General features: G+C 43.2%; 7 protein-coding genes, 3 long non-coding RNA genes, 2 other non-coding genes and 1 pseudogene across 39 annotated transcripts; 5 read left to right on the top strand and 8 right to left on the bottom strand.

Annotated features, from left to right (window-relative positions):
- The first annotated feature begins 62,202 nt into the window (after positions 1-62,202).
- On the top strand, positions 62,203-117,501 carry TCERG1 (transcription elongation regulator 1). 20 transcript variants are annotated; one of them, XR_014788380.1, is made up of 23 exons: positions 62,203-62,342; positions 65,628-65,853; positions 67,741-67,893; positions 68,136-68,391; positions 71,620-71,862; positions 76,373-76,435; positions 77,799-77,999; positions 84,186-84,334; positions 88,388-88,476; positions 89,828-89,988; positions 94,988-95,054; positions 95,656-95,791; positions 100,886-100,975; positions 102,142-102,260; positions 104,394-104,544; positions 104,816-104,884; positions 110,324-110,488; positions 112,394-112,576; positions 113,555-113,734; positions 114,443-114,526; positions 114,693-114,793; positions 115,983-116,147; positions 116,341-117,501. XR_014788380.1 is itself a non-coding variant. In XM_084838733.1 (23 exons), the coding sequence occupies exons 1-22, from the start codon at positions 62,233-62,235 to the stop codon at positions 116,124-116,126; spliced, it is 3,072 nt and encodes a 1,023-aa protein (XP_084694859.1). In that variant the 5' UTR covers positions 62,203-62,232; the 3' UTR covers positions 116,127-116,147; positions 116,341-117,501. The 20 variants fall into 20 exon arrangements, 19 of the variants coding, with proteins under 19 accessions (XP_084694859.1, XP_084694863.1, XP_084694862.1 ...); XM_084838733.1 differs by having other exon boundaries at positions 116,051-116,147; XM_084838737.1 differs by lacking the exon at positions 115,983-116,147 and adding an exon at positions 65,034-65,125 and having other exon boundaries at positions 84,186-84,301.
- Positions 117,502-123,141: 5,640 nt separating this feature from the next.
- On the bottom strand, positions 123,142-124,392 carry GPR151 (G protein-coupled receptor 151). The gene has a single exon (XM_084829804.1). It carries the CDS (start codon positions 124,390-124,392, stop codon positions 123,142-123,144), a length of 1,251 nt encoding a protein of 416 aa, XP_084685930.1.
- Positions 124,393-180,294: 55,902 nt separating this feature from the next.
- On the bottom strand, positions 180,295-570,537 carry PPP2R2B (protein phosphatase 2 regulatory subunit Bbeta). 5 transcript variants are annotated; one of them, XM_084838723.1, is made up of 10 exons: positions 570,321-570,537; positions 548,351-548,428; positions 292,850-292,947; positions 289,901-290,066; positions 268,082-268,194; positions 213,847-214,024; positions 198,305-198,469; positions 186,509-186,678; positions 184,389-184,480; positions 180,311-182,709 (listed from the first exon to the last, which is right to left on the bottom strand). In XM_084838723.1, the coding sequence occupies exons 2-10, from the start codon at positions 548,412-548,414 to the stop codon at positions 182,430-182,432; spliced, it is 1,326 nt and encodes a 441-aa protein (XP_084694849.1). In that variant the 5' UTR covers positions 548,415-548,428; positions 570,321-570,537; the 3' UTR covers positions 180,311-182,429. The 5 variants fall into 5 exon arrangements, with proteins under 5 accessions (XP_084694848.1, XP_084694849.1, XP_084694850.1 ...); XM_084838724.1 differs by lacking the exon at positions 570,321-570,537 and adding an exon at positions 539,326-539,421 and having other exon boundaries at positions 548,351-548,405; XM_084838722.1 differs by lacking the exons at positions 548,351-548,428; positions 570,321-570,537 and adding an exon at positions 428,734-429,693 and having other exon boundaries at positions 180,295-182,709.
- On the top strand, positions 306,686-310,019 carry LOC146354386 (putative ATP-dependent RNA helicase DDX4; annotated as a pseudogene).
- On the bottom strand, positions 413,716-413,822 carry LOC146354385 (U6 spliceosomal RNA). The gene has a single exon (XR_014788730.1). It is a non-coding gene; the product is annotated as a U6 spliceosomal RNA (small nuclear RNA).
- LOC146354382 (uncharacterized) lies at positions 570,291-755,427 on the top strand. Its single transcript, XM_084838718.1, has 44 exons — positions 570,291-570,470; positions 574,702-574,865; positions 576,885-576,997; positions 580,813-580,931; positions 586,726-586,869; positions 588,867-589,030; positions 597,105-597,220; positions 598,067-598,182; positions 603,694-603,903; positions 607,095-607,238; positions 615,331-615,494; positions 618,841-618,953; positions 624,763-624,875; positions 625,414-625,623; positions 626,690-626,833; positions 633,571-633,731; positions 648,229-648,341; positions 659,959-660,080; positions 666,530-666,745; positions 668,255-668,398; positions 672,202-672,365; positions 674,074-674,186; positions 678,397-678,512; positions 688,613-688,831; positions 689,740-689,892; positions 690,460-690,620; positions 699,388-699,497; positions 700,454-700,575; positions 702,613-702,825; positions 703,973-704,116; positions 712,259-712,425; positions 712,599-712,714; positions 715,507-715,631; positions 717,127-717,357; positions 718,823-718,963; positions 720,592-720,758; positions 729,824-729,900; positions 731,462-731,574; positions 735,975-736,184; positions 742,877-743,020; positions 743,716-743,873; positions 748,585-748,691; positions 750,097-750,206; positions 754,820-755,427. The coding sequence occupies exons 1-44, from the start codon at positions 570,404-570,406 to the stop codon at positions 754,975-754,977; spliced, it is 6,396 nt and encodes a 2,131-aa protein (XP_084694844.1). The 5' UTR covers positions 570,291-570,403; the 3' UTR covers positions 754,978-755,427.
- LOC146354383 (U2 spliceosomal RNA) lies at positions 628,250-628,444 on the bottom strand. Its single transcript, XR_014788682.1, has one exon. It is a non-coding gene; the product is annotated as a U2 spliceosomal RNA (small nuclear RNA).
- LOC146354381 (uncharacterized) lies at positions 678,460-765,487 on the bottom strand. 3 transcript variants are annotated; one of them, XR_014788376.1, is made up of 8 exons: positions 765,211-765,487; positions 762,920-762,997; positions 744,426-744,567; positions 714,812-714,904; positions 693,159-693,226; positions 687,957-688,217; positions 680,371-680,585; positions 678,460-679,063 (listed from the first exon to the last, which is right to left on the bottom strand). It is a non-coding gene; the product is annotated as an uncharacterized LOC146354381 (long non-coding RNA). The 3 variants fall into 3 exon arrangements; XR_014788377.1 differs by lacking the exons at positions 687,957-688,217; positions 693,159-693,226; positions 714,812-714,904; XR_014788375.1 differs by lacking the exons at positions 687,957-688,217; positions 693,159-693,226; positions 714,812-714,904 and having other exon boundaries at positions 680,371-680,580.
- Positions 765,488-765,861: 374 nt separating this feature from the next.
- STK32A (serine/threonine kinase 32A) lies at positions 765,862-874,185 on the top strand. Its single transcript, XM_084838725.1, has 13 exons — positions 765,862-766,099; positions 777,025-777,190; positions 798,346-798,401; positions 799,884-800,035; positions 810,408-810,581; positions 843,484-843,521; positions 851,191-851,280; positions 855,713-855,810; positions 860,780-860,896; positions 866,004-866,129; positions 866,520-866,648; positions 869,057-869,121; positions 870,076-874,185. Exons 2-13 carry the CDS (start codon positions 777,139-777,141, stop codon positions 870,167-870,169), a joined length of 1,191 nt encoding a protein of 396 aa, XP_084694851.1. The 5' UTR covers positions 765,862-766,099; positions 777,025-777,138; the 3' UTR covers positions 870,170-874,185.
- DPYSL3 (dihydropyrimidinase like 3) lies at positions 860,412-966,902 on the bottom strand. Of its 2 annotated transcripts, XR_014788373.1 has the most exons (15): positions 928,273-928,451; positions 913,159-913,247; positions 902,841-903,025; positions 900,902-901,066; positions 899,520-899,581; positions 897,840-897,920; positions 896,669-896,737; positions 890,014-890,134; positions 888,865-889,021; positions 885,632-885,773; positions 884,206-884,376; positions 883,209-883,388; positions 882,450-882,612; positions 880,734-881,839; positions 860,412-861,887 (listed from the first exon to the last, which is right to left on the bottom strand). XR_014788373.1 is itself a non-coding variant. In XM_084838719.1 (14 exons), exons 1-14 carry the CDS (start codon positions 966,825-966,827, stop codon positions 881,751-881,753), a joined length of 2,028 nt encoding a protein of 675 aa, XP_084694845.1. In that variant the 5' UTR covers positions 966,828-966,902; the 3' UTR covers positions 881,067-881,750. The 2 variants fall into 2 exon arrangements, 1 of the variants encoding a protein (XP_084694845.1); XM_084838719.1 differs by lacking the exons at positions 860,412-861,887; positions 928,273-928,451 and adding an exon at positions 966,474-966,902 and having other exon boundaries at positions 881,067-881,839.
- Positions 965,967-991,081, top strand: LOC146354378 (uncharacterized). 2 transcript variants are annotated; one of them, XR_014788378.1, is made up of 4 exons: positions 965,967-966,236; positions 967,480-967,634; positions 979,644-979,719; positions 990,197-991,081. It is a non-coding gene; the product is annotated as an uncharacterized LOC146354378 (long non-coding RNA). The 2 variants fall into 2 exon arrangements; XR_014788379.1 differs by lacking the exon at positions 965,967-966,236 and adding an exon at positions 966,983-967,162.
- LOC146354377 (uncharacterized) lies at positions 990,610-992,197 on the bottom strand. Its single transcript, XR_014788374.1, has 3 exons — positions 992,064-992,197; positions 991,613-991,698; positions 990,610-990,929 (listed from the first exon to the last, which is right to left on the bottom strand). It is a non-coding gene; the product is annotated as an uncharacterized LOC146354377 (long non-coding RNA).
- A 29,241-nt stretch (positions 992,198-1,021,438) lies between these two features.
- On the bottom strand, positions 1,021,439-1,082,495 carry JAKMIP2 (janus kinase and microtubule interacting protein 2). Its single transcript, XM_084838717.1, has 21 exons — positions 1,082,226-1,082,495; positions 1,065,117-1,065,614; positions 1,058,691-1,058,900; positions 1,057,005-1,057,103; positions 1,055,301-1,055,447; positions 1,052,390-1,052,530; positions 1,049,161-1,049,217; positions 1,047,243-1,047,362; positions 1,046,195-1,046,323; positions 1,041,148-1,041,231; positions 1,040,464-1,040,526; positions 1,039,246-1,039,344; positions 1,037,226-1,037,324; positions 1,034,771-1,034,824; positions 1,033,576-1,033,641; positions 1,031,986-1,032,054; positions 1,031,743-1,031,820; positions 1,030,702-1,030,905; positions 1,030,003-1,030,068; positions 1,027,799-1,027,870; positions 1,021,439-1,022,889 (listed from the first exon to the last, which is right to left on the bottom strand). The coding sequence occupies exons 1-20, from the start codon at positions 1,082,352-1,082,354 to the stop codon at positions 1,027,820-1,027,822; spliced, it is 2,463 nt and encodes an 820-aa protein (XP_084694843.1). The 5' UTR covers positions 1,082,355-1,082,495; the 3' UTR covers positions 1,021,439-1,022,889; positions 1,027,799-1,027,819.
- Between the last annotated feature and the right edge of the window lie 70,938 nt (positions 1,082,496-1,153,433).

Genomic DNA, 1,153,433 nt, shown 5'->3' with positions numbered 1-1,153,433 from the left:
GAGGCAGCAGCAAATGTAGGCCCTGGTGGTCTGCACAGCTTGTTTCTCCTCTGTTACACTGAGAGGGGCTGGCAGCCAGCAGCCAGGGACCAGCACAAGTTGAAAAGCCGCACAACAGAACTTTCCTCCTGTCTTTTCTTTGTATTTCTTTGTTCGGATACATAATGAGGTTCAGAAAGAGAGAAAAGACAGAAATGGAATAGGCAGGGTCTTGTTAAGCAGCAGCCACAAGCCTACGAACAGTCGAACGGTGCAGACAGGTAGGGAGTCCTTCAAGAGGAAACACATGGGGAAACGGCCTTCTTGGCATGCACGGATGATTTCCAGGTGCTGCATCGAGTGAGTTATGGGGAGGGAGGGCCTCCTATTTCACCTTGTTTATTCAGTGGCTGTGCTGAATGACTAGCACTGATAGTCCCACTGTGGCTCCCTAGATGCAGATTTGGGGAGTGGGAAGGAAAAAGCTAGCATGCTCATCTCAGGTCAGCAGTGGCCTGTAGAATCATATACACCGATCCTCTGTAAGTGCTCCACTGAGAAATGCCCTTTTGTGGGAACTCAAGCCTGCAGTGGGTCCTGAACCTGAGAAATGTCATAGAGTCCTTTCACCTTTGTGCTACCAGCACTAACCAAAGAAGGGATTCCTGGGCCATCTAGTCAGACCTTCACAAAAGTCTCTTGAACATTGATAGATCGTATAATTGCAGGGCCAGATTTCTCCCTTCTCCCCATAAAAGCTTCTGTGTCACTCAGGCTCTTTGATCTGGCCAACAGGGATGTTTTGCTGTGGCTGTAGGGTTGCCATATGTCCATTTTTATCCAGACACTATGGTGTTCAGGACAACTTCTTTGATCTGAATGGGTCAGAATCCAGGAATGGCTTGGGAAAGGAGCAGATTGGTTCTGGATGATTCTGAAGTTGGTTCACAGTTCCCAGTTCCTTATTTGCACAAAAGTTTGACACAGTGCTCATTCAGTAAACTGAATAAGGACTTAAAATTTATATGCCAATAAATTTAGGCCTACCCCCATATAATATATCTCCATGACTGAAGGACTGTTTCCTTCACAATAAATAATAATTCCTTTCAATCAAAACTATAATTCTTGTGCAATGCATATTAATGTGCAATGACTCCAGATGACCATTACAAATGAGGAACTGGAGGTATGAACCCCACAGTAAGCTGTACTGCACCCCAAGTGATACACCCACATGTCCAGGACAGTGCATGTCCTCTGTGCAATGGTACTGAATCACATCCAGTCCAACACTTCCTTTGGGGGCAGGGCACTCTCAAGTTGACACACTCACATCTATAATAGCCAAAATGGGTAGAAAAGAATAAGGAAATGGGTCTGTGCACCCCACAATATGTTTTGGTTCAACCCAGGTCATACATGCCCACATCCATGAGAGTGTCCTCCATGAAATGGCATTGAATTGTGTCAGGCCCAATACTTCCTTTTGGTGCAAGGCACTGTTAAGTGTGCACAACTATGTTGATTATACCTAAACTAGCAAACGGACCCAACTTTCCATGGGTGGGAATAGCCTTTCATTGATACACTGAAGCCTTCAAGCAAACTTAACAGCTGTCAGAGTTGGACACATTGTTCCCATCCCATCTGAGTGAAGCCATGCCCACTGACACCCATAGGCACAGCCCCTACCATAGTGCACCCCTATAGCCCCCTGGGGGAGGGGTCTGTCCCTGAAGGGGGCTGCGCCACAGCAGGGGGTCAGGCGTATAACTGTGGGCCGATCTACATTGCACCCACCATCACAATGAATTTGGTGTCCTGTCGGGTTAAATGCTCTCGCATTAAAACGTGATTATCCACACTCACCCATTTTCCCCGTTGCGGTGCTTCATCGAATTCACGAGCTCGGTTCACACTCGAGTGCTGTGCTGTTTTCCTGCTCTTAAAGACAGAGGCTCTCATTGGATGATCAGAAACTCTTCCTGTTTCTGCTGATTCCACATCCACCACACTCACAGCTCTCGACAGCCCCATGTCATCTTCCAGCTACTGATCACATAGCTTCCTCAGCACTCAGTGTTTCCTCAGCAACAAGCAAAGGGCTGGATGTGCGCACACTTGTCTGATCTTGGAAGCTAAGCAGGGTCGGCCCCGGTCAGGAGTTGGATGGGCGACCGCCTGGGAATCAGACTTCCTGCACTGAGCAGGGGGTTGTTCTATCCCTTCACATTAGACTAAGTTTTACCCCCTCCTATCCCCCGCTTCAGATTTTTTTTTTTAAATTAAGGTGTTATCTTCGAAGAATCATGGCTTCTCCATGATTTTTTTTTTTCTAATTCAGGCATGATCTTTGAAGTTTCGAAAATTTGAAGATTTGAAGCTTCAAATCTTTGAATTTTCAAATCTTTGAAGATCATGCCTGAATTAGGAAAAAAATTAGGAAAAAAACCCCTTCCATGCCTGGGTTCCAGAGCCAGGCAATTTGGCCTAGCTGGCTCTCTGAAGAGCTGCGCCAGCTGCTTCCTCTGGCCACATGGCTGAGCAGTAAACTAAGGGGAAAGAAGGCTGAGGGGGCATGATGTGTTAAAGGAAAGGGGTAGGGGCACAATGCAGGAAGGAGAGGACAATGCGGGAAGTGGGTAGGAGAGGTGTGAAGTGGTAAAGGGAAGGCGTGGGGATATGACACAGCAGCAGGAAGAAGCTGGCGGGTCGCAACACGGAAGGGGGCAGGGGCGAGAGCACACGTGGTGGCGCACATGCTCTCTCACCTCAGGCTGCCCTGGGACATGTGGGTGTTTCATTTGGGGTGGTCCAAAGCTTATTATGCGTTTCATACCCCCAATAATGGCAATTGCATTAGTTGTAATATTTGTAATTGTTGTCTGTGGTCATCATGTATTAATATGCATTGCACAAAAATGGTGGTATTGATTGGAGATAAGCATTATTTATCCTGAAAGGGACAATCTCCCAGTCATGGAGATATGTGATATGGGGTGATCCTAAGATTACTTTGGGGTGCCATGGCATATCAGTCTCATGTCCTTATTCAGTTTACTGATTAAACTCTGTTTTGAACTTTCATCCAAAGAAGGAACTGGGAATGAGGAATCACCTTCAGAATCATTGGTTCAGGCAGTGTTTTTCCTTCTCTAGCAAATCCTCCTATGATGTCATTTGACTTATCCCTAGGGGACTTGTGCTTGTGCAGCTCAACCTACACTTGGGAGCCTGCAGTAGAAGTTAAAGGAGAGAGAGGGCTGGTTCACATGATCAAACAGCCCATCATGGCTTATTTAAGGTTTGCAGATAGGGAACATGGGATTACATTGGGAAGAAAAACCAGTCATCAGACATATTGTAGTTGCAATGGCCTTCCAGAAACTCTCAGTCTAAGGGCCAAACTAGCCATGACATCATTCACATAATGATCAATGGGATATTGATTTATTAAAGGTATTTGCTTTATAGACTGACCTCACAAAACAGTTTACATGAAATTATTAAAACAATAAAATCAATAAAAATTATGCAATAAAAACAAAACAAAAAAGAAAGCTGTTTGTCTTGGAGAAGTAGATTCTGTTTCTTCTCCTCTCAGGGCAAGATGGGAGTCTGCATGCCAGTGGTGCCCATAAACCCCTACATATAATCATCATCACTCCTGCTGACTTTCAAAGAGCGCTTGACCCATCCATGGCCATTCTCTTCCAAGTAAAATTCTTTGATGTCTTGATTGTAGAATGAGGGGAATCATAGAATCCTAGATTTGGAAGGGGCCATTGAGACTTCCTCTAACGTAACCCCATTATTTCGTGTCTTGGATGACAAAAGGACAGGTTTCGGTCCTCTTCTGTAGGACAACCCTTTAGGTACTTGGAAAGTGCTATCATATCCCCCTCAGACAGTCTTCTCTTCTCAAGGCTATTATCCATTTCTTCCATCTTTCCTTGTAGGATTTAGTTTCTACTCCCCTGATCATTTTTCTTGCCCTTCTCTGAGGTCATTCCAATTTATCTGAATCCTTCTTCAAGTCTGGTGTCCACACCTGGACACCGAATCCAAGGTGAGTTCTGACTAGCACAGAGTAGAGTGGAACTATCCCTTTGTGTGATTTTGAAAATATACTTCCATTGACACAACCTAAAATTGCCTTTGCCCTTGTTGGAGAGCATTTGATACTCCTAGATAGTCAAAGCTTCTCCCCTGCCTGCTCTTGAACATCAGGACAGTTTCAGATTGCTTCTCACTGAAACAGCTGCCTTCCTGGGCCCAATACTACCCTCCAGTCCTAGAAGAGATGGCTCAGACTGCCTGGGCATCCCAGTAGTTGCTCTCCTGTGGTGTTTTCTAGAAGAGTACCCCCTTCTCCCCTGTGCCCCATTGATCTGCCACATAAGGACACCATCTCTGTGGCTGGCTCAGCCTGCAGTGGAGCAGAGAGAGGTCTTATCTCCCACACACCCACTGGGCACAACACACACAGGAGTAGTGAAAAAGGCTATGCCACATCAAACTGGAAACTGGGTGGTTAGCTCCATCCCTGCTGGAAGTCTGACCTCATCCCCAGAAGTCCCACTTTCAGGGTCCTGCCCTGGAAGGAGGGATCACCAGATGGGGGTCATGTGACTCCTCTATGAACTTATCATGCCCCATGGGTTAATAGCATGAGGGTGTAGACCCCTGCTGTACATGTGGGGGACTGGAAGTGACCACGCAGGAATCATTTCCAACCCCATGCCCAGAAGTCCTGCCCTGAAAGGAGGGATTTTCTGATGAGGTCATGTGACCTGTTTACAAATTCATCATGCCACCTCTTCCTATTCAGCCACAATAGCATGAGGTGCTCATAGAAGGGTCACATGGTTCCATCAGGGGAACCCTCCATCCAGGGCAAGACTTCCAGACCTGGGACTTCTAGGGATGGGGCTGGAAACAATCCGGTTTCTGCTACCTTGCCTCTCAGACCGTGCCATCTGATTGATGCTCTGTTCTACTGACCCTTCAACTCTTTCATGACTCTGCTTCTGGACTTTGTAACATATGTGATAACCTGACTGTGTTTTGTCCTCTGACTATGTCGACTACTCTTGCCTTAGCCTGAACCCCTGTATCTACGTGCTTCCAGTCCCCCACATGCATGGCAGGGGCGAAACCAAAGAATTCATAGAGGAGTCACATGACCCCCATCAGGTGATACCTCCATCTGAGGCAGGACTTCCAGAAGTGAGACTTCCGGGGCTGGGGTGGGGCTTCTGGCAGTTGCGAAGCTACACCACCTGTCACATTTGAATAAGGGGTGGGGCTTAGAGGTAGCATTTTTCAGTACTCACTTGACCTCAGCGCTCCATCTCCCAAGGCTCACCAAATTAAAGTACAAGCATCTTTCTTTGTGCCACATGAGGATAGAGTTGAGGGATGAGGATAGAGATGCTCCCATGAACTAGATGAAAGGAGGGGCATTTGCTTTGATGCTTCCCCTGATGTTTTAGGAATTGGGTTTCCTGCCTCAGTGTGAGGCCCAAAGGAAGAGGTTTGCACACCGTGTTCACTTTTGTTCTGGGTCACTCTGAGCAAGGCAGTATCCACATCGGACAAAGCTGGAGGCAAGGCCAGAGGCAAGGCTGGAGGCAAGGCTTCAGGCAAGGCAGGACCTTGGAGAGCACCGTGCATGAAGTGCTGACTGGAAGGTTCTTTCATAAGGAGTTCTTGTTCCAGCAAAGGACTGCAATCAACTGAGGCCTGAAGAAGCCTGGCAGAGCCTGGTGTTTCAGTGGTTACACCCAAGCTGGTTACTGACTGTACTTCTTTAAGGGCTCATCTCAGTTTCTGTAGTGTTATCTCCTGGTGGCTGAGGAACAGGGGAAACTGCAGGGATAGAAGGATGCTGAGGACTTCCCCTGAAGTGGGATTACCTGTGAATTGTCTGAAACTGAATTCTCCTCAGGATACTGTGGAGCCTCAAAAGTAGGGCATATGTCACCATCCCCCTCCCCAAGCATGCCCCTCCTCAGCTTACTTGGTCCAGGCTTTGCTGGGTATCATTTGTGAGATTTCTGGATGAATTGAAGTGCCTGGGCACAGTTGGTAGGCTCCCACGAATGCTCTTCTGGGCATCTTTACAATCAACTTGATATTGGATTTGCCCCCTCGTTACTGAGCTCTCCAGATTGTCCTGCACCTCAAACTCCTCTTCTACATCTGTGTGTGTGTGTGTGTGTGTGTGTGAGAGAGAGAGAGAGAGAGAGAGAGAGAGGGAGAGAGAGGGAGAGAGAGGGAGAGAGAGATTGATACTGGTGGAACTCAGTCATCTGTGAAGGGAACTAATTAAACACTGGATGAATTTTCATGGAGCTGGGAAGAAGGACATGGAAAGCCACAGGATTCATGATCCAGGTTATAGGGAAAAGTCCCAGGAATCGATACTCCAGCTTTCAACAGGGACACACAGTTTTGAGGTACTTGGTAGAGAGCTGAACTTAATTTCCTATTTAGGAGGTTGCCTTTGTCATCACTTCTTATCAGCCTGGGCCTTATACAACTTTTTTTGCTTGTCCCAATACTTCTCTACGGTCCCTCTGTACAGCACACAACTCTTATAGGAATTAGTCAGCTGCTGGTACAGCACTATGTGGGCAGCAAGGATTACGGAAGTACCAGAGATGGAAACCATAATTTGGAAAGAATGAGCTGTATTGTATAGATGCATGAACATTGTTGTTGGGCAAACTCAGTCAGGGGTAATAGTGAGGCCCAGCTATCTTGTTGATAAGTTGTATAACAAAGCAGATACTGTTCCAGAGTTTGATTCTGAGCAGAGGAGAAATATACTCCTACATGCAGTGTCCAGCAGCCATAGGATTGCTCTCTCCATCTTTCATCCAGTTACTTCTGAATACACTTTCAAGGCAAGTGTAATAAATTTGGCAGTTCTGAAAGTGTTCTGTCTTGGTCACGTAGCAAATACAGTAATTTCTCATGGTTGGTTTTCTTTGTTTACCTTGCCAATAGTGGCTGTATATTCAGGTCTTTAAATATAGTAGAAAATGGGCAAGGTCCTCCACCACTACTTTGTTGTACAGGCAGATTCTATGATTCCTTGGGATATTCTGAGAGGCCCAGTATAATCTGCCAACAGGAAGACATTTAGCTGGGCTTGTGTGAAAACAACTCTTTGCTCCCTCTTCACTAGATGTTCAAAATAAAGTGGCACCTGAACAGGAATACACATAATACTCGCACAAAAAGGATTTGATTCACAAAGAAAAACGTCTGTGCAATTACTTCAAAATGAGATATCTTTCAGGCATTGCAACAAGGCTCCTTTAGCCTTCTATTATATGATTCTATGATTCTATGATTCTCATAATAGCCCAAGCTTAGTAAATAAGGAACAGAGAAGCCCAACTTTCAAGCCATCTCACAGAGCTTCTGTGATGAGGTCAGTTTTCAAAACAAGTAAGCACATGGATGGGGAGGTTCTGGGTCTTGTCCTGGTTGATATAAAATGGCTCCAATAGCCACATCAGATGTATCTGCCTCTACAATAAACCATTTTCTGGGTCAGGGTAAATGAGTACTGGAGCTGAGGCAGTCAAAGGCAGCTTGAGACTGAGGGGTCCACTTGAAGACTACCTTGGTTCACAACAGGTCTGTCAATGGCGCAACTATGTTGGAAAAGTGGGGGATAAAGCGACGGAAGTAGTTTGCAAAGAATAATGTGCCCCCAAAATACAACTTTGGTCTTGTCAAATGCACGTTTTCCCAGTTTTGCATATAATTGATTTTCCTGAGGCTGCTGCAGAATGATTCATACATGCTGCACATGAAGATCTGGAGTATCAGAAGAAATCAAGATATCATCTAGGTATATAATCATAAAATGATTCAGGAATTCCCAGAAAATGTCATTCATTAGATGTTGAAATTAGGGCTGTGCACCGCCTCGTTACGAAGCATGAATAACAAGGCGAAGTGGGCTTATTCTGAGCTAAATCCTCATGATACGAGGTGGGTCAGAGCAGTACCAAGGTGCCCTGGGGCGAAGTGCCCCCCCCACAAAGCACCTCCTCTGCTTCGTATATTCGGAGCTCTACATACTTAATGCCTAAGCAGTCCAGACAGGCAGTCTCCAAAATGTATCAACTTCTCAACGCTCACTTGGAGGGGCATGAGGAGGAGGAGGAGGAGAGAGGGGGAAGCTGAGCAGATGCAGGAAGGCAGGGGGAGGCAGGAAGGTGAGCACAGGAGGAGGAGGGAGTGTGCTTTGGCAAATAGGAACTCTCCGCCAGAACCAATGCCAGCAGTCTTCAATCAGAGAGAGGTGGAGGAAGGCCGTGTATATACTTCAGTGAAAGCCTGTGTTCACTTATTGCGGTAGCTGTATCTTTAGGAGAGGGCTGGTGTGGGTAGATGATCATGTGTGCGTGTGCACATGCGCACATATGTGCGCATGCATTCCTAGGAGTTGCTCCTTCAGCTCATTTGATTTTGATCGCCATTAGGCTTTCCTCAAAATTTAAATTAAAAGGAAACAGCTTGGATATACTGGGAGCGTTTCCTCATTCCTTGATACTCCATCCCCTTTGGGACAGTGTCTTTTGCAGCACCTCTTCCAGCTGCCCTCTCCTATTTCCTTCTACCTCCGACTCGTTTGTTATTTGTATTTGATTAGAGTCATCTTTCCTTTCCATAATTTTTCAAACTAACATAGCTTTTTCTCGGTGGTTGCTGCTATGCTCTCCCCTCCCCCACCATTCCAGTGTTTATCTCAATTTTGGACTCAAAGGCTGTGTTTGTTGTTTAACTTCGACTGTCACTTCTGCTTCCTCCATTCTATTTCCTTGTCATTTTTCTCCATCAGCACTGTCTCTTTTAGATTTTTAAAAACTCAGTCTTGTTTCAATTTTTAAAAGCAAACATTGACTTCTGGCTGGGCTTGTTCCTCCTCCCCCGCTTTTTAAGTCATATTCATAGAATCATAGAATAACAGAATAGTAAGGTTGGAAGGGGCCTACAAGGCCATCGAGTCTTGCACAGCCAGAAGCAGTTTGTCAGGCAGTCCAAGAAATCCAAGCAGAGGAGAAACAATGGCAAAGTCAGGATCAGTCCGAAATCATACACGAAATCCAGTTCAAGTCAGGAGTTCAGGATTCACAAAGCATGCACAGAGAGCAGATAAGAGACATTGTTGCCAACAGCTGCTGGGCCTGCCTGCCTTTTATGCAGGCCCTAGCCCCACACACCCCACTGCCAGCTGCAACTCATTAGGGAGCTTTCCAGTGAAGCTGGCTATATAAGGATGGCCTCACAAAGCCAGATTTCTGGACTGAAGCCTGATGCCTCTCCTACGGAGCTGGGACTGCTCTCCGCATCATCTTTCATGAGGGCTGGGTGGATGCTCCACTTCTGGCTCAGAATCCAAACCATCTGGGGAAGGAGGAGGCAGAGGAGGGATGCCCCCACAGGACATTCCAGAAGGGCCTGCCTCCTCTTCAGCTGCACATCTGACACTCTCCAGAGATGCTGCCGTTGGATCATTCTTGGGGGAAGAAGAGTCCTTGAGCTCAGGTAAACCATGTTCCTCCTCTGAGGAGGACTTCTTGAAGGGGTTGGGGGTGATGACAGGCATCCACACTGGTCTGGGTGCTTTACTCAGGAGACAAAGGTTGCACTTGTACATCAATATGGCTCCAGATGGGCTCCTCAAGAACTCAGGAGCCAGTTCTATCCCAATCCAGTGGCTGAGGGACAGGAAACCCAAAGTGTACGAGTTCTCATGGCGCCCATCTTCTTAGAAACCTGTGGCTCACGAGGACACCAAGAGTGCTGCGGAATGCCCCAGCCCTTTTGTTCCAAGCCGTGTTCTTCTGCTGGCTAGTAGCCAAAGGAGAACAGGAAGCAGGGGACCCAGGGAGTGGAAGAAAAAAGGGAACTGTCTTCACCTTGCTTAAGCCCTGTGGTTCTCTTCATCACTTCCAGGGGTCACCTAGAGAGGAGCGTGGGTTCTTCACACCTCCCTGGAAAGCAAACACACACACGGTAAGTGGATTATGTTGAAAGTTCCACATGCTAACATCCACAAGTTTCTGTCTTTGAATGTTCCCCACCTTTGTTGAATCTGAGACTCAGGCACACCAAAAGAGCTCGAAAGCCAAGAAGGGATTCGATCCCACATCCCAGCAATGTATGCTTAACCCTAATATCTTTTCTGAAGACATTGCCTGTGATTTGGGGCAGGGGTGTGTGTGTGTAGATGTATGTGTGTGATCTCTGTTCAGTTTTTGCCAGTGGTGTAGTGGTAAATTCTGAATTGCAGGAATTCATCATGACAGGCCCATAGGTGTGCTCCACAGAAAGAGTCTAAAAATGCAATGAGCTTTTTACATAGCATAATACCCTTTTTTGGTTTTAATGGATCTGCTCTAAATATGGTTTTGTAGTCTACCTTTAATTCATAAGACCAAAATACATTTAGTAGAAAAGGAAGGAAGAATCCACTAGAAAAGAAACAAAAACATATATCTTTTTATATTGCCATTCGCAATAACCATAATAACCCCTGGAGTTATATGTAGCATAAACTACATAAAGTAGTGATAATTTTACACTCAAAACACATACTAATTAAATGTCCATCATTAAAACATTAAAATTCTTTAAAGGGAATTATTAATGACTTCCAAGCTTTCCAGTTCTTAAAACTGAAATCAGTGGCCTTCTACCAGATAGATCAGCTCCAGCCCAGCTAACGTCAATTGTGACATGTTCACCCGAAACCAATGGGGTGGTTTAGTTGGGATTTATTTAAATCCTATTGCTTTCATTGGGATGTAGCCATGAGTAACTGTAGCTGAATCAGTGCCAGACTGCTTTTGTGTGGAAATGAAGAATGAAGTTGCTTAATTCTCATCGTACGAGTAGTTACAACCATAGAATCGGAGTCAGAAGGGGGCATTTAGGTCATCAAGTCCAACTCCCTGCTCAGTGCAGGAATCCAGTTTCAAGCATCCCTGACAGATGGATGTCCAGTCTCTGCTTGAATACCTCCTGTGACAGAGAGCCCACCACCTCCCTAGGCAGTTGGCTCCAGACTGCTCTGGCCATTAGGATGTTTTTCCTGATGTGCAACTGAAATCTGCCTTTCTGTAACTTAAGCCCATTATTTAGTGTCCTACAGTCTTGACTGATAGAGAACAGGTTGTGTCCCTTTTCTGTGTGACAACCTGTTAGTTACTTGAGAAGTGCTGTCATATCCTCCCTCAGTCTTCTCAAAGCCAAACATACCCAGTTCAATCTTTCCTCGTAGGACTGAGTTTCTAGTCCCTGAACATCTTTGTAGCCCTTTTCTGAACTCATTCTAATTTCAGAGTGGCCCATGCCATTTTGCTCCTTTCTGCAACAGACAAGATGGTGTCCCATTCCAAGAGTAGAAGCTAGCGGGACTGGCAGTTGAATCTTACTTCAACACTGCTGATGGGACAGTGTTTTCTGTTGCACCTGAAAGGAGAAGGGAAACTTAGATGGTACAGGGTACGCATGACAGCACACACTGCTCTGTACTCCAACATCTTGCTGTTGCTGTTCATCCCCCAGCACGTGCCGCCTGAGGCAACCACCTAAATGTGGTGTAGTGATTGCAGTGTTGGACTGGGAGTCTGGAGATCCAGGTTCTAGTCCCCACTCAGCCATGAAGCTCGCTGGGAGACTTTGGGCCAGTCACTGACTCTCAGCCCAACCAACTCACAGGGTTGTTGTGAGGATAAAATGGAGAGGAGGAAGACCATATAAACTACCTTGGGTTCTTTGAAAGAGAAAAAAGGCAGGATATAAATGTAATAATAAATACGATAATAATAAACATGTGCTGTTTGGGTGTATGTGATACATTTGAGGCTGGGGGTTTTTCAAATTGTTAATTTTGCCCCATTAGTGTGCATGGTGCTTCACAGTGGACAAGAGGACAGGTCCTTGCCCCAATGCTATTGCAATCTAAAACTGTAATACCCTGTTGCGGAATGCCCTTTCCAAAGAGGCTTGCTAGCACCTACGTTGTGGTTTTTCTGTGTCAGGTGAAGACCTTTTAATTTTCCCAGGCTTTTTAGCCCTTCAGTTAAAAAAGCAAATAAACATACAAAAAAGTGTTTGTGTGTTTTTAGATCTTTACACTGCTGCAGGCATTCATCTTGCTTCCTACTTTAGTTTTATTTTGTTTCAAACTTATGGTGTTTATATTATGTTATTGTATTTTATGGTTTTACGTTTATTTTGTGAGCCACCCAGAGAGCTTCGGCTAATGGTTGGTATAGAAATGTAATAAATAAATGGCATTTATCACAGGGGAATCTACAGAGGAAGGTTAGGCAGTGGGAAACAGGGAAGGAATATGCAGTTATTTTAGTTGCAGGTACTTAGAGCTTTTCTACACAAGGCCTTTATTGCGTGCTTATGATTCCATACCCATGGTTGTTTCTAGGTTCTTTAGATGATGTTGTGACCTTCCATTTTCACTTCTGTTTTTTCAGAGAACTTTCTCGGGGGGGAGGGGTATAATGGGGAAAATGGGGTTTTATTTCTGAATGGGCTGCTTCTACTGGTATATTTATGCTATTCCACTATAACACAGCTCCATCTAAAGGTTATGTAGCAGAAAAGCAAGAAAGGAAACATTCTTTGTGTAGAGCTCAAATCTGAATTCTGCGATGAAACTGAAAGCAGATACAGAGATTAACAGCCTCGCGTAGAAAAGATCTTAGTCTTTCCTACGGGTAGAGTTTCAGTAGGGCACAAGAACATCTGTCTATCAAAGGCAGGTTTCCCTTTAACACCATGTAGTGGAATGGCTGGGTGTCAACAATACAAAAGACTGCAGAGAGTCAGGCCAGTGATGTGTACTTTCAATGAACAGGCCTTGCCTGCTCTGCCCCCCCCCCCCCGAATCATTATTTTCTGTTGATGCTCTTGGCTAAGCCAGTACTATGATATCACACACATAAACCCAGCAGAAGTCAGAGTAGTAAAAGTGGATCAGACACAGGATGAGAATTTATGCTGCATTGAGCTCTCAGAGCCCTGACAGAGCTGTCGATTGTGAGTCTACTCAGAGTTGAGTTCACTCGCAGGCTGACCATATGTACCGTTTTAAATGGGACAGTACCGTTTTCTTCCCCTTCATGGATCACTGCCTTGTTGTGGCGAAGGGGCTTGCGTAACTCAGTGAAGCCATAAGCTATGTCGTGCAGGGCCACCCAAGACGGACAGGTCATGGTGGAGAGGTCTGACAAAATGTGGTCCACTGGAGAAGGAAATGGCAACCCACTCCAGTATTCTTGCCAAGAAAACCCCATGGAATGTATCACAAGGCTAAAAGATATGACGCCAGAAGATGAGCCCCTCAGGTCAGAAGGTGTCCAATATACTACTGGGGAAGAGCAGAGGGAATTTCCAAGTAGCGCCAAAAAGAGTGAAGCGGCTGGGCCAAAGCCAAAAGGACACTCAGGTGTGGATGTGTCTGGTAGTGAAAAGAAAGTCCAATGTTGTAAAGAACAATATTGTTTAGGAACCTGGAATGTCAGGTCAATGAATCAAGGTAAGCTGGAGGTGGTCAAACATGAGATGGCAAGATTGAACATCAACATCTTGGGAATCGGCGAACTAAAATGGACAAGCATGGGCAAATTTAATTCAGGTGACCATTATATCTACTACTGTGGGCAAGAATTCCTTAGAAGAAATGGAGTAGCACTCATAGTCAACAAAAGGGTGGGAAAAGCAGTACTGGGGTACAATCTCAAAAATGATAGAATGATCTCAGTACGAATCCAAGGCAAACCATTCAACATCACACTAATTCAAGTCTATGCCCCAACCACTGAGGCCGAAGAAGCTGAGGTTGATCGGTTCTATGAAGACCTACAACACCTTCTAGAACTAACACCCAAAAAAGATGTCCTTTTCATCATAGGGGATTGGAATGCTAAAGTAGGAAGTCAAGAAATCACCGGGATAACAGGCAAGCATGGCCTTGGTGTACAAAATGAAGCAGGACAAAGGCTAATAGAGTTTTGCCAAGAGAACACGCTGATCATAGCAAACACTCTTCCAACACCACAAGAGGCGACTCTACACATGGACATCACCAGATGGTCAATATCGAAATCAAATTGATTATGTCCTTTGCAGCCAAAGATGGAGAAGCTCTTTTACAGTCAGTAAAAACAAGACCTGGTGCTGACTGTGGCTCAGATCATGAGCTTCTTGTTGCAAAATTTCGGCTTAAATTGAAGAACGTAGGGAAAACCACTAAGCCATTCAGGTATGACCTAAATCGTATCCCTTATGAATATACAGTGGAGGTGAAGAATAGATTTAAGGGATTAGACCTGATAGACAGGGATTAGACCTGATAGACCTGAGGAACTATGGATGGAGGTCCGTAACCTTGTTCAGGAGGCAGCAACTCAATCCATCCCAAAGAAAAAGAAATGCAAGAAAGCCAAGTGGCTGTCTGATGAGGCTTTACAAGTAGTTGAAAAGAAGGGAAGCAAAAAGCAAGTGAGAAAGGGGAAGATATACCCAACTGAATGCAGATTTCCAGAGAATAGCAAAGAGAGACAAGAAGGCCTTCTTAAATGAACAATGCAAAGAAATCGAAGAAAACAACAGAATGGGGAAGACTAGAGATCTCTTCAAGAAAATTGGAGATCTCAAGGGAACGTTTTGTGCAAAGACGGGCATGATAAATGACAAAACAGGCAGGGACTAAACAGAAGCAGATGAGATTAAGAAGAGGTGGCAAGAATACACAGAAGAACTATACAGGAAAGATCTTAATGTCCCCGATAGCCATGATAGTGCGGTCACTGAAACTGAGCCGGACATCCTAGAGAGCGAAGTCAAGTGGGCCTTAGGAAGCATTACTAACAACAAAGCTAGTGGAGATGACAGTATTCCAGCTGAGCTATTTAAGATCCTAAAAGATGATGCTGTTAAAGTGCTGCACTCAATATGCCAACAAATTTGGAACACTCAACAGTGGCCACAAGACTGGAAAAGGTCAGTTTACATTCCAATTCCAAAGAAGGGCAACGCCAAAGAGTGTTCAAACTACCGTACAATTGCGCTCATTTCTCATGCCAGCAAGGTGATGCTCAAAATCCTACAAGCTAGGCTTCAGCAGCATGTGAACCGAGAGCTACCAGAAGTACAAGCTGAGTTTCGAAGAGGCAGAGGAACTAGAGATCAAATCGCCAGCATTCGCTGGATCATGGAGAAAGCAAGAGAATTCCAGAAAAACATCTATTTCTGCTTCATTGACTACGCTAAAGCCTTTGATTGTGTGGATCACAACAAACTGTGGCAAATTCTTAAAGAGATGGGAGTACCAGACCACCTTACCTGTCTCCTGAGAAACCTGTACGAAGGTCAAGAAGCAACAGTCAGAACCAGACATGGAACAACCGATTGGTTCAAAATTGGGAAAGGAGTATGACAAGGCTGTATATTGTCGCCCTGCTTATTTAACTTATATGCAGAGCACATCATGAGAAACGCCAGGTTGGATGAATCACAGGTCGGAATTAAGATTGCTGGGAGAATTATCAACAACCCCAAATATGCAGGCGATACCACCCTAATGGCAGAAAGCAAAGAGGATCTAAAGAGCTTCTTGTTGAGGGTGAAAGTGGAGAGTGCAAAAGCTGGTTTGAAACTCAGCATTAAAAAAACTAAGATCATGGCATCTGGCCCCATCACTTCCTGGCATATCGAAGGGGAAGAAATGGAAGCAGTGACAGATTTTACTTTCTTGGGCTCCAAGATCACCGCAGATGGTGACTGCAGCCATGAAATTAAAAGACGCTTGCTCCTTGGGAGGAAAGCTATGGCACACCTAGACAGCATAGTAAGAAGCAGAGACATCACCTTGCCGACAAAGGTCCGTCTAATCAAAGCTATGGTTTTCCCAGTAGTAACGTATGGCTGTGAGAGCTGGACTATAAGGGAGGCTGAGGGCCGAAGAATCGATGCTTTTGAACTGTGGTGCTGGAGAAGACTCTTACGAGTCCCCTGGACTGCAAGGAGGTCCAATCAGTCCATCCTAAAGGAAATCAACCCTGAGTGCTCATTGGAAGGACAGATACTGAAGCTGAAGCTCAAATATTTTGGCCTCCTAATATGAAGAGAAAACTCCCTGGAAAAGACCCTGATGCAGGGAAAGACTGAAGGCCAAAGGAGAAGGGGACGGCAGAGGATGAGATGGCTAGATAGCATCACTGATGCAATGAATATCAACTTGAGCACACTCCGGGAGAGAGCGGAGGACAGGAAGGCCTGGCATGCTATGGTCCATGGGGTCACGAAGAGTCGGACACGACTTAACGACTGAACAACAACAACTGTTTTCTTCATATTTCCTGACCGCCCCGTCGTTTTAATATAAATGTCAATTTTGTCCCGTTTTTAATTTTTTGTAAAAAACTGAACGCGTTTATCATAAGGCTCTATGCTAATCAATGCGTGCAGTAAAACGACTAGTGTGACGAAAGAGGAAGTTCCGTTTCCTTTGTCCAGGCAGGGCCAGGCTTCTTGAGCTAGCGATGATCAGACGCCGCCCCCTCGCTTGTCTGCAGTAGCAGGGAATTCAAGAGGCGGTCGCTAAGCCCCATTCAGTGTGTAGGACCAGGAGGGTGAGTCTTACTGTTATTTCTACCATCGTTCCACCCATAGAGATTCTTTCTCTAATAAAACTTTTGTTATCATCTTACTTTTTCATGAATACGGAATATTACATAACCCTGTCCCGTTTTTGTCTCAAGGAAATATGGTCAGCCTAGTTCACTGGGTCTTACTTCCAGGTAAGTGTGTTGAGGACTGTAGCCTGAGATTCCTTTTTAGAGGACAGCAGTGACTAAGGGCACAATCCTATGCATGTTTAGACAGAGAAAAGGCCTACAACTCGCAGCATTCCCCAGCCAGCCTGGCTGGGGAATGCTAGGAGTTGTAGGCCTTTTCTCTGTCTAAACATGCATAGGATTGCACCCTTAATTTAGCAAGTCCTGTTTAGCCATTGCTGATGTCAGAGAAACCCAGAAGTCAACGTTGCAAACATGAACCAAAATGGACCTTCTTGATTATTAAGATAGCCCTTAATAATTCAGATTTTCTCTGCTCAGAGTGCTTCCCCTCCCCCACCACACATCTTCTGGACCAGGGTGGGTGGCTGAGACAGACAGGGCCTTTTCAGTTGTGGCACCTCAATGGTCTCCAGCAAAGGAGATCATTACCTTGTCATGGTGCTGGAGCTTGAGCACCTTAAAGACGCCATGAGCTAAACCATGAAGGGACACCGACCCAAGACGGGAAGGTCATGGCAGAGAGACTAAATACGATCCCTGGGGAAGTTGAACTAGTTGAACTTATCCTCTGTTCCTCCCCAGTAGCATTTTGACCATCTTCCGACCTGGGAGTCCCATCTTCCGATGGTATACCGACTTATCTCTGGTTGTACTGATCCATTTAGTTTTCTTGGCAAGAATACTGGGGTGGGTTGCCGTTTCCTTCTCCAGGGATCAAAACGGCAACCCACCCCAGTATTCTTGCCATGAAAACTAAATGGATCAGTACAACCAGAGAGATGTCGGTATACCATCGGAAGATGGGACTCCCAGGTCGGAAGATGGTCAAAATGCTACTGGGGAGGAACAGAGGATAAGTTCAATTAGCCCCAGATGTGATGATGCAGCTAGCTCAAAGCTGAAAGGATGGCTAGCAGCCAATGCTGCTGGTGGTGAACGATGAATCTGATGTTCTAAAGATCAACACACCATAGGAACCTGGAATGTAAGATCTATGAGCCAGGGCAAATTGGATGTGGTTACTGGGGAGATGTCAAGATTAAATATAGACATTTTGGGTGTCAGTGAACTGAAATGGACTGGAATGGGCCACTTCACATCAGATGACCACCAGATCTACTACTGTGGACAAGAGGACCACAGAAGAAATGGAGTAGCCTTCATAATTAATAATAAAGTGGCTAAAGCAGTGCTTGGATACAATCCAAAAAAATGACAGAATGATCTAAATTCGAATTCAGGGTAAGACATTTAAGATCACAGATATCCAAATATAAGCCCCAACCACAGATGCTGAAGAAGCAGAAGTAGATCAGTTCTATGAGGATCTGCAGCACCTACTGGATAGTACGCCAAAAAAAGATGTTATTTTCATTACAGGAGACTGGAATGCTAAGGTGGGTAGTCAAACGACACCTGGAATTACAGGCAAGCATGGTCTGGGAGAACAAAATGAAGCGGGACATAGGCTGATAGAATTTTGCCAAGACAACTCACTGTGCATAACAAACACTCTCTTCCAACAACCTAAGAGACGACTTTATACATGGACTTCACCAGACGGTCGACACCGAAATCAGATTGACTACATCCTTTGTAGCCAAAGGTGGCGCACATCTATGCCGTCGGTGAAAACAAGACCTGGAGCTGACTGTAGTTCAGATCACGAACTTCTTATTGCACAATTTAGAATCAGACTAAAGAGAATAGGGAAGACCCACAGATCAGTTAGATATGAGCTCACTAATATTCCTCATGAATATGCAGTGGAGGTGAAGAATAGATTTAAGGGACTAGGTTTAGTAGATAGGGTCCCGGAAGAACTATGGACAGAAGTTCGCAACATTGTTCAGGAGGCGGCAACAAAAAATGTCCCAAAGAAAAAGAAAACCAAGAAGGCAAGATGGCTGTCTGCTGAGACACTGGAAGCAGCCCAAGAAAGACGGAAAGCAAAAGGCAACAGTGATAGGGGGAGATATGCCCAATTAAATGCAAAATTCCAGAGGTTAGCCAGAATTATTTTTAAACAAGCAATGCATGGAAGTGGAAGAAGATAATAGAATAGGAAGGACAACAGACCTCTTCCAGAAAATTAGAAATATCGGAGGTAAATTCCAGGCAAAAATGGGTATGATCAAAAACAAAGATGGCAAGGACCTAACAGAAGCAGAAGAGATCAAGAAAAGGTGGCAAGAATAAACGGAAGATCTGTATAGGAAGGATAATAATATTGGGGATAGATTTGATGGTGTGGTCAGTGAGCTAGAGCCAGACATCCTGAAGAGTGATGTTGAATGGGCCTTAAGAAGCATTGCTAATAACAAGGCAGCAGGAGATGACAGTATCCCAGGTGAACTGTTTAAAATCTTGCAAGATGATGCTGTTAAAGTGATGCATGCCATATGCCAGCACATTTGGAAAACACAAGAATGGGCACCAGATTGGAAAAAATCAACTTATATCCCCATACCAAAAAAGGGAAGCACCAAAGAATGTTCAAACTATCAAACAGTGGCACTTATTTCACAGGCCAGTAAGGTAATGCTCAAGAACTTGCAAGATAGACTCCAGCCATTCATGGAAGGAGAATTGCCAGATGTACAAGCTGGGTTTTGAAAAGGCAGAGGAACTAGAGTCCAAATTGCCAATATCCGCTGGATAATGGAGAAAGCCAGGGAGTTTCAGAAAAACATCTATTTCTGTTTTATTGACTATTCTAAAGCCTTTGACTGTGTGGATCATAACAAACTGAGGCAAGTTCTTGGTGGTATGGGGATACCAAGTCATCTTGTCTGCCTCCTGAGGAATCTGCGTAACGACCAAGTAGCAACAGTAAGAACCGACCACGGAACAACGGACTGGTTTAAGATTGGGAAAGGAGTACGGCAGGGTTGTATACTCTCACCCTACCTATTCAACCTGTACGCAGAACACATCATGTGACGTGCTGGGCTTGATGAAGCCAAGGCTGGAGTTAAAAGAGCTGGAAGAAACATTAACAATCCCCCATATGCAGATGATACCACTTTCATGGCTGAAAGTGAGAAGAAGCTGAGGAACCTCATGACGAAGGTGAAAGAAGAAAGTGCAAAAGCTGGGTTGCAGTTAAATCTCAAAAAAACCAAGATGATGGCAACCAGCTTGATTGATAACTGGCAAATAGAGGGAGAAAACGTGGAGGCAGTGACAGACTTTGTCTTTCTAGGTGCAAAGATTACTGCAGACGCTGACTGCAGCCTGGAAATCAGAAGACGTTTACTTCTTGGGAGGAGAGCAATGACCAATCTTGATAAAATAGTTAAGAGCAGAGACATCACACTGACACAAAGGTCCGCATAGTGAAAGCAATGGTCTTCCCCTTAGTAACCTATGGCTGCGAGAGCTGGACCATAAGGAAGGCTGAGTGAAGGAAGATAGATGCTTTTGAACTGTGGTGCTGGAGGAAAATTCTGAGAGTGCCTTGGACTGCAAGAAGATCAAACCAGTCCATACTCCAGGAAATAAAGCCAGACTGCTCACCTGAGGGAATGATATGAAAGGCAAAACTGAAGTACTTTGGCCACATCATGAGAAGACAGGATACCCTGGAGAAGATGCTGATGCTAGGGAAAGTGGAAGGCAAAAGGAAGAGGGGCCAACCAAGGGCAAGGTGGATGGATGATATTCTGGAGGTGACAGACTCGAGCTTGGGGGAGCTAGGGGTGGCGACGGCCGACAGGAAGCTCTGGCGTGGGCTGGTCCATGAAGTCACGAAGAGTCGGAAGCGACTGACCGAATAAACAACAAAAAACCTAAATGGTGCAAATCCCCCTCTCCATGCCCATACCGTTGGCACCTTTCCCAAAGGCTTGGAGATACCAGTTGATAATGCTGTTACTTATACACAGGCTTCTAATGGTGTCAAGGACCTTTTAAACCTCATGTCGGCAACCCAAGCCCCTTGAAGTCCTTCTGTGCAGCTCAGATGGGGGCCCATGCTGCCCCTGCCACCAAATGTTGCTGCCCCCTCTGCTGAACTCTCCTGAAAATCATGCTCCCACAACCTGCCAGCCAGAGGACGTCCTTTTCTTGGATGGGAGGGTGTGTGGGTTGCTCACCATGGCCTGCCTTTCCCAGGACAGTCATGATCCTCAGAGCAGCCCTCAGAACAGGCGTGCATGATGTATGGGGGGGGGCAGCACACATGAAGGGGAGGGTTAACGGTGTGTGCCAGTCCTTCCTATAGGTGTGCATGTGTCGATTGGTGGAAGGCTCCGTGTGTGTTAAGCTTTAGGAGAGGCGGGGGAACGCTGGCCCTGGTCACACGGCCAGTGTCAAGGGCTCCTTGGAGGCCTCTCTCAGTCTGTTCCAGTAGCCAAGTCCAGACACAGACAAAGGGATTCCTTTCAAAGCTTTATTCTTCTTTTACAACTTAACAACTATACCAATTGCAACTAGATCTGAGCAGCACAGTACCTATGCCCTAAGTTGGAACAGTTGGTCCCCGTTTGAAAGGGAATTACTGGCAGACCCCTGAACTTAAGGACTAGGGAGAGTCCCTCCCCTTTTCCCTTGGATCCTCTGGGCGCAGCCGTTGTTTGCGCGCCAACCGGGCACTACGCCTCCTTTCCGCACCCTCCATCTGGCACCGCTCTCTGCGTCTGTGTCGCACATCCACCAAGTCTGCTATCTGTGCCTGGTCACTCCCTGGACTGCTAACTAAACTAGGAATGCAGGTGGGAGGAATCTCCGTCAGCTGTTGGTCCTGGGAAAGAGGAGCGTGCTCCTCTCCCAGGAGCGACTGCTCTTCCTCAGAATCAGAACTACTCTGGGATTCTATAGGCTCAGTGTCCACCCTGACATCCAGCCCAGGCCCTGCCTCCCACTAGGTCCTTCTGCACCTGCCATCATGTGGGCCCTGAGCCATCACCCATTGCTGCATGCCATCCTCAGGGGCAAAAAGGCTGCTCAGTCCCTTTTTAAACACTTATTTTATCAAGTCTAGCTGTTACTGTTGTTGCTGCTGCTTTTATTGCTGTTGCTTTCGTTCAAATTATTTTATTTTATTAGCACAGATTTTAATTATATTGTCAGCCACCTCAGAAACTGAAGTTGGGAAGCAGGATGTAAATACGACAAATAAAGCCTTCCTTGTGCAGGAATAAACACCACATAACCCACCGCACATACCTCAGTCCTGGGTGATTTGTTTGCCCTCGTATGCTCCTTTGTTCTGCTCTGTTGCTCCATGACTCCAACATCCCAGCAGAGAGATGCACACCCTGCCGCCCTCCCCCTGCTGCTTGCATGAGACCTGTGAGACCCTGAAACTGCCCTCTGCCATATCTGGCACCCAGTGATCATGTCCCCCCACCCCCAAGCCATGGGCTGAGCTAGTATTGTGACATCACACACAAGCTCAGATGCCAGCTGTGAAGGCTGACCTTCCCCTCAGCTATTGGCTGAGCTTTACTGATGTCATCACCTCTGAGCCCCTGAGACTGCCCTCCTCTGAGGCTGGCAGTTTAGCCACAAGGCCACTTATACACAGCCAAAAAAGAGGAAATGCAGCACCAAAATAAAGGATTGCAGTTTGCATAAGATTTGCAGGTGCTAATTTATATGTATAGATGCAAATTTAGATAATTATACTTTGAATGGAAATAGAATGCATCTCACCTCAGTGGGGAAGACGGTGGCCAGACGACTTGTGTGCCTGCTCAGTCTGCTTTAGATGGGCAACTTCAAGGCCCCTGCTGCTCTCCCTGCTGAAGGTTTTCTATCTTTCAACCAGACTTGGACTGGACAGCTCTTCAGACGGAGGACACCTTCAAATAGAGGACTGTCCTCTGACAGCTCTTCAAATAGTGGTCTATCCTCTATTTAAAAAGGACACGTGGTCATCCACTGAGGGATGTCACAGAAGGCCAGAAATTAAACCTGCCGATCGGCTCAACATTAGCATGTGGCCTCCTTGGCCAGCTGCTGACACATGCATGGCTTGGAGCCACCATTTAAAATTTCCCACAATGCCCTGGAAAGATGCTTCATGAGGCACATTGTGGGAAATTCAAAATGTTCACTCCAAGCTACCTGGGGCTGATTAGGAAGAGGGCCACTGGAGGAGAGCTTTGCCAAGCCCCCCTTAATTTGGGGACCAGTTCTGGCTGCAAAAGTTGACTCAAGGGAGACCCTTCTCTGAGCTTTAGTTATGTTGCCAGAGCCCCAAAGTCAGGGACTTCACTTCCCTGTCCTATTTTGTCCTGAAGATGTAGTTTTATACCTGCACACTCCACAATAAAAGAAATAAGGAGAAGAATTGCAGAATCTTAGACTTTGAGTCAGAGAAAGCATTTGATTTTCTTTGGGTGGGACAACACAGGGTTGCTGCTGAAAATGGCAGCCCCAGGTTGAGTTTGTCCACCTCTATAAACATGTGGGGCTGGGTCCAGATTTAAGCATAAGCAAATGCACTGGAGGAACCCTCCTTCCCGCACCCTCCTTCCCATGGCAGGGCCCTCCAGCCCTCTGAAAATGCTACACCAGGAGTCAGGAGACCCTGCTGAATGGGGTGAGCTGTGGGGTGTGCGAGGGAGGGAACCCCCAGAAATTAGACAAAGGGACCTTCCCAAGCAGAGCCCTTCCTCTCGCAGAATGTCCCTTCCTCTTGCGGAAGGCAGATCCTTGGATCCAACCCCATGGCCTCTTTTTCAAGAGGCAAAAAGATGGGTATGCTCCTTGAGCAATTGCTACGTGGGAGTTTAGTGCACGCACTTCTTTGCTTTTTGGAAATCCCTGATTGAGGGAAAACCACCACAGGTTCTTGGATGATACTTACCAACTCGGCTACTGAGGCTGCCATGGCAACAGACAGGACAACAAGGACAGATGAAAATGATGCAATCTGGTTGGTTGCTCACCTGGAGTTTTTCACATCAAAATTCTAGTGCTACGCACATCATGCCTCACTTCTGTGGTGCAACCACACTTGGAATACTGTGTACAGTTCTGGTTGCTGCATCTCAAGAAGGATGTTTTGTACAGCTGGGAAACATGGAGAACAGGGTAACCAAAATGATCAGGGGCTGGAGCAACTCCCTTAGGGGAAAGGTGACAACAGCCGGGGCCTTTTTAGTTTAAAAAACATGTCAAGGGCAGCAGACATGATAACCATTTTAAAAAATTATGCATGGTGTGGAAACAGTGGGAAAAACAAAGTCCCCTCTCCCTTTAATAATGCTCCCTAATATTAGTCAATCCAGAATCTGACCTCTAGAGTTCGCAGTGGACAGGCACCCCCCCCCCCTCTTACCTGGCACGTCTGCCAGAGTTCACAGGGCAGTTCTTCAACTGTTTAAAAGGTGTGATAGGCTAATACTGGCCGCCACTAGCCTGTTGCGAGAAAATTACGGCCATAAATTGCGCAGTTTTGTGGCATTTGCAACCATGAAGCACTACCTTCTACATAAATTGCAGCATAAAAGGCCTTAATTTACATAGAAGGAAGCTGCAAATGCCATAAAACTATGCAATTTAAGGCAGTAATTTTCCCCTGGTAGGCTAATGGCAGCCAGTTTTGGGGGACTGGATGTTCACCCATTCCTAGTGTCATCCATCTTTTTGTCTGAGGCAGCAAAATGTTTTGGGACAGCCCTGGCCACATTGACACTCCTGATTTTCCATCCTCCACATCCTTTCCCTCTGCCTGGGTGGTGGTAGAAGGAATCTGAATGATGGCTACAGCTTTTGTCTAGGAAAGCCTGGAACCAAAGATTGCAATGATACGTTGCTGGTTGCCACAGCCACACCTCTCTTGACAGATGGCTCTGACATCTGAGGGTTTGCAGGGTGGGAAGAAACCACAGAGAGGAATGGCTGGAGGGGGGGGGTCTTTGTTGTTGTCCTGCATCTTGGATCATCATCTTCCTCTCTGCAATGATTGAGTTGGATCCAGGTAGGGATGTCAGAGAATTTTGCCACGGATCTCGGGGAGGCTGAATGCCAGCACATTCGGCCCCCCGAAATCGGTGGCGAAACAGTCTGCCCCCCCCCAGGATGGGACTTACCTTGGGCTAATCTCCCTGGTGGCGGTGGCTCCAGCGGCGGTGCGGCGGCAGCCAGTCTTCTGACCGGCTGCCACCGCCGCCATTTCCAAGTTTTTTTTAACACGGCTAGATCTTTAAAAAATACCATGATAGGCTATGTAAATGTTTATGTAGCCTATCACAGCTGAGTTAAAAACACACACACACACATGTACGCAAATGGCGGCGCCCATGGGCGCCGCCATTTGCGTTCCTTATTTTGGCACGTCTAGTCTACGTAAACATTTACGGAGACTACGGCGAAAATAAGGGAAACCCAAATAGCGTAGCGTCCATGGGTGCTACGTAAATGTTTACGTAGACTAGATGTGCCAAAATAAGGAATGCAAATGGCGGCGCCATTTGCGCACGCACGGTTGTTGTTGTTTTTTAACTCAGCCGTGATAGGCTACGTAAACATTTACATAGCCTATCACGGCTGACTGCAGGGATGCAAACAGCGGCAGCTACAGCCGCCGCCATTTGCAGACCTGGCCGGTCAGGATTCACGGTGGGAGGGACGGGGCGCCTCCCCCCCCGGCCAGAATTTCGGGGGGAGGGACGGAGCACCTCCCCCCCTCTGCGAATCAAGTTTCGTAAAAGGTAAGTGACTTTCGTATATCCCTAGATCCAGGATCTTTCTTCTGAGAAAGGAAGGGCTCAGCTCATAGAACATCTCACTGCCCAATTTCTGGAGATCCCTCTCCTCCCACAGCACAACTCATGCCATTCATCAGGGTCTCCTGACTCTCTGTATAGCATTGGGGGGGGGGGGCTGGAGAGGCTGCTGTGGAAAGGATGGGGGGAGTCCACTTCCACCAGCACAGTTAATCCAGTTTAAATCTTCATCCAACCCTTAGTGTGCAAGGAGAGATTTTTTAAAATTTATGTCCCTGTTGCACAGGTATAACAGAATCATCATTGCAGAATCATTCAGTGAAAAAATGTGGGCAACAAAATATTTTACAGATGTTTATTTATTTATTTTATTTATTAAATTTATTAATCGCCCATCTGACTGGTCACCCAGCCACTCTGGGCGATGTACAACCCCCATAAAACAATTTAAAACAATAAAATTTTACCAAAAATTTTTTTTAAAAAAATACCCTAACCCACCCCAAATGCCTGCCTGAACAACCACGTTTTTAATGCACGATGGAAGCTCATTAAAGAGGGGGCATGATGGAGTTCCCTAGGGAGGGAGTTCCACAGAGTGGGGGCCACCACAGAGAAGGCCCTCTCCCTCGTCCCCACCAGTCTAGCTGTCCTGGCTGATGGGACAGAGAGAAGGCCATCTGAGGCTGATCTTGTTAAGCGGCCTGTCTGGTGTTGCTGGAGGCGCTCCTTAAGATAGGCTGGGCCGGAACCATGTTATTTTAAAATCCCCTGTATGCCTGAGTAATTGGCTAGGTACATTTCTCCAACACTAACTCTCTGGAAGAAGATGAAGACAAAGACGAGCCTGACTGAACTGTCAGGAGTGAAGAAAGAGCAGAGCCTTCTGCTCCCTAGGTTAAATAAAATGTCTCTTTATAAAGTGCTTAATATTAACCCAAGAGACAAAAAATGTCTTCTTTCTCTGGGAAACAGGGCACATTTTATAGCCTCTTAGAAAAGATTTCAATTTTACCCATACCACCAGAATGCCTCACAGAACATGCATTTCTAAAAGTGAAAAGCTATATTGAATTTTTTAAGACACATGGATCCAAAGCAGGCAGAAGAAGCCTGAGGTATGCTGCTGTGGAAAGAGAAATTAAAAGCCCCATCTCCTCCAAGTTACTATTGCAGTGCTGTGAGAATTATTCCTTTAAAAGGTAGAATTATTCCATTCTATTTTATTGCTGTGAAAGCTGACACTTTTGAAATCAGTAGAATTAAACCAGAATCAGGCCTGGTACACCCACCAGCTCTAATGTCTTTCCTCCCCCTTTGCTTCTTGTGCCCTATACTTAGATTGACATATAAACTGACTGCCGCTTGCTATTTTGAAGAATCTCTTCCCAAGATGCACCTCAGCTGAAATGCCCCCAAGGAACAAAGCAAAGACGAATCGCTTGGCTGAGGGGCATCTAGCGAACAATGATTATTATTTATTTGTATTACAGCCAAACTTAGAGCAAGCACAGCAGCACCAGAATACTTGGCAGCCTTGGGTACAAGGGATTTCAGCAGAGGAGCTAATATATTCTCTTTAGTGCTACCTCTTTAGGGTGGGGAGCTGGGTTTGAAGGGAGTCATAGGGAGTCCTGTTGAAGACACTGATTAATCACCACTCTGAAGGGCAATGTATTCCCCTTTCTTGTCTATTTAGGCTTTTAAATGTACCTGGGTGCCAGCTAGGAGGAAAGCAGGAGGGATCTGGGAAGCCTCTTTCAATTTCCATGGTTTTTCAACCCCATTGAGGAAGGAGTCTGTTCCAACTTTCTCACACCAGTGCTATGCAGGGAAGAACTTTTGCAACTTGTCTTCATTCTATGGCCCAGGATGAGAACTAAACTAGCAAATGAAAGAGGGACAACAGAAAGGTGCCCATCACAATACCAGTGGCACCATGGAAGACCAAAGCCTTGTAAATACACCCCAAGGAATTACAAAGATATCAAATGGTCCTCATTTGGGGGGAACATCTTATTTTAAGCTCTGCACTTCTAAAGCGTCACTTGTAGTGTAGGAGGGAGGATGGGAAATCCCTTATCTCCAATCACTGATTGTCTGATTGGACATAAGGGCAGGCACTGGATGGGGACCTTCCGCAAGCCATATCCAGCCTGCGGGCCAGAGGTTCCCCATCCCTGTTTTAAAGGGTTGTGGTCTGTTTTTGGTTCTGTTGTGGGGAGGAGCCACCACTCAGCAGTGGAGCACATGTTTTGCATGGAGAAGGTCCTATGTTCAGTTCCTGGAATCTCCAGTTGAAAGGAACAGGCCACAGGTAATGGGAGTCATAGGGTGTCCTACTAAAGACAAGGAATGCCTGAGATGCAGGACAGCCACTGCCAGTCAGAGTAAACAATAATGATCTGATTCAAGATAAGGCAGCTTCATATATTCATACCTTTCTGCTGCAGGCATGCCAAGGATATTCTAGAACCTAGTACCCTGATGATCCAAGCAGCCATCCATGCTGCAGGACAGCTGAATTCTCACAAGGAGCAGCAAAGTCTGATCTTATCTAAGGCCATGGACAGAAGCCTGGAGGATAATTGGCTGCTAACAACCCAGGAGGAACTCAGGACTATTTGAGAGTAAAGACAAAAGAACAATTGTCTGCAGCAAAGGAAGCTCCTGGCATAAACTACAATGTGTGTAACTATGTCCTGACAGCATTTGTTTTGTTTTGTTTTGCAAGAGAAGCAGCTTTTCAAGGAGCAACTTCAAGGAGAAAAGTGGAGATAGAAGGGATATGTTACCCTTTTCCACCTCCCATTTTCCCCCTCCGAATCTTTTCTGAACTTTTTTCCACTCCACATCTCCAAATCCAAATTTTTCCACTTCAAGCTGCTCTCCTCGCCCCAAATGTGTTGCCAGATGCATGCTTGCCAATTGACTGTGCAACTGACTGAGGTCCAGGAGTGAGTTTGTTGAAGAGAAGCTCATGCGGGAGAACACTGTATCGGTACACTGGATCAAAGAGTCAGAGACTTTCACCTGGAAACTCGAAGTGTTACAGCAGGTATACTAAGTGTCGGATGTTAATTCATCCTCATTGCCAAGATCTAGCAGTGGGTATTCCTTCATCCTCCTCCGAGTACTCTGCTTCCAGGACTGTGCTCTGTCCTTGTCCTGACACAATGGTATTTTGAGTCATTGTCATGCAGTGGCTTCTAGTCCTTGGTCAGCCATGAAGCTCACTGGGTAGCCTGGCTAAGTCACCATCTCTCAACCTACCCAACCTTGCAGGGTTGTTCTGAAGATTAAATGGGATAAACCCATATATTCCACCTTGTGCTCCACAGAGAAAGGGTAGGGTAAAAGTATGATAAACACTTATTGTAGAACATTCTACCCTCACAGGGCATGATTAATATTGCCCTTCATTTCAAAACTCTTATACTATATAAAATAAGCACCATAGCTCTGGTGTCCCTTAACCTTGCCTAATGAGACGTGCATATGTTTATTAAACACACCAGTGCTCTTTTACCTATAAAATAGAAGTGGAGTCAACTTTATATAGGGGGGAAAGTGCCCCATCTCCCACCTTCGCCATGCTGCCCTGCGTTAAGCCATTTCCCCTCCAGTCCAGTTCACTTCTGGTATCAGAATCAGACCGCGATTATGGGCAGTATCCAATGCTGTCACAGCGCTAGTGCTAATGACATTGTGAGTTGGTCTATGCTAGCACAATGTCATTAGCACTTGCTAGGTAAGGGGGGAAAACAGCGATTTGCTACCCAGTTTCGTCAGTGTGGTTTGCAACTGAATTTTGGCAGCAAATGGCCACTTTTTTTCCTTTGCCTAGCAAACACTAATGATGTTACGCTAGCGTTGATTTATGCTGGTGCAATGGTGGGTAATTTGTCATCCTCTAGTTGTTTTGGCCTACAACTCCCATCAGCCCTAGCCAGCATAGCCAATGGTGAGGGATCATGGGAGCTGAAGGCCTAAAAATCTGGAGGACCACGAGTTGCCCACCCTAGCACTAGTGCAATGTCATTAGCCCTAGCACAGTGACAGCACAGGATACTGCCCAGTGTCTTAAAGCAGCCCAGCATGGTGAGGAAATTTCAGTGGGTGAGTCATAAAGGTGTGGACAGGTCCTGGGGGCAAGATGCAGTGAGGTCTCCCTCTCGCGCCTGGGGGCTTTGCAAAGCAACGCAAGGAACTCTGGTCGCAGAAGTGTGGCAGGCAGCAAGTGCCACCCACATCAGTGAGGAGAAGCAATCCTGACATGGCAGCTCTGACAGGCGCTAATTAAAGTGATCTGGGTTCTACGTGGTGTGATCCTTCGCTCAGAGGAAGGATATGAAGCCAGCAAAGGAGCAGCACTGCAGAGGAAATGGGAGAGCAAAAGCACCTAGACACATCAATAATTCATATAATGCCAGCAGCAACGAAGGGAAAGAGGGACCAGAACTAGGAGAACGGAATATCATAAAGCTTTTTAATGGTCTTTTTCTATTAATGTCAGTTCAGTTGCCATCTTTTAAGGGGAGGGGAGAAGTTTCCAAAACTCGTGAGGAATTCAGTGGCAAATGCTAAACTGTGTCTCCCCCCGACACACACGCCCTGCAGCTGCAATTCATGGTCCCAGAAGTGAACTATGATTGGTGTGACTGGAGGGGTTGATGCTATATAAAGGCCTCTCTGAATTTAAGGAGGGACTTTAAACGAAGACCTGGCAATTGGCACATTCATCAGAGGACAAGAGCACAATAACCGCTGGTGCTGCAGCGGAGAACAGTGGTGGCGATGAAGCGCATATTCTCGGAAGTCTTTGGTTGGTTGGTTTTTGTTTCCGTTCTCTCCCGCCTTTCCACTGGCAGGCTCAGAGTAGCTAACCAAATTGCTAAACAGATACAAAATGATGCAAATAAAAATAAGAATCGTACTGTCAGTGCCAGCCCCAGGTTTCTGAGGGCCCTTGGGCAAGACGCCCTCAATGGGCAGCCTCCCTCAGCGAATCTACGTTCTCACTGCCACTGTCACCAGCTGCTATTGCTCCTTATTCTCTTTCCCATCATTGCTATTCCTTGCTTGTTTGACAGGCAGAGAGTCAAGGAGCAAGCAGTCAGTGGCATTTCCTGCTCATCCTTCTCACCATCACCATTTTCTGGGCCAGAGTGAGGGGCAGGTGAACAAACAGGTTGCAAGGGTGACGAGGAGAAGCAGCTCCAAGGGGCTCTTGTCAGTGGGCCCTTGGCAGGTGCCTGACCATGCCTACCCTATTAAAGCCAGCCTTGCTTATTATGATGAGTTCGACAGAAAAACGCCGTGTCTGACTACTGCTGGCAGATGTTGCCCAGTGATGGCAGCAGGGAAGACAAATGGAGGGCTGCCCTTGTTGGCCCCTCCTTCACTGTCCTTTATTCAAATCAGCCACAAATTTACCAAGAGGCTTACACAAGCCACTGTTGCCTCAAACCCACGTGTAATGTTTGAATAATAAAAATGGCCTGGGTTAAGGATTGCAAAGTTCGTCCATGTGGCATGCTTTGAACACATGAAATGTGTGATATAAATGCTAAGCATGGTTCCTGAGCTTTTCTACACAAGACTGTTAACCATCTGTATCTACTTTTGGTTTCATCGCAGAATTGAGATCCCAGCACTATACAAACAGCATTTCCTTTCCCACTTTTCTGCTACATAACCTCTAGGTGGCACCGTGGTATAGCGGAATAGTGCAGTTACACAAGCGGGAAAAGTGTTTTCTTTCACTTTCACAAATAATGCTGCATTTTCCCTGCTCTAAAAAAACTCGCCCAAAGTGCTGTTTAAAAACAGAAGCAAAACTGGATAGTCACGACATTGTCTAAAGAACTCATAAACAACTGTGAGTAGGGAATGAGGAATACACAATAAACTCCTCGTGTAGAAACTCTCACTCATAATAATATTATGTTATCCCGTTGGAGAAATCTTCTGGTAGCGCTAGTTACATATAGTGATGGTCAAACTCTCCTCAGTTCAGTTCAGAATCAGCTAGGGTTAAAATCTGACTTTTGGATTTTGGGGGATATGGGGGTGAAAAAGGCCCCCTGAATCCTGGGGGCAATTGTGGGAGGATAAAATTCGCTAAAGTTTCAGGGGAGAAACTCATGATTTATTTATTTATTTATATTTAAAATATATATTTCTAGGCTGAAGCAGCAGCAGTGCTTTAAAATGATTTGTGTGTTTTTCCCCTTTCGCTGTTGCTGCAACTAAGCAGCCAAGCTTCTGCTCAGTGGCCACCATTTCCCCCTCCCCCACCATTTCCCCCTCCCCCACCATTTCCCCCTCCCCCACCATTTCCCCCTCCCCCACCATTTCCCCCTCCCCCACCATTTCCCCCTCCCCCACCATTTCCCCCTCCCCCACCATTTCCCCCTCCCCCACCATTTCCCCCTCCCCCACCACACACATGCACCAAACACTCCTTGGAATGTCACTACTCCATGACATATGGTCATTCCAAGGGGACTTCTTGGGTGGGTGGGATGGCAACTCTCATTTCTTTTTATGCATTTGTTACATTTATATCCCACCTTTTCCTCCAAAGACCTCAAGGTATCACACATGATCTCCTCTCCATGCTGTCCTCACAACAACCCTGTGAGGTAGGTTAGGCTGAGAGCCAGTAACTGGCCCAAAGTCGCACAGTGAGTTTCATGGCTGAGTGGGGACTTGAACCTGTCTCTTTCCAGTCCCAGGACAACTCTCTAACCACTACATCACACTAGTCATGACAGAGCACCATTCCAAATGGCATCAAGTGGGGGTGGGGAGAAAGAGTGGTGACTATTGAAAGGCAGCTGCCACATAAGAGTTCCACTGCTGCAGCAAAAAAGAGGTTTAAATTAAAGGGGAGGGGATGCTAAAAAGCACTGCAAAATAAATCCCCCCCACTAAAATATTTGCAGACTTTTACACACCTCATGAAAAAATCAACAAAATGGCATCTGTATTCACCATCTGCATTTTCAGTTCAGCCCTAGTATCAGTTCAGTAATTCTGAGCTTTCTCAGCAAGCGTTCAAAAACCTGCTCCATTATCTGAGCATTTTCTCAAGTTCATCGAGTGGCCATGTGTCCTTTTTTACAGAAGACTGTCCTCGGTTTGAAGGGCTGCCAGAGGACTATCCTCTATTTAGAAGGTGTCCACTATTGGAAGGGCTGCCCTGTCCATGTCCAGTTTAAAGATAAAGAATCAGAAGGAAGAGCTGGGCCTTAATGTGGTTCGTCAACAATTGGCACCTGGACTGCAAACTGAGCAAGGCACACAGGTCACCTGGTCACAGTGTTCCACACTATGGGGAGATGTACTGTATGTACTTTTATTGAAATTATAATAATGATTTCTAAATTTGCATCTGTGTGTGTGTGTGTATTAGCATATGCAATTTTTTTGCACATCAGTGTCCTCTTTTGTCCTCTTTTTTGGCAATTCATATGTGGCCATCCTATTAAACTGCTCCAAGGGCATCTGTCAGTTGAGTGCCATATAAATTTAATAAACAAACATGCAGGCACAAAGTAGATCCTGAAAGCAGCCTAGCCTTCCTCTGCCATATATATAAATACATACATACACACACGCGTGCATACAGAGAGAGAGAGAGAGAGAGAAAGATGCTGTGGTCTGATTATAGTTCTTTCACATGAAACTACAGGGATGCAACATGGGACTGGTCCCAGATGGGTTTCATGCCATGCACATTATGTAAATCTGCAGCAAAATAGTGGTCAAGTCGTGAGAAGGTGTGACTGATCCCAGGCATCCAGACTGATAGTTCATACCATTGCTCCTTTAAAAAATTAACAATTTAACCATGAAACCCTTCAAAGATTTATAAAACAGATTCAGCATGGGAAAGTGAACCAAGAGTTGCACTGCTCAGTACCAGAGACAGCAATGGGCATTATCCAACATCCAACCACATTCTACGCAGCACTTGAAATCTCAGTAAACACGCTAGCTGAGAGAGAGAGAGAGAGAGAGAGAGAACAGATTTTCTCAGAAACAAATTTCTGCCACTTGAATGCTGGGGAAATGCAGTTTATCTTCAAGAGAAGCATTATCTTGATGAAAATGACTGAATCTCTTATGACAGCTGAATATAAATAAAACATATCCTGGAAAGGCCTTAGAGGCAAGCAGGTAAGCTGTCCAACTCTGCTGTGCTTGCTTTGTATAGGATGCCAAGGTAGCTGATGGGCAGCTTTCAGGCCAAAGGCTGCCAATTGCATAACCTACTTAATAATGTACATGATTTTATTTATTTTTTATGCTGCTAATATACATGAACATTCAGAGAGGTTTATCATTGCATGCATGTAGCTAGAACCATTTCTACATAAGAAGAAAAATAGTTCATAATCTAAACACACAGGAATGGATCAATCTTAAATATACAAGCTAGAACCACTCTTTGTTTTCTTTTATTTTCCTATTCACAGCAAGTGTCTGCTGAGCATTCTGTCATGAATTCCACTGGGAGCATCCATTAAGCACATCATCCACATTGCTAAAAGACTGGCACAAAGGGTGTTTTGATTTGCTAAATGAGAAATAAGCATCAAGAGATAGTGCCAATGAAGGGGGAAATGATATTGTACCCAAATATTCCCCACCGCCGCCGCCGCTTTTTTCCTGGTAAAAAATTAGCATTAATAATTCACACATTGTATTCGCAAATTCTTGTGGTCACATACTTTGGGTGGGGAGAAATAGCAGATAATCTCTTAATCTCATTCATTATACCAAATCAGAATAATCTCAAAAACCCATTTGGCCAACTGTATACAGCTATCATCTATCTCTGTCTGTCTGTCTGTCTGTCTGTCTGTCTATCTAATGTTTTGATTTGCCTTACACCTACCCATTATTTTACCTCAGCCAACTCCAGCATTGGATGCTGATCACAGCATTCTCAGCATCCAACCAAAATGTATCTTGAAATGTTGTTTTATTCTGGAAGTTGCAAATCAGGGATCATGTAGTCAGAGGACCAGATGCCTGCTCTACCCTTCCCAAACTAGTTTCTTGACAAACACCCCCTCTCCCGTGTTCATCTGCCAGCTGAAGTTTGCCACAGTCCGAAACAGGACCTGTGGGTCTCCCATGGCAGATGCTGCCACTGCTGTAGTCTTGAGGCCCTCCAGACAGCCCAGGGCAAAAATTTTAATTCAACATCAAACTTCAACCTGAAATCTGGGGGAAAATGACAAGATGTCAGTGTCTCTGAACCTATTTAACTGTGCTTGAAACTTCACTGATCTGGATCACAGAACTTCAGATAATGGGTTATAATCAGAAGCTACTCAGAGGCGCTGTGAGCTTTGTGCATTGGTGCCCTTTACCTTGAAGGTCAATACGACAGGGAGGTTCTTTTAAAAAAAAACTATTTCTTTGCACAGGAAGCCAAAGCAAATAGCTTTGGTAAAGAAAAGAGTGAGAGCAAGGCACTTGGTCCTAAAATGTCTTCATGAAGCCAGGAGGGAGATCATAGCTGTTTGATACTACCGATGCTTCTCATCCATTGAATATTTTTACAGAGTGCTTTATAATCTTTTCATTGCATTCCAGTCTCACAACAACTCTATCAGCCTGGTAAACTGGTATTGTTTGCATTTCACAGATGGGGAAATCACACACACACACACACACACACACACACACACACTGAGAGAGAGAGAGCAATTTGTCCAATACTCAACAACCAACCCCAGTCCTTTAGAACCAAAGCTGTCATTCAGAAGTAAATCCTTGAAGGACCTGGGCCCTGGGGTAAGGGCAATACTTCAAACATCAACTGTCTTAGTACAGGGGTGAGCAACATGTGGCCCTCCAGATGTTTTGTCCCTCACTATTGGCTATGCTAGCTAGGGCTGATGGGAGTTGTAGGGCAAAACATCTGGAAGGCCACAAGTTGCCCACCCCTGTCTTAGTAGCATACAATATAATCACTTTACACATATTTAACAACTGGGAAATATCTGGAGATCAAGTGTTAGCCATGAAAGCTTTAAGAAGATCTCTCTCTCTCTCTCTCTCCCTCCCTCCCTCCCTCTCTCACACACACAAAGGGGAGGGCCCGAAATAAGGTATGTGTATGAAGGAATAAAAGAAGAGGTTTGGGGATAGACAGCGACAAAGCTGAGAGTTAGCTGAAGGTCAGAAGTATCTTGGAGTGCATATTTCTGGAGACTTGTTGTGAGGTGATGGGTCTTCTGTCTGTCAGGAGTGTTGTGCAGATGCTGCTTGCCTCCCACACTTATGCTCTACTTTGTAAATAAACTAAACTTTACAAAAAAATTCTACATCACCAGTACTCTCTCCTCCACAGGTAGCACTGCCCCTGGAAATTCACACCGCTTGGCAAAGTAGGGAGCATGTGACAAAGCTCCCTACTTGTGTCACCGATTTGGACTTTGTCACTAACATCCACTGTGAACAGCAACTTTCCCCAACCTAGTGCCCTCCAGATGTGTTAGACTACAAATCCCATCATTCCTACCCAATGTGGACATTAGCTTGTTGGCTGGGGCTGATGGGAGTTGAAGTTCAGGACATCTGGAGGTAACCATGTTGGGGAAGACTAGTAAAGAGCAAGCCACCACATATGTGTTGTTAATGATTCACACCAATACATCTTGTTATGTCTTCATAGATGAATGTTGAGGGCAAACACACATTTGGGGGGAAAATGGAGCAAAGAAGCAGTGGGCAGGATGTTAAACAACATCTCCCCCTGCTGTGTCCCAGTCCCACCCCAAAGCTGCTTTCCTTTTTATTAAAACAAAATGGTAGTGGGGCTCTATTACATGCATTTGCACATAACATGTAGTTAGGCCCTAATTCTATCCTGAAGTGAAATAAGGCACGTATTCATAGAATCATAGAATAGTAGGGTTAGAAGGGGCCTACAAGGCCATCGAATCCAACCCCCTGTTCAATGCAAGAATCCAAGTCAGAGCATTCAGACTTTGACCATGCAATATCTAAGGGCCCAATTACATGTGACTTTAAATGCATTGCTTGGGGTGACATCAAGGATTTTTGTAAAAAAAAGAAAAGAAAAGAAACATAACAACAAGCACAGGGGGGCGGCAATCTGAATTGGGGCCACAGCAAATGGGGAGAGGACGTTCAACCCCTCCCTCCCCTGCCGTGTTCCTGAAAATGGGACGGCATCATGAAGCAAATAGAGATAGTAAAAACAAAACAAGACCTGCCATTGGCACCAGTTGGGGCATTTTTCCCCAGGAACATAGCAGGAGAGGGGAGGGGAGGGTTAACCTCCCTTTCCATGCACTGTAATCATGACCTACATTGAGGTCCCTGCACTTGGCTTTCTTTTTTTTCTTTTCTTTTTAAAGAAGCCTAGCATTGCTCTTTTAAAAAAATGCATGTAAACTAATATGTACTGAAGCCCTAAGCTACCCTAAGTGAGCGGTGGAAAGAAGGTTGATTGGGATCTACTGGTAGATCTCTGGATGATCTGCAGTGGATGAGCAAGGGGTCCTCACTCCCAGTGTTTGAACACAAACAAGAAGCCTCCTGCCCCTTTTCTCAAAAATCAGGCTGCTGAAATCACGACAGGTTGAGGTAAATACAGGGGTACATGTGTGCAAAAGGAACTATGTGCAAGCTCCAGTTCGGGTGCGAAAAACAAATTCCTGGGCCGAGCATGTGCTTAGAGGCACCGAGTTCCTCAATTCCATGTCCCCTTTCCTGAGCCACCATTTTGCACCTGGCTCTGGCTGGTGGACCACAAGGCTATGATTGTAAACTAGACTAGCCATGTCTCCTCTTATACAGAGGATAGCCCCCTATTTGAAGGGCAGCCAGAGCACCATACTCCATTTGAATTTGCCCTCTATTTGAAAGGCTGCCCCTTTGGATTCCTGTTTAAAGATGAAAGGCAGAATTCAATGGGGTGCTTGCACCCCCACCAATTCTCTTATGCCCTGCCCAGTTATGATTTAGCCCTCCTGGGGCAACCCAAAACAAGTGGAAACACTCATTTCTGGAAGGAGGCCAGTCGGCAGAGCACTAACTCTCCCCTGCATAAGCAGCGGATCCTGTTTGTGTAACGGAATTGGCGGGACTGGGACCCACCGTTTGTGGGAGGGAATTGGCAGGGTGGAAAAGAATTGCGGGGGGAGGTGTAAGTGTCCTGTTGATTCTGCCAACTGAACCAGAGGAACCATTCCGCATCAACAGCACCTGAACAGGCAGGCACACAGGTCACCCACGTCACAGTCTTCTGCACTATGATGAAATATACTGTATTTCTATTGAAATTAAAATAATTGTTTCTAAATTTGAATCTATACATATACAGTCAGGGCCAGAAATATTGGAACAAGGATAACTGTCTTGGCAGTTGGCCTCTGTACACCACCACATTGAAGTTGAAAGGAAACACACCCAGATGGGAGAGAAGTCAAGACTTTCAGCTGTAATTCAAGGGGTTTGACAAAAGTGGGGCACTAACCATTCAGGAAGGACAGACAGTGGCATACACACGCCCCCATCGTTGGTGGCTCATAAGTAATGGAACGAATGGCTGACAAGCAGCTGCATGGCCAAGTGTGGCCTGTTTCCTGGGTACCCCATGACCAATCAAGCAGAGAAAAGGCCTGGAGGTGGTTCTGAGTGTTACATTTGCATTTGGTAGCTGTTCACTGGAACCCGCAACATGAGGTCCAAAGAGGTGTCCATGCGAGTGAAGGAGGCCATCATTAGGCTGAGGAAACAAAATAAACCCATCAGTGAAATAGCAAAATCATTGGGAGTGGCCAACACAACAGTTTGGAACATCCTGAAAAAGAAGGAATTAACTGGCAAGCTCAGCAACAGCAAAAGGCCGGGAAGACCACGGAAGACAACTAAAGTGGATGACCGCAGAATTCTGCTCATGGTGAAGAGGAACCCTTTCACAACATCTAGCCAGGCCAAGAATGCTCTTGAGGAGGTAGGCATGTCATTGTCAACATCTACAGTCAAGAGATGGCTTTATGAATGTAAATACAGAAGCTTCACAACAAGATGCAAACCACTGGTAATGCTCAAGAACTGAAAGGCCAGATTAGCCTTTGCCAGCAAACACCTCAAAAAGCCTGCCCAGTTCTGGAATAAGATTCTTTGGACTGATGAAACCAAGATTAACTTGTACCAGAATTATGGGAAGAGAAAAGTATGGAGAAGGAAAGGAACAGCTCATGATACAAAGCATACCACATCATCTGTCAAACATGGTGGGGGCAGTGTTATGGCATGGGCATGTATGGCTGCCAATGGAACTGGGTCAATGGTGTTTATTGATGACTGCCGGTAAAAGCAGCAGGATGAATTCTGAAGTGTATAGGGCTATACTTTCTGCTCAGATTCAGCTGAATGCTGCCAAACTGATAGGGCGCCGCTTCATATTGCAGATGGATAATGATGCAAAACATACAGCAAAAGCTACCCAAGAGTTTCTCAAGGCAAAGAAGTGGGATGTTCTTCAATGACCAAGTCAGTCACCTGATTTCAACAGAATAGAGCATGCTTTTCACTTACTGAAGACAAGACCGAAGGCAGAAAGGCCCACAAACAAGCAGCAGCTGAAGGCAGCTGCAGTGAAGGCCTGGCAAAGCATCTCGAGGGAGGAAACTCAGCATTTGGTCATGTCCATGGGTTCCAGACTTCAGGCAGTCATTGACTGCAAAGGATTTTCATCCAAGTATTAAAGGCGATCCTTAAGTTTGAAATGATGTTGGCTTGTTCCATTACTTATGAACCACCAACGATGGGGAGGTGTGAATACCACTGGTTGTCCTTCCTGAATGGTTAGTGCCCCACTTTTGTCACACCCCTTGAATTACAGCTGGAAGTCCTGACTTCGCTCCCATCTGGGTGTGTTTCCTTTCAACTTCAATGTGGTGGTGTACAGAGGCCAACTGCCAAAACAGTTACCCTTGTTCCAATATTTCTGGCCCTGACTGTAAATTAGCATATGCAGATTGTATGCAAATTGGTGTCCTCTTTTGTCCTCATTTTTGGTGATTCATAAGTGGCCACCCTATTAAACTGCTCCGAGGGCATCTGCCCATTGGTTGGCATATACATTTAATAAACAAACAAGCAGGCACAAAGTAGATCCTGATGTCTGCCTGCCCTTGCCCTAAGTGACACTTGTGAAAACAGACAAATACTGGCAGATCAGCCCAACAATTTTCGACCTGTGCTGTTCCTTCCTGGGATCTGCTTGCAAGAAAATTAGCTATGGAGAAACATTGAATGGGAAACAACAGGGTTAGAATGGGCAAGGACTCTTGTACTAGGACAAGGATATTCCTGGGGTGGGGTGCAGGGGGAGGCCTTGCAGGTGCCTCACACTATAATTAATACATTATTAAGGTAATTCTGAAAGTGTGAGATAAAGGAATCAAAGACTGTTTTGGACTGAGCAATCATGCCCCAAAATTGTTTTAATCTCCTGCCATGGGAAGTGTTGAGCTGGAGCAGACAGCTCTGACTGAAGGCAATTAATTGAAGGCAGGTAACCTGTGTAGACTTTTCTCATCTCTTTTTTCCTTTGCAATTCAGGAGACAAATACTTCTCTCCTTTCAGATGCAAGGGCAGAACCAATCAACATTATCTCCCGGTTTCCTTCCTGCTGATCCTTGGAGGCTACTTCTGAACCTCATCCTCTCTGGAGACTTATCCAACACCAGCAGCACTATGTCACCCGCTGTAGATGTGGCAACTGATAAAGAATGGGCTTCTGGGACCTGAGGGGCTTCTTTGAACAGGAGAGGAGCAGAGTGGATTGTTCGATCCGCACAGACGGCTGACAATCACTCTCTGAACTGTCAACACTCTTGTAGTGCCAGTGGTTTTAAGCAAAATACATGAATAAAATGAAAGGGAACAAACCATAATATCAAAGTAAAAGTAACACAGAGCTGTTTTATCACAGTCTCGTCAAAAGCTCCCTCAGTAATTCAAGGAAGACAGCTCTTTGTAGGTGAGAGACAGTAGCACACGAGTAAGAAAACTGGATGAGAGCATCAGCGTGGTGAGGAAGAGCCTCAAGTGTGTGTAGCATATGAGCCATGGAGAACAATCAATGGAATTGGGCTCGGACTATAATTCCCATCATCCCCAGTCGGCATGAACCAGTTGGGGATGGTAGGGGTTGTAGTTCAACCCATCTGGAGAGCACCATGGTGGGGAAGGCTGCTCTAGAGGCAGATCCACACCCCCTGCCCACAACTTGTGCCAATGGACCCCGACCTCCAGTTGTCCACTGCAAAGCGACATTAGAAGGAAGTAATGGCCGGGGAGAAAGTGGCAGGAGGAAGGCTGCTTAACCTTTTATTCTGGCCACATTTTTCCTCCTGCAATGGCCCCACATGTGCTTCTCCCCCAGGCCAGGGTGTCAGACCCACGTTTGCTCTTCTCCCCAAACTCTAGTCTTTGAGGAAATATTCAGCGTTCTGTGAAAATGTTAAATACTACTGTCTATTTCTTTGTCACAGCCTGCGCAAGTTGCTCTAATGACTGAAGTCTGAGCATTCTTGCTACCTTGGCCATGATCACTCACAGTAGTTACCATCTGAATATGCATAATGCAGTTGTCAACAACAGTCCCAAGGAGCTCATCTTTGTGTGTGGAATTCCTCATAAAATCCTGTCAGTTCTTTGGAATAACATGGTCTGGTAGTACCTGCTTCCCAGTTCTACCTCTTTGCTCCTTGCACATCACTTAATGCTCAGGATGACCTATCTACTCAGTTGTTGAGGAGACATTTCCAGGACGTCTTTGCTGATCTACAGTGGTGTGGCAGTGCATTTTGAAGTTCAAGCACCCATCATGACAGTCCCCGTAACCATGCCCCCAGGGAGCATCCAAAAATCCAGGCATGCATACATACATACATACATATATATGGCTCCTGATGGAGATGGAAAAAGCCATTTTCATCTTCACCATGAGCTGGTATTTTGTAAAGCTAATAGGTTTTAATTGCCCATTCCAGATCAAGCCACCCAAAAATACTTTGCATTACAATAGGGATAGCTCACAAAATCTATTTTGGTGCTGGGAAGATTGCAGCTAAGTTCAGAGGGACTAGGGGAAACTGAGGGGAGGTGGCAGATGACACTGTCAACCCTGCTAATCAAAAAGCCCCAGTGTTTCGACCCTGTGAGCCCTGGGTCCATCATGTACTATGGCATTGCGGTAACCTGAGAGGTTATGCAGATGTCACCTCTGAAAAGGTACCAGCTCAGCTGTAACTAGTACTAATGCAGGCTTGTTATAGCCTCCGTGTATGTGTGTGTGGGGGGGGGATTTTGGAAAACAAGTGGCCAGGGAGAGGGAGGTTTAAGCATTCCTACCCATGTGTGGTGGTCCCAATCCAGATCAGGGTCCTGCATACTTACTTTAGAGTGAGAGAGAGAGCGTCAGCAATAGGGCTGTGTACCGCTTTGGCCCAAAGCCCGAGTTCTGAGTCAAAGCAGGATATTTTGGGCTGCTTCGGACCTCCTCCAAGGTGAAGCAGAGGGGCCCAAAGTGAAGCAGATCACTCCAAAGCTCTTCGGTGCACTTCAAACCGATCCGGAAGCCCAGCCACCACTCCGCCACCACTGCCACCAGCCAGCCCCAGCTCCTTACCTGAGCGGTCAGGACATTCACTGGCAGCTGTCTTGTTGTTCCAGGGCATAGGGGGAGCCGTTTTTAAAATGGTGCCTCCCTGTATTTCTGGAACTACAAGGAGTTGCCATTTTAAAAATGGCTCCCCCCTCCAGAACAACAAGACGGCTGCCAGCGCACATCCAGAGGGCCTAGGAGCTGGCAACGGCAGCAGCTCCCCCGACAGCCCCAGCAGCAGAGGTTCCCCTAGCAGTGCCGCTGGCGGCTTCCCTGGAAGCAGCTCCCCCAGTGGCAGCAGCCCTCCCCCCCCCACATGGAACAAGGTAAAGAGCTGGGAAACGCGTGGAGGGGGGAGTGAGAGTCAGATGTCCGAATCCCAGCTTCATGGGCTGAAGGAAGTGAGGACCCCCCGAAATCAGCCCGAGCCGAATCAGGCCCTCCTCGGAAGCCCCGAAGTGGCCTCCGAGTTGGACTGGGAGGTCGATGCACAGCCCTAGTCAGCAGCACACTATATAATTCACACAAAATGCAGAGGTAGCCACGTTGGCCTTAAGCAAAATTCTAAATTCCGTATTAGTGTAATACGTTTATTAGGCCAACCAAAAGATCACAAAAACATGCAAGCTTTCAAGATCTCCAAATCTCTTCATCAGTCAAGATGCTACAAAAAGCAGTTTGAGGGGTGGAGAAGGGAGAGAGAGAGAAAAAATAAAAACTGACTTGATGTTGGAATCATGGTGTCTGCGTGATCAGGATCTTGAGATGGAATGAAGGAGGGTCTGCAGACATACAGGTAAGGCTCTAGCATGTGATGTGATGGTTTCAGGTATCACCCGGAGCTGCCCCCAGGGCTGCTGTGAAGAAAAAAAGGCATCTATGTTTGATCCTTGATTTTTTATTTTTTTGGTGATCTTTTGGTTGGCTTAATAAAGATTTTACACTAATATGGTTTATGCATTTAATCAATCGGGTAATTTGACCTGTATCACCATTGCTGGACTGCATAACAGGAAAGGGCTGATTCTTGTGTTTGATGAGTTGCTCAGTATCCATTAAAATTCACACTCACCATAAAACAGTCAAACGTCTGTCTTCAGGAAATTCAGGGAAGTGTTTTTATTGCTATTCTTCTTGCCTGCCATTCTGAACAGACCCAAAGTAATTCTCTTCTATCGTTCGGCTTTTGTTAACAGATCTTCAAGAAAGGAGTCGCACAGATTTTTTTAAAATCAGTTCTGTCTACAGAAACTGCCACCTTGACAACTTCTTTGTCTGTAATGACTCTGCTGTCAACACCTGCAATAAGCTTGCTTGTTGGAATAAGGATGCACTAGTGCCATTGAAGGAACCTTGGACACTGTGTTGCTTGGGATTTGGTCAATGTTATGAATATGATGCCACTATTACAATTCCTTTACATAACTTTGCTGGATAAACAGGTTTTTACCTGTTCAAACTGAAGATTAGCTCAGAGGAGGTAAGGGGCAGCATCCTATGCTGCTGCTGTGCCTCTGCTAGTTCTGTAGCACCAGTGGGACCCCCCACTAGTGCAACAGGAACTAGCCATTCCTCAAACAACTCCAGAAACCAGTGGAAAACACTTGCTTCCAGACTGAGGCAGAACCAAAGAACTCCCTTCTGTGAGCTCTGCTGACCTGCCCTGTTCCAGAAATGAGTGTTTCCACATGTTTTCAGGGTTGTTTCAGGAACCATTGATTCTTGCTGCACTGGGGGTCAATTTTCTTAGCATGGGGGCAGTGTAGGGTACTGCCCAAGATTTCCAAGACACTTTCATGTTGACAGACCAAGATTATGTAATATCTCAACCATTTTCTTTTTTTCTCACTTTTCCGTATATTAGAAATCTTAGGTCTACTGGCAAAGGGTTTTCTCAGTCAGACTGGTGTCTCACTGAACTTCCAGTTTGCTTATAATTGTATGAAAAACAAGCCACTGTGATGTTGAGATAGCTAGTTGAGTGATATTGCTATCATTTCAGAGGCATGATCCATAAAGAATCATATTCACAACACTAAGAGGTCCTCAGGGTAAAATTTTACTTTGACAACCATTCTCAAATTGCCCATTAAAAGTGCTGGTATGCTCAGCCATTTCCTGTCTAATAAGGTTTGCAATTCAAATAAGAGCTAGTATATCTTCATAATAACCTCCTTTGCAAGTTTGTTCTACCATATCACCAGCGTTTTTGTCATAGATCAAAAGGTACTCTATTTCGAAAAGATTATACACATGATGGGGGTGGGAGATGTAAACTGTGTTGTTAGAGGGAACTGAAATGCAAAAAGTACATACAGTGATAATTACCTTAAGACTTGCCATTCACAAATGCTGTTGGGTAGAACCCAGGCCTAATTGTAATAGTGAACTGATTAACATATAAAGTGTAATTTGTTTTAAAAAAAAAACAAACCTTTGTCCTTATTCAAGCCACAGGAAACAGAGTTGAACTTCTTGATGAATTCTGCTTCAACAATTTTCATGTTGGTATCTGTCTTCGAAATTCTTTTGTTCAAGAATGGTCACCTTAAGGTCACTGACAGAGCATCCTGGAAGGTTTAAATGTTCCCCCATTGTTTTTTGAATATTGTTATTCTGATGTCAGGTTTGTATCCATTTATTTGCATAGAGTCTGGCCTATACAGAATGCAGTAAAGATTGCTGGCAAGATGATGGCATACATCACGTTGGAAAGTGAGCAGGGGTATGAACCCCTGATAAGAGCATTTTTAAGTATGTGCAGTGTGTTTTTCCTCCCCACTGAGTATACACAGCCAGCTACCATGGATTTTCAGCTCAGAGGCTGCAAGCTACACATAAGCCCCCAATTTAGATTGCTAATAGTGAAATATTAGAAACCTTTCATTTGTCCACAAATCCCAGCTTGATGGGCAAAGCAGTAAATAGGAGGTTTGGACATACACAGCCTTTAATTACACAGGAAATTAGGAGATACAGTTGAAATCTTGCCAGCACAAGTTCCAACTGCACCATTCTAAACCAGTTCCCAGGCGTTTTCACAACGGAGAAGAGCAGTCTCCCCAAACCTAATGCCCTCCAGGAGCATCAAACTATAAAAGGGGACATGGCAAAGAAATGATTATCATTAATTCTTGATTTCAGTCGCTTATAGTAAAAATAAAGTGTGGATCAGAAGCCACACACCTCCAACTCAACAAAATTTGATACATCCAGCACTGCCATTCTCTTCACCCTGCGTGCTCTATTAAAATCTGACTAACAGCTTGGACCTATACAGAGTTAGGTACTCTTAAGCCTATTGATAGCTATAGGCTTAGGTGTGTCTACCTCGGCATAGGGTTCAGCTGTTTGGCTACAATCTTAAGCACACTTCCTAGGGCAGGGATCCCCAACACTGTGCCCACGGCACATCCAATAGCACACGTGAAGGGCTTTTTAATGAGGTGGCCGCAGGCACCCCCAACACCCCCATATATATATATATATATACACACACACACACACACACACACATATATACACACACACACACACACACACACACACGGATTTGTATATATCCATAGTGATCAATACATATGAAATGCATACAGCTTTCTAACAATTATACATGGGCTTCAACAAAAGCTGACCAAATATCCATATAAGTATCCATTTGAAAGTGGCGTCTATATGCCAACTGTTCAAATACTGAAAGCGCTGTAAGGTCCTCAATCCATAGTAATACAGGAGGTGAGTGTTTATCCTTCCAGACTTGTAATATCAGTCTTTTAGCTGCCAGAAGGGTGTGGAGAATCTGTTTATGCTGACCATTTGTTAATTTCCATGGAACAGAATAATAATTTTTAAAAGTGCGTGTACATCGGTGAATATTAAAGACTGTTCCAGTACAAAATTTTTCTGCGTAACCTCCTCCCCCAAAGAAACAACTACTGGACATTGCCAAAACATATGTTTAAAAGATGCATTAGCTGCATTGCATCACCAGCAATTAGACAAATTAGAGAATCTCTTATTAAAGAGATGTTGTGGCATCCGATAGACACGAAACAAAAACTTTTGTTGAATAAGACGCACCCTACGATCCATACACGCGACAGGTAGATCCAAAGTGGCAATCCACTGATTAGGCATTTGGTGGTGGTGCCCACAACAGTTTCTCAAATTCCCAAATGTGCCCATGGGTCCAAAAAGGATGGGGACCCCTGTACGAAGGAGTAAGTCTAATTGGACCCAGTGAGATACACTTCCAAGTAAACATGCTGGGGTCATTGGCAGAAGGCTGCAGTCCTGTGCATGCTTGCTTTGAAAGTAAGTGCCGCTGGACTCATGCATAGGGTCAGGCTATATATATACAGAAAAAGCAAAAATATTTGTATTGCTACATGATCAGTGGTCAGACGAAAGGCCATGCTAATACATGGTTTGCTTAACTGTTCTGAATGATGGGGCTGACAAGCTGACACAAGGCTGAAAGGGGAAATCTGCCAAGTTCAACACTATATGCCTGAGGCTTATCCTGCCTCTGGCTCTCACAGAAGGCTTCATGCAATGCACCGATTCCCCAAACACCTTGCTTCAATCACAAAATGTAATCCAGTGACCTCGTGGTAGCCAGAAAGCCAAATGGGCCCTTCCTGTCCTCAGGCCATCCTGATGGCTAGGTTTAGATGGGTGATGAATTTGATGCTTGCCTAGTTTTCCCACAACGCCTTGCAAAGAGAAGAAAATCCTCTTCCTATTGAACAGTGGCATTTGGTAAGGAGGCGGTAAATCACATATAATGGCACGGCTCTGCTTGCTGAACACATAGCTAAGATTTGGACTGGGTTTATCAGTGAAAAGATCTCAAGGTTATGTGTGCATTCCGTTCAAATGCATGTGCACACATTTGAGTTCTAGAGTTCTCAAAGAACTCAAATGTGAAATTGTTGATCTTCTAACCAAAATATGCAACATGTCCCTAATATCAGCCTCTATACCAGCGGATTGGAAGATGTTCAATGTAAAACCAATTTTCAAGAAGGGATCCAGGGGGGATCCAGGAAATTATAGGCCGGTTAGCTTAACATCTGTTCCAGGTAAATTGGTTGAAGGCATTATTAATGATAAAATTAGTAAGCGTATAGAAGGACAAGCCCTGCTGAAAAAGAATCAACACAGCTTCTGTGAAGGTAAGTCATGTCTCACTAACCTTTTGGAGTTCTTTGAGAGTGTCAATAAACATGTAGACAGGGATGATCTGGTAGACATTGTTTACTTGGACTTAGGGATGTACGAAGGTCACTTACCTTTTAGCGAAATAGATTCGCGGTGGGGGGGAGGCGCTCTGTCCCTCCCCCCAAAATTCTGGCCGGGGGGGAGGTGCTCCGTCCCTCCCCCCCGAAATTCTGGCCATCCGGCTCCGCTCCACAGGGATTCTGCAGAGCCGCCGGCCGGCTCCACCAGCGGCCAGACATCCGGCTGCTGGCTAGCAGGGACAGAAATGGCGGCGGCCGTAGCCGCCGCCGTTTGCGTCCCTGCAGTCAGCCGTGATAGGCTACGTAAATGTTTACGTAGCCTATCATGGCTGATTTAAAAGAAAAAAAAAACATGTGTATGCAAATGGCGGCGCCCATGGGTCTACGTACATTTACGTAGACTAAGACGGCAAAAATAAGGGGAACGCAAATAGCGTAGCGTCTACACTATTTGCGTTCCCCTTATTTTCGCCGTCTTAGTCTACATAAATGTTTACGTAGACTAAGACAGTGAAAATAAGGAATGCAAATGGCGGCACCCATGGGCGCCGCCATTTGCGTATGCGCGTTTGTTTTTTTTTCTTTTAAATCAGCTGTGATAGGCTACGAAAACATTTACGTAGCCTATCACGGTGTTTTTTAAAAATGTAGCCATGATAGGCTACGTAAATCTTTACGTAGCCTATCACGTTTTTTTGTTTTGTTTTTTGTTTTACTGGAAATGGCAGCGGCGGCGGCAGCCGGTCAGAAGACCGGCCACCGCCGCCGCTGAACCGCCGCCGAACCGCCGCCGCCAGGAAGATCCGCCCAAGGTAAGTCCTGTCCCAGGGGGGGCAGACCGTTCCTCCACCGATTTCGGGGGGCCAAATGCGCTGGCATTCGGCCTCCCCGAGATTCGTGGCGAAATTCTCTGACATCCCTACTTGGACTTCCAAAAGGCTTTTGACAGAGTCCCTCACCAAAGACTCCTGAGCAAACTTAGCAGTCAGGGAATAAGGGGACAGGTCCTCTTATGGATCAGTAACTGGTTAAAGAACAGAAAGCAAGAGAGTGGGAATAAATGGTAAATTCTCCCAATGGAGGGAAGTAAATAGTGGGGTCCCACAGGGATCTGTATTAGGACCAATGCTTTTCAACCTGTTCATAAATGATTTGAAATTAGGAGCAAGCAGTGAGTTTGCCAATGACACCAAATTATTTAGGGTAGTTAAAAAAAAAGGCTCCTAAAGGATCCCTCCAAACTGGGAGAACGGGCATCTAAATGGCAAATGCAGTTCAATGTAAGCAAGTGTAAAGTGATGCACACTGGGGCAAAAAATCCCAACTTCAAGTATAACATGATGGGATCTGAGCTAGCAGTGACACCTGATTTCAGCTGTCTAGCCACACAACCTCAGAGCGTTGGGGGGGCGGAGGCTGGATGTCACGTAAGAAGTGTCGTACCGGTACTTCCACACTCCCCACCCCTCCTTGCCCCTGGGAACACCCCCTTTTGCCCCACTCCATGCTGCTCGTATGAGTGCAGAGCCTGGGGATGTTCCACCTTTGAGTCAGAGGGGGCTGGGAGGTGGTTCTCTGGGAACCAACCAATCCTATAGCTATGTAGCTGCTCTCTAGCAGCCATAGGATTGCACTCTAAAATGATCGAGAATCTGGAGCATTTCCCCTATGACAGAAGGTTACAACAGCTGGGAGTGTTTAGCTTGGAAAAAAGGAGGGTGAGGGCAGACATAATAGAGGTGTACAAAATTATGCATGGTGTGGAGAATGTGGAAAGGGAGACATTTTTCTCCCTCTCTCAAAATACTTGAACCCAGGGTCATCCCACGAAGCTGATTGGTGGGAGATTCAGGACAGATAAAAGGAAGATCTTCACACAGTGCATAGTTAAACTGTGAAATTTGCTACCACAGGATGTAGTGATGGCCACCAGTTTGGATGGCTTTAAAAAGGGTTAGACAAATTCTTGGAGGCAAAGGCTATCAATTGATACTAGTCTCGGGCTGAATCTACACATAGCAGTTATACCGTTATCATACCGTTATCATAACTGTTGACACCAATGGGCACCAACAGTTATAATGGTATAACTGCTATGCGTAGATTCAGCCTCAATGGCTATGTGCTGTCTCCGGTACCAGAGGCAGTGAGCCTATGTACACCAGTTGCTGGGGAACATGGGTGGGAGGGTGCTGTTGCGCTCACATCCTGCTTGTGGGTTCCTGGTCGACAGCTGGTTGGCCACTGTGTGAACAAAATGCTGGACTAGATGGACCCTTGGTCTGATACAGCATGGCTCTTCTTATGTTCTTATGAATGTGACAATAATGCTGATGGCCCCTGTGGGAACTACAGGGGCAGCAGATAGTTCCAAAGATCTAAAGCAGTTATGTGAATAAAATGAAATGCCATTGATGCAATTAGCAATTTTGTGTCTCACTTTAAAAAAAAAGTAAATAGGCACAGGAGGCCCAATCCAGCTCAAGGCCCTGGAGGGACAGCGTTTGTTTGCTTATTTAAAGCATTTCTTGACCCACTCTTCACCTGAAAAGGCTCCAAGAGTGGCTTACATTAAATCAATAAAACAGGACAGTCCCTACCCACAGGCTTACAATCTAAAAGACAGGGCAGAAAGGGGATTGGGATAGGATTGGCTCCCATTTCTGCCAATCTGAAGCAACAAGCACAGCCCTAAAGTCTACATGAAAAAGTAGAGTCTATACCCAATTAAAGAAGTCTAGCAGTGCAGTCCTACACATGTTCTGAGTTTCTTTTTATTCCATTGCTGTTTTTAATCATGTTAACTGTACACCATCTTGGGCATCCCCTTCTACACAAATGAGATGAAAAACGTAAGTATTTTCAAAAACTAAATAATAAAAAATGTTTACTTGGAAGTAAAACCCACAGCATTCAATGGGGCTCGCTCCCAGGTAAGTCAACTCGCAGGAGGATTCCTCTAGCAAAAGGGTAAGGCTCAGATGTTTACTAAGGCAATACAGCACCAGGAGAACTGGGGCATCTTTGCTGGTCCCAGGCACTCCATCCTCCCCATCTGGATTTGGGCCTGAAAAACCAAGGAGAAGCATGGGTGCATGTGCAGCAGAATATGCCTTATAGCGCGTAGAGTTGTCACGAATTCATTGTATTTTGTAGATGCGACTAGTTCAGTGTGTGTGTTGTGAGATAACTATGAGTAACGGATTGTATTCTTGGAAATGAAGCAAGGCTGCCATGTGTGGGTCAGTCAAGTAGAGACAGCAGTAAGCTGCTTAGCTTACCAGGGAAGCCCTTACCTAGGTGTTGCTGGTGTAGATGGCAGACCTGGCTGCATTGAAAACAATGGGGATGCTGGTACAACCAGCACTGAAACTAAGGATGAGGTCACTGATATCATAGAGGTTATAAAAGACCAGGGTTAGATTTGCTTAGCAGAGAGATCTTGGGAGAATGGCTGGTACGACCAGCCATACATACTTAGGCTGGCTTCACTCACCATGTCTTCCATTTAGGTAATTATGAAACTTTGATATTGGCTGTTAGATTGAGAGGAACCTAGGCTTTACTATGTAACAGTATGCTTGCTACTATTTTCATTATACTTTTAATTGTCATATCTTGTGTGTATTTAGGGATGTTTGTAACATGCCTCCCCTTAGCTGTTGTTGTTCAGTCGTTAAGTCGTGTCCGACTCTTCGTGACCCCATGGACCATAGCACGCCAGGCCTTCCTGTCCTCCGCTCTCTCCCGGAGTATGCTCAAGTCCATATTCATTGCATCGGTGATGCTATCTAGCCATCTCATCCTCTGCCGTCCCCTTCTCCTTTTGCCTTCAATCTTTCCCAGCATCAAGGTCTTTTCCAGGGAGTTTTCTCTTCGCATTAAGTGGCCAAAATATTTGAGCTTCAGCTTCAGTATCTGTCCTTCCAATGAGCAGTCAGGGTTGATTTCCTTTAGGATTGACTGATTTGACCTCCTTGCAGTCCAGGGGACTTGTAAGAGTCTTCTCCAACACCACAGTTCGAAAGCATCAATTCTTCAACACTCAGCCTTCCTTATAGTCCAGCTCTCACAGCCATATGTTACTACTGGGAAAACCATAGCTTTGATTATACGAACCTTTGTCGGCAAGGTGATGTCTCTACTTCTTACTATGCTGTCTAGTGTAGTCAATGAAGCAGAAATAGATGGTTTTCTGGAATTCTCTTGCTTTCTCTATGATCCAGCAAATGTTGGTGATTTGATCTCTAGTTCCTCTGCCTCTTCGAAACCCAGCTTGTACTTCCGGTAGTTCTTGGTTCACATACTGCTGAAGCCTAGCTTGTAGGATTTTGAGCATCACCTTGCTGGCATGTGAAATGAGCGCAATTGTACGGTAGTTTGAACACTCTTTGCCATTGCCCTTCTTTGGAATTGGAATGTAAACTGACCTTTTCCAGTCTTGTGGCCACTGTTGAGTGTTCCAAATTTGTTGGCATATTGAGTGCAGCACTTTAACAGCATCATCTTTTAGGATTTTAAATAGCTCAGCTGGAATACTGTCATCTCCACTAGCTTTGTTGTTACTAATGCTTCCTAAGGCCCACTTGACTTCACTCTCTAGGATGTCCGGCTCAAGTTCAGTGACCGCACTATCATGGCTATCGGGGACATTCAGATCTTTCCTGTATAGTTCTTCTGTGTATTCTTGCCACCTCTTCTTAATCTCATCTGCTTCTGTGAGGTCCCTGCCTTCTTTGCCCTTTATCATGCCCGTCTTTGCACAAAAAGTTCCCTTGAGATCTCTGATTTTCTTGAAAAGATCTCTAGTCTTCCCCATGCTATTGTTTTCCTCGATTTCTTTGCATTGTTCATTTAAGAAGGCCTTCTTGTCTCTCCTTGCTATTCTCTAGAAATCTGCATTCAGTTGGGTATATCTTCCCCTTTCTCCCTTGCTTCTCGCTTCCCTTCTTTCCTCAGCTACTTGTAAAGCCTCATCAGACAGCCACTTTGCTTACTTGCATTTCTTTTTCTTTGGGATGGATTGAGTTGCTGCCTCCTGAACAATGTTACGGACCTCCGTCCATAGTTCCTCAGGCACTCTGTCTATCAGGTCTAATCCATGAAATCTATTCCTCACCTCCACTGTATATTTATAAGGGATATGGATTTAGGTCATACCTGAATGGTTTAGTGGTTTTCTCTACGTTCTTCAATTTAAGCCGAAATTTTGCAATAAGAAGCTCATGATCTGAGCCACAGTCAGCTCCAGGTCTTATTTTTACTGACTGTATAGAGCTTCTCCATCTTTGGCTGCAAAGGACATAATCTATCTGATTTCGATATGGACCATCTGGTGATGTCCATGTGTAGAGTCGCCTCTTGTGCTGTTGGAAAAGAGTGTTTGCTATGATCAGCGTGTTTTCTTGGCTAAACTCTATTAGCCTTTGTCCTGCTTCATTTTGTACACCAAGGCCATGCTTGCCTGTTATCCCGGTGATTTCTTGACTTCCTACTTTAGCATTCCAATCCCCTATGATGAAAAGGACATCTTTTTTGGGTGTTAATTCTGGAAGGTGTTGTAGGTCTTCGTAGAACTGATCAACCTCAGCTTCTTCGGCCTCAGTGGTCGGGGCATAGACTTGAATTACTGTGATGTTGAATGGTTTGCTTTGGATTCGTACTGAAATCATTCTATCATTTTTGAGATTGTACGCCAGTACTGCTTTTCCCACCCTTTTATTGACTATGAGTGCTACTCCATTTCTTCTAAGGGATTCTTGCCCACAGTAGTAGATATAATGGTCACCTGAATTAAATTCGCCCATGCCTGTCCATTTTAGTTCGCTGATTCCCAAGATGTCGATGTTCAATCTTGCCATCTCATGTTTGACCACCTCCAGCTTACCTTGATTCATTGATCTGACATTCCAGGTTCCTAAACAATATTGTTCTTTACAACATTGGACTTTCTTTTCACTACCAGACACATCCACAGCTGAGTGTCCTTTCGGCTTTGGCCCAGCCGCTTCACTCTTTCTGGCGCTACTTGGAAATTTCCTCTGCTCTTCCCCAGTAGTATATTGGACACCTTCCAACCTGAGGGGCTCATCTTCCGGCGTCATCTCTTTTAGCCTTGTGATACGTTCCATGGGGTTTTCTTGGCAAGAATACTGGAGTGGGTTGCCATTTCCTTCTCTAGTGGACCATATTTTGTCAGAACTCTCCGCCATGACCTGTCCGTCTTGGGTGGCCCTGAACAGCATAGCTTATGGCTTCACTGAGTTACGCAAGCCCCTTTGCCACAACAAGGTAGTGATCCATGAAGGGGCTCACCTTAGCTACAGCTTGTTATTCTCTTAGACTGCTTCAGTAATAATATATATTCTTTAATATCAACTTTGTGTTGTCCAGCTTGAGAGAAATTTCAGGGACCATTACCCGTAATTTAATTCTTGAAGCCCAAGGCACTCAATAAAGAGTTGTAAATCTATTGCTGAGTGGGATCTGTCTTTAAAGCCATTGTGTTCTCCCTTGATCTGGTGAGTCTTAGACACACCCATTCAAGTTTGGGAAACAAGCTAGTTGGATGGAGCGAGAAGAAATTGCTCATCTCACATGTAGAGTAAGTTGTGTGCAAGCACAATTTGCGACATTGCACAACATCATTACCAATCATGGGGCTCGCCTGTTAAGGCATCATCCTAAGCTTCCAGTGTCCTGGCTTTGTGGCACTTCAGCCAACATGAGATAGCCTTAACTCTGGTCTTAAACTGGCAGGTTTTTAATCATCGAATATAGCTGCATGCCCTGTTGTCTGAGATGTATGTTACATGCCAGGGACTTATATACCACTCCTGGTGAGCCTTGATTGGCCACAGAATTAGCTGGAATCATGGCTATGGAAGCAGAGCAGGGGATGATAGGGGATTTCCATTTACTTCAATGGGAGTGTTTTTATCATATAATACCACCCTTTTCACTAGTGTAATGGTGTTATGGAGGCAGGACCCAAGTGTAAGGGAGCACAGGTTTTCAACTAAGCCCTCCCCTATCACATCTCTGACACTATTTTTGACCTTTGCATTTGTGGAGCTATGCCAGCATGGCAGTCACACCACTGCACCGGCATTACTGTGGTGCTTTGTTAGTATTGTCCCCAACACTGCCATATATCTCTTCAGGATCCACAAGCACAAGGGGACTTAGCTGGTATCCTATCCTCATCCAGATGCCTTAAATTAAGGATAGGATTGCATTATAAAGCAGGGGTGGGGGACCTCTTTCTGCCTGAGAATCAGAGAAGCTCCTGGGGGAGCATTCCATGGTGGATGGGGCCAAAGGTAAATGGGTGGAGTCAAAATACAAAAAACACCAAAACAAATCAGCCCATTGTAGCTTAAAGCTCTTGCTGCCCATCACTAAGCCTTAGGAGAGGCATTTTACTCATTTGGAATGGGGGGAAAAGCTGGGCACAAAAGCTGGGAAGCTACGAAACTATCAGTGGTCAAGGGAAAGATGGTGTTGCCTTCTGGGGAGCCCTGGAGGGCCAGATTTGGACTCTAGGCCTGAGGTTCTCCTCCCCTGCTCTAAAGAAATAATGTTCACACAGCAGGTTGCTTTGTGTTACACCACCCCTGGTTGGAGAGGTACAATCTTTTTTGCAACCCCTACTCCTGCATTAGAAGCAAACAAGATATGACTAACCACAGTCTGGAAAAGAGCAAGGTGTACGCAGTGTCTCTGTTCTTCTGAACCCACTGAACATTTTTGGCACATCTTGACCTACTTCCACTAGAAACACCAGCTGGCAAAGGCACTTTCTTATCCTTCTTCTAAAAAGCCAAACCACACCAATCTATGGAGCTGTAGCAACAAATCACCAGTTCCTCTTGATGTTTTGACATGATCACCACAGAATGCTTGGGAATATGCTTGGTTTCTGTACTAACTCTTTGTAGATTCCCATCTGTGACTCCATGAATATTTGATGCCAGTGGCCAGTCTACATACCCACATTACTGATAACTTTTGCCCAGGAGCTAGAGCACAATTATCAGCCATCAGAGTAAGTTAAAAAGAGCTCATTCATTAGTAACATCAAAGGAGCAGATGTGTGTGTGTGTGTGCGCGCGCGCGTACACACATATAATTTTCATTAGTTTTAAAGGTGGACAGTTAAACAAGGCTCTTCGGCTAACCTATTCATTTTTTAAAAAAATATAGTTTAGCAGAGGGTCTCCATTCAATAAATATAACGATCCTTTTTTTTTCTTCTCTTGCTCCCCTTGTTTAGCTTCTTTGACTTCCCTGAATGTTCCTTATCAGCTCCTATCATCGAAGATCTGTGCAGGTATAAGATCTAGCTGCTGGAAACACTGCCTGCCTGGAGGCTGTTCAGAGTCAGACATACAATACATTTGAATAAAACAAAGGAAATCACCATTTAGAAAAGAACATACACTTGTTTTCAAAATAGGGCCTCATCTTGCAATGAATAACATTATATACTCTGCTGAATTATACTGACTTTTTATGGCTGTGATTTTAGTCACTGTGAGCAACCTTGAATGATTTAGAAAGGTGGCTAAGGGTGCAATCCTATGCATGCTTAGACAGAAAGGTGCCCTACAATTCCCAGCATGCTCCAACCAGCATGGCAGGATAGAGGGACGCTGGGAGTTGTAGGACTTTTTTTCTGTCTAAACATGCATAGGATTGCATCCTAATGTATACCTATATAACTATAAAAAGCCAGTTCCCAACATTCTGCCATACTTTAACATGACCCAAGAAACAGAACCCAGCATGGAGCCATGCAAACTAAATGGTGGGCTAGAAAGACAAGAGTTGTGGTTCTAAATGGCTATCACTGAATCTTAAGGGACAGAGTAAATGAACAGTACTCTGGAATGAACATTCTTGTTGTGGGGGGTGAGCACACTTGCCTACTACTTCACACAAGGTAGAGATCAGGGATAAGGAGGAGATTTTGTCCCCATCCCAGTAGCATCTCCAAATGTACATCATTTATTTCTTGCATAGAAGTAGATGCCTGCCATTCATTTGTATGGGGAAAAGTAAAGTGTTGTTCTTGGGGACAACTGTGCAATGTGGTTAAAAACCTGCCAGCCAGCCATGATACTGGATAGGTCAGCTACTATTGCTCATCAAGTGGGGATACACTGCACCCACCCTCAGCAATATATCAGCCCACCATACATATATACCCAACTCTCTTAATAACAGGTATTTAAATAAATAAATTACCTAACAATAATCCATTCCATTGTTGCTGTTACTGAACACAGTCCTTTTTTCCCCCAATGAATCTGTAGTCTTATGATAGCACTGGACACAGTAACAAGGAAGATGCTAGAAGAATAACAGTCCAATCCTTTACATGTCTATAAATCGGTCCCATTGTGTTTATTGGGGTTTACTTCCAAATAAATATGTAACTACAGAATTGCAGTCTCATATCTATACAGTAAAATGCATGGGTCTCAGCACATAACAAGGAGAAGGCACCTAGAATATGGAGATCTTAGGGGCTTCCAAAATGAAAAAGGCTGCTAACGCATTAATGACACACACACAGAGAACAAACATGGTTCATTGTTTGTTACTTGGGTACTTGCCTAGAGACAAGTGCTACTCTTTCCAAACAGATGAGTAGCAGATTACAAGGCCGAACTAAATCTGAGGTCATTGAACCAGTCTAGATGTATAGGAAAGCTATCCAAAGGAAAGACCTAACACTGAAAAGACATGAATATCAGGAACAAGTGAGATTTCATTCATTCATTCATGCAGTTCAGCCTTTAAAGCATTATACTTAACAAATCATAAAGAGAGAGAGAAAGACAGAAGCACCAGGCACAGGAATCTCTAGAAGATCTTCACTATTATATTGATGAAAAATTATGTCTGCATATACTAAACCTGATGAAGGGGATCTCCTGGTGGCTAAAAGGAAGACTGAAAATCAGTTACAAACGCAAATTATGTAGGGAGACTTTGGTGACTGGAGTTTTAATCCTTATTAACATCAGCTCTGGAATACAATCCCATTTCAATAAGCACATAACATAAGAAGAGCCATGCTGGATCACACCAAGGGTCCAACTAGTCCAAGATTCTGTTAACATGGTAGCCAACCAGCAGCCTGTGGGAACCCCACAAGAAGGACGTGAGTGCAATAGCACCCTTCCCACCACTTTCTCCACCCTGCAGCAACTGGTATTCAGAGGCATACTGCCTCTGATACTGGAGGTAATATATAGCCATCATGACTAATAGCCACTGAATTTGTCTAATCCCCTTTTAAAGGCATCACTATATCTTGTGGTAGTGAATTCCATAGCTTAACTATACACTAGGTGTAGAAGTACTTCCTTTTGTCTTTGCTGAATCTCCCACCAATCAGCTTCAATCAACAGGACTACTCAAGAGTTGAACCATTTATGAGAACTTGCATGAAAAAGTTTTTCTTAAGCTGCAGGCAAGATAAAGATGGCAGTTATACCTACAGCACTCTAGTCAGAGACCTTTTCTTTGTCCACAACCATTGCTCCATGCACCCTATAGAGTTATACAATGGCTGCTTTTGCCCAATCATAACAGGAACTCTGGAGTTAAGTGCAGCTTATACGTATCCAAAATACATTATCTGGATATTCATGGGCAGTTTCTTTTCCTCTTCCCTCAGCCCCATTCCCACTTGTAATAGAAAGCTATAGTATTATTCCTTCTTGTACTAGAGTCCCATCTGCTCTTAAGGAACAAAAAATCCACTTTTGGTAACAGCCCACAGTCCTGATTCTAAATGTGTCCACGTTTCAGGATCTTCAGTTTTCAGCAAGGTTTTCTCAGCTTCATGCAAAGCAACTCACAGCTACATAGTTTTTAAGGTGTAACACAAAGGAATATTTGATCTAATAAATGCAACTATTAAGACCAAATGGATATACTGACTCGCCACAGCCAAGTGTTTGTGTTGAGGAACATATTCTGGAAACTACGGAATTTGCTACCACAGGATGTAGTGATGGCCATCAATTTGGATGGCTTTAAAAGAGAGTTAGACAAATCTATGGAGGAAAAGGCTAGCAACGGCTACTAGTCCTGATGGCTATATGCGATCTCCAGTATCAGAGACAGTGAGGCTATGTACACTACTTGCTAGGGAACATGGGCAGGAGGGTGTTCTTGCGCTCATGTCCTGTTTGTGGGTTTCCCACAGGCAGCTTGTTGGCCACAATGTGAACAGAATGCTGGACTAGATGGACCCTTGGTCTGATACAGCAGGGCTCTTCTTATGTTCTTAAAATTCCTTATTTTGCTCAAATTTGGTCTCCAATCCATACTGGTACGTTATGCCATGTTCATAAAAACCAACATTGGCAAGTAACAACAACACAGAAAGGCTCCTCATCACTGGCTCATTTCCCCGAGTTCTACTCCTTCCTTAGGGGGATGCAATGGAAGAATTCAACTAGTTATGGTTCTTAATTCATTGACAGAACTTATTTTCATATTTGTACATAAAAGCGGAATGCCTAAAATTAACTTTAAAAATCCTATAAGGGCAGTGTAGCATCTCTCTGGAGAATTTCGCAGGTGTCCACAGATAATTGGATTCTATACATTTTTTCTAAAAATTTGTGATGTGCTTCAGCATTGTATCACATCATTCCCCAAGGATTTGCATAAGCCAACCAACTATAAAGACTGTCAGTGGACTTTCAGAGACATAACGTGGTGTACATTTCAGCACTCTGGTAAACTGAGGACTGCCAGAACTTTTATACTATGGACATCTATTTATGTTTTGTATGTAAGCTGTGTGCATGATGTATGGGTTTACTGCACTGGTGAGGAACATATGGCCCTTCAGATGTTGTTGGGCTCCCAGCTCCCATGAGCCCCAGCTAGGATGACCAATGGTAAAGGATGAGAGTTCATTCTACAAGATCTGTAGGGCCACAGGGTCCACATCCCTGTTTTACTAGGGATGCTAGCTATTCCTGGAGTCACTTTATCTTTCTTTGGGGATACCTTTTTTTGTATGGTCAACCACATTGTGATACCACACTTGCCTAAATATATATTCAACACTAAGAATTATTATTAAAGCAGAAATATTAAATACTCCAGTGTTTTTAAAAAAATGATGTATACCAATTCGTAAAAGATTGATGATGTTCAAGATGTCAGCCAAGTTCAGCAGTCTCAAGCAACTGCACTATTATGCCGCCTCAGCCCACCCCATTCCTCATGCCCCACCCCCAAACCTGTCTTAAATATAATGGATGAGATGCAGTACTACAAAATGCCCCCTTCATGGGTCACTGCCTTGTTGTGGCGAAGGGCTTGCGTAACTCAGTGAAGCCATAAGCTATGCCATGCAGGGCCACCCAAGACGGACAGGTCATGGCAGAGAGTTCTGACAAAATGTGGTCCACTGGAGAAGGAAATGGCAACCCACTCCAGTATTCTTGCCAAGAAAACCCCATGGAATCTGCTCATTGGAAGGACAGATACTGAAGCTCAAATATTTTGGCCACCTAATGCGAAGAGAAAACTCACTAGAAAAGACCATGATGCTGGGAAAGATTGAAGGCAAAAGGAGAAGGGGACGGCAGAGGATGAGATGGCTAGATAGCATCACCAATGCAATGAATATGAACTTGAGCACACTCCGGGAGAGAGCAGAGAACAGGAAGGCCTGGCATGCTATGGTCCATGGGGTCACGAAGAGTCGGGCATGACTTAACAACTACAAAATGCCACAAGATGGCCTGTTCTTTTTGTGAGACTCACCTGCTTTGCACATTAGAAGGGCTGCACATAATGTTAGCAATGAAAATGGGGGGGGGGGATCCAAAATCCATGGTGGGCAATACTTGTTGCTGTTGTTCTTCAGTCGTTAAGTCGTGTCCGACTCTTCGTGACCCCATGGACCATACCATGCCATAGCATTCCTGTCCTCCGCTCTCTCCCGGAGTGTGGTCAAGTTCATATTCATTGCATCGGTGACGCTACCTAGCCATCTCATCCTCTGTCCCCTTCTCCTTTTGCCTTCAATCTTTCCTAGCATCAGGGTCTTTTCCAGGGAGTTTTCGCATTAGGTGGCCAAAATATTTGAGCTTCAGCTTCAGTATCTGTCCTTTCAATGAGCACTCAGAGTTGATTTCCTTTAGGATGGACTGATTTGACCTCCTTGCAGTCCAGGGGACTCGTAAGAGTCTTCTCCAGCACCACAGTTCGAAAGCATCAATTCTTCGGCGCTCAGCCTTCCTTATAGTCCAGCTCTCACAGCCATACATTACTACTGGGAAAACCATAGACGGACCTTTGTCGGCAAGGTGATGTCTCTGCTTCTTACTATGCTGTCTAGGTTTGCCATAGCTTTCCTCCCAAGGAGCAAGCGTCTTTTAATGTCATGGCTACAGTCCCCGTCTGCGATGATCTTGGAGCCCAAGAAATAAAATCTGTCACTGCTTCCAAGCCAAAATGTCACAAAATAGTGAGCTAGCTTTCCAGTTCTCCAGAACTCAAGCAGCATAATCTAGTGGTTGGAGGGGCATGTAACCCACCAAAGGAAAATCACGTCTTCAGGTGCTCCAGGTTCAATGGGGCTTAATCGTAGTTAGGTGTGTTGAGAACCGTAGCCTTAGAACAGCCTTCCCCAACCTGGGACCCTCCAGATGTGCTGGCACCACAACGCCCATCACCCCCGACGACTGGCCATGCTTGTAGTATTCGCAAGTTCATAAAATGAACCACAGAGACCGAGTTAGAAGAAACAAATTTTACTTAGCACGTGCAGCTACCCAACTGTACACAAAACTGAAAACAGCCGGATGCTCCGCGGCTCGGCTTCCCTTCCCTGCCGGCCTCACTCAGAACTGACCCCCCCACACAGCCACTTCTAAATCGCTTCAGCTCCTCCTCACATTACAGCGCTGGCCGGGGTTAAGGGGAAGTGTCTTCCAAAACCTCTGGAGGGCCCCGCACCGGCTGCCCACAGACAATCGCGGCCGTGGCTGAAACCACGCCGGCTGGGAGCTGCCCGACTTCTTTCTGTCCAGGATTAAGAATCTAGAGCGACGAACGCCCTGCTGATTTGGCCGCGCTCACCTACGCGGGGCGGGATCAGGAAGCTCGGCCCCGCTCTTCGCCCGCCTGACGCGACTAGCGCAAAGGGCGCCCCAGTGGCGGCCGCCGCCGCCGCCGGCCTCCGTCCGAGACCCTCCCGGGGCTGCGCGCGGGCCGGGGCAGCCCGGCCTCCCAGCCGCGCCGGAAAGGGCCGCGCGCGCACACGGAACGTCCGGGCTCAGGAGCCTCGCTTGTCCTCCCCCGGGCGTCGGTCACAGCGGCCCCAGAAGCCAGCAGCTGCGCGCCCCCTTCAGAACCGGCAAGTAGCGCCGCTCAATTAAAAATGGCTTCTCCAGCACGAACTCGGAAACCTTGCATCCAAACAAAGCGACCTCCTTCTTCTTCTTTTCAACCTCTGTGGGCAAAGCTACCTTTCTCCGTTCACGCAAGGGTCAGTTCCGGGTCACGGGTCACGCGACGTGCACCAACCCGGGCCTGAAGAGGGCGCACTCGACGGCGCCTCTCGATGGCCTTTCGGCAAAACCAGCCTGTCATCGCTCGCTTTCCGCCCCTCATTCAAAATCGGCGGCGGCAACGGCCAATCGACGCTAGACGGAGCCGCTTTCGCTCTGTGATTGACGCGCCCAGCAGCCACTGGCGAGGAGCTAGGCCTGGCGAGGGTGGGCGTGTCGGGCGGCAGAGGCGGCTGGTGATGGCGGAAAGAGGCGGCGGCGGCGCTGGAGGTGGCGGCGCTGGTGGCGGCGGCGCTGGCGGCGGCGAAGGGGACGCTGGGGCGGCGGAGCGGTACAACAGTGAGATCAGGTGAGGCGAAGCCCTCCTCGCAAACGGCCGCCCAGCGCGCGGGGAGGGGCCAGCGAGAGCCGGCAGCACGAGGCCTTTGTGAGCGCGCGCGCGTTCTCCCGCTCCGCCTCGGTGGCTCCTCCCCGCCCCCTCGCTCGCCCGCTCGCCCCCTCCCGCTCGAGGCGGAAGCGGCCGTTCAGTCTCCTCCCTCCGCTCTCCCGCAGCCTCGTTCCTGCCCTGGTGAGATCCCCCGTTAGCTGCCCCGGCCGTTTCACCCGCCTCGCCTCGCCTCTCCTCTCCTCGCGTGGCGAAGCTGTGCCGCCGGGCGTCGTTCCCGTTTTATTCTCAGGCGCCCCCTCCCGCGTCGCCTGTGGAGGAGGAGGAGGAGTGCCGCGGAGCGACCCGAGCGCGCTTTCTCCCTCCGCGGGCGGGATTCCCGTTTTGTCCGCGGTGGGCTTCTCACGCTCTCGACTTTTGCCAATGGGATCGTGGCTCCCGTACGCGCTGACGTACTAGGAAGGCTGCCCTGGGCCGGCGGTGGGGCGGGGGCTCTTACGCGACTTAGCCGCGCCGTTCCGGCGCCGAGTTGCCTCGCCTGGAGCGGTGGCTTATGGGGACGAGGCATAGTTCGGTGGTAAGGCCATGCGGTGGGACTCGGGCTCGGTCGTCCAGCTAAAAACACGATCGGGAGGGGGAGAATCCTCCTTGAGACCTCGGAGCAGGTGTCCGTCACAGCAGACCAGCTGTGTTAACTGCGGCACCCGTCATCCTTAGCCAGCATGCTTGCTGGGAATGGGGGGGTTGTAGTCCAACATAGCTGGAAGGCAGCAGGTTTGGGAAAGCGTAGGGTGCCTTTTTAAACAAAAATTGCAGGTATGCTTGTATATAAAGCAGAGCCTCTTGAATCTCAAAGGATAAAAGGTTGACCCATCTTGCTACCATTGTTTCCCTTTCTGTCCACCACAAGAGAAGCACATCTAAAATTTTATCCACAGAACACTTCTTGTTCTGTATGAGGAGGCACTTCCGAGTAGCAAACAGTGAAACTGGCATGTGTGGTATTTGTATGTGCTTGTGTTTTGCTTGGTGTAACTTGTGACGTTCATATGCTAGAAAGCTGTGTCAAATTGCAGCTTCTCAGCATGTGAGTGCAGAGCAAAATACGTGTGTGTGTGATTGTCATATATTCTAGTCTATATGCAAGCTTCATGCTTTTCTGTACATGGAAATATGATATATGAAGTTTCCCTGAGAAGAATGACAGAACTTTACCAAAATAACCTTCTATGTGTTTATACTATTTGGAGTGGTGTTTAATGTTGGATTATAACAAAGCCCAGTGGAAAGCAAGCCCTTGTACTTCTTACTTTGCACTCCAGAAGCCCTCAATTTAAGGAGCTGCCAACTTCTCCTCTCTCTTGTTCCAGGAGTTGGGCAGAGGAAGTGCTCAATGAACAGTGGAGGTGGTGGTGGGGAGGAAGGCCCGTACCACACCTGAACATTGTGTACTATTTGGCAGGCTACAAACCCTACTCCTTTCTGAGCCTGGAGAGGAGACTTTTCCATATGCCTAGTATGAACTGAAGAACCTATATGCCTAGGAAATAAAAGCTCTACATTCTCTTGGATCTCTGTCCATTTGTTTTTCCCAGATGGGCTTGGACAACCAGTTTGTCCCAGAGCACATTTGCTTGTCAGAATCTGGTGGGATAAAATGGAAGTAGTAATCAAATGAGCATTGAATTCCACACCCAGTACCTCTTGAACAAGCTGCAAAAATCTAATTTGTCCTGTTAGTGTTGGCTCAGGAGTTAAATCGCTTGCTTACACTTTCAAATAACTATTTCTGTTTAATTCTCCACTTAGTAAATACAAGTGTACATGTTGGAAAAGGCCAAACAAAGTTTTCATGATTTATACTTATAAATATACACTTTTTAAAGGATAAACGTAAATGTTAATGTGTGAAAATATGGTGAGAATGCTTTCCACATTGAATCCACAAATAGCACTCCGTAGGGATCTGGTTGTGGATCTGTTTTGGAAAGTTTGTGATTCCTGTGTACCATCTGCATGTGTAGGCGCTAATAGAATTACAAAAGGTAAACACATGAGTACAAAATGTCACATTAAAATCAGTCCTGAGTCCACTTATTGGTTCTCATCATAATTTTGTGGCCTGCAATACTAATGCTCTCAGTTCTGTAGACAGTATTTTCCAGAACTGGCAGAAGAACTTTGGTAGTGAAAGTGTGTCTTGGAGCCCCTGTTAATAAGATATTTTGTACATTAACGTTGATAACTACAGAATACATGTATATCATTCAGTTATGCACATGTATGCATTGTGGCTTTTTCCTTTTAAAATACCTGTTGAGTATTTTGGAAATGGGCCCAAGCTTGCTGATATTTTGAAGACATAACCTGAAATATTTATATGTATGCACCCTTCATAACTGATGCAATATGCATATATTATGTTCTCTGATATCTTTATCAAGAATACCGTACTCTGGTGTGGCCCCAGTGGAGCTGGCAGCGGCCACTTAAGGTATAACATCACAAGTTTACAATTTATATATAGCAGTAGAATTCTTAAACACCTTGATGCTATGCAACTCCCTAAATTAGAAGGTGTTTGAATAATGAGTATTGAATTATATGTCTGTTGTCGTTCGCCACCTTATAACCTTTGTTTTTTTCAATTTTGAGTCATCATGCCAACATTGGTATTGCACTGGCACTAAATGGTGGGCAAAATTGTTTTCCTGAGAGCATCAGAAGAGCGTTTGTTGGTTACAAAGGTGAACGTTTTTTCCTATATATACATTTACTAAGCTACCTCTATAGAGGGCTGGGTGGCACAGTGGGTTTAGTATACTCAAATTCTGCTTTAGGTTAAAAGTGAAAAGAATGTAGATGGTCTCATTCAAGGGTGTCGTGGGCACCTATTCACATTATGAAACTGTTGGGTGCCTTAGTATTAATTATCAGAAACAAGTGATTTAGAAGCCTTGGATGTATATAGGAGAGGTATGGGTATTGTACCTTGTGCCTGAGGTTTTTATAGTTAGGCCTGTGGGAGGGAATCTTGCAGAGTGCGTTTCCATTCTAAGTAGCCCCAGTCTAGATATTAATTTCTAATACTTTTAAATTGTGAGGCCAAAGCCTCCCCAAAAGTTTGGCGCCCCAGTATTGTTCGTGAGAACTTCTATCGGAAAGTTTTGACTCACTTATTGCACCAGTGCCCTTTTGTTGATCAATAAGTTTGAATACAAAACTGTTTCTCTTTGGTCTTGCTCACAGAATGGCTCAACAGCAAGCACTGAGATTTCGTGGTCCAGCTCCTCCACCAAACACTGTCATGAGAGGCCCACCACCTCTTATGCGTCCCCCTCCACCTTTTGGTATGATGCGAGGTCCACCACCACCACCCCGGCCTCCTTTTGGACGTCCTCCATTTGATCCAAATATGCCTCCAATGCCACCTCCAGGAGGAATTCCTCCACCTATGGGACCTCCACATCTACAGGTAAAAATGTGCATGGGATACATTTTGCGGGCAGTCCTAATTTTATTTAAAGGAAGGTGGATTCCTTTTCCCAGGGTAAAATATGTGGTCATCCATTTTCCAGTAGCGATGAAGATCTCATCTGTCCAAAGGACTGCAGTAGAATCAGTTAATACTAGGTGTTTGCTTTTTTCTTACTGACTACTCTTAATATTTTCCCTCAAACTATCCTAATTCTTGCTCTTTTTTTCATTCAACCTCCCAACTTTCAGCCTGCCTGCCTGCATAGAACTTCTGTCTGTTCCCTTTGTTTCTGGCAACAGCACATAGCCTTTTGTCCCTAGGCCTTTGTGAGTATTTTCCTCAGCCTTTCTTCCTATTTCACTACTCATTTACTGAACTCTATTTCCTCCTTTCTTTCAGATCCCTAGTTTCTCTGTCACTGTTTCTAAAAGCTCTCTTCTTTTCAGCTGACTATTCTGTTTTGCTTTGAGCCTCCCTGCCAGCCCAGCACCTCTGTCTCTTTGTTACCCCTTTCCTAACAATAGTCTCTCTTGTCTGAAGTAGGCCCTATGTGAAGTTTTCCCCAGGCCCCTTTTTATTGTCACCCACTTTTCTTTGCTTTCTGCCCCCTTTGGGCTTCTTTTCCTTCAACCTCTTTGCTCTTTTCATCTGTGATTCCCCCAGGCTCCTGTTTTACTGCCATTTGCATTCTTCACTTTTCTTCTGCCACCTTGCCTTTTAGGGCTTCTTATTTTTAAATTTGATTTAATTGGGTTCTCTTCCTCACAGCTTCTAGTTGTCCCTAGGCCAGAGATGGGCAATTGGCATCACTTATATAAACTGCCAGTCCAGCCATGTTGCGTTTCCTGGCAGGCAACTCCACTGCTATTGACCTCTCAAGTTTTTGTGTCTTAATGAAATTTTCTTTTCCATCACTGATGTAGGGTCTCTGAGAAATAATTTTCTAGACAACTGATCTTTCACCTCCCTCACAAAACCTTCATTGTTTGTCACATCATATTGTTAGCTGTTTCCTGAACATTTAGAATGTTTATGAACATTCCATGGCATCAGCGAGCTCAACCAATGATGAGGGAGTGACTCATTTCTAAAATATTTTCCTCTTTTTTTCTTGTGTAAGCTGATATCGTACATACAATAATTATATTAAGTTGAAATAATTATTTGCTGGCAAATGTTAAGTGCTACACAAAATATTACATGGTTATAGATTGCTTTTCCCAGACAGGCTTGCCTGACACCTAGTTTGTGTTCTTTTCATATATATTTTTCTACTGTCTTGTCCTGGGTTTGATGTGTGGTTTTGTAGATTTTATTTCTGTAGATTTTGTCAGTTGTATTGATGTTTTAAATCTTGTTTGATTTTTTATTTTGGGTTTTTATAGATGTTTAAGTTTTGTAAACTTGCCGATGATTTGGTTGATGGGAAATGTAAAAATGTCATAAATAAACGTCGGTGGTGTGAATTTACATCTCTTTAAAGCTCGAAACAGTGATATTAAAACATTAGCAAGCAATTTATTGATAGGTGTATGGAATTTTCTGCAGTGGTCAATACTCGCTTCCACTTTCATATATGACAACCCTGTAAATGTGTGAGAAGATGAATGTGAGGTATTGCATCAAAATCTTCTGTGAGCAGTCTTGTTTTGGGACTGTTCTAAATCTAATAGGAAGCTGAACCAAGCTGGTCTTAAACAGCTTGGGATTCAAGTTGGATGAACTATGAGTAAAAGAACGGTGCTTGTTCTTTTTGCATTGAGCACCTTGTTATTTTTACATTCAATACAACTGTTTAAGTTTCAGTAGAGTTTATGTTATTGCTCCTTAGTTATGGATTGGAACATACCTTGTAATATTTTTTTCTATTACATATGTTTTTAGAGACCACCTTTCATGCCTCCTCCCATGGGTAACATGCCACCACCCCCTGGTATGATGTTTCCTCCAGGAATGCCACCAGTTTCTGCCCCTGGAACACCAACAATGCCACCTACTGAAGAGATATGGGTAGAAAACAAAACTCCAGACGGAAAGGTCAGAATTATCTCTAGTAACAATAGCAGCAATTGTTGTCATGGCCGCTTAAGATACATATTGCATTATAAAATGTGATAACCTTATTGGTTAAGGTGGCTGGGTAATACAATGTTTTCTTCAGAATACTAAAATTTCCAGTAAATATACTGATTTGGAGAGTTTTTAGCTGTGAATTTCAAGGATGAATCAGAAGAACTAGGTTACGTACAGTAACTTAAAATTGTCTATTTTTTCTCTAGGTTTATTACTATAATGCACGAACACGTGAGTCAGCCTGGACCAAACCTGATGGAGTGAAAGTTATTCAGCAGTCTGAACTGACACCAATTCTGGCTGCCCAGGCCCAGGCTCAAGCCCAGGCCCAAGCTGTAGGCGCCTCCACACCTACTACTAGCAGTCCTGCATCAGCAGTATCTCCGTCGACATCGTCAAGTACTCAGTCCTCTACAACTTCTACTACTACCACAGCAACCTCTGTTTCACAAACCGTTTCCAGTGAGTAAATTATGAGGGATATGGGAAGGGAGGGGGTTAGGTGTTGACTGATTGAGAAATAAATTGTATCTTTGAAAAAATGCTACCCTCCTTCTTAAGGCCAAATGACATGTATATTGATGCTCCTCCTTTGTTTCTCTTCATATAGTCTCTTCCACGTACACGATCATTTGGAAACGGGTTGGTTCACATTTATAAACTGCCTCCCTCTTAAGCAGTAATTGTTTTAACATCATTGTTACTTCTTAGGGCTACTTCAGACATGCAGTGACGCTCATGGAAGTGCCTCACCAGTCTTGCTACTAATTTGTGCTCATATGGAGGCATCATTTGTGAGAATAAATGCCTCCACATGGATGATGCATGTTGTAAACACACTGATTCTTGTGGTGGCCAGCTATGTGGAGGAACCAGTCTATAGAAGTGGTGCCCTCATGTGAGCTTTATGGCAACTCCACTCACTCCAGAGGCACTCATGTTAGGACAAAAACATATTTCAACCAAAATATTCTACTGTTTTAGTAGAAAAAACACTTTTTTTCCTTCCCCCCCCCCCCAAGGAGGGGCTTCCTTTGGGATTTTTTACGTTCTCATTTATCCTTTTCTGACACAGATGCTAATTCCGAAATTGGGCAATGGGATCCACGTATGTCTATGGTAAATGCTTAACTTAGGACCTTTGAGGAAATTCTCCCTCAAAATCCAGGTGCTAGGGCAAATTCCCTTCTTGGTTATGGTAGTTAATGTTATCAACAGGAAGATGAATGGTTCCCTGGTCTTTTGCAGTTCAATCAATAACCCCGTCTTGTAGTCTTCCCACTTTTAATCTGAATTGCTGATGGCATGTACACATTGCCTCAATAGAGGGGAAGGAAATAATTGTTTGCCTTCATGTGAAACTTCTTCAGAAGGTGCAAAGATGGCCTTCCCTTCCCTGTGCATTTGTTATTAAGGGAATACTTAGAGGCGGTCTTGACAATTGTATAAAATGATGCCCACATCTACATAATTTCTTGTCTGTGAAGAAGATTTCTCATGTGGGAGTAATCCAAATGGGTAATAACAAAATACTATGGATAATGTTACATTGTTACCAGGCCCTATACAGTCATAGCTGAGAAACTATTATACCAAAAGCTCTGTTTGCTGGCTTACAAAATAAACTGAAAAACAAAAACTCCAAAATTCACTTCTCTTCCCTACATTTAGCACCTATTGCTCTTAAAATGCATTTCTTTCCTCTTTCTCTTCCCTATACTCTTCCTCCTGAGTTTGATGACTCTGCAGTACTCCAAACTCATGACAATTCAAGGAAGCAGAATTTGAGCTTGCAGAAAAAATATATATATATAGCCTATATCTAGAGTATGCTCACCGTGTTCGGCTTATATCACGGCAATTTGATTATTCCCAGCAGCATAAAGATGGATGAATGGCACTAGTTCATAAGGTGCTTAACACATTAAGGCTTCCAGACCTCTTGCTGATTACTCCTAGTATACAATAAAAAGACTGAATTGTGTTGTAGATTCCTTAAATGAAAAGTGTGGTTGTGTAAATACATCTAAAGTGTAAGTTGTCTTTTTCTGGCCCAGATAACCATTTTTCTAAACAAAAGAAAAATGTTAGTGAAAACATCAGGATTCGGTTCATATAAGCTATGGGAGTTATAACTCTCTTGCTGTACTGTCCATTCCTTGTTGGTGTTAATACCAGTGAGAGATCTTAGGGCCATATCCAAAGCTGGCAATCAGACAGCACTCATTAGGTAGTGCTATCACAGGGGTCGGCAACTTGTGGCCCCCCTGATGTTTTGGCCTAAAACTCCCCAATCCCTTACTATTAGCTATGCTAGCTAGGGCTGATCGGAGGTGTAAGCCAAAACTTCTGGAGGGCCACAAGTTGCCAACCCCTGCACTAGCGGGAATGACCACTAGTACAATGAGAACCTAGTGCTTCCTAGAACAGCCCCGGAAACTAGCCAAAACTAGCATTTCTCAAATGGGAAAGTTCAGCAGAGCTCCCTTGTGTGAACCCTGCTGACTTGTTCTGTTCTGGAAATAGTAGTTTTGGCTTGTTTCCAGCCGCTCTAGGAAGTATTAGGTTACCATGAGCTAGGGGTTGTTCTCACTAGTTGCAAGGGAAGCTTTGGATGCTGCCCTAGAAAATATCAGGGCCTTATGCAACAACAGTAGTTTATATTCGTACCTTGTGTAAAATTAAATATGAAAACAGTGCCATCAGTGTTCTATTGTGAAGTCTTTTTTTTTAAGGGCAAAAAGCTCCCATGACCTACTGTGGAATTAAACACTTACTAAAGGGGGGGGGGGTGTGTTTTTTTACAAATATGCTTTCTTTGACTAAGTGACGCCACATCCAAGTTCTAATAGTTTGTCCTAATATTACACAGTGTAATAAGCAATGTTAGTTTATTAAATACAGTCTCCAATCATGCTGCAGAATTTAATACTACATTCTGGTGCCACTTGGAGGTGCTATAGGATTCTAGAATACTTACAATCGCTGGATTCAAGGGGGAAAGATTGAATATATTTACATTATGCTGTGGCCATGCATATGCTGAACTGCTCTAATGATGTTTTAAAGTTATGTTTCGTATTACACATGATATGTACACTCGTAAGTCAAGGGACAGGGTAGTTTCCTTGTTCTTTATTTTGGCTTGGCATAATGTAAGTTCCTAATAATCCATTCTTCAACTGACTATATTTGCTGTTTGGTGAATCAACAGAAAACTCCTGCCACAGCTCTGGAGGTTTGTTAGGTGCATTGTATGGAAAATGTGGAGGTGAAATAAAATGCTATAACTGTCCTTTGAAGAAAGCTGAAAAATCTCAATATCAGCTCTTTTCAGAAATTTACTGTACATGTGATCTTGAGGTGAGTGTGTGCATGTGTGTATGGCGTAAATGTTCAGAGATGCAGAGATTATTTCATGATTTGTTGCTCGCGGCAGAAAGTCTTTTGAAGGGGGCTCCACCTTGAGGATCCAAGCTCTAATTTTGTAAAACACTTTTTAAGATGGATGTTTTTACTGAAATGAAATAATATGAAGACTCTTAAGTGGCTTCTCTGAAAACTGTATATATGTTCATAAATCACTTACGGGAGTATAACCAACTTTGCATTGATATGGTGGTGAGTCCTTTTAAGTATACAACTCATATTGTATGATACAGGGTTTCAGATGTTTGTTTTCTTTATCAGCACCTACAACACAAGACCAGACCCCCAGCTCAGCCGTTTCAGTTGCCACACCTTCAGTCAGTGTTTCAACCTCTGCTCCTTCTGCTACGCCTGTGCAGACTGTACCCCAGCCCGTCCCACAGACATTGCCTCCTGCAGTTCCTCATGCAGTACCTCAGCCAACTGCAGCAATTCCTGCTTTTCCACCAGTAATGGTACCTCCGTTTCGTGTTCCCCTTCCTGGCATGCCTATTCCACTACCAGGTAAATTGGGAAACTGTAACTGTCTTATCAGCCACATGTCCATGTTGTCAATTTGTTTGCACTCATGTGTCCACTGTGTATGGAATTTGCCTGAACCCTCTTCATTCAAAATATTCAACAGATTTGGAGTTATTAGACAGGCTTTTTAAAGTAAAAAAAAAAATATCCAGTATTAATTTTTATTGGAAAGAAGCCACATTCAGTTACGTAAAACACTATTTTTGGCATGAGCAGAATACATCTTGTGCTTTAAAAAACACAATGTCTCGGTCTTACAATTAATAGTTGGAAGAAATTCACCTAGTGTCCGGTACTTAAGTTTACAGTCCTGTAGACGCTTATCTAGAAGTAAGTTCCATTAAACTCAGTGGGACTAAATTCTGGAGAGACATGCATGGATTTGTGCCATAAAAATATGGTGTTAGGCCTTACTGACTTTAAAAAGTAGGTGTTATCTTGGGTAGAAGTAGGCTACTTTGAAGATAAGGAGAAGTGAACAGCTTCTATGGTGAACTATCGAGTCAGCTAATTACCTATGCTCTTCAAAGCATTAGCTGTAGCGCTGTAGGTTAAAATGCAGCTATTAACACCTTCAAGTTTAGATCATGGATGTATATATGTACTTGATAGGGATTAAACTGATGGAGCGCAGAAGACCTTAAATTTCAGTAGTTACGTTGCAAAGTGGTAATTGTCAGGTGAAATGAGAACACTTGCTAAGGGGTGGTATAAAAATCTATTAAATAAATAAGGTCAAGGGTAGGCCTCAGATTTAAGTACCTGTCTCTGCAGATGGAACTATGGATAACATTTTTGCAATGTTCTTCTTCCTCCTGGCAGTACCATGCACCCACCTGTTGAAAAGTGTGAGACAGAGTGTGATTTGGACAGGGAGAGTATTCAGTATTTCACCCAGAGAAAAGTGCTTGCTTGTCATGCAAGGGCTCTTTGGATCTCAGCCACATAGTTTCAATGTAAAGATTATTATACAGAGATTTGAGGATGCAGAATACATATACTTATTTTTAAAAGTCGCTATTAGAGTGTTAAAATTTCAAGTGGCATATATGCAAACCATGTGGAACAGTGTAATCTTTAAAATGAACTTGAAGTGGTCCATGCACCAGTTTAAATTCCTGAGATATCCAGGTTTTATTCTGTAAATGGAGTAAAGTTTCAGACAGATATATTTGAAGAGATAATCTTGATGCTATGGCCACATTTGGGTTATCAAATCCTTAAGTTGCATCCAGTCATGAAATCACTCTTTTCAGCATGAGCAGAATATAACTTCTGCTTTTAAAAAACACAATTTATTGGTCCTTCAGACTATGCATGAACATCATGCATCCACCTGCAGCACCTTTGCTGTTACTTCATTCTTCCCTTTGCACAAGCAGAGAAACAAGCCAGGAGCTGCAGTTAACCAATTATGTGCGAACTGAGAACTGTGGTTAATGGCTTCCTAACAAGCCAGGATTCAAGCAAAATTTAAACTGTGGCTTCAGATCCTGGCTTCTTCAGAAGCCATTAACTGTAGTTTCCTGGTACAGGTGTAACAGGAAGCTATGGCTGACTAGCTCGTTCTCTCACTTGTACGAAGGACAAGTAAAGGGGCTACATGCAGGTGCACGAAGCCCATGCATAGCCTGCTGTATTAAGCCAGGATTTGATCATCCAAACTTGGCCTGTGTGGGAAGCATATTTGAACATTTTATTAGAAAATGAATAACCTTGGCTTTTGCCAAATGTCATTGCGTAAGGCCTATTCATAATTTCAAGGATATTAATCACAAATTTGATCATTTGGGGCTAGTATTACCAGGGTTCTTAATCACCTCAGCTGGCTGGAAAAAGTTGACTTCTTAAAGAAGATATAGCCAATGCCAGTGTCATGCTTGGGCATTTATGTAGAGAGATGTTTTTCCACCTCACAAAGCACTTCTAGTTTGGCTATCGATATACCGGCCAAGCTGCTTGTCTTCGTAGTGGAACCTCAGGGACCTTAAAATATACTAGATGAAATTCCAGTAGTTATTCTGAAAAGTATCAACATGAGTGATTGCTAAAACATACACACTATCTCGCACTGGAACAAAGGAAGGAGGTTCTTATTAAGCCCTGCACTGAAGTGTGGATGATGGGGCAGAGCCTTAAAACATGCATCTCCTCCTCCTGATCCATTGATTAATGCAATCTCATTGGGCAACATAGGCAAGCTGTGCCATCATAGTGTAGTTTTTCCTGTTGCTGCCATGGTGTATTCCTATCTGAGTGCTGCCTCTGAACCTTGTTTTCCTGATAGAAAAAAGTCTTATCTAGTTAAGTAAATAGGAACGTACTGAGGAAACAAGAAGAGGCTGCAAAATTTAGTAAAACATTATAGGTACTGAAAATACATTCCATCTTGCACTATTATGGTAAGTGAAGAAGTACCAGTTCAGATTATCTCGTTCCCCCCTCCCCCACCCGCATTTGGAGCTTCTGTTATTTGGAAGCAAACAAAATTTTTGTAGCTAGAAACTTTACTATTTTTATAAATAATTATAGCTTAGAGAATGCATCACTGATGCAATGAATATGAACTTGAGCACACTCCGGGAGAGAGCGGAGGACAGGAATGCTATGGCATGCTATGGTCCATGGGGTCACGAAGAGTCGGACACGACTTAACGACTGAACAACAGAAGAGAATGCATGATGAAGCTTCATCTTCACTCTGCTGCATAGTTGCAGCCATGCAGATTTCCAATTCCCTTACAGTTAAACAAGGCCAGTCTAACCCAGTACATACTGTGTAGGCAAAGGGCTTTATATAATAATACTTGTAGGTGTTGAACAGTAGTTCCATTTCTCTTAGTTCATATATGAAAAGCTAGCTGTACATTTAACATGACAAGTTTGGCAGTGGAAATTACAACTCTCCTCAGAAGTCTTTATAAACTAAAATCTTAACCACGGTCAGTGATCTTCTACATGTGTGTGTTTAAAATAACCTCCAGTACAATCCTATGCATGTTTACGTAGAAGTAAGTTCCACTGTATTCAGTGGGGCTTACTCCCTAGTAAGTGTGTTTAGGATTGCAGCCCTATCCTTAATTTCAGGCATGTTCAAAACATGGTTAACAAGATTAACCTTTGCATTCATTACACGTTTGTAGCATAAATTCACTCTAGCAAATACTCTGCTTGACTCAGCTGTTTGCATTTTGTTCCATGCATGAATAAAGCTTGGGAATCTTACTAGAAAAGACACTTCCTGGAAGACTGATACAATACAAAAACCCTTGAATGATATTTTAATGTTTTTGTATTGGACACTCTTGGAGAATCATTTTGTTTTTTGTGTGTGTTTTGAACTTGAATTAGTTTCATTTTGTGTATCCCAAATTATGGGAGTGAAAATATTCCAAAAGGGATTCAGGAAGTGTTTACTTTTTTGCATTTCAAGTGTTAGAAGGTACTGTAACAGCTTGGTACCACTCATGCAATTGCCTCCTTTAAATGATCTCTTTGTCTGAAATCTCACTCCACTTCCTGTTCTCTCCCCCACCCCCATTTGCTGGATTCCTCATCCTGTGTGACACTGTCAGTATCATTTTTTAATTAGAAAGCAATTCTTGACTCTGTTCTTCTCAGTGAATACACTTAATGGGAACCCTGTAAAAGTCATCCTAGCCACAAGGGAGATGCTTGCAGAAAATCAGCTCCTATGTGGCTTGGGTAATGGTTAAATGACTAATTTGCAATCCATGTGGGTGCTGGAATGGAGATAGGAGTGGGAGAGGTGAGAGAAGATATAAGGGAGAGCAAATATAAGCTGCTAATGAGCCATCAACTCAGCTTCTTTCTTTTCTTTTTTGTCCCCCTTTCCTTGTCCCCCTTTGCTTCAGTTCACTTCCTTACCTTCAGCCTTGTCTTCCCCCCTCCGGACTGATACTCCTGTGCCTCTTAGTATGATTTTGTCTTTTCAACACCACCATTCTTTTATTTTCCCAAATAAATACATTTTTAAAGCTGCTATCCTGTGAGTACTTGGAATTCATTCCTATTGAACATAGTGGGGATTCCTTCCAAGTAAACATGCATAGGGATGCATGAGTTGTTTTGCCTAAATGCTGAATAAAGTTCTGTAAATAGACAGCAAAATAAGTATGACCTTTTTCTTAGTGTTATCTTTTAAGAGGGTGGAAAAGGCTGCCCACACTGCATTTAAATCCTTGGGTCATCCCCCCACCCCACTTTTTTCCCTTAAAAAGGACTGATGCATTGGCCTTTGAATCCTCTTGTTCAGTATAAACAGATTATTGCAGGATGTGTAATTGATCTGGCATAACTTTAATAAAATGTTAGTGCAAAATTGAGTGTAGACCTTCCTGCTTGCTTCTTATTGCCATTGGAAAAAAATGGCATGCTAAATTTGTAACAGGAAACTGATACTGCTCAGATTCCCAGTGGTAGCTGACGTATAGTGGCAGCTTTCCAACATGCTTGCTTATCCATTTTACAGGTGTAGCAATGATGCAAATAGTCAGCTGCCCGTATGTAAAGACAGTCGCTACCACCAAGACCGGTAATTTTTTAAAACAATCTTAGTCTGTTTTGTCTGTAAGTTGGCATGGTAGTGAATGTTGTTGTTTTACCTTTTATTTGCTTTTTTCCAAATAACTGGATCTCTATCTTTGTTTTCAAAGTACACTTAAAATACAGATTTCACATGTAGCCAGCAAGAAATTTTCCCAATTAACTGACATTATTAGTTTAATTAGCACAAAACCTCTGCAAATTTAAATTACTCTATTCATGTGAATCTCTTCCATGTCCATGTTTTGTTTTTGTTTTTCTGTGTGGGATACAGTATTAGTTTTTCTCTCCTGCCATCTGTACAGTGATCAGACTTCGTTTGCATGTTAGTGTGCTTGTGTATGTGTATATGTGTATGTAATTTTTAAATCAACATTTTAAAGGTCGTTCTAGATACATGTAGCAGTTGGTAGTCTGCATTTCTACTCAGTTGAAAAGCTAAGTAGCACTAAACCTGTTAACATCAAAAACCTTATATAAAGACACTTAAAAGCAAAAAAAATCTACAATCCAATTGAGAAAAACTTAAAATTAAATCAATATATTCCTTGCACTTCATCATAACTAAGCAGAGGGAATCATTCTGTCCTTAATTTAACTTGACATCTTTTTATCCTTGTAAAGCCATGCCACATAAAGTTCAGGTCAAAAAATAAAATGTATTTTATCATTTAGAACTAAAATATTTCTCTGAAAGTCACTACAAAGCTTTCAAATACATTAACCCAAGGCTGGAAGCCCCACCAGGCTGCATGGGCACCTAAACATCTGATCCCGAGTCCAAAAAACGGCTGCTGCCATCAGTGGTAGATGGAGTTCAGTGAGTGCACAGGGCTCTTTTCCCTTCCTTAGCATTGGGGAAACCCTGCTTGCATGTGTGGGTCTGCCTTGCTAGAGAAAAAAGACAGATGATTCCCTGATAACTCTGTAGCTACACTGGAGAAGCTGGTTTTTCTTTTTTTACTTTACTACTCCTCACCAGTGTTTTCACTTTCAAGAGAAGTAAATCACTTCCCATCTTTATTTAAGGCTCATCTTTATATATAGTGTATTGAATTGGAAATAACCTATTTCTCAACACTGATAAAATGGTGCAACTTCACACAATACATAACATACTGACTACATTTTGTGCTGTAAACAGCTGACCAAGGGGCACTAGCGATTAGGTAATGTCCAAGAATTATAGGTCAGTTACATGGGAAAACAGTTTAGATGGAATATATCTACTTCCAACATTAATAGCTTCATTTTTTTTTATAAGCTGTTGTATTTGCTAATTTCAGTTTGGTGCTTCTGATTCACAAAATGATACTTTATCAGTACTTGTTTTTTTATTGCTCCTTATGTAGGTGTCTTGCCAGGAATGGCCCCTCCTATTGTACCTATGATCCATCCTCAGGTTGCTATTGCCGCTTCACCTGCTACATTGGCTGGAGCAACAGCAGTCTCTGAATGGACAGAGTACAAAACAGCCGATGGGAAGACTTACTACTATAACAATAGGACACTGGAATCAACATGGGAGAAGCCTCAAGAACTGAAGGAAAAAGGTAAAGTATTCAGTTTTGGAGTGGTGTTATCCGTTGTGATTACGAACGTTGTTGACATTCATTCTGTTCCTTCCTAGAGATGTAAAAGTTCCAGAAATTGTGAGATGCAGGGGACACATTTTTCCCCAAGTTTTTTTAAATGGAACTTTTTGGAAAAATTGAAACATAAGCAATACATTTTGTACCTCTTTTTACAGATCTAAGGGTGCAATCCTATGCATGTTTAGACAGAAAAAAATCCTACAACTCCCAGCATTCCCCAGCCAGCTTAAAGAACCTTTAAGCAATCTCAGTGTATTATTTGAAGAGTGGCATTTTATTCATTTTTGTGCATTTCTGTTAATGAACATCTTATTTTTTGTGCATTTTTTGTTCATGAAAGGTGGACTCTAGCGGTAGTGTCAGTCCCATGCCTACACCATAGGAACTAGGCTACTGAGTTTCTTTGAGGTAGAGAGAGTTTATTCTAGTGGCAGCAGTTAAAAGGTTTTATAGCTGAGGCAGCATTCCTAGTAGTGAGGTCTAGTTGAGAATTTATTAATAACTGTGGCAGTGAGTTTTATAGACCCAGGCCTCACAGGTGGTGGTTGTTCTGTAAGACACATAGGTGGGATAACCCACATGCTGTTCCATTGCATCTGGTGACAACGGTAGGATAACCTACAGTGTGTTTTTTTTTCACATGTAGGTTTTAGATTAGAACTGCATTAATTGTCTGCTACAGTATCTAACCAGAACAAGCCCAGAAACACAGAACTCTGTAGAACAAAACCCATACTCTCAAGAATGCACATTTTCTTCCGTATGGTATGGTGACTACTCACATGTTGGGAAACTGAGCGTAACTTGGAGCATCCCTAAATGTCTGTCAGTAAAAGATAAATTATATCAATAATTTTAAGAAAGAATGGAAGAAATAATTATGCTGGGAATCTTAGAGCATTAAAAAAAAAATCTCCATTGCTTCCTTATTTCCAGGCATTTTACCTCTCTAGTCTTCCTATAAAAGTGTTCTTATTACATAGTTTTTAGACATCATTTTGCAGGGAATAAAGGCTGGGTAACAATGTATGAGTACCTTGTCTTAAATTCTAAAAGAAAATATTTCATAATCCAAAGCTGTTCAGTTTTTCGGGGGAAAACAAATATGATGGTTAGGGGGAAAAGGGGAAAAACAGGTTTTTTTCCGGGTGGTGGTGATGGTTCCGCGCCATCATAGCTCCATTCCTTACCATATGTAGTAAGAAAGTGATTGTAGAAATACGTTTCCATGTAACCAGTAACTACTAATGACTACCTTAGTGCTTGACCATGTAAGCATTATAAGGAAGTTGCATTCTTCATATTCACTGAAGTTCTGAAAAGGGAGAAAGTAGTGAAATAGATTTCTTTCTTTAAATATAATAGAAGAAGATGTTGTTCAGTCGTGTCCGACTCTTCGTGACCCCATGGACCATAGCACGCCAGGCCTTCCTGTCCTGCGCTCTCTCCCGGAGCGTGCTCAAGTTCATATTCATTGCATCTGTGATGCTATCTAGCCATCTCATCCTCTGCCGTCCCCTTCTCCTTTTGCCTTCAGTCTTTCCCAGCATCAGGGTCTTTTCCAGGGAGTTTTCTCTTCGCATTAGCTGGCCAAAATATTTGAGCTTCAGCTTCATTATCTGTCCTTCCAATGAGCACTCAGGGTTGATTTCCTTTAGGATGGACTGATTTGACCTCCTTACAGTCCAGGGGACTCGTATGAGTCTTCTCCAGCACCACAGTTCGAAAGCATCAATTCTTCGGCGCTCAGCCTTCCTTATAGTCCAGCTCTCACAGCCATACATTACTACTGGGAAAACCATAGCTTTGATTAGACGGACCTTTGTCGGCAAGGTGATGTCTCTGCTTCTTACTATGCTGTCTAGGTTGGCCATAGCTTTCCTCCCAAGGAGCAAGCGTCTTTTAATTTCATGGCTACAGTCACCGTCTGCGGTGATCTTGGAGCCCAAGAAAGTAAAATCTGTCACTGCTTCCATTTCTTCCCCTTCTATATGCCAGGAAGTGATGGGGCCAGATGCCATGATCTTCGTTTTTTTAATGTTGAGTTTCAAACCAGCTTTTGCACTCTCCTCTTTCACCCTCAACAAGAGGCTCTTGAGATCCTCTTCGCTTTCTGCCATTAGGGTGGTATCATCTGCATATCGGAGGTTGTTGATAATTCTCCCAGCAATCTTAATTCCGACCTCTGATTCATCCAACCCGGCATTTCTCATGATGTACTCTGCATATAAGTTAAATAAGCAGGGTGACAATATGCAGCCTTGTCGTACTCCTTTCCCAATTTTGAACCAATCGGTTGTTCCATGTCTGGTTCTGACTGTTGCTTCTTGACCTTCGTACAGGTTTCTCAGGAGACAGGTAAGGTGGTCTGGTACTCCCATCACTTTCAGAATTTGCCACAGTTTGTTGTGATCCACACAATCAAAGGCTTTAGCGTAGTCAATGAAGCAGAAATAGACGTTTTTCTGGAATTCTCTTGCTTTCTCCATGATGCAGCGAATGTTGGCGATTTGATCTCTAGTTCCTCTGCCTCTTCGAAACCCAGCTTGTACTTCCGGTAGTTCTCGGTTCGCATACTGCTGAAGCCTAGCTTGTAGGATTTTGAGCATCACCTTGCTGGCATGTGAAATGAGCGCAATTGTGCGGTAGTTTGAACACTCTTTGGCGTTGCCCTTCTTTGGAATTGGAATGTAAACTGACCTTTTCCAGTCTTGTGGCCACTGTTGAGTGTTCCAGATTTGTTGGCATATTGAATGCAGCACTTTAACAGCATCATCTTTTAGGATTTTAAATAGCTCGGCTGGAATACTGTCATCTCCGCTAGCTTTGTTTTTACTAATGCTTCCTAAGGCCCACTTGACTTCACTCTCTAGGATGTCCGGCTCAAGTTCAGTGACCGCACTATCTTGGCTATCAGGGCTATCAGGGACATTCAGATCTTTCCTGTATAGTTCTTCTGTGTATTCTTGCCACCTCTTCTTAATCTCATCTGCTTCTGTTAGGTCCCTGCCTTCTTTGTCCTTTATCATGCCCGTCTTTGCACAAAACGTTCCCTTGAGATCTCCAATTTTCTTGAAGACATCTCTAGTCTTTCCCATTCTATTGTTTTCCTCAATTTCTTTGCATTGTTCATTTAAGAAGGCCTTCTTGTCTCTCCTTGCTATTCTCTGGCACTCTGCATTCAGTTGGGTATATCTTCCCCTTTCTCCCTTGCTTTTCGCTTCCTTTCTTTCGTGAGCTACTTGTAAAGCCTCATCAGACAGCCACTTTGCTTTCTTGCATTTCTTTTTCTTTGGGATGGATTGAGTTGCTGCCTCCTGAACAATGTTACGGACCTCCGTCCATAGTTCCTCAGGCACTCTGTCTATCAGGTCTAATCCCTGAAATCTATTCCTCACCTCCACTGTATATTCATCAGGGATATGATTTAGGTCATACCTGAACGGTTTAGTGGTTTTCCCGACGTTCTTCAATTTCAGCCGAAATTTTGCAAGAAGCAGCTCATGATCTGAGCCACAGTCAGCTCCAGGTCTTGTTTTGACTGACTGTATGGAGCTTCTCCATCTTTGGCTGCAAAGGACATAATCAATCTGATTTCTATATTGACCATCTGGTGACGTCCATGTGTAGAGTCGCCTCTTGTGCTGTTGGAAAAGAGTGTTTGCTATGATCAGCGTGTTCTCTTGGCAAAACTCTATTAGCTTTTGTCCTGCTTCATTTTGTACACCCAGGCCATGCCTGCCTGTTATCCCGGTGATTTCTTGACTTCCTACTTTAGCATTCCAATCCCCTATGATGAAGAGGACATCTTTTTTTGGTGTTAGTTCTAGAAGGTGTTGTAGGTCTTCATAGAACCGATCAACCTCAGCTTCTTCGGCCTCAGTGGTTGGGGCATAGACTTGAATTACTGTGATGTTGAATGGTTTGCCATAGAAGAAGATACATTAAATTAAATTAGACTTCCTCTGATAACTAAGTCTCTTATACTCTTTTTTCTTGTCCTGTCTTATGCCTCTTAGAGACTTGTTAATCATTTTGTTGACTTGGAATCCGGCTCCCTCTTGTTTGTTTTTGAAGTGTTGTTTATGTTCCAGAGTTTCCTCCTATCCAGCAATTTTCTGTCTTCTCTGACTTTGTCATTGTTTGTCTCTCATTTTTGTCCTTTATTTTCATGGTTTCAGCTACTATCGTTGCGGTATCGATCATAGATCTATTTTTCCTCACTGATATTTCAACATCTGTCCAATCCCATATTTCTACCTGACCAAATATTTTTTCCTGGATGCTGTCACAGCATCTCAAACTGAAAATCGTAGATCCAAATTTTCCCACCCAACCATTCCTTCTCAGATGTATCTCTATTACTGTACTTCTTTCTGAGGCAAGCAACTATGGTAATTTCTGACCTACATAAGAACATAAGAAGAGCCATGGTGGATCAGATCAAAGGTCCATCTAGTCCAGCATTCCGTTCCCACAGTGGCCAGCCATCTGTCAACCAGGAACCCACAAGCAGGACTTGAGTGCAACTGCACCCTCCCGCCCACGTTCCCAGCAATGGTGTATATAGGCATAGTGCCTCTAATACTGGAGGTAGCACATAGCCATCAGGAGTCATAGCCATTGATAGCCTTCTCCTCCAGGAATTTGTCTAACCCCCTTTTAAAGCCATCCAAATTTGTGGCCATCACATTGTCTTATGGTAGCGAATGCCGTAGTTTAACTATGACAAAGGACTTTGACTTTTGACAAAGTCCTTCCTTTTATTTGTCCTGACTCTCCCACCAATCAGTTTCATGGATGACCCCGGGTTCTAGTATTATGAGAGAGGGGAAAATGTCTCCCTATCCACATTCTCTACACCATGCATAATTTTGTACACCTCTATCATGTTTCCCCTTACCCTCCTTTTCTCCAAGCTAAACAATCCCAGCTGTTGTAACCTTCCCTCATAGGGGAGTTGCTCCAGCCCCTTGATCATTTTAGTTGCCCTTTTCTGCACTTTTTCCAGCTGTATCTCTTTTTAGGTGTGGTGAACAGAACTGTATATAGTATCCTAAGTGTGGTCGCACCATAGATTTGTATAAAGGCAGTATGATATTGGCAGTTTTATTCTCAATTCCCTTCCTAATTTTGCTCCAGATTTTTCTTCTTCCCCGCAGCTCCTTTTCACAACACAATCATTGTTGCCTTAATCAGCCTTTTTTTTTTCCTTTCTGGTGTGGAAAGGAGGAATGAGAGTGAAACTGGAAAATGGTGAAATGCTGCAGAAGTAGAGATGCCAAGGGAAGTAAAAGGGGAATTTGGGTTACATCGTGCTGGTAGAACTCTGCGTAGTGGGACCTTTCTTCTTGCTCCCCCATGCAACCCTTTGTGCTAACTGAAAATCGGCTCTAGGGGGGTTTCACAACCTTCTGGGGCAGATTTTGAGGGCACACGGAGGGCTGCGGTGGGGTATCACCCCCTCCCAGTTCCATTGACGGAACTGCTTCTGTCATTGGGATGACAGCATTGAAAATAAACTTTTGAAATGTTCCTCTGCCTTCTCTCATCCAGTCAGTCAATTTCCAAAGCAAACCTTCCTATTTTTAAAAACGTTTACCTGCAGTTGGAATGAAGTTTGTTGATTGGCAGGTATTTGGAAGGAATATTTTCTCAGGGTGAGGGGTGGAGGCCAGGGCTGCAAAGGTGGAGCATAGTACTTGGAGAGGGAAGCAAAAAAGACTGGGTAGAGGAAGCATCCCCCAAAGAGAGGGAGAGAAACACAAAACTGAGCAGAACCGGAGAGCAACTGAAAATGGTGCGGCTAGCTGCCCCCACCCCAGCCCACAATTTGGTTCTGCAGTATTTCCAGAAAGGAAAGGTAGGGGGGAAGGAAACTTGCTGATGCCATTCATAACTGGACAATAGGCTCTTTCCCAAAAATCTATTCCAGTTTTTTCTGGCCGCGAAAGTTAGCTGCTATACTACAACCTCCCTCCCTGGGTATACTTACTCACCAAGATCAAAGTCTCTCTCATCCCTGGTTTGTTAGTGAGTGGCTTTGTTGAAGACCAATTATGAAAATTACGCTGATGAGAAAACAGGTATAGTAATTTTGAATTTACAGAAAGTGGAAAGTAAATAAATGATATTTCTTCCTAGAAAAAGTAGAAGAGAAGATGAAAGAAAGCATTAAAGAACCTCCTGAGGAACCATTGCCTATGGAGACAGAAGAGGAGGAACCCAAAGTTGAACCTATCAAGGAACTTATAAAGGAGGTAAAAGACCTAACGCAGCTAACACATCTACAGGTTAATTTATTTATTTATTCATTTATTTATTATACTTCTATATCACTTGATATTTTTTTAAAAGACCTAAGTGGTTCACATTAAAGTGTGTGTGTGTGTGTGTGTGTGTGTGATACAATAGATAAATAATTTAAAACTTTACAACAAATATGACAATAAAACAGGGCAGTGAGATCCATTACAGGTCAGGGAAAGCCTGTGTGAAAAAGTACATTTTTGAGAGGCATTTGAACCCTACCAGTTTCTGCCTCCTGAACCATATGCAGGAGTGTTCCAAATGGTGGATGCCACTGTTGAGAAGGCCCACTTACATGCTGTTACCTGGTGATGTTCCATTGGTTGTTTAACCACCAGTAAGTCCTCCTTAGAAGATCTCGGGTCAGCTTGGTGAATGTAGGAGAAAGCTGTCTAGCTATCCTAGTCCTGACTCATTTAGAACTTTTTATGTTAACAACAGAACCTTGAACATGACTCAGTAGCTAATAGGCAGCCATTGCAATTTTTTTTAACACATGTAATACGTGTATAGCTAGGCATGCCACTGAGCGCGCTAGCCACTGCATTCTGCACTAGCTGCAGCTTCCGAACCAGGCACAAGGTGAGCCCCACATAGAGCACATTATCATAGTCTAGTTGTGAGGTTACCTGTGCATGGATCACAGTGGGTAGGCTATTCCTATCCAGCAATGGGTGTAGTTGGCACACTAGTTAAAGGTGGTAATGGGCCATTGAGGTCACCTGGGCCTCCAGTGATAAAGATGGGTCCAGGAGCTCCCCCAGACTACATACCTGTTCCTTCAGAGGGAGTGCAACCCTGTCCAGAACAGGAACCCCATCCAGAACATGAAAACAACCCAATTCCTGGACCTGGGAACTGCCCACTCATAGGGGTTATCAGGATTCAGTTTATTAGCCCTCATCCAGCCAATAATTGCATCTAGGCATCAGTTCATAAAATGCAGCGTCTCCTGATTCAGATGTCACAGAGAAATAGAGCTGGATGTCATCAGCATACTGATAACACCTTGCCCCAGATCTAATGACCACTCCCAGTGGCATTATATAGATGTTGAACAGCACTGGGGACAAAATAGTGGGAGGGGTTGTAGCTCAGTGGTAGAGCACCTCCTTTGCATACAGAAAGTCCCAGATACAAGCCCCAGTTCCTTCAGGTAGGGCTAGGAAAAATTCCTGTCTGAAACCCTGGTGCATTGCTACCAGTTAGTGTTGACAGTATTGGGCTAGAGTGACCAGTGGTCTGGTTCAGTATAAGGCAGCTTCCTATGTTCCTAGTGTCCTGTGGCACCTCACAGTTTAGCTGTCAGGGAGCTGAGGTACAGTCACCTGCTGTTGTTCTCTGGAACCGAGCCAAGCCGTTGTAGAACAGTGCCCCTAACTCATGGAGACGGTCCAGGAGGATACAAGAGTCAATGGTATCAAAAGCTGCTGGGAAATCAAGAAGTAACAGGTCATGCTCCCCCTGTCTCTCTACAGAAGAAGGTCATCCATCAGGGCAACCAGGACCGGGTCTGTCTTAAAACTGGGCCTGAACCCAGACTGGGTAATCAGTTTCATCCAAGAGCAGCTGCATCTCAGACAGCTCATCACTGCTGTCTCGAGCACCTTATCCCAAAAGGGGGTATTTGTGACCATACAATACTTAGTATAACTCTCTGGATCCAGGGAGGGCTTTTTCAGGAGTGGTTGTACCACCACCTCTTCCAAGGCAGCACGGACCACACCATCAGGCAACGATGCATTCCATACTCCCTTAATCCACCCTGCCAGTCCCTCGCAGCGAGCTTGAAGAAGCGATGATGGGCCAGGGTCAAGAGAGCATGTGGTGGGTCACACAGATGCAGGCGTCTTGTCCACATCCTGAGGCGTCAAAACAAATCGATCCCACAAAACAGGACAAGACGATGTACTGGACACCTCAACAGGCACTGTATCTGTAGTAGCATTCAAGTCAGCATGAATTTTGTCCTCAAAGTGTTTGACAGACTTGTCACAATGAGCCTCTAGAGGGCTCCAGTACTGTATTCGCTAAGATAGATTAAAGCAACCCCCAGACAACTCAAAAGGGCTCAGCTTGGATGGCTACTCAAGGATGCAGTGGAGGTGGCAAAATAAGCCTTTGCTGCCTTCACTGTTACAACGTAGGTGTGATTATGCTTTTTCACATGTCTGGTCACCTTCATGGCAAGACTTGAGCTCCAGCCATCTTCAGGCCTGTTTCGGTACACCAGGGACCCATCTGAACTTCCCAGTACCTGTGAAGTACCAAAGAGGGCACTCAGGAGCAAGTATGTCAGTGGCCCATCACGCCTCCCCACAGCATGACAAAGATTTAAACAGAATCGCCATCTCTAGCTACTGGAAAATCCCCTGAGCATTCAGAAATCCATCAGATTCCATAAGCGTCTGGGGGCAAACCATTTTAATGGGTCCCCCACTTCTGCTGGGAGTGACTGGCCAAATGAGATCCAACTCCACCAGGAATTTAGCATTAGTTTACTCTATTGGCATGTAAAAACAAAGCTGGGGACAAAGAATATAATAGAGAGAAAGTTAAACTTAATCCAGTCATCTTCAAATAAAAGAACTTATTTGCTCTTCACTTTGTATAATGTCTGAAACATATTGACAGCTTTCTGATTGAATAATGTGTTCTTATATTTTAGGAACTGATTAGAAGAATATTAAGTTATTTTTAAAAATACAACAGAAAGCCAGTATTGTGAATAGTAGCAGGATTTTTGAGTTACAGGGAGTGTGGGGGGAGCTGTTTTTTTTTTTTAAAGCACAGGTGCAATGTCTTAAATATTGAAAACTTGTCAATTACATTTAAACAATTTAAAGAAGTGGTATTGTACAGTTTCTGCAAGTGACAAAGAACATAGAAAGCAAAAAGATACATCAAACTTTGACAGGTTTTATATTGCTGAGGTTTTAACACAGGTATTATTTTTCTAAATTTTTACGTAGTGTTTCTTAAACCCCAATATGAACAGACTTTTTTTGACAGAAAATTGACAGAAAATTTGACAGAAAATTGTCTTATACATTCACTATACTTAGGTGTCTCCTAGAGTATACTGTCTTCCAAAATATCTGTCTTTAGCTTTCTATATGGAGAGAATCCTTCCCATTTATTTTGTTCTGAATACTGCCTCTTTATCCTTTGTGTTGTTAGCTTCAACACAGATACAAAAGGTTGTATCCAGAGGTGTCATTCCACTAACGCAAAGCTTCTACAGCTTGCGGAAATCCAGTTTTCATCCTCACACAAATGTCAAATCTAATACTTCAATTTCATTTGCATAAGCACTTTCAGAACTCATTACACTGAGTGTAATGCGCTGGCTACTAGTTGTTTTCCAAGCCAAATTCATGGTATTGGTTTTGACCTTTAAAACCCTATACGGTTCCGGCCCAGCCTATCTCAAGGAGTGCCTCCAGCAACACCAGACAGGCCGCCCAACAAGATCAGCCTCGGATGGCCTTCTCTCTGTCCCATCAGCCAGGACAGCTAGGCTGGTGAGGATGAGGGAGAGGGCCTTCTCTGTGGTGGCCCCCACTCTGTGGAACTCTCTCCCTGGGGGACTCCACCATGCCCCCCTCTTTAATGAGCTTCCGCCACGCACTGAAAACTTGGTTATTCAGGCAGGCATTTGGGGTGCGTTAAGGTATTTTTAAATAATGTTTAATGTGTAATTTTACTGTTTTAAATTGTACTGTTGTACATTGCCCAGAGTGGCCGTGTGACCGGCCAGATGGGCGATTAAGAAATTTAATAAACAAATAAGAAATAAATATAATAATTACGACTTCATTACTTTTTCTAAACCACCTTGGTTGGTCCTGGAAAGGTGGTATAGGAAGACATAAATAAATAACACTAGGTACTGCTAATGCTAATTGTTCTACTAGTGCTTGTGCAACCACTAGTGAAACAATGCTACAAAGCTTTTTCCTCTAGGTTTACATTGGATACGACCAAGTAGCTGATCTTAGACTCTAATTGATTTCTACAACCTTCGGTCTCACCAGGAGCCAAAAGAAGAAGAAATGACTGAAGAAGAAAAGGCAGCTCAAAAAGCAAAACCTGTGGCTACTACCCCTATTCCTGGTACTCCATGGTACGTAGCCATTTTTCTCAAATTGAAAGATTAATGTGTTATAAATAATTTTTAAGATTACCCCTACTGATATGTAGTGATGGGCAATCTTACCCTGGGTGAATTGGTTATTTCCTCAGATAATAAAGAACTCACCCATGTAAGCTTGGACAAGAGTTCTCCCTTAATACGAATTCTCGTTCCATGCAAGCGAGCTTTTGCAGATGCACAGTATATAAGTGCATCTTGGGAGCTGTAGTCTGAAAACACATGGTGGATCCTGACATCATGCATCACCATGTTATGTCCCCCTTCCTGACTGGTTGTTTTGCCTGCCCTCTCACAGAAAAACTCCACCCACCAGCAGCAGTAAGTAAAATACACATTTACTTACTGAACAAAATAAGAGTACTTACAAACAACAATGACCCAAATCCGATCCAGTGAAAGTAAGAGAGAGAATGTGCTGACATAATTGGTTGTGGGGTAAAGTGACATCACAGTTTACCATAAGCAAAAAATACAACTAGCTCAGCACATGTACGGAAATAGCATTGTTTAGATACAGACCACATGCTCCGAAGCTCACGATCAGTTCTGAACTTATTAGCAAATTCATGAAACACTGGTTGAGGCTCAATTCTTCGGAGCAGATTGTGGGGCATAGAGGACTTCATGGAGAGGGGGAATCAACAAAGATCACTTCCTCCACAGTTCCTCCAGCGGAAAAGCTCCACTGAATCAAAAGTCTTCCATGGATAGAAGGAGCCCTTCCATCAGCATGATGAGGGCTCTGCACCCAAGCCACAAAACATAGAGGACACAGTCCAATATAGAGTCAGGCACAGTTTGGCGCTATGGATTTCGACTATAATCCCATGCACATTTTTCTGGAAGTAGGCCCACTGATTATAGTGGGTTGGATCCAGGATCTGCCTTCAATGAACAGAAGGGCTCCACTCAAGGAAGATGCCTCCCATCTGATTTTTGGAGAACCCCTCACCACAGTGCCCCCATTCAGCAGGATTTCCTGACTCTCTAATACGTTTTCTGACCCTGTAGCATTTTCAGTGGGCTGGCAGGGCTGCTGTGGAGAGGAGGGTGAGGAAGTCCATTTCTGTCAGCCCAGTTGCACCCACCTAAATCTGGATCCAACCTAAAGTTGCTTATTTCTGAGAAAACATGCTTAGGTTTGCGATGTTTGGAGCTTAAGTATGCATAACAGGGGACTCCCCCCCAAAAAAAATGTTTTATGAAGAGAAAGGCCTGTGGATTGCAGAAATTGTGCAAAATTATATGTTAATGACTTATAGGAATTAAACAAATTGATTGAATACAGATAAACAATCTAGGATTTGTTGCTTTTCTCTAGGTGTGTGGTGTGGACTGGTGATGAACGTGTGTTTTTTTACAACCCTACCACTCGGCTGTCTATGTGGGACCGACCAGATGACTTAATAGGAAGAGCAGATGTGGACAAAATTATTCAGGAGCCTCCTCACAAAAAGGGAATGGATGAAGGGAAAAAACAAAGTAAGAGTCAAATCAGTGTTGCCCTTATTTAGTCAGTATTGTGTATCTTTGAATGTATCACAGATTACATATTTTGTCTGCATTTTTAAGCAGAGAAAATGTTTCACACACCTCCAGCTTTGTCCAACCAGGTATCTCTAATATAAGCCAAGGCAGCATTCTCACCCAGGATCAAGTTCTGGCTGGCTGTTTTTCCATTAACTGACCTGGCATTCAGCAGCAGTACCTTCAACCCAAGGGGCTGCCACCAGTGCATCTCAGGTCCAGTTGGCCAGAAGGGGAACAGCCAGCACACGGTTAGAGTCCTGTCCCCTGTAATAGCCAGCCCACCCCCACCACCGTATCCCTCCCACAGCAAAACCTACACAATAATGGGTCCAAGCACGTAAAAAGATACCAAACAATTATATTTAAAGGGAAACCTCCAGAACAAGTTTATCCACGAGATAACATTCAGTGGCTGGACTGTAATACCCTTGTCCTCAGGGCCTTCCAAAATGGCTCCCCAAGGAGAAAAACACCATTGGTGTTGTCTCTTTAGGGGTGTTCCACTTCCTTAGGGCAGGCTTGAAAAAAATACCCAACCCCCAAAATACCCAGTAAAAGAACCCAGTTTGCAAGTCCGCAGAATCCATGCAACCCAGCAGAGAAAGCTGGTCCACTGCAGAATCTGTGGGTCAGATTCGTAGAAATCCAAACTCATTTGATTCCGTTGCAGATTTCGCCAACAATCCCTACTTGGCTGAATGTGTCTGTCTGTTCTGGGGGCAGGTCTTCCCATTCTCTTTTTCCTAGTCATTCTAACTGCCTCCTCTCTATGGCCACGTGCTCTTCCTGGCTGCTCTAAGCCTGCCACAGCAGTTGTATGGCTCCTGGAGGAGCAAGATGTTACAGCCACCTTCAGAGACGATATCTCAATTGCTGCCAGCTTCCTCGTTGCTCTCTGCCCAGCCTAGGCAGGCCTGAAAGAAATACCCAACTGCCAAAGTAAATTTTCTCTACTTGTTTTCCAGTGATACAAATAATAGGGCTATCTTGTACTGAACCCTTGCCTATTCATTCTACACCCACCAGTATCTAGAACATGCAGCTGTGAGCCAAGGAGTCCCTGATTCTTTGCAGCCATGAGCTCATTCAAGGGCTCTAAGACAAGTCACTATCTTTCTACCTCTGCTTTCCTTTGTATTAGGAAGATAATAAGACTGGCCTAGCTGTTAGCATGGTGGTAAGGATTACTGAAATGTCTTGGAACATTGGAACAAACACTTGGAACATTGATGTGCATTTTTAAGGTTGACTGTGTCTGTGACTCCCATTGGCACCACTGGGTAAAATCCAACATTAGTCCTACTTAGAGTAGATCCATTGAAATGAGTATGATTTTGTTACTCATGACTAACTTAAGTCCCATTCATTTCATTGGGTCTACTCTAAGTAGGACTTAAGTTGGATTTCACTCACTGTCTCCAGCTCGACCTTTACAAGACCATGAGTCATAGGAGTATAACAAAAGGGAGACAAAGACAATTCTAGGATCCATTCTCTACCCCTAACCGACACAACCTTGCTATAGCCTTACAAAGGCTAGGATACTGTTGTAGGATACTCATTGCCTAAAGTATAGCCAAGGGGTCAGGAGTACCAAGGCAAAGCTTTTTGCTTCAGGTGGTTAAAGGGTCTTGCAAGGGTGCCCCTCATCTGCAGGTGCTTAACATTGTTCCCTCAGCAGCCTGCCAGTGGTTGACTAGGGTACTTTAGCTCAGTGCTGGAGGCTTACTCTGTGTGTGTGTGTGTGTGTGTGTGTGTGAGAGAGAGAGAGAGAGCGCAAGACTCTGTTCAGGAGATGCCTGGCCCTCATTTTTATCATGCCTGATAGAGTACAGGAAAAACAAGATGGGTTTTCCAGTGTACAAGGATGTGGAATCTATCCATATCCTTACACAAATCTATCCATATCTTTACACAATTGATTCCAAAATCAATTTATAGTGATGGCTTTACAACAGGAGTGTGGGATTTTTTTCTCTCCTAATGAAATACATTTCCTCCACCATTCACCTTTCCATCAGGAAAGGTGAAGGAGAGAAACATCAGAAGCTGCCAGGAGAAGCAACCAAGGTGGGAGAAGGAGACACGGTAGACAGAGGAGAGGCTGTGTGCTGGATTGAAAAGTCTGTGGGCAGCCCAGAGACCAGCGGTTCCCCACCTCTGCTTTAGAAATAAGTTAGGCAAATTCATGGACAGTAGGTCAGTCCATGGCCATGTTCAGAGGCAGTTGTTGGAGCGTAAGCAATGGGTGAAGGTTATTGCTTTCATGGCTCTGCTTGGGTTTCCTGAAAGCATCTGTCTGTCCATCTACTTGGAATAGGATGCTGGACTAAATATCTCTTGGTCTGAAACAGCAGGGTTCTTGCATCTTGTAGGCTGCCCAGGGAATATCTGTTGATGGATGTCCATATAAATATGGTAAATATATCTAACATGTTTACCAGGTGTCAGGGTGGAAACTGAGCCGATAGAACCCCAGAGCAGTTCTGATTCTGAGGAGGATCAGCAATCCGTGGGAGAGGAACCAGCTCATCCCTCACAGGCACAGCAGCTGGCAGAGATTCCTCCTGCCGGCATTCCTGAGATAGATAGTGATCCTAGCAGTGAGAAAGTGTGGGAACGGGGCTTGCTAGACACTCAACGCAGACGCAGAGAGCGACGAGTGATGGGCGCGGAAAGGAGGCATAGAGCCCGTTTGGCGCGCAAGCAATGGCCGCCTCCCGTGGACCCAAGGGAAAGAGGGAGGATCTCTCCCTAGCCCATAAGTTCAGGGTCTTCAAGTGATTCTCCTTCAAACGGGGATCAACTGCCTACTCGCAGCATAAGCTACTCTGCTGTTCCTTGCTTAGTCGCTGGTGATTAGCATCTGAAAGTCATTAAGTTGTAAAAGGATTAAAGCTTTGAAAAGAATCCTTTCGTCTGTGTCTTGAGTTGGCTATTGGAGTCTACTGAAAAAGGCCTCTAGGGCACTCCTGACACCAGGAGCCACATCTCTGGCTGCTTTGTCACTAGCCTTCGAACAATCGTTGTCTAGCTGAAAGAGTAGCAACAGGAGTCATTGTGCGCTATCATCCTTTACAAGTTTTTTTAGTGCAGTGTTGCATATGTCTGGTGCCCATTTAGCATCCTCTGTTACATCAGCAGGATCACATGTTCATCTAGAGATAATAAGTTGGTCAGAGAATCTGTTGAACTGATTTTGTCTTTGATACTGGCAAGGCCTATTGGCTGGTTTGAAGGATTTAGGTACATCACCTCAAGTATTCCAGGTTCCGTTTTGCACCTTAGCTTCTTTTTTAGAGGGCATATGCAAATGACTTCTGAATTGTTTAGCTCTGACTCATTCATTCCCATTGCCTTTAATGGTTTTGATCAGCCTTCTCCAACCTGGTGGCCTCCAGATGTATGGGACTACAACTCCCATAATCCCCTCCCAACATATAGATCAGGTGGGGGCAGGCTACAGCTGCTATGTGCAGTGCAAAGGAAATCCCCATCCACTTTCTTGCTATTAGCAGCACTCAGAGAGCAGTCCCTCTCCCGTGTGTGTATGTGCACGTGCATGGGTGTGGCCCCCAACCCACCGCCTAGCACTACGTATGGCCCTCAAGGCTGAAGAGATCACCGCTGATAGAAATAGAAGCACTGCTTGATCTTAGTGTTGACTCCTGCTGGGAGCAAACTGTTAAAGACCTCTCAATTCAAATGTACCGCCTGAAGCATATTTACCTTTCCCTTTTTGATTCAAGGTCTTTCCTGTTTCGCTTGAGCTTCAAAACTCTGAAGTGTCTACTCTGAAACACTCATATTCACTTTAATCAGTTATCAACGATATATATGATCAGGCTTCACACTCTACATTTTCCCTATGTTACTACAGAATAATTGTGTTTGCTTTGTATGAGATTGCTTTCATCAGTAGAAAGGGTGCCTGACCTGACCCAGAACTTCCTAAGCCTGGCACTCTGGATTGCCACTCTCTGTACTGCCCATCTTGGGGTGGGTTGTCTCACAGCTTCACTGATGATCTTTAGGGCCATCATGGTGGACCTTTGGGTTCAGATAATGCTTCTTTTCTAGAAAAAGAGATGCCAGGAGTCATGGCTGTGCAGAAACATCACTCTGATCTAGAAGCCCTTACCTTGAATGCATGCGTGATTTCTATGATTACTCAGTGGTGATAAAAAAAATACATACACTTCATCTGTTCCTGCTTCATATGTTACAGTGCTAAACCCTCACATATTTATTTTATTTATTAAATTTATTAATCGCCCATCTGGCCGGTCACCCAGCCACTCTGGGCGATGTACAACAATAAAAACAGTTTATACAATAAAATTCAACATTAAAAACATCACATTTCTAAAATTACCCTAGCCCACCCCAAATGCCTGCCTGAACAACCATGTTTTTAATGCATGGCGGAAGCTCATTAAAGGGGGGGCATGGCGGAGTTCCCTAGGGAGGGAGTTCCACAGAGTGGGGCCACATAGAAAACAGATGCTTAGGTTGAGCCTTGGTTTCAGGGAATCTGTGCCCACTAAGCATTCTCATTAGAGCAGGCTCTAACTGAATCTTAGCATCCCACAAAATTGACTGAGGTATCATTCCAGAACCTCATTGTTCAGCCTATGGCTCAGTTTTCAGATGCAACAGCCAACCATGGTCTGATGTTACAACTGACGTGAGCCTCTGTCTCAGAGGTTGACAGGTATTAGATTCTGACAGCTTGTTCTAGAATTGAAGAATTTTTAATCTAAATATTAGTGACATATGTTATTGATTACACATTATATTATGCTTTCTTGAGACACTAATGTGTCTCCATAGAGAACTTTTCTGTCTGGTTTGCATTTTTTAGAACTTTATGTGGGTAACAAGCTGGCATAAGTGGTAAAGTTTGTCTGGACTGAACCTTCACGGATGCTAATAGAAATCTTTCTTACAGTAAAAGAAGAGCATGAAATGTTAGAAGAAACCAATGATGACGAGCCTATTAAAGCAAAGAAACGAAAGTAAGTTGGGTATGAAAGGCGTCTGCATAATAAACTCACTGCTGAACCTTTAAGGGCACAATCCTATGGGGATAGGCGGCCACCTCTGTACTTGGAGGCGACTGCCTATCCAATGCAGGGCAGGAGAAAAATGGAGGGGATCATTCCCTCTGCGCTTCTCCTGCCCTACATTTGCAACTAGACAGCCAATTTCGGCTGTCCAGCTGCAGGAAGGCGGAGTGGGACAGAGGCTGCCGGACGATACATAGGGTGTGTCGTACCAGCATTTCTGCCTTCCCCGCCCCGGCATGCCCCATTTTGGCCACTCCACTCTCCTCTTCAGAGTGCGGGGCTGTTCCATGCTGCCTGCAAGGCAGCACGGAAGGGGAGGGAAGGTCTGTTCTCCAGGAACCAACCTCGGAGCACAGGCTTCGAGGTCGGTACCTGGAAAACCAGATGTCCTGTAGCCATCCAGCCACTGACTGGCAGCCATAGGTTTGCTCCCTTAGTTAAGCTTAAGTAGTTCTTAAATCTGAACCAGGCCTTAGGCCTTGGTGAGTGTAGAAAATCAGAGATTTAACATTGCTTCATTATGCAATCTCGGGTACCTTTATTTCTGTAGGAAAGAAGATAACAAAGACATTGATTCAGAGAAGGAAGCAGCCATGGAAGCTGAAATCAAAGCTGCTCGAGAGAGAGCCATTGTCCCTCTGGAGGCTCGCATGAAACAGTTCAAGGACATGCTGCTAGAGAGAGGGGTCAGAAGCTATTTCTGTATTACGTTCACTAGTACATTGCAAGCTTTTTCTTTGCTCATCACTGTTAATTCAGATTCACACATACATTCCTGAATTTGATTAGAAAAAGAAATAGGACTGGGGGCAGTGGAGGAAGCTCAAGTTTTGTGATATGAGTACACTGAAATGTTAGCCTGACTAATGGAAAATTTAATTGATAATTTTTATATCCATATATCTTCTCTCTCCAGCTGACAACTAATACCTGCACAAGATTGTTAGGATTTGAGGGTATTGGTTATCTGTATACTAATAATATAGATCAAACCTATATGGATACTGATGTTAAGGTACTTCCAGGCTCTGATATATTTATTATTATTTGGTAGATGCGCAGAATAACTGCCTAAAGATCAAAGTGATGCACACACTCAATAAATACCCAACTTAAAATATCCCCCTCTCCATCTCTTAAAGTTTCACACTTACCGGTTTGCACATAACCACAGCAAACTGAGGGTCAGTTAACCCTAATTAACTATTTGCTACCATTATGTGCAGATGGGGTCATTGTTTGATCGCTGGACACATCCATGAGGGTAGGGAAATGTTACTTCCTACCTGCCTGATTGGAGGTTGCTCTGTAACATGCAGAACTGTACACTATGGGTTAATCATAGGCTAAACAACCCATAGTTAATCTACAGTTAGTTGTTAAGTTAACTGTAGGTTGTTTAACCCATGATTAACCTGTAGTGTCTGGGTTCGCATGTCATAGAGCAACCTCCGATTGGAGGTTGCATGTTCAAAATGATGGTAGGTTCAAAATGATGGCATGTTTGTTTATTTGGTCAGTTGCTTCCGACTCTTCGTGACTTCATGGACCAGCCCACGCAAGAGCTTCCTGTCAGCCATCGCCACCCCCAGCTCCCCCAAGGTTGAGTCCGTCACCTCCAGAATATCATCCATCCATCTTGCCCTTGGTCGGCCCCTCTTCCTTTTGCCTTCCACTTTCCCTAGCATCAGCATCTTCTCCAAGGTATCCTGTCTTCTCATTATGTGGCCAAAGTACTTCAGTTTTGCCTTTCATATCATTCCCTCAAGTAAGCAGTCTGGCTTTATTTCCTGGAGTATGGACTGGTTTGATCTTCTTGCAGTCCAAGGCACTCAGAATTTTCCCCCAGCACCACAGTTCAAAAGCATCTATCTTCCTTCACTCAGCCTTCCTTATGGTCCAGCTCTCGCAGCCATAGGTTACTACGAGGAAGACCATTGCTTTCACTATGCGGACCTTTGTTGTCAGTGTGATGTCTCTGCTCTTCACTATTTTATCAAGATTTGACATTGCTGCCCTCCCAAGAAGTAAACGTCTTCTGATTTCCTGGCTGCAGTCAGCATCTGCAGTAATCTTTGCGCCTAGAAAGACAGTCTGTCACTGCCTCCATGTTTTCTCTCTCTATTTGCCAGTTATCAATCAAGCTGGTTGTCATAATCTTGGGTTTTTTGAGGTTTAACTGCAACCCAGCTTTTGCACTTTCTTCTTTCACCTTCGTCATGAGGTTCCTCAGCTCCTCCTCGCTTTCAGCCATCAAAGTGGTATCATCTGCAAATCTGAGATTGTTAATGTTTCTTCCAGTGCTTTTAACTCCAGCCTTGGCTTCATCAAGCCCAGCACGTCGCATGATGTGTTCTGCATACAGGTTGAATAGGTAGGGTGAGAGTATACAACCCTGCCGTACTCCTTTCCCAATCTTAAACCAGTCCGTTGTTCCGTGGTCGGTTCTTACCGTTGCTACTTGGTTGTTATGCAGATTCCTCAGGAGGCAGACAAGATGACTTGGTATCCCCATATCACCAAGAACTTGCCACAATTTGTTATGATCCACACAGTCAAAGGCTTTAGAATAGTCAATAAAACAGAAATAGATGTTTTTCTGAAACTCCCTGGCTTTCTCCATTATCCAGCGGATATTGGCAATTTAGTCTCTAGTTCCTCTGCCTTTTCTAAACCCAGCTTGTACATCTAGCAGTTCTCGTTCCATGAATGGCTGGATTCCACCTTGCAAGATCTTGAGCATTACCTTACTGGCCTGTGAAATAAGTGCCACTGTTCGATAGTTTGAACATTCTTTGGTGCTTCCCTTTTTTGGTATGGGGATATAAGTTGATTTTTTCCAATCTGGTGGCCATTCTTGTGTTTTCCAAATTTGCTGGCATATGGCATGCATCACCTTAACAGCATCATCTTGCAAGATTTTAAACAGTTCAGATGGGATACTGTCGTCTCCTGCTGCCTTGTTATTAGCAATGCTTCTGAAGGCCCATTCAACCTCACTCTTCAGGCTCTAGCTCACTGACCACACCATCAAATCTATCCCCGATATTATTATCCTTCCTATACAGATCTTCCATATATTCTTGCTACCTTTTCTTGATCTCTTCTGCTTCTGTTAGGTCCTTGCTATCTTTCTTTTTGATCATACCCATTTTTGCCTGGAATTTACCTCCGATGTTTCTAATTTTCTGGAAGAGGTCTGTTGTCCTTCCTATTCTATTATCTTCTTCCACTTCCGCGCATTGCTTGTTTAAAAATAATTCCTGATCTCTTCTGGCTAACCTCTGGAATTTTGCATTTAATTGGGCATATCTCCCCCTGTCACTGTTGCCTTTTGCTTTCTGTCTTTCTTGGGCTACTTCCAGTGTCTCAGCAGACAGCCATCTTGCCTTCTTGGTTTTCTTTTTCTTTGGGATGTTTTTTGTTGCCGCCTCCTGAACACTGTTGCGAACTTCTGTCCATAGTTCTTCCGGGACCCTATCTACTAAACATAGTCGTTTAAATCTATTCTTCACCTCCACTGCATATTCATGAGGAATATTCGTGAGCTCATATCTAACTGATCTGTGGGTCTTCCCTATTCTCTTTAGTTTGATTCTAAATTGTGCAATAAGAAGTTCGTGATCTGAACTACAGTCAGCTCCAGGTCTTGTTTTTACCAACTGCATAGATGTGCACCACCTTTGGCTACAAAGGATGTAGTCAATCTGATTTCGGTGTCGACCGTCTGGTGAAGTCCATGTATAAAGTCGTCTCTTAGGTTGTTGGAAGAGAGTGTTTGTTATGCACAGTGAGTTGTCTTGGCAAAATTCTGTCAGCCTATGTCCCGCTTCATTTTGTTCTCCCAGACCATGCTTGCCTGTAATTCCAGGTGTCGTTTGACTACCCACCTTAGCATTCCAGTCTCCTGTAATGAAAATAACATCTCTTTTTGGCATATAATCCAGTAGGTGCTGCAGATGCTCATAGAACTGATCTACTTCTGCTTCTTCAGCATCTGTGGTTGGGGCGTATATTTGGATCACTGTGATGTTAAATGTCTTACCCTGAATTCGAATTGAGATCATTCTATCATTTTTTGGATTATATCCAAGCATGGCTTTGGCCACTTTGTTATGAATTATGAAGGCTACTCCATTTCTTCTGTGGTCCTCTTGTCCACAGTAGTAGATCTGGTGGTCATCTGATGTGAAGTGGCCCATTCCAGTCCATTTCAGTTCACTGACACCCAAAATGTCTATATTTAATCTTGACATCTCCCCAATAACCACATCCAATTTGCCCTGGCTCATAGATCTTACATTCCAGGTTCCTGTGGTGTGTTGATCTTTAGAACATCAGATTCATCGTTCACCACCAGCACCATCGTCCGCTAGCCATCCTTTTGGCTTGGAGGTAGCTGCGTCATCACATCTGGGGCTAATTGAACTTATCCTCTGTTCCTCCCCGGTAGCATTTTGACCATCTTCCAACCTGGGAATCCCATCTTCCTATGGTATACCGACATATCTCTGCTTGCACCGCCGCAAATTGTGGGTTAATTAATCCATGATTTGTTGCAGTTACATGCAAACGGGGCCATTGTGTGATCACTGTGCACAACTATGAAGGTGGGGATATGTTATCTCCTTCAATTGGAGGAGGGTGGATTGTATCTTGACCTGTTTGACAGCCCACAGCCTTCAGTTTTAACCCCCAATTCCAAGCCTTATAATTCCCACTGTCTTCACATTTGAAGACCTCTCTTGCTCCTTATGTGTATTTTTAGGAGGAGGTAGATCCCGCTGGACTTCTTTGGCGCATGTTCCCTTCATTTCACATAAAGTGCAAGGGTTGTCATTGCCAGGAATGGTTCAGGACAGTGGAGTTTTTGGGCTGCCATCTTCTCCTGCCTGAAATCCTGTCGTGTGATGTGGGAGGCAAGGCATGGTGATGAACTGTGTGCAAGTTTACAATTGATTTCAAAAGTCCCTTGATGGCGCGAGGAATGGTAGATTTTTGCTTTCCACTGAACAACCAGTGTGGTTCGCTCTACTTGGCACCATCCAGTGGTCCAGACATTGGGCTGCTTTTTGCTCCACCCAGTAGGAGGGAAGACCTTTTTTAATTGAAAATGACCAGTCTGAGAGGCAGAGCTAAACAAAAATGGGAGAAATGATCCTGTTCCTATGGGGTGAAGCAGAGAGTGCCCAAATGTTTGAACCAGTGCCTGGCAAACAAGTAGAAGGACAATTTGTAGATAAGGAAATTGGTCTATTTCCCAGTGCGATTTCCATGAAATGTCAGAGGTCTGTCTCGTTAAGCATTCAGCCTCTTTTTTCTTTTAAGTGCCCCAAAGTGCAAAACCTTCCAGTTTTATTGGCCAGAGGGGGGAATATTGGATCATTTAGAAAAAGAGCTATGAAGGCATAGGAAATCAGAATAGAGAACTTCAAGGCTTTCTTTTGATGTAGCAGTTTTTAAATGTCACACAGTAGTGGTTATTTTAATGAGTAATTAGGTGCGTGTTAGTTCTGTGTAATTATGTAGACGTTTTCAGAGCCAATTAGTGTGGAAATTTGCCATGCTGACCTCCTGCAGCTCATCATCTATTAGTGATGAAACCGCTGTAAGGTTTTCAGTTATGGCTCCTTTCTAACAGATGTCCTGTAGGTTTCAAGCAGAACTGCACAACTTGCATGTCCTTGCATGAATTTAATTGCCAGGAAAATCAGCAGTTTCCCCCTTCACCTTTCTTTCTTTCTTTCTTTCTTTCTTTCTTTCTTTCTTTCTTTCTTTAGGTTTCTGCTTTTTCTACTTGGGAGAAGGAGCTACACAAGATAGTTTTTGATCCCCGGTACCTGCTTCTTAACCCTAAAGAAAGGAAACAGGTAAAAGGAACTGCTGCAAGTATAAATTCTTCTTTTATTAGAAAATAAAACCAGTCAATTGAAGCTGAATTTTGAAGTGTCTTTGGAAGTATTCGAGAGTTTTTGCACTGACATTTTTCAGAAACCACCAATATTGAACAAAGGTGATCATTTGCTTGTCTTCCATGTTGAGTCATGTGCTTATAGCCCCATGTTAGATGAAGCTTCATCTTAGCCAAACCACTGATAATCAGATGTTCTGGATATCTTCCCTTAAATAAATCAGGATTATTTTATTACATTACCATTGCCATAAATTGTGTGTCTCTCAGGTTCATAAACTTCTTAATTAAAGTCATTACAGTCAATATCCAGTGTGAAAAAAAGAGCTGGTCCTTTGTTTGCTGGTACTTGTATGGGATCACCTTCTCCTGACAAGAATTATTCTTTTTGTCTTTGATAGAGATGCAGCAGTACTTTTTTTTTCTTCATGAGCTGTCTTGAACTGCAGAGACTCCCTTTTTTCATGCCACATTATTCATAGAATCATAGAATAGTAGGGTTGGAAGGGGCCTACAAGGCCATTGAGTCCAACCCCCTGCTCAATGCAAAGATAGACTTGCTTCCAGCTTGAGTGCTAACACAAAACTCTATGAAAGAATATACTATTAGGTGGGATCCAGTTTTAGGCATATGCAACAGGGCTGGTGGAAGTTACCATCTTTCCCATGGTAGCTCATCCATTCCTCTGAGAATGCTATAGAGGGTTGGGGGACCTTCCTGAATGCAGGGACTGGGTGGAGTTGGATCATTCTCCTAATCCTTATATTGGCTTAGTTACTCAGCCGAAGTACATGTAATTGAAGCAATCATTTATTTTTTCCCCCGCTTTCCCATGTCTCAATTTCCCCCTTCCTCTGTTGTTTCCCCTTTGTTTATTTAGATTGTAATTCCCTTTGGGTAGGGACCTCCCATACCTGTTCTTTGTAAACTACCAGGTTCATCAATGGTGGTCTGTACGTAATAGATAATAATATTCAAGTAATACCCTCCCTTCTTCTGTTCATTGGTATCTTGTCTACATTACTGCAAGAAGGTGCATCCTAGCCTTTGCTTTACTCTTCTGGGTTCTCTCTACTTAATGAATGATAATGCTCCACAAGGTATACTCTTTGGTATTTCTATAGGTATTTGATCAATATGTGAAAACCAGGGCAGAAGAAGAGCGTAAAGAAAAGAAAAATAAAATAATGCAGGCCAAGGAAGATTTCAAGAAAATGATGGAAGAAGCAAAGATTAATCCCAGGTAAGAATATTTCCTCCTGTTTATGTTTAAACTTCTTTTCTCCCCACTACTTTTATGTGTTCCTTGGTTCTTTTCAAAGCCTTTGTTTTGTTTGAAGTTGTCAGCACTCTTCCCTGCAACTTTATTGTCATTTTAACCCAAATTCTAATACTAGCTATTTCAGGATATGAAGCAATCACAAACATTTCACATTGTGGGGAGTATGGATTTATTTGCCCTGAACAGTCACAGGCCATGTTCCCCAGTCTGTAGCTTTCCACTTTTGACTAGCTGTTGAAAACACTAACATACCAAGTATCCAATATAACTTGCACCTTTTCAGCATTATGAGAATGTAAAGCACATCACTGTTAATCACAGTGTGTATAGTGCATCTTTTAAAAAAGATCTTTGCCTCACTTCAGCAACAGTATATTCAAGTGGGCCACAGCTATAAGAGGCAGGGATCCATAAGCTAGTCCAATGTCAACTGTGGGAAAGCCCCATATGGATTCTATGCTTAGCTCCTGGGTTGCAACCTTTTATTGTTAATGGCCAAGTGGGTTTTCACAGTTAATGGCCTTGTAAGAAAGATACCATTAATCTGTGTTTTGACAATATGTATTTATTCCCTTTTTAAAGACTTTCTTGATCATTTTTGCCTAAAGCAGGTAGGATTTATTTTGCATTAACTGTTAATATGCTTTGGTTCAATCCTGTCATTTCTGTGAAATGCAATGAAATATACAGGAAGGGCAAACTTATTTTCAGATGTTATAGTACTTTGCTTGAAATACTTTGATGTCTACAACAAGCTATCCAACTAGAGCTGCAATCTTAAACACACTTAATAGGGAGTAAGCCCTACTGAACATGGTAGGCTTTACTTAAGGATAAACATACATAGGATTATACTGTGGGTTGTGCTGTAGTTTCCTTATTCAGTAGAGGTACATTAATATTTGGAACGAATGTAGTACTGAACTTGAAAATAATTGCTTTGTTAGTATAGATTTAGCCTCAACTATTTCTAGTTGTTTTTTGCATCCCAAAGAACATAGAGGACTATGCCCTTCCGTAAACAGAAAGGCTCTTTCCCTTCATGGAAGGAACTGAGATCCAGCAGAGGCTCCCACTGGAGGAAGAGGGTATCCGCAGTATCACCTTCCCTCTTCCCCCAACAGGAGCGCCTCGTGGGCAGAGTTCCACTGATGGGTAGTCTGGATCCTGTCCATTATTTCTATCTTTTATACATTTTGTTTGCCTTCCTTACTCATTGTTGGGTAAAATCAATCTCCAAAAGGCTTGCATGTCTTGTTAACTTCATCTTCTAACTTCACTTTTTTTTTGTCTAAGGTAATGGCCCCCTTTTGGATGTTTGCACTCCTTGGAAATCATCTCTGTGCTTTGTATGCTCAAGAATGTGTGTCCAGCTATGCTTTTGCAGCTCACTTTCTTTAGTATAGGTTTACATTCACTTTCAAACAATTGAATAAGCTACCAAATTCTTCTCTTGTTTTAATTTACCCTACAGCAACAGTAGGCGGGATTTCCCAAGTCTAATTATTTCCATGCTGTGATGAAAACATTCGTAGGATTATAATGTCTCACGTAATCTTGGGGCCAGATTAGCATCAGATCTTGGAAAAAGCACAGTAGTGTTTTTTTGTTTTTGAGGTAAGTGGCAGTACTATATCTACTGCACATCTGAGATTTGGAATCTGGCCCTAGAGGTGAGAGTATTGTAAGAAGATAAATATTGCAGGAAGAAAGAGTGGAAAGCCCTACAGACACTAATCTCATAGTATTAAAAGAAACTGGATGTTTATATTATGTTAGTTTCACTCCTGGTAGAACTGGTTGGCAAATGAGTAAGTTTTAACTTTTCATTGCATAACCATGTATTATCAGGGCAGGGTGGTAATGGAACTCATTTTAGAAGGGATATGCTACCTTAAAAATACAGTGCAAGGCAACGACTTGTACAAAAAAATTAGGAACTTTGCTTCTTGGACCTGCTTCTGTGGTGAGGATACTGGTGTGTTGGTGTTTGGTGCCTGTATTTCAACAGACCCAAAACACAGTTTTGCTTTGCAATGCATTTTCCAGCCAAGAAAGCGCTGCCAAATCAGTACACTTGCCGTTTTGTTACAGAACTACTTTTAGTGAATTTGCAGCCAAGCATGCTAAAGACTCACGTTTCAAAGCAATTGAAAAAATGAAAGACCGAGAGGCCTTGTTTAATGAGTTTATCACAGCAGCACGAAAGAAGGAAAAAGAAGATTCGAAGACCAGAGGAGAGAAGGTAATTCTTTTATATCAAGAGTGTGAAAGTAGTATGAATGAGAGGGGTGGGAGAGGGCCCATGCAATTCTTCCTATTTCCCATACCACCCTCAAAAGTACTTTTCCCTGTCTTCGTTTTTTTCGCATTTGAAGGATTTCCTGATACCTTGTTTGTTTGGGGTGTGTTTGATCTCTCAAATTTTTCTCTAATCTCAGATTGACTATACTGTTCTAGAAAATGTACTATACTATTCTTTTCCCTAAATTAATATCTAAGTTTTAAAATCCTAGAGTTTGAAAAAAGAAGTGTCTGGCTGGAAAACTCCAAACAGACCTTTACATGCCCATTCTGTCACTGATGTGAGTAAGATTTGAAAACTCTTTGTGGACAAATTTCAAATAGTTGCTTTACCTCTAAATGCTAACACTTCACTGGTTTTTTTTAATCTCCCAGTAAATGTATTTTAGTATGACTACTTATCAGAATTAAAGGTCGCCTATTAAAGATTAATGAACTTCAAATGTCATTTGTCTGCACTGTCACTACAAGAGACAAAGTGCACATCACTGGGGAAGGCAGATGCTACAAAGTGTCTTCAACAGTGTTAGCATCAAAATATTCAGCAGCTTTCTTCAGCATCCTTGTATGCCATGTGAAAGCAGGGGAACACAAACCTCTGAAATCTAATCACTTCTAGTATTTCTGTTTCTTCATATACCCTCTAAGCTAAGCGAATACACATTCCTTTCAATAAGGAATTATAGTAGGTAGAGGCATGTAATATTTCATGCAAAAGCCCTCTGTCATATCAGAATGAGAGGCATTCACAGTTGAAATGCAAACCCGCTATAGGTACTTACAGAAGTAAAAAAAAAACAAAGAAACACCTCAGGTACTTTTCTTACAAAAGTACTTAATATCTATTATCTCACTGAAATGCTTCCGTACAACAACGCTATAAAGTAGGTCAGTGCTGTTATCCCCATTTTGCAACAAATAGGGAACTGAAGATAAGAGGAAGTGCTTACATAAGGCCCCTTGGTGATATCATGGCAGAAGCGGGATTCAAACTGGGAAATTCCTGATGCACTACTCAGGCTTTTAGGCTGCTGTACCCGCTTATCTGATGGTATCACCCACTGAGTTCAGTGGGGCTTATTTCTGAGTATATATGTATAAGATTGCACTGTTAGACTCTATGCTACAAAATGATTAGCTTTCTAGAGGTGAATATATGTAATCTCAAACTTCAACCTAAGCTGCTATTTGTTTTAATCAGTAGCGATGGTTTAAACATTATTGTTGCATCTCAGCCGTAATCAAAGTGAATAATTCATAAGTAAATTCTTTAATATTGCATGAGCTACATCAGACAAGATTTTGTGTTAAATATTGTGTTTATCTTTGCATTTGAAACTAATTATTCCTTTTCTCCCAAAGCCTCTTGTAACCATTTTATGTATTCTGTTTTGTAACAAGTGGATAGATTTTACAGTTTTGTGCTGTGCGGCCTGTCAATCAGTTCAGTCTGACAGCTGTCAATCACTGACACGCAAAGTATTATGGGATTCCCTAGTGAGGAAAGAATTGGTATCTCTGTGTGGTGACTTTAGCCTCCCGCAGTTCCGGTACTTTACATTTTTTTCAGTTTTTTTCTTTGTGAAGTGATGAGAGTTGTGCCAAGAATGTGTAAACTGCAAAAAAAGGAGGAAAATACTCCTAAATACACAGAAAATACTTTCAGCCTTATTTGCTTTTGTTGTGTTTCCATAAAAGAGCTAAAGGTTAACACGTGCCTAAAGTGTTGTGAAGCTTTCTCAGCCAAGTTTTTCAGAAAAGAGGTTTAATGCAAGAATTACATGATCTTCTCATGAGCCTTTAAAGTAAGGGTTTGAAATATCACACTTTGATTAATTGTTTATTGGCATTCTCCAACTTATTTGGAGAATGCCAATAAAGGAATTCGCTACCACAAGGCATAGTGATGGCCACCAACCTGGATGGATTTAAAAGGGGGTTAGCCAGGGGATTATGGAGGAGAAGGGTATCAAGGGCTACTAGTCCTGGTGGCTATATGCCACCTCCAGTATCAGAGGCAGTATGCCTGTGTTCACCAGTTGCTGGGGAACATGGGCAGGAGGGTGCTGTTGTACTCATGCCCTACTTGTGGGTTTTCTACAGGCAGCTGGTTGGCCACTGTGTGAACAGAATGCTGGACTAGATGGATCTTTAGTCTGATTCAGCAGGGCTCTTCTTATGTTCTTATTTAGTGAGATTAAAGAGATTAAAATAGTCAAGGTTCTTTAGGACTAGAGATGTGACCAAATGTTATGCTGAAGCAAGAGATGTAAGGTGTTCCAGTTAAAGTTCTTTTTGTTTAGCTGCACCTTTTGGGGAACAGAAGGAGTCTTTCAGGAATGCATATACAGCCCTGATCATTGCCTGTAGAAAAGTCTGGCGAAGTTGAATATTGCCAGGCCATTACCTTGACTGAACAAGGTCAACAGCCCTTCACCTCCCCCCACCTCAGAGGGTTTTAAAAAAAAAGATACAGTCAAGAGATACCTACTTTCTCCTTCCGCAGTGTTGTTGCGCTTATAGATTAGTATCTATGCTCTTGGCTTTAAAAGTCTATGCTTTTCATTTTCTACTTTGCTTTTCCTTAGAAGATGAACAGTAAAATGTGGCACTCTTACAACCTGTATGAAACCGGTAATCTCGCATGCTCCCTAAACTTTAGAATTATATCAAAATTAGTTAGCAGAATTGATTTGCTTCCTTTATTAGAGAAGACGGTAGTAGAGTTGCCTTTAGCTGAAATATTGGGTGTTCTCTTTTGGCACAAAAAATAGTACCAGGTGATGGGATCATACTGGCTTTCAAATTAGAATGAGAGCTGCTGGTTTCTGTAGAGACCAGGATGCATGCTGTATGGACATCAGATGGGATTGTTGTTAGAGCTACTTTTTGGCTGTAATGTTCTGAGTTCCTCTAAATTAACTCCAGCTACATTTTTCCTTGAAAATTGACAAATAAGCTTGCCAATTTTATCCTGGGCAGTATAAAAAGAAAACTGAAAAGAAGCATTAATCCATTTGGTGTGCCTGTTCAAATACCCTTACTTTAAAGATTTATACAGAAACACCTAGGGTTTTCCTTTCTTGAGTATAACCTTCTTACATCTGGCTGAGAAAGCTTTATATTTTGCATGTTATGTTGAAGTTCGCCTTTGAAATAACATATATTGTGTTGGATCCAGAGACAGATGAGCAGAGCTCTTCTTGTGCAATGGGTCTCCCTTCCCACTATAGCCCCCTGTGGCCCACAAAAGCTGCTCCTGGGAGTCAAGGGACCCTCTGGAATTGCACGTGATGGGGCCTGGGGGCTGCAGCAGGATGGGGAAATTGGGAGAACTCAGTGGGGCTGCCTTGTGCAAATGGACGTGCAAGACATCTCTGGGTGCAAGTCAGGATTTTTTATAATTAGTTAAGAGGTTACTGTGCATCTTCTTAAACACTTCTGTGGTAGAACATACCACTAAAATTGATGGAGAGTTGAGAAAATTGCAGTACACAACAGTGACAGGGTATTTCCTAATATTATTTGCCTTTTTACTTCAAAACTTTCATTGATATTCTGTGTCTAAATACTGTGCCAAGAACCAAATGCAACATTGGGGGAAATCTACAGGCTCTTAGCACTATTCTTTACTTTGTTCATATGTAGTAATTACTGTTAATACTTGAAGTGAGCTTAGAACCTAAGTTTTAATTGGCTGCAGTATTAAGCATACTTAAGTCAATGGTATTTGGGTTCCTATAAAGCATTAAGGTTTGGGGGGTTTAGTGGTACCCTCTGCATGTATGATGTGGGCTTATGGGGAGGATGTTAAAATGTATGTTTTGCTCAGGCTCACAACTGAATAATATCTGTTTTACAGCTAAAGTAACTGTTCTCCCCATCTGGCCTCAAAACTTGGGAATGTTCTGAAAGCAATAGACATAGCCCCATGGGCAGGTCTTGGCCATTCAGCAGGATAAAATGGCTGGACTCAGTGAAAGGCAGAGGTCCCGTGGGTGCAGAGGCTTTATTATGTGTGAGCACACTTTCACATGATCTGTTTGTGTGAAGCACCTGCCTGTGCAATTGCAGCAGTTGTGCTCTCACAATCACAACCCTTTAAAAAGAGTGGTTTGGCACTCGTGTAGTTGAAATTGGCACAACCACATGAGAAATTGATTCACACAAACCAATTATAATGTGACACTGTGCCTATGTCAGTGTGTTACAAGCATCCAACCATGCAGCGGCTGTGTGTGTGAATTGGCCAAAGCTCTGCAGTTCCACCTCTGTCATATATAAAATTGAGAAAATTCTATAAATTCCAAGGGAAGCCAGCAAAGAAAGTAGCAAGAAGAACCATAATGTTCTTGTTGCTTTTGTTCATACAGAGAGGGAATTGTTTTCTGAAACATTCCAGTGTAGACTGAATACTGTTGGGTTGATTCCAGTCTTAATCCTAGACCCATTGAAATGACTGGGACTCAGGTTAGACTAACATTGGCTGCAGCCTACTGTTTCTCTACTGGTTTGTAGTTATATACTGAGTAAAAAGAGGCATTGTCATAATTCATATTCTACTTCTGTGTTTTCTTAAAAAGAGTTATGGCAAACACACATCAAAGCAAATACGTAAGCAATTTGCCAAATGTCAATATAGTTGCAGTATTATGTTTTACACTTTTAGCTTTAACTTCAGTAAGATAACCATATTCAAACAACTTTTCTCATTATTCTTTATGAAATTTAACTGCGATCTTCATACTGATTTTTATACTCCGTATCCACCACTAGCTGCTACCCATGCTGTTTTGAGAACATTAACGTGCCCGTTTTAACGTACGCATGTAAATTTCTGTATTTTATTCCATAATTCAGAAGCTCAATGAATTGGTACTTGAAAGTGCAATGAAAAATTAAGGGTGTAGCCCACTAAACATTGCTCCTGTGAAACAACAAGCTTCAGCGAATTATACAATGGCTGAAATACAAAAATGCAGTTTATGCATGTGTGACGGAGCTGTAGACTACTTATCAAAGCAAACCCTCAGTAAAGTGATGGCGAACTGAATAGTCAAGTGGTTATACACACACACACACACACACACACACTTCGTTACCCCCTACTTCCTTAAAGAGGAAGGATTGCACAATCATGCACATATATGCCCCATATCACACGCTACACACTGATGGCCCCCACCACACATACAGAGGGCCCATTTCAGTAAATGGGTGGACTGGCCCCAAGTTTACAGTCTGGGTTTCCTCTCAGTTTTTACAAGAGCAACACCATCTGTGTGTGACGTGTGCCACTTCTTAAATGGAGTAGCAGGTTGGTGTTGCTGGAGTACAAACTTCCCAAGAAAACCACAAGTATTGATGTAATTCTCTTGCACTTGTGTAAACATCCTCTTTATATTGTGGCCTAAGACTGTAATGACTGTACAGTATCCTTTAAGGAACTATTCAGCCTCCATTTTGAAGGCTTCTGTATTACTGTGTTCAAATACATTTACTAAAGTTTATCCAAAATGACAGTGGATTAGACACACCCAGATGTAAGGTTTAGTCTCCTTATGAAAAATCGATTTTAGAATATATTAAATTAAAATAGTTTTTGTCATCACGGTAAGTCTGCTTCTGCTTTTTTTAAAGGTAACATTGCAAGCATTCAGAAAAAAAAGTACCTCTTAATTTCCCACTTTTTCTTCCTTTTGTCTTCTGTTAAAAAACAGATCAAAATGGACTTCTTTGAACTGTTATCTAATCACCACTTGGACAGTCAGTCTCGCTGGAGCAAAGTGAAGGACAAAGTAGAGACTGACCCTCGCTACAAAGCTGTGGATAGCTCTTCACAAAGAGAGGATCTTTTTAAACAGTACATTGAAAAAATAGCCAAAGTATGTTCACTACTGACAAAACTGCTTCCAATTCCTTAGTGTTTCACTGTTGAAGCAATAGACGTAGACTTTGACTACCACTAGCATAAATATTTAATATGTAATGCTGTTTTTAAAAAATCCATTTACTGGTGATAAGCATTGCCTATATTCTCAGACTGGTACCCTTGTTATTAGAGTAATAGTTTTAAGAAATGGAAAAGCTTTGGATTCCGGAAGTGTAAAAAAAATATAATACACCAGAACAGCATTTTCCAACTTGGTGACCTCCAGATCTGTGGGACTAAAACTGGGCATTGTAGTTGGACTACAACTGGGAGTTGTAGTTCAACACATCTGGGGGATACCAGATTGGAGGAGGCTGCGCTAGAAGTAGTCTGTATGCATGAATTGGGGAATATATCTGCCCAAATGTCATGTAGTGGTCACAGGATATATGTGTAGACTAGACTACATTATATTAAAACCTCAGTAACAACCTGGAATTCATTTGTAGCGTTGAACATTCTCTCCTAATAGATTTCTCTCCACTTCTGTGTATTTGCTTTTCCACACAAAAAACCCATCTTTTTACAACCTCTGTTAAACCTTCCTTTGTCCCTTTCTGCCAGAACTGTGAGCTACCAATTGAAGAATATCTTCAGAGCAGTCATTCACAACCCAGGAACTATTATGGCAGTAGTAGCGGCGTTATTTATTCATTTGTTTATTCAACATGTATTCTCCCTTTCAGCTTGGCAAAACCACACGGAGTCTTACAACTGGAACAAAATGCAATAAAAGCAATTCTAATGCAATGTTAAAAACACTTAAACTAAAACACATTCATCAAGGATTAATTACAACAGTCCAGCAGCTAAAAACCGTCATCTTTAAAATACCATAGTAAACTCTATGCACCTAAACATCAGCAGTGAACATAAAGAACCAGCACCTTTAATTGTGTCTGGAAGACCTGCTTGATTAGTTAGTATCTCTAGGATGAGCTTATATATCCTGGAAATAGTACACTCTTTCAGTTTATTTTTTGTTCATTATGAAGCTTGGCTTGTATATGGCTCCTTCAGAGATTTTATTTTGATTTATACATGTGATTGAAATCCTAGGACTGTATAAAACGGGACTATGACCAAGACTGCTAATCCTATGAGCTGTACATAAGCCATGAGGCTCTCATTTGCTTCTCTCTTATTTTCAATTCAAGGACAATTCCTAGTCGTTCTCATCCTCCTCTAGCCTGAGCTACAATTTCTGGCCTTACCTGTGTGTGCAGTGGTAGCCAATTTCTAGTCACTTATTCAACTACCTTGGAGAATGCATATAGTTCCCAAGCTGTGGACTAGCATGCAAAGGTAGTTTAGGTATGCCAAAGGACTTCGGTGTGCCTTGTGCAGTATTTAATTTGTCTCCTTCAAACTGTAGTCTCCCACACTATCTTACAAACTGCTTTTGAAAGTTTCAGAGATGACTTGCCATCTGACATGGAGGGCTGCTCTTCAAGAAATGTAAATCTAAAGTCCCCTTGGGCACGTGCAATTAGTCATGCAATTCTTTGAATCCCAGCTATCGTTTGTTCTCCACTCATAATATAAAGCCCAGCTTGTTGCAGTTTTACAGGTAGCCTGTCTTTCAGCTCTTTCAGTCTGCAGAAGAACATATTTCATTTGTGTGGCCATTGAGATCTGTGATGACTATGTACGGGGCAAACAATTAAAAAAATAAATTGAAACCTTACACTCATAACAGCAGTAATATTTACCAAAATTGTCCCACTAGGTGGATCATATTTTAAGCATGTTAACATTAGTTTGCTTCATCAATCTTATTTCTTGAGTTCACTTTGTGTTAATACTTGCAGCTGGTAGGTTAATCATAATAGAATATGTACTTTGGCTTCCATTTCAGAATGTGGACTCTGAAAAAGAAAAGGAACTGGAAAGACAGGCTCGAATTGAGGCAAGCTTGCGTGAACGGGAGCGAGAAGTTCAGAAAGCTCGTTCTGAGCAGACAAAGGAGATTGACAGAGAACGAGAACAGCACAAACGAGAAGAGGCAATCCAGAATTTCAAAGCTCTCCTATCTGATATGGTGAGGCTCCTCTGTGTTAGAGTTAACAAGGGCAAGCATGCACTTTTGTAAGAGAAGATACAAAGCTGTTTCTATTTGATTTTAATATGTGAAGTACTGGAGAGACTGATGTAAGCATGGATTTCTGCACTAAATCCTACAATTTGAAAAAACAGCTAATTACAAATGAGCTGTCCTGGAGGGCAGAGGGAAGACCATGACCGATGTAATTAGTAATTTTATAGCCACCTTCCGCAACCTGGTGCCCTCCTGACACGTGGGACTACAACTTCAGTTCTCTCCATGGCCATGTTGGCTGGGAATGAGTTGTAGTCCAGTACATCTAGAGGGCACCAGGTCAGGGAAGGCTGTTCTATAGCAACTCCTAGGGCAGGGTGGATAACTTGTTTCCCTCCAGATGTGTTGGAATACAACTTGCATCAGCCCTTGCCAATATAGCCAGTAGTGAGGGATGATGGGAGTTGTAGGCCAAAACATCTGGAGGGCTACAAGTTGCCCACCCCTGGGGCACATTTCTGCACAAAATGAAACCAAGAATGAAGAGTGATTCTATTTTCCACTGAGTAGCAAAATAAATTTCATATCTCTGTTGAGATCTGTTTGCATCCAAAACTGAATTCTAGGTTCTATTTGAAAGATGCAACCAATTCATGTTTACATAAAATTGATCTCTCTGTAATTCTGGTTGTGTTAGTTTTTCCTGAATTCTGAAAAAAATGTATTAAATGGTAACAAAAAATGGACTGGAGAGTGGAATAGAAGAGTGAGGAAAGGGAGTGTTGCAAAGCACAAACACCCTGGCACCCTCGAGAGTGTAGGCAATTTCTATATGCCCTCTTTTGTATCTGTGCTTTCATCAGACACTTTATATATCTTCAGACGTGTTTTCAATCATGAAAATGAAACACAGCTTTTAAAGTGTCAGTTTTAAAATAAAACAAAAGCAGCTGCTTAGTGATCAAGTTTTTCCTCTATTAGGTGCGATCTTCAGATGTGTCTTGGTCTGATACTAGAAGGACACTTCGAAAAGATCATCGGTGGGAATCCGGCTCCCTTCTGGAACGAGAAGAGAAGGAAAAATTATTTAATGAACACATAGAGGCCCTTACGAAGAAGAAGAAAGAGCATTTTCGGCAGCTTCTGGATGAAACTTCATCAGTAAGGAGATGCTCTGGATTTCCCCCAGGGCTTTAACGTCGTAGTTCCTTTAGCTGTTTCTCACTTTATATGTATATATTCTTACTAAAATTATTCTTGACATGCAGTTGGTATCTTCTGCTGTCATTCCATTCTCTGTTTTCTGCCTAGAAAAGTCTTGGGGGAAATGCCAGTAAATCTGTGATCAGGGTCACTAGGTTGTGCTCCTGCTTCTAGAGCTGAGCTGTTGCGGGTGGGGGAAATGGGGGTATGTGAACATACCTATGTTCCCCTTGCGGGAGGATCTCAGAAGGACATGAAAATGTTAACTTTTCTATTCAAAATGTGGAATAGATTTGATCCCATATGCATAAAAGTGAACAGCATATTGATAGGTGCTGGCATGTACTGATACACAGTCTACCAAGTTAAGTACCTCACATTTTTCTTTAAACGCTATTTATAAATTACCTCCATTTCTGAACTTTTAAAAAGACTTGCACAATAAAATAACATTGAGCTGACAAGTGAAACAAAATGTAACAACTGTTGCCCTGATCCTGTGTGTGCACGCGTGCGCGTCTAATCAGGGGTCATCATAGATTTGATCAGATCAGGATTCATCCCTTGAGCTTGGTCCATTAGAGATTGCAAATTTTTTGGCTACCACTGCATGTTTGCATTTCATTTATCAGCCTGTAATTGTTCTGTTCCTTTCTGTTTTAAAAGATTACCTTAACATCAACATGGAAAGAAGTAAAGAAAATAATTAAAGAAGATCCCAGGTGCATTAAATTCTCTTCCAGTGACAGGGTAAGAAGCCTTGTAGTGTTTTAGGCCTCCATGTATAGTTAAAACTAGGTGTTATCCCCCCCCCCCCGATATTTCATTCAATAACAACATATAACATCTAACATAAATTAGGAAGTCAGTATCGTAATGATAAGATTTTCAAATTTGCTTCTATCTTTTCGTGCAGAAAAAGCAAAGAGAGTTTGAAGAGTACATCAGAGACAAATATATTACAGCCAAAGCAGATTTCAGAACGCTTTTGAAAGAGACCAAATTTATAACATACAGGTATGTATTTAAATACACCACAGACACGGGTTTTTGAAATGCCATTTTCTGCTCCTTTTTTATCTTTATGTCCAATATCTGATTAGCTTTCTTACTTAATTTAGCAGATTTTCTTAAATCGGGGAAAAAATTGGACTGCCATCAATTAGAGTTGAAAGTGCCAAATTTGGAATATTTTTGTTGAATAGTATTTAAGATGGATATTTCTGGAAATCCTGGATAAATTTTAGATTTCAACTCCATGATGATGGGTGAATTAATTTTTTAATTAGCGATGAAAATTTTGGGATCTATATCTGTGTAATATGTAGCCTATTCTCAGAAATGTTAAAAGGAAGAATTGGTACTGAAATTTTACTTTTAGCTATGAACAGATTAGGTTGGGTCCAAAGGTGTCCTGCTCAATGAAAGATTGTTTCTAAGTTAGTGCAAGAGGTTTGCATGAGAAACCAGCCAGATGGGCAATTAAGAAATTTAATAATAAATAAAATAAAAATAAAACTGACCGCAGATCCAGAAGGGTCCCTTCATTTGCACAAGTTCTTACAGCCTGTGTTTTTCTTACTCACTGTTTCTCGTACCGCAACACAAAGCCTGTAACGTTGTAATGCCGCACTGTGAGAGGTCTTCCTCTAGCTCTTAAGCACGAATTCATGGAACAGCACTATTTCCCCCTCTGCTCATGGTTCTTTGGATCCAAGCTTTTGATTGTTTTGTTTAACAACAATCGGAAAAATCTGTACAATGCTATCCAGTTACAAAAAAGGTTAATTTGATCCTAGTAGGTTGCAGGTGGTGTTTTTCTGAAGTATTTATTGACTGCATTCATATTCCACCTTTCTGCCAGGGCATTCAATGTAGCTTGAAATTTAAAATATGTAACACTGAAACCTTTACAAAATGATAAAAGACAAGATTTATCTCAGGCTAGCAGTGGTCTCTTCAGGAGCTGGTGAGAAGAGTTCCATGGCCTGTGCTCATCCTCTTCTACCTGATTGTTGTTGTATTGAGGTCTGATTATTGTTGCTGTTGAAATAGAGTGCTGTCTCAAATGAATGTAATAATCAGATTAATGCCTCAGTTGGGCTGGATGACCACTGGGATATTGGAGTCCATTTTCTACAAGTGTTCTTCAACTACAGTGTTTAATTTGAAATGTGCTCATTTTTCTTATTTTACATTTTTGTAGTTTAACTTAGTGCTGATTTTAAAAGGTACTGGCAGCCCTTGAGACTGAAGTCTTCTGTTTACCTGCAGAACAGATACAGCACAGGCAGTGGCAGTGCAAGATTTTTTACACTCACACATCCCTGCCATTTTGCCTCACCCCTGACCTGAAGGGGCAACCTTATAGGTGAGAGGATAGCCCAGTCTCTGTGTCCTTTTGAGCATTTGGCCTACCTGATTGCAATGTCAAGAGAAATTTATTTTGGTGGGTGGAATTGATATTGGGACACCTGTCCACTAGTATCTTCACCAAGATTCCAGTTCATTTTTATAATGCCCAGTCGCCTGATGGTAATGGTAACCCTTACATTTAATTGCAGATCCAAAAAGTTGATCCAAGAATCTGACCAGCACCTGAAGGATATAGAAAAGATATTACAGAATGACAAACGTTATCTGGTACTTGACTGTGTACCGGAGGAGAGACGCAAACTCATCGTGTCCTATGTAGATGACTTAGATCGCAGAGGTCCCCCGCCACCTCCCACAGCTTCAGAGCCTACAAGACGAACAACAAAATAATTATGAAGTACTCTTGAACAAGAATATCTGTTTAAGTCAAGAAGATTGCATGAGCCATCTGTCAGGTTTAATCATATACATTACCGTGAACCTATTGCAAAACCATCCAAGGAGCAGAGAGAAAAGCAGCATTTGTGAACATAAAGCAGTCTCTGAACAGACAGAACATTTGCATTATTGATGCTTTTTCTCTTTGCCGCATGACTGACAAATATTCTAACCATGCAGCTATTTCCAGTGATTTTTAGATCCTAGAACAATGCGATATCTGTGTACGAGATGTGGATGTTGGTAGCATTTGGAGGTGTTCTTCTCAGCAGTGTTACATGTGAAAGCCTTGGGATGATTGATATTTGTGGTTTGAAGTTAAGAACTACAAAAATACCACAGGTGTCCTAATGGGAGAGCCAAGGTCAGGCACTCTGATGATTAAACTGTTGACTGCTGAAGACCGCAGTAAGATTATGCCCCTTCATGAACCTGAAAATATAGGGCCTAATTCTCTGCTCATGCATGGCCGCTCCTGTATAAATCAGGACTAACTCTATTCATGTCAGATCCGGCATGAGAGGAGAATGAACCTTGCAGTGACCAAACTGAATAAACACTATTTGATCTTGTTCACAGGCCTTCTTTGATTCTACCCCTCTCCCCCTCCTCCCCAATAGGCACAATCAAGTTGCTTTGCCCAGTAGTCTGGTAATGTTTTGCTTTAAATTGGAAATGCACAGAAAAAAAGTTTCTTCCCCAGGATAGCACGGTTGTACAAATACACTTTTATTTACCATAAAGTGATCTCTACCAACCTCTGAATTAGAATATGGACTTCCCATCTGGGTATTTCTTGTAAACTATATTCCTGTTTTGAATGTTAAACTTGTGTTTCTAAAGTTTAATTTTGAAATGTTGGGATTGTTCAGTTTACGTATTTGAACGACAATAAACCAACCCTTTTTATATATGGATTGTACATGCTTAGTAATGGCTTATTGCACTCTATTTTTTGTAAGCCCCATTGAGCTCAATAGGACTTACTCCCAAGTTAGTGTGTATAGGATGCTACCTAAAATACCAGAGCATATATGTGGGTCAAGCATCATACAAGATTAATTGCAAGATAAGTTCATAATTCCAATCTTTAAAAGAAGATTCAATCATTTTCTGCCCTCGAGATCATACACTGAAGGATGTTGCTTACCTTAGTGCTGCTAGTAATATATCTGTTAAAGCTCCTTTCTGTTTAATTGTTTCCAAATTTTAAAACGTTATGTGGAAGGTTAATGTTTTGTCTTTTTTGTTTTCTTTTTGTGTGTGTTTGCAATACATCCCTATTGATTCTGCTGGATCTCTAACTAACATTTTATACCATTGACTATTTTATGCTTCCGGACTGTCTGGCCAGAATTGGGCCTTGGGGGCAATATTTCAACGTTTCTGGTCCTTCCTGGAGGATGGGTTTCAGACGTTGGTGCTGAGGGAGTACTGCTCAATGCCTTGGCTTTTGACCTATGATGTTCCTCATGGTTACAACTTGTGCCCCATACTGTTTAACATGTACATGAAAATAGGGCAAAATTATCCAGAGATGTAGAATTCGATATCATCCATATGCTGATGATATTCTGTGCTTTCCATCTCATCCACGTAAGAGGTTCTGAACCTGTTTCTGATATCGGTAATAAACTAAATGTCAGCTAGTACATTGAAAGTTCATTCCTGACACTATAAAAAATCAATTGGATCACTAATCCTGTGATACGGGTTCAGCCTGTTTTGAATGGGGTGCACTCTCCTTAAAAATCAAACTTGCAGTTTGGGGTGCTCCTGAACAAGCTTTCTTCCTGGGTGCCCAGAATCCAGCTACAACCAGGAGTGTGTTTGCCCAGCTTAGGCTGGTGTGCCAACTGGGCCCATTGTCACATATGCCTTTGTCACACCTAGTTTAGATTAATGTAATGTGCACTATGTGGGGCTGCCTTTGCAAAGCACTCGGAGACAAGCTGATTCAAAACCAGCTAAAGTTCTGCCTATAGTTCATTTTTTGAAGAATGTGACCCTTTTGTATCAACTTCACTGGCTGATAGTCCATTTCTGGACTCAATTCAACATGCTAGTTATCACCGTAAAGTCCTAAACAACTTGTGACTAGTTTACCTGAAGGACGATCTCCTATATTGTACGCCTGTCCACTCAGGTCATCTGGAATTATCAGGATTAGTTCAGCTGTGCATATTTTGCTTCCATCGGAGGAGTGGTTGGCACATGTGAAAGGGCCTTCTTTGCTTTGCAAATCCCTGTCCTGGGAGATCCATCTGGCCCCCTCCCTGGTTGTGTTCTGATGCCAGCTGAAGACTTTATTTCCTGCAGGCCTTTGGCTTGACCAGTATTGCATTGATTATGCCTGGTTCTCGTTATTGTTGGTTTTTACTTGCTGCTGTTTTGTTTTCTCAGTTTGTCTTTAATTGTGCCTGTTTTAAAATTTTGTTGCAGTTAGCCACCCTGGGCATTTTACAGGAAATGGAAAGGCAGGATATACATTTATCAAATGTCCTGAAGGCCCATTGGCTTGAACTGAAAGGAAAGCAAGAGATGAACTTGTTTCTAAATTCTAAGGCTATGGATGCTAGGTAACCCACAACATTTGGTCAGAGGCCTCCACTGAAGTAATTCACTTTCAAATTTAAGAATACTAGTCTATCCATCCCCATCTTCTAGATGGTTCTCATATTTAGAAGATAGATCTCTTAAAGGATAGTATAAAATACTACTAACATTCCTATATTTTTAAGAGTTTCAAATTGCAAAGAAAACTACATCTTTAATTTCTAAGTATTACAGAGCACTTTAGCCACAATACGTTATTTTAAAAAAAGCATAACAAGCACATGTTTATATCCCATTGATCAAAGTAAATGAGTTCTGCAGTTTGTTTCTCTTTAGAATCTCAGTACCATTTCTGATACTCAAGTTTGCATGGGACAATTCCTGGTCTTCTTACTATAGGTTGTGTATATATAGTAACAAACATTTTTTTCCACAAATGGCTATAGGTTGTGTTTATATAGTAACTATATAACTATATCGTTAACAGCTATGTAGTTGTTAAAACTATATAGTTTTAACTATACAACTATATAGTATACTATATAGTTATATAGTTTATATAGTAACTATACAACTATAGGTTGTGTATATATAGTAACAAACATTTTTTTCCACAAATGGCTTATCTATACAACTTGCTCATAGTTCATCTCTATGAGCCATATTTATCAAAGAGCCCAACTCAAAGGATGACTTCTAGTATATTTCCTATGTATAACTCCAGGAGCCATCCTATACATATTTAAATATTACATTTCATAGAATCATAGAATAGTAGGGTTGGAAGGGGCCTATAAAACCATCGCGCTCACCCCCCTGCTCATTGCAGGAATTTGCAGTGGTAATGCTTCTAGTACAGCATTTTAATTTGGGGTGTTACTCAGACAGTGCTTATTAAAGTTCACAATTTAAATCTTATCCCTGGTATCTCCTGACTTCATAGAATTGCCTCTAGAAAAGGGTGGGGGATAAAGTAGTATAGGAATTGCTATAGTGGTGTTCTCAGATACAACATTTGCCCAAATAATACATTTCAAAGTGTAGGAGGAACAACTTGATTACTAGTGCTTAAACATCTTAAAAGAGAAAGTGTTGCACAAACAAGAGCCAATGCAGGTAAATTCAGACTAGCAGCACAGGCATAAGCTTGTTAGTGAAACAATGTTCTATACAAAACCAAGTGAACATGCATGCACTTATTGACACCTGAGCCTCCGTGGAGCATATTTAAACTGACACGGCTGACCACATTTGTAATCCAAGTAATTGCTAGGGGTGGCAGTATTTTATGGACATACATGAAGCGGCATGTGATGGCAAAAGATCCTGAGATGCAGCTCAGCTCTTCAATGTCAAAAAAGGTGTTGGAGTGCAACTCTTGCTATATACAGCTGTTACTCCCCAGTGTCATCTTTCATTTTGTTAGCAATCTTGGATCACACTTCCTTGTATTGCCCACGGTAGCTGCTTGACATAAGAAGAGCCATGCTGGACCAGACTAAAAGCATATCTAGTGTAGTGTTCAGTTCCATAGTGGGCAAGCAGCTGCTTGTGGAAAGTACACAAGCAGGACATGATTGCAGTCGCAACCTCCCACTCGTGCACCCCGGCAACTGGCACTGAGAGGCACACTGTCTGTGACCCTGGGGGTAATGTATACCTATCGTGACTAATAGGCATCGATATCCTTATTCGCCATGCATGATCCCCTTTTAAAGCTGTCCAAGTTGGTTGGCACTTTGTGTTAACACATTCTGTCATTTAACTGTGTGCTGTGTGAAGAAGTACTTCCTTTTGCCTGTCCTGAATCTCCCACCATTTAGCCTCATTGGATGACCCTTTACCTGCTAAGAGCTATGCTGAACCAGCCCAACCCATATATAATCCAGTATTCATTTCCCATAGTCGCCGACCGACTGCCTGTGTTGTGTTATCAGGGAGAACAGCATCTCCTGATCCACTTTCTCCACACCGTATGTAATGTTATATACCTCTGTCATCTCCCCACTCCCCTCAATTCCTCACCTTTTCTCCTAGTTAAAAATCCCCAATGCCAAAGCTTTCTTATGGGGGTATTGCATCACCCCCCTGGTCATTTTGGTTGCCCTGTTCTGCACCTTTCCCAATTCTATAGTAATCCTTTTTGAGGTGTGGTGACCAAAACTGTACGATATTCCCAGTGTGGTTGCACCGTAGAGTTGTATGAGAGTATTACAATATTAGCAGTTTTATTTTTGATTCCTTTTGGAATTTGCCTTTTTCACACTGGGTTGACATTTTCATCGAGCTATCTACCATAACCCCAAGATCCCTTTCCTGATCAGTCTCCACCAGATCAGACCTATCAGTGTATATGTCAAGTTAGATTTATTTATTTTTTGACAAAATGTTTTTCTTTGGCAAGCCATGTTAGCAAGTGGAGCATAATACATTGAGAATATTACCAGGAATATTTGTGCTACTGTTTGTTCTGGAGGGGTTGTTCAAGTTAAATTCAATATATATAAAGCAAATAGTTGCCTACATGATCCACACGGTAACCTTTAAATTTAGGCCCCTGAACTTCTTGCTGTATGCACACTAGGAACCTGAAACACTCAGAAAGTGTATATAAATAAATAGTACGAAAAAGTGTTGTCCCTTTTAAAACACGGGTTGCTGGAGTCAGTTTTGCCTTTCATATAAATACGTGGTTCAGCAGTTGTGAACTGTACTGCTATGTGTTGAATAATGCATGTAGTCCCAATAATGAAACAAGACTAATTCTATGCTGCATATATACTAGTTGATATTTCTAGCACTGAAAAAGGAAACATTATAGCATTTCTAGCACCTGACGATAGACATTGTATTATTCAGTCAGCAACTCACTTGCTTTTTAAAAACATAGAACAAGAATGAAACTACAAATTGTGTAATTGAGATACATAGCTATAATGTAATGATGTAGGTTTTGGGGGGGCGGGGGGACACCTTTGGTTGCATAATGTGAAATTATGCAACTGAAGTGATACCACCCAATAACAAAATAACTTGATTTTTGCTCTTGTTCAAACTTTGTCTTACTGCTAGCTGCAAATATTATGTAATTGCCTAATGCCGGATTCTGTAGTTGCCTAATAATCCTAATGCACGATAGGAAGTTTTTTTCACATCTGTCTTGGAACATGATATCTACAGTATAAAGCCCGCTTCTGTCACTCATGTACAGCAGTAGGGCAGGTAGCATGGTGAGAAGGCTGATCAGTTAGCAGAAAAACATGATCCACTTTTTCTTTGAGCGTATTTAATACATATTTGGGGTAGTAATAGCAAGAAAACCTGTAATGCATACTCTTTCATTAGTAAAAACCAAATTACACCTTTTGCTCTGCAAATTTTGCTCTCCTATTTGCTCTCCTATTTTGAATTGTAGAAAGCCTGTGCAAAGCCCTAACTTTTTACCCAAAGCATGCGCACACAACCTCTTATATGTGTATTACAAAGACGCACAAAAGCTCTCCTGCTTTATAGTCGGATCATGCAGTTTCAGCTCACTTATTGAAGCAAAGCTACTTTGCAAATTTAACCAATTAAAAGCTTTTTTCACCTTCTGAAATTTTAACTTAACTCATCCCCTGAAAGTGCAGATCATGAATTTTAAGTACGATGATTCATAAAATCTTAGAGTAGAGTGATTGGAATGATTGCTGCGTTTGTACATAACATGAATTTTAAATAAGTTTTAAATAAGTCCCAAGCACTACTGAACCATATGCAAAGGTATAACTAAAGGCAATTTAACAATGCTTTACATGCCTCACATACCAGTTGAACATTAGCTCAAGTAAGCAACAAAATTATATTGGATTGAATCCAGATGTAGGCATACTTAGACTTATTAAAATCAATGGAATTTAAATTAAGCATGACTAACTTAAGTCCCATTTATTTAATTCACTCTAAGTATAACTATGTCTGCATCCAACCCTATGATATTTTGTTTGCTTGCCTTTTCAGCTTTCTAATTTCAGGGTCTTTTTATCACAACCTACTGTCTCTTGTTCTTCATGTTCCCAAGGAATAGGGTCATTGTCTTGAGCATCAGGAACTGCTTCCCGGTCATGCCAGAATTGCTCAACATCTGGCAAAACAGGCATTTCCTTCTTTAATTCCATGCTTTCTGAGGTATGGGGGATAGGGGGAGTCTCTTTCTCTTGATTAGGAGTCACTGCCTCTGGTGAAGGAGTGGTATCTGGGACTCCCTCCAGGTTATCGGCTGCTGTTTCCTCCTGTTCTTCTGGAGTAGGCAGGGGCTTTTTCAGAGTAAGCCTTTTCCACAAGCCTTTAAAACCCTCTCGGAACTCTTCGGACATAAGTACAAATATAAGAGGATTGGCTGAAGAGATGGCAAACATCAAGACTTGGGTAGTGGCTGTGAACCCTTGCGGAGGAGCAGGCCCGTCCTTCTTCAGGTGCCAGAGCCACAGCCAAGCTATCCAGTCAGGAAGCCACATCACAGCAGAGGTGACTGTAACGCTCAGAAGCATCATAGTCAGGCACCTGGATCGGATCTGATTCCTCAGGTTTTGAGTCTTGGTCCCCCTCCGCTGGCATTTGCCATAAGCTCTCCAGAAATAAAAGAAAGCAAAGGTGAGGGGTATGCAAAATACCAGCAGGGGATAGAGCTTGACGAAGGCTGACATAAACTCGTGAGCATGGGCTGGAATAATCACAATGCACAGAGCAGAGCCGACCTCTGGGTCCCAGAGGCTGCTGAAGAACCACAAGGGCAACGGAATTCCCAAGGCCACCAGCCAAATAGCCAACAGCACCGCACAGATGGTCTGCCATTTAATGTTCACCTGTTTAGCCGGGTTATTTGCATACATGAAGCACGTCTTGGCTACCACTGCAATGGTCAAGCTCTTGGCTGTCATGCAAGCATGTCGGAACCAGTCAGAGGTTTTGCAAAGAAACCAGCCCAGGTACCAGGCTCCCTTGGAGTAAGCAGCTGCTCTGAAGGGCACAACAAAGAGGACGAGGAGCAGATCTGCCAGGCTGAGGTTGAGGATCAAGGAGTGGATCATGGAAGGTTTCCCTTTCTTTGAGTTGTACAGTAGGATCCCAATTACACACACATTCCCTGCAAAGCCAGCCAGGCAGATCACCCCCAAGAAAGCTGGGATCACCACCTTCCACTCCTTGGAATCTTGGGGTTCATAGCCTCCTGCATAATGGAATGGTTGAGCCAAAGAGCTGTTCATGATGCTGAAAGAAGATTGTCCTCCAGTAAGCATCTGCTCTGGTTGATACACGCCAGTGAGACTCAAGTCGAGTCTTTCTCCGTTTTGTCTCCTTTAACCCCTCTGTGGCTGAAGCAAATCTGTCATTCCGCATGGAATACGGAACCTCTGCAAGAAGCCTCGATACAGCACATGTGGATCTAGCCAGACCTTCTCATTGCTATATAACTGCTACCCCTTTGATTGACAGTCCCCCAGCGTGAGCACATAGCCTGCTGCTTATTAGCAAGTCTAATAACCAGTGTAGCAGCCCCATGGAGTAATTAAAATGATTCTTCCATAAAGGATGTAAAACTCAAAAAAATACTCCCCCCCCCCCCCGGCAACTCTTTTTCAAAAATAATTTGCAAGTCGGCTCTAGACATTTATTAGAAGAAACAGTGGGACTGAATGGTTCTCTAATTTTGGTGCTAATTCAGACATAGGTCACAGCCTAAAGCAACCCTAGAAATGGCAAAACTGTGCTCCAGATGCTACAGATGCAAACCTCATTTGGCTTTGCAGAAAATTGCCTCTGTGGGAGATTTATTGATAGGGGCGTTGTTGCACAAACTCTCCTGTGAAGGCATTCGATCAAGATTTGACTCAGGTATAGTTAGCTCTATCTTTCTTTGGGGATTTAAAAAAAAATTATCTTTCGTTGTTGCATATTAGAATTTTCAACCCCGTGAGGGGAAAGGTGACTAACAACTGTTTGGATCATTTCACAGGATACGGAGTTTCCCTTTTGCTTTACGTGGGATGTATGTAGGTACTGCCACAGGTTGGCTGGTTTATAAGGAAGTCTTATTTGTGACTAGACTTCTCTGGTATTTTAAGCCTGACATCACTATAAGAATGAAGCATTGTTAGAACAAATGCGATCACATTTTAGCATTTTATATTACTTTCTGGAAGTGGAGGCTGATGGCTCCGATTTCAGTGGGGCGGTGGATCCACTCTGGGTTTCAGTCAGGACCAATCAGAACTCTAAAGGAGCTATCTAAGGTGTTGACCCCAATCCCCAAAATAAGTTCACCACCTTGGATAGCTCCTTTAGAGTTCTGACTGAAACCCAGAGTGAATTTACAGCCCCACTGAAATTGGAGCCACCAGGCTCCACTGCCTTTCTGGGTGTTTTGAACCATTTGGCAAATATCTCAGGGAATGTTACAGTAATGTTGTAAGGTTGGCTAGTAGTAAGATCATACACATATTACATAAAAAGGAAGAGGCTCTGAGGCTGATTTGCCTAAGGTGAGGTTTGAAATGACCCGTAGCCACTGTGCTACGTAAGAACATAAGAAGAGCTGTGCTAGATCACACCAAGGGTCCATCTAGTCCAGAACTCTGTTCACACAGTGGCCAACCAGCTGTCAACAGGAAACCCACAAGCAGGACATGAGTGCAACAGCACCCTCCCACCCATGTTCCCCAGCAACTGGCGTACATAAACATACTGCCTCCAATACTGGAGGTAGCATATAGCCATCAGAACAAGTAGCCATTGATAGCCGCCTTCTCCAGGAATTTGTCTAACCCCCTTTTAAAGCCATCCAAATTGGTGGCCATCACTGCATGTTGTGATAGTGAATTCCATAGTTTATGCATTGTGTGAAGAAGTACATCAGCTCCATGGCTGCAACCAAGATACACAGAAGGAACTAGGTATTGGATCTGTGGTCCCAAGAGCCTCTTGGAAACATTCATTGCCCCAGCCGTGTTCCTTCTTAGCTGATTTGTATAACAAAGCATTCGCTCATAACTCTTTGCTAGACAGAGCTAAAATGGGAAGGGTAATGGGTATGAATACCCAAAGATGCCCCCTTTTCCACACTCATTTACCTATGCCCTATCAAGAAACATTTCCAAAGCCACCTGCTACAAGAGCCTTTCTTTTTCATGGTATAGCCGGGTTTGAGGTTTGGGCTGGGTGATAAAGCTGCAGCTAGGTGCAGTGTTGTAGTGGGGCCAGGGCTCACAGGGTCATATGCTGGGACTTGATTAGCAGGGATGGTTTCATTATCTGCCACCCCCTTCAGGCTTCCCTGTTGCCTCTGAGCTGAGCTGCAATCTTCACAGGAGCTGGGGGAGAAATGGATTTTTACAGCAGCTAATTGTTTTGAGCTATCCCTTCATTGGATCCCAGTCTATTTCTGCACACAATTTGAAGTGCTTGTTGAGTACGCAGACATAGAGCCCTGTTGTGTAACGCCAAATATTTGGGGGTAGCTTTGTCCTGAATGGGCAGTTAAGTCCCATCAGTTTTACAAAAGACTGGTGGAGATGAAAACTGCTAGGACTTGTTTGTCCTGCTCTGAAAGGTGGCCTAGAAATATTTTTAATGAAATAAATAAATAAATAAATAAATAAATAAATAAATAAATAAATGATATTGTCACAACTGCCTGCATTTGGGACCTTTCCTTGGGGGTGTGGGTCGGGGGATTGTCATGATAAGTGTCTGCACTTCAAAATTTACCACTCCACCAATGGCTAGATGTATGCTGCCAACAAATTAGTACGCTGAGAGAGAACTCTTGAGCACTTCACCTATGAGGTTTAATAGGGGTTGGTATTTAATGCTGGTTACTGTTAACAAATTTGAAGTATGGGATTTGCTATTGTTGAAAACCAAAACCCTAAATGCCTATCCCACATGAAGGATTGATTGATTTTTAAATACTTTTATATCACCTTTCAAGGTGAAGCCTCCTCAAGGCAGTTTACAAGATAATTATATTCCATATATTGTTTTAAATGCTAACTAAAACAGCAGCATTTTTAAAACCCTTAAAATAACAGAAGACCTTATCCAGTGCAACAGGACCCCTGCAGTTCCCTGCACATACCTCAAATTATTCCAGAAGGTCTTCCAGATTTGGAGCTCCATGGGGGGCCGCAAGGGGCAGGAGAAATCCATTCCACCAGCAGTTTTTGTTCTGCTGGCAGAGAGCCAGCATTTGATATATCCCTGTGAGAGTAAAAACTCTATTTATAAAGTAAAGATCAGCTTCCGTTCACTGAAAGGCAAGTCTTTAAGGCCCATTTAAAAACAATAACGAGGGAGCTGGGTGGTCCTCAGGTGGTGCAGAATTTCATAAGGGTGGGACCACCACAGAAAAGGCCTTGTCCCTTGTGCCCACCAACCTGATTGGTCAGGGGTGGACAACTTCAGGCAATCCAGGGGGCAGTGTTCACCCCCAGCACACCCACCCCTCAGCCCGTGAGCTGCACTCCTGCTGAATCTGATGAAAAATGGGTGGTTTGTGGCTGAAATTTGGTGGCAAACCACTACGGAGCTGTAGAAAGGCCAAAGTTACCTAGAAAACATCGATCTTAACAGCGAGAACATCAGCAAGGGCCTCTGTGGTCAATCGCAGGCCTGGGCAAGTCCATGCCAGTGATGTTGCTACGATATTTGCCCTAGTTAATATGCCTGACCAGTTCAATCCTGCTAAGAACTAACGTTGAGTGTCATGTAGAAAAACAAGTGGGTAGAGAATGAGGCTTTGATCACGCCTGCAAAATGGACGCATCTGCGTCATTATTTTAACAAGGCTGTCAGTGTTGCATTCCTTGCTCCTCTTGCCTCAACTGAAGGGACAGCAGAAGGAAGGAAAGAAGGATTTTTTCCATTCCTGATCCGAGGAATAAAGTGATTGTCTATTTATTATTCATTCTCTGCTCCCCAGCTGGTATTACAAATGAGCCACTTTTTAAAGTGACAAGGGACATTATTCTCATTGCAGCATGTTTAGTGTGTATATAATTCATTTATGCTTAGAAAGCCTAGGCAGCACTACCTGCTGCTCATTTTTGTGCGCAATATTTTGCCTCAAACTGAAGGTGCAGATGGTGGGAACATTCAAGAGTTTGGGAGAACATGGCTCCTATTCTCAAGTGTCCACCTGGTTAGCTGTACTGATGATTCAGCAATTTCATTTGTCTACAGGCAGTTTTCTTCAAGAACCGTGCCAATGTGCTTATTTCTGCTTCTCTCTCCCCACCCCGCAAAAAGATGGCTGGTGAGAGATTTCTTTTACAGTCAACATGAATTTCAACCCGATGCAGCAATATTTGAATAGTGGAGACGGAATCTTTAACTCTGGTAATGTAGACGTTTTACGCACACACATACAGTGCAATAAAATATTCTGTAGTAATGTGTCTCTGACTCAGATATATTTAATAACACATTATTTTTTTAAAATGAACTCTAAATATAGGCCATTAAAGAACATAAGCAAGTCTGATTACTCTGACAGCAATCATATTACCTTTGTCATGAATGTAGGGGTGACCTTTTACAAATAATGTTGTGATAGAAATTTGCTCATGAAATTAAGCCATTGCATTGTTTTGCCATAGCATTTGGAAATTTTTGGTGGCATGAATGGAAGTAGTGTGTGTGAGACAGCAAATGTATGCATGAAAGAAATGGACATGAATCCATGCTATTGTGAGGAAACATGGTAAGATAGAGAAAGACAGTGTAGTGGAGTAGGGATGTACGAAAGTCACTTACCTGTTCACGGCTTATGTTGAGGGGGGGGAGGCGTTCCATCCCTCCCCCCGGAATCCTCGCCAGGGGGGGAGGCGCTCCGTTCCTCTCCCCCGGAATCCTCCGCAGCTGGCTGTGCTCCGCGGCAGCTCCGCGGAGCAGTCGGCCAGGCCCAGCCAGGCCAGAGCCGTCCGCAGCCGGATTTCAGGCCGCGGAGGGCTCTGGGTAAAAAAAAAAAAAACGCTTACGCAAATGGTGGCGGCTATGGCCGCTGCCATTTGCGTTCCTTATTTTTGCCCTCTTAATCTACGTAAATATTTAGGTAGACTATGGCGGCAAAAATCAAGGGGAACACAAATAGCGTAGTGGGCGCGTTCCCCTTGATTTTCGCCGTCATAGTCTACCTAAATATTTACGTAGATTAAGAGGGCAAAAATAAGGAACGCACGCCGCCATTTGCATACGCGGGTTGTTGTTGTTTTTAACCCACCCAGCCATGATAGGCTATGTAAAGATTTACGTAGCCTATCAGGCCGTGGGGTTTTTTTTAACCTAGTCATAATAGGCTATGTAAATCTTTACGTAGCCTATCACGTCTTTCTTTTTCTTTTCTTTTTTTATAAGAGTGGAAATGGCAGCAGCAGCAGCCGGTCAGAAGACCAGCCGCCGCCGCCAAAGCCGCCGCTGCCGTCGCCCGGAAGATCTGCCCCAGGTGAGTCTCGTCCCGAGGGGGATCTGCGGGGGGGCGGCAGGCCATTCCGCCACGGAGTTCGGGGGGCCGAATGCACTGGCATTCAGCCTCACCGTGATCCGTGGCGGAATTCTCTGCCATCCCTATAGTGGAGTGATTTGAGTGTTGGACTGGGACTTAGGAGACCCAGTTTCTAGCCCCCACTCAGCCATGGAAGCTCACTGGGTGACTCTCAGCCTAACCTACTTCACAGGATTGCTGTGAGGATAAAATGGAGAGGAGAGGAGCAGGATCATGTACACCACTATGGGCTCCTTGAAGGAAAGGTGGAATATAAATGCAGCTAATAAACTAATAAATGAATGGGCATAACTGAATCTGCTGCCCCCTTCTACACTTATCTCTGGGCCAAATCTATCCATGATGTACTGTTGCCCATTATTGGTTTCTGTAACAGAATACCCTTCTAGACTCAGCTATGCTAGCAATATGCTGTTCTAATTGCAGTAACTATGCAAGATCCAGAGAATGTTTGCCAAATTAGCATATCTATTGGGGCCAGGCAGGTAGAGGTAGGTGTGCGTGTGTGTTCCCGTCTGTCCAGACATCTTCCAGCTAGCCCTTTCCTTGTGTGAAATGACACTCCCCCCAACCCAGTAAGTTGCTGCTGTTGTGAGGCAGGAGCATCTTCTTTTCCCCTAGCACTTCAAAACAAATGTGACAGCTGTATGAATGGAAGTCATGCAAACATGGTGTGCCTCTTGCAGCATTCCCAGCCGGGTGCCCTCTAGATGTTTTGGACTTCAACTCCCATCAGACCCAGTCAGCATGGCCAATGGTCTAGAATGCTGGGAACTGTAGTCCAAAACATCTAGAGGGCACCAGGTTGGAGAACTTAGAGGTTGCTCTAAGGCCGCCATTATCTGACTGGAACAGAGCGAGAGAGAGAGACTGTGCCCTAACTTGATAGCCTAATTCAGGGCTGGCTCCAGGGTTTGGGGAGCCCTCAGCAGGGCACCATTTGGGGATTGCCTCCTCATGGGGAGCCTCCATGATTTTTGTGCCAGAAATTGAATGTGCCATGCATTGCATTTCAGGAAAATAAAGAATGGCTGCAAATGAGCATGAGTTTGGGCAATGGCTGTAGCCAGCACTGGTGTCACCACTGGCCCAACATTTGCTCTACCATGCTGCATGCTGGCCTTGGGCCTGACCACGCCCACTGGGGCCTTCCCCTGCCTCCTGCTGTGCCTTCCACAGGCTAAACATAAAATACGATCACGTGAGGATTCCTGTCTATTCCAGAAGCTTCCATTTGTCAAGGTTAATTGTTGCAGATAATCCCAAAGGAAGTGAAGGGCCATCTGAGCAAAAGAAGTATAGGGACAGACACTGCCTGTGAATATAAAACAGTCTTGCTTCATGGAATGGGTGCTTTTCTTGTCTGACATAACTGACAAAAATGCCAATGGTGCAACTTATATTAGCCAAAATAGTGTCTGTTCGTCATATACATGCAGTATGCAAGCCATTGGGTTGAAAGCTGGATTTCTTACCTGGGTTCCAATCTCTGCTCATCCTTCTGAGAAGTTGGTGGCTGTTGCCATAGCACTGGCACCAATCCAGCTGCAGTCACACACAACATGAAGCGTGTCCCTTCACCATGTAAAACTGGTGCCTGTGGGCACCTGTAACAATGCAACAGCCCCTGCAGGTATCTTAACCTACTGTGGGCTGTCGTGTCATATGAACCAGCCCACCGTGTCTGATGCTTTAATGTGTTTATTTGTTCTTTTAATATGTAGTTATATATTTTTAATAAAATGTTAGTTGACCTGGAAATAGAAATACTGAAGGGTGTGGTCTGTGCGTGTGCGTGGACAGAGTGAGAGAGAGATGAATATAATGTAAATAAATAAACTATTGGAAGATGGGGCCCATGTTTTGCCCCATACTCTACGGCGTTCTTCCATAACCTGGTGCTCTCCGGATATTTTCAACTTCCAACTCCCATCAGCCCAAGCCAGCGTGGTTAAAAATCAGGAATGCTGGGACTTGTGATCCAAAACTTCTGAGGGGGACCAAGTTGAGGAAGGCTGCTCTACAGTGTGTCCAATAATGGCAGGTAATCCAGCAAATGATCTTGACCCCCTAACTCAGACACTCTTAAGTACTGTCATGCCATGGGATCTTATCATTTATTGATGCTGTAGTATTTATCCTCCTTGCGTGAGAAGTGCCCACAGCATTCAGGCTTAGGATAAGATATAGGAGATCCAATGCAGCATGAAAGATGACCACACAGCAGTATGCAGTTTTGTGGCAATAGCATCACAGAGGTGACAAATTAACACAACCAAATGAGCAAAGTGGGAAGAATGTGTATTGAGTTGGATTGGTGCGGTGAGTGGAATGCACTGAACTCATTTTTCCTCCTTCCTCTTTTTATTGGGATTTTATTTATTTGTTTGTTTGTTTGTTTATTTATTTATTAATCGCCCATCTGACCAGTCACCCAGCCACTCTGGGCGATGTACAACAATAAAAACAGTTCATACAATAAAATTCAACATTAAAAACATCACATTTCTAAAATTACCCTAGCCCACCCCAAATGCCTGCCTGAACGTTTTTAATGCGTGGCAGAAGCTCATTAAAGAGGGGGCATGGCAGAGTTCCCTAGGGAGGGAGTTCCACAGAATGGGGGCCACCACAGAGAAGGCCCTCTCCCTCGTCCTCACCAGCCTAGCTGTCCTGGATGATGGGACAGAGAGAAGGCCATCTAAGGCTGATCTTGTTGAGCGGCCTATCTGGTGTTGCTGGAGGTGCTCCTTGAGATAGGCTGGGCTGGAACCGTATAGGGTTTTAAAGGTGAAAACCAACACCTTGAATTTGGCCTGGAAAACAACTGGTAGCCAGTGCAGCTCCTTCAGCACTGGATTGCTTGGGTAAGTGCCTGGCTCAGTTCACATTTATCATGCCAGTATCCTTGGCTGCCCTTCTGGCAGCTTTGCAATAGCGTTGAACATGTGGCCCAGCTTGTGAGCTGGGCGTGTGGTTTTGCCATCATCACATGACCATGCCAGCTCATGCTGAGCAATCCATTGCTCTCCTCAACTGATAGCCTTACTTGGCTCAGGTGAACAGGCACGCTACAGCAAAGCTTGAGAATCTATGTTCGAGGAAAAGCAAAAACAAAGAGTCTTGTGGCATCTTAAAGACAATCCGTTTTTTAAAATTATTTGTCTCTGTTGTTTTTGCTGCTACCCCCTCTGGGTAGCAGCAAAAACAACAGAATCTGTTCTAGGAGAAAATGGCCTGGTTTTATATGCAAAAGAAATCCACTAGATGGCACAACTTCTTCATAGATTTGTGACAAAGACAGGAATGAACTCAGGCGGCACACTTGAAAGCAAACTCAAGGGTGGGCATTCTGGGCACCAGGGCATGTTACTAGCCAAGGGAATGTTAAATGTACTTGCACTTTTATTCTCTTTGTAAAAGTGCCCTTTACAAATTTAAGTAAATTATTTTTTTCACTTGATACTTTTCAAGTGTCCAGGGGAAATCTTCTGATATCTAATCAAAGCCATTGCGTTGGATCCAGATTTACAGTGGATCAACTGTGGTGGTGGAAGTGGACTCCCCCCCCCCCAGTCCCCGCAACTCTCCTTCCCACAGCAGCCTCTCCAGCCCCCTGAAAATGCTACACAGAGAGTCAGGAGGCCCTGCTGGACAGGGTGAGCTGTGTGAGGGGATCCCCAAAAATCAAGTGGAGGGACATTCTGCAAGGAGAGCCCTTCCTCTTAAGGAAGGCAGATCCTGTGTATCCCACCCTTAGAATATGTAGATCCATTGACATCAGTGGGATTTAATTAGTCATGACTAACTTGTCCCACTGATTTCAGTGAGCCTATTTTAAGTTTGACTAAGTCTGGATCCAACCTAGTGATTCAAAATTTTACTCTCACGGGCTCAGTAACATCAAACAATTTAAACCTGGAGCACCTCATTTCATAATTTGATATAATTGTGGTGTACACATAGAGTCTCTGACATTTGGTAAGGAATGATACAGAGCGCCTACTGAAATGAGTGACAATTTTGCCCTGACTCCCTCAGTGGCATTAAACTAGGGGCTTGGCACTGATTTCACACTTTGTATACTAATTATAATCAAATACCATTTTTTAGGCATCAGGTGCCAAAATCACTGTTCAAAGTTCAATATGAAAAGATGACATGGAATGATTTAGAGCAGCATTCCCCAGCCTTGTGCCCTCCGCATGTTTTGGACTACAACTCCCAGCATGCCTGAACATTGTCCATGCTTCCGGAGGCTGATGGGAGTTGAAATCCAAAACATCTGGAGGCCACCAGGGTGGGGAAGGCTGAATTAGAAGGCCAAATCCTGGGATTCGGCTCTGTGGAGTGTATGGTAGCTTTGGATCATTTTTCAGCCCTAGCTTAAATTAGCATCTGACTCATAGATTGTGTTTGTTTCCTTGGGAAGTTATTAATGGTGGTTTCCAGGATAAATTAATTGGTGTCTGCCATGGGTAGCAAAGATTTCCAGTGTACATTTATAATCATAGTGCTTCCCTGCCAAGATCCCATTCTGGGTTCTTAACACCATGTGTTAATTACTTTCCTGTACATGGGACAGCATAATCCATATTGTGACTACACCAATCAAGTCTCCTCCAGTCATGTGGTCTAGCCATGCATTTGGAGATAACTAGGTTGGTATTTTGCATCCTTTTGTGGCAGCTAAACCAGTTAAATTCAGCCTATTCAAAATAACACAAAGCTCTCTGATCAAAAATATCCTTCTTCAGCAATTGTGATATGTTTAGCTTCTACAAAGGCGGTGAAGATGGAAAGCTAGCAAAGAGCGGTATCTGTAATCCAATTGCTGCACTTAAAAAGAAACCATCAAGTACTTTGTCTCAGGTTTGACCTACCATGATGATTCTCATTAATCCTGTCTGATGGTGAGGAGCGGGGAGAAGGAGAGAGAAAGAAAGTTAGCTGGGCTGTACAAACAAGAGACTCCTCCTTTTTGTGGCTTTAAAATGCATTACACATATGCAGTCACCGGCAATAATGGGGCAATGAGGGGGAATTCTTCCCAGTTCAAACAAGATAGCAAGGGACCTGAGTTAAACAGCCACAGGAGTAGGGCTTGAGTCTGGCCATATAAATGAGGACCTTCTGTGCTCCCTTGCTAAACCATTGCTTGGCCAGCCTTTGGGAGGATTTGAGATTTGTTTTCAATCCTTCCCTCTGTGGGCTCAGTATGGAACACGGAGGTGCATGAATACAATGGGATCAGGTCATGATGTAAGGCAGGGGTGGGGAGTTTCTTTCAGTGCGAGGGAAGCTCTTAGGAGCCACATTCCAGTGGTGGGCGGGGCTGAAGTCAGAAGGGACAAGACCAAATCAAAAGGGGTGGGGACCCAAACCCCAAAATACCAGCAGATGCTGGCTTAAAGCACTTACTGCCAGCAACGAAACCTTAGGAGAAGCACTTCAACCTTTTAGAATGGGGAAAAACACACCATCTGGGAAAGCACCAAATGACTGTCTGTCAGGGGAAAGCGGGTAGGGCTATTTTGGAAATACCAAACTGGGATCCCAGGTGGGCCTGGGTTTCAGCACCCCTGAGTTAGAGTGTTGGACTAAGACTGAGGTAGCCCAAATCCAAGTCTCCACTCAGGTATGAAGCTCACTAGCTGAGCATAGGCCAGTCTCTCTCTCTCTCTCTCTCTCTCTCTCTCTCAGCCTAGCCCACTTCACAGGGCTGTTGTAAGGATAAAGTGGCCAGTGGGAGAGATGAAACATGTATCCCACCCTAAGCTCCTGGGAGGGAGGGCAGGATAAAACAATAATAAATATGTGAAGCCAATTCGCTCTCAAGCCACTTAAAAATCTCTCTTTAAAAATCTGTTTCTGTCCATAGTGAGGCACAGTCCAGCCACTGAATCCCACTGAAATCATCTAGAACTGCAATCCTACAAACCTTATTTGGGAGGTAGTCCCATTGAACTCAGTGGAACTTGCTGCTGTGTAAACATGACCGGAAGGTCAGCAGAACAGCAGTTCGAGACCCGAGTGCTGCGTGACCGAGTGAGCTCCCGTCTTCAGTCCCAGCTTCTGCCAACCTAGCAGCTCAAAAGCAAGAAATTGCAAGTAGATAAATGGGTATCGCTTCGGCGGGAAAGGTAACAGCGTTCCGTGCACCTCGGTGTTCAGTCATGCCGGCCACATGACCACAGAAGCGTCTTCGGACAGCGCTGGCTCTTCGGCTTAGAAACGGGGATGAGCACCGCACCCTAGAGTCGGACACGACTGGCTGGGGACACCTTTACCTTTTTAAACATGTATAAGACTCTGTTTGCACATAATGGTGGAAAATCCTGGGTTAATTAACCCACCATTTGCCACAGTGCATGCCAGGCGTCTTCCACAGCCTTTTAAAATAAGCCAGTCTAGGGTTGCTACCTGATGTCCAAACCTGGACACTATAGTTTAATCAGGGGTTAATCAACTCACAGTTAACCTAACTACTACTTGTAGTATTCACCTATAAACCCGTGATCAGCCAATCAGGGGCTGAATATTCGAAAAGGCTGCAGAATGCATCCAGCATATGCTGCAGCAAATTGTGGGTTAGTTAACCCACGATTTGCTGCCATTATGTGCAAACGGCATCTGTGATTGGACTGTTAAGCATCTAACTGTGGATTGTTGTTCCACTGATTTCAGTGGAACTGGTTTCACTGCACCCTACGTGCACACGAACCCAAAAACCAATCTTAATTTTGTGTACATGGTATAAATCCAAGGTACGTTTTGAGATTTTTTTCCTTACAATGTTTGCAAGATATCACTTCCATGAAAAATATCAATCATAACCTAGTTGATTCACATAATCACAACCTTCTCAGGGCTTCTGATAATTTATCTTCATCATTAGGTCAATTTCTGTTGTCCTGCACTCTCTCTTTCTCTCTCTTTTTACTACCAGCACTTACTGATAAACTTCTAATTAGTAACTTTCCACTGTGCTTATGCTAAAAGAATCACAATCTCTGTCAGCTCCTGCCTTTCTCCTGGGATGACCCAGGATTACTAGTTAACCAGACTATTGCCAACTTTAAATGCACTAGTTGAAGGGCAAATCAATTAGTTCATTAAGAAACCCATAGAAATCTATTGCTGTTCAGGGACTTAGGAAGCTGCAATCAACTCAGGCAGTGACGTACTGCTAGCAAATAGATCAGTGCCTTTCAATTTCCCCTGCCCTGGGGTGAAATCCACTGACAATGTCAGGAGCCAGCATTGCATAAATTACTGTGCCAAACATCAATGTTCTAATTCAAAAATCAAAGTATGCTGCCTATTCACTGGTCAAATTATGACCAAACACCCACCGCCCTTTTCAAAATTGAGAGCTGCCCCTGAAAGTGAAAAGAAGCCTTCCAGTCTTCACCTTTATTGCAGGTGCGTCAAGCCTCTTTCAGCCCAGGGGTTGAATTCCATTTCAGAGAAGCCCTCAGGGGCCCCATTCCTATGGTGGGCAGGGCCAGAGGCAAAATGAGGGAGGGGAAAGGGGAGGGGCCAAAAATACAAGCATATTTTAGCTTGAAGTTCGTACTGCCAGTAAGCAAGCCTTAGGAGAGGCATTTCAAACTCTTAGAGTGGAAAAAAATTGTGCAAAAGCAAGGAAATCACTACATGGGAAGTGGGGGGTCATCTTGGGGCCAGGTAGGCTGAATTTGGCCTGGGGTCTAAGGTTCAACACCCGCGCTTCACTGTATCAGAATTTGTCAAACTTCCGTTCATCCCAAGATGCCCTAGCAGTGAGCCAAAGATCCCTGGCTAGGGGCTGATGGGAACTGTAGTTCAAAACACCTTCTGGGCACATTGTTGAGGAAGGCTCTCCTATGCCTTTATCAATAGCCTGACACACAGAAATTAAGTGGACTAAGCTTTACCTGGTGTGGAGATAAGTGATGGGCAACATTTCAGCTGCTAGAAGCACAACAGCAGGATATGTACAAAGAAAAAAAACAAAGAGGGAGGGAGCATTTCCATCTTCTCATCCCAAGGAGGTTGTGGAACTCTTGAATACACTTTTGGATGGATGACAAGCTGGGCGTGCTTTGTGCAGGTTGCACTCATCCTGAAGGATCAAATACACAGTTTGGGAGTTCAGCTGGACTCAGCGCTAACTGGGAAAGCTTAGGGGATGACAGTGGCCTGGCCAGGAGAGTTTTTTACCAGCTGAGGCTGAACTGCAACCCTGTCTGGAGGTGTTTTCCTTGTGTCAGTTTTCCATGCTCTAGCCACTGGAGTTCAGTGACATCCAGGCTGGATTACTGTAATGCACGCTATGGGGGGCTGCCTTTAAGGGCGGTTTGGAAACGCCAACTGGTACAAAAGGTGGCCATTCAGGTATGGGTAGATTCTAGGCTGTCAGATCATGTGACGCCTATATTGTAACAGCTGCACTGGTTGCCAGGGCCTTTCTCCGCCCAGTTTAAAGTGCTAGTATTGGCCTTTGAAGTCTTCAGTGGTTTGGGTCCAGGTTACTTGAAGAACCATTTCTACCCATACCAACCTACCCCCATTCTAAGATCAACATTAGAGGCTCTGTTTGTGTGTGTGCCTGTTAAAGCAATTAGGCTGTCAGGCTCAAGGGGGTAGAGCCTTCTCAGTAGTGCCCCCCCTGCCCCACATACTTTTGGAACTCTGTTCCAATTGATATCCGCCAGCCCCATCACTACAGTGCCTTCAAGTGGGCCCCCAAAATTTAGTATTTACCTTGGCCTATAACTGAGTCAAGATTTTGTCAGGTACTGTTGTGTGTATGGTGTTATCTAGTTTTCACTGTTAATCCTGATTTTGTTATTGTTATCTTTGTTTTATTGTGCTTTGTGGTTTTTAATTTGGCATGCAGCCTTGGGAAGGTTCTCCCTAAACAGTGGCTTATAAAGCTTTTAAATAAATAACCAACCAACCAACCAACCAACCAACCAACTCACTGTTTTATATATGGCTTAGTATGTGTAGTAGAGACCTTAACTAAAATGTGAAAGAGCAAATCTCCCAGCACCACGAGTGCTGGGGATACAGAAAGGGAAACAAAAACACCAAAGCCCAAAGCTCTTGGCAAAATGCCCACTCCCTCTGAAGCTCAAAGGGAGCCCTGGAGTGCCTGTAAACACATTGTTTTCGCTTGGCTTTGCACCTCCTTGCAGGAGTTCATGCATTTTTTATCCCTGCCTTTAAAAATATGGTTAGCATGTTCATTAAATGAATAAGATTATTATTAATTTTAATTTATCTTGTTTATTGAGACCAGCTGTTCATTAACATTTATTTATCTGCTTATTTTGCAGCTAAACCAATTATGTAAAATATGCCGTGTTCCATGCCCAGAGAGACATTGCCATTTTGGACTGCGCAGTCCATCAGCAGAAATAAAATATTTCTGTGGGGTTTTTCATGGTATGACTCAGGTCATGGGGAGAGTTTCGGTTGCAATGCTGCCGCCTACCACTCTGCGCCACACGAAGCTCTAAAATTGCAGTACCTATTTCTAAATTTGCATCTATACATATAGGTTAGCATATGTACATTTTATGCAGATAAGTGTCATCTTTTGTCCTCTTTTTTGGCAATTCACAAGTGGCTGCCCTACCTCCATGTGTTGGTTGAACAGTGGGAGGAGAGTGCATGAAAAGGATTAATATGTGACTGTTCACCTGGCTGCATTTGGCTCAGTAGATCTGACGCTGTGCAAGCCTGCCGCAGAGGTAGGTTTGCAGCTTTTAGGATGAAAATACAACCGTTACTTCTTGCTTAATCATGCCATGGGTGAAACAAAGACACTCATAGGCCCAAAGTACCTACTTGATTCTGAAGACTGGCACCTGGTGCTTCACAAGGCACATGTAAGCTTCAGAAAGACCAGTACCTAATGACTTTCACATTAAGAAAGGGATCTTGTGTTTTGACACCAGAATGTCCCTCCATCTGTTTATCAAGCGGCCATGGAACCCTGACAATAGCTTTCTTTGGTTTTGCCTCAGCTCTCGACTCAGATAGAAATGTAACCCTTCAATTAGGCTCCACGGTCTGATCCCGTCTCCTTAGTTGCTTTCAGGTACTGATCAACACATTGAGGCAAACACACACACAAAGAGCCCCAGACCACGTTTCGTTGTTTGCTTACTGTGCAAGATGTGTTGCTGGGATCCCTGCGTGAGGCTACATGAGGTAAGAAACTGAGGCAAAGCTCAACAGAGTGAGTCTCATAATTAGTGTTGTTGAGTGTGGCTCCATTCCCACACCACTGGAAACAGGGAAGTAGGTGAACCCACCTAAAGCGGGGGTGGGAAACCTGTGGCTGTCCAATGTTTTGGCTTGCAGCTCTCATTCTCCCTCACCATTGGCTAAGCTGGCTAGAGCTGATGGGAGCTGTAGGCCAAAACACCTGGAGGACCAAAGTTGCCCACCCCTGCACTCCCTCCCTATGGCACAAGAGACCCTAGAAATAAGGAGGAATGAGCAATGAGGTGGTCACTTTTGAAGGGCAGGCGCTCATCATGACAGTCCCCTAGCTGCGCCCCCAAGGAGGGTCCAAAAATTCAGGCAGCTGCGTTGATCCATATCAACAACCCAGTTCTAGCAGTTTTCATCTCCACTAGGAGCAGGTCTTCCGTAAAGCTAATGGGTCTTAGTTGTGCACGTTCAAGACCAAGCCACCACAAAATACTTTCCATTACAGCAGGGAATAATATATATTGTTGCTGAGGAAATTGTTGCTGCAGTACACCACTGCCCCTCTTCCTCCAGTGGGAGCGTCCCATGAGTGGAGTTCTGCTCATACTGACTCTGGATCCAACCCAGTCATAGCAATGCTCTGCCTGCAGAGAGCATAGTGAGTACATGGTGTGTTTCCCATCCAAAGCTCCCTGGGAAACAGGTCCAGATCCTCTGCTTCTCCATTAAGCCAAAGAGAAAATCCTTTGCTTGTACGGAGCTCCATGTGCAAGTCAGAACACTTGGCTCTGGGTGTGGGGTTTATTTAATTAAAAAAATCTATCAAATATAGACAGACTGTGCATCATGTATCTTTGCCTGGTCCTAATACATAACTGAATTTAGTGTACTTCATGAACACCAGTCTGCACAATGGCAATGTGAGTACCGTAGCAGTTCATCCTTGCCACTTGCTCAAACTGGGGAACATAACCATGTGTCCAGGAGGATCTTTGCCATATCATTTCATGCAGTGTTTCTCTGGAACACCCTTCCAGTATTCAAAATGGGTGTTGCGTTATCTAAATTCCCCCTAAAGGGAAATAACCCTGCCAGCTCATTCCTTGAAAATCATGGATACTATTTACTATTTCAGCTGTCAGAAATTGGGCGAATAGATTGAGATTTAAATGAAAGTCATTTTAGGGGAGGAAAAGTCAATTTTGAAAGTAAACACCTTTCAAGAGGATCAAGTAGAAGGATTTGCCAGGGGTCACAAATTCTGAGCTCCATCCCCTCACTGAGGTTGGCAGGTTAATTTCCAGGAGGAATTTACATACAATAGCTTATAAAATCAGCTCTCTATTTCTTCAGACAAGGAACTCTGATGTGCAGTTAGATCCAAGACAGCTTAAGTTTGTATACCTATGTCCATGCAGACATAGAAGGTTTCCAGGTAAACAGCTCCTAGCACTACCAATCAAAAGACCTGGGGCAGGATCCAATGGTGCCCTACTGCTGGTGGCCACAATGTAGCACTTCCGGGGTCAAGCCCGCAAATAACCGGAAACTCTTTTCTGGAAGGGGTGTCCCTTCCTGGAACAAGCATTTCTGGTCGTTTTGGGTCTTGCCCCAGGAAGCAGTACATTGTGGCCACCAGCCGCCTGCACAAGGGCACTATTGGCTCCTGCCCACGGGGTACTTCCAGACAAGGCTTTTAATGTGCAATCACCCTGCCTTGTTCATGGAATTTTACTGTGTGTGTGTGTGTGTGTGTCTGTCTGTCTGTCTGTCTCCGTCCAGACAATGAACTCCTCCACTTGCAACCCTCCCATGTCTTTCTACTCCTTTTTCTGACTTTTTTCTTAAAGGAAAAAGAAATCTGTTAAGGAAGAAAAGATGGAGTAGCTGCACAATGTCTTTTGCCTGTTAGTGCTAGGATCCCTCTGTCGAGAAGCATCCCCGTGCAGCTATTTCATTTTTTCCTCCTTAAATGATTCTTTTTGTGGAAAGAAAAAATGGAAGAAGTCGTGGGAAACATGGGAGCATTAGAAGTGGAAGATGGCATCATCGGGACCCCCTGTAAAGTTCCATGAAAGAAGCAGGGTGATAGAACAATAAAAACCCCATCTGGAAACACCCATTGTCCAAAAGATGTAAATGAGAGCTACATCTGGATCCTAAACACATTGGCCATGATGCTGATTGGTACCATAAACACTCCCATTGTTCCCTATAGGGCAGGGGATGCATGCATATACATTGGGGGTAGTGTCATTGCATGGTTGTGTCATTTTAGGGGTGACCATTGTATGAAAATAAACCTCCATGCATTTATAAACCAGGATGCCCTGCAAACATGCCAGTTGTAAAAAGAATTACAGCCATGGATCCTGTATGATTTTGATGGGATTCTCTCTATTTAAGCAACATAGCATTTGTTCTACTCTGTCATCTGAAATAACTGATAGCCACTGTGGATTAATGGATAGAGGCCTTGGAACAGAGAGACCCAAGTTTAAATGCCTGCTCACCTATGAAACTCACTGGGGATTGGTCCAAGGGATTGGACCATGAACCAATCAATACCAAACCTACCTCAGATGGTTGTTGCAAGGATAACAAGGGAAAGCCAATGTTTTCCTGAGTTCCTTGGAGGAAGAGTAGTATAGGAAAGAAAGATTTATCTATTGCCAGCCAACTTGGAAAGTATAAAGAGTTTTATGGTAACCCTCCACCTTTTATTTTGGATAACCCTAAATTCTGTCCTATTTCGATTACACATGGCCACCTTAATAGCTTCACATCACATGCCCTTTAAATGGGTTCCATCCGTGTCTTTCCCTGAAGCAATAAAATATTGCATGAGTTTAGAAATACATCGATTGAGCCCTGGCTATCTGGCAGAACACAGCCCCAGCTGGATCACTTTCTCCCCATTCCCTCCCATGCACACGAGTGAAATTAAAGTCAGCTCTGGCATTCAACCTGTCCTTACAATTGAACATCTGGAAGCATGGGTGGGACATGCCTGAAAGCACCTTTGGCTCTGGAATTTGCTCCCTGTCCTCTTTGATTTGTTGCCATCAGAACAGAATGAGCGATCTATCTGCCCATGCAGGCTTTTACCCCAGGGAGGAGGCTATAGGCTAGGCACATAATTTACTCTGAGAGATGGGAGCCTCTAACTGTACATGCTAGCCAGTGAGTTATGTGTGTTAGCCTTCAAATGCCCCTAGGGAGTTACGTGACAGGGGCATATTTCACTTACAAAATAAATATATCATATTATTTTAAATTAAAATACTCTCTCTCTGCCTCTCAGCCATTATAGCATCGGGACGGTCATGGTGCTTTGCATGCCCGTTTCCTCCCCCATTAGCTGCTGACTGGTCTCCTCCTAAGAACAGTCTGTGCATGTCGTATGTTAACTGTTTGCATGCCCCATGTGTCCTGGGTTCTTGATTGCTGTGAATAACTGGAGACAGAAGTGGGCTATTGGCTGCTGCAAGTGGACAATCTGTAAAGATGGAGAAGGTTTTGACCAGGGGCGGGGGGGGGGGGAGGCTTAATCATTGCTGAGCAGTGCCAATGCTACCCTTAGAATAGGCCTGTCCTGAAAACATTCAATGTCATAGATTGGAACTAAACTTCATGATGCAATCACCAGGGGTTGAGTCCTCAACTACGCCAGACTGAAAGTACTGGAGAAAAGGTCTGAGTTGCAAATATGCATCTAAATACCCAATTGGATTATATAAGACAAAAGGACTGAACTCACCTAAGCTTCCCATGTTCCTAGTGCAATGCTCTAATGTGTGCCCCACCAGAAACTTAGGAAGAGCCCCAATTTTAAAAAGTGATATATAGATAGACAGATTAGATATAGATACGGATAGATATAGATATATAGATTGCCCAGGATTTTGTGTCTTTCGCTATTTTGTGAACTCATCCACCTGCATGCCACGATTCTCTTGATCTGCCATGTGGACTACAAGGCAATCAAAATGGGATCAGCACTGCTATGATGTGGTCTGCATGGATCAGATAGGGTTGCCATGCAGACATTTGTTGTTGTTGTTCAGTCGTTCAGTCGTGTCCGACTCTTCGTGACCCCAGGGACCATAGCACGCCAGGCTTTCCTGTCCTGCGCTCTCTCCCGGAGCGTGCTCAAGTTCATATTCATTGCATCCGTTATGCTATCTCATCCTCTGCCGTCCCCTTCTCCTTTTGCCTTCAGTCTTTCCCAGCATCAGGGTCTTTTCCAGAGAGTTTTCTCATTAAATTCCTCAATGGAGTGGAAAGATGAGGCTGCCACCTCTTTTCCTGTTCATTCTTCTACCAGTGCTGTTATTCCCCCCACCCATGCCACCTGTTCTATCCTGCTCATTAGAGTGAGTGAGGAAGGGTTAGGATGACAAGACTAGGAAAGGAGGGAGAAGCTGTGTCCACCTCATCTTTCACTGCAGCAGGGATTTAAAAGTTGCACTGAGGATCTCCTGCAATCCTAGGCAGTGCCAACTTCAGGTTTTTGAGGGCCCTTGGGCAAGACACCATCAGTGGCCCCCTCCCTCAATGAGGCTACTTCTCACTGCCACTGTCACCAGCTGCTATTGCCTGTCATCCTCTCTCTCATTATTGCTGCTGCTGGTTTCCTTGACAGACAGACAGTGAGCAAGCAGGCCATGGCATCTGCTCCTCCGCCTCCTCACTGCCACCGTTATCTGGGCCACAGCAAGGGGTAGGTGAACAACCAGGTTGCAGAGGTGATGAGGAGCAACTCCAGGGGGCTCTTGCCAGTGGGCCCCTGGTGGGGTGTGGGTCCTTGGCAGGTGCCCAACCATGCCTACCCTTGACGCAAGCCCTGATCCTAAGATCAGGTGCCTTGAATTAGAGTGTATTTGGTCCCATCTCTATTTCCCCCGCCCCATGCTCCAGTAATTGCTGTGGTCTGCCATTTAATTTGTCGAGTCATTTGTACATCAGAATGGAATCAAGATGGGTCCAAAAGAAATGAGAATATCCCCCAGCACTAAAAAAAAGAGTATATTATATTTGATTTTCTGATTGAATGAATGGCATACCTTGGCCTTCACCAATAACTGCTGCTGATGTTCTGTCTTGCTGTTCTGATGGTGTTGATCAAGGTGCTCCCTTCTTGTTTTCTACCTGTCTTGTTTCCCATGCACTTAGCTAGGCAGTTGACTTAGCAGGAAGACATCCTGTTCCCAGCAGGGGATGATCTTCCAAGGAAAGAGGTCCCATAACGAATACGATCTCCAGCATCCTACAGGCTTATGGTCTTCTGTTCTATTTTGTTTCTTTGAAAAGGTGCCCTTTGAATATAGAGCTTAGCAAGACAAAAGGTAATGTACTGGGCTGGAGTTTCTATAGATTCATGATAACTGAACCCAGGTCTTGAAGATGAAGAGCAAAAGCTTGTTAATAACCAGAGGATAACAAAGACCTCCAGATGTTCCAGAAGATGGCATCTGGATGAACAAAGCATCCCAAGAAGCATCTTTAGGCCACAATAGTGAATGAATGACACCAGTGACAAGGGTCACTCAGTTAATTTTCAGTTCATAAATACTGCCCTGATATCATGCTTAGAAACAAATGCTAATTGAGTTTCATATTATTTCCCAATGAGTAAAACACGGAGGGAAGAAATCTCATCAACAGCATTTCATGCACAGATAGTTTGGGCTAATATTTAGCTTCAGTGCTACTTTGGATGCCCAACAGATGCATAGATGTATTAGTCTTAATTAAAGAGTTCTAAATAGTGCATTAACCTCAGGGTGACGTTAGATACAGATTTTGCATTAGTGGCTGGAACCATTCAATTTCAAGACTCTTTGGCAGCACTAAACACACCCTGAACATTGTCCTGTTCAGTAGTTAGTTGCTCACATGATTACCATTGTGTGAAGGGGAGGATGGGGCCGTGTTTCCTGGTTCCACTTCCACTATTGCATCCCCACCAGCCTAGACCCACTGCGGTCCATGCACTGAAGAAGGTTCTGGACTTCCCACGCGACTTAGAGCTCTGATGGTGCAAGGTTCTAAAGCATGTGGTGCATCCAATGCGTCTGCTTCAGAATTTCCCAATCAACATGTGGGCAGCGGGGAGTACAGCCAATAAGTGCATGCAATGGTGGGGTGGGGCCAGTAAGCACATCCTCATCATGTGTGAGCTGCTAACACCCAAATAAGGCTCTGGTTCCACTCCAATGGGTAGGATCCAGCTGTGTCCCAGTGCTAGCACTAGTGATGTCATGCTAGTGTAAACCAAGGCTTGCACAACATAGCTAGTGCTTGCTAGGGCAATGGGGGAAAGCAGCGATCTGATGCCAAAATTTGGTGGCAAATCACTTTTATATAAGTATATGGGTTGAGCAAAGGTGGAGGCACAGAACCTCTAGCCTTCCCCAATCGGGTGCCCTCCAGAGATGTTGGACTAAAGCCCCCAGCATCCCCAGGCAGCATGGTCAATGGATTGCTGGCTGGGGGGATGGGAGTTGTAGTCCAACACATCTGGAGGGCACACAGGTTTGGGAAGGCTACAGCCAAAGTCCACTGCTCTCACGTCAGCTCTCCAGGGAGAAGTAATACCCCAAACTGCTGTTAGCATACACAGAGCCCTAACCGAGCTCTCTGTGTCCTCTTTAGTCTCTGGATCTCTTTAGATCCAGGACTTGCCTTCCATGGACAGAAGGGCCCCAGTCAGAGAAGGTGCCTCCACCTGATTTTTGGGAACCCCCCTCTCCCTAGATCTCACTCCATTAAGCAAAGTCACCCTAACTTCTGTGTAGCAGAGGGGGCACTGCTGTGGTGGGGGATGGTGCGCAGCCCAGTTGCACATGCCTACATCTGGATCCAACTCTGTTGTCATGGAAACATGGCCCAGGTCTCAAACTGCAGTCTGTCCCCTTTGTTTCCTTCACTCCAAGCAATTTGGATGGCTTTAAAAGGGGACTGGACAAATTCATGGAGGACAAGGCTATCAATGGCTACTAGTCCAGTATCAGAGGCAGCATGCCTATGTACACTAGTTGCTTGGAACATGGGCAACAGGGTGCTGTTGCACTCATGTCCTGCTTGTGGGTTTCCCATCGGCAGCTGGTTGGCCACTGTGTGAACAGAATGCTGGACTAGATGGACCCTTGGTCTGATCCTTCTTAGGCCCTTATGTTCATGCTCATAGAAACCTCAGTTAAATCAACCTCAGCTGATTTAATTTGTCAGCTTTTCTCTGCTGTTTTTATCTCTGTGTTTTATGGAATTATAAAACCATACAGACCCCACTCAGCCATACAGCTCACTGGGTGACTTTGGGTCAGCCACTGACTCTCAGTCTAACCTACTTAACAGGGTTGTTGTGAGAATAAAGTGGAGAGGAGGATCATGTATGCTGCCTTGGGTTCCTTGCAGGAAGAAAAAATGCAGGATACAAATGTAATAATAAATAAATAAAAATAATAATAATAAGACAAACCTCTACTTGATGGCACCCTCTCTTTGAAGGATGGTCCCATCCAAGTCTGGTTTAAAGATCAAGAACCACTTGAAAGGAGAGAAGGAGGCTTGAAGCTGCCCATTAGCAGTTAGCATCTGGACAGTAGACTGCGCAGACACCCACGTCACCCAGTCTTAGAATCATAGAATCATAGAATGGTAGGGTTAGAAGGGGCCTACAAGGCCATCGAGTCGAACCCCCTGCTCAGTGCAGGAATCCAAGAGCATCCCTGACAGATGGCTGTCCAGCCTCGTCTTGAATGCCTCCAGTGTGGGAGAGCCCACCACCTCCCTAGGTCATTGGTTCCATTGTCGTATTGCTCTAACAGGCAGGACATTTTTACTGATGTTCAGCCGGAATGCGGCTTCCTGTAACTTGAGCCCATTATTCCATGTCCTGCACTCTGGGATGATCGAGAAGAGATGCTGGCCTTCCTCTCTGTGACAACCTTTCAAGTACTTGAAGAGCGCTATCATATCTCCCCTCAGTCTTCTCTTCTCAAGGCTAAACATGCCCAGTTCTTTCAGTCTCTCTTCATAGGACTTTGTTTCCAGTCCCCTGTTCATCTTTGTTGCCCTCCTCTGAACTCTCTCCAGTTTGTCTGCATCCTTCTTAAAGTGCGGTGCCCAGAACTGGACACAGTACTCCAGATGAGGCCTAACCAGTACTGAGTAGAGGGGGACTAGTAGTTCCTGGGATTTGGAAGCTATGCTTCTATTAATGCAGCCCAAAATAGCATTTGCCTTTTTTGCAGCCACATCACACTGTTGGCTCATATTCAGCTTGTGATCAACAACAATTCCAAGATCCTTCTCACTTGTAGTGTTGTTGAGCCAAGTATCCCCCATCTTGTCACTGTGCATTTGGTTTCTTTTTCCTAGGCGCAGAACTTGGCATTTATCCCTATTAAATGTCATTCTGTTGTTTTCTGCCCAGCGCTCCAGTCTATCAAGACCACTTTAAATTTTGTTTCTGTCTTCCAAAGTATTAGCTATCCTGCCCAATTTTGTGTCATCTGCAAATCTGATAAGCATTCCCTGAACCTCCTCCTCCAAGTCATTAATAAAAATGTTGAAGAGCACTGGGCCCAGGACTGAGCCCTGTGGTACCCTGCTTGTTACCTTTCCCTAGTTTGAGAAGGTCCCATTGATAAGCACTCTTTGAATTTGATTCTATAGCCAACTGTGGATCCACCTGATCGTTGTTTCATCTAGCCCACTCTTCCCTACTCTGATGAGATGTATTGCATTTCTATTTAAATTACAAGTTAAAAAAATTGCATCAATACATATAAGGATATGTAAATTTTAGGCACATTGGTGTCTTCTTTTGTCCTCTTTGTAGGCAATGCCTATGAGGCCATTTGTACAATGCACCATACAAAAATGAGTGCTGGGGAGAGAGAAAACAGTGTCTGCCCATCTAACAGACATGGTAATGGAAGAAAAGGGATGGGAAAGGAATAGGAAAACAAGCAAATTCAGATACTAAGGCAATGGGGCTTACTTTTGAGTTGACATGTATGGGCAGGATTGCACTGTAATTCTTTATAATTTGAAATTAGATCTGTATTGTCCAAAAGTCAAACGCTCTGTCCATTTCAGCATATATGCTTCCTTCAAAGAGAGTAATGGAGTATGAATTCTTCAGCTTGGAAAGAAAACCTACCAGTGGATAAGACAGAGGCATGTAAGATTATGAATGGCTTGTAAACAAGTTATTGCAAAACTCCCCACCCTACCCCCTATAATAATAGAAAATATGGTACCTCTGGTGAAATGAGTGCAGCCTTAAATGAAATACAACTTGCTTTCAGACAGTGCAATAATCTTCAGAACTCTGTGCTCTCTGATGTTTATAATAGGCAACTATTGGTCTCTCTAAAAAAAAACATAGACAAATTCATGTGCCATAGTAATATCAATGGCTCTTAAATAAGATGGTCCAGGTGTATCATTGTGTGCGCTACTCTGATAGCACAGTGGGCAGGAAAAGCTGTCACAGTCCTATTGGCTTAGATGCTCTGATGTCACTGAGGGGCAAGTAGAGTAGGAATAGGCAGCTGAATGCTAAAGAAAGGCTAGGAACTGGAACCCTAAGGCTAATGAGCAACTTCTGTTATTAAACTATATTTCCTTTTATGCTGTCAGCTTTTGAACTATACCTTCTTGGTTCAAGTCTGCAGTTAGAGCCTTATAGTGGAACATTAGCGACCACAGATAGATGGATGATACTTGCTTGTGACATGGGATAACTAGCACCAGGAACGATACCATCTCTTTGCTTCCCAGAGTCTAATTTTCGGTAAGTGGAGTTTAAAGCAAAAAATATCATACCTGATTTGTACTCCAGTGTGATCCAACAATTAGATGGTGGGATTTACAAGACTTGGGTTCAAATCCCTTCACAGCCAGGAGCTCTCTGGGTAGTCTTAGTAGGTCATCTCTCTTTTTCTGTTTCCCCTTTGAAACATTTGAATAATAGCTTTCTTATTAGTTATGAGAGCAGCATTGCAAAGCATCATTAAAATACTACAGAAACGATTAGCTGTAAAAATACAGTGGGTGGCAGTATTGTAATGGACCTGCCCTTGACATCCTGCGATGAATGATGCACACTTCCCAGTCCCATCACTGCAGCAACTTTCACTATTAATCTCTTAATTATTCCTCTATAACAAGACGCTGATATCTTCTTCTCCTTCTGGTTATCAATCTGCCCCAGGTCCATCTGGGAGTCTCGTTTTCGGCAAGTTTCAGCTGATGGAGTCGCATGAGTGATTTTTAATTAAATACAAGTTATTTGTTTCTCCAAATGTAGGGCCCTAATTAAAAAAACAAATAGCATAAAACTTCATCTTTACAAGCATCAGGGCAGCGAGCAGCAGTGAAATGCTGACATTCAGAGAACAAATTAGAAACATTTATCAGCTCCAGAAGCTGCTCGCATATGCAGATCATGCTCTAGCAGGCAAGCAAGAAGGTGGAGGAAGCAGGTGGATGGCCAGCTTGTGCTAGAGAAGTAATTTGCAAGCTCCTGCTTTGACCTAACATGCCAGCAACCACTGTAGGGAACATTCTCAGAGGATACACACACATAGACACGTGGACTTGGAAAAGGACTTCTGCCACCAGGACCCACGATCAGGGTAGAGGAAGACTGGGCTGGTTCCACCAGTCTCATGCAAGGGGAGACTAGGCCTGCCCTACTCGCTATATTTGAAAACTCACTATCCTGACCTGGATCTCTACCACCATGGAAAGGACTTGCGTGCCATACAGCAGGGGCAAGCAACCTGGTGCCTTCCAGTTGTTTTGGACTACAGCTCCCATCAACCCCAGCCAACATGGCCCATGGTGAGGGATTATGGGAGTTGTCATTCAGAATATCAGGGGTTAGATCCAGAATTGTCGTTCCTCCCATGGAGGGATATTACTGGTGGAACAGGCCTTCTGTGTTCTCTCCTCCCCACTGCAGTTCCCATGCACCTTCCAGTTCTGCTCCAGGAGGCCCCCCCCCCCAACCCTCCAGAGCAGATTTGGAGGATGTACTGGGGGGGCTGCAGTGGGGAGGAGAGGATGCAGAAGTCCAGTTGCAGCAGTGGTATCCTTCCACTGGTGGAACAACTATTCTGGATCCAAGCCCTGGAGGGAAATGGGTTGCCTACTCCTGTCTTAGCTTATAACTTCAACATTTTGTGGAGGTATTCCTGTGTGAAATAGTATCCCTGGGTAAAGCATGATATCGCTTTTTGCCATGGATATAAAACTACTGCTGATGGCACCATGGCCTGGACATTCCTACATCCATGTCCCCAGGATTACATTAGCAGGCTGGATGGGCTGCATTTATAGCCCACTTTTCTTCAGAGGAGCTCAGAGCTGCTTCTACATGATTTCCCATTCAGATTCCTCAACAGGCCAGTCCTGCATAGCTCCAGCAGTAGAAGTGCATCATGCGCCTTTGGGCCATTGCACCCCTTGATGCCACTATGACACTACAGCTCTTGGGGAGTTTACAGTGACCCACCCCCTGCTTCCATTTTGCATATGTCTGTAGGAAAGCAGCCAGAAAAGGGCTCATGAAGATACACGTTGTCCTAATGTACATCTCTTGCGAAGTTCTTGGAACCTTCTTCACAGCTCACTAATCTTATACTTCCATTTAGCTGTTCAGAAATGGAAAAAAGATGCAAGTCTATGGCCAGTTTTTTGTTGCCTCCATACACACGTGTTCAAAACACACATAGATCTGGTGTTTATATGGCTTTTAAGAATATGCCTCTAGCTTACATTGGGGGAACATCTGAATGATTAGCATGCAGAACGATCTGTGGTTGTGCACTTGGATATGCAAAGGATCACATGAATAAAGAGGAAATCTATATATATAATTGGCTGTTAAGGGTGCAATCCTATGCACACTTATCTGGGAGCTAATCCCATTGAACCTCAAATAAACATGCATAGCTTTAGACTGAAACAATGATTAAAATTCTTTTCTTTTCTTTTTTAAGAATATAGCATTGACTCAATATAGCATTAGCCAGAGCCAAAGACATAATATCTAAATCGTAGCCATCCACCTTTTGTTCTTAACCATTTTAAATATGCCCAGCAAAATGGCCCTGAAAGATATGATTGTCCCCACAAATAAATTAAGAAGTGATGTGGTGACATGTGAATGCCATCCATCTGGACTGAGTGTCGGCAAAACTCCTGAAAGAATGAACATGCCCAGGAAAACAACAAAGGAAGAGCGCAGGAAAACTATCTATCTGAAATGTGGTGCTGCCACTTTCCTTCCATCAATATGATTAAGTTATGGCTACTGCTTTTGCTAACGGACACCACCTCACTCCTCTGTCTCTTGTTCTGCATAGCAAGCAGAAACTCATAGCCAGAAGTGCAAAGTCTGAAAGCAGGAACATATCACCCAGTGCCATGGAGGGAAGGGAATGACCAGTTGGATGGTATAGGGAGGAGAAAGAAAGAGAGAGAGAGAGAGAGAGAGGCCCTTCCCAATTGCCACTGTGGATGGGAGACTACTGGTTTTGTGGCTACCTCTCTTCTCAGCATGATTCAGTAAAGTGCGTGTGTGTGTGTGTGGGGGGGGTGTCTACACACACACACACACACACATATATATGGGAGATAGGTTGTGGGAGCTAATTAGGAATCCCATGTTTAGGGGCAGTATACTTCTGAATAACAGGTGCTGTGGATAACCAGATATATTTATCTTATCTGCTTGTGAACATCTGGCTGGCTGTTATCAGAAATGGAATGCTGGATTAGGAGACTCTTTGGAAATTATATGGTCATATATTTAGGGTTATGAGTGGTAGAAAGATATCCTTCCCTGCTATCCCCTCTGCCATTCTGCATAGCAACTCCATGGGTAGCCATCAGTGGAAATGTAAGGGGACTGAACAATTGCTCCTATAATTATTTCTCATTCTCTACAAAAAGACCAGAGAAACAATAACTCTAAGGTCTTTTCTGACTAAGGGAGTGGAGGGAGGGATAGCCATCTCAGCTGTGATGCTACCTGTGTAAACCAAATGCTTGATTCAACCTCAGTCACTGGAGAAGCATTCATAGGAGCTGACTCAGGCGGGAGTCGGATGCACTGAATGTACTTCCTGCTGATGACACAACTGCTTTGAAGATATGCCCACACTAATTGTCTTCAACAGAGAGAATAATATGACCTGCTTGTCTCAGCTAGCTCAGAAGAGGAGTGCTATGATGATGATGATGTGATCATTTGACTGGGCAGGCAAATTTACAAAGGAGAACAGGCGTTTTGCTGCAAATGTGTTGAGGTCCTAGATGTTTGACATGTCATGCAGCTTTGTTGGGTCGTGTGTTTGGCCAGTGCTTCCAGATGGATGTCTTCTAGTGTTGCCAGTGAAAAGCCATTCTGTTGCTATTCCATCTTTCCCTCCTTAATAGATGTTTTGTCCTGAGGAGAAAAATAGAAGAATTTGTGGGAAAATGTGTGAGGGTTACAAGTGGGAGAGGATGCACTTTAGACCCATCATAAAAGTCCATGAATGAGAGAGGGCGGTTGCACAATAAAAACCTCGTCTGTAAGCAGCCTTGGTTTTCTTTCTCCATTCCTTCGATATCACACCAAAATGTTTTAACCCATTTCCATCTATCTGTTTATTCTGTTCCACCACTGAAAACTATATCCATGCTGAGAACCACTACTCCACTAATGGATAATGAATCAGACTTGGACCCAGGAGAGCTGAATTCATTGTGTCAGTTACCCATCTGTACAATAAGAAACACTGTGACCTTCCTAACACATTATTAAATATGGATCTTCACAGAACACACTCATGGTACAGAGGTTGCCTTGGTTGCCCTGATGGATGACCAATGCCAGGAGAAAGATAGGAAGAGTTTGACGGTGCTAATTCTCTTGGACATCTTAGTGGCTTTTGACACCATCAACCTAGGTATCCTTCTGGAGAGGCTCATTGGGTTGGCAGCTGGAGGCATGGTGATACAGATTCTGCTCCTGCTGATTCTAGAAGGTGGTGCTGAGGGACTACCTGCTGCTCAGCCCGATGACATTTAAGCGATGGGATCTCATGGGGTTTTCTCTTGTCCCCTGATGGCAGTTCCCAGATCCAACCCAATTACTATAATTTAAGTAAAAATAAAATATATCTCACCATTGTGACCAGGTGACCTGTGTGCCTGCCTGCTCAACCTGCTACCCAGGTGCTGAGTCTTGACAGGGAGCTGCAAGGCCCTTGTTCTCTGTTCTTATGGTTCTTTATCTTGAAACCAAACTTGGACTGGACAGCCCTTCAAATAGCGGACAGCTTCAAATACAAGATGGTCGTGTGACAGTCCTTCAAATAGAAGACAGTCCTCTGTAAAATAGGGCACATAGCCACCCTAGCTAAGACTATAAACAAATACAAAACATAATTTAGAAATACATTGTGTAATGCTCTATAAATTGTGATGTAAATTGATGGAATAACAACGTCAACAACAACATTTGGAAAGGTTACAAAATGACTTGTATTGGTTCTCACCAGTGATGTCACAGGTGCTATCCAATAGGAGCTGATGACACTTCCATATACACATTCTACACAGTATTTGCAATCATAGGATTGAATGCAGCATTGGATACTGCAAGCAGAGAATACCACTGGCAGGACAAGACTTCCACACTCTCTCCTCCTTCCTGCACAGCCCCATGCGCCCTCCAAATCTGCTCTGGAGGATGCCCAGGAAAAAATGTTTCACTAGTCAGAAGACAAATCTCATTTTTTCCAGGAACAAAATATTGTGGTTTAAGTGCTGGTGAAAAAAGTGATATTAAAGGTGCTATCTTGAGGGAACAACAAACGAGTAACAACTACACTTTATTATATGGGAAAAAATGATTGTACAGATAGCCTCTAAGAGTGAATCAATTGCTTAATCCACACTCTCAGATGCGAATCACTTCAGAAAATATTATTAAAATGAAAAGGAGACTAAGGATGCCTGCCAGTGAAACCAAACTGTCCCTTTCCAAGCTGAGTAATGGCAACAAACGGCCGTCAATCTGCCATTTTTTTCCCTGGTAGGGCAGGAAGAAGAGCCTAATGGGAGGAGAGAAGCACATACATCATAGGGTAGAGCAGGGCAAGCTGACGTGGGATTCCCTGGGGAGTCTTAACAAGATGCTACATAGCCTAAAATCCCCTGGAAATTTGACTGATAATATTGCATGATGATAAGGCCCTTCTGTCAGCCCAAGGCTGTCCCTCTACTCCCATCTCAGGCTGTAGAAGTGTCTCCTATTCCCCAATCCATCTCCTCAGTCTTTTCTGTGGGCAGCAATTGGGCCTTAAACCTGGCGGAAGGGGGCGGAGAGGAGAAGCTGGTTTTAAAATTGATAGCGCAGCAGCTTGGATGATAGAGAGCTTAATACTTGTTATATGTTATGTCACTTATGCCTGGCGCAGCAATCTTACTCCAGTGACAAATTGCATTAAGGGAGGGATGAGAAAGCGAAAGCCAGCAAATTAAAAACAAACCAGCAGTGCTTACTGCATTCCTGTCACTGATGGGTGATGGACCACCTCAGCTTTAGGCTAGGGTGTCAAGTGCAACAGAGGCAGCCAGCTTTCACATTAGATTAGTCGTGGAGACACAGGCTGCATCCATGCAAAAGAAATGGCATTGCCAGAAGCAAATGGAGAAACTGAGAGGTGGTCTCCAGGAGGAATAAGTCTGAACTGATTATATCTAGCCAAGTCCATATTAGTTCTCCCATCATGGGTGGCTTGAGCAGCATAGCTGAGATCCTTTCTTCCAGTCATCCTCAACCTGGAGCCCTCCAGATGTTTTGGACTTCAGTTACCATCAGCCCCAGCCATCATAGCCAATAGTCAGGAAGGCTGGGAGTTGTAGTCCAAAGAGCACCAGGTTGGGGAAGCCTGCTTAGTTCTCAGCATTTTCTTCCAGCCAGCTTAGGAGCCCTCCTGGGGGGGTGGGGCATCAAACTCCCCCCCCCCGTGTTTCCGACCCTATGTGATTACCCCCAGAAGCACCTATATTTCTGGACCACAGATTGTTTTTACAGATAACTGGTGCTCAAATTACAGGGAGGAACAAAGGGAACCCAGGCCCCATACATTTTACAATGGCTACATTGAAATAGGTTGTCATGTTCTTCCCTCAGCTTCAAGGAAATACTGGCCAAACTCAAGAGTTCATGAATATACGCCATGCATTTCTCAAAATTAAAGGTGCATCCATCGTAATTCTCATCAAGGAGCACAAATCATTTTAGACAGCCAGTCAGTAGTAGCCTAAGAATGGGAATGAATTACAGGCAACTTCAAAGGAGCCCCACCTGCCCTCTGTGACATCCCCTCATTAAAAGCTTATTTGCTTTGATTCACGCACCCTCATGTAAAGCTAAAAAAAAAAAAAAAAAGCAGGAGCGTCATCAGCATTTCATGGTAGAACCCTTGATAAACCTTGGATCTTTAAAGTGGCGTAACCAGCCCAGTTTTATCCAAAATAATGCCACCAGTCAGGCGCATATTTGTCTATTAATCCAATATCATCATCATTGTAAATTTGGTCCCGTTTAACCTCAGAACCTGCACCAAATGGGTCCAAAGTACCCTAGTGGGTAACCAGGCTAATCTCAATGGGTAAACTTCACCACAGAACATCACTACAGATGAGATTGTAACTTGAAACCATATTTATGGCTTTATTGCAGAAAAGTCAGGGGAAAATACAAAACAAAGAAAATTGCATGGTGCTTATATGAGCGTTAGAAACTGTCTCTCCAATTACAGGGAAAGAGAATGCAACACAAACAAAAGATAAATCAAAAGAATTGCAATTGCCAAAGCTGGTACTATGAACTTGGCCAATAAGATAAGGGCTTGAGCTTCTAACATTGTTATGACTCCTCTTTCCAACTTACTCCTGTTTACTACTTGCAGTTCAAAGCCAAACAAAAACAATTCAACCTATGTGTTAACCCTCCCGTGGCCTCCTCCTGCTTCTTACTTGAATACAAAACTTATGCTGAAGCATTACTAAGTTCCTCTAGGCATAGGAAGAATAGAGGAAGGAGTTGAAGTGCACAGAAAACTCAAGACTTGGGAATAATTCCAGTTGTCACCTCTGAAGATGGGATTCCAAATCCGCTCCTCAGATATAACCTCCAAGTCCCAAGCTTAGAAAACACTCCAAGTCCCAAACCCAGAAATAACTCTAAGTGCCATACTCAGAAATCATTCCAAGTCCCAACGTCTAAGAGTCTAAAGAGGTCCATAGTTACTTAAATCCGTGGGTCTGGTGGCACAGCAGAAAGAGGGAAGTGGAGTAGCAGCAGGAACAAAAAGCACCATCCCGGAGCTCCCATTCCCTGGGCTTTTATACCCCTGCTCTGGTCAAAGGTGGGGCCTAAGGAGCAATGAGACAATCAGCCTCCAATAGAAAATGGGGTGCACGTGGTTAGAGCATTTGCTCACCAATTAGAAACAAGGTGTCCCATCTATCTCCCATAATTTCATGTGTCTGGGGAACATGTCTGGCACCATTACAAAGGGGCTACTTTGAAATGTCCAACATATGACCCAAAGTCTACCATCTGGGCATGCTATCTTGATTGACGCATTTCTCTTTGGTATATCTTCTTTGAACCCCCAGTCATCTTTGCCCATTTTTGGTCATATCCGCCCCAACGCCTCCTCCTAGTTGTCGCTCGTGTTCAGGGCTACACTTCCCCGCCCAACTAGCATCGAGTAGGGACATTCTCTTATCAGCAGGTGTACGCCACGAGAAGTCAAAACAGTGCTTTTCCTCCTCTCAGTAGGCATCTGAGCATGCTCAGTTCTGCTCAGTTAGACACTCTGCCAGCACGTCATGGCCTTGAGCAAGCTCTGCGAAGCCGCTTGTACAGACAGCGGCATTTCCCCCCCCGCCCCTTCTTCAAAGACAGTCCTGAACAATCTCAGTTAGAGTCTCAGTTAGTGAAATAACATAATTTAGTATAGAATCGAACTTCCCGGTCTTCTCGCCCAGGGGTCAAGAGTCTGCAATATAAAGCTGGTTACGAGTCTGGGGTCTTCTAGGGCCTCTTCTTGTAGGCCTCTCCCAGATTAAATCAGCCATCTTTACTCTTTGTTAATCCTTTTCAGTACCAGATTAACAATCATCATCATCATTTGAACATTACAAACTCGATGTCATGTGTGGAGATCCCTAGTATGAGTCCTGATCCCTGCATGTCCTTTTCCCACCATGCAGAAAGGAACAGCAGAGATCAAGGCCCTCGCACTGTGTTTCTGTCTTCAGAAAGGCAGCATAAGGCCTCCAAAACTCATCGTTACTTCTCCCACCAGACAGAAAGGAAGAGCAGGGACTGGGGCCCTTATGCTCCATTTCTGTTTTAGAAAGGTAGTGTGAAGCCCTGGTCCTTCCACTTCCCCCACCTGTGCATTACATGCCCCCAAATTACCTGAGGGTCAAACTACACATTATTTTAAAGATGTATGTATGTATGTATGTATGTATTTAATTTATTTACAATATTTATATACCACTCCACATCAAAGATCTCAGAGCCATGAACAGCAAAATTAAAACAATTAAAACATTTTAAAAGAAAAGATTCTGAACATAATAAGCCGCGGCTGCTCACTCAGGGAAAGCTCCTCGAAATAATAACGTCTTCAGGAAGCACTGAAAGCAACACAACGTTGGCACCAGCCTGACCTCCAAAGATAGGGAATTCCACAGGAAGCCTACACTGAAGGCTCTTCTCCTGGTAGACTCCAGCTGGGCCATGGGTCCATGTGGAACCACCAGGAACATGCCCTCTGAGGACCTCAGTGACCGGGCAAGTTGGTAAAGAAGGAGGTGCTCTCTCAGGTCCCAAGTTGTTTAGGGCTTTGTACACTAGTACCAATACCTTAAACCTGGCCCGGTAGCGAATAGGCAGCCTGTGCAGTTCCCTCAGCAAAGGAGTTACACGCTGAAAAGGGGCAGCTCCCGACAACAGCCGAGCTGCTGTATTCTGCACTAGCTCCAGCTTCCGGACCAGACTCAAGGGCAGCCCCACATAGAGCACATTGCGGTAATCCAGTCTTGAGGTTACCAGCGCCTGTACCACTGTGGCCAAGCTATCCCTGACCAGGACAGGCCGTAGCTGGCGAACCAGCCAAAGCTGGTAAAAGGCGCTCCGAGCCGCAGTGGTCACTTGAGCCTCCAGAGACAATGATGGATCTAGGAGTACCCCCAAACGACGGACCTGATTTTTCAGAGGGAGTGCAACCCCATCCAGAACAGGCAATGCACCTATCTCCCGGACTTGGGAACCACTCACCCACAGGGCTCCTGTCTTGCCAGGATTCCGTTTCAGTTTATTGGCCCTCATCCAGCCCATTACTGAGTTCAGGCACTGGTCCAGGACTTGCACAGCCTCTCCTGATTCAGATGTCACAGGGAGCTGGAGGTGTCTGCCATCAGCATACTGATGGCATTTCGCTCCAAAACCCCTAATGACCACTCCCAGCGGCTTCATATAGATATTAAACAACACTGGGGACAAGATGGTGCCCTGTGGCACTCCACAGCTCAATTGCCAAGGGGCCGAGGAATAGTCACCCAGTGTTACTTTATGAAATCAGCCTCGTAGCTAGGACCAGAACCACTGTAACACACTGTCTCTGATATCCATCCCGCGAGTCAATCCAGGAGGATACCATGGTTGATGGTATCAAAAGCCAATGAGAGATCAAGCTAGTAGCTACATCTTGTTTCTTTTTTACTCAAAAGTAAGTTAAAGTTAAAATGTGGATTGGGACTGGGGCCCTGTGCCTACAATTTATCTTCCAAATGGATCATTTGGGAACAATGTAAATTTGCAGGCAGTTTGTGTGTGTGCGTGTGCATGCCAGATTGGGGCCATAGCAGGATCAAAGGGTTAAAGTTCCTTCCCCTCCCATGCTAGGTTCCCAGTCCATGTAGTAGCATGCAGTTTGACCCTGAGAGGACACATTCTATAACTAAAGCAATAGGCATTGCACATAGAATCCACTAGACTCTCTCTGCAACATAGAATCCCTCTGAAAACAATGGAGTACTGGCAGTAATCTAGCTTCAGAATGAAACGGAGCATGCGTTAACAGATAACTTTGCCAGCAGTTGCTGCCATAGGTTTTAATGGGGTGAGAGAACCTCAATAACTGTTGAACTGCGCTCAGAGCTTTGCCAAACCAATGGAAGATTTCCTTCCCTCAGGAGCCCGAATAAAAGACCTCTCATATGTAATCACAAGGAAGAGAAGGGCCAGGCTGGGACTCCAGGAGCACCTTGGCATATCTGAGCTATATTTCGAGATTTTAAATGATACGTTATTTCAGTGTTACACATACCTGCTTTCATGGCCTGCCGTACCGCTAGGCAGGATAGGGCAGTCACTGCAGGCGGTGGATGCTGGGGGCAGGAGCGGTGGTGAAGTGTGAGAGGACAGAGCTGGGCGTATCATGCAGCCTGACTGCTGCCTTCCAGTGCGGTGGGGGATGCTGTCCTCTCACCTGTGTTCAAGGACGATTCGGTGGGCTTCTGCGCATGGAATGGGGAGGGGTGGCAGCACCATGTTCTTTGCCTCAAACAGCAAATTATCTTGGGCCAGCCCTGGCTGCTTCTTATACCTGAACTAGGGTGGCCATGTGTCCTACTTTACAGGGGACAGTCCTTTATTTAAAGGTGTGCTTTATTTGAAGGGCTTCTAGTCCAAGTCTGGTTTAATGATCAAGAACCATTTGAAGGGCAAGCAGGGGCCTTGACGTTGCCCACCAACAGTTGGCACAGGGATGGGCAACACTCAGCCAATGGGCTTATTGGGGCAGTTCCAAGATATTTTGCTGTCTGAGGCAAAGAACAAGATGGCATCCCTCCAATTCCACATAGAAAAGCCAACAGGGCAGCAGCTCAGTCAATCTTCAACATGGAAAATGGAACAGGGTCCTCCTTTGCGCTTGAAAATAGCAGGCCACCTTAGGAGGCGCAGGGCTGGCCGTGTGGCACCCAGTTATCTCCTCCCACACCTTGCTGCTGCCTTTCAGCATCTGCTGCCTGAGGCCATCACCTCACTCTGCCTAACAGTTGGGCTGGCCCTAGGGTGCATGCATCCCCCTGGCATTTTGTGTGGCCTCCACTCCCCCACCACCACGCACACACTGCTGCCATTGAATTTGCCATGGCGGTGGCAGCAAAAAAAGCAGCAATGTCACTTATAAACAAGGCGAGTGGGGAATTTTCAAGCAAAAGCACCACATTTTTGCCACTGCTGCCGATGTGCTGCTGAATTTTGGTGGCAAATTCAGTAGTGGCAGGAGGCAAGGGTGTGGCCCAGAAGGGCAATATGCCCCCCAATCCCTGGAAGTTGCCCAACCCTGAGTTAGCATCTGGACAGCAGTCTAAGTAGGCACACAGGTCACCTGGCCACAGTCTTCCGCACTATGGTAAGATGTATTCTTATTTAAGTCACAGTAAGGATTTCTACATTTGCATCTATACATATAACAGCACACACATATAAATCAACATAGGCAAAAGTTATGCATATCTATGTCCTCTTTTGTCCTCTGTTTTGGTGATGCATTTCCTCTTATCTGGCAATGCCTATGTGGCCGCCCTACACACCTCTCTGGTAGCAAAACTAACGGGTCCGCCACTGAGAAGGCCGTATGCTTGCATTCCACACCAGTTTTCCCCCTGCTATGAGACTGGCAGTGATACCAATGTGATGCAGCCAGAATATACACAGCATCAGCGCCTCAGAATATAGGCACAGGGCCATTATGTTCAGCAATGCTACTTTCCAAGAGAATAATTTTCTCATCCATTTGTAATAGATTTTATACATCCTCAATGTGCTCTCAAAAATCAGAACTCCCACCCAGCGTCAATGCGATTCTCTATATCCAAGGATACTTGAATTAACACAGGTCCATTTGAAGTGAATCTGATGCCACTTGATACAGGTGAAGTTAATTGTACAGCTTACACATGGACCTCATGAAAGAAACGAGCATCCGGTAATGCACAGGAACATTTCTGGAATGTCAGTTCACAAACCACCTCTCCTACAAAACAAAGGGGAAGGTTTTTTTCATTGCTACTACAGCTGTTTTAAAATCCTGTTTGAGAATGTAAAGAGGGCAATCGAAAGATGCAATAAACCAAGTGACTTTTCTTTGCCTCATTCTAGAGACCCTTTGGCAGAGAGGGACAGTTCAAATGTTTGCTTCAGCCCACCATGACTTATTTAAGCCACAGTGGGTCATGGTGTGTGCCAGTGGCCATTTTGAATATTCAAGTAGTGCCAGGCAGTCTCTCTAGCTTATTGTGTCATCCAAACCTAGCAAGCATGAGTTGTTGACATGGTTAACAAATTGCCCGCAACCCTAATACAGCCCATGGGGTGTGTGTGGTTTATTAACCACACCAACAACCCACCCTCACCAGGTCCACATGACATGATAAGGCACGGCGACCACCCACCATGGCTCGAATATTCAGAATGGCTGCCAGCATGCAACACAACCCTCCATGGCTTATTTAAGCCAAGGTGGGCTGGGATGATTGTGTGAACCAGGTCAGTATCCCCAAGAGGTTTCTCCTAAACCTCCCTAAGTCTCAGCCTATAATCTGCTGCATTGAAGCCGCAGTGCATGGGGTCTGGTGTAAGGATCTCAGCATTTGGTGCAAGAGGACTATTTGCTCCCTTCTCTGGCGCTGGGAACCAACCCTGCTCCTTGTTCTGGCAAAGCAACAGCCATTGTCATGGTTGTGCAAGCACTTCCTCCAATTATATGTGAGATTAAAGGGAGACATGATAGCTGTCCTCAGATATCGGAAGGGCTATCATGCAGAAGATGGACCAGACTTGGTTCTCTGTTGCTCCAGAGGGCAGGACTAGAATCCATGGGTGCAAATTGCAGGGAAGTGGATTTCAGCTGAACGTTAGGAGAAGCTTCTGTACAGTCAGAGTTGCTGAACAGTGTAACAGTCTGGCTCAGGAGGGTCTCTTTTGTTGGAGGTATTTGAGCAGAGGCTGTACAGCTGTCTCTCAGGAATGCTATAGTTGTATCCTACGCTGTAGCTCCTTCATTGCACAGGGGTTGACTAGATGACCTTCAAGATCCCTTCCAGCTCTATGATTCTATGGTTCTAAGTCTGCCATGGCTCAGCTGTACTGTAGAAGGGTTTGAGAAGTGGGGGATGGGGGACGGCAGGCACATGAGAGGGAGGCAGAATCCAAAGAACCATCAGAATCATCTTCTGTGCTCAAAGTGGGGTAGATGCCACCCCACTTCTTTTCAGGTGGACATAACTGAATCTGACCTAACCAGCCCACTTCCTTTTTCTCTTCTCCCACATTGAAATCTTCTCATTTCCTTTTTTCTCCCACTTCAGGCACCAGTTGTCCTAGACCCTCACTCAGGGGTCCCCAATATGGTGCCGACATGCACCTGCAAAGCTTCAAAAAAATCCATTTTTAAAATATACGTACATGGATTTGTATATATCCATAGCATTGAATACACATGAAATCCCTATATATGAAAATGCAACTTTCTAGCACTTATACATAGCCTTGCTATTTCTCTCCACCCAACCCCTTTCCTTGCAATTTCTCTCCCTCCCCAATCCCTAGCATTGCTCTTTCTTGCCCACTCACCCCTTTTATTGTGCTGTTTTTCTCGACTCCTGGCCTCTAGCCTCACTCTTTTGCTTCCCCACCTCTTTATCTCACTGTTTATCCTCTCCTCCTAGCTTCTAGCCTCACTCTTTCTCATCGCTCTACCCCTTTGCCATGCTATTTCTCCCTTCCTCCCAGCCTTTAGCTGTGATATTTGCCCTCACCCTTTAGCTCACTTTTGACTAGCCAGGCCCCCATGGCAGCCATTATGTGACTGGCCACATCCTCCATGGGAGCCATTTTGTAGTGGTGCCCACAGCAGCTTCTCAAATTCCCTAATGTGCCCATGGGGTACACGGGTCCAAAAAGGTTGAGGACCCGTGCAAAGTCGGTGTCACTTTTCTCATGCCTTGCTGGAAAAAGCCCTGCCGTGAGCATGTGCAAGAGGCTTTCTGCTAGCAAAAGGGCACCCCTGGATCATCCAACCCATTGTTAAGAGAAGTCCTTGCACCCCATTCCAAACCCCTCTCTGCTGGCACACTGGCTTGTAGAATCACACTGGTTCCATGTGAGCAGTGCCATCACCAGGGGCAGGGTGATGCAGGTGACAGAGTGCTTTGTTTGGGAGCTGAAGACCCGAGTGTCATATTCACAGATGGCCGTGGGCAAATCACTCTCTCTCTCAGAACCCATTCAAAATAAGAAAGATCAGAATTGTGAAGCTTTTTTTTTTTTAACTTGGGGAAAATGCTATAGAGATCATGCAGCCCACGGATGGAATCAGGAGGCACGCAGCTCCTGCCAAAAGAATAAACAAGCGCTCGTACTTGGTTCTTCTTCAGATTCACCTGTCTGAAATCCCGATTGTGCCCTCACTATGAAGAATCATCATTAGCCAGGTGAAATATTCACTGGATTGGCAACTGAGCACGGAAGAATAGAGAACTTTGCCATAGAGATGGAAGCAAAGCACGAAATAAATATTTGGACAGAAGCTATTAATCAGAATAGCCACGACTTAATTGCAGAATTCAAACATTTCTGATTATTATAAATGAATCCAAATCAGGAAAGGTCCTACAAACAGATATTCCCCAGGTGCACAGCAGTTAGAATCCCAGGTGGGTTACCTGCAGGATGGGGTAGCAGCTTAGGAAATAAATGTTGCCTCATTTGCTGTTTGTATTGTGTGTTACAGGTGGCTGATCTGCTTTCTCTCCTAATGGATGGAAGGGCTGATTCTGTGGTTAGCTTTCTCCCACCACAGCCAGCCACCTGTTGGGAGCATTTCACTGTTACCCACTGTGTAGTGGGACATTTTGCAGTGACAGCCCACCTAGCCACTTCCCCAAGGAGAGTCCAAGAATGCAGGTAGCTGTGTTGATCCATATCAACAAACCAGTTCTAGCAGTTCTCATCTCCACCAGAAGCAGGTCTTCCATAAAGCTAACGGGTCACAGAATCATAGAATAGTAGGGTTGGAAGGGGCCTATAAGACCATCGAGTCCAACTCCCTGCTCAACAGGAATCTAAGTCACAGCATCCCTGACAGATGGCTGTCCAGCCTCGTCTTGAAGGCCTCCAGCGTGGGAGAGCCCATCACCTCCCTAGGGAACTGGTTCCATTGTCGTATTGCTCTAACAGTCAGGAACTTTTTCCTGATGTTCAGCCGGAATGCGGCTTCCTGTAACTTGAGCCCATCATTCTGTGTCCTGCACTCTGGGATGATCGAGAAGAGATCCTGGCCTTCCTCTCTGTGACAGCCTTTCCAGTACTTGAAGAGCGCTATCCTATCATAGTCTTCTCTTCTCAAGGCTAAACTTGCCCAGTTCTTCGAGTCTCTCCTCACAGGGCTTTGTTTCCAGTCCCTGATCATCTTTATTGCCCTCCTCTGAACCCTCCCCAGTTTGTCTGCATCCTTCTTATAGTGTGGTGCCCAGAACTGCACACAGTACACAAGATGAGGCCTAACCAGTGCTGAGTAGACTGGAACTAGTACTTCACGTGACTTGGAAGCTATATGTCTAGTAATGCAGCCCAAAATAGCATTTGCCTTTTTTTTTGCAGCCACATCACATTGCTGGCTCATATTCAGCTTGTGATCAACAACAATTCCAAGATCCTTCTCGCTTGTAGTGTTGTTGAGCCACATATTCCCCATGTTGTAACTGTGCATTTGGTTTCTTTTTCCTAGGTACAGAACTTGGCATTTATCCCTATTAAATGTCATTCTGTTGTTTTCTGCCCAGCACCCCAGCCTATCAAGATCACTTTGAATTTTGTTTCTGTCTTCCAGGGTATTAGCTATCCTGCCCAATTTTGTGTCATCTGCAAATCTGATAAGCATTCCCTGCACCTCCTCCAAGTCATTAATAAAAATGTTGAAGAGCACTGGGCCCAGGACTGAGCTCTGCGGTATCCCACTCATTACCTCTCCCCAGTTTGTGAAGGTCCCATTGATAAGCACTCTTTGAGTCCGATTCTGTAGCCAACTGTGGATCCACCGGATCGTTGTTTCATCTAACCCACTTTGAGCTAGTTTGCTCATCAGGATATCATGGGGCACTTTGTTGAAAGTGGGCTGAAGTCAAGGTATATTATGGGCTGAAGTCAAGGCATATTATGTCCACAGCATTCCCACAGTCCACAAGGGAGGTTACTTGATCAAAAAATGAGATCAGATTCATCTGGCAGGATTTGTTCTTGACAAATCCATGTTGGCTTTGAGTAATCACTGCATTGTTTTCCAGGTGTTTGCAGATGGATTGCTTTATAATCTGCTCCAGATTTTTTCCAGGGATTGATGTCAGACTGACTGGTCTGTAGTTCCCGGGTTCCTCTGTTTTGCCCTCTTTGAAGACAGGGACAACATTAGCCCTCCTCCAGTCATCTAGCACTTCACCCATCCTCCATGATTTCTCAAAGAGAATAGACAGTCGCCCTGAGAGTTCTTCTGCCAGTTCCTTTATTACTCTAGGGTGCAGCTCATCTGGCCCTGGAGATTTGAACTCATTCAAAGTAATTAGGTGTTCCTTGACCATACGCCTATCAGTCTCAAGCTGCAATCCTGCCCCTTCAGCCTGTACTTCGCCTTTGCCAGGGTGGTCATAGACCCTCTTTCAGGAGAAGACTGAGCCGAAGTAGGAATTGAGCACTCCTGCCTTTTCCTTAACATGTTATCATTTTGCCATACTTATTTAATAGCTGAACCACCATTTCTTTCCTCTGTCTTTTACTATGCACTTAGCTGAAGAAAGCTTTTTTGTTGCTTTTTAGCATCCCTCACTGACCTCAGCTCATTCTCAGCTTTAGCCTTTCTGATGTCATCCCTGCAATTCTGTGCTACCTGCCTGTACTCTTCCTTTGTAGCTTGGCCTTCCTTCCATTTCCTATGTGTGTCCTTTTTTTGTTTTCAGGTCATCTCTAAGCTTTTTGTGAAGCCACATTGACTTCTTCTGTTGTCTTCCATCTTTTTTTCTCATTGGAATTGTTTGTAATTGTGCCTTGAGAATTTCCTTTTTTTAAAACCCGTACCCTTCTTGAACTTCTTTTCTCATTAGAGTCGCTTGCCATGAGGCCATACTTATCTGAGTTTATTAAAATCAGCTTTCTTAAAATCCAGGGTATGCGTTTGGTTACACTCGCCCTTTGCTTCCTTTAGAACCATGAACTCAAATATAACATGGTTAGGGGTGCACGAAAGTCACTTACCTGGTCTCGCAGCTTGCTTCGCGGTGGGGGGGAGGCGCTTCGCTGCTCCCCCCGAAGTTCAGGCCGAGGGGGGAGGCTTCCCTCCTCGCCCGGCCGAAATTCAGGCCGGGGGGGAGGCTTCCTGCCTCGCCCGGCCGCGAAATAAAAAGTTAAAAAAAAAAACGCCCCCGTGATAGGCTACGTGACCATTTACGTAGCCTATCACGGCTAGATCTGCAAAGTCAGCCGTGATAGGCTACGTTAATCGTCACGTAGCCTATCACGGGTGACTTAAAAAAAAAAAAAAAGCGTGTACGCAAATGGCAGCCCCCATAGGGAGCCGCCATTCGCGTTCCTTATTTGGTCCCTGTAGTCTACGTAAAGATTTACGTAGACTACGGCGAAAATAAGGGCAACGCTATTGAATGCCTCCAGTATGGAGGCATTCAACGCCTCGTATTGAATGCCTCCAGTATGGGAGAGCCCACCACCTCCCTAGGTCATTGGTTCCATTGTTGTGTTGCTCTAACAGTCAGGACATTTTTCCTGATGTTCAGCTGGAATCTGGCTTCCTGTCACTTGAGCCCATTATTCCATGTCCTACACTCTGGGATGATCAAGAAGAGATCCTGGCCTTCCTCTCTGTGACAACCTTTCAAGTACTTGAAGAGCGCTATCATATCTCCCCTCAGCCTTCCCTTCTCAAGGCTAAACATGCCCAGTTCTTTCAGTCTCCCTTCATAGGGCTTTTTTTCCAGTCCCCTGATCATCTTTGTTGCCCTCCTCTGAACCCTCTCCAGCTTGTCTGCATCCTTCTTAAAGTGCAGTGCCCAGAACTGCACACAGTACTCAAGATGAGGCCTAACCAGTGCTGAGTAGAGGGGAACTAGTACTTCCCTGGATTTGGAACTTATGCTTCTATTAATGCAGCCCAAAATAGCATTGGCCTTTTTTGCAGCCACATCACATTGTGGGCTCATATTCCGCTTGTGATCGACAACAATTCCAAGATCCTTCTCACTTGTAGTGTTGTTGAGCCACATATTCCCCATCTTGTCATTGTGCATTTGGTTTCTTTTTCCTAGGTGCAGAACTTGGCATTTATCCCTATTAAATGTCATTCTGTTGTTTTCTGCCCAGCGCTCCAGTCTATCAAGACCACTTTAAATTTTGTTTCTGTCTTCCAAAGTAATAGCTATCCCACTCAATTTTGTGTCATCTGCAAATTTGATCAGCATTCCCTGCACCTCCTCCTCCAAGTAATTAATACAAATGTTGTATTACAAATGTTCAACATACAAATGTTGAAGAGCACTGGGCCCAGGACTGAGCCCTGCGGTACCCCACTCATTACCTCTCCCCAGTTTGAGAAGGTCCCATTGAGAAGCACTCTTTGAGTCCGATTCTGTCGCCAACTGTGGATCCACCAGATCGTTGTTTCATCTAGCCCACTTTGAGCTAGTTTGCTCATCAGGATATCATGGGGCACGTTGTTGAAAGCTTTGCTGAAGTCGAGGTATATTATGTCTACAGCATTCCCACAGTCCACAAGGGAGGTAACTTGATGAAAAAATGAGATCAGATTAGTCTGGCAGGATTTGTTCTTGACGAATCCATGTTGGCTTCGAGTAATCACTGCATTGTTTTCCAGGTGTATACAGACGGATTGCTTTATGATCTGCTCCAGAATTTTCCCAGGGATTGATGTCAGACTGACTGGTCTGTAGTTCCCAGGTTCCTCCTTTTTACCCTTTTTGAAGATAGGGACAACATTAGCCCTCCTCCAGTCATCTGGCACTTCACCCGTCCTCCATGATTGCTCAAAGAGAATAGACAGTGGTTCTGAGAGTTCTTCTGCCAGTTAGAGTTCTTCTGCCAGCCTCTCAATGGAGCTACCAAGCTCATCCTCCTGTATTTCTGTGCAGAGATATGTATTTTTAACATATAGTGCAACCCCACCTCCCTTTCTGTTCCTCCTGTTCTTTTTGAACAAATTATATACTTCAGTTGCTGTATTCCAGTCATGCGAGTCATCCCACCAAGTTTCAGTTAGACCTATCAAGTAATAATTTTCCTCCTGTATTAAGAGTTCAAGTTCATCCTGTTTGTTTCCCATACATGGGCATTAGTGTATAGCCATCGAAGACCATGTGCTTTATAGTCTGGCTTTCTTCCTACATGTTTCTGAAGACTATTATTGGGCACTAGTAGAGCTGTTCTCTCCGTTGTGGTGCATGAGCCCTCATCTATTGTTACCCCCAACTTTACGTCTCCCTCCCCAGTAGGATTCAGTTTAAAGCCCTCCTGATGAAGCTCTTCATGCTGTGGCCAAACACATTCTTTCCAGCCTTTGTGAGGTGCAACCCAGTCCTTGCAAACAGCCCATCTTCCAGGAAGTATAGCCCGTGGTCCCAGAATCCAAATCTCACATGCTGGCACCACCTTTGCAGCCAGTCATTCACCCAGAGTATTTTTCTTTCTCTTTCTATGCCTCTTCTAACTACTAGAGGGATGGATGAGAAAACAATATGGGCCCCACTGGCCCCAAAGTTCTTCAGTTTCCTTCCCAAAGTTTCAAAGTCTGACATGATTTCTTCGTAGCTCCGCTTGTCAGTATCATTTGTTCCCACATGGATGAGAAGAAAGGCATACCTGTCAGTGGGCTTTATGAGTGCAGGCAACCCTTCAGTCACATCTGTATGCTGTCTCCCATTCTCCCGGGAGACAGCATACCTGGTGAGTCCATGGTCTTTGCGACGTACTTGGGTTTTGATCCCATGCAGCAATGAGTCTCCCACTACTACTACTCTTCTCTTCTTCTTGTTGTAGGCCTTGATTTCATTGCCTCTACTTGATTGACCTTCAGCCTCTTGCTTGCTCTCATGCAGATTCCTCTGTAATTCTTCCTCTGCAGTGTGTCCTCCAGTCTCATCCTCAAGTACCTGGAAATGGTTCCATAGTTCCACTGCTTCCACTGGTGCAGAGTGTCGTCTAGTTCTTCTGCTCCTAACTGTCACCGTTTTCCAAGGAGTATCCTCTACTTCATTTTTCCTCACCTCTGCATTTTCCTCTTCTGCCTCAGCTTGCTGTTGCTCTTCTAGCTTCTGTTCTTCACTTTGCTGCTGTAGTTCCACCGTTCTGTCCAAGAACTCTTCGTGTTCTCTTATTCCCTAGAGGGTCAACACTTGCCACTCCAGTCCTCTTACTTTATCTTCCAACAGCGTGATCAACTTGCACTTGTTGCAAGTATAGGCCATGGGCTTAATTGCCCACTCCAGGCCAAGCCACCCCAATATTCTTTGCATTACAATGGGTAACAATTTATTGCTGCTTGGAAAATTCATTCCCTCCCTCCCAGCTACTGGAGGACTGCAGCTACGCTGAGAAGGAACAGTGACATCTGAGGGGTGGTGGTAGAATTAATGATTATTTTTTATTAATTTATTAATTAATTATTACCCAGGTGCTACGTCCTGTGAGCCCTTGCTCCACTACATTACCGTCACTGTGGCTGTCACTAGTGCAGGATTGTTCAACGTCAGGCCTGGGGGCCAAATCCAGCCCGCCTGGGCTCCCAAGATGGCCTTCCAGAGTTTGCTAGATGTCCCCAAACCTTCCCCTGGCCCCAGCCCCTTTCCCCCAACCTCTGGTCATTTGGTGGCTTCTCAGCTTTGGGACAGTTTCTATCCCCCCTTCTAAAAGGTTAAAATAACTAAGTAACTAAGGCTTAGTTACTGGCAGTGAGAACTTCAAGCTAAATCTTTCTAGGGTTTTTTGCCTGCCCCTTTTGCCTTTGGCCCGGCCCACCACTGGAATGTGCCCCTAAGAGCGGGAGGCTGTGGCAGCAGCAGGGGGCAGTGGGGGCCCATTGGCAGCACTACGTTGAGGCTCTTCTGGAATCTGGTGCTGGCTCTGGCTGTGTGTGGAGATCTCCGAAAATCTGGCAGAGGGGCCTTCTGAAAGCAGAGCCCTTCCTCTCACAGAAGGTCCTTTCCTTTCGTGGGAAGCAGATCCTGGTTCTAACCCTGAACCGCTCAGAGGCTAGATGACAATGATGATGATGACTCTGCTTTTTTTTTTTTTAAGGAATAAATAATAATAATCACAATAATCATGATTAATTGGCTAATAAGTGACAGAAAACAATCTCTTCCCCCAAGGTCTCCTTGCTACCTCACAGACCTATCCCACATATTAGCTGATGAGTTTAACTGCTGTTCAGATAGTTTACATCAATGCAGTTTTTACACCTCACCCCTTTTATGTGATATTTCTCAATCATTACCTGCCTCTGTCTCAGGGGATCCGATATCAGATGAGCCGAAAAACAGGCCAGCTCTGGGTTTTAGCACATTACCTTGTATGTAAACAGCTCCCTTCCAATACTCCAACTTGTGGCCATGCATTCAGCTTCCATCATTCTTTTGCAAAAATAGCAAATGGGCATCCATGTCACAGCACCATTTGCCTTTGCTTTTCCTCAAATTCCCAATACACAAAATTTTGGGAATCACCTCATGCCCCTGGGGGTTTCCTAATAAAGGACATTACAATAGCAGAATCCTGTAGCACATCAACTTGATGAAGGTATTATTATTATTATGCTCTACATATTATGCCCTCTAAGCTTTCCCCTCCATGATGCTAAGTACATTGTGACAAAATGGAAAATTTCTTACATAAAATTTATTGTTGTTGTTGTTGTTATTATTTTAATACATTAATGAATTGTCCCTCCACATAAAAGGGTCTCAAGGAGTTACACACATTAAATAAAACTGCAAAGACCGTAAAATCATGAAAGCAAAACACATTCAATATAATAAAATTAGCAAACAAAAAATTGAGAGAGAGCACTCTCACATGATCACTGGATGTTTCAGCTTGGCCTTGTTTCCCTAAGTTTGTTATCCCCCCCCACACACACACAAACACACACACACTAACATGTCTAATATTTTAAAGCTGTATTTTAGATATATGACTAAATTTAAGTTGTGAGACTCTGGCCAGCTAAGGGCACAATCCTACCAGGATTCCCGTCAGCCTCTGAACTTGGAGGCTGGCGGGAAGGAATCCAATGCAGAGCAGGAGCAGTGCAGAGGTGATCTTCACTCTGTATTTCAGCTAGATGGACATTTTTGCCCGTCTAGTTGAGGCACTGGGAAGGGGAGGGACAGAGGCTGGGGAAGGCTGGGCCTGGGGATAGCTCGTATCCCCACTTCCCCAGTCCCCGCCCCACTCACAGAACCTCCCCCTTTCCCTCCTCTTCATTTGCAAGCTCCTAGAGGCAGCTGGCAGTTCCCTCTGCACTGGCTGTGAGGGAGGGGAGCTCGGACTCCTGGGTCCGAGGTTGGAGTGCTGTCTCTGGCCTCGGATCCAGGAATCCAAAGTATCCTATAGCCCCCCAGCCACCGTCTAGGGTCCATAGGATTGCTCTCTTAGCCATATTGTAACATATACATTTACTGATTAGATGTGTAAGATGCTCTGATCAACTTCCGGAATATGGAAAGATAGTAAAAGAAAAAGAAAATAAAAAAGGAGTACACACACTATGCTGTTAAAGTTTTTTTTCTAGTATGTTTGCATGAGATATATACCTCTGGGAAGTTCTCCAGCAAAAGACCCATTGAAATTTTATTTATTATTTATTTATTTAAAACATGTGTATCCCGCCCTATATCATTAAGATCTCAGGGTGACGTACAGATAAAATAAATTTAGACAGTATAAAACAATAAATAATTTAAATAGCTAATACCAAGATTTTAAATTTAAAACCTAAAACAATAAAACAGTTTAAACAGTGCAAACTCAGGGAATCCAATTAGCCGTCAAAGGCTTTGGTAAAAAGCCATGTTTTAACTTGGTGCCAAAATGAAATCAGTGTCTGCGCCAATCAGGCCTCCAATGGAAAGGCATTCTACAACTGGGGTGCCTCAACACAAAAAGCCCTCTTCCACGTTCCACCATAGTGTATATTTCACACTGGTGGGATGAACAGGAGGGCTCCTCCAACAGATCTCAATCCTCGGGCAGGCATATATAGGGGGAGGCGCACCTTGAAATACCAAAATGAATGGAGCCACCACTCTGTCCATCTGTGCAGCTCCATGGGGCTTGCACAGGTGGATTGGGCCCACAAACAAGACAAATTGCTATGTTCTCCTCAAGATATTTAAGGTATACTTAAGAGTGGGAGGTCGTGGCAGTTATTAGGTATTATTATTAGGTAAACTCTATCCTTGTGAAGATATGTTGGCCAACGAGGCCAGCCATCAGGAACTACATATTATTAATTAGACACTGCCAGATCCCAAGTCCCCTCATTCCCCAGACATGCCACTGGGGATGGGCGTTAGTTCAGTAGCACCCCTGGGAATGGTGCTATATCATGATCATGAATGGTGCTACAACAATCAAAAGAAAAGAAAGAGGTGGGGAAGGAAAAGGCTGCCCCTCCCCTCATTCCACCCTGGCCAGTGTGAGTTCAGCTGGGGTTCAGATTCTTCTGACATGGATTCTCTCTCCCCCACCCAATAGGATTGCCTTGTTAGTCTTATTTTTAAGGGTTGTAATGACCCTGAGAAATGCGATGTGTTCTGTGTGGCCCCAGTTAAGCACCCTTTTGTTAAAATTGCATTCAAACAGGCACTCGAAAGGATCCACAGTGAAGCCCATGTTGGCCCTGGAATTTCTGAGCTCATTATGTTCGACAATCAGCCGTACATGTTCACTTCCTCCTTTAAACACTGCCATCTGCGTGGGGGCAGCGGTTGGGTACTTAATTGTGATCCTGCACCAGCTGGCTATAATCTTTGATTATCCCCCACCCCATAGCAGGGGTTGCCAGCCCCTTTGGACCCATGGGCCCATTTGGAATTTGAGAAGCTGCTGTGGGCACCACCCAAAAATGGCTTCCATGGAGGATGTGGCTAGTCACATAATAGCTGCTGTGGGGGCCTAGCTAGTCAAAAGTGAACTAAAGAGAGGATGGGGGAGAGAAATAGTGAGGCTAGAGGCTGGGAGGGAGGAGGAAACAGCAAGGCAAAAGGGTAGAGGGGAGGGAAAGAGCGAGGCTAGAGGCTGGGAGGGGGGAGAAACAGCAAGGTAAAAAGGTGGGGAAGAGAAATAGTGAAGCTAGAGGCTGGGAGGTAGGGAAAAACAGCAAGGCAAAGGGGTAGAGAAAGAGCAAGGCTAGAAGCTAGGAGGAGGAGAAACAGTGAGCTACAGAGGTGTGGGGGGAATAGAAATAGCAAAGCTAGAAAGGGAGGGAAAGAAGACTGTCCTAACATTTTCCAAAGTTAAAAAATATATATTTTAAAACTTTTTTGAAGGGGGGCAGGGAGTGGAGAGCTTTGTGGACACCCTTGGAGGTGACAGCAGGCACCATGGGACTTGTGGGTGCTGCGTTGGGGACCCCTGCTCTACAGGAAGGCACAAGCATGCAGATGGAGATTAAAAGCCAGTCCCACTGCTCTGTGAAGCATGAGACAGGCATTTTACACAGCATGAGATTTCCATTTGAACATACCTTTTCTCCTGTGGTAATTTGTCTGCTTCTGCAGCCCCTGCAGTACCCTTTTGATCCTCCTGTTTGTTGGATGGCTGTGGTAGGCATGGAGGCCTCTGCAATCCTGGTTAATACTCAGAAGCTCCCAATACAAGGAGTGCTTTGAATCCTGGCTGTTCTTGTATTCATTCCTTGAACTTGTTTCCATGACTGTTATTAACCCTGATAAGTCAAGTCAAGTTTTCTGTGTTCTTTCATGCAGAAGATGTAAACCAGGAGTATTGAACCTCTTGCAACTTGACAGCCAATTACATTTTGGAGAAGCTTTCAGTGACTGCATTCCAGTGGTAGGTGGGGCCAAAAATACCCCAAACACCAACCTATCTTAGCTTGGACCTCTTACTGCCATTTGGAAAGCCTTTGGAGAGGCACCTCAACCTTTTGGGATGGGGAAAAAGCTGCACCAAAGCCAGGAATCCACCAAATAATTGGATTAAAGGGGGTGGAGCCAGGGAAGGGGCATGGTCATCTCAGGAATCCCAGAGGGCCAGATTGGGACCCCATCAGGGTCAGATTTTGCCCTTGGTCCTGAGATTTTACACCCCGATGTAAACCATACTTTGAGTTGAGATACACACACAGTCATAGGAGATCATCATTATTATGGCTGCTTACAGAAAATAAATGCAATGCTACATTAAAGGAACACCCACACCCTCTCCAGCATCTCTTCCCCGGCCTCTCACAAGGGAAACTCCAACTCTAAGCCATCCAGCCCTCCCTTTTTAGGTTGCATCTTATCCATCGGAGAAGCCTATTCAGTCTGTATCCCAAGCTCACTCACTTCTGGCTTTTTACTCAATGGGATCATCTCCCTCCAAATCCATCAATATCAACAGCCAAGATTGCGCTCCTATTAATTCACCCTGCTGAACATTCCCTCTCAGATGCTGACACTTGAGCTTAGCATACTCTCAGTAAAAACATTCCAAATAAAATCTAGAAGCTTTTAAAAAGGCTGTCTAAAACTGTAACTTAGTGGTAGGACACATGCTTTGCATGCTGAAAGACCCAGATTCAATTCTTGCTATCTCCAGTTAAAATGATCTCAGGTAGCAACGGGTGATGGGAAATAACTTTGAGACCCTGGACAGCAGCTGCTGCTGCTGCAGGCAATATTGCCCTAGATGGACAAGTATTCTGACCTGGGATGTCAACCTACAATGTTCGTAAACTATAGACTTGAATGTCCACTAAAATGCCTTTGTTCTAAGGCGTCACCTTTGCACAAACATCTTGCGGACTCAGTGGTGTAGTTAAGCAGTTTTAAGATTTGGATTAGGGTGGTGGAGGGCTCTTTAGATACTGGGCCTGTTCGCATGCAACGGCAGCAAATCTTGGGTTAATTAACCTATGATTTGCTGTGGCACTTGCTGGGTGTGTTCTGCTGCCATTTTGCACACAAAATCTCCAATTAGGCCAATCAGAGGTTGCTACGTGGTGTCTGAACCCAGACACTAAAGGTTAACTGTTGAGTTGTTTAACCTATGAGTCACCTATAGTGTCCAACTTTGGATGTCATGTAGCAATCTAATTCTTATCAGCCCAATCGGAGGTTGCATATACAAAATAGTGGTGGCATGCACCTGGCACACACCACAACAAATCATGGGTTACTTAACCCATGATTTAGCACTGTTATGTGCAAACTAGGTCAATGTGTATTAATGGAAAGGGTCTTATGGGGAGCCCACTCTTAGATGGTAATGTTTCAGAAAGTTTTCAATATCATGATCAGCTACAAAGTACACTGCAAATTATGACAAGCAGGCAATGTCAATAATCGTAAAGTAAGATTTTGAATGCAACTGTTTATATATATCTGAACTTGAAGTTTTAATCCCATCTAAAAAGATTAGCCTGAACTAATACAAATGCATACGATTTCACCGGTATTTGTGGTCATGGCTTGTATTGTAGAATTGATTTGCTTTTATTTCATGTGCAGTATCTGTGCTGATTTTCTTTTATGACTGGTTATAGCTTCTGTGAAATACAACTTTTGTTCACAGGGCAGACACTACGATCAAAATAATGAACCCAAGCTGGGAGAAGGTTTCATTTATTAGAGTACATTTTCCCTGATACATTGAAATCAAAGTTCCATCTTTTAGAAGATGAGTACAAACACCATAAAAGAAATCCCACATTTCACCTTTCTCATCAACCGAACGTGCTGTATGGCACCCCAACTAGAACTGCCAATCTTGGCTGTGTTAGGCAAGCATTGGACTCCTGGTGTGGGATTATGAGGGGGCTGAGGCGTCCCCGGATAAACTCAAATGGAAGATTTTGGCAACTCATCTTTTCAGGGAGGTTTAGACTGCGGGTTAAAAATAATAGCCCTTGTCACTTCACATAGCCTTGTTATTGGAGATATTTAGCGATGAGGCTGGGCTACAGGGGTAGTATCTAGGATGTGATAATGTTGCTTCCTGCATCAGTGAGCACCATATTGATTGTGAGCTGTCATGGCTTGGGCACACTTTATGGTACTCCAGTAGGTTGCCTTCAACAATGAGTCATGCCATGTCCCTCCTGCACTGCATTATCTAAGACAGCCATAAGAGTGATAGCCATCCTTCCTTAATACACCTCTTGAAGATCTCTGTAGCTCTTCTGAAATAAGGGAAGCATTCAAGAAATTAGAACAACAGACTTCTCAAACATGGCCTGTCCAGGGCCGATACCTAATGCTCTTATCAAATCTTTGTTGGATTCTTGTGTGGCCCTGACTGACTTGGGGAACCATCCACTCCCATGGCAGTAAGTCAGAATCTCTGGTGTCAGGGCAATAAAGCTCCTACTTTTCAAAAGTGAAGACGCAGGCACAACAAAATGAGAGATGGTGTTGCTCCTGAACCTCTCTAGCCAACTCACCAACTTCTTTAAGCAGGTATTCTCTAAGCAAACCATGACGCCAGAAAGCTGTGGTAGGATATGGCCCAGCCACCCTATTCAAAACCTGGAAAATCCTCAGATTGATCTCCACCACAGATTGTTGAATACCTTCCAATTGCTCAAAAAAGACATTAGTCACAGCTGTGTGGTCTAATACAATGTATCAACTGGCCAAACTTGGTGGACAGGATCTTATGTTATTTGAAATTGCACAGTAGTTCTTATAGGGATTTTGGTAGACAAGGCTAGCCTATTACCGAAAGGTCAGATTGGCAGGTTCCTGCCAAAAGACCATGATTATCGCTTTAAGAACTACAGACATGGTCTCTGGGGTATGCACTGCCTTCTTAGATACTTGGGCTACAGCAGATCCATTGATTGCCCTTTTAGCTATTCCTCCAGGCTTCTCTTCTGCTAGTCTGTCATCCAAGCCATGCTCTGGACTTTCTATAAGTGCACAATGCTCTTTCCACCCCTGAGTAATTTCCTTCCTGCTTCTCTTTCCCTTGGAATTTTATTCATTAGTTGAAAATCTTCAAGGGCTCCCTCTGACCAGTTCTGCTGCTGCCAGTAAAGCTGGATAGCCCCATTTGTTATTAAATGGGGCTATCCAGCTTTAGCAGGCTGTGGGATGATGCAGTGGCAACAGAGATGGCCAGAAACAACACTAAACACTGGAGGTGAGTGCTAGCCCTGAGGAAACAGTGTCTGACACTTGTGATCTTGCAGCTAGAAATGCCCACCTAGTGGGTAAGCTACCCCTGATGAAACATACTCTAGTTTGACATTAACAAGAATCTTTTCAGTAAATGTAAAGCTCTGTTTGCTGGAACATGGAAACGTGTTGGATCGTATGCACCGAGCCCGAGCATCATCATGGGATAACAACGAGAAAGGAGCATGAACAGAGCTTCACACTGCTTAGTGTTGTGGTGCCCACACTCACATAGGGGTCATTCCTCCCAGCCCGTGAGTGCATATGCCTTGATTCTTCATAGTCCCTGAGTGCTTTTGTGTGTTCTCTGGTGACCCTTGAAAAGGGTGATGGGAGACCATCTAGAGCTGGAAGCGCACGATGGAACTGTGTAGCAGCATGTGCCACCAAGGACATACATGCATGATGGGAACCACAGAACTGTCCTCTTAACTCTTTCCATGCAGTGGACCTCCTAATTCTTATTAAATATTTTGGCAGCAGCACATCAGATTGACAAGCTATTTTTTAAATTCTTGAGTTTCAAAAACGGTTTATGATACAGCAAAAGGAACTCATGTTTAAGGGCAGGGGAAACATCTGAAACACCACTGCACACATCCAAAACCTTTGCTAGATCATAATCATAAACATTTCTATCAGTCTCTAGCCTCTTAGTACAGAGGCAATACGCCCCTGAGAGCTAGTGTTGTTTGGTGGCTGGAGTGCTGGACTGCGACTCACGAAATCCAGGTTCCAGTCCCTGCTCAGCCATGAAGCTCACTGGGTGACTTTGGGCCAGTCTCTGACTCTTGGCCTAACCTACCTCACAGGGTTGTTGTGAGGATAAAATGGAGAGGAGGACCATGTAAGCCATCTCAGGTTCTTTGCAAGAGGAAAAAGGCTGGGGTATAAATATAATACTACAATAAAAATACCAATTGCTGGTGACAAATGGGAAGGCTATTATTTTCAATGATTGGTTTATGAACTTCCACAAGAGTACCTGCTTAGCTGCTGAATGCTGGACTGGATTAACCTTTGATATCCAGAAAGAAAATCTTCCCCGCCCCCCACTTAAAGTGTGTCACCTCTCTGTTCCTAAGAACAAATGTGAGAATAAAGTAGGAAGTTCTTAATCTAGACAATGTACTTGGTCTGAATGAGCCCTTTGAGTGTGCCAGCACGGGATCTGAATGCTGATGGTGTAGGGTCTGTTACCTCAGCATTTGGAAATTAGCAACCCCACATCAGAACATCTTGGAGACAATTTTACTTCTGATTCCAGAGTGTAGGCTGTTAAAAAAATAATAAAAGAAAAATGACTCATTTACTCCTGCCATGTTTTATCATTTGATTTTTTTTTAAAAAAAGAGGTTGCTCCTGAAATCCATTACTTGTAATAAATTTATAAGCCAGCATACTTTTTTTCCTGTAATCATTCCTTTAAATGAGGCAAAACATCTAATTTGCCCCTGTCCTGAGCAGTCTTGTGAAGAACAGACAGGATGTTAAGGAAGTCTGACAGTTAAAAGCTTGGATCCAAATATTTGAACTTCCTCTTGTTCCCAGCACTACTAAATCAATGTCCCCGCCCCAGGATCTGTGCAGCCTTGTGGCATTTTGATGTGTTTTGAGATAACTGCAGTCACAGTCTCACAAGGTGTAAGAGTTGGTAGGGCCAGCACAGGAAAGGGCTGGGCTTTCAATCGTCCTTTACTGGAGAGTGTATTTGGAAATTCTTGCATGCTTCATGGCAACCATCACCAAGGTTGGAACTATTGCTCCGCTTTTCACAATCAGAGAAAATGCACAGCACACTGATCTTCAAATATCCACCTTGTCAGAGAAAGTACTGAGTTTATTTCTTGTAGGATCTGTTCTCCAATTGTATTTTTATTTTAATTTCCCCCCAAACTGATCAAATAAAGGAGGGACCTGGATTATCCTTGTAGTAAGACAGGACAGTTTACCATGCAAAGATGATGAGCTACTGTAGTTAATCTTCATACCGCAGAACCATGGACAACCTCTCTTAAAAAGCAGCCAGGCGATTATAGCATAACATGTTGGTTTGGTGGTTATTTTTGTTTGAGTTGTTTTAAATGCCATAAATTAGCAATTTAAAAGTTCATTCCCCCCCCCCCAAAAGGAGAGGGAGGGAATGTCTATTGGAATTAATAAATAAATAAATAAACAATACTTTAAAAAATGCACTACTAAAAAAGAAAAAGAAAAGTAACCCCACAAATACATATTTATAACATGCAAGAGATTAAAAGAGAACAATTTTGAGTTCTCTCATCCAAAGCAAAAATAACATTAAAAAATAAAGTTACAGGAATTGCAGAAGAAAGCTCAGATTCGTTTTGGTTTGCAAGTATCACATTTTGGAAGCATTATTTCTAAGGTATTTTGTATACCAGCAAAAGGCACCACAGGATCAACACAGCGAAATCCATGAGAGGCCGTCTGTGGGGTGCGATGAAGGAAGGTAACAGCCTTGGATAGCAAACATGGTTCTCCATGACTGATGAGTCTACATGTTCCTCTGCAACCCTGTTCTTTCTGCCTTGTCTTTGTTTTTCCTGTCTGAGGGCCTTTCCAGACAACAAAAAGGGGCTTTCATTCCTTTAGTGCTAAAGCAGCACTACCCTGGATCCAGCACTAGCAGCGCAGTATCCTGCCCACATGCAATGGAGGGTAGTCTTGTTACAGGAGAGACAGCTGTTTGCCAGATTTTTTTCTTAATTTGTTTTGTTTTTAAAAAGAAGGTTGTATCTATGCTCCAGGACTGGAGCAGAAGAATTAACAGAATGGAACTAAATTTAAAGGGTGGGGGGAAGAGAGGGAGAGTCACAAAACCTTTGCTGTCTGTGTGGAATGCATGGACAGTCTGGCCCTGCTGGTGTTTGCCAGTTCTTTAAAGAAAAGTCGAGGGTGCTGACTTGAGTGGTATAAATGGGGAGGATTCAGCCTCTCAAACACTATGATCCAACCAAACATAAGCACTTTTGCAGTCCACTGATTTCAAAGGAAGAGTTAAACATGTGCTTAAATCTGTCTCACTGACATCCATGGTGCTTAAAAGTCTTTTGCTTTGGCTGGATCATATCCGCAGAAAAATAGTGTGGCCATGGTGGAGGAGTGTGTCACTGGTCACCACTGACGTCACAGACACTAGCCAATAGGTGTCTGTGATACTTGTGCAACTACAGTACACATGGCATTTCAAAATACAATGAATCCTCTAGCTGGAGGGAAGTGGGAATTGCATTCTCCCAGGCAAGAACAGCTAACTGGGGCAAAAATAAGTGTCACAACAACTGAGTTTCAGCAAAATATTCACTGTGTGATAAATATGCACAATAAATGGTCATCTGGAAAGGCCCTGAGTTGACAAAAGGAATATGCCAGTTAAAAAGGGAAAAGGTCAATTACAAGAAATGAACTGGCAAAGGATATTGAATTCCTGTTTGGGGATAGGTGTAAAACAAAAGGATAATCTCCAAAAATCAAAAATAGGAGAGCTTAATGCAATACATCCTTGTTTTATGGCCTTGATGGATTTTTTGTAAATATATTACTATAATCTTAACTTTATTATAAATTGGCAGGTGTGTCTAGAACAGTATTTTAAAAGAAACTAAATATACTAGCGAATACTGGGTAAAATGAAAGCATAACTAATTCAAGCTTGCTGTTGAATTAATGGTGTAACTTGATAGCTCTCAATACTTAGAAGTCAAATGTTCCTAATAGGGCTTCACCAACCCAATTTCTTAAGATTTGGGGAAAAGCAATAGACCCTGGAATCTGAGTGCTTACCTCTACATAATTAATGTCTGTAGAGGAATAATGAAACAAACGAAGAGGAGGAGGAGAAAACAGAAGAAACACTTAAAAACTTGTGTTTGCTAGTATTCAGTACATAAGATTCCTAAGGAATATCCTTTTTCCCTCCTAGTTAACCTTGTCCTGAAATATATACAGGTTATTTGTTGCTGCCACTGCTATGATATTTTCTGAAGGATGCCAAGCTGTATGCAGGATCTTTTTGCTAAAGTCCAGACTGTCCACACTAATTTCATCTTTTCTCCGTTTGCCCCCCACACAAACTTTGCGGGGCTTCAGGATGGCACGTGGTTTGCTGTTTTCCCTTGAGGCCTCCAGGGTCACATCACGTTTGGTGTTGCGATCAAACATTCTAAAGAAATTGTTGTAGGAGCCAGTCATGATGACACTGAGAAGCAAGAAAAGAGAATGGGTGAAAATCATACCATATGTCATGCCGTACAAAATTTAAAGCCTTTTCTGTTTTCCCAGCATCTTATTCTTTCCCCTCCCAATGATCTGCTGCCACACCCAATTTCATGATGGTACCAGCCCTCCAGCCTTTTCCGACCACAACATGGGTACAAGGCACCTTGGCTGCATAGGGTATGGACTACTGGGGGTATGGATGGAGTTTGCTGCCTTCCAATTTTTTTGACTGAGGTGGGGCTTCAATTCCCCTTAATGACTAGGATGGGTCCAGGCAGCACATCTGCACAGCTAAGAAAAGTCTAATCTCTTGGGTTCCTGCAGCTTGAATCTCCACTGAACAGCCTTCAGGAAATGGGAAAGGAAGCAGCTGGTACTGTGCTGTACCTTCTGGCCACTGACTGAGGAAGCTGCAGGGACCTGGCAGGGAGGAGCTGGCTTACAGTAGTGCAAGAGGCTTGCAGGGAGGCAGATGTAGTAATTTGCTCCATATCTTCTTGCTAGCCTCTTGTGTTTTCACTCCAACTGACATAAGCATGAGTTATAAAACAACAACAACATTAACATAGCACTAACCACCTGAAAGGAGGAAGATGGTTCATGGACACAGGCTAATTCCAGCAAACTCAGTTGGTGACCTGCTATCTACTGCCACAAATAGATATCTGGACCAGGGTGGCCACTGCTTAGAAACAAGGGGGGATCTGAATGCACAACACCTGTTGTGAGATTAGGACATCTTTTCATGAATGGAGAATCCAGAGCAATGCCCCTGTCCTCACAACCCTAAGCCACAGTTGCAAGCCAAGCCCCGTGGCTGATAATGCAAAAGTGAATTGCAATAGCAAGCTAATTTCGTGTTTGATTTTACATTATAGATGATGAGACAGATTTGATTATCTAACCTAACTCATTAAATCATGACTCTCAAACTTTAATGTTCTAATCAGCAATATTTTAGACAAAAGGAGTAACGTGTTGACAAAAAAAGGTGCCAACTTAATTAGCAATATTTGTCAAAGTACAGCTAGAAAAGCATCATATGGGTCACGTCGGTTCCAGTTGTACATCACAGATATTTTAAGAATGGCCAAATAAATACTGGCTTTGCATGCTTAAGTATTTTTAAAATTCTAACTGATGGAAGTCAACGTAAAATCCTTTTGAGGGGGCAAAACTGCCCAACAATGAATAAGCACAATAGAAGCATGTTTAGATGGAGTAGTTATGAGACACATTTCAGCCAGCAACTCACACCAGGACTGTGTTACTCCCCAAGCTGACTGCTTCTACATCAAATGAACTAGCATCATCATATGGGTGGCAAAGCTCCAGTAGAACCTAGCCAGCCACCCAAGCACAAACACCTTGCGCAAGGAAGCATCTCCTCTTCAAAGTGCTTCCTGCTGCATTTCCTGTGTGGTGATCTGGGTCACTAGAACTACTATCTGAAAGTGCCATGAGATTTATGATAAGTGTTTGTTTCTGATTAACAGATTTTATGTTTCATTTGGCTTCATGTTTAAATCCAACTAACTCCACACTGCATTCCATGAAGCAAAAGAAATAAAAGGTAAGAGAGTGTAAACCAAGGGGAAGTTTAGGGCATCACCAAATACAAAGCAAATATTTCATATAACCATTGTTGATACTCCTCACCTGTCAGACCCATTCCACACACATTCAAATTTATCAAAAATGCAATCATTCTCATAGAGGGAACACAGCTTGCTGCGGAGATAATCATGAACCTAAGGAAAGAAACACAGACACAAAGAGGGAAAAGGAAAACAGCATTCAGTGGAAATTATATGCTAAAGCTTGATGTCCAACACTCAAGAACCAAAATGACATTGTAACCAGGGGCAGTATCCAACAGTGTAATTCCACAAACTCAAATAGTTCTAGTGGAGCTCTGCTGAATTTTTCTGTGCAATTTTCCACAAGCAGCTGCCCATTTTGCCTGCACAACCAGTAGCACAAGTGGAACGTGCAACTGAGTGCAAGCAGTTGTGCAATTGGTTGCACAACCAGGATGTGTAACGGGTTGCACAACGGGTTGCACAAGAGTTATGCACAACTGGTTGCACAATGGGTTGCACAAGCAAAATGCAAAATGCTTGCGTAAACGTAACTTTAGTTGGATCCTTCACTTACGCATAGTTCAGAACCTAGTTTCCACTAGCACAACGTCATTTGTGCTAACAGAATGACATAGTTGGATACTGCCTTAGTTCTCTGCATGATAGCATCTTATAGATCTAGATTCTTGTTGTATAATGGCTAGATTAAGCAATTCATTAAAAAAGGTAAAGGTGTCCCCAACCAGTCATGTCCGACTCTAGGGTGTGGTGCTCATCTCCATTTCTAAGCCGAAGAGCCAGCGCTGTCCGAAGACGCTTCCGTGGTCATGTGGCCGGCATGACTGAACACCGAGGTGCACGGAATGCTGTTACCTTTCCCGCCGAGGCGGTACCTATTTATCTACTTGCAATTTCTTGCTTTCGAACTGCTAGGTTGGCAGAAGCTGGGACTGAAGACGGGAGCTCACTCCGTCACGCAGCACTCGGGTCTCGAACTGCTGACCTGCCGACCTTCCAGTCTGTAGTTCAGCATCTTAACCACTAAGCCACCGCGGCCTCAAGGTCAATTGTAATGAATTGCCCCAAGCAATTCATTACTCACCCACAAACATGAATCAAAGGAATTATGCTTGTGACTAAAATGCTTGGGAAGAACTGAGCAGCCCCATGGGGGGAAAGCTGCCCCATTACCTAAGTGGAGAAAAACAGTGGGAAAGGGCAACCTCAAAAACAATCTGCCAATGGGGAAAAGGAGGAGGACTGAAATCAGTCAAAGATCCTATTTAGGTAATGAAAGATTCACTGAAGGAAGAAGCTACCCAATAACCTATTCTCACACCACTCTCTGCCCTGGAAGCTTTGATTGTCACCACGAAGCACCTGGGGGGTTGAGGAAGCCAGTAAGACACACACCCCTCACCCAAGAAGGAGACATGCCCCTTCTTCCTCGTAGAAAGCTTGAAAAGAGAATTTTCACCAGGTACAGAATGTTACATCACCACCACCTTGGGATTTCACAAGCCATAACAAATGCTCAGTCCATGGCATCTCTGGGGGTCAGAATCATTTCAGTCATTGGAAGACTCCATAGCTCAATGGTAGAGCAGATGCGCTGTATGCAGGCAGCCCTAGGCCCAATCCCAGGAATCTCCAGTGAAAGAATGCCAGGCAGCGAGGCTGGGAAAGATCTTTGCTTGAGCCCTTGGAGAGGGGCTGCCAGCCAAATAGACAATACTGGGCTAGATGGACCACTGGTCTAACTGCATGAGGAGATTTTATCTATGATTTGACCCTCAAAGAAATGTTTCTTCAGAGAACCCTAACCCCCAAAGGCCCAGCAACACTATTAGGCAGAGAATATAAGTGTATTCAGATTCTAATATCTTCTTAGTTGTTCTATAACCTTAGGATGAGTAAAGTGTTTGACAAACAGCCTTAAATTATACCACTTCCCATGAGATCAGATGTGACAGATTTTTGCTCATTGAAAACGCTGGCAAAAATCCTCATGATTTCCCTCATAGAAAGAGGGTTCCTGAACAATGTGCATGCTAGTTCAGAGACCTCACATTAGTAGTAGTGAACAGATATGGAGTTACGAAGCATTTTACAATGTTTCGAAGTGCTTTACATACATTATGTTTAGTCCCCATCCCATCCATTCGCAGCAACCCAATAACCCTGAGAGTTAAGTACCTGGTATGTCTCAATAGGCCTGTTCTCCATGTTCAAGTCCCACACCTTGACAGTGAGATAGTCCCTGGTCATGATGTATCTCCCACTGTGACTGAACTTAACATCAGAAATTGAAGAGATGATCTCAGAAAAAAATGACCTGTTACTTGGGTCTTCGGGCTCTTCAAAAACTACATAACACACAAAAAATAAACAACATAAAACAAAACATGGTCAAGAAAGAAGCCAGTAGGGCTTGGGTCTGTGTGGTGAATATGAAAATGTTCATGTTTCCACATGTGGAAATATTTAATGGCAAATTGTTCAAGTTTAACATAGCGTTCAGATATAATATAGGAGCTGTCATTTTACAGAAAGAAAGAGACCATAAACCCTGTGGCCATAAAAATAATGCAAATAAGACTGTAATTCTATACACAGTAACCTGGGAGTAAGTCTCACTGAACTTATTGGGACTTACTTCTGAGTATAGAATCATATAGAATTATTCTTTCAGAATGTATGTAGTTCTGGGAATTTTATTGATCTGTATATTTTCAAATGCTCAACACAATGGAGAAAGGGAAAGATAAACTCTATTTTTAAAAATGTAGCAGGTGAGTAAATTCTAACAATTCTAGATGCCTCAATGGAATGACAATAATAAAAAAAAACCTGTTTTGTTTTTATTTTAACAAAAACTGCTCCATTTTGGGGGATTTACCCTAAACGTTCTGAGTTTAAAAAACGCTGTGGGTGGGTATTCCTCCCTTTTTAAAACACAGTCCAGCTTCTTTCCAAACTGTCCCTCCTAATGACAAAGGGGGGGGGAGAGGGGGGACCAGTGGTGACACTGAAGTCTTAACCAGGGATTGTTTTGCAGCCCCTGAAGTATAATTGCCAGGGAGATGGCTCATGCTTTGTCTGCCTGTTTGTTCACCTGACAGTTTCGAACGCCATCAAACTAGCTTTATTTGCATTTTAATATTTCTGTGCAAGGCACCTCACAGACCTCTTCGGTGTCATTAAAGAAGCAACAGCCCTGAACTACAAACTACTAATTTCTTACATTAAAATGCAGTAGTACAAGACGAGCTCTCACTTGGGCTCGGACTGTATGCCTGGAAGCTATCCGAGGCAAAGAACAGTCCTGAGATTCAAAGCAGGGTGCAGCATGAATGCAACTCACTTTACGCCACTTTCTGACTGGTCAAGTGCAAGCTTCTAAGGGACCAAATATGGCTCCTCGGGGTCAGAGGCCACAGCCATTCGCCACGATGCAAGGCTTGAAGAGCACCAAATCTTCCTGGCTTCCTCTGTAATTGCAGAGGCTCTCTCCAGCCTTCTGGCTGTCTGTGTTACTTGGTCAGGGTGATCCCAGGCTTGGTAGGATGTTCTGCCTGACCCCTGTGGCCAGGAAGCCCAGACTTCCTTGCCTTACCTTTCTGAGCTTCTTCCCAAGATTTCCATTTACCTTGCTTCTGTCATCTAACTGCCTGCCCATATGCCGGCCTCTGCTTTCACATGAGTAAGCACAGATGTGTCATGTCCTCACGATATTGCTATGGGTTTGGGGTTAGTCTGAATGATCTCTCAAGGATCCCCCCCACCACAACCCTGTGAGTCTGTGGTTGTGAAAAGACACTACTATGGTGAGTCAGAGGTTTAACCTGGAGGATTCCCTACTGTTATGGAGATTAAGGGCTTCTTCAAACTGAGCTTTTATCCTGCTACTGAGACTGGTTACAGAAGTTTGTGGGTCCTTTAGATGATGTTATTAGCCTCCAGGGCATCTCCTGCACTAAATGACCTTTATTCCAGTTTTTAAAAGGTCGGAGATAATGAGCTATCAAATTACAGTGCTTGAGTTCTGCTCAAGTTCCCTCCATGAAAAGAGGAAAACCCGTATTAAGAGGAGCTAGACCACAGCGCAAAACATATCAAAGACTCAGATAAGGGGGAAAAGAAGCAGGGAAAGGAAGTGTGTGTAAAGAGAGTCTGTTGTGATCCTGCATTTAAAACGGAAGCAGAACGCTCCATTTTAAATATGGGATTTTAGGCTGGTGGAGAGATGCTCTCAGTGGTGTCTGTCCTCAGAGATGGCCATAGGTAGACTGTTCTGGGAGGGGGCTTACCTTCCTCTCCTCCTTCCCTAAGGAATGTCTTAATTCAGAGGTCTGTGAGAACAACAGAAGTAAGCTGTGTGTGTAGCAGTCTGCCTGTGCTGGAACTGGATCTGAAAAGGAGGCAGAGGGCTGACTTTGCTCTTGGCAGGAAATCCTGAGGCACCATGGGTTCCCGTAGACAGCTGATGGGGAGCAGGAATCTGTTGCAGTGTCAGCGTTGTGGACCTTCACCTTATGCTCAGCCTGTATCTCTGTGCAAATAGACCTTGCATCACAGAACCACCAGAAGTCTCCAGCGATCTCTTTCGAAGGAAACTGAACCCTCAGTAAACGCTGGAACCACTGAAACTTCTCACCACTCGGAAGTGAGGTGCACGCATGTAATAGAATATATATTTGAATGGGAACACTTATCTTTGAAGAATTCACTATTCCCTCCCTCAGATACCAAGCCATCAATTAGTGGGACTGGAGGCACTTGTGTCAACCCTGACACCAGTTTCAGATATTGAAAGCTTTATGGGCCAATCAATATATGGTGTTAGCCAAAGGAAGTCAATACAGAAGCTTCAGAGAGCCACAATAAAATAGTTTAGTTTGGTATAAATAAATCACAACCGGAATGGCCCTAGATTAATGCAACACTGCAGTTAAGGCCCTATTTGTCAGTAAAATCTCAAGGATCCATCTAATGGGCAAGTTTTAGTGACCTCTCCAGGCCTTTATTTGACTGTTATGCAAATGTAATAATCCTCAGAAATTACTGGATCACAGCAAAGTTTTGGAAAAACATTGTCCATTACTAGCATTGGTGTGTGACTGCTGTTCAAGTAGCATTTTCCCCATCTTTATGTCCATACATGAATTCTTAAATGTCCATTGGATATTGCCTCCAACACGCCATAAAAGAGAGAAGGCTAGAAATAAATATATATTAGGATGGATCTAACACACTTCTGTGGCTGGGATAGGAAATGTGAAGTGTGGATAAAACAAGATGAAGCATAAGGAAATTTGCCAGTGACATCAGCATTTCTTCTAAGCTGCATACACAGTGTAAAATTATACGAAACAGTTGCAATCCCCTAGGAAGGGTAAGGACACATCTGACACTTAAAATCCTGGTACCAAGAAAATTAAAAAGAAAAAGTGAAACTGGAAATCAAACCTCCATCTTGAAAAAACGGCAAAAATACCAGTGACGCATGTTTTTATTTCCCAGCGCAAACATTTGGTTAGCTTTATTCACCTCTAACGGTAGAGTCTAACTGAATTCTGAACTATGAACTCCTGAATTTTGTAATATTGTATGTGCAGAAGGAGAAAAAAATATAAAATGCTAGGATAAATTATCTCTCTACAAATCTGAAATGGCACTGCTCACAGCAGTCTCCAGCTTGAGGTCCTTTGCTGCCAGCAGGAAATCTGATGACTTATGGGGTTTTCGAAAATAAAATAAAAACATCAACAACGGGGGGGGGGGGAGCAAGATCTGAGCTGCCTTGTGCAAAGCATCTAACTTCCTTGAGAGCTTGTCGCTGCTGTAATAATTATGGGCTCTGGCACACCAGGAGGAAGGATCCAGGAGGAATTTTTTAGCAGCTTAATATTTTCTTTGAGTTGTTACGTGTATGCCAGAGTCAAGCTTAACAGTGCCCTAGAGTGACAGCAGATATGCAGGGCTGACAACGACTGCTGATGGGGAGGGAAAGCAAACATTTGCAACGACCACCAAAATGTCTAACCTTGGAGCATGTGAAAAACTTGGGTGTCCCTACATGGGATGTGGGACATCTCTTGGTCATTTTTATTTGTACTTTTAACTGGGGGGTCTGAATTTGATAGGGACAGTGTCATGGGCTCCTTGGAGGCCTCTCTCAGTCTAATCCAGTAGCCAAGTCCAGACACAGACAAAGGGATTCCTTTCAAAGCTTTATTCTTCTTTTACAACTTAACAACTCTACCGTTTGCAACTAGATCTGAGCAGCACAGTACCTATGCCCTAAGTTGGAACAGTTGGTCCCCGTTTGAAAGGGAATTACTGGCAGATTCCTGAACTTAAGGACTAGGGAGAGTCCCTCCCCTTTTCCCTTGGATCCTCTGGGCGCAGCCGTTGTTTGCGCGCCAACCAGGCACTACGCCTCCTTTCTGTGCCCTCCATTTGGCGCCACTCTCTGTGTCGGCGTCGCGCGTCCACCAAGTCTGCTATCCGCGCTCAGTCACTGCCTGGACTGCTATCTAAGCTAGGAATGCTGGTAGGAGGAATCTCCGTCAGCTGTTGGCCCTGGGAAAGAGGAGCACGCTCCTCTCCCAGGAGCGACTGCTCTTCCTCAGAATCAGAACTACTCTGGGATTCTATGGGCTCAGTGTCCACCCTGACAGACAGAAGCACTGGGGGGTAGGGGGACGTTAATCCTCCCCTCACTCTATTTTCCGGATCTAAAACCCCCACAAACTATTAGCCACACAGCAAAAAAAGAAAAAGAAAAAAGATACAAGCACCCACCCATCTTTCAGTCATGCTTGCTTGAATTTTATATATGTGATTCTGTGTGCATATATGCACGTAGTGCAAGTTAGATCATTCTTAAAAATCAGGTACTCCGGTAAATGGCAGTGCTATGACAGAGATTCAAGTAACTGACAAACGAACATGTACAAGGCCCACTTGCCAGCATGTCATTTTTCACCAGGATATGTACAGACAGCAGGATTTAGAAAAGGGCTTGGATGGAGACTTCCTTGAATTGGGCCTGCATCCAAACTCTACTCCAAACCCCCTCTTGACAATATGTTTAGTCAAGGCCACTTTGAAACAATGCCTGCTTTGTGCTTTATTCATCAAAAGGATGACATAAAAGACCTTCCTTCCCACATTTCCCATCTTCATTATCTGCAATTACTACCGATGCAAAGTGAAAATTGGAAATACAGAAATCTGTGAACTGTCTTGTTATCAAAGACCAGATGGTGCTCCTTCACTCAAAAAACTCTTAAGACTGGAGGCTTGATGGTACCATGACAACTGGCACACAGGAAGCTTTAGGTTTCACCATCACCTATGCATGGCTGAATGTGGGGATCTTTTCCAATTGAGAAGGGTCTCTCTGGGCAGAGGAGGCTGCCATTTTGTACAGGCAGCAGTCCCCAACTGAGACAACAAGGGACTGCTTTGGTCCCAATAAAAAGAGCTATTAAGTAATAACAGTAAGGGTAATCACTGGAATATTTTTTGCAGAATAACTCACCGTTGAGGGTTATTTAGTAAGCTTACATATGCCTACACTGATTCCAAAACCATTTTTGGGGAGATTGGAGTAACATGGAAGCCTTTATCAAGTAAAGATACCTCTATCTTTTTTGTTTTGTTTTGTTACTTCTGTACGTACTAATATGGCAACAAGAAGTTACTCTCTTCTACGTTTTTCTTGCCTCATGTCTGCATTAAGGAAAACTACACAATGAAAATGGGACCTTGCGCCTCTAAAATGAGGAATGGTCTAGCATGAGACACACCAATGCAAGCAGCATTTGTGACTTGCCATACCAGCCCACAGTTCAGGCTGACCTGGTTTCCTATGAGCATGCAAGTGATGCAACCAGTATGAGAGTAATGCACAACTGCCTGTAGCAGAGAAAGTAATAGTCAGTTGCACGCTGATGCTAAAATAAAACTGACCTGCAGATTTACATCTGTGCAGACAAATCTCTAGAAAGGGATTTTTCAATCAACTAGAGAAGGCAAATAGTAAGACAGAAACTTTGTTGCCAAGAAGACAGAATGAAAGTACAATCTTGGCATAGGGTTGTACCCAAGGGTGTCATTCTGCTGTTAGAAGCAGCCCTGTGAGTGGAATGGGGTGGGGGCGGTGGTGGGGGCTGTGGCGATCCACTCCCACAGGCCCTGTGCACCCTCAATATCTGCTTCAAAGGGCTAGGAAACCCTCCAGAGCAGATTTTCAGGACTGCTCTTTCCGCATCAACAAGAACAAATTTCACAGAAATTCCCAGTTTTCTTTCTCTGTTGGTGTGGAACATTTTATGTTGGGTGATCAACAGTAGAATCATCCTGGATGGGTCCAGAACATCCTATTAGTCCAGAACATTCTGCAGCACTTTTCCACCAAATGTTGCATCTGCAGACGCATTAGTTTTATAATGGCAAGTGAACAAGTGGATATTAGAGGAACAGATCTGTTAGCGCATGTGGAATTTGTCCCAGGGTGTCTTCAGAGCACCCGGGTGGGTGGGGAGGATGACTGAGCCTGCTGGTATGACTGCTGCATGTTCAGTTCTGTTTGTGACTTTGTAGCTGAGTGGTGCAGTACCCCACAATGTAACCATTGTACTTGGTGGATAATCTTGGGGTCCCTTTCTAGCTTGATGGGGTAGATGGCTTCCCATTAATCCCTGTGACTTCCTGAAGATCTAGGGTCAATGAGTCAGAGAAATTTGAGATTGGGGGAGTTGAAAGCTTGCTGGGAACTGGTGATTACTTGAAACACATTGCTCACTACTGCTAAGCAGGATCTCTTTTGAGAAGGAGTGGGGGTCACTTCTCCAATTCTAGTCTGAAGAACATTCTAGTCTTGCCTACAGCCGTAGGATAAGCTTCATCCCAAAGTATGCAGCTCTCCCCTACTAACACAGAACTATTTGTTTCAGAGCCTATCAAGGCTGTCCCACAGAAGGCTATATGATCCTATAATACACAATCCAATTGCTTTTAGTAGGTATATATACTCTGTTCCTATTTATTTTTAATTGGACTATTCTCCTTTTGTTGTGTTTATGACCTCACCATAAAGGCACAAAGCCTTGTCCTTCAAAATCTTCTCAGAAAGTATATGAAAGGTCTGGGAATCTCAGACAAATATGGTAGATCTCTTTCCCCTAAATGACATTTCATCTGAGAGAGCGTCTTTTTCTTTACCAACCTGCCTGGTCACTGTGGTCATCAGAGTGCATGTTCCTGGTGGTTCCACATGGACTCACAGCCTGGCTGGAGCCCAAAAGGAAAAGAGCCTTCAGTGTGGTGGCCCCCTCCTGTGGAACTCTCTGCCTCTGGAGGTTAGGCAGGCACCAACGTTGTGTTGCTTTTGGCACCTCCTGAAGACATTGTTATTTTGAGAGGCTTTCCTTGAGTGACCAGCTGAGGCTTATTAAGTTCAGAATCTGTTCCTTTTAAAATGTTTTAATTGTTTTAATATGGTGTTTTATTCTTTTATCTTTGTTGTTCACCACTCCGAAATCTTTTGATGTGGAGTGGTATATAAATATTGTAAATAAATACACAATATAAATAAATCTATTGAAAGACACAGCTGGCACACTCCCCATATTATATGGAAGCTGACTATTTCCCCCATAATGGGACAAAAGCTGGCAATTTTCCTGCAGTGCAAAGGAGACAGCAAGTCTTCATGTTAGATGGACAGTAAGCAGCAGTCTCCCCCCACCCCATGACATTGCATTGCTCCGAATAGAATGAGATAGGCTCAGCGGTTTGCTATACGAAGCTGCATCCAAGTTTACAAATCAGAGGAATGGTGTGTTAGAATCGTCTGCTAACAGTAACGTTGCCTAGCAGCAGACCAAGCAAAGAGAAAGAGAAACCAGGCTGTCATCCTGATTCCTAGAGTTGGTAGTTATGTGAATGGAGACACAAATCACTTACATGATTGCAGAAACATTCTGCTGCTTCTCTGGATAAGTTTACACTTACGGTAGCCCTCTAGTACACCCTTCTCCAAACTGGTGCCCTCCAGACATATTGAAATGCAATTCCCATCTTCATGGGAGTCATAGTCAAACATATCTGGAGGGTTTGAGGTTGAGGGAGGCTGCTCTAGAGAGTCTGGGGAGCTGCTGTCAGGCTCACAACAAGACAGCACTCGCAAGGAACTGCCTCCACCTGAACACTGAAAAAAGGCTGCTAAGATCACACAAGTCATCACTAAGTATCACTTCAGTGCTTAGCTGCACTGAATAACACTCAACTAGTTGCTCATAGCTGGTATGATAAGGTGAACACTGGAACCCATTCAAAGCTCAATGGAAGAGTTTAGTCACAGCAAAAATGCAGATATAGGTTTGGTAGGCAATGAAATCCTGGCCTTCCAAGTCACTAGAGAAGAGCTCAAGATAGAATCAGGACTACAGAGGGGGGCAGGAGGGGAGAAGCTGGAACATTTCCAGGAATCTTATTTCTCTAATACAGCCTTTTCCAACCTGGTGCCCTCCAAACATTTTGGACTTCAACCCCCATCAGCCCCAGGCAGTTTGGCCAATGGTCAGGAATGCTGGGAGTTGTAGTCCAAAATATCTGGAGGGCATCAGGTTGGGGAAGGCTGCTTCCACAAACCTATCCCGAGTTGTGACCTTGATAGTACTTGAATATCATAGGAAACTCGGCTCTACTTTTCATGCCACTTCTCCCTGTACAGCGGCCACTTCCTAAGAACGAAACAGTTCTGCAAAGAGTGATTTCTCTCTAGGAGGTAGTACCAGAACAATATGGGACAAAGAAAGCTGAGCAATGGAGTTGCTTCCAAGTCCACAAGCAGAGGATTTATTTTGCTAACTATGTTATGCTACTGAGCATAACATGAACTCTGCTATGGTGTGGAGAGGTTCAGTTAACATTGCCATATAGTGCATCACACCCATATCCCATACCCAGTGTATTACACCCATGTGTATTACACACATAAATGGGATGAACTACAATATCATCTACATTTTGATTGAACATTAACTGTTATTAAATATTTCCATTGGAGAAATAAAACTTTAAAGGCCAGAGTTGCTTTTTGTTTAAACCCTGATGAACTGCCTCGATTCTGACATGTACATCTGCTGAACTGCAATTGACTGAGGGCCAATGCTTCTGAAGGATAGAGAAAAATCAATATCAGACGTCAAGGGAGAGGTCAAATTGAACTTGTTTTCACAATTGCCTTGTATGCACTCTAAAGGACATTGCAGCAGCAGAACAAAGGAACAAAACAAGACAAGGTCTACGGTACTGGAAAGTGAAGGAAATGAATCTGGCTTGCTTCTTAATATGTATATTATGAATCTGAGCTGGACTCTAGCATGGTACAATAATCAGACACTGGAAAGAAGAAATAAAAAAAAATAGTGGCAATCCAATGAACTCTAGTGATAGATATCAGGATATAATCATATACTTGGAACAGTCAAATAATTGGCTTCTATGACATTTCCCACCAAGTGGAAGAGATAAGACTGAAGGGGTCATTTTTGTAACCCAGTTATTAGGGGTTAGTGATTGATTCAATGGTAAAAAGCCAGAGCAAGCTACTGCAGCATCATGGATGGTGGAAAATTATATTTTCTAGGAGGAAATGACCTTTGGCATTTAAAGCCTCTGAAGATAAACAATTTCATATCTCACCTGCACTTTTACATGCAAATAAAATAAATTAGAATATGATTTAAAAACACACACACACATTAGTATTTAGGAGAATGCTCCAATCTGAACTGGCTATCACAAAGCCATTGTGAAATTTATCATGTTTACAGAATGGGATCATTAAACATCAGTAAAAGTCAGTGTGGTCCCACTTCAGGAAACAGAAATAAAATCATGTGGTGAAGGTGACCAGTCATAGAAAAAGAGAAGAAATCTGCATTTGTATAGAAGTGCTGGGCTCATTTCAGGTGCAACAGCAAACCATTATTTATCATGACAAGAAGAAGTGGTGGAGGGTCTTGAGCTCTCTCCTCCACTTCCTTTGTGCAGGATGGTTTGCAGGCAAACTATGATTTGTGCAAACCATAGATTGCCACATTCAGATCAAATGGCAAATGATGGTTTGCCACAAAATAGAAGCAAAAGCTTCTAAACTTCTCTTCTTGAGCACAATGGAGAGAAGGGAAGATGCAAGCCCAAGGCTTGCCACTTCTTATTCTCATACTACACTCATCAGCTAAGGCCCTCACCTCCAGGTGTCTCCTCTGAGGGAGCCTTGGAAGGTGGCAACAAGGGAGAGGGCCTTCTCGGTGGTGTCCCCCAATTATGGAATGATCTCCCCAAAGAGGCCTGCCTGGCACCAACATTGTTACCTTTTTGGTGCTCGGTTAAGACCTTCCTCTATTCTTGGGCATTTGGCAGCATATGATAAGGTTTTAATCAGCTCCTGGATTTTCTGATAATTGGTTGCTTAATTGCTTAGATATATATGTAAACATTTTTTATACCATGTATTTTTGTGTTCTTCATGTTTTTCAACTTTGTAAACCACCTGGACAGCTTCAGCTATTGGATGGTATAGAAGTGTAATAAATGATTTGAAATGAAATGAAATAACAACAAGCCTTCATGTCTGAATCAACCCCTTGGTCATAACCAGAATTGAATAAGTAATAGTGGACAAGTAGCCGAGAGCTTACAAAATAGAAAGAAGAAGGAACAGTTTGGTCCTTCTTTACAGAAAACAATCATTCTGATTAGATTGGATTGGGCTGGTTTGTTGCGACTGAATTCCCCCATGGATTCTTGGGTCAGGTTTAAGAACAATGTATTAATCCTGAGTCAAATTAAACTAGACTCAGAACTCGGAGGCTTACAAGCATCCAGTGCAGCGTGTGAGGAACAGTGCAGGAGATCGCTGTCTCCGCTGCTCCTCCCGCTCTGCATTTTAGCTAGACAGGCTTTTTTGCCCATCTAGCTGGGGTGTGTTGAAGGGGGAGGGAAGGAGGTTAGAGAGGCCTTGGGACAGCTGTATCCCAAGTTGGTCACTTTTCCAACCTCAGAGTGGCCGCCGGTGCAGTTCTCTCCATGCCAGCTGTGAGCGGGAGGGGGCGGGGAGCGCGGATTCTCAGCTCCCAGGCTGGAGCGATGTCTCCAACCTCAGATCCAGGAATCGACAGTATCCTATGGCCCCCCAGATGCTGCCTGGGGGCCATAGGATTGCTCTCCCCATTACTCAACTCCTAAAGTAATTCTTTTCATATGGGTTTAATCTGGATTAAATCATCCATGTCATTTAAAATAGTTAAAAAGATTGAAGTATAATACAACATCTGTATCAGGATTTCTCAATGTGAAAACATTAAGCACTTATCTGAAATCACTTTACTCTCTCAGAGACATCAAGGCAGTGACCCAGTTTCCACTATGAAATTATGTGTCGTTTATCAACCATGGGTTGTTTGGGAGAGCACTGGAGTGAGTGTGCTGGGTCCCAATTGCATGCTCACTTCACTGTTGTTGTCCATGATGTCCAAACTCACAACTCTGGGTTGTTGAAGGAGAAACAACCTAGAGTTATAATCCATTATTTGTTCTTGGGTTATAACTCTGGGTTGTTTCTCCCCCCAACAACCCAGAATTCTGGGTTCAGATGTCACAGAGAACCACCCAGGGACAAAGCATCCCTGGGTTGCTTAGTGCACTGGAAGCAGTGCACTGGCCCCACAAAGGCTCACAGGCTGCTGCTGTTGAAGATATAGGCAGGCCACAGGAAGTAGACAGTGGGAGGATGTATTCTATTAACTTCCGGCTGGCATACCTTCTACCAGGGAAAAACTAGATAACTGATCACAAAGGAGATTTTTCTTTCTTCCTTTTGTATGGGAGGAGAGATCCTATCATGCAAACCAATACAAAATACATTTTCCCCATTCCTCTTTTCATGTGGCAGGACCAGGAAATACTTACATTTGGAGTGCCTGTCACACAGGGCGGACGCTCGCATGTCACACAGTCTTATCGTCCCTTTGCTGCTGCTGTAGACAAAGGTGTTACAGTGGTGCGGATGGAACTCTGCAGCTGTAATCACTTCTGTCAGCTCCTCCATGTTTGCTGGTTTTATATCTACAATATCTGGCAGAAATGAATCAAGGCAAAACAAGCAGCACCGAGGAGGGCTTCTCAACATTAAGATCCAGGGTGGGGTAGGGGATAAAGAGTATTAAATTTAGATCGGAGAGAACTGGGTTGAAATTCCTGCTTATTCATGAAACTCACCAGATAACCTTGGACCATTTACTATCTCTCAGACTAACCAACCTCACAGGGGTATTATGAGAATAAGGTGGAATAAGTGACCAATGCAGAAGTAGCGTGTTTCATCTATCCTTGAAGCCAAGCTGCGTAGAGGGTTTCGAACCTGGCCGAAATTCCCTATTGTCCCTTTTCAAATAGCTGCAACTTCCCATTAGAAAAGAGCATCCCTCAACACTTTATATGGGAATGTTTTTGTATAAGAGTCATTGCTTGCATATTATTGATGGGTAGACTGAAAAAAATCAGGTGTGATAGGCATAACCCCTTTCAGCAATGAAGATTCAAACTGGAAATCCTCAACTGCACTTCTCAGCAACCCCTTATTTTCATGGCCCTCTTTCCTTTTCCTGTCCCAGGAAAAGCACTTCCCACACTGCCGCATTCTACAGAAACTGTTCCACAGCCATTCTGCAGAACCCTGATGCAAATCCCAGGCCTCACACATATATTTAGTTAACACAGTTCGGTTAGCATTTGTTCTCCTTCTTTTGTTCACAATCAGGTTGGTAAAAGGATTGTAAAAAGGAAACAGATTTCCCACCCTTTCAGTATGTGCACATGAGTGGGATAGGGATTCTAACCTGTACCATCAAAACACAGTGCATGTGGCAGTATTCTTCAGAAATCTGGGCACCCCTTAATCTCTCTTTCTAGACCCACTGGTTTTTCTAGCTTCATCCTTTTCAGCTGGAAGGTATGTTATTTCAGCTCTCGGCATTCTCCTGCCTCATCATCCAGTGGTGCTAGCGAGAATGCTGGTTCACAAGCCCTTTGCTTTATTGGCCACCAACCACGTGCTAGGCATTGACTCAAAATCACTCCTAACTCATTAGTCAACTAGGTTGCCCCCTGGCTGATGGTAGGTGCACAACAGATTTTCTAATTCAGAAAACAAAATCAATCCGTAACACCAGGGGAAATTGTCTGAAGAAAATAAACAAGGTGGTCAGATGTAATGAAAGGGAGAGGAAAGCCACATAAATACCAGTCATTTTCCCTCATTAAAATTAGGCGCTATTAGCTCCTGTTTCTTCTCCCTTGTCTCTTGCACTTCCTGTGACTTATATCTGGCTAGGCATGGCCTACTCTCCATTTTCTGCTACCATCTCCTAGCATATGTAGGGTGAAAATATCCATATATCCTCAGTGGAATGAGATTCTGGTGATTTTAAAGCTCCACTGTAAGGAAACTGAGGTGCCCATCACACCAAAGCCTTAACGTTTACCAAAAACTATGATTTGACTAAGATATGGCAACTATTATGTAGCATTCATGACCTAAATCATTCAACAAAGTAATACTTGGTGCGCTGCTGTCTATCATTAAGAGTTCCCTTCCTTCTTTTCCTCTTAGCAAACATCTTGGTTTGGCATATGTTAACCACATTGTTCCTTCAAGTGTTTAGCCCCACAGAACTAGGAATTCACTTGATTAGATTGTGAAGTCTAGTTGGTTCACCGAAAGTTATTTTTCACATGTCCAGTGTTTCACATTGATTTATACCATACCCACTGAAGACTTTTAGGATGAAAATCTTTTCATAGAATCACAGAATAGTAGGGTTGGAATGGGCCTATAAGACCATCGAGTCCAACCCCTTTTCATAACAAAAGGCCAGGTTCAATGCCATTTTTTGTGGTATCTCGTACACTTAATCCACAGTAGGGCAATACCTTTATTAGGACCAAACAGAATAGAAAGCAAGCTTTTGAGTTCTCCAGAACTCTTCATCAGGCTAGACATTAAGTAAAATGACTGGGGGGTGGGCAGGAGGGAGAGAGAAAGGTGGCATGATGTTATAGCCATAACAGCCCTATGTGGACATTGAAAAAAAAGTAAACTATGTAGGGAATGCACCCACAGCCCCGCCCCCAACCTCCCCACACATGTTGTTCCCTGACAACCCCACACTTAACCTCCCCACACTGAGTAGGAAAGTCAGAAGTGGGATTCTAAGTGCACTTGGCTATGTTATCAGGATGTCTGATCGCAGGGGGGATTCTAATGTGCTTAGAATCCCCCTTCAGACTTAGAATCTCCCCTGCAGACTTTATCCCTTCTGCATGTTCTTTGAACGCCTGAATAGTGTTTCTGTCTGCAGAATGAAATGGTTCTCGGAGGGCTTCCACAAGTGCTTCCAGACAGAGGGCTCCTATTGCTATCAATCAAAACTGTGCAGCTATCCCACCTTTTCTTCTTTAATGAATTTTCTGTGATAAGAAAAAAGACACAGGTGGTGGGAAAACATGGGAGGGTTCTGAGTAGAAGATGCTGTCATCATCTCGCTCCCCCATAACATTGTGTGAAGGAAGCAGGGCATTGGCAGGATAAAAGCCGCATCTGAAAGTAACCCAGGTTTATTTTGTGACTTTAACATCATACCAGCATTTCTCCCACCCCCACCCCCTATTCTGTTTCGCTTAACATCCAGCCTGGTTAAGAGTTTTGGAGAACTTGAAATCTTGCTCACTATGTTGACATTTTGGCTGATCCTTATAAAGGTATTGTTCTACCATGGATTTTGGATTTTTTCTATTGACCAACAAGGCAATTTATGCTTTTTCATACATATGCTTAGTAGTGCTCACATAATAGTGCTCATTAGCTAGATAATAGTAAAATATGTAAGGCACATCAAGTGTACCAGCTGAAAAGATAATAACTGATCACTGTGTGTTGTGTCCCCTTATGGTCTTGATTCACCAAATCGAATATGAATCTATAAATATCAGAACGTGATGGAGTGGAGCAGAAATGACCCATGTAAAAAACAAACAAACCACCTTTCTGATGAATACTTTATGCTTGACAAACATTTTGGCTGAAAGGAAACTTTAAATGTTTTATTTTGTGCTCCATTCAGGACTAAAAAGAGTTTTAAACCTGGCAGAAGACTAAAAATAAGTTTTTCCTTGAGAGGGCAAGAAACAGATCCTTCTTTTTGCCCATAGCATCCATGATCTCCCCCTCCTGTCCTAAAGAACATCTTTGCTGGTGAAGAAGGTTTTATAAGCCTAAAAGATGCTTAATTCTAATAGCCAATGCTATGCCTATGCCTGGCAATGCTTCCAGGAGCATTGTACAAAGCCAACAGAGAATGTTCTGACTACACAGCAACAGAAAGAAGTGGGGAAGTCAATCATTTGTGAAGGGAGACATACTAACAAGCCCTTAGGGCATTTCATACCAGCAAATGTTTGCACAATTTGTGCCAGGAAATACCTGGACTGGCTTATGCAGCCCTCACCTCATCACATGACCCTGCCCAGGTTTCTTTGTTAGAGCTCCACAAAACAGGTCACAATCACCCCACAATGTTGTTCCCCGCTAAGTTTGGGCAGCTAATGTTTTGCTTCTTACACTCTTCCATTATCCAGACATTTGTCTTTTGCTCATGTCTACTCATTCTCCATAGAAACATGGTGAACTGCTTGTTACTTACAGTGGAATCCTATGCATATTTACTCAGAAGTAACTCCCACTGTGTTCAATGGGGCTTACTCCCTAGTAAGTGCACCTCAGATAGTAGCTTTCATTTCCTTTTCAGTAGGGGAGAAGGATATTTTGTGACCTCGCACCATCATAGTTATTTATTTATTTATTTATTTATTGCATTTATACCCCGCCTTTCTCCCTCTCGCAAGGAACTCAAGGCGGCTTACATTATCCTCCTCCTCACCGTTGTATCCTCACAACAACAACCCTGTGAGGTAGGTTGGGCTGAGAGTCTGTGACTGGCCCAAAGTCACCCAGTGAGCTTCCATGGCCAAGTGGGGACTATTTGGCTGCCTGTGAGGAAACCTAAAATTATTTTTTAATCAGTCTGTAGACTTTGGAGGGTGAAGTGCACATGAACAGCAAAAATGTAAAAAGCAGGGGAATGAAAGACAGTGAGGGCTAATAAGGGCTAAATCACCACACCATAGTATACTGCAGCAGAGGTGAGGGCCTCATCAACATTTTATTTGCAGGAGAGCTACAACTGTCTCTGTACAAGAAAGATTTGCAGCACAGTTTGGATTGTAGCTGGGAATACATTCTGAGTATTTTGAGATTTCAAGATAAAAACCACCACAGACAAAAACAGAGAAGTATATCCAGGATATAATGCGATGTTTCCAAGCAAAATAAGTACACTAGAACAGGACATTGGCTACGGCTTTTTTAAAGAAAGTCTCACAGGGATGTTAAGTGTCCCCCACTAATTAATTCTTAGCCTATGCTTCTTTATTGAATTTAGTACAAGGAAAGCCAGCAGTAAAAGTAATAGTACACTAAAAGGAAATTTCATCTCTCCCAACATTATCTGCTGACTTTCAGAACTGCTTGCTTTGGTCCAATATGTAAGAGTCATGATTTTGTTTTGGTTGTTTCCCTTCGGAGAAAATGAAAGTTAAAAAAATAGTCGAAGCATCACACAAGGAGGAATTTCCCGTGTTAATAATTGTTGTTGGAATTGGTGGTTTTGTTTTCAAATTTTGACTCAACACAATCACAGCTGGAAATAATTCTAAGATTCAGGCTATCTTAGATATTTGGGTATTTTTAGTTGCCTTTACCATTCAGAGCAAAAGCCCCAATTAGTGCAGATGATCTTTTGATGTTTGGCTCCCTCAGTCATGCTTTGAGATGGTGGCCAGTGGTGTCGAGCAGTTTTAGATTTCACACTACAAAAAGCCCAGCATGGGGCAATTCTATTGGCTTTATGAGGCCTTGCTTTGGAGAAAGAGGGGAGGAGAGAAAAGCACAGAGGCTTTCTTTGCCCCATATGGAAAACAAATTAAGTCCCTGCTGTTAACAGGAGGAATGGGAGGGTGGGAACATCCCAGTCCCGTAGGGATTACTGAGAAAATGTGGTTGTGTGAAGTACTTTCCTTAGTGTTATATGATGGGGAAATTGGATAGTTGGATATACCTCCCTCCTCATCCTCTCACAAATGAAAACTCTGTTTGAGAGAGATAAGGGATTCAATTCACCGAGCATGTCCCCTGCATGAGATCTACTGGAATGAACAAGTGGGTTTAATAAATGGGCCTGGATGGTTCCCAAAGAACCTGAAAGTTCTTAAAGAATACAAATGTGAAATTGCTGATCTTCTAACAAAAATTTGCCCTAAAATTGGCCTCTGTACCTGAGGGCTGGAAAGCAGCCAATGTAATGCCAATTTTTAAAAGGGATCCAGGAAACTACAAGCTTGTGGTAAATGTGTTTAATTTTTGTTTTTATACTTTTTATATTTTGTAAACTGCTTTGAGAGACTCTTTTTTTGGAGGGGAAAAGAGGGTTATACCATTCATTAACAACAACAACAACAACAACAACAACAGACTGTATCCAATGCTACTGGGACCTACTGCTAGCAAAATGGGAAGCTAGCAGTTGATGATACAATTTTAAACTCAGAAGGGAGTTCCGCTGACCTGGCCCATTCAGGAAACTAGCATTTCCACACATTTCAGGGGTTGTTTTAGGAAGCATTAGTTCTTGTTGCACTAGTGGTTAGTCTCATGGGTGCAACAGAAGGAGTGGATACTGCCTAATAATAAACAAACAAACGAACAAACAAACTTTTTCTAGCTCTTTGAGAATCTCAACAAGCATGTGGATTCGGGTAACTCAGAGGACATTCTATACTTGGATCTTTAAAAAGCTTTTGACAAAGTCCCTTGCCAAAGCTCCTGAGAAAAGTTAGCAGTCATGGAATAATCAGATGGGGCTTCTTATGGATTGGTAACTGTTCAGAAGAGGAAGCAGAAAGTAGAAATAATTGGAAAGTTCTCACATGAAAGGAGTTAAGAAGTGGGATCCTCCAAGGATCTGTATTGGAACAAGTGCTTTTTAACTCCATAAATGATCTAGAATCAGGGGTGAGCAGTAAAGTGGTTAAGTTTTCTGAAGACACCAAATTATTCAGGGTGGTTAAAAACAAAAAGTGGTTGTGAAGAGTTCTAAAAGGATCTTTCCAAAATAGGTGAATGGATAACAAAATGACAAAAATGATTGTAATTATGTGTAAAGTCATGCATAATGAATGGGTCAAACTTCGTATGTACGCTGATGAAGTCTGAGTTGTCACTGAGGGATCTTGGGGTCATGGTGGATACCTCAATGAAAAGCTGTGTGTGCAGTAGCTGTGAAAAAGGCAATTTCATATTAGGGATAATTAGGAAAAGGATTGAAAATAAACTTCCAATATACATAATGCCTTTGTACAAAGCTATGCTGTGAACACGCTTGGAGCTCTGTATACAGTTCTGGTTACAGCATCTCAACAAGAATATTGTAGAGCTGGCGCAGAAAAAGGCAACCAAAATTGTCAGTGGGCTGGAACAACTCCTTTACAAGGAAAGTTTACCATTTTGGGGGCATTTAAATTTGGAAAAGTGAGTAAGGAGCACATGACAGAAGTTTATTTATTACATTTCTATAGCACCCGATAGCTGCAGTTTATAAAAATATGCATGGGGTGGAGAAAGTGGATAGAGAGAAGTCTCTCTCTCCCATATAATACTAGAACCCAGGGTCATTCAGTGAAGCTGATTGGACTTTCTTCTTCAAACAGCACATAGTGAAACTATGGCATTTGCTACCCCAAGATGTGGTGATGCCAACTAACTTAGACTGCTTTAAAAGAGGATTAGACAAATTCATGGAAGACTAGGCTATCAATGGCTACCAGTCATGATGGCTCAGGGGAATAATAGTGGGAGAGGGCTATTTCCCTCATATCCTGTTGTGCACTTCTAGTAGGCATTTGGTTGGCCACTATGGGAAACAGGATGTTGGGCTAGATAGGCTCTTTATCTGACTGAGCACGGCTCTTATGTTTTGTGTTTTTACCCCAGATTATATCAGTCAGGCCCCTGTAAAAAGGCATGTGCCCATACCATATTATAACCTACCATAAATAGGGAGGGGCCATAGCTCAACGTGGGAGAGCACATGCTTTGCATTCAGAAGGTCCCAAGTTCATTCCCCAGCTTCTTCAGGTAGGGCAAGGAAAGATTCATGCCTGAAACCCTGGAGAGCCACTGCCAGTCAGTGTCGACAATATCGGGCTGGATGGGCCAATGGTCTGACTCAGTATAAGGCAGCTTCCTATGTTCCTATCCCAACTGGTCTTAGACATGCATAAAGCTAATCTGTCCATTAAGCCCCCTATGAAAGCCAATGTAGCACTGTGGTTGACAGTCCAATTTACTCGGAAGTAAGTTCCATTGACTTCAAAGGGTCTATTGAGTTCAATGGGACTTAATCCCACTGAACATTCAGACCATGTTCCAGGGCATGGTCTGAAGGCACAGGAGGCAGCCACCTTGCTGAAGCTAAGCAGGTCTGGGTCTGGTCAGTACTTGGAGGGGAGACCACCTGGGAACCAAATGTAGCCACCTTGAGTTCCATAATGGAAGAAAGGTGGGATATAAAAGTAATAAATGTAATGTGATCCCAAGGGAGTGTGCATAGGACTGCAGCCTAAGAGACAGAGTTGTGGATGAACTGGATGTCCTGAGCCAAGCCATTGTGCCTCAGTCCCTCCCACTCAAATACGTAATATGGAGTAAATGACAGGTAAAGCATTCTGAGCGTGAAAAAAATCTCAAGAAATACGAAGTATTAGTAGGAACTGGCAGTGTTGTCATCAGTTCAAATCTTATTTAATTATGGAGTCATTAGGTAACCACAAGCAATTCACTCTCTTTCAGCCTCCCAGGTGCGACTGGAATAATCACACTGACCTATATTACAGTGTTGTTGTTTGAGGAGTACTGAGATTATGGATGAGAACTGCTTTGAATTTCCAGAAACACTAACTATTAAGTGGAAGCCACTTAAAACACCCTCTCCATGGGCTGCTCCACACAGTAACTGTAATATGCAGGGGTTTGCCATGTGTCTTCACATACAGTGCCTCCACATCACTGCTAGATGTCTTGGTGGGGTGGAAACACTTCATGCTGTGTTGGTCATGGCCACGTTTCAAGTTGCTTCTGTCATAGGGAAGGAGATGTGTAAACCAGTGAACAGTGTGGGCAGTCACTTAATAGCTTTCTTACAGATGACCGGTCTTGCTAATATACTTCAGAACCCGCCTTTAATACCTCTGTCAGCTGGACTGTGATTAAAATCACAAGCCAAGAAACTAAGAAAATATGGACTCTTTTCCCAGCCTGCCAAAAAATCACTTTAGTTGTATCATTTCCATTACTACTGGTATGTTTAAATATAGAGTTATTTATTCTACAAATCACTTTCATCAAATACTTGTTTTGGTCTGTTTTGCTCACAACAAATCACAAAGGCTAATATTCCTAATACGCAGGAATAAAATCAATGCCCAGAAAGATGAAGGTAAGTTTGCGTATCACATACAAAGTCACTGGCAGAGCTAAGAATGAAATGAAGTACTTTGTTCTGTGATAGAATTCTGCCTACACAGACACTTTGATTCATTTCTCAAGCTATGTAATCTAGAGCAGCCTCCAAGACTTCAGTGAGACTACTCTGGAGGAAGTTACTTTAGTGGACAATAGATCTAACTTCTTTAGAGAGTTTAAAATATACTTGATTTATTAGTAATCTTACACCAAAAGAAATGCTTCAGAAATGTCAGATGGCATTATTATTACGGGCCAGCACAAAGCTTTGTCAATCTGCATTGGTTTACTAAGAACATTTGCAACAAACCATATCAAGGAGGTTTTGTGACATGCATCAAATCTGAATTAGGATGAACCTCCCCTGAAACATAATTCTCACCTACAATTTAAGTAGATTAGGGCCTGGATTTCTAAGGGACAAAAGGCAGGTTCATTAACCCAATGTGTGTTTCTGCCCCTAGGATATTTCGACCTCATTAAACAGAATTGCACTCAACCAAAGAACAAGCTGCCCACACACATGATGCAGTCTTGAGATTGAAATCTTAAACTCACTGTCTTCAATGAGACTAACTGGACATAAGTGGTTTGGCAATTGCAGATCTGTTACCACCATTTCCAAGCATGCACATACACATGCACACACTTAGGGGAAGGGTTGTAGCTCAGTGACAGAGAACATGTTCTACATGCAAAAGACCCCAAGATCAATCCCTAGCATATCCAGGTAAGGCTGGAAAAGACCCCAGTGAGAAAACCTGGCGAGCTGCTGCCAATCAGTGTAGAGTCTGCCACTTGCCCATTCATCACCCCTCACTACCTCACTTACTTCTGCTGCTGCTGCTGCTTCCTAATGCTACACTTACCTCAGGAACAAGGAAGCAGCAGCAGCAGTGAGGGTGAGTGGAGAGGTGGAATGGGGGTCCTGAGGAGTGCACCCAGGGGTCCGGGGTATGTGTGTCATGGCACCCGTTGGTGCTGGGTTGCTGACCCCCGATGTAGCCAGTTCTGAACTAGATAAGCCACTGGTCTGTCTCAGTATAATGCAGCTTCCAAAGTCTGTCCCACCCACACCTGCCCCCCAATTTTAATAATGCATATATTTATTATTGATTGATTGATTCTTTGGCAACATTTAAATTGCTGTGGCACAAACAGAGGTATGTGCTACAGCAGCTGAAGCAACATACTGTCTCAGGTTCACACTACATGTGGTGGCAAGCCTGTTTGTTTAAACCCAGGTGGGCCTCAAGAGCAAAAGAAGCACATGAGTGAGGGGAGTGGAGCTATTTTGGTAAATAGTATATTCAGACCAGAGCAAAGTCTAGAGCAGAGCAATGATCTGCACCCTTGATCTGATGCTGGGGCTCTTTCACTGGATCCTAAGCATGCAAAAAGAATTGTGTAAGAATTGCAGGTTTGTTGTAATAAACACACACAAGCAGGCTTGTACAACTTGCAACCCATCGATGGCTTGATAAACCTCCTCCTTTTGCTGCTTGCATAAACATCCCAAACATCTAGAGAGTAGCAGTTGGGTTCCCTAAGGTGCAACTGGCTGCACTCCTGTAGTCCCATTCATGTTTGGAGATGCATGCATGCATGCATGCATATGTGCATGCATGCGCACACACACACACTGTTCAACATTACTCACTTACTATGGCAAAGCCTAGTGGAATGCCCCTGCAAATAGGCTGTCGTATGAAGCTGTTCTCAACTGGTCATAAGCGGGGGGGGGGGTTGTCACGTACCCTCCCCAGTATAAACTACTTTATACTTTATTCTAGAGTCTAGAATATATGCCTTTCCTCTCTCTAAATATGAAAATTGGCTAAAAGAGGTGTTTTCAAATTCACGTGGTCTAGGGGAGGCTATATTCCCACGCCACAGAAGTATATGGACCACAATCCTAATAGGAAGAAACCCTGAGGTATGTGCATAAGGCCTTCACTTTTTATAGTAACTGGACCTTTTAAGATAACTGTGCCTTCACACTTTGCACTGTATAAATGCCAATATTGTTGTTATTAAAAGTGCTTAGCTTTGGCTAGATCACACACAATATCCATTACGTATTTCCCCTCTTCTAAACAGAAGCGAGTGGCAATTTTGCAACTGTCCTCCAGTGGACAGAATTCAACCAGGCATCTATAAACTCAAACCACTGCAACCAGGAAGCTGCATCAGCGATGGGATAGGATTTGTCACATGCTGACATGTTCCATCTATAACTCACTGATAGACCAGACAGCCTCCTTCATTTAGAATATACCAGGTTGATAAAAGATGGGTTGTTACGGTCCTTAGCAAGAATAAAATGCTGCAGCACCACCACAAGATTTTGCTAAACCACAAGACCCACATTTTTCCAATCGCTTAGAATGGATATAGAGGGCTAAAACAGGTTTTGAAGATCACAGCAATTGTGACCCCCGCCCCCTTCAAAAGATAAATAATTGTCAAGGACAAAGTAATGCTATGCAATGAATAACAAAACTCAAGCAATAAATGAGGTTTTAGATTAAAAACAGTCCTTTGGGTCTGTCCTTTGGGTCAGTAACGTATGTATCTCCCTTACGATGTCTCATCATCTCTTTCTAGTGCTGTGGAGAATCCTTATCTTTTGTCTGAAGTGGCCAAGTGAAGCCTGAGGTGATGCGGTTGCCACAACATACTTTGTTCAAAAATCAGACCCGGAGAGAAAAGGAAGTGTGTGAGACTAAACTAGAGGCTTAAGAAATGCAAAGGTGCAGCATGTTGCTACCCAGATAAACTAACACCCTTCCCAAACTTATGTTGAGGCAAGCACGTGACAGAAGGCTTCAATTGGGCACTTGCAAACAAGTCTGCAGACCTCTGACTTGACATGGCAAAGTCACACGACCGCTTCACAGGATACCAACTACCCACATTTCAAGATGCATTCATGCAAATTAAGACCTCACTTCTTAGGTATAAGATGGGTGTCTTTTAGTTCTTCATTTTCCACTCTCCCCTGACAGCATTTCTCAATGACTGCAATTATTGTTCCTTTGATCTCTCTTCACCACAACTATTGCCTTGGTCCTCCCCAGCTTGACTGTACCCCATTTTCTGAGGCGATGATATTCCAACCAGGAAAATCCCCAGCCTATAGGCTGGAAGAGAAAAGGGAAGAATACCTGTACTCATTCATGACTAAGGAAGCACGTATGACCCCACCCAGCACTGAGAGATTCATTGCTGTTGTTTCTTAATCTTCAGTGACCCATAAAGGAAACCTACATTGATCTGTTTACTTGAGAGCAACACTGTCTAAACGCAGTTTGAGGTATTCCAGTCATGCTTTGGGCACATTTGATATAAGTGAATTATTCCCATTGGTCCTATTATTATTCCTGTTGTGGCTTTATAAAGGTGACTGGCATAGTTTCATTTGCATGCCTGTTTCTGGCAGCCTGTCATACATCTGTAGCATGCAATGAAAGCTAGCTATTAATATTTCTTCTCCACAGGCTCCCCAAAGGCACCTGTCTCCTAAATTACACCTTGCAATTACCCTACTCTCCACTGATGCTGATCCTGTAAGCAAAATCCAACAACTTGCCAACAGAGCTGGAAAGCAGCACCTTGTGATAATGACCAGCTGAGCTTTGCTGCATTCAGATTCCTGACTATAGGAAGTGGGAGCCTGGCTGTGGTCAGTAGAAAGGCCATGCAAGTGCAAAGAAATTAGTATTTTAAAAGCAGGATCACTTAAAATAAACACAACTACAGAAAACAGAAAGGCCTCTAGCAATCACACTCTCCATATTACTAGTTCCAGTTTTACAGCAGTTGTAAGTACAGGAGGAAGCCTGCAGCCAAGGTTGTTGGCAAATAAACACCTGTAGAATATCCTTCTTTCCCAGGAAGTTGACCACCAGAGAATGTCCTCCCCAACTGCACATCTCTCTCTCTCCTGCACAGTCTTATTCCTCAGTCCCCCTCTTCCCCTTCCTCCTACCCCAAGATCCTAACCCCCAACCCTACTCTTTCCCTCTCCCCCTCTATACCCATCCTCCATCTCTCTCTCCCTTTTCCCCAAAGCATGTGCTGTTAAAGCTGTCTCTTCATTCTTCCTCCATTTTATCTTCTCCCTGATGCATGTGTTGTTGCCACAAGTGCAATACAATAAAAGATGCAGGTTTGCCTGATTTCTGTGGAATGTCCTTCAGCTAAATGTGTATGGGACTGCAGCCCAACACCCAGATTGTTAAACCATTAAAGGTAAAGGTAAAGGTGTCCCCAACCAGTCGTGTCTGACTCTAGGGTGCGGTGCTCATCCCCGTTTCTAAGCCGAAGAGCCAGCGCTGTCCGAAGACGCTTCCGTGGTCATGTGGCCGGCATGACTGAACACCGAGGTGCACGGAGCGCTGTTACCTTTCCTGCCGAAGCGGTACCTATTTATCTACTTACAATTTCTTGCTTTCGAACTGCTAGGTTACCTGGACCCAAATTTAAATTACAGATTATCTGATAATAAAAATACTATCAATATGTTTGGCATAGAGCATTTTATCTGAAGTGCTCAAAGCCGCCAAGGTATCCTCTTCTACAATGAGTGAAATCTGAAGTTACCTAGGCCCCATTCATAGAAGCATGGGAGCTGCTTTCTTGTAGCATCTTCCCACACTGCTCTGGCATTTATTTGAATAAGCGGTGTTGCCTGATTATCAATTGGGAAACTTTGTACCAGAACCTCAGAATTTTCATAACTCACAACTAGGGGTATATAAGAAATTTGTTTCAGTTTGTTTTTGAACAGGATTTACCCAGTTTGTACCTCCTAGATTGAACATGGACTTGGATGAGATCTGTGGTTGAAGCATTTCTGAGCTTGCAATGTGGGCCAACCCCCACCCCCCATTTGACAGCATGCGCAGTTTTGAAAAATGCACACAAATATGCTTTAAACAATGGGAGAAGAATGAGCATTGAGCAGGGGATTGGTCTCGATGGTCTTAAGGGCCCCTTCCAACTCTACTATTCTATGATTCTATTCTATGATTCTATGCATACATTTCAAAGATTCACACAACTGATGCACACATTTGGAAAAATATGCAGGAAAATACACAGAGATTTTCACACAAAAACAAAAAACAAAGCTCACAATCTGATATGAACTCGTCAGAACGAGCTTCAAGATGGAATTTGGAGCATTTTGGCACGCTCAGGTTTTGCTGATTTGCACATCCCTGCTCACAACATCACTCTGTGTGATGCAGGGAGCGTAAAATTCCAACCTTTGTGTGCTCTGGCACCCCCTTCTCTTTCTCTCACAGCATCACAAACCATTTCACCTCCAGAAAGTGCTTTGGAGGAACACGGCTGCCACACTTCCCAACTATTTCTTACCTGAGGTAGCAGTGATCACGCACGTATCTCTTCTCTCTCACATCTAGGGGCACAGAATTCCCCATCTTTACTCTCTTGCAAAAACAACACACTTTTCCACTCCACATCTTCAGTGCTACTGCCAGAGGGAAACAGTCTAGAATTTAGCCAGGCAAAAGTAAGAGGGAAGGAGGCCCTTTCCCCCATGCTGTGTTGCTAAGGATCCTACTGCAAGGGGAGGGGACACTGAATGACAACTGTTCCAACTATCCAGCCTATTTCCCCACTTACCCTTTTGCTTGACACCAGCCATGCTAAGAACTGTTACTATTAGCTTTTCCAAAAACAGCTGGTACCAAAATCAGGGCTCCACTGAACGAGTCTGAATTCTTATATAGCTGCATACAGGAGTACAAAAGGGATTACACTCAGTTTCTCATCTTTGACTGCACTGGCATACAAGAACTAGGTGACCAGGACCAATCAACAATGAGATGAGGGCAATGATAAGGAGGGAAGGAACCACACAACTGGTCCTGGTCACCTGGTTCCTGTATCCCAGTGTTGTCAAACATGAAAATATGAGTGTGAGTCCTTTTTACGCTTATATGCTACTACATAAGATGGGAAAGAACCACTGTCTACATGGTTTCTGGATGGGAAAGAACCACTGTCCGCATGATTTCTGTATTCAAATATGTACTAGAGCAGTATGGGAAAGAGTCATGGTGATGTAGCTCCTATGTCAGTAACAGTAAATGTGAATGGGGCCCTATTCTTTGTCTTCCATAACAGTATATCAGTTTGGACCAATGTGTGGGAGAGCTTGTACCATAGATTGCCTGTGGATGACCAAACTGTACTTTCACAGAACTCAAATCAGCCCTGAAATGGCTGGTTCATAGCCAATTCAAAGACTGTGGGTATTCTTTAACCATTTGTGCAAACTTGTCAAGTCACTCATTGCATGGTGAACATTTGCCCATCGGCATGATGAATATTTTACTCATCTTGCAAAAATACTGGTGACTCCCTCAAGACAGGTTATGCAGAGAATCTCCTAAAAGTGCTCCACCTTTCTTCCTGGATTTCTTCGTGCAACCTTCTTATGGAACAAATGCATTTGGTTCCTGAGAAGAAAAGCAGTCTATTCTGTGTTAAACCATACTCAGTGAAGAATCATAACAAGAAAAAAGACAATAAGCGAATTAATGGACCCACATGGAACTTCGAACCTCAAACTTTGCCACACTTTTGAATAAACATTTGTCTACATGTTAAATGTGGGAGTGGGACAGGGACAAGTACAAATGTAGAACAGAAAAAACCAACAACCAACACAACAAACCATTTAAGAGATTCGAACTTGAGGTTCAAGCAAGCTGCTTCTTCTCAAAACAGGACTCTTCTGATTGGATGATAGCTCCAGCCACATTCATGATGCAAAGGATACTAAAACTTTGATTGGTTATTTCAAAGTTCCATAAGTTTATCCTCAAGTCATCTGCTGACATGTAGGTTTCATAGTCACTGTTCACAGATATGGAGTTGATGTGATATGTGTGTGCATTTGCGAATACTCTCCTTGGAGTTGCCTCCACCATTAAATCCATGGGCCTTAGCACAGGTACCTGGCAAAGACAAGAAACAAAAGGAGTTAATCAAAGAGAAATATATATATTCTGTTATCAAAGGAAGTATCACACAGTGTACTGCTGTGCAACCATTTGTCTCTACTTTACAAGTATGGCTCTCAGATTCCTATCCTATTTGAGACACCTCAAAACTTGAATTGTTTCACAGACATGACAGGTAACAAAGTGTGTGTGTGTGTGTGTGTGTGTGTGTGGGCATGCACCCCCATCTTTAGTTCCCATATTTTTTTTCAGTTCAGTCGAGATCTGTTCTATACATTATGTGCAAACACATAGATTTGTTTACTCATGTTCTAAATTCTGCAGAAGAACAGGCCACTGTGGGAGAAGGAGTAAATTTGAATATAGAAACAGTAGTTGGACAAAGGGTTAAGCACCCCTCCCCTGCTGCTTTTCTTCTCAAAACCTCTCCCTTCCAAAGCTGTTCTTCAATAAACAAGTAACAGCATCAAATCTCTATTGTAAGAGTCTGCGCATAATGTGTGCTTAGCCCTTTGTCTTCAGTGAAGGAATGTATTAAGAGAGGGGGACATAAAGCATAAAGTAATATAGTAGTGGAGGACATATGGCATGACCAGAAGGATTGTATACCATGGAGATAAAATATAAGCTGAACAGCGGGAAAACTGGAACGTTACTTTTAGCATTGTAGTTATAACCTATATATAAAGGAGCATGCCTTAAATGTATTTATTTTATTTAAAATATTTTTATCCTGCCATTTCTTAAAAGTTCAGTGCAACTAACAAATGCAAATTCATTCAACAGAACATTTAAATCATATGAAAAAATACGGAACGAAATGCAATATTCCCACCCTTTATTTTTTCAGTGTTTACAGCGCAGAAGTATAGCCTTAAGGTTACTAAGGAAATCTGGACCTCTTCGGGAAAAAACCACCTTTGAAAATTTGATGATACATAATTAGGAAAACCTATTAAGTAAGCTTTATAAAGTTCTATTAGATTTAGTTCTTACAATTAATAACTATCACAAAGGCTGGGAAAGAGAATTAACTTGTCTGATTCCAGTAGGTACCTGAACCTTGATATGAAATAATATATCACAGCAGACTATTAGCACAAACCTGAAAGATTTTTTTTCAAATTTATGTTCCGCTGGTATTTAATGCTTGCAAGGCTTAACCGCATTTATCATAAGGGCGATAACAGGTGCTGGAGATGTAAAATGCCTAACGCAGATATGGCTCATGTTTTTTGGTTTTGCCCAATCATTAAGGGCTATTGGTTAAAGATAATAGTTGAAATTGAGATTATATCAGGATATAGCCTACCTTTGGATCCAATAATTATTCTTTTTGGTTATGTCAAGGACGTTGTTCTATCTGATGACATAGAGATGATAGTGCATTTATTAACAGCACCCAGTCGAAGAAAACAACGGAATGGGAAAGACTAGAGATCTCTTCAAGAAAATCAGAGATCTCAAGGGAACGTTTTGTGCAAAGACGGGCATGATAAAGGACAAAGAAGGCAGGGACCTAACAGAATCAGAAGAGATTAAGAAGAGGTGGAAAGAATACACAGAAGAACTATACAGGAAAGATCTGAATGTCCCTGATAGCCATGATAGTGCAGTCACTGAACTTGAGCTGGACATCTAGAGAATGAAGTCAAGTGGGCCTTAGGAAGCATTACTAACAACAAAGCTAGCAGAGATGACAGTATTCCAGCTGAGCTATTTAAAATCCTAAAAGACAATGCTGTTAAAGTGCTGCACTCAATATGTCAACAAATTTGGAACACTCAACAGTGGCCACAAGACTGGAAAAGGTCAGTTTACATTCCAATTCCAAAGAAGGGCAACGCCAAAGAGTGCTCAAACTACCGTACAATTGCGCTCATGAAATGCCAGCAAGGTGATGCTCAAAATCCTACAAGCTAGGCTTCAGCAGTATGTGAACCGAGAACTACCGGAAGTACAAGCTGGGTTTCGAAGAGGCAGAGGAACTAGAGATCAAATCGCCAACATTCGCTGCATCATGGAGAAAGCAAGAGAATTCCAGAAAAACGTCTATTTCTGCTTCATTGACTACGCTAAAGCCTTTGATTGTGCGGATCACAACAAACTGTGGCAAATTCTGAAAGAGATGGGGGTACCAGACCACTTTACCTGTCTCCTGAGAAACCTGTACGAGGGTTAAGAAGCAACAGTAAGAACCAGACATGGAACAACCGATTGGTTCAAAATTGGGAAAGGAGTACGACAAGGCTGCATATTGTCACCCTGCTTATTTAACTTATATGCAGAGTACATCATGAGAAACGCCGGGTTGCATGAATCACAGGTTAGAATTAAGATTGCCGGGAGAATTATCAACAACCTCAGATACGCAGATGATACCACCCTAATGGCAGAAAGTGAAGAGGATCTAAAGAGCCTCTTGTTGAGGGTGAAAGAGAGTGCAAAAGCTGGTTTGAAACTCGACATTAAAAAACGAAGATCATGGCATCTGGCCCCATCACTTCCTGGCACATGGAAGGGGAAGAAATGGAAGCAGTGACAGATTGTATTTTCTTGGGCTCCAAGATCACTGCAGACGGTGACTGTAGCCATGAAATTAAAAGACGCTTGCTCCTGGGGAGGAAAGCTATGGCCAACCTAGACAGCATAGTAAGAAGCAGAGACATCACCTTGCCAACAAAGGTCCGTCTAATCAAAGCTATGGTTTTCCCAGTAGTAACGTATGGCTGTGAGAGCTGGACTATAAGGAAGGCTGAACGCCAAAGAATTGATGCTTTTGAACTGTGGTGCTGGAGAAGACTCTTACGAGTCCCCCGGACTGCAAGGAGGTCAAATCAGTCAATCCTAAAGGAAATCAACCCTGAGTGCTCACTGGAAGGACAGATACTGAAGCTGAAGCTCAAATATTTTGGCCACCTAATGCGAAGAGAAAACTCTCTGGAAAAGACTCTGATGCTGGGAAAGACTGAGGGCAAAAGGAGAAGGGGACGGCAGAGGATGAGATGGCTAGATAGCATCACTGATGCAATGAATATGGACTTGAGCACGCTCCGGGAGAGAGTGCAGGACAGGAAGGCCTGGCGTGCTATGGTCCATGGGGTCACGAAGAGTCGGACACGACTGAACGACTGAACAACAACAACAAAAACAACAAAGAATGCTGATCTCGGCAAACTGGAAAAAACTGAAAGCCCCTACAGCTGATGACTGGATTATCAAAGAATGGGAAATAATATATATGGTTAAGTTAACTAATATAGTAAGGGTTAGAGAGGGAAGACAGCAAAATAATAGATTTATAGAAAAGTGGTCATTATTTGTAATGTATTGGTGTAACAAGAATCAAGAGAATGTACAGCCTTTTGTGTTATTGGGAACTTTGTGATATTTGCTGGTTCTATTGATTAATTTGATTATATTCTATATTATTTGAACTGTTGATAATAATAATTAAAAATTGCAAAATAAAAACCAAACAAAAAACCCCAAATGCAAATTCAATAAAAACATTATAGATAAAAAATACCCCCCCCAAAAAACAAAAGCAGTTGCCATTGTAAATCAGTGCAATTACTTTAACTCATTTTATTGGTTTTATTGATGTGTTCTACCTGCCCTGTTTCTGAGTTTTTACTTTGGATTTTATTGCTGTTTTACTGTATTTTATTATTTTATTGTATTTATATTAGATTGTAGTTAGCCATCTTGCGCAACATTTGGTGGAAAGGCAGATTACAAATTTAACAAACATCATACTGAGTCAGAAAGAAATAAATATTGTATTTAGACAATTGGTCTACCCAGCCCAGTATTGGTCTATTCAGCCCAGCTCTGCAGCTCTCTCCAAGTTGTTGGGAAGAATCCTTCTTTCTGAGGTCCTTTTAACTGGAGAAGCCAGGTTTGAGCACAGCATTAAAAATCAGATCCTGTGCTCAAGTCTACCTTGGCATCTCCAAGTTAATCCACCTTGGCTTCCCTATGTTAAATCAGAGGTGGGCTATCCAAAGTGCTACATTTGTACAGGCCTCATTCTGTGCAGGGATCTGCTTATGTGTGGATAATTAATGGCGATTTTCAAATTGCTTCTAAACACAAGAAAGCATTACTGCAAAACAGAAAAACCCTGGAAGAGGCTGAGAAAGCTCAGACCTTAGCCCAAGCAATCAAAGTAATCATGGTTCAGATATTCCTTCATCATCTGTTATTACTTATTTTTGAGGGATCTATACTAAAGCTAGCATAGAGTCCATCCCTTGTCAGTAACCTTCACTTCTTTCATCTCATGACATTGGGATGGTCAAAAAGAGGGAGAGGATGCAAAATTTGGACCGGAGGGTGGCAGAATTCAGGGGGAGGGAGGCGCAACACACTACTAAGAATTCAGGGGAAAGGGAATTCAGAATTTGTGAGGGGAGGGGGCACAGCACAATACTAAGACACATACCATAACATTTTCCCTTTATGTTTCTTAAGTATAGTCCAATAAGGTACCAGTCAATGAACAGGTATGGTCAGTGCCAGCAGACAAGAATAGCAGTGTAAATAATACCTTCAGCTATATAGCACCATAAGGCAACTTAATATAACGGAAAGGTGTCAGCCAATGGTGGCCAATGCCAGTGAAGTTTTTCCTCCAGCAGCTTCATTACTGTGCATTATTGTCTGTATGCTGCCTGGGGAGATTTCCCATGGCTGTGGAGGTGGAGACAGTAGTATGACAGCCAGGATCAAGTGACACTAGAACATAGGAACTGCCAGCTCAGAGTCTGAGATTAATGTGATGAGCCTGCTTTCTAATTCAGCCTGACATATTCAATGATGCATCGTTTGCTGTTGAAGGACTTGGCGCAGCCATCTGGGGACATGGCCTAGCATTTTGCCCACAGACTGCAGGGAGCAAGCCGTCACTCAGACTGTCAGAAACATGATAGTTTTCAAATGGTAAAGGGTTCTATAGTCCTACCAGATTTCCCTAGAAACAAGCAAACAAAATTAAAGCTTTTGGCGTAAGATTTCACTCAGCTTTGTAAAGCTATTTAGGAGAGGAACATATTAACTAGTTTCTCACCTGGTCTGGCCAAATGCTCACTCAAAAGCAGTCTCTGCCACATTTAGCGAGAGGCAAGCTTTCAATGAGTAAGGTGGGCAAATTAACTTAAGAGGAGTATATACAGTGGCAAAGGAGCTAGTCTGCATCTACATTTTATACTGGAGCTAGGTATAGGCATCTTGGTTTGCTAAAAGCATGGACTGTGTTCAGATTTTACAAAGAAGGACAAATTACAAACGTTCTGACAGGTGTAGGGGTGGAGAACATCTTGGATGATGTTGCCTAGGCAGTATTGGACAGGAAAAAAATGTGTAGCAAGCACCAAGCCAACAAGGCCAACATGCAAAACCTTCATCCACATATCTGGTACATGGAAGATTTCATTTCAGTGGGAATGGCTGATTGGTACAGTGTTCCAACTACGGTTGCTCTGGAGGTTCCCTCCATTCTAGTATCACATCAAGAAATGGAGCCCAGGGTGGGGAATGGATGTAGACAGGCAGATACCTCAGCTCTCAGTGGCCCCTGTACATTAGCTTCTGTCTCGGACACAACTGACAGGAAGCAAAACTTTCTCCTGATCTAAGATACTCGGGTCACCAGGGGCAGGAGACAGGCTTTTAGCCCAAATGGTGTCCCAAAATGCACCTCTTTACCTCTTCATTCACCCCTATGGAGAAAAGTAACGTGCTGTGATTAAGGTCAGTGTGTGTGTGTGTCGGGGTGTGTGTGTGACATCTCCTCCTCAGCACTGTGGAGCTCTAGCCCACAGAAGTTCCACATCTGGCCCACAGAGCCTCCTGGGGTTCCTCCATGGGGTGGGACGTGACCTCTAAGCTCTGCCTCCTGGAAGGAACTCCAAATTATCTAGGATCTTAGACCAGAAATAACAGCGGGGCTGCGGGCAACAGGGGGCTCAGCTGACACTGGGAGGAGCATTCATTCTTCCCAGCACCAGGTAAGTAGCTTCGCACACTGCATGATGCCAGTGACTTGTGGTTACTTCTTCCAGTGCCAGCCAAGTCCTTTTCTCTGTGCTGAGATAGGTGTATCTCCCAGCATGGAGAAAGGCAAAATGGGGGGCGGGGGAGAGGATAATGTCATGTCTGTTGCCATGCCCATGGACGTCATTCAGCATATAGAGGCTCTGGTAGAGGGCAATCCAGTCTCCCACCCAGAAAGTGGTCTGTATTAATATATGAAATTAACTTGTATGTATTTTTTGTTAATTTGGGTTGCATAAATAATAATATCCATTTTTTAAAAAACCTTCAGAAGTTGCTTTTAGTTTCTGCTACCAGTAATTAGTGCCAGTGGTCTGAAGTTAGCTAAGGGTGATTTCCCACGATACTTGGGGGAGTGGCTTTTGGATTTTAGCTTTTGCTCAGCAGTTCAGTATGCCACATCCAGATCCCTGAACCTCTATCGAAGCAAGAGACTGAGGGCCAAAATAGGTATGATGGAAGTAGCTGTGTTTGTTTATTCCTATCTGCCTGTTCTCATATTAAAGCTGGTGGCAATGTGTCTAATTTTTACAACAAAATGTGTACACAGGTGAGTGAAGCTGAACCATGTCCCACTTTATCATACTGTACTCCATTGCTTCAGGCACTTTTCTCTCTAGCACAGTCATATACAGTATCAGAGCCAGGCTGAAAAGTGCCTGCAGTGGTAGCGTTTGAGTAGGTAAGGAGGGAGGGGAAGAGTTCAGCTCCCCTCACCCACATGCCCCTGTTGTTATAAAAAGTAAAACCCTATCCTCCACTTATAATATGAAAGGGGTAAAAATGTGAAGAACAAACATGTCTGCCCCTGTCGTATCTCCTTTGGCTCTGAAAGCCATTTTACAGATTTCCAGTATGGAGAGGGACACTCGTGTTGGGAAAAATATATAAAATGTAATGTGTGCAGTGGTGGCCAGTGACTCCAGTTCCAGAGGGGCTGTAATTCCATTCAGGGTTTTATTTGCCAGTTGCCACCAGCCAACTCTAATGGTGCTATCCAAGGTGCTGAGCACTATGCCCCAAATGGGTTTAGCACCTTAGATTGCACCTTTCAGCACCCTGGATAGCACTGTTAAGAGTTTGGGCTGGTGATAACTAAAACCCTGGATGGAATCACAGCCCTTCTGGAACTGGAGTCACCAGTCACCACTGGCCACATGAATAGCAGCAATGGTGTCTTTTAAAAATCTGCACCACAAAAACAGAACAGACTAGTTTTCTTCCTTGTGCAATCAGATTCTTCAGTCCCCATTCTCCTGTTATGTTTTACTCCTCTCCTCTTCTCAATCACAGCGTGGGAAATAAGCCACAGTGGCTTATTTCCCCTGCCATGTGTGCCGGTCACGTGCTGGCTGGATTTCCCTAATTACCCTCACTGGTGTGGCTCGCTGTCATCCGAACCCAGGCAGCATGGCTTGTTGGGGAGACAGCGACCCTCAAATAATCCAGCAACAGCCCATGGGTTTTTGCCCTCTGAAACAACCCATGGCGTCTGGGTTCGGATGACAAAGCAAGCTATGCCAGGAAGCGCAATTGAGGAAATCTGGCTAGCACATGCAGTGGGATTAACAAGCTACCATCATGGCTTATTAACCATGCCGTGATCATACAAACTTGATCACTGTGGGTAAGAAGATGAAATGGCTGTCAGAGCTGTAGTATTTTACATCTATCCAATGACATTCACAAGTAAAATTGTTGTTTATTGAATATCAATTAATACTTACTTAGCATACAGCTTTAATCATTAGGTTTCTACTTAAAGTCACCCATCTCTTAGTACTATTATCATGACAATCTTAACCAATACAGACAGCTCCTTAAATACTTTCCTCGTTCAATTACAAGAGTAACCTGGGGGCCATATCTGGTATTCTATATGCTCATTATTAAAGGGTAATTTAGTGTAGCAAACCAAATCATGAACCTATGTAGTCTGTCAAATAAAATAAACCAACTAACAAATTATATTATGTTGTGTTTTCAGGAGGGGTCAAAAATGGCAATAATTTTTAATGTTTAGATAAATATGTCTTCATTTTTTTAAAAAATGTGACCCCCAAAATTATACCAATAAATGAATTCTTCCATGCAGGTGATAACCACATGCCACCAATATGCATGCAGCTTTCAGTGCCTTTCTTCTGTCTAGCGAAGGTGTCCCCTTTCCAAAGTTAATGAAGAGCTAATCCTCCTTTGAGCTGAAGAAATGGTGGATGTGGTTCAAAAAGCAAAGGAGCTAGCCCTCCTCTTTGCTCCTATGTTTCTTCAGTCATTCCCAAATTGAAAGGGAAAAAGCTATGTGTGTGGGGGAGACGCAATCTGATTAGGGTAATTGCTGCTGTTTTACGACTTCTGTTCTGAGTTTTAAATCATGTTCCTTTTAGGGGGCTATGTACATTTCCCAGTTGGAATAAAAACTTTGTCAGACATACTTTGTCTGACACTGTTCATGAGACTTCTCTTGGAGCTACCTAGTTTTATGTATGTCACTTTCAATTTACATCTACATGTATTTTTGGATGCAAGAATAACATGTGAAAGTGCATACATTTTTTAACAATGCAGCACTTGGTGCAGTCATCGATCTGCTTGACACCAGATGTCATTGATCAAGCTCCTATTGAGCTTTATTTTGACCCCATTAACATTAGTGGAGCAAGCCATGTGCAGCCATGAACTCACTACTTAGTATGCCTACATGGACAGAAAATAGCTTTGGGTATTCAACATAGGTGATACCCCCTCCGGCCACACTCAGCTCAATCTTTTTATTGTAGCACAAGTAGGGATGCATGAATCAGCAAAAGTCAAGTTCTCTAAATTCCATCTCAACGCTCGTTCTGCCTCAAATCCATATCTGATTGATAGTTTTGTTTGTTTTCATGTGAAAATCCGTATTTTTCCAAATGTATGCCTCAATTGTGTGCATCTTTGAAATGTAAATTCTTCTCCCATTGATTAAAGTGTATTTGTGCACATTTTTCAGAAGTGTTCATTTTTCCATGTGCATTTTTCCAATGTATGCATGCTGTCAGATGTATATTTTTTGGTCCGTGAATCATGCAAGCTCAGAAATGTACGGGCTTTGACTGCAGATTGCATCAGAGTCCGTGTTCGATCCGGAAGATGCAAACAGGGTAAATCTTGAACAAATACAAATTGAAACAAATTTCTCATACATCCCAAAGCACAAGTAAAAAGTCACCTGTCTGGACAGTACATCTGTTTTCTGGGGTGAGGGAGATGCTTTGAGATAGTGAGTAGCAACTTCTGATGGAGCTCTAGGTACTACATCCCCATTTTCTCTGTCTTTCCCTCTCCCTTTTTCTTTCCAGAAGGCACAGCTTAGGCTACCAACAAGTAGGAATAACTAGGCAGTGCTGCCTGAGGATTAATATTTTGCAGACAGAGTATTCCTCAAAGACTATTATCATGGTAGGCTTACAGTTTCATGCTTGCTGTGCTTCTGCTCTACTGGGCCATCCCTATTAAGTGAGAGGAGACACCTTCCTGCACAATGATAAACTTGCAATCTAATTACCAATCCCTGTTTTCCCCAGGCATTCTCCTTCCTTCTAAACTCACACATTCAATCTAGTGCTATTTCTTCTTCTGTCATTTGTTGCTTGCAGTTTTAAAATTATTATGTCATTACAGAATACAGCAAACCATTGATGATCTTGTTTAGGCTGTTACCAATTTGTTTGGTGGGTGTGATTCACCCAACCGGGAGGGAAATGATTGGGCAGAGAGGACCCCCATTGTCAAGGTTCCCAATGCAAAGATTACTGACAGCTACCTGAGAAGAAGGCGCTATAGACTATAAATATGAATGGACCTGCACATGACAGTTTGGGAGTAGAAATGCTTACAAAATTCTCCCAATCCAAATTTCTCTCCAGATTTTAGGATTCTGAATTACCTGGTCTTGTGGATTTGGATCACTGCCTCATGAATCCAACATTCTTTCATTTTAATTTCCAAATTTTGTAGAGACCTCTGCACATATGCAGTTTGACACAATGCTCTCATCTTTTCTCCCCTCTACCTTACCAATATGTATAAGCACTTGTGCAAACAGATAAAACACCACACAAAAAAGTCCTACCTCATTAAAGAATTGAATGGCATGGGACCTGGACATCTTCTCTTGTATGTTCCCTTCCAAGCACTCCAAGTAACATCAGAGATTCTGGTTTGGATCCTCCTGCTGACAATGGTGTGGTACAGGCAGGACTTTTTCGGTTATGGCAGCAATGCTTTAGAATGCCTTCCCTAGGAAAGCCCACTAGGCCCCATCTTTGTATATATTTCACCATGTGGTAAAAGTGTGAGCTTTTTCGTGATTTTTTTGTGGAGGTGTGAAGCTGATTGGGAAATTTACTGTAGCTGTGATGGGTGTTTTCCTTTATTGTATTATTCTGATTGCTGGTTTTGGTGTTTTAATTTTTATGTTATCTGCCTAAAGTGGGACATAATTTTAAAACAAGAACAACAACAAATGAATAAATAGAATCTTGATGTATTCAGGGGTTTGTATGCTCACCTGCTCATCTGACCATACATGTTGTTGTTTTATCAGTTATCTCTTGTGCACATCAGTAAGACAGAGGGAAATACAGAACAGAACATTTCCAAACAGAAGGAAAGGAAAGCTGCAGCAAAATGCACTGAGCCAGTTCTGGAATTAACTTTAGACATTATCCATGTTACATTGGAAGGAAGGCAGAGCATAATGCTGAACCAAGGAAACCCACTGAACAATGGGGGAACAGAACTAAGGAAACCTGCTCAACCCTATTTGAGAGTCAAGAAAGGGTCAAACTACCTATCATGTTAATTGCATAGCATGTAGCCAAGGCTTATCTTTTTTAAGTGTGTGCAGCCTTGAGTTTAATTGGGACCGCCATGCATTGAGAGAGGAGGATTAAACTCCCCACCACCACCATTTTCTTCCCAAAATTACACACACATACACTCACGCAGGGAGTGCGTAAATTAAATTTTTTAATTTTTAAAAAATTAAAAGGCTCCATTGGTGTCGATTGAACCTTTTTTCTTTTTTTAACCCCTGCGTGGGGGGGATTTGGGGAAGCCAACAGTGGAGGAAGGGAAGGTTTAAACCTCCCCTCCTGGTACGTGGTGGTCCCAATCTGAAGTGGAGTTGTGAGGACTTACTGTAGAGAAAAAAAGAGATATGCCTCAGCTATACACTATGCAATTAATGCAACATGTAGTTTGACCCAAAGTTGAAATCAATAGAGCCAGTGCTGTATTTGATGAATTGGCCATTGAAGAGATCATCAGGAATTTTAAGTCAGCATGGCCATGTTGAACTAAGTTTTACAATTCTCCTGAAGCACTCACATGTTTAACACTTTATGTATGTATGTATGTTTGTATGTATGTATGTATTTATTACATTTATATCCCACCTTTGTTCCTCCTTAAGGAACCCAAGGCAACGTACATAATCCTCCTTCCTCATTTTATCCTCACAACAACCCTGTGAGGTGGGTTGGGCTGAGAGTCTGTGACTGGCCCAAAGTCACCCAGTGAGCTTCCATGGCTGAGTGGGGACTAGAACCCGGATCTCCCAGCTCCCAGTCCAACACTCTAGCCACTACACCACACCACACTGGCTCTTGAGCATGAATATAGCATGCCCGTAACTCACTTTCTACTATACCAAAATGCTTGGGGTGTCTTTTGCTCAGTTTCCTTCCCCTGTTTCATCATCTTTCCACAAGTAGGAAGTTAATTCATTTCTATCAACAACAACCTACCATTATTAGTAAGGATTCAATTACATCATTGGCTGATTAAAAAAAAATAGTATTTGTTCTTCCATTTATAGACCTTTCCATTCATAGATCACAGAAAGGGAAAGGTGAGGTTAAAAGCAGAATAGAGTTTTTGTGTGCAGATAGAGAGGCATATGTATTGTGTTTATCTGGGAACAGCCACCTGAGCTTAGTTGATAGACTGAGTCTTCCAATATGCCCTTTTCTGACTGCAGCCACAGTTGCGAAGCACACAATAAAGGTGGTGAAGCCAAGCAGAAGAGGGAGCGTTGTTTGCTTTAATGAATGTGCTTAGCGGTTCTTGACAGACCTACCAGCAGGAGTCCTGTTGAGCTTTTCAATTACCATTTCACTACAGAGCGTGCTCCTAGCACACTGAACTGCTCTGGCATCAGAGCACAGGCAGATATTCAGAGCACACCTACAGCTAATAAAATTAAAATTAAATCTGAAGAAGAAAGCAGCATTTCCCTGTTTTGCCACAAACCGGCCTCCTGCAATACACAGCCCAATAGGATGGGCTGGGATGTGACTGAAAGGAGAAGTAGGAAGACTTGCATAGCCCTTGCTTCCTCTCCATCCATTTGCACATTCAGTCCACACTGGGTTATTCTAGAGTATGGGTGGGATGGGCTTTTTGTGTTACTTTTCAGTGAAAATATTCCAATATTGCTGAGGGGGAAAAAAGAATCTCACAATCATTTCAAACCTCAACTGTTGTACTTTGGAAACAGTTAATGACTATAAAGTACACATATCTGGCATCATTTCCTAAGTGGTGTCTCCCAGGACCTAGTAAAAGATATTAGTGGTTTTAAAAATTATTATTGCATTTATATTCCACCTTTCTTCCTCTTGCAAAGAACCCAAGGTGGCTTACATGATCCTCCTCCTCTCTATATTATCCCCACAACAACCCTATGAGATAGGTTAGGCTGAGAGTCAGTGACTGGCCCAAAGTCTGTGACTGGCCCATATTGGAAACAATGACCACAGTGCTATCAGATTTAATATATATTTAAGTGGAAAATTGCCCAGGAAGTCCAACACAGTCACATTTGGCTTCAAAAGAGGAAACTTCTCTAAAATGAGGGAACTGGTGAAAAGGAAGTTGAAAGGGGACATCACAAAGGTTAAAGCCTTTCAAAAAGCTTGGAAATTACCAAACACCACAATAATAGAAGCTCAGCTAGAATATATACCACAGGTTAGGAAAGGTAGTACCAAGTCCAAGAAGTCACCAGCATGGTTAACAAGCAGTGGAAGCTATTAGAGAGAAAAAGGCTTCTTTCAGAAAATGGAAATCTTGTCCGAATGAGAACAACAGAGAGCACAAACTTGCACAAAGGAGATGTAAGCAGACACTAAAAGATGCAAAAAAGTATTTTGAGGAGCATATCACTAACAATATCAAGGCCAACAATAATTTTTAAAATATATCAGAAGCAGGAAACCAGAGAGGTAGGAAGTTGGATCGTTGGATGACAACAGAGTTAAAGGAGTACTGAAGGAGGATAAGGAGATTGCGAAGAAGCTGAATGAATTCTTTCCATCTGTCTTCACTGCAAAAGATGTAGGATAGATACCTGTACCTGAACTGATGTTTTCAGGAAGGGAGTCTGAGGAACTGAGGTAAATAGTGGTGACAAAAGATGAAGTTCTCAACCTTACTGACAAACTGAAAGTTACTAAATCACCCAGCCCAGAAGTCCTAGAGTTTTTAATTGCAGATCTTCTAACAAAAATATGTAACATGTCTCTAAGATCAGACTCTGTACCAGAGGACTGGGAATGGCCAATGTAACGCCAGTTTTTCAAAAGTGATCCAGGGGGATCTGGGAAATTACAGGCCAGTTAGCTTAACATATGTTCCAAGTAAATTTGTTGAAAGCATTATTAAAGATAAAATTAGTAGGCACATAGAAGGGCAAGCCCTGCTGAAAAAGAATCGACGTGGCTTCTGCAAAGGTAAGTCTTGTCTCACTAACCTTTTAGAGTTCTTTAAAATACTGCAAGCAATTACAGCTCAGGCACTGTAGTTTTCCCATCTTTGACCCCCTGCAGTGTTTCAGAGCCTCTCAAACATTAACTCAAGTCCTCACATTTCTTGAAGAGAAGCTTTCATTAAAAAAGAATCTCTCCAAAATGGGAGAATGGACATCCAAATGGCAAACGTGACTGAATGTATACAAGTGTAAAGTGATGCACACTGGGGCAAGAACTCCCAACTTCATGTCCATGCTGATGGGATCTGAGTTAGCAGTGACTGTCCATGAAAGAGAAAGTCAGGTTGCTTTCCTGTAACTGTAGTTCTTCGAGTGGTCATCTGTGCATTCACACATATGGGCTCTGCGCCTGCGTGGAGACTTGTTTGGGAAACTTCCAAGCTGCAGAGTTTTTGGTGGGAACCACTCCCCCACCGCCTGTGGCATATATAGCGTGGGTTCCCGCCTTCCCCTCAGTTCCTTGAGATGGCAAGAGTCCTGGACCGAGGAGAAGAACACTTCGGTTCCAACAGACTGTTGACACTGAAGTGGGGACGGTGAGAGGGTTGTGTGAATGCACAGATGACCATTCGAAGAACTACAGTTACAGGTAAGCAACCTGACTTTCTTCTTCGTGGCCTCTGTGCATCACACATATGGGCAAGTAACAAGCTAACTTACCGGAGGTGGGTCGGTGTCTCAATGTAGTACTGATGAAGGCACAGCCCTGCCAAAGGTGCAGTCCGCTTGAGCTCGAATGTCCAATCTGTAGTGCTTTATGAAAGTAGAAGGCTTAGACCAGGTAGCCACCTTACGTAAGTCTACAAGAGGGACACCTCTTGCAAAAGCCGTGGAAGTCGACACTCCCCTCATCAGATGAGCCTGAATTCGGGCTGGTAAGTCCTTCCCAGAGACGTACGCCAGTCGGATGGTGTGTACTATCCAGGAGGCCAGTCTCTGGAGAGCCCTTGTTGTGTCCTCCGTAGCAGAGGAAGAGCTGTTGCGAGTTGTGGAAAGGCTCTGTCGGAGACCTATAAAAAGCCAGGGCTCTCTGGACATCTAGAGTGTGCAGCCGCCTTTCCAAATTGGAAGTTGGAGATGGAAAGAAGGCAGGGAGGATGATTGGCTGATTCACATGGAAGTCCGTGACTACCTTTGGAAGGAATGCTAAGTCCGGCCGAAGGACCACCTTTTCCTTGTGAAAAATGGTATAAGGTGAGTCTATTCATAATGCGGAGAGTTCACTTGCTCTCCTCGATATCATAATGGCTACCAAGAAGGCGACCTTCCAAGAGAGCAGCCTCAAGTCCACAGTAACAAGCGGTTCAAATGGCACTGCTGTGAGGCTGTTGAGCACCAGGGTCAGGTCCCATTGAAGAATGAAGGCTCACGGGGGGAGCCAAGTTTCTGAGTCCCCGTAAGAATTGTTTGCATAAAGGGTGGCTGAAGATGGGGCACCCGTCGATGTTGCCCCGCATAGCAGAAATCGCTGAAGCATACACACTGATGGAGGAGTACTTCAGGCCTTTGCTGTAGAGGTGCTGGAGGAAGGACAAAATATTGATCAGATGTCACTTATCAGGTTTACAGTTGGTGTCGGTTGCAAACTGAACAAAGGAAGCCCATTTGGCTGAGTATGACCAGCATGTGGATGGTTTTCTCGCTGCATTGAGTATGGTCTGCACTGTTGGCGGGATCAGCAGAGAGTGGTGTGTGAAGGTTGGATCCTCCATGCCGTGAGGTTCAGGGTGTGGAGATCGGGATGGAGGATCTGACCTCGGTCCCAAGAAATCATGTTGTCTATCAGCGGGAGCAGCAAGCAATGTCCATGTGCTAGGTTCTGTAGCGTCATGAACTATGGCTGCCTGGGCCACCAGGGGGCTATCAGAATGCAGTTTGTGGCTTCCTGCCTGATTTTTGGAGATCACCCTCGTGAGTAGTGGGAAGGGGGGGGAGATAGAATAGGTGGTCTGTCCATTCTAGGAAAAAGGCATCGCCCAGTGACCCGTGGCCAACTCCGGCTCTGGAGCAGAACTGTTCGCAGGCTGTGTTTGCTGGAGTCGCAAAGAGATCGATCTCTGGTTGGCCCCACTGGGTGAAAATTAGTTGCAGAACTGTCTTGGCCAACTGCCATTTGTGGGAGCACCGAAGGAGGAGGCTGAGAGAGTCTGCCAACAGGTTGTCTTGTCCTGCAATATGGAGAGCGGTCAAGCAGATGTCCTTGGCAACGACCCAGTTGTAAAGGGGTAGAGTGTGAGAGATAAGATGGGAGGAGGGCATTCTGCCCTGTTTGTTTAGGTACCAGAGAATTGTGGTGTTGTCTGTGAGGATCTGGATGTGTCAATACCAGAGGTATGGTTCGAAGGCGCGGAGAGCTTTCCAAACTGCCATCAACTCCAAGAAATTTATGCGGTACAGTCTTTCTTTGGAGGACCAGAGACCCTGAGCTCACAGGGGGCCGCAATGTGCTCCCCAACCTAGGAGGGAGGTGTCCGTGGTCAGAACCCTGGATGGAGGAGCAGGAAGGAAAGACATCCCCTGGGTCAAGTGCCTGGAGTCCATCCACCACTTCAGGCTGAGAGCAACCTCCTCCAGTACCAGGAGTGTGACAAAAAGAGGGTTGTGAGTCAGATCGAAGGTCCGGATGAACCAGTTTTGTAGTGGCCTCATCCGTAGTCAGGACCACTCTACAACCAATACTGTCGCTGCCATGTGGCCAAGTAGGCATTGGATGTCACGTGCTGTGTCCCGGCGAGCGGTGAATATCGAAGTGGCTTGAGTGACGAGATTTGTGATATGGTTCGTCGGAAGGTACGCCCAGCCCATTCTGGAATTGAGGATGGCCCCTGTGAATTGAACCGTTCGTGTGGGGGGCAAATGAGACTTTTCCTTGTTGATCCGTAGTCCCAGTGCCCGAAGAATGTTTAAGACATCCCTTATAGCACGCAATAAGGCTTCTGGATAAGAGTCCACTAACAGCCAATCGTCGAGATACGGGTAGATCTCCACTCCCTTGAGGAAAGTAAGTGCAGACCACAGCCATGCACTTGGTGAACACCCGCGGATCTGTTGAAAGACCAAACGGTAGAACGTTGAACTGGAAACATTCTTCTCTGATCGCAAAGCAGAGGAATTTTCTGTGTGAGTGTTCTATGGCTACATGGAAGAATGCATCCTCGAGGTCGATCATGGAGAACCAAGAGCCCTTCGGAAGGAGTGGGAGAATTGTGGCTAGGGCTGTCACCCTGAACCCCTCGGGGCTGATAAACTTGTTCAGGTCTCGAAGGTCTAAAATGGGCCAGAGGCCTCCATCCTGTTTTGGTACCATGAAGTACCTGGAGAAGAACCCCTCCATACTGGGGTTTGGAAGAACGTGCTGGATGGTGCCCTTTCATAGGAGAGATTCGGTTTCTTTGTGAAGGACCTCCGAAGGTGGAGTGGTCCGGACTGGGCCCAGAGGCGGGAGAGTGTTGAATTCTATTTTGTATCCATGATGGACAATAGTGAGCACCCAGTTGTCGGATGTCACTCTTGTCCAGGCCGAATAAAATTTGTTCAGACGGTCTCCAAAGGGAGGTTTGCAAAGGTTGGTATGGAGGGGAGATGAGTTGAAGTTTAGAGATGAGTTTAGAGAATCCCTCACCCTTCACCTTTTGTTGGAACCTGGGGAGGGAGTACTTTTTTCTTTGTTGGTGTTGTTGAGAGTATGTGGGTGTCCAGTCCCCAGATTGCTAAGGTAGGTAGGTCTGGTGTCGGTACCAGTGGCATTGATGGTACGAAGCGTATTACTGTTGTTGTTGCTGGGATTGGCCAATGCCCATCTTACAAGTGGTCGTTCTGGCTTTCTGTACAGAGTTAATCTGCTCGTCTGTTTTTGCACTGAATAAACCCTCACCATCGAAGGGTAGATTTTCTATCCGTGACCGAGCTTCAGAGGTTAGGCCCGCAGAGCAGAGCCAGGCATGTTGCCTCAGGGCAACAGAGCCCATCATGCCCTTGGCATTGCAGTCCGCCTGATGACGGGCGGTATTGATCTGCTGACAAGATAGTTTGGATGCCTCTGCATGAAACATCCTGGCTAAGTCACGTTGATCCTCAGGGAGGTACGCAATACAAGAATCCATTTTCTCCCAGAGGAAGAGTTGATACCTGGCCATCATCGCCTGGTAGTTGGAGATTCTAAGTTCCAATGCCGCTGAACAGTAAAGGCGATGTCCGACGAGAGTGAGTTTACGGCTCTCCTTATCCACAGGCTAGGCATATGTTTTCTGCGAGCGACCTTAAGCAGACTCCACTATTATGGAGTTCAGTTTAGGATGTGAGAAGAGGAAAGACGTGTCCGTCTCCTGAACCCTGTACATCGATTCCAGCCTCTTGGATGTTGGTGTAAAGGATGAAGGCACTTTCCACGTCTGCTGGCCTCCACTCAGCAGGGCTGGAAGAAAGGGGATGGCCACAGGGGTGTACAGATCCGTTGAGACGGCATCAAATACCAGATCGTGGAGTTGTTGTACCTCGATGCCCAATGATTGAGCCATTCTAAGCACCTGCTCAGAGAAATGGCCCATGTCTTCGGAAGGTGAGGCTCTATCCCATGTCCCAATGACATCATCTGGTGATGAGGTCGATGGGGGAACAGAGGAATAGGAGGAGGAGTCTGATTGGTAGTCCTCCCCGGATTCCTGCGAGTGGACAGGAATGTAGTGCCACATCAGGTGCATGAGGTGGAATTGGAGGTGGCGGGGCTTGATGGTCCCAACTGGGTTGTTGTAGTGCTAAGGATGTAGAGTGCCTCAGTACTGGAGGAGGAGGGCAGAAGACATCCTGAGTGTCGAAACCAGAGCATTGTCCGGGCTGAAAGGGAGCATGTGATGGAGAAGTAGCTCCTAAGTAACAGGATTGATCAAGGAAGAGGTCACGGTTCCTCCGGAGCCTCCAGTCTGTATCCAAGTGCTGTCGGTGGGAAGGAGATGACGAGGCTGAGAAACGGTCCCAATCTTGGGATGGAGAGCATGAGCAATCACAGTCGTATTGCACCAGCCAACGATGCTGATGGTATCGATCCAGAGATCGGTACTGAGGAGGCTGTCAAGGTGAAAACGTAGGTCGATACCAAGGTGACTGGATGTCATAGTGATGCACTGTTGGAGACCTGGATCTCCGTTCCAGGGCTATTAGAGCTAGACAGGGTGATGGGCTTGGGGGGGTCCCTCAACTCACCCTCCGAGACCATGGAGGTCAGGTCCAGAGTAACAGTGTGCATGGGGGGGCGCAACACATATCGGAGAATCAAGTAGAGGAGGAGGAGGTGGTGGTAGGTCCCACTCCTTTTCCTGTTGTTTGGAGGATTTCTTTTTCCTTTTCTTCTCCAGCGTGTCCACCACCAGTTTAAGGCATTTCGCCCGTTTTGAGATCTTTTTTGCTGCTGATATGGCCAGGCTCCTTCCCGGAGTGGGTGGATCTACCTGAACCAGCTCAGTGATTAGTGGGGGCCACGACGGGCTGATCCCTGGGAGTTTGGGCCTTAGGCATGTCAACCACCTGAAGGGCCCATTGCCACAGGATCGCTTTTGGTTGATCAGCTCTATTCTTGCGAGCCTACTTCAATAGCAATTGGCCGTGGTGCTTATTTAAGCAAATAAGACACAAAGAGTGGCCGTCCGAAGAGGGCACCGTACTGCCACAATCCGTGCACCTTCTTAAACAGAGGCTTCAGGGCCTTACGCCAAAGGAGAAAAAATGTGTCACCGCTGAGGGAGACAATGCTCTCCAACACTGTTGACAATTGGCACTCTCTCTCTCTCGTTATAAGATAAAGAAGAAGAAGAAGGTAAAGGAAGAAAAAGGGTTTTAGAGAAGATAGAAATGCAGCATGACAGAATGTCGAAAAGTTCCCCATGAAGTAATGCTAAGGCGGTCGAAAAGGAACTGAGGGGAAGGCGGGAACCCACGCTATATACATGCCACAGGTGGTGGAGGAGGGGTTCCCGCCAAAAAACTCTGCAGCCTGGAAGTTTTCTGAACGAGTCTCCATGCAGGCACAGAGCCCATATGTGTGATGCACAGAGACCACGAAGAAGAACTTGGGGCTGTGGTAGACAATTTGATGAAAATGCTGATCCAGTGTGAAAAAGGCAAATTCCATGTTAGGTATAATTACAAAAGGAACTGAAAATAAAACTGCCAAGATCATACTGCCCATAAAGAAATCTATGATCGACCACACTTGGAATGTTGTGTACAATTCTGGTCAACACACCTCAAAAAGGATATTGTAGAGTTGGAAAAAGTGCAGAAAAGGACAACTAAAATGATCAAGGGGCTGCAGCATCTCCCCTATGAGGAAAGGTTACGACATCTGAGACTGTTTAGCTCAGAAAGAAGGGGAGTAAGGGGACACATGATAGAGGTATGCAAAGGTATACATGGTGTGGAGAATGTGGATAGGGAGACATTTTTCTCCCTCTCTCATAGTACTAGAACCTGAGGTCATCCTATGAAGCTGACTGGTGGGAGATTCAGGATGGATAAAAGGAAGGACTTCTTACACACAGCACGTAGTTAAACTATGGAATTTACTTCCACAAGAGGCAGTGATGGCCACCAATTTGGATGCCTTTAAAAGGGGATTCCTGGAGGAGAAGGCTATTGAAGGCTGCTAGTCCTGATGGCTATATGCAACCTCCAGTATCAGAGGCAGTATGCCTGTGTACACCAGTTGCTGGGGAACTGGGCGCTGTTGCACTTATGTCCTGCTTGCGGGTCTCCTGTGGGCATCTGGTTGGCCACTGTGTGAACAGAATTCTGGACTAGATGGACCCAGGTTTGATCCAACATGGTTCTTCTTATGTTCATTTATCAAGGGCATGAATATCAGCCACAGTTTTTGCCTGCAAAATATATGTAAGTGGCTTTATCCTGCACATATTTTGCAGTTGAAAGCTGTACTGGTTACATACGGGCACACTTCCTAAGCGATGTAAAGCATGTGTGCGCCATATCTGGGAATTGGCAAATGATCTCTGTTCTATATTTTCATATCACCACACAAATATTGTTAGTGTGTGTGTGTGTGTGTGTGTTGCCCACTGCATTAAGACAAACACACTTTTTTATAGCAAACTTAAAGCAGGTATGCAGCCAATACCTGGTAGATTTTTGAGCTGTTTCTTAGGTCTTAATATCTATATCCTTTGTTAAAAGGTCAATTAATGGCTTTTCTAGGAACAAATATAACTACAGATGGTGCAGTATTGGTCCTTAACACCTAAACCCATATAACCCAGGTAACCTGCCAAGACTTTAGGATCAGCTTTAGCAGTCCTTCTCTGGGAGCCCCTGCCAAAGGAAGTGAGGTAAGTGGCTACTAGGAAGAGGGCCTTTTCTGCTGTGGCACCCCTATTGTTGAATGAGCTTCCCAGAGAGGATCGCCTGGCACCTACATTGTGCTTGTTTCGGAGCCAGGAGAACCCCTTTTTATTCTCCAAGGAATTTTAGTTTTTCAGTTAGTTTTTATCTGGTATTATATTTTAAATTTTTGTACTATGGCTAACTCCTGTTGGTTATGTTTATTTTTATATTGTAGTTTTAAACTTTTATATTGTATTTTATCATCTGTATTTTATTGTCTGGTATTTTATGGTTTTAATTGTTGTGAACTGCCTAGACAGCTTCAGTTATTGGGCTGTATAAAAATGCAATCAATCAATCTGTACATACAGAAGAGTATCACAAGACACCACAAGCAGAGAGATTTTAAGCAGTAATTGTATACAGAGACACACAGATATAAACATACATATTCTAGCCCTACTTGAAGATGCATAATACAGTGCTTGCTAATGAGTGGCATGCAGATTACTAAACCATCCTAGGCTATCATTTAGACTAGATTAATTAATCCAAAATATGGTGCTACAATCATGTTTAGACACCATAGTCACTTTGTACATGGCCTGAGGTAATTGTATTTATTTATTTATTTATTTATTTTTATTTCATTTCTATACCGCCCAATAGCCGAAGCTCTCTGGGCGGTTCACAAAAATTAAAACCAAACAACACACAATAAAACAATTTAAAATATACAGAACATTAAAACCACAATATAACAATACAACCACAATAAAACCTAGCAGCAGTGCAGGAGTTTAACATACAGATTTAAAACAGCAAAGCTAAAAATTTAGAAAGCTAAAATGCTAAAATGCCTGGGAAAATAAAAAAGGTCTTCACCTGGCGCGGAAAAGAATACAATGTAGGCGCCAGGCGAACCTCACTAGGGAGCTCATTCCAGAGCCGGGGTGCCACAGCAGAAAAAGCCCTCCTCCTAGTAGCCACCCGCCTCACTTCCTTTGGCAGGGGCTCACGGAGAAGGGCCGCTGACGATGATCTTAAGCTCCGGGCAGGCACATATGGGAGGAGGCGATCCTTCAGGTAACCTGGCTCCAAGCTGTTAAGGGCTTTGAATGTTAACACCAGCACTTTGAATCGGGCCCGGAAATGGACTGGCAGCCAGTGCAGCTGGAAAAGTACTGGCGTAATATGAGCTCGCAGGCCAGTCCCTGTTAACAATCTTGCTGCCCTATTTTGGACCAGCTGAAGTTTCCAGACCGTTTTCAAAGGCAGCCCCACATATAACGCATTGCAGTAATCCAGACGAGAAGTTATCAGAGCATGGATAACTGTAGCTAGGCTATCTCTGTCCAGATAAGGGCGTAGTTGGTATACTAGCCTAAGCTGATAAAAAGTGCTCCGTGCCAATGAGTTCACCTGTGCCTCAAGTGACAGTTCTGGATCCAAGAGCACCCCCAAACTATGAACCTGATCCTTTAGGGGGAGTGCAACCCCCTCCAGAACAGGTTGAATATCACCTAGCCGGGCAGACCAACCACCCACTAACAGTACCTCCGTCTTGTCTGGAGTGAGTTTCAGTTTATTGGCCCTCATCCAGTCCATTACCATGCCCAGGCCCTGATTCAGAACAGCCACTGCCTCACCTGGTTTTGATGAGAAAGAGAGGTAGAGCTGGGTGTCATCTGCATATTGATGGCACCTCAGCCCACACCTCCGGATAACCTCCCCCAGCGGTTTCATGTAGATGTTAAACAGCATGGGGGATAAAATAGAGCCCTGTGGAACCCCATGGCACAATTGCCATGGCACAGAGCAATAATCCCCCAGCACCACCTTCTGGAATCGGCCATCCAAGTAGGAGCGGAACCACTGTAGTGCAGTGCCTCCAACTCCTAACCCAGACAATCTATCCAGAAGGATACCATGGTCGATGGTATCGAAAGCCGCTGAGAGGTCCAGGAGAATCAACAGGGTCGCACTCCCCCTGTCCCTCTCCCGGCAGAGGTCATCCCACAGGGCGACCAAGGCAGTTTCCGTTCCAAAACCAGGCCTGAAGCCCGACTGAAATGGATCTAGATAATCCGTTTCATTCAACAGTGCCTGGAGCTGTCCTACAACCACCCGCTCAAGCACCTTGCCCAGGAAGGGGATGTTGGCCACTGGCCTATAATTGTTAACATCCTCTGGGTCCAGGTTAGGCTTTTTCAGGAGTGGTCTAATTACCGCCTCTTTTAAAGCGGCAGGCACCACTCCCTCTCTCAAGGAGGAATTTACAACCTCCTGGACCCAGCTGGACAACCCCTCCTTGTTTGATTTAATAAGTCATGAAGGGCAAGGGTCAAGCACACAAGTGGTTGATCGGACTTGGCCAAGCACCTTGATCGCATCCTCAGGCCTCAGTAACTGAAACTCATCCAATAAAACTGGACCAGACGGTGCTCTGAACGCCTCTACCAATGGAACTGCATTAATGGTGGTGTCCAATTCATGACGAATCTGAGCAACTTTATCCTCAAAGTGCTGTGCAAACTTGTCACAGTGCGCTACTGAGGGTTCCACCGTCTCTCTCCCTGGCCCAGAATGTAACAAGCCGTGAACCACTCGGAAAAGCTCCGCTGGATGACAGTGAGAAGATGCAATGCTGGTGGAAAAGAACTGTCTCTTTGCCACCCTCACCGCCACAGAGTAGGCTTCATAGTGGGCTCTTACCTGTGTTTGGTCAGACTCAGCACGAGTTTTCCTCCACCTGCGTTCTAGCCGTCTCCCCTCTTGCTTCATTGCCCTCAGCTCAGGTGTATACCAAGGAGCTGGCCGGGCTCTGCTCAGAGGGAGAGGGCGCTTGGGCGCCATCGTGTCAACCGCCCGAGTCATCTCTACATTCCACAGAGCGACCTGGGCTTCGACAGGAGCACCAGCCATACCAGCAGGAAAATCCCCCAGAGCCCTCTGGAATCCATCAGAATCCATTAATCTCCGGGGGCGGACCATTTTAATAGGTCCCCCACCCTTGCAGAGGGGAAAGGCCGCCAGGAGTCTAAACCTCAGCAGGAAGTGATCTGACCATGACAAAGGGACAGATGTTAATTCCTCCACTTTCAGATCACCATCCTCCTGCCCAGTCGAGAAAACCAGATCAAGCGTGTGTCCTTTTATATGCGTTGGGCCGATGACATGTTGGGACAACCCCATGGTTGTCATGGCAGCCATGAAGTCCTGAGGCACCCCGGATACAGCGGCCTCAGCATGGAAGTTGAGATCCCCCAGGACCATCATCCTAGGGGTCCTCAACACCAAGTCCGAGACCACCTCCGTCAACTCAGGCAGGGAGTCTGATGGGCAGCGGGGTGGGCGGTACACCAACAGAATCCCTAATCTGTCCCGGGTACCCAACACAAGGTACAAACACTCAAGATCTGCACTCGAATGAGCAGGAAGCCTGGAGAGGGAGATTGAATTCCTATAGACCACGGCAACCCCCCCTCCCCGACCCTCAAGTCAGTGTTGGTGCTGCACTGAGTACCCAGGAGGGCACAGCTGGGAGAGAGTGACCCCTCCCAGTTCCCCCACCCAGGTCTCAGTAATACATGCCAGGTCAGCCCCCTCATCCACAGTCAAATCATGGATGAGGGAGATTTTAATTTTGGGCTGACCTGGCAATTATTGGTTGATAAGATCTTCAAGAGCAGATTCCAATAATGAGTGCATGTGCGTTGCAGAGGGGAACGTGGCAGGGTCTTCCTCACAACTGTGCCACCTCAAAATGCATGTGTGTGGGGCTGCTCAATTAAAAATGTCCTTAATGACATTAGAAAGAAGGCAAATGCGAAAGTGATCCCCCACACGCATTCTGAGACAAAACAGTCATGTAGAGCCCTGTGCCATAATATGTCCCCAGAAGCTGGAGTGTGCCCAACCCCACCTGCTGCAAGCCACTCTGCTGATCCACATTCCTCTTCAAGGCATGCAGAATTTATGCTCCTCCATATTAAAGAGAATATGGCATTCGGAATACCTTTTCTATAGACCCAAACACTGCAAGCAATTACAGCTCAGGCATTGTAGTTCTCGTCTTTGACCCCCTGCAGTGTTTCAGAGCCTCTCAAACATCAACTGAAGTCCTTACATTTCTTGAAGAGAAGCTTTCACTAAAAACTAAATTTTTTTCAAAAGGGTCCTTTCTCTTTGGTTTGATGTTCGTAGCCCCTTGCATTTCCTTTCTCTTTTGACATCTCTGAAGCCTTCCCACACAGATGTTCAGTATAGGCTAATCTCTGAGCCCTGCAGTTAAGACTATCTAGCAAATACATGGCTAAAGAAAGTGTGATAGAATGGTGCACTGCTACCAGCCATGAAAATGTAAAGAGTTATCATTTGTTTCGATTAGTTTTAAATGAAAGGAAAGTTGAAATAATCACTGCAATGAAGTGCTTTACCTTAAGTATAAAAGATGGCCAAAAAGTACCTTAGAGATTAATAGGATCTTCTTTTGGGGGTGGGAGGTGGCATATCATTTTGTATGCAGCAGTCTACTTTATGCAATGGAATTAGAAAGAGTAATGGCTATGTGTGTAGGGAGAAGGGGTGGAGTAACCAAATGCTAGGCTTTTGCAAGGCTCACATTCCTGGTGGTCCAGGTCTGGAACTGGGAGAAAGAAGCTGACTGTCAGTCCAGTTGGGTCAGAAACACATGTGCGGTTCACAACCGGAAGGGGTCAGGTTCTAGAGCAGAAAATAGGGATTGGGAGTCAAGGGCAGACCAGAAATTTGGTCAAGAAGACCCAAGGCAGAAATCAGGGAACAGAAGCAGGGCACCAGGGGAAAGATGATGAGACTGAACAGCAAGCTCTAAACCTAGGGTTTTGTAGGGCATGGTGAACAGGGCCTGCTCCTTGGTGTCAGCTGGCTGAGTATTCAGGTAGGCTAATACAACAGAGAGGAGTTCCTCTGCAATTTCTGGAGGATGCCAGAACAGGAAAGGGGTGAATGAGGATGCATAGTGCATGTGGCACCTGGAAAGTGTTCATTGGCTCATGTATGGTGCACTGCATTGTAGACCAAGCCTACCCAAGTTTTCCTCCTCCATCTAGCGGCACTGGCACCTCTAATAAGCACACAGCCCCATTCCCATATTTGCCACTCAATGACAGTGACAAAGCAGTACACTCTTTCCTGCCACTCCCCCCACCCACCGAAACTACAACTGAATTAGAGCCAGTTCAGGCAAGTAAATTAAGAACCTGGATGGAATGGATCTGTGCAGCCACCACACAGCCAGCTTCCAACTGAACCTCCATTGCCTGCCGCCCTGCTTTATCTACTTTTGATGAGCTGTTAAATGCATACTGAGCTGCAGACGGGGCAGCTACTCAAAGACTTCACCACATGCTGATTTGGTCATGCACACTGGTCTTAAAGGAAATGTGGTGCACCTGCATCCAGGTGGAATCCACCCATTTAAGCACCCCCAAGTCATTACCCCAGCTCCTACACATTGCCTGCTCCAACAATACCCACAGACTGCAGACCTGCCATCTTGGCAAGCCCTGGCTGGCCCTGCTGCTTCTTCAGCCCATGGCATCCTACTCCCTGTCTTAGAAGGCTTTAAAGCTGCCTGGGAGTGGATTGCGCCTCAAAGTTACTTTCAGTGTCACTAGTGATGCTGTCACTGTGAGCAGGGGCTGAGGCAGCTCTGTGCTTCTAGCAGCCCCTGTTCCTGGGAAAATCTCTTGTAGTGTGGCAGAGCTTATCTGCATCCATGCACAGAACATTCCTTCTTTTCCCTGGACATCTACCTTACCAGACCTCTAGTCACTATGCCCCAGTCCCTGCCGATAAAGTAAATGCCACAATAAATTTGTTTGTTTTCAAGGTGCTGAACAGAATCATAGAGCTGGAAGGTACCTTGAAGATCATCTAGTCTAACCTCAATGCAGGATGCAGCACCCCTAACAGATGGCCTTCTAGCCATCATAATATCTCCAGAAAAGAGGCAGTCTCTGGATACATTGGGTATATCTTTATTGAATCATTTACTACTCATGTCCCAAATGGGAGCAAATGCAGAGCAGGCACAGTCTGCACATTGTCAAAAATGATGCCAATGCAGGATTCTCCCACACCACGTTGTTCCAGCTTCAGTAAGCAATGCTTCTCACACTCCCAGTAAAAGTGACTGAAGATAAAAGTGAAAGCAAGTAAAACAAAGATACAAAGATGTTGGTGTGGGATCTCCCTCAGCTTTGAAGTGCAACTTCACTGAATTGAAAGATGTTCTTTTAACACAAAATTTTAGTTGTACCCAGCTGGTGCAAGGGCATTCTCTCCAGTGCTTTAAAATTATCTGGAATGAGTGTCTGTTGTTTTTGTTAAAACAGACTAACATGGCTTCTCTTAGGAACATAGGAAGTTTTGTTGTTGTTGTTCAGTCGTTCAGTCGTGTCCTTATACCGAATCCAACCATTGGTCCATCTAGCCCACTGGCAGTGGCTCTCTAGGATTTCAGGCAGGATTGTTTCCTAACCCTACGTGGAGATGCCGGCAATCAAACCTGGGACCTTCTGCATGCAAAGTATGTGCTCTAACCACTGAGCTACAGCCCCTTTCTTCCAGAATTTGTCTTTATACCAGGGCAACTCTAGAGTGCTAGAGAAATGGAACAGGTAGATACTGACTAAGCCTAAGGAAAACTCAATCTTTTTTCCAGCCCAGAGCACTTAGGATACACTGACCGTGATCCTGAAGGTCTTTTAAAGCATGAACCAGGCAATAACGTAATCTCTTAAAACAGTGCGTGCTTTCAGATGGATAGCTCCTAGCGTCACCAAAGAACACTGTTGAGCTATTCCATCTTTCCCTCCTTATGGAAGAAGTGGTGGGAAAACACTGGAAGGCTATAAATGGAGGACTTCCGCTCCCCCACCCCCACCCCATTCTATGAATGAGGCAGGCCAATAGCACAATAAAAGCCTCATCTGGAAGTACCCAATGACTCTTGTGAATCGGAAGGCAAAACACTTAAACACAATTTTAAAATATGTATTTAAAAAGACAGAGGGAAGAAACCAATCTCAGCATGAAAATAAAGAAAATAGCCTCTTTCAGCAATGCAGACAGGTGGCAGACCGAGCAAGAGCTGAAATCTCCAGCACATGTGGACTGAGAAAATGGAAGGGCTGAATGATCTCATCTAAACCTCCGAAAGCCTCATTCAGGCATATCCCACATTCCTCTTATTGATTTAGGATAGTTATGGACAATGTTTACTGTATCTTTTCTCACGTTCTAAAATTTCACTGGTATGTAGCAATTGGAGCCACTTTTCCTCCCCCACACCCTGGACAGCTATAGATTTATGGACTGCTTAGCAATTCAGCCCCTAAAAGGCATGATTCTTTCAAGTGATCTCACTGATATATTTCTCCTATCCAAAAAGAGCCAGCACATGGAAACTCATCTGCCAGATTGATAGTTTCCTCTCGTTTTACTAATCAGGGAGAATTATGCAGAAGCCCAATTGTGTTATCAAATGCAAAGTCATAGCAATCTAATTCCACTTGATAATCCTGTTGGGCGCATTGTTTTTACAGTATGCCTAGACACAGATACCGACAGTGTAATTGCTGTGGAAAATCAGATGAATAGGAGAAAAATTCCAGGAGGTCAGTTCTGGTCATCGAAGCTCCAAGCGGAGTTTACAAATATTAAATGGATGAATAATGAGCTCGTAGTGGAGAAAAGATCCAGCTCATGACCAGGGCAAGAGCAAATAAAAAAATGCAAGGAGGCTTTTTCTACCGTCTTTTTCTGAAATACAAATTTCACAGTCCTACCTCTTATTCATACTGGTACAACACGCTTCTTTACTTTGCAAAAGGAGTGAGTGAAGCTGGAAAGGAAATATCAGCATGTAAACCCATGCATCTGAAAAGGGTCAATCTCAGTGCCTCTGTTGCAAAACTATAGGCATTTGGTTCCCCCACCCCATAACCTCCACTAACATTAATTTCTAGCTGTTGTAATTGTAATAAAAAGCTTGAAAACACAACCGCAGCGCATATAAAATGATCACAAACTATATAGCAAAATAAATCCATGTGTGTGCACATACACAAAGACATGCTTATATCATTTCATTTGAGAGGTGACAAGCAGTGTGATATTTGGTAAAACAAGTAAGCAAAACAGAAGAGGAAAGGGTTTAAAAGCCCCTCTTTCCTGTACCTCTCCTCTCCTATATTTTATAAAAGAAGAAAATGTGTGTGTATGTGGGGGGTACACCTAAGTGGCTGCTCAACATTTCCTAGCTGGGTTTCCCCCCAACTAACAAACCAGATCTGGAATACGAGTATTCCCCTTCTTGCAATTATCACTTACCAATGTCGTTTCAATTCCATATATATATGTATGTATGTAAAGGTAAAGGTGTCCCCAACCAGTCGTGTCCGACTCTAGGGTGTGGTGCTCATCTCCATTTCTAAGCCCAAGAGCCAGCGCTGTCCGAAGACGCTTCCGTGGTCATATGGCCGGCATGACTGAACACCGAGGTGCACGGAACGCTGTTACCTTTCCTGCCGAAGCAGTACCTATTTATCTACTTGCAATTTCTTGCTTTCGAACTGCTAGGTTGGCAGAAGCTGGGACTGAAGACGGGAGCTCACTCTGTCACGCAGCACTTGGGTCTCAAACTGCTGTCCTGCTGACCTTCCGGTCTGCAGTTAGCATCTTAACTACTAAGCCACCGTGGCCCATTTTTATATACATACATACATACATACACACAGACACACACACACACACACATATTTGTAATAGGGCTAGGAGGGAGTTTGGCATTGAGTCTGATGTTACACTAACATGCTAACTTCAATTCATTAATTTCTTCAAAACTTTGTCCCTGTGGTACTGGGGTTGCTGTCAAAATCCCAGACTCAATTATAGCATAAATAGTGGTTAATAATGGGCCAAACTTATTAAATAAATGCTTAATCAGTTTGATTTCTACAAAAAGCTTCTCCACCATTTATGACATGACCTATGCCATAGATCATAACGGAAACTGGTATTTATTAACAAAAGACAGAATATCTCCCAGCTTCTTGAATTTGCACCCCATAACTTAGCGTTACCTATACTGTAAAATTAAAATCAACACCTACAGAGCTTTTAAAAAATGTTTAATTCACAAGAATGCTCTTCCTCAAGATCATTTAGTAAGGCTTTGAGATCTATAGATCACTTGTCCTATGAAGCCAGGTATTAAGGGTTTCATGATAAGTTTCTAAAACTTTTCCAGACTGGTTTGTTTAACCTCCACTGGGAAACTCTTTTCAAGAGCATTTTTATTTAAGTAACCTTTTTGCATTCTTGTTAAAACAGTAACAACAAATCCCAAACCCTTATTGTAATTTTTCTCTGACTGACAAGCTATGCCAATATATTTACAAATTCAGTATACATCTACCCAGTAAGAAGCCTTATTTAAAATGCAATGCTCAGAAGAATCCAAGAGTGATCAGGCCTTAAAGATGAAGGCTATGTAGTTGCTGAAGCCCCCCACATTAGCTCTCCCTGTTGTTGTCACCCCCTTCCCCAATTGTCAGGGTACGTTATGGGAAAGAGAAAGACCAGCAGAGAGGGAAGAGTGCAAGCTGTCCTGGGCTTAGTCTTTCAAGTTCTCTCAGAAAGCTCTGAGCTTTTCCCAAGAATTATCCAACAAAGGCGAGGTGGGGTGGAATAAGCTAATTATGAGGCAAGCCAAGAAAGGGGTGGGGTAAAATTTGCCTATCACTAAGTGCCACACAGGATGCTTCTGAGCACAGTTGACAACTGAAAAAACACCTCTCAAAAATGCCTCAAAAATGAAAGACAAGACTGAAGAAAGGTATGACTGCTCAAGATTGATTCATTCTTTTTCTAAATCTGGAGTGGAAAATATTAATTTAACATTTACAGTACCATGGAGGATTTCAATCCTCGAACTTATTTATTTATTACATTTCTATGCTGGCCATTAGCTGAAGCACTCTGGGTGGTTCACAAAACCTATTAAAAACCATAAAATACAATAACATAGTAAAACAAAATATAAAAATTGTAAGTTTAATACACAATAAAACCAAAGTAAGAACCAAGGTAAACGCCAGTAGCAGTGTAAGGATCTAAAAACATACTAACTCGATTTTTAAAAGTGGAGGGCTAAAAAGCCTGAGAAACTAAAAAGGTCTTTACCTGGTGCCGAAAAGACCAGAATGTAGGTGTCAGGTGAGTCTCTCTGTAGTAACAGAACCATAAAGTTGGAGAGGCCTTGTAGGCCATCTAGTCCAAAGCCTGCTTGATGCAGGAAATCCAGAGCTAGAGTAACTGCAATAGATCTCTGCCAAACCACTTGAAGATCTCCAGCAATCCCTGTTCAAAGATCTCCCCTAAATAGGTAATTGGCCCTAATATTCAACCGAAATCTACCCCTCTGTAATGTAAGCCCATTAGATCTGGCCACCCTTTAGGTGTTTGAAGAGTGTGTTCATGCTGTATTCAGACTTTCTTCATAGGAATCCATAGCAATTTTTGTTGTCCCCAATAAAAATATTGCCAAACAGTGAATTTTCGATTTCACAGGACTTGTTTTCCATAGTGCTAACCATCTTCATTGCCCTCTTCTCAACCCATTCCAGTTTGTCCACAGTGTTCTTAAAGTGTGGCACCCAGAACACGAAATATGAGGTCTGACTAGTGCAGAATTAAGTGGAACTATTACTGTTGAAGGGTATTGCCAGGCCCAGGATAAAACCATGTGCACCCCACTTGAAACCTCCCTCTAGTTTGATCATGAACCATTAATGAGCACTGTTCAAGTATGGTTTTCCAACCAGCTGTGAAACCACCTGATGGATATTATAATCCAGTCCACATTTAACCAGCTTGATAACTCAAAATATTACAGGAACTTTGTGAAATGCTTTCCTGAAACAAGATAAATTATATCCCCAGCACTCCCACAATCCACTACATCCGTAACCTGATTTTAAAAAAGAGAGAGAGATAAGGTTAGCCTGGCAGGATTTAGTCTTGACAAATCCACAGTGGGCTATACCAACCATTGCGTTGCTATCAAGACCCTAAAAACTGACTGATTTATAATCTGTTCTAGTATCTTCCCTCATATCAAAGTCAGGCTGGCAGGCCTAAAGTTTCCCAGATCTTCGTATTTTCCCTTTTGGAAGACTACGAGAACATTTCCTTGTCTCCAGTGCTGTGGCACCATACCCGTTCCCCAGGATATCTCAAAAATGATAGACAGAGGTTCTGAGAGTATATCAGCAAGTTCCTTTAGTACCCAAAGGGTGCTTCCAGACAAGCAGCTCCTAATACTACCAATCAAAAGGCATTGTGCAATTCAGGGGTGTCGCTAGGTTCTTAAAAGATCTGGGGCACAGGCCCATAACACAAATTTGCGCGCATATATATATATCTGAGTCTAAGCACATGTCTAATGTGTGTGTGCATGCGGTGTGCTTGTGTGTGTGTATAGATTACATACATACATACATAAGAAGTGTGCACTGACCCCCCACCCCACTTCAACTCAGATCCCGATTCAGTGTTTTGGAAAACATCCCGCTTCTGCTCGGGCCAATTTGTAGTTGGACCACTTCAGCTCGGCATCAAACCTGAGTCAAGGTTTGGAAAAATGAGTCTTTATGCTTCCTGTTGACTACCGTGGGAAATTAGAAAAAAAAAATAACTTTTTTCTCTTGGCCAGAACTGGATGATAATTTCAGGCATAGTAGCCCCCTAGAAGGAAATTACACCTGCCCAATGTCAGAAAAAAAAAAATAGGTTCCGGGTTTTTATTTTGATTTTCTTTTAAAGGGAACTGCCAATAATATTTTTATTACTTGGAAGAAGTAGATAAAAATTTCAGGATTCATTGCCCCATCAGAGGAGATCATGTCTGCCAAATTTCAGAATAATAGCCACAAGGGTATTATTGACATTTTGAGGTCTCCAAAAGAGGACACACTTCTCTCCCTATGTTCCTTGTGGACCATTGTTCTGAAAATTACAGACAGCCTACAGTTGTCCCTAAGTAAGAAACCAGCAAAGTTTCAGAAGGATAGGTGCAGCAGTTCATGTGGAAGGGGAGCTCTCCAATTTGGGGGAGGGAGTGATTTGCCTTCCCTTCCATTCACCCCTTCCCCAACAGTTTTTGGGTAAATTTGTATGAAAATGCACAGGTCTTTAGAGCTGTCCCCCAGGTAAGAAACCTGCAAAGTTTCTGAAGGATATACATGCATGCAAATTTAGAATTAATAGAATTTCTTTACATTTCACCAATGTTAGCAGCAGGGGAACATGGGTGGGAAGGTGCTATTTCACTCATGTCCTGTTTGTGGGTTTCCCGTGGGCATCTGGTTGGTCACTGTGTGAACAGAATGCTGGACTAGATGAACCTTGGTCTGATACAGCCCCTTTTTTCTTATATTCTTAAATATAGAGTGCCCCTGAGCGTGTGCAGAATGTTTTTCTTTCACCACTGAGCACTTACATTCTCCCCTACCAATTCTATTCCCCTCCATGCAACCATCCCTCCTCATCCTACCATCCTCCAGCAACTCTTCATAAAAACAGATGTCTTGTTTTGTGCAACTCTTCTCTACCTCCTCCTTGTTATGCACAAGCTCTCACTGTATCTTCCTCCCCATAACTTCATGTATGCCAAGACTTCACCAGGATTCAGCCAGTGAGACTGTTTTCAAAACTAGGGCTAAGTTATGGAGAAACTCTGAGCATGTACTAAGTGCCTTTCCCTCACCACTGAAGCTAGAGTTCATGCAAAAAACCCCAAACCCACAAATGACAAAACATGGATAGGACTGAGCTGAAAGTGTAGTCAATTCATTAGACAGAATTGGGTAGGCACTGCATTAAGCCTGCAGTACCATGCTCACAACTCAGGATTTATTTCTGAGTAAACATGCAGAACATCAAGGTGCAAACCTCCCTGCAAAAGTAACCTGTGCTGGAATCCTATGCACACTTTCCTGAGGGTAAGCCTCATTCAACATAATGGGACTTCTCAGTAGGCATACATAGGATTGTATAAATGAGCAATATTTATCTCCCCTCCACTTAAAAAACAACCAGAAACTCCTATTTTTACTAAAGCTTTCTGTTCATAGGAACATAGGAAGCTGCCTTACGCTGAGTCAGACCCTGGGTCCATCTAGCCCAGTAGTGTTGACACTGACTGGCAGCAGCGGCTCTCCAGGGTTTCAGGCAGGATTCTTTCATAGCCCTCCCTGGAGATGCTGGGATTGAACCTGCGACCTTCTGCATGCCAAGCCTGTGCTCTACCACTGAGCTGCAGCCCTTCCTGTTGCTAGATAATGGCAACTGACAAACAAAACAGCCCCGGATTTGCTTCTCTGTGACCACGTGAACCCACTCTTCTCAAAGGCTTGAGTGAGGAGAAGGAGAAAAACCAACCCTCTTGTCTGTTTGTATAAAGTCAAATACAGTTCAGAACTTCTCTTGCCCACCAAGGGGAATTCTCTTTAAGAATTCCCCAAGACATGCTCTGGGTGGAATAAAGAAGAGAAAGAAGGAAGGAAGGAAGGAAGGGAGGGAGGGGAGGGGAGGGGAGGGGAGAAGAATGGTGATTGGAAATGTGCATAGGAGTGGAGGGTAGAAAGAATTCCCTAAGCCAAGTGGCTCCTTTCAGAGAGGTAATACTTCAGAGGAATTCAGACACTGTGGAGGGTTTGCATGTACTTAAATGAACTTTTATGAGGTGAGGTGGCCGAGGGCTTTTTCTAGCTTCTTTAAAACTGTAGAACCTATTTAAAAGCCCCAGCAGTTTCTCGATCATGACGCCACACAGTCCTAACCCCCCCCCCTTGGGATTATTTGAGTCCTACAGCTATTTAGGAGAAATTAAAATGGAGGGGGAGAAAGAAGTTTGTGGAGGCTGATGGGCTCCTTTGCTGTACTGAAGCTACTAAGCTTCTGCAGAAGCCAAAGGTTCCAGTTTGGGGCAGTAAAATCAGATGCAGTGTGAAATGCCAGTATTTCACATGGAGCTCTTTCTTCCCTTCCTTCTCCCTCTTCAAAATTCCATTGTAGGCAAGCTTCCAACAGTGGGCATGTAAGAGCAGAAAAGTAGAGGAAGAGAGGTTTTTTGCACCTCAAACCCCCCCCCCCCACACACACACACCATAGATTAGGGATAATGACCTCCTAATGGTCACATTAAACACCTTCTGATTAGGATCTCTAATCCCCTGGGTGGCTTGACAGTTTTTACTTTTTGTTTTAGCCTTTGAGAAAAGGAAACTTTATGCATGGCTAGCACAAAAGCCACTGGACCTAACTGTCTGAAATTTGGTAGGTTCAGTCAGCACCATAGGGCCTGCCAGGTTACCAAATTCCATGCATGTACGTGGAAGCACAAAACAATATAGCTCTTTGCTTTGACACATTTCCTTGAAAATAACAAATTTTACCTGTGACTAGCACAAAACCCACTGGACCTAACTGCCTGAAATGTGGCATATGCAATCAGCTGCATGGGGGGTTACCAAGCCTCCAAATTTCATGTATTTATCATACAAACCCCAAAAGTTATGGCCATTTTTGTTTTCCAATGCAAGTCAATGGGAAAATGTAAAAAAAAAAAAAAAAAGCAATTAGGACAGCTCAAACGATCCAGGGCACAGTTCAAAAAAGATCCAGGGTCTGTGCCTCCCTAACAACACCCCTGCTAAAATTATTCCATCTCTCCCACCTTAACAGGGTTTTTTGTGGTAAGAAAAAAGATGCAAGAAGAAATGAGAAAACAAGGGAGGGTTACAAATGGGATGACAAGGACATCTGGAGCCTTCATAACATTCCAAATTGAGGTAGGGAGATTGTACAATAAAAGCCTTGTCTGGAAGAGCCTTAGCATACAGCAAATCTGGTCCTGAAGCCTTGGATTAAGGTACCTAGATATTTCCTGACCAAGAGAATCAACTTCAATATTAAATGAACTTTGCTACTGTCTGCATGTGAGAAACAAAGAGCAAAGCAAGGGATATTTATCAACCTCCCAAACTTGCACCCTCAGTGGGTTTTCTGGTTGCCACCAACACCAAATGGGCCTTTCCTACTTTTCTGTTAACTTCCTAGGCATAACGTCCTCCGCAATTTTTCATATTAAACCAACTTAACAGTAGCATACATACTGTATAGTGTTACTGTAAAACACAGCATACTGTGTTTAAGGGTAGGCTGAAACAGAGAGTCTGGCCAATTGTTATCTAGGTGACAGAAAATAAATACACATAGGACTGATAGCTTTGCTGGCTTCCAAAATGAATTTTGGAGATACGTCAAGCGGACCAGAATCATCACATCACATAGAATAGATATTTGCATGAGTCTGACATAGCCCAGAAAAGCCGAAGTATGTATATCTGCAGGGGCTGAATTTCTAGATGAAATCAGTTGAGCATACAAATGGTGCCCACTGAACACTTTTAGAACCATTTTAAGTGCTTGCTGCAAATGGAGGAAACCTTTTTTTTCTTTTTAATTACTTTTGCTGCAATGGTTTGATGATGATCTGATTGTTCAAAATTGATTAGTTCTGCCACATGGGTTTTATGGCACTTCATTTTTTTTTAAGGCCAAATGTTTCAAATTACCCTATCTGTCATTAAAATGATAATGTTACTGCGAATATATGTGTGTGTGTGGGGGGGGAGAGATATAAATTTCTGTGCTGCTGAATAAATGCTCAGCTGACAAAAAAGACAAAGCCATATTTTGTGCAGCATAATCGTTTTTGGTCATAGCATTCTTTGTATGAGTGTGAATAAAACCTCTGTGTGGGGTGGCGGTAGTGCATGAGTTCCCAAAATCTGCAACAAAAACAGTGGATGATCTAAGCTGTGTGTGTGTGTGTGTGTGTGTAACACTTCTATGAAGCAGTCTTACTCATTCTAGGGGGAATGCATGCATGAGCAAGAAAGGATATACAGGCAAGAGAAAGAGACTGTAGAGCAGAGACTCCCGGTTTGAGAGGATACAGTGTCAGTTTCCAATCAGACATTCTCACTACAACAGGCAGTAAGATGCTCCCAAGAAAGGGAGGCTACTGCATATGTGTTATATACCTGACTCATACTGGCCAAATTGCTAAAGGCTGGCCCAGCCAGCTCCCTGGTTTTAACAGGCCAAATTTGTTAGTCCTAGTTGGAAGATGTGTACATTCCATTTCCTATGTATGAATTCTGTCACACACAAGAAGCAAAATGTAGTTTCTGCCTGTCTACTTGCAATCATGGTTTCCCTTGCTTATGTCCATCTGGTGTTGCTAGAGAGACTGAAGTGGTTTTGCCATGACTGGTTCTTCATAAACCTTTTAATTATTAGCCCTCAGAAGACTTGTCAAATATTAACTGATCCACATTATCAGGATAGTGGGATATCCTATCCAACTGTGAAGGTTCTTCTGTCAAAGGTGGGACGCAACCCCCCTAGAAATTCATCTCTCTCTCTCTCTCTCTCGTTAGTCTCTTCTTGATGCCCAGATGAAGTTATCCAGAACCCAGGTAATATGCAGCAGACAGTGACCTGGTTCGCACTATCGCAGCGTGATTAATAAGCCTACAACAGCCCATGGGTTCTGGGTGGCTTGTTACCCATGGCAACAAGCCACCCTGGCCAGGTTCACATGACACAACAAGCCATGCTGCTGAAGGTAATTATGTTAATCCCCCCAGTACGAACTGCAGGGGAAATAAGTCACTGTGTCTTATTTCCCAGGCCACAATCATGCAAACTGATCTCTTATTTTGAAAGCTTGTGAAATGACTTGATTAGCAGGACAAGAAATCAAGCTATGAATGATTTTTAAAGATTTGCTTCCCATCAAGCTGTGCAAAAGCATAATATTTTAAAGATTTAATAAGACATTGTTATGAAATGTGCTAGTTTAAACCTTTACTTAAGCAACCTGAAAGAGACAGGCTGTTTTCTGTGCTCTTTTCCCCTCAATCTTGACCAGTTCCCAAAGACAAATTTATTCCTATCTAATTGTGTGAAAGATATATCTTTGGCAGAAAAAAAGATACTGGCTAGTATCAGACTTTCCTAAGAGCTCCACTCACAGATGCTGCGTGTAGATCAGCTTTCCCCAACCTGGTGCCTTCCAGATATGTTGGACTGCAACTTCCCTAATTCCCAGCCAGCATGGCATTGGCCATGCCTGCTGGGAATGATGGGAGTTGCAGTCAAACACATCTGGAGGGCACCAGCTTGGGGAAGGCTGATGCAGATTATCCTTTCTGAAGAGCAATACAAGTGACCGCTACCTTTCACTCTACCAGGTCTCATAGATCAAGCTTTGCTGCCTTGTTAAGTGTACAATTGTTAAAGGGGGAAGATGTGGAATCACAATATGGGTTAACTGCAGCTGCTTCTCTAAGACTGCAACCTGATACACAATTCCCTGGGAGTAACCCTCACTGAATTCAGTGGGGCTTATTTCTGAGTAGGATTGTATAGGATCGCAGTGCACATGACATTCAAAAAAGCAAGTAGTGCATTTGGCTAAACTAGGGTGGTAAGTAGCTTTGGGTCTCATCAGTTTCAATCTGGAGCGAGAGAGGGAAAGAAAGTTCTTAAATGGCAGGACACTGCTGAGAAGGAGACTTGAGCCTCTCTTTACGGGTATGAAAATATGTCACTGAGAATTCATACATACGGGTATGAAAATATGTCACTGAGAATTCATCCTTCTGTGTGCTTTTCAAAAAGTTAAAATCTTTTAAAACTCCTCTGGCCATGGGGGAAGACTGATACTGCATCACAGGCTCACCCCAGAGATTTTCCTACTACGGTTAATATTTCTTACTTGCCTTTCTCTAACACGCAGACTGGGTTACAGAAACTATAAAACAAAGCCACTACTAATACAATAATAACAGTAAAACTAGCATGAAATACTATATGATTTTAAAAATTGTACCTTCCTACGGAGGAAAGTATTTACCATCTTTCAGAGGTTAATCAAGGATTATGCCAAGGGAAGAAGTTTCACAGCCTGGCTCCTTCCACTCGCATTCTAAATTGGCCTGGAAATTATGTCCCTGGAAATGATATTACATCATTACATACTGTTGTTTCCAGGGTCAGTGTACTGAAAAATGATGGCTGCCCCCACATCCAAAAGTCAAATGACTCCCCCAGCAACTCACTCTCTCTCTCTCTCTCTCTCTCTCTCTCACACACACACACTCACACACACACTCACACACATTCATACACACTGCAAAATCCCACAGACACACATTTGTTGGAAACAAAGATTTGATGAAGGTGGGCCAGGGCAGAACTTTGCAAAGCTCTAGCCCAGGTTCCATCCCCAACAACTCCTGGTAGGGCTGAGAAAAGCTCCTGCCTGAAACCCTGGAGAGCCACTGTCAGTTTGTGTAGAGTAGACAATACTGAGCTAGATGCACCAATGATCTGACTCAGTATACGGCAACTCCCTCCGTCGCTACAATGAAAGAAACAAGAAAAGTGGGTACTACAGGCAGTAATGGCTCTACAATACCACCTCCACTGCTCTGTTGCGTATACACTGTCTGAGAAAACCTGAGCTCCTCTGGAAGTACAAACTGGATGCTGAGCTGGTTTGAAAAGTCAGTTTTTGGACTGTGAAGAGGAATTCTTCACTGCCTGTCCTATCCTAAGGCAACTGGTGACAAACGCAGGGGAATGAAGGTTACACTCTTACTTACATTTCCTTACTTGGGAGTAAGCTCCACTGAACACCCTGAAACTTATTGCTCAGTAAACATGCGTAGGTTCGCAGTGTACAAGTGAGAATTTTCTTCACTAAAGAGGAAAGCAGGGGGTCAGAGTTTGGAAATCAACCCTCCTATTGGCAAGGGAATAACCATCTCTTGTACTTAGGCAGAGCAGGCAATGTTTCTGTTCTGTTGCAAAGAAAATCTATTACTTGCTCACTCATCTGGTCTGTCTCTCCAGATTATGTGGTGTTGTATTTTCACTGCATTACTATAACCTACTTTTCATTTCTTCCTTGTGTCCCAGAGGATTCTACTGGCAGCAAAATGGTTTTCTGTGATATTTTAGGGCAAGGCGAGCAAATGCAATGACAAGGAGAATAAAAGCACCAGCTCCCTTCACGTGCCCTCTTTTGTACAGCTGCACTGGCATGGTGATTTGCTAGGGAGACACTATTTGGCACAAGGAAAAGTGAAGAAGATGAATTTACTCTCCTTTCTCCTGGAGCCATCAACCCAAATGCAAACTGATACATCAAAGCTTGGTGAATCATAGTTACTGCAATAACTGCAGAGACAGAAGAAATGTGAGGCCTTTCTAGTGGGCTAAGGAAAGAAAAAACCTCATTGATGTAAATGGAGGTTTCCGCCGTATTTTAGCCCCTGAAGTGGGAGGAGAGATTTGCGGGGTTGCTGGGTGGGAAGGTTTACATCTCCCCTGCCGATGTACACTGGTCCTGATACAGACAGCATGCTTACTCAGAGGTAAAGAAAAAGCTGAGGATTAGCTGTGTATTTAAAGTAGTATGTAGTTTAGCCCATAAGTGAGGAAGGAAGACAAGGAAGGGTACAGCCACACCTTCCTCTCCGATGTCTGAAAGTTCTATAGAACAGCCCGTATTTGACTTCTTATTGCTCTCTTTTGTAACCCAGTCCCAATGAAGACCAATATAAGAAGGATACATAATATAGGGCAAATGCAATGCGTTCCAACCATATCTCCATAGGCAACCCCTACTAAAAAGCATTAAATGCATGGATTAAACTGGGGCAAGAAATGGGTTTCATGTTGTTGTTGTTTTGAAACTTCTTTGTGTCCTTCTGAAACTGAAACTGAACTGAGCAAAGCCATTACAATCACCATGAGAATGCAACTAGGTACAATTCTGAAAAGTTGTCACCCAGCTCTCACCTATTATTCCATCTTCTGTACTCCTATTAAGCTACCCATGAGAAGGCACAGTCTTTAGGTAGCAAAAATTCTCCTAGAGACTAATTTTGGTAGTGATCTGGTTACAGTAACAAAAATCTTCTCTGCAACAAATTACAAAAGCGCTTTTTGGCTGGCCAATCAGCTTATAAATCCAGGGTTCTACTGTTGCAGTCAGAACCCAGAACAGGTGTTGACAAGGCAGGGACAAGGAGTTGCGCCTGGAAATGTTCTATGCAAGGCCAGTGCCAGCCCCAGCAGGACCCACTGCTGATATTTGTCCACCCCTGCCCCCCACCCCTGCCCCCAAGTCAAAAGCAATTCTAGTCTGACACTCTGAGCATGCTGGGCACCTGAGTATACCTGACATATTAATTTTCCACAATACCTGTGATACAGCATCACTCTGGGACGTTAAAATCCATTGAGACTCAATCAGGTGGTGCTTCTCATAGCGTTGCTCACAGTGCCACTGCCTGTCACTGCCAAGTAATCCATCAGCATCAGAAGATACCCTACAGATGTCATTTTGCATTGGGCTCCCTCAAACCTGGAGCCAGTCCTGATTCTGTGGGAGCCCCTTCATGCCTGGCCTGTATAAGCACATAACTCCCCTCAGGGCTGGCCTTTCCCTACATGCAGGGAACCTTTTGCCCTCAACACATCACATTTTAAGTTGGACTTATGAATCGATTTAGCATACGTTTGAGTGTCCTACTATCCCACTCTTGGCAAGCTGTACAAACACTGGGCTTCAAGGACTCAAGGTGATGGGGGTGCTAAATGTGTGTTGAGCCATTCAAAAGATTAATGCCCACATGGCTCTCCACTGTAAAAAGCCATTGAGTTTGTTTGGATGTCACAATAAAGCATGGTTTATCATGAGGGGAACTTGGTTTTGTGCATTTTCCACTCTCCTCCTCACAGCCATGCCAGAAGAGGAGAGGTTAATTAAAAAAAAAATAACCTCAAATTGCTGTCTCATCCAAATCCAACAAATGGTGGTTTGCTTGAAACAAACTTCAAGGAATGGGCTACGATGCTGGCCTGTTTCAACAAACCATAGTTAAGATTAACCAGTTTATAGTGTACATGGCACGCTAATCTGTGGGTAACTGAAAATGGAAGCAGATGCTTCCAGTCCCCTACTCCAGCCTTCCCCAACCTACTACCCTCCAGATGATTTGGACTTTACATTCATCTGGTCCAGCCAGCAAGACTAACGGTCAGGAATGCTAGGAGTCCGAAACATCTAGAGGGGAACTGTAGTCCAAAACATCTGGGCGCACCAGGTTGGGGAAGGTTGCCCTACTCACAGCCATACTGGAGCAGAGGGGAGAGGGAGGGCTCACCATGATAAACCATGATGTCCAAGCTGGCCACTTCCACAGTAGCACTCTCTGGGCCTTTCTAAAAATAAAAAATCCCAGATTTATTCCAGCTTTAAAGGGGGGGAGTATGTATGCACAGCAGCACAGGAGGGTGGGAAAACCTAGCCATGAAGTAATTTTTTCAAAACAAAACAACAACCCCTCCTCCCCCTCACACACAAACAGAAGTATTGCATTTCCCCAGTACAAACTATAGCACATCCAGTGCTGGTAATATCCCCACAATAAGAGGTTCAGCCTTGAGGAAAACATGTGCAACTAACATTTACTGTACAAAAACTGCCTTGATGAAAAGAGAGTTTGCTGTATTTTTAGGGTCATTTTTAGAGACATGACTGACTCAAGAATTAGAAGGATTCTATGTGGCACTGTCCCTTTGTTTGCTATTGTGATAGCTTAGCTGTTGCTCGTCAGCTATTCACATCCAACTCTGGCTGTTAGTAAATGTCACAGAAACAAACAGCTCAGAAAACAAACCAATGGACATTCATCTCTGTCTTTCTACAGGACAGCAAACTCTGTTCCTCCTTGTTTCAATAATGGACAAAGCCCCAGTTTAAAAGGGAAACTGAAGGCTTTTTAATAAGGTTACCCACTACCAGTCAACCTCAGAAATGTCTCTCTGTTTTTCCTTTCCTTTGTGCGCGTGTGTGTCACATTGCACAGAAAATTGAGATGATGATTTATATGTTGCAGGCCTTTTTGACACGCATGTTGCATCTTGGGCTTCTGTGAGGCTTATGAACTAATCGGAAGCTTACCTCTCCCTTTGTGTAATGGGCAGCTGTCATCTTCCAAGGCCCTCCAAAGAATTCAATAAGTGACAGACACCAACGTTCACCTCAGAACCCTGGGTGTCTTGATGTTTCACATGCTCAGACAAGGCCAAGAACCTATAGGAGCTGCACAGTGACATGAGACTGATAGGTACACTTGTTCAGCTGATTGGATGACATTTGTTTCATCAAATTAAAAGGCTGCCTGCAACTTTACTGTGTGCCCCACTAGGCTGGGTTGTAGGCACTGAGGAGCAGAAGGGAGAATGCTGTCTGAAGAAAGTTTAATGAGCATCATTATTATCAGAAGGAATGGAAATTTCTGGCACCTCATTGCCCTAGACCATTTTTCCCCAACCTGATGCCCTCCAGATGTTCTGCACTACAACTCTTGGCATAACTGACTCATTGGCCATTGGGGCTGATGGGAGATGTGGTCCCAAACATCTGGAGGGCATCACATTGAGGAAGGCTGCCCTAGACAATCGAAATATTGTTCTGTTCTCCTCAGGACCAGAACCTAACAATGTGTACCATTTTTCTAGCCCTGATGATCAAAATCTCCTTGAACAGCAATTAGACAGACCATGTCCTAACAGATCACCTTTGATTCTTGATGTGATCTCCAGGTCTGTTTCCCCACACCCTACCCCATTAATATCTCATGCACATCTGTAGTTATATCTCATGTGTTTTGCTTTTGTTATGATCAGGATTTTCATTAAAAGATCTGTGATTCAGAAAACATTTTTCCACTGATGCTCCAGTGAGAATATAATGGCACTACCATAACTAATATCCGGTCTCTCTGCTTTTAGCCAGTATTATATATTTCATTAAAAAAAGGATCATCCTTGCTGATAGCAATGCCCACAAAGAGACACTGCTTAGGATATTCAGCAGAAGCTATCACTTTCTGAAATACTGTAATAAGAATGGCATTACAGTTAAGGCTCACATTGATATACCTTGGGGAAAACCCTTGGTCAGCACTGAGAAACTGTCTTGCTGGAGCTCTACCTGACTGGAGGCTCTGGCCCAGTGATAACTGACCTTATTAACAAGCCTGCCACATGTCAAGCCCAGAGTATGGGAAAGGGGACATAGTTCAGTGGCAGAGCACCTGCTTTTCATTCCGAAGGTCCCAGGTACAATTCCTCCCTGGCATATTCAGTTAAAAAGGATCTCAGATAAAAGGGTGGAGAAACACCTCCACCAGAGATCTTGGTGAGTTGATGCCAGTCCAAGCAGGTGGTGCTGGGCTAAACGTAACTATTTCCACATGCCTTCTTTAATCAATGGAGGTATTTCAACTCACTGTCTCTTCCTCCATTGTCTTCCCTGACCTCCATCCCTCCTGTTCCTTAGGTGTCTGTTTATTTAGATTATAAGCCTGCAGGAAGGGTTCTGTTTTTATTCTATATAATTCTATTTTTATTTATTGTATAGGCCCTTGTTTTTCAAGGTGCTTAAGAAATTATCATCCTCATCAGTATTCTATTGACATTAGGAGATGGAGGAGATGGACTAATATTCTGAATCAGTATAAGGCAGTTTCATATGTATTAGATAGTCCTACTCCAGGATGCACTAGTACATGACATATGCACCCCATTCAAATTCCTTGGTGTGGTTTTTCCTCTGCTGTACTGAACTGGAGAACAGCCGGAAGCACAGTACTGAAGAGGCAAGGAGGGATTTAGGCCTGACTTCTATGCCATAGCCAGAACCACAGGTTCTCATACGCCTGGAAGTTGAGACACAAACCACCACTATCTGTGACACTTGTGGCATCCATGCCACAAATTGCCTAACTATCCTCTAGCTATAGTTGTTGGCTCTGGATGTGGGCATATTAGGGATGGGGTACAGTTGACATCGGGAGGTGCGGCAGAGGGAGGAAATGTAAGATTGCCTATGAACCATGTTTACATCTTTCTTTTTTGCCATTTTTCTAAGATTTGTCATTTGATGTCCAATTATCTCAGCCCCAGAAGCAATATCTAAGTGCGTTCAATTTTCTGCGTCAACTGCACATATATACAGAAGGGTATTAGCTGCCTAGTGCAGGATCAGAGTGTGTGAACTTCAAAACAATTAGCCCTTTATAGGATAGAGGCATTTTCTATACATACACAAATATATTCACTCAACTGTCACTTTTAGAAGACGCAACTTGCAAACAAAATAAAACACTGAAAAAACATAGGAAATAAGGCCTGCTTCGTTTTCATTATTTTCAAAATCAGATCTGCTGCTACTAGGCCTGGAAGTTGTTTTGTCCCATATATTCCTCCTCCTGCCTTTTTGTTCATCAATGGAAACAGAAAGTATCTTGCTGTGCAGAGCACCCCAGGGGGACATTTGCAAACCTTTTCTTCTAACTGAAAGGGTAGTTAAAAGTGAGGGGAAAATACTTCTATCAGTGCTTCAGTGGAACCTTGATTTGCAGAGTGCAAGGATCAAAGTCAAAACATTTCTTCTTTAAAGAGATTTAAATCCCAGATGTTACTTGTGCTAATTATTTCTTGCAAACATCCCCTAGTATTGCACATGATGAGACTTTACAGAGACTCCCACCTATGCTAAATCGAGTTCTGACATAATCCAATAGCAAATATTTTAGAGCTGCTTCTATAGAGGCAAAATGCAAATAGCCATGGTGGTTCATATCTTTATAGCACACACCAACCCATCTTTTCTGTGAAATCTTTGGTATAAAGCCCAATTCCTATGCCCTACTGTAAGTTAACTCCTCTGTAGCAACAACATATTACTCCTGTTTACCTTTAGCTCCATGTTGCCACTCTTCTGTTATTTCCTCTGTGTTCCCCCCCCCTTCCCCCTTATGAGGAGATAAGAGTGAAGGACAGGACCTCTTCCATTTGGTGTCTAGATGCTGTCAAGGAAAGATATCTGCCTGTCCCTATTACCTGCCTTCCAGAGGGCAGATAAGACTTAAGTTTTTTCAGTGGGCATTCCTGGTTGCTTCCTTTTAAAGTGGGGCTTGATTGCTGCTGTTCTGAAATTGATTTTTAAATGCTGTTTTAGATTTTTAAAATTTTAACATGGACATTTTGGATGGAACAGCTTTTAATTTTTATATGGTTTATATTATTATTGTTATTGCCATCTTGTATATTTTTACAGAAAGGTGGAATATAAATGCCTGAAACATACAAATAAAACAGGGGTGGGCAACGACCAGGAGCTGGGGGGCCGCACTGCTCTGCCTGGACCTCAGCTAACACTGCAGCCCTGCCCTGACACTGAATTTCTGCAACAGCGGGGCAAATGGGAGTCGCAAAAAAGGCCAAGGCCATATGAGGCCTGCAGGCTGCATGTTCTCCACTACCCCTGAAATAAAATGTATTATATCAATGTATTAATAATTAATTAATTAAATGTATTGTGGTTTGGATCCCGCCCCACAACACATACACACAAATGACGTTTTACTACATGGAAATATTATCTGTATGGGGAAAATTTATACACACACACACACACGCACGCACACGCAACCTAAGAATATAAGCAGAGTCATGCTGAATCAGATCAAATGTCCATCTAGCTCAGCATCCTGTTTCTAACAGTGGGCAACTTGATGACTTTGGGAAGCTTACAAACTCTGAGATATATTGGCTCTAAACATGGATGATCCATTTAGCTAATGGCTAGTAGCCATTGGTTGATAGGCCTATCATCCATGAATTTGTCTAATACTTAAAAAAAAGAAATATTCACCAAGATTAATGGTCATCACCATATCTTGTGGAAGAGAATTCCATAAGTTAATTATGCACTGAGTGGATTACTTTCTTTTGTCCGTCCTGAACCTGCTACCAATCAATTTCACAAGATAAACCAAAGCTGAAGGTTATAAAGAGGGTAATATATTTTTCTCTATCCACTTTCCCCACACCATTCATAATGGTGTAAACCTGTATCATGTACCTCACACACCTTTATACATGTTTCCCTGGGCTTGTCTACTTGGAGGTAAGTCTCCCTGAGTCCAATGGGACTTTCTCCCAGGTAACAGAGCAATCCTAACCTCCAGATCCGCTAGCTAGCAAGGGTTAGGATGGGGTGGACAATCTGCCCTGCTGGTGGGGGATGTGCCATAAATTAATATACAAGCATTATGCTATTGACTGCTTTATTTTGAATCGCTTTCCTTAAAAGAAATTAACACAGAATTTGCCTTTTTTACTGCTGCTGCATATAGAGCTGACATCATCAGTGAGTTATTTCAATATTTACCACAAGTATATGGTCATGAAACTGCTGTACTCATTGGTTTCCCAATCTGTGTACAGCAAAATAAACACTTGTTATTTCCCATTTGGTAACACACACCTTTTTGCTACACTAAATTATCTCCATATAGGAGGGAAAGACCTTGTCATGTTCAAAGCATCGCTAAGCGATTAAACTGAAATTAAGTTATAGCTAAATAAATGGATGTTGCTTTTGATAACAAAAAGCCACTAAAAATACTCAAAGTATGTGGAAACCTTTATTTACATTTAAGTCTTTGGGGAAAAGAGAGCTTTGCAACTAAATGGCTATCCTTGGGAAGAACAGGTAAGAGACTGTTGTAGTGAAGTGAGAGGTTTGTTTAAAAAAGCTCCCATGCTGTTCTTGATCTCTGTGGAAAATGAGTTCTCTGAAATGTTAGCACCTCCATAAGAAAAAGCAACAGCAGTGAAGTAGCTCAATAGACTTAAGTATCTATTTCTTTCTGTAAGCCACAGAACAGGAAAGCACAGTTTGCTTAACGAGACTGATCTTTTACTTGTACAGATTGATGACATTACTTGTGCCATATCATAAGAACTGTCAGATTTAGAATTTAGAAAGCACATTGCTTCTTGAAAGTGCTTTAATGGAGGGGTTTATGCATTCCCTTAAGGTTTCCTGCTACAAATATGAGGGAATTATAGCAACTTGCTATATGTCATATGTTAGGAGGGGAAATATGGACAGTAAACGTCAGTCTGATCATGTTGAAATTGTGCTATGTGCAAATGTATAAAATGCATTACTAAAGCTTTAAATTTCCAGAGAGGCGGTTATGTGAGTCTGCTGCAGAAAAACAACACTTAAAGACTAACACATTTATTATGGCATAAACTTTCATAAACTGCAGTCCACTTCATGAGATGTATAAAGTGTTCTCCTTAGTTAGCAGGTATCAACAAGTTCAATTCTGTCACCCATGGCTTGAATCGTGATAATGATTTCTTATACTACTTAGCAATGCTAGGATGTTTTTCTTATCATCAATTACTCCTTTTGTGAATGGTTACTGTGGTTATTTTGCACACATTTATACTTTAATGTAATTGTAACAGACTATATTTTTACATTTAATTTTCAATTTACCTTTCCCCCGCTCAACGCTCATATGTACTTGCCACCTGAGGTCAACACTTCATGCACCTGACTCTTTGTTTTTAAAACTTTAAAATGCCCCTCCAACAATAAAAATGCATATATCTATCTTCTCAAAACAGAACTTGGCATTAAACTATAGAAACATAAGAATAGCCTTTCTGAACCAGAGTAACAGTTCGTTCAATCTGTTGTTGAGAACAAGTGCTTCCACTTCCTCTGGCATCGATAGAATTTGCTCGCTCAGGTATTAAGGAGAATCCAGACAATGCTACATGCCAGCGCTTACCCTGTTGTCCTCCTGTCTTTTTACACTGCCTGCTTTGTGGCCATTTTTGGACTTTCAACACAATTGCAGCATCAGCCTTTCACATATAGACTGGCAGGAGGAGGTGTCAATGAGGAAGTTGGCAGCAAGATTGGTAAAGCCCTGCCTTTCTGTATTGCTTACCCCAGAACTTCCTGGTTGCGGTGCCAGGAGAAAAATACTGGCTTAAAAAATAAAAAGGAAGAGGAAAACTAAGATGAGAAGTTCAAGAACTCTGGCAGCATGAGTGCACAGCACAGCTACATCCCTTGATGGGCCAGGTGGGCCTTAGGTTGAAGGGAAGCCACTTAATTCCCTTCAGCCTAGAATCTAATGAGGGGAGGGAAATTGGCAGTATGCCTGTGTTGGCCCTAATTCCTTCCCTGCCCCATGCCGGGATCCTTTGAGCTGTTAGGGCAGGGATGTGGCCCTCCAGGTGTGTTGGCCTGCAACTCCCATCAGCCCTAGTCAGCACAGCCAGTGGTAAGGGATCATGGGAGTTATAGCCCAAAACACATGGAGGGCCACAAGTTGCCCACTCATGTGTTAGGGGGCCTGCCCACCATTTCCTTTTCCCCACCTGAAAATATTCTCATTCTCTCTCTCTCTCTCTCTCTCTCTCACACACACACACACACACACACACACACAGACACGAACACTGTAGCAGCAGAGTGCTCAGGTTTAGGGCTGAAACCCTCCAATATAGCCCAGGAAGGGCTTTTTGTTTAAAAAACAAAAACAAAAAACGGTCCCACATCTATTTCACAATAAACCACAACATGCAGTTGAGAATATCCACTCATATCAACTATAATTCCACCATAACTATACATACCAGGTATATATAAGATTGTGCCAAGCACAACAGGATCCATGGAGGCTCCAAAGTAATCTATGGAGGTGCATTCTTTTTACTCCATCCTTGCCCATTTCTGGACTGTGCTTTGTGACATGCCATTCCTTTCCATGTATCATTGCTCATGGTTCCCAGTGCAACATTAATGATACCTTGGATGTCATAAAGCTGTACTGGTCCAGCAGTCAGTGTGCTCCTTCTTTACTGGTGTAACAGCCAAAAAGATTGAGCCGTGAGAACTTTTCCCAATATATCACATTCGTTATTCAGGGAAAGTTCACCTTGGTCAGTGAGAGAGATCTTTTTGACAGTGATAAATCACTGAACTCATAGGCATGAAAAATCCCTGTACTCTATCGCTCAGTTTCTCTTCCAACTCTTTGACCTTCACAGGTCCCCAGACCTCCAGATAATGTAATGGCTGCTTTAAAAAGTGTTAAGAAAAGGTAAAGGTCATATAAGAAGAACCTAAAAGTATACCATGGTATGGTTGGGGGGGTAGGGGACCAAGAATTCCACTGACTGAAGTGTGTGTGTGTGTGTGTGTGTGTGTGTGTTTTGCCAATTCACTGAACAAGGTCACATCAAAATCCGCTTTTGTTACAGATTTCAAAGCTCAGTCCACAAGTATTAAATGCAAGAAGCTAATGATGACTCTAGTCTTGGGAAAAGGTGAAAGGCTTCATACCCTCATATTCTTCACCTTAGGAAGAACTTTGCTAACTTTAAACTTCACATGCTACAACCTAAAAACTATTAGTAGAAATGAAATGGTTAAATATCATTGATCAGGATAGCTGTAGGAGTGATACAGACATGATGAATATACCAATCTCAAGGTGGTAGCAGAGTGCAGTTTGGGGCTTCATGGGCAGCTGCCACATAGGAAGTTCTCAAACTGCTCTTGTACATGTACAGATTCTGGCCCACTTCGCACCTCAAGACAACCCGTGGATTGTTTAACCCATGGGCTTCTGGGGCTGCACAGGAGCAAGCATGTGTGCCGCCTGCTAACTGCTTCTGCTTTAGCTCACCATTTGTTGCCGAATTACAACCACCACCCACAGTTCCAGGTTCACACATCACACCAAACAACCCAGGAACAGACTGTTTTCTAAACCGAATGCAAAGACGAAGCGCCAAGTGGGCAGGAGGCTGTGCGCTCACTTGCTCCCACATGGCCCTGTTATGTGCAGACTGGGTCCCTGCAGATACAGTATTCATTCATAAGCTTGCTGTAGCCACAGTGAATCTTACCAGAGAAGACTTTTTGTGTTCTCCCTCGTTGGCCCATGAACCCAGAATAAAAAGCAGACAAAAAGGAGGAGGAGGAGGAGAAGGAGATTAGATTAGGTTGGCTTAGAGCAACCTAAGGACTATTTGAAAACACAACATGAAAATACAATCGTACAATGACAACCATCAGTAGTCATAGAATCATAGAATCATAGAATAGTAGGGTTGGAAGGGGCCTACAAGACCATCGAGTCCAACCCCCTGCTCAACGCAGGAATCCAAGGTAAGAATAGTTAAGGTAAAAATTATTATTATATTATTATGTATTTGTTTGTTTAAAACCAATATAGCGGGTACATCTAACTGATGTACTTGATGGCTTCAAGGCCTTCATTGGATTGCGGATTATGTCCCCTAAGACCCACCTCTTCCGCTCCACTACCCTTAATGGCATCCAAAGTTTGCTACCAAGGCAGTCGCCTCTCCTTGCCTCATGGTAGAGCAGCCTCTAGATGTATATACCACATCCTAAAAGACCGGGATCTAGGTTTCTAACTTACAAATATGTGAAACAGTGAAGGCTATCAAAATGCCGGTCTGCCCAACACCATCGCCACAGTATAATGCAATTCTTTCTCTTATTTTGACATTTAACACCCTCCCCCATGCTCAGTACATAGGCTGTCTGTCACAACAACTTACAAACTTTTAAAAATTCATTTAAAATGAACATTAAAAACAATTAACAGAATGGAGTGCAGTCAACCCGCTGCCTGCTGTGTACAAGTAAAAGGGTGTATGATTTCCTTCACATCCAATCAGGTCTCTTGCAGCAAGCCTGCACATGTTTACTCAGAAGTAAATCCCACGCTATTCAATGGGAGTTACTCCCATCTCAGTGTGCCTTAAAGTTTAAGGCACACAATTAAGTGAAGTTGTCTAGGAAGACCTCACTTCTGGGCACTGCAGGATTGGGTCAGTACAACAGTACCACTCAGGCTCAAACAGGCACCTCTGCAAAATGGAGAATCTGCACTTGGATCTAGACAAAACAAAGACGCTTTGGTACCTCTGTGCTGTGACCTTGCCTTTTACACACTATATCCATTTTCTCTAATGCATTAAGACACAGAGGAAGGCAGCCTTTGAGTAATATCCTTTTGACAGAGCTTTTAAGAGACACAAAACAAGATAATAGCAATAGTTGGCCCAGCTTTGCCTGTGTATACCAACATACCGTCTAGACATACAGGATCTTTGATAAATTATTTTAATGGGCTCTCTGAATGGCAGCAAACACAGATGTAGTAAAACAAAAACATTTTCTCAGCCTTGAACAATGTGCCTACTAGCAAGAAGGAACAATGCAATATGGAAACTATTTGTTTCCTAGTGAGAATTAATTAGCTGTCTGAGATTATTAAATGTCCTTGCTGGCCTGGTAGGCAATGAAACCAGAAGCTATAAAGTTGAGCCAGAGTCATCATAGCACCACATATAAAACTGTTCAAAATTAATATTGTACAATCATATTAATAAATGCTAGACAAATGGATAATACTAGACCAATCATTTTGTACAATATGACGTAATTGGACTAGGAAACACATCTCACAATAGTCTGAAAAAATGTAACTGCATTCTTTAAATGCCATGGTACACTTTCTAGTTCAAAGGTTTTTCTTCCAGTGGCAGTTAGACAATGTACAAAGGTTCTTTTGTGCGGAATATGTGCTTTGTGAACACTGAGACCCAAACCACCACTGATTAAGCTTCAAATCCTAATCAAACAAGTGCCCAGACCACAGCACACATGCTTCTCCACCATTCTTTAAACAGAAAAATAAAGCAGAGAAAAACAAAGCAACAGCTCCACTGACTGACTGACATGGAAAGGAAGTCATACAATACACAACAGTGTTATTCAGTTAACTCTAATGCACTTTGAATAAAGCAACAAAGATGACCGTGTGCTATCTTAATTACCCTGAATAAAGTGTGAATTGCTGCTAAAGCATTCTGAAGGGGCTCTTACCACTACATCGCCACATTATGCCAGAAGCTGGCAACCCAAACCAGCCACCCAACTGTCTTGAGTGGTTCTAGTGCCATAGCAACCAGATACCCCATCCCATTAGTTCTGCCATACTTTCTGTCTTGCTGAGCCAGGAACTACTGTTCCTTATGCATAACCTTTCCTCTGCTATGCATAGCCAAGCCTTTCTACAGCCAGAGTTGGAAGATGTTATTTTTTTTAATATATTACCACATTGCACACTTTGCTACATATACAGAATATCAATGTTGGAAAATATGAGTGTGTGAACTGCAGTGCAAGTGCTTTTCATACCATCAGTGCTCCAATCAGGGAGCCATTTCATGGAGATACTCTCCATGTAAGGAAACCGTTATGCATGAAACTACCTTTACTCAACCAATCAGGAACGATGGACAGTGATGTTCCACTTACTTCCAATTAGTTGGCCACCACGTCCAAATAGAAATAACCTCTGGTGGCTAGAACATGAGACTGAAGCTATCTGAGAATCCAAAACAGGCATGCTTGTTGCTATAAGCTTCACTGTGATTGCTAAATCTACCACAATCCAAAGAATTCACAGATGTTTTTGGAGGACTGCCTTAAGTAATAGCTATGTTCCTCATTATGGTGTCATCATACACTATTTTATGACTATGACATAGGCAATTAATAATTTGTTCATGCTACATCTACACAGTATGTAAAGAAACAGAGTTCTTCAGAGAGGAGTGCTGTTTTTTTCTGAAGAGCTAAAGTGTGATACATGCTGCTAGAATGTGTTAAATTCTACCTTTTTTGCAGAAAAAAAACAGGAAAGTCTTATGTGCCCTACCCGTAGTGTGGTAATTGTGGAGGGGTCTCGGAGCCGTCCATCTTCATCTTTGAGATTGTAGCCCTCTGGTCTTTTGTCTCGTTCACTGACTTTCCATAGTTTCACAGTTTTATCTGGAAGAGAACAGAGATACCAAATTGAAAAAATGTCTACAAGAAATTGAATATTATTGAATAATTATAAATTTATTATTAAATACGTTTTACTTACACAGCTCATATGTACACAGCTTTTTGTTATCATGTTACTTTATCATTGTTATTTTATAGATGGGAAATTGTGGCTGAAGGATAGTGACTTGTCCAGGGCCATCAAGAGAATCCATGGCTAAGGAAAAATAAAATCTCATACAAGGTATATATCCAGACCTCTGCCTACTGAACTACATTATCAGACTTAGCTTCCATAGAGTTGAAGGCCGGGGCCTCTGTGGGGAGGCAGAAGCAGCTTGTCTCCTTGCTTAGACCAATGATAAACCACACTTTTATGGGTCAAGGAATATCACTTGCACATTCTCCCCTCCAGTTGAGGAGGACAGCTAGCCTGGGGAAGGCAGACTTCCTTCCATATCCAGAGGATGAGGAGCTTCTCCCCTTAGCAGGGCTCCCAGTCTTTCTATGAGCCCAACCCCAAACAAACAAAAAACCAAAAGAACAGCATGCACACATGCATGTGTGCGTGCGTGCGCGCGCGTGCGCGCACACACACACACGGGTTTTAAGAGGGATTCCTCAGCTGAGCTATGCCTGGCTGAGCTTTACCTCAGCTCTCCAGCAGAGGTGAAGGAGGTTTCCTTTAGGACTCCTCCGCACTCCCATCCCTAGGCAACCCCAGTGGACAGCCCACGTATGTGTTTGAGTTGCTGGTGCACAATACGACATAAAGAACAGAAAAAGAAAAGGCCTCAGCCACCTTCCCTCCAGCCACTACTTTCACTCACACCAAGGCAAGCAACCACCTCCAACATTGCTTTGGAGTCCCCAAGAGGTAAGGGGGGAGCTCAGACAATTATCTTTTGAGAGGTGACATTTGACCACAGGTTTGTCAAGGCTCAACTTCTCCCTCATTCCTCACTGTCTCAGGAGAAGCTTCATCCCCATAAGGATAGATAGCTTTCTTCCTTCAGAGACTACAGATGTCACTCTCCACCACCCCATCCCTCTAAAAACAGACACAAGCATTCCTCTCCTTGCCACAGGTATAGGCGATGTAGCAAATCCAGAGACTACTGCTACTTGTGTGCAGCCATTCTAAGTCCAAATCCTGCTGCAGCAAACATACACTATCCCCCCAGGACTCTGTCAAGGGGGTGCAAGCCCTATGCTCCCCATGGAGAACAGAGGTATCCCATAAAAGGCTTAACCTTCCCATCCAAATCTTCCTTCCCTCTTTCCTACCTTCCCTCTAGTCCTTCACATAGCTCTAGAGGCTTCAGATCTCCCTCCCTGATTAGATCTGATGCTTCCCTGGGAAGAAGAAGAAATAAAGGAGACATATGTGAAGAGGAGAATGTGAGGGACAAACCTGCACAGGGCAGACATTTCCCCCAGGAGTGTTTTCCCAAGTTGATGGCCATTGCTGTGGAGATCCTCCATGTTGAGCCAACAGAAGAACCTCCACAGCCACCAGCCTCTCAGTTTAAACCAACAGGGACTGCTTTGGTCATCCCTGCCTCTCTTCCTTCAGCTCCACCTGTCCCATTTCCAGCCAGTTTTTATGATATTCACCACAATGAATGGCAAAGGCCCTCTAAATCAAAGCTCCATGACAGGTTTTGTGGTAAGTTCTGTTTCCTACCACTCTAAATGCAGATGCTCTGGTGACTGCTTTAACATTAAAAGCACTTATTTCCCTCAGAATCAGACAAACTTCCCATAGACGAGCATGACAGAAAGGCTGAGGCAGCTCTGCATAGGGTGTTTGATGCTTCTGTGATCAACAGCATTCTTGTCATCCTCAGTGGTTTGCCAGAGCATCCTGTACTAAGAAAAAATGAAGCAAGCAAGCTCCCAGAGAGCGAGCGACCAGAGTGAGCGGGCAGGGGGAGCAAACAGGAGTTGGCCAGGGGAGTTCAGCAGGGGAGGTCAAGGAGGAGGCCCCTAACATTTTTTTTTCTTTTTTAACTAACTTTTTTCCCATTTGTCTTATAACACACACTTCCACACTAGTGGGACTCTGCTTTTAACCTCTACTGAGCAGAGGAGCAAGCACAGGCTAGTCTAGAAAAATCACAAAGCTAGACACAAAAAGGGAAAAGTGGCTATGGAAGGACAAGACTGTCCAGTGGTGGTGACCTGCAAGGTTTGTGCAATGTTTGTTTTCTTGCCTGAGAACAACATGGCCTACACCTGCAACAAGTGCAAGTTGATCACGCTGCTGGAAGAAAAGGTAAGTGGACCAGAGCGGCGACTGTCGACCCTCCAGGGAATAAGAGAACACGAAGAGTTCTTGGACAGAATCGGGGAACTACAGCAGCAAAGGGAAGACCAGAAGCTTGAAGAGCAACAGCAAGATGAGGCAGAAGTGGGAAATGCTGAGGTGAAGAAAAATGGAGTAGAGGATACTCCTTGGAAAAGGGTGACAGTTAGGAGAAGAAGAACTAGACGCCACTCTGCACCAGTGGAAGCAGTGGAGCTGTGGAACCGATTCCAGGTATTTGCGGATGAGACTGGAGGACAGCCTGCAGAGGAAGAATCACAGGAGAACCTACATGAGAGTGAGCAAGAGGCTGAAGGTCAGTCAAACAGAGGCGATGAAACCCAGGCCTACAACAAGAACAAGAGAAGAGGGGTAGTAGTGGGAGACTCCTTGCTGCGTGGGATCGAGACCCAAGTATGTTGCAAAGACCCGTGGACTCGCCAGGTATGTTGTCTCCCAGGAGGACAGATTAGGGACGCGACTGAAAGGTTGCCTGCACTCATAAGCCCACTGACAGGTATGCCTTTCTTCTCATCCATGTGGGAACAAATGATATTGCGAAGTGGAGCTACGAAGAAATCATGTCAGACTTTGAAGCTTTGGGAAGGAAACTCAAAAACTTTGGGGCCCAGATAGTTTTCTCATCCATCCTTCCAGTAGTGAGAAGAGGGATAGAAAGGGAACGAAAAATACTCCGGGTGAATGACTGGCTACAAAGGCGGTGCCGACAAGAGAGACTTGGATTCTGGGACCACGGGCTATACTTCCTGGAAGATGGGCTGTTGGCAAGGGATGTGTTGCATCTCACAAAGGATGGGAAGAATGTGTTTGGCCAGAGCATGAAGAATTTCATCAGGAGGGCTTTAAACTGAATCCTACGGGGAAGGGAGATGTAAAGTTGGGGGTAACAATGGACGAAGGCTCATGCACTGCAACGGAGAGAACAGCTCTAATAGCACCCAATAATAGTCTTCAGACACATGTAGGAAGAAAGCAAGACTATGAAGCACTATACTTCACTATATTCGATGACTATACACTAATGCCCAGAGTATGGGAAACAAACAGAACGAACTTGAACTCTTAATACAAGAGGGAAATTATGACCTGATAGGTATAACTGAGACTTGGTGGGATGACTCTCATGACTGGAATACAGCAATTAAAGGATATAACTTGTTCAAAAAGAACAGGAGGAACAGAAAGGGAGGTGGGGTTGCACTATATGTTAAAAATACATATCTCTGCACAGAAATACAGGAGGAGGAGCTTGGTAGCCCCATCGAGAGCATCTGGATCAAAATAAATGGAGCAAACAATAAAAGGAGCCTGGTGGTCAGAGTCTACTACCAGCCACAGAATCAAGAAGACAAGGATTAAACTTTTGAAAAGCAAATAGCCAATGTTTTAAGGAAGCATGATGTAGTAGTAATGGGGGACTTCAATTTCCCCGATATTTGTTGGGAGACATATTCTGCAAAACATGGCCCCTCCAGGAAATTCCTGACTTGTGTGGAGGATAAGTTCCTCCCACAGAAAGTAGAGGAAGAAACTAGAGGATCAGCTATCCTTGATTTGATCCTAACCAACAGAGACGGCTGAGTGGATAAAGTAGCAGTTACAGGAACTCTGGGGGAAAGCGACCATGTTGTACTTCAGTTCTTGGTTCTAAGGGAAGCAAAAGCCGAGTGTAGTCAAACGCATACCCTGGATTTTAGGAAAGCTGATTTTAATAAACTCAGAACAATGATCAGTAAGGTCCCATGGCAAGCGACGCTAATGAGAAAAGGAGTCCAAGATGGGTGGGAGCTTTTTAAAAAGGAAATTCTCAAGGCACAATTACAAACCATTCCAACAAGAAGAAAAGGTGGAAGACAACAGAAGAAGCCAATGTGGCTTCACAAAAAGCTTAGAGATGACCTGAAAACAAAAAAGGACACATATAGGAAGTGGAAAGAAGGCCAAGTAACAAAGGAAGAATACAGGCAGGCAGCACAGAATTGCAGGGATGGCGTCAGGAAGGCTAAAGCTGAGAATGAGCTGAGGTTAGCAAGGGATGCTAAAAACAACAAAAAGGCTTTCTTCAGCTACGTGCATACTAAAAGGCAGAGGAAAGAAACGGTTGTTCAGCTATTAAATAAGGATGGCAAAATGATAACAGATGACAAAGAAAAGGCAGAGGTGCTCAATTCCTACTTTGGCTCAGTCTTCTCCCAAAAGAGGGTCTACGACCCCCCCGGTAAAGGCACTTAGAAGAAATGGAGTAGCACTCATAGTCAACAAAAGGGTGGGAAAAGCAGTACTGGGGTACAATCTGAAAAATGATAGAATGATCTCAGTACGAATCCAAGGCAAACCATTCAACATCACAGTAACTCAAGTCTATGCCCCAACCACTGAGGCCGAAGAAGCTGAGGTTGATCGGTTCTATGAAGACCTACAACACCTTCTAGAACTAACACCAAAAAAAGATGTCCTCTTCATCATAGGGGATTGGAATGCTAAAGTAGGAAGTCAAGAAATCACCGGGATAACAGGCAGGCATGGCCTTGGTGTACAAAATGAAGCAGGACAAAAGCTAATAGAGTTTTGCCAAGAGAACATGCTGATCATAGCAAACACTCTTTTCCAACAGCACAAGAGGCGACTCTACACATGGATGTCACCAGATGGTCAATATCGAAATCAGATTGATTATGTCCTTTGCAGCCAAAGATGGAGAAGCTCCATACAGTCAGTAAAAACAAGACCTGGAGCTGACTGTGGCTCAGATCATGAGCTGCTTCTTGCAAAATTTCGGCTTAAATTGAAGAACGTCGGGAAAACCACTAAACCGTTCAGGTATGACCTCAGTCATATCCCTTCTGAATATACAGTGGAGGTGAGGAATAGATTTCAGGGATTAGACCTGATAGACAGAGTGCCTGAGGAACTATGGACGGAGGTCCGTAACATTGTTCAGGAGGCAGCAACGAAATCCGTCCCAAAGAAAAAGAAATGCAAGAAAGCCAAGTGGTTGTCTGATGAGGCTTTACAAGTAGCTCACAAAAGAAGGGAAGCGAAAAGCAAGGGAGAAAGGGGAAGATATACCCAACTGAATGCAGAGTTCCAGAGAATAGCAAGGAGAGACAAGAAGGCCTTCTTAAATGAACAATGCAAAGAAATCGAGGAAAACAACAGAATGGGGAAGACTAGAGATCTCTTCAAGAAAATCAGAGATCTCAAGGGAACGTTTTGTGCAAAGACAGGCATGATAAAGGACAAAGAAGGCAGGGACCTAACAGAAGCAGATGAGATTAAGAAGAGGTGGCAAGAATACACAGAAGAACTATACAGGAAAGATCTGAATGTCCCTGATAGCCATGATAGTGCGGTCACTGAACTTGAGCCGGACATCCTAAAGAGTGAAGTCAAGTGGGCCTTAGGAAGCATTAGTAACAACAAAGCTAGCGGAGATGACAGTATTCCAGCCGAGCTATTTAAAATCCTAAAAGATGATGCTGTTAAAGTGCTGCATTCAATATGCCAACAAGTCTGGAACACTCAACAGTGGCCACAAGACTGGAAAAGGTCAGTTTACATTCCAATTCCAAAGAAGGGCAACGCCAAAGAGTGTTCAAACTACCGCACAATTGCGCTCATTTCACATGCCAGCAAGGTGATGCTCAAAATCCTACAAGCTAGGCTTCAGCAGTATGCGAACCGAGAACTACCGGAAGTACAAGCTGGGTTTAGAAGAGGCAGAGGAACTAGAGATCAAATCGCCAACATTCGCTGCATCATGGAGAAAGCAAGAGAATTCCAGAAAAACGTCTATTTCTGCTTCATTGACTACGCTAAAGCCTTTGATTGTGTGGATCACAACAAACTGTGGCAAATTCTGAAAGTGATGGGAATACCAGACCACCTTACCCGTCTCCTGAGAAACCTGTACGAGGGTCAAGAAGCAACAGTAAGAACCAGACATGGAACAACCGATTGGTTCAAAATAGGGAAAGGAGTACGACAAGGCTGCATATTGTCACCCTGCTTATTTAACTTATATGCAGAGTACATCATGAGAAATGCCGGGTTGGATGAATCAGAGGTCGGAATTAAGATTGCCGGGAGAATTATCAACAACCTCCGATATGCAGACGATACCACCCTAATGGCAGAAAGCGAAGAGGATCTCAAGAGCCTCTTGTTGAGGGTGAAAGAGGAGAGTGCAAAAGCTGGTTTGAAACTCAACATTAAAAAAACGAAGATCATGGCATCTGGCCCTATCACTTCCTGGCATATAGAAGGGGAAGAAATGGAAGCAGTGACAGATTTTACTTTCTTGGGCTCCAAGATCACCGCAGACGGTGACTGTAGCCATGAAATTAAAAGACGCTTGCTCCTTGGGAGGAAAGCTATGGCCAACCTAGACGGCATAGTAAGAAGCAGAGACATCACCTTGCCCACAAAGGTCCGTCTAATCAAAGCTATGGTTTTCCCAGTAGTAATGTATGGCTGTGAGAGCTGGACTATAAGGAAGGCTGAGCGCCGAAGAATTGATGCTTTCGAACTGTGGTGCTGGAGAAGACTCTTACGAGTCCCCTGGACTGCAAGGAGGTCAAATCAGTCCATCCTAAAGGAAATCAACCCTGAGTGCTCATTGGAAGGACAGATAATGAAGCTGAAGCTCCAATATTTTGGCCACCTAATGCGAAGAGAAAACTCCCTGGAAAAGACCCTGATGCTGGGAAAGACTGAAGGCAAAAGGAGAAGGGGACGGCAGAGGATGAGATGGCTAGATAGCATCACGGATGCAATGAATATGAACTTGAGCACGCTCCGGGAGACAGCGCAGGACAGGAAGGCCTGGCGTGCTATGGTCCATGGGGTCATGAAGAGTCGGACACGACTGAACGACTGAACAACAACAACAACAACAGGCTGAAGGGGCAGGATTGCAGCTTGAGATCGATAGGCATATGGTCAAGGAACACCTAATTACTTTGAATGAGTTCAAATATCCAGGGCCAGATGAACTGCATCCTAGAATAATAAAGGAACTGGCAGAAGAACTCTCAGAACCGCTGTCTATTCTCTTTGAGCAATCATGGAGGACGGGTGAAGTGCCAGATGACTGGAGGAGGGCTAATGTTGTCCCTATCTTCAAAAAAGGGTAAAAAGGAGGAACCTGGGAACTACAGACCAGTCAGTCTGACATCAATCCCTGGGAAAATTCTGCAGCAGATGATAAAGCAATCCATCTGTAAGCACCTGGAAAACAATGCAGTGATTACTCGAAGCCAACATGGATTTGTCAAGAACAAGTCCTGCCAGACTAATCTGATCTCATTTTTTGATCAAGTAACCATCTCTTGTGGACCGTGGGAATGCTGTAGATGTAATATACCTCGACTTCAGCAAAGCTTTCGACAAAGTGCCCCATGATATCCTGATGAGCAAACTAGCTCAAAGTGGGCTAGATGAAACAACGATCCTGTGGATCCACAGTTGGCTACAGAATCGGACTCAAAGAGTGCTTATCAGTGGGACCTTCTCAAACTGGGGAGAGGTAACAAGTGGGGTACCGCAGGGCTCAGTCCTGGGCCCAGTGCTCTTCAACATTTTTATTAATGACTTGGAGGAGGAGGTGCAGGGAATGCTGATCAAATTTGCAGATGACACAAAATTGGGTGGGATAGCTAATACTTTGGAAGACAGAAACAACATTCAAAGTGATCTTGATAGACTGGAGCACTGGGCAGGTAACAACAGAATGACATTTAATAGGGATAAATGCCAAGTTCTGCACCTAGGAAAAAGAAACCAAATGCACAGTGACAAGATGGGGGATACGTGGCTCAACAACACTGCAAGTGAGAAGGATCTTGGAATTGTTGTCGATCACAAGCTGAATATGAGCTAACAATGTGATGTGGCTGAAAAAAAGGCAAATGCTATTTTGGGCTGCATTAATAGAAGCATAGGTTCCAAATCCCGGGAAGTACTAGTTCCCCTCTATTCAGCACTGGTTAGGCCTCATCTGGAGTACTGTGTCCAGTTCTGGGCACCACACTTTAAGAAGGATGCAGACGAACTGGGGAGGGTTCAGAGGAGGGCAACAAAGATGATCCGGGGACTGGAAACCAAGCCCTTTGAGGAGAGACTGAAAGAACTGGGCATGTTTAGCCTTGAGAAGAGAAGACTGAGGGGAGATATAATAGCGCTCTTCAAGTACTTGAAAGGTTGCCACAGATAGGAAGGCCAGGATCTCTTCTTGATCATCCCAGAGTGCAGGACACGGAATAATGGGCTCAAGTGACAGGAAGCCAGATTCCAGCTGAACATCAGGAAAAACATCCTGACTGTTAGAGCAATACAACAATGGAAACAATTACCCAGGGAGGTGGTGGGCTCTCCCACACCGGAGGCGTTCAAGACGAGGCTGGACAGCCATCTGTCAGGGATGCTCTGACTTGGATTCCTGCATTGAGCAGGGGGTTGGACTCGATGGCCTTGTAGGCCCCTCCCAACCCTACTATTCTATGATTCTATGATTCTAAGCTCTCCAAAGCAATTCTTTATGTATGTATTATTCACAGGGACAAAGTAATCCTTCACCCTGAGTCTGGTTTCAAACAAAGATAAATTCAGCTTTTCACAAGAGCTGATCCTACCTTCATTTTGCCCCTATTCTATTTCTTCCCCAGAGAGAAAACAGCACATACCTGATGTATGTAGGGCACACAAGTTCTACAGTGATGGAATTAAATAGATTCAGCAGCTCATATCTGTTTCATATAAAAAAATATCAGCCCTGGGTAGGAAAGTCTCCACAGCGTTTTTGGCTAGATGGCTGCAGGAATGCATAGTTCAGGCCTACATGTCCGGCAACCTTCCTGTTCCTGAGGGGGCATCCTTGTCCATGCAGTTAGGGGTAAGGCTGCAACAGAGGCTTTTGGGGAAAGGCCTCCACTAGAGGAAAAGTGCTGACAGGACATATGGTCATCTGTGCTTCAGCAAGTACTATAAAATAGATTTCTTTGCCTCATCAAAGGCAATCTTTGAATGAGGAGATCTCCAATGGGAGCTGCAGGCATAGGACGAGCCAGTATTTGGGGAAGTTGCTGGCTTTGAATTCCTACCCAGGGCTGTATGGCTGTCCTCCTCCTCTTTAGGGGAAGAACTGAAATTCTGCTTTTACCTGTGAATTTTTGTTCTTCTCAAGGGAAGGAGGACAGTAGGTCTGCCTTACATTGTTTTGGATCCTCCTTCACCTGTTTATTGCCTGCATTTTATGGCTGGTGAATTCAGGAGGGTGGTATGTGTTAAGATGAGTTCCTTTTGACTCTCCTCCACTCTCACTACTTATCCTTGTTCTTTATCTAACCCCCTCTGTGCTAACCTGTAAGTGGGTTATACTGTTATGTCATTGACATATTTGTCATCTCAAAACATTACTAGCTGACGTTCGAGGAACAGCCACAACTTGTCCTAGGCCTTGCTCATCCTTTCTGTTATTTTTGCTATTTGAGGACCTTTGACGTCAGACGTTACATCTATGGACTAAGAGGAGACGACCCTCCTCCTCTGGATATGAAATTCGAAGTCTGCTCTTTCCCAGCCCTAAGCTAGCCATCTCCCTTCCCTTGCAAACAGAAATTCACAGGTTAGAACAGAATTTCCATTTCTGGCTCTGGCCTGTTGGCATGAAGAGGCTTCCTTGGCTAGTGCAGCTGGTCTCCCTCAGCCAGAGCTGAGTGGTGGCACACAGACGGAATCCCTGTCTGACATCCCTCAGGACATTGGTTCAAGCCCTGGGCAGAATTCCTGATACACACTGATTCCCATCTGAACACTGAAGTGATCTTTCTGTCAAATGATAAGTGGTATTAATGACGGCTTAAGTGAAAGGTTTCTGAACCTGTGTGTGATAAGTAATTAGGATATTCTAAACTTCTCAAAGATGTGGAAAGGCTTAAAATGAGAACCTTCTACTTAATGAAAAAAATAACCAATTGTGGGCATTTTTCTCACCTTTGTCCCTTACCTATCTTTCCCCCCCACTGTTAAAATAATTCATACAAGGTATGAATTATTTCATTTACTGTTAAAATAATTCATACAAGGTAGAAGTTTTCTTCCTGAGTATTTAAACATAACTAGCTATCCAAGAAACTTTGCTGACTTTTGAGACTGATTAGCCCAAATGGAAGTTTTTAAGTATTTACACTTTGATACAACAATGGTGATCTGAACTCACTGCACATGCAGTTCTCTAGGTAGGGGGTCTTAGTGGCGTGAAGCATTTGATCTTATTTCAACGTAGGAATAAAAATGCTCTTGCGTACTTCTTGTTAAAAGGGACAGTTACAAGAAACTCATCTCAGGTCTCCTACAGACCTAGATGCCAGTTATTCTTGCCAGTTGGCAAAAGGAAGAACCTTCATGTTTGCTCAGTCTACTTATCATGTCTCTGAATATTTCAAACAGATTTTGAAACCACAAAGCTAAATTCCACTGTCTGTGTGCAAAAGGCTGCTTATTGTAAGCTAAAGCTGAACAACCCGCACATTGCATATGTCAAGCTAAATTAATTCTGCTTTGGTCCAGGATGAGGGAACAGCTTAGACAAGAAAACTAGCATGCAATATCCCATAAAAGCAATTTAAGAGTTACATGAGAGCTAACTGCTTTAGCTGAGCTTTGATTGCAACAGATTACATTGCAAGTGGAAAGGGTGACAAAGTACAACCCAGAAAGGAGCCCAATCATGTCTGTAATTTACTCAAAAGTCAGTTTCAACTGCCTCCTCCCAGTGAAAGGAATAAAACCTGACATTTTATCATTGACCGTGAATCCGTGCTAAATTCCACAATTGCCAGCTTGCCTGGCAGGTGGATATTTCCATTGGCTTCATCATTTGCTGTCATCCCATTTATCGTGTGCCATGAAGTCCTTTAGGGAAAAAACCTCAGGAACATGTGGCTTTTATTCTGAATAATGGTGTTTTCTTTTCCCCCTCCTGGAGGGTGTTCTATCAGCAGTTTGTCATTGCTCCCACCAGCCTTTAAAGACAATCTTATTCATCTTCATTCTATCCGCACCCACCCCCACTCCCATTTCTGGAAACTCTAGTTGACTCCCGTTAGTTTTGTTATATCAAGTCATTTTGATTTAAGGGGCCTTCCACATATTTTGCTATTTTGGAAATAATGTAAGAATATTTGGAGGCAAATGGTAGTGGGGCGGCCGGAAATCTGAATCATTTTGAGGTCTTTCTAGCATATGAAAACACTTTCCGGACTAGAAAGATAATACCCCTGTTAATCAAAAAACTATTTCAAAACTCAATTAACAGAACATTAGGCTACATAATTAATCTTCATTGTGTTTCAGTGAGTCTTCCCCTCAAATGAGTTTAATAACTCTCAGAATTTTATTACAATGATCAATAGGGTAAATTCTGTAACACAAAGTAAGTTGACTATGAAAGATAATTAGACCCTCCTTTTTCCCCTGTAGTAATTAAGTCACATCCATCTTATGGCGTCATTCATCCTAGTAACATCACTGGATCCTCATGATATTTATCTGAACATAACAGGAAGCATAAGCTTAACACAAGTGAAAACTTAAACAAATTAGGAATACTTCTGCCTGTTCCATTATATCAGAGGAGTGTAATTCTTTCATAGTCTCCCTAGTACCGTCATGATGAGGCTAAAATTTCAGGCTCCCTGGTATTTATTTTATTTTATTTATTTACAATATTTATATACCGCTCCTCATCAGAAGATTTCGGAGCGGTGAACAACATGATAAAGAATAAAACAATGGTTAAAAGAGTTAAAACATTTTTTTAAAAAAGACAAATCCCAACGAAGTGGAGTTCAACAACCATGGCTGGTCATACAAGGCAGGCCTCTTGAAAGAACAATGTCTTCAGGAGGCGCCGGAAGGAACACAATATTAGCGCCTGCCTGACCTCCAAAGGCAGGGAATTCCACAGGAAGGGGGCCACCACACTGAAGGCTCTTCTCCTGGTGGACTCCAACCGGGCCATAGGTCCATGTGGAACCACCAGGAACATGCCCTCTGATGACCTCAGTGACTGGGCAGGTTGGTAAAGAAGCAGGGGCTCTCTCAGGTATCCTGGTCCCAAGTTGTTTAGGGCTTTGTACACTAGTACTAATACCTTAAACCTGGCCCAGTAGCGAATAGGTAGCCAGTGCAGTTCCCTCAGCAAAGGAGTTACACGCTGAAAAGGGGAAGCTCCCGACAATAGCCGAGCTGCTGCATTCTGCACTAGCTCCAGCTTCCGGACCAGCCTTAAGGGCAGCCCCACATAGAGCACATTGCAGTAATCCAGTCTTGAGGTTACTAACGCCTGTACCACCGTGGTCAAGCTATCCCTGTCCAGGAGAGGCCATAGCTGGCGAACCAGCCAAAGCTGGTAAAAGGCACTCCGAGCCGCCGCAACCACTTGGGCCTCCAGCAACAATGATGGATCTAGGAGTACCCCCAGACTACAGACCTGATCTTTCAGAGGGAGTGCAACCCCATCCAGAACAGGCAATGAGCCTATCTCCCGGACCCGGGAATCACTCACCCACAGGGCTTCCGTCTTGCCAGGATTCAGCTTCAGTTTATTGGCCCTCATCCAGCCCATTACTGAGTCTAGGCAGTGATTCAGGACTTGCACAGCCTCTCCTGATTCAGATGTCACAGGGAGATAGAGCTGTGTGTCATCAGCATACTGATGGCATTTAGCTCCAAATCCCCTAATAACCGCTCCCAGTGGCTTCACATAGATGTTAAACAACATTGGGGACAGGATGGTACCCTGCGGCACCCCACAGCTCAATTGCCAAGGGGCTGAGGAATAGTCACCCAATGTTACTCTCTGAAATCGGCCCCGTAGGTAGGACTGGAACCACCATAGCACAGTGCCTCCAATACCCATCCCACGGAGTCGACCCAGGAGGATATCATGGTCAATGGTATCAAAAGCTGATGAGAGATCGAGCAGAATTAACAGGGTTGCACTCCCCCTGTCCCTTTCTCGATGAAGGTCATCCATCAGGGCGACCAAGGCTGATTCAGTCCCGTAACCAGAGCGAAACAAAGACCGAAATGGGTCTAGATAATCAGTATCCTCCAAGAGTGCCTGCAATTGGTTCACCACAACCCTCTCAAGTACCTTCCCTAGAAAAGGGGTATTTGCGACTCGGCGGTAGGTGTCTAATACCATTGGGTCCATGGTGGGCTTCTTCAGGAGTGGCCACACTACTGCCTCTTTAAGGACAGCAGGGACCACCCCTTCCCGTAGGGAAGCATTTATCACTCCCTGGACCCACCCAGTCATACCCCTTCGGCTAGCTTTTATTAGCCAGGAGGGACAGGGATCAAGAGGGCATGTGGTCGGTCGCATTACTGCAAGCATCTTGTCCACATCATCAGACTGTAACAACTGGAACTGATCCCACAAAATCGGGCAGATGGTGGCATCAGACACCTTGACTGGTACTGCACCAACAACAGCATCAAGATTGCTGCTGAGACAAGCGATTTTGTCCTCAAAGTACGATGTAAAAAGGTCACAGTGGGTCCTGGACGGGGCCAGGGCCCTATTTACTGGGGAGGATGTTAACAACTGCCGGACCACCTGGAAAAGCTCCCCTGGATGGCTACTTGAGGACGCAATGGAGGCAGCAAAATAAACCTTCTTTGCTGCCCGCACTGCCACGCAATAGGCACGATTATGCATTCTAGAGCATGCTTAGTCGTCTTCACTTCAAGTCTTGCGCCATTGGCGCTCCAGCCGACGTCCAGCCTGTTTCATTGACCGCAGCTCCCCAGTATACCAGGGAGCAGAACGGGCTCCACAGTGCGGACAGGGCACTCAGATGTGATCATGTTGATGGCCCTTCACATCTTACTGTTCCACAGTGAGGCTAGGGCCTTGGCTGGATCACCAGCCCTCTCCACTGGAAAATCCCCAAGAGCATTCAGAAATCCATTGGATTCCATCAGTCTCCTAGGGCGGAATAGGTCCCCCACCCACTCGGGAGGAGAGTAATGCCGTAAGTTCAAATCTCACCAGGAAATGGTCTGACCATGACAATAGGGTTACTTGGAGCCTCCCAATCTTCAGACTACCCATCTCACAAGTTGGAGCAAAAACCAAATCTAGGGTGTGCCCTGCTTCATGTGTTGGGCCGATGACATACTGTGACAGCCCCATGGTTGTCATGGAGGCCATGAAGTCCTGAGATGGAACTCCGGAGACAGCCTCAGCATGGAAGTTGAAGTCACCCAAACCACCGTCCTGGGTTCCTCCAACACCACACTTGCGACTGCCTCCACCAGCTCAGTCAGGGAGGATGCTGGGCAGCAGGGTGGGCAGTACACCAGCAGCATCCCCAATCTGTCTCTATGACCCAACACCAGGTGCAACTCCTCAAGGCCCACTCCAAGGTGGAGTGGTCTCCTGGTGATAGAGATGGAAGTTCTATGAACCACGGCAACTCCCCCACCCCAGCCCTCCAACCTATGTTGGTGCTGCACTGAGTACCCAGGTGGGCAGAGCTGAGTCAGGTTGACTCCACCCAGCTCACCCAGCCAAGTCTCAGTGATACACGCCATGTGGGCCCTCTCATCCACGATTAAATTGTGAATGAGTGTGGTCTTATTGCAGACTGATCTGGCATTAAATAGCAGCACCGCGAGACAGGAGGGCACAGTGGAAGAGCTACCAGCTACATGAGAGCTAGAGGAGGGGGGTAGAAGGGGAACAGTGTATAAACACCTGTGGCCCATTCTACTTTGATGTCCCAACCCCCTCCTCCTGCCGTATCTCCTTCTGCCCCAAGTCACTGGAATAGTGGTGCCTCCTCCATGGGTCCCCACATTAGAGTCTCCTAGGCACATCCTTACCGCCGTAAAATACCCACACACTCTCCACAGCTACCCACCATTCAAATATACAATCAATCATTCAACTCATACACTCCATTCATCCAACGATCACACCCAACCAAACTAATACAGTCACAGTTTGGAACTGTGGTTGTAACCAGCCACTGGTCACAGTTAGGACATCAGGATATCTAGGCACACTTACTTAAATAGCCTCAGCTTGGCCCTGATGTTGTATAGAAGGTTCTTTGGGAAATTGAGATAGAGTGTCCACATTCACACAGATTTACTTAAATTTTACAAATAAGGACTAAAACAAAGACATAAACTAAATGCATTTATTAAAGAAAGATAAAGTTTAACAGACATGCAAATCTTCAGCCAAGCAAAGCTAAGACATACTCACAGAGCCTGCAGCTGTATGCCCACCACTCACTCCTGTACTTTACTAGCAAGGGGTAAAGGGACTCTCTCCTTCTCCAAGCATGACTGGGGAGTCACTGAGGCCTAAGTGATAGGCTCAGAGTAACATCTCAGGTTCAGGGTGAAAGAAGAAAGACTCAGATCTCTTCTGTGTACTGACTTAAATACCCTCTCAAATTGGGAACCTCCTTCCTAATACATATTGTAAAATCTTTACATCTATTGGTTCATGTAATCTTTTAGGTCATCCTATTCCCAGGAAATCTATCCTTCTCCCAAAGTTCCTTCTTATCCTTGATGTTTATTGTTTACTCCTTTCTGAGCTCTAGTTCTCTTTTTATGTGGTCAACAACTCCTTTGTCTTCTCTTTATTTCCTTACAGGGGAATCCCGAACCACAACATGTTCTTTTCTATGACCTCTTACCCATTATCTAGTTCCCTTATAAGGATACAGATCGTTGGAAGGTTATCCAGACATCTCCTATCCATTTCTATATGGCATCTAGCAAGCTTCTAATACAGTAGATTTTGCTCCTCTACTTGCCTCATTACACATTAAATCATTACCCCCAACACAAGCACCATCTCTTACCCCTTAAATTCCCCTGTGCCCAAAAGCTTCCCTTCCCCATACTCCACAATATCTCTCTATTAAATGAAAAAAAAAAAAAAACCAAGGGGCAAAAATTCTTACAGTAGAGGCAGGGAAAAGCTTACTGATGGTAAAGCAGAGAGCTAGAGGAGGATGAGGGGTGAATACTGTTTTGCTGCAAACACCTGACGCTGCTGGTAAAAAGCTATTTCAAAGTTGGTGTAGACCCACAGACTCAGTCTTCCAAACAAACCTACGTTTTATCTAAACAAAGGCTCTCTTCACACCTGAGTTTTTTAGCAGGATGGTTCTTCTTTAATCACTGGTTTTCATGGGAGCTTTAGATGATGCCTCTGCTCTCCTGCTGCTATCTCACAACTTTCCTTCCCTCTTCCCATGTTATCTGAGAATGGGGAAAACCCAGCATTTTTTGTGCTTTCAAATGAAATCATCATTTCCCCCCTGTGTATTTCCTCTTTAGCACTTAGTCCCGCTTTGTGTGGGCGTGTGCTAGGGGGTGTTATTGGGCGGTGTTGTCAGGATTCCTTTAGCCCCCACTTTATTTCAATGCTGAAGAGAAACACAGACGAGAGGCTTCCGTCTACAGCTTTTAATCCATTACTTCACAGGGTCATACAGATGCAAATTCTCAGTGACTCTCAGTCTACAAAGGAATGCCTTCAGGGGAATTCAAAAGGAAGTTAAGAGAGTTGTCCACCATTTGAAGAGCAAGGCAGTCTCACTAGCCTAATTTAAGTGGGGGAGGAACCTCTCTCTCATGAGACTTCTGAGTGCAGCTTCTCATGCAAGGCCAATCGGGTAGACCATTTTCTCTCTTCGCTCTGTGCCTGCACCTGGCATCTATTAAATCAGACTCTCCAAACCCCTCCCTCCTGCTGTTTGCTGTCTCTCACAGGGGTGTGTGAAGAGGAACCCTCATCCTCAGCCAGCTGGGCGTTTGTAACCTGAGAAGCCGGCCCAGTCCTGTCTGGACTGGCCTGGGAAAATACCTCCCCCATGTCTGGCAGTTCTCCTTCAGAATCTGAACTGCTATCCCACTTCCTGTGTTCAGAAACAACCCTGACAGGTGTTGAATAACATTGTCATGACAACAAATTGGTGGGAAGGTCACTGACAGCTTCAGGTGACCATTTCTGCCTCTCTCCCATTCCACTACGGGCTCTGAGATCCCCTTGAACACAGCAATGCTTACTTCTGAGTAAACCTATTGGCTGTAAGTCTTTTCTTTCCTGGGAGTAAATGCCATTGAAATCTGTGTTGCTTGCTTCTGAGTAGGCATGCACAGGAGTGCACTGTAAGTCTACTTAGAGTAGCAGTCTTAAGATCTCCCATTCCCTTCAATGCATTTACTTTGAACCTCCCCCTCCCGTTGACTTCACTGACTGCTTCTTCTCCCTTTTGCTCACCAGACTGATGGACTTTTTTCCTCCCAGAGTGGATGGGAGGGTCTCCCTTCTCAGCCATGCAGGAGAAAGGCTTGACAGTTAGGGTATTCTAATGGTATTAGAATTGGTATTAAAAGTGCCTTTTCTCCTCCCCTGAATAAATTCATCATGCAGAGCTTGGAATTGTCATTTTTTAATAGTTTCCTTTTGTGGTGTGGGGTTGTTTTAGATAAGGCAGTAATGCTGAGGTGGTCTTCCATAGTACTCCCTCCCACCTAGCCGGCCACTATCTCTTCTCCTAGCCCACCTTGCAGGGTCGTTGGGAAGCCAGAATAAGGGGGAAGAGCAACAACAGCGCGGGGGGGGGGAGCAAGCTGGGTCTAATGAAGAAGGTTCCCCCCTTGAACTGGTCACCTGGGCGGGGGGGCTGCTAGGCATGGCTTGGTGCATTGACTGTATACAAGTCTGTTTGTGGATTTCTTACTTCTGTAGTTGGGAACCAGGAAATTGGTATACCCTTCAAACTCAGTAGTGCAAGCAATTTGCAAGCAATACTGCATTTAATTCCATCACACACTGACATGTTTAGCAGAGGACCAGCAACCTTGGGGAAGCCACCAAGAAGACTCTCTCTCCCTTGGAGGAAAGAGGGGACCAGCTCCCATAGCCCCCTATCCAGATCACTAGAAGGGCTTCCACATTCCCTCCTGCTGTGGAGGAGTGGAGGGATGGGGCAGAGCCATCAATCATGTTACAGGAACCAATGATCAGAGGAGGGGAGGGGGTATGGAGCCAGCAGCCCCCTTTTATCCTGATTGTTCCATGCAGCTCAGCCCAACCATGAAAAGATATAATGTGGAGGGATTATATGAGAGATGCCTGTATAGAGGGCCAGCGTAAATCCCGGAAAGGATCAGGAATCAAAAGGACCAGTTTGCAGTGGGATAAAATGCCAGGTGTGAAAAGAGCCAAAGCCTTTTCACTGAGCTCTCTCAGGCTGTGGCCTCTCTCTCCCTCAGGCCAGAAGCAGTGGGGGTCGCCTTCAACTACTTCCTGGTTCCTCTCAGGAAGCACAACCCACTCCAGTACATTCGTATTTTTTTACTCCAAGGGAAGGGGAGAGGTGATTATAGAATTTTCTACTTTGGATGCCAAAATAACTTGACCAGCCGTGGGTACTATGTATTGTGACTTGGTGGGGTGGGGCACCATTTACTGCTCTGCCTCAGGCAACAAAATTTCTTGGGCCAGCCCTAAAAAAGTGAATGATAGAAAGGTTCTGTTGCTAAATTTCCTCATGTGTAGGATTTAACTGATTAGCATTCTTATGGTCAGGAAGGGATTTTCTTCCAGATCATTGACAGGCCTCCCTGTAATTTCCCTTGCATCCTATAAAAACAGCCATGCCCTCCTGAGTCTGTTTTATTAAACTTGAAGAAACCTTTGCTGTTGATCTAGTATATTTTTTATATGATCCCATCTTTAAGTGTGCTGTATAAGGTGTAAGGTGCAATTCCTTGCAATGTTGTGATCCTTAATAATCAGAAGGACCTGCTTACAAGCCACAGTACCAAGAATACATTAATGGAATGCTACTAAATGCCATACCCAGCCTTCTATTTCTCATAAGTAATTTAAATTAAAACAATTAAAATTGTTTTGACTATTTATTTATTTTTTGGCTTTTGTAATGACAAAAACATCCAGATTTTTTCTTTGCACTATGTTAGCCCTAGACTGTATCCATCATAAGTGCTGCAGTATAATCCCCATGTAATGAATAGCAATGGCAGGGCTGGCCCTACCATTAGGCAAAGTGAGGCAGTTGCCTCTGGTGGCAGATGCAGGGAGGTGCCAGCGAGGTTTTGGAGGAGAGACCTATGTGCTATGCGGCCAGCCCTGCACCCCCTAAGCTAGCCTGGTGTCTTCAGGTGTGGCGGAGGATAGTGTCCCATTGTCAGTGTCAAAGAAAGATCCAACCGCCAGCCCAGTCAGCTTTTGTTCATGGAATGGGAGGGGAGTGCCATCTTGTTCTTCACCTCAGGCAGCAAAATGTCTTGAGCCTGACCTGAGGAATGGATAGCTTTGCTGCAGGAAGGCAGTATTTCAGTTGCTTTAAAAAATATGGGAGATGTGTGCTCTCCTATATCTGGAGGGAGGGACAGAACATCTGCCAAATTAAAGAAAAATAAAGGGACTGGAATGAAAGAGTGTTGTCATCTTTGCCTAAAGATACTCAGTTTCAATCCCTTTGCTTCCCCCTCTTTGCAGCTTTGATGGATTTCCTCCATATACAAGTTGCCTTGGAAGCTTTTAAAAAACTTCCATAGCTTCTTTGGAGACTTCTTTAAACAATGATTTTTTCCTCTCATCTCAGGATTATGTATTCACCTGAGGTTACAGAGTAAATATTTTTTTCTGAAATGATACTACAGACCCATTTTTCAGTACTTACAAAGTATGAATAAGCATTACATAGAATTACTGCAAAATTGGATCCTGCTTTTAATGGTCAAATATGCTATGAAATTCTCCAGCACACTAATAATGACTGACAATAACATCTGTTTCCAAGTTTATGCCTGAATATAAAATAGAAGCAGATTTGAAAGAGCACAAGATTGGGACCAAGGGGCATAATATAATAAGGTGCCTTCATCTGATTTGATTTCTTTCAGAAAGTCTGGATCATTTACAGAAAGCATGATAGTGACAACTGTCCCATGGCCAATTGCAGTTATTCATTTATCTCAGTTTGTGTCTATCTCCTCAGAGACATACGTTCCTCAGAGCACTGCAGGGTCCATCACTGACTGAATGGGGCTGTCATCGGTGCGGAGGGAGACCTACATGTGTACATCTGTATTCACATAGGCCCCCTTCACACTGGTACCAAACACGCAGCAGCAGGGGTGTGTGGCCAGCACATGAGTCAGCGTCCAGGGAGTGGGGCTAGCCCATGTATTCTCACTACCCACTTTACACATTTGGGACCTGTGAGAATAAAGCCCTAGTCAGTCCAGATATATGTTAGAGACAGCAGTAAGGGGACAAAGTAGAAAGGTGAGTACTAGGGAAAAGAGGTAGCTTTTGAGCAATGTGAAAGGGAGGGACCGTAGCTCAGTGGTACAGCCCCTGCTTTGCATGCAGAAGGTCCCAGGTTCAATCCCTGGCATTTCCTGGTAGGGTTAGGAAATAATCCTTCCCCAAACCCTGGACAGCTACTACCAGTCAGTGTCAACAATATTGGGCTAGATGGATCAATGGTCTCAATATTACAGATTTAGTCATTTTTTAAAAAAATCCCAAAGCAGTTCACAATATAAAATACAGTAAAACCAATAATTAAAACACTAAACTGGAAAAACAATAAAATCCCATTAAAACAATCAGGGGTATAAGAGAGCTTTCTATGAAAACTGATAGGAAGGTTCAAGCAAGAGGGTATTTGAGTAGCAAGAGCACACTGTGGTTGGGAAAATGTCAAAAGTACCTTGAGCCTCCATCTCTAAAGTATTTGTACCTAGCTACATGTTACAAGAGACACAGGGCTGACAGAGAAAATGGCACACACATACACACACCCAATTCATCCTCTTAAACTCTGTAACATGTACCCACTGGCCTAATGTCATCTAGTTGTGCCTTTCCTCACCCCACAAGTAACAGCCAGTGATATGAAGAAGGGATGTGGATGAGATGTAGTGTGCAGATGCATGACACATTTTAGAACACCTTACGGAAGGGGGAAAATGTGACATGAGACTGCCGTTATCCATGGCAGACCCTTGTGTCTTGCAATGTGTGGTTCTATGCAGAAGCACTAGTGTAGTCAGCATTTCCTAGTGAGATCTGATTATCAATGGCCTGCTGACTTCTGTTACTAAAAAAAAAACCTTATTTCAGCCACTGCTGCTGTCTTGTGTTCTTACAAAGCTTCAGTTTCTCTATTGTACAACAGATAAAGCAATACTTACCTGTCCTTGTTGAGGGATTACAAGTGTGAATTACTGCAAGCCAGAAAAGAATTGTAGGATATTTGGCTGGAAAGCAAAGAATTATCTGTCATTATCACAACATACCATTGGTGGAGAGAAGGAAGTAGGCTGCATTTTGCTGTGGGAGCCATCGTATTTTATTGATCTTCTCCTCTATCTCTAAGCTCTTCAGGTAATCGAACTCAGGTTCATGGCTCTGGAATGTGCTGTAAACATTATATTCTCCCCTGCGATGGGGCTGATTTTTGCTCTGCGGGAGTGGGAAAGAACAATAGAGGGATTCTTAAAAGAGCCGGAGCTAGCAAGTTTTCAGTTGATTCTTTTGTTCTCTGAGGATTGGTAAAAGACAGGAAAATGTCTGATTATGGTGACACATTACAGTTTAGATATCAAAGCAGAAACAAGAGATCTTTCTGCACAATGCATTCTCCTCATGTGTCAGTTTCTCTGCACACTAGCGATAGGAAGCAGGAAGAGCACCTTTGTTTTGTTTTGTTTTGTTTCAAGAATGAATGAAGGCCTCCCTATCGTTTATCTCCAAGACAAATGGGCAAGACGCGATAATGACTCAAATCAAGGGACAAATCCTGCTTGGCTTCCATACAGAATCAGCTTCATGCAGACAAATCTAAGGTGAACAGGTTTTGCCTACAAATGTATAGCAGAATTTTTATTATTATTGTTTTTGTTGTTGCTGTTGTTGTTACTACTACTACTAGTAGTAGTACCATCATGCCTAAATTGAAAGTGCAAAATGGCACAGAGATGTCCTTATCCTGAAAGGGGCTGATGAACACTATTGCAAACCACTTCTGAATGGAAGAATAGAGGGCCAATTCACACATGTGAGCCAGCTGTTTATTTCTTCCATGTATGGAATTCCATAGAGACTCCTCAATGTCAACTGAGTACACTGTTTCCTAGCTGCTGCAAGCACAAAAATGGCCACTGATCGCTGTAAGCGGTGTTGGGCACAGCCTGGTTCACACAGAGATTTCGTGTGATCCCCCAGACACAGGAGGGATCGTGTGGATAAAACAGCAGCCAGCTTCTCTGTGTGGACCAGGCCATAATGCACATGTTTTCAACACACACACACACACACACACGTATGAATGGGAGGGTCATTTGCTTTGTACTATGGGATCTTCGGACTCAAGCCATTGTAAATCCTTGCTTTCTTGATTTAACAATGCCTTTTCATAATCCAAGATCTCCCCAGGCTGGGAAAGATTAGAATAAGATTTACTTGGAGCCATATCCTGCGAACTGCCCCACTGAGTCCAGTTTTAAGGTATATTTTTTTCACATTTTCTCTACTTTTTGTATTTGGATAAAAATTCTTCTCTGAAGAGCCATTGATCTACCTGTTGACATCTCTCTTATCCATTGGGCTTTCTACTTGTGAAGGCAAATATTTACAAAAAGCTTTTGCTGTTTTCTTTGATAGATTATTCATTTTATGTTAAACAAATAAAATGTAATAATTAACCTCTGATATATCCTATGATGTAATTCTAAATAAAAAGCTCAGTCTCCCTCATGTACTAGTTTGAACACTTGGTAAGCTACTAAACAGGGGCACAATCCAGGCACATTAAGCACTTTCAAGTCCTACTGATTACAACAGGCAATATTTAAGCACATGCTTAGCGATTATGTATAAATCAATGAGTCTTAAAAGTACAAAATTCTGACTGGATCATGCCCATAGTACTATAGCCTTTGAATGGAAACGTAGATATATATTGGGAAGCCCAGAGAGTTCGAGATCATCTAGCCTTCTGATTCAGTAACTGTATCCATTTATAATATATTTTATGATATAACATTAGTCCTGGAATAACCAATTCTCATTTGGCTTACCAGTAACTCCTGGGGTGTTAGGGTAAGGATTCTTCAAAAGAACCCCTAGAGCATCACACATATAACTACTATTAGTTTTGTAATATATCACCTAGAATTCACATAATTGTTGAAGTCTTTTCAGGAACATTTAGTTGATCATAACAACTGTTAAACCAAGCAGCAACCATTATGATCTATGGCCATCTTTTCCATAACCAACAGTGATTTATATACAGCCTACAACCATTATGTCCAGTGAATGTTACCACTACTATGGGTCACACACAGGCTGGGCATGTAGATTGTACTTTCAGGCTCATGTGACATCTTCCTTGTAGAAAGAACATTCAGTGAGAACAGAGTACATGACTACCCCAACTGGCTCTGCTCACCATCCATCCATGTGTTGTTTGCAGTGGATAGATTGTAGGGTGGGGAATGCACAAACATGCCCCGCCTCATATTAAAGATGTACACATAGTGGGGGAAGATGCACGAGCATACTAGCTACAAGCCCAAGCTGCATATGAGGTTATGTGTAATCCAGCAAATATGACATAATTTCTTTCACTCCCACACACAGCTATGCCAAAAAATGAGGAAAACGTATCTGTTCGATGGGCAATTATACAAACAAAATAACTATTGGCAATGCTGTGCTCCCACTGTGGGATTTCATTATATATAAAAGCTTTGGATCCTTTTTTCTGTTTTCTGTTTTTTTATACACTGACAAAAATCAATAGCATTGCCACTGCTGTTTAAGGCCTTGCATCAGCATATAATGAAACAGTGCATACCTATGCAAAGTAAAGCCAGTTGTGTATGTTGGGGGTGGGAAGTCCTGCTAATGATTAAACAAACCAGACTTTAAAAGCATTACTTCGCTGGGCAAATAAGGCAGTTGGGTCTCTCTGAATTTATGATGTTTCAGCATTATTCAGTTTACATCAGATTCTCAGTCTGCAATGACTGTTAAAGGAAGCAAAAGGATGCAGAAAAACGGCATTTGCAGGGTGTTTTTTTGAGACAGAAACTGGCCTATTGATGTTAATGGCCTTTTTTGCAATTTTTAGTTTGCTAGAAGAGAAGCAGGGTGAAGACTGACACACAAAGATTAGGAAGCAGCAGGAAGCTTCTTTTAAAAGGATAAAAATGGGCATTTTTGCATTCACCAGCACTTACCTCCTGCTCACGCTGAAATATTACAACGCGACCCCCCTTGTCCCCTGTCGCTAGTAATTCTCCTGTGTGGTTGAATTCTACTGTAGAGATAATGTCAGCTGAAAAGAAAAAGACAAAGGCAATTTAAGTTAACTGCAGCCTGGCTTTGCACAGGCATCTAAAGGCCTCATTGCCTATATGGTTACAGGAACAACTACTGTCAAGGCTTTGCCTCCCCAGTGGAATTTCTGTGGAGCACTTAGATCTTGTATTGTACTTGAATATCATTAAGGGAATTCATAGACATCATCATTAGCAAAGAATTGTCAAGATTTAATACTCCATATGAACACCTTCAATAGGCGAACATTATGTTCCCTCTGTTGTCACCGGTTTGGAGTGTTAATGTTGGCTGGGGGGCTGGTGTGAGGAAAAAGTGTAAGCTTTTACAGAAGGGGTATGAAATATATGGCCCTCAGATGTTGCTCAACTGCAACCCCTATCAGCCCTAGCCAGCATAGCCAATGGTGAGGGATGATAGGAGCTGCAGTCCAATAATATCTGGAGGGCTACACGTTCCTGCTTTACAGACAGCACTTCACTAGAGCCAGCCAGTGGTGCAATATCCTGTCCCATTGGAAGGAGTAGCCTTGCTACAAGGGAGGGAATATAAGTTTGCTGCAACTGGATTGTCTGTTCTTCATTTTAAAAAAATCTAAGGACGTATGCTTTCTGGTGCTGGGAAGGAGGAAAGTATAGTCATGAAATAATGTTATCTTTTTAAAAGAGAGAGAGAGAAGGTGTAGGTGTGGGTGGGTATTGTAGAAAATGAAGGAGAAGCCTTGCGGATGTTCAGCACTTTGTCATGTTCTAAGGGCTACATGAGTACTCCTCCAATCCCAGAGACAGAATTACAGAACATATTTCAAATGTTGATAAAATGGTGTAAGGAAAGATCAAGGAAGTCTCACAGCCACTAACCAACATGGCACCTGAGATTTGTGCAACTACGTTTCACACTGCAATCACACAACCAACATGCTGGTTGGAGGCCAACCCTTAATTTTCCAGTGTTTCGAAATACTACTGTTTGGCAGAATGCAATGCTTTTGCAACAGAAGTACTTTCTAGGGGAAAGACGTCTGAAATCCTCATAACAACTCAGTAAAAACAACTCTAGCACATTTCTTGTACTAAAAAAATGGTATAGAAACACTTTATGCCTCCCCCAACAAATATCTATTCTACCTCAGACTTAACCGTGAAGCAAGATGGAATACTGTGCTAGTTATCCCTGCCTTTCATTTAGATTCTCAGGAATCAGCAACTAGTAAATACAGCCTAAGACAATATTAATTAACGCTCTCTGCTGTCACTGTATTCCATCACCTGGCTTCACTCCAATAGCTTGTCTCAAAAATCATGCTGTCCAATATAATGGACATGCTGAAAACCACAGAAGGTGTATATGGACATGCAATTTTTAATTAAAATGTATTATTAATGGGAACAGTATAGACAGGTCAACATTATCTTTTTCACCATTCTAATAGTGAACAAAGGTCTGCATAGTGAAAGCAATGGTCTTCCCCGTAGTAACCTATGGCTGCGAGAGCTGGACCATAAGGAAGCCTGAGCGAAGGAAGATAGATGCTTTTGAACTGTGGTGCTGGAGGGAAATTCTGAGAGTGCCTTGGACTGCAAGAAGATCAAACCAGTCCATACTCCAGGAAATAAAGCCGGACTGCTCACTTGAGGGAATGATATGAAAGGCAAAACTGAAGTACTTTGGCCACATAATGAGAAGACAGGACACCCTGGAGAAGATGCTGATGCTAGGGAAAGTGGAAGGCAAAAGGAAGAGGGGCCGACCAAGGGCAAGATGGATGGATGATATTCTGGAGGGGACGGACTCGACCTTGGGGGAGCTGGGGGTGGCGACGGCCGACAGGAAGCTCTGGCGTGGGCTGGTCCATGAAGTCACGAAGAGTCGGAAGCGACTGACCAAATAAACAACAAACAAATAGTGAACAAAGAACCTTTTTGGTCATTCTGCAGGGACATCTGGGTTGATCTCCCATTTCCAGTGGAAAGGGCATCTGGTGTCAGCAGAGAGAGTGGAGCATGACTTTTGTTCCTTTTGGTCTTGCTAGCTTCAGCTTCTTGTTTCAAATAAGGTAAGCACTTGTAGGGCCAAAAGGAGAGCAAGAAAGTTGCACTCCATGTTCTCCCTTTGGCCTCAGCCTGGAAGGGTAGCAATGAAAAGGTGGTGGTGAGCAGAGGCTCCTATGCTCTAGCACCAGCCCTTGAAAAAAGGGAGGTTGAGGAGATGCCAATGGTGGGAACAGAGCACACTGAAGTGGTAAAATGACAAACTGTGTGGTTATGGAGCCCAACACAGGAAGGTCAGCCCAACAAAAATCTCCCACCTGAAGCTCCCCCCAAATTTGGAGCCAGTCATGAAGCCCATACGAGATTTTTAGCATACCTGCCATATAGGTATGCAGCACAATACAAAACATGTTTAAGTCCACTGAGTTCAATGCAATTTACTTCCTAGTGCAGGGTCTTCACTATTTTTCACTTTCGGTGGAAAAAAATGTGAGAGCCATGTTAACACTACTAAAATTAACACAGAATAATCAAATTAAAAAGTACTTTATCTGGATGTGCGAAAGCGTGCCTCTTAACTTTGCACCCACCTTCTCTCTCCCCCAACCCCCATGCAAGCCGATCAGTCACAAGTGAGCCACTGGGGCTGCAATCCTATGCACACTTACTAGGGAGTAAGACCAATTGAACTGACTGGCATTAATTTCTGAGTAGACATGCATAGGATTGTGCTTCCCATTTTAAGGAAAAGGGAGGGAGGGGAGGCTAGGAAGATACTAAGTTTGGGTCATTCGCACCACACAGGGTGGGACAGACATGCACATGTGCGTGCACACACACACACACACACTAGCAATAATGACAACAACAACAGATTGTAGGTGCGCCATATTGGCAACTGTTTTAAAGTAAAATCCTCCCCATACCAACGTTTTAATTTAGCATCTCTCTCTCTTTCCCCCGCACACCCCACCATCTTTTCTCTCTACTGCTCCAGGATCAACCTCCTGATTCTGGCTACTTGAACCCTGACCAGCTTCATTTATTTTTTTTTAAATTTGTTTTAACAAATAAATCTCTTTACAATCTTTCAGCATGCGTGCGCACACACACACAGAGACCACATGATTCTGAGATAAGGTGGATGATGGGAAAGGATGCTATCCTTTCAAAAACATAAACGGGGGGAATAATAATGCCTTGATTTCTGATTTGACTATAATTTCTATGAACAGAAACTGAATTAAAGTCAAATTAAACTATGGGCTGGTTCACACAATCACCAGTATAACAAGCCATGGTGGCTTGTTAACTGCGCTCTGCATGCCAGTCTTAATTGCTTAATTACCCTTGCTGGTGCAGCCTACTGTGTCCTCAGAACCCAGCAAGGGTGGGTTGCTGCTGTGATTAACAAATCATCCCAGAACCCTAAAACAGCCCATGGATTCTGAGTGGTTTGTTTACCATGGCAGCAACCCACCCTCACTAGGTTTGTCTGTTTACCATGGCAGCAACGACACGGTAAGCCACGCCGGTGAGGGTAATTAAGCAAAGTGGGCTGTGACTGGCACACACAGCGTGGTTAACAAGCCACTGTGGCTTGTTAACCATGCTGGTGATTGTGTGAACCTGGTCACTGTTCTGGTGTTCTGGTCACTAACTGGTGTGCTGCAGGTGAGAGCCCGTGCTCTCCTGCAGCATGCTGGGCTCTGGACATGAAGGGGGAAACAGTGGTGACTCAGCTCCTGGGAACTGAAAAAGGAGAGGGTCACACCTCTGCACCTCGGCTTTCTCTTTCACGGCAGCCAGCAGCAGAGGAGGCAGCTCAGTAGCTGGCCAGAGGCACAGGAAGAGTTGGATGAAACAAAGGGGCTGCTAGCAAAGGATTAGCACCGCAAAATCGCATGCAAGCACTGTAGCTGCTGGGACAGGAAGCTTGCGGCAGACAGGCTGGCCACAGCTTCTGTCAAATCGAGCAGGGGGAGGGAGAGAGAGACAGGTTGCACATGGAGTGTTTGCAAGTCACCAATGGCCCACAGGCCTTGCAGCGAGGACCAGGGACCTAATGCTTAGGACTGCTGCTCAGATCCTACACATTCCACAGTGTCTTCACTTTTTCTTGTAAGCCACGGGAATACGTTTTAGAGGCATTTGAAGTTCTAAGACTGACACTCAATTTTATCCATATCCCAAATCTATTCTCTTACTGCAGCATTTGGAAACGTATTATTTTAAAATATTTAATAACTATACAGCAAAAATATAATGGAAAATACAAATATGTTTACTAAGATAGACAGATCCTTGTGCAGAGAATGGTTAACTTACAAATGCTGCGCTTTAAATAGGCGGAATAAAAAGGGGTTTGTATTGCATCAAGGTGAGCAGGTAAACCGCTGACGAGTGGCTTTATCAGGGCTATTCTTAGAAACAAATGTCAGAGGTTAATTCCATTGCAATTACTCCCTCTCTGTCTTCAGCAGTCGCATCTGAATGCAGTTCGCAGTGAATGCAAAGCACAACTAGGAACAAAAAAATTGGCTTCCAACGCAGCAGTATTGCAGGCTAAGGGTTTCTTTTCTCAAAGGAAAGCTTTTACATATTTTTAGCTTTTTATGTCCATTTCCACTGTGTGATAGACTAGGTTTTATGGTATTATACTTTGTTTTCAGTCCCTGATTAACATAAACTTCCTCAGTTTCTTCACAAGCTTTCTGTATTGTTGTTAAAAAGAACATAGAAATGCACACAATGGCTTTGTATATGCACACCTAATAGAAAAATATGAGTAGATGCTGAATGATTGCCCTGTAATCGAGTACATTTCCCGATTCTGAACCTTTGGGGAGGCTAGGAAGGAAACAGAAGCCCTCTCCCACACACATTTCGGACTACGGGCTAGTTCAGATGCAACGCTAACCTGTGATTTACATCAGGGATGGGGAAGGTGTGGGTCCTCCAGATGTTGTTGGACTGCAACTCCCATCATCCCTGACCACAGACCATGCTAGCTAGAACTGATGGGAGTTGCAGTCCAACAACATATGGTCGATGACATGTTCTCCTCCACTGGTTTACATGAAAAAGTCAGCACAAGCCTTGGCCCAAGTGCTATGCCTTCACCGCTTTTCCTCTGGTGTGGTGTGGCCACAAGGAGATAGGAAGCAAGTGCTTCTGATTTTAAACTAACCACAGCTTCCCATATATCCAAACTCAAGGAACCATGCTTAGTTTTAAGTTTAAACCAGCTGTAGGCAACATGACGCCCATGTGCACCAACGTGCCCACAAGCACCTTTCTTGGCACCCACGAAGGTACCCTACTCCTCCCACTTTTTTTTAATTAATAGTTTTTCTTACCGGCAGCTGGAATTGCATCAAGGAAAGTGAGAGAGAAAAAGAGATAGCAGGGAATGAGTTGGCTGGCAGGGTGAGGCGGGGAAGAAGAGAGAAAAAGTTTATCTTCCATGAAATACATTTCCATTGGTGGTGAAAACTGTGGGTTCAAAGGAATTATTTAACGTGTAGGGTCCCAGACCCCACCTTTGCCTTGTACTCAGTCTTTTGTACATGTTCCTGGTCCTTTGCAACTAGCCGCATCTCCCATGGCACCCATTTCTTGCGGTGCCCAGGACAATTTATCAAATTGCCAAATGTGCTGAGGAGGTGGTACACTACCCCTGCAAGGCTTCACCTAATACATCCAAATTATAGTCAATATTGCTGGACAGTATGTGGTCAGATTGGTTCATGTTTTCATCTTTATTCGGAATGTTCAACAGTGCAGGAGTTTGGAACATGGTTACTGATTACTGTCAGGAATTCCTTCACATTAGACCACTAGTAACTCCTAAATCTATTCTTCTTCATCTTTTTGAACCTAATGATCCTGGATTCCTACATAAAAACCTTCTTAAGCAATTGTACGCAGCTACAAAGTCATGTATAGCATGTAACTGGAAGTCTCCAAAGTAACCAACTAAAGAGCAGTGGATTAATAAAATTTGGGAGACTATGACTATGTATAAACTTACTCAGGAAGTGCAGCAAGCAAAGAATCCTAACTTTAAGATAAATGGTTTCCATTTATTTCCTGTGCTGAAGCCCTTCAAACTGTTGATCAAATTCTAACCAAGTATAGTTGCCTATATTTTTTTCTGACTAATACGCACACATACACACAAAATAACACACTCCTATACACTCGTTTTATATGCTGTATAAATTGTATTTTTATTCTTTCATTAGATATTGAGCTCCAACTTAGGCCATTTTACTGTAGACGTTCCATAAGCATATAAGTTATAGACTAAGAATTTCAATTAATGAATGCCTTTGTTTCTTTAGTGATGTTGATTTATATGTACTATGTTTGTTCTTCTTTTTGTCACCTTTATTTTGTTAACTATATTTTGAAATAAAATTTCATGATCCCTCCTCTCAAATGTGCCCATAGGCCCAAAAAGTTTGCCTACCCCTGGTTTAAATCATGGTTAGTGAATAAGCCAGAAGCACCTATTATCTATAGTCAGCTTACTAGTTCTACATATTGACTACAAACAAATAATTTTGTATCTTGCATACTAGAGTTTTAGTACCTGGCCATAATGAGTTAGCTGTTATTATACATGGATAGTTTTTAAAATCACACACAGCCATATCTGCCAATGGAGAGGGAGTTAAAATAAGCATATGACTTGGTACCACTTCATCTGGCCACATGAATTCGATTTGAGTTGTAATTTCTCACTTTGGTGATCATGTTTCAATCTGTTGGGTTTTTTCTTCAACATATTACTTTTTCCCCAGCTGGTTCATTGCGCTGCCTTGCCACCAGATAGCTATTTTCATAACACCAGTAAAAACGTTTACAGTGCCAATTCCAATCTACATAGGACTAAATCCTGGCATCCTGTCCCTGCAGCAAGTCACATAAGCAAAAGATAGGTTTATTCACATATAATGAGAAACAATTCAAAGGGACAAAGCCTTTTGCTAAAAAGAAATTGTTTGTAATGTGTTGCTTAAATGGCAACATAATCAAAAGCATATTCTTAAAACACACTGCTTTTTTGCACTTTAACTGTGAATGTAATGTGAACATGCACTCTAAATCATCCCCTTCCAAAGCCGCTTGTTCTAATAAATATAAAAGACACAGCTATCAGGATACTGTTGAAGAGTGCAACTAGATGTTATGAGAGACACAGCGCTCCTACCCTTAACAACGTCTAGTGCAGCCTTCCTCAACCTAGTGCCCTCCAGATGTGGAGGCTACAATGTCCAGTATCCCCTAACAACATGGCCATTGGCCATACTAGCTGGGAATGACCGCACTCGCAGCCCAACACATCTCGGGGGGAACAGGTTGGGGGAGTCTGGTCTATTGTAACACACTGTGCAATGTGCCATCCCTGCCTCATTTATTAGCTGACAAAGGCAATGGTGAACAACACAATAAATTTATTTTTCTCCAGCTCTTAATGGTGCTGTGTGTTATTTAAAAAGTGTAAACATTGTTTTGAAAGTTTTAAATTGCAAGTTGGCTTGGGGGATGCTTTTTGAGCTGAAAGGCAACGCAGAAACAATTTTATGAATAAATACTTTTTTTAAAAAAATTCACTCATTGAAATGAGACATTAGAAGGAAGAGACACGGGGCAGTGGAACAACTGTGTACTTCATAATAGGAACGGGCATAATAGGAATGGGCAAGCAAATGACTTTTGCAATTGGTAAGATTCTCCTAACACTACCCTGAAGCTTGCCTTGCCTCATTTCCTAGGTTTGATTGCTCTCCTTTTTTTGGTTTTGTTTGAGTGGGGAAAATGCACATTTTTAAAAATAAAGCACACATAAACGCGTATTTTCCCACCATAAAGTAAAGCGTGAAAATGCACATTTTGGCAAAAATTCTTCTTTTAAAGTGCAGGGGTTTTTTTAATGTGAACGCAAGTTCAGGAATTTGCAAATATTTTCAGAAAACGTGCTCTCCTGCTCACATTCAGCATTGCAAATGGGACATGTTTGCAAGATTTGGAACATAAATTAAATTATCATATATCCCTACCTAATAATATCTAGTTCTACCCTCAGAAATCTGGAGAAGCACAGAACTGATACACATCTCCTCCACTAGGTGGGACACGTGGGCTCCCCACGTGGGTACGTCGTACATGTTACTGTAGCAAGTTACACTTGGTTAATGATAGCCATGTTAATCTCTAGTGTGACTTCCATTTATGTCTGTTCTTTTGTGTTTTTAAGAACACGTTTCAACATATTCACTGTTTTTATGATCCACTCTGCATGGATCCATACACACTCTATGCAAGAAGCCCACTCCACACTTACTTCCTCCCTCCCAATGTTTGCTGGGCCATGAACATCCAGATGGCATCAGGCAGATGAATAATGAGCTCCATGCTGCCTCTATTAATATTTGCACAATTTTCTCCATATTGCCTTGTCTCTTCAGCACTAAGCATATTTACTAAGACATGAATGCTTTCTGAAGTTTGTCTTAACTAATTTACAGCATTTGCTTGCCGTGAATAGATTTAGGAAGACAATTTCATTGTAGACAGGGCAGTGTCAACAGCTGAGACGCCCATGAGGGTTGCAGTAGAATTTATACACACCTCTCTGAACCAACAAATATATAAATGCATAGAAAGAGGACCTGTTGGACTGAAAAGTTTTTTAGTGAAACATTTTAGTTTTAGAAACATTGAAGGCCTCTGTTTCATCAGGGTCATGCAAAGCAAAATCTGCTAAGTTTTAACCATCTGCCACCATATCTGGTAAGAGAGATTAACTGAAAGGCCACATTCCAGTACAGATTGCACTAACTTCATTGGAATCAACTATACTGTTGTTTATAAAATATAGATGTGGCCCATACTGTCCTTTTTCAGTAGCATTTGTGAATACATAGTCATTATAATCAAATTAGTATCTTTTGCCCAGCCAGATAAAAGATAATTGAAATATTTGCAGAGCATTACCCCCATGATACAAATGGGAAACCAAGGCCAACTATGTAAAATGGATCACCAACTTTCACAGGAACAAAGAAACACGTATTAGAGGACTCATATTTCATGTCAAGTCAATTATCAACAAAACTAGTGCTTTTCTGGATAAGATCCTTATATAACCATACTTGTGACCCACAAAACCTGTTTAAATGAAACTCACTCTCATTTCAAACATTCAGCAAAAGCATGTGGAAACTTCTGGGGCTGCCAAATATAAACGTTTTCCTTCACTGAATGGAGAACTTACAGAAGTTTTGCCAACAACTGCCATAAATATAACAAGTAGATGCTACAGAGAAAGCTCAAAGTATTTATTATAAAATTTTACCAGGACTGTAATGTGTAAACAGACCCTCCAACATGGATATGCCTTAGAGTTTATCTAGACATGCAAGCCTTCAAAGTAGTTTCTTTCTAAATGGTTTAGCAGTGTTGGAGAATGATGTAGCTGGAACAATGGAGCTAAGGACACCTGTAGTTGCTTGGGGCTGCAGGTACCAAGATAGCTTTTAAAATAAAAGAAATACCAGAGGAGGCTGGGGTGTGGCTGAGAATTCCCAGTACAGGATGTGGTGGTAGTGGGGCAGTCAGCTCTCCTTGCACAAAATACAAAGAAGAAGAGAGGGAAACCCCATCTTGGTCTACCCCAATTCCTCTTTGTCCACATCTTTCCTGGTACACTGGGAAATAGTGGGTGGGAGAGACCAAGCAACGGATCTTTTTCTAGTCTTTGGGAGATGTACGTGGTAGTGCACAACCCCCAGAGGGACAGAGGTGGTCTTTCTGCAGTTTACACTTTCCTCCTTTGGTAACTTTGGGAAATATTCTCTTTTCTTCTAAGTCAGCCTTTCCCAAGCTGGCACCTCCCAGATCTGTTGGACTACAACTCCCAGCATTCTCCAGCCATCATGGCTGGCTGCAGCATGTAGAGAGTTGTGGTGCAACACATCTGGAGGTCACCAAATTGGAGATGGTCACTGTAAGTGAGATCTGCAAATCATTAAAATGTATACGAGCCACTGCCAAGGCATTGCTGTTTTTCAGGTTAACTTTGCAGTCCGACAGTGAAGCAAAATAGGTATACAGAAAAATTTAAGAATAAAAATATAGCAACATTACAAATTTAAATATTAAAAAACAACGAATTAGCAGTCCAAGGATTTTTATGCCTATATAGTAAAGGCAGGTTGCTTACCTGTAACTGTAGTTCTTCAAGTGATCATCTGTGCATTCACACATAAGGATTCCATGCCTACTCTGAGCCTCATTCTGGAATCTTCTAAAGATGAGGAATGTTTTTGGTGGGGACCGTTCCCCCACCGTCCATTGTGCATGTCCACTGGGTTCCCACCTGTTCCCTCAGTTCCTTGAGAACGCGTAGGATGGTCTCAGACCTGAGAAAAATAACACCTCGGTACCAACATCGAATTTGACATTGACACCGAAGTGGGGATGGTGGGTGGGTTGTGTGAATGCATAGATGACCACTCAAGAGCTACAGTTACTGATAAGCAACCTGCCTTTCTTCTTTGTGGTCTCTGTGGATCACACATATGGGCGATTAATAACCCCCCTTCTGGAGGAAGACAGGTGTCTCATGATAAGATTGATGACATTACAGCTTGCCCAAAAGCAAAGTCTGAAAGTACTTTGACATCCAACTTGTGGTGCTTTACGAACATCGACTCTGAGGCGACATGGGCAACCTTTCTTAGAGCCCCCATAGGAAACAAAAAGCAGTTGTGTTTTGCAGAAGGGGGCTGTTCTTTGGTGGAAAAGTTGGCAATGAAATTGGTTGACATGGAAATCTGAGACCTCAGTAAAAAAAACGTCTGGCCTCAGATCAACCTTATCCTTGTTGAAATTCAAATAGGAATGATCCACCCTCAAGGCTCAAATTTCACTAACACATCTAGAGGAAGTGACAGTAACTAAAAAGGCCACCTTCCAAGACAACAGTTAGAGGTCCACTATAGCCATAAGCAGAAAAGGGTCTTGAGAGCAGAGCATGTAAAACAACAGAGAGGCTCCATTGAGGCACTAATGATCTCACCAGGGCTGCAAGTTCTTTAAACCACACAAAAACTGTCAGGTAGTGGGGTGTGTAATGGTTGAAAACCCTTGTATTTGCTCTCTATAAGACAAAAATGCTGCTAAATAAACCCTTACGATGAAAGCTTCAATCCTTTTTGGAACAAGTGGTGAAGAAACAAAAGAACATTTTCAATTGATCCCCAAAATGGATCAAAACCATCAAGTTCTGCAAACTTTGTAAAAGAAACCCGTGGCAGGTTTTCTAGCTGCGTCTAAGATAGTTTGAACCTCCAAAGGGAATTGAACAGGGCTGCTCACTGTCAGATTCTCCAGGCCATGACTTTCAGTGTGTCAAGATTGGGGTGTCAGATCCTGCCCTAATCCTGAGAGATGAGATCTGGAATCTGTGGGACATGGAGAAATTCTGCTGGACAGGCAAAGTAGGATCATGAACCAAGGTTGCCTTGGCCACCAAGGGGCGATCAGGATGCAATCTGTCCTGTATTCTGTTCGTTTCTGGAGGGTCCTCAAGAGGAGTGGGAATGGAGGAAAGAGATAAAACAGTTCTCCTTGCCACCAGAGTTGAAGCAAAGCATCACCCAATGATGATCGGCCAATTCCCGCTCTCATGCAGAACCTCTTGCAAATTGCATTTGATGGGGATGCAAACAGATCTGTTGTTGGGTGACCCCATCTCTGAAATAGGCAATGGAGAATGGTCAGAGACATGCGTCACTCATGGGAGGACTGATACGACAGGCTCAGGGCATCCGCTAAACATTGTCCTCTCCTGCAATGTGAACGGCGCCCCCCAAAATGGTCTGTTGAATTACCAAATCGAACATATTCATTGTTATATCCATGAGCTTGGACGAGTGTGTGCCCCCTTGCTTCCTGTTGTCCAAAACACAGCTGTATTGTCAGTGAGGATCTGTACATGTCTTCCTTGCAGGTAAGTTTCAAAAGCATGCATCACTTTCCAGACCGCAAGGAATTCCAGGAATTTGATGTGATGCTGTGTCTCCACTGCAGACCAGGTTCCTTGGATTTGCAGCGGGCCATAGTGCATTCCCCATCCTGATAGGGAAGTGTCTGTTGTTAATATCTCCATGGGAGGAGGATGAACAAAGGGAGCTCCTCGATGCGGGTTGTCTGGCTGCATCCACCACAAGAGAGAACTGGCTATCCTGTCTAGAATCTCCAGTTGGCAGCGTCAAGCATCGGTGGTGGAGTCGAAGGTCCGGAGTAGCCAATTCTGTAATGGTCACATCTGTAGTGTTGCCCACTGTACAACTGTGACCATAACTGCCATATGACCCAGGAGTGTTTGGATCATGTAAGCAGTGACCTGTTTCCGAGAATAAAGGGTAGTTGCTAAGGTGAGTAATTTCCTCTGTCACTGTCGGGGTAGATACGTGCATGCAACTGTAGAATCCAGCAGCACCTCTATAAATTGGATTTTTTGAGTTGGCCATAAGGTTGACTTCACTTTGTTCACGTACAGGCCCAACATTCCCAAAAGGTTCAGAACATCTCGATGGCACGATGCAGGGAGTCTTTGGAATCCAAGATAACTGCCAGTCATGTAGGTAAGGATAGACCGCGATAACCCGAAGTCGAAGGTATGCACACACAACCACCATGCACTTTGTAAAGACTCTTGAAGCAGGTAGTAATCCAAAGGGTAGAACCCGAAATTGGAACATGTTGGTACTGATGATGAATCTTAGATGTTTCTGATGAGCATTTGTGATTACTATATGAAAATATGCATCCTTCAGATCTATGGCTGCAAACGAAACACCCTTCCGGAGGAGGGGGAGGATCAGTGCCAACATGGTCATTCTGAACTTTCTGGGAGTAATGAATTTGTTCAGATTTCTTAAGTCTAGGATCAGCTGCAGTCCTCCCTTCCGTTTTTGTACCATAAAATACCGGGAGAAGAAACCATTCTTTGTTTGGTATGGTAGAATTCTCTGAATTGCACCCTTCTGGAGTAGTCATCTCCAAAAGCAAGCCTTCTGATGGGGGCATCACCCAAACAGTACCCAATGGAGGGAGGGTATGGGACTCCATTTTGTAACCCCGACTTGATTATATTTAACACCCAATTGTCTGTTGTTATTGCATTCCAGGTGGAGAAGAACCAAACAAGAATAGAACCAAAGGAAGGCTGACTGGGAAGACTGCAGACGATGAATCTCAGAAAGTCAAAACCACCACTTAGATGAAAGGTTGTTCTTTCCACATCCCTGACAGTACTTAAGAGGAGGACGTTTGTTCCCTGTGTGGCTGTGTCAGCTGGTACTGCGAATCGTGATCAAATGATGGCTTGGTGGGATACAGCTGTTGGGGACGGAACCACCTACAATGTTTGTAAGATTGTTGCTGTTGCTGAGGCCCAAGACTCATCTTTCTAGCAGCTGTTTTCACCTTCTGGATGGAGTGGTTGCTCCGAGGTATCTGGTATGGTCATAATAGTGTTCTCAATCCTGAAAATGATGCCATTGCTCAAAAGTATAGAGTTTTTGAGGAGGCAAATGGAGCGTTTATCCCAATCCCGGTGTAGAGATCAAGACCTCTCTCTGTAAGGGTGCCCATACCGACAATCTGTGTCCAGTGATCTGAAAGATTCAGGGGAATGGAATCAACGTCTTGGTCCCAGATCTACGAATGGAGAAGGAAGCTGTCGATCCCAAGAAGGCAAAAGTAATTGATCCTGATGTCGTGAGGTATCGCCTAATAGAAGAGGGGGAACCTGAGCATCTCGACGTGGAGAGCTTCCTCGATCCAGAGCAAGTGTTGGTGGGGAAGACACTTCCGCAATTTCCCCTTCTGAGGCTGTAGAGTTTGGCTCCAGTACAGGAAGAATTTGAACCAGATTATTAACAGTGGTGTTGGAACCTTTGATGTTGAAAGTTTATCGGCACTCTTCTTTTTCTTATGTTTCTTTAAACTATCTGACCCAGATTTCAGATTTTCAGCTTTTTAAGAAAGCTTCTTTTTTTTGCTAATGATACCCTTATAGAGCACCCTGGATTAGGCACTCTGTTCAGTCCACAACAGGGCCCGAAGACTACAGAGAGGAGGGTTTTGGCAAAGACATTGTGACCACCATCTTCCTCTTTACACTAGAATCGGTCGGTTTCTTAGAAGCCACTGCCAATAGGGCTCTCCTCCAAAGCCCCGCTTTCAATCTATCTGATCAATTTCTCCTCGCCTGCTTAGTGAAAGACGGGCAGAGCAAACAGGCCTTGGGTAAATACACTTATCCCTAACAAAAAAGACAGAGAGACTGGGGATCAGCTGGAGACAACTTGCTTCCACATTTCATGCATTCGCGAAATGGAGCCTTTGAGGCCATACACTGCAAAAACCGCGGCCGCAGCTCGCCACGAATGATGAAGACGAAAAACGACGAAAAACCAAGTTTTTTTGTTTTTTTTTTAACAATGAACTGAAAAAACAAAACAAGCAAAAGGACAAGTCCTCAGCACTACTGTGAAGCACCACAATGTTCTCTATTACAGACAAAGATCCCGTAGAGGCAACCAGGTAGGTGGTCAAAAGAGAACTGAGAGAGCGAGTGGGAACCCGCTGGACATGTGCAGTGGATGGTGGGGGAAGGTTTCCCACCAAAAACATTCCTCAGCTTTCGAAGATTCCTGAACAAGGTTCAACGGAGGTCCGGAGCCCATATGTGTGATGCACAGAGACCATGAAGAAGAAGAATACTGGTTCTCCAAAACGGCTATACTAAAATATAATATAATATCCAAAACCCAAATCCATTTCAACCAGACTGGTCTTCATCAGTGGAAATATATATACCATAATTATAGTCCTTACTGGCTGCAACTCCTACAGAAACCTGGTCTTCGCTCCAGTGGGCTATGCTTACAAGCATACGCTCATTGCGGACTCCCCTACACTATTGCCCTAATCCCTCCCCCTTCCCACCTCAACTACTTCTGCAGCCCCGGTGGGGCCTGCAATTGGTGGAAAGGCACAGTGGCACATGACCAGAGCCCAGCAGGCTGGAAGGCTGGATCGGACCAGTATAGAGTGCGTGAAACTGCAGCCCACTGTCATGGGTGATGAGGATTGGGACACAGAGATCACCAATCATAACAGAGGAGGAGGTGCCGGTGGTGCCTTGCCCATCTCCAAGCCCATCTTCCAGAAGCTGGGCATCTTATCTGCAAGAACCAGTGAAATGTCATGCAATTTCGGTCAGAATGTAAAGCTACCAGGAAGCTTTTCCTCTGAAAACAGAGTTTCTTGGGGCTGGAGATCTGAAGGTGTGGTGAAAAACCAAATACAGAAGACTAACCAACAGGTAGATATGGAAGTGGAAGGACTTCTGGAAACAGAGGTAATAGGTTTGAAGGAAGAAAGTGTTCAGGTTTTGAAAGAGAAGTTGCTGATAATGAACACAGTCAGTCAAGCAGAGGGTTTCAGAGAAGAGGAGGTTTTCAAGGAATGAGGTATGGTGGTGGTGCTCATAGGGGTGGAAGAGGATCAGTCAGAGGTAGAAGAGGAGAATTTGGGGCATTTACAAATTATGAAAATGAGACACAAGAAGGGAGACAGAACTCTGGCAGCTTTGGTTTTAAAAGAGGAGGGTTTGCTGCTCCAGCAGGTGACTTTGAAAACAGAGGAAGAGGATCTGGAGGCAGAGGGGGCTACAAAGGAAGAAATAATTGGAGGTTCTGGGAAAAGTATGTGGAAATTGGATGGTGACACCAAAAGGGGTGACTATACAGGTCCAAAGGTAACATATGTACCACTACCACTATCAGACAGTGAAGATGTCACATTTGCACCAAACTGGCATGAACTTTGACAAATATGATAACATTCCTGTTGAAGCGTCAGGATTTGATCCTCCATCAGCAGTAATGACCTCTGAAGAAGCTGATTTATGTCAAACATTAATGAAGAACAAAGTTAAAGCTGCATATTTTAAACTTACTCCAGTGCAGAAATATGGCATTCTTATTGTGCTGGCAGGGCATGATTTAATGGCATGTACCCAAACAGGATCGGGAAAAGCAGCAGCTTTTTTTCCAATTTTGGTTCATATGATGCAAAATGGGAGTTACTGCCAGATCAATTCGAAGAGCAACAACAGCTAGAATTTATAATTGTCATAGGGATGTCAGAGAATTTCGCCACGAATCTTGGGGAAGCCGAATGCCAGCGCATTTGGCCCCCCGAAATCGGTGGTGGAACGGTCTGCCCCCCCGCCCCCCCCCCCGGGACGGGACTTACCTTGGGTGGATCTTCCTGGCGGCAGCGGCAGCGGCGGCTCGGTGGCAGCCGGTCTTCCGACCGGCAGCCGCCGCCGCCATTTCCAGTTAAAAAAAAAAAAACACGTGATAGGCTACATAAAGATTTACGTAGCCTATCACGGCTAGATTTTTAAAAAACACCGTGATAGGCTATGTAAATGTTTACGTAGCCTATCATGGCTGATTTAAAAGAAAAAAACACACGCGTATGCAAATGGTGGCGCCCATGGGCGCCGCCATTTGCGTTCCTTATTTTGACACGTCTTAATCTACGTAAACATTTACATAGACTAAGACGGCGAAAAGAAGGAAAATAATAGCGTAGACTATTTGCGTTCCCCTTATTTTCGCCATTTGCATACGCGCGTTTTTTTTTTCTTTTAAATCAGCCGTGATAGGCAACGTAAACATTTACGTAGCCTATCACGGCTGACTGTGGGGACACAAACGGCGGCGGCTACGGCCGCCGCCATTTGCATTCCCGGATGTCCGGCCGCTGGCGGAGCCGGCTGGCGGCTCCGCAGAATCCCTGTGGAGTGGAGCCGGCCGGCCAGAATTTCGGGGGAAGGGATGGAGCGCCTCCCCCCCGGCCAGAAATTCAGGGGGAGGGACGGAGCACCTCCCCCCCCCACGAATATCACTCTTCGAAAAGGTAAGTGACTTTCGTACATCCCTAAATTGTCGCACTGACTAGAGAACTGATAAACCATTAATGGAAGTGAGAAAATTTGCATATGGAACTTGTATAAGGTCAGTTGTGATTTATGGTTTGAAACTCAACATTAAAAAAACTAAGATCATGGCATCTGGCCCTATCACTTCCTGGCATATAGAAGGGGAAGAAATGGAAGCAGTGACAGATTTTACTTTCTTGGGCTCCAAGATCACCGCAGACGGTGACTGTAGCCATGAAATTAAAAGACGCTTGCTCCTGGGGAGGAAAGCTATGGCAAACCTAGACAGCATAGTAAGAAGCAGAGACATCACCTTGCCCACAAAGGTCCGTCTAATCAAAGCTATGGTTTTCCCAGTAGTAATGTATGGCTGTGAGAGCTGGACTATAAGGAAGGCTGAGCGCCGAAGAATTGATGCTTTCGAACTGTGGTGCTGGAGAAGACTCTTACGAGTCCCCTGGACTGCAAGGAGGTCAAATCAGTCCATCCTAAAGGAAATCAACCCTGACTGCTCTTTGGAAGGACAGATAATGAAGCTGAAGCTCCAATATTTTGGCCACCTAATGCGAAGAGAAAACTCCCTGGAAAAGACCCTGATGCTGGGAAAGACTGAAGGCAAAAGGAGAAGGGGACGGCAGAGGATGAGATGGCTAGATAGCATCACGGATGCAATGAATATGAACTTGAGCACGCTCCGGGAGAGAGCGCAGGACAGGAAGGCCTGGCGTGCTATGGTCCATGGGGTCACGAAGAGTCGGACACGACTGAACGACTGAACAACAACAACAACAACAACAAATGGGTTAAGAGCCTCGTGTGGCGCAGAGTGGTAGGCTGCAGTATTGCAGCCGAAACTCTCCCCATGACCTGAGTTCGATCCCAGCGGAAGCTGAGTCTCGGGTAGCTGGCTCAGGTCGACTCAGCCTTCCATCCTTCCGAGGTCGGTAAAATTAGTACCCAGCTTGCTGGGGGAAAGGTAGTCACGACTGGGGAAGGCAATGGCAAACCACCCCGCTATAGTCTGCCATGAAAATGCCAGCGAAAGCGGCGTCCCTCTAGGGGTCAGCAGTGACTCGGTGCTTGCACAGGAGGAACCTTACAAATGGGTCGGTCACAAAGTGTGCCTCCTCTGCCAAGGGGAGCATGTCCCTCTGTGTCAGGGTTGCCTCTGAGCATATAGAGTGTCAGAATAGCTCAGATTCTAAGGAAGAGCTGCAACATGTGGGGGAGGAACTTTCCCAAGCTTTAGAGGCACAGCGGCATGGAGAGCCCCCCCCTTCACACATCCCTCGGAGTGATAGCGGACAGGGGGAGGTGAGGGAAGAACAACCTGAAGTTTTAGATGCAAGATGCAGGTGCAAGCGGGAAGTCTCAGGGGCTGAACTTTGGTGCTCTGCCCGATTGGCTTGGTGTCAACAGCTGCACCTGGAAGTGTCAAGGGAGAGGGGGAGATCTTCCCCTCCCACCCCTTAAGTTAAGAGAGATTGCCGCCTTTTTCCCCAAAAGGAGATCAACTTTCCTAGTTTCCCTTTGAATTCCCAGAAGGCTGTTTTCTTTTGTGTTCTGTGAGTCTCTAGCAATTTGCATCTGTATGCCTCATTAATGTAAATAGAATTAAAGCCTTAGAAATGCAGCCTCAGGTCTGAGTGTTGATTTGGCTCTTGAAGTTCTCAGCCAGGCAAAAAGGGAATCCTGACCCTCTGTCCTCTTTCCATACTAAATGATCATGGGAACCATGTTAATGCAGCAATTACAGACTTTATTAATCCTTGTTACAGCACTGGATCAGTCAAATCAGTAGCTGCAGGATCAGGATCTCCTCTCAGCAACTGTAATAAGTAGTGAGTCTCTGGATAACAGAAAGTAGAGGATTTGCAGCATCAAAAATAAGTGCAGCTGATGAGTCATGGATTAAAGCTACCTTCTATTATGGAGCAAAGTTAATTGTGGTAAAGGCACTTGTTGGAAATTAATACCAGATGGCTCTTTAGCTCTCTACATGCTTTAGGATGCAGGGGGGAATTGTTGTGCTTCCCTTCCCAGTTTGTGCATTTAGATACTAACTGCAAGATGAGGAATATAGAATCTGCATAGTTAAGATTCACTGGTAAAAAGAATTTTTATTAGCTTACATCTATTTGCTTATTTTAGCAAGCAAACATTATCCCAGGTATTTCTAATTATGTGCATTTTTTGCTTTGCAGGTTCAATTTTGAAAATCTGTTTTTTATTTATTTATTTATTTATTCATTCATTCATTCATTCATTTCATTTCATTTCATTTCATTTCTATACTGCCCAATAGCCGAAGCTCTCTGGGCGGTTCACAAAAATTAAAACCAAACAACACACAATAAAACAATTTAAAATATATAGAACATTAAAACCACAATATAACAATACAACCACAATAAAACCTAGCAGCAGTGCAGGAGTTTAAAATACAGATTTAAAACAGCAGCTCTAATTATGTTTCATATATTTTCTTCCCACTGAAGACCAGTCCAGTCGAAGCGTATTTGGGTTTTGGATATTATATTATATATTAGTATAGCCTTTTTTGGCAACCACTATTGTTATTACATATGCATGAAAATGGTTGGACTACTAATTGTTTGTTTAAAACAAAAATTAAAATTTTGTATGATATATTAGCTATTGAATGAAAATGTGTAATATAGTTGTTATATTTTTATTCTCAAAATGTTCCTTATACCTATTTTGCTTCACTGTGTGGTTAAGGATAGAACCATTATTGGAAACTGTTGTTAACTCTGTAGTCTAATCCTGCTTGTCGGCTGCTACTTCAAACCCACTTCCATGTAAAGGCCAATGCAGTGTAATACTAATTCGAATTCATACACATTTTATAATTCCATTATCTATAATTAATTATTCTTCTTTGTAAAGTTCCAATAGCGTTTTTGTAGCAACAGAGGAAAAAGAACAAGAATTTTCCTTCTTCCCCCAGCCCTCCCCTTGCTTTCCTACACATTCAATGCCTGGAGTGCATGGCTTTCAACGAAAACAGTTTCCATGGTGATCCCTCCTTCTCGAAGTGGCAGATGATACCAGCCCACATTTCTCTCCCTTCTGAAGTGCATTAATGTTCTTTATTGCTTTCATGCTAAATATATTGAAGATTGGATTTGATTTCCTCTGGAGCAATACATTTTTATCAGTGAAAAAATGGAAAGTAAAAAGTAGACTTAGAACTCAGCATGAAAAATCTCTTTTTATTTCAGCAGAAAATACAGCAAGGGTGGCCCACGCTATGCGCTTGGGTGGCAATGTACATGGGGCTACGTGTGGGCTGTCATGGAGAGACCCTGACTGTGAAAACCTCCCCATTCATTTTCATTTACCTGCAAATAGGGCTGAACTGAAATTAAGGTGGCATTCTATTCATATTTTTGTTCTTCTGTGAAAGCTTTCACCAATTTTTCCAGGGATGCTTGAAAGAATGCTAAAGGAGAGATGGTGCAACCCTCTCAACACAGGATTGCCATATTCCAGTCCCCCAAATCTGGGTGGCCAAATTTATACATTATGCAAATTGTTTGGTATCAATTGATGGATTGGGTTAAGTAACCCTCCTTTCTGATTTCCCACTCCAAATCACTCCTTTCAAAGTTGCTTTATACTATAAAAGATGGAAACAGATGGATGGATTTTCTTAGATACTTTTGCATGTAATGTTTGAACCCTCAAAGGTTAAACAAAAATTACAATTATATATTGTAAAAAATCTAAGGTGCCTATCCTATGCACACTTACCTGAGAGTAAGCCTCACTGAACACAGTTCTCAGTGACCATGTATGGGACTGCACTGTAAGTCTAATAAAGTAACCCTCAACTCACTTGCAAAGGCTGCAATAACCATCATGGCTTGTCCTTCCTTTTGTTACGCATGCAGCTTTCTTACGACATTCTTGTCTGAGTGTAGTTTGGTAGTTTTTTGGTCAATTTTAACACTTTTAGGTGACATTTTTTTCTCTAACTCTGGTACTGATACCGCAATTAGAAAAAAATAAGTTACTAAACGTTATGCAACCTTTTAGAACATAAACTATTATTCTTCAGTCTATGCTGTACTTCAGGGCTGGAAGTTAGGCACAGCACGGAAAGAAATTTAGCTCTGGGATTAAGGGGGAGGGGGGAAGATTAGGAGATTAGGATCATGGGGAGAATGGGATCTGGGTTAGGAGGACATAAGTGGAATGCATGGGTATGGGTTTGGCAACCATAGGCCTACCTCAGGCATCTGAAAGTGTGAAATAATTTGGAGATTCACAAGGGGGCTTCTCTCCTTGCCTTCCTTGTAGAACATGCAGCATGAACTCCAGAAAGGAATCCTAACTTTTTCTAACTTTAAAAGAACACCTTTACCAAAACACAAGTTTGCATATTTATACAACACTTCTGGCAAAACTGACACAGTGGCAAGATCTGCTTTACGATATTGGGCAGGGGGTATACAAAAGGTCAACCATTAATAATCCCCATGCACTTTTTGCTCTAGAAAGGCAGGTTGGGTATATATGTGAAATAAAGGTCAGACATAGACTTTCAGACTATAAACAGTTTCTACAATTTAACCTCTTGCATCCTAACTCTGTGACAGAAATAAAGCAGATTATCATCATCGTGATAGGAACAGTGAGACACTGCTTAGTTTAAGTATTGACTTGGTATGGTCATATGATACTTTGCTGAGTAGTTGCCACATACCTTTGCTCTGTGTATTGTGGTATTTTGAGCTGGAAAACCAAACCAGCCATTTGCGGATAGTGATCAGATGGGGTATAGCAGTGATGATAACATCTACTGCAGCTTTTTAAAGCACTGTTTAACACAACCATGAGGCTCAAAATATAGATATAGCATGGATGAAAACAATATTAATGGTCATTAATGCACATATATCCTGATATTCAGGGTGTTCTTATGCCATCATGAACTGCGTTGGCCATTTGTTCACTGTTATGTAGCATGTGGTTTTAGTCACCACTGAGACATTTGATCTCGTCTGATCTCAGAAGCTACAGGGTCAGCCCTGGTTAGTACTTGGATGGGAGACCGCCTGAGAATCACGCTTCCTGGGGTGGGGGGGGACACTCAAGAGGGGTCTTGTAGGCCCCTTCCAACTCTATGATCCTATGATTTCTATGAATATCCTGAATGATTACATATATCTCACCAGTGGTGCCTGGTGCTTTCGAGCTAAGTGGAACCTCTATGTTCAGAGCCATAGTACTTCTAATTACCAGATAGTGAAGGTAAACAACGGGATGGCTGGGCACCACATAAAAAAAAACCTTTAAGGAATGGCTGTCAGCAATTCTCCTTCTATCAGTGTTGCAAATAACGATAACTGAATGTGATCTTGATCTCATGAAAACTGATCAAAATTTGCTTGCATTAGGATTGTACGGTACAAGCTAATTATATTCTTAAGATGCTTAGATATCTACTTCAATAAGGCTGAAGGAAGATTTATTTATATTACTATTAATTATTCCAACTAGCTCTTCTACTAATATAGAGTGGCTCACAACATAGATAAAAAAGCAGTAATAATAACATTCAATACAAATAAGCAATTAATTTAAAAAACCCAATATAAAACAGATGGTACACAACACAGTAGGAATCACAGTAATATCAGGCCGCAGAAAAATATCCAAAATTACACACTAAAAGCCCATTGAAATAAATATGGCTTGAGTTTATGATGAAAAAAGCTCAATATCCTGAATGACAGGTCTTAAACATGAGAGTATTCCAGCGCCAAGACTGATCATAATGCCCAGGCAGGCTTATATAGAAGTAGGGGGTACTTAAGGTAACCTGGCCATAGACCATTTACACCTTTAAAGCCCAAAACCAGATTCCTGCATTGAACAGGGGGTTGGACTTGATGGTCTTAAAGGCCCCTTCCAACCCTACTATTCTGATTCTATTGATTCTTTGAATCGGGCCAAGAATCAAAGAAGCAGCCAATGGAGCTGCCAAAGGATGAGATGTATATTCCAACCTGGGACTGCCAGACAAAAGGCTGCAGCCAGTGTCAATTAAAGGGGTTCTCAGTGACTGCTGCCACCTGGACATCCAGGGAAAGTGATGGATCCAGGAGCACCCTCAAACTACAAGCCTACTCTTTCAGGGGGAGTTCAATCCCATCAAGAACAGGTTTAACCATTCTTGGCTAACAGCACCTTCATCTTGTTCAGATTGTGTTTAAGCTTGTTAGCCCCCATCCATTCCTGTAAAGTTGGAATTACATGTTGGAATTTGTTCTGGTATTGCAAACATTTCAAAAGCAACAGTAATAATAGACATGTGTAAACACACACACACACACACACACACGAAAGGGATTCGAAGCCAAACACCTGAGAAGTTGCTAATAAAAGCTTCCATTTCAAATGGCCTACATGTGTTATAGCAGCTGGCTCAATTGGCAACCTCATCATTATTAGGCAGTCCAATAATCATATTTGGTTAATCTACTCATTAAAAAAAAGTGAACAGTTTTGTAAAAACAAAACAAAAAACTCTACTAATTGGCACCATGCCAAAATTAGGCTGGCAACAAGGAGGAACACAAGGAACTGGAAACAGGATTATTGTCCATTAACAATCTAACTCTATGCATGTTTACTCAGAAGCTAGTCCTGCTTTGTTCAATGGGAGGTGCTTTAAAACAAATGTGTATAGAATTACAGTCTTAGGCTTCAATTCTATACATATTTACCTGACAGCAAGTGCCACTGAACTCAATGCAGCTTACTTCCAAACTAACATTTATAGTATTGCATTGCCGGCGTTATAATGCATGGTGCAATCACCAGAATTGCACACTGTACAATTCCTGCCCTTTTATGAAGGATGACAGGTGTCTGGACCTTATAGATTTTCAAGGCACTGAAATGTCTATTTCAATGCCATCAGTTTGATATTATAGCCATCCGCTATTTTAATTATCAGCTAGCTCACATCAATAAAAATCAGGGCATAATATTTAAAATTACCTGCCACAGCACAGTGCCCCAAATATATTATGAATATGTTTACCATAGATTAATAATGCTCCCCACCTCGCACATAATTCCTAGCATTTCTATACTGCATTCTCTGCCACCAAAGCAGCACCCAAATCAGCATACAAGATGTTAAAATATCAATCAAGTCACAACAATAAAACAATTTAAAATTTCTACTGGTAGTCCACAGATCCTTTGCAAATAAATAAATGAATAAATAATCTGTATTTCATTTGTACACATCGCCAGCTATACGAAGTAAATTACATAAACCTCTGTAACAAAAAGTTACCAACAGCCACAATTCATGGTCTAGGGGAAGATTTAATCTACAAGGGAAGAGGACATCAGCCATTGTTTTGCACTAGGCACCTTTTGAGTTTAGTAAAATCTTAGAAAAACTACTTCAGCCTAAGGTTTCAAGTATGCATACTTGGAAATAGGTGTAAGAGCAAGTCAACAACAGAATAAGTTGAGTTGAATATATATTTCTAATATTAGTTTCAGATGTTATGAAGAAGCAAACACTGTAGTGTCCAGAAAATAAGAACTTGCATTTCTCTCCCTGGGGAAGCAAGCAGTGCCTTTGCATCTGGACTGGAGTTCTGAAGTCTCACAGTATGGAAAAGATGTGGTAGTTCTGCTTTGGATGTTAAATAGGAAGCATTATTTATTCATGATGAGTCAGTCCTATTTCATAATGTCTGAAGCTGCTCTTTATTATGGACTTGATCTCTGCAGAAATCTAGCATTACAAAGTAACCTCTATCTAGATTTCAGCCCTCAAAATCTTCATTTTAAAAATTATTATTACAACTGTATACCATACGTAAGGATTCCAAATCTGCAGATGACAAATCAGAAAGTAACATTTTTAAAAAAAAAAATCAAACTGGGCTGCCAAATGATGGAGAATTTAGATCAGTCAAACCCCAAGCTATGAGTTGTCCATCCAGTTTAACACTGATAAGTGTGGGATAAGAACTCACTCCAAATGCCCCCCCACACACACACACACACAAGTTCACCAAACAGAAAAAGGCCAATGAGAGATTTATTGAAGACTAGGTATGCTACACTGACTAGTCTGAGTTATTATACTATAACCCCTCCATGTCCCAGGCCTACTCTGTGTCTGTAATAAAGGCAACCAATGAAATGTTGCAGAGTTCCAGCAATTGCAGAAGGGAATTTAAATTAAACACAGCCTTCGTGGCATTATGATGGATAAACACCGACCTCTCGACACCGACCTCCACAGATTCTTACTATGTACCTGTATTCCCTGATGATTTTCACAGAGTCTACAGGTGACTATGGAATTCCCAAATGGAAAAATAGATATATAAAACCAGAATAAATCTTTGAAGTTTCTGTGGTTCAAATGCCAGAATAAGACATATTCCTGCAGGACCTGCAGGCAAAGACCTGCAGGCAAAGACACAGAACAGAAGCTTCTCGGCAGACTTCATGAAATTGCCAGATTTTTAAAAACAATTACTCAAAAAGATACATATTCATTCTCTCCCACAAACCTTTTTTGAAAAGACATTCTTTTTTTAAAAAAATGTTCTGTGCTGAATGCCTGCAATAGGGAACAAAGTCAATATATCAAAGCATTTGAAAATGATGTTCATGCTTCAGCAAAGAGATCATGGAAGGAATAATTCAGAGTTTACCAGTCAGACTTTTTAAAGTCCTAGCACTAGTCTGAACTACAGAATATGTTTTTCCGGTTTCCATGAGTGGGCCCCGACACTTATAATCACATTCAGCACAAACATACAGGATATGCTGCTTATCCCATCTCTTTTTGCAGGCACTTTTAAAAATGTGATTCCATTCACATGAACAGTAGTTACTTAAAGAATTACATGAACAATCATGAACAATCATCGTAGTGATACCTGCTATGAGACAGATGCACACATGTAAAATGCAACAAAGAGGATGCTATATCAGTATCCTTAACTGTTGAGGTAACGGTTGGGCCACATAGGCAGCCAAAGGAGATTCAGGAGGACTATCTGTGCATTGCCAGGGAGTTTTAGGAGTCATCTGCAAGATGCTCAGGGCATCACACAGAAGGGCAGCCCAAACAAAGTCATTTACAGGCCAGGGTCAAAACTCAAAGGTATCTATCCAAGAGGAACAAGATACAAAGGACCAGTACACAGATGGAGATGTAAGACGACAAAAAGCCAACAAAGCTATGACTAGCTGCTGTCCAGGTAAAGACTTAGGTTATGACTTGGAAGCATTTATCCAGGCTATGTGAGGGGAAATTAATAGATAATTGTAGAGGGGCAGTCAGAACCATACTGGAGCCTGGACAGGATAATGTTACTGCTTTTCCCTCCACTTGTTAACCTTGAATGGCTCACTATAAAGAACACCAGCATGTAGACTAGAAGGTCCCCCCTTCAAATTCCATCAGACTACAATGAACATTGTTTTACCAAAATGTACATTATTTATATAGTGCATGATGAAAGCACATTCTGTAGAAACCTGAAGGGAAGGGATAATTTCTTCAGCATGAAATCACTTACAATTTAACAAATTGAAGCTATCACACATTTGCAGAAGTAAATGATAATTATTTTTAATTTTCAATAAATTTGGAAATTTAGAATATTTCCAATTACAATAATACTTCACAGCTAAATTGTCTTCACAAAACAAACAAGTTTCAATTCCGGTCAGCATTATTGAAGATCCAGGTTTAAAAGACATATTAGCATTTTTCCCCTCCAAATGAGCAAATTTATCTGATCATTTTAGATAAAAAAGGTTGAAAAAGTCACCTTTACAATTCCCTTTTTTAAAATTTACTGAATTTGACTTTGAAAGAAGGACCTTATATTTCTGTGTGGCCTGCATGGCAACTGGCCCTTTAAAACACCCAAGATCTTTCTAGTCAGAATGATTAATTGCTTAAAACATGTAGCCCTAATTAAAATAACACTTTACAGGTTATTCTTAGTAATTCGTATTCCAGATTATTCTTTATGAAAATGTTTTACAAGGTTTCTGTAAGATACTGTTGGGTAGTACAAATCTCACATAGGAACAAGCAACTCAAACTGGTATATTAGTTGATCTCAGGATCCATGACAGTATGTGGTGAAGAAAGCTGTTGCCTACTTATTTTTGGCCCAAGCTGTTAGGGCCAGGGTTAGTAAAATTAACCATTCTTTATACAAAAGTTCATTTGGTGAATTTCAGTTTCAGGGTTAATACACCCTCATTGTCCACTTTGATTTCTGCCCACAATTCCAAGTTACTCAGCATGGAAGGGCATCATTTCAAGAGCTCTGTGTATAAATAACTAGGTTTTTAAAAGTATTAGGAAAGGAGGGAACAATGCCCAACATTTCAATGGAAGGGTCATGCCCAGATTATCTGAAGCAATCAATCTTCTTTCAAACTGTGTGGTCCACAGTAGGGGAGGGGGCTACAGAGGTTAAATCAGGATCTAATGGCATGCAAAATCACACATGATTGATCTGTATTGATTTTCCCCTGCTGAGGGGAATGATAGGCTAGCAAACAGAAATCAATTCCACTGCATTAAACTCCGTACGCATCTGGTCTCATCAGCAAAAATGGCTTGAAACATCATTGCCCAATCTCAGAGATGTGTGAGTCTGTGTATGTACTGTACAGACCTTTCCGCTTGCTACTGCTACTGAATCTCCTTATTTGAGTTGGTGAACTCTGAAGAATTTTCATTCTAGTACCAAAGATAACATCAAACAATGAGGCATTCAAAAGGTAAATACCTGCAAGCTGTGAAGAAAGTTTGGATCCTTGGTCAAAAATTCCTGATGATGTGTACTTAATAAGAAATGCATTTTTTGGATGTATCTGACAAAGTTTCAGTCTAAATTGACAAGTTCACTTTGGGTTTCCCTCCTAACCCAGTTGGAACAGGCTGTTGGCTCTACCTAAATGACTTGTCCTCTGTTGTTTTTATTCCAAGTGCTCAATTGTACAAAAGTTAGGATAGAAATATGATGAGGATGATGATAGGTGATGAGGATGAGTACTACAGAACTCTGCTCAAATATTTTGTCTCTCACACATGGGCAGAGAGGCCCAACAGCCAGTACAGAATACACACCCAAAGACAGAGGAGATCAATGAAAATTGAGTAGGATATCGAATTGCCCAGGGAGGGTGGGTTAACTGTGAGGCAGAACTCCTTGCCCTTCCCTATGACTAGGAGAAGTAGAAAGAATTATGCAAACCAAGGAAACATGCCTAGTTTAATTTGCATCGTCTATAACGGCAAAGCGCCATTCTGTACATTCAGAAGTAAGTCTCCCTGCTTTCAGTGGTGCTTAGTCCCAGGAAAGTGTGCATACGATTGCATTTAATGCATGTAGTTCTGAACAGTGAAGACATGAAAACAGACTAGGGCCAAAATCAGCAACAGAAAGTGAGATGGGGGAAGGGGGAACCATTTTGTATTTTATTTTTAAAAAAATAGAGTTTACATTGTCAGGTCATTTGATAATTAAGGCAATCTCAATTATAAATCCCCCCTGCCCCACTCCAACAAGAGAGTCAGTGACAAATCATACTATGAGTAGTTTTCTGTCTTTTCTTAGGCTTAAGGGCCAGGTTTTCAAAGAGTTCAGTTTTAGGCCCCATGATGGCTGCACATTCAAGTACATGGAACACCCAGCTGGGTCCCTAATGCATGCCTTGAATTATTTCCATCTCAGTTCCTTCGTAGATTTCCCCCCACCCCACTCCACTGAGTATATGGGCCTTTGGCCCTTACAAACCTACCAGCCCCCATCAGGATGTAAAGCACGTGTCTCCAGGCTATACATATGTTCCTTCATTAAACAAACACAGCCTGTGCTAAAGAGATCAAGAGGTCAGCAGGCCAAGGGTTGAGACTACAGAATTCATTTTTTATTAAGCCTCTTGTTCTCTTTGCCTCCCTTCCTTCTACTCCCCTTTGTCAGGAAATGATGGAGACCTACAATTACTACCTGGCAATCTACTGGGCAAAAGGTGGGATATACAATTGAGTTGCCACAGTGCTCTTGTATTTGTACTTGTCATGGAAGCTGATGTTAACTTTCACAGTTAAAACATGCAACATGCTAGCTTTTTGGATAATTGGCCAAGCCATGGATAATGATATTATCCATCACATCTATGGTAAGTGAGCAATGCGTTAAACCAAGCAAACTAGGATGGGAACCTGGTGAGTCTTCTTTATGCTATGAAGAATAACATCTGCTAAGAATTATCAGTCTGCTGTATTTTTATTGTGAATCAATCTTATTCTATGGGGTCTTGGAAATCATCACAAGGTCGTCATTTGGTACAATAGTTGCCTCATGGCAAGGAATGAGTGATGGAAGTTTTTAGACTTCTGCAAAGAGCTTTCTAAAAGCAAGATGGGCCAAATTCAATCTGGGAAGTATTCTATATTATTTATTTATTGCATTTTTATTTTATTTAAAACAGTTGTGTCCCGCCCTATATCATTAAGATCTCAGGGCGGCATAAAGATAAAATCAATTTAAATAGTATAAAACAGTATATTATGCTCAGCACTGTGTTTAGCCAGAGAGAATTTAAACTCATCCAGGAAGGCTGCTAATGACAGCTCAGTTTAATGTACCATTTTTTTCAGCTAGTCATTGTAGCATAAATGTATTAATACTCCCTGGGCAAGGCTACAAATGCACTCAGTTTTGCCCTCAGAATGCTATTTCCCTTTTTGGTGCCATTAATGGATAGGCTTTTACTATTTTTTATTACCTCTTCAAGAAGCAGTCAATCTTTTAACACAGTCTGGGGGGGGGGGGGAGCTGCTTCAAAATTCCTACATTGAAAGCAGTTCCATCTAGGAATTATCATGCCACAATATATGTGATTATATTACACATGTGTATTTTGCTGGGTGTACACACACGGGGAAACAACAGCTTCCCAGCAGATAGAGATAGAGCAAAATTAATCCATGTACCATAATCACCCATGATGATCTTACAATTGCTACCTTTTAAACCTGGTCCTGCTTCTCTGTCTTAAAAAGCAGTCTCGATGAACCCACCATCACCTATTAGCTCCAGTTGGGAAGCCTCCATTGGCACTAACAGAAGTTTCCCTTCCAAGGTTAATAGCTTGGGGGAGACTTTCACTGGGACTGCATGGGTGGGAGGGAGGGAGAAGGAAAGTGTTAGATCTCATCTCCCTGCAGAGATGAGTTCAGTCCAATGAACCCCAACCCCCTCCCCAGTGGATGCAGTTGCCAATCCCTAAATTAAGGTGTTTTACTCTGCAGGAGTCTTAGCAGAGGAACAAATAATGGCCAGAGAACACAAAAACATAATACTTTCTGGAGGCTAAGGTCCATCTAGTCTAGCATTCTGTTTCCAAGAGGAAGCATGAGCTCTTTTCCTTAGGTGAGTTTTCTTACTGAGTTTGTTTGCCAACTGCATAATGCTATGGAGTCATATGCTTCTTTTCCTATTGCTGTGCTGAACGGTGATGCTGAGGCACAACAGCACATATAGTCTCGGTCCTTTTTCTTACTCCTTTTGGCCAAGAGGGAAGGCCATTTTACAAGGGCTGATATGAATCAACTGATATTCCCATAAGGCTATACAATGAAAGCTAGACATCTTCCTTTTTAAAGCACAGACAGTATTTCATTTCTGTATTTAACCACTACTACCTGCTATTGTGTTATTACTCCCCTGTAGTAGAAACCATGAGGCCTGATCTAAGCATGGAGCAGAATGAGGTGGTAGAGTCCTGGGATGATAGAAGGAACTTGCCACTTCAGTGTACATGTAGATGGGGTCATAGTTTTTGAATACTTCCTATGTTTAAAAACAAATGAAAACTAGCATAGCAGGAGGTAGGCTGAGCTAGACTGTCTCTCACTGATGTGCCAGATGTTTTGTTTTTAAACTAACAGGGACAGGGGTTTTCCTAAAAAAAATTCATACCCAAAGCCTGATGTGGTACAATCCATTCTACCACCTTATTTGGCTACATGTAGATCAGACCTTAGATTCTTTGTCTTGCAAACGTAGCAAGTCCAGTATAGAACCACATAGAATACATTTTGCAAAGTTTAAAAATATATTGCAAAGCAGGGGAATGATAGAAGGAAGTTGCCACTTCAGTACATCTGATCTACAAAGCCAAACATGTCTAATGCAGAACACAAAACTTAAAGAATGTGTTTTTCCGATAATGCATAACCACAGAGACATTCTCATTGTATGTATGCTTAGCATAACAAGGACATATGTTCTCCATAATGCAGTAAATTTGAAACAAATGATTAATTGCACAATTATGAACATCCATTTTTATATCGCTTTTATTTTGTAATTTCCACTGTTACATTTTTCTCTCTTTCATGCATATCCACACAAATTAGAGGAAATCTGTTTGGCGAGTGATGAAGTATCACATTAGTTCTTTGGTATTCAGAGTGGCTCTTATTTATCAGTACATTCTGATTTGCCCCACTGCACCAGTGTGCTGAATGAAGGGCATTGATCCTTTCATTTTTGCACCAAATTTTAAGTTATTCAGCAACCCATGCACTACAGACTAGCAGTAAAGGCTTGCTTTTTGTTTACTGTTTTTTATTTGATTTTCCATAGAATTTTAATAGTCTTCAGTACTTTATGGAAGTCACTGTCACAGTAGGCAGAGTACAGGAATACCATTGCAATTGTCCATGCAAGGCATGCATGTTTTGTTTATGGTCAGAACATAGGCAGGATTTAGCTCCAGTGCATCTTCTGGCTGACTGACCATAGTTCAGTCATTGTCAGGGTGGACACTGAGCCCATAGAATCCCCGAGTAGTTCTGATTCTGAGGAAGAGCAATCGCTCCTGGGAGAGGAGCGCGGTCCTCTTTCCCAGGGCCCACAGCTGACGGAGATTCCTCCCACCAGCATTCCTAGATTAGATAGCAGTCCAGGCAGTGACCGAGCACAGATAGCTGACTTGGTGGACGCGCGATGCTGACGCAGAGAGCGGCGCCAAATGGAGGGCGCAAAAAGGAGGCGAAGTGCCAGGTTGGCGCGCAAACAACGGCTGCGCCCAGAGGCTCCAAGGGAAAAGGGGAGGGACTCTCCCTAGTCCTTAAGTTCAGGGGTCTGCCAGTAATTCCCTTTCAAACGGGGACCAACTGTTCCAACGTAAGGCATAGGTACTCTGCTGCTCAGATCTAGTTGCAAATGGTAGAGTTGTTAAGTTGTAAAAGAAGAATAAAGCTTGGAAAGGAATCCCTTTGTCTGTGTCTGGACTTGGCTACTGGATTAGACTGAGAGAGCCCTCCAAGGAGCCCTTGACAGTCCTACTGCAATGATTAAAAAACCCTTTTTCATGTGCTGTTTAAAAATGGGCTGTATATTTAAATCAGCAACTATTCTCACAGTATTTTGAAGAACAATGTAAGTGATTTACAGTAAATGAAGTTTTTATAAGTATTTTCAGAAATACAAGAAATTCTGTATTGAATTCCAGATTCTGTGAGACAAGGCTGGCACTGGTGAAACTTTCTGTTTATTCACAGTTCCCTCAATATGCTTTCCAATTGATTTTGAGGTGCCTGCCATGCCCCGACTGGAGGAGTCCTCCTCAGAGGAGGAGCTAGAGGCCCCAGAAGCCCAGGGTGCCCCAGACCAGGGGCTGCCGCCAGAGCCACAGGAACCTGAACCTGCAGGGGAAGTGGCTGCAGGGCCATCCCTGTCAGGAGAAAGGGGCTCTGCCTCTGAGGCAGAGACTGAGCCACCTTCTGATCCCCAGGAGTCATCGCCTCAAGTGACAGGCTACCAGGGCTCCTGTGCGAAGGAGTGCTCGCCTCCAGAAGAGGTCTCCTCAGGAGAAAGGGACTCTTCAGGAGTAGGCTCTGGAAAGGGAGCTCTGATTGCTGCCGCTGAGCTCTGGCTGGCTTTGGGCATTTAGCTTTCACTGGAAAGCCAGCCAATGTTGGAACAACTTGGTCCACCCAGCCTCTGCCATGTACCTTGCCTCCTGAATTGTACTCTGTGACTGATGCTGTTTCCTGACCTTTTGGACTGCTCAACGACCCTGCTTCTGGACTGTGTAAGGTACCTGACCGACTTACTGTTTGACCTCTTGCTTGTTATCTTGACTACTTCTGCTGCTGCCTGATCCTTGTTGACTGACTGACTGACTGACTGTGTTCTGACCTCTGCCTGGATTTTGACCACTCCTGCCTTAGCGTAAACCTCCTTGGACTGAAACCTGTGTGCTTGACCATTTGCTTGCCAGCTTGACTACTCTATTGCATCGCTCCCTGTACTTGCTTGCAAACAGCCAGGACTTGATCTAGAGCAGGACAGCGCCTCATCTTGGGATAGGATGGAAAGCAGTCTTTCCCATAAGCTAATACCTATTAATTAATCTGTCTGGGGTCTGCTCTCTGCTATGTCACTGTGACTTTGGGCAAATCATTCCACTTAATATTTTCAGGTGTTAGGGTGACGTCAGGCACCTTGATAAGCATGGCTCCTACCTGTTTTTTTTTCCTGGGGAGAACCTTGCTCCTTTAAGAATTGTGTAACAAGCTAGATATCAACAGGTACAGTTTCTCCAAAATAAAGATATATATATATATATTTGCATATAACCCTAACCTCTGGTTTATTTAATTCATAGGTTGTTGAATTCTGGTTTATGGTGATGTGCGAACCCAGCCACACTAACAAACCATGAACAGCCCAGAAGGAGAACCCATGGTTTGTTGTTGGGTTGTGAACTCTGTGTTGTTTAAACCATGGGTTGTCGCTATGTGTAAACCCAGAACCATGGTTTGTTCATAGGTTGTTTCACCAGGCTACAGAAGCATCAGGCAAGAGTGGTAAAAAACACACACCTCTCTACATGATAATACTACAGCACTGCAAAGGCATTTGAGATACAAGGAAGGAGCAGGTGATGGAGGAGGGAAATAAATAACCCAGGGATTGAGAAAACAAACTATAGTTTGTTCGAATGTCTGCCAGGCGAACCCTGGATAGGGCAACAAAAACCATGGGTTAAATAAAATAAATAAAATAAATAAAACTATGGGTTAAATAAAACATGGGTTAGCATTCTGTGCAAACCAGGTCATAGTGATAAGAAAGCTACACCTTCCTGAACTTCTGCCTGCTATGCTGCTATTAAAGTCTGTCAGAAAAGCTGGCAATCCTACTGATATGTGACCTCAATTTCAAAATAGACCTTTCCCCCAATCTTAGAGGTTTCTATGGAGAGAAATAATTACTATCATGTCATCCTGCCTCAACAAACAAGATGAGAAAGTTTATCTACAAGTTACTAAAGGCCAGTGAAGGAACAGACTCAAGACTTTGTTCTTGGGACTGCTACTGGCAAAGTGTGTTAGAGGTAATGATTTTAAATTTATAAAATATTTATATACCACCTGTCAGCCCTAAGAAGAGCCCCCAAAGCAGTTCATAGCAATAAAAAATAAAATAATATAAACTACAACTAAATAACATTGGAACTGAAAACCAGGTAGCATTTAACAAGCCAAGATTAAAATACACTAAGAGCTTGGCGGAAACTTAGCTGCTTACCTAAAAGACAGCAAAGAAGGGGGCAATATAGCTTACTTTTGGAGGAAGTTCTACAATGGGGGTGCCACCACTGAAAAGATCCTGTCTCATGTCCCTGCCAACCACATCTCACTTGGCAGCAGAAAATATCCTGGTCACAGGCTGTTTCAGACTCTTTAAGGGCACCGTGAATTGGGCCCAGAAACACACTGGAAGCCAGTGTCAATTAAAAAGGACTGATGTACTACAGTCAGAAAAGTGGATACCAGAAATTCTGGCTGCAACATTTTGCGCCGGCTGCTGTTTCCAGACACTTTTCAAAGGCAACTCCACATAGACTGCATTACAGTAATCTAATCTGGATATGACTAAAACATGTATAACAGTGGCTAGATCCGCTTTCTCCAGGAAGGGGCAATTATATTTCCCCCATGCAAATTTCATGTCATCAAAATCAATGAGAAAATCCCTTCAGCCACTATGACATGCTCCTTATATTTGAATTTCCTATAGTATCTTAGAGCAACACCTTTGGAACTTGCAGACTGACATATCATTCCAAAGAAATTATGCTTCTCTTATAAGACTTTTCATCCTTGATCTCTGAAGGCATATTTCTGGTTAGTATATTTTTATGCAGGACTGATAGCTAACTCTATCATTGGAAGCTGCCTTATACCAGGCCAGACTATTTGTCCATCCAGCCCAGTACTGGCTACTCTGATGACAGTAACTCTCAGTCTCCAGCAGAAATTTTTCACATCCCGTTACCTGAAGCCAATCTTCATAGAAATGTATAGAGAAGTGTTTTCAGCTTTTCTCCACTTTTTCCTGAAATAAGCTTTGTCTGTCAGTGGCTGAGTATGCACTACCTAAAACCCAACTTTTCTTGCTTCATGTGCCACTCATGGGCCAAAGCAGATTTCATCATGAAAAATGTCATCAGCCCCATAGGTGCTGCTCAGCAAATGACAGAGTTGTTCCCCACCCCTGTCAACACTCCCCTGCTCAGGGAAGTTTACTGGAAGCACTGAATTAAGCCCCTGTAGTTTACCCCACACCTCTCCTCTCTCATACAGCATTGGGGTGAATCCCCATCCTGTTTCCTCAAGAAAAAGCAAACTGCAGTTCATCCTTCCCAGTCCCAATCCTAAACATAATAGTTACCCGGGAGTAAGTTCCTCTGCCCCTGTTACAGTTACTTCCAAGTAAACATCCATTGGGAAAGATGGGATCCAGCCAAACTTTATAAATCCCCAAACTTGAGACTGCATGGGAGCTAGATTTACTTCTCACTGGGGAGCAAAACTTACTTCCAAGTAAACATGCCCAGGGTGCTTTTGGACACAGACTTCCTTTCCCACTGGTTTCTTCCCTTCACCAGACTGCATTAGTTAGCCTTTTTCATTCATAAATACTAGCCTCTATTTAAGTCATTCACAATCACATACCTGGTTCCTTCATTCACATCCCTACAATGGCAGTGTTTCATTCCTTTAACAGACTCCTTTAACTTTCTTCATTCAGAAATACTAGCATCCCAGGTTCCTTCATTCACAACTGCAGTGTTTCGCCCTTTGGACAGAGCACATTAACCTTCTTCATCCAGATATACTAGCCAGTTCCCTCTGTTGTGTGTGTGATTTTCCTGGACGCGCACACGCGTGTGTGTAGGAGGAGGAAGAAGAGGAGGCGACTTTCCTGCAGAAACAAGAACTTGGTGCAGGGGAAGCAGAGGTGGTAGCACCAGCAGCAGCAGCTGCCCTGCTAAGCCCTAGCATAATAATAATAGACACTGCTGTGGCAGCGCCCCTAAGCCCAGGTGAAGTAAGGCTTAGTTCACCCATCCCTACCTCTGAGTAAGCATGATTACCCAACGCTCAATGAATAAATACTTAAAGGGAGAGGCAGTGATTGAGCAGTTTTAAGAAAAAGGGGGTGGCGGCAAAGGAATCCTCCCAACCCCTCTGCTCCTGTAAGCAAAGTGTAAATGAGGGGAATGAGTTCCTTCTGGGTAGACACTTAGCCCTCTGCTCTTCCCATGCCCTCACCCAATGTGACTTTTCCTTCCGCCAGTCAGCTTCCACCAGCCTGCAGCAAAGCCAGCTGTTGAACTGCACTGAAGCCGCTTTAATGGACAAAACAGTCACAAAATGAGAATGGAAAAAATTTGATTTAGGGCAAGAAACACCACGCTAGTTACGTGTGTCATCTGACATGGTCCACTTGGGGGCAAAACCGGAGTAAAAGCCTCGCATAGATACCCCCTCCCCTAGTTCTTTGAACTGGGATTGAACCTAGGATCCTCTCCATGCAAAGCATGTGCTCTACCACCAAGCTAATGCCTGCACCCAAATTGTATTCCTGTAATTTCCATGCTGAACACCCATTTATCACATTAATGGTAAACTTTAGCAAATAATATCATGAAATGATCTTATCCCCAATTCCAGCTCATGGTCCTTAGGTAAGCCACTGTTTCTCAGCCCCAGTCTTCAGACATAAAACTCAGATAATGATACTTTTAGGGTAGTTAAGGATTATTGAGACAATGTATATGATATACTTTGAGCATTTCAGAAAAGCCCATATAAAGAAAATCTAGCTCCCTGAGACAGCTTTTTCAGTTTAGCCTTGATCATCCCATTAACGTTTGGGTGTAAAGCTACATTTTCATGTAGACTAGTTTCCAGTTACTAAACATGCAGTTAGGAGAAGATAGATTCTTACATTTCATTGGAAAACAAAGAGAAATAGCTAGATATCCCACTTCTGTTATTTGCACAGCATCTTCAGTGGAACAGATTCTAAAATTTATTTGCTCTATAAAATTACATCTATGAAAGGAAATTAAATTGATCTCTAAAGGTCATGTCCTAAGAACATAAGGAATTATGTGCTGGCCAGCAACAACTCCTGGTTTATATCACTTGGTTTAGCTACAGCATGAAAACTTAAGCACATGTACCATAGCATGGGTAATCTATAGCTGTCAACATTTTATATATCGTTCCAGGGTTTAGTGTTTGCCATGGAGGCTGTCATTTGGCTATCCAAGTGAAGCCATCTGGTAGCTTATCAGGCAAAACTATTGATTTTCTAAACATTTTAATGAGTCGTACCCAAATGTCGGCTAAGCGAGTGAGTTAAAATTTGGAAGCAGCAAACTTCCTCTCATACCCAGCAGCTGTTTTTAGCATTTGATTGCTATCATTTTATACTGATGCCATCTTCTTTTCCACATTATCATATTCATTCCACTTTGAAGCACAAGGCATGTGGTTTTAAGGTCAAATGTGGATATTTACACCATGTTCATTTAAAAGAATATTATACAACGTAAAAATAAAAGTGTCTGTAGGAGATTCAAGAAAAGTGCACACCCATAACTATGATATAAATTGTATTACAAAGTAGTGATTACTATAGTTCATACTACTTAATTAATACTATGCCTGTGGTTGATTTATCCTCACAACAAACCTATGAGGAACATCTATATAGTTGTAATGTTACATAGAGCAGTAGGAGGTTGTACGATGGTAACTTATTGCAGATCTGAGCTAGCAACTCCGAGGCTGAGATGGAATTAGATCCAGTTTCCCTAAGTTCTATCCAGTGGATTAGGATGTCTCTGATAAAATAATAACTAAGACATAGTAGTGAAGTAAATGAGAAGATTCCTTTGTTGCCTTCCATCCTATTGGTTTTATTCACACAAAGTTTAGGTTTTATTTGTTCTGTTAGCATAGTTTGATTTCTTCCATATTCTCCCACCTTTTCCCCAAGGTGGTTCAGCAACATCCCCCGCCCCAGTACTTTTGATATCAACCGTTGTGTCCAAATGCGGTAATAAAGTGATCTGAAACCCTATGGCTGCATACGGTGCAATCATATGCATATTTACTCAGATGTCAGGTCCCACTGTGTTCAACAGAGCTTACTCCCAGGCAAATCTGCATAGGACTGCAACCTCGCAGGGCAATCCTATGCATACTTACCTGGGAGTAAGTCCCACTGAACTTAATGGGGCTCACTTCTGTAACATGTACAGAATTGTTAATCTGTGTGAAATCAATGAATGCCATTTCTCTACATTAGGGCCCCAAAGTACAACGACTTTGCCAGAAAACATATAAATTCTGTATATGAATCTGAACTTGCTCAAGAGGGGGAAGGGAACATAGAGGTAAGAAGCATTTGAACAACCCCTGACTGTATGTTTCAAATAGCTTTTCTGCAACTTTCAGACAGCTGAGTAGTCCCATGTGAGGGTTTCTGCCCAGCATTTCTTACTCTTTAGAGTGCAAAGCACCATTGTCTTTGTAGCATGCACCCTGATTAACAGAAAACTTGAGAGATTTGCATATTTTGCAGAATTGTAAATACCTGCATAGTGCTAGTAGGTAGACTTATCTATTTTAAGGATGGTTTCACATCCTTCTGGCATGGGATGGAACACTGGCAAGGTGGCTTCTACACTACTGTTATGCATTTTTTAAATGTCCTTTTTATTTAGTAAAGTGGATGTTGAGTGTGCAGACATGACTGGAGTCAAAATAGAGGGGGAAGGGCGTGGGAGGAGGAGATCTCTACTAAAGCCAGATACCTCTTACCCTCATAGAAAACTATTGGGGAGGTCAGAATTACAGAAAGACAGAGACAGACTTCAGCACTCCTCAAAGCATTGGAAGCCCTCAAACCATCTTGCTTTCATACTACCAGGGAACTGTGTTAGCCGACAGCAGTGTGTGGTGCGGTAAAAAGCCCACAGTAGGACAGAGCTGCCAGTTAGGCTTGCTTCCCTTCAGCCTGGGGCCAGAAAGGAGGGAAGAATTGGGGTTGATCCTTGCACCCAGTTTCCACCCACCCCCAAAGGAGATTTTAAGCTCTGATGAGAACTTTCCTCTTGCTGCCTCAGTGATCTAGGGGAGAAATGAGATCAGAGGATGCACACCAGAGGGCATGCATACCTGGAGCATTAATTTCTCCATCTCTCAAAAGGACCCTTTAAGCTGTAAGGGAGGAGGGGGTGCCCTTTCACAGTTTATTAAAGTATCATGGGGTCATGGAGGAATTGGCCTTGGAATATGCCAGCTGTTCTTCCCATCCCCATGAAGAATCTCTTAGGCTTGGTGAGGTGGGGGAGGTTGCCTTTTTTTGCAGTTTACAGGATCCATGGGGGAACTGGCCTCAAGAATATGTGCTCTCTGGCACTTTCTCTGAGCCAGATTCCTCCACACGCCTGCAAGTACACACTGTAAAGGAGAAATTCCTTCACAATTTAAAAGAACATTTATGATTTTCACAAGTCCCTCATATGCTTTTTAAAGTATTTATATCCCACCCTATCCTGTGGGCTTACTATGGAATAATTAACAACAGCACAGCATGCGGACAGAAAGGGATATTAATGGATTTGCTATAAAGTTTGCAACAATTCCATCAATATCCCACTCTGTTCCCATGCTGTGCTGTTGTTACTTATTCCATAGTAATTAACTCTAGAATAAAATAATGTGATCCTGTGTGTTCGTCCTAACAGGAGAAAGTAGCGTGGGCCAAGCAGGGGTGGTATCAAAGCTTAATAGTTTTAAGATTTCTCTTGCAGCAAGGAGATCAACAGGTCCAGCTTTGCCCAATACAGTGCCATAGTGATAACCGTCTGCCTAACATCCAGGTTTTATGGACACCAGAGGCACATTCATTCTTAGACACTGGAAAGTGTCTTAATAGAAGCTGGAGATATAGTTAGATACCAGAGGCAGAAGTGAAGAAACACCAATGAATTAAAGTGAATCTGAAAGAAATGGTTTCCTCATCACCCATATAAATGGGAAATAAATGGAAAGGGATGTATGGAAGTTATTTGAAAAAAGGCAAACTGTTTTTACACAGTTACTAGTTTAGCAATCACAAAAATAATCTATATTTCAAAATAATAAATAGTGTGAAGATATGCATAATATTAATATCACAAAGCTATATTTTAGGGGTAAGTCTAAAGCTACAGATAGACTTTAGATTTTGTTGCTTAGATTTGAATCAGCTAAAAGCAGCTTAGGGTGCAATCCTGTGCATGTTTAGACATGGCTGGCTGGGGAATGCTGGGAGTTGTAAGACTTTTTTCTCTCTAAACATGTGCAGGATTGCACCCTTAGCTAATGTCTGGAGCTACAACTACTAGGAGAATGTTCAAAAGGGATTTTATTTATTTTTGGCCTAGACATCTGCAACGTAATATCATCTGGTAACTCCACTGAAACTGACCTCTTTCCCCCCTTCATTTTTAAAACAATAAACTACTTCATAGTGTAATTATCAAGCTCCTTAGCTGAGTGCCTGCATTTATCAGGACATATTGTATATGGTCACTGTGGGGGATTTCCTCTCTCTACCACTGCCACCATCTATGGGGAAACAGCTCCTTTACTGGGCAATCCCACCTATGGGGTTTCTTATGTATAGCAAATGCTTATATTTCAGGGTCTAAGAAACTATCTGCCACTATAACTCAGAGATCCACAAGCTGTCCCTTTCTTGCTGTTACTGTTAGAATACTTTAAAACCTCCTAGTAGGTGGTATGAGAGGCTTAAGCAACAGATGGGCACCACCACTAGAGAGAAGTTGAACAATTAAACAAGTAATGTATTAAAGGGATATTTTGTACATAAAGGGATTACTAATGTTTACTTTGGAGTTTTCAAGACTGCTTAGCGACAATTCTTTAGGACTCAAGAGACACTGTTGCTGTTACAAGCCTCCAAGGACTTTTTTTTTTTTTTTTAACCTTAGGCCAATTTCCTTAAACCTCCACCCCAGCCAAATACCCTTACAACCAGGTCCAGCTTCTGGGCACAGTCTTCCTCCGACACCCAAGTTCTTCCCATTGTGTTACTGGCTGCTTGGACAGTTTATCTGGGGCTTTACTGTCTGCTTGTATAACCTTTTACTTCTTAGGGCAGCCTCCTGGCATAACACAGCTCCCTACTCCTTGCTCCCTACTCCTGATTTTCACCAGCCACCTAAGGTTATCCCACAGAGTTAGTCCTTCTCAAACACCACACACTATCTAGCAGACCATCTCCCTCTCTCTCCACAGGCTAACCCTGACTGACTCCTGTCAACTGTCATACCTTAACTTTTGTTTCCCAATTGCTCTTTTCCATCTAGCTAGAATCCCCAACCAATCAGAATTGAATTTATCTGATCCAGGCCCCATCTAACAATATTCAAAGCGATTGCCTCTCTCTTCCCCTTCAGAATGTCACACAGCAACTCCTCCACTGGCCTTTTACAAAAACAAAACAAGGCCTCAGACCTATTCAGTTACATTGTAGCCTCACACAGCCCACACAAAGTAGTCATTACATGTAACAAAGTTATATACCAGCATTTCTTCACAGTAGCATTTGCATGTAACAATAAACCAGAATACCAGAGAATTGTGGCTTACCATTCACAAGCAGCGTGGTCATGCACATTGCCCAACTGCTCCTGCTTGGCCTCCTCCAGCCAGCAGGAGCATTTAAAAGAGCTTAACTCCAAAAGCTTAACATTCCATCCGAACCAGGACTGCTGGTTTGTTGCTCCCAAACAAGCCAGGAATTGGAAACCAAGTACAAACCCTGACTTCAGATTCCAGCTCATTAGGGGAGAGACAAACTAGGAGTCCCCGTTTGGATGCAATACTAAGCTTTGGCTTCCTGCTTAGTTTCTGGTTGCTTTAGCTGCTCCTACTGATGGGAGAAGCCAAGCAGGAGTAACCAGGCTATGTGCCCATCACACTGCTCATTAATGTTAACCAAGATTCTCCAGAAATGTTATGTGCAAATGTGAAAGAGGTGTTGTACTTTTTCATCTATTGCCGGAATTTGCTTTTAGCTGGTTATTGCAATTTACTTGTCTTAACACCATGTCTCTTACCCTATCCTACTACTCAAGTCTGAGAGTTTTTCAGCCTTGCCCAGTCTCCCCGCTTCCTTTAGACACTCTGACTCCTGGATTCCCTGACACTTAGCTTTCTCACCTAATGAGTCTTTATCCTCATAGCCAGCCTGCCTGCTGCACAGTCTCCTTTGTCCCTGTATGACATTTCAACAAGTCAAATTCAGAACAGAAGGTGGAATTTGAGGTATTTCACCCTCAAGAACCACAGATTTGGCCAAAAGGGCCAGGAAAAATCATGTCACACACCAACTGCTGTTTGTAGGCCACCACTGGACTAAGCTTGGTGTAATGAAGCTTTTGTGTGTGGGGGGGGGAGAACCTCTTTAATTAACAAATATTTTGAATAATGGTTTTAAATACACCGAAGCTGTCTACACGGACATAATTAAAATCTACTATGTTGTATGGCATTAATTCTCTAACCACAAAAGGATTTCCCCCTCAGCTATTTATGCAGAACTGCTTTACCATTCTAAGCAAATACACAACGAATATATGTTTGTTCTAAGTCTCAAGAACAACCCAAACAGATCCAAAAACCAAAGATAAATCAACTACGCTACTGTTATTTCTGATTTAGATAAGAACCTAATACAGCATTGGTATAGGACCTCTCTGTTTATCCAGAAAGAAATTGCATAACAAATCTATTTGCCCATATTTCACATGGAGAGGTCACGGGTCATGCTGTTGTTAGGATCTGCAAACTGTGATAACAGGAATCCATCTTAAACAACCACGGAATTCTAATGTTTGCACGGTGAACAATGTCTAGAGTTAGTGGATCAAATGTAGTCTTCAACATCATCTTAGAGTGGGGGAAAGAGTCTTATTACCGAGCATAAAATATGGAAAGGTTTGATAACTCACAGAGCACAAGGTTATTCCACTTTATTCCTTCATACAATATCTGCTTAATGATACAATACAGCAGGGATGGGCTTTGGAAGACTGGGGGGCTGCACTGGCCACCCTGGAACCCTGCGGGGGGCCACACTCTTCCCTGCTACTGCTGCTGGCAGAAGCGGCCACCAGTAAGTCTGCTGGGAAATAAGGCACACAGGGAGCAAATGTCAAATCATACACCCACAAGCCCACCTCTTCAGAACCCCATTCTGCTGGGAAACAAGGTGTACGCTCCCTACACATCTTGTTTCCCAGCAGAATCACTAGGCTTTCAGGGGTGGCAGCAGGGACTGGGTGGTGCCTGCACAAATGGTCTCGGTGGCCCGCATATGGTCTGTGGACCACGTGTTGCCCACCTTGTTTTTACAGGGCTTGTAAACAGCCACTCTTCTGGTTGCCTGTAGCAAGTAAGAGTCACCTCCATGCAAGCAAGCTTTTGCTGAAAGAGGGCTGTTTCTTTTTCTTTCTTTCTGGCCACTGCTAACAGTATTTGTGGGTAGGCAGAATAGTAAATAAACAGCATGATATGGTACTTACTTATTTTATATTTACTTATTTGTTATTTGTATTTCTACTCTGCTTCCCAGCCAAAACAACTACTTTGGATACTGTAAGAGGCTGGAAGTTGCAGGTTTCAACCTTGTTCTGAGCAGCTCAGAGAGCTTTGGCTATTGGGCAGTGTAGAAATGTAATAAATAAATAACACATGAATGTTACTGTTTCAGAGCATTCAAAAAGTGGTGAAAGTTTTAAAGATATGTTGCTATGCCAAGATATTGCAGAGTGCCCTCTTCCCTTTCTCATTCATCATCAGCATTGCCTGAGACCTGCTTGGCCTTTTCACAGATGTAGTAAGAGAGGATGCATGAGTTAGTAGTGCTTCCTCCCCCCACGCTTCCAGTTTGGGGGAAGAATATATATCCTCCTCAACGCACGTATGCACACGGACACACAAACACGTACGGGAAGAGGAAGCACAGGTCACTCAAAGCTACCTTTGCTTGGAATCTCAGAAGCAGCTGAGGGTGCTAGGACAGAGAAAGATTCCCACAGCCCATTGCAAAGAACTGGTTGATAGGAAGCCTTCTATCATTGAGCAAGAAGTAGCAGGGGAACTGGAAAGCATCTCCATTAAGGCTGTTTGCTGTCCAATCTCACAGGAGTTGTATCTAACTTGACTCCTTTAGAGGCGCTTTGGCCCTAAATCCATTTTATTTCTAAGACAGGTGGGTATATTATACTTCTCACTTTATGTTGTCATGTATCTTCAGACACAGGCATTACTTGCCATGCCTTTAAATCATGCTGTGCAAAGAGCTGCAGGTCCTTACTAATTTCTTGCCCCTTGAGAAACTGCTGAAGGCAAAATTCTTTTTAATCTTTTTCACTGGGCCAGCTGCACGGTGACCTACTTCCTGTATGACTGGAGTAAGGGGTTTGTTGCATTTTAAACATACACTATACCTCAAACTCTGAGCTTAAACTGTCAATCCTACAAATCTAAAGTGTTCATTTGCATTCAATTTTTAACTCATCTCAGTGCTATGGATTACATGTGCATATCCTACTCATGCAACAAAGTATGGCTTGTTTCTGTATATTTCTTTTCCTTTAAAAGAATTACATATGAATTGCAGGATAAGATGGAGGAGAGTTTGAGCAATTATTTGCCTTACTGAGGAAAGGTATACAATAAAATTTAGAATATAATGAATTTGCATATTTATTAGATTATTTAAAAAATCAGAGGGGATTTAATTAAGTTCATTCTGACAAGGAATTAAAGAGCTTTGCTGGAAACATCACTGCTAGCGCTGAGGGATGCAGCTTTGAATCTAAACATAGAGCTTCCTCATTCACTATTAGTATAAAAGCACCAGGGCAAAGTTGTTAGACAAATGTATGCATATCCTTGCTCGCTGACCACACATCAGGAATCTTCACTGTCAGCTTGACCTGGTTGCCTCTAGCAAAGTCTTATTATTACTGTGCAAACCACCTCAAAGTTAATTAGGATGCAGCAGAAAGACGCATTATGTATTCAAAAATTTCCTTACTCCAAGAGGGAAAAATAGAGAATGATGCTGTTAAATTGAGTAACTGCAGAGTAGTTGCCATGTGTGTCTAATGTAAGCCTGTGGGCATGTTTTAAATTACTGCTTTAAAAATAGCAACAGGTAAAAAATACGAGCAGTCAAACAGAGATGTACTCTGTATCTCTAATGAAATGTTCATCTGCAAATTGGTTCCAAAGATTGTTTTCATTCAAGCATGTGCAATTATGAAAGCAGAAACTCAAGACTTGCTGGTGTTAAATAAGTAGGAAAGGGGAGAATTTCCATTCTCATTACTGGTAACTTTTGCCAGGTATGATGAATGTTGACCACACCCTCACACTTCCTTTGTGCAGTTATGTTATTCTCTCAGACATCATGCATTCAGAATGGGATGATGTATGTCTACTACACGGGGTCAAAAGAGTAAGCATGCTGTGCCCAGCCAGGCCCAGAAAGTTGAAAGCAAGCTGGTGTGTGGGCTGCATCCATAGCAACCAACTGAGTTATCTCGAGATGGAGGGCCCACGGCCAGGAAATGCACCACTGGCAGCTTGGAGGTTTGCCACTTCACCCAGAAAGCCTTGTTTCTTTGGAGACTGGTAAACAATATGTAAGAAATGGGGAAAGGAGATTTTACCATTTCTGCTGCAGAGGCCATAGGAGACACACATTTTGATTTTGGAAGGCTTCCGAGGAGGTAATGTAATATCCATTAAGCTCAGTGGAAATTTTCCAGTGGGGCTTGGACCTGTCCCCTTGGAGAGTTGCTGTTTGCCTCTCGTCTGTCAAGATGATAGATTTGGTTGGTTGCTATTGTGGAAAGATTCTCAAAGGCCCTGTATTTTCTGTTGATACTTAGAGAACTATCATTTACCCATGCTCCCAAGAAAGGCAAATGCCTGAAACTTGCCCTGAACTATCTCACTTGAACGTCATTCAAAATCCAAATACTGCGGAGATTAATCTCAAATAGCAGGGGGCCACTCCTGTACATCCTCCCTTCTAACTCATGTCCTCCCAGCATTTTCTGAAATATTTTTTCTCTCTCAGCAGGCCACCCAGAAAAAATTAAATGTTGCACATTTCCTTCTTAAACTAATCTCCTTTTTCTCTCATCTTGTTTGGTACTGTGGAGTATCCAGCATTAGCAATGGATTTGTTTCTTATACTCTGTACCTGCAAAAACTTGCCAGTCATTTCCCTGTGCTTCCTAATATAAAGGAGATAGTCTGAATAAAACAGAAGCATGGCAGATTAGCCTGCACGTAACATCAGCTGGTAAAGCAAATGGCTAAAAGGTTATTCTCTTACTTCTCAAACCTTAATCCCCCCGTTGTTAATATTGCTGGGGAAAGGCCTAATCCAATAAACTGAGCTTCATCAATGGATAAGAAGATTGAAAACCGCAAGTGAAATGCTTATTTGATACTCATTCATGGCTCTTTGCACCAGCAGAGTGTGAGTGGGCACATCTCAAAGGCTATGATTAAATACCTTGACAACCTGGAAGTCGATGATAAGGTATTTTCCTCTGCTAGTAGAAGCACAAGGCATCCTCTTGAAAGGTGGCAGTAAGTTTCCTAGAATAGGCAGCTTATTCCTGGTTTCATTTAATGTCAGTTGCATTCTGGCACGTTAACCAACTGAGGTGACCAAGATATTGTTGATCAGATTAAAACATCAGCAATGTACCCACACAGCTTCTTGGAGCTGCTGATGGGAGTTGTGCATCAGATGGTGTTTTCGTCCTATATATAGTCTACTAGCTTATAGATTTGAACTTTGAAAAACAATTTACTTTTCAACTTCCCGCACCAAACCTTTAAAGTAATCCAAAAATAACAAAAAATCTACTCTTACTCTTTTGCCTTCTGAAGGGCAAAAATCAATGTTATCTTCAGAATAATCTCTATCACGCCTTCAGGAACAGAGCCAGCTCTCAACAAAGGGCCTTTGTCCATGGAATTGAATTCCATCTTGAATACGGAAAGGCTGATTTTCTTATTAATAAGTCTGCCAAAAGTAAAGCATTTTCAAAGAGGCAAAAAAGGAGAGAGAACTTATCTAGAGCTACTGTGCAATAAATCTTGCAGCAACGGTACATTATCTGTTTTAACTAAAGCTCATTGCTCTGGAAGAGATGTCAGAATCCACTTTTAATCTCCACCTCAAAGCAGAAACTGCAAAGTGTCTGCGGTAAGGCAAACGGTGGTTACAAAAAAGCCTGGTGTGCAATAATCCCCTTGAATGTATCACAACTATCTAACTTTCGATAGTCCTCCTTTTTGTTTACTTTGATCTCACTATACAGCACCCACATCCCCCCAAGGAATGACAGAGAATGTGAAATACAGGCAACCCTTCCTTTACATGAAGGTGTCAATGCATGTAAAGAGAACCCTTGTATATGGAACCTACCACCCCCCATTATGGCCACCTTCCAAGTAAGTTCTGCCAATTTCAAAGTAGCTTAAACACTCAGAAAGTACATGGGTAGGAACAGTGACATCACTTAGCTTTTTGGAAGTGAAACTACCCTAATGTTGCATACTGCACAACAATGTGTGTACAAACAGAGGTCATTTGCCTTGAAACAGAGATGTTCCTGTTTGGATTAGATAAGCTTATAACTTTGTTCCCAACTTGCTGCTCATTTCATCAATGTCAACTTTGACACTGACAGTTACAGTACTTCATGGCTGTGCCCCCTGCCCTCCCTCCACCATGAAGAGAAGTTGCTGTGTCCCCGGATTTCCATCTGAACTAAGGGGGTGTCTCCACAGGTGATTTGCTGTGAGTTCGCTGCGTTTGGAGGTCATTCGGGGCACATGATGTCGTAGCCATCCCGGGGTCACCCTCGAGCTTTTCATGGAAAAATCTGGTTTCCTAAAGCTACTTTAAGTCCGATTGTTTTCCTTAAGTCGGGTTCTCCATGGTTTTGTTGTTGTGTGCCCCAACCCCTGCATTTACTTTGGGTATACTAGCCCTGCCCAGGGAAGTATCTTTTTCCCCATTTTTATTTTTACAGTGCTGACAATAGTATATAAAAATATGCAACAAATAATAATACCAAATATTAACAATTTAAACAATATAGAATATAATCAAATTAATCAACAGAACCAGCAAATATCACAAAGTTCCCAATAACACAAAAGGCTGTACATTCTCTTGATTCTTGTTATACCAATACATTACAAATAATGACCACTTTTCTATAAATCTATTATTTTGCTGTCTTCCCTCTCTAGCCCTTACTATATTAGTTAACTTAATCATATATATTATTTCCCATACTTTGATAATCCAGTCATCAACTGTAGGGGCTTTCGTTTTTTTCCAGTTGCTGATATCAGCATTCTGGCAGTTGTTAATAAGTGCACAATCATCTCTATGTCATCAGATAGAACAACTTCCTTGACATAACCAAAGAGAATAAGTAATGGATCCAAAGGTAGGCTATATCCTGATATAATCTCAATTTCTTCTATTATCTTTAGCCAATAGTCCTTAAAGATTGGGCAAAACCAAAAAACATGAGCCATATCTGCATTAGGCATTTCACCCTTATGAAAAATGCGGTTAAGCCTTGCAAGCATTAAATACCAGCGGAACATAAATCTGAAAAAAAAATTATTTCAGGTTTGTGCTAATAGTCTGCTGTGATATATTATTCCAGGTTCAAGTCCAAGTACCTACTGGAATCAGACAAGTTCATAAAGCTTACTTAATAGGTTTTCCTGATTTTGTATCATCACATTTTCAAAGGTGGTTTTTTCATGAAGAGGTCCGGATTTCCTTAGTAACCTTAAGGCTATACCTCTAAGCTGTAGATACTGAAAAAATAAAGGCTGGGAGTATTGCATTTAATTCCGTATTTGTTTATATGATTTAAATATTCCCTTGTCTGTAAGTGTGGTTATTTCTATTAGTCCATGATTGTACCATAAAGATAGATTGCCTAATTGCGTTCCATCTGTGATCTTGTCATTACACATAATAGCTGTTAATGGAGATAAACCCAGACTTAATAAGTTTCAAGCCATTGTTAAACAGGGTTTTGGTGCATGGGTTCATTCTTAATATATTTCTATCAAATTTATTACAGAACCATAGAGTATTTTTCAACTTTGTTGAGACATTATAATGTTCCAAATTAGGTGCTCTATTTGGATTAAACCATGTCATCAAATGCATAAGCATAGCCGCAACATAACAGGGATGTGTCTTTTACTGTGACCCCGGTCAAGTGGTGTTTCCCATCCATGTGTTTCCCAGCACAAACCTATGTGTGTCTACTCAGACGTAAGTCTCATTGTGGTCTCATTGTGCACTCCCAAAGTTACTGAGATTCCCATCAACTGAAACAGTGCTATATCGAAGCTGCGTTTCTTTGATGTTTTGTTTATTGCTGTATGGAAGTAATTAATGTGCAGCTTCAATCCTTCACATAACAAGAGCTTTGGGGGAAGGAGAAAGAAGATCAAGCATTTACAGGGATAAAGGCAGACTGGAGTGACTCCTGTAAAAGCTGTCTTTGCTTCTCCGTGAAGTACTACTTCGCAGCTGCATTTATTTAATGTTTGGTTCATCGCTGTAAGGAATAATTAATGTGCAGCTTCGATCCTTCGCATCATGGGAGCTTCAGGGGGAAGGAGAAAGGGGCGTAGAGCCTGCATGGGAGGGAAGCCTCTTTCATTGGTTGAGTAGCCCCTGCCAGTCTGATAACATTCAGTTCCCCCCACCCCACCTGGAAGTATGTTCCTGCCAAATGAATTATAAATGTGTGGTGCATTAGTTCACAGGTCCCAGCACAGACCAAAGGCAATCCCTTGAAAAATCCAGGTAATCCGCCATTCGCTTTTTTTCCCATTGTCGTGGAGATCCCCCCCATAAGTTGTGTTACTGCCAGTCTTCTTCGCAAAGCCTTCTCACTTATTTTAAAAAATCATTTCTACCCCTTGGATTTCCACAAAGCACTGGTGTTTTACATAGACTGGGTTACAAAACGTTTTGGGAAAGAGCTGCCAAAACTCCAGAGTGGAATGCAGAAGATGGGCTGGATACCATAATCCATTCTAGGAATGCACAGAACCCTACTAGGATTCCTGCCTAGATTCTAAGCAGGGAAGAACTCACACTAATGCCTAAACTAGACCCAAACATTTGAACAAATTTTTAAAACACATGCCATAGCATCAAGAGCTAGGGATGCTTCTGAAATTCTCAGAATCTGAATAACTCCCCGAATTCTGTACTTCTGAATTCCCTGGTATTGTTTCTGAAGTGGAAACAAAGCATTAGGAATTCTCCATTGTTCCATTTTGGGGGTTTTTCTGAAAATTGTACCGAGTTCTGTAGCTTTCATTTCCTTCAGGCCCCCGCCCCCATGGGAACTACAATGTGCAGGCTGCACATTAGTTTTTGGGGGGCTGCTTTAAAAAAACTGTCTTTTTTTTGTTTTAGCAATATTCATGTGTAGTTGTGAGTATTGATAAAACACTGCAAGAAAGCAACTTGATGCGATTGTACATATACATATTCTGTGTGGTGTTCTACCAATGCAAAGGAGTTAGTATGTGCACCAGTAGAACATGGCACAAAAAGAAACTTGAAACAATTATATGTATGATGAAAACTTCATAGAATATTTTATCCATGCACAGGTCTGCATCAGCACAGAAGGGAACATATGAAGGAAAAGCTGCAGCAAATGGTGGATGTTCCAGTTCCAGAATTAATTTTTAGTAGTAGTTAATCCCAAATTCAGAAGGAATGGAATGCATGGCAGAGTGAACCCACAGAATGATGAAGGAATGGAATTAGGGAAATCTTTTTATCTTTACCAAGAGCACAGAAGCTTTCTCTCAAGCCAACTTGCAACAGATTGCTTGTGCATCCCTGAGTGCTCCACTGTCATTTGCAAGCTGCCACTTTGTTTCTTGTTCGAAGGCTCAACTAAGACTACAGCAGCTTCCTCAGTTTCCTTCAGAAATCTTTCTCTCATAAGAAGGCTGGCCCGGTTCATATATAATGGCAACCCAGGGCTTTTTTAAAGCCTTGAGTGTTGTGAACAAGTCAACATGCTAGCACCAAAAGGGTCAAATCTAGCTTACAAACAAGGTAATTTTGACCCTTTTGATGTTCTGTAGCTGCTATGGATACCATAAAAATATTTTTGAGTGCTTGGGGGCGGCAGCCCACAGGGGGAATCCAGGGGGTCCCTAGACCTCTTACAATTGTCCACCCCTGATTTACCTTCTAACAAAATATCATGGCACAGCCATATGTTTGAATGCAGCCCCCTTGACACAGCATTTGGGGAGACTTCCTAGTATCAGTGGCATGTCCACCACTAATACAGAATCTTCAAGTGCAGCACTATCTCCCATCCATTTAAATAAAATGGCATACCTGTGCATACCATTGGAGTGAAGGGGTTGGGGGAGGATAAAGCTATGCATTGTCACGGTGACTCTAGTGTCAGGTGTGAAGGACAGGGTTCGCCTCTACCTGAACCATGACCCCAGCGACATCGTATTTCCTTTGTCTCATAGAACAAATGGTGAACTGAACTATTACTTAGGGAGAGACTTCAGATGGGAGCAAAACTTGCCCTATTCCCACCCAAGATGGTGCACAAGAATAAAATAATTCTTGCAATTTAGAGTTTAGGGGATTTATCAATATATGGTTGGGCTCAATATTTGAGTGAACTCGTCAATTTCTTTTTTTTAAGTGTCAAATGCATACTTGAAGACAAATGAAATTGTATTTTTCAGCATCTCACAAGGAAAAAGCCTGTACCAGAAACAGGCATGTTTCTTAGCTTAGTTGAGTTCTCAAGCTTAGCCAGGCTTGTGATCTCAGTTAAAAATGTGTTCTTGTCCCTAGGGTTATGTGGACATCAGGCAGTATGAGGAACGCATTGTGAATATTATTTTATCAGATATTTTGGATAAACAGAGTTCAGAAAATAGGGTATTCCATAAACAAACAACAAAATGGGAAAGTTTTAATGAAAAATGTGGATCTGTCTAGAACAAGTTTAGCAAGCCACAACATGGGCATAAACTAAGGTAATCTAGGTTTATGTATGGGTTTCTTATAAGCAAAGGAAATTGTTAGTAGTTTTTTTTCAAAAGATAGTGGCCATTCTCTGAAGTACAAATAGGATCTACGCAAACATTTGAAACTGATTCCAGTAAAGTGCCCTTCCCACTGAAGGGCACCTGCAGATATTACCAATTTGGTTGTACTTTTTATTTTATTCAGTTTTTTAAAAATAGACAGTACTAACTCCTAAAAGACCCCTGTAACAGCAAAGATAAAGTTAATCCAGTAATGTTTTTACCAAAGTAAACTCCAGAACAGAAACACATTACTTTCCTCTGATGGAATTTTTAAATCAGCATAAGGGATTAAACAGTATTACTGAGCTGATGATAGGGACTTGGAAAGACAGAATGGATTGTGGGTAATGACCATTATTTGCTCTGCTATTTGCATTCTAGGAATGGTGCTTAACTTGCAGGTGCTCACATGGGCTGTGCTTATGATTTCAATGGGACTACTATGAATGGATTGTGTTAAATAAAGGTTAGGAGGGCCAGGCATGGATGGCACTACACGCAGCTTGTAATATTCTATTTCACTCTTAATCCCTGTTTAAATGCATGTGCTTGCTGAGCAAGTCTATATGCTGTTCCTTGAATGATGCATTATTAGAACAGCACGGTAAACAGAATTGGACCAGGATGGAACAGGTGTGAAATGTCAACATCAGCTTTTCATCAGCTAAAGAAAGGTTTGGCTTGGCCTGCATTGTTCCTCGGTGCTGTGGCCCAGACCTGGCCACACAGATACTAATCAGCAAAGGCAATCTTAAAAGGTTTGCTACACAGTCACCATGACAGCTCCAGCGACAATAAACTAGCAAATCCAGAGTCCCAAGAGGCTAGTGAAATCACACTGAGCATTCAGTGCTCCTTTAGGAGGGCACCTTGGAATCTAAAAGACCTTCTCAAGCTTGCTGCTACATCAGCTGCCAACTCATTATGGGAGGAGAGTGACAGATGTGTTGTAAATTAGTGTGTGGATTTTCTGATCCAATAGGCACTGAGGTGGGAGAGTAACAAGAAAGCTGATAGAGAAGATATTGTATTCAACTGGTTTACACACCACTGCTTCCTTCAGCAGAATGGAACAGAAACCGTCTTGTGATACAAAGGCCTCCTATATGGATAACTAACAAATTCTCCTTTGGCTAAAGCAGTAGGGACAAAAGGAGACAAATCTAAAGGAGTTCAAGTTCTAAATGCTAGCATTTGCTGTGCTGCGCAGAAAGGACCATGATAAATAAGTGGGGCCATTCATTACCTATAGATTCCACTGACAGTAAGCCTCCACATTTGTCCAAACCAGAGACCTACAATTGTGGCCCTCCAGATGTTGTTGGACTGCACTTCCCATTGTAGCCCATCCCTGGTATAAACCAATGCAACAAATTAGAAAGCCTGACAAATTCTTGCTGAACCAACTGCGGTGTCACAGCAGTCACTTGAAAGCCCACCGTGTTCCACTATTACATTCACATACTACTGAACTCTGTAGCTTGTTTGGCCATGTTTTAGGTTTGATGCAACATGCTATGATATACATGGATATCACCTATATTATTATTGGCAGCACACGCTGTCCATTCTCACACTGGCCTTGAGAAGGCTTCTGCAAAACTAGCCTTTTATTTACCCCCCCAACCCCCCCCCCAACTTCATTAGGTGAACTGGATCAGTGGGTCAGAAGCCATGTAAGGGGACCTGTTGTATTACTGCTTGACTAGAAACAGAGCTCACATTTGTCCTTCCAAGTACTTCACTCCTCCCATCATATTTACTCAGCCAGGATTTTCAGTGTCTGCAGATGTCAGGATGTATCAGCTGCATTTGTGCAGCTTCTTAGGTGACCTAGAAAATGAGATGTTTCTGGCAGTTCCTATCCACATAACCAATTCCAGGGACAGACACTTGGACATGAATTATGAAGGAGCTATGGAAAGATTCACCATTTCAAGGGTATGCAGCTCTTATCTCATTACTTACAGTGTCTGATTTGAAATGAATGGCCAACCCTTTTTTATTTGCTACTATAAGTTATTTATACGGCATGTGCAAATGCTTTACGCGATTGTGTGTGTGATTCACAGTACCTCTCTGAGTGGGTCCTTCCTATTTAACAAATGGGGAACTGAAGCTTATAATGAAACAAGGAAGGGCAACTGTGAGGGAAGCTTCAGTTGTTTACCTAGTGGTGCAACAATAGGAAGCATATGAATTGTGCTTCCTGGCATGATCCAAGGAGTTACTTAGGCTCATTCAAAGAGCTTGCACCAGCTTATTTATTATTTATATTTATTAAAATATTTTCATACTATGTTTCCAGAATCTCAAAGCACCCACCCCAGTATAACCCCCCCCCCGCAAAATACAAAACCACATTTAAAACCATATCACAGTACAATTATTTCATTCTTTTTTTTCTGCATAGCTGACTCAACATACTTTTGAAGTTCCCCTCACTTGAAAATCCAGTTTGCCATATGGAATGGAAGGGCTGCTGCCTAAGAAAAATAAGTCCTCTTGGACACACACAACTATTTCCATGGTTGTATGAATTCTTGTTCTTATTTTAGTGTGGCTAGGGTAATGTAAAACGATTTGTGAGATGGAAGTGCCCAAGTTTGAAAACCTGCATGGTGAAGTGGTTAGAGTTTTGTACTAGGACTACGGAGATCCAGATTCAGATTCCCACTCCGCCATGACGCTCACTGGGTGACCTTGGACCAGTCACACACTCTCAGCTTGACCCACCTCACAGGATTACCATGAAGAAAGAACAATGTATGCCATCCTGAGCTCCTCAGAGGTAGAGCAGGGGTCAATCTACAATCTACATTTAATGCGGTGGCAGAGTGCACTGGGGTCGTTTGTGACAGATGACGCTGTCGCCTATCTGCCACCATCCTGCGGCATCCGTTCCCAAAATGCACATTTTCAGAAAGTCCTTTTACTCCATTGTTTTTCTTAAATGCAGCACCGGAGCGGTTCCACAGCAGTGTGCTCTGTCCCCCCGCATTAAATCCTGGGCTTGCCTTTGCGACCTGGCTGTGCCCTGCAAGTGATGTGGTCAAGGGGTGGGGCTGCCCCTCCCCCCCTTCATTATTTCTTTTTCCCCATTTGCAGCAGAGCTGCTTTCACAATAAGTAACCTCCTTCTCCTATTCATAACAGCAGGAGCACTGTTTTATTCACAATAGTGGAGCAGCCCATTTAGATGTAGTGCACGATAAAGAACACACAGACTTGAAGGAAAATGGACAGCCAGTAGCAGGAGCCTGCAGTCGTGGTATTTCACAGTCGCATTACTGTGATACACCTGCAACTTCGCAGTGGCACAATACACCTACAACTAAGGAATACACAGAAGGGAAGAAGAGAGGGCGGCCAGCCTCTGTATTTCACAGTAACGATACACCTACAACTTCGCAGTCCAAAAAAAGTTCCCCAACTCTTTATTAGCACATCACAGAGGCATTTCGTGCATTCTCTGTCAAGTATTTGTGATGATTATCATGAACAAAGTAGTGCTACACTACGTTGGAAGAAGAAATGCCAGAGTTTGGTCTGCAAGTCAGAGTATCAAATATAATGCCTTGCAAACAGATGGAACCTAATGATGTTTCAGATTCCAAAGTTCTTGCTGAGGGAGTGCCTGGGATGGAACTAATGAAAGATCTGCATGAAGGAGAGAGGGCTTGGTTTCAGGGACAGTCCCAGAGGTGCTTCAGGAGAACCAATTGTCAACGGCCACTAAAAAGTCCATTAAAATGAGGCATGGATTTTTAAAAATCCATCCAAAAAGATATGCAAAAGGAACAGCCATTCCTGCTTGTCTACTGATTGTATACAAAACTGCTCCAACCTGCATAATCTATATTGTTAGGTGATGCCCCGATGCTCTCACAGGGAGTTATTTCCTCCCATGAAGCTACTTATGGATAAATGTATTGGTTCACATTCTATTGATTCTTAGTTGCCTTCTTTATCCTAAGATGTAAAACCTGAGGGTCTGATGCACAGTGAAGCATTCCACTGGCATTTTCAGAAAACTTGGTTTATTCCATCAGTGCATTATGATAGCTGTCAAACAAAAGATCATATTAAAAGACTGCTTGGCCTGTGATAAGCACCCAATTATTACTGTGCATGGTTTCCTTGTGTCTGAAGATTCATACTGGTGGCACTCAAGCATGTAGGAGAGGAGATAAAATTTAATTAATAATTTTGACAGCTAGGCCAACAGCCTATTAAATGGCTGTTCCTTGCTGTTTTCCACCATGACCTTATGGCTTGTAAACATTACAGACCTTGGCTGGTCATGAGCTCATCGTGAGCTTTAATTTATGGCACAGGTTGCAAGTCATAATTAGCTAGACATAAAGGGAAGCTCTTCCAAGGCTCCCACTGAAAGCCTCATACGCTTTGCATAAAGAGATTCACTTTTTGCTATGCACTGTGCACAGCCTATAAAATGTAATTTCCCAAGGGTTAAGGCCATGTCACAGAAGAAAGGTAGACAAGTATTTTCTCTGTATTTCCAAAGATTATAATTTGTTCCAATAAAACATTGGTCAGTAGCAACTATCTACACTTATAGAGCCTCTAACACTTATCCTGTAATTATTCCTGGTCTTGCACTAAAGGGAAGATAAATTCTGAAAACACAGAATAGTAATGGAAACACAATAAGAAAGCCTCCTTAGATGGTGTCAGAGCTCCGGATAAATCAAGCAACAGCTAAGGCTTCAATTCTAACCACACATCTATAGAAGTGAATTTCACTGAAATAAGTGGGACTTATTTCCAAGTAATATGATTCAGAATGCCAATGACTGTATTAATATATTCAAAAATAAAAAGAGCTACAGTCATGTAACTTCCTATACTAGAACCAGAGAAACAAGATGAAGCATTTATACAAGCATCTTATGAGCTGTCAGGGATGAGTCGAAGTGCCTTGAGATGTCTGACAGCTTTGATTCTGAATGAAGAGTTGGACCAGCTAGATCAGGGACCGGGGGAGGGACCTTCCTAGAGAACCAAGATGCTGAGAGAGATTCTGCTGAAGACCTTGACAAACAGATGGCCCAGGCTAAGTCCCTGCCCCCTCCCTCCACTGAAAGAACTCAAGTTTCTGAAGCGGAGGAGGAAGAGGGGCGTGACTTGAGACACACTAGGCATGTTGCAAAACAAAGCAGGAAAAGTTAGGGGCAGGGCTCAGACGCTCAGCCACGACAGCCACTCTTGGAAGCCAAGGTAGGAGGGAGCCACCCTAAGGGAGATGCATCACTGCGAAGCTAGTCTATCCGTGAGGTTCACGCCCAAACTGCCCACAACTGTACTACCCTCTGCTGCGTCTCCTCTAATTAGGAATTGCAAATTAGTTGTTTAGGGGCCTGAGGCAGTCTGAAAATTTCCTGGAATCTGCATTTGTAAAGAGGCTAGTTTCTAGCAAAATAAAGTAGTATTAGCCTGAAGCTTTGTCTCCTTGTGGTGTTGATTGCGAAGGGGGAAGGACGATCCATTTCTGCAATCAGCTTACTAAAATATTTCCAAAAGGGACCCTGCCACTCACAAAGGCCACAATTGACATCATCATCATCATCATCATCCTGTAATAACAGATTTTTCAAACTGCTGAAGAGTAAGAATTGCAATAAAGCTTAGGAATTGCAGTAACTTGTAAACATAATCCCTGAAACATGCTATCACAAAGTGAGAAGCCAAGTGTGGATGAATCGGCCCAACACATGAAGCAGGGCATACCCTTGACTTGGGTTTTGTGCCAAACTGTGAGATGAATAACCTGAAAATGAGGGGGGGGGGTCCAAGTAACCCCATTGCCATGGTCAAATAATTTCCTGGTGAGATTTGAACTCATGATGTTGCTTCCCTCCTGCAGGGGTGGGGGACCCATTCGGATGTTCCACCCCAGGAGACTGATGGAATCTGATGGGATGTTCCACCCCAGTGGAGAAAGCTGATGATCCAGCCAAAGCCCTAGCCTCACTGTAGAAAAGTGAGATGTGGAGGGCCCTCGAATCAATTGCACTTGAGTGCCCTCTCCGATGCTGTGAAACCCGTTTTGCTCCCTGGTATACTGGGGAGCTACAGGCAATGAAACAGGCTGGATGTCAGCTAGAGTGCAAATGGCGCAAGTCTCGAAACGAAGATAACCAAGCACACTCTAGAGCACATAATCATGCCTATTGTGTGGCGGTGCGGGCAGCAAAGGCGGCGTACTTTGCTGCCTCTATTGTGTCCTCAGGTAGCCATTCAGCAGAGCTGTTTCAGGTGGTCTGGGGGCCGTTAATACTCTCCCCAGCGACTGGGATCCTGGTCTACTCAAGGACCCATGGTGACCTTTTTGCATCGCAAGTTGAGGACAAAATCGCTTGTCTCTGCAGCCAACTTGATGCTGTCGTTAGTACAGTTCCAGTCGAGGTGTCTGACTCCACCATCTGCCCAATTTGGTGGGGTCAGTTTCAGTTGTTGCGGCCTGATGCCTTGGACAAGGTGCTTGCAGCAATGCCCTCTCGATCCTTACCCTTCCTGGCTGATAAAAGCTAGCCGAGGGATGACTGGGTGGGTCCAGGGTGTGGGTCCAGGTGTGGATCACTCCTAGATCCATCATTGTTGCTGAAAGCCCAAGTGGCCATGGTGGCTCGGAGTGTCTTTTACCAGCTTCAGCTGGCTTGCCAACTACAGCCTCTCCAGGACAAGGATAGCTTGACCACTGTGGTACAGGCGTTAGTAACCTCAAGACTGGATTACTGCAATGCGCTCTATGTGGGGCTGCCCTTAAGGCTGGTTCAGAAGCTGGAGCTAGTGCAGAATGCACCAGCTCGGCTGTTGTCGGGAGCTGCCCCTTTTCAGCACGCAACTCCTTTGCTGAGGGAACTGCGCTGGCTTCCTATTTGCTACTGGGCCAGGTTTTAGTACTAGTGTACAAAGCCCTAAACAACTTGGGACCAGGATACCTGAGAGAGCGCCTTCTCCCTTATCATCCTGCCTGGTCACTGAGGTCATCGGAGGGCCTGCTCCTGGTGGTTCCACATGGACCTATGGCCTGACTGGCGTCCACCAGAAGAAGAGCCTTCAGCATGGTGGCCCCCTTTCTTTGGAACTCCCTGCCCCTGGAGGTCAGGCACCAACACTGCACTGTTTCTGGGACCTCCTGAAAACAGCACTGTGGTATACTACCTTTAGATGGGATAGAGACATAGGAAGCTGCCTTATGCTGAGTCAGGCCACTGATCCATCTAGCCCAGTACTGTCGACACTGACTGGCAGCGGCTCTCCAGGGTTTCAGGCAGGATTCGTTCCCAAGCCTACGTGGAGATGCTCAGGATTGAACCTGGGACCTTCTGTATGCAAAGCATGTGCTCTACCACTGAGCTGTGACAACTCCCAGCATTCGTGATCATTAGAAATGTTGGGTGGGGCTGATGGGCGTTGGAAGTCCAAAACATCTGGAGGAAACCAGGTTGGAGAAGGCTGTGCTGACCAAAGTTAGTTAACAAACCAGGATCAAACTGTGGTTTCAGGTCCTGGTTTGTTAACTTAGCTTTAGTTTAGAACAAGCCAAAATTTCATTCTTCTCCTCTTGCCTTTTATTTATTTATTTATTTATTAAATTTATTAAATTTTTCTAGCCCTAGCTGCAGATGCCGAGGACTGAACCCAGGACCTTCTGAATGCAATGCAGGTGGTCTACAGCAGAGCTACGGCCCCTTCCCATACCAGGTTGGATAGGATACTAATGTGATTCCTGGGAGGATGCTTCTATATAAATATAGACATTTTTCAAACCATGTACCAGGGAACTCTGGGATTCTCAGATGCCTGTCAAGGGTTACTCAATAAAAGGTTCAATAATGGCAGGCAATCTGGCCTAAACAATACTTTGCCCACAATGCTGGTATTTTCCTTGCAATGCACAGCAGCAAGGGAGGACTGTTGGGTGTATCCTAGCATGCATCCAGTTCAAGTGGGGGAACAGTGAGGCTCAGCAGCACTGGCTTGTGCTCTGCATGAACTGAGAATGCGCCACAGCGTATTTTCCAGCATCTTCTGCAAGATGCAGTAATCATTTCCTCAGGCAGACACTGCAATTCAACCAAATAATAAAATCTCTGGTTAAAACGTAGCTAATGCACCTGTCCTAGGAAAGCTACTCACGTAGAAATTATAGTTCACTGCAATACAAGTCCTTTCCAGAATTTTCAGATTGCACTTCCTTTTTAAAGTGTCAACTATGTTATTCCTCTTATCTTTGTTAGATACAAAAATGGCAACAAGCATCGAGAGAAAAACACCCTAGATTTTCCTTACTGAGCCAGGAGGCAATTTGCTCTGTTCTCACTTTCACATAGGTAACAGACAAGCTAAGAAGGACGCAAGACATCTGGCCCATGTGTGATGAGGAAAGTGATCTCCTGTTATACTGTGTGATCCCTGCTGGAAGCCTGAAATAACCAGGGGTTGCTGTGAATTCTAATGATAAAGATCTTATTTATGAGAATGGCCAGAATAAGCAGCTGCACAGAGACTTGTCATTTTACACACCATTTTACATCATGTAACCAGGGAGTTGGAAATGTATCATGTCAAATAGAAAAGCTACAGAGGATTTTCACAAGGGCAAGTTGAAGAAATATTCCTTGAAGCCTATTTTTGAAATATGCCTAGCCTGGCCCATGACACTGCAATTGTGGTATTTCTATAGTGAATAAAAGGAACCCATTTTTATTTTTAAATAGCCTTTATATTGCAGGAACCACATTATTTTGGAACATTAGTGTTTCAAGGACTTGGTCAGCTAGTTGGCTTTATAAAACTACAAGGTGATGGATTCATAAGGCATCCATTAAACTCATTTTGGCTGGGATCCAAATTAGTCATTTACAAGAAAGGGCCATGCATACAGCTAAAGCTTACTTTGTAGATTTCCCTGCATCAGCTCCCATTCCCAAAGAAGCAAGCTTCTATTCAACATAAAAGTGGATAGCTCATAAATGATTTCTTTCTATGGTAGCCCTGAAGTTTTAGAGCTATTGGCACTTCGTAAGCAGTTGTGGGAATAATGAAGAAGTCTAAGTTTTTGATGATTAATGTGGCACATGACTGTTCCAAATGTTTTCCAATCTTAGGAGCACCATCTTACGCACCATTACCAATGAATTCGGTGGGGCTTACTTCTGAGGAAACATGCTTAAGACTGAGCTGTGGGGCTGCAGTCCTAAGTTTGCTTGCTTGTTTAAGGGCACAATCCCATGCACGTTTAGACAGAAAAACAGTCCTACAACTCCCAACGTTCCTCAGCCAGCATGGCTGGCTGGGGAATGCTGGGACCTGTAGGACTTTTTCTGTCTAAACGTGCATAGGATTGTTCCTTAAATCATTTATCTTCCACTTTTCAAACTAGTTTTCCAAAGCAGCATACCTGCCAGGGAGTAAGGCCTGCTAAGTTCTTTGCATCTTACATAAGAGTAAACAGGAGTGTAAATCATTCGTCCTTATCTCAGTCCAATTGTATGAGACAAGAGCTATTATTCCCATTTTACAGAAGGGGAACTGGAGGAAAATGAATGTAATTAAAAATAAATGTGCTTCCTTGATAATTTAGATTGAAGGGAAAGCCAATGTACTAAGATGGCAGAGGATCATTTTTGTTCCATTCTCTCCCGAGCTGGAGGGAAAATGAGGCGTGGGACAGAAAGCAGTGATATATCTGGCTGGCTAGCCAACCTCTCCCAAGCCTCTTGTGCCTCAGGCAGTTCTGTGGAATGCTCAAGTTGCCTCAGGTGCTGTCAGGTGGGTAATCAGCAGCACTTGGACTTTGGCAAATGATTGCTCTTCTAAGGAATGCAATGGCTATTCTCCAAGGACATTAATGCTATTAGGAATGTAAAACCCATCATTCTCCATCAGAGAGAGAGAGAGAGAGAGAGAGAGAGAAACAAAATGGCTATGCTTGTGTAGTAACTGCAAGAGAAAACTGGGCTCCATTCTATCCCGCATGAGGGCATTTGGCAGATTTACCCTAGGGAGGAATGAACGGATGTGCGTACATAGAAAGAAATCAAGCTCACACACAGAAAGAACGTAAATAACTTACAAGGCCCCCCGAACAAGGCCTTTGTAAGTCAGCTTGCTGGAGCCAGGTCCCCAGGACTGCAGCCTGAGGCAGAAGATTGGTAGGCAGGTGAATAGTTCAGGGCCCAGGAACAACTCTGTCCAATAAGCTAGCTAGAGTTTGCCCATCCAGTGTAGCAGGCCAAGAAATGTATTAGTGCTCTCTGAACCTCTCCCTTTTCACATCTTTACCATGGACCCAAGAAGGAGATAATGGCTAAAAGCATTTTATATGGTGGATATTCATACCTTGCTCTAAAGTTAAGAGTTAAGTCTAAACTCTTTCAGGTATAGCTCTATCATAGAACTAGCTGAGAAGGGAGAAGCCAAATTCAATTCCTCACACGGGTCAATGCATTAAATTTTTAAGGACTAGGGGGCATCCATGGGAGTGTGAACTGGAAGAATATTGATGGTTCTGCCCCCAAAGCAAATCAAAAAAGTGCTTAATATAGGGCCATCATTATACGAGGTGGTCTGTTTTCAGCATTGTGGAAAGTTCCACCACAGTTCCACCTGATGCTTTACAATCCCATCAATATGATGCATAAACAAGGAGTCAATTCCAGGACAAAATAAAATAGATGTTTAAAAGGGCATTGTGATTTAGGGTACCAAAGGAAGGAAGTGCTATTTTGTTTCCTCTTATCAAACTGAAGGAATGTTCCGGACATCAATTATAGGATCAGTTTCCTCAAATGAGAGCACTGATGCAAAGTTCTGAAGTTTTAAAGTGTGTTCATTAAAAAAAAAAACACTAAGCTTTACACAAATTAAAAGACAGAGATGGACTGAGTAGGAAATGACAGTGACTATTATTCTCAATGCACATAGCAAAATCCAGCAGACTTGGAACCTGAGGCTGCTGCTGCTACAGATCCCAACAAACAGCTTTCATTTCCTTCCCCCAGAACACAGCAAATGCAAATGTAATACTTTTTCAGGAGGCACTGCACACAGGGATGGGTGAACTCAGTGAAGCCTGCCTTGCATGCCGCACGCAGGACCCCTGCCAGCCACAAGCCCCTACTTAGGTTGCCACATGGGCTGCTGGACGGTCCATGGGCACATGGCAAGCAGTGCACTGTGTTCCTGCACTCCCAGGAGCTGCCATTTTGTTTTAAAATGGCGGCTCCACCATTTACATAAGTCGCCATTTGTGTCAAATGGAAGTTGTAAATAGCCCCATTCCATTTACACCTGTAATTTTGCATAAATGGGGCTATTTATGCCTTCCACTTTATGCAAATGGAAACTTGTGTAAATAGCGGAGCCACCATTTGTACACAAAATGTCGGCTCATGGACAAGTGGGGTCCCCACGCTTGCTCGACTCACGCATGCCGAGTCAGGCAAGCGCAGGGATCCACAGACTGGCATCCGAGGGTCCAAGCTGGCAAGAAATCACCGGGCCTGAGGCCCCAACTGGACTCTTGCAACATCCCTAACTGCACATCCCAGGAGGCCAACTAACCAAACAGTGTTTGTGGGTAACCTGCCTGAGATGAAAGGTTCACTTAATTTTAACTGCACCCCATACTGCTTATTCACTGTCACCAACAGAAATATGTTATCCTGAACACAGCGACGTCTCTTTAAAAATAACAACTCAAAGAAGTTTAACTTGTTTAATCAAACAGAAGGTCATTGGAAGATGAGCCCCACAGAATCAAAGGATTCCCTCTCAAAAGTCATACTCGGGGTCAGGACACAGGCCACTGATAATTTATGGAATGAATAATTCAACCAAGAAGTAACTTGTCCTGGAATGTAACTTTCAGTAGGACTTGATACAGAGATTGTCACTACTGTATTACAATATTACAAATTCCCACACCACTACCACCAGCCCGGAACCTGGATTACAGACAGGTTCCTGGCTTCCCGAGCTATCCCCATAATCCTAAACAGTATGGGATAGGATGCAAAACACCATAGGGTGGCTATTTTCAGTGTCATTCCCATCAAGTGTAATCTGCACCTCCTATGTCACTCATAGCGTTGCTGCTAGAGAACCGCTTAAATTAAGACTATTTGAACATGTACTTTCCATAATGTTAGCTTGCTATACAAGAAGAGTCTACTAGGTACAACTGAAAGAGAATTTTTAGAGGAAGGCGGAGGATTCATATCGGAACCTGCAAACCCTGGCAGAATTACATCCAAGCACTGTATGAAGTTGTAAATAATCTTCCTAACATACCAGACTAGTAGAATTCAAGCCAAATTGTAAATGACATGTATACATTTTCCATGAAGACAAAGATAGAAGATAAAAAAATCAATATAGTAGCATCATCAAGCGATTTCTGGGATGGTAGCTATACATATTTGAATTTCAGAAGGGATCATTCTCTTGCCAGCAAGATGGCGGGGGAAAAGTACATTCCAAAGAAATGTCCATCAAAAGAAATAAATGACCTTAAAAATGCTTAGCATTTTAACTTTCCCACCAAACTTAATACCCTCAGGCTGAAGCAGAGAGCAGCACCCAGTCACCGCAATGGGAAACCATTCCGGGCTACAAGACGCTGTCAGTTCAAAATGGGAAATGTGAGCTGTTCTGTGGGTGATGACTAGCACTCGGCTGAGTTTCTCTCAGGAGGGGTGAGAGTGAAAATGCTAATTAACCTCAGCTGTTGGAATAACGCCCTAAAAGAAACGTGACTCAGAATAGGTTGCAAATCATAAGATAATAATAAAAAAGCCACAGTGCTCTGGGGACATTAAGCGATTATGGAGAGTTGTTATTTGGCTGATTTTCACACTTCATTAGCATATGTATAATTTAACGAGTGAACATGCAGAGGACTGGCAAGACATAAGAGACCCCTTCTTGAAATGTGAACTGTAAATTGAGGTGGCCACACTTAAGAGATTTTAATCATGGTGGAAAAAGTAACGAGATCAATTAAACAAAGACATAGGGTGAAAGAAGTGAGCTAGTCAAACAGAAAAAGATAGGACTCCTAATTATTAATGGGTATTAGGCTGATCAATATAAATCAATAGCACACAGCACTTTTATAATGAACAAAAAGCAAAAGAAAGACTCCATGCATATATTAACATTATCTATTCAAGCATTTTTAAAAAATGCTGCGATAGAGTATGTCACCTAATATAATACCATCAGTGCTTCACATGGATAACTGATTGGCAATGATAATTGTTTATACCTATAAAATTATAGGTATAATAATTATCAGGGGCCGCGGTGGCTTAGTGGTTAAGACGCTGAACTGCAGACCGGAAGGTTGGCAGGACAGCAGTTCGAGACCCGAGTGCTGCGTGACGGAGTGAGCTCCCGTCTTCAGTCCCAGCTTCTGCCAACCTAGCAGTTCGAAAGCAAGAAATTGCAAGTAGATAAATAGGTACAGCTTCGGCGGGAAAGGTAACAGCATTCCGTGCACCTCGGTGTTCAGTCATGCCGGCCACATGACCACGGAAGCTGTCTTCGGACAGCACTGGCTCTTCGGCTTAGAAATGGAGATGAGCACCACACCCTAGAGTCGGACACGTTTACCTTTTACCTTTATAAAATTATGGGTATAGTCAATTCCAGAGACCAAACAAAATTAAATCTCACATAAGGGTACTGAATTGCTATGTAGGATCTTGTCTGTCCTCAGGGTACCCCAAGAATATCATACTATGTAAGGTGAAATATTTATCAGCATAATTCCTTCTAATCAAACTTAGTGGCCTTTGCCTATTGTAAAACAGGGACATAGAGGTCACCCACAGCCAAGGTAGAGATTTCTGCATGCTCCTGAGCCCTTTAGCACAATATAGCTCAAAAGAGGCAGGTTTCAGGATGGTGGGAAAGAAAAAAGGTGTCTTTTTTCCTTTCCATTTTCTAACCCTGACCCTCCTACTCCTGGCAAGCTCTGAACAGAACTATAAGGCTTCTGTTCCAGGTTGGCTAGAGCCTTGAAAAGGTGTATTCTTGTTAGAGGTTGGGAATACACTGGACATTTTGTTGTATGTTTCCACTTGTTAAAGCAGTAAGAATAAAACAAGAAAAGGGGAACCAAACCTTTGTAATTGTAGAAATCTGAATCTAGACATGGAAAGGAGATTTGCAGCGAGACTCTAATATGGCAAAAAAGGAAAATAAATAATTATATGTGGTTTTGACTGGATGTCGCTGAAACTCAAAATTAGGTGGTTCATTGGTAGAATGTTATGTTCATAATACTCCTATATATCCTGAGCTTGAATGGCTATCTAAATAAATTTAGTATTTTTGTTATTTGAACTGACATTGATTACAAGCGCCTGCACGCTCTGCATGACTAAGGGCACAAACCTATGCATGTTTAGACAGAAAAAAGTCCTACAACTCCCAGCATTCCCCAGCCAGTGGGACTTTTTCTGTCTAAACATGCATAGGATTGCATCGTGAAGCATCGGAACTCCACCATTTCTGCACATGTCCTGATGTTGGTTGATTTAACCCTTTAATGCTTTAGTTAGTTTCCCCAAAGCAAACAGTGTAAAAACGGAAGAAACGGTCCTGTACATTGATACCCACCCCTTGTTCAACATTTCTTTTTCACTTGTGTCATTGTTTCCTTTCTGTAACCAGCTAGTTAACCAAGGCCATTTCTCTCTAGTATTGGACAGAACTATTTCTCTTGTTTGGTAAGTAAAGGTTTACTTTTGACCTGGATGCTGATAAGTGGCACTGTGAGGGGTACTGGAAAGGTAATCTGAGGAGGATGTCAGGAGGAGAGTGGGGCAGCCCTAGGCAACTGGCAGGCAAGGAGGAGATCTGGGCTTCGGCAGATGGAAGCGCCTTTTTCTCAGCTCCTACTCACACCGCAGCTGCTCACACCAACCCTAGCAGTTCCATACTGACCGTAGGCAAAACAGTAGGGCATATGAAAACAGCCAGTCAGAGGGGACAACATACCACAGTGATGTATGCCATCATGGTGCATAGCATGATGCCATACAACCATTCTGAAAATGCACTTTGTTGATGCACATGGCCAACACTTCATATATACACAGTGAGGTATTAGAATAATAGAGAACTTTTATCCAAGGTTAGACAGCGGAATTCGTAACTTGATGAGCAAATTGTAATTTCTCTTGGGGTAAGTTCGCCCATTACTAGTTTTAACTGCTGTGGACTCTTTTGGCCTCTTGTTAGTTACATATCTATCCCATCTCCCTTTTTTCCTGTTTGAGGCTCTCTTTTTTCCATCTCTTCTCTATTCTGTGCTAGATAAACAACTTTGCAAAGGCCACCATACCACCATCTGGTTGTTCGGCTGTTGCCAGCATAACGTTCCAGCAGTGACCCATGCTGCCACACTGGCACAACATACTAAGGCATTTCACATGATTAGTGTGACACTAGAGACTCCAGGGCTGGTGCTTAAAAAACTTTGGGCCAAAAATGTAACATCCAGCAATCAGCATCTAAAACTTCTAAGTACACTGCTTTGGAGGTTTGTTATTTGCTATTCATGGGCATAATTACTTCTATTAATTAGTGTGTGTGTTCTTTGGCCTGATGAGAAAATCTGTGTATTGCCAAATATAACTTAAATATTTTTATGGGTTTCTTTCTGACATTAGTTATTTCCAGACACTCAACTTCTAATCCCCATTTAATTATAGGACAGCCTTCCCCAGCCTGGTGTCCTCCAGATGTTTTGGCCTAAAACTCCCAGGATTCCTGACCACTGGCCACATTGAGTCAAGCTGATGGAAGCTGAGGTCCAGAACATTTGGAAGGCACCAGGTTGGGGAAGGCTGTTATAGAAATGTTAACTTCTCTATCCTCCCATCCATCCATGGGAGTTTCACTATGCAATGATAGTTATGGACCAAATTAAGCATGGTTTCTCTGTGTGTGTGTGTGTGTGTGTGTGTGCGCGCGCGCATATAACACATTTCTCTCTCCTCACCCTGCGCCATTTTCAAAAAAATGTGTAATAGCGATATTAATTGTTGTTGCTGTTGAATATATCAAGTATGGATCTCAGCTGCCTTGAAATATGCACAGCAGAAAAGGGAGAAGTCCTTTATTTGAAACCAATCTCCCTTATTTTTCCCTTCCTCTAATCTCTGAAAATTGGGCAAGCAGCCAGAAGTCTATGATAAACAGCTATAGCCTGAGTAAACCTAATGTGCTAGTAACTCTAGGTTTGCCCAGTGCATTAGCTGCACAGTTACTCACGCCAAGGGATTGGCATGAATATGGATGTCCAGCTGGAACAAGTTCAGCGTGTAAGCTTGAAGTGGGATGTACTCACAACGGATGCTCTTTAATCCAGAAATCCTCTCAGCATTTATTCCGTTTTACTGTATGAAGAACCCAATCCAATTTTTAATACCACGACTTATTCCTGTCTATAACTTCTTCTTTCACCAACTACCATGGGAGGGGGGGCTTGCTTCCTCTGCCTTTGATCTGTTAATTGGCTTTCACCCTCTGATCCTTTCCTGCCTCTTCAACATGCAAATTGGATCTTTCAGGCAGCCTAATTTGCCCAAACTTTTTACACTCTGCTGCCTCATCTCCTACAATCCCCTCCAGTCCCCCTCCAGAGCTCACCCCTCACCTCTTTTAATTTGTCACAGGAATGGAAAAAGCCTCAGGGCACCACTGATTAGTTTGGCCTTGCTGCCTCCCTTTATTTTCAGTAGGTGTGTTGTATCCCCTCCAGTGACTCTGGGAATTTTAGTACCCCTTTCATGGATGGGAGAGAAGAAATTTTGCCCAAAGGGGGAAAAAATCAAAATCATGCCTCTCATCTCCAAAGCTTTCAAGCTCCCAGTTGTGAAAAAGATCATACAGAACCTCCAGTCTTTGTCCCCACGATTCCTACAGCATGGATGGAATTCACAGGACTAATTCAGTGAGAACAAGCATCCATTCAATTAAGCCTTCCTTGTGGAAATGGTCATTCGGTAATGCAAGCACACTGCTCAACATAGATGTGCAGGTAGTAGGCACAGGGGCACCAGGTTTTGTAGTTGGAAATTTGTCCGAAATTGGGAAATTTGTCAACTATTCTCTCAAGAGCAGAAGAAGCAATATCACCTGATGGGCTGAGAAAGGACTTTGCCAACACTTCTTGCTTTTGCCTTGTAAATAATACCGCATGCTATATGCCAAAACAAGGATATTGACCCTTAAGTTGAAGGATCAAGGCCTGGTTCACTACAGACAAAGGAGAAAGAGACAGAAGGAACCTAAGGTAGTAGAGTAGTGTATATCACTTCAGGCTGCTGTTTGCCCGAGTAAAGGACTTGTGCCAAACATAAAATGAGTATACCAGGGAGAAAGCTTTTAGCCTAGTTTGATCCCTCCAGAGCCCATCCTATACCAATTTTTTACTTGCAGGGTTCTTTTCTTTAAAAACAAACACAGAATGAAAAATGTGATTACCCTAAGTTTAAAGTGATACAATCCATTATACAACCTCTAGAATGTACCACATAATTCTCCCTCCATGGTATATATGTCAACCAGGCCTTATTTAGTTAACAGGACCAATCAATTCACCAAATAAATAATACAGTAACTGTGTATTGGATTGACCAATCCTGGGCATTGGATTGACCATTTCAGCTTTCTGGGCATACAGCCTAACCCAGCCTCTTCCAACCAGGTGCTCTCCAGATATTTTAGTTTACAACTCCCATCATCACCAACCAGTGACAATCCTGGCTGGGACTGATGGGAGTTGTAGTCCAAACCATCTGGAGGAGACCAGGTCAGGGAAGGTTGGCCTAACGTAACCTATTGCTACTTACAGATGTTACAGAGAGAAATAAATCCCTCTCATGCAACTGCCATCAGGATGCATTCCAGTGGGAATCTTTGTTTTGGTAAGTTACAAAGCCAACTTTTAAGCAGATGATAACATATATATTTAATGAATTTCACTGTCAGAGCTGGTGATCTTTAAGTGCCCATCAATGTACCTGCAGATCTTTAACATGGATGAGGAAGACACAAGAGAGACAAACATATTGGTAGCCAAAATAATTCCATCTAAAAGAAAAAAGCAATACATACCAAAGAGAAAAATCAAATCATCAAAGGTTCACACACCAACAGCATGAACTCCCATAAGATGTTAAACACGGAGGTTAATTGTACCTGAAGGCTACATGAACATCAACAAAATATAGAATGTGAACTTGGCTAAATCGCAAAGCCAGTTCATGTTGCATTAGCATCCAAGGTCAATAAAGAAATCTTGCTTCAGGCTACTTAAGGCTGAGCAAGCTAAATATTAGGGGTGGACGAAAGTCACTTACCTTTTGTCGAAGCTTGTTTGCGGTGGGGGGGAGGCGCTTCGCTGCTCCCCCCGCGAAGTTCAGGCCGGGGGGGGAGGCTTCCCGCCTCACCCCGGCCGAAATTCAGGCTGGGGAGGAGGCTTCCCGCCTTGCCCGGCCGCGAACTCGAAAGTTTAAAAAAAAAAAAAAAACGCCCCCGTGATAGGCTACGTGACAATTAACGTAGCCTATCACGGCTAGATCTGCAAAGTCAGCCGTGATAGGCTACGTTAATCGTCACGTAGCCTATCACGGGGGCGTTTTTTTTTCTTTTATTGGAATGGCGGCGGCGGCAGCCGGTCAAAAGACCGGCTGCCGCTCCCGCCCCGCACGAACACCCGCCGAACCACCGTCCGGACCCGCCGCCGGGAGGGACATTCGGCAAAGGTAAGTCCCGTCCCGGGGGGGTGTGAGGGGGTGGGGGGGTGCGGAGGATTTCTCCCCGAAACTTGTTCGGGGGGCCGAACACGTTGGCGCTCGGCCCCCCGAAGTTTCGGGGAGAAATTCTCCACCATCCCTACTAAATACTAGTTTTCAGGCCCCTGGCCAGCAAGCAAGAGGAAAACCAAGAAATGAGGGCTGCCCACTTCTCAACTTATTGTGTTCCTGTAATTGCAAGATCAGAGTACCTTTTCTGAATTTAAACTTTGGAGATAAAGAGATGTCAATGACTGACTGATGAACAAAACACAGTTCCAAAGATAAACAAAGCATGAATTGGAGGGATGGGGGAAGGCTACTCCAAAATCAAATGCTAATACTGCAACCTCATCAATCTGCAAGGATTGCATTTGTATCAACAATTTGCAACTGTAGTTTCTCCGTATTTTAACAGCTGTTGTGTTTATGAAACTACAAGATAAGCTGGGGCTTACAAATAATGCATCCCCATGTTTCTTCATATGATTAACTGACCACAGGCCATTTGTTTTACAATAAAGATGGTCAATGTTCCATACACACTGATTTATTCAGGCCCCATGTACCATAATGGTCGATGTCTCCCTAGCAGTGTTCATTAGCATCCTAAAAATGATTGGAGGGATACAGATTAGGAGAGCAGTTTCCCACTGCTCTATTTAGGACCTTTCTTTCACTGCAGGTGAGACAAAGTTCATTGTGTAGGGAAGGACTGACTGGCAAGAAAACTAAGCTCTTGAGAAAGAAGGGGAAATATGGAATATTGAAGCAATTATTAAGTCCAATTTCAGGAGTAAATAGGTAGCACATTCCCGATTCCTGCATATGTGCTATTCTGGCATTGTAACCAATTAATATGAGGATAATTCAAATGGTAATATAATTGCTATGAAAGTGACTTTTTACTGTACACATATTAAGGGCTGATGAGCACTGTCTGAATTTGAATCTGCGAAGAGGATCAATCATGTTTACAAATCAGTTAAGAAAACGAAACCTGAAGTTGAGAAGCCAGAAAATTTGGAAATAGACTCTCTTGTTGATTAGTAATGGGATTAACTGGAATTTGAAATTGGTATCACATCCATTTGTAACAAATTAGAATTGAGTATGGTTCTGTATAACATAAGAAGCATTTGTTCCAGTTTTCTTCCATTTGTGAATGTCATGAATTGATGGGGCATAAGTGCTTACTTGACTGTGCTTGTTGAATTTGTAATGTTTTGATGTAAGAAATTATACTGCTACAATGATACTACTGCTACTACAATAAGGATGTATGTTATATATCAATTCTGCTCTAATTTCTAATCTATTCTGCCTTTTTAGTTTCATGATGGACCTTGAAATGGCAAGAGTGATATTTGTTCCATGGAAGACTAATCAATGATTCAGGTAACAGGGTTACCAACTCTTGCCATTTTAATGCAAGCCTTACTGTAAGTTTTTCTAAAATGTAAAAGACTTGCAACAATAATTATGAGAAACCGTTGTTTTCATTTCCAAGTTCTACACTTCCTCATGGCTCTGCATGTGTGTGTGGGGGTTGTGTGTGCAAGTTTGCAGACAACAAACCTGGAACCAACTGTCTTGTTAAAGGTTTATTGAAAGGAAGTTACAGCACAAGCAAAACTACAGCGAAAGTAATAAATTATGCATGAATCATTAGCACTCAGAATGTCAGTAGTCTCAGATGATGCAAACAGGCACTTCTGAACCTTTCCTGAAACTCTGGGTCCAAAACATATGGTTGAGATTAGTTACTAAGAGGAAATCTAATTCCAAAGCCAGCGAAGATTTGATCAATGAGTTTATGAGGAGATTTACATACACATGAAGGAAAGTTTTTTTTATACTTTCACTCCAAAAATACAGTGTGGGGGAAAAGCGAAACTGCTATTTTTGTTGCTGAACAATGCTCTCTGAGCAAGTTTATTTATAGGAAGATATTATTCACCTTTTTCCAAATCAATGACATTCTAAATTTAATGCTTATGAAAATGCTGACACACAAACCTACATCACAGGTTTGTTGTGAGGATAAAATAGGTAGGGAAGAAGCATGGATGTTGCCCTGAGCAACTCAGAGAAAGGGCAGGTTAAAAATGAAATAAATAATAATAAACAGTTCAGATTTTAACCATATACTCTTTCATCAATTTGCTACTAAATGAGATACAAAACAAGCAGGGTCTATAAAAGTAATTTAGTAAATAATGAATACATTCCTGGAAGAACATAGAGGGAATAATCTAGTGAAATTTATAGAATATATTAGTTCTTATGAATTATTCAGCAGCCTTTACTGCAGATGCCTTCAGACAGCTCAGCACTAAAATCACATCTGAAATACACTTCCTGCCAGACCTGTAGCACACATCTCCTACCTAGACCATTTAATCTGCTGTGATGCCAAACAGAAATCTGTGCTGCTGCAGTTGGAGCAGGATTCTCCAAGCAAGTCGGATGGAATCATGACACTTTGTCTCACCTGCAGTGAAAGAAAGGTTCTAAAATAGCCCTTACTACAGAAAATTCTTGGCACTATGTTGAGTCCACTCAGTAAACGAACAGTTGCTAGGATGCACCCTTTGAATCCAAAGGACTACTGCCAAGCCCCCCCCCCCCATCTCCCGCTCACTTCTACCCACTCATGCCCCATTTTGCTTCAAGCCTCTAAGCCTCTGTCCTAGAAAAGTATTTTACTGCAAGTATGGCTTGGAGTACCAGCAGAAGGGACAAACCATCCTTGAGTCTTGACAAATATCCTTGGCTATGTTTCATTACGTGCTTGGCTGTATTCTACTAGTTGTGTCCAAGAACTTTACTGAATGCAGTATCATACAGCAAAACACTAACCACTTACTCAGACCCCACTAAAAGGATGCAAAGGGGAAAAAAGAGGGGGGGAGAGAAATTAATTGGATAAAACAGGATTGTTTAACTACACACAATGACATTTTCTTCATCAATGATTATAAAATATTTGAGGTTTTAATCACAGATTCCACTACCTACCAATTCAACGACTTCCCTACTAGTCACAATGGAAATCAGAAGATTTGCATTACTGGCAAATCTGACTGATCTAATCTTGGTTCCAAATCTAGTTCACATGACCCGGAAACAAGATGGGATCCATCAGCTTTGCCAGTCGTATCTTCTAGTTCCCATTGTTGATCAAATAGTTTAGCCCTGTCACATACTCTACCACTGGAAAGATGGTAGAGTATGCAACTACAGCCATCCTTTAGGCAAAGCTGCATTGTTGTTGTTCAGTCATTCAGTCGTGTCCGACTCTTCGTGACCCCATGGACCATAACACGCCAGGCCTTCCTGTCCTGCGCTCTCTTCCGGAGCGTGCTCAAGTCCATATTCATTGCATCAGTGATGCTATCTAGCCATCTCATCCTCTGCCGTCCCCTTCTCCTTTTGCCTTCAGTCTTTCCCAGCATTTTATTTTATTTATTATTAAATTTATTGATCGCCCATCTGGCTGGTCACCCAGCCACTCTGGGCGATGTACAATATACAATAAAACAGTTTAAAACAATAAAATTCTACAATAAAAACATTTTCTAAAATACCCTAACCCACCCCAAATGCCTGCCTGAACAACCACGTTTTTAATGCACGACGGAAGCTCATTAAAGAGGGGGCATGACGGAGTTCCCTAGGGAGGGAGTTCCACAGAGTGGGGGCCACCACAGAAAAGGCCCTCTCCCTCGTCCCCACCAGTCTAGCTGTCCTGGCTGATGGGACAGAGAGAAGGCCATTCGAGGCTGATCTTGTTAAGCGGCCTGTCTGGTGCTGCTGGAGGTGCTCCTTAAGATAGGCTGGGCCAGAACCATATAGGGTTTTAAAGGTCAAAACCAACACCTTGAATTTGGCTCGGAAAACAACTGGTAACCAGTGCATCAGGGTCTTTTCCATTGAGTTTTCTCTTCGCATTATTGGCCAAAATATTTGAGCTTCAGCTTCAGTATCTGTCCTTCCAATGAGCACTCAGGGTTGATTTCCTTTAGGATGGACTGATTTGACCTCCTTGCAGTCCAGGGGACTTGTAAGAGTCTTCTCCAGCACCACAGTTGGAGCGCTCAGCCTTCCTTATAGTCCAGCTCTCACAGCCATACGTTACTACTGGGAAAACCATAGCTTTGATTATATGGACCTTTGTCGGCAAGGTGATGTCTCTGCTTCTTACTATTCTGTCTAGGTTTGCCATAGCTTTCCTCCTAAGGAGCAAGCGTTTTTTAATTTCATGGCTACAGTCACTGTCTACTAAAAATAGGAAGGTAGTAAACTTCTGTAATCAAGTATATAATTACTACCATTTGTAGGGCTCAGCCTATAGGACAAGCATAGCTGCAGCACCATAAACTATTTGCTATCTACAGAGTACTTTGTAGGCTTGGAATTAAAAGGTGCTGATCCCCAATGACTTGGCTTAGTTGCATTGTGAGATGTGCTAAAAGAGGTAATTCCAAGCTATAAATAATATTCTGTTTGCGGAGTTTGAAGAGTTAGACAAGCTTTCATACTTCACAACTCCATCAGGGCTGGAGAAAGTGACCAAAAAAACACAAAATGCATATGCAGGTAGAGTTATGCAACCTAAAGCTGAGTGCCTGAAGCAAGATGGCTAAAACAGAATATGCTAATCATCAGGAGGAGAGAGCTGAGGGAGAGAGGTGGGTCAGAAACGATGATTGTCTAAATCAAAATTTGCAGTTAAGACTCACCAATATACATACTCTGCTTCTGGACTGGGAAATATATTACAGAGATGGGCTGCACTTCTTCCTAGAATTAAAGGGCAACACAGGAGAATTTGGCCTTTGTGGGCCAAGACAATAACAGTTATCAAATCAGACACCATCAATAATCCATAGACACGGATTTATTCTATATGTTGCCACTGACCTGAAACTAATTCCATGCTGCTGATATAACCTATGCAATTTCTACCTAAGGAGTTGCAATCCAGCCTAAACATGCAGGCAGAAGTTACTTATACTGCAGGAGCACCATGGGACAGCAGAACCCACGCTATTTCAGAATGCGCATGAAGCAGGGCCCAGTCACTACTGTGTCACAGGCTCATGGGCAACTTTGAGCCTTTCCCCCATCCATTAGGCTCATAAGAATCACTGTGATAATCTTACTATATCACCCATTCTCACTAATGTTTCTCTGCAGGCTTATGTACCTGTGTTCATGGGGAAGGGCCACAGTGGCTTAGTGGTTAAGACGCTGAACTGCAGACCGGAAGGTCGGCAGGACAGCAGTTCGAGACCCAGGTGCTGCGTGACAGAGTGAGCTCCCGTCTTCAGTCCCAGCTTCTGCCAACCTAGCAGTTCGAAAGCAAGAAATTGCAAGTAGATAAATAGGTACTGCCTCGGCGGGAAAGGTAACACCGTTCCATGCACCTCGGTGTTCAGTCATGCCGGCCACATGGCCACGGAAGCGCCTTCTGACAGCGCTGGCTCTTCGGCTTAGAAACAGGGATGAGCACCACACCCTAGAGTCGGACACGACTGGTTGGGGACACCTTTACCTTTTTGTTATTCATGGGGAAAAACATTCATGGCTTTCATATGTAAACTGATCTTGTTGTCAATGCCTACAAGGTATATATGATGTCATTAAGTTATTTCAGGGCCAGTTTGTGGCCAGTTTCAGGCTTAGCTTCTCAGCACCTCCTGTTATTTCACCCTTCATCAACCCGTAAAACCAGCTGAATGACATTTACCTGTCTCAAGAGCATCTGGTGGCTCAGCTTGGAAGTACAAAACCTGCTTCGTCAGCAGAAAATGTTACTATTAACGTATCTCTGACAGAGGAAAATGAACTTGATTATATTAATTGCTTCTGGTGTAGAATGAAACTGTTGGGCCTGAAAAAGCATGCCTATAAACAAGTGTGATTCTTCCAGTTCAAGCTGTGGGTCAGCGTTTTACGTGCACTAAGAAGATTAACTTTATTGCTTTGAAGAATTTAATTACAGGAAGTGATTAGGGAAGTGCTCCTGATCAATGCAAGTACAGAACAAACTGTGCTCAGTTTGCAGTTCTAGCAATTTGTTTTAAACACAAAAACTGAAAGCCTAAGAAAAAATAGGCTTTGTATTAGAAGACATTTGATACCAGCAAACCATGAATCTAAGCTAGGCAGGGCAAACCAGCAACAACTTGCTACTTTGAGTGTTGTTCCATAATGGATAATGTGCGGATGGGGGGGGGGGGGCAGGGGAGAGTTTGCCAGAGCTTAAAAGATTGTTTCAATTTATAGCGGAATTGTTTGAAAAGAAATGTTTTCCAGTCTGATGCTGTTGCAGAACTTAACAGCTGTAAGAATAAAAATGGAATTAAAAACAACAAAAGTCCAGTGTTATTTCATCTACTCTGGTTACCAATTTTCTTCCAGGCTCAATTCAAAGTGCTGGTCTTTAGCTTCAAGGATCACCTTCTATAAGAGCCTATCCAGACGCTCTGCTTAACAGCCTGACGGCACCTTCCTCCACTGCCTGAAGTTTGGCAGAGGGAGACACATGACAGGGTTTTCCAACAGTGGTGCCCAAAATATGCCCCCCTCCAGGCTTGTTTTGTACCCCTTTTGCCACTTGACTTTCCTTTTGGTGAGCAGTGAAAACTTGGCTCCTTAGGAGAACAACTGGCCTCATTTAATTCCTATTGCCCAGGGGCTCCTGATTGTTTTCCTTTTGTTCTGTTGTGGCTGTTTTTAGAGTTGTTTTATTTCTGTTTTAAATTGAACGGGTTAGAGTAGACTAATGGAAATCAATAGGATTTGTTTAGTTATGACTAACCTAAATCTCATTTCCAGAGCATGACTAAATCTGAATCCAACCCATTATGCTGAATATTTAATCTTTAAGAGAGCCAGTGTGGTATAGTGGTTAGAGTGCTGGACTGGGTTTGGGAAATTCAGGTTCTAGCCCCCACTCGGCCATGAAGCTGGGTGACACTGGGCCAGTCACTGCCTAACCTTCCTCACAGGGTTGTTGTGAAGATATATGGAGAAGAGGACTTCCAACAAGAAAAAAAGGAGGAAGACAACAGAAGAACTCAATGTGGCTTCACAAAAAGCTTAGAGATGACCTGAAAACAAAAAAGGACACATATAGGAAGTGGAGAGAAGGCCAAGCAACAAAGGAAGAGTACAGGCAGGTAGCACAGAATTGCAGAGATGGCGTCAGGAAGGCTAAAGCTGAGAACAAGCTGAGGTTAGCGAGGGATGCTAAAAAGCAACAAAAAAGCTTTCTTCAGCTAAGTGCATAGTAAAAGACAGGAAAGAAATGGTGGTTCAGCTATTAAATAAGGATGGCAAAATGATAACAGATGACAAAGAAAAGGCAGAAGTGCTCAGATCCTACTTTGGCTCAGTCTCCTACCAAAAGAGGGTCTATGACCCCCCTGGCAAAGGCGAGGTACAGGCTGAGGGGCAGGATTGCAGCTTGAGACTGACAGGCATATGGTCAAGGAATACCTAATTACTTTGAATGAGTTCAGATCTCCAGGGCCAGATGAACTGCACCCTAGAGTAATAAAGGAACCAGCAGAAGAACTCTCAGAACCACTGTCTATTCTCTTTGACCAATCATGGAGGACAGGTGAAGTGCCATATGACCGGAGGAGGGCTAATGTCCCTATCTTTAAAAAGGGTAAAAAGGAGGAACTTGGGAACTAGAGACCAGTCAGTCTGACATCAATCCCTGGGAAAATTCTGGAGCAGATGATAAAGCAATCCATCTGGAAGCACCTGGAAAACAATGCCGTGATTACTCGAAGCCAACATGGATTTGTCAAGAACAATTCCTGCAAGATGAATCTGATCTCATTTTTTGATCAGGTAACCTCCCTTGTGGACTGTGGGAATGCTGTGGACATAATAGACCTCGACTTCGGCAAAGCTTTCAACAAAGTGCCCCGTGATATCCTGTTGAGCAAACTAGCTCAAAGTGGGCTAGATGAAACAACGATCCAGTGGATCCACAGTTGGCTACAGAATCGGACTCAAAGAATGCTTATCAATGGGATCTTCTCAAACTGGGGAGAGGTAACGAGTGGGGTACCGCAGGGCTCAGTCCTGGACCCAGTGCTCTTCAACATTTTTATTAATGACTCGGAGGAGGAGGTGCAGGGAATGCTGATCAAATTTGCAGATGACACAAAATTGGGCAGGATAGCTAATACCTTGGAAGACAGAAACAAAATTCAAAGTGATCTGGATAGACTGGAGCTCTGGGCAGAAAACAACAGAATGACATTTAATCGGGATAAATGCCAAGTTCTGCCCCTAGGAAAAAGAAACCAAATGCACAGTTACAAGATGGGGGATATGTGGCTCAACAACACTACAACCGAGAAGGATCTTGGAATTGTTGTCGATCACAAGCTGAATATGAGCCAACAATGTGATGTGGCTGCAAAAAAGGCAAATGCTATTTTGGGCTGCATTAATAGAAGCCACGGTGGCTTAGTGGTTAAGACACTGAATTGGAGACCGGAAGGTCAGCAGGACAGCAGTTTGAGACCCGAGTGCTGCATGACGGAGTGAGCTCCCGTCTTCAGTCCCAGCTTCTGCCAACCTAGCAGTTCAAAAGCAAGAAATTGCAAGTAGATAAATAGGTACTGCCTCGGCGGGAAAGGTAACAGCGTTCCGTGCACCTCGGTGTTCAGTCATGCCGGCCACATGACCATGGAAGCGCCTTCTGACAGCGCTGGCTCTTCGGCTCAGAAACGGGGATGAGCACCGCACCCTAGAGTCAGACATGACTGGTTGGGGACACCTTTACCTTTACCTTTTTAATAGAAGCATAGCTTCCAAATACTGGGAAGTACTAGTTCCCTTCTACTCAGCACTGGTTAGACCTCATCTGGAGTACTGTGTCCTGTTCTGGGCACCACACTTTAAGAAGGATGCAGACAAGCTGGAGAGGGTTCAAAGGAGGGCAACAAAGATGATCAGGGGGCTGGAACAAAGCCCTATGAAGAGAGACTGAGAGAACTGGGCATATTTAGCCTTGAGAAGAGAACACTGAGGGGAGATAGGATAGCGCTCTTCAAGTATTTGAAAGTTTGTCACAGAGAGGAAGGCCAGGACCTCTTCTCCATCATCCCAGAATACAGGACATGGAAAAATGGGCTCAAGTTACAGGAAGCCAAATTCCAGCTGAATATCAGGAGAAATGTCTTGACTGTTAGAGCAATACAACAATGGAACCAATTACCTAGGGAGGCGGTGGACTCTCCCACACTGGAGGCATTCAAGATGAGGCTGGACAGCCATCTGTCGGGGATGCTCTGACTTGGATTCCTGCATTCAGCAGGGGGTTGGACTTGAAGGTCTTGTAGGCCCCTTCTAACCCTACTATTCTATGATCCTATGACTATGTGAGCCACCTCGGTTTCCTTGTGAGAGGAAGAAAGGCAGGATATAAATGTAATAACAGATTTTTTAAAAACTTTGACTGTGATCCACTTTGAGCATATTTCAAAGGGAAGGCCAGTAGGATATAAATGTTTTTATAAACAAATAAATATTGATTAAGCTTTATTTACTAGCAGTGAGATGATGATCTGGCATACTGAATGTAATCCTATTTCTTTTATATTCATACTAGAAGTAAAAAAAACCCTGCCTAATCAATGATAGACACTGTCAAGAGCTATGTACAAATTTTCCACTAGTGACAAGAGGTCAAATTCTTCTTTGGGAGACTATTCACAGTGGAATCTGTGTTGATATTGTGTTGCAATTTATTTATTTTTGTTTATTTATTTACAATACTTATATACTGCTCCACATCAAAATATTTTGGAGCAGTGAACAACAAAGGTAAAAGAATAAAACACTAGGGTAAAACAGTTAAAACATTTTTTTTAAAAGACTAATTCCAATAAAGTCAAATTTAATAAACTGTGGCTGGTCATGCAAGGAAGGCCTCTTGAAAGAACAACGTCTTCAGGAGGCATCAGAAGAAACCCAACATTGGCGCCTGCCTGACCTCCGAAGGCAGGGAATTCCACAGGGAGGGGGCCACCATGCTGAAGGCTCTTTTCCTGGTGGACTCCAACTGGGACATGGGTCCATGTGGAACCACCAGGACCTCTCATGACTTCAGTGACCAGGCAGGTTGATAAGGGAGAAGGAGCTCTCTCAGGTATCCTGGTCCCAAGTTGTTTAGGGTTTTGTACACTAGTACCAATACCTTAAACCTGGCCCGGTAGCGAATAGGCAGCCAGTGCAGTTCCCTCAGCAAAGGAGTTACATGCTGAAAAGGGGCAGCTCCTGACAACAGCCAACCTGCTGAATTCTGCAGTGGCTCCAGCTTCTGGACCAGCCTCAAGGGCAGCCCCACATAAAGCGCACTGCAGTAATCCAGTCTTCAGGTTACTCATGCCTGTACCACAGTGGTCAAGCTATCCCTGTCCAGGACAGGTTGTAGCTGGCAAACCAGCTGAAGCTGATAAAAAGCACTCCAAGCCGCCGTGGCCACTTGGGCCTCCAGCGACAATGATGGATCTAGGAGTACCCCCAAACTACAGACCTGATCCTTCAGAGGGAGTGCAACCCCATCCAGAACAGGCAATGAGCCTATCTGCCGGACTTGGGAACCACGCAGGCACAAGTTAGCTCTAGTTAGAAACAAAGTTAATGAACTGAGCTCTGTTTGTAACATCTGTAAGTCTCAGGTAATGTAAACTTCTAGTTTCTAATTCAATGCAACTAGCTCATCATTATTCATACATGTAATAACCTTCCATTTAAAATCATTCATCACCATTCAAAATAAAATGCTTGTCAAAAAGACTTTCACGGAGTTTTAACTCAATTTATTTTCAAACATATGCAAATAGTATTTGCATACATCTCAGCTAATGCTTACCAGAAAGCAAATCCCATGGAACTCAATGGAATCTACTTGCAAGGAAACAGGCATAAGATGGGAATTCATACCTCCATCATTTTTAGGGTGCCATCTTCAAGCCCCTTGCTCCTGTCTCATGGAACCAGTTGCTGGGGAATGTGGGCGGGAGGGTGCTGTTGCGCTCATGCCCTGCTTGTGGGTTCCTGGTCGACAGCTGATTGGCCACAGTGTGAACAGAATGCTGGACTAGATGGACCCTTGGTCTGATCCAGCAGGACTCTTCTTATGAACCCAATGAGACTACTGAAGTATAAACAGTTCAAAGATGAATCTCTTGGAGGTAAGACTCTTTCATGTTTCTTTGCTATCCAAACAGACAAACAATGCTAATGCTAGGGAAAGTATGTTAATGAGCAATAGAGGATAATTCTTGAGGACATGGAAAAAAACATTTTTTACTGGAAAAATTGTAAATGTTGGAAAAAATGAAAAATAAGCAATACTTACTTTTAAGCACTCTTTACAGATCTAAAGTCACTTTGTTGTTTTAAGACAGCCTTCCCCAACCTGCTGGCCTCCAGATATCTTGGACTTCAGCTCCCTTCAGCCTCAGCCAGCATGGCCAATGGTCAGGAATGCTGGGCACTGTAGTCCAAAACATCCGGAGGGCACCAGGTTGGGGAGGGCTGCTTTAGGAACATAAAGCAGACTTTCTGTGCCTGAAGTTATTTTATGTATGACTTAGTTTGCTCAAAAAATTATCATTACATTTTAAAACTTCTAAAAGTAAACTCAGTCAATTTGTAATTATTGTCTGAATAGATTAGAACTACATGAAATGACTGCTAGAGCATCAGAAACACAGGACTCTACAGAACAAAACCCAAGCTGTCAAGAATGCACATTTACTGTCAGGAATGCACAATGGTGACTCTACTCACATGTTGGGAAACTGAGCATAAATATCTATCAGGAAAATATACTTTAGATCAATAATTTTAATAAGGAATGAAAGAACTAACTATGCTGGGAATCTTACAGAGAGGATTGAAACAGTGTTCTTCCCCATGGTTTCATTGTTTCCAGATATTTTACATCTCTAGTCTTTCTATAAAAGTGTTCTTATTACATAGTTTTTAGAAATCATTTTTTTTTGGGGGGGGAGTAAAGACTGGGTAACAATATATAAATACTTTGTCTTAAATTCTAAAAGAAAGTATTTCATAATCCAAAGTGTTCAATTTTCGGGGAAAAAACAAAAACAGTCCTGGGGGAAAAATGGGTGTGGGGGGGGATTTTTTCCCTGAATTTTTCCAGGTTTTCTCTGAGCCTTCACATCACACGTGTTTACAGGTGTCACTTGTTGCAGTGATGTGATAAAATGGGGGTGGGGGGCAGAATCAGCAAGTAAGGCTGCAATCTTATACCCACTTACCTGGGCTCTACTGAAGACAGTGCGACTTAGTTTGGAGTAGACGTGTGTAAGATTACCCTGTAAGTGACTCTATAGATCGAAACAATATACATATGGAATGCAAAGGATAAACGTGCCACAAAGTGACTATAATTCAGCCTTCAGTTATTTTGAAGTACTTTGAACTAAGCAAGGTCCACACTGAGATTCATGAGAAAATATTAACACCCATTTAAGTGAGTATTTGCAGGCTTCCTCAGCCTAGTTTTTTTACTTTAAAAATGTACAGAGCCACAGTGCAGAAAAAGAGAAAGAACCAAGTACCTAGATTGAAAAAAGGTGTAAAAACAAACAAACAACACACACTGAGAGAAATGGCAACATTTTAGAATTGTTTCTTTGTTTGTTTTAAAGGGAGGAACTAGATGCTATAGGGGATATGCGGCTGCCTGCCACCAAAAAACAAGCCCTCCCTTCTCCCCAACATTATTGCAGTAAAAGAAAACTGAGATACTGTCATCACGCCTCGCCGGACATTTTGGGTGGAGGGGAATCAAACATTTTTTATAATGTCAAGGTCAGTCCTAAATCTGACCATAGAAGTCTATAGAAATATTTTCTCAGTAAACTAATTACTAATGATATTGGGAGTGAGGGGGAATAATACACCCTCCACAACAGAAATACACCTCCACTTAAGATCAGAGTTAAGAATAATTTAAAATGCCAAAACATTCAACTATGAGTAAGATACCTTTACCATTGCTATTTAATATGTGTAACTAAACCACAACAAGAACAAGATAGCAAGTTGTTAACAAAGAACTATTTAGTCCAGCTTAAATGACCATGCTGACTAGGGATGATGGGAGTTGTAGTCCAACACATCTGGAGGGCACCTGGTTGAAGAAGGCTGATTTAAACCATTGCTTTCTGCAACTCTTTCTGCTGACAGGATGACATTCCCAGTAGAAACCCTACTGCAAACATTTTCCAGACCAGGATCTCAATAATAGATAGTGTATCAGGTTCTCTCCATTTTCATTAAGATTGAAGAACAAGCTTGACTTTACATGACCAATGCCTGTATCTGTCTCCCAATTTTGATTTTAAATGAATAATAGTTCCGTGAGAGGATATATTTTTTAGCAAAAGACTAGTGCAGGGAGGTGCTGCTTACCATTTTACTGCCCAAAATTGTCATCCAAACTACTTTCCTACCTATGGGGTGAAGAAAATAGTATCTCCCACACACACACCCCATAGACCCTTTTCGCACAACTGCTTTGAATTCTCTTAAACTGGGATTCAAAACAAAAATGTAACGGACATAAAATAACCTAAATGGAGGAAGAAATGACCTATCTATGCAATGGCCATATGATAAGCTGAGCTGTGCCTATTAATTAACCCAGAGAGGATTAAGGACACCTGGAGAATTGCTGCAAGGTAAATCAATAAAATTAAGAGGAAGTATCTAGAGATCAAATCGCCAACTTTCGCTGCATCATGGAAAAAGCAAGAGAATTCCAGAAAAACGTCTATTTCTGCTTCACTGACTACGCTAAAACTTTTGATTGTGTGGATCACAACAAAATGTGGCAAATTCTTAAAGTGATGGGAGTACCAGACCACCTTACCTGTCTCCTGAGAAACCTGTACGAGGGTCAAGAAGCAACAGTCAGAACCAGACATGGAACAACCGAGTGGTTCAAAATTGGGAAAGGAGTACGACAAGGCTGCATATTGTCACCCTGCTTATTTAACTTATATGCAGAGTACATCATGAGAAACACCGTGTTGGATGAATCAGAGGTCGGAATTAAGATTGCTGGGAGAATTATCAACAACCTCCGATATGCAGACGATACCACCCTAATGGCAGAATGCAAAGAGGATCTAAAGAGCCTCTTGTTGAGGGTGAAAGAGAGTGCAAAAGCTGGTTTGAAACTCGACATTAAAAAAACTAAGATCATGGCATCTGGCCCCATCACTTCCTGGCATATAGAAGGGGAAGAAATGGAAGCAGTGACAGATTGTACTTTCTTGGGCTCCAAGATCACCGCAGATGGTGACTGTAGCCATGAAATTAAAAGACGCTTGCTCCTGGGGAGGAAAGCTATGGCAAACCTAGACAGCATAGTAAGAAGCAGAGACATCACCTTGCCGACAAAGGTCCATCTAATCAAAGCTATGGTTTTGCCAGTAGTAATGTATGGCTGTGAGAGCTGGACTATAAGGAAGGCTGAGCGCCGAAGAACTGATGCTTTCGAACTGTGGTGCTGGAGAAGACTCTTACAAGTCCCCTGGACTGCAAGGAGGTCAAATCAGTCCATCCTAAAGGAAATCAACCCTGAGTGCTCATTGAAAGGACAGATACTGAAGCTGAAGCTCAAATATTTTGGAAAAGACCCTGATGCTGGGAAAGATTGAAGGCAAAAGGAGAAAGGGACGGCAGAGGATGAGATGGCTAGATAGCATCACTGATGCAATGAATATGAACTTGAGCACACTCCGGGAGAGAGCGCAGGACAGGAAGGCCTGGCGTGCTATGGTCCATGGGGTCACGAAGAGTCGGACACGACTGAATGACTGAACAACAACAATAGGTCTGAGCCCAGAGGTAGTCATTAATATGCAGAACTGTATAGGGGCACCAGCAAAAGCCTGGGCACAAAGCTAATGACTGGAGATACCTACAAAACATGAACAAACACCCTTGCACTACGTTTAGGAGAGAGACTACCAAACAAAGAACAGAAACATCTAAACATGCAGAACTTTCTTGTCCTACACAATCAAAAGAGAATGTTTGTAATGTCTTTCTAGCTATGAAATGGCTGAAACATACATAAAGCTATCTAAAATGTTAGTTCACAGGAACACAATTCCATGTCAATTCTAGGAATTCATACAGGTGTTTCAGATAGAAAAGATTCTAGGATGCAAATACCTGTGCATTAGAATTTTAACTTCCAAGGCAAGAGGTATTACAGGTGTTGAAAACAAAGAACTAATGCAAGATTTAGTTCTCAAATGAGGAGCGTAATAATTTGTTTGCCTTATCTTCTAAATATGGTGAAAGGATTTAAGAATGCTGCCTCACCACATGAAGGAATTTAAAGTCGAAGGTGCAGAAAGTTAAGTCTGGACAGGAACAAGCTCATGCATCGTGTCCTATCTTTGGTGTATATATGCAGCCTTACTTTTGCATGTAACAGGCTGTGGGGTGGGGGCAAGTTTACCAGAAAATCAAAGGCCTTTCTATTCCCAAATATACAGAATAAAATATGCAGCCATTTATCAAGTGGTAACATATCATAGTGGACATAAAACTACAAGATCAGCCACTTCTATGGTCATGTGGTACAATCATCCTCATTATGTGGATGAAAGCTACATATGCGCAGAACCCCACATGGCTATATATGTATTTTTGTATTTTCTAAATACAAAAGCAGCAAGCCTAGTTTATGCCCATGGATTCATGCTCCAAACTAGAATCAATGCAGATGCATTGGGGGGATAAGCATGTGTGGAAGTATTTCTGGAATGTGGTTCAGGTTTTTCTGCACCACCTGAACTCTACAACACAAGAGCCAAGTGTTCTAAAACCCAGCCAGTGCATAAATGCAACATCGGTGTGGGGCATTCTCCCTTCCAGATGAATTGTTGCCTGGCCCTCAGTTCAACTCTATTGCACAATGGAGTACTTTGCTCCATCTTTGGTAGTTTCTGAAATTAGAGAACCTAACAGTACTAAAACAAGAGAAAGACTAAAAATTATCAGACTTAAAAAAATTTAGAAGTAAAACTCCTCAGCTGAAGTTACAGTTCTCTTCAATCAAAGACAATAACAAAAATCCACTTTTGTAAGAAAGAACTTTTATATTTCAGTGAAATGAACCATCATTTGTTGCACAAAGTTACTGGTGGCAATCTCTTTTTAAAGTTCTTTTGCACTGTACTTTTCACATGCAGAAAAGCAGCAGTGGAGCACTAATACATGGTACTTTTGTTTATCAAAGACTGCCCAGCACAGGTAGAATGTCCTGTATAGGAAAAACATGAAAAACAAGCCCTATGCAGGCATTCACCTGCACATCCATAGGGATAAAGCGGAGAGGGGGATGTGGGTGCACACGTAAACCCCACCCCCAATGTCCCTGTGCCCCCCAGCTGTCATTCTGAGACATTTGTGCATTGCACATGCAGGTCTGTGAGGGCTGAACATGCACACAAAGGTCCCATGACTGGGAACCCTGTTGTCATGCTCCCCAGCCTCAATCTCCCCTCTGGGTAAGAGGAGGACTTCCTCAACTGAGACATTACCATCATCTGCTACTTCAGGACCTTCCAGGCTGGAGGACATGGCTTTACCAGACTTCTCAGACTCGGAGGGCACCCTGCCAATGCAGTACTCACTGCCTCCATGTCATGGGGGCCAGTAGCTGCAGAATCAGACAATGGCCCTTAAATAAGTACACAGAGCCTCAGAGAAGGCAGACTTAACAGCAGGTCCAGACTGCTAATCAGAAGGCCTCTGCATTTTGCTGAGATAACAACTTCCTGAGTGAGTTCCAGCCACTGTAGAGCTGTCCAGGGTCCCGAAAGACCTGCCCTGGCCTCCTGCATAGCTGGACTTGACTCTGCCTCACCCTTCTAATAAGCTCAACTGCTTCAGATTTGTTCCCCTGGGATCCTTGGGCTAGGCAGGACATCTGCTTTATTAGGGTTTCTGATCACAGGAGCTTTGTAAGCCCATTCAGCTGAACACACTTGCAAAGCCCTCTTCAGATCTTTGCACCCAGTGCAGGAAGATCTTTAAGGCAGCTGGGGGTGTGGTAACGTTTGCAGATAGGGATTGCGTCTGCACCCTCATCCCATCCCCACTTGAGGTCGATGTGTGGGCAGGCAAATCCCTGCATAGACCTTTAATCTGTGGATACAAGTTCACAAACATGAGAAGCATGAGAAGACTCTTGTAATTCAAAACTGGATATTGAATCCTAACAAGATGGAGGCACTGTGGCTAAGTGGTTTTAATCTCCAGCAATGGGTGTGCAACCTGTTCTAGATGGGATTATATTCCCCCTGAAAGTGCAGGTATGTAGCTTGGGGGTACTCCTTGATCCAGCCTTGTCACTTGAGGCCCTGTGGCTTGGACTACCTTTTACTAGCTTTGGCTGGTTTGAAAGCTATGACCGTTCCCAGACAGCGATAGTCTAGCTTTGGTGAACTGCACTCTGGTAACCTCCCAACTGGACTACGGTAATACAATAAATGTGGGGCTCTCTTTGAAGTTGACTCAGAAGCTTTGAGTAATGCTGTGCGTGGCTGCCAGAATTTGAACTGGTACAGCCTGGTGGAATCATGTTATGCTGATTCTGAAAGAGCTGTATTGACTGCCTATTCACTTCTGAGCCAAATCCAAGGTGCTAGTGGTTACCGTTTAAAGCCCTAAACGGCTTGGAACCCAAACAGAGCACCTTTCCCTATATCAGCTGACGATCTTCAGAGGAGGCACTTCTCCAAGGACTCTCTTTAGGGGAAATACATAGTTACAATAAGGGAGTCTTCTCTTTCGTGGTGCCCCAATTATGGGATACCCTCCCATAATGATGCTCTGACGTGGATTCCTGCACTGAGCAGGGGGTTGGACTCGATGGACTTGTAGGCCCCTTCCAACCCTACTATTCTGTGATTCTATGATTCCCCACAGAGGTAGGAATGGTGCCGACATTGCAATTTTTTAACTGCTGGTGAAAACTCTTTCATTTGCCTAGGAATTTTAAGTCAGATTACATTGGTTGGACTGTTCTGTGGTTTCAGCTGCCTCTCAGTTGTTTTGAGAGAAGGATTTTGTTTTATTGTATATTTTATTTCAATATGACTAGTTCTGGTCATACTCACTGTACACCACTCTACTATCCATATGAAGAGTGGGTTAGAAATATATATATATATATATATATATATATATATATATATATAAAAACCAAATAAATAAATAAGATGGTCTGATTTTATTTTTTTTAGGTATCAAGAAGAACAAAAATAAGAACCCCACCCCAAAGGGGAAATAAGTTGGGGAAGAAGACAGGAAAAAGACATGGCAGAGTCTCGAGAAAAATAGTGAATAAATTAAGGGGCTAGGAAGAAGTGATGACAACAATGTTTCCTTTGTTCCCTTCTAGTTTCAAGGCCACCAAAGCAAAACATCTGATCTCTCGAAGAAGAATTTCAAGAAGGGCAAGAGACGGTACTTTTGCCAGTTTCAACAAAATGTGTGCAAATGAACATTCCCCTCTGCTGCTCTTTACAGCTGCAACAATCTTCCTCTTGACAGTGATCATTAGTCTTGCTCCTCCTTTTATTTAAAAAAAGAAGCAGCTAGCCCTATTTTCTCTCTTAAGCTCAGTTTTTGATCACTTTCCTCTACCATCCCATACCACCTTTTTACTGTCCACCTTTTTTTTGGCAGGGCTCCTCTACTTATAACTTCAGACATGGACCAGCCAGCATGGGTTCTGTAAGACATGAGTGCCAGAATGGTATCTCTGTTTCATAGTTCCAAGAGAAGTTGCATGGGTAAATAGATGCAATCTACATTTATTTTTCTTCATTTATCAAAGGATGAAAAAAATTATCTTGTTCTCAGGGTATTCTCAGATTCCTACATGCATGTCAATTCTCTGGCAATTTCACAATGAGTTTCTCTCTATGAACAGAGTGTGATCACACTTCGTGTTGTCTGACCATGTAATTTTACCTGCCGTCTGTTGGTCTCCCAGCTCATTCTCTCTTGGCATACATGATTTCCTGCACAGCTCATCAACACCCTTCTATTTTTCTCAGTACCACAGAAATCTGCAAATTAGCCAACTTTGAGAGTCTGAGTTAACTAGCTCTTTGGATTAGTCTGCTTCCCACACCTAATCATTCCATTGCCATGCCCCAAAATACCTTTTCCCCATCACATTATAGTGATCTACTTTTGGCCCTTAATCCCCAAAAGATTTTGTTAAATATAATGTAGCCAACATGAGGCAGCAATCTTACACAATGCAGTCAATGAATGCTGCTTCAAATCTTAAAGGACCATATAAAGGACAATTCACCTTTGAAATTCCTAGCAATATTTCTCTCTGCCCTAAGCCATGATAGCTTGGAAGCTACAGCCATGACGTCTGAAAATGGGAAAAGAACAAAAAAAGAACAAGCGAGATTGGTTCAGCTGTTGTGCAACTATGATTCACAGCTCTGAAATACAGTGGCATTTGGAGGCCTCATTATATGTTTCCTCCTTTTAATGCAGCATAATCATATCCTAATATGAAACTAATAGATCTGTTAGGGAACTGAAATTAAGAAGAATTCTAAGCACTGTCCAATACAATGATCTGGTTCATATTTCAGTCTCATTTAGGCCCAAAATACACAAGCCAAGTCCTTCAGTACTAATGTGCTTTCACTGAAGAAGGTTGGATATTGTGCAGCAGCCCTATTTAGATTTAATAAGGGTAGGCTACATTAAATTAAAACATGAATATGAATAGTACAATCAGTACCTGAAGTCTTCTATTTATATGGATATTCTGTTCATCTCATTTCACAGTGTTCCCACAGTAATAGTTCCAATATGGTGAGGTCTTTTAATATCTCCAATTGTATCACCAAAGGAGAAAAACTATTGGGCTTGGCAGCTAAGAAGAACAGCTGCTGCTTTCTGCATTCAACACGCTAGACAGGGTGAACTTTTCTTTGGTTACCAACAGCCCTCATAAAATATGCAGTCCCCAATACTGCTAGGACAACAGGCCAGAGCTTTGTTCTGCAGGAGGCAATTTAGGAACACAGGAAGCTGCCTTATACGGAGTGAGACCACTGGTCCACCCAACCCTGTATTGTCAACACTGACTAGCAGTGGCTGTCAAGAGTTTCAGGCAGGATTCTTTCCCAGCCCTCCCTGGAGATGCTGGGGATTGAACCCGGGACCTTCTGCATGCAAAACAGGGGCTCTACCGCTGAGCGACAGCCTCAGCCTGTCTTAGAGCTTTTAAAGAACTAGTGCCTGTTACACCTTACCAATAATGGATTTCTTAATGAGACATCTAAGATGGAATCCACTCTGCTTCTTCAAATGGATGCTTCAGCTATGAGCACTGTTCTGGCTGACATAGAAAGGAGGAAGAAATCAGGACAATATATTTAATGTCTTCCTCATTTTACGTATGTTGATCCCTTAGTATCAAAAGTGGGACATTTCCAAACTACTACAAAGCCCAAAAGAACCTCAGCATGTTACCCCTGCCAAAAAAACCCAAGTTAATGAAGTTCAGCATCTGTCCAACATGTATCCCATATACTACAATCATATCAAAATAAACTGCCATTTATCAGAACTTTGGGTCATCTCAACTGCCCTATTTTAGCAGCAAGGACATACTTAAGGGGAAAAAAACCTCTCATGTAATCAATTCCGGGGCTCATCCTGTGATCATGGGCTTGTACAAAATCTGTTTATTCATTTTCCCTGGAAACTCTGGATGCATATCTTATTGCAATAATTGATGATAATGGATAATAATAGGAACACGACCAAAGGTCAACTATTGTTGTATTCAGCTGCCACCCCCTATCCTCACCAAAAAAATTCACTATGGAAGACTATGTTCCTAGACAAATATCAACTGCATCACTCCCGCAATGGCGATGGAATTCCCCACTCCGTAGCTTATCCTTTTTTCTAACCTATCAAATGAATGAATGAAAGGGGAGGCTGGATAAGGTGGGTGCAGCTTTTTTAGGTTTTAACTACAGTAAAAACAAAAAGGCTTTAAACTGTGTTATTTCATGATCCTGCCAACTATTCATTTTATTTTTTCATGCCAGCAATGGATTATGCAAATAGCTTTCCTATACTCTTCAGATAAAAGCAGAGCAAAGCAAGTCTGAGCACTCCTAGATGTAAGCTCTCACACTTCAATCTATTTAAAACAAATCATTTGGGTTGTTTGTGAACAGTCATTCCAGAAAGTTAGAGGAAAGTAGCATGCATCATTAAAATGAAGATCGCTGCTGCAAGGAAGCATGGTTGTTAACGAAGATCAAAATAACTGATATTCCATTATCACTGAATCCTCTACCTCAGATGCAGCCTTTTGCTCCCAGATGTGTTCAGATGCTGTGTGGATGCTCTGGAGACATGTCAAGACTTTGTGGGAGAGAGCTGCAAGTTGATCTTTATCATTATTCCTAGCCAGCTATGAGAACATAAATTGGTCCAGTCATTTCTCCCCTCCAACTTAAAAGTGCTGTAGAGAATTATAAAGCACAGCACTTGAAAACTAAGCCTTTTCTTAAATCTCTAGGCTCAGAATGGCGAGAAGGACAAAGGATTTCCCAAGAGGTTCTCTTCTCCTCAATGTCAGGATAGAAACCCTCAGAATTCTGGAGGGACGTACCTCTTGACTGCCATCAACTTCATGTTACAGAGCAGTCATGATTCAGTCCACAGGGCTGGAAATTAGTCTCAACGTCAGTGCCTAAGTGTCTGGGCAGGAGCTAATGTGTCCCCCTACTCAGGTTTCAAGAATCAGGTAGTGGTGTCATTTCTGTCAGGATGGAACCCAGGCTCCTTGGTTTGGTTTCAGATTTTGATTCAGATTTGGAGGCAGAGCTAGAAGAAGTCCAGTTGAGACAGAAAGCAGGGGAGGAAATTCCCCAAGACTCCCCAGGAGTCAGGGAAGAATCTTCCCAGGAGCTTAGCTCCTGGGAACAGGAGGCCGAGGTTTAGAAACCATCTTCCCCCTCCCCCTCCCCCTCGGGAACTCAGCCTTTGTCGGGGAGGGAGCAGTGGAATTGATAGATCCCAGAGTCCGCTGCAGAGTTATGCGGGCGGAGTTGAGAGGAGGTGGGAGGCAGTCTGCCAGATTGGCTGCACATCAGAAGTTGGGTCAGGAGGACCCTCCCTGAAGGAGAACTCCAGTAAAAACCTATCAAAAATGGTGGGAAACTGTCCATTTAGTCTGTAGGTATCTGCTTTGCTTTGTTTAGCTAATTAGGCTTAGAGGATGGCTCCTAGCCTTCACAGATGCTACAGCTGTGACAAGGTGTTTTTACTGAATAAAGACGTTGTGGACTGCACAGCAAGTCTCTGTTGCCTCACTATTCAGTGGGAGGGCTTGGAATCCAGCTGCAGAGTAGTACTTCTCCTCTGGATGAGGGAATCAAAACTCACAAATGTGGAACTTTCCTTCCCTCAGGGAGCCCAGACCCTTCCCACTCTGACCAGGCCCAGATAAATTTCTGGGGCTAAATCTAGGATGGACCTGCCTCACACCAGCATTCCTTCTGCATTGGCTTACAGACTCCCAGGGAAAGTTAAGCCCCTGAGCTCCCAGTTCCTGCTGGCCACTCTCCCTGCTGAATAAGAGAAGGAATATATTGGTCCTATTGAAGGTGGAAGCCACAACTTTCTGGCCCACTCTCTGCATGCCTCCCAGACTTCCTCTGTCACTTCAACCCCCACAGACCAAAGCCTAAATATTCTGATATTGTTGGCCTAGGACCAGTAATTGTGATTCACCTTTTCGTGAAGATGGTGCCAGTAGTGGGCTTTCTCCTTTGGGCTGACACCAGTATTAGTGGTCTTCACAAAGTACATAGTAGTAGATGGTCCACTGAAAGCAGAGAGAAATTCTAATAATGTCTACCTACATTATCTACTGACTAAGTCCCATTCAGAACACTAGTGATCAGGGACACACTCAGGTGCTTGGAGAAACATAGAATCATCATTGTCATGACCAAGAAGTCACTGAAATCTGTGCAAGTTCAGCAAATGTAGCAGAAGTGGCTTCAATGGCTTCTGTTCCTGGAGGATCTGTTTGTTTTTAATCATAGGAGGTGTTTACAGATCTCCTGATTTGTTAGATTCCAAGGAATCGCTCACGCTTCCTGAAAGTTATTTATAAAATGGATTTGTACCCTATACTCCACAAGGCCAAGGAATTAGTCACTGAGCTGTCCATGGTACTGGAACATGAACTCCAGCATTTCAAGATTCAGCTTAAATGAAGTCAACCTGAAATTTAGTAACATTATTATCACAAAGGAGGTTGAGCGTAAGATCTGTTATTATAGCAATTGAGTATAATACAAACAGTAAGAAAATCCTAAAATATTTAACAAAACTAATGGAATACAGATTTGTAAACTTCCAGCTTTAAGACAGCCCATTAAAGGCCTAATTCATATGGACAGAAATGTAGAAATACTCCATCTGTGATGGGGCTTGCATGCAACCACATATGATGTTTTATATGCATTGGGTGTAGGAGCATACATCCCACATGTGTGACATGCATATTTTTTTCTTCTATGGTGGAAGGATCATAGAAATCTTGCACAATGTACACATTTTGTGTACACACTGAAGCAGGCATGTGGCTCATTACATGCACTGTGTTTCTACGTTTCCAACTACATCAGAACCAACCCAGAGATTGTCATCTGAAGTCAACTAAGCCATTAGTTAAGTCACTATCTCATAGCCTTAGTTCAGGGGTAGGCAACTTGATGCCCTCAAGTTGTTACAAACTACAGCTTCCATAATCCCTGACCATTGGCCATGCTGCCTGGGGCTTATGGGAGTTGTGATCCAAAACATCTGGAGAGCACCAGGTTGCCTACAGCTGCCTTAGAACATATTGAACTAACAAGTATTCACTTCAGAAATAAAAGCATATAAATGGAATTTGCATCTGCAAGAGTACTATATTGTGTATATGAACTAAATTACCTCTTAGTCTTCACACAAGTGGGGCATCCATTTATTTTGGTTAACACTGATGTTTCTCCATGTGATCCCATACATGGAAGAGATTACATGGAGAAAGTAAGTGGTTGATTTGCATCTAAGAACAGGCCCTAGTTTTCACCACACATTTCGGAAGTGGAGTAAAAGGCCTTCTTGCTGAACCTATTCTAAAATAAAGCTCTAAGGGCAGAAACCCAGTGAGTTTCCTCCCTGCATCAAAGAATGCTATAAAATAAGCTGATGTAACCTAAATACTTATTTCACATGTGCAACTTTAAGCCAAGTGGGAGTGGTTTATCTAGCATAGTCGCTCTTTGGGCTAATAATAGGCTAGTAATAAGGCAAGCCTTATCAAAGAAATGATAACTAGTTAGTTTTGACATATATGAGGTCAGTTGTCATTCTTATTTCTTATGAACCACCTTTTGATTTTACTCCTTGAGAAGTTACTGTCCTTTCTGTTGACAGATATTTCTTTCCCATTCCTTTTATATTAGTGGAATGCATCTACCATGATAAGGAGATTCTTACCACCTTATGTAATGTAGTATACATTTACAGAGCAACCACTTGTTCTCAACATACTATTTTTCAAAGAATGCAGTTCCATATACAATGAGTGAAGAGGGAGGGCTGGGGCAAGATATGGGAAATATGCACAGGTCTCCTGTTCCCTGTAATGGTCTGTAATACTTCTTGCACTTGTTGGTGAGAAGGGAAGGAATGCTAAGGACTCTACTGAGCCCTATGGGGAACCCTGCTTGTGCAGGTGCAGCACCTGCATGGGGAAGGATCATATCCATATTTCTTTATCTGTAATCTTTTTCCATGGTTTTAGGCTTCAAAAGCTCTGAATACCATCTGTGATAGCAGATTGCTGCAGGATTTAGCTAATAATAGCTGCTGGTATATACTTCTTATTTCCAAATGAGAGGCATGAGCATGGAACAGACAAGCAGATGGATGGAAATAATGCATTGACTGAGTTGCTGCCAATAAGATGATGCATCCCTACCCCATCACAAAAAAAGAAACTAAAAATACCATATATTAATATGAAGCAGCACAACTCCGGAACCAGTCATTACTTCCAACTACCAAGCAGCTGCTTTTATAGAAGGGTTTGAAGATGTATTTGCACCTTCAGTTCCCAACCAACTACCATGAGCCATCTGGATGGAATCTTAGAAGGTCAGTCGGTTCTACTGGATGAAAATGCATGTCACATTTTTGAATGTTAACTTTTTACCATGGTTGAAATTTACTAAAAAACATACATCCGCTGCTTGAAGAAAAAAAAAGAATTTCCATTACAGCAGGGGTAGGCGAACTGGGACTCTCCAGCACAGCCAACGGTGAGGGATGATGTGAGTTGAAGGCCAAAACATTTGGAAGGCCACAAGTTGCCCACCCCTGCATTATAGGATGATTTACAGCAAATGTTACTGAATGAAGGTGAAGAATATGCCATGTAAAGCCTTTTAATAGGAAAACTAATCAGGGAGACTGTGAAAGCTTCCAAGCTTCTCTTAATAAAGAGCCTTAAGCAAATTAAACAAACAGTTTGCTGATCTAAACATTGCCTCTTAGACAACTTATTTCCACTAAATAATGAATAAGAGGGGATGTTTTGGCATTACTTCACTTTTAAGGAAGACGGAATAGGTAGCCATTGACCAAACTCATTTCATCAGTTGGTTAAGGCTGTGCATGTTGTTTTGTACTTTTAATGACATAATTACACTAAGTTGCCAAGCAAACCTGTGAAAGAGGATCTATATCAAAGCCTAGGCTTGTATTTGAATAACACACACTTCATAGTACAGAACAGGGCTTTTTCCCACCTGATCTTTGGGGCCAGTGCAGACATTTAGCCCAGCAGTAAGGTCCTACATGTGATGCAGGGGAAGCCTGGCCCTCAGGAATATGCATACCCATATCTCTACAAATGATGTGATGGGAAAGTTAGATGTTCACACTTACCAGCAATTCACCTGATACCTATCACTGCTTCTTTTTCCCAAAGGGGTGAAAGGATGAGGGTACTGGATGAACTGCATGTTCATTGAACACACAGAGATCAGTCCACAAGCAATTCATTTCTATGATTGTGGGTGCCCATGTTCCCAGAACCCAGAATCTCGTTACCATGCATAGGATCTTACCAACAGGTTGAATGTCAAAACTAGCCATGAATGAGCTGTCACCAGTTACTGTTAAATGTCAGGGTGTTTCATCTGCTCTGGAATTTTGGCACTTCTTCAAGTTGATATATTAAGACAGGATCATTTCCTCTTGGACTGTTCCAAGCATGATCACTTCCAAGAAAGAGTAATTAATTAAATAGCCTACGCTGCGGGAACAATCTGGATGAAAACCATGGATTACTACAGACAAAGGGGAAAAATGGGTTTTGTTAACTTACTGTCAACTGAAGACCCAACTCTACTAGATGCTAAGTAAACATGGCAAATCCTCAACGAATGTCTCAAGGAAAATAAGCCACGTACATCAAAGCCTAAAACTCTATGCTACTGTGAGTATATACAAAGGTTAGTTGATTTACTGAGTACACATAGACATAGCTCCTCTTCTAGTGACAGTTCTATGTTTTGGAGGCCCTTGGGCAAGATGCTCTCAGTGGGCCCCACTCTCTGAGTGTGCCTTCCTCAACACTGTTGCTGCTGCCCATTCACTTGTCTCTCCCTCTGGGCCCAGTCTGTACCATTTCCCAGAAGGGGAGGAGAAGGGACGCAGAGGTTACCGCTCCTGCTGGCACATCCCACTGCTTGCTGCTGAGGGTGGGTGAAGAGGCAGCAACAGCAGAGAGGAGGAGCAGCAGAACTAGGAAACTCCCAGGAATGGCAGTGGACCCCCTTCTGGAGTGTGGACCTTGGCAGGTGTGCAACAATCCCAATCCCTGATGCTGGCCCTGTCCTCTTCTGAGAAAGATTTTATTCCCAGGATAGTATCAGATCATAAAACATTTCTTCACACCAACAGCAAATGTACACATAACTCCTGTGGTCATCATATGAAGCTAAATGGTGGGAGATTCAGGACAGCTAAAAGCAAGTACTTCTTCACACAGCACATAAACGATGGAATTTGCCACCACAAAATGTAGTGAAGGCTACTGATCTGGATGGGTTTAAAAGGAGATTGGACAGATTCATAGAGGATAAGGCTATCAATGGCTACCAGTCATGATGGCTACATAATACCTCCTGTATTGGACGCAATATGCCTCTATATACTAGTTGGTGGGAAATCCGAGCAGGAGGGTGCTACAGTACTCACATCCTACTTCTGGGCTTCCCGCAGGCAGCTGGTTGGCCACTGTGTGAACAGAATATTGCTCTAAATAAGCCTTTGATTCAGCAGGGCTCTGATGTTCTTAGACAATACTAAAATCTTGGATCAGTATTTTGAACAAGAGCCCTCTGTCAGATGGCCAGGCAGGAGTCTGTGACAATGAAGTCTTCAAATAACTGGGCATATTCTGAACTTGGTAACTCAAAGCTTCAAATAGGTTAACATCCAATCTAATCAACACTTTGAATCTCTACCAACCTAACAAAGAGTAATAGGTAGACAGTCTAAGACATAGACAGAACATCCCTACTGATGGCTGCCAAAATGATATGAAAGACACTTAAGTGTAACTAACGGATCATCACATTATTATGGTGAGGAGGATGCCAGCTGCAGTGTCAATCAAGTGCATATAAATAAGTAGGTTGTTAATTATTTCTGTGAATTTGTTATAAAAAATTGGGATTTAAGTTTTTAAAAATGCAAGAGGACTATGGAACACTTCCTTTTCCAGTTTCTAAAGAGGTTTTTATCTCCTGTTGTTGTGGTCCAAAACTAAACAAAAATGTGCGGACTCAAAATCTAAAGAATATACCACTTAACTTTTAAAAAATTGAAATGTTTAAGATCAGTCATAGGATATGAAGTCCTGTCCCAAGATATAGCAGACTGACCAAGACTGGTAGCTTTGGGGTATATGTGCCTTTTATACACATAATTCACATTTCAAAGAAATCAAAGTTTAGGAAGTTGAGTTCTAAATAACTGTCACCTTTCCTGATGGATATGGGTTGAACTAGATGTAGAGAGGAAGACCCAAGTCACAGAATCTGGGCTGCTACTGTGCAGCTGCAAAACAGTCTGGGTGGGGGAAAGGAAGTTTCTAGACCCTGTTCTGCTGAACAGCTAGGTCAACCTTCAGTGGGCCATACTCAGCTCTTACTTATTTCCAACCAGAACTCACTCTACTAGAGCAAGTCATTGGAGTTCCACACATACAGAAACTTGGTATTAACTGATGTAGCAGCTGGTCTTGCCTGTCCAAGCAAAATCACAATACAAAATTGAGACAACGAATCTTGAGTCATTAAAAATGCATGATGCATTTTGATGGCTAGTTTCACCCATTTGGGAAATCGGTAGGGAAGGCAACATGCACCATTATTATTTTTTTGTACCATTCCATCTACTTGCTTTTTCAGCTAATGGCCTGATTCTGCTGTCATTCTGTGGGAGGAATTCCCACTGGGAACCAAAAAGAGAGATAGGGCCCGTTAAAGGTCAATTTTATACAGCACCAGGACACAAACAAGTTCATAAACAATAACACAACCATTAGATTCTCCCTCTCACACACAACTGCACAAGTATATCCACAGTACATAGGATACTAACGGTCAAATTTCTTATAACGTTAGTTCCAGTCAAACAACAATTGGCTAAACCTACAGGAAACAAACAACAAGCCCACACATCACTACTATGGGCTCATTGTGCAGTACTGGGCATGAAGCAAATGGGCCCAAAGTTGGGGTACATTCCATTTTATTTCATTTATTACATTTCTATGCCACCCAACAGCCAAAGCTCTCTGGGTGGTTTACAAAGATTAAAAACTGTAAAAATGCAGTATTATGCATAAGATAAAAAGAGTTTAGCTACAAACATATAAACAGAGCAGGCACACATATACAAACAATATCCCATGACCTGATTAAAAACCTATCAAATACTTTCAAATGCCTGAGAGTAGAGGAAGGTCTTATCCTGGCACCAAAAAGATAATTATGTTGGTGCCAGGTGGACCTCGCTGAGGAATTCATTCCATATTTGGGGAGCTGCCATAATTCTATTCATAATTGGAGAGCTGCAACCAAGAAGGCCCTTTCCCTTGTTGCGCCTTCCAAGCCTCCCTTGGAGGAGGCACCTGAAGGAGGACCTTAAACAATGAGCGCAGCATATGGGTAGGTTCATGCCAGGAGAGGTGCTTTGTCAGAGAAGCACTCTGTTATGGTCCTGAGCCATGTGAGGCTTCATAGGGCAAAACACAGGATGCAGCATGGATGGGCATGTTATCCCAGAAAAACAGGGTTCAAAAACAAAAGGCCCAGTGCAGGGTTTTAACATTTCCTTTTTACATTTATATCTTGTCTTTCTTCCATGATGGAATACCGTCTGCTTCCCACCTCCCAGCTGAGAAGAGCAGAGGAAGCTGTTCCAGCTGGCCTAGGGACTATAGAAGCAAGCAAGCTCCCAGAGAGCGAGCGATCAGAGTGAGTGAACATGGAGAGCAAACAGGAGTTGGCCAGGGGAGTTGCAGTGGAAAAGGAGACAAAGGAGACAAAGGCAAAGAGGTAAGTGGGCTGGAGGAAGCCCAGGGGGCTGTCCTTTTCCTTCTGCGTGGCTGTGAGCTCACCAGGTGCTCCTGAGAGCTCCAACTGAATTGAGGGACTGTGGCCTGAGTACTCTCAGCAGCTGAGTGGGCAGGAAGTTTCAGTCTGTTTCCCATCACCCAGCTGAGCAGAGCAGAACAGAGGAAGCTCCTCCAGCTGGTCTAGGGACTACAGAAGCAAGCAAGCTCCCAGAGAGCAAGTGATCAGAGCGAGTGGACAGGGAGAGCAAACAGGAGTTGGCCAGGGAAGTTCGGCAGGGGAGGTCAAGGGAGAGGCCCCTAATGTGTGTGTTTTTTCCATTTTTTTTCATTTTTTAAAATTTCTTTTTCTTGTAACACATACATCCATACCAGTGGGCCAGTGTGTTTAACATCCAGTGAGTAGAGGACCAGGCACAGGCTACTCTAGAACAATCAGAAAGCTAGATACAAAAAGGGAAAAGAGGCTATGGAAGGACAAGACAACGTTTGTGCCATGTTTGTTTTCTTGCCTGAGAACAACATGCCCTACATGTGCAACAAGTGCAAGTTGATCATGCTGTTGGAAGAAAAAGTAAGAGGACTGGAGTGTCAAGTGGCAACCCTCCGGGGAATAAGAGAACACGAAGAGTTCTTGGACAGAAGGGTGGAACTACAGCAGCAAAGTGAAGAACAGAAGCTAGAACAGCAACAGCAAGCTGAGGCAGAAGAGGAAAATGCAGAGGTGAGGAAAAATGAAGGAGAGCATACTCCTTGGAAAAAGGTGACAGGAACAGAAGAACTAGAAGCTGCTCTGCACCAGTGGAGGCAGTGGAGCTGTGGAACCGTTTCCAGGTACTTGAGAATGAAACTGGAGGACAGCCTGCAGAGAAAGAATCACAGGGGACCCTGCATGGGAGAGAGCAAGAGGCTGAAGGTCAGTCAAACAGAGGCAATGAAACCAAGGCCTACAACAACAAGAAGAACAATAGTAGTGGAAGACTCTCTGCTGCGTGGGATCGAAACTCACGTATGTTGCGAAGACCCAGGTATGCTGTTTCCCAGGAGGATGAATTAGAGATGTGACTGAAGGGTTGCCTGCACTCATAAAGCCCACTGACAGGTATGCCTTTCTTCTCATCCATGTGGGAACAAATGATACTGCCAAGCGGAGCTATGAAGAAATCACATCAGGCTTTGAAGCTTTGGGAAGGAAACTCAAAAACTTTGGGGCCAGTAGGGCCCAGATCGTTTTCTCACCCATCCTTCCAGTAGTTAGAGAGGGACAGAAAGGGAAAGAAAAATACTCCGAGTGAATGACTGGCTACGAAGGTGGTGCCGACAAGAGAGATTTGGATTCTGGGACCACGGGCTATACTTCCTGGAAGATGGACTGTTGGCAAGGGACGGGTTGCACCTCACAAAGGCTGGGAAGAATGTGTTTGGCCACAGCATGAAGAACTTCATCAGGAGGGCTTTAAACTGAATCCTACAGGGGAGGGAGACATAAAGTTGGGGGTAACAATGGATGAAGGCTCATGCACCACAACAGAGAGAACAGCTCTACTAGTGCCCAATAATAGTCTTCAGAAACATGTAGGAAGAAAGCCAGAGTATAAAGCACATGGTCTTCAATGGCTATACACTAATGCCCATGTATGAGAAACAAACAGGATGAACTTGAACTCTTAATACAGGAGGGAAATTATGACTTGATAAGTATAACTGAGACTTGGTGGGATGACTCCCATGACTGGAATACAGCAATTGAAGGATATAACTTGTTCAAAAAGAACAGGAGGAACAGAAAGGGAGGTGAAGTTGCACTATATGTTAAAAATACGTATCTCTGCGCAGAAATACAGGAGGATGAGCTTGGTAGCCCCATCGAGAGCATCTGGATCAAAACAAATGGAGCAAAGAATAAAAGTAACCTGGTGGTCAGAGTCTACTACCAGCCACCCAATCAAGGAGAAGATGAGGATGAAACTTTTGAAAAGCAAATTGCCAATGTTTCAAGGAAGCATGATGTAGTAGTAATGGGGGACTTCAGATTCCCCGATATTTGTTGGGAGACAAATTCCGCAAAACATGGCCCCTCCAAGAGATTCTTGACTTGTATTGCTGATAACTTCCTCCTAGAGAAAGTAGAGGAAGGAACTAGAGGATCGGCTATCCTTGACATGATCCACCTAACCAACAGAGATGACTTAGTGGATAAAGCAGCAGTTACAGGAACTCTGGGGAAAAGTGACCATGTTATCCTTGAGTTCTTGGTTCTAAAGAAAGCAAAAGCTGAGTGTAGCCAAACATGTACCATGGATTTTAGGAAAGCCAATTTTAATAACCTCAGAACAATGATCAGTAAGGTCTCATGGCAAGCAACTCTAATGAGAAAAGAAGTCCAAGATGGGTGGGAGTTTTTAAAAAAGGAAATTCTCAAGGCACAATTACAAACATGAAAAAAAAAGGCGGAAGACAACACAAGAAGCCAATGTGGCTTCACAAAAAGCTTAGAGATGACCTGAAAACAAAAAAGGACACATATAGGAAGTGGAAGGAAGGCCAAGCAACAAAGGAAAAGTACAGGCAGGTAGCACAGAATTGCAGGGATGGCGTCAGGAAGGCTAAAGCTGAGAATGAGCTGAGGTTAGCGAGGGATGCTAAAAGCAACAAAAAGGCTTTCTTCAGATACATGCATAGTAAAAGACAGAGGAAAGAAATGGTGGTTCAACTACTGAATAAGGATGGCAAAATGATAACAAATGGCAAGGAAAAAGGCAGAAGTACTCAATTCCTACTTTGGCTCAGTCTTCTCCTAAAAGAGGGTCTATGACCCCCCTGGCAAAGGCGAAGTACAGGCTGAAGGGGCAGGATTTCAGCTTGAGACTGATAGGCATATGGTCAAGGAATACCTAATTACTCTGAATGAGTTCAGATCTCCAGGGCCAGATGAACTGCACCCTAGAGTAATAAAGCAACAAGCAGAAGAACTCTCAGAACCACTGTCTATTCTCTTTGACCAATCATGGAGGATGGGGGAAGTGCCAGATGACTGGAGGAGGGCTACTGTTGTCCCTATTGTCAAAACAGGCAAAAAGGAGGAACCTGGGAACTACAGACCAGTCAGTCTGACATCAATCCCTGGGAAAATCCTGGAGCAGATCATAAAGCAATCCATTTGGAAGTACCTGGAAAACAATGCAGTGATTAGTCAAAGCCAACATGGATTTGTCAAGAACGAATCCTGCCAGACGAATCTGATCTCAGTTTTTGATCAGGTAAATTGTGGCCTGTGGGAATGCTATGGACATAATATGCCTCGACTTCAGCAAAGCTTTTGACAAAGTGCCCCATGATATCCTGTTGAGCAAACTAGCTCAAAGTGGGCTAGATGAAACAACGATCCGGTGGATCCACAGGTGGCTACAGAATCGGACTCAAAGAGTGCTTATCATTGGGATCTTCTCAAACTGGGGAGAGGTAACAAGCGGGATACCGCAGGGCCAGTCCTGGGCCCAGTGCTCTTCAACATTTTTATTAATGACTTGGATGAGGAGGTGCAGGGAATGATGATCAAATTTGCAGATGACACAATCTTGGGCGGGATAGCTAATACTTTGGAAGACAGAAACAAAATTCAAAGTGATCTTGATTAGAGCAATATGACAATGGAACCAATTACCTAGGGAGGTAGTGGGCTCTCCCACACTGGAGGCATTCAAGATGAGGCTGGACCACCATCTGCCAGGGATGCTCTTCCAACCCTACTGTTATATGATTCTATGATAGGCTGTAGTGCTGGGCAGAAAACAACAGAATGACATTTAATCGGGATAAATGCCAAGTTCTGCCCCTAGGAAAAAGAAACCAAATGCACAGTTACAAGATGGGGGATACGTGGCTGAACAACACTACAACCGAGAAGGATCTTGGAATTGTTGTCGATCACAAGCGGAATATGAGCCAACAATGTGATGTGGCTGCAAAAAAGGCAAATGCTATTTTGGGCTGCATTCATAGAAGTAAAGCTTCCAAATCCAGGGAAGTACTAGTTCCCGTCTACTCGGCACTGGTTAGGCCTCATCTTGAGTACTGTGTCCAGTTCTGGGCACCACACTTGAAGAAGGATGCAGACAAGCTGGAGAGGGTTCAGAGGAGGGCAACAAAGATGATCAGGGGACTGGAAACAAAACCCTATGAAGAGAGACTGAAAGAACTGGGCGTGTTTAGCCTTGAGAAGAGAAGCCTGAATGGAGATAGGATAGCACTCTTCAAGTACTTAAAAAGTTGTCACAGAGAGGAAGGCCAGGATCTCTTCTTGATCATCCCAGAGTGCAGGACACGGAATAATGGGCTCAAGTGACAGGAAGCCAGATTCCGGCTGAACATCAGGAAAAACTTCCCAACTGTTAGAGCAATAAGACAATGGAACCAATTACGTAGGGAGAATGCACTGGAGGCATTCAAGATGAAGCTGGACAGCCATCTGTCAGCGATGCTTTGACTTAGATTCCTGCACTGAGCAGGTGGTTAGACTCGGCGGTCTTGTAGGCCCCTTCCAACCCTACCATTCTATGATTCCTAGACAGTTTTCGACACAGGCACTGATTAGACACAGACTGCTTCACTTCAGCAAGGTGGCTGCATTATGTGCCTTCAGTCCATTGCTCAGTCACAGAGCATATGCTTTACATATGGAAGGTCCCATATTCAATCCCCGGCATTACCAGGTACAAGCATCAGGCAGCAGGTGAGGGGAAAGACCCTAGTCTGCCGGAGACCCTGAAGAGCTGCTGCCAGTAAGAACAGACAATCCTGGGCTAAATGGACAAATACTCCAATTGTTCTGCTCCAGGTGGTACAGCTACAGTAGAAGGAGGATTCTGATCCAAGTGGTGGGTTCAAGGCAAGAGTTCAGGTTTTGGAAAGAGGAGTCAGCCAAGAAAAGTCAGATCAAACATGGCACAGAAAGCTAGGCAAGGTAGAACAGGTCCAGGCCCCAATAGAGCAAGACAAGTCCAAGTAAGCAAGGCAAGGCAGCTCAATGTGGAGCTGGAGCAAACTTTGGATGTTATCGCAGCACCAGTTAACCCCAGACTGAGCCTGCAGGACCTGCCAACCTGGCCAGCCACCTCTCCTCCTCATCCTTTCAGCAATTAGGCTTGAAAAAAGCATCCCATTGCTACGCAGAACGTAATGGAGGGGTCACAACTGAGGAGGAAGAGGTTAATCCTCTCCATGTCCTGTGACCCCCTCCCCTCCAAAACACTACTCCCCGTGCTGCAATTATACTTGAGAAAAACCTTCCACTGAAGGCAATGGAAGGGTTTTTCAAAGCCTAATTGTGGTATGGGGTGGGTGACTGGGTAGGTGACTCCCCCCTGGGTAGGGTGGGTGATGGGGTAGGTGACTCCCCCCACATGCTGTGACCCCCCTCTAAACAGGTTTGCGGCATGAAATTTGCTTCCACTGGAAGCTCAAAACAGAATTCTAGCTTATACTTAATGCAACTGCAGTTTTAGCACAGGCATGCCCATATTGAAAGTCTGCACTGCTTTCCTACCATGCTAAGAATAGGGGTACTAGTGTAATGTGCTCTTGGAAAAGAGACAGAATAGTGTACTCTGATGTGTTGTTCCCTTCCTCCCACACACACAATATAAAATAGGAGGGACTAACCTGCACCTCCACCTTTGGCTTACCCCAGCAGCCTCCAAGGTCAGTGTCAAGGGGGGTGCTTGGAACAGCAGGGGTAAGTAGCATGTCCTACCCTCACCTCCATCCTAAGTAAGGTCTCTGAAGACATATATCATTGCTAGTAGAATTCCAAGGATACACGTGGTGGCCTTAATATCTCCGACACACACAGGTATATGCCCAGCAGTCAAACCCCCATTTAGCTCAATTCTATGCATATTTACTCAGAATTAAGACTTACTGAGTACAGAAGACTGCATCCTTGGTCTAGTTTCCAGTCACCTACTAGGATAAACTCCTGCAGACATGGACCAATACAGCATGTCAAAGCATTTCACTGTTTATACAGATACTCATCCTTGTTCACCAGAGGAGTATCTAAATAATTATGGCCATCTCATTGATTCCGAGGAGATGGTTATTTTAATTATTTAGATGGGACTACTCCATGGGATTTTGGCTGCAGCCAAGCCAATAAGACCCTTGATATGTGCATTATTTACATTCTCCAGCTGAGAGGGCTCCTTTCAAACTGCTCTTCAGGACCAAAGATAATCATAAGCAGACATCTGGCATCCCACTTTTTTTGTCAGCCAAAAATTTCCAGTAGGGAACAGGTCATATAAAAAGCACTGCTCTGTAATTAAGGTTCTGTCAGTCTATTGCATACTCCAATAAGTCAAGGCTAGAGGCATACAGAACATCCCAGTCATCTTGCACTCACCTAACTTTCCTCTAAACAGGTTTGCAGCGTGAAATTTGCTTCCACTGGAAGCTCAAAACAGAATTCTAGCTTATAGTTAATGCAACTGCAGTTTTAGCACAGGCATGCCCATATTGAAAGTCTGCACTGCTTTCCTACCATGCTAAGAATCGGGGTACTAGTGTAATAAGTCAATTATGCCCATTACTAGAAGTATTAGATCTGGCTATGGTGACACATGCCTTAGTTACATCCTACCTGGATTACTGCAACAGTCTACATGGAGCTGCCTTTGAAGACTGTTCAGAAACACCCGCTGCTTCAGAATTCTGCAGCCAGCCTGTTGACTGAGATAAGTTACAGGGAGTGATTTACAAGTTACAGCAGCTACATCGGCAGCCAGAACGTTTCCGAGCACCATTTGATGACTATGACTTACAAAAGCCCTAAACGGCTTGCAGTCTTGTTATCTGAAAGGCCACTTTCTCCCATACAAGCCTGCCTGAGTTTTGAGATCTTCCCATGAAGGTCCCCCTCCATGCCCCATCAGCAACTAATGTGCACTTTGCAGGGACTCAAGGGAGGGCCTTCTCAGTGGCTGCACTCAGGCTGTGGAAACAGGCTTTTAATCTATTGAGGATGCAATCCTATGCATGTTTAGACATAAATAAGCCATACAACTCTCAGCATTCCCCGGGCAGCGTGACTGGCCATGGGAGATGTTGGGTGTTGTAGGACTTCTTTCTGTCTAAACGTGTATAGGATTGCGCCCTGAGCTGATTTACTCTTGTTCCTGCTGTTCTATATTTTAGCATGCATTTTAATTTACATCTTAGTATCTTTTCAATTGGGTTTTGTTGTTTTATCTGTCCTTATTTAATTGTTATATTATTTTATTATTGTACTACTTAATTATTTACAATATTTATATACTGCTCTACATCCAATAAAATATCAGAGTGATGAACAATTAAAAGGGGAGAAAATAATAACAATAATTGAAATACAGAATTAATCAGATTGTACCAATACAACCATGGCTGGTTAGTCAGGGAAGGCTTGTTTTGATAAAAACTTTGCTATATTCATTGTTACATTGATTGGGTTTGCTTATTGTTATGCATTTTAATGTCTTTTATTTTTAGCCATGTTGAGCATTACATATGGAAAAGTGGAATATAAATGTAAGTGGAATATAAATGTAAGAAATTAATGTATGAATAATGTCTCTGGATTAGGCTTCTAGAAGCATAATTTATCTGCAACCTTACACTGTCCATCCTATGATTTTAGCAAGCTTAGGAAGTTAGTGTTTAAACATTACCACTGTTTATTACCATATGTAGAAGCAACTTTCTGGCTTCTGTTCCTTGATCCTGCTGGCTTTCCAATTAGTGTGTCCCTCAGTTCTCTAGGGGGCTATGAAGACTGGAGGTGTGAGAGTAATCAAGGGATGGTGCATCTGATACATCTTGATGCTTTCCTCACAGATTCTCCCTCTTTCAGGTAGCTGCCAGCAGTGAGGGGAGATGGGAAAGCCCTTGCTTCTCCAGTGTTTGCCATGTAATGGCAAAGGCTTTAGAGAAGAGGACAGCAATTTCTCTGCTCCTATAGGCCCCCTGGCAGCTTCCGCAGTTGAGGGGAAAGCCAGGGGCAGCAACACACCTCTTCTTGAAGATGCAGACCATCAAACTGATGAACAATTTGCTATTTAATTGTGAATATCTGTTTAGTCAGAGGCATTATCGACCTACGTAAAGCAACGTACATCTTCTTCTCGTCCCTCTAAACCCTCTTAAAACTTAATTAGTAAAATACTTACCTTGCACACTTCCTAAATAATTATATACCTGTACCAAATGAACTACTCAATGGTATTTTTGTCAACATCTTCTGCTTTAATATTTTTCTACTGAAACATCACCCTATGATCTTCTGTGCTTGTCAAAATGCCCATTGGGTGTATTTACTACCAATAACCCATGGGATGCTTTAAAGTTGTCAGCATGCAACTAAAGTAAGACTACCCCATGCAGAGAAGAAAGATGGCCCAATTTAAAATTATTCCTTCCACATCTGCAATCTGATGATCAGTTTAGACCCTGAAAGTAACATCAACCCTCCCCTTATATTTTGTACCTAACCATGTGTGTGATGCAAGGTGTTACCGTATTCAGCACAGTAGATTTATATTTTTGCTGAGCTGTCCAAGCAATATAAATTCACGCACTTCCAATATCTGAAACTGTTATTCCAGTGACAAACTAGACATCAGGGAGATAACTGTATTTATCTCCATTAACATTTTATTGTTATTCAGAGACTACAGACAGAGACCGAACCAAGCGTAGGAAAGTTGCAGTAATTTGTTCAGATATTCAGAAGGCTCAGATAATAGCTATGTTTTATGACTGCACAGAGGCCAGCCCAAATGCCGTAAAAAAAAAGAAGATCAAATTGAGAAGTTTGCTGTCATTAAGGGTGAAACAATTCTTTGGTTAGATTTTTGTTAGATTCACTTGCCTTTGCATGGGGAATTACTGCTGCTTCAGAGTAATGCTCATGGCTTGTTATCTAAACAGCCACTTTGCTATACCAGCAAGGAGAACAAAATGATTAAAGTGACAATTATGCCAATGAATGCTCTGGAACAGAGGAAAATCTAAATGGCAGATTCCAAAAGTGGCATAATCTTGGCTGGCTTACTAAGAGAACAGCTTGAGGGCTTGTAAAAAATGATACGCAGGTACCCAAAAGCTATTAGTATATTTGTATAACTAACTTCATTATGCCTCTCAGCTTTACACACCACATGTGCCACTAATGTCTCTACAAGCAAAGAAAATAGCTTTTAAAAAATACACAGTGAACACCATATCACAGAGAGCCATGGGCAAGAATGAATTGTTTAAATGCAAGTAGAGAAATGCTTATAAACAAAGGGATGCGTAGCAGCTCTCAAATTTCCACAGAATTCAAAGGTCCAATAGTCTGTGGCTTCATTTGACTATATAAGGACAGCATGAAGTTTAGCCTCAGATACAATGGAAGACTTGCTACTGACTCAAAAATGGTTCATAATCGGTTCATAATGTTCACAGGTGAAAGCTAAACCCTCTTTTCACAGCTTTACTTAAGGCAGCTGGTAAGTTCCTACAATCCTTCAAATGCAAAAGAATTCTGATGTATAAAGACAATCCAACTCAAGACTCTCAAGAGTGAATGCTTAGGACCAAGCTACATGTTATGCTGTGTAACATGCAGTTTTGCCTTTTGATTTTCTTTAAGTAATTGCTGGCATGCTAAGGAAAATTAGTAAGGACGTTCCCACCGGCATCAATGGGATTTTCTAAATCTATGTTTTTAGCCACCCTGGGGTGGGTAGGGGGCATGGCTGGGAAGAAAGGAAAACACCTCCCCTCCCCAGGCACCCCCTTTGTGCTTGCAATTACTAAAAGAAAACTGGAAGGCAAAGCTGCATGTTATGCATTAATCATGACATGTCGCTTGGCCCTGAATCTCTGAAATGGCAATCATCTGCACTCTTGCTGACAATGGGCACAATCCACAAGGAGGTTACTCCATAAACCCCTTGAAACTAATAGAATCTGACACTCTCAGAGGGAGCACAGAAAAGCCCAAATAAATGGGATAACTAACTGGAAAGGATGGGGTGGAATAGAACAGTAGTCAGCAGGAAGGGACAGAAAGCCCATACATTTCCATGATCTTCCTTTTCCACACAAAAGCATGGCCTTGAAATCAGGTGGTATTTATTTAAGGAGAAGAGGAAATCTTAGAACCCAAATTCCACATAGGTATTATATTCACATAGATATTTCACAATTATTTGTCAGGTGTATGTTAGGGCACAATCCTATGGGGATAGTCAGCTGCCTCCGAACTCGGAGGCGGCCAACTATCCAATGCAGGGGAGAGCGGACCATGGAGGAGATCTTCTCCATGCTCCGGCCGCCCTGCATCTGTGACTAGACAGCCAATTTCAGCTGTCTAACCGGGGTGCCTCGGTGCAGGGGGTGGGGGAGGCCAGACTGCACATAGGAAGCGTCGTAACGGTTCTGAGCGCAGAGCCCATAAACCGAGAAATCCTGTGGCCATCTAGACGCTGTCTAGCAGCCATAGGATTGCACCCTTAGACATACAGAAGAATGAGGGTTTGAAATGTTTTAATGTCCTATTTTACTAATTTGGGCGGGGGGAGAGACATCACAATGAGAGGCAACTCTTTTTCACATGTTGTATGATGTACATGGCCATAGCTATACAAAAGGAGGAGGGAATGGGATATATATATATATATATATATATATCATGTGAGCAACTGACCTGTCTTTCCCCTGCAGTTTGAGCATGTCTGTGAGCTGCTGTGTTATCTGTATTGCTTTTATGAAGTCTCCTGCCTAATGTTTTCCACCCACCACCTCACCCTTTGGCTTTATGTAGAGGTTGACCAGTGCAACACCTTCTGGGTGTTGCTATGGCAACTAACTAGTACTACAAGTTGCTGTCCATTGAAGGATGTTTGAGACAAATCAAACACACACACACACACACACACACACACACCAGCAACTAGCCAATCAAAGCCAATAAAACCAAAGTTTCCATTAAAGTGGTTTTACTGCCCAAAGTGAGAACTAGGGTAGGCAGAAATCATAACAAAGCTGAACTTTTCTTCAGGGGTATTCTACTAAAGTACTTTAAAGAGTATAAATGCAAGCAAAAGAATACTTTGTGCATCCTTCTAAGATGCAAGAAACTTTTCCCAAGGTGGCAGATTCTTTTTTTAGGAGTTTTAAAAGGATACCAATAGTTAATGTATTACAGTAGACATTTTTTATTCACGCTTTGGTTGGAAAAATAAATACTTTTTTTACAAGTGGTTTTTAAGGACAATGACAGAAGGCAATAGTTACTGAGTCCCTTGGGACTGGCTTTGTGCCCGCTGCCCCTCACCACTTCCCCCTAGAACCAAAGATAGCCATAGCATGTTAGCTACTTCACCCTCCCCTCAAGCTCTATTTATCTGACTGGTTGTAAAGGCACGAAGCATTTATGTCAACATCCCTAATACAGTGTAACGCCAAGGCAACAGGATGTTATTCATTGCACATCTGTGGTGACCTTTCCCTATCCTTAAGGAGTGGCAAAACTGCAATAGCACTGAGAAAAACAAAACCTCTAAATCAGGGGAATTACTGCTGCTTCAAACTGCTTCCCCGCAAGAAATCATGCTCACAATATAAGGAACAAAACCCCAACTAATGGCTCTATTATGTCTGTATTAGAGAATTCAACATTGACTTAAATACAGACGAATTCATGTGTGCTTTTATGGAGTGGGGTAAGGATGGAGTTTGAACAATTCAGTTCATGGGCAGCACACAACACAACGTATTCAGTCCTTGCAGAAGAAGAGGCACACCCCATTTTGTGGAACACTTGTCCTGTGTTGTTGGCCTCTACCACAAGAGTTTCAAAGTAAGGCCCAGCAATTTAGCAATCCCTCCTACAAATTTTGGAAAGTGGGGAAGGAGGGAAAAAAGGTTCCCTTTTCCTTTCCTTTCTCCTGACACATTCCTGTATAGCGCAGGGACAGGACTATTATCTTACCTTTGGGCAGTTTGCTTGCAATCATCCGGGTTCATTATTGGAAAGAATGATTACATGGAGATGTGCAGAGGGAAAGGGTGAAAGGAAGGCTGCCAACTTTTAATCTAAAGAGGGTACCGGAAACTTGCACAGCAAGCAGAAGTTCAGCAGAGACCATCTGTCCAGCTTTGCCCACTTGTGCAGCTGTTAAAGACACAAATTCATCTTTCAAGCCCAGGCACTGAGACCACCCTAGAGGTTCCTAATCACTCTGCACCAGCTCATACATGGATGGATATATAGGTATAGCTACATTTTAACCTAGCCCTATATTACAGATTTTTTTGTTGTTCAGCATACCCTTGCCAGCCAATTATACAGCCCATCAATAGCCATATCCAAATTGTATAAAAAGAGGGTGTAGATGCATCTATTTTTAGCAAACTAATCAATAATCTGCCATTACTGAAAGCTTACTGAAGCTTTATTTCCGTTTTTTTGTGTGAACTGCACTGCTGTAGCTCACTGTGCAGCTCTCAGGGACACAAAACTTACTCAGCAAAGTTAATTTTAGTTATAAGCATGTACTGGTAGAATTGGCAGTGTCTGGTATAGACTACTCCAATAATTTGCCATACACCTTGTATGTGGGCGCAAAATGGTCCAGTGGATAGTAAGTTGGACTTAGTTGTACCTTGACTGTCTAAAATCAAACTCCATCTTATACATGGATATTAATTGTTAAAGATCAATGTTTCTATAAGATCAGTGTTTTAAAAGACCATGATTCTTGGTTCTTTTTATCCTGAAATTATTAATTAAAAGAAAGCTAATTCATGAACTTAACTTGTATTGCCTATACAAATGCTATTCAAAAGCCCCTTTATTTATATTTGCTTCCGCACATGTTCTTCCTTCCCTCAGAAAGTTCAATTCTAATCAGCTCCTCCATTGCTGCAATTTCTTAGCTTTTACCCAACCAGAACAAACATTTTAATGATGATCGATGTTTCCATAGCCTATCTGGAAGTGAAGTGGCTGTTAAAAGATAGGCTAAAAAACAGATTTCCTGCCAGTTTTGACACCACACGAAGTGCTGAGTAACAATATTCTTATTCAGTTCATCCATGGATGCAGGGTGACCTTCAGGCAATGCAAGCAATGTAATTCTATCAGGCCTTTTATCCACTACTAGGACCCCAAAGCCAAGCTATTTCATAGAAACATCTGTTTGGCTTGATGCCACATAGCTGATGTCTAAAGAGACCTGCTGAACTACCTCTGCCTGCCTGACCCAATCCAAGATAGACTGACCAAGGCTTAGTGCAAGCAAGGCTTTCTGTTGCATCCTCTCCAGCATTTCCCAGGTAATGTGAGGATCAGCAGCATCACTACCTCCACAGCTCCTGGACCAGCCCATTCTTCACAATCTGGAAACGAAAGCTGAGATTTGCAAGAACCTTTTTTAGTATCATCACTTTTGCCTGCTAACTGTGGGTCATCCGGAAACAGCTGTATGAATACATTTTGTTGCTGCATGTGATCACACCTGGACAAATACTACCCACAATCTAACATCAGCAATTACTGATAAGCTAAATTTGTAATTGTTCTGACATATTCATGAGTTTTCTTGGTGAGCCTCCAGGAAAAGTGTCTATTTTCTGAGAGATTTCTCCAGGTGCCTAACGTTGGAATATACTAGCACACACGTGCCTTATTGTATCGGCTCCTGGAAATTATAATTTCCGGCACAAGCCAAAGCAGAAATCCAAAAAAATACATACAGGTCTTGACATTTTCAGCTTTAAAAGTCAAAACTAGAACCTTGAATCATGCCCGTGCACTAACTTACCGCCAATGCTAGAGCAGGTGCAATATCATCTCTATAGCCCATACTAGTTAAAAATCAAGTAACTACATTCTGCACTAGGTGACAGATGTTAACAGTCTTCAAGAGCAGGTCCACAAAGCCTACTGTTTTATGCATGTACTTGGAAGTCAGACCCATCAAAATTGGTGGGGCTTACTTTCAGATAAACATGGATAGGATGAGCTGATAGAGTACACTGCAATGAAAGGTGTTATGAAAGGCATGTGTGTCAGTGACAAGATCGTTATTCTTTAGCTGGTAGTAGAAATAACTGGTAAAAAGCACTTCTGCTTACAACCATGACCTGGACATCTAGTAATAACACCCAATCCAGAAGGACTAGCCATCGGTGGCTATCACACAATACAAAAAAAGAAGGCAAAGTCAGGTTAGTTTTCAATTACCTTCTTTGGGAGAAAGAAAGTTGGGAGTTCACACAGGATGGGATGATTCAGTAAATAAACACAGTTTTCAGGCCTACCTTTTTCCTTTTCTGTCACCAGTTTGTTGCTGTCCTCTCCTTCCTGTTTCTCCTTCTTCAGCAGGCACACAATCCCCATTAATTTCAGTAAGAGTTATAGAAGGCTGCATATACTCTGTGCTTAAACAAAAAAATCTTGGAGCTATAACAAATTCTGCACCAAGGAAGTCAAGTGGTCTGGCCTGTAGAAAATACACAAAACTGTGTGCAGAATTCCTTATTCTGCATAATTTATTCTGTTCCTGCAAGACATGGGGCAAGGTAAGAGATTATGAAGGGCAATGAAATCCCACTGCCTTGACCTCTGGAAGTCCTGCTTAGCTCTTGTCTGCCTTCTGGGATTTCCCCACCAATTGCCTGCACATTTTTCAAGCCTATCTTTGCAGCCTTAAGGGGTAGGAAATGTTTTGCTTTCCTTTAAAAAAAAAAAAAAATGCTGAAAATCTCAGGATGTTGTGTTCTAAAGAGAATACACTTACATAGTAGGACTGTGGAATACACACAGCCCTGGGCTTATTAGGACTTACAAATACATTAAACAGGGTGCATTTCTGTTATTTGAGACTGCGCAAGCTGGAAGATTCACAGAAATGATCTTCAGGCAGAAAAGGGGAATTAAAATGGAAATAGCCTACTTGATTTATATAATTATTAGGAAACTGCAGTCGCACGGTTCTGCCCTTCAATTCAAAAATATGAAAAAAGAAAGTTAATATAAGACTTTGCAGAGGCAGGATTCTTTAAAAGGAAGAAGTTGCTATCATTGCCACAGAGAGATCTTTTCAAGTCGGCTCCCACAGTAAAAAGCTTTTCAAGTTTCAGCACAGCAAAATCCAACCCCTTTTAGAAGAATAATCATTTTAAATTCTGGGAAGTGCATTAATTTGCTCTCTGCAGAACATCCTAGAATGCCTGCCAGCAGCAACAGATGCAATGCAAAGTAAAAGGATCAATGGCTAGCAAGGTTGCAGGGCAATTTAGAGGGGTACACGTAGCATAGCATAAATGCTGTAGTCTCAGCAGCTGCTACCTTCAAGAAATGTTGGCTGCTTAACTGCGCAGATTACTTGTAGATGACTTTATTCTCGTGCCAGAATCATAGTATCTGAAGCTGTCATTTACAATACGTGAGGGGAAGATTGCGCTTCTGACAGGTTAAGGATAACTTGAGCCACCATCAATGTGAGGCAAGTTCTAAGTAGATGTTTTAAAGGTTGCCTGGAGGCATCTGATGGTTGAAGGGGTTGCAGGGAAGGAGGAATTCATGTTATGAAAGCTTTCTGGGCAAAACTAGAACATTTAGCTCAAACAGGTCAAAAATTAAGATGAGAAAATGAGGAACTAAGAAAAGAATGGCGGGATTAAACCTAAGAAAGGAAAGATTAGGCCTTGCAACAGATCACAAGAGAAAGTTAAAATTGTTAAAGTACATTCAATGGCAGAATATTTGCCCAAAAGGAAAATTGGGGGAAGAGTCCTATAAGCAGGGAATAGGATGGGGCATCCAAATTTGTTTCCTTGGTAATCCAAATTATCCTGTATCTTAAGAAACTTTTTGCAATTCCTGTCCAGAATCCCCTTAAAATATGCAAAGAATGATATAAACAAACAAACAAATTGTGAGCTACCATTAGGACGTTTCTTCATTGAGACTCTTGCCCTTTTCTTATTGCATGAGCCTTAAACAGACTGCTTTATATACTGTTCAGCAGATATGGTTAATGATTGTCCTCCCTCTTTTGACATATTCTTAAATATTTCAAAGTTGCCCATGTGCACGGCTAACCTTTCCCGAAAACTTATTTTCTCTGGGTGAAGCACATTAAGTTCCTTCATGAAAGAATGCAAGGATAATTCCTGCAGAACATGCTTGAGTTTATGGTGGCTCAACTAACTGACATGGGAGTCCCAGTGCTCCCCAGAGATCAGCACAACCCAACAGATATTAAATTGAGTCACCCAACATTTATAACGGCACAAATGCTGGGTGAAATAAGTATTGGAATTTAGAGTGGCAAGGGGTAAGTGGCCATTTCTTATATACAGCCAACTCTGTAGCAGTGGGGGGGGGGAGTAGTAGCATAGAATAGTAGCATAGAATAGTAGGGTTGGAAGGGGCCTACAAGGCCATTGAGTCCAACCCCCTGCTCAATGCAGGAATCCAAGTCAGAGCATCCCTGGCAGATGGCTGTCCAGCCTCGTCTTGAAGGCCTCCGGTGTGGGAGAGCCCACCACCTCCCTAGGTCATTGGTTCCATTGTTGTATTGCTCTAACAGTCAGGACGTTTTTCCTGATGTTCAGCCGGAATCTGGCTTCCTGTCACTTGAGCCCATTATTCCGTGTCCTGCACTCTGGGATGATCGAGAAGAGATCCTGGCCTTCCTCTCTGTGACAGCCTTTCAAGTACTTGAAGAGTGCTATCGTATCTCCCCTCCGTCTTCTCTTCTCAAGGCTAAACATGCCCAGTTCTTTCAGTCTCTCTTCATAGGGCTTTGTTTCCAGTCCCCTGATCATCTTTGTTGCCCTCCTCTGAACCCTCTCCAGTTTGTCTCCATCCTTCTTAAAGTGTGGCGCCCAGAACTGGACACAGTACTCCAGATGAGGACTAACCAGTGCGGAGTACAGGGGAACTAGTACTTCCCAGGATTTGGAAGCGATGCTTCTATGAATGCAGCCCAAAATAGCATTTGCCTTTTTTGCAGCCACATCACATTGTTGGCTCATATTCCGCTTGTGATCGACAACAATTCCAAGATCCTTCTCGCTTGTAGTGTGGTTGAGCCACGTATCCCCCATCTTGTAACTGTGCATTTGGTTTCTTTTTCCTAGGGGCAGAACTTGGCATTTATCCCGATTAAATGTCATTCTGTTGTTTTCTGCCCAGCACTACAGCCTATCATAGAATCATATAACAGTAGGGTTGGAAGAGCATCCCTGGCAGATGGTGGTCCAGCCTCATCTTGAATGCCTCCAGTGTGGGAGAGCCCACTACCTCCCTAGGTAATTGGTTCCATTGTCATATTGCTCTAATCAAGATCACTTTGAATTTTGTTTCTGTCTTCCAAAGTATTAGCTATCCCGCCCAAGATTGTGTCATCTGCAAATTTGATCATCATTCCCTGCACCTCCTCATCCAAGTCATTAATAAAAATGTTGAAGAGCACTGGGCCCAGGACTGGCCCTGCGGTATCCCGCTTGTTACCTCTCCCCAGTTTGAGAAGATCCCAATGATAAGCACTCTTTGAGTCCGATTCTGTAGCCACCTGTGGATCCACCGGATCGTTGTTTCATCTAGCCCACTTTGAGCTAGTTTGCTCAACAGGATATCATGGGGCACTTTGTCAAAAGCTTTGCTGAAGTCGAGGCATATTATGTCCATAGCATTCCCACAGGCCACAATTTACCTGATCAAAAACTGAGATCAGATTCGTCTGGCAGGATTCGTTCTTGACAAATCCATGTTGGCTTTGACTAATCACTGCATTGTTTTCCAGGTACTTCCAAATGGATTGCTTTATGATCTGCTCCAGGATTTTCCCAGGGATTGATGTCAGACTGACTGGTCTGTAGTTCCCAGGTTCCTCCTTTTTACCCTTTTTTGAAGATAGGGACAACGTTAGCCCTCCTCCAGTCATCTGGCACTTCCCCCGTCGTCCATGATTGCTCAAAGAGAATAGACAGTGGTTCTGAGAGTTCTTCTGCCACTTCCTTTATGACTCTAGGATGCAGCTCATCTGGCCCTGGAGATTTGAACTCATTCAAAGTAATGAGGTGTTCCTTGACCATATGCCTGTCGATCTCAAGCTGCAATCCTGCCCCTTCAGCCTGTACTTCGCCTTTGCCAGGGGGGTCATAGACCCTCTTTGGGGAGAAGACTGAGCCAAAGTAGGAATTGAGCACCTCTGCCTTTCCTTTGTCATCTGTTATCATTTTTCCATCCTTATTTAATAGCTGAACCACCATTTCTTTCCTCTGCCTTTTACTATGCACGTAGCTGAAGAAAGCCTTTTTGTTGTTTTTAACATCCCTTGCTAACCTCAGCTCATTCTCAGCTTTAGCCTTCCTGACGCCATCCCTGCAATTCTGTGCTATCTGCCTGTACTCTTCCTTTGTTACTTGGCCTTCTTTCCACTTCCTATATGTGTCCTTTTTTGTTTTCAGGTCATCCCTAAGCTTTTTGTGAAGCCACATTGGCTTCTTCTGTTGTCTTCCAACTTTTCTTCTTGTTGGAATTGCTTGTGATTGTGCCTTGAGAATTTCCTTTTTTAAAAGCTCCCACCCATCTTGGACTCCTTTTCTCGCTAGCATCGCTTGCCATGGGACCTTACTGATCATTGTTCTGAGTTTATTAAAATCAGCTTTCCTAAAATCCAGGGTACGCGTTTGACTACACTCGGCTTTTGCTTCCCTTAGAACCAAGAACTGAAGTACAACATGGTCGCTTTCCCCCAGAGTTCCTGTAACTGCTACTTTATCCACTAAGTCATCTCTGTTGGTTAGGATCAAGTCAAGGATAGCTGATCCTCTAGTTCCTTCCTCTACTTTCTGTAGGAGGAAGTTATCCGCCACACAAGTCAGGAATTTCCTGGAGGGGCCATGTTTTGCAGAATATGTCTCCCAACAAATATCGGGGAAATTGAAGTCCCCCATTACTACTACATCATGCTTCCTTAAAACATTGGCTATTTGCTTTTCAAAAGTTTCATCCTTGTCTTCTCCTTGATTGGGTGGCTGGTAGTAGACTATGACCACCAGGTTCCTTTTATTCTTTGCTCCATTTATTTCAACCCAGATGCTCTCGATGGGGCTACCAAGCTCCTCCTCCTGTATTTCTGTGCAGAGATATGTATTTTTCACATACAGTGCAACCCCACCTCCCTTTCTGTTCCTCCTGTTCTTTTTGAACAAGTTATATCCTTCAATTGCTGTATTCCAGTCATGAGAGTCATCCCACCAAGTCTCAGTTATACCTATCAGGTCATAATTTCCCTCTTGTATTAAGAGTTCAAGTTCGTTCTGTTTGTTTCCCATACTCTGGGCAAAAAATATGGAACGCTTCATGAATTTGCGTGTCATCCTTGCACAGGGGCCATGCTAATCTTCTCTGTATCGTTCCAATTTTAGTATATGTGCCACCGAAGTGAGCACTTGGTGAGTATGTGGCCCTCCAGCTGCTGTTGGACTGCAATTCAGTCCTAGCCAACACAGCCAATATGAGGGATGATGGGAGTTGCAGTCCAGCAACATCTGGAGGGCCACACTTTCCTTATCCCTGCTCCACAGGCCAACTCCAATGTAACATTTTTCTATTATGAAAGTGGTTTGAAAAGACTTCTGTTCACAGATACATCCTGAAAAGTCCACCTGGCTTGTACAACCCAATGTAACATATTCTACACATGTTCCCACACGAATCATTCCGAAGTACTCTTCATGCCACAGGAACAATCATACATTGCATTCAGTCCTGTCTTGGCCGACAAACTGTGGTTTTGGTTTGTTTCCGTTTAAAAAAAATACAATTAACACAGAAGTGGAAGAATATCTATTGAGATATATGCTAAGAGGACACAAACAACAACAGTTGGGGTTCTGCATTGGGATTATATGGTCTGAATGAATCCCCAATAAAATTATATTGGTAGAGGCCTGGCTACCTCTAGGAGGGCCACCTAGTGGCTGCTTCCATACAATTAAATTTACTCCTTACTAAGCTCGTAATCCCCTTCATGGATCACTGCCTTGTTGTGGCGAAGGGGCTTGCGTAACTCAGTGAAGCCATAAGCTATGCCGTGCAGGGCCACCCAAGACGGACAGGTCATGGCAGAGAGTTCTGACAAAATGTGGTCCACTGGAGAAGGAAATGGCAACCCACTCCAGTATTCTTGCCAAGAAAACCCCATGGAACGTATCACAAGGCTAAAAGATATGACGCCGGAAGATGAGCCCCTCAGGTCGGAAGGTGTCCAATATGCTACTGGGGAAGAGCGGAGGGTATTTCCAAGTAGCGCCAGAAAGAGTGAAGCGGCTGGGCCAAACCCGAAAGGACACTCAGCTGTGGATGTGTCTGGTGGTGAAAAGAAAATCCGATGCTGTAAAGAACAATATTGTTTAGGAACCTGGAATGTCAGATCAATGAATCAAGGTAAGCTGGAGGTGGTCAAACATGAGATGGCAAGATTGAACATCGACATCTTGGGAATCAGCGAACTCAAATGGACAGGCATGGGCGAATTTAATTCAGGTGACCATCATATCTACTATTGTGGGCAAGAATCCCTTAGAAGAAATGGAGTAGCACTCATAGTCAACAAAAGGGTGGGAAAAGCAGTACTGGGGTACAATCTTAAAAATGATAGAATGATCTCAGTACGAATCCAAGGCAAACCATTCAACATCACAGTAATTCAAGTCTATGCCCCAACCACTGATGCCGAAGAAGCTGAGGTTGATCGGTTCTATGAAGACCTACAACACCTTCTAGAACTAACACCAAAAAAAGATGTCCTTTTCATCATAGGGGATTGGAATGCTAAAGTAGGAAGTCAAGAAATCACCGGGATAACAGGCAGGCATGGCCTTGGTGTACAAAATGAAGCAGGACAAAAGCTAATAGAGTTTTGCCAAGAGAACATGCTGATCATAGCAAACACTCTTTTCCAACAGCACAAGAGGCGACTCTACACATGGACATCACCAGATGGTCAATATCGAAATCAGATTGATTATGTCCTTTGCAGCCAAAGATGGAGAAGCTCCATACAGTCAGTCAAAACAAGACCTGGAGCTGACTGTGGCTCAGATCATGAGCTGCTTCTTGCAAAATTTCGGCTTAAATTGAAGAACGTCGGGAAAACCACTAAACCATTCAGGTATGACCTAAATCATATCCCTGATGAATATACAGTGGAGGTGAGGAATAGATTTCAGGGATTAGACCTGATAGACAGAGTGCCTGAGGAACTATGGACGGAGGTCCGTAACATTGTTCAGGAGGCAGCAACGAAATCCATCCCAAAGAAAAAGAAATGCAAGAAAGCAAAGTGGCTGTCTGATGAGGCTTTACAAGTAGCTGAGGAAAGAAGGGAAGCGAAAAGCAAGGGAGAAAGGGGAAGATATACCCAACTGAATGCAGAGTTCCAGAGAATAGCAAGGAGAGACAAGAAGGCCTTCTTAAATGAACAATGCAAAGAAATCGAGGAAAACAAGAGAATGGGAAAGACTAGAGATCTCTTCAAGAAAATCGGAGATCTCAAGGGAACGTTTTGTGCAAAGACGGGCATGATAAAGGACAAAGAAGGCAGGGACCTAACAGGAGCAGATGAGATTAAGAAGAGGTGGCAAGAATACACAGAAGAACTATACAGGAAAGATCTGAATGAATGTCCCTGATAGCCATGATAGTGCGGTCACTGAACTTGAGCCGGACATCCTCGAGAGTGAAGTCAAGTGGGCCTTAGGAAGCATTAGTAACAACAAAGCTAGCGGAGATGACAGTCTTCCAGCTGAGCTATTTAAAATCCTAAAAGATGATGCTGTTAAAGTGCTGCATTCAATATGCCAACAAATCTGGAACACTCAACAGTGGCCACAAGACTGGAAAAGGTCAGTTTACATTCCAATTCCAAAGAAGGGCAACGCCAAAGAGTGTTCAAACTACCGCACAATTGCGCTCATTTCACATGCCAGCAAGGTGATGCTCAAAATCCTACAAGCTAGGCTTCAGCAGTATGCGAACCGAGAACTACCGGAAGTACAAGCTGGGTTTCGAAGAGGCAGAGGAACTAGAGATCAAATCGCCAACATTCGCTGCATCATGGAGAAAGCAAGAGAATTCCAGAAAAACGTCTATTTCTGCTTCATTGACTACGCTAAAGCCTTTGATTGTGTGGATCACAACAAACTGTGGCAAATTCTGAAAGTGATGGGAGTACCAGACCACCTTACCCGTCTCCTGAGAAACCTGTACGAGGGTCAAGAAGCAACAGTCAGAACCAGACATGGAACAACCGATTGGTTCAAAATTGGGAAAGGAGTACGACAAGGCTGCATATTGTCACCCTGCTTATTTAACTTATATGCAGAGTACATCATGAGAAATGCCGTGTTGGATGAATCAGAGGTCGGAATTAAGATTGCTGGGAGAATTATCAACAACCTCCGATATGCAGACGATACCACCCTAATGGCAGAAAGCGAAGAGGATCTAAAGAGCCTCTTGTTGAGGGTGAAAGAGGAGAGTGCAAAAGTGGGTTTGAAACTCAACATTAAAAAAACTAAGATCATGGCATCTGGCCCCATCACTTCCTGGCATATAGAAGGGGAAGAAATGGAAGCAGTGACAGATTTTACTTTCTTGGGCTCCAAGATCACCGCAGACGGTGACTGTAGCCATGAAATTAAAAGACGCTTGCTCCTTGGGAGGAAAGCTATGGCCAACCTAGACAGCATAGTAAGAAGCAGAGACATCACCTTGCCGACAAAGGTGCGTCTAATCAAAGCTATGGTTTTGCCAGTAGTAATGTATGGCTGTGAGAGCTGGACTATAAGGAAGGCTGAGCGCCGAAGAATTGATGCTTTCGAACTGTGGTGCTGGAGAAGACTCTTACGAGTCCCCTGGACTGCAAGGAGGTCAAATCAGTCCATCCTAAAGGAAATCAACCCTGAGTGCTCATTGGAAGGACAGATACTGAAGCTGAAGCTCCAATATTTTGGCCACCTAATGCGAAGAGAAAACTCCCTGGAAAAGACCCTGATGCTGGGAAAGACTGAAGGCAAAAGGAGAAGGGGACGGCAGAGGATGAGATGGCTAGATAGCATCACGGATGCAATGAATATGAACTTGAGCATGCTCCGGGAGAGAGCGCAGGACAGGAAGGCCTGGCGTGCTATGGTCCATGGGGTCACGAGGAGTCGGACACGACTGAACGACTGAACAACAACAAAAGCTCGTAATAGCTCTTTCCCCCAAAGATGTCAGCTATACCTAGAATTGCTTCCATGATACCTTCGCTCCTCAATTTACTCATAATTCGTCAAATGACTCAGTGTGCTACTCATTCTGCAAGCCCTTGCCAAAATGATTATTCTGGACAGCTGCTTGGGAGTTGAACAGAAAAGGTTTATTGTCTCAGATATGATCTCTCAGCATTTGCACACAGATAGGAACATGCTTTCTCACAGACCACAAAATAGACAGGTGACTGCAAAACCTTCCAGGACTCTGCTCTGAGTATTTGGTTGATTTTTGTTCCCAAGCCTGGACACTCTCGAGGTAATCACACAGTTGTTTCTTCTTCTGCCCAATTCCTGTGAACACTAGAGCTGTTCAGCAGTGCAAGGAGCAGGTTCCAAGGCAAGGCTGCTGAGGGCAAAACTAGATCATGCTGCCTGTATGTTTTTCTGTTCAAGACAAAAGCTCTGGGGATGGGGAGATGATTTAGAAGAGTGCAAAGAGGAAAAGGTTAAGCCCTGCTCCCCCAGCACTACAGTCTCAATTTAAATTTGCTTTAATATTTTTTTTTTGCAGGGGGAAGCGTACACAGGAGATCCAGTCACAGTTCTCCTGCCATCACATCCGGCTTGGCCCTGAGAAAGCAGGGGAGCTGTCCAGTCAGATAGCTAGAGCCAATACACAAGGCAAGGAGTTAGGCAGAAAAGGCATTGTGAGAGCACCAGCCAAGCAGCAGCTGAGAATAACCTTGTACCCTTCCTGGTGAATCTGTAGAAGCCCTGATCCTGGCAGCAGTTACATCAGAGTCTCATCCTCTCCTTCGGAGTAGAGCTTGGGAAAAGTAGGCGCTGTACTCTCAAGTGAGCTCTCTATCTTTGTTTGTTGCGATATCTGTTACTGGGATCCAGAAGGTCATTGTAGCAGATCCCATGGCATAGGGTGAGTAGCATGAGGAAGGGTGTGTATATCAATCCCGGGGTTGGTGGGTTGTCCTCTATAGATGCTGTCCCAGAGTCCCCTCTAGGGGTGCCAACTCCTCCTGGTCCCAGCATGTACAGGCAGGGGCTATGGGAGCTGCCCCTCCTCTTCGGTGAAGTTCTCATCAGACTCAGAATGGTGGATCCTAAAAACTTCTTAAATACTTTTTTTAAAACCAGATCAGTTAGAGGGGAGAGATCTGAGCTTGCCCCCAATTTATGAGAATGAAGGACAAGATTAAAGGTACCACAGAGAGCACCTTTGGGGGGGGGCACATCTTTGGAATATCCTCACCTAGAAGTGTGTGTGCCCATACATGGGTTAAAGCAGATTGTAACACTTTTTTTGTCCAGCATGTGTTTAATGCCTTGTTGTTTGATATTGTATTGACTCTTATTCCAGTCACACATTTTATTGTATATAATTAATAGCCATTACATATTGACCTTGGGAGGGTTTTACTCTAAAAGGTGGTATACAAATAATTAAAAACAATCAAATCAATTTCTTCAGATTATCGTATCCAATGCCTACCTAGGAACTAACATTTTGATCTAAAAACCTGAGTAACAATTCTTGGACATTTCAACTATTTCCTTAAACAGTAATTCCAACTGTTTGTAAGTCGACCATTTTGTCTCCATTTTTTTTTAAGGTACTAACCTTTGCCCTTTTCACTCATGGAACTCTTCTAATGAGTCCTATAAACACAATTTTCTGTAACCCTTTTGTAATGCCTTTCTGCTCTGCCCTGCAGCTTCCTAGACATACTGATGATGTTTGCTGCCCTATTCACTCTGAGAATGTTGAAATTCATCTCTCGGTTATGGCTTGGGCAACAATGGTGAGAATACACTGAACATGATGGTGGCAACTGTAAAGAAGACAAGCTGGGGTTATATGCTGCTTACCTCATACTATTCTGGGCACTGATAGCCATTAATGTCTGCAGTGAAAGGTCCCATCTGCCTTGGGCCAGTATAATGATCCAGAGTTCTGATTCCCCCTCCTCAGAGAAGCCTCCAATACAGACCTCATAGAAGAGGATGTGGCCATGGAAGCACCACTCAGCATCCCTCTCTCCTCAGAGGTCCCAGCTCCATAAAAGCCCCTGGGGCCAGCACCCCTCTTCCCAGAGGAAGTAGCCTTACCATCTTTGGATTCCAAGAACTCCAGTTCCAAAGCAACCACTGCACCCCAGTTGCATCCATGCATCACAGCCAAAGGCTTCAAAAGCAATCACAGGCCCTTTAAATAAGGCCTCACATAGTGTATGAGAGGAGCTAGCCACCTCTAGGAAGCCCAAGTCTTCTTCAAGACTTAGTTTGAGTCTACCAGTTGCTGGAGCAAAATGCAAGCTGGTGCTCAGCCCTGTTTCGCTCAGAGTGCTCCATGGTGCTATCCACAACTTGCTTGGCTTAATGGGTATTTGACCTTGGCTTTGGCTGACCTTGCTTCTGGAATCTCCCCTGTGCTATCCATCCTGGAACCTGAGCTTTGCTCTGACTGACCTTGTCTATGAGATCTGAATCCTTGATTACTGACATGTCCTCCTCAGCACCCCAGCCCTGATTTCACCAAATCCAGCTCACCAACCCCTGGAGCTGGACTTGTTGATCCTCTCCCTGGGAACCTGGGAGCAACAATACCCTCTAAATGAGCTTACCTCCATGCTCAGCAGGACATGCAACCTGAAACTGTACAGTCAGTCATTTCAGTTTAGACTTAGGAAGCTAGATTGGAGTCCATCACTTCAGATCAGATTAGTTAACTGATGCCCATGTGGGGTTTCTAAATCTAACTCAAGGGTGGGCAACTTGTGGCCCTCCAGATGTTTTGGCCTACAATCCCATGATCCCTCACCACTGGCTATGCTGACTCCAGCTGATGGGAGGGTAGACCAAAACATCTGGAGGGCCACAAGCTGCCCATTCCTGATGTAACTACACATCAACTGCTGCAAGCATTTCCCTGTAAAAGAACATTTTTCAGCCACCTCACAAATCCTAACCTTTATTGGGGTAAGGTCCAATTGTTCATGCAATAAATCAGAAGGTGCCACTGTTACCTAACCAAGCCTAGTTTAATAAACACTTCATTTCTAGACCCTTCATGATCAAGAAAATGAGAAAGATAGTATGTCTGAAAATATACCAACAAATGAATAATGTTTTCATACTGACTAATGAGAATCCTCATCCTGTACGTATTCAGTAACTATGGGGATCAATAGGACCATGATGGGAGGATGGAGAATAGTTAAAACAATAATTTAGGAGGATTGGGACCTGGGAAACTTACAGCATACTTGCCCAGAAGAACAAAGTTACAGTTAAGGTAGGGTAAAGCCAGCTCTTGTGCTTCTTTTATATTGTCAAAGGAGGGGTTGTCAGACGAAGAAGCCATGATCCTTTTGGGTGTATCCAACTGTGTCCATCAGACTCTACTGGTGGAGCAGATTCACCTTTCCATTTGCATGCTCCAGCATGTTGGGGGGCTTCTCTGGGGCAGAATTGGGGGAGGCACAGTGGAACGAGAAGTCTTGTTGTGGAAGTGAAATCTGCTTACATGACATTGGATCGAACCCTTTGTGCACACTCTCTGTTCTAAATTTAAAAAAAAACAAGACTGACCTAAGAAGCATAGGGATCTAGTTCAAATTCTGTGAATGTAACATATGTGCTTGTTGATGCTTTTCTTATCAGTTACTACTATCAAGCAAACAATGTCTGGCCAGCCAGTGGTACTCTTTAAATGACTGTTCAGCCAAGAAGATGAGAAATCCAAGACACAGATTAAATGCCACAGGAAATACTACTGAAAATAGTAGAACAGCAGATGATCTCTAGAGTGGACTGTCAAAATCAGACCTTAGGAACACAGTGGCTCAGTTCACACAATCACCACAGCTTAAACAAGCTACAGTGGCTTGTTTCAGCCACTGCACATGCTGGGTGCCATTTGCCTAATTACCCTCCCTAGGCGCAGCTTGTCATGTCATCCAAACCCAGGCAGCATGGCCTGTTTGAGAGGGAAAACCCTCAAATAACCCAATAACAGGCCATGGGTTATTTGAGGGTTGTTTGCCCCAGAAACAAGCCATGCCTCCTGGGTTCAGATGACACAACAAACCATGCCCAAGTGGGTAAATGGTACCCGGCATGTGCCGGCAAAAACCACGGCTTAAACAAACCACCATGGCTTGTTTTAAGTCACAGTGATCATGTGAACCAGGTCAATGGGTTGGATCCAGGATGTGCCTTCCGTAAGAGGGAAGGGACCATCCATGAGAAGAAGGGGTCCACTCATGGAAGGCCCCTCCACCCCATTTTGAGGGATATCTCTCTCCTGCACGAACAACTCACCCTATTCAGTAGGGTCTCCTGATTTTCTGTATAGCATTTTCAGGGGGCTGGAAGGATTGCCATAGGAAGGAGGGGGCAGGGAAGTCCACCCTTCCACCAGATTTATATGGATCCAACCCATTGACAAGTCAAATAAAAATATTAATAAAGAAATGTCATGAAAGAAAGCTGAAGTGGGCAATGAGGATTCAATTATCTACATCCATTCATAGTTCTATAGATTTTTGCCCATTAGAACTTTACAAGTAATAGGGTACAGAGTGCAAATTTTGCCAAGAAAAAGAGGCAGTTACAGGCTACGGCAAAATGAGGGATTTTTTTTTTTTTTTACTAGACTAAGGGTATATTCTCTTAACACTTTACTCCACTGTACACCACAGTGTTTGGTACTCTACTAGGAGAACAAGAAGCCATTGCCAGAGAGCACCAACTGCCTCCATTTTATGTCCCCTCATGGCTTGAATGGTTTCATTTTGTCTGGAAAGGAAGGCTAAAGAGATCTAGCAAGCTAGAACAAAATGCACTTGAAAATTGCCACCAAAAATTTCTTCTATCGAAATGGACATAGAAGTTTCTCCATCCTCCCTGCACTGACATGGCACTTCCTGAAACTGTTAACGCTCAATCTTCCTCTGTTTCCTAATGTGATCAAAACACTGTATCACTTGTTGAGTGGCTATGAAGAGTCCTGAGATTTCAAGTGCCCTTTACAAGGGGTACTGTAAAACTCCACCTAAAGCCTAGTCCCACTTCCTTCTTTAAGCAGGAGAAGACAACAGTCTTCCTTTTGTGCCCCCGGAAATCACCATTCCAGGACTACCCCACTCTTTTGTGAGAGTTTGTCATCCAACCCTGTACCTAGCTTTCGATCCCTGAACTCAGAGAGTCTCCCGAGTCCTCCACAACCCACCCAAACCTCCCCTGTGTCCTTCATCGGTTTTGCTGGCAGACATTCTGCCTATGTTTTTGGAGCTCCAAGCTGGGGACTAGTTCTTGCACCTTCAAACCCATGAAATTCCAGAAAAGTGTCTTGCTGTAATATACTTTGCCTGACTTAGTCTGGAATCCTAGCATTGACTGCTCTTTTTCCTGCAATTCCACTTCCAGTGGACTTCATCCAGTAATGTCTTCCCTAGAGCAGAGGAAAGTCTCTCCTTTTAATCTTATTTCTGGATTTACTCTGATGCTGAGGATCCCTTCACCCTTCCATTCCTGGAAAACCTTTGATCTTGCCTCTGTTGCTCCCCCTTGCACGCTGCTACCTTGACTAAATGATCCACTGCACTGGATCTACACTGTATATTTTGAAAATGTCCTAGTTTCTGTGCCAGGGAGTAGCTGCAACTAATAGTCACATATACATACGGTGCCTTAAGAGGTTCAGGGTTCTGTGTGTCATGAGGCTATTTCATAAGCATTGATGACCTGCATGTACTGAGGATAATGTTTGGTTCTGGAGAATAGTTGCTCTCACAGGCTTAAAATTAGGAAAGAGCCCTGCTCCACATGGCTAACCACTAACTGCCCTGAAAGGGTCAAGAGGCCTTCCCCTTTGCTACACCAGAATCAGAGAGAGGGATGAGGCAGCAATTAGAAGGACAAACACAGCTAACTATTCAACAATCCTGAAATACCTTATTAAGATGCTTCACACCAATAACTGCAGCAGCAGAACCTAGAATGTGACTAAAAAGTAGATGCAAATTTATCCAAAATGGTACTGGGTTGTTTTTCTATTGTAAGCCACTTTGGGAGCAAGCAAGAAATGAAATGAATAAATGCATACACTAGAACATGGGTGTTTTCAGACTTATGGAATTTTCTTTGTTTCTTCCTAGAATTCCAAGATCCACCCAAAACTGGGTGCAAGATGTACACTTATAATTAAAGAATCCTGAGCCAAGGAATTTGTTCGGAGTACTAGAACTTGACTCAGCTCACAGACTTTCCACACAAATATCCACTCCTGGTTGCCATAAAATTTCTTTATTTCAGCAGTGTAAGTGAGGGGAGGGGGGTTGCTGTTAAACAATTGGGAGTCAGAAATATTTGCTGATCTACTGAAAATCACCCAGCGAGTTACCAGAAGACCCTGATCTACACCTTCAGCCCACTCTGTCTTCCTACCCCTCCCATCAATGAAACTATCTCATTTTTGCCCTATTGTGCGAGATATCCTGGATACAGATGTTATGGATATATGGGAAAAGATTTTAAATTTCACATACTGTGTTCAACTGTTTTCATTAATCCTAAATATTATCTGAAGCGCGCACACACACACACACCCCACACACAAATAAGATATGATCCACAAGGGATCTAAGCAATATTGTTGCATTTGATTGAGACGGGTTAGTTTCAGAGAGACCCTTAAAGATTTCCAAGCTTTAAAAAATAGATTTCCTGCCTCCAGTGATGAAATCCCCACCCATACTGTGGCATTATGTAACTACATCAGTGTGGGCAGGGCTTGCATTGAAAATGGGTAGGTTTACTTAAAGGGAAATAATTGTAACCATTATCCATTGATGATTATGGCCTATATATTCTCTGAACTACAAAGAAGTACAGCATTCAAGATTGATACTTAAGTACAATCCACAATGTTCATAAAGTTATCCAACTAGTTACCAAAGAAAACTATGGTATCCCCCTTTTCCAATACAATGTAGGCGCCTTCATTCGAAAACCAATTCTTCCTACAGCACCACCATCATAAAGCTTCCACTGGAAGACGATGCATCAGTCTGACTCTATGCAGCAATGGAAAATACTGAATTCCTTGGATTTTTTCTTTTCTCCATCATGCTCAAGGAACTGCTAAAATATTGAATTGCAACATTGTTCTATGTTCGTAAGGGCATTTGCATACATACATTAGCTAATATCCAGACATCTAATAGGAATAGGCTATTCAGAGTTGTTATTTAAAATTATTGCAGAAATTAGATAAGAAATTGATCCCTAGGAAAGAAATCCACTATATTACAATTCTCCTCCTTTTAGGTCTTTAGGGAATCCCTTGGGAGAATCTGCCAAGCACTAGAAGGAGATGGCTTGGGAAACTGAAGTGTAAATTATGTCCTTCTTGATATCCAAAGCTGAATCACAAGATCACTTGAAGACCACTCATTTGAAGACTTGAAGACCACTCATTTGAATATTGCCCAATTAACTATGAAGTTTTAAATAGAATATTTTGACTTGCCTACATAAACTGCCTTCAAGAGGCCACTTCACCTACACCTGGGGTCTCCAATGTGGTGCTCTTGGGCACCATCATGCCTATTCACACCTCTCTTGGTGCCCACCAGACTCCCTGCCCCTCAGGATTTTAATTTTATTTAAGATTATTTAAGATTATTTTTTACTGGGAGGTTGCCATGCTGCAAAGCAAAGTGTTGTCCTCTAACACCATCTTTATTTGGGTTCAGCAGAGTGGTTCTGCGTTTTGGAGCCCAGACTCTACTTCTGCCTTGTAGATAGGTTCTTGGGCAAGTTACTTTTCTTTTAGTCTCACCAGTTTGCATTCTGGGAAATGAGCGTTTTGTGACTGGCCATGCCCACTATGGCAGCCATTTTATGCATATGTAAGCCCTCATCATGGCAGCCCTTTTGTGAGACTGCCCATGATACTTGCAGCATTTCAAATGTGTCCACCAACCCCAAAAGTTTGGGGATCCTTGATCTACACCCATGGAAGATTTCAGTCACGACCTAATTTTCAGTTTAAAAACTTTGCTGACAAATCATGCTTTAAAGTTTTATGTCTGCATTTCAATGTCACAATAAACCATGGTTTATCATGACAGGAACAATCCTATCTTCCAAAGGGGCTCGTGCACTCCCCCCCCCCCTTTTCACATAGCAGTGAGATTGGAAGCTTCCACATCCATTTTTTAATTAACCACAGTTTAGCATTATGTCTGAAGCTGACAATAATCTTCACTATAGTTTATTGAAACAAGCCAGCTTCATAACCCATGGTTTGTAGTTAGCTTGTTCCAAGCAAACCATAGTTAAGTCCATTGACATTAGCCACATTTTTTCATTGTGGGTAATCAAAAACTGAAGTAGAAGCTTCCAATCACCATCTCACAGCTACACTGGAGGAGGAGCGTATGAGCCTGGGGATGGCTAAGTTCACTCTCATCATGATAAACCATGGTTTAGTGTGACATCGCAATGCAGCCTAAATCTCCTATTTGCATACACTATTTTAGCCTTCTGCATTTCTTGGCCTACACTAGTTACCTTCCACTGTCTAAATGGAAACCGTGTCCTTAACTTTCAAGACACTTTTTTCTCAGCTGGGGTCTTTGCTATGAATCTGAGAGTCATACTACATTTATTTTAAAATTGTGTATAATAAAAAATTCTACATGTTCAGTGAAAGAACAACTAGAAAGATAAAAGATTACAACAGAGTAAAATATTGCAAGGAAAGAGCAATTGCTCTTGTACCAGAAGCATTTTGTCTAGGCATAAGTAGCAAATTAGTTATTTTAGTTTAGCCACAGAAATGAGAAAAAAAGCAGCTTCTGAACAGACTGCAAAACTAGTACATCCAAGGACAGGACTGTAATCACTTTTCAGGAATCACAAATGAATCATATGGTTCCTTGCTTCAGTCATTCTTCACTCATCATGTCAGCTACTTGTGAAGGTTGCTCCACTGGTGCAATATAGAAGGAAAAGGTTGGCCAACAGCAAAACAAACAAATCACAATTCAGTGGCACTTAGTGGCCTTGATTTCTGAAATGGTTAAGAAACAATGCAGTGAAAGGCACTTTCACCAACAGATCATAAAGTAGTGATCCTAAGCTGCCTACAGATACATGAGTGTTCCTTTCTTCATCTGCAATTCTTACAACAGTCTCTGGCAAAGCTTTAAAAAAAAAAAAATCCCAAACACCATTTTGTTTAGGTGACTGAGCGAAATGTTTGGGCATCAGCCCTGTGCAGGACTGCCCAGGTATTGTGGAATCTGAGGACCTTTTTTTTTTGCAGCTCCTTGTCTTGAAAATAAACATTTATTCCAAGCTGAAGAATTTAGCTTTTTGCCCAGTTACCTTCTATTGTGCAGCTGAGATAGTTATGTTCTTCACCATAAATTTCCCATTTATGCCCTCTCTAAAAACATATATGTTACACTGAAAACATAAGGTTCCTGTTCATATTATAATTATGTCTTCCTGGTATGTTCTATAGCCCACAATAGCAAATAAACATGCTAGGCCACTATATGGCAATTCATACACACCTAAAATATTTTAAAGTCTTTGAAGAACACCATATCTATTTTATTATTGCATCTTATTGTTGCACCCATTTTACAGATGGGTAAGTGAAGCATTAAAAGCTAGCAGCTAGTTCCTTCAGGCCAATAATTGTCACACACACCAAAAGAAGAGAATGTTTCACAGTGCAAGATAATTAATTGTGGTTAACGTATCCAGTTCAGCATTTGCCCTGGTTAAGGCAACTCAGCAGTCCGCCGACTCCAATGTCAATCTAAATTTTTTGGCTAAACCCTATGGATTTCAACTAAATTCAAGGGGTGGGGGGAAACACTAGTTCCATTTTCTTACATAAGATCCTATTTTCTGTTTCAGCAATCACAGCATATGTCTCAGTGATGTGCTTACATACTTGGGGCACATTAATTTCTACAGCTACCGAAGCACAAAAGCAAGATAGCACCATATTCGTCCACATTTGTGACTTTCCCAAGCCCTAGTTCTGGTCCTTATTTGCAGATTAGACAAATTACAGATATTGTAGATGATACAAAATTATATTCCCCCACCCCATTCCAGGCACATTCTTGTTTTGCCCTCCGAATCATCCTGCCCCCTCCATTTTAGCCTCCAGGCCAAGGCCAAATATCTTCAGTCCCTGCTCACAGAAGACTGACCAGTGGGTGAACAAGGGCAGAGCAACTCATCATCGGTGAAAACAGGCCCAGCAAAGCTGTTCCTCCCACCCTGTGTCTCCTCCACGCACCCAGGCCTCTTTTCCTTTCATGACACTTCTCAGCAGCTTGCTCACCTTAACACCCACTTCATTTTTGCTCGCAGTTGATTCAGCAGAATCGACTGCTGCAGCATTGCCATTGCATTCTTCTCCAAAGGCATGTCACCACCTGTCTTGAAGCTCTTTTGCTATTTCATTGGACACAGCTCTGGTCTGTCATCCTCATGATACATCAAAGGCTTTGGGGGCGGGGCGGGATAGAAGGGTGCATTGCCCAGTTTCAGTCAGGTACCACCCCAGAGGTTGCATTGCCCCTGCCACATAAGCAATCATTAATTGATTTACACCTCTCTGAGCAATAAAGGTAAGCGAAAGTGCAAATGCTCATTTCAAGGGAGGCTGCCGACACCTGGGCAGTAGGGAGAAGCAAGGCTGCTGACACATCAAGGTGTGATCAGGGCCCAAATGATTCGGAGCTGACATCACCCAGGGCGGGCAGCGCTCATTGTGCCCGAGGGACCTTGCGTCCTGATCCACCTGCTGCTCGGGGCCCAAGTGTTCCAGGCATCGCTGCGTTGTGGCGCGTCTTTCCCGGTGCAACTCCAAGCCGCTTCCCTAATCCCGCCGCCTCCCCGCGATCTGCCCTGGGCTCGCTCGTTAACCAGCACACCGCCATTCTACTGCAGGATCCGTGCCTTTGAGCTGAGCTTTGGCAAAGCGCCTCGCCGCAGTGGAATGGGGTTGCTTTTTTCATTTTTAATTTTTTCCTGGGCCTTCCATTACCTTCTGTTGCATAGCTGTGATCGCGCAGGAAACTGTTGTTTATCTTGCGGGTATCAATGTCCTCCTCCATTGACAGCGGGCTTACTTTTGTGGGAAGTGAGAACAAGCAGGCAAGTATCCATCATCGCCCCACCACGACTGGGATCAACGCAGAGGAGGGAAGGGGAGCTGCATTGAGACCAACATGCTCCTGCCCTGCAAGGAAAAAATAAAACTAAAAAAAAAAAATGCAAGCAAGCTTTCACCTCCTCCTCCTCCTGCCAGGGACGCTGCTGTCGCAAAGGTCCAAATCCCTTTCTCTTCTTGCCGTTGACGCAAAGGTGCAAATCTCCTTCGTCTCCACCCAGGAACAGGGATGCGCAAGGTCCAATTCCCCTTCGCCTGCTGCTGGTGTTGCCGCCGCTGCAGTTGCTGCTGCACAAGCTCCAAATTCCCTCCTCCCAAGGCTGTCGCTGCCGCGCACGATCCGAGTCCCAGCGACGCTGCTGCAATCCCCAATTCCAAGGCGAAGTGCCGCAGCTGGGCTACTTCCCGATCGCGACGCCCAACAGGTTCCCCTTGTGGCGGGCGAGCTGTCCTCCGCATGCAGCAATTTCCCGGGTCTGCCCAAGTCGAGGAACCGCTGGCCACAAAATGGTGTCCGTTACTGCAACGATCGCAGCTCCGGCGTCAGTGCTCTCTCTCGGGGGGGGGGGGGGTCAGCGGGGAGGGGGCGGGATGCGCCGGGAAGCCTGGGCCCTGCACGGTGCGGACGGGGAGGGGGGTCTCTCTCTCAAGGGGGGGACTGGCGCCGCTGCGGCAGGCTGGGCGGGTGCCGCGGAGTTGGCTCGGCTCTGCAGCAAGGCGCCGCTGACAAGCACAGGCTGGAGGAGGGAGCGTGCTGCTGCTGCTGCAGGAGGCTGTTCAGGCTTGTGCGGCGGCGGCGGCGGCTTGCTGGAACCTTATGGTGCATTAAAGCCCAGGCTCCTCCCATACAGTTCGGCTTTGGCCAACCGCGGCGGCGGCGGCGGCCTGGGGACTCTCCCCCGGCAGCGGGAGCAGCTTTTCCGCTGCAGTGGAGCTTCGGGGGGCCACCCCGGAGGGACAAACTCGGAGGGCCCGCGAGAAAGGCCCGGCCGGAGGCGAGGGCGAGGGGGCCAGGGCAGAGTCGCATGGGCTGGAGAGGCGAGGCGAGGCGGCGCCCGACGCGACGGCGACTAGGCGCGCACAGAGCCCAGCCCGGGCAGTTGTGGCACTCACGTGGAAGGGGCGCAGTAGAGCCGCGATGAGGCAAGGCTGTCGTCTGAAGGGGTCTTTCCGCTTACCCTTTCCTGCATTTGGTTAACAGGGATCAAAAACACTAAGGGCGCAATCCTGTGCCCAGTTAGACAGAAAAAAAGTCCTACAACTCCCAGCATTCCCCAGCCAGCCATGCTAGCTGTGGGATGCTGGGAGTTGTAGGACTTTTTTTCTGTCTAAACCCACATAGGATTGTGGCCTAAAGGAATCTTCCCCCAACTGGGGGCTCTACAGATGGTTTGGACTACAACGCCCAGTATTCCTGACCATTATCCATGCTGGCTGGGGCTGATGGGAGTTGAAGTCCAAAGCATCTGGAGGGCCCCAGGTTGGGGAAGACTGCACTGAACGATAGAAGAGGGGACTCCAAAACCTTGAGCCAAGCGAGGTTCAATATTCACCTAAATGCACTTGTAATTTGGGCACAAGGGCACTTCTTGCAGAATGTGTGTGTCCCCCTCCCCCGTACAGTTAGTGGGACTTAAACAGCCTAACTAGGTGCAGGATTATAGCCAAAGGTTTTGAAAAGCGCTGACAACTCTAGTCAAGGAAAATTATTTGCCATCCCATGTCGATACTTCTCCATATTCCTTACTTGTGTGTGAATATTTTTACATATCTTCATCTTCAGATATTTGGAATGGTTTCTATTTGTTATATTCAAGAGATGTATCTGCGGAACCTTAAGGAGGGGGATTTTTTAAAAAAATTATTTATTTTATTACATTTATATCCCGCCTTTTTTTCTCCTTAAGGAACCCAAGGCGGCATACATAATCCTCCACCACCTCCAATTTATCCTCACAACAACAACCCTATGAGGTGGGTTGGGCTGAGAGTCTGTGACTGGCCCAAAGTCACCCAGTGAGCTTCCATGGCCAACTGGGGACTAGAACCTGGATCTCCCAACTCCCAGTCCAACACTCTAGCCACTACACCACACTGGGGGTGCAATCCTATACATGTTTAGATAGGAAAAAAAAGTCCTGCATTTCCCAGCCAGCCATGCTGGCATAAGCTGGGAGTTGTAGGGCTTTTTTCTGTCTGAACATACACCTGAGCTGAGGGCAATGAAGCAAGAGGGGAGACAGCTAGAACGCAGGTGGAGGAAAACTCGTGCTGAGTCTGACCGAACACAGGTAAGAGCCCACTATCAAGCCTACTCTGTGGCGGTGAGGATGGCAAAGAGACAGTTCTTTTCCACCAGCATTGCATCTTCTCAGTGTCATCCAGTGGAGCTTTTCTGAGTGGTTCGCGGCCTGTTACATTCTGGGCCAGGGAGAGAGACGGTGGAACCCTCGGTAGCGCACTGTGACAAGTTTGCACAGCACTTTGAGGATAAAGTTGCTCAGATTCGTCATGAATTGGACACCACCATTAATGCAGTTCCATTGGTAGAGGCGTTCAGAGCACCGTCTGGTCCAGTTTTATTGGATGAGTTTCAGTTATTGAGGCCTGAGGATGCGGACAAGGTGCTTGGCCAAGTCCGATCGACCACTTGTGTGCTTGACCCTTGCCCTTCATGGCTTATTAAATCAAACAAGGAGGGGATGTCCGGCTGGGTCCAGGAGGTTGTAAATTCCTCCTTGAGAGAGGGAGTGGTGCCTGCCACTTTAAAAGAAGCGGTAATTAGACCACTCCTGAAAAAGCCTAACCTGGACCCAGAGGATGTTAACAATTATAGGCCAGTGGCCAACATCCCCTTCCTGGGCAAGGTGCTTGAGCGGGTGGTTGTAGGACAGCTCCAGGCACTGTTGAATGAAACGGATTATCTAGATCCATTTCAATAGGGCTTCAGGCCTGGTTTTGGAACGGAAACTGCTTTGGTCGCCCTGTGGGATGACCTCTGCCGGGAGAGGGACAGGGGGAGTGTGACCCTGTTGATTCTCCTGGACCTCTCAGCGGCTTTCGATACCATCGACCATGGTATCCTTCTGGATAGGTTGTCTGGGTTAGGAGTTGGAGCCACTGCACTACAGTGGTTCCGCTCCTGCTTGGATGGCCGATTCCAGAAGGTGGTGCTGGGGGATGATTATTGCTCTGTGCCATGGCAATTGTGCCATGGGGTTCCACAGGGCTCTATTTTATCCCCCATGCTGTTTAACATCTACATGAAACCGCTGGGGGAGGTTATCCGGAGGTGTGGGCTGAGGTGCCATCAATATGCAGATGACATCCAGCTCTACCTCTCTTTCTCATCAAAACCAGGTGAGGCAGTGGCTGTTCTGAATCAGTGCCTGGGCATGGTAATGGACTGGATGAGGGCCAATAAACTGAAACTCAATCCAGACAAGACGGAGGTACTGTTAGTGGGTGGTTCGTCTGCCCAGCTAGGTGATATTTAACCTGTTCTGGAGGGGGTTGCACTCCCCCTAAAGGATCAGGTTCGTAGTTTGGGGGTGCTCTTGGATCCAGAACTGTCACTTGAGGCACAGGTGAACTCAGTGGCACGGAGCACTTTTTATCAGCTTAGGCTGGTATACCAACTACGCCCTTATCTGGACAGAGATAGCCTAGCTACAGTTATCCATGCTCTGATAACTTCTTGTCTGGATTACTGCAATGCGTTATATGTGGGGCTGCCTTTGAAAACGGTCCGGAAACTTCAGCTGGTCCAAAATAGGGCAGCAAGATTGTTAACAGGGTCTGGCCTGTGAGCTCATATTACGCCAGTACTTTTCCAGCTGCACTGGCTGCCAGTCCATTTCCGGGCCCGATTCAAAGTGCTGGTGTTAACATTCAAAGCCCTTAACGGCTTGGGGCCAGGTTACCTGAAGGATCGCCTCCTCCCATATGTGCCTGCCCGGACCTTAAGATCATCATCAGCGGCCCTTCTCCGTGAGCCCCTGCCAAAGGAAGTGAGGCGGGTGGCCACTAGGAGGAGGGCTTTTTCTGCTGTGGCACCCCGGCTCTGGAATGAGCTCCCTAGTGAGGTTCACCTGGCATCTACATTGTATTCCTTTCGGTGCCAGGTGAAGACCTTTTTATTTTCCCAGGCATTTTAGCTTTCTAAATTTTTGGCTTTGCTGTTTTAAATCTGTATTTTAAACTCCTGCACTGCTGCTGGGTTTTATTGTGGTTGTATTGTTATATTGTGGTTTTAATGTTCTATATATTTTAAATTGTTTTATTGTGTGTTGTTTGGTTTTAATTTTTGTGAACCGCCCAGAGAGCTTCGGCTATTGGGCGGTATAGAAATGAAATAAACAAACAAACAAACATGCATAGGGCTACAGCCTTAGGACACAATCCTATCACCACTTAGAAACATAGGAAGTTGTCATATACTGAGTCAGACCCTTGGTCCATCTAGCCCAGTACTGTCAACATAGACTGGCAGCAGCGGCTTTCCAGGGTTTCAGGCAGGAATGTTTTCAGCCCTAGCTGGAGATACTGGGGATTGAACCTGGGACCTTCCATATGAAAAACAGAAGCTCTACCACTGAGATACAGCCCCTTCTCAAACTCAGCAAGTTCTGACTAGACATGTATAGGATTGTATTGCTGGGCTACATTTTAATGGAAACATCTAATGGCAAGTACAGTGGTGAACACAATTCGTCCCCATTGCCACCCAGTCTGCCCCCACCCAAGTGGCCTAATAGAAACCTGAGAGTCCTGCATGATGATGAAAATTGCTTCCTGGAAGACTGCAAGGTGGTGTTGGCCACCTTTTGAAATTAAAAGTCAAAATGAGGCTCCCCCTCCAGTCTAGACCTCATTTTCTAAAATGGTTGGCAGAAAGGAAAATGGCACTCCTTCTGTAATCTGCTATCCAAGTAAGGCTGGCCCATCTGTGTATTGTAAGTCCCAGTGGAAGCACAGTGTTATACCAAGCAAAGACTGCCCTCTTTCCATGTTCTTTACATATCTCAAGTTGTTGGCAAACAATAAGAGCTTCCATTAAGGAAATAAAGAGCCCATCAGACTAGTATTTAACTAAGAAGGCTGAAGCATCACCTACTTGCAAACAAAGGGTTTGCCCAAATTCACCAGTCAGGAAAGTAGGGAAAAAGGAAACAACAGATTCTATCACTCACATTTTCTGTCCCTTTGTACATTTTAATATTTGTCATTTGCTCTTTAACATTTAATTAAGAGTTATCCTCCATTTTTGACCAAACCAACATTGTATCAGTCACAGGTAGATTATCAAGGTGTGCTGTGTCTATCATATAATTTGTTAAAATCATTTACATATGAGGCCAAGCCTGAACATATGGGTTTGTGATGCACACTGTAGCAGAACAATGAACATTTTTAATTTAAAAATGGCATTACTGAATTCACTTTAGTCACTATTGGGGGGGGGGTGTTAAATGAACTAACAAGAAGAAAGCATGAGGCATTGTGTCACCTCTACTTGTAGCAGAAGTGTTTGCCTGCAGTTTTGCAGCTTGAGGGCCTAATACTGCAGTTACTTTGAATGCAGTTGATCTCCTTAAAGGTTTCACTTGGAGCTCCACATGCAGTAAAACTGGAGGATCTGATTTAAAGTTCACAAGAGGCTTGTACCAGTATTATCATCACCAAATGGTAAACATGAATTACTTAGGCTGTAATCCTATATCCATTTACCTAGGAGTAAGCTCCATTTAACTCAATGGGACTTACTTCTGAGTAGACAGGTATAGGATTGCAGTGTTAATTGCTTTTTAACTTTCAAGTTTTCATCTGAAACTACACTGGGCAGGAACATAGTTTAAGTTGAAAATGTAAGTTGTTGATTATTTAACAAATCTTAAAATTGTTATATATTAAAAATCCTAAAATCATTATGCTTGCTTCAGCAGCACCTATATGTTGGGATGATAAAACAAGCCATTACTCAAGTCTGACACACAAATCTGTGAAGCATTCCCATATTGTTGTTGTTGCTATTTGGCATGTGGTAGAGAACATTTTTTTCATTCATGTCATTTTAGTTTTAGTTCCTGGCATCTGCAGTTAAAAGGATCTCAGGTGGAACCTCAGCCAGAAGCGTTGGAGATCTACTACCAGTTGGAATAGATAAACCTGGCTGGATAGACAAATGGTCTGACTCTTGGAACTTCACATTTTATTTAGGATAATTATTTAGCTGTGAGTCAGCAATTATGCCACACAACTCTGTTGGAGAATTTCCACAAAAATGTCACCTCTGTGATTTACATAGGTATCTTAATATTAGGCTGGAGAGACTGTACTTAACAGTGGGAATCATTTTGAACATTTGGGAGGATCCCTTTTATACTGCTCATACTCAAATATTTCAGCACTTGGCTTCCTAATACACAGAATGTGTATGAAATGGATTTATCTCCTGCTCTGCTTTTAAATCTACTGTATTTAATAGTGATTGTTTTACTGTTAATTCTTTACTTTGTTTTTATCTTGGCCATCCTGATAGTGTCCATGTTTGAGGGCAAGGTATAAATCTGTATTTATAAATAAAACAGGAGAACCAGAAAATAAATGTGATTGGGATTTTCTGTCATCCATTTCCATCACTCCTAGAGAGCCACAGCCCACAGCAAGTAATCAAAGAATATGGAAGCCAGCTAAGGAGAATGGGTGATCTTAAGAACAACAGCTGTGCCAAACACCTTGAAGGTTGCACTAAAGCCCAGCAGAAGGTGCAACTAAGGCCCAGCAGCAGAGTGAGGTTCTGCCCTTCCAGGTACAGAAAAGGCAGAGAGGTAGAACAGTAATTCTTACAGTCAGAGCTGGTAGGAACAGGGAGTACATTTGACTAGTCATGACTGCTGAAGACTTGACATCAGCACTTGAAAGAAGGGAGCTGTCCCAAGAAACGTTATAACTGGTGGTGCTGAAAGCAGTTACATAAAGAAGCTCTTGCTGGGATAAATGCTGCAGGGGTGGGGAACCTGTGGACCATCCAGATGTTGTTGAAGTACAAGTCCCATCAGTCCCTGACCATTCGACATTCTGGCTGGGGCTGATGGGAGTTGGAATATTCCAACATCTGGAGGGCCACAGGTTCCCCAACCCTGGCATACTGAGTTGCCCAGGAGCTGCAGCACTTCAGGGTTATCCCCTGAAATCTATTGCCAGAAATGCTCTGGAACATAGAAGCTGCCTGATACTGACTCATTGGTCCATCTAGCTCAGTACTGTCTACATTCACTGGCAGAAGCTCTCCAGGGTTTAGGGCTTTCCTAGGCCTACCTGAAGATGCTGGGGACTGAACCTGGGACATTCTACATGCAAAGCATGTGTTCTGCCACTGAGCATGTTCTCTATTATGGGCCCTTCATATAAAACCGAATTCACACATACAAACCATGGGATGGTGTTTGTTCGAGGAGGTGTTCATTTGTTTTGAGGCAGTTTGCTACCTAATTCTAGTGATTTTCAACATACTGCAAACTGCCTCCACCCAAAAAAATAAGGCAAGCAGTGACATGATTCAAGCCACCATAACCACACTTCCAAAACAGATGAATGTTGGTATTTGTGAGGCCAAAATTACATTACTTAATTAGACATTCCTCGGGAAAATAGGAGGAGTATTCCAGCCATGACCCCCTTGTGTACAATCATTCAATGTAGTCAAGAGTTTCAGTCCTTGAATTTCTAGTGTGCCAGAATGAATACACTGAAAGCCAAGGACAAGGCCATGGAATCTCCTGCCTGTTGCACATCCCCTGGAGCAGGATATGGCTAACATGGGTTGTCATCATTGAAAGGATGCTATTTGGAACCTGCTACCCTTAGAAGCATTCTTGCTAAATCTTGGGAGGGCCTTTCTGCTCTATAGCCACTCCTTATCTCAGTCCTTCCTACAGATTGTGCCCCAGTAGCTATCATAGTAAATAACAGGCATGAGGCCAACACAGTGCAGCATTCATTTCTTTTTAATGGTTACTAAGTGGGTAGCCAGTCTGCTAAGTGTCCCTACTTCTATCCAAGCCAAAAGTGTGTGCCAAGGAACCAGATGCCCATACTGGAAAAACAACTTCCATGGCTGGGCATTTGGACTATAACTTCCAGCCAAAACAAACCCAGAAATCTATGCACATACCTGAGCTCTAATAATAATTTGAGGAGGTCTGGAGGGGAGTACTGTGGGGGAGTTATTTCAGTGGGGGTCAACAAGGTAACTTGGGTGAAGGCTAAATAGCATTGCAATAATAGTTACAGGGTTTGTCCTGAATATGCATGTTGGCAAACTGTATCAATGTCAGCAGTAAATCAGAGCTGCTTCACACCTGAGATTTTTCATACAGGAAGATAATCTATCGTGTTTCACTGAGCTTTTAGTGATTAATACTGCCATGCTTTGATTTTAGAAGGTTATTTTAGAAGGATAAAATAATACATTGTTTTATTACAATGTATTATTTTATCGGTTTTATTTTAGGGTTTGTTTTTAAACGTTTCATTGTAAAGCAATTTACAATGAGCGCTCATTGAGTGGACTGATTTAAAAAAATACAATATATTTGTATAAAGGGCTCTCCAAGTGTCAGGCCCTTTGGCCTGGAAGACCCTTCCCCACTCCTCCTCCTCTTCTGACCTTGGACCTTTTATGTGCCACTACCATCTGCTCCATCTTTGTCCCTCCAGGGCATGGCTTCCAGCCACCATGTGAAGTCAGTTCCAGGCACCAGAAGCTGCAGTCAGGCCACCCAATTTCATCCTCAGCAATGTCTCTGGCTAGCGGTAGAGGTGGCAGTGATGAGCCAGGAACACAATTGGGTACCAACTGGACACCACCTGTGATAGGCCACTGATGATGACACATTCTCTCCCCCTGTTCTCGTAGCCTTGGAAAGTTTGGAAAGGCTTTTAAAAATCTGTGAGGGGGACTACATTTATTTCGGTAGATGGTGAGCTCTCTTACCCACAACCACAAATTTTTATGTAGGTTTCAAAAGGAAAAAGAAAAGATGCAAGGCAGTTCTTCCTCAGCAGTGATCCCCCATTTTAATCAGTGACTTTTCCCCTTTGAAAGATGTTTATTTCTTCTGCGGGTCATAAAGTGAAGATCTTCACTCTCCCTTTTAAAAGATCTGAATGAGGTTTTGTTCCACTGAAAGGTTGACTTACAGCACTGAAGCTTCCTGCCCCCTGCCTCCTTCGACCCCAATTACATTTGTACAGTGGTAACACAACTATTGTAGAAACAAAACTAGTATTACAGTACTACTAGCTGGGAAGAAATAGCTCCTGTTGCTCCTGGAGAAATGGAACATCTATGGAGGCTCTATGAGACCTATTCATTCTAAACATAAGAAGGAAATCCCAGGAAGCAGTTATGGATCCCAGGTCATTAACAAGATATCCAACAGGGAAGATTCTGGGATCAGTGGCTTAACTGAACAAGGAAAAGGAAATCGGGAGCGAAACTGGGCCATTTGGAAACAAAGAGGAAGCTACCTTTATTTTGTTCAGTGACACCAACTGGTAGCAGAATAGTCTGCCTGATTTCAGGCTGCTGCTGCTTCTCTCTTTAGGGACTGACTGCAATCAGTTTTCCACTGCAAATTGCCACAGTACCTTTACTGTGACTTGGGGCTGTGGCAGAGATGGGATACATGTGCATATGTGCACTGTACAAACTCCTTATCCATTCAGTCCTCCTGTGGGACACACAATCCCTCCAGATATTCTGTGCTTAAGTATACATCACCCTCTGCGAAACAGCAGCCCTTTTTTCCTTAGACTGAGTCATCCTAAATAGACTTTCTTTGAGAAGTTTTCCTGGATAAGCCTTGGAAAAGAAATCTGGAGATTTGTAAAAGCCTGCCTCAAATGAGAGGAAAGCATTTAAAGCCCCTAAATTATTTTCTCTCTGGCATCAAAATCCAAGCCTAAGAAGAATTCCCTCCTTCTCCACCCCAGTTCCCATCAATCCTCCTAATCCTCTGAAGCATCCCAGCCAGCACCCCCCACACACACCAAAAAATCCCGACATCTCCCTTTCCCTTCCCTGGCAAGTGGTGGCAGAAGTAGCAGTGACAGTTGTGTGGGGAGGAAAAAATGATGGAGGCCTACTGTACCATCAGAACTACATTTCCCATGGGCCCCTTGGGCCTTGCACCCCAGTATGCTACTAATCAGAACCCCAGAGTAATGAAGAGGTATGGAGGGAAGGTAGGGACAATCTTCCTCTCCTATCTTCTCTCTCCCATCACTGCTGCTCCCACTGCTACTTCCTAGGGAAGGGAGAGGGGTGTTTAAGGGTCTGCGGTGGGATGGGCAGTGCTTTTGGGGATAGGGAGGGCTGGCAGGGCAGAGGGGTCATTTTTCTGAGGCTTGGAAACATGATCCGAGTTCTTACCAATTTGGGATGGGGGGGAGGTGGATAATTCAGTTCATTTCTGGGTTAATCCAGAGTTAGCAGGGGAGAGCTCACCCATCTCTAACCCTACATTTTAGTTGTGCAGGTTCAGCAACAAGGGGGCCATGTGGCACATAGCTAATGTCTACTCCCAGCAAATCAACCCTAGGGTGATCTACTGTATCTCTTCCTGATTTTTGTTCCTGTTAAACTCAGACAATGCCAAAACAACTCCTGAGATGCACTGTTTGCTAGGACAAGCCCAAAATTGCTATGTCTATTGTTGGCCTTCCTAGATCTCATTGTGCTCTAGGGTTAATTTCTCAGTTAGGTTTTCCTATAAGACTAGAGTCAAGTCTATTGCTACAGGGCTCTCCAGTCATGACACTCAAGAAAGCCATGCCTGGCCACTGGCTTCAGTGCTGTACTTTTCTTGGCAGAGCAGTTCCTAGATTTCCAACTGGGAAGCTATTGCTTCTTCCTAGGGATGCTGCAACTCTGATGCAAATATTGCTCTTCTGCTGAGGCAGACAATTATCCTGAACCTTCCTTATGTTTGATTCTGTCTCATTTACTTTATGTCAGGTAAAATAATAATTGACAGCTGGATATGCAAACTCTTGTGCAAGTGACAGAGCAGGGAAAACAGACTGAATGCACATCGGAATGGCATCCAAATGCAGATGACTGTCAGTATTGCATTACTTTCAGAGGGATGTGTATTCCCATCCACAACTGTCAAGTCACATGTGCTAATCTACTGCTATAATGTGTGCAGCTTTCTCATGAGAAAAACAAACACACAATCCCCCACATACACAAAAGTTATTCAGAAATGCAATAATATATGAGATGCTCTGTAGATGTTCTGTGAATATATGAGAGCAACAGGAAGCAAAGCTGGAAAACTGCAGAAATAAAGGGAGGGTTTCGCATGTCTTCACTGCTTGCTATAGCCTATCGCGGGGAAAAACACAGATGCAAATGGTGTATTGGACGCCACTTGCGGCTGTAAAGCCCTGAGTTTTACCTAATCACAGCCATTTATGGCTCTATTTACGTAAAACTCAGGGCTTTACGGCCGCAAGTGGTGTCCACTATGCCATTTATGGCTTTCTCCAAGCAAAACTGGGGTCACGAAGAGTCGGACACAACTTAACGACTGAACAACAACCAAGCAAAATGGTAATGGCGGCTGCCATTGCTGTATCAGCTGCAGTATGGAGCTGGAGTGCGGCTCCGCGGAATCCAGTGGACATGGAGCCACTCCGGAGGATTCCGGGGGGGAGGAACGGATCGCCTTCCCCCTAGGGTTGGCGGAGAATTTCTCCCCAAAACTTCGGGGGGCCGAGCACCAACGTGTTCAGCCCCCCGAAGAAGTTTCGGAGAGAAATTCTCCGCCCCCCCCGCCTCCCCCCCGGGACGGGACTTACCTTTCCCGAATGTCCCTCCCGGTGGCGGGTCCAGGCGGCGGTTCGTCGGGTCTTCGTCAGGGGCGGCAGCCGATCTTTCGACCGGCTGCCACCGCCGCCATTCCAATAAAACTTAAAAAAAAAAAAAAGGCCCCCGTGATAGGCTACGTGACGATTAATGTAGCCTATCACGGCTAGATTTGCAAAGTCAGCTGTGATAGGCTACGTTAATCGTCACGTAGCCTATCACGAGGGCGTTGTTTTTTTAAAAAACTTTTTATTTCACGGCCGGGCGAGACGAGGCGCCTCCTCCCCGGCCTGAATTTCGGCTGGGCGAGGCGGGAAGCCTCCCCCCCCCGGCCTGAACTTCGGGGGAAGAGCAGCGAGGCGCCTCCCCCCCACCGCAAAAAGCTGCGAGACCAGGTGACTTTCGTGCACCCCTACTTCCCCCCGTCGAACACCCCCCCAAAAAAACAAAAGGTAGGGGTTCTGTACATCCCTAGTACAACACTGCAGCCCAGTTAGCTCTCCAAACTGAAACAACTACTCCCAATACTAAGAGTTTCTATTCCTCACTCAATAGATAGTTTACCAATGACTCCTGGAGTGCTAGGGTGAAAGAGGCAAAGATTCTCTGAAGACCCCAGGAGTGTCAATCTAATGCTATGTTCCCTTTCCTTTTCTTGTTTCAGGGCTTCGTTTAGGAAGTGCTAAATCTCCCTTCTGTAAGTGGTGGGTCCTGCTTGTGGAAGGGAATTGGCAGGGTGGAAAGAATCAGCGGGAGCGTAAGTGCCCTGTTGGATTCTGTTCTTTGTGCTATTTAGTGTTATTCTAGAAGTATTTTTAAAATTGTTCCAGCAGCTGAATGCTACTTGCAGTCTGTGGCACTGTGGTAAATGTTTAAGCGTAGGTGCTCATCGTGACAGTCCCATAGCTCTCCCACCCCACCCGGAGAGTCCAAAATTGCAGGCAACTGTGTAAATCGGGGTCCCCAACCTTTTTGGACCCGTGGGCACATTTAGGAATATGAGAAACTGTTGTGGGCACAAAATGGTTCCCATGGAGGATGTGGCTAGTCACATAATGCCATGAGGGCCTGGCTAGTCAAAAGTGAGCTAAAGAGGGGCAGGGTGTCATGGGCTCCTTGGAGGCCTCTCTCAGTCTAATCCAGTAGCCAAGTCCAGACACAGACAAAGGGATTCTTTTCAAAGCTTTATTCCTCTTTTACAACTTAACAACTCTACCGTTAGCAACTAGATATGAGCAGCAGAGTACCTATGCCCTACGTTGGAACAGTGGGTCCCCGTTTGAAGGAGAATCACTGGCAGACCCTGAACTTATGGGCTAGGGAGAGTCCCTCCCCTTTTCCCTTGGATCGTCTGGGCGCAACCGTTATTTGCACGCCAACCAGGCACTATGCCTCCTTTCCGCACCCTCCATTTGGCGCTGCTCCCTGCGTTGGTGTCACATGTCCAGCAAGTCTGCTTCCCGCACTCTCTCACTCCCAGGACTGCTATCTATGCTAGGAATGCCGGTGGGAGGAATCTCTGCCAGCTGTTGGCCCTGGGAAGGATGAGCACGCTGCTCTCCCAGGAGTGGCTGCTCTTCCTCAGAATCAGAACTACTCTGGGATTCTATGGGCTCAGTGTCCACCCTGACATCAGGGAGAGAAATAGCGAGGCTAGGAAGGAGGGGAAATAGCAAGGCAATGGGGTATTGGGAAAAGAAAGAGCAAGGCTAGAAGTTAGGAGGGGGAAATAGTAAGCTAAAGAGGAGGAGGGAATAGTGAGGCTAGAGGACGGGAGGAAGGGGGAAACAGCAACGCAAAGAGAGAGAAAGAGAGAGGGGAGAGAAATGGCAAGGCTACAGACTAAAAAGGGAGAGAAAGAAGACTGCCCTAAGATTTTCCAAGGTTTTTCTTCAAATAATTTTTGTGAAGAGAGCAGGGAGGGGAGAGCTTTGTGGGCACCACTGGAGGTCCTAGGTGCACCATGGTGCCCACAGATGCTCCATTGGGGTCCCCTGGTGTAGATCCATATCAACAAACCAGTTCTAGGAGGTTTCATCTGCTAGGAGTGATTTGTAAAGCTAATGGATCTTAATTGCCCACTCAAGACCAATCCCCCCCCCCTGCAATATTTTACTTTATAACAAGGAAGAGGGAATTCTGAGGGGGGTGGCAGATGACAACAGCATCCCTGCTAATTAAAAAGAAGGATCACTGGCGCTGCATCCCTGCAAGCCCTGGTTCCACTACACCACTGCTTGTGGTACTGTTGCAGGGGGAAGGCCTTCGCTAGCATTTTAAAGATGACCTTTAATGTTCCAAACACCAAAAGCTATGCCCCATATTTTCTCAAAACTTTCCCTCTTTTCCCTTAGTTTCTAGTAGTTATGGGTGATCTTCTGCAGCACTGCAGTGCATAAAGAGGAGACGGATGAAAGAGAAAAATATTTTCTACAGTGTACCTATCCTGCCTCATCAGCCAAATGACCTCCCTGTTATTTGAAGAGGGAATATTGTGCTGTTGGTGTGGGCGGTCCATGTACCAAATTGTGCTTTCTAGCATCGGGAAAGGCAGTATAACTTTGTAATAAACTGTATGTGTTGACTTCATCACAAAATGGCGGAGACTGCCGACTGATGCTTGACCATGTCACTGTTGGTACACTTACTGGTAATGATCAGGTATCTTTTAGTTGCACATCTCTTTAATGCTGAGGTCCAGCCTGCACAATACAATTCCACACTGGAGACTGCTGCTTCTAACAGGCTTCAGAATCAAATGATTCACTCCAGGGCTTGAACCTCTACAGCACTCTCCCATGTAGCTTGCCACCATGATATGGGTAACTCCAAAGTCACAACCAGATGCCATATATGACCGGCATCACTGTGGAGACTTATTGCTGTATGGTAGTAATCCATTGGTAAGCTGCAGGAATGGATCACCCACCTATTTATCAGGCAAATCAGAAAATGGCTGCCACCTCTCAGGGCTTCAGGAATCTAGTATGCATGGACCAACACTAAAACATACCTTCTTCCTGGCCAAAACATTACGCTTTGTGAAATGGATTTCTTGGAACAGCATTCAATGCAAGTCAGAAGGAGCAATCTGTCATAGCCTTCTCATCGGAGAAAACCCATCACATTTTCCCCTTTGTACATCCTTTAATTGTACATTAACATGGTGTAGTATAAAATTGTGCCCAGTTCACCTTGACCTGTTAATGGCCGTTATAGTTTTAAGGATTTATTAGGTGGTCATGCCATTTCACATTCAGGGATTTTGTAATATGAAAATTACTGGCATGGCAAGCCATAAGTATCCTTCTGGAGGTGTTCCACCTCATAAACCCCAAGACAGAAATGTCACATGCCACAAAATCCATGTTTGATCACAGGTGAAAATCAGTCAGCAGGTACTCAAAGCACAATGGATATAGTCCTATTTAGGAACACAATCTGTTGATATTTGTACTAATGTAAATTTAGAGTCATGCAAAATTAATCTTTATATCATTAGTATCTGTCCCATAGTATTTAATGCTGAAATAACTACCCTTGAGTAGTTGGGTTCTGTACTTTTAGTAATTGAGTTGCTGAAGTAACTTTGGAAGGTACAGATTTTCTCATCCCTGAGCACCTTGACATGGCACCTGTAGAAATTCCCTTTTTCACACTTATTAAAGGAATAGGAGCCCTATTTTTAATAGGGATATTGGGTACTTCCAGGTGAGGTTTTTATGACCCTGCCTCATTCATGGAATTTTATGGGGAGGGGGTCCAGATGACAATGACTTTCACTCATATCCTTCCCATGTTTTCCCACCACTTTTTCTGCCTCTTTCTTTACCCCAGAAAATCCGTTAAGGAAAAAAAAGTTGGAACTGTTGTGCAACGCTTTCTTGGTTGTTAGCACCAGGAGCCCTCCATCTGGAAGCACACAGAGACGTAGATTTTAATCTTTATTTTGTTCATTTGTAAAACTGTGCATGGGTTATTAGAGATATAATTTGTGTATACTGCACTTATTACAACAACCTTCATGAAATATTAATCAGTTTATTTAGAGCATTCCATTACAGTTACATTGTGCTTGGTACATGTAAGCAAATGCCCTCATTTTGCAATGTGAGAAACATTTTCCAAAAACCTACTCTCTACCCAGGAATTCCTACCAAAATTCCTACTAAAGACAGAAGGTCACTGAAACAAGAGGCATAAACTCAGGAATTTAACAGATAATCTGTAAGAGAAAACATATAGAAGCCAACCAAACTTCACATATGATGTTTTTCCCGCATGGACATCATGGGGGCAAATGCATACACCCTGGAGCCAACAGGATTCGAGCAGCCTAATCATTTGCAAGATTGCTGTCTACCTTTGTGTAGGAACAAACAAAGCCCTGAACAACTTGGGGCCAGGTTACCTGGCACATTGCCTTCCCTGATATAGTCCAGTGCAATTGCTAAGATCACTAGAGGAGGCCTTAATGCTTGCACTGTGACCTGCTGATTGCCATCCAATGACAACCTGGACGTGCCCATTTTGTAGAATGCCCTCCCTCTGGCATTCGAGAGGCACCGACTGTGGCTTGATTTAGGGACCAGGCCTTTCACAATTGATTCTGCTGCCCATTTTGATGGGTGTTGTTGTTGTTTTATTTTAATTGTTTCTATTTTAATTTTTGCATTGTAAACTGCTACAAGATATCTTTTAGATATGGTAAACAATCTATAAATTAATTAAACAAACACACACACACTGACTCAGGTCACACGATCACGGCCATGGTGACTTATTTCCCCCACTGCAGGCGCCGGCTGGATTTCCCTAATTACCCTCGCTGGTGCAGTTCGCCGTGTCATCTGAACCCCAGCAGCATGACTTGTTTGAGGGGACAGCAATCGTCAAAAAACCCATGGACTATTGTTGGGTTATTTGAGGGTTGCTGTCCCCCACCCCCCAAACAAGCTGCACCAGCAAGGGTAATTAGGGAAATCTGGCCAGCACACAACTGGCACTCACTGCAGGGAAAATAAGCTACCATGGCTTATCTCTCTTGCTGTGGTTATGCAAACTAGCCCATTATGGGTTGTGTCCAATCTTAGTCCTACTTAGTGTAGACCCACTGAAATGAATTGGATTTAGGGTAGACTAACATTGGTTACACAACCCCAAATCCTTACTTGTGAAGTTAGGCACAATTATTTGTTTTATAAGAACTGGGTCCCGCACCTCCTACCCTTTCTACAATGTTATGTCTACAATTTTCTTCCACCTTGAATTGTCTAAAACACATCATTGGGGAAAATAGCTGTTCTTATAATTGGGTACTGTCTGTGAATTCTATGTGGCTTCTTGTTTTGTAACACTCATAATCTACCATCAATTCAGTTTAACAGAAACCATTTCCACTGAGTACCACAGGCTTCATATCATGCCTTGGATGTAGCCATGGTCAGCCTGTTTGTTATGCAACATGCATAGTGCTGATTCTTGAAATTCATTTATTCTCAGCTCTCTAAAATCAAGGAACAAGCCTTGACAGTAACTAAAAGCATGAGTCGTCCTAGGCACAAATGCATTTGCAGATTAAAATTCACGAAAGGTCAGCATGTAGCTGTCACTGTTGTCCAACCTCCCCAGGTGTCCACCATGTCCCATTCTTTGGCATATCTTGAAGACTGGGGACAGTTTTCACTCCAGTGGTTTTTACCTTTATTTAGAACAGCTTTAAGAGCCTTTGTGTATTCACTTGCATAGGGCTAAAATAGTGCAACCAAATTATTATCTTAACTTCCAGTCAACACATGCAAAAAGCTCCAGCATTTCACCATTTGCTGGATATTAAAACACCCTGAATTCACTTCCCCTTAAATGTGTTACTTACAGTTTTTCTGTATTATCCATGAACAATGGGCATACCCATTAGTTATATTTATACAATGCAACCTGACTATATTTTTATTTGAGTCAGTAGCAAACATTTTTTAGGTGAGCTATGTCAAGTTTATTTTATTTATTTAAAGCATAAACATTATTATAAGAACATAAGAGCCATGCTGGATCAGACAAAGGGTCCATCTAGTCCAGCATTCTGTTCACACAGTGGCCAACCAGCTGTTGACCGGGAACCCACAAGCAAGGCATAGGAGCAACATGCCCTCCCACCCATGTTCCCCAGCAACTGGTGTACATAGGCTCACTGCCTCTGGTACTGGAGGCAGCACATAGCCATCAGGACTAGTAGCCATTGATAGCCTTTTCCTCCAGGAATTTGTCCAACCTCCTTTTAAAGACATCCAAATTGGTGGCTGTCACTGCATCCTGTAATAGCGAATTCCATAGTTTAACTATGCACTGTGTGAAGAAGTACTTCCTTTACTATCTATAGTAAACTATAGAAAAGAAGCATCACTGAAGACTGATGGTATGATACATGGGGGAAACAACCCTTTGGCCCCTAGACAATGTCTAAGGGGCCAGAGATGTTTCGGATTCCCAGATCCAAGGTTGGAGACAGCACTCCAGCCTCAGAGGAGGGAATCTGTACTCCAACCCCCTCCCCCTTGCAGCTGGCACAGAAAAAATGCACCGGCTGCTCTTTGAGGTCAGGAACTTGACCTCACAGCATGAGAAGGGGGGTGTTTTGGTGGGCAGGGAGGGGAGGAGACAGGAGAGGCCATGATATTAGCATCCTGCTGCCTCTCCAGACTCCTTCCCTCCTCCTCCAACACGCCCCAGCGAGATGCATGAAAAAGCCTGTTCAGTGAAAATGCACAGCGGGAGGGTGGGGAGGCAAAGATAGCCTCTGTCGGACCTCCCACTCTGCACTGCATGATCAGGAGCCTCTGAGTTTGGAGGCTTACAGTCATCAAAGACAGAAACAGTAGGATTGCCCTAACCCCTTAAAACTGTGAGGGTGCCCTTAAAATATACTAACATCATTGCCTTCCATGGGACATGAAGTCCAATCCAACAGGCTTTGGCTATAGCAGTGCAATCAGTGAGTTGTGGCACGACATTTAATATCTGATCCCATTTCTGGCGACTGAGGCAGAGCCTACTGGCCGATGGCTATGTTGCAGCCAAGTTGTGCTCTCTCATGGGTGCTAAGACCCATAACACCAACATTATGCTCAGCTATCCTAATGTAGCAGTTCGTACGAGCATGAACCATAAATCAAATTAAGTGCAAATATCCTAGCTGAAGTGGCTTGTAGATAATCGTGTCCTGAGGCTTTCAAAAGCTTTTTTTTTATACTTCTGCAAAGTAGTATAATATAAGTAGATATATCCTGAAGATCAGAGTAATTTTACCTAATTGTTTGTTCTCATTCCAGCAACACGTTAGTCTGAATTTCCATTAGCTTGTGTAACATATGATCTTTAAGGTATATGACATATAGTGGTGAGCAGGTGGTACTGGAGAAGAGCTATTAACTATGTATATATGAAATCACAACAGGAATAAATATTTAATTTCATGTATTGGAAAGCCAAGTAAGGTCTTTCATGATAGTGGACTCTAATGCATATGTAAATTAATTAGAATTCCTGACATTCATTGCACCAGTTATTATTTCATAAAGCAATACAATCATTTTAAACCAATATTGACTTTCCCTACCCCAAATGAAAGAGTAGCTTTGAAAACGTAGCTGACTACAGGGAAGGCTCTCACCCAGGCAGAAGTAGAATATTTTCTGAGTGAATTATAAAGTGCAGATGTTAATCACCCTAGTTTATATTAACCATATTTAAATGAATCAAGAGTCACAGGAGCGCCAGGAAGCCACCCACCACACATGGTTCAGTAATGTAAGCAGTAGCATGACATGAGGATAATGCAGATAGTTAACTGAATGGAGCACTCACTAAGTCCTCCTTTTCAGCATGGGTAAAGATCATGTTAGAAGGCTCACCTTCAAATATTGTGCTTCCAATGCACTTCCTGAGCACACACACACATATTACTTCCTAAAACTAATTCCTACGTTCTATTTTTGCAGTTTCCTGGGCATGTTGGCATCAAAGGCAATTAACTGACTGACTGGCTATTAGATATACAAGAACCCCTTCTAGTAAGCTTAAATATAAACACCATTACAATGACAGTGTCTGTGTGCAAAGGATCACAATGTTTTTGAGTTAATGGGCATGTTCAAAGGCATCTCTCAAGGATCATAGGCACAAAGCTGTCTAGACTAGACAGGGTATCAGAAAAGGGTGCATGCATGCACATGCAGACACACACAAATGTATCCTCTGAAAAGGGAAGCCCCACCAGTGGACCAAAATAATTCACAATGACCAGAATCTAAAAGTCTGCACACAGAACACTGTATGCTAACTGATGGGTTTTCAACCCTCTCCTTCCCCTCCAGCTGCCTGAAAAGTCACCCATGAGGTTTGGGGGACTATTCAGAGCAGGATTCAATGTGGCACAAGGAGATGCAGACAGAAGTGAAGACTGTCAATCCCAAACATGACCTGTGCATGCAGAAGCTGTTTTCTGGTCACACACAGGGTGCTTGAATCCTAGGCAATAAGAATAAAGCTTAAAGCTGCAATATTTTGTATTTTTTTTAAAAAAAAGTTTTTTTCTACAGACTATAATATTAGTTCTGCCACATTTGAGTCTGGTTAATTTTTTTTAAGAAAACCATCTGAGTGCATTCTTTACATTTGCTAGATTGAATGGCTAGTTCTTCTAATCTTAAAACTAGGGTTACAATAGTTACAATGTAATCCTATACAGGTTTACTCAACGTTCACTGAAGCTTACTCCCAATTAAGTGTGCATAGGGTGGCAACTAATTGATTAATCAGTAAGATTAATTGATTACAAAACTTTTGATTGACTGAAAAGTGTTGCACCCCAGTGGTATAACCAGAGTGATCTTTCACTGAATCTCAATGGGGAGCTGTCACCTAGACACTAAAATCATAAGGGCACAGGACCCAGTAACAGTCATGGAAAGAGTTGCCATACACCAGAAGACTTCAAAGCAATATGAATGCTGCAAAACTGGACTGGTATGCACACAGTTCATTGTTACGTATAGAACTGTGGCCTACTTTTCACAAATCCTTGATGTGTAATTGTGTAATTGTCTTTGTTTGACAAATGGGTAAAGTGAGAGATAAAACAATGACTGAAGCTTGATTTATATGTTACCTGAACAGTGAGGGGAGCTGCTACACTATATGTCCCAAAATTTGAAGGGAAGCGATCCTGTGAGTGGCACAAACACAATTACATCCCACTTCAGCATCACTCCCACCTATTAGTTGTAAAAGTAACCATTATCAGTCAGCCAGCCAGCCCACATTATTTCTTCCCTTAAAGTATGAGCCTGGAGTGGTGTGCAAATCAAGTACATGGCCTCAGCTCAACCACTGCTCAGGCAATGTATGAGCTGGGTACAATTCACTTCCAGTTGGAAAAGAAAGGAAGATGGGAACAGTCCTGACTACCAGTCCACCCACCAATACCACAGTCTTCAGTGGTTTTCCCTTATGCAGGTTCTGTTCAATTAAGTGGCATTCGCTTTGAACCAAAAGGATGCGAAAAGGAACATTTTGGTATGTTAGTAGCTACAGGGATTTTTAATATTTGGGGGGGGGAAAGGTTATACATTCTAAGTATGCTTCAGAACTATTGGCACATACAAATCATTTTATAAATGATAGGATTTCTAAGGTTCTCATGAATCCTTTATACAATGTGTCCTTGCATTTTGAATTCTGAAGGAGTACACTCAAAACATGGAACATGAATTTGCTAATGTCATTACCAAAGACTAGGACTCTAGTTTCATCTCTAGTTTTATAGTACTGGAAGAACAAAAAAGTCTAAAAGTAAAAAAAAAAAAAAACAAAATTCCCTAGTACACAGAACAATAGATTACTGATTCTCAGTGAGTTTTCCAGAATTGCTCAGCATCTCATAATGTCAGGCACGAGGCTCACAAAATTAAGAAGTCAAGTCACACAAAAGGAAAGCGCTGCAGTACTTCTTCTTCTTCACGGATGAGAAGAAGAATGAGGGTCAGGACCTTCAAACAGCATAAGAAAAGAATCAGTTCAGTGAATGCAAAATAGGTACAGATTTTCTACCTCCCAAAGGTCATATGATAAATATAACAACTTCACAGTCACAAGTTGCCTACAATAAACAGTATCCAGTTAATGAACACCGTTATGGACTCACCACGATGCTGGCTCAGTGGATTCATAGTCCTGGATAATTTATTACGAACTTCTATTAAACTGACCATTGTTCTGTGACATTTTGCTCATGTCTTTCTTCATTTGTGCTCATCCATTCCTGTGTGTTTGCGTGGGATCAAATGACTTATCCCACAGCAATCCTGAAAAGATTTCCCATTTACACATCAAAGTTCCACTCCATTGGGTTTTTCCTTAGCTAGTCAACAACTTTGCTATATAGCTCAGCTCCATTTGATATGGCAATCAACATTCTATCAAGGTGGCAAGAATCAACATTCTATAAAAGCTGTTTTGGATCTCTTGAAGTCCTTTATTATTTAAATTTCCAATTCTGAGCTCTAGCTATGGTACATTTTAGAATTCATCCTGCAGTTCCTTCCTTTACATGGCAAGCACTGGTGCACACTTGTTTTTCTAGTTACTCCGATGTGACAACGCCCGGGCATACTAGAGTGTCATGGGAATCACCGAGATCCACTGAGAGGCTGCCAGCAAGAGGATGTGTGGGGGGCGGGGGGGGGAGATGCAGCAAAGGATGCAAAATATGTTACCTCCAAGTGAGGAGGTTGAATCCAAAAGCTGGTGGATCCCCTTAGAAAAATAGTTTGGCTACATCCCATTACTCTAGATACACATATCCATCTCCCTTGGCTAAATGAACTTTTAAAGGATTTATAGCAAAACAACCATTCTCTCTTTGCCATGTTTGAAGGTGCCTTCCATGTATAAATAACCTGCAGAACCTTTGTTCACCCCCAAAATCACTTTGTGACATTTCTGCCGTCATTCAAAGGGCTCTTACCTTAAGAATACTTTTCCTCTTACCTATTATGTACAATATATGCTCACCTGACATAAAAAGCTACCCTCTGGACTGCAACAGATGGGCAACCTACTGCACAGGCTGGGATAATGTTTTCCAAAGGTCTTTGAGGTCTTTCTTCAAAGGTCTTTCATAGGTTAATCTTCCACTTATTGAGGTCATTCTAAACTATCACAGTCAGGAACTGGTGGTGGTGTGTGTGTGTGTGTGTGTGTGTGTGTGAGTATGTGTGTGTGTATATCTATATCTATATCTATATATGAGGGCCAGGGCTATTAGTTTACTATGCTCCTTTGCAGAAAGGAAAGGGACATATCATTTATATATTTATTATTTATTTTAAACATTTTCATACTACCCTTCATCATATCAGATTACAGGGTGGTGTACAGCAGAAAACAAATACAAAAATGTGTCTGTTTGGCATCAAGTCTTAAAATGAAAGTAAATTCAGTGTCGAAAAGGCATTATGGCATCTACGGACAAGATTCAAGCTGCAATCCTACATACACTTATGTACAGTGGAGGCTGGTGCACCTTACATAGCAACTTGGATCGCTCCTACGGAGTCCTGACTGGTTCTGACTGAAACCCGGAGTGGATTCGTCGCCCCAGTGGCATAGGAGCCTCCACTCCTCACATAGGAATATGTCACACTGAGCCCGATGGGCTCATTACTTCGGGAGCTGCCTTTTACAGAGGCAGACCATTGATCCATCTGACCCAGTATTGTTGACACTGACTGGCAGCAGCTGTCCAGGTTTTTCCCAGCCCTACCGGGAGATGCCATAGATTGAACCTGGGACCTTCTACATGTAAAGCATATGCTCAGCCCCTGAACATGCAGTCAACTACAGATATGTAAAGGATTGCGCTGTAAAGGAGTCAGCACAGCTATTCAGATACTTGTTAATATTCTTTGAAGGGGATATGCTAAAACTGGCATGAATAATTATTGAGAACATTTACTGGAGAACTACATATGAAATACTGTATCTGAAGTATTTATTTCATTTATATCCCACCATTCCTCCGTCATGGAACCAAGGCAACATGCATTGGGTTTCCAGGCAGTCTTCGATTCAGGAACTGGCCAGACCCAGACTCAGTTAGCTTTGCTAAGGTTTCTGTCCCACATGTTTTCAGCCAATGCCCTGGGATTCCCAGACCATGCCTTGGAATTGGCAGGCTTGTTTAGTAATGATGCCTCCTGTTAGAAAGGCAATGAGCAGAGAAAAAACAGAAAGGCAAAAAAGAATGAGCGTTTACGAGTCCCACATGCACACAGGCTATTTTAGCATAATAAAAGGAGACCACGCTCTTCTTCAGTGAAGAAAAGGTAACATGGCTTTATTCACAAATAATCTTGCATATAAAATGCAGGTGCCGCATAGTTTCAAAAAGAGGTTGTTTAGTCCATTGTGTGCTCCATTACACAGTCAGGAGCAAGAGAGAAAACACATGTGCTCCCAGCAATGGTGGAAATCGGGGAGGGGGGGAGGAGCAAAAGGAAGAAATCACAGGAACCCACACTGTAGGCTATAGAGATTCTAAGGTAAGCTGTGGCCTAAATTCCCATGAACTAACTACAACACTGCGCCCTTACAGTAACTTGCGGATGAGGTTGCAATATTCCCAACAGAAATTAGAAGTTCTGTGTGTGTGTGTGTGGGGGGGGATCCTTATTCTCAATTCTACATTGTCCATTGATGTTTTAAAAAAAGGTAAAGGTGTCCCCAACCAGTTGTGTCTAGGGTGTGGTGCTCATCTCCATTTCTAAGCCGAACAGCCAGCGCTGTCCGAAGACGCTTCCGTGGTCATATGGCCGGCATGACTGAACACCGAGGTGCACGGAACGCTGTTACCTTTCCCGCCGAAGTGGTACCTATTTATCTACTTGCAATTTCTTGCTTTCGAACTGCTAGGTTGGCAGAAGGTGGGACTGAAGACGGGAGCTCACTCCGTCACGTGGCACTCGGGTCTCGAACTGCTGTCCTGCCGACCTTCCGGTCTGCAGTTCAGCGTCTTATTATTTAGCTATGTTATGCTGGCCATTAAGCCTCTGACACTGATTGGCTGAGCGGACTCCGAATGTTCAGCTGCTTGGGGAACAAAGTGGTTTGCAGTCCAGCTTCTGAGAGGAAAGGAGGAATTGCCCATTTAAGTGCAATTAAAATGTTACACAAGGGATGGCTAAGGAATGGAAAGAGGTCTCAGGAGGCAGAAAGCTCAAAGGCAAGGAGGATGACAGAAAGGTATGAAGTAGGTATTGGGCTGAGAACCTGAAGGAAAGGAGAGGGAGAATAAGGCTTGCTAAGGTGGGCAAAGGAGGCAGGGAACTGAAGCAAGAAATGGCTAATCAGAGAAGGGTGTCTAACCCCCCCCGCCCAGCACCTAAAATCAGGTGGGATTATATGCTATTGGGGGAGGAAGAGAAGAGTGCTAGGGTGGCTGGAATAAAGTAAGCAGGAGGGACCTGAACAGCAGGTACCTGCGGAAACAAAGAATTGAAGAAAAAATGAGTTAAGAAGAAAATAGGACTAGGAGAAAACTGGGCAGGAAATACTGCAGGAAGAATCCCGACAGTACAGAAACACCATCTTTCTGTTCTTGATGCTACATCAAAATGTGATTGTATTGTGAAAACCTTTTATAAGCCATTTTGAGACCCCCTCGAGCTATAAAGTGGGATATAAGTATTCTAAATAAATACATAAATTATACATTGCACCTAGAGACAAGAGGGCCTATGATTATTGGCAGGAACAAGGTGGGCAAGGTGGGCTCCCAGGGAGCCAAGAAAACGTAGGGGTACTGCTACTATGTCAAGGGTCTAGACCCTGGGAGCAAAATTCTGCCCCTCGTGGCTTGGACTGTCACTGCAGCCTTCTGACGTGGATACCCCGAGGAACCATAAAGACAAAAAAAAGCTGTGGCAGTGCTGAATTTCCCATATTGATTCAAACTAAACCAGCCTATTATTTGGCTGCAGGCTTCTGGTTTATTATAAAGTAATCCATGTTTTATTATATTTTATTATTAACTCACCCACATGGGTGAAAAGGTGCAACCTTTGCAACAAAAAGGTTTAGTCAAAGATCATACCGCATTATACATTCAGAAGAGAAATGAGAAATGCCCATATTATGACAAAACCATCCTTTCAAGATCTGGGGTTGGGAGGAAATCACAAGGAAATGCTCTGACTGAAAAAGAATGAAATCACAACTTATTAGTGATTCATATATTTGTACCAAGAGAAATGATAATAATAATAATAATAATAATAATAATGAGGAGCAGCAGGAGGAGGAGGAGGGGGAGGCGGAAAATTTTTTTTTCCTCTTGCAAGGAATGCAAGGTGGCTTACATGATCCTCCTCCTATCCAGTTTATCCTCACAACAGCAACGCTGTGAGGTAGGTTAGGCTGAGGGTCAGTGATTGGCTCAAAGTCACCCAGTGAGCTTCATGGCCGAGTGGGGACTAGAACCCTGGAGGGGGGACAGGGGGGACTTCACGACAACGGAATGAGAAGCACATTGGAATATTATCTGGATTTTCATCCAGCTTTGGTCCATCAGGGACACACAAAGTAATATAAGCTGAGTGTAAAATCCAGTTTTAAGGGGTCACACAGCGCTTGAAAGGAACATACTTCTGGGTGGGGTGGGGGGAGTGGAACTGAATGTCATCAAACTGGCAGTGGCTGCTCAACCAATGAGAGAGGCTTGTTTCCCAGCCCATGTCCAGGCTGCCCCCTGCTACTACATTATTATGAATGGAGAGCAATTAATAGGCTACCTATGAGAGCATCCCCCGCCCAATTTCACCACATTCCAGCAAACTGTCGTGGAGTTATTCCTCTCTCCCCTGTTCCCCAATGTGTGCACTTTTGCCTTGAGAAGCCAAAATCCCTGGTTCGCAAGTGCAGCATCTGAAGGCTCCGTCTGAAAGCACCCCCCCATTTTACTGCATTCCAGCAGTCTGCCACAAAGTTATTGCTCCCACCCCATTTTTCCCCATGTGCCACTTTTGCCTTGAGAAGTCAAAATCCCGGTTTCTTAAGTGTAGCATCTGAAGGCTGAGAGCACACCCCCTGCACCCAATTTCACCCCATTCCAAAAAAACTGTTGCACAGTTATTGCTTACATACACACAAGCCTTTCTCATTTTCTGGGCACTTTCTCCCTGCTTGCAATGACAGGCTCCCAAGATCTTGCCAGATCAGAGAAGCAACTTTACATAACATCAAAGAAATGACTTCACACAATATCAGAGATGTGATTTAACACAATGATGGAGAAGGGAAGTAATGCAAACATCAGAGAAGCGCATCATCACGGAGGCTAAATGCTGGCGAAATGGGCGTGCAGGATGATTCTGAAGGCTGGAAAGGCTCAGTGAGGTCATGGCTAGGTGAAAGACACACCCCTGGGCAGGGCTATCATGCTGAAGTAAATGTGGAAGATCGGGGGACACAGCACCAGAGGCACGGAGAACCTGAATTAAAGAAATCCAACGAGTAAAAGTAATCTAAGAAAATCTGGCTTTTCCACCAGAAATCTCTGAGGTGGCTGCAGATTGGCCACAACATCATCTACGGCCAAAAACCTTGAAATGCTCCCAATTCGCAGCAAATCCCCCTTGAGGACAGCCTCTAGGTCTCCTAGTACCAGTCCAACATTCTAACCACTATACCACACTGGCTCTCACATGAAGTAATGTGCTACACAATTTTTTTCTCCCAGCAATATCAATCAAAGTCATTACCAGTGCCCCTAAATTTTAAGTCTTTCCCCCCCCCCACCTTTTTGCTGTGAGCAGCCTGGTTTTAGTTTATTGCACAGCCCAATTGCTAATTGATATATAGTACCTTCTACTATAAAACCCAGTTTTTGTAAACATTTTATCAAAGCAGATTTCCAGACCACACTTTATTATTCAGTTGATGCTTCTCTCAAGTTACCACTTGTGATGATATTTTATTACTTTTATAGGGCTGGTTTTAATGATTGTGATACTGATGGAGGGAAAGCAAGCTGGCCTGGGCAGCTTGCTTGAGTGGAAAGGTGTGATATAAATTAAAACAATAAAATAAATAATAGTTCTTGGGACTGTTAACAAAGTAGCATCTTTTCTCGTAATTTCTTGAACATAGTGCCAGTTGCTCCAATCCAGCAGAAATCCTATATACACTTACCAGGGAGTATGTTTCATTGAACTCAGGGCCAAATGAGACATTACTTTAAACCTGTGTGTAGCAGCTACAACTCTCCCCCACCACCATTTTTACTCTACAGTAGGTGCAGTGGGCCTGATCTGGAATGGGATGTTAACGTGGGAAGATGAGGGGGCGGGGGTTTAAGATCTAGACTGGGCCCATTGAGCCTACTTTAGAGTAAATATTAAACCAAAAAAGACATAGCTGCTAGACAGGGATTTAAAGTAATGGCTGTTTTGGTCTCTGTGGGCATACGCCTGAGTACATGTATATAGGATTGAAAAGAGTTCCGGTTCCGGTCAGCACGAGCAGTGGCAGATTTCATGGCTCCTTGGTCTGTTTGTTTGTTTTAAATTTTAATTGTTTTAAATTGTCACAACGTGTTTTAAGTTTTAATTTGCCAGTTTAAACCTCTATTATTGTAGTGCATGCCAGGCAACTGTAATGTTTTGGCTGCCCTAAGGTTTAATCTGTTCAAGTTTTTACCAGCTGTGAGGAGGCAATGCGAGAGCTCTCAGAGTTTGGACTATGTTTTGAATTCTTCTGATAAAGTCCTTACATACACACACAAGCCGTAGAAGTGTATGTGAACGTCTGCCTCATTGCTTTGCCAATTTTGCTGACTTCTGTAAGCATTTATCAAGTGGAGGAGCTTGCCGAGTGGTGCTACCTGATTTTTCTACCCTCTGTTTGCAATGTGTAGTAAGAAAAAGAGACAGAGGGACCAACTAGAGTCTCCAACTTTCCCTGTTTCAAAACAATCTAAAATCGATAGCTTCATGTTTGGTGGCTCTGATACCCCTGGAGGACTCCCAATCCTTACTACTAATCGATATTTAATCCTGGCCTCCCCTTTGGGGGAAAATTATGAGTCCCAGGAAGGAAAAATTGAGGACTCCCAGGAATGGAGAAATGAGGAGAAACAGGCAACTACCGGGCTGAAGCCTGAAGATGTGAACATGGCAATTATTGATACCACGGCAGAACAGTGCTTGTTAATTTTTAAAACTCTAATTAATATTTTTGGGACAATCGGAGCTATAAATGATAAACTAACTCCTATCACTGGATATACAAAGCAACTTGATGAGATTATACAACTTCTCAAGGATCAGGATACCAGAACAAAACAAGACGTGACTTCAGAAGTAAATCAGAAAGACATGACACTTCCAGTTTTACAACCTATACAGGCTTTGGTTCCTTCAACTGTATCCCAGTGTTCGAATTTCTTGAACCTTGCAGAATGTGGAGAACTTGTAGAACTGAAGAATTGGGACTTTAAGGGGAACTTAATTTTAGTCCCAGACCAAGTGGCCTTTGAAATATCACCATTATCAAATAGGGTTCTGCCTAGTTGGTGGGGGAAAAACCGAGTTGTGTATAATCTTAATGCATTGTTGAACTTAAAAATTCATATAAGAAATATTAGATCTGTACACACACTTCCAGGCTCTCTGTATTTACAGAGATGTATAATAACTTTCAACTCACCAATGTTGGTTAAAGAAATCTTTGCTGCGAGGCTCCAACTGGGTAAATATGGAGTAAGGGCTAGAAGAGTCTTTAAAACTTCTTCATTAACACCACTATTTAAGCAGATATCCAGAAGGAAACCCATAGATCAGTATGCCCCAGAAGCAAGTTGACTACATAATGTTCTAGAGCAGTCTAACACTGAAATGCTCATTGATTTTACAACTCAGGAGACAGATGTTGGGACCATTGATGTAGAGTCCGCTGATCAGGGCCTTCAGAGAACAAACTTTAGGTCTTTATGTCCCTCTAGTCCCCCACTCAAAAATGATGTGTTGTTAGATACTGAAATTCTCTTAACCAATACTGCAATTAATTCTTATATCGACAACTTTCAGTTGATACCGCAAAAAAAACAAAAAACAGTGGTGGCTGAAATCAACACCACAGTAGTCCCAATAGCAAATAATTCTCAAAGGAAACACATGATCCAGAACTCCACTTCCTGCTTAAATGGTGCCGTGCAGCTTGACCCCTCAATAGATCAAATTACATTAGATTGTTCCTCCTGACAAAATAAGGCTTTGGGGAGTTAAGTGTGTCTCCTGGAACATCTCTGGATGGTCTAATAAAAGGGCAGATGGTTCATTCAGAAGGTACCTTAGACCTTTTGATATCATATTCCTACAGGAAACATGGTGCACGGGGGAAATTCTTCTGAGTGATTACAAAACCTATGAAGTCCCTGCAAGCATCCCCAGAGGCATGGGACGCCCATGGGGGGGATTAGCCTGTTGTATATCAACTTCATTGAGAGGCGAAAGCTATCTCATCAGTAATTTGCAGTCCTGGGCTTTGGCTATATTTTTCAAAATTGATTCAACATCATATATCATGGTAAATGTATATATTCCTCCTTGGAAATCAACTCATCACAGCAAAAATGTTTGGGAAAGCCTTACAGATTATATACTTGGCCTGCAGACCCAACTATCTGGAGCTCATTTGATATTAGTTGGTGATTTTAATGCCCGGATTGGCCCAAACTGGAATGCAACAGAGCCAGTCTCCTATTTTTCCCTGGATGACTTCCCACTGATAAAGGATAGACAGTCAAAGGATCACACAATTAACACCCAAGGGAAGCTGTTTATTCAAATGATCTTTCAATCTGGACTTCTCATTCTGAATGGCTCCCTGTCTGAGGATTTGACAGGGGAATTTACCTTTATCAACCATCTTGGGGCTAGTGTAATTGATTATATTGCAGTTCCTCCAGCTGTGTTTGGGCTGATTATGCTCTTTAGAGTAGATTCATATCCATGTAGTGATCACCAACCACTGAATGTCCAGTTAGAATGTCTTAAAAATGCCTGGGCAAATCAAGAAAATAGGCTCCCAGTCCCAAGCACGAGGGTTGCAACATACCATCGTAAATGGGCAAATGTGAATTTAAATGCTTTGGAATGCTTATGGCATTCTGAGAATGTACAATTCTTGCTGAATACCCTGTCCTCTTCCAAAGAGATGGAAGTAGTACTAGAATGTTATGCCCAGATTATAGCAGCAGTCAAACCTCTCTTATTTTGGAAAGGCCAGTCAAAGAACCAGAGGCCAAAAGAGGGCAATCCATGGTTTGACATGGACTGTAGGAAACTTAAGCAGGAAATTAAAAGACAACATAAATTCCTAAGAGACAGAGGTATAGTCCCTTTACCACAATCCTATTTGGCACTGCGTAAATTATATAAAAATACAATTAAAGAAAAAAAGCAAGAGCATGCTAGGTTGCAATGGGTGGAACTAGCATCAGCATTCGAAAGAAATGATAGACCTAGATTTTGGCACCTTACTTCAGACTTAAGATACTCTGGGACTCCATGACTCTGTTATTATGACACATGAATGGGAACAACACTTCCATTCCCTTTTTTATGATGAGATGGCCTGTCTCCCCCCATTGCAGGAGGAAGACCCAGAATCACCTAGTTGGCCCCCAGTCACCTGTGAGGAAATAGCTATGCTGATACAGAAGTTGAAGCATGGAAAGGCCCCCGGAAGGAGTGGCATTTCACCAGATTTCTTGATCAATTATCCTCATTTGTGGATCCCAATGTTAGCAACCTTATTTACACTTATTGATAGAACTGGGAAATTTCCCCAAGATTGGGCAGTAGCTATTGTAGTGCCTATTTATAAAAAGGGCAATCCGTCAGACCCTAAGAATTATCGCCCTATAAGTCTACTGGATGTTATAAGTAAGTTGTATGCAAGACATCTTTTAGATAAGCTGGAAAATTGGGTGCTCAGGGAGAATCTCCTAGTTGAAGAACAAGCAGGCTTCTGATGTGGCAGATCTACAGTAGACCATTGTTTTCTACTAAAATATTTGGCTGGGAAATATACATCTCCCCCTTATCACGCACTTTTTGCTGCATTTGTAGATCTTTGAGCAGCCTTTGACTCTATATCTAGACCCCGCCTTTGGCAGAAGCTTACACTTTTAAATGTGGATCATAAATTGCTCAGGAGAATACAGGGGCTGTATGAGAATTCTATCTTGCGTGTGAGAGAGTCTTCAGATGATCTTTCAGACCCCATTATTGTTAACAAAGGAGTGCGCCAGGGATGTTTGCTTGCACCTCTTTTATTCAATCTATATCTTAATGATATGGTTCCCTACTTATCTAATCTAGACTTCTTCCCACCTCTTTTAAAAGACAGTAATATTTCAGTGTTGTTATATGCAGATGACGCTGTTCTCCTATCATACACCCAGGTGGGGATGCGTAGGCTTTTAAGAGCCCTAAGTTCATATTGTGTGAGAGAAGCCCTTCGGGTCAACTACGAAAAAACTAAAATCTCAGTCTTTGGCAAAAGGAGGAAAAAATACCAATGGCAGCTGCATAACCACCTGCTTGATCAGGTCAACAAATATAAATACCTAGGAGTGACATTTCAAAGTTCAGGATCTTGGTCGGAGCACTTGAAAGCACTAGCCCTGACAACTAATGTAACTAGTAATGCCGTTCTTCGTTTTGCTGCTGGACCAGGTGGTAAGATGGTGGCCCCTTTAACAGAGCTAAACAAGGGCAAATTACTTCCCCAAATATTATATGGGTCACCTGCCTGGACCCATGCTAACATTGCTTCATTGGAGTCAGTGCAGCACAAATTTCTATCCAGAGTACTCGGGGTTCCCAGATCCACTTCTAAGGCCATTGTCCGACTAGAAACAGCTTGTCACTCAGTGGGAATGCTTGTCCAAAAAGCTGCCACTTTCTTCTGGTTAAAGATAGTGTTCCAACTGGCCTCCCCCTTGGTCTTATTAGCATATGAAGCTATGGGAAGGGGCTCATGGGCAGACAAGATAACCACATCTATCTCTGAGTTGGGCTTTTCACAATCATATTTGCTTGCGAGGGGCTATGATAGAGCTAGGGATGAGATTTCAAAGAGGTTACACGATGTTGATATTCAAACAACAATGGCTGTTGCTGCTGAAAGTCGCTCTAACAAGATCTATAAAAGCATCATGACCTCTCCGGGGAAGGGTCCCCTGTATTTGATTTCCTTCACCTCACATGAATTGAGATGGCTCATGACTAGGTGCAGACTGAAGTCACTCCAATTGATGGAGGTGAAGGCACGTTATAGGACCCATCATCGCATGAGTGCAGATTGCCCAGCTGGTTGCCCCAAGGTAGAGGACATAGTACACTTTCTAGCAGAATGCCCATTGTATATCGATTTGAGGAAGCAATACCTTGAGCCCGTATTAGCTGTGCTTGAGGATACTTCTGGTGCAAGCATAACTCGATTATTATTAGCTGGAACAGATCATTATACATCATATAGGACTGCTAAGTTTGTCAATTGAGCCCTGGAGAGGCGAAAGTCATTGACTGTTATAACAAAACTAAATCCGTAAACATGGTAATAACATTCTGGCAGATATTGTTTTAGGATTTTAAAATGTTTTAAACTTGCTCTTGTTATTTTATTAATAATTTGTACTTCGGTCTCCCTTTTGGGTTGATGTGAGAATTCTATTTGTTTTGTGTGGGGATGGCCTGATTGGCTAAAAAGCAATAAACTGTATTTGTATTTGTATATAGGATTGCACCATCAGTCACACAGCAGAAGCCCTGCACAAGCAGAATAGCTATTCCATGGAGCCAAATGTGCTATGTCCCATGCACATGCGGAGGAAGGGTGGATCATAGAATCATAGAATAGTAGGGTTGGAAGGGGCCTACAAGGCCATTGAGTCCAACCCCCAGCTCAATGCAGGAATCCAAGTCAGAGCATCCCTGACAGATGGCTGTCCAGCCTCGTCTTGAACGCCTCCAGTGTGGGAGAGCCCACCACCTCCCTAGGGAACTGGTTCCATTGTCGTATTGCTCTAACAGTCAGGGCATTTTTCCTGATGTTCAGCTGGAATCTGGCTTCCTGTCACTTGAGCCCATTATTCCGTGTCCTGCACTCTGGGATGATCAAGAAGAGATCCTGGCCTTCCCCTCTATGACAACCTTTCAAGTACTTGAAGAGCGCTATCCTATCTCCCTTCAGTCTTCTCTTCTCAAGGATAAACAGGCCCAGTTCTTTCAGTCTCTCTTCACAGGGCTTTGTTTCCAGTTCCCTGATCATCTTTGTTGCCCCCCTCTGAACCCTCTCCAGTTTGTCTGCATCCTTCTTCAAGTGTGGTGCCCAGAACTGAACACAGTACTCTAGGTGAGGCCTAACCAGTGCTGAGTACAGGGGAACTAGTACTTCCTGGTATTTGGAAGCTATGCTTCTATTAATGAAGCCCAAAAGAGCATTTGCCTTTTTTGCAGCCACATCACGTTGTTGGCTCATATTCAGCTTGTGATCGACAACAATTCCAAGATCCTTCTCGCTTGTAGTGTTGTTGAGCCATGTATCCCCCATCTTGTAACTGTGCATTTGGTTTCTTTTTCCTAGGTGCAGAACTTGGCATTTATCCCTATTAAATGTCATTCTGTTGTTTTCTGCCCAGTGCTCCAGTCTATACAGATCACTTTGAATTTTGTTTCTGTCTTCCAAAGTACTAGCTATCCCGCCCAATTTTATGTCATCTGCAAATTTGATCAGCATTCCCTGTACCTCCTCCTCCAAGTCATTAATAAAAATGTTGAAGAGCACTGGGTCCAGGACTGAGCCCTGCGGTACCCCACTCGTTACCTCTGCCCAGTTTGAGAAGATTCCATTGATAAGCACTCTTTGAGTCCGATTCTGTAGCCAACTGTGGATCCACAGGATCGTTGTTTCATCTAGCCCACGTTGAGCTAGTTTGCTCATCAGGATATCATGGGGCACTTTGTCGAAAGCTTTGCTGAAGTCGAGGTGTATGATGTCTACAGCATTCCCACAGTCCACAAGGGAGGTTACTTGATCAAAAAATGAGATCAGATTCATCTGGCAGGACTTTTTTTTTTACAAATCCATGTTGGCTTCGAGAAATCACTGCATTGTTTTCAAGGTGCTTACAGATGGATTGCTTTATCATCTGCTCCAGGATTTTCCCAGGGATTGATGTCAGACTGACTGGTCTGTAGTTCCCAGGTTCCTCCTTTTTACCCTTTTTGAAAATAGAGACAACGTTAGCCCTCCTCCAGTCATCTGGCACTTCCCCCATCCTCCATGATTTCTCAAAGAGAATAGACAGCGGTTCTGAGAGTTCTTCTGCCACTTCCTTTATTACTCTAGGGTGCAGTTCATCTGGCCCTGGAGATTTGAACTCATTCAAAGTCATTAGGTGTTCCTTGACCATATGCCTATCGATCTCAAGCTGCAATCCTGCCCCTTCAGCCTGTACTTCGCCTTTGCCAGAGGGGTCATAGACCCTCTTTTGGGAGAAGACTGAGCCACAGTAGGAATTGAGCACCTCTGCCTTTTCTTTGTCATGTGTTATCATTTTGCCATCATTATTTAATAGCTGAACCACCATTTCTTTCCTCTGCCTTTTACTACGCACATATCTGAAGAAAGCCTTTTTGTTGTTTTTAGCATCCTTTGCTAACCTCAGCTCGTTCTCAGCTTTAGCCTTCCTGACGCCATCCCTGCAATTCTGTGCTATCTGCCTGTACTCTTCCTTTGTTACTTGGCCTTCTTTCCACTTCCTATACATGTCCTTTTTTGTTTTCAGGTCATCTCTAAGCTTTTTATGAAGCCACATTGGCTTCTTCTGTTGTCTTCCACCTTTTCTTCTTGTTGGAATTGTTTGTAATTGTGCCTTGAGAATTTCCTTTTTTAAAAGCTCCCACCCATCTTGGACTCCTTTTCTCGTTAGCGTTGCTTGCCATGGGACCTTACTGATCATTGTTCTGAGTTTATTAAAATCAGCTTTCCTAAAATCCAGGGTACGCATCTGGCTACACTCGGCTTTTGCTTCCCTTAGAACCAAGAACTCAAGTACAACATGGTTGCTTTCCCCCAGAGTTCCTGTAACTGCTACTTTATCCACTAAGTCATCTCTGTTGGTTAGGATCAAGTCAAGGATAGACGATCCTCTAGTTCCTTCCTCTACTCTCTGTAGGAGGAAGTTATCAGCGACACAAGTCAGGAATCTCTTGGAGGGGCCATATTTTGCAGAATTTGTCTCCCAACAAATATCGGGAAAATTGAAGTCCGCCATTACTACTACATCATGCTTCCTTGAAACCTCGGCATTTTGTTTTCAAAAGTTTCATCCTCGTCTTCTCCTTGATTGGGTGGCTGGTAGTAGACTCTGACCACCAGGTTCCTTTTATTCTTTGCTCCATTTATTTTGATCCAGATGCTCTTGATGGGGCTACGAAGCTCATCCTCCTGTATTTCTGTGCAGAGATATGTATTTTTCACATACAGTGCAACCCCACCTCCCTTTCTGTTCCTCCTGTTCTTTTTGAACAAGTTATATACTTCAATTGCTGTATTCCAGTCATGAGAGTCATCCCACCTAGTCTCAGTTATACTTATCAAGTAATAATTTCCCTCCTGTATTAAGAGTTCAAGTTCATTCTGTTTGTTTCCCATACTCTGGGCATTAGTATATAGACATCGAAGACCATGTGCTTCATAGTCTGGCTTTCTTCCTACATGTGTCTGAAGACTATTATTGGGTGCTATTAGAGCTATTCTCTCCGTTGCAGTGCATGCGCCTACGTCCACTGTTACCCCCAACATTACATCTCCCTTCCCCATTGGATTCAATTTAAAGCCCTCCTGATGAAGTTCTTCATGCTGTGGCCAAACACATTCTTCCCAGCCTTTGTGAGGTGCAACCCATCCCTTGCCAACAGCCCATCTTCCAGGAAGTATAGCCCATGGTCCCAGAATCCAAATCTCTCTCGTCGGCACCACCTTCATAGCCAGTCATTCACCCAGAGTATTTTTCGTTCCCTTTCTATCCCTCTTCTAACTACTGGAAGGACGGATGAGAAAACTATCTGGGCCCCAAAGTTCTTGAGTTTCCTTCCCAAAGCTTCAAAGTCTGACGTGATTTCTTCGTAGCTCCGCTTGGTGGTATCATTTGTTCCCACATGGATGAGAAGAAAGGGATACTTGTCAGTGGGCTTTATGAGTGCAGGCAACCTTTCAGTCACGTCTCTAAGCCATCTTCCTGGGAGGCAACATACCTGGCGAGTCCATGGGTCTTCGCGACATACTTGGGTATCGATCCCACGCAGCAAGGAGTCTCCCACTACTACCCCTCTTCTCTTGTTCTTGTTGTAGGCCTGGGTTTCATCTCCTCTGTTTGACTGACCTTCAGCCTCTTGAACACTCTCACGTAGGTTCCCCTGTGATTCTTCCTCTGCAGGCTGTCCTCCAGTCTCATCCGCAAGTACCTGGAATCGGTTCCACAGCTCCACTGCTTCCACTGGTGCAGAGTGGCGTCTAGTTCTTCTTCTCCTGTCACCCTTTTCCAAGGAGTATCCTCTACTCCATTTTTATTCGCCTCAGCATTTCCCACTGCCTCATCTTGCTGTTGCTCTTCAAGCTTCTGGTCTTCCCTTTGCTGCTGTAGTTCCCCCATTCTGTCCAAGAACTCTTCGTGTTCTCTTATTCCCCGGAGGGTCGACAGTCGCCGCTCCAGTCCACTTACTTTTTCTTCCAGCAGCGTGATCAACTTGCACTTGTTGCAGGTGTAGGCCTTGTTGTTCTCAGGCAGGAAAACAAACACTGCACACACCTTGCAGGTCACCACCACTGGAGAGTCCTGTCCTGCCTCTTTTCCCTTTTTGTGTCAAGCTTTGTGATTGTTCTAGACTAGCCTGTGCCTGCTCCTCTACTCAGTAGAGGTTAAAAGCAGAGTCCCACTGGTGTGGAAGTGTGTGTTACAAGACAAATAAATGAAAAAAAATAGTTTAAAAAAAATTTTTTTTTTAATTTAAAAAAATGTTAGGGGCCTCCCCGTTGACCTCCCCTGCTGAACTCCCCTGGCCAACTCCTGTTTGTTCCCCCTGTCCGCTCGCTCCGGTTGCTCGCTCTCTGGGAGCTTGCTTGCTTGCTTCTGTAGTCCCTGGACCAGCTGGAGCAGCTTGCTCTGCTCTGCTCAGCTGGGAGGTGGGAAACAGACTGAAGCTTCCTGCCCACTCAGCTGCTGGGAGTACTCAGGCCACCTCCCCCTCATTCAGTTGGAGCTCTCAGAAGCACCTGGTGAGCTCACAGCCGCTCAGAAGGATAAAGGGCAGCCCCCTGGGCTTCCTGCAGCCCACTTACTTCTTAGTCTCTGTCTCCTTTGTCTCCTTTGTCTCTTCTACCACTGCAACTCCCCTGGCCAACTCCTGTTTGCTCCCCCTGTTCGCTCGCTCTGGTTGCTCGCTCTCTGGCAGCTTGCTTGCTTCTGTAGTCCCTGGACCAGCTGGAGCAGCTCTGGATCTGTCTTCAGAGCATATCTATTGACACGGGACTGTGCATAGGAGAGACACTTGCAACATGTGCAAAGAAGTGCAGCTGTATTTATTTATTAACATGTATATACCACCTCATTTGCTGAAACAGCATTAAGGTGGAGCTCACAGGAATGTGGATGTGCATGCATTTCAGCCAATGTGATCCCCATTAGCACTGTGCTGTGCAGATGATGATAGGTTTTTTCCATCCAAACCATCATGAAATGTAACTATGATTATTACCCACATGTGCAGTCACTGCAGAATTGGCATGCACATAACTGTGGCAGCCCCAGCTGGAAGTCAACAATGACCCAAAACAATGGTGAAAGACTATGGCAGTGATAATGATGTAAAAAAAAAAAATAGAGAGTCATCATTAAAGCAGCAGTATTAAGGATGCAATCTACAATGCTCCCTTTTCTCAGGCTGCTATCTCCTAGCTTGTGAAACCCATCAACATCCTAATTGCTTCCCCAGAGAAAATGAACCCAGATAAAGTCCAAGTCCATTGGCAAAAATCCTTTTGATAACAGACTTGATCTGATACTCCTTCCAGCAGCCTTCTTACTCTATCCCACATAAAAAGCAGGCACCAAGACATTGTGTGTGAGCCATACTGCTTGCTTTCAATTTAGATACAGCCATTACCAAAACAGTCGCCAAACTGTGGAATATGATGGATGGGTGGTGTTGCTTGAACCAGCAGTTCACTTAATTTGTACAAGCCTTTTAAGGCCGGAGGATTTAAGTATTGTATAATGATAAAATTTGCAACCTTCCCCAGCCTGGTGCCCTCCAGATGTTTTGGATTTCAACTCCCATCAGCCCCAGACAGCATGGCCAATGGTCAGGAATGCTGGGAGCTGTTGTCCAAAACATCTGGAGGGCTCCAGGTTGGAGGAAGCTTCTCTATTTTCTAAATTCTGTTGCCTTTTTTGGCCACTCTACATATATTAAGTGTAACTGGCTTGTTGTACCTACTGTTTATTTAAGGGTATCCCAATCTGCAGAATGCTTGATTGATATTATTGGCAAACATGTTTGCTTGATAATGTCACTTCTTGCTCTTTTGTATTTTTTTGATCTCTGATCTGTAATTTATTATACCACAGACTACTATTTCATTTATTTTTTAGAAGCCTTTATAAAATATTGAAATATAAATCAAGTATTCTGTTTGGATGTAGCCCTAAACAGGCATAAATATCAGAGTCTTGATTTGGGGTCAAAACAAGTTGGGCTCTTTGCCCTAAAGGTATATTTGGTGTGGCTGAAAAATTGGCAGAATGTAACCTTGGAATATACAACCCAGACCGGGGTTAGAGAGGAATAGTTATCTACATGAAGGCATATAGGATGAAACACACAGAAAAGAAATGTAGAACATTCACTGAAAGCAGTTGGTATGATTTTCACTGATAGGATAGAGGTTGGGAACTAAGTTAGGCTTTAGGGGTGTATCTTATGTTGAAGCAAGGCATAATTAAAGTTGATAAATTGAAGAGACAGAGCAAATGGATAGAGGGAGCTAAGTTGTGCATGCCTCAGTAAATTTACTGATTTACCAGAGGTACTACATTTAGATCTCAAAGATCTGAGTTCAAATTTTACCTCAGCAATGGATCAACATTTTGAGCACATAATTCTTTCTCAGCCTCAATTTACCATCTTTGAAATGGGAATAACAGTGAATGAATCAACCTTGCTTTATTATACCAACAGTCATCACAAAGTCAGATAAGAACAGACATCAGCCAGAGCAAAACTAATTATCCTCCAGATCAAGAAAGCAATAATGTTTATAACATTTCTAAATAGGAATAATAAAATTCTAAATGTACATTGCCCGCCAGGAATATAAACTATAGGGAATAATAATTTACTTACAGGCCTGCTGTAAGGATTAATGACAAAGTATATAATAAAAGTGCTATGAAAATTAGAAGGTTTGTGCAGTTATTCGGTGCAGGCAAGGCAAGGCAACAAGGCAAGCTGCCATTAGAGACACCAAGTCTCAGGGGCGGGGGGTGGGGGGAGCATTATCTCATTTCACTGAAATTATTTGCTAAACTGTATTTTCACTATTTGATTGCTGTAATAAAAGAGCATCCTTGCCATTCATGCCTTCACACACACCAAAGAAATCTATAATGATATTTATCACATTTGTGTCCAACCCTTCCTCCAAGGAGCTCAGGACAGTATAGATAGCTTATCCCATGTTATACTTAGGTCAGGCTGGGAGATACTGACAACTAAGGCATTGATCTCCATAGCTGACCAAGGACTTAAATTCAGTCCTTCAAAGTCCACCATTCTCTTAACGAAACCATACAACATAAAGGTGTCCAACTTGACAGAAAGACAAAATGCAAACATCTTTTTGGCTTTAATAAACTGCAGTCTAGGCAAAGAATGGTACTTTTAAACAACAAAATGACTGTATATATAATTATACTGCTAGTTTCCTGCTTGTTACAGCTGGTTGTGTGCTGCAAAAAGCATATAATCCTTGCTAATCAAGAGATTGGAATATGGAATATTTCCAGTGGATCAAACAGCATTTTAATGTCTTTTAGAGGGGATAGTGCAAACCCGTCACACATACCCTTGCATCAGAACAGTAATTAGCTTAACTACTTATATAGTAAATAGGATTTGCTCTTTGCAAAGCACAAAGCCATATGCATCTGAATGGCTGAAACATAGGTTTCTTAGCAGAAGTTTATCTTTTGCTTTCAAATTGCCCTTTCTAAGCACTTCCACAAATGAGGCTTTTTGCTTTCTCTGTTTATTTGCCTTGATACTGCAAAATGGGGGAATAAAATAAATGGGGAATAGAATAAATTGCTTCATGCTTTCTCTGACCTCAGATCTGGATTGTTTTACCACTATTATACCATCACACTGCTAACCCCGACCCCTTTTAGAGCAACGCTTCTTAATCAGTGCATAGTGAGGCAAATGCATGTGGCAGTTTGCATGATACAAATTCTGGCTTCCTGTTCCTAAGTTCATATACAGTGCAATGCAGAACTGTGAGACTTCAGCCAAGAGCTGGTAAAGCACAGGGATGTTGGCTTGAGTCAACAAGGAGGGGTGAAAAAGACTAGCAGTAAAATTAACTGGGTGCGCTGTAGAATACACCTTTGGCAGATTTTCCAGGTGTTTTTAGCTGGTAGAGAAAGGTCAGCCCAGCTCTTACAGACTAATTTCACTACAATTCCAGTCTGGATCAATGAAACACAACTTCTTCAGCACCAGGAGTCACAATGGAAGTATACCATTAATAGAATGGGCCCGAAACAAATTCCCTGGTTCTGTGTTAATTTTTATGAGTGACAAAAAGGGCCTCCCTTATTTTGCAGTTTTTTTACATTCCCAAACATATTTGCGTTGTTTCGCTATTCAGTGCCCTCTTGTTCCCTTGGCTACTGCTTCTCCTCTGTACCATTTTTGGTTTTTTGCTTCGCTGTCTTCCTTTTTTTGCTTCACTGTCTTCAACCACATTTGTCCTTGCTGCTGTTTGATCTGATTGAAATTGATAAGATCATACGGGCTACCACAGCCAATAATTTTACATTGGTGCATCTTATGTCAGCCTTCCCTTCCTGACCTGGTGCATCTAGATGTGTTGGACTACAATTCCCATCATGCTGAGTGGGAACGCTGGGAGTTGCAGTCCAACACATCTGAAGGGAACCAGGTCAGGGAAGGCTGTCATATGTAACGGCATTACAGAGGGGCCAGAGACAAAATCACGTGATTTGCCACAGCCAACTGGATTAAACTGCAGTGAGGGAAATGAGGCTGAGGACAGTGAGGGCATATAAATAAATACATAAAACAGGGCTGAGCGGAAGCAAAGGGGAACAAAAGAGTGCTGAGCAGCACTGAAACAATGTGAATGTGCAGTGAACTGAGTATTTTTTTCCAGCACTTAGTTTAGTGGTGTAGAACTGTTAATGTCAAAGTATATGTGAAAATTAGCAACCCTAATAATGAACCGGAGGCCTGAAGCTGGGGGTTGCATGTTTCAGTACTCCTCCCCTTAAAAACATCAAGAAATGTCTGAAAAGTTAGCATGTCAGAGACATGTCTAAGCTCAAATACTTCTCCCCAATATAGGAGGCTTTCCTGAGCATGGAATTCTTCACACAGGGGAGAATTCAAATATACAGCCCCCTAAACTGCAGCCTGAAGTAGTACAGTCCCAGGAGGAACGTACCATATGATTTCCCGGTGCATTTTAATTAGTTCTAAGACACTTTCTGATCCTTAGAAGGATCTGATTATAACTAGCTTAGTAAGAATCTAATTTTCTCTTACACCTGGTCAGCTCATTTGAAAGGACTGCATTTTCTCCATCACTTATAAAACATCCTAATTGCTTATTGCATTAGTTTACCTTAAACTTCCTCTTTATAACTTGCATTTTGTTAAAGCATTTTGTAACTCAATTGTTTCTATCATTTTGGTATTAATACTCCTTCAGAATTGATCGTCAGTGTAAATGGATTTCTCATTTTGAATTTATTTCAAATTATTATTTTCTAGTTTTTATCATATTCAGTGGAGGGAGCAACCCCATGGCCGCTAGTGAGCGGCTAGATGGCCATAGGATATGTGGGTTTCTGGGAACCGACCTCAGAGCCCGTGCTTCGAGGTCAGTTCCCAGAGAACTGACCTTCCCCCCCTTCCTTCCATGCTCAGAAGAGGAGCATGGTCCAGCCAAAACAGGGTGTTCCGGGAGGCGTTCCAGGGGAGGGAATGAGAAAATGTCGGTACAACACATCCCATGTGTTGTCTGGCGACATCCTCCCCCGCTCTTCCTTCCTGCGGCTAGACAGCCGAAATCGGCTGTCTAGCTGCAAATGCAGGGCAGGAGAAGCACGGAGGGGATGATCCCCTCCATGCTTCTCCTGCCCTGTATTGGATAGCTGGTCACCTCTGAGTAGGGGTGGGCGGGTCACTTACCCTGTTCTGGCTGGCAGGGTCCGCCGGGGGGGGGGAGGCGATCCATCCCTTCTCCCAGAATCTGTCCAAGCTGGCTCTGCAGTGATCCTGCGGAACCGGCTGCCAGCTCCGCAGCGCTTGCGATATGGCCAGCCACCACTGCTGTGCCATATCACTGTGCTAAGTCTGGACACAAATGGCATCCACTACACCATTTGCATCCCTGTTTTCACACGATAGGCTACGTAAATATCTACATAAATATAATCTGCATAGCCTATCACGTCAAAACAGGGACGCAAATGGCGTAGTGAACGCCATTTGCGTCTGGAGTTAGCACAGTGATACAGCACGGCAGTGGCGGCCAGCTGTATCGCCAGCACTGCGGAGCTGGCGGCCGGCTCCACAGGATCACTGCATGGAGGAGTCGGCCTGGACGGATTCCGGAGGGGCGCAGAGGTGAGTGCTCCATTCCGCCATGGACCCCAATGGGGCCAGATTCTTGTAATCTGTCTCACTGGGGTCCATGGCGGAATTCTCCAACATCCCTACCTCTGAGTTTGGAAGCAGCCACCTATCCCCATAAGATTGTGCCCTATTTTTGTTATCATGGTGTCTTTCTGTTACTTGAGAATCCCAATTCAAACCTAAAGAGAAAGAGAGTTCAAGGTAGCATCCCAGATTTAGGATTGCGTGCATCTCATAAGATGCAGCCTAGTTTGCCTATTAGGGTGCAATCATATGTATGTTTAGACAGAAAAAAGTCCTACAATTCCCAACATTCTCCAGTCAGCATGGAGGTCTTGTTTCTGTCTAAACATGCACAGAACTGTGCACCTAATTGAGTACTTGCACTGCTACCTAGTGTGCCAACTCAGGGAAAGGATCAGAGCCTACCAATACCTACCTTGGCTCCTTGTTTGCACTCTTGATTGGACTTTATTGGATTAGCCCTACATTAGCCTGCTAAGATCCCGCTCCCTCTCCACAGGCCATATAGAAGGGCAGAGGTATACTAAGAGCCATGAGTAACACCTCTGGATTCTCTGTCACCATTCAACTAAATGACCATGACAGCAGCAGCGTTAGTTTTCATTCCCCTGTTCCCATAAATATGCAGAATGGCTGCATTTGTCATGTCACATATCTGCACTGGATAATTCAAGGAAGTTTTTCTCATTTATTAGAGTTGTAATAATGGTGGTAGCTAAATTAGCAAGTAAGAACTTTCCTGAAAATATATTCAGGAAGAAGATGAATTACTGCTTACCATTTTTGTGGATGGCATACAACTGTTGGCACAGTTAATTCTGATGAGGTCAGAGAAGATGTACAGAACAACCTGGAGTGCTAATCAACCAATCTGATTCCAGCAGCATTGGTCTTAATGTAGCCAAGCTTAATAAAGCTAAAAGGAATAAAGTCATGCATCACCTGTAAAATGGGAAATAAGCTTTGGAACAGAATAGGGCTCTCACACTACATGAAGTTAAAATTACGCAAGTTTACCAGGGCTTCTGCTTCTGAATTCCTGGCGGGATTACAATCAGCTGCTTTCCACATGGTGTTTTCCTCTTTCTTTCTTTCTTTCTTTCTTTCTTTCTTTCTTTCTTTCTGGGCAAGTTCTATATGTTTCATTCTAAAGCCAATAGATGGTGCTGTCCTACTGCTGCGATAAAGCGCCATTTCATCAGCGTACCATAGATTTGCTGTGGTTCATAGTGGGAGGAGGGAAAATGCCAGGCTTTTGTCTTCATAAAAAAAACTGCAATAAAGCTTGCAAAGAGCGGGAGGTGACCTGGAGGATGATAATGACATCATGTATAGGACCCTCGAACTTCCGTGAGTGGCCAGTGACAAGTGCATGATAAATGCCTCATGTAGAAATGGCCTAGGTGTGGGTGAATAGCCATCCCTGAGCTCTCATGTAGAATCTGCAGCAAAAGAGGCCAACTGCCCCTAATCTAGGGACTGGATTAGGAATTATAATTCTTAACAGCTAAAATACATTCCATGTGAGTGAGATGTATGACTTCTTAGACTTGTTATTACCAGTTCACAGAAACCAAGGAAAGGAAGACAGAGTATGCTGCTGCAGCTAAAGTGCTTTTCCTTCTTCATGTGAAATGTATTTGAAAAACAGAGTTACAGCATAGTCTGGTGATTACCCTTGACATCTGTTCATTCCAGGAACTTCTAAGAATGTACATGTATTTTTTCCCCAAAGCTTCTAGCAGTGGGTCAATTTGCCCCGATGCTTCCTAAGTACATGCTACAGTTCTGTTTGTTTATTCTTATGATTGGTTTCCCATCGTTCTCCAGAATGTAAAAGAATGTCAAAATCAGATATAGTTCAGCATGAGGGATGCTTGTATGTGCAGGTGTTATGCATGGAAGAACAAGAGTTTATTTGTTGTAATTCCTGCAGTTTTTGGATACACTTAGACTTGAGGTAAAACATGTAGGCTGCTTTTTTCCCCCCTTCTGTGAAAAGCACCTTCCCATTTTGACAATTTTTCAGGGGACAAATGAACACATGTGAAAGTGTTTGCCCATTGTGCAGATGCAAAGGCAGTGATGGCTGGTATCCCTTGGGACTCGGGCAAAGGACAGCGCAGCTAACCATGGGCAGAACAAACAGCCAAGGTCTCTATTCCACATCAGGAATCCATTATGCAGAAAGGGCACTGGGCATGCAAGTTAATTTCAAGCAAAGATTTAAGGGGGGAGCATGCAAATTAAGTTCAAGCAAAGAGTTGAGTGCGTGTCTATGACCTATACAGCAGCACAGAAGCACTCCCTTGAGTCCATTTTTTTCCTCCACCAACAACCCACTGCACAGAAAAAGGCAAACTGCATCTGGGATAAATAAATGGAGCAAAGAATAAAAGGAACATGGTGGTCGGAGTTTACTACCTGGCACCCAATCAAGGAGAAGACGATGAAACTTTTCAAAAGCAAATAACCAATGTTTCAAGGAAGCATGATGTAGTAGTAATGGGGGATTTCAATTTCCCCAACATTTGTTGGGATACAAATTCTGCAAAACCCAACAGACCCACTTCTACACCAAAGACCTGCTTGAACTAAAAGGTCTTTGCCTGCTGTGCGAGGACAGTAGAGGGGGTGAATGACAAAGGTGGTGCCAACGAGAGAGATTTGGATTCTGAGACCATGGGCTATACTTCCTGGAAGATGGGCTATTGGCAAGGAAAATTATGACTTGATAGGTATAACTGAGACTTGGCGGGATGACTCTCATGACTGGAATACAGCAATTGAAGGATATAACTTGTTCAAAAAGAACAGGAGGAACAGAAAGGGAGGTGGGGTTGCACTGTATGTGAAAAATACATATCTCTGCACAGAAATACAGGAGGATGAGCTTGGTAGCCCCATCGAGAGCATCTGGATCAAAATAAATGGAGCAAAGAATAAAAGGAACCAGGTGGTCGGAGTCTACTACCGGCCACCCAACCAAGGAGAAGATGAGGATGAAACTTTTGAAAAGCAAATAGCCAATGTTTTAAGGAAGCATGATGTAGTAGTAATGGCGGACTTCAATTTCCCCGATATTTGTTGGGAGACAAATTCTGCAAAACATGGCCCCTCCAGGAAATTCCTGACCTGTGTGGCGGATAACTTCCTCCTACAGAAAGTAGAGGAAGGAACTAGAGGATCGGCTATCCTTGACTTGATCCTAACCAACAGAGACGACTTAGTGGATAAAGTAGCAGTTACAGGAACTCTGGGGGAAAGCGACCATGTTGTACTTGAGTTCTTGGTTCTAAGGGAAGCAAAAGCCGAGTGTAGTCAAACGCGTACCCTGGATTTTAGGAAAGCTGATTTTAATAAACTCAGAACAATGATCAGTAAGGTCCCATGGCAAGCGACGCTAACGAGAAAAGGAGTCAAAGATGGGTGGGGGCTTTTAAAAAAGGAAATTCTCAAGGCACAATTCCAAACATGAAAAAAAGGCGGAAGACAACAGAAGAAGCCAATGTGGCTTCACAAAAAGCTTAGAGATTACCTGAAAACATTACACATATAGGAAGTGGAAGGAAGGCCAAGCAACAAAGGAAGAGTACAGGCAGGTAGCACAGAATTGCAGGGATGGCGTCAGGAAGGCTAAAGCTGAGAACGAGCTGAGGTTAGTGAGGGATGCTAAAAACAACAAAAAGGCTTTCTTCAGATATGTGCGTAGTAAAAGGCAGAGGAAAGAAACGATGGTTCAACCATTCAGTGAGAATGGCAAAATGATAACAGATGACAAACAAAAGGCAGAAGTACTCAATTCCTACTTTGGCTCAGTCTTCTCCTGAAAGAGTGTCTATGACTCACCCACCCCCAGCAAAGGTGAAGTACAGGCTGAAGGGGCAGGACTGCAGCTTGAGATCGATAGGCATATGGTCAAGGAACACCTAATTACTTTGAATGAGTTCAAATCTCCAGGGCCAGATGAACTGCACCCTAGAGTAATAAAGGAACTGGCAGAAGAACTCTCAGAACCGCTGTCTATTCTCTTTGAGCAATTATGGAGGACGGGTGAAGTGCCAGATGACTGGAGGAGGGCTAATGTTGTCCCTATCTTCAAAAAGGGTAAAAAGGAGGAACCTGGGAACTACAGACCAGTCAGTCTGACATCAATCCCTGGGAAAATTCTGGAGCAGATCATAAAGCAATCCATCTGTAAGCACCTTGAAAACAATGCAGTGACTATTCAAAGCCAACATGGATTCGTCAAGAACAAATCCTGCCAGATGAAGCTGATCTCATTTTTTGATCAGGTAATCTCCCTTGTGGCCTGTGGGAACGCTGTGGACATAATATACCTCGACTCCAGCAAAGCTTTTGACAAAGTGCCCCATGATATCCTGATGAGCAAACTAGCTCAACGTGGGCTAGGTGAAATAACCGACAGGTGAGTCCACAGTTGGCTACAGAATCGGACTCAAAGAGTGCTTCTCAGTGGGATCTTCTCAAACTGGGGAGAGGTAACGAGTGGGGTACTGCAGGGCTCAGTCCTGGGCCCAGTGCTCTTCAACATTTTTCTTAATGACTTGGAGGAGGAGGTGCAGGGAATGCTGATCAGATTTGCAGATGACACAAAATTGGGCAGGATAACTAATACCCTGGAAGACAGACACAAAATTCAAAGTGATCTTGACAGACTGGAGCTCTGGGCAGAAAATAACAGAATGAAATTTAATAGGGATAAATGCCAAGTTCTGCACCTAGGAAAAAGAAACCAAATACACAGTTACAAGATGGGGGATACGTGGCTCAACAACACTACAAGTGAGAAGGATCTTGGAATTGTTGTCGATCACAAGCTGAATATGAGCCAACAATGTGATGTGGCTGCAAAAAAGGCAAATGCTCTTTTGGGCTACATTAATAGAAGCATAGTTTCCAAATCCCGGGAAGTACTAGTTCCCCTCTACTCAGCACTGCTTAGACCTCATCTGGAATACTGTGTCCAGTTCTTGGCACCGTACTTTAAGAAGGATGCAGACAAGCTGGAGAGGGTTCAGAGGAGGGCAACAAAGGATGATCAGGGGACTGGAAACAAAGCCCTATGAAGAGAGACTGAAAGAACGGGGCATGTTTAGCCTTGAGAAGAGAAGACTGAGGGGAGATAGGATAGTGCTTTTCATGTACTTGAAAGGTTGTCACAGAGAGGAAGGCCAGGATCTCTCCTCGATCATCCCAGAATGCAGGACATGGAATAATGGGCTCAAGTGACAGGAAGCCAGATTCCAGCTGAACATCAGGAAAAACTTCCTGACTGTTAAAGCAATATGATAATGGAACCGATTACCTAGGGAGGTGGGCGTTAAAGATGCGGCTGGACAGACATCTGTTGGGGATGCTCTGACTTGGATTCCTACATTGAGCAGGGGGTTGAACTCGATGGTCTTGTAGGCCCCTTCCAACCCTACTATTCTATGATTCTAATTTCAAGTTCATGCATGTAATGCAGAAGGCAAGGGATACCCACACAGCAACACAAAGCACACCTTTCCCACATTGTTCTGCTCCAACACCAGGCCATTGCACAGAAAAAGGCAAATTGAGGCAAGTACCTTGAGGATGACGAGTGCAAAGCAGACTGAAAAATAGGGGGAAATTGGATTTTAAGAGAAAAATGGAAAAAATAGGAAATATAGTGGGGACTCTTATGACAACACACACATACACTTACTTGCTCCCACACTCCCAGGCTGCCATTTAAAAAAAAAACATAAAAGAGAGGGAGAGAGGGAGAAGAAAAAATGCGGGTGGGGAAAGAAGAAAAAAAAGCAAGGGGTTGGAAGCTCCAAGGAAAACCCACACTTACATGCCTCCAGTCTAAACATACATACAATTTTCTAAAATTACAAAGTAGCTAGGGGCTCCCAGTCCCCACTAACTGAAACTTGCAAATGAAGCAAGCAACTTATCTTGCAGTTGCAGTGCGTGCTGCTTCCTTCTCTCCAGTCTGCTCTGGAGGAATGGATAAGGAACAAATATGGAAATTTGACACTGGACCTGCCTGCTGCTACCTTAGAAAAATTCCATGGAGAGTGAAGAGAGGAAGAGGAGGAGAAGAGAGAGAGCTTGCAGGCATGCTCACAAGTGCCAGCCAGCCCAGTCACTGCCAGCATTAATGGAGGTCAGAAGGAGAGGAAAGGAGACTAAAGACTATAGCTGCACTACCAGAGTGATCTGTTCTTCTCTTGGGAAGGGAGAAAGAATGGGCTTTGTCATCAGTTTACCACTCTTGCCCTTAATAAGAAATTGCCTCTGGTTCTCGCTCTGAATGGACTTTGTAACATTGACTACATAGTGTCTTGATCATGTCATCAAACCTTATTGGCTTTGGTTCAGAGTAGTTCAAGTAGAATCAGCCATTAAAATAAAGACACTGAATGAGCTGCCAAAGGGGCAACATACAGGCCAACATACATACATATGCTAAGCATTGAGAGACTACATTTGGGGTGCTCTGAAAGGGTACCTTTCACTTCACACTTTGGAGGAAGTGAAATTTGGCACAACACTAACATCGACTGGGTTATGCAAATCTGTTAGAAATAAGACTAACCTGTCATGGAGAATTCTGACTTTATTTTAATGTGTAAGAATTTGCAGCCGAACAAGGTAGATGAGATCAGAAAACACGAAAGAAAATGTATTTGAAAGGGGCAATAGTCTTAGGATTCTGTCTCTCATGTTACAACTAAATTTCACATTACTCCAAAACTAGGAAGTCGCAAAGAATTGGCTAGTTAGTACAAATCAATATGCAAAATGCTGCCCCCATCCCTGTCCTTGGCCTCTTGCTACCTCTTTAGGTTTTCTAAGTCACAATGCTGTAGTCATGGCAAAAGCCATAACTGGCAGAATTCCCCTTCCATTCAGTTTTAAAAGAATAACCACCCTGGCAGGGTCTATATTCTACACATAAAAAAGCCTATGCCCCCCTTGGTTCACCACAGCCCTCAAACCTCACTCGTATGTCCAAGTATTAATAAGAATAAGAATAGTTTGATTTGTATGCCACTTTTCATATAGATATGCCCAATACAGCTCACAACATAAAAACTATAAAACAAGGACAGGCATACGTTACAATAATAGTCATCAATACATCTGGTGGCATACCATGCATTTCAAAAAATAATATAGAAATCCAAATATACAACAGTTCCTTTCAGTGATACTAATATTAAAACACCTTTTCCAATTATAAATAGTATTGATCAGTAAAACTAAAACAGTATCAGTTTGCGTTACCTAGCCATTATTAAAACACACAAACCAGAATCAGAAATGATAAAACTTTCCAGTGTTGTCAAATATTAATAAACAATATAATCAGCAGCCAATTCCTCAAAAGTGCCAAGTGCAAGAAACAGCAGCCAGGTTTCTTATATCTGCAAATATAAACAGTGCTAGATACATTCCAGCTGTCATCCCCTTTGCTTCATTGCCTCAGCTCAGACACATTCCAAGGAGTTGCAAGAATTCTGCAGGGAGGGAAAAGGTCTTAGGTGCAGCCATGTCAGCTGCCTGAGACATCTCTGTATTCCACAGAGTAACCAGGGTATCGATGGGAGCAACAGCCATACCAACAAGAAAATTCCACAGCATCCTTTGGAATCTGTTAGAATCCATTAGCCTCCGGGGGCGGGGGGGGGGGGGCACGACAACCATTTTAATAGGTTCCCCACACTTGCAGAGGGGAAAAGCCACTCAAAGGATGAGTAAAACAGGGCTGCGGAGCCCTGCCTCTGGCCCCACTCCTGTGGTCATGTGGCAGTGATTGTCCCACCCCAGATATCCACATGTTAGATGTGTCATGTGGATGTCTGCAGGGGAAGGCCTCTATGCAGGTAGGCTTTCCTGGCATTCTGGAACCCCAGTCACACAGGATTCCAGAATGAGGGGAAAGCCTACACAAGTAGAGTCCTAGGCAGAAAGGCTTTCCCACATGGGGTCTCACAGCCTTGTTCCACGTGTGATTTGCCTTCATGCAATGCATGTGTGAAGGGGGCTACTGTCATCTTTTGAAAAGTTACAGTATCATCCTTTGAAAATTTATTTTATAGGGAACTCCCATTCTACCTGAATATATCGCTTAATATAATAAATCTCTAAGTAGTTTATACACAAATACCATAAAAACACAACTGAAATACATATATAATACAATATAAAACAATATAACAGCAATAAACAATTAACAGAAGAAATAATGAACAGTAAAGCAGAGCAGTCAGTGTCTTCAGAAAAGTGCAAAATCCAGTGGATTGCTAAGTTCCTATCCACACACTAGTCCGAGAAGTTCAGACCAAGTCAATTTGTACAGGAATTCACAAACATCAAATTCCTCAAGTATCCCTACCCCCTCCCCCCGAACCTGAAAGCTAACTGGTTCATTGTGGAATATATCTTAGAGGCAAGATCCTACTTCATTCATGAAACAGGCTAAGAACTTGGTTGGCACAGGGTATGTATAAACACTGGTTGGAGAAATCGTTGACATTGTTTTACAGCAATTGTATTCATGCAAGTGGCCTGGCTTCAGATTTTGGGAGTCCTGGACAAATGGCCTGGCTTCAGATTTTGGGGGTCTTGGGCAAGCTGCCCTCAGAGCCCCCCCCCCGTCTGAGTCCCCACCAGCATCTGCCACCAGTATCTGCTACCACATGGGCCCCCTGGTGGCACTGCTGCAACCACCAACTCTCCCTCCTCTTCGTGCTCATGTATGGGCTTACAGAATCCAAGGACGGCAGTGACAGCTCCTCTGGACAGGGGAGCTGGTCCCTGGGGCCTTCCTGGAGAACTAGGTCCTAAGGAGATGGAAACCTTGTGATGCCCTTCTGGAACTGAGCCTTCTCCCTGACATTAACTCAGGAGCTTCATCCTCTGAGGATGAGGGCTGGGGTCCTGGACCATGACACCTACTCATGAGGAATTGTACAAGAAAGGGAGGGAGGCTGGTGGCTGCAGCAGTGCCATTAGGAGCCCATGCGGCAATGAGCATGGGCTGGGGGAGAGGCAAATGCTGGTGCCAGGCCTGCATTCATGTTTTGACGCACCAACGGATGCCCATTATATTAAATTATTTGTTCTATCATATTTTACAACCTATCACAATATGTTCTTTGAGCTCCCGTTGTTTTTAGTTCTGAGCACATTAACTTGAAGGGCTACAGTTCTACATTGCTGTCTTTGCCTGTAGTAGATACCTGTGTGTACAGGCAGAGATTCATCTGAACTTTCCGCAACAGCCTCTGAAATTCCTTTTCCAGTTGAGCATATGGCTAAAGATGTATGCTGTTGTTTAGCTGAAAGACGGCTTCCTGTTTTGGCCATGTAAGTAGCTGCAACAGAAATTTTGAGGATATCTGCAGATTCATGTGAAATTTTCCCGTCCCCCCTTCTTGTGCACACAGATCTGTAGAACTGAAGCTCTGGTTTATCCACCACTACTGCACAGAAACACAATTGTCAAAATCCATTGGTCTTCAAGCTGGCACAGAAATCTTTGAACATTTCTGCGATAGGGTAACACAGGTATTCTTGCAGGGTAATCAAAGTCTGAACATAAAGGAGAGCTATTTACATAGCTTTACATTGACAGGGGAGACACTTAATGCAATGCCCATGACCTTCTGCCCACACCCAGACATGGGTTGACCAAATCCTTATTAAAGCTGGCTGTGTGGCGAAATACATAATTCTTTGGGGATATTGTTAGTGAACAACAAGGGTTGTAAACTTGAACTTGACTTACAATGTTCTGACAAGTGATATTAATCAAGTGAAATGGCTATCCTGAATAAGGATATCCTAAACCCTGAACATTATTCCTTTGGGTCAAGTGAATTCAGCTCTGTGAATCCAGATAACTAGTAGTTCCTGGAACCTGAGCCTTGGATAATGAGGGATGCGCTGCATGCAAATAGGATTGTACTGTAATATTCTGAACTATTAAAAAAAAAATACAAGCCTTTTCCAAATAGTAATTTATAAACCTAGTATTCATATGTTATCAGTATTTGTGTGCAGCTTTATCATTTGGGGGAAAAAACCCCAAATGTTTAAAAGTGTTAATTAATAAAAGATATCATGTCTTATTAACGTTCATATCATAATTGCTAAAATCACAAATCCATCTGTTATGTAGTCAGCAAACAAGACAAATGACTATGTTCTGTTAAACCTATTATCAAATGCCTCAGGGAAGAAAATCTAATAGCCCCAGCTAAATCTAGAATCAAGCAACAATCCCTTTTATCACATAATTTGTATATCCACACCCACGTATATATCCACACTTATATCCTGATTGACATACTACCATTGTCAAATAATTTTACTATACTGTAAATACAACTGTATTCCACATATAAACATGAAGTCATAGGAAGCTAAGATTCAATGAAAATTATATAATCACTAGCATTTTATCTATCCTTTTTACTCTTTATGGCCAACACATTTTTTCTTCCCTGAAATGGCATAACAAAACAATCTGCTTTTTACTTAAACATTAAATCCCATTCTCTTTGCGCAGATGGTAACCTGGTTTGTTTAATTCAATCTGACAGATAACATTAACCTCAACTTTTGTTATTATTATTTAGTACATTTCTATACCACCCAATCACTAAACCTCTCTGGGCGGTTTACAAAAGATTAAAACCTTAAAAACACAATATAAAATGTAATATAAAAACCATTTACATACAAAAACAATTTAAAACAATCAACAATAAAAAATCCCAGGATAGGTTAAAACCTTATATGCTGTCAGTAGAGGAAAGTCTTAACCTGATGACAATGTTGACACCAGGTGGACCTCAATGGGGAGAACATTCCATAATTTGGGGGCCACCACCGAAAAGGCCTTCTCCTTTGTTGTCATGCTCAGATCCTCTGTAGGAGGCCACAGATCACAATTGCAGTGTATAGGTAGGTTCAGGTTGGGAGAGGTGCTCCATCAGGTATTTTGGTCCTGAGTAGTGTAAGACATTATAGGTGAAAACTAGCACATTGACTTGGGCTCAGAAACATACAGACAGCCAGTGCAAGCAGGCCAGAATTGGTGTTATATGTGCAGACCTTTTGGTCCTCACTATTAGTTTGGCTGCCACATTTTGCACAAGCTGTAGATTTGGAATCTTCTTCAAAGGCAGCCCCATGTAGAGTGCATTACAGTAATCTAACTTGGATGTTACCAAAGCATAGACTACTGAAGCCAGGTTATCTTTGTCCAGACAGGGACACAGCTGGGCCACCAACCAAAGCTGGTAGAAGGAATTCCATGCCACTGAGGCTACCTGAGCCTCCAGTGACAAAGATGACTCCAGGAGGACCCCTAAGCTATGAACCTGCTCCTTCAGGGGGAGAGTAACCAAATCCAGAATAGGTTGAACACCTTCCATCTAGTCAGAAGAACAACCAACAGCATCCCAGTCTTGTCTGGATTGAGTTTCGATTTATTAGCCTTCATCCAGTCCAATTAGTAGCTCTTTTAAATTTGAATGTGAATTCTCAAAGTTTAAATATTCAAATTTGAAAGATGCCTCCACGCCCACTTGACAAAACTCAACTTTCAGACATGCCACATAGTATAACATGCGCACACATAGCATTCACAATTGCCATAATTGTTAATCCAGTCCAGAGAACTACACGTGTTGATTAAATAAAGATGTATTTATACTTCACTCTCTCATATGATTATTTTCAATTAAATTTATGATGGGTGTAGTAAGCTGGAATGAAATTTAAGGAGGTGAGAAAAGAAAGTAAGGGAAGGAAAAAGTAAGTTTTAAAAAATTGGCAGACTGCAATGGTTTATGGCCATGAGCTAAATCAAAAGGCGTATGCTTGTTACAACAGGCACAAACTATAGGGGACTTGGGAGGTTCCTGTGCCCCAGAAAACATTAATTACAAAGTATATGTTTTATATTTAGTATACCTTTGCCTACCTCCAAGAGTAGGAAAGGGTCTTAAATATATACATCATACATCAGTTCTGTGGAATAAAACTGGTTTGCATGTAAGTTCGACCCCTGCATAAAATTGCTTCACCTTCTTGTGTCTGTTTCTTCTCCCTGAGTGGAGTCCCATGTACTTTGAAACACTGCATTCTCACCAAGGAAAGGTGAAACAAAAATGGTATCTCGTGTGTGTGTGTGTGTGTGTGTGTGTGTGTACATACACACATATGTGTACTTGTAGACAACTCTATCCCATAGGCATGTAAAATGCAGTGAACTTCAAACCCACTTTCTCCCACCTCTTTAACCTAGTCATTCTTCTGTAGTTGTTGTTGTTGAGCAGCCACTGAGGATGGTTCCCCACATACCTTTACTGTTTGAACCTGGCTCGCACATTTAGTCAATCTCAGAGTGTGAAGTAATACAGAGGAGGAATTCCCAAGGTATGCATGCATCTACCTTGTGTCTGAATAGCTATGAGATATATATGTAGAAAGGCACAGATATATACAGATACAGATGAAAAGGGTCATGGTAGATTAGAAAAGTTAATACAACGGCTTTTATAATATTTGTTTGGTTATTTATTTGCAATATTTATATACTGTTCCTCACTTGAAACAAATTCCAAAGTGGAATATAGTAGCACAGTATGTACTCAGGAAGGTCTATGTAATACAATGGGGTGGAAATCCTGGATTTCTTTAAAACGTTTTCTCATGTTATACAGCCTGCAAAAAAGCACTGCGTTGTTAAGTTGTTTTTAAGTTATTCCTTCCCTACATTTTTTAAAGAAGTCTTCTTTCTATCCTCACCCCACTAAACAAATTCATACTTCTTAATCAGCAAGAAGACCATCCCAAATCTGCTACTTGGACATATGTGTTTCCTAGATGGAATGTACTGTGTAGTAAAAACTATATATCACATGAAAACAAAATAAAACACAAATCCATTTATTCTTTTCTCTTGCTTTTCAGAAGTATGGCATGCATATACCACAAAAATAGTCTGCTTTGCACACATGAAATAGTACGAGCATAATCTTTATGGTGTTTTAAATTCAGGGAACACAGAGACTAAAGTGGCACATTTGACAACCTGCATTGCTTTCACTCTCAAGGACAACTGCCCATGCAAAGCTGCACAGTCAGCAAAAAGGATCTGAATGTGGTCTAGAGGACAGGAGATATTCACGTATATATTTGGGGTGGTTAGCTATACTTGGGTGCATGATTTGAGAAAAACAGACATGTACATTTACTAGAAATAAATGTTGACTTTGGGATCTGCATGTGAATCCTGCCAAGGTCAGCAGAGCCTCTAGAAACAGCAGAGGCTAGTGCCCTCTGTCCACTGTGTAAAATGTACCTTGCCCAGATTGTTCAGATCCTGAAATTTGCTTTTCTAATAGAAATAGATGGGGAAAACAATCCTAACAACCGGCTCTACTAGCCAGTGGAGGTTAGGATGGGGCAGATGTGCCCCTCTACCAGTGGAAAGGAGCTCTACCGGGCTGCGGGGTGGAGAGCATTTACAGGGGAAGTTCCACAGGCATTTTGGGGGCTAGCAGTAGCCCCCAAAATGGGATGGAATACCTTTACATTTTAGAATTGAGCTGTACTTTGCATGCCTGAAAGCTGTTGCACTGGGGCTTACTCCTGAGTAGACATGCCTAGAATAGAGCTGTGGCTTGTATGCTTGTTGGAGAAACATCCAAATTGGTAGGAATTATATCTGCCCCTGCCCATTTTACCTTGGCCTACCCACTCTGCACTTGGCCCCACCCACTGCTGTAATACAGCCCCCAAGAACCTTCCCAAATTGGAATTCAGCCCCTGGGCCAAAAAAGGTTTCGCCACCACTTGCCTAAATAAATGACTGCTTGAAGTTTAGGGAGGCCATTTCTGCATCACCAAAAAAGAGAGCAGAAATTTGCATAACATTTGCATATTCTAACATATAGATGCAAATTAAGAAATAATTACCATAATTTAAATAGAAATACAATATATCTCACTATGGTGGGGAAAACTGTGACCACATGACCCTTTTGCCTTCTCAGTCTGCTGCCCAGGTACTGACTGTAGATGGGAAACTTCAAAGTCCCCCCTCTCCATTCTGGTGCTTAATCTTTAAAATAGAGTTGGACTAGACAGCATTTCAAATAGAAGATGCCTTCAGATAGAGGATTGTTCTTTAACAGCCCTTCAAATAGAGGACTGTAAAGTAGAGCACATGACCACCCTAAAGAGGTTCTGTTTACATTAGACCAAAGTAATGAGCCTGCATTTATTTTAACTTTGAATGTATTAATCAGTGGGTAAATATACTGTTAAAGCAATGCAGAAGCAAGGAAAAGGCAATGCATGATCAGAGCTTTCCCCTTCTCTTCCACAGAAATCCTAAAATACCTGAAGCTGACTTGGAGCAATGCTATGTCTCCTGTTTTAAACAGCTAAGAAAGCTAAAAAGGAATAATCCTGATTGTATCATTTGAATTGTTTCTCAACCCATCATTGTGCTGCTTTAAGATTTCTGAATAAATTATTGGACCCTGGTTAGGAACACAAACTGTGGTTAAATCACATCAATTACTCTGTTTCAGTGGAACAAAACCCATTTTAATGATCAGGCAGGATGTAAAAATATATCTTGATGGTTTTGTAATCACGGCTTACTACTTCATTACTGCTTCCAAATTTCTCTCATTCTCTGGTTTGATTCAGTTGAAAATTGAAAGGAAAAACCCCTTCTTAGCAACCTTTCTTCTTAAAGCTATTAGTGGCCACTTGGTTTTGTTCTGCAATTTCCACTTCAGGAATGTTACTAAGTAACCAGATTAAAGGGAAATAAAGATAGCGGGGGGGGGGATGTGCACACACACACACACACACATGCGCACAAGCCAAGCAACACTGCTGGGAAGAACATGCAGAATTTTCTATTTAGACATGTAACAAACTGAATCTCCATTGTATTTCTGATCTGATTTCACGGTGTGGATGCCATTCTGAGGCACTTTTCAAGTTCTTTGAAAGCTCAGAGGTCACAGGTTTGAAGAAAAAGAACACATACACAATGGTAACACCTCTTCCCCACCTCCGCCAGTAATTCCAGTTTTGCTGTTGAAACTCTACCGTTCATTTTTTTATTGATTAAAATATTTATAAAGCATCTTTCCGCCTAGAACCACCGCCCCCAGGAATATACAACTTTAAAAACAAAACAGTCAAATTAAGAATGTAGTAGGCCATCTTGAAAGCATCCAAAGAGTGGAATAAAACTTAAAACTCATCTAAAGACAGCCTAAATGAAGTCGTAATCAAAGCCTGTCTAAAACTGGCAAAAATAGGGCCCATCTGACCTCTTAGGGAGAGAGTTTCATAACTGGGTGGTGCCACAGAAAAGGCCACTGAGAATTCATGGGAAAAGAGTTAGGAATTCATGGTCAAAACAACACAAAGGAATGGTGATGGGCAGGGAAAGTGCCCAGTTGGGGGTAGGAGGTTAATGGGGAGGGGCTGTAGTTCAGTGGCAGAGCAGATGGGTTGCAATGCAGAAGGTCCCAGGTTCAATCCCCAGCATCTCCAGGTAGGGCTAGGCATAAACTCCTGCCTGAAACCCTGGAGACCTGCTGCCAGTCAGCGTCGACAGTACTGTGTAAGATGGACCCACGGTCTGACTCAGTCTAAGGCAGCTTCCTATTTTCCACATGTGCAGAACCAAACCAGTAGTCCCAAACCCCAAATATCACATTCTCACAGCCCACAACATCTTTCCCACTGCAGTTTCAGATCTGAATAGATCGCCCTCTCCATGCATGTGTTGCTCGTCGTTACCAACCCCCAACACTGGTTTGCCACCAAAACAGCAGCTTCTGGTTGCTTAGTTAACGAAATGTAGAGCTGGGTGTCAACTGCATGATAGCACCCAAGTTCCAGAGCTCCAGAAAATCTCACTCAGCAGCTTCAAAGAGGTGCCAAATAGCATGGGTGAGGACACTGCTCCTTGAACATTGGTTCCTGGATCATTATGCCTATAGATCTAAAAATTGAAGTAGTGTTCACAGAATTTGGCAACTGTGATAGAATTAATACCAAAAACGCATGTTGCCTCAGAAGGTCAAGCAATTATATTATAGCTGCCAACATCCAACTGGAAGGAATAAGTGTGCACTGTGATCCAATGTTCACCGCCAGCCTGACCACTTGGGAATTCAACTAGTCTCCATGGCTGATGAAAGTAGCATAAGAAACAGCAGTAGAGTGGGTTTTCCCTCACTTCACCAGCTCCCTCATCTTTCTCCAACTTTGCCTTCCTTATCTAATGGCTGCCCATGTGCTTCTCTCCTTATATTGTTTATGATCATGCCAGTTCCTGTCAAATGATAAATAAAATTCCAGATTCCATTAATAAAGTAAGTTGGCATGCCAAATTATGCTAAAGTTTAGGTGGACAGGGAAGGGAAGGAAATTCTACCAGTGTACATCACTATTAGGAAGAGAACTAGAAGTGATGCTGACCATGGATTGCTGCCAAAAATGGCCTGTGTCCAATTGGACCCTGTGTCCAATTTCCATTCCTGTCCCTGACAAACTTAGAATGGGGTGACAGAGATTGGAAATTTCCCTTCCATATAAAATAGTTCACTTTTCGAAGGTAGAATCATGGAATCATAGAATAGTAGGGTTGGAAGGGGCCTACAAGGCTATCGAGTCCAACCCCCTGCTCAATGCAGGAATCCAAGTCAGAGCATCCCTGACAGATGGCTGCCCAGCCTCGTCTTGAATGCCTCCAGTGTGGGAGAGCCCACCACCTCCCTAGGTAATGTGAACTACAGTGAATGAAACAAACACCAGAACCATAATGGGCAAGCTTCTTTTCTCAGAGATGTTTCCAAGACATCTAAAAACAAAACAGCTGTAAAAACTGACAGAAGCTTTGTATTTCTTCCTCTTTCACGGATACAAGACTTAGAGCAAGCATTTGTGAGAATAATTTACTGACTTCATAAGGAGTGGAAAGTGGTCCTCCCAAGGGAAAATGAAGATTGACACCATCCCGCCTGCTTGGCCTCAAAAATGAATGGCAAAAATGAGCAAGCATATGTTTGATCACACACTGCTTTCTGGCTCATTGGTACATAGCTGACCTTTGGTGCTGAGGGGATGCCGATATGCAGGGGACTTAATTTTCCTTTCAGCTGTTGTTAGAATTATATTTAATAAGCGGCTTCAGAAACAAGTAGTCAATGCTGGAATTTTTCAAAGTGCCACTCAAACAATGCAACTTCTTTGAACTCTCTGTGGTGCCTCTGATATTCAAAATAAGGGGAGAAGGTAGGATTGCAAAGGTACAAATGAATTTATTTTGTAAATAAATATCCCCCTCTTTTTTAACATATACAGTACTCCACTGGAGTAAAAGTCCTTAGAAGTTGTGTGAATGCATGCAGAGTGTTACCACACGATCAGCACTGAAATGGGATCCGAGTATCAGTTGTCCTGGCCTATAGCCTAGACATGCTGTTTTTTTTGTTCATGCAAGTTGTCTTGGCCACCCCCAAGTGAATGCTCATTTGTGCAAATGCAGTGTGCTTATCACGCAAACATGCTTATAGGCCATCAATAACTTCCAGGAACAGAGAAGAAAAAACTGCCTTCAAGATGACAGAAACACTTCCTGCCACCAGAACCATCATTTCCCCCCAGTTTATTTATTGTTTGTTTGTTTGTTTATTTATATCCTGTCTTTTTCCTCCATGGAGCTGAAAGTGGCATACATGACCCTCCTCCTCTCCATTTTATCCTCACAACAATCTTGTTAGGTAGGTTAGTCTGCGAGTCAGTGACTGGCCCAAGGTTACCCAATGAGCTTCATGGCCAAGTGGGGATTTGAACCTAGATCTCCCCAGGCCAACACTCTAACATCTACACCACACTGACTCTCAGTGTGGTTCACACTATCACACACACAGGGACTAGTAGGATGCCTTGTGTGAGCAAAAACCTGTACCATATAATATATGAGCTACCACCCCAGACATCATATCAACATAAGACACGGTCTCATACTGAGTAAGATCATTTGTCCATCTAGCCCAATATTGTCTAGACAAAGTTTGAGAGGGAGGAGATTCAAAATGCAAAACCAAAACAACAACAACAACAACACCCTATTTGTAAAGGTGAATTAATCCTAGCCCAGAACTGACCCAAAATGAGGTTCACCCCCCCACCCCCCTGTAACTCCTGAGCAGACAGGTACCTGCATATTCAACCTCACTGCCACTATTTGCCTTTCCTTTCACAAAGGTAAAGGCCTTTTTGCCAGCAAAAGGGCTGAGTGGGTGAGGAGTGGAGGCCAGAGACTGGCAGGAGACAGGCTGCTGAATAAAGAACAATTCAGTTTTTCATATCTTCCTTTTGAATGTTCCAAAGGAACACTGAAAAAAACTGCAATGATTTTGCAAGGTAGCTCAGGACGGAGGAAGGAGGGGGGCACATATCATGAATTGTCTACTCTGAGAGCAGCTCTTCAAGATTTCAGGTAAGTTCTTTTTAAACTGGAGTTGCTGGGGGTTGCATGGAAAACATATTCTCTACTGAAACACATCCCTCCCCATTTTTCTACAAGGGCTGCTTTTCACAGAGGGCACCACAATGTACTTATGACAAAATGTACACTTGCTAAGGAGCCCTGGCCAATCCCATCTCTATCATGGACTCCTGGAATGCAACTCTGCATGGGGCAGCCTTTGATGATGGTTCAGAAATTTCAGTTGGTGCAGAATACAGCTGCCTAGATACCGGTGGGGGCTGGGTGGTTTGTTCATATGACACAGATACCATCACAGCTGCAGTGACTACTGGTGTGTTTCCGAGCCCAATTTAAAGTGCTGGTTTTAACCTTTAAAGCCTTAAATGGTTTAAAGCCTTAAAAGTTACTTGAAGGACTACCATCTCCTGTACCAGCCTATCTGCACTCCGAGATATCAACAGAGGCCTTTCTCATTCACCTATTGTCAAGAGCAGATAGGGTGGTGAATACAAGGGAGAGGGCCTCCTCAATGGTGACCCATGCCTCTGGAATCAGCTTCCATCAGGGGTTTATCAGGCCCCTTCTTTGCGGATCTTCAGGAAGATTCTGAAGACCCATCTGTTTTTGCTGCCCTTTCCATAATCTGTGGGCTGCAGGTTTCATTAATGATTTTAAAAAATATTTTTAATAGTATTTTTGTTATACCTTTTGTATATTTTTGTATAGTTTTTATTCTGCATGTTCCTTGAGAGGGTTTTACCCTTAAAGGTGGCCTAAACATAATTTAAGGGCCGTGGTGGCTTAGTGGTTAAGACACTGAACTGCAGACCGGAAGGTTGGCAGGACAGCAGTTGAAGACCCAAGTGCTGCGTGACGGAGTGAGCTCCTGTCTTCAGTCCCAGCTCCTGCCAACCTAGCAGTTCGAAAGCAAGAAGTTGCAAGTAGATAAAACGGCAGGAAAGGTAACAGCGTTCCGTGCACCTCAGTCATGCCGGCCACATGACCACGGAAGCGTCTTCGGACAGCGCTGGCTCTTCGGCTTAGAAATGGAGATGAGCACCACACCCTAGAGTCAGACACGACTGGTTGGGGACACCTTTACCTTTTTTAAACATAATTTAAGTAAATAAATAAAATTGGGCACATGTTCCTGCATGTGGTTGCAAACACATTTGCCATATTCATACACTAGTGTTTTCTTTTAGTGTATACCTTCACAATATTCTATATAAAGTGGCATACTTGTGCATAAAATACATATTTTTGCACCTGTTCAGGAACTTCCCATAGTGTTTAGAAAGAAACATAACAGTGCTAGAATTATGGCTGAAAAGGCAGGAAGACCTTTAATGAAATCTACAAGCCCCAACCCAAAACTTTTTAGATAAATTTTTAAAGAAAAGCATGGCTCTGTGGTGGACTTTTAAAAACAGTAGCCAAGGAGGCAATAAAAAAAGGTGACTGCCCCCCGCAGCCCCCTGTGTAATTTCAGCATTGAAACATAGAATTCTATGAACTTTTTGGATGAAAGTTGGGGCACAATCCTGCCATATTAAGCATATATAAATTCTACTGATTTCAAGGGTAGTGTTGGGCCATGTTTCCACGACAATGGAAGGGGTAGCGAATGGAGGAGTCCTGGATTTTTAAAAAAAGGAATCAGCTTTGCTGCGCTTTGGTCCATACACAGCTTCAAGAGCAGGTTCTCCGCACCAGTAAAAATCACTTCACAGAACATACTTCCTGATGGGAGTTGGAGTGAACATCATCTGACTGGTAAGGGCTGCTCAACCAATAAGAGAGGCTCCCCCCTCCCCCCTGAAATCCAGATGCACCTGCATTTCAGAAGCAAGCTCCATTGAGCACAATGGGAGTTACTCCCAAGTAGACAAACATATGCTTGTGCTGGGAAAGGAGGGGGGAGAACACAAAGATGGGAAACCAGCCCCCATTTGAATCTGCAGGATCTCTATAACGAAGGGTCGGAGTAGTTATTTCAAAAGGCAAAAAGCCAAACAAAGGAGAATTGGAGCCTCGAGATCATGCTTTGCCGCACTTAGGGAATTGGGCTTTAAACTGTGCCATGTCAATTGAGGGGGATCTCTGTAAGTTCTGATGTGGGCATTCAGAAAGCAAGCATCATTCAGCATAATGGGAGTTACTTCTGAAGATACACTGATTGGTTTGTGCAGGGACGGGAAACACACAGGAAACACCCCTTCACTCGGGTCACAGTGAAAGGCACACCCCTGGGCAGGGCTAGCATACCCGAGGTAAATGTGGGGGTTGGGGCATACAGCAATTATACCAAGGTGAACCCAACTTAATGAAAAGAATCGGGTTTTAAGCAGTCTCAGGAAATCCGGTTTTTCCCTGATAAGCTCCGGGTGGCTGCTGGATGGCCACGATGTCATGTATCCCTAATGACCTCAGCACACAGCCACTTTGGAGTAAATTACTCATGGAAACACCCCCCCCCCCGAGCAAGCATCCTGCTGAAATCAATGAGACTTGAAAGTACTTTACTTTAGCTGGATTATGGCTTCAGTCTATATGCCAAAATACCCATTTACATGCCTTACATGGAAGAGCAGTAATATTAACAGAGAGGACACAGGGTCTTTCACTAATACACTCAGTATAGCATGTAGACTATACAACACCTAGATCACCTTCTGAAGATCCCTTCCTTTCCCAGTTTTCTGGAACCACTACAGACTGACTCACAAGACAAATCATTCTGCATTTGTCTATGTCAAAAATTCAGTTGAAGTCTATGGGAAGAGGAAGGGGGTGAGAAAAAAGGTAACTTTTCTTTAGCCAAGTAGCAAAAGAAAAGATCATGCTTTACAAAGAAAATGTGAAAGGTTTTACAAAAGAAAATGCCATAATTTGCTTTGCAATATTTCTGATTGTAAGAAAATTCAAGACATTAGTCATTAGAGTATGTTACAGCCATGTCTTTTATTTGCCTTTCCCACGAAAGTGCCATGATGTTTAAAACAAGCATATCTCTTTTTTTTTAGTGTGAAACATAAAGGACACAGTAATAACAAAAGAAAGCTACTACATTACCACCTGCCCAAGTTGCCTACATAATTGCCAATGGCATTATCCATAATGTTAACCTTATAATTTCCCCACCTCTCAGTGCCACTGAAAAGGCTAGTTAATCAATGACCAGTAATGATCCAAACTAATTTCAGTTTTTATAGTTCTTGATAAGAATATATTGTGGTTTAGTATAAACATTGCTTGGACGGCCATTCATTCAGACCCATGGTGGTATTGACGAATTTCTATTTAAAGACAAAACGACAAGATGTTTCAATAGCTAAATTGCTACAGCACATCCTCCTCTAAACAGGTATCCAGGTAACCATGGTGATGATGTCCCCAGGCTGGGGGGGGGGGAAGGTGGAAATAAGGGGGAAGAAGAAAATAGTCCAATTTCTTTAACTGATTGAGGAGGAGGGGAATTGGGTGAGAACTTTCTAGTTGCTGCTGGTCAAGAATAAACACAAATAAATTATATATATTTAAAACAAACTACTAGGTTGTTGCCTTGCCATTTAAATTAAGTCAGAAATGAGAAATATGGTATTAATAAGTATTCTATGATGCTTTTCCTCTAAGGTTTGATGAGCAAGATTATGGTATCTTGCTTCCTGTGTTTCAGTTTGAATGAAACAGGACTTTCTTTTCCTTTGTAAGTTGAATTTGTATCTTGGAAATCTGCAGTAGAAGAAAAGTGCATACTAATAATCACAACCAGGAAAGGTATGGATGTATTTGAAAGCATCAGCAGCTGTATCACCTGTTATGTGATGATTGATGAACCATAAGCACACAGCAAGAATACAGATTGTTCATCACTCTTGAATATTCATATCCTTGAAAGTTTTCTTCCACAAATCCTCCATTATACATCATTCCCCAAGCACTTCCTGAAGCTCCTTCTATCAATTTCTATTCTAAAGCATCTGGTTGAACATTTGAAGCACCTCCATGACTTTTAGTGGATTACTTAGTTCATTGTCCTGAAGTTCATATCTTTGAGTCTTTACTATGTGTGGTGTCATCCCATGAAACTGAACGTATATGTCTGCCTCCACTAAAAGGTATCACCTAATGCATCTAATGCTAGATTGAACTCAAAACCACACCTGTAGCCACTCCAGGTTGAGGCAGGATGCATAATGGCAGGAGGACCCATTCTTGTTTTGTACGTGGGGTGAACATTTCAGTGTCTCTTTTTCCATAACATATGCCAGAGATCAGGCCTTTAACAATGCATATGCAGCAGGAATGTCCTGTGCTGAGTGAGGTCTTCAGGTATGGGTTGGGGTCCACTGAGAAGAGGCTGGAGTCACACAGGACAGGCAGGAAGAATGGCTGTGGGAGCTATCAAAGGACAGCTTTGTATCCTTTGAGCAGGTATCTGAACAAGGTGGGCAGGGCAAACAATTAGCTCTGGGGCTGTTCACACAACATGCTAACCCACACTCTGTGGTTCAGTGTGGGCTGTTGTTGAACAATGGGTTGTTTGTTGAACCGTAGGTTAGTTTATTGTCTGAACCCAGGACATTTTCTGCAGGGTGGCTTGTTAACGATGCAGTGTGGCTTGTTTTTCTTGAACAAGCCACCTTGAGAACCCATAGTTTGTTGTTGGATTGTTCAGGGTGGTTAACAAGCCACGCTACATGGTTAATAAGGCACCCTGCAGAAAATGTCCTGGATTCAGACAACATTCTAACCCATTGTTCAACAAACAACCCACACTCAGCCACTGAACGTGGGTTAGTGAGTTGTGCAACACTATGGTGGGCATAGAGACAAATGAGTGTAAAACAACCCCTTGCATGACCCAGTTCCATAAGGATTTGACATGGTAATACAAAAATAAAAGGAAAAAAAAAGAAATAGCACTGCTTAATAGTAAAACTGATCAGCTGACCACACCCATCTTTATTAGCTAAAATATACATGACATGGAACTTCTGATCTGAAGTTGAACTCCCACAAAGTATAAATCCCATGCAAATTATGAGGTCTTAGTATTTTCTTCAAACTAACCGGACACAAGGGCTGACAGTAAACTCACTGTGAACCTGCATGACCCTTCAGTACCAAGTATCTGATGAACAATCTCAGGCACTGTTTAACTGTTACTGCTACTGAGCTGACTATTGGAGCATGTGTATACATGCTGTATAAGACAGTGTATACACACATACACACATGTGCAGCAGCTAGAATATCCATATGCAAAGTGTTGCCTTACATCACGGCTGCCAGAAAGGCTTTCTTTCCATTGCCCCCAGGAGAGTGCTTGGAGACATGTCTAGCTAATACACGGACTCACTCACCATGTCCCCCAAGGGAATGGGGTCTTCACAAGAAGTGCCATATTTAGCCCCCTCCTCTTCCTTCTCCAACTCCTCCTGCTGGCACATATGTCGCCTGCACAGCAGCAAACAGATGGTAGGGGCATGTAGGTTGCTTATGCTCAAAGGAGCAATAAAGTGTGCCACTCAGCAGGTTGTCCCACACCACCCTTTGGGTTACTGCTTTTCCCAGGCAAGATGATCTTGCAGGAGATGCACTTCCACGGGGTTCTGTCTCCTCCCCTTTCCACTGCATTTCGGGGGCAAGATTTGATCACTATCCATTTGGGGACATACGCTACATAAATAAGCAAGTTACAGCCAAGTAACTTGCATAACTAATCAGGCTTAAATGTATAATCTTCACTATCAAGTGTGGAACTCAAGTGTGATGTTGTTCCACAGATGCACGGAAATTATCAGAACTTGAAAAATACAGCATCAAATCATCAAACCATTGTTGGGGGGGGCGCGGTGTACACAAACACATGCACACGCACATCCACGTTTTGCCCTATTGCTGCTGAGCATGATTTCAGATATTCCCCCTATTATAACTAGTAGAAAACTAGTAGTCTTGCTGCAGAATGCCCTGGAGGAATTTCAGATCAAATACTAAGAGATAATGAGCTCCCAGTGACGTCAGTGGGAGAAGAAGGCATTCAAGACTCCTTAGCATATGGCCTTTAGCATGGAGGTAATTGCTGTCTGGGAAGATCTGTTTGCCATATTGTAGTGGCGGTGGGGGGGAGGAAATAGAAAGGAATCATACATGTAATGGGCGTACTGACAGTTTAAAAAACAACTTCTTAAGACAAGTCTATATGTTTGTTGTTTCGATTGGCAATTTTGCAAATTATCTGTTGGGGGAATGGTTTTGTAAAGCTACTATTTACTTAAAATGCATTTTACCTTGGGAGAAGACTCATTCGCCTTTCATTGCTTACCATTCTTCATTGGATTAGCTCCAGCTCAAACATATTGATCAGTCCTGTTTGTAGAACACCCTGTGAGCGTCAATCAGCAGGCAGCGTTTTCCAAGCACACAGTGGCCTGTTTATTTTATTAACTATTTATGTTTTCAGTGGACAGAGGGGAGGTGTAGGTTAGTAAAAAAACAAACAAAAAACATGCTACATGTCTCTTCTATAACTGCGATCTGGTATTTCTAGTATTTGTAAGAATATATTAACCATAGATTTCAAATATATATTACAAAATGGCATAGATCTTCAAGCCACATGGATCAAAGACATATGCATACACATGGTTAAGCGGTGTGAATCCTTCATGGTGTATCCAAGTTACCATTTTCAAATGTGTACATAAATTCTTTGATATCTAGGTTGTGAAACAGAGCAAGGCAGGGGAGGATTCCTGTACTTTTAATAGCCCTGTAAAAGAGTAAATTCCAGTGCTTGCAGCTTTTTTTTTAAACCCAGCATAACAAAGCTGCCCAAGGTCCCTCCTCTATGCAATTATTAAAGGGTACAGGTGCCCTGTTCACTGCTGTATTTGGTTGGTCACTTTATTCATTCTACAACTGTCTGACTCTCAAGGCCTGTTCAGGTGCTATCAATCTGAGTAGGCTAAACTTGCAAGGAGAGGGAGCGCACTAGCTCCACGCCCTCCTCATGTGTTTCCATTGCCCTGTGCCCTTGGAAAGTGATGTTTTGAAGAGGAGAGCCTCCTGTGTCTACCGGAGGCTCTCCATTGCACTAGAGAATGCTTAAAAATCAGTGTTGTCAATCGCATGGAGAGCCTCCACAGATAAAGGGAGGCTCTCCTTTTCAGCACTGTCACCTTCTATGGGTACAGGGCAAGGAAACATTGAGGAGAGGGTGAGACTATTGTGCTCCCTCTCTTAACACATTTAGCATCTGAATAGGGCTACTTCCAGAAGTATTTGTGGTAGACAGTGACCCCAACATGTGCTGGGCACATGCACCAGCTCATGTCCTTGTAAAGCCAAACTGACTCCATATACCACCAACTGAAATTTCGGGAGATAGTCAGTGTCATAGATTCAGCACTTGTACCGATATGTTTACTTACAGCATACATACTTACTTACAATGTCAGTCTTAGCACCTATTCACGCTGCTAAATTCTTCTCTGAAACACAACTGCATGTAGAAAGGTAAGTGTGAACCAAGAGACACACACAGTGGGTCAAATGGCAACTTGAGAGCCAGTGAGGTGTGTTGGTTACAGTGTTGGACTAGGACTCAGGAGACTGGAGTTCTAGTTCCCAGTGAGCTGTGAAACTCACTGGATGACTTTGGGCTAGTCACTGAGTCTCATCCTAACCTACCTCATAGGGTTGTTGTGATGATAAAATGGAGAGGAGGAGGAGGACCATGTAAGTTGCCTTGGGTTCCTTTCAAGAAGAAAAAAGGCAGGATTTAAATGTAATAAAACTCCATGATTGTAATGGCTGGGGGAAAAGTGCAGCTGTGGTTACAGAGATGTCTGTTGACTCACTGCACCTACAGCCTGGTTTATACAATCCTTTCTCTCATGTGGTTGCATAGACATGAAAATACACATTTTCATGAAGGAAATGAGCAGTGCGAACTGGCCCTTGGACATCCTCAGTTAAGTTTTCCAAGGCCCTCTCAGATCCTGGAGCTCCTGGCAACAGAGGCCCCCAAAGCCCAACAATTCACTCAGTGGTCAACTGCCCTCTGCCATGCTGCTTGCTCCCCTTTCCCAACAGAACCACATCCATCAGGATAGCGATGAGAAGAGAAACCCTACCATCAGCAACAGCATACAGTCAACTAGCAGTAAGGCTCTTTTGCTCACCAATTAGATAGGAAATCAGGATCAAATCTGAATGTAACTATGCAGCTTAGATCTATACAGGATGCGGGGGGGGGGGGCACCTACACTGATGAATCTCTGTGGCGTCAAAAATTACAGCTAAAGGAGGCCGCAGTCACTAGGGAACCACTAATGTAAATGATAAGTAATATTTCAGTTCATGCACTATGCAAACAATGGTCAGTGTAAAATATTACACCAGGCAGAGCCCTGCTGAGTCACGTGAGGGGGGAAAAAGCTTGCTGAGTTGCGTACTGGAAAATTTATTACCAAGAGCCGTGAACTTGAATTTGAATGGAACGGCTGATTACGAATAAACCTGCCATGGATTTTTATAAAGCTGATAATACATTTGCTTCCCAAATAGAGCTAGATTAGCCTATGGCAGTCTGTTTCTCATTCTAACCCAAAGTAGAAAATCATTCAAAGTGCAAAGGGAGAAAGCCATGTGTTAGATGGATATCAAGTAGTCGATGCTACAACTGGAAAGTTTAAAGAGGCCACATGCATTTGTGCAGAAAAAATAGGGTGCTGCTAGCCCTGACCTGAGCCACTCCTCTGCTGTCCCTGTTAGTACCTTTCTTCTTATTTTTATGTTATAGGGAGAGGAAATTAAACCAAAGGATATGGACAGCTAAGGGGAAAGATGCAGAATTACAAGCACTTTCACAAGTGATGCTAAAATCAGCTGGAGCCACAGCAGCTGCAAATTCTCAACAATTCAAAACTTTACCAAAACTGCTGTGACGTATTTTCTTAGTTGATTAGGGAATGGTCTCTCTTAGGATGGATATGCATGGTAAAAATAGGAATAACATGCAGAGAAAAAGAAATGTCAGCTTTGCCTCTCCCTCCTCTCTGCATGATGCTTTTCTCTCTTCTCCCCAGCCTAAATTTAGATTTCATTAGCTCCTCAGGGCAGGGGCCTGTCTATTGTTTATGCCCCTCTGTAAAATGCAATGTATAATGATTAGTGCCACAATAACAAATGAGATTTGACTGATATGCCCAACTGCCTGTAGATAATCTGAAAGTCTTCTTACAAATTTCCAAGTGAACCATCCTTGAGGTCTTTTCAACAAAGTGAACATGTTTGTGAAATTGGATCAGTATCTCCAGGTACCAATTCTGGAATAGTCTTTGACCCCTAGTTGCACCAACAGTTCCAAACTGAACATCACACAATGATTTCTGGGATGTTTAGGGATAAGCAGAGATTAAGAAATCCTGTCCAGTCATATCCTTATTATAGCCTAGGGGCCTGGTAAAACAGACATAAGGTTATTCATCCTCTGCAAGTAGTTCTATGCAATATTACAGGTGATAAGTATATCTCCAAATTAAACTCCCTCCTCTTCAGTTACTTATTACTATATACATATTACGATTTCCAAATATGTCTACTGCAATACCATTTAAATGTGTCGTACAAATAGAAAGTACTACAGCATCACAATCTGATTATAGTACGTCAGGGCTCTTGCCCTCTGCTGGATGTAATTTAAAGTTCACAACTCTGCATCCAATGCAGAATCATTTTCATCTCAGAGGACAGGGACTTCTGCCAACTGTAGGGGTTGGATTTCAGTCTCCAATGGCACATTGTGATGACATTCATAGGTGCTTGTTTATAGCCAGAAGCTAATTAGAGCTCATGCTGCATTACACAGCTTACATTATCAAATTCTCATGAATAGTAGCAAAAAATGTGTTTAATTTTAATTACGTTTTAATTAACTTTCTATCCTCTTCTTTTCCTAGATCTCAGGACACATCACACCACTGCATTTCTTTTTAAGAACCACAACACGATGATGCCTTTTAAAATAAGATGAAGATAGTATAACACTAGATAAATAGCTGTCTCAACCTAAACACTTCTTCCATGCATAATACATACTTACCCCAACTACTATAGGCCAAGCCAAAAAAGAATATCTTGATATTTTCCCCAAAATGTTTGGGATCAGAGCTTGCAAAGTTTCTTCATGGGATTGTCATAATTTTGAGGCAACTGCCAAGAACGTCTTTCCACAACCCACTGTTGTAGAAACTTGATACACAGATATATCCTAAAGACATATGGTTGATCTCTTGGTTGATCTTTGAGACTGTAATGAGATGTAGGTATGTAGGATACAAGCCATTAAGGGAGGAGAAGAAAAATGAGGGAACACACTTCATCTTGAAATCTAAAGCAGGGGTGGGTAACGTGTGGCCCTTCAGAGGCTGTTGGACAGCAACTCCTATTAGCCCTTGCCAGCATAGCCAATGGTGAGGGAAGATGGGAGCTGCAGCCCAACAGCATCTGGGGGACCACAGATCCCCCACCCCTGTCCTAGGGCCTTAAGATGCCTACACACATAGTTAAACTGCCACCATGTTGTTGTTTTTTGCAGAGATTTTTAGCTGCTAAGAACCCATCCAAAAATAGAGCTGAATTTCTTAATGCTGCACTGTAAACTGTCCTTTACCCAGTGGCAACCCGACACAAGTGAGAGGTCTACCCTGCCACCTTTCACTGCAGTCTAGAATGGACTCTGCAAGCAATCCATCCCAAGCACAAAGGTCAAATTGAGTCTAGCTAGTCTAGACTTTGCTTGCCTTTCATGTATAGGGGGAAGGCCCTTAATTTATGGTGCCACTACAAACAGAGAAAGTGATGTTTAAAAGATCACTACAATGGCTACAATCACAGCCCATGTAGCAGCTGCACACCAGTGCAGATGGCAGACTTGCTGGGGACTGCGCATGTGGTTTTTTCATATGTTCTCCCCACATGTACCACTGCAGTGGGCAAGGCCTGCACACAGGGGAAGCAGCATTTGAAAAGGCCCTAACATTCAGTGCTGTGTGGATGAGACTTTTAAAAGCATTTTAACTGCTGAGCTTTGGAAGGAAAGGGAGGCTTTCCTTTTTTAGCCAGCTTCTTGCAATAGGCCAGATGGAACGCTGACTAAGCATATGCTTGTGCTGCAAATAAATGCCGGTATATTGCTGAGTATGTGCTGCTGAGTACATACAGCAGAGGGCACTGGGACGGCTCCAGATTTCAGCACTGCATCATTTTGGGAACTGCTCATCTAGGTATTTCTCATCAACACCAGGCCCTTTTAAAATGAATGATCCCTTTGTGCAAATCCATCAAGAAACAATTCACCTCTTCTAAAAACAAAACAAACAAAAAAACTCCAGTCTCCCATATGAGGAAATAGCATGGGATTGAGACACTGGGTGTCTCTGCATTAGCAAAACCCCCGCAAAAAATCACATCCTTACCGGGGCTTTGTGCTTTCGGGTTCTTTGCGGGATTAGGATGGTATCCTTTATGCAGAACACACATAGTTTGAATCAAAGGAGCGCCTCCCTCCCTCCCTGGCATGTGCAAAGAAGTGTGGGGGGGGAGTCTTGTTTTCATCTCTTGTGCTGTACTGTTTCCTCGAAGCCGTCAGGAAAGCTATGACTTACTTCTGAGTAGACATAAGATTGTACTGTAAGTCTGGAACCTTCGGCACACTTATTTGGGAGTAAGCTGCACTGAACTTAATGAGATGTTCTGAATCAACAGAGGACGTTGCTTTTGAGCTTGGTGGGGTGGGGGATCAGATCTGTCTCCCTTCATTGCAGGGAGGCATTTTACCCTCTTCTCAAGAAATGTGCTCAAGCATTTACATGGTAGACATGTGATTTGAATGGAGGAAAGACCTTCCTTGGCAAGACTTGAGCGGAGGCAGGAGTTGCTCTCCCACCATGTGCCTCCCCTCCTTGCAAGGAAGGGAGAGAGCACAGTTGGTGGGTGAGCCTTGCCCTTGCACCCATCAAATCTGCTCGGTCTCCTTCCATGCAAGGAAGCCTCCCACCTGTTCTTCCCTCCTTGCCAAGAGGATCCCCGCTCAGGATCTCCCGGGTACAACACTCCCTGCAGCCCATCCTCAATGCCTTTGTCCTCCTGACCACACCCCCAACAACCGAAAACAAATGCCAACAGCTGCCCAGACACAGTGGTTTCTTCTGCTATTGGAGAATTTAATGGGGAGGTCATGGCACTCCTGTTCTGGGGGCTGGAAAAATACCACATTTTTTGCATTTGGGGAAAACACGGGATAGGCTGGGGGAAATGGCAGGAGACGCCCTGACGGTTCACGACATCATCTAAAGAGCCCACAAACTTCCGTGAGTGAGCCATCTCAATAGCAGGATAAAAGCTCTGTGTGAAGGAGCCCACTGTCAGTTTAGAACAGGGGTGGAGAATTTGTGGCCCTCCAGATATTTTGGCTTACAATTCCCACCATCCCTCACCTTTGGCTATGCTGGCTAGAGCTGATGGGAGGTATAGGCCAAAGCATCTGGAACGCCACAAGTTGCCCGCCCCAGTTTAGAACAATGGAATATCAACAGGTACAAATAAGAACTAAGGGTTAAATTCTATATACACTTGTCTGGGAATAAGTCCTATTGAACTCAGTGGGACTGACTTCAGAGTAGACATGCATAGGATTGTGCTGTAAGATGAAGCTTTTTCTTCAGCACAAGGTCTTGTTTTAAGGACCCCAGCTAAAGTCACTGGAAAAGATTCACACTTATTTGAATGAGGACAGCCTTAAAGGACTTGATGGTTTCCTTGGTGGCACAGAAAGATGACACTGATCATAACTGTGGGCAAATTAGCCCATTCTCAAACGCCTGAGCATCTGACACTAAAAACAACACAGGAGGAGAGCGTATACATAATAAAATGACTTTGATGGTCTGTTTGATCTACCTCCCTTATACAAAATGCATGAATGCTGTTATTTTCCCTGAAAGAGCAATATTGACAAGCCATCATAATGTTTCACTTTTCTGAAAACATTTTCACAGCAGGGTGCATTGCTTGCTTGCCACAGCTTCTCTGGGCCAGCTCCCACAATTAAGGTAGCCTTGTTTGTTTGCCTTATTAAAGGACCTGCCAATATATTATACATGTTAATGCTCTCTCCACACTTTTGGCTTCCTTCAGCAGTGCTAGTCCTTTCTAGCAGTGTGCAGACATTAAAAAACAAACTTCTTGCAACAGCCAAGGCATTTCTTGGCTCAGCCAAGTCAGCTAAGGTATCAGTGCCAGTGTCAAGGGAAAATGCTAATCATTTGCCCCAAGGGCTAATGTTTTAAAGATGCAGGAAACATCATGTTTACAAATTGGTTAATTCATTTTGGGGATAACAGATTTTCCTTGTTTAAAAAATCTCTTTGCTAAAGAGTCACTACTCTACATCAAATAGTAACAGGAAACATACATTCTTCCTTTCTTTTTTTTCTGAATACCAAAATTGTAGAATGCTTTTCTTTCCTTTTGGCAGAATGTTGCTAACAAAGAACAATTGAGGCATTTGTAAGAGGGCAAGGACAGACTACAGAATCAATCATGATCATTGAATGTTAATGAACACCACCCCCCTGTGGATGTCTTAGGTAACACTAGCAAACAAATCCTGTTAAGTAATACTCTGCATATGACACCAAGACAAAAAATATGAAGTACTTCCTTCTGTTCAGCAGACTCCATTTTGCTTTGTTCTGCAAGACTGAATACACAATGGTCAGCAACTAATTCTATCACACTGTATACTTTTATAAAAAAGTCTTAGTGCTTTCTAAAGCTGGAAATAGGAATTCTAAGAGTGAGGACACATAAATATCCACATGTAAACACAGCTATAATATTACTTGTTCTTAGCAAAGAGGAGTGACTTCATTTTACTTCTGTACTACTGCTAATCTTACTCAGTGAAAAGTCCACTTCCTTCTGCTTTGTCAAAGGGAAGGCCCACTCCAGATCAAGATAACGTTCACATTAATTCATTCCCAAACTAGGGCAGTGATTAAGTTTCTATTGACTTAACAGAGGTCAGAATATTGTTCTCGACAACTCAAAACTAAACAGTAGGTTTCTGTTGCAGTGGGTAAAGCATTAGGTTTGAATCTGGCACATAATGGTTGAGAAATGACTGTTCAGTCATGAGGTTCACTGCTTGCCTTAGATATGTATATCTCAGGGTGTTTCTACATTAAACAAACCGCCCGCAAAAACCCACATCCTTTCCATAGCTTCCTGCTTTCGGTTTCTTTGCGGGATTAGGAAGGGCTCCTTTACACAGCAGACGCTGGTCTGAACGGATGGAATGCCTTCCTCCCTCCCTGGCAGGTGTGCAAAGGAGCGGGATGTTGTGTGTGTGTGTGTGTGGGGGGGGGGTTTCTTGTTTCCATAGCTTAACTTCTGCTGTACTCTTTTCTCGCAACCCCCAGGAAACCTCTGACTTACTTCTGAGTAGACATAAGATCGCCCTGTAAGTCTGCAACCCTTGGCACACTTACTTGGGAGTAAGCCCCATTGCCCTTAATGGGGTGCTCTGAATCAACAGAAGACATTGCTTCTGAGCTTGGTGGGATGGGGGATCATACGTGTCTCCTCTTCATTGCAGGGAGACATTTTACCCTCTTCTCCCTCCAACTGAGAAATGTGCTTAAGCATTTACATGGCAGACACCTGGGAATCGAGGAAAGTCCTTCTTCAGCAAGACTTGAGCAGAGGCAGGAGTTTCAATCAACAGGTGATTCTTGCCCTCGGGCCTGTCAAATATGCTCCTGCACACCCCGCTCTCATCCTCAATGCTTTCGACTTCCTGACCGCATACGCACCCAGCAACTGAAAACAAATGCCCACAGCAGGCAGATAGAGCAGTTTCTTCTGCTATTGGAGAATCTCATGGGAAGATCATGCCTCTCCTGTTCCATGGGCTGGAAAAAATACATTTATTGCGTTTGGGGAAAACACAGGATAGGCTGGGGAAAACTGCAGGAGATACTCTGGAGGGGAATGGCGTCATCTAAAGAGCCGGCAAACTTCTGTGAAAGAGCCATCTCAATAGCAGGATAAAAGCTCCATGTGATGAACCCCTCAGGCTGACCTACCCCAAAAGGCAGTAATGGATAATTTCTGATGATCTGGTTGTTGACTGATTGGGACAGCTGATATCAGTGGCAACTATATAAGATTCTGTTTGGGGCTGCAACTTTTGCCTTCTTGTAAAAAGGACCTGAATAAAATGTAGTCTTAGAACATGACACCTAGAGTTTGAGATACTTTAAAAAGAGACAAGAAGTGAGTTTAGCTCCGGCCACGTGCTACTGTAGCAGCATAGAAACTAGGGATGGGGGGGGGGGGGGATTTGTCTATTTAATTTGCACTTTATACTTCTCTCATTGATGTGATACAGTTCTCTGATCAAACATGCAAACAAAAATCTGTCTATTAGAAAAAAGTGTGCACAAAAATCTAATGAAAGGAATGTACAAAAATACATTAAGGCAAACTGCTTGCAAAAAATGTGTATGTTAAAGTTTCAATCCTATGCATGTTTAGACAGAAAAAAGTCCTACAACTTCCAGCATGCCACAGCCAGCATGGCTGTCTGGGGCATGCTGAGAGTTGTAGGACTTTTTTCTGTCTAAACATGCATAGGAGTACACTCTAAGTACATTACACACAAAATGCATATATTAGGAGATACACATGTGAAAATGTGTACAAATCTTTATACAGACTTTTTAAAAAAATCGCAAATTGATGCAGAAATTGGATGAAATGACCTTAAGATTAGAAAAATGAGAATCAGAGAAACAGAACTGATAGACTCACCCATTCACTGCAATCTCACAAGTGAGGGCAAGGCAGGGTAGTAGAAACACATGCAAATGACCCTTTTGACATGATCGCTCCATCCTTATCCCTGTGGGATAGCAACACGGGGAAGCAGCTCCTACACCACTGGTGACATGACATACACATGTGCATATTTCTGGAGCTGGAAAGGCATCCTGCTTCTGAAGAAGTTATACAGTAGAGAAGAAAATACAAAAAGAGGCAATTTCTACATGCTTTCAGAAGACATAGGAGCTGATAACAGCTATGACTTCATTACATAAACTGATGTTTATGCCACTGCAGACCCCAAGGAACACTTGACTGTGTGTGCAATGCTCACTTCCACTAGCTAGATAGTAGGCAGAATCAGCAGGAGAAACTCTGACTTCTTGATTAATTTTGGATCCCAAAGCTAATTAGTTCTTTGTCTCTCTTAATTTACATTTTGAATGTTTATTGCAAAAGAGTATGCTCCCACTCTCCAGCATCTGTTATGATGGTTTTTATTTATCAGATATTTATATACAAACATGTATGATCGATACTGTAGTTATGCTAAAAAGAATGTGAAAACAAATTTGAAGCAGTCAAATCTGTACCCTAAGAAATAATCATTGCACATGTATTTTTTACAGAATATTCTATGAAGTACATTATAATTTAACTTAAAGTGTCTATAAGGCACTTTAAGTGTGATTCAAAGTAGTTAGTTGCCAAGGCTTTATTTATTCACTCACTGTTAAATAAAGACTGATTCGGCTAGCCAATTCTGTCACCCAGCCTGCTACACTATGGGGAAGGACAGAATGAGCAAAAACCAAACCCTACTCTGCAAAGTGACCTCTTCCACTGGAATTGGTGGTGGTTCTCCAGACCAAACCAATGGGAAAAGGGAGCCTGTGCTTATGAGGAAACAAAAAAGGGGGCTTCTTTTTAGATCCAGATGTCAGCTTTCAAATATGAAATTTCGACACTGGAGCTTTTGCATTCTTCCTCTAGGCAGAATGAGCCAATGCCCCAAAGAGTTCTACATCTAAGCTCAGCATCCAAACTTGGCTCTTTTCCAGCAATTTTTATTCCTAAAGCTGGGTCTGTCACTGCCCCTTAATTTACAGTCAATAATATCCAGCAAAGTAAGTTCCCCTGTGCTGCAATCAGATGAGAAGACTTCATAAAATGTCGAGCTTTAATGATTTCACAAAAAGAGTTGTGTTCTCATTTGGAATCCTTAATCAGCCTAAATAGGCCCTGAGGGTACATCCAGACTGGCAGGTGTGTGTGTGTGTGCGCGCATGTGTGCGCGCGCGCGTGTGCGTGTTTTGCAGGATCGATTACAGATACTTGTTCACAGAAGTGGCACAGATTTCACAGTATCCATAAAGGTTCAGCATTGTACTTCCTGTTTAGGATTTTTGGATAAAAGCTTGTACATTGTTAAAGAGATAAAACCTTCCCATGATTAGTTTAGAAAAATGTTTAATGATGTCCTTCCTACTGTCCATTGTTTCACTCTATCCTGTTCGTTATCTTTCATCTTATTTTTATGCTGCATTTGTACCTACTCACTATTATCACTCATTAGGGTAGCATGGCTAGATAGATGCAGAAGAGGACTGGCCTCCTTTACCTTTAATACTTGTGTAGAAGAGGAGTCATGACCTACACCTGCTGAAATTCCTTCTTCTAGCAACCATTAGCTCTGTCCTCTTTTGAACCTAATCACCTGAACCCACATACTCAGTTGCTTTCAGAAGAAGTGAAACCTAGCTGTTTCACAATCTTGGAAGTTGGATATTTCACGATCCCTTCTGAAGCTTTGTCTTTCTCCTCCCCATCTTTTTGACACAGTACAACAAATTGATTTAGGTTTGGGCATGTGAACAGGCACAACTGTGCATATTAAGCATTAATTAAAAGCAGGGAAAGATTGAAACCCAAGCCCACATATGAACAGGAACACACAAATGTTACTACTAGACCAGGGAGGAGCAAAATTGAAATTCAGTGTAAGAATAATGGCCTAAATACGTAGATGCTGTTCCTCCGAAGGTTCTACATCAGGGGTGCAGAACCTCAGGCCCCAAATCTGACCTTCCGGGGGTCCCAATCCAGCCCTCCAGGGTGCTCCAGAAGGCCACACCCCCTTTCCCTCAATCACCAGTTGTTCAGTGGTTTACTGGCTTTCGTGCAGCCTTTTCCCCGTTCTAAAAGGTTGAACTGACTCTCCTTAGTTACTGGCAGTAACAGCTTTAAGCTAAAATAAGCTAGTATTGTTGGTTTTTTGGCCCTGTCCCTTTTGCCTTCAGCCCTGCCCGCCACTGGAATGCGGCCCCCAAAAGTTTATTTCAAATGGAATTTAGCCCTCAGGCTGAAAGAGGTTCTACACTCTTGCACTAATCCTTTATCACTTTGTTTTGGGGAAATTTTTTAAAGTGCAAAAGAACTAGATTTTAGGTAGGCTTAAGCAAAGAAAGAAACAATAGAAAGGTATTTTTTACAAAACCTATTCATCTACTTTCAAAACAACACTAACCAAGGCAACAACAAAACATCAGCTACACAATAAAGCACTGAAGCAAACAAATTATAAAACAAAACCAATATAAGTAACATACTGAAAAAAGCAGCTACAGGCAGACTTTTTTTTTTGTCTCTCTCATAATATTAGAACTTGGGATCAGCCACCGAAGTAGCCTCTAATTGAAAACCTGCATGACATTCAGTAGATCCTAACGGAGAGATGGGGAACATCAAGTCAGCCTTTCCCCCCTACCTCTTACCCCAGCTTTCTTTTTTGTAATATCTTGCCTGATTAAGGGGTCTACAGATCTTGAAAGCTTGCCCACAATTCTGTACATATTTGCTTGGTCCTAATAAAAGCCTGACTGTGGATTTTGGAACCAAAGAAACAGGTTGCTGCTACGATGCTCCCCTGCCTTGCTACTCATACTGTTTGAAAGATTTGCCTAGAACCAGAACACATGGTCCTCCAAGTGCTGTTGGACTGCAATTCCCATCAGCCCCAGACAGCATAGTCAATGGCAAGGGATAATGGGAGTTGCACTACATGATGTTCCTGTCTCCGAACTATTCTCCCTCCCATTTCCACACGCTGGAAACTGAAAAATAACTCCAGGACATCTGCCTCAGCTTTGGCCAGTTGTCCTCACTGAATCCCAAAGTTTCAGCCCTTTTACCTTGTGTCCAGGAGACACCCACTAGGTTAATTGGTTTCCTTTAACCTATATAGGAGTTTTTTCTAATTTGGTGTCAGGGTGGAAACTGAGCCCATAGAGCTCCAGAGCAGTTCTGATTCTGAGGAAGAGCAATAACCCTTGGGAGAGGAGCTCGCTCATTGCTCACAGGCACAGCAGCAGGGAGAGATTCCTCCTGCCTGCATTCCTGAGAGAGATAGTGACTCTGGCAGCGAGAGAGCGGGGAATGGGGTCTTGCTGGATGCTTGGCACAGATGCAGGGAGCAGTGCCAGATGGAGGGCACCGAGAGGAGGCGCTCTGTCTGCTTGGCACTAAAAGAACGGTTGCATCCCGAGGACCTACGGGTAGGAGGGAGGACCTCTCCATAGCCCATAAGTTCAGAGGTTTCCCCTCTTCTCCTTCAAATGGGGACGAACTGCCTTACCTGGAGCTTAGGCTACTCTGCTAACTACCCCAGTGCAGTTCCTTGCTTAGTTGCTGGTGATTAGCATCTGAAAGAGTCATTAAGTTGTAAGGGAATAAAGCCTTGGAAAGAATCCTCTTCGTCTGTGTCTTGAGTTGGCTATTGGAGGGGACTGTAAGAAGCAGCTAGGGTGCTCCTGACATTTGGTAGCATTAACAAATCATGGGGAAATATATAAATAATAAAACAAATAATGTTTTATTATTTACAAGAGAGTTTTAAAAGGTTATTATTTAATCATCTTATACATATTCCTAACCTACCTACCTACTCCTTCTAAACCTATCACCCAAACCAATCTTTTTTAAACCCCTCAGAATTCCTCTCACTGACATGCCCCTCCCACCTTTCTCTCGCACACCAACATCCCATTAACTCTGTCTTTCCTGGATAAAATCTACAACTCAAACACATACATCTACATTATCATGCATATGTTACACAGTTCAACAACATCTGGAAGGCCACATATTCTCCACTCCTGGCCTAGAACTTAACCAAACCCATGGCCTCTTTTCTCTGTCATCAGAAAAAGAATCATTCACTATTTTTTAATGTAGCAATATTTTAAATATTATGATCAGCAAGCCCAAACATTATACAATGAAAGGTTCTTGTAGGTGATTGCCAGGTTGCAACCTGGAGTGAGAAATATTGCCGTTGCCATATCTACAGCCTAACATCTTGTTAGGACCTGTTGCTCACAGGCCCAGCTTCCCTAGACCCAACAGGCTTCGTCTTGCCCCACAGTACGTGTGTGTATCTGTGTCACAGGGCAGGCCATCAAAGCTTCTGGATCAAATTAGCTCTCTTCAGTGAGCAACAACGGGACTCTGTTTGCTGATGTTTGCTACCCTTTTTCTCAAAGGGTCTTCTCCCCTGGCTTAGCAGAAAAATCAGGGTCTGACAATCCTGTACCCACAGAAATAGTCAGGATCAACAAAAGCTAAATCAAACCTGTATGACCCTGGGGTTTCCAAAGCACCATCACCAGAAAATTATATTTGGATTTAACTTAATACAGTGACTGTGTGGAAGAGGGGTGAGTGGGACCAACCTGCTTGCCCCACCCCAACTTTTGTTCATAGACTCACCCAAAGGTTTGAAGAGGGGTGCCTATGCTATACAGCAATCTGTACATGTGGCGGGTGTGGGTGGGAGGGGGGCTTTTCAGATGTTCAGCTGTCCTTCAAAGGTGTCAGGTAGGCCCAGCGGCATAATCACACTCCTTTATCTTTATTAGTTGAATTATCTGAATATATATATCCGACTAAGCACATTGGCTAGAGGTCGGTCTGTCTTTCTTTCTTTCTTTCTTTCTTTCTTTCTTTCTTTCTTTCTTTCTTTCTGGTTTGCATTACCTTTTTTTTATAAAAAGCTCAAAAGCTGAAAGCTTAGCCCCTCAGGTTAAAAAAGCTGCACTCTGAAGTGCCTTGAGGTATATATTGATATCAACCCCCCCCCCCCGGAAAGATTTACTTATAGCTTAAGGCAGAAGTCCCCAGTGAAGCATCCATGGGCACCATGGCACCCCCAGGACTTACAGTGGTTTGAAGAAAAACCTTGGAAAATGTTAGGGCAGTCTTCTTTCTCTCCCTTTCTAGCCTCTAGCCTTTCTCTTTCCCTCCCCTCTATCTCTTTGTGTAACTGTTTCCCCCTTCTTCCCAGCCTCTAGCCTCACTATTCCCCCCTCCTCTTTAGCTTACTGTTCTCACCCTCCTAACTTCTAGCTTTGCTCTTTCTTTCCCCAATACCCCACTGCCTTGCTATTTTCCCCTCCCTCCCTAGCCTCACTATTACTCTCTCCTCACTCCTCTTTAGCTCACTTTTGACTAGCCAGGCCCCCATGGCATAATGTGACTAGCCACATCCTCCATGGGAGCCATTTTGTGGCAGTGCCTACAGCAGTTTCTCTCATTCCTAAATCACAGGTCCAAATAGGTTGGGGACCCTGGCTTAAGGATTCTATCAAGCAAACAACAAACTGACATAAAATCAAGACAAGTAGTCCAATAGATTTTGGCTACAATCCTGTTCCATTAAAATGAGTAGACCTGAGAAAAAGGAATAAACCTGAGTAGACATGTGTACAGTACAATCATACACATGTCTACTCAGAAGTCAGTCACACTGAGCTCAATGGAACTTACTCCCAGGTGAGTATAGCAGGCATCCCCAAACATTTAGGGCTGGTCGACACATTTGGAATTTTGAGCAAGTGCCATGGGCAGACTCACAAAATGGCTACTGGGAGGCAGTGGCTTGCCCATTCACAAAATGGCTGCCATGGTGTTTTGTGACTTGGCCAGTCACAAAACACCCATTCTCCAAAGGCAAACTGGTGATGCTAAAAGAAAAAGAATGTGCCCAAGAACCTAAGTACAAGGCAGACGTATGGTCTGAGCTTCAAAACACAAAACCAATTTTCTGCACAGTTTCCTGCACCAACAACAATTTTACAGAAGGTGAACTGATGAAGCTCAGAGACAAGTAATTTAGCCAAGAATCTGACAAAACAGAGATGGAGTCTGAGCTCCATATGCCAGATCATGTATTTGCCCCCAGAAAGGAGCAAAAACCCATTTTACAGAAGGCAAATTGGTGATGCTCAAACACACAACGCACAACTCACCAAACCAAGCAAACAAGCCAGCTAACACTCACTATACCCCTATCAAACAAGGCAAAACACACACTGCAGAAGCAAAATATCCTCCCACCCCCACGCCATCTCCTCCAGCCTTCCAAGATGGTTCTCCATCCCCCTAGCCTTCAAGGATGCTCCCCATCACCTTCAGCCTAGTTTTCTCTTTTTTTCTGAGTAACTGGGAATGCTTCAAAATGAAGGGCTGGGCTCCTGCTGCCCACCATTTTTTATTTTCTAAGAATGCCTCTGGAGTCTACGTGGGCCTCACAGTTTAAAAATAATGAATAAATGAATAAATAAAATATTTTAAAATAAAAAAGATGTGGGGCAGGAAGCCTGGAGGGCACCATGGGGGAGGGGTGTCTGTGGGCCATGTGCTCATGGGAGCAACAGTGGGGATCCCAGAATCATAGGGCTGAGGCTATCTTTCTGTAAAAAGAATTCTTAATGTTGATTTCAATAAGAGCAGGAAGGATCACACTATTAGCTATTATCTTTTACTGGGGCTATGATAAAGGTTAAAAGAAAGGTAGATAATCAGACACAGTATTTCATAAATAACACACTTAATTATACTTAAATTATTTTATGTAATAACTTCTACTATGTCCATTTCTATGGCCAGATATCTGCAAGTTTTCAAATTGCAGACAGCTTTTTATCAGCTCTGCTAGGATAGGAAGGTTATGACTTCAGGCTTCAGTGGTTATTGGTTCTAGTGAATAATGACAGTTCGAGTCATGTATCCCAAAACACATACCCATAGATATGCCTTACCTCCTCAGCTGCTGAGTTTTATTTATTAATGTATTTAATAAACTTGTATACAGCCCTTCAACAGAACATACTAGGAAGTTTAACTGAAGACTATCTATCTACCTACCTATCTATACACAAATATCAGAGCTTCAGACTGTATGAAAAGTAGAAACCTGTAACAGACCGTGCGTTATGCGAGGGTTATTTAACCCTCAACCCCCGCTGGCTGAGGTCACATGGCATGCCAAATCCTGGTCAGGGGTTGCATATTCATAATGGCAGCCAGCACATACCACAACACCTCGAGGGTAAATTAACCCACAATGGGCTGTTGTGTCATGTGAACTTGCCCAATATGTTCTTCTTATTGATCTTATATAAGCCATTCTGGGAATCTTTTGGCAGAAGACTGGGGTAAAAATGCTTAAAACAATTTTTTTAAAAGCATTTTAATGACAATTATGGGGAATGCTTTGCATCTGTACCTTAAATTTAGGGGAATTTTTAAAAAAATCCTGTGAGGTTTTTTTTTACTGTGGGGATTATTTGTAGAGGGAAGGAATAGAATGTGATAGCGATATCTATCTAGATCCAGATCTATATCAATTGGTGTTTTATTTGAATCTCTTCTAATGCTTGAGCAACAGGAAGCTTCTAAACGTTTAATTCAGATATTATATGATGTTGAAAGACAGGATCTATACTCTCTGGACAGAACTTGTTCTCCCATGACCCATGAGATTCTGCCCAGTTATGGTACTTCACCTACTTATCTGATGTCTCTTAAGGATATACAAGCTCACAGAGCATTCATACTTGCAAGACTTAGGGCAAAATCCTAGGCATGTTTAGACAGAAAAAGTCCTACAACTCCCAGCATTTCCCAGCCAGCCATGCTGGGGAATGCTGAGAGGTGTAGGACTTTTTTCTGTATAAACATGCCTAGGATTGCACCCTTAGTGTTCTACCAACAGTAGTACTTCAAGGCAAAGTTTTGAAAATTCCACTTCATAGCAGACTGTCTCTATGTAAGGCAGGAGTCCCTGAAACTCTTGACACATGTATTCTTATATTGCAATTTTTACTCTGATTTGAGATGTCATATAACAAAAGATTGGTAATTAATTATCTATTGGATAAGGCCCCACATATCACTGAACAGGTGGCTAATTTTTTTTTCTAATGGCCATGCATACAAGAGCTCAGCTAACTGATTGTATTTGCTAAATTGAGGGACTTGTAGCCTTGTGTCCTGAGGTTTGTGGTTTTGTATTTTAACCTGAACAGGTCTAAACAATGTAATAAAGAGAAATAATATATCTGGAAATCAATAGACCTATATATTGCCTGAGCATAATTAAGAAAGTTATCTGTTTTGTTTATTCTCACCCAACTTCTTCAGATATAAAGGATCCTGCTTGGACTCCTTGGTATTTGCTCTGGCCTCTGTCCAATATCCCCCCCCCCACCATTTAGTAAATGAGTTTACATTAGTCTGAGAGTATACTCTAACCTAGTTATGCATTTCAAGGCCCTAGATAGGGTGGCCATTTATGAATCACCAAAATAGAGGACAAAAGAGGGCACCAAGTTGCATAAAATGTGCATATGCTAATTTATATGTATAGAAGCAAATTTAGAAAGAAATCCTACAATTTAAATAGAAATATAGTACATCTCTCCATAATGGGGAAAGCTGTGACCAGGTGACCTGCGTGCCTTGCTCAGTCTGATGTCTGGGTGCTGTCGATGGGCAGCTTCAAGGCGCAGCTCTTTCTTCCAATGGTTCTTTATCTTTAAACCGAGCTTGCACTGGACAGCCCTTCAAATTCAGGACGCCTCCAAAATAGAGGACAGTCCTCTGCCAGCCTTTCAACTAGAGGACTGCCGCCTGTAAAAGAGGACACATGGCCACCCTAGGGCACCTAGGAAACTCTGAAGCTGTGCTACTCAGCACTGAGTTCTGAAAGTGCCAGCTCTCATATAGGATTCAACAATCAATTGCCTGTTTCCATTTGAAGGCTATTGTTCGTGCCAGATAAATGATTCTAAGGTGCCAATGCCTGTGATTGTTCAAAACCCTTACAAGAATGCTTATATTTTTATAACACAGATATATATTTGGCTAACTGGCTTCCATCCATTTGTTAAACTCCCCTCTAGCGTTTTCTGCTCAATACTGGAGCAAAATGGCCATAAATATTTAAATAACTGCTGGGCCGCAATCAAAGCAATTCACAAGAGCAATGATTTTAAGAATACAAATGATGAACAGCCGAAGGCACTTGCAGCAGTAGTCACACTCCAGCCAAAAGTGTGCTGTGAGGTGGATGTACACTGCATCATGACCACAACAGGTCAGAGAGCTAGTCCACCGGCAGCTTTGCTCAACATGGAGCAGGACTGCTCTCTAATCCCACACTTTTCCATAAACCCCTAAGTACCATTGTGTTTCTGAGGATTAGCGAGGCCTTTGGGCATGAGACCCATCAGTCAGCTCCCTTAACCAACAACAGGTAGAAGGGGTAGGGCGTATTAAGTGAGGGAGTATGTGTACAGGGATTCAACACACACACACCACCCCTATGTCCAAGGAATGTGGGAGGCAGGTCAGGGTGCTGAATGGGGAAGCCCTGCCATCCTCTGCAGGTGCACTCAGTTGCCACCCATCTCGGCATTGGGATGCCCATTTGGCGTGCCTAAGAAGGGGCTCTACACACATACCAACATGTATAGAAATCCTCAATGCAAGAGGGGATCCCAGCCCAACCAGGATTCCCCCTCTTGTGGAGGTTCTCAACATGCGCAGGAACACAGGAATACCAAGTCAGGCCGTTTATCCATCTAGCCCAGTCTTGTTGACAATGACTGGCAGCAGTCCTCTGTAGGGTTTCAGGCAGTCCTACCTGGAGATGCTGCCAGGACTGAATCTGGGACTTTCTGCATGCAAAACAGGGGCTCTTCCACTGAGCTACATTGCATCCAGTATTAGTATGTGCTTAGAATTCCTTCTCAGATGCCAAGTACAAGGATAGCAGAGGGTGCGCCTGCTGGCACATCAGTGGCAGCGTTTAGGGCTAGCCAGTGTGGTTCTTTGAATGCATGTGCATCCCTGGACTCCTCCTCCATCTTTGGAGCACCTTGGAGCAGTTGTGTAAAGCCTTACTTACTTGAAAGATATACTTACTTGAAAGATATACTGTCTTTTAGGGAAGTGGTAGACAGAAGGTAGATCTGGATCTGCTCATGGATCTCTGAGTGATTTGCAGAAGATTGACAAGGATTTCTGACTTTCAATTATTTAACAATAGCAACAACAAAATCTCTCTCTCTCTCTCTCACCCCCCCCCCCCCCAGTATACCTCTGAAATGGAGAAAGCCTGGAGTAATCAGGAGTGGATTTTTGTGTGGAAGGACTGTAAGCTGTGTACAGTTCTGGTACTCAGAACAAATTCCTAGGCTCAGAATTATTTAATTCTAAGTGCATATGTGTTTTGCACTAGGCTCCATTTGATAGATCTCAGGGCAAAAGTAAAGAACTAAGTAGATGCCACAAGCTTGATCTGCCCACCTCTGTTTTATGGTAAGCCATCCCAAGGCACTGTACAACAAACCTTAAAACCCACAAAACATACTGAAACAATGATAAAAACAGAAGATCAAAATTAATGGTTAAAACCAACATATAAATTGGTCCCAGTTCTAAGTCATGGCAAACACATGAGATTTTAGGGCCCATCTGAAGGCCTGTAATACTGGGTCCTAGCTAGGGATGTCAGAGAATTCTGCCACGGATCTCAGTGAGACAGAATGTCAGTGCATTCGGCCCCCCGAAATCTGTGGCGGAACGAAGGCCCCCCCCCCCACAAAAGGCGTGCGAAACGGAGCACTTACCTGCTGCCGTCCGCGCTGACTTGCGAATGGTGGCCGCGTCTGCAGCCGCTATTCGCCTCCTCATCATAGCCGTGATAGGCTACGTAAATAATTACGTAGCCTATCACGGCTAACGCAGGGACACCATTTGCATCCCTGTGGAGGCCGTGATAGGCTACATAAGTATTTACGTAGCCTATCACGGCAAGCAAAAACAAACAAACAGCAGACGCAAATGGCGGCAGCTACGGCGACCACCATTTGCGTTCCCTTTCTTTCGCCGTTTTAGCCTACGTAAATGTTTACGTAGGCTATTATGGCAAAAAAAGAGGGGGAATGCAAATGGAGTAGTGGGCGCTATTTGCGTTCCTTCCCCCCCCCCCCCGCTGTAATAGCCTACGTAAATATTTACATAGGCTAAAATGGCGGGGGGGAGAAGGAACGCAAATGACGCCCACTACGCCATTTGCGTTCCCCCCTCTTTTTTTGCCGTAATAGCCTACGTAAATATTTACATAGGCTAAAACGGCGAAAAAAAGAGAACGCAAATGGCAGCCGCCGTAGCCGCTGCCATTTGTGTCTGCTGTTGTTGTTGTTTTGCTTGCTGTGATAGGCTACGTAAATATTTATGACACCTATCACAGCAAAATACAGGGACACAAACGGCGGCAGCTATGGCAGCCGCCATTTCCGTCCCTGCAGGCTGCCCAGCAGCCGGATGTCCGGCTGTGGGCGGCCCTGGCTGGCGGCTCTGTGGAATCTCCGCAGAGCAGAGCCGGCTGGACAGAATTTCAGGGGGAGGGACAGAGCGCCTCCCCCCCACCACAAATGTCACCCTTCGAAAAGGTACATGACTTTCGTACATCCCTAGTCCTAGCAGAAATAAATTAGAACAGAGTTCCACAAGTGGGGGGCATTCCCATGAAGGCCATATCCCTCAGGAATGTCAGTGTAATTGCTCTTACAATCAGGATCTCCAGTGCTGAAGTTGGAGTGTAGGCAGGCTGGTATGAGTTGAAGGTGGTCCATCAAGCCAAAAGCATCATGAACCTTTATTTTTTATTACTGATAATATTATTATACTTATTTATTTGTATTTATTTTTACAGCCCTTGTTTCTTCTAAGGAGTTCAGAGCAATATACATGCCCCTCCCCCATTTTATCCTCACAACAACCCTGTGAGGTAGGTCAAGCCGAGGGACAGTGTCTGGAGAAACAGTTGACCCAAGGTCACCCAGTGGGTTTCACAACTGAAAAGGAATTCAACTTTGGGCCTCCCCAGTCCTAGTCCAACATTCTAGCCAATATACTACACTAGCGGTCTACTCTTTAGCACACTGCTCTGACCATCCTAGGCATCTTATGGGAATATGGCAATGGCAACATCCTTGACTTGCAAGGGAAATTGTGTATGCAGATTAGCTCAGGGCTAGAAAGCCCTAACATCGGCGCAGGACTGAGATCTATTAGACATTCCCCATACTTCCAGAGTGAGCCGGCAGGTGGTGCAACATTGAAAAGGAACAAACATGAGGCCTCCAAAGATAGCAAAATATAGTAATCAAAGCCTTTTTTAAAAAAGGGGGGAAATCCCTAAAAGAATGTTAAAGCAGAATAATTGCATTAAATCAATGCTGATAGTTAAGTGTTAGAGAAGATCATATGTCTACATCTAGTTTGGCTAGTTTTGTGCTATTTACCTAGGTATTTGAGCACTCTGAGCCAATTAAAACTCTGGTTGGATAAAGTTCTCTTGTGCATCAGTTTCCGCTTTCCCCCCAAAGCCATAGATTTTTTATAAAAATGTTGTCAAACATACAATCAGATAAAGCCAGGATAATAATGGGCTAACAAGAAAGCTGGTGACGAGCTAATGAGACATCCCCAAATATTTTGTTGGAATAATTGTCTAGTGAAGCCTTCTGTTTTCCATTCCACAGCTGTGATTCAAGACTTCCCTTCTGCATCTCTTTCCCTTTTAATGCATCACATATGAATACCGTCCCTCTCCACTAGGGAGCAGAGAGAGTTACAAATTATAATTGCCCATTTTCCTTCTTTCTCAGAAAGAATAGGCTCATTAATCATATCTTCATTATATTTCTCCACAATTACCTTGGTTTTAGATACACCAAAGTTGAGATCTCTTCCGTAAGAGAACATATCTTTCTGTTGCTAGAAGAGCTGCCAACATAGCCTGACCGGACAGAACATATTTATTCACAATGCACATTCTTGTTGTTGTTGTTCTATCAAAACAAGAAAGTTAAATAATCCTGTTAAAATGGCTACAGCCCAATCACAAGAAATATAATGCTGGCTATGTAGTCAGCAGAGAACTAGCTATGGGTCTAAACATTAATCAAGTATCTAGATTTGCTGGATTATCACAGATCATCATTAAAATCCTGAAACCAAGTCATGCTCTGAACTTGTGAATGAGACACAGCCACTAATGAATGGAGGTGGTTGTGCATGAAATGCATAAACACTGACACCAAGTATCCTGTCTCCTTAGCTCCAACTAGGCTTGGATGACCAGTCTTGTGAATGTTATGTCGTATATTGGTATTTCTTACCATACTGGAAAATCTTTAAATGTGGATTAAACCAACTGGTATCAGAGCATTCATAGAGCTGTTCATAGCCATGCCAGAGTATCCCGGAAAATACAAGTAGCCACATAAATCATAGCAGCCACATAAAAATGCTCGTGAGATCCTCAGGAAGCTGCCTTATACCAAATCAGACCATTGGTCTGTCTAGCTCAGTATTGCCTACTACAAGCTCCCCAGAGCCTCAGACAGGAGTCTTCCCTAGCTTACCTGGAGATGACAAGGATTGAACCCAGGAATTCCATTGCATGCAAAGCACATGGCCTACCTCACGCTATGGCCATTTACCAGCCTTGAAATAGAAGAAGTATTCTGAGGTCCTAATCAAGAAAAAAGTGTGAAACAGATACTGCATCTACCATATTTTGGGGAAGACGTCCTGTTTCTTTTGACTTTGCATGTTTCCGCTGATGTTTTTGGTATTCTAAGATTTCCCCAGTTCAAAGCTGGGTTCTAATTTTCCCAAAATCACAGTGAGCACAGCACCTATTATTCTGCATTTATATCATATTTTGAGCCCAAGGCCACCAGGACCTATATTTTAATAACAGGAACCAAAGCTTTTCATGAGAGGGCACATGGAAGAAAGTGGTTCTTCTGAGCAACGTCAGTAGAAAACTGAAACAGCAGCCATCTTGAGTTCAATTGTAGTAGCAGCTGCACAGTATTAAGTAAAACTTGTTTGTTCCACATGTCAGTCTCCTGTGGCATAATTGTATAAAATTTGCAACAGCAATTATTACATACATTGTCTGTTTAGTAATAGTTTCTAGGGTTTTCATTGGGCCCTTTCAAGAGGTAGGAACCATCAGCAAAATGGATAACTGCACTGTAATTTTCTTAAAGCTTTTGAACTTTGTTAGCAACAATCTGTAACATCTTCTGTACTTATATTACATTCCATTTTTATTATCATGTTGAGACACTAATAGCAAAGAGAAAATAATTTTATTATCTCTTTAATGTTCTCTTAGTATATGTTAGCCTTCCCCAACCTAATGCTGGACCACAATTCCCATAATCCCCAGCTGGGGATGATGGGAGTTGTAATCAAATGCACCTGGAGGGCACCAAGATAGGGAAGGCTGGTATAGGTTGCTGTACATTTTCTCTGCAAAAAAAATCATTTCATAGATGTAAAATACTCCATTTAGAGCAGCTACATGTCCTACTTTAATTGAAGGGCCATAGCTGAAGGGCTGTCCAGTCCAAGTCCAGTTTCAAGATAAAGAACTCTAAGAAGCGGGGACCAGAGGCCTTGAAGTTGCCCATCGACAGTTAACACCTGGGTCACCTGGTCACAGTGTTCTCCAGTATGGTGAGATATGTTGTATTCCTATTTATAGTAAGAATGTTTAGACTTGGATCTATACATAAAAGTTAGCATATGCAAATTTTATGCAAATCTGTGTCCTCTGTTTCGGTGATGGATTTCCTGTTTTGTTTGGAGACACGTAAGTGACCACCCTAATTCCATTCTAGATTTACTCGCTAGTCATTTTGATATCTAGCTGGAAACTATGTTCTGGTTCATTACCACTGTTGTTAAGTGCCCTCTTTGGGCCTTGTTTATACCTTTTCTTCTCCATGAAATGGCCTTGTCTTATTTGTCATCTCCCCGCCCCACTGCAACTTTTTTAGAAAACTATTTCTGCTTTTCTGCTTCTATTATCTTCTGAAGCAGATGTCTTGGATATTCCTCTTCCTTATCAGCTCTTCATCTCATTTCAAATCTCCTTTGAAAGCTTCTGACTTCTTCTTCCCTGTCTCATAGTTCCCTCTCTCTTCTATGCTGTTACTCAGGATGGGGGTTTAGACACATTTGACGTGAGAGATGAAGCACAAAACTGTACTCAATTATACGTTTCTGGTCAGGTTTTTTCTGTAGTATTGATCTACTTGATGATACAGAGAGATGTGCAAAATTTCAGGGAGCATGATCAGAATTCAGAAGGTTATATAAAAAACAGCAAAGAATTTACAGATTTATTGTGGCATAAGCTTTTGTGGATTAGATCTCACTTCATCAGCTGCATGTTGTCCTTAGTTATGTGTCACATGTACATATCGGTTCAAATAAAAAAAAAAATTGGTGTTGTGTGTTTCTTCCCTACTATAGGTATTAAGGTAGCATAGTTAGGAAAATAGTATTATATTTGGCTTGAGACCAGGGACCCATCTACATGACAATGGACAGAGAAGAGCATCAGGGTATTCACTGCATTTTCAGGAAATCAGCTTTGGTCCGTCAGGGGCACATGAAGCCAGACAAGCAGAGTATACCTTACCTAAAACCACGCTTTTCATGGGTCATACAGCGCTTGGAATCAACATACTTCCGGGTTGAGTGGACGGAGTAGAACTGAACATAATCAACCCAGCAGGGGCTGCTCAACCAGTGAGAAAGGCTTGTTTCCTGTCCCTGTCCAGGCTCCCCCTACTACTACATTAATGGAGAGTAACTAATTCACAATTGCCCCATTCCAGCAAACAGAGAGTTATAACTCATTCCCCACTTTCTCCTTCTCTGGCCACTCTTCCCTGCTCACAATGGCAGGCTTCTCTGCTTCCATGATCCCAATACCATGGTAGTTCGCTACTGTGATAAAGCCCTAATGTGCATTTGTTTAATGCCAAAGGAAAGAGTATAAGCTCCCTGTTCACTCACTTTTCCATTAAGGAGCCAAAATCCCAAATGATTCAGTACACCATCTGAAGGCCCCCCATGAGCACACCCCACCATCCCAATTTTGCCCCATTCCAGCAAACTGTCATATAGCTTCCAACCTGTTGTTACTGCAAGCATCAGATAAGCAAAGTAGCGCAAACATCAGAGAAGCGAATTAACACAACATCAGAAAAGCGAAGTAATCCAAACATCAGAGAAGCACATAATGATCACTCTCAATGGGGAAACAGAGGCTAGTTACTCCCACTCACAAAGAGGAAGTGCAGAGTGATTCTGAAGGGTCAAAAGAGCGCAATAGCACTTAGATGAGTCAGAAAGGCAGGCTAGTTACTCTAGTTACTCTCCCTGGAGATAGTAATTCCAACGGGGAAAATGAGTGAATGGGGGGGAGGGTGGCCTCACCACTTGACCATGTTGCTGCCAGGTCACAGCAGGTCACAAAGGCACACCCAGAGTTAATGCAGAAGAACACAGCCCACTGCAGCAGAACCTCCTGGGAGCTGCTTTAACTGAACCCCCCCCCCGAGTAAAACAACTGTCTGATAATGCAGCTTTTCAAGATGGAAGCTGCTGGTTAGCAGTGCACTGGCCACAACATCATGTGCCATGAATGACCACAAAACACTCCCAATCTGCAGGAAATTCCCTGTGAAGACAGCCCTCAGGATATCTGAAAGGCTGCCTCTTCCCATATGAACTTGCTGTATTCTGCTTTTGCGGAGCAAACGGGAACTGAATGTCAAGGGCTCCTTGGAGGGCTCTCTCAGTCTAATCCAGTAGCCAAGTCCAGACACAGACAAAGGGATTCTTTTCAAAGCTTTATTCTTCTTTTACAACTTAACAACTCTACAGGTAGCAACTAGATCTGAGCAGCGGCATCCCTATGCCCTAAGTTGGAACAGTTGGTCCCCGTTTGAAAGGCAATTACTGGCAGACCCCTGAATATAAGGACTAGGGAGAATCCCTCCCCTTTTCCCTTGGATCCTCTGGGCGCAACCATTCTTTGAGCGCCAACTGGGCGCTACGCCTCCTTTCCGCGCCCTCCATTTGGCGCCGCTCTCTGCGTCTGCGCCGCGCATCCACCCAGTCTGCTATCTGTGCTGGGTCACTCTCTGGACTGCTTTCTAATCTAGGAATGTTGGTGGGAGGAATCTCTGTCAGCTGCGGGCCCTGGGAAAAAGGGGCGCGCTCCTCTCCCAGGAGCGACTGCTCTTCCTCCGAATCAGAACTACTCTGGGATTCTATGGGCTCAGTGTCCACCCTGACACTGAAGCCACATTAGTTGGGGTGGGAAAGTAGAAATTAACATAGGTGCGAGGCAGCCAATGAGCACAGGTTTGCTCCCCCTCCCTTCCTCCCTCACATGTTCAATGAAGTGCAATGGAGGACTTCCTTATGAGTAGATGTTCATGACAAACCACACATACACACACATTTTTGAGGCGGGCAAGCAGGAAGACTGCCCAGAGACTGAGAAGAATGAGCGGGAGTGCAAGAGGTGCTGAGAGCAGAGAACGGCAAGGTGGGCAAGGAGGGAGAGCAACTAGCACATTGTCTTTGATGTATATTAACTGCCCAACCAACAGGCTTCCCCCCCACACACACACACGGGATCAATAAAGTGCTTCTGCATGCACATTCATGAAAATCATCTGCCCTGGCATCCACCCTTTCTTAGCTACGCAGCTTCAAATCAACAAGCGTCCACCGTTTCTTAGCTGTGTTGCTTCGTAGCTAAGCAGTTTCAAAACAACAGAGCTGGCTCCTCTCCCCACTACCATGCTCAATCAATATTTAAAGTAAGAGGCAGCGAACATTCACAACAGCACAGTTTCAAAGCAGCCAGGTAGGGATGTTGGAGAAATCCGCCACGGACTCCAGTGAAGCCAGATTCTTTGGAATCCGGCCCCCAGAGTCCATGGCGGAACAGCCTCCCCCCCTGCACCGCCACCCCCCAAAATCCCCCCAGGATGGACCAACCTGGCGGCGGATGTGGTGGCGGTGGCAAATGCGGTGGTAGTGGCTCCGGCTCGTCTTCTGGCTGCTGTTGGGCTGCTGCGGCTGCAAATGGCGGCCGTCGTGGTGGCTGCCATTTGCGTGGCTGCATTAGGCTGTGATAGGCTACATAAATACTTACGTAGCCTATCACAGCAAAGAGCAGGGGCACAAATGGCGGCCGCTATGACAGCCGCCATTTGTGGCCACAGCAGCCAGAAGTCCAGCTGCAGCCAGCCCTGGCTGGCGGCTCCACAGCCTTGCCATGGAGCGGAGCCAGCTGAGGAGGATTCCAGGGGGAGTGACGGACCGTGGATCCCCGGAACAGAACAAGCTAAGGGATTCGTACATCCCTACAGCCAGGCTGCTCCTGTACTCAGCAAAGTGGAATTGAAGGCAATGAGTTATTTCCAGGTAGGCATGTTTACCCCTCTGTTCTCCCCATGCCTCTGGCCCATGCAACTTTCCCTTCCACCAATCAGCACCACTTCCATCAGCCCACGCCAAAGCCAGCTGAGGTCACATGGACTACCGAACTGCACTGAAGCCACTGTGATGCCTGCACTGAAGCCACTGTGATGGGAGAATCCAACACAAAATGAGTTTGGGGAAAAAACGGATTTAGGGGAGAAATGCCAGGCTAGCTATGGAGAGTGGTGTACATCCTCTGACACAATCAACTTGGGGGTAGAGTAGAACTAGAGTAAAAGCCCCATGTAGATGGGCCCCAGATGTATTAGCTCTGCACTCTGGATCCTATTTGGGCTGAAAGGCAGCTCATAAGTGTGTAAATAATAGTATTATCACTAGTGACTCCATACAGTTATGGAGTTGTTTTCTAGAGTCATCTCAATCTGGCTTCAGGTCTGCATTTGGTACTGAAAAAGCCTTGGTTTTTGTTTGATTTTTTGGTTGCCCTGATGGATGACCTTTGTCAGGAGAAAAACAGTGGGAATGCAGCCTCCCCCACCCCAACACCCCCAGCTATGCCGAACAGGCAACTTGCCAGCTGGGGGAGTGCTTTGTGGGGCCAGGCATGTGCATGTGGCTTGTTTTGACTAGCTCTGTGGGGGAATGGGGCTAAGCCAAGGCTTGCCCTTTTACCATGGCAGGATTGTTCAACAGGAAATATCCGGTGAGTGCCTAGAGGCACCTTTGCGGTGAAGGGTTGTTTCCCATACCTGTCATTTAGGTTGTGGGGATGGGGGATGGGAGGGGAACAGCCTTTGAGGCCTGACAATAATGTTCTCAAAGTCTTGGGTCTTGTCAGATGGAAGGCCCTCCCACAATAGGAGGTGGTCGGCCATAGCAAGGCTGTAAATTATGGCTTGTGTGCAGGGCTCAGGTGACTCACCCATTGTCAGGATGCAGGAGGAGGTCCTTAAGGGATACCTGCCTCACACCATTTCCACACAGTCTGTGGACCTTACTGCAGACCATTTTGCCTGTAAATAGTCAAATAAAATGTGACCCTAGTTTACTATGAGACCTTTGTCTTGTCTCTTTCTTCCAGGTGGATGTAGAATGCAGAGTCATACTCCTTGACCTCTCAGTGGCTTTTGATCATAATGAAACTGGTTATCTTACGGTGCGATCCTATGGGTTTCGCCCTCCTGAGACGGAAGCTTCCGAACTCGGAGGCTTTCATGTATCTAATGCCCTGCTGAGCTGCTGCAGGCAGGCAGAGAGGAAGAATAGAGGCAATTTTTGCCTCTCCATCCTCCGTGTTTGTTTGTTCTCTAGATGAGCATGGCTACAGAAGGCATGCTGGTGGGGGTGGGACTGGGATGCTAATGGATATCTATCCAGCTCTATTTCTCCCTGTTTCCATCTCATGCCTTAGTGAAACAAACAGGTTTCTGGGTAGGCAGAGAGCTGGCTGGTACAGAGAAGCATGACAGTCTTTACATTAGCAAAGTCAGAGATTAATTTTAGGTGGTACACTGGGTTAAAAAAAAAAAAAGCCATTTGAAGCCCAATTGGGTACCATTACCTTGTGGTTAGAGGGAATGAAACCCGCAAAAGGCAAAGTCTCTCTTCAGATGGCAAAAAATTATCTTCCACTGCTGATAGTTTCCAATCTGAACAGATAAATACAGTATTTTCCCAGACATATAAAAAACAGGAGAACTCAAAAACTTGCACACTCTTTTGTGGCATATTGGTTGGTCATAATTAAGATATTGCTCAACTCTGGATTTTTTCCCCCCATGCACCAGTCATTCTTGAAACTTTATTAGTTCCTCATATATTTTGGCACCATTTTAAGGCTTGCCTCTCTTTTTTGTTGCACTATTTTAGTGCTGCTCTTTTATTTATCTCATTTATACATTTGGGCTCTGAATAGAAATGCCACAGATCTACCACTACCCTTTCAATGTCATGCTTTTTGATCCCAGTGTTAATGAAATATTTCTCCCTTTCTCCCTCCCTCTCTCTGTATGTGTGTATTACACACACACACACACACACACACACACAGAGAGAGAGAGAGAGAGAAAGAGGCCAACTGAACATAAAACTTTATACATCTGATGAAGTGAGCTCCTGTCCTATTCATGAAAGCGTATTTCACTGCAGAAGTTTTCAATTGCCAGTACACTGTTGCTTTTGCTGCAGCACACAAAAACTACCCCTTTGGATGAAGGACACTTCTACAATTGTAAACTAACAATCGTCTGAGTTTGGTTTTGAATAATAATACTAGGTGTCAGGAACGCCCTAGCTGCCTCTTGCAGTCCCCACCAATAGCCAACTCAGGACACAGACAATGAGGAATTCTTTTCGAGACTTTATTCCTTTATTACTTTATGACTCCTTCAGAATACTAATCACTAGCGACTAAGCAAGGAACAGCACTGGGGAAAGATAGCAGAGTAGCCTATGCTCCAGGTTAGGCAGTTGGTCTCCATTTGAAGGAGAATCACGGGAAGACCCTAAACTTATGGGCTAGGGAGAGATCCTCCTTCTTTCCCTTGGGTCTTCGGGACGCGACCGTTGTTTATGCGCCAAACGAGCACTATGCCTCCTTTCTGCGTCCTCCATCTGTTGTCGCTCCCTGCATCTGCACCGAGCGTCCAGCAAGCCTCCCTCCAGCGCTCTCTCACTGCCAGGGTCACTATCTATCCCAGGAATGCTGGCAGGAGGAATCTCTGCCAGATGCTGTGCTTGTGAGAGATAAGCGAGCTCCTCTCCCACGGATTGCTGTTCCTCCTCAGAATCAGAATTGCTCTGGGGCTCTATTGGCTCAGTTTCCACCCTGACACTAGGATCCTATAGGAAATCATATTTTTAAACTGTACTTTAAAAAAAACAGAAACCTTTATACAACAGACTTGAAGCTGATAAGTTTGAGAAAAATAAAACCAAAGGATCAACAGACAGACACACACTATGAAATGTGTTTTGTTTTGTTTTTTTGCAGGGGAGCAGGACAAAGTACTACTGCCTCAAGGGTCTTAGCACCAACAACCAGAAAGCATTGTGCAGCTATTCCATCTTCTTCTTTTTCCTTAACAGAATTTCTGTGGTAAGGGGGGGAAAAAACCAGAAGCAGCAGTGGGAAAACACAAGACGGTTAAAAATGGAAGAAGACATTGTCTGAACCCCTTGTAAAATTCCGTAAATGAGCCAGGGTGGTGGTAGGATAAAAGCCTCATCTGGAAGCACATCCAACACTTCCAGTGGAATAGTTTGTTCACTATTTCTTCAAAGTTTGTTAATAGTACTTAAATCTTGACTGCTGAAAACAAATCAGACTTGAATTTTAGCTTTTGTTGAAACATGTTGAATGGATATTGGATGATGTTTAAGGAAAGAAATACAACCTAAGGGCTTGATAGCCACTACAAAGTTATCTATGCCAGTACAAGTCTATACACCTAGTTGGAGTACCCATCTTTTACTGTGGGATTACTGGAAATGATGAGTGGCCTAACAGGAACAATTTTCCTCACTTGCTTCTCACAAAACGCTCCTGAAGTGGTATCAGCACAGCTATCGCAGCTAGAATCACAATACCAGTCTCTTCCTTTTCTGACTCCGCGTTGAATGATTATCCTTGCTTCTGGATTGACTGACTGATTGATCTCTGGGATATAACAAGGCACCACAGGAATCCCTTCCTGCTACAGTGGATGGTAGCCCTTTGTTCTCTCCAGTTTTGTTCTGTTTTTGACTTGAACTCTGCTGTAGTCATGTTCCTTGTTTCATGGCTCTTCACTTGCTCTTGCAAACATAGATTATTGAAACTTCGGCTCTCTTGTACTATTTACAAACTGCATAAAACCTCTGGATTACTCTGTGGTCCAGTATTTGGACATATGCATTTTAGACCTACGTTGTGTTATCCTTGCCCTTGTTCCAGGCGTACCAGATTGGAATAATAAAAAGGATCTATAATGGGATTTACTTCCGGATAGCGGAAGATAGTGGAGCCAAGTTTATGAACATCTATACTGCTATTCATTCAAGCAGCTGTTTGACATTAGTATGTCCATACACCATTTTATAGCTGAATATTCATATAGCTGGGAACTTGTTCACGCAGATGTTTGAATATGGAATGTTTATATGAATATTCAGTATTGACATGAACTGCATTAATATAAGAACAAATTTGTATTTGTTGTGTTACTTATTTGCCGTTCCATATATCTGTGTGTGTACACACACACGTCCGCGCAATAGTTCTTTCTCTCAGTCACTGATGAAATGTCCAAAGTTAAGAGGATACAGAAATAGCAGAAGCAAATGACTGATGAAAATATTTTATAGGGCCCAATGTGCAAATATAGATCCCATGGAACCAACCCAGGAGTCATCAGGAACATTTTAAAGATAGATCTCAGACAAATGAAGCTCTACAAACCATCTCTTTCTCTTGTCCCATTGTGGGTTGCTAGGAGTGGCCTCCTAATGGTAACAAGTTAAAACAGCAAAGGCATGTAGGGACGTATATTTCAGCGCAGCATCCAAGCTCTGGAACTTCCTCCATCATCCAACCCCTTAAGAATTTATTCCAAAAGCACTACAAGTCCTCTCTATTCTACTTGAACAGTTTGTGATTGCGGATAACAGAAATGGGGGAGGTTTTATACTAGTTTTATTTCAATATATATTTATATTCATCTTATTGTTTTAATTAAGCTTTAATTTTCAATATTTTTACTCACTCTGAGCCTTTGGGGATAGGGCGGTTAGTAACTGAAATACATTCCTGAAGCATCCCCTTCAATACAAGCTTTTGGGGGAATCCAATGGGGCACTTACGCCCCCGCTGATTCCCTTGCGCCCCACAGATTCTGTGGTGCAAGCGGCATCCACCACTTGTGCAACAGAGATTTGGCACTTCCCAGAGGAAGGCCTGAAATGAGTGGAAATGCTCATTTTTCAATTAGGACAAGCGTTTTCACTCGTTTTCCGTTGCCCCAGAAGTGCTAAATCTGCAAGCAGTGGGGGCCATTTGTGGACAGGCATTACTGGGTTATAAGAGAATCAGCGTAGGCGTAGGCATAAGCACCCCACTGGATTCTATTTACTTCAGTTAGGAGTGTTATAGCAGCCTTCCCCAATGTGGTGCCCTCCAGATATTTTGGACAAACTTCCATCAGCCTCAGCCAGCATGGCCAGTGATCAGGAATTCTGAAATTGTACACCAAAACATCTGGAGGGCACCAGGTTGGGGAAGGCTGTGCTTTCGTGATTAAGCTGTAGGAACCTGCTCAGTTGCCAGACCAGAATATCCTATTAGGGAACCTGTATTTAACAAATGGACAAATAAGCTGTAGTTAACAGCATGGACAAAGAAAGCATATTGTTGCTTTAAAGCAAAGAGAGCCAATTTCTATATTCTTAGGGAAGGGGTTCTCTAGTCTTCTTGAGGTCATCTGTCTTTCTCTTAATGTATCCATTATTTTATAAGTGTGAGTTGTTTGGAGGAGTCAAACTGTGGGATATAGATCTACTAAATAAAAATAAAAGAAAATTACTTTGTGGGAGCTGATTCTAGCTTATGCGATAGCTAATTGTCTTCCACTAATTTACACAATGGTTACAGTAACAGCATTTGTAACATAAATTTAGTTGTTAAAACACTTAATAGCCATTCCAGTTATAGTTACTCAGCTTTGTCCCACTAATTTCTACTTACAGTTAAGCACATGCTTAATGTTGCAACCTTATTAAAATGTTGCACTTACTTGAGAGTAAGTACCTTTGCATGAAATGGGTCTTATTTCAGAATAGACATGTCCAGGATTCCACTGAAATAACTGGAACATGTGCAGGTGAACCTATGCATATTTATCCAGAGGTAAATCTCATTGACTCTCAGGTCAAAAACAGCACTTTGCATAAATTTCATGCCCTTAGAACCTATCCAGGGCTGTATTCCTAATACGCTTTTTTCTTTTGGAGAGGTCAGCTTCTTATTGTGCTTTTCTCTTATAAGATTGAAATGTATTCTTCTAGCACCCAAGTTTAGTATGACACTAAGTTGATACATGCTTGCAGTTCATTTTGATGCACTTGTTCAGGACATGTTAATAAAAATGCTCTTCAACATTTTTATTAATGACTTGGAGGAGGAGGTACAGGGAATGCTGATCAAATTTGCAGATGACACAAAATTGGGAGGGATAGCTAATACTTTGGAAGACAGAAACAAAATTCAAAGTGATCTGGATAGACTGGAGCGCTGGGCAGAAAACAACAGAATGGCATTTAATAGGGACAAATGCCAAGTTCTGCACCTAGGAAAAAGAAACCAAATGCACAGTTACAAGATGGGGGATACGTGGCTCAACCACACTACGAGCGAGAAGGATCTTGGAATTGTTGTCGATCACAAGCTGAATATGAGCCAACAATGTGATGTGGCTGCAAAAAAGGCAAATGCTCTTTTGGGCTGCATTCATAGAAGCATCGCTTCCAAATCCCGGGAAGTACTAGTTCCCCTCTACTCAGCACTGGTTAGGCCTCATCTGGAGTACCGTGTCCAGTTCTGGGCACCACACTTTAAGAAGGATGCAGACAAACTGGAGAAGGTTCAAAGGAGGGCAACAAAGATGATCAGGGGACTGGAAACAAAGCCCTATGAAGAGAGACTGAAAGAACTGGGCATGTTTAGCCTTGAGAAGAGAAGACTGAGGGGAGATAGGATAGCGCTCTTCAAGTACTTGAAAGGTTGTCACAGAGAAGAAGGCCAGAATCTCTTCTTGATCATCCCAGAGTGCAGGACACGGAATAATGGGCTCAAGTTACAGGAAGCCAGATTCCGGCTGAACATTAGGAAAAACTTCTTGAGTGTCAGAGCAATACGACAATGGAACCAATTACCTGGGGAGGTGGTGGGCTCTCCCACACTGGAGGCCTTCAAGACGAGGCTGGACAGCCATCTGTCAGGGATGCTCTGACTTGGATTCCTGCATTGAGCAGGGGGTTGGACTCGATGGCCTTGTAGGCCCCTTCCAACCCTACTATTCTATGATTCTATATGATTCTATGTTGTAATGAAAAATCAAAATTGAATTACTGCTGTTGATAAAACCAGCATATGAAAAGCAATTTGGTATTATTAATGGGCATGATCCTGCCAAAGGTAATGCCTTTCAAACTGTGTTATCATCAATGGGAGAATTAGAAATATGGGATTTGAAAAACCTTAAGTTTGTTATTTCATCATGCCTATTGGTTGTTGTTTTATCTCTTTATTTTTTATATATTTTGTATGCTACTTGTAAATCACCCTGAGCATTTATGAGAAAGTTATTTAACAGCCTGATCCTACATATATTTACTCAGAGGTAAGTCCCATTGAGTTAAATGGGGCTTAGTCCCATGTAAGTCTGTGTACGATACACTGTATAGGATTGCAGCCTTAATCTAGTCCCAGGAGAGCATTAAATTCTATGCACCATTTTGTTTATTTTTCACTTTTGTGTCTTTGCATTTTGCACATACAAAAAGGCAAAGAAGCACATTTTGTGGATTCAAGAACAACCCCAAAATTATTTTAAGCTATAATTAAAACAACTTCAGAGTTGTGGAAACTGCTGAAGGTAAATTTTCCATTCCTTATATTATCTTTAGATTACATGCAGTCTGATCCAGTGTATGTTTATCCAGAATTAAGTCCCACAGAATTCATACTTACAATCAAATTTGTGTACATAGGATTGCAACCTGAGATGTGTTTTGTTGTGGCACAAACAAAAGGCAAAAGCCCAATGGTGAGGCAGATGCAAAAAATCTCAGATTACCTCTTTCTCTCTCTTTTTTCCAGTTTAGAGAATTCATCAATGTGGACACATGGGATACTAATAACCTCCTGTACAAACACCCCTTAAATGAATAAAGCAGGAGTATCTCTACGTTCCTGCACAGGCATATCCAAGGATTGTGACAGTAAGAATCAACTTAACTGAATAAAGTACAACTGTAGAAGATTCCTTTTCAGAAAGTATGAGCTGTTAGAAACAGACTATAGAGTTGTTCGCGCATAATGGCAGAGTTCAGTGGCAAATTGTGGCTTAATTAACCCATTAATTGTGGGGATGTGTGCCATATGTGAGCTGCTTCTGGTTTCCAGTAACAACCTACAAATGCCGCATTCGTGACATCTGAACCCGGGTACTTTGGGCGTTCGTGGGCTAAATAACCCAGAGTTAACCCAAGAAAAACTATGGGTTAACCCTGGGTTGTTTAACTCACGAACACCCTAAGTGCCCAGGTTCAGATGTCTCGGTAACAAACTATGAATGCACCATTGGTAGGTTGTTGCTGGAAACTGGAAGCGGCTCACACACAGCACTCACCCCCACAATTAACCCATGATTTTCCACCATTACATGCAAACAAGATCTATGAAGTTTATCTATAAAAAGAAACTGTTGGCAATCTTGATAGGACACAATGGAATTCTATGGCATTATTTCAATACGTCAGGACAAGGACCAAGTAAGGTCAGTAGTGGTGTATCATTATGTTCTCCACATCTACATAAGTATGAGGCCTCCTCTAGCCTGTTAGGATGACATATTCTTCTGAAAAACAAAATTTTTCACTGGTTCATTCATGCCATAGCTTTGGCGGGGGGTGGGAAGAGTCATCATGATACGCCTCTAATTAGGTCTACAGAGATTGGTAAGAGCAAAGCTGTCTCCATCGAAGCCATGCGAACGTGTCACTTCATTATTTGGTCTAGTATCATTTTGCTTATGGTAACCAAGTTCAAGAATAGTGCCTTAGTGGTTTAGATGAAAGAATTCAAGAAAATATATTTTTTCCTTATTAAGCAACCTTCAGATAGCTACACTCTTCTTCTAAAATTCCGTTGGGTTCACATGGCACATACATTATCTAATATATCGACTTGAAACATTTATTTCTCTGCCTCAGCTATGGCATACACAGATTTTCCAGATTTCTCTTTGTCTAAAGACATTATATGTGTCATTCTATGCATGAGTGACAGGAAATGACCTTGATGGCTCCCACTCAAAACACTCGGTGAACTTTCTGAACTAATAGGATTTCATTGGCTTCCAAAGGTTGTCTGGTAGACAAGAAAAACAATAGAAGGCTAAGACTCACATTAACAGTCAGTGGTCTCAGATCACACTTGAACCAGCTAGATATGTACCAGATTTGGTTTTAGAATCTACGTAAGAGGTACAAACACTACATTTCAGTAAAAAAGAAAAGCACCTTGAAACAAAAGCACATAAGCATTTCATACTAATGGCTGGCTCAGGAAAGCTGGGAACTGTAGGACTTTTTTCTGTCTAAACATGCATAGGATTGCACTCTAAGGCTGTAATTTAATGTAAACTTCCTTGGGAGTACGCCCCACTAAACTCAGTAGGGGTTACTGCTGAATAGATATACATAGAATTGCACAGTAAGATGCCTTGATCAACTAAGGTTGTGATTCTGAAATATGGCTTAGGAATGGAACATGGAATGTACTAGGAGAGGAATATTGGGAGTCATGATTCAATCACCTATGTTTTAAGATGTTTTGTTGTTGGGCTGCCATATAATGAAAGATTATATGAATGCTGGGAGTTGTAGTAGATTTTTCTGTCTAAGCATGCATAGGATTACGCCCTTCATTGATTAACATTGGCTTTCAACAACTGAATTGATTGATCAGTTATAATTAATTTACATATTGAAGAATCTCTATGAAGAAGCCGTTTTGAGAATTCTGAAGGAATGGGAACATTTTTCTTAAGTATAAGTTGATTAGTAATAAAGAACAGCCATTGCTTCTCTCTCTCTCTCTCTCTCTCTCTCTCTCATCTGATACCTGCTACACCTACAAATTCAGTCTGCAAATTAACTCAGTCTGCAAATCTCTGTTTTGAGACTGGGGCTAAAACTGCAGACTTTATGGCCACAACATCTGGACAAACTCTTTGGACTTTACTATTTCTTCCCACATCCCCTGCTTTTTGTACCACCTAACCTCATTAAGAGTTCTAGAGAACACAAAAGTTTGCACACTTTTGTAAAATGTTGTTTGGTCCTAATAAATGTATTGCCCAACTATGGATTATGTTTTTTTTAAATTACTTATAAACAAAAACTATTAATGGCTGCAAAAAAAAACCCTTATCTTTAACACTTCCTTCTTCATCCAGTTGGGGAATTGGAATATTCCTTATTTTAGTAACACATGAAAATGACTTTAAAAAACAAACAAGTTAAGGTCCATCAGCATGAACATAGTGGAAAATCTAGATTTATAAGACATGTTTTAATGTTGGTTTTACTGCTAGAATAAAAGTAGTTCCATCCTGAAACACAAACGTAGGGCTAGCTTTGGATACATAGTGTATAAAAAGCATAATTAACAAACAGTGCAATCCCATGCAGACTTACTCAGAAGTAAGTCTCACTTAATCCACTAAGACTTACTACCAAGTAAGAGTGCATAGGATTGCACCCTAAGGCTATAATCCTGTACCCCTTCATTGTACTCAATGGGGCTTACTTCCAAGCAAACACATAAAGGATTCTAGTGATGAAAAGTTTCCTTTTCATCAAATATGTTGCAAGGAGGAAGAAGCTGATGCATCTATGAGGTCTTTATGGCAGCAGAGAAGTATCTGAAAACTTCCAAACCACAGAGTCTTTGCTTGCTGTCAACCCTACCAATTAATCTGAAGGTAAATTTTAAAATTTAAAGTGTGATTCAAAGTTCAGTTGAATGATCACACAGACTCTCTTCAAGTAGTTTATGGTCACTGTCAAAACCGACAGCACTGTTTGGTGGTGAGCATATGGTCCTAACCAAACCAGGTACGCAGCCTCAGGTACTTGAAGCAGGGATCCAACAGATACTGGAGAGGTAAGAATTCTTCCTTGGCTCCTCTCCCAGACTAGTTTTTGGTAGTATGTTGATTGGTCCAGGAGGTAGAAGCTGAATGCACTGTATACCTCCACTTTTTTAGTCTTGATTATGACTTTGGGACCCCTTATATGGCAACTAGCTCCTCCCGTGAGATGACATGGTTCAGTTGCTTCAGATTTCAGATTCTAAAAGGGACACAATTTTCCTCACTACCATTTATCTGTTAATTAATAATGAACATAAGAAAAATGTCAATTGACTTTTGTGCTTCAGGTGTGAAACCATCTACAGCCAACTGGCTGTTTTATAGGCTTTTTCCTTTTAGCAGACTACAGGCCATGTGTGAATCCATGGATCTAGTACTTCTGTTTTCTTTCATGTGTCATTTCCAGATCCGAACTGACTACTACCTGAACTGCCAATCTTTAATGTGTAACCTTGGAGGTGGTCCAGATATTTTCTTTTGTATTGCTTTATTTATTATATTTAAATTAGTTGTTTTGTATAGATTGATTTTAATGTTGTAAGAGCCTTGGAGACCCAGTCTGGCTGAAAAGCAGGGTAGACATTAAGAGATAAATAATATACAGCAACATCAATATGCATGGCGCTATACAGAATAACATAAGCAAAAAGAGAAATCCTTGCCTCGAGGAGCTTACAATCAACATTTCGACAGAAGGGAAACAAGAGGGAAAGGGTAGAAGATGGAGTTGAGGATTAGTTAGGGAATTCCCTAGGACAGGTTTGGGTTATAGGCAAACTTGGGTCACATACTAAACATATTTTTTAGACAAATGGATCAGAAACTAATAGTAAAAGAAAATAAAATGATCTTTTGTGCAAACAGCCCAAAAATTTTAGTATGCTGATTAGTCATTATTTAATAACAGTACATTATTTTACTGAATAAATAATCTAGTTGTGTAAAGCATTCTTGCAAACTAAGAACCAAAGACCAGTACAAGGAAATGCAATCCAACTGGTTCCTATATAAAATAGTAAAAATAAGGCTTATTGGGTTAAAACTATGTGCCCCATAGTTTTAATCCAATAAGATTATTGGGTTCAGTAACCAGTCTTGGGCACATTTTTTAATGCTATGACAACTATGGGGACAAGTAGAGGCCAACCTATTGCCTACCATTTACTCCCATGTTCCAATCATAAATTACCCAGCTAAAATGAAATGGCTTTAGATCTAGAAGGCATAGATTAAAGACAACTCAATACTGGATTGTGTTCTCAGCACCACTACTACTGTTTTAACATTTAATTAGCTCTAATTATATGCTAGATGATTTGCCTGTGTACGTTGCACTAGCTATGCAACTGGGTTTCACAGCATCAATCACAGTAATATTTAACAATTCATTTAAAATTTCCACAGAGATAATGCTGCTTTCAATTACACTGAAAAAGGCATTCTCCCCTCCCCACACAGCAGTGTCACAGGGTTGGATGGTCACAAAGCTGCTTCAAAGCTCCCACTTTAGAAACCTTCTTACAAGCGTGTTCTACTTCTGGCTTTTGAAAATGACCCCCCCCCCTTTAAAATAATGTATGATAATGGTTTCAATAATACTTCCTGTAAGCTCTATACAAACGGTTAGAATGTGGCATCAATGATAATTCATAAAACTGCCTGACATCTCCCTCTCACACACAGAGAAGTACATCAGGCAAATCAGTAGTGGAGAAACTTGCCCAAGAAAGGCAAAACTTCACAGGATTCTCCCAGGCCCTAGAATCATAAACTATACATTTTCCCTCCAGTCTATCAAGTTTAAACCTTATTAAAATGTATTGTATAAATTACCTGATCTGCACAGCTATTCTGCCCCATCCCCCTTTGAAATCTGAAAACAGACTTGTATGAATGAGTGAAACAGTGAAAGTAAGTGCATAAAAAAAAGTGTATGTGAATAAGAAAAAAAACCTAAAACAGTGACACATATTCACATTTGTAGTGCAGATTTTAAAATTGGTTCTAGTTACTTCTTTCTCTTACTGGTAAAACATGAAACACACATACAAAACTTAATAGCAACATTTGTGCATGCCTTTATAAAAACCACCTAGATCCTTTGAAGGGCCCATATTGTCATATTATTCCTAATATTCCTAATATTATTCCTAATATTCCTAATATTATTCCTAATATTGTCATGTTTTGCACCATTTGACTTGACTCTCCCGCAATAACGGGTTTTCTACAAGGCCACGCGAATTCCTGAAACCTTTGCCACTAGACCAGCTTTTTGCTAGCACCCGCCCCGCGCTCACACACTGCCTGAAAAAGGCAATGTCAACAGCGACTGGGCGGGGAAGCCACGTTCTCCTCCCACTTTTCATCTTTCCCCTCCTCTCGGCTCTGACCTGTACCGTGCGTATCACCCATCATCCTGTCCCTCTCCTCTCTGATCTGTACCTTCAGTGTGGCAGCTGGAAGAGAGGATGGTGTTCGGAGGTCTGAAGAGGTAAGGCAGGTAACGAGAAAAGCATTTCATCTTCCAGCAAAATATATCTATATAAAAATAAGGGATAAACAGTCTCCTCAATCCATGAGGAATCCTCAGGCTTGCCAGGCAGGCTACATGATGGGTTCATTACAGAATCCCTCCATGCGCTGCAGAGCGGGGAGAGCTGAGTAGCCTCCGTAGCCGGACCCCATTTTGCCATCAGCACCAGCAAGAACCGCCTCGCATTTCTGCAGGCATCCAGCTCCAACTCTGAAGCCCCCAGGCAAGCAGGGCGCGGCTCCTCATTGGCTGAAGCTCATCAGAACAGGATTTGCTGACTAAGTCCCTCCCGCCTGTAAACACACACACCGAACGAGGCTGCGGGCAATAGTCGCCAGCGCCGCTGCTTTGGGAAGAACGATCGTTAACAGCGCGGGGTGCTGAAACGCGTCCCAAACTCTGCAGGGATCCGTAGAAAGGGAGACTGCAATCCTACGCGCATTTACTGTGGAGTAAGTAACATTGGAACTCAGTGGAACGTACTTCTAAGTAAACATGCTTCGGTTTGCATTGCAAAAGACATCCCCCCCCCTCCCCCGTGTCACCTAGGTGTTTGGGTGACACGGTGACAAAGGCTATTACAAAGCTGAAAAAGGAAAGCGCCAATGCGTTAAAGGGTCGTTAAGGCTGCAGTCTTATACACACGCTTACCTGGTCCCATTGAGACCTACTTCCGAGCATAGGATTGAACTGTAGGTGAACTAAAAGTGGCTCTCTGCTCTTCTTACTGCTTTTTTTTTCTTAATTCTTATGGAGAATTATTAATAACAGAACAGAGGTTTCTATACAGATGCCCAACAATAGAAGCTGCTTAGTTTTAGAATGAACTACTTCCCATCACATTCACTTGTACTGGAAAAATGTAGTAGTTGAGCTTAATGAATTCAAAGGAGCTTATTTTCAACTATGTGTACATAGGATATAGGTATCAACACAATCTTCTGCGTGTTTACTCAGAAGTAAGTTCCACTGTATTCAGTGAAGCTTACTCCCAAGGAAGGGTCATAGGATTGCAGCCTAACAGTGCAATCCTATCCATAGCTACCCAGAAGTAAGTCCTATCAAGTTTAACGTGACTTCAGGTGTGTATAGGATTACAACCTTATAGCACGTATCTACACAGTTTAAGTTCAATAGGTCTTACTCTCAGGTAAGTGTGTATAGGATTACAGCCCTCGTTTCTTTTAGCGCTACGTTTTTGGATATAGGAACATATATATAGGAGCAGAAAGAATCACATTTAGCATAGCACTTTTGTCATATTCAAAGTGTTTTGCATACATTTTCTCAGTAATCTTACAACAACCATATACAGTAGGTCAATATTATTTCCATAATGCAGATGGGCCACTAAAACTGAGAGTTGGTGGCTACATTTGCACATCACTTTTATGTCTTAATAAACCAGAATGTGAAAGATCAGCATGCTAGTACATGTCGCCCATTTGCACACACACCCTTTGTGTAAGCAGATAAACAAGAAAAAGGAGACCTTTGTGTGATGTCAAAACCTGTGATTATAGTTTGTTTCCAAGCATGCCAAGATTATAAACCAGCTTTAAACCAGGATTTGTTGTTGATTTACAAATCCTGGCTTGTTGGGCACAATAAACCATAATCCTGTGCTTGGATGTCATGCAAAGTTCTCACTTTTCTGGTTTGTTTACCCATTTATATGAAAGGAGGGGAAAAGCAGGAGCAAATGGACTGGATGCATGAGCTTGTTCAAATTCTGGCTTATTAATCTATAATGCATGGCGTAAAGTGACATGCAAACACATCCACTGATGTGCCATCTACTGGGGCCAAGGTGTGAGTTTGAACAAGGGAGTCCAGCTTTAAGTAAAAAGTAAATACACTAACTAGATTGTTTTAAAGAAATATCTAAAGCCACATCCTAAAATATTTTATGGAAATTACATTTACTGAGCTGCTGTTTTTCTTGAAACAATAGTGCAATTCAAGCATTTCTACAAGGACATGGATGACAGGGGGTAACGCATGACCCAGGCCTATTTTAGGTACGTGGTTTTTAAGTTTTTACCCTGTTACAAATTTCCCTTCTGAAATCCTATCCTAATAATGTCTAGGTGGATATAAGTACAACCCATTTCAATGGTTCTTACTCCCAAGTAAATGTGCATAGGATTGCAGCCTTGGTTTAAAAAATGCTATCTTTTGCTATGCTTCATGAAAATAATCTGTGAATTTCAACCATCCAGAGCTAGATACATTTTGTGAAGGTTTCCCTAAATACAGGGTCTAGAATTTCATCTGAGTGGGGCAGAATATGGGATCCACTATCACATATCCACAGTGCATCTTAAATCTAGAGGAACAACTAATAGTCATGCAAAGGAAATGGACAATTGGTTTCCTAAGATCTAACAACTACTTGCTAACTGAGAAACTAGCATAGTTTGGATTTTGAGCCAGATGCTTTTTGTAATTTAGGGGTGTGACATATTATTTTGTAATTTAGGGGTGTGACATATTATTACTCTAATTCACACAAGATAGTGTTTGGTTTAGAACTGACATTCCCATATTAACAAACCTGTCTTCAAGCACAAATTGGTTTCCCTCTGGAACTAATAGCAGCATGGGAGGGATTTTTTTTTGCTAGGACCATGGTGGTGGAGAAAGGGTTAACCCCCCATCTCCATGAGCCACAGTCTGGATCCTGCTTCTCCCCCCATGGCATATAGTGTGTGTGTGTGTGTGTTTTTAAACCCTGCATGTTAATTGTTTATATGAAAATAACATTACATCTAGTTTGGCCCTAAGGCATTCATCTCCTTTTTGAAAAGAATAGTTTATGCTTCCTGATATGTTGACAGTTTTCTGGGTTAACCTGACAAAATCTGGAATGTAACAAACCTATAACCACCGACTGTGTTTAGTATGTATGCATGCATAAGAATAAATGTGATTAAAAGAACAACTCTGCAATAAACCAAGTATTAATTCTCCTTGAATTGACACGTTGTACTTCACACAGAGCGTCTGAAATATTTAATATAAACCTGGGTAAGAAATTATATAGAAAGATGTCATTCATTCTCTTTTCTCCTTCTAGTACAACTCACAACATTGCCTTCAGCTTTCCTGAGAAATAAATGTGTAATATCAATTCAATGAAATTCTTGCAGCTTGAATCTCATTTGTCAGCTTTGAAATTACCTACAGTATTTGATCAACGGAAAATGCTAAAAAAGACTTTCCTAACACATCGTTTACACCATTGTTTGGGGGAAATTGCTTTGAAATGTATCTCTGAAAAAAGAGTGGGAGAGGAAGTAGTACTAGAAGAAAACATAATGAAAAATATGTACATTTATCTTCAGGATTCAGATTTTTTTTTTTTTTTAAACGTTGCTTCTCAAGTCACAAAGCCCCAGTGGGTGCTTTCAGATGGAGGGAGTCCTAGCGCTAACAATCAAAAGGCATCCTCCAGATGCCAAACGTAAGGCACAGTCTGTAAAACAAGTGCATGGCACTGGAAAAGTTTTTGCTCTGGCAATCTTGGGGCATATCAACACTACAAATTTATACCGGTTTTATACTAGTTTTAACTGTTAGGGTTTCTCCCAAGGAATCCTGGAAGATTTGATAAGGGTGCTGAGAATCTAGTAGAGATCCTAGCTCTGCTCACTCAACTATCGTTTGTAGGAGATCCCTGGGAAGAAACTAGTAATATGTCTGGAGGGTACATGCATCCTTAAGATTACAGAGGACTGAACAGAAACTGGAATCCACAATAATTTGATTTCCTTTACAATGGCCTTTGACCCCGTCTAGACAGGGACGTTGGCGGGGGCAGGGCGGGGGCTAGAGAGGCCAAAGGATGTTGTGGATTCCAGCCTCCCCCCTCCCCCCCTCACTGGAATAGGCTCTTTTCTCTCCCTCTGAGACTGCATTTGTGACCTCAGAAAGCAGCCAGTGCAGTTTTTTCCAAGGGTGTGGGGGATCAGAAATCAGATTCCCCCTCCCGAGGTTGTAGCAGTGTCTATGGCACTGGGAGGTGGACTCCAAACAATCCTATAGTCCCTGTGATGCTTTAACACTTTTACATTTGAAGGAAATAATTAAACAAGCCATAATGTTAGTGCCCAATAACACTTGCTGTTGTGCCACATGTGGGTGATATGTTAACAATACATCCCTGAATCTCATTATGATCTCTTTGGAAGAGAATAGCACATGAGGAACAAAACATTTCTCTGTGTCATCACCTACAAACAGAGGGGGAAATTCCTCTCATCTCAATTGTACTTTTAAATAATTATGATTCTGTTTTGCAAGTCTCAAAAGCTTTCATGAACCAAATGAGAGTTTAGCTTTTCTTCTTAACTGCTAACAATGACACATTCAGCTGGGGAAAAAGTTGTTTTGGGGTTCAGTCCTATGCCTGTTTAGACAGAAAAAAGTCCAGCTCCCAGCATTCCCATCCAGCATGGCTGGCTGGGGAATGCTAGAAGTTGTAGGACTTTTTCCTGCCTAAACATGCATAGGACTGCACCCTTAAAATATTATATAGATGTGCAGAATTGTTGACAATGGTATTCTATCCTACTTTTGTTAAGCTTTCCTAATCCAGTGCACGTCTTTATCTTATTCTGCAGAATTCCAGTACTATTGGAAAAAATTATTCAAAGGTAATGCACCATCTGCTGACAACTGGCAGCAGGTATTAGAACTAGCCCTGTTAGGGAGGGCTGATAGTAGAATTATGAACAGACATCTTTAGAGGGCCTTTCTCACTCTCAACAACTTTTGGGATCACACCCTGAGCAGCTTGAGCTCTGACTAAGATGAGGAGGGGCTGGCCAAATCTATAGGTGTGGGCAACTTATAGGCCAAAACATCTGGAGACCCACAATTCCCATCAGCCTTTAGCTGTCAGTGGGGAGGGATCATGGGAGTTGTAAGCCAAAACATCTAGAGGGACACAAGTTGTCCATCCCTGCATTAGACGAATGGCAGCAGAGGTGCCAACTCAGGCCCCAGCATCATAACCAGACCAGAGCCCAGATGGGGAGACAGGACAGAAAGGGGAAGTTCTGGGCTCCAAGCCAGAGCAAGCCCCTTTGAGGTCTTCCACTCCTCCAGGAAGGGGCAGAGACTGGGAGGTGTAATCTGTACCTGGAGGTACTGAAGTTTTCAATGCAGTCCTAAACTTTGTTGGAGTAAGTTACTCACTTGGTGTTTTCCATACTGCATTGCTCCATAATGCCCTGTGGATGTCTTATAAAGAGCAGGACAGGACAACAACAGGAAGACAATGGCTCAACCAATGAAAATAGTTCCCAGTCCATGAAATCATCTCAGAGTTGGCTGTGGAGTTGAGAGATAACCTCTTCAAAGAGAATTTTGTAATAACAACAACAATATTGGTGGTGGGACTTATCCCCTAAGTCAAAGCAAACATGTACAATCAGGCTTCTCCTCCTTTCTAGAAGCTGTGATAAGTAGGGAAGCAAAGATGGGCAGTGCCAGTGGACGTTAAAAAAAATCCTGCAGGAGAGTATAATAGGGCTGTGTACCTCTGGCCTGTGCCCCAGTCTATTCATAGCTACTTGCTTTTTCCTCAATTGGCCTGATATGCCATAAGATTAATAGCTTACATTAAATATTATATATTGATTAACATGATTATGATGATGATTTATTACATTTCTATACTGCCCCATAGCTGAAGCTCTCTGGGCGGTTTACAGAATATTAGTCTGTATTACAAAATTAACATTAGTAAGTTGGCAGTTAAGTAATTTCACATAAATACTTCAGTTAAAAGTAATCTAATATTGAATATCAAAATTTGATTTTTGGCAAAATGTTAGATGTCAAATTCCATAGTGAACTGAACATCTCTTCTATAGATTATCCTCTATAACACAAGCAGGAGCTGTACACCATCAGAGGTGGCCTCCCTCAGACTCTAGTAAGCCAGCTGTAATGCTCCCCATTTACTGCCTGCTCTGACCTACTCTTAAATCTTTCTAGGCCCACTTTCAAGAGAGGAAGGGGCCACATTAATTCATAGCCTTGTTACACACAAAACTCGCAACACTTCAAGAAATTAAAACTGGTGTCCTGATTTCTCAAGAACCTTAAGAGTTGAGGGATCAAAGTCCTTGAGTCCTTCAAGAATTCCAAAATAATTAAGATAAGGTAGACTGTGTGGATACAATTCTGTTGTCTTTATTTATTGGAAAAGCTTCCAGAGGGGTAACCATGTTAGGATGCAATCCTGTTGGGATATGTCAAGGGCTCCTTGGAGGCCTCTCTCAGTCTAATCCAGTAGCAAAGTCCACACACAGACAAAGGGATTCTTTTCAAAGCTTTATTCCTCTTTTACAACTTAACAACTCTACTGTTAGCAACTAGATATGAGCAGCAGAGTACCTATGCCCTACGTTGGAACAGTTGGTCCCCATTTGAAAGGGAATCACTGGCAGACCCCTGAACTTAAGGGCTAGGGAGAGTTCCTCCCCTTTTCCCTTGGATCCTCTGGGTGCAGCCGTTGTTTGCGCACCAACCGGGCACTACGCCTCCTTTCCGCGCCCTCCATTTGGCACCGCTCTCTGCGTCGGCGTTGCGCGTCCATCAAGTCTGCTTCCCACGCTCTGTCACTCCCAGGACTGCTATCTAAGCTAGGAATGCTGGTGGGAGGAATCTCCGTTAGCTGTTGGCCCTGGGAAAGAGGAGCACACTCCTCTCCCAGGAGCGACTCCTCTTCCTCAGAATCAGAACTACTCTGGGATTCTATGGGCTCAGTGTCCACCCTGACAGGATAGTCGACAGCCTCCAAAGTCGGAGGCAGCCGAGTATCCTATGCAGGGCGGGTAAAGCATGAAGGGGATCCTCTCCTCTGTGCTCCAGCTGCCCTGCTTTTGTGGTTAGATGGCAAATTTTGGCTGTCTAGCTGGGATGCTTTGGAGCAGGAGGGGGAAAGCCATGTGAAGCATAGGAAGCTGTGTAAAGCAGCTTCTGCAGTCTTCTCCCCTCCCTGCCCCTGGGGACCAAGTGCGGAGACCAGTGAGAATTACGCCACCTACAAAATGGTGGGGGAGGGGGAAGGGAGCGCAGTTTCTGGCAACTGCAGTTGGACCACTGGCTCTGACCTTGGTTCCCATAAACTGCAATATCCTATGGCCCTCTAGACAGCGTCTATTGGCCATAGGATTGCTCTCTTGGTCTGTTGCAGAAAGAAGAAGAAAACAATTTATTCTAAGTTGCAAGTATAAATATACACATTGGGGGTGGGGGAGACTTCAAAAGGAGACTGCTATATGAAACTGCTGAATTAGAATGTATCAAGAAGTTCAGTTCCATCACCTGTGGCTTGAAACAGGATAATGGGTTTCTATTGCACTACATTTGTCAGTTAGCTTACAAATGTCAGGATGTTTGTGATATCAGCAACACTGATTGTGAATGGTCATCCGTAAGTACTAACATAATTGTGACTGCCTATATTTTCTGTATTTCATTTCCCTCTGACCTTATTACAATCCCCTCCTCCCCAATGTGTATATATACAGCTGCAATTTAGGATAACATTTCATTCATCTGTTGAAGTGGACTCTAGTCCATGAAAGCTTATGCCACAGTAAATCTGTTAATCTTTAAAGAGCCAGAAGAGACTTGGTTGTTTCTATTCATTGGGGTTTTCAGCAAATTAGAGTGTTATTCTCTTGAAAATCTAGAAGCTGAGAAGAGTAAATGTTAGTCAGTACAGCTTAATTTCTGTTGTGAAATATGAAGAAAAGTATTATAGGCTGGCCAGCTTTAAGAAATGTAGGTGATTCATGCTGATTTTCTGATATTCAATGCATGGATCCATTTGGATAGGCTTTCTAAATTCCCATCAGATTATTCTCATAAATCACTGAGCTTCCAGTTTCCAAGATCTGAGATGACCAGTTTCATTTCAGTACTTAACAACTAGAAATTAGAGAAGATAATAGTGCCAGTGAACTTACACTGTACATGGTTATAAATGGTGTTTTTGCTGAGAGTAGCTCTGGTCTGCTGCCCTTCTCTATTATCTATGGGCTGAGGCCTCTAAGCATGAATTTATTCTGTTCAGTACCAGGAATTTGGGAAAAGTGATGTTCAAATACATTCTGATCTAGTTGTTTTGGGAAGAGGGAAGCGAGAACAAAATCGTTGTTAATTTCTTGGCTGAGCAATTTATTGAAACAAAGAAATAACGGGGAAATGAGACATTTATGATAATGAGCAGTTTAACTTGAAGAGAGAGAGCCCTCAAAATCACTTGGAATGTGCAGTCTTATGGATTCTGGCTGGCAGAAGGTCTCCGCAGTTTGAAAGCATACATTTAGCCAGCTATTTAAAAGGGGTGGGCAAAGAGCAGCACAGTTATTCCTCTCCCACAACTTGTTCCCATATCTATTAAGAGCAGATGTCACATTGAGCTTAAGCGAGATCAGGACAGGATTTTATTAGGCCCAGCACTTGGGCACAAGGATTTTAGTTAGTGCTGCAGTGCCTGTAATTCCTGGGCACTTTCTGAGATTCTCCCTGTCCCATATCTCATGACAAGAAGTGTGTAAAATGTACGCAGTACAACACTAAATATGTTAACATGGTCTCTATGAAGAAACAGAAGCATCCCCCACTCCCCAGAAATGGTGTGGAGAGGATTTCTGCCTCGATAAAAGCACTGAATCATTGTGCATAGAAGCTGTGAATACAGGAAAATTCATGGTGTTCACATTTTACTGACAAGCTAATTGAAATGCCTCTTTAAAAAACACCTAAACGAGGAAACACATTCATGCTATCTGTTCACAGCATAGGTTATCAGCATGTGAACAACAGAAACAAAGCCATCGCTGACTGAGCAATTGGTACAAGAAGACAAGTTCACTTTGATTTCAAGAACAAAAGGAAAAGTAAACTCACCTTCTATGAGACCGATGTCAATAGTTCCTTTCACTTGACTGAAGCACCACAATACATCTTGCATGAAGTTCTCAAATCCTGAATGCCCGCCCAATAAAAGAGAGATAAAATGAGCAGGTTGTTTAAGATTTCCCCTTTTAAAAATTAACAAATATACATCTACGTGTATAATCCCTGCTTTGCTCTGAATGGAATGAAGGAAAACTGTACTCACCTGGAATCATTCTGCAATGCAAAGTGATAACCTAGCCCTCTGGGGAAGTGGCAACATCATGGTCGCACTGTGAATTGCCTCTCTGTCTGTTTTCTGTGTGCTGTCTGAGGCTATTTCGAAAATGGTGCAATCGGAGTCAGCTCCCAATACATTACTGGCAACATCATCGAGGAGTCAGGAGGCCAGCAGTCACATTCTTTATCACAGCCTCTCTTCATCAGAATACTAATGCACACACAGCCATGCCTGTTCCATCTTATGAGTGTTCTTTTTTTTTTTTAAGTGCAACAAAATGGCATTCTTCCTTATTGAATTAACGACTGAATTATCTTTATAGAATTAAACTGAAGTTAGATTTAAAGAATCCATCCCCTCACTCTGTTCTTTGTGACTCTTGCCTCTGCCTTCCTTGCACACACATATACACCCCAGCAAAAATTAGATTGTTATGTTTGTGGGGCAGGGCCCTGACTTTTTATTATTTATCTTTCTTTCCACATGTATATGACCATTTGACCCAAACAGGCTCTCCAGACAGATCATGTTGCTCAGTGAAGTGCCATGTAAATGAATGGCAGTATATAGAGAAAATGCCATCCTAATATATAGAGGCTGGAAAGAGCAGATGTGCTGTTATGCACCTGGCACCCACATTAGCACACTCCAATGTGTGGGGTATCCATATGGGCTGTAATGCAGTGACATAACTAATTTTATATTCTGGAATTAATGCTCTCCCTTGCTCTCTCTTTCACATACGCGTGCGCACACACCCCTTTTAGGTGTTCACATGTATAACTTCATGTATTTCAAAATGTGGTAAACCAGCTCTGCTGTATTTGGGGCCCCTCCTGCTAATTTAGATGAGTGGAGTCCTGGACTCCTACCCCAAAGTCCTGACTGGATGGCACCACTATACATGGGAAAGGTGAGTCCCAGTTATTACTGGGAGTCTTATATTTACCATGCGTTGTCCATTGGGGATGGAAGGAAGTACTATTAGGAAAAGGCCAGGTGAACCAGCATGCACAACATTCCAACTTTTTAGGTAACAATGAAGTAACTTAACAGTTTGGGGTACATGTGGGGTAGCCATCTGTTTTCTTTTACAGAGGACAGTCCTCTATTTGAAGGGCTTCGAGAGGAATGCCCTCTATTTTGGAGGCATCTTCTATTGGAAGGGCTATCCCGTCTAAGTCCAGTATAAAAATAAAGAACCATCAGAAAGAAGAGTTGGGCCTTGAACTTGCCCATTAGCAGCACCTGGAAAGCAGACTGAGCAAGGCACACAGGTCACCTAATCTCAGTCTTCCATACTATTGTAAGATGTACTATATTTCTATTTACATTATAATAATTATTTCTAAATTTGCATCTATACATATAAATTAGGATGCACAAATTTTATGCAAATTAATGCCCTTTTTTGTCCCCCTTTTTGGTGATGTGTTTCTTCTTTTGTAGTGATACATAACTGACCACCCTAGGTACATGTTATTGTCCTCCATTTTGAGATACAGATCTACAGATGCCCCGTTCAAGACTTTTCTATTAACTGGGGTGTCTTTGGCTAAATATGCACTAAAATTATTTATTTTACTTATACTCTGGGCAGCATCCAATGGCGCCATCCCACCTCCGCTAGTTGTGTTGTGCCTGAGGGACCCACTGCTTGTGCAATGGGGAAGTTTCACTTTGGAAAAAACAACAACAACCTGAAAACAGGTTGAAATGTTCATTTCCGGATTGTGCAGGTCAGCAGAGCTCCCTTCTGTGAACTCACTTGAACTGCCCCATTCTGGAAATTAGTGTTTCTGCTCATTTCAGAGTAGTATTAGAATCTCAAAAGCCTCATTGCACAAGTGATCACTCCTGCTAGCGCACAGCACAATAGGATAGTACCCTATGTCTCCTCAAGAGAATTTCTGAGGTGACTTACAACACAATCAAAATATAAAAATGAAAACACAACAAATAAAGGGTTTAAAAAACTATAAAAACATAAAGAACATAAAATCAGAAGCAAAGCTTGAAAAAGTATTAAAATACTAAGTCAGCAGCAGATACAATAGTCCAGCGTTAAAATTACTAAAATTCCAATGTCCAAAAGACATCAAATAGAATTAAAAGGCCTGGCCACAACTTCCACAGAAACCACATTAGATACCTCTTCCGGACAATAGTCCATATTCTGGAAAATGGTCCCCATAATAGCAACCTCCAAATAAGCCAATCAACCAAATTCACCAGTCGCACATGTTTATACATGGGGGTGATGTAATCTATAAAACCTCCACAAAACCATGTTCTTGTGCCTGTTTCAGGCAACAGTCTATATTTTATAATATGGCCTGGAATGGGAACTTCCAAGTGAGAAAAACCAACCATAATCTCCTATCACATGTATCTACATGGGATGGATGAAATAAGCCACAAATATTCCACAGAGACCATGTTCCAGTATCCATTCCAGGCACTAGTCCATATTCTGGAGAATGGCCCAGAAGGACAACTTCAAAATAAGTCAAATCAACCAAATTCACCCATCACACATAACTGGATGGGAGTGATGCAATGAGCCACAAAACCTCCATAAAACAATGTTCCAATAACCAGACTTACAGTCTAGTTTTTTACTTTTGTGGGGTATTTGTGCAAATGTGCACTTGCACGCATGTGCATGCATGCAAGTTCACTAATGTGCATTTGTAAATGAATGAAATTCTTGTAGAAAAGATCAAATTCTGTCAATGAGCGGACAACAAAACAAAGGATGCCTGACAATACGCGAAATGCAGACGGAACGGATTTAAAAAAAATTCATACACCTCTACCCATGCCTCCCATTTACATTGCCAAAAAGGCATGCAGTTACAATGTAAATTGCTGGCATAGGGAAAAGGATTAAAGCCTAGTCTAGGGTCCTGATCCTTATGAGGTCCCATAAGCTTACGTTTGAATAAAAAAAAGAAAGAAAACCTAGCTACTTCTTTACAGTCACATGAAGTTTGACCCTCATAATTTGGGAGGGGTGGGGATGGAATGCACATATGGGTGGAGAAGAGGGATCAGGACCTCACACTACCTTTCTGAAAGCAGAAGTGCAGTACAAGGGCCCCAATCCTTGCTCTTACTTTCTGAGTGGTGGGGAAAGGACACACAAGGATCATATCTCACAGGTTACACTGAACATACATTCACACTCTATGTATGCCCATTTCATTTAATGCACCCATACTTTTCCTTGGTCAGCAAAGGTGCCCCATCCTGTCCTGGTCCTATATTGCTTTATGAAACATCTAGTGTTACTGCCAGAAGAGGTCTCCCTCTCATTGTTAGTTACATCAGTAGCTAGCTGACTGGTTAAACAAACAGGCCTGGCTCAATTCACAGGGTATTCCTCCAGCAATAGAGTAAGGCTCAGATGCTTCATAAAACAATACAGGACCAGGACAACATGGGGCATCTTTGCTGGTCCTAGACACTCCATCCTCCTCATGTGGATTTGAGCCTGAAAGAAGAAAGACCTAGGAGAAATGTGGATGCATGGAGGGTAAGTTGTAAGCAAGCATAATTTATGACATTGTATAGCATCATCACCGATCACAGGGTATGTCAGTTAAGGCACCAGACTTAGCTTCCAATTTCCTGGATTTGTGGACCTTGAGCAAACACGAGATAGCTTTAACTCTAGTCTTAAACGAGCAGGCTTTTTAAAAAACTGAATATAAATTACACTGGTTTAAGAACAGACAAATTTAATTTTATCATGTCAAATGTTATTGGTAGGGCTAAAAGTTAAAGACACACATCGGTAATTTTTGAGGTGGGTTTGGTTCTGTTATATTATTGCAATTTACATTAAAGATGGCTTTTAATTCTAACAGTGAGTGGTAGTGTTTGTCTCGTCTGATCTCGGAAGCTAAGCATGGTTGGCCCTGGTTAGTACTTGGATGGGGCACTACCTGGGAATCAGGCTTCCGGCACTGAGCAGGGGGTTGGACTTGATGGTCTTGTAGGCCCCTTCCAACCCTATGATGCTATGATTCTCACTCCCATCTAGTCATGTGTGACTGGTCAGTTTGGTTGATTTGTCTTACTTGGAAGTTTCTGTTCCGGGCCATTTTACAAAATACAGACTGTTGCCTGAAACAGGTACTGGAACATGGTTTTATGGCAGTTTTGTAGCTTATCTTAGAAGTTGCTATTCCAAGCTATTTTCTAGAATATGGATTATCAAGAGAATGGGTAACTGAACATGGTTTCTGTGGACTTTTTGTGGCTTATTGCCTCCTATGTAGTTTTGTGTGACTGGAGAATTTGGTTGCATTGGCTCATGTGGAAGCTGCCATTCCAGGCCATTTTTTGAGAATGTTGACTGTTGCCCGGAACTGCTATCTGAACATGATTTCTGTGGAAATTTTGTAACACATTGCATCCCTCCCATATAGTCAGGTGCGACTGGTGAATTTGGTTGATTTGGCTCACTTGGAAGTGGCTGTTCTGGGCCACTTTTCAAGAAGGCAGACTATTCCCTGGAATGGGTACCTGAACATGGTTTCTATAGAAGTTTTTTGGCTTTATGGGTCTGATGGGGCATCAGTCCCATGTGGTTATGTGTGACTAATGAATCTGGTTGATTTGGAAGTGGCTGTTCTGGGCCATTCTGTTCTGTTCCGGATGTGTTCTGGGTATTAAGGAGTTAATAATAACATAATTTTCCAAGGCTTTCTGTCCTAAAATATTTTTCCCAGGTGTCTCTAACACGTGCCATTGTTTTTGGCATTTTTTAAAAAATAAAGGGGCTGTTCCTGCCTGTTCTGTTCCATTCTGGCTTTTACACTGTTGCTTTAAGAACAGCATACTTCCTACTCTATGTGCAGCATAATAGGATATATTTACTCAGATGTCCCACTATCTTCAATTAGGCTTAACTCCCAGGTAGATATAAATAGGATTGCAGTTCTACAGTGCAACACTATGCATGTTTACTTGGAAGTAAATCCCATTACCTTCATTGGGCCTTACTCCTATTAAGGGCACAATCCTATGCATGTTTAGACAGAAGAAGTCCTACAACTCCCATTATGGCTGGCTGGGGGATGCTGGGAGTTGTAGGACTTTTTTCTGTCTAAACATGCATAGGATTGCACCCAAAATGTATTTAGGATTGTGGCCTTAAAAAACCCTGCATGAATACACAAACTTTGTCTTCCCCAAATTGGAGATGTCTAATTATATGCAGATAAAGTTTTGTTGTTGTTGTTCAGTCGTTCAGTCGTGTCCGACTCTTCGTGACCCCATGCACCATAGCACGCCAGGCCTTCCTGTCCTGCGCTCTCTCCCGGAGCGTGCTCAAGTTCATATTCATTGCATCCGTGATGCTATCTAGCCATCTCATCCTCTGCCGTCCCCTTCTCCTTTTGCCTTCAGTCTTTCCCAGCATCAGGGTCTTTTCCAGGGAGTTTTCTCTTCGCATTAGGTGGCCAAAATATTGGAGCTTCAGCTTCAGTATCTGTCCTTCCAATGAGCACTCAGGGTTGATTTCCTTTAGGATGGACTGATTTGACCTCCTTGCAGTCCAGGGGACTCGTAAGAGTCTTCTCCAGCACCACAGTTCGAAAGCATCAATTCTTCAGCGCTCAGCCTTCCTTATAGTCCAGCTCTCACAGCCATACATTACTACTGGGAAAACCATAGCTTTGATTAGACGCACCTTTGTCGGCAAGGTGATGTCTCTGCTTCTTACTATGCTGTCTAGGTTGGCCATAGCTTTCCTCCCAAGGAGCAAGCGTCTTTTAATTTCATAGCTACAGTCACCGTCTGCGGTGATCTTGGAGCCCAAGAAAGTAAAATCTGTCACTGCTTCCATTTCTTCCCCTTCTATATGCCAGGAAGTGATAGGGCCAGATGCCATGATCTTAGTTTTTTTAATGTTGAGTTTCAAACCAGCTTTTGCACTCTCCTCTTTCACCCTCAACAAGAGGCTCTTGAGATCCTCTTCGCTTTCTGCCATTAGGGTGGTATCGTCTGCATATCGGAGGTTGTTGATAATTCTCCCAGCAATCTTAATTCCGACCTGTGATTCATCCAACCCGGCATTTCTCATGATGTACTCTGCATATAAGTTAAATAAGCAGGGTGACAATATGCAGCCTTGTTGTACTCCTTTCCCAATTTTGAACCAATCGGTTGTTCCATGTCTGGTTCTTACTGTTGCTTCTTGACCCTCGTACAGGTTTCTCAGGAGACGGGTAAGGTGGTCTGGTACTCCCATCACTTTCAGAATTTGCCACAGTTTGTTGTGATCCACACAATCAAAGGCTTTAGCGTAGTCAATGAAGCAGAAATAGACGTTTTTCTGGAATTCTCTTGCTTTCTCCATGATGCAGCGAATGTTGGCGATTTGATCTCTAGTTCCTCTGCCTCTTCGAAACCCAGCTTGTACTTCCGGTAGTTCTCGGTTCGCATACTGCTGAAGCCTAGCTTGTAGGATTTTGAGCATCACCTTGCTGGCATGTGAAATGAGCGCAATTGTGCGGTAGTTTGAACACTCTTTGGCGTTGCCCTTCTTTGGAATTGGAATGTAAACTGACCTTTTCCAGTCTTGTGGCCACTGTTGAGTGTTCCAGATTTGTTGGCATACTGAATGCAGCACTTTAACAGCATCATCTTTTAGGATTTTAAATAGCTCGGCTGGAATACTGTCATCTCCGCTAGCTTTGTTGTTACTAATGCTTCCTAAGGCCCACTTGACTTCACTCTCGAGGATGTCCGGCTCAAGTTCAGTGACCGCACTATCATGGCTATCAGGGACATTCAGATCTTTCCTGTATAGTTCTTCTGTGTATTCTTGCCACCTCTTCTTAATCTCATCTGCTTCTGTTAGGTCCCTGCCTTCTTTGTCCTTTATCATGCCCGTCTTTGCACAAAACGTTCCCTTGAGATCTCCAATTTTCTTGAAGAGATCTCTAGTCTTTCCCATTCTGTTGTTTTCCTCGATTTCTTTGCATTGTTCATTTAAGAAGGCCTTCTTGTCTCTCCTTGCTATTCTCTGGAACTCTGCATTCAGTTGGGTATCAGTTGGGTATATCTTCCCCTTTCTCCCTTGCTTTTCGCTTCCCTTCTTTCGTGAGCTACTTGTAAAGCCTCATCAGACAGCCACTTGGCTTTCTTGCATTTCTTTTTCTTTGGGACGGATTTTGTTGCTGCCTCCTGAACAATGTTACGGACCTCCGTCCATAGTTCCTCAGGCACTCTGTCTATCAGGTCTAATCCCTGAAATCTATTCCTCACCTCCACTGTATATTCAGAAGGGATATGACTGAGGTCATACCTGAACGGTTTAGTGGTTTTCCCGACGTTCTTCAATTTAAGCCGAAATTTTGCAAGAAGCAGCTCATGATCTGAGCCACAGTCAGCTCCAGGTCTTGTTTTTACTGACTGTATGGAGCTTCTCCATCTTTGGCTGCAAAGGACATAATCAATCTGATTTCGATATTGACCATCTGGTGACGTCCATGTGTAGAGTCGCCTCTTGTGCTGTTGGAAAAGAGTGTTTGCTATGATCAGCATGTTCTCTTGGCAAAACTCTATTAGCTTCTGTCCTGCTTCATTTTGTACACCAAGGCCATGCCTGCCTGTTATCCCGGTGATTTCTTGACTTCCTACTTTAGCATTCCAATCCCCTATGATGAAGAGGACATCTTTTTTTGGTGTTAGTTCTAGAAGGTGTTGTAGGTCTTCATAGAACCGATCAACCTCAGCTTCTTCGGCCTCAGTGGTTGGGGCATAGACTTGAATTACTGTGATGTTGAATGGTTTGCCTTGGATTCGTACTGAGATCATTCTATCATTTTTAAGATTGTACCCCAGTACTGCTTTTCCCACCCTTTTGTTGACTATGAGTGCTACTCCATTTCTTCTAAGGGATTCTTGCCCACAATAGTAGATATGATGGTCACCTGAATTAAATTCGCCCATGCCTGTCCATTTGAGTTCGCTGATTCCCAAGATGTCGATGTTCAATCTTGCCATCTCATGTTTGACCACCTCCAGCTTACCTTGATTCATTGATCTGACATTCCAGGTTCCTAAACAATATTGTTCTTTACAGCATCGGATTTTCTTTTCACCGCCAGACACATCCACAGCTGAGTGTCCTTTCGGGTTTGGCCCAGCCGCTTCACTCTTTCTGGCGCTACTTGGAAATACCCTCTGCTCTTCCCCAGTAGCATATTGGACACCTTCCGACCTGAGGGGCTCATCTTTTACACAGGTGTAAAATATTTTTTTAAAAGTGTACACCACGCTACATAAAAGTGTCTTTTGCTTAGACACTTTTACGCAAATGTCTACACAAAAGTGTCTCTATGCAAGTGTCTCTCAGAAAATTCCCTGACAATCATGGATTTCCAATATGTAGCAAAATAGGCATTTCCACAATCTGCACATGGGATGCAGGACATTTTTCCCTTATAGCAGTAGTGTAAGCGAAATATTAATGGGTGAACTGGCCCTTCATTTCTTCATCTTGTAGTGTGTACTGAAAAAGCCAATAGACTATTTGTCAAATTAAGAGAAACAGAGAGCTCTGCCAAAGCAATAAATGTAAATATTCCAGAACACTTAACACAGATCTGTTCGCTCTTAGGGCTCAATAGACACTTTTTTAAAACTGTGAGGCTGTTAATATGATTGGAGAAGCAGTAGTAGGGGAAGGAGGGTTTTCCCAAAACACCCCCACCTCCTGAAGCTGTTATTGACTCCACAGGACAGGTAAGGAGACAGGTGCAGATTGCTCTTATAACTTTTATTCCGTAATACTATATTTTTTCATACACGTAACTAGGGTAATCCAAGTTTGGTGAAAGGGTGGATTTTTTACCTTCTCTCCAACAACAGCCACTTTGATGTACATAAAATGGAAATTGGGTCCTTAGAAACTGACATACTCCTTTTTTTATAATTACCCTGCAACTTGCCACCATTTTGAATGTTGAGAATATTAGCAATGCCTTCATATCTTAATTTGAGCTTTGTAGGGTACCCTTTCACTATACCAAGATTTGTGCTTTTATCACAAAGTGCATAGTATATTTATTTATTTATTTTGCTTAGTCAGCATACTATTAAAATGTATTTTAACATCTGTTTACAACATTTGCATACTGCTTCACATCTAAACAGATTCCAGAGTGGGGAATAATGAGATAAAATGAACAAAAGATAAAAAGAATAAAACAAGATATTAAAATTATTCTTTAAAAAACCGTTGCCAATAAAACTGAGGCTGGTTAACCAAGGAAGGCTTCCTGGAAAAGAGCTGTTTCAGGAGGCGCCAAAAACAACCCAGTGTTGCTGCCTGTCTGACCTCCAGAGGCAGGGAGTTCCATAGGAAGGGAGCCACCACACTGAAGGTTCTTCTCTAGGTGGACTCCAGTCGGGCCATAGGTCCATGTGGAACCACCAGGAGCATGTCCTCTGAGGACCTCAGTGATTGGGCAGGTTGGTAGGGGAGAGGGTGCTCTCTCAAGTATCCTGGTCTCAAGGTGTTTAGGGCTTTGTACACTAGTATCAAAACCGTAAACCTGAGGTTTAGACTCTCAGCAGCCTTTCTCCTTTGCAAGAGTGGGGGATATATTAAAACGGTCCACCCTCAGAAGCTGATGGATTCTAGAGGGCTGTGGGGGATTTTCCTGTTGGTATGGTTGGCGGTCCTGTCCTGGTTACTCTGTGGAATACAGAGATAACTAGGGTAGATGATATGATCACTCCCATGTGCCCTCTCCCTCTGAACAGAGCCCAGGCATCTCTTTGGTGTATACCTGAGCTGAGGGCAATGAAGCAAGAGGAAGGATGGTTAGAATGCTGGTGGAGGAAGACTCGTGCCGAGTCTTCTAGATCCCTTTCAGTCGGCCTTCAGACCTGGTTTTAGAACAGAAACTGCCTTGATCACCCTGTGGGATGACCTTTGCCAGGAGAGGGACAGGGGAAGTGCAGCCCTGTTGATTCCCTTGGACCCCTCAGCAGCTTCTGATACCATTGACCATGGTATCCTTCTGGATAGGCAATCCGGGCTGAGAGTTGGAGGTACTGCACTGCAGTGGTTCGGCTCCTAACTGGATGGCTGATTCGAGAACGTGGTAATGGGGGATTATTGCTCTATCCCTTGGCAGTTATGTCATGGGGTGCTACAGGGCTCTATTTTATCCCCCATGCTGTTCAACATCTACATGAAACCACTGGGGGAGGTTATCCAGAGATATGGACTGAGGTGTCACCAATACGCAGATTTTATTTATTTATTTATTTATTTATTTATTTATTTATTTATTTCTATACCGCCCAATAGCCGAAGCTCTCTGGGCGGTATTTTATTTATTTATTTCATTTCTATACCGGATGACACCTAGCTCTGTCTCTCCTTATCATCAAATCCACATGAGGCAGTGGGCTTTCTGAACCTGTTTCTAGGCATGGTAATGGACTGGATGAGGACCAGTAAACTGAGACTCAATCCAGACAACATGGAGGTATTGTTAGTGGGCAGTTTGTCTGCCCAGTTAAGTGATGTTCATCCTGTTCTGGAGGGGGTTGCACTCCCCCTAAAGGGTCAGATTTGTAGTTCCGGGGTACTCTTGGATCCAGAGCTGTCACTCGAGGCACAGGTGGAGTCAGTGGCACGAAGCACCTTTTATCAGCTTAGGCTGATATACCAACTACTTCCCTATCTGGACAGGGATAGCCTAGCTAGAGTTATCCATACTCTGATAGCCTCTCGTTTGGATTACTGCAATGCATTATACGTGGGGCTGCGTTTGAAAACGGTTGGAAACTTGAGCTGGTCCAAAATAGGGCAGCAAGATCATTAACAGGGACTGGCCAGTGTAATCATATTATGCCAGTACTCTTTCATGGGCTGCCAGTCCATGTCTGGACCCAGTTCAAAGTGCTGGTATTGACATTCAAAGCCCTAAACGGCTCCAGGCTACCTGGAGGATCGTCCCCTCCCATATACACCTGCCCAGACCCTAAGATCAGCTTTAGCAGTCCTCTTTGGGGAGCCCCTGCCAAAGGAAGTGATGTGGGTGGCTACTAGGAGGGCCTTTTCTGTGATAGCACCCCAGTTGTGGAATGAGCTTCCCAGAGAGCTTCGCCTGGTGCCTATGTTGTGTTCATTTTGGCACTAGGTGAAGACCTTTTTATTCTCTCAGGCAATTTAGCATTTTCGTTTTTATCTGGTAATGTATTTTAAATGTCTTGTTGCTAGCTTCTGTTGATTATTTTATTTTTATATTGTAGTTTTAAACATTTATATTGTATTTTATCTATATTTTATTGTTTCATATTTTATTTTTTTAATTGTTGTGAACCGCCCAGAGAGCTTTGGCTATTGGAAATAAATAAATAAATAATGTGTAGTTCGGCCCTAATATTCTTCTATATACCTAGAGAGCCCCTGAGTATGCAAAAAACAGTACTTTTTAAAAATGTCATTCTGCTTCCAAACTGATAGGCATAGGACCAGCCAAGATTGGTTTTAGGTGGAATTATACTAAAAATTTATGCCTGGCCCAAACGTCATACCATTTGGATTTATGTATTCTAAATGGAAGTGTTACCGATGACATCCTGGGAGAATACATATTTTGGTCAGGTTGCCGACAAAGGTTCGTATAATCAAAGCTATGGTTTTCCCAGTAGTAATGTATGGCTGTGAGAGCTGGACTATAAGGAAGGCTGGGCGCTGAAGAATTGATGTTTTCGAACTGTGGTGCTGGAGAAGCCTCTTACGAGTCCCCTGGACTGCAAGGAGGTCAAATCAGTCCATCCTAAAGGAAATCAACCCTGACTGCTCATTGGAAGGACAGATACTGAAGCTGAAGCTCAAATATTTTGGCCACCTAATGCGAAGAGAAAACTCACTAGAAAAGACCCTGATGCTGGGAAAGATTGAAGGCAAAAGGAGAAGGGGACGGCAGAGGATGAGATGGCTAGATAGCATCACCGATGCAATGAATATGAACTTGAGCATGCTCCGGGAGAATGTGGAGGACAGGACGGCCTGGTGTGCTGTGGTCCATGGGATCACGAAGAGTCAGACACGACTTAACGACTGAACAACAACAACTAGGATGAGTGCTATTGATTACCTGATTTCCTCATATAACCTGTTAAAACGTGTGGATCATTTGGTGATAGACAATCGACTTGACAGCGATCATCTTCCCTTGACCCTAGCCCTAAAGCCCCTCGAGTGCCATATGCATATCGTTGCTGCTTTTCAGCCTAACTTTGAGGCTGATATCAGAACTGCTAAGGTCGAATGGACTGAGAAGGTGGACAGGTCCATTACGAAGTTGCTAAACGCCGATCATTTCCACAAGATTCGTTCTTCCATTCTGACAATGGGCACAAACTCTGGAATTTTAGATGTTTACGAGATTTTGATCAATGAATTAAAGGCTCATTTAACAGTTAAAAACTCAGGGAAGCATCAGACTACCCAGTACAGAACTAAGAGCTGGTTTGACCAGGACTGCATTTGTGCTAAGAAAGGCTTGACTGCTAAATTCAGGGCCTACAAGGAAAACCCCTAGCAGTCTCATTGGCTGACTTAATATCATACCAAAAATGCTATAAAACCCTGCTTAAGGCCGAAAAAGAGTGTGCTCAAAAAGCAGGGTGGGAACAACTCATTCATGCTGTGAGGTCCAAAGATACGGCCTCCTACAGTGCTTCCTGCCTGTGGTCCAACACGTCTGGACTGTCATATTTCTTCTGAGACATGGGAGACACATTTTCATGCACTATATGCAGAAGAGGAGGCACCTACTTTCCAGATGGAGCGTATCTCTCAGGACCCCTTATTGAATGGCCTCCTGTCTCAGTCTCTGAGATTATTGATCTGGTAAACCAACTAAAACCTGGCAAGGCCCCTGGCTGCAACTATATACCTCCAGAGCTAATCAAAAGAAATATTGATTGGTGGGCTCCTATTCTAGCTACTCTCTTCACATATATAGATCGAACTGCTCATATTCCTCCAGATTGGGGCTTGGCTATTATCATCCCCATCTTTAGAAAGGGAAGGAAAGATGACCCAGTCAATTACCGCCCAATCAGTTTACTTACCATTATTAGCAAGCTATATGCCAGGCATCTCTATTGGAAATTTCAAACCTGGATGGAACATGAAAACTTTCTGGCCGATGAACAGGCTGGCTTTAGATCAGACCAATCCACTATGGACCACGCTTTAATCCTTCAACATCTTGTGGAGAAACACATCAATAAACTTAACACTTCCCTGTTTGCAGCTTTTGTAGATCTTAAATCTGCCTTTGATTCCATCTCCAGAGATAAACTTTGGCATAAACTTGAGGCTACTTCGGTGGATCGCTGCTTACTACTTCTTATGTATAAGTTACATGAAAGCACCACTTTAAAAATTAGATGCAACCCGGCAGGTCTGTTGTCTAGCCCCGTTTCAGCATTCAGTGGTGTAAAGCAAGGTTGCATACTTGCTCCTCTGTTGTTTAACTTTTACATAAACTCATTAGTTAAAGCTCTTGACCATTTTGACATCCACCCTCCCAAGCTAGCTGTTAGACAACTATTGGTGCTACTTTATGCTGATGATGCAGTAATCTTGTCTCAGTCACCTATAGGCTTGAAGAGAGCCTTGCGGGCCCTGGCCCAATATTGTCATGATGAACATCTGCAAATAAATTATCAGAAGACAAAGGTCATGGTCTTCGCCAAAAGACCAAGGACATATAGTTGGGTTGTTAATGCCCATAAGATTGAGCAGGCAAAGATCTTTAAATACCTGAGTGTTGTTTTCCAAGCCAGTGGCAGCCGGAAGGCGCACGCAGAATATGCCACCCAGACAGCCCAAAGAAATGCCACTGCTATTTTAAATTTCTTCCGTACAAGAGGAGGTCACAATGTACCAGCAGCAGTAAAGCTGTTTGCGGCCAAATCATTAGCCCAACTCTTGTACAGCGTGCAACTTGGCCCCTATCCCAGTTTTGCCCCCGTGGAAGCAGTACAATCAAAATTTCTGATGGCTGTCCTCCAGGTGCCCTGCTGTGTTTCCAATGCTGCTTTAAGACTAGAAGTTGGCCTCCAGAAGGTTGAAACTAGGGCTTGGCTTGCCATTTTTAACTTTTGGTTAAAGTTAATTTTCCCCCCAGCAGGCCTAGCTCCATTAGTCTTTCAGGATATATCTCAATCTTTCTGGACTAAAGTTTTATCTCAAAAGCTTTTGTTTTATGGACTCTCCCCTAGTTATTTGATTTCTGTGGGGTATGAGAAGGCCAGAGCAATGCTCAGGCAACACCTAGCCGACACTGAACATCAAGTTATTAACTTCAAATTCCATTTTAATTGATACTGCACGTCGACTTCACAAACCAGCAAATTACTTCTATTCACTCTCAGTCCAGAAGTACCGCAGAGCTTTTATGTTGGCACGTCTCAATTCCCTCCCCTCAGCTGTCTTGGAGGGCAGATTCCGTAAAACTCCCTACTATAAACGGAAGTGTCCCTGTAACTCAGGAGAGATTGAAACAGTGACCCATGTTCTTCTGTACTGTCTTTTCTATTTTGACATTCGTAAAACTTTTATTGATCCCATTTTATCTAAACTGCCGGGATGCTCAGATGCATTTTATGTCCTTTTATTTATCTCTGATAAAATAGCATCCACTACTCTTATTGCTGCCAATTTTTTTGTAGCAGCATCAAGAATTTACTCAATTCACTCTTATTTATTTATTTATTTATTACATTTATATCCCGCCTTTTTTCCTCTTTGAGGAACCCAAGGTGGCGTACATAATCCTCCTCCTCTCCATTTTAGCCTCACAACAACAACCCTGTGAGGTAGGTTGGGCTGAGAGTCTGTGACTGGCCCAAAGTCACCCAGTGAGCTTCCATGGCCAACTGGGGACTAGAACCCAGATCTCCTGGCTTCCAGTCCAACTCACTCTCTCTCTCTCTCTCTCTCTCTCTCTCTCTTTCTTTCTCTCTCTATATATTCTTTGAAATGTCTAGAACTTTTCTGAAATGTCTAGAACTTTTATAATTTTTTGGTTTTATACATATATAGTCTTATTTCCTGTTAGTGTTTTATGTTGATTATTGTACTACTTTGGTCATTTGACCGTAATAAACAGCAATACTGAAAATTAAGGGGCAAAGCTGAGTCCAGAATTGCATAATGAACATCATTAGCATTTATACATCACTGGAGAGAGCAAAAAGAACTTCAGATACTTTATCAAGCCAAGGATCAATGCAAATGTTATTCTTCTAGACTGACATTTTCTGCAGTAAACATAATAATGCCATATTTCAAATTTCAGCGTGATAGAGGAACCTGTTATTTTTAATTCAATTGCCAAGAACATCTGCCTATGCATTCCCTAATTATTGAGAATTTAATAGATTACTAATAGCCTGAACCTATCACTTTTTCAGGGTAGATACTATTTGCTACGTACGTATACCACTTTTCTGCCAAATCACTCAAGGTGGTTTATATTTCATAATAATGGTTTACAATCTAAGAGGCATGATACAAAATGTAAAAAGAATGGAGGGAGAAAAAGAAAGTAAGAAAATTGAGGGCCAAAAGTACAGACATTACTTTAAAGATGTAGCTAGCAGCTACATCTTTCTTATTTTTACTCTAGGGCTGGCACTGGGGGAACCAACCTGGGTTGGGACCCTAGCATGGGGGGTAGGGGGGCTTTAACCCTTTCCACCCACTATGGACCCAATCTGGACGAGGCTAACATAACTTCCTGCCCTTGGAGCTTCCAATGTGGAGCAGAGGATTCTAATGAGGATGAGGCACAGGCTAAGTAGTCCTGAGGGATAGGACAGTCAGTGCTCTCCCAGCCAGCAGACACAGCCCTGCCATCATCCTCTGGCTCAGAGGATGAGTTACCAGCAGAAGCTCCACTCCTGTTTTCTATCCTGTGGGTGCACCAAGTGTGGCTGTCGGGAAAACACCTCCCCCCACCCCCACCAAAGAGCCGTATGGCACTTTAAACATTTACCAATTAGTAGCAAACTGAACATGGCCCCCTGGCAAAGGCGAGTGCGGGAATGTATTGTAGACCATAGTAACCCATGTTCTTAAGCTGCAAACTTACACAATCAATAGGGAGTAACCCCCATTAAACGTAGTGGGATTTACTTCAGATTAAATCCCTCCACCCCCAACCCAACAAACACAACAGCACCGGACAAAGAACTCAGGACTGGAGAATGGTGCTTTGCTGCTCCTGGTCTCCAGACCAGGCGAAGAGGCAGAGAGAGTCACCGCCACAGATGGCTCCTCAATTTATTGCAAATACTTTTTTTCTTTTTAGTTTCTGGGATTCCATGTTTTTACCATTGGGTTCTAATTTCTTGAAATCAAAAAATCTACACCAAATGTCTCAATATTAACACCAAAATGCATAGTTAGATACCTTTATTAGGACCAACCAAATAAATAAATTCCTAATTGCACATGGACCAGCATGGCTACCGTCGTTTTTGGTTGTTTGCTTTTTAAATTACCAAAGTTATAAATCCCTAGGTTTCTCTCTAGATCCATATATTAGAACTATCTTTAGGGTGGATAAGGCAGATTGCAACTCTTTAAGGAGTAAATCTCCAATCCTACATACACTTCCTTCTAAGTAAACATGTTTAGGATTAAACAGTAAATTTGATGTAATCCTGAACACATTTCCCCATCCATAAAACTCTCTGTACCCCCAGTTGTTTCCCTACCCCACATAATTTTGTGTACAATCTAAGTTACCATTTCCCACCCAACAGGCTAGCAAAAAGACAATTTACTGCATGAGGCATAGCAGTTAATTGCACCTCCCGGAGTCAAGGTGCATAGTAGTACTCAAAGTGAATCAAGCTGTTTTGGCCCCTGAGGCAGAAATTCCTACAAGCACCTCTCCCCTTCCCTGGCAGTGAAAATGCAATAATAACTAAATAACTAAATAGTGTATAATTTCCTGCTTTTTCATGATGCCCCAAATCAGCTGTCTGAGGCAGTTGCCTCAGGCTCTAAAAGGTGTGTGTGTGTGTGTGCGCGCGCGCAAGACCCTGTCTCTTTAGGACACCCCTATTTGTAAAAAGGGATGTATGGACCCGGGAGAGGAGGGCATAAGATTTCAGAAAAAAAACTTCAGGAGGCAGCGGGAGGGAAAGCATATGTGGGCAAAAAGCCAGCTAGTCCAGGGGGATCAGATGCAACAGCGAATGTCAGGGCTCCTGTACCTTTATGTCAGCAAGTGCCATTTTTCTCCAGTTACATGAAAAGCAAAATTTTTCAAAATAACTTTCTGCTCAGTGGACCCCTGTTAGATAAAAAGTCCTTGCTTTCGGTTTAGAAGAAAAGAATGCCAGGCAGGCAGCAGTGGATCCAACACTATTTTATTGAACGTTTTGCAAAACGGGTGCAGAGCAGTCTGGACCCCGAGACACGTGTGCAAAAGCCTTTTATATCATATCGCTTCTATTGTTCTCACCAGTAACCAATGAAACAGTTAGTACATCGGCTCACTAAGTTAATATCCAATAAACAGTCACTATCAGCTTACCAAGCCGTTAGTCATGAGTGCGTCAGTATGATTCCCTTTTTGCTCCGCCTATATTTTCCCGCCACTCGGGCTCTTACGTAACTTGAGACGCCAATGGTTATGGAGTCTCCTTTTTCTAACACCCCTGTCCACGTAGCTTAGTATGCCACAGTAAATTTGTGAGTCTTTAAGATGCCACAAGGTATTGTGTTGTTTGAACACAAAAGAGAAAGAAGTCCCTATCCTCCTCCCACATGTATTCAGCTTTCTCTAGCCTAATGCAAACCTCCGATGCCAAGGAGGACCATGCACCCACCAGAATCTGGCCTCATGGATCATGCAAAAAGCAGGTGCACTCCAGAAGGATGATTACAGAACCAAGGAGCTCCAAATATAGTCCGGGTAGCCAGCAAGCCATACAGTCATTCATTACCTTACCCCAAATCCAAACACTGCTGCTCATTCAAACCCTTTTTGCCAGCAAACCCACTTGTGTCCCGTCCCCCCCCGGTAATGGTCTGGGCCATCTTGGAGGAAGAAGAAGTCTTCAGGCACTCCATGTGATATGTGATCAGCCAATGTGCTTGCTCGTGGCCTTTTCAGGGCCTCGCTGCCTACAATGGTCCAGGGCACAAGAAAAATTGCACAGGAGCAATTGTCCGGGCAGGTCAGTAATAATCAGACTGTGGAAGGAAATGTGGCAGTTTTCCCTCCAGTTTGAAAGGTTGGTGCCTTCATGCTGCACTCCCTACTGGTCTGCTAAGGGAGTGAATTCTGAGGTCTCCTTGCAACTGCAAGGCTACTGAGTTCAGAGGGAGGAAGCAGGCTTATATTAAAGCAGCTGATGGCATGGCAACTGGGGCAGCTCTAAAGATCCAGAACACAATTCAGAAGATCCGGGGGGTCCCATGCTCAGGTGGCCTCCATTACACCGTCCATTCCCCGAAGTATTTTCATATAATGAGTGCTGTAATTTGTCCTCTTCTAGAGACATAAACCAGCCCATTTTGCCCTTAAACGCTACACCATGTTTTCTGTAAACATTCATTCAGTAATATGGAAGACTGTGCTATTTCCTGACCACTAAAATCTTGGCAGGTGTTAACAGATACCAGTTCCAAATCTGGCCTGGGTGCACAGAATCATTCAGAGACCCAAACAGTATAATACACCCTGGACAAAACTGGTGTAACCCTTTGTGATAATTAGCCCTTAGGGGGAAATACCTAGAAACGTGGTTTCTCTGGAAGTTTTGTGGCTTATTGCATCTCCCCCCCTCCCATGTAGTTATGTGTGACTGGTGAATTTGGTTGATTTGGCTCACTTGGAAGTTGTTCCAGGCCATTTTTCTGGAAGATGGACTATTGCACTGAATGAGTATTGGAATATGGTTTATGCGTACGTTTTGTGGCTTATTGCATCCCTTCCATGTAGTTATGTGCCAATTGTGAATATGATTGGCATGGCTCACTTGGAAGTTGAGCCAAGTTGAGCCATTCTCCAAAACACAATCTAAACACATATCTAAACACAGTTGTTCTGGATGTTTTGTGGCCCACTGCATCCCTCCCATGTAGATATCTGTAACTGGTGACTTTGGTTGATTTGGCTCACTTGGAAGTTGTTGTTCCAGGCCTTTTTTTCACAATATGGACTATTGTCTGGAACAGCTACTGAAATGTAGTTTCTGTGGAAGTTTTGTAGCCTATTATATCAATCCCATTTAGACATATGTTACTGGTGCGTTTGGTTGATTTGGCTCTCTTGGAAGTTGCCATTCTGGGCTATTATTCTGGAATATGGACAATTGCCTGGAATGGGTATCTGAACGTGGTTTCTGTGGACATTTTGTAGCTTATTATATAAATCCCATGTAGTTATGTGTGACTGGTGAATTGGCTTGGCTCAAATTGCCATTCTGGGCCATTCCGTACGGTTCGGGATGGGTTCTGGCATTATGGGGTTAATAATAATACAATATTGCAAGGGTGTCAGTCCTAAAATACTGTTCTCAAGTGCTTCCAACACATGCCATTGTTCTGGCCTATTTTACTCTGTTCCAGGTTTTAAGATGATGCTATTAAAGTGCTGCATTCAATATGCCAACAAATTTGGAACACTCAACAATGGCCGCAAGACTGGAAAAGGTCAGTTTACATTCCAATTCCAAAGAAGGGCAATGCCAAAGAGTGTTCAAACTACCGCACCATTGCGCTCATTTCACATGCCAGCAAGGTGATGCTCAAAATCCTACAAGCTAGGCTTCAGCAGTATGCGAACCGAGAACTACCGGAAGTACAAGCTGGGTTTCGAAGAGGCAGAGGAACTAGAGATCAAATCGCCAACATTCGCTGCATCATGGAGAAAGCAAGAGAATTCCAGAAAAACGTCTATTTCTGCTTCACTGACTACGCTAAAGCCTTTGATTGTGTGGATCACAACAAACTGTGGCAAACTCTTAAAGTGATGGGAGTACCAGACCACCTTACCTGTCTCCTGAGAAACCTGTACGAGGGTCAAGAAGCAACAGTAAGAACCAGACATGGAACAACCGATTGGTTCAAAATTGGGAAAGGAGTATGACAAGGCTGCATATTGTCACCCTGCTTATTTAACTTATATGCAGAGTAGATCATGAGAAACGCCGGGTTGGATGAATCAGAGGTCGGAATTAAGATTGCCGGGAGAATTATCAACAACCTCCGATATGCAGACGATACCACCCTAATGGCAGAAAGCGAAGAGGATCTCAAGAGCCTCTTGTTGAGGGTGAAAGAGGAGAGTGCAAAAAGCTGGTTTGAAACTCAACATTAAAAAAACTAAGATCATGTCATCTGGCCCTATCACTTCCTGGCATATAGAAGGGGAAGAAATGGAAGCAGTGACAGATTTTACTTTCTTGGGCTCCAAGATCACCGCAGACGGTGACTGTAGCCATGAAATTAAAAGACGCTTGCTCCTTGGGAGGAAAGCTATGGCAAACCTAGACAGCATAGTAAGAAGCAGAGACATCACCTTGCCGACAAAGGTGCGTCTAATCAAAGCTATGGTTTTCCCAGTAGTAACGTATGGCTGTGAGAGCTGGACTATAAGGAAGGCTGAGCGCCGAAGAATTGATGCTTTCGAACTGTGGTGCTGGAGAAGACTCTTACGAGTCCCCTGGACTGCAAGGAGGTCAAATCAGTCCATCCTAAAGGAAATCAACCCTGAGTGCTCATTGGAAGGACAGATACTGAAGCTGAAGCTCAAATATTTTGGCCACCTAATGCGAAGAGAAAACTCTCTGGAAAAGACCCTGATGCTGGGAAAGATCAAAGGCAAAAGGAGAAGGGGACGGCAGAGGATGAGATGGCTAGATAGCATCACCGATGCAACGAATATGAATTTGAGCACGCTCCGGGAGAGAGCGGTGGACAGGAAGGCCTGGCGTGCTATGGTCCATGGGGTCACGAAGAGTCGGACACGACTGAACAACAACAAATTAAGCCTTTGCATATTTTTACATACTTTAAAAAAGACTGGGGGGAGGAGAGGATGGTGAAAGTATCATTTTTAAACCTAGAAATCCAAAAGTATTCCCCAAACTTACAGAAAGCAACATAAGGGGAAGGGGGTGGGGGGTGGGTTGCTGGAAGGAGATGGAAGGAGTGCCTAAATGGAACTGGGAAGAACCTGAAAGGAAAATGGGTATAGGTGGTGCTGGGCATTTGGGGCTATCCTGTGGGGGAACACAGATGGGTTTTTAATTGCAAAACGGGGATCTGTGTGGGGAGAGGTGTCTTAGGAGAATAATGGAGATTTAATACGGGATATGACTGGGGATGGGGGTGCCTGAAAAGAGAATGGGGACTGGTGGAGGTTCCTGAGAGCAGTGTGAGTGTCTCGCATAGCAGGGCGGGGGTTTCCTGAGGGGAATAATAGGATTTAATAGGGGAATGAAGGGAAGAAGATAACGAGGATTGGCATTATAGGGTTCCTGAACGAAATTCGGGGGTATTTGAGCGGGGAGACTTTATGTCTTTATGAGGGGAATAATGAGTGCGTCATCAGGGTAGCGCTGGGAAATATGACAGGGGGCGAAGAGAATGGGGATTGGTGGAGGAGGGCGTTCCTGAGGGAAAGCGTGGCGGTCGCGGCGCGAAAACAGACTCACAGTTGGGCTCTTGAGCCGATGCAGTCCGCGGCGGATAGCGGAAGCAGAAGCGGGCAGTTGCGGGCGCGTGTAGTAAAAGCGCCATGGCGTCGCTTCTCGTCCTCCTCCTCCTCTTGCAAGTGCAGTCGGGTGATACTTGGGACGATGAAGGTAAGCAGCCAGGGGCGCGAGTGTTGTGCTGCGGACGTTTCCGAAAACAAGTAACCGAGAGTGTGGTTACGACGAGCGGCGAAGGCGTGATTTTGGATCCCGAGCTCATTGTGTAAGAGCACCGTGAGACTTGCTTCCGAGTAAACACGCATAGGCTTGCGCTGATAATACACAAAGGATAAAGTGAGCAATCAGTAATACTTTCTTAACAGTAATTGAAAAAGTAATTGAAATTTGATAATAAAAATCAAAATTGTGGCGCGTCCTCCTCCAGAAGGGTTAAAGCGCCCTTTAAAATGGTGCCATCAATTCAAAACACTCCCCTGCTGCCATTTTTGTGGGGTGGGGTGGGGTGGGGTGGGAGGGAAGCACGAGTCGCTATTTTTAAAAATTTCCGAAGGGGTAGTAGCCCCTGCGTGAGCTGGTAGCAGGAAAAACAACAGAGTCCTGTGGCACCTTAAACACTGGCAGTTTTATTTGCCCTTGGCATAAGCTTTCGTTGACAGTGCCCACATGCCTACACATATACCTACTTGGGTCTTGCAGAAAAGAAATAAGTGGGCAGTGTCCACGAAAGCTTATGCCAAAGTAATAATTAAAAAAATGTCAGTGTTTAAGGTGCCCCAAATATTTTTAAAAGTATATTTTCCCATTCCCCCTACCCATGCCCAATATATGAAAACGTGATATTTTATGTATATTGCTGAACAAACAGACCAAAACAAAATACCCAGCCAAGGAGAAGAGAGTTTTAACTTTTGACAGATGGCCTGAACTTTAAAATGTCAGGTCACACAATAGATACCAAACAGGAGTTAATTAACTCTGATCTTATTAACCTTTGATCCCATGATAATTTCTAAATGTCTGACATAATCAAAAGAGGACCAGAATAGTGCAGGGGTGGGGAACTTATTTTAGGTGGGGCACCAGTCAGTTTGAGGGTGGGCTGACTGAAGTGTGTTGTGGTTATTTTGTTTTATTTTGATGTGGGCAAGTTACCTTATATTAGGTCTCTTAATACAAACTGTTTAATGAATTGCTTAAATTATTTATTTATAAATTTCTGAGTCACCTTTCAGCCCAAATAGGCCTCCTAAGGTGACTTACAGTTAAAACTTGCAACAGTTTAAACATTTAATTAAGGGCGCAATACTATAGGGATGGCCATAAACCTCCAAACTTGGAGGCTTATGCCATTCCAGTGCAGACAGGAGAAGCAGCAGAGACAATCTTCGCTGTAGCACTCCTCCCGCTCTGCATTTTAGCTAGATGGGCGTATCTGGCTGTCTAGCTGAGGTGCTGGGGAGCAGGAGGGGCGAGGCTGGGGAAGCCTCTGGATACTGGGGTAAGCTGGGCTCCCCAGTCCACTCCCTGTCCATGAGAATGCCCCATTTACCTTCTGTCTGAGGTTGCTTTTGCAATCCTGGACAGGGAGCTGGTGTGGTTCTCTCTGCATTCGCTGCGAGGGGGAAGGGGTGGGAAGCTCGAACTCCTGGGTCTGAGATCCGAGCGGTGTATTCAGCCTTGGACCCCAGGAATCCAAACTATTCTATGGCCCCCCAAACTCTGTCTAGGGGCCATAGGATTGTTCTCTTCACTGCGCCAACAGTGAAAATTGAGAGCAGGAGAAAATCTTTAAAACTGAGTGCAGAGCTAAGAGATTTAAAATATATAAAAAAATATGCAGAACAAAAAGGTTTTAACAGCCTGCTTAAAACTGAACCAAGAAGTGGCTAGCCTACCTGCTTTTGGGAGAGAGTTTGGGTGCTATCACAGAGATGGCCCTATCTCATGTTCCCACCAACTTAACTTCTTTTCTTGGTAATGCAATGCAGAGAGACATCCAAAGATGATATTAAACTACAGGCAGCTTCATATGGGATGAGGCGGTCTTTCAGATAGCCTAGCCCCAAGCCATTGGGCTTTAGAGGTCAGCATCAGCACTGTGACTTGTGCCTGGAAACTGATTAGCAACTAGTGCAGTTGATACAAGACTGGTGTGATATGGACAACAAACACGCATCTGAAAGCAATGTGGCCATTGTATTTTGCAAAATGAGTATAATAATTCTGCATTTTGCAAAATGAGTATAATATGAGTATAATGTTACTGTTGGTACTGGATATTGGTAACTGATCTATTGGTATATGTTATGCTCAATTAAACTTTGATATGTTTTAAATGAATTGTAACTGAGTTGTTAATGTTATACTGTAATGTATTATAACTATAGTTATTGCATTTGTTTATTCTATGAATTGCTTTGAGCACAATGTATTTGGAAAATGTGATATACAAATAAATGGACTATACCCTGTAACAGCTTGGTGTAGGTCAGTGCTCTTCTGCATGCATCCTGCAAGTAGAAGGTGGGGTTGGCAACTGGGTTCTGTTATGCCCAGCAGGAGGCATGATCATTCCACATTCCACCACTATGCTTGAAGTGGACTGGATTCAATTCTTGGTATATAATATTTATCTATAATTTTATTTTAAAAAACCGCAACGTTGTTTGTATGCAAGGAAAAACTCATAAAATTATGAGGTTCCTGCAGAAGTGCTGGAACAAAAGGGAAAGTTTTTGTGGAGATGATATGATTGATGCAAATAGGCATATTTGCGTATTGGATTCTGAAATCGTCCATTTTATTTATTTAAAATTAGTTTTGGGTGACCTTTAAGTGTAAAAACCCCTCTTCCAAAGTTTCTGTCAGTTTTATTTTACTTTCAGCTCAGTACTATACATGTCTACTCAGAAGTGAGTTCAATGAGGCTTACCCATGGGTAAGTGGGTATAGGATTGCAGACTCCGTCTTGCAGCTGGTGGATGACTAGCCTTCATGTGGCCTAAGATTCCTTATCACTGTTCGCCACTTCTCTTTGCCAGAGATAAGTTGCTGTAGATGGTGTTTCTCTCTGTTTGGCTGTAAGGAAATAGCCCATTCAGTGACTTCTTTGTTCTCTCTGGTAAGGAAAAGCTGTGACTACTGTGACATTGAGTGGCCAGAAGCAGTTTTCAGTTTGCTAGGAACATGGGACAAGGCATGCATTAGAAGGCTCTCCAACTGAAGGTACCTGTACTGGCTGTTGGGATTTGGGCTATCTACAGATGCACAGAAGCTTCTGTACACGTGGAGCCTGCCTTATGAAGAGGATAACTAGCTTTTAGAGAACTCAAAACTAGACAGAGGCTATCAGTTAGTATAGAGGAGCTCTAGGTATAACATATCTGTGTCAGCATCTGTGGACTACAAAAGTTTTTTGTATAAATAATCCAACGGGACAGCTCCACCTCCATGAGTGTAACTGTGCTCATGGGAACGACCACTTGCAGAGTGAGGCATTTGTACTTCTAAAAATAATACTGGAAATGCTTGTTTCCAGGTTGGAATAGGTCAGCGGAGCTCCCTTCTCTTGGATTATTTTTAGAAACATGAAAGCCGTGTTGCATGAATGGTCACTCCCATGAACCCACAGGCACAATAGGATCCTACCCAGAACATTCTCATTATTGGGTATGGAATTGCAACCATAAGCTTTTATGCGGTCTTAGATTTTAGCTAATTTTAGTGAGTGGGAGTCAAAATGGCACCTAATTATTCAGGAATAGAGAGGTCCTATTGAGACCTTGTGAGCAGGAAAGGCCCTTCTGGATGTTTCAGGCAATTCTGGATATGAATGGGATTACATTGGGTACATGCATATTTCCTCTCCCTGGGTTGAATAGCTGGGGAGGAATTTTAATTGGGAGAACAAGATTAAAGTCAATAAAATTCTCTTTCTCTCTCCCTCTCTTCCTTAATGAAGTTTTCTTCTCTCTCTTCCCAGCTGCTATTGCAGCTTACTCATCACTGCAGAGATCAAGAGACATGTCACTGTCCTTCCTTGGACTCTGGTCTACAAGTTGCTTGAGGAGAATGATAGCTGGATACATGTCTCTTTGTCATTAGTATTGCAGCATTCTAACTACTACACATTCCAGAAGTCACTTCCTGTAACCATATCCAGCTCTCATTTTCCTCCAACAGATGTCTATGCCAGGATCTTTTATGGTTTTTACTTGTTACAAACTTTATTACATATACCCAAAGGCCACCACAATCCATTGCAGTTTTTAAAAATGTTAAGGACATTGAAGTTTCAAGATGAATAAGGGGGCGGGGGGATAAATTCTATTTAGTTAGAATATTATCATTTTACAGCTTTTTTTTTTTTTTTAATCTAAAGCCAGGTTCAAACTGAATTGTCCTCAAGCTCCCTGCTGGCGCTACTGGAATGGAAATTGTTACTGCCTAGAGACAGATCAGAAGAGGACTTGGACAGAAGCATTAAAGTTTTGCAGGAAATATAGATTTACAGAGTTGGTAACATTTGCTAGCATTGAAGAAAAAGTAAGTTGCATTGGTCTAACTTTTTATGTATACATAGAGGACACTTCCTTAAAACAGGTATTGCATTCACAGAATATGTTTTTAAAACCTTTTGGACATATTTTCCCCTTATTTGTCTGCTGATTGTTTTCTTCCTCATAACTCATTAAAACTATTAGCTAAAAACTGATTGCAGGAAATATTGCAGAGAACATTTAGCCCAAGTCTGGTAAAGCTATTGGCTATACAAATAGAATATTTTTTAAAAATCATGCACAGAGGGAAAATATTTCCAACAGTATAATAGTGGACAATATCTGATGGCTTAGTACTGGGAATGCAATACTAGAGCAGTTGAATTTACAAAAGAAGCAGAAATAAAAATGTTGCAATTCCTGTAGAGTGCTTACATTTTAAGCATAACTAAAATATTTACCACCTATTGCTTAACCCAGCTATAATTACACATCTTAAATGCCTAGGTGCCCCTTCTTTATCTTGGAGTTGAGGCTGTATATCAGAGTCTTGTGTATTTGCTAGTGCTGAAAATCCTTCCCCCAACCCAACTTCACTACACTGTTGCAGGGCATTTCTACACCAGCCTAAAATCCTTCATTTAAAACAGGGCTTTCTGCTTCCATTTTAAATGCAGGATCACAACTGACTCGCTTTACATGTGCTTCCTTTTCCCCTTCCCCTTTCCCCCTCTCCCCCCCTCCTTATCTAAGTCTTCCATTATCTTTCATTGATCTCACGCCTCTTCTTCCCGCTTTAGCTCATTTGACAGAGGAAACTGAAGCAGAACACAACGGGATAATTTGATAGCTCATTATCTGCGATCTATTTAAAAACGGAACAAAGGACATTTAGGGAGCAATTCTCTGGCCACTAGATGGTGTCTACAGGGCTATAGGATATGCTTTTTGGGGGGAACCGACCTCAGAGCCTGCGCTCCAAGGTCAGTTCCCAGAAATCTGACCTCCCCCCTCATCCATGCTGCCTCAGAGGCAGCGTGGAGAAGCCCCATCCTCCACACTTGGAAGACAAGCGTGGAGTGACTGAAAAGGGGCGTTCCGGGTGGGGGGGGCATTCTGAGGCAGGGAGAGCAGAGCTGCAGGTACGACACATTGGATGTGTCATATGGCAGCTTCCTCTTCTGGTCGGCCCCCCCACCGCTAGACAGCTGAAAACAGCTGTCTAGCGAAAAATAGCAAGGCAAGAGAGGCGCAGAGGGACCAATCCCCCTGTGCCTCTCCTGCCTTGCTTTGGATAGGTGGTCGCCTCCGAGGTTGGAGGCGGCTGCTTATCTCGTTAGGATTGCACCCTTAGTGCAGGAGGGTAATGGCAGGGTCACTGCGTCATGTAAAGAGCCCGCAAACTTCCGTGAAGGAGTAATCTCAATCTCACGATAAAAGCCTGGTGTGAAGGAGCCCACAGAGTGTGACACTGCGGGGCATTTCAGCAATGTAGGAGGCTCAAAAAGTATTTCCCACTTTCTTCTGGCTGCTGCAGGTTGCCATTTCTTCAATTCTTCTAGTTATTATATGGCATCATCATGGACCCTCCGAGGGCATGATTTTGAAAGCATGCTTAGTATTGAACTCTGATATAAATTCTGTTGCAGTAAACCATATGGTACTCTTGAGTTACATCAATGTAATCCCATAAAATATGAAATGGCTTGAATTTAACTCGGGGTAGAGTGTAACTATTTGTTTACACTAAATTTGTTCTCACTTGGAAACAGATGAGCAACCAGAATCTTCTGAACGTTTTCTCAGTTATCTCATATGACATAACAAATAATTTAACTTGTCAGAGCCAACAAAGGCATTATTTCTCAGGAATGTTGGGGACACTCGTGTCTTTGGAAATATCCAGCTACTATGCAAGTAGAATCAGCATTATTTGAGGGATTTACTATCTAAGGGACCTGGAGGAGATGAGCAGATAGAGTATTAGATATGTGAGGTCCAGATGAATAAATGTTTGTCTACTAATTCAGTGCCAAAGAATCTTAAACTGTATTTTTTTCTGCAGAACTGGATCTTAGATTTACCTTTGGACAATTTTTGGACTGGACTGAATAATTTGGAAGAAACTGACAGTTTTTCAGGATCAGAAGGCACACGAGCAAATATGAGGCTCCCTTGGTAAGGAGTGGACATGAAAACCACTCATATTGTTATATGAGTTCACTGAAGTATTATTTATTTTGGCATGAAATGCTTGTGTCAATTGGGGATGTCAGTCAATCTCAATGATTTAGTTTCTTATATCATCTTGTCCTCTGTTTGTCCTATGTGTTGGGATTCTCTATTACTGACTGTCAGGCTTTTGATGTAGAGAGCAATCGTATGGCCTCTAGACAGCTTCTGGGGGGGCATAGAATAGTTCAGATTCCTAGATCTGAGGCCAGAGAGCACTCCAACCTCAGACCCAGGAGTCTGAGCTCCCCTCCCCGCTCCCCCTCGCAGCGGTGATGGAGAGGACTGCACAAGTGCCTGACTAAGATTGCAAAAGCAATCTTGGAGGGAAGGTAAAGGGAGCATTTCTGGGGGAGGGGACTGGGGAGGCTGACTTACAAGGAATCCGGCATCCCCAGCCTCTTCCCTGCCCTCCCAACACTTCAGCTAGAAGGGCGAAAAAGTCTGTGTAGTTGAAATGCAGAACAGGAGGAGAGCGTAGGTGAAGATCACCTCCACCGCTCCTCCTGCTCTGCATTGGATGGCCAGAAGCCTCTGAGTTTGGAGGCTTTCGGTCTTCACCATAGGATTGCACCCTAAATCTGTGTTGCTGCATCCTGTAAACACTTATTTATCTGTCTTTGTGTTCTTCCCTGTTTTACTGGTCTATAATGGTATGATTTTACTGTGTTTATTGGTATTGTACCCTGCTTTGGGATATTTTATCATGAAAAGTGGTTAATACATTTTATAAATAAATGTTTGTAAACAACAAAGGAGAATCGAAAACAACTGTAAAAAACACTGAAGCACACAGGAAAAGGACAGCAGCTAGGATTAGTGTTGCCCATGTGTTGGTAGCAGGGAAATTAAGGGAAAAGTACATCCATAACAACAAGCCAAATAAAAGATTAAACATACCTATTACAATTAACATACAATCAAATATCCTATCTGAAATGAGCTACAAAAACACAAAGAAGTCTCAGGCTAATACATAATAAGTGATGTATTCATGACAAATCTAAAAAAATCTTCAGAAAATAGAAATAATACTTTAAAAAACAGTACTTAAATATAGCTGCTCCTAACAAATGTTCAGGATGTGAGGTGAAAAGGTTGGGCAGGCCAGAGGGAGGAAAATGGAGAGCTGAGAGAAGGAATTGGCTTATTGAAGCCCCTATTGTTTGAGGGTGTGCACCATGAAGTTTAAACATTTTCCTCCTTGTCTACAGTGGGAAATTTCAGGAGGAAATAAAGGAAAAAGGACTTCCTTTTTTCTGTACCCGAGCCCTTTATTTATTTATTTAATTTAATTTTACTTATTTATATCCTGAGTTTCAATTAAAAAAATCAAGGTGGCTTACAAAAGAAAACTAAATTTGATAATAATGAAAACACTTTAAAAAATCACATACAGAATAGATATAAAGACAGCAGCTTTAAAACAACAATATTTTCATCAAACTTTTAAAATAGAGAGGTAGTATAGGGATTGGGCCCAGCACCTCTGCAGATGCACCCCAAGAAGACATAGGGACCGATTCTGAGTCAGATGGGGAGGGGGAAGGTGTTCTTGAGACTCTCAAGGCTGCAGGAGCAAGAGATCTGTGAGAATAACAGTGACAGAAAGGAGGATGTCCAGCTGCAGCCTAATCATCTGGAAGATGCCCAGCCAGGGTCCTTTGAACTTGTGGGAATGCAGGATTCTAACGAGGAGGAAGGGCTGTGAATAAGGGACCCATGGGTTAGACATCAGATGAGAAGAGAGGAGTAATGCACAGTCATGAGTCATTCTAAGAGACTTGCAACTCTCTCTCATAGTGCTGTAGTGCTGTATCCCAGGATAGCTACCTGTACCTTATATAGTACTGTATTATGCAAAGCTGGCTAGTGAAGTAGGTCTCCTCCTAATTTGCTGGGTGTAGATTATGTCTGTAGCCTGAGGCAATGCTCATCTGTCTATAGTTTGCATAATAAAGGTGTTTGACTGGAAATAGGACTTGGTTGCTTGACTACAAAGGAAGCCAGGAACTTGGCATTCAACAGGTAACTTGGACTATTTTTTAATTGAATATTTCCCTGGGTTAACTTTTCATGCAGATTAATAGCAGCTGTATATTTTAGTTATATTTGCCTTGAATTAGATTTATATAATTGGTTGCTTTCTATATTGTAAATTGGTAGTAATGCAATATAGATTACATGTAGGAGTTTATTTCCTCTTTAATTATCTGTTAGTTTTAGGAAGAGACACACACGCACATGTATATACACATACACACACATTGTCATGGACCAGCAACTCCCTGTTCCATGAGTGGAAGCGAAAATGGGTCAAATGGTGTGATCCACTCCTTTTTGCCCTTCCTTTCCTTTAGCTTTTTCCAGGTAGAAATCTTTTATTTTTTCCCTCTGGCTAACTCCACCAAATCAGTCTGTGGGTTTCAGGTATCTATTTTAGGTAGTAATGGTCTTGGCTATTAGATGTGGGTTAGGTAACCCAAAAGGAAATGAACCACAAAGTTTTAAATAACAAAGTTTAAAAATTTTCTGAGGAAAACTGTTAATAGGAAAATGTTTAAAAAAATTGGATATGCATGCACACACAACCCCATATGAGCGATAGTGTAACAAAATAACCAGGGATGAACACATCCAGCTAATCTAATTAGGCTGTGTCCCTATGTTATCCAGGTCCCTTATCCAAGCAATATCTTTCTACCATAAGTCTTGCTATCTCTCAACCAGTTCACCAGCTCCAGCAGCTCTGATTCTTTCTGTTCTCTAGGACTCTGGGATGCTTACCTTCTCCCTTCTTCTTTCTCCGTCTCAGTCTCAAGGTTTTTAGGTCATATGTTCTTTCTATCTTAAAATTAGTTATTTCCCCTCCCCAACTCCAACCAATCTGGAGGATAGTTTCTTTTTCACCTTTGCTCTAAATTCCTTTTCCTAAGTGCTTCCTCTGACCTTCAGTTAAGCCTCCTGCAAACCATTTTTTCTTCCTCCTCTGCAGACATTCTGGCTCCATATCTAACTGAACTTTTGACTAGGGCTGTCTGCAACCCTTTAGCTTCCTGAGCAGACATCCTTGCTCCTATAATCCAATTAAACATTTGACTGATACTGACCAGTGCCCTCATGCACACGTGCACACACACAAGGTTTGAGGGGAAAAGATGGCTAGTTTTCTCTGGGTCACTTTGCATTTTCTGACCAGGCACTTGGAGAACCGGACATCAGACTCTTGATTACTAGGAAGAAAGAGAGTGAACTGGAATAAGAGGACAATATGACTGTTAAGGAAATATACAAGGCAGGAATTTATTAAAGCACATCAAAGCTGTGGGAGAGTCAGTTGAAACTGAGTCTCTCCAAATACAAAAAAGGATGCATTTATCCAGACTGTTAGTTGGAGAACAAAGAAAATACACTACACATGCTCAAGAGCTAATTTAGCTCAGCAACAGTCTTATCAGCACAGCTACATTCTTATCTTTAGGGATGAGCTACTTTGGTGGATAGGAATTTCCTGCTTATAGTGAGAAATTTACAATTCTTTCTCATGGTGAGACATATACACGTTCTCTCAATCCCATCAGGCACCTTGCCTGAACCAAACTACTTACAAGTCCTAGTCAGGCTTACCTTCATATGAGTGTATTCTTTGACATCAGCCTTCTGATGCAGAGCTTATTTTTGCAGTCATGTTTATGCTGTTATTGTAGTAATGGCTCCAGAGTTTTCTCTTTCTCTTGTTTTACTGTAATCCAATTGGAAAGGCTTCGGCTATCACACCCAATCCGGCCAAATACTGTGTATTGTGTGAAAGTATCCAAACATAGGTTGGTTGCTCTGGATTGTAATGCAAAGGCCCATTGGATCTGCAAGCGAATTTCACGTGAGTAAGTTTCTATACTTGCTATTCATCCATTCATGCCTACATTAGGATGAATGACATTTTCAGAGGCAAAGATTATTTACCAAAGTGATACAGAATACTGTAGATGCCTAAACTACAAAAGGCATCTGGTTACGAGCAGGAGGTATGTGGTCAGGAGCAGGGGTGCTATTGTACTCATGTCCTACTTGTGGGTTTCCCACAGGCAGCTGGTTGGCCACTGTGTGAACAGAATGTTGGACTAGATAGACCTCTGGTCTGATCTAGCATGGCTCTTCTTATGTTAGGCAAACTTAACCTTTTCTCTCTGCTACCTGCACTGTCCATTTCCCGTTTAAAAGCATGAATTATATTTTACTGGATTGGCAGCGCGGTGTGCTGCATATGGTTTTGGACTTGGAATGAAGAGACCTGGAGTTCAAATCCCCACTCATCCATAAAACTCATTTGCTGGGCTTGGGCAAGTAACCACCTGTTGTTGCAAACTACTTGTTCTGATAAAAGTGGGGTGATGTCATTTATGCTACATTGCATTCCTTAGAGGAAGGATAAGATGCAAATGTGATTTAAAAAATAGTGGGATGACCAATCCCAGGTCGCTGTGGAGTTGAATGGGCTTTTATGGAGACTCGGCCCATCCAAGAATTCAGCATTTATTTAGAATTATGCAGGGCAAAACTCAGCCTTCAGCATCCATTGCAAAAGAGAGCTCATTTATGATTAGATGGTATAAAATTAACATTACAGTATTAATTCAGTTTGGAAATGTCAAAATGAAACTGGAAAGTTTTTATCAAATATGGTAGGATAATTGCAAAAAATATTGTGGAAGTATATGAAATAGGTTGCAAAATACAGTCAGGGCCAGAAATATTGGAACAAGGATAACTGTTTCGGCAGTTGGCCTCTGTAGATCACCATATTGAAGTTGAAAGGAAAGACACCCAGATGGGAGCAAAGTCAGGACTTTCAGCTGTAATTCAGGAGGTATGACAAAAGTGAGGCACTAACCATTCAGGAAGTACAACCAGTGGCATACACACACACCCATCGTTGGTGGCTCATAAGTAATGGAACAAATGGCTGACAAGCAGCTGCATGGCCAGGTGTGGCCTGTTTCCTGGATACCCCATGACCAATCAAGCAGATAAAAGGCCTGGAGATGGTTCTGAGTGTTACATTTGCATTTGGTAGCTGTTCACTGGAACTCCCAACATGAGGTCCAAAGAGGTGTCCATGCGAGTGAAGGAGGCCATCATTAGGCTGAGGAAACAAAATAAACCCATCAGAGAGATAGCAAAAACAGTGGGAGTGGCCAATACAACAGTTTGGAACATCCTGAAAAAGAAAGAATTAACTGGCAAGCTCAGCAACAGCAAAAGGCCTGGCAGACCACGGAAGACAACTAAAGTGGATGACTGCTCATGGTGAAGAGGAACCCTTTCACAACATCTAGCCAGGTCAAGAACGCTCTTGCAGAGGTAGGCATGTCATTATCAACATCTACAGTCAAGAGACGGCTTTATGAATGTAAATACAGAGGCTTCACAACAAGATGCAAACCACTGGTAACACTCAAGAACAGACAGACCAGATTAGCCTTTGCCAGCAAACCTGCCTAAAAAAGCCTGCCCAGTTCTGGAATAAGATTCTTTGGACTGATGAAACCAAGATTAACTTGTACCACAATGATGGGAAGAGAAAAGTATGGAGAAGGAAAGGAACAGCTCATGATCCAAAGCATACCACATCATCTGTCAAACATGGTGGAGGCAGTGTTATGGCATGGGCATGTATGGCTGCCAATGGAACCGGGTCACTGGTGTTTATTGATGACCTGACTGCTGATCAAAGCAGCAGGATGAATTCTGAAGTGTATAGGGCTATACTTTCTGCTCAGATTCAGCCGAATGCTGCCAAACTGACAGGACGCCGCTTCATATTGCAGATGGATAATGACCCAAAACATACAGCAAAAGCTACCCAAGAGTTTCTCCAGGCAAAGAGGTGGGATTTTCTTCGATGTCCAAGTCAGTCACCTGATCTCAACCCAATAGAGCATGCTTTTCACTTACTGAAGACAAGACTGAGGGCAGAAAGACCCACAAACAAGCAGCAGCTGAAGGCAGCTGCAGTGAAGGCCTAGCAAAGCATCTTGAGGGAGGAAACTCAGCATTTGGTCATGTCCATGGGTTCCAGACTTCAGGCAGTCATTGACTGCAAAGGATTTTCATCCAGGTATTAAAGGCGATCCTTAAGTTTGAAATGATGTTGGCTTGTTCCATTACTTATGAACCACCAACGATGGAGCGGGGGTTTATGCCACTGGCTGTACTTCCTGAATGGTTAGTGCCTCACTTTTGTCAAACCCCTTGAATTACAGCTGGAAGTCCTGACTTTGCTCTCATCTGGTTGTGTTTCCTTTCAACTTCAATGTGGTGGTGTATGGAGGCCAACTGCCAAAACAGTTATCCTTTTTCCAATATTTCTGGCCCTGACTGTATATTAGATTAATATGTAAGTTCGGTACTTTTTATTTTTCTCATAATGTACACTAGTTACAGACAAGGCACCAGTATTGTATATGGTAACAACAGATAGAGTTTTTCCTGCTAAACAGTTAACATTGATGACAGCAAAGGATACTGAAAGAATGGTTAGTGAAAATGTGGGATAATGAACTAATCAAAATTGATTTGTTTTGTAGACAAAAAGTAAGTACTTGGAAATACGGTGTTTTATTAATTTTTGTTTAGGCATGAATGAAATATTGGCAATTGTTTTACTATACACAATAATGGTTATGTATAAGATAATCGTATATGATATATCTTACAGGATTTTTTGAATATGTTTTTCTTTACAAATGTAGTTTTAAAATGAACATATTTGCAGTATACTACATTGATATTATCTTGTTAAGGTATAACGTATGTGACTTAGCCAGCCACTTAGTTATCTCTGTCTAGGAGGCTTTCTCCCAGCCACCTGTGGTGGAATATGATGATACATTCCAAATGCAGATTATTATATTGCGTGATTAGATTACACAGAATAGATTTTGGGCAGGGAGTAAGAATATATGATATTTGGGCCCCTTTCAGTTCTTTGATTCTTATGGTTTTGCCTATATATTTTGAGAAATGTATTGTTGGGCCTGGTGAAGAGATGTGGGAGTTAATAATTGTTGTGAGAAGGAATGCTGATTAACTATTGTGTTCCTTCTTGCTGTTTTTACTTCTGACCAGTTAATTTCACTGAGAAAAATCTACAGTGTTGCATGCTTTTGGGGTTTTGACGTAGGAGACATGCAATACACCCTAGCTGGCATTTGTTTGGCACTAAGAAAATAGATTCACAATGCACATTTCTCTGTGTGCTTTGTATTTATTGGGAATTGATTCTAGTGCAGGTGTGGCAACTTATGTATAGCTCATTTCAGTTTGTTGCATTATTGTGTGGATACTTTTCCTATTATAGTTGTTGACCGGTATCAAGAACACAAAGGAAAGGTGCTTCTATCGCCACCAGGCTCTACACCCCAAGTACATTCAGATCTGGTTTCTGCAAAAGCAGCATGCTTGGAGCTTAGAGAGCAGTGTACAGGGATCACTGTCTGGCATAATTCCTATGCACTTGCCAGAGGAACTGTACTGATAAAAAGTGAGGAGAGCCACTCTGCAGCTTATGTCAAATCAGGTAGACTGAGCATTCTAACTATTCTCTAGATTCCATCTTACAGTATCATATTCGTGCATTATGTGATACAACAGAAAAACTGATGTTGGGCTTTTCTACATGATTCTTTTAACCTTCCACTTTACTGAGGCTTCTGCTTCCAGATTATTTGTGGGATTAAGTTCACCTCCTTTACACATTTTTCTGGGTTTTTTCTTTCTCTGCCTTTCTGTATATTCCATTACACAACTACTAGGAGGCGCTGTGGTATCATGAATTGAGCAGGGTTTCATGCCACCATTCAAAGAAATACCAGACTTTCCTTGTTAGAAAAAAAAATGCCATAATTGTTGCAAAGCACGGGAGAGGCCGTGGAGGATGATGTGTAAAGTACCCACAAACTACTATGAGTGACAAATCACAAGCACATAATAAATGCCTCATGTAGAAAGGCTCATTATTTGAAGTGATGAGCATTTTAAGATGTAATGAGGATGTGAATGCTCTGTATCCTAAATGAAAAAGGGATCAGATTCTTTGCTACCCCCTCCCCCCAATTACAAAACTAAAATTTTGCATTTGAAGCAAATATCAATTTGTTCAGATGATTTACATGGTTTATTCTAATTTCAAGACCTGAAGCGGTGAAAAAAAGAGATTGATAGTGCTTGGTGTGGGGACAGAGGAAGCCAATAACTTAAATATTTGGCAACAAGAAGAAGGAGGAACTATAAAAGACAAATACATCTTGCTATTAACCTGTTCAACCCTCGCATAGTTTATAAATGCATACTGCTACACATGTTCATCACTGCTAGTAGGCAGGGTCACTCTGTCTTTTTTCTAAAGATACAATATCTCCTGTCTGGTGGAGAAAACATTACCCACTTTAGGTGCTGCTTTCTAAAACAAAAAGACTGCCAAAGACGCTCTCTTTTTCCAGATACAGGTGGGGCACAATCCCCTTAGCCAGTTATTTTAGGCTTAGATAGTTGCCATGGCAGTTAAGAGACCATTTTCACTCCACCTAATCCTCAGGTAGGGGGCAAACTACTTATTAAGCTATGTTACAGACTTAGGAAAAGTACATCTTGTCCCTCCCCACAAACAACAAAGATGGCACCACTGCTGCTTGTACCATAGAATCCCACAAGGTGTATGTGTGTGTGGAAGCAGGCTCCAGAAATATCACTGGAGGACATGGGCCACAACCCACATTGCCAGGTCTCAGTGGGGACATAAAAATAAACTCCACTGAGGTGGAGCTGCCTTCAGGAGAGACCACCTCAAAGCACATTAGAAGACAGGGTGATGGATGGACACAGATGGAAATGGGGTTCCAGGCAGAACTTTCTCATATTGATCGAGCATTCATCTGGGTGACCAGAAGTGGGCTTGAGGGCTGTGCAGTTCTACCGTAGGGCCAGAATTTCCAGATTGCCTTCTACCCAGAAAGAATGGGACTTGTCAGGATAGAAGGTAGGACATAAGAACCCACCCAATGCTGGTTTTTCTCACCCTTTCCCTGACTTGAATAGTGCACATTCTGCAACCTACTCCATAGAAGAGAGTGGCTAAGGCCAAGAAGGTATTACCCAACAACTCCTATGCTGTCAAACAGGTCTCTTCCCCCTATACAAATTATGGATCCTGCTTCACTTCTCTTTGAATGTCTTTAAATGGGTGCTGTAGGAAAAATGGGAACAACCCCCATAGTTTAAGAACCCACATAGTGTAAAGGAACATTAAAATTGCCTTGCTTGATCAGTCTAAAATGCATCTAGTCCAGTGTTTTATTTCCCTAGTGGCCAGCCAGATGCCTCTGGTGCTCACAAACAGAGCATATAGTTGACAGCCTTCCCCTGTACTTTTCTTCCAGCATCTGATATCCAAAGGTGTACTGCCTGTGGACATGGAAGTTCTATTTAGTTATGCCTTATAGCCATTCATAGACCTACCCTCCATAAATTTGTCCATTCAGTTCCATTTTGTTTAAAATGGGATTATCAACAACTGGCTTCACAAGGAGTTTGTTTGGATGAATGGACAAACTATGAAGCAATTGATAGGAATTATTAGTAGTGAACATTAATGGTGTCTTACTTTTTTTTCATAGATTGTTCCTTAGGTTACTTTGGAAGAAACTGCTCCTCTTTTTGCAGTAGATGCTATGGTGATGAACTGTGCAATCCTTACACAGGAGTTTGTGATAATTTCCATTCATGCAGAGCACAGGACTCTCCTGCTGTTTGTGAACAAGGTACCTTAACAAGGACAGAGCTTCTGGAGGCTGGGACAAGGGACAAAAAGGAACTCTTTCTGTAATGTAAAACTAAATGTGGACAATATGTGTTACTTTCAGTAGCACTAACAGCAGTAAGTATATAGCATTTTCCTAAGTGCTGGCTGCACATCACAAGTACAGGGGCCTTAGCAAGTACAGGAGCTGTGGAAGAGAGGCTCAGTCTTGTCTTACTTGCACAGAGGTTTGGGTAAGATAAAATACAGTGGAAGAGATTTTTGCCATCTTCCTTACCCAAACCTCTGTGCAACTGAGAAAAATTCCCACCCATCTTCAAAACTTTCTGTGCTTGTAAAAGAGTATGAGGGAGAGATGAAGTATTTTCTCTCTTGAGACCTCCATGCAAGTAAAAGAAGACTCGGTCTCTCACTTGAGCTTTCTGAGAAGTATAGAATGGTTGGAAGGAAGATGGAGTTTTCGCTCACAATGAATTTTGGAGAAAGGAAAAAAAACCCAGCAGGAGAAACTCCTGATGGTTCTTCCTACAAATTGCAGTGTAAAGGGAGTCTTTTGGAGGCTGCTGAAAGTCCTCCTTGCCAGAAAGCCAAGGTCCCTAACAAGTGGAATTTCGATTGCCCATCACAGGGGCGTTGCTTTGCAAAAAATGAAAATTGATCTGATTCTGCCATCACATCAGATTCTTTTTCGCACAGCATTTTAACAAAGGCACATAAGGTTCTGGTGAGCACTGGTGACCAGTAAGTGGGGGGGGGATGAACTGAAAACTGTGACAATGTATGCAGGCACAGTGGTCTGAGCAAAGTCCCAAAGTAAAAAATGGAAGAATGGTGAGTTGGTAATTCACCTATCTTTCTTTGCAAATAAGTTCAGGTAATTTGGAACCCCAAATTTCAGGGGAAGTTGAATGGGTAGAATTTCTTAAGCACCCCTGGCCTGGGGTGAACAATTTGGTTTTGTCACAATACAACCATGTTATAGCTGTGTTTTTTGGTGGTCTGCATTGTGGTCCATGCCTGTGACAAATCTAAAAACTGATATGCACATTTAAAGCATAGATTTAAAACAGGTTTACTAAGTGAAAGCTCATATGACTTGACCTTAACTTAAAAATGTTTTGATATAATAATTTTTTTAAAAAACAAACAAAAACAAAACACAACAACAACATAAACACACAATACACATACACTAAAATATCTCTTGAGATTGTAAGATATCTACCTTTGGCTCCCCTTACACAACAAATGCTCATTATTATTCTCTAGTTCTTATCTTAGTTGTATATCATACATTGAGTTCACAGACTTTATCTCATTTCTTTCCTAATTATAACAACAACAACAACATAAAGAGAATTAACCATCTCAAAGTTCAAAATCCACATACATAGATATCATTTTTCTCTATTTCTTGTACAAATTCTATAAAAGGTTTCCAATCTAACATAAATTTAGTTGTTGATCCTTCTTTAATTATAACAGTACATTTTGCCATCTCTGCCAGCTCCACCATTTTCATGATCCACTAACTCACAGTTGGTATTGTTTCATTCTTCCATTGTTGTGCATACAATAACCTTGCAGCCGTTGTCATGTAGAGAAAGAGGGTTCCCCCCTTCTTTTTTACATGTTTATCTGTTAGTTCCAATAAAAAAGTTTCTGGCTTTAATTCTACAGTAGTCTTTAATATTCTTTGAGCTAAAGACTGTATTAGTTTCCAAAATGTTTTAGCTTTTTTACAAGGCCACCATAAATGATAAAATGTTCTGTCTTGATCTTCACATTTCCAACATCTTCCAGAAACACCTTTATACATTTTGGACAATTTAAACGGTGACATATACCATCTATACATCATCTTATAACAGTTCTCTTTAAGACTTGTACATAAAGTAAATTTTAAATCTTTTCCCCATGCATTTTCCCACAAAATGTTTTGACTATATCGTATAAACTTGAATGCTAACTATTCATTTTACTTGTGTTTTGGTTTAGCTCTGGGCAGTGTGTGGTGCCCACGATTTTCTGGTTGGAAATATTGGGGAAACAACTGCTACTACTTCAGTGCTGAGGCTGAAGCCAATTGGACAGATGCTCGGAAACAGTGCAGGAGATTCAGAAATACAGACCTCCTATGGATTGAGAGCAAAAGTGAAATGGTATTGATTCACTTTTGTGGAGAAAAGCAAATAATGGGGATTTAGGATTGGGGATAGACTTTACATGGCCCTATGTTACTGTTTTCATTGAAAATTGCTTTGAAATATCTGCTGTAAAAGGAAAGTATGTAAATTAATAATTGTGGTAAGTATCTGTTTAAAACGGAATGTTAAGACTAGCATTAGTCATCAGCTGGATGGCTTCTGAATATCTTCACTTGTCACTACAACAACCCAGTGAATTCTGAGCTTCTACAACACCTTCTAGAACTAACACCAAAAAAAGATGTCCTCTTCATCATAGGGGATTGGAATGCTAAAGTAGGAAGTCAAGAAATCACCGGGATAACAGGCAGGCATAGCCTTGGTATACAAAATGAAGCAGGACAAAAGCTAATAGAGTTTTGCCAAGAGAACACGCTGATCATAGCAAACACTCTTTTCCAACAGCACAAAAGGTGACTCTACACATGGACATCACCAGATGGTCAATATCGAAATCAGATTGATTATGTCCTTTGCAGTCAAAGATGGAGAAGCTCTATACAGTCAGTCAAAACAAGACCTGGAGCTGACTGTGGCTCAGATCATGAGCTTCTTGTTGCAATTGAAGAACGTCGGGAAAACCACTAAACCATTCAGGTATGACTTAAATCATATCCCTTATGAATATACAGTGGAGGTGAGGAATAGATTTCAGGGATTAGACCTGATAGAGTGCCTGAGGAACTATGGACGGAGGTCCATAAGATTGTTCAGGAGGCAGCAACTCAATCCATCCCAAAGAAAAAGAAATGCAAGAAAGCCAAGTGGCTGTCTGATGAGGCTTTACAAGTAGCTGAGGAAAGAAGGGAAGCGAAAAGCAAGGGAGAAAGGGGAAGGTCTATCCAACTGAATGCAGAGTTCCAGAGAATAGCAAGGAGAGACAAGAAGGCCTTCTTAAATGAACAATGCAAAGAAATCGAGGAAAACAAGAGAATGGGAAAGACTAGAGATCTCTTCAAGAAAATCGGAGATCTCAAGGGATCGTTTTGTGCAAAGACGGGCATGATAAAGGACAAAGAAGGCAGGGACCTAACAGAAGCAGATGAGATTAAGAAGAGGTGGCAAGAATACACAGAAGAACTATACAGGAAAGATCTGAATGTCCCTGATAGCCATGATAGTGCGGTCACTGAACTTGAGGTGGACATCCTCGAGAGTGAAGTCAAGTGGGCCTTAGGAAGCATTAGTAACAACAAAGCTAGCGGAGATGACAGTATTCCAGCTGAGCTATTTAAAATTCTAAAAGTTGATGCTATTAAAGTGCTGCATTCAATATGCCAACAAATTTGGAACACTCAACAATGGCCGCAAGACTGGAAAAGGTCAGTTTACATTCCAATTCCAAAGAAGGGCAACGCCAAAGAGTGTTCAAACTACCACACAATTGCGCTCATTTCACATGCCAGCAAGGTGATGCTCAAAATCCTACAAGCTAGGCTTCAGCAGTATGCGAACCAAGAGCTACCGGAGTACAAGCTGGGTTTTGAAGAGGCAGAGGAAGTAGAGATCAAATTGCCAAATTTCGCTGCATCATGGAGAAAGCAAGAGAATTCCAGAAAAATGTCTATTTCTGCTTCATTGACTACGCTAAAGCCTTTGATTGTGTGGATCACAACAAACTGTGGCAAATTCTTAAAGTGATGGGAGTACCAGACCACCTTACCTGTCTCCTGAGAAACCGGTACGAGGGTCAAGAAGCAACAGTAAGAACCAGACATGGAACAACTGAGTGGTTCAAAATTGGGAAAGGAATATGACAAGGCTGCATATTGTCACCCCGCTTATTTAACTTATATGCAGAGTACATCATGAGAAATGCCGGGTTGGATGAATCAGAGGTCGGAATTAAGATTGCCGGGAGAATTATCAACAACCTCCGATATGCAGACGATACCACCCTAATGGCAGAAAGCGAAGAGGATCTCAAGAGCCTCTTGTTGTGGGTGAAAGAGGAGAGTGCAAAAGCTGGTTTGAAACTCAACATTAAAAAAACGAAGATCATGGCATCTGGCCCCATCACTTCCTGGCATATAGAAGGGGATGAAATGGAAGCAGTGACAGATTTTACTTTCTTGGGCTCCAAGATCACCGCAGATGGTGACTGTAGCCATGAAATTAAAAGACGCTTGCTCCTTGGGAGGAAAGCTATGGCAAATCTAGACAGCATAGTAAGAAGCAGAGACATCACCTTGCCGACAAAGGTCCGTCTAATCTAAGCTATGGTTTTCCCAGTAGTAATGTATGGCTGTGAGAGCTGGACTATAGGGAAGGCTGAGCGCTGAAGAATTGATGCTTTCAAACTGTGATGCTGGAGAAGACTCTTACGAGTCCCCTGGACTGCAAGGAGGTCCAATCAGTCCATCCTAAAGGAAATCAACCCTGAGTGCTCTTTGGAAGGACAGATACTGAAGCTGAAGCTCAAATATTTTGGCCACCTAATGTAAAGAGAAAACTCTCTGGAAAAGACCCTGACGCTGGGAAAGACTGAAGGTAAAAGGAGAAGGGGACGACAGAGGATGAGATGGCTAGATAGCATCACCGATGCAATGAATATGAACTTGAGCACACTCCGGTAGAGAGCGGCGGACAGGAAGGCCTGGCGTGCTATGGTCCATGGGGTCATGAAGAGTCGGACACGACTGAACAACAACAAAAAGGAATATGAGTCTGAGCAGTTTGCTTCTGTAGCAGCTTCAGAAGACACAGCCCCACTGGGTGAAGTCCTTGGGCCCTCTGACTCTTTTCCCCAACTGTATTCAAGTTAAATGAAGGGACTTGCCTCATTAGGTTTCCCTGGCTAAAGGTCAGCATCTTTAATTCTGTTGGCTGGATCTGACAGCACTGGTAGTGTTCATTCAGGCTAGTTCTGCTTGTGTCAGAGGTGCTGTGGATGTCTTGGACAGCCTGCTGGAGATCTTTCTTTTCCATCTTGGATCATTCTTGCTTTCATGTGTTTCTTTCCACCCCAGTTCAGATTTGCCTTGGCTTTTATGAGGTGTTATGTGCTTTGGGATGGTTGATTTTCAGCACCAACAGCACAAAGCAGAGAGACCATCCTATACTGTGGCTTCTGAGAGGGAGAAGCTCCATTAATTAGGTGCCTCCTATTGTAACAATTTCCAGAGGAGCAGCCGTGTTAGTCTGTTGCAGAAACTAAAACCAAGGAGTCATATTAATGAGCCCTGTTAGGTGAACATAGGAATTTATCGAATAACCCAAAATGTTTGGAGCTTTTCAGGGTGTCTCATTTCAAATTACAGAGTGTTTTATTTATAAATATAGTCATTACAAGAATTTGTCTTTCTGGTTACTATTGCTGGTTTACTATATAAAGGTCTATATGAGATGAATAATTCAAAAGGAGTAATTTAAACCATCTGTAATGTATGTTGGAGGTGGGAAAAGTGTATTTTTTCAAGATTATAGTTGTATAGCTCCAACAGTGAGTTCTTTGTGAGTTATGGGCATGATAGGGCTTGACTTGGTTTATAATTAGGCTTGAAATAAACTAAGCAATTTTCTGTGGTTAGCAGGGATAGCTCAGTTTGCTGAACTCACTTACAAATTGGATATAGATTTTGCCCATTGCAAATTGAATAAAGCATTGTATGATTTGAATGGAATTTTTCATTTAAGATCAACTTTATATAGCTCTGAGGAAGTTGGAGTACTTTTTAAAACTAATGTTTGCATCTATTTGATCTGTGTTGTGGTGGATGCTGCCCTCTTGTGTTAGGAACTCGTGAGTGAGGCCAGCAAATTTGGAATTGGGGGAGTTCAGAATCCCACCCCCACAGTTTGGCAATCCCATCCTCATTATGAACCAAGCCCCAAATCCCTCTGAATTTGGGCATGGTCTGTAATGCATTCGCTACCAGCCAGTTTTCTCTGCCAGTGCCCATTCATCTGAGCAAATGTATCCTTTTGAAGGGAAGACAGCAGCAGGGAGTGCTACGGGTGACAATAAAGCTTTGTAAGCCTCAGCCAGAAAGTCTGGGCACTGCTGGGCATGTTTCTGAATTGCCCTTCCATTGAACAAGGAGGCATTAGATACTACAACTGACATGCACCACGCAGGAAAGGATGCTCCTGAGCATGTCCAGGAGCATTCAGACCTTAAGGATGAGGACTAGGTCTCTCCTGCTACTAATCTGTTCTCCTCACTGCTGGTCCCCTCCCACTTTACAAGAGTAAGATTGCCCGGGGAGGGGGGCAGAGGGAGGGCTTGTCAGGAGGAGCTGGTGTTGAGCAACCAGCTTGTTATTTTTTTTAGTTTTCTCAGAAAACCTTCTGAAAGACCCAGAGTTTTTCTGAGAGCTTTCACATAGAGCACAGAAAATCCGAGCTAATTACAAGGCAAGCTGGCAGGAGCTGATCCGTACTAGATACCCTGCTGAATCTATTAAATGTTTTGGTTTGATCTTTGTTACTACTGTTCTTGATGAAAATGTGATGTGTTTGTGTGATCACCTCTGAGTGGACATGAGGTTGTTGCATTTGCATAGAACATTTTTGTCAAGTCTTCACTGCTTTCATTCAGATTCAGATTTGGCAGTCATTCCCCCTGCCCTGCCCCCCAAAGCCAAACTTGATTACTTTGAGGCTAGAAATGTCTAATATACTAAGCTGCGGTCTACCATTGATAAAAGTGAAGTGGCTGCAGGAAGTACGAGCTATTCTGACTTATCTTCTGTGGCAGGTGTTGCTTTCTGACAGCAAATTTCATGACATAAGTGGTTCTGTTAGGGGTTCTAGAATGCTAAAAATAATAATCCAGCATTCTAATTGTAAAACCCAAATTATGCTATAAGAAGAAACCAACCAGATAAAGCAGGTGACTATTTCATTATTTAATATTCTTTTACCACGTTTGTAGAATACAGATTTTGGATTCTTTTCTTCCTTTTTAAATCACAGGTTGGGGAGGAACTGTTGGGACTCTCAACTTACTTGAGGGCAGCAAATATATAGAGGCAGAGGGAGGGTGTATAAGAAGTGGAGTGAGATTTGAACAATACCAGGTGAATCAGTTCTCTTAACATTCTCCACAACTGTTCACATATTACGTATTTTAACTTTATCCTCTGAAACCATGAGTGCTAGGAATAAGCTTATCTTGAGCTGGGAAACGAGGGCAAATATTTGTATTAATTTATTTAGGTTGCAATCTTATTGGGATAGTTGGCCACCTCCAAACTTGGAGGTGGCCAACCATCCAATGCAGGGCAGGTGGAGCGTGGATGGGATCCTCTCTGTGCTCCAGCTGCCCTGCATTTGCGTCTAAACAGCCAATTTTGGCAGTCTAGCTGGGGATGTTGGAGCGGGAGGGGGGCAGCCGCATGATGCATATGAAGCATCGTAACGATGCTTCTGCAGTCTCCCCTCCCTGCTCCTGGGAATGCCCCCTTTTCGCTTGCTCCACACTGCAGTTAAGAATGCGGAGATGGGGAAGAACCGTGCTGCCTACAAGGGGGGGGGGGAGCGTGGTTTCTGGGAACTGAAAAATCCTATGGCTATCTAGACACTGTCTAGCATCCATAGGATTGCTCTCTCTGCTCATGTATTGGTAGCTGTTCATCCAAAGCTCTCAGTGTAGCTCACAAAGAAATAAAATAATATTCAACAAATAAAAACAGTAAACCAGCAGACTGAAGTTCCAGCATTAAACATCAACAGACAAATAAAAGGCCAGCATTTATTTTTGTTAATAAATCATATATTGTTGTTAAAAGTAGTTTTTTTCCCAAAGCAGCTTACAAATAAACAATGGCAACAATAAAAGCAAAATCTGTAAAGAAAACCCAAATTAGTAACACATATCAACATAAAAATCTTAGAAAACAGCACAAAAACATCAGAAAGCCTTTCAGGAAAAGCTTTTCTGAATTAAAGTTTTCAGAGCCCATCTAAAAATAGGAAGAGAAGAAGCCTAAAAAGGTAGGGGTGGGGATGAAATTCATTCAGTTTGATTTATTATTATTATTTATTTGTGGCATTTAAATACCGCTGAATATAATTAACAAAAATTAATGCAACCCTACCTAATTCAAACTTCCAGAACACTATGTGAATAGAAACAGTTATCCTTTAGTATTCACACTTCTCCAAATTTTGTGGTAAATTTATCCAGTTAGGGGCACAATCCTATCTAGAACTTGGAGGTGACCACCTATCCAAAGCAGGGCAGGAGAAGCATGGAGGGGATCATTCCCTCCGCACTTCTCCTGCCCTGCTTTTTCTGCTAGACAGCCGACTGTGGCTGTCTAGCCGCGGGAGCACAGAGTGGGAAAGAGGCTGCTGTACTACACATTGGATGTGTCGTACAGGCAGCTATGATCTCCCTGCCCAGGACTGTCCCCAGCCATGCCCCTTTCCAGCCGCTCCACGTTCCTCTTGCGAGCGCGGAGGATGGGGCTGTTCTGCGCTGCTTCCGAGGCAGTGCGGAAGTGGGTGGAGGTTGGTTCTCTGTGAACCGACCTCGGTCTGCGGGCTGTGCGGTCAGTTCCGGGAAAACAGCATATCCTGTGGCCGTCTAGCTGCTGTCTAGCAGCCATAGGATTGCTCCCTAAAACAATTTATACAAAAATGCCAGTTGTCAATACCTTCTTTTTGGGAAAGGTTCTCAAGAGAATCCAATCTTATGGACCCATTTCAGTCTGGGTTCAGATCTGATGGATGATCTTTATTGGGAGAGGGATGAGGGAGTGCAACCCTGCCACTCTTCCTCAATCTTTCATGGGGCTTTGATACCACAATATCCTACTGGGCCATCTGTTTTACACTGTTTTACACTGTTTACACTCCTACTTGCAGTGATAGTTGCAGTGAGTAACATTGGATGATTATTTTTGGTCCCCTGGCATTTGTGCCAGGGAGCACTACAAAGTACCATCTTGTCCCCAGTGCTATTCAATATTTATATGATGCTGTTCGAAGTGATTTGGAGAGTGGTTTCTATTTCTTGGCTATATCTGAATTAGGAGAGGCCATGCTGGTCCTAGACCAGTGTCTGGACATAGTGATGAGCTGGATGGGGGCCAATAAACAGAGTCTGAATCTTGGTAAGACAGAGATCTTATGGGTGGGTGGTTCCCAGGTCCAGGAATTAGGTAGCTTGTGTGTTCTGGATGGGGTTGCACTTCCTCGGAAGGAACAGGTATGTAGTTTCGGACTGCTCATAGAACTATCACTGTCCTTGTAGGCCCAAGTGGCTGCAGTGTCATGGAGTACCTTTAACCAGCCTCAGCTTGTGCCCAGCTATAACTTCGCCTGGGCAGGGATTGTTTACCACAACGACCCATGCATTGGTAACCTCAAGTCTCATAATGTGCTGTATGTTGGGCTGCCCCACATAGAGAACATTACGAGATGTGTGGTCCATAAGCTGCAGCTAGTGCAGAATGCAGTGATGAAGTTATTGTGTGATGCACCTAGCTACTGCCATATAATACTGTTATTGAAAGAACTGCACTGGCTGCCAGTTTGCTACCAGGCCAGATTTAAGATTTGGTGTTAACCTATAAGGCCTTGAATAACTGGGAACCAGAACATCTGAGAGAACACTTCCCATATAGATTTGTCCAGCTGCTGTGATTGTCATCAGAGGCCCTCCTGGTTGTGCCACATCCTGCAGATGTCAAAGAGGGCCTTTTATGTGGTAGCACCCACTCCCTGGAATACCCCCACCTTCCAAAAAAAAAAAAAAAAGCAGGAAGTGTTTTTTTGGAAGGTGCTGACTTTTTCAGTTTAGGCACATCCTGAAAACCATTTTTTTTCGCCTCAGCATTTGATGACTTATGACACTTGTTGCTATGATTTTAAATTTGTGGCTTACTGATTGTTATAGCGTTGTGCTTTGTGTTAGCTATGATGTATGAGATTGTAATTTTTATTATTGCACGCCACCAGAAATAAATTTAAATAAATATTTTTATTTTAAATATTTTAAAATATTTAAAATTAATATAGCTATCAAAAGGAAAGTACTGCTGCATCCCAAATTGTTTCACTGTTTCTTGTATTTTGGCAGAATTGGATATACTCAGGAAATTCATCTGAGATTTTGTGGACTGGATTGAATAGCAGAAAGCAAAATTCTATATGGGTTTGGTCAAATATGAAATCAGCAGCTAAAGAATTACGTTGGTACTATTCATTAATATTTCAGGCAATTTTAGTTTGGATGAGGGTTTAAAATGGTTCTAGAAACAGCAAAAATATGTTCAGCATTTTCAGAGGTATATTTTAATATTGCTATTCAGAATCAGATCCTGTTTTTGAATATTTTTCTCATTTGCAGTACCCACCCACTCTCCCTTCTTTAGGAGATCCCCTTAGTCCCTGTTGCTGATGTGAATGTCTACACTGATAAAACAAATTTAAGGTTTCAGGTCTCTTATTGTGAAAGACATATTAGCAGGAAACAGAATAGATTCTTAACTAGTGTTTAATCCACATACAATCCCCACTACTTTTCCTAGCCTTATTGTGTGGTATCAAAAGCTGCAAAAATGCGTGAAGCAAAGAGTTTAAGGATCTATCCTGTGATTATTTCTTACTCCCACTTTCCCCAAAAATGTAACTTCTGTTCTAGCCTAATGGGTGTCAATATTCCATCACTTTCAGATTTTATATGGAGATTTGATATTTTTCTTTTAGCCACAGAGAGCTGTAGGAAATGTTCCCTCTGTCACACTGAATAAGTACTGAAACTAAAAACTTAGAATTGCCACTGCCAGGTATATAGAGCTGCTGATTTTAGAGTTCTAGCACATTAGCCTTTTAGCTGGACTGTTTCATCTGCTGCTATACTATGTATTTGTTTCTGTATTGTTGTGGTGGTCTTATCTTGTTTGGTTTCTATTATGTTTATTGCTTTATGATCTGTAAGCTGCCTAAAATATTTTTATGAGGTGGGATATAAATATATTAAATAAAGATATGCATGATCATGACTATAGCAATTCATCAGTCATGTCTTTTTGTATCCAGGTTGAAATTGGAAGGGAGCAAATTTGGAAGATGTGTAGGTCTTGTTTCAGATAACCAAACTGCTGTGATGCTAAAGTGTGAGGAAAAATACAAATGGATTTGTAAGAGAAAGGAGGGTAAGTTCGATAATGGGATTTTGAAGATTAAGATAATTTCCATTAAAAAATGTTTTTGTTGTTCTTGGTTTTAATTATAAAGTGAGCTCTCTTAGTTAATCATACTGTTCTCTATGTATGGTGTCTGGTGGAAGGTTGCATGCATGAAGTAATCTGTGGATTATGTGATACAAATGATGACTATCAGTGTGATAGCTAGGTTTTTGCAATACTTCTCAGAAAAAGTGGTAGAACGTTTGTAGAAATAAGCAAGCTCTTGAACATGCATAATGGTCCATTCATGCAGTGCTTCCACTGTGGCATGACATCCAGTGAGTGACGTGCTGGGAGTTGTAGGACTTCTTTCTGTTTTGACATGCATAGGATTGCGCCCTTAGACATGAGTTCGAGTAAGATGTTATTACCTCCATGGGTAGGGCTCCAGACATAGTTCTGGACGATATGGTGTTAAATAGTTAATAAGGCCCCAAAGGATCTTAAGCCCTATTTGGGAATATATAGAGTGGATAGACAGAGGGTGTTCCTTCTGTACTGGAGTACCACAGGAACCTATGAACCAGCTGCATAGACCATCCAGGTGGCCCCACCCTCTGAGGAGTTACCTCGTCAGATTCCCAGGACATCACATTTCCTGTTTTTCCTTGCCTATGATGCCGAAAGACCTTTGAGGAGAATGACAAAGCAGTGCTAGACTCCAAGCTGGAGCATGGATACTTTTAAGAGATCAACTCTTCACTAAGGGGCAAGGTTGAACCAGTCCTCATGTCCTGTGCTAGGGCTGAGCCAAAAGGCTTAGTGGGAAGATTTTCATTAAATGTTTTCATCCGCATAGAAAGGCACACTCTCCTTTGTTGACATTTGGGATTACTGTAAAAAAAAAATTAAAGTATTTGCCCATGTTAGAAGTATCGCCCTAAATAAGTCATGTTTTCCCATATTGTCATGTTCACTACGTGATCTCCAATTGGATAGAATCATTGATATGAGCACTCCAGGGAACTTGCAAATCAACCTAAATTGACTTAATTTACGCTCAGTAATGTCAGCTCATAGCCAAATCATAATGGTTGCATGATGTTCTGATGTCATCACATTCACATGATTGGCCCAGGATCAGGAAGCAGAAACGTGCTAACCAGAAAAAAAAATTGGTACAGAATCAAGAGCAGGTAGATTAAGTGATAGTGTGACTCTACGTTACCTCTCAGAGGACCTGTGCACCACCTCCTTCTGTCAGATGCACAGAATCCAATGCCTTCTCGGCCTCATGGCCTCTATCTGTCACAAATCCCTTGACCCCCTCTATCCTTAAGCACTCACACACACACACAATTAGGGAGGCTTCAGCCTCATGCCTTTAATTCATTATTCACAGGTTCATTACAGCTCCAGATCCTTGAAGACTCTCTGGCTACAAAGGAATGCCTCCAGGGGATTCAAATGGGATCACTGAAAGTTGCCCGCAGTTTGAAAGGGAGGCTTTCTGGCTAGGCTAATTTAGGGAGGGAGGTCCTGCCCCTTGCTTGATGCTTCCCTGTGTAGCCTCTCACGCATCGCTAACCGGGTCAACTGTCTGAGCTCCACCCCTGATGATTCTCTCTTAGTTCTGCGCCGCCACCTCACGTCTCTTAGGTCACAGTCCTCAAGCCCCTCTTCCTCCTGCTCGCTGCTTCTCACAGAGGGGGGCAAGGAGAAAGCTTCATGTCCAGCCATCTGGGAGCTGCTAACCTGAGAAGCACGCCTACCCATAATGCCTCCCCCAGTTCTGGGTGCTCCTCTTCTGAATCTGAGCTGCTAACTATCTCCCTGAGCTCAGAATCAATCCTGACACTACCATAGCAGTCACACCATTAGTTCAACGCTGCATGAGATGCCTCCAGTCCCAGTTTTTCTGAGTCTTCGATCCATCCATCGATTCCTGAAACCATCTCTTTAATCTTGCCTACTCAGTACGGTGCACCTTTTGCTGGTGGATTATCCCAGCACATCTTCTAAGGGGATGGCCTTTCAAACTCCTCGTCCCTCGGAGACGGTCACTACAGACGCACCTTTCCAAGGCTGGGGAGCTCCTTGCCATTCACTCACAGTCAGAAGGACATGGTCCTCTCGAGAGCAAGTGTTACACATCAAATAACTCGAATTTCTCATGGTAGCCAAAGCTCTAAGGGCCTTCGAACCTCTTCGATGGGGACACTCCATCCAGATTTCCACAGACAACACCACAGATTTTCTATGTCAACAAGCAAGGCGGGGCAAGATGCCTATGTCCTAAATCTAACCCTCAATTTTTGAGATTAGTGCTTTCACTGATGCATCACCCCAGTTGCCATACATCTGGCAGGGACATCCAGCACCCTTGGCAATCCTTTCAGCAGGTTAGGAACCTCTCCCCATGATTGGGAACTCCCTTCAAGAGTCACCCAAACACTTTTTGAAACGTGGGGTACCCCCATGATAGACCTGTTCACCATGGCATCAACAGCAAAATGTTCTTCCTGTTGCAGCAGAGCGGGTCACAACCTAGACTCTGTAGGCGATGCCTTTATGATTCACTGGGGAGGCACCCTGACTTACGCTTTCCCCCTTTCCTTTAATCACGCCTGTGATAAACAGAATTCAAGACGATGCAGCTCATTGCATCCTGATAACATCCTGTTGGCCGAGTCAGGTCTGGTTTGTGACACTTCTTTTTCTGTCAGACTGCACCTTCCTCCGTCTTCCTGTCCTCCAAGATCTCCTCTCAATGAGCAATAGGAGAGTCAGACACCCAGGATTGGACTCTACACCTCACAGCCTGGAAGATAACACACCACCTGCATTCTCCAACCAAGTACTAAAGGTACTAACAGCTTCCCTCAAACCTTCCATGCAAGCCTCATATGCCATGAAATGGAAACGTTTCAAGCTTTCCCTAGCACCTCTTCAACAAGACTCATCGTCATGGGGTCTACCAGCTATCCTGGAGTTCTTCTCTCTAAAGACTAAGGGCCTGGCTGTCTCATCCATCAAAGTATATTTAGCAGCAGTATCTGCCAACCATACCAACATTGATGGATCCTCTGTGTTTTCTCACTCCCCAAGTTAAACGCTTTCTCAAAGGTCCTACTAACCTTTATTCATCCACTTCTCCTCCGGTTCCACCATGGAGCTTCTCAGTGGTATTAGCCCAACTAACCGCTAAACCATTTAAGTCTCTGGCGAGAACTTCTCACCATGAAAGTGATTTTCCTTGTGGCCATTACATCAGCACATCGGGCGAGGGAATTATTTGCCCTCAGGCACGACCTACCTTTCCTCATCTTCCATAAAGATAAGGTGGTCCTCAGACTAGACTACTCCTTTCTCCCAAAGGTCGTCTCTCAGTTTCACCTCACCCAAAATATTGGGTGATTGGTATTCCTTCCTCAACCTGCTTCTCCCATTGAGATGAAGGTACATTCTCTGGACAGTTGAAAGGCACTGTCATTCTGTATTTCTAGGACATCCTCCTTTCAAAGGACTATTCATTTGTTAGGTTGGACCCAGAAAGGGTCAACTGGTATCTTCACAACATTTCACTAAGTAGATGGTCACCATACTTCTTGCCTATCAACTAGTATGCCTTCCTGCTCCCCTTCAAGTAAGGGGTCACTCTACCAGAGCTATGGCTTCCTCAGCAGCCTTTCTCAGGGGAATCTCCCACAAGTCTGTCATTACAGTGATAATTGGTGACATGGGCCCAAACATTGATGTTTATTTGGTCCTACCATCTTGATATCAGGGCTTGGAATGATGCAGCTTTTGGTAGAGCAGTTCTTTCTTCCATCATTGCAGGACATGTCCCTCCTCCGCTAAGTCTTACTGCTTTTAATCTTATGTGTGAGTCACAGAGTCCACGAAGAAGAAGAACAGGTTACTTACCTGTACCTGTAGTTCTTCAAGTGGTCATCTGTGCACTCACACAACCCTCCCTTCTCCCTGCTTTGATGACCTACTTTTTATTGTTTCCTCCGCTGCAGTGGACTCAGAACCAAAAGGCAAGCGGGAGCCACACCCAGAGTGTGTGCAGGGGAAGTGGGCAGGACTCCCATCTAAAGCTCTGTTTAGCTCTAGAATGTTCTGAGTGACTGTTCTGTGCGGGGGCATAACCCATGTGTGTGAGTGCACAGATGACCTCTCGAAGAAGTACAGTTACAGGTAAGCAACCTGTCCTTTTGTAGTGGATTGTTGCCTAAAGGTTTAGTGGCGGTACTCTCTGATCCAAGGGAGATGCCTGTTCTCATTTAAAGAAGAGGATGTGCACACCTCTCAAAATTCACTTAAATATCAATTAATATGACCCACCCCAAGAGTTGAATTTGAAATTATGACAAATAACACTTTTAATTGTTAATTAGGCAGTTATTATCCCAAACTGCACAGTCAATTTGCAGGGATGATTTAAGCTACTAGTTAATGTAGCCAAGAGTCCCCAGTGCGGTGCCCATTGGGGACCTCCAACGGTGCCTGCAAAACTCTCCACTCCCTGCCCTGTTCGAGAATTTATGTTTAATAAAAACCTTGAAAAACGTTAGGGTGCCGTGTTCTCCTTCCTGTTCTCGAACCTGCCCCTGATCAGCTGTTCGGTGGGCAGGAAGAGAAGGAAAAAGTTGCTTCCTCTCTCTCTCACGCTCTCTCTCTCTCTCTCTCCCCCTCCCCCTCCCCACTTCCAGCCTTGCTGTTTCTCTCCCCCAACCCCTTTGCCTTGCTATTTCCCCCTTCCTCCCAGCCTCTAGCCTTGCTATCTCTCTCCTCCCTAACTTCTTTATCTTACTGTTTCTCCTCACTCCTAGCTTCCAGCCTCGCTCTATCTCTCCCTTCTATCACTTTGCGTTGCTATTTCGCCCTCCCTCCCAACCTTACTATTTATTTCCTGCCCCACCTCTTTACCTTGGTGTTTCTCCCCCTCCTAGCTTCTAGTCTTGCTCTTTTCCCCTTCCTCCCAGCCTCTTCTCTTGTTCACACACACACGCACGCACGCACGCACGCACGCACTACCTTCCTAGGTGGGGGCTCTGATGGGAGAGGAGGAGGTAGAAAAGCTAGGTGGGAAACAGAGTGGCTGAGCCTGGGGTCGAGGTAGGGACCATTTTCCTTTCCTTTGAGGCTGGGGAAAGGTGTGTGTGTGTGTGTGTTTATGGATAGGATGTGCAGAGCAATCCTATGTAGGCCTACTTAGAAGTATTTTCCATTGAGTTCTATGTAAGCATGAGTAGGATTGCTACCTTAAATGGGTATTTTATTCTGCTTCTGTAGGTTCAAATATGTGGATTGGCTTTGGTGTTCAGAATCTTCTTTAATTAATTTGTATAAATGGTTTACACTTGGGAACTATTCACTGGTTTAGTCTGTAAAAGAAAAGAAACCTACAAAACGTCTTTTAGATCAAATGATGTAGTCAGTTGTAAAGAATATATTTGAAAATCATCTAAAGCATCTTTCTGTTAGGAGTCCGTAGTAAAAGTATGTTTTTCTGTTTTCTTTTCCCTTTAGTGGAAAATCTTTTTGATGTCTATATTGATCAATTCCTGTCAGGACCATTAGAACCAATGTTTTACACCTCCCTTCCCAGTGCTGTAGTAGATTGTTTAAGTGATTCCAATTGCACAGGGATAGTGCAAGATTACCGATACTACAGAAGAACAAGAGGCATAGATGAAATTGATACTTATGGGGAAAGTGCAACTACATATGTAAGGCGAGGTATGTCCATGTCCTTGAAAAGAAATCAGCAAACAGCTTTTAAAAAGTATTACTATTGCAAAAATATTTGCGAAAACGTATATGGTCTTAAGGAAACTTTCATTTTTTCTTCTGTATGTAAGGAAAGTGTAGGTTTAGTTAAAGTGTTCGCATACTCATTGTTATTTTAAAATAATCTAAATAATTTTTAAAGCTGGATCATAAATTGTATTTTATAATTTTGTATTTGACTATTTTGTATTTGACTGTTTTGTATTTTACAATTTTAGTCTTTAGATTTATATCTCATGTATCGACCAAAGCCCTATCTTAATTGAAATCTAAACTCATAAGCCAAGATCCAAAGAGCACCATGGAGAAAGCATGTGATAGTCGGGGGAGGCTTGCTTGTTTTATGTCTTGCAGCATCCCCTTCTACTGCATTACTGAACTAGAGAGTCCCAGTTTTTCAAAGGATTGAAGTGGGGGATAGGATGTGAGAAAAGCCTGGGTGCACATATGGAATACCAGTGGCAGCTGGTGACTCCAGTTCCTGAGGGGCTGTGCTTCCATTCAGGGTTTTCATTATCATCAGCCAAAACTCTAACCGTGTTATCTGAGGTTCTGAAGGTGCTATCCAAGGTTCTGAACCCATTTGGGGGTGATGGGGTTTAGCACCTTGGACAGCACCTTGGATAGCACCATGAGAGTTTTGGCTGATGGCAACTAAAGCCCTGAATGAAATCACAGCCGCTCTGGAACTGGAGTCACCAGCTGTCACTGACATTTGGCCCTTTGAATCTTGGCTATAATGTGTATTTTATTCTATTTAAGAACAGATGTTGGGGCTGAGAAACAGAAGGCTGCCAGATGTGCACCTTCTGGTTTGGGCTCCAACTTAGACTCCTGGCATCTCTGCAATGAATGTAGAGGGTCTGAAGCTATGTGTGAGACCCTTTAATCTGTGGAGTCCTTCAGTGGGGTATTTTCTAGGGCTTTTTTGAATTTGGGTTATTTGAGCAGCTGAAAACGTTGTATAAAGTTCTTGATTGTAAAATGCTTGTAAATGAAGATTCAGTTGGGAAAGAAGCAGCAAGAGATGACGTTCTAGCCCTTATTGAAAAATTGATAATAAACAGATAATTAGGTCCCGATGCTATCCGTCTCACAGTGAATGGATGTAAACAGTGAGGTTCCCCAAAGTTCTGTATTGGGACTGGTGCTTTTTAACCTGCTTAGCAGTAATCTGGAGTTAGGGATAAGCAGTGAGGTGGCTGAATTTGCTGATGACCCCAAATTATTTAGAGTGGTTAACACAAAAAACAATAGTGAAAATAAAACTGCCAATATCATAATGGCTTTATAAAAATCTATGGTGTGACTATACTTGGAATACTGTGTACAGTTCTGGACACAACACCTCAAAAAGGATAGTGTAGAGCTAGAAAAGGTGCAGAAACGAGCAACCAAAATGATGAAGGGGCTGAGTAACAACCCTCTGACAAAAGATTACAATGTTTGGGGCTTTTTAGCTTAGGCAAATAAGGTGGGGGCAGGGGACACATGATGTAGGTGTATTAAATTATGCATGGTGTGGAGAAATTGGATAGAGATAATATCTTTTCCTTCTCATAATACTAGAATTTGGGGTCGTCCAATGAAGCTAAGTAGTGAGAGATACAAGTCAGATAAAAGGAATACTTGTTTACACAGTACATAAACTATGGGATAAACTAAGCCACCAGGGGCCGTGGTGGCTTAGGGGCCGTGGTGGCGTAGTGGTTAAGACGCTGAACTGCAGACTGGAAGGTCGGCAGGTCAGCAGTTCGAGACCCAAGTGCTGTGTGACGGAGTGAGCTCCCGTCTTCAGTCCCAGCTCCTGCCAACCTAGCAGTTCGAAAGCAAGAAATTGCAAGTAGATAAATAGGTACTGCCTCGGCGGGAAAGGTAACAGCGTTCCGTGCACCTCGGTGTTCAGTCATGCCGGCCACAAGACCATGGAAGCGTCTTTGGACAGCGCTGGCTCTTCGGCTTAGAAACGGGGATGAGCACCGCACCCTAGAGTCGGACACGACTGGTTGGGGACGCCTTTACCTTTACCTTTTTTACCACAGGTGATGATCACAAACTAGATGGGGATTAGAAAAATTCATGAAGACTATCAATGGCTATTAGTCAGGATGGCTATATGCCCCTTCTAGCATGAGAGGTAGTATGCTTCTCAATACCAGTTGCTGGGGAACAACAGTGGGAGAGGGCTATAGCCTTCATGTCCTGCCTGTGGGCTTCCCATTGTGGCATCTGGTTGACCACTGGAAAACAGGATGCTGGATTTGAAAGGCCTTTGATCTGATCCAGCAGGGCTGTTGTTATGTTTGGTCCTCCACACACATGTGTGTGTGTGTGCTGGCAATAATTAACACAACATTCCAAGAATGAAATTCAGGGCGATTTTTTGAAAGGAAAGGTTTATGAAATAGTGTAGCCTTGCTATGAAAGGAGGAATAAATTTGCTGGTGTTTTATTTTTATTTTTTTTTAAATGCAGCATTACACAACTACGTCATGCATGATGAGAAATTTTTACTCTCTGAAGAATTGTATTATGTGGAATTTACTATAATTTTCTGGACAGGGATTCCCTGATTTATTTATTTATTTATTTTGCTGAGCTTCAAGTAGAGGTTTTAGGCCCTCCTACCACTTATGGATGCAGACGTGCACAAGCTTTCATTTCACTCCCGTATTGGCCCTTCTTTCCTTCTCTGCTCTAGGTTGATCTGCCCTTCTCACTGGGAATCAGGGATTGTAATGTACAATAGTTTTTGTTCAGATGAAATAAGCAGTACAATTAGTTTACCATTCCTAAATTCAGGTGCCTCAGGTTCTTCAACCACCTTACTTTGCATGACCCCTTTTGTTTAATGTTATTTGGATCATCTGAGCCTTATGGTAGTTGAGCACATGGTGAAACTGTCAATCTAGCCGAGTATTGTCAGTACTGACTGGTAGCGGCTTTCCAGGGTTTTAGGCAGGAGTTTTTCCAGCCCTACCTGCAGAAGCCAGGGATCGAACCTGGAACCTTCTGCACGCAAAGCAGGTGCTCTGTCACTGAGCTATGGCTCCCATTACTCACTGAGCTCTCTCTGAGGTGTAGTTGAATTTTGTTTTAAATGTATAATAATGTTGACATGTTTGTGATTCTTTATACAGAATGCTCTTTTGGTTACTATGGTTATAACTGTGCCTCACATTGTAAGAAATGCTATGGAAGATTCAGATGCAATTCAGTAACTGGTGGGTGCCCAGAAAGGATGCACTGTATTGGTCAGTTCAAAGGTGAACTGTGTGAACTAGGTACAGTATTATTATGAGCAACTTAGTTTTCAATTTTTCTTCTCTGTGGAATGTGTATTTTGCAAGGGGTGGAGCAGTCTGTTTAGGTACAGGAAAACATTTCCTCAACTTCAAGTGTCAGTAGACCCTCTGAAAATAAACTAATTTACAGGTGAAGTTAAATATATTTCTGTTGACTTGCATGTATCAGTCAATGAGTACAATGCATTGCAGGATTTGAGGCCATATGAAATAACTTGCTAAAAGGATATTTTTATTACTTTAAATGTCATCCTTAGGTTTACCTTTGTAACACTAGGCCTTGATATGTGCTGTTACCAGTGTTCCCATTAACCTTCAATGTATAGCTGAATATGCCTCTTCAGACATGCAACACTGACACTTGGAGAGATCTTTCTAAATGCTGAGCACTGAATATCCCAAAGCTTGGCATCTTAAGAGTTAAAAGGATTTGGAGATTAAAGACACAGTTGCTTAATCAAGGAGTAATTTATTGAAATGAATTAGTCTGACATTTTAAATATATGTTTAAGGCAACAGGAATTTTAGTTAAAATTAATTCATATAGTCTAATAGTTCTAAGACTTAGAATTATTAGTCTTTATGAATTAATTTTAACTCTGTAAATTAAAACATTAAAAGCAATGGTGTGATCAACAAGCGTGTGTGTGTAAGATGACTTGGCAGTGGGGAGAAGGAGGAAGGAGACAGGGATGAAGATAGGCAATGGGGCTGTTCAGTGAAACGCAGGGTTGCTTGCAAGTGGGAATTGCATACCAAAACGTTGCTCCAAAGTGGTGAAGGGGGAGCCTTCAGAGAGAGACAGAGAGACAGAGAGAGAGAAGTGATAGAAGAACGGCTCAGGCTGGAAAGTGAGCTGGTCACAGCAGAGAAGAGAAGACAAGGAAGAAGGGGCCTAGATGGGCATGAGAGCAGAGAGAGGCCAACAGCAAGCTGCTTACCTTCCTGGAGCCACACAGAAACTTGGCAAAAGATAGAAGAAGGAATGGAATATAGCTGGTTGGATTCCCCAGAAAACTGGGGTGTAATAAAATAAGGAAAAGGGGGTGGGGGCATTCTGGAGAGCTGATGGACTTTATGGAGAGAGGTTAGTAAGACGAGTGGGTAGTACTGCTTTTTTGTGTGCAGTTTTATTTAATTAACAATATTTATGAATCACTTACATTAAAGACATTTCTAAGCAATGTACAAAAGCAAGTCTTCATACAGAGGATAAGATTACCTTCCTGGGAATGCCTGTTGGAAAAGATTTGTTTTCAGTAGGCACTGAAAAGGCAGAATAGTTGAATTTTTGAGTGCAGTGAAGATGGAGACAGTGGGGTGCTGCATCAGCCACCAAAAGCGGGTGAGAGGGAGAAAGTGGGAGAGGGGAATTCCACAAGATTTTTCTTGTGGGAGAGTAATGAGGCTTCTTTGGGTCCAATGAGTTCTAGCTACTGGGCTGACTACTTATGTGTTCCAAACCTGTACTTAATCATTAAAACTCAAATGATTGCAAAGCTCCCATCTCCGATGGCTCATCAGAACTAGGATAGAATGTTGAATGGGCTTAAAACAGCCTTCTCCAACCTGATGCCCTCAAAATGATTTGGACTATACATCCCATCATTCCTGATCATTGACCATGCTAGCTAGGGCTCATTGGAACTGAAGTCCAAAATATCTTTAGGTTTTTTTTTAAAGCAAAAGTATTTGTGGCTAGTGTTGGAGACATTTGGGGGCAGTTCGCACATAACGAGAAGCCACTGTGGGTGAATTTCTCCTCATGGCTTCTTGTTGTGGCGCCAGCTGCCATTTTGAAGTTTCAAGCCGCAGCAGGGGCATGCAAACCCGGCCAGGGTGGGTTGTTTGGAGTGGTTAACAAACCACCAGTAATTCTAAAACAGGCCATAGGTTCTGGGTGGCTTGTTAATCACCTCAGCAGCCCACCCTGGCCAGGTCCACACATAACAATAAACTGTGGTGCGACCTCGCTGCAGCTTGAATTTTTAAAATACAAAACGGCAAGCCCCATGGGAAAATTCACCTATGGTGGCTTGCAGTGAAACTGCAAACATGTGAAACTGGCCAGTATGATGTCATAAACTTGTCATGTTTCTCAGCTTTGACCTGTCCTCTGGCTCTGAAGCCCCTTCATGGATCACTGCCTTGTTGTGGCGAAGGGGCTTGCGTAACTCAGTGAAGCCATAAGCTATGCCGTGCAGGGCCACCCAAGACGGACAGGTCATGGCAGAGAGTTCTGACAAAATGTGGTCCACTGGAGAAGGAAATGGCAACCCACTCCAGTATTCTTGCCAAGGAAACCCCATGGAACGTATCACAAGGCTAAAAGATATGATGCTGGAAGATGAGCCCCTCAAGTCGGAAGGTGTCCAATATACTCCTGGGGAAGAGCAGAGAGAATTTCCAAGTAGCGCCAGAAGGAGTGAAGCGGCTGGGCCAAAGCCGAAAGGACACTCAGCTGTGGATGTGTCTGGTGGTGAAAAGAAAATCCGATGCTGTAAAGAACAATATTGTTTAGGAACCTGGAATGTCAGATCAATGAAATCAAGGTAAGCTGGAGGTGGTCAAACATGAGATGGCAAGACTGAACATCGACATCTTGGGAATGAGAGAACTAAAATGGACAGGCATGGGCGGATTTAATTCAGGTGACCATTATATCTACTACTGTGGGCAAGAATCCCTTAGAAGAAATGGAGTAGCACTCATAGTCAACAAAAGGGTGGGAAAAGCAGTACTGGGGTACAATCTCAAAAACGATAGAATGATCTCAGTACGAATCCAAGGCAAACCATTCAACATCACAGTAATTCAAGTCTATGCCCCAACCACTGAGGCCGAAGAAGCTGAGGTTGATCGGTTCTGTGAAGACCTATAACACCTTCTAGAACTAACACCAAAAAAAGATGTCCTCTTCATCATAGGGGATTGGAATGCTAAAGTAGGAAGTCAAGAAATCACCGGAATAACAGGCAAGCATGGCCTTGGTGTACAAAATGAAGCAGGACAAAGGCTAATCGAGTTTTGCCAAGAGAACACGCTGATCATGGCAAACACTCTTTTCCAACAGCACAAGAGGCGACTCTACACATGGACATCACCAGATGGTCAATATCGAAATCAGATTGATTATGTCCTTTGCAGCCAAAGATGGAGAAGCTCCATACAGTCAGTAAAAACAAGACCTGGAGCTGACTGTGGCTCAGATCGTGAGCTTCTTATCACAAAATTTTGGCTGAAATTGAAGAATGTAGGGAAAACCACTAAACCATTCAGGTATGACCTCAATCATATCCCTGATGAATATACAGTGGAGGTGAGGAACAGATTTCAGGGATTAGACCTGATAGACAGAGTGCCTGAGGAAATATGGACGGAGGCCTGTAACATTGTTCAGGAGGCAGCAACTCAATCCATCCCAAAGAAAAAGAAATGCAAGAAAGCAAAGTGACTGTCTGATGAGGCTTTACAAGTAGCTGAGGAAAGAAGGGAAGCGAAAAGCAAGGGAGAAAGGGGAAGGTCTATCCAACTGAATGCAGAGTTCCAGAGAATAGCAAGGAGAGACAAGAAGGCCTTCTTAAATGAACAATGCAAAGAAATTGAGGAAGATCACATCACTCCAGTGCTGAAGGAGCTGCACTGGCTACCAGTTGTTTTCTTGTGGCCAAATTCAAGGTGTTGGTTTTCACCTTTAAAACCCTATACGGTTCTGGCCCACCCTATCTCAAGGAGTGCCTCCAGCAACACCGGATAGGCCGCTCAACAAGATCAGCCTCGGATGGCCTTCTCTCTGTCCCATGAGCCAGGACAGCTAGGCTGGTGAGGATGAGGGAGAGGGCCTTCTCTGTGGTGGCCCCCACTCTGTGGAACTCCCTCCCTAGGGAACTCCACCATGCCCCCTCTTTAATGAGGTTCCGCCATGCATTAAAAACATGGTTGTTCAGGCAGGCATTTGGGGTGGGCTAGGGTAATTTTAGAAATGTGATGTTTTTAATGTTGAATTTTATTGTATAAACTGTTCTTATTGTTGTACATTGCCCAGAGTGGCTGGGTGACTGGCCAGATGGGCGATTAATAAATTTAAATAAATAAATGTGAAGAGGATCTAAAGAGCCTCTTGTTGAGGGTGAAAGTGGAGAGTGCAAAAGCTGGTTTGAAACTCAACATTAAAAAAACGAACATCATGGCATCTGGCCCCATCACTTCCTGGCATATAGAAGGGGAAGAAATGGAAGCAGTGATAGATTGTATTTTCTTGGGCTCCAAGATCACCGCAGACAGTGACTGTAGCCATGAAATTAAAAGACGCTTGCTCCTTGGGAGGAAAGCTGTGGCAAACCTAGACAGCATAGCAAGAAGCAGAGACATCACCTTGCCGACAAAGGTCCGTCTAATCAAAGCTATGGTTTTCCCAGTAGTAATGTATGGCTGTGGGAGCTGGACTATAAGGAAGGCTGAGCGCCGAAGAATTGATGCTTTCGAACTGTGGTGCTAGAGAAGACTGTTACGAGTCCCCTGGACTGCAAGGAGGTCCAGTCAGTCAATCCTAAAGGAAATCAACCCTGAATGCTCATTGGAAGGACAGATGCTGAAGCGCAAATATTTTGGCCATCTAATGCAGATAAAAGTCACTGGAAAAGACCCTGATGCTGGGAAAGATTGAAGGCAAAAGGAGAAGGGATGGCAGAGGATGAGATGGTTAGATAGCATCACCGATGCAATGAATATGAACTTGAGCACACTCCGGGAGAGAGCGGAGGACAGGAAGGCCTGGCGTGCTATGGTCCATGGGGTCACGAAGAGTCGGACACGACTTAACAACTGAACAACAACTGGCTGTGAAGATGACTTAGAGGCAGATGAGACTCCATCCATTAACTCAACTCCTCCTATGCCAGGGCCTTCCAGACCAGAGAATGTGCCTCTACCTGACTCCTCAGATGCAGAGGACACTTCCCGATTACAGCCTTAACCAACCCCCACCCTGTAGGAACCAGTGGCTACAAATCAGGTAGTAGCCCTTTAAGAAACAAACTGCTCCTTTGAGGGGGTGGATCTAACTGCAGATCTTGGCTGCTGGCCTTTATAAAGCTTCTGAAAGCCTTCCACTGATGCTGAGTCAACAGCTTAATTTGACCCATTCTCAGTTAACTTGGAGCTGGCCAACGTTCTGAAAGACCCTGCCTAGTCTAACCTTGCCTAGCTATTCAGCACACCCAACCTTACATGAGCTGACACCGCTTGGCCTGACCTGATTGGATGTGACCAGACTTTGCCTGACATGGGACTTGCATTGACCCTCCTTTCTTGTATGTGCTTCATTGGTTTCAGCACCTCTGGGCGCCTTGAGCCAAGTTGGAGAGGGCAAAACTAAAATCACACCTCTAGAGGCAGCTCATTTGACCCTGAAAAAGCAAAGTGGTACACACTGACCTGGTTTGCACAAAATGAGAAGCCACCATGGGTGAATTTGCCCATGAGGCTTCTTGTGGTGGTGGCGGCCACCATTTGACTATTTGAGCCATGGCGGGAAGATGCCATAGCTTGTTCTGTGTGAACCTGGGAGGCGGGGCTGTTGGGGTGGTTGACAAGCTACTCAGAAGCCATGGGTTGTGTTACAGTTGTAGGTGGCTTGTCAACCACCCCAACAACCCACCCTTACCAGGTTTGCACATGACAGCAAGCTATGGTGCATCCCCACTGTGGCTTGAATGTTCAGACTGACGGCTGCCACCGCAGTAAGAAGCCCCATGGGGAAATTCACCATGCTGGCTTCTTGTTACATACAAACCAGGCCATAGTGGTTGAAACCACCCTGCATATGCAAGTTGCATGCCAGTTGGATTTGCATAATTACCCTCTCCAGCATGGCTTCTCCTGTCAAGCAAACCTGGCGAGGGTGGCTTGTTGGGGTGGTTAACAAACCACCCCATAACTCTATAACAGCTCATACATTCTGGACGGTACCCACCCCAATAAACCACTCTTACCAGGTTTGCATAGCATGAGAAGCTGTGCCAGGGAAGGTAATTATGCAAATCCAGCCAGCATGTGACTGGCACATGGAGGGTGGTTGACAAGCCACCCTGCAATTGTGTGAACCAGGCCAGGATGAATTTCAGTAGGAGAACACTGAAAAGAGAATATGACTAGATACAAATACATTGTTAGTAATGGGAGCAACAAGATGTGTTAGAGTAGCATATTCTGTGCGATAAAGTGCTTTTAAATACAGAAGGATGTATTTACTCACTGAATATCTGCTTTTGCACCAAAATTATTTTATACAAGCCTTTGTTTGACAGGGAGAAAATATCGGTGAAAATAAAAGGAACAGTTTTGCATGTCTCTAATTTTAATGCTTCTTGTAAGGTTCTGTTAAAGTCTACAACATGGTTCTGGTTTTGTACCTATTGGTGTTAACAGCATAATCCTGTACATGTGTTCCCAGAAGTAAGTTCCAGTGAGTTCCATGTGGCTTACTCCCAGGTTTATAGCATTGCAGCAGAAATAACTGAAAATCCCTCAGAGTTATTCCTTTCAGTCAAACCACTAAAAGCGTCTGCATTGCTGGGGTTCCATGACCTTCTCGGATGTGATACTACTCAGGCTGGCTGGAAACAATAAAATTAGCTTACTGGAAGGCACTAGAGTCTGTTTCTGAGAACCCTCTCCTTGCTCTGATGCTACTAGGAACAGCTAAAAGATTCACTGATGCCAAATTTAAAGACAACCATTAGAACATTTGCAGAACTTTGGTGGTGGATATGTTCTAAGAAGCAAACAAACGGAGAATATCTGTTCCCAGGAAGGGATAAATTTAAATCTACAATTAAGAGCACAGAGACGTAATGGAATAGCTGTGGGGGGGGAAAGCATATTCACAAGTATCTCCCCCTCCCTCCATTGGACATGATTGGTTCAAGAAGGATGGAGTAATCACACGGTTATGTGTGAATATCATATACATCTAGTCAATCAGAGAGCTAATCAAATGCTGTTGTGGAAATATCAGATACCATTTTGCAAATGTGTAGCCTTTTACCGAAAAGCACAGTGAGGATCATTGTATTAATGTTTTTAGTAGTGGGGCTCCATATGGAGATGGCACTGATTATGATTTTGATTAAGAATTTTTCATCCCACTTTCATATTGTGGATTTAATGTTCTATATATTTTAAATTGTTTTATTGTGTGTTTGGTTTTAATTTTTGTGAACTGCCCAGAGAGCTTCGGCTATTGGGCAGTATAGAAATTAAATAAATAAATAAATAAATAAATAAATAAATAAATATCATTTCCTTGAATATATATGTATATAAACATTCTAGTATTTTCATTTTTTTTCACACTGAGGAAAGTAACAAAACGAATGTCAAAGGTAGTGAAACCTTCTACCCTTCTTCTCCAAAGTGGATCTTCACATTTGCAGAACAATGAAATACTATTAGCTCAGGATGCTGACAAATTTAGACTTGGCCCTGACACAGCTATGTGGGTTTTTCTTTCATAACTAAGTTCTGCAGTCTTTACTTGATTAAACTAACCTTTTTTTCTACTCACCTTTCTCTGCTGCTTCTGTCACTGTGTAGCAGCCCCTCTTTCCTCCTTTTTCATTGTTAAGAATGCCTCTCCTCCTCCAGGTGTACGTTGGTTCTTCCCCTTTCTTCCCTTCATTCTGTCCTTGCTGTCTCATGTACTCTGACCACATCCTGTCATGTAATCCTTTCCTATTTCTGAGTTTGTCTCTAAAACAAAACTGAAGTAAAGAAATAGCCAATGTTCCCTCTCTAGACCTGCGAATCATATATAGTTTGCCACTAATCACACCTGCATATCGTATGTATTTTGCCACTAATCACACTCGAGTCAGGAGATTATCGACCTTTAATACTGAATATAATTTGAATATATGCCAAAATCCTATAAATCCAGATCCGCTTTCCAGAAATTATAGAGATCACATGACCTGTTAATCTGCTGGTGTCAGTATAGCTCTCACTTGATATAAGAGGTCAGCATAAGCTTCCTTATGTCCATTTTAAAACATTTTTGTCTTGCTTTCAGGCATCAAGAATCCAAAATGCCCCCAAAATGCCCCATGGTGGTTTTATGATGGACATTGCTATTATTTTGAAAAGGAAAGGAAGGGACAGCATGCATGGGCAAGCATGCGGTGTTCCTATTATGAGGATGGTAACCTTGTCAAGATTGACAATGAAAAAGAAAAGGTATTATGCTTGAGTGATGACTTTGGACCTTCTCAATCAGCCCCAAAGGTAGTGACTGAGAAGGTGGTGGGCTTATAATGCCAGATGTATTTGGATGAGATTGATTATCTAGACCCATTTCAATCAACCTTTTGGCTAGGATATAGGACTGAGACTGCTTTGGTTGTCTTGGTGAATGACTGACACTGGGAACTGGATGGGGGTGGGGGGGAGCATGCAGCCCTACTAGTTCTTCTGGACCTCTTGGCGGCTTTGATACCATTGACCATGGTATCTTTCTAGACTTCTCAGCAGGGTGGGACTTTGGGGGAGCTGTATTGCAGTGGTTCCCATCATTCCTGTTAGGCCATGTCCAGAAGGTGGTGTTCGGGGACTAGGGTTTGGCTCTGGCCACTGACCTGGCTATCTAAAGGACTGCCTATCTCATACAAGCCTGCTCAGTAACAAAGATCAGGAGGAGATGATCTTGTTTATAATGTTTTACTATAATTTGATTATGGTTTTTATTTCCTGAACATTTTGTGAACTGCCTTTGATGGTTCCAGAAAGGCGGTATAGAAATACAGTAAATAAATTATAAAGGTTTGTGAAAGTTTAAAACATTGTTAATGTTAATTTAAGTTACCTCTCTTCCTATATTAAGAGACGGAGCTGTAGATATTTCAAAAGAACAAAAATCGAAATCCAGTCAGATGTACTTAAGACCACTGGAACAATAGGCTTAAGTACACTTAACTCTTTGTGGGATTGTAGCAAATATGTTGTAACACCAACTATTATGGTATGAACTCTCATGAGCTGAAGCCTGTTTTATCTGATGTGTAAAACTGGGCTGACAAGGCAGTGGGCCATTGGAGACGCTGGAGCCATTGAAAAGTGATTCCTCTCCTCATTGACAAATCTCAAGCAAGAGGAGGATGTAGAAGCAGTGGCAGATGCAGAAATAAGACTTAGGGCAGGTCACTTGGGTGAATGGAGAGTAGGGCCTTGGCAGTTCTCCAGCCAGACTAAATGCTCATCAGGGATATATATCTATGTATACACACACACACACACACACACACACACATACATATATATATATACACACACACACACAGATACAAAGAAGAGAAAAAACTTCAGGCTGGTAGGGTGACTGAAAAATACAGAAAATAGGAATATTTAAAACACATGCTCATGACTGAGGCACTGTACATTAGGATGAATACTTCAGTTAAGAGACAATTTAATTTGGAGTGCAAGAATATTCATAATTCTTGTTCAGAATCTGAGAGAGAGAAAATGCAACATATTCTTGCACTTTTGCAGCCACCAACGATGCGTGTGTATGCCACTGGCTGTACTTCCTGAATGGTTAGTGCCCCACTTTTGTCATACCCCTTGAATTACAGCTGAAAGTCCTGACTTCGCTCCCATCTGGGTGTGTTTCCTTTCAACTTCAATGTGGTGGTGTACAGAGGCCAACTGCCAGAACAGTTATCCTTGTTCCAATATTTCTGGCCCTGACTGTACTTGTAAGCCTTTGGGTTTGGGGGCTTATGAATACCCAGGATGCAATCCATAGTATTGTACCCTTAAAAATAAGAAGATAAACTCTGCTGCTATTCCCTAGACTTCAAATTGTACCCCAAAAAGCCGATTCACATGTAACTATCACCAACAGTCGCTTCCTTCATTGTCTGTGTTACCAATTCAAAGTGTTTCTACAACAGCGGAATCCTATTCTCTTTGTGAAATCGGTAGATATAATGATTTTTATTTAAAATATTTGTATCCCACTTCTCAGTCAGAACTGATTCGTAAGGCAACTGACAATAAAAATCACAATAAAACAGTAAGAATTTTTTTAGATTGTAAACCTGGAGCTCTCTTATTTTACTGATTGCATATAAGCTGCTCTGAGAGCCTTTTTGGCTGAGGAGCAGGATAAAAATACTGTAAAGAAATAACAACTAAAACAAAACATGACCAACTAAAATGGAGGTAACATTTAAAAACTGAGGTAACAAGATCAACATGTTAAAAGCTGAGGAAAAACTGCCCTTGTTTTAATCTCTTTTGATAGTGGAGAAGGAGCTTGGTGAATGAGTACAGAAAGTGTTCCAGAGACAAGGTTATCTGCTCAAGAAAGTTGTGATCTTGCTACCTGCCTTGCTTCAAAGATCGAAACACTCTTAGCTGGGTCTCTGAAGATGGTCTTGACAGTTGGGCAGGTTCATGTGGGAGCAGGCAGTCCTTCAGTTACCTCAGTCACAAGCCATTTAGGGCTTTAAAGGTTAAAACTGGGACTTTGAATGGTTGCAGTCTTACAACAAATTGGCAGCCAGTGTATTTCTTTAAGAATTGGCATCATATGTCCTCTAAACTTGATCCAAGCTTTATTTACCTATTTATCAACATACTTATAAATAATATACCGAACAAAACATTAAACAATGGCACAACAACAAACCACATTAAAAGAGAGCTTGTTTTAACATATCCCAGAGAGCAGAATAGTATGACAAGCTGAATGGAACAAGAAGTTTTCACTACCCACCTCAAATGAAGCAAAGATTCAGCCAGTCAAACCTTCCAGGGGAAGGGGACAGTTCCACAGTTAGGATGCTGCCACAGAACAGGCTAAGGGGTTGGGCAATAATCCCCCAACAGTATCTTTTGTGAATGTTCTAACAAACAGGACTGCAACCATGCAAAATGATGACTCCAGGTCCCTTTCAGGTAAAATTCCCAGAAAGGTATTGAAAGTCACTGAGAGGTCCAGCAGAACCACAGGGATGTACTCCCCTTGTCCAGTTTCTGGCATAGGACATCCCCCAATGTGACGAAGGCTATTTCAACCCCCAAACCAGGCCTGAACCCAGATTGGAATGGATCTAAAATTAACTACCTAACTTCTCTGTGTTGAATTGGTTCCAGTTTCCAGACAACCTTCAAAAGTAGTCCCATGTAGAATTATCTCAGTACTTCCATCTAGATGTTATCAGGCCATTAATAACTCTAGCTAGGTTACATTTTTCTAGAAATGGCTGTAGCTAGTGAATTCGGCTGTGCTCATAAAAAAGTGCTACTGGCCATAGAGGATATCTGAACATCAACAAGGCTGAGTGTAACAGCACATTCAAGCTGCAAACCTACTCCTTAGGGAAAGTACTATCCTGTCTAGAGCAGGTTGAATCCCATATCCTTGGGAAACTCTGTCATCAACCAGCAGTATCTTTTATCTTATCTGGATTGAGCTTCAGCTTTCCTGGTCCACACCCATCCTGTTACAGATTGGAGACATCTGTTCAGGATGTCAGTTAGATAAGGAGTTGTTCGTAAAAGAGGTTTCTTTTTCTAGGAGTGGATTGGTACTATGCTGGAAACTGAGGGCTGGATTGGCTTGCTACAGGGAGGAACTTCGTGGAAATGGAGTGGCGGTAGAGAAGATATTGATCCATCAAAATACATGTGGTAAGCAGTCAACTTAAGATTGCAGTCTTAACACAACGTGCTTTACATTTTTCCTTGTAGCTCATCTCTTCTGAGCAGTAGTCCGCATAGCAGAGTTGGCTACCCATTTCTCTTGTAGGCAGATGATGTGTTTGGTCCCAGGAAATAAGGGGAGAAGCCCATCCCTTCTGTTATACGCTCAAGACTACATAAGGGTGAAATAAAGGTGTTGATGCTCTCCTTAAGTCATCTAAGGAAGCAAATACTGAGAGTTACAGCAGTTTTCCTGGCAGGCCTTTTTGGGTGCCAAAGCATCTCTGAGCATGAGGGATGAGGACTCGTGCTCAGCTTCCATGGGAGAATGGTACTTTTCTAGTGATGGCATTTCTTGGCAAAAGAAACACAGTTGTGCTACCCCTTTGAATTCACATCTCAGTAGGGAAGTTCAAGCACCTGCCCCAGGCCATCTTCTGCACCCTTCCTTTGTCCCCTGGAGAACCTGTTGCTACTTTGAGTTCACTACCTTTGAGCAAGAGATAAGTAGTGCACACAGGAGTAAAATATAAATGCAGGAGGCCAACACTGCCACCTGTGATACTGCACTGGCTGCCTTGCAGAAATCTAACATTCTTTGCAGGCAAAGGTAAATACATGAGATGCAATCTCACTGTTGTAATCTATGAATTAATAGGATTCCAGAGCAGGCTGAGCAAGGACAATCTATGTCTTTCATGGAGTAGGTTTTGTGTGAGGTACTGGGCTTGCCTGCCAATTATCGGCTCAATATTGAGCGCATATATCGCATTTCAACCCTGCTGTCTTGTCTGTCGGATAAATCTCATCCTTTCATTGTGATATTTTCAAGATTTACTGTGAAACAATTTATCCTGAGAACAGCAAGAGTTAAAGGAGAACTCAGGCGGGGCAAAGAAAATCAGCATGTGATGATTTCCCCAGATTATACTAAGGAAGTAGCAGATAGATGGCGTGCATTCTCAAAAGCTCAAGAGTCAGTGAGACAGAAGAATCTATAGTATTTTATTTGCTTCACAGCTGCCTTTTGTCTCCATCTTAAATACCATCTCAAATCTTTTCAAATACCTGTAGCTGCTGAGGATTATCTTCTTGGCCAGAACCCAGCTGCTAGGCCAGCAGAGGAAGGCTAATGTTTTGCAAGTCTTAAAGCCTTTGTTTCATTCTATAACTCTTTTTTTCTGCTTCTTCTACTGGTTGGAACTGAGACTCCTATCTTGGAGATATCTTTGGACTGTTTATTTTTTAAAAATCTTTGCTGCCTTTCAGGGCAGAAGCCCTCCCAAGGCAGCTCACAGCAATAAAATACATAAAAACAATTAAAATATTAAAAGTGATAAAAACAAACACAATAAAATAGCAATAAAAACTGACAATAAAACCAGCAACAGCAACAACAGCAATTACAGCAACAGTAGCAGTCAGATCAAGAGAAGGCCATGGTAAAATTATATGTTTTCAAGGCCTTCTTAAAAGCATACAATGATGGAGCATGGTGGGCCTCCGTTGGCAACTTGTTCCAAAGGTGTAGGGCAACTGCAGACTCCTGGGGTGGGGAGCTTGGATTCCTGGGAGCACTGTCTCTTGACCTTGGACCCAGGAATCCAAAGTATTCCATGCCCCCCCCCCCCCCCGCCGACTCTGGGCTTCTCTACACAAGGCTTTTATCATGCGCTCATGATTGGTCACTCGCGGATATTTGGGGGTCTCTTACATGATGTCATCAACCTCCAAGGCCTCTCTCATGCTTTATGACCTTTCTCCCGGAGAAGCCCTCTGTCGAGGGGCCATAGGATTGCTTTCCCCGAGTGTTACTGTTAATGAGAAAGATCCAGGGCCAGATGGCTTTCCTATAAAATGTTTTTTTTTATCCCCAAATTATCATAAGGCTTTTTAATCAGGAACTTTACCAGCATCATTGTATGATGTGTATACTTCTGTTATTGCTAAACCTGGTAAAGATCATACGAACTGTGCAAATTATAAACCAATTTCTTTCATCAATGTGGTTGCTAAAATATTAACAGCAATTCTTGCTAACTTACTTTAGTGTGTGATACATATATTAGTTCATCCTGATCAAGTGGGATTTATTCGCCAAAAGCAGAGTACTGATAACTTAAGGCTTGTTGTAAATTTGATCGCTCTGAATACTAAAAGAATAGATTTTGCAGCAATTATTTCATTTAATGAGGAAGCATTTGAGAACTACATTAGCAGTTTAAGTACTGTGGTTTTAGAAAAATTTGGCTTCTGCAGGAATTTTTAAAGTTGATTATAATTTTATATTTCTCTCCCATGCCATGAGTGCTGACAAATGGAATTCTTTGAAGTTTTTGTTTGTTTAGAGAGGTGCTTTTGGTCATTAGAAAGCCTGGCTCAGGAATTGGGATTCAACCTGTTCTGGATGAGGTTGTGCTTCTCCTGAAAACTTAGACTCAGCTTGGGAGTGCTCCAGGGTTCCTTCCCTATCTCACACCCTGGGGAGGTAGAGATTGCCAGTCGGTCTTCAAGCCCCATATACCCACAAAGTTTGGACATTACTTGTCTCTCTCCACCAAGCACCTGTTTCAGCACTGGTCTTCAAGCAGTGGGTTTTTTCAGGCTCCAAGGTGATGAGTGGGCTGAGGCAGGTGGAAATGCTCAACCCCTTGATGCTAGTCCCTCTCCAGCAAACACTCCTCCCAGCAGTGGTCTTCAGGCAGCTGGCTTTATCAGGATCAAACGTTGTGGGTGGGGTGATAAAAATGTTGATCCAGTGTGTAGGCACTGTAAAAAAGGCAAACTCCATGTTAGGCATAGTTAGGAAGGGATTTGAGAATAAAACGGCTGTAGTGAGTTTGTTGGTGAGCAATAAGGTGGACTTACAGCATTCCTATATGCTTTTGGTAACCATGTAGAGACCTGTGTAGTTTGGCCTAGCCGGCAGCTTTATAGTTAATCAGGAAGGCCTCTCACACAGGCTGGTAATTTACAGTTTTCACCTCGGAGCTGTTTTGGCCAGCTATCAGCTCATCCTGAGACGAGATAGGTTTTGCTTCCCACGGGAAAGAGAGCCCCCTCTCTGGGATGGGCAGAGGTAGCCTGTCAGCTCCTGAATTAAGCTGAGAGAGACTTATAAAATCCAGCCCACTAGCTTTGCTCTTTGGTCTCACTCCAAGGGGAAATACACATGCTACCGGCCTGGAGAACGTTGCTGGTCCTAGGAGAACGACTTCTTGTCTGTCTTGAGGACCCAGATAGACACCCAGCTTCATTAGTTGATGAGACGTGTGAGCTTTCTTTGCATATTTATTTTGCAACTATTTCCTTTCAATAAACTGTCATCCTTTTGCACAAGTGGCTTTGTTTTATCTTGGTAATCCAAAAGAATCTATTTTGACAGGGACCTGACAGAAATCAGGACCCCAAATCAATACAACTGCCAATATCATACTGCCTTTATACAAATCTATGGTGTGACCACGCTTAGAACACTGTGTACAGTTCTGGTCACCGCACCTAAAAAAAAGATATTGTAGAGCTGGAAAACGTATAGAGGAAGGCAAGTAAAATGATGAAGAGGCTGGAGCAACTCCCCTATGAGGGAAGGTTACAACAGCTGGGATAGTTTAGGTTAGAAAAAAGGTGAGTAAAGGGAGACATGATAGAGGTGTAAAAAATTATGCATGTGTGGACCATGTGGATAGGGAGACATTTTTTCCCCTTTCTCACAATACTAGAACCCAGGGTCATCTCATGAAGCTGATTGGTGGGAGATTCAGGACAGATAAAAGGAACACAGCACATAATTAGACTATGGAATTCATTACCACAAGACATAGTGATGACCACTAATTTGGATTGCTTTAAAAGAGGGTTAGACAAATTCCTGGAGGAGAAGATTATCAATGGCTATTAGTCCTGATGGCTATACATTACTTCTAGTATCAGAGGCAGTATGCCTATGTGCACCAGTTGCTGGGGAGCATGGGCAGGAGGGTGCTGTTGCACTCATGTACTGCTTGTGGGTTTCCTGTGGGCAGTTTGGTGGCTACTGTGTGAACTGTGCGCTGGATTAGATGGCCCCTTGGCCTGATCCAGCATGACTCTTCTTATGTTCTTATGGATGTTCAGTATGTCAGAGTGGAATGGAATAGGGAATTGGTATGCTCTGTACAGCCTAACCAACAGAAAGCTGCCTTATTTTCAATATGTACTATTTCTGCAGATTTAAAGTTCAGGCTGATTCAAGAAAAAATGATGTTTTGTCTATATTTGGACACCATAGAGGCTTGCTAAGAAGCAGCTGGCTAGCTCTGCTAGATGCTGGCGTTGTACTGCGGACAATGTGTCACTGAGGCGTATGATGTGGGCATAACTTGGCTTTTTTCTGGTTGCAAGTTACTGCCAACATAAATTTTGTTCTTGAAATATCTTTGATAATTGCAGATGGTTTTAAATTATATTCCCATGATGTGAGAATTGACGGGTGGACAGCAAAAGTGGGCTTTGAGAGACCTAACAGTTGCAAAGAGACTCATACTTCAAGCCTGGAAGGATAAACACCACCTATCATTCAGTGGTCTGAAGATCTTACTTCTGTTGCTGCATTTTAATGTATATCCTACAGGTTTTGTCTGGATGCTTATTTAGATACATGGAATGCTTATATAAACATATATATATTTGAAACAAAAGTGTCCAATCTCCCCCCCCCCTATTTTTTAGATTAATGGTGTTGTGAATAGTTATTGTGAATGGTTACACTTTTTTGTTGTGGGTTTTTGTTTTATTTTGTTGGTGTTGATGTTTGTGTTCCCCTTTTTTACTTTGTTATCATTGCAAATATATTCTTTAAAAGCATAGTATAAATGCTTATGAAATTTTCCCTATATAGATTTGGGCTTTCCGAATTGTTTATACAGTGGCACCAGTGCCTTAGGGATGTACCATTCTTTCATTTTGAGTTAGGTCTTTGCTAAAATCACTGCACAGGTGCAGTTTAGCTACAGCTTCCTTTTCTTTGCGTTTGTATTTTTTTTTTACATCCTGCTTTACTTCTGCACATAAGTGCTTGTGCACATTGATAAAACACAGCACTAAGAAGAATCTTGATGTGCTCATCGGCATTTGCTGTCTGCTCTCAGACTGCAGTTTTGTGCATATTCTAGAGAAGTTTGTTGAGCAATCCTATGACCTCTAGACAGACTCTGGGGAATGTAGGATTTTTTCAGTTTCCTGGCTCCATGCTCAAAGACAGGGCGCCAAGCTTGGAGCCAGGAAACTGTGCTCCCCTCCTCCTTGTAGCCAGTGTGGAGAGAACCATGCCAGCTGCCTCTCCGCGCTTGGTTAAACAGAGCACAGAGATGAAGGAAAGGAGGTGTTCCTGAGGGCAGGGAGAGGAGGAGGCCAGGGCGGCTGGCTTATGCTTTTTCTAGCCTCCTTCCCCTCCTGGAAGCTTCCTCTAGAGAGGCAAAATCGCCCGGCTGGCTAAAATGCAGTGTGGGAGGCATAAGTACGAGGCTTATGAGTAACCAGCGCACAACCCATAGGATTGCCTCCTTACTGTTTGCCTTTAATTACACAATATATTCCATTCAGAAGATACTCTCTGGCTCCTTCCCCCATGAAGTCAAATTGTGGGTCTGTATTCTCAGGAAAGAAGGAGTAAACTTGCTAAGGCAGACTGTTGTGAAGAGGATGGAAATGTGTGGGACATCCAGTTTTCCTTTCCAGTTTTTTAAGGTAGGGCTTGTAAAGAGTTTGAGTAATTACAGTTTTGATTATACCAGCTTATTTTTATATTTTAAAACAGGCTATGGGATTTTCCTGCAACAGCAAATGGATGTGCTCTGATGGTGAGAGGAGGAAGACTTCGAGCATTACCATGCACTGAACAATATTTCTATATTTGTGAAAAAGAAATAGGTACTAATCAGAATATTTGATTATTATATATAATATGTGCAAGTCATGGAATATTGATATTTGAGCATTCTACTACCCATCACAGGATCATTTAGCCTCCTGTTATATAATGTAATAAAGGAAATAAACAAACAAACAAATAAATAAAATACAAAAGAGTATATAAATGTAATAAATAAAAAATAGTGAGAGGCTTTGTTATAGTTTTTGGTACACTTTGATTATAAAGCACTTAACATTCTCAGCTCCTGAATCAGAACACAGAAGTTCTCAGCTCCTGAATCAGAACACTGCTTGTGTAAATTTGTATAATGATCTTTAGTAAGGACAACTATTAAGCATTGTGAGTACAATTGTAAGGAAGTGCTTGAAGAACTTCTTTTTTCTCCAGAAGCTATAGTCCTGCAGTTAGCGTATCTGTAGTGGCTATATTATCAAATTATAATATAATCTGCTTTCCTTTACCTTTTGTCTGTAATTCATGCTGTGTTTGCTTCCCGTAACCTTGTTACTAAATTATTATTTTCTTCTTAAAAAGCCGGTCTTGACCTTTTCATTGATTACCCTGGAAAAATCATGCTGGCTGTTTATCCCCTGGCTGAGTTCAAAGATCTTGATGAAGCAAGATTCCATTGTGTACTAAACATGAACTGTACTGGAATAAGTAGCTGGCCAAACAAACATTGCCTTGTCACAGGAATGGAAATGGTGTCAGGTTCAGCTCACCATATATTTCGCTTGAAAACCAGTAAGGCTTCATTCTATTTTTATAAACAGTTCGTTCAGTGAAAATTGTTTTTAATAGAGTAATATTAAAGGGAAGTAAAATACAAAAAGCATAGTTACAATCCCAGTGCACACTTTCGAGCTATTCTGGCTGCAATGGTAAGCTTGAAATATCTTTAAAATAGTGCTAAAAAAGGGGTAGGAAACCTTTTTCAGCCCAAGGGCCGAATTGGTTCCAGGTAAACATGTTGGGGGACACATGCCTGCAGTTGGTGGGGGCACACCCCAAAGTGCTGGCATGTTGCCCCACGGCATGATTGTCCACGCACACTTACACTCATTCATTGCCACCCTTCAGCTGGAATCAAGCTTTTAAAAAGTATGATTGCAATGGAGGAGGGGCCATTTTTCAAGCAGGGTTGTAGTGTTGAGGAGAGGACGGTATATCTGGAGGGTATCAGGTTGCCTCCCTTTCATGCAGACATTAGTAAGCTAAATGGACCAATGGTCTAACTTGGTCTAAGGCAGTTCCTTAAGTTGTTTAAGATCGTATTGGACTCTCATTGCACACGTGTATCTATTCCTCTTTTGAAAACCTCTGCAAGTCTCTCCAAGAACAACCAAGCAAATGCTGAACCATGGCTAAGCCTCATTAAAAGTGATGGAGTGGCAATTATGAAGATCTTACTGATTTCGATGCCATTAGTTAGTATAGCTAACTTTTGCTAAACTGTTTCCTGTTTTTATTCACACTTGTTGCTAGGTAAAATATGTATTTGGTTCTTTCTCACCACGTTTTAAATACTACTTGTTAACTATATATGTGAATGGATAAAAAAAATTATCTTGCCATTAAACTACAATTAGAACATTGAATGCAATTTACATTTATATCTTTATACTGTGCAAAATGATTATGCAGTGTCCATTTCAAAGGATGTTGCTGTAGTTACACATTAGACTGAGTTATAAAAAAGAGCTTTTGTATGTCTGTCAGTAAATGTGTATCTTGGAATCTCTGTATTATCTGCATGGATGTTCAAGCCTGGTTTGGTGCTAAAAAATTATTTTAATTCTTTGAACTCTAGGTTGTTCACCCGGACGTCATGGATATGCATGTGAGGAAGAATGCCCAATATGCAGAGACCGTGCACGTTGTAACATGTTGACTGGCTTTTGTGATGAGAAAAGCACCTGTTTAGACCAAGAGTCTGTAGAGACTTGTTCAGAAAGTAAGTTGTTTTTTTTAAAAAAAACAAACAAACCCTATAAAGTTTGATTTGCATACGATATTCTTGGCTTTGTTATGTAACTGAAATGGTTCTTGAGAATATTCGTAAATGCTTCTGAATTTGTGGGATCCTTCTAGTAAAAATGAAACAAAACTTTGTTCTTTCTCACTGACGGCTGCCTTTAATCAGGTGGGCCGCTGCATTCTGCACCAGCTGCAACTTCCAAACCATCTTAAAGGGTAACCCCACATAGAGCACATTACAGTAGTCTAGGCGAGGGGAGATCATGGCGTGAACTACCGATGGGAGCAGATGGTTAGGGAGATTGGGGAGTAGCCACAGTATTAGATGGAGTTGGTACAGGACTGCCCAGTTCATGGCTGATACCTGAGCCTCCATGGACAGCTGGGAGTCTAAAATGGCCCCCAGACTGCAGACCTGGTCCTTCAGGGGTAGCCGCACCCCATTAAACACCAGGTCAGCATCACCCAACCTCCCCTTGTCTCCCACAAAAAGTACTTCGGTTTTGTTGCGGTTCTTGAAAGCTTAGTCCTTTCCATTTGGCCACTCACCAACTCCAGACACTTGGACAGGGTTTCTACAGCCAACCTTGGCAAGGATTTAAATGACAGGTAGAGTTGTGTGTCATCTGCATATTGGTGACACTGCACCCCAGACCTCCTGATGATAGCCCCCAGTGGCTTCATATAGATGTTAACTAACATCGGGGAGAGGAATAGAACCCTGTGGCACCCCTCAAGTGCCTGAAGTCTCCTCCCCCAGAGCTACCTTCTGGTATCTGCCACAGAGGAAGGAATGGAACCACCATAATACGGTGTCCCCTGTGTCCAACCCCCCCCCCCCCGGCAGTCCAGGAGGGTACCGTGGTCAACGGTATCAAAAGCCGCTGAGAGATTGAGGAGAACAAGGAAGGAATATTTGCCCCTATCCAGAGCTCTCCCCATATCATCCACCAAGGCTACCAAGGCCATTTCTGTCCCATGCCCAGGCCTGAAGCCCGATTGAAATGGATCCAGATAATCGTCTTCTTCCAAGTGTGCCTGCAACTGCAAAGCTACCACCCTTTCAATCACCTTGCCCCAAAATGGCAGATTCGAGACTGGGCAAAAGTTGTTCAAGTCCTGGGAAACCAAGGAGGGCTTCTTTAATAGTGGTCTTATCACCACTTCCTTGAGGACTGATGACATCACTCCCTCCTCAAGGGAAGTATTCACCACCACCTTGATCCCCTCCTTAAGTCTCTCCCTGCAGCTTATAATGAGCCAAGATTGGCAAGGATCGAGTAAGCAGGTGGTCGGCCTTAAAGATGAAAGCACCTTGTCCACTTCCTCCAAAGGAAGAAGCTGGAACCAATCCCACACAACTGGTCTCCCACTGGCTGCCCCTCGTTCACTAACTGTATCCACAGCACATAGAATCATAGAATCATAGACTAGTAGGGTTGGAAGGGGCCTACAAGGCCATCGAGTCCAATCCCCTGCTCAATGCAGGATAAAATAATATATAGTCATCAAATAGAGGACATATCAGATATTAAACTGATAAGAACAAATACTACACTTGATCTTAGCCAAAAGGCCGAGAAGCGATAACATGGACTAGCACTCCTGATCCAGTCAATTTTATCTGCACAGTGCTTTGCAAATCCATCACTGGAGGCCTTAGAATGCTCCATTGGTTCTGGAACAACTGGACTGACCAAGTTCCGGACCACTTGGAACAGCCTCCTGGGACAGCACTCTGCAGACGCGATAGAGGCAGCATAAACATTCTTTTTTGCTGCTCTTATCACCACGTGGTGGCTGAAGCTACAGCTCTAACCCGTGTCCGATCGTCTTTGGAGCGAGATTTCCTCCACTGGCGCTCTAGCTGTCTCACCTCCCACTTCAGAGCTCGCAACCATGGGGTGAACCATGGTGCAGTCTGAGCTCTGTTCAGGGGGAGAGGGCGTTTCGGAGCCACACGGTCTAATGCCTCAGTGATTGCAGCATTCCAGCCATCCTCCAGGGTCTTGACCAAGCAGCCGTTTCTGTGCTCCAAAGAATCCCCAAGTGCAGTCAGGAATCCATTTGGATCCATAAGATGCTTGGGGCAGACCATCTTAACGGGTCCTCCACCCCTGCGGAGTGGTTGTGGAACCAAGAAGTCCACCCCCACCAGGTAGTGATCTGACCATGACAAGAGGGTGGTGGATATAACCCCAATTTCCAGATCACTCCCCACCTCTCCAGGATACAAACACAAGGTCTAACGCATGGCTGGCTACCTGGGTGGGCCCAGTTGGAATAGGGTGCAGCTCCCAGGAAGTCATGGTCTCCATGAAGTCCCAAGGCACCCCTGCAAGGATGGCCTCCAAATGTATATTGAAGTCCCCCAAAACCAACAAGTGAGGGGACTGCATATGCACGTCAGAGACCACCTCAAGCACCTCCTCCAGGGAGTCTGTCGTTCCTTGTCAAAAGCCTTTTCAAAGTCCAAGCAAACAATGTCTACTGGATCACCCCTCTCTACATGTTTATTGACACTCTCAAAAAACTCTAAAAGGTTAGTGAGACAGAACTTACCTTTGCAGAAGCCATATCGATTCTTCTTCAGCAGGGCTTGTCCTTCTATATGCTTACTGATTTTATCTTCAATAATGCCTTCAACCAATTTACCCAGAACAGACGTTAAGCTAACTGGCCTCTAATTTCCCGGACCCCCCTGGATCCCTTTTTGAAAATTGGTGTTACATTGGCCATCTTCCAGTCCTCTGGTATAGAGGCTGATCTTAGTGATATGTTACATATTTTGGTTAGAAGATCAGTAATTTCATATTTGAGTTGTTTGAGAACACTAGGATGGATACATTCTGTGCCCGATGATGTATCTACTTTCAATTTATCAATAAAGCTGAGAACGTCATCTTTTGTCACTACTATTTGTCTCAGTTCATCTGACTCCCTTCCTGAAAACATCAGTTCAGGCACAGACATCTGTCCTATATCTTCTGCAGTGAAGATGGATGAAAAGAATTCATTCAGCTTCTCTGCAATCTCCTTGTCCTCCTTCAGTACTCCTTTAACTCCATTGTCATCCAATGGTCCAACTGCCTCCCTAGCTGGTTTTCTGCTTCTGATACATTTAAAGAATTCTTTATTGTTAGCCTTGATATTATTAGCAATATGCTCTTCAAAATGTTTTGCATTTCTTATTATCTGTTTGCATCACCTTTGTGCAAGCTTGTGCTCCCTTTTGTTTTGTGCAAGCTTGTGCTCCCTTTTGTCTCACTTGGGCAAGACTTCCATTTTCTGAAGGAAGCCCTCTTTTCTCGAATAGCTTCCTTGACGCTGCTTGTTAACCATGCCTCTTGGACTTGGTGCTACCTTTCCTAACCTTACCTGTGGTATACATTTTAGCTGGGCTTCTATTATTGTGGTTTTGAGTAATCTCCAAGCATTTCGAAGGGATTTAATCCTCTTGACTCCCCCTTTTAACTTCCTTTTCACCATTTCCCTCATTTTAGATAAGTTTCCCCTTTTGAAGTCAAATGTGACTGTGTTGGACTTCCTGGGCAATTTTCCACTTAAATATATATTAAATCCGATAGCACTGTGGTCACTGTTTCCAGTTGGTTCAGCAACATTTACATCTTGTACTAGGTCCTGGGCAACACCACTTAGGATTAACTCCAAGGTCGCCTCCCCTCTGGTTGGTTCCATGACCAACTATTCTAGGGGCACAATTGTTTAGGGCATCGATAAATTTAACCTCTTTGTCATGACTGGAAAATGCATTTATCCAGTCAATGTGGAGGTAATTGAAGTCACCCAGTTTTACAACTCTTCCTTGTTTGGAGGCCTCCCTGATTTTGTTTTCCATCTCAAGGTCACTGTGAGCATTCTGGTCTGGGGCATGATAGAACGTTCCTAGCACTAGTTTTGGAGCATGGTATTGTCACCCACAGTGCTTCTGTGGAAGAGCCTACCCTTTTAGGTGTTCTAGTCCACTCGACACTATGCCCTCTTTGATGTACAGTGCAACACCTCCCCCAGTATGCCCTTCCCTGTCCTTCCTGTAGAGTTTATATCCATGGCCTTCTCTCTGTCCCATCAGCCAGGACAGCTGGGCTGGTGAGGACAAGGGAGAGGGCCTTCTCTGTGGTGGCCCCCACTCTGTGGAGCTCCCTCCCTAGGGAACTCCACCATGCCCCCTCTTTAATGAGCTTCTGCCATGCATTAAAAACATGGTTGTTCAGGCAGGCATTTGGGGTGGGCTAGGGTAATTTTAGAAATGTGATGTTTTTAATGTTGAATTTTATTGTATAAACTGTTTTTATTGTTGTACATCGCCCAGAGTGGCTGGGTGACCGGCCAGATGGGCGATTAATAAATTTAGTTAATGAATTGATATCTATCTATCTATCTATCTATCTATCTATCTATCTATCTATCTATCTATCTTTCTATCTCCAGAGATGATAGTATTCCACTGGTTCTCTCCATTCTACCAGGTTTCTGTAATGCCCACTATATCCAGTTTCTCTTTTAAAACCAAGCACTCCAGCTCTCCTGTTTTGGCTCAGAGTCTTCTAGCATTTGCACAGAAACACCTATACATGGTTTCCCTCCCCAGATGCCTCTGATATGTGCATCTTTTGCTGTGGGACTTTGGCCCCTTAGATTGGCTAATGTGTTCTGCCATGTACTCCTGGCCTATTTCCTCCCCTTCTACATTTGGGCAATCAAAAACATTTTCATCTTCATCCCTTTGGGAAGATTTAACCTGAACCGGATGCTTCCCAGCTCCTGTCGGCTTTCCCCTAAGGTTTAGTTTAAAAGCTGCTCTGCCACCCTTTTTATGTTTAGCGTCAGCTGTCTGGTTCTGTTTTAGTTCAAGTGGAGTCCCCCTTGTACAGGCCCAGCTTGTCCCAAAATGTTCCCCAGTGCCTAACAAATCTGAATCCCTCCTCCCTGCACCACCATCTCATCCACGAATTTAGATTCTTCAGCTTCACCTGTCTAGCTGGCCCTGTGCGTGGAACAGGTAGCATTTCAGAGAAAGCCACCTTGGTGGTCCTGGATTTCAACCTCCTACCTAGCAACCTAAATTTGGCTTCCAGGTCCTCACAACTACATTTTCCCACATTGTTGGTACCAACATGGACCACAATCACCGACTCCACCCCAGCACTATCTACTAAGCTATCTAGATGGCGCATTATATCTACAACCTTTGCACCAGGCAGTCAATTCACCATGCAGTCTACATGCCCATCACAAACCCAGCTGCCTGTGTGTCTAATGATCAAATCTCCCACTACCACAAGCCCTCCTCCCGCTAGAGGCACATCCTGAGTGTGAGAGGATACTTGTTCGTCTTGCGAGGAATGGGTCCCGTTTAAGGGATCATTTCCTTTTTTCTCAGAATGGCACCCTCCTTCCCTGAGACCTGCATTCTCCATGACAGCAGAGCAGCTGTCACCCTGGGAGTGGGACACAGTTAATAGGTCCCTGAAGGTCTCATCCACCAACCTCTCTGCCTCTCTTAGCTTCTCCAGGACAGCAACCTTGGCCTCAAGGGAACAAACTTGTTCCCTGAGAGCCAGGAGCTCATTACACCGAGCACACACCCACAACTTCTGTCCAGCAGGCAGATAGTTGAACACATGGCACTCAGTGCAATACACTGGATAACCCCTGCCCCCTGCTGACTTTCTACCCTCGTAACTGGTTTTTTATTTGGGTGTGTTTTCCCTGAAAAACTTAGTTGTTTACTACAAGAAGGTGGGGAAATTATTTATAGTTATTTATTTACAGTTACTTCCTATGAGTAGGGAGGGAAGAGTACACTGTCCTGGCTTCCTTATCCTGTTGCTAAGCTCACACAGTTGCTTAACTCGCTTGTTTGCTGACACTTTGCCCCTGGGGCTGAGCCACTTCGTCACTGGGGCTCATCACGCTTGGAGAGCTGGCTTCCTTGCAAGCGTGCCTCCTTATATAGATAGGCCCAACCGCTGCTGCAGTGAATCTGATTGGAGGGCCTCATTTGAAAACCAGGGGAAGCTGTGTGTGAACTCCTAAAGCCTGAAGAGCAGCAGGATTATCTGTCTCCCCACTCACTTCTGCCATCCACACTGCCCTGCATTTTGCAAGCATTTCATTTTTAGTTGAGCTTTGGAGGCTGACCTTTCCCTGTTGCCTGTGCTGAAGTGCACATCTGTCTTGCTTCAGTGGCATTTGTGAATAAGTCAGCTGTCTCTCCCAGCCCACCCTAATCTAATAAGTATAAATGTAACGTAGTACTGTTACCACTGGAAAAAAAGAACTTACAAGAGTAGTGTGCAAAGTCTAATGTGTGATTGTGGGTTGCTTTGATTGATCATATGGAGATGCCTTACATTTTATTTGTGTTTTAGTGAATATGTTCACAGTTCAGCTGAATAGGTACCCACAACTGAAGAGTCATCGTCCCCATCAGAGTTGCTCCTAGTCCATATGAACATTTTTAAATGGTTGGACATGTACAATCCTAGTTTCATGTACTATCATGACTCAGTTTTGCCAGTAACTTTTAGTATTACTCTCCTCCATGGGTAGACATTTTCTACATTTTGGGTTGATATGAAGAGAGCAAAAGGCTTGAGAATGGAAGGTTTATGTTTGCAAAGGGTAAATACATATCATTTTCATTTCGACATCAGTGCTAACTAGCTTATTGTGCATTTGTTTTTACAGCCTCTGTCAGTGAGAGATGCCCAGATATGATTAATTGGCACTACTGGAACAGGCACTGTTACTATTTCTTAAGTGATTTTGGTACTTGGAAAGAGGCGAATACGTCTTGCAGTCGGTTTAGGGCTGCTGAACTTCTCTGGATTGAAGCTGAAGCTGAACTGGTATGATGATTTATATTCCCCCCCACTTCTGGTGACTTTCATTGGCTTAACTGGCCACTACTCCTAGAACCTAAAGCACCTGTGTAGAAGTATCACATTTCAGAAGAACACTGGACTCACTGTTTCATAAACACTCTGGGTATTAATACAGTAGCAATACTGTTTTTATATTCCAGTTAGCAAGTTGGCATGCGTTCCTATACTGATGCAGTTGCCAATAATTATGGCAAGAATTTCAAGCATCTTACATCTAATTTTGAAAAGGTAAAACCTGATAGGTCTTGTTCATATCACCCAAGGATACTATCCATGTGGTGGAGAAAGCACATGCCCCCCTTCACACAAATAAAGCAGTCCTCACATGCATCAAGTCTATGCATGTATGGGCCTAAATGTAGAATGTCCAGGTCACAGGTTGCCTTCAGCCTTGTAAATAAGCCCACAAGAGTTACTAGCCTGCTTAAGGACAGAACAGAATTGCAAACAGCAGCTTTACTGTTTTACGTATCTGGAAAACTGATCCTTATTATTAACATTAGATGAACTGCATCCTAGAGTCATAAAGGAACTGGCAGAAGAGCTCTCAGAACCGCTGTCTATTCTCTTTGAGAAATCATGGAGGACCGGGGAAGTGCCAGATGACTGGAGGAGGGCTAACGTTGTCCCTATCTTCAAAAAGGGTAAAAAGGAGGAACCTGGGAACTACAGACCAGTCAGTCTGACATCAATCCCTGGGAAAATTCTGGAGCAGATCATAAAGCAATCCATCTGGAAGCACCTTGACAACAATGCAGTGATTACTCGAAGCCAACATGGATTTGTCAAAAACAAGTCCTGCCAGACAAATCTGATCTCATTTTTTGATCAAGTCACCTCCCTTGTAGACCGTGGGAATGCTGTAGACATCATATACCTCGACTTCAGCAAAGCTTTCGACAAAGTGCCCCATGATATCCTGATGAGCAAACTAGCTCGAAGTGGGCTAGATGAAACAACGATCCAGTGGATCCACAGTTGGCTACAGAATCGGACTCAAAGAGTGCTTATCAATGGGACCTTCTCAAGCTGGGGAGAGGTAACGAGTGGGGTACCGCAGGGCTCAGTCCTGGGCCCAGTGCTCTTCAATATTTTTATTAATGACTTGGAGGAGGAGGTGCAGGGAATGCTGATCAAATTTGCAGATGACACAAAATTGGGCGGGATAGCTAATACCTTGGAAGACAGAAACAAAATTCAAAGTGATCTGGATAGACTGGAGTGCTGGGCAGAAAACAACAGAATGGCATTTAATAGGGACAAATGCCAAGTTCTGCACCTAGGAAAAAGAAACCAAATGCACAGTTACAAGATGGGGGATACGTGGCTCAACCACACTACGAGCGAGAAGGATCTTGGAATTGTCGTCGATCACAAGCTGAATATGAGCCAACAATGTGATGTGGCTGCAAAAAAGGCAAATGCTATTTTGGGCTGCATTCATAGAAGCATCGCTTCCAAATCCCGGGAAGTACTAGTTCCCCTCTACTCAGCACTGGTTAGGCCTCATCTGGAGTACTGTGTCCAGTTCTGGGCACCACACTTTAAGAAGGATGCAGACAAGCTGGAGAGGGTTCAAAGGAGGGCAACAAAGATGATCAGGGGACTGGAAACAAAGCCCTATGAAGAGAGACTGAAAGAACTGGGCATGTTTAGCCTTGAGAAGAGAAGACTGAGGGGAGATATGATAGCGCTCTTCAAGTACTTGAAAGGTTGTCACAGAGAAGAAGGCCAGGATCTCTTCTTGATCATCCCAGAGTGCAGGACACGGAATAATGGGCTCAAGTTACAGGAAGCCAGATTCCGACTGAACATCAGGAAAAACTTCCTGAGTGTCAGAGCAATACGGCAATGGAACCAATTACCTGGGGAGGTGGTGGGCTCTCCCACACTGGAGGCCTTCAAGACGAGGCTGGACAGCCATTTGTCAGGGATGCTCTGACTTGGATTCCTGCATTGAGCAGGGGGTTGGACTCGATGGCCTTGTAGGCCCCTTCCAACCCTACTATTCTATGATTCTATGAACATGCACCATAGTCAGAACCATGTATTCTATCTGTTGTTGTTGTTCAGTCGTTCAGTCGTGTCCGACTCCTCGTGACCCCATGGACCATAGCACGCCAGGCCTTCCTGTCCTGCGCTCTCTCCCGGAGCATGCTCAAGTCCATATTCATTGCATCCGTGATGCTATCTAGCCATCTCATCCTCTGCCGTCCCCTTCTCCTTTTGCCTTCAGTCTTTCCCAGCATCAGCGTCTTTTCCAGGGAGTTTTCTCTTTGCATTAGGTGGCCAAAATATTGGAGCTTCAGCTTCATTATCTGTCCTTCCAATGAGCAGTCAGGGTTGATTTCCTTTAGGATGGACTGATTTGACCTCCTTGCAGTCCAGGGGGCTCGTAAGAGTCTTCTCCAGCACCACAGTTCGAAAGCATCAATTCTTCGGCGCTCAGCCTTCCTTATAGTCCAGCTCTCACAGCCATACATTACTACTGGGAAAACCATAGCTTTGATTAGACGGACCTTTGTCGGCAAGGTGATGTCTCTGCTTCTTACTATGCTGTCTAGGTTGGCCATAGCTTTCCTCCCAAGGAGCAAGCGTCTTTTAATTTCATGGCTACAGTCACCGTCTGCGGTGATCTTGGAGCCCAAGAAAGTAAAATCTGTCACTGCCTCCATTTATTCCCATTCTATATGACAGGAAGTGATAGGGCCAGATGCCATGATCTTAGTTTTTTTAATGTTGAGTTTCAAACCAGCTTTTGCACTCTCTTCTTTCACCCTCAACAAGAGGCTCTTGAGATCCTCTTCGCTTTCTGCCATTAGGGTGGTATCGTCTGCATATCGGAGGTTGTTGATAATTCTCCCAGCAATCTTAATTCCGACCTCTGATTCATCCAACCCGGCATTTCTCATGATGTACTCTGCATATAAGTTAAATAAGCAGGGTGACAATATGCAGCCTTGTCGTACTCCTTTCCCAATTTTGAACCAATCGGTTGTTCCATGTCTGGTTCTTACAGTTGCTTCTTGACCTTCGTACAGGTTTCTCAGGAGACAGGTAAGGTGGTCTGGTACTCCCATCACTTTAAGAATTTGCCACAGTTTGTTGTGATCCACACAATCAAAGGCTTTAGCGTAGTCAATGAAGCAGAAATAGACGTTTTTCTGGAATTCTCTTGCTTTCTCCATGATGCAGCGAATGTTGGTGATTTGATCTCTAGTTCCTCTGCCTCTTCGAAACCCAGCTTGTACTTCCGGTAGTTCTCGGTTCACATACTGCTGAAGCCTAGCTTGTAGGATTTTGAGCATCACCTTGCTGGCATGTGAAATGAGCGCAATTGTGCGGTAGTTTGAACACTCTTTGGCGTTGCCCTTCTTTGGAATTGGAATGTAAACTGACCTTTTCCAGTCTTGTGGCCACTGTTGAGTGTTCCAGATTGGTTGGCATATTGAATGCAGCACTTTAACAGCATCATCTTTTAGGATTTTAAATAGCTCAGTTGGAATACTGTCATCTCCACTAGCTTTGTTGTTACTAATGCTTCCTAAGGCCCACTTGACTTCACTCTCGAGGATGTCCGGCTCAAGTTCAGCGACTGCACTATCATGGCTATCAGGGACATTCAGATCTTTCCTGTATAGTTCTTCTGTGTATTCTTGCCACCTCTTCTTAATCTCATCTGCTTCTGTTCGGTCCCTGCCTTCTTTGTCCTTTATCATGCCCGTCTTTGCACAAAACGTTCCCTTGAGATCTCCGATTTTCTTGAAGAGATCTCTAGTCTTTCCCATTCTGTTGTTTTCCTCGATTTCTTTGCATTGTTCATTTAAGAAGGCCTTCTTGTCTCTCCTTGCTATTCTCTGGAACTCTGCATTCAGTTGGGTATATCTTCCCCTTTCTCCCTTGCTTTTCGCTTCCCTTCTTTCGTGAGCTACTTGTAAAGCCTCATCAGACAGCCACTTTGCTTTCTTGCATTTCTTTTTCTTTGGGATGGATTTCGTTGCTGCCTCCTGAACAATGTTACGGACCTCCGTCCATAGTTCCTCAGGCACTCTGTCTATCAGGTCTAATCCCTGAAATCTATTCCTCACCTCCACTGTATATTCATCAGGGATATGATTTAGGTCATGCCTGAACGGTTTAGTGGTTTTCCCGACGTTCTTCAATTTAAGCCGAAATTTTGCAAGAAGCAGCTCATGATCTGAGCCACAGTCAGCTCCAGGTCTTGTTTTTACTGACTGTATGGAGCTTCTCCATCTTTGGCTGCAAAGGACATAATCAATCTGATTTCGATATTGACCATCTGGTGACGTCCATGTGTAGAGTCGCCTCTTGTGCTGTTGGAAAAGAGTGTTTGCTATGATCAGCGTGTTTTCTTGGCAAAACTCTATTAGCCTTTGTCCTGCTTCATTTTGTACACCAAGGCCATGCCTGCCTGTTATCCCGGTGATTTCTTGACTTCCTACTTTAGCATTCCAATCCCCTATGATGAAGAGGACATCTTTTTTTGGTGTTAGTTCTAGAAGGTGTTGTAGGTCTTCATAGAACCGATCAACCTCAGCTTCTTCGGCCTCAGTGGTTGGGGCATAGACTTGAATTACTGTGATGTTGAATGGTTTGCCTTGGATTCGTACTGAGATCATTCTATCATTTTTAAGATTGTACCCCAGTACTGCTTTTCCCACCCTTTTGTTGACTATGAGTGCTACTCCATTTCTTCTAAGGGATTCTTGCCCACAATAGTAGATATGATGGTCACCTGAATTAAATTCGCCCATGCCTGTCCATTTGAGTTCGCTGATTCCCAAGATGTCGATGTTCAATCTTGCCATCTCATGTTTGACCACCTCCAGCTTACCTTGATTCATTGATCTGACATTCCAGGTTCCTAAACAATATTGTTCTTTACAGCATCGGATTTTCTTTTCACCACCAGACACATCCACAGCTGAGTGTCCTTTCGGCTTTGGCCCAGCCGCTTCACTCTTTCTGGCGCTACTTGGAAATACCCTCTGCTCTTCCCCAGTAGCATATTGGACACCTTCCGACCTGAGGGGCTCCTCTTCCGGCGTCATATCTTTTAGCCTTGTGATACGTTCCATGGGGTTTTCTTGGCAAGAATACTGGAGTGGGTTGCCATTTCCTTCTCCAGTGGACCACATTTTGTCAGAACTCTCTGCCATGACCTGTCCGTCTTGGGTGGCCCTGCACGGCATAGCTTATGGCTTCACTGAGTTACGCAAGCCCCTTCGCCACAACAAGGCAGTGATCCATGAAGGGGGTATTCTATCTACTATATTCTTATCTTATACTATACAACTCATTTACTTGTATAGTGTAAGAGTAGAGCTTTGTCTACTCTTACTTAGTAATTCATGGCACATGTAGCTCAAAGAAGCTTGGTGCTAAAGGTGAATTGCAAGCAGTGGGTTATATTCTCTTAATTAGTGGCCACCATCATTAGAAAGTTAGTAACTTCACAACTAAGCTTAAATCTTTTTTAGTTTGTATCCAGTTGATGGCACTGAAGCCATTCACAGTTATAGTAGAAAAAAGCACACAGGCCTTAACTGACAAATGTTTGCTCAGTAAAGGAAATCTTTCTGGCTGAGCAATAGCATTCTTGCACAATTTTGCAAATGAAATATCTCTGTAACAGTTTTAAGTTCATCCTATTAATTCAACAGTATATTCTCATTGTAGTTTGGTGGTAGAGAATGAGAAAAGTGTTTGGCTAGAGAAAGGACTTCCTCATGTCCAAAGTTTTCAAGAAGTCTTCCTTCGAGCCAAGGAAGTGTGTCAAAGACTTTCATGTCCTTTAAGTGTGATGATTTTCCAGTTCAGAATAATTTCTGTAGATACTCTGTTTCTTTTAGTATAATTTTGTGTTTGTCCTTTTAATACTGCACTTCTTCCATTTCTGCCCTGATCAGGGACATACCATTGAATTGATCATCAAGTTGCTATGAATTCTTCCTCTTCCTGTCTTGGTTGATGAAGGAGGAGGTGAGCTTTTTCTAGAGTGGAATTCACTTGTGTGATCAAGACACATTCTTTTTGGAATACTTCATAGATGTATGAGGAAATCTAGAAAGAAACGACATAACTTAAAACGGCAACATTTCTTAATATCCATCTTGTCCACTTGAATTGGATACATGCTCCAGATTAAGAGTAACTTTAGGCAAGCTCACAAATTCTTCAGGGTTCATGCTTAGCTCACAACCCACCTCAAAGCATTTAAATCCTTTAGTTTTATAACTTTCTATTCCAGATTAGAAGATAGAATTGTTAAAAACTGTGTGAAGCATATCAGAACAATTTCAAATTTTATCAAAATCAGGTTCTCCACAGGCATCCAGAACAGTTAACTGTAATATGTGAGCAACACAGTAAACTGAAATCAGTTATTTTATGATATCCTGGAACTTCACAACAAGACCATCTTTATATCCTAGCATATTAGCAGCACCTTGTGTTCTCATGCCAACCTCGTTCTCATGCCTGGCCTTATTCAAGGCCGTAGTTGCTGTTTGCAAAATAGTCACCAGCAGTTTCACAGTTTGAAGAATTATTTTCCTTTAGTTTATTGTATATGTCTAATATAGACCACAGCACATGACTGATTTGAGAATCTGTCGAACCATCTAACAAAATGCTGATACAAGGTGACTTACATATATCATCTACTTTGATTATGACTCCAGTTTTCTGTAAAGTTTATAGACATGGTTTGCACATCATGACAGCAATTCCTGGGTTGTTTAGCCTAGGAATTTCAGGGACAAGCAATAAACAACTCAGAATTTCTGACTTCACATGTCATGAAACAACCCTGAAGCAGGGCATTCCTGGGTTGTTGAGCGAAAGTGCAAATGATGAGCATGTGGCTTGTGTGGTCCTCTCGTCCCTTCAGTTCCCGCTGTGACGTATCAGCCAGACCACAGAATGTTTTCAAAATGATTGAGTGATTTACAATGAAAAGCAACATAATGAGATGCATTGAAAAAATGTTCCTTTAAAAAACAATTCCCTGGACATTTTCATCATATATTTTGCTAGAGAAAAACTGACAGGGGCTTTTTAGCTTCTGTTAGTTTACAGAAAGCTGATGCACTTGACTAAGAACATAAGAGCCATGCTGGATAAGACCAAGGGTCCATCTAGTCTTGCATTCTCTTCACACAGTGGCCAACCAGCTGTCAACCAGGAACCCACAAACAGGACACAAGCGCAACAGCACTCTCCCATCCCTGTTCCCCAGCAACTGGTGTACATAGGCTCACTGCTTCTGGTACTGGAGATAGCACATAGCCATTGAGACTAGTATCCATTGATAGCCTTTTTCTCCAGGAATTTGTCTAAGCCCTTTTAAAGCCATCCAAATTGGTGGCCATCACTACATGCTGTGGTAGCGAATTCCACACTTTAACTATGCACTATGTGAAGAAGACCTTCCTTTTATCTGTCCTGAATCTCGCACCAATCAGCTTCATGGGATGACCCTGGGTTCTAGTATTTTGAGAGAGGAAGAAAAATGTCTCCCTATCCATATTCTCCACACCATGCATAATTTTGTACACCTTTTGTCTCCCCTTACTCTCCTTTTTCCCAAGCTAAACAATCCCAGCTCTTGTAACCTTCTCTCATAGGGGAGATGCTCCAGCCCCTTGATCATTCTAGTTGCCCTTTTCTGCACTTTTTCCAGCTCTACAATAACTTTTTTTAGGTATGGTGACTTCACACAGTATTCCAGGTGTGGTTACGCCATAGATTTGTATAAGGGCAGTATGATATTGGCAGTTCTATTCTCAATTCCTTTTCTAAATATGCCTAACATGGAGTTTGCCTTTTTACAGCGGCCGCACACTGGCTTGACATTTTCATCAAGCTGTCCACCACAACCCCAAGATCTCTTTCTTGGTTGGTAACTGCTAGCTCAGATCCCATCAGGCTATACTTGAAGTTGGGATTTTTTGCCCCATGGTGCATCACTTTACACTTGCGTACATGGAACCTCATTTGCCATTTGGATGCCCATTCTCCCAGTTTGGAGAGATCCTTTTGGAGCTCTTCACAATCCCTTTTTGTTTTAACCATCCTAAATAATTTGGTGCTGTCGGCAAACTTGGCCACTTCACTGCTCACTCCTAATTCCAGATCATTTATGATCAGGTGGAAAAGCATTGGTCCTAATACAGATCCCTGTGGGACCCCACTATTTACTTCCCACTAGTTTCATGATGCCTGAGAAGTCACTATTTTAAAAGGTCCAGTCTAACTAACTGCTGATTTGATAACTTATCATGAGTAGTATAATTTTTGCATAAAGTTCAGATGAGTGTATTCCTTGTATTTCTAACCATGAGAACTGTGAAATCCAAGATTTTTTAAATTGTTCTAGGTCCAATAAATTATCTTACCACTTCCATGGCATCCCTGTCTTGTTGTTGTTGTTGTTGTTCTTGTTGTTGTTGTTCAGTGGTTAAGTCGTGTCCGACTCTTCGTGACCCCATGGACCATAGCAAGCCAGGCCTTCCTGTCCTCTGCTCTCTCCCAGAGTGTGCTCAAGTTCATATTCATTGCATCAGTGATGCTATCTAGCCATGTCATCCTCTGCTGTCCCCTTCTCCTTTTGCCTTCAATCTTTCCCAGCATCAGGGTCTTTTCTAGTGAGTTTTCTCTTTGCATTAGGTGGCCAAAATATTTGAGCTTCAGTTTCAGTATCTGTCCTTCCATTGAGCACTCAGGGTTGATTTCCTTTAGGATGGACTGATTTGACCTCCTTGCAGTCCAGGGGACTCGTAAGAGTCTTCTCCAGCACCACAGTTCGAAGGCATCAATTCTTCGGCGCTCAGCCTTCCTTATAGTCCAGCTCTCACAGCCATACATTACTACTGGGAAAACCATAGCTTTGATTATATGGACCTTTGTCGGCAAGGTGATATCTCTGCTTCTTACTATGCTGTCTAGGTTGGCCATAGCTTTCCTCCCAAGGAGCAAGCGTCTTTTCATTTTATGGCTACAGTCACCATCTGCGGTGATCTTGGAGCCCAAGAAAATAAAATCTGTCACTGCTTCCATTTCTTCCCCTTCTATATGCCAGGATGCCATGATCTTAGTTTTTTTAATGTTGACTTTCAAGCCAGCTTTTGCACTCTCCACTTTCACCCTCAACAAGAGGCCGTTTAGATCCTCTTCGTTTTCTGCCATTAGGGTGGTATCGTCTGCATATCTGAGGTTGTTGATAATTCTCCCAGCAATCTTGATTCCGATCTGTGATTCATCCAACCTGGCATTTCCCATGATGTACTCTACATATAAGTTAAATAAGCAGGGCAACAATATGCTGCCTTGTCATACTCCTTTCCCAATTTTGAACCAATCAGTTGTTCCATGTCTGGTTCTTACTGTTGCTTCTTGGCTCTCATACAGGTTTCTCAGGAGACAGGTAAGGTAGTCTGGTATTCCCATCCCTTTAAGAATTTGCCAGAGTTTGTTGTGATCCACACAATCAAAGGCTTTAGCGAAGTCAATGAAGCAGAAATAGACGTTTTTCTGGAATTCTCTTGCTTTCTCCATGATCCAGCGAATGTTGGCGATTTGAACTCTAGTTCCTCTGCCTCTTCGAAACCCAGCTTGTACTTCCGGTAATTCTCGGTTCACATACTGCTGAAGCCTAGCTTGTAGGATTTTGAGCATCACCTTGCTGGCATGTGAAATGAGCGCAATTGTGCGGTAGTTTGAACACTCTTTGGCGTTGCCCTTCTTTGGAATTGGAATGTAAACTGACCTTTTCCAGTCTTGTGGCCACTGTTGAGTGTTCCAAATGTGTTGGCATATTGAGTGCAGCACTTTAACAGCATCATCTTTTAGGATTTTAAATAGCTCAGCTGGAATACTGTCATCTCCGCTAGCTTTGTTGTTAGTAATGCTTCCTAAGGCCCACTTGACTTCACTCTCGAGGATGTCCGGCTCAAGTTCAGCGACTACACTATCATGGCTATCAGGGACATTCAGATCTTTCCTGTATAGTTCTTCTGTGTATTCTTTCCACCTCTTCTTAATCGCATCTGCTTCTGTTAGGTCCCTGCCTTCTTTGTCCTTCATCATGCCCATCTTTGCACAAAACGTTCCCTTGAGATCTCCAATTTTCTTGAAGAGATCTCTAGTCTTTCCCATTCTATTGTTTTCCTCGATTTCTTTGCATTGTTCATTTAAGAAGGCCTTCTTGTCTCTCCTTGCTATTCTCTGGAACTCTGCATTCAGTTGGATACATCTTCCCCTTTCTCCCATGCTTTTTGCTTCCCTTCTTTCCTTAGCTACTTGTAAAGCCTCATCAGACAGCCACTTTGCTTTCTTGCATTTCGTTGCTGCCTCCTGAACAATGTTACGGACCTCCGTCCATAGTTCCTCAGGCACTCTGTCTATCTGGTCTAATCCCTGAAATCTATTCCTCACCTCCACTGTATATTCATCAGGGATATGATTTAGGTCATACCTGAATGGTTTAGTGGTTTTCCCTACATTCTTCAATTTAAGCCGGAATTTTGCAAGAAGCAGCTCATGATCTGAGCCACAGTCAGCTCCAGGTCTTGTTTTTACTGACTGTATGGAGCTTCTCCATCTTTGGCTGCAAAGGACATAATCAATCTGATTTCGATATTGACCATCTGGTGATGTCCATGTGTCGAGTCGCCTCTTGTGCTGTTGGAAAAGAGTGTTTGCTATGATCAGCGTGTTCTCTTGGCAAAACTCTATTAGCCTTTGTCTTGCTTCATTTTGTACACCAAGGCCATGCTTGCCTGTTATCCCGGTGATTTCTTGACTTCCTACCTTAGCATTCCAATCCTCTATGATGAAGAGGACATCTTTTTTTTTGGTGTTAGTTCTAGAAGGTGTTGTAGGTCTTCATAGAACCAATCAACCTCAGCTTCTTCAGCCTCAGTGGTTGGAGCGTAGACTTGAATTACTGTGATGTTGAATGGTTTGCCTTGGATTCGTACTGAGATCATTCTATCGTTTTTGGGATTGTACCCCAGTACTGCTTTTCCCACCCTTTTGTTGACTATGAGTGCTACTCCATTTCTTCTAAGGGATTCTTGCCCACAGTAGTAGATATAATGGTCACCTGAATTAAATCCGCCCATGCCTGTCCATTTTAGTTCTCTCATTCCCAAGATGTCGATGTTCAATCTTGCCATCTCATGTTTGACCACCTCCAGCTTACCTTGATTAATTGGCCTTACATTCCAGGTTCCTAAACAATATTGTTCTTTACAGCATCGGATTTTATTTTCACCACCAGACACATCCACAGCTGAGTGTCCTTTTGGATTTGGCCCAGCCGCTTCACTCTTTCTGGTGCTACTTGGAACTTCCCTCTGCTCTTCCCCAGTAGTATATTGGACACCTTCCAACCTGAGGGGCTCATCTTCCGGCGTCATATCTTTTAGCCTTGTGATACGTTCCATGGGGTTTTCTTGGCAAGAATACTGGAGTGGGTTGCCATTTCCTTCTCCAGTGGACCACATTTTGTCAGAACTCTCTGCCATCACCTATCCGTCTTGGGTGGCCCTGCACGGCATAGCTTATGGCTTCACTGAGTTACACAAGCCCCTTTGCCACAACAAGGCAGTGATCCATGAAGGGGCATCCCTGTATACAGCTATATTTTTGATCCAAATTTGAATACAAATTGTATGCTTTTCTTGGAGGAGATGATAAAATAACATCTTCAGCTAAATTCTGGTCACCGAGCATTTCAGTTTCTCACACACACACCCTTTGATAAAAATCACAGCAATTATGTTTTTTGTATCACCTTGTTAGTATCTTTGCCACTACTTTTACCTGGGTTAGCTGTCATTACTCCTCTGAATTCTCTTATCTGACACAGAACTCTTCTCTGTCTAATCCTAAACTCTGTCTGACTGTCTGATGCCCTCTCTGCTCTGTTCTGAAAGTAAGCACCATGTATCATCATTGTCCATACAAGTAAATCATGGTAACTCTCCTCCCTGCCCCCATATGTAAAATTGTTGTTAAGTCCAACTTACTACAGTGCACTTCACCCCACACACGAAATCCTTATTAAATTCCATTTTTATTTGCCTTTTTCTCTTGGAAAGTCACACTGCGTTTGTTGGGGCTTACCCACAAGTGATCATGCAGAGAACGCATGCTGTCTAAACCTGCTCAACTGTTAGTAACAAGATCAAACCAATTTTTGCTAGCCTCCCTCCCCATAGATTTTTGCTAGCCTGCCTTTCTGTCATTTAAGGCACAGGGAAGAAGGGGGACTGAAAAGAGCCGACTTTTCTCCAGTTTACAGAAAGTTCCCTGCCTGGCTGCCTGGAAGCACTTCTTACTTGTCAATGGTAATCAGGCGAGTGGATATATACAGACCTGTGCTATTAGTGAGGCAGGAGAGCAGCAAGCAACCAAGAAATAATTCACTTCTTTCGACAAATAAGTCCTTTTATTTTCAGGTACTACAATAAAGTCCAAAAAAATGGGGCACGAATTTTTCCCCTTCCCCCAGTGCCAGTATAGGTCAGGACAAATCCATATAAATGAAATTATGTGTTCATATGCTTGTATGCCTATAAATCATGATCAGTTTACTTTCAGGTACATTCAGTTCACACTAAGGAGAGTTTCTGTCCAAAATTCCATGCTAGGGGTGGGGTTCGAAGTATGGGCAGGGCAGTTTATGAAATCACAGGCAAACCATTAATAAGTCATAAATCAATCCTGGCAAGTGGAATATGCAAATTTGGTCATGATGTCCATCAAAAGAGCATAATATAGTCATTTTAGCTTTGGTTATTAATGAAAGTGTGTAGGTCAGAATGCAAATCTAATTGGGGAAGGGGAACCAGTTAATTCATCCCACTGGCAGAACAGCTTCTGTCAGTGGAATAGCAAGGTGGCAATTCCCGGTCACCTTTGGAGCAGATTTTGGGAAGGCACAGGTGACTGAAGGAAGGAGGGGAAATTCTTGTTGTGTAAGTGGAAGCCTGCTTGCACAGTGTTGGATTCCATCCTAAATAAATACTTTCCACATCAGGGGTGGGTAAAATGTGGGCTGCCTGGTGCCCTCCTGACCTATTTTGTGGCCACGACACCAAATTTGTCACTGAAATTCAACATGGCAGCAGAAAAATTGGAGATCCTTCTTTAAAACATGGCATGTGGGGAGTATGTACCTTGTTATAAAGAAAAATTGTACTCCCACGAGCTTCCTGGGAGTGAGAGCTTTCTTTAAAACAAAGTGCATTCTCCCCATGTCCCTTGTTTTAAAGAAAAATCTGCACTTTTGCTATAGCAAATTAAGTGGTGCCAGGGAGGGTGTCACTCCAGTGGGTTTCAGGATGGGGGGAGGAATTGTCCCCTGGAAGTTACCCACTCCTGTTGTATGTTCACATAATTATACATATATATGTGCATGTAATTACAAGCACAGTACATAGAAAAATAAATATTTATTTTGTATTTAAACATAATAATACTAATAAATCATTAAATATTAATAATGCTTGATAACTAATACCTAAATTAGATCACCTGTACCTGATCACCTGATTGAAATAATGTTTGTGTTTGAATATGGTATAACACAACTGGTATACATGATAAAGATTATATGGCCACAGTTTATAAACTCATTCAAAACACTAGGGTAGCTTTAAACGATCATACAATTGTAATTTTTAGAACTTTTTGACATAGCACACATGTGCATATGCAAAATACATGCATATGCATATTGGACGTAATATAGATGTGCATAAGCATTTAAAAGATGTCTATGTTAGCCACATATAATACTGTACACGTCCACAGACATCAAGCAGAACTTTGATCACATGTTGTTAAAAAGTGATTCTGATTTTTAATTCAACAAACACCTGTGCTGAACAAAATTGTTTCAGGTTGAGGGAGCTGTTTACAAAGAAAAGGAAAAAATTCCACCAATACAAGCTCCTCTTGAGCAGAATGTAAAGAGGGCAGTCTACCAGGATGATCATGTTTGGGGCCAGACGCTGCTTCCAAGGCTTGTCCTTCCTTTCCCAACAAGCTTGGGCTGGATTCAGATGGATGATGGACTATATGAGCCATTTTGGATAATACTTGCTGCAGCAGTAATTGTGATCCATTTTTTAAATTGTTGTTAGTTATAAGTGCTAACAACTCTGCTAGCCTAATATTTATTTATTATTTTAAATGATTTTTAGGCTGCCGTTTAAAAGTAGAACATTAGAACCTAATGTTGCCTGCATAAAACAGATCAACACTGGTCTGAAATCAGAGGCATTTTCTGTTGTTGGGATGGGAGCAAAATTGGGTCATTAGCCAAATAGTAATCTTCCTAAACATTGTGAAAACCCCTTCCCTGTTTTTTAAAATCAGTGCTACCTTGCTATTTCTATTTTATTCCTTATCCTGATTTCAATTGTAGAAATGGTTACAAACGTTTGTAGGGGAATCAGTATGGATAGGACTGCAAGATATAAACCATGATAACATCTGGGCTTGGTCACATGAAGATGATGCAACAAGTACATTGGAATGGTATGTATGATAGTTACCTAATTTTCATTAGGCATCTGACCCAGTCCATAACTGTTGGCACTTCAAGCAAATCTGTTCCTTGAACTCAGTTGTATATTACATCTATGTAAATAGCTGTGAAAAGGCTCAACACAGATAAATAAAATAGTACCTGGAACCACTGTGATGCAGATGCTATTTGGTATCAGTGACGAACATTGCTTCTAAAAACACTGAAAACAATTCAGGGTGAGAAGAAAGTAGATTAGATGTTGGAAAGAGTTATGGAAGTATGAGTAATTAACAGAAGGCAAGTTTGTGTTTTTTAAACATAGGGCAATGAATACATATTTATTTTATTTTAAAATATTTCTATACTTAGGCTAAAAATGTATCATGTCTGGTTGACTCTTTATCTTTTCCCACTCACATTTAACTTGTTGCTTTGTTGCTTTTAACTTGTCGTTTTGAACAGTGGGTTGTTTGTTGAACCTTGGGGTTAGTGTGTTGTCTGAACACAGCCAGGGTGGCTTGTTAACCATGCAGTGTGGCTTATTTTTAAGGACACCTTGAGAACCCATGGTTTGCTGTTGGGTTGTTCAGGGTGGTTAACAAGCCACATTACATGGTTAATAAGCCACCCTGGCTGCATTGTATTGTTCAGACAATACAGTAACCCACCCTGTGGAAAATGTGCTGTGTTCAGGCAACACGCTAACCCACAGTTCAACAAACACCCCATGGTTCAAAACAACCCACACTCAACCACTGAGTGTGGGTTAGCATGTTGTGTGAACAGCCCCAGTATCTCTGTTCCTCTGTATTACATTTAGAATTTAGAGTATACATTTAAGGGGGAGAAAATAAAGATGAACTGCTGTTTCTTTTTTATTGTTGCAACTTTAAGACTGCAACCCTACACCTACATACTTGGGAGTGAGTCTCTCTGAACTCATATCTGAGCAGACATGCATAGGGTTGTGCAGTGTGTTTTAATTTGAATGTTGGAGGCAAATCTGCCTGGGCTGTGGCATTACTGTGGCAACCCTCTGCATTTAGAATTACTTTTCTCCCCTCCCTACTCTTGATTATCTTGTTGTGTGTGCGTGTAATTTGTATTCAGAGTGAAATTCTTCCAAAAATATTATAACTATCCCCCTTTCATTAGAGTGATGACACTGGGAAGCTTTTCCTTTCTCCTCCCCCTCCTCCCATTCTGAACCTGTTAACTATGTGAATACATTTTTAAAGAAATATCTGTTCTACATACACATGCAGCTGAGTATATCTGCTCCTCCGTGTTACATTTAGGATTTTGAGAGAGTGTGTGTGTGTGTGTGTGTGAGAGAGAGAGAGAGAGAGAGAGAGAGATGGTGGGGGATTAAGATGTACTGTTGTTTCTCTTTTATTGATGCATCTTTAAGGCTGCAATCCTGTACCCACTTCCTGGGAGTAATTCCCACTGAACTCAGAAAGACTATAAGGCCATTTTGTGATTTGCCAAGTGTACGGGGGGGGGGGCACTTTGTGACATGCCCATAATGCTTCCTTAGAATCTCAAATGTGCCCACGGACCAAAAAAGGTTGGAGACCCCTGCCATAAATTATTTTAGTAAAATATCATTTTATAAAATTAACATATTTATCAGACATATTGGGTTTATATATAGATACAAATTTGAAAGTCCAATTGTGTGAGCTAATAGGCTTTGATTCTCAAGGATTAGATATATAGGTATATTGTTATCAGACAAAATATCCAATATGATCCAAGACAAATTATTTCTTTCCACTAATTTCTTAGACAGATATTGATTTAAGGCAATGGGTAAATATGAAATTTTTGTGGACAGACAGAATTTCAATCATTAAATTGAAAGTACTGCCAAAGTTCATATTTTAAAATTATTTCCTTTTGTCATATGAAAAATATTAAATTGAATACAAAGGTTTTTAAACAAGTTTATTTGGAACCATAATAAACCTAGATTTAAATGCAAATTTTGCAACAAGACCTAACACAAAGAAGCATGGCAGTACTGGATGGTTGCGTGATCCTCTCAAGTACCTTCCCTAAGAAAGGGGTATTCACAGCTGGATGGTAGTTGTCAAATACCATTGGATCCAGAGTGGGTTTCTTCAGGAGTAGTTGTACTACTGCCTCCTTAAGGATAGCAGGAACCACCCCTTCACGTAAGGCTGCATTTACCACTCCCTGGACCCACCTGGTCATACCCCCTCGGCTAGATTTTACTAGCCAGGAAGGGCAAGGGTTAAGAGGGCACTGTCCTGCTCTAGGCTGAGTCCTGATTCTTTGCAAGCAAATACAGGGAGCTAAGCAATAGAATAGTCAGTTTGGCAAGCAGATGGTTAAGTAGACAGGTTTCAGTCCAATGAAATTTAGGCTAAAGCAGGAGTGGTCAAAAATTCAGGCAGAAGTCAGAACTCAGTCAGTCAGCCAGACAACAAGGATCAGGCAACAGCAGGAGTGGTCAAGGTAACAAGCAAAAGGTCAAACACAGTAAATCAGTCAGATACATTACTTGGTACAGAAGCAGGGTCAAAGAAACAGTCCATGGTCAGTAGTACAGAGCATTCATCACAAGGCAAGGTACAGAAAGCAAGGTAACAGACACTAGACCTGGCAGAGGCATTGTTTCCAGCAGCTCTCAAGTTACCAGCAGGAGCTGATACAGCTAAAACTGTTAGAATCCCACCCAGTACTCAGCTGCTCTCCATTAGAGGCTTGTCAGATGTCCTTCTCATGAGGCGGGCCCAACTCATGAAGAGGGCCCAACTCATGAGTAGTCCCCTTCAGTAGGTGAGCACTCCTTCACCTGGCAACTATCCTTTCATGGACCTTAAGGTGATGGCGCCCACCATCTTCCTCTGCCTCAGAAGCTGAATTCTCAGCTTCTCTAGGAAGGCCGAGATTCAAAGGCCTCACCCCTGAGGGTCCCGGACCACTTTGGCTAGTGCCAGGGTCTTCTGAAAGGCCAAGTGACTCTCATGGTTCTGGCTTCTCCTCTGAAGATGACTCCAGTGGTGGCATGATACCTGGGACCATGACAGGCATGTGGTCAGTCACCTTGCTACAAGCACCTTGTCCACATATTTCAGCTGCAGCAACTGAAATTGGTACCATAAAATCAGGCAGATGGTGGTGTCAGCTCCCTTGACTGGAGCTGCAGTAACAGCAGCATCAAGTTTGCTGCGGAGGCAAGAGAATCTGTCCTTGAAGCGTGATGCAAAAAGGTCATAGCATTTCTTTGAAGGGTCCAGGACTCCATTCACTCAAGAGAGTATTAACAAGCCCTGGACCACCTGAAAGAGTTCTGCTAGATGGCTACCCAAGGACACAATGGAGGCAGCAGAATAGGCCTTCTTTGCTGCCAACAGCACTGCACAATAGGCACGATTATGTGCTGTAGAACGTGCTTGATCATCTTCACTTTGAGTCTTATGCCATTTACAGTCTAGCTGCTGTCCAGCCTGTTTCATTGTCCACAGCTCCCCAGTATGCCAAGGAGCAGAGCAGGCTCTATGGCACTGGAAAAGGCAGTCGAGTGATATCTTTCCTAATTTTACCATTCCACAGTGAGACTAGGGCCTCAGCTGGATCACCAGCTCTCCACTTGAAAATCCCCAAGAGCGTTCAGTAATCTATTGGATTCCATCAGTCTCATGGTGTGGACCATCCAAATGGGTCCCCCACCCCTGCAGGAGGGAAATAACGCTATGAGTTCAAATGTATTCATTGATGCTTCAAATTTAAAGACCATTCCCCTTGGAAAGGTGAATGCCTTGGGGTAGAATACCTATTATCTGTCTGGATTTGGCATGTTAAAAAGTCCAAGGGATTCTTAGAAAGAAATATAATATGGTCTGCACTGATTAAACTGGGACAAATAGAGTGATAATGGTCACTGATATTTGATCATTGTCTTCTGTGACATTACAGTGCGATTTCAAGGATTAAGAGAAACAGATAATTCTAAGGTTTGGTTAGACAATAATCTTTTGTTGTGATTGGTAGACTTTTCCACCAAGGATCAATATTAACATGTCAGATTTCATTACAGAGAACTCAAATTAACCATCTAACTTTTAATCAAAATATTCAAATTTGAAATTATATCTTAACCCAGACTGGAACCTTTTGAAACTTTTATGAAAGTGACATCAAACAGTAAGGGTTTCCTCTTTGAAAGTATATAAACATATATTTAATATTCTTAATGTAGACAATAAATGTAAAGTTAAATGGATACATATTTCAGAAGTACACTGGAATGATATCTTTCAATAACTGAGCTTTTGAAGTGAGCTAAATTGCTGTATAGGTGGTACAATAGTCCTTATTGACTGCTGAATGTTTCCTAATATAAATAATCAGTGTTGTATTGGAGATGTAAAAAAAACTGGTTGGAAGTACTTTGAACCTTTTTTTCATATGTGGTGGAACTGAGCAATCACTCAAGAATATTTGCAAGTAATATTGGATTCTGTTCAGTGTTACCACGTTTCCTGTTTAATGACAGATATGCACCTTAATAAAACATGTTAGGATCTTTAACCAAAGGCTGTTGTTTGCCACATCAAAAATTATGGCACCTAAGTTTGGGAAGGTGGGGCTGGGGGAGCAAAGAGACACAAATCCAGAACTTAGAATAATTGAATATATGGTGGTTCAACTATTCAACGAGGGTGGCAAAATGATAACAGATGACAAAGAAACAGCAGAAGTGCTCAATTCCTACTTTGGCTCAGTCTTCTCCCAAAAGAGGGTCTATGACCCCCCTGGCAAAGGCGAAGTACAGGCTGAAGGGGCAGGATTGCAGTTTGAGATTGATAGGCATATGGTCAAGGAACACCTAATTACTTTGAATGAGTTCACATCTCCAGGGCCAGATGAACTGCATCCTAGGGTAATAAAGGAACTGGCAGAGGAACTCTCAGAACCACTGTCTATTATCTTTGAGAAAATCATGGAGGACACATGAAGTGCCAGATGACTGGAGGAGGGCTAATGTTGGTCCCTACTTTAAAAAGGGCAAAAAAGAGACCTTGGGAACTACAGACCAGTCAGTCTGACATCAATCCCTGGGAAAATTCTGGAGCAGATTAGAAAGCCATCAGTCTGTAAGCACATGGAAAACAATGCAGTGATTACTCAAAGCCAACAGGGATTTGTCAAGAACGAATCCTGCCAGACGAATCTGATCTCATTTTTTGATCAAGTAACCTCCCTTGTGGATTGTGGGATTGCTGAGGACATAATATACCTCGACTTCAGCAAAGCTTTTGACAACGTGCCCCATGATATCCTGATGAGCAAACTAGCTCAAAGTGGGCTAGTGAAGCAACTATCAGGTGGATCCACAGTTGGCTACAGAATCGGACTCAAAGAGTGCTTATCAATGGGATCTTCTCAAACTGGGGAGAGGTAACAAACGGGGTACCGCAGGCCTTAGTCCTGGTCCCAGTGCTGTTCAACATTTGTATTAATGACTTGGATGTGGAGGTGCAGGGAATGCTGATCAAATTTGCAGATGACACAAAATTGGGCAGGATAGCTAATATCCTGGAAGACAGAAACAAAATTCAAAGTGATATTGATAGGTTGGAGTGCTGGGCAGAAAGCAACACTATGAAATTTAATAGGGATATATGCCAAGTTCTGCCCCTAGGAAAAAGAAACCAAATGCACAGTTACAGGAAGGGGGATACGTGGCCCAACAACACTACAAGCGAGAAGGATCTTGTTATTGTAGATCACAAGCGGAATATGAGCCAGCAATGTGATGTCGCTGCAAAAAAGGCAAATGCTATTTTGGGCTGCATTAATATAAGTATAGCTTCCAAATCACGTGAAGTACTAGTTTCCCTCTTCTCAGTTCTGCTTGTGCCTCATCTGGAGTACTGTGTTCAGTTCTGGGCACCACACTTTAAGAAGGATGCAGACAAACTGGAGAGGGTTCAGAGGAGGGCAACAAAGGATGATCAGGGGACTGGAAACAAAGCCCTATGAGGAAGGACTGAAAGAACGGGTCATGTTTAGCCTTGAGAAGAGAAGACTGAGGGAAGATACGATAATGCTCTTCAAGTACTTCACAGAGGAAGGCCAGGATCTCTTCTCAATCATCCCAGAATGCAGGACACGGAATAATGGGCTCAAGTTACAGGAAGCCGGATTCCGGCTGAACATCAGGAAAAACGTCCTGACTGTTAGAGCAATACAACAATGGAAACAATTACCCAGGGAGGTGGTGGGCTCTCCCACACTGGAGACATTCAAGATGAAGCTGGACAGCCACTTATCAGGGGTGCTTTGACTTGGATTCCTGGATTGAGCAGGGGGTGGACTTGATGGTCTTACAGGCCCCTTCCAACCCTACTATTCTATGATTCTATGGTACCTTGGACCTAGACTATGTAAGGCTTTAAAGGTAAGAACCAGCACTTTATATTTTGCTCAGAAGCAAATTGGCACCCAGTGTAAAGATTTTAAAACTGGTGTAATATGCCAACTGCTTGGCATGTCCCAGAGACCAACCTGGCTGCCATATTTTGTACCAGTTGAAGTTTCCGAACTAAATATACAGGCAGCCTCAAGTACAGCACATTACAGAAATCAAGGCTAGAGTTACCAACGCATGCACCACCATTATCAGGTCCACATGTTCCAGGAATGGGCGTAGCTGGTGTATCAGGTGAAGTTGATGACAGGCACTTCTCAGTAGGGGTGCACGAAAGTCACTTACCTGGTCTCGCAGCTTTTCGCGGTGGGGGGGAGGCGCTTCGCTGCTCTCCCCCCGAAGTTCAGGCTGGGGGGGGGAGGCTTCCCGCCTCGCCCGGCCGAAATTCAGGCCGGGGGGGGGGGAGGCTTGCCGCCTCGCCTGGCCGAAATTCAGGCTGGGGAGGAGGCGCCTCGCCTCGCCGGCCGCGAAATAAAAAGTTAAAAAAAAAACGCCCCCGTGATAGGCTACGTGACGATTAACGTAGCCTATCACGGCTAGATCTGCAAAGTCAGCCGTGATAGGCTACGTAAATCGTCACGTAGCCTATCACGGGTGACTTTAAAAAAAAAACGCGTACGCAAATGGCGGCCCCCATAGGGAGCCGCCATTTGCGTTCCTTATTTGGTCGCTGTAGTCTACGTAATCTTTACGTAGACTACAGCGACCAAATAAGGAACGTGAATGGCGGCTCCCTATGGGGGCCGCCATTAGCCGTACGCGCTTTTTTTTTTTTTTTAAGTCACCCGTGATAGGCTACGTGACGATTTACATAGCCTATCACGGCTGACTTTGCAGATCTAGCCGTGATAGGCTACGTGACGATTAACGTAGCCTATCATGGGGGCGTGTTTTTTTTTTTTAGTTTTATTGGAATGGCGGCGGCGGCGGCCGGTCGAAAGATCGGCTGCCGCCCCTGCCCCTGACGAAGACCTGATGAACCGCCGCCGGGACCCGCCGCCGGGAGGGACATTTGGGAAAGGTAAGTCCTGTCCCGGGGGGGGGCGGGGGCGGAGAATTTCTCCCCGAAACTTGTTCGGGGGGCCGAACACGTTGGCGCTCGGCCCCCCAAAGTTTCGGGGAGAAATTCTCCGCCAACCCTACTTCTCACCATTGCCTCCACTTGGGTTGCCAGGAGCAGGTCTGAGTCAAGAAGCACCCCCAAGCTATGAATGTGCTCCTTCAGGGGGAGTGCAACCCCATCCAGAACTGGTTGACATACCTCAATACCTGAATTAGGATTCTTCACAATGAGCACCTCTGTCTTGCCTGGATTCAGCTTCAGCCTGTTCTCCCTCATCCTCATTACCAACTTCAGGCAATCATTCAGAGGAGTAATACCTTTCTTGGATAAAGATGTTAAGGAGAAATAGATTTGGGTGTCATCAGCATACTGGTAACACTCAGCCCAAAACCTCCTGATGATCTCTCCCAGCAGTTTCATGTAAATATTGAACAGCATCGGGTATAGAATGCTGCCTGTTGCTCCCACAGCAGCAGATTGTGACTGAGCTTGTTTGGCTTTTTTAGGGCAGGTAGTCCCACCTCCATACTGACTAAGGCCTTTTCTCTTAAAGGGGTCTGATCTCTTTTAGCGGCCTCATTCTGTGATGATTTGGGGGTAGCTGTGGCATACCAATGTCTTAATCACTGGAGTCGTCAGAGTCTGAAGATGGCAATGTGATTTCCTCTGGATGCAGGGGGAGAGGTCATTTACTGTCATTGAAGAGAGCCATAAGCACAACCATAAGAGGGCCTGCATCTGTCAGAGAGTTCAGATGCCTGTTGACTCATTTATTAGGGTCTTGTATGAACAGGCTGAATACTGTGAATTTGCTGATTTAAAAAGGAATACCTTAGAGATCTCTTCAAGAAAATCTGAGATTTCAAGGGAACGTTTTGTGCAAAGATGGGCATGATAAAGGACAAAGAAGGCAGAGACCTAAAAGAAGCAGATGAGATTAAGAGGAGGTGGAAAGAATACACAGAAGAACTATACAGGAAAGATCTGAATGTCCCTGATAGCCATGATAGTGCGGTCACTGAACTTCAGCCGGACATCCTAGAGAGTGAAATCAAATGGGCCTTAGGAAGCATTAGTAACAACAAAGCTAGCAGAGATGACAGTATTCCAGCTGAGCTATTTAAAATCCTAAAAGATGATGCTGTTAAAGTGCTGCATTCAATATGCCAACAAATTTGGAACACTTAACAATGGCCGCAAGACTGGAAAAGGTCAGTTTACGTTCCAATTCCAAAGAAGGGCAACGCCAAAGAGTGTTCAAACTACCTCACAATTGCGCTCATTTCACATGCCAGCAAGGTGATGCTCAAAATCCTACAAGCTAGGCTTCAGCAGTATGCGAACTGAGAAGTACCAGAAGGACAAGCTGGGTTTCGAAGAGGCAGAGGAACTAGAGATCAAATCGCCAACATTCGCTGCATCATGGAGAAAGCAAGAGAATTCCAGAAAAACGTCTATTTCTGCTTCATTGACTACACTAAAGCCTTTGATTGTGTGGATCACAACAAACTGTGGCAAATTCTTAAAGTGATGGGAGTACCAGACCACCTTACCCGTCTCCTGAGAAACCTGTATGAGGGTCAAGAAGCAACAGTCAGAACCAGACATGGAACAACCGATTGGTTCAAAATTGGGAAAGGAGTACGACAAGGCTGCATATTGTCACCCTGCTTATTTAACTTATATGCAGAGTACATCATGAGAAACGCCAGGTTGGATGAATCAGAGGTCGGAATTAAGATTGCTGGGAGAATTATCAACAACCTCCGATATGCAGACGATACCACCCTAATGGCAGAAAGCGAAGAGGATCTAAAGAGCCTCTTGTTGAGGGTGAAAGAGGAGAGTGCAAAAGCTGGTTTGAAACTCAACATTAAAAAAACGAAGATCATGTCATCTGGCCCTATCACTTCCTGGCATATAGAAGGGGAAGAAATGGAAGCAGTGACAGATTTTACTTTCTTGGGCTCCAAGATCACTGCAGACGGTGACTGTAGCCATGAAATTAAAAGACGCTTGCTCCTTGGGAGGAAAGCTATGGCAAACCTAGACAGTATAGTAAGAAGCAGAGACATCACCTTGCCAACAAAGGTCCATCTAATCAAAGCTATGGTTTTCCCAGTAGTAATGTATGACTGTGAGAGCTGGACTATAAGGAAGGCTGAGCGCCGAAGAATTGATGCTTTCGAACTGTGGTGCTGGAGAAGACTCTTACGAGTCGCCTGGACTGCAAGGAGGTCCAATCAGTCCATCCTAAAGGAAATCAACCCTGAGTGCTCATTGGAAGGACAGATACTGAAGCTGAAGCTCCAATATTTTGGCCACCTAATGCGAAGAGAAAACTCTCTGGAAAAGACCCTGATGCTGGGAAAGACTGAAGGCAAAAGGAGAAGGGGACGGCAGAGGATGAGATGGCTAGATAGCATCACCGATGCAATGAATATGAACTTGAGCACGCTCTGGGAGAGAGCGGCGGACAGGAAGGCCTGGCGTGCTATGGTCCATGGGGTCACGAAGAGTCGGACACGACTGAACAACAACAACAAACCTTAGAGATAGATTGGTGCAAGAAGTAGCCACAGTATTGGACAGTCCATTTTTCTTAGGCTCCATATTTTGTAATGACACTGGCTGTCCCGGGAGCATAAACGTAACTATTTGTGGGACAACCATTAATTTCAAAATAGGTTCAGGAGCTGATGTCACCAGGGGAGACATATGCACGATACTTCTGTTTCCATCCAGTTTCACCTTGTGACTAAACCAGAGGTCCCTGATATTTTTGGCTTAGTGAGCACAGCTGGAATGTTGAGAGTGTCATGGATGTTCTCACAGAATGGCTGCATGGACGGGCTTGCCCATTCACAAAATGGCTGCCATGCTGGCTGAGGCTGGTCACAAGACAACCATTTCCAAGGAGGAAATCTGGTGAGGCTAAAAGGAAAGAAACTTGGCCAAGAACCTAAATACAAGGCAGAGGTCTGTTTCACCCATTTCACAAAAAGCAAAGTGATGAGGCTCAGAGAAAAGTAACTTCAACAAGGAACTGAGTACAAAGCAGAAATGGGGTCTGAGCCCCAAATCCATATCACACAAAGCACAGCAAAATACCAGTTTCACAGAAGGCAAACTGGTGATGCTCCAAAAAACACAAAGACACAGGCAATACACTGACCCATTCCACACTGAAAAAGAGATGCAAAACAAGCACACACATGGCACAGGCAAATCACCTTTCATCCCTCCCAGCCCCCTTTACCTCTATGCCCAGAACACTCCTTATCACCCTCAGCTTACTTTTTTTCTTTTGCCGGGTGGCTGGGCAAGCTGGGCTGCAGCCACCCACCATTTTATGGGGCCCAGAGGCACTCATGGAAATAAAGATGGCGCTGGAGGACAGCATTTCATTTTGCAACATGTCAGCGCCTTTCCATTAAAAAAAAATTCTTAAAAAAATTACAATATATGAAATAAAATAAAAATCAGTAGAGGTAGGGAGCCTAGCAGATGCCCAGAGAGGTGGAGTTGGAGACTCCAGGACTAAGCTATAATAATACTATCCACACGTCCAGATAGTACATTTGTCACATTTGGGAGATTCTGTTTTCAACACTTACTGCTTGAAATCACAAGTGCTTCCAAGATTTTTCAAAGGAAGATAACAGAACTCCTCAGGGAAGTCATTGTCATTAAAGAAGACATTGTCTTCATGGACAACATCCTAATATGTAGCCCATCAGTGGAAGACCATGATAAAATGCTATCCAGCATATTGAATAGGATCCATGAATCTGGACTCCAGCTAAATGAATAGGTCGCAGGTTCAGTACTATTTTTTGTATTTTCATTTTCTTAAGCCAATGTGCATTATGGAAATTAAAAAATTAAACTTTAAAAAGCTTTCCTTTTTCCACAGAGCATTTCTTCTCTGCACATACTCCAGCTTGAACCACAGTCTATGCTTGCTAAACTTTTGTCATTGTCATTCTCCCTAGTTCTTCAAGTTATTAGCTGTATTAATTGTATTTCTAAATTACATGTACCTGTACAGATGAAGGCTGGTCCTTTCTTAGATTCTCTTACTTTATCTTGTCAGGATAGATCTCTCAAGCTGGTCCAGACGGCTAAGGTGTGCTGCTTTGACAGATGAAGGTATTATCCATCCAGCTTCTTGTTATGAAGAGAGAAGCTGGGTGTGCAAAAGACCAGCTGAACGAGGTTTGGAGTCTGCTGACCTGTATTATCATGTAGAAATTGCTCATGTATAGAGGTGGTTAACAGAGTTAGAATTGTTGATTTTTTGAGAGCAGCATTCCAAACAGAAGATTAAATCCTGCTTGTTTAGAATGGAAAATGCAGGGTTCTTCTTTGTGGTCCCTGTGCATCACACATATGGGCTCTGCACCTGTGTGGAACCTTGATTTGGGAAACTTCTATAGCTGAGAAGTTTTGGCAGGAACCCTTCCTGCACCATCCCAGCGCGTATGTCCCGGTAAGTAGTTCCTGCTTACTCCCTCAGTTCTCTTTCGACTGCCATTGTGGTAGCCTTGCTGCTCAGTCCCTCATCTTTGGCACTGTCCTGTCCCACTTTCTCTCCATCTGGATCAACATCACCAAGAACTGGGTACTTTCTATCATATGGAGGGGCTACAGGATTGAATTTGATATCCTCCCTTCCCTCAGTATTGTAAGAGTAACCGCTCCATCACCAGTTCCCCATCAAGAGCTCAGCATGCTCCTCAAAAAGGAAGCAATTGTACCCATTCCATGGTCACATCTCTGTGACGGGTTTTACTCAAGGTACTTCATGGTACCAAAAGAAGATGGCAGGCTCTGACCAATCCTGGACCTCCAGGAGCTGAACCTGCATATCTCACCCAGGATGTTCTGCATGGTTTCTCTGGCATCTATCCCCCTTCTCCTCTCATGAAGAGATTGGTTTGCCTCTATTGACCTTAAGGACACCTACTTCCACATCGCCATAGAGGAGTTCTACCAACACTACCTCTGCTTTGCCATCAATACCAACACCGACCAGTTTTGGTTACTACCCTTTGGCCTTGCAGCTGCTCCAAGGGTATTTACCAAATGCAAGGCAGTGGTATGTTCCCACTTTTGGATGCAAGGTGTCAAGGTGTATCCATACATCGACGACTGGCTGTTAGTGGTGTTCACGCAGAATCGTTTTCTTTGGTCCATAGAGGTGACCTGGAATTTCCTCCAGTGCCTTGGACTTTGCATCAACGTGAAGAAGTCTCAGCTACAACCGACTCAAAAGCTTCAGTTTATTGGGGCACTGCTAGGGGCTTCCAAAGTGGGATAGTGCTTCCAGGGGGAAAAGCTGTAGGATAGCTGAGTGGACTTTTTCCATACCTTTGTTAAGCATGACAGGATTGATATATTTTCATTTGTGTACTGCATTTGCCCCTTCATGGATCACTGCCTTGTTGTGGCGAAGGGGCTTGCGTAACTCAGTGAAGCCATAACCTATGCCATGCAGGGCCACCCAAGACAGACAGGTCATGGCAGAGAGTTCTGACAAAATGTGGTCCACTGGAGAAGGAAATGGCAACCCACTCCAGTATTCTTGCCAAGAAAACCCCATGGAACGTATCACAAGGCTAAAAGATATGACGCCGGAAGATGAGCCCCTCAGGTCAGAAGGTGTCCAATATACTACTGGGGAAGAGCAGAGGGAAGTTCCAAGTAGCGCCAGAAAGAGTGAAGCGGCTGGGCCAAAGCCGAAAGGACACTCAGCTGTGGATGTGTCTGGTGGTGAAAAGAAAGTCCGATGCTGTAAAGAACAATATTGTTTAGGAACCTGGAATGTCAGATCAATGAATCAAGGTAAGCTGGAGGTGGTCAAACATGAGATGGCAAGACTGAACATCGACATCTTGGGAATCAGCAAACTAAAATGGACAAGCATGGGCGAATTTAATTCAGGTGACCATTATATCTACTACTGTGGGCAAGAATCCCTTAGAAGAAATGGAGTAGCACTCATAGTCAACAAAAGGGTGGGAAAAGCAGTACTGGGGTACACTCCCAAAAACGACAGAATGATCTCAGTACGAATCCAAGGCAAACCATTCAACATCACAGTAATTCAAGTCTACGCTCCAACCACTGAGGCCGAAGAAGCTGAGGTTGATCAGTTCTACGAAGACCTGCAACACCTTCTAGAACTAACACCAAAAAAAGATGTCCTCTTCATCATAGAGGATTGAAATGCTAAAGCAGGAAGTCAAGAAATCACTGGGATAACAGGCAAGCATGGCCTTGGTGTACAAAATAAAGCAGGACAAAGGCTAATAAAGTTTTGCCAAGAGAACACGCTGATCATAGCAAACACTCTTTTCCAACAGCACAAGAGATGACTCTACACATGGACATCACCAGATGGTCAATATTGAAATCAGATTGATTTTGTACTTTGCAGCCAAAGATGGAGAAGCTCTATACAGTCAGTAAAAACAAGACCTGGAGCTGACTGTGGCTCAGATCGTGAGCTTCTTATCACAAAATTTTGGCTGAAATTGAAGAATGTAGGGAAAACCACTAAACCATTCAGGTATGACCTAAATCATATCACTGATGAATATACAGTGGAGGTGAGGAATAGATTTCAGGGATTAGACCTGATAGACAGAGTGCCTGAGGAAATATGGACAGAGGCCTGTAACATTGTTCAGGAGGCAGCAACTCAATCCATCCCAAAGAAAAAGAAATGCAAGAAAGTAAAGTGGCTGTCTGAGGAGGCTTTACAAGTAGCTGAGGAAAGAAGGGAAGTGAAAAGCAAGGGAGAAAGGGGAAGATATATCCAACTGAATGCAGAGTTCCAGAGAATAGCAAGGAGAGACAAGAAGGCCTTCTTAAATGAACAATGCAAAGAAATTGAGGAAAACAATAGAATAGGAAAGACTAGAGATCTAGATTTCAGGAAAATCGGAGATCTCAAGGGAACGTTTTGTGCAAAGACGGGCATGATGAAGGACAAAGAAGGCAGGGACCTAACAGAAGCAGATGCGATTAAGAAGAGGTGGAAAGAATACACAGAAGAACTATATAGGAAAGATCTGAATGTCCCTGATAGCCATGATAGTGCGGTCACTGAACTTCAGCCGGACATCCTAGAGAGTGAAGTCAAGTGGGCCTTAGGAAGCATTAGCAACAACAAAGCTAGCGGAGATGACAGTAGTCCAGCTGAGCTATTCAAAATCCTAAAAGATGATGCTGTTAAAGTGCTGCACTCAATATGCCAACACATTTGGAACACTCAACAGTGACCACAAGACTGGAAAAGGTCAGTTTACATTCCAGTCCCAAAGAAGGGCAATGCCAAAGAGTGTTCAAACTACCGTATAATTGCGCTCATTTCACATGCCAGCAAGGTGATGCTCATAATCCTACAAGCTAGGCTTCAGCAGTATGTGAACCGAGAACTACCAGGAGTACAAGCTGGGTTTTGAAGAGGCAGAGGAACTAGAGATCAAATCGCCAACATTCGCTGGATCATGGAGAAAGCAAGAGAATTCCAGAAAAACGTCTATTTCTGCTTCATTGACTTCGCTAAAGCCTTTGATTGTGTGGATCACAACAAACAGTGGCAAATTCTTAAAGAGATGGGAGTACCAGACCACCTTACCTGTCTCCTGAGAAACCTGTACGAGGGTCAAGAAGCAACAGTAAGAACCAGACATGGAATGACCGATTGGTTCAAAATTGGGAAAGGAATACAACAAGGCTGTATATTGTCGCCCTGCTTATTTAATTTATATGCAGAGTTCATCATGAGAAACACTGGGTTGGATGAATCACAGGTCGGAATTAAGGTTGCTGGGAGAATTATCAACAACCTCAGATATGCAGATGATACCACCCTAATGGCAGAAAGCGAAGAGGATCTAAAGAGCCTCTTGTTGAGGGTGAAAGTGGAGAGTGCAAAAGCTGGCTTGAAACTCAACATTCAAAAAACGAAGATCATGGCATCTGGCCCCATCCCTTCCTGGCATATAGAAGGGGAAGAAATGGAAGCAGTGACAGATTTTATTTTCTTGGGCTCCAAGATCACGGCAGCCAGTGACTGTAGCCATGAAATAAAATTTCATGGCTCCTTGGGAGGAAAGCTATGGCAAACCTAGACGGCATAGCAAGAAGCAGAGACATCACCTTGCCGACAAAGGTCCGTCTAATCAAAGCTATGGTTTTCCCAGTAGCAATGTATGGCTGTGAGAGCTGGACTATAAGGAAGGCTGAGTGTCGAAGAATTGATGCCTTCGAACTGTGGTGCTGGAGAAGACTCTTACGAGTCCCCTGGACTGCAAGGAGGTCCAATCAGTCAATCCTAAAGGAAATCAACCCTGAGTGCTCCTTGGAAGGACAGATACTGAAGCTGAAGCTCAAATATTTTGGCCACCTAATGCAAAGAGAAAACTCCCTGGAAAAGTCTCTGATGCTGGGAAAGATTGAAGGCAAAAGGAGAAGGGGACGGCAGAGGATGAGATGGCTAGATAGCATCACCGATGCAATGAATATGAACTTGAGCACGCTCCAGGAGAGAGCGGAGGACAGGAAGGCCTGGCATGCTATGATCCATGGGGTCACGAAGAGTCGGACACGATTTAACGACTGAACAACAACAACTGCATTTGGGGGAAAGGTCCTGCAGAGGGTTCACACCCAGTACCCCTGGTCTGTTTAGAGGCCTTCCCTGGGATGGTACTGTTATTTTACATCCCAAAGTTTCTGGAATGCCTTCTGGGAGCCACAGGAGAAAGGGAAATCTCTTACCAAGAGTTCCTGTTCTCCGAATCTCCCAGAGGGTATTCCACCCACCACTGCATCTTCCAGTGGACACTCTAATGGCTTCTGCCTTGTTGTACATGTGGGGAAGGCAGGCAGGAACTCCTGGGGTAGTTTCTTTGTCTGGCCTCTCTTGCATTCTTATAATCTGTTATTAGCTGCTGTTTTCTACATACAGAAATAATAATTAGTATATGTGGGTGCCTGTTGTGGAATACATTTGTTGTCTGTGAATTAAGGGGTTGAGGGTTTACTTCTGCTTTTCCTGTCTGGTCTGGGTAGTCCATTGGAATCGATCTCTGTGATTGGAACTTGCCTGATATTCTAATGGAAGGTGTTCTCCCAAAAGTTCTACAGTGCCTTCTGAGAGACACAGAGAACAGGATTTTTAAGAAAATTCCCTTTTTTTCACCCTTCACCTCATGAAGGGTCTGCCAAAGCTCTGCCATCCAATTAATGCTACCCTGGTGGTTTGGAACCTATCAGTCGTTGCACAGCTAGTGAAGCCTGTTGAGCCTTTGGCTCCTTGCAGCTTCCATTTGCTCACCTTTAAGGCTACTTTCTTCATGCTATCACAGCTGTTAGGAGGACCGGTGAACTTTGTGGTCTCTGCTCAAACCTCCCATATTTGGTCTCTATAAGGATGAAGTTGTGTTTCGACCTGATATCTTTTTGCCTTAAGCAAAAAGGCTCCACTTCAGGTGTCTTTTTGCCTATGGTGGTCTCTGCGTTTTCCCTTAACCAGGACATAGTCGTAGCAGTGTTTATTCCAAACCTTGCTTGCCTCACCATTGATGGTGTCCTTACATAACTTAGATGTCCAGCATGCCATTGCCTTCTATCCGAACAGGACTGCAGCGTTTAGGTGGGATCCTTGTCTTTTCCTTTATTACAAGGGTCCTAGGAATGGTTTCCCAGTATCCACCCATTGATTCTCCTACTGGATTTCATTGAACATACAGCACTACTACAAGCTGATGATCCCTACTGCAGTGCACTTGCTCTATACAAGCGCTGTTGCATTTTTCACATTAGCTCCATTAGGAACTGAGTGGGACGGCAGGAGCCATTCCCCTTGAGTATGCACATTCAGGATAGGACCACCAAAAATTGAGCCTAACTCTAGAAAGTTCTGAAAATAGCTCTACACAGGCTCAGAACCCATATCTGTGACTGCACAGAAGACCACTTGAAGAACCACAGCTACAGGTAAGCAACCTGCTTTTCTTAAGCATCACATACTGACCATAGTTAGGTTTTCTGGTACGAGGTATGTATTTTGTGCCAAGAATGGAGGTAAGATAAGGAGTCAGTAGGTACTACCAACCTAGAACATACTAAGAGAGTAATGAAACTTTTCTTCAGTTTACAGCTGTTAAAGCTGTTGCTGGGGAGAGTTGAGGAATTCTAAGTAATCATTTGATATATCCAAGAGATATACAAATTAGGCAAATTGTGTTAAGTCTTTGTACTTGCTGTGTATCTTCAAGATTGAACTCAGAATGTATGGTAACTTTCTGTGAGGTGTTCTTTTGTCCACTGTTACTCACTCTGAGAAAAGATTTGACCAGCTGTAATTATTATGTAAGCATTGTGAATTGATACAGTAAACCAAACTCCAAAGTCTGTTACATACTGTATTTATGTACTCATTGGCAATCATTCCTTCATCCTAAATCAAGGTGATACAACTGCAAAAACAGAATTATTAAGTAACTGACAGGTAGCAATACATGGCTGATGACCCATGTTCAATTTGTGGGTCACAGCTTATGAGAATCTAATGTTGATATTGTATTGTTGATATATATTAAAATATAGATTTGTTTTCCCCTCAGTACTTGTTTTTCTCGTCCCTACAGACCTTGATGTATATACAGGCTTTTGGGATTCAGTAGTGATCTCAGAGATACCAAGTTCATCAGCCAATTCTACCTACAATGAATCAAGGGAAGAATGTATTAAACAGATGTCTGTGTGTATTGGCTATGGATTGTGGCAATATGGATATTTCATACTAAATGGCCCTACATTAGTTGGTGGAGCCTTTGGTCCAAGTATAACTTTTTTGAAATCAGGTAGTCATAATTGTCTGAGTTCCTACTCAAATGTATAGAATTACGGAATGAATGTTAAATCTCATTAAGTTTCCCATATATTAAAATACGAGTTTGTATGGTAGATTCTAACATTCTAATACTTTAAACAAGTTCTGTATTCTCAAACTTTGTAAGTTTTGCATTCTTTCTGTTCCTCTTTCTGATTTCAAACTTCTGGCATTTTGTTTTAATCAGCTAGTTTCTTTCTATAAGCCTTAATACTAGGGCTATGCACTGCTTTGGTCCAAACCCCGAATCTAGAGGTGGATCGGGGCACTCTGGACTGAAGCAGTGTGGTTCAGGATCAGGCTGAGGCACTGCAAAGCAGGTTGGATCTCTCCAAAGCTCTTCGACCAAATCTGGACAGCCACCGCACGAGCCTCCTGCTTCTAACCTGGACCCTTGCAGGGTGCGTGCAGCCATAGACGCCTTGGACGGAGTTGCCATTTTGAAAGAAAATGGCGATTCCTCTTCCAATAAGAAGAGTTGCCATTTTTTTTTTAAAAAGACGGCACCCTTACAGAGACCGACAGCTGCACGTGCTCCCAATAGATCCAGGTAAGGAGCGGAAGGTCTTGTGTGGCTCGGCTGTGTGTGTGTGTGGAATGGGATGCCAGGAATTGCTCAACAGCAGCAGGGAGTGGGGGCTTGCTTCGCTGGGGGGACTGCTTCACGTCTCTGGATCTTGCTTCAGCTTCGGAGCCCAAAGTGGGTTGCCCTGGCTCTGGAGCAGGCCAAGGTGGGTCAGGACCAATTCAGGACCTCCAAATCGGCCTCCAAAGCAGATCGAGGGGATATGCACATCCCTACTTAATACAGACATACCAGCAAACAAGAGTGGGTACATATAACATGTAAAGCTTCTGCTCTGAATGCTGGTTTCTTCCTGTTAGCCTCTCCCCCAACACTTAAAAAAACAAAAAACTCAAACCTATCTAGGAAAAGTACCCACTTAAACATTTGTTTGATGCCTTATTTCCTCTGTGTGTTTTAAGTCAGTTGTTTGTTTGCTTTTTAAATGGGAAAGCTGTTTTGGAGAGAGTGGGGAAATGGAAGTGTGATGGTACAAGTCCCTAGCCAGTCAGTATTGTGTGCACAGCTGTTTCTGCTGGAAACTAGCAGAACCAGTTTCTCCTAAGCTTGATGCTACTGAGAAACATGTACTTCCAAAACAAAATGGGGTGAGTGTGGTTCCACAGCAGCTTGACCATTCTAATTATGTATGTCTGTATCCAGCCTCCTGAGTATCTTCCTGCATGAGTGTTCTACTTGTTGGTGCTAGGAGACTAATGTATGAATCGGGAATTCCCTAGTGTAAATCTCACCTCTTCCATGAAGTCACTAGGTGGCCTTAGGCAAGCCCAGCCTCAGCCCACCATATGGGGATAACACTGGCCTAACTTACAGGGCTATTGTAAAGATTACAAGACGATAATTTATGAAAGGCATTGCTTTGAATTATTATTATTCTTTGTTATTATTTTGAAGCATGCGATTATGGATACTATGGGACAAACTGTGAAGCTGAATGCCCACACTGCCATTGGGATAAACCATGCCATCCCATAAGTGGAGCATGTGAAAGTCCCATTGTTTGTGCTGCACCTCGGAGTGTAGGTACATGTTCTTTTGGTGAGTGGGTTTGCTTTCCTTTTTAAAAACCAACAGCTATGTAAAAATAGTAATTGTATAGATGGTCTTATGGTGCATGATTATTTAAGCAGCCAAGCATTATTCAACCTATGTAATAATAAATATTTGGAAATATTGTGGGAAACCTGCTTCACTATTTGAGAACAACTAAAATTTTGGCTCTTGATATCGACAGTGAATGACTATGGCTATGTTGGTCAAAGTTTGTGATCATTAGTATAAATGCAGAGGCCCTTGCTACATAGGAGTTTCCAGGGCCGTGTTTCCACGACAATGGAAAGAGAAGCTAATGGAGGAGTACTAGATTTTTTTAAAAGGAATCGGCTTTGCTGTGGGCAGGGTTCCACGAGCAGATTCTCCGCAGTAGTAAAAATCGCTTCACAGAATATACTTCCTGTGGGGGCGGGGGTTGGAGTGAACATCATCTGACTGGCAGGGGCTGCTCAATCAGTTAGATAGGCTTCCCCCCTCTCCCCCCATTTTCCATTCCCCTGAAAGTCCAGATGCACCTGCATTTCAGGAGCAAGCCTCATTGAGCATAATGGGAGTTAGTTCCAAGTAGACACACATATGCTTGTGGTGTAGGCTGACCATACGTACCATTTTAAATGGGACAGTACCATTTTTTTCATATTTCCTGACTGTCCCATCGTTTTAATATAAATGTCAATTTTGTCCCGTTTTTAATTTTTTGTAAAAAACTGAACGCATTTATCATAAGGCTCTATGCTAATCAATGCGTGCAGTAAAACTACTAGTGTGACGAAAGAGGAAGTTCCATTGACTTTATCCAGTCAGGGCCAGGCTTCTTGAGCTAGTGACGATCAGACGCCACCCCCTTGCTTGTCTGCAGTAGCAGGGAATTCAAGAGGCAGTCGCTAAGCCCCATTCAGCGTGTGGGAGCCAGGAGGGTGAGTCTTACTGTTATTTCTACCATCATTCCGCCCGTAGAGATTCTTTCTGCCCTACATTCAGTTTGATTCAGACTTTTCAGACTCATATTTCGGTTCAACAGGCTGTTAGCTATTTTTTTATTACAGCGGAACTCTCCGGTGGGACATTAGCATATATCGGCTTGTGATAGCAGTCGGGGTGTTCATTCCTTTTTTTTTCTTCTTGGTGTATGTGTATGATTTTTTGCAGTCTGGCCACTGCAGCCCTGCATTAGAGTGTTCAGTGTGATATGCCATACAGATTTGTTTACTGCTCATGTGATATTTTATAAGTATTTTATATATGTATATTTATGAGTGGTTTTTTTGTGTATATGCAGTAAATTAGTGCTATTCATTTGCACCCCTTTCCATGTTCTTTTGCAGTGAGTTTAGGTTGTTTTTTAGGTCTCTTATAGCCTGAGAGACCACAAAGGGAGCTGCAGTTGTTTTGTTATATTGTGGTTTTTCATGAATACAGAATATTACATAACCCCATCCTGTTTTTGTCTCAAGGAAATATGGTCAGCCTATTGTGGTGGGAAAGAGGGTGGGGTGGGGGGAGAACAGAAACAGAAATCAGCCCCTATTTTAACCCGCAGGACCTCATTGACCACAATGGGAGTTACTTCTGAGGAGATGGTAATGGTTTGTTGTGGGAAAGAGTAGTAAACACAAAGACAGAAACCATCCCCCATTGTAACCTGCAGGTTATCTATTATGAAGCTGTGAAGTACTTCCTAAGATCGTGCTTAATCGCATTTAAGGAATTGGGCTCTAAAGTGTGCCATTTCAATTGAGGGAGAATCTCTGTAAGTTCTGATATGGGCATTCAAAGGCAAGCCTCATTCAGCACAATGGGAGTTACTTCTGAGAAGACACTAATAGGTTTGTTGTGGGAAAGAGACAGAAAAAAGCCCCCATTTTAATGCACAGGATCTCTATAAGAAAGCTGTGAAGTAGTTACTTCCTAAGGCAATGAATCAGAGCCTTGAGATCGCACTTAATTGCACTTAAGGAATTGGGCTTTAACATGTGCCATGTCAATTGAGGGGCTTCTCTGTTATTTCTGTGGGTGTTCAGAGGGCAAGCCTCATTCAGCACAGTGGGAGGAAACACCCCTCAACTAGGGTCATGGTGAAAGGCACACTCCTGAGCAGGGCTAGCATACCTGAGCTAAATGCAGGGGTTGGAGCATACAACAACTATACTGGGGAGAACCCGACTTAAGGAAAAGAATAGGACTTTAAGCAGTCTCAGGAAATCCAGTTTTTCCCTGAAAAGCTCTGGGGTGGCTGCTGGATAGCCATGATGTCTTGTATCCCTAACGGCCTCAACACACATCTAGCTTGGAGTAAATCGCTGGTGGAAACACCCTCCAGGTCCCTTGAATCAACAGATTACCAGGTTTGATAAACATGGTAGTCTCTGCCAATATGGAGCCGCAAGAATCATCCTCACAATCAGTGCCCACATCCTTGATGCACTTGTGGGAACAGAAGAAAGAGCTAGACCCGGTTTGCATGATCGCAGGGTGGTTAATAAGCCATGATGGCTTGTTAACCACCCTGTGTGTGTTGGTCACATGCTGGGGGTTAGCAAAATTACCCTTGGCTGTGCAGTTTGTCATGTGTGAACCTGGTCAGGGTTGCTTATAGCCAGGGAGTAACAAGTCACCCTGGCTGGGTTTACACAACATGACGAGCTGCACTGACGAGATTAATAATGCTAATCACCCAGCATGCTACCAACACATACAGAGGGGCAAATAAGCCGCTGTGGCTTATTTCCCCAGCCATGATTGTGAAAACCCAGCCCTTCAGTGGGGCGTTTGGCCTCTGGGTGTTTTAACACATCCATACCTGTAGCAACTGGGCAAGACTGTATTGTCATGAATTTTTCAGTCTGGGCATTTGGAGGAATGGCAAAGAGGTCTACCATTGGCTGGCATTCTCTTGGGTGAAGGGCCCATTCCAAGTATTATATCAAAGTCCTACTGAGCTAGTCTGCTATCAACTTTGAGCCGCCCCCCCCCCCAGCGCCTTAAATGTTTTGCTGAGATAGACAGAAGAGAAATCTCTGCCCAAATTAGAAGTTCACTGGTTTGCTTGTGGAACTCCTGGATACTATTACTGTACACTTTGGTGGACAACATTGTCCTGATGAGAATATAGCTGTCAGTTATAAGATCAGCAGATTTGTGCTGATGTTAGGGAGCATTTTGCCCCATTCCCATGAAGTTCAGTAAAATGCTGGACCAAATATTTTGGTCAAATACTAAACCAAACTAGAAGATGATTGATGGGAACCCCTTCAGAGCACTTGCTGCAGAGCCATTTAAACATGCATCTCCCCATTGACCAAACTTTGGAAGTTAGTGAGAACAGGTTCTAAAGGTGCATCACAAAGCATGTATCCCTAACTAGGAGTGGAGGTGGGGGAAAAGACAAACAGACGCAAAAAAGGCACGCTCCAGTGAGCTCTGCAAAGACTCTGCTTCACTGCAACTGAGCCAGACATGATCAGAATCACTTGGAAGTGGGAAGGCTTTAGGCTTACCCCCTGTGGTGGTTCCATTACAGGAAAGATCACTGTTTTGCTAGAACTATTAGCAGCAGGGGATCAGCCGCCTTGATCAGGATCGCTGGGGGGAAACAGGGTGCATGAGGCTTTCTCCCCATTCTGAAAATGTTAATTTGCCAAAGATACAAGGGGATATTAGAATATGAATAGGAACAAAAAATGATGGAGATGGTGAGAAGATACTTTTCACATATGTCTATTAGATTAATTCATATATTTAAGAGAAAGTTATATTTGCAACTTTGTCTTCTCTTTTGATGGTGTTAGGCTTGTATAGTTTGAAATGCTCCCTTGGTACTGGTTGGTGGTACTGGCAAGGAAAATGTTACTTGATAGAAAAAAATAGAAAAGTGACATGGAAGGAAGCTCAGCAACTGTGCAAACGTTTTAAAGGCACAAGGCTACTTCAGCTGGAAGAACCTGAGGAAAAGGTTGGAATCTTTAAAAAAACATGTAAAAGCTTAGCTTTTTGCAGAATAATTCATTTCTAACATTTCTTGGTCCCGCTACTGAAAGTAGTAAATAACATTTATTTACTTGAACTTAGATAATTCCATGGGGGGCTTAAAAAGCTACTTTTTTGGCAAAAAATATGAAACTACAGCATTAATTTCTAGAGGGAATTCTGCATGATTATATACACACAAACACACAGAGTTTGCACGTAATATCCAAGCCTGGGTTAATTAACAATAATTAACCCATGGTTGGTCAGTGCTGTGCAGGAGCAAGTGAGAGTGCTACTTCCTGCCTGCCCGCCACTTCCCATTTGCATCCAGTTTAGAAAATAACCCAGTTCTTGGGTTGTCTGGCATGATGTGCAAACCCGGAATTCTAAGTTGTTGAGCAGGAAACCACCTTTTGTCTTAACCCATGGTTTGTTGTTGGGTTTCAAGTTTGCATGTCACACTGAACAAGCAAGGAACAGAGCATCCCTGGCTTGTTCTAAACCAGAAGCAAAGAGGAAGCATCCGACAGCCCATGGGTTAAACAACCCATGGGTTTCATTATGTGTGAAACGGGTCATTCCTACACACAGCATAGGAGTGTTCCAAAAACATAGAGCCTTCTTCCCTCTCTCCTACCCTTGCTTTGGATAACTTGTAGGCCAAGGCTCTGGGGAGGAGGGAATTAGTGGATAGCTTTATGGGTGGTGCACACTGGCCTCCTTTTTCAAGTAATGGTAGCTGCATTGTAAGTGGCATGTGGCTGGGGAGGAAGAGAATGGGTGCTGTCCCCCTCCCCCTTTGCTTTTGTGTGGAGGAAGAATTGGGCCATATGCTAGTCCCCTCCTGAAGATGCAGTTGCATTCTTGATGTGTGTTGAGATCATGCCCCAAATTTTAACAATGTTTATTATGTCTACGTGGGGCTGTTCTTGAAGACTGTTCAGAAACTGCAGCTTATGCAAAATGTGGCAGCCCCAGAAGGGCCCAGCTTTTTGTGAACCACCCAGAGAGCTTCAGCTATGGGGTGGTATAGAAATACAATAAATAAAATGAGCATGTGGAACCAATTCTGGCCCACTTGCATTGGCTGCCTGTATGCTTCTGAGCCCAATTTAAGGTGCTGGTTTTAACTTGTAAAGTCATATACACTGGGGACCCCAATACCTGATGGACCGCCTCTCCTGGTTTGAACGTACCCAGACACTACGATCAATATCTGAGGCCTTCCTCTGAGTGCCACCTTCAAGGGAGTTTCGGAGGGTGGAAACAAGGGAGAGGGCCTTCTCAGTGATGGCCACTGACTTTGGAATGAGCTACCCACTGAGGCCTGCCTGGCGCCCACACTGTCATCTTCTCAGCACCAGGTTAAGACTGCCCTCTACTCCCAGGCATTTAATGTCATATGATAAGGCATTTATGTCTGCTGTCTTGAACAGGTGTATTATTTTAAAAAATATTATGTCTATTGAAGTTGTTTTTAACTGTTTAAATTGTTTTAAATTTTGTGTATTAAAAACTTTTAGACTCTTTTTATGATAATGCTGTATTTTGTGATGATGTTGTTGTATTTTTTATGAATAATTGTAAACTGCCCAGAGAACAGCTTCAGTTATTGGGTGGTATAGAAATTAAAATAATGATAATGATGATGTTTATCAAATTCTAATATGTTGTATTTCTTTGTCCTACAGACATGGCTGAAAGAGATGATAAGTGAACAAATGTGGATTGGAATGCAGTGGCATTCACAGAAATCAGTGTGGCTATGGGGAAATGGGGAAAAAGTAAACACTAAAGTAAATTGGTAAGATTTTCAGATTTACTGCCTTTTGTGAATGCAACAGTGAGGAGACTATTTAGATATGCTGCTTCAGTGCCTATTTAACTGTTCGCAGTGTGTGGATATATACTTCTGTTAGCCAGATTTGAATAATTAGATGCTGTGGTTTTTTAAAGCTTAAATTATTAGAAAACGAAGCAATCCTATACACTAATAGTGAACTTATTCTCTGAGTGCCTGTCCTCACATGGCCAAAGCAACATATGAGAGGGAGGTATCAGCTGGCTTAGTAGAACCCCAAAAGGTACACACACAAAAAACCTTAAGGAAAAAAACACAAAAGAGCCCAATGAGGACTGAACATGCTCAGTTGCCACAGATTGCTGACTGATGGGGTTGTTTGGGGGGGGGATGGGGGGAAGGATCAGAAACAATGGGAGGGGAATGGAATGGGCTATCCAGGAAGAAGTCACATTGAAGAGTTATTCTATACTTTAACTGCTGTATCTTCTGGAGGGAATTCCAAGTGTTATCCTTTACTTAAAGACAATAGGCAACATCCACCAAATCTGTCCTATCCAGGGGGAGGGGCTGTCCCTGCCTCATGATGGCTTCACAGGGTCCGCGTAGTGAGCTCAGCACCTGTTCTTTATTTCTTCCAACCCCCCCCCCCCCACCTCTTCCTTCACTCTGCTCAACACATCCTAGACAGGGATGGGGACTGGACATGGAGGGAGGCGACCTTTTTTTTAAAACTGTGGGGCAATTTTAAAATTTGGATTGGCTTCATCTCGGTGGGGAAGGATATCCACCCCCCCCCCCATGCTGGAACATTGTACACACTCCTCATGACTAGGGTCTTCCTGGCTGAGCAGAAGAGTATCAAAGGCTGTGCCACCCTAACCAGGCTAGGTAGGCCTTCAAGTGTGCATGCCAGAATCCAGGCCAGGTTCGGCCCTCCCCCCATCCCACAATGAAAGCCAGACTGCAGGAGCCTTTTGTTTTCCAGCATGAAAAGTACTCTGACAAGTAGCACCCACACCTCTGCTCCAAGGGAACTTGGGGATTTCCACAGCCTCAGGTGAAGTTGCCCAGGGAAGGGTAACTTCTGAGGCAACACAACATGCAGAGCATGGGGGTTGAGTTGTCTTGGGGGCCTTACCTCTCTTCCCCAGTTGCCTCAATTTTCTCCACTGGGTCAAACAAATTATTGCCCAAGAAGTCAAAGAGTCAGTCACGCAACTGGTGGAGGAGGGGTGGTCCAGTCCTCTTCCTCATGCATCTCCTCCAGGTGATTTCCAGACTCCCCCACAGAGGACTCTAAAGACAGGAATGTCTGGAAGAAAACACTCATACTAGTCCTTGTCCCAAGAACTTCATTTATGTGTTCCTCTCTGCTTCCACTGATTCCACAAGTCCTTCAGAGGAAGTGATTTTGATTGTCCCACAATGACTTATAGGTGCCTACGGTTCCTGGATTCTGCCTGTCCAGAACAGCTGGAGTATTCTGTGTTGAAGGGGACCTCTGAGGGTTCCATAGTCCACCCTCATTTGGAAATGTTCAGTCTGACTGCATGGAGCATGAGCAGCACTGGCTTGCCTGCCTGAGCTACTCTGAAGAAATTTTAAATACTCCGTTGTCTTTTAAATACTGTCTTGTTCAACTAAAAGGCTATACAGCAATACTTGGAAAATCTACCTTTCCTCGTGTCAGAGCTCTGGTAGAGTTTTGGGGAGAGAACAACTTTTGGGAATTCTGGAGTTTCTTCAGCCTGGTCTTTTTAAGGGGCTTAGTATTAGCATGCTAAAACACAGGTTGCAGCCTTGAACAATGTACTTGGGTGCAAAGGAAGAGAGTCCTTCTCCATTCACTTCCCATGTTCGGAGGTTCCTTAGCGGAGCAGCACTCATTAACCCCCCTACTACCCATAGATTTCTCATGCAGAACCTAAATTGGGTGCTTACAGCTTTTATGGCTCCTCCTTTTGGGCCTTGCCCATGTGTCTTCTCAAGATCATTATGCTCAAGACTGTATTCCTGTTGGCTGTTACCTTGGCCAATCAGAGTTTAGGGCATTGACTTCTGATTCCCAGCTTTGTGTGTTTCATCAGGACAAGGTAGTTCTTAGAATGGACTCTCCCTTTCTGTCTCATTAGCAACAGGAAATAGCCTTACCTTCATTTTCTCCTAAGCAGGTGCACCCTCAGGAAGAGGTGTGATGTAAATTGGATGTCAGGAAAGCACTCCATTTTTACCTGGATTGGAAAGCCTCAATCAGAAAGATGGAGGCTTTGTTTGTTTCTCACCATGATAGTATTCTGAGCAGGAAGGTTCCTGCCTCTGTGGTTGAGAGGGGGAAGGGATGTAGCTCAGTGACAGGACATAAACTTTGCATGCAGAAGATCCCAGATTCAATCCCTGGCATTTCCAGGTAGGGCTGGAAAGCCTGGAGAGTCGCTGCCAGTCAGTGCCGACAGTACCAGGCTAGGTGAAACAATGGTCTGACTCAGTATAAGCCAGCTCCCTATGTTCCTAAAATGTATTACCTTGGCCTAGCAGTCTCTAGGGAAGTGTCCTCCACTGGGGGATCACAGCACATTATTTCAGGTGAGTGGCCATTCCTGTGATTTTCAGGGGTAACATTTTCATGGAGGAGATTAATGCGGCAGCTACCTGGGCTTTTCTGCACACCTTTGCAAAACACTTGAAGGTTGATGTTACTTTTTTCTGTAGATGCTGCCTTTGACAGAAGGGTTCTGTGACGGGTGAATATGCATTATTTTGTCTATTGTGGTCCCACCCAGGGATGGTACTGCTTTTTTGTGTCTTGAAGGTCTTGGATACAAGATACAAGAGAAATGAAGTTTTCTTACAATGAATTCCTGTTTTCTATATCTTCTGGAGGGCATTCCACATACTCAGGCTGTTGGTGTACAGTGATCTTCTCCACAGTGTTATCATAACCATCACTCTACATTTGGGGGTGTGGATAAGGAATCTTGGATTAGTTCCTACCTGTCCCTTATGTTCTGTTGATCCATTTGTGTTTTTGGCTACAGTGGGCACCTGTTGCACCTTGGAACCATATTATTATCCTATACCTTCTGGGGGGCATTCTGCATCATTGGGTTAGCCCCTCCCTTTTCCTCTTTGGGAATTTAGGGTTGAGAGATTTTAGCTTTTCTGGTTCATTCTGAGAAAGGCAGGATGGCCCCTTCCCCTGGAAAGGATTAATTTCATGAATCCTGCCTATTGTACAGCGGGAGGGACTAACCTGAAAGTCTTGGAATGCCCTCTAGAAGATGCAGAAAACAGGAATTCATGGTAAGAAACCTTCCTTTTCATTGCAGGTCCCACTTGTCTCATTCATTTTTATTGCTATACTGTAATATGCTAAATTATACTGTATACGTCTATATTGTAATTTGCTCAGTTAGTATCAGATTTCTGGAAGGAAGGAAGGAAGGAAGGAAGGAAGGAAGGAAGAGTTCTAAAATTATTGTGTATGCCTGAGAACGTGAAGGGTAAAGAGAAGAAAAAAAAGTGATGGAGTTTTGTGAAAGTCTGTGAATGTCTGGAATGAAAGGCACAAGCTTGATGTTCAGGAAAGAATTTGTTTCACAGTGTTTCTTCTCCAGCTATGCATACAGAAGCCCAGGGATGGGGAACCTCCAACACATTGACTGAAAGCCACCCCAACCAGCCCATGAAGGTCTTGGGCAAGGCCCCACTCCCTCCCTGAAGTGTTCCCCCCTCGAGGGGGCAGAAGAGTGACTGCTACCATCTCGAGGAGCATTCCTTGAGGCCATGGCTCAATCAGCTTTGTTCCCCCCTCACCTTCCTGGTTTGGGGAAGGGAGTGGGGGAGTGAAGCCAGATTGGGGCTCAGCTGGCATCTCAAAGATCAGGCTGAGTCCACTTTGCTCCTCCTTCTTCCTCAGGAACACATCCCTGCGTAGCACTGCACCCTATATCTTGCTCTGTGACCAAACGGGCATCGCAGAGAGGTGCAGCAACCAGTTGTCATGCTAGAGCAAACGTGTGGAGCAAGTGGCACCTGTGCTAATAGAATTTGTCAGCAGTCCACAAGAGAGCAAGGGATTGAGATACCAGCCTAGCACCTTGCTCTGTTTTCAAAGTAGTCCACCTCCAGAAAACTAATTCCTGACCTGGGATGTAATGCATTATATAATGTTCCCACCAAATATATAGTTTATTTTTGCCTCTTCCTTTAGGTTAAAGATAGAAGGGGAGACACGTAATGGCTGTGGTACTCTTCTCAAAGATAAGTCAGTACTGCATTCAGCAAAATGCAATGAAAAATTTTATTTTATATGTCAAAGACCAGAAAGTAAGTATCTGCTTTTTATACTGTTTCTTATCCTCCTTGTACCCTTTTCTGCTTTTATATTCCCATTCAGTAGTGTATCTCCCATGAGGCAAGTGAAGCATTTCCTAGAGTTCATCTCCCTGCTTAATGCTTTGGTGGCTCCTGGATGCCTCTGTTGTTGCATACCAGCCATTTTATTCATCTGGAGGAGAGGCTGGAAAATGCATGAAAGCTGTCTGTTGATCATCACATCTGAAAATCATATGTGACTCTTTTTTGTAGTGTGCACACGTATTGCGTCTGATTGTAGCCCCTCAGTTCTTCTTCATGGTCTCTGCATCACACATATGGGCTCTGCGCCTGTGTAGAGCCTCCACTTGGGAAACTTCTATAGCTGAGGAACGTTCTGGCGGGAACCCTCCCCCACTGCCCCACTGTGCATGTCCAAGTGGGTTCCTGCCTGTCTCCTCAGTTCCTTTTCAACTGATATCACAGCTGCCTCTTCAGGAATGTTTTCCACATTTTTTTGTGTGAGTTAGTGCTGAAGTTTTCTTGTTCTTTATTCTTCTTACCTTAAAAAAAAAAAGTAGTAGTTAGTATTAGGGATGTACGAAAGGGACTTACCTTGTCCTGCAGCTTGCTTCGCGGTGGGGGGGAGGCGCTTCGCTTCTCCCCCTGAAGTTCAGGCGAGGGGGGGGAGGCGCCCCGCCTCACCTGGCTGAAATTCAGGCCGGGGGGGGAGGCGCCCCGCCTCGCCCGGCCGAAATTCAGGCCAGGGAGAAGCGCCCCGTCTCCCTGGCCGCGAAAGAAAAAGTGGGGAAAAAAAACCCGTGATAGGCTACGTAACGATTAACGTAGCCTATCACGGCTAGATTTGCAAAGTCAGCCGTGATAGGCTACGTAAATCGTCACGTAGCCTATCACGGGTGTGTGTTTTTGTTTTGTTTTTTACTTTTTTATTTTGTAATGGCGGCGGCGGCAGCCGGTTGGGAGACCGGCCGCTGCCCCCGCCCCTGATGAAACGCTGCCGAACCGCCGCCGGGACCCGCCACTGAGAGGGACATTTGGCCACAGTAAGTCCCATCCCGGGGGGGGGGGGGGGCCGGCGGAGAATTTCCCCAACACTTTCGGGGGGCCAAATGCGTCGGCACTCGGCCTCCCGAAGACTCGTGGAGAAATTCTCCGCCATCCCTAGTTAGTATAGTTGTTTGTTATTTCAATTTTTCTTCCAGCGTATGGCATTGAAGGCCCTTTTCATAAAGTGTGTCCACTGTGGTGGTAAACTCCCGCCCTTCTGATGGACACTCCTTGTGCCTCTTTTGCCTTGGGGAGTCTCACGTGGTAGAGATGTGCCACTAGTGCCAGTCTTTCTCAAAACAAGCCCATAAAAATCGCTCACACAGATTAAAGGTGATTTTGTGGAAAGGGGCATTGGAAGCCGTGGATACTGGAAAGTCTCAGCTTCATTCCGGTGCCTCTGTGCAAAGTGAGATGTCTCAACTTACCGCAGCTTCACCCCCTCAATCAATATCAGAGGTGGGATGGACAGACCCTCCAACACCAGGTCGTTCTTTGCCTCTCTCAGTAGCCAAAAAGATTTTTAAAAAAGGCTAAACATACCAAGCCTGCACCAGAGGCTGTATCAAACAAAAAGAAGAGGAAGGTACTTAAAAAGACTCCACTGAGGGTTTTGGAGTTGGCGACCCCTCCTTCTCCCCCTCTTCTGAATTCAGCAATTCCAAGGCTATCATCAGTACCAATAGCCATGGCACCATTAGTGTCTCCTCTGTAGGGAAGATCATAGATTTTTATCCCGTTCGATACTGAGCTGATCCCACTTCTCAGGATCATTGCTCATAATCTCCATCTGCAAGCATACCAGATTGAGAATCACAGTCACTTCAGTTTGGAAGGTCTCAGTCATCTGCCGTTCCGAGGGACTCTGTCCTTCGATACCAATCGCCGTTAAGATACCATGAAGAGAAATATTCGGATTCTAAATCAAGAGTGGGATCGACTCTCTGCTTGGTCCATGCCTCCTCCAAGATCTTAGCAATGTGATGATTGGCGGCTGCGTAGAGATTACGATCTGTACTATGATTGAAACAGGTATTTAGGAGCGGTTTCTCCTCTGTATAGAACTGGCCCTTCAGCTACAATCTCACACCCACCAGACCAAGGTGTGTTTTTGCCACTGCCTCCAGTCCCCCCACGCTCGTCTTTAAATAAGCCATGATTATGAGGAATGATTTAAGAAATATTAACAATATTTGAGGATATCTGAGGACCTGCAATATCTTTTTGAAGAGAAACATGGCTACAGCAAGGAGAAAAAAAAAGGAAATGCATCTCGGCCCACTCCTTTGGGAAAGGCGCCGAGAACTGAAAATATAGGGGAGTTATTTACTCTGATAAAAACTTTGTCTTTGCAGTTAGCTGAACAGACTAAAGGTTGGATGTAATTCAAAATTCCATCACCACCCTGCAAGGGGCTGTGGATTTAATTAACAATTCTTGGCAAAAAATGGAGGCGAATGTTAACAAGCTGGAAGATAGGATGGCAGCCAACGAAACTGCATCACCAATTTTTAACAATTCGCTCATCAGAATTTCTCAACTGGAGGCTTTTACTCACACAGCTAATGTACGTATAATTGGCATTAAGGATGTGCCTGGTGATGTAAATTTGTCTACTTTCGTACATAAGCTTTTGCATGAGATACTCCCTGTGCCATCTGATTATTTACTTGATATTGAGCAGGCATGCTTTGTGCCAAATGCCAAAGGGACTGCCTATACGATTATAGTCCAATTTGCAAGAATCTCCACAAAAAATTATATCCTGTGTTTGGCAAGAGGGGGTGGAAATCTTTTTTGGAAACAAGATAAAGTTATGTTATTTCCAGATTACATTAAAGAAATTGCTGAGAAAAGAAGACAATTCATCAAGGCGAAAAATCTGGCAAAACAAATGAACTTACAATATTACTTAAAATATCCTGCTACATTGTGCATTGTTTTTGAAGGTCAGATGAAGAAGTTCTCAAATCATGAAATGGCAGAGGCGTGGCTAAATGCAAAAATGAGTGAGATCTCTGTTATAGCCCCATAAACTGGAATCCATGAACAGCTTTTGTTAACTGGTTATGTCTAGTCTGAGTGACTCAGATTAGGCCAGAGTTAATTGCTTATATATATATCCATCTGCTTTCTCTTATTTTTCTTTCTCTATTTTTTAAATCCTTCTTCTATAAAATGGATATGACATACTGTACCTAAATATACTGTTTGAGGGTGCATAGAAATATGCACACTCACTGATATATCTAGTATAAGATGTATTACTGATTGTTGAAAGGTTGTTTTTAATCTTTATTATCATATAACATTATAAAACTTATTAGTGATTTGTTATCATTATTTATCCTTTTTAATTTCTCTCCTTTTTTATGATGATGATGATGAGACTGGCTATATGGTCACTGGAAATGAATTGTAGGCCTGCTTCCTTGTTATAAGACTGATGACATGGTAAGATTAATCATGCTGTATTGAATTGCAATTTTATCAATGTTATAGGTATAATTTTTAAGTGAATGGAATTTGAAGCCCGTGTGTACTAGAGTTTAAATTTAATCCTTTTAAATAATTCCCCCCCTTTTTTGTTGTTGCTCCTTTCTGCTATTGTTGTGTCCTCTTAAGAATATTGTATTGGTGGGACACTGTAGCTACCAATTAGGTTGTTGGTATTGTTTATTTCATTTATAAAGATAAAAAATATAATTAAAAGTATTTTTTTTTAAAAAGATTCCTTGTCCTATTCCTCTGTACCTCCGTCTATTTAATCTCCCGACGATGTTGTGGGTATGTGAGACAGAGCCTCCCCTTCCGAAGATCTGGGTCATTTCTCAGAGCAGGTAATGCAAATGGCACAGTCTCTAGGAATCAATGTGCAGCAACCCATGGAACATATACAAGACTCGGTGTTTGATGCTGTATACAGAGACATCGGTACCAGTGGCGATTCCCTTTCTTCCCACTCTTCTCCAGACTGTGAAACAAACTTGGAATACCCCATCCTCAATAGCTCCTACCTCGAAACATCTGGAATCAATGTATAAGGTTCAAGCAAAAGAGGCCGCTTCCCTTTTTTCTCATCCTCGTCCGAATTCAATAATAGTTGAATCAGCTCAAGGTTGGTCCCAGAAATAGCATACATCTCCAGTTGACAAGAAAGGACACAGACTTGATCTTATTGGAACGGAGACTTTATTCATCTGTGGCCTTAGGGCTTTGTGTCGCGAACTATCAGGCAATGATGTTGTGGTATTTTTATTTATTTATTTATTTATTTATTTCATTTCTATACCGCCCAATAGCCGAAGCTCTCTAGGCGGTTCACAGAAACTAAAACCAAACAACACACAATAAAACAATTTAAAATATATAGAACATTAAAACCACAATATAACAATACAACCACAATAAAACCTAGCAGCAGTACAGGAGTTTAAAATACAGATTTAAAACAGCAAAGATAAAAATTTAGAAAGCTAAAATGCCTGGGAAAATAAAAAGGTCTTCACCTGGCGCCGAAAGGAGTACAATGTAGGCTCCAGGCGAACCTCACTAGGGAGCTCATTCCAGAGCCGGGGTGCCACAACAGAAAAAGCCCTCCTAATAGCCACCCGCTTCACTTCCTTTGGCAGGGGCTCACGGAGAAGGGCCGCTGATGATGATCTTAAGGTCCGGGCAGGCACATAGGGGACTATGTCCTATATCAATTATTTTTGTGGGAGAAGATGGATTCTTTGTGTACTTACCTCTCGGATGATCAGAGAATGCTGTCCAGAATGTTTTAGGTGGAAGCAGTTAGACTTTCTCATCAACAAATTAATACTGTGCGTCATCAGGCTGACTGTGAAATCCATGGTAAGCTCTGTGGCTTTAGGGCATCATGCATGGCTTCATTCAGCTGGACTAACACCAGAAGCACAATCTAGAATTGAAGACTTACCCTTTGATGGTGAGAGTTTATTTAATTCTAAAACATATGACCAGATGGACTCTGTTTAAAAAGTGAGATCAACAGCAAAGAAGATGGACATAGGACAGCCATAACAACAACAGTCTTACAAACCAAGGCGTTGGTTTCGGTACCAGCCATACTTTCAGCGGCAATCTGCAGATTGTGTCCCTTGGTACCAGCTACAACAGCAGCAGAGAAAACAGTATTCTTCCTCCAAGTTTCATCAGAAACTTCCTCCAAGTTTCATCAGCAAAGACTGACACTTCTTCCAAATGGCATCTTTTGACTTGGAACTTTTAAGCGTTCTCCCACCTCTTCCTACTCTAATTTTGGGGAACCATCTCTCTCTTTTTCTACCAGCATGGCATGCAATAACATCGGATGCTTGGGTGCTGGTGATTGTTCGCCGAGGATACAAGATCGAATTCGACACCCCCCCCACCCTCCCATGGGAATTGTCCGAATAACTTTTTGTTGGAACTGTTATATCTTGAGACAAGAGTCCCTTCTTTGGAAGGGTGCCATCAAATGTGTCTCCTCTGCTCAGACGGACAGGGGTTTCTTCTCCCGGTATTCTGCAGTTCCCCAAAGGGACAGGACTCCATCCAGTTTTGGATCTAAGACTCTTGAACAAGTTTATCACACCAAAGAGATTCAGAATGACTACGCTGGCAACAATCCTACCGCTCCTTCAGAAGGGTGTCTGGTTCATGGCAGTGGATCTCAAGGATGCTTATTTCCACATTGGCATAGTGGAAGCGTTATCAAAGATACCTGTGTTTTGCGATTGGACCCAAGATGTTCCAGTTTTGTGTACTACCCTTCAGACTAGCAACACCTACAAGGGTGTTCATGAAATGCACATCGGTAGTATGTGCACACTTCTGTGTCAAGGGCATCAAGATCTACCCATATTGGGATGATTGGCTTTGCGGTCCTTCCAAGGAGTTTCTGGATCATGCCCATTGTAGTTATTTTGAATCTCCTTGATGCTGTGGGCCTCTGTCTCAATGAGGAGAAGTCGACTTTATTCCCCACTCAGGTTGTCTCTTTCATCGGGACTGTATTGGACTCGAAGACAGATCACGCATATCTCCTTCAAAAGCACTGGGATCAGTTAATCACCTTGGCAAGCGCTCTTTACCAGCAGGTGTTGGCTCACATTATTCAGTGTCTCTTAGGGCGCATGGCCGCAACTGTGACTGTGGTGGAGTGGGCGTGTCTGAGAATGAGACCATTACAGAACTGGTTTATCCGAGTTTTTCACAATGAGACAGATGCTAATCGAACCTGGCTCTGGATACTGGACCACATTGTGTCCTCTCTTCGTTGGTGGATCCAAACAATCTCAGTCAAGGTACGCTGTTGGTTCAGCCATCTCCATCTCAAGTGCTCACATCAGATGCCTCTCGTCTCGGTTGGGGAGCCTATTGTGGAATATTACGAATGGTTGGGGCCTATGGTTGGGGACAGAAAGATGGGCTCACATCAATTTCCTGGAGTTGCTGCCAGTGTGGAAAGCCTTAAGGGCTTTCATGACCTATCTATGGGGTGGACACGTCCAAATTCTGATGGACAACTTCTGTGTTCTTTGGCACCTAAAGAAACAGAGAGGGACTCATTCATCCAAGCTGGTGGGCCTCACTCTCAAGATTTATGATTGGGTTGTCCCGAGAGTCATCTGGTTGACAACAATACTTTGGCAGATTCTCTCAGTCGGACTGACCAAGCATCCCACAAATGGGAACTGTCTCCCCGTGTCCTACGTCGCCTATTCTGACGGTGGGGTTGGCCATCAGTGGAGCTGTTCACAAACCCATTGAATTGTGCAAGGTGTTGCATATTGTGCAAGATGTTCTGCTCAAGAGCAGGAGTAGATTGTTCATCTTTGGGAGACGTTTTTCTCCTGCAGTGGAGTGGGACACTGTTCTTTCTCCCATTTCCTCTGCTTCTGAGGGTGATAGTGAAGATCAAGGCGGAGAAGACCAACTGTCTATTGATCACACTTCGGTGGCTGAGGCAACCTTGGTTTATGATCCTGTCTGATATGGCAGGAGGGAATTTTCTTCATCTCCCGTTCCAGCAGGATCTAATCTCTCAGGACCGATAACGACTCCAACATCTGGCTCCGACATCTGGACCTGCACACCCTGATGTTGATGGCATGGAGGATTCAACAGAGGAGGATAGAGCACTCATATTGTCACAGGTGCAGCGGGTATTGGACACTGCAAGGAAACCAGCTACCTGGCGATCATACCATAGCAAGTGGTTAATGTTTGAGGATTTTGCCACTTCTAAAGGTTTTTGTCCTTCCTCCAGCTCAATTTCAGATATCCTGTTATTCTTTCATCATTTATTTGAGAAGGGTCTAAAGTATTCCTCTATTAGGGTACATGCTGTAGCAGTTTCAGTTATGAGGGGACAGATGCAAGGTTTTTAAGTTTTCACCCATCCTCTCACCAAGCAGTTTTTGCGTGAGCTGCGGAACTTGGTTCTTCCCATGAAGGACTTAGCCCCACAGTGGAACCTCTCGCTACTATTACAGGCATTAACGTCAAAGCTGTTTGAGTTTATGGCTACTATTAACTTCCATCTACTGTCATAGAAGGTGACTTTTTTGGTGGCTATCACATCATCTCAGAGAGCATGCGAATTGTGTGTTCTCCATATTGATGCTCCTTTTACAGTTTTTCACAAGGACAAGGTTGTCCTTCATCCAGACTTCACTTTTCTTCCTAAAGTGGTTTCTGAATTTCATCTCAACAAACCTATTGTGCTTCCAGCTTTCTTCCAAACACCATCTTCAGACCTGGAGAAATCTTGACGTTCAAAGGGCATTAGCTTTTTACAAAGTTAGGACTGAGTCATTTTGGAAATCAGAAAGATTATTTCTTTGCTATGCAGGACTTGACAAGGGAATGCCTGTGTCATTACAGAGGCTGGCTGCCTGGATAGTTCAAACCTTTACACTGGCATACCAACTCAATGGACAAGAGCCCTTGCATCAAATCCGAGCACATTCGACTGGAGCTATGGCAACATCGACAGCCTTCGGGAGAGGGGTGGCTTTAAAGGACCTTTGTAAGGCTGCAACATGGTCTACCCTGTTGACTTTTGTGAAGCATTATAAGCTGGACGTACATGCTCAATCAGACTGCACGTTTGGAAGAGCAGTACTCTCCTCCGTGTTCCAATAGGATACCTACCCTCGTCTGGTAAGATGGCTTGTTAATTGCCCATATGTGTGATGCACAGAGACCACGAAGAAGAAAGACAGGTTGCTTACCTGTAACTGTAGTTCTTCAAGTGGTCATCTGTACATTCACACAACCCACCCACCATCCCCTCGTTGGTGTTGATATCCTGTTGATGTTGACACCGAGGGACCCTCGGATCTGAGACTATTCTGCAGTCTCAAGGAACTAAGGAGACAGGCAGGAACCCACATGGACATGTGCAGTGGGACGGTGGGGGAGTATTCCCACCAAAAAAGTTCCTCAGCTATAGAAGTTTCCCGAATGGAGGCTCTGTGCAGGCGCAGAGCCCATATGTGTGAATGCACAGATGACCACTCGATGAACTACAGTTAAAGGTAAACAACCTGTCTTGCTTATATGTTCAAAGAGAAGGAGCTTATGATGTAGCTAAATTAAAAGGTTTGAAGCGACCCTAAGTGCTTTTATTCTGCAAACCATCTAACATACTCCCCAATGGGGGAAAGTACATGGCAAGAGAAGTTGCCACAGCCAAGGCACAGGAAGGAGGACCACTCCTCTACCTGGCAACTTGGTCAAGGTGGCTCTGCTTCATGCAGGCTTGCCGCAGCTGCGGAAAGCCCACGCACAGCAAAACTGTGAACCCCACTGTGTCTCAGTTGGTGCAGCTTCACCTGCTCCATGTCCTCCAATGGGAGAAGGCAAAGAGCAGGTGAGGTTAGGTTCCTGGCCAAGGTACTGGGTGGAAGAGGGCTTTTCCACCTGACAACTCAGTTGAGGTGGCTTTGCCCACCCCACATCCTCCCCAGTGGGAAAGATGCAGTGTATGAGAAGCTAGATCCCTGGTAGAAGCACTGGCTGGAGAAGCTCGAGCGGGCATTCCAGCCAGGGACACAATGATATCAGGACGTCATCCCCCTTACCTTCTCTCACCCCACCTGCCCACCCCCGCCCCATTGTCATTGTGTTTATGTTAAGGCCGCCAGAGTGCCATCCTCATGCGTTCTGGCTTGTTCTGACCTTGTTCTGATACTTTGTTTCTTTATGGAGCACTTCTGAGACCTTCAGATACGTCCAGAGCATTTCAGCCCTTTCTGTGTTGCTTTCTATGTTGTTTCCTACATCATCAATATTCAGAGTGGCAATCTTTGGGGTAACTCCTAAGCACAATTGCTGTCTCAGTCTGGTGCCACTGCTCCACACACTATCACAACTCACCATCATTGATAACATTTTATTCCGATTACTTCTGAGTAGACATGCCGGAATGCTTGATTTTGCGATGGTCTCTGAAAGTGTTGCCTGCCAGTGTTGAGTAGACATGCCAAGGAGAGGCTTTGAGATGCTCTCTTGAAGTGCAAAGGACAGGGTGTATTTCCAAGGATGAGCTGATGGGATCTGAGCTAGCAGTGAGTGGTCAAGAAAGAGACCTTGGGGTTGTAGTTAACTGCTCAGTGAAAATGTCAACCCAGTGTGCAGCTATGAAAAAGGCAAATTCCATGTTAGGCATAATTAGGAAAGGAATTGAGAATAGAACTGCCAATATCATACTGCCCTTATACAAATCTATGGTGCGACTATGAGTGGGAGGGTGCTATTGCACTCATGTCCTACATGTGGGGCTGCTTGGCCACTGTGTGAACAGAATGCTGGACTAGATGGGCCGTTAGTCCATCTAGCATAGCTCTTGTTATGTTCACATTGTAATAATCCAAAAATTAGAGGTTAACAGTTCATTGATGACAGTGACAAGGTCCTACTCAGATGTAGTTGATATTCTAAAGAGAGCTATCAGTCAGGTTGAACATGTGTCATCTTAATGCTGTACCTTTAAACAGATGGTCAAATCATGGTCTGCAATTCTTTTTGTGTAGGTGTGAATATATTCCAGGAATACACGAGCCACATAATACCACAGAGGCAAAAAACGTTACCCAGAATTTTCTACTCTTTGGAATCTGCTCAGGAGGAATGCATTTTTGAGAGAACTACCTGTACTGGTGTCGTCTTATCACAGGGCGTGTATTATATTGTCAGTGGAAAGGAGGTATTCAAAAGTTTAAATGCAGCTGATATACTGTATCTGAAGTCTGGTGAGTTACCTGAAATCAACTGATCTGTACACATTGTAAAAGCCTACATGTTTACTGGGGCCTTTTTCTGAAATGTTTTGCAAACAGATAACTGGCAAATGCATATAATGTTGGCTCCTATTCACATCTCTTTGTTGTTACTGCCTATGGAATCCTGTTTCCATCGCTGCTAACAATTGTTCCATATTTATACAATGAACTTAATTGTATCAGAAGTACTTTGATCCTAAATGGTAGAGTTTTTATTTAGTTTTAAGTTACATTTCCATTTCTTAAATCTAAATCATTTTGGAACTGTTTGGTTCCAAAACTAAATATGGCTAGCTGGGCTAGGTGTTGGCAATACAAATATGGGATGCGGCCCTGAGGAAATGGTCATGTCAGCATCAAAACATGGCATGAATTACTATTTTGTTATTTTAGTCCTTTTCAGATCAAATAGGATTTTATCATATAGGACATTTTACATTGAATTAGAAATTAAATAGCTGGTTAAAAGACTGACGTGAGCCGCAAAGTCTCCTGTTCATAACACACTAAATGGACTTAGGAAAGCCATTCTTTATTCATTTTATGCCCCCTTCCGAAATATCATATGGGGCTAATAATACTGGCCTGTCTTTAGTATCCTCACAATATACAGTATGTGAAGCACTTTGAGCATTTACAAAAAGAACTATATAAATACTAAGGATGCAATCCTGTGCACACTTACCGGGGTGGTAGTAAGAAAGAACACAATAGGACTTGACTTCTGAGTAAATATGCATGTACCAGGAGCCAGTTGATGTTAATATACTTTGGAAGATATTTATATGCCTGAAGCAATTTATTGTAGGAGAGAAATGTGCTTGTTACCAGGTTCTTAGTTTATTCTTCTGCAACTTAATTCTGATCTTTTTTTCTAGTTTGTAATCCTGGATTTCATGGGACAAATTGTCAATTCAGATGCCAGACGTGTTCCAATGACCTTCCTTGCCATGCTGTTACTGGGGAATGTGTAGCCACTGGCCTTACCAAGTGTAGCATAGACTCCCCTGATCCAAAGTGTATTGACGAAGGTAAAAATTGGTATTGTTTCTAGACATTAGTTTCTTGTTTTTGCTTTCCCAATTTTTCCTTTGCTTTTCCTTTAGTACTGCCTTCTATTTTTCTCAGCTTCTCTATAGAAGTCACCCTAACCCTCCCTATACTAATGAGCTTTTACTGCCCATCCTTCAATATTTCCTACCTTTTAAAATGTATATTTCATCTTAGCATTAGGTATCTATATAAAAATGACACCAGAAACTGATGAATATTGTAGTAGCTAAGAGACTAAGTCACAAACTCACTAGGTGGGTTGCACTCACATGCAGTTACCCCTCAACTATCACCGCCCTTCTGTAACAGACAGATAACAACTGAAGGTTACCAGCACTGTTAACAAACCTCCGTTGTTACTGAAATAATATATGTAAAGTACTTTGCATTTTATGAAGTGCTATAGAAATTCTGTAATTATTATTTTATTTAGGGTGATTTGTTCAAAGCTGGAAAGGCTTTCATTTAAGTTCATATCTATGTAGTTATATCTAGTGGTTTATTTTTCAAAGTTATATTACAACTTATTATTTTTATCTTTTAAGTTTTCATAGACCCATGCCCAAAGAAGCCCCAGTGGTACTATTTTTCAAAGTCATGTTACTATGTGGAAGACACAAAAACAGCCACATGGGCCAATGCCAGGATTGCATGCCAAGGATTTAAGGGAACAGACCTAGTCAAAATTACAAACAGTCATGAAAAGGTACCATTAATTAGTGGGTTTTTTTACTGTTTTCATAGTGGATAGTGGTTGGTTTATGAGTTAGATTTGATTATGTTGGTTCTGTGACTATTCCCTTCTGTTCTTTTTAGAAACCACAAAATATTGTAGATGTTTGCATCTATATATCACCTTTTCTCCTTTCAAATATAAGCATTTTGCATACCTGTCCAATTGCGTGGATCTTTTCCACTTGAGCAGCATCCCATAGGTGTGTGTGTGTGAAGGGAACCTGGAATATGGCTGCAGAGAAGCAGTGGTTTGACCAAAAAAACCCCATGAAATTGACCAACTTATTAAAGGAGAAACTGTTTCCTGATATGGCCATTCCTCAAATTTTGTTTCTTCAAATAATTTCACTGATTCTTCAGCACATTTACTTGGGAATAAGTCCCAATGATTTCATCCTGCAGCCACTCCAAGTCCCCACCCTTCCTATTGCCAGTCATATAAACTGGCATTTCAAACAGTGCTCTTAATCAGATAATTGTATGACTCATTTATGCCCCAGGATGCCTTTCAATTTCCCCAGCTGTGTTCTTCCCATCTAGCCACAGTTCTCCCATGTTCACTAGTGCCTGTTATCGCCCCTATTCCTTCACTCCATGCACCATCACCAGTTGGTTTATCACCACAGCAATAACCATGGTGGGAGAATCAGGAAGACAATGGCTCTGTTCAGACATCACACTAAGCTGTGGTGGTTAAGCTTTTTTTTGCTTACCACAGTGGGTTAGCTGGCATGGGGGGGGGGGGGACATGTTTCTCTTGGTTAGTAAGCCACCCCCTGCAAAAGGGTTCAGCTGCTCCGGGGTGGCTTACTGTGTTGTCTGGCGGGCTTCCTGGTGGCTTAAATGGGTTCCGGAGGACTTCAAGGCTACGACCATAGAGTCTGCCAGCTCAAACGTCTGCCACTGCAGGCGATGCTGTAGCTGCCATGGACTTTCTCTATGGTCACACATCTGACAGCCCATGTGTCATTATTTCTCTGCCCACCCACCCTGTAGTTACCTCACCGCACCCCCCAATGCGTGTGTGAATAGGCCCACTGAGATACTGGAACCTGCTCATTGCCTTCATCAATTGCATGGCTATCATCAAGGTGTAGAGTCCAATCCCAAATGGGGTCCTGTGTTGGAGAACTCACTGTCCTCCTCCTGTTGATGTAGACATCTGTGACCCCAGCTGAGATGGGCCTCTGCTAACCAGCATACAAACAGAGAGAGGGCCACAGCTTTTATTAAACAGTATCAGTAGTGAGATGCATTCTGACAGCACCACATAGAAGTGTAGTTATCAGCTATTTTGTTCCTGCAGGGCTGTTGTGCCTCTGACAGAAGTGTAATAGGTAGAGCTTTTCTCAGCACTGCATCTTGGGTATAACTGCCCCTCTTACTTCTCCATCTGCCATGAACTTTGAAAGTATAGGAGCCTACTGTCATCTTTGTGGGAAACACACATACCTGTTGAGTATTTATGTATGTATTATTTATTTCTATACTGCCCAATAGCCAAAGCTCTCTGGGCAGTTCACAAAAATTAAAACTAAAAGGCACACAGTAAAAAGCACAGTTACTATGTTACATTCCTATATCACCCAATAGCCAAAGCTGTCTGAGTAAGGGATAGTTGTTTAGCCAGTACAGTTTCCTCATATCCTTGAGGAAGAGACTTTAAGGTCCCAGGTGTCTGAGTGTTCTGTGTTGAGATGGAAGGCTGGAGGATATTTAGGAGTACTACTTTGAGGCATAAGATCTGTCTTTCTCTCCATGATTCCTCTTGTAAATCTGTATGGGGTGCCTTGTCCTTTCATCCCTATTTGCAGCAGTGGACTTCAAGTTCCTGTTGGGGGTTTGTGTCTGGAGTCCCAAAGGATGGTACTTGTAAGGAGTCTGAGAATACAAGTGTTACTCATCTGCCCTTCTTTTCTTACTAGTCTTGGCAATGTATTTGTTTGTGCAAAATTTGATTTCACCAAGTACTCTTGCACCAGTTTCCACTTGGGTTTTTTCCAACAGAAGAAGATTTGGTTGTGGCTGTATCCCTGTCTAGGCATCTTTTTTCAGGTTACAACTCCACAATTAGTTACCTTATAATAATAGAAGTGTTTTACAAACCTTTTCAAAAGATTGGCTAACAACCGTTATATATTGACTATGAATGCTTTAGAAAGTTTCCTTGAAGTTGAGATAAATTGTTTGTATCTATTTAAGTAATGATGCTGCCTTAGGTTTCCACAGCAATTTGGAGTTCTCTGTATAGTGTGAGAAGGCATCCAAAATGCTAGCTTGTTTCCTTGGAGCTGCGCAGGAAGGCAGGGATCACATGATTGTGATCTTTCAAGTGCTGCTTCTTCTGGCTCTGCCCCCAGTTCCTTCCCTGCCTCACTCAGGTCATCTCTAGAGTGTCCTCTCTAGTTCTCCACTTAAAAAAAACATTTTCTGACCTCTTTAATTCTTTTCTTATAATTTCTCACTCCCAGGCTTCCTTCTCCCCTTCTGTTAAGAAAAAAACACACACCTCTCTTTACTTTCTCCTCTCTGTTCTGATGGCTCCAGTAGGTAAGGGAGCTACAGCTTCAAAGAAGCCTGGAAAGAAAATTACTCACATTAGGGTCATTAAGGCTTCAAGTGAGTGCCAGCATAACTCCTCACAGAGCTTGCTGGCATCCTGCTCCCTCAACCACCAAACTGCTGCATCTCCCAAGCCTTGCAACCGTGCTACTGCATCTGGCCAGGGTAGATACCAGCCTGATGAGGCAGATATCTCCTCATCAGCTCTGAAGAGGCCATGCCCCAAATGGAGCCCCACAGCACCATTCAACAGCCTATCAACCAGGTAGTGGTGATTTCTGAGGCCTCTGATGCCAAATAGGTCCCAGTGGAGGACACCGTGGCCGACACACACAGTTTGGAGCTGGCAGTGGGAGATTAGAGCAGCACCACAGGGCAGCCACCATTTTATCCATCCAGAATATTCCCACTAGTTCCAGGCAGCACCATCTTCAGCTCTTCAGGCCTACTCAGGCCTCCAGCAGCCACAGACCATCAATACCTCCTCCCCTTTAATGAAGATCAGTTTATGTCAAAAATTAAGGCCGTGATCATCAGTGAACTTACTGACCAAATCCTCGATAGGGATTTTCTGAGATAGCCCAAAACAGGTACTCCAAGGAAAAGAGAAAGGGCACCATCCTCCCCCCCACCCAGAGCCACACCTAGAACAAAGAGGACAAAAAAAGGATAGCATGTTAAAGGGAGAGTGTCTAAAAGCAAACCTATCACCTCATTTGCCGCTGCTACCTCCTCGGCAGAATCTGACCAGACCTCCCCACTGCCTCACTCCCTCTTGCCCAGTGATCATCCCCCTGTGCATAGGATTAGTAATGATGAAAGCAACCCCCCTCATTTAGATCTCTCAGAACAGGAAGTAGGAGAATGGTCAGACCTGGCTCAAACTGAGCAGCCTTCTAAGGAACACCTCTTGAACTCTGATGATTTCCTCCCTTTGTTCTCTTAAGTGCTGACAATTCTAGGCCTAAAATCCCCTTTGCAGAAGAGCCTACTCCCTCCCCAGCTGCCACCTCCAGAGAAGCATCAGTCTTTCCTGAATCCAAGACAACCAACAGGGAGGTTCCTTTCCCTTCACTTTTTAGGAGCTGGTGGGCTCTGAATGGGCCACTCTGCTCCAAGGCAGAAAGGGCATTAACATAGCACAAACATTCTACTCCCTGCCACAGCAAGCAATCTGTCTAAAGATCAGCAAAGGAAGAGCCTGCCAGACCCCACCTATGAGCAAATTCCACAGGCTTGGCACCACCACTGGGAAGGCCCCAACTCTCATGCCCAGCTGCCTAATCTTACATGTGAGGCCAATGACAGAGGCCAGGCAGCCTTACCTCTGAGGCCAATGACAGAGGCCAGGCAGCTTCGGGGGGGGGGGGGGCTCTTGTGTCCCAGTTACTTTGAATTAACTGGTCTTCGCTCAAGGGGTTTTGAAATGGATACTTATCTTTAGTCTGGGGTGTGGGCGGCAGGTGTCCTTGGCAAGAACACCAGGACCAGGAGGAATGGAGGTGGGCAGAGAACAGAGGTTCCCTGGTCAAGGGTCAGACCCAAACAAGGTGTGGCAGGGCCAGATGCGAAAGCAGGGTCCAAACAGGCAGGGGTCAGTTACCAGCAGGTTTGCAGCATGACCACAGGCAGAAGCAGAGTCCAAACAGCCAGGGGTCAAGAACTGGCAAGGTGTAGCAAAGATCAGGCATGAGTAACTGGAACACAGTGCTGCCACCTCAATGACTTATGTTGCTGTGGCAAGGTTTGAAGGGAAGAGGAAGCTCTTTATAGGACTCCCTGAGGCTCCCAGCTGGTCTGCATTAGAGGACCTGGGAGAAACTGCAAGGCCAGGGCCTAATCTTGCAAGTACTGTGAGCCAGGCTGCCTTCTATGTCTGGCCCCCAGGTGGAGCTGCAGAGTTTCCCAGACTGAGCAGATCCTGACACAATGGAAAAAATTTAAGGTACCCCTCATAGATGCCCCAGTGAGGGCCCTCCTTTCGGGAGCCATTTCTCCCAAAGACAGTGCTGCCCCATTCAAGGATCCTAATGAAAAGCGCTCTGTCTTTGTCCTCAAAAGCGTTCACAAAGCAGTTTCTCTAGCTGTCAGAGCATCCTCTGCCTCCCCACTCTTCACCTGTGCATCCATGCTTTGGGTGGAGGACTTAATAATTGTGTTTTGGACAGCAGGACACTGCGGCCACTGTCACTAGGAAATCTGTGTGCCTAAAACACTGCAATGCCGACACCTATTCCAGGGCTAAACTTGCCACTGTTCCCTTCACAGGAGCTTGCCTGTTTGGTGAAGAGGCACTCAAAGACATCCTCATGGAAACAAAGGATAAGAAAAGGGCAATGCCTTCATCCCCAAAAAAGATTAGAAACACCACCCTCCAGGTCCTATCCTTCCTTTCATCCCTCCAGAGGCTTCAGTAGGTCCAGAAACTTCAGGTCCTTTAAACCATCCTGGTTTTGGTCCCACTTCACCCCAAAGAGCCATCAGGGAACCAACTGTCCCAATCCCTCACAGACATCCAAGTCCACCCACCAGCACTTTTGACAGGAATCTGCCCCAGGTGGGTGGGAGTCTACAGGGGTTCCTTCCCATGTAGGAAACCTCATCCTAGAACAAATGGGCACTCAGCTCAAATTCTTCCACATATCCAGGGACAGATTTCTCCTCTGCCTCCAACTGTCATTGGAGAGAGCCATTATTTCACAAGCTATTCAGCACCTCCTGGACATCTGGGCAATACAGCCTGTTCCAACTCCAGAAATGTTCTCAGGTATTTATTTTATTTTCTTCATTGTTCCGAAGAAAGACGGGTCATGGAGATGGATCTGAAATATGTCAACAAATGCATGACATATCGCACATTCAAAATGGAGTATAGCCTTCCAGGCTATACAAGAGGCCCTCCATTAGAGCCTCAACAGATCTCACAGAGGACTACCTGCACGTCCTCATTGCCGTGGCCCACAAGAGATTCCTTCAGTTCCCCTACCAGAACAGGCATTTCCAATACCATACCCTCCCATTCGTCCTGGCCTCGGCCCTGAAGGTTTTCTCAAAACTGATGATGTCAGTGGTAGTAGCCTTTCTCCACCTTCAAGACTTCCATCTATACCCCTACTTAGACAATCTCCTTCTGAGGGCTCCCTCTCTCTCCAGAGCAGAAAGGAACCTTCACACAACTCTTAACGTGCCTGTCAGATCACGACTGCCTAGTGAACATCAACGAGCTATCTAACTCCCTCAAAGACACCAAATTCAACACTACTTTGGCCTCATAACCCCAGACCTTTTCGCATCCCCCCCAAATCACAAACTACCTCAGTTCTTCTCCCGCTTCCAGTCCAGCATGGCGAAAGCACAGGACGCTCTCACATCACTCTGGGCCCCAGGTCTTCTATTTGCCTTTCTACCAACACCTCTAACTTCAAGAGTTCTTCACAAGATACAAGCAGAGCAAGCCACGGTCATCCTCACGGCCCCACACTGGCCAAGGCAGTTTTCAGAAATATTACAACTGCATCTGACAAATCCCTAGTTCCTTCCAGAGCAACCAGATCTCCTCACTTAGGGACCTGTTTCTCACCCAGATCCAGCCAGGCTGCTTCTAACAGCATGGAAACTGAGTGGCAAAAACTGAGCCTTGGATACCATTCATTAATACTCTCCTGTCTTCTAGGAAAAGATCAACAGAGCATACTTATGAAGGAGCCTGGACGGCTTTTCCCAAACACAAAACTGTGGAGCCTTCTAAGGCAGGCTTCACCCACCTCCTTTCCTTCCTCCAAGCAGGTGTGGACATGGGCCTTAATGTTAAAGAGACAGGAATCATCTCAGTTCTCTCAAGACCTCGACATGCACCACTGGTGACATCCCCTGCATCTAAAATGTTTCCTAAGAGCTGCTCTTTTCCTCAACCCTCCAGGAGTGCACAGATTTCCATCCTGGAACCTACACACAGTCCTAAAAGCACTCACCAAGGCTCTGTTTGAACCGCTCTTGAACTGTGTTTTGAACCCCTACAGACTGTGTCTTTTAAGGTGGTGTTCCTTATAACCATCATTTCAGCCAGAAGGGTTTCCGAGTTGGGAGCTTTTTCTATCTGAGACCATCTGTGTGTCTTCATCAGTGACACAGTGATACTCAGACTTGACCCTTCCTTCATACCAAAGGTAAACTCTGTGTCGCACCTGTCACCTTCCATCTTTCTGTCCAAATCGTTCTCATCGTTCTGAGAAGCTATGGCATAAATTAGATGCCTGCAGGGCTCTAAAAATTTATATACATAAAACCAAGGATCTGCACCTCAAAAGATTCACTATTCGTGTCTTTCTACCCAACATCACTAGGCAAAAAGGCCTCCAAGGCCACCATAGCATGCTGGATTAAGGCCTGCATCACATCACATCAGCATATGATGCATAGCATGTTCCTAGTCCACTGTATCTCAGGGCCCCAGCAGCTTCTACTCCTTTTCCCATAAATGCTAGTCTAGCAGAGATCTGTAGTGTAGCTACCTAGTCAACATGTAACACTTTCACGAGACATTACAAATTGGATTCATTGCCTCGGCCAAAGCAGCCTTGGGCAGGAGGGTGCTCCGACGGGTGGTATCCTCACCTTGAAGTCAGCCATAATCCCCTCCTAATCAAATTTCAGCTTGGGCATGTCCCTGAATGAAATGAAGGTCCAGTCTGGTATGGTGTGATGGAGGTGTCCAACCCCACTGTTCATGGGTGGCTGACAAGATACCAACTGACATACACCTCAGGATAGCACACCTTACTGCATATATCCTACTTTGCCTCTCAGGATACTCTCTCCATACTTACTGCTTTGTTCCTAGACTCATTTCTCCTTGCTTGGCCATGGAAGAAACTGGGGGTGGAGCCAGAGGAAGCAGAACTTGGAAGATCACTATCATGTGATCCCTGCCTTCCTGGGTTGTGCCAAGGAAGCAACCCAGTCTTTTTGGACACCTCCATCATACTATACCAGAATGGACCTTCGCAGTAATTTCCAATGTCCCATTTTGTAATAAGCATGCTTAGTCCAGTTTACTGTGTAAATTACTATTTAAAAGCCATCCTTATCTAAATTAAAGGCCAATTAAGTTTGAGAAAGACAGAGACAGAGAGAAATGAAGGAACACTGCTTCCATGATACATGGAAAGATGAGAAAAGCAGTTTCCCATCAAGACTGCACTACTGTCCCACTTGGGTCTCTTACGATGCTCCTAGTAGTGCATTACCTCTTAAGTCCACTTTCTATCAGACCTAAAGTGTGTCTATAGCCCCTTCCCAATACTTATTCAACTATTTGGGAGATCTTCTAAGTCTGTACCTTAGCTGATACCTACTTCCCTCACTGAAGACATCTGCGTCGTGTCCTAACTCTTTCCATAGTTTCTTTTTTCAGTACCCTGAAATTTTATAAGAACTTTCATCAATCCTACATATTTCAGTTGATTTGAGTGGACATGGCTGGTTAACCTACCAATCTATAAATCTAAGATGATTAATAAATGACCTAACCAAAACTTTATAACTTAAACTTGGTTGCCTAGGCACATTTTCTAATCACCAGTGGTGATCTGGCAATTTGAGTCACCTGCAGCTTCCAGACAATTTTTAAGAGCAGCCCTAGATCGAGCACACTGCAGTAGTCCAGAAACGAACGTGTATGTAAGATAGTAGGCAGATTCACCTTGCCCCAGGAATGGGTGTAGCTGGTTGCCAGTTGGGCATGTATAATGCATCATGATTGACTGGGCTGTGCACTCTGGCTTTGATTATCACCATTATTGAATTTGTTATACTGGTAACATCATTAGTATGTTGCCAAATCACTACTAGTCATATTTGAATGGGTGCACATAAAGGTGCAGCATCAGCCATTTTAGCTGGCTATAGGATTGGGGTATAAATATGTTAGATGTTCCTGTTAATGGATATTGTTCTAGTTTGAAGTGTTGCTTCTTAGAATAATTGAATCTTGTGTTTGGGCAAAAGGCGTTATCATTTTTGTTATAAAATAGGCTTTAGGACTTTTCCGCTTGCAACATGTTTGTGTTTAACGGGGCAATGATGAGATAGGTTAATTTAGAGAAATATTAGCTTTCATATTAATCTAAACTTTCTGTTCTGAAAAATGGTTCAGGTTATTGTTTTTATGCTTTCAGATGTGGGTACAGTATCAAGGAGATGACAGCTGGATTGGTTTGACATTCTACAAGTGGTCATATCAATATCTCTGGGTAGATAAATCATCTTCAGTCTTTCAAAATGCATGGTGAGACTATTTCTAAAATAGCCCAGCATTAGCAGAAAAGACAATTCTATCAATTTTGAGAGCCTAAGCAAAGTGCATACCACCCAACAGAAACACACTGATCTGCCAGTTTGATCAACTTGAAAAACAACAATAATAAATATCATCTTAATCTTTGTAAACTGCTCTGGGGGGCTTTTTAAGGTGAGGAGTGGGGTAAAAATGCTTCAAATAAATAAATAATACCCATCCAATCATAATTGCCTACCAGTATAAAGAAAGCTCATGTTCTTTCAGAAGTGATTTAGAGATTCAGTTTCAATAAGAATCTGTCTCTGATTGTCAGGTCTCTAAAACCATGGCCACATTTGGATGATCATATCTCCACTTGTTAAGCCAAGATATGAACAAGTATTTTGCCTGTGCACACAGCCCTACGCTCCTCCCTTTGTGGAGTGAGCAATCAAATCAGGAAGTCCCTAATTAACTATCGTTTCCCGTTTCATCCAAACTGGGAAATTGGTTGCCAGTTTTGAAACAAGACAGGATATTAAATCAACTTCAGACCATAGTTTAATATCCTGGAGAGAACGGGCTATATGCACAGGCAAAAGGCTCATTCATATCTTGGCTTATTAAAGGAAGATATGATCGTCTGAATGGGCCAATAATTTTCACACGCTGAAATGGGTATTTCAGAGTGGCTTGGCTTTTTGTGAAACTCTAGAATCTTTTGAGTTTTGCATGAAATTTTGTAACAGGTGGACTATATGATACTTCTCATAAGACTGAGCCAGCCTGAAATCTCTAAGTGTGTTTTTAAATTAATATTCTTAGATAGCGAATTGAGGATCATTGTTGAAAACTATTTTGGTTTCACAAACTTCATGCAGTAATATTAAATTATAGCAGGTTGTAGGAATACAGTTTGGTTTTTCAGATCTTGGACATTTTTTCTTCTTTTTAACTGTTTGCAGGGTGGTTAGGCGAAACAGAAGATACACACGATCTGCTTCTGATTGTGGAGTTGCTTTCAGAAGATATCTTTCTGTGACAGATTGTTCCCAGCAAAGAAAGTGGATTTGCAAGAGAGAAGAAGGTAAGGTGATTCAAACATAACTTGCTTTCAAAGAGTTGAAAATAATATCATAGTGCTTCTATTTCTTGTGGTTTGTGCACCTTATTATTGTTGCTTTTACAATCATATGATCAAAATTTTTTCTGTAGTGCTTCAAAAACATGTGAAACCTGTTTTCCAAGAGATTATCATTGGACAATAAGTGGTGTGTAAATCATAGATTACGACAGCACTATCATGTCTTCTTCAGCGTTCTTAAAAACTTGTCTTTCTCCAATTGTACAAGTAAATTATATGTATGCTTAGTTTGGAAGTAAGTCCTACTGATTTTAATGAACCTTACTCACATAGGATTATTTTATTTATGATTTCATTCATTTCTATCCTGCCTTTTTACACCAAAATGTACTCAAGGTGACAATAAATACAAATAAAACACAGCAGTAAATAAAACAATAGTAAAACAATAAAAAGCTGCTGTTAAAACACATTCCATAGACCAATTAAGGGCACAATCCTATCAGGATTCCCATCAGCCTCCTAACTCCGAGGCTGATGGGGATCCTATGTAGAGCAGGAGGACCAACTTCCCCAGCTCTGCATTTTCGCTAAACTGGCGATTTTGCCCATCTAGCTGGGACTCTGTGGAGCAGGATGGAAGGAGGCTGAGGCAGCTGGAGGGTTCTTTGTAAGCTGGCTGCCCCACTCCCCTCCCCACCCACAGAACCGCCCGCTTTCCTTCCTCTCTGAGCTCACGTTTGCGAATTCGTAGAGGCAGCAGGTGCGGTTCTCTGTGCTAGCAGGGAGCGGGGCTGAGGTTGGAGCACTGTCTCTGGCCTCGGATCCACGAATCCGAAGTATCTTGTAGCCACTCAGACCCTGTCTAGGGGCCATAGGTTTGCTCTCTAAAACACATTTAGAGAGCAAATCATGAAAATGTTTGCTGGAATAAAATAATCTTCACTGCTTGCTGAAACAGGAGCAAGCCATTCTACCATCTGGGTGCCACAAGTGAGAAGGTTGTCTTTTTCATGTCTGCGAACCATACTTCAGCTGGCAAGGGAAAACAGAGGAAAACCTCCATAGTAAAGCAGAGTTTCTGGGCAGATTCCTATGGAAAGAGGTGATTCTGAAGATAGCCTGATTCCAGGCCAGTTAGGGCTTTATCAAAGCCAGAACTTTGAATTTTGTCCAAAAACAAATTGTAACCAGAGCAGTTGGATTGGACTAATATGCTTTGATCTTTGGCAGACACATCCTATACAGAATGAAGAATCAAAGGCAGTACCATATATAGCGCATTACATCAGTCCAACTTGGTGCTGATTAAGGCATGAATGGCTTTTCCAGATAAGGATGAAAAGCTGCAGGGGCAAATTTGGAGGATGGTTGTGGAGTCCCCCGTGGGGTATACTCTCCCCACAACTATACACAGAAATTCTCCCTGCAGCCACTTTACCCTCACCTAATGGTATTCCCCATTTCAGGCTATACATGAATACATGTCCATTGCCCTTGGCAGTTGGGAATACTCCACAGTGACATAAGGGAAGCATGCAGGCTAAACCTTTGTTGTGATTTTGTGGGTTCTGCCCCCCATGCAATATATTTCTGCATGGCTAGAGAGTTTCTACAGTGGGTAGATATCCTCAACAACTCTGCAGAGCCTCCTATTTCTTAGCCCTCCATGTCTGCATGTGGACACTATGGCTTACTAATGTATATTCCCTCTATTTCTAAAATCCAGAGGTGAGTGCTGGTCCCTGAGCAGCCAAAGCAGTCCCATCTAACAAGTGTGGGTAGTATCAGCTTGCTTGAGGTAACCCCACAGTTTGCAGAAGTTTTTTTAAAAATTAGAAAAATACATTTCCTACATACCCATACACATCTTCAAAAATATTAAACAGCTTGTCCATCTAGTTTTGGGCCCAGGTCATCTGCAGGCTATATCTATCCGCTCGTGGTTTTGCAGGTTGCACATCAGTCATCTGCACAATAGTTAACGTCATTAAGGTTTTATGGATTTCCATTCAGTTGACTTACTTTTATTTCAAACAGCTGTTCATCTCTTTACCAAGCACAGTGGAAGAGCATTTTACTTGCCCACCGGAAAAGCTCCTAAGTACCCTTCCTTAGATAAAGCTACACAAGCCTGTTTAGTCTTGCAAACGTGTACTGGAGTGGTAGGAGAAGGGACGGATTTCATGATACACACTGGTATGGACCTATATAACACTAGGGACAAAAAAGTGGCAACCTGGATCAAATCAGGTATGCATTGAATACGTGTGTGTATATGTTAGGGTTGCCTCAGAGCACAGGGAGTGGCACAGCAACTCAGATTCGGAAGAGGAATTGCAAGATGTGGGGGAGGAAGTTTCCCAGGCCTGTCCAGAGATGGAGACACAGACTCCTCAGGCTTCAAAGGCCCAGCTGGATGGAGAAGACCTCTCTTCACACACCCCTGTGAGAGATAGCAAACAGGGAGAGGTGGAGCTTGGAGAGCCTGAATTCTTAGACGCCAGGTGCAGATGCAGAGCCAAGAGAGAGATGGCAGGGGCAGAGCTTAGACGGTCTGCCCGATTGGCCTGGCGTGAACAGCTGCGCTTAGAGGCCTTACGAGAGAGAGGGAGATCCCCCGCTTAAGTTAGGATAGTAGCCCACCTTTTCTTCAAACAATGGGCAACTTTCGTAGCTTTCTTTTGAACTCCCTGAAGGCATTTCCTTTGTAGACTGTGAGTCGCTGACAGTTTGCATCTGTATGACCCAATAAAGTAAGTGGATTAAAAGCCATGGATTGACGCCCTTTGTCTGTGTTTTGATTTGGCTTTTGAAGTTTTCAGCAGGGGCAAAGGAAATCCTGACAGTATAGTTCATTACAATTATCTCTGTTGAAATTTATATCATTCGACCCAAAGATAAATGGTTCATTTACATTATGTTTAATAGCAGCAAAATTGGGTGTTAGGAAGTAAAATGGGGTCATCCAAAAATAAGGTAGTGGCTTCTGCATACTCTCTAGGTATGCAGAAGTATATATGTTCATGAATTTTAAAAAAATAATAAGCAAAGGAGCCAGGTAAACAAAGGATGAAAGTAAGCGTAGCAAATATTGCATCACAATTTGCCATAAATTTCTAATGTATCGCCACTTCTTTTATTCTCATAGATGCCAAAAATTTATGCCAGATTTATGCTGGAATGATTCAAGCAGACCTCACAAGTCTCATGCCTTAAAACTTGATATTTAATAAAATTGCTTTTTCAGAATTCATTATTATGCATCTGTAGATGGATTTTTTTCATGGATGTGGCTTACAACTAAATGGTTGTTAGTGCATTCTAAATGGTTATTAGTGTGAATTTACAGAAGCCCACTTTGTATTTTATCCTAATGTAACATTTTACATTTTTATAGATTGTGCTGCTGGAAGATTTGGGGAGATGTGTGAACAAATATGCCGGAAGTGTGATGATGGTGTACCATGCAACCCACATACAGGGTTATGTGGAGACAGCTTGTTCTGCAGCAAAAATGATCCTACTTTTACTTGTGAAAAAGGTGATCGGGAAACATTCCTGTATTTCTTCTCTTCTCACAATTTTCTGCTCCTGTGAATACAAGAATCTTGATTAAGATGAAATCTATAGAGTAGGAATTTTCCAAAAAGTGGCCATGATCCTTTTCTAGCTGAAATTAATTTGGGGGGACAATGGGTTAAATATATAGAACCAGATCTTAATTTATTAGAAGCTGAGAGGTTAAAATCTAAACCCAGGTCAAAATGCAAGTATGTTGTAGTTAAGTGAAGTAATGAGGTTGGTTCTTAAAGAATGAACAGTTTCTGGCCCTTGTGAAGTCATGAGTTAGTTCAGGATTTGAATGATCAGGAAAACAAGGCAGAATAGAGATCACAGGCAGGCTTTTGTCGAGATATCAAGGATCTGATTGTAGGATAAGATTGCAGGATAAGATTCTGGATTATGTTTTATGATAATGAGCTTAAATTAATCCAACAAATCATTTGGTAGAAGCCCAATACTCAGTCAAGCATGAATCAGAGGTCTCTCAGATAAAAGTTTATGTTTCTGCGACAAATAAAAAAAATCACTGGAAAAATATAATTGGGGATTTTCCCATGTAATTTATTTTTTTCTTACAAGGGACAAATGTTTTATATTTGTGCTCTGAAAGAATGTCAGCAATTTATGGATCAGATTAAAATGACTGCAAATTGTGCTGTGCACCATGTATTGTCTCAATCATTTCTGACATTTACTGGTAGAGCTCAAGAACCAAGGGCCTTCGATAAAGATAATTTTGTTTCCTAGTTTACTAGTTTCAGTAATTAACAAGCAGGTGTTGGCATTTACCAGAGGGACAATGCACAACAAGGGAAAAATTGCAGGCTGAAGTACTTACAATGAGAAAATATACTCCTAGGCAGGTGCACCAACCTGTCTGTTTAAAAAGGATATAAATGGGTTATTTATTGGAGGAACATTTGATTGAGAACATTTCTACACAAGGCTTTTATTGTGTGCTTGTGACTGGTCACTTGTAGTTTTTTGTGGGTCCTTTACACAACGTCATCAACCTCCAGGGCCCCTCCCATCCATTCTGGCCATTATAGCAGCTTAATTCTCTACAGGGAAAATGCTATAAGAGACTTGAAGGCACAATAAATTTCTGGTGAATTTCCAGAATCCCGCTATATCACAGCACCATCTAGTGGCTGTATAATGAATCATATAGAACTTGCCCAGAAAGAAAACTCCCAGGTGAAACCACATGAAAAGGAGCCAAGCTCAATCCTGCAAGGAATCCAGAAGCAGAGTGTTTCTTGCCCTAAATCTAGGGATGGGGGAGAATTTCTCCCCGAAACTTCGGGGGGCCGAGTGCCAACGTGTTTGGCCCCCTGAAGTAGTTTCGGGGAGAAATTCTCTGCACCCCCCCGCCCCCCGCCCCCCCGGGACGGGACTTACCTTTCCCGAATGTCCCTCCCGGCGGCGGGTCCTGGCGGCGGTTCGTCAGGTCTTCGACAGGGGCAGAGGCGGCAGCCAGTCTTTCGACCGGCTGCCGCTGCCGCCATTCCAATAAAAGTAAACAAAAACAAAAAAAACACGCGCCCATGATAGGCTACGTGACGATTAACGTAGCCTATCACGGCTAGATTTGCAAAGTCAGCCATGATAGGCTACGTAAATCGTCACGTAGCCTATCACGGGTGACTTTAAAAAAAAAAGCGCGTACGGCTAATGGCGGCCCCCATAGGGAGCCGCCATTCACGTTCCTTATTTGGTCGCTGTAGTCTACGTAAAGATTACGTAGACTACAGCGACCAAATAAGGAACGCGAATGGCGGCTCCCTATGCGGGCCGCCATTTGCGTACGCGCTTTTTTTTTTTTTTTAAGTCACCCGTGATAGGCTACGTGATGATTAACGTAGCCTATCACGGCTGACTTTGCAGATCTAGCCATGATAGGCTACGTTAATCGTCACGTAGCCTATCACGGGGGTGTTTTTTTTTTTAACTTTTTATTTCGCGGCCGGGCGAGGCGAGGCGCCTCCTCCCCGGCCTGAATTTCGGCCGGGTGAGGCGGGAAGCCTCCCCCCTGGCCTGAATTTCGGCCGGGTGAGGCGGGAGCCTCCCCCCCCGGCCTGAACTTCGGGGGGAGCAGCAAAGCGCCTCCCCCCCACCGCAAAGCAAGCTGCGAGACCAGGTAAGTGGCTTTCGTGCACTCCTACCTAAATCTGGGTTTCTTTCAAACTCATTTTGTGTTGCATTTTCCTGTCACAGCATCTTCAGTGCTGTTCGGGAGTCCGTGTGACCTCAGCTGGCTTTGGTGTGGGCTGCTGGAAACGCTGCTGATTGGCGGAAGGGAAAGTAGCATGGGACAGGGGCGGGAGGAGACCAGAGGGGTAAACATGTCTATCCAGAAGTAACTCATTGCCTTCAGTTCCACCTTGCCAGCCGTGCTGTTTTGAAGCTGTGCAGTTACGAAGGAGCACAGCTGAGAAATGCTGGCTCAGTCGCTGCCTCTCACTTTAAATAGTCATTGCACTTGGGAGTGGGTGTGGGGAGCCAGCCCCGCTGTTTTGAAGCTGTGAAGCTATGAAGGAGCACAGCTGAGAAACAGTGGGTTGATTCGAAGCTGCGCAGCTAAGGAAGGGTGATTGCCAGGGCAGATGATTTTCACAAACATGTACTCTGAAGCACTTCATTGACCCCGTGTTTGTTTGTTGGGCAGGTGGGGAGGGAGCCTGTTGATTGATCTATATTAACTGCCCAAAGTCAACATGCCAGCCGCACTCCCTCCTCGCTGGCTCCTCGCTCTCTGCTCTCAGCGCCTCTTGCACTCCTGCTAATTCTGCTGGCCTGCCATGCTCATACAGTCAGGGCCAGAAATATCAGAACAAGAATAACTGTTTTGGCAGTTGGCCTCTGCACACCACCACATTGAAGTTGAAAGGAAACACACCCAGATGGGAGAGAAGTCAGGGCTTTCAGCTGTAATTCAAGGGGTTTGACAAAGGTGGGGCACTAACCATTCAGGAAGGACAGCCAGTGTCATACACACACACCCATCACTGGTGGCTCATGAGTAATGGAACAAACCAACATCATTTCAAACTTAAGGATCGCCTTTGATACCTGGATGAAAATCCTTTGTAGTCAATGACTGCCTGAAGTCTGGAACTCATGGACATGACCAAATGCTGAGTGTCTTCCCTCGAGATGCTTTGCCAGGCCTCTACTGCAGCTGCCTTCAGCTGCTGCTTGTTTGTGGGCCTTTCTGCCTTCAGTCTTGCCTTCAATAAGTGAAAAGCATGCTCTATTGTGTTGAGATCAGGTGACTGATTTGGCCATTGCAGAACATCCCACCTCTTTGCCTGGAGAAACTCTTGGGTAGCTTTTGCTGTAAGTTTTGGTCATTATCCATCTCCAATATGAAGCGGCGTCCTGTCAGTTTGGCAGCATTCAGCTGAATCTGAGCAGAAAGTATAGCCCTATACACTTCAGAATTCACCCTGCTGCTTTTATCAGCAGTCAGGTCATCAATAAACACCAGTGACCCGGTTCCATTGGCAGCCATACATGCCCATGCCATAACACTGCCTCCACCATGTTTGACAGATGATGTGGTATGCTTTGGATCATGAGCTGTTCCTTTCCTTCTCCATACTTTTCTCTTCCCAGCATTCTGGTACAAGTTAATCTTGGTTTTATCAGTCCAAAGAATCTTATTCCAGAACTTTTTGAGGTTGCTGGCAAAGGCTAATCTGGCCTGTCTGTTCTTGAGCGTTACTAGTGGTTTGCACCTTGTTGTGAAGCCTCTGTATTTACATTCATAAAGCCGTCTCTTGACTGTAGATGTTGATAACGACATGCCTACCTCTGCAAGAGCATTCTTGACCTGGCTAGATGTTGTGAAAGGGTTCCTCTTCACCATGAGCAGAATTCTGCGGTCATCCACTTTAGTTGTCTTCCGTGGTCTGCCAGGCCTTTTGCTGTTGCTGAGCTTGCCAGTTAATTCTTTCTTTTTCAGGATGTTCCAAACTGTTGTATTGGCCACTCCCACTGTTTTTGCTATCTCTCTGATGGGTTTATTTTGTTTCCTCAGCCTAATGATGGCCTCCTTCACTCGCATGGACACCTCTTTGGACCTCATGTTGGGAGTTCCAATGAACAGCTACCAAATGCAAATGTAACACTCAGAATCACCTCCAGGCCTTTTATCTGCTTGATTGGTCATGGGGTACCCAGGAAACAGGCCACACCTGGCCATGCAGCTGCTTGTCAGCCATTCGTTCCATTACTTATGAGCCACCAACGATGGGGGGGGGGGTTATGCCACTGGCTGTCCTTCCTGAATGGTTAGTGCCCCACTTTCGTCAAACCCCTTGAATTACAGCTGAAAGTCCTGACTTCGCTCCCACCTGGGTGTGTTTCCTTTCAACTTCAATGTGGTGGTGTACAGAGGCCAACTGCCAAAACAGTTATCCTTGTTCCAATATTTCTGGCCCTGACTGTAAGTGTGTGTGTGTATGTGGGGTATGCGGGGTTTGTCATGTATGTCTGCTCGTAAGCAAGTCCTGTATTGCACTTCGTTGAACATGCGATGGAGGGGGAGCAAGCCTCTGCTCATTGGCTGCCCCGCACCTACGCAATAGCTGATGTTAATTTCTACTTGTGGTGGGAGTCACCCACCCCACCCCAACTAATGTGGCTTCAGTTCCCATTTACACTGCAAAAGCAGAGGAATACAGTACTGTGTGTACCATGGAAAGAGCTAATCCAGTTCTGTGAAAATGCAGACTTTGCCCAAATCGCTTCACAAAGCGTTTCCGTTTAGATTGGCCTCCGGAAAAGATGTGGGATTTTAACCTCGTGTAGAAATGCTCTGAGTCACAAGGTGCTTTTTGATATTAACCCTGGCCCACCTTGGTGATAGGTGGAACCTGCTTAGTCCAATTTATAATTAGACTGGAGAAAATGGATGAATTGATGTCTCTTGAAGGTCCTGAAATTAATCAAGGATGGGTCCCTGACACAGGAGAGGCATGACAGATTCAGTCTCTCTAGGCTCTCAATTAGTTCATCAAGGTGCACCAGAGATTAGAGTTTTCTGAGCTAGTTTCATTTCTTCCCCACCCACCATATAGATCTGGCCCTCCCAACCATCCTGCCTACTATAGATAACCATTTGATTTAATTAGAAGTTGCAGGGATGGCAGAAACAGCCTGATTTTTACAATGTGCACCTGGAGTAGTACCCAGGGCCTGTATAGAGCCTGAGGTGTTGTTGTTTTTACCCTAATCACTTCTTTCGCACCAGTGCATTGGATTTACTGGAGATAGTAATGAGCATACTGAAGACCTTAGGATACATGAAAACATTGATTATCAGCTTACGCTGATATACCAACTATATCCTTATCTGGACAGATAGCCTAGCTACAGTTATCCATGCTCTGATAACCTCTCATCTGGATTACTGCAATGCGTTATATGTGGGCTTGCCTTTGAAAACAGTCCAGAAACTTCAGCTGGTCCAAAACAGTGCAGCAAGATTGTTAACAGAGTCTGGCCACATTATGACAGTACTTTTCCAGCTGCACTGGCTGCCAGTCCATTGACAGGCCCAATTCAAAGTGCTGGTATTAACAGTCAAAGCCCTAAATGGCTTGAGGCCCGGTTATCTGAAGGATTGCCTCCTCCCATATGTACCTGCCCAGACCCTAAGATCATCTTCAGGAATCCTTCTTCAGGAGCCCCTGACAAAGGAAGTGAGGCGGGTGGCTACCAGGAAGAGGGCCTTTTCTGCTGTGGCACTCCAGCTGTGGAATGAGCTCCCTAGATAGGTTCATCTGGCACCTATGTTGTACTTCTTTTTGTGCCAGGTAAAGACCTTTTTATTTTCCCAGCATTTCAGCACTCTAGTCTGTTAACTGCTGTTTTAAATCTGTATTTTAAATCCCTGCATTGCTGCTAGGTTTTAGTCTGGTTGTACTTTTGTATTGTAGTTCCAAGCTTTCATATTTTATATTTTATGTTGTATTTTGTGGCTTTAATTTTTGTAAACCGCTCAGAGAGCTTCAGCTATTGAGCGGTATAGAAATTAAATAAATATGTCCAAGTATCCTGACACACAGCAAATGTGGGGATAGCAGTCACTTCCTCCACGTAATCTAAGACTTACTGGACATGAATCAGTCCTTATGTACCATCCCTGTTACTTCCTGTAAGTTCATGTAGTCATCAAGAGGTGATAGTACAGAAGAGAAATTTTATGGTCTTAAGGCCTCTATGACTGTACTGCAAAGAACCAGTTTTGAACAGACTTCATTGAGTCCTGATTTCAAAGAGACTGACACCCCTCCCCCAAATCCAGCAGCCAGTAGATCTGTAATACTGTAGGACAAACATAAGAAAAATGTTAAATTCTCAAGACCAATAATTGCCATAATTTACAAGGAGGTGATGCCATTTACCTCCTCAGTTTTTTCTCTAGTCTTTTCTCTAGCAATTGCTAGTGTTTTAGGAAGTCAGTGGGGAAAATGAGAAAATCTACCTTTAAACCTAAAAAATGGCATTCTTATTTCTGTCACTTAGCGTGCAATGACATGTACAACAGCCTGACTGTATCTCCACCCTCCCAGCAAAAATATACCCAACATAGATATACCTACTATTGGAAGAAGAGATCTGCAGTCTGTGCTGTGCTGAGAAATTTTGCTAAAACTTCCTCCTACTTATTAGCCTGCTACAAATTTTCTCTGAAATTCAGGAGTTTTCTCAAATTTTGCCTTTTTCTTTTATATATACTAAGGGCACAATCCTGTCCAGATAGGTGGCCACCTCTGAATTCAGAGGCGACGACCTATCCAAAGCAGGGCAAGGGAAGCACAGAGGAGATTGTTCCCTCCGTGCTTCTCCTGCACAGCATTTTTGGCTAGACAGCCGATTGTGGCTGTCTAGCCACAGGAGGGCTGCGTGGGGGAGGAGGCTGCTGACACATAGGAGGTGTCATTCAGGCATTTCCACCCTCCCCGCCCTGGAACGCCCCTAGACACACCCCTTTTCAGCCGCTCTGCGCTCTTCTTCTGAGTGCGGAGGACGGGGCTGTTTCGCACTGCCTCTGAGGCAGCGCGGAAGTGGGAGGAGGTCGGTTCCTGGAAAACAACATATCGTATGGCCCTCAAGCCGCTGTCTAGTGGCCATAGGATTGCTCCCTTAAACTATAATTAAAATTGCCGTACCTTTGTTCTATCTTTAAAAAAAACAAAAAACCCCACAGATTCCTCCAAATATCTCCCAAACTGATGTTCCAGTATGCTTATGTACAGACAGTTATTTGGGGTATAAGCGAAGAAGCTTCATAATGTGCTTGCAGAGTGTACAAATCTCACTTTTGGGTAGTATCTAGTACTGCCACTGCACCTCCGCTTGTTCCTTTGTGCCCATGGGACCCACCACATGCACAACACAAACTAGCATTTCCTAAATGAACTCTGTAAAAGAGTGGAAAAACTCATTTCTGGAATGTGACAGGTCAGAAGAGCTCTGTTCCGTGAGCTCCACTGACCTGCCCCATTCTGGGAAGGAATGTTTTTGCTCGTTTTAAATTGCTTCAGGGACTGCTAGGTTCCTACTGCGGTATTAGTAGGTCCTGCTATCATGCAGGCAGTATTGGATACTGTCCTTTGTTTCTGTTTTCTTAGCACTCACACCAAGACTGCAGGTTGCACATTTAAACACAGTTGTTCCTCTGCCAGTACACCTGTTGCTATTTAAGTGACTGACTGAATATTTGATTAATTGACCACTTCTGGAGGAGGGGTTAGATCAATTTATAGCAGACTGTCCATCACCACTAAGATGAAGAGTTCCATGTTAGCACATTACTGGAAGAGAAGAGGATGGATGCAAGCTCTGTGGCACCTGAGAAATGGACAAAAGTAGGTCGACATGTACTTAATTGTCAATGTTTGGATAGGTAGGGAAGCTGGATTGATCTTGCAAGGTGGGCCAAATAAATATAGCTTGGTTGGGCTATGAATATATTTTTCTATGTGAAGCAATTTCCTTTTACTTTAGCTGTGGGTTTTGATTATTGCACTGTATATTTTACCTACATATGTGACAAAACATCCTTGGCCTAGATCTGATTCAACATATTCATATATTTACATTTTAGGAACCTTGATTGGTGGGAGGTGTCCTGTTGAAGATGGCTGGGTATATTGGCATGGCAACTGTTACTACATTCACAAAGGAATATCGAAAAACTGGCTAGAGGCGAGGGATATATGCAGACGGTATAGGGATACAGACCTTCTCTGGATAACCAGTAACAATGAGAAGGTATAATACTGTGTTTTCACATAGGCTTTATTTTCTTTTAAGACTTTGGATGGGTAATGCCAATCTTTAGCACTTTGATTTGGGTGCTGTTGTTTTTAATTGATGTGCAGGATGTTATAAAATATTCCCCATTTCTACTTGACATAGATTTTCTATTTTTTTGTTTTTTTAAGAAATTGCTTCTTTCGATATTGCCTGGAGGACTCTACTGGACTGGTCTTCATGGGAATACATTTTGTACCCGTTTGCAGTGGTCAAAGGCTAATGTTTCATATGTGCATTCAGAATGGTAAGTTGAGTAAGAATTGCTGCTGTCAGCAACGATAATCCCCCGTGCTCTGAAGCTTACAAAAATGTTGAATGAGCAAGTCCAAAATAAGTTGAGACTTCTCCCTTGGCATGGTGCCTGCCTGCTGGTGTTGATTCCAGTTGTGTTGTGCTGCTGCAGAGTGCCAAAGGACAGAACCTGTGGATGGACAGATCGTCAGGGGTTGATTTTAATATGGGGTGGGGGCTGATAAGAAGAACATGGAAAAGGAAAAAAAGAGCAAGTTTCTTCAAAATGGTTCCCTATTTTCGTGACCTATCTGATGGTTTCAGCATGCACTATAGCCAATTCTTTCTAACCCCAAATATGCCCTTCTTACAGATAATTCTTCAAATTCTGGAGTACTAGATTCTCTACAGGGCTCTTGTACCTTTAAATTGTGCACAGGGATATGTTTGGCTGGGGCAGGTGCAGCATTTCTTGGTTTGGGGCTGCCATTGCTGTATCTGCCAATATGTCCCCTTCTGCCTAGGTTTTAAAAGCTCTGACCTGTATTGAATATGACTACCCTACTTGAATCCTATATTTATATATGAATTTATTTTATGTATTTATGCTACTTCTGTACCATTTAATATCCTAAAATGTCTAAGCAGTTTACATTAAAATAATCTAATGCCATGTAAAAACCAATGTAAAAACAACATAAAATAATAAATACAACAAGAACAACAGCAGAACAGAGCAGTGTCATAGTCGATTACAAATCAGGGAAAGCCTGAGTAAACAGATACATCTTCAAGAGGCATTTGAAGCTCGCCACAGTTTCCACCTCTCAAACCACACATGCGAGAGCATTCCAGAGGGTGGGTGCCACTACCGAGAAGGCCCACCTACGTGCCATTACCTGGCGGCGCACTGTTTGTGGGATCAGCTGTTGGCTGTGATATTCCTATATGCTATTCAGTAGACATCAGGTTAACCATGCAACTATATTAACTAGGCACACTATTGTAATACTTGTTACTGAACTGTTTGGCTTACAAAATAAATACATTTTCAGGTAAGAGTGTTACTCATTTTTTACTCCACAGAGCTCCTCTAGGCCATCTTCCCTTTACGATTTCTTCTTTAAACAGCCCTCATTTATACTGCACATGAGCCACTATATCTGGCTGGATACCTGCATTTGCACACCACCACCCTGTGTTTCTGCCCAGTGGAATCCCTATGCAGCCTGTGGATGACCTATTCTCGAATCTTTGTGCTCCTGCCCAGTGGGTACCGTGTTGTGGCCTAGGAGTGCCTAATGTCCCCTCCTTTTGGACTTAATCTGCCTCCAGCAACAGTCCCCCTTCCTTTCTGTTTGTCTCAGCAGACTAAGGATAGGTAACCACCCTTCCGTCTCTCCCCATCTTCCTTGTCTTTCAGCTTATGGTAATTATCAATCTCTACCCCCATCCCCCCATTCCCTTTTGGGACGGCCTTCAATAACTCAAATTTTATAGCTAAACAATCAAAGTCATTTTGTTTCTTAGTGTCTCTTAAACATATTTTCTGGGTAAGTCCTGAAGTTGGAGCTCAGATTGTCATGCTCCACTCTCTACGGCAGGGATAGTCAACCTGGTGCCCTCCAGATGTTTTGGTCTGCAGCACCCGTCGGCCCCAGCCAGCATGGCCAATGGTCAGCGGTTATGGGCTGCCTATTCCTGATTTAAAACAAAGTTCCTAACTCACCCACACTGTACTCTTGTTAATTCTGCATATGTGCTAGTTTCTGAGCCAGCTCTACCAGAATGCTAGTTGCCTGCTTCTGGCAGGAACAGAACCAGAAGCTGTTGAGAGAAGAGGTTCTGCTAGCGCCAGACTAATACTCCTCACTCATCTTTCATTCCTGAGGGGCTTACTCTGAAATACGTTCTAAGTTAGATACATGTTCCAAGCAAGGGTGTAACACTTCATCAATCCAGCTTTGTTACTAGAGGCCCAAGTATCTTCAGTGGCAAGGGACACTTTTCACCAGCTGAGACTGCTGTGTTGGCTGTGACTTCTCCTGGACCGGTTGACTACCCTGATCTAAAGTGAAATGAGTGGTGATTAGGAGGAGAGCCTTCTTACCTGTGGTGCTGTTTGTGGATTTTTCTCCCAAGAAGACTTGTGTAGCACTATGCTGATGTTCTTTAAGCATCAGGCGAAGCCCTTTTTTAAATTCTCTCAAAAAAGAAGACATGCTTATGATGAGTTTTTTTTTTACTTCTGTTGGGATCATTTTAGTGCTGCTTTTAAAATTATTGTTATTGCTGTTTTATTGTTTGTTGTCTTTATGATACTATTGTAAAGTGTTCCAAAAACCTTTAACTTAAGGATAGCATAGAATTTTTAAAAATAAATCATGCATCCCATGTCTATTTCACAGCAAAACATAACATGATAGGATTTGGTCTTAAGTCTTTAGTTTCTAGTTCTTCAGCAACCTTCTATCACCTGGTGTTTCTCATATTCAGTCTAGAGACCACTGGCTGCACCATAGAGGAAAACAAAACATCCCATGCAGATTACATAGTGTCATAGCTTCCTGGCATGTGTCTCTGAGTAGTACATGGGGTTCCATGTATGAATTTGCCATGTGTGTACATTGTACTTCTTCATACGCATTTAAAATATGCATATCCATTCTTGTAAAATGGAATGTGTGAAGTAGCCCTTATCAGAATGGGGAATAGTAATTCCTTGAATATTATTAAAGATTGGATTTTTTGCTTGGTAATCTGTTTCTAAAATAACAGCTTTTATGTGTGTGTTTTTAAATTGAGGTTACGGAAGAAATCATGGACATTCCTTTGGAACTGCTGTGTGCACCTGTTTGTTCCCAAAGGTTTAATGCCAGGAACTGGCTGCAATTGGAAAAAATCATGGGTTTGCAAGAAAAGAGAAGAGGGTAATTGGGATGAACATTGCTGATTTATGTTAAACATTACATGAAGTTTCTGTACGGTAATAAATCCATTGAGATTAAATGTAGAGAAAAATGCTTTTTCTCATTGTATCCCATTGACTTACATGCTCACATTTTATCCAGCAACATGCAAGACAAGAAACAGTTTGAAATATGTCTTAAACAGAGGCATTCTCAGTTCTCATTTTTATCTCATCCAGGTTTTAAGAAACCAATAACAATATGTGAGCTGCAATAAAAGTTCAAAATCCACAGTTGAGTAGGACCAGCCAGAATACCAGAAAAGATTGTGCAAATTTTCGAGTTCTTCAGAACTTAGTCTCCTCATGAGACTAAGTGATACAAAAAACAGTAGATGGAGGAAGGATAAAACAATAAAAAAAATAGGCCAGATATTGTAGCCATGAGTTCTACAGCCTAGATCCAGTCTCAAAATGGAGATTGCAAACTGAATGAATTAGTTACTGGTAGGTGTTGCAAGTATCAGAACAGAATACACTTAACATTCTGGGACAAACTAGCAATGGCTGACCCTCATTTCTAAAAAGATAAAGGCGGCTGTAACTCAGGTATATAAGTAAAGCCAGAGGTTACTTTTAGGTGGTGCACTGGGTAAAAAAGTCAATTGAAGCCAAATTATGTAGTATTACCTAGTGGTTGGAAGGATGTTTTGCCCAGTGCCCCACTTAAAATTAATCTCCTGCTTTGTTCAGGCATTTGAAGTACGTTTATGTACTTTTAGGTATTGTCGACTGCTCTTTTGTCTGCTGACTTAGATTTTATTTGTGGTTTTATATATTTGCATTTGTATTTTTAAAAACCGTATAAACTTCCCTGGAATTAATTCCGACAAAGGGTATTAATAAAATGGCCTAAGTAAAATACATGAATATTAAATGATTCCGCTTGTGGACATCATTCATTACACTTGCCCTCCCTTCCACTGAATGAGAAAGGAAATTGCAATCAAGAGTGTTCACCTTGATCAGTGAGAGTGCGGCTGTCTGGCTGTCTAAGCATTGTGGTGTCTTGTTGTTTGTTGTCTGAAGGGATTGTGGGCTGGGTGTGTCTGTGTATTCATATTTACTTATTAAGATTGGCCTTCTGAAATGTCCTTTTTTATCAATACTCCCCCACCCCCTATTTTTGTCCACTGTACCATTCTAATAAGAACGTGTCAAGTGCTATTTGGCTATCTGCATTTCTGATTGTGTCCCCTGCTCTGGGCAAGTGAGACTTCTATGCCTTGCCTTTTGAACTGAGGGGGAGAAGTAACCCAGGCCATGCCACCTTCCAACTACTATGAAACATAGTGGAAATTTCCGGTGAATCAAATTTTCCTTTTTGTTTGGTTATGATCCTCTATCTAGACTTATAGTTTGATTTTCATGGAATAAATATTTTGAATGACTCCTATATAACAAATATGTCTAAACTGCATGGTTTATTCTCTAAACCAATTATGTATATGTTCTAGAAACAATGGATTTCCGCACATTTCGTGGCTATTACCTAGTTGGCATTGCCAAAGAGACTAAACTGGTCACCCACAAATCATTAAATGAAGCCTTTCAGCATTGCAGATTCGAAAGAAGACTTTGCACTGGCATTCAAAGGATAAGAACGACCTACATATCATACTTTGCAAAGCGACTGGTATTAGTCAGCGGAGCCTTTGCAAATTTATATACAGCATATTTGAAAAGTGGTAGGTATGCTCCAGAGAGCACTTACTTGGGATCATGTAAGGGGATTAATTATTCCATCATACACTTGACTCACACTTTTTTTCATTTATAAATTATATGCCAAGTTTACTGCCTGAGGAAGGGCTCTTAGTCCACTTCATGATCAGGCAATTCTAGGGGACAGTATTTATAACTTAAGGAGAGCCCTGCTAAATCAGACTAAGGGGCTTTTTATCCAGCATGATATCCAATAATGGTTAGCCAGACACTTCTGGGAAGCTCAGAAGCCTTTCTTTGTTGTCTCCCAGTAACTGGTATTCAGGGTGCAGCATCTCCATATTTGGAGGTTCCATGTAGCTATCATGGCTGATAGTCACTGACAGACCTTTCAAAGTAATTACTTTGAAATTACCTAAGGGTGTCTCTGTTAAAGCTTCAAAAGGTGTTTCACTTTATACTGCTTCACCTAGACCAGAGTGTACAGCCTTTCTGGGCCCAAGGGCCATATGTGATGCTGGCTCAGTGATCGGGGGCATGCACACACACATACACCAGCAATCCTGATACAGATTGCTTTTTCCTCACTGATAGAAGTGGCAGAAAATGAGTGATCTGTTTGGGGATCTCTGGGGGAGCGGGTGGAAAGCCTTCTCTCCACCCCCTCCCCAAGAAATCCTGATATAGATACTCCTTTCCTAATGGCTTGCAGCAGAAAACGAACTATCTGTATGAGGAAATTGGCAGGGGAGATTTGGTGGCAGGGGGCCAAGGGGGCAGCCACTGGGCTATGGGTTGTGCACCCTTTTCCTACATTACAAACATGGACTCTGTTAACACATAACACCAGATGCACGTTATTCATTTTTTGCTTATTTTGCTCAAGTAATAGCTCAAATAATAACATAAAGGTGCTTGTTTGTATAAATGCAGGAGACAGCAGCAACTAATTGTGACTGCTGGATCCTCATATGTCCCTTCGTAATTTGTTGTGACAGTAGGGTTTTATTCCTGCCAAGTTATAAAAGGGGATACCCTTATTCTACTACAGAGAGGAGATTATTTACTTAAGATTATTATATATCGAAGTTGCATTAAGCAGAGCTGAACCAAACGGTTTCGTTTTAGTTTTACAATTCCTGAAAACCACCTCTATTTTTCAGTATGTTTTCAACAGCTCAGAAATGCAAGTTGCAATATGAAAACTGAAATTTATAATTCAGCTCAGTCCTACTTTCAACAATGAGCTGTTTGTAGTCTTGGAGTATTTTGGTGTCTATCCCTGTTCTGTTGTAAGATTGTTCCATTTTTGCGTGTGGATATGATGCTATATGGTTGTATCCAATGCTAGTCTAACTTAAGTCTGATTCATTTCAAGTAGGACGAACAGTGGATTCAGCCCGAAGTTGGGATTACCATCCTGTTTTTATAAACATCATACTTCTTTAACTAGCTGTATCACTTGATCTTTAAAATATCTTTTTGCAGCTTGTTCTCCAGGGTATTATGGTCCTGAGTGCAGCATAAACTGCATTTGTAATGGGACTGAAGACTGCAATCCATTAACTGGACAATGTGCAGAAAACGAGCAGTGTAATGAAGACTACTTAGCAGATGATTGTGAAAGAGGTACACGATTTACAATCCTGTTGGCTAGTTGTCCTTCCTCTCCTCAGAATCATCTAGAGTGGAGAGAAAAACTAAGTCCATTTACCTGATTTATAACAAGATGGGAAAGCTGTACATGAAGTAGCAGTGTGAGAAAATAATGTGTTCTTATCTAATAAAATGGAATCCTGTGAAACATTATGGTAAGGAACTGCTGCTTACCTCACCCCACGCTTTATCGCCAACAGCAGACATGCAAATATGTTTATATGTCAGAAGGGACAGACAGAGTAAGGATGGTTAGAGGGCAAAGAAGCAGGGGAAAGGAGGACGACAGTATAATCTAGAAATAGTAAGACTCAGGTATGCCTGGAGAATCTTTACTAAGGGTCAAACAGGGTAAACTAAGGGTCACATTTTGTGCCATCACCCACAAACTGGCATTTCCGGACAGGGTCCTAGTTAACACCCCCCCGCCCCCTGGCTCAAACCTATGCCAAAGTTTTGTGCTATCTTTGTGTCACAAACCCTGTAGTTTGTGCTGCCATTCACAAGTGTGTAACTGACATACACAGTGTAGGGTCCTATTGAACACCCCAAAACCAACAGTCATATTTCCTCAAAACCTATGCCAAGGTTTTGTGCTTGTTTTGTGCCACAAACCCCAAGATTTGTGCTGCCACTTCTTAGTGTGTCACGACATACCCAGTTGGGCTTCCTGTCAGGATTGATTCTGAGCACAGGGAGATAGTTAGCAGCTCAGATTCAGAAGAGGAGCAGCCAGAACTGGGGGAGGTTTTTTCACAGGCCAGTTCAGCTATGGATAGGCGTGCTCCTCAGGTTACCAACTCCCAGATGGCCAGGCATGAAGTTGCATCCTTAACCCCCTCTGTGAGAAGCAGCGAGCAGGAGGAGGAGGGGCTTGAGGTCTGTGACCTAAGAGACGCCAGGCGGAGACGCAGAGCTAAGAGGGAAACGTCAGGGGTGGAGCTTAGATGTTCGAACCAGTTAGCGATGCGTGAGAGGCTATGCAGGGGAGCAGCAGGCAAGGGGCGGGACCTCCCTCCCTAAGTTAGGCTAGTCAGACAGCCGCCCTTTCAAAGTGTGGGCAACTTTCGTTTATCCCATTTGAACCTCCTGGAGGCGTTCCTGTGTAGCTGCAGAGTCTTCGAGGATTTGCATCTGTAATGAACCTGTTAATAATGAATTAAAGGTGTGAGACTGAATCTTTTTGTGTGTGTTTGCGAGTGCTTGAGGAAAGGGGGGGGGCAAGGGAATCTTGACACTTCCTGGTTAACACCGCCCCACACAAGTATGAATCCTGAAGTCTGGTATCACCTCAAAACCTAGTTTTATGGATGCTAACTAGAAACCCTAACTGGATATGTTGAGCACAAAACCTTGGCATAGGTTTGAGGAAATGCGACAGTGTTGGTTTTAGAGTGTTCAGTATGATCCCACACTGGATATGTTAGTTACCAACCTGTGGCTGGCAGCACGAAACGGACCAGACCAGAACTCGGGCTTTGTGGTAGAAAACTAGGACAACGCTTTGGCATAGATTTTTAATGGATACCAAATGTTGGAGTTTGTCATTAACAGGATTTTTTCTTGCCTTGTTGCTTAAATGCTCTTTGTTCATTTCTCAGGTGTGATTAATCTCAAGTGCCCAAAAGATCTCGGATGGTGGTACTGGAAAGACAATTGTTATTATGTAGAGACAATTAATCATTTGACCTGGGAAGAAGCAAAGGATTTCTGTGTGGCTTATCATGAAACTGAACTGATAGTGCTGCCACGAAGCAAAGAGGAAAAGGTAGCATGTGTAAGATGATGCAGTGCTGGTAGGGCATTTATAGAATATATATATATATGCACACACACACACACATACACACACACACATATGTATGTATGTATGTATGTTTGTTAACTGTCAGCTGAGAAGTGTAACTTTTATTAGGGATACAAATTGAACTTAGCATAAATTTTGAAATTAAGAGATTTCTGTAGAGTTCTGGCATTTGAGACCTGCTTAGGAGTCTTTGGGATAATGCTGTGATCTAGAAGGCTTTTCGAAATATCAAATATTGCAACCAGTTTTCCAGCATCAAATGTATGATTAAATTCAAACAGGAAGATTAGGGAATCTTGCAGGCATGTTTAGACCAGTAGGAAAACTGGAGCCTTTTCCTTTAGAGACTATATGAAGTGAAACACATTTCCCTTTGAAGGGTAAGGGGGAGCTACTTGGAAGAAAGGCCCTTCCCCTTTGGGTAGTTAGGCAAACGTTTCACCATTTGCAGAGGTTACTCTCATCTGCCATGCTTGCTGTTTTTCTAAGTGCTAAATCTTCACACTGCCTCTTCTTGCCAGGCCAGCCACAATTTCACTCTGGCAATTGCCATCACAAGGATAGGTGCATGACACGAGAGAGCTCTCTTCATCAGGGGTGCAAGTCTTGACCCAGCAATACTTTGATGTGCTTTTCAGTCAGCCCTTAATTATCTTCTGATCAATTTGGGAGAGGAAATTGTAAAGAATAAGAGTGATTAAATCTATCTATTTTCTCATTTTTAATATAAACACCACCTCCTTTTCAAAATGGTGGGATCCCTTTCTTTTTCTTTGGATTGAAATCAGTTTAGCAACAATTTATCTGGCCGGTTTGCAAGTCCAAAAATGGTTTTATTTAGTTTGAATATAATCAATTTCTTATCCTATCTGACCAGTTGGCTTATTTAGGGGCCCATTAAAATATCCTACCTGACAGAAAGGCATAACAGTAATTTAATAAAGACAGTTGAGAAAAGGATGGTCGATTTGGAGCACAGATATTACCTAAAATAATTGGCTGGCCACCTACATTCTGTACCCCCAGAATGCATCGTGTATGGCAGCTTCGAATAGATCAGTAACCTTTACATTTGCTTGACCTCACATTCCATGTCATATTGCTTATATTTTACAATCAGCCATTGTATGGTACAATGAACTTTAAAGTTTCAGGTTTCCTAATGTGGATTTTATGTATGAATCTAATACACATAACATCTTTTTATGAAAGTTATTAGAATGATCAATATTCATGGTAAAAAATCTTACATGTTTTCATTCTTTGGGTTGCAAGGGGAGAGAGGTAGAGTAAAAAAAAAAAAGAAGCAAACTAGAATGTTCTAAAAATGATTTTGAAAGACTCCCTTCTTTTGTCCCACTCAGTTGGATGTCTCAAACTGATGTGTATAATCTCTGCTTCATAATTCAATCTGTACTGCACAGATTAGTTTCCTGTTTAGCTAGGCTAGGAATTTTTCTGCTTCATCCAATTATAACATTGCTATGTTTATATTATGAAATTAAAAGACGCTTGCTCCTTGGGAGGAAAGCTATGGCAAACCTAGACAGCATAGTAAGAAGCAGAGACATCACCTTGCCGACAAAGGTCCATCTAATCAAAGCTATGGTTTTCCCAGTAGTAACGTATGGCTGTGAGAGCTGGACTATAAGGAAGGCTGAGCGCCGAAGAATTGATGCTTTCGAACTGTGGTGCTGGAGAAGACTCTTACGAGTCCCCTGGACTGCAAGGAGGTCAAATCAGTCCATCCTAAAGGAAATCAACCCTGACTGCTCATTGGAAGGACAGATACTGAAGCCGAAGCTCAAATATTTTGGCCACCTAATGCAAAGAGAAAACTCTCTGGAAAAGACCCTGACGCTGGGAAAGACTGAAGGCAAAAGGAGAAGGGGACAGCAGAGGATGAGATGGCTAGATAGCATCACCGATGCAATGAATATGAACTTGAGCACGCTCCGGGAGAGAGCGCAGGACAGGAAGGCTTGGCGTGCTATGGTCCATGGGGTCACGAAGAGTCAGACACGACTGAACAACAACAACAACAACAACAAATGTTTATATTATGATTAGCAGCCAGTTTGAAGGGAATACTTTTCCTTTATCTTCATCTCAAATCTTGTAACTTTTTTGTAAGTAGCATAATCTCTCTAGCAAAGCCAGATGCTACATCAGTAAGTACTTGAACTTGTGTTCCATTCACTGACAGTGCAGTGGCACTATAAGATATAGGCTCACTAATTTAGTACTGGCAAATCTAATCAGCACATTGCTTGGTTGTTCCCCTTTCTAAATTGTAGGTACAATCCTCCTGCAGGGGCTGCTGTGAAATGGTTGCCAATGAAATTATTCAATGGATCCTTCTACTTTCTGTTTCTAGTTGTCTCTTGGGCAGGTGTATCTCCATTGTACTGATCCACCTATCCCTCCCCAGAGCCCCAGGCTACCTAGACCACTTTTGGAAGCTAAATCTTATTTGAGAAGATGCCAAGAAAACTGTTCTTTTTTAACATTGTCACTTTGTATATGTTCTTCTCAAGGACATGTGGTGATCAAAACAGAAATCTTTTAAATAAATCGCTAGAAACTACTTGGAATCTTGTTTTTCCTCCACCATATCCCATCTCATGTAGCCAGACAACAAATAGCCTCTCCAAATTAGGAATGCTATTGCACCATAGTTTTAATTTATGGAATTACAAAGCTAAAAAGTACAGTTTACCCCAGTACTGAGTATGCACTGCTGTCAGCATCTTTATGCCAAATGGAGGTGAGGAGAGGAGTGTACTTGCTATTTCCTACCATCATGAAATGCAGAGCTTCTGCCTCCTGTGTGCTTCCTATCTTGGGAGGGAATGTAAACCCTGTGTTAGAAATCATGAGACAGTCATGAAAGAAGATAACACAATAATGAGGAGGCAAGCCTCCAATTCCTTCTGGCAAAAAAATGGATGGAATCGGGGCGGGGGGGATTTTCAATGTACTGTGACCTGGCTATGGAGCCAGGAAGCCTCTATGCCTGAGTCTTGGAGATCCTGAGAGACTTTTGGGATAGTCTGCATGATCTAAGCAGATAAGAATCCTGGAACATTCATAGAATCACAGAATCATATAATACTAGGGCTGGAAGGGGCCTATAAGAGCATCGAGTCCAACCCCCTGCTCAATGCAGGAACCTGCATTGCATCCCTGATAGATGGCTGTCCAGCTTCATCTTGAATGCCTCCAGTGTGGGAGAGCCCACTACCTCCCTAGGGAATTGGTTCCATTGTCGTATTGCTCTAACAGTCAGGAAGTTTTTCCTGATGTTCATCCAGAACCTGACTTCCTGTAACTTGAGCCCATTATTCCATGTCCTGCACTCTGGCATGATTGAGAAGAGATCCCGGCCTTTCTCTCTCTGACAGCCTTTAAAGTACTTGAAGAGCGCTATCATATCTCCCCTCAGTCTTCTCTTCTCAAGGCTAAATATGCCCAGTTCTTTCAGTCCCTCCTCATAGGGCTTGGTTTCCAGTCCCCTGATCATCTTCGTTGCCTTCCTCTGAATCCTCTCCAGTTCGTCTGCATCCTTCTTAAAGTGTGGCACTCAGAACTGGACATAGTACTCCAGATGAGGCCTAACCAGTGCCGAGTAGAGGGAAACTAGTACTTCATGTGATTTGGAAGCTATACTTCTAGTAATGCAGCCCAAAATGGCATTTACCTTTTTTGCCTTTTTTCTTCTGCCTTTTTTGCAGCCACATCACACTGTTGGCTCATATTCCGCTTGTGATCTACAACAATCCCAAGATCCTTCTCGCTTGTAGTGTTGTTGAGCCAAGTATCCCCCATCTTGTAACTGCATTTGGTTTCTTTTTCCTAGGTGCAGAACTTGGCATTTATCCCTATTAAATTTCATTCTCTTGTTTTCTCCCCGGCACTCCAGTTTATGAAGATCACATTGAATTTTGTTCTGTCTTCCAGGGTATTGGCTATCCTGCCCAATTTTGTGTCATCTGCAAATTTGATAAGCATTCCCTGCACCTCCACATCCAAGTCATTAATAAAAACGTTGAAGAATACTGGGCCCAGGACTGAGCCCTGCGGTACCCTGCTCATTACCTCTCCCCAGTTTGAGAAGATCCAGTTGATAAGCATTCTTTGAGTACGATTCTGTAGCTAACTGTGGATCCACCTGATAGTTGTTTCATCATTTTAGCTAGTTTGCTAATCAGGATATAATGGGGCACTTTGTTGAAAGCTTTGCTGAAGTTGAGGTATATTATGTCCACAGCATTCTCACAGTCTCCACAAGGGAAGTTACCTGATCAAAAAATGAGATCAGATTCGTCTGGCAGGATTTGTTCTTGACAAATCCATGTTGGTTTCAAGTAATCACTGCATTGTTTTCAAGGTGCTTACAGACTGATTGCTTTCTAATCTGCTCCAGAATTTTCCCAGTGATTGATGTCAGACTGACTGGTCTGTAGTTCCCAGGTTCCTCCTTTTTGCCCCTTTTGACAATAGGGACAATATTAGCCCTCCTCCAACATTAGCACTCCAGGATGAGTGGCACTTCACTCATCCTCCATGATTTCTCAAAGATAACAGACAGTGGTTCTGAGAGTTCTTCTGCCAGTTCCTTTATTGCTCTAGGATGCAGTTCATCTGGCCCTGGAGATGTGAACTCATTCAAAGTAATTAGGTGTTCTTTGACCATATGCCTATCATTCTCAAACTGCAATCCTGCCCCTTCAGCGTGAACTTCGCCTTTGCCGGGGGGGGCGGGGGGGTCATAGAACCTCTGTCAGGAGAAAACTGAGCCAAAGTAGGAACTGAGCACTTCTGCCTTTTCCTTGTCATCTGTTATCATTTTGCCATCCTTATTTAATAGCTGAACCACCATTTCTTTCCTCTGTCTTTTACCGTGCACATATCTGAAGAAAGCCTTTTTGTTGCTTTTAGCATCCCTCGCTAACCTCAGCTCATTCTCAGCTTTAGCCTTCCTGACACCGTCCCTGCAATTCTGTGCTACCTGCTTGTACTCTTCCTTTGTAGCCTGGCCTTCCTTCCACTTCCTATATGTGTCCTTTTTTGTTTTGTCATCTCTAAGCTTTTTGTGAAGCCACATTGGCGTCTCCTGTTGTCTTCTGTCTTTTTTTCTTGTCGGAATTATTTGTAATTGTGCCTTGAGAATTTCCTTTTTTAAAACTCCCACCCATCTTGGGCTCCTTTTCTCATTAGAGTCGCTTGCCGTGGGACCTTACTTACCATTGTTCTGAGTTTATTAAAATCGGCTTTCCTAAAATCCAGGGTATGCGTTTGGCTACAGTCGGCTTTTGCTTCCTTTAGAACCAAGAACTCAAGTATAACATGGTCACTTTCCCCCAGAGATCCTGTAACTGCTACTTGACCCACTAAGTCATCTCTGTTGGGTAGGATCAAGTCAAGGATAGCTGATCCTCTAGTTCCTTCCTCTACTTTCTGTAGGAGGAAGTTATCAGTGACACAAGTCAGGAATCTCTTGGAGGGGCCATATTTTGCAGAATTTGTCTCCCAACAAATATTGGGAAAATTGAAGTCCCCCATTACTACTACATCATGCTTCCTTGAAACCTTGGCATTTTGCTTTTCAAAAGTTTCATCCTTGTCTTCTCCTTGATTTGGTGGCTGGTAGTAGACTCTGACCACCAGGTTCCTTTTATTCTTTGCTCCATTTATTTTAACCCAGATGCTCTCGATGGGGCTACCAAGCTCATCCTCCTGTATTTCTGTGCAGAGACATGTATTTTTAACATAGAGTGCAACTCCACCTCCCTTTCTGTTCCTCCTGTTCTTTTTGAACAAGAATTTCCCTCCTGTATTAAGGGTTCAAGTTTGTTCTGTTTGTTTCCCATACTCTGGGCATTAGTGTATAGACATCGAAGACCATGTGCTTTATACTCTGGCTTTCTTCCTACATGTTTCTGAAGACTATTATTGGGCGCTATTAGAGCTGTTCTCTCCGTTGTGGTGCATGAGCCTTCATCCATTGTTACCCCCAACTTTACGTCTCCCTCCCCCGTAGGATTCAATTTAAAGCCCTCCTGATGAAGCTCTTCATGCTGTGGCCAAACACATTCTTCCCATCCTTTGTGAGGTGCAACCCATCCCTTGCCAACAGTCCCTCTTCCAGGAAGTGTAGCCCATGGTCCCAGAATCCAAATCTCTCACATTGGCACCACCTTTGTAGCCAGTCATTCACCCAGAGTATTTTTCTTTCCCTTTCTGTCCCTCTTCTAACTACTAGAAGGATGGATGAGAAAACTTATCTGGGCCCCAAAGTTCTTGAATTCCCTTCCCAAAGCTTCAAAGTCTGGCATGATTTCTTCATAGCTCTGCTTGGCAATATCTTTTGTTCCCACATGGATGAGAAGAAAGGGATACCTGTCAGTGGCCTTTATGAGTGCAGGCAACCCTTCAGTTATGTCTCTAATCCATTCTCCTGGGAGACAGCATACCTGGCGAGTCCATGGGTCTTCGCGACATACTTGGGTTTCGATCCCACGCAGCAAGGAGTCTCCCACTACTACTGTTCTTCTCTTCTTCTTGTTGTAGGCCTTGGTTTCATCGCCTCTGCTTGTCTGACCTTCAGCCTCTTGCTCACTGTCATGCAGATTCCCCTGTAATTCTTCCTCTGTAGGCTGTCCTCTAGTCTCATCCTCAAGTACCTGGAAACAGTTCCATAGCTCCACTGCCTCCACTGGTGCAGAGTGGCTTCTAGTTCTTCTGCTCCTGTCACCCTTTTCCAAGGAGTATGCTCTCCTTCATTTTTCCTCACCTCCGCATTTTCCTCTTCTGCCTCAGCTTGCTGTTGCTGTTCTAGCTTCTGTTCTTCACTTTGCTGCTGTAGTTCCACCGTTCTGTCCAAGACCTCTTTGTGTTCTCTTATTCCCTGGAGGGTCGACAGTTGCCGCTTCAGTCCTCTTACTTTTTCTTCCAGCAGCGTGATCAACGTGCAGTTGTTGCACATGTAGGCCATCTCAGGCAAGAAAGCAAACATGGCACAGACCTTGTAGGTCACCACCATTGGAGAGTCTTTTCCTTCCATAGTCTCTATTCCCTTTATGTTTCTAGCTTTCTGATTGTACTGGAATAGCCTGTGCTGTGTCCTCTATTCACTGGAGGTTAAAAACACAGTCCCACTGGTATGGAGTGTGTGTTACAAGAAAAATAAATTTTTTATAAAGGAAGAAAAGGAAGAGAAAAAATGTTAGGGGCCTCCCCCTTGACGTCCACTGCTGAACTCCCCTGGCCAACTCCTGTTTGCTCTCCCTGTTTACTCACTCTGATCACTCACTCTCTGGGAGCTTGCTTCCTTGTATAGCCCCTAGACCAGCTGGAGCAGCTTCCTCTGCTCTGCTCTGCTCAGCTAGGAGACAGGAAACACTGAAACGTCCTGCCCACACAGCTGCTGGGATTACTCGGGCCACACCCCTTCAATTCAACTGGAGCTCTCAGGAGCCCATTGTGAGCACACGGCAACTTAGAATGGAAAGGACAGCCCCCTGGGCTTACTCCAGCCCACTCACCACTTTGTCCTTGTCTCCTCTTCCCCTGGCAAACTCCAGTTTGCCCTTCCTGTTCGCTCGCTCTGATCACTCGCTCTCTGGGAGCTTGCTTCCTTGTATAGCCCTTATACCAGCTGGAGCAGCTTCCTCTGCTCTGCTCAGCTAGGAGACAGGAACACTGTAGTGAATATTGCAATTCTGACCATACGGAAACCCTGGACAATTCAGGTCATCTTGCCAGAAGAAGATACCTCAGGGGAGATAGCTACAACTCGGGCGATATTGCTGCTGGCGGGGATTGAATGTAAATTCTTTAAAATGCAAGGGGTAGCCACATGGCTGCTTTATACTGACAGCCAATCTGTATAAGTGATGCCCATACCGTCTCCGTACTAAAAGAGGATCCTTAGCCCTTGGCATCCATACAATTGATAGCCCAAACACTTCCCCATCTCATGGTGGGAAAACATGCATCCTGGAAAATGACAAGGAAATGTATAGGTATGCTGTGCAGGGGAAGGCTGTCTGCAGTTTGTGGAAATGGAGCTCTGGCTCCTCTGCTGCTCTGACACAGCATGCTGCTCTGACACAGCATGCTGTCCTGGTATCCTGATGTGGGAAGTTGCATGCAAGGTTCTAGAAGGCTACCCAGGGACTATGCCTGTTCCCCTAGAAAGGATTATTTTCTCTGTCTTGCTCTCACAATGTGCCCAATACCTTTTTTGGATAGTTGATATAGAACTTTGGATAGTTAATATAAAATGTAACCCTTTTCTTTACAGTCATTAGAAATAGTATTTATGGAATTATCCTAACTATCCCCATCCCCCCCAAAGATGGTCTTAATTGCTATTGTTTTTTTATCCCTGGTAGGCAGTGCGAAATCTGCTAGAGAAATTTGCTAGTCATTCATATATTTATGTGCCACTACTCATAAACAAAACTGACTACTTGTAACTGTTGCTTTTTGAGAGTGGTGCCCACCACACACAACCCCACTCTCATCCTCCTTTTCCTATAAAAAGTCCACATGCCAAATATTGGTGTACCAGAGCACTTGGGATTCTGCACTGAGGAAGGAGAAGCCATCCGACATATAGCATCAGTTACCACAGGCCATTGCTAATAAGTAAAGAAAGAATTTGCTTTTCCATACTTAGGCTCTAGCAACTATTTTAGTCATATTACTTGTGTTTATAGTGGCTGTTTCATTATTTCCCATTGTTCTATCTTCCTGGCCTAATTGCCAGGATTTGTTTGTTCAAATATAAAACACATTTTTTGTGGACATGCAAGGAGCTCCCACCAAACAATGCTTTGTAAGAAAAGTCATATATGAGGAAAGAATCCCTACAACAGTTAAATAATTCCAATGATGCATTGTTTCTCTACCTACACTTTCAGCCAGTTTTTGTCAAGGGTGGGAAGGGGGCCAGGAGTCTATGGGACTATGCTGTTGATGTGCAAATTGTCTATTAACAATATCTTCTTAATCTGCAGATCTGGCTGGCTTCCATGCTGAAGGGTGTTACGTGGATTGGCTCTGCAGTGCCAAAAGCCAAGGACACAAGTAGCTTGTAAGAGAAGCTGTACTGGTTTCATTAATGGGATATTTGTCAGGTTTAGAGATAAATACCAGATCTTTTTAGAAATGCATATTTTGACTTAAGTATACCGTGGTCTACATAAGCTGAATTCATTGGAATAGGACTTTACATGAGGACTCAATTTATCCAAAGAATGGTCAGTGTCAGTTGACGTATGGAAGGGGCCACATCTAGCTATGTATTTCCTTTATTTTAAAGGTTATATCCTACTTAATCATCCCTACTGAACTTTCAAAGTGGCTATTATCCACTTATGAGAGCATGATTGGCTAAGCAAAGTGGGGCCTTTGTTTTAAATGCCAGCTTGGCATTCTGTTTGTTTGTAATACAATACCTTTGTTGAACATTGAGAAGATCTTGGAAGGCTCCCATAATTCTGTTGCCTCAAACCATTGTTTGGTTTCTGTTTATAATTTAAGGCAGGGGGTGGAGAACCTCAGGCCTGGAGGGCCAAATCCGGCCCTCCTGGGGTTCTAGTATGACCCTCTGGGGTTCCCCAGAAGGTCACACCCTTTCCCCTGGTCCCACCCCCTTTCCCTCAGCCAGCAACCATTTAGTGGATTCCTGGCTTTTGTACAGTTTTTTCCCACTCTGAAAGATTGAAACGCCTCTTGAGTCTCGCAAGGCTTAGTTACTGGCAGAGAGAGCTTTAATCTACAATATGCTGGGCTGGATTTTTTGTAATTTTGGCCCCAGTCCTTTTGGCTTTGCCCCCACTCTCTTTGCCTTTGGCCCCACCCACTACTGGAATGCCCCCAAGAGCTTATCCAAAATTGAATTCAACCCTCAGGCTGAAAGAGGTTCCCCACCCGTGGTTGAAAGCTTTTTAGTTGATCTTTCCAGTCCAATCTGGGAGGGTAGGAGTACTCTTCCCCTTGGAAGTGCTATTACACAATAAGTTGGCCGTGTGTGTTTGTGCAAGGAATACCCTCCAGAAGTCATGGAGAACAGGAATTTATGGTAATATATCTCCTTTTTGGATTGCATAAAGTCAAAATGTTTCTATCCTTTTTAGAACTGAATCAAACTCTCCTCCCCCCCAATTATCTTCAGAATTCTGAGCAAATTTTGATGATCAGTATTCTAGAAATGTATGAATATTTAGGCAATATTTGATATGCAATAGCAGCAGCATTTGACGATTATGCCATAACAGTCAACATTTGAGATGGATACCTGAAAGGTAGAACAGCAAGCAATGTTTGGAAGTATAGTATTAGACATGTTTTTGACAATATTTAACAGCTCCTTGCAGTAGCTTTTAGTAAATTTTCTACTAATCATTCAACCATTCTTATGTTGAGATATGTTCTCAAATTTCAGCATCAAAATTAAAGTCAGAAAATTTGAAATACTGTACATTCAGTGTTTTTTCTGCAATTTTGTTTCGGTCTTCCTTTGCATGGATTTAGTTTTAGACTTCCTCTATATTTTGATATAATTACGTTACCTCCAACCTACTATCATTTAAACTCTTGGTTGTTGTCTTCTGTGATGTTTAACCCCATTTACTTGTGCTTTTGATCTTTAGAGAAGACATGTATGGAAAAGCTCCTTCCACCTGCCCACAAATGAATAGGAATGGGACCCTTATACATGTTAATTGTTCTTCCTTGGCTGCCTGGGTTTGTAAAAGGAGTGTAGGTAAGAGAAAAATCACTGGGATTTTCAACTAAAAGTAGGGATGCTTGAGGAATTTGATCCTTTCAAATTCTGCTAAGCACTAACCTGACCTACAACTCCCAAACTAATGTGCAGATTGGAACTTAATTATCCACAATCTTTTGCACTTCCCAAATCTTCTAAAACAGTTCTTGACTCAACATACCAAAATACATTTTAAAATGCATATTTTGCAAGAAAATACAGTTAGAAATCCTCTTCATGGATCACTGTCTTGTTGTGGCGAAGGGGCTTGCGTAACTCAGTGAAGCCGTAAGCTATGCCGTGCAGGGCCACCCAAGATGGACAGATCGTGGCAGAGAGTTCTGACAAAATGTGGTCCACTGGAGAAGGAAATGGCAACCCACTCCAGTATTCTTGCCAAGAAAACCCCATGGAACGTATCACAAGGCTAAAAGATATGACGCTGGAAGATGAGACCCTCAGGTCGGAAGCTGTCCAATATACTACTGGGGAAGAGCAGAGGGTATTTCCAAGTAGCGCCAGAAACAGTGAAGCGGCTGGGCCAAAGCCAAAAGGTCACTCAGCTGTGGATGTGTCTGGTGGTGAAAAGAAAATCCGATGCTGTAAAGAACAATATTGTTTAGGAACCTGGAATGTCAGATCAATGAATCAAGGTAAGATGGAGGTGGTCAAACATGAGATGGCAAGATTGAACATTGACATCTTGGGAATCAGCAAACTAAAATGGACAGGCATGGGCGAATTTAATTCAGGTGACCATTATATCTACTACTGTGGGCAAGAATCCCTTAGAAAAAATGGAGTAGCACTCATAGTCAATAAAAGGGTGGGAAAAGCAGTACTGGGGTACAATCTCAAAAACGATAGAATGATCTCGGTACGAATCCAAGGCAAACCATTCAACATCGCAGTAATTCAAGTCTATGCCCCAACCACTGAGGCCGAAGAAGCTGAGGTTGATCGGTTCTATGAAGATCTACAACACCTTCTAGAACTAACACCAAAAAAAGATGTCCTTTTCATCATAGGAGATTGGAATGCCAAAGTAGGAAGTCAAGAAATAACCAGGATAACAGGCAAGCATGGCCTTGGTGTACAAAATGAAGCAGGACAAAGGCTAATCGGGTTTTGCCAAGAGAACACGCTGATCATAGCAAACACTCTTTTCCAACAGCACAAGAGGCGACTCTACACATGGACATCACCAGATGGTCAATATCGAAATCAGATTGATTATGTCCTTTGCAGCCAAAGATGGAGAAGCTCTATACAGTCAGTCAAAACAAGACCTGGAGCTGACTGTGGCTCAGATCATGAGCTGCTTCTTTCAAAATTTCGGCTTAAATTGAAGAACGTAGGGAGAACCACTAAACCATTCAGGTATGACCTCAATCATATCCCTTATGAATATACAGTGGAGGTGAGGAATAGATTTAAGGCATTAGACCTGATAGAGTGCCTGAGGAACTATGGACGGAGGTCCGTAACATTGTTCAGGAGGCAGCAACTCAATCCATTCCAAAGAAAAAGAAATGCAAGAAAGCCAAGTGGCTGTCTGAGGAGGCTTTACAAGTAGCTGAGGAAAGAAGGGAAGTGAAAAGCAAGGGAGAAAGGGGAAGATATATCCAACTGAATGCAGAGTTCCAGAGAATAGCAAGGAGAGACAAGAAGGTCTTCTTAAATGAACAATGCAAAGAAATCGAGGAAAACAATAGAATGGGAAAGACTAGAGATCTAGTAGATTTCAAGAAAATCGGAGATCTCAAGGGAACGTTTTGTGCAAAGACGGGCATGATAAAGGACAAAGAAGGCAAGGACCTAACAGAAGCAGATGAGATTAAGAAGAGATGGAAAGAATACACAGAAGAACTATACAGGAAAGATCTGAATGTCCCTGATAGCCATGATAGTGCGGTCACTGAACTTGAGCCGGACATCCTAGAGAGTGAAGTCAAGTGGGCCTTAGGAAGCATTAGTAACAACAAAGCTAGCGGAGATAACAATATTCCAGCTGAACTATTTAAAATCCTCAAAGATGATGCTGTTAAAGTGCTGCACTCAATATGCCAACAAATTTGGAACACTCAACAGTGGCCACAAGACTGGAAAAGGTCAGTTTACATTCCATTTACATTCCAATTACATTCTAAAGAGCCTCTTGTTGGGGGTGAAAGAGGAGAGTGCAAAAGCTGGTTTGAAACTCAATATTAAAGAAACTAAGATCATGGCTTCTGGCCCCATCACTTCCTGGCATATAGAAGGGGAGAAATGGAAGCAGTGACAGATTTTATTTTCTTGGGCTCCAAGATCACCACAGATGGTGACTGTAGCCATGAAATTAAAAGACACTTGCTCCTTGGGGGGAAAGCTATGGCAAACCTAGACAGCATAGTAAGAAGCAGAGACATCACCTTGCCAACAAAGGTCTGTATAATCAAAGCTGTGGTTTTCCCAGTAGTAACGTATGGCTGTGAGAGCTGGACTATAAGGAAGGCTGAGCGCCGAAGAATTGATGCCTTGGAACTGCGGTGCTGGAGAAGACTCTTACGAGTCCCCTGGACTGCAAGGAGGTCCAATCAGTCAATCCTAAAGGAAATCAACCCTGAGTGCTCATTGGAAGGACAGATACTGAAGCTGAAGCTCAAATATTTTGGCTACCTAATGCGAAGAGAAAACTCAATGGAAAAGACCCTGATGCTGGGAAAGACTGAAGGCAAAAGGAGAAGAGGACGGCAGAGGATGAGATGGCTAGATAGCATCACCGATGCAATGAATATGGACTTGAGTACGCTCCGGGAGAGAACGGAGGACAGGAAGGCCTGGCATGCTATAGTCCATGGGTTCACGAAGAGTCGGACACGACTTAACGACTGAACAACAACAGTTAGAAATGCATATTTTGAAAGAAAAAAAAGGGCCAATAGCGGCTGGTGGCTCCAATGTCAGTGGGGTGGTGAATCCACTCCAGATTTCAGTCAGAACCTTAAAAGCTTCACACCTTGGATAGCTCCTTTACAATTCTGACTGGTTTTAACTGAAACCCGGAGCAGATTCACTGCCCTACTGACATTGGAGCCACCAGCCTCCACTGATAAGGGCCAGTCTTGTTTTGCTTCACTTTCAGGGTTTGTCTGAATCCCATGAAACAGGAGGTATGAATCATTTCAGGAAGAGGCAAAATGATTCAGGAGAAAGTGATGTAGTATTCCTGCTTCTTAACGTTTAACCATTTCCTCCCTTAAAAAAACTTTGTAAGTCACTGCTTGGCAACAGCAGCAGGGCTGTGGCTGCTACCACTGCCATTCTTCCTTCCCACAGTGCCTCTGGGTTGGAAACTAGCATTTCTGGAGGAAGAATGGTGGCAATGGTCATTATTGCTCTGCTGCTTGCTGTTGGCTTAACAACAATCTTGTTTAACATAAATAGAGGATGGGATAGGAAGAGGATCAAAAGTTAAGCAGGCATAAAAGCAAAACCTGTTACTCCAGAAAATGCTATTGTTGCTGCACTACAGGTAGCTTGCGCTAGTGTAACATAATCTATATTAATGCTAACGCAACAATTTTGCCTACCTAGCAGCAATGCCTTGAGTGGGGGGGAAGGAGGCTGGGACAGCCATAGGATGCGTCGTATCACACCTGCCCCAGTCTCCTCCCCTCCCCACCCCTGCGAATGCCCCCTTTCCCCCATCTCCCCACTCTGTTCTTTGAATGTGGGGGTTGGACTCGATGGCCTTGTAGGCCCCTTCCAACCCTACTATTCTACTATTCTATGAATCTAGGTAGGCAGTGCAGTTCTCTCCATGCTGGCTACCAGGGGGAGGGGGCGGGGAACACGGTTTCCTGGCTCAGAGCCAGGAAACTGAACTGTCCTATGCCCCACCAGACGCTGTCTAGTGGGCATACAATTGCTTTCTTAGGATACAATCCTGTACTCACTCACCTGGGAGCAAGTCCCATTGAACATAATGGGGCTTACTTCTGAATAGATATGCATAGCATTGTACTGTTAATTTCTAGTTTGCATCTGGAACTGCCACAGGATATAACCCTGTCACTGGTTCCAGATGGTAATTCAGTGTTAAATTTGATAGTTATCAAGACCAGCAATAGTTTCATGTTGAAGAGGAAAGTGTGAATCGTTCCAGGATTCAGAGTTACTATGTCCTGAATAACAATGTTACTCAGAGTGCCTTCTTCAAATGTCGTATTCATTCTTCTTTGCTCATTGAAAAATTGGTTTGGCTAGCCACCACAATATTATGCTGATCATAATCAGGAGGCTCTATGGTCACAAGCAGAATAGTTCATGTGTCCATAAGAACTTCAGTATTATCAGGTAGATTTTTCTAGGAAAGTGCAAAGAAAATAAATAGTGCTTTTAAAAATATCTTTCAGATGCCAAAATATTTTGGGAGTACCCTACAAAGATGCTTATTCAGCCTTTGGGGGACAGAACATATGACAATAAGGAACATGCAAAGTCAGCCTGCCTTTTGGAAGAAAAGTGCACTGGAATCAGCTACTGGGGAGAGCAATATGTACCAGTCAGTGGTAAAGAACTGATTTTAACTAGGTCAAAGGATGATTCTACATACATGAAAACTGGTAACTGTCCACTTCTGGTGTAATACTTTGGGGAAGGGTTATATCAAAGGACAGCAAAAACATGTACTTAAAAAAGGAAACTAGAAAGGTCTGGATCACTTTTAATGATCATTAACTTCACAAGCTTCATAAGTTTACATTAGAGCCATGCTTCTGCAGCCTGTATATATAGGAAAAGTTTATTGCACTGGCTATAGCATCTCTATCTAAAAAGTCCCCATATTCTAGCATGACCAAGAAATACAATCCAGGGCAAGGCTGTACAGATATGGCCTGGCATTGTTCTTTGGCTCCCATTGAGTTAAGTGGGACAAAGTAATATAAGACAAGGTTGAAAGGAGGCTAAACTTGTATCACATTCCAGACATTGGAATCACCAGAGACAGTGGCCAAGTTTTGCCACCTCTGCAGTGGTGTACCCAAGTATATGTGTTTACTTGATTACATATAAGTGAATGGTTTTCATTTGTTCTTTTGAAGAAAAATAATGTGCTATACGTTACATGTGGAGACAGTGTTGTGGTAGGAACAAAGTTTGCCCACCACTCCTAACACTGGGAGGCTCTGCCATGACTGACAGAGGCACCAGGGAGAGGAGTAATGCCCCTCCTCCTCTATTTATGGCAGCTCCAGGTTTGGAGGTGAATGAAGCCTTGCACTCTGTTGGGTTTGGGGCAGTAGGCGGCACATCCAGATTGGAAAAGCAGACCTAGTCATGCCTCTTGGTCTGTCTGAAGAAGTGGTATCAGTGACAGACTGGAGGGTAAGGAAAAGACAGGAAATCTCATCCTTCCAAATTGGATGGGTCTTAACTAGCATGCACATAACAACAATTTTATAATAGAGGGTTGCCAGAGAGTTGCTTGTTTTTTGAGATTAGGAGCAATAATGGTTGTTTCAATTTTAAAAATGCAATTAATTTGAAAAAGCTCTCTTCCTGAGCACTTGTACTCATTTAACTGTTCCTGAGTTTTTTCATAATTTCTGCCTAATTTTAGCAGCAGTTCAGGCAAATAAGGCATTCATAATCTTTATTTATTTTGAAGATTTATACCTTTCTATCAAATTATTGTCAAGGTGGCTGACAAGTGTGAGATACTTTGTGGAATAGCAGATGATTCAGATTTGACCTTAAATAATTTAATTCTAAAGCCAGCATGCTTTGGCCAGATCTGTAAGTCATGGGACAGATCTTGAGCTATTTCATTCATTCATTCATTATATTTTTTAATCTGCCCAATAACAAATGCCACAAGCGCAAAGACAGAATTCATAGTGTCAGGTTCTTAAACCCAAGAGCTGGCAAAGTTCAGCCCACAGCAGCTAGAGAGGTGGCAAGTGTCTGGAACAGGGGGACAGTAAGCAGGCAGGATTGCCTGAAGCAATGGAGGAGGAAGCAGGTGTGGGAAGGATAAGAGCAATGGAAGAGGGAAGGTTAGAGTCCTCTCCACCAAAACAAACACCCCCTATGTGAAGCTGCAAGTACTGCTGCCAAAGGAACAAGCCTTGCCACCATTTTAAAGTATCTCTCTAGCACCTTGACTCCCAAAATCTCCATTTCTCCCTACTTCCTAACCTGTTCCAATCTAACCTACTCTCACAACTGAGCTCATTACTGGCTATTCAGAGCCCTCAGAAGTAAAGAGCACTATGCAGGAAATACTTAAAACCCCACAGGAAGATAATATCATGGATACTCAGTCGCCCATTATCATCCATTAAAGTAGCTTATACCCAAAATATGTGCACAACTTCCTCTTGCACTCTGCACCTTTGTGGACTAAACACCCATGGTGGGGAAACCAAACCTTATCATTGTCATCTACATTCCTTCATCCTCCTCCTATATTAGAAAAAAAGACCCTCTCCAAATCCAAAGTCTTTAAGAAGAATGCTTTACAGAGAGAGGAAGAAAAATTGTTCACTTTCTTTCTAAGAGTTCATTCCTGGAGTGTACAACAGCCTCCTATTCCCTGCCCTGCTCCACCTGCACTCTATTTCTGTACTGTATAAGAGGGTTCAAGCAGCACCCAGGTTTTTATTTTGTTTAGGTCCATAACATACAGGACTGAAGGGGGACATAAAAGGAATGAGCCTGCCTTCATCACAGCAATGTTTCTGCCTGTTTATGTACAAGTGACATCTTGTTACCTAAAAGTTAGGGTGTCTAGCTCATCAGTAATTTGTAAAGAATAAGCCCCACACGCTGGTGCTCTGGTCCAAAAGACAAACTTCTGGATAACGGCAGATCTCTTGAGGAAGAGCCTCTTCCTGTCCCCCTTGCTTTAGAATGAGTAATATACAGTATGTGCTTCAATCTCATCTTCTCCCTAACTGTTTTTTCTTTTGCCTTTCTTTCAGCAGCTATCCATGCCGTCTTGGGCCAAGTTGTTGTTTACATTTTGGTCCCTTTCTCTAGCCCTATTAGGTCTCTCATGTGTCTTATCTGATTCCGGTTGCCCTCTTATTCCCTTATTTAGCATTAATTCCCCTCCTCCCCTTTCCTATATGCCTCATATGTTGCTGATTCATCTCACCCGGTCATTCCCCATCTGCTATCTCTTCTATAAACCAGATAATTTCCTGTTTCCTCTGAATGCTGCCTGTGTACTTATTCTAGCTGTTTTTGTAAATAAGTCACATATCTTGAGTATCTTCAAATCTGGTTCATTGTCTCTTTACTGCTTTCCCCATATGAGTGCCCTAATTTTTGCAATGATGCACCATAACATTTGGTTAAAGTTCCCAACATGTGTTGTTCGGGATATGTACATGTGTAGATGAGGACACATTGGGTAGCATCCAGTAGAGGCCATGCACATGTGCCCAGCCCCGCTCGGCTCCGGTTCACATGTGTCAAGCTCCGCCAGCCCGGGTCCATGCACGACCGCGATAGAGCACTTCCGGCTGCAAGCGCTGGTTTCTGGAAGGGGTGAATCATAGAGCAGTAGGGTTTGAAGGGGCCTATAAGACCATTGAGTCCAAAGGTGCTGTTTGCCCCTTCCAGAAACCACCGTTATTTATATTATTTATTATTAAATTTATTAATTGCCCATCTGGCTGGTCGCCCAGCCACTCTGGGCAATGTACAGCGTATAATAAAACAGTTTAAAACAATAAAATTCTACAATAAAAAGATTTTCTAAAATACCCTAACCCACCCCAAATGCCTGCCTGAACAACCACGTTTTTAATGCACGACGGAAGCTCATTAAAGAGGGGGCATGGCGGAGTTCCCTAGGGAGGGAGTTCTACAGAGTGGGGGCCACCACAGAAAAAGCCCTCTCCCTCGTCCCCACCAGTCTAGCTGTCCTGGCTGATGGGACAGAGAGAAGGCCATCCGAAGCTGATCTTGTTAAGCGGCCTGTCTGGTGTTGCTGGAGGCGCTCCTTAAGATAGGCTGGGCCGGAACCATATAGGGTTTTAAAGGTCAAAACCAACACCTTGAATTTGGCCCGGAAAACAACTGGTAACCAGTGCAACTCCTTCAGCACCGGAGTGATGTGATCTCGCCGGCAGCTGCCTGTAATCAGGCGAACCGCCGCGTTCTGTACCAGCTGCAGCTTCCAAACCGTCTTCAAGGGTAACCCCACGTAGAGCGCATTACAGTAGTCTAAACAAGAGGAGACCAGGGCATGTACTACCGATGGGAGCAGATGTTCGGGAAGGAAGGGGTGCAGCCGCCGTATCAGATGGAGTTGATACAGCGCTGACCGGCTCACAGCTGACACCTGAGCCTCCATGGACAGCTGGGAGTCCAAAATGACTCCCAGGCTGCAAACCTGGTCTTTCAAGGGTAGCTGTACCCCATTCCGTACTGTTCTTGTTCATGTCAGAGCTTGCCCCCATAAGTGCTATATTACTTCCACGCACAGTAGGGACTGCATGCAGACCTGGGCTGGTGGGGCTGGGTGCGTACACATGGCCCCTATTGGATACTACCCATTGTAACAGAATCTTTAACTAGTTTACCTAAAATTGTGTAGTTCTATATATTTCTGTCAAGCAAATCACACCTTCATTTTGTGGTTAAGAAATTATTTTGAACACAAGCATTATGGTATTATTGTCTCATAGACAATTTTGGGACATAAGTACTAGCACTATGTTCAGTTTTGTGGTAAGTTTTTGTGAAGGTTTGAGGCCTACAGAGGCAAGGAAAAGAAAAAGGTCAGGCATAGAAGCCTGGATGTTTTTGTTGGGAGGGGTATCCCTGAGAGGAGTAGTTTCATTTCCCCAGTTAAGTTTCATTTCTTCAGGTTTGAAACAGTACTTTTGGTTTTGAGGGAGGAGGGTATAAACAGAGAGAGGCAGGAAGAGCAGAGCCTGAAGAGAGAGCAGGAAGAAGCAGCCTGGAGAAGTCTAAGGACAGCTAGAGTAAAGGAACTTGTGGTTTACAACTTTTATTTTTTCTTAATGCCTTTTGTATGCCTTTTGTACAGCTCTAGTTGTAATTTGCTTGCTTTAATTTTCCAGTAAACTGTTGTGGTTAAACCCTGTGTCTGAAGTGCTAATCACCCCACATCTACAACCTAAACCCCACGTCGTTGTAAAGGGAAAAGTAAAAGAAGGAAGGTGGGACTCTTAAGGAGGCAAGAGATCCTTAAGGAGTTGCTCAGGGGGTCCAGGTCATAAGGGGAACCCTGACAGTTATACTCACACATAGACTTGTGCACAGTTAGCAGTGGTTTTTCCTAATTTGCCTGAATGTCAGCCTCTTTGCATTATAGCACTACTTGCAACTTAGCACCTTTTGACATTTTAAAAGTGGTATCTAAATAGTTATTTTCTTTCATTTGAAACAATGATTGAATTACAACTTATGCTTTAAATAAATATCCCAGTGCAGTCCACCTGGCACCAATGTGGTCATATTTTCAGTGCCAGTTTAAAATTTTCCTCTACTCCCAGGCGTTTAACAGCATATGATGGGGCTTTTTAATATCCGTTGTTTTATCAGGTCCTAGTATTTGATTGTTAATTGTTTTCAGCTGTTTCAAACTGTTTAAAAAATTTTGTATGTTAAAGGTTTTATGTTATGTTTTGTTGTGTTGTATTGTATTTTAGAGCTTTAATTTTTGTGAACTGCCCAGAGATCTTTGGCTATTGGGCAGTATAGAAACCTAAGGAACGAATGAATGAATGAATGAATGAATAAATCCTGCATGAGAAGTGTAATTTCCTTTCCTAATGTGTGTGTGGTGGGTACTATCTTTTCTATGGAAAAATGAAATTGATTATCCAGGTTAACGATATAATATTAAAATCACTCTAGTTTTAAATAGGATGAAAACACTGTTTTGTACCAGACCCACAGATGCAGCCACATAGCTCTAGTGACAAAGTAGCACAACTGGTGGTATAGCCTCTTGCAGGAAGTAGGACTGGCACCAACATTGTACTCTTTTCAGTGCTAGGTTAAAACATTTTTATTTGCCCAGGTATTTTAAATTTAAATCTGTATTTTTAAAATGGTTGAAAGCGTTTTTATGCGTCTCAGTTTTACTGTTTGATGCTTAGGTTTTATGCTTTTTTATTGTACCAAATATTTGATTATACCACCCTAAAATCACTTTTTGGATGAAGGCACAATTTATATTTTTAAATAAATAAATAAATCTAAAATTATTTCTAGGCCTCCTCTAAGGGTGGGAACCCTGGGCAGTATCCAGTGGTATTCCTACACAGAATAGACCCACTGATGTGAATCGGCCTAGTTTATGTAGGACTACCATTAGATGCTGCCCCCTTAAGTAAATGTTTTCCTCATTAACACTGCTGAAATCCTATGCTTGTCTACTCAGAATTATATCCCATCAAATTCAATGGGGCTTAGCCCCAGGTGAGCCTTGTGTGGCGCAGAGTGGTAGGCAGCAGTATTGCAACCGAAACTCTACCCACGACCTGAATTCGATCCCAGCAGAAGCTGGGTCCCAGGTAGCAGGCTCAGGTCGACTCAGCCTTCTGAGGTCGGTAAAATGAGTATGCAGCTTGCTGGGGGAAAGGTAGTCACGACTGGGGAAGGCAATGGCAAACCACCCCGCTATAGTCTGCCATGAAAACGCCAGTGAAAGCGGTGTCCCTCTAGGAGTCAGCAGTGACTCGGTGCTTGCACAGGACAAACCTTTCCTAGCCCCAGGTAAGTGGTATTGGATTGCATCACTTTGTCACCAGTGGTATTTCGTTATGTCTTGTTATCTTGTCACTTCTGGTATGCCATAAGTGATAATCAGAAGCATGTTGTGGATCTTCCAGGAGTTAATACCAGGTGTGATACACTAGTGGTGCCATTCCCTTAGCATCATGAGTATATCAGTGCCTTGGTTCATGGATATGCTGTTCTGTGCATTGTAGTAACAAATACTGCCAGCAATTATTGCCAGTTTGGGCCTTATATTGTATTACAGCTCCTATCAAAAAATGTTTCTGTATGTGGGCCTTATAGTGAAAGATGTAAACTCCCTATTGTTTATAATAATACACAGATGTGTCCCAGACAGTGCATCATGCTCAGCACTTGTGGGTATTACTCCTCCATTTGACTTCAAGGAGTCAAAGGTATATGAACCATGGAGTGCTATATGCCTTATTGTATGCAGAACGGGGTAAAGTTGCTGCATTTTGGAGTGGGGGAGCCATAGTGGTCTGTTGTCTTCCAGTAACACCAGTTGTGTTTTTAAATGTGTTTTCAGCATGCAGTGAAGGACATTATGGAGCCTATTGTCAGGAAAGGTGCCCCAAATGTCCAGCAGACAGACCATGCAATAGATTAACAGGGAAGTGTGCTGGTGAGGTGTCTTGTGCAGAAAAAAAAGATTTACGTCTTTGTGAATTCAGTGAGTACCACAATAGTGGGAGAAAAGTTGTTTTCCTTGTATAAAGCCATGTTTATATTCCGTTTTTAATCTGTTCATTTTAGGAGTAGTTCCTGTTTGAATGGAAAGAATAATTTTCTGGGACTCATTCTGCAACATTTACTCATACGTTAGGACCAGCAGCTAAGCACTCTGGCTATAGGTGGGATCCAACTTAGTCTTGAAAGAATAGGTGGCACTTGAGCCCAGTAACTTTCTATAGCAAAAATCCCCATAGACAAATCCCCATAAAACTGCCAGAAAAAGAGACAGCATCATGCTATTTTCATCCAGTATGTGTACCTTTTCATGTCTTAGCAGCAATTTTGAAAACAGTCTCTTTTGGCAAAATATGGCTTTATTCTAGAAAGCCTTGAAAAATAAAGATTTGCATAGAAATGCTTTGAGTAGCAGAACATTTTAATGAGTTAAAAAAATCATTCAAACTATAGTATAACATCTGGAGCCAAATGAGCATACTGTTGCTCTGTTGACTGATACACGTCTATGAAATAGCAACATACACAACTTGTAGTGTATTATGTTTTGTTACAGACAATTACACTAAAGGTCCTCCATAGGTTATTGCCGTACATATTGTACTGTTGCCGGCCTAGTGTGATTTTGTAAGTGTATCATATTTCCTTTATTTTTCTGTGTCCTTGTTTTCTCAAAAGAACTGAAAAGCAAATTTTGTTACCATTCTTGGACATACTTCAGTGGACACTGCTATTATATTCCTGAATTTGGGAAGATTAATAAAACTGATGCAGAGTACATGTGCAGCCAGTATGATAGAGCCCACCTCATTCGCTTGAGTACCCCTCAGGAAAAGGTCAGTGGCTAAGGTACAAGCCATGCAGATAAAAAAAAAAGAGGCACCGTCATTCTCTGTATTCCTATTATTTTTTGTACTACCGTTCATTTCATTTTATGTTTATTTTCTCAAAGCATTGTTATCCCGCCCTTTACCCCAAAAGGCTCCCAGAGTGAATTACAAAGATAAGGAACAGGACAATCCCTGCTCCTTAAGCTTACAATCTAATAGACACAACACAAAAGAAAAGGGGATGGGGGCAAAGAGGAAAATCAGTTTCATCATGCAAACTGATTACGTGACATGGGGGTGGGTGGAGAATAATACAGATTGCACACAAGTACACCTACTGATTTATTGCAATTCTGTACAACCCATTAACCGAAGCGCTCTGGGCAATTTACAAGACAAAGCTTAAAACCATAGAATGTAATAACATAGTAAAATGTAATATAAGAACCGTAAGTTTAAAACAGAGTGAAGCCAAAGTAGTGTAGTAACCAAAATAAAAGCCAGCAGCAGTGCAAAGATCTGAAAATGCAAAGCGTGGTAAAATAAAAAGGTATTCACCTGGCACCGAAAAGAGTACCACCAAGTGAGCCTCTTACTTGGGAGTTAGCTCCAGTGGGGATGGATGGGTCAGTATTTCTGGCCCTTATCAATCTTGCATGCATTCCTTCATAACTCCATTCTGTCCCATTTCCGCAATAATCTACAATTTTAAAAAAAACTCCACATGAAAATTTATATTAAAATATGTTTTTAACATATTTTCTCCCAAATTACACATTTCTGAATTATTTTATCCTAACATACACGTTTCAATGATTTTTTCGCTGACAACTGCACTGGAAAATTCAGAGAAGTATAAAATCCAAAGGATAATGGTGTTCCGATCTGCTCATTACTCCAGGAAGTTCACTTTGAAATGTGGGCCAAAAGAAATCCTTGACCATCCCTAGCCCTAAGGAATTCCATAGGACTTGCTTCTGAGTACAGATGGATGAATCTGTCAGCTTTGCTCTCTCCTACATTTGCATATTTTAAAGTCTCAAGTTCTCTTCATTCTGTTTAAGAAGAAATTTGTGAGTTTGGGGAAGTTCTTTTGAAAGAAAGATCTGTATGAAAGTCTCACTCATCTGCACCGGCCAAATTCAATAGGTTCAGCTATTGTTAGCATGGAGAAGACCAGGGCTGGCCCTACCACTGCACAGGCTGATGCACCTGCATCAGGTGGCGGGAGAGGAAGAGCAGCAACTTGCACTGCTCTCCGCTGTCCCTGCCAGGAGAGCCTGCCTTGCCTTCCCGCCACCTCCAGTGGGTGCTGTAGAGAGCCCCTCCAGCTACTCCACTTTTATTGCTGCTTAATTATTTAGTTTATTTATTCTGAGGTGACATTGTTTGCACATTGTATAGACTACTTTGCCAATATTTTCTTTCAAGCTCAGGATGGGGAACCACCAGCCTCCACCCTGCACCTGGCCTGTGGAGCCTTTTCAGTCACTCTGCAGCCTTTCCTCCATCACATTGTCAGCCCCGCCTTGTCAGCAACTTCTGCTGCTGCAATAATTCATCAGTAACAGCAGAAGGAACTTGCTCCACTGCTTCGCCCTCTCCCTTCTCTGACACACTCATAAGCTGGCATGCTGGGTGTTGGATGGAACGCAGTGGCTCCTGGGGGATGTAGTTCCCCCAAAGGCAGTTACAATTGTAGTACCTTTTGAGAAAACTCCATCCCCCAAGGGCCTCCAGGTTCCATTACCAGGCATACTAGTAATCAGTGTGCTGGAGCATCAAAAGATGCAGATGGGAGGGAGGGCGGAGAAACCTTTTTCCTCTCCCCACTGCTGCTGCCACTTTTTCTCTGTCCATTCATTTTTCTTCCTCTACAGCATTAGCTGCTATTTCTCTCCTCTCCTGCCCGATCTCTCTCCACCCTCATCTTTCCCTTTAGTTTGCCTTGGCATAGAAGGCAAAGTCCCTGTTTCATCCACAAACTCTCCAAATGTAATCAGCACTGCTTTATCCTTCTACCTCTCCGCCTCTGTAGCCTCACTGAAAGGGAGGCTGTTGCTTTGGAGAGATCTCTAGGTAGAATCTTATTTTGGGGAAATAAATTAATTGAAGCCAGAGGATCTTATTGGGTAACACTTTGGGGGAAGGGGAAAATTAATTTGGGGTGATCTCTGGGAAGGATATTAAGGGGATAAATTAATTGAAGAGGACCTGGGTGACAGAGAAAGAGATATAGAGAAAATGGGGCAGCAGAAAGAGGGAAAAGGGGATGCCCCCACCCCTTACTGATATGCAGCCTCTAACAGATTACCACTGAGGGAATGCAGCCTTCAGCAGATAAAAGGTTCCCCTCCCCTGCTTTATACCTTTAAAAGAAATTAGAATTCAAAAGAAGGTGTTATGGATTTTGTAATGTAGAATTTAAGAAGAGAGATTTAGGTAACAGTTCATTGCTGTACTGTGCAGGGACAGTAGAGCATAGGATCAAGTTCATGATAGGGAGAAGAGTGATCCCATCGCTTCCCCTGGCTAGTTTTACCCTAGCCTCTGCTATGGCGCTTACTTCAGTTCACAAATGCAAGCCTGGAACTTCTGGGGATAAAACCAGCAGGGGGAGGCTTACAGGGGAGGAGTTCAGCATTTCTTTCCCTCCCTTTTCTGATGCAAGCCTTGTCCCCCATGCTTTTTAACATCTACATGAAACCGCTGGGGGAAGTTATCAGGAGGTCTGGGCTGAAGTGACATCAGTATGCGGATGATACTCAGCTCTACCTCTCATTTCCATCTGCACATCCCAGGGAGTCTGTGGAACTCTTGAACCAGTGTCTGGAGGCTGTTTTGGGATGGATGAGGGTGAACAAGCTGAAACTTAATCCAGACAAGACGGAGGTACTGTGGGCTGGGAAACCAACTACTCTGGAGGGAGGTTTACAACTGGTCTTAGATGGGGTTGCACTCCCCCTGAAAGACCAAGTGCACAGTCTGGGAGTCCTCCTGGACTCTGAGCTAACTGGGGAAGCCCAGGTGGCTGCAGTGTCCAGGAGTGCTTTTTACCAGCTTAGGCTGGTATGCCAACTGTGGCCCTATCTGGAGAGGACAGACCTTGCCTCAGTTATCCATGCACTAGTCACATCCAGGCTGGACTATTGTAATGTGCTATATGTGGGGCTGCCTTTGAAGACAGTTCAGAAACTCCAGCTTGTGTAGAATACGGCCGACCAAGTATTGGTGGGGCGAGGCAATTCAATCATGTAACACCTATACTGCACCCGCTGCACTGGTTACCGGTGCATTTCCAAGCCCAATTCAAAGTGCTGGGTTTGACCTTTAAAGCCTTAAACAGTTTGGGACCAAGTTACTTGAAGGACCATGTACAGCCATATCAACCTGCCCGCACTTTAAGATCAGAAAGAGAGGCCCTTCTCATTTGCCTACCCATGAGAGCAGTCAGGTGGGTGACCACACGTGAGAGAGTCTTCTCTGCAGTGGCCCCACACCTTTGGAACAACCTACCATCGGAGGTGCGCCATGCTCTGTCATTGCAGACTCTTAAGAAGGCCTTGAAAACATATTATTTTACCTTGGCCTTCTGTTGATATGACTGCTATTGTTGCTGTTTCTGTTGTTAATATCTGTTAATGTTGTTTTTATTGTTTTTATGTTTTTATAACTTTTAATATTTAAACTGTTTTTATGTATTTTATTGTTGTAAGTTGCCTTAGGAGGGCTTCTGCCCTGAAAGGCAGCCAAGAAATATTTTAAATAAATTAAATAAATAAAAATAAACGTGCTTTATTAGTTTGATCCTTAGTTATCTGTGATAAAATATAGCAGTTATGATCATAGTACCCAGTAATGGAAGAGAACATGTATGAATAGGTTTATTTAAGAGCAAAAAGAGTGAGGGTGTATTAAAAATACAAGTCATTAAAAAGTTCCAGATGGGCTTCTTCTATGTCCTTGCTTAAAGAATACCTTGTATCTCCCTCCTCCCCTTATTTGCCATATGTATGAATCCATGTTGAGAAAGAACGTTCCCCGCATCTGCTGCAGGTATAACATGATCCATATTAGTATTTTTGTTTGGACATACATATAAACATGTTTTTGGTTAAAGTTAAGCTGTGAAAAAAATGTTTTGGGTGCATAAAAGTAATTTTTTTTGCATCCATTGAGATCATAGAATCATAGAGTTGGAAGGGGCCTACAAGACCATTGAGTCCAACCCCCTGCTCAGTGCAGGAAGCCTGATTCCCAGGCAGTTCCCCATCCAAGTACTAACCAGGGCTGACCCTGCTTAGCTTCTGAGACCAGACGAGATCGGGCACATTCATATCTCATTGGATCCTGGAGTTCTTAATTATCTGTTTGCAGAGACTCACCAATATGTCAGGAACTAAATATTCTAGTTTTCATTTCTAGACTTTTTACAGACAATTGTGCAGACACAGTTTGCTACAGCTTTTACTTCCTTCTGTTCATTTGCAGCTCCCCCCCCCCCCGTGGCATCAGATTTCTGTTATACACATTGTATTTAATCACCAAATCATGCCTTTAACTGGTTGAAAACATACCAATTTGTGTAGTGTCACACGTGTGTGTGTGTGTGTATGTATATATTTATATATATAGCTTCTAACTGAAATGTAGCTCTTGAGAGATGTTGGATGTTTCTAGCCATGATATCTTTCTCTACCATCGCAATCCTTTGCAGGACTGGCTAGCTAAAATAATCCCTACAAAAGTATGGCTTCAGAGACTGGGTCCAACTTTCCAGTCAAAAATGTGGTTCCTGCCAATGAAAGAAAAGCTAGCAGAAAGGTAAACTTAAGCAGCTCTTTTTTTCAAATGTTCCCATGTTTTCATTTACCTGAGAGTAATAATCTGTCATGTAAACCATGTGTGTTAAATACTTAATATAAGTCATATGTGTTAAATACTTATTCTTGGGAATCATGGTGTCCTATAGCCTTTGGAGTTAATCTGCAATCAGCACAGAAGATCACCTTGGCCATTTGGAATGGTCAGCTCATCAGACCCATCAGCAATTCTGGAGGAGGCTATGAAGCTGATTTACCCATTCTGAGTGAGGATTGTAATAAACAGTATTCTTCTCTAACATAGTGTGTTTTCCTATTAATGTAAATATGGCATCACATTGGTGTTGATATATATAGCACATTGCATTAATTGTTCCTTATAAGTAGCAAATGTCATCTATCCCTTCCATGAAAGATTCAAAGACCACTCAAGCAATTTTGCACCTACTAGGTGTAATTTGAAGGTCCATGTCTCAAATAACAAACTGCAAGGCAGGCTTATTCCTCTATGCCATCACAGCGACTAATCCAGGGACAGCCACAATAATCATTTATATTTTAATTTATTTATAGACACAATAAGTGAAAGGTGACTCCCCTTGGTTCAGTTTGGAATTGGGCTTGACTAATACAAGTCCTGTGTTTTTTCTGTAATACCCTAAAATCTTAGACTGGCCTTCCCCAACCTCCAGATGTTTTGGACTTCAACCCCTATCAGTCTCAGCCAGCATGATGAATGGTCAGGAATGCTGGGAGTTATAGTCCCAAACATCTGGAGGACACCAGGTTGGGGAAGGTTATCTTAGACCTTATGTGTAAATAAACTATATGTCACAAAAATGCCATTAGCCTCTAGTAACCACATTCAAATTAAACCAAACCATGAGTTAAATGCTCACCCATCTGGAGTTCTCACTGCTTTGAGAATTGGGGTGTGAGTGTTTTTGTGAGCTCCCCAGAATCTCTCCTCCCCGCCTTATTTTTATCTCTTTTTTTTTTTGTCCCCTGCTTAAACTGACAAAATTAGCACATCCCTTGGGGAGCAGGAAGAGGAGAATCTAGCTGAGTCATCTTCCCACTTTCTCCCATTCACAAAGGTAGCAGCTGATCTGATAACATTAGTTAATACAGGACGTGCCCAGCAAAATCTGGCCAAATCACAGACTCACAGGGATGTGGGGCAGGATCCTTGAGAGAACGTTCAGACCAAACCCCGTCTCATTACAATATGTCGGCCCATTTAGTCTTCCAAGTGCTATAGTAGAATAGAGTGTAATTTTAGTACTTAACCATGCATGTGTACACTTTCCCACCCTAAACTATTGCTCATTTTCCACTGCTTTGTAGTATAAAGTGAGTTTTATTTGTCTAGGTTTGTGTGGATTCATATTCACTTCGTGTTTCAGGGCTATCACAGATGTGGTGGAGTTGTGTCTTCAGCTGGAATCTGGGATAGGATATTTGATGTCGGCTCCCTGTTCACATAATGCTTCATGGGTCTGCGAAGCCCCATTAGGTGAAGTAATACCTTGTGTCCAGTTGTGCATTTTAACATACACTGGAGTTTGGGATTCTGCGGTTCTTTCAAATTTCAGTGGTGATTCCTTTTCCACTGCCAATACTGCCTGCACCAGGCTAACTTCTTGAGTTTGCATTGGGGTGATAAATCTATACAGTTAGAGGATGGGGGGAGCAATCCTATGGCCGCTAGTCAGCGGCTAGACAGCCATAGGATATGTGGTTTTCCGGGAACCAACCTTCCCCCCCTTCTGCGCTACCTCGTAAGCATCGCGGAACGGCCCTGTGCTCCGCGCTCAGAAGAGGAGTGCAGAGTGGCCAAAACAGGGAGTTCCGGAGGGCATTCCAGGGCGAGGAAGGCAGAAATGCTGGTATGACACATCCTATGTGTTGTCCAGCAGCCTCCTCCCCCGCTCCACCTTCCTGCAGCTGTCTAGCCACAAATGCAGTGCAGGAGAAGCACAAAGGGAACAATCCCCATAGGATTGTGCCCTAAATAGTGAATAATTATTGTTACGGAAAATTAGTGCATAATTTTCATTACTGAACCATTGTATAATTGTGATTTTTCATACAATTAGCTAACATTGTCAGAGCATTCCTGATGGTTAACAATGGTTTCACAGACCATTTACAGTATGAAGGACCTAAAATTTATCTTGTAATACAGGTCAGATCTCAAAGTGGTGAACTCCCTGTATAAATGTTGGTGACAATTGCTAAGTGTATTTTTGTTGTTGTTCAGTCGTGTCCGACTCTTCGTGACCCCATGGACCATAGCACGCCAGGCCTTCCTGTCCTGCGCTCTCTCCCGGAGTGTGCTCAAGTTCATATTCATTGCATCGGTGATGCTATCTAGCCATCTCATCCTCTGCTGTCCCCTTCTCCTTTTGCCTTCAGTCTTTCCCAGCATCAGGGTCTTTTCCAGAGAGTTTTCTCTTCGCATTAGGTGGCCAAAATATTTGAGCTTCAGCTACAGTATCTGTCCTTCCAGTGAGCACTCAGGGTTGATTTCCTTTAGGATTGACTGATTTGACCTCCTTGCAGTCCAGGGGACTCGTAAGAGTCTTCTCCAGCACCACAGTTCGAAAGCATCAATTCTTCGGCGCTCAGCCTTCCTTATAGTCCAGCTCTCACAGCCATACATTACTACTGGCAAAACCATAGCTTTGATTAGATGGACCTTTGTCGGCAAGGTGATGTCTCTGCTTCTTACTATGCTGTCTAGGTTTGTCATAGCTTTCCTCCCAAGGAGCAAGTGTCTTTTAATTTCATGGCTACAGTCACCGTCTGCGGTGATCTTGGAGCCCAAGAAAGTAAAATCTGTCACTGCTTCCATTTCTTCCCCTTCTATATGCCAGGAAGTGATAGGGCCAAATGCCGTGATCTTAGTTTTTTTAATGTTGAGTTTCAAACCAGCTTTTGCACTCTCCTCTTTCACCCTCAACGAGGCTCTTTAGATCCTCTTCGCTTTCTGCCATTAGGGTGGTATCGTCTGCATATCGGAGGTTGTTGATAATTCTCCCAGCAATCTTAATTCCGACCTCTGATTCATCCAACACGGCATTTCTCATGATGTACTCTGCATATAAGTTAAATAAGCAGGGTGACAATATGCAGCCTTGTCGTACTCCTTTCTCAATTTTGAACCACTCGGTTGTTCCATGTCCGGTTCTTACTGTTGCTTCTTGACCCTCGTACAGGTTTCTCAGGAGACAGGTAAGGTGGTCTGGTACTCCCATCTCTTTACGAATTTGCCACAGTTTGTTGTGATCCACACAATCAAAGGCTTTAGCGTAGTCCATGAAACAGAAATAGATGTTTTTCTGGAATTCTCTTGCTTTCTCCATGATGCAGCGAATGTTGGCGATTTGATCTCTAGTTCCTCTGCCTCTTCAAAACCCAGCTTGTACTTCCGGTAGTTCTCGGTTCGCATACTGCTGAAGCCTAGCTTGTAGGATTTTGAGCATCACCTTGCTGGCATGTGAAATGAGCGCAATTGTGCGGTAGTTTGAGCACTCTTTGGCGTTGCCCTTCTTTGGAATTGGAATGTAAACTGACCTTTTCCAGCCTTGCGGCCATTGTTGAGTGTTCCAAATTTGTTGGCATATTGAATGCAGCACTTTAACAGCATCATCTTTCAGGATTTTAAATAGCTCAGCCGGAATACTGTCATCTCCGCTAGCTTTGTTGTTACTAATGTTACTAAGGCCCACTTGACTTCACTCTCTAGGATGTCCGGCTCAAGTTCAGTGACCGCACTACCATGGCTATCAGGGACATTCAGATCTTTCCTGTATAGTTCTTCTGTGTATTCTTACCACCTCTTCTTAATCTCATCTGCTTCTGTTAGGTCCCTGCCTTCTTTGTCCTTTATCATGCCTGTCTTTGCACAAAACGTTCCCTTGAGATTTCCGATTTTCTTGAAGAGATCTCTAGTCTTTCCCATTCTATTGTTTTCCTCGATTTCTTTGCATTGTTCATTTAAGAAGGCCTTCTTGTCTCTCCTTGCTATTCTCTGGAACTCTGCATTCAGTTGGATATATCTTCCCCTTTCTCCCTTGCTTTTCACTTCCCTTCTTTCCTCAGCTACTTGTAAAGCCTCCTCAGACAGCCACTTGGCTTTCTTGCATTTCTTTTTCTTTGGGGTGGATTTCGTTGCTGCCTCCTGAACAATGTTACGGACCTCCGTCCATAGTTCCTCAGGCACTCTGTCTATCAGGTCTAATCCCTGAAATCTATTCCTCACCTCCACTGTATATTCATCAGGGATATGATTTAGGTCATACCTGAATGGTTTAGTGGTTTTCCCTACGTTCTTCAATTTCAGCTGAAATTTTGCAACAAGAAGCTCATGATCTGAGCCACAGTCAGCTCCAGGTCTTGTTTTGACTGACTGTATAGAGCTTCTCCATCTTTGGCTGCAAAGGACATAATCAATCTGATTTCGATATTGACCATCTGGTGATGTCCATGTGTAGAGTCGCCTCTTGTGCTGTTGGAAAAGAGTGTTTGCTATGATCAGCGTGTTCTCTTGGCAAAACTCGATTAGCTTTTGTTCTGCTTCATTTTGTACACCAAGGCCATGCCTGCCTGTTATCCCAGTGATTTCTTGACTTCCTACTTTAGCATTCCAATCCCCTATGATGAAGAGGACATCTTTTTGGGGTGTTAGTTCTAGAAGGTGTTGTAGGTCTTCATAGAACCGATCAACCTCAGCTTCTTCAGCATCAGTGGTTGGGGCATAGACTTGAATTACTGTGATGTTGAATGGTTTGCCTTGGATTCGTACTGAGATCATTCTATCGTTTTTAAGATTGTACCCCAGTACTGCTTTTCCCACCCTTTTGTTGACTATGAGTGCTACTCCATTTCTTCTAAGGGATTCTTGCCCACCATAGTAGATATGATGGTCACCTGAATTAAATTCACCCATGCCTGTCCATTTGAGTTCGCTGATTCCCAAGATGTCGATGTTCAATCTTGCCATCTCATGTTTGACCACCTCCAACTTAGCTTGAGTCATTGATCTGACATTCCAGGTTCCTAAACAATATTGTTCTTTACAGCATCGGATTTTCTTTTCACCACCAGACACATCCACAGCTGAGTGTCCTTTCGGCTTTGGCCCAGCCGCTTCACTCTTTCTGGCGCTACTTGGAAATACCCTCTGCTCTTCCCCAGTAGTATATTGGACACCTTCCGACCTGAGGGTCTCATCTTCCAGCGTCATCTCTTTTAGCCTTGTGATACGTTCCATGGGGTTTTCCTGGCAAGAATACTGGAGTGGGTTGCCATTTCCTTCTCCAGTGGACCACATTTTTTCAGAACTCTCTGCCATGACCTGTCCGTCTTGGGTGGCCCTGCACGGCATAGCTTATGGCTTCATTGAGTTACGCAAGTCCCTTCGCCTCAACAAGGCAGTGATCCATGAAGGAGAAGTGTATTTTACAGGCCCTATAATTTTTTTTTTTAAGTGTATTTTACAGGCCCTATAAAAACTTAAAGTAGGTCAGGTTTCTATCTGTTACTGTTGTGGAGTTCAGCTTGATGGCACTGTGGGTGAAAAGTGCAGAAACTGAAACGCAACCGTAAAAGTGCTTCAAATTTAGTATGTGTGCACTCAAGTTCTTGCTTCCGAGGAGCAGTGCTATTACTTTGAACATTTTGTATTAGAAACAGAATTGTTCTTGGTGATGCACACAGCCCACTGGACAATGGGGAGGATTAGTTATCTTCCCCAGAATGACAAAAATTGTTTCCTAAAAAGAAAATGCCACTGAAGTGTAGTGCTACAAGGTACCTTCCTTATATGATTATAACCAAGAGCAGATAAAAATTGTTGAATACAGACTTCTGTGGAGCACAAAGACTGGCCTTGGAACAACATTACTAAAGCTAACCAGATGAAACCTGTTGGCAATATGGATGGGAGACTAATGGAAGCTCTATGTAAGAGCAGGATATACATACAATAAATATTTTTAAAGTATTTTTTTCTGCAGATTTAGTTCCTAATTAGCATTGTTGCAGTCAATAGAACTGGAGGGTCTCAAGCATTGGTTCATGCCATATTCTTCAATGTAGTATCTTTTTTTCTTGTTTTCACAGCTTCCAAGCCAGTGGATGCTCCATATAAGTGGTGGGTGTCGCTGGTCACATCCCTTTCAACAACCATTGTTGTACTGGTGGTCACTGTGTTTCTTACATTTAAATATGGATTATGGATTCCAGAAGCAGCAAATGAAGTGAAACCACAACCAATTTAGTCAGCTGCCAAGAGCATGCCACAATAACCTCCATATGAAGAAAGAGAAAAAAAAACCAACACTAGTGTATATGTTTGGAAAGCTAAGAAGCAGAGTCCTTAAGCTCTTGTCACCTTGTTCTTCTTTGTGGGCTGGAGAGGCAGGTGGGTGGGTGAGGTTTTGAAGCAGAAAAAAATATTCCAACGATGGGGAAAACTAAGGATTTGTTCAATGTCTTAACAGACTTTAGAAAGTATTTTGGAACATGAATAAATTTGCATAATCTTAGATGAGCCTGCAGTGGCTTAGAAGCAATGGCTATCTGCTTCTAGCACTGACTTTTACACAGCAGAAGCACATGTAATACTGACAACTTATTCAACATAGGCTTTTGTATGGTTTTATAATCATCAAGAAATCTCCCTCAAATTTGTTTTCCTGTTAGTAAATTAAATAAATTTGTGAGAAAGTACTGCTGTATTCTGTAGCAGATCATTTGCAGATCATGAACCCTCATTAGTTGAAGTTCACTTTCCCCAAAACTTCTAGTTATTCAACATTATATGGTTCCCCCCCCCCCTCATTACTTCATCAGGAGAATCCTAACTATAATATAGCACTCTTTTCCCTGCAAACTCTATTATCGCCCTAAATTGGAATTCTTTCAGCTCTTTTGGATAAATGATGTACTTTACTGCATTTACTGTTTTGATTGTGCAGAAAAGAGACAGTTGTTTCATGCAGTCATAGGATTTGGTAAGGGTGATTATAGAAGCATTCAGGAGAGATGGATGGCTTTGAAGGAAGTGTTTGTTTTTGTTCTTGACCTATAAGTTACATTTTAAAAAATAATACTTATGTGCACATTTTAGGTAAAGGCCACCATCAGTCTTAAGGAGTGACTGGTAAAAATATAAATAAATGAATACATGTATTGATTTGATATCAAATTCCGATGTTATGCCTACTAAAGATCTGTTGTCAGAAAACGGAGCAATACAGGCAGTGAAAGTAATACAAATTGCCATGGACTCTGTTTATATGAGAATTTTATCCATCCTTGCCTAAAAGCCACAGGAAGGAGTCCAGTACTTTAAACCAGTATATAAGTGCTTAATGTCTTACAGCCACGAAGTGCAAGAGGAAGAACAAGGAAGTGGTAAGTCTGAAGAAGATGGAGAAAGGTGTTTTTCTCCCTTCAGACATAGCTGCTATAGAATATAGTGGAATATTCTAAAGGTGGAGGTGATGGTGTGGGAGAAATTTGGCTGTATCTGGATGGAGTTGCACTGCCCCGAAGGAGCATATTTGTCACTTTAGGCTCAGGTGGCCTCAGTGGAATGGAGTGCCTTCTACCAACTTCAGCTGGTGGCCCAGCTACACCCCTATCTGGACAAGGATAACCTGGCTTCAGTTGTCTGTGCTCTGGTAATCTCCAAGTTAGATTACTGCAATGCACTCTACGTGGAGCTGCCTTTGAAGATGGTTCAGAAGCTGCAGCTTGTGCAAAATGTGGCGACCAGATTGATAATGGGGATGAGAAGGTCCGAACATATAAGACTGACTCTGGCCCACTTGCAGTGGCTGCCTGTATGTTTCTGAGTGCAATTCAAGGTGCTGGTTTTAACCTATCAAGCCTTACATGGCTTGGGACACAATACCTGACAGAGTACCTCTCCCGACACAAATCTACCCGTACACTACGTTCAACATCTAAGGTCCTCCTCTGGCTACCTACACTGAGGGAAGCTTGGAAGACAGTAACAAGGGAGAGGGCCTTCTCAGTGGTGGTCCCCCAATTATGGAATGATCTCCCCAATGATGCCTGCCTTGCACCAACATCATTATCTTTTTGGCGCCAGGTTAAGACCTTTCTCTTCTCCCAGGCATTTGGGAGCATGTGATAAGTTTTAATTCATCCTGGATTGTCTTATGGTTATGGTTGTTTGCTTGAGATTGCTTGTCTGAAGTTGTTTTAGAGATATGTTCTCTTGCAGATAGTCTGTTTGTATTTTTTTATGCAAATGGCTTTTAATCTCTGTATGCTGTATTTTTAATGTTTTTAATCTTTGTAAACTGCCCAGAGAGCTTTGGCTACTGAGCGGTATAGAAATGTAATAAATAAATAAAATAATAAATACATTAAGAGGTGGTGCCCCAGCAACAGCAATGTTTGCTTTTTGTTGGCCTGGGCTGGCTGCCTTCTTCCAGTGCATTGCACACAGTGCTGTTAGGAAAGGATCCTGACAGAGCAAGCTGGCAGAGAAGTAACCAGCCTAGGCCATGTACTCCAGCAGGCAGGCATGCATTCATGCATTTCTCTGCTCATTGGACAGATACTGGACAGATACTGGTACTGCCATGGCACTGAAGCATTTGTCTGAATGGGGAGCAGGCGGAGTGGTGAACAAGTGGTGGCAAGTTGTTGGAGGAAAGAGCTGTGTGTGCCACACAGCCTGTCCTGCCCCCCCCCCCCAACCTAGCCTGTACCTTTCAGGTGTGGTAGTGAAGGATACTGTCCTGTCATCAGAGCTGAAGTAAGATTTAATTGCCAGTCAGACACGGCTTCTGTTCATGGAATGGGGGAGGGAAATGCCATCCTGTTCTTTGCTTCTCAGGCTGGCCCTGCGGGACACAGAGCAAGGCCACTGCAGACGAATGCATTTGGTGGGCAGATTCGTGTAAGAGCAGTAGTGTAGTGGCAAATTCAGAAGTGCAGGGTCCCTTCATGACAGTCACAGCCACGCCCCCTTCTAAGATTATACAACCTTGTAAGATATACAGCCTTCAACTGGGATCCAAAAACAGTGCAGCTGAGAGCAAGGCGGTGGCATTTCAATTGGACGTCTGAGAAAAAATGTATGGGTGTTAAAATCTTTTTCACCCACACAGTCAAACGCAAACGTTTTAGGTTTCCAAAATATGATACTCTATAGAAGCTTCACCCTCCCAACTCAGCCCTCATGGACAGATCCCTTCTCATTTAAACAGCCCCCTTGCATACTCCCTTAGTGCCCCAACATTACCCATTAGCCTTCCCTAAGCTCCTTCATTATATCTCCCCCTCCAACAGAAACGTCCACACACCCAGCTGGATTGAACCACACACACAGCAGTGTAGTGGTCAGTTTGGAAATGCAGGAGCTCATTGTGACAGTCTTCAAGGCCAGTCCAAAAATTTCAGGCAGCTGTGTTGTTCCGACCAGTTTTAGGAGTTTCCATCACCAGGAGCACCACTTTGGTAAAGCGCATAGGTCTTAATTCCCCATTCCAGACCAAGTCATCCCGAATACTTTGCATTCCAACATGGAACAATATATCGTTGCTTGGAAGATTCATTTCCCCCCACAGCTACAGTGAGGAGCGCAGCTAAGCTCAGAGGGAAGGGGGAATTCTGAGGGCGGTGGCAGATGACATCAGAGTCCCTGCTAATGAAAAAGTGCTGCGTCCCTGCAAGCCCTGCCTCCACTACACGACTGTGTAAGAGAAGGGGGCCCTTCAAATATCCAGATCCCATATCATTTAAGGGTTTGTGGTGAGCACTTTGAGTGGAGCCTGGAAACAAACTGGAAGTGAGTACAAATTAAACAAGCATGATATATTCTGAAAACTGAACCCCAGAAATTCACTCTGGCTGCTACATTTTACACTGTTGTTTCCAAATGCTTTTCGAGGGCAGCCCCACAGTAATCTAATGCACTGTAAAAGCAAAAAAAAAATGGACATTAAAAGTGTTTAATTGGGCTGAATTGTGTCCAGTATCTCTCTCTTAGTACTGGGATGGACTTGAGTAGAGTCATTGCATGGAAATATTACATTAAAGACCATTACTGCAGCAACCAATATTTAGCGTGAGATACAGAATCAGAGAATACTTACACAACCTGATGCCCTCCAGATGTTTTGGGCTACAGCTCCCAAGATTCCTGGTCACTGGCCATGCTGGCTGGGGCTGATAGAAGTTGAAGTCCAAAACATCTCGAGGACACCAGGTTGGGGAAAGCTGGTATAAGAACTTAATGACAGGCAGCAGATGCTTCACTTGTATGCTATACTGCCCTATAGCCATTAGAGGGCACCAAATAGTTCTAGAAAAAGTCTTCATAATTATTGCTAGTTTTAAAAATAGAGTACAGAGATTCTTAAACTATGTTCTATAGTATATGAATATGCAAGATACTTTGCAGTGTTTAACACACAACAACCATGCGATATAGGTTACTAGGTAGCTGAAGCTGATGGGCAGCAACTCTCACACAATATGTACGCAGCTAAGCGTGATTCCCCAGGCAGAAGTCCAATTTGCTAATCACTGGATCACACTGATTCCCAACGAAGTATTATTTTGTACCAGAGTCTAAACTTATGCACACTTGCCCAGGAGTAAGACTGAATGCCATGGAATTTACATCCCAGTAAAGGTGTAGGTTTAGGCTGCAAGGCTGGCACAGTGGCCCATCACAAGACCAAACCAGATGTGATGCTAAACTTACATTAACTTGCACTTTTTGTTTGTTGCCACAGGCGGGATTTTTGTTAGGACTGTGGCATGTGAGGTGATGGTTGTTTTTATCCTTTCGTTCCCTGATAAAAATCTACCCCAACGTTGGGGTAGAGCAAGGGAACTCTCCAATTGGGGATATTTGTGTGTGTGTGTGGGGGGGCAATTTTCTAAAAACACAAAACCAAAACCAACTTCAACTGATTAAGGGGAGGTGGGAGGCCCCTTAATGAAGACCACAAGCCCCGCTTCCTGACTCCTAACTTTAGGTCCTGTAGCCTGCTAAAAAAAACAGTAACAAAGGGGGACATCACAAACGGTTAGGAGACCAGGCCCCCCTCTCCCCTCCCCCATTGTGAACAGTAGCCCTGCTGTGGACTGTAGTTCTGAAAGAGAGAGGCAAAACTGTGCCAATCTTTGCTTTGTCCATCATCTTTATCTGTGGTAGCTGTTGTGCCTTCGCAGAGGCAAAGCTGCCTGTGCCATAATGGGTGGATGGGAGGGTAGAGAGACAATGAGCTGGCCCACCATGTGTTAATTTACCTGCAGGGGCTGTTGTGTATCCTGGGTGTCTGTGGGTGCCATTTTTGCATGGCAGGTGGCTTGCTGTGGGTTGTGTTGTGTGAACCCACGCGGCAGGGGTTGTTTGAGGATTTGACAACTCTCAAATAACCCTACAACAAGCCATGGTTTATTTGAGGGTTGTCTAACCCTCAACCCCTGCTGCCTAGGTTCACACAACATGACAGAGCCTGGCATGACATAACAGCCCCTGTGGGTAAATTAAGCCACCGTAGGCTGTTGTGCCACGTGAACTAGGTCAATGCCAAATGCTATTACTGCTGCCCACCAATCATTCGAATATAATGTACACCACTGGATGGGCTGGCAGCTTGCTGGGAAGAATGAGTCAGCACAGGGTTTTCCGCTTCTGCCATCCTTCACAATGGCCAGCTCAGTCTGCTGAAGTTCAGCTCCAAACACACACACACACACTTACACACATGCCTCCAAAGTAGGTCTCTGCACTTCTAAGAGAACAGAATTTCACAAGGTGTGGTTTTCCCCATCAGAAGTGCTGCACTGGTAATGGGAAAGGCTAGGAAAGGCCAGAATTTCCCCCTCTGTGCAACTTCTAAAGGGAAAAGACTATCTCAGATTGTGGACTTGGTAAAACTATGGCGTCTGCTTGACCTCTTGGCCCATGATATACCAGCTTCCCTTTCCTGCCTACTTCATACTGGAAACTCCTTCCAGTCTGATTCAACTGTATGAAGCGACAGCAGAACTCCTACAGCCCAGAATTGTGTCCCATGTGTGGCTTTGCCTTCTGTCTGTTCTGAGGTGAACTTTGTTCTGGATTTGAACTGCTAGATTCTACAGAAGAAGAGGGAGAGACAGCACAACATCCCATCCTGTGTGTGGCTTAGCTTGCACTATATCTGTTTATTACAATTATTTATATACTGCCTTTTGGGGTACAAATCCTACCAAGGTGGCTTACACATAATATAAACATAAACATCACAGTAAAGAATATTACTGAATATTACCTATGATGAGGTAAACGTCATACCCCAAATCTTCGCTCTTAGGTACAAAAATCTCATATTTTCAGGATTTACTTGTGGCTCTTGTGGCACTTTAAAGGCTATGGGTTGGATCCAGATTTAGGCAAGTGCCACTGGGCTGGGGGAATTGGACGTCCCTGCCCTCCCCTCCGCCCCCTGAAAATGCTACACAAAGACCTGCTTTGCACGACAGGACAGCCCATGGGTTAAGCAACCCATGGCCTACCAAGGCCAAGCAGGAGAAAGCAGACAGCTGCCTGCAGCACGTGCACCACTTCCGCTTTTACTCAACAACCCACAATCGGCTCCTTGCTGAGAGAGAGGTTGCTGAGCATTGATGTGTGAACCCAGACTGCTGGGTTGTTCAGAAGCTAAACAATGCAGCAGTTAACCCAAGATTTGTTGTTGGGTTAACCACTGGATTGTTTAGCCCCTAAACAACACTGCAGTCTGGGTTCGCACATCAATGCTCAGCAACCCACAAAGGAGCTGATCAAGGGTTGTTGAGTGAAAGTGGAGGTGGCGGGTGTGCTCTCTCCCACTCATCCCTGACAGCCCATGGGTTATTTAATGCATGGACTGTCATGCCATGTGAACTGGCCCAGAGGCTGAATGGGGTGAGCTGTGGTGCAGACGGGAGGGGTGTCCCCTGAAATTGGGCAGAGTCACCTTCCTTGAGTGGAGCCCTTCTGTTTGCAGAAGACAGATCCTGGATCCAGTCCTATCAAATTTATTGTGGCATAAGCTTTTGTAAAGTAGAATCCACTTCATCACACACATCTGATGAAGTGGACTCCAGTCCATGAAAGCTTATGCTGTAATTAATGTGCTAGTCTTGACATAAGAATATTTGCTGGTTTTGCTGGAACAGACTAACATGGCTGTCCTGTCAAAACTCTTGCTGGTAATCAGTATTTCAGGCTATATGTTTTTAATTCAGTTTTCTAAGAGTTTTGGAAGTCTCCTAATTATTTTATGGTCTAGTTTTATTTATTTATTTACTTTATTCCAGTTCATTTATATTCTCCCCTTCCTCCAGGAGGCTGAGGAGGCTGTCAGTGTTCCCTCCCCACCGCATTTTATCCGCACAACAGTCCTGGAAGGTAGGATAATCTGAGTGAATGGCCCAAGGTCACCCAATGAGCTTCATACTGAGTGGGGATTAGAATCCTAGTCTCCCAGGTCCTAGCTCAGTCTTAATCATTACACGATGCCCTCAGTTCTATTTTTGTTTGTTTGTTTGTTTATTACATTTCTATACCATCCAATAGCCCAAGCTCTCTGGGCAGTTCACTATCCCCGAGAGAGAGAGAGAGAGAGAGAGAGAGAGAGAGAGAGAGAGACAGAGTGTTCTGGATTATTTATATGTGTCAAATTTCAGTTTTCTGGTTGATCTGGAAATGCCTTAACATTTTGTTTCAGTTAATGGGTGAGGCCTGAGTTTGTTTGCATATATCTGTCTGTCTACTGTAATCTAGTGAAGAGGCAATTAGGAATGAAAATAAATAAAAATTAATGCATCCCTCCTTACTCTATTTGAAAAAGCACCAAACTTGGCGAAGTCATAATAAGCTTGACTATCCATTATGCCTTATTTTTGCTCAGAACACTGATGAAGCTCTGTGCCACCCACAGCCAGAATGAATTGGTCTGATGGAAGGCTATTTCATGGTGTGGGACCAATGGAAGTATGGAAGCTCTTGACTCTAAGGGTTGTTATGCTAGATACATGGAACTGCAACTTGACTTCCTCTGCATCAGGTCTCCTGAAAGGTTCAAGGCAGACTAGTTATCTATAAACTTTACAGTATAAAGCAAGATAATCTTTCCATCCTAGAAACGGCCTTTATTCATAGCTTTGAGCTGTCCCAGGTTGTATTGCTTCCCCTACCTTAATTGCAAGTACATTGCACCGCAGCATCATTAGTTCCTGTGTAGCCAGTCTCTTCCTGCCACAGTGAATGGATGTCTGGAGGGAGAAAGAGAGAGAGCATTGGGAAGAAGTGCTTTGCCTGTTTGGGTGGCTAGAGCTGCTAATAGGATTAGATATAGGAATGTAACTCTACTTATATTTTCCCAATATTTATCACTGCCATAATGAAAAGACTGATTTTCTTATCCTTCCCCCCCTTTTCAGGATATCTACAAATACTAAGATAAAAAAAATAATTTCTTTCACTATTCCATTTCTCCTTCCCCTCTACCTTTTGAAAATTATCATTCCTTTTCAACATGTCTGCATCGTAATAACTGAAATGTAAAATCTATATCGTGGCAGATCATGTGTGTGTGTGTGTGTGTTTTAAAAACATCTCACGAATAACAATGTTTGTTGCTTACTGGGGTGCCAACAATTTGCACTGTTTACAAAATGTAAATCTTTAATAGCTGTAAGGAAAGAATACAAACAGAAAGTAGGCAATGACCAATTAAAAACCAATTGATTATCTAGCATTTAAATGAGGAATTCATTAACTGATTAAATATAAATAAATTTACATGTTGCAAAACCTCTGTTAAAGTGCCTTTTTGAGGATCATAAGGAAAATGATCAGTTCTCATAAGTGAGAGAAAACTTACAATCCTATGCATGTTTATCCAAAAGAAAGTCCGACTAAGTTTAGGGATTACTACCCAAGTAAGTGTGCATACAACTGCAGCCCTCGAGTTTAAAATAAATATTGATTTTGATTGTTGGGACTGAATCCTGTCAGCTTCAGTTATAAATAATCCTTCATATCTTTGGTGTTGTGGCAAACTTCATGATAACAATATGCACACGCACCAAAGACCAGCAGTAATATAGTATTCTACCCAATTTATTACAGTCAGCAGCATGAATGTAATTCTATGCATAGTTACTTGGGAGTGAAGTCAGTGGTGCTTACTTCTGACAGCACAGGTTCTACTTTTAAAATACATTGACTTGGTTCGGATGACACAACAGCCCACCATGGGTGAATTAACCCTTGGGGCGCCACAGCATGCACCATCTGCCATTATGAATATGCAAGCTCCAGGCAGGGGTTGCCATGGCTTGTCATGTCATCTGAACCTGGGCAGTAGGGGTTATTAGTGGGTTAAACAACCCTTGCATAACCCACTGTCCTTTTTAAGGCTATGTGAGGGTTGTTTAATCTTCAAATAACCCCCACCACTCAGGTTCTGATGACACAAGCCACAGCACCCCCTGCAGCTCCTTGCTGCCTCTCCTTGCAGGTAAATGTGGGTAAACCCCTGGTGGGCTGTCATGTCATGCAAACTGGCCCACTGAGTTTCAACAAAAGATCTTGAGCCAGACTGAAATGCAACCATTGCCTTTTAAATAGAAATGCACACAATTTTGCAAAAAGTGTTCCCCTTGAAATTGGTAGGCCCCATCAAAGAAAAGGAAAGAAGTACCCAATCTCTCTTTAATTATTTTCCTTATTCTTGGACTTCCTCTATGCCAAGAATGGGGAACATAGGGCTCTCCAGATGTTGTTGGACTACGACCCCCATCATCACTCAGCACTAGCTATGCTAACCAGGGCTGATGGGAATTGCAGTCCAGCAATGACTGGACTCCACCCATTTCCTATCCCCGCTCTGTGGTAATTGGTCACAAACAACAGTAAAACTTTGGAAGTCTCATTTTCAGCTGTTTGCATGGTTCAAAAGACCCATCTCTTCACTCAGGCCTTCCCTGAGTAAGTGTGCTTAGTTTGTTTGTTAAGTATGGTGTTGTATTGAGTGATTTTTTGCTTCTGGTGAGCCACAGGAGTAAATCAGGAGACAAATTTAAATATTTAAATATGAATCAACTAAACTTTGAGGTTTATAGAGGTAACGTACGTGTGGGAAACGCGGAACGACATAACTATTTCCCCTAAAGGATTCCCAAAAATCTTCTAGTCCAACCCCCAGCACTTTACCCAAGATTCATTGGTTCTAAACCATTCTCAGCATCAACATTTTCGAAGCGAAGATGAGGAGGGACCGACACACCCAACTATAATGTGGGGAAGCGACATACTTGGTAAAGATCGATCGGGCTCAAGAGTGGCGCTTCGCGTCTCAGAGAAAAGTGGGCAAGAGATGTCTTATGCTAACTTCGGGGTGGGGGGGGGTGATCCTTCAGAGCACGTAGACACATACTTCATTTTCAGGTGTAGAGGCAATTGCATGAAACACTAGCTCTACCTGTGGGCTTAAAGGCATTCCTGGATTCCAGCCGAAGACCTAGCTCAGCTCCTTGCCGGATCTAAGCCACCGTGGACGGGACAAAATAAGTGCTGCATGATATATGCATGGTCTTAATGCATACATTTACTGGGGAAGATGGCTCTCCGTGCAATGGTCCTGAATCTCCTTACAACTGAAAGCCAGTAACAGTCCTTGCAGAATCATTTGCATTATTTCCGATCTCTGCATTGGGGGTGGAGGGGGATGTCGTCGTCCGTCCGTCCCCCCCCCCCCCGCCTAGCAATAAAAGTCGGGTCAAAAAGAGCTGCCCTCGCCCCGGACATGATGACAGCTTCTTAGGGGATCTCTGAAAAGTGCTGATCTGCATAAAACCTTTGAGCGACACGGTGTTTTAAGTACGGGCTAGCGTGCTCTGGATTCGTCTGCAGTTGGAGAAACGTTGCCAATCCGATCAGCATTAACTACAGTTGCAGTGGCTCGCCGCTGCTTCAACCGTATGCCGCTCGGAATATTCCCTCCTGGCTTTTTTCCCCTGCTGTCCTTTCGACTTTATTTCCTCTCCTCTGTGCGCGTGTAGGTGCGTCTTTGCAATCATTGCTGTTGTCTGCTTTATTTCACCCCCTTGTGACTACTGCAGGCTCCTCCTGCAATCTGCAAAAGGGAAACTTCCCTGCAATAGAGGCTCGGGCTCTTCTCCCAAGTGTCCTTGCCTCCAGCCGGGCTCCTGCAAAAGGAACCTTGACAGACAAAGCCAGGCAAAGTGTAAATCTTCACCTGCGCACTCGCAGCGCCTGTTTTCTCTTGATCTGCAGCTTCAGGTTGTTGCTGTTGATGCTGGCTACTGTTTCCAGGCTCAGTTGCTGCTTCCTGCCCTGCCTAAAATAAGGTAAGAAAGCTGGCTTTTGTTTTTGTTTAAGGCTTCCAACCAGTGAGCAGTGCGCCCTCGCTCATATTGATCTGCTTTTGGACTCTGCTGGCTCGTGGAGAAGTCAACTTTTTGCTCTTGGTTAGCAACTTTGACTGTTTACATATCCCAAGCGATAACTCTAGTTACAGTTAGCAGCAGAAGGACAAACGTTTGCAGCTTGAAAAGTGTCGATGTGTCCATTGAGGAATAACTAGACTGGGTCAAGCTAACCAGAAACGATAACCAATTAGACCCCTTGTTAACGGGGGCGGGATGCGTGTTTCCAAGGGTATCAGAGCAGTGTGGGGTCAGAATACAGCGGAGCATGAGTTAGAAACCAAGAGGTTCTGCCCCCCAGGTCGTTTAATACTGTGAGTCCTGTATTGTATCCAGAATTAGATGTTTTAGATTCAAAAATTTAGAGGACTTTTTAAAAAGCCAACAAGGCTCTTCCTAAGCCCCAGCATTCAGCATTTATATATGTATCGTCGCAATTAAAAAAAAAAAAAAAAGTTGTCCCCCTATGACTCCCACCCCAGTTAGCATAACTGCAAATCTTCCTGTGCATCACAGACTGAATTTCTTTAAAATAAGTGTTTAATTCTTGTTTTCTCATCCAGCATATTTAACATGAACCTATCTATAGATTCCTATTTTGTAATTCCATCATTTTTATTTCTTGGTTTTTCACAATAAGCAGCTGAATAACTGGGGTGGTGGTGGTAAGAAAACAAGTATGGGTTTTGTTTTGACATCTTGGGATGCATGAGATCTCAGTGAGGGCACAGTCTCTAATATATATATATATATATATATATATTATAAAATATATAATATATATATTATAAAATATATAAAATATATGCCAATGGTTTTGATTCACTCCCATGCTAAGTCCCTTTCCGCTCCCCTCTCCTATCTGCCAGTTATTAGTCTGTTTACTGTTCCATTAATGGAGCAAGGAATATTGTGATCAATAAAAGGATAACATCAGAGCATTAAAAAGCCAGGACCCTGGTGAGATGTGCACCAATTAATAAAGTTCAACAATGTTTGGAAATGTTATAAAGGCCATAACAAAGAGTATAAGGGGTTATGGATTCCTGTCCTTCAGTTCTCTAAACCATTAAAATGTATATTTGTTTGGGATTAATATAAGATTTTCAAATCCCTGTCACTTCACTTATGTAATCTTGGTATCTTTTTTCACCCATTCATACAAATTTGCTCATATGAATAGATGAGAAAACAAATTGTTCATGAGGTTTATTTATTTTGATTATCATTTTACACTATGGAACAAACCAGTACTGTAAGGTAGATTGTTGTTGCTGTTCAGTTGTTAAGTTGTGTCCGATGGACCATAGCACGCCAGGCCTTCCTGTCCGCCGCTCTCTCCCAGAGTGTGCTCAAATTCATATTCATTATATCGGTGATGCTAGCTAGCCATCTCATCCTCTGCCGTCCCCTTCTCCTTTTGCCTTTGATCTTTCCCAGCATCAGGGTCTTTTCTGGTGAGTTTTCTCTTTGCATTAGGTGGCCAAAATATTTGAGCTCCAGCTTCAGTATCTGTCCTTCCAATGAGCACTCAGGGTTGATTTCCTTTAGGATGGACTGATTGGACCTCCTTGCAGTTCAGGGGACTCGTAAGAGTCTTCCCCAGCACCACAATTGGAAAGCATCAATTCTTCGGCGCTCAGCCTTCCTTATAGTCCAGCTCTCACAGCCATACGTTACTATTGGGAAAACCATAGCTTTGATTAGATGGATCTTTGTCAGCAAGGTGATGTCTCTGCTTCTTACTATGCTGTCTAAGTTTGCCATAGCTTTCCTCCCCAGGAGCAAGCGTCTTTTAATTTCATGGCTACAGTCACTGTCTGCGGTGATCTTGGAGCCCAAGAAAGTAAAATCTGTCACTGCTTCCATTTCTTCCCCTTCTATATGCCAGGAAGTGATGGGGCCAGATGCCATGATCTTCGTTTTTTTAATGTTGAGTTTCAAACCAGCTTTTGCACTCTCCACTTTCACCCTCAACAAGAGGCTCTTGAGATCCTCTTCGCTTTCTGCCATTAGGGTGGTATCGTCTGCATATCTGAGGTTGTTGATAATTCTCCCGACAATCTTAATTCCGACCTGTGATTCATCCAACCTGGCATTTCACATGATGTACTCTGCATATAAGTTAAATAAGCAGGGTGACAATATACAGCCTTGTCGTACTCCTTGCCCAATTTTGAACCAATCGGTTGTTCCATGTCCAGTTCTTACTGTTGCTTCTTGACCCTCGTACAGGTTTCTCAGGAGACAGGTAAGGTGGTCTGGTACTCCCATCTCTTTATGAATTTGCCACAGTTTGTTGTGATCCACACAATCAAAGGCTTTAGCGTAGTCAATGAAGCAGAAATAGACGTTTTTCTGGAATTCTCTTGCTTTCTCCATGATGCAGCGAATGTTGGCGATTTGATCTCTAGTTCCTCTGCCTCTTCGAACCCCAGCTTGAACTTCCGGTAGTTCTCGGTTCCCATACTGCTGAAGCCTAGCTTGTAGGATTTTGAGCATACCCTTGCTGGCATGTGAACTGAGCACAATTGTACGGTAGTTTGAACACTTTTGGCATTGCCCTTCTTTGGAACTGGAATATAAACTGACCTTTTCCAGTCTTGTGGCCACTGCTAAGTGTTCCAAATTTGTTGGCATATTGAGTGCAGCACTTTAACAGCATCATCTTTTAGGATTTTAAATAGCTCAGCTGGACTACTGTCATCTCCGCTAGCTTTGTTGTTAGTAATGCTTCCTAAGGCCCATTTGACTTCACTCCCTAGGATGTCCGGCTCAAGTTCAGTGACCGTGCTATCATGGCTATCAGGGACATTCAGATCTTTCCTGTATAGTTCTTCTGCGTATTCTTTCCATCTCTTCTTAATCTCATCTGCTTCTGTTAGGTCCCTGACTTCTTTGTCCTTTATCATGCCTGTCTTTGCACAAAATGTTCCCTTGATATCTCCGATTTTCTTGAAGAGATCTCTAGTCTTTCCCATTCTATTGTTTTCCTCGATTTCTTTGCATTGTTCATTTAAGAAGGCCTTCTTCTCTCTCTTTGCTATTCTCTAGAAATCTGCATTCAGTTGGGTATATCTTCCCCTTTCTCCCTTCCTTTTTGCTTCCCTTCTTTCCTCAGCTACTTGTATCAGACAGCCACTTTGCTTTCTTGCATTTCTTTTTCTTTGGGGTGGATTGAGTTGCTGCCTCCTGAACAATGTTACGGACCTCCATCCATAGTTCCTCAGGCACTCTGTCTATCAGGTCTAATCCCTGAAATCTATTCCTCACCTCCACTGTATATTCATCAGGGATATGATTTAGGTCATACCTGAATGGTTTAGTGGTTTTCCCTACATTCTTCAATTTAAGCCAAAATTTTGCAACAAGAAGCTCATGATCTGAGCCACAGTCAGCTCCAGGTCATGTTTTGACTGACTGTATAGAGCTTCTCCATCTTTGGCTGCAAAGGACATGATCAATCTGATTTCTATATTGACCATCTGGTGATGTCCATGTGTAGAGTCGCCTCTTGTGCTGTTGGAAAAGAGTGTTTGCTATGATCAGCGTGTTCTCTTGGCAAAACTCTATTAGCCTTTGTCCTGCTTCATTTTGTACACCAAGGCCATGCTTGCCTGTTATCCCGGTGATTTCTTGACTTCCTACTTTGGCATTCCAATCTCCTATGATGAAAATGACATCTTTTTTTGGTGTTAGTTCTAGAAGGTGTTGTAGGTCTTCACAGAACCGATCAACCTCAGCTTCTTCGGCCTCAGTGGTTGGGGCATAGACTTGAATTACTGCGATGTTGAATGGTTTGCCTTGGATTCGTACTGAGATCATTCTATTGTTTTTGAGATTGTACCCCAGTACTGTTTTTCCCACTCTTTTGTTGACTATGAGTGCTACTCCATTTCTTCTAAGGGATTCTTGCCCACAGTAGTAGATATGATGGTCACCTGAATTAAATTCGCCCATGCTTGTCCATTTGAGTTCGCTGATTCCCAAGATGTCGATGTTCAATCTTGCCATCTCATGTTTGACCACCTCCAGCTTACCTTGATTCATTGATCTGACATTCCAGGTTCCTAAACAATATTGTTCTTTACAGCATCGGATTTTCTTTTCACCACCAGACACATCCACAGCTGAGTGTCCTTTTGGCTTTGGCCCAGCCACTTCACTCTTTCTGGCGCTACTTGGAACTTCCCTCTGCTCTTCCCCAGTAGTATATTGGACGCCTTCCGACCTGAGGGTGTCATCTTCCAGCGTCATCTCTTTTAGCATTGTGATACGTTCCATGGGGTTTTCCTGGCAAGAATACTGGAGTGGGTTGCCATTTCCTTCTCCAGTGGACCACATTTTGTCAGAACTCTCTGCCATGACCTGTCCATCTTGGGTGGCCCTGCACGGCGTAGCTTATGCCTTCACTGAGCTACACAAGCCCCTTCGCCACAACAAGGCAGTGATCCATGAAGGGGGTAAGATAGATACCAGTTACTTAAAAGATTAATTAGGTTGTGATCCTATATGCACATACCTGGGAGTAAGTTCCATTGAACTCAGTTGGGCTTACTTCTGAAAAGATATGTATAAGATTGCGCTGTTAGGCTGTAATCCTAAACACACTTACTAGGGAATAAGCCCTATTGAACCCCATGGGATCTACTTCTAAGAAAACATGTTTAGGATTGCATTGTTAAGCAATATACATAATGATCACAGTAAGCACAAATAGCTAAACTGTGGTGAAAAGTAATAGAGGGTATTAATAATTGCATTTACATCAAAGTCACACGGTATCCTAAGTTGAAGCTATCCAAACCTGGCCCCAAATACCCACACCCACCATTTTTAAAAAGGCAAGACCTGAGTCTGTTCTAATACTTGTATGTTAGTGATCTTCCAGCAGGAACTTTAATTACATTGCTGATATGTTCATATATAATAAGTGCACATAAATGATATGCCAACTGACTTTTATAGCTGCTTATGATGAGACATAATTTTAGCATCCTGGTTTATGGATGTTATCACTGTATATTATCATGCACCCTGTGTTTTTTTCCATCACTAGGACAGGAGAAATACTAATCTTTACTGTAGCCTTTCACTGCAGTGAGAAGGCATTATTCTTCTACTTCTTTCTTTGCTATTAGCTATTCTAATTTGTCTGACTGCTATTAGCTTTGCTATTTGCTATTATATGGCTTTGTTCAAGGTGTTCGCTTCTTCCCTCAGTTATATTTTTTTTTAAAGATGAAAACATGAGCCTTAAATCAGATATTTAATCAATCAATGGTTTGTATTATTTTCAGCCACTTCACTAAAGCAAGCTTTGCCATTATCTCATATATATTTCTTATAGAGAGCTTCATTATAGCAGTTTAAATGTAATAAGTATTTTTTTAGATTTGTAACCTACTTTGGAGAACGAATTCACTGGTGAATCATAATAGAATGTAGGAAGCTGCCTTGTACCAGATCAGACTATTTGTCTGACTAGCCCGGTATTCTTTATTCTCTCAGTGGCTCTCCAGGGTCTCAGGGAGAGATCTTTTTCATCACCTGGTACCTGATCCTTTTATCTGGAGATACCAGGGTTTGAACTTGGGACCTTCTGCATACAAAGCATGTGCTCTGTCACTAAGGTCCCTCATGGTTCTGCATTCTCTTGAGCATCTTTAGCCCAAATTCAGCCTTGCATCTTGCAGGTTTGGGCCATATGAAAATGATGTGATGGTGGCAATATGTTTTATTACTAGATCAATAGTGAGTGCCTGTTTTATGTGGCAATAATCTTTACTCCAACTAAGTGGTGCTTAAAAAGATACTTTAGTGAATTACTTTTGCAATCTCTGCTTCATTCCCAGTTCACACAATATGTTTTCTTCTACATACAAGCAGTCCTGGTTGACCTTGGGTACACATTTGTATGTGTGAACTGGGAGATCACATGGTAGATACAGCTGGTGGCAAGAAAAAGACAGAGAAAAAACATTTAATTGATTAACATTTATATGCCATTTTATTTGCTATAAAGCCATTGGGACGGTACACAGCAATTTAAAACAATAAAAAACAGTAGAGCGTTGGAGCAACTGCATAGTTTAAAAGTCATATGGGTCCTATATCTATGATTATTCAGTTCATATGCGCCAAAAATGGTCAAGCATAGAAGCTGAGTAGATGAGCAATTTGGGAACACTTGATGCTGTAACTTTGTTGAATCTTTGTGGGTGTAAAATGTGCCTGGATGGACAGCTACTAGAAGCCCTTAAAAGTTCCTTTGAGCCTTCTAAAGGTAGAGCAGGGTATGTATTATAAATATCTTGTGTGGAAAAAGTGGCCCTTGCTGTGATGGAAATCGTGTCAGCTCCATCAGTACTTAATGCATCAAAAGCATGCTGCTTATTGTTTGAATTCAAGGGAAATTATGGACATTATAAAAAGATCTGTGATCATGAAGCTTTTCCCTGTAAACTCTGAAAAGGTTGCCAGTTGGGAAGTTCTAACTTTTTCATGTCCTTCTTCAACATCCTGCTCTTTCCCAGCTCCTCCATGCACCCAACTTCTAACCATATGCCCAAGATGGAAGCATCCATGTACCCTTCTTGCTAGGTCCCTTTTCAAACCTCCCTTGAGTAGAATCAAGCAAACCAGTTGAAGAACATAGCCTCATTCTCTCATTCACTTAGAGACTAAAGAAAGAGTTTCAGGTTATTCTGAAATGGAACTTCATGGGGACTGATTGGTTAGCAGCTTTATTCAGAGTTTAGTACCGTTATTCAGAGTTTATCAAAGTTCATGGCAACAATTCATTGCAGAGTTATGTGCACCTAAATCCTACTGAAATCAATGGCACCTAGGTGTAATTCTGTGCTGAAACATGGCCTGTATAACTGAATTTAAATCTAGGTGTACATTTAAGGGCAGTGTTCCTGAAGCAGGCCATGTGGTAGTGATTTTACTTTGAGAGCAATAGTACAACTTAGTTGGACTAGAGCTAAGGCATTTAGGTGGTGGGAAAGGAACAGAGATGTATGTGTGAGAGAGAGTGTGTGTGTGTAGGGGCGGGTGAAATTGGCTTGGTCAAAAGAAGGGGGGAAGCTGGAGTCAGAAGTGGAATTTATTATTTATGAATTTATCTTTGCATTCTCAGATTAATAGCACTTATAGTGATGTACAAACTGGATAAAAACATAAAAATAACATTGCTGAATAAAAACAATATATGAGATCAAATCATCAGCCAAAACACAAAAATAAACAGCGGCCAAAAAAAATCTAAAAACCAGAATCCATTAAATGGTACAGACAGACAGCAGAAATAAAACAGTATGCATTTATTAAATGAGTAAGTAACATATAGAAGCTAAGAGATGCAAAATAAAAAGACTGGTGTCTTTTTTCAACCATTTTCTGTTGGTGAGAATATATGCAAGCTTTTTGGTTACACAGAACTCTTCCGTGCAAAGATACCTATTAGTCAGCTACAGAAGGCTAACAAATTTGCCACGCTGTAGATATTATCTAAAGTTAAAGCATACGGCACTTTAAAATACATAAAAGGCAGAATTAAATGTCTTGGAACATTGCCTATTAGATAGAAGTGTTAAATTGAAGTATAGGTTTGATTCTCTGTGTGAGCAATTAATGCTGATACTTAAACCTTAGTCCTTCCAGAGATCTGTAAGAGCTACTCAGACTATACTATATCAGAATAGGATTCATATTACATTAGACCTCAGACTATACTATAACAAGTGAATAAGTCTCTCTATCTTTAGCAGTGTTTTCAGCCCATCTGCTTGAGTGCCCCTCTGGTTTCTTTCCCTTCTTCTTCTGATACACTTCTGAACTCCTTTCATTACCCCCTCTCTAACTTTGTAATAATTTTCAGACAACCAAAGAGACTATTATCTCCAAAGCCTTAACCACTTGAGGGAGTGACTTGGCAATTTTCATCCAAGACTGATTCCTGTAAGAATTTTAACTGGCCTCACCTGTAATATTATCTTCTTCGCCTAACTTTCTGGATTTATTTTGAATTGATGGGACCATCGCTACTCTGTTACAATGAAAACTATATTGATAATATGAGCAGCAGTTGTTTTCTGATCAATCCCATAATAGGAGTGATGCGTAGAGGATTTTGGGCCTCCAAGCGAAGCTGAGTCTGTCCCTCAAACCAAAATTTGTTTGGCATAGAATTAATGGACGATTAAATGAGCTGTATCCTTCTGATGCAGGCCCTTGTCACAATGCCCCTACCTTTGCTTGCCACCTACCCAGCAACCCTGTCAGAGCCATCCCTGCCATGCAGGAAGGTGCAGTGATGTGCTTCAGCCCTCCAGGCGAACAACATTGGCAAATTACCACTCTGGCTGCTGATACCGTTGCTCCTGCTGCGTAGATAGTACCAGAGCAGCGCTCCCTGCATTCCTGCTCCACTACACCTCTACTCCCAGGATTTTATCAACAGTTGGCAAATCTCATTCAAATTATCCTGAACCTGTTTTGTGTTTCTAGATGCCTCTACATTCACATTTTACGTGACAGTTACAACTGAGGATTGTTTTCAGAATTATTGAGTTGCTAGCCAGCTCTGTTACTCTTCTCCTTTACTAAGAGAGGAGGTAGAGAGAACAGCCACGCTTTGTGGCTAGAGGAGACACAAAGATCATGTAAACACGGTCTCAGGCAGAGATCATTCAAATCAGCTGCTACATAATCCTTTTAACTGGGACCCTTTGCATGCAAAATATGTGCAGTGCTACTGAGTGGTACCCCCTCGTTTTTAAGGACTCTGTGGGTCAAAGTACATGCTGTGTCAGCCTTCCCCAACCTGGTGTCCTCCAGATGTGTTGGAACTGCAGAGCAATACGTATGGGGGGTATCAGGTTGGGGAAAGCTGTTACGTGAATTCTGTAGCATGAACCTAAGGCTTCTCTTTTTTACTCCAGAATAAGTGTGTGTGGGCTCAGTTTGGATCAGGACTACTTTGCATGGGGGGGGGATTAAATCTTCCCCCTACACACACACACACACACACACACACACACACTTTGCTTCCCAAAATCCCCCCTAGTTAAAAAACGAAACAAAACATTATCCATTGGTGTCAATGGAGGGGGTTTTTCTTTCCTTTTTTAACCCACACAGGAGGGTGGGGAGGAATTTCGGGAAGCAAATGGTGTGCAGGGGGAAGATTTAATTCTCCCCTGCTGGTGCATGGTGGTCCCAATTTGTATTGGACCCCCATGCAGTTATTCAGCTATATGCTATGTAATTAACATATGTTGTAGTTTGACCCTAAAGGATTTAAAAGATTGCAACATTTCTGGAGTCTGAAGATTTGTTAAGTATCACTGCTAGGATTACAATAGAAGGATGAAATGGTATTTTTCATGTGTCACTGGCTGACACATGCATTCACCACCTTTTGGGGTCTAATGCCCATTTAACACCTGCCCTCCATACTGCATCTAAGTTCAGTGTTTGAGTGCAGGCATTACCTCTTCTTCCCACTCAGGTAAATATAGGTGGCACCATAAAGCATCTCCTTCCTAAATAGCAGTGTCATAAGGATAGGGCAGCCTTCCCAAACCTTGTTCCCTCCAGATATTTTGGAGTGCAACTCCCGTCAGTCACAGCCAATAGAAGGGGATGATGGGAATTGTAGTCCAAAACATCTGAACAGCGCGAGGTTGGGGAAAGCTGAGGTAGGTCATTCTTGCCCCCAAGAGTGGACAAGCACTTCCTTTTATTGCCTAAGATATATGGGCACAGGGAACTTTCCATTTCCCTCTTGAGCAAGCACTTAATCATTTGCACTCATGTATCCGAGGTCGAGACCATATTAATTATATTTACACATAAGTGCTTGAAGTTCCCTTATTGCTTCCAAGTGCAGCAACGAACAGTCCTGCAGCCAGCAGATGACTGAAGAGACAATGAATCAAGCCATCATAGTGAAAAATATTCTGCCTGATTATGCATTCCTTGAGCATAGGCAGCTCATGAAGTCATTACCGGATGTTTGGGTGGTTTTTAAAAAAAGGGGAGGCAAATGTGAAATCTTTGCCTCCCCTATTGACAGCATTTTGACATATATGCTTTTGGTGTCACTTCTTGCCTTGGGTTGTTTCAGGGAGGTGTTATTACTACTAAGAAAGTTGAAAGTTTCATACTTTCAAATGATATGTTTGTTTTGCAGCTAGCTCAGTTCTAGCTGAGAGCAGCAGAGGTGAGTTTTTTCTTTAACTAAAAGTGGCACGCCCTCTGTCCCCTATGTTTAGGACCAAGCAGAATTCAAATTTTCATAAAGGAGTGGAACTTGTACCAGCTGGAATTCACCAGTTTAGCTGTCCTGAAATAGGAAGGAAGATGACAGCCACACTGGAAGAAGCATGTGAACAGGCAGAACTGATGTTGTTGAGGTAGTCTGAGAAAATTCAACTGCTAGAAGTAAAAGAAATCCATCAGTAATGTCCTCATGTGTCCTTTAAAGGCCTCTCCCTCTTATATTATATTAACACTTGTTAAAAAGGTAAAGGTAAAGGTGTCCCCAACCAGTTGTGTCCGACTCTAGGGTGCGGTGCTCATCCCCGTTTCTAAGCTGAAGAGCCAGCGCTGTCCAAAGACGCTTCCGTGGTCATGTGGCCAGCATGACTGAACACCGAAGTGCACGGAACGCTGTTACCTTTCCCGCCGAGGCAGTACCTATTTATCTACTTGCAATTTCTTGCTTTCGAACTGCTAGGTTGGCTAACACTTGTTACAGTGTGACAAATTTGTGAGCTACATGTAGTTTCTCTGGTCTGATGGCAGCCCCGGTGCTGTCTTTTCCTTTTTTCCTCCAGATCCACAAGCAGGAAGGCCTACAGATCTGCCAAGCTTGAGTGAGATAATAATTCTACCCTTAGTACTTTGTGCTGAAGGATGATGTAAGTGCAGAGCTTCCAGCCAAATCCAACATGGGCGCTAACACCTCCAGCAAGTCACCAGCGTTTGATGAGAATGGTGATGGTGAGAATATTATTGTGTTTAAAATACTTTGTTCAGCTAGACGTTGGGTGGGAGAAATGTAAGATCCCACATTACAACTCCTATTGAAGAGTTGCCGCCCATCATAGACCAAACACTGGTCTTCATTTCTCTCTGTTAGTTGGTTGGCATGGAACGACAGCCCAGGGTTCTCTGTATTCATGACAATGCAAGTTTCTTTTTTTTTAAAAAACACCCTGGGTTGGCATGAGTGCAGCAGTGTGCTGGTACATGCTGTCTGATGGCTTCTGCTGCAAGCAGGGGCAGCTAAACAACCCAGGGATGGAGTATTGTTTAGCACAACTTGCGAATCAGGAGCTCTGACTTGTTGGGGGAGAGACAAGTCAGAGTTGGAGCTGCACGCTGCACGACCCAGGGACAGAACATCCCTAGGTTGTTTAACTGCTCCTGTTGACAGTGGGAGCAATCGGGCAGGCCTGGGTTGTTGTGTCATTTGAACCGGTCCGATATCTCTTCTGTTTGTTTGACTCCCTTTGTTTGGGATCTAATTGGATATCTGGCTGAGTTTGGAGTGGTAATTTGGTTTGTGGTCTGGCACTTTTGAGATGACACCTTTGAAGCTTTGGTTTGGGCCTAAGCCTGTGGAAAAGCAGGGTTGCAAGTTGGCAACACTACTAATGGCTGTACATGATGTTGCCCTTGCAAGATTATAGTACTTCTTCTTAGTCGGTGTAAGAAACTTATTAGAATGATGGGAGTTCAGTCAATTATGAATTAACACTACATTCTACTTTTGACATGTGAAGGGCCTCTTCTCAAACTACTTTTTAAAAACATAGCTGTACTCGGGAATAACAGATTAACAGCTGAAGGTGTATGAAACATCTATGATTAAAAGGCTTACTAACATTAGCTTTAGCAGTGTGGCTCCTTCGTGTGGCTCTTGGTAACACTGGAAGTCTGTGTTCACATAGGAGGTGTCTGTGCTGTAGCTCCTTTGCACAAAAACATGACCCCTGTTGTCCTGTAATGTCTAGGGGCCAAAACAGATATTACTTTGTTTTGGCCCCTAGGCCCCTTCCAACCCTACTATTCTATGATTCTATGATACTTTAAATGTGTGTCTAGCAGCCACATCTTTTTCATTTTTTACTCTAGAGTAGGCACAAGGGCCCCAATCCAGATTGGCACCCTGGCATGGGCTGTAGGGGGCTTTTAAAATCCAGTTCAGAATACAGCAGCCAGGTTATTCACTAGGACCAGTGGAGGCTGGTAGCTCTGATGTCAGTGGAGTGGTGAAGCCACTCCAGGCTTCAGTGAGAATCAGTCACAACTCTAAAGGAGCTATCCAAGGTGCTTGACACTCCCTTTGTCACTCTCCTTATAAAGGTCATCCATCAGGGCAGCCAAAGTCAGTTCCAGCCCACAACCTGGTTGGAACCCAGACTGGAATGGGTCTAGATCAGGGGTGGCCAACTTGTGGCCCTCCAGCTGTTTTGGCCAGCATAGCCAATGGTGAGGGCTGGTGGGAGTTGTAAGCCAAAATAGCTGGAGGGCCACAAATTGCCCACCTCGGTCTAGATAATTGGTATCCTCCAAGAAAGTCTGTCGTTGAGCCTATTGAGCACCTTGCCCAAGAAGGGGGCATTGGCCACCAGGCAGTAGTTACTATAAACCTCCAGGTCCAGGGAGGGTTTTTTCCCCAGAAGTGGTCTTGCTACAGCCTCCTTAAGGGCAGCAGAGACTACCCCCTCACACCATGATACGTTCACCACTCTCAGGATCCACCTGGTCAAACCCCCTCAGCTACCTCGAATCAGCTATGTGGTGTCTTCATAACATGGGTTATGAACTGTTGTAATATCCCAAGAATTGGAGATGTTTATTCAGCCCGCTGTCCTTTGTATTCATTTCTAGGTATGTCTTCTAAAAGATTTGTATAGGATTTCTTTAGGGCAGAGCCAAGAGACTATGGAGGGCATGATTATGAAGTCACTACAAGTAGATTAACTATAGGCTAGCATACCTGGTGGGGCCCTATCCAGAGGAAAGTTTTTAAATACTTGTCAGAAGTATCACTGGGTAAACCCTAAAACATGGTGTTCACTCCTCCAATATTTCCCTGCTCCAGGGCTTCATCTGCTTTGCACAATTCCTCTACTGCCTGAAATATTTACCAACATAAGATACTGTGCAAAAAATCAGTTTGGAATTATACCTTTGCAGAACTTCAGCTATTAGCTATGCGTTTATATTTCAGGTCATGAGCTATCTGCTTGTGGAACCTCCCCCCCCCCCCGGGTGCAGTTCCCCTACCTTTGAAAAGAGGCTTTTGAAATGTCTCTGTTGAGCAATGCTTTTTTTCAGTACAAGTTCTGGCTGTGCAGGACCCCTCATTCTGCCAGCAGGGAGACATCTTTGGAGCTAGTAGCTCTTCAGAACAAAGTCATAGCTGACACAGCAGTTTTTGTCTCCGTCTGATTTAAAGGGGGTGATGCTTAGGGGAGATCCCACATGGCCCAGGCAAGCTGTGCTCAGTTTGAGGTTTGAGCACCACCTTCACAGCAGCTCAGGAAGTGCGGTGCAACTGAAAGGTCAGAGTAATGATCTGGATCCAGTTTGGCACAGCGTTCTGTGAAGTAGCACTTACCAGACTGCCATATGCTTTAGTTACTAGTTCCTTGTCCTGCTGGGGCTCTCATGTAGCGGTGCCTCACTCTGTTCCAAAATTTGCTCTTTCACTACACTGGATAATTGGGCTGCGTTTAGCTCCTTCATGCCATTTGATATGCCATGAGGATATGTCCTCTTGGAATCCCAGAACTTAACTTGAGCCAGGATTCAGCACAGCTTAGCTGTTCCATGATAAGTTTTTTACACAAGGGTGCAACCCTGAGACCTGTAAAATAATAACTGAGTGCCTTTGAGCATGTTCAGAGTGGTTTTCTCTTGCAGTAACCATGCCAACATGCACACATCTAGGATTAAGGCCAAGGGATTCTAAGCAGGCTTAAGCATGGGCATCTCTCTCTCTCTCTCTCTCTCTCTCTCTCTCTCAAATAACTACTGATGGCATCATTTCATAGTGTCGTCCTGTGATCACCAAATCTTAACATGGAATTGGCCACCTCTTAGGGGCTGCTATAGTAGCGGATTGCCTGCATCAGCAGGGAGTTGGGCTGGATGAGCCCCCTCTCAGATCTATGAGTCTTATTGCCCTGTGATCTCCAAGGGATTTGAGGAATATTTTTCCAGCTGGGAACTGAGGTCTGCTTCACATACAGCAGATGTCCTACATTACTATCACTTTGGTGTGGGAAATTGTGTGTGTCTTGTATGTGCAGTGTCTCATGTGATGAATGCCAAATGTTCACTCTGCCGTGCAACCTCATGGCAAAAAAACCTGATTGGTAATTAGCTCCCACTATGCATTCACAAAGCGAAATATAAACATGCACATGCTATTTTGGAAGTAATGTCTGTGTACAAAATTTGTCACAGCTGAAGCAAACCTGGGATACTACTTTAGTAGTGTCTTGTCTTGCTCAGAGTTGTATATATGTATGAGATGAACCAGAACAGCAAGGCTACTGAAATATAAGATCAAGAGAACCATCTCCCTTACCCAGGCCCCTGAAGTTCTGCTTATGGGGCCTGCAGTGCATTTAATGCTGTTCCTACAGAAAGTAGAGCAATTTGCCCCAATAGTGTATTCTTTTGTAATCTCCCAAGTCATCCTGTTCTGATTCTGTAATAATCATTGCTTCCAACAGCCACTCAATGTGTCTAGGACCAAATTTCATTCATTCTGGGACGTTCTGATCATCAGTGCCCTCTGCAAACATGGGGTCTTTTACTTTCTGGTGTGTAGCTGCTGGCACAAATTCTTTGATGATTAGGTTGATTCTGTACTTACGAAATTTGTGGTGATGGCTTCTGAATGTCATGATTTCCGTTATTGCACACCATTGTGCTGGACCCTGTATTAAAGCTGAGTAAGTGCATGAACAACAATTACTTCCGTATTTGGCTAGAATGACTATTGGCCTTATTTCAAAATGAATAATGCTATTGTTTGGGGGATTTTTTTTGTGTTTGTGTATGCATTAAAGTAATTGAAAAATATGATGGAACTTTTCCTGGACAAATTCTATTCTCATGCATGCAAGCGTTTTGTATTGGCATCTGTCATAAATAGTCTCTGGTGCTCTCAGCAGTATTGGTAGCTGTTGTTATTTTATTTGTTACTTTTCTCAGAGTGGGGGATTTGGAGAAGAAATTCTGTAATCTTTGGCATGCCCTCTCTGCCTCAGTCATACATTACCATAGATTTAAAGGGTGCATAAATACTGTCGACCAATGACTTTGAGAAACACACTAATGCTAGAATAAGTATAGCTTCGGGACAATCAATATTTTTAAAAGAGTTGAAAGTGATTTGTTAGAGCCATTGATTCTCAGGGTATACAAACATATTTCTTTTGTCTCACTGGTCAAATACATTTTGCGGGTTTTTGAAACAATACAACGCCCTCCCCGTCCCAGCAAAACCTAACAGAGGCAAACGTGTGGTGTAGTGGCAAGAGTGTTGGACTAGGAGCTGGAAGATTCGGGTTCTAGTCCCCACTCGGCCATGGAAGCTCACTGGGTGACTTTGGGCCAGTCACACACTCTCAGCCCAACCCACCTCACACGGTTGTTGTTGTGAGGATGAAATGGAGAGGAGGAGGATAATGTAAGCCACCTTGGGTTCCTTAAAGAGGAAAAAAGGTGGGGTATAAATGTAATAAATAAAATAAATAAATAAATAAATAAACGTGGGATGAGAATAAACACCATGAGAAGCTGTTTCTCTTTTAAACCACTTTCAGCTCTTTGTGGGGGGAAAACCTATTGTCTGCCCCCAGGGACTTGAAGGAGTTGGGGCTGGTGGACTGGAGGCAAACAGATGGTTCAACAGGCAGTCAAGCAGGGATAGGCGGTCGATAGTGTAGCTGAGATGGGAGAATGAGACAAGAGTCAATAGGATTATAGAGGCAGGCGGGATGTTATGGCTCGTCATATCACTTGATTGCCAGAGGGCTGGAAGCTGCAGTACCACTGTCTAGCCATCTGCAGCGGTGGCACTGCAGTGCAGCAGAGACCAGGCCAGCGGTTCCTTTCACCTGCAACCTGGCATGGTGTTCTTGGGCTTCACTGCTACAGTCCGCAGGTTGACGCTCCTTCCATAGAGCAGCAGTCTCTTGATGTTGAGAAAAAAATACCTGTTAATAAGCCTACCTGCTGCAGAGCTTCTAAAATCTTTTCTTCAGGCTTGTGGCTTCGATACAGCCTTCTCCTTTTGCCTAAACCAGAGCTTTAAGAAGCCTGGAAGCATTCGCTTTCTCAGCAGCAGAGGTTAGTACTCCCAAGATGAAAATGTTAAAAATTAAAATGCTGGCATTTTAAAAGGAATCCATTCTCTGGTTGGGAAGTGTGATACCATGAGGGAAATCCATAATGTTGGAGGAAGCAGCAGTCTTCTGGAGAAAAAATGATATTATTTAAAATACTTTATATATAAGTAAGTACTTTATGCCTCTTGTGATCTGTGACCCATAGAGCAACAGTATTCGAGATTCATCTCCTATCTAGACCGCATTAATCTTTCAGGACGGGTCTTTTCCAGTGAAAAGAGCTAGCTTTGAAAGCCGTGTGGATGGCTTTAGGGTTCTTCTAGGAATCACAAAACAGACCCAAGTTAGCTGCTGTACTGATAGACAGTGCTTTTATGATGGCTGCAAGTGGTTGTTCCTCGATCGCTAAAAGAGGCTGCTTGATCATGGATATTTACTCCAGGGAATGTGTCAAGCAACTAGGGTTCGAGTCGTGCCACGAACTCCAGGTCTCAAAACAGATTCTTAGGGTCTCCTCTCTACTTGTTTTCTTCAGTTGATTATGTAAATTTGTGGTATTTCATGTTGTTGTTAATATTGTATGCCGCCTGGAGTGGCCGGGTAGCCTGCCAGATAGGTGGCTAATAAATCTAATAAATAATAATAATACTGTCCACCCTCTAGAATCCCATATATGGATAGTTCAGCAACAAGCAGTTTGCACCTAGCTTTAGTCTGCACCTAGCTCAGGTTTTTTTTCTCCCAGAACTTTCTCATAGCTTCTCCCTACAGGTGGTGGTCTTTTCCCTACAGACCACCAGTCTCAGCTTGACTGTAGCCTGGACATCAGGGCACTCACTTTGGTGCTTCCCTTTGTTCTTGTTTCGTCCTGAATTGTGCAAGCTTACAAGGGCACTCTGTCCCCAGTCCTGCTGGGGAATGCACCTAACATGTAGCTACTGTGATTGCCAAAGAACATTAAATTGATCCAGAGTACTTTGGGCTACAGGGCCGATCCAAGACATTTTGCTGCCGAGGCAAAGAACAAGATGGTGCCCCCTCCCATTCCATGTCCAAAAGCCAACTGGCCTGTCATATTTGTATTATTTATTTATTTGGTACATTTCTGATCCGCCCAATAACACATGTTCTCTGGCAGATCACAACTGGTTAAAAAACGAAAATGCCATTTTCAAACACAGTTGAAAATATAAAATGCAGTACAAATAAATAATAAAATACAGTATAATGCAAAACAATAAACAGGACAGGAATCAATAAAACAGCCATAAACCATAAGCCATAGAACTGGGTCTCTAACACATCTGGGAGAAAAGAAAGGTCTTTGCCTGGCCCCGAAAAGATAACAGCATAGGTGCCTGGCGAACTTCTCTGGGGAGCTTATTCCATCAGGTGACTCTGTCCAACACTGATTATGGGGCAGCATCCTCCACTGCACTTGAAGGCAGCAGGCTAACTTGGGCGTAGAGCAGGCTGTATGTTACATGGGTCTCTCCTCCAACTTCTTGCTGCCACTTCCCAGCATCTCCCACCTGAGGCAACTGCTTCACTCTGCCTTATGGCAGGGCCGGCCCAGTCAGCCTACAATGAGCGGGTAACTAAGCCAGACTTGAATGTGTGGAGATAGTCTCTAATGAGTGAGACCTCATTGGACCTTTGCTCATTTTCCCACCTGATTTGAGATGTCCAGTGTGATCTCTACTTGTACCGCAGTAACCCTGGACATGCTTAAAGTGTTTAAAGGGGCAGCCTAGTAGAGTGTTCTTTTGAACCTTCTATAGAGCTCTTCATTGATAGCTGAGTTCTGCCTTATGTAAAGCTGTAGAATCAGGACCCCTGCTGTGCTTGGCAAACTTCAAGCGAGAGTTGCTGTCTCATGATCACTCTTGAGTCTACACCCGGCTCTGGTTCTGCTGCGGTGCACAACCTTTTTGTCATAAGCCCCAAGTATGGAGGTGCGCCACCACCTTAGCATGCAGTACAGTACAGATGCAGCCCTTGCGGCTTGGGGTGGTTTCACCCTGTGCCTTCAGCAGGCAGCACCACCCACTGGAAAGGAAGGCAGGGGCATAGGCTGCACCACATGCCACAGGCTGGCTTGCTAGCATCTCTCCAGAAGGGCCACAAACTCGACTTGTGATGCCCCTGCTGCATGCTGGCCATCTGTTGTTTAGGAAACATAATATTCATTTTGGTTAGGTAATAGTGCTAGTGCTCTGTAATTCTGTTACCTTAGCACTTGTGGCTGAAAGGTGTCTTTTCAAAACACCGTTTCATTTCATATAATAACCACTTTTGCACCTGTTTATAATTGGGAAAACAGGAACCCAGAAAGTGAGGCACCCAGTGGCAAATTCACTGTCAGCATTTTTAGCTGCAACACTGATTTTTTAGAATTCCTGTTTCTTCTTTGGCTGTTAGCTTAACCAACACAGACCATGTCAGATTCCAGCATCAAAAAATATGTTATGTCCTAGTAAAAGGTGCTTTCATCCAAATTTCCTGTTGGATTCACCAGCGCCCTTTCTTCTTTCAGCATCTTGGCATGGAAGTCCTTATCAGTAAGCATTTGTCACTTATGTTGATGTGCCGGCTGCAGTATCAGGGGATTCATTATTCCTGTTGTTTAGACCAGCAAGGTGAAGGTACACCTCTTCAGCAGATGAAAACTAACAAAGAACTATATTTCTTCCAGAGACTAGAATCTGAACTCTTTCAGATCTCTGAACCTGGCCATTGATAGAAATATGATTTTGTTTTCAACCAACTTTAACCACCCCTTCATGGATCACTGCCTTGTTGTGGCGAAGGGGCTTGCGTAACTCAGTGAAGCCATAAGCTATGCCGTGCAGGGCCACCCAAGACGGACAGGTCATGGCAGAGAGTTCTGACAAAATGTGGTCCACTGGAGAAGGAAATGGCAACCCACTCCAGTATTCTTGCCAAGAAAACCCCACGGAATGTATCACAAGGCTAAAAGATATGACGCTGGAAGATGAGCCCCTCAGGTCGGAAGGTGTCCAATATGCTACTGGGGAAGAGCAGAGGGTATTTCCAAGTAGCGCCAGAAAGAGTGAAGCGGCTGGGCCAAAGCCGAAAGGACACTCAGCTGTGGATGTGTCTGGTGGTGAAAAGAAAATCCGATGCTGTAAAGAACAATATTGTTTAGGAACCTGGAATGTCAAATCAATGAATCAAGGTAAGCTGGAGGTGGTCAAACATGAGATGGCAAGATTGAACATCGACATCTTGGGAATCAGCGAACTCAAATGGACAGGCATGGGTGAATTTAATTCAGGTGACCATCATATCTACTATTGTGGGCAAGAATCCCTTAGAAGAAATGGAGTAGCACTCATAGTCAACAAAAGGGTGGGAAAAGCAGTACTGGGGTACAATCCCAAAAATGACAGAATGATCTCAGTACGAATCCAAGGCAAACCATTCAACATCACAGTAACTCAAGTCTATGCCCCAGCCACTGATGCCGAAGAAGCTGAGGTTGATTGGTTCTATGAAGACCTACAACACCTTCTAGAACTAACACCCAAAAAAGATGTCCTCTTCATCATAGGGGATTGGAATGCTAAAGTAGGAAGTCAAGAAATCACCGGGATAACAGGCAGGCATGGCCTTGGTGTACAAAATGAAGCAGGACAAAAGCTAATAGAGTTTTGCCAAGAGAACACGCTGATCATAGCAAACACTCTTTTCCAACAGCACAAGAGACGACTCTACACATGGACATCACCAGATGGTCAATATCGAAATCAGATTGATTATGTCCTTTGCAGCCAAAGATGGAGAAGCTCCATACAGTCAGTCAAAACAAGACCTGGAGCTGACTGTGGCTCAGATCATGAGCTGCTTCTTGCAAAATTTCGGCTTAAATTGAAGAACGTAGGGAAAACCACTAAACCATTCAGGTATGACCTAAATCATATCCCTGATGAATATACAGTGGAGGTGAGGAATAGATTTCAGGGATTAGACCTGATAGACAGAGTGCCTGAGGAACTATGGACGGAGGTCCGTAACACTGTTCAGGAGGCAGCAACGAAATCCACCCCAAAGAAAAAGAAATGCAAGAAAGCCAAGTGGCTGTCTGAGGAGGCTTTACAAGTAGCTGAGGAAAGAAGGGAAGTGAAAAGCAAGGGAGAAAGGGGAAGATATATCCAACTGAATGCAGAGTTCCAGAGAATAGCAAGGAGAGACAAGAAGGCCTTCTTAAATGAACAATGCAAAGAAATCGAGGAAAACAACAGAATGGGAAAGACTAGAGATCTCTTCAAGAAAATCGGAGATATCAAGGGAACGTTTTGTGCAAAGACAGGCATGATAAAGGACAAAGAAGGCAGGGACCTAACAGAAGCAGATGAGATTAAGGAGAGGTGGCAAGAATACACAGAAGAACTATACAGGAAAGATCTGAATGTCCCTGATAACCATGGTAGTGCGGTCACTGAACTTGAGCCGGACATCCTAGAGAGTGAAGTCAAGTGGGCCTTAGGAAGCATTAGTAACAACAAAGCTAGCAGAGATGACAGTATTCCGGCTGAGCTATTTAAAATCCTAAAAGATGATGCTGTTAAAGTGCTACATTCAATATGCCAACAAATTTGGAACCCTCAACAATGGCCGCAAGACTGGAAAAGGTCAGTTTACATTCCAATTCCAAAGAAGGGCAACGCCAAAGAGTGCTCAAACTACCGCACAATTGCGCTCATTTCACATGCCAGCAAGGTGATGCTCAAAATCCTACAAGCTAGGCTTCAGCAGTATGCGAACTGAGAACTACCGGAAGTACAAGCTGGGTTTCGAAGAGGCAGAGGAACTAGAGATCAAATCGCCAACATTCACTGCATCATGGAGAAAGCAAGAGAATTCCAGAAAAACGTCTATTTCTGCTTCATTGCCTACGCTAAAGCCTTTGATTGTGTGGATCACAACAAACTGTGGCAAATTCTTAAGTGATGGGAGTACCAGACCACCTTACCTGTCTCCTGAGAAACCTGTACGAGGGTCAAGAAGCAACAGTAAGAACCGGACATGGAACAACCGATTGGTTCAAAATTGGGAAAGGAGTACGACAAGGCTGCATATTGTCACCCTGCTTATTTAACTTATATGCAGAGTACATCATGAGAAATGCCGGGTTGGATGAATCAGAGGTCGGAATTAAGATTGCTGGGAGAATTATCAACAACCTCCGATATGCAGACGATACCACCCTAATGGCAGAAAGCGAAGAGGATCTCAAGAGCCTCTTGTTGAGGTGAAAGAAGAGAGTGCAAAAGCTGGTTTGAAACTCAACATTAAAAAAACGAAGATCATGGCATCTGGCTCTATCACTTCCTGGCATATAGAAGGGGAAGAAATGGAAGCAGTGACAGATTTTACTTTCTTGGGCTCCAAGATCACTGCAGACGGTGACTGTAGCCATGAAATTAAAAGACGCTTGCTCCTGGGGAGGAAAGCTATGGCCAACCTAGACAGCATAGTAAGAAGCAGAGACATCACCTTGCCGACAAAGGTCCGTCTAATCAAAGCTATGGTTTTCCCAGTAGTAACGTATGGCTGTGAGAGCTGGACTATAAGGAAGGCTGAGCGCCGAAGAATTGATGCTTTCGAACTGTGGTGCTGGAGAAGACTCTTACGAGTCCCCTGGACTGCAAGGAGGTCAAATCAGTCAATCCTAAAGGAAATCAACCCTGAGTGCTCACTGGAAAGACAGATACTGAAGCTGAAGCTCCAATATTTTGGCCACCTAATGCGAAGAGAAAACTCCCTGGAAAAGACCCTGATGCTGGGAAAGACTGAAGGCAAAAGGAGAAGGGGACGGCAGAGGATGAGATGGCTAGATAGCATCACCGATGCAATGAATATGAACTTGAGCACGCTCCGGGAGAGAGCGCAGGACAGGAAGGCCTGTCGTGATGGTCCATGGGGTCACGAGGAGTCGGACACGACTGAACAACAACTTTAACGAGCAGCTTTTCAGAAATGCTGCCTATCTCTGTGCTAGGAGAGCCAGGTTGGCCAGTGTTGGGCTGGGAATAAGGGGACCTGGGTTCAGATCTCACCAAGCACCTTAGACCCATCCCCATCTCTCAGTGTAACAACCTTCACAGGGTTGTTGTTACAAGGATAAAATAAGATAAGCCCCATGTATGGGAGCCAGTGTGGTGTATGTGGTTAGAGTGTTGGACTGAGACTTGGTAGATCTGGGTTCTAGTTCCCACTCTTGCTGTGAAGCTCACCAGATGACTTTGGGCCAGTCGCTGCCTCTCAGCCTAACCTACCTCACAGGGTTGTTGTGTGGATAAAATGAAGAGGAGGAGGACCATGTGAGCCACCTTGGGTTCCTTGCAAGAGGAAGAAGAGGCAGGATATAATTGTAATAATAAAGTCATACATTCATACATAGATGTCACTCTAAGCTGCATGGAAGAAGGGTGGGGTACAGGTTTTAAAAATGTTGCCACCGTTTAATCACAGTAGTTGCCCAATGCCATTCTATCATGTTCTTGGGTGGCCTGGGATTTGAAGACAGATTTGTTGTGGTTAGAGCATCAGATCTCTCCCGAAGGCTTCAGATCCCTGCTCAGCCATTAAGCTCACTTCATGGTCTTGCACAAGTCAGTTTCTGCCAGTCTTGACGAAGATAAAATGGGATGATCCCGTAACCTTGAGCTTCCTGGAAGAAGGATATGATTAAATGTGGCATTATTATACATTACATCTAGACTCCTGCCCTCCCCGCAAGAACCTCAGGCCAGTACACATGAGGTTTATCCCATTTTATTCTCACAATAACCATGTGAAGTAGGTTACTCTGGGAGACCCCTAGGCAGCAATTTGAATTCTCCATAGAGTGCTATTTAATATGTAATTGAAGTATTCAAGAGGATCGCTAAAAACTGCTGGGAAAAGGAAGCGTTTTTCATCTACGTGAAAAGCGCATTGAATAAAAGTGAACACTTTCAGCTCATCTCTGGACTTAATGCTTTCCAAATACTTCCTTAAAAAATTAAGGGTGCAATGCTATGCATGTAGGACTTCTTTCTGTCTAAACGTGCATATGATTGCACCCTTAACTATGATTTTCATGGCAAATGCTTATGTCTCGATATTTCCAGCTAACATAAATATTGGGTGGGCGGGGGGACATCTGTAGCATGGGGATATCTAGTAAAAGGTTGCTAATGTTAGATTTTAGAACAGCAGACATGTCCTCTTGATCAAGAGCTTTTATAAAGTACTTCAGATGTTCCTATCCATGGAAAATGATGATGCTACACTCCACTGCCAATTTCTACATGGCTGAAAATGACAGTGGATTATTTTGGAATTTCCCCTCTGTGAATGTAGCTGCCACACAGACCCTATTCATTTCTAATTGTTGTTCAGTCGTTAAGTTGTGTCCGACTCTTCGTGACCCCATGGACCATAGCACACCAGGCCTTCCTGTCCTCCGCTCTCTCCCGGAGCGTGCTCAAGTCCATATTCATTGCATCAGTGATGCTAGCTAGCCATCTCATCCTCTGCCGTCCCCTTCTCCTTTTGCCTTCAATATTTCCCAGCATCAGGGTCTTTTCCAGAGAGTTTTCTCTTTGCATTAGGTGGCCAAAATATTTGAGCTTCAGCTTCAATATCTGTCCTTTCATGAGCAGTCAGGGTTGATTTCGTTTAGGATGGACTGATTTGACCTCCTTGCAGTCCAGGGGACTCGTAAGAGTCTTCTCCGGCACCACAGTTTGAAAGCATCAATTCTTTGGCGCTCAGCCTTCCTTATAGTCCAGCTCTCACAGCCATACGTTGCTACTGGGAAAACCATAGCTTTGATTATATGAATCTTTGTCGGCAAGGTGATGTCTCTGCTTCTTACTATGCTGTCTAGGTTTGCCATAGCTTTCCTCCCAAGGAGCAAGCGTCTTTTAATTTCATGGCTACAGTCACCGTCTGCGGTGATCTTGGAGCCCAAGAAAATACAATCTGTCACTGCTTCCATTTCTTCCCCTTCTGTATGCCAGGAAGTGATGGGGCCAGATGCCATGATCCTCGTTTTTTGAATGTTGAGTTCCAAACCAGCTTTTGCACTCTCTTATAGGGAAATCTTTGATTCTAATTACTTGCCAATAGTAATTTAGCTCACTATTGACCAGTCAAGCTCTTTCCCCTGGTTTTAATATTTTGTTTTCATGTTAATTGAACTCGGCAATAATCAGTGTGAAAATATATTTGAAGAGGCAGTTACCTGATTTCCAGAGGCTATTAAAGCCCAGTTCTGTAAAATACTGAACACCTCCAGGAAGGTGGTGCATTCCCCACCCTGTCAGGTGCCTGCTGGCATTTGGGAATGTGTGCTGGTTTGAGGCTGGAGTTGAGGTTATCTCTTGAAGGTCTGTTCTGTGGTTGTCAATTCTAGAAGCAAACTAATGCTGTGGTAAGGAATCTGGAAGAGCACTGTAAATGGGAGCATAATCCATAGAACAGGACGGGGTAAGAAAGTCCAGTCAAAGTTAGGCAGGTTGGGGGCAGGCAGCACAGGAAGGTTTTGCCCATGGAACCTATAGCTGAGGCAGTATGGATGGAGGTGCAGCCTCCGAAAGTCTAGGACAGCCTTCCGCAGCACAACTGGAGGGCTCCACATTTGGAGCCCAGCACATCTCAGGGCTCCAGGTTGGTTAAGGCTGATCTTGGACTAAGAGTTGTCTTGTCCCAGCTAGTTGTTATGAGATTTTTGGCTGATTGTAAGAAATGGGAGTCTTGAACCAGGGACTCACATGGTCCAGGTGTCTTGCTCTTTGTGCCACTGTGGTAGTGGTGGCTTTCCAGTAGAGGGAGTTGTTGGTGTGCTCTGCTTTAGCACCACACCGCAGATGGTGTAAGGGGATCTTTTTCAGCCTGAGGGCTGCATTCCCTTGTAGGTAACCTCCCAGTGGGGAGGGGGGATCAACGTTGGTAATGGCAAAGCCGCACACATATCCATCAATCCACACCCCGCCCACACGCATCCATTCACACGCTCCACACACATCAGTACATCCATCTCGCCCATCCGCAATCACACACATCCTTACATTAGAATCGTGCTTCCTTGCAGGTTGTGGCTTGCTTGGATGCTATGCTGAGTGCTGTGAAAGGGGCTTACCTTTCTTAGTGCCTACCATAGCAATGCAACGAGCTGCTGCTGGAGGGAAAGAGTGGTCTCTTTCCCTCCATCTGCAGCTTGGCGGTGGGGCTCTGCAAATACACCCCCTCTAAGGCAGGCTGGAATTATTATCCCTGCATTGGAGATGGGTGTTTGAGTCTTTGCTTAAGGTCACCAAGAGAGTGTGTGGGTGAGGGGAGAGTTGAACTGAAGACTTCCAAGCTCGCTGTTTTAGCAACTGCCCAACACTATCTGTTTAATGAAGCAGAGAGAATTGCCAAGGGAGGCCTCAGCAGCCCCACTCACTGTTCCCACTGTTCCCATGTATCTTCATTGGGCCAACTTTGTAAATTTTCATTCACCCCTCCGAATCAGTATGACGTATAACCCTGCCCCAGTTTTGTGACAATTGTCAGTGTTTGATATCAGTGTGCCTCGGTTTTCTTTCCCCTCTCAATCTCTTATTCTTCCTGGAGGGACTTTAAAATATGCAGTGAGCCTATGCGGTCCTTCTCTTTTTCTTTTAATTGACTTACCCCAATAACAACATTGCCACAGAAACTATCTATTGAGGAACCTTACGTAATATTTCTTGCAGCTTCAGGAGGCCACGTTTGAGGCCCCTTGTCTGTAGCTTTCTTGTTTTCCAGTGGTGGGATCAAGGTAAAGACCATGAAAGCTGGGGTTCATACCCTATACCAACCTTCCCCAATGTGCTGCCCTCACGATGTGTTGGGCTACATCTCCCATCATCCACATCTAAAGAGCAGCAGGTTGGGGAAAGGTGTCCTATGGGAGTGGCCTCTGGCATTGCTCTTTGAAATTAAGTTTTCCAAAGTTTTTACAAGTAGCTTTACTCGTCCCCACCTCAAAAAAATATTCAACCACAACCCTGGCCAAGCTTTCAAAATAACTTGGCTCCCTTTTAAGTTAGTTTTTCATGAGGGCTAGGTGCCCAGCAGTTGACATTTAACAGCTACATTATTCATGGCTTGATCCTATGCATTTTACTTGGAAGTAAGACCAAGTGAGAAACCTATTCCCAAGAAAATATCTAGAGTATTACTGCACATGAGGTTGGGCAAATTATTTCCAGGGCTGGCCCTACCATTAGGCAGAGTGAAGCAGTTGCCTCAGGCGGCAGATGCTGGGAGGCAGCCACAAGGTTTTGGAGGAAAGACCTGTGCACCATGCAGCCTGCTGTGTGCTTCCTGAGTTAGCCTGCTGCCTTCAGGAGCAGCGGAGGGTGGTGTCCCATCGCCAGTGTTGAAGGAAGATTCAACTGCCCTTCTAGTTGGCTTGGTAGATGGAATGGGAGGGGGCGCCATCTTGTCCTTTGCCCAAGACAGCAAAATGTCTTGGTCTGCCCCTGATTGCTTCATTTGCTTGTAAATGAAAATGTGAAGCTGAAATTGACCAGAATGCTCATTCACATTTCAAAAGTCTTTGTTTTGAACAAGTGATGAGCTTGGTGCCCAGATGCATATTACTAATGGTTGGATGATGGAACTGGACCAGAGTTTCCCCAGATGGTTCTAGCTGGCTACTTGATACAGTATCAGTGTCAGTTTTGGCTGAGGAGGAATTGAGCAGTGGTGATCCCCACAGGTATTCTGGCCAATAGGAAATGACCTGCGCCTAATTCATGTGTGTTGGTTTTGGTGCTGGAAGCTCTATAGCAGTCATGATTTTGTGCCAGCCATCTCTACCACAAAACGGATGCCCCAGATAACCTAGCTGAGCTGGGGCTCAGTGTTATTTCAGTCCATACTACATGCCTAATTCTTAAGGGCAGCCTCATGTTTCTGTGGTCTCCCACACAAGTTAAGGAGCAGCAGTTGGATTTCATATTTTGCACATGTAGCTGTATGGTCAAGAGGAATTAAGGTCAATGGGAGCTTAATTCCTCTAGGTCAAAGTTTTGAACAAATGTATCTCCAAATTCAGAGCATAGCTTAGATTAGTTATGCATCTAGAAAACTTTCCAGAATTATGCAATGCTATAACTGTTGAAAAAGTTAATTGCTTTCTTTTGAACAGATACCTCTAGGGGCTTTACTTGCCTACAAGCAGAAAAACAATGATGGCATTATTTTTCTGTAGCATTTACTCAAAGAAGGCACAGCTGTTGATTACAGAAAGGTTAAAAACATAAGTCATGTGCCATACAAGACTAACTTGCAAAAGGTCCCCAGTCCCCATAGTTGTTTGGACTGGATATGATAGTATGTATACAAGTTCACAGTATTGTGTAAATGCTATTGCTTGTATTCACTTACAGAATGTTAGAAAGTCTTGCCTTGATGGGCTTCAACTACTAATAGATAACAAGAGAAAAAGTGTCTTGTGTATTTTCTTTAATTCATTTGGTTAAAATAGCTTGCAAATGTACATATTGTATTCATCCCACCTAAAAACAATGGGATGGATCCAGTGCTGACCATCTGCCAGTGGAACAAAAGTCACTGGCAGAATGGATTTCCCATCACCTTTGCAGTACCCACGTGTTGCCATGCCAGTCTTCTAACAAAGATTGCCAAAAGCCATCCAGATTGCCTTTTATTGGCTGTGGATGGAATTATTGGACAGTATTTGTTGACTGGCTAGCTATAATGTTTTAATATGGTATTAGGAAGAATGTGTGGATTCTTTCGATGGTAGATATTAGCATGGTTGCAAGGAGGTCAAATCAGTCCATCCTAAAGGAAATCAACCCTGACTGCTCCTTGGAAGGACAGATACTGAAGCTGAAGCTCAAATATTTTGGCCACCTAATGCGAAGAGAAAACTCTTTGGAAAAGACCCTGATGCTGGGAAAGACTGAAGGCAAAAGGAGAAGGGGACGGCAGAGGATGAGATGGTTAGATAGCATCACCGATGCAATGAATATGAACTTGAGCACGCTCCGGGAGAGAGCGCAGGACAGGAAGGCCTGGCGTGCTATGGTCCATGGGGTCACGAAGAGTCGGACACGACTGAACGACTGAACAACAACAACAATTATTTTTAAGATTGAATTTCTTTTATTAGCTTAGGGGAGACTCAGTTGTGTTATTTTGAAAGCAAAATGTTTTACTGCGTTTTGTAGCATCAGGGGAAGGTGTTACATGTCAGTGTTGCAAAATATTTGCTCATCTTAACTGGAATGTCATTTCAATTATCTTCTGTGCCATTCAGAAAATGTCCTCTGCCATAACTGGCACACATGATGATTGTGACTATTGACGCTCACTATTGAGATGAATGAAATGTAGGGAGATAATTAAATCGATTTCTTCCCAGTGTTCACTAGATGAAAATCTTCCCAGTGCTCATTCGATGACAGAAGTGTTCACATAATGATATGCATGCTGCAATAGGCAATGGCTGATCAAACTTCTTTGGCATAAAATAAACCATTCAGCTAGTAAAACAGGCTGCAGGGTACTACGGATAAGTGAGGGTGGCTTAGTCAGGCAGATGGCAGGCAGGATCAAGAAGGAGTTGTAGGACCTTGGCTAGCGCCTAGCAGAGAACTTGCTTGGATGCGGTCTGGAGGTCACCTGATGCCAAACTATACCTCCCAGGCTCCTCCCCCTTCCTGAAGATCAGAGAACCTTAAAGGGATCAGTACTCTGGCCTGGAGTCTAGCACTCCACCCCCTCCCAATCAGCTTCCACCATGCGTGTTACCTGCAATGGAGAGCAGGCACCAGGGACTGTAAAGCTCTGGTATAAAGGGGACCAGTACCTCAGGGAAATCTGGTTCAGGGGGTGCCATCTCTAGGGGGCTTAGTTCAAGGGACTCTGGCTCAATGGGCTTCTGGGTGACAAGTTCTAACTCAGTGTCAGGGCCTGGGTCCTCCTGATCTAGCTGGTTCCTCTTCCACTGTGCCAGAGCCCTGGTTGCTGGCTGCGATCATGACTATGGGCTCCCTACAGGTCAAGAAAACCACTGTGGAGGGACTGGGTTGGCATTTCAGTTCTGTTAAGTGGGCTATTGTGTGTGTGGTGTGGGTGGATTACAAAGTGGTCATTGGCCACCAATGTCTTCAGCCTAGCATTCTCCCATAACTCAAGATTTGCTTTCCAAGAACTCTATGCAAATAATACTTTACAATGTAAAGTATTATTTGCATATACATTGACTGATTTCCATGCAGAATTTTTTTTTCTGACTTCAGTTTGTAAGTGGTTTAGAATATATTGTACTAGCTGGCTACTAAGTTCTCCTTTGAATGTGTAACAAGCTGTCTTGCTTGCTTTCATTTTGAATCCATCACAGACCTCATCACTGGGCTGTATGGTCCCTTGTGGCTGGAGTAGTTTGGGAGCAAAAGGAGGTCAAACACATGGTCACTTCCATTCCGCTTCTTAATTGGTTGGAAATGAATGGATGGATGTCGCAAATTAACTCTGTAATTTCAGGCTCTGTCATTTTGGCAGTACTTGACAGTTCTGAAGTCACAGTAATTACGGCCGATGTGTTGTTAGTAATGCACAACCTTGATTTGCAACCTCCAATCAGCCCCCTAATGAGGTTTAAGTGCTATTACATTTGTGGTTGGTATGAATGGCTTTATGGCTTTAGTGCTGCCTGATCTCCACCTGATTCAGAGGACTTGAACTAATATGAGCAGAGTTCAAAGATAGTGATTTGAGAACTGAAGCTGAACTGCCTTACTAGAATTGCTTGTGAGGTTTCAGGAACGGCGCATTTCCAACTGCCCAATCCTAAATTTTCCAGTGCTTAACACATATTTATTTACTATATTTATATCCTGCCTTTTTGCCTTTTGCAAGGAACCCAAGGCAGCTTACATGGTTCTCCTCCTCTCCATTTTATCCTCACAACAACCCTGTGAGGTAGGTTAGGCTGAGAGGCAGTGACTGGCCCAAAGTCACCCAGGGAACTTCATGGCCAACTGGAGTCTAGAACCCATATCGCCCGAGTCCAACACTCTAACCACTACATCACATTGGCTCTTATCTTATTTAGGATAAGGCAGAAAAACAGTGGCTATGGACAGTAAAATCCTAGCTTAATAAGCCAGGATGGATATGTGTGAGATTTATACACTGGCATGTAGCTCTTTTGCTGCCACTTGCAATTGGTGAAAAAGCTAGGAAGCCGCAGTTAACTATACTTTCCTTGTACATGCAGACTTGGAACTATTAACTATAAACCTGGAACATGGCTAATAGCTAAACAGGCCAGGAGTCAGAAGCCAACTTTAAACCACTTCCTTCATCGCTCACATGAAGGGAGGAGCAAAGCAGCTGCATAGCATGAGACTCATACATATCCTTCCTTATTAAGAGTGCAGTCCTATGGCTTGCACCCTCGCTGATCAGAAGCCACCAAACTCGGAGGCTTCTGAGATTTCTATGTGCTGCCGGGCTGAAGCCAGCAGGGCAGGAAGAGTGGTGGAGGCGATCTTTGCCTCCCCATCCTCCGTTCTTTGTTTTTTTGCTAGACGGGCTGAAAAGGGCACTTTGGAAGGAGAGGGAGGGAGGTTGGAGGAGGCTCAGGATGAATCGTATCCTGGCCTCTCTGGTCTATTTCCCTTCCTGCTCCCCTCCCTATCCACCTGTCTTCCTGTGTTTTCCGCCTCTCCGAGGTTGCGTTTCCTACCTCAGAGAGACCTCCTGTGCAGTTCTGTCTGCACTGGCCCCAGAGGTTGGATCTCTGACTTCCCCTTCTGAGGTTGGAGGGCTCTCTCCAACCTTGGGGGTGGGGGTGGGGAATCTGAACTATCCTATGGTAGCCCAGGGACCATAGGATTGCTCTCTAGGACAGGATTTGATCATCCAAACAAGTCCAACATGATAAACCGTAATGTTACACTGACTATTGTGGGAATGTTAAATCAGAATCGCAAACAAAAATACTGGTGCAAATATTCAGGCATTGAAGATACTACTATACTTAACTTTTGGTATATGTTATTTTTACTCTCTTCCCCCCCAACCTCCCCCTACAACCTATAATTTTAAGTAAGCCACAATTTACATGCAGTTGGATAATAAAATAGAATTCTGCAACGATCTTTCTTTTAAAATGGGTATCATGGCCTATCAAACTGGTTTGAATCAGAAGGTTATTTAGTTATTTAGTTAGTTAGTTAGTTGAAAAATTTATATCCCACCTTTTATCAAATGATCTACAGGTGTTATTGTGGTTTGTTCCTGCAGTTTATATTGAAACAAATATCTCTTCTTCCATTTTACCTAAAGAAGAATTCTGTGTAACTTAAAAGCATACATAATCGTAACCCGGCAGAACTTGATTCAAAAGGATAACTATTATTTTGTGTTCCCACATTTGAGGGGAGAAGAGGGAGAGGAAAAAAGAGCTAAATGCATGAAAAGATGGTTCTTTACATTAAATATACTCATACATTAAATATTAATAAAATAGGATTCATTAAAAAAACAGCACTTGTTCTATGATGGGGATTCTATCTGTCTGAAAGAATGTGGAATAACAATATTAATTCAACCAATAATAGAATAAAAAGCTATTTTTAAGTCATGATGACTAAGGAACAAATGGTCTTTGCTACTGTGTAATAATTTCTGGAAGTTAATGATTTTAATATGGAATGTCTGAGGGTTATATTTTTAAACTTGTGTTCTCCTTTACAGTTACCTTTGACCATTTTGAGATTTTGAGAGCCATTGGGAAAGGCAGCTTTGGAAAGGTATGTTTTTGCAAGCTTCATGCTGGGGACTATAGGTATCTAAAGGAATAGATTCTTCTTAAAAATAACAAAGTGGACAGCAAATAAACGGGTTTTAGAGAATATTGCATTGTCAGTGACTACAAACTGAGCCTTATCTTTCAAAAAGCTAGGAAGAACTGGAGCCTTGTTCCTTGTATGCTCAGAATCTTCGAATTATATTACAGGATATTAAACTGTTCTTATTGATAAACCAGAGCTGCTGAATTTATATGTAAACATCCGGTAAAGGGAGACTTTCAACTGGAGCAAATTAGGACATGCTGGCATTCTGCCTCATTTTTCTCTTCTCCCACCCCCATCACTTTGCTCTTTTGATGGAGTGTGTAAGGCAATTATCCAGCTTAGTTCTTTAGGAACAGTGCAGTACAGCCTGTCCATCAGGGGTGGGCAACATCTGGCCCCTCAGCCTAATTTCAAAAGCCCTCTGTAAGTAATCAGTTCAGACTTTTGGCAAGAGCGGTCTGTCCCTTTCTTGGCAGCCTGCTTGGCAGAGAAGAAGAGGGATGGAGAGAGAAGGGGTGGCAGAAAGAGAGAGAAAGGGGGAGGGCAGAGAGAGAGAGAAAGAAGAGGAGGAGTGGCATAAAGAAGGAGAAAGAGACAGAGAAACAGAGTGCCCCAACCACTTTTGGCTCTAGCCCTGCCACTTCTGGTTTTGGCCTCACCTATCGCACATGTGATCTTTGGTAGATCACCCCCAAGGGCATGGCAACCGCCGACAGAAAAGAGCCTGCCCACCCCGGCTCTACATTGTCACCAAAACAGAACTGGAGGTGTGCTTAAGACGGCACATTTATGTGATTCTAACTTGATGTTTAAGGCAGCTGTATTCTCATAAGCATTCAGTTTTATTTGCATCTGGAAAATGTTAGGGCATCTTTGCTCAACATTGCAATTAAGCACAGTGGCAAAGTACTGTGAGGTTAGCTTGTCCCAGAGAAGAACAGGGTTTCTGTTTCAGGACAGATAAAAGGAAGTCCTTCTTCACACAGCACATAGTCAAACTGTGGAATTCACTGCCACAGGATGTAGTGATGGCCACCAATTTCAGTGGCTTTAAAAGGGGGTTGGACAAATTCCTGGAGGAAAAGGCTATCAATGGCTACTAGTCCTGAAGGCTATGTGCTATCTCCAGTACCAGAGGCAGTGAGCCTATGTGCACCAGTTGCTGGGGAACATGGGTGGGAGGGTGCTGTTGTGCTCATGCCCTGCTTGTGGGTTTCTGGTCGACAGCTGGTTGGCCACTGTGTGAACAGAATGCTGGACTAGATAGACCCTTGGTCTGATCCAGCATGGCTCTTCTTACGTTCTTCTGTCTAGGTAGGTGAGACAGCAACATAGTCATGCAATTGTTTTTATTTTTTATTTTACTAAAGGTTGGTTACACAAGTACCTGCATTTCTGTAACACAACTTTCTTCTACATCTTGATTTATTGCTGTAGGTATGCATTGTCCAGAAGAATGACACGAAGAAAATGTATGCAATGAAATATATGAACAAGCAGAAATGTGTGGAGCGGAATGAAGTGCGAAATGTCTTCAAAGAGCTACAGATCATGCAGGGGTTAGAACACCCTTTCCTTGTGAACTTGTGGTAAGTAATGCACATTATTTGTGAGTGTGGACTTTCGAGAGTACCATATTTCCCTGAAATGATGTGGCCTTGACTTCTCTGGAAACCTGGTTCTGTTTGATTTGTATGATTTTAACCCTCTTACCATTACTGTCCCATACCCCACCCCCACCCACATACACAATGTTTGTTGACTTGTTCTGCTCATGTAACCCAGATTTCTTTGAGTGGCCTTTGAGAGACACAACAGGTTCCAGGACTGCCTGCCGTTCAAACTTGTGTCTTAGGCAGGGCCTTCATAATAGATCCCCTGTTCAGCTCCTTTTATAACTGACTAGGTACTTGGTAGCTTGAGGCAGCAAAGCACCATGCTGTTTGACTTTATTTCTTTCACAGTAGCAATTGTAACATTTTGACTGAACGGCAGATGTGCCAGATCTAGTGGTGAGACTGTTTCAGTTGGGAAATAAACTTTGGTAGCAAAAGGCCTTGATTAGATAGAGGAATGGTCCCCTATGAAAAGTCACTCCCTGCACATAGAAAATTGGCGCCTTTGGGGGAATAGGCTTGGTTAGAGCCCTCTGCCTAATCCGCTGTTTTTCCATAGTAATGTGGGTGAATATTCAAGCATGCAGTCCTCAATATGCAATTTGAAATGGTATAGCCACAAGGCACACCACATTTATTTGTTTGCTTGCTTGCTTGCTTGCTTATTTATTTATTTATTTAAAGATATTTTAATGTTGCTTTTCGGAATTAAAATGTGCTCTCAAAGCAGCTCAAATAAATTATGAATGATAAGACAATAAAACTTCCAATTATTAAACACCAGAATAATTTTAAAATAATCTGTAACCCTAACAGCTAAAAAAGCAGCATAAAATACATCAAAATCAAAACACCAGCATAGCCACCAAACTGAATCACTCCAAAACAAGAACAGCAGTTAAACCAACCACACATCAAAGGTGGATTGAAACAAAAAATGACTACAGAGCCTGCCAGAAGGAAAACAAAGAAGGGGCCATATGTATCTCTTTATGATTTATATAAGATTTGCAGAATGGGCAGGACTGGATCTTTGATTAGAGTCTATGAACTGCTCAACTATTTTGTCATTTAGGCTAAACTACTGTAAGACACTCTGCACGGGGCTGCCTTTGAAGACAGTTCAGAAGCTTCAAAATGCAGATGCCTAGTTGCTTGTGGGGGTTCGTCTTTCGAAGCCTGTCACGCCAGTATTGTATTAAATGCACTGGTTGCCTATTCACTTGCAAGCCCAATTCAAAATGCAGGTTTTAACCTTTCAGGCCCTACATGATTTGGGACCAGGTTGCTTGATGGACCCACTTGTCAGTCTACCCGACCCCTGAGTCTTGCTTCAGAAGCCCTGTCCACAGACCCACCAGTAGGTACAAAGATTGGTGGGTTCATGAGACTGGGTCTTTTCAGTGGTGGCTCCTCATTTTTTGAACTCCCCTGCTAAAGCAGTACATTTGGTCCCATTTGTTTTCTTTTAAACAGGCCCTGAAGACATTTTGGTTTGTCCACTTATGGTTAAATTATTATCCTGCTTAATTTTGGAACTTTTTAATAGACCATTGGACTGATGTTTTGTTATTATGCTGCTCTTTTAGCTGCTTGGAGTTGTGGATAATTTTTAAATGGTTTATGTTAGGTGTGGGCAACACCTGGCCCATGGGCCACATGCAACCACCCCTGGCCTTTTTTTATAGCCCCCACCACTGCTGCCACTGAATTTGCCACTGGAATTTGGCTGCGCAAATTTTTCTGATGTTTAAATAAAACAAACCACAGTGTGCCACTGAAATTCAGCAGCATAGCAGCAAAAAATGGGGAAAGAATCCTTTTTTGCTGCTGCTTCTCCATGTTGCTGAATTTTGGTGGCTAATTTGGCAGGGGAGCAGGGTGTGTGGCCCCCATGGGGAGGGGGAATTGGCCTCCAGACTCTCAGAAGTTGCTCATCCCTGGTTTATGGTTTTAATATTGGATTTTTATTGTACCATTGTTTTCTGTGATCGATTTTTTAATTGTTCTCTGCCTGAGAAGATTTGGGTCTCGAAAAGTGGCATAGAAATCTTTCAAATAAATATATTTGAAAGTTATTAACTGTCTTCAGCATTTCCATGTGATTGAAGGGCCTTGAAGGGCATATTTCACTATTAAACTAGCACTGCTTGACAGCATATTCTTAAAATTTTAAAATTAAAGAGAGTGACAGCCAAATCCTTAAACTGTAATATTAAAGAGAGGAGGAAAACTTTCACCCTATTCAATGCCCCAGGAAATCACCCATAATCTTAATCAATATTGCTGTCCTGTAAAACGCCTGCTTTTCTGCTTTCCAGTGTCCATATTTCAGGGTGCGTTTTGTGCCGTGTCGTTACCCTTAAAACCTGGCTGATATTGCTTGAACTAATCTGATCGTACAAATCTGCAGTGGCTAATCCCACACATACCCACTTCTGGAGACCAAAGCAGCTCCAGTGTTCATGAAGCAGTGAGGAGGGAGATGTAGGCACCTATATGCTCAGCCATGAAATCCATAAGGTTCTTCCACGCATTTCTTGACACTTCAAAGCAGTAGCTCGGGGTGCTGGAAAGATGGCAGTGCCTCAGGGAACACCATAAGAGAGGAGGCAAGGGGAAAACACTCTGTCCAGCCGTACAACTCTGAGCCAGAATAAACAGCTGCACTCCTAAGATGGAGCAATAGGTGTTTGGCTGGGAGTTGCACTGAATGCTACTGGTAGGGATGCTACCCCTTGCCTCTTCTTCTACAGCCTTTCATGCAGGGCTTCCTCCTTGCACAACTGCTTTGAAATATGGGACCAGCTGAGGCAGAAGATGCCCTTTGGGATTTTACAGCTTAGTACATGAATGTCTTCACCCCATCTTCTAAGCTGTTTGTGATTATTAGAGCTGGCCTAGCTTACAGAGGTAGGTCCATTTGTGGTTTGAGCCTTCGGGATTGCACTCCTTATCAACAAAAATAAAGACTTTATGCTTAGCATTTATTTAGCATTTTACAGCACAATCCAGTGCATATTTACTCAGCAGTATGTTCCACTTTGTTCAGTGGGGCTTGCTCCCTAGCAGGTTTGTTGGAGCCTTGGGGCACAATCCTATGCATTTTTAAACACAAGAAAGTCCTACAACTCCCAGCATTCCTCAGCCAGCCATGCCGGTTGGGGAATGCTGAGAGTTGTAAGACCTTTTCTGTCTAAACTTGCATAGGATTGCACCCTTAGAGTGTGTTTAAAGCTTTAGTACTGATGCCTTGGAGCAGAAAGTAGATCTCCAGTTGTCTGTGCTTCCAACTTCCAGCATTCCTGACTCTTTGCCATGCTGGCAGCAGCTTCTGGGAGCTGAAGTCCAAAACATCTGGAAATCAATCTTCTCCTGCCTTAGAGTGTTCAAAGTACTGCATGCATTATAATATTGGTGCAATCATCACAACAACCCTGTCAGATGGGGCAAAATTATTTTACCTGTATTGCAAGTTTGAGCGTGTGTGTACTTAGTCACTTGCCTAAGACTATTTGACTTAGGAACGTTCATTCTCTTCATTGTTACATTACTATTTGATTGGCAAAATAATGAACTATTTCACATTTATTGCTGAAAACCAGACAGTGGCAGCACACAATGTTTTGCTGCCTTAAGCAGAGTCCAATCCCTGCCTGACTAGGGCTGCACCATTCAGATACTAATTCCTGCCTCCTTCTCCCCCAGGACTGGGGAGTCTCTTTCAGCCTGAATTCAATTTCGGAGAAGCTCTTGTGGGCAAGACTGAAGGGGAAAGGGCTGGGGCCACAGCAAATGCCACCAGCATATTTCAGTGTAAAGCTCTTTCTGCCGGTAACCAAGCCTTAGGAGAGGCATTCCAACTTTTTAGAAGGTGCGGGGGGGCTGCACAGAAGAAACCACCAAATGGTTGGGGGTTAGTGGAAAGGCGGCAGGAGCGGGGGAAGTGGGCACCACCTTCTGGAAACCTTGGAGGGCTGGATTTGGTCCCGAGGCCTGTGCTTCCCCACCCGCAACCCCATGATGCTGCCTGAAGATCACTCCACCATGCAGCATGGCAGGTCAGGCCTTGAAGCCAGATAGATACCTTTGGGAAATGTCTGCCTGAGTCTTCTTTCTTTCAAAGGAGGACAGCCTCCCACACTCTTCATTTCCAATAGCTTGCTAGCCATCAGCACTGGCATCAATCAGCACGCTGTCTTCAGTCTTGATCCCTCAATTTTTCTTTGACGAAGTATGTTTTTTTTCCTCCAGTGGCCTTGAAACAGGAAGAATAAAATAAGTTTTTGTTACCAATTAACACAGAACATAACGCTGTTAAAGTCACAGTACTATTTCAGGTAACAGAGACTCAGATTATTATAGGATTTATCTTTTCTTTTCAGGTGGTTTTACTGTCAGGCATACGTACATAATGTGTGTGAAAAGCTCTCTGTCAATGGGTAGTGATAATGAAACAGATCTCAGCGACTTTCATAGAAGCATCAAATTCAAAACAACAACTGAATCTAGGAGGAGGAAGAAAGATATAACTATTTATTGAATTTACTATTGATTTATTTTGAAACATTTACACCTTGCCTTTCTGTTTTGACCAAACATATGAGGTGGTTAACAAAAGTATATATATAAAATACATATAAAAACCAGTAATAAAAATAAAATATCGAATGTGGCTGGGTGACCAGTCAGATGGGCAATTAATAAATTTAATAAATAAATAAATAAATAAATAAATAAATAAATGCATATAACAACAAATCAAGTAAAACACTCATGAGAGAATACCAAATAGAACCACCATGTAGAATAAGAATAATGGCAGCTTAAGACTTGGATCAGACATAATAGAAAACCACGGTTTCCCATCATGGGAATGAGCTATGGTCCATGGTGAGCCTCAGGCTTCCATGGTTCCCCTTCCTTCCCCTCTTCTTTCACATGCCAGAGAAGGAGATCAAGTGCTGCTTCTTCCAATTTTAAGCTAGCCACAGTTTCTACTGATATCTAAACTCACTGTCCATTTAAACTATGGTTACTATGAACAATCCAGGATCAAATCATGGTTTCTGATGCTGGCCTGTTCCCATGTGATTTTATGGTAGTTCTCAAACTTTCTACCTTTGGAAAACACCTTCCACATTGATTTGCCTGCCACAGAATCTCTGCATATGGCAGAGAATTCTGGGGCATGTTATAGATCATGCAGTCAGTTTATGGAGGGCACTCCTGGCCTTGACCATCATTTATTATAAACTGAGAGTATGTCCTAGAATGCACCCAACATAGCTGGTGTGTTGCAGAAGATCAGTAGTAAAGGATGAGGGTTGGGGGCTTCAATCCTTTGCCACCCTTATTGTGGTCCTCCTGACCCAAACTGGTTCCTTGACACCTGCTATTTTTATTAGGGGGAAGCTACATTTGTGCCAGTGGAGGCTTTGCTCCCAATTCAAATACTAGGCTCAATCTGGATTGGGAATAAAGTGCTGGGGGGGGGGGAGCAAAGGATTAAACCCTCACCTGATTCCAATCCAGGTTGGGCCCCCTGTGCCTACTATTTATTTTTTGAAAGGTATTCACACAATTACATGCATGGCATCTTGTCTAGTTTGGCCCTTACTTCACTCAGGGAACAAACAACACAAAGCACAATTGAAATGGTAACCAAGGAGCTCAAAATATGTGTAAGCCACTACAAAGCAGAACTGCCAAACGTCTGGACCGAGCAAAAGATCATAGAATCATAGAATAGTAGGGATGGAAGGGGCCTACAAGGCCATCGAGTCCAACCCCCTGCTCAATGCAGGAATCCAAGTCACAGCATCCCTGACAGAAGGCTGTCCAGCCTCGTCTTGAAGGTCTCTAGTGTGGGAGAGCCCACCACCTCCCCAGGTAATTGGTTCCATTGTCGTATTGCTCTTACAGTCAGGACGTTTTTCCTGATGTTCAGCCGGAATCTGGCTTCCTGTCACTTATACTCCCCTGGATCTTATACTCCCCTGGATGAGAATCAGTTTGTGGCAGATGTTCTTAATATTCCTGTGGAATAGCAAGTGGAAGATGGTGGAAGAAGATCGGGAGATGCGTTGTCTTTGCCACTTCATTTCTTCAGGAAACGGAGCCAGGGCAGTGCGAATAGTTCCAGAACTGGGTCCCTGTGCAAATTTCTTGTTACGTACATATGTAACTGTTTCCCAGAGAGGGGATTTTAATATGTGTGCATGGGGAAGGGGATGCTTTCAAACAGGATACTCCATATAAGTTCCATATAAGTTCTGAGATGGTACAATCATGAGAGAACTGGACTGTATTAAAATGTTTAAACTGGCCTTCAGTCTCTTATAAGTATTCATTAGCTGGGAGGTTTTTTCTTTGCATTCAGTACTGACTCAAAGTATTTTGCTGCCTGAAGTGCAGGCCAAATGCCCCCCAGCCCCCGTTGCAGGGGCCAGTGCTTAAAAAAGTTTTGTTGCACTATTCAGACATCAATTCCCATCTTCATCTATCCCCCTTTTCTCAGTGGTGCTGCCAGAAGCAGGTCCCTTTGCCTTGCTGCCCGTTAGGGTGGGCCCTGTGTGCAGTGGCAAACTGACCAAAAAGCAGTGCCTCATCAGTACATGTGTAGAGAGGCCTTCCCTTATCCCCATGTGGCAGTCTAGCCCTGATTGATTAAATCTTGCTTTACAATACAGGGCATCTTGAACTATGTGTTTAGAAGCCATTTCCAGATGCATCCAGGTCCCAGGTGTACAAATTAAGCATTCAGTCTCTGATGCCCTCCTGCATTGCTCATTTCCATTAAGCAGGCTCTTGACACAACCCATTTGCCAAAGAATTAATTTCCTGGATCTGTTTCGAGAGAGGAAGTCGTGAGATGTAAGCAAGGGTGCTGCTGCCATTTTAGCCAAGCATCATCAAAGTAATTGAACTGGTGATCTCTTAGAAGTGCATTTTGCAGCACTGTGACCTGCAGTAGTCCCGCTTATGGATTGTTATACTATTCCCTGTATGGTCTGTTCATTGTAGGAGTCTGCGCAGAATATTAACTCTCCAGGATGGGTTTGATAAGAGGAAACTTTGTATTAGCAGATTTAGATTTGCTGGCCCCAGAGGCTGAATGGTCAACTGCAGAAGTCAACAGATTTTTTTTCAGATAGTGTTAGAGAAACAGCTGCAAGCCAATTCTCTCAGCATAATGGTGACATTGGAATTTCTGCTTTGAACTTAAATTATATTTGCAGATCCATGGGCTGTAAGATTACGTATGATTTCTTTGGGAGAAATTTCTATATTGCATCTCAGCTGCTTTAACCTCTCCCAGAGTCTAATTTTTAGCATTGAACTGGACAAGTTTCCATACTGCATAGGTTATTTCTTGTAACCCTCCTGAACTCCTTCAACTAAGGGCAGGCTCAGATGGCAGGTTGTTGTTGTTTTTCCTTTAAAGGTACAAATCCTTTCAAGGTAGCTTGTACGTCTAAGTAGGAGTACAAAGTGATGAGGAGAAAGGCAGCTATTTCTTACCTCTAGGAGTATACTATCACACTCACTATGACAAGTCAGCCATGTGTAAATTGCACAGCCTTGCTAGCCATGAGGATATGTATAATATCAGCATAGACTGAAATCCAGCCTGCTGTCTGGAGACAGGAAGAACTGAAGCAGTCCACCCAGTCTCCCAAATTAAAGCTGTATAAATGCAACCCAAGGCTTTCAAAGTGAAATTCTAATGGCTGGCTCTTTCTTTCTGTGATATTGATGGAGTCAAAGAGGCAACCTGGGGAGAAACTATCTACTGTGATTACGCACTGGCAAACTATCTGATTTTCTGACCTTAGAATTCTGATGCCCTGCAGTCTTCCAGTCCTGCGCATAGGAAATAAATGCTTTAGGGCTGAAGAGTGCACTTTGAGCAACTATTTGCTCTCTTTCTTTCTTTTTTAAAACGCAGACCACCTACTTTTTTAGGATGATCGAGAATCCTGTAGAGAACATTAGGACCAAATAACAGCTCAATTGATCACTGCATTGATTTCTTTCATTCTTCTCTGTTGAGCAGGATTTTTAAATCACTCTACAAATCTAATTCAGTTTGAACTTCAGGAGCTGTAATGATGCTACACTCTTTGTATACAGACAAATATGCTTTAGTGTTGCTAGTTGAATAGCTAACACAGATTTTTAATCTTTAAGCTGCAGACCCAACATCCTGAAATCTCTCTCTCTTTGCAGAGGCAACTCTTCCAAAAACTTGGAGTAAATGCTCTGCTGCCCTGTCCTGAAGCCAGTTTTTTTTTAACCTTTCCTAAGCAGCATTTTTTGTGCTAGAACCATATTTACTTACAAAAAAATCCAAACAGCTGCAATTTTAAAAGTGTTCACACAGCAGCTCAGCATTCACCACTCTATACAGAAACTTCTTTAGAGCTAATTTTCTCGTCACCCCTTACCATTCTGATGTGTGAACATTTGTGAGTTAATCAGCTCATTATAAATACTCACAAGTGTTTTCATTTTAAAATGCAGCTGTGCAATATCCTAGGTTTCCATGGGCTATTGTTCTCCCATCTATATCATAGGGACATAGATGAGGAAGCTGCCTTATACCGAGTCAGACCTAGCTCAGTATGATCTGCTCCAGCCTTCCCGCAGCCTGGGGCCCTCCAGATGTGTTGGACTCCAACTCCTATCATGCAACCAATGGCTGTCCCAGCTGGGGATGTAGGAACTGTAGTCCAGCATATCTGGAGGGTGCCAGGTTGGGGGAGGCTGACCTACACAGATTGGCAGCGGCTCTCCAGGGTTTCGGACAAAGGTGATTCCCAACCCTGTTTGGAGATTGAAAATATTAGGCAGGTTTGTGCATTCTTGCTGCTTGTGAAGAGCTTCTCTTGGTGTTCTTGCATCTTCAAGAAGGATGAAGGCTTGGATAATTGTGTCTTCTGTGTGTTGGTTGATTATGTTCGTGCATCCTGCTTTGTCCATTGACTTAGAGATGATGTGATTTTACCTTGTATTTAATTATGCTGGCTCCTCGGGGAATCTCTTGGCACAAAAGCAGCTGGTTTTCCTCCTTGCACTCAAGAACATTGACTGCTCCAAGTCTACAATGTATTGATTTCTTGAGCCCACATTTAACTCACTGTTATTTAAAAGAAGTGAAGCAGAAAGGTCTTGTGAGGAGAATTTTGACGGCTGTATGGAAGGGAGTGTGAGATGCTACAAGCAGGGCTTAATTTGTGCCAGGGCTCAATCCTGCCATTTTTCTTTTTGATGCCAGGGCTTAACTTTGGAACATATGAAATAGAAGTAGATGAAAGTGCCCTTGAACAGGTGCAGAGTACATTTCCTTTGTTACCGAGTAACTGTAGGGAGTCTCCACACACCAGCAATTAGGGGGAAGAGATTCAAGTACAGAGCGTGATGCTTCTGGACAGCTTAGAGCTGCTATATCTCTGTATAGAAATAAAAGCACTCACTTGAAGGCATTTAATGAAGGACTTTGGAATTCCTTGTTTTCCTTTTTTAAGCACTGTCACCAGTTGTGTATCTTTGTCCGCCAGGATTGCTGTTTTCATTTTAATCTTTTTGTTATATTTCACGCAATTTTGAAAGTGTCCTAGATGAGCCTTAGTATTATTCTATGAGAAAAATATGCATACAGTTGTGCTATGCCTGCAGAGTTGGGTTCCTGTCTCCTGACTAAAGGATGGGGAGTGGGGTTCTGTGTCTAGGAATATTTTGGAAATTAAATTTTGGCCACATATTCTGGTTCAATTGGTACTAAGGATAACTAAATTCTCAATATATTTTGCTATTAAGCGTGGCTCTTAATCCTTAAATTTAGGATTGCCCTAGCATTAATATCACCAAGTTCTCATGTATAGTTTACTGTGCTGCACTTTCCTACTATACAGCCGTAGCCTCTCATTGGGTTCACCCAACACAAAAACTCAAGGTTGAGTTGGGTTGTCGTTGAACCATGGGTTGTTGTGTTGTGTGAACCCAGTCACACTAACAAACCATGGGTTGTTAACCACAAACAACCCACAGTTCACAGCCCAACAACAAACCATGGGTTATCTTCATGAATTGTTCGTGGTTAACAAACCATAATTTGTTAGTGCAGCTGAATTCCCACAACACAAGAACTCATGTTTCAACAACAAACTATGGTTCAATGACAACCCACACTCAACTCATACTCAACCTTGTGTATGGGTTGTCGTGTTGTGTGAAGGCAGTCACAATCCAACTCCAGGTAGAGTCATAGCTCTCCTCACATACAGTCTGACCACTGCACCAATCAAAGTATGTCATTTATGTGCTGTGCATCTTTTTCCAGGTACTCATTCCAGGATGAGGAAGACATGTTTATGGTGGTGGATCTGCTTCTTGGAGGGGACTTGCGTTACCACCTACAGCAAAATGTCCGCTTCCAAGAGGACACTGTGAAGCTATTCGTCTGTGAGCTAGCATTGGCCCTGGACTACCTTAAGAGCAGGAACATTATCCACAGGTGAGTCATGGGCTTTAGAAGTAATTAATAGTGATACCAATCTTACCATGGTTGAGCCTTCATTAATCCTGCCAGGCAACTATACTGCCAAAGCATAACAATATTTTCTGACCCACTGACCTTTGTAGATGAACAGACAGCTTGAACTTGGCTTATTAGGATGAAAGTACATGTGTGACTATTTCAGTTACCATTTGATAGATACAACACTAATGGCATATGTGTTATATTCCACCCTACAAAGATCAATTCAGAATATTGGGGGTGGGGGACACAATATTTTCAAAAAATCCTTTTTAAAACCATCTTTATTACCATTATAAATGGGCTGGCTTTGATGCCTGCTTTTTCTGTTTTTATAACTGAAGAACACAAAAAAGTATTATACCTTCCAGTCCCATAGCTGAGAGGTAGATAGGCGTATAGCAAGAAGGCCCCTTTCTCAGGTAAATGTCTTTCTCCTCCTGTAGGTACATAAGTGAATCCCTAAGGTGTTTGGAGTACACTATAAATAAATACATCTTAAATTTGCAGATGCTTACATATTTGTTAGAAGGAATAATCGCAGACATAGCTCCTTTATTAGAAAAAAAAAAGTTGTACCAAAGCCTTCCAGTATACAAGCTAATACGTTTTAGAAGAAAACACAAAACACTTTTATCAATCCACAATTCAGTTGGTATAACTACTTTTTGATTCTTAGGTCTAAATGGCTGGGAATGGATAGTGAAGCATTGACTCGGTCTGCATGTAATGGCAGCAAATTGTGGGTTAATTAATTCATGATTTGCTGGGGTTGTGTGCCTCTGCCATTTTGAATATACAACCTCCAATCAGCCTGATCAGAGGTTGCTCTGTGACATGAGAACCCAGGCTCGCTCTATCTATCTATCTATCTATCTATCATCTATCTATTTATTTATTTATTTATTTATTCATTTCATTTCTATACCACCCAATAGCTGAAGCTCTCTGGGCAGTTCACAAAAATTAAAATCAAAGAGCACACAATAAAACAATATAAAATATATAAAACATTAAAACCACAGTAAAACCACTATGGGTTAATCGTCGGTTAAACAACCCAAAGTTAACCTGCAATTAGTTGTTAGGTTAACCTTGGATTGATTGACCCACAATTAATTTGCACATCATGGAGCAACTTCTGATCTGGCTGATTGAAGGTTGTATATTCCAAATGGTGGTGGCATGTGAAAGGCACATGCCATGGCAAATTGTGGGTTAATTAGCCCACAGTTTGCTGTTGTTATGTGCAAACAGGTCCATCGGTACAGGAGCTTCCTTTGGATCCTTGTTTATCTACACTCTGTGGTGCTTTTGTTTCAAGTTGAGAACACTTTGCTTGAGTGATTCATAGATACAGTTAATGTTATATATACTTAGGCCACGCTCCTATACACACACACACACACACACACACACAGATGGGTTCTTCTTGTAGGTAATGCAGTTTGTGGGGAGGAGGCAATCTGAACTGGAGAAAAGTTAAGGAGGTCCTTAACTGTAACCCTCCCTCCACTTTTCTGCTGCAATACCCCCACCCCCAGCAGCTTTTCTACCCATAGGTTTTGAGACACATGTTTGTTAAGCAAACAAGCATCGGGAACATTAGGTGGTGGTGGAGGGGTGGTGGGAAGAATCTGAGGGATAATGCAAAGTGGGAGATAGCCAGCACCTTTTATCTGCTGCAGATCATGTCTCCTTCAAAGGTGACTAGATGTGCTAATATATATTTTTTGTTATTACACACGTCTGCATGTAATTTGTAGCTTGGCCCCATTGATCAATTCTGCCATGATTTTTAGCATTGTCAAGGTGGCTCCTGAAGTGATTTCCATGAATCCATACATGTAAAAACATTTCGTCCAGATGATTCATCCGTGCAAATTTCTCAAAGAAGATTTGGTGAGACTAGACCTTTGGTCACAGAGTGTTTTAATCCAGAGATGATTATTGCAGAAGACAAATTTTGATAACATGCTTCATTTGAATCTTATCGTTTTCAAGTGAGCATTGGTTAGCAGTGCATGATAGTAGTCACTATCCAGAAAATTGCTCATGTGCCCTTAAGGTGCTTGAATTTTTTTTCTTGGAACGGGAAATGTCTTGTCATGCCACCTCAGACGTTCACCTAGTTCTCAAGACACAGTAAGCCACCTTGGGTTAATTCACCCGTGGGGCATGGTGCTACATGCTGGCCACCATTTTGCATATGCAAGCACAGTTTGTTAACCACGCCAACAACCCACCCTCCCTTTGTTTGCACGGCATAGCGAGCTGAGGCATGCCCATGCCATGGCTTGGAAATGCAAAATGGCATCCGGCGCACATCACGGAACTCTGTGGGTGAATTAACCCATGGTGGCTTGTCATGATGTGTGAATAGGCCCATTGCTTTTGAAACTTCTGTGACTTTCAGCATTCTTTCACTGTCTAGCTGATGGCACAGTAGGGGTGCAGCTATTCAAGAAACATATCCCAAACCTTGCTGACTGGTCATAGTCTCTTGCATAGTTATCTGGTTTGTGACCAATATTGATAGTGTGTTCCTTTGAGAGTCATTAATATATACAAGGTTGCAGTGTGTTATCCCAAGGACAAGTTCAGTGAACTTCAGTCAAAACTCTTTGGAGGTTTGAAATTCAGTCAACAATACATCTAATAGAATTCTGGCTTGAGTAAATAATGTAGGATTCAGCTCTAAGTGGATAATTGCATCTCATCAAAAACGTTATTACTTTCCACTTCATCTGTTTTTATGCAGTTTGAATGCCATAATACTCTAGATCTCTGGGAATAAAAAAAATCATTGCTGAGGAAATGCAAATTAAGAAGTTATAAAAGTGATGAAGTTTGAAGAATAGAAATATTGGTATGCTAAGTATATGTAATATTAACTGTTTAGTCATGCAAAGTATTCTGAATGTGAAGCACAAGAAACATGTAAAACAGATGTAATCACACATTGTGTGGTTAAAATGGCTTGCAAAACTCTGACTTAATGAGGCAGAGTAGATAAAAATTGTTTTTTTAATTAAAAAAATAAATCAGATTTTTAAAATTTAAGTTGGATTACATTTATTTGTTTAAAATTACAATTATACTAGGTGTCTCTTTATTAAAAAATGATTTAAAATGAAATATTAATTTAATACAAATATGTTAAAGCCTACACTTACAATTTCTTAAATTTCAGTCATGATAATCAAACACAAGATAAAAGCTATTTTTCTGTATTAAAAAGGATCATGGAGAAACATATCTTGACCTCTGCGGCTAAACATATAAATGGCACAATATGGCATATATTATGGGCAAAATCTAATGTTTCGTGAGCAGAAGTCACTTGCTCAGTGGACTTTCTCTTCTCCCCTGCAGCCCTCCATGCTCCCTTGAACTGGTCTGGAGGGTCTCCCAAACCTCCAGAGCAGATTTTGAGGGCACATGGGGGGCTGCAAGGCGGGGGTGGAATTGTCCCCTCCCTGTTTTGCTGTCAGAAGCAGTTCCATCAGTGGGAGTACTTAATTCCATGCCACTCTAATTGTTGTTGGCTTCCTATTGGAGTCTTCGGGCCTGTTTCCACGAGTGATTTACTCCGAACTGGCTGCGTGTGGAGGTTGTTAGGGATACATGACTTCATGGCCATCCAGCAGCCACCGCAGAGCTTATCAGGGAAAAAACAGATTTCCTGAGACCGCTTAAATTCCTATTCTTTTCCTCAAGTCGGGTTCTCCCCGGTATAGTTGCTATGTGCCCAAATCCCCACATTGACCTCGGGTATGCTAGCCCTGCCCATAAGTGTTCCTTTCACTGTGACCCCAGTCAAGGGGTGTTTCCTGTGTGTTTCCCATCCCTGCACAAACCAATTAGTGTCTACTCAGAATTAACTCACATTATAGTCAATGAGGCTTCTCCCCTGAATAGAGATCCTGCGGGTTAAAATGGGGCTGGTTTCCATCTTTGTGTTTACTGCTCTCTTTCCCACCACAAACCAGAAGTAACTCCCATTGTGCTGAATGAGGCTTGCCCTCAGAGTGCCCACATCAGTACTTACAGAGATCCCCCTCAATTGAAATGGCAACTTAAAGCCCAATTCCCGAAGTGTAGTTAAGCTTGATCTCAAGGCTCCGATTCTCCATTGTTTGCTTTATTGTCTTAGGAAATAACTAATTCAGAGCTTCGTTATAGAGATCCTGCGCAGTGTCAGTTTGGCTGGAAAGGGGGCTGGTTTTTCATCCCTGTGTTCCCCCTGCCCCTTATCCCAGCACAAGCATATGTGTGTCTACTCAGAAGTAACACCCATTGTGTTCAATGAGGCTTGGGGCTTGTTGGGAGGCTTGTCTTACAAATGCGCACAAGGGGAAGTAACTACTTTACATCTTCCTTATGTAGCCCAGGGCGGGGGGGGGGGGCTCTATTATTGGTTGAGCAGCCTCTGCCACTCAGATGACGTTCACTCCAACCCCCCATCCCCACCCCATCCAGTGTCAGGATTCCCTTAGCCCCCACTTTACTTCAATGCCCAGACATACACAGATGAGAGGCTTCAGTCTACAGCTTTTAATCCATTACTTCATAGGGTCATACAGATGCAAATTCTCAGAGACTCTCCATCTACAAAGGAATGCCTTCAGGGGATTCAAATGGGATTTATGAAAGTTGCCTGCCATTTGAAGAGGGAGGTGGTCTGGCTAGCCTAATTTAAGGTGGGGAGGTCCCTCTCTTTTTGTGAGGCCTCTAAGCTCAGCTTTTCACACAATGCCAATCAGGTAGACCGTCTAAGTTCCGTCTCTACCTTCTCTCCCTTTGCTCTGTGCCTGCATCTGGCATCTATTAGGTCATCCTCCCCAAACCCCACCTCCTCCTGTTCTCTGCTTCTCATGGGGGATGGGTGAGGAGGGACCCTCATGCTCAGCCATCTGGACGTTTGTAACCTGAGAAGCAGGCCTACTCTTATCTGGACTAGACTGGGAAAACACCTTCCCCATGTTTGACAGTTCTCCTTCCGAATCTGAACTGCTATCCCACTCTCTGTGCTCAGAAACACTCCTGACATCATCCCCGCTTCCATGAGGCCCTCCTTCTGCTCTCCCCATGCGGCCCCGGGCTTGTGGCAGTAGTGCTGCTGGAAATGGTGTAGCAGCAAAGGGGCATGCAAATGTTCAGCTGGTTCCCAGGAACGTTTGTCCAGCCCATATCCCTCCCAGTCCACCAAATATTGCAGTTGCCCCTGGAAAAGGCGCAAGTCCAGGATGTCAGCAACATCAAACTCCTCCCCCCCCCAACACTGGAGGTGGGGGAGAGCAGTCGGAGCAATGGGGGTTGCCAGAGACTGGTGAGGAAAGCAAGGAGCGATGGAAAACAGGATGCACCTTCATGGAGTGTGGGAGAGTCAGTCTAAAAGCTACAGGGTTAATTTGGGCTGTAATCTGGAATGGGCCCGTCCAGTGGGCTGTGAGCTTCTTAGTGGGGTGGGGGTGAGAGGGGAGGTATAGGGTGGACAACCACACCCAGTCCCCAACCTGCAGGGGCAGGCTGGGCTGGTGATGCCAGTCCACAGTGTCTTTATATGCTGCTTTCACTTGCTCGACATTGTTCTGTAAGATGTGGTGCACAGAGCACAGTTCCTCTAAAAATTCATAGGCAGTGGGCTGAGGCAGGGCCGAGCAAGGAGGGGAAAGCCTTGGGATGGTACCCAAAATTGACAAAGAAAAGAGTTTGGCGTGTGGAAGCATGGCATGCATTAAGCAAATTCCACCAGAGGCAGGAGGGAAACCCAGTTGCCTTGTTGGTAGTTTACATAACAGCATAAGTATTGCTGCAGCGTGTCATTGGTTGTTCGGTCTGCCCATCCGTCTAGGAGGAAAGCCTGAGTGTCACATTGAGCAACTCCCAAGCAACTCCCGCTAGAAATGAGCCGTGAATTGGGCCCCCCGATATGAATCAAGCCCCTCAGGCCAGCCATACAGCTGGAAAACATGCGTCAAAAAGGGTTCTGCCATGTCCCTGGCTGTGGGCAGCCCTGAGCATGGGATAAAGTGGGCCATTTTCAAAAATAAGTCCACCACCACCAGAATGGTGGTCTTACTTTGTGAACAGGGCAAGTCGGTGATGAAATCGAGGGAGAGCAGCTTCCGGGGGCCAGAGGGTGTAGGCAGGGGATGGAGTAAGCCAGTGGGTTTGCCCGTGGGGTCCTTCACTCGTTGACAGGTTTCACAGGAGGCGACATAGGTTTTGGCATCCTGACTCACTCGGGGCTACCAAAAGTCCCGTGTAACTCCATATAAGGTCTTAGAGAAGCCAAAATGCCCAGCGGTGGAGGAGTTGTGGCACTGATGGAGGACTTTTTCTTGGAGGTGTTTGGAAGGCACATAGACTCTGCATGAGTGGTAAGGCAGCCCACCTTGCAATGAGAAGGGGGTCAACTTGGGGGTGCCAGCTGCGTGTCCCAATCCCGCCACCTTATTGTGCACAAAGGGATCCCGAACTTGTTTGGAGCGAAGGAGCTCTATCCAAGAGTGGGGTTCAACAGCAGCCGCCAGACTTTGGGGGGGAAGGATTGGAGCAGGGGAGGGGCTCTCCTCACCCCCCAGCTGCAATTCTGGCTTACGGGAGAGTGCATCCGCCTGTTGGTTGTTAGTGGCTCTCATGTGGCAGTTCTTGAGGTTATATCATGAAAAAAATAAAGACCACCTAATTTGATGCTGATTTAAGTCCCGGGCTGTCCAGAGATGTTCCAGGTTCCATTGTCAGTTCTCACTTCAACTGGGTGCTGTGCCCCCTCCAAAAGATGCCACCATGTCTCTAAGGCCAACTTTATGGCTAACAGTTCTTTCTCCCAGATAGTGTAATTCTGCTCGGACATGCTTAATTTCCTGGAGTGGTAAGCACAAGGCTGCAGCTCACCCTCTGCTGTTCCTGGCTGGAAAGCATGGCCCTCACTGCAGAATCAGAGATGTCCACTTGCACAACAAAAGGCTTCATGGGTCGGGATGTAAAAAGATCGGCTCAGAGCTAAATAGCCTCTTTAGCTCTTCAAAAGACTGTTGGGCAGAGGTGGACGAGTGAAAGGGAGATTTCTTGCCTTTGAAGAGATCTGTGAGAGGAGTTGTCAGTTTTGCATAGCTGGGCAGGAACTTTCTGTAAAAATTGGCAAAGCCCAGGAGATGTTGTAAGTCCTTCTTGGTGGATGGAGCCTGCCAGGAGAGGACTGCTTGGATCTCTGCAGGATCCATCTTCATGCCTTCCACTGAAATAACATAACCCAGGTAGTCCAAGGATGTCAAATCAAAAGCACATTTCTCCAGCTTAACAAAGAGATGGTGCTCCCGGAGGCGCTGTAGGACACCTTTCACATGTTGTTGGTGAGAGTGGGGGTCTGAAGAAAATATAAGTAAATCATCCAAATATATGATAAGAAAATAGTCCAAATAATCTTGGAAGATGTCATTCATAAAACATGAAAATGTAGAGGGAGCTGACACCAAGCCAAATGGCATGGCTAAGTATTCATATGATCCGTAACAGCAAGAGAAACTGGTCTTCCACTCATCCCCCTCCCAGATGCAAATCAGATTATAGGCGCCATGCAGGTCCAATTTAGTGAAAATCTTGGTTTACCCCAAGCACTCCAGCATCTCAGGGATTAGGGGGAGGGAGTATTTTTCAGGGATAGTAATGGCATTGAGGTTCCTGTAGTCATGGACAGGAAAGGAGAAGGGGACGGCAGAGGATGAGATGGCTAGATAGCATCACCGATGCAATGAATATGAACTTGAGCACGCTCTGGGAGAGAGCGGAGGACAGGAAGGCCTGGCATGCTATGGTCCATGGGGTCACAAAGAGTCGGACACGACTTAACAACTGAACAACAACAACAACAAGTCATGGACAGGACGGAGCTCCCCCGATTTCTTTTTCAAGAACGTAGTTGGAGCACTGGCAGGGGAGGTGGAGGGGCTAGGGATGTACGAATCCCCTACCTGCCAGTCTGGGGGGGGGTCCGCGGGTTGGGAGGCGATCCGTTCCTCCCCCCGGAATCCTCGCCAGCCGGCTGAGATGGTAGCTCCTGGGATCAGGTCAATGGCGCAATCGTAGGGGCAGTGTGTGTGTGTGTGGGGGGGGCAGTCAGTCAGCTTCCTTCTTGTTGAAAACATCCCAGAAAGCCGCATATTTTTCTGGTAGGTTCACTGGAGCAGAAAAACTGCTTGGGGAAGACGAGGAGCGACAAGAAAGAGTTAATGCCTGAACCGGGGCCGTTTTAACTCCTGGGAAACAATGCTGTTGACAGTAGGGGATGAACACTGCACTTGAAGCTTCCAAGGAATCTGAGGATTGTGTTTAGAGAGCCAGGATATGCCCAGCACAATTAGGTATTGGGGCACCTTGGCCAGGTGAAATTGAACTTGCTTGACATGCCCCTGGGAACGTAGGGTGACTGACTGGAGTTGTAATCTGAGTGACTATTCCAGAATAGAGAGGACGCCCATTGAGTCTCTACTTTCAATGTGGCGGGCAGGAGCAGAGCAGAAAGGTTGCGTTGCCAAGCAAACGTTTTGTCCATAAAACTGGTAGTAGCCCCAGAGTCCACCAGCGCCATGACATGCCCCCCCTAGGGAAGAATGGAGGTGCACAGGAAGCAGCAGATGGAATGGGGGGGAGATGCGTGGGAGGCATACCCTGGTTGTGGATGATCCCTCCTCACCGGAGACCCCCAACAGACATTGGGGGAGGCCTAGTCAGGTTTGGGGGCCTAGGGAGGTGGGGCTTTTGGTCAGGACTGACAGAATCTGGCGAAGTGACCTTTCTTTCCACACCTGAAGCAGCGACGTTCAGCGCGCCACCGTTCCAGTTCTTCCAGCAACAGTGTGGATCGGGTTGCTCCCAGTTGCATAGGGCTGTGGGGGGGCTGTGGGGGGGAGGGGGCAGTGGCCATGGGGGAATGGGGGGAGGGAAATCCTGGCTAACAGAGCTCTTCTTGGCTTGTCAGTGCCCTTCTAGGCGAATGTTGATCTGCAGGCACGACTGGATGAGCTCACCCAGTGTCGGTGGGCACAGCGCCTGTGCTAGCTTATCTAAAATCTCAACATTCAAACCATCCAAAAATTGGGCCACCAGAGCCTCATCATTCCACTGTAAATCCTACATTAGCAAGCGAAAACTGATTGCGTAACCCAAAACAGAGTTCTTGCCTTGCTTGAAGTGGCGGATATCCCAGGTCGCTGTCTCCGCATGAAGGGGGTCACCAACCCCCCTCCTATCGCATTCATGAAGCCCTGGTAGTCTGCCAGCAGGGGGTCATTAGCGAGGAGAAGCGCTGAAGCCCATTTAGCTTCCACACCTGAAAGCAAGTTAAGGATAAACCCCACACGAATCTGGTCCGTCTGGAAATCCTCCGGCCCGAGGTGCATATACAGTTCCGATTGGGTGCGGAACATTTGAAACAGTCCTTTGTCTCCAGCAAATTTCTCCAGCAGTGCTACTGGGCATTTCTGACGGGGAGGGATCGGGGGTAGAGCGGGTTGAGCGGCTGCTTGTAAGAGGCTTGAACAGCGCCTGTCAAGTGACTGACCTGATCGCAAAGAGCCTGGTTCTCCTGCGTCAATGTGTTCAAAGCCTGTCCCATGGCGCTGCCAGAGAGTGTGTTTAATGAAAGAGACCAATGAAGAGAGGAGAGGAAAAAAAGAAGACGGCAGGCAAGCTGTCAGGATTCCCTTAGCCCCCACTGTTACTAGTGCCCAGACATACACAGATGAGAGGCTTCAGTCTACAGCTTTTAATCCATTACTTCATAGGGTCATATAAATGCAAATTCTCAGAGACTCTCTGTCTACAAAGGAATGCCTTCAGGGGATTCAGACATGATTTACGATTTACAGATATGATTTACGAGAGTTGCCTGCCGTTTGAAGAGGGAGGCGATCTGGCTAGCCTAACTTAAGGGGGGGGGGAACGTCCCTCTCTTCAAGTGAGGCCTCTTAAGTGCAGCATTTCACACAAGGCCAATCAGGTAGACTGTCTAAGTTCCGCCCCTGCCTTCTCTCTCTTTGCTGTGCATCTGCGCCTGGCATCTATTAGGTCATCCTCCCCAAATCCCACCTCCTCCTTTTCGCTGTCTCTCATGGGGGGGGGTTGAGGAGGGACCCTCATGCTCAGCCATCTGGATGTTTGTAACCTGAGAAGTAGGCCTACTCATATCTGGACTAGCCTGGGAAAACACCTCCCCCATGTCTGACAGTTCTCCTTCCGAATCTGAACTGCTATCCCACTCCCGGCTCTCAGAAACTCTCCTGACACCCAGAAGTAAGTTATGTGAAGCCACATAGAATGGTGCGATGTACACCCTCATGGAACCCTGCCCAAGCCAAAAGCGGCTCCTACAAAAATGCAGGTGAACCACTCCTCCTTTCTCCTTCAGTTGCTGAGGAAACAGGGCCTGGGACTAAGAAGTCATCATTGGTGCTAGGATCCAGGGAGATGCCTTCCTATATATCACCAGGATCTTCCACTGAGCAATACAGATGCTTATGCTTTCTGAACTCTACAGCGTGTTCACTTCTCAAACTATGAATATTACTCTGATAACCAAGCAGAATCTCTCATTAAGATAAATTATTTTTGCACAGTAACTGTTAGTCTTTGATTACAAAAGTTTCTGGATAGTTACAGCCTGATCCTATGCATATTTACTTGGATGTACATCTCACTTCGTTCAATGGGACTTACTTCCTAATATGTATGCATAGAAATGCAGTCCTAGCCTTCAGATAAATGAACTTGTATGTAGTATTGTTGAAGAGGAATAGAAATCTGTCTCTTCTCTTTAAGCAGATATAATTTTGCAGTGTTTATAGGATGCATCACCAAAGGATTAGGATTATGCTCCCAGGTTGCATAAAAATATTTTCTACCTGCAAACTGATATATTTCAGTAATGAAGGGCACAATTCTATGCATGTTTAGACAGAAAAAGTCCTAGAATTCCCAGCATTCCCCAGCCAGCAGGGCTGGCTGGGGAATGCTAGGAATTCTAGGACTTTTTTTCTGTTTAACATGCATAGGATTGCCCCCGAAAGCAATCAAATAGTATGCAAGCTTGTTGAGGAAATTTGTGAATTTCAAAATTTATTAAAATTTAATTAATACACACTGGAAATAATGCCCCCACACCTTTAAAAGCTGAGTGATGAGGGGCAGTTTAAGATGTTCTTCTCTTGCCATCATGTAGTACCTGCAAAAATGCTCTATCAAAAGTACCCCTTCTGTATAGCCGCTAGAGACCTAGCAGTGCCCACCTTCAGGGCCCTAACAAACTGCTGGTCAGTTCTGTCATGACATTTAGCGTGCCCAAGAAGCCTCCTGGAGTAATTCCCAGGAATGTATACATATAAAATCATTCAGTCTAGATGAGTTATCCATGCTACCTCTTAACAGATGATCCTGTAAAGTGAATCTGTTTTCCTGGGAATATTTATGAGGAAGTTGTGTGAACAACCCATTTAGATGAAATATTTTCATGTGTGGTTGTTTTTCAGCTTTTCTTTGGAAGCTAAAGGTTATAACTGGAATCATTCCCATTTCTTCAGCCCTTGTGTAATATGCCTATTGACATCAATAGGACCACTGTAGAGCTTATGGCTTTATAGACAGGGCAATAACCTAATTTCAGTTTGGTCAGAGTATTGGCCTTTCTGCTAGTAACAGAGCTCTTTCTTTTTTTCTTTTTTTTCGAATATATTTTTATTTATTTTATTTTTATAAATGAAATACACAATACCAACATTACCAACAACCTAATCAATACTTCAATTTCCCAACAGTACAATATTCTGATGAGGACACCACAATAACAAAGAGAAAAGAAAAAAGAGAGAGAGGAAAAAAAAAGAGAAAAAGGGGGAAAGGGAGGAGGAAAGGAAGTGAAGAAAAAAAGAAGAAAAATTCCCTTCCCTCTCCCTCTCCCTTAAAAAATTAAGTTTAAACTCCAACCCCCCCCCCCCGGCCTCCAATGCCATTCTATTTTAAAAACTATATCTATAACCTTAACAATCTTACAGTTTAATAAACAACCTTACATTTCTATATCATATCATCAGTCCTATATCAAGGAAACAGGTCTATAATTCATTCCTAAAAGCCTATATTAGTAATAATAATAATGATTTATATATATATATATATATATATATATATAGTATTATATAATAATAAAACTTAATATAAACATTCAACCATCAGTAATAAATTTTGTACTAGATATATTATCTATTTTAAAAATAAAAAATATAAAGAAAAGCAAGAGCAAATAAAAGATAAAAGAATAAACCAATATAAATATAACCATTTATCTTCTGAATTAGCCTGAGTCATATAGACTAAACACAAAAAGTTAACAAAGCTTGTTTAAAGTTCCAGTTCATGTGGTTGTAACAGAATTCTCACGCATTTTTACATTAAGCCAAGCCTCCGCCATTTCAGGATTTAGAAATTTCTTCATCTGACCTTCAGACACGATACAAAGTGTAGCAGGATATTTTAAGTAATATTGTAAGTTCATTTGCTTTGCCATACTCTTTGCACTGATAAATTGCCTTCTTTTATTCACCACCTCTTTGATGTAGTCTGGGAATAACACAACTTTATCTTGTTTCCAGGAAAGGCTTCTAGCCTCCCTTGCCAAGAGCAGGATATCATTCTTTGTGGAGACTTTTGCAAATTGAACTATGATGGTGTAATCAGTCCCTTTAGCATTCGGCACACAAAATGCCTGCTCAATATCAAATAAATAATCAGATGAAATAGGGAGTATCTCATGCAAAAGTTTATCCACAAAAATAGGCAATTTTACATCATTAGGCATATTTTTAATCCCAATAATCCATACATTGGATCTTTTTGTGAAGGCCTCCAGTTGAGAGATTCTATCAGAGATATTTTTAACACCGATTTGTGACATAGTTTCATTCCTGCCACTTGGTTTTCAAGCTCATTAATTTTCATCTCCATTTTTGTCGTAACACATTAATTACCTCTACAGCTCCTTGCAGGGCAGTGATGGAATTTTGGATTAAATCCAGCCTTTTGACTTGCTCCATAAATTGCGAAGATAAAGTCTTTATCAGCGTAAATAATTCCCCTATATCTTCTGTCTTCGACACTTTTGACACAGAGGATGTGGGGGGAGTAGTTGCCAGCTCCTTTCTTCTCCTCGGCACAGACATGTTTCTCTCAAACAAATCTTACAGGTCCTCATATCTTCTCAAATATTGTTAACGTTTCTTAAATCATCCCTCAGAGGTTGTTGATATTTCTTAAAGCATATATTATTATGGAACACGTCAGCCCTGTTTTCTCCTATAAAATAGCGGTCTCAGTACAGCTTTTTGCTTTGGTAAAGCTCTGGGGAGATAATCCTGGAATCCAGCCCCCCCACTATCACGTGGGAGTTACCTTTATCCAGGATGTTGTCCAGAGCTGTTGCCTTGCCCTCCCTTTCCATTCCAGGGGGGAGATGAAAAGGTTTTTCAACCTTTTAAAAAGCAAACCATGTTTGAGAAAGCTCCCACAGGGGCCTGTGGGAACCTACCAGAGCGACGTTGGTCCCAACCGAAAGTCAACAGAGCTCTTTCTTATGCAGGGCTTACAAGACAGAATGTGAAAATTGTATGAATTTATTAAGAGACATTGAGTATTTAATGGTTTGCCTTTCAGAACTGTATAATAACTTTTACCCAAAGAAATTAGCATCATACTTCATTCATGAAGAATATTGATGCGTAAAGTCATTATCTGAAGTTTAAAAATATAAAATAGATAGCAAACTGACTTGACTTAGAATAGTGCTTTGTGCAAATTTCATTCTTATTACATATTTCATTCTGAAGGTTATTACATATAAAGTTGGAATTGGCTTGCTACTGCTCTTGGGTTTTTCAGGATCTTTGTCCTTTATGGTCTCCATTTTATAAATGTACACATGAACTTCCTTTGTAATGTGTTTAACTGTCTGCACCTGGACAGATTCAACTGCCTATTTCATGCTTGCGCAACCAGAGGAGCCTTCAAAACAAAACAGTGTGGTAATGAAGGTATTAGGTTAACCTTTGCTGCTCTGCATCTGTTCACACAGCCACCAAATAATGAATGAGGATGAATTACACTAGGTGAGATGGGGGGAATAAGGTTGTTTTGCGTTAGGTTTGCAACGGTTGATGGTGTCATAGTAGCAGTAATAATAACTACTACTACTACTACTAATATTATATATACTGTAGCTAGGAGGGATATTAATTTAGATTGTTCTTAGATTCGTACTACTGCGAGTAAAAGGACTACTGATAATGTGCTCCATCTAATTCTGTGATCTTAAAGCACACAATAATGCCCAAGGCTTCAGGCTTAGAAGGAGGGAAGGAGCTCTGTCTTGCTCTCATCCCTCACCATTTTGGATTTCAAACCTTTTAAGTTTTAAATTGAACACTCTGTCGAGGAGGTAGTTCTTCTAGATGCAATGTATTATTGCTAACTTGATAAGCTTGTTGGATAGTGTGACCGAATGATGCAAAAGCTATCAGATGATTAATGTAAGGAGATATAAGTTGGTGCCAGCTGTATGTTACCTCCTTTTATAATGAGTTACTGGACCATTTGAGCACAGGAGTAAGACTGCATAACTCTAATCTTTATCAAGATAATTTTATTGGAGCAAGATACAGAGTTATTGATTACTTTGCCAGCGTATTACTTTTCTTACATGACCGTCTCTTACAAAAGCACTTAGGTCATCTTCGGGCAAAAACAGCAACAAAAGGACTTGGATGAAACCTGCTGTTTTCAAAGAATGGGAGGAGGGAAGGAGTAGTCAATGGGTGTGTAACAACATGGGAGTGAGGACTGAGCAGAGCGGGGCGATTCTGTCAATGAAGGGGAGAGCAAATAGACTATTCAGGGCTGATGACCTTCAGTGCCTGGGCACTGCATTGACTCCCTACTGTATCCATGCATGCGAATCTCCATGCATGCGAATAGATAAGGAAGTTGTACTTTCTTGTTACTTGAAATTGCATCGCAACAGAGAACGGGGAGGCCTCTTTGGGTGAAAAAACCAATGCGTTTCTCCAGGCTTTATGCCACTTTCCCATGGATAATTATATAGCTTGAAATTAATTGAAGGCCCCAATTTATCCTCACAATAAATATGTAAATATTTACGCATATATAAACTATATACCGCAGAAACATTGGTGCCATTTTTGCTCAGAAATGATCAGAAGCTTTGAGGAGATAAATTATTTTGTTGGGTTGGCAGCTGACAAAATAAAATTGATAGTAAGCACACATACACACTTCATTACTGGTTTTTAAAAATCACACACGCTTCCATGGACTCAACTATATAACAAAATACCATTACATACTGCTCTGCTTCATACTTACTGTGTCATTGACTTTATGTAGCAGAAATCAGAGTCAGAGAGACCACGGAGTAAAGAAAAATGAGTATTCTTTATTTAACGCGCGGGCTTAAAGCTGGAATCTTTTCCAAAGAGCCAAAAGCCCCGAGGCATAGCCACACATTACTTTCATAGAGATGATGACACACAAGCGACCCTTTCTCCCACCCCCTCTCCTGTGGTTTTACAGTTGGTATAGTTGTTTATAGTACAGGAAATGGGCCATAGGACATTCTATCTTGAGAACAAGGATACAGTCTTGCAGTAAGCAAAAAGGCAAAATCATGACTGTGTTGTGCAATTCGGCTTGCTGACAGGGGAAGTCTCTACATTGCTGTTCCTGCCAAACTATGCTAGCTCAGCAAGAACATGAGACCACTTAGTCTGACCCCCGACATGGCTGCTACATTCCCCCCTTAAATGCATAATTTTATTACAATTATAGCATTTCATTACACAAGTAGACATCTCGGTTGGCAAGGCATAACACAGGATTTTTATGGCAACTTTCTTATTTAATATCTTGTTGAGCTATTAAAGCATAGCAGGCGGCTGTTTTTGTGGCTGAGGCAATAAACAGATTGTTTAAGCAATGCATAAACCAGGGGATGCAGAGGCATAACAGTACCCCTACCACCGCTACTGGTAAAATCAGAACAAATAATGCTTTGAGCCAGCTGAGATCTGGAAGCCAAGAGGTCAACCAGTCGAGCCAATTATGTTGCTCTATTTTGATGTCAGCGACTATTTGGTGCAGTTTGTTGATCTGTTCATCTACAGCATTGCCATTATCAGTTAAGTTAAAGCAACAGAGCTTTTGGTGTGTCTCACAACCCAAATGATGAAGAAGGAAGAGGTAATCTATACTAGCTCTATTTTCTAGAACCGCACCTCTTAGATCACGCAACTCTTTATTTAACAATGACAATGCTCGTGAGGTGGCATTTATGCTTTTGGCTAAGCTGCAAGCTAACCGGTTGATCTCCAGACCATCAGCCAAGGCTAAACCTGGAACCCCAACCAGTGACATTGCTAAGGCCAATTTTTCTGAGTCAGAATATAACTGCACATGACTATTACAATTTTTAGTTAGTTGGAGTGCTCGAGGCTGCCGTCGACGGATTTTCTCGGGCCACAGGGGAAGAATTGGCACCAGGCGGCTGAGGCAACATGGGTGGTTATTAGACAAGTTGGCAGGAATGAATGACCAAGTGCGGGAACTACATGTCTAAAACCATCCATGAGGCAAAAGTATGTGGGCATCATTAAAAGATATGTTTTGAATTTTATTACAGTGGAAGGGGGCCAGGGATAGCTTTATATTTTCTGGAAAATTTTTGACAATTAAGCATTCGTGCACACGTAATATTTGTTTCAGCAACAATGGGGGTGCGTAGAGTGAACTCTGTAGGGGGTAGGATCTTTGCAACCACGCCCCAATTAGCATTTTGGGAATAAGTTAAACTTACACCATAAACTCTTAACATGGTATCTTTTTTAATTTTTCCAGGATGTCTACAGACAGGTATTAGGCAAGAGCTAATAAGCCTGTTTGCAGGTATATCTTTTGGTAAACAAAAATACTTTATCCCAGTGATGTTAGCTAAGTGAAGCCAGTAATTATCAGCAAATTGCTGGGACAAACTACCTTCTCCAGGGGCAGGCCCCCCTTTTTGCACCTTATTAAGGAAACACAATGCAACACTACTAACACTACAACACTCATGTTTGATCTTCTTTGGGATCTGACCGTACGCCGGGCAGCTATTCACCTGGCAAGCTGCAGTAGGGTCTAGTCCCCTTCTTCAATTCTCCAGTTGCAGGTCTGACCGTACGCAGGGTGTGTCCACAGTAAGGTCTAGCCTGAGTCTTCTTACTGCTTTTTCAGAATGATTTTTAAAGGATTTTTAGGATGTCTGTTTACAGTCCATTCCCCTCCTTTCGCTCTCTTGACTCGTGTTTAATGTACACGAGTTCATAGCTGTGGGGGTGGAAAGTATAACAGTTTTTGGTCCTCTCCATCTGGGAGTCAAAGGGTCATTTTTCCCTCTTTAACTCATACTTTATCTCCTGGTTGGAAAGGATGAATCTCTGTAACGGGAATTGGGGCTTATTTTCTAAGACAAAGCGACGCTGGGCTTGAAGAACTTTGCCCAGTGTTTGGACTTCTTGTTTAAGGCTAACGTTTGCTTGCTCTTGATGCTGCTCCAGTGTCAATTATGAAGTCAATGTCATGGCCCCTCACAGTGGCAGTGACTAGGGGCTTCCCAGGGCTGAGATTAAGGGGGCCCGGTCTGTCTTATTTAAGACTTTTGGCTTTAGCCACTTTAATGAAGGGGGCTTCTTTATACATTTTTATAGACCCCTGCTTTCCAGTTTGGTTGCTAACTAAGCGGTCTCCTCCCTCGCCCGTTCTGGCCCCTTTGGTTTTCTCTTTCATGTATTTGATTTATTTCATTTGGGCATTTACGCCACCAATGTCCATCTTGTCTGCACTGGGCACACTGTTTTTTTTCTTAAGAATCTTCTGCCTCTGCCGGGTCTTTTTCATTTCTTCATCTATGTTTTCTTGGGCCTCTGGGTCGAGGGGGCATACTGGCAATAGGCATTTAAAAGACGCTCCAAGTACGCTCTGGGGGCTTCGGTGGCACCTTGCAGCACTTTAGACACTTTGGTTATATTAACTGACTTTTTCATACTTGCTGTCATGGCTTCTAACAGCAGGGTTTGATACTGGGTGAGGCGCTTTAGCCCCGCTTGTGTGTTGGGAGAGAGAAACCTCTCTCCCTCTCTTGCTTTTTCTCTCTTTTGCTGATCTGCCTGTATTGCAGATCATGTTTCAAACTTTTTATATAAAACTTTCCGCTCTATGCACCAGCCTTGTCTTTTTGCAAGTTAAACTCACTTACTTAAACTTTTCTGCCCTACACTAGTCTCAATGACACACATTTGGGATAGGCTGTTCTTCTCTTTCTAGTTACATTTTTTTTTTAATCTTCAAGAACTATTACATTATTGTGGCTACTTTATCCCAGGTAATAAGCTTCAGGCACAATCAGCTGCTTTTAATTTACCCTGGGGGCAACTATGGCCACGCTTCTTTTCTACAAATGTTTTCTCTCTTTGCTTCTTGCCTCCTTTTTCTTCTTCTTTTTTCTTCTCTGTCTTCTACTTTCTCTATTCCTTCTTTTCTACTTGCCTTTCTCTTTCTCCTTGTCATCCATTGGGAACCACACTTAGTATTATTTGGAGTTGCAACTAACACTAATCTGCAAATATCACATATATTTTATGATATTTAAGAAATCATAAAATATACACAACAAACTTTTTCTGCAATTTAACACAATGAATGGAAAACACTTTTTGCATGGTAAGGCATGATGGAGCAGATCCAGCAATTATACTGCTCTTCTGGCTGAAAGCTCAGGGCCCATTAAAATCAAGGGACGGGCATACTCACACACGCAAAGAGTTTTAGGTCACCATTTTTGCATTGGCAACTCTATGCTGAATGAGTTCTGGCAGAAGGAAATCTAAAAGTTATAGATCAAACTTAGCGTGTTGTACACTGAGCTGACTACAAACACAGACACACGGTCTACAGCAATGAGAGTTCAAGTTTATGAGAAGCTTCACAGCACTGTCCATGGAAAGTCTTTGACAATTCAAAATTTTAGTCCATGTGCAGAGTGTCTCTAAAAAGCCCAGATGATGGAGCCAAACAGAGAAGGCTCTGGGCAATGAAGATGCGATGTTTCCAGCAACGGCTCCCCACTTTTGCATCAGTTTAAAAAAGGGGAAGTGTGGCCCTACACCCCTTCTGACAGACAAGGGCCTTTAACTTTTTAGCAAGGCCTCTGTCTAAACAGAACGGCACAGCTCAGCTCTGTAGCCGTGATGCTTTAACCTGGGCAACTCCTCTGTAAATTTTATTTTACTTCCGTCAGGTTCTCACAGACATCTTTTCTAGCTTCTCTGCCTGCCAAGGCCAGACCAGCTAGGGAGTTGGGTGACTCCCCCTGGCTCTGAGAACGCTGATGGAGATAAGCTCATACAGACTTTGACATTTTAAAAACTTACTCTTTTTTCTCTTTCCTTTAATCTGGTACACGAAAGCAAAGTGCCGAAACTCAGGACACTGGGGGGGTGATGGGCATCGCCTTATACTTGCATTTTTTCAGGCAGCCATTAATCTTCGGGGAGGTGGTGGGGTGATTTGCAGGACTTCAAAGGCAAGCTTCCCAGTTTGTTTGTATTTGTAAATCCCAAGCTTAAAACAGGACACGATGAGGTACAGGGCAGCCAAATCTTTGCTTTGGCACGGGCAACAAATAACTCGGGTCAGCTTTCTTCGCTGGGGTCTCAAACAGGAAAACAGTCTTAATTTAAAGTTGTAACATCACTGACAGCGTCAGCCAGCCAGCTACACAGATTTCACTGTTTTTCAAGACAGTTACTCCAATATCTTCTTTTCTTCTCAATCAGGTTGGGTCTCCCAGCTTACACAGTTTATTGCAGCTTCCAGGAGCATGGTAGTAGCGTAATTTTGGCTTGGCCAGGAACATGCTGTCTGGTTTCTCGGTCTCTTCAGCACACACACTCAGGCAGTGTAACACTGGATACTCAAATCAGTGAGATTTCTTCATTGCAGGGAATCCCACGGCAAAAGCTTAACTGTTACGCTCTTCAGAAATCATATAGCTGATGGTCTACAGGCTCTATGAAATTCTAGGACAGTTCAAAGCTAAACACGGCTACCTTGACAGAGATCTTCATCATGGTCTCTCCGCTTCATTCTGCCTTGGGACCGTCCTATGGGCATGGCACACTTTCCACTCGAAGAGGGGTCTAGCCTGTGCCCTGGGGGCTGATTCTTCACCTTTATTTTCTATTTTGCCTTCATCTTCTGGGTCTTCATTTTCAGTTTCCATTTCTTAGGGATTTCATCTCAATTAGGCGAGGTGATGATGTGGCACAACTCAGAACGTTGTGGGCAATTCTCCTGCTGCCCTCCCGGCGCACTAGGCTAACGGTTACTTCTTCAGCCTCACACTCCCACGCTTCGTCAAAAGTCAGGCTGTCTTGCAACATTTCTCTGATTAACAGCCTCAGATCTTGTTCTTTTTTTTTCTCTCAGCTCGACCTTGAGCTTTTTTGCTATTTCCTCTCTCTATTCTGAATCCTTTTTAAAAAATCTTTTTCCTTTTTTTTTTTTTTAACATCTCAAGGGGGTGCAAGTCTTGCTTCCCCCACCTCCCATAGCCTCTCTCCTAAGATAAAGACAGACACAAGGAGGGAAAGGGGATTGGTCAGTGAGTAAGGGGTCTCACTGGCCGACACAAAAGGAATTTCACACCACGCACTTTGCTACTGGCCTGGGCACCCGGACGGTCAACGGTATGCATCAGAAACCGCAGTAGCCACTCACACCATCATCAATCTCTCCACTGCATCCATATGTCCCTGCCACCCACTTTTCCCACTTTTCACCAGAGCGGAAAGCGGCTTCCCCAGCTTCCTCAGCTTCCTACTGAGTACTGGCGTGCTGGGTACTGGCGCCCGCTCGGGGGTGTGATCAGGCCCCCCTTCTACTCGCAAGGAGTAGGTTCTTTTCATATATGTATACTAACACTGACCTTCATAAGGCAGGGCCCTCTTTTTTTCTGCCCAGTGGCCTTTCTCCCTAAAGGTGGGGCCCACTTTTACTCCATACTTGCCTTACTCCTGAAGGCTTCCAATGTGGGTTTCAACTCAATTGCAGCTGCGATACAGGCAGGGCTCAAGTTCCTTTCTCCGCTTCCCAAGGTTCTCTTGCTGCTCGCTGCCGTTTGGGCGATCCCGGCGCAGGCTCCCTCCCATTTACCCGACAAAAAGGTCGGTGGCGCCAAGAAAGGGAGGCGTGCGCTGAGCTCTCCCTCCCGGTGCGGCGATAAAGAGCAGGCAACTGCCACCTCTCTGTCTCAGAGCCTGCCACATCCGAGTCACGGCACCATTTATGTAGCAGAAATCAGAGTCAGAGAGACCACGGAGTAAAGAAAAATGAGTATTCTTTATTTAACGCGCGGGCTTAAAGCTGGAATCTTTTCCAAAGAGCCAAAAGCCCCGAGGCATAGCCACACATTACTTTCATAGAGATGATGACACACAAGCGACCCTTTCTCCCACCCCCTCTCCTGTGGTTTTACAGTTGGTATAGTTGTTTATAGTACAGGAAATGGGCCATAGGACATTCTATCTTGAGAACAAGGATACAGTCTTGCAGTAAGCAAAAAGGCAAAATCATGACTGTGTTGTGCAATTCGGCTTGCTGACAGGGGAAGTCTCTACATTGCTGTTCCTGCCAAACTATGCTAGCTCAGCAAGAACATGAGACCACTTAGTCTGACCCCCGACATGGCTGCTACATCTAGATCCAGATCTTAGATTTTTTATTTATTATTTTCATTATTATTACATTTATATCCACCTTTTTTTCCTCTTGCAAGGAACCCAAGGCAGCATACATGGCCCTCCTCCTCTCCATTTTATCCTCACAACAACTCTGTGAAGTAGGTTAGGGTGAGAGTCAGTGACTAACCCAAGGTCACCCAGTGAGCTTCACCACCAAGAACCTGGGTTTCCCGAGTCCAGCACTCTAAATACTACTCCACACTGGCTTTCTTGATAGATGGAAATCATTACCTGGCACAATCAAGCCAACCGGAAGCAAGTTTGCTAGCAATGCAGTCAGGCCCTAAAATTAAAACTGACTGGGCAAAACAAGAACAGAGTGTATTAACATAAACCTTCTACCAGTGAACTCCAGATGTATTGAACTTTTAAAAATTCCGTGTGTACATGTTTCAAACTATATTCTTCTTCAAGGATACATTGAGCAAGTAAAATATTTAGCCTTTGCTTTTTTGAGATTTTTGTTTGTTTGTGGAAGGGTCATCTTCCAGCAAGGAATAAAGATAACATTATGAGCTTGTCTGAGTCTAATCAAGTAGAGCAGACCTTCACATTTCTGCTGAACTCCGTTTTTTGTATGTTTGTTAATCTCCCACTTCGAGTGCTGATGGGGATAGAAAGTGACTGAAGCATTCATCCTGATGCGGGCACATTAATTAAGCATTTGATTTAAGAACAATTTTCCCCAAAAAGCAAGGTTTATTTATTTGGGGCTAAATCCAATGTTATGCAAGCAGGCTTCTGCTTGTGCAACAGAAATTTCCCTTCCCCTTCTCCCTGCTGCAGCCCCCACCCAGCCCCAGATCTGCTCTGGAGGGTCCCCCAACCCCCTGGAGCAGATTTGGGAGTGCACAGAAGGCTACAGGGGAGAGGGAAAACTTGATCTGCCAGCAGTGGATACAGTGCTTGGTTAATTTATTTTGAGTGTCCTTGATGAAGAGTGTAGGTCGGAGTATACACATGTTGGATTTGTTTAAAACAATTGGGGGGTTTTCCTTGCATCAGTGGACTGGTTGCTCTGTGGATTTTGTTAGTATCTGTATGCATTCCTAGATACAGGCTTTCTTCACATGGAGCTTTTATCTTGCGATTGAGATTGCTCCTTCATGGAAGTTTGCAGGCACTTTACATGACACCATGACCCTCCAGGGCGTCTCCTGCACTAAATGCCCTTCGTTCTGTTTTTAAATAGATCGCAGATAACGAGCTATCAAATTACCATTGTGTTCCACTTGAGTTCCATCCGTGAAAAGAGGAAAAGTGGCAAGAAGAGGAGCAAGATCAATGAAAGATAATGGAAGACTCAGATACGGGGAAAAGGAGGGGGAAAGGGGAAGGGCAAAAGGAAGTGGGTGAAAAAAGGAGTCGTTGTGATCCTGCATTTAAAATGGAAGCAGAATCCCCCGTTTTAAATGCAGGATTTTAGGCTGGTGTAGAAATGCCCACAGCGAAGCACTCTGTTTTTTCTGCTTTGTGTCTCTGAACATGTAATGCTGCTCCTGGCATTTACCACACAGTACATACGTTATTTGGAGGTCACCTGCTTCATCTTAAGCCCTGATTTACATAGTATTGCACTAGGTCTTAAGGTGATTTTCTCTGCATCTGTGGATGATGGTTCTTTGAATCTGTAAAGACAGATAGTATGTCTTCTGCATCGATTTCAAAGTGAACAGCAGGATGTGATTTCAAAGAGGTAGAAAAACATCAGTGGCTGGCCTCCTATGGTTGTTCACCATTTTAATACTAACAAGTGAAACACTCTGTACAATTGTCGGACAGGCTTTATTCCCACAACACAGTTTAGGTGTAGATTAAAGTTTCACGTATATCTGGTTAATTCCATGATACGGTGTACCCTACAGTGTATTGTGTGAACCTTTAACAATATATAGTAAGCTACCATTTCCCTTTCTTTCTAAATTGCTCTTCTTCATTAGTCTTAAATCTGGAAAGAGAAGACTGGTATGAAACCTTTCTGAATCCTAGCTCAGGTATAATTTTCTTCCCCCTTTGCACATGTGTGACTGTTGGTTAATGGTAATAATAGTAAATATAGGAATCTTTCAAGTCATGTATATTACGTTGTGATAGCTTCCCTCTTGATCCCCTAACCCGCACCAAATAATTATGTAAACAGTGTGTTGGCATTTTAGGAACATTCACCTAGTGAAGTGGTTATTTTGTTTGGCCAGCAACTTGATTTATGCTTATGGGACACAATCTAACACAGAGTTTAAGCTCACTGATTTCAGTTACTATTTATTGAATTTTGGCCTTGGACATCTGGTTAAAATGATGAAATATAAAACATATTGGGAACCAGGGTTGGGGTGACAACTATAAGCCTACTAGAAATCTTGATGCAGTGTGAAAAACAGGTTATATAAATGAGATAAATGTAACATGATGAAATAGCTGTGGCCACCTGGAAGGTTTTGCCAGTCTTATAATTAAGACTATTCCCAAACGAGGTGGCATTAAAGTGATAAAACAGCACCTTAACCATAGAATACAACATCTGTACTTGGAATCCTCAAGAGATTTGCATACAACTGTTTACTTTGTAGAAACAAAGCTCTGTGGAGACAGCAGTGAGTCAGTCTTGTTTTTAAAATATCAGCAGACTTAGGATCAGGTGAAGTTTAGTGATTTCCCCACCACAGCTCATACCTAAATAATAGATTTTTACATACCTAGTGCAATCACTGGTACATTGATGAGACAGAAAGCACTGAACCCCTTCCTTTGTCAGCGAGTGGGTGTCAATATGTTTGCATGGCATTTTCCATGCTCTCTGTACTGTGTATTAAATTACAAGGCACTTCGCTAATTCCCGTGGCAGGTGCTAGGAAGCAATGTAATTAGCCCATTAAGCTAAGGTAATTTCTTGTAAAGTCAATCAAGTGCATAGAGCAGGCATATCAGTTGCTGCTTTGCTCCAGCAAAAAAGGAAGAAACATTTATTTTCCTGCATGGTTTTGTAACATTACTCTCCCTTCCCCCTTATGGAGAAACTCACTCTTACTGTGTAGCTACAAAAACTCATCAAAAATGTCAAGTTTATATGGCTGCAATATATTAATTTGGACTGCATTTCTGTGGCTTTAAAATTATCCAGATAACTGAAAGGCACATGTTATATCAACTAAAATATATGTTAGTGCAAGATCTAAGCTTTTAAAAAAAGTACGTTGTTACTAGTTGTGGCTAGAACTGAGGTTTCAAAACATTGGGAAAGGTAATTCTTTTTTTTTAAAGTTTGAACTTGGAACAAACAGTTTGTGAAGTATGATATGGTTATACTGTAAAGAAAATCCAAGTGGAACTGAATAGATTCAGCATCTTAGTCATGGTATTATGATCATCTATACATTCTGCAATTCAAAAGACAGTAATTAGAATGGAACTGTATATACTGAGGATCACTTTGTTATGGCTGTTGACTAGTATTGTTTATGAATTATCACAATTTTAAAAATCGCACCTATGTCTGCCGTGCAGCTTTCCAAAGTCTCTCCAAGGTTAGAGGTGTGATTCTCTAATGGTACACTTTGATATTTACCTGTGAGGACTGGGGACTGTAGGTTTTTTTCTGTGTACGGTAGACTAGATTGTGGCATACCCTAGAGATGGCCGTATTTCATGGCTAAACTAAATAGCTTCTCTGGTCAATTTGTTTGTGAAGACTCTATAGTCATATTATTGCCATTATGGTCATATTACTGCTTTTGTTCATCTTTAACCTTCCAATTAAAAACAAAACTACCTCTTAGGTTGCATGCAAATGATTATTTTTGTGGAACAATACATGTGACTTCTTTCTCACCACTGTGGTGACACCATGGTGACACTGATCCTGCTTCAGTGGATTGATAACCTATGTGCATAATGAAAGCAGTGGGACCCTTCCTTAGGCAGGGACAGCCTTGCTTCAGAGGATAAAAGCTCTGGCCATTCCTTTAAAATGAACAAGATTAGGCAATAGTCATTCTGGTGCTGAAGAGGGCACTGTCAAAAGAAAAAATAATCAGCAGCCCTTCTCCGTGAGCCCCTGCCAAAGGAAGTGAGGCGGGTGGCTACTAGGAGGAGGGCTTTTCCTGTTGTGGCACCCCGGCTCTGGAATGAGCTCCCTAGTGAGGTTCGCCTGGAGCCTACATTGTACTCCTTTCGGTGCCAGGTGAAGACCTTTTTATTTTCCCAGGCATTTTAGCTTTCTAAATTTTTATCTTTGCTGTTTTAAATCTGTATTTTAAACTCCTGTACTGCTGCTAGGTTTTATTGTGGTTGTATTGTTATATTGTGGTTTTAATGTTCTATATATTTTAAATTGTTTTATTGTGTGTTGTTTGGTTTTAATTTTTGTGAACCGCCCAGAGAGCTTCGGCTATTGGGCGGTATTAGAAATGAAATAAATAAATAATAATAATAATAATAATAAAAAATGGGTTTAAACAATAAGGAAATATTTTTTAGAGGATGGGGGAGTGGTAGCATAGGGAACGCTCCCATGGATAAAGTATCCATCTTTTCAGATACTTTAAAAAATCCTTTAAAACAGTTCCAAAATTGCTCTGGATGTGTGCATGTGTGTTACATATTGTGGGCACCTACTGGATGGTGCCCATAACAGACTTCCTAATGGTGGAACTAGGGATGTCAATCTGTCAGTTTGGGTTTCTTTCAGTTTCTCATTTCTCCAATCTTAAATTCATTCCATTTCCACGCCAGCTTGCAGTTTTTTTACATTCTGATTCATATGTATTTTCTTGCTTGCTTCTTCTAATACATACATTTTACACACTTTTGTTTAATATATGCATTCTTGCTAGCAATTTCCCCTAACATAATGCATTTCTTTGTGTTATTTTTACTAGTACACACATTTTTGTGTGCACTGTTTCCCAACATATGCATGTTTTACAGTTTTTGATTGGAGAACGGCATCACAAAATTCAGAGAAGTGCAAATACCAAAGGATAACTGTGTTTCAGTTCCCATATTGGTTTGGGAAATGTGAATTAGATCTGTTCATATTCAAATAAAACCAAATGAATGTCTCCCCCATGCCTGTGTGGGACTGCATGTAACCAAAAAACAAAAACGAATAACAAGGATCTGTTGCCAAATGACTGTTGCCACATACTTGTATGAAAGGGTCCAAAATGTTTGGCTGGCCTTAGTTGCCAACCAAAAACCTGTGGTCACCAGTACCCTTCCCAAAGGATGATGAGAATTGTAGGTGAAAACATCTGGAAGGTCACAAGCTGCCCACTCTTGCATAGACTGATGAACAGGAAGCTGCTTGTTGTTATAATGAACTACTAGAAAGTAGGGTAGAGACAGCCAACTGGTCCCTTTAGAACACAAATGGGGAGTGTGTGGCCACTCAGATATCATTGAACTACAACTCCCATCATCCCTCACCATTGGCTATGCTGGCTAGGGCTGGTGGGAGTTGCTGTCCAACAACATCTGGAGGGCCACCCGTTGTCCATCCCTGCTCATGCTGCATGAGGAGCTGTCACTGTTCGTCAGTCTTGCCATGACCCACTCTGAAAAATACCTTTGTATTTTGGCCTGGTGATGCTGCTTATGCAACAGTTACAACAGGAGGGGAAGAGTTGACCCCTTATCAGTTGTAGGGCTTATTTGCATGACCCTCTGAATATAGCAGTGCATAGAACTGAGTTATCAGGTTAGCTTTCCTTCAGGGGTGCCACTTAAAAAGGGCTGGGGGGTGGGAGTGACATGATCCTTAGTCAATAGCACCTTTCTCTCTGGTCATTATAAGAACAAATGCTCTCAATAGTCACTGGGAGTTTTCTTTTGTCTTTTGTGATATATAATCTTGAGTATATCCAAGAACAAGTCTGTGAGCCTTACTGTGAATCTGAGGGCCAAACTAGATGGTGGAGGTGAATGCATCACACAGTATCTTTTGTTGATGTTGTTGTTGTTGCTAAAAGCAGCTGTGATGGGGGTAGGGGAATTTAAATTGCAGCCGTTACCTTTCCTTCTGTGCAGGTTCCCTGTTGCGAATTGCCCCACTCCCACAGGTGCTATTAGCCATGGAAAGGAAAATGTATAGGTTGCAGTAATCCCTCTACACAGCTATTAACTGCTCTCAGGGGGGGGGGATTGGTAAGGTTCCCGTTCCATAGTCCTGATCCAAATTGCCCCCAATGGCTGTTTTTAGCCAAAGCAAAATAAACCTCAGAATCCCTAAATGATATCCAAGAAGATTCTCCTAGGTATTGGGTCAGGATTCTCTCTCCCACGCCACCCACCACAGTCCATTTGTGTAGTAATGTAAAGCTGGTGTTGCATTAAGTGTGATATTGCAGTGTCCTACACTTGCGATGCAGCAGGGTGAAGTGACCTGTTTCAGGCAGCACTGCAAGGTAGTAGGATAGATGAAGGCAAGAACTGGGCTCTGAATGCGGCAGTAAAAAAATTTAAAATGTTGGTGTGGGTGGGAATGGCGGCATTGGGTTCCACATCAGGGAGCAAAATGTCTTGGGCTGGCACTTGATTCGGCCTGTCTGCCTTCTCCTTGCTGGTACAGAGATACTGTGATAAAGCTGGGAGGGAGACCCAGGGCCAAACTACACATGATGCTAAATGCATCTCTTTACATGGTGTGAATCTTTTTAGAAATACAAATGACAGACACAGATCAGGCTCAGGAATGTAGTGGGTGGCGAAGGGGAATTGAACCCTCCCTGACGTCATGGGACTGGTGAAGATAACTGCCCCCTAAACTGCTATTTGCATCAGAAGGGAACCTCCCAAACGTGGCAACGTATTTAGTGTCGTGTGTAATTTGATCCTTAGGGAAAGGCAACAGACCTTGTTTGGAAAAATCTGCAGTCTGTCGCCTGGAAGAGAGCAACACAGGTACACTGCCCCTTCTTCCTAGGAGCAGAAATAGCATTGCTCTCTTCTGCTTAAGGGAAGCTGCACTATAGTCTAAGCCCCATTCTCATTTCAGCTCTTCCGGAATGCCTTGACAGTAAGAAAAACAAGTACATCAGACCTGTGCTGAATCAGACCAAACACCTGTCTAGTCCAGCATTCTGTTCACACAGTGGCCAAACAGGTGCCCCAATGGGAAGCCCACAAGTTGGTCATGAGTAGGGATGACCTTAAACCATTTACCTTAAACTATGGCCTTTATGGCCGCAAATGGCGTCCTGGATGCCATTTGCATCTGCAGTCAGTCAAGTCCCCTTCAGCCAGCAATACGGCTGGCACTTTGGAGCCGGCCAGTGGCTCTGTGGAATCACCGCGGAGCGGAGCTGGATTCTGGGGGGAGGAATGGATCGCCCCCCCACCCCGCAGGTGGATTCCCCACAGACTGGCAGGTAGGGAATCCGCCCATCCCTAGTCATGAGTGCAATAACACCCTCCCGCTAGTGATCCCCACCAACTGGAGGACATAGGCATATTGCCTCTGATACTGGAGGTAGCATGTAGCCATCATGGCTAGTAGCCATCGATAGCCTCCATGAATATGTGTAATTCCCTTTTAAAGCCATCCAGACTGGTGGGCATCACTGCATCTTGTGGTAGGAAATTCCATAGTTTAACTATGTGCTATGTGAAGAAGTACTTCCTTTGGTCTGCCCTGAATCTCCCACCATTCAGTTTCATGGGATGACCCTGGGTTCTAGTATTATGGTAAGTCGTACTAGAGTAAATACTGCCATGCACAACAGGCCTGGAAGCTAAGGGTCAAGATTCTGGACATGCTGGTACAGCAATGGGTGAAGAGAGGGAGAAACCAGTGGTTTTACTGTCATATATTGGCAATAACAGAATTCCTCAATAGTTCCCCTGAAATAGCTGCATATTATTATATCAGGCCAAAGGCAGACATTAATTTTTAAGGTAACTGCCCCCTAAACATTAAAATTGTTGTCATAAAGCTATCATTGTCATGGTGTCCATGCTAAAAAGAGTCCCCCAGCAAAACCTGTTAGTCTAGGGACTTTAATGGGGCCGGAAAAATGCATGTACCAAACATAACAATGACTATTACACCACCTTTAAGTCTTTAAAAAAGTCTTCTCTCTGCAGCCTAAAGATAGTATAGTTCATGAAACATTTATTTTGGGCTGTAATAATCAGTCTTTCCCCCCAGTATGAATAGGAGATGATAAAATATAAGGAAACTGTTATCTCCCTTTGTTGAGGCTTTCTACTCCTTTTGCTGTGGCATCTGAAGTGGATCTTTTGGGGTAAGGCTGGTATTTGGCATGGAGAGCTGTATTTTTTTTTTTTTAAAGAAAGAACAGTATGTTGCTTGTATAAAAGCAGCCAAGTTAAAAGAAATTCTAAAAGTCACATCCAGAACACAGATTAATTGCCTCAGCGATTGGTTGTGTTGCTGTAGAGGGGACCTGGAGTACACCGATCGATAAGTTAAAAAATAAACAGTGCTTTTTTGCCATTACATTTATCCTGCAATTGCACCTTACATGATAGAAGCTTTTTATCCATTGTTGGGAAAGTACTTGTAATGGACTAAGCATTGTCCTAAATGCTTCACCAAGGGTGTTTTGCTTTTAGAAAAAGGAATCTGATGCATCAAGAAAAGTAGCTTAAAAGTCAAAGCCAGTGGAAGTTGTGTGTCCTGCTATGTTTGTTCCAAGGGTTATACAGTCAGTTATAAAAACATGCATAACTAAAAAGAAGTAAAAGGTGCTCTAGTGTTTTACTGTAATCTATAATACAGTGTGTCTTGGGGTTCGTACTCAGGATTACATAATGTATACCTGAAGGTCCTTTAATAATGCTATCATATGCATAATCAGGATGATTAAAGAGTGGTAAGGATAAGATTTCCCTGTCAATGCCTACTTATTTTCAGGCTAATTTAATTTAAATAGACTGTAATATGGGGTGTCTCCGTGTAAATGTTGCAATAATCTAGTCAGCTATCTGAAGTTGAGATAGTATTACCCAATTCCTCTTTCCATTTTTTTAGATAGGACTTATGGTCAGTATTAAGTTCCACAATAATGTTATTCAAAAGGAAACTGCAACAAAATGTTGCAGTGTATTTCCCCTCCTAATGTCAGTGCTTCTGTTCGTGTTTCCAGCCAGCTGTTCCCTCCAAAAATGGAATTGCATCACCAACAATAGCTTTACAGTGTTCTTTTCCAACTGCTACTTTACATTCCAAGGCTACTGAACATGCTCAATCTTCACTACACTGTATTTTGCCCCCCCCCCCATCTCTCTCTCTCTCTCTCTCTCTTTGGTCCCGTTTTGGTTCCAGCCAAGTTGGCACTGATCACTTTGGGTTCACTGTTAAGAGGAATGATTGAATTTCCTTAATACCCTCTCTGAATTTTTATTCAAGATTAGAGTTTCATTTTCTCCCATAGTGGGGCATATTTTCTTTATAAAATGTAAATTAAGTGCATCTTATTGGAAAGTAGTGCTATACTGGTCATCTCTATCCTGCCATGTAGCCATTTACCCATATGATTTTACATCACTACTTTGTATTACATTTTGTAACTTTATGACATAATGCTTTTACTGCAGCTCAGTACATTTTTTACCTTCATTATAAAAACTTGCTGCTAATTGTAATACACGTTTACTGAATTTTCACCTGAATGTGCCCCATGTAGTTGCTGTGCATTAGGTTTAATTAACTTGATCCTTTTTCTCACAACGTCAGCCTTTCTATTTTGATGGTGTAGGGAGATTTATCTGTTCTAATGCTAGCCTTCTTTGCGTGGTGTACCTTTCTTTAATATCACCAAGCTCAGGATCCTGATAATAACCCTTACTACTATAGAGGAACAGTTGTATTTCTATTGGGCTTACGCTCCAGTTGAATGGAGCGTCTCATTCCCTTGCCATTCCTCCCTGATGACAGCTGGCGTGGAGACATTCCACACTATTGAGCACACATTTTTCAGTAGCTTTCCTATGGAGTATTTATTTATTTATTACATTTATATCCTGCCTTCCCTCCAAGGAGCTCAAGGCAGAGTAGGTGATTTTCCCTACACACATGCATGCACACACGCACACACACACCATTTTATCCTCACAGTTCAGGAGGATGATTGTGGTTGTGTGTTTGGTATCGTATTGTTACATTAATATAAAAACCTTTTCTTAAAGTTTTTACTAGCTAGCAACAATGTTATTTGTTGTGCTATTTTTTAAAAAACAACAACATGTAGCTGGTATGACAACTATGTAAACTGGCCTGGAATCAACTTTGATGAAAGGCAGCATAACATTTTAATACATAAATATTATACATGTCTGGACAAAGTATTTTCTCTCTCTATGCCATTTCATTATTCTGACCAAGAAAACAGGGTCCTGGTTTCTATTATTGAACAAAACTATTAATTATAAAACTACAACTCTACTAACACTAACATATTTTAATCCAAATATTTTCCAAATCTGATCAACCATATGTTTCCTGGATTATTTGACATTCAAACTCAAAACAGAAAGAAAATCCTGGCAGTTCCTTTAGAAAGAATCCAAACACAGCCAGTAGCACAATATCTTTATTAGAATTAATTAAAATCCACAAAGCAGTGGGCTAGGTCTTGAGTTCCACAGAACTCTTTATCAGGCTTGATGTTGAACAAAAAAAAGAAAGGGGTAGGAAGGACAAAAGGATGTTGCTGGAAAGGGGCATGAGTAGAGGAAATGCAGTCTGCAGTTCTTTGCAGAGAAATCGGGTTTATTGTACCCAGTGCAAAAGGTCAAACTTATGGGTCCTGAAATGGTTTTGATTCACTTTATTGACACTTAATCACAGGAAGAACGACAAGCACCAGGAAGCATGTACCAGAAGCACTTGAGGACCATATTATCTAGAATGATTTGGGTGTAACTTAAATGGCATGAGGAATGAGATATCTTGCAGTAGGCTTTTTTTATATAGACATAACACTAACTTTATCTCTTTCCAACTTTTATTTTAGGGACATAAAGCCTGATAACATCTTGCTGGATGAACAAGGTAAGCACCAGTTGTTTCTGGCTACAGTCAAATACACACACATGCAACCACATAGCAAAATACACCATCTGCTGGGAGATCACCACAGGCTTTATGAAGCCATATCCTTGTCAGATGGAAAAGAAACTGAGGCAAAATCTACCCTCAGCTCTATGTTTCTGTTGATGACTGCATGAATGGCAGTTTTCTACAGTTAACCTGGGCCCTGTTTCCATGATAACAGAAGGAGAAGCTAATGGAGGAGTACCGGATTTTTAAAAAGGAATCAGCTTTGCTGCGAGCAGGGCTCCACGAGCAGGTTCTCCAGAACAGTAAAAATCGCTTCACAGAATATACTTCCTGGTGTGGTTGGGAGTTGGAGTGAACATCATCTGACTGGTAGGGGCTGCTCAACCAGTCAGGGAGGCTTCTCCCTGCATTTCAGGAGCAAGCCTCATTGACCACAGTGGGAGTTACTTCATATGTGCTGGGAAAGAGAGCAGTAAACACAGAGATGGAAACCAGCCCCCATTTTAACCCGCAGGATCTCTATAACGAAGGGTGGAAGTAGTTTCTTCCTAATGCAATAAACCAAACAAAGGAGAATCGGAGCCTTGAGATCACACTTTACTGCACTTAGGGAATTTGGGCTTTAAACTGTGCCATGTGAATTGAGGGGGGTCTCTGTAAATTCTGTGGGCATTCAGAGGGCAAGCCTCATTCAGCACAATGGGAGGAAACACCCCTTGACCAGGGTCACAGTGAAAGGCAGGGCTAGCATACCTGAGGTCAATGCAGGGGTTGGGGCACACAGCAACTATACTGAGAGGAAAGAACCTGACTTGAGGAAAAGAATTGGACTTTGACCAGTCTCAGGAAATCCGGGTTTTCCCTGATAAGCTCCAGGATGGCTGCTGGATGGCCATGATGTCATCTGTCCTAATGACCTCAACATGCAGCCAACTTGGAGTAAATCGCTGGTGGAAACACCTCCCTGGTGTCTTGCAGGGTTGATATTTTTTAATTTAGGAATTATAATCCAGCTTGATCAACTACCCCAGTTCAGTTGTAGCTCTCACTGCTCCCTTCTTCATGTGTGAGGGGAGGAGATTGAAAGCTTCCACTTTTGATTTTGAATAAAATGTAGTTTCCCATTATGTCTGAATTCAGCTGTATTCAAAACCGAAAGTGGGAGCTTTTAATTTCTGTTCCCTCCCCCCCCCTCTGTCACTCACACACACAGAATGAGGAGGGATGAGGCCAGGGACCATAGCTCAGTGACAGAACACATACTTTGCATGTAGAAGGTCCCAGGTTCAGTCCCTGGCATCTCCAGTTAATGGTATACTAGATTATAGGAGAGATCTGCCTGAGACCTTGGAGAACTGCTGCCAGTCAGACTAGACAATATTGGGTTAGATGGACAAATGAACGGATCTGTTATACGGCAGCTTCCTGAGTTTCCCAGGAAAGGGGAATGGGAAACAAATGGGCTTGAGTACCATGCTGAAGCTAAGCAGGCCTGGGTCTGCTCAATGCTTGGATGGGAGACCAGCTGAGAGTCTCACGTTTCCATGATGGAGTGGAAGAAAGGTGAAGTATAAATCTAATAAAATTAAATGGTTTGGCGTTATGTCTGAACCTGGCAGATAAGTGTATTGTGTTTAACAACAATCCTGATTCCTCCTTAGGAGACGTCTTTCATATCGGGTGTTTTTTGAAGGAGGACTGGTCACATTCACATTAACTAAGAATAGGTTCATTGGAGCATGTACAGCCATTATGATAGTCATAGGCATGGGCTCCAAGGAAACTTTGTTGAAAATAAGAACGGCTTTAAAGGCTTTTCAATTTAAAATCTCTTTCAAATCTATCCTGGTAACATTCAGAGATGTGGTGTATGTGGTGGCGTTAGAATTTATTTGGGGTTGTCTGTTCTCTGTGTGCCCTTGAAATCAATGCCCTACTGACTATTTCCTCTTTGCAGTTTCTGTGTGTGTTTCGCCAGCCATGGGAGGAAATATGTGTGATTCCATTCATGCATGCAAAAAGCCTTTTACCTATAGTTCAATTTTGTTTTCATTTTTTCCCTGAGCCATTGTTTTTGCAGCATCCGTATCTATATTTAGACTGCTAAGATTGTACTTGTTTTCCAATGGCTTTCCCTCCTTGGGGATGGTGTTTCAAACTCCAGTTCAATCTGTTGCACTTTTGCTGAGTTTATACCAAACTGCATGAGGGTCTGAAGAGGTTATGTTAGAGTTGAATTCTATGGACAGGATTTTAGCCTTAAAATTCAGTAGCTTTTATAGATTCACATGGTGCAAGGTAGTTTGCTTGGTACTTTTTTTAATGAAGACTCATAATATTGTACTGTTACAGTGAACATCCACTATTTGATGATTGTTGACATTCACATTTGGATCCTGGCAATCCTGGATCAGTTTCTTAAATGTCTAAACTAAAGATACATACATACATTTTAATCCAGTGACATGCACCAGTGAACAATGACAGTGACAATCACACTTGGGTAACTGTGTATCTCTTACGTTTTTGGTCATTCATAATATTTGTCTGGGATTGTCAGCATTTACACATGAACATCAAGTTTGACCAGATTTCAAACATTCATGTAACGTACACAAATCTAAGATGATAATGTATTTTAATCAAGTCTACAGTCTTAAAACACACATTGCTCATGACCTGACCTTCACTGGACCTTCATCCTCCAGCGAAAGTGTGGTGGGAATTTCTGCCACGAAGGTCACAACAGTTTTGGGACAGTGTGAGGAGGATGACTTAGAATTTCACAAGGTGGTTGGGTGGTCTTCATCTCTCTCTCTCTCTCTCTCTCTCTCTCTGTTTTACATTAAACAAGGGCAAGCTGCTGCACTCAGCAGCCGGCTGCCTGTCATGCTCGAAATCTCTTCAAAAATGGTGCTAGGAATGTTGCTACATTATGATGTAGCATAGTTCCCGGTGACTTTGTAAGGGGGAAAAGATTGATGCCACCATTTTAAAAGAGATTTCTAATACAATGGGCAGGTGGCTGCTGAGTGCAGAGGTTTGGCCTTGTTTCATGTTTTTTTTTTTTAAAGGAAACTTCTCCACTCCGACTCAAATGTCTGCTTCCTTCTCTTGATCTACAGGTAGGTTTTTGGCCTCCCTCTGACCCACCTGAAGGTTGAGAAATTCTGCAGGGGTAGATGTTTAGATCAGCCCTTCTTAGAGCCAGTTTCAATGCTGCATGTTGCAACCACAATAATTTATGTTGCAGTTTACCATATTCACATTTTACTGGGCGGTAGCCATTTTCTTCTCTCCTAACCCAACAAAACACACTAAGCTTCATAGTTTTAAAATGTGAAAGGTATTACTACTGTCTGGGATGCCCCATGTAAAAGCCTTGAGTTTCTGATAGTTCAGTTTAATAGTTGGGTGTGCCAATTAATTCTGTTTTCTAAGACAGGATTGCATTTAAATAATTAAATTCTAACAAATGATGCATCCAGAGCACCTTTTCTGCTAAGAATATCAAAGGTTGAATAAAAATAATGGCATTTATGATTCATCATTTTATGAATGTGATTTCTAGCACAGAGATGAGGGTAATGTAGAGGAAATGAAAAGTGATGCAAGGATGGGATATTGCCTTGGCCTTTCACTGCTTCCTTTCTTAAGAGTTCACCGCGGAGTCATTCTGTCCTTAGGATTTTTACCTTATGGAGAGGGGAAAGAAGGAGCAGGGTGACTGATTCCCTGCGGCTGTTTAGGCCACATGTGGTCTGCATGCCAAAGTGGTCATTGTAGGATAGCTTTACTCTGGCATCATCATTTGTGTTCTTGTAGTACTTTAGGTGGCAGATTCTGAAAGACAATAGTCCTTTAAACCTTCCCCCATGCTTTATTGGAATTATGCCAGATTGAGGACACAAACCACTAGAAAGAGCTAGTGCAAAAGGTGTAGGCACCACCACATGGGGATCGGGATAGGCAAAAAAACTGCCTGGGCCACCCTGGCTGGCAGAGGACTGTGGCAGTAAATATACCACAGCCACTCTTACAAAGTAGTCATTTCCCCACCCTTTCAGTGTATGCCCCGATTCAGAGGTAGCCATCTCAGTCTGATAAACCATGGTTTACTGCGGGGGTGGGCAACTTCTGGCCCTCCAGATGTTTTGGCCTACAGCTCCCATCAGCCCTAGCCAGCATAGTCAATAGTGAGGGATCCCTCACTATTGGCTATGCTAGTTAGACCTGCTGGGAGTTGCAGGCCTAAACATCTGGGCCACAAGTTGCCCACTCCTGGTTCATTGGATTGAGGACAAGCACTGTATCTGTGCTTATCCTCCTCTTCTGTGCCTTAATACAATACTTTCAAGCTTTGTTAAATCACATTTTCCCATTATATCTGAACTGTGGTTTACAATCCTGGTTTGTAGACCAAACTTAAACCATATTTTCCTGGTTCAGACATAACAGGAAATTATGGTTTAACAAACTTTGGAAGCATTGCATTATGGCATGCAAGAAGGGAGAGGACAAGGGAGGAAGGTTACACAGCACAATGCTTGTTCTCAGTTTGATAAACAGTGCTTATCAGACTGCTATTTTGAACCAAGTCTCCATCAACCCTGACTCTCCACTCCTTCATTGTTCTCCTTTTTATCCCCACATAGTCTCCTTTGCTGTTTCTAGATTTAATGTCTTGTGTCAAGTGTTATCTTAGGTGTTTTGAGGTGTGTTGAATGGCTGGCATACTTCCATGGACTGTAGAGTTTGTTTTATGAACCATTTGATGGAAATTGGGGTCTACAGTTGCTATATTTATTTTCTGCCAAGAATCTTGCTCCTGCACAGCAAGTATGAAATTCACTAGGTGACTCTTTCCATTACTGCATCTGGATCTTCTTGCTTAGAAATGTTTCTGCTGAGTTCGTCATAAGGTGTTCAAGGCAAATGTCACCTGCCACCCAATTTGCAGGTGATGAATTGGGGGTGGCTGTTTCAGTGCTAATTCAGAGGGGAGAGGACTCACAATGGTAGAGGATTCTTTCTTTGCTTTCTCCCCCCTTCCTCCCCTTTTAAAACTTTAAAAATTTGCCAGTTCTGCCAGCAGCTTTGGCAGCACAGTAGCAGCATCAGAGCTACACATGCCAGATGTAAAAGGGCTTCCAATATTTTTCTCTAGAAAAAGAAAAGTATTGCATTTTTAGAAGCACTTAGAGACTATGGCCTGATTTGCATGCATTGACAACCCAGAGTATGGGTTGATTATGGGTGGTTGTTGAATTGTGTGTTGTTGTTACGTGTGAACCCTGCACTATAGTTTCACTGTAGGTTGTTAACCACCATCAACACAGGAACAGAACCCATGGTTTGTTGTTTGGATTGTGAACTCTGGGTTGTTTGTGGTTAACAACCCATAGTTAAACCATAGTACAGGGTTCACACATATTGATTGGGTTCGGCTGATCAGTGGGGGAAACAATGCAGTATGGGTTGTTTCCCCGACTGCCTGTGTGCTAGTCACATGACTGGGTTGCCATGTCATCTGAACCCGGTGCACAGCATGGTGGCTTCTTACCCACCCTACAACCCATGCCTTGCAGCAGAGGTTGTGGGGTGGTTGTGAAGCCATCTCCATTGTGCCAGGTTCTGACGACATGGCAACCCCCAATGTGGTGCTGGTAATTAGGGAAATGTTGGTTGCACGAACAGCATGCACAGGGGCAGGGGAAACAACCCATACTGTATTGTTTCCCCCGCTGATTGTCTGAATGGCACCAATGACAACCCACAATTCAACAACATTTAATGACAACCCATACTCAGTCCATCTGCTGCCCATACTCTGAATTGTTGTTATGTGCAAACCAGGTCTATAACTAAATTTAAAAAATAAACAGAATAGAATCTTAAACTAGAACTTTAAGTAAGGATTCAATCCTAAACTTATATGCCTAGATGGAAAATAAAATCAATATCAGTTACTTTTGAGTACATATGTTCACAGTTGGCTTGCTAATGTAAAATGAGAAGTATTTCAGCTTGGAAAAGCTTAATACATGAAACAGCCTGGCTCCTGATAATCTATTCTGATGCTTATTTGTCTACCCTTTTATTTCCTGGCAAAAGGCCCATTGAAACGAATGGGAGTAGTCACATATGCTCTTGGACATCCTCTTTTCATTTCTATGGGACTGTGCAGGAAATAATTTTGGTAGATTTTGCCATAAATTCTCAGAATGTTCATTGATCTTGGAGCAGATTTAATAGGCTTTTAAGTGTATAAGTGTTTTATGCCATTCAGTACATGGAATGACTATTTTCGGCTTTAGGACCAGGTTGACTGTTGATCAAAGGTAAGATTATTGGGGAGGAAAATCCAGAAAATCACTTTTCAGTAGTGTGCTTTTCACTTAATTGAACTGGAGGCCATTTTCAGTTTATACTTAGAATATATATGCACAAAGTAAGCGTGGGAGGGGGCGTGGGGGAGAGAGAGAGAGAGTCTAATTGCCATGTTTTCCCCCAAAGAGCCTGGAGCATAGTCATTTGGTGAGTGTGCTGATAATACTGCTGGGTATCTCTTGTCCCTCTCACAGAACTCTAGTTCTCAGGGTTCCCTGAGGTGAAGAAATGAGTAGTTCAGGTCTGACGCGTAAATGCATCTTTGAGCATTTTGTAGTGTAGTTATTAGAGGAGTTCACACAACCCACCTCATGCATTGAAAGCCTGCCCGAGGTAATCGTGGGATTATGCCAGCTATCTCCACAGCGCACGCATCTGCTATGCCCCTCACCAGCCACACTTTCAGTGGGCAAGTGAAGGGGCCTTACATGCATACTGCTGTATGTGCATACAGCTCCCCCATGTCAGGGGTAATCTTAATTCTCTCAGGATTTCCCTCAGATGGAGGAACCCTGCATGCTCAGGCCCTTTCACCTGGCTGTTGAACGCATTGCCCAGAGGTGGGGAGGCATAGCCAGTCTGCATGTTGTTGGTGTGGGGCAAGCCAGGATGCACCCATGCCCTCCTCATATGTGCTCCCTCACACAGTGCACAAGGGAGGTTGTGTGGAGTCATTCTGGTAAGCATGGCTGCTACATTTCAGACAGTATTTTGGCAGATGGTAGTGCCAGAATACAAAATCACTGTTCTTTGTTTATTAAGTAGTCACATCCTCTACTAAGGCCATTATCACCAGCTAAAATTCATTGATAACCCCTGTTTCCATTTCTCTGTTGGGCAAACACAATGCTTATTGGTTTCAGTTGGGTGAAAAATGTAACTTGGATTTCTGATCAGCAGGACTGCTACCATCCAGGGAGACCTGTGAGCACATTCACAATGCCACCTTCACTCCAGCACCTTCCCTGCTGGACACAGCCAGGGCAATTTTTACATTTCCTCTGGGGCACCTTGGTAAGGGTGCTGATAGGTAGTTGTTTGTGTGCATGTGCAATATTTCACTAGACTGAGGCCACAATGTTGTATAGGAAAAATTAAAAGAGATGGCAACTTTAAATCATGTACTGAAAATGATCAGTATTCCTTTAAAAACACTTACTCCCCTGTGCTATCGTAATTATACATAGTAAAATTAATAGCCATACCAGAATGGAATATTAGATAAAAATGAAGTGCTCGTTTGAAAATGGTTTCTTTACCTCTCTCTCAGGACATGCACACGTCACAGACTTCAACATTGCCACAGTGCTAAGTAAAGACACGCAGGTTACCAACATTGCTGGCACAAAACCATATATGGGTGAGTAGTCAAAAATTAAGATCGGGGTTATTTATATGGCCGTTATTTGTAATACCTTGGTTCAAGGGCTACGCTGCGTGCATTTTCATTCGCATTCTTGCGAGAGGCAAAAACACTTAAGGGTTTTTGCAAAGGGCTGATTTGGATGATATTTCAAAGCTGGCCTGGCCTGAGCTGTGGTGCAGTGGCTCCGCCTCCACCAGCCCCAGCTATCCACGCAGGTGCGGCCTGTCTGACTGCAGCTGGTGTGTAAGCCAAAAGCGTGCAGCCAGTTCCTGGATTTTAGCATGTAGACAATTGTATGGGTTGTTATCGCAGGGATGATGGAGGTGCGGGCGGCCAGCACACTGGCTGTATACAGAGGGCTGGATAACACCTTTGAAATTTCACCTGAACCAACCCAAAAGCTATACATGGCTATACATACTATTGATGCACCTTCCTCAAATGACCACTACCGCTCACCCTCCCACTCCCCTCAGTGGTTACTGAGAATCCTAACCAAGTCACTACATATTCTTAGAATTTAAAAAGTGTTCACTGTGTTGAACGTGGCTTCCAGGAGTTGTGAGGGCAGCGATGCTGCTCTCCCTTTGACTAAAGAATCAGCTGGTACTTACACTAAATATCAGTTGTCTTATATGGTTCCATTTGTTCCATGTTCATGTGGGAGCATTGCTTTTGGGGGGGGGACCATTTTCATGGGCCAGGTAGTGATGCTAGCCTCTTCCCCAACGTGTAATCAAAATGTATCATATTTTGGATGGCATGAATTGCGAAAAGATTTTATTGTATGTTTGCCCAATGAGTTTGTAACCCAAATGCATCAAACAGTCAGCCAACATGTGACCTGGAAATTGTGATGCATAAGTGTAAAAGCTTGTACAGTACCAAAGAAGGTAAGCATGGTGAGTCAGTTCCCCAGTGCTCAGCACATTTGTGCAGTGACCTTCTGAACTGCTATATATGCCTGAAGAACATGGTCAAAGTCTCCTGATCCCCAATTTCTTGATTGTAGTTCTGGTTACCATGGTGACACAAAGCAGAAGGATATATTCTCACCTTCATCTTCTTCTAGTTAAGGGAAAATGCATCGTTAGCCTAGTTTTGGCTGGGTCTCCTCTGAATCAGAAATTCTGACAAGTTAGCACAGTACCATGGTCTCTGATTCAAGCGTTAGGGGCACCTTAATCCAGTTGGTAGATTATGTAGATTTAGAGCTGGGTCCACTTTCCCTCTTCATCTAGGAGTGACATTGGCCAATTAAAGGCCCTGGCAGGAAAAATGACCCAATCGTGAAGCATCCACACTTCTCTACCAAGTCCGTGAGGTCAGAGCTCAGGCACCCTTACTCTAAGCATCCTGAACTACTCTCTTTGTTCTAAAGACTACTTTGATTAGCAGACCCAGCCCAACGTATCTTGGTCCTCAAGCAAAGCCGCCCACTTGCCCACCCCCACCCAGCTGCTCCTGCCTTGTGCCCTTTTCCAGCCATTGGGCTGCTGTGAGAGCTCGGCTAAACTCCTCTGGGGGAGCAGCCGAACTATTGTGAGAGCTCGGCCAAGTTGTTGCAGGAACTGGCAACTACAGGCCCTCACGGCCATGGTAAGGGAGAGTGGCAGCACTTGACAGCAGGTTGCTCTAGAAAGCCCCATCAGCTGCTCTTGTGTTGTGGCAAATGCTACAGTGGGAGAGCAGCTGGCAGGGCTCTCCAGAGCACCCACTGGAGGTGGCAGGGACGCAGGAGCAGATGCTCCTGGGGTGGGGGGGAGCAGCACAATTTGCTGCTGTTCCCGCTCTGGTTCCTGATGCAGGCACATGAGCCTGCATAATGGTAGGGCTGGCCCTGTTGAATTGCTATGCAGATGAAAAAGTAATCAAGAGGCAAGGAACATTCCTGCATCTTCTATTCAGGAGTCCTAACCAAGCCTTTTGTTCCTGTGTTTTGACCCAGCCTGGGTTCAGCCCCTGAGCCCCTGAGCAATCAAGCCTTTGTATTCTTTGTGAAAAACAAAATAACTGCCTTGCAGTCTGGGTAGTCATTATTCACTCTTCCACTTGGTCTCCCTGTCTGGACATCCACCACCCTTGCTTGTCTTAGCTCTAAGGGTGAACCTGGGATCTGATTAGGCTTTCTATATAATTCGTCATGACTCTTTTCTAGCACCTTTCCTGCTCTGGTACCAAGCTCAAGCCAGGAGTCCCTTAAGTTTATATTCCAAATTGCCTCATCCCAGAGTGATCAGTTTGTCTTGCACCCCCCAGAGAGAGAAAACTTTAGCCCCTGGTGAAGCACCTACTGAATCCACGCTCAGGCTCCCTATGTGACACAAAGCTGCCTGCGCATTGAGCTCCCTTGCTCCACTCGTGTCCCATGTATGAGCTGTTGCTCTTGACGTCAATGCTTTTGGTGGTTGAGAAGTAAGTGTCTGGTGTAGAGGGACTGCTACCAAACACTCGAAAGTGCTCAAACTTTAATCTAATTAGGAACGTTTAGGAGAAGCTCCATTGGCAAGGCTTTCCATCTGAATCTACATTTGACCAACTTCTTGTGGCTCTAGGTTCTCTAGCCTCTGTTCGGTCTCCCCGTCCTCACCACAAGAGCTAGGCCGTGTTTCCACAACAACAGATGGGTGACGCAAACGGAGGAATACTGGATTTTTCATGGAATCAGCAGGGCTCCATGAAGGAGTGCACCGCACCATTATAAGTCGTTGACAGAAATATACTTCTGGGTGGGGTGGGGGGACTGGAAGTGAATGTCATCAGACTGGCAGGGGCTGCTCACCCAATAAGAGAGGCTCCCCCCTCCAGGCTCTACTCCCTTTTCTCCTGCCCCCTGAAGCTCCAGTTAGGTGATGATGCAAAGGATTGAAGCTGGCATTAATTACTCCTGAAAAGCCTTGAACCAAACAGCAGAGACACACAGCTTTGGATAGTGCAATTTCCAGAGCAAGCCTCATTGACCACAACGGGATTTAGCAAGAACCCCTGAACTTGCTAAATAATGTGCTATTGCGCAAATGCGTATCTCCAGAGCTGTGTTTCCTGGCTTTCAACCTCCTACCTAGCAACCTAAATTTGGCTTCTACCATGATGACATATCCCCTCCCCACATCATTGGTGCCTACTTGCACCGAAACCACTGACTCCATCCCAGCACTGTCTACCAGGCTATTTAGACAGCACATGACATCTGCATCTTTCACACCAGATGAAAATAGGGACACTAGTTCTTACTTGTAAATTCACACACCAATTATCATTGCCTGAGCTTCCTCCAGCCACAAATTATACATTGCTTGAGAGTTCTTTTCTGCCTTCGATAGCTTATATGTTATATTCATTTACTCTGCAAGAAAGAGCTTGACCTTCACCAACTTCGGAAGCAGTGTGTCTGGATAAACTGAACATAAATAAAGCAATTTTGTGTGTAAACGTAAGACTGTTAAATAGAATTCTTAGTGTCAGAGTGGACCTGGTTACAATGCATAATTGCAATTTAAAACGCATTCAGCAACATTTACCATCTGGATAGATAAGTGTGGGGGTATAGAAAGGAAGAGGGATATTGGCATTCCATGCACATGCATGTGCACGAGAGTCAAGATGCATTTGCTCCTCTCTGAGATGGAACTTCTCCAGAGCAATGGAGGGGATGAGACCTGAAGAACACTAGTGCACATTTCTGTACACACAAAGATGCTTAAAGGACTCACCTTCTTCTTAAGGTGCCATCTCCTATTGGAGGTGAGCTATCATTATTTCCATTTTTGATGCTGCTGCTCTGAATAATTGTACAGAAGTACAACTAAACCATTACCTCAAATTCTTTAGCCATGTTTTCTTCCCACTGATCTTTTCCCTTCAAATATCCTGTGCATAATAAGCTGGAGTATGGTGTATTTTTCACCTCAGATAATATGGCCAAGGACTCCCCAGCATCTTCCCCAAAGAAAAAAGGGGGGGCTGCACCTGATAAATAAGGTGGGAAGGCTGAGCCATAAGCAGCTGTCAGAAGGGGGCCAGGAGCTGGGGGACACCCCAAAGGTGTCCCCCAACCTGTGGGACCAGGCCAGGAGTCAGAGCTGAAGGACACCCCAAAACACACCAGAGCCAGGGAGACAGCTCAGGCAAAGCCCCAGCCCACGCAGGAAGCCCTTTACACCCCTTTTTTTGCTGGGGGGGGCACTGGCTAGCCTGGGTAAGCCAGTCCAGAATAGTTCACTGCCTGGGGAGGTGCTCCAGACTGCAACTCTAATGTGGCTCACGTGCAGGGTAGCCCGTGAGCTCCAGTGGCTCCTGACAGCAGGACAGATGGGGTATGTGCTTTGTGGATGAAATGAAGGTTTGTATTACACCAGGGAAGTCAAAGCCAATTATCTTGCTGTAAGATTCCATCCTAAAGCAGACCAATTTCTCTGTTTTTCAGCACCTGAGATGTTCAGTTGTACAAAATCTAATGGCTATTCCTATGCTGTTGACTGGTGGTCATTAGGCATTACAGCCTATGAACTTCTTAGAGGCCGGGTACTGTATAGTTAACTTACATACTTTATTTATCTATCCATCCATTAATCCACCATTTTCAAGTTGTCCAGAAATCATCTTGCTCAAGATCTGCATCCCTTTTACGATGGACTCATTAAAATTCCAGAGGGAATCACTTCAGTCTAAAAAGCAAATTATCTTACTGACAAATGTGAATTCCTAGCATGAGAGTTGTCATAAAGGTATCAGGAGTTCAGAAACTGCAAGGAATAAAATCTATCTATATTTGAAAAGACATTTGACAATTTGAAGAATCCTGTGGTTTGAGAAAGAAATGGACCATTGTGTGTGAATTGGCAATCCAACACATTTCATGCTCTGGCATGCCTTGCCGATGGATTGGATTGCAACATATTCACAAAGTTTGCTAGAAGACTGCAGACGTTTGGTCAAAAGAATAGGCAAAATTGGAAGTTTATTGTAATGGAAACACCTAAAAGGTGTTCTCATTTTGCTTGGTTTAAATTTATGAGCAATATGATGTCACATGGATAACATCCTACTCTAGAATATTTGTGTCAATTTCGTGATGATGTATGCACAGGTAGTCCCATGGGCTGCAGTCCTGGAGAGCCATATGCGAGGGTGTGGGAGAAGCACATGCTCAGCTGGAGCAGCTTCTGAGCAGTTTTATGGCAGCCGATCATTCACATGTCTAAACATGTAAAGGGTTGTGCACTTATACTCCAACATTGGAAGGATAGATTTGCACCCATTCAGTGGACAGAGGATTTTATCACTATCTCCGCATTTGAGCATATAGCCTGTTATTGACAACACGTCCCAGACACCTGTTCAGACATTTGGACTGTGTATACCATTTTCTATGCTTGATTCTTACGCATTCATCACATAATGACTCATAACTAATGCAAGCTGACACTTATTTTCCTCTCTGATATTTCATCTTTCTATCCTATCCTGTCCTGCCTCTGTTTCTTCTTTCTCCCTGTCAGGTTTGTATTTGTTAATATTAAATTTTATATACACTTATGTTTGCTTGTGTGTGTGTGTGTATATATATATATGTATGTATGTATTATATATATGATCAAAAAACCCTGATTGTTTAAGACCAGCTTACCTTCCATGCATCCACATGGTTCCATGGTCTTTCAGGCCCAAATCCAGATGTGGAGGATGGAGAGTCTGGGACCAGCAAAGATATCTGATGTTGTCCTGGTCCTGTATTGCCTTACTATGCATCTGAGCCTTACTATATTTCTAGAGGAATCCTCCTGTGAGTTGCCTTGTGCTGTTCCTTGCTCAGATCAGTAGCTGGCAGGATGAGTTAAACAGTGGGAGATGGGGGGCTGCTCTGATGCAGTAGAGTTGAGACTGGTACCACTGCTAATGACTTGGAAGGCAGTGCTTGTAACCGTGTTTCCTAGGATCATTAGACTGATGATTATGTGGGTGCCTAAGGCACTATAGAAATGTATTTATTTAAAAATAATAATAATACAATAATGGTGCCAGTAATGAACAGTTTAAAGCAAGTTTTGAAAATAATCTACCCATTTCATAGATTTTTAAGAGATACCAAGAAATGATGTGTCTTGGCAGTGTAGGGGTGGAAAAAATACTGATTTTAGTCAGGAATGGGTTGCTTGATGGTTTATATTACAGTGCATTTGTAGGCCTGTGACTCTTCCCCTCCAAACATCACCCAGAGGGAATTACATAGAATATCAAGTTAGACAACTGTGCTCGCAAGCCTTAGCCCACACATAAGAACCCAGGAAGAGCCCTGCTGAGTCAGACCAAAGGCCTCTCTACTCCAGCATTCTGTTCACACAGTGACCAACCAGCTGCCTGTGGGAAACCCACAAGTAGGACATGAGTGCAGCACTGGCACAAACTCTCACACCGCCTGAGGCAGGAAAGCATGTGCAGCAGTGCCAGCCACTACTGCCGCCCCTTCCTTCCCGCCCCCCATCTCCCTCCCCCTCTCCGTGTCTGCCTCCTGCCTGTCCACCCACCTGTCTCCCTCCCCTGCCTCTACCACATTGCCACCACTCTGCAGGGCAGCCGAGCTCTCTGAAGAGCTGGATCAGTCAGAAAAGTGGCTGGCATGGCTCTTCAGAGAGCCAGCCCCACCCAGACATCCAGATCAAGTGTTCCTTTCTCAGAGCCAGGCACTGTGGAGCAGGATGTCCCTGGAGGTGGCTTGCTTTCCTGGCTGATGCAGCTCTTCAGAGAGCTCAGCTGCTTGGCGGCTCACTCTGAGCGGATCTGCGGGACGGGGTGGTGGTGGTAGTGGCAGCAATGGGGGAGAGGAGGAGGGTGAGACGTGGTGGTGGTGGTGGTGGCAGCGGCAGCAAAGGTGGCAGGTCCCCCTGACTGGGGGGGGCAGGTGAGTGCACAATTTGCTGCTTATTCCACTCCACCAACTGCAGGGGCTTCACCCTGCTTCATGGGAGGCTCTGCATGAGTCCAATAGCACTCTCCTGCTCATGTTCTCCAGCAGCTGGTAAACAGAGACACATGTCTTTCTTGTTGTGAAGTGATGTTGAGAGGATGAAGTTTGAAATGAAGTGGTGTGCTGGTAGAGCATGCTTGACCGTTCCACTTGCCACTTCTCTTCGACTGCAACACCATACCACCCAGACAGTTTCCCACCGAGCACTTCAGGCTCCAGGGCAACATGCATTTGCAGCATGCCTGCTGGTGCAAATCTCAACATGATAGCGAATGAAAATTTTTCTCTCATTCATTATGTTGTAGTTCCAAATCCAGAACAAGAAACTTGAACTCTCATGTAATTCAGTCTTACTGTAGTGCCACAAAAAAATCCTCTTCTATGTTGAGCCAGCATAAGGATGGTGAAGGCTGCTGGAAGAGAGCCCCTCCCACTGTTTAATCCAGGGGTGGGCAACTTCTGGCCCTCTCGATACTTTAGTTTACAATTCCCATGATCTCTCACCATTGGCTATACTGGCTAGTAAGGCCTCAAATTGCCCATCCCTGGTTTAATCCACCTGCCAGATACTGATGGATGCAACAAACAGGCATGGATCAACTCACACGAGGATTCCTCTAGCTTTACAGTAAGGCTCAGATGCTTACTAAGACAATTGAGACCAAGACACTGTGGGTTATCTTAGCAGGTGCCAGGCACTCCATCCTCCCCTTCTGGAATTGGGCCTGAAAGATCTAGAAAAAGTGCAGTTGCACGGAAGATCAGTTGTAAGCAAAAACAGTTTGTGATGTTGCACAACATCATTCCTGATCGCTAGGGCATGTCTGTTGAGGCATCAGACTTCGCTTCCAGTTTTCTGACTTTGTCGAACTTCAGCCATAATGAGATAGCCATAACTCTGGCCTTAAACCAGCAAGATTTTGATCTCTCTCACTCTGTGAGTGAGTGAGTGTGTGTGTGTGTGTGTGTGTGAGAGAGAGAGAGAGAGAGAGAGAGAGGTAGTATATACTCTTTTTTTCAACTCCATTTATATTTTTATTAGATATAAAATGCTAATAAAAATCTAAATGGAGGTTGAAAAATTAGCTGTATATACACAAGTGCTTTACTTCACATGTACTTTGCATTTTCAGTTACACACATTCTTCTACGAACTTTAGCCCATATCTCACCAAAGCCAGTGTGCCATCAAGGGTTCTAACATCCTTAAGTTCAACAGCCTGCTTCTCACTCTTTCCTGTCATACATGGGTATTATTAAAAAACCTCTTGGTATGGCTGATAGCTAAATTAGAAGAGCTGGAAAGTGAAAAGCCCCCAAAAACCTGCTTTGCAGTAAGTACAGGCTACTTGAAAACCATAACAGGAAATTTGAAAGTTCATAGCTTGTCACTATACTGGAATGATGAGGCATTCATTAGTCTTCCCTGAAGAAACTGACTTTGAGTTAAATTTTGGTAATGGAGGGTCTTTATAATTCTGAAATGTTAATATATCTATCTCTTCCCTAAATCCCTGACGGCCATCATAGTGACGGCCAGCCATTTTGGCAAATGGGCCATAAGTCAAGTCCAAAGTACGAGAGGGTTGGTCCCTACAGTATACGTGCAGCGATATGCCTAGAGGTACATCTTTAGGCACCCCCCCAGCCCCATGCCTAGGGTTTTGCCTCTAGAGGCAGCCAGGAATGCAGGCTGGACTTGATGCTGGACCCAGAGCCTCAGTCAGTCCTGATCCTGTTGAGGAGTAACACAAAGCCCCACTGCCTTGTGTCTTGTGTTATGTGTGCTGTACGTTGGCCGCCTGTGATCTCGAGGGTGTATTTGAAACCATCCGTCATAGTTCAGCTTTCACTTCCAGAAGCTAGAGGATCAGCTATAATGTAACAAGCCAAGCTGCTATAATACTGTGCTTGGTTTGACTGGACAGTGCTTTATGCTGAGAGGCTCTCCAGAATGTTTTGGGGCTGTATTAAATGATATTTGAATGAAATATTTGAAGGACAGCTCATTCTTCTCTCTAGTGGTTCTGCCACGCTACATTTTATCTTCTTTGAGGTATCTCAGTGTCAGTTGTACTTTTAACAAGTCCAGCTCCAGAAATAAACCGGAACATACACTCTTTAAATATTTCAAGGAATATTGAAATGACAAAACAACAACTGTGCGGTAAATTTATTTCCTGTTAACTCAGGCTATATCAATGAAATGACAGTGCAAGCCTTAATCTTTCCTCTTATCGTTTGCTTTTTAATGCAGCTTGGTTGTTGTTGCCTTCTCCTGCACTAATCCATTTACTTTAATTGAATTAGGCTCCCCAGTGACTGTCATCCAATGGTTCAATTGAGAACAACAGTGAGGTGTCAGGGTGGGGGAATGGGGGCTCTGGGGAAAGCAGTGCAGTGAGTGTACAGAGGTCTCTTTCACACACTCAGAAAAGTCTCAAAGAGATGGTTTGGTTTTTGCAGATGCTGGATGAGGGAGCCATTCCAAAATTGTTTCTTTGCTTCTTTTTCTTTTCTGTGTAGAGGCCGTATCACATTCGCTCTAGTACTGCTCCAAACGAAATTGCCCATGTGTTCAAGACAGCCACAGTCATGTATCCTGCTGCTTGGTCAAAGGATATGGTGTCACTGATTCAAAAGGTGAGCGTGCTTTACGAACAAATAAAACCCAAGAAAGAGATGGATGTTTGCTTTAGAGCAGCCTTCTTCCAACCTGGTGCCTTCTCAGTGTGTTAGACTGCAACTCCCGGCATCCCTCAGGGTGCCGTATTGGGGAACATTGCTTTAGCAACTTGTAGTTGAATGGAAGCATAATATAGGCTGGGACAGGACGTTACGGGAGATGTAGCTGCTGCCGGAAGCAGACACCCTGTTTCTCATCTTCCTTTCTCCCCCAGAAACATCTACTGACACAAAGTGTGTGGCATGCTTTGACAGCACTGCTAGTTTAGTTTCCACATGCCCCACCCACTGCATTTCATTGGTTCTCACCTTTTGGTGCAGAGGGAAACTTACAATGCAGTTGCACCACATCATGCATTTTGTATTATTATTTACTGTGGGTATTTATATACTGCCCTGTAATAGAATTCTCAGAGTGGTTTACAATGAAATTACCAATGAGAGAGGAGTTAGAGGAGATGCAGGGCTGCTCATTTCAGTGATAGCCATCTGTCTCCCATAACTTCTGGTTCTGTTCTGAAGTCAGCAAATCTTTTATTAACTTCAGCAGGCTTTCGATTTGAGTATGCTTCCAGGCATCGCATTTAGCCTGTGGTGAAGTGGCAGTCAAACCACTATAGAGATGTTCAGTTGACATCTTTTATTCATAACAGCTGTTCACATATTTTTACATGGTGTTACTCTAGCAGTTTGCCAGGAAGATATTTTCACCAGCATAACAATAATATGCCAACAGTCATTCCTCATCGGAGGGAAGAGATAAGAATGGGATGCATTTTTGTCGGGTTTATTGTTTTCAGTCATACTTCATCTCGATGTGCCCATTCGTGCTTGCTGTGGTTCATGTAGTGGAGCACCCCTCTTCCCCACACATAAGCATTTCCTGTCATAGAAGAGATTGGGAATTCTTGAGGCTATGAATGCTTATTCCCAATGAATCCACTCTGGCCTGTATGAAATCAAAACAACGATGAAACGTTCAGTGAGCCATCTATGCTTTGGAAAAAGAATATGTAATATGAAATACCTGACATAAGAAAATACAGTTCATTCCTTTTATACCAGATACAATGGTGCAAATTAATGCTGTCTCTTGTCCAAGATGGATGGCTTAAGCAGGAGCCTTTAATGAGTGTCAGGTATGGAAGATGATTATATTATTTGTCCCAAATAAGTTGCTTCAAATAATACTGGAAATAATAATATAAATGGCTTCATTGTTGTTTAGTGAAGAAGAGACATAAAGACTCATAGAAAAATCCTATGCACACCTATCTAAGATTAAGTATGTCCCATTCAACTCAATGGGACTTACTTCTGAGAAAATATGCATAGGATTTCATTGTTAAAAGAGTAGTAGTTTTAGGTGGGAGCTGGAAAATACATATACATAGTTTTAGACAGGAGCTGGAAAATATCTATACCTTTAGCAGGTATATATACTCTCCTATATTCTCCTATATTCTCCTTCAATGGAGAATATGGGAACAAGGGTTAATTAATATGAGGGCTGTGTGTAGGTTCTGGTATTTGTGTTTCTGTTTCTATGTTTTAATTAATGTAATTAATGTAATGTAATTAATGTGTGGTATGGAATTGCATTGAGGATCTGATGGTTTGACAGGCCATTCAGTTAAGAACAGTGCTGCTGCTATCACTACTAAGGCTGATAGAAATTTAAAACAAAGGCCTGTTACATCATATTATAAGTTTGGAGGAAAAGAAACCAGAAGGGCATCACTGGTAGCGCTGATACTCGGTACTGGATTAGACATGGCAATTGCAGGGGGCCCAGTAGCAGCAATATTAGTAACAGCAAGTGGTTCAGGCATGGTATATTAGGCAGTGGAGAGTTCTTAGCAAAAGGACCCTGAAATTGGTCCATAGCTTAGTGATACCATTCATGCTTTTCATATTTTCCAGAATTTGTCATTGAATTTATGGTTACTACATAATTCATGTGAACCAGCACAGGGTAAAGCCTCTGTATATCTGGAGTTCCAGAATTATACGTGTATTGAATGTGTATTGGACTCTCATCCAACCTGCCTGGATATGAGACCCAGTTGTGGTAGTTTAATGAAAGCACTAAGGGTACAGTATCCCCCCAAAGGCAGTTGAGAAAACCTGCATGTATGGTGGGTGCTGTCTAAGTAGGAGAAACATTATTTTGCCCAGATTTTGGTGTGCCCTGAATATGAATACGCAGCACTGCTTAAAACAGTTGAATTTGAAACTGGCTGGGATAAAGGTAATATGACATTTATACAGAGTTCCTTTATATTTCTTTATGTCATTTTACATTTTTTTTCCTTTGCCATGACATTCTGGAAACCCCACAGGCCCTTCTTGAATTAGTGATGCAGTGTCACCGTTATTTAAATATCTACCTTGCTCCTCTGCACCTGTTTTAGCAACTGTATGCATTATAGATGAGACCAACTGGGATTGTCAATTTTTGTCCTGGCTGTTACGTCCCCAGTGAATTTCATCAGAAGGGATTCAGGCATGGAGCATTTCCACATGTAAAATAATAAAAGCACTTTTCAGCCTTTCTGCTGCGGGTTGTGCAATATGTGAATGTTGTTAACGCAGGATAGAAGGAGGAAGAAAATAGAAATTAGTGCAACCCTAGGCATGTCTACTCAGACGCAAGTCTCAGTAAGTTAAAAGATATTTTTACTCCCTGGTAAGTATGTTGAGGATTGCTGCCGAAATGTATATTTCTACCAATATAGCATGATAGGTGCATTTTGAGAGCCGGTGTAGTATAGTGGTCAGAGTGTTAGAGTGGGACTTGGGAGACCTCGGTTCAAGTCCGCACTTTGCCATGCGGTTCACTGGGTGACTTTGGGTCAGTCACTGACTTCCAGCAGGGTTGTTTATGAGGATAAAATGGAGAAGAGGGGGATCATGTAGGCTGCCTTGGGCTCCTTAGAGGAAAAGAAGGGATATAAATGTAACGAATAAAGAAAAGCGAAGGAAGCCTCACACACTAAAAATACCCATACAGGCTCCCAGATGTTAAGAGCATTTTAGGATAAATGTAGGCTTGCAGCATTCCATGGAAGCAGGTTTCCACATGCGTCGCTGATGTGGATGTATATTTGTACGTGTATCTGTGTCCACATCACAATGCTTGCCCTGGCCCCATTGAATTGGCTCAGTGCATCTTTTGATGTAGTTGGGTCTGAGCACCCTCATCTGGAACCAGTATTGCACATGACTAGCTGTGCCCAATTACAGCTGGCTCAGAGCTAGGGCTTACATGCCATTTGTGTCTTACACACATACCTTTGGCATCATGAATGATTGCCACTCACACTTTCCTTGTAACCCGTAACTCTAACATAGTGTTCAAGGCATCCTGTTGAATTTGCTGTTTTTGAGGAAATGGTCTTCTCTTCTATTATGCAGCTGCTGGGCAAGGATTAGATACACTAAACAACAACAGACTCCCTGTCTTTTGAAAAATAATATATGTAAAGACCTCCTTCCCAAAAGCATACTTGATAAGGCCCTTATAATATGATGGTGATTGCAAGATGTATCTGTGTTCTACTGTGCCTTTAGATGCATAACAGGATTTCCCCATTTCTCTTTATTATTTTTACTCCTGAAGGTTTTCATTTCCCTGAATGATTTACAGCTTTAACTAAATAATATGTCTGTATTCATGCTTTATGCTTCATCAGACATTTTGCTGATTCATATGGAATCTTTGAATTAAAAATATTAGAAACCATATGGATGGATGGCATCAGTGGCACCTAAACTCCCAAATAAGCACAGTGAAGCTGATTCCAATGTTTTTTTTGTGTGTGTGTGTGTGGATAGTTACATAGACATAAAAAGAAAGTACTTCTGCAAAATCTGTTTGTAAGGAAGAGCAGAATCTGTCACAACAGCACACTTTGGATAATTTGTTCAAACACAACAGGCACCTGTAAGATGTTTGGCTTAACTTATGATAAGAAAGAGCTCAGTAATTTACTGGAGAATACTTTTGCATTTCCATCCAACTAAGCATCCAGTAGAAAAGTTATTAGCAATGAGGAGAACCTGATTCTGTAGCCAGTCATGGATACTGTGATGTATGGCTATGAAAGAAAAGATTGAAGATCCTTCTGTTGGTGGCACTGATTTCTGGACAGCATGAATTAAATTGGTTAACTTGTGGAACAAAACTAGTGATCTTTAGCTTTAACTACATTGGTTTGTAAAGCCAGATGTAATGAGAAAGTAGAAAGTGGAGTTATTTTTCATTGTCAAAAGGCAGTTGCTAAAGTTTGCTTGTGCTCCTTCTAAAGTTGATTTTCTCTTGAAAGGTTCTCTGCATTATAGTCTTCATTGCCTTTTTCTGCTTATTATTTAGTTTTACATTTATATGTCACCTTTTCTCTGACTGAAAATATGATAGTTTAAAGCATCACAAAGCATCATTAAACCATAAAGCAAAAGAACCCCATAAGTATATATTTTAATTTTTGCTTTATGGTTTAATGAAACCTTATATGTAAAATGCTTTGTAGTTTATTGCTTGTCCTCACAACAATCTGATTACAAAAGTCACTCTTATTCTCATTTCACAGATTATGGCTTGGATCCAGCATTGTTGTTCCATTGGGAGACCCTCCAGAGGAGATTTGGAGGTTTGGGGGTGGGGGTGGGGGAGGCTGAGGGGAGAGCACTTGGAAGTTCTGTTCCACCAGTGGTATCCTTTCACCGGCAGAGCAATGATGCTGGATCCAATCCAGGGAATGGTGTATAAGAGGTTACAACTTTGCCCAGGGCGACTCAATAAGGCCAAGGATGAGGAGAGATTTGAACCCATATTTTCCCAAGGCCAATATTCTCTGGGCCCTGATCCAGCTAAAGTTTGTTGTGACTAAAACCCAATGAAACCAATGGAATGTGTTAGACTTAGGTTCTTTCAACACAGATTGCTCATAACTAACTTTAGGTGAACTGGGTGCACATTATCCTTATTTCCTGTACCCAATTCTGTTTCTTCTGTGTTCTGATCCTTATTGTATTAACAAGTCAGTTGAATTCTCATGTCTAGTTATTGGAGATAAATACAGAGGATCGGTTTTCTCAACTGACTGATATCCAGGACTTTCCTTATTTGGCTGATATCAACTGGGATGCTGTTCTTCAAAAGAGAATAATGCCTGGATTCCTTCCTACTGTAAGAATTTAATTATGGTTAAATATGGTTTTATATGATTTTAAAAAATATAATTATATATTATTTTATTATGATAAAAAAATCTGGAAACTATACCAGAGTCTATAGAAACTAGAGGTGGTGATGATCTTCTCTAGTACATTTTAGTAGGGAAAGCATTGAATGCATTTCAAAGTATATTGGTGAGAATTTCATGCCCAGGTAGCAGTAAAATAGGAAACATAATCTTCTAGCAATAGAAAATTTGGGGAATCTCTGATGTAAAAGAGTCAATGGGTGCTTTTGCTCTGAGAGCTTTCATTTTAGGGGAGAGTACTTTACATGGTTCACTTTTCAGGTACAGACTACAGTGTAAGACTTATCTTCCATGTTCTCTCTCTCCCTTCCTAGAAAGGGAAGTTGAACTGTGACCCAACCTTTGAACTTGAAGAAATGATCCTGGAATCCAAGCCACTTCATAAGAAGAAGAAACGCCTGGCTAAGAAGGAGAAGGAAAGCGGTAAAAATGATTCCATAGAGGTGAGACATGGATAGCTAGATAATATTTTTCTATCTTGTACTCGAGTAAATTCACACTTACACATACCAATGGACTTGTTGCTGATTGAGGATGTCAGCATTTTAATACCTTCCAGCTTTGTTAGATGTCTTCCTGACATATTGGTCCCAAAAGACCATGATTCTCAAACGGCTTACTCAGGCCTAATCACATTGAAGTTAATGGCAGCGCTCCAAATGAAGGGAAGCTTGCAGCCAAAATTGGCTGGCTGTATGACTACATGGCTGCTCATCTCTGCACATTGGGATAATAATGCAAGGAATTATTTTTTGCATTTGTACTGTGCAGTGCTGATACTGCATTTTATCTAAAATTACACTAGTGGGGAAAATTACAAGAGTTGGCACTGTTCTGCTAGCAGTTGCAAAACCACTAGTGGAACAACTAACACAACTCCTGGCCTAATGAAATGGTTATAAGTTTTGCAATATCCTGTGCAGCGCCCATTGCACAGTGCCACTGCACATGCAATGGCTTGGGGAAACAGAATCAAGTCTTGGATTTGAAATTGCACAAGGATGAAAATGGGGTTTCCGCAAGTGGTAGAAGCTTTGCACTAGTGGAGTGACACCATTGGATACAACTCATTATATTTATATAGGTGTGTGTGTGTGTGTGTGTGTGTGTGTGTGAAAGAGAGAGGGAGAGAGAGAGATTGAGAGAGAGAGAGAGAGAGAGAGCACTTTTAAAACGCAGAATATTGAGGAATTGCCAATAGCTAATAATGCTGTCTGGTTTTTGGTAACAGTTTTTTTTTAATGCCATTAGCAAGACCCTTACTGCAAACTACCATCAACCATAGACAGACACATAATTTTTATATATTCCTTAGAGTCCTTCATGTTCATGGAGACAGGGAGAAGGAATGGGAGAAAGTGAACACTCACACTGTCTCTGTACTTCTTACAGATAATGATGGGGGGAGACCTCCAGTTTGCTTAGCAACCACTCTAATGTTTTTTCCGAAGTTCATTCTTTTATCTTCCATCAGCTATGTGGAGCTGGTGTTGGGGTCCTGTGGCCCAGGGGACACAAATGCCTCTTTAATGAGATACATTCTCATAAAGAAACGCAGAAGTGGAGGTGTCCACTAGCTATTCCATGGACATATTCCTGAAAAAGCACCTGGTCCAAATTAAACAAGACAGAGGTACTATGATGACTCTAGGGTATAAAGATGAGGAAGTAACAAATGAGTTAAGTACTTTTGGAATGTACGGTGTTATGAGAAACTGTGCCATCTTTGAGCTACTATCTACAAATCCAGAACCTGTCTTACTGATATAGCACAGTGTGGCTAATGACTCTGCTGGTGCAACACAATGGAAGCTAAACAGTCCTGAGCGGCACATAAACTGTTCAAAGATGAGGCCTGACACTTTCTGTCTTGCTGAGAACAGGCAGTTGGAACCCGAGTGGCTTGCTGGCGGCCCTGAGGAGCTCGCTTCCTAGAGGGGAATGAAAGCAGCCTTGCCTCTTGCATGATCAATGCCGATCTCTGCAGTCCAGCTCTTAAATCCTTAGTTGATCTGTGAGCAGGGTTTCTGTTTTGAAGATCAGGTTGTATTTGGCTCCTGATTAGCAGTGATAAACTGGAGTTTTTGTGTCATTGAGCCTAGCCTAGGGCTGCTTCTGGTACCCACCTTCAGTGAAGTAAAATAAATGAATCCAACTGTTGGCTGAGTTGGTTTGTCCGCAGAATGTCAAACATGCTTATAATAATATGCAGCACTTATTTTTATTTAGTACTTTCATGTGCACAACACTCCAGGGTTTTCTGATTAGCACTCCCAGTAATTGAAGGATAAGTTTCAGATTCAAGATGGATCTCTCTCCTTTTTTAGCTAACAGCCTAAACTTGGCAGAGGGGTGGTGGTGAGAGCAGGAACTGAAGAAACAAAAGATGGCAATTAAATGCTTGCTTAAGAGGAGGGAATAACAGAATGGGTTGGATTCAGGTCCTTCGTTCCACCACTAGACACCACTGGTGGAACAGGGCTTGTGGGTCCTCTCCCCAGTGCAGCCTTCACACATCCTCCAAATTGTTTCAGAGAGTGGGGGGACCCTCCAGAGCAGATTTGGTGTGTGGGCTGTGGGCTGCAGTGTGGGGAGGAGAGGACATGCATGTTCCATCCTGCAAATGGTGTTCTTCTGGCAGAATGAAGGATCTGGTTTCACCCCAACCCCCAATCACATTTTCTCGCTATTATGTTCTGCTCCCTTATCTAAGGCTCATAATGTTTTACTTCCATCACTTCCCTATATCCTAGTGAAAAGTTTATCTTGGTAGCTTTAATGCCTTCCTGCATCCTATGTCACAATGAAGATTTCTCATCATCTAACCTTCTGTTTCCTCTACCACGAGAAGACCTGCCAACTTCAGAAACACCTGGAGTCGATCCAAAGGGACTTCATCATTTTCAACAGAGAAAAGTAAGTTTTGACCTAAAAAATAGACTCTATCTTAGCAAGTGTTCTAGTGCATGTCACAAAAAGTATTTAGATTTAAGGACATCTGATCAGTGCTCTTCAAATAATTAAGAAGTGAAATCCATAGGAAAGCATTGGCGGTTAGGTAATATTAAGACTCTTCCATTGGGCTGCTGCTCAAACTCGTGCATTTTAAAAGTGAAGACCAGCCAGGTTTCACTGAAGGAGGCAATCCCACTGACTCCATATTGTGAAGACCTTCCATGTGATTAGGTGTATGATTACTACAGTGGGGTTGTAGCTCTGTTCTGTTCTGTCCTATTCTATTCTATTCTGCTCCCCCTTTTGGAAGAAATTATACTGATGCAGTTAGAAAAAGAAAAGGATGAGTTCTCATCTTGAGCAGTAATAGATAAAATTATATACATACAAAATAAAATGTTTAAAGAGCAGACTATTTCTGCTAATGTGAAAGGTGAACCCATTTCCCAGTGTAGTAACTAACTAGCTAACAAGTTACGTTGATTCCTTGAATCATTCCCTTTCTACGTACAGTGATGTCTGCCAATCTGTAAAGGGCAGAGTGCTCAAGTAATAGCTTGGCAATATGGAAGTGATATGCATCATCTCCCCACTTTTGAGCCTAGTGGCATTTTAGCTGCACATCATACTGAGGTTGCCTACACACATTGGGAGCTGTAGGCCGCGCCTCTGCCGATTAGTAGGCAGGTCTAAGAAACTGGTGCTTGGAGTGGTTTATAAGCAAGACATTCTTGAAATGGATAGTATGTGGCCTTCCCGACAGTCAGTTTAAATACTGGTAAAGATGGTGCGGCATTAATTAAATTATAGCGACTGATTTTAGATTAACAGTATATACTAGAAAGTAAGCAGGCTACTCAAAGGCTGCTGAGCCTCCGTGATCTCAACTGTTGTTTTTTATTCTCTGTATTTTAGGGTGAGACAAGAGCATAATGAAATGCAAGAGAATTTGATGCTGGTACAAACCAAAGAGAATCAGGAAGAAGATGACCAAAATAATAATATTTGAAATCAGTTTAGCTACTGCTGGGGTACTGCACTCGAAGGTCAAGGCTTCTACTTTAGCTACTTCACAGGGCTTGACAAATAACATTGCATACTGCTATCAAGAAAAGGCAGATTATCTTGCTATGGAGCCTCCAAACTAGAAGCTGAGTGTCTCCGTCCGCCATAAGGAGTTAGGGCCTAGTTTCTTGCAACCGTACATAAGGCACAGATTCTTAGTTTTATGCCTTTTCTGATCTTTAAGAAAAGCACTTAACCACAAAGGGGAAAGAATATGGGTGTTTTTTTTCCCCAAAAGGGAACAAGAGTGAAGACAGGTTAAGTTCGTATATTCTTTATGTAGCATTTTTGCCAGCAGGATTTTGGGGTTGCTGATTATTGGGTTCAGTCAACTGCCTGTAGGAAAGCATAAAAGTTCTTGATTAAGTGTTTGCTAGGTGGGTGGCTGCATATTTTTTATAGATGCTTCAAAGAGATTGGCCTGAACTGCAATTACACAAATGCAATGCAAATGGAGTCCAATGTCAACATCACATTTTTCAGTAACTGCTCTGATCTAATGTTTATATTCAGTACACCAGCTCAACATACACAGAGGAGAAACAATATTCTTTGCTATGGGTTTTCCCGCTCCTTGCAATATATAGAGACCAGCTTTGTAGCATTAATCCCGAGTAACTGCAAATGGGGGATCTGAGTGTGTGGCCCTAGAACTGCCACGTGAATCAGAAAGTGAATTGGTGGCAAGTACAAATCAAGATATAACTCACGAAGATCTTCCACTAGGACCTGCTTATAGACAGAACTCACCAGCAAGTACAATGGACAACTCCTGTCACTGCAGGGGGTGGGGTGGGGTGGGGATCTTAAAACTTACCTTAACACTTTTTTTAAAGTTTGCATCTATCAGGAATAACCAGAGAGCTAGTTATTCTAGTCATTTGGTAAAGGACCAAGTTAGTTGGTTTATGGCCCCTAAGAACAGTGTGATATGGTGCATACAGTTAAGTGTGGTACTATAGCTTTGTAGCCTTAGATTGCAACTTGATGCAGTATGCAGTCAGACCTTCTAGAAGCTGCCACAGGTTTGAAGTGTCGGGTAGAGGGAAGTATAAAGCTCCACTTTTTGACAGTACTGAAAATAGTTCTTTAAGGGAAACAAATGCACTGAAAATTCACTTAATTTTAACTCTGTCCTGCTTCTTTCTGCTCCCCATGTTCCTTTCTACTCAAGCTAAAATATAGGTGTCTGAAAGACTGAATCATGTCATGGATGTGGAAATCAAGCCCAATAGCCTTGTGAGTCCTTCCCAAAGCATTTGCAATTTGAGTCAAAATAGGTTGTGTGATTATTCCACCACTCTGGGGCCAACAGCTCTCTGGCAGCCTTTCATTTTCAAGTGTGTTCTCTTCATGTATAATTTTTAAAAAACCTCTTGGCAAACAGCAATCACAATCCAGCACTTTCAAATCCCATTGATTTCAAAGGAAGAGCCAAAAGTTGGCTGGATTGTGTCCATCATCTTTTAAATGGTAATTTATTCCCTACTGAAGCAGGACATGGATGGACTCATTGTCCATTTGGATAGCCCAGCAAGCAATCCCAATTTTGCTTTAGGCCATAAAGTTTACGGATGCACTAGGCACTTTTCAGGTACCAAAAGTTGCATTCATTTAATAGTCACGACTGGGGAAGGCAATGGCAAACCACCTCGCTATAGTCTGCCATGAAAACGCCAGTGCAAGCGGCATCCCTCTAGGGGTCAGTAATGACCTGGTGCTTGCACAGGAGGAACCTTTCCTTTCCTCATTGATATTTGCTTCTGAAATATGTAGTTTATCTGCATGCTCAGAGAAGCATCTGCAGTGGAGGAGGGGGTCGGAAAGCCCATCTTTTCTCCGGGGTGTTTGAAATAGAAGTAAAATTGCTGCCTTGGAAGTTTAAATAGACAGCTGTTCTCTAAAGCCTGCTGGCTATCGCCACACATTACTCTTCTATGTGCACCCCCTACAGAAAATAATCCTCAGTATATTTTTCAACCAAACATTTTGCCTTTCTTCCACCAAACAAAGCAGACCTAGGCAGCTGGCTGTGACTCAGGCTCCCAGCTGCTTTATTCTGAGAGCAACTAAAAGGCTAAGGTCAGACACTTTCTTGATACGCAACAGTTTCAAAACTAAACAAAATTGGCATGGGATTCTTCCAGGAACAGAGCTGAAACAGTTTGGAAGGTAGTTGGGATCACATGTCTGATGTGATCGTTACATTCAAGAAAAAGCAGTGCCTTATATGGATAGGGTCAAACATCCTTCTTGTTTCCCTTTGTATTCGGTACACTAGTGTCTGCCTGGCTTTCATAAGTCTCTCTTCTGTAGCCTCAGCAGGAATTACTTCTTATAGTTCATCCCTGGACAGCAATGTTTAACTAGTCAAGATGACCATAAATTTACCCTTCCTTCAGTCATGGCACAGTAAGTATAATAAATACCAACTGTCTGAATAAGCTGGGTTATTACTGTACTGTACTCTCTTCATCCTGTACAGCAAAGATGGCCAGCAGGTGGTCCCCAGGCTCGCCTGCCATCATTCTGCCTGGCCTGCTGCACCAGGCTGAATGTTCAAAGCATTATTTCTCACCTGGCAGGTGCACATCCCCATCCAAAGAAATTGGCATTTTCTTTCCCACCCAAACTGTTGTACAGCATCAAAATTTATATAGCCCTTTAAAGCAGCTTTTGCCTAACTTTCCAGGCACCTACTCCTAGCACGGTATTGGACTTGCGTCTTAGTGCTATGCTAGCATTATCTCCACTCCAGGTCAATCCTCATGTAATACATAGGAGAATTAGCCTTTGGGGAGATATGCAATTTGTTGTCCAGCCCAGGAAGGCACAAGCCAGAAAGGATAGGGGAGAGTTCACAAAACTGAGGTGTGGTTACAGGAGCAGGGAATACCTTTTTCGGTATTTCCCATGTTTTTAAAGGCTGCACAGAAGCTGCTGTGCCTGACTTGTACGGTCAGCTTCAGACAATTTACATTACCCAGATGGTCCCTGCAGCACTCTTTTCAAACATGTATACTAGCTAAGGGAAGACTGCATTTTCCTGCAACACCAAAATGTGAGCTCAGGCTCACACTAAACAACACATTAAATACGTTCATGTTTCTGATAGCAGCAACAGGGCCCCTGACCTGGATTGGGACTGTGAGGTTTAACTCTTTCCTCACCCCCCCCCCACACAGTGGAATTCCCCCGAACCGTCTATATTTGCATCATAGCAGCTTCTTTCCCAGGACAAATAGCAGGTTTGGACAGGGGGTGGGTTTTTCATCATGAAAGCAGCACTAGGGGGAAAGGGTTAAACCTATCCACAGCTCCTTTTTTTAAGATTGCATTTTCCTATCATTCATTTAATGTACCATCCAGTTTGACCCTGTGTTGAAAAACATGTTTTCCAGCAACAGAAGCAGGTGCCCAACTCCATTAATTGTGCAGTAAAATGATTGTGTATATAGTTCCGGAGGTTGGAGGACAGTATATTAATATGCTAGTAGAAAACTCTTAAGATTTAAGAGGACATGAGCTGTGAACGATTTTGATACATGAGGACTTGGTAAAATAAACTATAATTGTTTGTATTAAAAGGATTGCAGGATTTCTGCCCACAGTTTTGTTCTATTGTCACTTAAAACAATTTTCCCAAGAAAAGTCTGACTGATAAACTTTCTTCAGCACATTATAGTACAATGGTAACCTATACGCACTGGGTAGCTTTCCGCATAGTGGTAATGGTAGATATTTAAATCCCACATGCTTAACAAATGTAAGCAAGTAGGGTTAGGCTTCATCCATGTCTCTTACAAAGAAAGCAGGTGATGAAAGAAGACACCTTGTTCATTATGAATGTTCTTAATTGGTAATTATGTCAGGTTTAATTAAATTACAAAAAGAAATACTGGGCATTTTCTTCTCTTCCATTTTATAAACATGATCTATTAAACTTTCTATAAGACTCTTTACACTGCATTGACTCTTTCCTTTAAAAAAATACAAATTCATTTAGTTATGCCATGTTTTAAAAGCCTGGTGGATTGGCAAGTTTGACACTGGAAGCCGTGCACAAGTCAAATGTCTGGTCTCTTAAATGGGGAACATCTGGACACAGACTGAATACAGCCAATGGAGCTCCCCCATCCATCTTGTGGAGCCTCTTCCCTGCTCCCTCAGCCCTTTTCCCACTGACATTCTGTGCTGAAGGGTGACAAAGGGAGCACGCAAAGACAGCAAACTGCCCATGGAGGGAGAGATTGCTCTGGCCCTCCATTGGTAGTTTGTTGCCTTTCCGGATACATGTGTGTGTTTGTGTATGCAATCGTATAATGTGAGAATGAGGCATACGTGAGAGACTAGAATGGAGTGGACAGGGGGTATAGAATGGGCGGTGGGTGTCTGGGCAAGCAGCCAGGGCTGCATGCTAGCCATATGGATGCCCCCACCCACTTTGGGCTATGTCTCTCTGCCGCTGGCATGCAGTCCTCGATATGCTTGCCCAGAGCCAATTAAGCCCTTAGGCCCCAAAAGGTTCCCAGCACCTTCGTTCTGTACAATGGAATCAGCCAATCAGTTGAAGTTATCAAGACTACCAACTGGGTAATGCAAACAGTAAGATAAATACAGCAAATACTTTGTTCACAAGAACCAGAGATTGCTTTTGCCACAGTCCCTGCATTTCTATGAGCTGATTAACACATACATACACATTATCTGGTCTCAGGATGACTTGCAGGTGAACACAAAACTGGGCGCCACCGAGCAGCATGGTTGAAGTGGTGATTGGCAAGCTGAACATTGGTTTTAGTGTCCAAACTGCAATGGCTGTTGTACCTGTGCAGGTTATTACTGTATGTTACAGTCACTGAAGGATAAGAATGTACATATGTAAATTATCCTTATGTCAGTAACGTCATTACAATGTGTGTGGAGTCCTGCAGCTCCAAGCTGGTTTGTCCTGATTTATTTTTTATGCAGCGCCAGCTTTGAAACTACCCACGGGTATCAGCCATTGGAAAAAGTAGTACTTTTAGTCATAGTTAATTGAATAGGTTCATTTTGAGGACAGCTGCAGCAACGCCTTATGGCAGCTAAAATGTAGCGATTCACTGTGGGGTCCTTCTTCAACCTCTACCCTTTTCCATGTTTTTCTGTGCCAAAAAGATCTGGTTATCCTTTGTACTCAAGTAAAATGTCCCCTCTGTGAAGCTTTAAGCCAAAAGCCTTACCCTTGTTCTGAACCCAAGCTATTTCAAAGCTATTCATCAGTGGCTTTAATTCTCCTCAATCTAATAATGGGCAAGAGAAAGAGAGGATAGAATTTAAGTTCTCCATAGTACAGAAGCATCCAGCACTGCATCTCCCTCATAATAGTAATATACAACATGTGATGTGGCTTTTGTATTGCAAGGTTCCCGTCTCTGTTCAACTTGCTGCATGTTGTAGAGGTGCGGAAACTTACAAGCCATGCATTTTGCATTATTAAATAATACAGAGCAAAGAAGACAACAGGGCTGCAGATTCTGGCAGCTGTCAGGGTTTGGCAATAATGTCTCTTTCCAGCCTGAGAGACGCACTTAACAAAAATGCTCACCAATACCAAGCCCCTTTAGGCTTGCTTAGACAACTACCAATCCATTATCTGAAAAATCTAACAGTTGGAGATTCAGACAATGGAACCAACTGTGTAGGGAGGTGGTAGGCTCCCCAGTGGAATTAATCAGAGACTGGATAGTCACCCATTAAGAATGCTTTAAACTGGATTCATGCACTGAGCAGGGTGTTGGACTTGACTTTCAGCTTTATGATTCTATGAAGACCTTGTTTAAGACTACTGAGGCTTAAATCTTTTGGGCTTCAACTACAGCTGCAAATATATGGCTCTGAAGGCAGGAGATCTATCAGAAAATATGCATACAGTGGATACAATGGAGGACATCCAAGAGTGCCTTTGTACTGCCAGAAAGCATTTCCGCTTGTGCAAAGCAGGGCACTTGATTTTCTTCAGTCTACCCTACTGATCCACTGCCTATATGTCCCTGCAGCCTTCTGTGTCCCCTGAACAACTGCTCTTGGGGTGGGGGACCCTCTGGAATAGTATGGGATATAGTATGGAGGACAGCAGTAGGTATGGTGGACTGGCGAAAATGGGTGGTTTTGCCTTGTGCGAACAGAAGTGCTTCCTGCTAGTGTAAGGCAAATGTTCAGATACAAATCAATCATCTACTTCAGATTCAAGCTACCGTTGTCTGAGCCAATATAAACACAAACATTAACCATATTGAGTCAAACCGATTGGTCCACTTTCTCTAAAGCTGGGTCTATGCATGCAATTGCTCATTGGAAGGATAGATACTGAAGCTCAAATATTTTGGCCACCTAATGCGAAGAGAAAACTCCCTGGAAAAGACCCTGATGCTGGGAAAGATTGAAGGCGAAAGGAGAAGGGGACGGCAGAGGATGAGATGGCTAGATAGCATCACCGATGCAATGAATATGAACCTGAGCGCACTCCGGGAGAGAGCGGAGGACAAGAAGGCCTGGTGTGCTGTGGTCCATGGGGTCACGAAGAGTCGGACGTGACTGAACGACTGAACAACAACAATGCATGCAATAGACAGAGGTGGTAGAATGGACTAATCACAGTTCTGAATACTCCCTTTTGATTTTTTTGAAGGCCCTAAACCCTCCCTGTAAGGAGAAAATTAGCAGGCAGGGGAAGGACTTGGCTAGAAACTATTTGCAAGGCATTTTTATAGGAAGCATTCCAAAATGTTTCCCTTATCTGCAACCGTAAGTGGCACAGTCAATTCTGCCAGCATTTTGTCACCTTACACTGCTACATGCGTAGACCAGGCCTAAGCCCATGTCTCTACCAAGGGTTAGCATAAAGGTTTTCCAAATAAAAAAACAGCAATAATGAGTATTCCATTTCAACAGCTGAATCCATGCTTGTGAATTACAGGAGGTACAATACACACTGAATATGTATCAAGCCTGAAGACTTTGGTCTGCATAATCCACTTAGCACAGCAGAGGGCAGTCAGGTGCCTTGTAATTCTAGCCATACTAAGCAAGTGTCAGCTAATATTCAGGACTTATATAGTTTTTCTCTTGTGAGAAGTGAGCCGTAGACATAGAATGGAGGTATACCCTCCTCTGGGTCGCAAATGAAGCTGAATCCCATTTCTCACCACACGTTTCTTTCTGTAGACACACACAACTGAGAGAACAATTTGTTTGGTTTCTGAATTTCAGAGCTCTCAAATAAATATGCTTTTAAAATGTGTCTTCAGTACTCTTTAGACATACCACCCTCTTTTGTAGAGGATGTTGCCCTTTATTGGGTGTTTGGCACCACCGTGTGGCAACATAGAAATAATATGAAAATATAATTCTCATATAAATGGCACACAGTTTTCAGCTACCAGACAGAGCAAGGAAAGAATGGGACTTTCAAATTAGATGCTATTGTTTTCTCTGGAAGGATGATAAAGCACAGAGGCTTGAATTAGAAACCTGAAAATTGACATTGATTTTCCCCAAATCATGGGGGGATAGGTAATGAGTAGTCCATTTATATGCAATAAAATCAACACAAGTGTTACTGTTTGTAATAACTACAGGTTATGGCTTTGCATGCTCAGAAAACTTTTTTTTCACAATGAATTTATCCTGATGGATATGGAATCTTAATTCTGTATTCAAACTGCCCAATAACTAATTACCATGAGGTGGTAACATAACATTTCAATTTATTTACACCTTCCTTACACCTTACACAATCCACAGGATTAATCTGAAACCCGGGAGACCTTGCAATAAACATCCATAATATAAAAGTCAGAAGGGGTGAGATTGGTTCTCTTGCTGTGAAAAAAGCAGAACACAGTTGTCACTTTTGAAACAAGCTTGCTGAGGAGGGAGAAATGGAAAGACACCATGGTTCTTGTTTATGACATTTAGGATGCCCTTACAATGCAATCCTGTGCATGGCTACTCAGAAGTAAGACCCACTGAGTTCAACAGGACTTACTCCCAAGTAAGGGTGTAAAAGGACTGCAGCCTTAAAGATGAGTGCTTCTGATCCACCTCTACAAGGAAAGGTTGCTTGAGCGTATCAAGGAGATGGTGAAGCAGAAATGTGATTGAAAATTTGTAAACCGTGTGAACTCCTGTACAATTTAGAGTGAGCAGGCAAGTTCACCTTTCAGTCATCTGAAAATTTAACATGGAACTTATTTAAAATAAAATGTAAAAAGATCTTTCCTATTCCACAGAGTTGACACAATTAGTTACTAATGGCCTACAATATAATCTTGGTTAAGGTAGTCATTCCTACCTTCCATTAATTTAGTGACTATTAAGTAGGACATTTAGAACATATAGCCTGGTGTGAAGGATATGCCTAAGTGCCAGACTGGCGAAGGAAACAGGAAACAGAAATGTCATGCAGACTTCCTCCAAGAACCAGATCAGTCGAGCAGGTTAAACACATCATTGAGCAAAAGCAAGAGGATTCTTCCCATGTGAATGGCTGTACTAGTCCAACGCAAGGGCTGCATTTGTGCATTTCCCCTTTAAGGCTTTATTCATGTGCATATTACTGATCAAAGAAAGGCTTTTTCTATAATCACCAGAGCAGGTGCCCGCATACCTAATTCCAGATGACAAAATTATTCACTTAAAGCATATGAAGCAAAACTGGAAGAGTCAAAAGCCACCACCGTGTGTTAGTGCAGTGCATCAAGTCAAACATGAATAAACTTAGGACAGTGTAAATAGGAGCTATCCTGTTTTACCCTAATAAGAAAGGTAGGTTGGGGCTTAAGAGATTATGACTGGGCCAAGGTCGCTCAGTGGGCTTCGTGGCTCAGTGAGGATTCAAACCTGGTCTCCCTAACCAAGTCCAACACTTATCCACTATACCACTCCAGCTTACCAAGTAATTAAGGCAGCTCCTTTGACATCTAGTTTTGTGTTTGAAGTTGTTTTATTTATGTGGAGAAGCATTCAATATTATGATCTTCCACCTGCAGTCTGAAGTGGTACACAGTTTACCACTGGTACAGTTTTACCACCACTGCTGCTATGTATGTTCAATAAGCCGCAGAAGCTACAGGTGAACACAGGGCTTCACTGTCCCTCGTCTATGACAAACAATGGAAATTTACTTGCATCTTCATAATTGACAAAGGCCACAGAGTTCAACCTTTTCTGCTTATATTTTTGAGTACAAATCATCCTGATCATGACGTGGGCCAACCATACAAACACACTGTCTCATTCTTGCAGCTTCTGCTGAAATGGTCTAAAGGGCCACCTCCAGGTTTTTATGGGTCTTTAGCAAGGGACCAGCAGTGGGACCTCTTGTCATATAGTGGCGCGTGCGCTCTCCTCTCTCTCAACTGTCTGGAAGAGGGAAGGAGGAAGCTATAATGCAGAAAGTTGGCAGGCTAATCCGGATGACAGTTTTGGGATTTGCCCTGATCTGTACCAACAGAGTCCTAAACTGTGCCCCAGGCACCACACGAACCAACCTGCTCTTCCTCAGCCAATTGAGCCTGCCTGCCTGCCAAAGCAGCTGCTGGATGTAAAACTGAACAGGCGGTATAGTAGCTGGTCTGGAGTAAGATACCTCCCCATCACACACACTCCATGCAACTGCAACAGCAGATCCAACGAAGCACAGCATTTTAGGTTATTGCAGGGATTTTAGGCTATGGCTCCTATTGGTGACCTCCTTGCTAGAACTTAGCTCAGGAATGTTCCAGCCTTTGCTGACATCTTGACACCAAGCCTGGGCACTAAAACACCCCCCCAGTGTATGGTGTGTCACGTGTGGAGCCCCCCCAAAACTGGGCAGACTCCGCACTTTCATGCCATCGGCTAACATGGGGCAGTGTTACCTATTTAAAGGAGGACTCGGTTCCAGGCTGTTCTCTACTGCACACATCAGGTTTCTGTTGCGCCTCCCGTAATTAAAAAATACATAGTTTCAGCTGTTGAAAGAGGATGGTCCTCTCTTGGTTTCTCGCACGGGATATCTTTATCACCTCTTGTAAAAAGACAAAGTCTTAGGGATGATGGATCTGTTGGTCTGAGACAACATGGTTAATGTTCATGATTATGATAACCCGGACTGAAGGAAGTTTAAGCCTGATTCTCTTGGCACAAATACTGTGCAGCTATGTATATCTACCTATAAAATCCACTAGATAGTTGTTTCATGTTTGACAAGACTCCTTTTAAAATTAAAAAAACAGGTTGACAGAAAGCACACCTAGCGTTAATAAGGGTATGTCCAGACAACAGCATTCCACTGTGTACTTAACTGACAGCAATACCCTGTATTTTCTGTTGGTTCATACAGCAGCTTCGCTGTGTGTAGGATGAGCATCCTATGCAAGTCCTACAGTTGCCAATCTACAGTGAATGGCAAGTGGGCCAGCGCTGAAGAGTAACAAACATGTGGAATGTGAGGGTTGTAGTATACACCATGTATCTTCACCTACCTTCAGTTCCATCATGCGGGCATGCCACTGATGTCAACAGGGCCACACAGCTCTGCCTTACCTGCCCACAGATCAGAGCAGAAAGGAAATAATCACTGAGGCTCCCTCCAAAACAAACACTTGCGAGAAGGTGATGCTACAACTTCACTACCAGTTTTTGTGATGTGAAAGCAAGCAGAAGTAACACGCACTGAACAAGCCAGTGAGAAGATCACTCCTAAATTAATTCAGCATGTATGTTTCCCCAATATCCAGAGCTGCATCCTTTCTCCCATCCATCCTCCCCGCAGAAGGAGTAAAAACCAACAGAAGAATTGAGGTAGAAAAAATGTTACTTTGACACAGCAAGTCAATTAGAAAGAACATGCCTTTCAATTTTTTATTCAATAAAATGTACGAAGTAATAAAATCTCTAACAGGAAGAGGCAATACAACAGAGCCATTACAAAGATGGCTGAGCTTTCCAATGGCCTCATGTGGTGCTCTGAGGCAACTATGACTTGTCAGCATTGCGTGGAAACAGAAGAACATGGACACAATACACAGATCTACTTGGTCCCCCCATCCACCTCCCGCTACCCTGCCCCATCAACTTCTGCACCCACCCTTACCCAATGCTAAACTCCTTGGTTGATTCTGCCCAAGTAACCTGACTAAACAGCTTGCTCATGTCATTAGTTTCCCAGCTTTCTTCATTCCCCTTCTTACAATGTGTCATCACACAAGCACTCACCATGTACAATTACATACTGTTAACTTAGTCACCTGTCAGATTTGCATGCATGTAAAAAAGAATGGGAAAAATATTAAGGCTATGAATAAACAAAAAAGAAAACCCGCAATATTTTTTTAAAGCTAGGTAGCGAGTAGCATTTATGAAACATAAGGCTTGAGGCTTATTGATTCTTCAAAATCTGGGTTCTTCTCCATTGTTCTTTCCTTCTTAAATATCAAGGTACCATTGCTTCGTTTTCTCAAATAACAGTTTCCCCCTTCCCCTCCCCGATTACTTGGTGCTTAACTCAGAGATGTGATATTGGAACGGCCTCCTGGAGGTGCTACTATGCGCTTGCTTGCTGAGCGAACACCTTCATCAACCTGGGTACCTGCAGGACATACATAAGATGAGGAGGAAAAAGAGTGGGAAAAGGAAGTTAGCAGCTTTCTTCAAAGGGTTATGAAGCAGTCACATAGCTACGAAGACCACTCCATGTTTGTTTAGATTACTCTGAAGAGATAGGAAAAACAATTTCTTGGCCTATTAATCATCAGGCCTTAGCACACATTCATTTAGGCAGAGATACCACTGGCTAGTTCTGGAAATGACTATGTTCACCATTAAGGGAGAGTCAGTGGTTAATCACACAGCAATCAAGCGACAGTCACCCAATTCTGCAATAAGGAGTGGCGCATCATTGTAGCTTGTCTTCCCTTGCTGTTTGGTGCCACTGATTATCTGAACATGGGCTACAAAAGCTACAGAATGAAATCCACCAGTGTCTTATCATAAAATGCTGCAGAAAGCCATAGTAAGTATATGGAATAAAGGGATATCGCCTCCCCTTCTCCCACAGAACGTTACAAACCTGAGCCCTGCTAACTATGTGCAGAGCTGCTGATTTTGTAGCAGCTAGGAAAACTAAATCCCAGTGGCACCTTTCAGGTTGCCTCTGGCCTAGAGCTGTTGCAAGCAGTGCACCATCCTCTCGCACTTACCAGATAAGCTAAAACCAGACTGGTGGAGATTCCTTACTGGGGGTGTCTGCCTGGTAGGGGATCCCCGAGTAGAGCCTGCAGGGGTGCCCCCTTTAGGCGTGGTGGTCAAGTCAAACACAGGGCCATCATACATGCCCCTTGGCACAGCATGCATTTCAGCCATCTGTCAGAAGTAGCAGAGGGAAGCAATATTAATGGTAGCAATATGCTGAGAATCTGGCTTTCCTTACAAGCAGAGGAAGCTTTTCAACTTTCAGTGCACAGGCCTTCACACAGATGTCTCATTCACTATCTTACACACCCAGAACGAGCAGAAGAGTGCGGGAGGTTTGCTTGTTTGACTTGGCCTGGCATTGATATGGGCATTACAGGGACATTATAACCCACAGATGTCAGTCTCCTAAACATGGTTGAAGCATGCTATCTAGCAAGGAAACATGAGGGAATAAGGGAAAGCTCCTTGAGGACAAAAAGTGTAACCAACTGTACATTTCTCATTAGTGATACATAAACAGGCTCCCTTCTCAGGTGTAGAAGCCACTGCAATATGGCACTTGGGATACCATGAAGGTAATTTGGGAGAACCCATATTACAGATCTACCCCCGCACAAGGATCATCCCTCCCAGAAACAGGCAACACTGGCTACTCCATTACACAGGGAAAGGAGCTGAACTTCAGCAGATCCCATGCCATAGAAGCAACAGAAGGAGCTACTATATGATTAGCCCAAATGATTGTCAGCTACAATCTATTTTACCTTCCTCCTTGCTTTGATACGCTTGTAGACGTAGTCTGAGAAAGGGGTGCCAGGAATGAAATGTCCTGTCCCCTGGGTCACATGAAGGTTGCCATCTTCCAGCATTATCTTTCCCTGGCATATGACAACCAGTGGGGCTCCACGCAGTTCCATTCCTTCAAAGATGTTGTATTCAGCTGCCTACAACACACAGGAGTCAACGTGCTAATTATGTACCAATCACTAGCCCATCTAAGGCAGTACCCAGTCTTCTGATAGAATCTCTGACACTTCATGACTTTGTGGGGTGAGGCACTTAAGTATCTAGTGAGACAACAGGCGGTGGACTTTGCTGGCAGTAGCAGGAACACCATTTAAGTAATATGGCAGACCCAGACTTTGGAAAACACATGAACTGAGATCAACTTTGGGTGAAGGACTAAGAACACACAAAAATTCAGGACCTTTTGCCACCAGGAGATGGGTACTTGGCAACCTGTGGCCCTCCAGATGTTGTTGGCCTACAACTTCCATCATCCTTCATCATTGGCCATGATGGCTGGGGCTGATGGAAGCCCAACATCATCTGGAGGGCCACAGATCCCTACCCCAAACATAACCTAAGCATGTATATTAGTGATTAGCTGTGCTCAAAAGCAAGTATTCAAAATGCAATGACAAATTGCCATAGCTGAAAGAGCAATGTCTTCCAAACTGGAACTTCCCACCCATACTGTAAAAAAAAATTAAAAATTAAAAATCAAGTGCAGCATGGTTGTTCAACTTGTTCATGCATGTTCACTATTGCTTAATATGCTTTTCCAAAGTTCTGCCTTCAGCTGATTGTCTACCACAAGACAAAGGAGAGGCATCAAAATACTATTAAGTAGGATTTGATAGATGAGTTGCAAACTGACATTCACGGTGACCAGTTCACTAGAAGCAACAACATATTAAATGGTTATCTTCAACCTTTTAGACAATTATCTGATGCCTCCCTGCCCAGCAAAAGACTTACTGACTGATGGCTTTTAGCAGATACAATTTTCACTGCATCAGGATCCCATATGACCAGGTCACTGTCTGATCCCACAGCAATTCTCCCTTTCCTTGGGTACATGTTGAAAATCTTGGCCGCATTGGTGCTTGTCACAGCCACAAACTGGTTTTCATCCATTTTCCCTGTAGCCTGTTAGGAATGAACCACACAAAGGAAGATAAGACAAACAGATCTGCCATATTGCGCTATAATGTCTTAAGCAGCCATCTCCAAGTTTCTATTCCATTCATGCATAAAGTTTTTATTCCTTCAGGAACCAGCTCCTATTAATTCTCAAGATCTTACATGACAACATCTGGCCAAATGTTTTTAAAACATGAAAAAAGCAATGTATTAATATTTTCCACCCTGCAACAAAGCTAGGCTACATGGTGCAGATCAGGTGGCTGGACAAAAGAAATTAGACTGAGGGGTTATGCACACTGGGGCCCTGATCTGTTGTTCACTAAGATTTCTCTCTCCCAAACAGATCATCATCACGGAAAACTCTAATAATCTATTTGGGTGAGAATGGTGTCTGCCTGCATTGCGTAATTCCCAACATAAGTGACTAGTGCATCACAGCAGATAGCAATCACCTGTTCTGCAGTAAGCACATAGTATAGAAACATTGTGGGCACCCAGTGTTTTGCACATGGAGGAAGTAGGTCACCTTGGCTAGATTTTGGGGCACTCATCTTGTTGTCGTAATTATATGCTAAAGTAGTTGCTACCTGCCCATACCCTAATGCCTCTAGATATTGTGCAAAACGGGATCTAGACACAAAATGTAATAATTGCTTCTTGGTAAAGGAAGGATGGTGAACCTTTATCCGATCAAGGACATGTTCCCTTTGTGGGTATCCTTTGAGTTTCCACATGTCAGTGGTGGGTGAGGCCAAAACCACACAAATCCATACATCCCCAGTCAGTCATTTAACACCCCCTTCTCTTTCTCCCTTCCCACTTCCCCCAGCAGTTAGGCTTAGAAAAAAGGTACCATTCACACGAAGCCTAATTGCTGCATGCGGGAGACCAAGGAGGGAATGCCACAGACCAGATCCAAAGGCTCTGCAGGCCGCATTCAGCCCAGGGACTGGACATTCCCCACTCCTGTGATAAAGGAACCCTAAAGGCAGGAGCAGTCAAAGAATTTAATTCAGGAGGAACTGGGGGGGGGGGGGTGAGGCGATGGAAAAATGCAGGCTATTATTGACTTGCAATGTCTTCAGCAGTTTGCTTCATTTAGTTCTCATTCTTAATAGCTGAACACGTCTTAGCCTTTTCCCCACAATTCACTCTCCATTATTCTGAACAACCCAGTACATTAAAAAACACAGCCACCTAGTAGCCTCACTACAAGTTCAGATATATCACTCTGCCCTCCCCTATCCTCCTTTCTTACCACTGACTTGTCCCAGATAACAGACATCCGTTCCTCAATACCATTAGTCCCCTCTGGGATTGCTGTGAAGTTGTCTTTTCCAATCGCTTTCTGTGCTGTACTGAATGTACAATGCGCACTTCCTGAAACTTGGAGGTCCCCACTGGCTCAGAGACAGACAAAAAGGTTAAATATTTGTTAGCCACGCCCTTGGCCCACTTATACAAGTATTATTTTTCTTCTAATAAGTAGCTTATTAGGAATTTTTCATTAAGATAACAAGCAGCAATAATAGAAATGAAAGAGAATTAATTTAATTAGAATTAAATGTTTAATGTTAAAAAAAACAGATATATTGTTCCTTTGAGTGGTTCAAAACCATCACATATAGGCTTCTAATAATAACATTATTTCCCTATTATTACAGTATTGTATCCTTTGCAGAATTACTGAAAATCCAGTCTTCTGTTTTCCATCATATAAAGTAAACCAGATTGAATTCATATAAGGAGACAAGAGTAGGAGAAGGAGGCACTTGGCTGAGGACCAGCCATAAGCTTTGTTCTTTACTTCCGTCGTTCATAAGGCCTCTCTTTCTCTCTCTCTTTTTGAGAACAAGAACAACTCTGCTTGAACAAAAGGGTCCTGTGTTCTTTTGGATGACTGCAGTGGCAGAGTCAATATGCCTGCTCTGTAACAAAACCTAGTGGAGGCAGATTGTAATACATTACAGCAGACTCTGACCCAACACTGAGATTAACAAATTCACTCTTGGGGAAAGATTGCCTTTAGTAGTGAGGGCTCTTGGCTGGACAGTACAGAGAAAATGAACAGATCAGCACACTTCTCCAAAGCTCGTATATTGGGGTCTACCAGTAAAAGTATGAAAATTGCTAAATTATAAGGCTAACTCCTTATGGCCTTGCATAACATGCATTTATCCAGTGTATTTATAGCCCTAGTGTAGGTCAGCAGATTAAAAAATTACAATGTTTATAATGTACAATGTTCAACGATCATGGTCGGGCAAAACCAAACAACGGCAAGAGGTCCATGGAAGGGTATACAGGAAGATTCATCTTGCTTTTTAAGTAAGGAAGTGAAAAGCAACATTTGATGCTGCTTTTCTACAGAGTGGTCTTGCTAGTAACTACTCTTTCATTCAAAGCATGTATCACAACTTTAAGTGAGAAAAACTCTGGGGATCTTAAATCCTCGGGTACCTCAAGTATAATTCCTTTGAAGATTTCTTTACTGTTTAATAGGGAAGAAAGGAAATCCTAGCATCTTGCTCCAGACTCATCCTTGTTTCAACTGCAGATTAGGGATGTTGTGGGTGGCCAACTGGGTCCGGGAGTCCATCACCCCCCGCCCACAACCCCCAGACTGTGCATTCCAAGCCCTGTCCTCGCTCACACCCTCCCGGACTCACCGCAATCCCATCTGGTGAGTGCCCACCATTTTCCCGCGCAAAAAGGGGAGTTTTGAAAATTGGGGGCTGGGAAAGCTTAATAGGCACAATATTAGAGGTATTATAGTAAAGTGCACCATGGGACCCAGCTCTCAGCGTCATGGTAAGATATTTGAGTCACATGAGATTTTCTAGTAGTGAATCTTCACTGGTACAGTGTGTCAAAACTTTGAAGGGGAGGGGGGACCTGATTGATTGGCTGGCTCAAACAGCCTCTTCATAGGACTTGGTCTGTCTCCTCGAAAAAAGCCCAGTTACATACTTGACAAGATACAATATTTAGAATGGCTAGAATGAATACTTTATTATTGCTGCCTTCAGTCAAACCCACAACCATGTCTGGAAAAGCCATCCAGATTCCAGAATGTATTGACATTTTGTCCATTCTGACATTTCTGCACTGCAGAGAAGAGCTGCGTAGAAGCACCGTCACAATAATCTTGATTTTCATTATCTAGGGAGTATTTTAACCAATTCACTTAAATCCATTTAAAAGTTAATATAGTGCCTAAAGAAACTGAGCTGCTTGCTTTGGCCCATTGTATTTGTGTGTCTGTGACACCAGAGGGCAGCAACACACAATGGTAATGGCCCAACACTCATACCAAGGACTGCACTACACAGAGTTCCATGAAAACGTCCTGCTTCCTGGCGTCTACTGGCTGCCAGGGACTCAAGAGTTGAAAGGATGCACGGTAATTAAGAAAGAATCCTTAAAGCCTTGTCTAAACACTAAGAAAGGAAACTAGAGAGATTATTTGGCCTCCAGATGGACCCAGTGTCTGATTTTTCAGATTCAAAGAGACTCTGAGCGTCATGGCCTCAGTCTGGGCCTCTGAACCAAAGTCCTAATCCAATGATAATCTCTATCTCCTCTTAATAATTTGGTGCCATATGTCTGCTTTACTGCACAGATTTGTGTCAGTCAGATTCGTTTTACTAAAAACAAATACAAGCCAACATAAGCAGAGACTCTTCATCATGCAAACCTCCTGAGGGCTGTACGAAGAGAGTATTGAGCACAGAGCTTAAGAGAAGCAGGGGTGGTTCCTTTTCTCCATGACTGGGCTACCTCATATGCATTCTCAAAAGGTAGGGCAGTAGATGCTCAACTTGTCAAGGAAGCCATGCACAGGATTCATATATAGAAACATGTACAGTGTGCCACAATGCCCATGTAACAATGGCCCAAGTCTCCTGCTATGATACCATTTGTGATTCTACCATGCTAGTCGGTTCTAATCCAACTCACATCTACTTAATTCAGTCTTCTCTTCGAAGTGCCCAATCAACACATACACGTTGACATCTGAGATGTACAGTATTCCCACACCCCATTTCCAGGCACAGAACATTTTTAGCTTACAGATGCCCACTAATCCAACACATAGTTCAGCTAAATATCTCTCAGTGCTAATTGGTTCCCTCTTGTTTTCCATACATGTCATTTTTGAGTGAAAATCATTCCTTTTCTAGCACCACCACTGCCCTTAACTTGAAGTCATATCGCATTACCGTTGCAAATATGCAGTCACGCATCCTCCAAATGAATGCAAGGTAGACAGAATCTGGATACACAGGGAAGAGCAACGGACTGCATCACTCAACTGGGAATTTCCCCTGCTTATGCTTAAGTTCACACATTGCAGTCTATGCCGACGATTGGTCATTTCTATATATAAGAGGCCTGCTGTTTCCAAGCTCGAGGCAGCAGTATCCTATCATTCAGCTCCTGTAAGAGTGGTAACAAGAGGCAGGTTTTCCCTTACTTGCCATTACCAACCTGGCTAGTAGAGAGTTGATGTAATCAGGGGTTGTTGGATCTGGACTCAGAGGTGGGGAAGTCACAAATGCAGCAGCCTTTGCCCAGTTCTTGCTCCAATAGTGTGTTCCATCCGTTCCAAGACTGGCTGCGATTGGCTCACCAAACACTACATTACCTGGTGGTGGTCGTGTGGGGGGGGGGGGAGAAACCACACAGGTTAAGGACAAGGATAATACATTACGCAGGGGAGACAGGAAACTAGACATGCAGCTGCTGTTCTTGGCAGCAATCACACATTTATAACATTTCGTTTGGGTCTGTTGGTCCAGAATGCAGCAGACAGATTTCTAACTAGAACTGGCTGCAGCCTATGCACATCACTTGTGCTTAAAGAACTACAGTGGCTTCCAGTCAGTTTCTAGGCACATATCAGATGACCTTTAAAGCTCTAAACAAGCTAGGATACATACTGCCTTAAAGGAATGCCTCCCAGTATATTTTATTAGTGTCGACTAGGGCTGAGGAGACCCAATCCCCACACAGCAACTAGCGCAAGCTAACCCAGTGAGCCCCATGGCCATCTCACAAACCCACAAGGTTGTTGTGAGAATAAGCTGTGAGGAGGAAGAAAAGCACCATGTTACGTTACCCTGAGCTCCTTGGACGAACAGTGAGATATAAGTGTGTTATGCAAATAAATATCCCACATCCTTTAAGACAGACAGTAGAGGTCATTTGCTCTGATAGCCTCATCTCCCAAGGTTAAGTATGCAGTTTAAACAAATAGGGCCTCCTTGATGGTGGCACCCTCTTTGTGGAATTTACTTCCCACCAGCCTCACCACTTGGCAAGGATTATGAAAACTTCCTTTAGGCAAAGGACCTTGGTCAATTTCAGTAAGATTAGTTTTGCTTTTATCTGTGCTGTTGGCTTTTGTTCTTCTAGTTGTTTCTGTACTATGTGTTTTGCTTTTTATAAGCCACTCTAAGAGCACATTTTGTGGCTATACAGAAGGGTATAAATTTTAAACACAAATGGAAAACTTGGAAAAGCAAGGATGTCAAATGAAAGATCTCTGCAACAAGCAGCAGGTAAAAGAGAACAAAGCAAACCTTTTGAGCCAGATAACATGAGTAGATCTGAAGCTACACGGACACAGCTGCTCACCTTTTTTCCTGGCTTGTGAAATCAGATCAGCAGCACTCTTGCTCATCACTTTGGTCACATACAAGGGGCAGTTGGTCTGGCTGGCAATGGTGATTGCACGGAAGACAGCTTCAGCCTCCAGCTAAAACAGCAGAGACACTGTGAGTCCACAAAACATCCAAAAGAAATCAAAAGGGGTTGGACTTGATAGACTTATAGGCCCTTTCCAACCCTACTATTCTATGATTCTATGATAACCTCACTTGACACAATAAATGACACTTCATTGTGTGGTCTTTCTCTTTCCAAAAAGAGTTTGGAAGGGCTTAAAAAGAAAGATCACCAGACCCTGCACATAGCAGAAGCATTAAAGTGTAAAATGCTCACCTGTCAAACATGTCCAAACTTAGCCAACACAGGATCAACTTTCTACCTTATCTGGGATAGGTGCACCATGCACAGCCGTCCACCTCTTTCCACAGATCCCTGCATACCCAATGTTCAGTCATTCATGCATTTTGCAATACAAAACATCACATATCATGCACAGCAGCAGCTTTTTGATTTTAAAGGTGAAAGCCATCACTCCTGCTATGTGAGACTATTAAGTCTGAGCTAAGCTGCTGTATTAACCCTGAATGTGCTAGAGAGCAATTTGGTGAATTAAAGCTGTGATTGCTGGATAGAGACAATACATTCCATACAGCAGCCAGGTAACTAACTGGGGGGAAAGGAGCATGAAGACTAAAGAGAGAGACTGCATAGGCTAGGAATGGTCATGAAGAAGGAGCAGAAAGGAAGAGGTGAAGCTTGATAACTTGCTAGTGTTGATAATTTTATATAGCTTAACTTTAAATATTTGGAACCCTCTTAGCAGCTGTGTGCATCTCTAGAGGCTGAGACAAACCAATTGAGCCACAGCACATTGGAAACCACTCATCCCCATTTTGGATATACACACCTCAGTTACCAAATATAGCATTAGTCACAATATTTTTAAGAATTCAAAGCAAAGGTATCAAATAACTAAACAAATGCTGTAAATCAGAAAGAGAACCTGATGTTCAGCTCTGCTTCTACTGAGCACTCAGTGCATGCATTTTAGTACAATCATCTGATTAAGGAGTATGATGTGGGCATGCCCTGTGGTGGCTTCTTTCTGGTTGGAAGTTATTACTCATATAAATTTTGTTCTTGAAAATCTGTAATAGTTGCAAATGTTCATGTGCTTTTAAATGATATTCCTGTGATGTGGGGATTAACATACGGACAGCAAAAGTGAGAGCCCTTACAGTCACAAAGACACTCATACCTCAAGCTTCGAAGGATAAACACCTATCATGCAACGGTCTGAAGATTTTACTGGTCTTGCTACATTTGAGCATATATCCTACAGCCATCAATTATGTCTAAATGCATATTTATACAGGCTGCTTATATTAATGTATATATTTGAAATAGAATTGTTGAAACATTTTTATTAATGGTGTTGTGAGCATTTACTGTGAATAGATATATTGTTTTGTTCTTTTTGTTGTTTGTTTTCCCCCCTTTCTCTTTTTTGTTTCTTTTTTTAATCAATTTTTGTTACTGTGAGTTTCAACAAACGAACAGATTTTTTTAAAAAACCACTAATATAGCTACATACTTTAAAGAACTCAGTTTCAATTATTACAGAATTCTAAAAAAGAAAAAAGAATTGATTATACATAAACTGCAATAAAAGCAGACCAAATATCCATATATAGGTCCCTTTGCAAGTGGTGCCGGTATACCACTCTTTCAAATGTTGCTAGTATTGTTAGGCCTTCAATCCATTGCATTATAGGAGGACAGCATTTATCCTTCCAGTGTGGTAGTATCAGTCTTTTGGCACTCAAAAGGGCACGAAAAATCCATTTACTTTGACCATGTGTTAGATGCCAAGAAGCAGGTAGATAATTTAGAAGAACATGTACATCAGTAAATATTAAAGAGTATTCCAATATGAAGTTTATCCATATGATAACTTTCTCCACAAAGGAGGCAACTACTGGACATTTCCAAAAGATATGATTTAGGGTGCAATCCTATGCATGTTAAGGCATTAAAAAATCCTAAAATTCCCAGCATTCCCCAGCCACCATGGCTGGCTGGCAAATTCTGGGAGGTGTAGGACGTTTTTCTGTCTAAACACGCATAGCATTGCATCCTTAAGGAAGCATTAGCAGTGTTACACCTCCAACAACTAGCCAAGTGAGACAAACCTTCATTAAAGAGACATTGCGGCATCCGACAGACCCGAGACAAGAGTTTTTGCTGAGTAAGACGGAACTGAAGTTCCACAGACACATCAGATACAGATGCCAAGGCAGTGATCCATTGATTAGGCAAAATAGGATAATCCAGTTCCCTGTTCCATTCCTGCTATTGTACCCTATTGTACAATCCAGACCCTATTGTATCGTATTTATTCACTGATAATGGGTATTTTTAAACATGAATTGTGGGTCGATGTGCCTGGTCAGCTTCAATAAGTATTTATTGAAGTATTGTTATTGTTCCCAATAACAATAAGTATTGTTATTGTTCCCAATAACAAAGGGAACTCCAAGGCTGTGAACGTGGGACTGATCTAGATTCTAACAAATGTTGCAGTTGCAAGTATTGCCATTCAGCTATAGCAGGCAAATCAAATTTATCTCGCAAAACCAAAAATGGCAAACACTCATCATCAGCACCCAATAACTGATCTAAAGTAAAAATAATCTTATCCATCCAGGTCTGCCACAAAGATGTTTTCTTTCCCATTTTTAAATCAAGATTTCCCCATACAGTCAATTTGGCATGGGCAAATGAATCAAATTGTAATTGACATGAAATTATACAACACATATTTCTAACCACTGAAATTGTGGGAGGAGCCCTATCCACTCTAATATGCAGAGAACCTAATGCTGATCCATTTGGAGAGAGGCTCCAGAAAGGAGGATTCCAAAACTAACCAAGGTGGAAAGTCAAATCTAAGAGGAAAAAAACGAAATTTAGTGCAGGTCAGCAGATAAGCCCTATGGTACGTAGCAAGATCTAGAAAACCAAACCCACATTCTTTAAGTGGGAATTGTATCCTTTACAAAGTTATTTTTGGTGGAAAGAACCTCCCGCCCCATTTGCAAAACAAAGCACTAAGCTTTTGGAAATATTTGCCAGGGATCCCACTTAGAAAGGAAACCCACATATAACTTAAACAATTGGAGGTATGGTATTCATCTTAAGTCCATTAACCTTACCCCACAAACTCATCTTTAAAGATGTCCAACTGTATCTCGTGAAATATCATTGATCAACTTATTCAAATTTAGCTTAATCATTTGAGATATATCTCTAGGGATAAGTATTCCCAGTTCTCTTTTTTGTTTCTGTTATAATTGTAAAAACAAACAAACCTGAATCAGTTAAATTTAAATACATTTGGTTATTACCCAAACCTCTGTGTAGGTGCCTTTTTGAGATAATAGTAGTATAGTTTACTTTTCAATTCAATAAAAGCTATTATTGTTAGAAGAAGAATTCATCATCATCATCATATTAACACACCCAAACCATAGGACTTCTCTCTCTCTCTTTCTCTCTCTCACCCGCCCCCCAAGACACATTGACCCCACACACAGGTCCTCAGTTTTCAGCTCCAATTCTGAACTAAAACTTTTGTTAATTTACTGATTAAAGCATGCACTCCTAATCTATTTTGTAACTTAACTATGGCTGTGTCAAGGCGTGTGCACGCTGCAGCTGGTTATTGGTTTAGGACACACTTCAGTTCCAATTATGAGGGCTTTTTCCTCCTCCTATGATATCTGTTGGCCACTTTTGCCTCCCATGGCATCAGGGGCCTGTAATTTTTATATCTTGCTTGCTGTTAGAACTTTCAACATTTCATCAAGTAAGATATCTTTGGAGCATTACATCATCCACTATTCAGCCTGACATCATCCTCAAAAGCCTTCTGACTGCCAAGTGTTGACTAGAACAGTTTGAATACTGAAATTTTAAAGAGGAAAGGGAAAAATGTAAGAGTGTCTTGAAAATACACTGTCCCAAACAAACCATATAGATAAACTACTTAAGGACCCAGATAATGTTTGTTATTACTAAAGTTCTATTAATTCCGGCTCACGCAGCTGCATATAGAGATCACAATTTTCCCTCTTAAACAATTTAAAGAATAGATTGAATACAAATCCATAGGCTGTCTTCCTTAACATCAGTTTATCATGGGAATATTTTAAACTAGACCGCAATAAACATTTTTACATGTATATTTTGGAACCTGAGTACACTGTGACATGAGGCTGGGATGCTGCAAATTCAGCTGGGATGCAGAAAATTCAGCACAAACATATTTACAAACATCCGAAAATGCCAAATAAAAATTCCCTCCAAGATGAGATTTAACAGTAAAATGTTCCCAACCTGCTCTTCCCTGTCTCCCAGATGAGTGAACATGAACATCACTAAGAAATAATTTCCTGCCCATAGGATCAAAAATGGAACTTCTTGCAAAACGTTGTTGTGGTATTTATTCTTATTGGGTTGGATCCAGATCCTTCATTCCACCAGCGGAAGAACAACACTTGCAGAATGGGACTTACGTGTCCTATCCCCTCTTCTGCAGCCCTCATGCACCTCCAAATTTCCTCCAGAGGTTCCCGCAACCCTCTGGAGTGGATTTGGAGGATGAGTGGGGGGCTGCATTGTGGGGATAGGGATGAGAACGTGTGGGAGTCTTGTTCTGGAAGCGGAATGAAGGGTCTGGATCCAACCTATTGTCTTATTTTATTGTTATGAACCACTTTGGGAATACTTTCAAGGGCAGTGCAGAAATCAAAGCAAATATATCAAACAGACAGCAACCTAAGCATTCTGTCATTTGGCAGCCAATTATTTAATGAAAAGGAAGGAAACTGTAGAAAGCCATTCCGGATATGCATCTTATTAGTCACTTATATCAGCCAGCTGGGGTAACAAAATAGAGTGCTGCAGCATATGCATACTCTCAGGCACAAACACACACACTCATATACAGCAGCGGTGAGGCGTTTTAACCAGCGGTTAGGGTTTTTTGCCTGCATGTTTTGCCTCAGGGTGTTTTTGTGGTGCAGATGGTTGTTTTGCGTGTGTGTTTCTCTGAGCATCACCAATTTGCCTTCTGTGAAATGGGTATTTTTGTGCTTTATGGGGGCAAATATGCCATTTGTGGCTCAGATCTCCCCTGCCTTGTGCTCAGTTTCTTGGTCACGTTACTTGTCTCTGAGCCTCATCAGTCTGCTTTCTGTGAAATGGATGCTGGAGCAGAAAACTTCTGTATTTTGGGAGCCCACCTCTACTTTGTACTTAGGTTCTAGGGGAAATTGTTTTTCTTTTAGTCTCACCAGTTTGCCTCCTGGAAAATAGGTGTTTTGTGACTGGCCTAGCTCAAAAAGATTGAGGTTTTCCTACTCTAGAATATGGATGGATGTTTCATGCAACAGTCCTGATAACCAAAATGGCATGTTTTCCAGATGGCTGGAAATACTCAGCTATGACTGAGATCCAAAAACCATACCACATATGCTATCAATACGTGCACTAAAAAAACCATGAGTATGGTTAACACATAATTCCCGCCACAAACAAGACTGAGTCATGAGTAGTGAGACTATCCATGAGGTCCATCATCCCTAAAAAGCAGCAGCACCACACAGACTTTGGACAGTTGCCTGAGGAAACAACTTATATACGTTTCAGAGTTCCTTTTCTTTCTCTTCAAAATCTTCAAAACCAACTGTACACATATAGCAGGAAGAGAAAATGTGTAACGCCCAACCAGTATGATTGGAACAGTACTTCTTCCAAAACCAGTGGCAGAAGTATATTAGCATTTGACACACACTTCCTATTTAAGGACAATTATAGTAATGAAAGTATTACGTCCAAATGATAACTCTTACAATTTCTGTTCCTGTGGGTACAGAGTTGTATCTGCTAGCTATATATAGTCATTTCCATTCCTCTTACCGCTGCAGAAGCAAAATGGCCTGTTCTGACTGTAGTATTATGGGGGATGTAAAGGGTGTTTACTCTGTCAGGAAAAAAGTCATTACTGCAAAATGACAGTTCAAAATTAACCTTAAATTAAAATGTGCTTGGATTAATATGCCAAGTAAGAATGAACCTAGATGCTAATATTAGATGCAATCCAATTAGCATCTTGACAGCAATTCATGATTAGGAAACCCTTTATTTCCACTTGTAAGTGCTGTATGTGTCGTGATTTTACCAAACTATAGACCTTAAACAGAGATTAGAAACTGGCAGGTTTCTAGATGATTATTTTATAATGCAGATGCACCAACAGAAAGTTCCTTTAATTAACCTAGTTCTCAGTGCTTGCTTCTCAAAACCAGACTTCTTATAACTCAGAATCATCTGTCAAAAGTAAAAGCTTCAAAAATATAGTATATGGAATAGAATACACAGCGTATCCAGGCCGTGTGGATTTTTTTTTAGAACTGCACTGGTTCATGTTTGCACTGGGAACTTGCGCCATCTACTATGGAGTGTAGTTTCAAATGTGTGTTGAAAAGTCAACTTGTATAGTGTACAAGCACAACAAACTTTCCAAACAGCATTTCTCAGTTCATCAATGATATCTTACCTCTTCTGGCCTACTCAGCACATGGCCCTCTGGGCCAGTTATTCCCATCTCCAGCATTCTAGCTTGCTCCTAGAGAATATAAACACAATGAAGTTCAGACTTCAATTAGATCAGAGTTTTGCTAATGAAGCCAACAATGAACAAATCTGAGACTGCTTCCTCCTCAGCTTGCTTTTCTTCCCCTTCTTTCCTTCCACTATGGTTTTGTTTGAAACAGTTAATGAAATGCGGTGAGTAGGTTATTTATTTATTTATTTACTGCATTTATACCCCGCCTTTCTCCCTCTCGCAAGGAACTCAAGGTGGCTTACATTATCCTCCTCCTCACCGTTGTATCCTCACAACAACAACCCTGTGAGGTAGGTTGGGCTGAGAGTCTGTGACTGGCCCAAAGTCACCCAGTGAGCTTCCATGGCCAAGTGGGGACTAGAACCCGGATCTCCCGGCTCCCAGTCCGTCACTCTCACCACTACACTACACTGGTTATCTTGAAAATAAGATGCAGGATAAAGATGGAACTGTAATTATCGAACTTACTAAACTGGGCCATTAACTGGTTAAAGTTTAAAAGTTTTGCATAAGTAAGCATTTACAAAACCATATATAGAACATAACAAGGTAACTGGAGTGCTGCAACCAAGATTTCAAACAGTCTATTAATATTAATATCTGAAGAATCCAGGGAGGATCAAAGTAGTGTAACATCCAGGTAGTGTAAATGTCCACAATTCCAAGTCCCAGAGTTTTGTTCGTTGACAGCACCACTGATTAATTAGAAGTCATAAGCGATTAGGTTGCCTACATTGAAACAAGACCCTGTGATCCTTAACTGGTGAGAATTTCCCGGTAACTAGTCAGACATTTACAATCTCTTCCTGCCTTGGATTTAAGGGCCAGCTGACCAAAAACACTCTCAGGATAAACCAGTAAAGTGCACCATAAGAAAGGGGTGGGCAGAAAGTAGATCTCCAAATGTTTTGGATTTCAACTCCCAGCATTCCTGACCACTGATCACACTGACAGGGGCTTCTAGGAGCTGAAGTCCAAAACATTTGGAGATCTGCCTTCTGCCTACCCCTGCCTGCCTAAGGCACTATTCCCAAGGGGTATTAACCTGACATTACTTTTGCTTACACCATGTGTTCTGGCCACAGAAAAGGTAGAACATTACCTGTGCGATGATATCTCCATTTTCAGCATGAACTTGAGCTACTGCGCCAAGATCTCCCAAGAAACTAAATATCTCATACAGCTGAAAAAGATGATGCAAAAGAAAGCCAGCATTAGAAGACAGGTGGTTTATGTGCTTGATTCTCAAAACGAGATTTCTTATAACTCAGAATCATCTATCGAAAGTGAAAGCTTCAGGGATAGGATGTGGGATACATAGTGCACCCAGGTCCTGTGGATTTCTTCTGGAACTTCATTGGTTCATGTCTGAACTGGGAACTTGCACCGTCTACTACAGAGTGTGGTTTGGATTGGTGCTGAAAAATCTACTTGTATAGTGTGTAAATGCAATGTTTTGAACCAGCAGAGAAATCATGTTTTGTTAGCACAAGGCTTTGAAAGTACTGCAACTGAAAATCATCTATCAGCTAAGAAAAAACAGGGAGTTCAGGAATAAGAGCTAGGTCTCCACACTCATGAATAGAATTTTTGAGGGTTCACTTTATTTACTTATTGTATTTCTCAAGTGCCCTTCTTTTAAAAGATTTAATACTTTTGTTTAAAACAAGATTTTGTTTAAAACAAAATACTTAAAATAGCAAAACATTACAAAATTATAAAAACACCAACCAGCAAAGTGGTGGTGACTTGTTTGCCACTGAAGGCAGGAATATTTGCTGCTGTATTTTAAATCTTACCTCTGAAATCATGAGAGCTGGAAACTTGCTTGTTAAACATTAGATTCTGAATGGAGCTCACGGGAAGACAAATTAACCTTGGGGGCTGTAAGTGCCCTGTACATTCACACATCTTTACCAAGGGATTGGGAACACCAAAATTTAGATAGTGAGAGCATATAAGACTCTGCTGAGCTCCACGTTGGTTTTTCCATTATTAGCAGCAGTCTCGTTGGCAAAAATAAGTTACCTATCCAAAGCTTCTCTCTCTCCCTTAGTTTAATCAGTACAGCAGGTTTCAGTGTTATTAATGCACTGCTTTCTGTTAAACAAGCCTTTCTACAGACCTCTGTTAACACCCACTCTCTTCTTCATTCAAGGGTTGCCCCAATCTATTTACATTTTGGGTCCCCCCTCCCTCTTTTACCATGTAATGAGTAGATCTGCACAAGATACATAAGCAGGGCCCTACCCCCAATGTTTAAAATGGATGTCAAATCACATCATCTTGTGGTTGTAATTACTAGGTAACATAAGGCAAGCATGAATATAAGAGCTGCCTTGCTGGAGAGGGCCAAAGGTTCATCTAGTACAGCCCTCTATTTCCAACAGCAGCCAGGCAGGCACCTCTTAAATGTTTTTAAGAGTTGGACATACAACAACGGTCTTCTCCTGGTTTGTCCCAAGCTCCAAGCCCTCAGAGGTATACCACCTCTGAACAAGGAGGTCCCTTTAACTATTATCACTGAGAGCCATCAACACATCTGTTCTCCATCCAGTATGGCTGCACCAGGACCACATCCTACTGTGTTCCAATTTTATTTATTTGTAAGGTAATCTCTGTTCTGACTTTCTGCTCTGCATGGGGCCACCAAGGCCACTCACAATCACAAACTGAAACACTAATTCATATTAATTAGTAATATTAATTGGATATTCAGACCTACAAAGGAAAAAAGGCACTATGCACATACAGTAGTACAAGGGAATAGCATAGTTCTTACCTCTGTATTTGACATCTGGTACAAATCCTTATAGGCCATATAGACCATGAAAGAGTTCACTCCTAAAGGATAAGGAAAGAAATTGGCAAATAAGATTTTGTTCTGTTTATCATCTCATTCTAAAATTGATACATCCACAAGTCATACGAGAAATTACAGACTTATAGTGGAATGGGAAACTTTGACAAGAACCAGCAGCGAAAGAACACTTTCTTTTTATTGTCCTAAGCTGATTCTTTGGAAGACTGTAGTTACCTAGCCAAAGCTCTATAGCTGAGGTGCACTAATCCAGCCCTCTGGAGCTCCCCACATGGCCTTATCCCCTCTTCCCTGACCACCACGTTTGGTGGTTTCCTGGCTTTTGTGCAGTTTTTCTCCATTCTGAAAGGCTGAAATGCCTCTCCTAAGGCTTAGATACAGGCAATAGGAGCTTTAAGCTAAAATATGCTGGTATTTTTGGTACGTTTAGTTTTTTTGGCTCTGCCCACCACTGGAATGTGGCCCTCGAATGTGACTTCTACAAAATGGAATTAAGCTCTCGGGTTGAAAAAGGTTCCACACCCCTACTCTACGGAATCTTAAATGAAGTCAAAAGCTTAAGACATTGGTAACACCATGAAAATATTACTGGGGTAGGACTGATTCTACCCTGCCCTAGTTTACGAAAAGTTTCATAAGATTACAGAAGTTATGCCTTTATGATACTTTGATGTTATTGTCAAAAGGGTAAATAAGACAATATTAAATACAAAGACTGAGTTCACACATAATGGTAAACCATAATTTAGTGTTATGTGCAGAAGCAAAAATGAGCCCGCACAAAGCACCAAGCTCACATGCTCCTCCTCCCATGTGACCAGGAAGAGGAAAAAAACAGGCTTCACTTTCACCTTAGCAGATCCCTGGTTTGACATAATGTGTGAACCAGGAATTGTGATTGAAATAAATTCTGGTTTGCTAAACAAACCACAAAAAGAATCCACATTTAAGTTGGTTTTATTTAGCAACTGACTAGAGTTTATTTTGAATCACAGTTCCTGGTTTGTATGTAACGATAAGCCAGGAATCTGCTAAAGAGAAACTAAATTCAATTTCTTTTGTCCTCCCAGCCACATGGGAGGAGAGGGGAGGGGACAGTGCCTGAACCTGGCACTTCACACAGGTACATTCCTGCTCTTGCACATAACCCTTGCAAGTTATTCTATGAATTCACCCACAGTCAACCCCCTGTTGTTGGGTTATTTGAGTTTTTCTCCCTCAAACAAGCCATGCTGCCTGGGTTTGGATGACATGACAAGCTGTGCCTTGCCAAGTAATTAGGCAAATGGCATCTGGCATGCGTAAGTCACACAATGATTGTGCGAACCGAGTCATTAACAAACCTTTTTCTTTGATTAGTGTCTGCACTTCCTGTTTGACACTGTCATTCCATTGGGTGATGTCCACATGCAGGGAGTAGTCACAGCAAGCCTTCCCATCACCCCACTCTCGCCACTTCTCATAGGCTTCTATCAGGCTGGACTCTGGCTCTGGTACAACATGGTCAACTGTGAAAAAAGGCAGCAAGCTATAGTAGAGAATGAAGATCTTATGCCTTTCCCTCCTGTCTGGAGTTGATTTCTCACTGAACAACTATGTGCTCAGTATCTGAAAGATTACTGCACTCCCACTGTCCAATTCCATTAATCCTTCTATATATACACATTTTTATTTATTCTTGGCTATTTCCATGGAGGATGCCATCTTTTGTCCTTCTGCAGAACACAATGATTTAATCTGGCTCAAATTAAACGGCACAAAGTACCACAGACCGGCTAACTAAACGGTTAGCCTCAATCAGTCTTTTATTTGGGGTGCTGCTTTTTTGTGATGGGGCATATTGTGCAAAAGATCTGGAAAGAGTATTTACATTGGTACAGTGGACGTCTTGAACAGAATAGTTAATGGCAAAGAATTTGGGAAAGGAGAAGCAGAAAAGAAACTTTCGAGTTAGGAACATTTTAGAACTATGAAAAACAGGCATCTTCAAGTCAGGAGCATCTACCGTATTTGACAGTTTCTAGACAGCAAGCAAACCAAGACAGCATCTCACTGCCCACAATTTCTCAAATACGTCTAGAGTGCATTTACCAGGAGGAGGATGAAAAAACAAAGGCACTGAGCTTCCACTTAATAGCTTCTGGCATTGCACCAGGTGCTTTTAGCAGGCTTTTGCTGAGAAGTGAGCTGGAAGTAGTTTCCAACATCTCTATCCCTCACTACCATCCATTAAAAAAAGAATGGGTATCATCCTAAGATGCAGCCTAATGTACCTTTTTATTGCCCCTGATGTAATCCTCAATTTCTACTGCAGTCCTTTCACATAACAGACACTGCGGCAGACGCTGCAGTTCTTTCAACCAATAGTGGAAATGGAGGTGCAGGAAGAAAACTTACGTTTTCAGCCACTTCCATTCACAACTTGTCCTAAAAACTTATGACTCCACATAAGAACTGCAGCGGCACCAACCACTGAACCAGACCGTATCTGTGGAAGAGTCTCTCAAAACCAGAGCCAAGAATTCCACTCCCATTTTAGTTCTGAGGTGTGCTGGGAGATCATTTTGTTCCTCATCTGAGATGCATTTGGGCAGGGTGCCCTATTTTTAAAATCACAATTGTGTGCACATTTATTCTTTGTTAAATTATCCAAAGGGCCTTTGAACAAGAGTTGAAATCATGACATGAGGGCAAAATATATTTGGAGCCACATAAGACTTTCCTCAAAGATTTAAAACTTGACTTCCAAGTATACATGACCCTCACTTTTCCAGCACACAAATAAAATTTGCCAAGTAAAATTCCATCGTATCATACTAATGAAGCTAAACCAAGGTTATATAAATCTTCAGTAAGCTTTTTCCCCCCGGAAAGCCTGAACTTTCCATGGCAGCTCTGACACAAACATCATCTAGTTGGGCTTCTACTGAAGGCTATTTGCCACAGCTACATCATCCAATCATTTCCATGTAGAAAAATGAAAAACAAACCCTTTGCAGTTTTCATGTCTTTTTAATGAGAGAAATGGATTACTATGAGCAGATTTAGGAATTCTTAAAACTCCTGAGTTTTGTATGCTCTACAAAAAGACACTCAAGGAAATGTCGACCCATAGAAAGCTCATCCTAATCTAACTACCACTATTATGTCTATTATACCTAGCCCGTTATATCTAACACTTCATTATGCACCAGAAACAGGTCTTTAAATAATTAAAGACAATATTTAAAGGTACTGCAAATTGCAACTGTAGTCGCTAAGAAAGATCACCCTTGCACTTACTGATCATAGTGGTTCCACCTGCTAGGGCTGCTTTTGTCCCTTGGAAGAAGTCATCCACTGCTGTCATCCCCTTGTACGGCATCTGCAAGTGAGTGTGGACATCAATTCCTCCAGGGATAACCATCCTCCCATTGGCTTCTATGGTCTTCACTCCTCCGGGGACTATCAAGTTGTCTCCAATTTGCCTTATTAAATAGTAACAAAATAGTCAGACACAAACATTTACAATGACAACCCCTAAGTGGAACTTACTCCACAGTAGACAATCCTTTCATCCACTAGAACTGATAGCATACCAATAGATTTAGTACTGCCTTCTCATGTATTTGTTGCTTACCACAGTTGGTACTATTCATATTAGTATAATGGACCAAAGGTATTTTATGTATAGTTTCTTCTGCAGACAGTGAGGGTCTGAGAGAGAGAAGGAGAAGCAAGAGTACATTTCATCAGATATAAGACATATGTTTATTTATTTAGAGGATCACCAGCAATACACTATGTATTAAGCAGTCAAATATCTGAACTCAATATATTCCTATAGTAATGCCAGAACCACACATTTGGTGAAGTCCCAAGTATGGAAACCTAGGTCTGCCCAACAACTATGAAGTGGCAGGGATGCAGTGTGACAGGTAGTGGAAGACAAGAAAGGAATACTCAGCTCTTCCTCCATTTACCATGTCACAAGGAAAGGCAGAAGGCAAAAGCGTTATGCAGTATCCCTGATGGTGTACATACAAGCAATTTCCTACACAGAAATAATATTCCTGTAGTAAATTCAGGATATGTAAGCAATACTGTTTCCAGTAGCAGCCCGCTGGATGCCTCTGAAGGCTGATAAGCAGGACATGAAGGTGATGGCCATCTCCAGTTTAACCCTAGTATTCAATATTCAAAAGCTTTCTGCTTCTGAACATGGAGGCTTCATTTAGCATAGCTATCATGACTAGCAGCTGTTCATAGACCTTTTCTTCATGAATTGGTATAATCCTTCTTTATGACATTTATATCCCATCCTTTCTCCAAGGAGTTTAGCGCTCCCATTTTATTCCCTTAATCCTGAGAGGGAGGCATGGAAGAGAGAGAGAAAGGAAGAACGATCAGCTAGTTAGCTTCATAGTTGAGCAGAAATTTGAATCTCAGTCTCCCCATTCCAAGTATGACACTGCACTAGCCTCTAGAAGCTAGTGGCCATCAACAAAACCTTATGGCAGTGAGTTCCAAAGTTAAATATCAGATGTATGAAGAAGCATTTCCTTTTTATCTATTTTGAACATACTGCAAAATAAACTGAATTGGGTGACCTCAAGTTAAGTTCTAGTGTTATAAAACAGCAAATACAATCTGTCTTTAGCCACACCACTAAAGATTTATAAGGTTTAGCAAGTTCCCCTTAGTCATCTTTTTTTCTAATCTAAACAGGATTAGGTTTCTCTGCAATAAGCATGGATGCAATGACTGCAAAAAGAACTGTGTTCATTATCAGAAAATGCACCAATTTAAATGATTGTGCATCATTCTCAACTGAAAGCACTAAATGTGAATTTTGCCTTTAAACTTTAGGTACTTTTTATATCAAAGTTTAAAAATAAATGAATTTGTCTCTTATTGGAAAGAGATGGGAGATAGGAGGTAAAGAAAAGCTTTCAAAAATGTCTAGCAGCACTCTTGTCTCCATACACAGAAACAATCACTAAATCCTTAATGTCTAAAACTTAAAATTACTTGTTGCAAAGAATGAAAACTCCCAAATATAATGACACGGCTGCTGAACTGTCCCATACTTTTGCCAGAGTTCTGAAATTCCACTCACTTCAAAAAGATCTCTAAAGCAAACAAAAGCCTTTCTCTGGGAATTGACAATGCATTTAGACATTAACAGACATAGGCTTTTGCACTCACGACACAATTTTTAACTACAGCACATTCATCGTGCTGGAGCAGTATATCTTCCTGCTTCAATTTTATCTTTTCCTGAACAGAAGGACTTTGCCAAACACATGAATATCATCAATATCATCAAAATGGGGTAATATGTGCACTCTGAGGTTTAGAATTTTAGAAGACCCCTGCAATAAGCAGTGTCCCTTAACATTAACTTGCATATTTAAGAACAGGTTGCTTAAATTCTTCAAGTGGTCATCTGTGTACTTCCACATATGGAACGTTGTAGAGCTGAGCTTTTGGTGGGAAGAGCCTCCACCCACATCTGGCAAATCTCTGTGAGGAAGCAGGCGAACCTTGACACAGGCCATCATATCATATGAACAGTCACCATCTTTTCCAGAGTTGCATGTGATCAAGATAAAAGATAACGGCATGGCATACATCCAACTTCAAGCTGTAACGCAGGGTTAGGGTAGAAAGTTGGCAAGATGATATCTTGGTTAAAGCTGAGACCATCTTGGGGAGAAAAGCCACGTCTGTTCACAAGATCACTTTGTCGGTATGGAAGACAAGGCACGGAGTGTCTGTCCTTAGCGCACAGAGCTTACTAGCTTGTAACAGAGACATGACTGCAACAAGAAACACATTTTTTAACATGACAGAGGGAACACACTGCCACTGGTTCAAGTGGCTTCGAAGTCAGCCCTGAGGGCTACTGAAAAAATTCAGGAACAGACAAGGCAGACACAGTGCAAGTTGAGGAGGCCTCTAAGGAAATGTTTAACAGTAGGATGAGAAAAAAAATACTATGGAACCTTGAACTGGCATGTGAAATGCAGAAACTGCCTCCAGAAAAACTTTTAACAGATGGACATAGCAAGACCATCAATTTGTAATGAGGAAAAACCGTAAAACAGGGGTGGGCAACTTTTGGTCCTCCAGATGTTTTGCCCTACATCAACCCTAGCCAACATAACCAATGGTGAGTGATGATGTGAACTGTATTTCAAAACTTCTGGAGGGGCATGACATGCCCACCCCTGCTACAGAAAATGGTGCAGTGGGCAGCTCACTGGGCCCAGATCCCAGTGAACCATAAACTGAGAAAAATGAGTCCACTTTGCCCGGTAAGACTTATAAGAGGTCCACGGCAAGCCACCTACTATCGCCTGTGAGATGGCAGAGGGTAATGGTGGATTGAGTATTCCCACAAGGCTGTGAGGTAGAGAGTTTCAAGGTGAGGGTGACACACTGTTCCCAAGTCTTGCGAGAGTAGATCCAGCCATTGTGGTAGACTGATGTAGGTCCTTTGAGACATGAGATGCAAGGTCATGAACCAGGGCTGTTGTGGCCCCACGATGTCATCAGGACATTAGGTTATGACCTTTGTAAGCAGAGGGATGGGGAAAATGCATATAGAAGAAGGCCTATCCAACAGTGGACAAAAGCGTCTCCAAAATAGGTAGGCTCCATGCCTGCCCTGCTGCATTCTCTCAGACAGTGGCTTTTGCTTACAGTAGCAAATGGGTTCAGTGGTGGAAAAGGTAGCAGATTATGGCGGGAACCATCTTCACCACTTGAGTGAAGATGTCTGGATGTGACTGAGCCCAACTGCTAGTATGTTGTCTTCTCCCATTAGGTGAACTGCCACAAGCAAACTGTGGTGACGAATGCATCAGTCCCAATGGTGCAAGGTCCGATTGAGGAGGACCCTGGGATGAGGCCAGCCTTGCTTGTTTATATAGAAAATGTTGATGACATTATCCGTAGCCACCTGCACCATGTGACCCATCAAGGAAGTGTTGAAGGCTCACATAGTCTTGGTTACTTCAAGCAGCTTGAGTGCTTTGAGTGCTCTGCTCACATTGTGATCAAACTGGGTGTATGTGCAAGCAGAACGTGCTCCCCGCTGCATCAGTGAAGCATCCACAGTAACTATGTATGAGTGCTCTGGAGGAAGAAATGGGATTCCCCTGAGAGACTGGAGATGTTCAACCACCAGTGGAGGGACAGGACATGCTGGAGATTCATGTCAGGATGTCAAACTATGATGAAGCAGTGCTGGAGCTCATGCATTCAGAGGCAGGCAAATGGAGGACTGCTGAGCCCTAATAGTTCCTGGATACAGTCGGCTGGAAATATAGGAGCGTAGAAGAGATGATGCACTGCTGCAGTAAGAGTATGGGGTCTATTTGCAGGGAGGTAAGCCACACACACCCCTGAGTGGAGTCGAGGCATGCTCCACTTAACTGCCTCTCCTGGGATAGAACAAGATGGAACTTCTTATGGCTGACATGGAGACTGAGAGCAACCAAAAAGTGGAATGTGGTGCAGACATGTTGAGTGAACATATGTCAAGAGGGAGCTACAATCAGCCAGCCACTGATGTAGGGGAAAAAAATGTCACCCCATTTGCTACCACCCCCATGCATTTCATAAAGTTTCTGAAGGCATAGCCAGCATGAAAGGAAGTTCTCTGAACCGGCAGAGATGTTGACTAAGTGCAAATCAGAGGAAGTTACAGCAAGAGGAACAGATGAAAATACAGAAGTACATGTCCTTTAAAACAACGGCAGTGAACTAGTTGCCTCATCAAAGGAGGGAAAGAATATTGGATAGCATCATCATGCAGAATTTCCTGGGGACAATGAACACATTGACATTGCTGAGGTCCAGGATATGGTGCAGGCCCCCATCTTTCTCTGGAACTGTGAAGTAATGGGAGTAGAACTGGTGAACCTCTCTCCCTGTGGGACTGGTTCTATCACACCCTTCTTGAGAAGTGAAATAATTTATTCTTCCAATGGTGGAGAAGGCAGAGTGGCATGAAAAAGGCCATAGGATGGAGGAAGGCAAAGTATATCATGTAGTCAGCCTGAACTATGGTGAGAACCCATGTGTCCAATGTGATATCTTGCCAAGCAGGGAAGGAAGGGCAGTGTTACTGGATGCAGGGCCTCAGAGGAGTGAGTGGACAAACCTAGTCAAAGGCACAATTTCAAGTCAGTGGTCTGCTTACGTCTGGAGATAGATCAGGAATCAGAAGTTGGGAATAACCATTTGGAACTCTGAAAGCCCTGCAAGGATGGTGGGAGGATCATGTACGAGGTGACCACCAATGTCTGATGAGCAGAGGTTCCCCTGACAGAAGTTGTCAGTGGCAAGACAACTGGAAATACTGCAGGTGTTGTTGCCTAGGACAGAGCTGGCGATACTGAGATGAGCTCCTGTCCCAGCGGCAAGGCAAATGCATATCCCAAAAGTAGACCGGAGACTGAGAATATCGGTGTAGTTTCCACCGTAGTTTCCAACCATGGTACTCATAGTCTGACCCCCTGGAGTCGTAAGAAGCTGGTGACACCTCGGGATGCAGAAGAACATCTGGAAGGAGACTAGCAAAAAGGCAATCTCAAACAGGGGGAAACCAGTAGGCAGTAATCCCAGTGAGGCCATGGCTCTGATTACATCCTGAATCTCACCTTTGGAGCCAGTGTGGTGTAGTGGCAAGAGTGTTGGACTGGGAGCTGGGAGATCCGGGTTCTAGTCCCCACTCAGCCATGGAAGCTCACTGGGTGACTTTGGGCCAGTCACACACTCTCAGCCCAACCTACCTCACAGGGTTGTTGTTGTGAGGATAAAATGGAGAGGAGGAGGATAATGTAAGCCGCCTTGGGTTCCTTGCAAGAGGAAAAAAGGCGGGATATAAATGCAATAATAAATAAAATAAAATAAATAGATCTAATGATCTGCAGTTAAGCAGAAGGGTAGTTAAGTAACCACTGCTTTTTATTCAGCAGTGGAATAAAAGAATCCAGTAGTGGTAGAAGTGGGGGAATGTCAGTCCCCAGCAGCAGTGGAGCTACTGAAGAAGTTGCCTGCAAAGCTTAGGTCGCTGAATTTGCTGTGCCTGAAGTCATCTGTGAAATACCTTTGTCCCTTTTCTTTTTCACCCCCAGTGGAAAGAGTGGTAGCAGAGCATTTAGGTTTTGCCTTCTTATTCTTCTCCAACCCAAAGGATCCCCCCAGAGTCAGAGGAGGCTGGGGTTCAGTAAGGGCAGCTGAAGTCGGCAGGGTCGAACCTGAAGCCAATACAGGGATGGCCAATGACCCCAAGATGCTCATCAGTAATGTAAGGACTAGTTGAACCAAGGATACCAAAACATCCAATTCTGAGAACAGAGCAGGGATTGGCTAGGTAGCCAGAGCCAGGTATGGGTCAGCAATCAAAAGAAACATCAGAGGGGTTGGCTTGGAGCGCAACTGCAAAGCTTGTGAAGGTCGATTCTTAGTGGGACTATCAGCAGCTTCCAACCCTGCTCGCACAATAATAATAATAGGGCTGCTTGGTAAAACCTTGGCAATGCAACAGGAGTCTACAATGTGACCTTCTCCCAGGAACAACAAGGATTGCAAATGGCTGCTGTCAGAGGAAGTTTGTTTATGCAACTTAGCAGTTTCAGAAAAATGGGGGTTGGGGCACCCAGAGGCACAAGAAGCCTGCAATAACACAAAACACTAAGAAAAAGAATTGAAATATATGGAGATAAAAAGAGATGGGGGGAATAAAATGAAAGAAAATAAAGGTGAAGATACTCAGCCCAAACCTCACTAAGGTAGAGAACACTCCTAGACGATGCTGCTGTTGCTGCAATCAAAAAAGAACTGCGCGGGAGGCACATCCTTTGAGCGTGCACACTGAGGGGTGGACTTCCTGCCAAAAGCTCAACTCTAGAACACTCGAAACAAGATCTGCACAAGCACAGAACCTATATGTGAGAATCAAAGGGACCACAAGAAAGAGCATTATGCCTTTGGGCATTTATGAGTTGCCTTTTGGTCCAGATACAACGTGGGACAATACTTACAATTAAAACTTTAAAACATCACAAGCAGAATTAAAACCAGGAGCAAATCTTCAAAAACAGAGTATGTTTTAAAATACTAAAAAGCCATGTGGAACGAAGAAAGGTTTCAGTAGCCTGCCTAAAACTGAACAAGGAGGCCAGTCTAACTTCTTTAGGGAGAAAGTTCCACAGACAGGGTGCTGCCACATATAAGGCCCTATACTGTGTTCCCAGAAACCTAGCCCTCTCTTGGTGGTGGGGCATACAAAAGAGCCTGGAAGATTTTAAACTACAGGCAGGTTCATATGGGATGAGGTGGCCTTTCAGATATCCTGGCCCCAAGCTGGTTACAGTTTTATAGGTAAGCACCAGCACCCTGAATTGTGACTGGAAACAAATTGGCAGCCAGTGCAGCTGATACAAGACCAGTGTAATATTGCCAACAAAGCACACACCACAAAGTAACCTGGCTGCCACGATTTGCACTAGCTGAAGTTTCCAAACACTCTTCGAGGGCAGCCCCATGTAGAGCACGTTGCCGTCATCTAAACTGGAGGCAATTAAAGCCTGGATTACTATGGCCAGATCTGCCTTCTCCAAGAAGGGATGCAACTGGTACATCAGTCAAAGCTTGGCAAAGGTGGACCTGGCCACACACCCAAGTTACAGACTTGATCCTTCAGAGGAAGTACAACCCCATTCAAATGGGGCTGTAACCCAATCCAATATTAGCTTGTCTACTGACCAACAGTACCTCAGTCTTGTCTGGATTGAGCCTCAACTTGTTAAGCACAGCTTCCTTTAAACGACTGGGCCACAGCCGCCCCCCAAGGAAGCCCTCCCACAATTTACCACCTCTACCACCCAGCTGGTCAGACCCCTTCTGACAGCTTTTACCAGTCAGGATTGACAGGGGTCCAACAAGCAAGCAACATTGTCCACATCCTCAGGCTGAACAAGATGAAACTCATCCATCAAAACTGGACAAGTGACTGCCTCAATCACCACCACATGGCCTGCTCTCAACGTGGAGCCCAGGTCAGAATGGATGAGGGCAATTTTATCAGCGACGTGTTTTGCAAACTTTACAATGTGGGTTTTTGAGTACTCCCTCTCGCTACTCTGGGGCCAAGAATATAACAGACACTTTAAAAGTCAAAACAATTCCATTGGATGACACTGTGCTGACGCAATGGTGGCAGAAAAGTATGACCTCTTTGCTTCCATCACTGCAACAAAACAGGCCTTAAAATGGGTTGTTGCCCATGTTCAGTCAGATTTGTTCCGTTTTCCTCTGCTGACACTCTAGCTATCTACCTAAGCATTTCACTGGCCATCAGAAAACCAAGGAGCTCTAAGCAATAGTAGAAGGTGCTTAGGAGCAATCACGTGGACTGCCTTTGGTCTTCTCTCCATTCCACAGGTCAACCAGGCTTCAGCAGGGTCACCAGCCCTAGCGGCTGGAAAATCCCCCAGAGCATTCAGGAATCCACCTGGACCCATTAATCTTACAAGATACCCCACCCCCGCAGAGGTTCAGAGTCCCAACAAATCTAAATCCTAGTTACATCAAGGGTGGACTTCTATATCACATTTAACATGGGGCTGCCTTTGAAAAGTATTTGGATACTCCAACTGGTACAAAATGCTGCAGCTAGAGCTCTGACTGGGGCTGCTTTTTGGATCATTCAACAATCATTATCCCAGTCCACTGCCAAGCCTACTTCAAAGTGCTGGTCATTGAAGTCCATACTGTTCGGGATCAGAATATGTAAAGGACCATGTCTTCCCGCAGGTTCCTGCCCACACACACACACTCAGGCAAAGCCCTGTTCTGCATCCCATTACCAGAAGTACAGTTAATGGTTATGTAGAAGAGGACCTCCAGTGGAGTCTAGAATTCCTTGCCCACAAGGCTTGGCTGGCCCCTCCTCCCTTGTGGCATTTAGATGCCGGGCAAATATTCCAGAAGGCTTTTGATTTGTCTGATTCTGAGTTCTGGCTTTTGTAACTTTATGTTCTTCTCATCCGTTGGCTATTTTTATTGTTTTCAATTTTGTTTTTAATAATTGCATTGATTGGAGGTTCTCTTGGGCATCCTGTTCTGTGCAACAAAAGGTGGGGGGCGAATAATAAATATTTAAAATTAATAAATATATGGCCCAAACCTTCCTCTATAAGTCTTTCTGAATCTATGCACCACTCCCTGCCCTATATGCTGACAGTGAGTGTATTAAGAAGTGTTTTCAGAAGTGTATTCCATTATTGGTCACGTCTCTAAACCAGAGTGCCTGAATGGCAGAGTATCCTTTAAAAATGACATACATACAGCCTCATGTACTCGAGGAACATGTATGATGCTAAATTAAGCAATTCCCAACTGCTGCTTTCATTAAACTTCTGCCTATACCAAGCCTTTCTTCATTTTGAAACTGCTGCTTCATGATAGGCTGTATCTTTCTGGGGTACTAGTGAAGAAGGCTTTAAGTACAACCCTACATCTCTATATCAATGAGCTCACAATGTTTGAAAATCTATTTGTAAGTTCTGAATATTCTGCAGATGGTACTACTTACCATGTCTTTTGTGGCAACAAACCAACAGTTAATAAACTGCCTTTTCTCCTCACGCTTTGAACATTCCCTTCTTTAAAATATTGGATTTCCCTGTTGCTGCTTATAAAAATATCTCCTGCAGAAGAGCCTAGATATTTGCATTTATACTTTCAGGGCAAAGAACATTTGAGATCCATGGCTATAAAATATCCCACAATTTAAACCCCACTGTACGGGGATTTAATCCTAATTGCATGTATTTACACATCAGAACAATTTCAGCCTTTAACCACTGGAGTCATTACTGTGACTTCATAAACACAACCAGAAGCCAGATGAAACACAAGGCATCGTAGCTTTTGCTTAAAATCCCTCAGAAACTTAAAGATACAGGTTCTTTAAAGAAATCTTTTACCATCTTTAGCCATAATAAATGTAGCAGTCATTTTTATGATGCAGCAGGAAAACCAAAAACCAAACATAAATTATACTTGCCCTCTCTTCTCTTCAGTAAAGGATCTCTTAGTAGTATGACAGTTTAAATGCACTGACATATAAGAGTATATACTGTGAATGAAGTAACCTAGATCAGGGGTGGGAAACCTCTTTCAGCCCGAGAGCCAAATTCCATTTTGGAAAATCTCTCAGGGGCCACATTCTAGTGGTGGGCAAGGCTGAAAATACAAAAACAAATCAGCATGTTGTAGCTTAAAGCTCTTATGTAAACAACTAAGTTTTAGGGGAGACATTTCAACCTTTTAGAATGGAGAAAAACCTGCACAATAGCTGGGAAACCACCAAATTGATTGGTGGTTGGGGGAAGGGGTCGTAGCCATCTGGGGAACCCAGATTTGGCTCCTGGGCCTGAGGTTCCCCACCCCTGTCATAGACTATTTGAGATGAGCAAGATCAACATCCAATATCAACTGGTATAGAAGAACTCTTGTAATCCCATTTCTCTCTTTAAGGGATGAATATGTTTAGACCGCTAACAAAACAGATAACAGGCTATGGGGATTGTATACCTACTTTATAAGACCATCTTCCATGTAAATGTCAGCATAGAATGACTGATCATCATTGACTATCCTCCCTCCTTTAATAAGAAGACGATCACTCTGTGAAGGGAAACAAATAATCATGACTGACAGAAGTTATGCAAAGCTTTGTGTCTCCTTTCCTATAATGAAGTGATTCCACAGTGGGAATGAAAGGAGTAACGCAGAGCCAACACACTGAGCTGGTAAAATCAGGCCAAGACTTTATTCAATTTCAAGCTTTCAAAAAAATGGTATTAAGAGGGCAGGGACTTTTGGGCTGTAGTGCCCAGCCCAAACTGAGAGGAGAAAAAAGTTAGTGCCTGCTGTCCTTAACCATTCCCCTAGGAATTCCAGCCATCAGACCCCTTTTTTGCTGCAAGAGGCCTTGCAGCTGGAATAAAGACAGGAAAACCTGAAGTCGGAGAAGTTTGAATTAATTCTTTACAAATTGCACATGGCATAAAGCAGGGGTTGGTAACTTGTGGCCCTCCAGACATTTTGGCCCAAAACTCCCATTATCCCTAGCCAGCATAGCCAATGTGAGGTATCATGGGAGTTTTAAGCCAAATCATCTGGAGGGCCACAAGTTTCCCACTCCTGGCATAGGGTGGAGCGCTGAATATTCCTGTAAGTTGTTTTGTAGTAGCATTCAACTCGGAAGATATATTCGCATTATGTCAACACTGCATTTTAAAATCTGACTAAACTTTAGAGAAGCTGCATTGAAAGGGACCAAATAATTAGCCTGACCTTTGGATCAAAGGACATACCTGTTTCCCACAGACAGACCACTGGTCTTCAACTGGTGGGTCAGGACTCACTATTGGGTCACAGCATGATCTAAGGTGGGTCGCAACAGCAACACTACAGAAAAAAATGAAGAAACGGGTCCCCAAATGCATATCTGGGCTAAAGATGGGTCCCAGGTAGGGATGGGCGGATTCCCTACCTGCTGCTCTGAGGGGGAATTCTGCCCGCGGCGGGAGGCAATCCAGTCCTCTCCCCAGAATCCTCTTCGGCCAGCTCCACTCCGTGGCAATTCCGCAGAGCAGCCGGCCAGCTCCATAGTGCCAGAGGTACGGCTGCCATTGCCGTGCTGTATTGCTGGCTGAGGGCTCACTCCAGATGCAAATGGCATCCATTACACCATTTGCAGCCATAAAGCCCTTAGTTTAAGCTAAATGCAGCCATTCACGGCTGCATTCGGCTTAACATAAGAGCTTTGCGGACACCATTTGCGTCCACAGTGAGCCCTCAGCCAGCAATATGGCACGGCAATGGTGGCCATATCGCTGGCACTACGGAGCTGGCTGGCAGCTCCACAGAACCGCCATGAGGAGGATCCGGCCTCGGACAGTTCCAGAGGGAGGCAGAGGTGAGTTTTGCCATTCTGCTACGGACTCCGGAAGCCAGATTCAATTGAATCCGGATTCATTGGGGTCCATGGTGGATTTCTCTGACATCCCTAGTCCCAGGTTTGAAATAGCTGAAAACTACTGCCACAGACCAACCAACATAATTCAGATCAGTGGGCCACAAGCAGCAAGCAGGTACATGGCAGAACAATACCTGCATGACAAATTGCTCCCAAAGACTCCAGAAAGTGTTGACTGGCCCTTGGATGTTAAACTATGGCAGTTTTCTACAAGCACAAAACTCACACGTTATACATTCATCATGCCTATTTTGAAGGCCCAGGCCAATTTGTATCCAATTTAACAGTAAACAGAAGACTTCTGCATCACAATGTAGCTCAAATTCTTTGATCAGGTAGTAAAAACATACTTAGCCTTCCCATCAATTTATTAATTTACTGTTTATTATTTTATTCTCAACCTTTCTACACATAAGGTTCCCAAGGCAATGTACAAGGCAACCCATAAACACACATACAACATAAAGCTGTAACAGTTAGGAAAGCAAATAAATCTGCTATCCAATACACACTTATAAGTCTTCATGAACTCCAGGACTTAGTTCTGAGTAGACATGCACAGTACTAAACTGTAAGCCCACAAGTATATAAAACAGCAGAATAAATTTCTGAAAAAACTGCATTTTGTTCAAAAATGTAGAAGTACCACTATACATTGTTTAGTATGCAGACGTAGCATGGTGTCTGCCCAGAGCACTTATAGGACTACTAACTCTTTTTCCAGAATACTTCATGAGCCGGGGACATCACTTTGAGTAACTAGGAAGTGTACAGGGTTCTATCAAACCCTGGCAGACCACCAATGGTACAGATATCAGTGATGCAATGGATTTTCTCTCTTCCCTGAAGCCCCTGATACACATCCCAAATCTGCTCTAGAGGGGTAGGGGACCCACCAGAGCTGACTGCTGTCATGGTTGGCTGCAGGGGAAAATCCTGTTGAATTTAACCCAGTGTATCTCAGGAACATCCACAGACAGACAGAATATATTTATAAGTTTTACAATTTTGACATCTTATTTACGAAAGTTGTTTCTGTGTTATCACACCATTATGCACCAGTTCTCAGAGCACTCAACTGAGGATCCAGACTATGTTTTATTTGATTTCTGCACTCTGCTGGATCCCAAATCTCCATTTAACTATATCTGTTCTTTCTCAAAATCTAAGGCAATTTACAAATCTCTGATTATTTTGTTAACTTGGTAAAAACCTTTTTCCTCTTCTGCTAGAGGCATGAATGCCTGGGAGAAAAACCCAGAAAAAAACAAGGGGGGGGAACCATCCCCACCCCCAAATTTTTACAAAAATCCCTAGGAAAATTCCTTTCAAGGAGCTCTATTTGCACTTTGAAGCCTTAGGAATTTTGGATAAAGGCCAATGTGTTTATGTTATAGAAAACCCTAGGAAACCCAGGAAAAAGAGTTCCCCCCCCAAATGTTTCCATCCCCCTCCCCTTGGTCAGTTTTTCCCCCAGGCCTGTCTTTAGCTCCTTTTTGATCTCTTATTTTGCCACAGGAGGAGAAAAACTCAAATAAATCCAATTCTAGACTCCAGGGGGCCTTCTTCATGAGCAATTTAGTGCAACATTAGAGCAGTCTGAATTCCTTCGGGACAGATGATGTCATTACCAACCTGCTGCTTCCCTTTTGAAAAGCCCCTTTTTCTGAAACTCCTTTTACTCCAACTTTTTTATTGAAAGTGGCTCTCTGGAGGTGTTACCACAGTGTGCCATGCCCCCCCCCCCACAAATATTAAATCCTGGGTGTGCCTCTGTGACCTGGCAGTGATGTGGTCAAGGTGGTGGGATGCCCCATTCCCTCTTGTTTCCCCAATGGAAGTAGTTTTTCCCATTGAGAAAATCCCTAGGAGTGTAGTAGCAACCCCTCACATTACTGCAGTACTGGGGACATTCATTTACCTTGGCTAGCCCGCTTTAAATCTTTAACATATCCTCCCTTCTGTGTACGTTTACTCAGGTGTAAGATAGAAATCTCGCTCCCCTGCTGTGAAAGGGGTAAAGGCTAACTTGAGTAACTTGCCCTAAAGCGCTCTTTCGCTTCTCCGATGATCTCTTAAATCACTATTGCAATGTTGTGCTTCTTTCATGTCCTGTAGTTTCACGTTGTTTCTCTGTTGTTATGTAAAGTCCCTTCTCCGCTTTATCGCAGTAATGATCTTTTGGGTTTATGGGAGCTTCTCGCTGCGAGCAGGGAGAAGGAGGGTTGGAAACAATAGCTCCGGGGCAGAGTGCTGGTATGAGGAAAAATTGAGGGGCTGAGCTGCTCTCAGGGGGGGCTTTCAGATGCTGCACTTGAGAATCGAGGATATTTGCATATGCTAATTTATATGTGTAGATGCACATTTAAAAAGAAATGTTATAACTTAAATAGAAATGGCTTCTCAAGGCAAGAGTGCACACATGGGGGAAACCGGGGTGGGAGCAATAACTCAGCAGATTGCTGGAATGGGGAGAAATTGGGGTCGGGGGAGCTCTGGGGAGGAGAGAGACTTCAGATGCTGCACTGGAAAACCGGGGATTTTGGCTTCTTCAGGGAAATCTGCGCACATGGGGAAAATTAGTTGCTCTCCATTCATAATAATGTAGTAGCAAGGGGAAGCCTGGACAATGGCGGGAAAAAGGCTTTTCTCACTGGCTGAGCAGCCCCTGCCAGTTCGATGATGCTCAATTCTACTCACCGCAGCCGACCTGGAAGTACGTTCCTTTCAAGTGCTGTGTGACCCCTGAAAACCAGATTTTAAACGTATGGTACACTCCGCTTATCTTGCTTTATGTGACCCTGACAGAAAAAGACAATTCCATGAAAATCCAACACGCTTCTCATTCCGTTGTCGTGAAGATCCCTCACAAGATGTACAGGGAAGTTCCAATGTACCCATACAACTCTGTGCAAGCCAAGCATTCCTCATTCACTTTGATATTATGCAATGCTCTGTACATATTCCAACACTGAAGTGAATGGAACAGTCCCTCCTTACAAGGAACTCTATTTGCACTTTGAAGCTTTAGGAATTTTGGATAAAGACCAATGTGCTTATGTTGTAGAAAGGTCAGTTTAGGTTAACTGTAAAAATAAGTTTCCCAATGTCTCCTACGAACGTCGAATGATTGTTTCTGTTTTAGCTATTTGCATCACCCAAGGTAATACTGTTTTAGCTATTTGCATCACCCAAGGTAATTCTGAATCTATAGTTTACAGAGAAACTAAATTTGTTTCCATTTCCTTTTTCACCTGGAGTGAGCCACGGAAAGATCACCATAATACCTCTAATTTGCAACCAACTTAAGGAAGAAAAGCTTCCTGTGTTCTATCATATATAGTAATAGTAAACTCAAGTGCTGAGTTATGACAACTATATAGCCAAAATGGTATATTCCTGAGAAAAGAGAGGAATATATCAGCATGTTCAAAGCCCCTCTCCCCACTGTTTGCAGAAGCAGACAAAAATATTTGTGGGAACCTCCTGTCCCCAAAACAGCCCAATTTAGACTGAGCATGCTCAGTGGCCATAGAATACTGTGTCTGGGGTCGGCCAAAACTGATGGAAAATCAGGGTGGAAGGAGAATCAAACGGACTATCTTGAAAGAAGGTATAGCTGGCTGGGAGTTCAAATCAACTTTAAAACAAGAACAACGTAAATATATAAAATTCTATTACACACAGTACCATCCATCAAAACACTTCAAAGCAGTTAAAACCAAAATATATAAAGTCAGCTTCTATCCAAAAGGCCCTAAAGGTGGCCTTTGTTTTCTTTTGAAATGCTTGCTGTGTCAGGCTCAAGCTGTCTGTCCCTGGGATGACTGATACTCTACAAATGACATGCACACCAGATAAGGTCCTGCCTTTTACCTAGATCCATCTTATTTTGTCCAAACAAGATCTCATTTGAATATCTTAACAGGCAGCAGGGGACATCAGGCAAGAAACAGTCTTATTGATACACAAAAGCAAGTCACTGTGTTATCATAATCAGTAAAATCAAATAAATGCTATGCAACTTTTTATATATCCAGGCTCATTCTATTTCAGACAAGAAACAACTTAAAACTCCACACATTAACAACTTTGATCATCGTTGGTAGTTTGATTATTGTGTAAGACTAAACAAGATCTTTTAATGTGAATGCACAGCCAACAGTTTCGAAAACCCTGTCAGAGTCCATTTTACACACACACACACACACACACACACACTTACTTATTTCTAGGTTGGAGAAATAGTTATAAATCCACACATGAACAACCTTCAGCCTCAAATCCCTAAAGCGATGGGTTCCATGGTTGTTTTTCAGTACTGTCTAAACATCTCAGTTAAGTAAATAAGCATTACAGAGATTTGCACTTTAAATACAGAAATAGTTTACGATTTTTTCAAGTAGTGAATTTTTTTTCCAAGTACATGGTATTACAAGGGAATTCCCAGCTATAGCAGTGATCCCACCTCCTCTGCCCTCGTGACATCTACTGCTATGACAAGGCCAACTTTCCTCTTTCAAGACTGAGCAGGCAAAGTTTCAAATAAGCATCAGCTCCAGTTCATAATTCTTATGCTACAATCAGATCAAATATTTTTCCCGCACTGTTCTCAAACAAGTACTTCCTTTCCCACTCACATGTACCACTTCAACCTGCTTCTCTATCAAAAATATGTACATTTTTTATAGAAATATGTACTGCCTCTAGATGTGAAGTTAGTGAAAACCTGGTGATTTCCTTGGCACAAAATAAACTATTATAAACAAATAAGTTCTTAACAAAATCTGATCAGTTTCAATTCTGGATACCAGGGCTAGGGAGAGCAGGGCCCCACATCAATACCTCCCACTTTTATGCAAATGAGAAAAGCGGTGGGGTGGAGGCGGGGATACCAATAGTTAGATGGGTAGAAGATAAAATCCCCATTGAAATGCATTGTGTTGCTATTTATACCCATGCAGTAGACAAATGAGGACATGCAAAGGCAGCCTGCAATGTCTCCCATGACCACCAGAGGCAATGTTGGCAAGTTCCATGCACCACCACTAGGTGGAGCCTTGTTGCTTAGGCCTGTGACACAAAATGGCAGATGGTCACAAAATGGCTGCCATGCTTCAGACTTCCGAATCTGAATCGGTGTATAGGCCTACTCGCCAGGGCTTCTGCTTCCAGATTCTTTGTGGGATTAAAATCGGCTCCTTTACACAACCAGACACGTGCTTTGAATCAGGGAATTCCTTTCTCGGCAAGTTCTATATATTTCATTTTACAGCCACTAGATGCTGCTGTGCTTATAGCAGAACTGCGCAATTACACACAGCCAATATATCAGACTAACATTCCTCATCAGGTTATCTCTGGTCTTTTAAAAAGCGGGATAAAGGTCTGAAAGTGCAGGAGATGCTCCGGAGGTTGACATCATCATGTAAAGGACTCACGAAGTTCCATGAGTGACCAATCATGAGCATGCAATAAAAGCCTTAGGTAGAAATGCTCAGACTCCCAACAGGACTCAATAGAGCCCCACTTTTCTCCCATAACCAGCAACTGAACAGGACGTTAGAGGAACAGGTCTCTGTGCACCTCTCTCATACTGGCACCCTGCCTTCCCTTTCTGCTGGATGCAAGTTACTTGTGCTTGAAGTACACTTTTCTCTTTTCAAGAATTCAAAGACAGAAGTAACTGATAATATATCTGAAATCAAAAAAAGAAAGGAAGAAAAACATGCATAGTGCATTTGGAAGCACGTTTATTGCAGTCTATGTTGTTGTAACAAAAATGTGCAAGATTTTTTTTAATGTTCCCTTTGTTACAGATATAAAGATGCTGTGTGCTCATTGTTGCTAACGTCCCCAGCAGTTTCATTTGTATAGTATGCACCAGATCATGAATAAGTAGTCCCCAATTTAGAAGTCTTGCATTTATAATCATTTGTGCCTGGCCCTGGTGCCAGACATACTCGCCATCTGAATAAGAAAAAGGAAGGTCAGCAACAGCTCCCAGCCATTAGCTGGGAGGCAGAGAGAGGGGAGTACGTATAATAACATCATGTCTGTTTTGGCACAGAAAGTTCTGGATGCATTCAAATGTAAGAGGAACTAAAGAGGAAACTGAAGCATTTATCAGGAAATGGGCCTGACTAATGCAAGGGCTTTTGCATGGTTACCAAGATCTCCCAGACTATTACAATAAACACACTGTTCATCATGCCAAAGCTCATTTGCACTTCCCCACATCCAACCACATCTTCCTGCCAATCCCAGCGTTAGACTGCATCATTAGCCACTGTTAGCCTGAGGGAAATTTTATCTGTAAGGTGCAGATGATGGAGGGAAATTACTCTTGTGGAGTCACAACAAAAGCATTAAGAATCTAAGTCCTTGGACTCTCTTTTGGGATTCTGGCACAGATCCCAGGGCTTTTCTGTTACCTCCTCTGAATACCTCTGTAAAACAGGGAAGCCATTCTATTGTTATAGGAAACCTTGCGGCTTGTGAATTCTCACACAAAGCTTAGCCTACAAGTCACTTTTCCTCCTACAGGATGAAAAAACAAACATCACCTTCCAAGGCTAACAAATTATGCCATAACTTTCCATGGACTGTCAGCAGACTAACTTGGCTATCACTGCAAGTTTCTGCAAGAAGAGATATCAGTAATGCCTGACTGCAGGAGCAAGATCAGTAAGACAGATGGCTTGATTTTTAGAAGATGCAAGTCAACATCCGTATCCCCCCTCCCCCACAAAATCCTTAAAAACACTGGGCAGTATCCAATTGGAGCCTACCACGGGTAGCCAGCCCTGCTGTTCTCAGTCTGCAAGCGGCCCCAATAGCTTGTGCAACATATTGCACTTCTGGGGGCAAGCCTTGAAATGAGCAGGAACACTCATTTCTGGAAGAGAGGAAGTTGCCAGAGCCCTGCCCCTTCCAGAAATGAGTGTTTCCACTTGTTTCAGGGCTTTCCCCCAGAAGCGCGATATCGCACTGCGCAAGCAGTAGGGGCCGCTTGCAGACCAGGGCTAATGGGGGGCCCTACTCCAATTAGATACTACCCACTGACTTTATGAGAATACATAAGGAATGCTAATGCACAGGTTTCTTTCAGTTCAGACTGAATGTGCAGAGGTGAAATGTAGTTTGTCAACCCTTCGTGGTTCACCACAAGTATAAATCATTGCCATGAGTGTGATGAGCTGTATGGCTACCTATTTGTCTTTATTGTGGCAGATTCACAAAACCAGTTAACCAAGCAAACATTCAATCCACAGAGACGAACAAGTCTGCACAGCTTTGGAAAGGAAGCCCTACTTGTGTATGTGTGAATTGGGCCCAGGACCAAGACAGAAGGTTCCTGCACCTCTGTCAGATTCTTTAAGGAGACAGCTTGTGTCTATTAAAACCTGGTAGGAGAAATGCACCACCATTATGCTCCAAACCAGGGAACATTAATACAGATTATTTTTAAAAGATTTTAGTTATATTACTAATTCCCCTAAAAAACCTCTTAGTTTACAATTAAATCTGAATTAATGCACACATGATTCAAGACTCATTGGGTTTTAAAGCCTGCTCTTTTATGTAAAAGTAAAAAGGTAGAAAAGAGGAAACTTTCAAGTTCTAGCATTACAAATATCACACAAAAACTAACACATACTTTAATTACCATTGTATAAGTAAACTATGAATATTTCGATATCAACCAAAGGGCATTTTCCCTTTTCCGCATCTTGGAGAAGCACTTGTTCTATCCAGTAACTACCAACCCTTGTTTCTGGAAAGTTCTGGGCACTTAATCTTCAAGTAAATGTTCTTGTTTCATGTCTTTGCATATGTACAGAGAGCACCAAACAAAATCTTAATTCCAGGTTGCTTTCCTGTCTCCAAGCAAATATAAATTCTTTTGTACAAAAGGCATGTGGACTACATAAACAGAGGTTTTGGATTATGTCTAGGTAGTATAAAGGCTGTTTAGTTGTAAAGATATACATTTTAACTGTTACAGCACCAATTAGTATGCATGCTAATAAATTAGAAAAGTTGAAACTTGACTTAAAACACTGATTTAATACTGGCAGCACAGATCAAGAAAATGCTCCTAACCAGGAAGAGTGGCTTGGAACAGTTGGATTTAACTTAAATTGTTGATTCAAAATCACCAAGACAAAGGGCCAATTTTAGATCAGTGATTTGAATCAAGTTTCCAATTCATACTATTTCCTGCTTGTTATTTCCTGAAATCCATGCTATGAGCAATCACATGCCTTTTGTAATTTGAGGTGTCTTGTCCCCAGGCCAAGCCATTAGGTATTAAACCCACTGCATGTACAATCCTCAATCCAACACCTCCTTTTCCTCTAAAATGAAGCCACAGTATCAACAGAACCCAAAAATTGGGCTCAAAAGTGACAACACTTTGCTTTTTTTCCCCTGGGTAAGTATTCAACACAATAGAATCATAAAGTTGGAAGGAATCTTGGAGATCATCTAGTCAAATTGCCTGCTCAATGCAGGGAGATGCATTTTTCAGATAATCAATTAAAAGGCAGCTAAGAGTTGCTTGTATGCCTCAAGCAACAGAACTTCCATGCTATGAACTTCACAAGGTGTAAAATCGAGGTTCGATATTGGCAGTGGCCAGGTGGGTGGGTGGGTGGATTTAACACGCATCAGCTATTTATTTCATCTTTCATACTGTTTTTAACAGACAGAGCAGACCATGCCTTCTCTACTAGGTCCTCATACTTGGGAGGACATTTCAATTTGACCGTTGTACAAATATAAACACTGGGGAGAAACAGAATGCATATCCAAACTGAAGAAGAGCCCAAGTTATAAGAACAAGGGGTTTTTTTTTGTATTTTTTCCAGCCTGATCTCAAGTTCATTTCTCATATTAGTTTTGAACGATTTTGGTGAATTCTCAGGACTTCATATTGAAAGATCTATGGAAAACAGATGAACTACATCTTTTGGATAACAGTTTTGCATAAAAGATAAAGCAAAATGCCTGGAGCAGCTCCACAGTTTGTGCATCTTGTATTCTACATTATGTTTTCATGGATCCTTAGGAACAGGTTTGACTCTCAGAAGTACATTCATGTTTTAAAGTATCAGATAATCAGACAATAAAGTCAATTTGAAAGTATATGCAGTTTCACATAATCACTCTGCACCATGCAGAGAGAATGGTCTCATGATACACAATGATGTGGAACTTAAGCAGGTTTGGCCCTGTGAATTAGCTGGATGGGACACTGACTTACAACCATATGTAAGCTGCCCTGGGATGTGTATATTAAATTACACTTCCTTGTACACCATCACTTATTACTTTTCTTTCAATTTGGATAATGCTGACATATTTTCCTGTCTATACTCAATTCCCACTTCTCTGCAGCACAGGTCACCTGATGCTCCGAAATAACTGGGTACATGCTTCAAGATTCAGATCAGAAAAGGAACAGGCTAGCTTGAGTCAGAGAGATAGTACTTTCCATATTTAAAATCCACAAGGCACATTGCTTGGAAGCAGACCAGAGTTTTAAATGTCATTCCTCTTACTGAAAGGAACATTACAAAGGTATTGTAATGACAACAATACATCTCACTCTTGTAGAGGACAGTACTGTAGTGTCCCCTTTTCTAACTAAGATAATCAAAATACCATCACCCTTGGGAATTGCAGGGGCAAGTAAATACTGTTGTACATAACCCACAAGGTGGCTCAGGTATCTATCATGTGTTATCCTGGGCCATGTGATTGCTGCTGGAAATCTGAACTCATGAGTGACTTTCTGTTGGGTTTTCTAGTTGGGTATGTATAATGGACAGACCCCCTATAGCATATTCTTATACACTGGAATATATTATGAAGATAGGAGCTCTCTAGTGTACACAAAGATGAGAGTAAGACTGGTCTAAAAGCAAAAGCGCGGAGTTGATGCAGATGTATTTGTGCACGTCACTTTACTTTCAGACCTCCATTTCTCTGCCAAAATGGAGGTGACAACCTTCTACTAACCCAATGAACAGGAGGAGACACAAAATGTTCCAGATCCAAAGTGACTGAATTTGCTCCTGGCATCATAACCAAGATGCAGCAACTACCTCAACTATTGTCATTTTATTTGGCAAGATATTTTAAAATTCTTATTTTAAAAAAATAGCATGGATTGTTCTTGTAATTTAGTTCCTAAAGAGACTCTTCTGAGCATGCTACATACACATTGTTTATATATTTTGTATCTTATTTGTCTCACATCTCTTAATCTAAACACACTGGAATTTTCCAGTCAAATCTTCAACTATCTTTGCCATCATCACAGGCTCAGGTGCAATGCTCATGGTTAGCACTAATATATGATTTGCAACTCCTTCTATTCAGCTTACCTCACCATCTTCCTCAGGTACTTAGGTAGAGTAGCCATTCTATGCATATAGAGCCATATTCAAAATGGCAGCGTCCACAGAACACACTGAAAATAGCCATGTATATACAGTACAGCTGCTGTTCACAAGTACCAGTATGAAAAACAGTCAATCGCCCATCTCCATTTCGTCAAACTGTTTTCCAACAATACACAAGATGAACATTTGCACAGGCTTGGAGGTGTACATGATTGTGTGTCTGAGATACATGCAAGTAACACTATCATTCTGCAAGAGTTTGCCTTATCCATAATGATCACTCAGAAACAGTTATGTTTACCTGTAGGCAAAAGCCCCATACATACAACCAGGCAATACTACCTGTAGAAGCATACCGCTGTTTTTATACCAACAACTACTACTAGCAGTGGGATTTATTACTAGCTATGACAAGAAGGGGACTTTGGTTAATGACACAGCTGATCACTGCTCTTATACCTTAGAGTGGATTTTCCTGGGTCTCAGGTGTTTTCCCACAGCACTGCAATCCCCTGGTAGTCAACCTGCCAAATGAGAAAAAATTGTGGGCTGTGCACAGCCTGCACTGTCCACATTTGCAATCAGTGCTGTGGGCATATAAATCGGGAGCCACATTATATCCTTTCCCTCTTAGAAAGTACTTCTGGTTGCATTGTGAAAGGTACAATGGGATCAAAGGACACACCCTACAAATTGCAGGGAGACACCTCCCTTTTGGAAGGAGGTGCCCCATCACATCTAATGAAGCAATTCCTGAGTGTCTCGTCTGCAGGGGAATTACATCTTGAGTACTGAGTAAGGAATGCTCCCACAATAGTGCAACCTTTCTATTACTGTAGTAAACAGTCACCATGAAGTACATAACTGCCAATTATTAACACTACCAGTCAAGTTGGGTGTATAGCAATATTACAGTGCATAGTTAGAAAAAAAGGCATCCTCACAAACTTTTTTAAAGGATAAAATTCAAGACAGAGCATTCCTGAGAATGCTAAAAATTATTTGAAAGGCATAGCATCATCTTCTCAGAAAGAATATTTATTTTCTGTACTTCTACCCCAATACTTTCTACTGACCATGTTAAAAAACACATAAAGCCATTCAAAACAGCACCGATAAAAGAACCACAACAAAACTGGAAAAGCTAAATCCACATCTGCTCTTTTTCTTGTTGTCCCAAAGCAAAGGACACCACAGAGCAGTGAGCATACTGCCAGAAGAGGCCAGAATATGAAATCTAGACATTAGGGCAGGTGACCAAGCCCCTGGTGCAGCTGGACTTCCTGTTATTTCAAAGAAAGCATTGGATATGCTGAATATCAAGGTAGGTGTGGCCACTCTGCACAGACACCCAGAGAAGCAAAACTGCTGCAGTCAGGTGCAGTAGCACAAAAGAAAACAGTATCATAGGATTTAGCTAATGTAGGTCACACCTTATAGAACCAGGGGAGAAGAAAATGCACCACTTTTACATGGCTCCTTAGTTTTTTGTTTTTTAATCGAAAGCAGGTAAGAACTGGTTTAACTATTTAAAAGATTGGTTCCCATTGGGTTAATATTGAGACATTAAAGGCAAATAATTCAGTAGTGTTCAAAATGGTACTTCACAAAGCTGAATGTGAAATAAGGTGTTGCCTATGTCTGCTCCTTTCCATAATTAGTCCCAAGTGTCTGTACTGGGATCCTCAGTATATTGCACCTTAAAAGAAAAAGGTCTCACCCAATGGAGGGACTAAAAATGTTGTTTCTTGCAAGGGGAAAAAACAAACCAGCATCTTTGATTAAGGTTAATTTCCTTATTTAAGGTCACAGGAAAAAATGCCTCACACACCACAAAATGAATTAATGAGCATCAATGTCACAAGAATGTTTTAAATCCAAGAAATGAGCAACCCCCCAAAAAAACATTCAACCAAAAATATGTTTTTGTAAATCCCAACAAAACCTGAATCTTTTTGGGAAATTATTTGCTCTCTAAGCAGGTAGTCTTAGAAGACAATATATCCTCCAAGCTTCTTTTTTCTCCCGTGTATGTGTTGCGTGTGTGTGTGTGTGTGTGTGTGTGTGCTTGGTTGTGCTTCCTTTGTTTGCCTCAAAGATGGAGTAGCCACTCGTTCCCCCAATGCATACCCTATCCCACAAAAGATTTCATTAAAATGCATTGGAGACAAAGCACAGCTGCACTCCTTGCATCTGAAGCCAGCAACAATAAACCCCAGGCCTATTAAAGACTAAGGGAGTACCCCCATTGCAAGGCGTTTAATTGCATCAACAATAAATCAGGGTGGAGTACGAAGCCACTGGAAATGCATCTGCAGGGCACACACTAAGAAAGATGCAAAACCTGCGAATTTTCACAACATTTCACTTTCACGCTCTCCATCAGATACCTTTTCCTCCATGTTAACAAACACCCCCAAACACACTATTTAGATGCAGAGAAAAAATACATCCTTTATACTTGTTCGTATATCAGAGGTTTCACTTTCATAGAGGAATCAATTCCTCCTTTTTCCTGCGCCACTCAAAGCACATGACGCACCCAAATATGCAGCAAACAAAACTATGCAGCAGGCAACTTGAGCATACCGGCGTCCCTGCTTAAAAAAGAGTGGTGACAGAACAAAAAATAAGGATCAAAACCAGCCTGGTTTAAAAGTCAGCCTGACTTGGTCAGATCAGCTCCTCCCAAAAAGACAGGGTCTGTCCAAAGCATGAAAAAGTGATCAAACATCCTGAACTGAACGAGGAGGAGGGACACCCACTCCCACTATGCAGGTTTGCAAAACAGAATGTCATCAAATCCTGACTATGTTCCACAGACATGGACAACAGCCGTTGGGGGTGCGGAGAGTCTATCGCAACAGTTTGGGACATGAAAATATTGCAGACTAGTATCGCTGCCTTACACAAAGGTTTTCTAAATAGCAATTTAACAGCATAAGACAATGAAGATCTTTACACCCATCAATTGCACAGATTACAAAAATCCAAGATTTGCTTATTCGGAACCATCCCTGTATGCACCCCTGCCCTTTCTGCAAGCTGACTGGCTATATAATATCACTATTCTCTACACACACACACACACACACGCGAGCACCCTCTAAAGCAAGTATGTATCGGTTTCTTACAAAACAGAGCAGAGGGGCTGATATGTGGTAGGGTGGAGTAAACTGGTACAAAACAAATAAACAAAGATCATGCATAAATGGCAAGAATGGGGGGGGGGGAGAACAGAAATTAAGCCACTCACAGTTATCCTGGGGATGTTCTTCTTGCCCTGGTAACCAGACATGATGCGGGGTTGTTGTTGCAGGGGCAGAACTGGCTCCTACCCTCCAACCTAAGACCAGCACCAGCTTGCAAAGAACCTCAAGCTCAGGTGGAACAAATGGTGCTTCCTTCCTTTCCTCTTCTTTCCCTCTCTGTCTTGCCCCCTCCCTCTTGTTTCACACAATAGTAAATCCTCTTCCTCCCTCCTCTTTTACCAATGACAGCTGGGACCCTGTAAGACAAGAATGGCTGATGAGACGACTCCTCCCTTCTCCTTCTTCCCAGTCTCGCTTTCTCTGTGTATTGATTTCTCTCTGCTTGCTTCATTTGCCTCACCCACTCCGTACTGCTGTCACTGCAGTAACACGTGACAGCCACCAGAGGGTAGCAGTGGAAAGACTCCAGCCATCAGCTGAGCTAAGCAAAGGGTCTGGGGCAGGGACTGCAAGCTCTTTCCCCAGAACGTAGTAGCTTCTGCAGTAGCTAAGCTAGAAGCAAGCACAGACGATGCAATGGAGCAGTTAGAAGTTGCAGTTAGAAGCTGAATACAAATGTTCAGGAGTCTACAACAGCAAGAAGGAGCTACAGCTTAGTCTAGGAATTAGTCTCCATAAACACACAGTGGAAAGTGACTAGGGAAATTCCATCTCTTTCTGCCACAGTGGATTTCTAGCTTATTTCCCTGTGTAAAACAGATGGCTTAAAAGAAAATGTACATAACCAGAAGAATAACAGCTAAACTGGAACATGGAAGGGCACAGCAAGAACCATACATCAAAGGCTGTTAAGCCAGTCCTCATATTTACCAGTTCTCAACACTGTTCCTCTTTAGTATGAAAGTCTCCCTAAAAGCCCTAGTGCCAGACGTTTCATATTTGTTTGATTTATAAACCACACCCACCACCTACATTGCTCCTGCCCCCCCCCAATAGTCTTCCAGACCTCATGGTTGCAGAACCACACTTGAAAACATAACAAACACTGTTTCAACCCAATTTCACTGGGAACTACTATCTGAGGAAATTATAGACATTTTTCTTTTTTAAATCTTGCAGTCGTCAGGAAAACTGTGTGGAAAGGGGAAACATGCAAAAAGGGTTGCAAGGTATTTATTTCAGTACCCTACAACTCTATTTTAAGAAACAGTCAGGCTACAATATATTTTTGTGAAGATTTATTTGGAAATCTTTGTCTTTTGGGCTCTATTTTTCTATGGAAATATTAGATGGATTTTTCTATGGAAATATTAGATTCCAATCCATGAACAAGCTGAATTCTATGAACGTAATTTACTTACACAAAGCTGGGAAGAACAAAGTAAGCAAAAAACCAAAACCTTTTTTGTTCCAAGGAGCTTTTTAGTGTGGTTAGTGGGTTCAAGATAGTTGCTGTGGTTTGTGAGTATTGTGCTTCATACCTGATGTGAGATAATCTCCATTTGCAGAACACATGTATGCACAAAGTATCTGCTCTGTAAACTGAGGGGGAAAATACTGTAGAGTCAGTGCATGTGGTAGAATTAAACTATCCTAGGCACATACTAGAAGTACCACTATAAAAATCCAAGGCTTTAACTACAGGTCTCAAGTGAGGCTTGGACCTAATCTAGCACACTATCCAGGACTGCATGTGTGCAAATCCCAGAGTCTTCTCTTCAGGCTCCACCAGCTACCACTAAGTGAACCTATAGACTATGCAGATAGGAAAGGGCCCTTATGCACTTATATGGATTCTACACCACACTATACTATAGATGGAAGGAACCACTTGCCCTTATTTGTAATACAAGCAAAAACATTTGCCATTTGGGCTGTCACTGCAATAAACCCACAGTAACTAGCAAAGCAAGTTAAACTATCAGATTAAGCCAATCTGTGTAACATATACCCATTCTTGTTTCTCAAAGTGGATCTAGGATCTGCCTTCCATGAGAGGAAGGGTTCTGTTCATGGAAGTTCTCTCTCCAATTTGGGGGGATCCCCCTCCTCCCACTCACCAGGTTCTCCTAACTGTAGCATATTCAGGGGATTGGAGGGACTACTGTGCAAAGGAGGGAGCTGGGAAGTCTACTTCTATTAGCACAGCTGATCCAGCCTAAATCTGGATCCAGCTCTCAGTGATTGTTCACTTTGATAAATATGCAATGAAATATTTTCACCTACTTTCAAATCCCATCAACTTGCATCAACCTTTGAATCCATGCAGAGAACTGAGAGAACAAGAATCCAAACAAGGACTTTCTTTTTTATGGGCCTTTAATACATATTACTTATCCTGTACCCTTCTGCTACACAATCTCTCCCTAGATTTCCCACTTTCTACATTTGCTCTGCCCTCGGATCCTCTCTTCTTCATGCATCTCACCTGCCATGCCATGGAAAAGCCAGTACTGGTTTGAAGATTAAATGTGAGCCAAGGACATCCATCAAAATTCTCAAGGGAGCAGCTTATGCCTAGAGACTGGAAATTAAGAGAAATCCTCCTCCTCTTCTCTTGGAGTTGGAGTAGGTTTGTCAAACACAGCAAGATCGCAACACAGCACTACCATTAAATATATAGCCAGAGAGTCTATCAGGGAATCTGAGTGGGCTGTGGACACAGCTTCCTTTCAAAAATAGTATCACTCATACAGCCTGTTCTTTAAGGAAAATTCAGTATTTCTGCAATGCACATATACTAGTAGTTCTACTAAATCCCATTTATAAAGAGCTCTAGGCTTCCTAATCCCAGGAACTCCACTAAAAGCCATGGACTTTCTATAACAAGCTATTCTTTTCTGCACAATAGCACTGAGAAGAGATGAGATTTTATAAATCAGAAGATATGGACGTAATAAGCACAACAATGATAGTTCTACCCTTGCATAGCCCTCCCCAGATTTTGTGGTTCCCAAAGCCATCTGCCCCCACTTAGCTTGCAAACAGACTTTTGTCTGGTTCCCTATGTCAAGTAAGAATCATTTCACAGTGGCTAGACAAGGAAGAGTCTTGGTTTGGACTGTTTTTACTTTCAAGCCATTGATGTGCCACACATGACTAAAGGCTGGATTGAAATTTAAGCTAGATCAACAGCAATGACAGAAGCAGACTTTCCCATGCCCTCCTTCCCAGGGCAGCCCCTCCACCCCCCTGAAAATTCTTCACAGAAAGTCAGGAGACCCTGCTGAATGGGGTGAGCTGTGGATCCCAAAAAATTGGGCAGAAGGACCTTCTGCAAGCAAACCCTTTCCACTCGCAGAAAGCAGACCCTGGATCCAACCCCAATACAAGTAATGTGTGGGCAAACAGGCCTGCAATCCTACAGACTCATTTGCAAGTAAAGCCTTCACTCTCTCAAAAGAAGTACACTGGCTCTGGAGAGTAGCAGCACGGAGCTAGAGAATCAGTAGTGGATAAAGGCTGAGATTGCAAATGGATGACTTAGGCTGTTTGGTCAGCCAGGCCACATGAAATCAAAGAAAACAGATTCACAAAACCAAGTGGTCCTATTATGTTCAAGCAACCTGAAAATCTGGAGGGCTGTGATGCTAGCAAATATAGTTACCAGTGCAAAACTGTGGAATTTCCACAGAGCAGATTTCAGTACCTTTTCAAACTCCAAACTGTTATGACAAAACAGGTCAGTCAAGTAAACTAATGCAAGTCAATGCAATTTGTGTTATTTGTGCTAGTTGAAGAATTCGAGCTTGCATTCTAAGATGCAGAATTTTAGGACATCCCAACTATACTTGGACATGATACAAGAAGAGGGGCAAATGATAAAATTACCTGCGGAAAAGAAACACATTATGACAGATGATCTAAGCAGCAAAAGAACATGATGTAAGGTAGGAAAATGAATTCCATTTCAAAGATGATCCTAAAGAGACGCAGGAATCCAAGGAGGGGTGGATGAAATATGGCCTGAAATCTTAGGACATCTGCCTACCCTTCTTCTCAGGAGAAATCCCCTCAGTTCATCCCATTACTCCTTCCTGTGGGTCACAAGGATCATCACATTTAGCAGTCCACTGTTAGCCAACCTTCTATTAAGCTTCACTAGAGGCTGCAGAGAAAATGGCTCTAATTACACTTGTAGTGTGGTAACAAAATTAGGCAGACAGCTGCCTGATTATCTAGAAACAGTTGGACCTTTTGCCACTACTGAATATCCAGAAATCCACAGTTTGGAAACAGCAGTACAAGTCTGCATCAAAGTCAATGTTTTCTAAAGGAAATTGCAAAAAGAAAGAAGCTTTAGAACACCTTTCCACATGCACAATTTGCTACTAGCTGGTACCCAAATATATGTAGGGGGCAGGAACCTAACTATGAGGTCCACCAGTCAAACTGTGCTATGAATTGTCCAGGCTCTAAGCTAATGTGCTGGTGCTTCCCACTACCTCCACGGTCACTTGTTCAGCACCTAATGGTCCATTAGAATGGAGCTTGTATATTAATGTATCCCTTTAGTTTTGGCAAATAAGGCAATTTTAGGCGCACTAGTGAACTTCGCTTGTTCCTTCTTATGAGATGTATCTAAACTTACGGAAATGGAAGTCTGCTTATGCAACACGGTTTCCTGCACCTACTCACTGCAGCTCCTTCTGCTCCCCCTCCCGCAGCCCCTCCTGAAGGTAAAAGTCCCTTCAGGAAAGCCCTGGGGTATAGAAGTGGGAGGGGGGAATCAGCAAATCTGGGCAGAGGCAACTTCCACTTGTGTAACTTTGAATAAAATCCCATATGTATTATTGGTCAAAAGCTTTGTGGGCAACATCTAGTTTCCTAATTTTAAAAATATTGTCTCCCATTTCTCTTGGGCCTCTTGAAGAGTTGAAACCTTTATCTGTTTGCCTTTGCAGCTACAATAGGGTGAAAGCTGACAAAGATTAATCTGGCAGCAAAGTTAAATTCTTCTTGCACTATTTAACTTGACAGCATATCACACAATATCCACATATTTTAAGACATTTCAATATTTTCTCCTTCAAAAAAATCTGATCACAGAGTTTTAAAAATCCAGTATTAGCAGGCCAAATGGATCTGTTGGGAAGCGTACATGGGTGGGTAGGTCTATTTTTTGTATTGCCAAGTAATATTTCCTCCTCTTTAAACATTCATTTGTGAATGTTGTTTGTGAAAAAGCATTTACTTCTCAGATTCAATATGAAAGACATCAGCAGCCACACCAAGCCTATGCCAGAAATGTCCCACTTTAGAGTTCCCCCCACAATTAGCCTGGATGGCATATGTTGCCAACAAATCCTTTCAGGACTTGTTTCATCTCTTTTTCACCTCTGTGAAGTCTTCAGTTTTTTGGAGAAAAGCAGTTATCTTTTCTTGCGTCTGCCAAAAATCACACTGGAAATAGAATGGCACAGAGATACAGACTTACACCACTGATGACAACAGTATGCTGTCATATAGGCCTCACCCAATTCCTCCAACAAAGGGCCAAACTAGGTGATATGTTTGCAATCCATGATTGGATTTCCCTATCACTTCTTTTTAAAAAAACATAGCCGTAGCCACCTCCCACCCCAAAATTGACCATGGAACTCGGGAGGAGATAGTACCCTTCCCCACTGCACTGTTTCCTGATGTAAATGCTTTCCTTCAAGCTATTATGGGGCAAATTGTAGATAGGGGACATTTACACCAGAAAACCATGCAGGGAAATAGTTCATCCCCCTGAAGCACTGCAGTCCCAATCAATTTGGGAGGTGGGGAAGCATGGACATTTCTTAAAGTAAATGAAAGAAACAGAAGACCTGATTATGGATCTCATACATCCTGTCTAATTTGGCCCAAAGGCTTTTTGTCTGGGGGGTGCAACTCCAGTGATACCACATTTACCAGTAATCATCCTCAGGTAACCATTTTATTATGTTTTTGAAGTATAATGATGACTTGTCCCTTTCTAAATAAAGAAGTGTTTTTGTTTTCCACTGGAAACTACAGCTGCTCAAGATTCCGACACTATTCCAGTTTTAAGAGAATACTGAAGGAACAGCTGTTTTCTCCTTCACCTCTTTCTTCAAAGACACCAACACAGATGCCAGTCCATGTGTATCTGTTCATTACTGTTACATGTGCCATCTGCAGGGCCAATCATGAGGCCAGAGAGGTTGCTGAGAGGCTGCACAGTAGGTCAGAGATCTTTAAGAGTATCCTGTGTATTTGGAAAATACAAAGGCATTACTTGCCCTCTCTCTCCTACATTCATATCCTGAACGATACAAAGACAACATGGAGACTGTTGTGAAGATTAGAGTTATGGAAGTGAAAAGCTTTGAACACTTGAAATGCACTGTATATATGGAAATTATTTAAAAGGCGAGGACACCACAGCCTTCAGAATCTAAGCAGGAGTGACATTCCAGTTGTAAAGACAATACAAGGAAGCACTTGATTTCAGCAAAATATATCCCAGGAAACACCACCTTGTTTCCTGGGATATATCTCAAGAACAAATAGTACTATTTACATTCAGCCCCAGGTGAAGTCGCTGTTTAGTGCTGCACTTTTAAACTGGTTGTGGGGAAATCCAAAGGCTAACTACACATTATGCACTAATGTACACAGGAGAGCAGTTTTTTAAAAGGAAGAAAAACAGCTTTATATAACTAGACTTTAGAGCGAGGAATGGGTTTGTGGAGAGTGCTTAATCCTCTCCCACTCTCTGTTTCTCCACTCTCAAATTGTCCCTTCCGGAAGCAACTCTGTAAACAAAAGAAGGCTATCTGTGTTCCTCCTTCAAGCCAAACTACACACTGTAGCCAGAGTTCAAATCCCAGTGATATGAGTTTTTCAGAAAACTCTGAATTGGGAAACATTCCTATGGAAATTAGTCTAATTTGCATAGGGTCATTTGCATTGCAAATGCAAATGTTTGTATCAGAAAATCTTCTGATGTCCTAGACAGTGATTGGATTTAGCATGTTTATTTTATGTGTATTTAGTAAACAAAGCTAAAAAAATACCCCATGTTATTTTTTGTCCCAACAGACAAGCATTTGATCTGAAATATTTGAGAAAAAAAGAGATTTAAATGTTGTATTATGTAGTCATTTTACTGAATACTTTTTAAAACATAAAGACAATAGCATGTACTTCCTTTACACTTTTAAATGTACCCCCAAATCCAAGAAACGAAAACTGTTGGCAAATTAATTCAGCCTTTCCCAACCTGGTGCCCTCCAGATGTGCTGGAGTACAATTCCCAGCATCCACAATCAACATGTCGGGCTGGGGATATTGCGAGTTGTAGTCCAACACAGCTTGGGGACACTAGGTTGGGGAAGGCTGCACTAATTTGTTTTAGCAACCTAAAGAACTGTGCATGATATGCTGACTACCACTCATCTATTTCAACAGTTTAATCTCCTGAAAAACTTTAATTACAACTTTGAAACTTCCAAGCTTGCCAAACATGGTATTATTTGCAATTGGCATCCATTCATTGTTATTAATGAATTTATGAAACAGAAAATTTTCCATGGAAAAATAAAGCACTGGAAAAATGTCCACTACATCTTCAATTATAAGTAACAAAAAGTATATAAAGACGGATAAGAACACATGTGCAGCAAGCATGTCGCTGAGCTTTCCACGTAAATGTTGCAAATTCTACAAAGAGATGTAGAAAAAATGCAAGAAAAACAAAGTAGGTTATTACAGGTTTTGCAAAACAGTACCATCATTTTATTATTTCTGGGAGAACAGCGAAGCACTGTATCCTGAACCTTCCCTTACAGACGAGAAGATACCCTGAATGAAACAGGGCATCTGAGGATATTGTGATTTGAGCCAAAAAGAGGGGAGAAGGTTCACTGTAAGATTTCTCTCATCCCACCCCCAATGCAGCCATCGCCTAGTCAATACCGTGAACAGTGTTTATTTTCCCACTGTAGTAATTCAGTTTCCTGACAGGATTGAAGGGCGAAGCTAAGTCCGTAAAACCAAGACATTTGTCCCATATCCCCCTAGTTATATCCAATACTGACAATACACAGAGGAAACTAAGATTTCTGCTCTGGCCAGCCTCTTTACTCCATCTTTCAGAACATGCAGATGTATCTAAATGTATACTTCCCCAATTGACGAGATCTGGCGCGTTCAGAGTCGTATGGCTGTAGACTTTTCCCAATTGGGATATGGAAAGGTCATCGGTGTAACAAAGTCTTAACACAACTGGAGAGTCCATTTGGATGAGGAGTATGATCTAGTAACATTTTCCTGTTTTCCCAACCCATCTCTAGGAAAGCAGACTGGATGTTTGTTTTTGTTTCTATCATTCTTTTTCTCCATCCATAGCAACTGTTCTCCTTCACTCACACCAACACATACAGATTTCTATGGACCAATTCACACATTTTATTTTTCCCACTGTAACCATGTATATGAAGTGCTAGTCGTTTTTCTCTGCCTAGGAATTCCCACAATCACGGCTGCGATTTGACCGCCACTGACACACATAGTGAGATTGTATCACATGTAGCCCCGGACAGATGCTCTGGTTGAGACTGAGTGCAATGAGTCTATAGTTTCAAAGGACCACTTCACAAGATGTCTACCACATAAAAGCTACATGAAATTTCATCAGTATGGCAGCTACTATGTGTAGTGAGCTGCTATGTGGTGTTTCCCAGACAATTTCATCAGTGCCACATACACAAAATGGGTATTTTTCAACAGCATGGAAATCAAACATATGGCAAGCCCTGATCTGCATGTCAAGGCCTATACATGGATAGCTCTCCAGCCAACACAACTTATGCAAAAGAATATGAGCAATTATAATACAAGCACACTGGGCTACAACATACACATACACTTATGTGTAATAGTGTGTTTCACAGCACCATTTTGTGGTCTACCTCCTTCTTTCCATTTTGTGTGAGGCAGCCACCAGACAGGTGCAGCTTCAAGCAGTTTTCATATGGAATTCACAGAAAGTAGGCCTTAACAGTGCATCCATTAATGACCTCACAGTTACGACAACTATACACCTGAGCACAGTCTCATGGACCTTTCTGCTAGCTGACCTTAAGCCTTAGGCAACTGCATGGCTTGGGCTCCTGCATACCTAACTACTAGAAGATATGATGATGGTCACTATCATTAAAAAAAGAACAAAAAAAGATTAAACATGTTTGTGGAGGATACATCTATCTATGACTATTAGCCATGATAGCCAAATAGAACTCTCATGTAGAGGAAGCAAATCTACAGAAGATAGCCACTGACATCAGGTCCTGTTTATGAATTCCCAAATGAATCTACCTGGCTACTCTTGGACGATGCAAAATGCACCTTCTTGCTGTGTTTCTTCTAAGATTTTGGTGTAGGATGGCAGCAAGGACCATAAGCAGTACGTATGCTATTCAGATTATGCTTTCTTAAGACTTCTTTCTTAAGATCTAACTGGTTTTCTCTTGTTTAAAAAGTTGATGTAAAACATTGCCATGTGGCCTGTCTAGTGTTTTGTTGTTCTCCAGGTCATACTGGAATTGAACAATGAGATTTATTGTACTTACGCTATCTCAAGGGAATGTCAGTTGGAAGATTAACATACAGGCATGAAAGCTATGAACCTAAATACATTTACTCATGAGTAAGCACGCTGTGCTGAACACAAACTAAGCACTGGCTCACAAGATGCTCAGGACTTGCACATTCACCAAGCCGACACCAAGTGCAACATTGCCATTCTTTCCAAACAGCTTTCCATCTATGTAATAATACCTTTACGCATGCAAGATAAAAGGTTTTTAATTTTTTTTAAATTATCAGGACATTACAGGGCACCACTCATGTCCTCTGGCCTTCACTTAAAGAAGTTCATATTGTATACAAAACTACAAAGGAAGCCAATGGAAAGTGTATTAAGTGGGAAATTCTGTTAAGTTCTGTTGTGATTAAGGGCCATAAAAGATGGGAGAGAGAGAAACATCCCAGCTGATCACACAGCCCCCTAAACATCTGATGTTCACATCTAACAATTAGAGTTCTTTAAATGGGTCTGGATTTGTGTTTTCACTAGTCATAGTTAGCCCCAAACACAGTTTGAAACCACGGTTAGAAGCAGGTTTCCAAACTGTGGTTGGGGCTAATTATGGCTAACAAACACTCCAATTGTTTTGATTCAGTTATTGTAAGCTGCTCAGGACAGTGACCTGTCATATCATACTTTGTAAAGTGTCATGCACAGAGTTGTCCCTATATAAGTAATATAATAGTTATCATCATGAACATAACACTAACCATAAATAGGTCCAAAAATGAAAGGGACAGGGAAAAGATATCCATGAGAGAGTGAAAGAGCACAGCAAGCCTGTGAGGTACTCCCACTATAAACCAGTAAAAGCTTCCATTATAATGAGTTCAAAAAAGGATTAGGTAAATTTGTAGAAGACTCATCCAGGCAATGATGACCAGTATACAGGATGGAGCTGTGGGATGTGCATGTGTCTTAAAAGTCTGATCATTCTGGGTATATGACCATTCCATAATGATCCAGAACTGCTCACGGCCAAAGGTGAAGTTCAAGTGTAAGGACCTTGGCTTTTACTAATACAGCAACTCACGTTTGTTTGTTAGGTATGCCTCTCATTTTTCATATTATTTGGATTATTTTCATAACTGTAATATATTTTTGTACATATATTACAATGTAGACAAGTCAGGGGTTGATATGCATGCCCCTGGGTTTTCCTGGTTATTCAGTGACAAGATCCTGGAATAGCTAGGGCTAGTTGAACAGAACAAAAGGGAATCAGGACAAGGGCTCTTTAAATGGCTCATGACCTCAGGGAGGTGGAAGAGGCAGGGCAGAAGCAAAGGATAAAAGCCTAATGCTGGAGGCTCAGGGAGGAAAGAAGGAAGACAAAACAGGAGTAAAGAGGCTCAGGAGGAGTGGCTGGGGGGAGCAACTGTAAAGGAACAAAGACCAGAAGGTACAAAAAGCAGGTAGTAAGCCTGGAAAGGCTCTTGCTGGCTCACTAGGACAAAAAACAGAAACAGATGACTACAAATGGGAGGTGAGACCTACAGTACAGATAGCAGTGAATAGATTATTACCAAAAGGAGTGGATAAAAATAGACTTAACCATTTGCAACAAACTCAGTAAGGTTCATCCTGACCCTATAACTACTTACAAATGACTGACTTCACAATGCAGGCAATTTTTCTGATCCTGCAGGTACTTACTTATATCCATTGGCATTCAGCCTGGTCCTGTATCCACTTACCTCACTCAGTGAATAGTCATCCTGGTCCTGCAGATATTTATCTGTATCATCTGCTGACATTCAGCCTGGTCCTGCAGTTACATTGCTCAATGAACCTCCATCCTGGTCCTGCAGATACTTATCTGTATTGCCCACAGACATTCATCCTGGTCCTATAACTATTTACCAACAGTAGTGTAGTGGCAAATTCAGAAGCGCAGGGTCCCTTCATGACAGTCACAGCCATGCCCCCTCACAGCCATGCCCCCTTCTAAGATTACCCAACCTTGTAAGATATACAACCTTCAACTGGGATCCAAAAACAGTACAGCTGAGAGTAAGGCAATGGTATTTTAACTAGATGTCTGAGAAAAAAATGCAGGGGTGTTAAAATCTTTTTCACTCACTCACTCAAATACAAACATTTTAGGTTTTCAAAATATGATACTCTGTGGAAGCTTCACCCTCACTCAGTGGCAGGGAAGGGGAGGAGATGGCTGGAAGAGCCTGGCCCACAGCAGTAGGCTGGGAGTGGGAGGGACCTGGCTGAAACCTGGCTCTAAAAAATGTCCTGGGTCTTCATCCCTGTGAGACCCTACCACCACTACACCAATATTGATAAAGGCCATACTGCCTTATCCTGTGAATACATACATTGTCACCTAAGAAGTGGTCCTGATCATGCAACAACAGAGTATAATGAAACTGTGAGGTAATAAAGATCAGTAAAGTTTATAGTTGCTGTATTTATGTTGTCAAGTTGTTCTTTTCAGATGAAAGCAGCAAGAAATTACACATTCCCCCTGGTGGAGGGGAAACCCCTTTTGACAACAACAAACCAACACTGGGTGCTTATTTTTAAGCACACTGTAATCACTGCAACTGGAAGCTGAGGTCAGTGGGACATAATATAAAAGGTCTCCCCCATGATGGATGAGTTCATTATATCATCCAGTTAAGTGTCACTGCTCCTATTGTCCATCTTAAGTAGCAGCTCAAGTGTTTAGATCTTCCATTAGGGATGCACAACCTTTTTGGACCCAAGGGCCATGCTGGGTGTTGCTGGGATGGTGGGGCCACACATGTGCAAGTGCATGAACACACCGCGCACAAACACACTACTTATTTGCACGCACACATGTGCATGCACAACCCCATCAGGGGTTACTGTGGGGGGATTGCTGGGGGAGAGAAGAAGCTGTGGCCTACTGCTCAGCCCAGCTGTCCTGACCCAATTATTGCTTTACCGATCATTTCCTGGGATCTTTTTGGAAAGAAAAAACATTCTAGGAAGAAGCTCTATGATTCCTGCCCTGGAAGCTCGGTTCCTAGAGCACCCTAGGAAGAAGGCAGGAGCCTTCAAGTATTGCCTCCTAGGAAGATCCAGGATGCTCTAGGAATGAAATTTCTACTGGAAGAACTAAAGAGCCTGTTCCTCAATCATTCTTCTCTCTCTCTTTTCTGAATGCTGCCACTGTTTTTTTCAGTGGTGGCGGATGCTGGGCGGGGGGCTTTAAGACAGGGCTTAAGGGGCTGTGCCCCAGAACCCACACCTTTTGTAGCCCTGGTCTATCTGGTGAGCCCAGATTCCTGGACACAAACTGGCTGATTAATGGAGAACAACAACACAGCCAAAATACTGGGAGTGAGGAAATACACTAGGAGCAGCAGCAGCAAAAACATGTCAGAAATAGTTTAGTTGTTTCTGTGTGTGTGTAGCTCCCTTGCATGCATGCAAAAACTGCAATTTTGGATCACGGCCTTGGAGTTTTAGATACAGCTGTGCTAATAGGCTGGGCCTGGAACTATTGTTAACTGCAGTATTATTCTTGTATTCTTCTTGAGGCTTTTGGAATGTTTTACTGACTTATATTCAGTTAATAATTTTGGAGTTTCTTTTTGTTTTTATATTGCAACCTTTTGAGATCCTTGAAGACGGGGTGGGGTAAAAAAAAAAAGTTCTTTAAGGGCACAATCCTATGGGGATAGGCGACCCCCTCCGAACTCAGAGGCGGCCGCCTATCCAATGCAGCGCAAGTGGAGTGTGGAGAAAACCTTCTTCGCATTCTGGCAGCACTTCATTAGCGACTAGATGACTGATTTTGGCTGTCTAGCCAGAGTGGATCAGAGAGGAGGAGACTGGACAGCACATAGGAAGTGTCGTAACGATGCTTCTGCCATACCCCCCTGCCCCCAGGAGCACCGCCTTCCCTCCCATCTTCCGATCAGCCAGGGATGATCCAAGCCACCTACAAGGCGGCAGGGGAGGCAGTTTTCTGGCATGAGCTCTGAGGTCAGTTCCCGAAAACCAAAAAATCCTATGGCCATCTAGCTACTGCCTAGCGGCCATAGGATTGTGCCCTAAAACAAAAAATTAAAGATGCTTTCTTGCTGTTTTTAAAATTCTTTACCTAACATCTACTGGAAAAGAAACACAGTCCGTAATGTTTGCCAGAATTATCAGTGCTGGCTCAGTAAATAATCACTATCAGTAAAGGCTCATTCTAACTACATCTGCTTTTCCAATGATCTCATAAGCATCTCTCCCTGAGTTTGTGAAATCTGAAATGGACAGCGGCTGGTTTTCTTTAAAGCATTTTGCAATTTGCAATCCAGCTGCTCTTCCCTCAAAGCTATACCATATTTCAGTCCCTGCTTGCATGATTTCCTGTATAACTTTAACCAAATGCACACAATGGGAACAGACAGATGTTAGGCTCTCCTGCACACACACCTACTTTTCAACCTCTATCTATTTAACACACCCCACCCCCACAGAACAAAGAACTCCAAAGCACTGCCATTTCTATGATGCTTTGAATTAGATGGAAAGGTGTTTTTTTCCATTTCTACAGAAGAACATTTTACTCTTCCCCAGATTCTCTTTAATTTAAACCAACATGTTTCCAGGGAATTGAATTAAAACAATATGGATTTTTAACTGTTTCCACCTCAGACACTGCAGCTGATCTTTCTGAAAAGTTAATTTTGAGTCTACTAGAACAGTTATTTGAGTGAAGCACGGTCAAAACAGGTCTTCTAAAAACTTCAGCCTAACACACATTAGGCCTAGTTTTAAATCCAAATTTCAATGTGGCATAGCCAAGCTAGCTTTTCATTACTTGGGAGAATAGCCTTTCAAGGGACTGGATGCCTGAGTCACAGGACTGATTTGCACACAATGACAACCCAGAGTTTTTAAACCCTGGGTTGTTGTGGAAGAGCCAGCATGCTAGTCACTGCCTTCTATCACTCCCGCTTGACTCCTCATGCCAGTAGGAGTGGCTAAAAAATCCAGGGACGTTCCTTTTAGCATGACGTTCAAACCCTGAACTCTGGCTTGTCTCCCCCTGACAAGCCAGAGTTGGAATCCAGGGTTAAATTCCAATTCAGGCACATTGCAGGAGGAAGTTCCAGGAGTTAAGCTGCACATAGCAGCTGACAAGGACTTTACAGACTCCAGATCCAGGAACAGGAAGGTGGTTATGAAGCAGCAATCCCTAACAGCTATAGGCATTGGATAGTCCCTGGTAAAGTGCAGTGGGAGTCCTTTCAAAACGTTAATGTCACGTGTGGAATTTGTACACCTGAAGCCAGGGCAAGTATGCATACCTCTCAGTCCAAAGAATGGAAAGTGAAGCCCCCTGACCCTCAGTCTTCCACAAATGTAGTTGTTTCCGCATGTTTCAAACCCAGGACATCATTGCCCTTAGGAGTAATTGTCTGTTGGTTGTTAAGCAAGATTCCCTTTTTAGGCCAGCAGCAGATGATGGAGGAACTCTGCACTCTTTTGCACTCTTACAGGCAGCCTCTGAACTCTTCCAGCCACTGCCCTGAGAATTTTTATGGTTGTTTCTTGGTTTAGAACAATGGCAAGTTGATCCCCTTATGGGACCCATGCTGGATAACGATAAATAAGACGCTCCACTGTATCTGTGCCAGCACAGGCAAAAAAACATTTGTTTTCCTTTTTTTAATTTGCTCGTTTCAGCTTTATATAGATGTTTTTGGTGAAGGTTGCGCATAGCACCCACATTCAATTTGATTGAGCTTCTCAAGTCTGTTTAGATGTTCTCCATCTAGGAACAGGGAGAGGAAAACCCCTCTTGTTCATCATTCCCAGATGATGACAGATCATTCCCAATGGTGACAGAGCTGCTGCTTTGCTTGACGGTGGGGATGGCGATGTGTGAGGCCCCAAGCCCCTCAATGGTTCCAGACTGCCTGTGGGGATGCAGATCCAAGGGAGATGATAGTGTGGGACTCCAGTGCCAGACATATGGGAAATATACCAATAGCAGCAACTTCATTGTGTTCCAGAACTTCAGTGCAAATTGTTGATGACCACTCAAGCTGTCCCTGGGAGAATCTTGCCAACAGAACCCACAAAACCAGTAGTGAGAAGGGATGGTATTGTTACATAACCCAAATCGATGAACTGCACTATGCCATGTTTTGTCAGCCTTTGCTCACACATCCAAACTATTCTCCCATGACCAGCAGATTCTAGCTAATTAGACTTGTAATATGCTGTCTGCTGCAATCTGGAAATGGGTCTTCAAGATGCATGTGACTATCATAACCCTGACCAAGAGACTTGTGCAGTGGGAAACCAGCTACGAGTAACTTTAAACATGCCCTCAAGACTAAATCTTACCTGCTCCATTGTGGAGTGGGAACTGCTGGAGCAAAGCTCCAATCTGATCCTCTGTTGTCCACTGACTAGATCACAATGTTTAAAAGGACGTATTGTAATTTAGAGTACAGTCTTTGCAAAATGTGTATCTTTAGCATTGGCTTGTGAGCAGGCTCAGTCCCTCACAAAAAATGTTGCCATGTGAACTATTCGGCAGGCTATCTCAGGGCTGATTCCCATGGAAGTCAGTAATTTCATGCTGCCTCAATTGACTGAAGAGGATATCAATCTCGGTGGAAGGTGGTTAATGCCTCCTATAGCCCTAAACAGGACATGCATCCATTATTTACAATCAGCAGAATCCAATGGGGCACCCACCCCCACCAATTCTCTTTTGCACTGCCAATTCTGTTGCACAAGCAGCCCCCACCGCTTGTGCAATGGCAATTGAGTGCTTCTGGGGAAACCCAAAATGAGTGGAAGCACTTGTTTCTGGAAAGAGGCAGGTCAGCGAAGGTCGCATAAGAGAGCTCCGCCAACTTGCCTCCTTCCAGAAACAAGCGTTTCCGCTTGTTTTAGGGCTTCCTCTAGGAAGCACTAGATCTCCCTTGAGTAAGTGGTAGGTCCCACTTGTGCAGTGGAGTTGGTGGGGCCCACCACTTGGGGAAGGGAATTGACAGGGTGGAAAAGAATCAGCGGGGGCATAAGCTCCCCATAGGATTCTGCCCCCAAACTGTAGCCACAAGTGAAAATATATATCCAGCAGTGCCCCTGGGAGTCCAACTGGACCCAAACTCTGTAATGTACTCCAGAGATGACAATAAATGGGCATATTTATTGCCAGCATTGAGGGACGTGACAAACACGAAAATCGGTATATGCTGCTTTAAACTGTAGGAGACATGCTCCATGGTGATCCATACCTGAATAGAGCAAACACATGAGGAGAGGGTGCACTCCAGCCCTGCCCCACTCCTTGCACATTTCAGTGCCCTATATTTGTGGTGTGTGACTGTCTGAAGAGAACTTCCTGATTCCATGGAAGCTCTCCATGAAAGCTGGAATGCTGGAAAATCCACGTTCTAGATTGTGTGGAGAGCCTCCACAGATACAGGAGGTTCTCCTCTTCAGACAGTCACCCTCCAAAAGTACAGGGCGATGGAAAATGCAAGGAGGCGGCAGGGCTGGAGTGCACCCTCTCCTCGTGTGTTCGCTCCTTGTGTATTTGCTCTAGTCAGGTACAGAACACCTGAACAGGGCTTACATGTATATTTGATATGAGTGCTGAGAGTGGTTCTGCAGTTATATATACAGAGAATGGTGTGAGTTTGTTATAAACAATGGTGGAACAGTATACCCCTGATTTCCTTTCTAAGTAGGTGTTTTCGCAATGTCTATGATTGTAGAATGTGGTTTTAAAGATGTGAGCCCTGTTTAGACAGTCCAACACATGACATCCCCCAGAAAGATGTCACCTCTGTCTCTTTAGGTTTGGCCACTATCCACCATCTTCTTTCCCACCAGAAAACCCACAACACCCTTATGAAGCTAGGCAACTTTTCACAGATAGATACAACATCCTAGAGCCATTTCCAAATTGGCAGAAGTAGTTGCCTCTGCAGGAGAGTACAGCTTGGTAGAAATCGCTTTGGCTTGTCAAAACAAGCAAATATATATTCCAATTAATGTTAAGACCCTTTGTGATTATTTTTGTTTTCCAAATTGTACTACTGCTGATATTGCTTAGAGTGGTATGCTGGATCAAATGCCTGGTATCACCACCAATGGGGGGGGGGGGGAGTTGTTGGCAGACTGCTTGGCCATAATGTCCGAGAATCTTCACCCCAATATTTTGCATGAAACGGTGCTGTCACTAAGAAATTCAGACTATCATGAAATAAATTAAGGCTTTGAGAACTTACTGGACTGGCTGAATTTGAGAAGTATTTAGCAAGTAATTTTGCTACGAGGTCACTAGCATTTGGTCACGTACCCAGTTCCAGATTTAGCAGAAAGATTTAACCAAGCAGCACTAGATTAACTGCCTCACAATTGGATTGGTCACAGGAATTGAAAATGAGATATGAATACATCTCCAGGCAAAGAATCATTCCTTCAAGGTGTTGCAAAATTATTGGTAAGTACAGTGCTAAGGGGTGGGGGGATTCCCCACCCTCAAGCACCTCAATCTCAAGGAAGTATAGTTTTGATTAGATTTAGCCCATTTTGAGGAATGTTTGGGAAAAGAACTTGAAACCTCTGCCTATCTGGACCAAAGTTTTCTCCCCTCTGTCTTAGCTAGACCCAAGGGGTGTCTCCACAAGCGATTTACTGCAAGGCTGCTGCGTTTGGAGGTCATTCGGGGCACATGATGTTGTGGCCATCTTGCAGCCACCCTGGAGTTTTGCACCGAAAACTCGGTTCTTCTGAGACTACTTTTAGAGTAGTCAATCTTCTCTGATTGTTTTCCTTAATTCGGCTTGTCTGCGCTTCTGTTGTGGTGTGCACCACCCTCCACGTTTACTTTGGCATGATTTCCCTGCCCAGCAGTATGTCTGCCACCTGGCCGTGACCTCACTGACCCTGGTCAAGGGGTGTTTCCCCAATTTTCTCCCCGCCTGTGTTTCCCTGATGTTTTTGCCACTTCAGGGCTGGCCATCAGAGTTCTGAGCTACCTCATGGTATTTACTTCACCTTGCTTACCACTAAACTCTAGTGGCCATCCCCACAAAGTATAGGTGGGCTCTAGGCAGCCTCTTTTTTTAAAAAAAGTAACGCATTAAAGCAAAATAATTTTGTCCGGCAATACCTACACCCCATCTCACTATCTTGCATTTGTCAGCAAGTCCTATAGCCCCTACCTCACTATCGCACAACTGCGCGATAGTGAGATAGGGGCTATAGGACTTGCTGGCAAATGCAAGCGAGTGAGCTAGTCAGATATATTGGTAGGGATGTACGAAAGTCACTTACCTTGAATGAAATTTGATTCGCGGTGGGGGGGAGGCGCTCCGTCCCTCCCCCAGAAATTCTGGCGGGGGGGAGGTGCTCCGTTCCTCCCCCCCCGAAATTCTGGCCAAGGGGGAGGCGCTCCATCCCTCCACCCCCGAATCCTGGCCGGCTGGACCGCAAATGGCGGCGGCCATAGCCGCCGCCGTTTGCGTCCCTGCAGTCAGCCGTGATAGGCTACGTAAATGTTTACGTAGCCTATCACGGCTGAGTAAAAAAAAAAAAAAAACCGCGCGTACGCAAATGGCGGCACCCATGGGCGCCGCCATTTCCGACCCTTATTTTGGCACGTCTAGTCTACGTAAACATTTATGTAGACTACGGCGAAAATTAGGGGTGGACGAAAGTCACTTACCTTTTCTCGCAGCTTGTTCGCGGTGGGGGGGAGCGCTTCGCTGCTCCCCCCGCGAAGTTCAGGCCAGGGGGGGAGGCTTCCCGCCTCGCCCGGCCGAAATTCAGGCCGGGGGGGAGGCTTCCCGCCTCGCCCGGCCGAAATTCAGGCCGGGGAGGAGGCTTCCCGCCTCGCCCGGCCGCGAACACGAAAGTAAAAAAAAAAAAACGTCCCCTGATAGGCTACGTGACGATTCACGTAGCCTATCACGGCTACATCTGGAAAGTCAGCCGTGATAGGTTACGTGAATCGTCACGTAGCCTATCACGGGTGACTTAAAAAAAAAAGCGCGTACGCGACTGGCGGCCCCCACAGGGAGCCGCCCTTCGCGTTCCTTATTTAGTTGCTGTAGTCTATGTAAATGTTTACGTAGACTACGGCGAAAATAAGGGCAACGCAAATAGCGTTGCCCTTATTTTCGCCGTAGTCTACGTAAACATTTACGTAGACTACAGCGACCAAATAAGGAAGGGGAATGGCGGCTCCCTATGGGGGCTGCCATTATCCGTACACACTTTTTTTTTTTTCCAAGTCACCCGTGATAGGCTACGTGACGATTCACGTAGCCTATCATGGCTGACTTTGCAAATCTAGCTGTGATAGGCTACGTGAATTGTCACGTAGCCTATCAGGGGACGGTGTTTTTTTTTTCTTTCATTGCAATGGCGGGGGCGGCAGCCGGTCGAAAGACCGGCTGCCGCTCCCGCCCCGCTCAAACACCGGACGAACCGCCAGCCGGACCCGCCGCCGGGAGGGACATTCAGGGAAGGTAAGTCCCGTCCCGGGGGGGGGCAGGGGGGTGCGGAGGATTTCTCCCCGAAACTTGTTCGGGGGGCCGAACACGTTGGCGCTCGGCCCCCCGAAGTTTCGGGGAGAAATTCTCCGCCATCCCTAGCGAAAACAAGGGGAATGCAAATAGCGTAGACGTGCCAAAATAAGGAACGCAAATGGCGGCGCCCATGGGCGCCGCCATTTGTGTACGCGCGGTTTTGTTTTTTTTACTCAGCCGTGATAGGCTACGTAAACATTTACGTAGCCTATCACGGTATTTTTTTAAAATCTAGCCGTGATAGGCTACGTAAATCTTTACGTAGCCTATCACGCTTTTTGGGGTTTTTTTTTTTTACTGGAAATGGCGGCGGCAGCGGCCGGTCGGAAGACCGGCCGCCGCCGCACCGCTGCCGGAGCCACCAGGAGGATTCGCCCAAGGTAAGTCGCGTCCTGGGGGCGGGCGGGGGGGGGGGGAGACCGTTTCGCCACCAATTTCGGGGGACCGAATGCGCTGGCATTCGGCCTCCCTGGGATTCGTGGCGAAATTCTCTGACATCCCTAGATCTTGGCAGAATCGGGTATAGGTTGGGGAAGCAAGTGTCTCCTCAGAAGTAACGCCCATTGTGGTCAATGAAGCTTGTTCCCTAGATATCGATGTTGCGTTTCTTTACTGTTTGCTTTGTTGCTATAAGGAAGTAATTAATGTGACGCTTTGCATTATGGGAGCTTCAAGGGAAGGAGACGGGGGGTAGAGCCTGGATGGGGGGGGAGCCTCTCTTATTGGTTGAGCTGTCCCTACCAGTATGATCCTGTGAAGCGACTTAGAATGGTGCAGTGCACTCATTTGTGGAGCCCTGCGCGGACCAAAGCCGGTTCCTTGAAAAATCCAGGTAAGCCACCATTGCTTCTCTTTCTGTTGTCATGGAGCCCTGCTCCCCGCCCGAGCTTTGTTCCTTTGTTTAAAAATGATGGTTCTGATGTCCAAGATGTTCCTAGCCTGTACAAGCTCTGGGTGCCACTCTGCTGAACTACTTCACTGAAACTACTGGTTCCTAGCCACCCAAGGCAAGGTACCAATCTGCTACCAACATTACTCAGTTTCTGGCTTCCAAATATCAGGCGCCACTTTGCTGTAATCACTTGCTGAAACCACTTGGTGTCTGGTTTCCCCCATAATGACAGAATACCACACTATATTCTTGGTCTGCACAACCTCTGTAGTTTCATCTCCTCCCAGGGGTCCAATACTCCCACTCACTGGTTCCATCCATTAGCTCTCTCACTCTCCTGGTCAAATCACCTGAAGCCACAGAACCCGGAATTTGTCTATTATATTTCTATACTGCCCAACAGTCAAAGCTCTCCAGGTGGTTCACAATGAGTTCTGCCACAGAGCTCTTCTTACTCTTCTGCAAACCATCCAGTTCTGGCCACCTAAATCCCTGTTCTTGCTCAAGCACAGTCCTGAGCTGCAGCTGCTAAAAGCCTTACCCAAGGCCCCGTTCTACTCAGCAGTCTCAGGAGTTTCTGTGCACTCCAGCACCATCTTCGGGAATTATCCCTCTGGTTCCCCAAAAATGTATTTTTTAGCCCCCATTCTATCTTTCCATATGCACTGTAGCCTCAAAACCTGGTATCCCTCGGTCTAGATGTCAAGCAGGCCTTTGAGCTAATTTCCCCAGCATTCGTACCCTGTACAGCAATGCCTATGTTACTCATTTTATCTTTTCCTCCATTTGCTTAATATGTGTAGATTTGTTTGTACTGTATGAACTGATTACTTCTATCCTGGAGTTTATATAATGCCTAACACGTGTATTCTGAAAGTGTATACCCTTGCTTACATCACATGTTCAGGGAGGACATTTGTTAACAGCTGCTTTCACACTACAGTGCCTAAGTGCTGCTGAGGCATTGATTTTCCACAGACAGTAATTTGCCTCAATCCCACTTCATCATACAGCAACTAATAATTCACAAGTTTTGCCAAGAGAACATGCTGATCATAGCAAACACTCTTTTCCAACAGCACAAGAGGCGACTCTACACATGGACGTCACCAGATGGTCAATATCGAAATCAGATTGATTATGTCCTTTGCAGCCAAAGATGGAGAAGCTCCATACAGTCAGTAAAAACAAGACCTGGAGCTGACTGTGGCTCAGATCATGAGCTGCTTCTTGCAAAATTTCGGCTTAAATTGAAGAACGTCGGGAAAACCACTAAACCGTTCAGGTATGATCTAAATCATATCCCTGATGAATATACAGTGGAGGTGAGGAATAGATTTCAGGGATTAGACCTGATAGACAGAGTGCCTGAGGAACTATGGACGGAGGTCCGTAACATTGTTCAGGAGGCAGCAACGAAATCCGTCCCAAAGAAAAAGAAATGCAAGAAAGCCAAGTGGCTGTCTGAGGAGGCTTTACAAGTAGCTGAGAAAAGAAGGGAAGCGAAAAGCAAGGGAGAAAGGGGAAGATATACCCAACTGAATGCAGAGTTCCAGAGAACAGCAAGGAGAGACAAGAAGGCCTTCTTAAATGAACAATGCAAAGAAATCGAGGAAAACAACAGAATGGGAAAGACTAGAGATCTCTTCAAGAAAATTGGAGATCTCAAGGGAACGTTTTGTGCAAAGACGGGCATGATAAAGGACAAAGAAGGCAGGGACCTAACAGAAGCAGATGAGATTAAGAAGAGGTGGCAAGAATACACAGAAGACCTATACAGGAAAGATCTGAATGTCCCTGATAGCCATGATAGTGCGGTCACTGAACTTGAGCCGGACATCCTAGAGAGTGAAGTCAAGTGGGCCTTAGGAAGCATTAGTAACAACAAAGCTAGTGGAGATGACAGTATTCCAGCCGAGCTATTTAAAATCCTAAAAGATGATGCTGTTAAAGTACTGCATTCAATATGCCAACAAATCTGGAACACTCAACAGTGGCCACAAGACTGGAAAAGGTCAGTTTACATTCCAATTCCAAAGAAGGGCAACGCCAAAGAGTGTTCAAACTACCGCACAATTGCGCTCATTTCACATGCCAGCAAGGTGATGCTCAAAATCCTACAAGCTAGGCTTCAACAGTATGCGAACCGAGAACTACCGGAAGTACAAGCTGGGTTTCGAAGAGGCAGAGGAACGAGAGATCAAATCGCCAACATTCGCTGCATCATGGAGAAAGCAAGAGAAGTCCAGAAAAACGTCTATTTCTGCTTCATTGACTATGCTAAAGCCTTTGATTGTGTGGATCACAACAAACTGTGGCAAATTCTTAAAGTGATGGGAGTACCAGACCACCTTACCTGTCTCCTGAGAAACCTGTACGAGGGTCAAGAAGCAACAGTAAGAACCAGACATGGAACAACCGATTGGTTCAAAATTGGGAAAGGAGTACGACAAGGCTGCATATTGTCACCCTGCTTATTTAACTTATATGCAGAGTACATCATGAGAAATGCCGGGTTGGATGAATCAGAGGTCGGAATTAAGATTGCCGGGAGAATTATCAACAACCTCCGATATGCAGACGATACCACCCTAATGGCAGAAAGCGAAGAGGATCTCAAGAGCCTCTTGTTGAGGGTGAAAGTAGAGAGTGCAAAAGCTGGTTTGAAACTCAACATTAAAAAAACGAAGATCATGGCATCTGGCCCTATCACTTCCTGGCATATAGAAGGGGAAGAAATGGAAGCAGTGACAGATTTTACTTTCTTGGGCTCCAAGATCACCGCAGATGGTGACTGTAGCCATGAAATTAAAAGACGCTTGCTCCTGGGGAGGAAAGCTATGGCAAACCTAGACAGCATAGTAAGAAGCAGAGACATCACCTTGCCGACAAAGGTCCGTCTAATCAAAGCTATGGTTTTCCCAGTAGTAATGTATGGCTGTGAGAGCTGGACTATAAGGAAGGCTGAGCGCCGAAGAATTGATGCCTTCAAACTGTGGTGCTGGAGAAGACTCTTACAAGTCCCCTGGACTGCAAGGAGGTCAAATCAGTCTATCCTAAAGGAAATCAACCCTGAGTGCTCATTGGAAGGACAGATAATGAAGCTGAAGCTCCAATATTTTGGCCACCTAATGCGAAGAGAAAACTCCCTGGAAAAGACCCTGATGCTGGGAAAGACTGAAGGCAAAAGGAGAAGGGGACGGCAGAGGATGAGATGGCTAGATAGCATCACGGATGCAATGAATATGAACTTGAGCACGCTCCGGGAAAGAGCACAGGACAGGAAGGCCTGGCGTGCTATGGTCCATGGGGTCACGAAGAGTCGGACATGACTGAACGACTGAACAACAACAATAATTCACAACCGTTGCGCACTGCAGCCTGTATGTCTTGACTCTTTGCATAAATGTCTTTGTTTTACTAAGGACCCAGAACTTTCCACAAGGGCTTGTAGCTCCTGGACACAGTAGTTTATTTTCAAAGATGAGAAGGAAATGTCTTTGTTGGTTTAAAGAGTATAAATATTCATAAATTGAGGATTAGGCAAATTGCAGAGGTCAAGTAGATAAAAAGCATGAAAATTGAAGTATACAAGATCACTCAAATGGTAACAGTTAATTATCTTTCTATCTCCTGCAGCTAGGGGATGGGTCCCACTGGCCCCCAGTATTAAGCCCATAACAACAACATAGTACTGTGCCACATTTATAAATGAACCGATACCAGAATTAAATTATAATCCAACTGTGGGGATCAGTACTCCACCTTTTGACAGAGGCAGACAAAGGGTAACACACTTCCAAAGCAACGGAATTGTCATGCCTTGAACTGCATGGAAACTTTTACTTTTTCCCACAGAAATGTATTCCCCATCTCCAATACCAGAATTAAGTTTTGGTACTGGAATTTAAGCCACTGTATTTCCAGGGAATTTATTTCAGAGAATATTCTTAAGTCTCTGGTCATCACATATGAAATAGAGACAATCCATTCAGAAAAGTCCACTTTGAGACTATTAAGGGTGCAATCCTATGCATGTTTAGACAGAGAAAAGGCCTACAACTCCCAGAATTCCCCAGAGAATTAACATAATCATAACAATCCCTCTACATATATCTGAAGAGGGCCTGGGTTTCCTATCTCATCCTCAATCCATCATTTCTCACAGAGCCACCTGTGTCATGCTGTTTCAACACCAGCTAAGGTGAACAAAGGAGAGCTACTGAAAACAATAAACACTACTTCCTACGGAAATTTGGCTTTGCTTGAGAGGTTCTGACTGAAATTCACAGCTGAAGCAGAATCAGATTAGTATGTAAACAGCTACACGGAAAATAAAGGAAGTTTCTTTGAGCCACTATATAGTAAAATATGCACACCCAGCTGACAAGCTAAAAGGAAATCACAACACCAGGGTAATTATTTAAAGTTAAGCAATCCCCTTTAAAAAAAAAACCCAATAAAACAATGACACCCGCCCCCTCTACTGTTCTTCATGGTCTTTGCCAGTGACCACACCAGAGCATTTCTACAAATGAGCAATTTCAAGTTCAATTTAGTTATATGTAGACCCTTTTACAATTACACTTCTCTAGCTGGTTTTACCCTTATCCTTTCAGGACTCTCTTTATTAATCTTCCTAAACTGTATTTCCTAACATTACACTGAGATGAAAATTACCTTGGGAGCATTTCCACTTTATGAAGACATGTGCCTATAGCTATTTTCTGCTGTTTTTATAGTAAGAACAAACAACACCAAAGAAGCCCTGCGCATGCACACCCTACCACCTGCCCACAACCATGGAAATCCAATTCCTCCCTCTTTCTACCTCCACATTAGTCATTTGCAGCACATTAAGAGCGTGAAAACACACAGAAACCAACCTCTTCCAACCTACAAATAATGCCTTGCTAAGACTTACAAGTCTTCCTGTCTTCCCTCTATTTATAAATAATTTTGCTCAGCATGACAGAAGAGATGCAAAAGGGGAGCCAGGAGACATTACTTCCCCCACTGGACCCTTCCCCCCTCTGTCATGTTCTCCAAGCCCATGGTAGACAGTAGAAAAAGGGAGAAATGGGGAATACAATGCAGCTCTTCAAAGAGCTGGAGCAGCTTCACCATTGCTCTGTACCTTATACTTAGCTCAGAAGATGGTAGGCCAACAGTAATGCCTGCACACTGATGGTCTATATGAGATAAGTGGAAGACTGAGATAAGTGGAAGACTGTGCCCCTCAGGCTGCAAGCATTGCCTTCCTCCTTCTCCACTTGCACTAAACCCAGCACAGTACTCTCAGCCATGTATGGTTGAGAGCAACAAGGTGTGGCTAGAAGGAGTGCCTGAAAAGTATATGGTACTGCAGCTAAAGAGATCACTAGGAGCATGGACTAGGCCTGGACAGCCTGCCTTAAGAAGTGAAGCTGGGAGGAGGAAGGAGTTGCTTCTCTCTCCCCCTTCATCCCACCCCTATCAAATTGGGCATTGACTTACTTAGAAATTTATTATTTACTACTGTCATATAGTGCCCATTGAGGAGATGTTTCTAAACTTACTGAATGGAGGGTTTCAGTGTAGATACCTCACCTTAAGATCACACTGGGATTCAAACATAAAGAACAAAACATGCTGACTTCACACATTCTGCTTTTTATATACACAGTGACCCAAAAGTAGGTATACAGTATAGTTTATTTGCATTTTATTACTTTATTACATTTACATTTGTTTAACACTGTTTAATCTCGTAAGTGCTCGAAATGTATTCAATCAACATTGCAACATTCCTCGAACCTGTCCAGACAGAACACTGTGATACACAGTATGACACAAATTCCAGTCTGCATCAATGTCCATAAATGCTTCCGAGATGAACTCTTTTAATTCGTCCACTGACTGGGGATTCCTCTCAAAAACCTTATTCTTTACTATGCCCCCCAAAAAGAAGTCCGTTGGTGTTAAGTCGGGTGAACGTGGCGGCCATTCAGTGCTGCCACGTCATCCGATCCAATGCTGTGGGAAGGTGTTGTCAAGATAGTTCCTTACTGCAAAAGCATAATGAGGAGGTGCCCCATCTTGCTGGAAGAGCAGTTCGGTGCAGTTAGCCCTGGTTCTGAGTTGTGGCACTACAACGTCGCATAACATCTTTAGGTAACTGTTACTATCCACAGTTGTATCGAAGAAAACCGGTCCTACAACACCTTCGCTGGACAGTGCACCCACACTGTGACGCCTGGTTGGTTCAGTTGAGATGTGATAGTCAAATGAGGATTTTCATCTGCCCAATACACCCAGTTATGCCTGTTCACATGGCCTGACAACTTGAAATAAGCCTCATCTGACCAGATGATCTTATCAAGAAGGTCTGGTTCGTTAGAGATTTGGTTACGCATCATCTCACAGAATTGCAACCAACGGTCTGGGTCATCCTCCAGAAGACCATGTCACAGTGTTGGACAGTACGGCTTTAATTTCAGTTTACGTATTAAGTGTTGCAAGGACATTCTAAGTATGGATAGCTGCTTAGACGCACGTCGTGTGGACTTTTTCTGACTGTTCACAAATGTCAGAGAGACTCTCATCTCATTTTCCTCTGTCATAGACATCCCAGGATGTCCAGATTTCGATGCATTAGCCACCGCACCTGTTGCTTCAAATTTATCTCTAAGACAATAAATTGTCAGACGTGTTGGTGGAGAAGTGTCAGATGCTTCTTGCCACGCAATGCGCACCCGCTCAGCATTTTCAGTCTTCCATTACTGCTTTAGAATCCACTTTCTTTGTTCTTGACTCAAGTTCACTGTCATCATTCACAATATCAGTAAAAAAAAAAAAAACTAAAAAACTAAACAACTGTATACCTACTTAAGGGCCTCACTCCCCTCACTCTCTATGCTTACCTGATTTAACTGTCACTCCCTGTCACTCACTCTTCCCAACTGTCATTCTGACTCCACCCACACATCTTCTTCTTACACATTCTCTCCCCCTCCCATCAACATTCTAAACAACTGTATACCTACTTTTGGGCCACCTGGTACACAGCTGTAACTACGGCAAAACAGAGTCCTGCACTGCAACAGATTCTTGAATAATCATTCATTTGCAAGTAACTGTTATTTTGATGGAAACATTATTTAGCAACCACCGGCTTCTCCTGAAGAGGGAGCATTTTCTGTCAATAAACTAGATTGTCCCTGTGTCTAATCCTGCAACAAAGTTGTAATTTACAATTGCAGGAAAGCCTGTGTTTTGTGGCATTATAGACAGCTGTCATGAAAAAGACCACTACAGAAGGAACAAATATTTCTTCACTGATTCTCAAATAAAGGAAAACAAAATTTAATGAATTTCTTTCAGTCTAAAGGCAGAGAGAAGAAACGCAAGGAATTTTTAAGAATGCCAGTTTTTTCCAGTTCTCAATACTCATGGGGAGAGCAATCTTATGGCTGCTAGACAGTGTCTAGATGACTATAGGATTGTTCGGTTTCTGGGAACCAGTTCCCAGAAACCACACTCCACTCCCCCTCATAGGGGGCACAGTTCTTCCCCATCTCTGTGCTCATAACTGAAGCATGAGTAGGCAAAAAGGGGGTGTTCCCAGGGGCAGGGAGAAGACTGCAGAAGTGTCATTACACTGCTTCCTTTGCGCTGTCCAGCCTCCTCCCCCCACCCTGCTCTGAAGCCCCCAGCTAGACAGCCAAAATCAGCTGTCTAGCTGCAAAAACAGGGCAGCTGGAGTGCGGAGGAGAGGATCTCCTCTGTGCTTCACCCACCCTGCATTGGATAGTCGACAACCTCCGACTTCTGAGGCGGCCAACTGTCCCAATAGGACTGCACCCTAAAATTCCAAAGTCAATACTAAGAGTTCTGAATGTCTTTGAAGCTTTGCTTAAGTGCAATCCTATACAATGTCTACTCAAAAGTAATCCCCCACCGAGTTCAAAGGGACTTCCTCACAGGAAAATTGTGTTTAGGATTGCAGCCTTAATTCTGTATTTGATTTGGCCATTATAGTCAAACCAGCTTAATGTTGGGGGTATTTAAAGCAATGAAAGATCAAAGATTCCAAATACTGTCCTCCTTTAAAAATACTAGAATCTATTTTTATCTAATTTCTCTCAGCACTGGGAAGAATTATCAAAGCAATGCCTGTATCTGCATTTATGTTCACATACCAGTGAAGCCATAAGCTATGCCGTGCAGGGCCACCCAAGACGGACAGGTCATGGCAGAGAGTTCTGACAAAATGTGGTCCCCTGGAGAAGCAAATGGCAACCCACTCCAGTATTCTTGCCAAGAAAACCCCATGGAACGTATCACAAGGCTAAAAGAGATGACGCTGGAAGATGAGCCCCTCAGGTCGGAAGGTGTCCAATATACTACTGGGGAAGAGCAGAGGGTATTTCCAAGTAGCGCCAGAAAGAGCGAAGCGGCTGGGCCAAACCCGAAAGGACACTCAGCTGTGGATGTGTCTGGTGGTGAAAAGAAAGTCCGATGCTGTAAAGAACAATATTGTTTAGGAACTTGGAATGTCAGATCAATGAATCAAGGTAAGCTGGAGGTGGTCAAACATGAGATGGCAAGATTGAACATCGACATCTTGGGAATCAGCAAACTAAAATGGACAGGCATGGGCAAATTTAATTCAGGTGACCATCATATCTACTATTGTGGGCAAGAATCCCGTGGAAGAAATGGAGTAGCACTCATAGTCAACAAAAGGGTGGGAAAAGCAGTACTGGGGGGTACAATCTTAAAAATGATAGAATGATCTCAGTACGAATCCAAGGCAAACCATTCAACATCACAGTAATTCAAGTCTATGCCCCAACCACTGATGCCAAAGAAGCTGAGATTGATCGGTTCTATGAAGACCTACAACACCTTCTAGAACTAACACCCAAAAAAGATGTCCTCTTCATCATAGGGGATTGGAATGCTAAAGTAGGAAGTCAAGAAATCACTGGGATAACAGGCAGGCATGGCCTTGGTGTACAAAATGAAGCAGGACAAAAGCTAATAGAGTTTTGCCAAGCGAACACGCTGATCATAGCGAACACTCTTTTCCAACAGCACAAGAGACGACTCTACACATGGACATCACCAGATGGTCAATATCGAAAGCAAATTGATTATGTCCTTTGCAGCCAAAGATGGAGAAGCTCTATACAGTCAGTCAAAACAAGACCCAGAGCTGACTGTGGCTCAGATCATGAGCTTCTTATTGCAAAATTTCGGCTTAAATTGAAGAACATCGGGAAAACCACTAAACCATTCAGGTATGACCTAAATCATATCCCTGATGAATATACAGTGGAGGTGAGGAATAGATTTCAGGGATTAGACCTCATAGACAGAGTGCCTGAGGAACTATGGATGGAGGTCCGTAACATTGTTCAGGAGGCAGCAACGAAATCCATCCCAAAGAACAAGAAATGCAAGAAAGCCAAGTGGCTGTCTGATGAGGCTTTACAAGTAGCTGAGGAAAGAAGGGAAGCAAAAAGCAAGGGAGAAAGGGGAAGATATATCCAACTGAATGCAGAGTTCCAGAGAATAGTAAGAAGGCCTTCTTAAATGAACAATGCAAAGAAATCGAGGAAAACAACAGAATGGGAAAGACTAGAGATCCCTTCAAGAAAATCGGAGCTATCAAGGGAACGTTTTGTGCAAAGACGGGCATGATAAAGGACAAAGAAGGCAGGGACCTAACAGAAGCAGATGAGATTAAGAAGAGGTGGAAAGAATACACAGAATAACTATACAGGAAAGATCTTAATGTCCCTGATAGCCATGATAGTGCAGTCACTGAACTTGAGCCGGACATCCTACAGAGTCAAGTCAAGTGGGCCTTAGGAAGCATTACTAACAACAAAGCTAGTGGAGATGACAGTCTTCCAGCTGAGCTATTTAAAATCCTAAAAGATGATGCTGTTAAAGTGCTGCATTCAATATGCCAACAATTTTGGAACACTCAACAATGGCCGCAAGACTGGAAAAGGTCATTTTACATTCCAATTCCAAAGAAGGGCAACGCCAAAGAGTGTTCAAACTACCGCACAATTGCGCTCATTTCACATGCCAGCAAGGTGATGCTCAAAATCCTACAAGCTAGGCTTCAGCAGTATGCGAACCGAGAACTACCAGAAGTACAAGCTGGGTTTCGAAGAGGCAGAGGAACGAGAGATCAAATCGCCAACATTTGCTGGATCATGGAGAAAGCAAGAGAATTCCAGAAAAACATCTATTTCTGCTTCATTGACTAAACTAAAGCCTTTGATTGTGTGGATCACAACAAACTGTGGCAAATTCTTAAGTGATGGGTGTACCAGACCACCTTACCTGTCTCCTGAGAAACCTGTACGAGGGTCAAGAAGCAACAGTAAGAACCAGACATGGAACAACTGAGTGGTTCAAAATTGGGAAAGGAGTACGACAAGGCTGCATATTGTCACCCTGCTTATTTAACTTATATGTAGAGTACATCATGAGAAATGCCGGGTTGGATGAATCAGAGGTCGGAATTAAGATTGCTGGGAGAATTATCAACAACCTCCGATATGCAGACGATACCACCCTAATGGCAGAAAGCGAAGAGGATCTCAAGAGCCTCTTGTTGAGGGTGAAAGAGGAGAGTGCAAAAGCTGGTTTGAAACTCAACATTAAAAAAACGAAGATCATGGCATCTGGCCCTATCACTTCCTGGCATATAGAAGGGGAAGAAATGGAAGCAGTGACAGATTGTACTTTCTTGGGCTCCAAGATCACCACAGACGGTGACTGTAGCCATGAAATTAAAAGACGCTTGCTCCTGGGGAGGAAAGCTATGGCAAACCTAGACAGCATAGTAAGAAGCAGAGACATCACCTTGCCGACAAAGGTCCGTCTAATCAAAGCTATGGTTTTCCCAGCAGTAATGTATGGCTGTGAGAGCTGGACTATAAGGAAGGCTGAGCGCCGAAGAATTGATGCTTTCGAACTGTGGTGCTGGAGAAGACTCTTACGAGTCCCCTGGACTGCAAGGAGGTTAAATCAGTCAATCCTAAAGGAAATCAACCCTGAGTGCTCATTGGAAGGACAGATACTGAAGCTGAAGCTCAAATATTTTGGCCACCTAATGCGAAGAGAATACTCACTGGAAAAGACCCTGATGCTGGGAAAGACTGAAGGCAAAAGGAGAAGGGGACGGCAGAGGATGAGATGGCTAGATAGCATCACCGATGCAACGAATATGTACTTGAGCACGCTCCGGGAGAGAGCGCAGGACAGGAAGGCCTGGCGTGCTATGGTCCACGGGGTCACGAAGAGTCGGACACGACTGAACGACTGAACAACAACACCATCTATTTTGGGAAGATGTGTCACCAATATGGTAATGATACCCAACACTTTCTACTTTTCATTTATCCCAGGTAAAGCACTGAAAGTCTTAAACATGCACTTCAAGTCAGTAATGTGCTGGGTTCGAGCTAATAAATGTTATACTATTCATTCATATTTTACCTCTCAAAACATCTAGAGTAGGTCACTGCCAATATGTTGTACTTGGGGCTGCCTTTCAAAAGCATTCAGAAATGTCAACTGATTGAGAACACAGCGGCCAAGTTACAAAGGAGACCTGCTGCAGCAATTTTATCTTGCTACTTCTTAACATCAGAGTTGTAGTCCAAAACATCTGGAAGACACCAGGATGGAGAAGGCTACTTTGGAGGGAAAGCAGGTGGCTACTGGAGAGACAGTATTTTTCACCTGCACTTTTAACACTGTGTGATTTTACTCCTGTAACCGTTTCATTTATTTTGGGCTGCTTTTGAATGTGTTTTTAAGACAGTTTGTTTACTGTATTTGTTCTGTTGATTTTAACCTTTGTAAGCTGCAATGAGCATCATATTAGAGAAAAGAGGCTAGAACTTCAGGGTCCCTGGTACTGCTTACCTAGGCGCACCTACTTTAAACAGCCCCAGTTTGGCCCTGATGTGGTAGGCGAGGTTGCTTTGGGGACTGAGACCAGAGTGTTCACATTCACCCAGATTTACTTAAATTCTGTAAATAAGGATTAAAACAACAACATAAACAAAATACATTTATTAAAGAAAGATAAAGAAAAGTTTAACAAACACACAAACCTTCAACCAAGCAAAGCCATACTCACAAAGCGCTACTTTACCCAAAACGGTAAAGAGATTCTCTCCCACTCCAAACCCTGGCTTCAACCATGGCCTATACAGAGACCACAGTGTAGCAGGCTCGGCCCAGAGTAAAGAAAGACAGACCCAGATCTCTTCCGTGTACCCCATTATATAGCCTCGCAAAGTTGGTGTCCTCTCCTCTAATACATATTCCAAAATCTTTACAACTATTGATCCATGTCATCCTATACGTCCCATCTCATGACAGATTTCCCCAATATTCCCTCCCACCTTTTGTTTACTGTAAAACAGGTCTAAGTTCTCCTTTTATGTGGTCAACAGATCCTTTTTTCTTCCCTTTATTTCCAGACCCAGGAATCCCAAACCTCAACGTGTGCTTATCTATGACCCCTTACCTTTTACCCAGTTTCCTCATGATGAAGACACAGTTGATAATGTTGGAAGGTTATCAAAAATTTCTTATCAGCATCAGCATCTAGCATGCTTTTAATACAGTGGATCTTACTCCCCTACTTGCCCTGATGCCCATTAGCTTTAACCCCCTCCCCATATTGTACTCAAATGTAAATTGCAAGGCCCAAGAAAATCCTTACAGCAGAATATAGCTTTTCCAAATAAATAAATTCCACACAACCACACACCATCATAGATGGAGCAATATAGCCTCCAGGAATTTCAGATGTGTACCAGCGAGGTTCAGCTTCTGCACCAATGTAAATCTTTACGCACTAATGGCTAAACTAAATGTGACATTAACACATAATTGACCCTTGTGTGCTTCTTTTGCCTTTGTTAAGCAGCACCAGGGGAAAAGGGGGGAGGGCTGGTCAGGATCAGGACTACAGTATGGAAGGAGCCAGGCTTTAACCTTTGTACCTTCCATGGTTGTGATCCAGATCACACACAATGGTTGCTACTTGCCTCAGGAGGGAAACTCCTAAAGCAATGGGAGCTTCCCTCCTGTTGCAACAGACCCAATCCGGATTGGGGCCACAATGAGATCTTTATTTATTTATTTATTATTGCATTTATATCCCGCCTTTTTTCCTCTTGCAAGGAACCCAAGGCGGCTTACATTATCCCACATCTGATTGGCCACCATGGGGACAGAAGGTTGGACTAGATGGCTTTTGGTTTGATCCAGCATGTCTCTTCTCATGCTCTTATGCCCTCCCCCAAGTTTCAATCAGGATTGAGCCCCCCTACAACTGCTGTTTAATAAAGAAAAGCAAGCACCCATGGGCTGGTCACGTGATAAGTTTCATATATAGTTTGGCCCTAAAAAAACCAGTATAACCTAGTGGCTTGACTGCTGCACTAGAACCAGGGAAATCCAAGTTCAAACCCCACTTAGCCATGTAACTTCCTGGGTGACCTTCAGGCAGTCACTACCTTTCAGCCTAGCCTACCTGACAGTGGTTGTTGCGAGGATAAAATTGGGACCCATGTACTCTCCCATGAGCTTCTTGGAGGAAGGTCAGGATTCAAGTGTAAATAATAATATCCTAGTACCAGGAAATGGATAGGAAGTTGGGAACTGAGTCAGCATCATGCCAGATTCTTTTGGCAAAGATTTAGCGTAAGGTGTTTGAAGGACAGCAGGCTATTAATAGATGAATGGGCTAAAGTAAAGCCACCTTCTACAAGCCCCTTCTTTGCATTACTCTGGATATTATAGTCCAAAATATCTGGAGGGCACAAGGTTTGGGAAGGCTGCTTTAGGAATGCAAATTATATTATGTAAAACTTGGTTTGCTCATAAAATTATCATTAAAATTAAAAATTTTAAAAAGTAAACTCTGTAAATTTGTAATTACTGCCTGAATAGACTGTACTTTTAAATTTAATATACAAACACAGTAATTTTATGAGCAAACCAAGTTATACATTACATTTTAGATTCCTACTTTATGTCTGACCAGGGGGTGTTTCATCAAGTAGTCCCTGAAACATCTGTTCCTGTTTGTGGGGATGGAGTTTAGGGAAATCTGGTCTGAAGGAAAAGCTATTGAGATTTTATTTAGCAGGGAAAGACTCAGCTTAGGAATGGTAAGCAACCATATTTAATTTAAGAACCTTTGAGCAATCTCGACCTATTACTTGAAGAGCGACATTTTATTCAGTTTTGTAAATAATTTCCATCAATGAACATCTTATTTTTTTGTTCATTTTTAAAGGTTGTCTCTAGCGGTGGTGTCAATCCCATGCCTACGCCATAGAAACCAGGCTACTGAGTTTCTTTTAGGTAGAGAGGGTTTATTCTAGCAACAACAGTTAAAAGGTTTTACAACTGAGGCAGCATACCCTAGTGGTGAGGTCTACTTGAGAACTTAATTCAAAAGTGTGGTAGTGAGTTCTACAGACCCAAGCCTCAACGTTAATTTCAAAAAAGAAAAGAAACATAGCTGTGATAACGCACATACTGTTCTATCACATATGGTGGCACTTGTGGGATAACCTACAGTATTTCTTTCACATGTGGGTTTTAGATTACAACTACATTAACTGACTGCTACATCATCTAACCAGAACAAGCCCAGAAACATAGGACTCTACAAAACAAAACCCAAACTCTCAAGAATGCACTTTTTTTCCCCATTATGATATGACGACTCTGCTCTAAATGTCTGTCAGTAAAAGACACATTAGATCAATAAATTTAATAAGGAATGGAAGAAATAAGTATTCTGGGAATCTTAGAGAGAATTAAAAAATGACCTCATTATTTCCAGAAATTTAACAAATGGGTAACAATATGTAACCACCTTGTCTTAAATATTTTATTCATCATTCTAAAAGAAAATATTTCATAATTCAAAGCTGTTTGATTTTTCAGAAAAAACAGAAGCGATCCTTGGAGAAAAAATGGGGGGAGGAAAATGGGGAGGGGGTCCACATTTTTCTAGGCATTCACATTTCTAGGTATTACATGGTTAAATGGATGCCTGTTCCTTCACATGACAAGGGATCTGTGGCCCCAGTCTTATCCACTGGGCTCTGAAACTTCCCCAGTCTGAAGGATCAGGTACTCATTCGCACCTAGATGAATTCAAGGCAATTGGTTCAGTACAACTTAACATTATTCTACTATAAAACAGTCCCAAGTAAAACAAGAACCTTACAGAATCAAATAGGGCAGAAACATGAGTTCCATCTGTTGATAGGTTCAGCTCCACCTGACTTCAAAGCAGAAATCAGCACTAGTCAGGAACACTTTTAACATGTACCTCTGACATACAAAACAGAACCAGTTCATGCACTGTAGTTTCCTCCTATATGGAGTAACTAACAGTGTGAATAGTCACTTAAGATACAGGTCACAATAATTTATTTTACTACCAATACATGTAAACTAATATGTGTAGTAGCTTCCTAGTCTATGAATTTACAGCAAAATTTACACTGCATCACATGTGCTTTAATACCACACTTATATAATTTTTGTGTGGAAAATGTTATGTATGAAGTAGACATCAGCAACACTGAAAGGCCTATGACTCCCCAAACACCTGCAATTTAGCAAAGCTTAAAGCCTAAATAATGGCTTGAGGAATTATGCTGACCAAACTCAGAAGTGATACATCTGATTCTGGGTACCTGCTTTTGTTTCAAAGGTTTCCTGCGATACAACTAGGGTAGGGTAGCAGGCAGGCCACTTTATTTGTATAGTTCTCAGGTATTTCTCTCCTGTTGTGCAGTAGCCCTAGCAAAGGGATATAAAGAATATTTATTCTAAAATGTAGGACATGGAAGTTCCAGGACTTGGAAGCAGAATGCCTGGGCACTTTCAAAACTTAAAAGGGTCTATCTGACCCCTGAAAACAAAGGTCCTCATTCTAAGCCTGATTTTATGATGCAGCATTTAAGCAGTTTCTATTTTATTTATACCAGCATAAGCTCAAGATCAAGCTTTTGACATTAAGGCCCTTTGAATTTAGTTCCAAGTTCATCCTTTCTTATGGAAAACGGGGAGGACTGACTTTAAAGTAACGAGCCCTGGCATAAGTTGACTACATTCTCTCCTGATGTGCTTATTTGACCATTCTTGGAATTGCAGCATAGAGCTTTTTAAGTTAGTAACTTTTAAAATGCTGACACACAGTTTGTGCAGTAGAGGCTGATGGCAAAGAGCTGTCTCTCCCTCTTTCTCTTGAAAAGAAACAGAAGAAAGTTGTAGAGCCTCCTCTTGGTTAACCACAACCTCTGTGAGCAAGAATGAAGATATAACATATACTTGGCTAGAATGAGTAACGGATTCATTCACAATGGTGGTGAATAATAATTACAATATGATCATGTGACTTCTACAATTAAGCCCTAGGCAGCCCTGAACTTATTGTAGTCAGTGCTGCTTCTCAGATCCCTACACCACGATTTTATTTTTTTTTACTTGTAGCCTACAAGGGCTGACTGCGGCCAGCCAGGAAATACAGCACAAGAGGATTCCTAAACATCATGTGTTTTATAAGATATCGCACGCACACTTCATTAAGTCGCTAAGTTTATTCTTCAGGAGAGAGAGAAAAGGCTAGGGGTCTCTCTCTCTCTCTCTCTCACAGTAACCGTAGTAACAGCCATCGTCACCACTACCACCACAGCAACCGTGGAACAGGCCATGAAACCGTGAGGCCAAGTACTCGTGCAGCCCGATTTTAACTTCTCCGTTGAATCTTAACACTTCGCAGCTTTACGAGGACAAGATGTTTAAAAGATGCTCGTGAACGACCCGAACGTTTCTCAGACGACGCCAAGGTCTGACGTGCCTCTGGGGGAAGGCGGCAGACACGCTCCAACCTTCTCGAAGGCAGCGGGGCTTTACTTCCGAGTAAGCCGCCACAGAAGAGGGCTAGGACCCCCCCTTCGAAGCGGGCCGCCAGTCTCCCTCCCCGCTGCCTCGCCACATCGTTGCTTCCCCCACCCCGCTGAGTCACCCTTTCAATGCCACCCGCACCCTCGGGGGCCAGAGCCCCGGGTCCCTCCATGCCTCGCGCCCACGCAGCGCCGGGCTGCGAGGAGGGCCGGCGCCTTCGAGGCAGCGTCCCCGCCTCCCCGCCCCCCTCACCTTGCAATCCTCGTGGCCGAGGTTTTGCAGCCGCTCTTTGCCTGAGGCGGCCCGGATTTCGACGCCGCTGGCCGGGGGCTCCTCCGCGGGCGCCGCCGGGGGGTGTTGCTGCGGCGGCGGCTCCTGCTGCCGCGACGGGGCGCGGCGAGCTCCGCGCTGCCCGACGCTGAGCGCCCCGAAGTCCAGCGTCTTGCTCTCGAAGGCGCCCTCCACGCTGCAGAACATCCCGCCATACTTCTGGCGGGGCACTTGGTCGGCGGTGCCCGGGCGCGCCAGGTACACGGGCAGCTCCTCGTCGTCCCCCGCCGCAGGCTCCACCCGCTCCCGGCCCCTCCGCCCGCCGCCTGAGGCCATGGCCGTCGCCGGCAGGCAGCGCTCAACAACTCCCGGGAGCCGCAGCCGGCAAGTCAATCCCTCTCGTCCGTCTGCGAGGAGGAAGAGGGGGGAGACTCCGGGCGCGCCGCCGCCGCGCCTCAGTTCAGGCGCGGAGTGACTGGCTGGCTGGGAGAGAGAGAAAAGAGCGCCTGCTGGGCGGGAGGGAGGGAGGTGGCGGGGCTGCCCGGCCGGCCACGAGGACTTTTCACACGAGCACCGGCCGTGAGGCATCCGACGCGCCCAGACTCAGGCGGAGGAGAGCCGCGCTCGCTCGACTGCGTGTTCCTGTAGGGACGACCCAGGGCACAGTCGCGGTACGCGCCCCCGCCCAAGCCCCTAGGCAGCCATTCTCCCGCACCCCTAATAACACGCCCGACAGGATCGCTAACTTTATTTTTCTTCCCCTGGCGGGGCTCCTCTGCACCCCTGGAGCAGAAATGCCATGCCAGGAAAAGCCTCCCCAGCTGAATTTCTGCTTGTCACACAGCTCAAGGCGGGGAGCAGTAAAGTTGGCGTCTTCAAAAACAAAACAAAAAAAAACGGGGTGGCGTTCTGTATATTTAATAGGAACTGGATTCTCAGGAGAAGTGAAGCATTGGTCATTAACATTTCTAACCCACCTTCCCTCCAGGTTGGATCTTCACTGCAGCTGACAACAACTGAAACAAAAATATTGCAATGAACAACCTAAACAATACAGCCCAAAATAACCCAAGCCCTGTAAAACAACAGAGATATGGCAGCAGAACCATATCATTTACCATCAGAGACCCAGTTTTCCTAAAGGTTAGTAATGTTGGCAACAAGCCAAATATGTGGGGAGAGAATTTAAGAAGCAGGATGCCACCCCAGAGAAGGTCCTATCTTCAGTAGCCATCTGCCTAACTTCTGAAGAAGGAGGTACCTGGAGCAAGGCCTCAGATGATGATATTGACAGATCCCATAGTCCCAGGCTGCTTTTATCAACACTCTTTTCCATGCTAGGATTATGCTAGATTTCTGCATAAGCAGGATAGGGGCAAGGCCAGTAAAAAGGGTGGCAAGCCTATTAGCGCTTGCTAGAGCTCACAGTAATCCCCTACCCTATTGTGCCTGGGGGTGCAGGCAAGGTCCGTGGTACTTCTAGCAAAACCCCCATGCCTTTAACAACCACATGGCGGACAGAAGTTAGATGGTTGCAGCTTTTCCTGGCATGGGGATGCAGGAATGGAGGCCGCTTCGCTAACTGAATTTCTGTATCCCATGTAGATGTTAAAGGTACCGGAACCTTGCCAGAAAAAGGATATGACTTTTGGCAGTGTTTAATTTCTAAAATAAAAGGTGCTGAGGATCAGAACTTCCCGGGAAACCTATCCTAACTCTCAGATGTATGGAAGCTGTGTGTGGTTATTTAGTCATGAGGGCAGAAAGTTCTTCCCCATGCTCTCTTCTTTATTGTTACTCCATGTGGCCCAAAGTAAAAAACCTGGGATTGAGAATAAATTCTACATCAAAAGGGTAAATAATAAATATGCACCAGGGCTTTCGCTGTTATTATCCTTGAAAGTTACAGGCATGTAAGGTGTTTGGGACTGGGCTTCTTTTGCTTTTAAACGGAAGTTTATTTTCTTATAAAACCCATGATTTTAGATTTCCATACACACTGATAATCATAAGAGTTACCCTTAAACTAAAGTTTAACTGTCTAAATAAAAGGATTGGAGTAGAGAGCTGGATTCTAGTCGACATGGTACAGAGCAGAACTGCATGTACATGAAATCTCACTGAGGACTGTGTTAGGTACTGGTGTATACATACACTAGTGCAAACTATAGGTTACCAGAATCTCATTTATAATTTCTAGAGTTACTGCTGTTAAGAGTTGCATGAGAGAAAGAAATCAACAGATGTGGGTTTTTCTATTATTATCTCCATGCAAGAAGAGCTTTATTTATTGATTTCTGCCTGTCTTGCAGTGGCTAAAGGCTAGAGAGACTCTGCCCATAAAAGGGTGGCAGTTCTAAATTAGGCAGCTTCATACAGAGCAGAAACTAGCCACATGTAAAAGTGCATGCAGATATTTACTTCCCTTTTTTATTTTTTTTACCTGCAAACTCCCTATTGATTAAATAATAAAAGTGTAGAAGTAGACTTAGGTTATGCAGTGTGTTTATGAGTCTATAAAATTGATCCACCATCTATCAGACAATTGTTGCAATTATCAAATTGTTTATTTTCAATACTTGATAATCAAGTTTGTTTTTGTAGTATAGGGTCCGCATAATAGTCAAAGCTGTACATCATATCAGCAGACTTCAAGGGCAAGGAAGGAAGCAATCCTATGGCCGCTGGACAGCAGCTAGACGGCCATAGGATATGCTGTTTTCCGGGAACCAACTTCGGAGCCCACACTCCAAGGTCAGTTCCTGGAAAACTGACCTCCCTCCACAAGGGGAGCGTGGAGTGGCTGAAAAGGGGCGGGGCGTTCCGGGGCAGGGAGAGTAGCCTCCTCTCCCGCTCAGCCCCCACCCTCCACGGCTAGACAGCCAAAAACAGCTGTCTAGCAGAAAAAGCAGGGCAGGGGAGGCGCAGAGGGAACGATCCCCCCATGCTTCTCCTGCCTTGCTTTGGATAGGCGGTTGCCTCCAACTTTGGAGGTGGCTGCCTATCTAGATAGGATTGTGCCCTAAAACTCTTTATGTTACTAATTATTTTTCTAGCTATCGAAGCATCACATTGCGCAGGTTTGATTACTGTAAAGCCTGATAGTTACAAGTTTTATCCATTCCCAACAAGCTCCTGCTCTATCTGAAAGTAAATGAATAAAGGTTCATTTGAGATTATATGTTTCAGACATACAAAATGATGGCAAACTAACAACATGTTAGTCCTGCTGCACTGTAAACCATTCCCTAAATATGGGACAAGGTAAAAGGTGTGTTGAATCAGTATGTCTGCATTTTAAGGTGTAGTAGAGAGATATAATACTGATCTTAGATGCACATTCTAATCAGCATTACAAGAACCTGAAGAATGTAGGATCTTCTATACAAATAAGTTTTTACAGCCACAGCTTGGGGGACTGAATGAAACATGCTGAAGCATAATATAGCAATGCCATGCAGATAGTGTGATCACTGGAGGCTAGATATGAAGTCCTGGCATGGGGGTGAGGTGGGGGGTTGGAATCAAATCCTGTAGTTATGGAACCAAGGAGACACTTGAACAAATTTGAAATCAAAGTGTAGCTGCAGATTATGTATCCAAGATACCTCAAAAGAACTACCACAATCCAAGCGAAAATTAAGCACTTTTAAGTCTCATTCAGCTCAATGTTTAACTCTCCCATTGAAATTAATAGGATTTAAAAGTAATGAACTCTGGTAAGGCCATGCCCAACATGCTCTGAACTAAATTTTATATTGTTGCCAACCTCTCAGCGAAGATCTTGTGATTAAGGGAATTTTCAAAGTTTTGGAAGTTAATTTAGGGCACAATCCTATGCATGTTTAGACAGAAAAATGTCCTACAACTCCCAGCATCCCTCCCAGAGAGCATGGCTCGCTGGGTAATGATGGGAGTTGTAGGACTTTTTTTGTCTAAACATGCATAGGACGCATTACACCCATATAGTTACAGGAAGTTAGCCCACCCTACCCCCAGCGGGGGTTACTTCTGGTTTCTGAGCCCCACTGGGGGAAAAACTGCTGGAGAAAGGTGGCTTCAGGGAGGAACATAGCCTAGAGATGTATTCAGTGGCCTCTCTAATCCCTAACTTTAAATTGTCCCACCCACTTTATAGGATTTGCCAACAACCCAATTGTAACACAGGGTGTGCTGTGATCAGGTTTACTTTGGGCTTAAGTCTCCATTTTTTTCCAAATCAGAATTGAGTAAGCTCTGGCATTCATAGGGGATTTTCACTGGGTGGCAAGAAACAGGAAACTGGGAGGTCTTGGTGGGGGAGCAAGTAGGTATATTTCCTAGGGAGAGATCTGAGGGCCAAACTACATGTAATAGTATTCATGCTTTCAGACTTTGTGTGATTTGAATTGGGGGCTGCTGTTTTCAATGGGAAGAAATTTCCCACTGGCACCAATGCAAGCTTTCTTCCCACTGCAAATAGCAAGTGCAGACCCCCCACCCCAATTTGGAGCAGGATCATAATGGGGTTAAAGCCCTGCTCCCAACATGCCATAGCTCCAATCCAGTTTGCTCCCCAGAGCTGGCTATTTATTGAAAGAAAAGAATCCCTGCAAGGGCTAAAGGTATGAATAGAGTCACATCCAGCTTGGCCCAGAGAAACTGACTAGGCCCCATTTTATTGGCAGGAGTCACATGAGTGGAGGATATGCACTTTTGTACATTTGGGTCTGGGACTAGTAGAGGTCCTCAGTGTCATAATTATCTCAAAAAGTCAGGGGTGTCCCATGAGTAAATTGACGATTAAGAATGTAATGGATTTAACAGAAGCAGGATGGGAAGAAAGGAAAGCTAGAAAGTAAATCAGTGTTTATCTTTCTCGAATGCACTTTTTTCCTCTAGTAGAATACAAAGAATTACTGATCTCAATATTCCAATATTCAGAGGAATAAGAGAGGTTTGATTTCTAACCAACTAGTAGCTCCAGTAGACACTAGACCGGGGGTGGACAACCTGTGGCTCTAGGATGTGGCTCTCTGCCTAATTTCAAAAGCCATCTGCAAGCAATCAATTCAGATCTCTGGTGTTGGAAAGTTTGTGTGAGAGAGAAACAGAGAGAAGAGGGGGCTGGCAGAAAGAAAGAAAAGGGGTGTTTCTGCCCACTTTTGGCTCTGGCCTTGCCACCGCCCTGCGCACTGCCAGTATGCAGCCCCTACCAAATTACCCCTGAGAGGATGCGGTCCTCAACAGAAAGAAAAATACCCACCCCTGCACTAGACAGACAAAATATTCGCCTCTCCCCAATCTTAAAATGGGAGTTACCTCCTAAAGTAGTTGAACACTGGTTCCTAGAAAAGGTGAAATGTTCAGAAAGTCTCCTTCTACAATAGATCTTAACTACTCAAGAGATTCTCCCCTAGAGGCTACAGTGAAGGGCAGTACATTCATATTATTACAATTATTATCAAAATGCTGTTTGTGTTTAAGGATCTCTTTATAACAACATATGTTTTCACTAATGTCATGATTCTTCTGTGACTATTATTCAGACAGCTAGTGCATGCCAAGAGTTTAGTCATCATCTTTCAGTAATATATGATTTACAGAAGTGATGAGGCCTCCTAATCTGTGCATGCATTTGATCATAACCGTAAAGGCTAGTAGGTAGAGCCGGATAGGTTTTATGGCTGCAGTCCTATATGCACCTACCTGGGTTTAAGTGCCATTGATCTCAATGAGATTTCCTTCTGAGTAGACATGCACAGGATTGTGCTGTGAATTATCCTATTAAGTCTCTGTCAAAACTAGGATCTTTGCTATTCAGTCACTACACCAAGAAACACCTAGATTATATTTCCTTAATATGGGATTAAAGATGAGGATTTTCTGCTTGCATTCACAAAAGACTTAGGATAGGTTCACACTGTTCCTCCATGCAATTGTACAGGTGAGTGGAGTAAGGCTAGTGTGAATCAGGCTATAGTAGTACCTGCCAGGAGCAATTTCCAATCACAGCCATCCTGTTTTTAACAGCCGCCACTGTAAAAACTATGACAGCTCTCTTTGAGTACAGCCCAGTTCACAAGGGCATTTCTCCACACAATTATGTGAGTTGTCCCTTATCAAGTTTTGTATTAAAATATTCATTATACTTATAGCTCACACTTACATGGGGTTTTCAGCATCCCGCATCTAAGGAACTGACCAGTTGCATGACTTCAGCAATAAAGCAGCATTAGATACTCCCAGACCATTCACTGGGCTCTCTGACCCTTATCAATTTATTGATTTGCCTCTAAAGACCTGCCTACTAAGCTTTTGTTATCTGGATTCAATGGCATAATAACACAACAGCTCTCCTCAGAGCAAATGCAACTTTTTTCTATCCAGTGTTTCTACAGCAGTTGTCTGATTTCCCTCTCCACCTCCTCCTGCTAATACAATTCCAGACTCATTCTTGTGACTGAACGTCATCTGTGAAACTGATGTCAGAACCCACAATGAGTTTTGTATAAGAAAAGTGTAGGTCATTAGCAGGAGTAGCTGCAGAAAACCCACAAAAATAAAAGATCCTACACACACCACTATCTGTAATGTCTGTAAAACTGATTCCAAAACCAAGCGTGGGCTGAGGACAGAGAATAACGGAATGCAAGATAAATAAATGATGACTAACAATAAACCCTGTTCCTGAATTTTTTCACCATCCATTCCCATGTTAAGAGATCCAAACATATCTAGTGTTTTGCTGTTTAAACAGTATCTCAGTCTTACATTAAAATATTATTTTCCTTTTCACGCTTAAAATAGCAAATGTTGGGTAAAAAATAAGACTTCCTATAATTCCCAACGTGCCCCAGCCGACATGCTGGGAGTTGTAGGCCTTTTTTCTGCCTAAATATGCATAGGATTGCGCCATTTAGAAATGTCTTCCAAAGGCAAAGGCTGGCCTGACGATGAAGCATACTGAAGGTCCTGCTTCAGGGAGCAGCTTGGGAGACAAATTTGGAAGCAGCAAATTTTGTACCCATCCACTGCACTCTCCCTTTATGCAGGTCACTCAGGGATGTAAAAAATGGCAAGAGAATGTCATGCACTACTGCTTCAGAGCTGGCTGGGTTCCCTGCACAAAGTGAGATTGTGTGCTACAATCCCCTGTGGTAAACCTCACCAGCTTGGTGGTGTTTAGGGGGCCGCTTATGAATTGTCAAAAAGTGACATTAATCTGCATAAAATTTGCATATGCTAATTTATGTGTATAGATGCAAATTTGGAAATAATTATTATAGTTTAATAGAAATACAGTGCATCTCACCACAGTGTGGAATGCTGTGACCAAGTGACCTGTGTGCCTTGTTCAGTCTGCTGCCCAGGTGCTGTTGATGGGTAACTTCAAGGCCCAGCTCTTCCTCCTGATGGCTCTTTATTTTTAAACCAGACTTAGACTGGACAGCCCTTCCAATAGAAGACAGAACACGTTCAAAACAGATGACAGTCCTGTGGCATCCCTTCAAATAGAGGACTGTCCTCTATAAAAGAGGACACATGGCCACCCTCTGTACATGAGCATGCCAGGTCAGGTGTACGCTACTATAGAGGGGAAGAAGGGGAGAATTATATGAGGTGTCGGGGATGGGATTCAGCAGCAAAATATCCAGGACCGGCCCTGATAAAGGCAGACTTTCAAAGAACGGCATCTTACCAGACGGCCATGCTAGAGCAGCTACTGGCTCTGCGTCCATTCCACATTGTTCAGTTACATTACAGAAAGTGATGATAAATCTCTGAATGATTCCAGTTACCGTATTATGGCCTGAAATATTAATAACATCAGAGCTTTATGTACTACTACACAGTACTATGCACAATTCAATTAGATGATACAAGTATTTCTCTAAATTAGCCTCATTACCAAATGGCTTAAAATTGTCCATATCTGCTCAAGACCAAAAACATGGAGATGTCTGCCAGTACAAATGAGTACAAATGTTCAGTGTTAATGTCAACAAAGAAATTAGAAAGAAAAGGGGGCAGTACTTTAATAGCGGAGTTGAAGCAGCAGAGACAATGGCTGGAATGAGGGATTATGGAATATCTACCTAATGCTGCAGTCCTATGCACACTTACCTGGTAGTAAATCTTATTAAATTCAATGGAACTTACCTCTGAGTAGACATGCATACGATTGTGCTGAAACACGCATAAGGAATGTGATGTAATTGTTAGTATCTGTTTTATGAAGTACTATCAGAATAAAAATCCTGGAATGGAGAACTATCAGGACAGTATACAGGATGCAGTGTGGACTACACAATTTATTTGTGAACTGCCCAGAGAGCTTCGGCTATTGGGCAGTATAGAAATAAATATTTGAGGTGCGAAACACACGCACACACGGGGGGCGGGGGAGAGATGGTACAGTCATATCCTAAGATTCCAGAGAATTAACTAGAATGTATTCTGGAAATAGTTACTATGACTATAATTTATTACTGTTAACATTACTTATTATATGGCCACAGAGATACTTCTGCTGAAAATGTCAAAGAAAACATTGGCAATGGTGGTGGTGAAAAAGAAATGGGATTTTCAGCCAAATAGGATTAATTCTTAAAATAGTAATAGAAGTCTAAATGTCTGTCAGAGTGAGGTTACAATCCTACCCACACTGTGTCAGGGGTCAGCATCTTTGGGCATTTGTTGAAAGCCTGAGCCCCCTGAAGGGCCCATCAATTCACTGCCTCATTCTACCTCCCTTCTTTTTCATTCCCTTACCTTGATAAAACGGGTGCCACCAGCAGCAAGAAAGCTGTACTGACTGACAAGTGCTGTTGCTGCACACACCATTTTAATTCCCCCACAATGGGCTTTTCTACATGAGGCTTCTACTTACGGATTCTTTGTGGGATTAATCTTGGCTCCTTTACACATGTTCTTTCGGGGGGGGGGGATGTCTTTCTCTGCCTTTCTCTATGTTCCATTACACAGCTAGGTGGTGATGTGGTATAGTGGAATCGCGCAAATACACCAGGTTCTCATGCTGCCACAGGAATACCAGACTTACCTTGTTAGACACCCACCCACCCCACTATAATGGTTTCAAAGCGCGGGAGAGACCCTGGAGGAGGATGACATCGTGTAAAACACCCGCACGCTACAAGGAATCATGAGTGCACAGAAAATGCCTTGTGTAGAAAGGCTCAGAGCACCACAACGCAGGGGGATTAGAATGGTGGGTGCAGCAGCAGCACTTGATGGCAAGACCAGCTCTTTTGCTGCTGCTAGCACCCTCTCAACAAGGGAAGGGGAGGTGTTCAGAGCCATTAGAGGACTTGCCTTTGCTACCTGGTTGGGGGAGGGTTTTGCTGGCTCCCGTGGCTCCACTGCCCTTACTGCTGCCCTTGGGGAGTTGGGGAGAAGAAACTTTGCTGGTTCCATTGGGTGCGGGGGGGGGGGGGAAGCTTCACTGCTTTTAAAGAAACCATGTGGGAGTGTTGCCAAGGGCCTTGCCAAACTCAGTGGAATTTATTTCTGAATATATATGAATAGAATCATTCTTGAGCCTTTAATTCAACATTTACATATGACAGCGGGAAATGAAAGGAGTGAAATTGCCCAAAATAAAAATGATTACACTTATTCCAAATGCAACTCTAAAATAATCCAGATCAAAGGGATATATATAGATACTGCTCATCAACCAAAAAATAGTGATCCCAGACTAATTCAGCCTGAATCATTCAGTGGCAAGTATTTTAATTTCCCCACAATGTCTCAGGGGTGTCCTGTCCTCAGGGGTCAGCTGCCTTCTGTACTTTTGTTTCTATGTGCTGCATTGTTTAACCTGCTGTGAGGACAAGCATTGCTTATATGCAGCCTGCAGTTTCCTGCACATGCTGTGTAATCATATGCAGGGTATTCTTGGGTGCCATGGTGCACAGAGTGAGGATGTTTAGGACCCCCCAGAGCCCTGCACAAAACAACAACATTAACAATGTCCTCTAGTTTCTGGGATTCAAGAGGCAGTGCTTTGATCTCCTCCTACCATATCCTTCATTCAGCAGCCCAGTTATTTTTCATGTCAGATTGCTGCATAGAAAATCAGACTAATTTTTAAAATGCGTATTTTACTTTTTTACTGGAAATGACCATATTAAAAATACTGTTTTCATTGTCAGACACCTGGAAATGTTAAGGAGTTACTGGACACTTTACCAAGCAATCCTTAATAAGAGCTATGAATGAGGAAGAGTTGTGCAGCCTTCTTTAAAATATCCTTTAGATAAATCCTTTTCTGCAGGAGGATTAGGCAGTGTAATGAGACCACTCCGCATGGTGTGGCTTTCTGTAATTTTGGACTCTTACAATCCATTGTGCATTTCCTTGCCTGATGTGGGTCTGTTATTTAAAACTGAGACTAACTATAATTACCTTGTGCATTTGTCATGGGGAAAAAACACTTGATTTATGCTTTAATATGTACAATATGGAGATGTGGAGGATGATTTACACATTCTAGTGTTATACGAGTCATACAAAACGAGTTAGTAATAGCAGATTCCTGTGAGGTTACTAGTCTGTCTGTCCCCTGCCAAGGTGGAATGGAATGCCACAACATATTTTCTGGTATTTTGTCTAATTTCAGCATCTCCCACAAATGATTGGTTAGATGATTCATTAGAACATATGCTATCAAACACCTCTTTCATTTTTATTAGGCCTGTTTTTCCAAGTTCTCTACAAGAAGCCAAACTATGTGATAAAAACTTGATGGAAACAAGGGGAAAGTGGAAACACTGCAATTGCCAGCTTCCTCTTCACATGCAATCAGGCTTTCCTAACAACTGGAAACTTTGGTGTAGTGGGAAAATAGGATCCGGTTTTCCGCAGTGTGTACTTTTAAAAATCTCTTCCATAAAGAGATTAGAAAAGGCCGTAGGTAAGATGTGAGTATTGTTAAGAAGAGCTATTAAGAACATTGGCTCACTCTGCATGGGTAATTTCTGTTCTTGAGAAGAGCTCACCTGTTTCCAGATTGTGGAATTGCTTACAGCATCAAACTCTTTCTAAATGTTAAATTTCATTTAAGTAATGGTTTTACAGAGCTCTTAATCTCTGGCCTCTCTCTCTTCAGGCCAAAGGAAGTGGATGTTGCTTTTAACTAGTTTCTGGTTTGTCTGGGGAAGCACAACGCACTCAGCCTATAACTACTGGCTCTTTCATATTGTTACATCCCTTCTCTTTTAAAAAGTAAGGAAATGAACTGGAACATTACACACAGTGTTCAGGTCTTTTAATAACTCACCCCCTTTGAATGTGTCTGGGTTCAGTGATGACATCCTTTAGCTGCCAACCTATATTTTGCTCTACTTTAGTCTCAGGGTGCGCCATTGATGCAGCCACTTCCTCTGCATTTCTTTCCCCTGGACTATCCTTTGATGCCTGGTCAACACATGACAAGGACTTCATGCCTGACTGCTCATGCTGGACACTCTGCTGGTTACATGCTCATCCCTTATTCAGAATTCATGGCATCACCTTATACTTCTGTTGTTTTCCATGGATGTCTTCTATTACATCTCAGTATTCATCCACTGTCCATCTCTACTTTATGTGATCATTGGTTAGCTTGTTTTACTGTTGCTTTGTGCTGGTCTCTGTCCTGTTTTGTTAGGGGCTGAACCCTCACTGTGCCCTGTGGCTCTTGATCTAGAAGACCTCTGGTAGATTGGTCCCTGGTTCTAATAGCCCCCTGTTTATTGGTGACATGACCCCCATATTGCCCCTGCAGTAGGCTTCGAACTCTTAATTTAGAGGTGCCAAGATAGTGATAAATCAGATCCAGGTTTACTTACAAGGAGATACTTTATTGAGTACAGTCAGCACACAGGTGTACCCAATGGTTGGATCAGACAGCTTCTCTGAACCAAGAGCCATGGGGTAAGATGGGTTTTATACCATACATGTTATCAGTGAGGAAGCATGACAACAGCAAGCATAAATTAGCATTCATTCCCAGTATAGACTAACAGTGCTTGGTCAGAAGGGAACTTTCCCAGCAGCTTTAAGGCAAACAAGCCTCACTTCCCAGGCACATCTTGATAAGACACCTCAGCTCGTTAGTATGGAATGCGCTGAGGCCGCACTATCGACCTTTGATTCATCCTGGTAAATCAAGAGGCCTGTTAGGGAACACAGCAGCCAACTGACCAAAGTCAGAGAGCATTATGAATCATCTAAACCCCACTAAAACTACTGATAGCTTGGTTCAGGCCCAAGGCCTTACAACCCCCCAGCCTTTGGACCTTCAATGTATGGCAGAGGTTTCTGATGAGAATAAGGCACAGGCTACCTCCTTGCAGGGGTGGACAGTCAGTGTTTTATTCAGGGCCCTCCTAACCAGAGGACCAGTCCTGCCATTTTCCTCTGGTTCCTGGGACGATTCCCTAGAAAATTAAGTGATGTGATCAAAATCCCGCACTTTGCTTAATTTCTGGAATTTCCCCACAACAAACTGGGGCCCATTATCTGAGTACACAGTGTCCGGTATCCCACATTGCACAAACTGTGCTTTTATCTTGTGTCTCTCTGTTCTGGCAGAGATATCTGGAAAATAGTTTTATCTCCAGAAAATTTGAAAAGTAATTTACAGGTATCACATATTCCTTGTTTGCCCAGTCAACAAATCCACACCTTTGGGTTGGTGATCTTCCATGGACCTGCACAGTTCACATTTCTCCATAAATGTCTTCAGTTGTTTAATTATTCCTAACCAGGAGACTGCCTCTCTGGTCCATCAAAGATACCCTTCAATCCACAGATTAATGCACTTTGTGCATGATTTCTCTCTGAAGAGATTCTGGTATCACAGTTCTTTCTGAGCAGGTTATTATGCCATTCTGTTCACACAACTCATCTCATATCTGGAAAAACAGTGTTATCTCTTGCGGTATGTAGGCTTTTGTTTCTGGCCAGCCCTGTAATATCGTGAGTTTCAGTCTTTGAAGCATGATGTCTTCATTCATTGCTGAATCTCTCTGTTTTTCCATGGATATTGGTAAGTACTGTACCATAGTGATGATTTCTGCTTCAGCCTCTACTGATTTCTCCATGCTACCTTCTAAGAACTCTTGGACAGATATGAACTGAACCTAGTGATTTGTTTATTTTCAGTTTGTCACGAAGGTCTACAACTTCATCTCTTGTCACCAATATTTGCCTCAGTTGCTCAGACTGCCTTCCTGAAAATGTAAGTTCAGGCATATGTATTATTATTATTATTAAATTATGATTAATCTACCCTACATCTTCTGCAGACTGATGCAAGGAATTCATTCAGCTTCTCTGCAGTCTCTTTATCTTTCTTTAGAACTCTTTTAATTCTCATCTCAGCCAAAGGTCCAATCACCTCCCTAGCTGATTTTCTGCTTCTTTAATGTTTTATTGTTGGTCTTAATATCACTAGCAATGTGTTCCTCAATATCTTTTTTTTTTGGCATCCCTTATTGTCTTCTTGCATTTCTTTTGTACAAGTCTGTGTTCCTTTTTGTCCTCATTTGGGCAACACTTCCACTTTCTGAAGGAAGCCCTCTTTTCTTTAATAGCTCCCTTGACACTGCTTGTTAACCATGATGGTGATATCTTGGATCCGTGGTATACATTCGAGCTGAGTTTCAATTATTGTGATTTTGAGTAACTCCCAAGGATTCTGGAGAGATGTGACCCCCCCCCCTTGACTTTTCCTTTCAACTTCTTCTTTACCAATCCAACCCTGACTCAGCGTCATTCCCGGTAGCATTGTCGGGGGGGGGAGCTGCCCCCATGTCCACTACTGTGTGTTAAACATTGCAAAGCGAGGGTTTGTAAGACATAAGAGTTAAGACAGAACTTATTGTGATGAGTCATCCTGAGTATGCTTAAGAACCCAGACGTACCATGCTTGATCAGTTGAAGGCCACCTATTCCAACGTTGTTTGCAAAACACCCAGAAGATGGTAGATGATCTACCAGTGGACCACAGTCTGCCTTCTATCCAGCCCTGTCTACCCTGACTGACAGAGGCCTTTCCTATCCCTCCTACCTAACATCCCTCAGTTGGAGGTGCTAGAGTTTGAATGTAGGATTTTCTGTGTGCAAAGCGTGTACTCTTTTATTTGTTTATTTATTTATTACATTTGTAATTTAGTATGTATCAATAGCAAAGCTCTCTGGGCCATTCACAAGATAAAACTTAAAATCATACAATATGAAAATATAATAAAACTTCCTGTCAAAATGTAAAAGAGAATAGAACCAAAGTAAAACCCAGCAGCAATCCAAAAAGCACAGTTCTTAAAAGCTGAATGACTAAAAAAGCCTGGGAGAATAAAAAGATCTCCACCTGGTGCTGAAAAGGCCACAACATAGATGCCAGGCAAGCCTCTCTGGGGAAGGCATTCTACAACTGGGGAGCCACCACTGAAAAGGCCCTCTCTTTAGTAATCACCCTCCTCACTTCATTTGGCAGGGGCACCCAGAGAAGGGTGTAAAATAGAGAGACCTTAGCCTGGCAGGTATCTACCACACAGCTATACTCCATCCACAAAACATTCAGCTGATGTTTCAGCTCAGAGTTGTAATCCTTACACTGTGCAATTATTTATAATATCACAACCTAGAGATGCAGGTAACCTCAGTGGAAACAGAATGGGAGCACTATGGTCCAACAAATCCTATTCCTCTTTGTGATGAATAAGTTCTAGTTCTATTTTACATTGGACAGGAGAGTTATTTAGAGAGACTGAGGGCCAATTTTCTCCTCCATGATTTTTTCATGTCTCTGTATTGTTTCATATGGGTCAGATGATGTTCCAGGTGCTGGAGGAATAAAATATTTTTGTGATTGCACGCAGCAACTGCTTTCACACCCATAGTCACATTTTAGCTCTTACTGTTTGACAAGTTCCATTTCTCTGACCAGTAGCCCTGACTTTTGCCTGTTGCACACACATAAAGGCTAAATCTCCTTTAGTGTTGTTTACATCCTGCTTTACACCAACCCAATTGTTCTTTATCTTTGTTCCTAAAGAAGCAGAATAAATCAATATCAGGTAACTAATGATGCTTAGAATTTGTTTTTCAAACAACTTTGCTCAGCACTCTATATTCTTTACATAATTCTTCAAAGGGATTAAGGGTGCTTCCAGATAGAGGGATCTTAATACTACCAAGTGGAAGGCATTGTCTAACTATTTCATCTTTAATTCCCTAACAAATTTTCTTCTGTAAGAAAAAAAAATGGAAGAAGTGGTGGGACAACATGGGAGGGTTACAAGTAGATGTTGTTGTCTTCTCGAAACCTCTCCCCCCTCTAAAATTCCATGAATGAGGCAGGGTGATTGCACAATAAAAGCCTCATCTGGAAGCACCCGAAGTGAGAAGGTGATTAAGAACTTGCACGGCTGTTATTTCCTTATTATGACTCTTTCTTTCATTTGTATCCCGCCCTTCCTCCACGGATCTCAGGGTGGGTGTATGGTTCTCCCCCACCTACATTTTATCTTCACAGCAACCCTGTGAGGTAGGTTAGGCTGAGAGACAGTGACCTGCCCAAGGCCACCCACTGAGCTTTACAGTCAAGCAGTGGAGTTGAGATCAGGTCTTTCCAGCCCTAATCCAATACACTTTCTCTCTCACCTTTTCATAATTAGGTAAAATATCTGAGCTACTTGGAGGAATGGTGGGATAAGATAAAGCAAAACAAACTAAAATAAGCAAAAAAGAAAAACTGCCTGCACACACCCTTATTCATCCCAAACCAACCACTTGGAAAAGCAGGTCCTTAGTAAGGAAATTCCTCATTTCCGTCTTATCACATCAATGGAAAATTTTATTAAAATGGCTTTCTGGTGGATCTGGAGACAACACCCTTTTGTAATTGTACACAGAAGACATCTAATGAGAGAATAACCTAATTGGCATAGCTGATATATAGCTAGCTTCATAGATCATCTATTGAGAATGCAGTAAAGAGACATTACAATGGGAAAGATATTACAATTATAGCTTTCCTCTTCGAAAAAGTAGGCCTGACAGAAGTGCAGTCCTCCACCTTATTCATGGCTTGTTAAAAAGAATAGCATTAGCAATAACTCAACAGAATTGTTAAGCTGAAAGTAAGCAGAAATCCCCTTTACGCTGCGATACCTCTTGTGCTGCTACTTCTATCCATATTAAGTTGCTCATTCAGCTGATTGCCTCTCATACCCAGAACAGGAGGGGTTAATTCTTGCTTCAAGAAATCAGCAATCAGGGTGGGTTAGAGCAAGACTTTTAAAAACACTTCTTGAGCAGATGTCAGGGGAAATCCCAGTTTCAGCCCCTCCAAGTCAGAAAAGTCTTGATTACAATTAATACAACTTTAGAAAATGAAACTTTTATCCTCAAGGAAAATGAAAAATCCCTGGGTGAACCCACATCTTGTTATGGGAGTAGATAGGACTGTACTGTGGAGGGAATATTAAGTATTGTTCCTATCCCAGCAAAATGTCTCCTCTTCTTCCATGTTTGTCCACTTTTCTTTGGCAGAGTCATCCAGTCCCTCTGAAAAATGGTGGAAAACTCTGACATACCACACAATCTATTTGCTTTAATTACAAATCAATCAATATTTCTCCATTGCACACACAACCCCTCCACTCCCAGTTACGCACACACAACCCCTTCACTTGTGTGAAGGGGCAAAGTCTATAGAAAGGGGCTGCAGGGATACCCCTGTAGCCTGCCCCCAATAATACGTGGTTCCCCTTGGCCCTGATTCTGCCCACCCCCCTGTGCCCCATCCAAGTGTTAGTATGGACATCTGCGGCCACGGTGGCTTTCTTGATCGTGTGAACCGTGTGGAAGACTGTGATCAGGTGACCTGTGTGCCTTGCTCAGTCTGGTGCTGTCGATGGGCAGCTTCAAGGCCCAGCAATTCTCAGTCGTGTAGTCGGAAATTCAGAAGTGCAGGGTCCCTTCATGATAGTTCCAGCCACACCCCCTCACAGCTATGCCCCCTTCTCAAATTATACAACCTTGTAAGATTATACAATACAAATGAGCTTTCAGTGACTTACTTTGTTTGGAGTATCTGGTCACCCTAATTCAGAATTATTAAAAGGTCCATTTGAAAAGAAAACACACACACACACACAAAGTCATGTCCAGCAACTTGCTAGAAAATATTATTTGGTTAGTCCTTTTTAATTCAAGAAACATGTAACAATAATAATATAATCATAGTATATTTATTAATTATTATTATGAAGAGCCATTGCAACCAGATGTGAAGCAATGCCCCATTAAAATAAATGGAACTTAGTCCACAGTGACCCACAACTCGTTTAACGCTGCAATCCTATACACACTTATTTGGGAGTAAATCCTATTGAACATAATGGCACTTCTGAACAGACAAACAGGATTGCCCTACAAGGCTACAAGCGTAACTACACTCACTCGGGGAGTAAGCTCCTCTGAACACATTGGGACTTACTTCCAAGTAAACAAGCCTAAGATCGTACTGTCAACCAGAGGGGTTGGATCCAACCCCAGCCCCCCTCCTGCGCCTTGAAGGACAAGCTTGATGTGTAAACAAACAGCAGGTGAAAACTTTCCACTGTGTGGTGCTAAAACATGATCCCCTGCTAACGTCTGCACTCAAGCCCACTAGTATCCCTCTGCCACACACACCAAACGCCACACGTGAGCAACAGACCATGGCAGCAGCAGCCCCACGCCTGCTCCTGCTGCTGCCATGGCCAGCAGCAGCAGCCCTGAACGGGTGGTGGGTGCTGCAGGATGATGAGGGTAGAGGAGGAGAAGAGAACGGTGGCAAACCTCATGCAGCCTACTGGGCACGCACGCACGGAGCGGGGTGGGCAACGGGGTGGGAAAGGGGGCAGGAAGCTGAGGGGCTGTCTGGGGATGGTCGAGTTGCGAGGTGTGGTGGCTGCTCGGGGGGTGGAAGGCGAGGGCTGAGGAGGAGAATAGGGGGTGCTGAGGAGAGGGAAGGGGGCTTTGCTCCCATGTGCCTCTTTTCTCCCTCCTCCCGTACTGAGGAGGAGAGTAGGTGACCTTGGGGCTGCAGAGCTTCTTCAGGCTCCCTCTCTCACCCCCTTTGTCTGGCCAGCTCTGCATGGTAGGCAAGAGGCAGCCACCAGTCGCCTGCACTCCCTTCCTCTGCTCCCTCCTCCCGCCGCATCTGCCCCTGCAGCAGCAGCAGACTGGGACCCGGCTGGGGGCCGGTTCCAATAAAAGGACAGGAGTGCAGACCCGGTGCAACCCACCAGCACTACATAGCTGGCTCTTCCTTTGGATGATTCTTTATACTGGACTTCCAACTGGACAGCCCTTCAAATAGAGGATGCCATCAAAATAGAGGGCAGTCTCCTTGCAGCCCTTCTAACAGAGGACTGTCCTCTGTAAAAGAAGACAGATAGCCACCCTACCACTGGCACAAGGGGAAAGTGCTTCAAATTCTGCTCCCATGTTCTGCACCAGTGCGATTCACCCTAGAAAGGGTTATATTGGTGACAAAATACCAGCAGTCTCCAGAATCCATTTTGGCCTTTCCAAAGAGACTGCCAGCTTTTAATCTGATATACTTTTCATTTCTTTGGGTAACAGCAGTAATTATGTTGTGGCCCACCCAAGCGAAGATCACATTTATTTTGTAGCTTAAGGGTTTAACTCAGCAAAGAATTCAAGGGTATAATAACGTCTGGATCCCAGCTGGTCAAGGATCACCAGGTTAGAGCGGGGGGCTTTAATCTTACATTAACATCTGTTTCTTTAGAAACAGAACAGCATTCCTAAGAAATCATAGCTATTTACACAGTTGTATATAAATAGCTTGCTGCATGCATTTTATGCTTGGAAGGCAATATTACACAATACTAACAATATACTTTAAATATGCCACAATACATACAAAATTAAGATATGTGAAGAAATGGTAGTATAGATATTCCTAAACTTTTAAAAGTTTTTATTTCAGGAGTGATTTATTTTAATCACTTCTACTATACCTTTTCACCCAGTGGACCCACAAAGTGGCTTATGATAATAAACAATAAAAACAATTACATCTAAATGCAATCTTTAAAAAAATATTTAGAGCCTATTAAGAGGTTATAGAGGGCAGCCAGTGCAAAAATTGAATTAAAATTATTCTCCAAAGGCCTGTTGGAATAGAATGGCTTTGACCTGCTTCCAAAAGACCAGCAGTGAGATGAGCCCACAGACTTTGTGGGAGGGAGTGTTATGTAAATGTCATTACTGAGAAGGACTTTTAAACTACAAACCTATATCCCCTTACCTTTAAGTCCCATTGAGTTCAATAAGCTTTACTTCTGAGTAGACAAGTATAGGATTGCACTGTGAGTTCTGTTAGAAAGGTTCCTCGTTTGATGTAGAAGGTTTCACTACAAATTATCACTGTGTAACAGCACTAATATAATAGTATTCGTTCTCACCTTCAAAACTCTACATGGTTCAGGACTGGAGCATCTGAAATATGTCTCCTCCCATATGGACTTGTCCATCCACTACAGTGATCAATGGAAGCCCTGCTCCAAGTACCCCCATTTTCAGAGGTGATGAATGGTGATGGGAGTCAGAAGCTTCTCAGTCATAGTGCTCCACCTTCAGAACACCGTCCCCAGAGAAATTCAGTTAGCGCTATTTCTGTTTTCTTTTAGATGGCAAGTAAAAAGTATTTATTTTCCACTGGTATTTTCTTGAGGGCTGATATTAGTAGTTCTACTTCTTTGACTTAGTTCTTGACATATTTGGCTGTATTGTTGGATTTTGGTTTCTATATTTTTGATGCACAAACGTACGTTTATATCCCATCTTTCTTCCATGAAATTCAAAATGGCATACATAGGATTCCCAGCTATTTTTCCATCTAGGCATTGAGCAGACCCAGACCTGCTTCACTTCAGCAATGTTGCTACAGCATGTGTCTTCAGGCTATGCCCTGGGACCATGCTATGCCTGCTCTGATATATTAGGCACATAGAAAGCTGACTTATACCAGGTCAGACTATTTGTCCCTCTAGCTCAGTCTGGTCTACTTTGATAGAGGCATTAGCTCTCCAGGGCCTCAGGCAGAGGTATTTCCCATCACCCCATCCTCTTTAGCTGGAGATGCTAGTGACTGAATCTGGAACTTTCTGCATGCAGAACACGTGCTATATGCTCCCTTTGCATGCTACATGTTCCCTGCCTCCTGCCTGCTACGTGGTCCTTCCCCTATTATAAGGTCAGCGTTCTTCTACCCCAACCCTTCATCTGGAAGAATTTGTTGTATATGAGACAAAGCTCAACTCTGAAAGATATGGGCTCTTATCCACACAGTTTCCCAACTTCTTGTTTTTATTTAAGTTCACAATCAAATTCCCTTCCAACCAGGATCTGTGGTCCCCTCTCTCTACAAATGAACACCAGCTTGTGTCATATAAAGACCTGGTGTAGGAACTATCAAAAAAAGTCTTTATTTGTCATGTTCAGATAGTCACTCTGCATGATATTAAGTTTTTAAAAGCATTATTTGGGCCAGCAACATATGCTGGAGTATTTCATGGTGAACAAAGAGACTTTGGGGGAGTTTTGTACATCATGCTAAGCCATTCTGCGAATCAGCCACCATGGGTTTGCTGTTCACTTGCTAACTCAACAGATGATTGGGCGCTCTGCAGCTTTCCACGGCTTTCCCTTCTCAGTCCCCCACCCCACCAACTTCCAGCATGTACCCCAGGCGCCTTTGTGGCAGAACTTCTCATTTCCTTGATCCCTATATCAGCACCTTTTCTGCAATGGGTCTGCTGGTGCTGCTGGCTACCGCAGGAACCCCCCCCCCACACACACACACACACATCACATCTCTAAATGGAAGTAATTTTCTGAGCCCTTATGAGCACGGTAACATGTTCAGAAACTTTTTGAAAAAAATGTGTGTGGGGGGGCTGCACAAGTGTGCAAGACCACCTGTCTGCTATTTAACTCAGCACACCAATATCCCCCTCTTGTCAATGTCCTTGTCAATGTCATGCTTCAGTGCTTGCCTTGCTAGTGAACACCAACTTTTTAAAAGGCTGCTTCACTTCCAATTACATCCACATGAAAAGCTCCTCCTCCTGAAACTGCGAGCTGCTTTCAGCTTTGCCCCCCTCTCCCACCTCGTGCTTGTGGCTTCCCTCCCCTGGCCTCCATTGTTAGCTGTCAGATATATAGTCAGGGCCAGAAATATCGGAACAAGGATAACTGTTTTGGCCATTGGCCACTGTACACCACCACATTGAAGTTGAAAGGAAACACACCCAGATGGGAGCGAAGTCAGGACTTTCAGCTGTAATTCAAGGGGTTTGACAAAAGTGAGGCACTAACCATTCAGGAAGGACAACCAGTGGCATTCTCACACACCCATCGTTGGTGGCTCATAAGTAATGGAACAAATGGCTGACAAGCAGCACCAGCAGACCCATTGCAGAAAAGGTGCTGATATAGGGATCAAGGAAATGAGAAGTTCTGCCACAAAGGCGCCTGGGGTACATGCTGGAAGTTGGTGGGGTGGGGGACTGAGAAGGGAAAGCCGTGGAAAGCTGCAGAGCGCCCAATCATCTGTTGAGTTAGCAACAGCAAACCCATGGTGGCTGATTCTCACACACCCATCGTTGGTGGCTCATAAGTAATGGAACAAATGGCTGACAAGCAGCTACATGGCCAGGTGTGGCCTGTTTCCTGGGTGCCCCATGACCAATCAAGCAGAGAAAAGGCCTGGAGGTGGTTCTGAGTGTTACATTTGCATTTGGTAGCTGTTCACTGGAACTCCCAACATGAGGTCCAAGGAGGTGTCCATGCGCGTGAAGGAAGCCATCATTAGGCTGAGGAAACAACATAAACCCATCAGAGAGATAGCAAAAACAGTGGGAGCGGCCAACACAACAGTTTGGAACATCCTGAAAAAGAAGGAATTAACTGGCAAGCTCAGCAACCGCAAAAGGCCTGGAAGACCACAGAAGACAACTAAAGTGGATGACCGCAGAATTCTGCTCATGGTGAAGAGGAACCCTTTCACAACATCTAGCCAGGTCAAGAACGCTCTTGTGGAGGTAGGCATGTCATTGTCAACATCTACAGTCAAGAGACGACTTTATGAATGTAAATACAGAGGCTTCACAACAAGGTGCAAACTATTGGTAACGCTCAAGAACAGAAAGGCCAGATTAGCCTTTGCCAGCAAACACCTAAAAAAGCCTGCCCAGTTCTAGAATAAGATTCTTTGGACTGATTAACTTGTACCAGAATGATGGGAAGAGAAAAGTATGGAGAAGGAAAGGAACAGCTCATGATCCAAAGCATACCACATCATCTGTCAAACATGGTGGAGACAGTGTTATGGCATGGGCATGTATGGCTGCCGATGGAACTGGGTCACATGTGTTTAGTGATGACTTGACTGCTGATAAAAGCAGCAGGATGAATTCTGAAGTGTATAGGGCTATACGTTCTGCTCAGATTCAGCCGAATGCTGCCAAACTCATAGGACACTGCTTCATATTGCAGATGGATAATGACCCAAAACATACAGCAAAAGCTACCCAAGAGTTTCTGAAGGCAAAGAAGTGGGATGTTCTTCAATGGCCAAGTCAGTCACCTGATCTCAACCCAATAGAGCACACTTTTCACTTACTGAAGGCAAGACTGAAGGCAGAAAGATCCACAAACAAGCAGCAGCTAAAGGCAGCTGCAGTAAAGGCCTGGCAAAGCATCTTGAGGGAGGAAACTCAGCATTTGGTCATGTCCATGGGTTCTCGACTTCAGGCAGTCATTGACTGCAAAGGATTTTCATCCAGGTATTAAAGGCGATCCTTAAGTTTTAAATGATGTTGGTTTCTTCCATGACTTATGAGCCACCAACGATGAGTGTGTGTGTATGCCACTGGCTGTACTTCCTGAATGGTTAGTGCCCCACTTTTGTCAAATCCTTTGAATTACAGCTGAAAGTCCTGACTTCGCTTCCATCTAGGTGTGTTTCCTTTCAACTTCAATGTGGTGGTGCACAGAGGCCAACTGCCAAAACAGTTATCCTTGTTCCAATATTTTTGGCCCTGTCTGTACATATGGGTTACACAGCAGTAAGATACACAAATCTCAAGGCAGAGCTGGGAGTGAGGGGGAATGGTGAAGATACGCAAATTTCAAGTTAAAGTCACAAATCAGAGCAGGGAGTGAAGGGGATCGGTAGGTTGCCATGTAGTGCAAACCAGATCTTTAAGTAATGGGTTGTATATAACTGATTTCAACCAAAGGCATGAAAAATAAATCTGATCCCACTTTCACTGTTTGACAGTTTGTCTCTAAAAGCAAATTTCAAAGTATCAGAGCCCCTAAAAAGGAACAGAATCAGATGTTTAGCATTTGGAATTGGTTTTTAAAAATGTTATACACTTGAAAGAAGAAACATCCAAAGCAAAACCTACAGAGAGACATACTTTGGCCATGAAATGAACCTAGATATTGGCAGAAGTTTGTTTTGAGAAACAACTGCTGCTTGACAAAGCAATAACAGATGAGAATACGTTTTAGTTCTTTATGTTCTTGTTCTTGTTATATCAAGAAAAACAGATGTTCTAAATGTTATGCATTAAATCTCAGATTTTTTATTTTTAAAAAACACTTTTCTACTGTTTTTGTTTCAGGTGTAGGAGACACTCATTGAAGTACAGGCTTCTCATCCCAAACTGCTACTTATCCAGAATGACAACATCCGCACTGTGTACCGTTGCTTCAATGTATGGATGAGCCATTATTCCAGATTTCTTACCCCCATGTCACTTTATATAGTGGAAAACCCAGCCAAGACCTGAAAATGTGAGATATAGATTTGAACAAAAGGGGAGAGAGCATACCAGTGAAAAAATTGATTTTGGAATCATCAGCACAAAGTGGTATGAGGAAGAGTATGTATTAACATGATCTCTGGGGAAAGTGTAGAGGTACAGAAAGTAATGGGCTATCATCAGAGCCCTGTAGCAATCCTACAAGAAACAGGAGATAAATGGGAGAAATATGATTTCTTATAGGCGAGTATGGTTTTTATTTATTTATTTTTAAAATAAAAGGATTTCAGAGAAGTATACAAAAAAATTCAAATATACAATTCAATAAAAAATAGCATATTCAACTGGGTATATTTCAACTGAGTCTCTTCACAGAGACCCAACTGTTTACTTGTCCAGCTCATTCATTTGTATTGTTCAAAAAACAGAGTCAGAATCTGAACACTTGGATGAATTTACATCAGATGAACAAATTCTTAAAGGAAATGTATACTTGTAGAGAGTATTCAGTGGCTGCTGATTATGCTAGCAAAAGGAAGCTGTCTGCCTTCATCACACAGGACAGTGAGGCTCCAGGATTTAACAGAAGGAGCTGTAGGGATGAAATGAATGAATTCAAAGACTTTGGGCATTTGAAGAAGCTGTTTGGGTATTGTGCCAATATGAGGCAGAAAAGCTTCTGAGCAGAATGCAAGAAGCAACATAGCAAAAGCAAGAACCCATTAAAGATGCTGCATTCACAACTAACATTGAGTTAGAGTGCATGCTTACACACTTGATATATTTAAGATTTGCATTCATGTCTATTCTGCATTCATTTGCTCTTGGCCTCATTCCTTTCTAATCACTGCCAAATAACACTAGGGAATGGATTGTAAAGAAAAACACTGTCAGCAGAAATAACCAAATCAAGAGGACACGAAAAGTGAATGACCCTGAAGCTAGCTACTAACAGTGACAAACAGGTCACCCAATTTATGAACATTCCTTCTTAGGGATTATTAAAATAGCCTCCTTTGCTGCTAAAATCCACAGGGTGCCTGGCATTCTAAGCTTCTGACGGGCAAGTTCAATATGAGGTTGTGCATACTAACAGCAAAGATCTTGGGGGAAAGTTCCTGTGGATTTTAGCTTGACATTTGCTGGCAAAAACTCAAGAAGAGCCTCCAGGGTGAAACATTCTCAACATAAATTAATTGGGGCAGATTCCCCCCCACTCCAAAATTGTGGATGTTGTTTCTGGTACAGCCAGGCTGGGGTTATGTGTGGACATACCTGAATCTGGAAGGTTTGTTCATCAGTTCAACATTCATTGCATCAGTCGCTTGGCACTGGAGCCACAGCAAGAAATAGGTACAGTTCTAAAAAAAGGCAGAAGACCAGGATCTAGATAAGAATACGTTAGTGTAATGCTTATTACTAGAGATCTACCAGACTTATTTTGCTCTTTTTAAAAAACTGAAGTTTGAGCAGTGTAAATGTGCAGAAAAATTTGAAACTACAAAGAAGTTCAAAGCTCAAGATCTAGTAGCTAATTTGCTCTGCATCAAACAGTCTCTAATTGCTCTGCGGTTCAGTCCTGGTTTATTTGCTCATCCCCAAACAACGCCTGATCTGACATCACGTGTTTTCAGTGTGAAACTTTAAAAAATGCTAAATGATCTTTTTAAAAAGGATGCACCAAACGGCACCTGATCTGCCATCACATGTTTTCGACCTCCGTTACCTGCATTCTCCTGCTTTCCTTTTTCCTATTTCCATTTGGGTTTGTGTTTATTTGTTTTGCTTCACACAGGCTGACTTCATGGGGTGCTGCTAGGCCTTGGGGCAGTTGCTAAGGGCAATGGCCACACCCCCTTCGGATTGTATTGTTTCAAACAGGACAAATCAGAGAGTGAGGAGGGAGGGGCTGCTGCTCCTCCTCCCATGATGCCCTGCACGTGGGTGGTTTGTGTATTTGTATGTGTGTGTGTGTGTGTCAGGGGGGGAGTAGGGGGGCAACATAGGAGGAGTGGGCAGGGTGCAAACCTGGCGCCATATTGCATGGCTCTGGCTCAGGGCAGGTGAGAGAAAGGTGGCGTTTCTTCTTCTCCCCCCACCCTAATCTCACCTTTTGTTTTTCAGGCCCAGTTGAAGGTGGGGGTGGGGCTTCTTGGGTGGGGTTTGGAACACCCTCTTTCCCTGCAGCAGAGGAGAGGTGAGTCTGTGGATGCTTTCATGTAATGGGAGGGGGTTCTTATTGGAAGGAGGAAGGCTGATTGTGTGGGTGAATGAGAGCGAGGGAGGTGGGTTGGAAGACCCCCGTTTGCTATGGCAGGGGGAGGCTTGCTTTAATGTAGTGGGAAGAGGTCGTATTAGTGGGGTGCTTATCGAAGGGAAGCTGATGCGGGACATAATTGGAAAGTTGAAAGAAGAAGAGGGAGGGAAAGAAAAGTGCCAGTCGCAAGGGAAATGGCCAAACATATTTTCATCCAATCGTTCTCAGACTACTGGCGCCTGTGGCAACACAGGCTTTACACTAGTACCATATAAGAACTTAAGACCCAGGCTGGATTAGAGCAAGGGTCCATCTAATCCAGCATTATGTTTACACAGTGGCCACCCAGCTCCCTGTGGGAAGCCCCCCAGCAGGACATGAGTGCAATAGCACCCTCCTACTTGTGTTCCCCAGCAACTGGTGTACATAGGCATACTGCCTCTGATACCACATCTTGTGGTACCAAATTCCATAGTTTAACTATGCGTTGCATGAAGAAGTACTTCTTTTTATCTGTCTTGAATCTCTTACCAGTCAGCTTCATGGGAAGACCCCAGCTTCTAGTATTATGAGAGAGGGAGAAAGAACATAAGAACATAAAAAGAGCCCTGCTGGATCAGACCAAGCATGTCCATCTAGTCCAGCATTCTGTTCACACCGTGGCCAACCAGCTGTCGACAAGGAAACCACAAATAGGACATGACTGCAACAGCACCCTCCCAGCCATGTTCCCCAGCAATTGGAGGACATAGGCATACCACCTCTGGTAATGTCTCCCTATCTACTTTCTCCACACCATGCATAATTTGTACACCTCTATCATGTCTCCCATTAAACACCTTTTTTCCAAGCTAGACAATCGTAGCAATTGTAACTTTTCCTAAATCCTGGTATTTAACCCAGGCGTGGTCAATCTGGAGGCTTCATAATGCCTGCCAGTTGCAGGGGCTGATGTTGCACACCTCTTAGCACTACCAATCAAAAGGCATTGTGTAGCAATTCTGTCTTTCCCTCCTTAATGGTTCTTAGTCAGTTGGTGCAGAAGGCCTGGCGTGCTATGGTCCATGGGGTCACGAAGAGTCGGACACGACTGAATGACTGAACAACAACAACAACAACAAATGGAAGATAACAATATTTGGACCCCCTGTAAAATTTTGTGAATGATGCAGTGTGATTGCACAATAAAAGCCTCATCTGGAAGCACCCTAAATCTCTGGGTTGGAGTGTGGGTGTGCACGCATATGCATCTAGTCGAAAGGATACATGCAAATTCACAGGTGTGAACAGTAAAATGCAGTGTAGCACACACCCTGACATTTCACATGTTGGTGGGGCTCATTTTGAACTTTTGATAACAAGATTGTTAACTTTTGATAACAGATTGAACAAACAGTTCAGTTTTTCTAACATATCTTCAACCAAAATGGCAACTCCCCTCTTGCTTTTTCAAAATACTACAGGACATATTGCATGGTATGGTTAGATAATTTTAGACTTTGGATTTAATGATCTTAAGCCCCACCCCCTCTTTAGATTGTAATCTGAATAATTTCACTCACTTCGTAATATGGCAAGCCAACCCCGTTGTGTTTAGGGGCCCTCTTGCTTATTCTGCTGAGTAGGGCGCTGAACTTCTGCCTTTAAGACCTTCCCTGACGGCACCACTGGACAGATTGTGACTGATGAATAAGTGAACACAGCATAGCAGAATCTTCAGCAATGTGTAACAAGGTGTGGGAAGAGCTTGGAAAGTATCCTAGGTATGAAAAAATGGGGTGTTACAATCAATGATATTCCTATTTTCATCTGTGGTATATTGGAAGGTATGTCTTTCCTTTCTTTGCCTGAAGAGAGCATGGAGACATTAGTACACACAGTCCATAATAGCTAGGGTGTCCATGTGTCCTACTTTACAGAGGACAGTCTTCTAGCTGAAATGCTAGCAGAGGACAATCCTCTAGTTGAAGGTGTCCTCTGTTTGAAGGGCTGCCCAGTCCAAGTCTGGTTTCAAGATAAAGAACCATCAGAAGGGAGAGCAGGTGCTTTGAAGTTGCCCATCAACAGTCAGCACCTGAACAGCAGATTGCGCAAGTCACCTGGTCATAGTCATCCCACCATGATGAGATGTATTTTATTTCTATTTAAATTATAGTTCTTTCTAAATTTTCATCTTTACATATAAATTCACATATGCAAATCCATGTCCTCTTTTGTCCTTTTTCTTGTTGATGCATTTCTTCTTTTTTTGGTGATGTGTGAGTGGCCAGCCTAAAGATAGCTCACAAAGCTCCCTGCCAGCCTCACACATCAGGTTCTTAGTTCAAGGTTCCTGGAGTCTCTGGGAGTGCTTTTCCACTGAGCATTGTGCACACATATGTGAATGTGTTCCTAAAGATGCAAGAATCTCAATATTAATATTTCCATCCTTTAAAGAGCTTTGTATAAAGCTATGTAAAGCCAATACACTAGCAATGCAATCCTATGCATGTCTACTCAGAAGTAAGAGTTTAATACATTGGGATGTACTCCCAGGTATGTGTGCATAGGACTGCAGTCTAACGGAAGAAATGACTCTTAAAAATATAGGAGCGTGTTCTGACACAGCCTTTCCCCCCTGCCAATATAGAGAATAACTTAATAACATTTCACAGCAATAGACAATGATGAAGTTGCAATTGTTCCAATGTTGATTTAGAGAGAAATAATGGAAGAGCTGTTCATGTACAAGTGTCCCTTTTTCATATACAATGGAATGCAAGCTATTTAACTAACTCAGGGTGAGGGTTTTGCAATATAAATATTTGCTAGAGACTGCCATTCCTATAGGCTTAAATGAAGTCCCTTGGAAGCTTTATATCTCCATTGAATTCTTCTTCTCCACAGTTACATAATATGAATAAAAACACCATGTATGCCAGGTTTGTCTAGAAGAGCTCTTAAAAATAGTGTGTGCTCTAGAAAAGGATAGTGTGAGCACAGGTGCCTCAGCTTTCTCTCGGAAACACACAAAGAGAAAGTGACTTTGCTAACCTCTAATAAAGAATTGCTTTTGGTCGTCTGGGATAACTACTTGAACATTTGCTTTACTGCCTATTTGTTTCAAGGGCACATAAAAGCGTTTTAGTGTATGCATAACAAATATGCACAGGGAAGAGTACACATCTCTTACACACAGACAATCTTGACCCCTGACATCTCCAGTTCACTTCAAACAAGCTCAGGTAAGCTGAGAAAGATCCTTGCCTGAGATCTTGGAGAGTCAAGAATATATAGTACTGGGCTAGGTGGACTAGTGGCTTACTAAGTTTAAGGCAGATTTCTGTGTATGTAACACAGAAAAATAGGCAGGTTTTAAAGCAATGACTGCTTTGCACAAGAAAATATACTATTTGTGAATCTTTTAAACTGGGGGTGTTTAACCGCTTTCAGTCCAAGGGACCAAATTAAATTACGAAGCTCTTGGGTGCGCCATTCCAGTGGTGGGCAGGTGAAAGGGGCAAGGCCAAAATATCAATGTATTTTAGCTTAAAGTTCTTACTGCAAGTAACTAAGCCTCAGAGGTGTTTCAGCCTCTTAGAATGGGGGGCAGGGGGACCAAACAGTGGTTGGGGGAAAGAGGGTGGGCCAGGGGGAGGTGGCGTGGCCATCTGGGGAACCCCAGAAGGCCAGACTGAGACCTCAGGTGGGCCAGGTTTGGCCTGTGGGCCTGAGGTTTGACACCCCTGTTTTAAACTATAAAGATACTCTCACAAGAACCAAGAGCTTGCTATAAGCAAAAAGGGATTTTAAGACAATATTAGATAACATAAGCATGTGCATAGGTTGTAACTAGCATTTTCTTACAATAGGGTATTCTCTTCAGTAGGTTATTTTTAGTAGACAAATTCTGTTTGATCACAGAGGCTTTATATAGAGTGTTTTCTTAACAGGTTCTCTTTTACTCAGAAACCACCATCTAATTACTAATGCACTACAAATTACATTATCCTATCCAATTTTCTGTATTTCCCATTACAGCACCCAACACTTCCATATTATGCCAAGATCCAGGCTGCAATTAACAAACCACTTGATCTAAAGAAATTCTGTGAATGCCCATGGTACTACTGTGGAATAAATAGCAGATGAAATATCTCTATTCTGTGTTGTCTCCACAGGTATAGCCTTCATATCCATATATGTGTTTAAAATCATACACATAACTTGATTATTAACCATTGCAGGATATGCGATACTTCCACCTATTGTGTGCTTGCACTGAGATCACTAAATAATATACAGCAGGAGATCCCAAAGTGCCTGTGGGGACCGGATCTCCAACAGCACCCATGAAGATCTCCACTCCCTGCCGCCCTCAAAAATGATTATTTATTTTCAATAAATAATAATAAAAAACCCTTGAAAAACATTAGGACACCAGGTTCTTCTTCCTGTTCCTGCAACTGCTGCAGATCAGCTATTGGTGGCAAACAGAGAAGGAAAGAGTTGCTTTCTGGCCCCGCCCAGTCTTCTGCCCACATAGACCCTTCTGCTTTCTCCAAACTCCCAGTCTCTAGCTGCACTATTTCTCTCCCCCCAACCCCTTTCCTTGCTATTTCTCTCCCTTCCCTATCCCAAGCCTTCTTCTTTCTCTCCCTTTCTAGCCTCTAACTTGGTCTTTCTCTCCCCTTTACCTTACTATGTTTCCCCTCCCTCCCAGTCTCTAGCTTCACTATTTCTCTCCCCACCTCTTTACCTCAGTGTTTCTCCCTCCCAGCCTCACTATTCCTCCCCCCACCCCACCTCTTTAGCTCACTTTTGAGCCATTATGTGACTAGCCACATGCTCTCTGGGAGCCATTTTGTGGTGGTGCCCCTGGCAGTTTCTCAAATTCCCAAATGTGCCCATGGGTCTAAAAAAGTTGGGTACCCTTGATATACAATACATATGCTAGTTCTTTCCCTATATATATGCCCATCACTTGATAACTATAGCATCCAAAGGCAAATGGCCATGTTAGAAATCCACCCTGGATTACAGACCATAGACAGAACTTTCATATCACCTCACTTTAGGCATCATGGTTTTTAGTGGGATAAATCTCATATTCAGTTGTGAGTCATCAAGTGTGAACCAGCCTGGAGTAAAGTTAAATTAGAATCTAATTATTAGATGCATACTTAGGCCTTCCAGCTGAAAGCAAAGACCAAATGAGGGCCAGAAAGAAGAACTGGCAGTGAGTATATAAAGCTCTCCTCTGGACCTCTGCTGGCATAACAGCTCCTTTGAGCCATTACCTCCAGTTTCTTGCTCATGGAGGTTCCCCAGTAGCTGGTATTCAGTGTCACAGTGCCTCTGAACGTGGGCATTGTATATAGCCATCATGACTGGTCGCCACTGACTGACTTATTCTCCATGAATTTGTATCATCTTTTAAAACCTTCTAAGGTAATGATCACTACCACATCTTCTGGTAGTCAGTTCTATAAATTAATTATGCTGGCAACCTACATGGATATTCTCAGTAGCCATCTCACAAGTAAACAATAAGTTGTGTTTTAGTAGCTATCATGATTTGGTTTGTTATCCTCCTGCTTATGAGGCATGTAGTTCTTAAGACTGGCATTAGAACCTGTGGTATGATGGAGTGGGCTACAATTTCAACAAATAATGCTTAGTCTCTTGGTTTTGGGGTAGGGGGGAGGACTATTGTTGTGATTTGCAATCTGTGATTAATGGCAAAATGCCACAGGCATCTCAAAATGCCTTTCCTCCCCAGTTCTGGAGGAGACATGAGAAATTCTGTGTAAAACTGGAGAGGTGTTCAGCGACTCAAAGCCTGGGTTGGAATGTGCCTCTGGAAAGAATGTCTGGTTCCTTGGGTGGGAGACAGGTTGTCTCTTACACATTTTGAAGGCCCAGCATGCAATTAACTGAGAAGAATAAGTCCTGTTATTTACATAAAGAATTAATGATGTATGAGCTGACTCACTAGCCTCTTGTACAAAAGCAGGGAGAACATATTGGGACATAACCCTTTCCCTGATATCTCCTGAGCTGCATTTACAATGTAAAGCAGGGGCGGGCATACGGTAGATCAGGGGAATAGCAAGTAAAACTGAATAGTTAAAAAACGTTGCCATCAACTGGCATTGGGGTAATTGTTGCCATAAAACGTTGCCATCAACTGGCATTGATTACCTCCATCAACTGGAGGTAATGGCTCAAAGGAGCTGTTATGCCAGCAAAGGTCCAGAGGAGAGCTTTATATACTCACTGCCAGTTCCTCTTCTTTCTGGCTCTCATTTGGTCTTTGCTTTCAGCTGGAAGGTCTAAATATGTATCTAATAATTAGATTCTAATAATCGCTTTTCTCTTGGCCTCAGCGTGCCTCACCTATAAAATGGGATCATTAATTGGTTGTCTTTGACCAGGTCTTTGTGCAGCTCTAATTGCTGTTTTAAGAGTTCTGTATCACAACCCGTGATCTATAGCAACTCAGATGTAGACTTGTATTTGTATGCACAATGTATGGCGCATAGGGTGCTGTAGATAATTAACTCCACTGTGCCCCCACTAATTTGCACCTGGCTCTTCAGGGATCTAGTAAAAAATAAAGCCGATGATGATCCCACAAGCTCCTGGTCTGCCCACCACTGCTCTATTCTTAGTAAAGAAAGTCATCATGTGGTTATGGGTTGTTCCTAATGGACAAAAGGACCTCCAGGTTAAAGGCCACCTGGAACCTGCTTAATGTCGGCATGGTTATGTCTGCCAGTTTCTCTGCCCCCACAATACAGCTGTAATCGGTATGTAATTGTTGTTGTTGTTGTTCAGTCGTTAAGTCGTGTCCAACTCTTCGTGACCCCATGGACCATAGCACGCCAGGCCTTCCTGTCCTCCGCTCTCTCCCAGAGTGTGCTCAAGTTCATATTCATTGCATCGGTGATACTATCTAGCCATCTCATCCTCTGCTGTCCCCTTCTCCTTTTGCCTTCAATCTTTCCCGGCATCAGGGTCTTTTCCAATGAGTTTTCTCTTTGCATTAGGTGGCCAAAATATTTGAGCTTCAGCTTCAGTATCTGTCCTTCCAATGAGCAGGCAGGGTTGATTTCCTTTAGGATTGACTGATTTGACCTCCTTGCAGTCCAGGGGACTCGTAAGCATCTTCTCCAGCACCACAGTTCGAAAGCATCAATTCTTCGGCACTCAGCCTTCCTTATAGTTCAGCTCTCACAGTCATACGTTGCTACTGGGAAAACCATAGCTTTGATTATACGAATCTTTGTCGGCAAAGTGATGTCTCTGCTTCTTACTATGCTGTCTAGGTTTGCCATAGCTTTCCTCCCCAGGAGCAAGCGTCTTTTAATTTCATGGCTACAGTCACCGTCTGTGGTGATCTTGGAGCCCAAGAAAATAAATCTGTCACTACTGCTTCCATTTCTTCCCCTTCTATATGCCAGGAAGTGATGGGGCCAGATGCCATGATCTTAGTTTTTTTAATCTCGAGTTTCAAACCAGCTTTTGCACTCTCCACTTTCACCCCCAACAAGAGGCTCTTTAGATCCTCTTCGCTTTCTGCCATTAGGGTCGTATCGTCTGCGTATCTGAGGTTGTTGATAATTCTCCCGGCAATCTTAATTCCGACCTGTGATTCATCCAACCCAGCGTTTCTCATGATGTACTCTGCATATAAGTTAAATAAGCAGGGTGACAATATACAACCTTGTCGTACTCCTTGCCCAATTTTGAACCAATCGGTTGTTCCTTATCCGGTTCTTACTGTTGCTTCTTGACCCTCGTACAGGTTTCTCAGGAGACAGGTAAGGTGGTCTGGTACTCCCATCTCTTTAAGAATTTGCCACAGTTTGTTGTGATCCACACAATCAAAGGCTTTATCGTAGTCCATGAAGCAGAAATAGACTTTTTCTGGAATTCTCTTGCTTTCTCCATGATCCAGTGAATGTTGGCGATTTGATCTCTAGTTCCTCTGCCTCTTCTAAACCCAGCTTGTACTTCCGGTAGTTCTCGGTTCACATACTGCTGAAGCCTAGCTTGTAGGATTTTGAACATAACCTTGATGGCATGTGAAATGAGCGCAATTGTACGGTAGATTGAACACTCTTTGGCATTGCCCTTCTTTGGAATTGGAATGTAAACTGACCTTTTCCAGTCTTGTGGCCACTGTTGAGTGTTCCAAATTTGTTGCCATATTGAGTGCAGCACTTTAACAGCATCATCTTTCAGGATTTTAAATAGCTCAGCTGGACTACTGTCATCTCCACTAGCTTTGTTGTTAGTAATGCTTCCTAAGGCCCACTTGACTTCACTGTCTAGGATGTCCGGCTCAAGTTCAGTGACCGCACTATCATGGCTATCATGGCTATCATGGCTATCAGGGACATTAAGATCTTTCCTGTATAGTTCTTCTGTGTATTCTTTCCACCTCTTCTTAATCTCATCTGCTTCCATTAGGTTCCTACCTTCTTTGTCCTTTATCATGCCCATCTTTGCACAAAAAGTTCCCTTGATATCTCCGATTTTCTTGAAAAGATCTCTAGTCTTTCCCATTGCATTGTTCTCCTCCATTTCTTTGCATTGTTCGTTTAAGAAGGCCTTCTTGTCTCTCCTTGCTATTCTCTGGAACTCTGCATTCAGTTGGGTATATGTTCCCCTTTCTCCCTTGCTTTTCACTTCCCTTCTTTCCTCAGCTACTTGTAAAGCCTCATCAGACAGCCACTTGACTTTCTTGCATTTCTTGTTCTTTGGGATGGATTGAGTTGCTGCCTCCTGAACAATGTTACGGACCTCCATCCATAGTTCCTCAGGCACTCTGTCTATCAGGTCTAATCCCTTAAATCTATTTGTCACCTCCACTGTATATTCATAAGGGATATGATTTAGATCATACCTGAATGGTTTAGTGGTTTTCCCTACGTTCTTCAATTTAAGCCAAAATTTTGCAATAAGAAGCTCATAATCTGAGGCACAGTCAGCTCTGGGTCTTGTTTTTACTGACTGTATAGAGCTTCTCCATCTTTGGCTGCAAAGGACATAATCAATCTGATTTCGATATTGACCATCTGGTGATGTCCATGTGTAGAGTCGCCTCTTGTGCTGTTGGAAAAGAGTGTTTGCTATGAGCAGCGTGTTCTCTTGGCAAAACTCTCTTAGCCTTTGTCCTGCTTCATTTTGTACACCAAGGCCATGCTTGCCTGTTATCCCGGTGATTTCTTGACTTCCTACTTTAGCATTCCAATCCCCTATGATTATTATGATTATGATTATTATTATTAAATTTATTAATCGCTATGATGAAGAGGAGGACATCTTTTTTTGGTGTTGGTTCTAGAAGGTGTTGTAGGTCTTCACAGAACCGATCAGCCTCAGCTTCTTCAGCCTCAGTGGTTGGGGCGTAGGCTTGAATTACTGTGATGTTGAATGGTTTGCCTTGGATTCGTACTGAGATCATTCTATCGTTTTTGAGATTGTACCCCAGTACTGCTTTTCCCACCCTTTTATTGACTATGAGTGCTACTCCATTTCTTCTAAGGGATTCTTGCCCACAGTAGTAGATATAATGGTCACCTGAATTAAATTCGCCCATGCTTGTCCCTTTCAGTTCGCTGATTCCCAAGATGTCGATGTTCAATCTTGCCATTTCATGTTTGACCACCTCCAGCTTACCTTGATTCATTGATCTGACATTCCAGGTTCCTAAACAATATTGTTCTTTACAGCATCGGACTTTCTTTTCACCACCAGACACATCCACAGCTGAGTGTCCTTTCGGCTTTGGCCCCGCCACTTCGCTCTTTCTGGCGCTACTTGGAAATACCCTCTGCTCTTCCCCAGTAGTATATTGGACACCTTCCGACCTGAGGGTCTCATCTTCCGGCGTCATCTCTTTTAGCCTTGTGATACGTTCCATGGGGTTTTCTTGGCAAGAATACTGGAGTGGGTTGCCATTTCCTTCTCCAGTGGACCACATTTTCTCAGAACTCTCCGCCATGACCTGTCCGTCTTGGGTGGCCCTGCAGGGCATAGCTTATGGCTTCACTGAGTTATGCAAGCCCCTTCACCACAACAAGGCAGTGATCCATGAAGGGGGGTATGTAATTAGGGAATCTTTAATCCACAGATTATCAACTCCTCTCTGAAGACCCCATCTGTTGTGCTAGGGCTCACAAAGAAAGCTTTACAGCTCTGGACCTGGTCCTGGTTAGGAGTTGCACTGTAGGTTTCACAAGAGCTTTCTTCTTGATGCAAGATGGCCTGTTTTGTCTGCCATTGGAAAAGATTTGGGCCTGTGGTGGACAGAAGATAGATCTAGATCTACGGGTAGATCTCTGAGTGATTTGCAGTAGACCAGTAAAGCTTTCTGACTCCCAGTTGTTTAACAGTAGACTCCCTCCCCTACCCCCAAATTATAATGATGAAATAAAGACAACCTGGGGTAACCAGGAATGGTTTTGTGTGTGGAAGTCTGTAAACTGTTTAGTTCTGGTACTCTGAACAAGTTTCTATGCTCATAGTTCTTTAATTCTAAGTGTATGTATTTTGCACCAGGATCTGGTGGATCTCGGGGTTCACATTAGACATAAAATAGATTCTGCAAGCCTGAACTCTGACCATCCCTAATTTAGACCACTTGGATTACTAAAGTTAGGGTGCAATCTTATGCATGTTTAGATAGAAAAAGATCCTACAACTCCCAGCATTCCTACAACACCCAGCATGGCCAGCTGGGGAATGCTGGGAGTTGTAGGAATTATTTTCTGTCTAAACATGCATAGGATGATAGCTTTTGGCAGTTTTATTTATGCCATTATAATACCGCTTCCTTTTCAAGGCACGGAAACCCCCTATAGCTTTTCCTGGAGTTTGGGGTTTGTATGCTTTTTTTAGGAACTCGGCATGTCCTTCCCTCAGGAGAAATAATCTGTCAGTGTTTCCCAAACCTTTGTTGTGACAGCTCTATGTCCCCTTCTCCATTCTTATGCCCCCAAAGGGTTTCTGTGGTAATGCTCAGTCTTTCAGACTCTAATTCTAAACTATTTGTCCTATGCACAATGGTGAAATTGAAGCTGAAGGAAAACACTGTGCCCAAGACTACACAAAAGAACCGCCCTTTGAATTTGAACCTAGGACTTCTGGTATGAGTTCAACACTTCCTTCACTAACTAAGCAGAGCAGCTGACTTGGTAACATTAGTTGTGTGTTTAGTCTTCGACAAATACACATGGAAAATTGTTATTTTGGTATTGTATTTGGCATTTGAGTCTTGTGAAAATGAGGCCTTCCTACATTTATTAAAATGCATACATGGTTATATATATAGCCATTTATTTATGTTTTTGTTGGCTGACAATATTAAAAATCATTTTTGTGTCATATTATTGAAAAAATATGGACTTCTGTGTCTCAGAAGCTTCAAATCCCATGCTATGTCTTTCACTGCCATAGCAAACAATAACATCCACTTTAAGAAAGTCTTATGAAGTCTTACACATTAGTTTAAGAATGTTTTACAGAGATAGCCTGCACACTAGAAAATCTGGGTGAAGTTCAGATATGCTCCAGATCTCATGTCATGTGTTTTATTGCCCTAGCAACCTACACTGTAATAGGTGCTTTAAAAAACACACCCTACAAATATGGTGCCAGAATAATTTGCTTTCATTTAAATGATTCTTTTCCATCCACAGCAGGATTTTTTAAATTTATGCTACAGCAAATTGTTGGAACATACCTCCCCATCTTTCGATGAGTCATGGCAAAGAATATTACACATACATACAAAAAACACGAAGACAAAAACCTCTTTTTCCAGTTAAGAAGACATATTTGACTGAGATTGTAGCAATAAAATACACTTTTTTGAGTTTGCTGTGGATTCTAACTAACCGGAGGGAACCGAGGTGGAGTGGGGGTAGAGACTGTAAATTAAAAGAAATAACTAAATCTTTGTAGTTATAAAAATGTACTTTCTGTTTGTCCTCTGAGGCTTTTCTTGGCAACTTCTCTTCACAAGGCTTCTATTGTGGTGCAGGCTGCTTTACTCTTGTGTGCTGCCCTTCCGCCTATGGGATCATACATTTTGCCAGAAAGGCAGAATAATATTATGTCTCTGTGACAACAAATGCAATAAAAGCAAAGCTCTGCTGCCACCTCAAGAAGGAGTGCGAAAGGGAACCATTTTTCTCAGCTGGAATGAGTATTTCAGTAAAATCAGAACATGCTGAGCTTGTTCATCATGTTGAGAGGAATGGCATTGCTCTTCCTTGGTGGACTTTAGGATTGAGCCCTATGATATCATAGGATTCTCTTTATCAGCCTTCCCCAACCTGGTGCCCTCCAAATGTTTTGAATGACAACTCCCAGCATTCCTGACCAATGTCCATGGGAGTCAAAGTCCAAAACATCTGGAGTTTGAGGAATGCTGCTGTATATTATGAAAATAGGTTTGGATCCAGATTTAGGCATGTGCATAAAGGCTAGCAGAGGCACATTTCCCTCCTGACTCCACCCCACTGCAGCCCCTTCAAATGCTACACAGAAGACTGAACGGGGTAGGCTGTGGTGTAGGGAGAAGGGGGAATCTCCAAAAATCGGGTAGAGACACCTTCCGTGAGCAGACCTTGCTTTCTCTCTTATAAATTTTCAGGTTTTTAGAAGAACTGGAATATGCAGAATAAATTCATAAAGAATCCTTGTGTCAAAGACTACTCTTCAGTACATTTCATACAAGCTAGGTTCTTTGCTTTCCAAAATAGTTGAAAGAACATGGCCTCAAATATAAGGACCAAAATTTAACCTCACATCAGTGTTAACTTGCAGTGGTGCAGAGAGGGCTGGAACTTGGGGCTAAGGTCCAGAGCCCCACAACCCCAGGGGCCCCCAGTGACCAGCAAGTGATGAGGGCAGCAGAAGCAACTCCATTTTACTCATGTATCATGATGGTGCTATGTTTTAAGTGAGTTTAAAATGCAAAACTGCACATGCTCAGAGGTTTTATGTTTTTTTTAAAATCAGGGCTGGAAAGCAGTTTTGTTGTTGTTCTAACATATCAGGAATGTAGAAGCAGTTATAATGCATGGTATGGTGGTTGAGGAAGAATGTAAGTTGTGTGTGTTCATAACTGAAGTAATACACATGGCCATCTAAAAGCCGGGAGTGGGGGATGGGGGGGGGATAGGACCATAATGTCCAGGGTCTAAAATTACCTAGCTGCACCACTGGCTACTTGGATTTCTGATTATATGTTTTGCAGAAAGAAAAATCTCAACTGCTTTCTCGCAGAAGATGGGCTTGTTCTGTGTTGACCAGAAGGCAGGACTAGAACCAATCGGTGAACATTGCCAATAAGCAGATTTTGGCTAAACATTAGAAGAAATGTCCTAATACAAACAGTCATTGCTGTTCGCCAGTGGAACAGACTGCTCTGGGAGGCTCTCCTTCGCTTGCGCTGTTTAAGTAGAGGTTGGATGGCCATCTGTCATGGATGCTGTAGTTGCAACTTGCACTGTGGATCCTGTATTGAGCAGGAAGTTAGACTGATGACCTGCAAGGACCCTTCCAACTCTTTGATTCTATGAACTCCTTTAACTAGCTAGACTATAGGTCCTGTTCCCTTCCTGAGGCACAAGTCAGGTACTGAGTTCACATAGAGAAAATCACCCCAACTGTCCCACACAAACATGTGAGATCATGTGATATCAGTTTCTCTCAAGATGCTTGTACATGGTGGCTCCTCCTGTGACATGTAAACTAGACTGTCCAGAGATGAAAAGAAATGAAGGTCCCTCACATGTGACATCTGTACAATATGGGATGCTTTCTTACTCCTACGTGAAGAAACCTAGAACACTGGATGTAACTGTGGGTTAAAAATAAGAACTCTTTTATTTCAATTTCAATGACTCCATTCCCAGTTCTCTCTTTCCCTTTGCAACATGTCTCAGACATAAATGTATCCCCCATCCTGCCTCCCCCCACTGCTCCGTTTCTGGACTGAGTAAAACTAGCACAATGAAGCTGTTCATGGTGAATTTGGAAGGAGCTGAACTTCGTTGTGTTGTCATGTGCTAAATTACTGATTCCTGCCCTCAGCAATATACCAATAAATTGCACACATTTATAAAGAAAACACCACTTGGCGTCAAAAGGACTAACATTGTTTAAAATGTACATAACATTTTAAATATGGGAGAAGAAGAAGAAGAAGAAAGCAAAGTATCTGGCCTTTGGTAATCTCACTTAGAAGACAAAAGGTTGCAGTAACAAACCAAAGCTCCTAGCTAAGAATGCAGCCAAAGGCTGCGGGATGAGATCATATCAAAAGCCTTCTAAAATGTCTTTCTTTGGTCAACAGCAACCGACGTACTGAAGGCAAAAGAAGATGGGATCCAAATTCCATGGACAGAAAGAACAGCCTCACTCAGTTCCAAACTATATGTTATGGCAAATGAACAATCACATTTAATGTGTCTTTTTTTTGTTTTTAAGAGCATGATAGGGACTGTGATATGTGGGGAGGCCCCCTGCCCTTCTTCCCATGCTGCAGTCCCATCAATAACCCCCCACCACCACACAAAAAAGCTGGTGTTTGCCAAGTAGCTGGAACTGAGCTTTCTGATCTCTTGCTGTTTGAGAGTTTACAGGGATGATAACAGCTGAGGGACTAAAGCTGTCTTGGATAAAATATATGTACAGGCTACTTGGCTATCTAATCCTGATTGCAAGAGTGCTAAGTGGAATAGCAGGAGAAAAGAGGAATTTTCTGCAGAAGCATTCATTGCTCCATAATCACATTGTAGATACAACTTACAGCCATATCACACCAGCCCTATAGACGTGCACAGCCCTGTGAGGAGCTGCCTCTTTAAGAGCAACTAGTACTACTCTTGTCCAGTTTGGCTGCAAGAGGGTCTCTCCAAGTTATAGGCCCCAAACAAATGTATGTGCATATGTATGTATGTATATATAATGGTACTACTACAGTTTGTAATTGCTTATCTGATTGTAGTGTTCTTACTAGGCTGCACGTTGTTTGTGATTAGTATTATTGCTGGCTATTATTTATTCATGACTAGAAAGTACAAGACAAGAAATTATCCACCCAAAAAGTATAGTGGCAGAAGGCATTTAGACAGAATAAAATACTTTCCCATTCTTAAAACAGAAGCAAAGGCCTTGCGCTTCGAAGAGCTGAAAATTAGAGAATGACTCACACTGACCTTTAGCCTCCTCTTGTCTGGCAGAAGAGCCCCGCTGAATCCCTGTGTGTGCAGTTAATTAGTTCCAAGGCTCTTTGCGAATGCTGAGCCTCTTGGATCTGTACGTTAATTTACAGTGTCTGTCACACAGCCAGCCCCGTCCTCAGGCAGAGATATGAAGGTTTCTTGCAAAGCCAAACCTATGGAGTAAGAATTTTCTTCTCCCTCATTTGTGACCACACAGAGCTACAGACAGCATACTCTGGCCCTATATTAAATGTCAAATAGTTCTGAATTTCGGACAAATGTGAGTGTAGAAGCAAAATGCATACTCTCTAGCTGTAGAGAGAGAATTATAATAGAACAATTGACGCGAAATAAAAAACAGTCCTGATTTCCTACCCAACCCTGTGCTGTCCGCGATGAAGGCAAACGGCTGCCATCCTGTGGAAAGAATCAGAAACTTAATCAGAACCAAGAGAAGGACTATATTTGGAGCATTTAACTGTTGGGGCCTGCAAGTGACACTTCCCCACCGCCCACAGGCTCTTTTGAAGAAAGGGCTAAGTTGTTGTTGTTCAGTCATTCAGTCGTGTCTGACTCTTCGTGACCCCATGGACCATAGCACGCCAGGCCTTCCTGTCCTGCGCTCTCTCCCGGAGTGTGCTCAAGTTCATATTCATTGCATCGGTGATGCTATCTAGCCATCTCATCCTCTGCCGTCCCCTTCTCCTTTTGCCTTCAGTCTTTCCCAGCATCAGGGTCTTTTCCAATGAGTTTTCTCTTCGCATTAGGTGGCCAAAATATTTGAGCTTCAGCTTCAGTATCTGTCCTTCCAATGAGCAGTCAGGGTTGATTTCCTTTAGGATTGACTGATTTGACCTCCTTGCAGTCCAGGGGACTCGTAAGAGTCCTCTCCAGCACCACAGTTCGAAAGCATCAGTTCTTCGGCGCTCAGCCTTCCTTATAGTCCAGCTCTCACAGCCATACATTACTACTGGGAAAACCATAGCTTTGATTAGACGGACCTTTGTCGGCAAGGTGATGTCTCTGCTTCTTACTATGCTGTCTAGGTTGGCCATAGCTTTCCTCCCCAGGAGCAAGCGTCTTTTAATTTCACGGCTACAGTCACTGTCTGCGGTGATCTTGGAGCCCAAGAAAGTAAAATCTGTCACTGCTTCCATTTCTTCCTCTTCTATATGCCAGGAAGTGATGGGGCCAGATGCCATGATCTTAGTTTTTTTAATCTCGAGTTTCAAACCAGCTTTTACACTCTCCTCTTTCACCCTCAACAAGAGGCTCTTTAGATCCTCTTCGCTTTCTGCCATTAGGGTGGTATCATCTGCATATCTGAGGTTGTTGATAATTCTCCCAGCAATCTTAATTCCGACCTGTGATTCATCCAACCCGGCGTTTCTCATGATGTACTCTGCATATAAGTTAAATAAGCAGGGTGACAATATGCAGCCTTGTCGTACTCCTTTCCCAATTTTGAACCACTCAGTTGTTCCATGTCTGGTTCTTACTGTTGCTTCTTGACCCTCGTACAGGTTTCTCAGGAGACAGGTAAGGTGGTCTGGTACTCCCATCACTTTAAGAATTTGCCACAGTTTGTTGTGATCCACACAATCAAAGGCTTTAGCGTAGTCAATGAAGCAGAAATAGACGTTTTTCTGGAATTCTCTTGCTGTCTCCATGATCCAGCGAATGTTGGCAATTTGATCTCTCGTTCCTCTGCCTCTTCGAAACCCAGCTTGTACTTCCGGTAGTTCTCGGTTCACATACTGCTGAAGCCTAGCTTGTAGGATTTTGAGCATCACCTTGCTGGCATGTGAAATGAGCGCAATGGTGCGGTAGTTTGAACACTCTTTGGCGTTTCCCTTCTTTGGAATTGGAATGTAAAATGACCTTTTCCAGTCTTGCGGCCATTGTTGAGTGTTCCAAAATTGTTGGCATATTGAATGCAGCACTTTAACAGCATCATCTTTTAGGATTTTAAATAGCTCAGTTGGAATACTGTCATCTCCGCTAGCTTTGTTGTTACTAATGCTTCCTAAGGCCCACTTGACTTCACTCTCGAGGATGTCCGGCTCAAGTTCAGTGACCGCACTATCATGGCTATCAGGGACATTCAGATCTTTCCTGTATAGGTCTTCTGTGTATTCTTTCCACCTCTTCTTAATCTCATCTGCTTCTGTTAGGTCCATGCCTTTTTTGTCCTTTATCATGCCCGTCTTTGCACAAAACGTTCCCTTGAATTCTTCTATTTTCTTGAAGAGATCTCTAGCCTTTCCCATTCTGCTGTTTTCCTTGATTTCTTTGCATTGTTCATTTAAGAAGGCCTTCTTGTCTCTCCTTGCTATTCTCTGGAACTCTGCATTCAGTTGGATATATCTTCCCCTTTCTCCCTTGCTTTTCGCTTCCCTTCTTTCCTCAGCTACTTGTAAAGCCTCATCAGACAGCCACTTGGCTTTCTTGCATTTCTTTTTCTTGGGGATGGATTGAGTTTCTGCCTCCTGAACAATGTTACGGACCTCCGTCCATAGTTCCTCAGGCACTCTGTCTATCAGGTCTAATCCCTGAAATCTATCAATCCACTGTATATTCATAAGGGATATGATTTAGGTCATACCTGAATGGTTTAGTGGTTTTCCCTACGTTCTTCAATTTAAGCCAAAATTTTGCAACAAGAAGCTCATGATCTGAGCCACAGTCAGCTCCAGGTCATGTTTTTACTGACTGTATAGAGCTTCTCCATCTTTGGCTGCAAAGGACATAATCAATCTGATTTCGATATTGACCATCTGGTGATGTCCATGTGTAGAGTCGTCTCTTGTGCTGTTGGAAAAGAGTGTTTGCTATGATCAGCGTGTTCTCTTGGCAAAACTCTCTTAGCCTTTGTCCTGCTTCGTTTTGTACACCAAGGCCATGCCTGCCTGTTATCCCAGTGATTTCTTGACTTCCTACTTTAGTATTCCAATCCCCTATGATGAAGAGGACATCTTTTTTGGGTGTTAGTTCTAGAAGGTGTTGTAGGTCTTCATAGAACCGATCAACCTCAGCTTCTTCGGCCTCAGTGGTTGGGGCATAGACTTGAATTACTGTGATGTTGAATGGTTTGCCTTGGATTCGTACTGAGATCATTCTATCATTTTTAAGATTGTACCCCAGTACTGCTTTTCCCACCTTTTCGTTGACTATGAGTGCTCCTCCATATCTTCTAAGGGATTCTTGCCCACAGTAGTAGATATGATGGTCACCTGAATTAAATTCACCCATGCCTGTCCATTTTAGTTCGCTGATTCCCAAGATGTTGATGTTCAATCTTGCCATCTCATGTTTGACCCCCTCCAGCTTACCTTGAGTCACTGATCTGACATTCCAGGTTCCTAAACAATATTGTTCTTTACAGCATCGGATTTTCTTTTCACCACCAGACACATCCACAGCTGAGTGTCCTTTCAGCTTTGGCCCAGCCGCTTCACTCTTTCTGGCGCTACTTGGAAATACCCTCTGCTCTTCCCCAGTAGTATATTGGACATCTTCCGACCTGAGGGGCTCATCTTCCGGCGTCATCTCTTTTAGCCTTGTGATACGTTCCATGGGGTTTTCTTGGAAAGAATACTGGAGTGGGTTGCCATTTCCTTCTCCAGTGGACCACATTTTGTCAGAACTCTCTGCCATGACCTGTCCATCTTGGGTGGCCCTGCAGGGCACAGCTTATGGCTTCACTGAGTTACGCAAGCCCCTTCGCCACAACAAGGCAGTGATCCATGAAGGGCTAAGTACTCCCTATGAAACTATACATGGCTGAATAAATCTATTGGGCTAATATAAATTATTTAAAACAATCACAGCTGGGATAAGTGTGCATGTTTATAATATGTATGTACACAAACACACATTATGGATAGTGGCTGTGATAGGATGGCTGGATACAGAATTCTTGCTGTAGCATTACTATTTGATGCCACGTGCACCAGGATAACGTACTTGTAGAATGTTTGTTAATCCTAATTACTACCATATGCACAGTTGCTAATATGATTTAGGATTCCCCTTTTACTCAAATCCAAAAAAGTCTTTCTGTGCCAATTTGTTATATATGTTTTACAGAAATTGGTGCTTTTAACGAAAGGTGTCTCAATCCAGCTGAAACAAAGCATTTTATAATCCCATTGATTGTAGTAGAATCATTAAGCATGCACTTTAACCTTTCCAGTTGAAATCAATGGGAATTTGAAAGGGATTAAGGGCACAGTCCTATGCTGGGAGTTGTAGGACTTTTGGGGAGATGTTGTTGTTGTTGTTGTTGTTATTATTATTATTATTATATTTATATACCGCCTTTTTCCCAATACTGGGACTCAAGGCGGCTTTACAACATTGAAACTTTACAACATTCTGGGAGATGTCGGGCTTTTTTCTGTCTAAACATCCATAGGACTGTTCCCTAACTTTTGTTAGATCATATCCCTAATTGTCATGCATACCTGGAGAAGGATTCATCTGAGGAAGAAGAGGAGGGGGAGCACAAGAAGAGAGGGCCAGCACAATGGGCCTCAGCTAGAGCTAAGCACAGAACAGGAGGCTTTGGCAGTCCTCCCCTGGAAATATTGTACATGCAACTTGGCCCCTTTCGAGCAGTTCCTGAATTTTCCCAAATGCTAGAAGCAGAACCTAAGTTGATCCAGCCCTCTGAACTGCATAGAATCAGATGTGAACAGTAAAAAAACAAAAGGAAGCCACAGCACGGGGCCTCCCTTCAAAGCAACAGGCTGACCTAATTAGTCAGCTGTGCTGATTAATGACCAGCTCTAAATTCAGCCCCGCAGATGCCAACTCTCTGCTGCAAACAACAGTGCTTTCACCTTGGTTTTGGCATTCCAGGTTGTCAGATCTGGCAGGTTCCTCAACCATATGAACAGTGCCTTTGGACACCCTCCTGACTATCTTGATGCTTGAGTAAACAGATGCTGGTGAACCAGCCTTTGGACTGCTCTGGTCTCTGTGCCTGATTTGAAACAGGACACTAATCTGTTAAAGAAGCACTTCCTAACTGCTGCTATCAGTATACCTTCAGCCCTTTTCAGGCATTGTCCTCCACAAAATTATAATTGCACAGAGGGAAAATGTGGGCCAATGTGAGGACTGCAAGATGGCAGGACTAGTGGGGATGTGAGAGTGGGTGTGGATGTCAGTGTAGATGAGAGAGTAGGACCAGCATGACACAGCCCAGCAATCTTCCTCCACAGGATTACAATTGTTTGGAGAACAACTGAAAAGGACTTTTGCCTATACTATATTGGCTTTCTGGTCCTTCGTATAATTTGATCAGATTAGGCTGCCTGGGCTAATGGATAGCTATAAATAATTCTATAATTCAAACATATGAAGCTGTGCTATACTGAGCAGCAGCTCTCCAAGGTTTCAGACTGGGGTCTTTCCCAGCAATTCTGCTGTCCTTTTAACTAGAGGTACCATAGACTGAATCTGGGATCTTTTTTCCTGTCTCCCGTGCTGTGCTCTAACCCAGTGGTCTCCAAACTTTTTTGATCGTGCACCCCATCCCCATTAGTACACATTTTTGGAGCATGCATCCCAATGTATGTATATTTATTTATAAATTGTAAACATGTACTGCTGTACTAATATATTATGTACATTATAAAACATACACAAAAAATAGAAATTAAAAACAGATGAGATAAAGATGAAATAAACAATATTTTTAAATAATGTTTTTATTTTATTTATTAATGGTATAAAACCCCTTTTTGCTCTCACTAAAATATTATTATTAATATATATATTTAGGGAAAGCAATGTGATTGAATATGCTTTGTTATTCTTGAAAGTCTTGGTTTAACACTTTGTGATACAGTGATTTGAAGGTCTGGTTCTAAGTTCAGTTTATTTCGATACTTGGTTTTACTGGCTGTCATAGCTGACACAGCAGACATAGCACGTGCTTTCTTCTTGGCTTCATCTACTGAAGGAGAGTGGGAAGGGTTAATCTCCTTCCCGCTGACCTTCAGCAGGATGGCAGCTGCTCTGATGTGCCTGGCAGAGACTGGTGCAGTTGATCTCCGTGGCAGGACCAAAGGCTGGATAGGTCTGGAGCCAAGAGAGAAATGCCATGGAGCTTCCCTCTCAGCTCCTGTCCCATCCTATTGCCTCTGCCACTGCCATCATTGCACACAGTGGCAGCTTGTCAGGGCAGCGAGAGGCTGCTCAGTTATCAGGCAGTTCTCACATCCCAATGGATTGTCTTGTGCATCCCCTGGGGTGCATGCACCTCACTTTGGAGACCACTCTTCTAATCCATTAAGCTGTTTTATCCACAATTAAAGCATCCCGTAACTTTTGAAACGATTTGGTTGCTGTGGGTGGCTTAGGAACTTTCCCATCTTCCTGCCACTAAAGTCTTGCTGCTGCTAGACTACTCCACTGCTTAATTTCTAAAAAGAAAGCTTGGTGGAACTCAAAAGTGCATGAAAGACCTGATCCTAAAACTTAAGAATAGCAACTGACTGGAGAAGAAAATTCACTCTGCACGTGTTCAGAGGCACATGTCTTTATTATTACTTCATATATTCTAGGATTTAGCTCTGGTTTAAAAAAACAAAACAAAACTCTGGGTCTGAGCCCTGATCATTCCTAGCACAAATTCCTAGTCTGAAACTCCTCCTGTTTCTCACTCGGCGCACTTACTCATGATAATTTAGTACATGGCAGGAAGCAGTTATTTTATTGCTCTCTTGCCCTCTGTGTATTGTTTTAAAACAGATTTCAAACAGGCAGTGGATAATGCATCCATTAATGTAAAGTGAAGTTTTTAAAAATGCTGCCTTTTTATTTATTTTTTATACAAACTAAAACACCAGAGGTCATTGAATCCTATATTAAATACATAAATTAAAAAATAACCATTCATAAAACTTTACATACAATAAGGATTCTCATCTACACGTTAATACATACAGTACATATACATGGCCGCAGTGTTTATCAAAGAGTCATTCTGCCAAATATTTTACAATTCTCTTTTGGAATTATAGACACAAAAATGGGAGCAAGTTATATACAGGGAGATGCAGTGGAGAGGAAGTGGAACTCTTATCAAATCTATGAGCAATTTGCTGAATCTAAACTCAGAGGAATTAAAAAGGGGCTGGCTAGCTTAGTCCAAATGGGATACAGCAGAGAGAAACACTTTGGTGGTTCACTGTATTTTCACTGCCCTCATGCTGAGAAATTGGAAGGTTTACCTTATTTACAAGTAATCTATGTTATGTGCTCTTTTGATATGTTAAAAGAGAAAGCCTGTACTTCTGACTCATGTGGATAGTAATACTGTTGAATTGCATGTCAGACTGTCTTTTGCATGGTGTTTACCCCTTACCCGCACTGCAAAAGGCTAATGTGAGGGATATTTCTCAATACTTTCGTGCCAATGAGAGCCACAGGGCACTGACGCTAAAAAGAAAACACTTTTGAGTTGTCAGTGAAATGCCAAATTGAAATGCAAGGAGTTATTCAAGATGGGTGGAACCATCTGACTCCATTTTGGGGGAAGGTTTGGCAGACCCAGATTTTTAATCTGAACATTCCAGAATCTGTTTTGAAATCTAGAGGCTCTGATTCCATTTTTTAATGTACCAGATGCCGGTGGATTCTGGCCAGCTCTGTTGGCTTTGGTGATGCACTAAGCCTAACTGTACATGCACAGAGGCTTCCTGTGCTGGTGCAATGGTGCCTGTTCCACCAGAGTGGAATTTGCAGACTTGCCATCAAATTCACCAGGAGCTACTAATCATGTCATCTCTGAACCAGTCGTCACCCCCACATCCTCATTCTTAGAATTGGAAGTACACTTTTATAAGACCTAACACCATCCTACTATATACACTGGCGATAGATATATGTACAATAACAGATGTATGTATTTACACATACACACATCTTTAAAGGTGAACTCATTTTGATCTGTAGAGGGTTTGCAGAGTCAGTGTCAAGAAGTGGATATTAGGCACAGGTTGTGTTGCACTGAGAAAAGAGAAAAAGGCCCTCCAAAGTCTATAGAGCAAATCTGACAGACCATTCTATGCTATGAGTACCATCGGGCAGGAAATTAACTGTCATCCTCCAGAGCCTTAATCAAAAGATTGATTGTATGTATTAGATAAAATGGGATGAACATGCATACACGAAGAACATATTGCAATACCAAAGACAGAACCTGTATGTTTCTTCGGCATGGTAAGCATGCCGTGGGATGTCACCTTAAGCAGTCCCGTCTTCCTATACCATTAAAGGACTGGAAATGCAACTAGAATCCATGAGAATTTAGCCATTCATTTCAGTGGGAATAGAAGTGTCTTATAACAAGAACAGTGTGACAAAATACAACAAGCCATACACTGCAAAAGCAACCTTCTTGGCCAAAGCTTAAGACCTGTTCCCACGGGTTGTTACGGAAACCAAATCTGAGTTACTCAATACTGAAGATTTCAAATGGTGAAAATAGACAAAACTAAAGGATAGAGGCATGTCAATGTTATATGGTGATATCTGCAATAGTCCAGAATAGAAGATTTACAATGGTAGCCATATACATGATCAAACATGAGTAATATTGGACAGGCCTCATTACATAACAAAGATACAAGTTGTTCATATTTGAATTGGGGTTTGATCTGATGCAGGGCTCATAGGAATAATTGGCACTACCTGAATAACTGGTATATGGGCACACAAGGCAAATTCACTTTAAAGTACTTTGAAAGCACTTTAGAGAGCAATCCAATGGCCACTAGACACTGTCTAGAGGGCCATAGGATTTTTCAGTTTCTGGGAACCGAGCTTGGAGCCAGGGCTCTGAGCTTGGTTCTCAGAAACTGTGCTCCCCTCCCCTTCCTCCTTGTAGCTGGTGTGGTTCTTTCCGTGTCGGCTACTTCTCTGCATTCAGGAATGGAGCGCGGAGAGGGCGAAAAGGGGGCGGTGCTGAGGGCAGGGAGGGGACCATGGAAGCCTCTTTACGAGGCTTCCTATGCACCATGCAGCCTCCCCCCTCCTGTTCTGATGTTCCCAGCTAGATGCTCGAAATTGCATGTCTAGCCAAGAATGCAGGACGGTTAGAGCACGTAGGAGAGGATTCCTTCCATGGTTCAGCTACCCTGCATTGGATAGGTGTCAGCTTCCAAGTTTGGAGGCTGATGTCTATCTCCACAGGATTGTACCCTTAAAGTGGATATTTAGAAATCAGTCCTGCAATAATGTGGACTTTAAAAAAAAAGTGTAGTTTGACCCTTACTCTTCTCTATGAGTGCTTACAATTTCCTGTGCCAGACTGAAAAAAACAAAAAACCAAAATCATTAGCAAGTCTGTTCGAGAAATGCTATACCCGGGGTGGGCAATTTGTCCTCGAAATGTTTTAGCCTAAAACTCCCATCATCCCTGGCCAGCATAGCCAATGGTAGGGATCATGGGAATTGTAGGCTAAAGCATCTAGATGGCCACAAGTTGCTTATCCCTGTGCTATACATTGGGTATCATACCATCACTGTTTTTTTGTCCATATGTATGGCTTCCTCGATCATTTGTTCATTGTAGATTCTGGGGATGTAGTATTACAGCGCAATGTATTCCCAAGAGCCACTCCTGTTTTACATTGCATCATTTTACATTGCATCAGCACTATAGAGGGGATATACAAGACTGTCATAAGAACTCATTGTGTGTGTGTGTGTGTGTGTGTGTGTGCCTGTGCGCACGTGTTTGGCAATGGAAATCTGGATTGATGGATGAGTAACACTCTCTCCCTTATGGAATAAGAAATATTCTGTAGACTGAAGGTTGCTTCCACAGTAATTACAGGGTCACAAATAACTTGAACATATGCAGTAAGAACAATTACCATGAAATGGTATGTCACAAGCTGTAATTCATTCTCTTCTCCAATGACAGTGGTTACTTCCACTGGAGGAACAAAGAAGAAAAGAAATAATCATAATCATAATGTGGGTGTTCAATTTGCCAACATTTCCCCTTTCCATTCCTATCCCCAACTTCCTGAAGAACAAACAAATAAAAATCCACCAACTAGCAGTATTCCATTACCACCAGTGCCATGTATATGTTTGGATAGATTTCAGAAAACTCTGCCAGTTATTCTATGTCCCATTTTGGACAATGCTCGTATTCTGTTAAGAGTTTTGATACAGGGATCTGTTTCTCAGGTATGTTGCCATCCACCCCAATGCTACTGTGGTAGACAAGACCAGTCCAAGACATTTTGCTGCTTGAGGCAGAGCAGCAAACGGCACCCGGTCCCCAAGTCAAGTGCATAATATTCAAGGCTGGTCAAGATATTTCAGTACCGGTAATTTTTGTGAACCACACAGAGAGCTTTGGCCATGTGGTGGTATAGAAATTTAATTAATTAATTAATTAATTGAGGCAGAAAATCCCACAAGTCCTCCTTCACCTTCTGGCAGTAAAAATACAAGACGATCCGCCTGGTGCTAACACTGTCATCTTTTTGGTGCCAGGTTAAGACTTTACTTTACTCCCAGGCATATAATGGGGCATTTAATGTCAGTTGTTTCTGGTCCTGGTATTTTATTGTTAATTGTTTTTAGCAGTTTTAAATTGTTTTAATTTTTTGCATGTTAAAAGATTTTTTTATTATGTTTTTATCATGTTGTATTTTGGGTTTTAATTTTTGTGAACCCCCCCAAAGAGCATTGGCTACTGGGTAGTATAGAAATAAAATAAATGAAATTAATGAAATAATAAATGAAATAACTAACAATTTGCTGCACTTTCACGACACTCAAAATCAGTTGCCTGAGGTGGCCACGTCACTCTACCTAACAGTAGGGCTGGTCCTGATTGGTAGATGTAACTACACTTATATAGAGTTTGTCTCTTCCACACCTCAGTTAGAGCTAGAAACCCTAGCCAGAAGGGGATCTGGTAAGCCTAGTTAGAAGTGGATCTCAGAATTCTCTGGTTCAGAGAATTTTGAGATATCTAGTAAAATGTACAAAGAGATTAGACCACTAATAAGAGTATGCTATAGGTAGATTGGATTTTTGCTTTGCTGGGAGAACAGAGGTGGCAGTTGAGCACTGTGTTCAATGAGTAGGTCATGGTCTTCCCCAATTTGGTGCCCCCATGCTGACTGGGAATGATAGGAGTTGCAGTCCAACACCTCTGGAGGGTACCAGGCTAGGGAAGGCTGCAAAAGGTGCACACAGGCAACAATTTAACAAGTGATAACTGACCACAGTGCTTGTAACCATTTTGTATGCCAATTGTCTGTGAAGTCCTGTCAGATGGTGAGGAGAATTTTTACCATAGCTTGCATCCCATTAGAAATCTGGGGAAGCAGGAAGTGGTAAAACTTCTCCTTTGTACTTGGCAGTACATTACCAAGTGATTGCATGCACATGCTGGTAAATTATCACTTCACTAAATGGATGGCTGCATTAACCCTATACCAAATTTACATGTAAAGCTTCAGATCTAGCATTTCTCTTCCCATTTCATTTATAAAGAAGAAACGATAGTGAACGAGAAACAATTAGTGTCTCCAGTAACACAAAAGTAAGGACTAGACACACTGGAGACTTAAGTTGCAGGATTCCCTTTTTTAGGATCCCCCACAAAAGCAAAAGAAACAGTATAAAAGAAAACCACAATACTATTCTGCAAGTAGGCAAGCTTTATCTGCTTCTTCATATCCTTGCTTTGACTTGATAGAATCTATGCACTCTGTAGTAAAACAAAAATGATTGTTTCAATATTTATGTCAGGACTTTTTTATGAACTAATGGAATGCTACCAAAGACAAAGATGGTTACTGAACACCTTGCATGGCTGATACAGCTCCTTCTGGGACTCAGACCTTTGGGACCGAGTTTAAATTTGACACTGGGAAGCAACCTCTATCCTGACTTTTTACAGGATGCCATGTGACATAAAGTATGAAGCAGATAAAAGAATGATAGCAAGCAGATAGAAATGCACAGGGATTTGTTTCCAACTGAGAAGTTACAAACCTTGCTCAATAAGAAACACAAATATGACGCCTACTTTAACTGCTCCATACAGATCTGCACTGTGGAACCCTAATCATATTCCAAAAGCGATTAAGCAAACACACAAAGGGGACAGACCTTCTGTCCCCTTTAGCAGAGTGATTTTCAAGTGGTGTTCCTCAGTGATAAGATCAGTAAAGGCAGACAAGCTCCTCATAATGGCAATGTTCTCACCACCACTGATTGTGCTGGGTGTACTCTAGGATATATTCTCAGTTCACATGACCAATGCCCTGAAGGAACTCTTCCCAGAATCCTCAGCAACATTTTGGGGTTCCATGGAAGACTTACAGGGGCTCTTCAGGGGACAAGTGGATGTGGAACAATTTCCCTGGAGCTAGAAATTTTGAAAATCAATTGTGCTTTAGGTAATTAAAAATCTGGCAACTTCTGGTAGGTATCATCCCTTTGCTACCACACTTTGACAGAAAAAAGTGATCCCTGTGGAACCTTTGCCTCATTTAGAGCTGTGTGGCGATCTAAGTTACAGTATTGCTTATAATCAGCCATAAGTTTGGAGCAATGCATACTGGGAGATGTAGTTGTTGAGGACAGGAAGAGCCTAGAAGGACACAGGCTGGTCCTAGGTAAGGAATCAAAATTATGTGACATCTGTTACGTAAGTTTTAGTTTTGCAGTAAAGCATGTTGGACTTCAGTGCATCAGTTATTTTATACTAGAAGCTGTTACAAGAAACCAAAGTCCCTGTCTAGTTTGGAATATGGGAACACCTTATAAGCTCTTTGGCTGGTAGATATAAACCGGTGACATAAAGCCCCTTAGAACAGGGTCATGACATGTCAGTCTATTTTCCTGTGTTCAAATCATATAAAGGTAAACACAACTTCATTTTTTAAAGCAATGTTTCTGAGGCCAAGAACCACAGAACTGGGTGACCAATTGAAAGTTGTATAGCTAAAGCCTGGAGCATCTGAAAATTCCTGCTAAAGTAATCTGGATACACATCTCAAAGATATGGCTGACCAATGAAATTACTCCAAATGCTCCCCAGATGTTTTGGACTACAACTCCCATAATCTCTGACCATTGATCATACTGCCTGGGGTTGATGGGAGCTGTAGTTTACCCCCACCTTAGACTCTAAGGCTTAGAGCCTTGCACTTTCAAGATTTTGCTGTAGCACTTGGCAAAAATCACAATGACGTGACAAAAAACTGATGGCATGCATCAACTGTAGGAGAGAGTGTTGTTCATCCCTTCAGTACTTAGTTGTTGGGTTTTATACTCTATGAGGAGCTGATAGGATGTCCATGACTTTTCAAGGAGTTGACATGAGGGCAGGTCCAAATGAGTATAGGGGTGTATGGGTGTTGGGGAAGTAAGCATGACAGCACGGTGAGGAAGCAATGGGTGTTCTTGTAGCATTCCAAGATTCGAAAATCAGAAGCTTTGCTAGATGTCTGCATTAAGACCCATTTTGAATGCTAAGCAATGCATACCATAAATCATATGTTGGCCACTGTTATCATTTATATAAAGTCAGGAGCAAAGAACCACAAGCAAATTCTATGCTTGCCATATTGATATTTCTAGATTTATTTAAATTATGCAATGCACAGGTGAGAGATAAACCCTTGCTGTCTATAAGGGGAGAGTAAGAGGCATAAACCAGTGAAATGGAAGAACAGGTCAGTGGGGACCTCTGGGAACAGAGCTAATATCCCAACCAGGCTCTACTGTCTTCAGCACAGGGACATTTGCCCTTGACGCCAGTAATCAGAAATGGCCCAAATACAAAACAATAATTCTAAACAGGAATTTGCATGAGCAAGACCTACTTCCAGAAGGAAACCTTGCAAAACTGAGTGAAATGTATTGTCAACTGGAAGATAAAATACTGCATTAAGGTAGACCTTAATGATGAATCCAAGTCTATCCTCAACAGCAAGATACGCATTTGTCATGTGCGGTTGAGATAATAAGGGGTGTTCCCTAGATTTCCTCATTTTGGTTCATGCAGCCAATGGAGAAAGTAACCATGAAAATAAAATAAATGGCTTATACGTATTTCATGTGTACATTAACAGGTGAGTGGAGGAAGAAACTCTTCGGAGGTCTGATTAACAGGTGTTTGCTTCCTCTCTGACACAACTATTTCTTAGTCAGAAGATCTTTCCACCACATTCTGGTTCCTGAAGATACATTACATGGTTAGTGAAATGAGTGTTGTGTTCTTGTAGAGTTCTTCACTTGATGTAACAAACATGTCTGACATGCTGTCCTTCGTGGAAGGGCCTGACGACAGATAAGGCTACAGCAGTGTAAGGAATCCTCAAGAGCACTGTCAGCCATTCTCACTAAACTGATCATCCTTGCTACTGCAGGCAGCTGTAGGTTAATGTTCCAACTATATCTATCCCATTGTCCACCCTTCATGAAACAAAAACATAGTACATTTTCCTTTTGTTCACATTGCAGCTGTCATTGTTCCTGAGTTTAAAATCAGAGAGAAAAAGAGTCCCTGTATTAAGAAAGCCAGAGTTTCCAAATTGACCATTTTATTGTCCTTGTCCTCTTAGAGTCCTGAATACATTTCTTCTGCTCTGTCCCCTTTATTACTGAAGACTTTCATGGGAAGTTGGTGTTTATGTTTAAAATAATCCCCCTGCACAGCAGGGATAGATTGTTCATAGTCACTTTGGTTCCTTGCCTGACATACCTTCACTCAGTCTGCTGAATGTGGCTTCTTGCTGATTCTTTACTAAAAAAAAGAAAAGAAAAAAAGAATCCTTATGATATACGCTGATGGGATATTCTTCTCCCCCTTATAGAATTTCATTAAGTGCAGCATATGTTGTAGCTTTAGACAGGAACTGTCCAGGAACAAATCTTGAATAATGGCTTTAAACTACATGGTGGGTGTGGTCTCGGCTACAGAGTGTTGAGATGGTTGTAAACAGTGTTCTCTTTTTCACGGGTCTGGAAGCATCTGCCCTTTTGAGGACTTTACTGTGTAGTCAATCACTCTAGAAGATAAGAGGAAAAATCAAGGTAAAAGTCAAATTCCAATTACTTACCTACTTTATATTGCATGTACCTCAGGACTCCTGAGGTACATGCAATATCTCAATATAAGATAGAGAGGTTTTCCATTGCTCCAAAACAATTTCTTACCTATCTAGTAATAAACTAAAATATTTTGGATTGCCTTTGAGATTTTCTGATCTCCACATAAATAATACATGCAACACAATGAGAATCAGTATGAACATCTGTGCTGGATCAGACCAAAGGCCCGTCTAGTCCAGCACTCTGCTCCCATAGAGGCCAGTCAGATGCCTCAATGGGAAGCCCACAAGCAGGACATGAGTGAATCACATCCTCCCACTCATGTTCCCCAGCAACTGGTATTCAGAGACACACTGCCTCTGATCCTGGAGGTAGCATATAGCCATACTAACGAATAGCTACTGATAGCCTGAATTTGTTTAATCCCCATTGAAAGCTGACTAAGTCAGCAGCCATCACTACATCTTGTGGTAGACAATTTCATAGTTTATGCACCATATGAAGTACTTCTTTTTATCTATTCTGAATTTCTCACCCTTCAGCTTCATTGGATGACCCTGTGTTCTAGTATAGCCCCGGTGACATTCTTTAACGTGTGATCCTCTAGAAACCACTCAGTGCATACTGATATTTAATTAAGGAATTCATGAACAGACACGAACCGCAAACCATCATATTAAAAGCATAAACTGAATGACTTCAATGAGTTTATGCATTTGATCATTAGAACATCTTGGTAAACACAGTTACCTACACTAATGCTCTTATTTTATGAAATTGTCCCTTAAGTTTATCTGTAGCCTTCATGCATTATTCCATCTGTGCACAATAAAGAATTAGCACACGTGTCATAGTTTCCCCAGGCAGGGGAATATCAAATCCACCCTCTTCCATTGGGACCTAGAAACAATATGCATAAACAGGTACATTTTACAGCAATTCTCCTTATTGGCTCACTAGTTATGTCACTGGTTGCCCTTCCTTTAACGTTCAAATCTTCCTTAACATAAGGATGATGATCCCTCAGGCAGGTGGGTGCTTCTCCTTTTCACTTGTTTCTTGTTCATGCTTCTCAGGCCAGTCTCAAGTTCTCTTTCCCAAGTCACTGTCCTTGACTAGGATGCCACCGCTTCCAAGAAGGAGCAACCAGCAGCATGTTTTGATAGATCTCTCCAGTTCCCAGGTGGGAAGTAATGCCTCCAGGACAATGTTTTGCAATAATACACTCATGGGAACCTCTGCTGATGCCTCCACTGGACCTCCCTTGCTTTGTTCTGCCTCATGTGGCTCTGTAACCCCAGATCTGGCTTCTCTTTTGTCTGACGTCTGGGATCTAAGAGACTGGCCACCTGCCATCCATGGTGGGGATATTTAGCCTCCACTCACTTCCCTCTCTCTTTGCCCTCTTTCTGCCTCCAGAACATCTCTTTTCTCCCCCCCAACCCGCCGTCCCATCCCCAAGCATCTCTGGGACATTTAAACGACCCTGAGGCAATTCCTGGCCAACCTCCCTCCCCCTGAGCTGGCCACAATTGTGGCTTCAGCTGATTGTCCCGCCAACAGCACCTGCAGGTGACGCCATCAGCAAGCACCAACACTAACAGCTGTCCTCAGCAACCACTATGGTCAGAAGAGAGGAGAGTGTGTTGGTGAGCTCCAGCGGCTTGCTACATGACACATTTAAGGTGAGTAACATGCCAACTGCTATTAAAGAGAGTTGGCAAAGCAACAAGATATAAGTGATTTCCTTTATATTTATTTAGAAGAGATAAATATTGAATATTAATATTTATTAAATGTATGTGTCATGACTCGCTTCCCACCACAAAAAAGCAGTCTCAAAGTGACTTGCACACACAAATACAGAAATCCGTAATTAATACAGAAAAACCCAAAAGCAATATAAACCATAGTCAGCACAACAATACAAATAAAAATAAACACCATAAAAACACATTCTAAAAATACAAAAAGTGTTCATCCTCAATACACAAAATCACCCACCCACCCCATTTCAGAATGAATACCACAAAGCAGACCATACCAACTGGGCCATAACTAATGTCCAAATGCCTGAGAAAATAAGTACATCTTTGCTTGGCGCCAAAGAGGTGACAGAGTCAGCGCCAGGAGAGCTTCCTTGGGGAGAGCGTTCCATAAATGTGGGGCTATCACAGAAAAGACTGTTCCTTATGGAGCTTCTCTTGGAGGAGCACAGAGCAAAGGGCCCCTGAAGCCAACCTCAGGGACCTGGTAGGTTAGGTTCATATGGAGAGAGGTGGTCCTTGAGGTATTGGGGTCTCAGGCCACATAGGGCTTTATAGATTAAAACCATAATATTTAGAATTTGGGGATTTTTTTAAACCTGGAGAGTGTCTTCAAAGACAGTCACATACCATCTATGTAAATACCTATTGGTTTATTATGCTCTAAATCAGGGGTAGGCAAACTGGTGCCTCCAGATATTTGGGACTACAGCTCCCATAAACCCCAGCCATAATGGCCAAGGACTATGGAGTGGTAGCCCAAACCATCTGGAGGGCACCAGGTTGCCTATCCCTGGACAGATGAAGATAAGCAAAAACATGAAATCTTTTTGTGCGTGTCCTACACTTTAAACCAGTCACTCCGAATGATGGCTTGTGTTTGAGACTCTAGGTTACCCACAGTTGGTGTGAGGGAAAACACAGCAAAAGAAAGAGAGGAGTGTTGTTGTTTAGAGGACATAGGCTAGAGCCAAACATATATCCTGAACAAAGGCACAATTACACTGGTGTGTCTCCTCATGGTCACCGCACCATTACTTTTCTGAGGTGTCCACTTACAGTGTTTAAATATACCTCTAAAAATGTAAAGCGTTAAAAGCAATTTGCCTGTGTTTGCAAGCATAAATATATATCATACAGGTCCACCTAAGAGGGAGCTGAGACTGGCTGCAGCTTCCTGTGAAAAAGCTGGCCCGTCATAATGTTTGAAAAATAGCACTTAGTAAAAGGCCTGAAAGTGGCTTGATTTATCCTCCTGTTTCCAGGGCGTGTCTCCACGAGCGATTTACTGAGAAAATGCTGCATTCAGAGGTCGTTCAGGGCACATGATGCTGTGGCCATCTCACAGCCACCCCAGAGTTTTGTGCCAAAAACCTGGTTCTTCAGAGACTAGTTTTAATCCGATTGTTTTCCTTAATTCGGCTTGTCTGCGCTTCTGTTGTGGTGTGCACCACCCTCCACATTTACTCTGGCAAGATTTCCCTGCCCAGGGGTGTGTCTTTCACCTGGCTGTGACCTCACTGACCTGGTCAAGGGATGCTTCCACCATTTCATCAGAGTTCTGAGCTACCTCATGACATTTACTTCACCTTGCCTACCGCTAAACTCTGGTAGCTATCCCCACAAAGTACAGGCATGCGTGCAGCCTCTACCTTTTTTTTTTTAAAGTAAAGAATTAAAGCAAAATAGCGCTTTTCTCAGCAGTACCTACATCTCCTATCTCACTATTGTGCATTTGCCAGCAATTCCTATACAACCTAACTCACTATCGCACAATAGTGTGATAGTAGGATAATGAGATAGTGAGATAGCATTAAAGTGAAATAGCGCTTTTGTCGGCAGTACCTACATCTCATGCCTCCCTCAGGCTTCTCCAAGGATGAAGGGGAATGGCAGGCTCCAGACCGGGGGAAGGGACTAGTGCAGAAGTAGCCTGAGCCCCCTCACTACTTGTTGATGATCCTTGCCTGGCTGCAGCCTCTCCGGAGGATTCAAAGAGCAAATGACTCCAGCAGAGCGAAGGTGGCTTCATGTAAAAAAACAACAGAGGTGAGCCTCTGTCTGTTTAAGACAGAGAGGCTCCTAGAGGCCAGATTGCCAGCAGCTGCTCCAGGATGCTGTAGTTAAAAGCTGGAAGCAAGGAGGGGCAAAGCTGCTGGAGAATAATGTTGTTTCTACATGTGGGGTCTTGTCAGCTCTGCCTGAACCCTAAACCTTGCTCCTGAATCCCTGTTTAGACCTTGTACTGGAAAATATGACTTCTCTCTGCTGTGCTGTCTTGGCTTTGTTTGAACTGGTAACTTTCCTATCTCTGGGCCCCCTTCCTTCTTTGCTAGCCTTGGACAGGCTTATGACCCTGCTTATCAGCCAGTGAGCTATTGCTGCTGTTGCTTCCCAGCTGCGGTCAGCCAGCAAGTACTGATGCTACACCTCCTATCTCACTATTGTGCATTTACCAGCAATTCCTATACCTCCTATCTCACCATTGTGTGATAATGCGATAGTGAGCTAGAGGGTATAGGAATTGTTGGCAAATGAGGGATAGTGCTTGCTAATGTGGTTTTAAAGGGAAAGAAATAAAAAAAATCAGGCATAGGTTGGGGAAGCAGGTGTCTCCTCAGAAGTAACTCCCATTGTGGTCAATGAGACTTGTTACCTAAGTATTGATGCTGTGTTTATTTACTGCTTGCTTTGTTGCTGTAAGGAAGTAATTAATGTGAAACTTTGCTCCATTGCATTATGGGAGCTTCAGAAGAAGGAGATGGGGGGTAGAGCCTGAACGGGGGCAGGGAGGAGCCTCTCTTATTGGTTAAATGGCCCTGCCAGTCTGAGGTTGTTCACTCCACCCCCACCCCAGATGTATGTTCCTGTGAAGTGACTTAGAATGGTGCAGTGCACTTGTTAGTGGAGCCCTGCACGGACCAAAGCTGGTTCCTTGGAAAATCTGGGTAAGCCACCATTCGCTTCTCCTTCCATTGTCATGGAGACACCCCACAGATCAGACTTTGGTTCAGATATTCATTGAGCTGCGCAGCTCTGGAAACCTGGAAAATGGTTTGTATGTGTCTAAGCATTTTAAGGAAAAATGAAACAGTCTTACCTTTCAAGAGGCACATTGACATCAAGGCCAAAGAATAAAGGCAAGAGAGAAGAACAAGAACAGAAAGAGAAACTGCAGAAGAAAAAAAGGTAAATAGTTTTATGAGCTCAGAATCTGTTTTTATTATAAGCTATGTGATAAGGATATACCCTACTGGGCATGTGATTCAGGCTGCAATCCTATACACACTTACCTGGATGTAACTCCTATTGAAATCAATAGGACTTATGTCTGAGTAGACATATTGATTGAGCAGGGGGTTGGACTCGATGGCCTTGTAGGCCCCTTCCAACCCTACTATTCTATGAGTCTATATATAGGATTGTACTGTAAAATAATTATAAATCTAATAGATCTTCTCTGCTAGAAGTCTTACAGAGCTGGAACTATATGGTCACAGCTTACTGGCTAACTTCATTAATATCAGTTGACACCATAATATCATTCTACCTCATTTTTAGTAGTTTGGTAAATTTCGATAGAAATCAGCATCTTATGCTGACTCTCAGGGCATCTCTGCACCAGCCTAAAATCCTGCATTTAAAACGGGGCTTTCTGCTTCCTGATTTTGCAGATCACAACGACTCCCTTTTTCACCTGCTTCCTTTCTCCCTGCCCCTTTCCCCCTCCTTCTCCCCGTATCTGAGTCTTCCATTATCTTTCATTGATCTTGCTCCTCTTTTTGCTGCTTTTCCTCTTTTCACAGAGGGAACTCAAGTGGAAACCAACGGGGTAATTTGATAGCTAATTATCTGTGATCTATTTAAAAATGGAAGAAAGGGCATTTAGTGCAGGAGGCGTCCTGGAGGGACATGGCATCATGTAAAGAGCCTGCAAACTGCCATGAAGGAGCAATCTCAATCGCAGGATAAAAGCTCCGTGGGAAGAAAGCCTCAGCCATTGGAGATATGTGATCTGATGAAGAGGTCTGTGTGCACATGTGGTAGCCCCATTAATTTCAATGGATCAGATGTGCATAAGTGGCAGTCCATGTTCATTTCATAGAATCATAGAATAGTTGGGTTGGAAGGGGCCTAGAAGACCATCAAGTCCAACCCCCTGCTCAGTGCAGGAAGCCTGCAGCACCCGGTATTCCCAGGCGGTCTTCTATCCAAATACTAACCAGGCCTAACCCTGCTTAGCTCCTGAGATCAGACGAGATCGGGCACTTCCAACAATTTAAATGCACAAAAATAGGTATTCTTATGACATTTTTCTATCCTTAAGTGCACTGGATCTCCTACAACTTTAAATTGTGCACAGCAATCACTCATGCTTAACAAAGATGGAAAATCTTTTAGCATGAGTCCTTTCCCTGAACCATTTTCCAGCATGATGACGTAAGTGGATTCTGCCAATGCTTTGCTTTGATTTTTACACACAGATTAAAGGCTGAATGGCTTCTTCAGTTAAAATCCAATTGCTGCTAGGAAGGGCACCGCATGCCGTTTCTGAGTCATTACCAGAAAAAAAGGAACCTGTGCCTTTACTTTGTAAATCTTAAAAAGGTATGATAGTAACTTTAATAGACACTAGAGCTGAGCTGAGTGTTTTTTAAGAATTGGAGAGCTGGAGGGGGTGGGACGTTATCTGAAACAGACTCTTCCCCACTCACCTCTTGCAGTTTGCTTGTTTGTGATTGTGCTTGCTTCTGCCGCTGCTGCTAGACACCATTTTCCTTCCAAGTTATTTCCTACCTAGAAGATGCCAGAGAGGGCAAGGATGCACTGCTTTCTGCTCCTACCCTCACTCTGATGGTGTCATCCTGAAGTCAAATAAGAGTGAGGGTAGAAGCAGGAAGCTTTCCTCCCCGACTCCAGATTCTTCTGGATAGGAAGAAACTCTGAAGAAAGACGGCACCCAGCAGTAATGGGGAGCATGAACACTGTTGCTGGTAAGTGGGGCAAATGCTTTGCCTCTGTTTCCATCCCCGCACAAATCTCCCATATGCCCTCTGACTGAAAATGGGGGGGTGAAATGGAGAAAGGAGCATTTTGGCTCAGCTATAATAGGAATACCTTATTTCTAGTGGAAAAGCAAAGATTTACAGAAAAGGGCTGAAAAAGTTATTGGATTAGAATCTGTAGAATGCAAAATGACAGAATTCACACTTGTTATGCTAATAAAACTGGCTGGAGCGCAAAAAATTAAAATAGGCAGTCCTCAAAAGTGTTAATACGTTTTCAGTATGTAAAGCAACTAACCTTTTCTTCTAAATCCTTGATCTGTCTCTTCTGGATGTCAGTTTTATCTTCTAAATCTCGGATCCTCTAGAAATAAAATAAATGCATACATAAAAACAGAAAAATCTTTTGGCTGAGGAAAGTTATTTAGGTTTTCTAAACAAAGAACTCATAGACGTGAAAAGCAGTTATAACTCTAGTGGAATACACGTGCCACTTAGGTCCTGTATATGTCCACTCAGAACTAAGTCCCACTGGATTCAATGGGGCTTACTTCCAGGTAAGTGGATATAGGACTGTAGCTTTCAAGTGTTAAAAGTAAAACAAGTTTGGGTTTCCTTGATTTCTGCGAGTGAGTTAAGCGTATGCCCAGTGCTCCCTCAGTAATATCAATGGGGTTTAAAAGTGCCTAGTTTTAGCTGGATTGTGCATGTTGTTTTACATGTCAAATACTTTGTTATCCACTCTGTTTCAAGGACAATCTCCATTCTTGCACATAATACCAAAGAGAAAGTGCTTTCAGACAGAGGGGACACTGTTCTTCTGTCTTTTTTCCATTAATGGATATTTTCTGGTAAGAAAAAGGTCAAAAGAACTGGTGGGGGGAAATGGGAGGGTTACAAATGCAAGACAATGACATCTGGACCCCCTGTAAAATTCTGTGAATGAATGTATTGCACAATAAAGCACCCAGTATTTCTTCTGTAAATGGAATCTCACCTGATGTGCCTGCTGAAGCAATTCCATTCTCTCCTGTAGGATCTGGCAATCATATTCTCTGCTTTTTCTCAGCATCTGCCTCCTTAATTTTTCTACAGCGGTCCTAAGTTCTTCCTGCTGTTTCTCACTGAGCAATTCCCCAAACTTTATCACTGTTTCTTGCTGCAAAGCATTGTATAAGGTAGCTTCAAGCTCCTGGATTCTCTAAGGAATGGAACAGCAAAAGCTGTTAGGGGATATAATCTCATACAAAACTGTGTTTTTCATTTGTGTATATGTTTTTAAACTATTATATAGAACAGCTCAGCCAGCTACAGTTGAACAAAATGGAAATGGAGTGTGTGTGTGTGTGTATATACATATATATATATATATATATATAAAATCATTCTCAGCACAATTATGTATGTATGTAGGGTTGGATCCAGATTTGAGCTGGATCAACAGCACTGGCACGGCAGCCCCTCCATCTCCCTGAAAATGCTACACAGAGAGTTGGGAGATTCTGCTGAATGGAGTAAGCTGTGGTGTGTGGGGGAGGGGGGATCACAAGAAACTGGGCAGGGAGAACTTCGTGTGGAGCTCTTCCTCTTGCGGAAGATCCCTTCCTCTGGGGGAAGGCAGATCCCGAATCCAATCCATAATATCTATCTACCCACTTTTTAGACTTAGAGTAGCAAATACCGACAGTCAAATTTAGGTTTTCCCACTCATTTCAATGGCAGATGCAGCTCCACATGCACAGAGGAATATGTGTTCACCTCTACTGAAATAAATGGGGAATCCACTGTGGCTATTGGAACTCCATGTATGTATTGGAGCTCTCACATACGCAAGAAACCCATATGCAGGGCTGAATTTTTCCCTGGGAAACTGTTCTACTTTTCACAAACCCAAAACAAAACACACTTACTTGGAGGTCAATTCAACAGAAATCATGAGAACTTACCACCAAGTGCATGCATTTAGCTGCACTCCAATATTAATCTATGTCCTAAAGTGTATCTATTTGTGTTCACTCCAACAATGCTTTCAACTTACCATATAAGCTTGGTCAAGAGCTTGTTTCCTGTAGTCCAGTTCTTCCTCTAGATAACCTTTTATTTTACAGAACTGCTCCTACAGTGAATGATGATTTTGAAAAACAAAAATTATTCAAGAAGCTATAACAAAAGGTATGTGTGATGCTCAGGCACATAGAGGAAAGAAAGCAACCCATTTTGTATGATGCATGGGACAAAGATGAAAATGATACAAAGAAGACCAGTACATATTTTGCCCTACCATGTCACTCTCCAGTTCCATCATCTTCTGGTGCAGAGCTGCTTCGGCGCCTTCAATCTGCTGTATCCACTAGAAGACAAAGAATGGCAACATGTTATTTACATCATTTTAATTATTGTCAAAATGACAAATAACAGAAATATGAACCTTTTGACCTGCTATCTTTCCATTTCAAAAAATGAAATCTTGCCTGCTTGCCATTTGTAAAAAGGGGGGTGCAAGCTCAAACCAGAAGCCGCACCCTCTGACCTTGAATTCCTACTCTTTTAGGGATGCTGGAGAAATTTGAGATGGACTAAAATGAGCTTGGATTTCTAAGAATCCGACCTGTGGAATCTGCTGTGGAGTGACCCCCTCAGGCCTCACAGAGTCCGTGGATTTTCAGATTTTTTTTAAACTTTCCTGAAATTTACACATTCATTCATTGGAAAATATGCACATTTCTGCTGTGGAAATGTTCAGTAGAATGGGGGACAATATGCTGAATGTTATGTACTAAGGTAAATTATGTACATTGTTACGAAACCTCTCAGGTAATTATTTGCGTATTTTTCCGCATGACGAAAAAAACTGCATCTGTCTGTGAGTGGATGACAAGACAAAAGGCGCCTGACAATCTGCGAAACACAGAGCGAATTTTACACAGTCCATACATCCCTATATTCTTTAATCCCAAATATGTGGTGGCAAGCTGTGGTTGCTCAATGGTTAAATGAAACCTGCACATGGTCAGAGGCGCTTTGTTATTACTGCTTATGTTCCAAACCTTGTAAACATATTCTAGAGCAAGCTCTGTCTTGAAGTAATTGTGTATATTCTTCCAATTTGTTCTTGAAGATATTTCCACCTTCCTAAACATTAGCACAATGTATCTGAGACCATGTTTGTGGATAATGCATGTTTGCTGTGGCTCAGCTTTCCCCATCCAAAGTGCTGAGTGGCCATTTCGCTTTGTGCTGTGCTACTGCTCAGTGCTCATCAGTTTGTTGTTTACAGCATAGACAGGATCAGAGCCAGGTGATAACGCATCTGTTCTCCATTTAAAGAACAGACTGGGCTAGTCAGAGTGCATCACAACTGTGTGCTTCATGCTGGGTTATTTCTCATCATTTTTCTATTCTTTAGGCACACTTGTGTACATTCCTAGTGCGCATTGCTAATTAATCTGCTATTATTCCCACAGTAGGGGCTCTCAGGTCAGGCAAATCTTATAACTAGCCATTTATCTGTACAATGAAATACTCTCAAATGTAATGAACTCTTACTGGAGCAAGAGTGCTAAAGGAAGCAGTGCCTTGAATTACTGGAATGTGGTGAATAACACACAAATGAAATGGTTTGGCCTATATCGGAGCACAAGGCCATCTTGAACAATAGGAGCCAAATGACTGTTTCCTTTTCTGGAGGATACATTCTGACTTTTTGTTGTTGCTCTTTTTAGTTCACACCAGATAATTAGAGATTGCATACTTTTCTATAGGTATAATAGTTTTTACAGCCTCCCTTTCCAATTCTGTAGAATTTGATTATACACCCCCCCCCCGCCCCCACTTTCAGATTCACTTGAGACACCAAATGCATGAAAAATACCTTTTCTGCCAGGGATAATACAGTACTAGCTTGAATTATAGCCACTTGCTCTTCATTTCTTAAATTCTGTAAATTCAAGAGGCATAAAATCAAATTAATTAAACTAAGAAAGCAGCAGCTTTCTAAATCAACAGTAAGTATTAAGAGACAATCCTGCTTTGATCTTCCATCTTCAATGATCCCTTATGGAGGCAGGGGTTCTAATGGGCTCTCAGAGCTGCCATGTGCAGAAGGTCTTCCCCATTCACTTCAATGGAGGAAGCAGCTTTGTGTGTGCAAAGGGATGCATTGTTCAAAGCCACCTTCTCCATTCAAAGGAATGGGAAACCTGCAGGCCCAGAATGTGTATGTGCACACTGCAATGCTCACAGGACTCTGGATCCTATCAACAAAAGGCTAATCTTTGTAAACTAACAGAAATATTTACAGGAGCTTTAGGATACAACTAAACATAGAAATAAGAGCACTCATGGGAAATAACATTTGATTTATCCCAGGGCAGAGGTTCTACTCATTAATTATGTTGTTGTCTCATACATTTAGGGTGCAATACTACGCAGATAGGTGGCCGCCTATCCAATGCAGGGCAGGAGAAGCACGGAGGGGATCATTCCCTCCACACTTCTCCTGCCCTGTATTTGTGGCTAGAGAGCCGATTTTGGCTGTCTAGCCGTGGGAGGGCAGAGCAAGGGAGGAGGATGTGTCCTACTGGCATTTCCGCCCTCCCCGCTCCAGAATGCCCCATTTTGGCTGCTCTGCGCTCTTCTTGTGAGCACGGAGCATGGGGCTGGTCCATGCTGCCTGTGAGGCAGTGTGGAAGGGGGGGGACATTCAGTTCCTCAGGAACCAACCTTGGAGACTGGGCTCCAAGGTCAGTTCCCAGAAAACCAGATATATCCTATGGCTGTCTAGCTGCTGACTAGTGGCCATAGGATTGCTCCCTTAATCTATAAAATCCTATAAATGTTATAAAACTACATTATTAACCACCAAGAAGTTTCAAAAACTTATTCATAATTAAACATCTCAGATAAACATTTTATTCAGAATGGGTTAGAAGGGGGTGGGATTATGGACAAAGTCCTATTGCTTTAGTCTTCAATTTAAATACATTGCTATATTGTTCTGTAGTCTTACAAGTTTTCTTTGTGGTGCTGTATATATTATGAACTTGTCAGCTGTGTATGTCACTTACCCCATTGTCACCCAAGATGTCTAACTGCTTTATGAGATCTGGAATGCTAACATCCTATTTAAAAAAAAAGATGAAATGAATAAGAGTAGAAGAATACAGTTTTTCACAGGCAGTAATGTCAGTTTCATGATCTTGGGGATCCACAAACTTACTTACTATTGCTGATCTGAACAAGAAAGAAGCACTCTGTCTAACAAATAGGCTAGAAGGACGAGATAAATGTTCTGCCATCCACAGGGGGAGGCAACAGAACAAGAGAAGGATGCGACCAACCAGATGTGTATAATAGGGCTAGGCTGCAGCTATAGAAACTCCAAAACTGGAGCACTTGATGGGGCAGAAGGAGAAGCTGAGTAGGAGCCTAGACTGATCCTTGAGCACTCCATAGATTGTCTCTGTCAGGGTGGACACTGAGCCCATAGAATCCCAGAGTAGTTCTGATTCTGAGGAAGAGGAGTCGCTCCTGGGAGAGGAGTGCGCTCATCTTTCCCAGGGCCAACAGCTGATGGAGATTCCTCCCACCGGCATTCCTAGCTTAGATAGCAGTCCTGGGAGTGACAGAGCGCGGGAAGCAGACTTGCTGGATGCGTGACGCTGACACAGAGAGCGGCACCAAGTGGAGGGCACGGAAAGGAGGCATAGTGCCCGGTTGGTGCGCAAACAACAGCTGCGCCCAGAGGATCCAAGGGAAAAGGGGAGGGACTCTCCCTAGCCCTTAAGTTCAGAGTCTGCCAGTGATTCCCTTTCAAATGGGGACCAACTGTTCCAACATAGGGCATAGGTACTCTGCTGCTCATATCTAGTTGCTAACAGTAGAGTTGTTAAGTTGTAAAAGAGGAATAAAGCTTTGAAAACAATCCCTTTGTCTGTGTCTGGACTTGGCTACTGGATTAGACTGAGAGAGGCCTCCAAGGAGCCCTTGACAGCCTCCATCCTGAAGCAACTTGGGCTTCTGGAAAAGCCCTCTGTCTACTTTCTCCTACCCAGTCCTCTATCCATCATCTAAATTAATAAAAGTGTTTGTATGTCCTCAATGGACTCGAAAACCATACATCCGCTTGTTATGAAACTTTTAGGATTTGTTGTACCTCTATCTGGCATGATTTTAGACATACTGAAAATTTCATCTGCCATCTTGAAACAAAATTGTGGCCAATTTTTAAAAAAGATTTACTGCTTTAATGGAAGTGTTTGCTTGTATGTCCTCCAAGACAGTGAAACCTAGACACCTGAAGCTCTAAGACCATGGAAGCTTGGCATGCAGACTAAGGGGATCTTATACACCTCAGGGTTATTTGTTTTTATTTTAAAAGACATTAATTATAATTAATTGAATTAATTTAAATGTGTCTGTGTGGTTGAAGCCTGCAGTACCATATTCAGTCACGGCATGGCAGACTTTCCTTACCAGGACATACTTCTGCAGTTCAGACAGTGGAAGCCAGGAGGAAGTAGTTTAGGGAAAGTGCTATATGGCTGCCCCCTCCCCTCTTCTGCTGGGCAGCCCCTCCAGGGGAATGAAGTGGACAGACCCCTCCCTCAAGGGGCTATGGGAGGGTCGCCATGGCAGGGGCTGTGCCTAGGGGCCAGGGCAGGCATAATGTGTTCAACTCTGGCAGCTGCGTTACTTTGCTTGAAGACTTCGCCTTATCAAACTAAAGGGTGTTCCAGCCCATGCGAACCCAGGTCCGTGTGCTAGTACAGTTTATTTGTTAATGACCATCTTTTCCAGTTCGAGTAACTATTTCCTGTATAGTATTGTACCAAATTCTTTGCTGAATTCCAGAAAAACAGTGGTAGCCTGGATCATGCAGTCATTTGCGTCAGTATACCGGTATGGTTAAGCACCCTCCATTGTCACTGTTCCTTCAGGGAACCCTACATGCCTTCTGTTCCCCACAGGAGACACTAACAGTGGTTAAGCTTCTAGCAGGTGGTTTTCTTGATTTCAGCACTGGATTATATATGCCTGATATCCTCAGAAACAGAATGATCAAAATCATAACTCAGGTTCTATGGTCAAAATGGCTACCACACTTCCTTTGTGCACAAAAGGCCTACTTAGGTGTTCAGTGAACACTGGGAATGGAGTGATTGAGGTCACACCTGGTACCCAACCTCTGTGCATTCAAGGGTTCCACAGAAGACCTTTGAACACCCTGGAAAATAGGGGGTCACAGACTGCATGTAATGTTCTGTGCACACAGGATCCATGAATGTGTGTAGGTTGGGAGCAAGAGAAGACATGATCCCAACTCCCCTCCTCCCTCCATTTGTTTATTATCGTTTGTTGTTGTTACATTTATATCCGGCCTTTTTTCCTCTTCCAAAGAACCCAAGGTGGCTTACATGATCCTTCTCCTCTCTATTTTATCCTATACCTAGATGAGCAAAAATCAGTTCTAAAAGAAGGAAACCATGATCTCTACTTTTAAGTGAACCCATGTTAACCTACCTTGACACCTTCTTTCATGCAGTAGATCTGTAGAGCACTTACACCATCAGAGAATGGGTGGATTTGTAAATTAAATGGTGGAGATCTTCTTTCTCTCTCCTTGAAATAAAACATAAGAATTAGAAGAGTAATACATTGTCTACCAAATAGAGGATAACATCTGCCCCCAATTTTGCTTTCTCTGTTCAAGCAATCTGTTCTTCATCATTTAAGGAGATAAAAAGGCAGCTGGACCATTTGTTTTTGTACTGGAAGTACTTATTAATTTAATGGATTTTGTTTCTTTCTGAATTATGAGAAGCTTTCTTCTTGGATTTATATTTTTTCAGAATTATTTGCTAATTTGTGCAATGTTTATTTCAGGAAGTCTGGTTCTGAAGTATTTTGAATCCTTGCAAAGCTGGAATGGTGTGATGTGGGCTAGGGGAGGGGGAGGGGAGGGGGCTCTGCCTCTGCCTCTGCCTCTGCCTCTGCCTCTGCCTGCCTGGTAAACTTGGAGGAGGGCTGGAAAATGGCCCGAGCTGGGTGGGGGAAGGTTCAGGAAGACTGTGTGGTGACCAGGGAAGGCTGAAGAGTGGCAAGGAAAGCTGTGGAGCAACCTTGGGAGGGCTGGAAAGGGAGGAGAAGGGAGGTATGTCTGTGGTCCTGTGACAGATAAATGGGGTGTGTGGTTGCATGTGTAAATGGATAGTGGGTGGGGTGCGTGTGTGCATGCATGTTATTGAAAGAGAGAGAGAGAGTGTTTAGGGATGATGAGGAAGGGAGAGTGTGCATTGTGGTGGGGGGGGGAGTGATCCTGAAAGAGTGTGTGTGTGGTTTTTGTGTGTTTGCACTGTGGAGTGTGTGGTTCTTGTGTGTGATTTGTGGGTGATCTTCCCATTAATTTTGGGAATTAAATTTGGTGGAATAAATTAACTTTAAATATGATTTGGGGAAATTAATTGGCTTGGCTTTCTGTGAAATGGGTGGGATCAGACTTCATCTCTACCTCATACTCAGGTTCTTAGGCCCGTAACTTGTCTTGCAGTGTTACTAATTTGCATCGTTATGGAATTGTGTTTTGTGACTGGGCTCCGCCCACCACAGCAGCTATTTGTGAATGGGCACCCCTGCATGGCAGCCATCTTGTGATGGCAACCATGAAACTTTCTCAAAATTCCAAATGTGCTCACCAGCCCCAAAATACCGGGGACCCCACTTCTGGAGGTTTTGCTAGATCATGTCAGGATTCATAATCCTTTAGTATTCCTTAACTCCATTTCATTCATCGTAAATTGATGGGCCCTGTCATACTTCTAAAGTGCAATTAAACTTGGAGGGCTGGGATCTGCATTTGTCATAATGAAAATGTTAATTAATATAGAATATATGGGTTAGCATATGATTGCAAGAATGTTGTCATAAATATGCACTCAGTTGGATCCTTTAGGTGCCCTGACATCTTGTGAATTAAGCAGGTAGTCCATCTGCTGTTAATGATTTTGTGAATATATCTCAAAGAAGAAAATTGACATTAGTGATTGTGACTGGCCTGGATCATGGTATTTATTCTGGATTAATTAATCTGGATTAAATGTGTAGGTTCTCTGATGAATACCCTGTAGGATAGTGTACTGGGGAACTCTTGAAATAGTAACACCAAGCTTGTATGCCGCATAGTGTTCATGGCTGGAGATGGACACAGAACTTGCTAGTGAATCCACCTAATTATTTCAACCGTTGTTCAAAAGAAAGAAAGAAAAATTGGGCTAGTTTTACTATGCTCTTCCTTCCAGTTCAGTTATCGTTGTTCACATATTATAATGTATCTATCTATCTATCTATCTATCTATCTATCTATCTGCTCCTCTGTATAAAATATTCAAAGTAGCTAACAGATTCCAAAAAACAAAATATAAATATGGAATACATAAATGTGAAGTTATTAAATCAGAAATATATTCAAAGATGGATCATGCACTTAATTCTGTCCCTTATAATTCATTTCTGGTTCTACAATAAAGGGTTAACAGATTCTTACTTCAAGCTCTAGATTTCGGAACTCCAACAGCTCATTCTGATCTCTGGCATCCTGAAGCTCCTGTTGCAATCGATTGTTGTCTATTTCCAGCTTTTCTATCTGGAGAAAGAAGATGTAAATGTTTTATTTGTGGAAGAGAAATGTATCATTTGTGTTTGTTTAGAAGTCCATTACCACCAACTTTTCTGCTCCCTCTTGCAAACCCCCACCTTTCCCAGGCAGGAAATAAAGATATCTAGCTATTTGAATTTTGTTGTCAGCCTGAAAATGGAAAACATAATAAAGTCTACAAATGTTATAAATCATGTGCTATAAGCTTGCTTTTAAAATAAAAGGAAAGATATAAAAAGCAATGGCATATAAAACAAGATTTGTATGTGCTGATCTGGGACTTTGGGGGGATTTGTTGTTCCTTGTGGTTAAGAGAGAAAACTACCAAAAGATACTGTTGAAGATCATTTTTGATGATTCCTGCAGTTTTAAATGACTTTATACTTTTCATGTTTTATATTATTAAATATATTTATAAGGACAGGATTTTGAGCAAAATTCAAAGAGTCCTTAGCTGCTCTGAAGGGCCTCTTCCACAGAAGCATGAAAAATTGCTAGTATATGATGATTTTACTCCTACAGTCTGACGATGTAATAAGAGTCTCTTGTTTTATTATTTTAAATTATAAGTAGTAGGCTTCATACAATGTCACACACAGACTTTCACTCATGCCAGGGCCTTCCCCTTCCTCTCTTCTCCCCCAGCACACTCCAAATCTGCTCTGAATAATTCCTCAACCTTCTGGAACAGATCTGGGGATGCATGAGGGCTGCAGGGCGAAGGGAATCTATTCCATCACCGGTGTCTGTTCCAATGGTGGTCTTTTTACATTTAACTTTAATACCAATAACTTTCATTTATTCTTGTTTTCTTGAATTTTGGAATTAGTGCTGAGAGTAGACCCACTGAAATAAATGGGACAAGTTAAGTCATGATCCAGCACAGTGTGCTTTATTTTCTTCACATACGAACATCAATAAAATTCGTAGATCGATTTTTTGTGCCCACGTATTGTTTGGATCACCATTTCCTAAATTTACAAAGATACAAATGGCTTCTAATCCTGTAATCAGAATCTGGAACAGAGCAATGCAGAGCAGTTACAGTTTTAAACACCATATTCTACAAATTGATGTTCAGTCTAGGCATTCATGTTTTGGACATACCTTATCCAAAAGCTCCTGATTCCTCTTAATAAAAAGTTGTTTATCTTCTACCCAATGGGAGTCCTATTTGATTAAACATATTTTAAAATTAAAAAACGTATTTACATGCAAAGCAACAGGCACATATTTGTTCATCACACATTATGTTGTGCACACGGTGTTGTTAAACATCACTGACATATCTGTAAGAATGTCTTGTGTGAATTGGTCTTGACAGGGCTGGTATTTGGGGAAATATAAAACTCTCATCATGACAGAGGTTAACCCTCCAATGACTAAGAAAAAAATGAATGCTATTTTCACTGTTGGGCACTGACTCAGCTTTATATTACAATTACTACCAAATTAATCCATAGTTGTGCTGTGTTGTAGGAAATGGGACATCAGCTTTATATTACAATTACTACCAAATTAATCCATAGTTGTGCTGTGTTGTAGGAAATGGGACATCCACAGTAGCAGCACTTCATGGGTGGGACATACATGCCCACATAGCTGGGTACTTTGTTACACTTTTCTATGTATCTCTCATATTCTTCACAGGTCACCTTTCAAATAGTTGATTCATCTATGCTAAGCATATCTTTCTTATACAAAAAACCATATTTCTATCAACTTATTTATGTAAGCAAATAAATATTGTCTATGGACAAAAACAACTGCAGAAACCATCCATACATCTACCTGTCCTTTTTGGGCCAGCGTTTTTTCCAGATCTTCTATTTTAGCTCTATACCTCTGGACTTCAGCTTGGAGCTGTTCCTGCGCCTGTTAAAAATAACAGCCACATGCCATCATTAAAAACGTTTTCAGTGCACATTCAACTGCCTGGATTTCAGGTTACTGGAGGTACAATCCGGAGAAAGTTAAGTAAGTGGTGTGTTTAATCTCTGCTGATTTCACTGAGATGAATGTGTGCTTAATTTTGTCTGCACCTCCTGTCTAAGAAATAGAAACATAGGAAACTGACTTACATCGAGTCAGACCATTGGTGCATGTAGAGCCAGTGTGGTGTAGTGGTTAGAGTGTTGGACTAGAACTATAGAGATCCGGGTTCAAGTCCCCACTCGGCCATGATGCTCACTGATTGACTTTGGGCCAGTCACTGACTCTCAGCCTACCCAACCTCACAGGGTTGTTGTGAGGATAAAATTGAGAGGAGGAGGACCATGTAAGGCTGCCTTGGGTTCCATGCAACCTAAGGAACCCAAAATAAATGTAGCACAATATTGTCAACACTGATTGGCAGTGGCTCTCGAGGGTTTCAGGCAGGATTCTTTCCCACCCCTCTACCTAGAGATGCGGGGATTTGAACCTGGAAACCACATGCAAAGCATGTGCTCTACCACTGAGCCATGGCCCCTATACCCTACTGAATGAGTATGAACACACTTTCTAAGTGGCAGTATTTGGTGGATTTTAGGCAGATTTTGTACTTAGCTTTGCTGTCATATTTACAGTGGACAACCAACCATCTATTATCATTACACTTAAGTTGTAAGTTTTCAGACTACACCATTGAGCTAAGCCATGTGTTAACATGCGAGAGTGTTAAAAGTTCTGCCTTGGTGACTGTGGCCTTCAGGACAACTCCAGCCTCTATGTTTATTTATGACTCAACAGAACACTGCCAGCTCTACCCAAGAGGCTTTTCTGGAAACTGAGATGGCAGAAAAGTGAGAAAATGAAAGTGCTGCCATCACCAATACACTGGTATAATTTATCGTCTTAAAATAATTTAGTGCCAAAAGAACATAACTGCAGTACAATACTTTGACCAGCATTTTTATTAATAACACTTAGCATTTCATCACGTTTCTAAACATTCAAAGTGCTTCACATGCATGATGAGTTTGCCCAAGACTTTTGTTCTGCCTCCAAGCCCTCCTTCGGGTCTTGCCACCATCTGACATAAGGCAGTTGGGTACTTGGGACAGAGGCTTTTCTGCTGTGGCACCCAGAATATAGCATGGGCAGTAAAGATGGTTTTATTTAAGTGGGCCTGTTGAGAGTAATGATTTTTATCTGCTACTGTTTTAAACTGATATTTGATTCTGTTATTTCATTTTGTTCTCAGGTATTTTTGTTCTGTATTATGTATATTATTTAACGTGAGCTGCTTTGTGTACTTTTTGTAAAAAAAAAAAAGGCAGGATATAAATGAATACATGGTAGCCCTAGATCATGACTCGAATGACCCTGGACTGCTGCATAAAGACCTATGTGGGGTGCAGTCCTATCCAGATAGTCAGCAGCCTCCGAACTCAGAGGCTGCCGAGTATCCAGTGCAGGAGAACAGTGGCTCCATGCTCCAGCTGCCCTGCGTTTCTGCTAGATGGGCAATTTCGCCCATCTAGCCGTGGCACCTCAGAGGAGGAGGGAAGGAGGCTGGGGCAGCCATAGGAAACAGTGTAATGCAGCCACCCAGTCTCCTCCCACCCCCCATCCCAGGAACACCCCCCTTTCCCCATCTCCATGATCCATTTTCTGAGTGTGAAGGGGTAGCCAGTGTGGTTCTCTCAGCACCGGCTACAAGGGGGGAGAGGGGGCGAGGAGTGTGGTTTCCTGGCTCTGAGCTCAGATCCAGGAAACCAAACTGTCCTATGCCCCCCCAGATGCTATCTGGTGGGCATACGATTGCTCTCTTAAGCATCAGTATGCTATGGCAAAGTTGTGTATAGCACATAATTGGAATCTTCCAAAGCAACCATGGAACAGCAATGGATTGATAATATTGGGAGACTATGATTATGTACAAAGTTACTCAGCAAGTATGAAATTTTCAGATAAAAAAGATACTACAGCACCACAGTTTCAATGTATTTATTTCCATGGCCAGCCCTACCATTAGGCAGAGTCAGGCAGCTGCCTCAGGCAGCTGATTTGGAGCATCATGAAAGGCTAGCAAATTCTTTGTTATTTAATTTATTATTGTTGTATTTTTACTCCCAGGGACAGGCTCTTGTAGGATTTTCAGCCTCAGGTGCCAAAATAATTTGGCCAGAGTTTGGTATTATGCAGCTTGCCTGGGAAGGTGCGGCAGGGTGGCATTGCTATTGTGCGTTAATCAGCAAAATGTCCTGGGTCAGCGCTGTTTCCCTATGCAAAAGCCCTTCAAATTCCAATCAAGTATGGATGCCTATATTTTTTTCTGACTATGAGAGAGAGAGAGAGAGATAGCGAGCTTCTCCTTAGGCTGTTTTATTCCAGTTATTCCTGATATAACAAGGATTATAACCAGTGAGTTTCTGTATTTCTTTAGAGTGCAATGCTATTGGGGTAGTTGGCTGCCTCTGAACTCAGAGGCAGCTGACTATCCAGTGCAGGGCGGGCGGAGCATGGAAGAGATCCTCTCCTCTGCGCTCCAGCCACCCTGCATTTGCAGGAGTGGGAGCGGAGAGGATGGAGCACAGGAAGCATCATAATGATGCTTCCGTGGCCTCCTCCCTCCCTGCCCCTAGGAATGCCCCCTTTTCGCCCGTTCTGCACTACGGTTATGAGCACAGAGATGGGGAAGAACCATGCTGCCTGCAAGGTGGTGGAGGAGAGGGTGTGGCGTGCGGTTTCTGGGAACCAAGCTCGAAGCCCTGGCTCCGAGCTCGGTTCCCAGAATCTAAAAAATCCTGTGGCTGTCTAGACACTGACTAGCAGCCTTAGGATTCCTCTCCCAGTGATCTTATGGGATTGTTATCTGTGTTCTTTTTATTGCCTGTATTTTAACTTTCTTTTAATAAATTCCATGAAAAAGACAACAACAACAACATCTCCTTGCAATAAGAAGTCTGGAGGGTACGTATTATTATTTCCACATTATAGATGGAGTGCTTGCCTAAGGCTACAGGTTAGTGAGTTAATGGCTGAGACAAAATTCAAACCATATCCATGATTCCTATTGGATCCTGCAATTGTATATACATTTACCTGCAAGTAAGCCCCATTGTATTCAGTGGGGCTCACTTCTGAGTAGATATGCATAGGATTACATTGCTAGCCTCCTACTGTAGCCATGTTCACTCCATTACATCAGCATTGGGGGCAATTAGGATAATTTTCTGAAACTCAGCAGTTTGATGCCTAGATTTAACTTTGAATTACTATAACCATATGTTAAACACTTGCAAATACATGCTTAAGATGCGTGGGTGTGTGCACGCACGCGCCAATGCCTAACCCATACAACATACGGCATCTATTACTGTCTTGTAAACCTGCATTAACGCTCACAGAATGGAAGCATGCTTCTCTGCCCATGTGTACAGTGCCTCCGTGTTTTCCCACACATGTGCTATTTGTAACTGCAGGAGTGCAGACTGTGAAGTCAGAAATGTTCCTGATATATGTGCCAGTTCGGCCCATAATTGATATTGGTTCTCAAGAAATGCACAAAAATACATGTGTAAGCGCACTTGCTCACATTCACCCTTTGGCATTCTTGCCTCTCCTATCCCTCCCCTCTCATTTCATCCCTGTATTGCCTCTTCCACTGTCAAATTTAGATTCCCATTTGGAGCATGGAGTTATGTAACTCTGGGCCAAAGCAGACATGACCCCATTCATGCCATTAGCAACTGCATGCATGGCTTAAAAAAATGAAGAAGTAAATAGCAGGTGTGAGGGCCTCATCCAGACTGGAATCGGGGGGTTTTCAAAGGGATTTCAACCCTTTGCCCTCTGCTGGGCTCCTGATCCAGATTGGGCTGCCCATGCCTGATATTTACCTTTTTTAAAGATTCACACGGTTGCTAATTGTATCAGCAGTGTCTGTCATGACCCTGGGGGTCTGAAATTGGAGATGTGGAGGTGGTATTGGAGTGGGAGAAAGAAGTGCCCTCAGAGCCAGCCCTGGATGTCCCTACTACCCCAGAAGCACCAGCACAAAAGGAGGGCCTCTCAGCCCAAGGAAGGACACAGTGCCATACTCTGATTCCAAGGACTCCCAGCGCAGAGGCTCCTGAGAAATCACAGTTCTCCTGCTCTGTTTAACCCATGATTAACTTATAGTTTCGGGTTTGGATGTCACGTGGCGACCCCTGATTGGCCCGATTGGAGGCTGAATATTTCAAAAGGCTGCAGAACATGCTCAGCACGTGCTGCAGCAAATCGTGAATTCATTAACCCACAACTTGCCACCATTACGTGTGAATGTGCCCAACGACTGTGACAGCAGGCTAGAAGAAGGCCCTCTCACCGAAGTCAGAGCTAGCCACCCAGATGAAGCTGTGGCTGTATAAAAGTCTCAGTCTGGGGTTGGCTGGGGCTGAAACAGCACTTGAGGCTGCCGTCTATGAATCTTTAGCTTATTCTCCCCATGGAGCTGTCCAGGGTGCTCTCTGAATCCTGAACTTATGTCTCTCCTTGCCAGAACCTAGACTTTGTCTACACTTCATTGGAACCAGAACTTTTGCCTTGAACCCTCTCCTTGAACCAACCCTCCCATGACTTGGAACAGAATAATGGGTTGGATCTATTGCGTGGAACAGAGCAATGGGCTAGTCATGACCAACTTAAGTCCCACTGATTTCAATGGGTCTACTCTAAGTATGACTAAATCTGGATCCAACTCAATGCCAGCTTGTTTGGTGCCATGTTAATTGATGGTGCTCTATGAACCACAACAAAACTCTAATTCTGTTATACAGCGAAGAGTTTCTTCCAACATTTCTCTCCATCTGGTTTTAAGTTTGGGAAATGTGTTTGGGTTACATCTATGTTGCCCTTGCCAAATACCAACCTTGGCTTCTCGTTCTGCATCTATGATCCCTCCTGTTTGCTCTTGCAGTAATGCATAGGCTCTCTGCAGGGCCTGATACTCCTTTGTTAATTGTCGAAATCGCAACTCTGATTCTTCAGCTGCTAAGCTCTGCAGGAGAAAGAAAGGTCTCGGGTGAGTATCAGCAATACGAATATTATAAAGAATGTGGAATGCGAAAGGGTGGCTTAGGATTAATGATGGAAGCCACCAACCATTCTGTGTGTGGTGTTTAAGAGTTTAGAAAACATTTACAGAATTTTAATTGAAAAAGAGTCAGTGCATACAACACAACCATCAGGAATTTATTTTTTCAAGAAGTTATCCTTAGGTTCCTGGACATTTTTTAAATTAAGAGAAGGCAATTTACATTTAACGAGTTGCATGTAACCCACAAGGAACATTGTAGCTGTGTTATGCCTTATGTGTAGTTTTAAAAAAGTATTTTGAGAATTAAGCATTACTAGAACTTTTGGTGAAACTACATACGATGTTAAATGCATCTTTGAATCCTTTGATTGGGATCCTCTTCTTTTTTTTTTAATGAATAGCAGCTGCAGGGTGGGGGCAATCTACATTGGGACCGCAGTGTGGGGAGAAAGGGTTTAACCTTTTCCACGCCATTTTCTTGCTGAAAAAAAGCACTCCCCAAGCTGCTATATATCCCCCAAACCTGCTATTTTCTATTAGCCACTTTGAGTGCAGGGGGGAAAGTTAAGCTCCCTTTCCCAGCAATCCTGATCTAGATCACTCCCTTCTTCATCTGTTGTTAGTTAAAGAAAAGAAGGAGAATCAGAGATTCAGATATGCATTTAGCATCACATGTATTTTGACCCATGTCACTCGAGCTGAATGGACGATTCATCTGGTACCATGCCTTCAAAGTGCCATGGATTTCTTTCCTGCAAACTAAAGGCGCACAAAGGCAAGGCAATAGGTGGTTTATATGGAGAAATACATTAAACTCTGCAACAGCCTAAATCTAAAAAATCACTGCATACTGGTCTCCACTGCTAGCCAAAGAGCTTACTTCATCTAGGTCTTCATCTGGTGTTGCTGGTGTTCTGTCTGTCCTGAATGAAGCCATGGATGAGGTTTCAGAGTCCATGGAATCATCATCACCCCCGTAAACTGTGTCCAAGACATGCCTCTGAAGAAAGGGGAATACTCACATGAAAAAATACTACCAATATCACACCCTCGCCATAGGCAATAGCAATTGCATACAAGCCCAGCCATTGTGATGCAGCTTAGGGCACATGGGTGCAGTTTGGTTGGCTGGTTGTGTGCATTGACCATATTCTCATGTGCAGCTGAGTCACAGAATCTGGGTAGCAAACTAGTGTGGTGTCACTAGGGATGTACGGATTTGGATGTAAAATCCATTTTGTCTGTGTTTCACAGATTGCCAGGTGCCCTTTGTTCTGTTGTCCACTCATCGATAGAATCAGATAGTTTCCAATTTCCTGAATTTGTGCAAATTTGCACAAATTTTGCGTTTTCATACTTTCGCCTATAGGGGAAATGTGAATTTTTGGCCTGTTCTTTAATTTTACATATTTTTCTACAATTAACTTTCCAGAAAGTTTTTTTTTAAATCCTCAAGTCCGTGGAATCCAAGCGACTTGGGACAAGTTGGTCCACTGTGGAATCTGTGTGTTGGATACATAGAAATCCCAATTCATTTGATCTGATTGTGGATTTCTTCAACATCCCTAGGTATCTCTGACGGATTCTCTTTGATTTTAGAGATTCAATGTATACCACAATTCCTTCTCCCATTTCTCACTGTGTTAGAGTACTGGCAGTCATAGAATCATAGAATAGTAGGGTTGGAAGACCACTGAGTCCAACTCCCTGCTGAATGCAGGAATCGAAGTCAGAGCATCCCTGACAGATGGCTGTCCAGTGTGGGAGAGCCCACTACCTCCCTAGGTAATTGGTTCCATTGTCGTATTGGTCTAACAGTCAGGAAGTTTTGATGCAGATACAGCTTCATGGTCTGCTGTACAACTGGAAGAAATTCCACTGAAGTCAGTGCACAAGAGCATTGGTGTTCTAGTATAGTAGTAGTAGTAGTCATTATTATTTTTGTGCCATCCGTGTGCATGGAGCCTTATAAAGAACAAGAAGAGAAGCCACTGCCTCGAGGAGCTTACAATCTAAAATTTGAAATGCGGAAAGCAACAGAGGAAGGAGGTAAACATGGAAGCAACAGGTGGCTGTTTCAGTTACATGTACTTCGGCTTGGTTATAATCTTAGTTGCAATAGGCCATAGGAGCAATGCTATGATAACTGCTAACTTATGGACTCTACCGTTTAAATTCAGTTTTTAATAGCGCAATGTCTTCAAACTCCCTAATTGAATTAGAGACATCAAAGAACAAAGATGAGTCATGCCTTGAGATGACAGAGCTGCTTAATCAGCAGGTTTGGATATCAAAGTACTGATTTCAGCACTTAAAACTTGCCAAACAAAGTGAGTCAGTCATGTAGACAGACTGATTAATGAGAATTTAAGGCACACTTGTACTACTTTGTTTTCATTCCCACATAAAGGATAAGACATCACAGGAATACATGGTCAACTTTTAGGAGTTTTTTTTAGCTCCATATGAGCTCCAGAACTGTACTGTGCTTGGAAAGCAGACCAGGAGATTTAGAAGTCTCTGCTGGTTTGTTTTGTTTTTTTCTTGGCTCTACATCCCCACAGCTGGGAGCTGCATCCCTGATTTACTGCCATTTGTGCAAATGCATTGTCTCTTCATTACACCATTTCAGCAAAGCGTAGAGCCTTCCCTGCTGAAATTATTGGGACTCAGGACATTTTGTTCTGAACAGAGCAATTTCATCAGTTGGGAACTGAGATTAGAATAGGGTCAAATGAAGTGAAGTCCAAACCTATTTGTCTAAATGGGCATTCAAAACACCTGTATATTTCGCTTGCCTTAATTGGCTTTGAACTTCTTTTATGCTTCCTCCGCCGAATAAGTTTCTCTCTGTCCTGTACAAGGAGATCAAGAAACAGTTAGAGCCTAATAAAGCATACGTTTTCAAAGATCAACATTGACCATAAGCATCTAAGCTCTTCTTAATTTTCAGCAGAAATAAGGCAGAATAAATAGTCTCAATTTTTTTTTGTTACCATGGCTGTGAAATATTATTTATTTCAAATATTCCTATCCTACTGTTCTGTCTTTGGTGCTCAAGGTGACCACAGATTGATTAAAATGATAACATGTCTATTTATTTGTCTTTGATAGTTATTTCTGTATGTACCTAGCACATTACAAAGGACAGGCTTCATATGCCCCTTCTACTTCATGGGGCTTACAAAAGGATGGGAGGGGAATGAAGGTAGGGGTAAACAGAATTTGCCGTTATTTAAATTACATGCATATTAGCTGAGTTACAATAGTATATTGGGACTGGGAGGTTGTTCCAAAGGCTTCTAGAAAATATACGTTTTTGAGGAGGGATTTGAAGGAATCATGGGAGGTGATTGCACAGAATTGTAGGAGGCAGTTTGAGGCATAAGAGGCAGCAAGGGAGGAAGTCTGGAGTATTTTAGGCAGCAGGAGCCCTTTGGATGGCTGAGGGTCGTGGAGCTGGATGAGTGCCACAGGAAGGGATGAGTTGGGATATAAGTGTGGAGAGATGGGGTGGGGGTAGGGGTGGGCAAGGTCATGGAAGGTTTTGAAGATAAGGACAAGAAGCTCATTAAGGATATGGAAATGGATGGGAAGCCAGTGTAGGGATTTAAAGAGGCGTGTCATGTGGGATAGGTGATGAGAGGTAAATTATTTGGTACCAAAATGATGGATACAGGTGACAGGGCTGAAGTGAGAAAATGGAAGACCAGAATGGTAAATGTTGCAGAAGTCGAAGTAAAGGATGACAGGGACCAGAGTTTTCACCAAAGGGGCAGAAAGGAAGGAGCAGTCATTTGTACATGGATGTTTGATTATTTGATCGCTTTTAGATTTTATGAGGGAACACTAGTGGTTTTGATCAGAGGAATGCAGTATATTGCGGAGTAGGGCTCATGACTAATGGAATGTATTATATACTTTTGGCCACAATGAATTGGACAACCATGACTTTATGGGTAAGTAACTACTAGCAATAATTGGTTTAGGGTACAATCCTATGCATGTTCAGACAGAAAAAAAGTACTGCAACTCCCAGCATTCCCCAATCAGCATGGCTGGGGAATGCTGGGAGTTGCAGAGTTTTTTTCTGTCTAAACATGCATAAGAGTGCACCTGTAGAGTGCAATCCTATGCATGTTTATGCAGAAAGAAGCCCCACTGTGTTAAGTGCGGCTTACTTCCAAGTAACTGGGTAAAGGATAGTACCTTATCTCATGGTATACTCCTATTTCTACTGCAATGCATTCAAATATTTAATTCAAATCAAATAAAAAATAATCACCATCTATTTAATCTGGAGTGCATTGCAGGGGCTTTGAAAACACTATATAGTATATAACCCAGTTATTAGTAGTAGCTAGTTTTGTTTCTCAAGTTATTTATTTATTATTCATTTAAAAGTGCTTATAGGCTGCCTAAAGAACAAATGAGCCCTCTCAAGGTGGCTTACAAAATTAATAAAACATAAATAATAAACAATTAAAACCCAGTTAATAACTAATAAAACAACAAATAAGACTAAAATCAAATACTAGGATTAAAATCTATCACACACAAACAATTTCCCTCAAAACCCTTAGGAGAAGGTCAATGAGAATAAGTGTGTCTTCAGAGCTCTTTAGGACTACAAAGACAGGGCCAGACACATCCCAGCTGGTAATGGGTTCCGCAAATGTGGTGACACCACCAAAAAGCCCCGTTCCTTGTGCCCGCCAGTCAGATGGCTTTCAAAGGCAGGTACACAAGAAGGATCTCAGCCGATGACCTCAGAGTATGGGCAGGTTGTTACAGGTGGAGGCAACCCTTCAGATAACTGCAAGGATAACTTCAGATAAGAAGCTGCAGATTTCTCTTGAATAAATTATTTCACACCTCCTCACAGGTAGACTTGAACTACTTAGTTACTTGACATTAGTTACTTGACATTAACTTAGGCTGATTCTCACAATCACTTTGTCTATGCTGGGAGGGTTCACTTTGTAACTGGCCACACTGTCATTCAGCCCACTCTCTAAATGCTTGCTAAGGATCGCCCAGCCATGAATTGAGTCCAAGGTGAAATCCTCACACAACAGCTAACAAGGGGAAATGCAGACAAAGGATAATCTAGAACAACAGCAGAGTAGGCCACTGGGGCTGGGTCTAATCTCCCAGAGATAGTATTGTTACCCATGGTCTTGTGTACTCTGGCTGCAGGACTGAACTGCAAGCCCTTTTGCAAGCCTCCCCTTAGTGGCTCCATCCATCTCCTCCTTTGCCCCACTGTGGCTTCGTTTTCTGCTGCTGCAATCACCAATCAGAAGGGCCGTGGCTCAGTGGCAGAGCATCTGCTTTGCATGAAAAAATGTCCCAGGTTTGATCCCCAGCAATTCCAGGTAGGGCTGGAAAAATTCCTGCTTGAAAACCTGGAGAGCTGCTGCTGCCAGTCGGTGTCAACAATACTGGGCTAGATGGGCCAATGGTCTCACTCGGTTTAAGGCAGCTTCCTATGCTCAGCCTTTGCACTGCTCATGCAAGCCTCCAGTGCTCAGCAGTTCTGGCCACCGCCATGCTTCTTTAAGTCATTGTTTCAAATCAAACAGTGAGGAATTGCAGCGGTTGTGGGGAAGGGGCAGGTTGCTCAAAGGAAGGGAGGCAAGCAAGCAGGCTGGCTTATTGGGACAGAAGAGGATTTTACTAGCCTTGCAAACCCACCCATGCCTGTCCTCTCAACCCCACCTCCGCTGCATTCCACCACTGAGGGAGGACTTGTGGGGGCTGTAGGGGATGGGGCAGGTGACCCAGAGGGTGGAAAGCTAGATGGAGAGATGCAAAGCTTTAGTGTTGCTATGGTGAGAGCGGAAGGCCCACCTGGAGAGCATTCTGAGTTTCCAAATGCCAAGTGGAGGAGGAAAAAACCCTTAGGATCAGGATGTGAGATGTATTCCCTCAATTAGAAATAATGTTGTTCTTGTTGATTTTTTAACGATGAAGGCTTTCATGATCTGCCCCTTTAGTTTTAGTTCCTTATGGACTATGACCTACCCGTGTCAGCTCATCAATTATGTTCTGTTGTTCTATAACCTGAAGCTTCAAAAATTCTGTTTCTTGCTCTTCATTGGCTTGGTCCAGGTCATTGAGAGATTTTAATTTCTTCAGAGGAGGATGGGATGTCATTTTTTCTTTCTGTTTTATAAAATTAAAAGTAAAATAATTACTCTTTTGGAAAAAAAAACTGCTTTATTTGGCCCAGATTGTCATGACTATTTTTAATATTTTTATTAATTCATTCATTTATTTTTGTCCTGACTTAAGTATCAAATCATTATGGATGTCAGAAAGTTAGGCTACAGGTTTCCCACTGTGCATTTCTAAGTGATATCTTGCTGTAGTGTAGAAGGAATGTAAGATATTTTACTCTTGTCTAGAAAAGTGGGCAAAACCACTTACCTTTCTGGAGCTGAAAATCCAGCAGTCTCATATGTATGTTGCATATGGGCTGCAACCCTATACACATGTATTAGGGGGTAAGCACTACTTAATGCAGTGGGTTTTTTTTTTAAACTCAGATTTACTTCTGAGTAAAAATACTTAGGATTCAACCATTTCTCTGTTGTCTAGAAAATGCATTTATGTTAAAGGAGACTACTTTTGTAACGTTAATTCCAGCAGAATTAGACATCAATTTTTGCATGAAGTAATGAAAAGTAATCCCAGCCCATTTACTTGGAGACTAAGCTTAACTGAATACATATTTCAATATATGCTTAAATCAAGTTGTTATTTTTTTTTAAAAAAGAAAAAATTATGGAGAGCAAGGCAAGAAATGATATGGGTAAAATTCCATGGATTCTCTCTTGTTCTAGACAACACACTTCCTTGTTAGCTTCTCTATGCACAAATACAGTGAGAGGGGCTGTTCACAAAACACAACAGCCCAGCATGGGTTATTTAACCCACAGTGAGGTGGTGGTGCATGTGGCTGCCATTTTGAATATGCAAGCCCTGCTCAGGGGTTGTCCTGTCATGTGAACCTGGTAAGCATGGGTTATGCGAGTGTTAAACAACACTTGCATAACCCATGGTATGTTTTAGGGTTCTTTAACCTTCATATAACCGACCTGCACTGAGTTCACAGGACACGACAACACCCAAGCAGGGCTTGCATATTCAACTTGGCACCTGTGGGCGCCACAGTTTGTCCAAACCCAATCACTGTCTGCATTTGCACATCACCCTAAAGCATGGTTTAGCAAAACATGCACAAGCAGGACAGAGCCACAGCAAGCCTTGGGCTCACGCACTTCCCTCTCTCATGGCAACTGAAAGTTAACTGAACTGATTCACTGCATCTCCTTCACACTCACGCGCATCTCATCAAACTGTGGCTGTTCTTGTTATTGATATTATGACATTTATATCCCACCTTTTCCCCGCTCTTGCAAGGAACCCAAGGCAGCTTACGTGGTCCTCCTCCTCTCCATTTAATCCTCACAACAGCCCTGTGAGGTAGGTTAGGCTGAGAGTCTGTGACTGGCCCAAAGTCACCCAGTGAGCTTCATGGCTGAGTGGGGAGCAGAACTCGGGTCTCCTGACTCCAACATTCTAACCACTACAACACACTGTATCTCACTGGTTTAGCATAATTTGTGAATGCAGTCAATGAAAAAATGGGAGCGGGGTATATGCCATTAAATAGCATATGCCATTAATAAAACGGAGACAGTTCAGCTACAGGTTTGTTCAAATGTTCCCTACCTGTGGTGTAGTGTGGAGCAGTTGCAGGGATTATGCCTCCCTACCACTGCACAAAGGGAGTCATGGTGCATGCTGGATGTTCATGTGAACAAACACACGGATGGTTTAAGAGGAAATTGGGAGAATCACATGTATGTTTGTTCATATGAATGCCCAGGTCACATGCAACTTCCTTTGTGCAGTAGAGGGTGTATATGACCCCACGGAGTGTTCTCGTGTCCTGATAGGAAACTACAAGGCCCACCAACATTTGAACTAGCTCTCAGAATGAGAGGGAAGCAGGCAATGTTATCATGAGTGGAACAAAATACCCCCAAGAAACATGGTCTCAAGCAGGGGAGGCTGGTGGCTCTGATTTCAGTGGGGCTGTGCATCCATTCTGGGCTTCACTCAGAACCAACCACAACTCTAAAGGAGCTATCCAAGGTGCTGATCCCACTCCCAAAATAGGTTCAGCACCTTGGAAAGCTCATTAAGAGTTCTGGCTGGTTCCGAGTGAAGCCCAGAATGCATTCACAGCCCCACCGGAATCGGAGCCACCAGCCTCCACTGGGGAAGGCATATGATAACAGCAACTTTGCTAAAGCTAAGTGGATCTGTGTTTGGTCAGTGCCTGGAGGGACACTGCATGGGGGCCATAGTATGCTATCTTGAGTTTCATGGAAGAAAGGCAAATTATAAATAGATTAAATGAATACATTACTGCATGAGGTTAAATCTGCAGGGGTAGGTTGCCAGACTTACATCACAATCTTACGCATGTCTACGTAGACGTACATCTGACTGGGTTCAATGAGACTTACTCCCAACTAAATGTGTATAGGATTGCAGCGTTAGGCATGCAGGACATTGTGTTCAGGAAAGTGTGAATATGCTAGGACCTCCGTGTACCAGACTTGTTAGGTGTGCAAAATGGCACAACATGATCCTTTCCAGCTACAAACAGTTCTTGGACAATTGAAGGTCATCATGTAATTAGCTGGATTTTAAGCTATTGATATTTTCCCTTTTTCAACTCCTTGAAATCTTTGCACCCAATTTTGAATTAGGAGAATTGTTCATTCAACAAAATAGGATCAGGTACCAGCACTGCCTTTTATGGTTAAACATCAGAAATTCAGTGGAAGAAATATCATGGATAAAAACTTGTTGGCCCCACTACATTTAAGTAGAACCGTTCCAAACACTCAGTACACACCATTTCTAAATTTTCCTTAGTGATTGCTTTGAGTTTCTCTTCCATGCGCTGCAACGACTGCATAAGTTCATCATTTCTCTTGGAGAGGCACTTATTTCTTTCCAGGAGAGGTTTGCATTGTTTCTCAGCTTCCCGAACACGTTTCAACTGCAACAATAATAATTCATAGTCATTCTCTCTCTCTCTCTCTCTCATACACACACACACACACATTCATTTCTTCACTTCACCATTTTATTTTTCCATGTTGGTGGTTAGTGTCCAAAGAACTTTCTAGCATTATTTAGGAAATTGACGATCATATATTAATTCCAACTTTTCTTTAGCTGGAGACATAGGGTTGGTTTTTGGGTAGAGGGGAGGGGTTGGATCATTGAAGGTGATCTGACAGAAGGTTCACTGCTTGCAGCGTATGTCAGGGGTGCCGAATGTCTTTCAGCCTGAGGGGCCAAATTCCATTTCAGAGAAGTTCTCAGAGGCCTCATTCCACCGAAGGGAGTGGCCAAAGGCAAAATGAGCAGCGCTGAAGGCAAAATGGGGCAGGGGCAAGAAACCAAAAATACCAGCATCTTTTAGCTAAAAGCCCTTACTGCCTGTATGCCTTAGGAGGGTCATGGTAACCTTTTAGAATGGGGAAAATCTGCACTAAAGCCATGAAACCACCCAACTGTTAGTGGTTGGGGGAAGGGGATGGAGCCAGGAGAAGGGTGTTTGGTCATCTGGGGGAAGGGCCAGATTAGGACCCCAGGATGGCTGGATTTGCCCCCTGGGCCTGAGGTCCTGCAATCCTGCTGTAAATACTCACCACACTTTTACCTCTACTCCAAGCAAGCAAAGCAGTATATTTGCATCCCAGTATGAAGTATAACACGAGAGGCCAACCTAAGAGTCGATTCTAGCTTCGGGTGAGAAGGGATTTCATGTCTAGCTCTCATAGTTCTTCCAAGGGAAGAGAAAATAATCCTTGCCCAGGTCCCACTGAGCCAATAGCCTAGGGGGCAGGCCATCCCCACCTCTTGCTTTAGGAAGTGTGTGTGTGTGATTTTCTTCTCTTTCTCCTGCCCATGCTGTTTGGCACCAGGTTCGAAACTGCTGTTCTTCCCTCCATCTAGCAGTGATGGGGGTGGGGGGCACGTATTCAGCGGAGGAATTTCGTAGGTGAATGTTGGTGTAGGGAGGAAAGAATACGACAAGGAGAGAGGCTAATATAAGGAAAGGAAATAGAATTAAGCAGAGTGGCTATTCTAGATGCGCCATTAGCCGCTACTTTTCCAAACATAAGGAGAAGTGGACGTTTAACAGTGTGGACGAAGCAGATGTAGCAGCACAATGACTGAGGGTGAGGAACCTCTGGTTAAGCTCATTTAAATAATATAAAAAGGGGACTTTGTATGGGTTTGAATTGGACAGTTCATATTTCCTGAATGTAGCAGGAAAACTTCCACTACCCTCCTTTGAATTGAAAAAGGTAGACTTCCTTAATTTCCCCTAACTTGCAAATCCAGTAATACTGGAATATGGACAAAACATGAGCCACCAGAATCATATTCTTTATTTTATTACTCTCTTGTAAGCTGCTCTGGAAGTTTACTGAAGGGTGGCATAAAAATATTTTAAATAAATAAAAATAAAATAGTCCCATCTCTTTTGAGTTCCTTCTGTTGTTTGCAAAACCCCCATTCTGAAACGTTTAAGTGCACGCACCAGCTCATTCCGTTCATCTACAAGCAGCGTGTTCCGGTCCTCAAGTTTCCGTATAGTAGCATTCAGCTCTGCCATTCTCTTCTGGTTTCTGCGTAGATCCTGCAAAGAATTTTAAAACTAATTTGATACAAGAGCTGAATGCTCTCCGTGCACACACAATATCCCCCCTGCCTGCTGCCAAGATTTCTGCCTTAAGTACCTTTTGAAATGTTATAGCCATGTCAGGGGAGCCACTTTTCTACGGGTTCATCTCACAGCAGGGCTTTGTTTACAGAACCAGAACCATGTGAGTGGGGCCAACAGCACAAGTCCTTCACACGAAATCATCACCCCCTGATCCCAGCCAGGTAGTTAAGATTTGATGTTAACGACCAGCATGATTGGCCTGGCCCACATGGCCACAGGCCTTTAACAGTGATAACCATGCTGTGAAATGATGAGCCCATGGAAAAGCAGCTTCCACAGCACAGCTGCACGTTTAAAAGGTATCTTATTATTGTTTTTGATAATGTGAGATTATGAGAGTACGTGGTTGCACAAAGCCCAAGATAGTGCTCCAGTCACCTAACCATTTTGGATTCGGGGATATCTTCGAAGACTGCTCAGAAACTCAGCTGATCCAAAATGCATCAGCCAGGTTTTATTTATTTATGTATTTACAATATGTATATACCGGTCCACATCAGAAGATTTTGGAGTGGTGAACACGGTAAAAGAATAAAACAGCGTCCTTACAGGTATGGCTGCAGGGACCACATTACATACCTGGGGTTGGATACAGATTTAGTCACGCTTGGTGTAGACCTACTGAAATCAACAGGACCAGTTAGCTATGGCTTACTTGTCCCATTGATTTCAATGGGTCTATTCTAAGCATGATTACGTGTGGATGCAACCCTAGTCCTAAAAGGGCTGTATGGTTACCAGCTGGACTGTGTATAGGAAAGTTCCTTGGCAGAAATTATGGATCCCAAGGAAGATAAAATGTATTGCCCCCCACCCACACAGCTATGCCCTTGCCCACTAAAATAACTGAATTAATTTATTATTTCACATAACTCAAGATCTTAAAACAACAACAACATTGTTGGGGTGTGTATGTGGGCATGTGTGTGAGTGCGTTCCCTCCCAAATCAGCCATGAACTCATTCAGTGGCTTTAGGCAAGCTACTATCTCCCAGGCTCAACATGCACTCCCAGCCCTGATCTGCAACACGGGAATAATAACATTGGCTTTACAGAACTGTTGTAGTGATTTATGAGATAATCTATATGAAATGCTTCAGAGACTCCAAGGCAGCCTTCCCCAACTTGGTGCCCTCCAGATGTGTTGGGTTACAACTCCCATAAATCCCCACTGGCTAGGGGATTATGGGAGTCATAGTCCAACACTTCTGGAAGACACCAAGTTGGGGAAGGCTGCTCTAAGGAGTTACATAAATGCTAAACATTATTTATCTTCTATTATTAATTACTATTACAATTTCTTGTTCTGCATTGTGCTAAGCATTGCAACTGTCAGTACTGAAATGTAGCCTTATGACTACCACCAGAGGGCACATTTTATACAACACAAAGGGATGCTTTCCTTACAGCGTGCAGGGAAATGATGCAATAAGTAGGCTAAGTGGATCCAGTTGAAGCCACAATGTTTCTGTTTGTGATGAAATATAAAATACATCTTACAGGACTGCTGCAGTGTTCAGAGCCATCTCCTGCTCTGCCCGGGATCTCTCTTTTGGGACTGCTCATGTTACATTCCGCCTCCTTCACTAAGAAGAGTTGTTCATCCAAAGCCTCCTTCTGCAGCTGAAGCTTCTGAACGTATCCAGTCAGGGTCTCCAGTTCTTTCTCCAAGGAAAAGATTGTCCTGTCTTTTGCTTTGATCTCATCCATCTGAATGAAGACACGCAAAGACAGCATATGGCATGAGCACAACCATCAATCGATGCATTTACACACTTTGCAAGAGAATGACCACGGTTTATTCATTATAGTTGTTTCTACTTTACAAAATACAGACTCACAAAGTACTTCATTGCACTCTGAGATTAAGTTGTTTACGTTAAAACGTAGCTTTTTATCTACTTAGTGAGTTGTTTTCCTCCCATCCTCTCCCTTCCCGGTTGCCACCTTTTTACGGCATAACTCCAGTGTCATACAACTCCAGCTGTATGATAGGCATAAACTGAACAGGTAAAGCTTTAGTCATCTTTGCCTCTTGATGTTCAGAAAAGTCACACCTGTCAAATTTCAGATTCTCATGACATGTTAAAAGCAAACAGGAAAAAAAAAATGTGGCATCTCTCCCCTTTCCACAAGCTGCACCTGAAGGCAGGATATCAAAAAAGGATGGGTAGATGCTAAAGAACTAAGAACACCTTTTTTTTGGTGAGTATGACGAGTTGATCCTGCTTCCTCACTGCTTTCTAAGGCTCATTCACATGACCTTCCAGTATCTGGCAGCTTTGTGGTGGAGCCACCCAGAACTGAATACTTTTGGCCTCTTGACTTTTTATTGACATTTTCCTGCTTCCAAACTCCTGGCTCAGCCTACATGGCATGCTGACAGTTTCCCCAAATGATGTGACTTACATTATTTGATTGTGTTGGACATTCCCCCAAGGCCAATCCATAGTGGCCCTACTTACCACGCAACCATCAGGTGAAAAAAATTGCTGCATTGGAACCAGCTATGAGCTCTTCAGTCACTCTAAATCGAAAGCCTTCGAGGCGGGGAGTCCCATCCATGCAGCTATACGGAAGAAATAATGTCTGACCACATTGACGGGTGATTCTCCCCAGCAGCATGTCACAGGAGCAGTGAGGGTGGAAAGCGGTCATCTACATAAATCACGACCAGGAAGCAGCAGTGTCACTCAGTGTCATTGCCCCAGATCAGATGATGTTTAGTGGAATACAGAACTGTGTGGAGGGGTTTTAGAGCATCTAAACTGGGCCTATAATTAGGATCACGAAAGAGTTTTCAATCCAGTCAGATTGGCTGCCATGGGATAGGGCCATGTTCACATGGTTGGGGCATTTAAACATCCTCCCAGCCATCTAGGAGCTACTTGGGGAAAAACAGATCTCACAGGGATATCAAGAGGGCGCAATCTTACGATGTGCCATACATTTGAGCTATTTCAATATCTCCATATCTCTATCTAAGTCTCTCTCTCTCTATATATATATTCTTGGACTCTAACATGGTGCATTTTGGTCTCTTATGGATACTTTAATTTGGATTATTCGGATTATACTCCCGGAGCGTGCTCAAGTTCATATTCATTGCATCGGTGATGCTATCTAGCCATCTCATCCTCTGCCGTCCCCTTCTCCTTTAATCTTCAATCTTTCACAGCATCAGAGTCTTTTCCAGGGAGTTTTCTCTTCGCATTAGGTGGCCAAAATATTTGAGCTTCAGCTTCAGTATCTGTCCTTCCAATGAGCACTCAGGGTTGATTTCCTTTAGGATGGACTGATTTGACCTCCTTGCAGTCCAGAGGACTCATAAAAGTCTTCTCCAGCACCACAGTTCGAAAGCATCAACTATAAGCCTTCCTTATAGTCCAGCTCTCACAGCCATATGTTACTACTGGGAAAACCATAGCTTTGATTGTATGAACCTTTGTCGGCAAGGTGATGTCTCCGCTTCTTACTATGCTGTCTAGGTTTGCCATAGCTTTCCTCCCAAGGAGCAAGCGTCTTTTAATTTCATGGCTGCACTCACCGTCTGCGGTGATCTTGGAGCCCAAGAAAATAAAATCTGTCACTGCTTCCATTTCTTCCCCTTCTATATGCCAGGAAGTGATGGGGCCAGATGCCATGATGTTCGTTTTTTTAATGTCGAGTTTCAAACCAGCTTTTGCACTCTCCACTTTCACCCTCAACAAGAGGCTCTTTAGATCCTCTTCACTTTCTGCCATTAGGGTGGTATTGACTGCGTATTGGAGGTTGTTGATAATTCTCCCGGCAATCTTAATTCCGACCTGTGATTCATCCAAACCAGCGTTTCTCATGGTGTACTTTGCATATAAGTTGAATAAGCAGCAGGGTGACAATATGCAGCCTTGTCATACTCCTTTCCCAATTTTGAATCATTCGGTTGTTCCATGTCTGGTTCTTACTGTTGCTTCTTCTTGGCCCTCGTACAGGTTTCTCAGGAGACAGGTAAGGTGGTCTGGTACTCCCATCTCTTTAAGAATTTGTACTAGCTAGATATGGAAGATCCTTCATTAGCATAGCCACTGTTTTGTGGGCAGAGGCTCAGAGAAACGTATGCCTGATAACCAGAAACCAACTGGTGCTTTTACCAGTACTGGAATGCAGCGACAGAGCAAGTTTCACATACTGATATTCTGCTTGCCATGCAGTTTAAGGATAAAGCTGTTGTCCATAACAATAGTATTAGACAACTACCACCCTGTTGCAAATAACCCTTTCTTAGGGAAGATTCTGGAGAGGGTAGTGATGGAACAACTGCAGGCACTCTTGGAGGACACTGATTGTCTAGACCCATTTCAATCTGGGTTTCGTCCTGGTTATGGGATTGAATCAGCCTTGGTCACCCTGAAGGATGACCTTTATTGGGAGAGGGACAGGAGGAGTGCAACCCTGTTAATTCTGCTCGATCTCTCATCAGCTTTTGATACCATCGACCATGATATCCTCCTGGATTGACTTCATGGGGTGGGTATAGGAGGCACCATGCTACAGTGGTTCCAGTCCTACCTGTGGGGCCAATTTCAGAGAGTAACATTGGGTGACTATTCCTTGCCCCCCTGGCAATTGAGGTATGGGGTTTCACAAGGCACCATCTTGTCCTCAGTGTTATTTAATATCTATGTGAAGCCGCTGGGAGCGGTCATTAGATTTGGAGCCAAGTGCCATCAGTATGCTGATGACACACAGCTCTATCTCCCTGTGACATCTGAACCAGGAGAGGCTGTGCAATTCCTGGACCTGTGCCTGAATTCAGTAATGGGCTGGATGAGGGCCAATAAACTGAAACCGAATCCTGGCAAGATGGAAGCCCTGTGGGTGAGTGGTTCCCGAGTCTGGTAGATAGGCTCATTGCCTTTTCTGAATGGGGTTGCACTCCCTCTGAAAGATCAGGTCTGTAGTTTGGGGGTACTCCTAGATCTATCACTGTTGCTGGAAGCCCACGTGGTCATGGGCTTCCACAGCTTGGAGTGCCTTTTACCAGCTTCAGCTAGTTCGCCAGCTATGGCCTCTCCTGGACAGGGATAGCTTGGCCACAGTGGTACAGGTGCTAGTAACCTCAAGACTGGATTACTGCAATGCACTCGATGTGGGGCTGCCCTTGAGGCTGGTCCAGAAGCTGGAGCTAGTGCAGAATGCAGAATGCAGCTGTTGTCGGGAGCTGCCCCTTTTCAGCATGTAACTCCTCTGCTGAGGGAACTGCAGTGGCTGCCTATTTGCTACCGGGCCAGGTTTAAGGTATTAGTACTAGTGTACAAAGCCCTAAACAACTTGGGATCAGGATACCTGACAGAGAGAGCCTTCTCCCTTACCAACCTGCCTGGTCACTGAGGTCATCAGAGGGTTTGTTCCTGCTGGTTCCACACAGACCTATGGCCTGACTGGAGTCCACCAGGAGAAGAGCCTTCAGCGTGGTGGCCCCCTTTCTTTGGAATTCCCTGCCCCTGGAGGTCAGGCAGGCACCAACACTGTGCTGTTTCTGGCACCTCCTGAAAACAGCACTGTTCCAGGAGGCATTCCTTAATTGACCAGTCATGGTTTTTATTGGTACTCTGTAAAAATAGCATAATTCTAATCTGGTGTTTTAATCTTTTTATCCTATCTCTTGTGTTCACTGCTCTGAAATCTGTTCTAGATATGGAGTGGTACATACCTATTATAAATAAATAAATAAAAATGATGGCATCCTAATGGCAGTGCTGGTGTTGAACCAGACCTGCGAGATTCAGCTCTTTTTGCAGTCAGTGGATGCTCAGCAGCTTTTCGTTTTGTAAAGTCAAAAATTTTGGGCTTCTGTAAGGGGAGTATAGAATAACTTTACCCCAATAAGGTGACTCAGCTTGATGTTTGGCTAACACAGCCTTTCCTAACCTTCTGCCTTCCAGATGTTTTGAACTTCAGCCACCATCAGCCCAAGCTAGCTTGGCCAATGGTCAGGAATGCTGGAAGGTGTAGTCCAGAACAAGTGGAGGGTACTAGGTTGGGGAAGGCTGAGCTATCAACAGAAGTCAATTTCTTCTAGTTAATATATTACATACATTACAAAGAAAACAGTGCTCTCCGGCAAAAAATGGCAGCTCCTCTCTGTAATGTGTAGTTCCACTTACCCTGTGTCCTAATGCCATTACAATATGTCTTTATGCAGTCCTTCCAGATGAGGGAAATACCCATTGTACAGACACTGGGACACAGGGTAGATTGAACTAGATGTTAAGAAAGACAAGCTCTGTATTCTTTGTAATGTGTAGCTCTGCTTTAAATATCTGATGTGTGGAGATATAGATATAGATATGTAAATACAAGAAGCTGGTGAGAGTCGATTCAGATTTTGCATACTAAACACAGAATCTAGTATACTCTGCTCCACTGTAGCTATTTGATTCACCCCAGATAAGATGGGTCTATACTTTTGCAAGCTTAGTGGAGACCATGACGGAATCTTGCAAGAGGGCCAAGAATCAAACTGCCATTTTTGCCAGAGAGCACTGCTTTCTTTGTAATATATAGCTCCACACTTCATTTTATCCACTGCAATCCATTCCTTCCCAATGTTTCTGGCATTACCAACACTTGCTGGTACAGCCGCAGAACGGTATTAGGCATAACTGGTTACTATAAGCAGCGGAATTGTTAACCAGTGTTTAGACTAAGACCTCTCAGTGTAAGTCTTGAAAGCATTAAGACTGGTATAAACCAGACAGAAGCAATAATCCAGAAGTCCAGCGACCAACCCAAGAAGGCTGGTAAAATGCACAGGAAGGGAAAACATTACTTTAATTTGGAAAAAAAAATGCTTGCCACTTGCACACACAAAATGCTTGCCACTTGCCCAAAAATAGTATGCAAACTCTGTAGAATTGTCCACATAAAACTCAAAGCCACTTTCAGATCCTGCAATGTTTTGCACCTCCAGAAATCTTAATAAGAGTTGCTTGGCTAAAAGTGAAGCAAGAGTCAGGGTCTGGTATTGTTTACACATGGTTCCAGTCTGGTAAAATGTGCTTTCAGCTCGTATGCACAACGCAAGGATCTGGCTTTGTATATGGCTCTCAAAATTTTTGTATTCTGGACTAGTCATCAAGTTAAACGTAGGGATGTAGACTGAATGCAGTACTTCCTCCCTACACAGACATTCAGCACATTGGTTGGGACTGACTTTGTTATTTCTCTCTAGAGCTCTGTTTGCCACCAGGCATCTTGCCGCTCTACTGAAGATACATCTGCTGTATGGATCATTCTATGCAAGATGGGCTTTCTATGCAGGATAGGGTCTTTCCTACCTTGCAAGGTTATCAGTGAGAGCCAAGTAGAACTTCTCTAATCTAAGAGGCCAGAAGAAGAAGATAATACTTCCTTACTTAGCAGCAGACATCTGAGGGCTTGTCTGCAGCAGCAGCCCTCCCCCCACACACACTTTCCGCTGTTTCATGCATTTTGCAACAGTTGCTTGCAGCAATTGTTCCCCATTTGCTGCTGCTTTGGTGCCATTTTTATTTTACTTGAAAGGGTTTATTCATTGTGTGATGTCAGCTATTCAGGGATCACACATGGAACACTTTCATTCATTTATTTAGAATATTTTTACACCACCCTTTATCTACAGATACCAGGATGGTATACAAAAAAATGTAAACAAATAACAATACAAAATATAATAAAAAGCAATAAAATGGTTTCCCATGGGCAGCTGGTTGGCCACTGTGTGAAGAGAACGCTGGACTAGGTGGACCCTTGGTCTGCCCCAGCATAGCTCTTATATTTTTATGCCCCTGCAACCTTGCCTCTGGAATGGCAGGCTTCACATAAGTGTTACAATAACTAACACACTCAAAACTAATATGCACATTGAGCCATGCAAGTGGCTTGGCAACTAGATATATTACTAACCAGCCTGCGAATATCCCTTTCGCTCTCCCACTTGATCTTCGAGATCGCTTCCTGATGGGACTGGTGCTCACTCCGCAGATCCCCTGCTTTGATCTTATCCGCCTGGATCATGTTGTTAAGGGCCTCGTCCACTTGCTTCTTGGCCGACTTTAGTTCAGTGATCTCCTGCAAAAGCTTAAGGCGCTCAGAGTCAAATTGTTTCCTGGCTTCTTCACGAGCCTCAATGGTCAGGGCTGTCCGTACTTTGTCGCTGCTCCCTTCCCGCAACGCATACAGTGCTGACTTGAGCCTCTGGATTTCACTGTCTCTGATTTTCATTGTCCGCGCCATTTCTTGCTCGTGCTGTTTGATGAGGTTTTCCCGCACAGCCTGGAGCTCCTTCATCTTCTCTTCATGGAGCTTAGCTTTCAGTTCAGTGATCTGCACTGTCTGCTTGCGCTGCTCCAGCTCTCGGATCCGCTTTGTTTCTTGGGTTTTCTCCCTTTCAAGTCTACTCACCTACCGAATAAGAAAATAAAAGAGAAAACAGATGATGATTATGATGATAATATTAATGTGCTTATACTTGTGGCCACATAAGATTCTGCAGTCCTATAAGTGTTCAACGAATTTGCGATGGTCACACAATTTCAAATTACTTGGGGTTGTCAAAGGGTGAGACAAAAACCTTGTTTACAAATGTAAGACCTGAGCAGCAAGTTTCCAAACAGACCTTAGCTGAAGTGTGAACACTGGATCCCTAGCATTTCACACCTTACTAAAAATGTGCAAGTTAATCTTCTGATAGCCATCTTTGGGGACTTCCACACCAATCTGTATGCTTCTGTTGCATTCACTCTGAATCACACAGGTAAACCAGAAGGCTTTTTGATGCTAGCCTCATGTGTTGTAAAAGACCATATCTAAGTATCACAGGGTTAAGCTACTAATTCATAAGATACAGAAGCATTCAGAAAAAAAACTGATATTGGGTCCCCTTCCTGTAAGCAAACTTGCATTATGGTCATGTAATTACATAACATATCTATAATTAATGATTTGTCCAATCTTTTGCTATGTATAAATTGGCTGCTAGAAAGCCATTAAAGGCTACTAAAGAAGGAGAGAAGTGATTCCGAGACTAGTTCCATCTGACTCTTCCTCACCCTGAAGAGTTTCCACCACAGTTTGTTGTTATAAGAACTCCGTCACTTTAAGAATGAGTTCCCAAATTTGCTTTTTTTCCTTCTCTCTCCCTTTCCCTTTTGTGGCCTGTCTCATAGATTGTAAGCCTGAGGGCAGGGTCTGTCTTTTTTTCTCCTGATCTATAAGGTGCTCTGGGAGACTTTTCAGCTGAAGAGCAGGGTAAAAATGATTTAAACAAACAAACAAACAAACAAGAACAGCCCATTAAGTTATGGCAGCCTTCTCCAACCTGGTGCCCTCCAGATGTGTTCAAGCCCTACAATCTCAGATTCCAGTCATCATTGTGAGTACAGGCCCCTTCTTCACCTTTGTGGCATTTTGGTTGGTCCTAATAAAGGTATTGCCTAACTGTGGATTTTGGATTTTTTCCTCATGGACCAGCATGGCTATCTTGGATGAGGGGGATAAGCTTCTGTAAACTTGTCTCTATCCCAACTTACTTAACTTAAACAGAAGCAGCAAGTAGCTTTGTACAGGTATCCATCCAACTTGACTGAATATATGTTAATACAGATAGAAGCATTGAGAAAGTAGGGGATTCACTGTAGTGATGACATTCTCGTCAAGAAATCACCCAGAGAATAAATCATTCTGAGTACAGTTAATCTAATACTAAGTCACTTCTTTATTTGTGTTTTTGTTTTTGTGATGGTACCTCACAGTTATTCATCTAGAACAGGCTTATTTTGAAAAGGAAAGGATGGATTTCAGTCCAAAGGGAGGATCAAACCATTGCTCCCATGTGCCTCCAGTTCATAAAATATTTTCCAAGGCTACAGAATTGCCTCAGGAGAAATCTGCTCATACCAGACCTGACTCCAGAAATAGAGGCCCACAAAGCAAAGCAAAAGATTGTGACTTCACAGAGGATGGCCTACATTATGTGGGCTATTTCTGAAGAACATAGTGACGTTACATACACTATCCTGTGACATTTCAAGATTTTTATTCTGAGATTTCAACCCACTCCTGAGCTCTCTTTAGTGTGTGTGTATGTTTTGTTTCATTGCTACTGAATTATCCTATAGGTTGATGAATTTAGCGTTGTTTCTTCTACCTTCTATTAAAACAGATACACAGAGTGAGGTGAAGAAATCACTCACAAAAGCTGCTATAGGAGAAACTTGAATAATTTATTTATTTCTAAAATGTATACCCCACCCTTCAACAGCCAATCAGGATTCCCAAGGCAGTTTACAAAAGAGGGAAAAAAGAGGACAAAACGAATCAAACATCAGCAATAAGACAACAGCACAGGACAGGATAACCCCCCCAAATCAATAAAAACTCAAGGCATCATAGCATTTAGTTTTTTAGAAGTTAGCAATGATTAAAATACTTGAAAAATAAAACAGTGCCAAAAATGACTGCAAAGTCAGAGCCAGGGGCTTTCCACAGACAGGGTTCCACCACCAAAAAGGGTCTCTCCATTGGAGCTTTGCATTGCTTCATAGGGAATAGCAGACATGGGAATGGTGCGGGAGAGGAAGCAGTTCTAATCAGGACCACGGGGGGTGGGGTAGGCTGTAACCCCTGTCACCCATGCCATGGTCCTGATCTGGCCTGCCACTATTACCAGCCTTGGCTGGCTATTTATTTTTTTTAAAGGCAGAGTTAACTATGTGCCAAACATCATGTCTAGTTTGGCCCTTAGGCAAGACTTGATTCCTTTAGTCTGTATCTCAAATCTGCTGACCAAAGCTCCTGAAGTCTATCTGAATCACAGCCTTAAATTATGATTTAAATTTCCACTTCATCTTTATTATTCCAAGAACAATATTCAATTGGATTTTCCCCCTAAATGGGACCCATGGAAGGATCTTAATACTTGTCCCTATAAATATTTCACAGTTCCTGACTGAAAATACAGTAACACCTTTTTGCAAGATAAGCTGCTTTCAGCAACCTCATGAGGGCAGAATTCAAGAGCATCCCAGCAATAACAGTGAAGGAAAAACACTTGCATAGGGAAACAATGTTGGTTTAATGCTAAAACTAATGGTTTAATGCTTTAAAATGTTAAAGGACATTTCAGTATACAGTGATGACTGGGAGAAGGTTTTCATTAAATAAGTAATACTTTCTGTGGACTATTTCTTTTTCAACAAATACAGTAAAATATATATATATATATATATATATATATATATATATATATGTAAAAAAATTAAAACTAAGGGGGAAACCCACCAATTGATAAGATCAATTAAAAATCAATCTTATGTTGTAGTTCTCTCATGGGTGGTGAAGCCTTGCCAGGAACAGCACATGGATCGAGAAGGAAGAAAGAGACCGCAGGAAAAAAGGGAGGAAAGGGAAACACCTGACATCGACTTGTGAAGGGAAAAAGAGGGACTCTGACCCGGTTAGTGTGATCACCACAACTTAAACAAACCACCATGGCTTGTTTAAGCTGCAGCACGTGCTGGGCACCATTTGCCAGTTACCCTCTCAGGTGTGGCTTGTCAGGTTGTCCGAACCCGGGCAGCATGGCTTGAGGCAGAAAAAAACCTCTCAAATAACCCACGTCCTGTTGTTGGGTTATTTGAGGGTTGGTTCCCCCTCAGACAAGCCATGCTGCCCAGGGTTGGACAACATCACAAGCTGTGCATGAGAGGGTAATTAGGTAAATGGCTCCTGGCACGTACCAGTATGCACCACAGCTTAAACAAGCTACTGTGCAGGCCTCTGGGTTCAGCTGGCCTGGTCTCAAAAGTTCCTGATCCTAGCCCTGGAACAATATAGGCCTGGGTGTAGGCAAAAAATGGGGACCTTGCCTGTGCTGGGGAAGAACTTGTGTGACATCTGGGAAACCAGGAGTGGTTTTGTGGAGAAGGACTAGGTTTGCTGATTTGATTGTACATTATGCTCACAAAGGAGGTGGAGGCAGTAATTAATTTCTAAAAAGAGAAATGCTGGAGCTCAGGCCAGTGGTCATGCTCCAAGCCCTGTATGCCTGGATCCTTAAATATAAGAGTTAGCGTATGGGATGTGAGTGCGTGCGTGCGTGCGTGTGTGTATAAGCTGTGGTTGTTCATAAGTGAGGAGAATTCACTCTCCACATGCTCAGAGGTACTTTTTATCACACATTCCAGCCCTGGTAATAAAAACAGATTCCAAGGTTTATCCCTGATGAGCCCTAATACAAATAAAGTCCTAGGGAGAGCACCCCTTTCCCCGTAGCTTGGGCTAGGTTGTTGTTTGGAAGAAGAAGTTTGTGTATGCGTAGAGGTCTCTTGTTTCTTGTGAAGCAGGGACCTAAGGCTTGAAGGACAAAGGGACACAGGCAATTAATTGATGGCCAGTGAGAAAATGGGGCTGATAGAAAATATCCCAACCAGTCCAGAGACAAGAGAAGTTTTGTGGTGTTGGCGTCAATGGAATGGGCTGGAAATGAAAGGGAAATTTTGAAGACTGAGTGTTAGGGAACCCAAAGTGGTGACCACAAACTTGGAAAATGAGCAGGGAGGCACTGAATGTTCGTACTGATTAGAACTGACCAGCCAAAAAGCCCCCATGACTGCCAAGCACCTAGTATTAATAAAATGGCTCATGCGCTTTCAAACATTTTGAGAGACCCAGAGATGTCTGCTTGCAGTCAAAATTCATTGAAAGGGCAGAAATGGCTAAAATCAGGGGACATCATGCCATATATGTACTGAGGCAATAAATGTCTCTCCTCCCTTGTTTTTCTTCCTTCTTCTGGGGGTATCAAATATATTTGAAACCAGATAATTGCTAAGGGGAGGAAAACTTCCCTTAGTGCAATTTTATTTTAGCATAGGTCACCAACGTCTTTGCATCAGAACTAAAATTGATCAGTCCCTTTCCTAGGGCAACAGTTATTTTCATACAGCTTTTGGAGACAGCAGAATAAAATATGGCCCCCACAACAACCCAGGTCAATTATTTCAAACTGAACTCCTTTCAGTTCCCCTCATATTTGGGGTAAAGGATACACATGCTAGCCTCCACTAACATATAGTCTACATGTGGTGGGCAGAGTTGGACCCACCTAGTGCCCCCACACAGTTGCTAGCCCTGCCCCCAAAGTCCATGTGTTAAGAGGAATGTCAGGAAGGGGAGCCTGTCCGTGTACAGATGTAGCCTCTCCATCCAAGGGGAATGTGTAGAGTTCTTTACTCGGTGGAGGTCCTAAACAGTTACACATGCATAAGTTCTACTTCCTAACTTGCAGACACTGAGGGTAGGGCTGAAAGATGCATGGACACTGGGGGTGGGGTTTGCAGATGCAGTCCCACTCTACTCTCCACGCATATACCTTAAATGTGCAGTGTGCAAACAGCTCTAATGAGAGACAGTTTGGTGTAGTGGATAGGGTCAGCAGTGGCCCATTGCTATGAGCAGGCAGGGTGGTGACCACCTGGCTCTTCCCGGTCCCTGTCCACAATCAGAGACACCCCAGCTCCCACAAGTTACTTGCAGTTAAATCATCAAATGTGTGTGCTGTGCTGCTGCAATACTTCCTCAGTTCTTCCTCTTCGTGTGTTTTGGCTTAGAGCGCCATGTGACTGCACATACATTCCTTCAGTCCATTGCTGGCAATGCAGCTGGGAGAGCAGGCTGAGCATCTCCCAAATATGGTCCTGATCCAGCTCCTCTGAGCTAGGGACACCCACAACAAATTGTCGGATTCATATCTCCTCTGCATTTACAAAGTTATTGCTGCTCCTGTACACACAGCAGCCTAACACTGTGGACCGGTCCTTTCTCTTGCTTCTGGAATGCTTTGCCTACAAAACGTATTATCATTTGAAAGTTAAAAGTGTGTTTTTTATTTATTTATGGCTGTGAGAGCTGGACTATAAGGAAGGCTGAGCGCTGAAGAATTGATGCTTTCGAACTGTGGTGCTGGAGAAGACTCTTATGAGTCCCCTGGACTGCAAGGAGGTCAAATCAGTCAATCCTAAAGGAAATCAACCCTGAGTGCTCATTGGAAGGACAGATACTGAAGCTGAAGCTCAAATATTTTGGCCACCTAATGCGAAGAGAAAACGCCCTGGAAAAGACCCTGAGGCTGGGAAAGATTGAAGGCAAAAGGAGAAGGGGACAGCAGAGAATGAGATGGCTAGATAGCATCACCGATGCGATGAATATGAACTTGAGCACACTCCGGGAGAGAGCGGAGGACAGGAAGGCCTGGCGTGCTATGGTCCATGGGGTCATGAAGAGTCGGACACGACTTAATGACTGAACAACAACAAAGCATTTTGACAACATTTTCTTGTGCAATAGGAGTTGCTTCCAGAAAAGAAAAATGTGGGTCCAAAGGAGCACTTTTGAGTTGCTGGGTGGATCATACTCTAGCTTTGCACTAATGATTTGAAAGTTACTTGTCTCAGTTTCCCTTTTCTGAGCAATACGGGTTGTTGCTGGAACAAAAAAAAATGTGGGTCCAAAGGAGTGACTTTGTGGATCTCTCTCCCCTACAACTCTTTGCTTTGCTCCAAACACCTACTGCTCCAAACACTTTTTCAGAGCTCAGTCCTGCTGACAGACTTCATTTCAATGACCAGACAAACTACATTTCTAAAACCTCTAGGGCCACACTGCTTGTTCAAGGAGTGGTATGCCTAATGGGAAGATTGGAGTGGCTGTAAGAGGTGATGGAGGCTGCGTACCTTTTCTCACAGAGCAGAAGCAAGTGTGACACCAGCACCCTACCCTTGTGAACCAAGGCAAGACACTAGGCTTACCTTGTTAGATGTTATGTAATTGTAATGCACTCGTAGTCAACAAAAGGGTGGGAAAAGCAGTACTGGGGTACAATCTTAAAAATGATAGAATGATCTCAGTACGAATCCAAGGCAAACCATTCAACATCACAGTAATTCAAGTCTATGCCCCAACCACTGAGGCCGAAGAAGCGGAGGTTGATCGGTTCTATGAAGACCTACAACACCTTCTAGAACTAACACCAAAAAAAGATGTCCTCTTCATCATAGAGGATTGGAATGCTAAAGTAGGAAGTCAAGAAATCACCGGGATAACAGGCAGGCATGGCCTTGGTGTACAAAATGAAGCAGGACAAAAGCTAATTGAGTTTTGCCAAGAGAACACGCTGATCATAGCAAACACTCTTTTCCAACAGCACAAGAGGCGACTCTACACATGGACATCACCAGATGGTCAATATCGAAATCAGATTGATTATGTCCTTTGCAGCCAAAGATGGAGAAGCTCTATACAGTCAGTCAAAACAAGACCTGGAGCTGACTGTGGCTCAGATCATGAGCTTCTTATTGCAAAATTTCAGCTTAAATTGAAGAACATAGGGAAAACCCCTAACCCTTCAGGTATGACCTAAATCATATCCCTTATGAACATACAGTGGAGGTGAAGAATAGATTTAAGGGATATCCAACTGAATGCAGAGTTCCAGAGAATAGCAAGGAGAGACAAGAAGGCCTTCTTAAATGAACAATGCAAAGAAATCGAGGAAAACAACAGAATGGGAAAGACTAGAGATCTTTTCAAGAAAATCGGAGATCTCAAGGGAACGTTTTGTGCAAAGACGGGCATGATAAAGGACAAAGAAGCCAGGGACCTAACAGAAGCAGATGAGATTAAGAAGAGGTGGAAAGAATACACAGAAGAACTATACAGGAAAGATCTGAATGTCCCTGATAGCCATGATAGAGAGCTTCGGCTATTGGGCGGTATAGAAATGAAATGAAATGAATGAATGAATAAATAAATAAATAAATGGTAGTGCGGTCACTGAACTTGAGCCGGACATCCTCGGGAGTGAAGTCAAGTGGGCCTTAGGAAGCATTAGTAACAACAAAGCTAGCGGAGATGACAGTCTTCCAGCTGAGCTATTTAAAACCCTAAAAGATGATGCTGTTAAAGTGCTGCATTCAATATGCCAACAAATTTGGAACACTCAACAATGGCCGCAAGACTGGAAAAGGTCAGTTTACATTCCAATTCCAAAGAAGGGCAACGCCAAAGAGTGTTCAAACTACTGCACAATTGCGCTCATTTCACATGCCAGCAAGGTGATGCTCAAAATCCTACAAGCTAGGCTTCAGCAATATGCGAACCGAGAACTACCGGAAGTACAAGCTGGGTTTCGAAGAGGCAGAGGAACGAGAGATCAAATCGCCAACATTCGCTGGATCATGGAGAAAGCAAGGGAATTCCAGAAAAACGTCTATTTCTGCTTCATGGACTATGCTAAAGCCTTTGATTGTGTGGATCACAACAAACTGTGGCAAACTCTTAAAGTGATGGGAGTACCAGACCACCTTACCTGTCTCCTGAGAAACCTGTACGAGGGACAAGAAGCAACAGTAAGAACCAGACATGGAACAACCGAGTGGTTCAAAATTGGGAAAAGAGTACGACAAGGCTGCATATTGTCACCCTGCTTATTTAACTTATATGCAGAGTACATCATGAGAAACGCCGGGTTGGATGAATCACAGGTCGGAATTAAGATTGCCGGGAGAATTATCAGCAACCTCCGATATGCAGACGATACCACTCTAATGGCAGAAAGCGAAGAGGATCTAAAGAGCCTCTTGTTGAGGGTGAAAGAGGAGAGTGCAAAAGCTGGTTTGAAACTCAACATTAAAAAAACTCAGATCATGGCATCTGGACCCATCACTTCCTGGCATATCGAAGGGGAAGAAATGGAAGCAGTGACAGATTTTACTTTCTTGGGCTCCAAGATCACCGCAGATGGTGACTGTAGCCATGAAATTAAAAGACGCTTGCTCCTGGGGAGGAAAGCTATGGCAAACCTAGACAGCATAGTAAGAAGCAGAGACATCACCTTGCCGACAAAGGTCCGTCTAATCAAACTATGGTTTTCCCAGTAGTAATGTATGGCTGTGAGAGCTGGACTATAAGGAAGGCTGAGCGCCAAAGAATTGATGCTTTCGAACTGTGGTGCTGGAGAAGACTCTTACGAGTCCCCTGGACTGCAAGAGGTCAAATCAGTCCATCCTAAAGGAAATCAACCCTGAGTGCTCATTGGAAGGACAGATACTGAAGCTGAAGCTCAAATATTTTGGCCACCTAATGTGAAGAGAAAACTCTCTGGAAAGACCCTGATGCTGGGAAAGACTGAAGGCAAAAGGAGAAGGGGACGGCAGAGGATGAGATGGCTAGATAGCATCACCGATGCAATGAATATGAACTTGACCACACTCCGGGAGAGAGCGCAGGACAGGAAGGCCTGGCGTGCTATGGTCCATGGGGTCACGAAGAGTCGGACACGACTGACCGACTGAACAACAACAACTACAACAACAAATTGTTATGCATTGCTTAAGTGCCCTTAGGGTCTTTGCAAGGGAGGAGGATGGGGAGAAAATGAGTTGTAGTTGGCTCCATCTACCATTAGCTGACAAAAACAGCATTGATTTCCTTCTGCTTGAAAGTATTTTCTCCCCATCCTCCTCCCTTGTTAAAATGGGTTGCAGATTGATGGCTATGAATTCCACTGCAGGGTGAGAGGATAAACCCTCTGGAGTATACTACCCTGTTAGATAATAATGCAGCAGAGATTCTCTCTTCCATCCCAATTGTCTTACAGTGAAAGAAACTGATTTCCACAGAATGGGTTGATTATCCTCTGCTCTGAGGTTAATGGTAACCTTGATGTATGGACTACCCAGAAAGGTTTTTACATTGAAAGACTTGGTGGAAGCTAAAATGCTACTACTTAATTATGGAATCAAGCAGCAGTCTTGATTTGTTTTGCCTGAGGCAATGCTTACTGGTGAAAAGCATCAAAGAGTTTAGGTCATAGCTGTCAATGCCGGCTCTCTGGACAGAAATAATAATTAAAAAATCCTCAAGAAACATTGAGAAACCTTATGAAATTTTACAAAACGTTATGAAATTGCTAGTGTGTCAGGGGTGCAAATTCAAAATGGTGAGACCCCACTGCAATTCACCTGCATACTACATAAGAACTGAAGGTAGAAGGTAAACAGAACCTATATAGGCCTATCTACACACATAGTAGAATGAGACAGAAGAGAATTCAGAGGTAAAATGGATTGTGTAATTTCAGACTCAAGACTGCAAGTCTGGGATATCTTTTTTAAATGCTCCCTCATGTTAAAAATAAACCCAAACCCAAATCTCTGCAAATAACATTGTGACACATCAGGAGACTTCTAGTCCAGCCATATCCCTGTTGTGCTAGTTGGGTACTTGCAGGGAGGTCCCCCCCCCTTCCCCCACATAGGAAAGCATCCAAATTGTGATGGCCTAACTGCAGTCTGAAGCCCCTCAGAATTCTATAGCCTCATTTCCTCCCTTTATTGTGCAGCTTACTAAAACGAGCCTTAAAGGATGGCAAATGTTAAAAGTAGACAGACTACTACCTGTCTAGAAATCTAAGATACTTTGGGTGAATACAAACAACTTACCAATAACAGATGTGGGGAAGTTTGCTTTTTCTTAAATGTGCATTAAAATGCTGCAATACAGATGGCCAAGGCTGACTTTGTAGTATTGATGTAGCTCCACCCCCTAGTTACTATGGAGCTACAGCCCTAGTTGCTAGGGAGTAAAGCTCTATCCCTCCATGTATTGCTGCAGTGTTTTGTCCTAGTTCTTTGTTTAGAGTAAATGGTTAGTATGTTCTGGTAGTCTTAAAAGTTTCTTCATACTGATAATGGTATCATTTCAGGATGCAGGCCTATACACACTGTCACTTACCTGGGAGTAAGTCCCACTGAACTCAGTGGAGCTTACTTCTGAATGGGCCCGTAAAAGATTGCACTGTCAAAACAATCATTAAAATATTTACCACTCTCTTTGGAGTTATTTTCATAGGAGGGAAATGTGCCTTAAAAATAAGCTTGTGCTGCTTTTAAGCCTGTGAAGCCATCTATTTATTGTGTGTAATTTCACACCTTGAAATGTGGATAATATATACATACAGTCAAGCTGAACCATGCAACACACACAGAACTGTAACTTCAGAGATATGACTAGTTTCTCCCTTAACACCCCCCACCGTGCCCCAAATAATACATGAACACACTGTAATGATCTGACCATTATGAAGTTAAATTTAGAACTTCTTATTGTGTTGAAGCAACAGTAAGAACCAGACATGGAACAACCGATTGGTTCAAAATTGGGAAAGGAGTACGACAAGGCTGCATATTGTCACCCTGCTTATTTAACTTATATGCAGAGTACATCATGAGAAATGCCGGCTTGGATGAATCAGAGGTCGGAATTAAGATTGCTGGGAGAATTATCAACAACCTCCGATATGCAGACGATACCACCCTAATGGCAGAAAGCGAAGAGGATCTCAAGAGCCTCTTGTTGAGGGTGAAAGAGGAGAGTGCAAAAGCTGGTTTGAAACTCAACATTAAAAAAACTAAGATCATGGCATCTGGCCCCATCACTTCCTGGCATATAGAAGGGGAAGAAATGGAAGCAGTGACAGATTTTACTTTCTTGGGTTTCAAGATCACCGCAGACGGTGACTGTAGCCATGAAATTAAAAGACGCTTGCTCCTTGGGAGGAAAGCTATGGCAAACCTAGACAGCATAGTAAGAAGCAGAGACATCACCTTGCCGACAAAGGTCCGTCTAATCAAAGCTATGGTTTTCCCAGTAGTAATGTATGGCTGTGAGAGCTGGACTATAAGGAAGGCTGAGCGCCGAAGAATTGATGCTTTCGAACTGTGGTGCTGGAGAAGACTCTTACGAGTCCCCTGGACTGCAAGGAGGTCAAATCAGTCCATCCTAAAGGAAATCAACCCTGAGTGCTCATTGGAAGGACAGATACTGAAGCTGAAGCTCAAATATTTTGGCCACCTAATGCGAAGAGAAAACTCTCTGGAAAAGACCCTGATGCTGGGAAAGACTGAAGGCAAAAGGAGAAGGGGACGGCAGAGGATGAGATGGCTAGATAGCATCACAGATGCAATGAATATGAACTTGAGCATGCTCCGGGAGAGAGCGCAGGACAGGAAGGCCTGGCGTGCTATGGTCCATGGGGTCACGAAGAGTCGGACACGACTGAACGACTGAACAACAACAACAACAAATTGTGTTGATCTGAAGCAAGCCACCACCCTTAGACTTTTCTTTCCAGTTCCTGTCAGTTACTGACAAGTGTGTATTGGCGGGTATATGGGGGTAGGCATGGGGTAAGAATTCTGCTACCTTGAAATCTTGTTTGGGACAATTAACATAGATCTGCTGGCAGCCTTATATCCCAGTCTGGCTTGCCATACCTAGAGGCCTAGAGCATTCAAAAGTATTCTGGCCAATGGAGCTAGGCCAAATGCAATGGTGTTGTCGTTCAGTCGTGTCCGACTCTTCGTGACCCCATGGACCATAGCACGCCAGGCCTTCCTGTCCTCCGCTCTCTCCCGGAGTGTGCCCAAGTTCAAGTTCATTGCTTCAGTGATGCTATCTAGCCATCTCATCCTCTGCTGTCCCCTTCTCCTTTTGCCTTCAGTCTTTCCCAGCCTCAGGGTCTTTTCCAATGAGTTTTCTCTTCGCATTAGGTAGCCAAAATATTTGCACTTCAGCTTCAGTATCTGTCCTTCCAATGAGCAGTCAGAGTTGATTTCCTTTAGGATTGACTGATTTGACCTCCTTGCAGTCCAGGGGACTCGTAAGAGTCTTCTCCAGCACCGCAGTTTGAAGGCATCAATTCTTCGGCGCTCAGCCTTCCTTATAGTTCAGCTCTCACAGCCATATGTTGCTACTGGGAAAACCATAGCTTTGATTATATGAATCTTTGTCGGCAAGGTGATGTCTCTGCTTCTGACTATGCTGTCTAGATTTGCCATAGCTTTCCTCCCAAAGAGCAAGTGTCTTTTAATTTCATGGCTACAGTCACTGTCTTCGGTGATCTTGGAGCCCAGGAAAATAAAATCTGTCAGTGCTTCCATTTCTTCCCCTTCTATATGCAAGGAAGTGATGGGTCCAGATGCCATGATCTTAGTTTTTTTAATGTTGAGTTTCAAACCAGCTTTTGCACTCTCCTCTTTCACCCTCAACAAGAGGCTCTTTAGATCCTCTTCACTTTCTGCCATTAGGGTGGTACTGTCTGCACATCTGAGGTTGTTGATAATTCTCCTGGCAATCTTAATTCCGACCTGTGATTCATCCAACCCGGCGTTTCTCATGATGTACTCTGCATATAAGTTAAATAAGCAGAGCGACAATATATAGCCTTGTCATACTCCTTTCCCAATTTTGAACCAATCGGTTGTTCCATGTCTGGTTCTTACTGTTGCTTCTTGACCCTCGTACAGGTTTCTCAGGAGACAAGTAAGATGGTCTGGTACTCCCATCTCTTTAAGAATTTGCCACAGTTTGTTGTGATACACACAATCAAAGGCTTTAGCGTAGTCCATGAAGCAGAAATAGACGTTTTTCTGGAATTCTCTTGCTTTCTCCATGATCCAGCGAATGTTGGCAATTTGATCTCTCGTTCCTCTGCCTCTTCGAAACCCAGCTTGTACTTCCGGTAGTTCTTGGTTCACATGCTGCTCAAGCCTAGCTTGTAGGATTTTGAGCATCACCTTGCTGGCATGTGAAATGAGCGCAATTGTGCGGTAGTTTGAACACTCTTTGGCATTGCCCTTCTTTGGAATTGGAATGTAAACTGACCTTTTCCAGTCTTGTGGCCACTGTTGAGTTTCCAAATTTGTTGGCATATTGAGTGCAGCACTTTAACAGCATCATCTTTTCGGGTTTTAAATAGCTCAGCTGGAAGACTGTCATCTCCGCTAGCTTTGTTGTTAGTAATGCTTCCTAAGGCCCACTTGACTTCACTCTCTAGGATGTCCGGCTCAAGTTCAGTGACGGCGCTATCATGGCTATCAGGGACATTCAGATCTTTCCTGTATAGTTCTTCTGTGTATTCTTTCCACTTCTTCTTAATCTCATCTGCTTCTGTTAGGTCCCTGCCTTCTTTGTATTTTATCATGCCCGTCTTTGCACAAAACGTTCCCTTGAGTTCTCTGCTTTTCTTGAAGAGATCTCTGGTCTTTCCCATTCTATGTTTTCCTCGATTTCTTTGCATTGTTCATTTAAGAAGGCCTTCTTGTCTCTCCTTGCTATTCTCTGGAAATCTGCATTCAGTTGGATATATCTTCCCCTTTCTCCTTTGCTTTTTACTTTCCTTCCTTTCTCAGCTACTTGTAAAGCCTCATCAGACAGCCACTTTGCTTCCTTGCATTTCTTTTTCTTTGGGATGGATTTAGTTGCTGCCTTCTGAACAATGTTACGGACCTCTTTCCATAGTTCCTCAGGCACTCTGTCTATCAGGTCTAATCCCTGAAATCTATTCTTCACCTCCACTGTATGTTCATAAGGGATATGATTTAGGTCATACCTGAAGGGTTAGGGGTTTTCCCTATGTTCTTCAATTTAAGCTGAAATTTTGCAATAAGAAGCTCATGATCTGAGCCACAGTCAGCTCCAGGTCTTGTTTTGACTGACTGTATAGAGCTTCTCCATCTTTGGCTGCAAAGGACATAATCAATCTGATTTCGATATTGACCATCTGGTGATGTCCATGTGTAGAGTCGCCCCTTGTGCTGTTGGAAAAGAGTGTTTGCTATGATCAGCGTGTTCTCTTGGCAAAACCCGATTAGCCTTTGTCCTGCTTCATTTTGTACACCAAGGCCATGCTTGCCTGTTACCCCAGTGATTTCTTGACTTCCTACTTTAGCATTCCAATCCCCTATGATGAAGAGGACATCTTTTTTTGGTGTTAGTTCTAGAAGGTGTTGTAGGTCTTCATAGAACTGATCAACCTTTGCTTCTTCAGCCTTAGTGGTTGGGGCATAGACTTGAATTACTGTGATGTTGAATGGTTTGCCTTGGATTCGTACTGAGATCATTCTATCGTTTTTGAGATGGTACCCCAGTACTGCTTTTCCCACCCTTTTGTTGACCATGAGCGCTACTCCATTTCTTCTAAGGGATTCTTGCCCACAGTAGTAGATATAATGGTCACCTGAATTAAATTCGCCCATGCTTGTCCATTTTAGTTCGCTGATTCCCAAGATGTCGATGTTCAGTCTTGCCATCTCATGTTTGACCACCTCCAGCTTACCTTGATTCATTGACCTTACATTCCCGGTTCCTAAACAATATTGTTCTTTACAGCATCGGATTTTCTTTTCACCACCAGACACATCCACAGCTGAGTGTCCTTTCGGCTTTGGCCCAGCCGCTTCACTCTTTCTGGCGCTACTTGGAAATACCCTCTGCTCTTCCCCAGTAGCATATTGGACACCTTCTGACCTGAGGGGCTCATCTTCCGGTGTCATATCTTTTAGCCTTGTGATACGTTCCATGGGGTTTTCTTGGCAAGAATACTGGAGTGGGTTGCCATTTCCTTCTCCAGTGGACCACATTTTGTCAGAACTCTCTGCCATGACCTGTCCGTCTTGAGTGGCCCTGCACGGCATAGCTTATGGCTTCACTGAGTTACGCAAGCCCCTTCGCCACAACAAGGCAGCGATCCATGAAGGGCAAATGCAATGGTACCATTCCATTATCCACCTTGGAGCCTGCTTTGTACATGTTAATGTACTCAGAAAACTGATGGGCCTCCACTCCTGTTCATGTGAGGTGGAGCACAGTCCAGAGTGGTGCTGCAATACTGAGGTTTGGTTGAGCTGGTTTTACTCTGTTATATGGGTGGGATGGAGTGGCAGAATGCATTTAATAGGATCCCAGATGAAATCACAGAGCAAAATCTGCTGAGGAGGTGATTTCGAGTTGAGAAATAGCAGATGTGGGAAGAGAAATGAGCAAAGGCTGGATGTGCCTGATCTCAGAAGCTAAGCAGTGTCAGCCCCGGTTAGTACTTGGATGGGAGACTGCCTGGGAATCAGGCTTGCTGCATTGAGCAGGAGCATTAAGCATCAAGCAGGTCTTGTAGGCCCCTTCCAACCCTATGATTTTATGATTCTATGAGCTATAGCCTTTCCCCTTTCCTTGACTTCTCTCTCTGCTTTAATTCCTTTCTTCTGGAGCTCCTTTGCTGATTTTGTTTTGTTTTGAAGTTTTACCTTTTTATTGTTTACTTGGCTGGCTTGAATATGCATTTTTAACAATAAAATACCCCCGCCTGTTCTGGAGTTCCTTCTACAAAAATAGCCCTGGGACACTCTTACACGTGTTTATATGTAATGTAGCTGTGCCCATAATTCTCATGCATCTCTCATTTTGAAGGACCATCCTAACTTTCTTTTTCATTGTTTAAAGTTGTTCCTTGGCTCAAAAGCTTTGCAAAGTCCATCTTGCTCACACTTTTCCAATCCCCCTATGAACCTGACAACTAATGGAATATCTTACATAAAGAAAAAAACTTTTATCACAGCTGTTAATCGGCTGTATCTACTTTCAGGTTTGTCGTAGAACTGAGATCTGAGCACTACAGGAAGACCGTTTCCTTTACTGCTTTCCTGCCACATAACCTCTAGGTAGCACTATGGTATAGCAGAACAGCACAAATAATCAAGTGAAAAAAGCATTTTCTATCGCTTTTACAATTAAAAACCTCATTTCCCTTGCCCTAAAAAAATTCACTGAAAGTGCGCTTTAGACAGAAAAATGAAACTGGAGGGTCATGATGTTGTCTAAAGAACCTATAAACAAACATGAGTAGGGAATGATGAGCAAACGATAAATGCCCTGTGTACAAAAGCCATAGGTAAGACATTTGGAATATAGTCTAGAAAAAATGGTAAATGCACCAGTCATTCATAGGTCAAATAGTCTTTTAAATTTAGTCTGGTATAAGTCAGGAACAAATCCCACAAATAAATGTTGTAAAAAAAACTATCCACTCTTCTGGGGTGGAGGGAAGGCATTTTTCTTTAATTATTTGCAATATGATCAACTTTTAAATCACCTGCCATTTACTACCAGTTTTTCACTCACCTTAGACTTCTCCTGATGAAGCTCGATTTGAATGTCTGTTAGCTTGGTCCTGAGATCTTCATTGGCAGCTTGTAAGGACATAATCAGTGCCTCTGGCTTTTCAGCCTTGCTGCGTCCTTTTTTTGACATGGCTGTTGGCTACTGTGAGTCTGTGCGTGAGAATTCTTTTTCAAACAGGAACGGCCATTTTTTATTTCTTTCCATCCAAGTTGTCTCAGCACCTACTGTGTGACATTCCTAAAGACCCCCTTGTCAGCTCCTTGGGCAGCCCTGTTTGAAAAAAAATATGACATGGTATTTGTTAGCAAGAGTACTGAACTTAAGTGTCTGCTTGGCAACACAAAGTAAAGACAATATTGTGCCCACTTTGCTGAAGCTGTTAAGAGCATCCAATTCCTGAGTATGTCCCACAGTTCTATTGGCATTTCTTGCACGGACATTAGTATTGGTAGGAGACCATGGGTGGGAGGGTACTGTTGCACTCATGTCCTGCTTGTGGGTTTCCTGTGGGCAGCTGGTTGGCCACTGTGTAAACAGAATGCTGGACTAGATGGTCCCTTGGTCTGATCCAGAATGGCTCTTATGTTCTTATGAGATCCAAAGCATTTTTGTATAGTCTGTGCACAGAGATGAATTTTACTCCCTTCCTCCTTTTCGGGTGGCTTGAGGATAGGTGTAGGAGGCAGGTTTTGCTTTTAATACAAAGGGGTTCCCTAGAGAAGTACTTCATTTTTTTACCAAAGGAATGACTGGTAAGACTCTCTCGCTACACGAAAACTAACCTCCTCCCATTACCTGGGGATGTTATATAGCACATAAACACTACTGGATCAGCAATACCTCAAATTTAGTGCTAACAGAAAAAAGCAGTGGTCTTGATGGCCAGAAAAGCACATTGATTTTCAACAAAGGGGATACATGTTTTTAACCAGGAGCTCGATATGAATATTCTTTTGTGTGCTTCTCATATACATGCTTTAAATCAAATCCCAACAATATAATGATCCCATGTCGACAGCGTCTGTGAATGAACCTACTCTCTATAAGTATGATGTAATCTCCATGGAAATCAGCAAAGTTAGTGCGGGCTTACCCCAGCAAGTTTAAAATCCAGCCAATACATCCATCTCTAATTGGAAACACAATTCCAGGAGAATTGTGCCAGCCCAAACAAATATGGCTTTCAGTTGCATGCAAACAGTAGGTAGAAACTTGATCGATGCGAGCTTTGTCACTTATTTAACGGTCTTACTATTTCATCCTCAATTTCTGCTGCATTTCAGTTAGCATTCAATTAATTGATGCATTTTATCAATTAATGGCTTGATTACAGATTAAAACCAGAACTGTGATCAGTGAGAAACCAGCCACATTTTGCTTACATTTTTAGAACCTGGGCAGTATTTCTATTATGTTGACTTCCAGCCATATGGCTATGCAGCTGAAAGAACCTTCCTGAGGGTGGATGTATTAGACTTTCCCCCTTCCTGGACTGTGTGGTCTGTGTGTGATTTTTCATATACCTACTGATCTGGCACAACTATTTCTTAATCTTGGAGGAGTTGGGTTGCCAGGTTGCAATCTGGAGATTTGTTCTGTCCTGTTAAAATGAGGCAGCTGTTGATTTCTCTTGCACAGTCCTACCTCCTCCCCCTGACCCCCCCCCCCACTTTCCTCCTGCTTATAACAATCAAAACTCCAGAAGAAAAAGGAGGGAGAAACTGTGAATGTCGCATCTCTTGCTTTAGTAGTGTCCAGGTTGTGGATCTGGCAATCCTATGTAAGAGTGGGTTATTCCTATAAAATAAAATCTGCTCTGGCCTGGAAACAGCACATGGCCAGGGCACTGAAGGCACAATCCTATCTTTGTCTCTGAGCGCTCTGAGGCCGGAGTACTCCTAATGTTTCTAAAGCCGTGTCATTTCCAAAGACTCCTGCCAGCAGAGCAGAAGAGAGGGAGGTTCTTCAGTTCTTAAGATCTTCTGGAGAGGCCCTTCTTTCAAGACCGCCACCTTCAGAGGTCCACTTGGTGGCAACCTGAGAGAAGATCTTTTTTTGGTGGTCACTCCCAGACTGTGGAACTCCCTCCCAAAGGAAGCTAGGTTTGCTCCCTCTCTGCTGTGTTTCTGCTGGCAGGCAAAGACCGCTTTATTCAAGAAAGGCTTTGGCCTTAAATGGGCCTGTTGGGTAGGGTGCTATTTTTAATTCTTAATTTTCTTTTTTCCCCCCTGCAACTGTTATGTTTTTATTGTATTTTAATGTATTGTTTTATTGTTTTAATCAATGTTAATTGTGTAAGCTGCCTCGAGTGCCATTTTTTGGTAGAAAGGTGGGGTACAAATAAAATAAATAATGTTTTTTAAATAAATGTTTTCCTTCCTATTTTGAGCATTGGGAGAGAAATAATTTAGACTAGCTCCAGGGCTGGTCTAAATGTTTCCCCATGTTGGGGGCATGGTTGGGCACTAAGAGGGCGTTGGATCCTTTAGAACCAGAGCCTCCTGTGCTCCAACCACACCACACCCCCAATCATTTCCCCTTTCCTCCTCCCTGCTGTTGGAGCTCTGATGCTGCAGAGGTGAGGGGGGTGCAGACCTCTCTGCTGGGACAGGAAGGGGGGATCCAAGATCAGATGTACTCCAGAATCAGAGCTCCATCTCCAGCCCTGGAGGGGGATTTTGGATCTATCCTGTGGCCCTTGGGTTTGCCCTGCCTCCACTGTACGTGCTGGAATGCAGCACAGGAAGGATTCAGATTGTATTATCAAGCATGGAGTCAGAACATCAGACCTGTAATAGATTGTTACAGCCCAAGCAAAAATGCTCTGTGAAGCATTTTTGCTTGGGCTGGAGAGTCTTGTTCAAACAAGAATCTTAACTTTAAAAAAATGGCTGTAGCACTTGTCAACTGCAGTGAAGAAACTGAAAAATATACTGGCAATGAATCCAGAAAGCTCAGAAACCAGAAGGCAAATCAAAAGACCCCTCACATTAGTCCTTTTTTTGAACATTTGGGGGTGGCAGTATTTTTTGTTTGAAAAGCTGTTGGAAGACTCAGCTAGAGAGATAGGACTTGTCACAATTCCCACACTGTCAACTATCAAAATGTCCAATTATGTTAATTAAATGTGCAAATTAGCAGCGGCCCATCCGTTCAGCATAAACTCCAGTGTCGATTTCACTGTTAGACCATCCATGGTGCCTCAAGTATGAATACCAATACCAGCTGCCTGTTCAGCAGGACCATTGAGCGATCCAGTTATTTGCCAGCACTGTGACCTATACTATTAGAGTGGTAATAATTTATCACACACACACACACTGAAGCAAAGAAAAGCTAAAATGTCTGTAAGATTGCATGTGCAATGGATTCATTTGAAGGCAAAGCAACCATCCAAGTTAAGTGAGAAGAGGAGGGGAAAGAAGATGATATCCATCCGGCGATGCTCGTTTAAAGTTGTGAATTTAGTTTTCGCTCTATCATGGAACTCCATTATTGCATTGGGAAGAAACTGGAGATGTCTGCCCTCCTTGGCTGCAGGTTACCCCGCCATTTGAACTCACAATGGTGCACTGCATCGCCGACTGCAGTCCTGCACCATGAGCATGCTCAGTGTGCTGGATGTGCTGTTTTAAGGTCAATCCACTCTGAGGGAGCAGTGGTCCATAAAAGATGGATGCTTTTGCTTCTGAAATAAGATACCTTGGCTGTTTATGCCTGAGAGCATAAAGAATGATGATTAAACATATCATTGCTACCCAGATGGAATGTCTCAGACCCTACCCAGATAGCACGGTGACAACGGGCAGGTGCAATGTGACCATGTTTAGCTGCTGAAGAAAAGGCCACTTATGTGAAGACACAGGAAAATATGAACAAGAGGGGGAAGGAATCTGTAATGAGCTGTGGGAAACGAGTTTGGAGATGCCTTCAGAAAGGCTTGCTTATTTCCTTTTGATTTATCAGAGATGTAGGTTTTTTCCTTCTCTGCAGACAGACATGTTTGGCATTTGTATTTGCTTGCAAATGTATGCAGGCAGCTGTGTGACACACTGAACTGGTGAGATAACAAACTTTAGCATAAGTGCAATGGGCAAGGTTGCTTACAATCCTTAGGATGCTGTCTTGACATTCTTAGCAGCCATAGGGATGCGTTGCTTAGTGCTCTAAAAGTAATCATTCTAAATCAGATTATGCATTAGATATACAGTAATCTAGTCTAGGACCAAAGGAACACACCAAAATTCCACTGCATAGCATGAAACATACCAACAACTAAACTGAATAATTTACATGGAGCGTTAAGGATTAGAAGTTGCCAGAGTGATTAGCCTGATATCTGCATTTTTCAGTATAATTGCACAGAAATATATCAATTTATCTAGATGATTATTGTAAACAGTTACCACTGAAAGCAATTAGCTATTCCTGGTGGTCTGAAGCAAGAGTTCATAGGAATCCACCAGTAATGAGACCAGAATTATTTAGTGGATAATTAGGGTGCAGTCCCACTGTGGTTTATGACTGCATAGCTCAAATTAACTTCAGAGGGATTTATAGATTTATATTTTTTATATTTATATCCCACCTTTTTCCCAATACTGGGACTCAAGGCTGCTTTACAATATTAAAACTTATACAATTAAAACCTATAAATAAAAATAGAAATACAACTGTACAAAAGTTAAAAATATAATTGTCATCGATATTAAAATTCAACCACCAAAACAAAAATAGTATCCATATGTCAGATTTTCACAGGTCCAGACTAGTTATCTCCAAAGGCCTGCTGGAACAAAAAAGTTTTTACATGCCTATGAAAGCATATCAAGGGGGGTGCCACTCCTTGATATGCCTCCCTGGGAAGGGAGTTCCAGAGCCTCGGGGCAGCCACTGAGAAGGCCCTCTCCTGCATTCCCACCAGGTGTGCCTATGATGATGGCAGGATGGTGAGAAGTGCTTACCCTGAAGATCTCAGGGCATGAATAGGCTCATAGGGGAGAATACGGTCTTTCAGATAACCTGGACCCGAGTCATATAGGGCTTTATAGGACATGACCAGCACTTTGAATTGTGCCCAGAAACAGACCGGGAGCCAGTGAAGCTGTTTTAACAGAGGCGTTGTATGCTCCCTGTAACCAGCCCGTCAGCAGTCTGGCAGCAGCTCTTTGAACCAACTACAGTTTCCGAACACTCTTCTGAGGCAGCCCCACATAGAGCGCATTACAGTAATTCAAACGGGATGTCACTAAGGCGTGTGTCACTGTGGCCAAGTCAGACATTTCAAGGAACAGGCGCAGCTGGCGCACTAGCTTTAGCTGTGCAAATGCACTCCTGGCCAGGGCTGAAACCTGGGCATCCAGGCTCAGGGCTGAATCCAGAAGTACACCCAAGCTGCGAACCTGTGTCTTCAGGGGGAGCGTAACCCCATCCAGCACAAGCTGTATCCCTATTCCCTGATCTACCTTTTGACTGACCAGGAGCACCTCTGTCTTGTCTGGATTACACTTCAATTTGTTTGCCCTCATCCAGTCCATTACTGCGGACAGACACTGGTTCAGCACCCCAACAGCTTCCTTGGAATTAGATGGAAAGGAAAAGTAGAGTTGGGTGTCATCAGCGTACTGGTGACACCGAACCCCAAAACTCCAAACAACCTCTCCCACTGGTTTCATGCATATGTTAAATAGCATGGGGGACAAAACAGAACCCTGAGGGACTCCACAAGCCAATGGCTAGGGAGTCGAACAGGAGTCCCCCAGCACCACCTTCTGGGTCCGCCCCTCCAAGAAGGAATGGGGCCACTGTAAAACAATGCCCCCAAGTCCCATCCCAGCGAGGCGGCCCAGAAGGATACCATGGTTGATGGTATCAAAAGCTGCTGAGAGGTCCAGCAGAACCAACAGGGACACACTCCTCCTGTCTAGTTCCCGGCATAGGTCATCCACCAAGGCAACCAAAGCTGTTTCTGTCCCATAACCGGGTCTGAAGCCAGATTGAAATGGATCTAGATAATCTGTCTCATCCAGGAATCCCTGGATTTGGGAGACGGCCACACGCTCCAGTATCTTGCCCAGAAATGGAATATTGGAGACTGGCTGATAATTATCCAGTACAGTGGAGTTCAGGGAGGGCTTTTTTAACAAAGGTGTCACCACTGCCTCCTTCAAGCAGGCTGAAACTCTGCCTTGCCTAAGGGAGGCATTAACCACTCCCCTTACCCACTTGGCCAGTCCACCTCTGGCTGCTTTTATGAACCAGGAAGGGCAAGGATCTAGAACACACGTGGTGGCTCTCACCCCTCCCAGGATCCTGTCCACATCCTCAGGCTGTATTTAAGTATCCAAGAACACTAGACAAGCAGGGGCCAAAGTTACATCCACTGGGTCTGTAGCAACTATAGCGTCCAAGTCAGAGCGGATCTGAGTGATTTTGTCCGCAAAGTGCTGAGCAAATTGTTCACAGCGGGCTGTCGAGGGGTTTAAATTATCCTCTTGCGGGCTAGTGTGTAAAAGACCCCTAACCACTCAAAACAGCTCTGCTGGATGGCTCTTTGCAACCGCAATAGTGGCAGAAAAAATATTTTCTTTGCTGCCCGTATTGCCCCAGAGTAGGCCTTCAAATAGGCTCTAGCCCGTGTTTGATCGGATTCACTCCGAGTTTTCTGCCAACGTCGCTCTAGTCGTCTTCTCACTTGTTTCATCACTGTCAGCTCCCTAGAAAACCAGGGTGCTGGGGTGGCTCCACTTCGTGAGAGAGGACGCTCAGGAGCGATTGTATCCATGGCCCTGGTCATTTCTCCATTCCACAGACTGGCCAGGGCTTCGACAGAATCGCCTGTCGAGGCAACAGGAAAATCCCCAAGAGCCATTGGGAAACCATTTGGATCCATCAGCCTCCTGGGGCAGACCATCTTAATCGGCCCTCCACCGCTGCAGAGGTTCCGAGTGCCAGCAAGTCTAAACCCCACCAGGTAGTGATCTGTCCATGACAATGGAACTATAGAGAGTTCCTCCACTCTCCAATCGCTATCACCCCATCCAGCACAGAAAACAAGGTACAGAGTGTGCCCAGCAGCATGGGTGGGGCCAGATACCTTCTGGGACAGACCCATGGTTGTCCCAAGGTTCCCCTGTTGCCTACTGAATAGTCCAATAGCCAAAATCAAGACTCAGGCAAAAGGGCTGCTTTCCAAGGCTTTAATTCCATTTACCTTAATGAGGCATACAGATGCTAATTGCTTGAGACTCAGAGAAACTACAAAGGAACAGCCATCTAGGGGTTTCTAAGGGTTTCTTAGAACGTCAGTTGATCTCCATTTGGGAAAAACGTGGCAATTCTCTGAACTGAAGGGGTGGGAGGGGAAGATCTCCCCCTCTCCTGTGATGCTTCTGGGCACAGCTGTTGACGTCGAGCCAATCGGGCTGAGTGCCAAAGCTCGGGCCCTGCGATCTCTCGCTTGTGCCTGTGTCTGCCCCTCGCATCTAAAAGTTCAGGTTGTCCCTCCCTTTCCACGCCTGGTTCACTGTCACTCCCAGGGATGTGAGCAGGGGGGGCTCCCCCTCCAGCTGTGCCTCTGAAGTCTGACCGAGTTCCTCCCTCATGAGTTGTCTCTCCTCCTCAGAATCAGAGCTGCTTTGGGACTCTATGGGCTCAGATACAACCCTGACAGGTTATCATGGCGGACATGAAGTCCTGAGCCACTCCCGACAGGGCAGCCTCAGCATGGATGTTGAAATCCCCCAGCACAACAAGCCGAGGGGTCTCCAACACCAACCCCGAGACTACCCCAGCTAGCTCAGGAAGGGAGACTGTTGAGCAGTGGGGCGGACGGTACAACAACAGAATACCTATTCTGTCCCGGGCACCCACCTTCAAATACACACACTCGAACCCAGCAGACTGCGGGAGAGGGCACCTGGTGAGGGGGATCGAATCCTGATAGACCACTGCCACTCCACCTCCCCGCCCCCCAGGTCTTGCCTGCTGCTGAACAGAGAACCCTGGAGGGCAGAACTGAGAGAGATTAACCCCCCCAGCTTCATCCAGCCAGGTCTCTGTAATACAAGCCAGGTCAGTGCGCTCATCCAGGATCAAGTCCTGGATAGCAGTTGTTTCACCATTCACTGACCTGGCATTCAGCAGCAGCAGCAGTTCAACCCAGGGGGTCTGTTGCCAGGGCAACAGAATTGAATTGGGGGACAGTTTAGGGACAGTCAGCACCCTATTGTTACACACTCTGCCTTTAGAGTGTGACTGTCTCCCCGCTCCGTATCTCCCTCTGCCCTGTAGAAGTGTAATGGCCGTTCCCTGGCTCCCAACACCTCCCCCCTTCTCTAAAACACACATACCTAATGCAGGCAGGCCAGCAGGCCACACTGAGGCAAACAGTCCCCTTCCCTCCTTTCAAGCAGGGGGACAGGCCCTTGCGCTCCCCTGAAGGGGGCGACACCAAAGGGGTGACGGCGGCGACACCCGCTGGCGGAAGTCCCGCCCCCACCGGGGCCTGGGTTTTATGCCCCAGCTCCCACAGGTGTTGCAGCTGGGAGTGGGGTGGTGCTTGGCTGGACCTGGGTCTGCCAGGAGGCAGAGTAGAAGTCCCGTGGGTGGAGGTAGAGCTCCAGCAATGCAGCAGCAGCAGGAGATCCGGATCCCACCTGCCTTGCAACCCTGAAGGGCTCCTCTCCTTGCAGCAACTATTTTTATACCATGCAATCAGTATATATGATACTTTACCAATTTTCCTCATCAAAAGAAATAGGCAACAGCAGTGCTCCAAGCAGTGCTTGGTCCAGCTGCTGTCTGAATTTCCCACAATGCTCTCATGTAGTATTGATCCAGGGCATTGTGGGAAAATTAAAATGGCAGCTAAACTCAGTCACCTGGTACTGCTTGTAGGGGTGGACGAAAGTCACTTACCTGTCCTCGAAGGACATTCGCGGTGGGGGGGAGGCGCTTCGCTGGTCCCCCCGCGAAGTTCAGGCCGGGGGGGGAGGCTTCCCGCCTCAGCCCGGCCGAAATTCAGGCCGGGGAGGAGGCTTCCCGCCTCGCCCGGCCGCGAACGCGAAAGTTTAAAAAAACAAACAAAACGCCCCCTGATAGGCTACGTGATGATTCACGTAGCCTATCACGGCTAGATCTGCAAAGTCAGCCGTGATAGGCTACGTCAATCGTCACGTAGCCTATCACGGGTGACTTAAAAAAAAAAAAGCGCGTACGCTAATGGCAGCCCCCATAGGGAGCCGCCATTCGCGTTCCTTATTTAGTTGCTGTAGTCTACGTAAATCTTTACGTAGACTACAGCGACCAAACAAGGAACGGGAATGGCGGCTCCCTATGGGGGCCGCCATTATCCGTACACACTTTTTTTTTTTTTAAAGTCACCCGTGATAGGCTACGTGACGATTCACGTAGCCTATCATGGCTGACTTTGCAAATCTAGCCGTGATAGGCTATGTGAATCGTCACGTAGCCTATCAGGGGGCGTTTTTTTTTTTTTTTCATTGCAATGGCGGCGGCGGCAGCCGGTCGAAAGACCGGCTGCTGCTCCCGCCCCGCTCGAACACCCGCCGAACTGCCGGCCGGACCCGCCGCCGGGAGGGACATTCGGCGAAGGTAAGTCCCGTCCCGGGGGTGGGGTGCGGGGTGCAGGGGGGTGCGGAGGATTTCTCCCCGAAACTTGTTCGGGGGGCCGAACACATTGGCGCTCGGCCCCCCGAAGTTTCGGGGAGAAATTCTCCGCCAACCCTAACTGCTTGGAGCACTGGACAGTGAGCCCTGACAGGTGCTGGTGCCTGGCAGCTGCCCAAGGATGCTTGGTGTTGATGCTGACCCTGCAAAAAGGTCTCTGCAGTCAAGGAGTGTATACACAACTAGCCATATGGCTGCAGTCCTGGCATTTAATATAGAGCAAAGCAAAGCTAAGACAATCTTTTTAGTTTAGTTTTTATTTTTTTTTATTTACTGTGGAAAAGCAACTGCCCCCTTGAAATTTGGGGGGTGGGTGGGTTTGGTTCAATTCTTGGACACTAGAAAGAAATTAGCAAATACTTTCCAAAGCAGGATTTTAATGTTCCAGCACACTGCACAGCTCAGGGAAGCTTTCGAGCCATGGGAGAAAAGGAGTGATGCAACCCCTGAGCTTCCTTCAACAGCCCAGAAGCTATTTGTCAGGAGTGTCCTAGCGGCCTCTTTCAGTACACTCCAATAGCCAACTCAAGACACAGACGAAAGGATTATTTTCAAGGCTTTAATCCTTTTACAACTTAATGACTCTTTCAGATGCTAATCACCAGCGACTAAGCAATGAACAGCAGAGTAGCCTATGCTCTGGGTAGGCAGTTGATCCCCATTTGAAGGAGAGTCACTTGAAGACCCTGAACTTATGGGCTAGGGAGAGATCCTCCCTCTTTCCCTTGGGTCCACGGGACGCGGCCGTTGCTTGCGCACCAAACGAGCACTACGCCTCCTTTCCGTGTCCTCCATCACTTGTCGCCCCCTGCATCTGCGTCGAGCGTCCAGCAAGCCCCCCTCCTGTACTTGTTCACTGCCAGGGTCACTATCTATCTCAGGAATGCCGGCAGGAGGAATCTCTGCCAGCTGCTGTGCCTATGAGGGATGAGCTGGCTCCACTCCCATGGATTGTTGATCCTCCTCAGAATCAGAACTGCTCTGGGGTTCTATTGGCTCAGTTACCACCCTGACACTCTTCCACCAGGAACTGACCTAGAGCTTAAACACAATCCCTTTGATATACATTCTGTGGGCAGGATCAAACTGGACACTTATGCCCCCACCAATTCCTTTCTGCCCTGCCAATTCCCTTTTGGAAATGGTGGTCTTGCCAATTCCATTCCACAAGCAGGATCCACCACTTACACAAGGGAGATTTAGCGCTTCCTAGGGCAAGCCCCCAAACAAGCTGAAACACTCATTTCTGGAAGGAGGCAGGTCAGTGGAGCTCCCTTATGTGAGCTCTGCTGACCTGCCTCCTTTTAGAAATGAGCATTTGCAGTCGTTTTGAAGTGCTAAATCAGTGCTAAATCACTGTTATGCAAGCGCTGGGGGCTGCTTGTGCAAAGGAATTGGTGGGGTGTAAGAGAATTGAAAGGGGTGGAAGGATTGTGTTGGATTCTGCCCTTTAAGCCCTTCCCTAGTCCCTGTGATTGGCAACTGCTCCACTCTAGATCCACCTCCAGCCCTGCCTACAGTCACATGGGCTGGGGGAGAGCCTACAGCAGGGATGGGGAACGTGTAGCCCTCCAGATGTTGTTGGACTGCAGCTCAGTTTGGAGCTGCATTCAGTCTGTCCCTGGGCAGTGGAAAGAGGAATGGATTTCAAGGCAACCTGTCTGGGATAAAAAAGCATTTGATGTTCTGTCGGTAAGAGTTTTGCTTATGGTGTATGATAGGGATGTACGAAACACTTACCTGGCTCCATTCCGGGGCATCTGCGGTTGGGGGGAGGCGCTCCGTCCCTCCCCCCGGAATCCTTCCCAGCTGGCTGTGCTCCATGGCAACTCCACGGAGCCGCCGGCCGGGGCCAGCCACAGCCGGAATTTCAGCTGCTGCAGGGCTGCTGCGGCCGCAAATGGCGGCCCCTACACCAGCCGCCATTTGCGTGGCTGCCAAGCCGTGATAGGCTACGTGAGTATTTACGTAGCCTATTACGGCAAAGAGCAGGGGTGCAAATGGCATAGCAGCCGCCATTTGTGCCCCTACTCTTCGCTGTGATAGGCTATGTAAGTATTTACATAGCCTATCACGAAGAAAGGCAGCCACACAAATGGCGGCCGCTATGACGGCCGCCATTTGCAGCTGCAGCAGCCTGGCAGTGGCCGGGAGACCAGCTGGAGCCGCTGCGGGAGACCAGCCGGAGCTGCCGCATCCGCTGCCAGGTACGCTCCATCCCGGGGGGATTCCATGGGGTGGGGGGGGAGGGAGGCCGTTCTTAAGAATCCGGCCTCACTGGAGTCCGTGGCGGAATTCTCTGACAAAACTAGTGTATGATGCTTTTTGTAATTAATGGTAATATGTAGGGCCCATCTTAACCCGGCTTTTACTCTGGGGTGGGTGCAAGTTGAGGTCCCTCGTGATCGATGACGCAGTCGTGACTTCACAGCTATCTGTGGTTTTCGCCTGGAAAATGCAGAGTTCCAAGGAGTCGTTTTGCTGCGATGTTTTTCATTTGCTACAGGTTTCTCTGCGCTTGTAAGCTGTCTGTCCCTTCCCCAAACTGACTTCGCATTTTGCAGAGGGCATGTTGCAGGTGTGCGTAGTGCCGGCATCACAGTGTGATGCCCCTTTACTTCCCCCGTCCCTTTGCAGCTGCACAGTTACAGAGGCACAGAGGGGCATTTTCATCTATTTAATCACACTTTCACACATTTTTGCAACTTTGTATCTTCACAACGGTTGCTTTAGGACTCAGTACCCAAGGGTCGAGGGGCGTCTTGGGGAAGGACCAACATCGCTCTGGCCACCATTTTGGAGCGATGGCTATGCACGTAGCACTCACACTTGTGAGTGCGAACCATCGCAAGAGTCTCAGACTAGGGAACTGATAGACATATGACATGGAAATGAAGGAGCACAAAACACCCACTTTTTACCTAAAAAGGGACGGAAAGACACAGCATAGCCCCTCAGATACAAAACAGCCACTGAAGTGTTGCATCCCCACACTCACGGGACTGCACAGCTATGCATTTCAGTATAACAGCAAAAAAAAAGAGCATGGCGAGTGTCAGGGTGGACACTGAGCCCATAGAATCCCAGAGTAGTTCTGATTCTGAGGAAGAGCAGTCGCTCCTGGGAGAGGAGCGCGCTCCTCTTTCCCAGGGCCCACAGCTGACGGAGATTCCTCCCACCAGCATTCCTAGATTAGAAAGCAGTCCAGGGAGTGACCCAGCACAGATAGCAGACTTGGTGGATGCGCGACGCAGACGCAGAGAGCGGCGCCAGATGGAGGGCGCGGAAAGGAGGTGCAGTGCCCGGTTGGCGCGCAAACAATGGCTGTTTCCATTCCGAGGATCCAAGGGAAAAGGGGAGGGACTCTCCCTAGTCGTTAAGTTCAGGGGTCTGCCAGTAATTTCCTTTCAAACGGGGACCAACTGTTCCAACTTAGGGCGTAGGGATGCTGCTGCTCAGATCTAGTTGCTACCTGTAGAGTTGTTAAGTTGTAAAAGAAGAATAAAGCTTTGAAAGGAATTCCTTTGTCTGTGTCTGGACTTGGCTACTGGATTAGACTGAGAGAGGCCTCCAAGGAGCCCTTGACAGCGAGTCTGTTAGGGAAGCACGTAGTACATCACGAGTGTATCGCAGGCCATGCTGATTCGAAGCTGTATTGCTGCGCAGTTGTGATGGGGTGGGGGGTCAAAGTGGTGCCATATAGATGGGTCTGTAGTAACAAAAATGGGTATACTCTTTTAGAAGGGTGTGAACAACTGGAGGATTTTTTTTGTTATCACCAAAAAATAGGAGGATCTCAACCTGACAATCCCAGTCAGAACAAGAAATTTTTTTCCCTAGGATATTGAACTTCTTTTTCATAGTGATTTGATAAAAGACTCAACATAATTTTTACTGGTACTCTGTAGTTGTGATTGGAGTCTGAAATATAGTTCTTTATTATGCATTTTCACTTATGCATTGATGAAACTGTGTGTGTATGTGTATTGTATTCACTCTGCTATCTGTTGAGTTAAGTAAAATATTGTGTCTGTAAAGTGGGTCTTTGTTTTGGTTGGATTGGGTTGGACTGCAACTCCCATCATCCCTCACCACTGGCTATGCTGGCTAGGACTGATGGGACTTGCAGTCCAACAACACCTGGAGGGCATCAGGTCCCCCACTCCTGTCCTACAGAGAGCACATAAAGGACCTTGATGAAGACTGGGAAAGTTGGGAAGCTTCACCCAGCTTGTTCAGACAAATCTATGTTTTCTATTCTATAAAGTGCTCCACCAGGGCAAAGGAGGGAAAAGCCCCCAATCAGCTTCTGTATGTCTTGCAAAAAATAAATGTCATCTCAGGGGCAAAAGGAAAGGAGCTCCCAGGACTCAAACCCACATTGTCAACACCTAAGTTCCCGTAGCAGAAGATGGCAATCAGACACATCATGGGGCATTGTTGTCCAGCCCCAAGACCCAGTTCTGAACAGCAGGAGGACAGAGGCTGCAGGAGCTCACATTTCACCTTTGGGTGTGTGTGTCCCAGGTTCAAATTCAGCACAGAAGGAGTGCTGGCTCTCTTGTGTGTTCATTCTACACATAGAGGAGTGCCCAACAGCTGTACGTTGCTTCTGTTTCACTGCATTAAATGCTCAGCTTCTAAGAATTTAATATCAAAGAAGGTGTATATTTCAGGGTTAGAAAACTGAAATAAACCAGAAGAATGAATATAAAGGCTTCATTTGAAAGCAAAGCTTGTTCAGAACTTCCCTGAAGTTTTATTAGCCATCTCCCAAGCAGTTCGAAGCAAAAGACAGAGGAAGCAGAACTATACATCACTTCAAACCAAAGGCTACAATAAGTGATAATGGAAACTAATAAGAAAATCCAAAGGCACGGTAAAAAGAACCACCTTTGGAAAGTATCTTTCTAATAGTATCCATTTTTAACAATGTTAGAGCAAATGGGTGGCAGTATTTTACTCACATAAAGCCTGACTTTAGTTAGCGGCTGAACGTAGAAGGGGATTTGCGAAGGTTATTTTGAAAAGTAATGCATTATCATGAAGACACTGAATACTGTTTATTAAAAGCTGAGAGATAGTTGCTTTCCCAAAGTCACCCAGTAAGCTTTGTGACTGAGCAAGGATTTGAATCCCAGTCTCCCCAGTCTAACACTCTCTAACCCATCCTTCCCCAACCTGGTGCCCTCCAGATGTTTTGGACATCAACCCCTATCAGTCCCAGCCAGCATAGCCAGTGGTCAGGAATCCTGGGAGTTGTAGTCCAAAACATCTGGAGGGCACCAGGTTGGAGCAGGTTGCTGTAGGGCCATGTGAAAAATGCTGTTACAGCGTGATTCTGTTTGAACACTTGTAAAAGGAGAAGCAGCAATATGTTTGCCACAACATTTCAGCATAGATATAGATTTATTGGACATTAAATTCTGCTATCATCTAATCTTGGAAAGTAGTTGACTATGTAGTAAGTAGTATACATTGGAGATGATCTTGTGGCTAGACTGTCTGTCTACAGCAGCACTTAAAATGTACACCACAAAATATGAATCTGGTTAAAACTGACCTTGTCAGATCAAAGGCATCCTTTCACAGAAGGCATATGGTCCAGAGAAGGTTAGTGTTCTCCTACTATGTTCTATGAGGACAGACTGAAAGAACTGGGCATGTTTAGCCTTGAGAAGACTGAGGGGAGATATGATAGCGCTCTTCAAGTACTTGAAGGGTTGTCTCAGAGAGGAAGGCCAGGATCTCTTCTCCATCATCCCAGAGTGCAGGACACGGAATAATGGGCTCAAGGTACAGGAAGACAGATTCCGGCTGAAACACTTCCTGACTGTTAGAGCAACACCACAATGGAACCAATTACCTAGGGAGGTGGTGGGCTCTACCACACTGGAGGCATTCAAGATGAGGCTGGACAGCCATCTGTCAGGGATGCTCTGACTTGGATTCCTGCATTAAGCAGGGGGTTGGACTCCATGGCCTTGTAGGCCCCTTCCAACCCTACTATTCTATGATTCTATTACTCAGTGTTTTTCTGCATGACTCTAGCATGTACCCTTATTGTCACTGCCTCATTCCTCTTCTGTGAATTGACCATGACATCAAATCCCTCCTTCTTAATGGCATTTTGGACTTTAAACATCATAGAGGCATGTGTAGTGCAATTCTATGCATGTTTATTCAGACTCTCAGTGGGGCTTACTCCCCATGAAGTGTGTTTTTGAGAGCAGTCACAGCCTTGTTAAATAAGCAACCTTAATTGGGAAGGGACTTGAGTGGGATTTTTTTTCTTGCTATTGCTGCAAGTCTGAAATGTTCGTGTTTTGTCCCTACTGATGCTGAAGTTCATAGACACAGGCTGAATCCTTTTAGGACTAAGACATCATGTCTGTAATCAAGGAGAAGAGAATATATATATATATATATATATATATATATATATATATATATATGAAAGGCAGGGGACAATGAATATATATATATATATATATATATATTCATATTAATTGTCCCCTGCCTTTCTTATTTACTTATCTGTGATGCGAATGGGCACAGGGCTTAATTTAAGCCACCATTCACAACCTGGTACCTGTGAGTTGACATTGCCAGTGTGAAGTCTTGGAATGTGGGAAGTAAAATAGTTCTTCTGAGCATGTTCAGAGTGCATGTTCATACCCTGTGTCCTTCTCACAGGGTATGAACAGCCTTCACTGAAGACATGTGGGGGATAGCCCTTCCATGTTAGAGATTGTTGCTTCAAATCAACGCAGGCTTGAATGCAAGGTTATCCCTTATTTAAAGAAATTGCCCTCTGGCTGGGTGTCAGTGACTGATCTCACCTGCTTTGTGCAGTAGCTGATGTTACTATCTTTGGGGGCATGTATGCTATATCACATTTGTGTTTTTTCCAGCTTTTTTGTGATGCTAAGTCTAGGAGGCAGGGAGGAGATAAAAGGAAAGCTTTGTACCTACAATCAGTAACAGCCAGGGTAGTTTCTGTAGCTAGCCTGGACAAAAAACAAAAAAGGGGGAAGCTGATGAGTATCCTATTTGTGACTGGGCCTGATTTTCAGCGCATATTGTAAATGCTGTTCAAATATAAGAGGAAATATTGAAAAGGCTTGTGGTAGATCCAACAGTCTTAATGTGCTCGGATCCTTGGATTTTGCATGCCTGTGTATGTTTTGGCTGCTATACACTGCTTTTTTCTCTCTCACATCTCCAGTTTTAATAGATTTTAAATCTGAATATCAATCAATTAAGATACATGACTGAGCAGTGGCATCCCCAGTCCACTGCCACCCTCTCCAAAAGAAATGTGAAATGTATTTGATACTCTGACATCTCCGTCATCAGCACTTGTACATCATGTAGAATGCATTCATTGTTTGCAGCATAGCCTTTTATAAACCAACTTTCAGCCAGCCGTTTAAAGTATAGATAAGACATTTAGTTAGAACCCTTGTTAATGCCATTGACCAACAGCAACCATTTACTGGGCTGCTGAACTCAGTGGACTTCATTGGAGCCTCGTGTGGCAACCTTTGCATATCAACCAGCTCAGGCATCATGTATACACTCCTCCTGACCACCCGTGCAGTAGGATGCAATTTACAGTCTCCGCTACAAATACTCTTCTGTGATGAAAGGCCAGGAAGCGTGATGCTGGGCTGTCTGTTATCATCACTCGTTGTTGTCACCTCATCGCTGAATGCCTCTTGTTAAAGGTCTCAGAGTATTCCCATTATAAAACTATTTCTCAAGGGCACAGAATGCTTATGGTACCATTTCTATCAGGTCAGTTGGCTACATCCTGGATAACCATTAAATCCTGGATGAAACAATGCAGCTGAACAGTTTTGAAGATGTATTGACTACAGGTGGAGAAGGGGAACACGTCCATTTCACTTGAAAGCTGTTAGGTTTCCCATCCACTGTTCATTTTAAAACTGCCGTATTCTTAACATATTACTAGTGATGTTGTGACACAAGCTTCCCCTTTTCCCAAGAGTCTTGAAACCTGTTTCAAACCTGTATGTATCGGGGCATGCCATTTTTACCTTCAATGGTGAAAGCCTTTTTCATCTTGAGTCTTCGTAGCCTAAGGGTTCGATCCTATGCATGCTGAGACAGAAAAAAGTCCTACAACTTCCAGCATGCCAGGAGTTGTATGGCTTTTTCTGTCTCAACATGCATAGGATTGCAGCCTAATCAGCTTCCTGCCTTCTCCCCACAGTGGGAAAGCTCTTCAATGGGCCAACCATTGTCATACATATTTTAGTGCTTTGAGTTTGTCATGCATATTTTAGTGCTTTGAGTTTGTCATGCATATTTTAGTGCTTTGAGTTTGTGCAGGAACCTAGTATGTTTATCTGAGCCTCAGGTAGCACAGAACTGAAAGGCTTTGGTTCTTTGGGTGTTTTCATTTTGCATATTATTTTATATTTTGCTGGTTTAACATTTAAAGCCCTTAACGGTTTGGGGCCAGGTTACCTGAAGGATCACCTCCTCCCATATGTGCCTGCCCGGACCTTAAGATCATCGTCAGCAGCCCTTCTCCATGAGCCCTTGCCAAAGGAAGTGAGGCGGGTGGCTACTAGGAGGAGGGCTTTTTCTGCTGTGGCACCCCGGCTCTGGAATGAGCTCCCTAGTGAGGTTTGCCTGGCACCTACACTGTATTCCTTTCAGCACCAGGTGAAGACCTTTTTATTTTCCCAGGCATTTTAGCTTTCTAAATTTTTAGCTTTGCTGTTTTAAATCTGTATTTTAAACTCCTGCACTGCTGCTAGGTTTTATTGTGGTTGTATTGTTATATTGTGGTTTTAATGTTCAATATATTTTAAATTGTTTTAGTGTGTGCTGTTTGGTTTTAATTTTTGTGAACTGCCCAGAGAGCTTCAGCTATTGGGTGGTATAGAAATACATACATACATACATACATACATAAAACAAAATTTGGTTGTCACCCAACTCACATGCAGAAGTATAATATGCATCTGATAATTGGGAAAAGACCCAATAGAGAAATAAACTAAACATTCCCTAATTATCTAGTTCTCATGATACATCTGTGCAATATTTGGCATGTTTTGATGAGGAGGAAACACCAGAGATTATGCCCAATTTTAAGATGTGGTTATAGGCTCATGCTTCACATTTACCTTTGCAACAAAGCTCAAGGCTAAGTGATTTATTGAAAACCACAAGAGTTTCTTTAAAAAACACTTTGTCGTTCAGTGGTTCTGCTGAGGCATGCAGAATTTGATTTCTCACTAGTCTGACTTTCATTTTTTCTCTCTCTGAAGCAGGACTAGAGGAGGTTGCACACAGTTATATACCTCAGGCATAGAAACAAGAATAAGATTTTAAAGGCTTTATTTCCTCAGATATCTTATATATTAAGGCAAATATTCTTAACTGGATCAGGACAAGCAAACGCTCAACTAATTTTCTTATGCCCAGGACCTCTCATTATAAAAGGCATGCAAATATAAAAGCCCCTGACTTTGCTCTGACCATCATTGGTCAAAGATGTATGTTCTGTTCTTTTACCCATAAAATTGTCTGGAAATGCCTTCTGGCTGGATTTCAAAAATACATTTGAAACATGAAATAGCAGCCTATCTAACTGCCTTTTGTTGTGCCCCTTTCTCCTGTCCTGCAAACCACACTGATAATTTAACCCATTGTTATAAAAGCAGTTTACCATCAATGGGAAGCTAGAAATCTATCAATAAGAAGGGAACACAAAACACTCTCATTGGCCAATTTGGAACACAGAAGGTACACTTTACTGTGAAATGGCCTCCAAATAAAGAACTCTTGATACAGTTCTCAGTGATCCTTGACAAGCCTGAAATACCGATCAAAGTGTCAACAATATACGCATAGATTATCTGCTGTTAAGAATCACCCTGTGGAAGCTCATATAGTATTTGTTGCCTTTTCAAAGTCCTTCCATCAGTATCCCATCAATGAACTAATTGGTTTGTTTTTAGAAGTAGAAAGGTCTGAACCAAACTAGAAAGCTCACCCTTTCTAAACCCCCTGCAAGAGATGATAGGCAGCAAAGATGGGAATGTCCCATTCTGTTAGGTTGCCAGCAGCATCAGAATTCAGCCCATTTACCCCTCCTGCAGTGATACAGCTAGATAATTTTAGACTCCGGACTTAATGGTTTTATGGGGTAACAGTGGGGAGCTTTATACAATCATGTATCTTACTTCCATTGTGAAGCATGCAATTGACATTTCTCCAATCCCCCTCCATCACCATTCCATGCTTTACAACAGTGCCTACATTCCTGACATGTTTGAGCAAACAAACAAAGAAACAAACAAAGGTTTGTCAACCCTGACTTTAAAAAAAGAAATACTCTTGAGCATATGCAGTTTTCCATGTTAAACTCACTTTTATCATAGCGCCATCATTACTACCAGAACAAAATTGAGTTTGCTTCTGTTACTCTGATGCTAAAAACATTTACTTCATAATAATCACCAATTTTATTGTAGAAACGATAATATATTTTAAAAGTAAAAATAATAAAATCAGCAGCTGTAATCATGGACATGCCTGGCTGGCCACCCTTGACTATAAAAGGCTTTACAAAAGGAAGAGGATACTGTGGCTACCGGTCTGCTCCAGTTGGCCATGGTACAGTGACACCATGCTTGTTCGTTGCTGCCTGCATAACGTGAGGCTCTCTATAGAATCTAATGCATGGAGGCAGAATGGCCCATACTGCTAGGTCCTGAAGAGGCGATCAGCCTCTTTCAGTCAACCTTTGCAGAAGGATAATGGGCACGATAGTACCAAGGACTCTGGCAGGATATCCCTGGCTCTTACTGGGTTTTGTGTGTGTCAGGTCACACCTACTTGGACAATGTGGTACCTGATGACATGTACCAGTCTGCTCTGTTCATATGTCATTGCTTAATGCTTGTTTGCCAACCAAGCAAACTCCCAAGTTGATGTCTAATTTAGGATAGGCAGGTTTACTTCAGGTACATCTCCTGTCTGGATGCGTTCCAGTAAAAATTTCAGCAATCTTGTAATTTTCTTCCTCGTTTATCAAGGAAGCACTCCCACTGCGCAAGGCGTATTAGCAAATGAAACGAAGTCTGAGTAAACAACTTAACAACGGGCCACTTGAAATAATTATCTCACGTTGTTCAGACCTTAAAATAAACCAATCAATCAGTAAAGAAGCTTGCACTATTGGCTGGTTTCCTCATACTTTCCCTTTTTAATCTGATCTTTACACAACATGATATGTGTGTCACTTTTGTCTTCTCTCTAGTCTGTGGAACTAACTGGATTGCTCTGGGAGCTGTCCACTCTGTTTTATGTCTGCATAGCCTGGAAGGGTTCGGGAAACACCAGCCTACAAATCATTAGCATTATCCAGTGGTAATGTCATTCCTCTTGAACATTTAAATAAGATCCACATATTTAGCCGCAGAACTACTGAGCAGAAGAAATTAGGCTTGTGCAGTTTACCTTTCATTTAGATTACCTGTTTACATATGCTAAACTCGATAAACAAATCCTTAGATTTTTAGACTAGAAGTCTAGAGGTTCCAGACTGGATGTTTTATTTCCTCATGAGCCTTAAGATGGTTTCACATTACTAAGAATCATAATGTTTTGGAGTGGCAAGGAACCCTGAGACAGAAGAAAGTGTGTGTATATGTGCATACACCAAACCATCCCTTCAGGGTAGAAATGAATTCTAAACAATAATTTGGTAGGAGGTGTTGATGACCCACTGAAGTAACTTTTTATTGTCCTGTTCTCTCTACCCCTATGTTTTTAAATGGTTTTTTATTTTTTATTTTGTAATTGTTGTTTTTATTGTATTTGAATGTATTGTTGTACTGTTTTTAATCCATTTTAATTGTGCATGTAAGCTGCCTTGAGTGCCATTTTTTCTTAGAAAGGTGCTGTACAAATCAAATCAAATCAAATAAATAAATGCATAAATAAATATCAGGGCTTGTGGAAAGCCTAGATTTTTGGGAGTGGTAAAATTCCAGGGCGAGGATCCATCCTCCAGTGGAGGATGGGAGAACAGGCAATCTCAAGGGTCCTCTCACCCAGAATGCCTCACTAGGAAGAACCCTTCATGGCAAGAAAGACAATTTGGTGGCAGCCTTCAGGGGGGAAACCAGAAGAGTGGAGGATGGCAGTGTCCAGGGGGATGGGGAAAAGGGAAAGAGAACAAGAGGAAGAGGAGGACATGGCAGCAGCCAGATGGGATGCATGGAGAAGGGAGGAGGCAACAAGGAGGAGGTGACAGCAGCAGCCAGGGTAGATGGGGAAGGAAAAGAGAAGGAAGAGGAGGCAGCAGTGCTGCCAGGAGGGAGGTGGGTGGTAGTGGTAGGTAGGGAGGAGACAGCAAGGAGGAGGAGGGTAATGGTGGCAGCATCTGCTGCCAGGGCAGGCAAGACAGAGGAGAGGGCGGCAGCATGTGGGGTGCCAAAATACCATAAGAACATAAGAAGAGCCATGCTGGATTAGACCAAGGGTCCATCTAGTCCAGCATTCTGTTCACACAGTGGCCAACCAGCCATCAACCGGGACCCCACAAGCAGGGCATGAGGACAACAGCACCCTCCCGCCCATGTTCCTCAGCAACTGGTGTACATAGGCTCACTGCCTCTGGTACTGGAGGTAGCACATAGCCATCAAGGCGAGTAGCCATTGATAGCCTTTTCCTCCAGGAATTTGTCCAACCCCCTTTTAAAGCCATCCAAATTGGTGGCCATCACTACATCCTGTGGTAGCGAATTCCATAGTTTAGCTATGCGCTGTGTGAAGAAGCCCTTCCTTTTATCTGTCCTGAATCTCCCACCAATGAGCTTCATAGGGTGACCCCAGGTTCTAGTATTTTGAGAGAGGGAGAAAAATGTCTCCCTATCCACATTCTCCACACCTTGCATAATTCTGTACACCTCTATCATGTCTCCCCTCACCCTTTTTTCCAAGCTAAACAATCCCAGCTGTTGTAACCTTCTCTTATAGGGGAGACGCTCCAGCCCCATGATCATTTTAGTTGCCCTCTTCTGCACTTTTTCCAGCTCTACAGTATCTTTTTTTTTTTTTAGGTGCGGTGACCAGAAATGGACACAGTATTCCAAGTGTGGTCACATCATCTATTTGTATAGGGGCAGTATGATATTGGCAGTTTTATTTTCAATTCCTTTTCTAATTAAGCCTAACATGGTGTTTGACTTTTTTATAGCAGCCACACACTGGGTTGACATCTTCATCCAGCTGTCCACCACAACCCCAAGATTTCTTTCCTGGTTGGTCACCACTAGCTCAGATCCCATCAGGCTATACATGAAGTTGGGATTTTTTGCCCCAACATGCATCACTTTACACTTGCCTTAAATTGAACCACATTTGCCATTTAGATACCCATTCTCCCAGTTTGGAGGGATCCATTTGGAGCTCTTCACAATCCCTTTTTGTTTTACCCACCCTAAATAATTTAATGTCATCTGCAAACTTGGCCTCTTCACTGCTCACTCCTAATTCCAGATCATTTAAGAACAGGTTGAAAAGCATTGGCCCTAATAGATCCCTGTGGGCCCCCACTATTTACTTCCCTCCATTGGGAGAATTTACCATTTATTCCTACTGTCTGCTTTCTGTTCTTTAACCAGTTACTGATCCATAAGATGGCCTGACTGCTAAGTTTGCTCAGGAGTCTTTGGCGAGGGACTTTGTCAAAAGCCTTTTGGAAGTCCAAGTAAACAATGTCTACTGGATCACCCCTGTCTACTTTTTTACAGACACTCAAAGAACTCTAAAAGGTTAGTGAGACAAGACTTACCTTTGCAGAAGCCATGTTGATTCTTTTTCTATATGCTTACTAATTTTTCTTCTATATGCTTACTAATTTTATCTTTAATAATGCCTTCAACCAATTTACCCCAAACAGACATTAAGCTAATGGGCCTGTAATTTCCCAGATCCCCCGTGGATCCCTTTTTGAACATTGGTGTTACATTGGCCATCTTCCAGTCCTCTGGTATAGAGGCTGATCTTAGGGACATGTTGCATATTTTGGTTAGAAGATCAGCAATTTCATATTTGAGTTCTTTGAGAACTCTAGGATGGATGCCATCTGGGCCTGGTGATTTATTTGCTTTCAATGTATTAATAAGTTTGAGAACTTCATCTTTTGTTGCCACTATTTGCCTCAGTTCCTCAGACTCCCTTCCTGAAAACATCAGTTCAGGCACAAGTATCTGTCCTATCCCTTCTGCAGTGAAGACAGATGAAAAGAATTCATTCAGCTTCTCTGAGAAGCCTTACCTAAAGTGCCAAAATAGGTTGATATGGTCCTGCTCCTTTCATGGAAAAAGGGCCATAGTTCAGTGACAGAGGAGTTGTTTTGCGTACCAAAGGCCTCCAGTTCAATCCCTGGCATCTCCAAATGGGGCTGGAAAAGACTCCTGTCTCAGACCCTGGAGACCCTTTGTCAGTCAGTGTCAACAATACTGAACCAGATGGACCGATGGCCTGGCTTGGTATAAGACAGCTTCCTATGTTCCATGATGCAATGTGTCAAAAAGAAATGAGATCTCTACAAATCTGAGAGCGCTTGCCAAACATGAGTGAGATGGAAATAAGACAAGGCAACAAAAACCCATGGCATTAATATTTTGTGGGATGCAGAGAAAACAAGAAACACATTCTCTAGAGTTTTGTACTATGACTTCAGAAAAAATGTGAATGTGAATCATGTATGTTGTATCTAGTAAAGTTTTTTTATGGGTTACAGACAATTTTAATATTTTCCCTCAATTGCATTGCAGTTAAGGCTGCAGTGCTGGTTCCAAGTGGTAGAAACTGCTCCATTGTGCATTTCTTTGAGAACTTGTTGTCTGTCTAAATTAAGCTATGCTTACATCTTATGCCAATAGTCTGAACTTGAATTTAAACCAAGTGACTGTTCCGCTTTTGACATGCATCTGCATGGTCTTGTCCATATTGCCCTATCAGCATATTTGTGACATCTGAAAAACGAATGTTCCAACTAGATCTGCTGTCATTCCTTGTGATTTTTTTACTCACAAATGAATGGATGCAAGCACACTTTTCAAGAGCTGCTGAAGAATGTGTCAGTCAAAAACTCGGGAGGCAGGAGGAAGAAATGTGGCTTTCAGTCCGACAAACAAAGTAGAATTTTTCTTTTCTTTGTCCCTGAACTGCCTATGGTGGAAGGCCAAACAGTCATAACTCCAAGGGAGCAAGGTGCCAGAATGGGTTCTGCTAGGCAAGTAGAAATTCCCATTCTCCTACTTCATCAGCTGCCAAAGATATGCTCCATTTTCTAAAGGGATTTTGCCAAGGCTGACAGGCTCTAAACTTAGCCCCCCACCTCACTTCCCCTAAGTCAGCCTTCCCCAATCTTGTGCCCTTCAAATGTGTTTTGTCTACAGGTTCTATCATCCCTGGCCAGCGGGGATGACACATCTCAAAGGAGCTAGGTTGGCATTATTTATTGTTGTTGTTGTTTCTATACCACCCCATAGCTGAAGCTCTCTGGGCAGTTTGCGAAGAGAAAACTCACTAGAAAAGACCCTGATGCTGGGAAAGATTGAAGGCAAAAGGAGAAGGGGACGGCAGAGGATGAGATGGCTAGATAGCATCACTGATGCAATGAATATGGACTTGAGCACACTCCGGGAGACAGTGGAGGACAGGAAGGCCTGGCGTGCTGTGGTCCATGGGGTCATGAAGAGTCGGACACGACTTAACGACAACAACAACAACACAGACAATATACACAAACAATATATAACTACATCATACTATGATCTAAATACTAGCAATATTGTCTTTCAGATCGGCTCCTCTGATTGGTAAGAGCACAGTACACTCACTGAAATACATAGAGCAGCGACCCCCAAAATGGCTTATTAACAGAGCTCAGAAATTAAATGTTGCCTTTGCTAATGATCCACCTGCTTGTCCTACTACCTTACTTTGAAGTTCTCTTTCCAACACCCACCTATCTGGCATTGTAGCCATCAACTCTTTCCAGCAGTCTGGCTTGAATTACTGGAAAGTCCTGACCCATTTGTAAATCAGTGTCACATTTGGCATAATTGGGAACAGAATCAGATTTGTGACCAGGCTAGTTAAGATGACTAACACCATTTTTACTGCTCCCCGCCCTGCAATGGATTTGGGTATATCAGGGACCTGTTTTGGGAATACTTCACGATACGTCCACACTGTGATCCATCACAGTGGGGAAAAATATTCAAAATGTGGGTGGAATTAGAATAGGGAAATTATGATCTGGACATACATTGCAGAATTCACAAGACTGACCGAACAGGCAAATCCACACAAAATGTCAACTTGGGATTTCCTCAATTTATCAGAAAGAGCTGTCCTGACTTTTAAAAACCACCCACTAGCATCCTGGGCTCTGTGCCTTTAATAGGTTGACAACAGGACCTTTGCTGTTGTAGGCATCTCAGAATGGGAACTACTCCATAAGAAGAAAAGAAGAACTGTGCCGGATCAGACCAAAGGCCCATATTAACTCCAGGATTCTGTTTCCTGCAGTGGCCAACCAGGTGCCCCAATGGGAAGCCCACAAGCAGGACATGAGGGCAACAGCAGCCTCCTGCTGCTGTTTCCCTGCCTCTACTATTTAGAGGCATACTAGTAGCCAGTCTTATCCTTATCCTTCAGACCTTTGTCTTTTCCCCCAACTCATCATTAAAATATGTCTGAGAACATTTTTTTTTATGTTCACAAAGGCTTACGGTTCCAATTTTAATCTCACCCCAGCATATATTTTCTTTCTTTCTTTCTTTTCTCTCTAAAAATCAATTTAAATGCATTTCATTGTAAATGCATTTTTAAAAATTAAAGGGGCATGGGAGTGCTCCTTTGGTTAAGGTGAATTGCAAGAAAAGAAAAAATTCAGCCATTATAAGCCTCAAAAGCCCACTACTTATAAAAACAATACCTGTTAAGCTAATAATAACTTGAAACTAGGCATCTATGATCTACCTGATGAGCTCCACAATTCTACAAATTTTTAAATCAATCCAATAGAAACTGCCACAGGTGCAGCAAGTTAAAAAGTGCTGAAAATTGGCACATTTGCACTTTTTTCTCCAGGCTGTCAGCATATCACATATTTCTTTCAAATGTGGCTGGGAAGTACTGATGTACTTTATTCTGACTTGTTGGCGAGGTGTGCCTTTCATTGGTTTGGTGAAATCTTGAACAGTGGTTAAAAAGACATTTACATTTTTCTGCCCCAGGATAGCCTATGGCAGCAACTCCTGGTGAAGTTATGTTGGGCATGCCTAGTTTTACCCTGAAGCTAGAATGCTGCCAGGTTTTCAGAAGAATTCTATTACAGAGGACTTCTGCGTGCAAGGCCTATTCCTTTAGTTATGGAATGTGACCTCACAAAGTGAGACTACGCATAATTACACAGATTGGGACCCTAGGGAGGAGTTGGGTGGGGTAGGGAGACGTTAAGCCTTGACCCCACCCCTGCTGTGCTCCCAATCTGGATCAGCCACACACACACACACACACACACACACACACCCGGCCTCCAATTTACATTGTCAAAATGGCATCCAGTTGTAAGGTAAATTGCAGGCACCGGGCAAAGGGTTAAAGCCCCATATCCATAAAGCCCCATAACCATAAAGCCCCATATTTCTCTAGGATCCCGATCCATATGAGGTCCCATGAGCTTACTTTTGAGTAAAAAAAGAAAAGGAACAAACCTAGTGACATCTTTAAATTAACTTACAGTTTGACCTCAGATAATTTGGGAGGGGTGGGGGATGGGATGCACAGGTGAGGGGGCAGAAGGATCAGGACTTCACACTACCTTTCTGACAGCAGAAATTCAGTCAGGGGCCCTGATCCTTGCTCTTACTTTCTGTGTGGTAGGAAAAGGGCATGCAAGGATCATGTCTCACACTAGGGGTATATTCACACATTACAATGAACGTTCATTCACACTCTGAACACTCATTAAGATGGCTGTGAGAATCTAGTCCTGTTAAGTCATTCTCATTGTGTGTACACTCTATACATGAGGAAGGGAAGTGCGGATGAGCTCGCTAGCTCCACCCCCACCCCATTCTTCTCACAGCTTTCTGCATGTGGAGGGTGACTGCAGAGGAGAGCCTCTATCTGTGGAAGTTCTTCCTGAGATGTTAGTCCTGATTCTTGAAATGAAATCATGATTATCATTACTTAAGTATTTATAATCCCATTTATTATATAGGTAAACTTGCAAGAAAGCAGATTCAAATACCTTGGTGAGAAGGCAGGATTGCCAACACTGTAATTATACATTTCTTTCCAGAACCCAGGGAAATTCAGTGATCAAAAAACTTGCCGGTTTAAGACCAGAGCTAAGGCTTTCTCATGTTGGCTCAAGTGCCACAAAGCCAGAAAATTGGAAGCTAAGACTGATGCCTTAACTGATGTGCCCCATGATCAGTAATGATGTTGTGCAATGTTGCAAATTGTGCTTCCTTATAACTATCTTCCATGCACCCACATTTTTCCTTGGTCAGCAAGGATGCCCCACATTGTCCTGATCCGGTATTGCCTTATGAAGCATCTAGCCTTACGACTAGAAGAGGAATCCCCCTCACTGTTTAGCCCGCCTATCCAGCTACTCATGTAAACAACAAACTGACATGGGTCAACTCACAGGAGGATTCCTCTAGCAATACAGTAAGGCTCAGATGCTTCATAAGGCAATACAGGATCAGGACAACATGAGACATCTTTGCTCGTCCCAGGCACTACATCCTCCCCATCTGGATTTGGTCCTGAAAGACCAAGGAAAAGTGTGAGTACATGAAAGGTAAATTGTAAGCAAGCACAATCTGTGACATTGTACAACATCATCACAGATCATAGGGCACATCAGTTAAGACATCAGATTTAGCTTCCAATTTCCTTGCTTTTTGGAGCTCAGGCCAAAATGAGGAAGCTTTAACTCTGGTCTTAAACTGCCAGGTTTCTAAATAATTGAATCATAATGTTGTTATGCATATGCACATCATCTGAGAGCTTGTTAGAGGTATGTGTATGCTGGAGAAATAAAATTATTATTATAATAAATCACACAAGTAAATTTCACCCAAATGACCTTAACTGTATTTTGGATGTTGGAGAAAGTCAAAATCTTGGGCTGAAGGAGGGAAGCCTGTTTTGAATTTACTTGTACTGATGGAATTTTTTCTCCATTGGTACAAGTTTTAAAGGCTTATTTGAAAGCCTTTATATGAAATTTGGCTTCAGACAAGCAGTGTAAGAAAAGGCAATGCACAAAGCCCAAGAACGACCTTGAAGATGTTTCTAAAAATAGAGAGCTTGTAGTCAGGGCATCAGAATTGGACATATATCAAAACAAATGATTTATTCATCATGTGAGTATGCACACCCACTTGCACACACACACCATAGTCTGCCACAAGACTTTAAAATATCTGGCCACCAGGTAATTTTACCTTTTGGTCAAGTATACTGTTAGGTGTAGCAGCCCTATTTTTTCCCTTTAGAAACATCAACAACTTTATCATGCAGTAAAAACAGTAAAAAATATCAATAGTCTTGGAGGAAAGACTGAATAATATTACAAAACAAGTTTCATTTGATGCTTGTCAAAGATATCCAGGCTGAAATCCACAACAGATCATCATTAAGTGTGTGTGTGTGTGTGTGTGTGTGTGTAGGTAAAAATTATACATCAAGCCTTGCACAAACCTTGCATTTGTCATGCCTGCTATGATCTGCTTTGCTCAAGACAGAATTTAAGAAACCTCCAAATACATATGTTAATAAGCACAGAGGTTTTTTTTTATTTGTGGGTAGATTGTCCAGAAAGGAAGAAAAATTATGTGTACATGAACACAGGGCATTGTCTTATACTTAATCAGACAATTGGTCCATCATGCCCGGTACTGTCAACACTGACTGGCAGTGGCTCTCCAGGGTTTCAGCCAGCCAGGAGTTTTTCTAGTCCTTTCTGGAGATGCCGAGGATTGAACCTGGGACCTTGTGAATGTGAAACACAGGTTCTATCATACTGAGCTACGGCCCCACTCACATGACCTGTCTCAGTACGACCAGTCTCAGAACAAAATGTTATGTATATAAGTGTATTAGGAAAAAAATGCTTCTATATGTAGTTATAGAAGAGGCCTGGGTTTGCCGCAGAACCATAAGAATACTGATTCTTCCACATGACAAAACATCAGCAGGATATGCAAACCTAACCTAGTTACATGTGCACTCTGCATATTCTAAGCATTACTTCTTGTGTCAAAGGAAACTAAATGTAGAGTGATCCAAGTATCTTTCCTTCATCTGGGGGGAGAACAATCTTATGGCCACTAGACACTGTCTAGATGGCCATAGGATTTTTCAGCTTCTGGGAATGGAGGTCATCCGACCTCCATTCCCAGAAACTGCACTCCCCTTCCCCTTGTAGCCAGGGTGGTTCTTTCCACACCACTGCTGTCTCCGCACTTGTAAACAGAGCATGGAGATGGCGAAAGGGGGCCATTCCCAGGGGTGGGGAGGGGAAAAGAACATGGAAGCTGTTTTAGACAGCTTCCTATCTGGTCTCCAGGCCCCTTCTCTCCCCCTCCCTGAAGCTGCAGTTAGACGCCCTAAAACATCTCTAGCCACACATGCGGGGTGGCTGGAGCATGGAGGAGAGGATCCCCTTTGTGCTCTGTTTGCCCTGCATCGGATAGGTATCAGTCAGCCGTCGAGTTTGGAGGCTGATGTCTATCTCCATAGGATTGTTCCCTTAATAATGCTACATGTGGGTGGGGGAATGTCATTTTTTCAAATTTCCCCTCTAAAGCAATGGTGTTACATGGGAATGATTGTATTGATATGTTCCAGCAGTGTCAACGTCATTTGTAGGAGAAAGGAAGAAGAAAAGGAATTTAAAGGTTGCTATGCATTTTGTATATGAGAGGTGGTAAATACACGCACATATGGCATCCCCACCCCCATTGCAGAAGCATTATGCAGTGAATTCCAAAGCGTGGATACATAAAAACAGCCTCCTCTTTATTTTGGGGATTATATCTCTTGAACAGCTGACTGGCTATAAAGGATTCTTGGCTGTGCCAATGAAATCACTGACAAGGCAGGAGGTGTGATACAAGGTATGGCGATCCTTGTAAAATCTGTTGGCAGAGAAGTAACTACTACAAATCGGAGTGTATATTGATACCTAGCTGAGAGGTAATGATATTAGAGTTTCATTTTAGGCACTGTTGTGGTATGTTTTCTGAAAAGCTCAACCCTGTGGCTTTTGTTACTGGGTTTCAAGTACACTTAAACAGACTAAGGGGAAGAACCCTGTGATGAAAGCTGGAGAAAATATCCAGTTAAAAAGAAAGAGGAGCTAGTCCTTTTCATGCATTTTCTGATTGTAGTCTCTGATCTGCAGTCTCCATCTGTCCTTTAACACTGTCAGGGAGATATTTGGGAGATATGGGAACATAAGGTGCCCTTCAGATTCACTAACTCTTACATGTTCCAATCCACTAAATGTCCTTCTGGCCTTTTGAGTGTGTTTCTCTCTCTTTCTCAAGGATGCCACCATTTTCTGGTCCCCCTCCCATACCTTTAAACAGCTCCCAGGGAAGCAGAAATGATGTGGGTGAAGCTTTTCCGGACATGGAAATGAAGTGAACTTGCACCTCTTTCACGCACATACATAAAGGTGTGCAAGCAGCAGTTTGCAGATGCGCTTTTTGGTAAAAGTCACAGTCCCAAGAGGATGAAGCAGGTTAGGAACAAAGATGGCCAAACGGAAATGTTAAAAAGGCATGGCTGGTGCAGACATATCCTATGTGACACAAAATGCCTGCAAGAATGAGGGCTATTATTTATTGTATTTATACCCAGCTTGTAAGCCAAGATTTGCTCTCAAAGCCACTTATAATTAAATTCCATACAAAGGGGTGGGTGGGACAAATGGACAGTGTCTTCTGCTGCCTATTAATTGGTGGCAATGCTGGTTCCAGGTTCTTTTCTCCAGAGGGAAGGGACAGAAGGAGATGCAGATGGACTCATGGACTCAAGTGCTGGCTGATGATAAAAATATCAATTCACACAGGCAGCCCTTCTGTTGATCTGCAGCATCTTCAGGCCTTTGGCAGTTGGCAATACAGGTTCTAGGCAATCCCCATCAGAGGGAGGTGGTGGAAAGAACTCAGACGTACTCAGGGGCTTGCTGATGGCAAAGATGCCAGTCCACATGAGTAGGCTTTCCACTGATATGCAGAGGCAAGGCCAAAATAGACATTACTTTAAATCTGTGTCTAGCAGCTATGTCTCCCCCTGCCCCATTTTTACTTTAGAGTAGGCGCAGGTCCCCCTTCATGGATCACTGCCTTGTTGTGGTGAAGGGGCTTGCGTAACTCAGTGAAGCCATAAGCTATGCCGTGCAGGGCCACCCAAGACGGACAGGTCATGGCAGAGAGTTCTGACAAAATGTGGTCCACTGGAGAAGGAAATGGCAACCCAATCCAGTATTCCTGCCAAGAAAACCCCATGGAATGTATCACAAGGCTAAAAGAGATGACGCCGGAAGATGAGCCCCTCAGGTCGGAAGGTGTCCAATATGCTACTGGGGAAGAGCAGAGGGTATTTCCAAGTAGCGCCAGAAAGAGTGAAGTGGCTGGGCCAAACCCGAAAGGACACTCAGCTGTGGATGTGTCTGGTGGTGAAAACAAAATCCGATGCTGTAAAGAACAATATTGTTTAGGAACCTGGAATGTCAGATCAATGAATCAAGGTAAGCTGGAGGTGGTCAAACATCAGATGGCAAGATTGAACATCGACATCTTGGGAATCAGCGAAGTAAAATGGACAGGCATGGGCAAATTTAATTCAGGTGACCATCATATCTACTATTGTGGGCAAGAATCCCTTAGAAGAAATGGAGTAGTACTCATAGTCAACAAAAGGGTGGGAAAAGCAGTACTGGGGTACAACCTTAAAAATGATAGAATGATCTCAGTACGAATCCAAGGCAAACCATTCAACATCACAGTAATTCAAGTCTATTCCCCAACCACTGATGTCGAAGAAGCTGAGGTTGATCGGTTCTATGAAGACCTACAACACCTTCTAGAACTAATACCAAACAAAGATGTCCTCTTCATCATAGGGGATTGGAATGCTAAAGTAGGAAGTCAAGAAATCACCGGGATAACAGGCAAGCATGACCTTGGTGTACAAAACGAAGCAGGACAAAAGCTAATAGAGTTTTGCCAAGAGAACACGCTGATCATAGCAAACACTCTTTTCCAACAGCACAAGAGGCGACTCTACACATGGACATCACCAGATGGTCAATATCGAAATCAGATTGATTATGTCCTTTCCAGCCAAAAATGGAGACGCTCCATACAGTCAGTAAAAACAAGACCTGGAGCTGACTGTGGCTCAGATCATGAGCTGCTTCTTGCAAAATTTCGGCTTAAATTGAAGAACGTCGGGAAAACCACTAAACCGTTCAGGTATGACCTAAATCATATCCCTTATGAATATACAGTGGAGGTGAGGAATAGATTTCAGGGATTAGACCTGATAGACAGAGTGCCTGAGGAACTATGGACGGAGGTCCGTAACATTGTTCAGGAGGCAGCAACGAAATCCACCCCAAAGAAAAAGAAATGCAAGAAAGCAAAGTGGCTGTCTGATGAGGCTTTACAAGTAGCTGATGAAAGAAGGGAAGCGAAAAGCAAGGGAGAAAGGGGAAGATATACCCAACTGAATGCAGAGTTCCAGAGAATAGCAAGGAGAGACAAGAAGGCCTTCTTAAATGAACAATGCAAAGAAATCGAGGAAAACAACAGAATGGGAAAGACTAGAGATCCCTTCAAGAAAATTGGAGATCTCAAGGGAACGTTTTGTGCAAAGACGGGCATGATAAAGGACAAAGAAGGCAGGGACCTCACAGAAGCAGATGAGATTAAGAAGAGGTGGCAAGAATACACAGAAGAACTATACAGGAAAGATCTTAATGTCCCTGATAGCCATGATAGCGCGGTCACTGAACTTGAGCCGGACATCCTAGAGAGTGAAGTCAAGTGGGCCTTAGGAAGCATTAGTAACAACAAAGCTAGCAGAGATTACAGTATTCCAGCTGAGCTATTTAAAATCCTAAAAGATGATGCTATTAAAGTGCTGCATTCAATATGCCAAGAAATCAACAGTGGCCACAAGACTGGAAAAGGTCAGTTTACATTCCAATTCCAAAGAAGGGCAATGCCAAAGAGTGTTCAAACTACCGCACAATTGCGCTCATTTCACATGCCAGCAAGGTGATGCTCAAAATCCTACAAGCTAGGCTTCAGCAGTATGCGAACCGAGAACTACCGGAAGTACAAGCTGGGTTTCAAAGAGGCAGAGGAACTAGAGATCAAATCGCCAACATTCGTTGCATCATGGAGAAAGCAAGAGAATTCCAGAAAAACGTCTATTTCTGCTTCATTGACTACGCTAAAGCCTTTGATTGTGTGGATCACAACAAACTGTGGCAAACTCTTAAAGTGTTGGGAGTACCAGACCACCTTACCTGTCTCCTGAGAAACCTGTATGAGGGTCAAGAAGCAACAGTAAGAACCAGAGATGGAACAACCGATTGGTTCAAAATTGGGAAAGGAGTACGACAAGGCTGCATATTGTCACCCTGCTTATTTAACTTATATGCAGAGTACATCATGAGAAATGCCGGGTTGGATGAATCAGAGGTCGGAATTAAGATTGCTGGGAGAATTATCAACAACCTCCGATATGCAGACGATACCACCCTAATGGCAGAAAGCGAAGAGGATCTAAAGAGCCTCTTGTTGAGGGTGAAAGAGGAGAGTGCAAAAGCTGGTTTGAAACTCGACATTAAAAAAAACTAAGATCATCGCATCTGGCCCTATCACTTCCTGGCATATAGAAGGGGAAGAAATGGAAGCAGTGACAGATTTTACTTTCTTGGGCTCCAAGATCACCGCTGACGGTGACTGCAGCCATGAAATTAAAAGACGCTTGCTCCTTGGGAGGAAAGCTATGGCAAACCTAGACAGCATAGTAAGAAGCAGAGACATCACCTTGCCGACAAAGGTGCGTCTAATCAAAGCTATGGTTTTCCCAGTAGTAATGTATGGCTGTGAGAGCTGGACTATAAGGAAGGCTGAGCGCCGAAGAATTGATGCTTTCGAACTGTGGTGCTGGAGAAGACTCTTACGAGTCCCCTGGACTGCAAGGAGGTCAAATCAGTCCATCCTAAAGGAAATCAACCCTGACTGCTCATTGGAAGGACAGATACTGAAGCTGAAGCTCCAATATTTTAGCCACCTAATGTGAAGAGAAAACTCCCTGGAAAAGACCCTGATGCTGGGAAAGACTGAAGGCAAAAGGAGAAGGGGACGGCAGAGGATGAGATGGCTAGATAGCATCACTGATGCAATGAATATGAACTTGAGCACGCTCCGGGAGAGAGCGCAGGACAGGAAAGCCTGGCGTGCTATGGTCCATGGGGTCACGAAGAGTCGGACACGACTGAACAACAAGGCGCAGGTCCCCTAGGGACCTAGGAGGAGGTGGTGGTGGTGTCTTTTAAGATCTACTTGGATTGGGGCCCCTGTGCCTACTCTAGAGAAAAATGAAAAGAAGACATAGCTGCTAGACACACATTTAAATGTCTGTTTTGGCCCTCAATATATTTATTTAAAATACTTATATGCCACTACTATAACCATGTTTTCAGGGCCCCTTACATCAAAGATAAAAATAGATTGAAAATACATCAGTCAACCAATCAATCAAACATATAAAAACAGCATAAAAACCACAGCCCAGATAAAAGTAATTTAATGTAGGAACAGATTAAAAGGCCTTCACCTGGTGATGAAATGACATCAAGATAGATGCCAGGTGAGCTTTTCTGAGGAGGGCATTTCATAGCTAGATGAAAAGGCCCTTTCCATAGTAGCCACCACAGCTGTATCCCATCTGGGGAAACAACTTGGGAAAAGATCTTAAGGCTCAAGCAGGTGCCCTTTGTGATGCAATTCACTGTAAATCAGGGAATATATAAAGTCAAGCCTCCGTTCTGAAGGATGTAAAGAAAATAATATAGCAAATGTAAAACATACAATCACTCTTTGGGGGTGTGAAAGGCAAAATATTTGACAAAAATGACTATAGAAGGTGTCAGCACCTGACTGTTTAGCTCCATCTATAGCAATTGTCCACAGGATCCATTAAGAGGGTTGAACTTGTAACAGGGTAAATTGGTAGGCCATTGCTTGTGACTGGATGCTAGGAATGGTCCATTTCAAGTGAAAGGGGTTTAGTTGAAGCCACCTTTAGAATGTTGGAGGATTGAGATTATGGGTCATTGCACAAATCTATTTCCCAATTAAATATTTTGGTAGATCGTGGTATGTGTTCCCTTCTACACCTTAGAATAAACTGTAACTGTGGTTAAACCGATTAGCAAATTTAAGAGCCTTACAAAGAGACACGTCATTTCAGGAGATCTCTGAGTCACAGTGGAAGATTTGTGCAGGCTTTGGTTTGACTGGATATAAAAGGGAGGTGGAAATGATAAAGCATAGGGAAATGGAAGATGCCAAATGTGCCATCCTGATTCATGTGTATACACAGCTGCTTTTTCATCAGTCAAAGCAAACATAAACAGTATGAGTCAAAGGCTACTAAGTCAAGTGATTTTTTCTGGAGAAAAAGGTACTAGAACTCTTGCATTATGTTTCTTTGGGAGTAGATGGTGATTAAATAGTAATGCAGAGCATTAAGACAGTGGACAAACTCTGTCTGTCTGTCTCTCTCTCTATATAAGAAAAGGTGGCAGAACTCAGTTCTGTTGAGTTCTACCAGAAAAAAGCACTAAATCTTCTCTCGTTGAGACCACAGTCAATAACCTTCTGCCATTTCTGAAACAATAGCAATGCATATTATTTATTTAGTTATTTATTTCTATACCGCCCAATAGCTGAAGCTCTTTGGGTGGTTCACAACCATTCCTTCCTTTGATTACTTATGTATAATATCATACACTGATAGTTAAAGGATCACTAACTGAACCTAAAGACTGAGGGCGTTTGGATGTCATGATAAACAATGGTTTATTGTAGGGGTGCAGAACACTTTAGTGGTGTGGGGCTGAATTGCCCCCCACCGGACCCTCCACAGGCTGGATGATGTCAGTGGGCATGGCCACGCCCATTGATGCCATCGCCTTGCCCACACCCCCTTTGTCTGTCTTCATGTTCCATACCTCCCTCAGCAGGGAGAGAGGGATTTGGCTAGCACTGGGAGTTTCTTGGCTGGCATTGGGAAGAGGGGCAGCTCCTCCCAGCGTTGGTCAAGCCCTGCGCACCGCCCCAAAGCTTTAGACAAAGCTATGATTGTACGTGTGGTTCTTGTTCCTTTGCATATGTTGCCTGTTTGGATTGTGGGCATGAAGTATTGCTTAGTCCTTTCACAAATTCAGTAACAGTTGACACTGCTCTGTGAATGTTTGGACTTGGGAAGTGTACGTGAAATTCTGACATTTTAGACAGCATAACAACTTCTAAGGCAGAACCTCACTGGAAGACTCATCACGTCCTGAACCAAGTCCCTTGGCCTCCCCAACATATGTACCCAGATTCTGATACTGAGTGTCTGGTAAAAGCATGTGTCTTCTTGGCAAGAAATGCGTGTGTGTTTAATTTGAAATGTATAGTGAAACCAACTTATTTTATTTATTTCCAGAAGGTATTGCACACCTTTATTTTTGATGTTGCTGTATATGTAATTTAATACCAAGATTGTGATCTCATTGGGATTAACAGAACTCCACCTGAACTAATAACAGTGCAAGCCTATCCATGTCTACTCAGAAGTAAGTCCCATTGATTTCATTGGGACTTACTCTCAGGTAAGTGTGTATAGGATAGCAGCCTGAGATTATTAGAAGGCATCCGGAGTATCTTTTTTAAAGACCAGATGCAAATTGCAGCTGGCAGGCTGTTATCACAAATGGTGTTTTCTAGGCCAGGGACTGGGAATACATTGCCCTCCAGATGTTTTTGGACTGAAACTCCCATCATCCCTCATGATTGTCTGAGGCTGATCAGAGTTGCACTATAACAACATCTGGAGGGCCATACATTCTCCTGCCCCATTCTAGATTATTGCATGATTGGCAGTTTTATAACCATGATCTTACATCATTTCACATTCTGACTGCTGATCTATCACCTCTGGTGGTCCTCAACTCCTGTATAAAGTTGCAGCTGTTATATTTCAGCCTTTTATTAAAGCTTAAATATTTTATTATTTATAGCCAACATTCCTTCCAAAGACATACCTCAGCACTGCTGTTGATGGCTACTAATGGAAAGAAACAAGTATGTTGCTCCAGTAAAACAATTAAGGGCTCAATATTAGGCATGTTTAGACAGAAAAAAGTCCCACAACTGCCAGCATTCCCTAACCAGCATGACTGGCTGAGGAATGCTGGGAGTTGTAGGGCCTTTTACTGTGCTCTAAATTTTTCTGTGCCCTAAATTTCATATTGTGAAGTTATTAAGAGCACAAGAAAAGACCATGCAGCTCTGGATATTCTGGAGTGTAACAATTATATGTTTAATTCAATGAAGCTATGTTTTAAAATGAAATTAGTAAGAATATAGTTTTTAGGAGTTATAGAGAGTGATAAAGAAGACATATTTTCATAAAAGTGTATACGGCTCAGCATAAGCTAAATAAAATTAATTTACAACCTATGACGCAGACATTTTAAAGATGGCTAGAGCAAATCTGTGAAAAAAGATTTTCGCTCATGATTCTGAGTGCTGTCACCTCAGTTCTCCTGGCACAGCCTTACTCCTAAGAAGGAACAGAATCCTACAAGAAGTCCTCTGCACAATTTTTTATACCATGCTTTTCAAGGGCAAAAGCCTTCACAAAGTAGCATACAATACTGCTAAAATGGTATCAGTTCAGTTAAAAACATAATGATCAATTATGAAAAGCCTTCTGAAATACAAAGATCTTCAGAGTCTGCCTAAAATGGGAAAGGAGGAGGCTTGATAAGTCTTCCTGTAGCTGCTGGGCCTGCTGTGGCTGCTGCCGCCACCAACACCAGTCCTTCCCTATGGACCTCTGCCTAGCAGACCGCCAGTCCCTGCAGGACCAGGCCCCCAGGTACCGAGCCAGCTGTGCTGCTTCCACCTGCCCCTTCCTGGACGGGCTACATAAGCTGCCAGGCTGAGGTGGCCTGGGAGAGCCAGGGCCTGCAGGAGAAGCTGCCACCACTGGGGAAGAGGTGTGCCTGCTGCGCCCCCCCCCCCACTGTGGACTCCTGCCTGGCAGTATTTTAAAGGGGATTTTTTAATTGGGTTTTTTTTTTCAATTTCTGAGGGATTCTGTTGTTTTTAGGGGTGGGTAGCCTGCCTGATAGGCAGAAGCGAGGGGGCATGTGTCCACCTGATGGAGGCAGTGGGGGAAGTGCTGGGGGCCAGACTATACTGAGGCTGGGTGGCAGGCGCTGGCGGGGTGCTAGGGACAGGCCATGCCAGGTAAGGGGAACAAGGGAGAGATGTGTAATATCTGTCCCCAGTTCCGGGCCTGTCCAGAGCCAAAGGATGGCTGGGGGAGGCGTGACTCTATCTTCTGGCCTTCGTTTGCTGCTCTGCAATGCCAGGTCTGTTAACCAGAAAACCTCCCTCATCCATGACATGATCCTGGATGAGGGTGCAGAGCTGGCATGTATTACGGAGACCTGGCTGGCTGAGGCTGCTGCTCCAACTCTGGCGGCCATGTGTCCAGCTGGATTTTCGTATGCACAGCAGCCAAGGGCTGGGGATCGGGGAGGGGGAGTGACTGTTATCTATCGAGAGTCCTTGGTCTTCACCAGACCCCCTCTCCGGGAGACCAAGATTGCTGAGTGCATGTACTGGAGGTTGGGCCAGAGGGGCAGTCTGGGGATTCTGTTTGTGTACTATCCACCCCGCTGCACGACTGACTCCCTGGCCGAGGTGTTTGAGGTGGTCTCTGATGTGCGTGTGCAGTCCCCTAACTTATTGGTGTTGGGGGACTTCAATGTACATTCAGAGGCCATCCTCACGGGGGCACCTCAGGACTTTATGGAGACCATGGCATCCTGGGAGCTGCACCCTATTCCAACTGGGCCCACCCATGTAGCTGGTCATGCACTAAGCCTTGTGTTTGTTTCTGGAGAAGTGGGGAGTGATCTGGAAGTCGGGGGTTTATCCACCACCCCCTTGTCATGGTCAGATCACTATCTGGTGATGTTGGACTTCTCGGTTCCACAACCCCTCTGCAGGGGTGGAGGACCCATTAAAATGGTCCACCCCAGGCATCTTATGGATCCGAATGGATTCCTGATTGCGCTTGGGGATTCTCTGGGGCACACCAACGGCCACTTGGTTGAGACCCTGGTGGGTGGGTGGAATGCCGCAATCACTGGGGCATTAGATCGGGTGGCTCTGAAACGCCCTCTCCCCCTGAACAGGGCTAGGACGGCACCATGGTTCAATCTGCAGTTACAAGCCCTGAAACAGGAGTTGAGACAGCTAGAGCGCCGGTGGCGGGAGTCTCGCTCCAAAGATGATCAGACACGGGCTAGAGCTGTATCTTCAGCCTATCACATGGCAGTGAAGGCAGCAAAAAAGGAATATTATGCTGCCCCTATCGCGTCCGCAGAGTGCTGTCCCAGGAGGCTGTTCCGAGTGGTCCGGAGCCTGGTAGGTCCAGTGGCTCCCAAACCGCTGGAGCATTCTAAGGCCTCCTGTGAGGCCTTGGCAAGGCACTTTGCAGATAAAAATGATCAGATTAGGAGTGTTATTCCGTGCGCTATGGATACAGTTAGTGAGCAAGAGGCGCAAACTGGTTTTGTGGGATCAGTTCCAGCTTCTTCCTTCGAATGAAGTGGACAAGGTGCTTTCATCTGTAAGGCCGACCACCTGCTTACTTGATCCTTGCCCATCTTGGCTCATTATGGGCTGAAGAGAGAGATTGGGTGAGGGGATCAGGGCAGTGGTGAATGCCTCCCTTGAGGAGGGAGTGATGCCATCAGCCCTCAAGGAGGCAGTGATAAGACCACTCTTAAAGAAGCCCTGCTTGGATCCCCAAGTTCTGAACAACTTTCGCCCAGTCTCGAATTTGCCATTTTTGGGCAAGGTGATTGAGCGGGTAGTGGCGATGCAGTTGAGGGCACACTTGGAAGAAGCCGATTATCTAGATCCATTTCAGTCGGGCTTCAGGCCTGGGCATGGGACAGAAACGGCCTTGGTCGTCTTGGTGGATCATAGCAGGAGGGCTCTGGATAGGGGTGAATGCTCCTTCCTTGTTCTCCTCAACCTCTCCGCAGCTTTTGATACCATTGACCATGGTATCCTCCTGGACCGCCTGGAGGGGTTGGGCATTGAAGACACCGTATTACGGTGGTTCCGGTCCTTCCTGTCCGGCAGGTACCAGAGGGTAGCACTGGGAGAGGAGGTTTTGGACCCGTGGCCACTCACTTGTGGGGTGCCACAAGGTTCCATCCTCTCCCTGATGCTATTTAACATCTATGTGAAGCCGCTGGGGGCTATCATCAGGAGGTTTGGGGTGCTGTGTCATCAATATGCGGATGACACGCAGTTCTACCTCTTGTTCAAATCTTCACCAAGGTTGGCTGTAGAAACCATGTCCAAATGTTTGGAGATGGTGAGTGGCTGGATGGGGAGGAATAAGCTGAAGCTGAACCCTGACAAGACCGAGGTACTTTTGGTGGGAGACAAGAGGAGGCTGGGGGATGTTGACCTTGTGTTGAATGGGGTACAGCTACCCTTGAAAGACCAGGTCTGCAGCCTGGGGTCATTTTGGACTCCCTGCTGTCCATGGAGGCTCAGGTGTCAGCTGTGAGCCGGACAGCACTGTACCAACTCCATCTGATATGGCGGCTGTGCCCCTACCTTCCTGACCATCTGCTCCCATCGGTAGTACATGCCCTGGTCTCCTCTCATTTAGACTACTGTAATGCGCTCTATGTGGGGTTACCCTTGAAGACAGTTCGGAAGCTGCAGCTGGTACAGAACGCAGTGGCTCACCTGATTACAGGCAGCCGTCGGCGAGATCACATCACTCCAGTGCTGAAGGAGTTGCACTGGTTACCATTTGTTTTTGGGGCCAAATTCAAGGTGTTGGTTTTGACCTTTAAAACCCTATATGGTTCCGGCCCAGCCTATCTTAAGGAGCGCCTCCAGCAACACCAGATAGGCCGCTTAACAAGATCAGCCTCTCATGGCCTTCTGTCTGTCCCATCAGCCAGGACAGCTAGGCTGGTGAGGACGAGGGAGAGGGCCTTCTCTGTGGTGGCCCCCACTCTGTGGAACTCCCTCCCTAGGGAACTCCACCATGCCCCCTCTTTAATGAGCTTCCGCCACGCATTAAAAACGTGGTTGTTCAGGGAGGCATTCCGGGTGGGTTAGGGTATTTTTTATGATGTTTTTAATGTAGAATTTTATTATTTTAACTGTTTTGTTGTTGTACATCGATGGGCGATTAATAAATTTAATAAATAAATAAATAAAAATTCCTTGGGGACTGAGTTCTACAGTACCATAGCTGAGAATGGGCTGTCTCTGGTACCCACCAATTGGACCTCTGTTAATGATGGGACTGAGAGCAGGGCCTTCAATGTTGATCTAAAGCAGGGGTGCAGAACCTCCAGTCTGTGGGGCTAATCTGGTCTGCCAGGCTCCCCAGTCTGGCCTGTGGAGCTTCCTCAGCTTTCTCTAGGGGACACGGCTTGACCTCCAAGCCCCCCCCCTCTGGAGGAATACCCCCTGGAGGAAGTTCCCCTTGTTCTCCAATCTCAGAAATAACAGCGGGGATGTGGGCGCTGGGCGGTGGGAGACTTGGCTGGCGCTGGGAAGAGCAGCTGCTGCTCTTGGTGCCGGCTGGGTTGCTTTGTGTAGCGTGAGCTGTCCATGAGGGTGCCAGGCACTTCGCAAAGCCAGGAACTCATCTGGCTTTGGGAAGGGCAGCCATTATTCCTGGTACTAGCCGAGTACTTTGCATAGCACGTGGCATCCATGGGGGGCACCAGGCACTGCATGAAGCTGAACCCCTCTTCAGATACTTACTCTTAGCGGTTAGTGGCCTGAGCAGACCCAATTGCCTTTCTTCCCCTTGTCCTCCATTTTCCTTTTTAATTTTCAGCTGACACCACAACATTCTGTGTCTCAACTACTCACACCTGTAGGCTTAGTTTATAGACTCATGAAAGCTCCCTTGATAGGTTGCTGCCCCCAGCCCCGAGGTCTACAGGTTAGGCATGGACGTCCGCAAAGGGAAATCCTGTGCGTGTAGACCTCTACATGCATAGGTTTCCCTGGGAGGTGGAACCTGTGTGATCCAGGTTCCAGCTTCTGGGAATGCCTAAGCTCATAGAGGTCTACATACATAGGCTTCCTGTGGTGGATGCAACAGCTAATTGAGGGTGGGGCAAGAAACCATGTGACCTCAGAGGGCGGGCCAATATAGGCCTCACCCCTGCACATAAGCTCCATTGCCTATTTAATTGCATGGAACCCCTTTACATGTGTAATGTATGAAGGTGGCTACAGTGTGCTGTTATTTTAGGCCCTTCTCTCCTTTTCTCTCTATAGGCTCACCTGCCACCAATGTTCTGTAAGTCCGTAAGCTCATAAGTCCCTGTTAGGTTGTCTGGGGGTTTAATTTTTTTTCTTTTAGGTTACTAACATGTATACTTATGCCTACCTAGAGAGTCCAGCTAGTATATAGAAACCACTGCCTTTCACTTCTAGACTGAACTTTTGAGTTTGCTATGAGAGGGAATGATTTCTGTGTGCATGAGTCTCAAATATATTTTTAAATAGAAATAGCACCTTTAGATGTTCAGCTATAGAGAAGCTCTAGAAGGGAAGGGGCTTTTATTTTAAAAAATCTTATAAAAATGTGTATCTTCTGTTTAAGTGTGCGTTCTACTTGCCGGTGCAGATAAAATTGAGGGAATTGTTCATGTAAAGCACTAGAGACAGGAAAGTATTTGTCTGTGAAAATGCTAGCTTCAAACTAACCTCTCCTTAGCAATGCTTAATTTCCAGCAGACTCATCTTTGTTCAGCCCCCTTAGCTGTGTTTCAGTAACAGGTTTTATATTTTCCTAATCATGTAGTTGTTGTAAGCTGACTGGAGAGGAGAATGCCTGGGAGCATGTACAGAGTGCCCTTTACTTACAGCCAGTCTACACATCAAAGTGGATTACAAACAAACAATTTAGTGGCAGCATCATTCAGATGCAAAATAAGGCAAGGAAGGCTTGCAACCGTAGCATCCAAGAAACAACCTCCCTGGAGGATTCACCATGCTCTTTAGGAAGAACATTAATACGCAGCTTCAGAGTACAGAGAATTTACCACAGCAAGGGGTTATGGCTACATTTAATTAGACTTGCAAGTATGAAAAGATATATTTGCATCCCAGGCTCTTCTTGGAGCAGCTTAGCCCCAGCTGTGTAATTCTAACAGGCAGAGGAAATTTATTTTTATTCTCCCTCTCAGAGGTCTGAGGCAAATATTAGTTCCATAGCTGATAAGCATTGAATGTGTAGATAACATGGTGCCAAGGCAGAGTGAACCTCAAAAGGGGGAAGTGCCTAAAGCAAAGTACTTTGTAATCGTTGGTATCAAATGTTAAGATATATGAGCAGATCCACAGAATCCCCTCTGTAATCCTCTGTAATTCTTCCTTTCTGCAACTTTTGCCAATGAGTTTTTCTAGATGAGGCTGTTCAATTCGCTGTTTCTACTTCCAATTTCATTGCAGAATTAAGATTGAAACTCTACATGAAGTTATTTCTTTTCCTCCTTTCCCGTACTTTCCAGTACATAACCTCAAGGTGGCATTGTGGTATAGCGCAATAACGCAACTGCACTGGTGGGGGTGGGGACTTAAGCTTTGTTTCACTTTGGCAAAAATTACTGGATTTTCCCTGCTCCAACCCCCCACCCCCAAAATTGCTTTTAAAGAGAAGTGAAACTGGATGGTAATGATATCATCTAAAGCACCCATAAATAACCGTGAGTGAGGAATGGTGAACGCACAATAAAAAACTCATCTAGAAAAGCTCAATGTCTTTTAATTCTGCTTCCTAGTCTTTCTCTCTTTGTTTTATCTGTCATTCTGTCATACACTCTATTATTCCTTTCTCTCTCCCCTCCTCCCTTTGCTTTTACGCTTTAAGTGCAGCTGCTGGTCCGTGTAGTTTAGCAACCTGTTTCTCATAGTGGCCAACCACATGTCTGATAAGCAGGATGGTTTCCTTTCCAGGAAAAGCCCATCTGATTGCCTGTGGGAGATTTTTGATCATTGTTGCCAAATGTGTGATATTGTCTCATGTGCTCATGTTTGGAATGGAGTGGAGTCAGGGGCCCAAGGCCTAGAGAGGCTGGCTGGCTGCACAGCCACTAACTGTGAACAAGATTAGAAATGGCATCTAGCTATTGATGCTCTAAAACAGGGAGGGGGAGAGGCAGCTTGCAGGGCCTCCCAGACTAGCCTGTGGCTGCCCCCCCAAGCTCTGCTCCCCACAGCAGTTATGCCTGAAAAAAGCGTCCCACTGGAGCCAACAGGAAGCTTTTTCAAGCCTAACTGCAACAAGGGGCGATTTTAGGAGGGGATCACAGCTGGGTAGGGAAGGGTTAGCTCTCCCCTCCCTGTGCACCGTGACACTCCTGAACACTGCCCTCCTCCCAGCACAGCCTCCCATTTTAAAAGCGTAATTGTTGCACAGCGTGTGTGTGTGTTTGTGTGTGTGTGTTAATTGGGAAGGATGTTTGTGAATAGGGTGTGGATGTGGCTTTGGCCCCGTCCACCTTTGGCTTTGGTCCTGCCCACCTGGCATGTGCCCCTGAAATATTACCTGTGGGGGGGGATGCAGCCTTTGGGGTGAAAAAGATTCCTTACCTCTGCTCTAAAACATTCTGCTTGTATCTGGAATGGGTTTGATCACAGGAATAACTCTAGTTCTGTGAACTACTATATATGTATTTGTTCTTCAGACATTATTTCCTCTACATGAACACAAGGATGGATGTATGTGTGTGAACCCTTACAAAGGAAAATCAACAGAGATCTCAAATGTGTGCCCTGGTCTTAGATAAATAGTGGAACTATGAAATGCTGGGCCTTTAAGAAGCACTCATTCTAGCTTGCCAATGTCTCCATTGGAAGAAGACTTATTTATTTTATTTTATTTATTGTGTACAAAGATTGTCATGTGAAATAGCTCTTCCGTAGCTGCTAATAAGATGCTAATAAGAAGTAATATCTCTAATGTCCAGGACTTTGGCAGAAATAAACGGAATATGAAGAGCTGTCTAACCATTATTGTGTCATAGGTCTATGAACTAGAACGAAAAAAATAGTTCACACGTGCAGTTTTTCTTCTCTCACACACTCCCTACTCTGGGAACTGCACCATCTGTACAAGTCTCATGATTTTCTCTCTTCTCCTTCTGTCCCTATTCATCTCTGTTCTTTGCTCAAATGTAACCACTCCTTTGACGTTCTCAGCTTCTTTTGCATTCTTAAGGATGCCTTCCCTTGGCCCCTCTTTCGTTCCCTCCTGCTTCTATTTCCCGAGCTTACTTCAATTTTTGTTATCCTGTTGTCCCGTCATGGATGCCGCTGTCCCTCAAAAGATCCCCCCACCACATATAAGCACTGTGAAGTGGAGCCCTCTCAGTACACCTCAGCATCATTAGGCAACTTCAGCCGTTCTCTGTCACTACTACTATCAGTATGCAGGCTCTTTTTTCTAGGGGCGTTTCTACACATCCCTGTTAATCCACTATATCTACTATCAGTTTTGTTGCAGAATTGAGATCTGAGCACTACATGAAGAGCGTTTCCATTCCTCCTTTTTTGCTACATAACCTTTAGGTGGCACTGTGGTACAGCGGAATAACACAAATACACAAGAGGAAAAAGTTTCTTTCGCTTTCAGAAATAATACCACATTTGCCTTGCTATAAAAAAACGTGCTGAAAGTGCGGTTTAAAAATCAGAAGCGAAACTAGAAGGTCACAACACCATCTAGAGAACCTGTAAACAACTGTGAATAGGGAATAATGAGCGCACAATAAAGGCCTCATGTAGAAAAGCTCAAGATCTCAATGCATCATGGGGAGTTTCTGTTTGTTTATTTTTATATTTATATCCTGGCTTTTTTTCCTCTTGAAGGTACCCAAGGCGGCTCACATGGCCCTCCTCCTCTCCATTTTATCCTCACAACCACCTTTTGAGGTAGGTTAGGGTGAGTGTCAGTGACTGGCCCAAAGTCACCCAGTGAGCTTCATGGCTGAGGAGGGCTAGCTCCCAGGTCCCATCCAACACTTTAATCACTACATCATACTGGCTATTTTGCTCATGGCCCTCTTGTGGGCTTCCCAAATGCCACTGTGGAGTGTGGGAACAGAATGCTCGACCAGACAGGCCTTTGGTCTGATCCAGTAGGACTCTTCTTATGTTCGCAGCGTTAGGTTAGTAGAAAAGAGCGCTGGCTCAAAGCTGTTATGTGCTGGATCTGTGGCAACCAGTTTTTTTTTTTTTTAATGGGGCTGAAATTATTTACTTTGGGGAAAGGCCGGTAACAGTTTTGTTACAGCAACTAAATTATTTCATTGGTGTTCATTTAGTTATTTGAAGGGGTAGTTGTGGGTTTTTCCACTAAAGCGCTACAAATCAGGTCATTAGAAAATAAATAAAGCCACAATAAAATCATAACAACAAAAGATGAAGCAGCAATCATCACTAAAGCAATGAAACAGCAATCAGTAAAAACTACAATAAAGTAAATTAATAAAACAGAGCTAGTAAAACATAATAAAAATAATTTAAAAACACAATAAAACTAATCTGCCTTACAATTCTTGTCAATTGATTAATCTCTTCCCTCTCCCCACTCTTATAGTTGGCCGTATTTCCATTAAAGTGCCGTATTTCCATTAAAAGTGATGTGTCCTCGCCTGCTGGGGCGGTATATACCTCCCTGCTCAATTACAACAGAAAGCACCCACATGTATTCCATATAGATTTAAGCCCCACGACAAAAAGCTTGGGAAATGTGATCACCATAAACAGGTTTGCTAGGCAGAATACCAACTGCATTGAAGTGGTTGACAGCAAGCTTCATATTTCACTCTTGGGTAACAAGCAAGGTATTTTGGCTGGTTTCCTTTTCTCTGCCCTTGATTCAAAAAACCTCTCCATCTCAAGATACACAATCCTAAAAGCGCAATTATATTTCAAGAGGAACTCTGGGCAGCTTGAAGGAGCACAAAAGCTTAGATCACACAACTGTGTGTTCTTTTTCAGTTTGTCCTGTTCTGGATTCATGTTTTCCTTGTTATGACTTGACCAGTCTTAATTATTCATGCCTTGCCCTACATTTTATGGGAAGCATTATTAATAAATCATTAACAGAATCGAGACGGATGAAAACCAGTAATTTGGCCAAGACCACAAGCTGTATCGCCAAGGCAGCAGATTTCAAAACTGCAAAAGTTCAAAACAGGGTTACAGCCTTCAGTTTGAGCTCACATTTTGTGTGTCTTTTGGGGGCATCTATATTACAGAATTACTTTTTTACTTGTTTAACTGGCATAGCATTCTCGAATAAATGCCAACAATTCTATATTGGGGAAGGGAGGGGGGAGGGGAGGGACTTCGGGCTTTTCAACACTAGGCCATTAATCTGTTGTATCTACTTTGTTTTGTCACAGAATTGAGATCTGACCACTAACATGAAGAGCGTTTCCTTTCCTGCTTTTCTGCTACATCACCTCTAGGTGGTACTGTGCTATAGTGGAACAGTTCAATTACACAAGTGGAAAAAACATTTTCTTTTGCTCTCAGAAATAATTCATGTTCTCTGCTATAAAAAAAAAAGCTCGTACAAAGTGCTGTTTAAAAACAAGTGAAACTGGAGGGTCATGACATTATCTAAAGAACCCATAAACAACCATGAGTAGGGAATGATGAGTGCACAATAAATGCCTTGTGTAGAAAAGTTCTGTAACTCAGTGGGTAGAACACATGCTTTGTACGCAGAAGGTTCCAGCTTCACTCCTTGGCATCTCCATTTTTAAAAACAAGGATCAGGTAGCAGGTGATGGGAAGGACTCCTGCCTGAAAGTCTAGAGAGCCACTGCCAGGGCCTAACTGCACATGACATTAAACATGTATTTGAAAAAGGGTGCTAAACACTGCCACTTTTATTTTGAAGGAAATACAGCTGACCAGTGAGGAGAGGTGATCAGATAGTAAATAACAATCTCTTCTCCTTTCCCCTGCTTTGCAGCAGAGGCTGGAAAAATGCCGAGGGGAGGGATCTCTCTCTCCCCACCACCTGAACCCCAGCAAGGAAGCTGTCTTGAACCTCTTCCTGCCATGCCTCCTGAAGCAGAGAAACATGCAAGCAAGAGAGGGCAACGGCTGCTCTTACTTCCTCTCTCTTGTTCACTGTCTCTAGACACTGTGGCAGGGAGGATTGGGTCCATATGTGTTGCCTAGAGGCAGAGCCTGAGCAGCCGCCTCTGCCTGCTCACTTGCCCTCTCTCTGGGCTTCTCTGCACAGAGGCTTTTTATTCCTCAACTTTACCAGGGCTTCTGCTTCCATATTCTTTGTGGGATTAAGATCGCCCTTTTTTACACACTTCTGCTCCCCCCCCCCAGGATTTCCTTTATCTGCAAGCTCTATATGTTTCATTATACCACCACTACATGGCGGTGTGTTACAGCACGGAGCATTTCTCTTTTCATGGAGAAATTCAACTCACTGTATCATCCGTATCATCCATATACATCATCCGTATAGCTCATTATCCGTAATCTTAAAAAAACTGGGACAAAGGTGAGAAAACATGGGAGAGGCCCTGGAGCTTGATGATGTAATGTAGATGACCCACAAACTTCTGTGAGTAACTAATCTCAATCGCAGGATAAAAGCCCCATGTGGAGAAGCCCCCTCTCTCTGCTCATGGAAGGAGCAGCCACCTCATCCCCTCTTTTGCCCAGGAGAATTCTCCCTCTGGGCAGCAAAGTGGTGAGAATTCTGTCCAGGGAACCAAAACCTTCTTGCTATGCCACAGAGAGAGAGGGAGAGGGGGTGAGGAAGAGGAGGCAGGGGCTCCACAATTGCTCAGGCTTTTTTTCTCTCAGCAGCATCACTGGGCAAATGATGGTTGCCACCATCTCTGATTGCTCACTTGCCCTCTCTCTGCAATGCTCTACCTGCTTGTGCATCCTGTCTCTTTGGGTGATGCGGTAGAAAGGACTGGGCTTAGAGGGGCCTTCCGGAGGCAAGGAGAGAGTGAACAAATGGTGGTGGTGGCCTGCCTCTGTCTGCTCATTGACCCTATCCCAGTGGGTGGTGTGGAGGAGAGGGTGCAAGTGAACCAAAGGTGACTACTCCTTAGGTAGCTGTAGTTAGCCCCTCAGTCAGGTCAATGGGCTATAAATGAAATGACTAAATAAAAATAATAGATGTTATGATTTTCTCTCTCTCTCTCATTGCCTATCATGTACCTGTTTGAGCAACATAAACCACTATGGTATACTAGTTTAAGATAGGGGGAAAATGGGGGGTTGGGGGGGGAATGGTATCACTAAATGACCTCTTTAAATTACAAGGTTAAAGAACTTGGTTTTTATACGATGTTTTAACTAGCACGTCTGCTCTATTCCACAAAAATGCACATATCATATGTAAATGACTGGCTTGCCATCCCCAAAACTGGAGGCTGAACTGAGTGTCTTTGTTATGATTTTAAGGTATTTACACTATAACGAAGGGTCTAACGCACCAAATCTGACTTGCTTTTGCATCCTGCTCAGCTGGTTTATTTACAGTACAACACTATATAGGACTACTCAGAAGCAGAGTTCAATGGGATTTATTCCCAGATACATGTGAATACAATTGCAGCCTTAGAGGAGGTGGGTTTTTATTTAAGCCTCACTAGGCAATTCATAACTGTATTTGGCCAGGAGTAGTACTGGTGGAATTGCTGAATAACTGGAACAAAAGAAAGCTCAAGTTCTATTTCACATTTAATTTCTAAGCTGGTAAATCACAGAAACCACCAGTTTCATTTCAGACAAAACTGTAGAGGCTCCCACAAAGAGTTTTTGTTTGTTTGCTTGAATGTTTTAACCTAATTTTTCAATAAAGCTAGCACACAGAATCAGATGTGTCTATCATGGTATGTGGTGTGGTGTCCAATACAATGTATCAAGCATCTCAAGAGCATTCTACAGCAATGACCACATCATCATCATTCATTTATTAAATGTATGTCTTGCTTTGTACTGCAAAAGCCGTCTTGAAGCAATTTCCACACAAAAAAGGTACCCTCCCAAATCCATAATCAACGCAACAAAAAAGACAAGATCAATATAAACCATAATCAATATAACATAATAATGCAGATATTAATAGATACAATAAAAACAATCTGTAAGCACTACAATACTAAACGTGTTCATTTTCAGTACACACACACACATCCCAGAATGAACACAAAAGCCGCTCACAACGGTCAGCTGTAACTAATGCCCAATCGCCTGGGAAAATAAATATGACAGAGTAGGTTTTCTTGTAGGCAGCTTGCTTGGGCCTCCCTAAACACAGGGCTCCTTCACACGGGGCTTTTATCCTGCGATTGAGATTGCTCCTTCAGGGAAGTTTGCGGGCTCTTTACCTGACACAGGAACCCTGCTGTGCCCCTCTGCACTAAATGCCCTTTGTTCCATTTTTAAATAGATCGCAGATAATGAGCTATCAAATTACCCCATTGTGTTCCGCTTCAGATCCTCCATCAAAAGAGTAAAAGCGGCAAGAAGAAGAGCGAGATCAATGACAGCGATAATGGAAGACTCAGATATGGGGTGTGGCGGGAGGGGGAAAGGGGAATGGAAAAAGGAAGCACATGTAAAGGGAGTCAGTTGTGATCCTGCATATAAAATGGAAGCAGAAAGCCAAATGCAGGATTTTAGGCTGGTGTTGAAATGCCCACAATCAAGACAACACAAAGGAAGTTATACTGGCAACATTTAACTTTGTTTCTTACCTCAAGCACAGACAGATTAAAGGCAAAGGGAAGGATCAGGGTCCCAACTGTATGGTATACTAAGCAGTCAAGCAAACACCCTTCCTCCCAGAGAAATTCACATGTATGCCATCTTGAGCTTCTTTGGGGATATAAATATAATGAATAAAATTTTATAAAAAGCGACCTGGCACCCAGTCAGGTCAATGATTGATATAGCCAGCACTGACCAAAGGTGTCTAATCTAGATCTCAGATAATTAAGGGTATGGTTTGTGAGGAACTGAAATGTGTTCTGTAATAGTTTCGTAATGCTAATGATGTTTTAATGATATTTTAATTAGGGGTGCACCAACCACAATAATAAGTTTGGACCCCAATTTGGTGATCCAGGAAACAATCCAACTCAGCTTGGACCAATTCGGAGGCTGCCCAACTCAACTTTGGCCTGAATTTGAACCTCGATTTGGAAATCTTGAGATTTGTGCCGCCCATTGTCTATAACTGGAAATCAACAAATGCACATACCATTTTTGATGTGTGACGGAATTGTATTAAGAAATTTGCAGGCATATGAGGGAACAAAACCTGCCAAATTTCAGCCAAATCAGTGCAATGAAATTTTGATATATTATTTTAAATAAAAAATGAACTGCTAATAATGTGCTTATTTCTTGGCAAAAGCGGATGAAAACTGCCAGCATAGTAGCCCCTTCTAGAGGGATCAAGCCTGCCAAGTTTCAGATGAATAAGTTCATTTTTTTTATGCAAGCATTATAGTTTGGGGGTTTCCAAATAAGGATGTCTTTATTCCCCTATGTCCTTTGTGGGCAATTGTTATGAAAATGGCATACAGCATATAGGTGGCTCTAAGTAAGAGTAAGTAATTCTTCAGAAGTGTTTTTTTGTGGAAGCCGAGTCTTCACATTTGGAGTGGAGAATGATTCATGTCCCCTTATCCCCCTCTGTGGTTTTTTTTTTGGTGGGGGGGGGGGGTTGTATGGAAATGGTATACTTCATAGAGATGTCTCTATGCAGGAAACCTGCAAAAATTCAGAAGGTTAGGTACAGGTTATAGGGAGTTACGATGTATGAAAAACAGTTCAAGCCTTTTTTTGGGGGGGGGGGTTTCTGCTCAACTGGCACTAAAGTCACAAAAAGTGCAATAGATCAGGGGTGGAGGATCTGTGGAGCATATAGTGGCAGAGAGAGAAGGGCTTAAGCATCGAGCCTTTTCCAAGCAAGCCACCAGTACTACATCCTCCCAGGTCCCACAGACTCCACAAAAGTTCTTTTAATGTTCTTACTCCTGGGAGAGAGAACTAGCAAAGACACTGCACACGGAAACACTCCTGCAACATATTACTTCAACATCCCTCCTCCAAAGCACTGGGATTGGTGAGCCCTGATAAAGCCATCCACTGTGATTACAAGCTAGAACTGTCAATCACAAAACAACACCCCCTCCTCTCACGTCCCCCTCTCTTTACCCTGGCATTTTCCTTATATGGAGAGCTTGGAGAGAAATGTTTCAGTTTTTGCAGACACGCTGTCTGGGTTCCTGCAAAACGGAATCACTAACAAAGCTTTGGGAGGGTTCAGATTCAGATTTGGGCCACTTCGAAGGAGCCACACTTCAGTTTTGGCATCTCTCTAATCTTGCTAAATCAGCCTAGTTTGGTATGGCATTTGGTCGAATCCTGAGCACATTCCTAATTTAGAGCACGGCCAGCCATATTACATATTAGTTCAATTACACAGGATTAAACAAACACTTGAAACCAATTAAAGTCAAGCCATTAAAAACATTGATTTTGACTTTGTTAAGCAAGGGAAGTAGGCAAATTAAAGGCATTTTACTGAGACATTGTTTTTGCTCTTGCTTCTGAATCCTGTAGCAGTCTCACTCTACCACGAAACTGTCTGTTGACGCAGTTTATCATACTCCTTGCCAGAGAATTAGAAGGTAGCCAATGTAACACTGATAAGGACACTTTTAAGAGGGGATCAAAGAAATGATGGTCATGTCAGTCTAACTTCCTTCTCAGAGAAACTGGTAGTAGTAGCCATTATGAAGCCTACGATTGTTAAATGTTCAAAAGAATGAACCTTGCCAGCATGGTGCCACCAAATAAAAGGGATGTCTTGCCTCCTCACCATTTTAGAGAGTATCGACAAATACATAGATAGGATCTGGTTGGCAGACACTGTACACTTAGATGTTCAAAAAGCTTTTCACATAGGACCCTATCAAAGCCTCCTGAAAAAGATAACAGTTATGGTGTAAGGCCACTTTCCTCAACCTGAGGCTCGCTGTATCATGTGTTGGACTACAACTCCATCATCCCCAGCCAGCATATTGAGGAGGTATGCTGGTACCTGTAGACTGTTCTGGAGGGCACCAGGTTGGGAAAAGTTGGAATAAGGGAACATATCTTCTTATGGATTGGTAACTGATTAGATAATGGAAAGAGTGCAGGAATAAAGAGACACTGTTTACAATGGAGGGAAGCTAACTGGACACCAGCAACCCCGATCTGTTTGGGGGGCAGTGCTCTTAATCTGTTCGTAAAAGATCTGGAGTTGGGGGGTATGTCAACAGTGAGAAAGGAGATCACAACTTAAAACTACCCTTCACAGTGCTCAGTGGTGTACTGGTGCATTCTGATGTGCAGGCACTCGTCATGACAGTCTCCATAGTTGTGCTCCCAAGGAGGGTCCAAACATTCAGTCAGGTGTGTTGATCCATATCATCAAACCAGTTCCAGCAGTTTTATCTCTACCACGAGAAAGTCTTTTGTAACGCTCATGGGTCTTACTTGTCTATTCTAGACCAGGCGACCCCAAAACACTTTGCATTACAATGGGAAACATTGTAATGCAATGTTGTTGTGTAATGCAACAACATTGTTGTTGGGAAAATTCATTCCCTACCCCAAACTACTGTGAGAATTGCTGCTCAGAGGGAACGGGGAGGGGTGTGTGTGGCTGATGCCGCGTCCCTGATAATAAAAAAGTGCTAGCGCTGCAATAGTGCTGATTCCCATCTCCTGTTTTCATGGGTCTCTTTTAACTAACAATCGAGGCATGTTAAACAGTAGGAGAAATGGAGTACACATATTTTAATGTCATTATATAGCTGTATGCAAATATACACTCTTCTTTTGATAAAGTCATTGGCAATCCACCAAGACTGTACCATCTTCTCCATTTTAGATATGTGCATCCGTGCTTGGGCAAATTTATGTATGAAAGGCTTTCCTCATATTTTATTCTACATTAATTGTTGAAGGGTTGTTTGGGGAATAATTGCTATCAGACTTTTCCTCTGGGACTGACTAAAATTAGAGTTTGGCTGACCCATGCAATGATATTTATATTTGTTATGTGTAATCTGAATGGAGAATTTCTCCCCCTGGTTATTTTGACCTCGAGAATTTAGTTTGAATTAGACTATGTCCCTGCTAGAATTCAGCATGCCTAGTGTGTTCTAAGGCTAAAGATGTAATCTTACGCATACTTACTTAAGTCCCATTGAAATCAGTGGGAATTAATTCCAAGGCCTGGATCCAGCTTCATCATTGTGCCCATGGAACAGATACCTCTGCCAGAACAGGACTTCCACATCCTTTCCTCTCTCCTGCAGCCTCCCCTGCATCCTCCAAATCTTCTATGGAAGGTTGGGGGACCCTCTGAAGGAGATTTGGAGGTCGCATGGGGGGAGGGCTGCAGCTGGGAATTGCAGATTATTTTTAGTGATATCTATTCCATGAACAAAACAAGCAAAACAAGAAAGCTGGATCCAATCCCAGGTAAACATGGATAGGGCTAGGCTGCAACAGCAACTAAGTACTGGAAATAAGCTAAAATGTGAACCTTGTTCATTTAGCCAATAACATCTTTGTTGTAGGTCCTCAATCTTCTAATAACAAATGTGGTTGCCCCATGCCTATCAGATGGCCATTGAAACTGGGCAACCCACAGACAGAGTGGTTTCTGCATACTCAGAGGGACTTCTGACGTGTGTGCAGGAAAATACTCCTTTGTAAATTTTAATAAGGGTGGGAAAAACAACATGATGAAGACTGAGCGTTCTAATTGCCTTCTGGGCAGGAGAAATGGGCCCATCATGGACATGCTGGCTGGGAATGATGGGAGTTGCAGTCCAACACATCTGAAGAGCACTAGAGTGGGAAAGGCTGCTGTACTATATCATCTAGATTCAGAACTAGGTGAGTGGCTTGCTGACAAACTGGCCCCAAACAGTGGAAGTCAGTATGATTGTGCTATGCTGCTGAAGTTAAGGACTCTGTAATCTCATGCTATTGAACTGTTGGGGGATTTCCCAGTAGTTCATCTCTCCCCTCCCAATTCCTTGCAGGCTCCCAATTTGAATTATTATTATTCATAGACTCCCAAATCCTTTCCTAGTTTTGCTGTAATGAATATATAATTCACAACCAAGCAACCATGATATGAATCTACCTCTGCAATTGAAAGCTGTAAACAACCAAGTGAAGAATGCTCCATTAACTCTGCTAACTCCTGATTCTTATCTAATTTACAACTGCGCAAAGTTAGATGTCATGTATGCATGGAAGTTTTACAGGCAAATGAGCATATCTGCCTCAAAATCAAGTTCCCACATGTGGATAATATGTAGAGTGCACTACATATGTAATATGATCAGACTGGTGGTCCAGTCTCTGTCTGATACGTACTTTCCCCCTGTTTCATCTACAATAACTCCTTCCATGATTTCATATAATTGGTCAGATCTGCTATCAGCTCAACAAACCAAATCATGATCCATTGGCACAGAGCCTTTCTTTCTTAGGTGACTATTTTCTTTTAGACATTCAAAACCAGTCTTTTTCTAAAGCACAGAGCTCAATCTATCAATTTCAAGAATGATTGCACAATGTCAGCCAAATGTAACATCTGCCAAAATCAAGTTTCTACCTGTACCTGTTTACCAGGTACATGGAACTATAGAGATAGAATAGCAAATATATGATTTCAGGATGAGAATGAATGGAATCTCCTTTTAAACAAATGTGGTTGTGAATTTTGGAACTCACTTTGAAACAAAGGGTAACCTTTATCTCTGGATTGTCTGTGCTTTCTAAAATAGCTAGTTCAAAGGTCAGCATCTGAAATTTCTCCTTAGCCACATCTTCCTTATTTAAGCTGCTTATCTGAAGGATAACATGCTACATCAAAGTCCATTTGAATTCTGATTGGCTCTAGTGAATGATCTGCAATTTTTGATCATATTTTATTTCAAATCTGTAAATGCCAAGCACTTCGTCATTGTCCCTAAGACCAACCACATTTCAGATAAGGGGTTGGGTTGGGTACATATATATGACCCCTTCGTGGATCGCTGCCTTGTTGTGGCGAAGGGGCTTGCGTAACTCAGTGAAGCCATAAGCTATGCCATGCAGGGCCACCCAAGACGGACAGGTCATGGCAGAGAGTTCTGACAAAATGTGGTCCACTGGAGAAGGAAATGGCAACCCACTCCAGTATTCTTGCCAAGAAAACCCCATGGAAAGTATCACAAGGCTAAAAAAGATGACGCCGGAAGATGAGCCCCTCAGGTCGGAAGGTGTCCAATATACTACTGGGGAAGAGCAGAGGGAAAATCCAAGTAGCGCCAGAAAGAGTGAAGCGGCTGGGCCAAAGCCAAAAGGACACTCAGCTGTGGATGTGTCTGGTGGTGAAAAGAAAATCCAATGCTGTAAAAAACAATATTGTTTAGGAACCTGGAATGTAAGATCAATGAATCAAGGTAAGCTGGAGGTGGTCAAACATGAGATGGCAAGACTGAACATCGACATCTTGGGAATCAGCGAACTAAAATGGACAGGTATGGGCGAATTTAATTCAGGTGACCATCATATCTACTATTGTGGGCAAGAATCCCTTAGAAGAAATGAGTAGCACTCATAGTAAAAAAAAAAGGGTGGGAAAAGCAGTACTGGGGTACAATCTTAAAAATGATAGAATGATCTCAGTACGAATCCAAGGCAAACCATTCAACATCACAGTAATTCAAGTCTATTCCCCAACCACTGAGGCCGAAGAAGCTGAGGTTGATCGGTTCTATGAAGACCTACAACACCTTCTAGAACTAACACCAAACAAAGATGTCCTCTTCATCATAGGGGATTGGAATGCTAAAGTAGGAAGTCAAGAAATCACCGGGATAACAGGCAGGCATGGCCTTGGTGTACAAAATGAAGCAGGACAAAAGCTAATAGAGTTTTGCCAAGAGAACACGCTGATCATAGCAAACACTCTTTTCCAACAGCACAAGAGACGACTCTACACATGGACATCACCAGATGATCAATATCGAAATCAGATTGATTATTTCCTTTGCAGCCAAAGATGGAGAAGGTCTATACAGTCAGTCAAAACAAGACCTGGAGCTGACTGTGGCTCAGATCATGAGCTTCTTGTTGCAAAATTTCGGCTGAAATTGAAGAACGTAGGGAAAACCACTAAACCATTCAGGTATGACCTAAATCATATCCCTTATGAATATACAGTGTAGGTGAGGAATAGATTTCAGGGATTAGACCTGATAGACAGAGTGCCTGAGGAACTATGGACGGAGGTCCGTAACATTGTTCAGGAGGCAGCAATGAAATCCATCCCAAAGAAAAAGAAATGCAAGAAAGCAAAGTGGCTGTCTGATGAGGCTTTACAAGTAGCTGACGAAAGAAGGGAAGCGAAAAGCAAGGGAGAAAGGGGAAAATATATCCAAATGAATGCAGAGTTCCAGAGAATAGCAAGGAGAGACAAGAAGGCCTTCTTAAATGAACAATGCAAAGAAATCGAGGAAAACAACAGAATGGGAAAGACTAGAGATCTCTTCAAGAATATCGGAGATCTCAAGGGAACGTTTTGTGCAAAGACGGGCATGATAAAGGACAAAGAAGGCAGGAACCTAACAGAAGCAGATGAGATTAAGAAGAGGTGGCAAGAATACACAGAAGAACTGTTGCAGAACCCAGAGTCAGAGAGACCACGGAGTGAAGGAAAAAGAGATTCTTTATTTAACGCGCGGGCTTAAGGCTGGAATCGTTTCCAAAGAGCCAGAAGCCCTGATTTACATTAGCACATTGGTTTTATAGACATTGTGACACATATGAAATGGCTCCTCCTCTCCCTCCCGCATGGGGTTGCAATCCTCAACATTTTTTCTCTTAGCACTATTGTTTATAATACAAGAACTGGGTTATAGGGTAGCCATGATAAGGAGAGAACAGAAGAGAACAGCAGAGAACAAGATATACAATTGTATGACCTTTGACAAGATAAGGAATTCCTGTGTCTCGTCAGCTTACAACAATATATTCAAGGGAGAAAGAGCTCAGCAAGAACATGAAGCATGAGACTGCATGAGGCTACTTAGTCTGACCCCCGATATGGCTGCTACATTCCCCCCTTAAATGCATAATTTCATTACAATTATAGCATTTTTGATAACCATACAAAGCTTTTTGTGACATACATATTACTTAGCCTCTTGTTGGGCTATTAGAGCATAGAGGGCAGCAGTTTTATTAGCTGAGACATAAAACAGATTGGTTAAACAGCGCATAAGACAAGGAACGCAGAGACATAACAGAACTTTTATGAACAATACTGGTAGAATTAGGATGAACAATGCTTTTAAGCTAGCTAAGATCTGGAAGCCAAGGGGTTAACTAATTGAGCTAATTGTTTTGTCTTATTGTTTTGTTAGCTACTATATTGTGCAGCTTGTTGATCTGTTCATCTACAGCATTGCCATTATCAGTTAAGTTAAAACAACAGAGCTTTTGGTGTGTCTCACAACTTAAATGATGAAGAAGGAAGAGGTAATCTATACCAGCTCTATTTTCTAGAACTGCACCTCTTAGATCACGCAACTTTTTATTTAACAATGACAATGCTCGTGAGGTGGCATTTATGCTTTTGGCTAAGCTGCAAGCTAACCAGTTGTTCTTTAGACCATTAGCCAAGGCTAAACCTGGAACCCCAACTAGTGACATTGCTAAGGCCAATTTTTCTGAGTCAGAATATAACTGCACATGACTATTACAATTTTTAGTTAGTTGGAGTGCTCGAGGCTGCCGTTGACGGATTTTCTCGGGCTACAGGGGAAGAATTGGCACCAGTTTAATTGGCGGCTGAGGCAACATGGGTGGTTATCAGACAAGTTGGCAGGAATCAATGACCAAGTGCGGGAATTACATGTCTAAAACCATCCATGAGGCAAAAGTATGTGGGCATCATTAAAAGATATGTTTTGAATTTTATTACAGTGGAAGGGGGCCAGGGATAGCTTTATATTTTCTGGAAAATTTTTGACAATTAAGCATTCGTGCACACGTAGCATTTGTTTCAGCAATGATGGGGGTGCGTAGAGTGAACTCTGTAGGGGGTAGGATCTTTGCAACCACGCCCCAATTAGCATTTTGGGAATAAGTTAAACTTACACCATAAACTCTTAACATGGTATCTTTTTGAATTTTCCCAGGATGTCTACAGACAGGTATTAGACAAGAGCTAATAAGCCTGTTTGCAGGTATACCTCTTGGCAAACAAAAATGTTTTACTCTTGTGATGTTAGCCAGGTGAAGCCAGTAATTATCAGCAAATCACTGGGACAAACTTCTTTTTCCAGGGGCAGACCCCCCTTTTTGCACCTTATTAAGGAAACACAATGCAACACTACTAACACTACAACACGCATGTTTGATCTTCTTTGGGATCTGACCGTACGCTGGGCAGCTATTCACCTGGCAAGCTGCAGTAGGGTCTAGTCCCCTTCTTCAATTCTCCAGTTGCAGGTCTGACCGTACGCAGGGGGACAGTTTCCCGGTGTGTCCACAGTAAGGTCTAGCCTGAGTCTTCTTACTGCTTTTTCAGAATGATTTTTAAAGGATTTTCAGGATTTCTGTTTACAGTCTACTCTCCCCCTCTCGCTCTCTTAACTCGTGTCCAATGTATCTAGGGTTTAACTCTAGCTGCTTTCATAGCTGCGGGGGTGGAAAGTATGACAGTTCTGAGTTCTTTCCATCTGGGAGTCAAAGGGTTATTTTTCCCTCTTTAACTCATACTTTAACTCTTGGTTGGAAAGGATGAACTTCTGTGATGGGAATGGCTTATTTTTTTAAGACAAAGCGACGCTGGGCTTGAAGACCTTTGCTCAGTGTTTGGACTTCTTGTTGCTTGCTTTTGATGCTGCTCCAGTGTCAATCATGAAGTCAATGTCACGGCCCCTCACAGTCAATGTCACGGCCCCTCTCAAGCTGTCTCCCTCTTCGCCCATTCTGGCCCCTTTGGTTTTCTCTTTTGTGTATTTGATGTATTTTATTTGGGCATTCATGCCACTAATGTCCATCTTGTCCATACTGGGCACACTGGTTCTTTTTTTAAGAATCTTCTGCCTCTGCTGGGTCTTCTTCTTTTTTCTTTCGTTTACGTCTTCTTGGGCCTCTGGGTCGAGGGGGGTGTACTGGCGATAGGCATTTGAAAGACGCTCCAAGTACGCTCTGGGGCCTTGGTGGCACCTTGCAGCACTTTAGACACTTTGGTCATATTAACTGACTTCTTCATACCTGCCTTTCATGGCTTCTAACAGCAGGGTTTGATACTGGGTGAGGCGCTCTAGCCGCACTTGTGTTTTGGGATTCCAGCAGGGGGGGGTTACTTACAAGGAGACTTTATTGGGTAACTTACAGCACACAGGCGTACTTAATGGCTGGATCAGACAGCTTCTCTGAACCACGAGCTATTGGGCTAAATGGGTTTTTATACTATACATGTTACCCATGAGGCAGCACAACACTAGCAAGCATTTTCAGCATAGGCTAGAAGTGCTTGGTTCTCAGGCACAGCTTCCTGTAAACAACTTCGCTTCCCAAAGTGCTTGATAACACTTTTTATTTATTAGTATGGGAAGACAAATTTTTTCTCTTTCTTTTGCTTTCTTTTTCTTTGCTGATCTGCCTGTATTGCAGATCATGTTTCAAACTTTTTATATAAAACTTTCTGCTCCATGCACCAGCCTTGTCTCTTTATTTGTCTTTTTCAAGTTAAACTTACTTAAACTTTTCTGCCTTACACTAGTCCCAATGACACACATTTGGGATAGGCTCTTCTTCTCCTTCTAGTTACATTTTCTTTATCTTAAAGAACTATTACATTATTGTGGCTACTTTACCCCAGGTAATAAGCTCCAGGCACAATCAGCTGCTTTTAATTTATCCTGGGGGCAACTATGGCCACGCTTCTTTTTTACAAATGTTTTTTCTTTGCCTTTTGCCTTTTCTTTTTCTCTCTTCTCTATCTGTCTTCTACTTTCTCTATTCCTTCTTTTCTACTTGCTTTTGTCTTTTCTCTTCGTTATCCATTGGGAACCACACTTAGTATCATTTGGAGTTGCAACTAACACTAATCTGCAAATATCACATATATTTTATGATATTTAAGAAATCATAAAATATATACAACAAACTTTTTCTGCAATTTAACACAATGAATGGAAAACACTTCTTGCATGGTAAGGCATGATGGAGCAGATCCAGCAATCATACTGCTCTTCTGGCTGAAAGCTCAGGGCTCATTAAAATCAAGGGACGGGCATACCCACACACACAAAGAGTTCTAGGTCACCATTTTTGCATCGGCAACTCTATGCTGCATGAGTTCTGGCAGAAGGAAATCTAAAAGTTATAAATCAAACTTAGCCTGCTGTACACTGAGCTGACTACAAACATAGACACATGGTCCACAGCGATGAGAGTTCAAGTTTATCAAAAGCTTCACAGCACTGTCCATGGCAAGTTTGTGACAATTTAAAATTTTAGTTCATGTGCAGAGTGTCTCTAAAAAGCCCAGACATTGATGGAGGCAAACAGAGAAGGCTCTGGGCAATGAAGATGCGATGTTTCCAGCAAAGGCTCTCCACTTTTGCATGAGTTTAAAAAGGGAAAGTGTGGCCCTACACCCCTTCTGACAGACAAGGGCCTTTAACTTTTTAGCAAGGCTTCTGTTTAAACAGAGCGGCACAGCTCAGCTCTCTAGCCATGATGCTTTAACTTGGGCAACTCCTCTGTAAATTTTATTTTACTTCTGTCAGGTTCTCTCACAGACATTTTAAAAACTTACTCTTTTTTTTTTTTTTCTCTTCTAACCTGGTACACGAAAGCACTGAAACACTGAGTGCCGAAACTCAGGACGCTGGGGGGTGATGGGCATCGCCTTATACTTGCATTTTTCAGGCAGCCATTAATCTTCGGGGAGGCGGTGGGGTGATTTGCAGGACTTCAAAGGCAAGCTTCTCAGTTTGTTTGTATTTGTAAATCCCAAGCTTAAAACAGGACACGATGAGGTACAGGGCAGCTAAATTCTTGCTTTGGCACGGGCAACAAATAACTCGGGTCAGCTTTCTTCGCTGGGGTCTCAAACAGGAAAACAGTCTTAATTTAAAGTTGTAACATCACTGACAGCGTCAGCCAGCCAGCTACACAGATCTCATTGTTTTTTAAGACAGTTGCTCCAATATCTTCTTTTCTTCTCAATCAGGTTGGGTCTCCCAGCTTACACAGTTTATTGCAGCTTTCAGGAGCATGGTAGTAGCGCGATTTTGGCTTGGCCAGGAACATGCTGTCTGGTTTCTCGGTCTCTTTAGCACACACACTTAGGCAGTGTAACACTGGACACTCAAATCAGTGAGATTTCTTCATTGCAGGGAATCCCACGGCAAAAGCTTAATGGTTACGCTCTTCAGAAATCATATAGCCGATGGTCAGTAGCTACAGGCTCTATGCAATTCTAACACAGTTCAAAGCTAAACACGGTTACCTTGACAGAGATCTTCAACGTGGTCTTTCCGCTTCATTCTGCTTTGGGACAGTCTTATGGCACACTTTTCACTCGAAGAGGGGTCTAGCCTGTGCTCTGGGGGCTGATTCTTCACCTTTATTTTCTATTTTGCCTTCATCTTCTGGGTCTTCATTTTCAGTTTCCATTTCTTAGGGATTTTATCTCAATTAGGCGAGGTGATGATGTTGCACAACTCAGAACGTTGTGGGCAATTTTCCTGCCCCCCCTCTCTCGGCGCGCTAGGCTAACAGCTACTTCTTCGGCCTTACACTCTCACGCTCCCACGCTTTGTTAAAAGCCAGACTGTCCTGCAACATTTTTCTAATTAACAGCCTCAGATCTTGTTTTTTTTTCCTCTCAGCTCGACCTTGAGCTTTTTGCTGTTTTCTCTCTTTATTCTGAATCTTTTTTAAAAAAACCTTTTTCCTTCTTTGTTTGACATACATCTCAAGGGGGTGCAAGGTTTGCTTCCCCCACCACCCATAGCCTCCCTCCTAAATTGAAGACAGACACAATTAGGGAATGGGAATTGGTCAGTGAGTAAGGGGTCTCACTGGCCGACACAAGAGGATTTTTCACATCACGCACTTTGCTACTGGCCTGGGCACCCGGACGGTCAACGGTATGCTTCAGAAACCGCAGTAGCCACTCACACAATCATCAATCTCTCCACTACATCCATATGTCCCTGCCACCCACTTTTCCCACTTTTTACCAGAGCGGAAAACGGCTTCCCCAGCTTCCTCAGCTTCCTACTGAGTACTGGCGTGCTAGGTACTGGCGCCCACTCGGGGGTGTGATCAGGCCCCCCTTCTACCCGCAAGGAGTAGGTTCTTTTGTATACGTATACCACCAACACTGACCTTCTTCATAAGGCGGGGCCCTCTTTTTTTCTGCCCAGTGGCCTTTCTCCCTAAAGGCGGGGCCCTCTTTTTCCCATATACTTGCCTTTCTCCTGAAGGCTTCCAATGTGGGTTTCAACTCAATTGTAGCTGCGATACAGGCAGGGCTCAAGTTCCTTCCTCCGCTTCCCAAGGTTCTCTTGCTGCTCGCTGCCGTTTGGGCGATCCCGGTGCAGGCTTTCTCCCATTCACTCGACAAAAAGGTCGGTGGCGCCAAGAAAGGGAGGCATGCGCCGAGCTCGTCTTCCCGGTGCGGTGATCAAGAGCAGGCAACTGCCACCTGTCTGGCTCAGAGCCTGCCACATCCGAGTCACGGCACCATTTATGTTGCAGAACCCAGAGTCAGAGAGACCACGGAGTGAAGGAAAAAGAGATTCTTTATTTAACGCGCGGGCTTAAGGCTGGAATCGTTTCCAAAGAGCCAGAAGCCCTGATTTACATTAGCACATTGGTTTTATAGACATTGTGACACATATGAAATGGCTCCTCCTCTCCCTCCCGCATGGGGTTGCAATCCTCAACATTTTTTCTCTTAGCACTATTGTTTATAATACAAGAACTGGGTTATAGGGTAGCCATGATAAGGAGAGAACAGAAGAGAACAGCAGAGAACAAGATATACAATTGTATGACCTTTGACAAGATAAGGAATTCCTGTGTCTCGTCAGCTTACAACAATATATTCAAGGGAGAAAGAGCTCAGCAAGAACATGAAGCATGAGACTGCATGAGGCTACTTAGTCTGACCCCCGATATGGCTGCTACAGAACTATACAGGAAAGATCTGAATGTCCCTGATAGCCATGATAGTGCGGTCACTGAACTTGAGCCGGACATCCTCGAGAGTGAAGTCAAGTGGGCCTTAGGAAGCATTACTAACAACAAAGCTAGCGGAGATTACAGTATTCCAGCTGAGCTATTTAAAATCCTAAAAGATGATGCTGTTAAAGTGCTGCATTCAATATGCCAACAAATTTGGAACACTCAACAATGGCCGCAAGACTGGAAAAGATCAGTTACATTCCAATTCCAAAGAAGGGCAATGCCAAAGAGTGCTCAAACTACTGCACAATTGTGCTCATTTCACATGCCAGCAAGGTGATGCTCAAAATCCTACAAGCTAGGCTTCAGCAGTATGCGAACCGAGAACTACCGGAAGTACAAGCTGGGTTTAGAAGAGGCAGAGGAACTAGAGATCAAATCGCCAACTTTCGCTGCATCATGGAGAAAGCAAGAGAATTCCAGAAAAACGTCTATTTCTGCTTCATTGACTACACTAAAGCCTTTGATTGTGTGGATCACAACAAACTGTGGCAAATTCTTAAAGTGATGGGAGTACCAGACCACCTTACCCGTGTCCTGAGAAACCTGTTTGAGGGTCAAGAAGCAACAGTAAGAACCAGACATGGAACAACCGAGTGGTTCAAAATTGGGAAAGGAGTACGACAAGGCTGCATATTGTCACCCTGCTTTTTTAACTTATATGCAGAGTACATCATGAGAAATGCCGGGTTGGATGTATCACAGGTCGGAATTAAGATTGCTGGGAGAATTATCAACAACCTCCGATATGCAGACGATACCAACCTAATGGCAGAAAGCGAAGAGGATCTAAAGAACCTCTTGTTGAGGGTGAAAGGGGAGAGTGCAAAAGCTGATTTGAAACTCAACGTTAAAAAAACTAAGATCATGGCATCTGGCCCTATCACTTCCTGGCATATAGAAGGGGAAGAAATGGAAGCAGTGACGGATTTTACTTTCTTGGACTCCAAGATCACCGCAGACAGTGACTGTAGCCATGAAATTAAAAGACGCTTGCTCCTTGGGAGGAAAGCTATGGCAAACCTAGACAGCATAGTCAGAAGCAGAGACATCACCTTGCCGACAAAGGTGCGTCTAATCAAAGCTATGGTTTTCCCAGTAGTAATGTATGGCTGTGAGAGCTGGACTATAAGGAAGGCTGAGCGCCGAAGAATTGATGCTTTCGAACTGTGGTGCTGGAGAAGACTCTTACGAGTCCCCTGGACTGCAAGGAGGTCAAATCAATCAGTCCTAAAGGAAATCAACCCCGACTGCTCATTGGAAGGACAGATACTGAAGCTGAAGCTGAAATATTTTGGCCACCTAATGCGAAGAGAAAACTCTCTGGAAAAGACCCTGATGCTGGGAAAGACTGAAGGCAAAAGGAGAAGGGGACGGCAGAGGATGAGATGGCTAGATAGCATCACGGATGCAATGAATATGAACTTGAGCACGCTCCGGGAGAGAGCGCAGGACAGGAAGGCCTGGCGTGCTATGGTCCATGGGGTCATGAAGAGTCGGACACGACTGAACGACTGAACAACAACAACAACAACAACTGCTTTTCCCACCCTTTCATTGACTATGAGTGCTACTCCATTTCTTCTAAGGGATTCTTGCCCACAGTAATAGTAATAGTGATTTAATAGTTACCTGAATTAAATTCACCCATGCTTGTCCATTTTAGTTCGCTGATTCCCAAGATGTCGATGTTCAAACTTGCCATCTCATGTTTGACCACCTCCAGCTTACCTTGATTCATTGATCTTACATTCCAGGTTCCTAAACAATATTGTTCTTTACAGCATCGGACTTTCTTTTCACCACCAGACACATCCACAGCTGAGTGTCCTTTCAGCTTTGGCCCAGCCGCTTCACTCTTTCTGGCGCTACTTGGAAATTCCCTCTGCTCTTCCCCAGTAGTATATTGGACACCTTCTGACCTGTGGGTTTCATCTTCCGGCGTCATTTCTTTTAGCCTTGTGATATGTTCCATGGGGTTTTCTTGGCAAGAATACTGGAGTGGGTTGCCATTTCCTTCTCCAGTGGACCACATTTTGTCAGAACTCTCCGCCATGACCTGTCCGTCTTGTGTGGCCCTGCACGGCACAGCTTATGGCTTCCCTGAGTTACGCAAGCCCCTTTGCCACAACAAGGCAGTGATCCATGAAGGGGGGATACAGTTATGCAACCATACAAATGCTTATGCAATACCATGCTCATAGAAAGAGTGCCTGTGTGAATGGGCCCATTAGTCTGTCCGTTTCTGGGTTCTTTACATTTGAAGTAGCCTTCCCTGTCAAGAGGTCTCTTACATGACCCATCTGAGATGGTTTTGCTGACACAAAAGGAACAAATCACTGTTTGCTTCCACTGTATTCCCTTTTCACATTTCTTTGTCTTTACAGAACAGAAAATATATGGGACTTTTGAAAGTATAAAACCTCCCCTAATGCCTTCCAGTGTCATGTAGTGTTTTAAAAACATATTTGTGTACACAATAAAAAGGAGTAAATGACTCAGTCAACCATTAGTTGCTCTTCTGCGGTATTTTTTTCCTGAATAGATCAACAGGCCACTGGCATGCACCAAGAAATAAAGTGAACTGATGGCAAATAAATATCCTTCCATTGGAGGCTCCATGGAGAGTCAATTGTTTTTATACTGTGAAGAGCTCCCACACTTTAGTAGAGAGCTATAGGGCTTAGGTGGTGTGTCTTTTCGTTTGGATGAGAGATAACCGGAGACTCATTATCTGACTCTCTCTCTCTCTGTTCAAGCTGCACCATCACTGTTCCCCTGTTTCTACCATTAGCTGAAGGATGTGTCACCTTCCAAAGGGAGAGGAGAGAGAGAGATTCCCAGTCATTAGTTTCCATTTGGGGAAATCAATGATTTGATCGTCACTGACTATTGGCAAGCAATCAGGTTAAGAAAGGACTATCACTCTGCAGGTATAACACCATCCCTTTCCCAAAAGAAGGTCTGGTTCACAGAGAAGTTCTAGATAACCTATAGCTTATCCTGGAAAAATAAAAGATAAATGAGCAGGTTAACAAAAAATAAAACATCAGACATACAGGATGATTAGCTATGTATATAATTACAACAGCATTTCCTTTCTCCTGGAATGAGTCATTGTGATTTCAATCACCAATAATCTTTTCCACTCTAGACAAAACTATCCCCAGACTATTACAGGCTGTACTTGCCATTAACAGGAGAAAAAGACAATGGGGCTGTTCACATGTCACTCTAACTCATGGTGGGTGGCAAACTATGCTGGGTAGGTGGTTATGCAAACAGCCGACTGTGCTCCCATCAGACAGTCGGGCAACAAGCTACACAGAATAGTTTATTTCACCCCCCTCTCGCTCCTCCTCTCCTGTAGTCCCCCTGCGCAGCCAGGCAGGTATCTCAACTTCCTTTGTGGCGGGAATAGAGATCGCTTGAGAGGAGCAGACCAGCAGCAGTGTTTTTGGCCGCTCTTGCTGAGCAGCTCTGTAGGCAATCTCCATAACCCATGCTGGCATGACAGACACTGTGCTAGTCCACCATAGGTAAAATAACCCTTACTGCAGAGCATGGGGTCTGAGGGTGGCTTAATTGGGGCAATTAACCCATCATGGGCAGGAACCCGTCCCCCGACACACTAGCCCATCATGAGCAATTCTGGCTGCTTACCCACCATGGCTTAGCGTTAAGTCTGAACCCACCCAATAGCTGGGTTCACACAACATTCTAATTCATACTCAGTGGTTGAGTGTGGGTTGTTGTTGAACTGTGGACTATTGTTGTACTGTGGGTTATTGTCTTGTCTGAACACAGCACGTTTTATGCAGGGTGGCTTGTTAACCATGCAGCTTAGCTTATTTTTCTCCAACGAGCTACCTTGAGAACCCATGGTTTGTTCTTGGGTTGTTCATGGTGGTTAAGAAGCCACACTGCATGATTAACAAGCCACCCTGTGGAAAAAGCATTGCATTCAGACAACACAATAACCCATGGTTCAACAACAACAGACAGTTCAGCAACAATCCACACTCAGCCACTGAGTGTGGGTTAGCGTGTTGTGTGAACCAGCCAATGTCCACTTCTTCTATGTAGACAATCTCATGTAGATGCCTATTTCACAGGAAAGTCCCAATCAAATTGTCTCTTGGTAAAGTAATAATTTATCAGGCTCTCCTGTCTTGCCTTGCATGCAACACACTATGCCCCTCCCCCATACCTGATCAAAGTTGCTGCCAGTTTTGCAAAAACTCTTTTCTTCTTGCTGCTCTTGAACTATCTCCTGGACCATACTGACTTGTGGCACGATCCAAATTGCTGATCTAGGTCCTGCAGCAAGTATTTATCTAGGGGTATATTCTGTTGGATCTGCAGGGCTGATTCTGACTGTCAGTGATTGTCCCCCTTTCTCCACTATCCCCATCACTACCAGGCATGATTTCAAACAGAGACAGTCTGTTTTAACTCCACAATTCATGGCACCTGGATTCCTCCCCCTGAAAGGTCTTGCAGGGTGGCCATGTGTCCTCATTTAGCACCTGGGCAGCAGACTGAACAGGCAGTCACTCAGTCACAGTCTTCTGTACTGTGGTAAGATTACCTGTATTTCCATTTAAATTATTTCTAAATTTGCATCTATATGTATAAATTAGCACATACAAATTTTATGCAGATCGGTGTCCTCTTTTGTCCTCTGTTTTGGTGATTCATTAGTGGCCACCTGAAAGATCTGCTTCTGGCTTACACCAACTGTATGACTTGCACTAAGCTACCAGCGGCAGGGCCTTCACACTCCCCACTCAGGCAGGCGTCCCCACCTTTTTGGACCTGTGGGCACATTTGGACTTTTGAGAGACTGCTGTGGGCACTCTCACAAAATGGCTGGCATGGTGGTCATCACCAGTCACAAAATGCGTATTTCCCAGAAGGCAAACTGGTGAGGTTAAAAGAAAAGTAACTCAAAAGAAGCTAAGTACAAGGTAGAGGTGGGGTCCAAATTCCAAAACACAAACCCACCTTTCTGAACTCACAGTTTTTGGCTCCAACACCCATTTCACAGAAGGAAAACTGGTGACATTCAGAGAAACACACATATGCAAAACATTCCTTCTCTGCCCTCTCTAGTTCCCCAGGATGTTCCCTACCATCCTGTGGAACTAGGATGGATTTTGGAAATAAAGTTGCTGATGGAGGCTACCACTTCCCTTTGCAGTTAAACATTTATTTAAAAAAATAAAACTAAATCCTGTGGGGCAGGGTGCCAGACAGGCACCAATGGAAGTGCCCATATGCCCATGGGCCCCATGTTGGGGACCCCATCACTAAGGCCTTCATCTCTACCATATCCCATCGCCAGTGTCAAAGTAAGACCCAGCTGTCTGCTTCCAGTGGAGGTAGGTGGCTCAGAGTTTGGTGGGGCTGTGCATCCATTCTGGGTTTCAGTCAGAATAAGCCAGAACTCTAAAGGAGCTAGCTAAGGAGCTGAACATATTTTGTGGCTAGGGTTCAGCACCTTGGACAGCTCCTTTAGAGTCCAGGGACATTACAGGGTTTGAGCACAGGAGACTCATGGTGCCTTTGTAATATCTTCTAAAGGGTAGCTGTGCTAGTCTATTGCAGCAAAAACAACAAAGAGTCTTGTAGCACCTTAAAGGTCAACACATTCTGCATAAGCTTTCATGGATGAATCCGATGAAGTGGGCTA

This window comes from Heloderma suspectum, chromosome 2 (assembly GCF_057233095.1).
Source record: "Heloderma suspectum isolate Gila_16-S chromosome 2, 16-S_ref, whole genome shotgun sequence".
In the NCBI taxonomy this organism is placed as follows: Eukaryota; Metazoa; Chordata; class Lepidosauria; order Squamata; family Helodermatidae; genus Heloderma; species Heloderma suspectum.
The sequence above is the reverse complement of the archived record's forward strand: the minus strand, read 5'-3'. Positions and strand labels throughout refer to the sequence as shown.

Coding starts and splice junctions, on each gene's coding strand:
- LOC146354382 (XM_084838718.1), top strand. CDS start 570,404: ATGGCGTCGCTTCTCGTCCTCCTCCTCCTCTTGCAAGTGCAGTCGGGT. Junction 633,732..648,228: donor TTGAAGCTGAAGCTGAACTG/GTATGATGATTT, acceptor TTTCAATTGTAG/AAATGGTTACAAACGTTTGT. Junction 743,021..743,715: donor TTTACGTCTTTGTGAATTCA/GTGAGTACCACA, acceptor TTTTCTCAAAAG/AACTGAAAAGCAAATTTTGT.
- TCERG1 (XM_084838727.1), top strand. CDS start 62,233: ATGGCGGAAAGAGGCGGCGGCGGCGCTGGAGGTGGCGGCGCTGGTGGC. Junction 102,261..104,393: donor GAAGCAAAGATTAATCCCAG/GTAAGAATATTT, acceptor GTTTTGTTACAG/AACTACTTTTAGTGAATTTG. Junction 114,794..116,340: donor ACCAAATTTATAACATACAG/GTATGTATTTAA, acceptor ATTTAATTGCAG/ATCCAAAAAGTTGATCCAAG.
- PPP2R2B (XM_084838720.1), bottom strand. CDS start 429,318: ATGCGGAGGACAGCTCGCCCGCCACAAGGGGAACCTGTTGGGCGTCGC. Junction 186,679..198,304: donor GTGTGACAGGCACTCCAAAT/GTAAGTATTTCC, acceptor TGTGTTATGTAG/TTTTTGAAGAGCCCGAAGAC. Junction 182,710..184,388: donor GTGTGGAATGGGTCTGACAG/GTGAGGAGTATC, acceptor CTTGCTTCTCAG/TGTCATCATGACTGGCTCCT.
- GPR151 (XM_084829804.1), bottom strand. CDS start 124,392: ATGAACAGCTCTTTGGCTCAACCATTCCATTATGCAGGAGGCTATGAA.
- JAKMIP2 (XM_084838717.1), bottom strand. CDS start 1,082,354: ATGTCAAAAAAAGGACGCAGCAAGGCTGAAAAGCCAGAGGCACTGATT. Junction 1,052,531..1,055,300: donor CTAAGGAAAATTTAGAAATG/GTGTGTACTGAG, acceptor TTTATAAAACAG/AAAGAAAAAATGACATCCCA. Junction 1,047,363..1,049,160: donor GAAGTTCAAAGCCAATTAAG/GCAAGCGAAATA, acceptor CCCTTTCTTCAG/AGGCATGTCTTGGACACAGT.
- STK32A (XM_084838725.1), top strand. CDS start 777,139: ATGGGCGCTAACACCTCCAGCAAGTCACCAGCGTTTGATGAGAATGGT. Junction 843,522..851,190: donor CATCTTGCTGGATGAACAAG/GTAAGCACCAGT, acceptor CCTCTCTCTCAG/GACATGCACACGTCACAGAC. Junction 866,130..866,519: donor TGCCTGGATTCCTTCCTACT/GTAAGAATTTAA, acceptor CTCCCTTCCTAG/AAAGGGAAGTTGAACTGTGA.
- DPYSL3 (XM_084838719.1), bottom strand. CDS start 966,827: ATGGCCTCAGGCGGCGGGCGGAGGGGCCGGGAGCGGGTGGAGCCTGCG. Junction 913,248..966,473: donor TCGGCCACGAGGATTGCAAG/GTGAGGGGGGCG, acceptor TTCCCTTCACAG/AGTGATCGTCTTCTTATTAA. Junction 897,921..899,519: donor ACCAGATGTCAAATACAGAG/GTAAGAACTATG, acceptor CATCTTTTTCAG/CTGTATGAGATATTTAGTTT.